General features: G+C 36.0%; 2 protein-coding genes and 1 long non-coding RNA gene across 10 annotated transcripts in view; 2 read left to right on the top strand and 1 right to left on the bottom strand.

The window, feature by feature from the left end:
* Positions 1-87,331: 87,331 nt before the first annotated feature.
* ADGRB3 (adhesion G protein-coupled receptor B3) lies at positions 87,332-526,546 on the bottom strand. Of its 8 annotated transcripts, none has more exons than XM_072331126.1 (31): positions 526,404-526,546; positions 522,866-523,634; positions 344,232-344,342; positions 338,772-338,933; positions 331,426-331,590; positions 329,283-329,447; positions 328,236-328,400; positions 321,804-321,905; positions 321,184-321,290; positions 303,823-304,017; positions 302,149-302,217; positions 297,430-297,538; positions 277,771-277,917; positions 277,017-277,092; positions 270,381-270,483; positions 265,148-265,191; positions 183,243-183,369; positions 181,396-181,499; positions 178,576-178,678; positions 133,067-133,217; positions 132,424-132,493; positions 127,846-127,912; positions 125,525-125,610; positions 122,142-122,240; positions 121,622-121,793; positions 117,158-117,253; positions 115,708-115,747; positions 112,453-113,096; positions 101,025-101,060; positions 90,483-90,587; positions 87,332-88,586 (listed from the first exon to the last, which is right to left on the bottom strand). In XM_072331126.1, exons 2-31 carry the CDS (start codon positions 523,617-523,619, stop codon positions 88,398-88,400), a joined length of 4,563 nt encoding a protein of 1,520 aa, XP_072187227.1. In that variant the 5' UTR covers positions 523,620-523,634; positions 526,404-526,546; the 3' UTR covers positions 87,332-88,397. The 8 variants fall into 8 exon arrangements, with proteins under 8 accessions (XP_072187227.1, XP_072187228.1, XP_072187230.1 ...); XM_072331127.1 differs by lacking the exon at positions 526,404-526,546 and adding an exon at positions 526,155-526,303; XM_072331129.1 differs by lacking the exon at positions 526,404-526,546 and adding an exon at positions 525,349-525,376.
* A 151-nt stretch (positions 526,547-526,697) lies between these two features.
* LOC140250209 (uncharacterized) lies at positions 526,698-599,532 on the top strand. Its single transcript, XR_011903121.1, has 4 exons — positions 526,698-527,013; positions 533,283-533,344; positions 598,745-598,827; positions 599,433-599,532. It is a non-coding gene; the product is annotated as an uncharacterized lncRNA (long non-coding RNA).
* A 381,398-nt stretch (positions 599,533-980,930) lies between these two features.
* LOC140250564 (uncharacterized) overlaps positions 980,931-982,912 on the top strand; it is a 2,151-nt gene continuing 169 nt past the window's right edge. Inside the window, exon 1 of the mRNA XM_072333352.1 lies at positions 980,931-982,912. This exon is cut by the window's right edge and continues 169 nt beyond it. Coding sequence (XP_072189453.1) covers positions 980,974-982,458 — 1,485 coding nt within the window. The 5' untranslated portion in view covers positions 980,931-980,973 and the 3' untranslated portion in view covers positions 982,459-982,912.

Below are 982,912 nucleotides of genomic sequence, written 5' to 3'. Positions count from 1 at the left end.
TGTGGCTGGAGAGCTGCCTGATGGAAAGGGATGTTGGTGTGCTGATGGACAATCTGCTGAATATGAGCCAGCAGTGTGCCCAGGCGGCCAAGAAGGCCAATGGCATCCTGGCTTGTATCAGGAATGGTGTGGTGTGCAGGACTAGGGAAGTTGAAGGAAGAAGAGGTGGTTGAATCGCCATCCCTGGATGTGTTTAAGAGCCCTTTGGATGTGGTACTCAGGGATATGATTTAGCAGAGGTTTGTTGTTGTTTTTTAAGAGATAGGCTACTGGTTAGGCTGCGGTTGGACCTGATGATCTTCAAGGTCTTTTCCAACCTGAGTAATTCTATGATTCTATGATTCTAAGTCATCCTGTCCTTGTAGGTGAGGCCTCACCTTGAGTACTGTGTTCAGTTTTGGGCACCTCAGTACAGAAAGAACACTGAGGTGCTGAAGCAGGTCCAGAGAAGGGCAACAAGGACTGTGAAGGGCTTGGAAAATCAGCCCTACGAGGAGAGGCTGATGGAGCTGGGGCTGTTTAGTTTGGGGAAAAAGGAGGCTGAGGGGAGACCTTATCGCTCTCTTCCAGTATCTGAATGGTGCTTACAGTGAGAGCAGGACAAGTCTCTTCTCACTGGTGACAGGTGACAAGACAAGGGGAAATGGCCTCAAGTTGTGCCAAGGTAAGTTTAGGTTGGATGTTAGGAAACATTTATTTACAGAAAGGGTAGTTAAACAGTGGAATAGGCTCCCCAGGGAGGTGGTTGAGTCACTGTCCCTGGATGTGTTTCTTGGAGATATGATTTAGCAGAGGGTTGTTAGATTTAGGTTACTATGGTTAGGCTGCGGTTGGATTTGATGATATTTAAGGTCTTTTCCAACCTGAATACTTCTATGATTCTAATTCTATGATCCTGCCCCTCTGCTCTCCACTGGTGAGACTTCACCTGGTGTACTGTGTACAGATGTAGAATCCTCAGCACAGGAGTGACATGGACCTGCTTGAGCATGTTTAGAGGAGGGCCACAAAATCAAGGGAAGAAAAAACTCTCCTGCAAGGACAAGCTGGTAGGCCTGGAGAAGAGACTACTCTGGGGAGACCTGATAGCGGTTTTTCAGTATCTGAAGGAGGGCTGTAAGAAAGAAGGGGACAGATTCTTCAGTGTGGTGAGGCACAGAGAAGCTGTGGATGTCCCATCCTGGGAGGTGTTTGAGGCCAGATTGGATGGTCCCTTGAGCAAACTGATTTAGTGCCCGATTTAGTGGTTGTCAATCTTGCCCGTGGTAGAGGTGTTGGAAGTAAATGATCTTTAAGTTCCCTTCTAATCCAAGCCCTTCTATGAACTTAAGGTTTTGTGCTAAAAAAAATAATCTGTTTGGTAGAGTGCACCTGTAACAGAATCATTCTACACAAAACATTCATTTTATTTTTGGGTGACACTGTAACTTAAATCTAATGAACTCCTTCAGTGCTCATGTTTTGCTTATAAACTGTCAGTGTAGGTGTAGCCATTAATATTCTTTGAGATGTCTTCTACTGTTTAAGGATGTAATTTGGGGCTCATAGCTGTTTTGTTATCTGAATTTCTCAATGTGAGTTCCTGAACTATATGGTGGCTTAGAACTGAATTTGAAGAAACTTTGCCCACTTGCAAAAGTTATTAAACTGGTTATTTCAAAATACTGATGACTACTGGCATGCAAAGTTAGAGTTAAGTTTAGAAAATGCTTTGAGAGGCTGAGCATAGAAGGTAACTTGTCTGTGTGTAAGTAGATGCTCAACCTGTTCTGACAGCTCTAGGACAGTAAAGCTGCAGTATGAGAAGGAAATAAAACATAGCTTGTGACATTAAATAAAGGAAAAAATGACTCATCCCTTCCTGAAATCAAGTCTAAAATGATTTGAAATACACAAGCTATAGCATTCTTCAGGCTCTCTTAGGCAGAAATGTTCAGATGGAGGTCAGTGGCAAGTGGTGCTCCTTGGGGCCAGTACCAGAATCTTGGTTTGTGGAGGTCTATTCTTAGAGGTGAACCACCCAGACTGGCTAAGATTTTGATCTCCCTTTGTTCATCACCTGGCATAGCATGTGGTGACCTCCCTTCTAACATTCTATCAAGGTAGAGTTGTAGTTTTGTTTAACGTAATAATGTCTGCTTTTGTTTTTCAACAGAAAATATACTGATAGGCTATAAAACATACAACATGAAATATTGAAGCAATTTTGAAGTGTGATATCAAAATCCTTAGTGTGAGTATTCGTGTGTCTTCTGTAAGGCCGGACTGTGAACATTCAAAGCAAACATAAAGCACAGTACATGCATAGTTCCTACAGTAACTCAAGTTTGTGGGCTTTCTGCCAGAATGTATCACACTTCCTATTGAGGAAATAAGGTGTAGATCGATTTAGTGGCTATTCTTCTTCTCCTGTGCTACTTAAACATAAACGGTGGTGTTACTGTGAGCTCTACTGAGTTTGAAAATGCTCCCACAAGCTGGAATCGCGTCACCTCAGTTGGGACTACTTCAGAATTGGGACTGGAAGAAGGATTTTTCTTAATGTGAATTTTTGCAATATTTGTATACTCCCACCATGCAGGGGAAACAACAACAACAACAAACAAACTTGCAGCATGTAGACTTAATTATTGTATTAAGCACTTGAAAAATTGCTGGGCTAGGACATTTAATTCTGATGTCTTATATGTGATCTAAAGGTATCACTTGGGTCTTGGGTTTCTCTGAGTTGTGCTTATTCTTCTCTAAACTGTTAGACTAGAACAGTGCGAGTCTGCATCCATATTGACTGCTGACCTTACATTCCTTTCGAATAAAGGTGTCCAAGGTAATGATAGTAGGTCTCTAATTTGTATGAGAAATTCTTTTGGACGTCAGTGAAGAAAACATTATTTTAATTAGAAATATTTTTCTGTCTTGATGTGTGTAGGCTTGAATGTGTAACAGCTTGTTTTGACTTAAAAATTAGGTTATTCAATTTGAGTACCTCTTTCTAGTTAATGGAAACATCAGACTTTCAATAATTACATGTGAATTCCAGAGGAACTCTCATTTAATCAAGTAGTAAATGTAGCAAGCACTACATCTTTTTTTCACAAACACCAAGAAGTAATAGTGACAGCTCTTTTAATATCCTTAACTAGAGAAGTATGGCTTTTAAGTTGCACAGATACCAACATTAGGATTATTTCATGGGCTTATTTTAAAAAACGGGGAATAAAGCTGTTGCTAAAAACCTATTGGAGACCCTATCTTAGCTGAAATGGAATGTGCTGCTTTGATATTGTTTTTTTCCCTAAGTGCATCAAACAAAATAATGTGTTTTCTAGCTCATGAAGGAATTTAAAAAAATAAAAATCTTTTTATGATTGAATTTGATCAGGCCACAGATTTTAATATATTTGAAAATACATTCTTGATATGTTAATACTTGACTAATGCACACATTGAATGTTTTTGTGTTTCGCTAATTGTGCCCTCTGTTCTAGCAGGGAGTAGAATAACGTGCAGGAGAGGTTGGTAGTCAAAAGCTGGATTGCATCTCTCTAAAATAGTCATCACATCTGTAGGAAACTTAATAGAGAACTTTTATTTCATTAATTAATTTATTTTTTATTTCTTAATATGTGACGTCTTGTCCTGTGCTTTTTCAAGCCTATGTAAATGCTGCTTGACATTATGTTGGAAGATGCTGCTGATGTCTCTAGGGAAACTGTGTCAAGGAAACGGCAGCTTGTCCTAGATAAGAAAAAGGCAAGGAGAATAGACTCTTCCTCTCTTCCTCTTAAGAATAACTTAATTTGCATTGTGAGGCTCTACACCCACCACCTGTGTTTTTATACAACCTGATGTCTAAAAGTTAGGTGCTGTTTCACTCTATGCTGTTTCTTTCTGTGGGGACAGGTGATGCTGTTGGATGCTGTATGCAAGACTACATTGAAAAGAAAATTATTTCCCTGTTAGAGGTAGATGGGATCTAATGGCTCACACTTAGTTTCCTGGGTTTTGATCTACAAAGAAACTTTCACTACTGAATAGGAATCAGATCCTTCCTGATTGTTGACAGCTATACCACTTATCTAGAAATATCACTTTGCATCTTTTATAAGTGAGAAATATTTGTCTGGGAGAAGATGGACAGGGGCTGAATGTAGGTTTTTTTTAGACCTGACACTTGAATTATTTTGGATTCATAGCAAAGATTGATAAGAATCTGTGGTCAGAACCTAGTCTGAGCAATCTCTAAATTCTGAGCCATCTAAAAAACAGGGCTAGATTTTGGCTACCAACTTTCCTGGACATCTGTAGTGAAAACCCTTTCCATCTTCAGAGGTACCCTCTACCAATGTGTCTTAACATCTGATTGTATTAAGTTTGAACAGTTCCTGTTTGTTTTTCATTCCTTTCTGGCTACAATACTTGGTATATATGGGTAGACCATGATACTGACGAATTTGAATGCAATAAGGATTTGGTTTTGGTTTTATAGAGGAATCTTCATCACTGTGTTCTGACAAAAAGCATGCTTCACCCCTGCTGTTGAATTTGGGCTATTGCAGATATCAAACAACTGTTGACATCTGAGAGAAAAAAGCAAAAGATGCAGCTTCTGTAGCCAATTGCTCTGCAGAGGATGCACAAGATAAGAGCAGGTGAGGGGCTCTGACTGAAGAGGGTGGAGCTCCTGTGTGGCAGCAAATTAAAATTTGTGGTCTTGGAGGTATTCTGGGAGTGGTGATTTGTGTCCTACAGGGTTGAAGAAAGCTGCATTTTAATGTAATTGAGCAAGAGCCCTCGTTCATCCGTCCTCTCACTATGTTACCCTGCTGAATGGAGGATTTAACAAGACATAGGACCAGCACAACCCATGGAATGTGTGGGGTCCAGTGCTGATGTGCAAGACTGCTCAGCAGACAAATGGTGCCCACTGTAAGCAGTAACAGAAATATGCATCCTGCTAACAAGTACCTGCTGCCTTCTTCCTGAGGTGAAGCACATCCACTTTTGCTTTAGAAAAAGCTTCAGATCAGCATCCTGACAAGCTGGCATCCTCCTACAGTGGAATGGAGAGCTGTTTTAATGCCTTTCAACTGTTTCCTCAGATTCCCATTGCAACTGCAGAAGTCATGTGAGGATGGTTCTGTCTCATCCTCTTAGCTATGTGTGAACAGTCCCTGTTTTGACAGGCTTGCTGGATGTGTCTTCACAGTTCCCAGTAAGGATCCCAGGTCTCCTGCCAAAGACACAGTGATATGTACGTCATTCAGACTTGGCAAATCTGTGGCTGGGCTGGATGAGTAATGTGGAGAAGGGCTGTTCTTCACATATATGGATTTGTCTTAAGAAATGTACTCTAAATAGAAATATTTCTGTATTAGTGTCCTTTTTTAGGCTACTGCCTGAACAAATCTTCCTAGCAGCAGTGGAGTTGTCTGATGCGATGGGGATACCGTGAACTGAAGAGCTCATCTCTGCAAAATATAGGCATGTCTCTCCTGATAGTGTTGCTTTAAATCTTACACCATCTGTTTTTTCTGGGGCCTTATGCAAATTTACCTGTTCATCTTAAGTTAAACATAGAGCTGAACTCATTGTTCTCTGAGGAGGAATTTTTTGGGCTTTGATTTGCTGTTGTGTTTTTTTTAAAGTTATTTTTAACTGCTTTTCCAGGATTGTAATCCAGTTCTATGGGCAAGTGATCTCAAAGTGCTGTGAGGAATCCACTCTGTTTTCTGCGAAAATGTTGCCAAATTTATCCTCAAATCGTATACTGATTGCCTTGTTGTTGCTCTCTGACGTGGATGCACCATTTGGATGTTTCCCAGAACTGTTCTTAGAGTCTCTTTTGCAGCTCTTCAGCTCTTTAACTGCAGAGATTATGCTGCGAAATGATGGATGTACTTTTTTATTTCCCATACATTTTATCACAGTTCATACGGCATCATTATTTTTTGAAATATGCCAGTACTTCCGAATCTGTAATGCTCCTGTGTGAGCAATTGCAGTTATAAAACTTTACATATTGGACTTGACTATTAAATTGCATGCTGGATGAGAGCTATTCTCTGTAGTGTAATGGATTCAGCTATCGCCTCTTGTTCCCGCTGTTATGGTGAGAATCCTGCTTTGTAGCCACCTACAGTGACTGTCATCCATATGAAGGAGGAAAAACTATCTAATGTGCTGCTGTGGGGGTATTGGCACAGTACCTCTGGAGTTCCCCAGCCCCAGAAAGCCTTATCTAGTTCTTAACTATTCGTAAAGCACTTTTAGCTGTTTGCCAATGCGTTACTCTCTGAAGAGCAGGTGATGAGTCCTACTGTTTGCATCTTAGATGTTCATTTGATTAGTTCTTAGTTATGAGAAACACTATTCTACTGTGATGATACCAGTCTGACTTGAAAAAATTCCTGGAGAGGAAACTGTGGTCTAAGGTGTTGAAAGGACTGTTTTGCTGTGGCTCATCTCAGTCAGGAGATAAGTGTAATTGTCATAATGTGGACGCTTCTATGTTTTATTAATATGCAGGATGATGCAACACATACAGATAATTGTAAATTATTTTGAATTTAATTATACTTTGAGTTATTAGAAGTGAAAGATATTAGAAACAGGGAGGGAGCTGTCATTCTTGAAGCAGAATTTTTTTTATCCAGAGAAGTACAAAAATATGTTTAAGGAAGAGAAGCAGTACCTATCTGAATTATGAACAATCACATTTCCCTTAGGTAAGGAGGAAATAGTATAGGATAAAACTGTTGTGTTGCACTGCTTTTACAGCTTGCTGCCAAAAGGGGCAATTCACCTTTTTTTTCTGTCTATCTCTGTGCACTTCTGCTGCATCTGCTACTCATCTGTTCTTGAGCTGATTAATTTGCTGCTGTAATTGCAAAAATGAACTGACTGGCAGATGCAAGGGAGCAGGAAGAATGTATGGCAGGTGGAAGGAAAGAGCTGGGGAAGGAGTGTGACTGCCATTTGCATGACAGCCAGCAAGTTGCCTGTAGGATCGTATTGGAACTGTCTGAAGAAAAGATTTTCCATCTTTTGGAAAAGTCCAGAAAGACATTTGTAAGAACTGATGGCTTTACCAGAGATAAGGAAGGTCCTTTGTCAAAGCTATAGGCTTGGTTATCAGGGTGGATGTGATGCTCTTAGACGACCTGGAGGACACCTACTCAGCTAAGGGAGAGCTTTCTGATCAGTCTTAAGCTGCCTGGGGAAGTCTGATTGCCAAGGGCTCCTCCTTTTCTCATCCCTTCCCTTGCTCTGCCTCTACCTCTTATTGTGCCCTAATCTTACTCACTTTAGCTGGCTGAACTGGTGACATATAGGTTTGGTGTTTTGTTTTTCAGTTTTTTGGAGCATTTTGTTACAGCCTGAGTTGAATATATTCTATAAGGCAAGTTGATAACATGTTCTGTTTTGCCTAGCAACTCCTGTATAAGGAAAGACTGAGAGACCTGGGATTCTTCAATCTGATGAATAGAAGGCTGAGAGGGGGGATCTCATTACTCATATGTTCACCATGCAGGTAATAGTGTATAATGGCTTCTGCCATGATGGTAGTTGTTTTACAGTGAGAGAGTCTGAGGACTCAAAATGGGCTTCTTCCCAAATCTTTTGAGTCATCCTGGCTACTGGCTTCATCTCAAAGGAACAGAGGGGAAATATCATAAAACTGAATTTGTCAAAGTGTTTCATAGCTACTGTCAGGCATGTTAACTGCTTTCATATAACATTCCAATATGAAAGTTCGACCACTGTGTCTGGAAAAAGCACTGAGGATCTCCAATTTTGCAGGTGTTAAGTACATGTGCAATAAGGTGTAACAGATGAAGTATATAAGGACATTTTCTGGTCTATACATATATACAGGAATGGTTAGTTTACATTCTGACTGTTTGTGAAATCCTTTCTTCTGAAAGGTTATGTTTCACACCATAATCCCCAAAAAACAGGGCTGGAAGAAATTTCAGCTGGTCATGTAGACCAATTAGGACAACTTACAGTACTAGACAACTATTTGTGCAGCACTGTATCTTATCTGTTAAAGGTTTTGAATCACTTCTGAGCTAGCTCTGGTTAGTCTCTCAATGGCTGTTACCCATTCAGACACAATCAAAATGCTTTTCTGAAAATGAAGCTGATATCTTTTTGCTCTGTTGGTATGGAAAATACTTGCTCACTGTTTCCTTAGTAATCCTTATTTGCATTAAAGGACTGTTCTGATGTTCACTTCTTGCTTCCTGATTTGGTCTTCATTTATTTTAGAAAATGGATTTCCTATAGGCCTGCCTTGTAGGATGATTTTTTGAATCACATTGTGTTCTTACTGCCCCTTTGTGGATGCTTTTGACTTTGCCTATGCCTTTGTTCAATTTTGTTAAAAACAGGACATTCATCAAGTGAAGGTGATGAGCACTACAGTCTTTATTAAGTCCTTGATTTTTTGGCTGAGTTTCTACTTAGCTCCTGTTTCATATTCCTGCAATTTTTTATTTTTTTTTTCCCCACTTGACGAAGATATTATGGTATAAAGAAAAAGGCTAATAAGAGTATTGCCAAGCAGCTTGCAAGTTGTGTTTATTTTTGATGAAGTGTTCCCAGTGGGGAAAAAGTGTGTAGTACAGGAAAATTCAGAGCTTCTTTTCTTGTAAGCGTGTTTTGGGCTGTCCTTTTTATGTCCTTAGACAACAGAAGCAGAAATTTATTCAGATTCTGGAGTACATAAAATGAAGATGTAATGCCTGAGTTGAAGGCTAAAAAGGGATGCTGAATGAGATTCAGAAAGGAAAGGATTTCAGTAACAGGTAGTCCTATAACATAAGTAAGAAAATGGAGGGGGACTCCTCTGCTACTCAGAGTTTGAAAGATAATTAACACAACATTGCTAAGATCATCAGTAGTTTCATTGTTTTTCTGTGTGTGTGCCAATGTTTACTGAAAGGGTTGTATGGCCAACTGATTTCAAACGAAATTTCTGAAGGTAAGCAAATAATTTAGAGAAAAACAAGATGGAGAATAAGCTGCAACTTCCCATTCCTACGTTAAAGTGCATGTGTGTTCTTGTTTTTGCATTGTGGCTCTAGTAGCTAGTAGGAATTAGTAATGAGAAGAAAATGGTGTTGTTTTTCTTTTTTTTTGTTTTTTTTTTGTTTGTTTGTTTGTTTTTGTTTTTGTGTGTGTGTGGGTTTTTTTTGTTTGTTTGTTTTTGTTTTTAAAAAAAAAAGTGGAAAAACGCTATGAAGGAAAATGCAACTGATTTGACTTATTCTGCACAGGTCGAATTTGAGTCTAGGATCCTGAAAACCCAAAGGAGGAGATTAAAAAGTAAAGGGTAGGTTTAGTAATGCTTTCTAATCTTCTCAATAGCCAGTGGTTCACTGGGGTCTTGTCTTTCCTCTCTATTTCCAGCCAGAATTCTCACTGTTATGGATACAAAAAAATCTTAGTCATTTTTATTAGCAAAGGACAACATCTGTCTCATTCTGCCCTGATTTTTTCTGCTTTGCATTTTTTAATGTTCTTCTATTTCAAATTTTAAGCTGATGAACACATCGTGACTTCTTGCCTTTTATCTGTGGAAGAATCCTTTTTATCTGTGCTCTTAATATCATTCTTTAAGAGTTGGAAAATCTCTCCCTTCCCTGCCATAAGCTTACCTGTGTCTCCTGAGTATGCTAGCTAGCAGATTTTTGAAGACTGCTTTCTTAAACTGTACTCTCGTTTCTTTACCTAACTAGTGATGCATCAGCAGTATTAGTTCATTATCACTTGTGTTCGAGTTTACCACTTACTTTCATGTTTTCAAACAACTTTTTTTCTGATCTATGTGAATGGATTACAGGATTTTCCTCTTTGTATTTTCTTCCACTCAAGAGTCAAAAATATTAGTCTACCTCTTTCAAGACTGATGAAGAATCTGTATTTATTACAAGTTTCAACCCCCCCCCTTAACCCCCCAACAGCAGAAGTGTAACTATTAAATTATTATTAGATTAAACCTTTTGGAATATTTTAAAAGATAACAAAAATTAAAAATCCTAATTCCTCTGTCTGCTTGGTGGTCTTCAGTAGTTCCTAAACTGTGATGGAGAGCTTGAATTTTCTTTTTCTTTTCCTTCCTTAATCTCCCTGTACTTACTGGTTTGAATTCAGTGTCATTCCAATGCAGCAGCGGGGTGCTTGATTGGTTTACAGCCTAGATGGGGGAAGGTTATTATAACTTCATCTACTATTTAGACATGAGTAATGGTAATTGGCGAAATAGATATGTAAGGATGTGGGTTGTGTATGATTTAGGTGAAGCTCTCACCTGGAAGATTTGTTTTTGGATTTCCTTTGGACCTATTTAAAGCATAGAATTGTCTTCAGATATCCCAACTGTGTGTTCTGTCTTTCAGGCTGGTGGCAGTCTAAGCCTGATTTTCATCCTCTGCTAATCTGAAATTATTCTACACTACTAAAATAAACAGGCACAAAATGAGAGGTTAAAACTTGCTTCTCTTAGTAGAGTCCCCAGCCACTTTCTAGCCTAGTCACAGTGGGTTCACCACAGCTAGGAACTAAGCATGCACCCCATTGCTTACTTACTGCCTCAACCCTTCTGAAGTGGATTAAAAGGGGTGAAGAATGAGAAGAGCCAAAGCAAGAAAACATGGCTTGAGATAAAGGCTGCTTAACAAGTGAAATAATGCTGTGCCTCCAAGCAAAGCAAAACGAAGAATTAATCTTTTACTTTCCATTGACAGGAAGATGTTCAGCTGCTTCTGGGAAAACAGAGTTCCATAAGATTTAATGTGGTTTTTTTTTGTTTTGTTTTGTTTTTTTTGTTGTGTTTTTTTTTTTTTTTTTTTTTTTTTTTTTTTTTTTTTTTTAATGAAAACAGACATAATCACTGTGAGCTACCCTTCTTCTTTCCCCTCAGTTTTATAGTTCTGAATGACACCATATCGTACAAAATATCCCACCAGCCAGTTTAGGTCAGCTGCCCTGGTTCTGACCCTTTCTGGCTCCTTGTGCACCCTCATTCACCTTGATGGCAGGACAGCACAAGATGCTGAAAAGTTTTTGGCCACTGCTCAGAAGCAACTAAAACATTGGTTTATTATTAATGCTTTTTTTTCCAGCAAAAATAAAAAATGCTTCATGATGTGAGCCTCTCATGCAGAAAACTAACTCTATTCCAGGCAAAACCGGGGCAGATGAAAGTGAGTTGTTCCTTTCTAAGTGGTCTGATACCTATGGAAGACCAAAAGAAACTGATGTTGATGCAAACGTATGGACCTGGCTGGCCATGGAATAGACCTCGTCTGTGCAATAAAACATAATTTGCAATGACTGTGCAATAAAACTTGTGCTGGCAATAAAATATGCCTTGGGATAAAACAGTTGATGGTTGACCTGTTCTGAAACTCTCTGTGATCAGATTCTAAGAATCCATAAGGCTTAAAAGTGCCTTTTAGCTGTTTTGTTAGCTTTCTGTATTTAATATTTTGCTGTGTGGCGATTTGTGTCTGGCAGAAGGGATGAGAAATGCTTTTCCCTTGAGCTCTGGCTAGTTATTCTCTAACTCTGAGTTTAGAGAACTGCCCAGGAAGTGGTATGTTGCTTGCAGGCCCTCAGAGGAAAGAGCTGACCCCTTGTCTGCTGTATCCTGCCTGAATTCATTAAATACTTTATGATGCTGATGTGTATACTTACTCTTTAGCCCCAGGTTGTACATTGCTAAAGTCCTCTTGTGTGTCTTAATTAAAGAATATCAGGTTTTGAAACTGTTTCCCATGGGCACCCTGAGTTTTCTTACAGATGCCCCAGTAGGGCATCCTTGACCCTACTCAGGCTACTGTATGTCCCATTCTTAAGTTACTGTCCCTATTGGCATTGCAAAGAGCCAAAGTATGTAATTCAACCCCATGTAAACCTGCACCATATACTCAGTGCTGGAATGTTTGATTGTCATGACTCATACTCTAGATGCAAATGAAATTAAAGCTTTTGATAACAGCAGGGTTGCACATTAAGAATTATTAGTTTATAAGGAAACAGTTGAATGCCAGCATTCCTTTGTTACAGCTCCTGGTACTCTGATTTCAGAGCATTTATTGGAGGGTCACAATCATCAGTGCAGAACTTAAATACATGCAGCGCATTCTACTGTGACAGCCCGCTCGTCCATTCGTCTCTAGAGCTGCTGGATGCAGCAGATTCATTTAACTCTTTATTCTGATTTACTGCAGCTATGAGGTTTGAAAAACAGCAGTTGTTATATTTTCTGTTTGTATTCAAATGTTATAACCTCAAATGCAGACCCAACTGTTCATAGCAAGTGTGTAAACAACACTTTCTTTATGAGTTCTGTTCCTTGAGTCTTTTGAAGGATTTATGAAGGATGACTAATAATGTTCTCATTAAAACTTTTTTCAGTCTTTGAATATTCACTTTGAAGGCTAGTATTATTGCTTTGTTTGATGGGTGTTACAGTTAAAATTGCTGTGCTCTTAGGTGAAATATGTTATACTGAAAAACTTTCAAATGTGCTCAAGACTTGAATCCTGTTACCATAGGAATTCACGAGTAGCAGAAAAGTATTTAAAATTTTACATCTTTCATTTCTTCTTGGAGTTGCATTTTATTTAAAAATCTAGGAAAACAATATTTTGTTTCCAGAAAATATTGTCTGAAGGCTCAGAACAAGAGACTGGCCTCGCTGCATTTAAAGAGTGGTTTTAGCAATATAAAGTTATCATTACAGGAAAAAAGATGTCTGGCTTTTCTTTCTTCTGAGTCTCAGTTCTTTTCCTGAAGGCTCTGGTCTGATTCAAAGATTCACAACGATCTTAAAATGTCATGCAACATTATTCTACACAGAGCTCATGTGGGAATCCATTGCAAATGAAATGAAACTCCCATCAGCTGTTTCTGTTGTAGTTTCTGGATGCAATGCTAAGCTTCAGCTCCTCCTCGTGCTGCAATAAGATGTGCTTGAACTCATATATGTGCACTGGTTTATGGCCAGAGCTTTGAAGAAGGAAGACTGGAATAATTGTATTTCATAGTCTATTTCAAGTCAATTTTGGATGGGTTATTGTATATCATAAAACAACAAAGCTTCAGAATGTCTGTAATCTAAGATAGTTTTCCTTGACCATATAACTGGAAAATAGCATGGCATTCTGCATTGCCAAAGAGCTTCAGTTTCAAAAGAAGAAAGAAAACAGAAAAATATCCCAGATCTTTAAAAGAATACAGTAAAATTTAAAAATAAACAGTAATGACTTGAGGGATCACATGACTGGAGAGGTGCAAAGATGATAATGGGACTGGAGTACCTTTCATACAAGAAGAGGCTGGAAGGGCTGGAACTGTTCAGCCTGGAGATGTCTCATCAATGTATACATTGTATGTATACAAATATAGGCATATATGGAGCCAGATTCTGCTCAGTTGTGCTCAGCCCCAAGACGAGAGGTGATGGGCACAAGCTGCCACACAAGAATCTCTTTCTGAACATCAGGAAGCAATTCTTTGCTGTGCAGGTGACAGAGCACTGGCACAGGCTTCCCAGGGGCTGTGGTGCCTCCTCCTTGCAGATCTCCAGAAGCTGCCTGGACCTGGTCCTGAGCCCCCTGCACTTGGTATCCTGGCTGCAGCAAGGGTTGGGCCAGATGGACCCAGAGGTCCCTGCCAGCTTCAAGTATTCTATGAAAATCAGTCAACAATTGCTGGAGATCAGAAGCATATTTCAGAGGAAATTACTGTTTTCACATCACACTATTTCCTGCTAAGCAGTAAAGCTCTTGAAAACTCTTCCATTCTCTCCTCTGCTCTCTTTCTTTCCTCATGTTCTCTGTCAGTTCTCACTCTAAGCTTGATTCATCATCTGATCTGTCTCATGTTTTTCCTCTGCTTGAGATAAATGGACTCACTGAGCGCTAATGGTTTCATGTTTTCAATGCCAATCCTTCATTAGAGGCTATGGGGAAACAAATGATTAACCCATGGCTGGCGGTTAAGGTCACATGGCATGTGCTTTTATGTTTGTATTTGTATGCATGTATATACTTATACATGCAGGCACACAAGCATCAATAAATGTTCCTCTATACTTTAGCTGTTATGTTATAGCTCAAATGCATTCACAGCCTTTCTGTCCTCATCTTGTTCTAAATTTTTACTCCTGTAACTAGATTTAGTTACTAGATGACTGTAAGTGCTAGGAATAAGAGCTCTCTCTTTTTAATGGGTTTGTGAAATGTCAGCAATTATGGAATACAATCAGTATTAATATCAGCAATTGTATGGAATACAATCTACGTCCCTCAGGATTCCTGTAGTATGGAAAAATAATATCAGCTCCTGTATTGCTCCATCCCACAGTGCAGGGACTTTTATTATTTTCAAGCAGAAATTAAGCCAAATCCCATTTATACTTGGTTACTATGAAGTAAATGAAACATTTGTTATTTAAACACTTTTTCTTACTTTGCTCATCTCCTTTGTGTTGTAGTTTATCATCGCTTTTAGATCAAGGGTTTTGTAATGCAGTCAGTTTCTTTTCTGCTGTGGAGGGGAAATAATACAAAAGAATGGTGCTCTGTTAAAAACAAACAAAAAAAACCCAATCTGTCTGTAGCTTCTCCTTTGAAAAGACACACACAGGAAGACCATGGTCATGATGATGAATGCTATCTGAATACTGTTTTACAGAACTCTCCCCAGTGCATGACTTTCTATTGAGAATGTAGTTGCAATTAAAGCTACCATTTATATTAATTTAAAAATAGTAAAGGCTGGTTCTGTTTTTCTGTTGCAAGTTCGGCTTTTTGTGCCTCCAGTCATACTTCATGTCTCTGTTATTCTACCACACCTTCTTGAAGTTCATTTTCCTTTTTACTGAATACCATTTGATATTTTCAAAGTCCTGGATTTCTTTTTTTAGTGAAATAAATGATCTGTTTGCAAGAAGTTCATTTGCATTTATTCTCCAAAGACGATTTGAGCACTTACAATTATCAAGCCATGTGAAATAATCCCGGATTTCTTTTTACAGTTTAAGTAATTTGCGTAGGCATGTCTAAATTATCTATCTCCTTCCCTTCTCCAATAGCAAACAAGCCAACAAAATGATGATTAAAGAGGAAGAAATTTATTATGCATTTACTTAAAAATTTAGAAATTCCCTGGATATTTTCTTCTTCAGAATTTCTTTTATGGAAGTTCATGAATATTCAGTATTCTCTGTCTGAAGTGATTGGCATCTCGCTTCACTCCAAGTAAACTACCTACAATAAAGAGAAGAACTTCCATTGTTTATAATAAAGTTAGTATGGTTGAGCCTATAGCAATGGCTGCAGGTTTCCACAGTCCTTCTACAAAGTCATTACTGAAAAATAAAATTAGACGTGATGTTAGCAAGAAGTGAAGTTGAAACAATAGTAGCATGACAATTGTATATTGTATATATTCAGTTACCCATGTATTTAGTCAAGACAATTGCTTGTTCTTCAGCTGTTCCAATTCTGGACACACAGTGTTTGTAAATTCTAATCTGATACTTATCTGACTCACTTTGAATGGTAATTTTTGACAGTAACTTCTCTATGTGGAAAGCTGAATGTTTATTTGACCAGAGGGGGGAAAAGTCTTTCTATTTGAAGTTCTGTTCACAAAATCTAATCTTAATCCTATGCTTTTTTCTACAGTAAAAGTCAGTATGATTTCATCAGGTCCTGGTGATGGTTTTCATTGTTTTATTTTATTGGCTGCCTTATAATGAGGGTTCCCTATCAGTATGCATAAGTGCTCCTGTGGGAGCAGCAAGTTACTCCGTACTTCAAAAAATCAGATTTTTAATTTCTGTACATGAAGAAAGTTAAACTCATTAAAAAATAATAAATTTAAGAAAACTTTGATTACATGACATCTCCAAAGAGCTAAACTATGATGTATAGATTGGTTTAATGCCTAGTGTGGCAGTCTGTCATGAGAAGGGAGATAGATGCCTTATGAGTGTCAAATGTTTCTTATAAAGATTTTTGCAATCAGGTATTTATGAAGTGTGTTTTTTTTTTCTTGGTTTTTTTTTCTTTTTCCTTAAGTTTCATTTTCAGAAAGAGACACAAATGCAGTTCTTAAACTAAGTGGGACCTTTTAATTCTGGTTCTGATAATTTTAGAAAATTCTGGAACTCTACTGAACAACTTATAATGGCTAGTTTCAGCACGCATTAGTTTCAGAGCATTTCTGAACTGGCAATAATCCAAATCATTGACTCACAGTCTGAGAAATTGGTATGGATGATTTATCTAATGGCCTGGTATGGTGCGTTTACTCCAAAGCAGAGTAAATCACAACCTGCAAGACTTGGATGTGTGACCAATGTGTTTTATGCACTCAGTCAGCAAGCAATTAAAAGGAAGATTCAAGACCTGGCACACAACACAAGCCATCCTGGGGAAGATGAATACCCTCACCATTATAAGCTGTATCAGTCTTCAAATGTTTTCTGTTTGCTTCCAAGTCCCATAAGCTTAAAGTCCTGTATTAACTGGCACTGCTTGTTGGAGCTACTCCCATTCATAGGTACAGACCCAGAAAGATATGAAGAGTTTGCACATCCTTTTATCTTGTATCCTAGTTCCTCCATAATTTCTTCTTTTTTGGCTTCTGTTTCATTTACTGACATTAGAAAAAAAAAGTCTGAATTTATGTACACTTGTAGGAGTACTTGGACAGTCAGATGAAGAAGGTGTCAGAGAGAAAAAATTCCTTTTGATTAAGTATTTATTTTTTGGAAAGCAAAAGATGAATTTTACTGTTCTGTACTACTATTGAGGAAAGCTGCCATCTGCACTTTTGCTTTTCATAGCAGGATTGTCTGACTTTTATTATTATTTTTTAAAAATATTCCATTACAGTGTGATATCTGAATGGAAAAAGGCCTGATAAAGGGTCTTTGATCATGTAAAGCCTGAAACTTGAAGGAAGCTTTATGTGCCTTTTTGGCTTCAAGTTAAACAAAGTAATAATTTAATTATGAATCCCAAGTACAGAACTTTACCAACAGCAGTAAATAAAGACAGACCTTACTTGGCTGAATGTTTGAAAGGATGGCTATGGCTTCTCTGTCTTTTATTATGTGGAGGGATAGATTGATTACTGTGTTAACTTTATGATTCAAGCAATATGTCTTCAGACTAATACAGCAGGAATAACCTGCTGCACATGTGGATTGTTTGAAACTAAAATATATACAGTGGTCTAAAAGAGGTGGCAAAAGGGCACATCCTGTGCAGTAGCAACCTGGTAAATGTCTAAAAGAATTTTTCCTGTCTGTGACAGGAACAGAGGAATCCACTACTCATCTAACTCCTTTTTTTGTTGTGTTTTTTTTCTTTTCCCTCACCTGAGTGCAGAAAGACTGCACTTTATACCTTGACAAGCTCCTGAGAGGGGAACCTTGCTTCTGTGTTGAAGAAAAGAAAGAACAAAACGTACAATGTCTAGTTCCTTTCTGCAAGACTGCTTCCCCATCCTCCCTCTTTCTGGATGCTTTCTGTTCCAGTCAGGTTAATCAGGCATTCCTGGCATGGGTGCTCTGAATCGATCAGACGCCATTTAATCTTTTCCTTTCACAGCTGCTGTGAACTGAGTCTTTTTCTCTTCTCTGACACTTGCTTTGACCTGCAACTTCTTTTTCAGACCCAGTTCTTTTGGTTTCCAAGGAGAAAAATTACTTTGTGTTGGCTTTTCTTCCCTTTCCTCAAAAAATAATGGCATTAGAATGACAAATAGCTGCCTTTGGAATGCATATTCTTGTTTTCTATGTTGTTCAGTCAGGAAAAAGGTCAAATTTTAATGGAGGTTTTTTACTCAGTTCTATCTGAGGGTTTCTTTTGTCTGTTTCATTACTATTGTCATCTTTTCCTCTGCTAAGTAGAAACTTCCCATGTGAAGGGTTTTGGACTGAGATGGAGAATAAGGTGTTTGCTAACTTCCACTCAAGAAAGGCCTCTTGAGTATTGGTAGTGATATTTTGGAGAGCAACCTCTCAGAAGTGGGACTGAGGAGGTACTAACTTCTTGCAGAACTGTCTTTTCAAAGGTGTGAAGGCTTTCCCATGATCTCCTGTCAATAAAGTTTTATCTCTCTAACACTGTACACCTCCTTACAGTAGCTGGGCAACCAAGTTGGATTTTATCATAACCAGCTGTTCCTCACTCATGTCAGGCTTCATTGAGTTTGTGCGGTAATTCCATAGGTGTTCTCTCTTTACCAAGAGCCTCTGCTCATAACACCAAGTTACTTCATGTGCCTTCATGCCTCTTTTCCTTCAAGTTATTTACTATTTTACTATAGGAGATCATAACAGAACTCTGAAATACTATGCTAAAATTATTTGCAGTTTGATATTTTGCTGGTATTGTATGATGGATGGCATGGGTTTGAGTTATAATAGCATTCTGATTAAATGATTTTGAAGTTTTAGCATGCTAAATTGAAATTATTTTGCCACTAGAATGAAAAAAAAAATTAAAATTAAAATTAAAAAGGGAGAAAATTGTTTTCCATTCCAGGAGCAAATAGCATTTTCTTCAAAATACTTTCTTAAATCTTGCTCACTTGCACTCCTTCTGGAATTTGTGGAATAATGTGTGGAAGTCACACATTAAAAAAGATGATGAAAATATGAACATTAATTCTGCAGAGTTCCCGAGGATCCCTTTTGTACTGAGGACTGTTAGGACAGGAATCTATTTGCTGTCTGAGAAGCAATCAAATCTTGTTGAATCTAGATACCCTTCTGTGGATACATTAAAAAAAATATGTTCTCATGTGTTCCCCTGAGTGCCTCAGCATAACATTTAGCTCCTGCTAATGTTGACAGAATATCCATTAGACTTGGAGTCATTGAAGCTGACTCTGCAACTAGATTTACTCATCACTACCTAAATCTTGATGACTTCAAGTCACTTAGTTCCTATCTTCTCTATACTTGACAGAATTGACAGAACAGACATTCACTCTTCAAAGAGTGAGGTTCTGGTTTGCACTTCACTGTCACCTAACATGATTAAGAGCATCTTTCCAGCTCTCCCACTTTTAGAGACCATTGATTTAAGATGAAGAGAGCAGGGTATTTTTCCACTAGTCCTTAAGCTTTATCGTCTTGTAATAAATCCACTTGGTACATACTAGTTAAGTATTCATGGGGTGAAAGACAGAAACCAGAACAGACTGGGGCTGTTCAGGCTAGCAGTTAGGACACCCACTAGGGAAGCAAAACACCATCATTTTGTTTCCTGCTCCAATGAATACTTAATATGAATTTCTGAAATATTTATTGGTAAGTGGAAATGGTATCTGACCACATAAGAAGAAACATCTTTGGTTGCATGAAGTTAAAATGAAGGCAATCCTACAGTGAGCCTGAGGAAAAAGGTCCAGTGCCTGACATAACCTATGTACAATTAGCTGGTTTGTAGGACTTTTGGAAAAGAAAAGAACTTTGCATTTAGTATCACTGAGAAATTTATTTCTGGGTTTTTATTAGGAATTTGAAATAGTAAATAGTTATTATAATAAAGATGTAACATCTTGTTTTCATTCTATTAGGCACCACAAGAAGAAATGTGTTTTCATTCATAATGGAGCAGTCAGAACCAGAACTAAAAAAGATGCTGCATATGAAATAATACTCAGTTGTCCTCTTTTGTAAAAGAAATAACTTTTTCAGTGCGTCATGAAGTGATGATCACCAAACTCACATACTATTGTTCAGAAATTCTTACAATGCATGTAAATATTTTGTTGCATAAAGTTGTGGGATGTATTACCTCCAAGCAGTGAAATCCAGGCTTTCTGTGAGTGCTGTGCAAATGGTGAGTAACTCATTAAAATGTGATACTCAGAACAATACAGGTGTTCCCAATAAGATGTGTGTGCAGTTACTGGGAAGATGTAAGTAATAGAAGGCCACAGACAGATGGGCATGTCACAGATACTGCCACCGAAATTGCCATTCAGTAGAAGCCTTTGTTGGTAGCTTTAACTGAAAGGTCAAATCCTAAATGGACACAAATTAATCTAGCATCTCTTTCTGGTCTGTTGGTAATAATTAATTTGAAGGATCTTTTCCCCCCTTTACAGAACTGGCTGAGGCAATCGCTCTCTGTTGTATTTTAGGACACTTGCATTTGGTATGACTCGATGGTATATAGACAAGGTGAACAACTAATCACTTGCTATCCAGTTCTGCCAAATAAACACATCTATTGTTTTTTTTCTTAGTGCAAAACACTGAGTAGAATGTTGTTCCTTGATAAACAGTTTTGAAGGAGTGCTTTATATAGCACAGGTGGTTTGCTTTTAAACATTACATTGTTATTTTGAAGTAATGCAGTCATTATCTTCTTTTCTTTTTTTCCCCCTCTCATAAATAGTCCATAAAGGATTTAAAATACAAGTACTTGTCTAAAATGTTGGAAAATATTGTATAAATGTATTCAGTTTGTGGCTTTTGTGGAGCTGATTTTCTTTTTCTTTCTTTCTTTCTTTTCTTTTCTTTTTTTTTTTCCTTTTATTTTATTTTATTTTTTCCCAGAATACCGTATTCAGGTAGTTATTTGTTATGCAGAAATGATCATTTACTATTTGATATTTTTTGAGTGTTTGATCGGGCGATGTAGAGCTAATAATATGTCCTGCCCTCCTATCAAAATGTGGTTATAAAATTAGCCTGTGTTTAGTTACCATGGTGATGAGTTTTTTATATAACTTTGTTCTTATACCTTTTTTTTTTCATGTTAGTGAACATGTATATGCTTCCAGACTTCTCTTAAGCCTCCATATGAACAAAAATTGAACATATAAAATGTTCAGAGATTTCAAATAAAATACTGTATCAATTCACACTGATAGTTCACAGTTTGAGAAGAAATATTTTCGGATGTGTATTTCCTCTTAAGCTATCAATCCAGACAGTACCATATCTTTATAGGGCTAAAATATGTGATATAATGAAAGAGGTTAAAACATGAGAAACTGAGAGATCTCTTTAGTAATCCTGTGCTTCAAAGATCAACTCAATTACTCTGTGGGGATAGCAGCTTCTTGCATTCCGACAACCTTTGGTGATCAAAATTCTAGAGTCTTTTATTGAGAAAGGGACTAGAAAGAAATGGAGGAAATACATGTGGATGTGGTAATCTCAATGTTATATTATCCATAAATCCATACATATTTTAAAGTTATGCATAGTTTTGCTCCAAATCCCACTGTATGTAATTGACATCTGCAGCAGCTGTGCATGAAAAGAGGTTCTCAGAGACACCATCTTGGCTCAGCAGTGGGGGAAGGAGAAGGGAAGAGGGTATCTCATTGGCAGACAGAGGTGTCTTCTTCAGTGTCTTAAACTAGAGAGGTTTTTATTTGCTTTTACTCTTGGGATTGGTTATAAGAGCCACAGATGACAAGAATAAACCCAATTCAAATTAAGTTTTGAGTCTTATGTGCATTTTAAACTTGAATACATATATAAGGATAGTACCATTGTAGTCACTGTTTCTACTAATTAATTAATTGGAGAATCATATGAGGTTACAAAAGCAAAATATGCTGCACTGTAGGAGTGGGGTTGTGTGGACAGAAATAGGAAATGACTAGCAATATAAAATTGCAGAAACAGAAGTATTTAATTGAGCTATTGTAAGTAAGTGATGTGGTTGTGAAAAATTAGACTTGGAAGATGAGAAAGCTAAAAAATGTTTTAGGTAAAAATGACAGGTCTGGGGTTTAGAGAAGGATGAGCACACAAGACTGTGGAGATGCCTTAGGTCTGAAGTACAGTTTTAATGCAGTCATTATTTCTGTTGTCTTAGGAAGTTCAATAAAAGAAGCTAATAAGCTCTGCTGATCAAGATACTTAAAAATACCTGTCTTTCTCCTTTTTTTGGGGGGATAGATTTTAAAAATACTACAGATTACATACAATTATTGAATATTTAGCTTTCTTTTAAAAAGATTAAGAGACCTAAAAGATCATCCAGTCCAACCATTTTAATAGGTGAACAGTTGGACTGGATGATCTTTTAGGTCTTTTCCAACCTTGGTTATTCTATGATTCTATGATTTTATCTGTACTTAAATGCCCAAGTTCTGTTCATATTCTAAAACCATCTTTAAGCTTTGACATGACTGAACTTCTCAGCTATGACTGCAACACTACAGTTTCGTAACTTATATTTCCCCAGACAGGGGAAGACCTTTAGATGTTCAGGTTGTTTACTTCACTTTCTAAAATAATATTCTGGATTTTCGGAGTACTGCATACAACTATTCCAGAAGCTGAGCAATGCAAAATAAAACTGAGATGTCCTGTGAATATCCATCATTTAACAGCAGTAGCTCTGCTCAAAACAGTGAACCCTGCAGTGATGCAGTCTTGGGGATACTTTTGATGTCAATAATTTTCTTTGTTTTTTCAAGGATTTTACTTTGGGACCCTTTGTGTCTGAACATGCAACTCAATCTTATACTGAAAGACTTTAAACCAAATTACACCTTGTTTCAAAGGAAGCTTAACTGTTACAGATTTGTCTGTGGTGTGCTTTCATGGCACAATATTTTAAAAGGTAGCTGTAACCATAAATAGACTTGCTAGAATACATTCAACTTAATGTAACACAGGTATGTCCAGTTGTACACAGAGTGAGAAAAACAATTACGCATTCTTTCTCAGTGCAGCTGAACAATAGCACAGAGACAGCTGTTACAATACATTCCAGAACTAGTAGTCTGATCTTGACTTGTTTTAGCCTCAGTAGCTGAATGCCTTTAACAGAGGATGATGGTTTCTGTTCCACTAAATTTTCAGCTCATGAGAATGTACACAGAGTGCAAGTTTGCTTTCATGTAGATCTGTTCTAGTAGTGATGTTGAAACATTCACTGACATAGAATGAAGTGGTGTAGTCATTGACTTGGAATAGTCTTATCTCAATAGAGTTGACAACTCGCCAGGGAGGCATGTGAGATAATATGGTATCTATACCAAAATTATATGTCTAAGCAATAAGATTTTTCTTTGACGTGAAGTCAGGTTGCAAGGTGAGACTAATGACCAATTCATGACGATGTAGATTTGGGTGATTGGGTTGATTTTTTTTTTTATTTTATTTTATTTTTTTTTAAACTAAATTAAGGTTTGTCAATAACAGATTTGCTTGGGCTACTCCTTCAGAGTTCTGGGAAGTATGGATGTCATTCTGAAATAAGGAGCCACCTCTAGCTGACTTGCCTGCTTTTGCTTTTACTTTGGACTCATTTTTCCTGGGAAATAGGCACTTGTGTGATTACTCAAGGAGCTAGACTTGTTCATATACCTACCAACTATCATTTATGATTGTGAGGCATTTCAGCTGAAATTCATTTCAATACACAAAGCAACACTTCAAGAGCCAGGCATATCTTAGATCCACTTAAGCTTTATTTTGAAAATGGTAATGTTTGTGTGATGGATAGACCTAGTGAAATAGTGCTCTACAGAAAATAATTTCCATCCTTTCTGAATTTTCTAACTCATCTGTCTCAAATCCTATTCTTCATAAGCATGTAACTTCTGCAAATGCCAACTTGATCTTCAGACCTGTGCATTACGGTCCTGCAATTCTAATTTCAAATTCCTTCAAGAAAATAATGTATTGCATAGATGCGTATAGTTACTGTCCTTTAGTGTTTACAAGCACTGTCTCCCACTGTGCCTTAATGCATGTGGTCTGACCACAACTGAGTACAAGTCTGGCTTCTAAATCAAAAGTAGCACTGGCTGCGTCATTGAACATGTTTGAAGAAATTCTCCAGAATCTCTTAGTTCTGATGGCTTTTCCAGTGATTTTTCACAAACTCTGTCATACAAAGAGTGAAGCTGTTTTATTTATTTCTAGTTCCTAATTCTTGTACTGTGTTTAGCAATATAATCACTGGTATCACATGGCACCTTGATGTAAAAATTGGACTCTTGCCACTTTAAAAATTTCCTCCAACTGGCACTCAGCATGAGACTGCAATTAACTGGGACCTCTTTTTCTCCCTCCAGATCCTCCTAGTGTGAGAGCTACCTCCCCACTCTTTGCGTGTCTTCTTGCAATGGCAAGAACTTCTATATATTAAAAAAATAAATAAAAAAATTTCAGGTACATGAGAGGGAAAAAAAGCAGTTTCCTGCTGCAGTATGCTTCAAATAGGAATTCCAGAAAAAAAGGGGAGAAGTAACTTGTGCTTTCCTCCAGAACAGCTGGAGTTCCCAGGGAACTTGTTAGAGTGCAGAGCAAGATGAGCTGAGAAAGACCCTGCAGTCCATGCTCTCCCTGCAAATACACTGTTGACAGGGAAGGCACTTGTAAACACTCTTAAGAAAATCTTTCTTCTCACTAGTAGATGGGTTTTTGCTACTAACAGTTTTGTTAGAGATATGTTAATTGTGTTCTAACCAGATCATTTGCATCTAGCAGCAAGTAAGAAGGAGCGTAATTTCACATTAATGCTTCCTTTTTTTCTTTTTTGGACAAAGATCCTGGCACAGTGCCACAAAATCAGATGTTTCAGGCACAAATATTTTCTCCATGTCCCTAGCTCTGAAGGAGGAAGATCCCTAAAGAAGACAACTCATTTTTTTCCCACCCTGTATAGTTTGCTCCTCCTCTATCTGCGCAGGGGAACTTGGGTCCCAATCTGTAGTCTCAGCTCTTGTACATATCAAAGAGTAGCTGACTATTTTTGAGAAAGCAGCAGACAGGGATGTAAAAGAACATTTAATATAATACCAACAGCCTTTCCATTTCAGTTTGTGTTCTCTAAATCCTCAAACCACCAAGCAAGACAGGACTTTTGTACCCAGAGGACAGAACAAGCCACAGAGTTATTTTTGTCTTAAGTGGTAAGTAGAAGTGATAACAGTTTGGCTTATTCTGTTAACATAAGCCTTGGGTTTGTGTTAGCAGAGCAGGGCTGAAGTTAACTGTGTGGCACTGTGAGAACTTACACGAGCACTATAACTTCTTCCAATCATTCAAATTCAGACCTTGAGTGAACCTCCTTCTGAGCTCCCTTGTGCTATGTTTGAACCTGTCTGCTGAGGATTCACGTATGCATCTTCTGGCTTTATGCCTGAGGTGGTCTCTTTTTCAGTGGTTAAAGGAGAATATGTAAAGGTGGCTGAAAGCTGTGGTTGAAGTTTGTACATTTGAAGTTACAGGCAGTAAAAAGTGATACGCTGCTGCCCATAGTGTGAGCAGTGCGATGAGTTGAGACCTGGTTCCTTATAACACCATAAATCAGGCTTATATAGCTATCATAGGAGAACACCCTAGAATATTTTGTCACAAATTCTCACATACCCTAACTCAGATCTGTTAATTACGTGTACCCTGATTGAGGCTGTGTCCTGCCCAAAGGGACATACAAATGACTCTCTGTGGTAGAACCAAAGTCTCAGCACAGCCAGCCAACACATCAGGTTGTACTTCAAATATGAGGTTGTGGCTTCAAATATGTGGAGGGTGGGTTGGATTCACCAGCTGTGGAGCTGGATGGTCTCCAGCACAATTGGAACAGCTGTCCCTGGCACAGTAGAGCTTTGGGAGAGATATAGCTTTCCTCATGTCAGTCAGCAGACAGCACCTATTGCCTTTGGCAGTTGGTTGGGCAGTAGGAAGCATGGGGGCCTGCAGAAGGTGTGCAGTGGATGTGGAGTTGTGGCTGAGATATAAAACTGTGGGAGTAGATCAACAGCCCATGTAGTAGGTGTCATTTAACATCCTCATTGGCAACACGGACAGTGAAATCAAGTGTACCCTCAGCATGTTTGCATACAGCACCAAGCAGAGTGGTTCAGTTGACATACTAGTGGGAATAGATGCTATCCAGAGGGACTTGGACAGGCTCAAGAGGTGGGTACATGCCAACCTCATGAAGTTTAACAAGTTCAAATGCAACATGGTTTAGTGGGAGCTATTGGTATCACAGTATCACAGTATTGTGCGAGTTGGAAGGGACCTTAGAGATCATCAAGTCCAACTCCCGGGATTCGAGCCTCTCTGTGTAGCAGAGCAGCACATCTACCACTTGCACCACAGGGGGGATTCAAACCCCGGGCCTCCAGTGTTGCAAGCAGCACTTTATACCACTGTGCCACCGGGTAATAGGTGAATGGTTGGACTGGATGATCTTTTAGGTCTTTTCCAACCTTGGTGGTTCTATGATTCTATGATTCTAATTCATAACATTGTGGAATGGCTTGGGTTGAAAGGGACATCAAAGATGATCTTGTTCCAAACTCCTGCCATGAGTAGAGCTGTCACCTACTAGATCAGGTTGTCCAGGGCCCCACTCAGCCTGGCTTTGAATGCCTGAAGGGATGGGGCATCCACATCTTTTCTGAGCAGCCTGTCCTACACAAAAGAAATGCTGAGCTGTGGTTCGAACCCACGTTATTTGGTACACAAGACCTGGGCGAATGCTGACTGAGACGGCAGCAGTTATCCCTTCCCTTGGTGGGACCCTTCCTCTTACATTTCACAATTCATACCTGGATTCTGAAAGATGCTTCCCACCTCCAAAGCAAAAGGGGATCTCAGACTGGAATGATGATTTCAACAATAGACTTTTAAAGGAAATGTGGTCACTGCTCAGTTTGCTTACATAACTCCAACTGTGGTCATAATTCAGAAATGTATAGAAAAGGATGGGTCCAGAGGAATACTTTAAGGTTGAATAACATCAGGCCTTGTGATGACTTAAATTTCAAAACTGCTTCTTTAGGATCAGATAAGTTGTGAACTGGGACTCAAAAATTGTGGTGTGATACATTTATATGTGTCCTAACACATTCAGATGTATGCTTTCTGACAAATACCCTTTTGCCCCTTCCATAGCCCATTTTTAATCTGTTCTTAGGAACCAGTAGGACAAGGAATGTATGTAATGTGATTGTTACTTTTCTTCAGACATTTTTCAGACTTTGACGTAAAACTTCATTTAAATTGGGAGTAGTGTTCTGGTGTGTTCATACTGTGATTAAGATAAAGGCCCGTGATAAGAATTTATGAGCTGAGAACAACAAAAATTAGATGCAAATATCATAATTTAGACTCGCTTTTGATATAATTCTCATGGATGTACAATGTAATTCTTACATCTGTAGTCATAATTCTTTTTAATTGACTGCTTAGCATGTGATTATCACAGTAATTTCTGGTGTTTAATACCTGTAATAGAATAACGTTTGCTTTTTCTTTTAAAAAAAATAACTCACTGACTTCAGAAACAGTGGAAGAAATTTCTCCCAGCAAAGAAAAGCAGCTATCAGTGAAGAACTTATAGTTTAGTAGCAGGCTGTAGTGCAAATTTAAAATTCTCATTTTCCAGGGTGAGTTATTATTTGCAGATTTATGCTTAGAGCCATACATTCAGTGTTTATATCTCATGCTAGGCTGCAGGGAAATATTCCTGACAATGTTTTCCTTGTGCCCTGCACTGACTGATTGAAATTTACAGCTGACCTCCCTGACAATAACTCTGTCAGAGGATCGGGCCTTCAGGCAACTTGCCAGCCCAGACATGAAACGCTGCAAATGGGAGAATGCAGGAGGCCTTTTGCATTAAAACTGCAGAGATGTAAATATTTCCTGACAAAGCTGGCACTGTGGTTTCTTTTGCAGCTTTTTCCATCATCATTTTTCTTCCAGCTGAAGAGGGGGAAATGATATTTTTCTTCTCTGAGGGATTTTCCAATCATCCTAAAACACAGTTAGAATAAATGCCAGGGACTCATTAGTGTTCCTGAAAATTGGGCTTGCTAATGGAAAATTGTGGCCTCTAAGAAAGTTTCGGTTATTTCCCAATTCCAGGTATCAAAATGACTTTGAAATGTCAAAATAGAAGAGATTAATTATGGATTAATCTAAGAAAAAGATTATTTTCCTTGCAGAGGTTTCACTGATAGATCATACCCCTTAAAAACTTTATGCCATCAGCATACAATATGCTGTAAAAATGTCAGTGATTCAGTTTTTTATTAACAAATTGATACACGAGACAATTTCACTGGCATTATGTTGCTGAAAGTGCTATTTTTGAGCTGTGAAATGCATTAAGCTATGTGACTATGTTCTGCCTTATGATTCACTTTTCATATAATTAACAATTTACTTCTTTACCCACACTCTGTTGGATGTTGCTATGTCCAGTAGAATAACTACTGTGTTTCACTAGTTCAGGAAGATGAATCCAGAATTAAATGAATAATTAACATGCAAATTTCATAGGTAAAGTGCCCTGGAAACCCCTGGGATAAAAAGTACCATGCAGAAGTGCTACACTGGCAGTTAGGGTGAATTTATGTTGAGTGCAGACATGATCTCAGTTCAATTCCTGTTTCTTTCGGAGCCTTCCCAAATAGTTACAGGTAATTCATTTAGGCATAGGTTTTTGTGCCTGGTCCCTGAAGTAAACCACTGTCCCCCTGAAGGTGTTCTTCACTGAAGCATTCAGGAAGCTGAAATAAGATCCACGTTGGCCAGAAAGCTGATAGAAAATACTCTCAGGCAACGAGAAGCAGATGATGCACTCCAAATCTTTTTATGGCCAGAAGGGAACACATTATGTATATGCTAAGAATTTATTGTCAGTCCACTTTAACAGTCTAATGAAAATACAACAAACATTTATTGTTTGTTTATTAGCAGGAATATTAACACATTGTCTGAACTGATTAAGAAAGACTAAGAAATATTTCTTTAATACCCTTAAAAATATTACTCAAGAAAGCCTTCAAATATCATCTCTTTTTCTTGGATGTCACGCTCATCCTTCCAACACAGCTTGGAGTCCTCAGGCTGACAGCTTCCTCCTTAAGCAGAAGGGGCAGGAGGCGTTATGACAAATCATCAGCATCCTGAGGTCCTGTCAAGGAAGGAGCATGATGTTCATGGTGGAGTTTTCTCCTCCTCAATCATAGGACCGCATTTTCTTTTTTCTTCTGGGCTGCTGGTCACAACCTGACAGCCCCAAGCAGTATTGTTTTGTCACACAGTGACTGGTGGTGGTGGTGTCACCCCTCCAGTAGAATGGCCATTCTTTTCAAGCAGGGGAGCAGCAGTTACTTGGCCCCAGTGCAGGGGTGAAATCAATGCGACTCTGCCAGGTTCTTCCCTTCTCCTTTTCTCTCTATTACACATGGTTCTGCAGTTAGCTATTCACTGGTAGATATGGTCCCAAGCCAGAGATTTCTGATTAATTCAGGTTTTGCTCATCTGGTCTTATGCTTCTTCTCTGTCTCTAGTTTGACAGCAGCAGTGTTTATTTCATTGTCTGATTTAAATATTGTCAATACTCAATTAAGATACACAAGCACTCCTTATCTAGTTCATAAGACATGATGCTCATAACATGAAATATAAAGGTCATGGTACTAAGGTGAACTATTTCTCTCCTGTCAACTCCAAAACCAAAGGTGCTGATGGACAGTGACTGTCTTCTTCCTGTTGGGAAAAAAATGCAATGGGATGTAAAAAGTTTTGAAAGTTTGGTGTACTATGGGGAGTTGCATAGCAGGCAGGCAAATGCGCAACCATAGAGCACTTCCCAGGAAGCTGTCTGATTTCCTGGTTCTTGCTAAGCTCCAGCACGCAGAATTATACTGTTTTCAGGGAGTCCACACTCTTTGAATTCTGATCTCCTGCTACTCCTACCTGCTTTTGCATCAGGTCATGCACAAACAAAAGATCCTGGTTATCTTTAAGCTCTGCTGTCACGGTGCAGGAAAATGAGAGACTAAGAGGTTGCTTAGACAGTGTTGCCTGATGAGAAGCATTGGCCAGCACTGCTCCTGAGGGTTCAGCTCCACACCACAACTCCAGGGACACCATCAGATGACCCAAAGAATGCTCCTGCCAGCAAGCACTGTTGCCTGAACTCACTCTTATAGCTCTTTGCCATGATAGGGTAAACACAGCACTTTCTATGATGATTACATTCAAAATTATCTCTAGTTTTCCCATCCCCCCCCCCCCCCCCCCCCCCCCATGCCCCCGGCCTAATTCTTTATCCATTTGCATGGTGTGTTCTCTTCTATCCTTAAGTAGAGGTTGGGTGTAACAACACACAGCCTGAATTACACAATCCAGAGAGATCCAGTGACTTGGAAATTGTGTCCTGAAGTTGGACACTTAATTTCATTCTTCTAAATAATGAAAATAGCATAACCCATTTGTTCTGTGGCACAGAAGGGTCCAGGCAAGTTTCTTCCCTTGTATAGTTCAACTTTGAATGAAAGACACTTATCCAAGTTGTACATGATTCAGTTTCATTTCCCTAACTCAACTAAAAGAGTTTTCATTCTCTGCCTTCACGGTTTCATGCCCCTCCCATCTAGGAAAATGTCTCACATGAGACTATATCAGATGAAAAGGAAGGGAGAAAGAGTTTGCTCTCCTTGAAGCTCTGTCAGCGAGATGAAATACGAGTGTGCCTGTAAGTGTAGCATGACCGTACATCCTACTCAACCTTCAGAGATTCTTTAATGAGAGAGCCCCTAACTTTGACTCCTTCTTCTGGATGACTATTACATTTATGAAACATTTATCAGTTAAAATTAATAAAGAAACCTTTGGAGACCCAAAGATGTCTTTATTTTTAGCTTATTTGAAAAATTCTTTGTCTTGAGAATAGAAGGCTGAAGGGTGACACTATTGCTCTCTACAGCTACTTGAGTTTGTAGTGATGTGGACCTATTTTCTCAGGTGAAAAGGGGCTAGAATGTGAAGAAATGGACTCGTGTTGCACTGGGGGAGCTTTAGATTTGGAGTCAGAAAGAATTACTGGATGAGGGCATTGAGTGCATCCTCAGTAAGTTTGCAGATGACACCAATCTGGGAGGTAGTGTTGATCTACTTTGGGGGAGAAAGGCCCTACAGATGAAACTGGACAGGTTGGATCACTGGGCTGAGGCCAGTGGCATGAAGTTCAACAAGACCAAATGCCAGGTCCTGCACATTGGCCATAACAAACCCAGACAATGCTACAGGCTTGGGGCAGAGAGGCTGGATGACTGTGTGGAAGAAATGCACCTGGGAGTGTTGGTTCACGCCCAGTTAAACATGAGCCAGTAGTGTGCCCAGGTAGCCAAGAAGGCCAGTGGCATTCTGGCTTGTATGAGAAATACTGCAGAGAGTAAGAGTAAAAAAGTGATCTTCCCTTTGTACTCAGCTCTACTGAGGTAACACTTCAAGCACTGTTTTTGGTTTTGGGCCCCTCACTACAGGAAAAATATTCAGGCACTGAAGTGTGTCCAGAGAAGGGCAGAAAATCTAGTGACTAGGGAGAGAACTGAGGGAATGGCCTCAAATTGCACCAGGAGAGGTTCAGTTTGGATGTTAGGTGTCATGGTTTTGCAATTTTGTAATTTTCTCTGAAGGAGTGGTCAGATGCTGGACTGGGTTGCCCAGGGAGGAGGTTTAGTCACCATCCCTGGAGGTGTTTAAGAAAAATGTAGATATGGTACTAAGGAACACAGTTTAGAGGGGAAGTATTTGGTGATTCTACAATTCTGTACGGAAAGCAGGTTAGGCATTGGTATGGGCTGCCCAGGGAAAGAGTGGAATCCCCATTCCTGGAGGCATTTAAGAGATGTGTGGTTGTGACACTTCGAGACCTGATTTAGTGGTGAACCTTGCAGTACTGTATTATTGGTGGACTTGAAGGTCTTTTCCAGTTGAAATGGTTCTACGATCTGTGAAATATGTAACAACCAGAAGAAATCTAATATCTGAACTAACAGAAATATAGTTAGATTAAATATATGATGTTCAAAACAATTTCCATAACTTTATTTGCGATCTACATAATAGCTCAAAAAGTGTATGTATTCTGGTTCTTCAGTCGTAACAGTTCTGTGTGATCAAATAAAAATGGATTAAGAGAAAAATAGATTATTTTATTTGTTAATTTCACCTTGCTGTTAATCTTGCTAGAGCAGAGTAATGATTTGTTAAATAGTAGAACATTCAAAGTTACAGAATTCTGTAGTTTGGAAAAACAAAAAAGCGATGATCAAAAACTGTGCTAGCAGAAAAGAATGAGTGCGATTTCAAAAAGGGAAATTTAGTAACAAAATTTTCTCATTTTCCTGTTCTAATAGTTCTACTTACTTTGCAAAACTACTGCAAAGTGAAACTAATGCATTCAGTAGCACCAACACTCAGTTTCCAAAGAATTAATCTACCTGAAAAAGCAGTGCCTTTTCTTCCTGTATTATACAGTTAATCAAAATCCAGGGCATGGCTGAGCCCAACAGCCAAGATGGTTGTGTCTCTGGGAAAAGAATTTAAGAAAAGGTAGAACACAAAATCAAACCATATCAAAATAAAATCAGAACCACAGAAAGAAGCTGCAGGGGGAATATCAAGGGCAGAGGAGGAGGAGGATGTGCACCATGGTGGAAGAGATATGTGTATTGCCTCCCATGGACAGCCTATGCTGGAGCATGTTTGTCCACAGGACCGCTGTGCACTGGATTTGCACTGGAAACAGTAGAAAAGTGTGAGGAGGAAGGAGCAGCAGAGAGGAGCTGTCAAACAGAGTTCCCCGTGTCCTTGAGCTGCTCTGAGGTAAAGAGGTCTGGGGAGAGAAGAAGTGAAAACGAATCTGGGAAAAGGGGCACTAGGTAATTGAAAAGTCTTGTTTCTCACTACCCAAACCACTTGTTAAGTATCTGTTTCAATTGCAAGTAACTTAATTTTCCCAGAGTTGCTTCTGTTTTGCCTATGATGGTAACTGGTAAGCAATCTCCCTACCTTTCACTACCAATGAGATTTCTCCTTCCCATTCTATTTTCTCCCCAGTCCTGCTGATGGGTGGGAGGGATGGGGGCAATGATTGAGTAGCTGGGTGGGAGCCATGGCTAACCCACTACATGGACTAATTTTACCCTATCCTTTAATAGCATTTTTTTTGTTGTTTGTGTTTAGCAGCTGGAGACAGAATGTGCTATCCTGAAGAAAGACATTAATTCCTATCAGATTTAAGTCTGAGCAGCTGGGGAAGCAGTTACTGACACTTTTTTTTTTTTTTTTTTTTTTTTTTTTTTTTTTTTTGTAGGGCCACAGGGTAGATGAGGCTGGAAGTGACCTCTTGAAGTCACCTGGTCAAATGTTTTTGTTTTTGTTTTTGTTTTTAAGGAAAACAGCATCATACCAGACACTCTGAAGAAAACAGCTGAAACTAAGACACCAGGTTAATGCCCAGACAACTTATTAAGATCTCCAAGGAGGAGACTCTGCAGCCTCTCTGGGAAACCTGTGCCAATATTCAGTCACCTGTACAGCACAGAAGTGTTCAGGCAGAACATTCTCTGTTCCAGTTTGTTCCCACTGCTTTTTGTCTTGGAAATGGGCATTACTGGTTCTCTGCACCCTCCCTTCAGTAATTTATAGGCATTGATGGGATCCCCCCAAGCCTTCTCCAGGCTGAACAGTCCCAGCTCTCAGCCTTTCCTCATAGGAGAAATGTCCCAGTCCTTCCATCATCTTGGTAGTCCTTTGTTAGAGTCTTTCCAGTGTTTCCATGTCTCTCTCTCATACTGGGGAATCCAGACTGGACCCAGTACTTGGGGGTATGGCCTCAGCAGCGTTGGGCAGAGGGGAAGAATCACTCTCCTTGTCCCAATGGCAGTACTGTGCCTAATATGTCCCAGGGTATCATCAGACTTTTAGACTTTTTTTCAGCAGTGGCCCATTACTGTCTCATGTCAAACTTCATGTCCACCAGAGCTACCTGGCCCTTTTCTTCAAAGCTGTTTTCGAGCTGAGTGACACCCAGCATGTGCTGATGCATGTTCCTTCCCATATGCAGTACTTTGCATTTCCCTTTGTTGAGCTTCTTGAGGATCCTATCAGCCCAGTTCTCCAGCCTGTTGAGGTTCCTTTGAATGGCAACACAACCCTCTTGGGTATCTTATGGAAAGGACCAAATCTGTTGGAGACTTCAAATGAGCAGATTCCAGAGGGAGACCTCTTCAGAAGCCATGGGTGGAATAAACCCAATTTGCAGTTCAGTTATGTAACATTTTGAACATTCTAGGTAAGAAATTGTTTGGCTTTTGTAATACTAAAATACTGGTTTTTAAAATACTAAAAATACTGTTTGTGTGTGTGCTGGCTAACAAAACATCAAATGTTCACCTGGCAAACAGTCTGTCTAATCTATATCACAACCTGTCCAGTTGGGTCAGAAAGCTTAAACAAGAAGCTCAGTTCCCATCTCTGCTTAAATACAGTCACGGAAAATGTAGTCCTTAAAAACATAGCTGATATAAATGAGATGCTTATCGGGTAGGCAGACACAGAAGTCACTCAGTCTTCTAAAAATAAGGTAAGAGACACGGTTAAAGACAGACAAAGGCAAAAAAATATATATTTTTAATTTTGTTAGAAGTATCTACACATGAAAAATTGCAAGGTGAGTTTCTTATAATGTTATTTACTTGAGAACAGTTTAATGTGCTGATGCCAGCTTGGTGAAGACAATTTGCAAAATTAATCATATCATTTTTCAATTATTTTAATTAGAATCAATGCACTATCTAATAAAATCAAGACAAGTTTATAAAATTAGTACATTCGGTAGACAAATTAAGTTGGAAATCTATGCAAATAAGGTGGCTTTATGGATTTTTCCCCATCACTAGTTCTCATGGACCTGTGATGTCTTCTTTTTGCTAGGATACACCAAGGTAACCTCAGTAGCAAACTCTAGTCTCTGAGCAGTAAATCCACTACTTGATTCCTGCAGTGTTTGCAATAACTTTATTCTGCCTGGTCAGTGACAAATCCATCTGGTGTAACAGATGTTGTATGAGTCCTGTCTAATTTCATTCTAGTTGGAGGACAGTAGAGAATGAAGTTCCTCTCACTTGAGGGAGCGTCCTCCTGTTTTGAAGGAGTTTCATAAGCATAGAAAGTAAATGTGAAAGTTTAGTATGTAGGTAAGGTGATGACAGATTGGCTGTAGAGGCAGCTTGAATTGCAGGGCAGTATATAAGTGATTTGATCTGATCCTCTTTGTTTAAGCAATTGAATTCTGTGTTAGTGGAGTAGAATACTCGTAGAATGGAGAAGGGCTGCGTAATAGATAGCACTACTTGAAAATGTAGGTTAAGATCCTGGGTAGACATGGTTTGATCTGGTCTTGTTTTCAGAGGAAACACCTACATGTCTGCACCCAGATCTTTTCTGCTTTGCAATGAGTAAGGATTTCAGCCTTGGTATACCTACACTGGAGTTAAAAATGTGAGGAAGTGTCACGGTGACCTACTGTATTAGAAATATTGTGATGGATCTATACATTATGGGTGTGGGTTTTCTTAATGAATTTTTGAATTGAGCTTATCAGGGTTATATGTTTTACCTGCTCAGAGGCCAGCAAAGGCACAAGATAATCATGGTGGGATGACATTAATTTATAAGAATTATGCTTCAGTTTTAGTTTTCTACTTTTCTCCTTCAGCCTGGCATTGTATCAATTTTTTAACAGCAGAGGTAACTTTGTTCTTACAAGTAATGGGCCAAATTGCCAAGGTTGTGTGTAAGGAATGCAATGCATATGAATCAGATTTTGTAGAAGAAGGAAACAAGAGCCCAGTCTTAATAGTACCTATCTGTGTTCACCTCTGATTTAAGTCCAGGGAAGTGGGGTTTTAATGAACCATGTACTCTAGTCTTAAAACACTAATGTAAACTCTTCCAGCTTTGAATAACAGAGGAAGAAAGGTATTAATTTTTAAAAGGGATTTTCTGTGCAGGGAAGCTTTCTGCCAAGGCATATTTTAAGTCTTACTTAAGATAGATACCCAAACAATGTGTCAGATGAAGAAATGAAATAATGCTGTCAGCTAAATTGTAATAGGAGAGATTACGTGATATCGTCAGCAATATTACATTATGCTGAAGTCCACCTCTAAGAATTACTAACAAAACGATGAAAAATTTATTAGACTCAATTATGCATATCTGAAACCATTTTGTGGAGCTCTTTGGTTAGCCATAGCTTTCTAATGGACAGCTCATTTTGCAAAACTGAAATCTGCTGTGTTTTTTCTAAAAACCTGCCCACCAAGGGTGGATTCAGAGCATGCTGTGGTCACCTCTCAGTCTGAACAGGGAGTTGAGACAGGAGAAACTGTGCCTTCATATACACATTTGCTGCCCCTGTTTTGTCACTGACAATGTTGGTTTGTCACAGGCTGTTTGCTCTGTATTGCTGTACAGATCAGAAAAAGGATGATTCTTTAAAAATAATTTGAGAATTAATGGCCACCACAACTGAGATTAACCTAAAGCAACTAGTGCATTCCTCAGTATACAGAATATCATATTTAGGAAGGGATTCAGTGCCTTGAGAGAAGATGAATAATACATTTTTCCCCATGACTAGGCAATTACATTTGCAGTTTGAGGAAGAAGTCTGCCTTTGTTTCAGTTAGGATACAGAATTTTTTTTTTTGGTGGTTCTTTTATGAAGATTGCTAGCCCAATTCAGTTTGAAAATTCCTTAATGGTTTATAATTTGTATCCATCTGTCAGCAGCCTGCTAAGGCATAACTGTCTCCTGTTCTCAAGCATTAATACGTTACTCTGAAACATCTTTTTCCTAAGCCACACCAGTCATTATAATTTACAATACATTCCATTATGCTTTAATTGCCTGATCATCTGTGCAATTACAGTTCAGTACTAATAAATAAATAAATAAATGAATAAAAGGGAGATTCACAGCGTCTGTTAGAAGGAACTGTCCTTCTCTCATTTTACCTGCTGGGTATATTTGCTCTAAATTAAGCTAAGATTGGTAATTGAAGAAGTGAAAGAGACTGTGTGACTGAAAATCAATTTGGTGTATAGGAGCACACGGCACAAAAAATGCTTTCTTATGACACATTCACATTTTTCACATTTTAATATACCTGTAATTATTTATGCTAATTATAACTAAGTATCTCTATTTACATGCTTACAAGGATGGAATTTATATGTGACCTGCAAGGACAGGAAGTTATGAAAAACAAGTTAAAAAAACAATGCTAGAAAATAAAAGCCCAACTATCAGAACTTCTCACAACCAGGCCTTTATTTGTTCTGAAACACAGGCGGTTCTCAATCTACTCCACAAAAGCACATTTGGTGTTCAGAGTAAAGGACTTGTATCTTCCAGTTATGTGCTGTCTGGTTAATATCACCAGCAAACTTTATTTAGGAAGATGTTTTCCTTTGGCTGAGTTTAAGCCAAATCCTTGACTGGAGAAATTTGCTTGCCTCTGCATCCACCAGGGTTAGGTTGGTGCACCAGCTGAAGATCTTAATTTGTGATGAACAACTAAAAGCAGCTGATACATAGTATGGGGAGTCCTGTTGGTTGGGAGCCCTTCTCTCTCACTTCTCCATTCACTTGTTCCACAATGTCAGTACAATATGCTGAAGCTTCAACAATTCAATCCAAGGTCCAAGCAGAATTCCTGATGTATTTTTTTGTTTGTTTGTTTGTTTTCTTTTTGTCATGAGCAGAAGTACTCCATATCTAGAAATCATAAAGCATCAGGAGAAGGATATTCTTTACTATTTTATTTATGAAACTAAGGTAATAGAACTAGCTGAAGTAACATCAATCAAATAAAATTTTTATTTTGCTAGGAGAAATAACAGTACCAAAAAGATGGTGTATTATTCAGGGTGATGCCTTATTTTGCAGATCCATCAGTTGATGTTATACAGCTTTAGCCGATGGGGTCATGATGTGAAGCAATACAGTAACTGCAATAAGTTAAATAAAATTATCATTTTTTCCTGCTAATTGTGGAAGCTGTAGGCTTTGATTTCCAAATCCTGTTTTTGAGGGGAGGGGAGATTGAAGTTAATTTTTACCTGAATACTGCATTCTCACTTTACAGTATAACAATGACTGATGTAAATGCCCACTAACTGCATATACTCACAACATTTTCCAGGCATTAATTGTAAACTTTAATTGTTGCAGTACCAAATAGGTTTGTTTTTTTTTTTGTTTTGTTTTGTTTTGTTTTGTTTTGTTTTTCTTCATGAGAATGCTGATGGGTTGCCCAAGGAGGTTGTGGATGCCCCATCCCTGGAGTGATTCAAGGCCAGGCTGGATGTGGCTCTGGGCAGCCTGGTCTGGTGGTTGGCAACCCTGCACATAGCAGGAGGGTTGAAACTGAATGATCACTGTGGTCCTTTTTAACCCAGACCATTCTGTGATTCTATAATTCTATATGTATCCTAATGTAAATGAGAGGCAGGGAGGCCATGGTCATGTTATTTGAAATAGCTGTCACATCAGATGAGGTCACGTGGCACGGTGTCTGTGGCAAGGAACTGAACCAGGGCTGCGGCATGAAGGCATTTGCACTAATTGTTGTAATTAAATTGATTGGATAATTAAATATTTTGGGTAGTAGTAGGATTTGTTGTTTGCAGAGTTTGTGGAAAATCTGGCAGATGTGACTAATGGCATATTTCTGATACATTTGTTAACTTCAATGCTAATTTCATCATACAAAACATTAACAAATTTTCTGAGTACTTGATGGTTTGAGGACAGTGTTAGATGAATGAAATAATTCCTCTGACTGTAATGACTGAAAAAAATTCACAAGCGAAAGAACTAATGTTTGACAGCCTTTACCATCAATCTGGAATAGTCATGTAAATATAATTTTTATTTGTAAATGTATTTGTGGAAGAGAAATATCATGTGGTTGGCCAGTAGCTGATGTTATGTACTAACTTGAAACTTTCTGGATTTTAGTCAAGTCACAGAACCACCCCTGCCCTTAGTTCTTCTGTTATAAGAAAGTAGAAAAATACATTTGTTTAATTAAGAATCAGACTGCAGATACTATGGTAATGAGATATAAAAGTTCTTAAAATAAGTTTTTTTCACCTCATTGATCCAAGCGTGCACACCAAATTTCTGAAGTGCAGTAAAGATCTATCCAGATTGGCTCTGCGTGAGCCAGCTGGGACCTAGAAAGCAAGCATCTCTTTTTGCAGAGGCACATACAGGCTGAAGGGGCCTGTTGACTTTGATAAATTATCAGATGGCATGTTCTGCCTTCAGATCTTGGCTGGATGTCCATTTGTATTGGAATGGTACCTCTGAGTTGGTCTTATTTGGAACAGGAATCTTAGCAACATCTTTCCACTGATGAAAGCAACTTATTGAAAGTGTCTACAGAAAATGTGGCTTATGTAGATATGTACTGAGCAGTATATAACTCTAAATTAAGCAATATTAACCTGGAGTGGATTAGAAGTGAATAGATTCTTATCTTTTCTGAAGTGAAGAATTATTCCTGAAAGATGCTGCTTTTTTGATTCACTCATATACATGTGATTTTTGTGGTATTGATAGCTGGCTGTATGATTGAGTCTGAGTATTCAAGCCATGCATTTAAATGTCTTCTTGGCTGATGCACCTCTGTATCATGCAAAGATACTGGATATTTCAGAGATGCCTGTGAGACACAGTATAGTCACATGTTCATGAGTGCCAGGTTTAAAGTATCTAGATTATAAGAACTATAGTAAACTGGCAGAAAAAAAATCTGTAAAAGATTGAATAATGTACTGAAGAACTAACAATGTATAAATGGTTTATTTAGCTTGTAATCCTTTGTTGTTGCATCTTATGTTTGTTTGCACTGTGTCTCATACTTTGCATATATTGTCAGTAACATACACATATAATTAATGGCAAATATGATTCATGATAATCCATGCTAGTCCTAAAAGTCCATATGATGAGGACTAGTAAGTAAATTCCAGATAAATTGCTTGCCAAGAAAAAATTAATTCACTGTAGAGGATGAAAACTTTCATAGTAATAAGGGTGATAATTTTTGTGATCCTGATTAGACATAGATCTATCACCTCCTACAAGGATAAATAACAACAAAAAATCTCTAAGTTCCCTCTTAATGTCTCCACCAGTATCAAGAATTTGCCTCAGCAGTGACTTTGAGAAGCTGAGCACTCTAAATGCTTTTGAAAACAGTATGCTGAAGATAACAAATGCTCAGTGCTCTGGTACACCTCTGAAAATGAGAACAGTTGGGACTAGAGTTAACAGCAACAGATGGGGAGTCCTCCAGCTTTGAATGTTCAGTAGGAGACCAGAGTAATGCTGTCAACTTGCCAAAGAAAATACCAAGTTGGAGGAAGTATTTATTAGACTTGCATCCTCCTAGACTCTTCAGTCTCCAAAGTTGCTGTTTGATACATTTGTTCAGCTGATTATTGCACCCTCAAAATATTTCCCATTGTAAGCAGCATCAAAACACCCAGAACCACTCAATTTCCTACACCATTTCCTGTGTAACAAAAATAGTCAGCTTCATGTCATCTTGGTTGAATACTGGTTGAAGGCATTTCATGTGAAAGCCTTGAACTGGATGGGCCATTATATACAGGTTTATGAGGTAGGAGCTACTTGTGGCACAGTTTGTGAAAGTCAACAGCAATCACACTTATATTTTGTCCACTTCATGTCACACTATTTGCTGAACATTCTGTGTCTGTATTGGGCCACAAGAGTTTGATGAGGCTTGCAATGATTTTACTGTTGTACTAGCACACAGCTGTCAACATGACAGCCTACATGACTGAACAGAGTCCAGGTGTGACTGGGGCAAATCTGTGTGACTCTGTGGTGCTGGGAAGTAGCTGACCCATTAGGGACTGTACTGCGCTCATGCTAAGAGTTTGGAGAAAACATCCGTTAGGGAGGAGAGTCTGTGATGAGACTTTTGACCCTCTGATCAAGATCTGGACATAAAACTGAATTCTTATTTTCTCTCAGGTGACTATTTTGTGGTATTCTGGGCAGTGTTTTCTGTGTCTAGACCTTGCTTCTTGAACTGTGAATCTACCACTTCAAGGCTTCATTAGCTCTGGAGATGTAGCTGCAAAGTTGTTCAAAATACAAATAACCCTGACAAATGTAACCTATACATGAAGCAGTACCTTGCAGTGCTGGTTATTATAAGGCTACTCTAACTATTCGGTGATTTCCAGATGATTGCAAGATGCCACTTTTCTCCAATAGAGCACAGATGGTATGGGAATAGTCAGCTGAGGACAAATAAAGCAGGATTTAGCCCACATTACTGAAAACCTAATTAATAGAGCTAATGAAGTTTAATATACAATTTAGATAACTAAGCTCAGATACCTTCTTCAGGTGATTTGAACTAATTCCCTTTCTTCCTTTTCTGTACTGGCTAGATCTTGGTTGATTATAATAGGAACCTAGTATGCTTGTAGACCCTCCCAATTGGGCACCTAAGGGTAGGTGGCTTAGGATGGTGATGATTTCCACTCTGCCTTTCTGGATTATGTTCTATCATTGTTAGAATTGAGATTGACACTAGCAGGAAAGAAAGGATTTTTGGGTAGAACTATTTTCCTTTAATTCTAAGTTCAGAATACCTGGTGTCACATGAAATTTCATGCTTTTTACAGAAATGCATAATTTTAGTGGGTGCCACAAGAAGACTAAGGCAACCAATTACGGTACCTTTACTAAAAGCTGCAGTGTCTGTGTATATGCGTTAGATTAAATATAATTTAAAATGGAAAGCTCTAAATTTAAACTCAACTATTAGAGCTAGCAAGCTTTCATTTCTATTTGTGGAGTTAACAACAATAAGTCTGCATATGAGAAGCACATCTGTATCTATAGCTAAATCTGTATCTGATAGAATTAGTGAAAAAATACATAGTAAAACACACAGCCTTCTAATATTTAAACACTGTTTTCCCCTGCGGTATTTTGAAAAATATGATACTAGACTTAACTGTGGCATTATAAAGAAAAATAACTTCCTTTTATGGATCTTTGGTTTGTTGCTTCAGTGTTCCAAATGGCAGCATAAGCACTGCTGTAAAACCTACCATTGTACTCTTCAGTGAGTACTCTGTGGGCATGTAACATACCTTGCCCAGAAGCCTGTCAGACTGGGTAATGCTTGCTGGGCACAACTTAGATGAGCAGTGAATTCTGGATCTCAAATTCCCCTTGTGATGAAGAAGAGCAGAAATACATGGTAAGTCTCCCTGCCTGCCTGTCCTCTCTTCTCAGTCATGCACAAAGAGAAGATTTTTTTTTCCTTGAAGGGTGTAGAATAAATAGCTAGGACAACAGTCAAAAAAGATCATGTAAAAGTTGGTCCCCTCCTGCTTGTAAGTTCCCCTCAAGTACTTAAAAGCTGAAATGAGGTCTCCCTGGAGCCTTCTCTTCTCCAGCTCGAACAAGCCCAACTTCCTCAACTTTTTTTTTTTCATAAGAGAAGTGCTCCAGCCCTCTGATCATCTTCATGGCTCTCCTCTGGAGCCACTCCAACAGCTCCATATCTCTCCTGAGTAATGTTTCCCTTTTTCAGCCACTGGTGACTTTGCTTGACAGCTATGACTTTCCAAATATGACAGAGATTTGCTTGACAACCACATCAGCCAGATCCTTCTGGATCCTGAGATGCGCATCATCCAGCCCCATTTACTTGTGTATATTCAGTCTCATGAGGTGACCTTGGACTTGCTCTTCTATTACAGTGGGGGGATTTTTCCTCCCCAGACCTCACCTAAAGGTTTAGAAATGTGAGAGACGTGAAAATTCTGGCTACCTGTGAAGGCCGAGGCAAAGAACTCATTGAGTATCACAGCCTTCTCCTTGTCTGTTGTAGCCAGTTTTCCCTTTTCATTTATCAGAGGGATTACACTCTCTTTGGTTTATCTCTTCTGACCAGTGTTCCTTCTTGTTACATTTCACATTTCTCTGTAACAGAGAAAATCTCTAACATAACTGGAAAATGACTTCTAATACTCTGAGTCACAGTTCAATAAATAGCCAACAACATGCTTTTTCTCCAGGGAAACTTTCCTCTTTCTCTATGCGTATACTTGCTTGTCCCGTAAAGGTAGTGTGATGTTAGTTCTGTTACTTTTTAATATTCCTGCTATTATGCTACTGCTGGCTAGGCAAAGAATATAAAATAAACAAAACCACCTCTGCATGCCAGTAATGCATTCATTTATTAATCATACTAGAGGTAATTACTTTAAATGGGTAAATGTGAGATGGCGCATTTTGCTGGTCCTTCAAGTGATGTGGAAAAAAAAAATGATTAATTCCAGTATGGAAGAAAGGTAAGTACAGGATAAAAGTGATCTGAAATCTATATATTCCACAAGAAGTGAGGAAAATAAGCAAAAAGCTTGCCAGTTTCATAATGAGGCTGTGGGAGGTGGAAAATATCAATAGAGTCCAAAAAAAGCTGATCTAAGCAATGATCTAATGAGCTCTTATTTTATCGCATTAGACATTTTTCTTTTAAAGAGGCACAGTTAAATAAATACACTTAGGCAGTATCTTGTATTAAAGTCATTCTAATCTTCTGGAAATGTCCGTAGTTATATGATCATTTATTTCATTTTTAAAATCTTTCCCTTGGGAGAAATTTGAAAACATTATAACTGCTTGCAGGTTGTTATTACTTTTATTTCCCTGTAATGTCTGTGCAGAAGGAAAAAGCCAAGAATGTTCCCAATATTCTTTTTTCTCCTTTATATTTATTTATTTATTTGAGTAACCTGAGTAATTTCATTATGATAAAACCAAATCAATTGCTTGTAGTCAACTGGGATTTAAATGTAATTCAGAATTAGCAATTTAAATGGGCCACATATATCTTTCTTAAGCTTGACTAATCAAGAAAGGAGACAAATGTTTCATCTGAATCTAGTTAGATCCCTGGAATTTCTGGTGTAGAAATATCTATAAAACATAGATGATTATGCTTTGATTTTGCCTTATTTAATGCTAACTTAAGCTGAAGCTCCATTTGCTTTTAAAGTTCCCTCCCTCCTCCACTTTTCCTTGTGTCTTTACTTTGTTCCCCTTTTCTGTTTACTCTTTGATTACTAGAATCCTGTTTTCCTGTAGGAAAGTGAGGAATGAAAGGACATGGCCTAGAGTAAATAATCATTTCTGTTTCAGTTCCAGTACTTACCGCATAAGAGGTATGATTACTCCTTACAGCAGTTCCTAGTAGGTCCTTGTCCTTTCCCATCACTGCCTTAGTAAAATCTGCAGGGTGCTGCTTACACACATCCATCCACAAAGTGAGTGTAAACGAACTGTGAAATGGCTCAGCCTGTCTTGGGGAAGGCCAGCCTCATGTCAAGAAGGAAGGAAGCAAAGAAGAAATTCCTTTGGTGCTTCCAGAAGCAAAGAGATTTCTGAAAAGGAAGACTGGAGCAGTATGCTGGCAAGAGCATGTGATACAGCTCTAGCCTACTCTGTCCTGGATGGAGGGAGTTGAGCACATGCAGTCACTAGGCATGTGGCAAGGTAAAATAGAAATGGCCCAGAATCCATCCTCAGGTTGCAGTTTGAACCTCATTTGGCATAGGTTTCACCAAGACCCCACCCTGCATAACCAAAGGTAGTTCCAGAGGTGTCCAGAAAGGTTGGTGAGGCATCCCATGAATGACTATTTGATTCCCTCTTTACCTGAAAGGATGTAATGCACTTGCTCCAGTGCTGCTTTGAACTGGCAGATTGTACTCACAGAAGCAAATAGGAGATGCAGATGATTGCTTTGGAGTACCTTAACAGATCAGCTGAAATCTGCAGAGCTTTCCTGGCAGGAGTATGCCAAGAGCATAGAGACTTGCAAGAGGTGACAAATCAATAGGAAACTTAACACAGGTGTCCGTGTGTGAAATCTTAAATTTAACAGCACATTAAGTCAGAGTTTTGTGCCAGGTTAACATCCCTTTGAGAAAGCAGTAAGTTTCAAAGAGAAAGGTTTATCTTTAAGTGGAAAAATCTGTCGTATATTTGGTCGGCTATTAATCTGAACTGTGCTGCAGTCTCCCAGACTTTTTGATTCATATATCAAAAGCAAGGCTGTGAGGAAAAGGTTTATGACTAAAGGCAAGGTAGGTTAATTGCTAACCAATGGGCTGAATCCTAAGTACCCTGCAGTGTGATTTAAGATTTATATAATGGTGATTAATTAATAGAGAGGCAGGATGGATTAAGAATGGGTAAAGGAGAAAGAATCTAGTGGGGCAATAAAGATGATAATTTACCACAGTTGTATAGAAACATTCATTCTGCTTATCTAAAATGCTTGGTAAGTCTCTGAGAACCTCTCTACTTTTTGAAAAGAAATGTGCTGTTATTTCTTTTACAGTTTGATGTGTACTACATATTTTCTAAGGTATTTCAAACTAGCGTGAAGAACTGTTGAAAGGAACAATGTGTGAAAATACTAAGCCCAGTAAGTCTCAGCCTATAAATAAAAACTTCTTCCTGATCATCTTCCTGGCCCTCCTCTGGTCCTGCTCCAGCAGCACCACATCCTTCCTGTATGGAAGGCCCCAGACTTGGACACAGTACTCCAGGAGAGGCCTCATGGAGGCAGAGTAGAGAGGGACAGTCACCTCCCTTACCCTACTGCCCACTCTTCTTTTTGATGCAGCCCAGGATACTGCTGGCTTTCTGGGCTGCAAGCACACTCTGCTGGCTCTTCTCCAGATTTCATCCACTGGGATCCTCAAGTTCATCTCAGCAGGACTGCTCTCAATGAGTTCTTCTCCTAGTAAAAGTTAATAAGCCCAACAGGAAAATCCCTTGCTTCATTTGCTATGGCTGATAAATAAATTTGTGAGCACAAGTTGTACTTTGTGAGTGCTGAACTTACTCATTTCTGAAAATTTTGCAGGAAATCTGAAGAAACTACGACACAGCTTTAATTCATAGCAATCATTAATGCTTATTTTGGTGTATTCCAAACAATTCTATTCTAGTGCAGCTTTTGGATTTGGCCCCTTTAGATGCTTGTATTTGTTTTATTCTTCTGGAAGCAATATTGGTAAATATTGATGAAACATACTTGGTGGTTTGAAAGCAATTACTGCAGCCCCAGGTGGAAATTTGCATCTTTCAGTGCAGCTGAAATCTGGAGTAGCCATCAATAAATCAATAAAAAAGGGCCCTAAATTGCTGTAGATATCTTTAACTATTTATTTCTATCTATTGTCTAATCTATATTGAGAATATAAATAATGGCTTGTGTGACTTGTGTGAAAACTTCTCTTTCTTGAATTCAAGAATATGATATAAAATCAAGCTAGATGAAGTAAGGTTGTAACTTACTGTCAGAGCAGAGCAGCTTAATACTGAACATTCATTGAAATTCTGAGCATTTAAAAGTGGACTGAACTTTGTTGTTGTTGTTGTTGTTGTTGTTTTTGTTTGTTTTTTTTTTTGAGATGTGCTTCCCCAGCAGATTTAAAAATTAGGGATATTTGCTGATTCTTTGTTTTTTTTGCCCCCCTTAATTGGATTCCATTACTCCTAATTATATAGACTTTAAGTGCTCTAAAGAATTAATCTTCATTTAAGAAATATGCATAGGCATTAGCATCAGATACATTTTTTCTTCAATAATAAGCCATACTGTTGCCAGTTTCAAATGTATGTACTGCTCAGTCTATAAAGACTGACTAATTAAACATCATGCCAAATAATTATGATATTTGAAAAATAAAGGGTGTAACAATGGGATTTATCTGAAAACTTAGAGAACAGTAAAAAACATAAATCCTAGGTTGCTAAAGGAACTTTGCTCTATCATTCATAATTAGCCCCGAGTCCTTCAGATTAAGAGCTGAAATCATATCCATTTTCACCTGGGAGCTGCCTCATTTCTTTGTGCAGAGCTTGTTCAGGGACCTACACAGAGGATTCGTTTCCCATCTCAAAGACATTTTGCAGCCCATGATGTCTCTTAAAGCCCCTTTCTATTCCTAAGAGCATGTAGGCTCGTTTTGAATGCTAACTGACTATTAATTGAATATTAAAGATTGCACTGGAAATACCTGGTGGGATATGGCAGGGATGGTGCACCCTGTGTGTGAGGCAACAGGAGCTACCAACCCTCGGACTTGACAGTGAAGAATCTCCACACTCCATCCCAAAACTGAAGGCAGTGAGGGGGTACACACCCATCAGACATGTTAAAGAAAGCAGGGGGGAACTACTAGAGACAGGTGGTGTGTGGTGTCACCTGAGGAGTTATGTGAATACAGAAATGAGCAAAGCTAGGAGGAGACATGTAGGACCTGGTAGGACACAGTTAGAGACAACCTCTTGAAAGGAGGCATTCTTGTTTTGGCACACTGAGACAGAGACTGCAGCCTGTAGGCAACCCACAGCAGGGTGAGAGGGGCAGTAAGAAACAAGGAAGCATGGAGGGAAGTGAGTAAAAAGCAAGAAGGAGAAGAAAGCAACCATTGCAGCCTCCTGCACTATCTATTGTCTCACCCAAGGAATAAGGAGGTCCTAAGTGTGATGCACACTGGACAAAACAGGGTTTGGACTAAGAAGGGTGGAGGTGCTGGAGAGAGGAGGGAAAGGTTTTTGACTGAAGTTGGGCCTGAAGAAAGTGGAAAAAGGAAGGGCTGTCGTCTGCCCCCTGCCCTGTTAGAGCTTCAGCTCTGTCTTGCTGCACTGTGGAGGCTGTGACATCAGTCACTGCCTGACAAACAGCAGCCCTTGTGTGGGAGAAGGCTGGGGGCACTGCCAGTCTACAGCCTGTAGCCCAGGAGAAAGAAACTGATCAATCCCAGGGTGGAGGAAAAGAAGCCCTCATCACAATCATCATGCTTCTCCTGATGATCTGTTTTAACAACTCTTGCCCTTCTGCTTGAGGAAGAAGTGAGTTGTCAGCCTTGAGTTCTCTGAGGTGCATTGGAAGGATGAGCATGACACTTAGAATAAGGGTTTGATGTCTGTAGGCTTTCCTAAAAGAAAATTTAAAGTATATTAAACGGGCTTTGTAAAAATGAATTTTGACAATGAATGTTGGTATTCCTACAACTGGGCTAACAGTAACTATTATGTTTTTAGTACACTGTTAAAGTATTCACTGTCTTAGAAGTAAATTCTTAGCTTTTCCTGTAGTATGAGTATTTACTTTTACTTCTCATAGTTTTTGAGAATAACAAAGGAGGGCAGATAGTAGGCAGAATTCCTGCTAGCACACTTGTCAGATGAGATCCTGAGGAACAGAGGTCAGCTTTTTCAGCTGGCTTGTTTCTGAAAGCCTGGGCTTTGGTGCTAAGATTCTCCTCCTTTTCACTGAGCCTTATCCAGGGGCAGTAGTGCCACTTCAGCAGCATAAAGATAGTTTGACACAGATGAGTATCAGAGTCATCAGTATCCTTGAAAGACGTCATTTCCACAGCTTTTCCAGGTTGCATTTCACTTCTCTGTCCTTTAAAGATTTTCTCACTGTAGCTGAGCTATTATTTTGCTTTTGAAATCCGAGGATTTTTATACATTTCTCAAAGCTTTCTGGGCTGCAGGCAGCCCCAACAGCACAGTAGTGCACTATAGCTCTGACACAGATCAGCTGTCAGATGTTCAGCCTCTTGAAAATGTAGGCACAGATCAATGTTATGATGCATGTACATTCTGCTATGGTGAGTCTACTGCCCAAGCAAAAGTAAGATCTTGTACCTTCTAATTGGCAGTGGATGCTCCAACCTGTTTTTTAGTAACCATCTCTGTCACTCTAACCTGATCCTCCCTACCCGCCCCGGCCGTCTAGGTATGCTCTAAGTACTTCAACCCTACCCATGATTTTTGCTTCTCTTTCTTTCTCTTATCACACTCCGCCTCCCACATCCCCTTTTTCCTTCACTTAAACCCACCCCACTTCTACAGCCACGTCTCCATCACACTGCTCTTGAAGCTAAGCCCAAAAAGCACATCTCATGCCTGCTTCTGGCAGAAGTGGCTGCTACTGCATATCACTTTGAAGTGGTTCATGAAACATTGCTGATATTTATATTTACGACATAAGAAAGAACAATTGATTTAGACAATATTTCTTCAGCCTTATTAGAAGAATGTGTCTCAGGAGTGTTTCTGAGTCCTTCCTAAACCAAGATACATTGGATCTACTGTTTCCCTTTAATCCATTATGCCAATTATATTGGCAGACAAGGACATCTGACACCAGTTCTTAGCACATTCGTGCGAGCTGTCTTCTATCATTTTGCTATCTTCATCTGCTTCTGAATTGATTGTTTAACAGTTTGTTCCAGAATCTTTCTGGGAATTGAAGTCAGTTCTATGGATCCATGTCTCTGCCCCCATCCCCCTTCCCTTTTAAATATAGTTCAATTTTTCCATTTTTCCAGCATTTGGGACTTCTTTGGTTAAAATCTGGTAGACTTATGAAAACATTATTGAGCCTAAAGGGCTCAAAATAGTTTGTCCTAACTCTTTTTCCCTAGTGCATATATTGAAAGTCATGAGGCCCCGCGGAAATGAATACATTACCTCACTAAATATTGAATGTCTTTTTTTGGCTAACATTCCTGCTGATTGTTAAATTTAATTTTGTTAAGCCTCAGCAAACTAATTTTTGGAGGAGTGAAGCCCAGAATATCAACAATTTTTTTCATTACTTGTTGTTCTTTTTTATTTTCCTTTCAGTCCTCTAAGTTTTCAGAGCAAAGGACATCTTTCAATGCTTTAGAAAAGTATTTTACTCACAGATAAATTAAATACTATTTGACAGACTGTAATCTGTATTCAGCCTTCCTCTTTCAAGCCCAAACCCAATCAGAGAAATAGTCCTTAGAGACCTATAAGACTATTTAACTTCAAATAAGACCTGTGTCTAAATGTCTGGGTTAATAGGGATGACCAAACAACCACTAGGAGAAAAACTACTGTGTCAAGACCAGGAGCCGCATTGTCTATTAAACATAATAACTGGCTTTGTGCCTCTTTAACAGTAACTTTGCATCTCCCCTGTGGTTAGGTTGCTTCCATCTCTGTACCTTTCAAACTGGCGTCTTTCATAAGCTATGAATTCATGTATGTATTTTTAATATTTCAGTTGCAGACTTGAGGGAGGTGGCAGAAATAGTTACAGATTTAATCTCCCAAGGGGGAAAGTGAGGCACCTTGCCTTGTATGAGCCAGAGGAGATTGGTTTTTTTGAAAAGTTCCAAGCCCTTTAAAGTAGTCATTTAAAACATTCCTTTTTGTATAACAGCTTCCACCAAAAGATTCCAGATGTTGTAGAAATGATAATTGACTCCACTTCGGTGAATCCTATGAGATAAAAAGGAAATGCCACATATTTTTATCAGGAGAAACAAGCACAGAGGATCAATGACTTATCTAGGTTTACACAGAAAGCCTCTGAAAGACCAGGATTAAAAATCAGTCTCCTAACTCATGATCCTTTGTCTTCCTAGCCTTCCCTGGCATACATAACTGCTTATAGTAGAATTGCCTTCTTTACATAAAGTTACTGCTTTGCTCTGACAGCATTAGAAAAATATGAAAAAAAACGCCACGTATCTCTTTGGTATCCATCTGTTGCAACCTCTTTTAATTCTGCTTTCAAGGACTTGGTCTACAGAGAGATTTCATCGAGTGTATAACATTCCTCTCTTTAATTAGAACATTAATATTCCCACTGTTTCCTTAGCTTCTAAGACTAATTTTAATTCTTCCCCCTCCAGTCACTTGGCAAAGAACATGAAGACTTAGTATCAGGATGGGGTTCTGTATGCAAAGCTTTCTGAGTCACAAAACACAGAGCTGTGTTGTTATACCTGTCATTTTTTTGGTATAGCACTACCCGTGCAGGCAAATGTCACATTATCTCTGCAACACAGCAGGATTTATTTGCTTTGCTCCTTCACTCCCCCGAGCAACGTTTTCCTGTATTTTAAACTGAAGGGAATTATGTCATGAAAGTATGTTTAAAATGGTTGCAATACAACAAAAAGTTTACCTCTCCAAATAATAATAATAATAAGAAAAGACTGTTCTGATAAGCATGTTGCTTAGCAACTTGACACAGAGAGCCAAAGCAACTGCTAGAGACCATTAAAATCAACAAGGCATCTGCATACGAGTTGCTGAGCAGCCCTTGTTGCAGCACTGGCACGGGTGTGGAAAGAAGGAATCACACATAAAAATAATTGCTGATGGACAATGGGGTGGCCTTCATGAGGACAGGGATGGTGTAGTATCACAGAAGGAAAGATTTAGCAAAAGATAAGAAAGAGAAGAGGAAAAGTAAGATAGAGAAAAATGATGATTAGGACTCCACTCAAATGGTTTACGTGGCCAGAAAATATGGCCAATGACCACCCTTGGGCAATTACATTAAGCAGTTGAGCATGGTAGCAGTGAAGTGACACAAACAGGAAAGATGTGGGAATATGTCTTGTTCACATGACTCTTGCTCAGATTTTTGTGTGTACTTGAGAGGGTGTTGGGAGCTGCAGGGATGGCATCCAGCCATCTGCTGGGCATGCTTTAGTGGGCTGTATCCCAGCTCCACCTCTCCAGAGCATTAGGGAGGTAACACAGCACAGTCTGCTTTTCTAAACTCCATAAATTTGGTGCTCTTGAATACTTATGCCCATTTGAATAAGCATGACAACAGAGGCTGTATCAGTAGCTGCCAGTATGCACACCTTTGAGATCACAATTCAGCCATCACACAATTTACATTGGGGAAGGACTCCCAGCTTTTCAGTTCCAGCCTAGATGCAGAGTCAGTGAGGGAGTCAGAGATGGGTCAGGCACAGGGTGTACTCAGAGCAGCTGTGGGTGTGCAGAATGTGCCTATTATTCCCCTGCACTGGAACTGAGTTGTGTTCCATCTTATGCTCAGTCCTATAATATATGGAAGAATGTGTATCAGTACCTGCTAATATACTTTAAATTTCTTTCAGTACTTCTTTCCTGACAGCATTTAGAGTGCTTTCAAGTTTTAATGAAAAAGAATAGGCACTGTGGCCAAATTCTGCTTCCACTAATATCAGCTCGTGATAACCACATAGATTTTAGTGGTGATACCAGATTTACACCACTGCATCTGAGTGCAGAATGAATGCTCCTGTGTGTACACTGGCAACTTTGGATATACAACAAATGCAGTACACTGTAATGTCTTCACCTTCTCCCCTGAAATATAATCATCTCTGGATTCAAGTGCAGCACCTCTTTAACAAAAACAGTTTAGCTGCTTTAAATAGGCTATCATCCTTTGGGAAATGATTAGAAAAATGGGATGTTAGGTTGTCTGACTTCAATGAGCTTACAAGTGATGTATTTGATTTCAGATGATTAATTATAGCAGTCCCTCTAGTACTTCCAAGGAATGACACTTTGAATCACATCTGTTATCATTTATAAGAACTGAAATTGATTTAGTATTTTGACATGATTCATTATTTAGATGGCATAAATTTACATCTTTCTGTGTTATTGGTATGTACTCTCTATAAGGGGGAGAACACCATGTCTCTTCGCATTCTTTTATGTGAAAAAAGTTGTTTTCCTTTCAGAATCGCTATACACCTCTCAGTCAATTTTATATTCCAATAATTATCGTAGTATATGTGGCTTTTTTCTTTTGAATTTTCTCAAACACAAACTTATAGTATAGAATACTGAGAAGCCCACACAGAATACCAGGGGTAAAATGCAGGTAGTGCCAATCTCAAGAAACTCAAGAAAGGCAGTCATCTCATCAGGTGCTGTGCTGGTTTTTCAAACTTAAATCTGTTAAAACAATGAATCTCCAAGTAAGTTTGCTTTCATTTCTGTCAAGAGTTAGACACAATATGTGAATGTCACAGCCCATTTATATCCTTGTCTGACTATTCTCTCCTGATAGACTTTGATCTGGATATTTCTGCCCTGATTAATGCTGGGCAGCTAGAGTCACTCGTGCTGTATGGGTGGAGGTAAGGGAGTCTTTTAAAATGTTCTTTGTTGCTTTATAAGTGTGACCTATTGTAATAGAATATATTCAATACAAGGATATATGTTTACTGTTACAGAACATTGTGGTGCATGTCTTTGTTAATATGGTTGTTATCAATGTTCTGCTACAGGCTTCTCATAACATTACATGAAGTTCACTATTCCACTTCCTACTCACAAAGCCCTGTTAGTTTGAGCTCAGAGGGTCTAAGGATTTGTCAGTATTGCACAGCAGATCTTGCAGCTCAGTTTGCAAAGAAGGTAGCATAGGGATGAAAAACAGATGCGTAAATGTGACAGTATGTCCAAGATGACAAATTTCAGGACACCTGCAAAGGTGCGTATCCTAGCATGGGCGTATATCTGCTCCTACAGGGAGAGGCATTCCTCCAAACAAATACAGTCTGTGAAGAGCAACCCAAGACCTTTCTTAAGTACAAGAGAACTGGGTAATTCAACTTTTCAGATCTTTTATTCAGCAGGTGAAGGTTTCTCAATGGTCGTTTGGATAATAGTCTGTTTGAAACAAGGAATCATGATTAAAACTACTGCTTTAATATCCTTGATTTTTCAGAATGGCATATGTATTTCTGTACAGCAACAACATCAAAAAAACAACTCTAAAATTTTTCAGTCTGGAAGTCTATTTTGCCCGTAAGGTTCTCCCTCTTTGGGGAAAACTTCAAACTTAACCTTGGTGCTTTGGTGTCTGGCATGAGACAGTGGGATGACAAGAACAGGATGGACACTTATGAAGAATTGCCACTGCCCATGGGCAGCTCACTGGGTCAGGTGTGTTTGGCTCCCACAACTGTCAGCTGTCATGAGGGGTGCCTTACCAAGCTAGTGTCATTGAGTTATGTGCTGTTCTGTGGGATAACTTGTTCTCTAACTTAAAAAAAATAGCTTTGTGACAAAATGTCTGCAATATTTTTACCCATTAGACAACAATTTTGAAGGGTGACAGCAGTCATCTCATGCCATTTAAAATGTAGTATTTCAAAGTTTACTGCATTCCTGGTCAGTTTTGAAGAGATGAGGCAATAAAATGTCCTTTCTTTTCTAAGTTCTATGTCTTCTTTCTCCCTTAGTGTTCTAATTTAAGTGCCAAATTCAGTGCTTTTCTCTATGAAAGCTAGCTCTCCTGGGTTCCTGTATGTGTTACTATGACAATTGCACTCTCTAGGTATTTGGGATGGGTCAGTGCTGAGAACTGTGATCTTTGCCCATCATATACTGTATTTTTCATAGGTCTTTAGGATAAACAACTGGAGAGGGTCTTGTATGTTTTGTTTTATTGTTGTTACTGTTTGTTTGATTGTCACCTTATTAGAAGGGCTCTATTCTTAGTCTTGAGGGAACTCTCAAATCCAGACATGGTAACAGGCCTAGGTGGTGCATCAGCTGAAGAAGTGAATCCTTGAATATAATACAATATGGAACATAATAGTCTCTGCAGTTTGCAGACCTCTGCTACAGCTTCCAGACAATAAAGGCACAATGTATTAGCCTCTTTGGAAGAAATTAATAAATGAACAGAATTGCAAGGGAGAGCAGAGAGTGCACAATTGGCATCAACCATGTTATCAGAACACTCTTCAAGTAGATAGTTTCAAAAAACCATCCAAGAAAATGACCTACGTTAAAAAGGCACAAGAATAAAGCCAAAAATGGGACTTGTGCCAGTTTCTGATGATTATTCAAGGGATGAATTAAAAGATCCCTCGGTGCTTTCTGAAGAGAACAGAGAAGAATAGAGCATTCCTGGCCTGTGCTCTGTCAGACAATAAAAGCAATTTTAAAGCCTAAAACTTCATGTAAGATACTGCCAGAGGTACAGCAGTTATTGCAGTTGCCAAAAGAGGCATTTTACAACACTGGAGTTATTCTGCTGAATCCCACAGAGATGAGTACATCACTCTGCATAAACTAACTAGCCTTTACTGGAAATTGCATTTATAGATACACTGTTTTATACAGCAAATCCTTTTTGTCCTCACTGTGATGTATCAACTGCTTCTTGTATCATTCTCCTCTAGGATAGATAGGGGATGTTTCTCTGCTGCCTCCTGTACTCCGAGAAATGTCATATCTTTTAGAGAATCTCTGATAATCCCAAAACAAAATTGAAAGGAGTTCTTTCATCCAAAGAAATGGCAGTGGTATTCCAGCAGCTTAATACAATTGTAAGAAAACATTCCTGTATTTACTTTGTAACATAACTCCTATTTTTCTGCTCATCCATTTTCTAAGATTTCTAAATTTTTGTGAATTGAATGAGAATTGCTGAAAAATCTAGGAAGAAATGTTTAATATGTTGTAAAACAGGCAGATAGAGATACACCTCTATTTTCAACTCTGGATTAAAAGTCAAGTGTAGTAGACAGAGGCAATCAGATGTTATCATATTTTTACATTATTTAATATTTTCATCATTCTCAGTGCAAATGCATCAAACTACTCTAATAGCATCTAGTACCAGAATACTCATTCACAGTGGCAAGTGTGAACATGAACTTGCTCTCTTGGATGAGAACTGTGGTCCTGCCTTCCACAACTGAGCTCTGTTCACCATTCAGTTCATCTAACAGAGTTAATCTGCTAATGAAAGTAGCAGTACAGACAAAGCGGATATTCTCTATGTTTTAGCATACCTGAACGAAAACTTTGCACTGTATTCCATGGTTTTTCCCCATATTTATTTGAAAACCTGGTGATGTCAAGAATGGAATACTTTCAGATTTGTAAACATGTATTTATTCCCGATTTTCTGCAGCAGATAATGTTTGGTCTGCTGGCACTCAATAAGAAGCTTGTTAGGATGTTGGTTTTTCTAGTTTCTGTTTATAAGACTGCCAGAGCTACAGCAGCTATTTCAGTTGCCAAAAGAGGTACTTACACTGATGGTATCTAGTATAGAATTTTGTGTTCTGTGGATGTAAAAATGCTGCATGCTGATGTCTGATGTAGACTGAGACATTAGCTGTGAGCAGTACTCCTGACTTGGTTCCAAGAGTTTTCGACCTCTCACTTGGAGTGCTTGCATGCTCCCTGTAGCCTTGTGTCACTCAACTATTATCATCTGGAACATAGACACCATAGGGAAAACCGGATTGTCAGTTTAGAGGTGAATGGCTAAGAAGGGAAACTGGGAATGAGACAAGAAACGAGATTTGGAAATCTAGCAGGAGTGGAGTAAAGAAAAAAAAGGTAAGGAATAATGCCACTTGAGACAGAACCAGCGAATGGAGAAAGGGATTACAGGCTACTCTGTACCACTGAACCAGACAGAGGTAGGGTCCATCCTTTGACTGTGAAGCCAGCTAGTGCTTTCACCACATCTATTCTGTTCCATGATTTCATGCTCCAAAATACAGTGGCTGCATTCAAACTTTTGCCTATCTCTGGCTGCTTGTAAACCTTTCCAGGGGTTGACCTGAGAGAAAGCTATCTGGTCCAGATCAAGATGCAGCAGGGGCTGCTCTAATTTATAAATATAGTACAGATAAACAAGTTTAAGAGACAGTGCGCATGTTCTGGAACACTTTGTTTTCCTAGTATGTACTCAACCTTGAATAATTCTAACCTGCTATTGCTATCAGTTATCCAATTTAGGCTGCATTTACTTCTTTCACTACATAATAGGAACATCTTGTCTCATGCAATGTTTGAAATTGTGCCACTAAGAAATTAGGTTAAAAGACCATTAACAAGGCTGAAAAATTAAGCTTTCAAAAACTACAGAAATACCAGAGTACCTCATAATCTTCACCATGTCTCCAACATTTATCCATTAAGACAGTCTCCAGCCACACAATCACAAAGCTGTTTTTCTTAGATGACATTTACCTCAGTTGGTGCACAGAGTAGCACAGAGTTGATAGCCTTGGTTTCTTGATATATGGCTATCCATCACAGTATCTGCTAGTAAATAATTTCTATTACAGTCGAAGCACATCAGTCACTTCTGCTGATCATACTGGAATAGAACTGAAAATGTTATTTTGTTAGACCTGTGTAGGGAAAATAAGGAAAACTCAAACAGAAGAAGAAGTTACTTATTAAGGCAAATGAAGATCAGTAGCAGTTGTGAGTAGATTTAATTGTATGTGTGTAGATGCTGATGTGCGTAGCTTGCTGGTGTTCAGCATGGCCAGAAGCAGGGGCTGGAAGCTGCATGCCTACCTGGACGGAGCAGTGTTAGGAGTGTTCAAAGCACAGTAAGAAGGTAACTGTGACTTGGACTCAGCACTGTACATGGCTACATGGCAGGCAGGGGCTGACTTATATGCACAAGGTAGACGTAAGGCTGTCTGTTGCTGTCTGGTTATAAATATTCACAGCAGCTCTGAAGGAAGTTGCCAGTGTGGATTTGTCCATTCTGCAGAACAGCTATTGTGCTCCTCTCTTCTTTTCCCTGTTCATTGTTGGGGAACTAGGAGAACAGAGTTGTGTGGTTTGCTAAAATTAATAGTTATAGCTGACAGTGATTTGTATTTTGTGAGTCTTTTTCTCTTTATTAATGGTATTATTATCCTATATTTCTTGTGATATAAATATAACTTACTGCAATGAAAGTAGTTCTATTTCCAGTATCTTTGCTCGTGGGTTTCCAAATGGCAGTTGTTAGTGGATAGCAGCACTGTCACATTCTGCTTCTTGGACTCTACCACCATGGAGTGATCATCAAGTAAGTAGGATTTATACATGACAGTATGGATGTTTGTTCAAACTGCCAGTGGCTAATTCACTGGAACAAGCTCTTAAGTCTATTGCATTTGGTTCAGACCTGAGCATTAGTCTCCTCCAATTTAATTAATTACTGACTTGTTCAAGAAGTATCTTTTCCCTATTAAATTAATCAGCTGCCCTTTCTTCAAAGCTCATCTCACTTTCTATAGCAATAAGGAGTTACTTAACTTAATCTGAGCCCTTTTACAATGCTTATCACATTCAGTCTCTCTACCAGACTATATGTGAAGTTGACCTGGATTCTCAGAAGACTTCCTCTTTCCTTGGAAGCAATTTCTTAAGTAATGGTTGACTTTAAAGGATACAGCGTATTTCTCCAGCAGTTCCTTAAGGAAGGTTTTTAAGACAAGGTTGGAATAGCCTGGACAGTGATGTCTTTATTTGGCATCCTTCCATCCCCTATGAATGGTGCTCTTCTCCTGATGGTGATTCCACTATTATGATGACTGCAGTCTTGACCTTTTCATGAACCTTCCTTCCATCTCTAGGTTGGTGTGTTTTAAAGCTGTTTAAATTTCTGGTTCTTTGCTTGGCCGTCTTTGCTAAGTTTACCAAGGCAAACACAGATGCCAATTAAATATATTAATGCTTCTTTGTCCTTCATATTTGCATAAGAAATAGCAGTACCTAAATAGAAATATTTTTGAAGGAATGTAACAAGTAAGAATTTTCAGATATTATTTTTTTTGCTGCACTTTTAGCAAAATGTGATAATCAGTCTGTCCTTCTGCAAAGCACGTGTTTAGTTCTACTATTACTAAAACTGGTCCTCAGTAATCATACTCCTTTAAACACTTTTTTCTTTTCCAGAGTCTGTCTCATAACTCTCTTAAGTTTCCCAATGGTGATGCTAAATTGAGGTAAATACAGCTCTTTAGAGAAATGGTATTTAGAGTACAAAAATTCCTCACTTTACTAACACATCCTGAACACCATTCACCTTAACAGTTGCTTGTATGGGTGAATAAAGACAAGAGCTGGTAGCTCAGTTGGAGTAAATTAGTGCAATATTGTTTCATTCACCAGACCTGTGGCAGATAAATCAGTGGAAGTTATTTATTTATTTATTTAAATTCTGATATTCACATGGTAGATGGCAGTTTTACAGAATTAATTCATTAATTCCCCCTTATAGCCCCTTTGGGAACTAGGGAGGTATGGTAAACATTTTACAGATGATCAGCTAAGGTACAAAGGAATTTTTTTAAAAGATACTTCCATTTCTGAAGTTCAGTGGGAGTCGTGGTGATTACAGGAGGAAAACAAAAGCATTATTGAATCACAGAACCATAGAAATGTTGTCTGGAAATGACTTCTGAAGGTCTCTAGTACATCCCACTGCATGATGCAGAGCTATTTCTGGAACTACTGCAGGTCAGTCATGACTTTGTCCTGCCTGAAATCCTGAAAAGTTGCAAGCAAAGAGACTCCACAGTCTCCCCAGGATACCTGAGGCAGTAATGCATTGCCCTTCAGGTGATATTTTTATTGCTTAAAAATTGCTTAATTTCCTAAACCACAATTTGTGGCTGTTGCACTTCTTGCTGTTTCCAAGTAAGGCTTAGTTTGTTTCAAGGAGTGATCCACAGGTAATGTACTGGAGCTCAAGGAATGGTCTGTGTGGCAAGGACACATAAAAAGATTTGTTGTGAGGAATGTGCAGTGACTGATGGCTTGTCTAGTAGAGTCATTAATGAATACGTTATAGATTTGCTCCACTGTGCTTAAAAGGCTTATTTCTATCTAAATACTTGTTGGTTAGAGCACAGGTTGTTAACATTACAAATGCTTATTCCTATGAATAGTCCTGGAAATTCAGAAATAATGTAGAGGTACTGCACAGTTTCTGAATGTTGTTCATCTTCTAGAATTAAGTTCTTAAGCTTATCACTATGACTAACATTGCTTCATTTATTTATATTATCATTACATCTGGGATCTGCATTCATTAATCTAAAGCCCTACCTGAATTCTAGACACTGTGCAAATGCACTGTGCAAAAACAGTAATCCCTGGCCCAACTAGTAGTAAACATAAAAATAACGGAAAATAATAGATGGCTATGAACTCAAGAGGAGTAAAAGAAATAGTAAAATGACATTGATCAGAAGAATAAGCAGGACTGCTCAGGGTAGCAGAGGGTACTATGGATTTCTGCAGGTATCATGGTATCAGAAAACGAGTGAGTTTCTCCCTTATTGTGGAAAATGGCTTGGAGAAAGACACGAAGAAAAAAAAGAGTAATAGCTTTTTATCACTTATGTTGAGAATAAGATGATGAGAGCACACTTACTGCAGTACTTCCATGTGATGACGCAAGGTTTTAGTGAGGGCACAATAAGGTGAGGATGAATTAGTCTTCAGGTTTCCCTGTTTACTGATCTAAAGGGAGCCTAGACATAGGTAAAAGGACTTTTGTTTGGAAAGGAAGAAGTGAAGCTATCCCTGAATACGTGCTTTCTCTGTAATAGTAAACATGTTGAAACTATTGTATATAGGGGAAAACTAAGCATGTGAGGAAATTCACCTGGAATAGTTCTTTCTGGTACCCTGGGAAGATATGGGAAACAGTGAGGATGGCTATTTTGATGGCTACTTTCCTTCCAGCTATTATTACATTACTAGCCTTTCTCCCTGATGGTGTTTTTTTGCAGTATCAACTTGACAATACTTCCTCAGTGTTACCCCACTTCTGTCCTAAAAAAATTGCAAGGAAACTAGAGTCTTGCAGTAATCTGTAGGGTTTTGTAATGTACAAGATATACAGTGATGGTGGTCAGTTTCATCCCTTTTGTTGTTGACTGTTAAGATAACACTCTAGTGTTCAGGAGCTGCAGTGAAGTTTTGACCTCCTGGAGAAGTTTCTATCTCTTTAACCCTTTCCTTTGTTTCTCATCCCTTAACAGCAAGAGGTAAGCAATGGGAAGACCACAGGCAAAGCAGCCAGTTAATTAACACATCAATGCACCATCTGCCATACCTTCCTGACTCACCAGAGGAGAACTCAGCTCTCTGATGACCTTACCAAGAACCTTACAGAGAGCTGAAAGCTGGAGTATGTTAGGCATGAAATGAGAAAAAACAAGGATGCAAAACTGTTGGCTTTGGTTTTGGAAGTATGAAGTGTTTTTGTTATGGGAACATGTTAATTCCTGGGTTCATCTCATAGGATAAATTTAGGAATTAATAGATAAGGAAGATTTCATAGAATCACAGAATCAGCAAGGCTGGAATAGATCTCCAAATCACCTAGTCCAACTGTCCACCTACCACCAATACTTCCCCACTAAACCATGGCCCTTGGTACATCCAAACATTTCTTGAACAATTTCAGGGACAGGCCACTCCAGCTTCTGACCACTCTTTTGGAGAAGAATTTTTTCTTAATATCCAAACCTGAACCTCTCCTGGCACGACTTCAGGCCATTCCCTATAGTCCTACCTCTGATTATCTGAGAGAAAAGGCCAACCCCCAACTTGCCACAACCTCCTTTCAGGGAGCTGTAGAAAGCAATAAGGTCTCCCCTGAACCTCCTCTTTTCTGGACTAAACAATCTCAGAAATTATATTTCAAATTCTAAAAATTCTGGTGAAAGGATAAGCAGTGTGCCTAGAAAATTAAATGTGTCTTCCTTACTCAGGTAAATTATGTAATTCCTGTGGTAGTGTTTAACCAAAGAGTCATAGTATCATAGAAAATCCTAAATTGGAAGGGACCCATAAGTACTATTGAATCCAACTCCTGGCTCCACGCCACCCAAAAACTGTAGCATGTGTCTGAGATAACTGTACAGATACTTCTTGAACTTTGGCAGCTTAGGGCTATGACTACTGCCCTGGGAAGCCTGTTCCAGGGATTTAAACCACACTCGTAAGGTGGACTCTGGGTCAGCTACTGTATCTTTCAGGAGAGATCAATTTAATATGTTTCCTCTGAAAACACCAGTAGGATCTGAACATCCCAAACCAGGGTTTTTTAACCAACCTCGTTGACTCCTTCAGCAAGCCCCTTACTGGCTGAGCTGTCACACTTTTCCTAAGTTATAAAAGATGCTCAGGTGGTCACAAGGTAGGCCCAATCACCCTGCATCAGGGCATTTTATCTGACGCAGGATGCAGCACCTTGTACCATTCTGCCTAGGCATACATAATACTATTCTCTAAATGAAAGAATAACATGGAAACACATTATGAACAATGAAGAAAAAGGTTTTACTAGCCATAGCTGTGAAGTAGTATTTATCCATGAAATCCTTTAAATATTACACGGTTCTCTTTGTCAAACCCACACATTTCTTAAAAAAAAACCTGAATGGGCAAAATTAAAGAATAAAACCCTATGCTTAGTTTATACTGTTTAAAAATATTTTTCATTTAAAAGTAATGTGAAATAGTTATGGAAATACAATTTAAAGCTCTTTGAACTTGAATAAGATGTAAAATAACTTAAAGTAATATACATTTTAATATCCAGATATGAAAAATCTTGTTTCAGTCGTGCCACTCCAAAATAAGTCAGGCTTGAACATACAGGACAATTTGCCTAGAATGCATTTGTCTGAAAAAAGCATCCTGTTCTGGAAGATTATAAAAGATGAGTTTTCACCGTTACAAAGAAAATAAGTCTCCAGTGTGTGCGACATTTCAAATACCTTGACAGAACTGAAAAACAAACTTCTTGTTGTATTTGCCTCAGTTGTGTTGCTGAATCTGAGACAGATCCATGTGACACCACTGAAACAGTCATTGCTTGATCTTTAACTTAATTCAAGAAGATCTTCAGATTTTTCCAACACCTATTTTCCCTTCAGTGTAATGTGTCTTAGCCAAGCACCTAGCACAGAGCCTTAAAAGTGTAACCTAAACATGCCTAATAATTCCTGATCTACCTCACCCTTTGTTTTCTAAGTGAGCTCTTGTTCTCCTACTGCTCCTCTGTAGGTTGTGAGGGATAATCTTTCCTTGCCATCCTCAGGCACTTTGTGTGACTGCTGATGCTAGCAGACCTGACATACTTTCAAGTCCCTGAAGCCAACATGCAGTTTTAGGTACCTTACTCCATTGTTTCTTTTTCACCTACTCTACTTAATCACTTACTTCTTTGCTGGAAAAAGGTTCTATTTTTACTGTTGAGTTTACCTGCTAGAGATTTTTACTAACCATTCTACCTTCAAAAGAAAAAGTACTTTGTATTGAAGCTACACTTTATTTATCTGACTGCTATTTTTATTTATTTTTTTAATATATCAGCAGAACATGGCAAATAATTTAGTCTTTTAGATTTGGAGGCATATACTTCTGGAGTGGATCCTAGTTTCTCATTCATTTAAAATGTAAATGCACATCATTGTTAACACCCTTATTTAGAAGTAGAAGGGTCAAGATAGAAGTCTTGCTTACATTCACTTTTAAGGAAGAGAGGTCTAGACATTCTCAAACAGCTGAAGCTACTCCTGGTTAAAACTGCTGTTTGCTTCTGGGCAAAAAAATGAAAACGTGGATTGTCTGTAAAGTGTTATCTTTTGCTTTCATGCAAGTGGAGAACGGATATTATGAATGATCCAGTTAGACCTTCTTACCAGCAGAAAATATTAGATGCTATTGCTACAAGTACAGGGAGAGAGAATTCCTTTGAGGTTTTTGTATCAAATTATATTCCCTTCTGCATCTTTTAAAACCTCAGTAGTTTCCTTGGGCTGTACAGCAAGTCAGTGCAAGCCACTGAATTACTAAACATTCAAAAGTACACTAATAAAGCATTTTGTCATATTCCAGTAAAAGCTGCCATGGCCATAAAAAAAAGCAAGTCTTTAAGTCACACAGCACTTTTTGAATGTCTACTGTAAATACTCTGGAAAGCAGTTCACACTGTTACAGAAGCACAAGAGATGTACATAACCATTTATGACACCATACATCAAGAACAGAGAGACCTCATAGTACAATTTTTTGATTGGGGTGAGTGTAGCCCATACATTAGGGTACAGTATAGAAGTCTGTTATTAAAGCTGGCAATATGGAAAGGCTAATCATGCTTTTATTAATAATCCTTTGGGGAAGTTTTTACATTCCATATAATGTCTGCTTGATCTATTATATTCAATAAAGAGACCTTGTTTGCATTGATATCTTCAGTCTTAGAAATAAATACATAAATGAAAACTATCAAATTTTATGTATGGATAATGGTTATTTTTACACTCTTCATTTAGTAGTTGTTGTACCATAATCTGAAGATAAAAACAATTTCAACTAATCTGAGGAAAAGAAAATCTCATTTTTTAATAGTACTTCAATATACTGCATTGGAAAGCAGAAATGTCGCAAAATTTTCAGATGTCTGCCAGTTATGAATCTTTTTATACACTGGGGAACAGTTGATTTCTGGACTAGACTTTTTGACTTCAGCTGATGGTTGGTAATAGGCAAACCATTGGTCCTCATGGGTGTGTGAGGACACAAGGAGGTCATAGACATTCAGCTTGTCTGAAGAGCAACACCATAAACAATTTGAAGTACACTGCAGACCCACTGAATAAAGGTCAATTAGAAAGAGTCCAAGCAGTGAGCAAGTCTGACTACTACAGTAGTGTTTCTTAAATGTTTTCTAAATGATGTTTCTCCACTGTGACTGGAATGGCAGTGTGAACGGCAAAGTCCCTGGAAGTTGCATGGATTTCAAGACTCACCTTTGCTTTAATATTAAGTGTGTCTCTTTAGGTTAGGATTTTTAAAGCCACTTAGAAGTGCTGCCCTTGTTTTATTGCTATACTTTGCTTGTGCTGCCCATGAGGACTCAGATCTTTTCAGATCAGAGGCATCGTATGAGATACAGTTATTGCAGATGTACGAGCAGCAAGTAGAGTGGATATTCCCAGAAACTACTGTATGACAAACAATAGTAATTCAAGTTATTCCTGATTTACACTATTTCAAGCAAGCCTTGAGCTATTTCACTTAGTCTGTTTGATCTATCTCCCAGCAGATCTGTATCTGTTTGAAAGACTATTTAGACTGGTGAAGAACAGGGACATATGCACACACAGTAATTCTTGAACAATGTAAGTGTCCAATGTCTATAGCTAATAATAATTGACTATGCAGATATGGAAATTTAGGGTTATGACAGCATTACTGTCTGTGCCTGCTAGTTTATTGGTGTTTTTGGTCAGTTTAAACATTTGGTGCTTTACTTTCAGCAAAATAAATGTATTTGTATGTGCTGTTTTTGACTGCCAGATGTCACCATAGATCTGATGCAGAAATGGCTTTAGGGAGATATGGTAGAGGGTCTCATGCAGTATTCGTCATTACAATAATTAACGTAAGCAGTAATGACCTCCAGGTCAGGTAGATTTTTATACTTAATGACTGTCTGAGCAGTGAATATTGCCTCAGACTGTTAACTCCTCCAGACAGTCATTTATGCGTGACTTAACTGCCAGGCATTTTTGTCCAGTGTTTGTAAGTGCATGTAGCTGTTTTCCTAAACTTTGAATGATAGGAGATGCTCCAACTTCTTCAACAAAAAATGTTAAATTGTATTAGTTGACCTAAAATTTCCTAAAAAAAAGTGATGATCAGTTTAATAGTTGACAATTGACACGAGCTGTAGTAAAGTGGATGAGACAGTCACCCATTCCCAACAGTTATTTTAATTATATGAGAAAATACATGCTGGAACTAAATTTTTTTTGTGTGTGTTTAAATAATCTTGATGTGACATTATAATACAGAGAATAGCTGCAAATTAAACTGCATCATGACAATACATATCTATTCATATTTACCTGAGTCCACAGCTGCAGACAATTACAGACACTGTATCTAAACACCAGGACTGCTTGTACTCATTTAATTGCTGTTTTTAAAAGTGCATTCAGGTACAAGTCTGTATGTGGATTTAAAGAACAGTTTAGTGTGGCATTTATTCCATTATGTTATCTCTGCAAATCTTTCTAGAAAGCCTGAAAAGGGCTAGGATGCATAAAAAGACTGAATTCTCATTCTGCAGCAAACACATTGAAGTTATTTCAATGGACTCAAGATTAGAGAGCAAGATAGCATTTTTAAAGGTCACTCATACTATCTGACATGGTAGAGTTTACAACTGAAGGCTGTATTTCTCTTGTTCCGCTTCCAGTTCAGAGTCTACTAATCAGGATATGCACCTCTGTGTTCCTAACTAAAGATAAGTAAACAATAAATCTCTTCTGTAAATGTGTTCTCCATGGGATCAAAGGATCAAACTTCTCATTTTTACAAAATAGCCCTATCAGCCTGCAGAAATGTAGCTAGCATATTCCAAAATGGAATTAGAAGACAAAATATATCACCTATTTTTTTTTGTGAAGTTGTTACTTAGCGACTTGTCCTAATGGAGGTGGATAGGAGATGCAAGAAAAAGTCAGAAACAGTCATATTAACTCAGAGAATCACAGAATAGTTTGGGTTGGAAGGGATGTTTAAGATAATCTACTTCCAACTCCCCTGCTATAGGCAGGGACACTTCCCCCTAGACCAGACTGATCAAAGCCATATCCAGCCTGCTCTTGCATGCCTTCAGAGAGCGAGCATCCACAACATCACTGGGCAACTTGTTCCAGTGCCTCACCACCCTCACAGAAAAGAATTTCCTCCTGATATCTGGTCTAAATCTACCCTCTTTCCATTTCATAGTATCATAGTATCATAGTATCGTGCGAGTTGGAAGGGACCTTAGAGATCATCGAGTCCAACTCCCAGGTTTCGAGCCCACTTCTACCCCTGCGCCACAGGGGGGATTCGAACCCGTGCCCTCCAGTGCCGCAGGCAGCAGCTTAAACCACTGCGTCATTTCCTCTAGTCCTGTCACTAGAGACCTGTATAGAAAGTCCCCTCTCAGCTTTCCTGTACCCTTCAGGTACCGGAAGGCCACTATATGGTCTCCTTGGTGCCTTCTCTTCTCCAGGCTGAAAAGCCCCAGCTCTCAGCCTGTCCTCATAGGGAAGGTGCTCCAGTCCTCTGACAATCTTTGTGGTCCTCCTCTGGATGTCCTTCTTGTGTCAAGTCCCACAGAACTTTATGCAACTGGATGTTTCAATTCTGTTCCAATTGGAGAACTGATGAACTGTTGAATGCTTGAAAGGTTCAAGTAGTCTTGATAAAAAACTTAAGTTGCTTGTGGGCAATCTTAGTAATCTTAACTTGATTAAAGAAAAGGACTTGCTGGTTTTGGGAGTTGCTTGATAAACTTTTGGGTGATGATGAGGAAAAAAGTATTGATGAAAATATCTACTATACTCATTAAGAAATCAAATAACTCTCTTTTATATAATGGGGATTATATGTAGGTCACTCTGAAAGTGATGTCTCCTGTTTATTTCCATAGAAATTACCTCAGATATACAAAGAGCACAGTAACAATATTTAAAAGAGTGATTTGAAATTCTTGGTTACAAAATACTATTTTTCAACACAGTTGTCACCATTTGCTATGCATTTTTATTAGTGATGAACAAAAGCCTGCATGCTGCACTCATAAAAATCTACACCAGAGGAGGTGACCAGCTGTCACTGTCATCACTACTGAAACAAACCACCCACCCTCTCACTGTGCTCACATCCTCTGTTTGGTTACCATAAATGTTCAGCAAGTGTCAGTGAATGTCAGCGGTAGTCCACATGCTCTCTGTACTTCATCTACATTTTTCTTAAACTGGAAATAATAGTTGAGACCAAAACTAGGCACTAGAAACTAGTGCCTTCACCAGTGCATAGCTCATGAACCACAGCTTCTTCCAGTCCACCAGCCATGTTCCTTCTGCATACAAATTACTGCCCATTTTGGGAGAAAAGCAAGCTTTTCATCTTGGTGTCCACAGTAGGCCCCAGGGACATTTCAGCAGACTGATATGCAGTAGAAATACTCCTAAATAGTAGTCCTACCTCCCCAGTACTGCAAATGCCATTTCCCCTTCCCTAGCTCTCTCTTTCTCCTGAGCTTATTACTGGTCCATCTGTTTTAATAGTCCAGAGCCACAATTCCCTTTTGCATCTGCCTCAGGTGTTATTCAAGTTAACTTCAGCTGCAGAATATTGAGACCACAGGTTACTTGAGGACTTGGTTTCCATGGGCTGAAAGTTGCTGAAATGTTGATTATGTGTTTGCAAACATAGATTGACCTACATAATAAAGACAGAAAATCGAATATTGCCTATGGATGCTCAGAGTTTTTTAGTACTTTAAACTTTTTCAGTGGACTTTTAGACAGCCCTTATTGCTCATATCATGCAGGAAGTGCCTGCTGTAATTCCGAGACAGTTCTTATGGAAGTAGTTGGACAAACTGATGACAGTGCCTCTGGCCTTCAAAACCTAAACAGAGGAGCTTGCCATTAGAAATTGGAATCCTGTGTATGTTTGTTTGACCTATGTTTTGTGAATTCTGTCATAGATGGGGAAAAATTAAGATCAATGCAGGATAACCTTGCAGGAAGCTATAAGAATGAGGCAAAGAAAATGCTACTTTTTTGTCTGTTGCTTTCTGTGGTGTAAATAAAGTCAAATCCTGAAGATATGAGCTTCAACAGTGTTGCCTAAATTGCTACATTAACACCCTCTCCTCATAAAACAGGCAAATTTAAGCTGAGTCTTTTTTGATACAGGAAGGGAAAACATTAGGGAGAAGCAGAAATAGTTCAATTAAATTGCAGAACATTGCATTTCTTAATGCAATCAAAGAGGTATTATTAAGGTTGATTATCACCTACTGAGACTAAACTATCCAGGTTCCTTCAAGTCTGTTTTGGGTCCTAAAAAGTGACTTAGAATCAGGTACCAATGTAAATGTTTTGAATTGCCTCTTAAGGAATCTAATTCTGATTTAATGTTTGTAGAGGAAATAGGGAGATGTGTTTGAAGAGGTTAAAGTGTGCCTTTGTGAATACTCTCATCTCCTGTGTGGTGAATCTGTTCTCAAGAAGTAGGCCTGCTCTCTGTGATAGGACTGGAAAAAAATCTGAAAATAAAGCTAATTTGAAATATGTTATTTTCTCTGCAGCCTGTACATAAAGAACTATTACAGCAAAGACTGAGGTTCATTTTCCTTCATTTCACATAGTCTAATTCTTTCATGTGTATGGCTTAGCAGCCATTACAGTTCCATTTTTAAAACACTGTACTCAAGAATATCAGCCTGTTACCCCGACTCATGCTCCCAAAGCATTCAAGGACTCTAATAATCATTGCTGCCAGAAATGATGTTCCTCACAAATCTTGTATAGGCCAGCACATCCTTCTAAAATGAGTGCTGTTAAACACACTAGCCTCAGCAGATTTAGAAAGCTTATTGAAAGCAGGTTTTCTGCAGGCCTGAGCCCACAACAAACAGAATAGATAACGGCTTTCAGATAGGTGATCATCAGGCTAAGCCTTTAAAACCCTTCGGTAATAGAGGGTAGCTTAAGTCATCCAAAAAAAAAAAAAAAAAAAAAAAAAAAAGAATCAGTGTTTCACAACTAGTAACTCTAAAGGACTAGTAGCTGTTAAGCTGAAAGAAGCTAAGTATTTTATTGTTTTGAATTATACCAAGACTCAGTCACCTAGTTTTGTTGCCCCACAATCTGACAACTGCTTGGAAAACGTCATTCCAACTCTACTCATGATTAATGTGCAAACTCCAGACTGATTATTCACAGGTCTGGGGTCCAGAAAATGTTAGAAATATTCTTCAGTATTGTTATTTACTTTCTTATCTTCAAGTTATGAATTTCTTTCTTGTGCCATGACTACTTCAGACTTTACTCTGGAAAGTCCTGATCTGAACTGGCATTTCTATAGCCTGATGACAATTTATTCTTAGTCTTTTGGGTGGTAGGTCAAGACCAGTTCTCAGCAAATAGGATCTCTTTTGTTATGAGAAGGTGCAGGAACTCAGTTAGTGTGTTTTTACAAGGTCTCTCATTCAGCTTCATTCACTGTCTGGCTTTCAGCCTCCTTCCTTGCAGAGCAGTAAGTCATTTCAGGAACAGCTCAGCAGAATGTAAGTTGCTTTATTCAATAGTGGGACAGACCAGTATTGCAGATGACCTTCATCTTAGCATCACCTGAGATGAAGGCTGGACATTGAAAAAAATGTGGTTACTTGACACTATTGGAATTTCTAAGCAATGTGCTCATTTACTGGGAGCGAGCAGACAAAACTACTGTGGTTTTATGTACCACAGGCTTCCCTTCCCCATCTGAACTTTCGTAAGTCTTTGTGCCTAACATTTGAACATAGTATGAGCTCACAGTATAACAGCAGGCTGATAGGATGCTGTTCTTTACAGTGCAAGCATCTTTTTAAAACTAGCTTAGCTAAGGTGAATCTCTAGTGTTACATTAACAGTAGGAAGAACATTCCTCTGTGTGCTCAGACCTCAGGCACTGTATACTTTTATAATAATGGAATTCTGAATGGAGTTTGTCTGTACTCCTGAGACTTTGTGTTACAGGCTGTGGATCCCGCACTGCAAACTGACTCAAACATTAGCTCATCTTTCTATATAAGTATAGAAATCTATATAAATATTTCTATATAAGTATATAAGCATATGTAAGAATTTTCATGATTTATGTCATAAATATATGTAGCAAAATATTTTTATGCACTTGATTAATTATCTATATTTTTTGTGAGATACTGTATAAAAGTACTTAATTTTCTAGGAGCCTCATCTGTTTTTATAAATTTTATGATGACTAGAAATATGTCACTGACATTTTAGACATGAGTTGCAGTGGCAACAAACAAGTCAAGCACTCATTATCAGTTCTGCACTATCCTGGTCTTTTAGAGATTTATCTGTGAGTGACTACATCTGTACTACTCATACTTCACCTCTTCATTACTTTTGCATCTACATCCTTCTGTGTCATGTATCTCACATGCTGCAACTTTTATCTTATTGTGGAGTATCTAAACTAGGATTCTGCATGTTTTGTGTTCTGTTGAGTCTCCTCAAGAGAACCACTCACTGATTTCTTGTCTGCACATGCTATTCTCAGCCTGTAGCTTACTATATTCATCTTTGCTTACTTGCATTTTTTGTGTCTTTTTTCTTCTTTAAGAGCTTCTGTACTTCTAATCCATAAGTAACTGCAGGAAGGACACACTGATTGGAAACCTCTCACTCCAGGCAGAATGGCAAATTGCTTTTCAGATTTCTTGAAGTCTCCAATTTCATCTAGGTCCACTTTTACTGAAAACAACAGCAACAGTGCTACAAAAAAGACCTTAAGCAAAATACATACAGAAAACAAAAATAACCTTTAAGGAGTAGGATAACACTGAAAGTAAATATTTTGGTTTGCATGTCTTTAAGTGCAATTAATTGCAGGAATGGAAACATTATTTTTAGAGTCTGAGCCCAAAGTATTTATTACTAAAAGCACATGATGATTTATTGGTTGGGGAATGAAAAACGCAAGAGAATTTCTTCAGTATTATCTTGCATAGCAACAGGGAAGATTCTTGTCCAATGTGGTTTTCACAGTTTGCTCACAGCATTCTATCAATAGCTGTTTGTGGGATGCCTGATGCTCCTTTTTGTAACTTGATTGTGATGATGAGCCCCAGTGAGTGTATACCAGAATTTGACTTACTTTCTATAACTACTTGTGGAACAAAATTTTTTTCCTTGTAAAGATGCATTTCTTTCTTCCTTATATTGGTCACACAGAATAATGACATTATTTCAAAAGACACTCACTTGGTATGGACATACTTGAAGTTTGATTTTATGAAAAGAAAGGGTATTGTTTCTTAGTTACTGAAAGGACCACTTGTTATAAATGCATCTGTTCTTCATTCACAAGCTTACAAAGGTACAGAACAGTTTTTCACACAAACTAATGAAATTGCTGTCAGATATGGAAGATCTAAAAACATGTTTTAGTTCCTTTTCTAATGTCTTCTTGCAAACACATACACATATAAAGGTCAGAGTCAACCCTCCAGCAACTGTGAAAGTTAATTTTCTTTAAACATATATATGTGTGAGTGTATGTGCATACTGCAGTTCCTAAGCACTTATCTTGTCTCTAAGAGTTACAGAACCTCCAGGCAGTGAATCTTTTCATAGCATAGATGGAGATGATTGCCACATTTTGTACACATATTGTTCTTTGTATCCTGTCCTTATACTTTTACCAATCTGTTCACATCACATAAGTCTGACTTGCCTTGGAGAATTAAAGAATCTGCTAACATTGATATGAAGGAAAAAAGAGGATAGTAATGATACTTTCCCTTCATCAGAATGTCTTATATTTGCAATTCTGGCACGAAGGAAGCATGTGACTCTGGTTATTATTATTATTATTTTCCTTTTTCTTTTTTTGTGAAGCTGGGGGAGCACATTATATCTCATTATATCTGCCCTTCAGACTCTTCAGATCTCACACACACACTGATCGGACCTCTCAAGGAGAACCTCAAACTGAGTTAAGATCACCTCAATCTGGGATGTAACAAGCTCTGATTCATATAAAGATATCTGAGATACACATAACTTTGGGTGAAAACCTTTTTTTTTTTCTTTTTATTTATTTCTACTTAAGCTCTAGAAAACATACCTAGTTGAAAGCTGATGTGGTGGTCAGGATCAATCTTTCCATATAATCCTGTGTATGCCTCTTAGATGTTCATGAGTTATGAGAATCTTACTGCTGAACAGAGTAAGACCTATGCTATACAGGAGGTATTTTTCCATCTTTTGGTTTTAAAGACAAACAAAGTGAATATAATAAAAGATTAGATGTTTATCTGTGATAGAATATGTCTAGAAAACAATGTAAGAAAAGCAGCTTATGGAAAAGTTCCCAATAAACCTGAAATTCTCAATATGTCTGGAAAGTTACTTACAAGTAATATTCTTGTGTGACGTATTTGGGACATCAGTAGTGGTAAAGTGCTTCTAAACCCCTAAGGTCTTGGCCCTTGGTGAAGGAGGAGGATGACTTGCCTCCCTGTAGGAAAAACACGAGGGCTGGTGTTAAGCTGGTGGCTGTGGAAACGCCTAATAGTAGTCACAAGGCTATTAGGGCTGCTGCTGATCGCAAGGAGGCCAAGCTCAGGTGCCTTTATGCTAATGCACGCAGCATGGGTAATAAACAAGAGGAGCTGGAGGCCATTGTTTGTTCAGAAAATTTTTATATAGTTGCCGTCACTGAAACATGGTGGAATGACTCCCACACATGGAGTGCAGTGATTGAGGGCTACCAACTTTTTAAAAAAAATAGGCTAGGTAGGAAAGGTGGTGGTGTAGCTCTCTATGTTAAAAAAGATTGTGAATGCGTGGAAATCAATAATGATGATGACAGGGTTGAAAGCTTATGGATCAGAATAAAAACCAAGGCCAACAATACCGATGTTATTGTGGGAGTTTGCTACAGGCCACCTACCCAGGATGATGAGGTGGATGAGATGCTTTATAGGCAATTGGGGGAGGTCTCAAGGTCACTCCCCCTCATTCTGGTGGGGGATTTCAACTTCCCAGACATCTGCTGGGATTACAATACAGCAGACAGGGAACAGTCTCGGAGGTTCCTTGAGTGTGTGGGAGATAACTTCCTGACACAGTTGGTGAAGGAGCCGACGAGGGGAAACAAAACTCTGGACCTGCTGTTTGTTAACAGAGATGGTCTGGTGAGGGATGTAAAGGTTGGAGGCCGTCTGGGACAAAGTGATCATGAAATGCTAGATTTCTCGATCCTTGTCGAACCGCGGAGGGGAGTCAGCAGAACTGCCACCTTGGACTTCCGGAGGGCGGACTTCAACCTCCTCAGGGCTATGGTTGAGAGGGCCCCCTGGGGAGTATCTTTGGAGAGTGTGGGAGCCCAGGAAGGTTGGGAATACTTTAAGGAAATTGTCCTAAAGGCGCAGGAGCTGACTGTCCCAAAATCGCGAAAGATGAGCCGACGGGTGAGGAGGCCGGGCTGGCTGACCAGAGACCTTTGGCTTGATCTAAAGAACAAAAAGAGAGTTTACGGTCTCTGGAAGAATGGGGGAGCTACTTATGAGGATTACAGGTTTGTAGTGAGGCTGTGCAGGGAGAAAATTAGGAAGGCCAAGGCGCAGCTAGAACTGAGCTTGGCTTCTAAGGTTAAGGAGAATAGTAAATGTTTTTATAAACACATCAATACCAAGAGGAAGGCTAAGGAAAATCCCCATCCCTTGTTGGATTCTGAGGGCAACTTGGTCACTGAGGATCGGGACAAGGCTGAGGTACTTAATACCTTCTTTGCCTCGGTCTTCAATAGTTATGCTTGTAACTCCCTGGGAACGCAGCCCCCTACACTGGTAGACGGGAAGGGGGAACCAAAAGAGCCTTGCGTGATCCGTGATGAGATGGTTCTGGATCTACTTAGAAAGCTGAATGTTTATAAGTCCATGGGGCCGGATGGGTTGCACCCTAGAGTTCTGAGGGAGTTGGCGGATGTGGTCGCCAAACCACTGTCCATAATTTTTCAGCAGTCTTGGCTGACTGGGTATGTCCCGGTGGATTGGAGACTGGCAAATGTGACGCCTATCTTCAAAAAGGGCCGGAAAGATGATCCTGGCAGCTACAGGCCCATCAGTCTCACCTCGGTGCCTGGGAAGGTTATGGAAAGGATAATCTCAGGTATCATCATGGACGAACTAAAGGTCAGCCATGGGATCGGGCCTAGTCAGCATGGGTTTATGAATGGTAGATCCTGCCTGACTAACCTGATTTCATTCTATGACAAGGTGACCCGCTTAGTAGATGAGGGAAAGGCTGTCGACGTGGTCTACCTGGACTTCAGTAAGGCCTTTGACACTGTCCCCCATAACATTCTGGTAGAGAAGCTGGCTGCCCGTGGTTTGGATGGGTGCACGCTCCGCTGGGTGAAGAACTGGTTGGATGGCCGGGCCCAGAGAGTTGTGGTCAATGGAGTGGAATCCAGTTGGCGGCCGGTCACAAGTGGCGTCCCCCAGGGCTCGGTGCTTGGGCCACTTCTGTTTAACATCTTCATTGATGATTTGGATGAGGGGATTGAGTGCACCCTCAGTAAGTTCGCAGACGACACTAAGCTGGGAGGGAGTGTTGATCTGCCTGAGGGGAGAAGGGCACTACAGAGAGACCTGGATAGACTTGATCGATGGGCCAAGGTTAATGGAATGAGTTTCAACAGGGCCAAGTGTCGGGTCCTGCATTTTGGTCATAACAACCCCAGGCAATCCTACAGGCTTGGGGAGGTGTGGCTGGAAAGCTCCCAGACGGAAAGGGACCTTGGTGTGCTGATGGACAGTCGGCTGAATATGAGCCAGCAGTGTGCCCAGGTGGCCAAGAAGGCCAATGGCATCCTGGCTTGTATCAGGAATGGTGTGGTGAGCAGGACTAAGGAAGTCATCCTGCCCCTTTACTCAGCATTGGTGAGGCCTCACCTCGAGTACTGTGTCCAGTTTTGGGCACCTCAGCACAAGAAGGACATGGAGGTACTGGAGCAGGTCCAGAGAAGGGCAACGAGGCTTGTTAAGGGCTTGGAGAATCAGCCCTATGAGGAGAGACTAAGGAAGCTGGGGCTGTTTAGTCTGAGGAAGAGGAGGCTGAGGGGAGACCTTATTGCTGTCTTCCAGTACCTGAAAGGTTCTTACAGTGAGAGTGGGGCAGGTCTCTTCTCACTACTGACTTGTGACAGGACGAGGGGAAATGGCCTCAAGTTGCGCCAGGGCAAGTTTAGGTTGGATATTAGAAAGAACTTCTTTACAGAAAGGGTGGTTAGGTACTGGAATGGGCTCCCCAAGGAGGTGGTTGAATCGCCATCCCTGGATGTGTTTAAGAGCCGCTTGGATGTGGTACTCAGGGATATGATTTAGCAGAGGTTTGTTGTTGTGGTATTGTTTTGTGGTTGTTTTTTAAGAGATAGGCTACTGGTTAGGCTGCGGTTGGACTTGATGATCTTCAAGGTCTTTTCCAACCTGAGTGATTCTATGATTCTATGATTCTAAATGGATTTCAGCTTCTGTCTCTTGCCAATGATCTGTGCCTACCAGAAGCTTCCTTTTCATCTAAAAGAGGAGAAAAAACAGGTGCATGGATGTGTTTTCCAGGCTTACACAAGAGAACTTCTTGAATACATAGAATGATAGAAGAAATGTAGTCTTAAAAGTCCCCTTTATATATGCAAAATAGGTTTACTTTTGGACGGAGGAAAAAAGCCGCTTGAAGATGTTTTTTTGTTTTTTTTTTTTTTTTTTTTAAATTATTATTTTTTGTTTTGTTTTGTTTTTGGTTGTTGTTGTTTTTTTCTCTGTTTACCCTGGTAAAAAACAAAGTAACTTCAGTGAGGCACTTGGATTAATTCCAGATTTATGGTGTACAAAAACTGGACTAAGTTGGTTATCTTTTCAAGTGAGATGATTTCCTTGCTATTGAAATAATTTCACTTGTAACTTTTCCTTTTTATCTGTGAGTAGGTTTGCACTGTTCACCTGTATGGAGAAAGATTTTCCAATACCCAGGACTTGAAACTGGCAAGTTACACTTGTCTACAAGACTACTCTGCTAAAGCACTGTATTTCAGAAAGCAAATGCCACATCTCCTGCTGACCAGAGCAGATGCTGCTGCTCTCCTGATTGAGTGGGTTCCAAATTTTGCATGCCTATACTTGCATCTTGCATGTGGGAATTAACCCTGAACCTGACTATATTAGACCTGACAGTCTTCCAGGCCCCTCCAGCTGTCACTAAAATAATTTCTCTACCAACATTTTTGCCTGTCCAGAATTCCTTAGGTGGTGGAGAACACATTTTTCTGGTTTGCTTCCATCTAATATGACACAGATCACAATATGACTACAATGAATGTGTAGTTTTTGTATTCCCTGTCAAGAAGAACTCACTGGATTGCTTTTTTCTCATGCAGGTTAATTCAATTTTCATGAGGTCTGACTCTGACACTGTAGTTGTGTAACATGAAGTTAAAAAGCCTGCCAGCTTCACAAATAGATGTCACAAGTTGCAGGAAGAGTTGACAGTCAAGGTTGGTGGCTGGAGTTTCATAAAACATTCGCATCCTGGAGACAAATGTGAGCTGGTTTTACTAGCCTTGAAGCTTAATTGTCAGTAACAAGCATACCACTGTCTCCCAATTCACAGGGAGGGCGGACAGATAACTGGGACGCAAAAAACAACTGCTGAGATGAGACATCTCTTTGAAACAGTAGTAAATTTTACAATTGACACTGCTTGAGATAAGAAATCATTGAACAATAATCATTTAGTTTCTGATCAATGTACAATTCCTTTGATGACTTGAATGGCTAGAGGGTTTTTGGACAGGCTCTTGAGACAAAAGGACAATTTCATCAGACTTACTTAAATCCTCCTGACTGTTTTCAATCTATTTTAGACCCTCTGTTTTCTCTTATAATTCTCTCGATCTTCCTTTTCTTCAGGCAGCAGGTCAGAAAAATAAGAGCCCACAACCCTTAGTGATTTCCTCATTCTTAATTCCTCAGAAAGCAATGGACTATTTAACTGTCTTTTCCCCTGTAAACAGCTGAGACAATTTACTTTGTTTTCTCATCCTTCTTTCAGCTGGAAAATCAGTACCACTGTCAAGAACTGTCAGGAAGGTCAATGGCAGAGGTGGAGCCACCCATCTTCTATGCCTCACAGAGAAGCACTGCTCCCAAACACAGCGTAACATGCACTCTTCCCCACTCTGAGAGAAAGATCAAGAAGAACTTTAATTTCTCTCAAGCTTCAGTAGAAGATATACAATGACATTGCTTACTGATGTTGAGTTTTTCCCTTCTCTGATCAAAGGGATGTAGACAGTGTAGCTAACTGCCTCACTTCTCAACAGACCTGAAGAAGAAGAATCATAGAATCATAGAAAGACCTCAAAGATCAAGCCTAACCATAAACCCTAACTCTAACAACCCTCTGCTAAATCATATCTCTGAGCACCACATCCAAATGGCTCTTAAACACATCCAGGGATGGTGACTCAACCACATCCCCGGGGAGCCTATTCCAGTGTTTAACTACCCTTTCTGTAAAGAAGTGTTTCCTAACATCCAACCTATATTTACCTTGGCACAACTTGAGGCCATTTCCTCTTTTCCTGTCACCTGTCACCAGTGAGAAGAGACTTGCCCTGCTCTCACTGTAAGCCCCTTTCAGATACTGGAAGAGAGCAATAAGGCCTCCCCTCAGCCTCCTTTTCCCCAGACTAAACAGCCCCAGCTCCCTCAGCCTCTCCTCATAGGGCTGATTTTCCAAGCTCTTCACAATCCTCATGGCCCTTCTCTGGACCTGCTCCAGTACCTCCATGTCCTTTTTGTACTGTGGTGCCCTAAACTGAACACAGTACTCAAGGTGAGGCCTCACCAATGCTGAGTACAGGGGCAGGATGACATCCCTAGTCCTGCTCACCACTCCATTCCTGATACAAGCCAGGATGCCATTGGCCTTCTTGGCCACCTGGGCACACTGCTGGCTCATATTCAGCCAACTGTCCATCAGCACACCATAAAATGGCATTAGGACCACCTCTACACTAAGGACAGGAATTCAAAGCTGCTGATGAGAGAAATTCTGAGTGCTTCAGCACAGGGGGAGGAAGACATGCAACAGATTCCACCTGAACTCACCTTATACCATTCTGAGTTGAAGTGTGGGATGGTAGCAACCTTCAACTCTTCAGAATCTTCAAAAAAGAATTGTTTTGTGGGAAAATGAGCAAAGAACTTCCTAGGAATGGGTGTTATGTTATTTCTGGGCCATCTCTTCTGTATTATGATGCTTTTGTTTTGGCCTTTCCTCATCTACTCTTGTCTGGGATGCTGCTATGAAATGAAAGAAACACTTCATGATTTCTTCTGCTGTCAGGCAAAGGAAGGAGAGGTCAGATGCTTGCTTTGTCTATATGGCTAAGATTTGCAATTGTTTGGTGTGTATGATGATGCTGTGACATGCAATGTGTGCTGAACCTCTTATGAAGAGCAGGCTCCAGGAGCCTTGAGCAAAAACTTTATCTGCCCAGCATTCATAATTTCCACTGCAGTCCAACTGGCTCAACTCAAATGTGGCCAGCAGCAGGTTCTTCAGGAGTCTTGCTGCAAGGCCAATGATACCTCTGAGTTGGGGGACAGTAACATTTGTGGTCAACCTCCTCCTTGGAAACAAGTAAACAATTAAAATGAATTAATGAGACACTGTCTTCATCTTAGATCATCTAACAGGGAATTTTTGATGAATTAGTACATTAACATAATATACTATACATAAAATACCATAAGATAATGGAACAGGTTGCCCAGTGAGGCTGTGGATGCTCCCACCCTGGGGGCATTCAAGACTAGGCAAAATGGGGCTTTGAGCAACCTGGTCTAGTGGGAGGGTGGAACAAGATGATCTTAAAAGTCCTTTCCATCCCACTTTATGATTCTGAATTAATATTACAAAGTGTTTGCCATTTATATTTGAAAGTAAAAATACTAGTATCCTTAAATATTGTTCATATTTTTTTATCGTTAGCTTTCATTAGCTGGTTAGCACTTTTAAAATAAGATATTTTGAAAGAATGCAGAATACTTTAATTATTCACTCCTAGTCAACGATTTAATGAATCCTAAAACCTGTTTTCTAGCTACAGGTCACAAAGCATATATGGAGAAGCAACTTGAAAGTTTGATAAAAGTTGCAGCTGTATCAATATTTACCCTATTAAAGACTAAAGTCAATATCTAAGTCACAACATAGGTCACATATAGTCAAAACACAGTCATTAAGGAAAGATAAATATGTTTGTCTACCTTTGGTCTTTATGATAAAGAGAAATGTGGACACAAGTTGACAACCACTTCCTTAATCTGCAGTTAGCATGGCAACAGCTACTTAATTACCCAAAATTCATTCGGAAGATTTCCTCAAATAATCTTGCTTTGTCATTATTTTTCCATATTCTGTGGAAAAGGTCTTCAAGCAGTGTGTGAGCTGCAGCTTGTCAAATTTCAAGTATTAGAAAGGAGAGCCATCTTTGCAGAACTTAAAGATGGAACAGCTGCAGAGTCTTCTAGTTCTTGATTTTATTTCAATTATTGTAATGATTTTATCTTAGTGAGAATGCTCATTGGATGGACAACCAGATGCATAACACAATCATGGAATCATAGGATGGTTTAAGTTACAAAGGACCTCTAAAGATAATGAAGTTTCCAACCTCTGTCAAAGGTAGATACACTTTCCACTAGATCAGGTTGCCCAAAGTTCCTGGCACTGAACACTTCCAGGAAGGGGATATTACACCTTGTCCTGGTACTATACACTCTTGTGGAGATGTCTTCCCATCTTTCTTATGGGTCCCTATATGTATTGGAAGGCTGAAATAAGGTTTCCCTAGAGCATTATCTTCTCTAGGCTAAACAATGCCAATACTCTCAACCCCTCTTTATAGGAGAGGTGCTTCAACACTGATAAGTTTTTGTGTTCCTCCTGTAGACTTGTTCAAATATGTTCATATCTTTCTTGTGATGTGGATGCAGAGCATGATGGATGCTTGAGAAGACAGATAACAATCTTCCCAGTGGCTCTATCTTTTATTTTTTATTAGTAAACTTTGGTTGATATATTTTGTGGGAACATATATTAGGAAAACATTACTTAGGGATAAGTTTGAGGAAACTACACCTCCCTGTAAGACTTCTGCTTACATCTTCACTTGCTGATACAGCAGCTTTGGTAAACAGTGTGTCAAGATAGAAGGCAAATGCATGGACTTAAACTTGCAAGGAATTTAAACATTAAGAACAACCTAAGAAAGTCTAAGATTTTGAAGCTAATAACTAAGACAATATGTGCTATTGATCTGGAAGCTACAATGAGTTCTTCAGTGTTTTCAAATGTTTAGAGTATCCAAAGCTCTCCAACACCTTGTGTATTTAGGTGGACTGAGAATGGAACAAGAAGTCTTCATTCCTGGTTCTCTAACAGAGGTAGTAATCTTCTGATCTTCTGTTCAATGCAAAAATTAGACTTTTTATTTTATTTTATTTATTTATTTATTTATTTATTTTAAATTTCATTCTGTGATGAATGAAGGACATTTTATCCCCATTTTTGCAGACCTTGTACACTGGATTCATAAGAAGTGCTGCTGCACAGTAGAAAAGAAGAAAAGTAGACATACTAGAATAGGGTTTCTTAATTAAATGGGGGACTTCTTGGTATGCAATCATTAGACACTGGGGAAAGGATAATCTGGCTTTTACCTACCAAAATTAATCAGTTTCTTTATTGCCATCCCTATTTCAGAAGAACACAAGGACTTAAGGGACCACTGTCAATTCAAATAAATCTACTTTAAATCTTTCAATTCAATATACATATCTTTGTAATGGGCTGTTTTCAGAAAATAAATTTCCAGTTCAAAGTTAATTAGTTCTTTTTCACTTCCAGTATATGTAAATGTTTAATATCTTTTAATTGGTTAATTCTGACCAAAAGATAACCAACAATTTATTATTAAAGGGTGATGCTGAAGCAGATGATTTTGACACTGTATTTTTTGGAAACATATGCTGAAATTATTTAGATATTTCATATCATAAAATAAGCATGAATGTAATTTTGACTTTCTAAGCCTGACAGAGAAAAATTCTCTTGTAGTTTTCTACATACTGCCTGAAAGCCAACGTTTACACCGAAGTTGCACAGTAAAACCCTCCCTTCTCACTTTAAGATCATTCATTCTACGGTGTGCCACATTATGTCTTCTATTTCTGCGTAATTTCTGTGTAATCTGCTTTAGGAACTGATTATTTCTAAATTTTTATTCAAACTATCCCAAGCCCAAGTTGACTTTTTAAGGATGGGGTTCAGAGACCATTATTTTATTTCTGTGGCAAAAATAATGTTCTCAGGCATGGCTGACTTTTTCTTCCCTGAGGGTGTGACCATTATTCCTTCTGTGCATAATTATTTGCTGGTCAGAAGACTCTGAGATAAAACTGAAGTCCTTCCACCTCCAGATCATAGAATCATAGAATCATAGAATTACTCAGGTTGGAAAAGACCTTGAAGATCATCAAGTCCAACCGCAGCCTAACCAGTAGCCTATCTCTTAAAAAACAACCACAAAAAATACTACAACAACAAACCTCTGTTAAATCATATCCCTTAGTACCACATCCAAACGGCTCTTAAACACATCCAGGGATGGCGATTCAACCACCTCCTTGGGGAGCCCATTCCAGTACCTAACCACCCTTTCTGTAAAGAAGTTCTTTCTAATATCCAACCTAAACTTGCCCTGGCGCAACTTGAGGCCATTTCCCCTCGTCCTGTCACAAGTCAGTAGTGAGAAGAGACCTGCCCCACTCTCACTGTAAGAACCTTTCAGGTACTGGAAGAGAGCAATAAGGTCTCCCTTCAGCCTCCTCTTCCTCAGACTAAACAGCCCCAGCTTCCTTAGTCTCTCCTCATAGGGCTGATTCTCCAAGCCCTTAACAAGCCTCGTTGCCCTTCTCTGGACCTGCTCCAGTACCTCCATGTCCTTCTTGTGTTGAGGTGCCCAAAACTGGACACAGTACTCGAGGTGAGGCCTCACCAATGCTGAGTACAGGGGCAGGATGACTTCCTTAGTCCTGCTCACCACACCATTCCTGATACAAGCCAGGATGCCATTGGCCCTCTTGGCCACCTGGGCACACTGCTGGCTCATATTCAGCTGACTGTCCATCAGCACACCAAGGTCCCTTTCCGTCTGGGAGCTTTCCAGCCACACCTCCCCAAGCCTGTAGGGTTGCCTGGGGTTGTTATGACCAAAATGCAGGACCCAACACTTGGCCCTGTTGAAACTCATTCCATTAACCTTGGCCCATCGATCAAGTCTATCCAGGTCCCTCTGTAGTGCCCTTCTCCCCTCAGGCAGATCAACACTCCCTCCCAGCTTAGTGTCGTCTGCGAACTTACTGAGGGTGCACTCAATCCCCTCATCCAAATCATCAATGAAGATATTAAACAGAAGCAGCCCAAGCACCGAGCCCTGGGGGACGCCACTTGTGACCGGCCGCCAAAATCCTGTAACAATTTGAACCACCACGACCATTTGTTTCAGGAAAAGGATGGAAGTTAAAAGATCAGAAAAATCATTGGCAATTACACTTGTGATCTTCTATGTTCAGGTTTGATCTTTGTCTAATCACAATTAGAAGTGCCAAAGGGTTAGAAGAACACAGAAAAAAAAGAGGTAATTTGACCACTGCCTAATAGGAGAAGCATTCAGAATTAGAAGGAAAGATTGCCTGCCAGGTCAGTATGACAAGAATATATTCTACAGTTACATTTGTATTTGAAATACAAAGCTGCTCCACACACAACACTGTAAATTACCAAGCTCAATTGCCATCATCCAGAATGCTCTTTTTTCAGATTTACTGATAACTTGACATATCAGTTTATACTGGGTGGTGGGTTTTTTACAAAGGATGTAAAAGTTTAACAATTAGAGTTATTATTGAAAATATGAGATGTCCGCCAGAACAGACATAAATGTTCTCATGAAGAGCAGAGAAGGTGGATTCTGGGTAATGTGGCAATGTGTGATAGCAAGAGTGCCTATGACATTTGTATGAAGTTGGCAAATGTGAAATAAGATTCCTAACCCAATGCAACTCTCTGTGCGAGATGGAGGCTGGATAACCACAATCACATCAGAAAATCTTCTTTTTGAAGTTGAATTCAACTGTCTTAAAGCAAGTGCTTAATATCAGATGCAGTGTGGGATCCTGCCTGGACTAGAAGCATGGAGGTTTCCCTTTCATATCTGACTCCGTGCAGATGTTTCAGACTCACTAGAGCATCTCAAGGTAAATGAATCCTGTCTCTAAGAATGCGTAAACTGAAGTCATCTTTAGGTTTCATTGCCTGTATTGACCTGTTTTCCACTGGTTACTGTAGGAGCCTAGACGTTAGCTCACATGTTCATGACTAAATCTAGCTAAACTTGGTGCTTAATTTAGCAGAATTATTACATTGCCCTCAGGAGGCTTTTAAATTTTCTGTGCAATCAATATAAAGATGTTAGTACTAAATGTAGAGAATGGGATGAACCCAGATGGGCTGCAGAGGTGCCTTCCTGTATATTATAGAAAGAACCTAGACAACTAAAATAGACAGAGTTAGATTGCCCTGCAAGTGCTCAGTACTCAAAATATTGGCAAGATCGTGTTGTAGTTAAGATTTCCAAATTAAATGTAATGGATTCTTCCTATCTGTATTTAGAAACCATAGCTAATCCTTGCTTGATTTAATAATGTAATTACTGAAAAGAGAGCTCTAAAAATGTTTTTTTCCTAAAACACTGTTATTGAGAAGAGCAGGAAATAAAGTAGATAGATCCAAGGAGACACTGAATAAAAAATTGAACATATGCACTAATCAATTCTAGTTTCCTTTTTATTGTATGTGGTCCTTCAGGCATCACCTTTTGCAATTTCCTGTGTCAGTAGCCCAGGAACATAATGCGATAAATCACTGAATTGACGATGAAAAAAAAAAAAGCCCACAAACTAGCTTGTAGCTGTTTTCAAAATTGGATCTAGAGAACAAGATTTTTAAAGGTATTTAAACTCCTAAGTAGGGATACACAAATGGATATAGATCTTTTGTACGGTCAGTGCTGCATCATGTGAGGCACAGGTGCCTGTTTGCTAAGCTTGAAACTGCATGTTGATGAAGGCGTGTTATGTGCTTATATAAAGTGTGCAAGTAAGTAGACGCTTCCAGCTAGGCTACTTGTTAATCTAATCAATAAGAAAACACAGAGAGTAGAGCTGTGTTTTTAATGCTATTTCTCTTGATGTGCAGGTGTTCAAAATATAGCTACAGGGATGAACAGTCAGGTGCAAGAATTCCTAATCCCTTTCAAGTCTTAGGTGCCCACTGTAAGTTTGGAAAAAGAATGAGCAACTGAGGAGCTTTCACTATTTAAACAGAGAACTGGTGGAGAGGGTGTTAAAAATCTAAAAATGCTCAGAATTCAGCACACTTTGAGGACCTGGGAAACAATTACAACTCGATCTAAAAGGATTCACATCATTTTTACTCCCTTTCTGACTGCAAAACTCAGCCAGCAGGCAGCAGGTAACTCTCTGTCAGTCTTTGATGAAGCAGCATTACTTAAGAAATAAAGATTCTTCATTCACCAGACCAGAGAGAAGGAGCAGCAGGTTCTAATGTCCACAGGTTAAGATGATTACCTAGTATTATTAACATGCCTGGTGCACATATCTTTCTGGTCAGGTATTTTCCACTAAATAGCAGTTAGATAAAACATCATGTTAAAATTCGGGTCCTTATGACTTTATTTATGTTTCCTACTGACTGAACTTTCCTGGCTGAGTTTTTCTTCTTTCTACAGGGATCAAACAGAATACTCCAATTAGATCAGAATTTACTGAGAATTATTTAAGAACTTTAGCACACCTGGAGAAACTGTAGAGAAAGGAGACAAGGACGTTAGAGTTTCCATGTGAGCACTGTCTGTACCAGGGATGCTTTTAATGCTTTTTTAATAAGCAATGAAAAGATCCTCCCTCAGTCTTCTCCCATCTCAGCAAGTCCAAGTGCCAGCCTTTCCTCACCAGGGAAATGCTCCAGGACCTTTATCATCAGGCCCTATGCTAGACCTTCTCCAACAGTTCCCTGTCTTTTTTGAACTGTAGAGTCCAGAACTGAACATGGTACTCCAGATGTTGCCTCATCAGGGCAGATCAGAGAGGGAGATCACCTCCCTCAACCTGTTGACTAGACTCTTTTTGATGAACTCCAGAACACCATTCTTTTTAGCCTCTAGAGCACACTGCTTGCTCATGGCCAATATGATATCCACCAGGACACCAAGGTCCTTTTCTGCAGAGCTACTTTCCAGCAGGTCAGCCTCTAACCTGTACTGATGCATGAGGTTTTTGCTCCCCAGGTGCAAGACTCTACACTTGCCCTTGTTGAACTTCATAAGGTTCCTCTCCACCCAACTCTCCAGCCTCTCTAGTTCTCTTGAGCAGCAAGCCAGGACTTTGTGAGGCAGCTTGTCTATGAAAAACAAACTGCACTGATATGAAGCAAAAACTTTAATAGGTAAATACAGTGGGTTTTGGCATGTTCTTAATACTTCTAGACATTAAATACATAGAAAAATAAAAATCTACATGATTTTCTGAACAGTGCAGAAAAAGATATGGTTAAAAAGGCACTGAACATCGCTGCTCACACACGGAAAGTACATCTGCAACTGCTGCGCAGTACATACTCATGTTATTGTTAAACCTGCATCAACTGGGTTATTAATAACAGCACAACTGGGTCAGCAGCATGTTGAATATAGACTGATTTATGTTTCCTGAGTAAGTTTTCAGTCTACCCTAAGCTTCCTGCTGCTGTAACTCAACTGCTGGTGTAAGGCTTATATAAATTCTCTCTGCACTAGTTGCTGAAATACCAAGGTGCTCTGGATTTACATTACATTTTGATCAATCAAGGAGAATGCTAAGGCTTATAGCTGGATCAGGAAGCTTAAGCTTTCTGATTTGGTCTTGAAAAATGGAAATTTTGCAAAACCTGCTTTGTTTGAGAAATATCAACCATGCCAGATGAAATCCTCAAAAAATGTGAATTTTCCATTGTATATTTAACTTGATGGAAAAATAAATCCCTCTTAGGTTAGAACTTGATGTAAAGAAAAAGGAAGGAGAGAGACTCAATATTTGGGAACTTAAATTCTCTCCTTATGAAGAACTGAGTTTTTGTGCACTATCAGATCTCAGCAGTGTGATGTCCATTGGCCACACAGTCTGCTTTGCCAGCCACCTCCTTCTCCGTCAGCCTATTGACAGAGGGCCAGTTCTGACTGTCTGGCATATTGCAGGATTAAGCACTACAACATCTAACTTTTAGGCACCTAAATTGGATAGAGGACTTGGCACCAGGTTGGGAACTAGTTATTTTGTATTAATGCAAAGATTAAGTTAAGCATTAGATGAAGTCTGCACTTTGAATTAGATACTTGCTCACTTGGAATAGGCAAAGTCAGGCTCTTTTTCGTGACTTAAAGACTTTACTATGGCCTGGAGAAAGCACTGTCTTTCCGTTAGGATTCAGAGAAGTGAAAGCTGTTGCAAAAGATTCTCCTTAGACTGTTTTTTTTTGAAAATAATAGGATAATCATCCACCCTCTCAATGAATGGAGGTTGATTTCCCACTTCCAAAGCTCTAGGTAAAGCTCTACTTGACAACTCTGCAATCTAGTATTGTTTCCTGCCTGACAAAATAGATGTCTTGTTTTCTTCCCATCAGAAGATCGCTCCAGCTATTAGGATGGGGCATATTCAAGTATGTGTAGCAAATACTAAAATAGTTTGGGTAACTTTCCTCTAGCAATCTGGCACCCAGAGGTATGAGATACCCTCCCAACTTCCCCCAGCAATGCGGTAGATGACGAGAGGCCTTGAAGTTCTGCTTTTGCTTTTGAGTATGGAACATGTTTACTCTTCCTTTCTATTCCTATATATATATATATATATATATACACATATTAAACTGTACTTGCAAATTAAATCACACTGAGCTCTTGATTTACAATATGAAACAGACTCTTTTTTTTTTTTTTGTCAAAAATATTTCAGAATTTTTATCTTTGAAGTCTTTCTTGTTGTTATACAGCAACAAGAACATGCAAAAAATTTGATGATTCTAAATCAACAATTTCCCGGGGTGCTGTGCATTGAAACAACTTATTTTCCAAGAGTTATCTTTCTTCAACAAAACAAAAATATGTATAAAATAGAACAGTTGTAATAGTATTCTGACAAGTTATATGGTTCATTGTCACAGAGGATATCCTAAGAAAGAAAATGCAGAATGGCTTTACAAACTTAGTAATACAGAAACTCCTTGGAGGAGCTAGAACAATATACTATGAAAACTCCAAATACATATTCAGCATGTATACTTTTTAAAGAAAACTTTATGCAAATTTAAGTTCAACAAATACAGAATAAAATGCACTAAGAAACTGATATGTAGACAAAGGTTTATTTACACCATACAACATTTTAAATATTTTATACACAGCTGCAGCAGAGAAAGCTACTCTGAGCTTTCCAGAGAAAACTGCAATAATAAAGATGTGAAATATATTATTCATATAAAAGTGAGATTATTACTTTATTGCATTTAAAGCAATGAAGAATGTAGCTCAACAGACATTCATTTAATGACAAAAACTTTGCTTTTATATTATAAAGTAAAAAGTGTAGTAATGGCCAAACAGACTGTTATAAACTTTAAAAACTGCATAAATATATACATTGTGCTTCATGGTGAAGTTTTTTGAAAACTAAACCAAATGAAGCTGTTACAACATGAATCGTTGCTTGAGGTTTATCTATAAAGATTACCTTACAAATCCATTCCACGGGTACTTACAACACACGATGGTAAGAATTGTACACCTGGTTCTCCACTAGCCATACTAGTGGGAAGAAACTGTACGAAAAAACCACTGACATTTGGCACGGGGAGAGCCTGGCATAAAGTAGTCACAACGTTCAGACAGGAGTGTCAGGATTCCCAAAGTTTCTTTATTGTCAGTGCAATTAATTTTTTGTTTGTTTTTGTTTTGTTCAGTTTATTTTCATTTTTGTTAAACTTCTGTTTGAAAGTCACCTTCTTGCACATCTAAAGGCAAGTTCAGACATTTCTCCCATTCTGCTGGTCTTAGTTCTAAAGTATCTTTTGCTTCTGTGTCTAATACATTTATCGTTGTATAGTGTTGATATTCGCCTGTGGTTTTGAAATTGTCCCATGGAACCTTGTTTGGTGCTGAATTCTCCTGAAGAACAGAGAAGAAAAAATAATTGAATTCAAGGATGAAATGATGTATTTTCTGTTTATGAGGCTTATTCCTAATGTGCTCTCATGAAACACGGGAGTCAGAGGGAGGAACTAGCTTTGCAGGGAGACAGGCTGCGACCGTCTTACTCTGGGAGCAAACGGCCCTTTGGCAGGCTGCTCACCTGAGCTACCAGCCAAGCCCTGTCCTTCACAAGAAATGTAGTGTGAGGAATGGCCAAGTGATCCAGTAACAGCAGCCAACATTTCAGTAGTGGCTGTGTAGAAAAGCACAAGAAGGGAAGGGAATGTAATTGAGGAGAGCTTGCTGTCTGAAATATGGTGTAGTGTGAGATAGAGATTGCCAGTTTGCATTTAAATTGGGGCAGGATAATGGTAGAACAGCAGAAACCTGCTCCTTGAGAATGGGAGAGTGACTTTGCTTTACAGGCTGATGAGCTCATGTAGGACCACATTAGGATAAGCAGACTGAAAGCTGCCTGTTTTTGACGTCCATGAATTCTTTTCAAATGTTAAGTTTTACAGGATAAAAGCCATTATGGAATGAGACTAAAGTCTTCAGTGATTTCTGCTATAACATGCTAGTTGCCAAAATGAAACATTTTCACATCTGCTTTAGATTCCTTTAGACATCCTGCTAGAACTTCCACTGTCCTTAAACAGACGTGTGGATCCTATGTCATCACCACTTTTACTCTGCTGTAGACTAAGATATCTGAGGCTGTCTAAAGGCCTGAGATTCTGGTATTTAGGTATCTATCTAGATCAGTGTCTGACTGCCTTACAGGAAGACCATTCCACTAGCAGCTGTTATTAGCAGACCCTTCAAAAAAACGTCAATGATATGAAACAGAGTCTGTGCCACTCATCCATGGAGACCACCTGTGAGATTTTGAATGAATTCAAGCTCTACATGGACAGAAAACCTCAAATAGAGGGGGGAATGCATACTTTATGTGCTAGTAGATCTCAGATGGAGGAGTAGGTGAGAACTGGGTGAAAAATAAAACATATACAGATAAAGATTCATGAGTCTGGGCCAAATTTCTGCTAGATTAGACCTCATGTCTGCTCAGTACTTCCTCATGTCTGAGAGCAACTATTCATAAATCGTAAAATAAGACAATACTAGCTCACTTCCATTCAATATGCAATTTTCACATTATAAAGTTATATAGAAAATTATTACTAATCATAATATTTCTGCTAAAAAAATATGTCACACTAAATTACCTGTCTTAATTAGGCAGAATCAACTATTTACTTGCTCTCATTATCATATCAGATATAGTCAGGCTGTTATGCCTGTGTGTGTGTGTCTGTGTGTGTGTGTGTGTACAAATCTGAATTATGATGATAGCAGAGTCAATTCAGGATGAGTTGATTTTTGCTTTTCAAGTGCTAAATATTTATAGACCTATTAAAGGAAAGGCAGAGCATTACAGAGACTCTGTGCTTTTTCTGGGCACTCTAACATATAGGTAACTCTAGCTGGACTTGTTATAAATAATTTAATATTTCCTTGCCTAGCCAGAGGTAAAACCCTGTTGGGTAAATTACATTATGAAGCTGCTTTCTCTATATAAAGGCCTTGAGACATAGGAGACACATACAGATTTTAAATGTGTTCCCTACAGTTCAATTTCTTGTCATCTGTAATGATGTCAGTGAGTTAGTTATGGTCTAGTTGCAAAATGTAATGAGTCTCACCATAAGTTAGATTACCAAAAATATCTTTTGTTCTTATTCTCGAGGCTATATAAAAGCAGCATAAAATGAGTTCTTCACAGGAAATAATATTTAATTCAAGATCTTTTGTTTCGTTGTTATTGTTACAAACACAGCATATTTTTCATATCCAGGAAGGAAAACTTACCATGCTGCCTGATTTTGGCACATCCCGAAATCTGTCCAGAGTCTGAAATTTCTGATTTAACTCTTGAAACAATTCCATATGCCTCTTTCTTGTATGCATGACCTTCTGCAAAAAACAAACAAACAAACAAACAAACAAAACAAAAAAACATGTAATTGCTTATACTTATAATTGTATCTGGGCTATTTTAAGAGAACCATTCTTTTCCCCAGTGTGATAAAGAAAATTAAATTTGGCAGGGCCATCTTTTCCCTATAGACTTAATCAAAGGAAATGAATTGCACCGAGTCTTCTCTCTCCTCTGTTTAACGCACTTCTTGTATACAAAGGGCTGATTTTACCAACATTTATTGAGTTGCTGAAACAAAGGGACATTCTTTTTGTGCTACGCTGGAAAAAGCTGGAAAGTGATGGCAGCATCTCAGAAGTAATTTTCTCTTTTGCACATTAGAAATATCTTACAGAGTTTTTGTTTTCAGTGTGGATACTAATATTTTGATTTCAAGGGAAATGTAACAGCATTTGTACCTACCGGGAAGAAAATAAATAAACTGTAAGAGCACCAAACTCAGGACTCCTAGACCAAAAGACAAAAACTCCAAATATTATGTCTTTTTAATTGAGACAACTTGTTTTGCACATCACCACCAAATGCATTCAGATGCAGAAAATGCTGTTAAAATGGCATTCACATTAGGTAATTAGGCACCATTTTCAATGTTAGTGCCTTTGAGTGATTGGATGCTATGCTCCCTGTAGACAATGCAGAGGGCATTCTTCCACACAAACTGATTATATGGCATTCCCGTGCAAGAGGTGGGGATCCCAAAATGGCTTCCACAGTTGGATGGGCCCTGAGGCCCTGTATCTGCTTTGGCAACTACATGGAGAGTGAAACCTGTTTTCAAGCCTGGACTGTCATGCCTATCATCTGAGTTGTTTCCAAAAGATGTTCACCATCAGGTATGGATTCAGACCAGCCTCTGGAGCTGAGCCAAAGGCTGCTCATTATCCAGCCAGTCTTGTTGTTCTGCGTTCTGGAGAGACACAGGAGGGACTGAGGTGAAGCACCCTCAGCAGATGAGCAAAGCTTGTCTTTTTCTTAGATTCTCTATCTGCATGGATTGGAGTTGCAACCTGTGTCACAACCGCTTGATGTTGATAGAAAAAGTATAGGTCGCCAGCCTCTACACACATGTACTCATTGTCAAGCCTGATTTTCCCTGGCAGCATGCATGACAAAACCAACAAACTTATGTACACTTCCACCTACTCTGGTTAAAATACTTTCAAAAATGGAGCAGCAATAGCTGACTCTCAAATAATATTTTACAAATACAATTTTTAAATTGTTTATATCTTTTATTTGTATTCTGTATTTCTAAATTCCATGAAATATGGCTGCTCTCTTGGCTGTGCATTCCTACTGCTATGCTGTAATAATCATATTATCCTTAATGCAGCTACGCCCTAGCTTGAGAACTTGTTCCATTTCTAAGAACACGAAATTGGCAACATTGTTCACAAAAGAGACATGAGATATAGAAAGCAATTAAGGACCTATTAACTTTACATGACTTGTGGGGTGAAAAGGGAAACAATTTTGCAGGATTCAGTGAGGAACTGCTTGCAAAACATAATTTAACTAGAGATAGCTGATCTAAATTTATGAGGGAAGTTTCACTTAAGTGACTTCCTAGGGATTCTTCTAAGCTGTTACTGTAACGGTAGACAGGGATATTTAGCATATTTCATATACACTGAATTTTAAAGAGAAAGGTTCTGCCTCAAAGATTATTATTCAATGAAATAAGGAGATGCTTCAGGTAATAAAACAGATTTGGTGGGTTAAAATACTGGCTCTAAAAGCAGGAAAAAAAGCATATGAAACAAATGTCTCCAGCTGGAAACTTTTTAATAGTAGACTAGAAACACAGAGAATGTTACTTTCTGATATTTTTTTCTGAGTTGTGTACCCAAGAATTTGTTAAATAGCAAATATGAATAATGCAAACGTCTTCCTCAGTTCAATACATTATTCCCGAGGAGATGCAGGTGGGAGGAGAAATTAAATACTTGCAGTGTGAAGTTTACCAGAAAAATTAAAAAGGCTTTAGATTTTATTCTTAATAGAGGAAAAACTGGTATGTCCATGGATGGATGGATCTTTTAGCTGATTTGTGTTTGCCCGGCTTCAACTTTATAATTTCTATCGTCTGAAATCCCTGCTCTCCTCACTGCTTAGCCAAAATGATCTGAACTTCAGTAAGGTGCAGTAACTTAAATTTCCAGCATTAATTTTTAATTTCTAGCCTTTTATACAATTTATTTTATTTCTTATTGGAATCAACCATCTTTTCTGTTTTCTAGAAAATATGCTCTGCTGCATAACTATTTCTCTTTTATGAGAAAACAACCCAAAATATATTTGCAGGGGTTTCGTCTGTTTGTTGTTGTTGTTTTAAAATTATTTTTTGCTTGTTTATTTGTTTCTCTTTTAAATGACCAGCATAGGAAGCACAGCTTGATCAATCTAAGAAATACATAAGTTTTATCAACACAGAGCTGGACATCTTGAGCAACATAGACTGGGACAACTGCAGAAGTGAAATTCTTCAGCAGGGTGATAGAGGAGCCCCTGGTGCTGCCCTTAGAAATGATGCCATCTTCAGGCTCAGCTGTGGGTTTGTCATGCTGCACCCCCTTTCAGGAGCACCTGCCTCCTACCAAGCCCCCACTCTATGGACTCGCTCACTTTAGATTGCTACAATGCTATAATCATTGGTTGGAAAAGACTTTCAAAAACGTCAAGTCCAACCATTCAGCTAATACAAGTCCACAGCTAAACCGTGTCCCTAAGTGCCATGCCACATCCACAGGTCTCCAGGTATGATGACTGTACCACTTTCCCAGACAGCCGGTTCCAATCCCTAGCCACTCTTTGTGAAGATCTTCCTGCTCCTTTGGTAGCACTTGAGGCTGTTGCCTTCAGTCCTATCACTTGTCACCTGAGAATCAAGATTGGCACCTCCTTTGCTGTGGCCTCCTTTCTGGTAGTTTTAAAGAGCACTGTAGTCTCACCTCAGCCTCATTTGCCCCAGACTAAACAGCCACAGTTAACCTCAGCTGCTTCTCATATCTTTTGCTTTTTAGACCTGCTCCAGATGTGTTGCTCTTTTCTTCTCATGCTCAAGCAATTAGATATCCTTCTTGTAGTGAGGGGCTCAGATCTGGATACTATTCAATGTGAATGCTGAGTACAGAGGGACAATCACTTCCCTAGTCCTGATGGCCACGACTTTCCTACTTCAGGCCAGGATGCCATTGGCCTCCTTGGCAACCTGGGCACGATACTGGCTTATGTTCAGCCAGATGTTAACCAAGTTCCATAACTCACGTCTCACATTCTAAAGCAGACTAGGTTGAATTGACACCTCTTCTACATTTCTACCCCTCTTATAAATAAAATCAGTTTTTAACTTTGAAAAGGATAAGCCTTACTCTGATTAGTGTGTACTCTTGGAAGAGCACTCTGAATGGCTACCAAGGTGAGAAGTACTTCAGACATAACTGTATACTCAGCTCAATATTTTTTAAAATCATAACAGTATTTTAGCTGAAATCTACCTCAAGCAAAAATATTTTGATCAATATTCCTAGTCAATCTTAGGATTAATAGTAATATTAAAAATGATGTTATTCAATTTGCTTTGAAAATGTTTTACATAATCACAGATAAAAATGGTGTCACAAATATTGTATGAAATAGATAAGTAAATGAAAAGAACAGATGGGGAAATGCCTTCCCAGCTCTATAATGGAAACCTGCTGTGTTTTCAAGATGTTATAGGTCTCATAACTTGCCAAACTTAGAAACAGGAAAGGATTTTTCCTTCCAGGCATGAGACTTTTTTATTTTTCACCTTTGTCTTGGAGAGATGTCTTCATGTTAGGAAGAAAAAGGTTTAAAAATTTTGAGTAAGTTTTTAATAAAATCTGAAAGAAGGCAACTCCAACAATTCAGTATCAATTCAGCATTATTACTAGTGAGAGTATACTGGTCTGTGGACAGAGAAGACAGTCCAATATTTGGACACTGTATTCTTGTTTTTCCTAACAGAGCTCAAAGAGAGACAGAGATGACCCGAATCCTGGAGAGTATTTTCTGAATTATTTAGCATGAAAATTGTTTACTGCAAGTGCATACAGTGAATACATTTGATAAAGGGAAGGGTGAAAAGGGTGAGAGGGGAAAGGCAGGATTCAGATCCTCTCATAGATTTTAAAGGTGTTTGTAATCTTTTATCCCAAAATTCATATCAATAGTAGTGTATTTGTAAGTGACAGAGCACACCTGTCTATATATAATATATATATATTATAAAGACCTCCTGGAAATTTGCATAGAATCTGTAGTTCTCTTCAACATAATTAGAACAACTTTAATTTGATCTTAGAGCTAGGTTTTAGTGCAAGGCCTTCGTGAACAAAACTACCTGTCCAGATGCAGGGAAATTCAGAAGATAACAATTGAGTTTGCCAAACACCTAGCTGGCCTTACAACAATCAGCAGAAGCAAGGATCCCAAACTCCCAGACCAGAATACTGCTCGTGTTTTGGATCACCATTAGAGACTGGTTGCCAATTGGATTTAACTCCATCTGCCATCATTCTCTGGGCCTGGCTGGCCGGCCATTTTTTTTACCCAGGAAGAGTACACTTGTCCAAGCCATGGACTGAAAGCTTTTCTTAGAGAATATTGTGAGTGACAGTGTCAAAGGCTTCACAGAAGTCTAGGCAGACTATATCCACAACCTTTCCTACATCCACTCAGAAGGATACACAGTCATAGAAGGAGATCAGGTGTGTCAAGCAGGACCTGTTTTCAAGAATCCACGCAGGCTAGGCCTTATTCCCTGGTAGTCCCACACATGCCACATGACTGCAGTCAAGATGATGTGCTCCTTGACGTTTCCCCAAAACTGAGGTCAGGTTGACAGGCCTGTGATTCCCTTGATCCTCCTTCTGACCCTTCTTGTAGATGGGAGTCACATTAGCAAGTCTCCAGTTGTCTGAGACGATCCTGGTTGACCAGGACTGCTATTGGAAGGGGCCTTAAAGATCACCTAGTTCCAAGCCCCATGCCATAGACAGTGTTGCCACGACCAGATCAGGCTGCTCAGGACTCCATCCAACCTGGTCTTGAACAACTTCAAGAATGTGGAATCCACAACTCCTTCAGGTAACATCTTTCAGTGCCTTACCACTCTGAGTAAAGAATTTCTCCCTAATATCTAGCCTAAATCTCCTCTTTTTTACTTTAAAGCCATCTGTCCAATCATTATTACAATGTGTAAGAAGTTGTTCTCCCTTGTGCTTATAAGCTTCCTTGTACTGGAAAACAGCAGAGAGGTCTTCCTGAAGCATTCTTTTCTCCAAGTCAAACAAGCCCAGCTCCCTCAACCTTTCTTCACAAGAGAGGTGCTTCAGCCATCCTTGTGGCTCCCCTCTTGGCCCACTCCAACAACTCTTTATCCTGAGGGCTCGAGTCTGGGATGCAGTACCACAGATGGGGCTTCACAAGAGCAGAGCAGAGGGACACAATCACCTTTCTCCTGCTGATGGGCATCCCAGGATACTGTTGGCCTTCTGGGCTGCAAGAGCACACTGTTGGCTCATACCCAGCTTTTTGTTCACCAGGACCCCAATTACTTCTCCACAGACCTTCTCCAGATGAGTCCTAGTCTGTATGCATATCTGCGACTGTCCTGATCAAAGTGTAAGAGCTCATACTTGGCCTTGTTGAATCTCATAAGGTTTATATGGACCAACTTTTTGAGCTTATTCAGATCTCTTTGGATGGCATTTCCATTTTATTTGTCATATCAACTGCACCACTCAGCTTGGTGTCATCAGAAAAACTAGATAAGGATGCCCTTGATCCTATCATCTATGTAACTGACGAAGACATTAGAGAGTACAGAACCCAAGACAGACTCCTGGGTGATACCACTCATGACTAGCCTTTAACTCAACATAGAGCTGTTGACCTCAACCTTCTGGCTGCAACCTTCAACCAATTCTTTATCCACCAAACAGTCCAGCCTCCAAATCCATATTTCTTCAGAGATAATGATGTAGTGTGGGGCCACATCAAAGCCCTTACTAGATGGCTCTTCCTTTACTTACCAATGCTATCGCTCCATCATAGATGGCCACCAGAATGGTGAATCTGTGTTGACTGTCTTGAATCACCTCCTTGTCTTGCATGTATCTTAAAATCTTTTACATGTAAGATTCATTATCCTAGGTGCAAACAGCAGGCTACCCAGCCTGTAGTACCCCAGGCCTTCCTTCATCCTGTTCTTAAAAAATGTTTACATTTTTTCAGTTAATTTGACAGTCACAACTTTTCAAATATAAGACTGAGTGCTTTGGAAACCACATGTCATTTTTCTATTGTACTTGTACCCACATGTAATTTTACTACATGTACATGTACCACATGTAATTTTTGCTGTTGGTATTCTACATCATGACATCATGTGAAACACAGAGAAGAACTACACGTCCCAGAGGACCTCACCATCAGAGAGAAAAATATGTCATGGAAGTGATGCTTGATGGGCTCTCAGTGCCAGGCAGCAGGTGTGGGTGTGCTTCCAAGCTGTGCGCCTTCAATTTCAAAGTAGGCTTCTTGGTCTTCAGAAAACTCTCTCTTATTTCACGATTTATTAGCCTTAATTTCAATTAGATTGTATATTGTGTTATCTGACATTCCGATATCATAGTTAGTAAAATAAGTTTTCCTCCTTAGATTGTTGCTGCTGCTTTGATTGCTTCCTTGAGCCCAGCTCCCATCTCCCCTTTTCCCTTTTTCCTTCCCATTCTGGGGGCTGGGGCTGCCCACGACCTACTGGCCCCTGTCACAGACACAGATTCATCTAGATAACTCTGTGACAACACATCAACCAGCTCCTTCAGGACTCTGGGGTGCATGTTGTCTAGCCCCATAGACCTATACACAGTCAGTCTCATGAGGTGGTCTCAGACTTGCTCTTCTCTTACAGTGGGAGGGATTTTGATTTCCCTACTCCCACTTGGAGGTTCAGGGACAGAAAGGGCATGGGAAGTTGCTAGTGAAGGCTGGGGCAAAGAACCCATTGAGTACCAGAGCCTTTTCTGTGTCAGCTGAAGACAGTTTTCCCTTCTCATTTATCAGAGGGGGAACATTCTCCTTTGCCTGTCTCTTCTGACCAATGTATGTAAAGAAAACCTTGTTATTTTTCATATCTCTCACCAAGTTCAATTCCATCTGCATCTTGGCTTTCCTGATCCCATCTCTGCATATCATAACACCATCCCTATATTATTCACAGGCCACGTGTCCCTGTTTTAACTGCCTATAGTTTTTCTTCTTATCCCTCAGTTTGACCAGCAGGTCCTCACTCAGACATGCCGATTTTCTGCCTCCTCTGTTTGATTTCTTATGCTGGGTGATGGAATTTCTTTTGCAGGAGGATGGAAAATAATAAACAATGGAAAACAGCTTGGAAACCACTTCTGCCAGCTCCCTCAGTACCCACTGATGAATCCCATCTGGACCCATGGACTTGTGACAGTCCAGGTGGAGTAGCAAGTTGCTGTTTCCTCTTGAATTGTGGAAGGTTTATTCTGCTCCTCATGTCTCTCCTCCAGCTCAGGCTGAGTATCTTTAAGACAACTATTAAAGACAGAAGTAATGAAGGCATTGAGTACCTCAGCCTCTTTCTCATCCTTGGTGGTAATGCTCCCTCCTGCATCCAATAAATTTGCCTTGGCTCTCCTCTTGCTGTTAATATATTTGTAAATATCAAGATACAAATAAGTACATATTTGTACATATTATCTTTAACAGCAGTGGCTAGATAAAGATTTTGTTGGACATTCACATTTCTAACTTTCTGTCATATATTCTCACATATATTGGAGATAACAGGGATGGAGTCTGTTTTATGACACTGAGTACAGGCAAGGTCTGCCAGTATTCAACCTATACAGCACCTGATTTTGAATTACCTCTGTGACCCTCGCTAATTTATTCCATGTGATTTTTGTTATTACTCACCATACTAAGGTAAGTAGTATATGTATTTTTTTGCTATTAAACCATGCATGACTCTACAGCGGTAAGTTAAACATGTCTAAGACCATTCACTGGCACCATCTAGCACAGAATATTCTCCATGAATGTTACTAAATTTTTTTAGCCTCCAAAAGAAGTCCACAGTTATGTTGCCTATTGTGAGTGGTACCTTGTTCTTTAAGGACACTTCAGGAACTACTGGGACAGAGATGGTTGTATAAGACTGAAATAGTGAAGGACATTCTAAAAATATGATCTGTATAAACAATGGCATTTTGACACGCAGAAATATTCCTCAAAATGTCTGATTTGCTAGGATAGCCATGTCTGTGAGTATATTGTGTATGCATATAGGGACACATGGAAGGATGCAGGAGAGGCTGAGGGTGGAGATTCTTCTGAGACAGTGCTATAGGGAAAAGGATGGAGGGAGCCAAGTCTGACAATCTTGTCCATATTGTATGCTAAAAATAGCATTTGTTATCCTCAGAACTATAGAAGGACATTGTCTCAGACAGTGCCAGCTGGCATTGTTAAGAGACAAAGAGAAAGTGTTACAAAAGTAGTACAATCACTCAGGCTTGACCTCACCTTCAGACTAGCCCAGTTTGCAGTAAAGCTGCTCTGAGGTATCAGAACAGAGCAGTGTTTTGGCCACACAACACTATCTCAAATCTCTTTGTCAGTATGCTGAGTGAAGGAATCTGAGTGACTATCTGAACACTTTTTGTCTCTTTTTTTCTTGCTGTACCTTAGACAGACAGCTGCATTACATGGAAAAGTACAGGAAAGCCCACAGGCCTAATCAAAGGAACCATAAAACAGAGTTGAGGTGGGGTTAGTCTGAGTCTGTACTTCCACAACACAACAACAACTGTCTTTATTGATCTTATTTCCTCAGCAGTGATTCCCAATGGCCCAGTCCTTTCCTTTTTACAAACAAATATTTTCTCCCGCATTACAAACATTATTCTAAATATATTAGGCAATGCAGCAACAATGCTCCAAACAAGACAAGAAAAAAGGGATAAATGTCTGAAATACAGTATGTGAGTAGAAGAAAAAATGTAACGAGAGACCTAATTCTTTAGAACAGAATGTAAACAGTATTGTTGGTGTCTACTTGGTGCTGGGTTATGTTCTCCTGAGTGGTTCAGAAGAATGTTTTAGTATGTGTTGCCACAGAGAATATTCTCATCGTGAACAGCACTATATTAATACCTTTAAACAAAGAACAGTAAAGTTCAGTTTTCTTTGTATCCTTATAATTACAGAACTTTTCTTCAGATTCTTTGTATTTAATTTTAGAGTCACTTACTCATCAGAATTTTGTCTTTGATTCATGTTCTTCCTTCCTACACAATTATCTTAAAGCATATTTAGGATAATTTCATTTTCCTTACCTTACTGTGTGAATCTTTATCTGGTGCTATATTTGAGAAGTTACATGACTACTTAAGGTAACTACACCCTCTGGGGAAAAATGACAATGGACATTAGGAGTGATATTAAGCCACCAAGAAATACACAGAGACATGGAAGATCAGCTTCCAGCTAAGGCAAGTCACCAAAGCAAACCCATCTTACATTGCAAGGCTTCTATGGCCACTTATATGACAAGTGCTATGGTTGCTTTGAGCTAATTCTACTTTTTGCTTTTCTATGGACCAGAATCTTAAATCTGAAAGTACAAGTGCTTACATGTTATATAATATCTAAGCTACTGATGATGATACATGGACAACCTATATAAAAATTAAAATAAATTATTACTGTCCCTGAAAATGTATGGTTATATTGCCTCATATAAAGAAAACTCTCTGAGACTTCATCATCGTAACAGAGATAGAGTGTAATTCAATGGCGCATAAGGAACCTTACATAAACTTTTTTTTTTTTTTTTTTTAATAAAATGTGATCTATCAGCCTTGACAACTGCAGCATGTCATCATTCAAAAAATTGACACATTCATCACACTATCTGTATGTGGAAGTCATATGTTAGTAAATTAGTACTGAAGGAAGAGATAGAACAAATGATTGAAGACTTCTTGAAAAAAAGCAAGCTCCTGCAACAACGTGGCCAGTCCTACAGAAACGTCACACTTTTTCAATAGATAGATAGCCAACAAAAAAAAAAAAAAAAAGAAAAATAGATGAAAATGAAGAGGCAGAGAATTTAAAAACTAAAACCATGATGACTAATATTATAATATGACAGTTTGAGCTCAGAATAGTTTACAAACAAGTTGCACCAAAGTAGTTCTAATGAATTGCTCATCATGTTCTATACAGTACCAACTGAACAGTCCTATGACATCTTACTTGTCAGAAAGCTAAAATCTGTTAAAATGGACACCTCATATTTACTTTTAGGAAAATGCTACAAGAATCAGGAATAATTCAGTGAAACTTACTTCAAAGTCAAGGTCCGAATAACGTGATTTTCTTCTCTATTAAGCAGTAAAAAAGAAAGAAAAAAAGAGGTTTTATTAACAAGGGGACTATTCATCAAATGAGTCTAAATAACATTATTGTTTTCCTATCAGATATATGTTAGGTATTTAGTGAAAGGCTGTAAATTTTATTGTGACAATTTAAGACTTTGCATACAGCTCATTAGACTAGTACCATATTTTTTTTCACTGAAATAAACCAGACTGGATTTCATTAAGATGCTTCATATGCATGCTATTTGCATGCAACCTAACCTGATGGTACATAAAATACATTTATTTCTATGCTTTCTGTGGTATTTCCAAATGATTGTAGTATTTATTCTTTTTACACCGATATCTATATAAACCTATGATTTAGGTCTGTGTAAATATACATAAATTTATTCTTTTGTACATCAGGTTTACATTGGTACAACTCCATTGATTTTAATGGGAAAACTGATAGCAAGGTCAAGACCAAGCCATCTATGCTTTTCATAGAGACTTGAGCTTGTTTGTTTGCAATGACAATCTGGATGGAGAAAGCGATGATATTGTCTTATGACAAATCTGATTCAAAGCAGCTGATAAAAAGAAAGAATTATTTACTAGTAAAGTAATCATTTGTATACAATGCAACAAAGAATACGTTTGCTCAGACATATTACAAATAATTTAGCATATGATTTTATTATATAATCTGCAATAAACTCATTATAAAGTCCAATTATATCAGACAGAAGCAGAAACGCTATAAAGAAGAGATAAAAAATATATATATTTTTTCTTTTAAGGTTGGAAATTGAGTGTCTCACAATAGACTAAAGAGATATGGAAAGCAGTGAAGAAGCAATAAATAAATAAATAAATAAATAAGAGAGCAGTAAGAATAGGTGAATAGAAAGAAAAGATACATTCTTCTTTAGGAAGTAGAGTTAAAGAAGAGCAAAGTATCCCAGTAACAGAAAGTGCTTGCTTGTACAATCTAATCCTAATTTTCTGTAGTGTTATAGAGTATCTTTTAGTGATGGTGAACAAACCTTTTCAAAATGTGCTGAATTTCTGCAATGAGATAGAAATCAAAACAATCAAGTCAAGAATAATAATATTACTGACTTCATTAGACTTTGATTTTATTTTGTTTAAGAAACATGCATGTTTTCATATATGGTTTTGTTTTCTTGCATTTGAAGGAATACATTTTTACAATTTCTTCAGCTGCAGAAAGCAGAAAATGTTTTTTTATGGGTCATTATTTAGGATTTGCTGCAAAATTCTGACTTGTACCAACTGAAGAAGACAAGTGTAGCATAGTCTACCCTGTCTTCAGAGTTTGGACACTGTTGTGTGAAGAGCTGGGAGACACTATTAAAAACAGTCTACAAAACAAGTAAGAAAAGTAAATCTTTTGGAAGCTATCATGAATTAGGAAGGCTTGCTTTGACCAAACCCACTTTAAAGAGAGTATTTAAAAATAAATTAAACAACCCTGCAGAAATAAATAGAATGCAAACTTAGAAACAGCAATGACTTTGGAGGTAGGAAAACTATGAGAAGATTATGCTCAGATTCTTAAAGGTAGTTATGTACCTACTTCTCATTCATATTAAGAGAGCCTAGCTAGGTACAAGCACACATTTGAGACAGGCCTTCATCATTCAACAGTAAACCAACACCTGAAGAAATCTACATATCTCTAATGAGGAAGGATCTATTTTAAGGTGCAATTAAATCACTTCTTCCGCAGTAAAGGCTCAGTTGTTTCAAAATAAGAAAGGCAGACAATAAGGTGAAATCTTGAGGAACAGTTTTGAAATATGCTTGAAAAGCCATTATTTAAGCTAAATTTCAGTAATAAATCTGATACCATTGAACTGCCTGAGTGAGAATCCTCAGAGAAAGCACAAAAAACTTTGAAATAATTGTGTAGTTTACTACATAATGTGATTTAGGAGACTGGAACATTTGTATTTTGCCTTAGGTCTGTTTGACCATAGTACATATTTGTGGCATGGTTGAATTATTAGGTTTTGCACCCAGACAAATTTATCACTGTTTACATGGTAAAAACACATATCCAAATAACTGTGACATATTTAACTGCCAGATCTGGTTACTGCCAGAAAGACGTCACTACTGCAATTTTGCCCTTAGATCACATCAGTTATGACCAAACAAACAATAACACATGTTTATCTCAGTGAGTGACCAATGTAAATCTATCACGAGTACAATTTAGTTTAAATATGTATGGTAAAGAACATCTGTTCTATGTCTGTACATTACTTTTCCATGGATGCATATGGTGAAATACATCACATATTCTGTCAAAGCCTACTCTCCTAAGACATAAAAAGTATGTAATTGCCATAGGTAAGAACAGCAGAATAATGATCTGTGAACATCTGAAACACAGAAGTCACTGGTTATGAATGTGATGCCAGACCACTGAAAGTCATCTGCAATACTGTCAGTGACACTAAGTAGAGTATGAAGCCCTCCTGGCTATCACATCACTGTGCTGAAGCATTATTGTTGAGAGTGGGAATAGATTCAGATGCATGAAGGCACTGGGTACCTCAGCTTGTAAGGGTGGAGCCATTTCCCTGTGGTTCCAATTAGAAATTGTCCTTTTCCTAAACTGTTCTCCTAGCTTCTCTATGATGTACAATACATCTAAAGTGTGCAAATCAACACTTTAATTGTGATTGTACATATATACATACACATGCACTGTATATATATATATATATATATACACATATATAATCACTATATATATAGATAGATATGCATACATACACTAATATATATATTGTAAACAAAGTTTAATTGCTGTGGATCTTCGGCTAAAAAAATAACGTTATCCACAGATACCTAAATTCTTTCTGAGACCTAGTCACCCATCTGGTTTGTTCTAACAATTCAAATTAACAAAAGCCAAAACTGAATGAAAGAGTAAGGGGAAAAAACCCTCTTCTGTCATATGATCTGCTGAACTGATCACACCAGTGTGTTTCTTTACAAAAGACTGCTTCACCAGCCTGCAAAATCAAGACAGATTTCAGCCAATGTTAAAATCAGACTGGAAGCTGATTTTTTTATTTTTTTTTCAAGCACCAGGTGGAGTTGAACATTAATAAAAGTAGTACATGACTAACAAACGACTACAAAGGTCCATCTCAGTGTTTTGAATTTGTCCAGGTTATGCAGTGATACTTAAGGAATGACATAGGAGAATGTGAGTATAAAGAGCTATTTTTGTTTCAGCATACACCTTTCTTCTTTGATTGTAATTTAGGATGGTCTTTGGGAGGAGTTTACTCTGTTGAACTTACTAACATTCTTTTACATTGTTCCATTAGTCTAATCATGTTTTGTATTCATTCACAATTTTAATATCCAAAATATACTGAGGTAGTGAGATCCTCAATTTAAATAAGCATAATGTGATGAAGACAATATTGTTTATCTCTTTGTCATTTCATTTGAAGCTCCTCTTCTTCAAATCATAGCAAACATGATAAATGTTTCCCATTCTCTACTCAGTCATCTATTTTACAAACTGAAATACTTTAATGCTAGAGAACTGAAAAGGGTAAATAATAAAGGGACTGCCTAAAAAGCTGAAGGTATATGCAATTATTCAGCAGCAAGGAAATTATCAGGGATAATTCTGAAAAGGCTGAAATCCATGGGTAAGAAGTGAACTGGATATTCATGCAGAGTTCCAAATGCTACAAAGAACCAGCCAGGTCTCTGTTTAAATGGATAGGGATGTGTACAGCACTTTCTGAACAACTCTGGTGAGAAATCTGCATCAACGCTCTGAATTCACAGAAGCAAAATCAGCACAGAACCACAGAGTGGTAGAGGCTGACAGAGATCTTTGTGTCCACCTGGACCAACCCCTGCTCCAGCAGAGACACCCAGAGCAGGGGGACCAGGACCACATCCAGGTGGCTTTTGAAGATCTCCAAGAAGGAGACAACATAGCCTCTCTGGGCAGCCTGTGCCAGTGCTCCATCATCCGCAAAGCACAGAAATGCTTCCTGGTGTTTAGACAGAACCTCTTGTGCTCCAGTTTGTGCCCACTGTGTCCATCATGCCTACAAGCTGGGGAAAAAAAATTCAGAGAGCAGCAAAAAGTTATTTTAGAGGGTTCAAAACACTGGATTAAGAGAAAAGGATAAGAATCATACAGCTGATTTAAACACTGGCTCTGTTTGCTAAACAAATCCAGTATGAGAAAAATAAGAAAATCCATAATTCAGAAAAAAAAAAAAAAAGGAGAGGAACTTTTAAAGATGAAATTAGGAAAAAGACAGTTTATATGACTGTGGAATGATCTGCTGAAAGAAACAGTGGGAAACATTCATTACAGTCTTGAAAGTGAAACTGGACTATGCATTACAGAAATACACTGTGGAAAATGTTCTTGCATTGATAAAGGAGATAACCTGGCAAGATCTTTCCCATTTCTAATTTCTACAGCTCTTTGATCCTGATTGATAGAATACACATTACAGGAAAAAACAAAAAAAAAACAACCCATACCAAACCCTTCATGCCAGGACCAAAGTGAAATTCTGTAAAAGGAGATCTGCAGTAGTAATTTATTTAAAATCAATTTTACTTTGTGCTAATCACGCACAGCTTTTCTGTGTAATTCCATAGCAACTTTAAACTCTGCTCATTGGGGGACAAAAATAGAACACTGAAGAATAATTTCCATACAGCAGCATGCACTAATATGCTGGCACCAGGAAGGAGCTGCTCTCTCTAACAGACTAATAAAATCCCTCTCCATCTCTGTAAAATGACAAATGCCTGGTTTTCTCCTTATTCGGGTCTGCATTACACCACTACCTGATTAATTACGTGAGATACTCCTGAAAATATATCATATTGTGCAAAGTATAATTGAAACCAGAGATAGCATATTATAGGGCGGGTTATAACCATGCTTCCATTAATATAAAGCCTTATTATCAGCAGTTTATAATTCATTCTGAGATTAGGTTTGACACACAAGATCTTAGCCTGGGGAAGATTTTTTTCCCTGAATAAAATTAAAGGAGAATCTCTTTTGGCCCTTAGAGATATAAAAGTGGAATGTGAGTTTTGATTTAAAATATCTTTTGTGTGTATTTAACTGAAGTTAAAAGCTTAGTTTCTGAACAGAAGATTACACTGGCTATTAGTTTACAATATGGGCTAGACAGAAGATTATACTTGCTATTAGTTTAAACATAAACTAGATATAAAAAAGTAGATGACCTCTTTGATGTGGGAGTTTTTAATTGAGAAAATCTACAAATTTCAGCACAGCACAAACATAACTTCAGAGATCCTGTATTAAAATTTTCAGCATTTTTTTTCTGGTTTGCTGCTCCATTTTTATAGGCATATTTATTTACTCAGTAGAGCAAAAATACTTGTTTTCTGTTTCTGAATGTCACTGGAGTGAGCATAGCATATTGTTAATGGACAAGTAACTGACAATATGCTTCCTAAGGATAATTTGTATTTAAGATAGCCATCTGTAATATAAAAAAAAAAAAAAAAAAAAAAAAGAAATATGCAATGCAGTCTGTAATGCTGATTAAAATTCCTGTTCTTTACATCTTCAGTTACCAAAATCACCTCTATCTGATTCTATCCCCATTCCTGTCCAGCAGTCCAAGAACATGATGCAACGATGTCTGAAGTCAGAGGAATTTGAAACCTCGTCACTCAACCAAAAGAAGAGTTGGATGTTATAGGTCTAGAATTCATTTCATTGAGAGTCACAAAATTGGCAAGAGCTGTCTCCACAGCTTATTGAAAAATGAAATGAGGAATGGAAGGAAGATAAATCTGAGACAGATAAAGCCTGAAAACAAATGCTAGTGGAAGTTCCTGTAGTGCTTGTCCCTCTATTTTTGCTCTCTCTCTCTCTTTTTTTAATTCACTTCATTTCTTTTTAACTTTTCATATCATAAATCAAAATGACTTTACACTATTTTGTTTTTATTCTGCTCTATCACTTTATTGACAAGATTGACTGCTTTTTACTGTATATTTCTCCTTCCCTCCCTGTTATGTTTTGTTTGTTTGTTTGAACTTGCCTATCCATTTCTGTCTGCTTTTCTCTTTGTGTGTGTGTGTGGTGTGGGGAGGGGTGTTGTTGTTGGTGGTGCATGTCTTACTTTCTCTTCTCTCAACACTTCGGTCTTTTCTTTGCACTCACTACCCTTAATGTATCGCTGTCTTTCTTTTCTCCCTGTATTTGCTTCCTAAAGTCCCACATCAGTGATTTGGTCAAAAGGCATTGGAATTGACTTTGAATGTATTAAGAGCTCTCATGAGTGAGTAAAGAAGAGTTACTTTAGTCACACTTCCTATTCAGGGGACTGATGCCTTTCCCCACGTATAAATTTCCTAGCAGAAACTGAGATAGAAAAAATAACAAGGAAAACACAAAATTGGGAAGAAAAATCCACTCACAACAATTTGGAAAGCTGTTTCCTTTCTGCTTTTATAAAGCTGATGCTCTTTTTTCCATTTAATAAATATTTCTACTATCTATCTACACACACATTTCTTTTGATAGTAATTCTTTGTCTTCTTTCAGCAATTTTCCATTTGAGCATAAAGTGACCCTACACTAATATTCCCTAGAAAGAACCCATTCTTGTCCCACAAACCTATCAATACATGTCTCCTTACATAGGCAGGCAGCAGGTGACCTAATTCCTCTTTCATTTTTTTATTTTTTCCATAATAGGAAAAGAACTACTTCTCCTGGAGGTATGTTGATCAAGTTCTTCCTCTGCATTTAAACCTTCTATCCTTTTCTTGCACTCCAGTGGCTGGGATTGTACAACTTCATTTCATTTTAATGAGTACAGCACTGAGTGCACAATTTCAAAACAAAAAGCATTCTAAAAGAGTGCATGGAGAGTGCTTTCTTCATTAAAATGAAAACACTTTGAACTGAAGGAGCACACTACAAGCCACTTTGATGCCAAGGTAGCAAAGCCAATTTTAATCCATGCATATAAGGGATGTGCAGGAGATTAACCAGATGTTCAATTAGTCCTGCTCAGAAAATCAGTGATGTACCAATATGCCTGCCTGTGCTTGTAATTGCATGAGTACTGTTGGGTACATTCCAAAAAAATTAAAAAAATAAAAATTAAAAAACACTGACTTGCTCACTAGGAATCTGCAGGTCCTTAAGAAGTTTATATTTACCTGGGCAATGTATTTATGCAAATACTATGGCATTCTCCAACAACCTTTTGAAAGCTGAAATTTTTCCATATATAATATAAAATTTGACTGTTCTTAATTGAGCATTATCTTTTGAAAAACAGGATGTATATGTAAAAGCTAGAAGAAAGTTTGTAACATACTGCAGGATTAATCTGACTAAATTTAGAACATAACCTCCTTGATGTTTATGTCTGATCCACTAATTTTGTCCTCCTCTGTGGCATCTGTAGAGAGAAAGCTACACCTAGGACATGGGATTTACTTCATCCTGGAACAGATGTCTAAAAGTGGCCCAGAAGTGCCTGTTTCTGCTGACACTAAAGAGAAGCCTAATGTGGAAAGCTCCATTACGGATCAGAAGGGAAATGCCTACATTCAGATACTTAATAGTAGGCATGATGGATCTGTCCTGCACAGTTAGAAGTCAGAATATAACATTGTTGTGCTAATACCGTAGGTCTGTTTCAAAACAGCAATTTCCAGTGATCATAATGAACATAAAATCTAAATAAAAGAGATCAAATGCAGACCTTACATTTCAGCTTTTGCATTCAATAACTTTGATTTTTTGTTGTTGTTGTTTGTCTCTATACCATTTTAAATTTTCTGAATAAATACATATTATTCCAAGAGCTCATCATCTCTTGGGATATGTGAAACATGGAAAATGATTGGCTTCACAAACTTAGTAAAAAAGCCAAATTAAAAAAAATAAATCTAAACATTGTAAATGTATTGTTAGTTCATTGCAACACAATACTCTAGTTTTTCAGTACTAAAATAGACATGACATTTAAAATAAATAGTTTGACTTTATGATTCAAAAATACTAAGGGCTTATGTTTTCCAAACTGTCCTCCAATTCTGCTGGTTGAGTTTTAAGGCCATAAAGACTAGTACCTGCCATAAAGTGATGGGACTTCGATAGACTGCATTTTACACGGTGTCCAGCTGCAAACAGTTATGCCTAGAGTACTTCCGTGTCTTGAGGTGCTTGTGAAGTCATAATTACATTACTGAAGACAGATGCTGGGCTGGCTCTTGGCTGAAAATGGGTCAAACGACATCTAAAGCCATTCTGGTAAGATGATTAATACCTTCTGTAAGCACTGCATAAACCATTGTCATTGTTATATTTTTAGTAATTACTGACTTTAAATTAAAAGGAAAAAATCTATGAAGAATTATGTTAACACAGGTCACAGTTGCCTAAGGGCATTTTACTGACATATTAAACAGTAGATGCTGTATATAACTACATGATAAAAAAAATAGTTGTATGGTAATTCCAGAGAAAGAATCAAGAAATTCCCAATGACATACAGTGGAGGGATAATGCAGACAACACTGAGAGAGGTCTTATTTTATTTGGGCAGATATCCACATTCTTTTGGGTCAAAAAAGGTGGAACATCTCTTACTGAATAGAAACCTATGTGCTCCCATGTAAGACTTTGGGTGGGCTAGAAATATCATCTGATAGCAGAGAGAGGCTTCCTACTGCTTTGAAGCTTATTCAAGGATGATCTCTTCCAATACTATCTAGAAAAATGTGGGCAGAATGATTGTGCATGTCCTGCTGCAGGTTTTGTTTCTTCACAGTGCCTGACAAAGTCTTAAATGATCTCAGACTTTTCTAAAATTATATTGAACTGAAAAATAAATAAATAAAATAAAAAAAATTGGAAAAAACCCAAAAGCAAAAACAAAAAATCAACCCAAAAACCTCCATGCCCTCCCTTCTTTATTTTGTTTCTTATAGTCAGAGGTAATCCAACTGGTCAGTGCTAGACAATAGCCTTATGGTGTTTTACCTCATACTCTTACCTCTTGCATACTGCCTGCATGAAAACAAAATCACTCTCTGTATCTGTCTGGATCTTCTTCTCTGGATCTTCTTGAGACTATGACTTTCTTCTGTGTACTTTTATTTTTCATGTTCCTATCCTCAGTTCATTGCAGCAAATCATTATTAAATATAAAATACTGCTAAATAATAAAGAGGTATTTAAAACACAAAGGCTAACACAAAAGCCAAAACAATTCCTTTCATTTGTGATCTGCCTGAATATTTGTTTTTACTGTGCAATGACTTGGTTCAGTCAGGTTTAATAACCTAGCCATTATCAGGTGTCTGGACTAAAATATAGCTTTCTAAATTTAATATATTTACCAAGTTAGAAGAAACTACATATTTACTACTGTATTTTATGCTATTATACTATATTGTCTACTACGTATTTTGTAGTTTCTTCTGAGTGTGAAATGATAAACAGAATGGTGATTCAGATTTGCTATCTTTCCACATCTTAGAGGGAAGCTTAAAATATGATACAAATACAGTCAAATAATTAACTCTAAAAGAGCTGTATGTCTTAGACTACCTTTATCACTAATAGAAAGAAAGAAGCATCAGTAAAGAGCAATTTTGACCACAGGTAGAAAGGATAATACAGTGCCAGATACGCGTATCTTCTAAAGGAATTAGGATCCTTCCCTTGGCATCTCATCTGTATGTCTAATCTTAACTAGGTTGTTTTTGAGCTTCAATATCTGACTGAAGGTACTTGAAAGAGGGTCTTATAGATAAGGAGAAGGGAATATTACTGGAAGATGGCTTTAGTTATTCTGTTTGTGTGTTGCATAAAACTGCAGAACTCCTGTGCACCATGTAAGATCTATTAACTAATATAGCTGAGCTGAGAGTAACAACATTAATTATGCAGACTTGCCTTGGAAGAGCTTGTCTATACACTGAATAGGGAAAAACTGAAGTTATTTTTTAGAAATCTTTCAAAAATTTAACTCAGAACTATACATTCACTTCAAAAGAGAACACAAAAAGTGGACACTATTTGCTCATTTGAAAAGCTCCATATTTCATTTTGTAATTATTTGTTTTCGATTATATTATATCTTGCAAAAGCTGATGATAGCACACTAACAATAAACACAACATGGGAAATATTTCACAGTCAATGTTTGCAAAGGCATCTCTTGAAAAGAGACAAAGTTCTGATCTTCTGCCCAAATTCTCCAGTTGATAAGCACATTAAACTCAATTTTCAAAGAAATATTGACAGGCATCGCCTATTCTATGAAGTGCAGATCTATGTCTAACAGTTAAAAAAATCTGTTAAAGTCTCTGGTTCCCTGCATAGATAGCTCCAAATGTCATAAAATAAAATAATACCTAATGGCTTGAAGTCTGCATATACAGTTGCTTTTTTTTTTTTTTTTTTTTTTTTTAAATTCTTACAGTAAGTAAATTCCACATTTTTCTCATTTGATTTTTTCACACCTATCAAATGCTCTGTTTCATAACATTTGATCTGCTGGTGAAACAGACTTGCAATTCTTAAAGGGGACCATTTGTGAAGTCAACTCCACCGCACTGATGGTTTTGCATACGATTCCATAGGAATTACAATATAGGAATTACAATATCTGACACTTAAGTCTTCAGTTACTTCTGCAATGTTTAAGTTCTGCAGAAAGATGGTAGTAATGACTGCAGTCTCCTTCAGTAAAGGCTTTTCAGTTCATTTTTGCAATCTAACTGGCATCTGGGATACACTGCAAGAAGTCTACCTCTACTTTTCATACATATTATCCATACCACTGCCTGCATGCACATGCAACCATACAAACATACATATAAGGTAGATCTCGAAATAGTGAACTGATGGATGGAAGAATCCAATACTTACACTAATGAAAGCAGAATCATACCTGTCATATCTGAGTGAGATATGACTTTCATTGGTAAAATGGCAAATATTTTCAATTACATGTGCTTGTTGGTAGGGTCAGTGATTGTCATTTCTATATTCCAGGAGCCACATTCTCATAGCAACATAGTATTTTCCAGTGGTTTTCAACTGGCAGGTCACAAAATCCTTAGAGGTTGTGAGGAATGCTAAATCTCCAGAATTGTACAGCTTCATTTAGACTGGTTCTGGAACTTTAATCTTGTTGTCTAGGCATAAACACTTATGATAGCAAGAAAAATATGAACAGCAATGCATGATCCCAAACAATAATTTTGCCTGAATTAAAACCTTAGCGTAGACCCCTTAGAAATAAGCCACATTTTGTCTTACCGTGTGATTAGAAGAACAGAGTATACAATTTGATGTGTCACTGACCTCTAGAGAGCTCATAGATATTGTAGATCCAGTTTCACTTCTTGATAATCCTGCATTGTCATCCAGCTCTGAGGCAATGAAATTCTTTACTGCTGTGCGGGGCTCAAATGGCAAACTCTGCATATGTTCTTGGGTGGGAAGATGCTGGTCTAAATTGATATTGAATTGGTCCATTACAGAAGGATTCATATTGAATTCTGGATTAACTTTGTAGTGCAACAGCCTTTCATGAGGCAATGTATCCATGCCTATATTGATTTTGCTTTCATCTTTCAGTGATGGCTGGGTATTTACTGAACTTCTGGGCATCACTATGTAGTCGCTTTCTATCATCCGTTCTTGAGGATGGACTATGTCCATATCTGCACCTCTCAAATTATCATCAGTGCATAAATACACAGTCCTCCGCAACTCACTGTTGTCCTTTTTTAAGCACTGATTAGCCAGTTCACTCATACTCATAGGCATGTGAAGACCTGTTGGTTGCTGGATGATGACCTTGGAGATGATGTTTCCAGGCAAGGTAGAATAGCTCATTCCTTCAGGGTTTGGTCCCTTTTCTTCTTCTTCATCATTTAGTGAAATTCTAGAAAGAGTTCCTGTTATGGTTGCCGCTCTGCAAGGTCCGATGTCTTTATGCAGAACTGTGGGTCAGAGAACAGACTTTTTACAACATGAAACCACGTCTGTCAAACACTACTTTTGCTTGTGGCACTACATAATATCATTTACCATTGCATCTTCTTAAATGATTTTTGTGTTTGATACATTTTATTCTATAAAAACTGCCTTAGAAAGTGTTTTTATGAACTGATATATACTCAGAGCCTCAATCCTTTAAATGAATAAAAGCAGTCCTTTGTTTCTTCCTTCTTCCTTGCTTATATCTTAGGTGACCTGCAGATTAAGCAAGTCTTCCACTCAATCACTCAATTTAGGGTTTTTTTTTTTTTTTTTTTTTTTTTTGTTTGTTTGTTTGTTTAGTTTTAAAATACACTATGACTTCTGTATTGCCATTATTAACTCCACATAACCTCTTGGAAAATGTCAAACAGACTGTAAGGCAGAACAATTTTGTCAATATGTCATAACAATCTATTGTAAGATTATAACTATGGACATGTATTTCTGAGCTCCTAAATGTTCTTTGTCACTCAATTTTTTTCTAATGCTTTTCTGTGTTCAATGATTTAAAACAAAAAAAAGAAAAAAAAAAAAAGTGGGAAAAAAATTAACCGCATTAGGAAGGAATTCCATTGCTATCAGAAAGACATAATTTGCCACATCTGGAAAAGGTTACAAATAAATAGAATCATATAATCAAAGACTCATGGAATGGTTTGGATTGGAAGGGACCTTTAAGATCATCTACTTCCAACCCCCTGCTATAGGAAGGGACAACTCCCTCTAGACCACGTTCCTCGAAGCCCCATCCAGCCTGGCCTTGAATGCTTCCAGGGAGGGAGGATCCACAATCTTGCTGGGCAACCTGTTCCAGTGTCTCACCACCCTCACAGTAAATAATTTGTTCCTAAATAAACATATATTGTAAAACATTCATCATCCACTTTTGATGCTGTCCTTTACGGTAAAAGTTATAGTAGCATCCAACATTTTTTTCTTAGAGTAATCTTTACATCTGAGTGCAATCAATTCCAGCACAAAATAGAAAATTTTCAGTAAAAGATTCATTCAAAAGCAAAGTATTCATCACAATCATTTATCTTACAATTAAATACAAAGTTACGGTTCAAGATTTATAGTGAAGGGAAAAGGTTAGGTTATAAGAATGAAAAATTTTAGAAGTATCCAGTTACTGAGCTTGTTCCAATTGGGTGCAAGGATTTTCTTGTCCTGATTTAAAATAGCATTTTAACTCACATCAATACCAGCTGTGCAATAAAATCTGTCTCATGGGCAAGATGGTAAGATGACTAGAAGTATCTCAGGTGTTACATTCGCATCACTTTTGGTAGCCTGAGGGCTCTAATGACCCAGATCCTACAGTGCTTGACAGTTCATTGTCATATACTGCAGAAAGCAGCTCATAAAGCAGCCCACTCCTACCTCAAACAAACTGGTGCAGATTTTTCAATTATGTAAAGAACAATTTGGCTGTAAACGGTAGTGCACAAATATCTGATTCTCTAACAATTGACAACCCACACACCCTGTCACCCCAATCCGTTTTCTTCAGTACAGTATGGCTGCTGCATTGTTTCCAGCCAGACATTTCAACCAATGACCTATTAAGTTATCTTTCATTAAAAGGAAATGAAGTTAATTTTTTAAATAGTAAAACCTGTTCATAAATTTATTCAAAATCTATCTTCCTAAATCTGGCTGTACAACAGCGCTGTGGTGGCAAAAGGCAAGAAGTAGGAGCAATGTAGATTAAAGCTGAATTTTTCTCTGCAATAAATGGTAACAGACATGCATTTATGTTACAGTGGATTATCCAGTCCCTTTGAAGGACATGTACATATTAAAACTAATATATACAGAGAACTATTATTGTATTGCAATAAACAGAGCTTGAAGTTTTTTAAAGGTGGGTGAATGGAAACTCAAACTCTACCTTAATGAGATCAACCCTTGCCTTGCCATAGAGACAGCTAAGACAGACTTTAGGTGGGTGACACAGGACAGCTAAGTCCTGCATCTCCTGCCCTGACACAAACTGCAGAGAAGTCACCTTCTCTCTTTTTCTCTCTTCATTAGAAATAAGGTTGTCTAGGTAAACTTACCTCCCTAGGAAAATCCATAGTTTGGGATAATCTCTAAGAATGACAAATTTCTATAGGGTTTGTAGGATTGTTTTTCACTGTTTTACTTAAGCAAGGTTGGAAAAATAAAATAATAAAAAAGAAATTGTTTAAAATGTTTTTCTTTTTATATGTAGAGACAGGCAAAGATGACAACTTGAAAAACACACTACTGAAATGTCTTTAACAGAAAGCAGAATCATATTTCATTTTCCTGAAACCCTGTTCCTTAAACTACTGTTGAATTCACTTAGAGCCCTAGAAAACAGCCTTTTTAAAACTAACACCTACCCAAGCATCCTTCATATACACAGGTTATATATTCATAACTTAATATATAGGCTATATATTCATACAGTTGCATCAATTCATTTTATTACCATTTATAAGTATGTTGTAAACAGTTAACACATGGTATTTTGTATCTACTTCAGAAGGAACTAGTAACATACTTGTTTTTGTTAGCTAAATGCTCTCCCAGTATTCTTACCTGACCGACAAGCAATGTCCACATCCTTTTCAAAATCAGTCTGTAACAAGAAACAGTGAACAACAGTTATTAATTGAAAACAAAACCACAATACCTTTTTTTTTTTTTTTTTTCTAACTAGTGCTTCCAAAATGTCCTACTTACAGAGTCATAGTCTCTTAAAAGTGGTTTCTCGTTGCTGAGAAGGTGAAGTATATTGTTTTACAACAGCAGAGCTTTACAAAGTTTCCTAAAGTATAATTGGGTGGTTTTCAAAGTATGCTTGCCTGACCAGAAAAAATAAAATAAAATAGGTGGAGGTAGAGTATATAGCTTTAATAAAATTATACAGTGTATTTTTTTAAGTAGATATGGAAGAATAACTACATCTCTTGGAAGGATCATCTCTAAGGAAGCTTTTCATAGTCATGTTATAAACAGAAAAACAGAAGAAAGTCTGCAATACAAATTATTGTGAATAACCATAATCCAATTAGTCCACCCTGTCTGAAACTTCATTAATTTATTATGGAGTGTTTACTTGCTATACAGCATTATGCCCATCCTGGCTACTAATGCAATAAAGTAAACTTTGTAATCCTTGAAAACAAACATAATTTATTTCAATGAGTAAAATCATATTGTAAGTAGTACAGATGATCAGTAACAGTTGAAAATCTAAACACGTCTTTCCCAGTAAAACAAAACTATTTATCTTGGTATAGACTTCAGGAACTTTCCAATTACTTTTTAAAATTTCCATTAAGATTTATTACATTAAAAAAAAAACAAAACCACAAAACAAAACAAAAACCCAAAACTGACCTCCTTCTTGCTTATGAAGATCAAAGGAAAAATTCTTATTTAATTCACTGTTTTTTCAAGGGCAACTGAATGCATGTTTTAGGGCATGATCTCTTCTCCATCTATCATAATCAATGACAGTCATTGAAATTGAAAGGACAGATATGTAACATACTAACTAACAATATTAGTAAATCCAAATTATCATAATAACCCATTCACTATCTTGATAACCCAAGTCACTAGACCGATTCCCCTTTGGGGATCTCTAACACTTTCTCTATGTTTGAATTAGTTTTGAAAAGAACATTTTTCATGAATTTGTGAAGGGAAGACTACTGGACACATTAATGTTCTTTACACCAGTGGTAGAAAAAAAATCATTGTATGTCATTAGATTATTTTTTTTCCTTCTCATATGTAAAAATCTTATGTCATGATGAAAAATGGTGGAGCATACTAATGCATTGTGCTCAGCAGAATGATCATGCCAATAATTTAAAACTTGCTAAGAGGTTTAAGCAAGTAGGTAATGACCTAAACAGACTAATCCTTAAAAAAGGTTAAAATTCCAGATGGTGCATACTCGCCATGTACAGTAATGTAAGTTCTTTTCTTTTGGCTAAGAACACTTATTTAGTAGTTAATGATAAAAATAAAAGCTAACCATGATTTGAGCATGTCCATTAGGAAAAGAACTTGAAGAATCTGCATTGATTGGATCCTGGCAATTTCTTAGTCGACATCTGAATGCATCTTGAACCTGTGAAAACAATAACTTATACTGATTTCTGTGAAACATCATATACTCTGCACAAGCACATTTGAGGGAATATCTTTTCACAGAGAATACTTTTTTGTTTTGAGCAGAATGCATGTCTAAGGAAATATTATTATGCAATGCTTTTGTCAGAAATATGTGGTTCAGCATGGAGACACATTTTTAAAAAATTGCATTTCCTGTTTTCTGGCAGTTGAAAGCAAATACATTTTGTTGAATTCTCACACATACCACAATAGGGACAGAAAGACAACTTTGGGAACAGAAAGGAATATTTTTATCAACAGTTTTAAAGTATACAGAGAACATTGTTTTGAATGCAAAACCAATTTTGTTTCATTTCTTTATGCATTGTCAGATTTATTCCAAGAAAGTAATAAAATCTAAATATTAATACTTGAATTTTGATTTCATTAAAACAAGTATCCATGTTAGCAAACCATTGGCAAGTTGTAACTTGGAAAACAGGAAATTCCCTGGGTGACTTCTAGTCAAGACAAACTATTATCATTTATTCCTTGAATACGAAAACACTCTGAATGGAATGCCTAGAAAAATCTACATTTCGTTTCTTATCCATAGAATTTGCTTGATGTCTAAGTCAGAATAATTAAATGGTAGAAAATGAAATCCTACTCATGGACATTTTGTGAAAAACAGAACAGGATAATACAGTAATTATTGCCCATGAAAAGGTGTCCCCTTTTAATACACTGTATTTTACTGCAAACTGTTTATAAGCTTTCATAAAATGTAAAAAATGAATTAAATTAAAAAAAAAAATTGTAATTTGATTGCATTATTTTAAAGTAATTAACCCTTAAATGAGTAAGCATGCTCTGCAGTTACCAGTGCAGGTAAAGAAAGGCTAGTATAGAGTAGAAAGAAGAATAAAACAAGGTGAGAAGTTTTGGATTGACTTCAAAATGCCAAGGCTTCCCACACTTGGTAGTCTGGGAAGTTGGTGCGTCTGGCCTGTATTGTGACTTGGATTCTGATTTTAGGCACTGCACTTACTGTGGTTTTGCATATGTTTGACATTATTTCAATTTACCATCTTGCAATGGTTGCAAATTTAATCCAAGTCTTCTCTCACTTTATCAATGCTGAAGTAAACTCACACTCCAGAATTTATGCTCCTAGATGAGCACTGGCACAGTGGTAGGACAAAACCCCCAAAATCTTACCTACTAAAGCATGCTGAATCTTATCTCAAATCTCATGACAATTGACTCTAAAGATTTATTACTTCAGAACATACTATGTGAACTCTCAGCTTATACAGTGATCCTCTCTGTTTTTGGGACTGGTGTTGAGACCTGTGTTCATGTAGCTTCCCTTGTTTAGATAGCTCCAGAGTTCACAAAAATCTCTTGCCCTACTTTCCCTACTTTCTAGTAGTGAATCCTGACACTAGGAATCTCTTATAAGTGCACGTTTCTTACAGTATTTCTGAAGGACAAGCAGCATATGATTTGAACATATCAACAGAATATAAAATATTGCTGCATTCAACATATTGACATGAGTTGCAACTTCCACATGGCTTCATACAAGTCAGAAACAGAAAGCTGAGCTGCCTAAATACTGTCTTGTTCTGAATGGCTTGTTGAAATTTGTTGCTAGAATTGGTTAAGATTGTGCTGTCTTCATTTCTTTCTTTGAAGCATAATCTTGTTTCCCCCACGCCTTCTAACATCAAGTTACAAGATTTTCTTAGAGCGAGGCAGAGAAGGAGAGACAGATGTGATGAACGTGCAGATACCATGGAAGTAGTTTCCTTAGCAACAGTAACCCTAAGCTTTCATAACTTACTCTTTCTACTCATGTACTGGTTTCTTTCTTTCCACTTTTTTTTTTTTTTTTTTTTTTTTTTTCCCAGCAATACAGAAATATAGGCTTTAGATGCCAATGATGCATTTAATCTAAACATGCTGCAGTCAGCAAGGCACAGCTAAAGGAAAAAACATATGTGGGTTATTCCCGTCACCAGAAGGAACATAAGTTATGCAGGATGATTGAAATTAGCCCTAGACATTCTCATGCTCAAGCAGGTCAGACAAAATATTTTGCTTTGATGGAGAAGAAGCTTCAGCACTCCTCTCTCCCCTCAATCTCTGTTCTGTGACATATACCTCATCCTCTTCCAATGCTCAATTAGATATTCAAACAGTGAGGAAAACAAACAAACAAACAAACAAAAAACTTGGCTCTCTGGGCTATGTAGGAGACTTAAAGCAATAATACCTGAGTCTTACTTAGTATTTTTCTTTCCTGCTTTCCAACTGATTTATAAGAGGCCTTGTGCTTAATCAATATAACATTTATCTTAGAAGTTACAGAAATGAAGTATAGAAAGATTTAATGTCTTTCCAAAAGATCTTGAATTGATGTGGGGCAGAAATAGACACAGCATATCATGCAGTTCTTTTCTAGTTATATGTCTTAGTCAACCCCCCTGGATTCTCAGTGCAGCCCTTGTCACACAGGATCATTGATATAGTATACTACAGAAAGTAAAAAATGTTTCTATCATTTATGTTTATATCTATATGACTAAAGGGAAATAGGAGGGTTTTATCTATATAGCTTTAAAAGTCAGTCTTTTTGTAATACAACAACAATAAGGGCATAGTAAAACAGGGCTGTCTTCTTCTTTGTTTGAATTTTATGGTGATTTATTCTGCTTCACTTTTTTTTTTTTTTTTTTTTTTTTTTTTTTTTTTTTTTTTTTTTTTCCTGACAGTCAGAATTACTGTTTTGCCTGCGCCAGTATGCTATAAATATTAGATCAATCCTATAGGCTATAACTGAGATAGCTTTGTAGCTGTCATCAAGAATGACAAATATGTTGGCAGAGTTTCTCTGACATGCACTGGCAGAGCAAAAATCTTTTGCAGACAACAGAAGGTAACAGACTACTCTTTCATCTGGGGAGATACCCTGTGAAGTGCAAAGACTGCATTGCACACTGTGCATGATGTGCTATCTTGGCTTCCACAAGGACTCAACAAAGGGTCTCTAGAACTAGACTAGAAAGCAAGTGTTGCTAAAGTCAGAATGAAACACAAATTAGTTACGTCTCCCTCTGTGTAGGAACTTCTCGAAACTAACAAATGAACAAATGTGTCCTTGCTGCTGCATAGTGCTCCAAACAAGTGCAGACCATACAACCATTTGTAAAAAAAGTTTCAAGTGCAGTAAATCTTACTTCTGTCCTCTTCTTAAATAACTGTTCAATTATTTTCTTTTCACATATGAAAAATTGACTTTGATTAATCCTAATCTACACTTTAAAGCTAGAGGACTAGGAAAGATGTAATGTGTTATGTGAAATACAGTTCAAACAGCAGTAGATCTAGGCTTCTTTGTCTTCCACTTCTATCAACATTTTTATTTCAGCTAATCTATTTTCAAATGTGGAGAAATTGTCTCTATATCTTTGCTTCTGCCTAACTTGTCATGATCAAAAAGAAACTCCATATTCTTTTTTTATAAGGGCAATCATATCAAATGTAGGGGCTTTTAGGGCATCATATCCCTCACACAGGAATGGAAAATACTGTAGAAAATAGTGTCTAAGTGGACATGAGCTCTGTAAAAAGATATGCTGGTGAAATAGGGCTACTGCTCTCCAGTGCAGCTCCATTCAACAAATTTTTGACAGATGCTCCCACCTCTACACATCTGGAAAGCTTCTTTCAGCAAAAGTGCTGGGCTGGTTAGTAGTTTAGATTGTTAATGAAGTTTTCACCAGAATCAGGTTAAAGAACTTACACAGTTGCTCTGATGTTCGATTTTAGCTGCAAAGGACAGACAAGGGGTACTAACTTTTCCTTTCTCTTCCCTAAATGCTATCTCTCTTTGACTTCATTTGAATACATTATCACCAGAATGTGTAAAAGATGAAGGGATATCTCTTTTTACCAACCTGTCATCTCCATAACTACTCCATCAGGGACACTATGTGCAGAAATAATTTTACATTTGAATTGGTGCTAGAGATTGCAAAAATCTATAGCCTTTATTCTTCAAGAAAAGGCCATTCCTGTTAGCATTACCCTATATTCATGATATTGGAAAAGCCAAACACTTGGAAATAAACTGAATTTGGGACTGACTGAAAGTCATTTTAATTGAGTTGGTACAGTTTTGTACTGAACTTGACTGTCTGTATTTGGAATTAACTGATCCTTCCCACTCTCACTTGTTCCTCTTCATCTTGTCATAAAACACTTTACTCTTTCTATGAAATAAATTTCTGCCAAGGAAGCTCAACATAACATTAAAGAACAGTTCAGAGATTAAGAAGAACACAGCCCATTAGAAAACTGGGAAAACATTCCTCACCTCCCTTCGGAGAATACAATGGACCATGACAATAACAAAGCCTTGTAATGAATCAAACACTGCAAAAAGTATCTGAAATAATATTGATCTTTTGTCTGTCATAGCCAGAACTGCAGACATCCAAGTCAAGGCCAGAAGTGGCAGCACCACGCAGGAGCTCCAAAGGGATGCCCTATTGAAAGAAAGAGAAAAGCAGCACTGTAAGATTATTAAAATAGAAAATGAAAAAAATATGAATGCTCACTTTTAAAATAAAACATATTTAAGGATGGCACTATATCAAGTTAACTTGAAAATCACAGACAGGTATGTAACAGTGTTGGTACTTTATGTTCTAAATAACATCCTGTATTCAGTTAATAAACACAGTTGCAAAATGCTTTTTGTTGTTGTTAAAAAGTATTTAAATGTGCTCAGCACTTTATACAGTGTTAGCAAACACAGTTGTCATCATCAAACTATTGTATCACATGCACTGTATAAAATTTGTAACAAGAAGATGTAAATGATCAGGACTAACATGGCATTACTGGCGGTGGTGGCTGACAAAGCTGTTGTTGAAACTACTCCACACTTGGCACATTTGAGCGTCAAACCGCTATGAGGCTCACTCATCTGACTGCAAACAAACAGAACACCCACAAAAAGAACAAAATATTGAATTGTCACCAAAAAACGTTGCTACTGAAATTTAGCTTTTAAATATGACGTCATGCAGAAAAATAAGTAGACTTATTCAGGATGAATGCTCTATGTTGTTGCAGAACTGTATGCTGTACTTTACATTATTATTAGCTTTAAATATTAATGCCATGGGGCTTCGCTTCATGCAGACTCTATTTCTTCCATTTAATCTAAAAAAGGCCCCAAATATTTTGTGATCAAAACTGCTCAGTACAATGAAGTATACATAAGCACGTGCTAGGATTGACATACAAAGTGAAATCCCTCTATTCAGACCTGTTATGACTGTTGTACTTGAGAAAAAGTAAAAGACACAAGTAAGAGGAGTATGAAGTGCACACCACTACAGAGCATTAACAGGGAAAGAAATCCACAATATGTATTCAAGCATCAAACAAACGTGGGCATACTGTTTCCTTAGATTCGAATGGCCCACTAGCATTTGGAGTTATTTTATTTGTGCCGAATGATGGTCTGAATACAGGGCTTGAAATGTATGGATCTGAGGAAATAAATATCAGTTGGTACTGGAAAAAGGGTGAGCTGTTTTATATTTTAATAAAACACAGTACACAAGCATTAAGCTCAAAGTGTATTGTATGGATAATTGTACCTCAGCACCTGTCAGAAGAGTTAAAGGGCGAAACTTGGAATTTCATATTCCTTCTAAATACAGAACATACACAACTTCCTGAGTTGACTAAATAAATACTTTTGCTACTCCTTCTTTGTCTGCTGTCAGAACCAGGAATAAACATAGCTAAGACATGACAGGAAAGATATTCTGAAAATGTGACCACGATGAAAAAAAAAAAGTAAGACTTCAGGTTCTTTCCAAACTATTTCAACTAAATGAATGCCTGTTTACAGCCAAATTCAAGAATCACATGACTTCAAATATTGATCTTTAGTATCTTCTGATAAACCAAATGAAGATTTTCCATAAAAACAAATACGCAGAGCCATGACCATGAAAAAACTGTCTCTACATCAATAAAAATCTGCGTTGATGAATGAGCCATGTAAGTTACTAGACTACCATCTCTTTAGAAATGATAGATGTGTTTGTAGATCTATTCTGGATCTTGTAAATAATAATAGAGCTTGATATATATGTTAACACAGTCTTTCTGTCTGGGTTTACATGTATGCAATGTGACAGAAGAATGATGGAGATCTATCAAGACAACACACACTCTTCTTTCACTTGTTTATTCACCCTGTGCTTATCAAGGTGAGAAAATCACATGGAGTCAGCATATTCTGCCTGATTCTCTACAGGAAGGTTCTCTACAGGAAGTCACACAGGTAGGTACCCAGATGGGTCTTGAATTATCTCCAAAGGAGGACACACCACAAACTCTCTGAGCTGCCTGTTCCAGTGCTCTGTAACCTTCACCAAAAAGTTCACCCATGTATTTGTGTGGAAAATCCAGTGTTCCAGTAAGAACTGGAAGGCCATTGCTCCCAGTCCTATCACTACAGACTACTGAAAAGAGTCTGGCCTCCTGCAGTTGCCTCCCACACTTTTGATATTTCCTAAGATTAATCCCCTCTCAGTCTTCTCCAGGCTGAGCAGTCCCAGGTCTCTCTCTCAGCTTTTCCTTGTATGAGAATTGTTCCAGGCCCTTCATCATCTTTGTTGCTCTCTGCTGGATTCTTTCTAGGATATCCCTGATTGTTTCTTTATTAGAGCATCTTTATACTTACTCAGAAAAGCTGAATTGTTTCTGACAATAATTTTTGCTTGTTTAAATAAAATACCTCTTCACTAAGTTGCTCACTGTTAGAAAACAAGTTGCTTGTTTCATCAGGAAGTAGACTATAAGCAAATAGATTTATATGGCCTACAGTTGAGTAGCTGAAAAAATAATTCAGTTAAATTTAAGCTTAAAAATCTTTAGAAAATGTACAATGCACAACTTATGGATGGTCTTGAAATCATTGGAATTAGTGCAGATGTGAATGTCATTTGCTGAATAATAAGTAATTCTCCAGCTTTCATTAAAGTTATTACAAAGTTAGGGACATGGATGCAGTAGTGTAGACAAAAGTAAGGTTAAGAAGTTAATATTTTGTAATGCAAGAGCATAGAATGAAACCTTCTGGTCCATACTTATCAGAAAGACAGTGAAAGAACATAAAATCAGAATGATTTAATTTAGTTGATATTAAAAGTAAATCACACCAGCCAAACTGTTTATCATAAATCTGCTCATTCAAACAATGAATTGAAATTATTAGGAATGGTATTGTTATGGAATGGCAAAATAATTCAAATTGAAACTTAAAAAAAATTGCCAAGAGCCGTAACACATAGTAAAATGAAGATAACATTGTTTATCATTGCTAGAAAGGCAGAAATTTGTGCTGCAAACTACAAGCTTGTCTGAAAGACAGTACCAGAATGCTGTCAAAAATGATTATGCAAAATTTTAATATTGTTTTATAAGCATTAAGAAAGTAATGATGGAATTGTGAAGTATTATCATTATTATTATTATTTTGCAATAGGCTTGCTGTTGAAGCCCTTAAAATCATTGTCATTTACTGTTTTTTGATACCACCACATTTTCTCATCATAACTGAGATAATTTGAATGTAAATGCAAATTAATAGTCAATAACCCCAAATTTGCATTTACTTATTTTTAAAAACTTTTTCCCCCAATTTTCAAATTCTGATGCATCAATTTATAATATAGCTATTGACATGGACATCAGAAAGTAGGTGAATTCTTCACAGATTCAAGACTGGCAAAATAGCAGTAAGAACTATGTTGCTGTAATGTGTATTTTACAACAGTTTACACAAATGAGTAACATTTCCCACCACAGTAATTAAAGTTGGCAGCCAGACAGAAAAATAATCAGTTCCTTCAGAAAACATTATTCATGAAACTATTTTCCTAACTGCAACAAGTTTCAGTGTATAACAGTCTTGTGAAATCTGCTCAGATTTGTTTTAATCTTCATTCTTAATGCTGCTGTACATGTGTTTTATTATGTTTATTTAGTTGCATTCCTTCAAAATAATGCAACTGCAGCTTTTGAGATGAATGGAATCTGTTAGACACACTATTACACTGGTATAAATGTTCAAGAAATAATCAAAGGCATTTTTGGGGATTATCTGTAATTGGAAATCATTGCTACAATTTGAATATGCTTTAAAGAACAGCCCCATTTTTGTTAAAATAACCCCACAATGGTTTCTTACCCCGCTCTGTGTTTGAGCTTTTTATCTAGGATGCCATCTCTGGAAACAAGTTTGTTAAATACCAAAATGCCAATCACCATGTTGACCTGTCAAACAGAAAACAAAACAAAACAAAACAAAAAAACAAAAAACAACAAAACAGTTGATCTTTTTCTGACAGAAAATAATTTATCCTGTTACATCAGTAAATGGCTCTTTCAAGCCTGCAATGTGCCCCTTGTTACACTTCTGAGTATGTCATCAGGAATGATGTGACACCATCCCCAAGTACACCAGAAGTGCATATTCTCAGGAGCATCATACATAGGACTGCTTCAAAAGGCTTATTTCTGAATCTTGAATTATGCCTGGTACCAAGTTATATACACACGTCTGCTGGCTAGAACCTCAAGTAATATAGCTTTAATACTTCCCAAACATAATTGCAATTATATTTTCTATTCCAGGAAAACCACACAGAATTGTGTTTGAATGACCAGGGTCAGTGCATACAAATGACAGTAGCCATCTTCCTTTTCAAGCACTTAATGTCCACATGGATGTTCTCACTTATGTAGAACCAGCCTGTGGTTTTCCATATCCTCCTGCACTTCAGTCACTGTCTCTGTCATTCACCAAAATGCCAGTCATGAGCCTTGCAGTCTGATCCTTTTTTTTTTTTTTTTTTTTTTTTTTTTGGACAGGGGAAGGGGGTGTGGGGATGTATATGAATGCCTTAGGTAAATCTGTTTATCCCCATTAAAGTACACAGTATTGTGCCCACATACATAACTTGAGGACTTAACCTAAAAAAAAAAAAAATCCAAATGCTTTGGCAGTCAGACTTTGGCACTCAATGAACATACTAATGACACTTAATGGACAACTTAATAACTGTTATTATCCATTTGTAATATTGTACAGAATTCAATGAAGCTACCCTGCATAGACTCATGGAAAGGTAGTAACAAGTGTTCAATGTATTAAAAAAATGATCTTTGTTTTTCTGATTATAGAATTGTGATCCTATTTTTCCTCTCAAACAGATATTCCAAGACCTCTGCCAAAATCCCTAAGCATTGCCAGCATGCCATGCCAACTCTTTTTCAGTTTTTCTTATCATCACTTTATTTTTGGCATTTACATTTTCCAGCTGATGCTATACAATTCTTTTGCTTCGTACACTTAGCCTTAAGTGGCTGCATAGAACAGCTCCTTGCACAGCCACGAGTTAATGGCAGGGCAAATTGTGACTGTGAACTTCAAACATCTCTGGAACAAAGCTTGCCAATTGCAAAGAGAACATACAGTTCCATGTGAAAATTATGCCCAGCTTTTCGTAAACATCCTTGGCTCCTCTATCGTGGGGGACTGTGAGTTGTACAAAAGGATCCTGGCTTGACTCCAGACAGTGATGAGACAAACTATGGAAGTAGTAAACATCCATCTCAATCTTTGTGGCTAAATGGCTTTATCCTTGATGACTACTACGACTGATTCCTTTTAGAAAGTGAAAATCAAAGATAACTGGTGTTGATTGAGCTATCCTAGTATAAAATTGGTGCAAGGAAAAGAAGAATTAGATAGAAAACCTGTAATCTTCTTCCCAGAAAAATGTGAAATAAATTATTGAACAAAATCTATATAGATTTCAGAGCAGACAACTGATAGCCAGTGGTACATGTAGGGTGCAATTCTTCTTACTCTAAATTTGATACTTGAAATACTTCCGACGATTTGAGCCTTAAAAATCCATATTTTTCTCCACTGACAGTGATATACTACAATTAGCATAGATGCAGAAATCTCCATTGCAGATGTCTACAATTAAACAAAGTGAATCCTACAGCTAAATGCATTTCCAGAGGCATGAAAGATTAATACACAAATGAGTAACATTTCCCAGTTATAATGATTTTTTCTTTGCCTTGAAAAGCAGTAGCTATGGAGAACTCGCTGGCTGCTTCCACTCCTCCTGCTGCTTTTGCTGGCACAGCGTTATACTGCCAAGCAGCACTCTATCAAGACTGTCACTGAACTTCACACAGCAGTGACAATTATGTGGATGCTACTGATAATAACTAAGTGATGCCTGTAACAAGTTTACTGTGCCACCAATCAGTACATTATTCTTTCACAGCTTACTGTGTAAACATGAAGTTAAAACTGGTATAACAATGTGATACAACTAAGTGAATCATGAATTCAAAATACAGGAGGTGTTAAGCTGAGCTCAGTATTTACAGCAAAATTGAATTCTATGGAATGGCTAAGCCTTTATAATTTAAAAAGCATATTCCACCATTTCACATGTATATACTGGAAATGATATTAATGTTTACCAAGACAACAGCAGCTGCAGGTCCAACGAAAGCGTAAAGTAGCCCTCCTTCAAGAGACAGCCAACAGCTAGAAAAAACATTAGAGAAGAACTAACACAAATTAAAAATAAATATAACAGATTGTCAAGTAAGCATTAATAATTGCTACAGCATAAGCTGTCCTGTTTGATGCTCAATCAATATGTAGAGACATAGACACAGGGGAGAAAATTAAACGACTTATTTGGTATGCCGGTGTAGACAGTTGAAAAGTGATTTCCATTATCAATTGCTAACATTTCGAAAATTTAACAGCAAATTTTACATATTCTGAAATTGATGATGAACATTATGTAAAATAAGTTTGTAAATCCTTACCAAATATTCTCTAACCATGTGTGATGAGTTAAATGAACAGGACTTGCCTGTCTATATAACATTTGACAGATGAATACTTAAAACAATGAGTGGTCAAATATCAATAACACAGAACTTGATTTAAACCACATTTCTATATATCCTCATGTCATTTAAGAATTGCTATTAAGACTAGGTCATAAAGACAACATTCCTGTTAATGAAGATTCACCATAAATGGTTTAACTGCTCTGCATTCTCTGGAATATTTTGCAAACAATTTAAATTCATATTTTAAAGCATATGAAAACTGTATTTTCTGGTGAGCTATTCATCTTGCAGACTTCATCACACTGCATCAGAGCTTTCACTGAAAACTATCAGATTTCCAAACACAGAGCACTTACAGATTCAAATTCTAAATATTTGATACACCATGATGTAAAGCTTTACATATCTGCAAAAGATCTGGAGCTTCACACACTGAAGTAAATGCAGCTGTGCTATTTTCCCAGTGATTACATATTCAAAGAACTGCATGTTTATTTGAATGCATGATCACACCTACATATAAGAAAACTCAAATATATGCATTCAAACAATTAACTTAGATCTCACATTCAGAAACACTCACATCAGAACCATACATATTTTATTTAATTTCCAATGCTTTTTTTGTGCTTTTGAAAACAACGTAAAGTAAATGCAAATGCATCTTAATAGTCTGTTACGGCTGGAATTTCAACTGCAAAGAATAAAACTGTTCCCCATTGCAGTGAAGATGTGAAATCTGCCTCATGAACTCAGCTGCATCGAAGAGCTAAATTCTGGAAAAATCAACTGATATAAATAATTTATATCTCATTCACCATTAAAAAGGTAATAAACACCAAGCTAGTCTACATTCCCCCATCCTCCAGAAATAAATAAATAAATAAATAAAATAAAATACATAAATAAAATAAATAACAGAGGAAAATGTTTTAGCCACAAAAGTCTTTAAGACAAGGAGAGAATTCTTCCTTATACCCTCAGGGAAAAAGACTGTTCAAAAGAGTGACTTCCATTTAGTAACAGGGCTGGAAGAAAATGTAGTGCTTGTATTCTTTTCTTTTACAGTCAGAATTTTCAGCAATTGGGATTTTCAACAATCTAATGTGATTTTTGCAGTGTTTCCAATGTCTACCAATCAATGTCTCTGAAACACACTTTTCCCAACTTTTTCCACAGAAGAATTTTTGAAGACAGACTTTCATGTTCTCACTTATACTACAAGGCAATTGCTGTTGACTCGTTTCGCATTTTTCATTCTCCTCTTTTTCTTTGATCCAATAGACCTCCCTCCTCCCACCCCCAAAGCTTCATGGTTGTTTTTATTGTGTTCTCCTACGGTGTCTTCTTTCTCCCTCCTTTTCACATGCTGAAAGCCATATAAATTGATTAGTATAAGAGAGCATCTACTAGTGGTTTTATGGGTCCCTGTTACATGGTCATAAAATTCCACTGAATGATGAAGCATCTGTAGACTTTCTGTAGACTTTCTCCCGTGTCCTGTACATTTTGTAGTGTTTGATACTCTCTGGGAGAATGGTTCCTTCTCTTAGGATCATGTAACTATAGCAGAATTTTAAAATTTTGCTGATATAACAAATTCCTGAAACTTATCTGCAGCACTGAATAATAGCTCTCACTGTATATGTATACATCAGTGGGTCTCACAGGTTTACTAACTGTAAATTACAGTAGTGGTACTTTCATAGCTCTCATCATCTGAGGAGAGGTAGCAAAAATATTTATTAAATCCATAGAACTAGCTGGGAAAAATATCCAATCTTACATTAATATTTTCAAGCAGTTCAAGGCTTGTTACTGGGTTTTTTCATTTTCAAATTATTTTTGAGGTATTCCTTCAGTTTCTGTATTTGTATCACTGCAACTGTCTTGTGAAATTAAGTTTTCATATGTGGCTTTGAATATACGGTAATGCAACTGCCTAATAATTATGGCTGAATGAAAAAGACAGAAATCAGTTACTGTTATCAAGGAGTTGGGTCAAGAACAATTCAAGCCAACCTCTTCAACCATACCATACTATTAACCTGGGATCTGCTTCAAAGATCTGTGGGCCTCCCTTCCAGTCAAACTTTCCATGTGTGGGACTGGAACCAACTGCCTTATTTTCACTTAATTTTCTCTATTTGGAAATGATGTTTTGTTTTGTTTCTTTTTTGTTTTGTTTGTTTGTTTTTTCAAAAATAGCATCTTAAAAATTAGGAAAACTTTGCAACAGGATGCACTTCTGATAGTGTTACATGTTTAACTGAATGTAGCCAAATGGGCCAAATATCCATTAGCACAAGCAGTTCAAAAACTTATACAAGTGCTTTTGAAAGTAGCACAGGTGCTCTGCTTTCACATGGGCTTACAGTTATAGGCCATAATTCTTCATTGCCTTCTAGAGTGGGACAGCATATCAGCTGGTGACATAAGTAATTCCATTCCTTACATTCTTTTCTTTATACCATTGTAATGTCAAGTGGCAAGAAAACATTTTTGCAAGTGAAACAAGAGCTGCATTGTGGTTCCATTTGTTCCATGTACACCTCCTCTCTGCTTTTGTTCTATGGCAGTGTGTTAGCTCATTTTGGATAGGAGAGAAGTTGGTATGTGTACAGAGACCTACTCTATTTCACTTTCCAGGTCACTCTTAATGATTCGTTGCTTTGTCTGAATATTTCAGCATATATTCTGTTAAAAATGTATACATCCCAAGGAGGAAACAGGAAGCAACACTAACTGAAGCAAATGATTATGCATGAATAATTTCAGTAGAGTAAATGCAATGGGACTGATCCCGCAAGAGGTGGACCTACATTCCCAATGGGGTCTGTACACTGTAATGTCAAAATTCATAATTCTCACAGCCAAACAGGTATTTCAGTACTAGTCAAGGGACCAAATAATAAAAAAAGCCAGGAAGATGAGAACTTATTAGCTATAAAAATGCCAGAGTAGCACATTCTCAATATAACTCCTGAAAGGTGCCTAAGATGTTTTTATCACTAATGATTCCCAGCTGTAAGTGCTGTCCTGTAGTTAAGAACATCAGTTAGGTAAGCCATTTCTCATTTACAAAATGCAAGATACATGGTGTCACAATTCAAAACTAAAGAGCACAGTGGTTAGAGCAGGTAATCAGGAGATTTGGAGCCTTACCCACCTGAAGAAAGGGTTTGAAGCCCCCTCTGCTATGTACCACAAGGGTGGGACACATGGCAGGGAGGGGATCTCCCTGATCTCACTCAGTGCTGACCCTAAGGAGAGTAATTAAATATTCACCAAAGCAAGGACTTGACCTAACTCATCCACATCTCTGATGAATGTTCTCATTAGCAAGCTGCAGAGTCATATTTCCTCTCCTGCTGTCCAGACACATACTTAATTTCTTAGGCAACATGAGGAGAGCTGCAAATTGGAAGACTGAAGGAAAGGTACCCTGATACATGTCTCGGTGGTAAGAAAATTCTGGGTAGAAGTGAGACTCAGGCCAAGTTCCTTTGGCAGGAGACAGGGGAAGTGCAGACTAGCTGAGCTGTGATTTTTCCAGGGTGCTAAATATGCACTGTAACCAGGCAGGTGGTTAAATAAAACCTGTATTAATAACGTGTAAATGGAATACGGTGACTTTCTTGCTGTCTCTCACATACAGTTCAGTTCAAGAAAAGGGTTGGATCAGGCACTCCAGGAGGGAGAAATGGATGGGATGTATTTGGAGGCTTCTGCAGGGCTTTGGCTCCATACAGCTCAAGGGCACAAAAGGCTAGGTAGCAGCTTACATAATTGGTGGGCAGAAACCTGGGTGCCAAAGAAACGCTTGCCTGTATAGTTTTAGATGATGTGTTTAGAGTTTGGCAAAGGTTAACCAGAACATTTAAGGCTCTCTTTCATAAATTTCTACAAATGTTAGACGTCTAGGTAGACCTAATCCTTAGGGTTTCTAAATGGCTTGCTGCCTCAAGTGCTCACAGGAAAACCAGGATCCCTGGCATCCTGCTGAGTTTAGTGCAAGACTGGCATATGGTTTCCTTTTGTGCTTCTATGGATCATTCAATGACTCTTAGGGCATTTCCAAGTGTGAATGGACACCTGTAGGGAGGGCCTCCAAATCCTGCTATATAGTTCCTGATGGGTATGACAGCCCTGTTAATTAAAAATGTGATTTAACATTTCAGACTGACTTACTAGTGAGCTGTTCCATATCCTTTTGTCTTGGTAAAGCCTATTGATATTGCAACCACTAAGGCTGGTAAACCTGGAAAAAAAAAATCACAAAACAGTAAAAATCATTAGAGGGTGATCAAAATACTGCTAGCTATTCTGCCTGAACAAAAAAAAAAAGGACAGGGCAAGCTAATTTAAAATGACCAGTTTTACATGGAATGAATAATTTGGTAAAGCACAGATTTTTATTTTTATTTTTCTCAAGCACTGTCAGGGATGTTTTCATTGCACCTAAATTACTGGCACCTTTGATACATCTTAAAGTGAGGTAGTAACAATCTTCATGAAATTCAGTGAATGATTTTTGTTATTTTATTTTTATTTCTTTATATTAAATATTATACAACCTGACTGAAAGCTTCTAAAATGATGTTAAAACATATTTATTACATAATTCCAACATAAACACCAGTATGGCTTGAGGTAAACGATTATAGTGAAGCTAAAGTGGAAGGACTTTTAGGAAGGACCTAGTTTTTCATTTGGCAATGCACCATCTACTATCTTTCAAGTTCACTGAGGAAAATGATAATATCTCAGGCATTGTCACTGCATTAAGGGTTTAATTCCAATGACTCTAAGTAAATGAATTTTACAGACTTACCCCATCCAAGGCACAGGAAACGTTTCCTTATGAGCCGTGTCCTAATTTTTCCAGTAACAGCCATATATGACTGCCACGCTTCTGTCAAGACCCAACAGAATGAAGCTAAGAAGAAGAAGTGCAAAAATGCGGTGGTTGTGGTGCAGATGCCCTGCAGGGATCAAAGAGAAGCTCATGCTGAATACTTAGGGACACTCATTTCTCTTTTCACGTCACAGAGCTGTCATATTCTATCATCTTGACCTTTATCCTTAACATCAGTTCTCCCTTTATGGTGTAGTTGCCACAAAGACAGAAAGAAAGAGATGCTGGTTTGGATTAGGCAGAAGAGCTCTGGACTGTTTTCTATAGCACTGAGTGTGCAGAGCAGGAAGAAAGAACATAACATAAATCATACCAACTGCTTTTTCTCTACATCCTTAGTTTGACCAGGGGTTTCCAAAATGCCATAGTGGTGAAATAGTAAAGATATTGGTTCTAAAACTGAATAAAGTAAGCATGGGGATGCAAATACTCCTAACTGCCAGTTGCATTCCCTTTACCTCCACGCAGAAGGACATAAATTCTAAATCTGAATTTTTGGCTCTAGATTAAGTTTAATATATCTGTTTTTACACATAAATCTGATAGACTGTTAACCTACTAGGATATACTGCCCGAAATCTTTTTAGTCAGGTTTAAGTATCAAAACCTTACCAATTACTTTGGATATTGTTTTTTATGGGTGTCAGATATTTGTCATCTGAAAAGTATTTTGAGTGCATGCAGTCAACTCTCCTTTGTCACTACAGCCTTTAATTAAACTTGACGCTGTCACTTATATAAACGAGCTTGCCTCTTTCTTGAAATAAATTATGATCTACCCTTCACTGTGTTGCTTGAAATGCCAGTTGCAGGCTATAAAATAAGTGTGCGCTGTACCACTGCATCAAACCCACACCAGTAATATTAAGAATAAAGTGCATTTATCCTCATCACAATTTAAAATGTCAAAATCACATCAACTGAACAGTTTCACACCCAATATTAACAATGCAAGATCAGAATTACGAAGAATGGATGTGATGACAATTTCTTTATGCAACATACCCATCTGATAGCTGTCTTAAATGAATATAAGACTGGCCAACATTTTTACTAAAATCCCAGTTCAGAAAAAATACGAATCAAGGCTGGTAGCTATGAAAGTTAGGAAATGATAATACATACATATCACCAGACTTGCATTTTAGTTCATTTTATATTCTTTATTAGTTTCAGACTGTGTTGCTATGAAATATCTACTGTTTTCCCAGATTCTTATCTTATTGCCTCAAATACATAGTTCACCTGGTATCAACCTCAAAAGTTTCAAAATGTTATGTACTTAAAGACTCAATCATTTCATTTCCTGCTGTCATTTTACAGATATGACAAACACCTTGCCTCGCAATCCTGGGTCAAATAATTTCTTTAAGTTGGGGGCAGGGGAGTAGGTGGTGTTTCTAAATTATTGTATGCAACATAATTATTGTTTATGTTTAAAAAGTGAAATGTAGAGTGGGAGAAAAAAAAAAAACCAAAAAACAGCAGATTCTGAAAATGCATTAGTTATCTAATCTTAGATTTTGCCTTTATTTTTCACATTCAGATGTTCCCAATGTATTTGAATTCATAAAATCTATCATGTTTAAGCCTGACTGATAACAGCACTTCCCGTATATGATAAATATAAGCTATGATGCAAAATGCACAGTAAACATTATAGAAAATAGAGAAATATTCTTTCTTTTACTCATTGTCTCCTTTGTTTTAACTTCCTACAGTGCAACCTCAATTTGTTTTTCCATCAATATTTTTGTTAAAACTGGCACATGCTGTTAGGACTACAGTTTGACAAAAAAAATGACTTTTCAGGAACAGCGTAGAATCTTTTAGGAAAAGGTTGCAGAGTTAAAATACTTTTAAAAATGCAAATATGCTACTTGTTGTATAAATATGCAAATCTGAACAAATCCTGAACTGTTTTGATGAAATCAGTGTTAATACTTATGGATGACTGAGTATAGATTGCAAGTTTTAGCCCATTTTTTATCCACTTTATTGAAAGAAAGACAGATGATAGTAATCTGATATAAATGTGGACATGGCTTTGTGGAAGAAAGAAGCGTGATGAAAATGTTAATGATCATGTTGATCACAAAATGAGAAGACAGAAGCAAGTTTTATTAGGAGCAATCTGTGTTCTAGCTGGAATATATGACTGCTGATTATAGCTAACTCTTACAAATGGCAGATGGGGTTCTAATGAACACTGATGGTAAGTCATGTAACAGCATATTTGCATCACATACTATCAGAAAGATGCAAAACAGCCTCAGAACATCACCTAACTATCACTGCTGGATCATGCTGACAGAATCATGCAAAGGCACTGCTTGAAGTGAGTTCAGCATCCCTCCATCCTCAGCAAGAGAACCAGCCCTGGCAGCTGGTACATGCCTATGTATAACCATGGGCTCAGCATGTTTGGCTGATATCCCCCTGGCATCCTGGCTTTTAAGTAATGCTGTATTCTTCTTCTTTGATAAATAAAAAAACAAACCACAAAGTGCTACAGCTGGGAAAACACTGTATCTGGGATATATATTCTCAAACAGAAAAAAAATAATTCATTTTCACCAAAGGCTGTCATTAGACTGGATATTATCTCTAGCAAGGGAGCCATAATTTTATGAGTACTTCATTCTTATTTTTTTTTTTTTCTCATTCTCACTAGGCCCTGGACTACTCCCAGGCTCCTCCCTCTCTTCTTCTGTTTTGGCAAAAGATCATCACCTGCCCCCCACCCAGCTGCACCTGCAGCCCATAATTTACAAAGCCACAGATGCCAACCAAGAGATTTTTGTACACATCCTCCCAAACTCCTTATTTGCTTTTAATTCTGGTATATTAAAACTCACCAATTTAATTACCTGTGCTGAGTGCCTTTCAACTTGTAACAAAATTAATTTTAACAGCATAATTTATTCTCACTTTCTTCAGCTTCTGAAATGAAGTTGGCTGTTACACTAACCTCTTCTTCCTTCCATAGCTGCTGTTCTCAGCTCCACAGATTTAATTCTAATTATAAGTAGGGAAAAGGAACTTTTCTGCCCTCAGAAAGCACAATTTCATGAGATTTAATTGAGCCTCAAGTGTTTAGGTAGCTTGAATATCTACGTATGACAATCTCTTCTTCATAAACAATATACCATTAAAAGCAAAACTCACATCAGGATTCAAATTATATTCTTCTTTCATTCTTGTAAGGGAGACACTCAATTGAAAAGTGTAAAAAACAATGGAAATTCCAATCTACTTATTCTAGAGTTTAATATTTGTAACATAATAATGATAAGTAATACTGAGAACTGTAATACTGAGAACAGTTATTTATTTTCAGGACCTACACAAACAACAATTAGTAGATCCTGAAAATCAGCATTTGTCACAATTTCTGGAAACTAATCTTTTTTTTAATGAAAGAGCAAATCTTCCACGCAAAGAGGTCTACCCAAGAATGCCTGATTTTCCTTCTTACCCTAAAACTGGTTCTTTTTTTCCAGAACAAACTAGTTGCCTGTCTCTGTATTCTGATAAATGTAATAATCAAAACAACGCGAAAATAAATATGAAAAATGAGATTTATATTGGTTATAACAAATTGAATAGGGCTGAAATCTACTCAGCTGGAATTTGTTGTGAAAGAGATACAGGAATTAGTGAAAAATCATGAAAATAATTTCATGAAGATTAAAAACTGAGCTCTAAAATGATAAATTAAATGGGTGCTAATTTTATTTTTATGAAGTCTGACCATGGACTGAATACACAAAGAGCAAACACTTCAAGAGCACAACCAAGAAATGATGAAACAAAGAATAATGAAGACAAAGACAAAGCAAAGTCCACTGCAAAGAACAGAAACATAACTTCTTGCTAAAGTTGGCATTCAGTTATTGGCTTTTTGCAACTCTCAAGTCCTTAAACAGGCACAGAACAATTTATCTTTTCCATGTTAGTGCTAAACAAATAAATTCATAAAGGAAAATAGTACTTCTAAATCTCTTTTCATTTGCTTTCTTTTACTGACTTTTTTTTTTTTAATTATTATTTTTATTTTTATTTAAACTGACTTGAACAACAGAATACATTTGTCTCCAGAGCGAAGAACACTGCCACTACAGGAATAAGCACATACTACTCAGATAATACTAAATTCTAGGTTAAATACTACTTTCTAGAGTAAAGTACCACAAGGCACTAGATGAGCTTTCAGAAACTGTGAGACAAGTAGGGACTTGCATTGCAAGACTGTGTTTAAGGAAAAGGGAATGCATTTCAACAGTAAATATGGCAAGTATAGCTGTCTCTTCAGTTTAATATTGAAAATTGTTAATTTCCTAAATGCTTGAGAAATCGTAACTGCAGACTTTCAGGTTTCCCTTCTAGAATTATTAATAATACTGGAACCACAAAACTTAGAGTGTATTATTTTGATTTTTAAAAATTCCATGTTCTTTTCTTTTTCTGCACTAGCATACTTCTAGTATCTCTTGTTCAAGCAAGGAAATCTGAAAACCATATTGAAAATATCACTCTAGTGTAAAGATTTTGTTCTAAAATCATTGAATCATCTAAATTGGAAAAGACCTTCAAGATCATTAAGTCCAACCATCAACCAGACCTACTGAGTCCCATTCCTAAGCTATGAGCCTTGGTGTCACATCCACAGATTGAATACCTCTAGGGATAAGGACTGCATCACTTCCCTGGGCAGCCCATTCCAGTGTTTGAATACCTCACCTGTGAAATAATGTTATTCATACTTCTAACTCAACAGTTGCAAAGCTACTTTCATTAAATTATTCACAAACTTTTTGATATTCTAAAAATCTCCTCTCCTCCACAGCCGATGGTTGAAGTGGTTTAACTTCACTATGTTGTATTCTGATATCTTTACATGATAACCTAAGTTAATTAGCATTAGACTTCATGAACATTTATGTGAGAGATTTGAATAGCTAATAATTGTACTGTGAGATTCTATACATGGTACAAGATAATGTGAATGGTAACCTTTACTTGGAATTTTGGAGCAATTTGGTTTTTTAGTACAACAGCTGCAGTTTTTGAATATTTATACATTCACTTCCATAAAAGTCACGAGGGATAATTGAGGACAATCAATTTTTCTTCCTTTATGCAACCATTTTTGTTTCACAACAAATAAGATGACTTTCTAGGTTCTGAGATAAGTAGCTTAAAAATGACCCAGTTTCTGTAATTCCTTTACTTAATTTATGGCTACAGTCTCATCTTTATCAACAGCATCAAAATTCCACAGGTAGATGCACTCAGTGTTGAGTTTTCATTACTTTTATTTTTTTCTCATTTTATATGAATTGTCACAAAGGTTGTTAAAATTGAGGCTACATATGCTCAGTTTCAGGGTGCAGCATGATCTGTTCAGTTGGTTTGGTTTAAGGTTTGTTTTTCTGTCACATCTGATCTTCTGTTCTGGACAGAGACCAGGGACAAATGGTGCCTCCTGGGGGTCAGTGCTGGAACCAATACTCTTTAATATCTTCATCAGTGACATTGACAGAGATGTCAAGCGCACCCTCAGCAAGTTTGCTGATGACACCAAGCTGTGAGGTGAGGCTGACATACCAGAGGGACAGGATACCATATAGAATTACCTAGACCAGGCCCAGGGGAACCTAACGAGGTTCAACAAATCCAAATGCAAGATCTTGCACCTGGGTTAAGGCAATGCTCACAACAGATGCAAGCTAGGGGATGAAAGGATTGACAGCAACCCTGCTGAAAAAGACCTGGATGTACTGGTGGATGACAAGCTGAACATGAGCCAGCAGTGTGCCCTTGCAGCCCAGAAAGCCAACTGCATCATGGGCTGCATCAAAAGAAGTGTGGCCAGCAGGTTGAAGGAGGGGATCCTGCACCTCTGCTCTGTGCTAATGAGGCTTCACCTGGAGGTGAAGCTTACTTCAATGCTTACTTCAAAAGTAGTTTTGAAATTTATCCCTCAAAGAGGAAAACATTCACAAACTTTACTTGCAGTTGATGACACAGGAGATCAGTCAGAATGTCTCTTATTTTTCACCAAGTATGGACTCCAGCACCACAGGAGCTGTTTGTATCTGATTTACAAATAGTATGCAGTCACCCCTACACCTCATATCAGTAACTTCTGCATTTTAATTTAATAACATGTAGCAGTACTCTGGCATCCCTCTGTTATGTCTATAGAAATAACTGCTGATCTTTTTTTTTTTTTTTTTTTTTTTTTTTTTATTGGCCCAAATTCTTTTCCAAACCTTAAAATGCACATAGTACAAAATCATTCCATTAACCAGGTGTGAAGGGATATTCTACTATTTTTGGCATAGAAGAGTGTTTGCAGAAGTTCATTTTTGCACCTGAAAACCTTTCTTGCACTGTCTTATGTCAAAACCTGTCTACATTAGCTAAAACAACAGCATCCTTTATGTACTGGAATGTGAGCATGTGATCCATACCAATTAATTGTTAGTGTTTTCTTTGGCACAGATTTGACATAAGCCAAAAGGTGCTCTCTCAGGCCAGGCTCAACCACAGATTGAAGGAAAGACTGGGCCAGGATCTCTGCCCTCTGATCAACCTGCAGATAGCTCAGCTCCTGCCTTGGGGGACTGAACTGTGTGCCTTCGAGCCATCTTGTGCCAGTTTGCCTCAGGGCTATAAAAACATTTGTGGCCAATTGCAGTAACTGGCTTGGACACAGGCAAGAAGCGCAGTTGGATAATTCATAACATGCTAAGCTATTGCTACCATATGAGACAATAAAATCCATTCTGTATTTTTTATAACATTCTCTAGAGATTGTCACTGCAGTATGCAGGTTTATAATGTGTTAGCTCAGAATTGCTTTCTTCATGGCATGCTTACTGTAAATTGAAAGCCAGTTGGAATAGAGTGCTCATACACTCATGCTCATTTTAGTCATGCTCCCAGTTTAGACTGTTATTGCTAGGTTATATGCAAGCAAATGAACTCAGCATAAGCAATATCACAGAACAGGTTAGAGAGACGGTTTAATTTATTTGACTGTAAAGCCTGGTAAGATTGGTAAGGGAATCTCTTTCCTTTTTGCCTTGGTGCTGTGAATATGCATATTTTTCTGGACTGTCAGAGGGAGAATAAATAAATAGGATCCTCTAATTGTTTGTAAGGATAATTCAAAAGTTAGTGCAAAGACACACCTTAATTGATTTATTTTGGGCATTACACCAGAAGAATAAGGGATGGTAAATATATGAATAGAGAACTATAGTCTCATTCTGTATCTAGAGTAATTTTCTGAGTATTTTAAATGCTTATAAAAGTGCTGAATGAATATTTTTTCTAGTAAGTGAATATGGTTGATTTCACCTCATGAATTGCTTCTGCTGGCTTTGATGTTAAACACTTTAAACGTAGTAAATGCCAACCATTGGCACAAAATGACAGCATTTAAAGTATGTATGTCCTTATATGAATGTATTGAGAAGTTCGTGGAGCTTGGAACAGAAGGTTTGCAGTCAGAACATAAAAAATAAGAAACCCTTTACAATTCAAAAGCATAGGACCCATCCATATAAATACAGGATTTTCAGTTTCTTCCTGACAACTTAAATTCCAGTTCTTCTCATGGTTTTCTAATAATGATGTTTCAGTGTTACAGAACACCTTTTCCTAGTTTCATTTTTTACCCTTTGTTTGCAATGTCCTTCTGATAACTCAGACTTTTAGAGTGTAAAGCGATCACGCTTAGTTCAGTAATCAAATAACTGTCATGTTATGCAGAAACAACTTCTTCATTACACAACTGCTGAGGTATAAAATCTAAAAAATTAAGTGGAAGGCCATGATATCCAGCAAAATACTCAGTAAAACCACCTTGTGAGGTTATACATTTACATCATCTGAAAGATTTCTTGTTTTAAAGTGGACTTCTCATTTTACAAAGCATAAATTTGAGGATAAAGCATAGATTAGTTTTTTGAATCAATGGGCACATAAAATCAACCTCACCTTTGAAGAACAGATGGAGTTCTTATGTTCTTGCATGTAAGGAGGGTAATAGTTATATAGGATCAGAATTGAGAGTGCAGTCTGAACATAAGGGACTGGATTGATATGGATGAAAGTATAATTTGACCTGAAAAGTCTCCACAACTGGCTGTGACTCATAAGAAAACAGGGAATGCACAGTAGCAGAATGGTTGTAGTGCTCTGTCAGAAACAATTCTACTTACTTGGAAAATATGTAAATATAGGTGGAGATTATAGAAAAATAACAAAAAAGGCTTCACTGATATTATTTACTCTTTGCTTTTCAGTACAGCAAATTTTCAGAAACTGTTTTTAGACACAAAAAAATTCATGCAGTTTAAAATATGGAATGTGCAGTGTGCTCTCATAAATGAAGACAGTTGCTCTTGGCAGGTTTGAAGAGCTATAACAGACAACTGTGTTAACACTGAAGCGAAAGCTGTTTGGAATATTTAGATGCATTAGCATAAGAATGGCTATACATGTTTGGAGAAGAATGAAGGATACAAGAGCCAACAGTCAGTTAGAGTGATGAGTAATTCATGCCAGAGCATTCCAAAGGTCCTGAGTCTTCCTAAGTTTAATTTATTTAAGAGTTCACTGTTGTCACCCTGTGAGTAGCCAGGGGCAATGAGCCAGGATTGATAATGAAGGGGTGGCTGAGCTAAGCACAAGGGTTACTCATGAGTCAGCAATGACTGCAGCTAAAGAAAAGAGTAGTTTATAGTTTAGTTGTGAGGGAGGTCCCTATGCAGTTCGGAGAAAAAGAGGATAAAGTGTCTGAACACCGACAAAGGCAGGGAATCAATGGTGCTTTGTTGAAGAAATGATGTAACATAAGAGTTAAGAATGGGAACTGATAGATTTGAGACAAAAGAGGATCCTATTGGAGGATGCAAGAACAGTGCAAACTGATGTCCAGGTGGAAAAATTACTAGGGAAAGCACCAGATAGAGATGTAGAATAGTGGTAGATGGAGAATAGTGATTTGCATTGCTCCTCAATTATGTATCGTTAAAACCTTGTCAATGAATTATTGTTATAGAAAAAATACAATCAGCACTTGAGTATCTCTACTTTCAGCATAAATTAGATCATGTTTGTTCAATTTTGATCTAATCTGCTAACAATTAAAGTACTGTAGTTTTAGGGGGTTTCCACAGCAATGAAAATGATGACAGGAAAGAGAAGTTCAACAACAATGCTTGCAGTTGACTTTCACTTAGTCTGACTGTCATAATTATAACCATATGAAAACAGTCCATCATCTGGTCTGGGATACTTACATCAGCAAATATTCCTTCTCTGCATTGCTGCAAGAGTTCCATCTAATTCCTCTGTTAACTGAAACTATTGAAGCAATTGCAGCTTTACAATGCTATTACAATATTATCACAGATGACTTACCTTTACTATAGAACAGTAACTATTAACAGTAACAGAACTATTATCTTTACTATAGAATAGTATAGAATATACTATACATAGAATATATAGATCCTAAAAATATTTATTTAAGAAGAATGACAACAGAAAGATGATTTTGCCCATATAGGCACCCCTAGTTTCAAGCATGCGTATTTCTCTTTGTCTGACCTTCAGTTTTGGTCACTGCATACCATAGTGACTGAGATGTTGTGTAATTAGATAATTTATTGCAATTGGAAAAAAAAAAAAAAAAAAAAAAAAAGCAACAAAGCAACAAAGCAACAGTATCCACACAATCAAAGAAACAAGGAGGTTGTGACTATGTCTATATGAATGACTGCCTATGAAGACGAATAAGAACAATATGTTAAAAAGTCAGCTTCTTTACTTCATAGCTTCCATTCATAGCTTCCATGGTAAGGTAAAATATCATTTTATTTATTTATTTATTTATTTATTTATTTTTAATAAATAAAATGTGAAACCACTTATGCTGCTTGTAGTCTCCTAATGAATAGAAAGGGGTTTCCAAATGAAGAAGGAAAAAGGTTTGGAAGAACACTGGACAGCAGGCACAGAGACTTCAGCAAGTTAAACTACAGAAAGAACTATTACCTAACAACATGACAGCTTTCTGCAGTTGGGCTTCAGATAATGCTTTCCAAGGGATTTGATGGGATCCCCCTTAAGATAGCTACAGCAGAAAAAGAACAACAGTGCCTCAGAGCTGGCTGCTCCCAGGAGACAAACCAGAAAGGCTCCATGATCAGCTTGAAGAAGATCATATAATCTTCTGTGCTCTGGATGTATAAACAGCAACAAGAGGAAACACACTGCATACAAAGCCTCCACTATGGAAACTTGTTTAAAATGTACAGTGTATGTACATTTTTAATATCAAATAACCTGATCTGAGATTCCAATGTTTATTTGGGTTATTTTATCTTCAGTTCCACTTATAACAGAATAGTGTCCATTTGCATGTAGAAATGAAAGAGATAAACTTAATAAGAAGGTAATTTGTATTCCCTAATGAAGTGTATGAGGTCATTGCATGCATGAACATTTATCTTATCAAAGAGAAGATGAACCTAAATAAAACTACATCTTTACTGCCTCAAGGTTAGTGTTTTGAATTATAACTGTTCTGTGTATGATTTAGACTATAGTCTCATTGAAAGTGGAGCACCCAGTGCTCTTTCAGTGTTGGTACAGAACAGCAGTCCAGGACAACTGAAAGACATGACTGCTAATCACATAATCATTCAAGGTGTTGCCTCAACAGAAATTTAATCCTAATAATGTCTTTCCCCAATGAGATTTGATATAGCTTTGGATAAGTACAGAAGTGAAAACCTGGTAAGAAAAGACCAAATGCATTTCTTGAAGGCTTGTTAAAATATATGACTCAAAGGGCAAACAGAAACCCTCAGTTTACAGAACTGCTAATTTATCTTCACCACACATATCAGAAGAAGGTCTGTTTACCAAAATATATTACTGCTTAATAAATTACTCATGTGTTTCAGACCGCTTCTTCTCATCGATTTTAGCTCTAGTTAGCTTTGAGCATCCTGCTATTTCCTGGTTTGTTCCTTCATTAATATTACCTTCTCAATCCATGTTAGGCACAGTTCCTAAAGATAAATTGTTTTTGACCCTTGAAGGTGGTAATGCTGTGACAGCTTTATGGTAAGCGCTCATCACTAATTATTTTAGAATTACAGTTGAATCAACTTCAGCCAGATATGGCAGATGTTTCGTGGACCTCTATTTCCCCCCTCCCCCCCCCTCCCCCTTCTCCTTTTCTTCCTTTTCCTGTACCTATTTTTAGCCATTAAACAAAGTTAATAAGAATATTTGTGATTATTTATTGTACATTAAGTTGGCTAACTGTAGCCAACTTTAGATAGCTTCCTTTCTCTGTGTGGCACAGAAGCACTGACTAGTGCTTGTAGATCTTTTTTAAAAAATTCTCTAGTGAGAACACTCATTTTAATTACTCAATTGATCTCAATAAACTATCACCATATATGTTTCAAAACTTCCTTTTCCATTTTCTTATTCTAAATTAAAAACCATCTAATAATATTCTTTTCTCAGTCAAAGACATTACAGAGGTTGTAATACTTATAAGAGAAGTGCTGGCTCAAAAATATGTACATTCTGAATAAGCTGAAATGCTGACAATTTGATTTGTGTCACAGAACTCTGTTTTTTTCTTGAAAAAACACAGCAGGATGCAGCAGATCATCTGTAGTTCTGGGGCTGAGCACTGGGTATGTGTGGATCAGTCTTATCTGTGGTCTTTTTTAAAAGAAATACTGCTAGTTAATGGGAAAGGTCGTATGATGACAAACAGGATACAGACAGTGTGATTAACTAAAACTGCAAGTCACAGACCTAGAATGCTCATTATATTACTTTATGTCTTTGAAACACTATAAAATTGCAACATGGGACTCAATGCTATAGAAATTTGAAGGTAGCCAAAGGAATACATGAGTTTAAAATCAGTTAGAGAATAGGCTGACTGCTCAGTGCAGTATGGGCTCCAAAAATCTTTAAAATACAGACTGCAAAAAGTTAGGGATGCATGTAAGAGAAAGTATCATTCATTCCCTACTCTTACATGCATCCCCACATGTCTGCTTAATGTAGACAGCACAGCAAATAAGACAGATCATTGAGCTGATCCAGTACTGCCGTTCTTATGATCTAAAGCTGGCAGGTAGCAAAATTACATCAGATAATTTTAAAAATCAGGTCAAATCATGAGGGATAAGAGTTCTGTCTATGTAAAGAAAATCCCTTTCATCTATATAGTTACAAAAAACAGACACTCCTCTCTTACTCCATTTAAACAAAGGTCCAAAATCTTTGGTACAATTTTTGTGCACAACACCCAAGCCAGAACCAATTGCCTTCACTTCTACATTACCCAGGAACATCACCCTCCTGTCTTATGTTTTGTTTTGTTTTGTTTTTCCTTCAAGAAAGAACATACATTTCAGATTATTACTCTAGATGAAATACTTTGATTTAATATAAATGAGCAGCATTTTATAAAACCAAATTTTCACTACTCCCATACTGATTTCTCTGTGAATTTAATGGCATTTTGAGGCAGACAGTTTCGTGGTTCTCAAGGTGTAGTCCTATTTCCTATTCATTTGTGTGCATTTTTCATATAGAAATAAAAGACAGATGCAAACACACAATGAAACAGAAATGTCTTCCAAACATGGTGAACTTAGGTATAAAGTGCATTATCAGTGGTACTGTTAAGGTACTGAAAATCCATAAATCTACTGCTAGTGCGAATGAAACAGTTAGCTGACTTCTTGAACTTGGATGTTTTTTTTTCCCCGCCTGTACCTGCCTCCCCCAACTATAAAACAGTAGTGATGAGACACACCATTCATTAAGCATTCAGACTCAAAGATTCAAACCATATATTTATGAATAATTGGCGTAATTAAATTTCAAGTTGAATGTCTCTTCTTGTTTTAAACAACTTTTTTCTCAAAGAAATGGAAAGAATGTAGTGGAAAAATCTTTGAACCATCTGTTAAAAGGAAAGGCCAAACGTAAAGCAAACAACTACCTACTCTCCTGAGCTCAACAGGTGTTTGTATGTGGATGTGAAGTTTTATCTTTTTATCAGAATCTGTCACTCAACAGAATAATGTGAGAAAGGCAGAGACGGGGAGATTAAAAAATAACAAAACTTTAATAGGCTAAAAAGTGTTGCCATAGAGACCAATTCAAATGTTATAAAAATAGCTCTTTGTTGGTATCGTTATTTTCCTGTCCAGTATTCTACCGGACTGGAGCAGACAGTCTCAACAAGATCCTCAGAGTCATCCAAAACAAGCGTGAAGATCGCAGAAGTTGCTTTGAATCTATGGTTACCTGCAAATTTGGATTACTAGATTCAAAAAGTTTATTACATAGTTCTTGGCTTCCAAGAGCTAAGACTTTTGGCACTTTGCAGCTCTTCCATTTTTGTAGAAGTTTCTACTCTATTGAAAAGAAAAACGTCCCTTTATAATCACTGAAGTTGTTTCAGTGGTGCTTTGAGATCATACTTGTTTTGTGTATGTCTTTCATGTGTGTATGTGTGAGCTGATGAAAGAAGTAGCAGAGATTTTACTCATTTTATACTTTTGATTCCAATAAAAGCTATTAGGAGTTGTATTTTTTGTTTGTTTGTTTTGTTTTGTTTAAACAATGGGAATTTGACAAATAGATGAATAGGACATTAATTTAGGATTAAATTTCTTATAACTGTAATATTGAGCTTTGCAATCAAATTTGATATGACAATCATTTCCCAGTCATTACTGTATGTGCTAGAAACATTTCTTAGAAACCTACTTTCATAAATGAGCTTCTATTTATTTATTTCATACAAAAAAGAATTTGTAGGAAAGGTTTTCAGTCAATGAAACAGACTGAACAATGAAACAGAAATGAATAAAAAAAGGTAGCAATGTAAATAAAAAAGAAAATCCAAGAATTATTCCTGCTTTCCACCCTTCCAGTATCTTAAATCCATTAAGAAAGATTGTGTTAGCCTTGTGCTTGCTTAGCTTATCCTAGCAGTTGGACTGGTTCACTTTGTCTTAATCCTATTTCTCTAGTCCCTGGTTTAAGAACTGCTAAGACGAGTGTACTTATAGATTACTTATTCCAGAGATGAGGGATTTGAGGCATGTGTTTTATTGCATTAGCAAAGCGATTAGAATTAGTTGAATTGTATCTGCCAAAAAGGGTGATACATTTTAATAAAAAAAAAAAAAAATCTTCCTAGTGTAGCTGTAACGATATGGGCTAGATTTTTGCTCTCTGTAGCTTTTTGTACTGGCAAGGAAATTGTTCACCACAGGAAATTCTAAATCCATGGTACTGACAGATATTTCATCCCCTTCCCCTGTGGTTTGCTCAGGCTAGCTTTGCAAGGCTCCTAGAACCATTGCCACTGGGCCTGGGTTGGAGCTTCCATCTTGTTGCAGATGGGTTTGAGGCATAGCTCACCCCAACTAGCAGGATTTTTGTTCATTATTTCTAGGCAACAGGTTTGCTTTGATTGATATTTCTGGTGTGATATTTCTGGAAGCAATCTGTTTGACCACTAGAAATGAGTTCTGTTTATATAAAGTACACAGCTGAAATGGTGGATTGGCAGTAATCTGTGCAGTGGTGTGGAGTAGAGGACTACAAAATGCAGAAGGGTAAAGAAAATAATTAGAAAGAATTCCCCAAGTGAAGCCCAAATATTAGGCATTTTTGTTTACAGTTACCCTACATGATATAAGGAGTGGTAAGAAGCATGCTATTAGAAAAGGAATAAAGAAAAATAAACCTCATGGCAGTGCTGCATAGGTGTATTAACAGGGAAAGAAGAAACCTGTGAAGAAAACAGCTCCAGATCCCCGCAGTAATGAATCCCAGTTCACAAATGGCTGTGACATAAAAGCTATTGTGAGGGCCTTGCTTAATCTGGAGACATTAGCTATGTCAGTGACCTGTAGTATAGTGGGAAAGTATCCTGATGCATGCCACAGGTGACATTACTGAAGACCTTATGTGTTCCTTCCCAGAGTGAAAAGGAAATAAAGTGATAGAACAAAATACAGAGAACTTGTCATGTTAATGGCCTAGGCAGAAGGAATGTTAGATATGACAAGGTCAAACTTATTGGAAGGTCCCAGGAACATGAGGGAAAAAAATAAAGCTTTTAACTGCTGAAGTTCACAGTCTTACTGAACCCTGAAATACACTGTTAAAAGAAGAGACTAATAAAAGACAAGATAGCTTCTAGCATCAGATACACTTGTTTGCCAGAACACTAGGAAGATTTCACCCTAGGAAAAGTGAGGTCTCACAAAGCCTTAGAAAATGGCCGCATGGTTTACGTTTAAACAGCATAAGAAGGGTTTTTATCGGGCAAAACTGAGGAAAAAAGAAAGCCACAACTGTGAAAGAACTAACTGAAATCCTATGGGGAAGATGCACATTTGTAAGGACAAGCAGAAAAGAACATGTGCTTTTTTTAGCACACTGGGCATTAATTTGAATGCCATTGTCCAAAGCATTATCACAGTCAGATGTCAGTGCAGGTTCCTGGCAAATCCACCTAACTAAATAATCTGTTCCATTGTACACCTATGTCAAAGCCCCTGTCAGAAAGGCGTGAATCTGATGGATGCTGCCTGTGCATCTTCACCACCTGAGCACCTCCAAAGCAGTCATTCAGACTGACAAATTGCTGGTGTCTTTCCAGTCTTCTAAGAGAGAACTGGTCATGGCTCAGGCAGCTTCATCTGGAGGTATAATCACTCTCATGTTTGATCAGGATGTGCATCTTTACAGCAGAGAAAATAATGAGCACAGTAGATGAATACATGCACTTTTCAGGCTCAGTAAGCTGACATCTCTCTGAGCAAAATATAAATTGGAAAATTCATGAGCACAACATTAGTATATAGGAAATTTAGTCATTTTTAGGCAAACCTCTCCTATCCAGGATGTTTCTATCGTAAGGTATTACCTGACTAAGACAAATACATGGAGAATTTTTTACAAAGTGCTTTTATTTCTGACATGGCACTACTCTTACAAATGTACAGGGGGGAAAAAAATAAAACGAAAACACAACAACTGTAAGAATCTTCATTAAATTTCACAGTCATTCAAAAGCAGCATTGGTGGGTATACCTTTGCATGGTCAGTGTGCCACAGACAAAAAATAAACAGCTGGAAGAAGACAAGGCACTGGATGAAAAGACTGACTGTCTCAAGTGGAAAAGAAGATTTTAACAGTTAGGTTGTCTGTTCCCCTTGTATTTTAACATAGAAAAAACCATCAATAGTTAGAGTTATTTGGTTTAAGATAATTGCATGATGTTCTACATTAGAGTTCAAAACTCTGTATCTTACCCCCCTTACCCCCCTCCGCCCCCCTCCCCAGCTCTGTACATACAAGCAAAAAAAAATACACTCCTGGCAGAGACAACAATCAACTGCTTAAACTAAACAGCTAGCAGCAAAAGAATAAAAGGCTTTACAGACAGATTTCAGTTCTGCATTGACCTTGTCCTGGCAAAAATCCCAGCATCTGACAGTTAATTTCAACAAATTAGAGATGAATAACTAATGGAATAGACTTGCCAAAAACCTACCTAACTTTGCCAAAAAGGAAGATATCAGTGAAGTCAGCATCTAAAAACACTACTGCTGCACTGGATAGACTGAATGGATTTGCACACAAGTGATGGCCAAATTTTGAAAAGACAGCATGTCAAATCCTTGCTGTACTAGGCAGAGATCTATTCCAAAAGTTAAGTGACACTGAGATAAAAGGAAAGGCAATTAAACCACTACACCTGTTTGCTTTGATTAAGCTTGTGTTCAGAAACTATAAAGTGAATATGTTGAGGAATTTATAAAATTAAAACAACAACAACAAAACAAAAAACAACTCTCCAGATTCTAGAAGGCTCTTTGACAAGTTTTGCATAGCTACAGCCATTTATAGTATTCCTATTTTAGGCTTTGCAGTATAACTTTTTCATAAGAAAAACATGATGACACTTCCTGTAGCACTGACTTGGCTAGGTACTATTGGATTGGTTACAGTTTCAAGACAGCATCACACCATATTAAAAAAAAAAAAAAAAAAAAAAAAAGACAATTTTTGCAAAATGCAAGCATGCAAGCTACGTCTATACCAGCAAGCTAAGCAGGACCAGGTTATAGGCTCAAGCACCTGAGCACCTGGCAGGTGATGATGAACTATCAGCAGGTGTTGCTGAACCATCCCCATGCCCTCTGCTATGGTCTGTGCCAGAGTTTAACCCCTGCATATTAGCTGGCACACGTCCTTGGATAGCATAGGCCAGCAGGAAGCACAAATGCATCCTGCTTGTGCTGAAAGGCAAAGGTCTGTATGGAATAAGCTGTGCAGTGCCAGTTGTCCCCAGGGCCAGAAAACATTTCCCAGCCTGTTTAATTCACTATAGATTTAGTATTGACAAAACTATGGAGTTTCTGAAATCCTTGTAACACAACACGGGTCTCATTTTGTCTCTCTGAAAACATTGACTCATGCTTCTCTAATTGCCTTAAAGCCTAACTCAGAAGACAAAAAATTGTTAAAAGGTTTCTATTATTTGTTTGCTCTCGCATTCCTGGCTTTATCCCCTGCAATATCACTGCTGGTCCCTACAATTCCCTGTGACATCTGTACAATGGGAAAACCAGCACTTCCCTCCAGTATTAGAAGGACTATGAGGACAAAGTGGTGGAGATGAAGCTCCTTGATGCTGAATTATGACACATATACCTCTGACTGAGTCTGAGGAGCAAACGGACTTTTAAGACAAAATTTTACAAAGACTAAAATAAATACGTTTCTTAATATTCACTGTTAGCTTAATGGAAAACATTATACAAACAGCTTGCTTTGTCCATTTTCACAGAAAATCTTTAAAAAAACAATCTATGCATTAAAGTACGTAAGTGTAATATATACGTTTTATATTAAAATTATCCAATTATTTTTCCTTTTTGCAGATTTAGCAATGCTTACATTTCTACTTATTCCCTCACCTTGATTTTGCATTATCTGTGTGTGTTTCAACTAAAGTTGGAACTTTTCATTTTAGTACTTGAACCTCTCCAGCCCTCATGCCATCCACCTCATGAAAAATGAAAAAGTGCCTTTGATAATTATTTTTATGCTAATATACAATGAGTGCAGAGTGAAATGCTATCATTCTGTGTTTACTACCCCTTTTTGTACAGGAAGAAATGATTACATATAACATTTGACAGTAAGGTATCAAGCCCTTGATTTAATGCTTCTAAGTAATGTATGTCAAATTATTATCAACATAGAACTTTCAAGTAAAATGTTTTCTGTTTTCACAATGTATTTATCAGATCCTTATAGTTTAAAAAGACTCCCCCTCTTCACTACCACATAATTTTGTAAGATCAGTCTGAATCCCTGAAGTTTATTATTCTTCATAACTGCTAATATTACATAAAACATACTGAGGTACTAGTGCAGAAGGAATTAAGTAGGGATACGATGCCAAAGTGCTTTGACCTTTCCCACCAAAATATCAGGGATCAATTATTCTCTTTATTCACTGTAGACAGAAATATATGAAAGCATATATGAAAGCAGGAAAAAAAAAAAAAAAAAAAAAAAAAGTCAACTAATTGGAAAAAGCTTTTGGCAATGTAACAAATTCCATGGGCAATTACAGAAGCATCAATATTGAAAAACAGACATTTTTTTTTTTTTTTTTTCTGCAGGAATGATTCAGAACTAATAAAGTAGTTCCAGGTGTAATGTGATGGATAAGATGATGTCAAACATGCTGTAAAATTAAAGAAAGCTTTAATAAGCTGCTGCACTTTAAAACGTTTTAACTTCTACGCTATTCTCCTCTTTTGGAAGTTATTCATAGAATCAAAGAATCATAGAATAGTTTGGGTTGGAAGGGATCTTTAAGATGAACCCCCTGCTATAGGCAGGGACACCACCTCTAGATCAGGTTGCTCAAAGCCCCATCCAGTCTGGCCTTGAATGCTTCCAGTCAGGGGGCATTAACAGCCTTGCTGGGCAACCTGTTCCAGTGTTGCCTCACAGTAAAGAGTTTCTTCTTAATATTGTGTGTGAATTGTATGACCATTACTAGAGTTGTACTCTCTCATAAAAAAAAGCAAGGAAGTGAGCAAGTCAAAGCAGAAATAAGAAGCCCAAGTCAGAATCTGTAGGCTGATCTTTTAATTGATACCTCTCTGTACCTCTTAGATTCCTGAGCACTTTTAATAGTTTGGTGATGTGACTTCTGAAAATCTGACAAGCCCCACTACACAGGAATTTAAGTTCTTACTGGAGGATGTGTGTATGTGAGTGAGTGTTATTTTTGATTTTGCTACAACCTGTTTCTCCAAACTGGTGGATCGATCACAGTTGTGTCAGATAGTTCTGTTATAAAAGAAAAATAGAAACACCATCTCTTTCTCTATTTGTTTTCTTTGCTTGAACTCAATTGCTAGTCTATCAACTTCACATTAAATTGCAGTTTGGTAAGGCACAAGCAATTGAGAATATCTCCAACTTTTAAAAAGTGAAGTGCAGGATAGCTTACTTGAGATTAAAACTTACACTAACCAAGGTCACTTGGCAATTATTATTATTATTGGTCATCCTATGCAAATATTGCTCCTCTGTTACTTCCTCTGACATTTCTCTCTTCTTTCTTGAATTTTGTATTCTTTATTTATTGTTGCATACAGAAAAACCATAGACTAGCTCTGAAGGCCATAAAAATTGATGTCTGGCTTTGAGCACTTTCACCCCTGTTCTCAGGGGTCTAATAGTGGTTTAACACCTTAAATGTAATTCTGTGCAATTTTTACACTGACATAAACTTCTCAAAATCAAATTTAATGATTTTTTTCTTACATTCTAATCACCTTAAATCTTTTTAGTTTTTATTTAACTGTTATCATTGCATACTCTCCCGTTTCAATTACAACTGACAATCTTGGGGCTAGATTCTTTAGTACTGCTTTTCTCTTCTTTCTTTCTGTATCCTTTTAGGCTCATTTGCCCCAGGCATACTCCTCTGCCATGCAAAACCAACATTAACTGCATCAGGGAACTCTCAGATCCCTAATGAGTGAGGGAGATAGCAATGAAAGGGTGTATTTGAATACTTATCTAAAGCTTCTTTCTGGGAAAAGAGATTTACAATTTATATCCTATACAAAGAACTCATCTTTTACCATCCCAGAGATATGATCATAGACAATTTAATCTTGTAATCATTAAAAAAGGGCAATACTCTGCAGCTCTAATGTTTAGTCCAAAAAAGTCAAAGGCTTGTGTATAAAGCTGTTAGCTACTAATTTTTCCTGTGTGTTACTGCATTTGTTCCAGAAACCAGCTTTCATGAATGATGGATAATGCATCACTGCACTGGGTGCCAAGTCAGCTACTTGATGTGTTGAGACTTCTCTTGTTTCAACAATCCACCCATTTTACTTTACATCTTTTTCTCCAGTTTCATTTGAAACTTGATTCTCACTTCAACATTCCCCATGAATATTACTGTCATCTCATGTTAGACTTCTTTCAATTGCCATGATTACCTTGCTACTTAGGCAGGAATTTAAGTGGCTTCTATTCATCTACTTTCAGTTTTTTCCTAAGTATTGGCTAGCTTTGTGGCTTAAACGCTAATGGCCATGATGTGCTGACAGATTAGAAATAGAAAGAAACTATAATAGTGCCATGACTTTGTCTCAGAGTTAGACATCTTGCAAAAAAAATTAGATACAGACTTCAATGGACTTTCATTTTTTGTCAAATCAGTTATAAATTCAACATTCTCATTGTTCTATTTGTGCAGGTTAATTGATAAATCTTCAATAAATTCAAGGAACATTTTTGTTTGTTTGCTTTTTATTTTTAAGAATTCTTTTAGTTTTACAGAATTATGATAAGCATGAAGTACTTTTTTGATTTAAAAAAAAAATCAATAACTTTATGTCTTATCTGTTTAAAATAATCAGAAACATGAAGCTTCTCAATTGATCAGCATAATCTTTTTTATACAATACAGGGTACATAATATTCAATCATCTCTTCTGGAAGTGGTGTCACACACTGCAAAATAAGTGGACAAATGTGAAGAAATCAAACATATCATAGTCTCTACACAGCATCTAAGCCAAGCAAATGTGGACAGACAGCAGATTTTCCATTTGATTTTTATGAGAGAATTGGACAAATACAGCTCAGAGACTTGTATAGAAAAAATGTTTCACACTGATAATATCTGTTACTCAGAAGACGAGGTTAAATTTTGTCTTCAGGATTTAAGGTCCTTCAATTTACACCTACCATTCAACTAGAGACTAAAAATTATAGAAGGAAAAAGTTCTTAGCACAGTAAAAATTAGAGGGAGGTATGGTCAAGTCATTAAAATATTAACTGATTATGGGTTTTGCAGATGTGTAGAACAAAAGTCTTGAAGAAAAACAAAAAAAGAACAAGTACTACATTTACTACTTATTCATCATCAATGAGGCTTATTTTTCCCTTACTGCTTAAAACCTGAGCTAGGGAGTCAAGCCTAGAAAATATTTTAATGTCATAATATCCAAAATACTATGTTTTAAGTATTGAGATTGCCACTTTAACTTGTGTTACTTAGGTGATCAATGCTATTATTGTAATGACAGGGATATAAGGTATAAGACTCAAAGCATGTGTGGGCAAGCAGACAAAAAATAAAGTATGAATCTTGTTTGGAATAGCTTGCACAGTCTTGTCCAGGAAAGGACAAAGCATTTTACAAGAAGGGATTGTAGGTATGAGAGAGAGCTCAGTATTCTCATTACTGGCAGATGCTTCTCTCCTGATCTTTGTACACTTATACTCTATCATCCTCTGCTTTGGAAAGGATGACTGGCATATGAAGGGAATAACGCCAAGGATTCTCCAGTACTCACCACTAAGCTGTACAATGTATAAACAAGATAATTTTGATTTTTAAAAACAAAGCTGTTAGTGCTTTAAGAAACTGTCAGTTCCTAGCATTCAAGAGATTTACTACAGAGGGATTTATCTGCAAGACCCACATGCATGGGAACTCTCTTCAGTTACAACAGGGTTTGTCAGATCAGTGAGAAAAATCAAGTCAGACTATGTCTGTAAAAAATTTGTCAGCAGTAGATGGAGTGTAGACGAGACTATCTGGTAGAGTAGGAGTTACTTCCCATGCATTTCTCTATTAAACCAAGACACTGTAAAAAGTTCAGGCTTAAGAGGGATGCATTTCAAAACCTCATTTATTAGCAGGGTTATTCAACAACTGGAGAAAGAAGTGGCTCACAATGGGCACTTACTACATTTGGATTTGGGTAGGATCCCTCTTATCTGGTAATTCCATGGGGCAAATTATCTTGGAAATATTCCTCCTTTTTTGTCAGGGATGCGCTCGCAGCCTCTGCAGCTGTGTCTCCTGTTAATATTCATATCTGTGTCTCTTCTAGATGGGAAAGTCCGAAAAGTGTTTTTTTTTTGTTTTTGTTTTTTTTTGGGGGGGGGGGTTGGGGGGAGGGGGGATACAGCTTGAAAATGTACTATAGCAAAGCACAGCAGCAGGTAATGTTCTGGGAATCAATCTCCAAACAGGTATCTTTTTCACAAATCTGTGAAGAGTGTGTTTATATTCATCAAGGCAGTCACTAAATACAGACTGACTTGACAGAAGATGAAGGAAAGAAAACAGGAGACAGAATTCAAATTATGCTAGTAGCACCATCTTCTAATGTGATTGGATGGTATGTAAGAAGATAGTGTTCCCTGCCATTCCAATGCTTAACTAGGAAAACAGAGGACCATTTCTGTCTGGACAGAAGAGGCTAATAGGTACTGAAAACTGTCATATACTGACTGAGCTTTGGGGGCTTGTCTTGGAAAGCAACTTGTTAGCTTTCACCAAAGAAAGCAGGAAATTAATTTTCCTCAGATGTGAAAAAAATATAACCTGAAAAGGGTAAAATGAATGAGCTAGAGTTCATAGTTCTTTCTGATAATACATAATACAAGTTTACAATAATAGATGAATTTTGACACAGAACAACACACATTGACACTTTAAAGACCTGAAATTACCTTTCATAACCTGAAATTACCACCATTTTCTTTTTTATTATTATTATTTTTTACTTTTTTTAGGATTTAAAGTGATGTTTTCCAGATAGATTAACTGTGTTCTCCAAGTTTTTAAACTTTGCAAAACATTTCCATCAGTTCTGAGTCACCATAAAGCCATTACCCCAAATCACACACAATAACTTGTTCTAAACTTGAACTAAAGATGGCAAAAGTGCTCTACCTCAATAACAAAGTGCATGCCAGTTTCAACAACACACTTCCATTTATCTGCTTGTTTACCTACCTGTTTTCCCCTGTTTATTTATCTTTCCTCTTAGTGTGTGTATTTTCAAAATGATTTAATCCAGTGACCATTACAGTACCCCAAAACTGCATGCCTTCTGTACAGACCTGTAATTACTTGCTTGGCATATATTTTTCTGCCTTCCTACCCCTCCTCTTTCCTTCTCTCTTTCAGGGCTCTTGCTTTAAGAAGCATAAACTTGCCTGGCCTGAACCTGTGCAACTGTGCTGAGTCTTTGTGACCAAAGCTAACTTATTTCACACAAAGTGAAACTGCAGTACTGTGGCATAGTTTTTCTTGTCAGTTGAGTTCTGTAAAAGGAAAGTCACTAAAAAATTTTCACATGTCAAGATCAGTAAATCTCAGTTATTCTAAGGTAGGTTTTCAGGCATGGTGGCTGCATATGGAGTGCAATTCAGGAAATAGCATGCAGTATAGGCTTGGAGAAAATCTTTTCTGTGTAATTGTTTTGGTTCTGGTACACATGTGGCTACTGATGTAACATCCCAAGAAATGGTGTATTTCACATAGGACTGCAATAAACCCCATCTAGAATCCTTGGTCAGTATCGAAAGGGGGTAGAATACAAAAAGCAGAATGACATTTCCTTGTTTTAATGCAAGCAACTCAGCTGAACCAATTGCTGGCTCTGAGTCTATACTTACATTACTGCAATATTACTACCCCGGGCTGATGTGATTATATTGAAATGATCGTCCAAGGACTACTTGAAACACCTTTCTGGCTATTTTTATCTCTACAGCCTGATGTCAGATGGCTGCACAATTTCAGGGAAAAAAAATAAAAATACACACACACAAAAACAAAAAGAAAAACAAAAAGACAACAGCCCTATAACAGAAACATGAAGTATGGGTTACCACATTCAGTTACAACCTAGAATTGCTCAATCAAAAGCAAAGTATGGAAACCAATGGGATGTTCTTTGTCAGATGAAGTGAGATAAACAAAATCTGACGTTAGTATAAATTGCCCCGATGCTGGTAAAGTCAATAGAAGTTGGCCTGCTTATGCCAGTAATCTATTTGGCTCAGTGCCTTGTGGTATTGCCTCATGGGGCACTTGCAACACTAACACTTGCTGCATTTTAAGGAACAGCAATCACATAGACATGTTGAGAATATACATTGCCAAAAACACATTGTCACCAAATGATGCAAAAAACAGAGCAGAGGAAAGCTATTTGCATTGGTTGTTAACAGTAGGTAAGTTCAAACATACTCAGATTCAAGGAAAATAGAAGAAAATCTCAGTGGATAGAAGTGTTGTCAGAGGATAATGTTATTTTTATTTTCAAGAGGCATTAGCTAGCAGTAAAATATTTAAGTCATACTTATTTTCTAGCATTCAATTAATTGATTAATGAAGAAGCAAAACAAATTGGTGCTGGGTTGCTGGAGTGGTAACAGCAAGATGAAAGAGCAGAATTTTTAGTTGGAAAAAAAAAGTCATGTTTTGTACAATCAGAGCTCAGGCTTGTTCACAGTGATGTCAACACCAGATGAGGGCCAAAGACTGGACAAATAGTCTTCAAACTTGCAAAGAAGTGTACAGGTGCTAAAAATGAGTATATTTCCAAAAAATGGTTGTTTATTTTCCTAAATGACAAGAGGGATGAGATTTACAGTAAAAATGCTGAAAAGTGAACAGTTTCTGTATGCATTAAATCTTTTGGTTTTATTCACATCTGGCAGGAATATGGTTGTTGTACTAATAGATGACCAATATTTGACTATACATTTGTAAAGTATTTTCAAGTAATACTCTTTAAAACTATGCAGAGATCTTTTATATTTCTGCCTAAATTTAAAAATAGAACTATGAACAAATTTCATAATGAAGTTCCAAGTCAGCAAAAATCCAACTCTAAAGTCCTTACTCTCTGTACTATTACTACTTTAACAATAGTATGCACATTTAGCATTTAACTGATGATTGTACTTGACAAAAAGCTCTCATCATGGAAGCTTGAATAATCTAAAACCCATCCCTGACAAGATTTCTCTGCCGGATGGCTGATTTCAAAATGCCAGCCAAGGCTGAGGAGCCAAATTTTGCATGCTCATTAAATGTAATAAAACCATCACAAACTTCTCAGAATCTCATATTATCTTGCCCATAACCCAGGAATGATTATGCAACCACACAATAAAGAAAAAAAAAATGTTGCCTTTCATGCTATGTGATATATGGCAAATGAGACTAATTGGGATAACTGTTTTCATCTGCTTAACTGTATAGTCTATAAACAAGCTTTATCCTTTTTTGAATTAAACAACAATTACTTCAAATTAAGTGGCTGAAAATCTGTAAGATTTGTTTGAAATACAACTCTCAAAATCTAAGTTTTCTAGGTATGTTTCTTCACTTCACAGTATGTCCTAATCAAGGACCAGCTTAACTGCTGCTGAAGGAGTGCATCTCATGTGTGTTTCAGTAGGTGCGAAAAGTCTCTAAATATATGATTACATCTTACTGCAATCAACAGCACATTTCCATTACGGAGCAATAATATCAACAACTTCATGCACAAATGTTTGTTATGCTGAAACCTTTATTTAAGAAAGTGTTGGCAGGCAATTAGGTTTCAATCAGGATCAAAAGTGGAAAGTATTTCTTGAAATTAAAATTATTTTGAGACAGTATGTGAGTTCTACTGGAGCTTCTTTGTATAAATTAGTCCAGAATTTTTCTTCTCACTGGTTTCAGAGAAGAGAATTCCTAATCACATTTTGACCCGCACTACAGAACTTGACTGTGGAAACTTATGAACTTATACCTTCCTCACCCACAGACTGGCTGTTTCCAGTATGAAGAAGTTCTTGGGCTAGGCATGTTTTGTTGAGATGCTGGCTCTATTACTGTAAGTTAAATGTGCTTTCAGAACACAGACCAGATTAACACAGGTAACTTGTATTACTGCGTAAGTCTGGAGGTAAGCACCATGCTGAGATGCTTGGCTCCACAGAGATGGATGCAGTTGTTTGTTTTTTAAAACCAATTCTGAAACTACCCTCTGGAATTCTGATTTCAAATATCTATCTATATTTTAAAATAAATGGTATCTGCATTCATTTCTGAAGTTATTCCTGTAACATCAAGTGATTGAGTCATTCCTCATGGAGCAAAACCATGAAACCCATGAAGAATTTCCAAAGAAATGACACTGAATTAACTAAGTTCAGAACACTGTACTCTGAACAATATTTCACACATCACTGGGGTAACACCTAATGGAAGTGAATCTTTACACTAAAATATGAACAATTTTAAAGCTGTCTATGTACCTATGGTATCTTCAACTGCTTAAAGATAAACTGCTACAAACGCTAGAGCTAAAACTCACTGCTTGATTATTATTATTTTCAAGAAAAGTGTTGTGTTGTTAACAAAAGTAAACCTAAGGGCAGAGAAGATACTGAAAAAAAGTTAACAAGTCCTCTGAATCACATAAACTTGTGCTAATACTTGGCAAGTTCTGTAACTGAATAACTGAAAAGTTAAATTAACTCAATATGATATTGTAAATCCAACGTTTCTGATCAACTATTAAGTTTCCTGCATAGACAGATGACACTAGAGAACTAAAGAAAATGGCACAGTCACTTGAGAGAGCAAAACCTGTCACTTCTTTTCGTAAAATGATTGGAACACCCACTGTCCCCTGGGAGCCTGTAGGCAAATCAGCCCCACTAGCTGCTTAAAAATGTTAACACGGCAGCCTTGTCAGTATTGTGATTGCTCAGAGAAAGACTTAATAGAAAGAGTAATAAATTCAGCTGGATACAATGTCACGACTACTTAACATAAAACATCACTTGATTCTCTCCTGGCTGAAAAGCAAGTGTATCACTGCACAAAATAGGACCCAATTCAAGCAGCTTGCTCATGGACTCATATCACGTTCACAACTTCTTGCCATAAAAGCCACAGATACTTCTAACAAAAACTGAAATGGCATGAATGTGAGACAAGTGATACAGAAAATCATGTATTACAAAGAACTAGATACCAAATACACAGAAAAATATCCAGTGTTCTTTTACCGTAAACACCTACCATGGCAGATTTTAAAAGGTTGAACATTATTTTGAACTCTGAAATATTTCTAAACTAAGACAGACTTGTTCAAATTAATAAATGTTAGTTTACTTCAATGAAAGTAAAGGAACACAACTGATATTATTCATTGATGTGTACTACAAAATCCTAAAACAATAAAAAAAAATAGACATTGGTTTGCTTTCCACATCCCACCTCAACATTTTTCTGTACAAGGAAAGAAATATAAATAGCATATTTTGACATAGTAACCTACACTGTGGATTCTTCATACCTTTGAATTCAGACATTTTTCTGATTCCAATTCAATTATCTAGGAATTTACCACATTGTCTCTTTTCTTTATTTGTTGTTATTGGGAAAGAGCCAATAAGATATGACTTTGACAATAAGATAAGACTTTGACATAAGTTTCCTTAAACTGGTAAATTTAATCGTTAATAGACTGTATTCTAGCCTAAGATGTAGTCACATATTCATACACACTCAAAGAAATGTGACAGAAATTAATAGAGTTATTTAGAATTTATTCCAGACTGCTCTGGAACCCTATATTTTCAAGAGAAGCATTGCATGTTCTCTAAAAATCCAAACCAAAGATACAACGAACACTATTTTGAATAAAGTATAGAGGACTTCCTCACAATGTTATTTTAATAAGTGTACTGGGAGCTTTTGTTCAGGAATATGTTTTAAGAACTAGCTGATCCACAGAACTGTTTAATAATGTTTATCTTAGCTTTTCTTTTTTACAGTGCTACAACCATTACAACATACTGCGTATCCTAAAGGGGAAAGCTTTGGTAGGGTAGAAACCTCTTCAGAGATTTCTTTGGTAGGTAGAAATCTCTTCAGAGTTAAGGTCTAATTCAATTGCAGGCACCATCATCTATCAAATGCTGATTAACCGTTCTGGTTACTACAGCTGTATAACAAATAGTTAGATCTTTTCATTTAAAAACACCTTAAAAATAAACAATATCATATGGATTGCCACATGCAAGGCAAAGAAGGGCATCCCACAATTAAACAGATTATTTTATGGCAAGTAGATTTTTTGCTTTTGTGTTAGACCAGCCACAATTTTTCTTACATACTGTTACCTAATAGTAGTTCAAGTACTGTGTGTTATTGCTGCAGACATAGTCAATGCAATATTGTGTTCATTTGATAGGTCCTGTGTAAAATACCTTACTCCAGTTCCAGTAACATTTGTTAAAAGTCTCTGGGCCTTTCTTCACTCTGATGCAGCATACATTGCTGTACAAAAGCCTTTCATTTCCAAAGCTCTGCAGGGTTTTAAGCTTAATTTCAAAGCACTACAGGATTTTATGCTGCATAGCCCCCATTATAATCTGGGGGCATTGTGCATTTTAGAAAGTACCATACAGAAAATCAACCTCTAAATGTGTGTTAGGAGGCAACGTATCCCACACAGGGAACTAAAGAAACCAAAAGAACAGCAACCATGCTATTACTCTTTGAAAAGCAGTGAGTAGAAATGAAGAGGGATATATTTGCTAGTATATCCCCAACTACTTTGCGCTGAGTACTTCATACAAAACAGCTGTAAACTAACAGCTTAACCAGACAGTGGAGGGCTTATGGACTGCTTGCATTTTGAAATGAATATGAAAAACTTGAATCAGTCTTGATTTTAACAGTTCTGAGCTTTATCCAGTAAATCACAATAATATGTGCTGGGTGTGACAGTTTTCATGTAGTTTCCTTAATCTGCACCTGCTAGTTTACAAGAGTTTACTGGCAGTACATACAAGCCAATTAACAACACTGACCTCTTGTTTGTTTGTTTTTAAACCCAGTCTATAATTAAACATGGATTTAAGAAGACAGATTTTAATAAACAGAGATACAGGGCTAGATTCAGAGCACACACAGACCAAGACACAATGCTTTGAGTATCAGTTTAATGCTCTCAACCTCTGACAGAGAGATTAAGAAATAAAAGGGGCCCTAACCAGTCTGGAAGGTGGGTGTGAAATGAACCATCTGTTTATTTATTTACTGAATTCAATTTTCTCCATTTAAAATGTTTAATTCTGTCAACTGGGAGAAATAACATTACTATAAGGATAGATAATTTTTTTTTTTTTACATAGATAATACTAGATAATAAAAAAAATGTACGGCCTACTCTGAAAGTAAAGTATAGAAAAGACAATACTGTCATTCAACTCACTAATGAAAAAAGTGTGACAGTGTGTGATTTCTCATAAGAGCAAGAAGCCATACAGGAGCAGGGCAATTACAAGACAGGATGTGTGGTTTTGTGAATGGGCTTCCAGACATGCCTTTAGAGCTCTTGGCTCTCTTGAAGCAGGGATTTTTTCAGTCCTATCCTTCTGTGCCACAGGAACATCATGTGTGCATTACATTGCAATGTGGTTTAGGTTGTAACCACTCTAACTAGTGCTACTGAATTTTAAATGGAAGACTCTTAATAATAGCATTCCTCTATCGGTATAAAATATCATATACAGCATCATCATACAGTACAATTATATAAAAAAAAATATACAGTGGTATAATTTCTACTTCCCACTACCTTTCAAAACTATATCTCAATAAAGGAAAGAAAAACAAAACATTTATTGAAAAGCACAGCAATGAGAACTGCTTGCATACAGCATTAGTCTCACTGGTATATGATGGGAGTCCTACTGAGCTATCACATCTCATAATCACACTTTCCATTACTTCTCATTTTTCTACCCATGAGGCAGAGCTATTGCATTTGAGCATTACAACTGCTTGAAATGTTCAGAATATATTCCTTGACAAAGCGTATTTGATAATTTAAATGCAACAAGAGAAGATGACCATTATTTCAAAAGTGCTTATCTGTTGAGAACTATAAAAGCCTGCATAGAAGAATGCTTCCAAAAGAGAGAAAGAAAGGATCAGAAGGGAAGGGAGGGAGACTTGCTACTTCATAGACTTGAAACCACTTTAGTATTTTCTTTCAGACAGTACATCAGATAAATCCTACAGTGATCCAGCAACATGGAACATTTTCTACAGAGGAAACAACACCTGTCTGACTGACCACAGCCAGAACTGAATTTGAATACTGTACTTGGATGCTACCTCTGTTTCTTACAAAGGTCCAGTGCTCTGCCATGATGGAAAGAAAAAAAAAAAAAAAAAAAAAAAAAAAAGTGTCCTCCAGTGAAATTTAAATATTGAAGAAAGCCTACCTAATCAGAAAATCATGTATTTATCTGGTAAATTTTCTTCACTCTTCGAAAATGGAGAATGCTTGCATAGATATCACTGAATTTTCAAATGATAGCTTTGATAATAATGATGAATGACAGAGAAACAGGCAAGTAAATCTTATGTGGGGCCAAACAAAGAGTGAGGAAAGCCAGGCTCAAAATAGAAGATAAAAAAAAAAAAAATCACAGAGCTAGAGGAGTAATGAAGAAAGATGATAAAGGAAATAAAGAGTAAAAAATGGGGAACTGATGGAAGTAGAGACTACGACAAGTCCATTTTTATTTTTTATCTCTAATTTGGAAATAGATTATTTTTTTTCCCTCACAGAGATCAGCAGTAATGTTCACCTAAAACATTTCTTGTTTCCTACATATGCGAAATGGGTGTCTTTTTGTTCAACCTGGCAGGCAGCTAAACACCACATAGCAGTTTGCTCACAACACCTCCTACAGTGGGACAGAAGAAAGAATTGGAAATAAAATAGAGCCTGTGGGTTGAGACAAAAAGTACTTACTAAGACAGAAAAAGGGGTGGGGAGGAAGGAAAGAAAATAGCAATGATAATGATACATATATATAAATGCTGTTATTTCCACAATATAATTACCACATGCTGACCAATGTCCACTCGCCCCCTTCTCCCCAGCAATCAACCCCTCAAACAGCTCCTCACAGCTTTACAACCTTCCACATGGTGTCAGGTGTTATGAAATAACCCCTTGGACACAACAGCCTAGTAGTCCTGGCTCTTCCCACCCTTGCCCATCTGCACCATAGTGGAGGCAGTGACTAGCCATTCCTGGGCTCAGGTTAGTCCTGCCCCTACCATGTACCTCTTGCTCAGTAACAATCAAAATATCAGTATGCTATTAACACTGTCTCAACTGAAACCAGAATAAGCCAGGAGGTGGTTCTTCTCTTATCATAGTAAGTGAGGGACTTAATGCACATGATGCTCAAGAAAAACTTCACCACTGCCTAAGAAGTGACCTGTATATTCAATTAAGAATTGAAATATTATGTGTCCCTCTTTTCCCCCAAAGCCAGTAGTGTCTCAACTGTTCTTACAGAATTTTCCCAAGATTTTTGTGTGCATAGCTGTCCTGTCTACTGAATGTGTTGGGCTGTTATTTTCTAGTTATATTCTTTATGTGCTGGAACACTCTGGATGTAATTAATGACAATAAGGATTTCTAGTAACACATTATCTTTGTTTCAGCATTTTTTCTTTCTAATTAGAAATCATGAGCACATATAAAAATCCTTTTATCAAAGCGCTTTGAGTTCTGCTCCAGTTGAGATCTGGTTATTTTGAAATGTTGATAATGATAAATATCAAGCAAAATACAGCACTGTACATAAAGCTCAAGGAATCAGATGTCTGCCATACAGCTTCAGACTGAAAGGAAATGCTACTGTTATCATTTTCATTGTACATAACTTCAGATTGTTTCTAAGTAACACAATTATCATTGATTGAATCTAGGCATTTTATTATATTCAAATTATGACTTATTAAATAATGCATTCGTAGCTTTTTAAAGGAAATAAAACCCCTTCAGTTATTTTAAGTTATTAACCGCATGGCTAACCAAATGATTAACCCCTGACTCCATATTTAACTGAGTCTCATATTAAAAATTTAATGCATGTGGAATGCAAATGGTTCTCATGTAAAACAAAACACACTAATAGAATATCTGCTGACAAAAATAGTATCTCATTGGGAAGGGGTAGATTTTTAGCTTGTATGGAGCTATCTGTGTAGAATACAGAACACAGACCATAAAATCTGTGAATATCTAGAACAGAAAGGGGAATATCATTGAGAAAGTAGGAAATGCGGCCCGTCCATTGTGTATGGCCTCTTTACTTTTATCTCCTAAATTCTAACTTGTGAACCCTGTTCAAAATACTTCGTTTCTGGAAGTTGTTTCTGTTAGAGTTCATGTAGGGAGCATTGGGTCAACCCTCCAATGGTCCTGGAACACTGTCACCTCCTCTGTAGGAAATGACTGTGAAGCAAAGCCTACTCAGCTGGCCACAGGCATGTATGGATTTGAATTTGTAGGTTGGACACTGACTCTCTCGTACAAAGTTCCAGTGCCTTGCAATTATAAGAGAATTGTTCTCCAGTGTAATCTGAATACTGAAGAAAGCCTATGTGATCATAACAATGTCCACATCCTTTAAATTTCTTCAGTTTTTAAAAAAATGGAGGAGACCTGTGTAGATCTCACAGAATACCTAAATATTGTCTTTGATGATAATACTGTTATTTGTACCCATCTGTACACACAACAGGAGTTGAGACTTTTTTTTTCCTGGTATCTGTTTCACAGGTATACCAGCATTACAGGCTTACATACTTAGCCACTCAAATCTGTGTAACATGTGAAATGCTCAGTGCACAACATTTTCAGACCAGTCAGAAGCCTTTGCTAATGCAAAAAATAAATAAATAAAAACCAACAAAAAAAACCCAAAAAATAAAACACATCCTTTGATTCCACTGATATATGACTGTAATCAGTAAGAGTAAACTCTGCCTGCTTTACAGCACTACAGCCTTCTACTAGAGTACAGCTTTCCCCTGTAGGCTATACCAGTCTTGCTATTTTTGTTGGGCAGAAACAAAGCATCCGATTTCACTGTTACACCTGATGAGAGTTTCAGATCCAGCTTTCTTGAGAACATCCACTGCTTCTGTGTACCACTTAACATTCCTTAGGTCAAAATGATCAGCTGTCTCACTACTGCTGAAGGTGTCCTCACCTTTTTCCCAACCTTTGTGCTTCTACAGGAGAGCTGACATCCTAATGTGCTGACATTGAGAAAACAGTACAAGGCTAATATATTTGCTCAGGCTTTTCCCTGTGGGAGGTGTGAGTACAAACTAAGTTGAGGGTCTGACTGGAGGGAGAAATTAAAAAAAAAAAAAAATACATGTTTATATATGTTAATAAATTAAATTGAAAATTTGTTGATGTTGGAAATACTCCCAGAGCCTTAATGATAGGTTTATTTTTATCACCAGCAACAGTAATTAATAATTAATGATACATGTCTCTCAGATGCATCTTGGCAACTAAAATTAGCAAGTATAAAATGTTAGATTTTAAATTATATACTTAGCATGAATGTCTCCTCCTAGAAAATCTCCCAGACTGTATCCATGCATCAGATGACAATGTTAGAAACAAACTACTGCTGAAAAGTTTATCTGTATTCTCTCCACTCCTCTGCTGGGAATTCCCTTAGCAGACTCTCTGTGATCTATGCAGATCAGTCCACTTTGCCTGCAGAGCCTACTACTGAAGTCAGTGCCATCCTCTGCACACACAGCAGCTTTCTAAACTGATTGCACTAGCAGGTTTAGATCATTGTGGGGTAGCAATTTTCCTTTCCAGATGCCAGAAGCCACACAATTTTTTTTCCATATAGTTAGAAACTGAATAATGTTACATTTCAGATGGATAGATTTTTAGAAGAAACTGAAAACAAAGCTTTTGTCAGGGCCAGAAAAACAGTCTGTCACAGTGTCGTGCATTTGAGCCAAACAAGATGCCTGTGGAAGAAATAAGCTAGGAAGTGCACTGCAATGCTGTTTCATGCATTCATGATCTTCATGATCATCTATTTTCATTTCCTTCTCTTAAAAAAAAAAAAAAAAAAAAAAGAACCAAAAACTTAAAGGTATTCTCTCCAGAAGTTTAAGCTTTCACAGCATACTAGCAGGTTTCAGTTTGTAAACTTCCAGGAATGACAAATTAATCCAAGTCACTCAATCCAGTCCTAGTTGGCACATAACAAAACTTTAATTTCAGAAGGACCATGAGATGAGTTTATCAAAGCCCATACAAATTATTCAAGGTAGGTAACACTGAGATACTTAAGAGATTTACTTGTGGTAGGGGCAATACACACATATCCTGAATTGAAAATCTACATAGCGCTTTTTCAACAAAAAAATTGCAGTGTGCAGTTTTGAATCTGCTTTGCAAATCATAAAGTATTTAGTGAGTACTAAAACTTCAATGAACACCTCCAGAGGCTCAAACTTGCAATCTCGTTGTCATGGGATAACAAGCATCAGGTGAGATGTATCAATAACTTGCATGCATGTTTCTAGTCATGGCAACTTCAAAGCAGCACAATTTCAATTAGTTCTAATTGATTTCAAGTCTTACACTTTGTATTGGCAAATCGTGTGCCTAGGAATTAATGACACAACTCTAAATTTTGTAGTCTTCCTATCTGTAATTGATTGACAATTTCTTACAAATAAACAGACATGTTTTATTGTTTAGTAGCCAATGATTAACTAGGACAGACAACTCTCTAGGTATTTAATGGAATGTGAATCAGTCTTCTCACTTAAATTTAATTCTATGTCTAGAATATATTTTGATCGGTGTTACAAAATAATGCTGAGTCCTCTTTCCTTTAGAAAGGAAGTATCCTTCAGAGACAAAGGGAAACCGACATTTGATCAGGTTTAAACTCTTTCAAATTGGTTTCTGGAGAGATTTTACGAATGAGGTTTATGAATAGTTACAAGAGACAAACTCAGCCTAGCAGCAGTTCCATAATTAATGTTGCACTGATACCAAGGTCTAACTACGATCCATAGCAAAGCCATTTTACTTCAATTGTACTATAACTGCAAAGCCTTGTGAGATCACTCAGTTCAGAGAAACATTATTACTACCCTGTACTTACTTTAAAAGATAAGCATAACTAAAATGAAAGTTTTATAGCAATAATTAAATTGCTTGCACTCAAGCCTGAATTCTGACTGACTTGACATAAGAGGATATGCTCTGAAGACAGTCTTGAAAGCCATTTTAAATATAAGAAGTGTAAAATCTCAATGCAAATAACAACAGATTTAAAATTAATCCCATTTTTTTAAAACCTGAGGTTCAATAGCTGCAGGTTCTGACACATTGCTTTGTTGCTCTGCACAGCTCCGCTAAGCTTGTTAAGGACACCATTTTCATTTTAAGCCTTCACCTAAATTTAAGTGGTATTTAAAGAGTAATAATCCAATCCCTACCTTAAAGAATGTATTTAACAAACATGGGATAGTTTGAAGATGTGACTTTATGAAATAAAGAGCATAGAACACTAATTATATGTCATGCTACTAATTAGAGAGAGAGAGATGTAATCACTTACTAATGGAACAACATTTTGTGCCAACCTTATTCATACTTCCTTCCAACTGCTGGACTTTTTGTGCCAGATACATTTCAGTTTTCTTCAGAAAAGAGAGATACTAACATGTTTTCCATCCTGTTTTTAAACCCACAACTCTAGTGCAAGCTGAACTTTCTTGGCATTTGAGAAATTCTATCAGTTTTAACAGCATGAGGCCTTTTTATCACAAACATGTACACTTCCCTGCAGTTTTTCAAATCTCACAATTACATTCATTTAAAACGTTCATGATTACAGCTAAACACACCCTTCTTAAATTTACCTTTACAATTTTCTTTCAACAAGTATTCTGAGCATGTTTTTCTATTAAATTCCACAAAATATCTACTTATTCATCCACAATGTCAGTTTTACACAAATTGTGACAAAATCATCAAAAGAGAAAAACACTAGAATGCAGTTACTGTCAAATTTTTCAGCACTACGTTTGATGTCTATGGTATGACTCACTGGGACTCAACGTAACAAGAATGTGCATCTGTTACAATTGGAAAGATTAACACAGTGAATGGCCGAGACAGGAATGCAAATGCAAAGGGACCAGTGCGGGTAGGATAGCATTTCACAGGAAAAATAAAGGTGCTCACCCATCTCTGAAGACCTAGACTTACAGCAAGGACTCCACAAGTGAGGGATCTCCAACCAGAGATCCTTCTGCAGTGGCAGTCAGCCTTTAAAATGAGGTCTTAAAGAGGTGCAGCCAGGCTCCACCCCTTCTGGTCTCGCAGCTGAATTGCCTTCACCTGTGCTCCCAGGGCTCACTGGTCCTTTTTCCAGGTACTCAATCAGTGGTTCAGGCTGTGACACAACAGTTCCCATACAATGTCCAAGAAAACAAATCTAAAATATCATGTTTCAGCAACTGTCAAACTGGAGGCATTGAATGCATTTTACACTAATACTGAAAAGGATCTCTGGGTATGTTATTTTTGGTGCCTCACTGTAACTAGGAGTTTCTTAACAAGTTGAGCATCCCCACTGTGACTAAGTCTCACTGTGATCTACAGCATCTAACACTATTCTTTCTCACGATGCAATAAGTATACTAGGATCGCATCTAATGAATGCCAACTTCAATGGATTCTGCACAGAGACCACTGTTTTTTCCTTAGAAAGAAAAGGCAGGAATGGACAGGATCTGGGTGATCATTCTTGACTTTCCACCTACTTGCTAAAAAGTAAAGAGTAAAGGTAAAGTGTAGGGTAACTTGCAATTGGCTGGCACAAAACTTCTTGTATATGTGGAACAATTAGTTCTGGCTGCTGTTCAAAACAGCATTCTGGATTAGTTTGATTGAATCTAGCAAACAGGACTCGCTTTCACCCAACCCTCAGAATAAAAAGCAAACTCATTCACTTAGAAGCTCTGTGTAGTTCAGTGATAACACAAATCTCACAGTTAATTTCCATACCATCTCTTAAGCCAGCTCTGAGCCTGATTTTGTGAACTGTATGTGACTTCTATCAGAGTGAAGTATGTAGTGTTTAAAGAAAGACTGCTCATTTTCAAGTTTCTAATAAGTCCAAACAAAGAATCTGATCAATCCAGTATTAATTTACCTTAACTGCAAAATAGGGGGGCCCAAAAACTCATATATATGAGAATTTAAAAATATAAATAAACAGAAGAGTTAACTGTCCAAATGAACTTCATATCGTATGTCAAGGTTAAACCATACCATATGTTCCTGAAAATATGCAGACACAACAGGGAATTGTAGGGGAGTATAAATAAAATAAGTAAATAACCTTTTGCATGGAATTTACACCATTGTTCCTTAAACGATAATCTTGCAAAAGAATTTGTGCTTTCTAATGTTTTATTTTGATATAAATACAAAGTAATGATTTTATACAAACCATTTTAGAACATGTGTTTTACATTACATTTATCTAAGAACAGAATTTTTAATATATTATTTTACCAGATACTTATATCTAAAACATCTTGAAATGATTTTTGTATCTGTTTTGGTACATACAGCAAGCAAATTGTATGCCTGCATTCTCAGACATGATAACCCACATAGAAAAATTCATGTTGGAAATACAACCTTCGTACTATAATGAAAATAACCAAGTAGTTGAATTCTGATTTTTGGTGTTGCTGTTAGTGTTATTGTTCAAAATGTTTAGTTTTGTGAAGTGTATTCCTATGATACCCTCATTTAATAGTCTTCTTACTGTTGCCACTTACAAATGTTTGTTTGTTTGTTTGTTTTTTAATTTATTTTTTAATACTAATGTTACATAAATGAAAGCACATTTGCCTGTAGGTCAATCTACTTCCCATTGACTGTTATTCTATTTCCTCTAGAATTCAACAAATAAGCAACAGAGGTAGACAGTAGGTGTGAAGCCTGGAATAGCTACTTGAGTCATCAACAGATTGTCTGAAATGATTCAAACAGGTGTTTATGAGAGAATGAGCTCAGGACTGTGGGGGTGGATTCCAGAAGAGATCAAAGTATTCTATAAAGGTTCTGAAGAACATGGAGAAAACAAACAAACAACTCCCAGCACATACCATTGTGAGGACAGAAGAGGGTAAAGCCTGGTCTGTTAACTTTGGGCTGAGGAAGGACAGGTAAGGCACACACTGCAGCACCAAGCCCAACACTACCATCAGGGAGGAGGGAACACAATGTATCAGTGCTGCGCTTCTCAGCATGTCTGCATGAGTGGTTGGATTGGTGAAGACACTTGCCAGCTGAGAGCTGCTGGAGCTGACACATGTTTGAGGCATGGGTCACACATACAGAAAACGTTGTTTTTTGTTTTCATTAAGTTAATTAAAAATATTAATATTAAATTCACTTAAATGAGCTCCAATAAGATCTCCAACAATGTTTTTATATCCAGACTGGGAGGTCACAGACAAATGTGTAAACAACTAGAAAGATAAAAGAGTTTGAACTGGATGGCAATTTACCTGGAGGTGAATAATAAGTGGACTACCATAGGGACCTGTGTTTAATGTCACTGTCAGGGAATAGGCACCAAAGTTCTTGTAAAGCTTTGAAGATAGGACCAAACACAGTCAAAGGCAATGATAACATCCTGAGAGACCTACACACGTAGATGGGCTGGGTAAGTGAACTGAATATGAGCCAACAGTGTGTCCTGGCAGCATAGCTGGTCAAGCACATTCAAGGCTGCATCAATAGGAGCACAGCTAGTAGACTGACAAATAGTTTTCCTCCCTTTTTCCGCACTCATTAGACCACATCTAGAATATAATGTCCAAAACAATTGGGACACCCATTACAAGAAAGACTTATGGTGAATTTAGCAGAGGCCACGAGTATGGCTTGGGGCTAGAACACATGTATTGTGAGGAAAAGCCAAAGAAGGTGGGCTTCCTCAGCCTGGAGAAGACAAGGATTCAGGGACACATAAGACTAGCCTGACAGTGCCTACAATACTGAATGAGAAGATGTAGCCAGTGTCTTCACAGAGATTTGTGGTGGGATGACAAAGGACAATTAACACAGATCGAAACAAGAAAAGTCCAAAGAAAATACATGCAAATGCCTTTTAGCTGTGTGAACAGTCAAGCAGTGAAGGAGTATCTCAGGGTGTTTGTGCAGTCTTTACAATTGGAGATTTTCAAGACATGACTACATAAAGTCAAGTCTTTAACTCTGGGTAACCTGTTCTGACCTTACAGCTGACTCTGGTTTGAGAAGGAGGTTGAACCAGATAACCTTCCTACCTGAACATTTCTGTTATTCCTCAATAGGTCACAGAGCTCTGATCAAGGTTCTGGAGACTGGAAGCAGAGATTACACGCTGATAATGTCTACCCAGTCTCTTTCCTTAGCCCACATAAAATCAAAATGTCTAGTTTGTTTAGAAGCAGCAAACTGAATGATAAAGTTGATGTAGTTTGAGAAACAGAGTGTCAGGCACTTATGAGAAAAATGTTACCTTTTCCTCTGAGGCAGGTAACAGTAGCATGAATGACAATGTTTACTGATCTTGAGTAAGGAAGATCTGCTCCCAGAGGTTCCCTTGAGACTCTAAAAATAGGTAGTTAATTCTGCTGATGTCAACAGGTTCTGTCACAATTTGGAATGGTGAAACAGTATTGCTTAAGTAGACCTACTCCTGTAATAGTTATGTTAAGTGGGCACTTCAGTTAATTGTTTCTGAGTTCCCAAATACACAGCAGGCAGATGTGTGTGGTGCAGTGTACTATGAGAAATGACCTATTTAATGGTTTCTGTGAGATTTGGCCTATTCTGTTCAATAAACTGTTGAACACAAAGAAAGAGATGACAATCAGCAGAGATGTCAACTAGGTACTGGCAAAAAAAAAAAAAAAAAAAAAAAAAAAAAAAAAAAAAGGAAGGACATACTTGTCCAGGCCTTACTGTTTAAATGGGTGGTATCATCCTGAAGTTCTCGGAGCATGAGCTAAAATAGAGTGCTATTGCTTGAGACACTGAATTCCCTACATCCTCATTGATTTTCTAAAACAACCTTAATGCTGTGTTAGCATCATTTCTCTGTTCATTCCATCTGCTCTTAGGTCTCCCCCGCTGTTTCCTAGGAGATATATTGCTATGATGCCTGCATCTGTAAAGCGGTGGCAGATATGGGGCAAGAGCCACATGGTTAGAGACAGCACTAATGCCACCTGAACATTTGCTGGGTTCTCAGGGGATCCCTCCACCCACTGTTTCTCAAAACCTGAGGGAGTCCTAGTTACACAGTCAGCTGCTTCAGAGTGCTGTATGAACATGGTGCTGTGGCTTCTCAGCTCCTATCTACCCCTATTTGACTCTTTCAGCCTAGAATGGCTATTAAAAGAATGAAACAAAACAAAAACTAGAACTGGGTTTATTTTTATCCAGTTGGCCATTTAAATCTTGAAATCTGTAAAATTTCACGAATGGGTTTCTTTTGCTTGCTCACAATAGTTTTATCAGGATCACTGTTTATGTTATATGCTTTAGGTGAAAAACAAATACAAAAATAACTGCTTTTTTTTTTTTTCACGTACTTTCAGGTAAGATTAATTAAAAAATGTGAATAGCAAGCATAATAAACTGGATATTGCAATTAAACAGGGTTGATACAGAATATCAGGGTTGTTAAATGTTGTCTTGTTCCCAAACATCTTTCCTGGTATTCCCTGGCACACATAAGTCTGACTAACAAAATGTGCAAGGTTTTATGACATTTCTAAAAATATGCCTACTCTTTTACGAGTGACCCGAATTCCAGCAATGAAGTTGAATACAATCAGAAATAGACAATATAGAAAATAATTAACTTTTACCCATTTATAAACTGTATTCTGTAGTTTATTTTAAATTGTATTCAGCTCTGTTTTCCTCACAGAAAAAACAGGTAAGCAGGAATTGTTTACATCAAAGAGCTACTGCGTTTTCTCTTAGTCAAAACTGTGAAGAAAACAATGTATTATCTGAATGTAGGCAAAAGAAAAGAATTTATTTAAAAGAAAACTCAACATTATATTAAGCAATAACTTATTTGGAGTAGAGAATCTGTTCATTAAATTGAATCAGTAACATAATAAAGATGTATTGTTTTAGTGCCAAAGGTCCACATATAAAAGAAATAAAACCATATTTTCCCAGTGGCAAGAACACTAAGAAACAGATAATACAGTAAGAGTTCCATTACAATGAAACTTACAAATCGCTGATAGATTTCCCCAAAGAAAGCTGTCAATCCCTTCAGAGTAAAAGCATATTGCTTTTGTAGATGTAAGGACGTCTCACAGTATTTGTGAAATAACAGATACTTAAGCAGTTAGGTTATATATGAAAAGTGTTATCTTTCCTTAATTTGGGAAGCTACATTTCAATACCACAACTAAATTCAGCTGTAAAAAGGCTATCCCTGATGTATCAACAGCATTACAGGTATCCTCACATTTAAATTAGATTATGTGGCTAACATCTAACATTAAGTTTTACTTTGGACGTGAAAACAAGAAACACAAAGAAGCATCAAAGTAAATTAATAAGCCTATCATACTTAGTATAGCACTGATTATAGAGAAACATGATATGTAACTAAATTAATAACATTATTGCAAATTCATCCTTCAGTGAACTGTGCTTTAAAAGAGAATCTGACAAAACAGAAATCTCCTACAAAGTTTGATACAAAAGGCCTTTTTTTTTTTTTTTTTTTTTTTTTTTTTGCTATTCCAGTCCAAATCTTCCAAAACAAATCTTACTCCCTCTGAAATTAGTAAGAATTCTAAATCTAGCTAAGAAGCCTGTCACAGACACATGGACATAGCCTGATCTAGATAACACCGTGACAGTAATGTGGACCTCTTGTCCAAAGTTAGTGTCCTCTAGTTACATTTTCTATATTGAAACAGGAGAAAAAATCAATTTTTTAAACAAAGAATATCAGAAATAGAAAAAGTATGCTTTCCAGAAATTGAAAAACTATGCTGTCTTTTATGCTTTTATGCTCATGCAAAATACCATATTCTATTTCCACTGAGAAAGACAGAACTCAGTTGAGCTATCAAGAGTGTAAAATTCGAATGCAGTTCCCACTAGAAGAAGCTTTTATGAAAACATCAAGGATGTACTCAACCTTAAAAGAGCACAAATAAATTCAACATGACACATATCTATGATTTACATAAAGTAGAAAGTAAATAAAACTTACACTTATTCAGACCAAGAGAGTAAATAATTTTTCTGCCATAAATGTCAACATATACATTACAACATCATATGTATAAAATAAATTTCCTGGAGATGGAATAGCTTTGAACTTAACAAAAGTGGTTGATGCAATGTTCAATGTAGGAAGAGAAAACTATGAACTTTAACAACTGACAAAATCCTGTTTGTCATTAATACACCGTCAGTACATTTAATTCACGCATGATTCAAATTTAAAATTGAATTTGCCCTTATCCAGATTTATAAACATCCAATCTCAAAGGGAACATACACACATATAGTACTTGGGACAGTTTAAATTCAAGCAAATCCAAAGCACAACAAGGAAAAGCAGAACATTGTTCAACTCCATTGCAGTCTTTAGCCTAGAATAATAATTATAAAAGTTTACTTGAATATTACATTATTCTTGATAAAGTATTTTCCAAGGCTTCACTCAAAGCTTTCAAACAAACCCTAAAAACTTAAATTGTTTTGACTTGTGGTAAATAATAATACAATCCCAGAAACAAACTCTACAATGTTTTTCACCTTGAACCACAGCTGAGGCACAGATCTTTCTAAAATTCCAATTTCCATATTTAATTTTCAAGCTCAGCAAAATGAAAATGTATTTTTTCCTACAGATGTTAGTATTGTAACCTATATCTAAGGACTAAAAACCAAACACTAACTCCTTATGGTTGTATCTGAGTACTAAAAATAAAGATTCTAGAGCTTGTATTGAAAAACATGTCATGCCAAAACTTATCCTTATTCGCAAACATAGTGAAGTCATACCTGGGTCTGACTGCTTTAATTTGTCTAAGCCTTTGCTGAACACTAACTTTAGCTGGCCATTTTGTTGATGGTACATTCTCAGATTAGTCTCTCAGAGGTACAATAAATTCGCAGGTCACTGGAACTAGTGATAAAAAGACTTCTGGTGCATAACAAGCAGTATCTTCAATATAAAAAACATATTCTTCATTTGATCCATCAGAGGTACTCCCTGTCTAGAAGCTCCCTGGTGGTACATGTATCAAGAACAAGACATGGACTAAGAAAGAAGACAAGCTAAGTAAATAGTGGTATTTTAGAGTCTTTTTTTTTTTTTTTTTTTTTTTTTTTTTCATCTGTATATTCAAAAACCATGTGACATGTTGGTTTTCCTGTCAATAATTTCCTCCGGACATCTCTATTCTTAGGATCAGCAGTTCACAAAAAGAATTCAATATAATCTCTTCACTTTTAGGATTTCAGCAAGCAGAAGCAAGGAAGCTCAAAGAGATTAAGATTCATAAAAAGGATGTTTTTTAGTTCAGTGTTCCCAGAGTAAAGCATTTAAGTAAAGCTGACAACATACCTCAGGAACACGTTCTCAAATACAGCCATTCTGGTGCACTCAAACCTCAATTCCACAATGGCAATACAGCCTTGAAATTGATACTAACATACTATATATATATGACTGTGCATATTAGTATGGAAATTCTAGAGAGGTTAAATCTTTCTTCTGCCTTCTGCTGCTACTGGCATTTTGGAGTCAGCTGTGGATATCCAACTTTTTTTAACTGAACAAAGTCTGTGAGAGTCTTGTGGTTTCCTTCTACAAAATCATAATTTTGCTTGCTTGCATCTCTAAGCAATTTCAAAATGTTGAACACACTAATATCTTTATTTCAATAAGTTTGTTAAGTTTTGTACTGGAAATGATAATTTTTGGTTTTGGATATGTTTTTCAAAGTACAGCAATATAACTTCTATTGAGCTTATGATACTTCTGTCAGCTAAATTTCTAAGAACTCATCTGAAAATAATAAACGGTTAATTGTAGATTAAGTAGAAACTCTAATTACAACAGAATGATGAAGGAATTTCACTGGATATTGAGAAAAATCAACATGAGCAGTGCATTATGCAGTATAAAACACTGAGCTAAATAGTTATTTCACAGGTTTTTGCTCCCTGCAAACTTCAAAACCACTCTATTACCTACAGACCTATCTTCCAGTTACATTCTATTTCATATTCCAAGCTATTAGGTCGCTACAGTTAATTTTAAACAATCATTTGCTGTCACTGCTGAAAGTTGCCCAACGTCAGTAGGCACTGACTGAGTGGCTCCTTCAAACACTATCACAGCCCTGCTCTGCAGGAAAGAGGCAAATGATGACTGCGTTCAGAAACTCTGAGAACAGATTACTAATAAATCAGCAGTCTAACACTAAATAAGATATGCAGGGTTGTTACTTTCTTATAGCTACATCAGTCAGAGATTTAACAGTTCTATAGCTTGTTATGATGTCTGTCTGTGCACTTTTTCAAGAGTAGTACTCTAACTTCTGAGCAATTTCCACTTGCCTTTCGAGTACCAGTGTGTTAATAAAAAGACAAAAAAAAAAAAAAAAAAAAAAAAAAAAAGTAGCACAATCCTATTACAACTATTATAATGAATCCAAATTTGTGCTTTTGATGTTGAGTCTTTGAACTTTTTGCTTTGAAATTTACTCAGAAAACACACAAGTCTACCACAGAAAGCACGGCTTATCCAGAGGGAACAATACCAAAAGAGATTTCTGGAGGGGCAAAAATAACTGAAACACAGTAAATATTTTTCCTTGTCTGTTAGTAGCCTACCAAAAATGCAAACTCCTATGAGCAAAGGACTGAATAAATGCAATTCTTTTAAGCAAAACACAAATAAAACAGAAGCATCAATACTTAAGTGCAAATGCAACAGAATCTGTCATACCTTGTTATGCGTCTGAGTTTGTCCAACCAGGATAAGGATATTCGATGAGATAATAGACAGGCAGAAATTGATCAGAATTATTGACCTTTCAGATCTGATGTACCTGTTCAAATAAAAAATAAATAAATGAGAGGATACAACCTTTTTAAAAAGAAAGCCACTATTAAATCACACAAAGTTTTAATGCAAATCTTAGAAATGCTAGAGAGAGGCCCTCTAGGATGCATTCTCTTGCTCAGAGTATCAGTGAGCCATTACATTATCAGACGTAAGAACTATGATACTTTCCTACATATTCCCCCTTGTATGTTTTTAAAAAAAGTTTATGTCAGTGGTTCTTTTCAAAACTAGGACAACAGTTTTCTGACATCATGCTGATAATAATGGGCTTGGACACATTCATGTTTCTTCCCATGCTCCCTTCTTATCCCTGGGAATACCCACAGTTTGCATCAACCAGTCACTTATCCCTGGGAATACCCACAGTTTGCATCAACCAGTCACAAAGGTAATTTCAGAAGCACAGGGTGATTTACATGAACAGAAGATCTGGTCTACATGCATAAGTAAGATGCAGTTTGGTTGACGATAATATAGGAATGTATATTGCAGTGTATTGTTGTTATCATGATAACATTAATTTTGAAGTTACACCACCTTTATAAAATAATTTATGTAGAGAAGTAGTAATACCATAAGATTTTCATCTTCATAAAACCTAATGCCAAAAATAGCTAATGCTTGTTCAGAAAGATTAAATTATAACAGTAAGCAGCAGACACTTTCTTGCCAACTAATTATACTCATTTTACAAGTACACTTAGGATGAAAAACTACAAATGCCCTTACCTACTTCCTCACAAGATGCAAATGTTCTCATTTTTCTGTACACAGCTTTTTATATATTTGAGCATAGAAATAGAATGATGATGGTTTCAACTGATGTACCATACTGACACAGTCACTAATAGAGTAAATGTTCATTGCTAAAGTAAGTGAAAGTTAAGGGTGCTCGGTTATCTGAAGATCAAGTCACATGTTAGTATATTTTATTATATATGCTGTATACTTTTCGATACAGTTTAATTGCTTTCTCCTCCTGATCCGTATGCCTGTAGCTGACAACCTGAAGTCATAATAAGGGATGCTGCCCCCATAACAGATGTTGAACAATGGATATACAATAGATCACAGTTCTTTTTGCTCAACTACAATTTAAGTAATACATCATTACTTTCTTTTTAGATAGGAAGAGAGAACAACATTGATACTACAACTGACTTTTCTTTTTTCTTCCTAAAAATAGAATAGTGCTGTTAAGGCTGAGTTTATGTGTTTGAAAACAAATACAGAAAGTCTAGTGCCTTTGTCTACACAGTCAGTGTGCTGCTACTTTCCAACCTGACAACTTGATTCACCTGAGCAAGATTCCCACACTGAGTATCTGTGGCCTATAAAAGATCTTAGTTGGGTAAATACAGTGTGCAAAGAGGAGCTCAGAAAACTGACTTAAGCTTGGACGAGTTTTAGTTTCTCTATTAATGCACTAGTTTTAGCCCTTCATTACAGAGGAAAGGAAGGTAAAAAAGGGAAGATATTCCAAATACAAATACATAGGCATGGGGTCAAAATTTCAACTTTCTTCCCACCTGCAGATTTGTAATAACAAACAATAGATTATATATACATCTCAGCTATCTTCTCTGTACATTTGGTTACTATATGCTTTTGAGACACTTGTTCAATGAAAATTTTAATGCTGCAAATGACGGGCCACTCAGTACTCATATCTCAATGATAGAAGACCAAGATTTATCAGAGTTTTCTTCAGCTGGAGGGATGCAGAACCCATGTTAGGTCCTTCATAATACATTACACTGTTTTCTCAGCTTGAAAGTTAGACAATGGAGAAGACCAGCTTCACTGAGCATGACAGTATTTCTTTCCAAGTGCTAAACATGACAGAGAGTGCAAAAATAACACTAAAATTCTTTGGAAATACCCTTCCAGAAATATTCTTAGCTTTGACAGACAGGAATTTAAATTCTTACACTTATTATAACGTATGTGACTAGATACTCTATATTTATTATACATTATACATCTGTCTAATCCTGTGAATTTCTGAGGCTCCATAAAAGAGTGAGAGACAAAAAGTGTAAAATCAAACTGCTTCTAGAAGCAAAACCTTACTTGTTGATTTTACTTTTCTCTAAAAACTACTATTTTCTCCCTGTTCTTCTTTACCAAAGAAGATTTTTTTTCTTTTATTATAGAAAAAGTTAAGTGAAAACCCAGGTTCAATTTTTTAAAAAGCATATACTTATTAATTTACGTGACATTTCCTCTCACTTTCCACACTAACACTTCGTGTTATTTCTCACAGATCTCAAAATTAGCCACATCACAAATTGTTTTCTCCATGACTATCTTCTGCACATTTGAGACAATACTTCCATGTATTAAACTTAGAATGGAAAGAAAGTCCATTATTGGACAGTACCAGCACACTATTTGAGGCTACTTCATTTTCATACATGAAATACAGCACACAGAAGAACCAAGTAAAGTGTTCATTAGTGCTATGAATACCTCACCAAAAAAGCAATATCATACATGCTAAAGAGGGGAAAGATGAGTTGGTTGTACCGCTCTAGTAGGCCAAGAGAGGAAAACTAATCAATCACATCAATAGACTTAGCACTGAAAAAAAATGCTTTCCCCTAAATAATAAATGCTTATTCTAATGGTGCCTTTATACTTTAAATCAACTAAATACAACTATGTATTCACATTCAACTTTGTTAATACATTACATACCTCCATAGCGCTGCATAGACAACTGCTAGGGTGACCAAGGCCAAACAAGAAAGACCACTGCCTACTATTAAGGTTACTGAGGGTGTACCAGATGATTCCATGATCTGTAGGTTACAACAGATAACTATGAAGGAAACCATTCACCATCAATTAAAACAACAGGTCAAAATAAAAAAAAATAAAAATAAAAAACAAACAAACAAAAAAAAAAGCAAAAAAAAAAAAGCAATAAAGCAAATATTATAAAATCAGACAGTATCAGAGATAGTTTCAGTAATGTTATATATAAAGCAGAATTCAACTGAATTCCAAAACTTATACATACATAAATCTGAGATCTGTTTAATTATTGATACAACCCTCAGAGGCCTCTGAGCTTTGAGCTTTAAAATAGCTTAGAATACCTGCGTAATTTTTTGAGAAATAAAGAAAGTAGTAACACTATGATGTGATAGGAAACTATGACATGAACACAAATTTAAAATACCCTCCAGTTAAAATTAATTAAAAAAAATAAAATTGTCTTGAGAAACAATGTTTGGAACTGTGTATTAAACAAACAGGTTGGATTTATAATAGTAGTATATTAAAGATCTTTCACTAATTTTTCCAAGAAATTGATTCATGATTATTGAAGAATTATCAAACTTTCTGAGTTTTAATAACTTTGACTTCCATCTACCTTTCTTGCACAGTTAATTTCCTTGGGCCTCTGATAATATAGAAAGAATGGCTAGATATATATGGCAACAGTATCGTAAGTATTTCAAATTTAGAAATTATTAGTTTGAAATCTCTTTATTAATAAAACAAAAAAATAAATAAATGACCTTGACAAGAAAGTAGCTTTTCCTGCTATGAAGAAAGCTACTATTGTCAGGCAAGGTTTTCCCTCCATGTGTAGGTGTTCATGTTCTGTAATAGATATGGTCTTTGCTAATGAAAATGGAAAATATATATATATACAAGTTTGAAAGGATTTGGTGCCTGATTTACAAAAAATCTGTTTAAAGCCTCAGGGAGGTATGGCAAATTAGATTTTATCAAGATATCTTTCATCATCCAAATGAGAGATAATGCTAATATACTTTTAGGCCACATCTCAGTCAGAAAGTAACATTTTATTTCAGACACTTTGTTCCAAGCTGATCTACTTTGCTAATAAAGAGTCTGATCATGTGTTTGCTAAACCAAGGAAATAAAATTATGTCTGTACATGATAACTTCACAAATATTTGCTTTTCAGCTATTTTTTTACACTCAGAAATACTATCTGCTGATATCCTTCATGTTCACTCTTTTACATGAAATTTTGATTATTTTTCTTACACTGTATCAAAGACTACATTGAAAATCTCTCCTGAAAATGTTCAATGCAGATATGCAATCTGTCTAACTACAGTATCTAGGATTTTCCTACCAAGAGCAATAATAAAGCCACTCTATACATTCCCCTGGAAAGGCTTGCAACATTTAAAATGCTTGTTAAGTTGATAACTGTTCAATACAAAAGTTTCCAACACATTTACATCACCATTAGGCTATTTTTTTTCTGAAAAAAAAAAAAAAGAAAAACCAAACAAAAAAACCAAAACCACACAACCACATAGAGTTAAAGAACATGAAAATATCACAGAATCTGGAATTTGTTTCTCTGAGACACTGTGTACACCAGGAGACTAACATTAGCCTACCTGGAATATTAAACAATTCCTCAATGCAACGCCTGAAATATACCGGAGAGGAAAGCTCTACCAGCCCCCCTCCCCCTCCTCCGCTTCCCCCCCATCAACCCGCACTACTGCTTTTGCATTAGAACAGGCTTTTTTTCCCCCTTCGTTACTTACTATTTCTCTAGGTTGCTGAGCCAAAATGGCGAAGGTAGAGAGACGATCACATAAGCATTTCGTATGGGATGCATCGGTAAGCACAGTTTTACATCCCTGGGTGGACCAGGTTCCCAAAGAGTCGTTCCTGCAAAGGAGAGAGAAACAAGGGGGGAAAAAAAAATGGGGGTAATTACGCCTGACGGCCGATTCCGTGAGGAGACAATGCAGCTGAGCGGCGAGGTGTGCCGCGCAGCCCCGGACAGAGCGAGGCACTTCGCGTGGGGCAGGACCGGCCCCACGCCGGGCGCGGAGCGGGAGGCGCGGAGCTGTCCGGAGCCGTGGTGCTGACGGCCCGGCGCGTTGCGCTGCGCGGAGCCCCGCCAGCCGCGGCAGCAGCCGCCCCCTGCGCTGCCAGCCACCTCCGAGCCTCACCAGAGCACTGCGAAAAACTCATCGGGGGAAGAGGGGGAGGCTTTCTCTCTCACACTCTCTCTCCCCCCCCCACCCCCCCCTTCCATTTTTTTTTTCCCCCATACTAGCTCTTTTTCTGGCTCTTTTATTTAAAAAAAAAAAAAAAAACAAAACGTGGTGGTCGTTACTTGTAGTCTTTTTTGTTTTCTGTATGTGTATTTATTTTTCCGTGTGCATGGATAGTTTAAAGGCAGATGGTTCTCAAATGCCTGTCTGGGTTATGCCAGTTGGACCGGGAGATGCCGGATCTTCTGTTCTGATGCTTATTTTTGCTGAGGATTTTTTTTTTTTTTTTTGGTTGTTTTTAGTGATCAGCCTTGGAAATTTCACCCTGGAAACGGCAGCATCAGATGCCTCCAACTCTTGCCTTAGCTCCAGCAGAGGGGTGGATTTCAGTACAGCAGCACACAACATCACCAAAGAGACACACGAGTTCGCCCTCCAGACATCACTCAGTCAACTCGCCTTTCCCAAGCTCCCTCCCCCTTTGTGATTTCTTTTTCTTGGGGTGGCAGCAACACACTAACCCCAAGCCAAAGAGATCATTTGCTGGCACTTTTCACCAACCAGCCCTAAAGAAAACAAGATGATTAACACAGTCCCCGAATTCAATTAGACATTCAATATGCTAATGTGAGGTCTGAAACCCACCCCAGCAGAACAATAAAAATGGTATCAACCCACGTTTTCTTTGTGCGGGCAAGGAAAGAGAGAGGGAGAGGCAAAAAAATCATTCCTGATTTTTTTCCTGAACTGCAATAGAAGGGGGAGGGAAATCATTTCTACAAGAAAAAGAGGTTGGTTTCAACTAAATCAAACCTATTATCTTTACATATGTTATGTTTAGAGAACATGAATTGGGTCTCTTTCGTCTTGTTTCCCCTTCTTCATGTCCAGGGAGCAACTGCTGGACTCTGCTGCCAACAGCAGCATGTGCTCTGTCAATTCCTGTCAATATCACCTCAGGTCACTAAATGACTTGAGAACACAAAAATAATGATGGAAGAAACAAAGTTGGGAAACAATAATTTTCAGTCACTGAGATTACTCTTGCTTCACCTCTTGTACCTCAACAACCTATCCTCACGTGTGGTTCTAAATACCAAGAGTCTTCGTGAAAAAACAGTGTTATCCCAAGTCCACTCTCAGAATGCAGTTTGCCACAGTCCACCTCAGCACTGTGCACCACTAGCTTTTGAACAAACAACAGATGTAACCCTTATGCACTGTTGTCTTCATAAGAGTGTCCTCTAATAAATAAAACAAACAGTACCTGTGTGAAAATTGAGAGAAAATCACCATTCTTCAAGCCACTAAAGTTATATATCAGCTTTCCTCTACAAACTGTGCCTTTTGGAGAGCCACATTCTAAATCAACATCCACTTTGAAATATATATTGTTACACATTTTATACTCTGAAGCACTACCTTCTGGATAAACTAATGTATTTTATTAACTTTCCTATCTCTTATCTTGTTGTGATATAGTCAAGGCCAAATGAAATGCATTTATCTGTTCTGATTAAATATTAAAGAACGATAGCATAAGAGAAATTGGCATGTTTTTAAAACAAAAGGATAGTATTATTCATGCTGAGAACAAGATTTCATATATTGAATTCACCCTATGCTGGAAAACACAATGCATGCAGTTAACACTAAATCCTTGCAGATGGTGTCCAATGCAGAGACTTAGACAAGACCTAATTATAAAAGGTAGACAACCACAGAGATCAGTTTAATTTAAAACAAAACATCTGTTACAATTATAATTATATTTAAATTAGTATAAATCATGGGCAGTCCACCAGGTTTAGAGGGACTCATTCTGTTATTCAAGCCGCTCATGCAAATGTAAAATTCCATTCAAACATTTGCTAAGCAGTTCGCTGTAGTACTCTACCATTAGAAATTACAAATACACTTTGTATTCTGTAAAATTACTTGAATATTATTGAAAAATTAAATGGATTTTTCACAAACACTAGAATGAAGAAAGTGTAATAATTGAACTTAACAATAATATATTCATTGACATGTCAGGAGCAGAGACAGAATAATATTGACATTTACTGCATTACAGTTTTCATCTTTTGTTTTTATTTTTTCCTTTTTTTTCTTTTTTTTTTTTTTCTTTTTATTCTCAACAACATTATGTTTCAATAGGTAACAAATGAAATTCAGTGATTAAATATGATTTAGCTCTATTTCTAACTAATGCAGTTGTAAAAAAAAAAAAAAAATCTCATTTATAAGCATATTTGTAGTCTGTTGAAATGATGGCTGACAGAATCTGTGCAGATTGTTACTAAGTCCACCAAGGAGATGGAATAATGAGCACGATCCAGTGGAAAAGTGTAACTGCAATTTGTTTCATGATGCTTATGCTTGCAGAACTGTAAGTGTATGATTACTTACCCAGAGATGCTGGACATTCTGACCTGCTAGCATAAAATCATTATTTTGTTTTAGGTATAAAGTAAATAAAGAATGAAATTTGGATGGAATTTGAATGAAAATGGACTTTAAAAAGTTATACTGTATTCATAAATTTCATTTCTACACTTGTTCAAATCAAATATTTCATCTATGATCATCTGTCCCTTCTGTAAAACAGCCTTCCTGTACTTGTCAGAATTGGATCCATATTTAGAAATTTCATTCCTTTTTGGCGTGACTTTCTTTGAATATATATCTAGTGTTTAGGGCTATGTGAATATGCAAAAGGGCACCTATCATTCCAGTGGATTTTTCTTGTTATACAGAAAGCTATAAAGGAGTGACAGGCAGTATTAACACTTGTCCTATTTATATAAAGGAAAATTATCAAATTGAAGATAGGTAGCAAATATAGAAATAGATTCATGGCCATTAATGGCAATTTTGTACTGTTCCACGGAGTTACAGATGATTTAATCAATCTGGCAGAATTCCCATGATATAAGCAGAGGAATTCCCAAGAAGCAGATTCACCATTGCGGATCCTGTGCCATTCTGCAGTTTAGGCAGGTGTAAAAGTGGGGAAAACAGGGAAATGGAAAAAACATCAAAGTATGTAAACCAGTCTCACAGGTTCATGGCTAATATGGCATAATCTATCCCCCCAAAAGAAACAACTCCAGAATTTCTATGTGAGAATGTCCGTCTCAGAGAACTCTTACAATTAAAAAAATGCCAGAGTCTTTTCAAAACTCTGTCAGAGTTTGACATAAACTTTTTAGTTCTCATGAGGACCTGGGTAAATACTGTGCAGTAAAAATAATAGCCAAATGATGTACAGAAGAAACATTTTAATTGAATGTGATGCAGTGGAAAAAATGTCATTTTTACTGCTTAATACTGAATTATGCAATACTTCATGGCATATATGATTGTCACTACTGTAAACAATGCTATGACTGTCTCAGATATTGAAAGGGAAATGCAGCTTATAGGATATGAACTTTTTTTTAGGATAAAAGACCCAAATAATTCACAGCCATATCTGTCAATCTGATAAAGGCTACTGATCAACCCGCATTTAACATGCTAGCAGCCATGCTTCCCTTAATTTGAAGTATTTTTCTTAGTCTCATATCATGGCTTTTTTTTCTCATTTTTCACATATCTGTTTAAAATTAGTAATATATATGTCTTACTAATTGCATTGTTCTGTCTACTTTAACACAGTTGTGACCAAAAATTAACTATGGCATTGCTGTCAAAACCACTCAATAAAGGACTTAACCACATTATATACACTGTCTACCTCAAGCAGTTTCTTGGGTTTTTGATAGTTGTGAAGAAAGAAAGAGTTTACATTCTGGCTATACATAGATGGTGTCAGCTTACTTTAGTAATTTACTTGATTATTTATATATGTATCTAAAGTGGGATATTAAATCTTTCATACCATTAGATTATGTTACTTAAAAAGCAGAATAGAAAGCAGACTACATGGATGCTAGGAAACTATAACATTAGCTTTCCTGGGGTAACCTTAATTCTCCCAACTTCTTCAGTGTGTGCATTATTGTACCTACAAATATGACAAATAATTATGAGAAGGGGAAAATGCACACAATATTTTTGTTCACCTGGTAAATGACATACAATCCACTTATGGACCTTCTGAAAAACATATTATTTACACCAGTGTGTCTGTTCAGATGTGCAAGCTGGCATATCAGTGAAGATAAAGTCCTTTCAACACCTGTTTACTTCTATAACCCTGGACTTAAAAACTCAGGGAAGCTATAGGAAATTCAAACTGCAGAAATTTCCTTTTAAGTTGTGCATGTCTGTATGTCTAAGGCATAACCTAACCCTTAGTATACATAATTTCTGCTGTGGTCAATCTTATTCCTGCAGAAGTATATGGCAACATCTGTTCTATCCCCACAGTTTTTCCTAATGAACAGATAAACAAACCACCCCAAACACACTACCAACAACAAAAAAGATAAATGCAAACCCTTTGCATAATAATGTAACACATAAAAACTGCAGTTTACCAAAGTATTGTTTACCCTGAAGTTGTTACTGTAATTAACAATATGTCCCAGGTTGTTGTTGTTGTTTTTTTTCCCTATGCAAATTAAAAGAAAAAAAAAAAGCATTAAATCATGAAGATGAAAAATAATAGAATGTACTAAAATAACTGGCATATGACTATATGTATAAAATATGACAAATGTTCTACGAATTATCTCTGAATCTGTAAGATGTCAAAAGAAAAAGCTGAGTGATGGATATTTCAGAGTTGAATCTCCAACCAAAGCTCTATGAGGAGTTCAATTACCAAAAGATTAAGGGCACTTTTCCACGTGAGGCATTGAATTGTATATTTTTCCACAACATCTTTGCAATTGTAGGTGTAGAAAGTAGAAATTCTTGAAAATTTAATTTTGATCTTTATATGTATAAAAAACAAATGCTGTTTGCTTATTATTATCATTATTATTGATGTAAAATTAATGCACATCTGGGCTGGAAATCAAGTTTTAGTCCAATGTGATTTAAATTAGATGATATACTAAACCATAAAAAATATGTTTTACATGATAGCAATTGTAGTTTAAGCATGGATTGTTACATTAACTTTCTAATAATCTCCAACACATAATAAGATCTGAGGGAAGAACAAAAAATCCTTTGGTTGTCAGTTTGACTACTAAACAAATGTTTCATCCATAAGAAAGATATGGAAGTGAGTACTAATGCTTGGGGCAATATTTTACTTTTCTTTATATCCTTCCTGTCCGTGCAGTTTAGGGCATAACAGTGTGCATAATCTGTACTGTGATCAATAGTCTCCCTGACATTAGCATACTATAAGTGTTTCAGAGTGTAAAAGGAAAGGAAATTCTAAAGGAATACTATGATGAAAATTGTATGAAATAATTACTAAGAGTTTCCTGCCTCCTACAGCATAGTTCTCTGCAATTGATGTTCTGGACTACCATGATAAAGCAGACTTTCAGTATCTGTTCACATTTTCATAAAATACTGGAGAAATTTCAGCTATTCTACTCAATTTTTCAGCATTTTGTAGTTGCTATTGTTTTTGTTCATTTGTTTGTTTCTGGGAGTCTCATCAATGGTAATTTGAGCAAAAGCATTCTTCCCCTTCTCCCAAGATTGCAGAGAGAATCTGATGATAGTACATTCAAAAAACTGAGGGAAATGAATTCCTATTCATAGCTTTATCTCATCCTGCCACCGTACTCGGCATTGGTGAGGCCTTGAGTACTGTGTTCAGTTTTGGGCACCTCAGCACAGGAAAGACATGGAGGTACTGGAGCAGGTCAAGAGAAGGGCAATGAGGCTCATGAAGGGCTTGGAGAATCAGCCCTATGAGGAGAGACTAAGGAAGCTGGGGCTGTTTCATCTGGGGAAAAGGAGGCTGAGGGGAGACCTTATCACTCTCTTCCCGTACCTGAAAGGTGAGAGTGGGGCACGTCTCTTCTCACTGGTGACAAGTGACAGGATGAGGGGGAATGGCCTCAAGTTGTGCCAGGGAAAGTTTAGGTTGGATATTAGGAAGAACTTCTTTACAGAAAGGGTAGTTAAGTACTGGATTAGGCTTCTCAGGGAGGTGGTTGAATCGCCATCCCTGGATTTGTTTAAGAGCCATTTGGATGTGGTGCTCCGGGATATGATTTAGCAGAGGGACTTTAGAGTTAGGGTACTGGTTAGGCTGCAGTTGGACTTGATGATCTTCAAGGTCTTTTCCAACCTGGGTAATTCTATGATTCTGTGATTCTATGACTCTGTAGACACTCTCTCAGACAAAGCACAGAAGTAAAGAGTGGGCACTCCTGCTGTGTACAAGCTACCAAAGCATGTCCCTATCTGCTAAGGATTTATGAGAAGTATGATTTCTTTGCCAGTGGACCTAAAGGGTGAATAGAACAGATGAGAAAATTTCCTTCCACAATATTGTATTATTTCCTACAAAATACAGGAAGCAACAGAGAGATGTGTCTTATTTTCATAAAAGCTGTAAGAATTGAAGCATACTTATCAACACTACTACGGATTTCATAGTAAATTGCTGTCTCCCTTCCTTGTTGTTGATGTTCCATTTACTTAGTGTCAGTCATTAGTCTAATTCTGTCTTACATTTGAATACAGTTTTGCTAAGTTCTTTTATTATCGCAGAGAGATACAGAGGATAACAGTGAATGACCAAGACAAGAAGAATCATGTTACATTATGAAAGCATGTATTGCTTAACTTGGAGTATATTTAGAAATAAGTCATCTTCAGTTAAACTTCATTTAAGTTGTCATAACAGATTTTGTTACTTTGGATAAAAAATCATGTAGACACATGCTATGTTAAACTACATATTCTCAAAGTTTTCAGTATAGAGTGTAAAAAACATTCTGGATACGCAGAAAATCTCTCAATTTTGACCATGTTAAATTTATAAGATAATACTATCAGATATTTAGCAACAAAATAAATGAACAAATAAAATAATAATAATATACATAGAGAGAGAGTTCAACAAATGATTTATTAGCTTTCATTTTCCCCCAAATCAATAAAGCCATTCATATTCATATGTTCAGATTATATAAACATTTGTGTAGATTTATGGTGATGCAAAGAAACTTTGCTATCTGGTATTTTTTCAATGATGAACCTGTGAGATCTTTCACACTATACTATTATTCACATGAACTCCAAGCAAAAAGATACGTTGTGATCTGCATATTGCCAGGGGCTTGAAAAAATTAGGGGCTCAGAAGTTTCTCCTGAAAATTAAGAATGTCAAATCCTAGATCAGGGTAGTAACTATCTTTAATGTTACTTAAAAATGACAAGATCAGTAAAAAGTACAGACGTATGATTATTTCAAGTTTCAAGGTCAGCTATGACCAGCAGGGAGAGAAATAAATTTGAATAGTAATAGAAGGGAAGTAGCATAGGCTCATATTCCATCACCGTTACTACTGCAATATCCTATGTTATTCTAGATTGGATGACATGATAAAACTTAAAGTGGAACTTGTTTGTTCTTCACTCAGAGCAGTGATTTTCCATCTATGGTGACGACAATTGTAAGGGAACATCTGTATCAGCTTACTGCTCATAAGTCCATGGGGCCAAATGGTATCCACCCAGAGTGCTGTAGGAATTAACAGATGTTATAGTTCTATATCTCCCAGCAATTTAGCAAAGGCTGTGGGAGTCTGGGGAGATCTCTGCTAACTGAAATTAACCAATATTAAAATGCATTTTAGAAATGGTGTTTCAAATGTGCATGAATTTGAGCCACTATCCAGATCTTATCTATACAGTGGCCTTTCAGTACTTGAAGTGGTCCTATAGCAAAGCTGGGGAAGGACTCTTTACAAAGGCATGTAGCAATGAGATGAGGAAAAATGGCTTTAAATCAGAAGAGAGTAGATTTAGACTAGATATTAGGGAGAAATCCTGTACTGTGAGACATTGGAACAGGTTGTCCAGAGAAATTATGAATGCCCCCACCCTGAAAGCATTCAAGGCCAAGCTTTATGAGGCTTTGAGCAACCTGGTCTAATGGGAGGTGTCCCTGCCTATAGCAGAGGGTTGGAACCCAAACCATTGTATGATTCTTTGCATACTATATCTACCTACGAGAAGGGCATGAGAGAAATACAGGAAACTACAGACCTATCTGTAACTTTTCCAGTCCCTGAAAAAGTTATCAAGAAAATTATCCTAAGGGACTATTGAAAGGCACTTAAAAAACAAGGCTATTATCAGGCATAGTCATTGTGGTTTCATCTCTGGAAAGTCTTGTCTTAGTACTTTTATCTTCTACAGTAAGATCACCTACTTAGTGGATGAAGGGTAGAGGAAGTAATCTTTCTGGATTTCAGTAAGGCCTTTGATATTGTTCCTTACACCACCTTTCTGGACAAATTGTTCAACAGTGAGATAAATAAGTACACACTACACTGGGTGATGAACTGGCTCAATGCTAGAACTCAAAGGATTATAGTAAATGGAGCTGCATCTGGCTGGTGGAAGTTCAGTAACAGAGTACCCAAGGACTTAGTTCTAAGTCCTATTCAACATTTTTATCAATGTTTCGAATGCAGAAGTTAAATATCATAGAATTCTTAGAGTTAAAATGGACCCTGAAAGGTCATGTAATTCAACTCCCCTGTCATGAACAGGGACACCACAGCTAGATTAGGTTGCCCAGGGCCTGATCTAGCCTTGCCTTGAAAGTCTTCAGGGATGGGGCATCCACCACCTCTCTGGGTAACCTGTTCCAGTGCCTCACCATCCACACTGTAAAAGATTTTTTACTTACATCTAACTTAAATCTACTCTCTTTGAGCATGAAACCATTTCCCTTTGTTCTATCACCACAGACCGTGCTAAAGAGTGTGTCCCCTTCTTTCCTTTAGCTCTACTTCAGATACTAAAAGGCTGCTATCAGGTCACCTTGGAGACTTCTCCAGCCTGAACAGTCCCAGCTCTCTCGGCCTGACCTTGTAGGAGACATGTTCCATCCCTGGGATAATTTTTGTGGTCCTTCTGTGGACACTCTCCAACAGGTCCATGTCTCTGCTGTGCTGAGGACTCCACATTTGGATGCAGTACTCCAGGTGGGATCTCACAGCACAGAGCAGAGGGGCAGGATCCCCTCCCCTGCCTTGCTGACCATACTTCTTCATCCACCCTACTTGTTGTCAATGACTTTTTGCAGCTGTGGGAGCATGATGGAGCCACCCATAGAGTTTCTAGGCACCCAAATACATTCCCACTAATTAATGCAGAAAACTGGGGGAAATGCAGGAAAGCGTTGCCCCCACAGCTGCACAGCAAGTTTGTTAATGATGCTAAACTAGGAGGTGCTGCTGACTCTCTGGAGATACAAGAAGCCTTGCAGAGGGATCTTGATACACTGGAGCATTGAATCTGGTGTCCATCTATGATGGAGTAAGAGAATTGGTGGACAAAGGGAGGGCAACTGATGTCATCTAATAGGGCCTTTGACATGGTCCTGTGCCACATCCTTATCTCTAAATTGGACAAATATGGATTAGAAGGCTGGACTTTTTGATGGATATAGAATTGATTGGAAGGCTGCAGCCAGAAGGTTGTAGTCTAGGATTTATGTATTCCTGTGTCCAGGTGGAGGTCAGCTTGGAAGCCCAACTATATTCTAGGCTGTATCAAAAGAGGGGTGGCCAGCAGTGTGAGGGAAATGATTGTCCCTCTCTACTCTGGCCCTGTAAGGCCCCACCTGAAGAACTGGGACCAGGCCTGGTGTCAAACGATGACACCTGGGGCACCCTGCACAAGAAATGTGAAGCCATCGGAGTGGGTCCACAGGAAGACCACAAAGATGACTAGAGGGCTGGAACATTGCTCCTATGAAGCACGGTTGAGAGAGTTGAGCTTGACTAGTTTCATGAGAAGAAGACTTAGAGGAGGCTTTATTGTGGCCTCCCAGTAATTAAAGGGAGCTTATGAACTGGAGAAAGACTAACTTTTATACATGGGTAGACAGTGATAGGACAAGGGAAGTTGCTTTAAACTGGAAGAGGGAAGATGTGAAGTGAAAGCCTTTTACTCAGAGAGTGGTGAGGCACTGGCACAGTTAGCTCAGATAAACTGTGGATTTTCTATCCCTGGAAGCATATGAGGCAAGGCTAGATGGGCTCATGGGCAGCCTGATATATTGTGTTCCCACTCTGTCCATGACAGAGGGCTTGGAACTGGATGATCTCTAAGAGCACTTTCAACCCAAGCAATTCGATTTGATTCTGTCCTGTCTTGTCCTGTTCTATCCCATCCCATCCCATCCCACCCCATCCCATCCCATCCCATCCCATCCCATCCCATCCCATCCCATCCCATCCCATTCTATCCTATCCTCTTGTCTGCTCTGTTCTGGCAATGTTTTGAATTAGGCTCCAGAGATGCCAACTATAATATAGGAATAAAATTAAGCCACAAAAAGAGAATGTCAGAAGAGACATATTAAACCATCAGACACTAGAATGATGCTCATTGTTCTGGTGATGCAGAAGAGAGCTTTTGGAGCTAGGTATATACATGCTACTTTTCAAAATCTTAAAGACAGTACCACTTCAAAATGCCCAGTGGAGTTTGTTTTACATTGCAATTCAGCGGTTTCAGTTTCCTTCTCTGCCAGAAGGTTTTGAATGGATACTTTGCACCAGATGGCCTAACCACCAGACTACTGTGTATCTGGGAGTACCCTGACTCCTGTTGAGGCAGGTGCTCATTGAACATAACCAAGGCATGGACTTTGTGGCTGTACTTCAAGAAAGCAGATTTTGAAATCAACAGTTCCTGTTCCACTTCATATTAATTACTGAGGAATCTGAACATTAAAACAACAGCATTAAAAGCTCCCTGACGATCCTCAGATTCTATATATTACTTTGTATTTTAAATGTACTTTGAAAAAAAAAAAAAAAGAATTCAGTCCTGGAACATAGTTTAAAATGTTACAGAATACACAAGGAAAATAAATAAAATGGATAATTTGCTCTATTGACATCAAGATGTTGGCAGCATTCTTAATCCAGATGATACTCTACAGCATTTTCTAAACATTCAGTTTATAAAGAGTTCTGTTTTCCATATATGTTCAGACCCAGGTTATGTCCTTTGCCTTGCATATGGCATTAGGTTTTCATAAAAATCTTGTTTGGCAAGTCCTTCCCAGGAGTTTCAAAAGATCTAATCTATTTTTCTTCAAATGAATTGATTTATTTTTTATTTGGGAGAAAATCTCACCATTCCTCTTGATTAAATTAAATATTTTTTTTTTTTTTTTTTTTTTTTTTTTTTCCCCTTGGAGAAGTCTCTTTGTTTGATCAGATGTTATCTTGTGTACCTGACTGGCTAATTAACAACTCTTGTTTCTATAAGAGTAATATTTATCACATCATTCTGTCCCCAGTGAGTCAGCATGCACCCTGAATGAACCTTCATCACATCTTCTATTGGATATCAGTCTGAACATTAAAAATACACTTGATACAAATATCTCAACAGGAGAAATGCATATTGCTTCCAGTTGGCTCTTAACTGGGATCAGACACATACTAATTAGCCAATTTTAAATGAAAAAAAAAAAAATTCATAGTGATGATACTTAGTATCTTCTGTAGGATATACTTTCTTCATTGAAAACCATAACTTTAGATCTGTAAGACTCAGAAATCTTCCCTTTTCATACAGTCAGTGTTTAGCTTTAATGTGAAAGATTAGGAATAATGGTGAACAAAGGAAGTATGAGAAGCTTCCTTATTTCAAAATGCTCTAAAGCTTGAAGATTAGGTCATTCCTCCTGAAAGGTTCCCAACCTTGCAAGCAGGGATGGGACCTGAGTTAAATCTCTCCTAACCTGGGTGAATTTTCAAAAGGACTACAGTGTAGGTTTTGTTCTGTTTGTTTATTTGATTTATTTGGTCCCTGTTTGATGTAGCACCCAAATTACTGCTAAGTCAAGGCCACTGTGAAGAATGACAGAGAGATGTCTTGTTTATGTAACCTAATGAAAGGTAATACAAAGGCGCTTCTGAGCATACTAGAATAAAGACTTGGTGGACAAACACTCTAACATAAGAGTCATAAAATACTCTGGGTTTAGGATTCTGCGTACCTGTATGGAGAACGGAAAGGTCTGATAAAGCCTATTAAGGACTGAGGTACCTGTAGTGGAAGGTAACTATCTCATGTAACTCCTGAGGCTTTATTAAAATGGTGTAATGCAACAAATTGTTACAAGAAGTTCAGGTGTGGTGACTTTTGTACATGCTGATAGCAAACGTAAGACAAAATAGCTGAACACATATCTTTCCTACAGTGTTTTTTCAAAAACATGATTAAAAGGCAAAACTTAACAACCCAGACGTTAAAGCTGATAGATGTGGAGTTAATTCCTATGACATTAAAAAGCCAAGCATCTTTAAAAAATATATATATATATATATATATATATATATATATAGCTTATTATTTATTTATTTATTTACAATACAGGATAAATACTGTGATTACAGAGTGAAATAAGTTCAAGTACCACATTAGATAATTGAGGTTCTGCTTTTAAAAGAAAGAAAAGATTTAACAGTCATCTCCTTAGTGTATCCTGAATTTTTTGAACTCGACTTAGTCCAGCTACTGTTGTCTGTCAATAAAGCTTATTACTCTAGGACATAATAACGTGGCTTCCAGATTCAGAACAGTTTGAGTGCAGGTACTTTGGAATGCCTTTGTGTGAGCTATTGCTCATCTAAATCTTCCTGAGTTGATGTGTTCGGTGAACAACTGTCCACTAACAGTAAATTACACCAAAACTTCTGCACTCTCAGGAAACAGATACATACAATGACTTGCTTCTAGAATTTCCTACAACTACTGATGTCTTTTCTATGCCAAGAGAATAAAATATGATTAGTAAACAGAAAATAGTGTCAACTGACACACTTTTTAGTACTGCTTCACATCTATTCACTGGAAGTGTTGCCTAAGACAAAGTCAGCTGATACTGGTAATCTCTGAAGATAGTGTTTAAAATGAAATGTGTTGTTTTTTGTGGTTGTTTTTTGTTATTGTTGTTTTGCTTTTTCTTTTGTGTGCGTGTTTGTTTGCTTGCTTTGGGTTTTGATGATTATTATTGTTGCTTTTCGTAGGATTTACTAGTAGAGAAGCTAGAAGGAAGTGTGCATCCCAATGCATCACAGCACATGATTTCAGATGCTTAAGTCCTCCATATTTCAACTAAGAGGTGCTGAAAAATGGATGAGGGTCTGCTCCATGACATGTATGAACTGTGAAAACTAAATATCAGTGATTATGCTAAGTAGTATAATGCTCAGTGTTTCAGAGGAGGCCACTGCAGTGTGCAGCACACCTGGTACATCTAGATGGAAAAAAACAACATACATTTGTAACAACCATATATCTGGAAGTCAGAGAAAATAAAACTAACACACAAAAACATCTAATAGCCTAGTTACTTTCTTCTGTCTCTTTAAAATATTTTTCTGTGTTTGGCTTCCTTAAGAGAAACAGCACAAAAATCCATTATATTCTGCAAAAGCAGGGGATGTTATAATGGCCTTTTCTTCTATGTGCTGCTAAATGTGATGCACTCTTTAGCCTTTGGATAAGGTAGAAAAGGACTGGAGAATTGTCCCAAAATTAACAATGTTAAAATATTAATATTCAGATATTACTGCATAGCACCTTTCAGCTTATAGCCTTAAAACAGACATGGACAGCATCATCCTGAATCTCAATATGAGATGCAAGAAAGGTAAGATGCCCCGAGGATTCAAGGCCAAAATGAAAGCCTGAAGGTAAATTTTTTCCTATGCCCAAAAGAAAATGCTGTATTTATTTGATTCTGTCTCTGTAAAGAGGGTTCATATCCTATATATCCTCTTTTGATGTTTATAACTTTGTATCACACACACTACTGAAAATATATGTATCTAAAATGATACATAGGAACACAGAATAATAGAAAATCCTGAACAGGAAGGGACTCACAAAGATCACTGAGTCCACCTCCTGTCTCCACCTGAAACCAAACCCTATGAGAATGTTGTCCACAGACTCCCAGCAGCCTGGGGCCATGAACACAGCCCTGGGGAGCTTGCTCCATTCCCTTTGCCCTCTGTTGAATAACCTTCTCCCTATGTCCAATGTGAACCAGCTTCATTCCATTAACTTAATTCAGCTAATACAGCAGCTTCAGCATAATGACATGAACAGCATACAGCATACAGCAAGTTGTCCATCTGTGTGTCTGCAGTTGTATAAATGGGCATTTTTAAGCTGAAAAATCCAAATCTGATCTGCCATTCCTTTCAGTCAGACATGCTGCTACAAGCAGAAACTGCTATAGCATCTTCTTACACGTTTAAGTAATTTACATTCTGTTGTGTTCTCACACTACACTATGTTTTAAAAGTGCAATAAATAAAGAATATGATTTAGATTACATTACTCAATATGAATTATATACAGACTGTTTAGTACACGAAGCTTATTAGCTAGAATATATCTCCTAGAGAATACACGATGAGTACAATTGCAAGTGCATACAGAGCATTCCAGGGAATGTCAAGAATCCACTTCATGTTAGGGCATGATGTATACTGATTGGACCTGTGAGCTTCAATGGAATAACTTCAGTGTAACTCACATAAGAACCTGGCACTGTATTTTGATCTCTCAGATATCTAAGTGGTATGTAAAATTACATGTAAGCAAATATCTTTTTATTGACTATGCATCAAAGAGAATGTGTTCTTCAGTTATATTAGTTTTTGGCAGAAATAGCAAAACAGAAAACACAATTTTGCCACTCTAAAAAAGTTCATTGTATGTTCACATTTTGAGCACAATATGCAGTTATGATCTCCTCTTTAACTCAAATAGATGTATTAGAAGTAGGAAAGCTACAGGGGGAAGGGATGAGGTGACAGAAGGTACATCACAGCCTTCATGAGGTACCTTTCAGTCTGGGTAAGAAGTGGTCAAATGAAATTTGATAAAGATCTGTAAGAGTGTCATGGTGAAAATCAACAAGAAATGATTGTTGGGTTTTCCTTGCAACACAAGAGCAAAGGGTATTAAAAGAAATTATTAGGCTATACAAAACAAAGAATAGGTCTTTTTTTCACATGGGGTGTATTTAAACTGTGAAAATGATTGCCTTAGGAGCTTATAAATGGCTGAAGATTATGTGAACTAAAAGCATGATTAGATAAATTAAGAGACAAAAAAGTCTTTTAAGACTACAGCACACAAAGGTAAAAAATCTGGCTGTACATCACAAAACTGCTGGAATTTGGAAAGCATGCTGGGGGAATTTACACTAAATACGTTGCCTGCTTTTAAGAAGCCTTCTAGGCATTTGCTAGCAGCCACTGTGGCAGACAGGATGCTGGGACTAGACTAATCTTTCATCTGTTCAGCTCAGCTTGTACCTAAACTATTATTCCTGGTTTAAAGGCTTTGCTTTCAATATAAACACATCTCATCTTGCTGTGTATATTGCAGATGCACATTAAACCCACAACATACTGCTGAGACAGCAATATCTTAGCTCAGCCTAAGTATAATTTTGAAGTACTGTGACATCCTGAATTTACAAACTGAATTTCTTGGCATCATATAGCTGGGTATTGAGCCATTAATTTTTTATTACCTTGCATTAATGTTATATCAAAGAGTAAGAGAAAAAAGTCTTATTTCCTTGATTTTATAGGGTAGAACTGGGATTGCGTAAGCCTGATTAAACCATGAAATATTTCATAGTATTCTATTGAGATGGTAGAATTATACACAATTATAGACACAGAAATCAGGTTCTGCTGTGTGATATGTGTTATTGTATCTCAGTTGATTTTGATACCCATAATCCAGTCTATGTTTGGATTTATGAAGGACTAACACTTTTTATTCTATGATGATTTTGACTGTACAGCATTTATAAAAATATTTCTTTTCTTCACCATGTTGCCTTTCCCCACATAAAATTACACCTTCTGAGCTGTAAAATGGTCAAATATTAATCCCAAGCAACAACTATTCTGTATTTAAAAATGTCACTGCTTTTAAGTCCCATGCCTAGTAGTCCTGCAGGGCTAGAGGCAATAACTTGTGAAGGAAAAAAATCTCAGCTTTCCAATTGGACACACAGACCTTGCTTCCAACCCTGCAGAGCTGTCAGCTATCAAACTTTGAAGTCATGACATTTTAAAGAAAATGTATGGAGGAGTTATTTTTATAGGAACAGAAAACCATTTTTAGCTTACTTTAGAAAGTTTTTATTGCTCTTTTATTTTGCCCTATGCTTTCAATAACTAAGATATCTAGTTTTACAGGTGGATGCGTATGAAAATAGTACTAGTAAAATGCCTTAAAGTGTCTAACTCTTTCTAAAGGTTACAAGATAGAAATTCATGCTAAGGTGTTAATGTTCATAGAAAACTGAGGAATCACACTCAAGGTCAGTAAATACAGAATTAAGTGCCTCAGCTGCAGCTTTTATGGTTGTGTTTTACTGTCGAATGTCTTTTTATCTTCCAAGATGTCTCACATTATAATCAATTAAAATGACTGTGGCATTAGTTGAATTAAGCCATTCTTCATTTTAAAGGATATGTTAATTAGTATAAGTAGGTAGTACAATGAAAATTGGAATTTCTTAGATTCCTAAAGAGAGTTATACACCATGTAAATACATAAATTTTTGAGATTTAAAAAAAGTGTATTCTTGGGAAAAATATTAGTTCAATTGCTTTAAAACAGCAAAAAATTTGCTGCCATATAGTTTTAAGTTTCAAAAGTTTTCAACTTTGATCTTAGTTAAGTATAAAAAAATAAAAATTAATATATTTTAAGCAAAATTCTATTTCTGTTGATTTCCTTCAAAGTTTTGTCTGTATTTTTAACTTTGGCAATTCTAATTATGAAATAACTTCATTTCTGCAACAGAATTACTTCAAAATTAAGGTTTTTTCTAATGTAGGAAATGGAAAAGAAAAGCCAGTATACGTTGCCCATGGTTCAGCATAATGTGAAATAGGCCTATAACTTCACATGCCGGTGATGGTAGTAGTAATATGCTCAAGTTTCTTGTGTGATCACAGTCATTTCCACCTCAGTAGCACAAAGTATCAATGAATTAAGCCTCAAAATAGATCTTTAATTTAAGCAAAGTTCACATTAAATGACAATAATCTATTCTGATGCTATTGGAAAACTAAGGCAGATCCAACTGGCTCCAAAATCATAACAATCCTTTACAAAAATAAAGACTATAGCTATTATATTATAGCTAAAATTATGGAAGATCTTTTTTCTTGAATTAATTAGTCATTCAACTAATTATTATTGATCAGTATTGTTTATATACAGTATAAGAGTACAATGAGGAAAAAATACATAGATGAAAAACTATAATCAACTTTATGTTAAATGCAACACTTAGCAGAATGAGGAATCCATTCTAGCTTGAATGCAAAAGATAATCATAATCACAGAAACATATTTCTCTACCAAAATGTGTTTGAAAACTACTTCTGGGCATGAAGTGCACTTTATTTCTCTTTCTCAGATACTCCCCTCCAACATCTAAAAGAAGAAAGAATACTTCTTGTAATTTCCATAACCTAGAACTATTCTACGTCATGTTGGCTTGTTATTACAATTTCTAGAAGTCACTTGAAGCCCAGAACAAGGTCATGAGTATGCCTCGTGCTGAATGTCTGGGGGAAAAAAAAAAATAAATCCCTTTGTTTCTCAGCAACATCAATAGGCAATTAAATATTTGCTAGTAGTTGCAGAAAACATTTCTTTGTCAAGTAAAGTTCATTCTAACATTGTCCCACTTAATTGACAGTCATTACTTTTCAATGTCATTGAAAAGGGAAAGGCACACATACTGAATCCCAGCACAAGTCCTAGCAGAAGTCAGCAGATAGCAAGAGATATCATTTTGAAATACTCTCTGCCTGGATACCATAGTTCTTCCATGACTGAAACCATGCAAAACTCATGAAATGTTTCACTGCACATATGAAACTGTTCAACTGGAGAAAGTTCCATGGAAGGCACTACAAGAAAAATAGGCAAGCATATTTCAAAGAAGATATTACTGATGCAGTTGCTGTTCTGTTACTAGCAGTGTGAAAGTTTGAAATATGCCATGAGAGGGAGTATTTCTTGCCAGTGCATTGCTGGACATACAGGATTAGAAATGCAGCTGAAGAACAACCAGGATAGGACTTTAAAAGCCAAGAAGAAAAGAAAAATTGCAGTACTTGAGTTGGGTATCAGGAAAAGCTGATTGAGGCTTATTGAATAATATCTCCGTTCATATTCCATCTGCCAGATTCCTTCATGTCTGTATAAGACGGGTGGTACTTTAATGAAACATTCTATGAAGTTACTGAAAACAACTTTGTGATTTCAGTGTGCAGCATCTTGTGCATTTCCCCCTGAATTATAACAGGTTTTCAAATATTTTATCCTTACTTAACAACTTATTCTCCAAGAATGAGAGGCTACTTGGTACGACCTGCATGATATTAGCATATATTTTGGTCAAGTCTAATGCAATTATGGCATACACGAAGTGCAATGGCAGAATTATAGAATGGGCTTAAAAATATGAGACAAAATTGTCTTGGATGTGAAGACTAAGTATCTGTGTTTATAAGACGAATAGTCTTAATTCCAGTTTTTGCTTGTAATTGCATTATAAGCTTATGTTGCAGCAAGATGTAATGAATTATCCATCTGCTACATTAGCAAATATTTTTAAAAGTGCAGTGGATTTCAGTATTTTCACTAGTGAATGCTACATCTTAGCCTATTAAAACACTGAAAAAAGACTACAGAAAAATAAAGCGATCACACAGAGAAAATCATTCAGTGACCAATTCCATCTTCACAGAGAAGCATTATTTTTGGAATGAGTTCTGGAGACAGGCACCTTTTTGTGTGAAGCCAATGTGGTGGGATTTTTTTGGTACACTTCTTTTTTTTTCCAGCAAGTATTAAAAGATATTGTTTTTAAGATACAAAGAAAAAAAAAAAAAACCCACAACTCCCTCCCACCCCCAAACCAGGAATTTATCTCAAATTTTTGAAAAAAAGTGTATTAGAAAGCACATCAACATCTTCCCCAATAGATTTAATTTCTGTTTTAAAAATAAAGAGATGTCAATTTTTAATTGGCTTTGTAAAGTTTTTTTAGGGAGAAAAGTGAAGAATCGAAAAACAGCCACAACACTAAACTTCATTGGTGCTTCAAAGAATAGTCTCCCATTAAATTGTGTTTTCCTCTTGAATTTAAATTAACACAGCAGTTTTTCTTGAACAGATAAAGGAAACCTTGCAGCATCACTTCAAGAAGCATCACTGTTCACATAAATGAGATTCTGAGCACACACTCATTTGTGTAGACAATGTGATAAATGTAGATAGTCACATCTTTACATGTGTAAGTCATTACAGGATCTGGTTCTAATACTACTGAGTATATAAAACTGCATCATTGCCAACTGAAATGCAAATGACAAGAGCAACCTGTGTATACTGCCATAGAATATATATATAAATTCATCGCTATATTTGCTAAGGTAGACAGCGAAGATATCTGCTCTTTTATCTGTAGTCTTGTTTACAGATTTCCTGTGAAATTACTGCGAGAAACAACAAAGTTCACATTAAACTTCTGTGGAGGTGTTTCTGGATATAGTCCTCTGTGTCCATGACATCATATATCAAATAGTACTGTAAATGCATGCACCGTAAGTTTTGATTTAAATGACAAGTCGTCAAATTAATTAAGAGAAAAGGCCTCAAACTATTTTGTGACTCATACATTTTTTCTTTTACCAGTTTTGAGTTTTTTCATGAATTCACAGCACACTATATGCTACATATTAGAATAATTGTTTTAACTCTCCCTTTTTGTTTTTGTTTAAATGAAAGGAAGTGATTGCATAAAAGAAGAGACAGTGTATAAAGCTACCAAAGCTTTCTTTTGGAAAAGCAAATCCCTCACTATCTCTCATGGGAATTATATGAAAAGTTCATCCAAACAGAACACGTATATTTTTATGACTCAAACTATGAAGTGACAGACACATGCGGCATTTCAGTTTGTATTCACCATCAACTACAATTGCTCCTCTTTCCATCTAATCTTTAATCTCTGTAGCTCATCTTCAAAATCTCATTAGATTAATAGGTCACTAAAACATTGTTTGATCATATCTCTCAGCCACCTTCATCAACTTATGAGTCAAGCCTGAAACATAAAAAAGCAAGATCAGTTTTGCACTCACTTCCTCTAAAGTATTTTAAATATTTAATGCTCAGTATCTATTTCTTCCCAACTACTCTTGTGTCACAATGTAGTAGGTATTTTAATTCAAGGATAATAAAAAGAAAGAAGAAACTACTCAGATTTAAAACTCATCTGACTGACAGATCACGAAATCAAACATCTAATGTATAGGACTGCTGGATAATACACAATAGAAAGAACAACCAAGGGCAGCCTGGACTACTGGAATCTCACGATGCCGAAGCAAACCTAGCTAAATATCTGATGTTCAGCTATACAGTGTTGACAAACTCTGTGATTTGAAGTTTAGAATTAGCATCTTCTACTCCCCTTATTCTGCTAAGAAATCCAATACATTTAATACTCCCCTCCCTGTGCAAATGGAAATAAAAATGGGAAATGTATTTCTTTCCAGAGAATATTTGGGTAGTGTAATCCTCCCATCCTACTGAAACCAGGTAAGGTATCAGAGTAATGAGTGACTGAACACCCAACGTCTGATGAAAAACTGAAGAGAATACTGAAGAGTAACAAAGATGATCAAAGACCCAGAAAATATGATCCTAATGAGAAATGCTGTAAGAACAGGCATATTTAAGTGAGGGGAAGGAAAAAATAGGACGAAACATGACATCAGTTTCCTCAAATATAAGAAGTTGCCAGGAAGACTGAAGTAGGGGCTACTAGAAAGGCCCTTCATCTGTATGAACAGTAAGGTCTTGATCACTTTGCCCCAGGGAACCATGGAATCTCCATCATTTTAGGGTTTTAAGAACAGGATATAAAGCTGTCTGCTGGGAACGCTCAGGAGACTCAAGTAGGTGGTCTCTTGAGCAAACTGCTTTACAATGTGGTATGAGCCTGTGCTTTCTTCTAAAGGGAGCCACATTTGCTCAATACTCCTGATAATGCATTCCCAATGGCTATTATAAGACTGGGCTGCACCTTTCCCATCTGAGCACAAAACTGGGAACCAGACAAGGTAAATACTTGGTAGATTATCAGTTTGGTTTAGAGTGATGCAGGTTTTTTTTTGTTTTGTTTTGTTTTGTTTTTGTTGTTGTTGTTGTTATTGTTTTGTTTTTTTTTGTTTTTTTGTTTTTTAAATTGTGGTATATATGCTTTAGAATTCCTACAGATGTCACTGAATAGATTTCAAAACTGAGCAGAACTGCTATACAAAGACAGATAAAACACCCAAAGTTAGCTGATGTATGCAGAAGAAATTTCAGCTGGCTTGGATGGCTTTGGAACAGGTCCAAAGGGCATCTGTTTGTGTGTGAAAGGGAACAGGAGTTAGACATTTGTACAGCCACTTACCCTGAGTTTGAAACACTGGCTTTCTGTAATTGATGCAGGGGTGTATTCAAACTGTCTAATTTAGCAGTAGAAATTACTATGGCATTTAGGTTCAACACAGAAAAAATGAAATTGCTTAGTCTCTGGGGGTGAACAGACACCCCAAATGCCAGTGAGGAAACACAATCCCATTGTTATATATATGCTTATTATAATCCGAATACAGGCTTCACAATCAAAATGAGCACGATTTTAAGCATTTGGCTTATCTTAGGCACCTGAATAGCACTTCAACAGGAATATAAAACAGAACATAAAACAGAGGATCATGACTTACACAATAGGGAAGTAAAGTTAAAACATTTAAGAGGTTGTATATCATTTTCATATCATACAGAGACTACTACAAAGGTTCAATATGGTCAATTAGAAAAAGTGGAATTTTCTTAGTAATTTTTGAAGCTAATTATTTGATACACTGAGAAATCTATGCTACAAAGCATACCATAGTCAAATCAATGATAATAAGAAATAGTTTTGATGATATTTTTTCCAGTTCTATTGTTCCATACAATAGACACAATACTATTGCAGAATATTGATCTTCTGTGGAAAAGTTCCCCTGTTAAGCATTGTATTCATCATATTGGAAACCAATGAGTGTTTTAAAAATAACTAATAAATAGCACAAACAATTTTAGCAAAGTTCTTTCCCCCACAGAGTTAAACTCAGGCTGTTAAACTGAATAGTGAAGTGGGTCAGTGATCCAACACTTGAGTTACTTATAAATGGCCTCCTGTGAAGCGCAATGTTTTCTGTGAAGTTAGAGTTGACAAGCCAAACCACCTCTCAGGAGACGGATAAGACCGTGTGTTGTATATTTCATAATTCTGCAAAAAAAACATTATGGTCTTTTTATCATCACTGATCTAAGCATATACCTCCCATTGAGGCCCATAACAGTTTTGTTTGTGGATCAAGGAAAATTGATACTAATACAGTAGAATTCTAATATGAAATGTGTAAACAATTTAAAACACCCACAAAACCAAAGTCACGCTTTTTAGAAAAGGTGTATTTTCTAATCAAGTGTCATGGCTCTGATTTCAGCAAAAGGCTCTGATTACCCAACCAGTCTGTAATCATCATTATCCATAAAATTCCTCTGCAAACACTCTCCCAACATTTCCCAGAGGACTGACTTCAGTGTCACTTCTGATCAAGAAAAACCATGTACATTTTTTATTAGTATGTTTTCAAAACATCCATGTTGTGAGAAAAAGATGTGAAAAGCTATGATATCAATGCACACAAGCCCATAATTTGGCTCCACTATTTGGCCCAGTGACTGTACTAAAGCTCAGGCCTTGGTCCATGCCTGTGTTATATCATAGTTATGCTGCACTTGGTCTTGTGCCCAGGCTGTGTGGTGATGAGCAGACTGTGGCTGACCCTGGACCTGTTTTGTCTTCTTTTGGGTACTGTGAGACTGACCCCTTCACCTAAGTTCTTGCTGTCAGCCTCAGCTCCCAGCTCAAATTCCCTTAAGAAGCTGCTCACTCCTGCTTCTCCCTGTTGTCAAAGTGCCTTACCAAAATTCAAGTACATGCTGACAAGGGACGGCTTTAATGACAGGGTTCCTGAATGAGAACTCCTACTTTCGTCTCAGTACACCGAGGGCAATCAAAAATTTTAGCACCATTCTGGAAAGGCTGCGAATCTTATCAAGCAGCACTGGGAAAAACTGTATTATCTAGTACTGTGAGAGAATGTGCTGTGAATTAGTACTATACACTGAATAGAAAAAGACCTTGAAATATCTTTTGCCATGGTATTATAAGAATTGCTTATAGACATCCATTAATGAATTACATTAATTTCAGCATCTCTCCTATCTCACAGGAAACATTTAAGTTCTCGTTGACTCTTTTGTACTTTCTTTGAAATCTTTGCCAGGCAGCAGGACCAGGTGCCATCACACTGATGATGAAATAATTTTACAGATTCACATATTAACAGTAGAATGATAATTTCCCGGAGTATCTCATTCTGTCAGCTGAACGCCAAAGTCACTGAAAAAATTTTATTTCTACCACTGAGGTTTCTTTTTCTTCATCTAGGAAGAACCTCCCCTGCTTATACACTCCTATACCCTGAAGGCTGGTTTAAGGCAGGTACAAACATAAACAAAGCACACAGTCATGATCCTACCTGCTGGCAGTCCTAGTGATTACTTTAGCATTAGCAAAAAAGAACTGCTTTCCTGTTGGAGGTGACACCAACATCAGAAATTTAGCCTACCGAAGAAGACAGGGAGGGTCATACAGTTCTGGAGGAAAGGAATTCTGCTGTGTCTTTGAGAACCCGCACAGGCTTTAGCAAAAGACACAGTGTGCTAAAGGATATAAAGGCCTTCTAAGTGGAGAAAAACTCTTCAGATTGGTATGGTGTGAGGGATCTGATCTACCCATGTCTCTTTTCCCAGGGTGGTGAGCTAATCATCAGGCTAATAAAGGTTCCAGATATTAGGTGTTATGTTTTAGGCTGAAATGGGACACAGAACAGAATACAAATACTAAGGAACCAACAAGTAATGAAGATGAAAATTGGAAACAGAGGTAGACTCCTTGCTTGTAATGTGGAAAAAATTTGGACTGTGCTTTCCTTCTGTGCTGTTTCAAAATCATGGATGTAAAACATACAAGTGCCCAGGATCCAACTTTTCCCCTTGTTCCTTTAGAAATCAATTTGGCTACAGAAGACTCTGTTTAACCAAATCCTGGTTTCCCTGTAAAAGTTCCTTTATTTCTTAAAACTTCAACAACTGTGAATAGTGTGGTTGTAACTTTCTTTTCTGAGATGGAAGAGGTGGAATGAAGTTCTAGAGATTCAGGAAGAAAAGGAGGGTAAAATTACAGCTTCAAAAGCAAATACTCTTGAAGTTCATCTTATAACTCATCATACGTAAGATCTTCACACAAATCACTTGGACATCATATAATAGATAGGTACCTCACTGATCTTCCTCAGTGAAAGTGATGAGCCAATTAATTGTCCAAAGACATGAAGATGTCATATACAATTGGAAATTACTCAATTACAGTCTCATGGAGATGTCTGACTCTCTGTGTGCATTTCTAATTAGGTACTCAACATCAAAAAAGAAAAACCTTTCAGGTACTCATATTCAGTATTTCCTAATGGTGGATACAGATGTCACTCCATTTATTGTACTGCCTTATGTGAACCACATTCTCAGGAAGCTAGTCCTCCCTCTTTTCTGAAGATCAATGACACACTGAGAGGAAGTGATTATACCCTATTTCCTTCATCCACGTAGGGCAAATGTGCTCAAATTGACACAAGTTTCACTGGATGCAATACCAAAATTCAGTACGGGCACAGAATAAAGCAGGTGTGATGCAGTGGAGTCATATTTCCAGTATTTTGGTTAGTTTTCAACATATAAATTCTTTAAATATAAAACCAAGAAAAGCCCAAAGATAAGATGCTTTAAAAGAAACATTATCCAAAGAACAATCAAAGAAAGACTACTTATTAAGTAAATTATTAATTAAGAGTAATTATTAAGACTAATTACTTGAAAGCAATTGCCTGTAACTGCTTGTAGTTTATTCTTCTTTTTCCTATGTTTTAACATACATTAAGATTAATATATGCTAAATAATACACACATATTGTCCCTTCCTTGCTATTTAAGACTGCATCAATTAGCAATGTTGTGAAAAGAAAAAGAAAACAAAAACCAACACAAATCCTTTTTTTTTTTTTTTTTTTTTTTTTGCTCAGTGGCTCAAAGCTGGTGAAGGACATTTCAAATTTGCTTTCAAAATCTTCCTAAAGCTAAAGAATGAAAAACTGTCTGGCAAACTTAGGCAAGGGTTTTCCTTTCCAGTCTTTTCTGTGACTTTACAATGTTTGATACTAGAAGCCAATAATTTTTTTCTTTCCTCTCCCAAAACATGCCTGTAAATTACACATACAGCACTTGGAGGCTTCTAACATTTTAAATGTTGATTTAGCATCCTGTGGAGAACTTCTAATCATCTTTGTGAAGTCAGACTGGTAGCATTCCTAGGGCTCAATAATCAGTCCTTTATTATCTATGATTGGTGTGCCACAACTTGAAATTTATTAGTCATTATATTAATTTCAGTGTAGTAAAATGCTTAATTTTTGGCCATGCACTTGGATGAACTGATTGATTTGCCTGCCACAGTTGCAAAAGCTTGAAGGAAGTCTAGAAGAGCTTTCTGGCAACTGAGACAAATATATTGGAATTCTGTACCAATAAAGTAACATAAACACTAATGCTCCTTTTCCTCCAGCTGGGATTTGGTCTTCTTTTATTTTTCTCATGAAAATACAAAGTAGTTATGTTCTCACTACTCTTCCCATAATCATTCCTTTTTTCCCCTGTCTCTTCTACTCAAACTTAAGCCAATGGTTAAAATAAATAGCACTTCAGAAACAAAGAAACATTTACTATGCCAGATCTCCTCACACTAAGTTATCAACTGGAAATGAACAGATTCATTCTCCACGTGCTCCAGTAATAGTTTAACTTTGCCTACCCAAAACCAATTACTTCCCATGCTTGTGCCTGTACAAATTGATATAGGGACTTCAAATTCACTTCAAATTTCATTTCTTTTACAATCAGATTTATCTATTTATTCAGTTGGCTGTTTTCCTGTTGAGGTTCTTGGAATGATAATTATTTAGTATGCTTTTTAATGGGCACATGTTCTTCTAACAGTAGCTTTTTCCAGAACAAAACACAGTACCCAAGCTTCATCATCACAGTCAACAGCAATTCCTTGTTATTCCAAGCTGAATTTTCTCTAGTTAGCCTCCTACTGATGATGTCTGTCTGACATATGCAGACTCTCAATTCTTCTCAATTGTGTTATTTCTTGGTTTTGCTTTATTCTATACAAATGAGATTTGCCTTCCTCCTGTGGTTTGATAGCTCCACAAAATTGTTTCTGAAGGTGTTACACAGCTTTCTTTCCACTCAAGGACTTGATTTTTAATCTGTACCTGCTTCTCTTCAATAATCTGATCTGTCAATATTAGCCTAATTTCATTTACATGCTGATGACAAGGAGATTGATGCTATAAAATTAGCCCTTAATATTTCTTCTTCCATATCAGTGCTGCTTCCTTGCCAAGCAGATGACAAACCTTGGATGTTTAAAAATTTCATACAATTTATTGCCTCCAAAATATACATTGCTTGAGGGGAAAGGCACCACTTTAAATCACTGTTCTTTTTTAAGTCTGACATTGTGTGTTCACTATAAAGCATTCTGTAATAGACAGCACTGAGACTCCCAGATCTTCTATCACTAACATTATACATAAGTTTTTATCCATCAAAAACTGTTGGCAACTGAGAGTCACTAGCCTCCTAATGCAGTATAATACACAGCCAGTATCAGTGTTCAGCATAGCCACTAGCAGTTTTTAACCGGATAAACTCTTCTACTTTGCCACAGCCTTCAGAAAATGCAGAGACTTAACCTCCAACCTTCTTAAAATCTGCAGGCCTTTCTGATAATATATGAGAATTTATAGTTCTAGATGAAGGAAGGTCAGCTGATCATACATTCTCATCTCCTGATACAAGACAAGAACAGCATATTCAGATGGTCTACTATGAAAAAGCACAATGTGTATTTTCCATACATGAGGTTTCTAGAATTCTCACAGAAGGTCTACTGATTTCTTGAGGAGATAGAACATTGATTTCTGGATGAAATTTTTTAGGTACGTTAGGAGATTTTACATGTGCTATTAACTTGTCAGAGGAATTATTTTCTTTCCTAACTTTGAGTCACAGGTTTTTAAGGCAATCTTTTTCTAATAGTGAGATTTAAAATTCCTGAATAACTGCCAAATCAGGCAAAAAATTTTTTAGATTCCCAATACTTTTCAGTGCCTCTAAATTCTATAAACGTGTACAGGAAAATAGATTTGTTCAAACTTTCAAAAACAACTGCACCATAGGAATGCTTTAGCAACACATTTCTTACTGTGCTTCTTACTTCCTTCTTCCACTAGTCATCCAGCTCCTTTCGCTCACTTTCACAGAGCTGCAAAATACAGAACTATACGTGTTGAAAGAGACATCTGGGGATCACTGAGTCCAACCACCCTGCTTAAGCAGGTTCCCTAGAGTAGATTGCACAGGAATGTTTCCAGGCAGGTCTTGAACACCTCCAGAGGAAACTCCACAACATACCTAGGCAGGCTGTTCCAGTACTCAGTTATTCAAACAGTAAAGGAGATTTTCCTTGTGTTTGTATGGATCTCCCTGTGTTCTAGTTTGTGTCCAAGCCCCTTGTCCTCTCACTGCACAACACTGAAAAGAGCTTGGTCCCGTTAGACTCTCATACTTTAGATATTTATAAATAGTGATGAGATCCCCTCAGCGTTCTCTTCTCCTGACTGAACAGTCTCAGATTTGTTGGCCTTTACTTTTGTTTGGAAGATATTCCAGACTATTTACCATCTTTGTGGCCCTCTGCTGGATTCTCTCTAGAAGTTTCTTGACTTATTGAACTGGGGAACCCAGAACCGGACACAATACTCTAAAAGTGGCCTCACCAGTGCAGAATAGAGGGGAGAGGACCACCTCTATCTGTTAGCCACACTCTTTTCAGTGCAAGCAGGAAACTACTGGCCTTCTTGGCCACAAGGGCGCAATATTGGCCTCATGGCTAATATGTTGTTTTCTTACATTTTTAATGTAGCTGGGAATGAGAAAAAAATAAAAAAATAAAAAATCAACCGTTAACATAAATTCTCATATTCCACTGACTAATGCATTGATTTTCTCTGTGTCACAGGGAGAGATTCAGGTTCAGACAGTCTGATGGTGGCAGATCGCCAGCCTGCACTGGCACTCTGTCTGGAAGGTCAGCAGAGCAGTGTTAAAAATGATACAAATGCTGCCCTTCTTCTTCAGAGGTGATAAGGATGTCAGCTGGCTCAGGACTTCAACAGAAAGATTGTCTGGGTCAAACCCACAGCTAGATCTAGACCGTTAACTGTAAGATTTTGGGATAAAGCAAACAGACTATGTGAAGCTGCTCATGTGTGGTTATGGAAAGAAGCTAGAACCTCCAGAGACATTAAAGTGGAACTACTTTCATGCAGTAGACTTAGATGACAAACTTTCCTTGAAAAACATATAAACATATTTTACATGGATGTTTGGGCTTTATCCTTAACATGAAAATGAAGTAATTTCAGCATCACAGGATTTATCTTTATAGTAGTTTTGGGTCACCCACGATCTTAATCATTGGCAATGTAGAACTGCTTGGGAGCCTGATGGGCTTGAAAGAGGGACTAGACAGCTGAAAGAGAGGTTTTCCCCCATACTCCAATAGGAAAATAATTTACTACCTTCATATCACCTGTTCATTTTTAAAAGTTTGAATTCAGAGTTAAGCAGCTTTTTGTTTTTAAGTTAGAGATGATTTTTTTATTTTTACTTTTTTAAGATAATAAAAATATGCATTCATTTTAAAGAGGATTTAACAGAAATTTCCCCTTGTCTAAATCAAGAAGAGCAAATAATCCCTTTGATTGAAGTACTTCTTGCCCATACAAGTAATACAAATCCATTTTGGGGATTCAATACCAGGGCATCTGCTTTTGACTTTTAATTCCATTTGCTTGACTGTTAAGCCTAATGCTTGTTAATTTTATTTGTAACATACTGAGCCAGTTTCACTGGTGTGCTTTGCTTGTTTGTACCTCTTCATTTATGCACAACAGGCTCAAACTGATTCTAGCCAGCTGATTAAGGTCATCGGCATCAATGGAGCGATGCAAAACTTAATTCACCAGTAAATACAGCCTTTCTTAAAAAGTTAAAGCCATGTGTTGATCTCCTCTTTATTACTCTTTTAAGATTAAGAAAAAATGTTATTCTTAGTTTTAAATACAGAGAAGCTCACTGATCTACTTGTGCTGTTCCACGAGCATGGAAACATTTATTTAAATTAAGTTTCAGTCAATTTGACATATTCTTGTCGATTTTTATATCTGTGTCTTTACATATCAAATTCAGGTGTCAGTACATCAAACCATCAAGTGTGCATACAGATTTCACTTTTGCTACTTCACATTTGCAAGGATTCAGATGGTCTACTATAGAAATAGAGAGAGATGCTGTTATTCGTAAAATTTTGGCATTGGTTGGGATACTTCTCCAGTCTCTGGTTTGCAAAATGTTCAGAAAATGTTGGGTCAGTTTGGTTACAGTTTTATGTAAAAAGACAGAAAATTGTGCTGAGTTTCTGAGAACACAGCCTATATACTTTATCCTTGCTTTATGCATAATCACTTGTACATTGCATATTAGGCCTTCATAATCCCAGACAGGCTGGGGATGGACAGCAGAAATCATGCACACAAATAACCCAGTCTTACATTGTAAATCCTTTAAAACCAGCCTGCAGAATACAGAAAAGGAAGAACAAGGAGAACAGCTGTCTCTTCAAGTGCTGATCAGCTGCTGCCTCTGGCTTTCACAGTGTAGCACAGCAGATCAACAGCCGGTTCTGTCAATGATAACCACAGCTGTTTTTTTGTGGGCTATATACACAAAAGTTTAATAACCTGCAAGTAGTCCAAGCTCTTCACATATATGGTATGTGGCAACAAATGAAGACAGCATCGCTTCCAAAAAGCTAAAGGCTTCAGAACAGAAAACAATTTTTCTCCACAATACTTTGACATTCACAGTAACAAAACAGAAGGCTTTTATCATAACACTGCTATAAATTCAAAAGAGAAAATCAGAAATCGATGGCATGATTTCTGATGGCTTATATTTACACAGAGTATTCAGGTTGCTTTTTATTATTGTGATGATTTAAACATTTAGATTAACACTAAAAAAAACTAGTTGTGTATAGAATCTAATTCAGAATTATTAAACGGTTTCAACAGTTTTATAAGCTTTTCACTTTGGAAAGATTAGGGTTTGGATCTAGAGTACACAGCAATTTAAAGTTAGTGGAGCGCTTCACAAATTGGAATTCTAATTTGGAAGAATGAAGGTCTCCTAAAAATGTGATGCACACCAATAATTTAAAATTATTTTCTCATTTGCAAGCTCGGAATCCCTACCATTTACAAAGACACTTCTAACAAAAAGTAAAGTGTTACAATAATTTCAAATCAGTAACTGTGGTGGAGAATGATCCTAAGGCACTGAAGTGCTACACTTTCTTTTATGGAAGACCTCAATCTTAAAAATATAAGCAAGTCAAGAAGCTCCTTCCCTGCAAAGACTGAAGATATAATGAAGTGACGTGACGTAAGAAGCACATATTACAAAAGTATACATAAACATTTTAGGTACAGCTACACAGAAAAACTTTGTGCCTGTGAATACAGCTTAGAGCTAAGCTCTTTTGTGATTTATAGAATCACCCATTTATCATTATTTGTACTGCATATAAAAAAATCAGTTCAGTAGATCAGCCTCGTTGCCTCTAATAATTAGATACACATACATTTTCTATATGCACATTTTGTTGTTGGGAAAGAAATGCTGTATATTGGTCTTAATCCTTGCAAGACATGAGAAACAAGTCTACACATGATTGAGTGACGCTAAGTCAGTGACATGATCACAGACAAAAGACACTCTGTAGTGGAAATAAAAAGATAAAACAGTATATATATAAATATAGATATACTGCAGTATAATAGATATATAATAGATATATTGCAGTATAAGGCCTGATTTTCCCTCAGTGGCAGAGTGACAACTTGGTTCTACTTCCCTGATCCTTCCCAGTGTCAGCTGAAACTAGTTCTCTCTCAGCTTTGTTTGGAAAATACTACATTCCAATCAACAAGATTATATCTTCTATTTTGCATATTATTATCTCAACACATTAATTGATATTATTTATTTACCATTTAACTTTCAACTATCCTTTTTCTTTCTATAGAACTGCTACTATTTCCCTCCTTCTGGAAACCATACTTACTCAACTTCATAGTCTCTACCCTCTTCTTAAGCACAACCAGAGGTCTTATCCTTACTGCTCCCTGACTAGCTTTTGAAAAATACATTGTTCGACAATTTTTAAGCCTCAGCTTCAGTCCACACTTGCACTGAAAATTTCTCTTATGTGTTCCTTACCATATGATTCTGATCAGAAGCTTTTTTTTTCTTCCTGTCCAATGTTATCACCATGTAGCTCTGAATATTATTGATCCTTCCTGATATGCTCAAGAAAGTCAATATCTTCAGCTTCTTCATCTCTTTTGAGCCCCGCCTAACTGTACTTTCAGCAGTTTCTTTGGAGTTCCTGTATTTCATGCACTATTGATTATGAAGCTTTTGAATGCTCTACTCTTATTTGTTCTGCCTGCACTTGTAGTTCTGAATATTACACTTATTCAAGTAATATAGACTTAGTAATTTCTCCGACTAAGTTTATTTTCCCTTTACAGGCTGTGAGTAAGGTTAAAATAAAAGCAAGCAAGCAAAGCAGGCCATAGACAACACTGAGCAGAAGAAAATGATCACTTAGTGAAGTTAGTTTATTGCTAATTAAATTGCTATTGAAAAAAACTGAGAAAAAAATTAACTTAATTTCAGTATTAACAATTGACTTAAACCACTAAAACGATGGAAAATAAACTGTTTTGAAATGATGTGTTAGCTTAACATAATTTTGCAAGTGAGGCCAATATTTTCACTTAAGGAGTGGAAAAGCTTGTATGGAGAGGGGAAGAGATCTACATTCAATTCAATTCAATCAATCATTCAATAATGCTTGAAATTTAAAGCGTATCTACTCAACTCATGTCTTTTATCAGTAATTCTTCTTCTAGTTCCCCCTTTCTCATAGCAATCTATCAATATGATCTGTGAAAGCATAGGCTTCAGAGGAAGCAGACAAATGACACGGAATGAACAGGTATTCACTCTATTCAACAGTGAATTCCTGAGATGCCCAAGAAGACTCAAGGCAAATATCAAAAAGAGAATGGCTGTGCTGAGTTCATTTTTATTTTTATGGGGAAAATTGAGGACTTAAGAGTATAATACACTACTGATCTTGAACCTTTGAGAAAGTATAGTTCAATGTGAAGGTTAAATTTTTTTGAAGAAATTGGATTTCCTCTTGTATATATATTAATAATACATTTCCCAAATGCCAAAGATTTCAGGATCAGGCCAAGATTCATAATTATATTATTTATTTCTTCCCTTTCTTAATTCCAATTTCTAACACTTATTAATAGCTACAATGGCTAGAAGCGTGAATCTCCTTTTCAGTTGCCCTGCCATCCCCTCAGCTACAATGGCTAGAAGCGTGAATCTCCTTTTCAGTTGCCCTGCCATCCCCTCAGCACTTCTTTTCCAGATCTCTCCCTTGCACATCTCTCTTTTCTGAGAGAAGTTTTTCACTTCTATTCCACCAACCTGGAAGTGTCCCTTCATTTACTTACAGCCACTTTCATCTTGAAGTTGTGTGTTCCCTGTTTACAGACTTTTGTATGACCTAAGTTAACTAAGAAGTATGGTCTCTATCAAATCCTTCAAGCACCCTTAGAATACATTAAAAATGAACAGAAGACAATTTCTTCACGCCTACTTACAGTAAAGAAGCGTCAAAATGTTATTTCTCTGGTTCGAGATTTTACATTATATTGGTACGATCATAAATTTGGTTGTAAAATGTAAACTTAGATGTCAAGCCAGTAGAGTTTGGTTTAATACAGAAATTCAGCAATACTTTGAAAATTCTTTTCTTCTTGACTACTTCCTCATTAATTACTGTACAGGACACTTCTCCCACAGAGACATGTTCTCAAACTTGCCTCTAGCACATCAGCACACATTACAATGCATTTTGTCAGTGTTCTGTTCAGTGATTTCCATGCTGTGTCTGGAGATAATCCAGCCTTCCATTTTGCACTGAGTCCACCTTCAGCCTCATTCACTCTGTCTTTCCTTTCCTCCTGTCTGTCTGCCAGAGTTGTGCTTTATTTCTGCTAACCTAAATATTGATGACTAACCTGTTTTCCCTGAGTAGCTGAAACACTCATAAAAATACTTATTTTCTTTCATAACACATGCAATATAAGTATGGTGAAGATCTTTTTAAAATTAACATATATTATTATTCTTATATAAAAGAATTGTAATAAATGTAATCAAAATTTAGGCACACTTCTGAAGTTAGAATAATTTTAGTAAATTTTGAAAGTATGAGGAGGGTATGACTATCTAGATGGAACTACATAGGCCTAATCTCTTTGAAGTACTTAGATTGCTCTGAAAGTAATGCCTCCTATGTAGTTTCCATTCCAAATAAGTCAGATACAGAAAGCACAATAACACTAGTTGATAAAGCAAATTCTCAGCTACAAAACAGCCACCAGAATTACGCATTTGATCAGCAGTGAACAAGAACCTGCTTGCTGTGCTTGTAATAATCATCTGCACTTCTATGTCAGACACCATTTTGTCAGACTGCTCCTCTGCTGCCATCTGCTACACACCAATAAAATGCTATAGGATATTGGTGGTAAGGTGAAACCTCTACTGTCCCACCACCAACATCTGCCTCAGATGCTGAGGGCCAACATCAAGAAATGTGAGGCATTACTTTCAGAACCAGCCCTGTAATAGGTACATTCGTACAACAGAAGATGATCCTTTTCCATTGGTTACTCCCTACAAGCAGGTAAATATTTAGACCTGCAGAAATTTTGTCTGACTTGGCTCTTGAGTGACCTGAATCTTAATTCACCTGGCTCTTTAAATTTATCTGAAGATCCATGTTATGATTTTCAATTAATCAGCACTGATTTTACTGATTTTCCTGACCATTCTGAACTAGCCTAGTATTTCCAGGTGTTCTAAACATGACTGTGAATGAAGAAGCTGAAAATAATTTCATTTTACTCATTTTTATTACTGATACCTATCCTGATTAACTTAACCTTCTGAAGTACAAGCACAAACCCTGCACATTTAAAAGTTTTACTTGACCCCGTAAATATGTATAACAAGATTGTTGAAGATCAAAGCAAATTCTATTGCAGGAAGTAGTAACCTTTCCCTGTGTGTATAGAAATACCCATTTACATGCATTGATGTAATTAATCTATCCACTGACACACAAACCAGTCAATATTCATAAAAGAAGGCAGTTTTAAAAATACCTTCTTTTGTAGCATATATTTTATTTTCCTTATTAACATGCTAATTAGCTTATGCTCAGAGTGATTCAACTTTCTTTTAAGAACCTAACTTATCTGGAGAAGCAATACACAGCAAACCTTGTTGAGTCAAGGCCCCATCACACAGAGTTTCATTTAGAAAATTAATTTTAGTAAACATCTTGCTACCATTTTGCAATTCTAGTGAGTTAATCTAGTGATTAAAAAATAAAATCCCCAAATCTCCAAAGATTAACTTGCCTGTTGACTAGGAAGGAAGTTTTATTCTCCAAGACACATTCTGTCAGAGAGGCAAGTAATGAACCTAAATCTGTGAACTATCTTTGGAGCACTCCAGATAATCATGAACAGGTTGAATCAGATGTCAGACAAATCAGTGCTTAGAGATGATGAAGTCATTGGACTAGCACAGTGCTGAGAGTAGAAAATAAATGGCCACAAGAAAATTAATGATTATAGGGAAATCTAAGCCACTTCAAAGCAATATGATAAAGGAAAATTCCAACTATTGCTAAAAATAGATTCTGTAGAATTAGTATATTTATCATGCACAAACGCATGACTTTGTATACTCAATTTCTCTCCGATATGAATTAGATTCCTACTGAAGAAGCAAAGTGATTTATATAAATGGGGTTGTGACCAAAGAACACAAATAGAGCCAGAATCCAGTGAATATGCAATGTTTGAAGACACCAAAATACTCTCATGAAGTTCTTTGCCTTTTTCATATTTCTTTCACCATCTTTTTATTAACTATATTGAGATTTTCTGGAACACCTCCAGCCAGAACATATTTTCCCATTAGTGAGCTGACCAAAATTACATCTAGTGAACTAGAAGTTTTAGAACACCAAATGCTATACAAACACTCAATTAACTTCTCTAGTTAATCGAGGATTTTCCTACTCAAGCTATTTATATACTGTCTGCAGTTTTGTCAAACAGAGAGGTAGGTTGAGATTAATGATGCTTGGAAATAAGCATTTAAGTTAGTACAAACATTTTTTCCCCCTTCTTTTTATGGTCTCAAGTCACTGTCAATATTCTGAAACTATTTCCTTGTGAAGGTTTAAATGACTGGATAGATCTATCTGGAAAAATTAGTAGGTGGAAAACTTTAAAAATAAAAAAAAATAAAAAATGGTTGTCAAAAAGATATAGTTTTTTTTTTGTTTGTTTGTTTGTTTTTTTTATATTTTTTTTTCAGTCTAGCTCCTGAGTTAAAACACTGCTTTACTGGGAAATTGTGCTGTCTGACTGTAAGACTATCCAGCACTACCAGCATTAAGAAGCTTGCTTTGGAGAAATTCACTTAGTTTTATTGCAACAAAGCTAATTTCAGTTCAGAACACATAGATGGCCTGGGTCTCATTTCCCCATATTTCTGAAGGAGTGTCCTACCTTCCATCCAAGATTCTTACCCTTCCAAAATCAAATTATGGAGCACAACCTCCTAGCCACTAGGATAAAGCAAAAAAAACCTGAAAAGACTGTGAGATGGACAACAGGAAAGCTTCACTGGCACTTTTAGCTAGAAGGCAGGAGGCAGATAACTTCCCATACTTGAGAGGGGAACATTGCCTTCTAGTCTATACTCAAGTGAATCATAAGTGTTAAATATGAAAAGGAGATGTACCAATACTGACACTGAACATATCCTCCCACTCAAATTCTATTTGTCCCATTCAGTAAGAGCTGTTTACATTTTTGTGATTTTTTAACCCCATTTAGACAAGTATTCTTCCTCGTTCATCCTCTAAATACATCCATGGTCCCAGTTTGACTCACCACTGTGTAACTGACACATAAGAGCTTTTGGGAAGCAGACTGGTGGCTTCTGTGAGACTACCCACAAAGTGGGGCTATTTTTAATATGAAAACACCTCTTACTCTGCAGTAATGCACATTCCTTCATGGTACTACATCGGTAGCATAGTTTGCAAGCTTTGTTTTTGTTTTTCCCTTTCTGAACCATTTCCTTACATGAGGGAAAAAATAAAAAAATGTGTTAAACAGAGTGAAACAATACAACAAAATAATCATGGACTGATAACCTGACATTGCAGTTCAACACTTTACAGTGAAACTAGCAACACTGATACATGGTAGCTTTACAATACAACCATGTAACATGATGCATTTACCAGAAAGCTGTAATTGGATATCATTCCTTCATTCCCCTGTGACTGGCTGCGATTTCACCCACTGAAAAAGTGGCTTTCCAGCCTTGTTTATTTTCAGAGTTCAGATTCAGAGCAGCAGAATCCAACTTTTTGACAGTGATGTACTCTCTACAGAAGGAGACAGAGCTTTCCTTCACACAAAGGCAAAAAGAGCAAGCCATTTCACTTTATGTCCACAGGGAAATAGTCTAAAGATACCCAGTTACAACAAACTTGTAATGACAAATTCTAGCATGAGTTATATTTTGTCCTTCCATATTTTGGTGCTTTGTAATGGAAAGCTGCCTAGACTTCATCAATAGTAGCATAACCTGCTTTTAGTTACAGATATTACTGCAGCATTTTAACCAGTTTTTCTTGCATTCAGACTGTTTTTAATGCTTTACTCAGAAGAGATTCACTGTAGCTTTCAAACATTTAAGATGGCACTCTATTTTCCAAGTAAAAGCACACTGTGACCCAAACAACACCAATAGGTAATTGACAAATTAAATTACACATGTGATCTCCTTGATGTTCATAGTCAGGACTAAAGAAAATTGAGTTACAAGAAAGAGTCTGTCAGAAGATTCTTCTATGCAAATTAAAGATCTTTGTCTGCTCCTTCTGCAGGAGCTATAGATTTGGCTCCTGTTCTAACAGCTGGGGCACACTGTCTGGTCCACTTTAGTTGGGACACTGAGAAAATACTTTTGCTGAAAAATGAAATACACAGTTCTGCAGCAAATAATGCTTGTGTTTGTTACTCTAAATTTTGTACTCATCTTTTATCATGAAAGCTTTAAATAAATATTGTAGATACTACATTACTAGTTACTTTGATAAATTCTGAAAGTGCATTCTTATGATTGGCATAATTCAGGATGAGTTACTTTGAATTTGTGTTAGCCTTCAATAACTTTGAGACAATCTAAAGGAATGTCTGCCAAATCAAATCTGACTTTAAGGGAATTAACCATATTTTCTGTCAAAATATATTTACAGCTGAAACAAGTCCAGTGATACATACATCTACTATAGCCATGGTGACAAATTTAACAGAGCAGAATACGGCCTCCTACTTGCACTAATTATTGTACATGAGAGTTAATTTCCCCATACAATAATCACACCACTGTAAACAAACTAGTTCCTTCTTAGAATACATTTTAACATTCTCTCTGTTGTGAAGACAACTGCAAGATGTGTTGCTTCCTGGAAAGCACTGCTTGTATTGTACTGCACAGCATGAGTGCCAATGCTCTTAAAGGCTTTGAAGTTTAGAGAGATTTATTCCAGAGGTCGTTTGCTACCTTTATAGAACATTAGTTTCTTTACTTTTCTGAGCACAAAGACAACAACTTTGCCTAACGCTGACATGTGGAAGTATGAGTTCTGCTCTACTGCAGTGGTTTGGAGCCAAATTCAGTATCTTCATTCACAGAATTTAAGTAGCTCTTAACAGTTTAAAAATGTAAATATTCTTGCAGCAAAACAGAATGAGATTCAGTGGTGTATTCCACCTACTTTGGACACACCAAAAAGCAAAGCCTACTATCTATTTCCTGGGAAATTACAGCAGATATAAGGAGAACAATAACACTAATTGATAGAGTAAATTCTCAGCTACAGAACACTTTTTCAATAGTAACCACCATTTACTATTCATTTTTGCTAGCAATGAACAAGAGACTGTGTGCCACACTCATAAAAATCTGCACTAGCAGAGGTGACCCACCATCACTGTTGGAATGCACCACCCACCACCTCACTGTGCTCACATCCACTATTTGGTCTCTACCAGTGTTCAGCAAGCACCGATGAATGTCAGTGGGTGCATATTTTTTTCTGCATGGATAAATTCAAAGGCACACCTTTCCTTCATACACACTTGCACGTCAGATGCCACTGCATCACACTACCCCTCTGCTGCCATCTGTCATACAGCAATAACATAGAACATTACTGGGAAGATTCAACCTCTACTGCCACACCACCAGCATCTGTCTCTGATGTCACAGGCCAACATAAAATAAGGCACTGCTTTCAGATCAACCTTTATACATAGCTGACTATAATGCAGACGTTCTTACAGATTCTTTCTACTACCACAACAAGTAGCACAACCTCAGCATATAAGCAACATGGGCTTTGAAGCTACAGTCAAGGATTTATGTTTCACTGTAGTTAAACAAAGTATCTTTTGTGTTGGATAGTTATTCTCTTGTCACAAAGATTTAAAGTAATGGAGCAGAGCACTGAGTCATTTCTCTAATCTGAAAAAAAAAAAAAAAAAAAAAAAAAAAAAAAAAAAAAAAAAAGTACCTCTGACAACATTTATCTGCTTCATGGGCTATCGACATGAATGTTACAGTCACTCACTTGAGCAGTTGAGCACCAGGCCTGCTTCCTTTCCCCCAAATGGAATCATCCCCCACAGTAACTGCATAATCAATCTAATTTTTAACGGATACTTTTATGGCACTAGAATCAACCAAGATCAAGTTCTCCATGACCGTTACCCTATCTATGGGGAAAAAAAATTAAAACAGCCAAACCAAACCAAACCCCACAGGGTTCTGTTTGTTTGAAACAAGGTAATATTGTAACTAAAGAAGAAAAATAAATAATGCAGATAAGAAGTCTTTCAGAAGGAATCTCATACAATAGTTGTTAAGAACACAACACTACCATTGCAGAACAGAACAAAGCCTGATTTTGCTCAGTGTTCTCTCTGCTGAGGCCACATAGCAGGGCACTTAGGAAAAGAGCATAGGAATAAGGCAAGACTGCAGAGGTACATTGCTTTGATGTGTCAAGGACTTAGGGACTTCCTGACCTGGAGGTTGCACATGGACTCTCCAAATAGTTAATAGCTCCCATAAGACCTGTCATCAGTGAACATGCCTAAGAGGTTTCTGGAATTCATTTAGATTTTTGGCTTCCAGAACATCCAGCACTTTCAGTTACACAATTTAATTACGTACTAAGTGAAAAAGTGCTTTGCTTGTTTTAAACCTCTTACCTGATAATTTTATTAAGTGCCCTCTCATCTTCCATTATTGTTTTCTGTCTATGCAGTATTTCTAGTTATTCAGAGTATTTCAGAGTCACTGCCACCACCTCATTTGGCTGATTAACAACATGACCTTAATATCATGTTCTTCCTATCCAGGCATGAAAGTTAATTTTATAGGGATTTTATTATATAATTTACTACAGTGAATATAACACACCCTCTGTACATTCTAAGGTATAGTGAATCCTGTTTTTACATTATCTCACTAATTATGCTCCTCTCATCATATTTCTGTCATGCTTAGATAAAAACTTCCAATTCAGTTCTTGCAACTTACTTGGTAGTCTTCCAACATTTATATAGAATCTCTGATAACTCCAGTGCTGTTTTACTACTTATTCATTTGATTTCCATTGGTTTTACATTTGCCTGGCTGGCCCTTCCTTACTACTCTTTTTTTTTTTTTTTTTTTTTTTCCTTTGCTAGACAGCTTTAACTTTACTTTTCAGGTATGTGTCTTTATTAAATATACGATCCTATTTGACAATTTCCCCTACATTTAACATTCACTAAAATGTTTTAATTTGAAAAACACCCTAACCTGTTTTGGTTTAGGGAAAGCCTATGTCTTTTGAGTGGATTCAGTATAAGTTTTTTATTAGTTCTAAATCATCCTACAGCAAATGTAGATGGTTCCTTACATATGATATGATTTCCTACATCATGCAAATTAAACTGAGAACATTTTTAACTTTTTTTTTTTTTTTTTTTTTTTTTTTTTTAAACAATGGAATGTGTCACTATCAGTCTACACTACATTTTTTTTTCTACATTTCTTTAATATTCTGCTTTTGGAATTTCTCTTTTACTCCATTTTATTTATTTATTTATTTTTATGTACTGTATCCATACACATCATACTCATGACAGTGACTAGGTCCTTGTGAAGATGAAGTCTGAATGCCTAGTACACTCTAGCACATTCCTTAGTACAGAAGTCAGTCATATGGACCTCATTGGAAACTCTAACCAATCACTTATATCTCAGATAAACTGATAACCTAACTGCTCTGATCAGTATGGAGTAATCACTGTACAAGAAAACACAAGCCTTCCATCTAAGTCCACCATGAGAGCCTTTCTATGGAATCTTACTGTCTTCAATCCAATGTGCTCCAGTATTTTCTTCTTCATTACTGACACTGAGACTGCTACATCAGAATCTGGACAGTTCAGTGATATCCTTCAAAGATTTGCTTACCTACTTCTGACTCTTTGCTCTGTGTTTCTGAGGACTCCATCACTGCAAAAAAGTACTACAATATTTAATTACCTTATTTAGAAATATGCACATGTACACAAGCACATGCTTGTGTGCTATACACGCTATGTGCTACATATTCTATGATTGGAAAGCATATTTTTAAAATGCTGCAGTAACAAAAATATTACAAGTTTGAGTCAATATAAGGACTATTTTGAACACTGACACACACACACACAAAAAAAGATATTAAGGTTTCTCTGGGGTTCCTGCAAGAGTAAGAACAAAGATGGTGGCAACCCTCAAATAAGGACTAGAACAGTTAGGAGAGGGAGAGACACAAGAGATTATTTTCAATTCAAGAGCCTGTGGTGCAAGAAGAATAATGAATAATTTCCCTTTAGTAAAACTTTCACTACGATTTTAAACTTTAGAGCTTGTATATAACTACACATTAAACCAATTGCTACAATTACCTACAGCATGTTACAGATAATATGCTACTCTTGTCATGAGTGAAAGCAACCAATTTGCTCTGAAGGTAGTCGCATATTCTCCATCATCACAGGTTTTTGTTTGTTTTTGTTTTGTTTTGTTTTAGAACAGTTCAGAAGCAGGAGAAATACAATAACATCTTCAAATGGTTTTAGGAGAATGATATAAATTTAATGTCATTCTCTCTAGCAGCACTGAGAATGGTTTATGACGAGAAGAAAATCATACTTTTTTTTATGTTTCCTTAGTGGTTTCAACAGCTTTGGAAGGCTCTCCTGATATGGGGAAACAAGTGATTCTATGTTTTTTCTTTTATTGATATAGATTAAAAATAATCTAACTGCCTTTTTTTTTTTTTTTAGTTTTTTTGTTTTAGTTTAGTTTTGTTTTGTTTTTTCCCTTTTGCTCTTCCTATATAAAGCTTTTACTTTTTCATGATTTCTGCTTCTTTCATTTAGTTTGAGACATCAAAAAAGTAAAAGTCCAGTGTTCTGTCAGACATTTCATTACTGCACTCCAATATTTAATAACCGGAAACATTAAGCATGTAGAATATGAAGGAAAACTAATTTTAAAACACTTGCTCCTTAGGAGCAAATATTCAAAATATTCAAAGTAAGTGCGTTGATGAAGGAGGCAATATGGACTTTCCAGTTACGATTATTCTATTAATCAAAGGACTGATTTGGTTCCATTGAAATTTGTCCTGAGCAAATCCCACAAGATAAGAATCTAACAGAGCCATAGTGATACTGGCTTGGAGGAAGAAAATTACCTTCCACAGGGAGACATATCTGTTTATTATTCTGAAGTCCATTGTCTTGTGAAAAGATTGCAACGATCATTTGCATTCACACATATTAAAAAAATCTTAGCTATTGCCACTTCAAACTGCCCTTCAGTATAAGAATAAAAAAGCTGATGAATATGGAATACAGTATTTAAAAGACACACGTACAAATAAGTTCTTGAAAAATTATTTTTACTATGGTGGAGCTGGCAATTTAATAATTGTTAATATAGCCAAATTTGACAGCTGAATGACAAGGATTAGATGAAATATATGGCCATTCCTCTCTCATTTTTTAAAACTTAAATGTTTGTTTTAAAAATCCACTAGATAGTATACATAACTGAAATAAAGATGTGAAGAGCCAGATCTTAAATATCAGCTCATAAACGATACTTAGGAGTGTCAGATAAGAAAACATGTGTGCCTTTGGTGTTCCTGAAAGTTGTTTTCCTTTGAGATACTAGCACTAGATTGACTACATAAGATAGATAGAGATATCTCAGCTTTCACCATCCAATAATGTTTCAATTTTTCTTCAGCTTTTAGTGTCCTTTCCTTAATAAAGTGGCAGCTTACTGTTCTTTATGATGTGGAGGTTTTAAAGCACTTTTATGAAGCACTTATATTTTATAAAGCAGATATATTTATGGAAGTTGGTGACAGCATAATAGTTGCTATATCTTATGCAAAGCTAACAAAGCTTTCCAAGAAGTGCTGTCACTTAGTTTGTCAGGCAAAGCAAACAAGCCTTATCAGCCAGGTAACCCAGGCTAAAATATGTTAAGCTGAAGTATGGAGGGTATGCTCTTTCATAGAATCATAGAATTACCCAGGTTGGAAAAGACCTTGAAGGTCATCAAGTCCATGGTAAAGATATTTTTCCATAATAATGAATATGCCATTACTGGCAAATACCACAAAGTTTGTGTCATCCTGGCAGGGTGGGGAAACAGGATTCATCTCCCCACACTGATTTATTTCACCTTTGACAGCAGTTATATGGCAGCCTGACTGTATTTTGGTTTAGCTGTAGTAATAAAAGTAATTTTGCATTAATGGAACTTTCTGGGACTGCAGAACATAAATGCAATATGTAACAGTGCAAACATGGGGCAATACCAGATGTCCCACACAAGAAAACCACATCCAGCAAAACCACAAATTCCAGCAACAACAAATCATAGTCAATCAGTGGTCACTACAGGCTTATGACTGCATACATCAAGGAATGCATGTAGTGCAGCTAACAAAAATGACTGATTGGGAATCAAGGGGCATGTGAGTAGATTATCTTAAACACACACACACACAGCAATCAAATGTACTCAACACCAAGAAGTTAGCAGTCCTCAACATGAACAACGCTCTTCTACTAACGCCCCAGGATGCTAATGTCCCACTGTACCCTGCTCCCTCATTTTTCCTGAGGAAGACAGAACAGATATTTCTTGTATTTTGACTAGCCTGTTGAGATTTTGATTAGTCTAACAATAACTCCTTAGCTCTACAGATAAGATTTTTTTCCCCTTTTGCTCAAAAGAAGATCTTGAGTGTTACTACAGATACCAAAATAAGAACTGCTGGAAAAGTTTCCAAAGGCCTTACACTTACTGTTGTCTGCATACTACATTTCAGAATATTAATTGTACTTTTAAGAGAGGGGGAATATTCTAGGCAGTTGGTTGAGGGTAATTGCATACTTCTGAGACAGTCACACAGTATAGGAGTAGAAAATGCAGAAAGAAATGCAACAAACAACCTAAGAGTTCAATTAACAAGCAGAATGGTACAAGACCAGTTTTAATTAGAAGAAGGGAGATTTATATTAGGCATTAAAAGGAGATTCTTTATTCAGAGGGAATTGAGACACCAGAACAGGCTGCCCAGAGAAGTTATAGGTGTCCCATTCCTGGAGATAGCTCAAGACCAGGTTGGCTGGGAATCTATGCAGCCCTGTACGCAGCAGAGGGTCAGAACTGGATGGTCTTCAAGGTCTCTCCCAATACAAAACATTTTTTATGATTCAGTGATTACGCTATTCTATAGTTCTATCATTAGATTGGGTAGAATCATAGAATCATTTGAGTCAGAAGGAACCTTAAAAGGTCATCTAGTCTCCCTGCAATGATCAGGGACTTCTACAGCTAGATCAGGTTGTTCAGAGATTGATTCAGTCTGACCTTGAATGTTTCCAAAGATGGGACATTCATCATCTCTCTAGGCAACTTGTTCCAGTGTTTTAATACTCTTATTGTGGAAAATTTTGTTCTTATATCCAGTCTAAATCTCTCTTCTTTTTGTTTGAAACCATTACCCCTTGTTCTATCAGAACAGACCCTACTTAAAGAAAAGTGAAGGGGCAGAAATATGCACAGCGATTTTTACTATTAGTATTACTTTTTATAAAGGATTTTTTCTTGGGAACATACCAGGAGTTACAGTTTGCTACAATCAAGCAGTTGGCTTTTAATTTTTATTTTTAAATTTTCTAATAAGCTCTTGGGCAACATCCATTCAAGGGATCCTTAAGATTGCTTCCACCACTGGAAAATTAATTAAAAATGTGGCAAGCTGGTCCTAAGAATGTTATATCATCTCTTTCTTTTAAGATTTTTCAATGAACCAGTTATCTCTATCCCATTTTAGCTGCTATTTGCACATAATTCTTCTTGGCCTCTTAATTTACCCTTTCCTCCTGACACATACAGCTTTTGCAATATTTCTTATAGCCTAGTTTCCAGCATACTAATAGAAACTTGTTTTCATGCACTTATAGAGAAACTGTTATTACTGTCTCATAAAATCACATATATATACACACATACTAATGGTAATATATTATAGAATCTTATGATCTTTTCTGACTTCTTGTGACTTGCAAATCCTAGTTGAAGATTTTCACAAGATGAACAGGCTTTCATATATCTAAGAGAATACCACTTTTTCAGTTATACCACATCTGTAATTTCTCAAATATGTATCTCTTTTCATTAAGGATGGGCACACTCTTTCCAATCTAATAGTAACTTCCAATTTCATTAGTGAACTCTTTCAGCTTACTAATATAAACATTAAAAATATCTACCTCTGTCCAAATCTTGGTAACTAATAACAACTCATTTAGATTTCTCCTTTTAATGTATTGCTGGTTATTATTTCTATTTTTTATCCTCATTTAGGTAGTTTACAGACTATATGGTCATTATTTTACTGAAGGCAGCACTGAATCAAATTTTTAAACTGAGAATTCCTAAGACGGCATATCAAATGCTTCACTACAATCCAAATATATATGATCTACTTCATTCCCATTGCCCATTAATTTTGTAATTGCATCAGAAAAAGCAATGAAGTTTGACTGATGAGATACAGTTCTTCTAAATCCTCCTAGCCTACTGTTTATGGATCTCTTACCCCAGCTATTAATGATGGAATATTTATTTCATTGCTTTACAGGGCATTCAAATAATATTTATGGCATCACAGTTGTCAGCATCAATCTTTTATTTTCTGGAAATCAGAACCTACGTAGTTTTTCTCTATTCATCTCATACATTCTCTTTTATCTTTAAGCTTTCAGACTTGGACATCTGTAGGCTTAGTGAGGTAAATAAATCATTTGATCTCAAATATATGTCATTCTTGCCTCTGTTTGAAATACATCATTAACATTGTCATAAGAAGAGCTTTTAGAGTGCGTTCTTTCATAGATGCAATGTCAGGTGGTAGAGTGTGGAGACATTCCATTAGACAATTACATCATATAGTTCTATTCACAACACTCAAGATTTTAATTTTCACATAGACACATCTGATGGCTGTTCCAGTATGCAAATATCAGGCCAGGTTTCAAAAATCAGTTCTGGAGTTCCCAGCTCTCAAAATCTGATGGACCCCAGGGAACTAGTTTCAATTGGACCTTTTTGAGCTGGGAGTTGGACTAGATGACATCTGGGAGTTTCTTCCAGATTTTATGATTCTGTGATTCTCTGAATTTCTAGAATATTTAATTTTTAATGTAAAACCGGAATAACTCCTCTATACCCATCTGTTCACAATTCAGCATTACTCACATATATACCATTATCCTCTTTCTGATTATTTATTCTGTATTTGAAAGAGATCCTTTCATCCTTGGTTTATATACATTCCATGTTGATAACGTTTTTGTTTTTTTTTTTTTTGTTTGTTTGTTTTGTTTTTTTAAGTTTTTTGTTTGTTTGTTTGTTTCATCTGGCTTAGACACTCCTAATTTTATCTAACTGTAATGTTTAGTTTTTTTCCCCTCCTAAAAACCTTTAGTAATAACTTTCAATCGGCGACAATCTGTTCAGAACACAGGCTAAGAAAAATATATAATGGACCTGAGTATACATCATTCAAATGTGGTAAATTGAAACTTGTTGATATTTTATATTTCCATCTAATTTTGTGCAGCATTATGCATTAAGAGCTCTAATGCGTGCATTTGTTAAATTTGAATATGTCATTTGTTTCTAAAACATATATGGAACTGCATTACACATTTCAGGAGAATGGTTTAGAACAATAAAGGGCTCAGACACTCCTCTCTCTGTTATCCTTCTTTAGCACGTGAGAAGAACCATATTTATAGCATCAGTTGTCAAATGGATTTCCACATAATAATAAATATTATTTTGATTTACCAATCAAATTAGTAAGCCAAATGAAAACCCTTTAAAGACAGCATCTTGCCCTGTCAAAGTGAGAAGCTTATTTGTCCTGTTGTCCAAACTGGCTGCAACTACAGGTAGACAGGGCAATTTAAATACCTTATTGAACTGTCAATCAACTGGGCCAGTTCAGAACAGCTCCCTGACTAATGGGGCAGGGGAACACACAAACCCACAGACTGGGAAAGGGGGAAGGGAGAAAAGGGGAAACAGGGTAAGGTGAAGGGCCTAAAAACACGACAATCATAACATCAACAAAAAAAAGCAAGGCCTTTGCACTCAGCAATACTTATAATGAAATTCCATAGTCTCATCCTGCTCTGTTGTTTCTAAAAAGAATGTACCATCAAACAGCACAAAATTAATTGAGAATTATTAATACTTTGTCATCCTCCTGAATAACCATTATCTCCACCCATTAGCTGCTGTTAAAATATAGATTTTGCAAATAAGAGAAATTACTTTTGCCTTTGTTTCTTCTTGATCAGCAGATATATGCTGTGAACTTCTTAAACTTAAGGAGTTACACTTAAGGAGCCAACTCTCAACTCCTCACATTAACACACCTCTCCATCTTCTTTTTATTGAAAAACTAAGCAGTTAAGAAAGTACTAGGCTGGATCCTTATCTATTGGAAGTATGTGCAGTTGTACCGAGCCATTTACACAAATTTATGTCAGACAAGAATTTAGCACTTAGTTCCATGTTTCTGGAAGAAAACCAGGCTGGACAAAGCACACATCAAGTTATCTTTAAAGCTTGTTACCAAATTCCTCATTCCTCATCCTAAAGCAGTTACTTCCACCTCTTTATTTACAGTACTTCTGAATGTCTCTACAATTGCTTGCCTCCTTTTGTAACATGTTTATGAGAGGTTTAAAGTTTCTTTCAAACTTTGCAATAGAGTTAAGTTAAATATTTATTGCTAATCCCTTACAACTGACTTTTAATTTGTGCCTGCAATCACCTTTGTGACATGATTTCATGCATCCAGTTGCGAGTAGAAATTACTGAATTCAGATATATAATTGCTTAAAATGCTTGTCTAACAAGCCAGGTAGTTATACGTCTGAGGAGAGATTTACAGACTACTTAATACCCATCTATGGAACCATGGCTAAAAGAACTTATTAAAATAACCCCTCAACCCTTTGTAGAAAATCTCCATGTTTAACATTCAGACATGCACCTACTAGCAAATCTGCTTTAACTGGATATACAAATTAAAAGCTAGTCCTATGAGTTTCCTAAAAAGATATTTTCAATTCTTGAAGAATAAAATGTTTTGCCTGCACTTATTACAGGCCAAATATTATTGGAAGCAAAATTACACATCCATAAAATTACATTAGAATCCCCTTGATTCATGGAAATAATACTGGAATAAAAGTTTTAAAAGGAAAGTAAAGGTATCACAGTGACACAGAAAATCCCTGTAGCATCCCTGAATAAGTGAGGCAGCAAAACTGTAGCTGAATATTTCCTCTGGTGCACTAAGGAAAGAAATATGCACAAAGATAACTCACAGATCTCATTTGTTCCAGACTGACTTTCTATTACCCAATAAAATTATTGTATCACAGGCTTGGATTTCGGGGACCATAAAGATCACCTAATACTTCTGACAAGAGCTGGGACACTTCAGTAGGTTGGATTGCTCAGAGCCCCATCCAACTTTGCCTTGAACACCTCTGGGGATGGGGAAACCACAGCTTCTCTGTGGCCTGTTCCAGTGCCTCACCACCTCCTAACTCAAGAATTTCATCTTCATGTCTAATTTCTGCTCTTAATTTATAGATAACCTAGAGAGATTTAAATATGATTGCAACTACTTGTGCCACCAGTTTTCCATGATATCTACTGTGAAAATTTCTGAAAAATATGCATTTTCAGGTAGTATTTCATGATAAAAGTAATACTCCAAGGTAATGCACGCATGTAAGTACAAATAACAACCTGCAACTTCAAAGTAAACAATTTTTTGAATCACATCAAAAACTACATGCAGAACTCTGAATTGCTCCTGGGGCATACAACACTTAAGAAAACATTCCTAAAACTTAATCTCTGTTCTGTAGCTTTCAAAATACCTGAAGCATCTGAGATGAGTGTTGTTACAGTGATACAGCTGAATAGTAGATTCTGATAGAAACATTAAAAACTGTCAGGTGCCAGCAGTTTGTAAGGGAGGTTATGCAAATTAAATTTCAATTTAGAAGCCCAGGCAAAAAGTCACAGGGGTGAAGTCTGTAGTACAGAAAACTGTCACATATCACTCGTTCTAAGTACCCTAGTCCAGTATCAGCTATGCTTGGTTGTGGAGTTGTGTCTCAGTGAGCTTTATGCCTGGGTACCTTGATGATTCAGATCAGGATTTTATTTACTTGCACCATAACTGCTTTCTGGAATTCATGTCATTTTCACAAGGAGCAAGGTGCACAGGTAATATGTGTGAGGATGCAACTGGCCTAAGTACAGGACAGGAGCTCAAAACATGCTTAGGAAACAAGCCTAGAAACAGCACCAAGCTGGGAATTGATATTGCCTGTCGAGACCTAGATGTACTCTATACCAAAAAAGGGGCTCATCAAATCCAGGGCGGCATAACTTTACTTAAAAAAAGCCTTACTACTTGACAGTTTCCTTGGCTACAGATGAAAAACTAAGCAGGGTGGTACCATTAAAACAGCTGGTTCTCCACATATACTTTGGATTCAATAGAGCACATGCTGATAAAAAGAACGCAAACATGCATGCCTGCCTTCTACCCTCCCCACCCCTTTTTCTTTTAACTTTCTCTTTTCTGGATCCATGTCTATCTGATGTGGAATTGGAATTTTAGACCAAACTCAACTGCAGATTATATGAAGGGCATGACATTCCTGCTATACACACCTTTGTTAGGAAATCAAATCCAATTAGACTGGAAACAAAAAGAGTGCTTAATATGTATGTATAACAATTGCTAGGATTTTAAGTTATTCCATATTCCTTTAAAGTTTATTTCAACTACTCTTCCACATACTCACAGATGCCACAAGTTCTCACAAAATCTAAAGAAACAAGATGACGGCAAAAGAAAAGTGTGGTGCACATCCAAATAGAATGAAAACTTTTGAAAGCAAGCAGGGGAACTTTTCAGAGTGTTAAAAGTCCAGAGAAGGGGTGAGGCACAATGAGGGAAAGAGGTCAGAGATGGCATAGGGTAGTGGGCAAATACCTTTTCCCTTGCTCCTTCCAGCTCTTTAATATGTGATTTACTTGAGAAAGTGCTGCTGGAGTAGGACTAACATACTAATTATTTATTACTATTTCATTTTAATTTTGGCAACAAGAGCCTAAAACTAGGCACTGATTCACTCAAAGCTTCACCTATATATAAATAATGATAATAAAAGCTCTGACTTCACCTAGATCAAAGATCAGAACCCTTCAAATGTCTAAACTGGGGATTCAAAAACTGAAACTGATGGGGAAAAAAGTTTCCCCTCCTACCTTTCCTCCTTTTCCAAATCTTTTTTTTTTTTTTTTTTTTTTTTTTTTTGGTGTCTGTGTGTACATGGTGATAAATTTCCATTTGCTTGAAGCATAGGAAAGATTTGTACTAATCTATCCTTTTTTTTTTTTTTTTTTTTTTTTTTTTTTTTTTTTTTAATGAAAAAAAACCACAAAAAAACAGAAAACCTAGCCACCAATCTCATGGCTCCATAGCTGCCGTGGGAAATCATTTTCACTCTTTGAGGAAGGATCCTTTTGTTTCATATTTATTGCCTATTCTTTTCTATTTTTTTTTTTAATCCTATTTTCCTGCCCATTTTATTTGCCACTTGAATTCTTGCTTCCCAGTATTTGCATGTCTTATTGCTCATTCTAGTGTCTCAGCTTTGACCTTACTTCCTGTTTCTCCATTCCTCTCACTTCTATCTCACCTACTATTTGCACATTGTTGTCTGCTTCATTTATGCTACTGAACATGCTAGAAAACCACACCTCTGTGAGTAAAATTTAACTAAACACCTCATGAAGTGAGAAGTCCTCAGCAATTGCCACAGGAGATGTCTAAAACAGAAGTAGGAGGAGAATTGAAAGAGGAAAGAAAACCGCGCAGAGTTGTAATTACTCTAAGTCATACTACTGTTGAGGTTGGATGATATATGTCTGAATCAGAGAGACTTCACAAATACAGGTGCATAAAGCCACCTACAGAGTAACATGGATTTTTTTATTTTTTTTTAAGTCCTTTACAAATGCTCTCAAGCTGCACTGTGGTTTGAACAACACTTACATTTACCTTCTGAAAAATGGTGTGAAGAAGTATTGCTACCACATTTACATTTTTATAGTATGGCTTGCTCTGAAAGTGTTAGAGGAGATTGCCTGGCTTCAAGCCTGTCTCAATGATTCCTGGAGGATATTTTTTCCTGCAGTATCCAACTACCATATGGAGTGCCAAGTAGCATAAAAGAGATTTCAGAAGCAATTCCATGATTACAGTTACTATACATTAAAGGCATAGAACTGTTGTAAATTATCTGTATGGATCTTACATAATAAATTACTTCACTCAGATCACTGGTGACAGGCTTCCATTACAGATAATTTTGTTTAAATGCATGGCAATATTCTGACTATGACTCCTAGCAGCAGAACTCCTGTGACTCTAAAAGTATTTTATCCCACTGCCATTAGATGCCTCCTGAATGACCTTGAGCAAGTGATTCTCCACCCCACTGCTCTGGTTGTCTCCCTTGTTCAAGTCTGTCTTTAGACAGATCAGGTTTCTTTCTGAAGTAGCATGATCATCCTATCATTTTGCGTTAAGAATTTTAAACGGAGCCTATACTATTCTCCAGAAATTCCTACAATGAATTACCGTTAATAATTAATCATACCAACAGGATGAATTCTGGAAAACATGACTGGCAAGCAAAAATAAGAGTCAGTTATTTCAAAGATTTGGACCTGAGCTTGATTTACACTAAGGAATGACTGAGGACCATACAAGTAACACCACCAGTGAAGACTGACTGAGATGACTAAGAACAGGGAGGAGAGAAAGGATAAGATTACAGTTCTCCATAGCAACCTTCAGCTCCACTGAGTATGAAGCTGCTCTTTTTCCTCTTGAAATCTTGTGATATCTTTCATGGTCACCTCCCTCTCTGTGCAAAGTAATTCTGTCTACAGCCCCCAGGCAGGACTCACTTTTCTTATTAGCTATCAGAAGCACTCTGCCCCTTGTTTCCCTCTGAGCACATAGCATTTTCCCCTTAGCTTTTACCATCTTTTGGGCCTTTTAGTTAACTGAACTTCCAGCTTTGGAAGGTCATGAAACCTACAATTTGAAATTCATTTATTTCCCAGAAAAAGCCCCATTGGATGTACAACAGCAGTTTCCTGGAAGAAGTGAAATGATGCTCTAGAACTCTTCACTGACTTGCAAAAGAAATGTGCTGCGTACACTGAGTGAAGTAGGTGCCTCACATTGAACTAGAATTACAAGATCATGTAACTTAAAACTGAACCAAAGCACATATGTGCAAAATGACTGAATTGGAGTGACAGAATTACCATAAATCCTGGCATTTACTGACTTTATAGAAGTCACACAGGAAAGTGAAATAATATTACTTTTTTACTCCAGGAGTTTTTGGAAAGCACAGCAATGACAGCAGAGCCACGAGGTCCTAGGCTGCAGCAAGTAAGAATTCGCTCAAATACAACAGCCATAGTCACCAAAATAAAGAAAAAAATTGCTTAACTTTTGAAGACCTCAGGTATGCAGAGATCTCCAGCAAGACAGCCTTGCCTCCACTGCCAGCTCTCAAATGAGGACTGGGAAGGGGCGGATCCTGGCTCCACCTCCTCTGGTCACTAAGGCACATTACACGCACCTGAGCTTCCCAGGGTTGTCCCTGCCTTCCACCAGGTGTTCAACCACTGTTTCAAGCCATGACTTAGCATCTCTGCTACAGGTTTTATGTATATTTTTGTGCTAAGAAAACAAACTCAATTTCTTCTCAACCTCCCAGTCTGAAATTCCACCATATTTTACTGGCAACAATTTCAGGAAATTGTTGTTTCTTTTTTCTTTCCTTGCATTCCTCCCCGCCTCCCCCCCCCCCCCCCCCCATCCCCCCCCCCCCCATCCCCTCTCATCAGCTTCTGAGGGAAGTGTATTTCAGTAGTCACAGCCCTTACACTTTCCATTGCCTTATTTTTAAAATATTTGTTTTTTTCTTTTCTCTCCTCACTTCTGTTACACTCTTTATCTTAAGCATCTTTCACTCCCTCCCCCTCTACTGCTTCTTATCTGCCCACTTGGTTTCCCTTGCCAGTATCTCTCTCTCTCTCCCCAACTCATTATGCCCATGTTCTCTCTTTATAGCTCCTCCAAGTTTTCCTTTTCACTCTAAGGCTTTGCATTTAGGCTGCTTTTTCCTTAGGCACTAAGACACAGGAGTTTTCCTGTGTTGATTTCCCACAGCCAGCACCACATTGGTGCTTTGGTGCTATCAGAAATAATTTCAAGGATACCTGAAATTACTGTAACTTCAAGTAGTTTGGTAAGCAACAATTAATTAACTTCTATGTAATATACAGATTCTAAGAATTTTCAGGAATTCTTACCTTTGCTGCATATGGGATACGTATGACACAACTGCATATCTTGCTCCATAATGTGTAAGACCTACATCTTTCCAAAGAGTCCATTTTAGATATCTGGATATAAAGTCTTTACCTCACACTGTCTGGTAATTTAGCTGAAGTTTTACCCCCTTTCAATTTCAGGCAGAGACTAATAACTGATGCACCCATAGTAATCAGTTCAGTTATTAGAAGACACTTTTAAAATTAGATGTTTGTTATCTTTGTTCAATCATACATGGTTATACATAGCAACTGTTCATCCCTTGCTGAAAGCATCAACTCATCAAGGTATTTTTATAACTTTCCTTCTTGCTCATACACACACACCTGAAAACTGCTAAGTAGTTGGAAGCTGAATCAGAGGCCAACAGTGCTAAAAATTTCTCTCTCACGTCCCTTCCATATACAGCAGAAAAGTACCAATTTCTTCAGGGACAAATCCTTGCTCTGAAGGATTTATCTCCTGTCAACAAAAAGACCTAGAAGAAACAGTAACCAAAGCAAAGAGTAAAGAGCCAAGGCCCTCAGAGCTCCGCTAGAACAAGATGCCTTACCCTACACATCTTAGAACCCTGTGTAAGCACTGCCCCAGCAAGGTCACTCTTCAGCTCCTCACAGTTGAGCCTGCTCCCAGACCTCCATCTGGGCTCAGGCTAAGCCTGTTCCCACCCCTAGGGGTGCCTGGGGCTGCCTCTGGCTGCACTGCTCTTAGCTGGAGCAGAGAGACAGATCCTGGTGCCAAACCTTGCCTAGCTAGTTCCACTGCTCCCTGCCCCAGCTCCATGGAGCTGCTGGTCCTGTAGGGCCTGGCAGTGAGTGCAGAACCACTACCTATATCCCTCAGTCTAGTGGATAGAGAAATAAAAAGCTAAAAAATGAAAAATAATAATAATAAAAAAATAGTCTAACTCAGGCACTATGCATGTTGGGGGACAGTATGAATGATGCAGAAATAATGAGTTAACTACACTTGTGTGATATAAGGGGAACATTATGAACTTCTAAGCGCAAGAGGTCACTGGAAACCTCCCTACATATAATTACTGTAATTATATGTATATATACTTCAATACAATACTTATTTTTCTCTTCTTGAGATACATGGAAGATAAATAACGAGAAGGTTAACACATCGTTTATGGTGTTTTTAATATCTGAATTTCATGAAAAAAAATAGAAAACAGCTCTGAAACACTTTGTTTATGTCTAATTTATGGATTTCAGTCAAATAAAATTCATTAGCACATTCACATGTAACACTTTATCTATTTCCTGAAAAGTCCTGGTAGCTGAAACAAGTTAGTTACGAAAACTCCAAGCTTAATACAAAACAACATAAATAAACTAAAATGACTGTAGTGTGAACTGCTGCTAAGTTTGTGTCTACTTGTGGCAAGGAAGACAGATTTTATCTTACTATCTGCATAGCCTTTATCATTATCATAGCAGAGAAACTACTGGACAGGACTTTTCAGGGCAGAAAGATTTTAACCAGTTTTCTGGTTCTATTCATAGAGTGATAGGATCACCAAGGTTGGAAAAGACCTCTAAGATCAAGGTGCAGCCTCACCAGTGCAGACTACCGAGATATATCACTTCCCTGCTCCTGCTGGCAACACTACTTCTGATACAAGCCGGAATGCCACTGGCCTTGTTGGCCATCCAGGTACACTGCTAATTGGTGTAAGTAGCTGACATGAAGCTGTGAGCTGAATTTGTAAACACAGGATCTTGAATCTGTAGTGAGCATTTCTGAAAGAAAGACTGAATTAAAACCTCAGCATTAAATAGCGCTTCCAAAAATGCATTTAGAATGAGAGTATGTTTACTTCTCAACTATGAAATAGCAATATGTGTCTGTCTTTATCTTAGTTTAGTCTATAAATAAAACACAAATGCTAGTGGGTCCCAGCTGCATAAGAGTTACCCCAGTTGGTTAAGATAGCTCACAGTCAAGCCTGCTATCACAGCAGGATGATTACTCATTTACCCACGCCACAGGCAAACAAAATATTTGTTTCTGACACTCAGAACAGCCTATATTTGTTATGAGGAGTGCATGCCACATGTTCAAGATCTTGATTGCAGTAGGAAGATATCCTTAAATTAAGATTGACATGACAAATAGAAATGCCACTTCCCCAATGGAAAAATTAGAAGCGGAGAGGAGAGTTTTATACCTCACCAGAATTGATCATTCTGACTTTTCTGAGCTTATAATGAAGGAGGAAGAATTAAATCTGCAGTAACAGTGATAGCTTTCACCTGACAACTAGGAACCATTAGGTCATAGACAAACATTGTGCATAGCTGCGAGCTGAAGAATTACCTTGTAAAGGCCTGATCTCAACACACTCTAGTTAATAACATCTTCTGATTTCAGAAAAAAAGAAAAAAAAAAAAAAAAAAAGCCGAGCTTAGGAACTTTTTCCTTTTACTCCTACACCTATTCTCCACCTCCTACTCCTGACATATTATGAGAAAACTCTTAAACACATGATGGAACAGTTAATTTTTTTTCTGTGACCCACTCAATCAGAAATTAAAGAACCACCTCGGGTAAATCACCGCAGTTCATAAGCAGCAGGATTAGTCTGAGAGATATGCTACAAAAGAGTCTGTAAAATGCTTTTAGTGCTGGAGATGTTGCACAAGACTTTGCACCAAAGATTTGTTTTCTTGGATGTTGTGAGATACAAATACTAAAACAAAAATGAGAACAGAAGAAATTGCCAGCAAATGAATTTCACTTCCATGAAGAATGTCGACATTTTGGAAGACAAATGTATCCTATAAAGAAGACAAAGTGAAGCCATCTTGTTTTCTGTCCCTTTCTCACACAAACTATGCAATTGAAAAAGATCATAAAAATTTTTCTTGTAGACAACTATGCAGCAATACTAAATAATTCACTAGATTCCTCCTGCAGACCATGGCAAAAATAGCAATATCTTTACCTTTTCCAAGTGCTTTTCCAAATAAAAGACAGAAGTTACTAAATTTGGATAAAGTTTGGTTTGCTTCTAAACAGAGCAATGGAAATGAAGTAAAGCAATAAACTGATCTTAAAAATTCAAATATTTAGAATGTAGTACATTATTTGTCATGTGTTAAAAGGTAACTGTAATACTAATATGAGTGTGTCTGCATGAATTTTAAATTCCTTCTTTGATGTGAAATAAAAAGACACAAAATGTCTCGCTCATTCTATATAACTCAAAAATCATCGTTTGTTCCCTTGCTATTTGTTTCAAAGTGAAGATACCACCTCATATATTTAAAAAACAAACAAACAAACAAACAAAAAACTATTTATGTATTGAAGAAAATTGAATATTTACAGTGAGATTAACAGGATTTGTGTTCAAGAGAAATAAGTGCTAGAAAGTGACACAAAGCAGCAACATCTTTTTCAGGAGGCAGTGCTGCTGCTGACGGGTACTGAGGAAATGAATCAATGATAGCTTAATGAATATATCCTGAATACAACCTACAAATCCCTGCTTTTCTACTCAAAGCAAGACTTTGACTTGCTGGTTTGTTTCTCATTCAATAATTTATCTATTTTTTTCTGTTTAACTCTTCAGGGCAGAGATTACGCTTATTGGGAAAACGTGGATGTATGTTTTTCTAGGTCCTATCTGAAAGGCTTCTCAATCCCTTCAGTTCCACCTAGAGGCAGAAATGTACAACAGCAGCAGGAATTCTCATTGTGCCTATGAGTAGGAGGAAGAAAAGTCTCTGCTCACCAGGTCAAGTGAAAAATAAATAAATAAATAAATATGAGAAGCGTGGAACTACAAGAAAATGAATGTCATGGATCCCTGTCTTGGCAGCTGATTCTTAGATCCAGCTGAAGAATTTAATGTGTTAAATGCATTTATGTTTATTCCTGGGATTATTCTCCTGTGTCTGAAGCACAGGGGCTAAAGCAGGTACCCTAAGAGTAGGCTGCACAGGAAAGCATTCAGGAGTTTTGAGTATCTCCGGAAAAAGGGATTCCATAACCTTCCCAAGCAATCTGTTCCAGTGCTGTCATCCTCAAAGTAAAAGGGTTTTTCCTCATATTTGTATGAAATTTCCTATGTTTCAGTTTCAGCCTATTACCCTTTGTCCTATTTCTGGGCACCACTGAAAAGAGTGTGGCCCCATCCACTTGACATCTATTCACTAGATATTTTTACGCAAGTCTTCTCTTCTTGAGGCTGAACAGCCCCAGGTATCCCAGTCTTTCCTCCTAAGAGCAATGCTTCATGCCTCTCATTATCTTTATGCCCTTCTACCTGACTCTCCCTAGAAGTTCAGTTTTCTTTGAACTGAGGAGCCCAGAACTGGACGTGTTCTACATGTTGCCTCACCAAAGCAGAGCGGGAGGACAGCCTCCCTCAACCTTCTGGACACATGCTTTTTAATGAACCCCAAGATACCACTGGCATTCTTGGTCACAAGGGCATTCTCCTGGCTTATGGCCAACCTGTCACCTACTAGGATACCAAGATCCTTCTCTTCAGAGCTCCTTTCCACTACATCAAACCATAACTTGTACTGATGCATGAATTTATTGCTCCCAAAGTGTATGACTCTGCTCTTGCCCTTGTTGAACTTCATAAGCTCCTCTCTGCCTGTGTAGGTCTCACTAAATAGCAGTACAACTTTCTGGTGTGTCAGCCACTACCCCCAGCTTTGAGTCATCAACAAACTTGCTATGGGTGCACTCTACCCCTCCATCCAGGTCACTGATGAAGATGTTGAACAAAACCAGACTCAGTACAATCCCCTGGCAAACACAGCTAGCTACAGGTCTCCAATCAGATTCTGCACCACTCACTGCAATAATGTGCCAGTTAGCCAGTTCTCGATCCACCTTGCTACCCACTCATCTATCCCATACTTCCTAAGCTTACCTATGAGGATGTTGTGGGAGAGTGCTAACGTCACAGACAAATATGAGGTCTGCTAAAACAGACATTCAGACCGACTTATTTTGAAGTTAAATATATCCACAGAGAACTCTGGATTCTGTAATATTGTAATTAAGCTATTAGAAAGGAAAATACTAAAATGACAAAGAACTTCTGAGACAATTTTTTAATGCTAGTAAAAAATTCTAGTCTTATTTTATGATTCCTGGTTTCCCCGTATATATGGATATTAATATCTTGACCACTATAATACTCTTTTGAATATTATCTTAATGATATACAATTTGTTATGAGATGCTAAATGTACCTGGAAGTGAATACTCAAACTACATAATGCTTAAGTTCACACATAAGTGGTTACACTTTAGACATATTCAGTACAAATACTTTAGGTCACATTTTCATCTGATACACTTTAGTGTTGCTTGGCAAATTTCAAGCTACACATGCGAATCTTCCAGTATATCTATTAAAATGCATTAATTAAAGCATCATCTTTCAAGATGATTCAAGAAAGATTGCATAACCCATTCCAACATGAAGAAATAATGATTGCTTATAGTAGTGTTGCTCAATACCTGTTTCCAATAACTATTTCATTGTATATTAGTGTTCTATAGAGCTACCTCCTGTGGAAAGTGGAGGACTAAAAGTAATTCAGTACTGCTAAGATTTGACTTTTAACAATGTAGTATTCATATCCTCAGCAAAACAGCTGCCCCAAAAGCTTCTGAAGAAAGCTTTCTCTCAAAAAAAGTCGCTCAGGCAAATAATCTTTTAGTCAAAAGTAGCAATCTTTCATATCTGCTGTTTCAACAAGAGAAACTTTAAGAAAATAATAGAACTCTTCCCTCCTGTTTGATTTTGTTGAGTCAATTTAAGATCACTGTCATGGGTTACTTTTATGCAAACACAAACACTTCTTTTTTCCTGTAAGAAGTGTGCTTCCAGTCTACCAAAAATCAAGATCTGAAATTATAACATGCAGCGTATAATTAATGAATATATATATATATAAAAACATACCAGCTCTGGTGTGTTGAAATAATGAGGTCCTACCATTTGCACAGCACAGTTTTAAGTCATATTTATTTCCCTAGTAACTTTAAAATAGCCTCACTGAAGGTCAAATCTGACATTCGTATTTATGAAGGATATCTAATTCTGTTTCATTAGATGATACTTTACCAGTTTTTCCCAAATCAATTTTGACTCAAATAGATTACCACTTACTTCTTTGTCCTTCTCCACATCATTAATGTGCAATATTACATCTATGTGCCCTACTTTTGTCACTCATGCTCAGGAATAAATTCAGAATGAAAGTGGTACAAGAAAGGGTTGCTCTATTTTCTATTCTCTATCTATTTTGAAAGAGAACTTTAAAAGAGTTTAAATTGTGAAATTTAGCAAAACAAAGACAAAGTGATTTGAGAACAATGGTTATATCCAACAGCAAAATAATGAAGGAAAGGAGCAGTTTAACCTGGACAACACTAGTGCAAGGACAAGCCACAGTCTAACAGGTTTTGTGATGGAACTTTAATAACAGAATCTTATGATATAATTGCCTGCCCAAGCTGGTTGAGTAGACAGTGACCTGAGAATTTTTGCCCAGTCTTGCTTGACATAGTGTGAGAAAACGCTGAGATACTGTGTTGTTATGATCAGTCTCGTACTTATTGGTACTTTGATTTTTCCAGTATGCTTTTCTCCTGCATTATGTTGGAAAGACATCTGTAATACAAATTAATTCCGGTGCATGGAAAAATGATGCTGCCTGAGCAAGTCCACACCAGACTGATCCTGAAATAGTGCCACAGGCAGTATTGTAAGTATCAGCACATCCATCAGTGGAAGACATAGCCATAAGCTAGATCCAGCTTTGGGTCACGTCAGTCATGTTATGCATTTGACTTTGTACACATGAAACATGAAAAAAGGTTTTGGGGGGAAAGAGACAGCATGAAGGGTTGTTGCTCATTTTAAATGATACAGCTTGTGCTCCAAGCTGATAAATCTTGATTCTGCCTTCAACTGATTACTAAATAATCCTACAGATATGGAGAATATATTAATGTTCTTGGATATTATTTTAAGTGCACTTAGATAGTAATGGCAAAGATATGGTCTACACAGAAACATTATCTGAGTTTACTAGAGTGCAGATATGAAGTTCTTCAATTCAAGATTTACTGCAGATGAAACTGATCTAAATCCCTCATTAACGATGTACACAGAAATACTGAGGTTTTGTTTGTTTGTTTGTTTTATTATTATTTCTCACATAAACAGAAGTTAAACTAAAAAATCTGAAATGAAAAGGAAGGAATAGAGGAGAATAAAACAATATCAGAGATTGTTAGATTTTATTCTTTTTTTCTTGGGAGTAGAAGTCCAGATAAATAATAGCCATTCCTGCATCTGGGTGGGAAGACAATTTACTAGGAGAAAAAACACTACCATAGCTATTTTGCTTTCTGCTTTAATTTATTTTCTGCATTTATAAACAGCAAATCTTCCCTGACTCAAAAAACAGTATTGGGTATCTTATGTAGTCCATCATTTATGGAAAAAACTATATTTACTTAACTTGCCCCTATTCACTAGGGAGTCATGCTCTTTATGCTCTAAATTTGTGTTTGTGTTGTTGCTTTTTTTTTTTTTTAAAAAAAAAGCACAACAAAACAAACAACTGCATTGTTTAAAGACATTGTAAGTGTATCAGGAAGGTTTCAATATGTTTACCTGTTAATATAGCAATCTTAAGTGTAACTGTTTAACTCAATCTCATAATAGCTGTTTATCATCCTGGAGATTTTGTTCTGAATTATTTAGATAGTTTAGAATCTGTTGTCAGAGGCCAACCTACAGAAAACACAAACTGCTTCTCTTTATTTATCAAGATATCTTCACCTACACCCTCAAAATATGATGCCATATGGGGTGGGAAACTAGCAGTATTTCCCCCATTTTCCTAATATGGAGGCCAGGCCAAACCAAGAGGATACTCAGAATCCCAGGATGTTCCCAGGTAACTCCTCTTCCAGGGAAACAGGTTTCCCCTATCCAAACCAACCCACTACAGCTTTTAAGAACAACATCTTAGGGTTTATATTACTTTTTGTAGGTTGCTCCTGCCTAGCTCAACAAATGCATTGGGCAAGAAAAGGCACTTTTTGCATCTGATCAGTTTTAGGATAACCTGTGAAAGGCAGCACTCATAGACCAGTAATAAGACCAGCTTACCCTATGACAAAAATCAAGGGCTTGCTGAAAACCCCCCAAAAGGAAGCACCTCCATTTGTAGATTACTTCCCTTTCAGCTACCAGTCCTTAAATGAGACTAGGGAAGGGTGGATCCACCCCTTCTGGTCACACAGACAAATTGCTTGCACCTGTGGCACTAGGGCTGGCCATGTCTTCACCAGACGCTCAATCACTGCTTCAGGCCACAATCTAGCAGTTCCCATAGAGTAAGTCATAGTTACATTTTTACAATTTGTTCTTTTCCTGCAAATCTTTTTCTCAATAACAAGCCCAAACACAGCAAAAAGCATAAAGTGACAATATGCTAAGAAACTTTACTCATTTCAAGTACTGGTAGATTTTAGAATTGCCACCATTCTGAGTATATTGCTTATCAATGTGTAAACAATATATAAACAACATGTTCAACAACTAAAATGAAAAAAAAAATTACAGTAGATTCAGGAATATTTAAGAAATCCAATAACTCTCTCTCTTTTTTTTAACCAGGAAACACAGAATATTTATCTTGTGCACTAGAGTGCCAATGTTTAATCATGTCTGTTTGACACTTATGCATGCTTAAATTAGATGAGAAACAACCAAATTTCAGATATTCAAATTCTCAAAGCATACCCACAAAAAGATGAAGGCAAACAAGGCGTATTCATTTGCTGTGGAGAAACATAAGGAAGGCATAACTTAAAAATTGTAAAAGGAGAAGAAAATGAGAAATACAAGCATCCCTTGGAGAAAGAAAATTACATGTAGTTATTTGAATCACAGTCCTTGCTTAGATTTTTCCATGATGCTTTATAGAATACAACAGCAACAAACCTTTCTAGAATACAAAACCCAGAAAAATCTTACATTTTCCTAATCTATTAGGAAATATAGTAGCACAAATGTTTTACTTTTCTAATGATAGTACCAGATTTAGTTTATCTGCATACCATGTAGGTGGTAAAAGTGGCCACTAACAATTATTTATATAAACGTGTATGTATGTGTATCAAGCTACAAATTTATTTTGTATATTCTAATTTTCAGTCAAACTGAAATAATACAAGCTCTTGTTGTATCAGAAGCAATCTAGAGAGATGAGAAAATCTGTGTATTTTATAGCAGACAGAAAACATTATGATGAAATAACGTAAGATGATTTAAGAAATGCAACATGAACTGACATATCAGGACAAAGAATATTACTTACAGGAGCTTTTGCTGACCAGAGGAAGCAAATGTATATTTTTACTAACAGTAGTGTGAAAAGGACAACTTTATAGTAACTGCTTACTCAAGTTTTATGCTTTCTTCCCAATTCCAACTAAGGACTACACTTAGATTTTCTGAATTCCCACAGTATGAACATAGAAATAAATGGTACGGTAGTGCTAAATAATAATCTCTTTTCCTATGAATTTATCTCTGAAGTCACTGTCTACAGCCAGGAAAATATTTTCTCAATAGTCCTAATGACTGGAAGTGGAAGACAGGCAAGTCTTATGGCATTTCAAGCAGTTCTTCCTCTTCCACTGCTATGGACCAGGGACTAAAGAAAAACAGATATTTTGATTCTCCAGCCATTCAATATTTAAATTGCTCCTTTAGTCTATCCCTCTTCTGCATTTAGAAATTGACCAGGACCATTGGCTTTCTGACTGAGAGCCCTTCCCTCTCTAACAAACAAAATAAGTTGTCAGATACTAAATATCTAATACAAGATCGTGTACACACACATACAAACAATAAATCATTTGATCAGTACACAAGAAGACAGAAGCTGCTATTATTCCAGTCCATTCTACTAAAAAGAAACTTCTGAATAAGCTCGCTCCCTGAAAACAGACATCTTCACTCAGGGATTGCATAAAACTTTCCAGACAGCAAAACTGTACTTCTCCCACTGTAAATGGTAGATGGTCCATGAAAAGCTCAAAGCAGTACCTGTTAGTATGTATTTTAGTCAAAATATTTTCAGTTTCCAGTGAAAACATTACAGCATGGAGTTTTTGAAGTACTCTACTGTCACCCAGTGACTTTAAAAACAAACAAACAAAAAAAAAAACAAAAACAACAAAACACAGCCAATGCCCTAGCCTTCACCCTAAGAGCAAAATATTGCAAGGTTTGAAACGAGTGCTTTCCTACATGATGAATTACACACAGAACAAAGTTTGAACAACTTAATTATAAAAAAATATACTACAGCTGCTCTGGCCCATGACATCAGAGGCAGATGATGGTGGTATTGCAGTAGATGTTGAACTTTCCTCCAGCAGAGGGGCAGCCCGACCAAATGACATCTGACACAGAAGTGCATATGAAGCAAATTCCTCCATACAAAAAGAAAAAAAGACATCTGATATTCATCAGTGCTTGCTGAACACTTATGTAGACCAAATAGTTGAGATGAGAACACTGAGGTGGTCAGTGATAGCTTTCATCAGTGGTGAATGGTGACACATGCTGGTACAGACTCTTACAAGTGTGGCATTCAGGCCCTTGTTCATCACTGGCAAAAATGCAGAGCTAACAATAGAGACTATATTGAAAGATCATGCTTTGTAGCTGAGAATTTGCTCTATAAGATAGTGTGCTCTTTCAATTGGAGTTTCCACAGGAATATACAGGAGGCATTTTTAAAGTAACATGCATACATGCTATTATAATACTAAAGCTCTAGTCTAATGTTAATTAGAAACATTTTATTAAATTAAGTGGATATTTGCACTAGTCTAAAAACATACAAATTTGCTGCAGGACATGGCAGATTCACATTCTAAATTTTTTTTTTTTTTTTGAATAGGACATAAGAAGTGATGGAGTCTTGGCACATATACAAAGTAGTCAATAAAACAGACAAATGAGACAAAAACCACTGGTCATTGTCTTTTTAAAAAAATAAAAAATAAATACTTATTCATGGTTACTGTGTAATTTCTTTTCCATTAAAGACTTTCTGAATCAGGAACACTTATATTTTGGAAGCAAATGAGAATACTCTACTCATGAAGAATTGCATACTTGAGGGTAATTTCACTAAATACAGAGGATACAATTTGGCTCTTAAAATTAATTCAGACTGCTATAAAAGTCAAAGTTCATATTAAAAGCAAAACTGGCCTAGCAGAATTTTCAGGTAAAGCTTCCAGCAGAACTATTAAAGATGATACCAAAGATCTGCATACTCCAACAAAGAGTTGTTTTCATTTCATCTGGGGAATAGTCTAAGTAAAATTAAAAAAACCCTTTCTCTAAAGTTTAAAACTTACTTAAAATGAATAGAAAAATGGTATATGCTTCAGCAATTACTTCTTGAGGGAATATGTATTTTTAGAAATATAACAAATATAACATGAAGGATTAAGTAGATTTATCCTCTATGGAGAGGATACAATGACTAAAATCCTGGTATAGGCCTTCAACTTATTACATAACTATATAGGGTTGTCAATAGGTATATTTGCATTCAAGGCATGTATTTCCATTAAGAAATATTGTCTAGGCATATGTATGTATATACACACACAAATGTCACAATAAACATGTTTCTCTTGGCTGCCTCATGAACATCTGTCAGTTTTTTCCACACTGAATGAAGTAGATTTATATGAATGTGTTTGTAAGTATATAGTAGTTCTATGTTATATAAGTAGGTATTGTTAAGAGAATACAGTAGCCCCAAGTATTTTTACTTCAGCCTATGAAAGATTGGTTCTTTGTCATAATAGAACAGGAGTTTACATCTTGGTTCCTGAAATAATTTCAGCTTACAGAATTTGAGAAAGCTATCCTGTGCTGAGCTGCTTCCATCACAGCTAGGCTGCTAACAGTACTTGAAGAAGTTAGATGAGGGTAGTGTAGATAACATATTGACTCTGTGCTGCAGTATATTGCAGTGACTCGGCATAGATGTAGTTTGTTTGAAAATATTATTTTTCCTTTGCATCTAGAAGTTCTTGAAGCTTAGTGGCATCTGCAGTGATACTTGAAATATTGTAATCAACGTTACAGAACACTGGATAGGAAAAATCAAGGAAACCAGAAATAGTAAAATGTGGGATGCTTCTTCGTAGGTGTTATTTTACAGTTCATCACAAGTACAACACTGAAATGTTGCCATTAGTCACATATACTTGTTGCCATTTTTATGCACACAAGAAAGACTTAAAAAAGAGGAGAAAACCAAACAACTCCAACATCATCGTCTTGATCTTATTTTCCCCATCTCAAAAGCAGGATTTTCCTCCTTTTCTTCCCAAAAACATACACCTTGGGAAAGCAATATAAGATACCCTGAAAATGTGCTTCTCTTTGTACCCATATAAGCAGATCTGGAAGGTTTAAGGCTACATGACAGAGAACTTCAAAGTCTTATGTAAAATTCTTTAATTTTTAACAAAACCTCTCAGTATTTAAATCCTAACTATAAAAAATTTCAATTGTGTAAAGACATGGTGATTGAGTCACCATCTCTGGAGGTGTTTAAGAAACATGTAAATGTGGTACTAAGGAACATGGTTTAGTGGGGTAATATTGATGGTAGGCGGACAGTTGGGCTAGATGTTCTTAGTAGTCTTCTCCAAACTTAATGATTCTATGTTCCTGAATATTACCTTCCTGTGGTTTCTGGTAAAACTACTCAGATGATGTATGTTTATGCAGTCCTAATCTAATAAAGTGAGACATAGGTCTCAGAAGAATTTATGAAATGGTAAAACACAGTTCAGAGTTGTTTTTAGTTCACCAACAAATATCAGTATATTTTTGAGTTCCATCTGACTTTTAAAAGGCACCAAACATGCAGCAAGAAAAAGGTCCGGCTTTGTTCACATTCATCCTGAGATCAGAGAAATAGTTCAGAAGTTCAGACAAGATAAGTATAAAAGCCAAATGATTAAATAATGTGACAGTCATGACTGTCATCAGTCCTACTGAGGTATGCAGCACTTAAAAGCACTAGAGTTAAGTGACTCAATTTCTGTGAGTAGTGAACAGGGATAGGTAGGTGTTAGAGGGCAGTATTCACAGCAGCCTTGAAGTAAGTATACGCAAAACAATTAAGAGAAAGCTGTCAGATGTTTGAAGCAACACTTTCTAGGCACCTAGAGGGATTCACATCTGGTACCACTTTCCATGTACCAATACCTCTTGCATACAAGTGCCTGACCTGTTGCTTTTTAAACAGAACTATCAAAGAATTAGAAACAGTGCTTTGTGTCCCAAACATCTCATAAGGGGGTCATCTGGATTTTAGCTCCTCATACTCAGAAGTAGTTCAGAAGTAACTGTGAGATTAAGAAGTCTGGGTTTGAGGGTCTTTCTCAATCCACAAATTGTTGACTTGTGTTAAAGTCAACACATAAAAAACATGATTTATATGGCCAGAAAATGACAATGGGAAGATATCAATTCTAACCAAGTAATGATGCCTTTCCCCTTGTGTTGGAACCCTCTTTCAAGGATGTTTCTAGAGATTACTAAAGAGTCACATTATGAAAGAGAACTCACATGGATACAGAAGCTTTGTGTTCAACATCCAGCTCTATTCTCTCATTACTCTATCATCACTCTGGAAGTGAAACAAGCATATCTGGGTTTGTTCTCTCATTTGTAAAGCAGTATTATTTATTTATTTTTTTTTAACCTGATAGGTGTTACAATATCATTATCATCTAAACAGTAATAAGTACTTCTTTGAGCACCCCAGGCCTCTTGTGGATAACTTCTGGATAAGTAGAATCATTCAGAGAAAATGCACAAGTTGATCAGATGGGGAAATCACATGGGGTACAGTGCTGGTGCATTGTCATCAATAGTGGCAGTCCACTCCAACTACAAAAATTACCAAAAGGCCAAGAAATTAGTCTGACTTTCAGGTCCCTGATTGAGCTTTTACTGCCCACAGTTACAATAGTCTGCCTGTTGCTTATTTTAATTCATAAACACATCCAATATCACTGAATATGAAACCATAATACCATCCTGATGCAGTCTATTTCAGAAGCGCTGTATTACTAGTGCTTTGATTTGAGCATGGAGTTTTGCTGTACTGAATTTTTCATTGTATCTGTTGATGAATTTAGGTTTTGTTAAAGGCTTCTATATGGTTCTTCTGTAGCCTAACTGAGAAAGGAAACATAAAAGTAAAACCATAAATGAACCCCATGATGAGCAGTAAAACTATTAGAAATAACTGATTTCCTGTGAATGCAGATCTTAGTTATAACAATATCCAAAATTAAACTACTTCCTTATAACCATACATAGGACTTCTTACACCAGATCAGATCTCCGAGATTTCATATGACTTGTATCATTGTTCTCTGTACTTTCTTGAGACATACATTTTAAGAAAGGAATACATTTGGCTTTAAATGCATGCACATATAGCCTAGGATAGTATGTACATATATAGAGAGAGACTTTTTAACCACCTACTGAAGTTTTCTTTCCACACATATATAAAAAAAGAGACTTGCAGTTCATTAAAGCAAGAACTTTAATTAGGGAAACAAAAACTGTCAATAGTTTGAAAGATGCACTTAATGTGGAAATATCAAGCTAAACTCACATAGACTGAAGATAATGAAGCTACTTACACAACTAAGCTGAGTACAATCTATTCTGCTACATTAGGGCTTTGTTTTACATTTTTTTCCACCAAAAATTAGCAACAAAATTTAATCTATATTTCTCATAGACACAAATAAACCATCATTGACATGTTTCCTAAAACTCACAGGATTTTCACTCAACTGACAAGCAAGATAAAAAACATAAGTATTTGAAAAGTAAACTATATGTAAATAGCTAAAAAGACTGAGATACAAAGCACATAGTCTAGAGTACCAAAGGTATAAATCCAAATTAAAATTACCTGATTGCACAAAAGCAAAATAAGTAAATATTGAATTACTTGGTGTGCAGTCAACAGGCATCCAGAAAAGCGTTGTCAGATTGATATCCACAGATTGTAAAGCTAGAAGGACTACACACTGGAAAGTGATAATTGGAAACAAACAGAAAATACTTACCTGTGTATGCTTGCAGGGAAAACTCCAAGAGGAACAATCTCCAGAAAGAGATCCTTCCCCAGTGGCAGACAGTCCTTAAATGGAGTCTAGGAGAGGTGGAGCCAGGCTCCACCCCTTCCAGTCACACAGGTGAATTGCCTTCACCTGTGCTCCATGGCTCCAACCATGATCCAACATGTCCCATACAATTGGTAATCAGAACAGGTTTTTATAATGTTTGTCTTTATACTTGTTTTTCTGGAAATAAATAGTATCCTTCTGTTATTCATTGCCTTTTTAACACTCAAGTAAGTGTTCAGGAGTTTCCATGTGTTTCACTGATTATATTATTGCAAAACATATATTTCATTAATTTTACACACCCTTCTGGAAAGACTGAATAAAATGTAATTGAAAAAGAGAGAAAAAAAAAAAAAAAAAAAAAAAAAAAGTGATTTAATGATGATCAGAATTTATGACCTCTACAGCATCTTGAAGAAGGGGCTAAGATATCAGGTTTAAGAGACAACTGAGAGTAAACAGAATCCAAGCTTGACTGCATATAGAATTATTTAGTTAATGGTACAGAAAGCCAGATTATTATTTTAATATTTATAAGGCACAATTCATGGAAGTCTTGTTGTAACGTTTCTGATAATGTTTTATTGTTAATTAGTTTTCTTGCAACAGAATGCTGTCTGCTGACACAGGTAATCCCTACAAACAGGATGTTTGCACCTAAATGGGTTCTACTCTGTATGCACAAGTACTTTCTGTCTGGTTAAATTATTCTCAACATATGAGTAAATAAAAGCACAAGATCACTGAGAAAGAGAAATGGGAATGTGATGTGAAACGTTCTCTTCAAATTTTTAAGGTTTAGAAAACATTCTCATTTATATTAAGAACAATAGACAGTTGAAAGGCTATTTCTGGGCTAGTAGTTTTTAAGAACTGTTTTAAGAGGCAATCAAAAGTAGTGAGGTACAATTATTATTAATAAATCAGAAGTTTGTCTTCTTTATTTGTGTCATCAAGCAGAATCAAACTAGATTTTCTGCCTCATAAATTTCAAAACTCCCCATTATTAAGAAAATACAGCAGAGAAACCACACAGACAGAATATTTAGCCTGACTGATTCTTTGCCTGTATGAAATGATAAATGGTATATGCTTTTTTCTTTCTGGCAGGGACTGAAAAAGCAAAAGTCCTTAAAACCACCCTAAACTAGTGGCTATTCAAAAAAGGAAAAGGAAAAAGAAAAAAAAAAAAAAAAAGAAAAGAAAAAAAGCTGTGAAATCCTCTTTTCAGGAAGACATCATTTTCACATTTGCAGCAGCTTGCATTTTGAAAATGTCTCCTCTTAAACAAAACTAAACAAATTGACAAACATACAAACAAAGAAAAAAAAATAAGATGAGAAAATATTAAAAACACCAGCTTTGAGGTTGGATAGTGATGACCTATACTTCGAAATCAGCTAAAAATATCAGAAGCTTGTTCACATCACCAAAACACTGACCTGGGTGTTCCTTTATTTTCTCAGAAACAATTGCATTAGTCAAAATGAACTGCAATGTATAAGTTTAGACAAACTAGAACAAAAAAAAGGTTATATAGGTCACAAAATGACATTTGGATAACAGTTGGAGCTGGCAGTAACGCAGAGAGGTTCATAAAGAGGAGTATCTCTAAAATAGCATGCCCAGACTATACAGGAAATCCACATGTACCAAAATGTGTTAGAACATACCTTCCCACCTCTCTCCCTGTCCTGCCTGCTTCTTGCCTACAAATATCTGTACAGGCAACAATTTTGCTCTTCTGATAATACGTGATGAAATAGTGACACTTTTTGTCTGGGGTTTTGACATGTACGATCAGTCTTAGATACTTGTGCACATACACACCAGTCTTCCAAAAAATGACATAAATATGACGTTCATGCTTTTGCAAGAAGAGTGAAGCAAAGAAAATGGGAAGATCTTTTCCAAGTGTTAGATATTTTCCATGTCACAGAAAACTATGTCATTCTAGCAGATAGGTTACAACACCTAGTACTTTATCACATTAACTGAAATACTAATTGTGATAATTAGGCAATTCTATATTTATTATTTTAATAAGAAAGTAATTAAGGTAAATCCAGCATTGTTTTACTTCTACATTTATAATGGAAAATAAAGTATAATTCACAGTAAGTAACACTGTTTCATCTGTTCTCTAATGTAAATAGCATTAAGATCATGCAGAAATCTAGCATCAGGTAAATGTATATTGTGCTCTGTAAAGCATATCTTGCTGTGTAGTAGAATGAAGAAAATGAGGTTTCGTGTATTCATTGGTACAGTTGGGGGTTGTGAAAACATTTTATAAACTTTCTATGTCAAAGGTTTTAATCAGCTCAGGTAATGATGAAGTATCTGTGTGTGTGTATGGGTGCACAAACAACCGAAGTACTGAAACAATTGGATGCTTGCCTATTGACACACAAGAAAAAAGGAGAGAAGAGAGGGGAAGAATGAGTGATGTGCATTGAAAAAGAAGAGAAAGTGTTAACTTTTTCCTAGAACTTCTTAAGTATAATCTACTTTAAAAGACGTTAAACCATCTACTGAATACTACTGACTATAACCCTTCTTTAAGAATGCCTTTGTGAGCTGCATGATATTCCGTTGGTAAATGTGGGGGTCATTCATGTGAATTTTCTTTTGTTCTAAGGAAATATTTCCTTTTTTGGTGTGTTATTATCTGATATTTGTCATTTTTCCATGTTAATCTATTTTAATATTGTAGCAAAATCATAGCTTATTTTTGCAAGGAATTTCAAAATTGAACAGATATCAAAGAAAGCGCCCGTCAAAATTGTAAAAAGTCACTGATATATATGTATATGTATATATATATATATATATATATATAACAGTCAAAATTGCACTTATGTAGTATAATCCTACAGAATATCATTTTAAGTCTTGTAAAAATACTGTACTCCTTACATGATAATTTTGCAAACAAACCAAATTCATTATGAGTGATTCCGTTTTTCTGGTTCTGCATTGCTGCATAAATCAGAGTATGCAATCCTTTAATTATTTTTCATCTGAGTCTATAAAATAACTCCTGTATTTGTGCCAATTACTTTGGAGGAAATCTGGCTTTCAGTTCTCAGTCCAGCATGCTGTTTAAGCCTAGATTCTCAAAGGATCTGATAGTAGATGACTATAGCTATGTTAGAGACTGAACTGGTAGCAATGTGATGACATTTTGATTCCTATTTTTTCTATATGCTAAGATAATTATTTAATTTAAAGAATAAACATTTTGCACTGTTTCCAGAGAGTAATTGGGAGATGCATAGGAGAGGATAACCACCAAAAATTACATCATTAGGATAACAAGTAGCATTGGAAATCATTAACTGTTCATCCAGTGTATTTCCTTCCATGTAAACCTTTTAAAAATCCTGACATACATTTGTAATACTCTTATTAATGTCTAGCCATCAACCGCATTACATATTTTATTCATATTAGGTGGTATTATGTTTAATGTCTTTAATATCTTAAAAATATTTACAACCTTAACTGATTAAAAAACAAAACATTATTTTAAATATTTTAATTTTGTTTCTGAGACTTTCACTTTTATGGAAAAAATCAGTTCATATTAGCCATATTTCTTCAATCAACTGTCAGAAAATGTAATGTTGGTCTCTACTGTTTGTATTCTAAAGGACTTCAAAAATCCCAGCCCGTATGAGAGAGTGGTGACTTGTACTCTCAGTAATCAGGACAGAGATGCATTAAATACAGTAGCAGTAGAGTATATGGTAAACCTAGCTTTAGTATAACCCCTCACAACACAGAAGACAAAGATGTTCATATGCACTCTATGATTTCTCCATGAAGAAATGGAAAGTAGAATGAGCAGCCCATTTAACGATTTTTCATCTTGATATCTTGATTCTTTTACTCAGTGTACACAGAGCTGTTGATATTGAAGGAAATTCAGAGCATTACAGCCACAAATGCAGGCAGAGATAACTAAGGGAAGGTGAATTAAAAAAAAAAATCTCAAGAAACTGGTATATTTTCTTGTAGGTTTGCCACACATCAATGACAAAATGTACCCCTGCTATGCCAGAAATATTGCAGTGCATCTTTGTGAATACTGGAGTGTTTCAAAACATGAAGGCTTAATTAATCATGGGCTTAAACACATTTTGCACTGCACTGAGATTCTTCTCTGTACTCAAATTCTCAAAATAAATTTCATGAAAATAACAGTAATGACAATAGTCTATAAAAGTCAACCACACACATAGATGTATTTCAACTTTTTTCTTTTTTCTCCCTATGCATGACTTTCCACTAAATAGTCCATCCACAAAATTCTAGATTGAAGTGACCAGATTTTTGTCAGTGAGGACTTAAGGACAACGACTGACGTCATGAATTGGCACGTGAAGGTCTTTGCTTCCCTCTAGTGACTGCTCCAGGAAGTTTTTACTGAATCTGCTCACCTTGATCAAATATGGCACAGAGATACGGCAAAGGCCTAAGTATGTATTCAGATACCTGTATCAGTGAGATGCTGATACAGCATGGAAGATATATACTTGTGACAGCATTTGATAAATATCACAGATCTTAACTTGATGTATGCTTGACTTTTTTCTTGTGATGGAATTTTAGTTTTATCAGTCAGATACGATTTCAGAGTTGACAGTACAGTAACAACTTGGGGGAACACCATCTTAGATGCATTACAAAATATATCTCTATATACTCCAAATGTTTATTTTAAGATCATTTTGACATGAAATCACTGTTCTTGTAAAAAGACAACCAAGATTCTTTAGTTATCAGAATATTTATCATTTCAATTAGTTATCTGCATACTTTTGGAAGTAAAGACAAGAAATTTCACAATCTGTAAATGGTTGAAAATATCCTTTATTATCCTTTTCATATTACTTGTATTTATACCACCTGAAATTCCGTCTTTGTAGTGCAGACTGTAAATACATTTAAAAATAATGAGCATGTACCTGTTGAAGACCGTACACAGTATGATTTACTTATCAGAAATTTATGTACATTATTTCTTCTGCTATTCTCAAAGGGAAAGGAGAGAATGACAGAGTTGCACAGCTCTTTCTCACTTGCATACATAATATTTTCCTAATTTTTCACCTTCTTGGGTTGATGAGAAGATTTTTTATTTGTTTAACTATGGCATAATACAAATACCTTTAGTTCTCTGGCACTACCTCTGTCAGATAAACAGAAATAAATTCTTTAGGACTGTCAGAAGTCCTGTTCTCATCATAACAAATGAAAACAAAACAAACAAACAAACAAAAACAACAACAAAATATAAATATATATAAAAATGTATCTAACCTTCCTTCATCACAGTAGGAAAATGATAATCAGTTTTGAGAATAGCTAGAGATCTTTCTCAGTTAAGCTTGGGAGTTTGGATATTGAACTCTGCTGGGATTTTGGGTGACCTCAGACTAACAACTTTGTCCTGTTTCCTTTTTCCCCCTAACTTTGAATGAGTGAGTGCAATACCAACCTTGTGGTAAATTGCATTGACATCTACATATAATGCACTATTTAAGTTACACGGTGTGTGAAAGGTTGAGAAACTGCCTCGGCTTTAAGCATCCTATGTACTTTTCAAAGCTGAACTGGATTTTAAACAGTTTTCCCCTACAAGAATCAGTCGAAGTCCAGCACTATAATAGATCAGCAGATCATGCCGCCTTCCTTGTTTCCTTTACCAAGGAAAACAAAGATAACATTTTATTTGACTTGGTAGAATCCATGACTTTTTATGGAAACATAAACACAAACCCAAAATATGACCAAATTATTTGCTGTTGTCAACTTTATTCAGACTGTTTAATGATCTTCCCTCATTATATTCTAAAATCTGTCAAAGATAATTTTAAATTAAATATTTAAAATTGATTATGAAAATACAACCACTGGTTCTTTTTATTACTATTTCAGAATCATAATTGCTGACTATTGCAAGAAAACACTATTTTTAGTTTCCGGGAATCTGTATTTACATAAAAGCAATAAATAGCAATTGAGTTCTCAACAAATGGGTTTGATTAATCACTCAGCAAAAATTAAAAAGAAAGTGAACTTATTATCAAGAATTAATTTAATTTCCTCTTCTTGCCATAAATCTCAGCAGGTCATGTAAGCATGTTCATGCCAGTGTAGGTGTTAGTGAAGAGCAGTGTTATAAAAAAAGAACTAAATTATAAATTCCTCCCATGTATATTATGATTCATTTTCTATGTGACTTAAGCAAAGAAAAATCTGGTTTGATTCTTTTTCAACATAAAACCACATCATTTTATATCATATGTTATCTACATATTTCAATGCTAAGTACTCCTGAATTACAGAATAATCTTATCAGTCTGTAAATTTAAATTTGTTTTGATAGAGGTTTTATGTGGCTTGTCCCCTTATCTGATCTGATTCAAATCAGTCAAAACATTTTAGTTGTCTGCAAGGGATTTTGGAACAGGCTTCTCATTCCATATAGTTATAATGAGAAAGTTATCTCCAAAGAATATGATTCTGCAGCATCTTTCAATTCTGTATTCATGACTTAAAAAAAACCAAAAAACAGAAGACTATGTAATGTGCTACTATACGGACCCCACTACATCTAGCTCTTTATAAAAGTTAATTCTCCAGAATGCATTTGTGCTTTGAGTAAGTTCATTATCATTAACTCTTTCATTATATTTCACAAATGAAAGCATAGAAGCTAGAACAGAAAGTAAATTTTCTGAAGTTAATAAAATAATCAAAGCCTCAGCTGGTATACTATACCTACACAAATTACTTTCATTAGTTTTCTATTGTAATTACATAAAAAGCTTATTTCTTCCTTATTTTCTTTCCTGGTGAATAAAACACTGTGACTGTAAAACAGCATAAGGTAAGGAGAGGCTACTATTCATATCTCAAGAAGTGAATTCTGACTTATGGTACTCTAATTATTAGATTACCACCATCAGATATTTTGACCTGAGTTGCATACAGTGTCACAGGTTACCTAGATTTACCTGTATCCATGACAGAGCAGCTGCCCCGTAGGGCCTCTCCTCCCTCCCCTCCCGGGGCCCCGGAAAGGAAGGGAAAATAAAACAGTGGCACTATGACAATACAGTCATCTTAAAGATAACTGCTTTTGGCAGCTTATGGCTTAGACAGGTGTCCTCTTTGCTGGGTAACAGAAATGGGCAAAGAACTTGTTGAAGGACTGGACCCAGAGAATGGCGGTGAATGAAGTTATATCCAGATGGTGATTGGACATGAGCAGTGCTCCCCAGGGGTCAGTATTTGGGCTGGCCCTGTTCATTATTCTTATTGATGATCTGATTGAGGGGATTCAGTACACCCTCAATAAGTTTGCAGATTACACCAAAACTGGAGGAAGTACTGATTGCCAGGAAGTAGGAAAGCTCTACAGAAGAATCTGGATTGATGGGCTGAGGCCAATTGTACAAGGTTCAACAAGACAACATGCAGGGTCCTGCACTTTGTTCACAACCCCATTCAATGCTACAGGCTTGGTACAAAGAGCCTGGAAAGCTGTCCATGGGAAAAAGATCTGGGGGTGGTAGCCAACAGCTGGCTGAAAATAAGCCAGATAGTAAAAAAGGCCAATGGCATCCTGGCATGTATAAGAAATAGTGTAGCCAGCAGGAGCAGGGAGGTGATTGTCCTCCTGTACTTAGCTGTGGTGAGGCCTCACCTCAAGTACGAGAAAGTCACTGAGGAACTGGAGCATGTCCAAAGAAGAGCAATGAACCTTGTTAAAGTTCTGGAGCATAGGTCTTATGGGGAGTGGCTCAGGGAACTGGAGTTATTTAGTATGGAGAATAGGAGGCTTAGGAGAGATCTTATTGCTTTCTACAGCTACCTGAGAGGAAACTGCAGCAAGTGAGAGGTTGATCCCATCTCCAAGGTAACTTGCAATAGCATGAGAGGTAATGACCTGAAGACCAGGGGAAGTTCATGTTGGCTACTATGAAAAAAAATATCATCTCAGAGTGTTGGAATGCACTGGAGCAGGCTACCCAGGAAGGTGGCGGAGTCACTGTTCCACGTAGAATTCAAGAAACTCATAGATGTGGCACTTAGGGACATGGCTTAATGAATATGGTGGTGATGGGCTGACAGACTAGATGATATTAGACCTCTTTTCAGTCTTAAAGAAGACCTCTTTTCAGTCTTAAAGATTCTATTATTCCATGATATTTTCAAAGGCTTGCAAGCCCAGGCCAAACATAGAATAAGTGTAACACTTCATTGTGGTAGTTTAGAAACAGCAATAAAGAAAGTAAAAGTTGACCTGCATTCCCTGTCAATTTTATTATAAGGCAACAAAATGCAAAAGTTTTTTTGTTGGTATATGTATAAACTACATTGTATAACAGCTACATTCTACCCTGCAAGCAAATCTGAGAATATCACAATTAAACTTCTATGTCTGCACTGAATGAATTCCTTTGCACACAATTTTTACACAATTGTAGCCAAATCTAACAGGAAAAATGGGGGAAAATGAATAAGAAGCTCTAGGAGACAATAAAATAAAATAAATAAATAAACATTTTAAATGCTCTTTTTAATGGAGAATATTTTAATATAAGTATGGACTGAATTAATAAAGTTATGTAAGTTTATACATTTTCTCATTTCTCATATGTATGTATTCATGGTTTTACATATCTTAACGCAGAAGTGTAAATTTGTATGGCAATAGGAAAAAAAATATAGACCAGACCTTCCACTTATGCTAAACTAAGATTGCATTGTATTACTGCCAACTGTATATTCAGCAGGCACAAACTGCTATGAGTACACATATGGACAAATAAAAGGCTGTCATACTGTTATAACATCCTTCTGTAGCAACTGGCAGAAAAGAGCCTGAGAATCCTAAAAGCCTTTTCTTTACTTAGTGCTGTGAAATGTCATGTCACACCGCAAACAGCTATGGCATGCATTGGCTACAACTGATACTTTCCTGCAGAGAGCACATGTGCTTGCATTATGTCTAGCACGCTCCGAAAAGAACAAACCTGCTGCATTGTTTTGCACACTAGTCAGTGATCGCTGAAACTCCCATGTAAGATGATTGCTCATTCCAGTGATCTCTGTGTACGCCACACCTTCCACAACCTCATGGCGGTGGTGTTCACTGAGTGTTGAACTGAAGGGGTACTTGTGATAGTTAGTACAATGTCACCAAGTATTCAGCTTCTTACTGTGCTATAAATTCTGCAGCCAGAGTCATGCATCCACATTCTGGATCCACTAAGACAAAGGAATAACTTTCCCCAGCAAGTTTTCTTGTCTTCTTGGACCTCATATGTTACAGTCATAGATTCGTATATTAGAGAATGCAACTAAGTTCAAAAAAACTATTCAGACAGCCTACAAAACTGCCACACTAAATGATATTTGTTTTTAAATGGAAATGTATCCATGCATATTCTTTCAGACCCTGGGTTTACATAGCCTTGTCCAGACTTACATGAAATAAAACAAGGAAAGGAAAAAAACAAAAACCCCACACAAACAAACAATGATAGTGATATGGCTAAGATTTAGGTGTGGGTGTGCTCACTAACACCAGAACAGTAGAATTCAATATCAAGGTGCTGGGACTTGGCTCCTCAGACCATGGATATTTCCTTAAGTAGCATGGCAGTGTTCAAGCAGGAGAGGCTGCGAGTAACACACACAGCCCTGAGCTTGTAGATCATGAGGTATGGGTTGCTTCCAGGAGGTTGAAAATTGTGTTTCAAGCTCCTCAGAGAACTCCTATAAATAAAAAACTGAAAGGCTGGTCCTGAAGGTGCCAAGTAATCTTAGTTTATATAAAGAATCCTGTGGATTCTTTGCTGGTTGGGACTCACCACTGCCTCCCTCTTTCTTCTTTTCCTTTTTAAAGAGGTAGGAGGAAAAGGAGAAAAAAGAAAACAGAAACTTTGTTTTTAGATACAACCAAGTGATCTTGAGACTGAGCTTATTCAGAGTCTGGACAACACTCTCAGAAATATGGTCTTATTTTTTATGATGATTGATTTTGATGATACTTTGTGAAGCCAAAAGTTAGACTTGATGATTCTTATGAATCCCTTCTCACTTGAGATATTCCATGATCTTATGAATCTGTGAAAAGTCATCCCTAGAACGCGATCCACTTTTCTTTCTCTTGACAGATTGGGATTACTGTATCATGAGCATTTCCTGACAGCTCGTTCATGCCTTGCAATGCAAACCAGAAAAGGTGCAATTCCTTATTGATTTTTTCTTTTACTTGATCTAAGGAAATAAGTTTTTTCTCCTCAAATTGTCACTTACTAATATCCCACATATTTTCTCCTACGCTGAAAGGAAGAACACTCAGTATCACTCAGAACTCACTTTAGATATAGATTATAAGGAATTGCCAATTAGTAGTCAATCTACTGCCAAGCATGCCCAAAAAGCAGATAAACAAAGCTTCCCTTTCTGTTGGAGACGTTTTAAGCTGACAAGATCAGTAGAGAAAACTATTGTTTACTGAATATGAACTTGCTGTTCGTGCAAATAATTACATGGCTATAAAGGTGGCAAAAACCATTAGAGAATACTGCTGGCTGAAAAGCACTTAATTAAAAAAATATTAGCATAGAGTTACTGATCAGTTAAGAACCTTCAGCTAAAAGCAGAGTACGTTTGTTGGATTATTTCCAAAATGCTTGCCAAACTCTGGTTATGCAAAAATCACCCAGTTTGGAAGGATGCAAGCACAGCACAACTCAGTGGGATCTGCAACATGGATGAGGACATCAATCTATCAGATCTGGTTGTCTGTTGTTGAGACGACTGTCTAGTTCCTGAGGCTTTAGAAAGAAGTGGAAAAATAAAAGCAAAACAAACCACCAAGAACCCAGTTGCATAGTCTGTCACATATTCCATTGTTTGAGATTTATGAATGATAAATTCAGCATTATGGATCTTTCTCAGTACCAGAATACAAATTCTGACACATTCTGGAGTAAATATCAGTAAAATGCTACAGAATATAAAAAAAAAAAAAAAAACAACAAAAAAAACAACAACAACAACAAAAAAAAAAAACCACTACTGTCTCAAAATAAATAAATAAAATAAAATAAAATAAAATAAAATAATCCACTGCTCCCACTGCTAACATGATCTTTTTTGCTGTTGTCTCAGATTAGAGCATTCTTATAAAATAACACAAATACATGTGTAAAACATGTGATATGATAATGACATCTGTGCAGAATTTGCTGATAGAAGATATCTTATTGTGAATATTTGATGTCTTATAAAAAATTTCAAACTATCATGTTATTCATCAGTGTACTGATTTTGAACTCAGACTAAAGAACAAAAGCACTAACAAATTCACAGGCATACAACTTCTAACAATGCAAAAGGGTCTGTAAAAATGAAACAAAAATCATACACCTGACCACGAAATACATATATTTTTAAAAATTGCTACAGCAATCACATAGGGATCCTTTTTGGAAACATTTAATCTGTATTTAGCCTTTAATTCACCTTGACTTTAGTTGAGATTTACTGTGAAACATTACTGAAGTAAACTAAAACTGTGTAAACATAGATTTTTATCTAAAACACACCAATTTTACTATTTTACCTCTTTACAGAACCATCTTCTGTTTTGCTGCAGAAGAAACACACTAAAAGGTAGCAGACAACTGCTATCAAACTTTCACTATTTAGTATAGAGCTATTATTTTATTAAATTAAATTTGAACATTTGCACCAACTTAAATGAAGATTGCTGTGGGATTCACAATTGGAAATGATATTTCTCCGTACAGGAACAGAAATGGGAGGTTTCCTTAGACACCTGTTTGATCAGTTACCCACTCGTCTGTTGCTCAGCAACCGGCATCACAGAACTACAGCTCTCAGACATCCTCATTTTAATCTTGAAAGGGCAAATTGAAACATTTCTACATGAGTAATTTGTTTCTGGTGAGATTTTGTGTTACCCCAATTTACATAACCACGGAAAGGAAGCCATGTGACTGGAGAACCCAGAACTTCCACTCTGCAAATGGATTATTTTACCTGTCCTCACACCAACGCTTTCACTGACTGTGTACTTAAATATTATTAGGCGTTATAAATATTTCAGCCATAGTCATAAAAACAAACATCTGTCACTTACGTTCTTGAATCGTCCCACAGCACACAATATGGATTCAATGTACCCTGAAAAGCAAACGAAGAAACAAATTAGTTACTGATATTCAAAGAAATACATCTTGCTTGACCTAAACATTTATTCGGATCCCTTTCAGTAAGAACACCTTTATTTTATGATGAATTGATGCCACTAAAATTGCAAAAGGTTACTTCTTTTGGAATATTTAAAACACTTTAAAACATCAGAGTGTCATTGTATTCTCTTTTAGGTAAGGTAAGCTTAAAGTTGTCCACTTTCTATGTGTCTGTATAGTTGAAATATGAGATAATTAATCTGTTCGAAGACAACTTGAATGAACATTTCTGGGTGTGTTTAGAAGCAGAGCTATAGATCACAGCTTATAGGGCGTATGGACTCCACATTCAATACTCTTTTGTATTTTTGTCACTTGAGTATTAGAGATTTTTGCTCAAAAATCTTTTTCTTGAACTTCAGAATACCAGTTCCTATCTTTTTGAAGTCAATAGCAGATATATGAGTTGATTTCAAACAGTATGGGAATTTAAGTTCATTACACATCATAACACTCTGGATAATGTTTTAATGTTTTAGGTAACTGATTTGTCTTTATTATTACTCACGAAGAGTTGAGACAAAATTAAAATTTACACTTCAACCTTAATCTTGGAAAACCTTCCTTTATCAAAACTGAAAATGACTTAGAAACACATGACTGGCTAAAAACTGGAAAACAGTATTCCTGTTCATCACAAACATCAGATATTCCCACTAGTCAGAACTATGTAAATAAATGCAGACATAAAGAAAAAATGTATCTAATAAAATCACAAGAGACATGAATAAACAGGTGGAATACACTATTTATTTATGCAAATGCTAGTCTGCTTCTCTCATGAACAGTGTTGGTATAAAAAAAGTAAAGTTTCACAGAAAACTGATTTTTTTTTTTCTGAAATGTAATTTATTTATAGAAAAAACCATGAATTTAAAATTTGTTAATTTTTGAAGTTCTTCAATTCAACTCTTCATGAAAGACGAAAAAAGATCATTCTGAAGATGAGTGCACCAAAGGTATTTAGAGAAATTTTGATCCTCTACTTCACGATTTTGCTGACTGCATTGAATTTTATGATTGCAGTAGAACTATTTAAAACCAATGTTTACTTATTGTACTTTACAGAAATGTAGCACTATACAAACATAAATAAAGAATGTTTATAATACAAAGTATCTATAATACAAAGGAGTATAATACAAAGGAGTAGGGAAGAGGTTGGTGTTCAGAGCCCTGGGCACTTGAAGATCCAGAGGCCAGGTCTTGATCATTAGCTGAAAGCCATCATGTATAATGATAAAAAGTGATATGGAAGAATAAGAATTAAGAAAAAAATGGATTGATCATGCATAACTAATATATATATATATTTTTATCAATTATATTAATTTGCAATTTGCATCCTAAGACTTGGTGAAGAAATTCTACTTACAACCTGACATAGCTGTAAGTAGCTTTTAAGAAGAACTCATAACTAAATTGTAGCATGACATTGCCCATCTGAGACCCAAAAGCAGGTATCATATAGTTTATGCTAGTTAGTCCCATAGTACAAGTAGAAAAAATTTAAAAAATAAAATAATAATAATAATAAAAAAAAAAAATCAGCATGATAAGTATTACTCCTGTCCTTTAATAAGGTTCTGTATGAGAATTTGCTTAACCAGACATAGAAAAACAATTTCTCTTTTGATACCCTGTTCAAGCATCCTTCAAGCAGTGCAACGACCATGAGAAGACTGTCTTACTTTCTTCTTTACCCTGAACCTGTTATTCCCTTTTGTACACTCCTTTTGGGCCTGGCCTTCCAGCAACATCTTTTCACACTGCTGTCATTGAGCTACCTTTAACAGCCACACCTTTCTGCTAGGGCAGCAGTCATTCATCACAGCTCTTGCCAGTTGATTACTTAGCTGAAGTGAAGGAAGCAGCTCCTGTGTCCATTAAGGTTTATGACTGCTGCAGTATTGATTTAAACACTTCAGTACAAGACTTGGATATATCAAAAATAGACATATGTATGTGAGTGTCCATGCATATGTAACTCTGCTTGGCATGTAAAACTGAACCTTCAAGATGTGATTGGCAACTTTGACAGCTATGCAGTACAATGCCAACCGTGCTTTGTAGCTAGCGTTTTCAGTCTCATTGAAAATTTCATGTCCTACGCTACTGCTGGCTTGCTACTTTAAAGTCCTTGGAGAAAAATTCAGGGAGAGAAGGTGAGAGTTCTTATTATCTCTGCAGCAAACAAGGCTTTTTTCTGAGTTGCACAAATTTTAAAAGATTACTTTAGAGTCTTATCACTCAGTGTACTGGAGAAATATCAAATTTATCTTTAGATAACATCATCACATTCATATTTAGATAACATGATTCTTCTCTAAATAACACATTGAAAATACTATTTTCACTATCTTCAACTATTATATTTTAATTTATTGGTTATATTCTAAATAGCACATGAACCTGCAATTTATGCTTCCTCCATATCCTCACTTTCTATTAATCTACCTGCTACTTCTGTTATAAGATGAAGCAACAGTAATAAATTTTGGAAACATGAATAATTTAATCCTATTTTGAATTAAAGATATTAACTCTTATTAATTGACTGCATTTATCCATTTTATACCCCATAATATTTTATCTAGTTAATTCAATCAGCGAATGGGGAGGTAAATTAACAAATGTGGGAATATTATATATATTGATAGGCAACTCTAGAGGATGCTTAAAAATCATTCATTAAATCCATTTGAAAATGAACTGTTCTGTATAATGAATATAATTTCAAGAACAAAGGTCTGAGAAGAACAAAAACATGAGCCATTCTAAAAACAAAACATGTAAGTACAATAGTAATAATAATAATAATGATAATAATAATAATAATAATAAAGATGTCTGTATTTAATTTTTTATTTAATAATTATCATCATCATAGTATCATAGTATCGTGCGAGTTGGAAGGGACCTTAGAGATCATCGAGTCCAACTCCCGGGATTCGAGCCCTCTAGTGTAGCAGAGCGGCAGTTTACCACTTGCGCCACAGGGGGGATTCGAACCCGGGCCCTCTGGTGTTCTAACACCGTACGCCACCAGGGGCACACAATTATTAGCCAATTTAATTGACATTGTGATTAACTATTGATACATTACATAATGCTCAAACTCTAAGGATATATAAGTAATAATTTTATTTAATTTTCTGTATCCAACATACGTTTCAAGACTATGTCTTGAAAAGAAAAATCACCAAATATTTAAAGACATTAAAATTATAATATTGGTTTCCATTTCCAGAATCTGTAGACCAAAATTTTGCCATTGTAACTGCCTGTTCAACTACTACATCCAGATGGACTGATACTCTACATAAATGTACTGTGTACACTTCAGAACCGGGAATTTGTTCCAAACATCTGATGTTTCTCTAGATCAAATTATAGGGAAAAAAAAGTGGAGCCTAAGTTCAAAAGAATTGGCTCTGATCTCTATCTGTTGGCAATGTTACTGACTTTTTGCTTTGTCAAGACGTGCTTATTCAGTTCTCATTAATTTTCACTTACCATAATGTTTACAAAACAAGGTGACAATCAAAGTCTCTAAACTGATCTTTTGTAATAATGGAGTTTTATCTCATTTCCTTGCTTTTGAAACTTGGAAAATCTTGCTCTATAACTGACTCAAAGGGATTCAGAATAAAAGAAAACTAACACCACCTTATCGCCCTAAAATATCTCAAAATTAAACATCAGCAGAGAACCCTGAAAACAAAATTGCCACAATTCCTCATCACCTAACTTGTAATTTTGCGAAGAGGTACGTTGTCAGTTCAGCTTATGCTCTTTTTTTATTTGTCATTTGACGTTGAGTTAAGCTTGCAGTAAATTTCACTTGATGTTCTTGAATGTTTAAACCTGAAATAATCTAATATTGTCAAAAAACCTAGATTTTATTATTATTATTATTATTATTATTATTATTATTATTATTATTATTATTGTAGTTCCTATCATAACATATACAAAATTTGGCTTATTTAGTCATAAAAATGAATTAAATATACACATGTAGTTCTTATTAACTATTCCTGAAGAAAATCTTATGTCCCCTGCATTGGAGCTTTTCTGGTTAGTCACAATTACCACTGAGGCCAAAACAGTTGTTTTTTTCTAACCTGGAGTAAAATGTAAACTGAAGATCTAGGGTTCAAAGAACATTCATCATACCTTTGCCCAGAGACATTAGTCCAAAACTGTTACTGAATGAAACACTGGAAACGCCTGCAACTGATTTATAACTGTGTAATCCCTAGGGAAACCATTCATAACAGAAAAAAAAATTGTCATAGCTTTACAGTCCTTTGCATAACAATACCATTTACTAAAGTTCTAGTAACTATGTGTCTTATGATTACCTTTTTATGTTTTTATTTAAAGTAAATTCTAATACTTTCTCAATGATATAAATAGAGTTTATTTGCTATGCCTTCACATAAACTACCACCAACTTCGTTACATAATGGTCTTTTCCCTGATATAAGTGACAAAAATTTCCATCAAAATACATATTTTATTCTCCCTCTGGCTACAGGCAACTGCCAAAGCAGAATGAGTAACTATTACTATTTCTTCTTTGGAGTTAGACTTTTTCATATTTAAAGCATTTTAAACAGTAAACTAGATGAAAATATTACAGAATTAAAAGTAATTGCACAAAAATTGCACGCATTTGTAAGAGAAGCAAGGTAAAGTGTAATGGGAACATTTTTCAGTCTGCTACAACAGGTTAGATACTAACTGGCATTTCAGCAGAAAATAATGAAAGCAAAGAAGAAAAGGCCTAAAGCACTATGTAGCTCTATGGCATTTGTGCGGAACAAAAGATTAAGTATGCAGAACAATAGTAAGTTTTCAATTTTTTTTATCCATCAAACCGATTAATGGAGATTTTTCTACAGAAATTGTTGTTTAGAAGAAAACCTAAAAACACACAGAACAATGATTAATTTTCCTTTGCACACACAGTTGCATGAAATCTATATACTCACTCTTTAACTTTAGCAATTATACTGGGTTTTATTCTTTGATATTTAAACCAAACCTACTCCTTTCTTTCATATGACCTGATACACACTCTTAGAAGATCATATAAATTGTCTTTGTACTTACATTAGACAGATGTGCCAGTTCTATCTCTAGGAAAGAGTCCGTAGTTTTAGGTTCAGGTCGTATAGTAACAACAATAATTTTTGAATTAACAACTGTAAAATTCCTGGGGGGAAAAAACAAGCAAAAAAAAACCAAAACATGTAAAAATTGAAGATTTAACTTTATAATGCTAAATGAGGCAGCTGGTATTACATTCAAAGAAGTGTCTCATGGGTACTTTCCTTATCTGTTAAATATTCATGGAGAAAATGTATATTTTCAGAAATGGTAAAATTCATTACTCATTATCAACTGTAAATGACACAGTAGAGGTTGAAAAACAACAATGGTGGCAGACATGGATGAAATTAAAGTATGATTTAGTAAATAGAATGATGCATCAATGACACAGACATTCTGTCAGCTTGTGAGTGCGTATCATTCACTTATCTTAAAGTAGACCAACTAGTTATATTTTATGAGATAGTCATTTTTCTTTCTAAGAGCTGTGTTGGACTTTTTTTCCACCTGTTACATGTAAAATTTTGAAGATGGATGAATGCAGTGGCAGAGCCTAAAGCAGTGCTGATGCTGCACTCAGGAGAAAAATTATTTGTTTCCAGTTGTGAAAAATGATTGACTTGGTATATGAGTGGGAAACTTAATCATCTAAATATATTTGAATAATAGTCTGCATTTTTCTTCTGACTGAAATCCTACCAAAAAAATAAAAAATAAAAAAAATAAAAAATAAATCAGTCTTTCCTGGATAAGTCAGATTAGTACTGGTTTCGTGTTACAGTATCAGTTTACTCAAAATAATATTTTTATGTTAATTTCCCTTATTCATAGTATGTCTCTCTTTCGACTTAAAACATGTATCAGAATGGCTTGCAGCTACCTATCTAGGACAAATCTGGGAATTGTCAAGGTTATGCTAATACGGGTATAAAGATATGTTGACATAATGTTCATGTTCATCCTTGCTCTCTATAAACCCCTCAAGGCTTAAAACAACTGCCATTTATCAGACAGTTTATGGTGTTCCCTTTAAATGTAATGCTGCTTTCAATAGAGACACACAGAAAAAAAGAATGAAACCCTACAGAAAAACTTAACAGGCAGATGTTATCAAAGAATGAACTAGATATTCTAGATTTAACTATAACTCACTATCAATATTTTTATATTCTTTTTTTATTTTTAATTACTTATTTTCTCTTGAGAAATGGTATTTAATAGAGGATTCCATATTGCTGGATCATTGTCATGTCTACATGTAATAGAAATAGAATCTAGTAATAGAAAATTAGCAGACAGCACAAGGTGTGAAATGATTCTTCTGGGAAAAAGTATGAACTAGTCAAATTTTACTCAGCTAAATCAAATAATGGAAATTTTAATGGATGTCACTTTCTACTTTCTTTAATTCCTATATCTTCACATTGGTTTCACTGTAAGGACTCACATAGTATTGACAAAAAATGTAGCTAGCTCTCTAACAGACAAACATTTAATGTTTAGAAAACTTTCAGAGCATGCTGTTCCATTGCATTACATACATACAGTAGCTGCTACCTATAAATATTCCTAAGTAAAAAATAGTTAAAAACACCAACAACAAAACTTCACATAAATACAAAACTTCTCTAACAGACCATGACAGGTAACAGTAAGGTTTACTAGATTATTAAAAGTTTTTGTCCATTTTGGAAATTCACATAAGCGAGATTAAAAGCTGATACCAAGTACTTCATTCATGGTCAAACTTCATTACTGATAAATTTTCCTTGTTGTATTGAGATCCATTCTGATCGATCCAGGGTGAGATGGAAAAGTGTAGTCTAGGAACAATAAATTTGCCTTGATCTCATTAAAAACCCCACCTAGCCACTTAGGTTCTTAAAAATCCCCCTAAGTTTGTTTCATCAGAAAATACATATAACTGGCTATATAGGTATGAAGTCTGCTTCACTCGCTGCTTTTCTGTCTGGGCTGAATGCCTCATTTTATAACTGATGTTATCTTTTTAGATTGTCTCTAGGAGAATGTGATCTGGCAAGTATATGCTAAACCCAATAACACATGAGATGATACTGAATTCAGCTCAAAGAGTTTAAGTCACAAAAATTTATCTCAACACCACTAGTGCAGTACAAGTGGTATTTGTGTTGAAAACCATTTTTTACATTTTTTTTTTTTTTAGTGCTGAGAAAAATTACTCTGAAATTTAAATAATCAGATTTTACATAACTTCCTGAGAGGTGCAATATGTGGGTCTCAATACCTCTCTTGTTGGAAATGGCATAGAATCTATTTCACTGAGCAAGTACAATATGACAGGTGGAGACTGACTTCTCCACTGTCTCTTTCTCCTTCATCAAAAAAATCTATCATCTGCAATGAGAAATGAACTTGAACAGGATGGTGTTCTGTTGGCTTTCTAGAAATGCACACATCAGGGTGAAATTTTGAAATTTATTACTGAGAAAATATATTAAATTTGACAGGAACTATAGTTGAGTAAATCCTTGAAGTTTCAAGAAAAAAAAAAAAAAAAAAAAAAAAAAAAAAAAAAAAAAAAAAAAAAAGCTTATCTTGAGTAAAGTCTTAGGAAGAAATTCCAAAGTTGCCAGTTGCCTCCCTTGTGTTTTTTATATCTGAATTAATAACAGTATTAATAAAATTTTATTAGTTAGCTGTTTTTCTGTCAAGGTATATATCCCGAGGATGTTTTATATATTGGGGTATACATAATTGTTCTATGTGACAGTGATATGAAATTAAGTTTCTTTTCTTTTCTTTTAAGAATGACACTGTGCTGCCCAAGAAAAAATGACCATATTAATACGGTTGTCGCTTTCTCAACACAATATGAATGGAATTATAGTTCTGTGTGAATATTATATTAATTACAGAAATATTACAGATTCTATGGAAGTAATACAGTGAGTAAATTCCTTTTGAGGTACTTCTTAGGTCCATTACACTGGCTGACATAAGAAAAAGGCTTTTTAAAATGTACAGCATTGAAAGTACTGTGTTAGGAATGATGGTTCATGTGAGGAAACAACATATCAGTGAATTATAACACGAAAAGTAAGGAGGTTGAATAAGCATCAGGAAGAAGTTTTGCTACAGAAGAATCACTGAATTTTATTTGTTCTTATTTCTAGGATGAAAAATTAAAAACTAACTTACCGTATAGCAACATGCAGTATATTCCTTCAGAAAGGAATTGTAACTACAGTGATTATATTTTTGCATATTTTACTGAGAATCAATTTATTTTTTTAATGTAAGAATGTTATTTAAATGTTTGGGGATGCAAATATACAGAAATAACAGGTAGCTCAATATACTCAAAATATTCAATATTTCAATATCAAGAAAATATCTACATTACATTACATACAATAAGAGAGCAACACAGAAAATTACATTAGGAAGTAGAAAAAGATGCAGAAATTAGAAAAATTAGAAAATTAGAGTTATACTTTTGTTAGGAAGAATAAAGTATTTCTTCCTCTCTCCTAGTCTTTTGGGGTAAATTGTTCTAGCAAAATTCTTTTAATAATTTCCACATACCACTTGAATTAATTGCTTCTGCCGAAAAGTTTTAGATTAATGTAATTGCCAAATTCTCATCACATACTGAGTATGCAAGACTCATTGTTAATAGATTCTATGCCAGTTAAAACAAGAAAAATCAAGTCCATATGTTAAAACAGTTGAATTTGAAGCTTGTGAAATATATCATGTAGCACATCTTAGATAATGTAATCCTCATTTTATTCACAGAACACCTGCTATATATCAGAATGGGACTCTGTGGTTAGGTGCTTCAAAAGATCTCCTCTATCAATATAGTGATATTCTGATATGTTTATTTTTATTTTTTTATTTATTTAGTAGAAAAATTCCTTCAAAAAATGCATACACTTTCACGCTTCACAGTCCTGGTATTAATCAATACATGGGAATGCACCACCTTTATTATTTTGAAAACTATGGAAAACAGATTTAATACAATCACTTACTTTACTCCCACCCTAACTCTGACTGAAATCCCATGGGAGGTGGTATAGCATTCTGAATGTTTATCTGCAGCCAGCAGAAGTCACTTCCTTTATCATGTTCATAAGGTGTAAGGTGTGAGACTGTGTTAAGGCCCTTGAACTCAAACAAAAGCCCATATTACTTAATCTTGGTTCACTTTTCTGTTCATCTTTATTTTCAGCATTAGCAAACCAATTGTCATTTTACTTAGACTAGTATCACATGCCATACTTATCGAAGATGGCTCTTTGTTGTCCTTTTTTTTTTTTTTTTTTTTTTTTTTTCTCTTAATTTACACATTGTGCTTAGCTAGCATATTTCTAGGCATCATACAAAAAAGATGATGTCATCTCCCTTCAAATTAGTTTGTTCTGTACATAGTCGTGCTGAAGTATTTCACTGTATTCAGCACTACTATAGCTACAATATTACATTTATTGAGATTATATAAGATATGAGTGATAATAAATGTTGGGTATTACCTTTCATTTCAAAACATATGCAAAAAATAATAACACTTTTCTAAACACAGGTGGATGTGGATTGTATGGCAGCCTTCACTTCATACATGTTCTAAAATAAGTGTAAAATGATAAAGCATCCTATCATAAAGATTCCTAAAAAACCTGCATTGGAATTCTATTTGGTTTTTGTTTGTTTGTTTGTTTGTTTCCTGAAAAGTCTAACATTGCAACAAATTCAGCACTAAATATGGTTGCCACTTTTTTCCAAAACAGAGCTATGTTTGAATGAATGCTAAAATGGTTTGAATGCATCAAAATGGATTGGAACTGTGCAGTCCTCATGGACTATTGTGCAAACTCATGGTACTATTTTAAGGTCATAAGATCAAATTTTGGATATGATCACTATGGGGAAAGCAATCCAGTATGATACACTTCCTGATGAGGTAAGAGATGTAAACTGCATAAGTTTTATTGTAATTTCTTTATAAATATTAAAGAAGCAGAGGGAAGGACTGAGGTGCTGTAGTCCTGAATAAATAAATAAATAAATAAATGAGACACTTTTTTTTTTTTTTTTTTTTTTTTTTTTTTTTTTTTACATTACAGATTAATCAGGACTTTTATTCCTTATTCATGCACATAACAGAAAGTAATAGCGCTCATTTCCTTTTCTTGGGCAATTGAGAATTGGATTCAAATAATACTGAACATATTCAGAGGCAAAGTGGGATATCTTCATATTTGAATTTCTAAAGACTTCATTTATGAATATATACACTTAGATTATTAGACCATTTTGCTTTAGAAGCTCACAAAACCTCTCTATGAACTGAATTGTACAGGGAAATGGTCAATTTTGCTGTAGAAATCAGCAACCAGATGAAAGCAGAACAGATAAAAGCAAATTGGGAACTGTAGTGAACCTTTACACAGCCCAGAGTACTTAAGTTGCTGTAATTTTATGTCCCTGTTCCTTCTACTTGGGGTGCTACTGATTCTAGTGAAAATACAGTATGGCTTAAAAATCTCAATTTTCTTATGGACTAAATAAATGCAAGTAATAGCTCTTCATACAAGCGAATATACAGTATCCAAAAGTTCACACTCATGTTTTTTAAATTAGAACCATTGGCCTCTGTAATCTGAAAAGACATGATTGTACTGTAGGGTTTACAATGCAAAGATTTGAAAGGTACTTGGGTACATGGCCACCTCACTGCTTTTTTAGGACTGGCAGAATTTCTCCAAAGTCTGCCAAAAAGGGCTAAATATGATAACTGTTTGCTTCTGTTTTTCTAATATGGGGCTAATTTCAGGAACTGGCACAGCAAATGCAAAGTGCTTACTGATACTTCAGAAGTGGATGAGCTGTCACTGTGCCCTAGGTATAAATGGCTCTTGCCAGCACTCTGAAGGCTGACAGGTATCCTGCCAGGACACTACTCTTCGCATTGTACTCTGCTGCAGGGAGATTTCTATCCCTAATATTGCAGCTACTCAGTGCACAGCACACTGCAACCTTACTGGGAAGTTATGTTTTTGTTGTTGTTGTTGTTTGTTTGTTTTATCTTAGTGCTTTTTTTTTTTGTCAAATTACATTCAAAGAGAGCACTTTTGGTTTTCCAACCTTTGTCTCAACTCCTGAAATTTGAATGAAATACAATAGGGAAACATGATCCAAAAGTTTTCTAATCACTATCCTTTCTATTGTGACTTCATTAACACATACTGTAGTGTGACAAAATATAAGCCAGTTTATTTTACTGTTAAAAAGACATTAGTAGAAGCACACAAGTAGTAACAAGATCAACAGTAGTGAGAAGTACATGTGGCCTGAGCCACATATTGAAGGGAATGTTTCCTTTTTAAGCTTAATGTAGATTAAATAAAACAGAAATGAAAATATTTTGTTAAAAAACCTATCTCTATAATATAAGCAACTAAGCATGAACAAAATATAACATATATATTTCAAATAACTATAAGAAAAAAATATAACATATATATTTCAAATAACTATAAGAAAAAAAATCCCGTAACACCTCTGCACATTTGGTCACGGCTGTTTGAGTTTATCCAGACATGTAGTTATGCTAATTAATAATGTATTTATGGTTACAGAGTTGCTTACCTCAAAGTGGGCAAAATGAGCTCTAAATTTTTGTACAGCACCGCTCCAAGTACAAATACAGTTGATTCATCTAGTTCTAAAAAGGGTAAGGAAAAAAGATTTTAAAATACTCTTTCCCAAGCCATGATCAGCATAAAAAAACCCTCCTGAATATCATTTATCTCTCCAGTAAAAATTGTATTTTCAATAAACTACCATAAATTTGAATTATACTGTAGAATCATTTCATAAAGATGTTACACTGTTAGGAATATATCAAAAGACTTAAACACTGAAAATCACATTTTCAAAAATCCATCACTGTGTACTGACATCCATGCTAGTTCATCTACTTTTATAACGAAGCGTCCTCAAAGATTGTCTTTAACATTTAATATGTAGCAAATAAATTTTCTAAAGGCAAAGATATGCACTGCCATGGCATTTGTAAGTTGCATTTGAAGCTGGAGTAATCTGACTGCTAACCATTATGTGGTAAAAGTTATGTCATCTGTTGGAATGGTCCAGTCTGCTGGGAAGAAACAGAAGCAGTGGGCTCAGAAGTGCTATGCTTCAGGCCATCCTGAACTACCATAACTACGATCCAATCTCTTGTATTTCTTCAGCACTTCCTGTTCGAATTATGAAATTAAATTCCATCCTTTCCCTCTGGAATAAAACAACTTCCATATTATACAGGAATTCTATGAGACAAAGACCCTGAGTTCCCTTGTTAAAATTAACACAAAATTAACATGTTGATACAGTTCTTTACCTGTTGACATAGGGGTGAATATGTTTTTTGGAATTACAACCCTATCTTCTGAGTTTCGTGCCCAATCAACCATTCCTTTTCTTCCTTTCATGGGGAAATTTATGTCAGTTAGAACAGATGCAGCAGGAAGCTTCTGAATGCTGGCCACTAGAAGGAGGAATAAAAAAATCAAGTAAGATTGTTACGTACTTTAACACATCAAATAGTGATAAAACAATAAAAAAAATTCAATAATGCATTTCAAGTAAAGTAGGACTTTGTAGGACATTAACTATCATTGAAAGTTTCATTTTCTGTATATTATGCCATTCTATTATGGATTAATTATCATAGAACCATAGAATCATGTGACTTGTATGGGACCCTGAAATGTCATCTAGTCCAACTCTCCTGCAAGAAATAGGGACACCTGCAGCTAGATCAGGTTGCTCAGAGCCCCCTCCAGCCTGACTATGAATGTCTTCAGGGATGGAGTACCTACCTCCTGCCTGGGCAACCTGTGTCCCTACCCTTGTTGTAAAAACCCTTTTCTTTATATCCAAACTAAACCTCCCCTCTTTTAGTTTGAAACCATTAACCCCTTGTCCTATCACAACAGGCCCTGCTAGAGTCTATCCCATTCTTCATTATAGTCTCTCTTTAGACATTGAAAGGCTTCTCTCAGGTCTCCCTGAGATAATTATGTTGCACTGATACTATTACTTGTCAACTAGATTCTCCTCTTAGCAGGGAGTATTCAATGTACTTGCTCATACTCTGGAACTCACATTAGAACATAGTTGTATCTGCAGAGTAAATTCTAAAATGATTAAATGTGACAGTAAAAGGAGGAGGATGCTGCAAATTGCTTTGGGAAACAAATCTGCTAGATGCAGGATAATGAAGCAATAACAGAGCCTTTATCCCATATACAGGCACAATTTTAAGACAATCCCATTAAGGAGAATCACATATTAAAAGACCTCATTGTTTCCACATAAATGGGAATATTGCAATAAAATACTTGATTTCTGTTCCTAAAAAAATAATTCCCATTCTGAATCCTTAATTATATTTTTTCATTAAAAAAAAAAATAATAATAATCCAAAACTTCCAAACAGCATTACTATCATATTTGTAACAGATATAGAAAAACAGAAGAAAGAGGTATTAAATCATATAACAAGCAATTTGTAATTTTATTTACTCATACTCCTTTTCTTTGCTTTCTAACTCAACTATTATCTGGAAATCACTTTTAGCTTTGCTGTGAAATCTAAGTGCAGATTCCATGGCAACACTGCCAGTGTCTAGTAAGACTCCAACTACTTTTAAGGTACTGACAGGGCTGCATGAGTTTACGTGCACAGAGAGAGATGACAAAAAACACCTTCAGAGTCCTAGCCCTTTTCTTAATGTAAACCATGTTGATAATCATTTCCTGTGCAACGCTCATCCTAATTAATTTATGATGAGGCTAACATAGTTGGAAGAATTTGGACATCAGAACTGTACTTTGATCTGAGTAATGATTTTTCTCCCAGGTTTACACAAGGGTATTAACTGTAAAGACGATCGGGACAGCTGTAAAAGCAAGCAGAAAAGCAAAATTAAAGTTGAAAACCATTAGGTGTCTCATCAGTGGCTTTTATTTGAAAGGAAGCTGTAATTCATATCCAAGAAAAGAGAAAAATTAAGATGTTAACAAAATTATCTCTACAGATGTATTTCTAGATAACTGAATCTTAGTTTCAAATTAGACTGGTTATGCATTATAGAATACCATCAGTGAGGTGCTACTTGAAGTTATTTCAAGCTTTCCATTACAAAACTATCACCCAAGCTTTACAAAACTAGGTAGAAAGCCTGCTTGGCAAATACATTCCCTGCTCTCACGGGATGCATAGTCTGAAATTTCAGGTGTTGTATGAAGGGAGAAGAGCTCAGGTGCTTCCAAATTACTGGGGCATAAAATGGAGTGCACGAATTCACACACAACCAATGGATATACAGAATATATTAACACTGTAAAAATGGATTTTTTTTTTTCTGATGGTTTCTAAAATATAATAAGACTTTTTTTTTTTTTTTTTTTTTTTTTTTTTTTTTTTTTTTCCCCCACATAAATAAAATTAAACTCACAGCTTTTGAGCTTTCAAAATTAAATAAAGCCCATATAGGACAACATATATATAAATTTGCACACTCTTTATCCATGTATTTACCAATCTGGCTATCTAATTAGCTAGTAAAGCCTCAATATTTCATCCACGTTTCAGATGACAGTTCTCTTTACTGAAATAGGAAATCAATGTTATTCAGTGGAGTTCACTCTGTACAGCAGAAAACTACTTTAGAACAGTGTAAATGGTGAGAGTTCAAGAAAGTACTTCTCTGGACACTGTCTCGATATTATAAAAGAGGCACAGTCATTACGGTGCGTAAGCACTACTCAGAACCAAAGATTCCAAAATATTTGTTAATAATTAAATTATACACAGAAAACCTAAGCATCTGACTTATGACTCATATGACGTATATATATACACATATCCCCTTTAATGTTTCAGATAGGTTTTTCTCCTGCCCACAGTCAGAAACTAGCTAAATAAAAGTGTCTTACTTATTTTATGTTAAGGCTGTATTAGAAAAAGATGTTTGAAGTACTGGACTTTGAATGATTCAGTTCTGCAATAACCAAACAAGCACATTACTTCTCATTTTTGAAAAAACAAAAGTAACACATTTTTTTAAGATTACCTTAACAAAACATCATGTCCTGAATGTGCGAGACAGAATGCTGACTGATCAGGACATTTCCAGGCACTGAAATTTTAGCCTGTTCATACACTCACAACAAACAAACAAACAAAAAATAACCTATTTCAGGAATAACTGAAGAGAATTCTAAGGTTCATGAAATATCGTATATGCAGATGAAATCCCTTGAGTGCTTTCATATGGCAAATTTGTTATGATGAGAAATCAAGTTTGGTAAAGCTGAAAGAGGTAAAACGTGAGATTACAATTTTTTCCCCAAATGCTTTGTTGTTCCAAGTTTAGAACAATAAAAGCTTACTTCAAAAAAGAACAAAAAGCACAGATGATTCTAAAAGATGTAAGTTCAGTTCCAAAAAAAGTGATAGCATATGAAAATTATCATATTATCACAGAATTTGGCCATAATCCAAATGCAACTTCCTCATGTGTCCGCAAGAAGAAAAAAAAAAAAAAAAAAAAAATGTTTTAATGTTATAATCATTCTTACTATTCACTTACTGCTTGTGCCAAGATGAATGTGGATACCTGTAGCAGGTCAACATGCTACACAGAAAAGAGAAGCACATTTAAATTTACAAATTTTAATCAAAAGACTAATGAAAATTTAAACTTTTTTTTTTTTTTTTTTTTGAGTAGTCAGAAGAAATTGTGTTCTTATGTCAAAATGAATGCTTCTTGAAATATTTGGTTATTTGAAGAAAAGTATGGCAAAAGGTGCAATTTCATTAACTAGAAGGCAATTTTGTCTTCTATGAGTAATACTGAGGAAGATAAATACATGAACAGCCAAAGAGACCCATAGTCACATCCAAGGTTGTCCGTGCATCTAAAAGAGCTTTATTATTTTTTAATTTCTCTTGGTACTACTTTATATTCATGCTACTAAGACTGTCTCCCTTAGCAATTCCTGCTTGTCAGAAGACACTTTGCAATGTAAAGAAAGACTAGGCATAAAATCAGACAGAAGATGAAGGTTGATGTAGAAGATAGACTGACATATAAGTTGATGACTTTTAATGTTACAGACATAAAGGTTAGAAACATGGTGATAGTGAGGGGGCTAGGATAACTGAAGCATTATTTTAGATCGAGTGTGCAGGGAAGGCGTAGAAACCAAGCATTCTTCAATCGCTAAGTTAAAAGCAAGAAAATGTAAGTGCTGGTGATTCTAGCTGATAACAAGGGAGGAGAGAATGAGACTGATGTTAAAGCAAGAGGGCTCAAAAGAAGGGAAGGGAAATGAAGCTGTCATCAGAGATGGAAGAGCAGTTGAGGGAGGGAGATCATATAAATGTTTATATATCATGTTTACTGATGATTAGATATACACTAAGGTTTCTTACAAATGTAGGCAGAGATGACATTATAGAGGATGAGATCAGTCAAGGGGTAGGGTCAGTAGATATGAAAAGTGATTAGCGGGAAATTGACAAAAATATTCGCACAATATTACATTGCCTGGGGAGATGAAAAGCAGAGGTAGAATGATTGCTTCCAAGAAACAGCAAAATGCAGCAAAGGAAAGACGGTCACCGTCTAACCTCTAGGGGAATGACAACCAAATCCTAATCCATTCAGATACAGAAAGATGTGAACTAACTTACACAGGATATTGAAAGGTAATATGAGATGTGATTTCTTGTGGATGGAGTTAGACTTGTTGTATAAAAGCCACGCAAAAGGAAACTAAATAAAAGCATGTGAATCAATACTTGTCTATAATCACAGCTTTTTGTAGCAGACCGGACATGTTTTGTTTTTTGTTGTTGTTTTGTTTGTTTGTTTGTTTGTTTTGTTTTTGTTTTTAATTTATTTTAATTTTTTTTTACTTGAACATCTTTTTTATCTTACAAAATGATTTCTTAAAGAACTTTCAGATACAAATATAAGTATATTGAAATTGAGAGAACTGTAAATTATTTTGGCATAGAATGTCAGAAAATTAATTCCATGAAATTAGCTGTTGAATCCTAAAAGGCAGAACCTTATTAAAAATCACATCCATCAAACAAGTATATATGAAAGAATGTTTGCAGATTGCCCTCTTTTTCTACAGCACTGTTTCCAATATTTTATAACTTTGTATTGCTTGGATCCAGACCCTGATTTCCTCTCTTTAATTGGTAACTCCAGTCACCTTTCTCGGTTTAATATATAAGCTACATCTTGGCAAGAAAAGAGGTACATAATAACCCTTTCTACAGTGTTGTCATTCCTTTTTAGCTATGCACTAAGGAGTGTGAGAAATCTGATCCGTAACACAGCCACATATCCACTGAATACCCAAAACTTGTCCTCTAGAAATAAAATACACCATGCTCCTTCAGCTCATAAAAGGAAGATGATCAAGAAAGGGGGTGCTTCATTAGGAATATTAGTAACACTTATACCAATATGCATTTACTTGAGAAATCTGCCCACATGACATAGTAATATCATAAAGATCATGTGACAAATTCTAGTAATTCTAGCAATGAATTCAAATAATGAGGATAACGAATGTGTCTTTCTTTGATTAAAAGTTAGTGGATGAATATATCTCATGATGAATATGGCACAGTTGTTGAGACAGACTTGAAAGCAACAAAAGGCTAGAAAAACTGTTTATGTGATATAGCTACAACATGTGGGTATGCTGAGGTATAAAATAATAAAGGACCAATCATGTCTTGGAGGACATGAGCAGTAAATGCCCCGGTTTACCCACCTAGGATTAGACTCAAATGGAATTGTGGTAATGACTCCAAATTACAGAATGAGGATAATGATGAGGGCTTAGATTTGTACAGATCTATTTAAGCAGAAAATTCACTGGGCATGTGCAAATCTCCCCATATGCTTTCTCAGAAGTGTTCCAAACAGAGCATCTTAATGTTTTGTTTGTTTGCTTGCTTGTTTATTTTTTAGTACTTTAGCTTCATTAATATTGAAAAATTAGGTAAGATACTCACAAAGCTCAAGCCTGTACCTATGATTACTAGAAGGAATGATTCCTTCCTCAAAATACATCTTCAGGTGTTTGTTTTTTTAAAAACCTGGCTGAGTCCAAGAGAGATTTGCCAGTCTAACACCATTCTTTATGGTATAAGTCTAATGTTTTGAGCACTTGAATTTGGAAGATTTGCATTCTTTCAGGCAGTCTGTGCCCATGAGGCACATTCCCTGCTGTCTTCTGGCTTACCTCACATATCAATGTGCTCTTGCTTCTCCCTGAAAGCAGTAACTGATGAACAGGTGCTACAACATCTATCCAGTAAATGCTTTCAAGAAAGGCTTAAAGAAAGGCTTAGGCAGAGTTTTACAGAAAATCTGAAATAGAACTAGTGAAGAAAGTCTTCTGTGTCTCAGTTTAATGTCAGAGCCATGAACATAACCTTCCTCACAGGAATTTATAACTAGGTCTTTGCTTTTGGAGACAAGTCTAGTTCATCTTGGATATTCTCCATGGAGAAGATAAAACTGAGTAAGATTTGCTTAAGGGATTGTAAAAAGTGGTCCTGGGGCAGTACGTAATGTAATTGTTGCGATAATGCACACATGCTTTATTTAGATTTTTTACACTATGCATGTACAGTGAAAACTCAATACCTCTGTGGGACATATAGATACTGTTCAATATAAGTTGTAAGTAATTCTAATTAGACCAGGTTGATTTACTTGTTCACACTGTTGAATTCTAAATTAACTTTAATAACTCAGGAGAAATATCTCAGAGTTATTATGGTCATTTCAATAAAACAACTGTGCAATGAAGAGATGCTTTAAAAAACTTCTAACTAGAAAATTGGGCCTATAAAGAACGACAGAGCCTGGTTATTACAAGCAGTTATAATGTCACTATATGAATCACTATGGTGTGTGGAGATTGTACTCAGCTCTCCTGATTTATTTCCAGTCAACTCATCTCCAGAATCCTGTTTCTTCTCTCTTGAAAGAAGAGGCTTTTCATATTTACTGAAGTTGTAGAAGGAGGAATCAAAAAGACCCATGCAGATAACTGAAGAATGAAAACCAACTGTGAACCAAATGTGAACCAGAAAACTGAATTAATTTGTACAACATTACTGTTTTCTTTGTCTGAATTAAGATGCCTTATATGTCCTGTAAGTTTTTGGTGCACTTGAGAGAGACAGTGTTCTCTGAATAGCCTCCTGAAGGTTATAAAATTCATCTGACTTTATGTAGATATTGTGTAGTAAGCTTAAATTGCATTTTATGAATACTGAATTGAACTTTTCCTGTGACTGAATATGTAAAATGCAAACTCAGTACTGAAGTTAATCACAGAATTTGGTCAAAATATCTAACTCAATATACAACATAGCATTCTACCTCCAGCAGATTCTTGTTCTTAAAAAGTCTGTTTCATTTCAGAACGATTTTCAGATGCCCTTACAATACCTTCCGCTTTGATTTTACACGTTGTAGGGAATTACCACAATGAACAGATAGTCTGTAGTGACTATAATAAATAAGAAAACATTTTTTCTCATTTTCCTGAGACACAACAGATGCTGTCAAACGGAGCCATCAGCATGCCCCTGTGGCATTCAAATCCCCAACAATGAATGTCTGGCTCTGCAACATTTCCATTACTAATAAGTACACCTGATATAACTCTGCTATCTCTTTAGTATTAAATCATATCTGTAACCTATTTTCAGCTAGTTATTCAAAAACAATTTTTTTTTCCTTGGCTACTCTTGTTTCTTTAATTTGTTGTGTCAGTATATTTATTAAATATATCTCCAGAATAGGAGTCTCTCAAACTGAAACTATATTGCTTTGGCTAAACATGCCTTGTTTCCTGGAAAACTCTAGACAGATAGCATTCCATTCTACAACACACAATTCTTCAGAAAACACAATTACACCTACGATGTAAAGATGAAAGGAAGAACTTACTCCAGAGAGTCTGCTCATGTTACTTGAGAAGATATAGTGAAGAATTCCTTTGAAATGCAATATAATGAGCATGAAATGTAGAAATTTTTATTTTTTATTGAACTGTTTCTACTGGACTACCCAACAACAGTGAAGTCCAATTTCTTTAATTAATTACCTGTTCTTCAAAGCACTAATACAAAGGGTAGCTGAACATACACACACCAACAAAGCTATTACTTTACTGAAAACTCCTGTCAATTTTGTTCCAAAGCATCCTGTACTTATAGTCTTGCAAAGATGTTCAGCAGCATGTTATAAACATTTGAGCCCAGTTTTGCTGTTAATGCCAGGCCGTATTTGGAAATGCTGTCAGTATCTATCATTTCCACATTCTGATCTAGGATACAGACAAGAAAAAAACACATTGTCTTCCAATACTATTTGACTATTTAATAAATCATTCATTGGAGAACTGTACAAAAACAAAACAAACCAAAACAAACAAAAAAAAGGTGTCATTTTATTTTGTTCTTTTTCTCCATCATAGTATGATTATAGTATTATTACCCAGTAACCAGCATTTTACAGAGTGCTGGAAATAAAGTTGCTATTTATTTTTTTTTTTTCCTTTAGTTATTTTTCCCTCTCAAGTCTGTATAGCTTTTACAGTGCCATTGCCAAAACAGAATATTTTCAATGTACTAAATGGGATTTCTGTCCCTAATCCCAAAACATCTAAACAGTGTTTTATTGGAAAACAAACTAACTGCACTCTGGTGGCAAACATTCATAAAAAGGTATCTAAATTGAACCAAACAGGGACAAAGTTCACTGGTCAGTGTAAAAATAATCACTTATTCAATAATATTTGAAAGCAATAACTTTTTGCAGAAGTGAAGGTACAGAGAATTTTTTTTTTATATGAACTGTGGCTACTGTATGAATCTTGATAACTTAAACATTTGAGTTCTATAGGTATACTAATTATTGCAAAGGGACATTTGATTAGTAATGAAACATTCTCAAAAAGTCCTCAATGTCATCATTTAACAAATGAGACTGTCAGTGCATGTGCTAAGACAATATACTGGTTGAACTGCTTGGAGCAAAAAATTAATTGGACATAAAAGAACTTATTTTTCGGTACCATTCACACAAAGAATAAAACAGGAAGTGATGAGAATTTAGCATAAGGAAATAATGAATTAAAAATATTTGAGCGAAAGAGCTAGTTTATCACAGTAATAATTGCATTATTCAAAAGAATGCAAAAAGTGTACAAGATAGAAAAGACAGAAGAAGATGGGGATGGAAACCCTTAAACAAAAGCTTCAAGTTTGTTTTAATAACTAATTTCTTTAATGATTATCTGCTATATCTAGTTTATGTTTGTGGAACTTTCATATTGTGCCTTCTTTCATTTTTTATTCTTTTTCTCACAGATAAAATTCAGCTTGTACTCACATCAATCAACTGGGAACAAACAAATCTCTCTGGAAGAGGAACTTGACCTTGCTTTTTTAATATTCTTTTAAAAAACTCTAGCCTCCAAAACCAGGATAATTTTCTCCTTTAGTCCGGTGTTCAATATACTAATCAGTGGCATATACAAAACTTGATCTAAATGAAAAATAATAGTAATAATAATAAAAATAAATTTACAAAGACATTAACTACTACTGCTATGTGTAACAACACATGAACACATAATCTTTCAACATGAAAGATTAATAAATCTATATAAACACTGAGTCTACTTTACTAGTTTGTACAAATTAGGGGCTCAAATGCATTGATTGTGTGAGACACAATATGGCATTTTGGCAATTTAGCAATTCTTGTTTTGTCAGCCATCCCGTGATAATTGTCCACCAGATCTTGGAGATAGCATAACTTTATTTAAACTGCTTTAATGGAAGGTTCGGCTTTGTCCTGGTGAAACATATGAAGGAAAAAAATAAAACTGAAATCTTAAAATGCAGGTTGAACAACTTCATTTTATGCCAAATTATATGCCTTGAGAGACTTTCAACACTGCCATTAATAGTGATGGTACAGGTTAATGTGAGTACACAGAATGCTGGGCAGCAGTTAAAATTCTGGATCCAGCACATGGCAGTATCAATAGAAAGTATATCAATAGGAAATAAAAAACAACACATGAAAATATGTGTATGACTAAACATCGATGCTTTCAAATCATAAAATCAGAAAATAAAATACCCTTACAAATAACTTCTTAGGAATAATGACTAAATCTCTGCATGTTTAATTTCTGCCTTTATTCTTCAAGCTTTAAAAGAAAACTCCTGAATAAAAGGTTCAAGTATGTGCAAAGAACAAACACATTGTGCAAACTCACTCTACTATCTCATCAGAGAAAACAATAAACAGCATAAACATAAACACTTGGAGCTCTGTTGTTGAATTCCTCTCCTAGGCAGATGAATTAGTGTCATATATGGATTCCTACTCTATTACGTATAGTCTGTTGCTTTTGGATTACAAGAGTTTTTGGTAACTATATTTTTTTATTTCTGTAAATGATTTCTAAATACTACCAGGAATGTAAAATAGACAATACAGTATAAAATCACAAGCCATCTTTTCCAGTAGCGGAACTATTCATCCAAGAAACAGGTATAAGATCAATCTGGCTAAGTTAAATGACAATCATTTTGCACAAATTAACTTTTCTTTGTGGATTGTTGACTGTGAATAGAGACCATTATTTTACATTGCCTAGATAGTGCTGTAATTTTCAGAGCTAAATGAGCATTAAAAACATTCATTGTGTGCTTTTGCAATGAACAATCTAAGGTACCTAAAGGCAAAATGAGACATTCTCTTTAATCTTTCTGAACATATTCTACCCTCTTGAGGTAAATATTAAAAAAGGGGATAAATATGCTATATTTTTGATAAATGTTTCCCTCAGAGGCAGTAGCCTTGTATGTGCAAATGCAGCAGCTTATATGATTGCCAATTCCTGAAAATCCAATCATCCTGATGACTGTTCCACAGTTTCTTCCCCTTTGGCAGGCTGGTCTTTTTTCATTGCACTTCTATATTGAAGATGAGATTTTGGTGCAAATACAGGGAGGAAATATGTTTCACCAATCAGCACTATATATACATATATGAATATGGTCCCAAGTATTTCTTGATCTCATGATTCTGAGATCAGCTCATATTCTAGCCACAGTGCTCTACAACAGGACTGAAGACAGCATTTGAAAGCTTTTCTGGGCAAATTACTTTACTAGTGTACTGTTTTTCCTTTTGAAATCTACCTCCTTTTAAGAAAATTATCTATTGACTAATGGAATGGGGACATAAGATCTTAATAAATATATACTGAAAAAAAAAAAAAAAAAAAAAAAAAGGAAAAATATTCAAATATTCCCTCTCCCCAAATAAAAATCAAACACTAATTGAACAGGTTAAGCTTTGAACTTACATCATATCAAGAGAACAAATATCTTTTTAGAAGAACATTTCAAAACTACGTCATTTTTGTCTCTACCTTGAGCCAAAGAAACAAGTATGCTTCTAAAACTCAATGTTGAAATCATAGGAAAGCTGACAAAACAAAACCCATTAAATGAATGAACATAGGGGTACAGAAATCGCAAGATGATAAAGCAAATGTTCCTTAATAACTTTCAGACCCTGTTCTTGATTTTAGCAAATTCAGTACATGGATGATTTGGGATCCTTTGGACTGATCCTACTGTTACCTCTGTTACCATTATCCAATTCGATCTTAACAGATTAGCAGAGATATTTGTAGGCCCATATACATAAGTCCAACTATCCATATTAAAAAAAAAAAAAAGTGACAAATGGCCTCTTTCACATAAGTGAGCACTAACTCAACAGAGTGCCCACCGGCTTGGGGCAGGGTTCCTACTGCATGTGAACCAGTTAAGACGAGGACTTAGAGCGAAAATCATGAATGAACAGAATGGGGGGTAGATGGCAGAACTTAAGAATCAGAATTATTGCTCCTGCTCTCTGCAGGAACAGAGAGTCATATGAATGACTATGAACCACAGGAATTAATTATGTCTACTGGGAATGTTTTTCACCCCCTGAGGCATGCCTGAAAACTGCTTGGGTAGGCTCCAGGGATTCAACACAGTATGGACAGCTGTGGATGGCTCTCAAGAATTTGGTTCTTTTCAAATCATGTTTATATACACAGACTTAGAAGCAGATTTCCAGTACAAAATGAGAAGATGGTGGGCACTGACGCACTCAGGCTATTTTAAGAAGAAGCAGGACAATGGAAACTGGCAGAAGTCCGTATAGCAAAAATATGTAGTTAAACATAACAAAAGATTGTTAATTAAATATTGCTTTTATTGACATGTATTTAGCTCATTATTCAAATGCAAGGCAGAAATCTGAAGGAAACTGAAGTGCTCCAAGAATTAAGGGGAATTCTTGTGTTTTATAACTATCAGAAAAGTATTGCGCTGTAAATCACACATGATTAACTTTTTTTCCCTGTGAAAATTTGTTACTGTAAAAAACATTTATATTAACGATTTTAGATATTTTTTATACATAAGGTATGATACACTACAAGGAATGTTTCCTATTCACTTTCTTAACAATAATTAATGTGCAATCCATAGAGTAGCTCTTCAAAAGCCTTTGCTTCCTCAGAAAATAGTGTATTGTAGAATAATGGATAGAAGGACGTTAGAGATTTGAAATAGCTTCTTATTTTATGTGTGAATGTTATTTTTTCTACTACAATAGTCTGATTTAGTTGTCCTGCCCACATCATGGAGAAATCCAGATCTACAAAACAACATAGAAGGTATGACAAAGGTTTATCTTCTGATGTATTGACCACTTACCCACAGCGAGACTAGATTTTAATGATAACCAAAGCACAACCTCTGAACACTTAATTTTGAACCTGAAAAGCAGTAGATTTTTAATCTGAACAGGCAGGCTTCTTATCATTCACAACCTTTTTCACAACTTAGAAATGGAAGAATAACATTCTATAGGAAGTCACAGTCATTGCTTTGCTATTTTTACTGGCTTCTGAGGATTTATTTGATTTTTACATGGGATCACTGATTTTTAACTTTTTTTTTTTTTTTTTAATAGAATATAACTAGCTGCATTCTCCAATGAAACATTGATTTGTTTTACTTGTTTTTATTCTATTCCTCTTAAGAGTTATATCTCATTATCATTCAGAATTAAATGTGCTCATTATTTAAAGTCTCCGCTTCTTTTTTTCCTGTGAGCAAGATTAAACAGAGTTGTCATCCCAGTTTCCCTTTTCATTCACTAGATGTGTACATCTAGTCCTTTTTAACAACCTGTTCTCTCAAAAATCTATTCTAATCATTCCAGTTCTCAAGCTGTTTAATTTTTTAAAATCACACTTCTCTGAACTTCTATTATTCACAGGTTTTATTTACTCATAAAATAACACTCCTCTTTGCTTTAAATGCACAGAATCATTCAGTCCTAAAATAGTCAAAAGTGATGGTGTATGGCTAGTGGAATGAATGCATAGGATGCATCTCACGCCCTTACATTAGGTGCCTCTCGGAGATGGTATGAATTTATCTGCTGGTCAGTAGACTGTTCTGACTATAGTTTAAAGTGACTTTGAAGAAATTTAATTCTTCAATCAAGTAAAATGAATCCCAGTGAGTTTCAACTGAAAGGGGCTGATGGGTACTGAAAATGAAAACATACTGTTTTTTCCTCTGAGCTCTGACCATGGGATTTTAATGAATTCTTTTAGATTCCTACATCACGTATGGTTTGAACTACTGTCCCTTATATACTCTGTCAACACTGAATTTAATTTACCACTGGATATTTTCCAGAGACCTTCAGTTCTCACATCTTTGACAAGGCTAAATAACTTTGTGATATCTGCATATTCTAGAACATTACTGATTAATCAAAAATCAGTATTCATAAAGCCAACATCAATAAAAGTAGCTTTTCTCACACTGAAAATGCTGTTTATTTTCTGTCAGTTACAAGTAGCATCCATGACAGCGTACATTCACTTGAAGACTATATTCTGTTCTTGTTAATATCTTTGAAAAGCTGAACAATTTATTTATTTATTTATTTATTTATTTTTCAAGGGACTCTTTTAACCACTTTTTAGCTGCTGCTCTCAATGAAACTCATTTGACAAGAGGAAATACTTCCTTTCCAAAAGAACTGTAATCTGCCATAGAAATATGTGTCTCCTAATACAGTTCCATACTTCCAATTCCCCATTCCTTTAAAGACACATTTGCTTGCGGCACACCAATCTGGCAGTCTAGCATGTTTGCTTGTTTTTTAATTTTAAAAGGAACAATTCAAAATAGCATTTCAGTCACCTTTTAGCACTTCAGAACTCTTAATGACTTACTTTGAAGGGACTCAAAAGCAGCCAAAGCCCTAAGGTAGATCTGCTTAGAAATTTAGCTCTCAAAAAAACAGTCTGTTATAAGCCAGGATTTATTCTTCAAACTGAAATCAAAAACCCACCTTTTATAAAAGAGAAAACTGAAAACAATTGGTTAACACAGGATAGTAATAAAATGTTTTTAAGTTTTTCTCCCACTGAATGCTGCATCTTTGCAGGTGATTCTCTGCTTCCAGCTAATTCAGAAAACCCGAGCAGTAGCAAAAGCTCCTGTTTTTCATATTTTTTTCTGTGCCTGCTCAGATGGTCCTGAGGCAGAAAAGAAAGAAGATGAGAAGAAGCAGGAGCAGGAAGAAGGCTCCTTTATTTCACTTAATCATTTCTTAAAGGAAGATAATATAGAACTGAGAGAACACACATAAACACCATCTGTACTGTCTAGGCACAATCAATTTAAGTTGTTGCTTTTAAATTCGTTAGGCTTTTCTTAGCATTTCCTCTATCCCTGAGAAAAGAGCTAACAAGAAACAGGCCTCGCTTTATTGAAATACATTCTATTTGGCTGTTCTACCTGAATCAGCCCCAAAGTGGAGATATTGTATCATCTGGATTTAGAATCAATCTCCAAGGTTTAGCTAGGAAGCAACCAAAAACTGAACGCAAGAACCACGATGTTGAAAAGTTTAATAGGAATATGGTAACTGTCCTTGAAACCCTCTTAGCTTCTTGCTGATGAATAGTAATGTGAATCAGTGTTGTCTGACATACACGGAAGTCACTACAAAAGCAATGTCTCCTATTTATTTCCATGGAAACTACAACAGATACAAAGAGCAAATTCTCAGATACAAAACTCTACTTTTCAACATAGTCACCATGATTAGCTATGCATTTTCATCAATGATGAAAGAGGGCCAGAATGCCATCCTTATAACAATCTGTACCAGTGGAAGTGACCCAGTATTTCGTAGTGTTACAAAATCTACCACCTCATGGTGCACACGTCCACTTTTTGGTTTCCACGAACATTTAGCAAGCATTGATGTGTGGGAATACCAAAAAAGCTGTTTAGAGAAGCAGCTGTGGAGGAAGACAAACAGCATTGATGAATGTCAATAGGTGCAATTTTTTTTCCACATGGAGGATTTAATGGCGTGCCTTTGATTCGTACACACTTTTCTGTCAGACACCATTTTGTCAGACTGCCCTTCTGCTGCCATCTATCACACAGCCACAAAATTTAACAGAACATTGGTAAGAAGGTCAATTCTCTACTGCCATGCCACCAACATCCGCTTCCAGTATTCTGGGCCAGAGTCATAAAATAGGAGGCATTATTTTTGGAGCAGCCTTCATAGTCAACATAAATCATCATTTCTCTAGAGATGCAGACTAAGAATGTATAATGACTGCAACGTGGCTGTTGTGTAGTAACTTTTTAAGCCACAAGTTTAAGTGTCTTGAAAGGAAGAAAAAAAATCCATCTGGATAGCATCAGCAGATTAGAGTATCTGTCAAACACAATTAGATGCTCAAATTACATATGGACCATTACGATGTCATTCAATTAGATATAAACATGTAAAATGATATCAAATGAAAACAAAACTCTGCAATTCTGTAAAAACTGTTTTTTTCTTTTTTTTATTTTTATTTTTTCCCTGACTAAAAACAACAGCTAATCCTTAGAATTGAAACCTTATTTTCATATATATGAACTGTAAGGTAATACTGTGATGAAAATCTGGTAAAAGACATTTAAATTATCTGAAGAGGCTTAAGGAATATTTTCGTAAATATGGTAAATAACTACAGAATAACTGTTGGATACTTCTGATTAAAGACAAACATACATTAAAATAGGACTGCATGGAATGTATTTGCTTGTTTAATTGACAAGATTGTTATTACAAATTGAAAACAAGAATTCATATATTTTAAACACTTTGTGGTCCAGCAGAATTAAGGCCAAGACAAAACATCAGCAACTGTATAGATCACTTGTCTTAGCTGAGATCAACATAAACATTCCCGAAGTTCATGCTACAGTCAGCCAGATAGAGTCATGCAGACCTCCCAAAGATAACTGCAGAAACACTCAGTCATTCCAGTTACATCCCTTACTGATAACAACTTTCAGTTCCCATCTCAGTGTTTCACCTGAGCTCAAGCATTTTGGTTAATGACTCACTCAGTAGTTATCCTGTTCTTTGTCAGTGGACTGAGCAAGGAGTAACACAGAGGACTGGATAAACAAGCTTTAAGAATTAAGTGCTAGGCAGTCAGAATAAGCCTATAAATCCATTTTACTTTTCTTTATCTTCCATTAAAGGAAGATAAAGAATTACATAGCTAACAACAAATGTACTCCCGAATGCCTAAAAATATTTGACATGTGAAAAGAGCAAAAATAATCAAAAGAAAAACTGTGAAGATTAAATACTTATATAGACTAGGCAGTGCACAGTATGATTTCTAGTTCAATTGGAAAGTTTTTGCTGTTCTGCATGTGAAACCATGGATGTGTAGAGATAGAGATTATTTGAATTCATCTTATTAAACATTTTCAGTGTGTATTTTTTCACATTTTTCTAAGGACAAACAGATCAGAATGCAATAAGTCATACCAAGTAGCACAGACAGTGCACTTTAAATAGACTCATCTTCCTATTTTGTCATAAAAATACTATGGAACAAGTGTTTTAAGACAGTTACTGTCTTTTCTTTATAAGTATGTGCAGAGTCTAGCATAATGAGGGACTGACAACTGGAAGAATCTTTAAATGACACTGCAGTGCTAACAGCGAACAATAGCAATAATAAACCACTTGGTAAAAGCAAAAGTTTCCCACATTGCCTACTGAAAAGTTTTAAGCATAATAAGACTGGCAGAGGTTTTTTGTTGTTGCTGTTGCTTGCTTTTTTGTGAGTACTTTGACATCTCTCCAAAATAAGGCTGTATTGGTGTTTACAGTTCTGTCAATCCAAATATAAACTGGACAAAAATCATAAATATTTATTATTGTACAGAAAGCTAGATTTTTGATAAGGGCATTCCAACTGTTTCCCTCAATCATTTCAAATCAATTTCTAAATGACCTTATTTTCTGAATATTTCTTCTGATTTGCTGCAGAACTGACTGACATATTAATGCATAGAGATCATAACTGAAAATCTGGAAGAAAATATTGACATCAGAAGTTTTTCTATTAGACAGTCATTAGAAATGAACGAATAGAAAGCCTCATGAAACTGAATATGCATAAGTCTATGGAGCAGGATGACATGTGTGCCAAGGTCCCAAAAGAGCTGACTGATGTGGAAGCCAAACTGCTCTCCATCCTATTTGAAAAGCTGTGTCTGCCAGGTGAGGTCCCCAGGGACTGAAAAAGAGAAATATCACTTCCACTTTGAGGAAAGGAGAAGAGAAGACCCGTGTAACTGCAGACCAGTGAGTCTTCATGCCTGGGGAAATTACAGAAGTGATGCTCTGGGAACATATATGAAGGCACATGTGAGTTGAGAAGGTGATCTGAGGTGAGCCAGCGTGGCTTCACCAAGGGCAGATTGTGTCTCACTGATCTGGTGTCCTTCTATGATGAGGTAATGGCTTCAGTGGGCAAGGGAAGGGCAACTGATGTCATCTATCTCTAATTTTGCAAGGCCTTTGATATAGCCCCACTTCACAACCTTTAACTTGGATAGATAGGGGTTCGAAGGGTGGACTATGGAGTGGATAATGAATTGGTTGGAGGATTGCAGCCAGAGGGGTGCAGTCAGTGTCTCTATATCCAGGTGAAGGCCAGTGACAAGTGACTCCCAGTGGTCTGTCTTAGGACCAGTAAGTATGCTTTAACGTCTTAATCAGCAATGTAGACAATGAGATCGAGTGCATCCTCAGCAAGTTTGTACGTGACACCAAGCTGAGTAGTGTCGTTGATATGACAGAAGGAAGGAATGTCACCCAGATGGACCTGGATGTGAACCTAATGAAGGTGTTGTGCTTGGGCTGGAGCAATCCTAGATATGTGTACAGACTGGGAGAACTCCATGAGAGTAGCCCTGCGGAGAAGGACTTGGGGGCTCTAGTAGATGAAAAACTTAACATAAACAAGCAGTGTGTGCTTGTAGCCCAGAAGGCCAGCAGTATCCTGGACCAACAGGGGATAGGGAGGTGATTGTCCCTCTCTGCTTTGCCCTTGCAAGGTCCCAGCTGAAGTACCATGTCCAGGCCTGGGACTCCCAGCATAAGAAAGACATAATGCTGTTGGACTAGATCCTGAGGAGGGCCACAAGGAAGATCAGAGGCCTGAAGTACTTCTCCTGTGAAGACAAGCTGAAATAGCAGGGGTCATATAGCTTGGAGGAGTCTCTGGGGAGACCTTTCTGTGGCCTCCCAGTACTTAAAGGGAGCTTATAAACAGGAGGGAAATAATCTTTTTATACAGATATATAGTGATAAGACAAGGGGGGAAGGTTTTAAACTAAAAGGGTAGAGATTTAGATAAGATATTAGGAGGAAATTTTCCACTGAGAGAGTGGTGAGGCACTGGAAGAGGTTGCCCGAAGAAGTTGTGAATACCCCATTGCTGGACGTGTTCAGGATCAGGTTGGATGGGACCCTGGGCAGCCAGATCTAGCAAGTGATCCAAAGATGGGGGTTTGCATCTAGATGGTCTTTAAGGTTCCTTCCAACTTAAGACATTCAATGATATTATGACTCTACAATTCTGTGATTCTATGATATGACTATCTGACCACCTAACATTTTCCTGGCATTTGAAAATTGCAGATGTAGAATGTTAATTCAGTGATGAAGATGCTGAGAAAAAAAAAAAAAAAAAAAAAAGAAAGAAAAACTTAGAAAAAAAGCTATTCAATCATATTTTGGTTGTATTTTTTAACAGAATGCTGAGATGTTTTAGAAGAATTTATGGCAACCATTGAGTGTAATTCATTTGCTAAGAATCTTCATATTTGGTGTATGCTATTATTTAATTATGTTGCCTGGCAACTCTACAGTGCTGAAAACAAAATTCTAAAACCACCACACAAAGAAAAAGTGGCATAAGAAACTAAAGGCTTACTTATGTTGAGAAATAATACACTTCCTTTTTATCTTTAATTATTGCTTCTCTATGTTGATTATTTTCACACTAGAACATGTGCAAAGACATGGGAGAGTATAATATTAAAAGATAATGTCAGCAAAATTAATATGTTGAAAGCCATTAAGTATTTAATTCTTTTCTTAATTAGCGGGAATTTCTAACTACCATTTGAGTCACTGTTTATTCTGGGAAGTCTACAGCATATAGCTATGGTTCACAGCTTTTTTACAATAATTTTTTGAATTTTATTTCACCTAAAAATTTCTCTCAGATTTTGAGATGGAATTATAAAGGTAAGTGATGTGTACATTGTGCCAACTGTGTTAAATCAGAGAGCACATTACCACGCATCAGAGAATCAGAGATAATCTCAAGGAGGAAAAGGAGACCAATCTGTATTGTAATAGAAACAGCAACTCTGAAGTACATACTTGGAATTTCTGATTTTCAATAGGTCATAAATATCATAGAAGAAATTCCTATTTCTTACCTACATTTCCAGTCATTAGGTATGAATTCTGAAAGTCCATCATTCCCATTCCAACAATGTGTATAAAATCTTCAATCACCTGCATTAACTCCACCGAGCCTGGATAGATCTAACAAAGGAAGGTGAGATACTGTGTAACTATAGTATCAAAATCTCTACAGCAGAAAATTCAAATAAAATTTTAATGCAGTCCAATGAAATGTGAGATGTAAAAGTCTAATTCTCTTGCCATTTTTTAATACCTAACACTGTAGAGCAACCACTTTTGCCATTAGATCTGCAAGTGAACAAACACTACTTTCCATAAGGCTACACAATCTGTGCAATGTTTGCTGTAAGTGATTGCACTTATGCAACAAACAAACAAACATTGCTTTAATGAACATTTCTCTCAATATTGGTTAAGGTATTTCAAGTCCTAGAATAATTGTAATGTATGCTTTTTTCCCTCCCCTGGGAGATACCTTCAATAGCTTTAAAAACAGCAAAATGAACAGATGAATTAAGATTGGCCTCTGCACCACGATAATGAATTGATGCTTTAGCCATTATTTAAGTAATAAAATTTATTACTAGTAATACAATTGTTTTGCTGATGTGTACTAGTTGAATCATAGATTAGCCGAGGTTGGAATGGGCCTCTAGAGATCGTCTAGTTCAACTCTCTATTCAGAGAAGGATCAGCTCCTGCAGGTTGCCAGGACAATGTTGAGTTTCACTTTATATAATTCCAAGGGTGGAGAACTCAGAGTCCATCTGTGCAACATTCAATTGCAGTCATTCATACAGTGAAAGATCTTTCTTATATGTAAATGAAATTTGCTATATTTTAATTTCTGTTGGTTGCACTTTGGCCTGTGGTCTGTCATAGTCTTTTTAACTCACTTCACCATGAATCTAGAAAATTGATAGGATTCCCACTAAGCATTTTTTTCCAAGCAAAGTGGCAGCTCCTTTAGCCCCCATGCTATATAATCTAGTGTCCTAAACACCTTCATGGCTCTAAAATAAGTTGCACCCTCATTGTAAAAGTAGCTTATCACTATGACTTTCAAAATTGTACGGGAAAGCACATTTCAAAAAAACAAAGCTGTAAGTTACTGCAATAACAAAATAATTTAAAATGACTATATTCAACAATAACACATTATCAGAACAGCTACTAAATATCAAAACAGTTACTAATAAGCTTAAAAAATAATGATGATATCACATGCATAAAATTCATTTTTGGTGGTTATGAACAGGATAATTTTTAGAAATATAGGGGTGTTTTTTTGTGATAGAAAATGAATGGATGACCTGTTTATATTGCTTTTTTCTTTCTATCAGTGAGATGTCCAAATTTCAATTTATGAGCAACATTCAACTCACTCTTTCTATGACTGGGAGGACAGATTACAAGAAAATGCTTACACTGACTATAAATTCAAGTATGGTGTACTCCATCTTCATCTTGCTTTATCTTTCTAGATCTGTAGTAGCATGGTTCAGGATACTGATTTATTCAGTGTGCTTTGCTTTCCTACATGGATTTTTTTACAAAAGGTAGGGCAGCAGTATTATTTTTGTGAAAAATGCACTGGGGCATTTATGATCCTAGCATTGCTTCAGGTGAAGGAGTCTTCTCCCATTTTCCAAATGATGAGTCAGTGAAATTCCAAATTATGAGACAGTGAGTTAGTCTAATTCATCATTCTTTTTGCATCCATCTCATTTATAGCACACACATTCCCAGATTATGTACAAAAACTGAATTTTACTAAAAAGACATATTAGTCCTAGTTCTCTCACAAGACATTCAATAGTCATAACTTAGCACAAACTATTGAACAGTCAGTGTAATAGAGGTACTCTTTGTTTTTATGAAGTACTGCCTGTTAGAATGCTAACAGATGGTGATGTAGAATATGCAGAATATCTCATGAGTTTTGAAATATTATTATTATTATTGTGAACTTGAAGTGGTTCCCTGTGTGCAGCACTTAACAAAAGCCAAGTATTAAAGTGAGTAGTACTACTTATCTGCATGCTATGTAACCTGTAATTAATGGTATCAACTGCTGGCATGTAATCTAGAAAAAATGATGCACTGGGGCATTGCAGCTGTATACTTGGTAGCAAGTCAGCAATTTAGTGACAGTGAATAAGATTAGTAAGATTTTTTGTCTAGGAAAAGAATCCAGAAAACACTCAAACACTCAAAAAGATCCAGGCTAACAGAAACTGTGGAGTTCAAGGAAATGATGAAAAATAAAATAAAATAAAATAAAATCAGACTGTCACTTTGTTTGCAATGTTGCATAACAAAAATAAATAAATAAATAAATAAATAAATAAATAAAATCGAAGTAAAACAAACCAAACAATAATTTTTAATGAGTCAGTGATGCTTGATATAGATTGCACTGGCAGTACATTACAACTTGTTTATTCAATACCATGATTTTGACAAAACAGGTATTTGAACAGACCATAAAAATTTAAACAATATTGCTTCTGTTTTAAAATCCAGCTATATTTTATCATAAGTCTTAGAATCATAGAATAGCTCAGGTTGGAAAAGACCTTAAAGGTCATGAGGTCCAACCACAACCTAACCATACTACTCTAACTCTAACAACCCACTGCTAAATCATGTCCCTGAGCACCACATCCAAATGGATTTTAAACACATTCAGGAACAGTGACTCAACCACCTCCCTGGGGAGCCTATTCCAGTGTTTAACTACCCCTTCTGTAAAGAAGTGTTTTCTATTGTCCAACATAAACTTCCCCTGGTGCAACTTGAGGCCATTTGCCCTCGTCCTGTTACCTGTCAGCAGTGACAACCCCACTCTTGCTGCAATCACCTTTCAGGTATTTGAAGAGAGGAGCATGGACTCCCTTCAGCCTCCTCTTCCCCAGACAAAACACCCCCAGTTCCTTCAGTCTCTCCTCATAGGACATATTCTCCAGGCCCTTGACAAGCCTTTTTGCCCTTCTTTGGACCTGCTACAGCACCTCAATGTGTTATAAGTATTTAGGTTTATTTAGGAATGCAGTCCACTCTTTCAAGTCATTATGAAGGCCTACTTGCTTCATTAGCTCTTTTCAAAATGCTTGTTTAATTCCCCAAGAAGAGTAAGAAGTGATGTGATTTCTCTAGGTAGTGCACCTCAAGAGCCTATGATTTAATGAATTTCCCAGCTTTGTCACCAGGCAGCTAAGCTCTGCTATGCATAGTATAGTAGCTATGCACTACTGCTCCAGCTAGTCTCTGCTTTTTTGGGTTCCTTTCTGCTGACCAGTACTGTACTGAGGTCTATGAGACAATGAATTACTAGGCAGAGAAATGGAGCTATGGGAGGGCAGAAATTTGTCACCATTCCCACCATTTTCTCCTGTCATTCCTTGATCTCGGTGGGACAGACAGTAGACATGGCATGGGCAAAGACTGGAGGCAGAAGAAGATGGGGCAAAAAACATAGGGAGTGTCACTGTTCATTACAGAGGCTAAAACATTAGTTTAGTATTAGCTGTATAATGTTGGTACTATCTGTTTATGGAAACTGACTATATGCATGTGATTTTGCTGCTTTCATCCACCATCACTAACCAAAATGTGATAAATGTGATACCTCACAGATTTTCATATCTGAATCTTACAGAGGGGTACAAAAAAAAAAAAAAAAAAAAAAAAAAAAAAGATTCTCGACTCAGTTACAATTTATCAGCTGCAGCATCTTATAGAATCATAGAATCCTTAGAGTTAGAAGAGACCTCTGAAGAACATCTAGTCCAACCACACTGCAAAGAACAGGGACACCACAGCTAAATCAAGTTGCCCAGGGTCTGATCCAGACTTGCCTTGAAAGGGATGGGGAACCTACTGCATCACTTGGAAACCTGTTCCAGTGCCTCACCACTCCAACTGTAAAAGTTTTTTTCCTTATATCTAACCTAAATCTACTTTCTTTTCTGTCCAAAGCAAAGTCTGTATCAGTAGCAAAATATTTCTACCTTCTCTTTCTTAGTCATTATAAAAATGACTACCTGCATCTACTCTGAATCCCTCCACTGTTTGTATATGTATATAAGTTCCTGTTTATCCCCATTCTCACCATTACTAGTGTCAGAATAAGTCTGATAGTTCTATGGTCCTGTTTATAAATATAAACAGTTCTCCAATGTACTTAGTATAAAGACGTAAGAAACACCATAGTAAAAAAATCACATCTGATCTTTTAACTACAAGTTTAGGAAAGGTCTACTCTTAAATTTCTGTCAGTATTTTGGTGGTGTCGTAAGAATTCTTTAGATGATTTTTGATGTGTTCTGTATAATACAGGCATGACTGTAGCTAGCCTTTTCAAGCATTTTTTGGCTTTCGTATATACTTCATTAAAGCAGGAAAAGACGAAACATTCCGAATAATTCCATGCAATGCGATGAAAATCTCGTCATCAAGAGAAGCTTCTTACATTCTTAATATAATTTAGTCTGAGGAAGTAGACAATGGGGACTTTTGGAAAAGCATTAGTTATTTCCAAAATATGGTCTTATTTAGGATTTCCTTCTGCTTACAACAATGTGCATGTTTAACATCAGTTTTAAAAATTATATATTACTCTTTATCTTAAGAAAGTAAAGCGTTGCTTTTGGTTAAGAAATATAATAAATATAATATAGTCTGCCTGCATTTTTATAAATTGATGAGTTACAGAAGGCACATCTTACCTGTTGTGCATCTTCCCATTTCTCTTTATTTTCTTCATCTAAGAGGTTACTAATGATTTGAAAGAAGTTCTGAAAAGGGAATAAAAGACAAAGTAAAATTACTTTCAATGACATAATTGTATCCTTAAGTCAACATCGAGAAAGATTTCCTTTCTCTATTACAGATGCATTTCTGCAGCCTATTTTCTGTCATAGAAAGAGATGATATAAAACATTAGACTGACAAGAATATCCATATTTTACAGTTAATTGTTCATTTCTGGCTGTATAATTATGTTCCACACTACCACTTTATATAAAATAAGACCCCTATTAAGGTTGTTCAACTTCTAAATGTGATGGTATTTCATTTTCAAGTTGTTCTTCCAGAAAACAGACTACTACATATTTTTCAAAGTATGCTAAGAAAACAATTGGCCCAAAGTTAACATCTATTCAAAACAGGAAAATGATCCTTAATGACCACAAACAATGGATACAATGGGGTTTCACTGCCAAATGCTGCCTGAAATCAGATACATCTTACTTTTTGCCCCTATGCTCTGACAGAAAAAAAAAAAAAAAAAGGTAAATTAAAAAAAATAAATTCTGTTCTTTGACCTTAGAGAATCACTTTTGGTTTCTGATTGTCCTATTTACTTTTCTGTAATTAAACAAAGATAATAGCAATAAGTCACACTTTTAAAAATCATTCTCTTCCAAGTGTTTGTGCAAAACTTTTATTTAGACTATTATTAGTTCTCTTTCCCAATTTTATAGTCATTTTCTTCTTCATTAAAAACATGGTTTGTGCAGACTGCTATTCTATGCTCTATTTCATTTCTCTTGCACACTGACAAATTTGGCTATAATCTGTCAATTACATTTTTTCTGTTCCATCATAAAAGTTACCTGCAGCTTCCACTGACCTTACCAGAATTGTATGATTAAGATCCCTGCAATTTCTGAAAAATCCTTAGGTACTTAGGTGGTATACTAGCCATACGCCCCTGTTGGTCATCTTATTGGTCATACTTATCTCCCCCACCAGCACTGAGTTTTTTGTCACTTGAGGGGGGGGGGATTAATCAAGGTATGCATAATGTTGAAGAATTAAATTTAATACGGTAATTTGTGTTTATTGTTAGTTACATAAAGATATTAGAATTATCATTAATAAATGCATATTAAAAAGACAGAAGTAAAACAACAGATGAGAAATAATGGGTTTAAGATACACATTGTACTTGATAATAAACCATTAATGATGTTTATGAGCTTGTTGACAAGAAGGTCTTGCTTCCTAAGATCACTTTTATCTCTATTTATGTTCTGGACATGTTACTTGTAGCAGTGGAGGTGGCAATGTATGAAGGTTTTTCAGTGAGCAATACCAGCGTTTTGTGAATTAAACAAATGTGTGTTTTAATGGCTTTGTTGCACTGAATATGAATATACATGAGATGCACTCCAAACAATGTGACAGGGGAATACAGGATGAAAAAACTTTCACCTACTTTGACTAATCTCTTTTCCATTATATTAATATTGTAAGAAGCAACACTGCTATAAAACTCACTGTTTAGACCTATCTTTCAGAAATAATTTCCACGTTGGTGCAAATACCTGACATTCAGTTTATTGACATAAACTCCACCAACTGGATCACTCTGTTTCTTACAGTGTTTCTCTTACCTGTACTCCATCTGATGCTGGGATATAACTTGCTCTTTTAAATGTGTCTGTAACATTTCTGAGAATTTCCACAGAAATCAGAAGGTCTCCTGCATAAAAATTTTTTCTCTGTGTTAAATCCAGTAGTGTCTTGGTTACTTGGGACATGCCATCACCAGCCAACATCCTCTGTCCCTTTGCGAGGTGCTCTTTAATCTGTACCAGAAGAACAAAACAAATATCAGAACCTACTTTACTGAGAATAATAATAATAATAAATTCAAAAGACAACATAATGTTAACTAATAAATCTATCATAACAAAGTTCATCCTGTTAAAGGGAAGACAAACTAGCAGTAGAGTATGATGACTACATTTTCCTTTATTACAGAATCACAAATTTCATACTGAAGGATTTGTATGTGCTGTATTTTACCTGTTTGCTTCTTTTAGGAGCTCTGAAAGGAGTAAATGTTAAATATTTTGGTATAGTTCACTCCTTGGAAGTAGACCCTTCACCTCTGACAGCTCAGCTTACACAGTCAATACAAGAGTGAAGGTTTGGATAGGAGAATTGGATGGTGCTCTCTTCTCTAGTACTAACAGCACAACTTGGAACTATCATGTTAGGTTTTCAGGACATGCAAAGCATAGAATTAGGATATCAACCAAGAGAGCTTATTTTAGCTATAGCTCTCCTAGCAGACACAGGGCCAGTGTTAAAGGTAATCCAAAATGCATATTCTGACAGAAAAATTGTCCTGATAAGAAACTGAACTTGTGGATCTGATCAGCTCTTAAAACTGACTTAGCTCAGCTTTAGAAAAGATGGCATAGTACATTGCAAAGATGTCACAAGACATACAAAGGCTGAAAAAGTGAGCTTATTTTAAACATCTTTCTTTTAAATACACAGAGGATTTTATATAAATTCTTCCAAATTGAAACTACATTAAATAAAATTAAATAAAACCTGAGATAGACAACAGTACAAACAGGAGAGCTAAAGAGAAAGTTCTATTCAGGTGGCAACTAAAATGCCAATACCATCTCCTTAAATTCATCTTCAACTGATTTTTAGCCTGGCCTTGTTACCGATATCCACAGGGAAGGATGACTAAATTAATGTAGTGTGGTGGTGAAGCATAAGGAAAAAGTTAAAGATATTTTTTGTCACTTACAGAATTCCTTAGACATTTTTTGTGGATATGTGTAGCTTCACTTATAAAAAAACCCACAACAAAACTATACAGAGAATGCAGTAAGAATAGTACACTGCTTAAAGTGTTCAAAATAATTTTCATGAAAAATTCCTGTAAAAAATGTAATAATTTTTTGATGTACATGATCTATATAGCTTTTTTATTCATCACATAGCACTGTACTTCAGTTATATTCTCAACTGTCATGATATGAATCATATACATGCAATACAGCTGGAGCAGAGCTAAGTGCCTAGGTCAAGTTACGTCTACACCCTTAAGTCATCTTTACAGCAGCTGAGGATTGTTATGAACCACAAAAGTTTTGTCTACACCCTAAGAACACTTAAGACTTTGAACAAATATGAAGCCCTGGGTTTGCTTGAGTTATACACATGCCTGCTGTAGCGTGGACAAGAAATGGACTCACTCTACACCATGAGTACGAAGGTACAAGCATCACCATACAATCAAATATTTTCCAAAAAAATCAGTGAGGAGAAATGAGCCTGTCACTTTATTTATTTATTTTACAAATTTTTTCAGCAGAAATACCTCCCTCAGTCTTAAACCAACCATCTGAGCAAAAAAAAAAAAAACAATCAGAAAAACAGTAATTATGCAGGAGACTTGCCTTCAGAAATCTTATTGTGCAGTTTCTATTCATTTTAGGAGACTTTGAAAGTAATCTTGAAGGAAAATTATAGTTAAAAAAAAAAAAAAAAAAAAAAAAAAGGTATGATAATAGAAGAGAATTAACTTGAGTTAACTTTGTGGATAAATAGCATTATGAACTATTAATTTCTTGAGAGTAAATGAAAGCAACAAAGAACTTTATTTGTGATTTATTTTCCCTTTGAAATCCTGTCATTTACCTTATCTTAGCATGCACTGGGTCTGACTGGCAAACAAAAATGTCATTAACTACCACAATAACAGCAAAGTGGAACTTTTTTGCTGTAACTGTCTAGATGTTCACTAAATCCTGTGCTATCTCCAGCATTTAATGTCTGTGTCTTTGGTCATGCCCAAAGGACATACAATATAAAGGACATAAGGCTGTCTATTTAGTGTTGAGAAAAGAAGACCGAGAGAGGACCTGATCCAGGTCTATAAATATCTAAATATATATAAATATCTAAGGTGTGAGGGCAAAGTGGCAAGGCCAGACTCTTTTCAGCAGTGTGTGGAGACAGGACAAGGGGAAACAGCCAGAAACTGGAGCATAGGAAGCTCCACACAAATGCGTGCAAGAACTTCTTTACAGTGAGGGTGATGGAGCACTGGAACAGGCTGCCCAGGGGGGTTGTGGAGTCTCCTTCTCTGGAGATATTCAAGACACACCTAGACCTGTGTGACATGGTGTAGGGAACCTGCTTTGGCAGGAGGTTGGACTCGATGATCTCTGGAGGTCCCTTCCAACCCCTACAATTCTGTGAAAGCAGAACCCCCAAATCTGACACATGCCTCAGGATATAATGTGAGAAGGACATCACACAACTTAATGGCAGAGAAAACAAAGAGGTTCTTTTAATTTCAGTAAGAGCAGTAGTGATCAATCCGCATTAAAAATCCTGTTACACTTTTATGACTATATTAAATAAATAAATAAGGAAAAAATGTAGGAGTATTTAGCAGGCTGCTCCATATTGCATTATTTTTCTTCCTTTTCCTCCATCTGTATGTACACCACCCCCAATTTGTTTTTCCACACTCCTGCTAGACTTTAAACTCATATTTTAATGATGGCAGGAGACAATTTCTTGTTGGTTTTGGACTATGCATTGCAGACAGAAGTCTTATTGGTCTCAGCTGCATTTTGGATGCAAATAATGAATTAAAACCTGTTTTTGACTGTGTTTGACTGTTCTCTAAGCTTCTGAGCAAGCAAAGCTGTGTAAAGATCTGTTTTCAGTGAAGAATTTTACAGATCTCCAGCAGTAGAAATGGGAGTTATACTACCTTCTTTAGTTCTTTCAGCATGGCATTTTGATTGCTTTTGGACACGGTGGTAAATATGGTCTAGCAAGTTGCCACAATATCACAAAAGTAAATTATTAAGTCTACTTCAAAAGTAGCAATAGTTGTGCTCCAGGTGATTCAAACTACCTAAGACTTATTGACTTAAATTACAGCTCAATCTGGGAATGTTTTAAGTTTTACACAGAAAGCTCAACTTCCAGCAATGGTATGTCAGCTTTTCCTTGGGTCTCACCACTTGGACACACTTGCACATCTATTGACCTTTCAAGCTTCAACTTGAAGTTCCTTCTTCTGATACTTAACCACCTCTTGAGAACCTTCTGTCCTAACAGCATATCCTTACAAGCAGGACAAGTAGCATTTAAAAAAAAAAAAAAAAAAAAAAAAAAAAAAAAAAAAAAGATATATTGTGTTTAGATAGGGAAACAGACTGATAATTAGAGACAGTTAGTGGAAAGATTGTTTATACCCTGGAAAAAACTGAATAGGCAGGTGAGCACCCTCTTTAGGATCTGCTCATAAACACAAGTTTAAAATCACAGGCCATACACTCAGTTGTTATAAGCTGGTGTAGCACTATTAAAGCAAACGTCCAACATAATAAGATTTGAAAGTGTTGTCTCTTTGATTACTTGCACAGCTACAAGAGTATTTCAGTGTGAAAATGCAGTATTTCCTAATCAGCAGTTGTCATGATGGCTTTGTCACTATATTTCTTATTTTTATGCTATGGTCACTGTGATATTATGCATTCTCCAAGGGAGCTAATTTTGGTCACCACTGTAGGACCTTGTAGCACTCTGTGAAGGTCATTTTTTAGTGGTCTTACAGGCAGGATCATTAAAAATAAAGTTTATGAGCCGAGAGATAGTGAAATGAAGCAGCTGTTGAAGTGATACTTCAATTGTCAGTCCAACCTCTAGCTGCCTGCAGTATATGGCTGTATATTTGAAAAACTACTGAAATGTTTAACTGGACTTTGACTCAGGGTCCAGCTGTACTTATGCCCTGATTTATTAGAAAGTATGACACAATAAAAATGTCTTTTCACAATGTCAGAGTACTATGCCCCTGGCTTTATAGTACAAATTCATTACTACATAATAACAATTGCAAACAAACAGCTCGACATAGTATGAAAGGATAGAAAACAATGAACCCTCAAGAAACCTATAAAAGATTTAAAGCAATGATTAAATTGAATAGTAGTTACATCATCTTGCTTTTAAAGCTATTTTTAATACGATGTTGGATTCACGGCTTGGAATTACTAAAAAGTCATTATAAGGTTTAATGATAGAAAGAGTATAAGAACCTGGATTAGGAAGCCTTAAAAAGAAATGAGGAAAAATACTGTGAAATAAGAATATGATTTGAAATTACTCATAATCTACAAATTACCTCGCCTTGTGTCTCCACAACCCAACACTAATACTTTATAAAACATTTTTCATGAAGAATCACAGATCACAGAATCACAGAATGACCGGGGTTGGAAGGGACCTCAAGGATCATGAAGTTCCAACCCCCCTACCTGGCAGGGCCACCAATCTTCCACGTTTACTAGATCAGGTTTCCCAGGGCCTCATCCAACCTGGCCTTGAAAAGAACTTAACACATAGAAAAGAATATTCAGATCACCTGCAAAAGTCACCTGAATTTATTTATTTAAAAAAAAAGAAAAAAGAAAGTCTTTGAGAGTGTAAGTCCCTCTAGGAAACAACAATCAACTCAAAGTACCTGAAATCTTATCTTAAACACTCTGAATTATGTTACCTAGCCTCTATGGCCACTAATCTTAAAGCCTGAGTTCCACAATGAATAGTAATGACAGTAATGAAGTAATGATTTTACATAAGAAGTAATGATTTTACATTGAAATTATAGTTAACAACATTGAGACCTGTGTGTTCATAGAGAGGCACACACATAAAAAAGGCAGAAAATATATTTTTGGCAGATAAAGTATTCCCATAAGCACAATCCTGGACTGAACTCATGCAGCATGCTGATGTCTAAACTATAACATGAAGTGAGAAAGCTGCCCCTTCTGCATTTGAGGAATATATCGTTACAGGGTGTGTTTTCTAATCATCAGCAGACAGTCCCTTAACTATTTCAGAATACAAAATCTAGAAGTTTCACTTACTTTTCCTTAACATACACATATATACATATATATAATTATAAGGATGTTTCAGGGTACAATAATTCAATTTCACTGAAATTTTATAAGAAATAGTGTATGGAATACTGATAAAGGTATGTATCTTCAAATATGCATCTGAATACTTATAACCTGATTTTCTGAGTCTTTTCTGCTTCCAGCCGTACATTCAAAATTTTATGATGGAGTTTCCTAAAGCAATACAAAGCAATTATTTCCTACTTTGGTATCAATAAAATTAGTTGGTAGTCTCAGTCCAACAGATAAATACACAAACAATTTATGCAGAAAGGATTTAATGTATTTCCTGTTTATAATGGAAAAGGAAGAAAATAATTGGTATACACTGTGTCAACTAAGATTAAAGATACATATTAAAGAGAATTTCTCAAGTGTAAAGGAAGCAATACATCATATTTTACCTGAAGAGACTGTGCACTTTTAGGGCCTTAAGAACAATCAAGAATAACAACAATAACAAAAACAACAAACAAACAAACAGAAAAAAGTAGTAAGTATAGCTGATTTTGAGAGGAAAGACGTCAGGCTGGAAGACCTCATGAATTGCCCTTCTGTCCTATAATTCTGTGAGGTGCCCTTGCAAATAATTTCAAAGGCAAACTATCAAAAGTAGAAATACCAATTAACTTGAACTTAAACTTTTACATTCCTGCATTTATCTGCTGTCATAGCATGAAATCTGCTGCAGCAAGTTTCTGCAAATACTGTGCCTGAGTCTAACTTGTTTTCACTCAGTATAAACAACAGCAACTCTGTGATTTAAAGAACTTATTCCTAATTTACATTAAGGAACATAAGAATTGTTTTATTGTACATAAACAGTTGTCCCACTCACATATACTTCCAGTATTTCTAGGCAAAATATTCATCAAAGCAGTAATTTATTTATTTATTTAATTTAGTGAGAAAAAGGGCCTCCTTAGCAGCACAGAACCTGTGTTCTTCTAGACCCTGATCTCTTGCATCTCTACACAAATGTCAGAGAATTGTATATATTCTCCTGTATTTGATGAGGTAAATTGACAAACCCATGAAAAAACACCATCTATTATATATGACGAACTAATGCATTATAAGAGTAAGAATGTGTGCAGTTTAGAGAGATGTTCAGTTCTGTTTGTTTTCTACCACTTTCACAAATAATGTCCATTATTTTAAGAGATTTTTTCCACTTTAACTGATTGTATATTTATATTTTTGTGAAAATCAATACTGTCATTTATTCTAGTCCTTAAGTTACTAAACAGGTGACAGAGAAAGCCATTATAAAATTTCAGTATTTTAATTTCTTCATGCATTTAACACATCTAAAAAGGAAGGGTATAAAATTGCTCTTTACTGTAGTGACAAATGGATTTAGATATGAAGAATGAATAATCATTAAACAAATGAATTCGTTAGGGTGTACATTTTGCTTATATTGATTCCCATGCTGTTGACCAGGATTTGTATTATTATTTTATTAAGTACTGTCATTAAATGCTCCAATTATCTGTGATTAAATCCTGCTCACGTTGACATGCTGTGTGAGAAAGCTTGTTGTTATTGTTGTTGTTTCCTTTTTTAACCAGAGGGCAAGTCTTCAAGAATTGTGTTATCTATGTGTAATGCAACACGACAAGAGCAAGAGTGGAGAGGAAAAAGAAAATGATGAGTCTGAAAGGCTTGTTTTCATTTTATGACAGACATAACATTGCTTGAGGAAAAGTCTCCTGGCTCTCCATATTGACTGAATGAGAGGTCACAAAGTCATATGCTACAAATGGTCATTCTGTTTTAACATAAAGCTCTATTAATTGATGCACTTTAAATATTTAGTTGAATCTGTATTTCTGTTTGAAGGAGAAAACAGAACTGTTTTTTTTCAAGAAGAACAGCACTATAAGAGAGCCCTAAATTCTACATGGCAGCCTTGTATTATGTAATAGGCCAGAAAAAGACTTTGTTGCATCTCACAAACTTAACAAATCTGTGTTTAAACGTAGTGGAGAATGCAACAAATGTAGTTGTGGAGCAAATATGTCTTTGGAAGGATGACTGCAGAAAGATGCTATGACCACTGTTTTACAGCTATCCATTTATACAAATTCCTGCACTTATTCTGTGAGCTTAGCAGGAATGAAGGTTCCTGCAGTTCTGTAGACTTTAAGGAAAAATTAGATTAATTCTCTCTTTTTGGAGTCCCCACATGGCCTTCATCTCTTTTTTTCCCCTCTGGCCATACCATAGTGGAATTCACCTGTTGGCTGCAACGTTGGCAGGTTTGGAATATCAATGTGACTGGGGAGCACTCAGCTGCTCACTGCTGCAGCAGACCTCTACATAAAATAGTAGCAGCACCAACTGCGGGAACACATATAATTTAACACAGGGATTATTCTTTCATAAACCAGATGCTGAAAGATGATTGAGGATGTTGAGATGACAGTGGGCATTTCTATTTAACAGCTGGGATTGTTTTCATATTAGAAAGCAGATAGTCAAAAGCAGAAAGGAAAGATAAACAACATATTTGAACTGAATTAAATTGTGATATACTTATGCAGAACAGAAGGAAAATATTTTCTCTCACTGTATAGCATCTCTTGGTTTGGGATGTATGTGTCTGTTGAGATCAAGCAATAAATTTCATGAACAGAGAATGCACTGTGATAGCTTTAAAGATATTTCCTTCTTTTTCTAACTGATGATTTCTGGTACCTATTTTAATACAGACAGTTATGAAAAGAGCAACCATTCACTGGGGATGGAGTAGATGACTTCCTCTCATTGAAAAAATGAGTATTTATTTACAGAAAATGAAACAGATCTGTTAGAAGACTGAGAAAGGCAAATTAACTAACCAACTGAATTGTTATTAACTTTATTAGAAGTTCTTGATTTTTTGTTTGTTTGTTTGTTTGTTTTTTCTTCTCCTAATGCAGAATTGATAAATGTTAGTGAGGTGGGGGAAGACTGCTGACTGCCACAATCACTCAATTGGTTGTTTTGTGATAAGAGAAAATAGAAAAATAGTTTGTCATTTTCCCATCAAGTCATGGAGGTGACAAAACAGAGCTGACTCTGGCAGACTTTGGGCTTACAAGGGAGACAAGGCAAAGAAAGCAAATAATTTACTTCCCCTCTTCTCAAATGCTTCAGTGGTGAGAAGATGAAGAGAGCTGGCATGTAGCAATAGGGTAGACTGAGGTAGAAGAAGAATGTTACTTTAGCCTATACATTGAAATCTACAATCTGCTTTGCTCTGCAACTAGATAAAAAGAAATGAAGCACTGTACTGGCAAAAAGAAGCAGTACATTTTTAAGAGGAAACCTTTAATTTCTAAGTCATTTCACTGAGGAGTACATGGATGGACTGAAATGCTGTCCTTGTAATGTAATTCAGAAAAACAAAATCATGTCCACTGAACTGCATCTGAGCTAATCACTATTCACCTCAGAGTTCTTTTTATCAAATTATAGTATTGTCAAGATCTCACAAAATTGTGAATAACACTGCTGTGGAGAGAGGGGAAACATAGTATGAACTAGAAGTAACAGATACACATTTTTATGGTTATAGTATCATTTTGGTATGCAAAGGTTCACCTACATAAGTCCCCAAACTTCATAAGTGTTAATACTAGTGTGATATTTCACATGAAGGCTTCCTCTTCTTAAATCTTGGCAGTTAGACATTTTTTTTTTTTTTTTTTTTTTTTGGTTTTCCAACTTCTTTCTGATAGAACAGAAGCCAGTCTGGAAGGAATTCATGCCTGATTTAGGGGTTATATTGCTCAAATTGGCAAAAATTACTCCTTATTTTCATCTAAGCAACTGAACATTTTCTTTCATCCAACACTGAGAAATATACTGAATATGACTAGAAAACAAGCTATATTAGTAGAGATCTTCTGATAATATTAAAGATGATCATATTTATGAGTATACTACAAATCTCGTATGAACTGGAGTGTCCAAAAACCATCATAAGAAGTCTCACTCTAGATACAAGTGTGTGGCAATGCAGCGATGCAATAACAGTATCATTTAAGCAGATCCCTCAAAAAATTAGTAAAAATAAGTAACTCTTACTTGAGGCATTTCAACCACTCTTTTATCTCAGCTATCTTTTTTTCTACTATCCAAAATAGGCTTTAGAACTCTTAACCATGGATTCTATTCTTGAATAGAATGCATGCACTCATATATAGTTGTGGATTCAACAACAGTTGAATTTTTTATTGTTACAAAAGATTTTACACTATTTGTATAAATGAAGTTAAGAAAGAAAAAAGAAAAACATCAGCATAAAACTCTTCTGCAGATTCAATCCACTTGAAGTGTGCTGGTTTAATTCCATTTATTCAAAATACCCAGAACTCACTATTAGATTATTTTATTGACTAATACCGTGAAGAAAAAAAAGAAAAAGAAAAAAAAAAAAAAGAAAAAAAAAAAAGAAAAAAAAAAGAAAAAAAAAAAAAAAAAAAAAAAGGGACTGAAACTTGAAGGAAGATGAGAATTGAGAACTGCAGGAATCCTACCATCACTACCACCACCACTAACAAAGCACTTGAAGAATGCATTCTCAAATGAATAACTTTCTTTAGTGAAGACCAGATGCCTTTCTATGAAAGATGCTTTAATTCAAAAAAATGGTCATATGGGAAGTCAAGTATTCACAATGCTCATTTTCTAGAATTAAGTTCTATAAAACAGATCAAAGCAGAAATTGTTGAATCAAGAAAAATGGGCAGCTTACTGAAGTACACAGGAAGTTGTAGTGAGAAAGTAAATGCAAAAAAAAAAAAAATAATAATAATTTGGAATTTGGTCTGTCACTAAGTATCAATTAAACAGCCCATGTGGCTAGATTATAACAGTCAAAATACACCTATGCAGCATGTATTTTGCTTCAGCTTTGTGCTACAAGGAGACACAATGCCTTCTGATTCAGTTTGTATTTTCTCACAGTGTTGCTAAATCTGACTTGACAATGTATTCACTCAGGGGAGTTATATAAAGTTTGATCTACTTATAAAATTTCAGGGATTCAGAATATAACTTTAGAATATTTTGGAGACATCTTTTATGAAAATATACATGAGAAAATATTACAGAATCACAGAATCACAAAATTATCAAGGTTGGAAAAGACCTAGAAGATAATCCAGTCCAACCATTACCAATACTTCCCAGCTAAATCATATCCTTCAACACAGCTGTTGAAACATCCAAATGTTTCTTGAATACCCCCATGGTCGGTGACTCCACAACCTCCCTGCACAGTGCATTCCAGTGCCTGACTACCCTTTCCGAGAAGTAATATTTCCTAATGTCCAGCCTGAATCTCCCCTGGCGCAGCTTGAAACCATTCCCTCTAGTTCTATCACTGATTACACGAGAGAAGAGGCTGACCCCCAGCCTACTACAACCTCCCTCCAGGTAGTTATATAGAGCAATAAGGTCTCCCCTGAGCCTTCTCTTCTCCAGGCTGAACAATCCCAGCTCCCTCAGCCACTCCTCATAAGACCTGTGCTCCAGACCCCTCACCAGCTTTGTAGCCCTCCTCTGAACATGTTCCAGGGCCTCAATGTCTCTCTTGCAGTGACGAGCCCAAAACTGAACACAGTACTAGAGGTGCAGCCTCACCAGTGCTGAGTACAGGGGGACAATTACCTCCCTGTTCCTGCTAGTAACACTGTTTTTGATGCAAGCCAGGATGTCAGTGGCCATCTTGGCCACCCGGGCACACTGTCAGCTCATGTTCAGTTCCAATAACAAAAGAGTAGTACAACTAAACAATATCAGGTTAAAATAATTATGCAGACCATTTTCTGCTCCCAGGTCAAAGGAAGATAATAAGCAATGAGGAGAATGCTTCATAGTCATATACAGTCTAAGATTGGGTCATTAGATCATCATCTAATCTGCCTTCTGACATATAATAGATTCTCCTTAAAGTGATGAAAATGTTTTAGTTGACCAAGAGATTTCATTTTAAACTAATTTGTAAAGGTAGAAACAGAATAGCATTTAACAAGGTCCTTAACTTCTGCCATGGAAAAATTCATTTGGTAAAATGCACAAATAGTCCATAAAAACAAGCCATGTCTATCTCACATCTCGAAATTACAGTTAGAGAAATCAGAGGAATTCTTTCCTGTCAAATGAAATCTAGTGTGATCACGTATGTGACCATGAACAACTCAGAAGGAACTTAAGAAAGGATATCCTCTGCCACTAGGTCTTTGCTATCTAACTTCACATCCATCCATATTTAAACAGATACTTTGAATTCTTTCTTTGTCGTAACCACCACTTTCTCAAGAAAACATCAAGAAAATTGTGCATCAATGGGCAAAATATTCCTACTTAGCTGCACAAACGATTGGTAACAGTCTTGAAACTTGACTAGGAAAACACTTGATTAGGAGTGTTTTCATATTGCAAATCAGCACTTATTGCAAACACACTAAAACAGTACAAGACATTCTGAAGAAAAATAAAGTCTGATATATAATCTGTGATGCTTACTTTTCTGTTCATTAAGCTACTGCTTGATACCCTAGGTCACATGATTAAAGCAGGCAAAGCATACCTATTTATCATTTTGCATTTTCCACTTATAGTGACTTAGTAAAAATAATCCCAATTGGGTTGTTTAAATGTTATTATTAGAGCTAACCAAATAATTTATGAAATGTTTATTTTATGGATTTGGGCATTTTTGTCCTTTAATTTGCTCAGTGAATAATTTTTCATACTAGTCAACCAGCTGTATAAACTAGTCAAAGAGCATTTGTTAAATTTATTTGATGACTGATTTCTACCAAATGTTGGATAAATTATTCATGACTAATTGATTCTGTTATTCAAAGAGATCTAATTATCATTCCTCGTTTTAAAAGGGACCTGTATTCCACAGCACATAAGGTAAAATAAACTAATGATAATATAGGGTGTATATTTTTTGGCATAACTGAATTGCTTAACCACTCGACTGCCTTTACTCAAGGTCCTCCATGCCCTCCTTTGCTGCAAGCTGACTGCCAGTCTTCATACCATGAGTGAAACCTTTCTCCTTCCCTGTTCTGTCAGGTTCCACTGTATATTCTTCTCTTCAGAGGTCCTGAAGTCATTTTACCATACTAGAGATTTTCTGTGCTGTGCTATGAGAGATATCAACACTAAGAAGTTTTCTTCTTAGTCTAGGCACAAGTTCAGAAGACACGAAATAATTTCTTCTGTTTAATCTGTCTGCTTAAGTTTCCCATTCACACAAAACAGAGATGTAGCAGAGGCTCATCTCAAGAATATGTTGAGGATATACATTAGTTAAAGATTTTGAATTACTCTGAAACTGTCATAATAGAAAGTTAAATGCACTTATTGTTGTGATTTAACCCCAGTTGACAGCTAAGCACCACACAGATGCACATGCTCCTCTTGCAGAGGGGCAGGGGGCAGAATTGGAAAACAGATGATGCAAAATGCAAATGCTCACCATCAGCTGACCACTGTTCCAACTGTCCCCCAATAGCAGCAGCCCTGGGAAACTCTTCCCCCAGTTTTTAGTGCAGAGCACAATGTCATATGGTATGGAAAAAACCCTTTGGTCAGTTTGGGCCAGCTGTTCAGGCTACCCCTTTGCAACTTCCTGTGCATATCCAGCCCCACCTTTCCAAGAAACAGAAAGACCTTGACTCTGTGTAAGCACTGCTCAGCAACAACTAAAACATGATAGCATAATCACCATTTTCATTAAAAATCCAAAAATAGCAACTTAAGTACTCCTATGAAGAAAATTATCTCAGCTGAACTCCGCACAAATAACCATATATTTATCAAAGAAATATTCATATAAGTAGACAACTCCATTTAAACCATAGAAATCCCTGCCTTCATCTCATATATTCAAAATGCCAGAATGTGCTTGTTCTGAGTAGAGCAGTAATTCTGCCTGGCATATTCTACAAGTGGTTGGAAAAGGAGCCAAATTATTTATAGTGCTGATCCTTATGAACAAAATTTATTATTAGCTACCATATTACTCTCCATACAAGTCTCAAGTCAAGATGAAGTACATGCAGTGTAGTTGAGTTTCTCCTACTTAAATGGTGCATATTACGGGTGGAAATCTGTTCTATATCGCTTTCAGGAGAGTAAAGGAGAAAAAATCTAAAAATATGTAACTCTATGCATGAGAAAGTGCAACTATACTGTACCTGTATACAGTACATATGTGTTCATACATTAAGGAAACAAAACTACAGTGCCAATCAGATGTGGTGGTGGAAAAATTTACACTATCTATAGCATGAATCTATTGTTTATTGTGGACATCTGGTCAAAAATTGTTGTTTGTAGGAAAATTTTATCTTTAGGAATAAAGTACAAAAAACCATATTGACGTTAGAGGGATAGTCTATGCATTTACACTGCACTGTTTTTGCCTTGTGTGAATTCCCAATTCAATTGGAGTAGTAGGAGTCAAAATTTAATAGAAACAGAATGGCTTTGGTTAGAATGGACTTTAAAGAATAACTAGTTCTAATTCCCTGCCACGAGCAGAGTTGACAATGACTAGATCAGGCTATCCAGGGCCCCATCAAACCTGGCCTTGAATGCCTCCAGGGATGGGGCATCCACACCTTCTTTGGACAATGCGTTCCTGTGCCACATCACATCCTGAGTAAAAACTTGGTCTCCGTCATGTTTATAAACTTCCATCAGCTATTAGAAAGTTGCAATGAGGTCTCTCTGTAGCATCTACCTAGCTAAACAAGCCCAGTTTCTTTGTTACTGTTCTTTTGTTTCTCTGTCACTAGGAAGCTTAGAAATGAACACAGATGTGGCCTGATGGACACACAAAGCTCTGAAATTGTCTACCCACAGCCCAAATGGGATAAACATGAATTTTTTTAACTATAAATATCTAATAATGGTAGATAAGAAAAGACTCAAGAATATTTTCTACACTTGAGGCCAACAAGTGCAGCCAGCTTTTATCCCTCAAGCTAAACTCATTTAATTCACTTTCCAAGACAAAGATGATTTTACTGCCTGCTGGGAATGGTTGCTCTGCCATGTTGCCTTCTAAATGTTGCTGGTATGATCTAAAATTATGTCAGGAAGTATTCTAACAGATACAAAATTAAACAGTGTAGATGGACAGCATTAAAGCTTGGATGCTCGTCATACTTATTTACTACTGTAATTTTAAGTGTCTAGTTCAGAATCTGCACAGACAAGTCAGCAAGCTTTGTAATCAAAGTAGTATTATTTAGCTCCCATCATATGTTCTTCTTTGGGGAGCATTTTCTTAGGCATAGGACTGTGAATTCATCTCCATCATTTTTGGGCTAGTTCTGAATACTCAGTGACTTGTTTGGAGGGCAAAGAGACAATAGCCTGTTTACATTCTTTCAGGCAGGCATCCTTCAGTATATAATATATTGTCTATATGTTCTATATATCAAGTGCTATAAATGAACTTTAGAAATACCATATTTGAAGACTATACAACTATTTTTATTTCACATGTTGCAAACATTTTAGCTCAGACTCATATTTCAGGTGAACCTTCAGAAAACTGAGTGCCAACCCCACTACTCTTGGTCTGAGTTAGCAAAATAACATTATTTGTAAGCACATCAAGGCATCTCATAGATTTGTTCATAAACACATATATTTATTATTAAAAAAATGTCTGTCAGCAGTCTCCTTATAAAGCCCCATTTTCAGGGATTTATAGAGCTGACATATGTCTCTTATGGGGAAAAGCCTACATTTGCAGGGTGATTAACTTCTGGATGTGTATAAGAGCCGTTTGGATGTGGTACTCAGGGATATGATTTAGCGGAGGGTTTTTAGAGATAGGGTACTGGTTAGGCTGCGGTTGGACTTGATGATCTTCAAGGTCTTTTCCAACCGGGTAATTCTATGATTCTATGATTCTATGATCTTATAGGTCCTTGAAATTCTATGATCTTTTAAATATGTTTATTTAACATAAACATTATGTTTATTTGAGAAACAGCAAAATGTAACAAGCAGATTTTCTTTTGAGCAGCTTCCAAATATAAAACAAGTCATTTTTTCCCTTTAAACTGTATGTATATAAACTGAAAATAAATATGAAATGTTGCGTAGCAATTAGATGGTGTTTAGATGCTTGTGTAATTTTAAAGAATCTTTAGCTATTTTTGAATGTTCTTATCAGAAGATTACTTCACAGTATAGTATAATCATTTTTAATATTATCAAAAAGGAAATACAGAAGAATAGATATAACTGATCTAGGATATAAATGTCTTTTTTTGTTCAGTGATGATCCCCTTCTGGTGGGAACACATGCAGCTTTTCAAGAAATACCAGTGTCTCACCAAAAGCAAGCAAGGTAAATCATACCAATAAATAACATGAAAAACTATTTCTCATTATTTGAGTTCCCTGAGAATTATTACCAGCAATATTATGTGAAGTCTGAATATCAATACAGAAACAGTGGAAACAGGACCAACGCTATGAAACTTAGAGACAAGAAAGAATTGTCAGTCAGGTCAATACTAATAAATTATTTAAATGTTTTAGAAGATTCTACTATTTAGCAGCAAAAAATAAAATAAAATAAAATAAAATAAAATAAAATAAAATGACAAGTTTAAAAAGAAATAATTTGGTTTTAAACACCCTCTCAACAGAAGAAGTTTCATTTGATCTTTTCAATCACAAAATGTGAAGTTTTTGTTTGACAATGTGACATTATTGTTTCTGTTCAAAACTGCATGTACTATATGCAGACATTGCCTTTATCGTGTTGTTATTTACAGAAATACGCATTCTAAACAGATAAAATGCAACTGTATTTCTGTCAAGGCCCAGATATGAAAGAATGCTATAGGCATACTATATGTAGCTGATGTTAATATACATATATATATTATATACAATTAAGTACGAATTCAACAGAAGAAGAAGTGCAACTGAAGGAAACTCATAAAAATTTCCTCCAAGTTTTGGGGAACAACCACGAGGTTACTACTTTTCAGTCCACTGAGGATTTTTAAAAATACCGCCTAATTGTTGCAGTTGGCTCAGAGACTGGAAAAATATGAGGCACACAGCTGTATTAGTGCCCCTGTGATGAACGATTAATGGCAGAATAATAGGAAAGTCGGAAAAAATTATACTGCAAAATTGTCCCTGAGAATTTCAAATGAACTATTTCCTCAGAAGTCAAGTGCAGAATACCTGACTATGAGAATAATGTAACCACTGTAATAAGCATATACCAGAGTAGTATATTCATAATCTAACACATTGCATATAAGCATGTGCTTATTGCATATACTTGCATATAAGCATATCTCAGCAGTATACAGAATAGTTAAGTTGGAAGGGACATTAGGAGATATAAAACTGTATACAGTAATATGAAGCATATAGCTTAGCAAATAAAATTTTTGTTAAGCATTCTGAAAAAAATATTTCTTCATCTAGATTAACTTTACTTTTTCAAAGACATTACAATAATTCAACCTGTAATCATTTATGTTGGTTGCATTTGAAGGTGAAGTTCTGTATTTGATATCAGGACAAAATATCATTTCTGACTTCCTATTGTACAATTAAAGAATTCAAGGCACTATAAAATTACTCAGCAGGTCGCTCTTTCAATAAATCTCATTTATTCACATCTCATTTATTCACATCTCATTTTCTAATAAACCAAAATACGTCTCTTCCTTTCTGACCCCTATAAAAGTTTAGCACAGTGGGCATGGAAGAAGGGAATCTGAATCACTTTTCCATTACAACATTAAGATAAAACATCTTTCACTCAAGGACCAGTAATACATCAGATCTAAATACACGAATAGAAATGTTTCTTTCTCAGGTCTGTTTTTCTCCTGACATTTCTCATCAGAAATCTTACTTGAGAGTAAACAGGTAAGTTTCTTTTCACATGAATGATTAGTAGTGAATAAACAGAGCAAGTACTAAAGCTGGCTTTGCACCTACTGAATGCTGCAAGTGTCTGTACTCATTTGATATGCATCTAGCAAAGCTCGGATGTTCCCAGAAGGCCACTCCATGAACACTGAGAGAGCAGCGTCTGCTAGTGGTGCCTGTAAGTCAGAAAGACAGAAAATATTTATATATGTGAGAGCATTTGGTAAGAATGTAATATATAAAATTTGCATTCTCTGTTATTTTAGAAGCACACACAGACACAATTTCATACAATAATCAGCATATAGAGAGTACTACAAGATGCCGAAACACATTTCAGTGTTCATTTTGTGGGTTTTTAGCACTGTTTTGGTAATTAAAAAGATGTTTATGTTTTGCTTCATTTTCATAAATTTGCCTGGTGGGTTTTATCAGATTGATTTGTCACCTTTCTCTCTCTGTCTATAATGCATATACAAACATATATACTTCACAGTCCCAAAAATGTAAACTACAAAACACAGTATATTATATGTACATGCTATGTGTAAATATATATGCATATGTAAATATGTGAGATATGTATGTTCACAGATATATACATATGCATGTGTACATCTAGTGATCATTTCTAAAGCATAAAACAATGATTTTTCCCTTTTGGTATTGCATAATTTCAAATACCATACCTGTGGCATTGAGAGGACATCGATTGAATGCCATGTCCCCAGCTGGGGTCCTTTTCCACACCATTGACATCAAATAGTCTTCAGGACATATTTCATAAGGTGCTGCCATTTAGAAATGAGAATTTTAAAATAAAAATTAATGTAAAAGAGACATTTTCCATCAGAAATGTAGGTCTTCCATCTTGTACTAATCCTTCCTGAGATGTACATACTAACATTTTTTGGTATCATTTTAAGAATGGAACATAAAAATGCAACAGCAATTTTTGAATAATAACTGTATTTGTGATGGTCATTATTTCATACTCTGTGCCCTTATTGTCTTCAACATACACTCTTTAGATAGCATCTACAATGTTAATGTGTTTGAATCTCTTTTTCCCTCCTTTGACCAATAGTGTTAAGTGTCTACAAGAAGGTGACAATTAAATGTTTATAAACTGCAAAGTCTATCTCACACTAAGATTTTAAACTATTTTTCTAAAACTTAAAATATATGTGAAATAATCTGTTCTAGATTTACAGTTTAAACTTCACATGTGTTAATGGTGTCAGATAAGAACCATATATTCTGAAGTCCAAAAGTGAAGCTATTTCTTTGAAATGTGTTTCATTACAAGATGGTAATTAAGAAGGTTACTCAATGAGTGGCTATAAAACAATCTGAACTTTCATTGCTTATTGCAGTATCATTAAAATTGGAAAATATTTTCACGTTTCCATAGTAACAGAACTACATGGGAAAGAAGAAATTTTTACAATTGCATTGTGGTTTTTTTTTTCACATGGTTATGACTTATAGATTACTTTTGCTCTTTGTATTTTTTTATATTTATATTTTTATATTTTATATTTATATTTCCAGCTTATGATTTTTGAGTTAATTTGATCAACACAGTAAACATGTGGCTGAAGTCACATCACAACTTAAAGCGCTGACAAATAACTGTTGCTTAAATCATTACAAGTTCATCAGAGAAAAAAAGCATTAGTTATTTAAAAGTAGCATTGTATATATTTCAGGAGAATTGTAACCTTATAACAGAAGCGAAAAAGAAAGGAACAAAAAAAAAACAAAAACAAACAAACAAAAAAAGAATAATGAAGGAAAGGAAATACTGTCACTATTTTACAGATGGAGTGAGAAGGAAGAAAGCAATTCAGTGATTCACCCATGGTTACATGGGAACTCTCTAGCAGAGGCAGGAACAGACTTCAGGTTTTACCCATCCAATTGCCTACACCATAAAACTGTCCCTGTTTTGCACTTCTACTGACAGAAGACTGAGGTGAGGGAGGGAAGAGAACAGTCCTTTGCACAAAGCTGCACCCTCTCTCAGCAAATGACAAAGAATACCTTGCAGATGGCTCAGTAATGCTATTATGAATCACACTTGGGCAGAAAAATTGCCTGCTAAAATTGCCTCACCACCAGCATTCTTGAATCGTAAATCAAGACAGATTGTACTGCTAAAAATGCACGAGATCCATTAACGTCAAAACACAAAGCAAGTTGGTTATATTCTAGAATACAGGTAGAATATGGTTATAATCTAACATACCAAGTGTTTCAGATATGCCCAAAAAGTGGATGCAAGAAGACAGAGCTACAATGGTAAAAGTCAGACTTTGACAAACATGAGCCATCTGGTGTTAAACACCATTAATAGCCTTTTATGATCTTACAAACAAAAGAAATGTTCTGTTTTGTGTTACATAAGATTAATATAATGCAGAAGGTGCGTTATGAATTACATAAACATGTTAAAACTTAGACTTCTTTGAGAAGTATGTCTGTCATTCAGCTTTTTCCATTTCAAGCACAGCGTGTTCTCTAAAAACACTTGCCAGAGCTGATTCTGAGACCTAAAAATCTTACTTCTCTACAAATACAGTTTTGAGGTTGCTTTTTTTTCCTTCCTGAATATACCGTACACATGCACATATGACTACATATAATATGCTCTCTGTTTCATGTTAGCAAGTCACAAACAATACAAGAAGTTTTCCACCTATCTCCTTAGAAGAGTGGTGCTTCTGTGCTTTTACAAGACTTTTCAAAACTCAAAATTACATTTAAACTTGATCTTAGTTCCAAAGATAACCTGTGTACCTGTGTTTTGTGTTCATAGTAAAAAATGTTTCCAAGATTCAGAGTTATCTGGAGAAAGATGCAGTAACAAGTTAGAGATGTAACTGAGCCCAGGCAAGTAAATTTTACTAGATCTTTTCTGACTTTGTGCTGTGCACCTAGATGCCTTTCAACACAATGTACCAACACTTTACATCAAGGAATAGCGCACATAAAAAGCAAACCAGTTCTTTCCTATGCAAAAGTACATTTGGCAGAGCTTTCCAATCAGACATCCACCCACATTAAAGCATCTGTGATTCTCCAACCCAAGTTGCACATGGTAACATTACAGTCACATTTGAGTGGTAATGTATCTGAGTTAAAAAGCTTTTAAAAAGCTTCACCAGTCCTGCTGCCTCTGGTAGTTCAAGAACTTCTGAAACTTTGACACAATTAATTCATAGGACACTCACAGAAAAAATGGGAGTTAGCTGTAGAAAATTATATAGAATTGTTAAAATTTAGAAGCAAACAGCAAATACCTAGGTAAATTTCCTAAGACTGGCAAATAAAAAACAGATCTCTCTTTCACTGACAGTGTGATTCAGCAGCCTCTTCCCACAGACCATGTACTCAAATTTACCCTGTTTTACCCTCCCTGTTATGTAGTGATAGGCCTGATTTAATCTCATCTAAGCACAACAAGGCTTGACAAAGTCAATAGTCTAGAAGCACAGTCCTTTTCCAACATTACCAGTGAGAGGACACACACCTAGAGGAGGCAATCAATCCAAATCTGAAAAAATTGTTGTACAGAAGAGCAAGCAACACACATAACCTTACCGACTTCACAATCTACGTAAGAAACTAACATAAAAATGGAATGGTGACAAAAGGGTGAAGGTGTTTAGCCAAAGACACACAGTAGTCTTGGATCCTAATTCAATGTCCCATGTAAAATTACCTCTAACAAAACAAACAAACAAACAAGCAAACAAAAGTTTAATTAATTAAAAAATAATTAAAAGTTTAATTTTATTATTTAGTTGTTAACAATTACTTGAGTCTTCCAACTTCTCACACTCTATCACTTCTAGCTAGTGCTTCTGGAGGAATGTACCACCTTCAGTACCAAATCATTATCTTGGCTTTGGCAACAGTTTGCACTGTTAGTTTTTGTTAGCAAACAAGGTGATCTGTAATTTTTTCCATTAACATTCAGGGCAAAACTATTCCTACATTATATTTTCTAAAACTGACAACAGCCTGATAAGAAAAATATTGAGGTTCAATTCTTAGTATAATCTAGGAAAAGCATAAGTATTGGAACACATATAATTACTATGGAATTCTGTCTTATGGAATTAAGCATTTCTGGAAATCGGTAGTGTATCTCTGGAACCTAAGATATTCTTATAACTGTTATAAGAACATGGTCCTGCTCTTATAAAAATGATTTTGCAGGTGACCTCGATACAGAAATATGATTAATTCGGTACTTTCCTCTCTACTCTCTCATGTCCTTTATGTCCTTTAATTTTTACTGATTGATTTGATAGAATTTATGTTAAGTTTTTTCTTGGTTTTTTGTTTGTTTGTTTGTTTGTTTGTTTTGTTTTTTTTTTTTTAATTTTTTCCAAAAACTTCTTATCAGCCTTCCACGACATGGGTTGCAATTTGTTTTACTAGCCAGTTATCTCCTTTATTCCTATAGGATAAACCTACTATTTGTTCATCCTGTATTAAACTTTCCAATGACTCCTGCTCAACTGGCTGCCTAGGAAGTCCAGTACGTTTTTTCTTTCTTATATTTGTTCACTATTTTATCCTTCACAAACGGATTCTTTAAATCCTTAATGCTACCAATATGTTAGGAGTGATATACAAGTTTAGGTGTTTGAGGTGCTACAAAGGAGCAATGCCAGACTGCATACAGATTTTTGTCTTTCATTCCCAGTGTATGACACAACAGTAAGATACAACCATAGTTTTAAAATGAATAATTGTGAATAGAAACCATTCCCAAAGAAAGATGCTCAGTGTTTGCCTGCAAACCAAGATGACTCAGAAACTTGCCTCCAAATAAAGTTATGAGCCTGCCTTAGTGCTGCTTTTATTCAGCTTCTAGAAATGCCTGATGTAATTCAGTCCCTGCCAGAACCACTTGAAGATAATCACTGATCAGCTATGAAGAAAATCTTGAGCAATGTTCAGATTGTGCAGATCACAGATAAACAAAATTCATTCAAAATTTTGAGTTAGTCAAGTGAACAGCTCTGTTTGCAATGTATCTTATTAACTGTAATAGCATAATAGGAAAAGATTTTAATTCTCTTTTGTTCACAGCGTTATGTCAGCAATTTATAAAATTTCATTTTCTGTGTGTATTGTTCTAGCGATAAAAATAGGTGCATCATATCCACTTAGCAAATATGTTACACAGATCTACAAAGATATGGATCTGGTCTTATATTAATGTTAAACTAATGCTAACGTAACAAAAAAAAATAATAATATAGTCTCTCATGTTTCTCAGAAACTTACACATAAAAAGAAATCAGTGAAACAAAAGTAACTTTTCATCAACTTTGTATAGTACTCATTCATTTTGCTTCATGTTTATTAAAAAATAATTTTTTTCTATCACTTTATTTTTTAGGAAAGTTCTGACAAGTTACCCAATGAGATGCTTTAGGAAACATAAGTCTAGAAATAAACAAATTAAATCTGTTATTCACGTGCAGTCTTCTGCAAAAGTATAATCAGACAAAATGTACTTTAGGTTATTATGATTTCTCTCAGCATACTGGCTCTAATCTGGAAATAATCATGTTAATAAATAAATATAGAAAATGGCAAATAGTGCTTTGTGTGCATTTGACTTGTAAAAACATTTGTAAAATATTTTATTAACAGCAGGTGGCAACCTTTGAAAATTGGATTGTAGCAGCGTGGTTTTACTTTTAAATATACAAACTATTTCAAGGTTGGTTTCATAAGAAGAAACTGCTTTATCTGAATATCTGTTTATTGAGAACATTCACAATAATGTTCTCTTAGTGCAGTGCTTTTATAAGGAAAGTCTACGCTTACTATGGAAATTAGTAAATATGAAAAATATAATTTATTTAGGAATCCAATATAAATTCTGTTGTTGTTTTTTTTTCCTGCTTTTTTTTTTTTTTTTTTTTTTGAATAATGTATGTGTTATTAAAGCTAAAGAAATCACTGGAGAATTAAAAGCTGCTAAACTTCACCAGCACAGTATTATATTTTTATCAACAAAGACAGTCCTTGCATTGTTCTTCAAATGCATTGTACTACTCTACTGGAGATATCTTGACAACTGTTCTTTGATGGCTGTCAATGGATAAACACGCTGTCTATAAATAAGTGGGCTCAATAACATAAAATTTACATCAGATATACCTCCTGCTTCCTGACCCAAAGCAACTTTTCCATTTAGTCCTTTCTGTCCCTAGCACAAAGCCATCAAAATGTGGAGACAGCTAGATACATTTTAAGGCTTCCTAGCCACAAAATTCAGAGCCCACGATTTCCCAAATGAATGTCTATACCATCCTATACTATTTACAACTTGTTTCATTATCATATACCTATATAACAAGGCACTCTTTTTCTTTACTCTTCACGGGTAAGTATATTCATATTCATCCACTGTTTTTATTTATTCATGACTTTTGAAGGAGCTAAAATGTACACTCTTATTAGCTTTCTTTTAGAAAGACTTATATCTATTGTGAGGACAAAGTGCTGAAAAAAAAATACATTTAAGCATGATATTAAAGCAGAAGAGATGCCTTTTTAGGTTTATATGACTTTCATTTTTACAAAATGTCACTTATATATTCATTCATTCTGTACATTAAAGTAACATTCACTGTTTTTCTCTGATCTTTACTGCACAGTAATTTTCACTAAATGTTTAACACTGAGGTCTTTTGCACACAGGATAAAAGTAATCTATGATTTAGAAAACCATACCTAATAAACTCATATCAATGCATTAGAAAATAATTTCTGTAGCAAACAATAATTTATCCCAATGTTCATGTGCCTATGAAATAAAATATTTTTCTGATACATTTCTATATTATAGTATCACAATTTATGACAAAGCTGTTGCATTGCTCATACATCCATTGGACTAGTTTACACTTAGATACATCAGCACAACTCTACTGAGAAAAACAGCAGTGGCTTGTCTAAAGCAAGACCAGAAATGGCTTTTTAGGACTACTTCTCTATGGATATTGATCTTGCCTCTCCTAAAGATGACCATTAAAGTAAGACATACTACAGTGTAGGTAATAACAGTGATTATATTTGATTCTTACCAGGACATCTCTGTTCACTGCACCGTCTAACTTCCTCTCCAGTTCCTTCGCATTGCTGCCCAGTCACAGCAGCCCCCTGACAGATCCTTATTCGCCTCTCCCAGCCACCATCACAGGATTTTGAACATCCACTCCAGTGGCCCCACTGGTTCCACTGGCCATTTGCTGTTGGGAAAAGTACAATTACAGTGATGACAAAATGACAGTAATAAAGGAATTAGGTTATCCTTTACTTAAGTAGAGAAGTAAGCCCGCAATCAGAATCATGTAATAATGACAGAAGTGATACTTAGTGGCCATGGAACCTCTAAAGATGGCCTCTATCTGGCCTCTGAAAATAGGCTTGTTGTCTAAATGACTTGTCTCCCAATATAAAATAAAAACAATTGGTCAACTTTCACTCTGTGTTAGATTGCAAAACACACGTTGTCACATTTTTGTATTTTATTTGCACTTGTATAGCACTGTAAAAGAGGCACACATAAAAGCACACATTTACAATATGCATAAGTATCATTTAAGTAACTAAATACATTCTTGGAAGTGTTATTTTAGAAGTAGGATTTTATATGATCTGACAGGGTAAATGAGGCTTAGAAGTAGAAATACATGCAATTTAATCACCTTAGAAAGTTGCTTTTAGACTACCAGAGAATCATGAATACATGCAGTTTCAGAGCAAGAGAGAATCAGTTTATACATATTCATTTTTGAGGTTCTTGAGACACTTTATTAAATATTTTCATCCTCAAACAGTTCTTTCTCAAACTCTTTTAAATGGTAAAACTGAAAAGCAGCTATGCAGCCCATCACACAGCCTTTTGTGGATGCATTCTCTTTTATATCTAGATGGCTCGTCAAATTAAAAAGAAGCCTGGCCCCAGCTCCCCTTCTGGAAAGGCTGCTCTGCTCTTTCACAGCCTGCTGAGAACTGTGGTGGCTCAGGAGCCAGCCTGAATGGCAGTAGCCCCAAACTTAGAGCCATGGGTGCATTCAGCCCTTCTCCCTCCTCCTCCATTAGCCAAAACTGGGCAAGCAAGTACTTACCTGTGCACTCAGGGTTATAGCACTCCCGGCTCTCGGCCCAGGGTCCCCTACATTCAGAGCCGCCATGGGCAGCTGCTGTGCACTGCCGGCTTCGCTGCTGGGTACCGTTGGAGCAGGTCACTGAGCACTGACTCCATGGGCTCCACTCCTGCCACTGTCCATCCACTGTCATAGCAGGCACAAAAAGAGATGGGTACAACAGAGTTACCAACAAAGCAATGCAAGGCTTCAGAGGTTTGTTCTAACATAGGGATTTCATTTTGGATATGAACACAGCTCTTTGAGCTGAGTCAGAAGACACTTGACTTACAACTGTCAAATACTGATCTTGTTATGAGCTACTTTAAAACAATTTGAAATGATTTCCTGTTTTCTTTTTCCTTTCTATCTTCTCATCTCCTCCTTTTCATCTTTTCAGATTTTGCACTGATATAACAAAGGGTGAATTATGACTTTGCTCACAAACTATGCCACTTGAAAGGCTATGAGGTTTTCCTTTTCTCTAAAACAAAGTCTTATTTAAAAGTCTTGTCTTCTAAGGCAAGTGTGGGGACCAATCTTGTATCATGTAAGCCCTGAGCCCTTAAAAGTGATTATGTAGAGCTGCAGCTGTCACTCATATAAGTCAGCATATGAGATTCCCAGTCCAGATTGTAAAATAAACTCTGTTAGCTGAATAGGAATTACCACATAGCCTAACACAGAGACTCCATTCTCTACATTTATAATTAATTTATTTCTATCATTGAGCCTCCTTCTCAGGTAAACCATACAACAGTCTTTTGAGTCAAAATGTATATCAGAAAGAGCTTGCCATGGTTGTTATTTTTAATTTCTTACATCAGAAATTTTATTGATTGAAATAAAATACTAAAAGGCAAAATAATAAAAAATATAAACCAATTTCCCGTGCATGTGAAAAATTATTATTATTATTTTAAATAATGGATAATGGGACTAGATGGTGTTTTAAAATACATATGAACTTGTGTTCAGAGAAATAAGGAGGTGAACTATTTTACTGTTTCTATATCAAAGAAGATAGCTGTATCTCTGTTAGCCAGGATCTCAGAGACTAGTGAATTAAAAGAAGTGGTATTTAAAGGTCTTTTTTGTGTGTGTGTGTTTTGTTTATTTACTGAAGTTCTATAATAAAGATTTTATGCAATGCCTAGTTGGTTGTGAACCATTTCTCAATGAAGATGCCTCTCAAGCTGTGAAGATACACCCTGATAATTTCTTTCCAAATCAGCAGAATTCTTTCCAAACATGGAAGCTAGCTGCATTCATTAATCATTAAAGATTTATACGAAAAGGAAAATATTATGAAATTTCCATTTCAATGCACCCCCCTTCTGTTTATTCATTGCCATATCAAATTATTTAGGGTAGGAAAGATCAAATCCATTATCACAGTGTACTTGGAAAAAACTAATTCCATGACTTCTGTATATTTCACAGATCTTATTTTTAGGACTTTCAACTTCTGAAATACATCTTTGAGGCTAACACATTTAACATGAAGGTATCTTTATAAAATTGAATATTCATATTACAGAAAAGTGGAAAACGTACTTCCTCTGCTAAAAGCCACTAATGTACAGATGACTGTTCAAAATTCAGAATTATGAGACATATCTCAATTTTATCAAACTATATGTAATGCCTTTTTTTTTTTTTTTTTTCCAAATACTAAAGTGAACTGAATACATTAATTTATTCTCTACTAGTTTTACTTGGCATTTCTTTTGTCAACTTTGCCTCATGCTCATATACCATGTTAATTACTTTTGTGTAGGCTCCAGTGAAATTGCACAACTACCAACTTGGCCAAAAACTAGATTAAGTCATTTTTTTTTTTTTTGCAGCTGTATGCAAGACTAAAATTTAAAAAACAAAACAAAATAAAACAAAACAAAGTGCTGGAGTATGCTTTGTTCACCAGAATTCAACAAAGCTGTAGGTGTGATCTGTAGTTATCCTTTGGACCACTATAGTCAAAATTGCTAGCAAGACTACCCCTTCTACTCACTTTGTATGCCTTTTTGAACTTGTGTGTGAGCACAAAGGATAATGAAAGAAATCACAAACAACTCACATTGAATGCATCATAACAAACCATAAAGTTGCTATACAAGCTCACCAGGGCAGAGTGCAATATTGCACGGTTTGTGTTGTGTTTCAGGTCCATCACATGATCTTCCCCCATACTGGGGAGGTATACATGACCTTGTCCTAGTTCTTTGGCCTCGACCACATGTGAATGAACACAAACTCCAAGGTGACCATTCCTCCCAAACGCCATGTACTGCAACAAACCAAAGGGATTTTAACCAGAAACAGACACATAAGTAACAGAAGGATTTTAAATTAAGCAGGATCAATATTGTAAAAGGGAATTATTTTGCAAAATTCAAGGTAATTAGTGCATATAGAATCTCTAGCACTGGTAAATTATTCTCCCATTAAAAAAAAAAAAAAATCAATTTCAAATTCCTGTTTTCACTAAATAATACTTAATTTTGAACCATTATTTCTAATCTTTCCACTAATCTCACTCACATTTTCCTTTCATTTATTCTTCTAAGAAAGCTGTCTTCCCTTTTCAAAAACTGTTTATGATTTTCTAGTGCATGACCTGATATGTAGAATAGCCCTGATTTTCAAGAGACTGGTCTGTGTGAAAACCAGGCACACGCATTAGATCTCAGCGTAAGTCTAAAAACTTGAAGGAAACAGAATTATGTTCTATTTTGAAAATAAATGGGTATTTGAAATAATGTTATCATGAAAAACTAGGGCTCTTACAACTGTTTCACATGTTTATATTCATGAATAAAAATGGCAGCACACATACTTGATTATCTTCCTCAAAAATACTAGGAGCAAATAAGCAAAAGAGATTTGCCATATATTTTTACTTGGACATATTCATTGATTTATCATATACAGTCATGCATGCATCACTATCTTAAAAAATACTAACTCAACAAACTTCAAATATGTTAAAAAAACATAAATTATAAACACATATAAAAATTATATACAGGTAACTCACAAAATTTATATAAAGAAACATAGAATTTACACATTTTCTAAATTACTTTTTTTCCATTGCAGAAGAAACTAATACACAACATCCATCCAAGCTTATATATCATATGTATTCCCTTTTCAGAAACAATGGTAGTTAAATTTTCAGCAAGTTCTTCAGTATAGTGTCGTTAAATATGTACCCATAAGAAAACTCTATGCTTGATTTGGCAAAACAGTTCTCTATAAATTGAAAATATCGCAAAACACATTTTAGTTATTCTTGTTAAATAGAAAACAAAACAAAACAAAACAAAGCAAAACAACCAGTTGCACAGATTTTGTTTAGGCTGCATTTGATAACAGGAAATCTTTATTAATGCAAGACATTTAGGAAAAATATAGTGACTTACTACCCAGCTTGAATATTACAGTTGGTATCATATAATTGTGTTTCTGCAACATGTTCTGTTTGAAGGGTGTCTAGAGGGTGAAATAGTGTACAGCACCTCAGTCTATCATTGGTAATGGTCTGCAACCTTACAAATGAAACAGATTTCCTGGTTTTCCTCACATTTCTTTCATCACTCTGAGACAACTTCTCATTTATAGGTCTCCTTTGCCCTGAAGGCACGTATCACCTCCCCAGCTTCTACAAATAAAACTCTCTTGTATGTATCAAAATAAAATTTCCTGAGGTAGCATTCAGTTGCCAAGGGTAGGAAAGAGGTACAACACTCTGTTATATTATCCCAGAACATTCGGTAAGACCAAGGACAATTCTGCATATAGGTATGTTCTACCACATTTCATTAAAATTAAGGAAAATTGTTATTTCAGATTTTAATATTAAGATAAAATATTTTTTAGGTAACAGAAGAGAAATTGTACCTAACAGAAAACACCAAACTTCATACATTGAACATTTTCATCCACAAAATAACAGCTCAGATGGGCTAAAGGTTTTGAGTTGTTCTCATACAAGTGGTTGAAAAGTAGAATAATTATTTAATGTCCTACATAGCTAGCTTAATTAAAATACTCTGAATTTAAACACCACATCAATCTGCAAAACAAGCCAGCCAAACAAAACAAAACAATAAAACAACCACCAAGGAACATTCCAACTTACTGTCAAAATGATAGATTTTAGTCATTTAAGAAACCTTGATTGACTTTGACATTTTGTCAAAACCAGGAAACCAAACTCTCCTAAGAATAATAAGTTGATGACTATATCTGCATATAAGCCTTTATGTCTCATCTTCTCTTTAACATTTACTAGAAGTAAAAGCAGTGGAAAATAAAAACAGGAAATTAGTTTAATTTACTGATACCACAGGGGCTGATTAAAAGATACTCGTTTAAAGCTAAAAAGAACTTCATAAAAATAAGAAACATAACCATGAATAAATAATTACAGAAATATTATTCTGTAAAAATCAGAGATAAGACAGTATATAGACATAGACTGAGATTTTTTTAGGGTTCATATGAGTTTACATCTAATGTTTAGTTTGGAGTTTCATTTTGATGTTGTCAAAATATTATGCTAGTTATCTTCATTTAAAATAATTAGAAAAAAAAACACAAACACAAACAAAAACAACTCAAAAACAGTAACAACAACAGAAAAAAACATGAGCTGAGGGCTTCTTTAAACTATTGTCTTGAGCCAAGAGGTTGTATATCTCTTCTGGCAAGAGTGATTACATGTTAGCAGGAACATGGAGTAATTATTTTGTGATTTTGGATATGAACAGAAGCCAGAAGCTAAAACAATATGTCTCATTTTGGGTGGATTCAATCTTGCACCAAATTCTGTTTTTAGTTTAAAGTGAGATGCACCCTAAATCATATTCTGTGAAAATGACTGGTAAATCAAAACTTCAAAGTATGCTACTGTATGTATAGGCTGGTATTTCTGATAGTAGTAGATAACTAAAATATTAAATGATGGAGAAGGCTTACAACTAAGTAGACAACCAACGTGAGCACTGAAATCTCAAGGAGAATTAATATGTTCAATGCATCCAGGACAGCTTTAAAAAACATTTTACTTTTATATTTCTTACCTTTACATTTTTTTTTTTTTCCTGATATTTCACTTACATTTTCTTTTACATCATTCCCTAAATCCATATAAAATCCAATGAATTTTAGCCAGATGAGCTTTGCCAAATTACACCAGATGGAGAGCTGGCCCACTGAGGAGTTACTGTTTTCTATAACACAATTTCAGATGCAAGATTCATTATTTGGGACAAAAATATTCAAATTATTGCCAACCTATCTGTCAAAAACATTGCTAGCACAACGAGCTTGGATTACTGCAGAGCATCTTTCCCTTCACTCTGCCACTCTGTGAACCTAATCATGTTTAAGTGAACACCCACGGTGTTCACAATGCAGAACTTCTGTGAGATGGGAGGAGGCGTGGGGCCATGCAGGCCTTTATTCTACAAGCATATCTTGGTGGATTTTATTTTTTTTTATTGGAGTTTAAATGCTTATGATTTGTTCAGCTTTAAACAGAACAGATATTGGAAAAACACTATGACCACTGATGTTTTTTGTTTTAAGTTACAAATATTTCAATGTGACTGAGTAATTGTATGTAAGGTGATGCTTGATTACAGGATTTAAAAAAAAAAAAAAAAAAAAAAAAAAAAAAAGATATTAGATGAATTGCATGCATGAATTTGAATGCTATAGTTTCTGATATGGTTTCTGCTTCTTCAGTACAGCTTAAATTCTACATTCCAAATTTTTTCATAAATTGGTAGCAAATAAACTCAACAAAATTTCAGAAATCTGCCCTATCTCCTTCATGATTACACCATATATCCATTCTATTTCTGCTGTGCCTCTTTTTAATTATAAAGCTAAATTTTCCTCACTCTTGCTTTCCCACTCTCAAGTGAAAGCTTGAACTTCCAGAACACAGATTACTAACAATAAAGTGGTAGGATATAAAACACTTAAAAAGACTTAAACAGTTTTGCAAGTGTAGCCATGCAGGCACAGAATATAAGGAAATATACAAGATTTCAGCAATATTGCTAACCTTCACTGACATAAGACTTGAGAAACAAAGTGAATACAGCGGTCTTAGCACAGTCAAAATAAAGCTTTTGAGCATACAAATGTTTGAAATGTTTTAGAACATTCTTATTCCTGTCATGTTTGCCTTAATCGTAAGTGTGAAAGTTCTGAATGTCAGCTAAATTTTGTAGTGAAAGTGGTTGATGGCAATGAGGAAGGAGAAACTGAAACTGAGATGATCTACAGGTATAGAAATTCAATGTTCCTACTCCTATAAGTCTTAAATGCATTAGAAATTATACTGCAAGCTGAAATGAATCAGTAACACTGCAGTACTGGATCCTGAGATGCCCTTACTGGCAAAAGGAGCAACAGTTATTTGAACTATATTGTTGTTTACTACACTGCACATTCTGAGAAGGCTCCTGAATCCAAGACACTGTCTGAATTACCTAATGGGTTTCCATCCCTGAAATACTATTGGTCTCAAACAAATATAAATAAATGAAAAATTATGTCAACAACATCTCCTTCATGATTTAACTCTTGGTAATATTGCACAGGTGTTATATATATACATGTACTCTGACAAGAGAAAAGAAAAAAGATGGACCAAATAGCCTTCATGTACTTAGGCAAAACTTCTGTAGTCTAGCCTACTGTTGCATAACAATAAACCTTTTGTATCACATTCTCAAAATTTATGAGGACGGTGAGATCAGAGTTAAATGTATTCCCTAATATCCAGTGATGTCTATTCCCAGTGGATGGTAAAGGGACTGTATAAAGACTATATATGAAAACATGCTTTCAGGTGTGCATTAGTATTTTCAATTTGAGCAAGTTCTCCTGAAGTTAGTTGATAAATGGTTGAAGTATAGACCCCTCTGCATAATTCTTTATTTTGAAGTGATGGTTTTGCTATTTGGAAATGTTATCGTAGCTCTCAAAATGGCTCTATTTATACTAGTCACAAAAACATATAATAAATACACTCCAGTAAAACATATCACATTTTACATATCATGTAAAAACATATGGGTTGCAAGCCATACTGTTATTTTTGTATTTATATTGCTTCTAGTTTACTCTCCAAGGTTTTAGTATTAACTGTGAACAAAAGCTGTATGTAATGAGTGGTTCATGTCAATGTCCAAAGGCTAACTCCCAAGTACACATGCATATGTTTGGATTCTTCTGATAAATTTGTGTTTTAACTATAGTACTCTATATAAGCTGGGAATAATCTCGAATTATGTAACCCTTTGAGACAGAATGCATAGTATAATGATGACAGAGGATAATAATAATAGTTAAAGGGATGTTTGAAAACTTAATGGAGCTGAGATTAGGTAAAGCATCCTTCTAAATTGTTGATCTTGCATACTGCCACACACAAGGATTCCTGAAGCCAGACAGAGACCAATATAAATGAATAAGGCTACTGTAATTATGTAAAACAACATGCCTAGAAGACAAATTATCACAGCGTGAGATAGATAAAGATTATCAGAATCAGGTGTGGTGATCTTGAAACAATAAAATTTTGGCAATGTCGCTGTTATTCAGCGAGAATTGGTAGCCACTGCTCAAACTGAATTCTGGAAACAGAAGCCATACTCTTAAGTGAGCACAAAATGTGAGCTCCTTTGTGATTGAAAAATATGGAACGTTATTTTTGTGTGAGCTAATTTGTTAGACGATGCAAATTTTAAGAATAAACTTTTTTTTCCAGATTACTCTGAATATTATCTTGGCTGTTGTGTTACATGGATTTGTTGTTTTGATATGAAACTTTCTTATTCATTACTAGATAAAATTAAGATAAAATTCAGTAAAATTAGGTGACAAACTCCTTGCCTCTTCTGAGGTAACAATAAATGGACAAGAAATCAGGCAGAGCTGTATATCACTGAGAGTGCTGGAAAGTGTTTTCATGATTATGTTTTACGTATAAACATGAAAGGAAACACTCAAAGGAGTCTTTATGTCTTTGACTGTTCGGAAGGTTTGACCTTTTATTTTATAGTTTTCTTTTTTATACTTCCTACTTTTATACTTCCAAATTGAGAGTTTTATTTGGAAAGTATCTCACCTCTGGTAGACTGCAAGGTAGCCTATCCTTTTATTAATAGAGGGCATTTCTTTGTATGGAAAATTTAAAGACATCACATTCAGACACGCCTGGAGTTTTCTACCCTGAAATATTAGAAAATCCAGATGAATTGCTTATCTAGACTAGAAAGATAAGCACTCGGTGCTGATAGCTGTTCTTATTATGGTGGTGGCTTACATAGATACAATACTTTAAGTTTCTTTTAATTGTAGAGGTACTGTATAGGCTTATACTGGAAACATAAAAAATCTGAGGTGGTTACATATGCACCTCCTCTTGGAAGTTTTCAACACATAATAGCAACATGAATTTACTTGTGGTTGATGCTATTCACTGAGACAAAGTTCAAAGGGTATGGAGGGTATGTGTATGAGAAAGTACCGTTTACTTCAGAAATTGAGTGAGTTTCCCTAGAATCTGAGGATGCTCACTACCCTCCTGAGATGAAGCTTTACAGAAGAGCTGATGAATTTGAAGGGGAGCATATCATTCTTCCTTTTCAGAAACAAGGGAAAATGAGTGTAGTCACAGGCCATATACCTTCCCTTTTATTTCCCATCTTAGATAAATCATATCCATAAGCAGATTCTAAGGAAACAAGGTGTGTCCTTTCAGCAGCTACATCGAATGTACTTGTTTCTTCTCCTCAGAATACTGCTGAACTCTGACTATTGTCAGATCTCTGAGACAAAAAGAGTAAGAAAACTGTAATGCAAGATACTGATGACCTTTTCTTTTTGTCAGATGTAAGAGGATTGTTTTTGTCCCATCTTTCCTCCTCTGATCAGTAACTGCTACACTTGCCAGATTAATGTAAAAGAAGACATCAATGTGCAGAGGACAATGTCTGGCCCACTACCTATAAGACAGTATTCTAAATGGATAAACAATTTCAGAATCAAATTATCTGTGTTAACACTGTCTGTTAAACAGTTTCTGCTTCTTATATATTGGTGATCTGGGCTTCTTCCCTAGTTTATATTTTATACTTAAGCTACGCCTTGTATTTTATTCTTTTTTAGTGGAAAACAGAACAGAGACTTGTAAAAAAAATCTGAAGCTGTCAGAAGAAAGGACTTTTGTTGTACACATTGACTGTTCTGAAAATAAAAAATAACAATTTACATGATAAAATTTCATAGGTGAATAGAATTACACTTCTGTATTCTAATTCATGTGCTCTTAAGAAAATCATATTAAAAATGATAATAATAATTAAAAAATATAATTTCAAATTCTTATCATTATACAGTTCAAAAACATCCACAATTTTATTTATTGGCTGCTAACACTACCTGGACAGAGGGCAGTGTTATTGCAAACCCTTGATTCTCTTAAAGGGCCGCTGCAGTGTGTCCCGTAAGGTGATACACAAGTTCTGGTTCGCACCTGCGACCCTTGACCACAAGTAACTGAACACGTACTCCACTGGGCCCACTCTTCCACACCAGATTCACCTGTATTCAAGACAACAAACAAACATGAATATAGGGATAAGTATTAATGATACATTTTTTTTGCTGAAACTCATTATAGTCTGCCTATGCAAATTAAAGAAAAAATTAATATGCCAAAATAAATGTTTAAAAGTTCATGGAGTAAAGCGGCTGTGAAAATGTGCAATGAATAAAAAATAAAGTCCTAAAATTCTGTAGTTTCATACTTCCTGTCAGAAAGAAACACGTTGGTCACTTAGGATCATTTATGACTTTCTAAGAATGAAGTGCCCTTCAGCATTTTAGAAACAACATCACCCTCAGGATACTTTAAGAACATAAACAACTATTTTTCTAGAACGGTAAAAGATCTATCTTTTATATTTATACCTCTCACTCCAGAATTAAAATTCTTAGCACTTTTGCCAGTAAGGGAATTTAGATTCAAAGTAACCCCAAACCAACCTCCTCATTTCTTTTCTTTTTTTTGAGTGGAGGAGAGTCGTCTAGCACTTGAGAGAAATTTCCTGGCAAAGAGGAGTACTTTGCTCATGAAATTTTAACGTGAACATTGGAATGGAAAGACTGATTTGAGAACTGCTCTGTTCTTTGCTTCTGACCTATAGATCTTCTAAATTGATGAATGCACTTATTACTGTGTGTAGCAACTTAACATTACATTCAAAACTGTCAGAATGGAACAGTGAATCAAAAATCATCAATTAACAATTTATCCAAGAAACTGATAAACTACGTGTCTGTAATTTGGAATATTTTTCATTTTTAAATGGCTACATCAAAACAGCAAAATGTTTTTCATTCCTGTTTTATAGTATGTGCTATTCTAATTTTTATGTAATTACATTGAAAGATTTAAGTATAATGAACAAAACTGAATGTAATTTGTTAATCTAATATCTTTGAATTGTGTTGATTTTTACTGTTGATGCAGAGCACATTATCATTATTATTTTGATGGTCGTCTTGCCTGAATATTCAAGCAAGAACATTTAAGTGTTATAAATTAAATGACTACACTCATTTCTTAATTTACTTTCCCAAAAGCAATAATGTACAGTAAAATTTTTGAGCACTCTCAGAAAAAAAATGCACAAGTAATCAGAAGAAAACTGAAGTGAATGTTCTGATAACTTTGGATGTTGGATTCAGGTTCACTTCTACCACTAAAAGTCAGTAAAATATAGCAAGACAAAACCTACTTTACAGCCCGGATTTTTTAAAGGCTTTTATTCAATCAATTTTTTTTTATGCTTTACAATCATAGGTAAATTCAGATTTACAATAATGACAAAAATTCAGTTTTGAATAGATCACTTAAAATTTCAATTATCTTGAAATATCTCATGTCTTCCAAAAGTTTTGGTAACAACCAAGGTATTGTGTGCAAACCAGTAAGACTCTGGAGGTTATCTTGCAAGAATTTATTCTAGTTTTATTCTATTTGTTGAAACAGTGCTTTTGTTAAAAGCATTTGTCCAAGGTGGTTATTCTATTTTTGTTTTGTTTTGTTTTATTCTGTTTCCAGAGACCAAGCAAGAAACCCGGGTAAAATGCTTGTTTCTGAGAGCCTTCTAAAAAGCAATTCTAAGGCTATTTATTGTTTTAAAATAACTGTGCTGCTTATTCATTTAGAACATAAAATACTTTAAAATCAGCACACAAATCCTTCCGCTATAAAAATGTATGTACTTATAACAAATTCTATGAACAAGGACTCATGGTGAGATGTTTTAACTACAGGAGTTCACCAAAGTGATCTGTGATATCGACTCCTTTATTTGTTAGGAGAACAACAGGAAAATTTCATCACTGACTGCTTGTTTAATCGTTTTACTGATGGATAGTTAACATTTTGTTTAGACTGCTACATGACTTGAGTTCACGTTAGAGGTAATAACAGGTAGACAAACAGTTATATAGTTTGTACTGTAAAATATATGTAAATCACACTTGTATTACTATGAGTTTCCTGGCTAATCTTTTTTTTTTTTTTTTTTTTGCTACAAATTTGAAGCCTGACTTTGCCATTTTAAGTGGTTTTGATGAACGGTGAGACAGCAGAAAAAGTCAAACCAATGTGCCTCATACTCAGTGCAAATTACCCATTCTCCTATACAGACTTGGTGACAAAACATAGCTAATAAAATACAGAAATGATGCATTAATAATAAAAAATGTCTGAGTTCCTAATATGACAAAAGTTGCCCTGAACTTTCAGAATATGATGAAAAAGAGCATTAGTCTGCATGTAAGAAGCATGACTGTACTGAGTGAATTTTGAAATTATTAGAAGTCCTGAGTATGTGTGTACTGTCCATTCACAAAAGCTAGAATTCAGCAATATACTAAAACATATATAAATGATAGAAAGCTTTAATCTTTTCCAGACAAACAACTTCCACACTAACATGATTTTTGTGGAAAAAAAAAAAAAAAAAAAAAAAAAAAAAAAAAAAAAAAGTGAAATTAGAGGAAATTTTAAAAACCCATAAATTCATCTAATCAATTACTTCACTTACTTTTGCCAGATGCATTTATATTTTTTGGTAATTTTAAATTTTTCCCATTATTAAATTTTGCTGTCAGTGTGATTTTTATCTGTCTTCAAGGTGGAAAATATCTTTGCAGATATAGGCCAATGTCCATTCTTTCAATTTAGCAAGAATTCATAGAATTTTTATTTTCCAAAACAGATGTGTATAGATACATCTACATAGACACATCTTCTTTTTTTTTTTTTTTTTTTTTTTTTTTTTTTTCCCTTTTTATTTTATAATTTTAAAAGGGCTACTTTTTATTTTCATTCCAGAGCTTCAGTTATTTGAGAACTCTTGGATTTATGGTGATGTCATATTAAACCTACATTCTCAATTTAATAGTTGGCAGGTTACCAAGCTCTCCTTCTGACCTGCTGCTCAGTATTTAAGAGGAAACAGAACTTACTGTATGGGAGGCCTCATTGATCTGTGTAACACTTACCTGTATTATACACTCTAAATCCCATAACACCTAAGGGAAGGATCAGTCCAAACATAAAATAACAAATATAGGACAATAAATTATTTCCACAATATGACAAAAATTTATACTGCCTTGTATCACTCCCAAACAAACAAGAAAAATGCATCTATTAATATCACATGTTAAAAGTCATATTCCCAGTGGATTAAGCCCACTTTTCTAACAGTATTAAACACTTACAAACTAAATATCTGTCCCAAGAAAGTTCTCCCTGCCTCTCTACCTTTTTAAGTCATACAAACACTTTTGCATATTTCCATGTTTGCTTATTGCACAAAATATAATATTAAACAGACTAAAACTATAAGAAACCTGAAACTCAGATAGCATCAATTTACAAGATATTTTACAGGCTATTAGTCTCCTTAGCATCTAGGTAAATTCATTAAATATGTTAGAAAAACCTTATGAATCAGTTTAAGAAGATATCACATTAATTATATCACAAGGAAATGAATGCATTAGAGGTGAAGAAAATATGCAATGGGCTCTACAAAGGAAAATCAAAATGAGGAAGAGATGAAAATTAGTAAGTATGTCCAAAAAGAACTGAATATTATTTAAAATGTGTTAACCTAAAGTATGTAAAAGATACATTTCCTCAAATTATGGTATGAAAGTTTATATGCTCTGCTGATACATCTCACCTGCTCTCAGAGCAGAAAGCCTGTATAATTTTGTTCATTCATCTCCCACTCAACACACAATATATCAGAAAGTGATGGTATACATGCTGCATTTATGATCCAGTTCTAAACACCCATAATAGATGCACCACAATGGATGACAAGAAATTATTTTACCTGATAATATTAAAGGTTTAGGGATTTATATGAGGAAATAAAATAGATCCTCTTACTTATTTTTATAGTAATTGTATGAATTCAAGAAGCAGCATAAGAGCAAAAGTGTTATTCTATGCAGTAAGCAACTAACATTATAAGTCTGAGCTAGGCATGTAAGTAATAAGTTCTACTTGTCCACAATAACTGTATGATGATCAAGGGGGTTTCTTGGCTCCCTCCTTCCATTTATGCATGACATTCAGAAGTCTTTGATTACAGAAGTATCAACTGGAAGTTAGCTATAAAAGTAGTCCTATAGATTAATAACGAGAAAACAGCAGTCTGTTTCCTCGTCAAAATTCTTTACCAGAAATATCTACTGTAGATGCAGATGTGTTTAGATTACTCTACATACTGATTTCTGCAAGTCTGTTAAGCAAAGCACCTTTCTACTAAGGAAGACAACATGCAACACAACTAGATGCAATTCTAGTTCTTTTACTAAAGTGAATATAAAACTGAAGGCATTATATATGATTGATGCAGGCTTATTTTCTAGGTTAGTAACTGGAATATAGAGAAAGTTGTTTCAAATCCATACAATAATTATGGGGCACAAGGTTTTTAATGCAGTAGTTTACTGGAATGGAGTGCATAGGGAACCATTAAAATGTTAGATTTTGCCAGCAGATACACAGACCATTACCTATGTCGAAAGGAGGAATAATTTTGGTGCATTAGAGTTTAATTCACCTCCTCATTAAAAAATTGTCATTGACTTCACAGGTAGCTGTGGTAAATGCTGACAAACAAATATTTTTGTAACTTCAACTCAGATTTGTAATATCATTTTGGTATTTTTAATCTAAAGGAAATGCAGTTTCCTGTGTTCAAATAAGAAACAGAAAATATATTTTAGATGAAAAACTGTTAGATAATTTGCACATCCAATTATAAACTACTTACAGCCAATTTCATTTAGCAATTATGAATCTGGAAACTACATAATAGAGCATTGTGCAGGGCCAAGGATAATAAACGCTGTATGTAGGGACTTTAAAGTCATCCTAGTAATTAATTAATTTGATAAGTGGCTAAAGGTGGGATTAGACCTTAGTCTATGTATATAGAAATTCTGGAGAATGCTTTTAACATCATCTCTGAAAAAAAAAAAAAAAAAAAAAAAAAAAAAGTCAGAGTAAGCTGTCTTGTGTCTTGTACATATGAGACTGCTTTTATTACTAAAGTTCACGCTTACATGACACAATTCAGTATCCACATTCACAGTGCATGTTTTTGTACCTGATTCTCGGCTACTTTATTTATGGACTTTAACTGGTGAAAAAACAAAAAAAACAAAAAACAAAAAAATGGTTCAAAAAAAGTATCAGCTTAGAAAACTGACAAATATGCAGCAAAAGATTATGGAAACATGCAGTGGTTTTGCTAAAATTAACAACAGTAAATAGAAAAAATGTAACTGATGTATTACCAGTTTGTGCCATAAATTTAGCAGCATCAGCTTGTTCCTGAGGGACCCTTTTCTCATGAACAGATCGAGGTCGCTGACTTTTAATTGTATGATCTCCCATCATTCCAAATTCTAAAGACAGAATAAAGGTTTATGAAAGCTTGTGTGTAGACATTTTTCAAAAGTCACATACTGTCTCATGCAATATGTTCCTAAACATACCTGGAAGCTGGAGATAAGATTCAGGCAAATGATCATGGCAGTTATCATCAACTTAGCTTTGCTACACTCAGCTTTTAATAAATACTTCAATTTACGTCTGCAGATTCTTAAACATGAATTTACTCTATGAATCAATGATCAGTGTACTGATACATACTATACACGAGCTGTTTGACATGTGACAAAACCAATTATTCAAATGCAGACACTTTATTATTATAGTTTGACTTAGTGCAGTCCACACCAGAAAATGACTGTGACAGAGCTAGACTCTGCTGTTCTTCAACATAGCCTGTCCTCCAGAGGACTTCTATTTATTTCTGCATTTGTCTTTCAGGCTGATGAAGCCTTCAACAGAGAAAACATGTCATCTTTGGGAATGGCGAAATCAATAACTAAGCCAATGAAGTGCTTCATTTTTTAGGTTGAATCCCACAGAAGTGTTTTTGAATTATTTCATTCCTGAAAAACTCTTGGTTATGCAGAGCATAGATTATATCTTGCTCTCAGTATTTAAGAAGAAGTCCTCATTGGTTTTAATGGGGAAAACAGTGTAAAAATCAATTATGTAGAAAGATTCACAGTGTGGGAGACAAGAGCGCTTCAATTTTTATTCTACTGCTGCTGTCATTTTCTCTGTCTGGTCCTGTACAAACATCCTGTCTTCTACATCACAGTCCATTTTCCTTTCTTTGATGAAAAATTGAGCATCCCTTGCACTTAATCAGGGGCACGTGCCTCTTTCACACACTTCCCACTGGTCTTCCCAAGTACACACAACTGTCTGCAGCTTGGTGTAAAATATTCAGTTTCTGGTGGCACTCTGTTTTAGGTATCATGAGTTCAGACCTGTGGACTAACACTGAAGGTGTTTCAACTACAGATACATGAAGCTGCTGATGAGGCAGAAGGCATCGGAAGCACTGGAAATAGAAAGATTAAAGTATACCCTTCTGCTGGAGCGTAACATGGCAAATGCAAATACAAAATTCTTCTCAATTTGTAAAGTTGTGAAGATAATGAAACTTACCTTCCTGCCTCAAAAGATGCAAAACATTATAAAAGATGTAAGTGCTATTAACAAATACTACAAACAGAATCAACACACTATTTCCATAAATCATTGAAATGAGTGAAAAATCTTATTTCAGTTTAGAGAAAAATTATAAATCAAACACAATTTCAAGTGGTCAATCAGCAGAGAGAGGTGATTTTTTTTCCCCATTTCTGGCAAATTAATATATTTCTCCAAATCTGTGCATCACTTTGAAAAAATTCATTAATGGCACCACTTAAAGTACAAATTTAATTATTCATTTGAGAAGAGCAATGAAGTTTGTACTCTAAAAAGAAAACCTGAAAAAAAAAATCTAATTACTAAAATATAGTTTCAGATTTAAACACTCTTTTTTTTTTTAATACACCCAAGGAATACATGTCAAAATAATTACATAATTACATACATCTACATATATGTGTGCATGTCCATGTGTTCTGAAATGTTGTGAATATATTTTTATAAATTCATGTCTTCTACAGCTCACTAAGACAGATTTTTATTCTGTTGGAAATCTCTTATAATTCAAGATTTGCAGTTGATAATCTACTACAAATTGATATTAGAAATTTCTACAAGTTGTAATGCGGATGGCTATTTAAACTGTAATTAACAACATGATGAGGAACAAGAGTGTGCCCCGGTGGCGCAGCGGTAGAATTCCCGTTTGCAACACCAGGGGGCCCGGGTTCGAATCCCCCCTGTGGAGCAGGGGGTAGAAGTGCCGCTCTGCTACACAGAGGGCTCGAATCCCGGGAGTTGGACTCGATGATCTCTAAGGTCCCTTCCAACTCGCACAATACTATGATACTATGATACTATGATAAGAGGCTTTACACAGTTGATCCACCAAAAAGGCTATGAAAGTGAGGTGTGTTTGCCTTTAGTTTGCTGCCCGGACATTTCTGGCTTGTTAGGCAATTTAGAGGGTCTGCGATCATTCTGCAGAATAATTATTTTTTACCTTTTAAGTTACAAAAACAGTACAACACGGGAGACCATTTCTAGAGACCAGCTTTCCAACAACATTAAAGGGAGGTGATGTGTGCTGCACATTCAGCGTTCTGCAGGACTGGACCCTAAAGGAAACCTCGGGAGACTGCTGATCAAGTTTATCCCCAGCAGAGTTCCATTTGCAGTGATGGAACTACTGCTCATGATTATCACCAGACAAAATAAAATGGGATTTGTTGATGCAGCAGCTATTACACCTTGACTCTTTTATTTTCCCATTTGGTAACAAAACATTTTTAATTTGCACATTCAACTCAGTTTCATTACTTTCATTGATGGCCTTTAAGATGCACTTTTTGATGCATTTTTTCTTATCTAATCTATCTCTGACATACTAAGCATTTATATAGTGAATATATAAAAATATATATAAATGTTTCATAGGAATCAAAAACACTTCTTGAACAATTTTGTTAAATAATGGAACCAGACTCATGCAGAGCTCTCAACATTCATATTCATCCAAAGTTTTTAACCAAATGCTGCATTAGAACAAAAACAGTAACAGGAAATACCCTGCATTGGCATGAGCAAGGACTTTAAAGGCTTCGTTAATATTCAGGTCTCATAAGAAAAGAAAAATAAGGGTCAAGTACATTTTCGTAATGGGATCAGAAACATCCAGTTTCTGCACATAAGTACAAACTGTGCTTAGAAAATTGTTTCATCTTTAAAGCTCAGAAGTACTGCATTTTTTATGAAACATTTTATAATGAAATGTCTTATTTAAGTGACTGCTGTAAGTTCACAATAAATAGAAAAAAACCTTTCTTCTTCATATTCTATCTAAATAACAAATGTAGAGGACAAACCAGTTACACGTTTTTTCCCTTAATACTTCACAGAGGAAAGTATTTAAATGCTTTCTGAGATGAATAAACCTTTTAACTCAAGCCAGCTCAAATGTGACTAAATGTCACCGCAGTTTTCAGGACCTGTTTGTGTGGAAAAGGTGAGAGGGGACATCTTACCAGATGGTATCTGGCATTGAAATGTTGAGTACAGTCAGGTCAATATGATTTATAACATAATGTCTGGAATATAATATTCAGTGTTTGATCTGAGATTCCGAGGAAAGGAGTTGTTCTCATTCTTCTTAACTAGCACCTGCTGCTGAAAACATGTTTTTAAACCCAGGAAAAAAAAAAAAAAAAAAAAAAAAAAAAAGTTTCTGAAGATATCAGTTTCTGAATAAATTATTTTGTGGATGCCTCTCCTAACTCACTTGCATGAAAAAAGACAGGCATTTTCTGAATTTATTTCAAACAGTAATCCACTGATATTGGCCATGTTGTTTCATTAAATAAAGTGGGTCAATGAATCTTTTCAGCAGCAGACAGAACCAGCTAATAGGACAGTAAGTTAGGCCTGGAAATATTAAAGTCTTTTAACGTTTCTGTTTTGTTGTCATTGTCTTTATACATTCTTAATACCACAATCTGCTTGCATCAGAATAAAGCTCACAGAGAAATAAATGTAAAGAACACACAGCACTATGGGGAACCTTGAATGGATCATTTTAACCAGGTGGTGAGTTATAACAAATCATAGAATATTCCAAGCATTTGTGGTAGAAAATCTGAGGTTGAGTTAACTCATCAAGTAATTTACCCTGTCAGTGGTCCTTTGGTAGCTGTTAAAGTGCAAATGTTTCCAGTATTAGGAAGCATATTCTTTATCTCCTCAACTGTACACAATGGAACAACACTCAAAAGTATTTTATGCATATATCTTGACATGTCTGTGGTATATAATTTCATTTTATATATTACTCTGACACATAACCAACTTCCTTGGCTTTTTGGAAAGAAAAAAAAAAAAAAAAAAAAAAAAAAGGCTTTTCTGAAATCCCAAAGTTTACAGTTGAGTGTCATGTACAGCAACTCTTATCTGTAGTCTCATTGGCTTTACCTTTATGTTTATGTTATGTTATGGGAATTTTTATTCCTATTGAGTAACCTTTTTAGTTTTTAGAGAAGCTAAAATCTTGCGGCCAATGTAGGTTTTTAGGAGAGAAGAGAGGTGCCATGTGCTCTCTGTAGGAACAAAGAAGAAAAAAAACATCTGTTAATAGTATAAAAATGCAAAGTAGGAAAACTGAGCAATACAAAAGGAAAATATTGGCTTTACAATGTTTTACTCACCAATGACTAGTGTTTTCTTTTTGACAAAGTGGATAATCATTAAAATTAAGGTACATGTCAAACAGAGTTTATGCTTAGGCTGTTTAATAATAGTTGTAAGGTAGTTACATATAAACCTTGGCTATAAAATGATGTTATCGGTAATGTTGGTTTGGCTCTTATGCTTATTTTATATAATATTTCAGTGGAACTTCATAGTGTGAATGTATTGATCTGGTTATAGGCATATCATTCAGTATGAATTGTGGTGTTCCTAATGGCACAGTACACAACAGCATTAAAGAAAAAAAAAACAAAAAACAAAACCCAACAACAACAAAGCAAACAAACAAAGAAAACAAAAACAAAAAAAGCCTTTTTGAGCATGATACTTGGTGATGACAGTATGAATGAATAGTTGAACTAAAAAACAAGTGATTCTGAGACCTCTGGGCTTACTTCAGGGTTTGTAAAATGTAAAGCAATCTCTCAGAGTTGCTGATCATCCTCTGCTTTTACTGACCCTTGTGGAAGGTGAGATGGTCAGAGGCTTCCTGAAGGCTGACCAGAACCTTAGAAGCAAGAAGAGGTGACTGATTCTCCAAAAAAGGCATTACACAAAAAAGTAATTTCCTTCCCTCACCTGCAGCACTTGGACAGTGTTCCCTCTACTATCCTATACACTCCTGAACTCTAAATCGTGAAATGAGTGTTATCAGTTTTTCTTGATAATAGAACAAATGTTAAAGGCCCTGTAGCCGGAATGTGCATTCATGAAAACTGTGTGGACTGCTCATGTAGCAGTAGTATGCCATACTAACTGTGCTGATTCAGAAATGTTTTTTTCTCAGAGATTATGTAAAATGCTGATGTAAGTCCCAGGGGAAGGGAATGATGTAGCACAGGGGGAAGACAGAAAGAAGAGGGCTATAGATATATATAAAGAACCATTTGTTTCAGCTATTCTTGAATGGAACAATTAACTGATTTCAACAAATGTAATTAATTGCAGAGTTCCAAGTGTTTGAAAAAGCTTCCTACATATTTCATTTCTTTGTAGCCCTTTGTACAGTTACCCTTACAAAGATAATAATGAAGTGTTCAGAAGTAGCAGTATTTGGGGTTTCTCATCACACTTGCAGATGGTCAGTACAATTTCTTTTGGTCACTAGATGGCAGAATGTGTGTTGATTTAGAAGCATCCACAGTATTGGATTGAGAAAACTGGATTTTCTGCTTCTTTTCTATTATAAAATTACTTTTTATATTAAAATATATATGTTTTCAATACAATCAAATAACTGAGAGGTTTTTTTTTGTTTTTGTTTTGTTTTGGTTTTTTGTTGTTTTTGTTTGTTTGTTTGTTTGTTTGTTTTTTCCTCTACAGAGATAGAATAAAAAAATAAAGAAACAAAGAAACAAAAGTTGAGTTACTGTGGGTTTCTATTATAGTAAAATCCACGGGAAATGAAGAAAATCCAGTGGGTGCTCTTTTCCCTGTCTCCAACCCTGCTTCACTAGAGCAGAGCACCAGACCCTGAAAACGATGCACTGACAAGACAGAGAACTCCAGAGCATTAGTGAAGTCTGTCACTCTATTGGACAGACTTAAGCTATGGCTTCCTATTAGAATCTCTTTAAATGATAGTTCCTTACCAGGCAGGCAAGTTGCCAAAATGGTAACATAGCTATTAGCTGAGTTAGATTTCCATGGATACCTCTTCTGAGGAAATGTGGAAAACAGCCTTAAAACAGTCTTTGCCTGCTTCCTCTGTAAATCCTGCCCCCATAGAAAGTCCTCTTTTTCCTCCTTCAGATCTCCAGAGCAGTACAGAAGAGCTTTGAACAGTTTCAAAATGAATAGAATGATTTCATTAAAGTAAGATCTGAACTGATCTGAACTCATGAACGTAGTGAGAAAGATATCATATTGTTCAGGAAAACAGTTATTTTAGAAGTAAAGAAAACAGAAGAGTACAGAAAACCATAGTACTTGTATTAGCAAAGGTGTGGGGTTTTTTAAATATATTCTACTATATCGAGTAAAAGGAAAAGATCTGTAAGAAATTAGATAAAAAATTACTTTTCACTCATTTTTATACTAATATATATATGTGCTTTCTCAAAAATTAGGAAAAGTAATTACATATTCTAACCAGCCACCGTATAGTAAACAGGTAATTAGCCCATGTTTGTCTCTAGGGGGACTAATTTGCTCCTAGGAAATAATGCTCTATTAACACTGTTGCTGTCATTTTTAATGACATAAGTAATAAAATACTATGGAATTAATATGTATGTACTGCAGCATATACCTTGACAAGCTACACTTTCTTGTGGCTGTCTTATCTCTTTTCTTACAGCATTTCCACAGTTGTTCCATTGTGTTATATGGAATCTGAACTTGCTTATTCATGGCTACAAATTTGATCAGTGAATAATGCCATAAAGACGTAACATTTATTCACTTTGCTGGTTCACAGAAAGTTGAAACCATGCAAGCTCTACTCTGTGCTTTCCTGGGCCCAGTTACTCATCATATTATAACTAGGCAGGAGAAATTGAGCATATGAATCTACTGAAGTGACTCATCCCTGTTCAAAATGAATGCAGAATGTCACCAAAGCAGATAGAGCTCTTCATGTGTGCTCTGCAGAATTATAAGTAAGCAGGGAAGAAAAGGAGGGATGAATAAAATGTCAAAGAGCAGCCTTATCCATAACTATCTCTAGGAAATCTGGCACATATCTGGTAATTATCATGACCCCCATGCAGAAGATGCTCTGTAATTCCCATTTTTTACATTCATTTACCTTGTAATTCATCCGCAAATGTTTGTATTCAAACAAAGATAATGAAGCTGATAAAGGAAATTTACATTGTCATGCTCAATGTTAAAATCCTCTAAATTCTCCCGTATATTATTCTACCCTATTATCGATTGTTCTCTCAAGAGATTTACGGATGTAATAACACATTAAAGAAGGAAAAGACGGGACATCACCTTTATTTATTTTTGCTTTTTTTTTTAATGATACTTTAAATGAATTCTTTTGTACTATTCTTGTCATTTTAATGTTTCTACTATAATAACTTATTCATGTGTAACCTTTTAAAAATGTAAATCATAGTATCATGACATTACTTTGGTATTCTTATTCCTTTTTTATACTTCACCCTATTTTCTCTAGGAATTTTTCTTTAGTCATATATTTAATTAAATGACTTATTGATATCATTAGTCAGTGCAATAGTTGTTTTAGAATATAACAGCATTTTTACACCAGAAATCTCTTTTTGCTGAACGTTGCAGCAAGCTATCTAGATATTACTCTCAAACTAGAATGTGCATTTATTGCTCTGTCCATGTACAATTCAAGATCAGTGAGGATGAATTGTATTTTCCTAAACTATTCTTGAGTTCAGTAGTTTCATTCATTTTCTTTTCTGTTCCAAAAGCATTGAAAAGTAAGCAAAAGTAAATGTAGAAAGCAGGATCCACATGAATATCTAGATTATTTCCTAGCCTTATAGCTATTTACTGCAGATGTTTCTGCAGATGGTTGCTCAGTCCATTCTAAATTATGGAGCTGAACTATCTATGAATTTATGACAGGAAGGTTCACAGTCTGCGTAGGACTCTGATGTATGAAAAGAAGGAACAAGAATCACAGTTTTAAATAGCCATTGCCAGCTCTCACTAAGTGTAGTTAAAATGAATGCTTTTTTCAGGACAGCAAAGCTTCCACTTGAAACTAAATAATAATACAAACTTTTTAAGAGTATTTTCTTGTTCTTATTTAAGTCTCCTAATTTATTTTTTACAAAAGAATAAAATGGAAGAAGTTTCACTAAATGAATTTTGTATAGTACTGTATTTTTTAGGTTTTTTTGTTTGTTTGTTTGTTTTTACCATTTGTGGTACCACGACCCTGACAGCTCCTATACAGACATCATGGGTAGCTGCTAAGTTTTATGTACTCATGAGAGAAGAAAACAAAAGGTTATGAGTGTTGGCTGCAGAAAGCTGGCCTGGTTCCACTCAGCCAAGCCAAGTTCTGTCAGATGAGGATGTGGTCTATAAAGTCTTTTCCAAAATCATAGCTCTATTCTGAGCTAACTGGCTTTCATAATCTGTTTGCAAGTCTGACTTTGCTAAGTGGTAATGCAAGACTAAAAATCACACACAAGAGATTTCAAATACATTAGTTCACCTAGTTTAGCCTGGGATACATGTGTATGTCAAAGGACTGCAATAGTTTCTACGTTCCTGGTACCTCTTAAGAACTCTGATCTCTAATGGTAACTCAGACAGCACCAAGAAGGCTGATTCACAAACAATTTTTTTCTAAGTAACAGAATTACCTTAATGTAAAATACAACACAAGTGGAAAGATATCACTGATTTGCTATTTAAATGTAAGAATGGCTTGTCATTGAAATAATGATTTTTATTTTTATTTTTTCCCTCAGGAAATAGATGCATGGGATTTTAAGGAAAGCTTGTAAGAGATTTAGCTAAAAACTATCAATAAAAATCACTCTGACCTAGATCTGGTGGGTGTTTTTGTTAATCTTGTACATGCTGTCATGGTTTTATGATTTTTGGTTACTGGCATTACAAATAATAATATCATTTCATTGGATTTAGTAAAAGCACACTTTTCTAGGTCTCTGAGATTCTTTTTTAAGTGTCTAATTCAATGGTTGTAAGATATCACACTCAGGCTAAAAGGCATTGTTCTCCTTGACTTCTGCTTCATAATCCATGCTGAGAAAAAATTATCTGAGTTCACCTGCAAACACATCCTTCCTACCTCTGTGGTCATGCTAGAGAGGAAAGTATGGTTGGCTTTTTTGATGGCTGTGGACTACACAATGCCTCTACAAAAGCAAATGAACTGGTCAACTGCAGATCTGAGCTAAGCAATGCATTGATCTTTTCCAAGTTGGAACTTACATGGCAGTTCAACCTTAAATCTACATTAAACAAAAGCAGAGATTCAAGATTTTAATCCCCAAGACTAGATCAAATATCTAATAGTAATAAATAAAAGGTTGCAGCGGATAATTTCACCCAAGAGCTGATGGGCACAATCTATCTAACCATGATGTACTTTTTAGCAAAGGAACAACAGCATTTTACTGGAATGAGAAAATGAATCTATTAGAATAAGTGAGAATATAGTAACAATGCTTTACAGGTTAGATATATTCTGAGAGCCATCAGGTTTTTTGTTTGTTTACAGCATACATATTTTTATAAATCTTTCAAAAACACTATTCTGTAGCTGTGATAGATATTTCACCTTAATCATGGTGAAATGCCTTCTGGACCAGTTCTCTTATTACATTAGAAAGCAATACAAAGTACAATGTAGTTAACATGACATTGATACTCAAATTACAGGGAAGGCTGGGGATTACACTGCTGAAATGGTAACCTCAGAGGTGGAAGGGCAAGACTATCATCAGTAAGCACCAAAGTAACAGATTTCAGCATCCTCACTATTTCTGTGTCCCTACTTGATGTCAGGGACTTGAATCACTTCATATAACATTTGCGAGTGTCTCCTGCAAATGTTACTACAACCATTTTTACCTATTGACCTCCAGTATGATTAGTGGAAATGTACTCTATGGAGAGTTATGTCTGCTTCCTTTACATGTATCAATAACAAGAATCATTAAAAAAAATAAATCTCTTCCCTGACTGCAGTGCAAGATATATTTCATTCTGTCAGTATAACATAAAATATAGTTACCTAAAATCTGTCTTGTCTCATCACAATCCACCATGTGAAGGAATAATGCAGATAGACAACAAATACAAATGGCTGGAGATTGCAAGTAAGGATTTTCAGATGAAGATGTTTACTTTGGAACTGAAATTGAGCCATTTCTGATATTCATTAAGATGTGAATTCTGATCGTAGCTTATGTAAATACTTTCTCAGAATGACCTACATCTTATGGACACATATAAACTAAATTGGAGAAGTATGCAGGTAGTGATGTTCCACCTGATGCGAACAGACTTTCTCTTAACACCTGAAGACCTTATAAATAGGATGTGTCTGAGGTCTGAAGATCTGAGATTAGCATCTCATCTTGCTCCTGATATGAACTGTTGTTTTGTTGTTGTTGTTGTTTTTTAATTTTCTCCACAGTTGCTTGCACGCTGCACAGCTATTTGCACATCTTCCCATAAACATCCTGTATTTGCCTCCCACTGCCTCTGCTCTGCTCACTTGAAAGAGCTGTAAAAGAATGGACTCCCCAGGGAACTCAGTAAAGTAGATACAAAAATATATTTTATACAAAGATATTCTCAAACAAGAAGAAAAATAACAGTCTGCTTTAAGTTATAATGTTGGCTCTCTGCAAGTATGTGGATGACTTAGTTACCTGAAAGAAGTATTCCCAAATACAGTCTACTGTAAGCAAGCACAATGAAATATTTGTAGTAAAGAAATTCTGAAACAATAGCTTAAACTATGTTCACTAGCAACCTAACGCAATATATTCTGATTGTCCAATCAGGAATCAGAATCTGGACTATAAACATTTGTCTAATCACAGCTAACCGTTACACATTAGAGGATGAAAATGAAAAGCAGCAAGTACTGAGGAATGATGGCAAAATGTGAGTATGATAGCAACACAGGATTTTAGTTCAACTGCAGAACTGTGTGTGTGTGGAAGGTGGGGGGGAAGGGGGGAGGGGGAGGGAATGGGTAGATTTTGCGCATATGAGCTTTCCGTTCTAAAATAGAGACATCAAACTTCAGAGCTGTTAGGAGACTTATTACTGTGTCATGGTTTTGCAATTTTGTAATTTTGCTATCAGTATTCCACATTGTAACATCATGTTAAGCATATATAATTTTGACGAATCTGCTGCTCACAAAAGAAGACTGAATGTCCCAGGGAACATCACGGTCAGTCATATGACAAGGACTCCATATAATCTCACTTCAGTGCTGGACTCGCTCTCTTGGATCCTGCCAGCCACGGGGGAGTGTGTGGAAGCAACCACTAACTTTGCCTTGCTTGTGTACTTAAACTGTCTCCCACCATCAGCACAGAACAAATTAGACATCTTTCACATTCAGTTAAGTAGTTAACAACTAACTTCAAAGATCGAATAATGCAGGGGAGATTATAAACTCATGTAAGAAAATTCAGGAAAAGAACACTGCTTGTGCCAAATCTTATATACTGTTTACTTCAATATTCTGTTAGAATAGGCTGAAAAGATGGTGTTAAAGTTCATAAGGTACTAATTCTCAGAAGAATATAACAGAAAAAGAATCCTAGATTTAGATAGAAACTACTTATACTGCATTGATTCTGTGGAATTACTTCATTTTTTTTTTTTACAGGACATAAATGAATTTAAGTTTGTTTGTTATAAAAAAGTTACTTATATACAAGCTACTTCAACTTGATTAACATCTCAGGATAAATTAAGCACTATTTAGAACTAAAATATCACAATTATTGAAACAACTTTTGGCAAATGAAAATACAATTCTGTCTTTAAAAATCATTATTTGCTTGATATAGAAGTAGCAAACTCTACTAAATTCTGTTGAAGGGATCACAGGTTTCAAAAGTAACGTTCCATTAGTTTTAATGAAGGTTTTGAAAATGCTGCAGCAAACGTTCTGCAAAGCTTGACTGAACTGGAGTGCTCTGTGCCAGAACTGACTTTGGAGCCCTGAGGTAGTTCGATCTACAGTCAGAGCAGTTTATTTCCCAGGATAACTGCTGAACCCATTGATGCAAGATATGGTTATACAAATGCCCACATGCTAACATATGTAAAACATCTCAAAAGGATAGTCTGGGTGCACAAGATCTACCTCTGGGAAAAGGGCTTGGTGCCACATGACAGCACGTGTACAGAGTTTAGGCCATAAAACAGCTGTTCCTATTTCTTTCTTTCATGCAATTTATATTTTTTTAAAAATCATTACAAGTTCCCAACAGACAAAAGGATCCAAAATTTTATGAAATCGATTCCAGCAAAAAATAAGTCATTAAAGCTAATATGCAACCCCTTATTGGTAATCACAGTTAGCACTTACATATCATCTTAATTACACTGTGTGACGCACTTCAATTTTAAAAAGTTCAAAAGAATAGATAAGTCTCACTCTGCCTGACGTTATGGTTTTCATACTGAATATCAAAGTAACACTACCTACAAATGACTCAATGATTTCATCTCCAGCACCATGTCAAAAGTAATGAAATGATGGAATTAAATGTGCATGTGTAATTAGTACGTGAGCACCAATGGCTCCAGAGGGATTTATTTCTGTGGCTTTCAGTCCTGGCACATGGGAATGACAGACATGGAATAATAAATTATGATTTCCTAGTTCCTATGTCAATGTCATGTCTGTTAAACCATGCACACTCTCCTTTATGTTCCTACAACTCAATGCTTTACATTACAGGAGTAATTACAACTACTTTACGTATGATTTCACTAAATTTTATTCATGATGAGGCAGTCTTTTAAAAGGTAATGACAATAAATTACTCCAAATATTAAAAAATAGAACAGTACAAAAATCTAAGAGAAAACGTGCTAGTTGGAAGAACATCTTTTGTTGCTCTTGTCTTCTGCTGGTCTCTTACTATCCAAAAATCCATTATGAAATGCTATTGTTATATGCATTAGATACACACTAAGCTGAAGTTAGGAATATCAACCTCTCTATCTTTATTGGTTTTCCATGACAGGGCCTGAGCAAAAATGGAATAAAAATAGTAAAATTTTTTTGGAGATAAAAATTACTCGAAGTGATTTCTGGACTATTGGTGCTCTTCTAGAAAAATGCCAGTAACAATCAGGAAGAACTGGAACATTAGTCAAAAAAGAAGATGGTGTTTGAAGTACAAACGTGTGATACACATTGTTAAATCAGGTAATATTTTTGCTAAGCATAGAGATAACTTTGTGTGAGGCAAGAAAAACTCCTGAACAGATATTTACTGTTCATGCACATTCCTGTGTCCCACATGAGTCCCAAAAACTGACTGTAGATCCAGAAGTAGTAGTTGGAAAAATACAGTGTTTCTGTAGTAATTTGACTACCTAACTCTGTCTGCCAAAATACAGGTTAGGGATTCTAAACAAGAGACTTATAAATTAAGGTCTAGGGGAGAGTTCCTGACCAAATTGTACTACATCAAACACTTCCAAGTACAAACCACTGGGAGAGATCTATCACTTAATATCTATTAATAGATCTACCTAACAGATAGAGAGATCTATTACTTAATATCTATTAATAGATCTATCTAATAGATCTATTAATTAATAGTAATATTACTATTACTTATAAGCTATTTAACTTCTATTAAAAGAAAAATCATCACTAACAATTGCAGATGATTATATTGATTCACTCTAAAGATACAAATCAAATGAACCTATTTAGCTTAAAAAAGGACTGACTGTGCTAGCAATGTGCTAGTACATGCCAACAGACAGTAGACAATAGTTTTCATACAAAGAGTTTCATTAATAAAATATCTGGTTCAAGGCCAGAGACACTGATCTATCTGAGCTAAAACAAGTTGCAGACAAAAGGAGAAAGCAAAATAATAATAAAAAAAGTATTGTGTAAAAGTTTAAATAGCTTTATTTATTATTGCTACTCCATGAATTTGAATTCTAATTAAAAAAAAAAAAAAAAAAAAAAAAGAGCCTTTATATATATATATATGTATATATAAAATTAATTCAGTCCCAAATATTATCATATGTCTTACGAAGCAAAAAATTGGTTATACCAGAAATTACATCAGTGAATGAATTTGGAAAAATAGAAGTAAAAAAACTAAATTGGATTTACTCAAGCACATTAGGATTTACAGTAAATGATTACTAACTACTTTAAACTTCTTCACAATAAAAAAAAGTTACAGCAACATTTCCTAGTGATGAAGAAATAAAAGAATCATAATTACATGGGATGCAATTTGAGAAAGATAATAATTACACTGAAAATACACAGATAAAATGTTAAAGGCCATGACCATGTAATAACCAGCTCTGAAACCATCTTGTTCCAGCCCATAACAGTAATAAGAAATAAAAACATCAAACTTAGAAACTATGTGCTAAGGATGAAAAAACGAATGTACCTAGAAAGTGAGTAACTGAAAGAAGTCATCTTACTCTCCTTCAACCTCAGCATAAAACTTCATGGCAATGAATTTTGGTCACACCCAATCTACTGATGATGGTGTTCAAAGAGAGCAAGGATCCAGATCTTCTGGTTTTGTTCCTAATCAGGAACTCTGTATGTTCATAACTCTTCCAGACGGATCTCTCTGAACACTGTTTTTAGAATAGTTTTAGAATAGGAGGCATGCTTCAAAAGCAATGCCTCCTGTTTCATTACACTGATCCATGGTGTCAGAGGCAGATGGTGGTAATCCAGTAGAGGCTGAACTTTCTCACCAATATTCTGTTACATGTTGTTGTTATGCAACAGATGGCAGCAGAGGTGCAGTCTGACAAAATGGTGTCTGACACTGAAGACCATATGAAGCAAAGGTGTGTCACTGAATTTCATGTGAAAAAAATTGCATCCATTAACATTCAATAACACTTGCAGATTGTTTATGGAGTCCAAGCAGTGGACATGAGCACAGTGAGATGGTTGGTGGTTTGCTTCAGCAGTCATGGCAGTGCTATGAAAGACAAGTGATGTTCCAGACAGCCATGCAGATTTTTACTGGCATGCCAACACTTGTTCATCAGTGGTGAAAATGCACAGCTAACAGTGGTGACTGTGTTGAAAAATAGTGTTTTGTATTGGAGAATCTGCTCTATCAAACAGTGTTTTTTTGCTCCTTGTATCTGTTTTAGTCTCTATGGAAATAAACTAGAGGAAATACTTTTGGAGCAACATACCTAGGAAAGGTGAGTACGACATGTTTGCCTCCACTGTTCCAGTCTCCTCTGATGAGTGGAGCAGGGACATGGCCTATGATCCTGTCAGGCCACTGGACTAATGGCAATGGTGTGACGTTGGAGACTGATGGCTGACTGCCAGATTTCACTGAAGGAGCCTGCTCTTCACCTGGAGGTCTGTGTCACTAACAGCCTTGTAGGTCATTCTCTTTGATCATGTATATAATGTTCCCTAAGCATCTTCTGCCTGTGTATCACTCTATGGTCACTTTGATATAAATAACCAGTGTCAGATGAGGACTGTGGTGTGCTTGTTAAGAGTGCCAGTGATACATATTTTATTCAAAGTTTGATCAATCATTGCACAGCAAGGTTCAGGAGATTGCTATGTGTCATGGTAGAACTATAACAAGATTTTTTTTCAGTAGCCACTCCATCTGCAAATCGAGAATGGAAGTGTGTGCTCTTGCTCATAATTTAGTGGATTCAGTGGTCTTTGCCTGGAAACAGCAAGACCACTGAAGTTCTGAAAGAGAGTGCTGCATCCCTTTTGAATAAGTAGAATCTCATCTGGAGCAAGAAGATTTAGGTTAGGGAAGAAAAGAGGAAGATCTGACTGTGAAAACAAGAACAACATTCTCATTTCAGTCCATGTGGCTGTTGAAGATGCCTGAACAACATCTGCACCATAGCAAAAGACAAGCTTTTTAGTGATGCTAGCACCTGCAAGGAGCTGCCTCTGCTATAGAACAAGAGTATCAAGAGGGGCAAAATTTAGAACTGTTCACTGTTGTTCACTATAAATCAGCAAACAATAAGGAATGTTGTTATGACATATGACATTTTATATATAAGATGGATCTTACAAAAATAAAGACAAATGGAGATATATTTCAAAAAAGAGTTGTTGGGTTTTTTTACATAAGGATTACAGTTTTCTTTTAGTGAGCCAACAACTGTTCTGTCTTGAAGAAAATTATCTGAACAGGAGTGCTTATGATTCAATAGTGTCATTTAGAAATCCTTCCCTGTGATGAAAGCAGTCCATTAATTCACATGACAGTTTCAGGCCTACCTCAGAAAATTGCTGCTCTGTAAATCCAGGCTATACATATAGAACACTGTAAATTGGATGACCCTCATTTTACATTCAAACTTCTCTGCCTTACCTTCCCATCCACTTACATTAATTTGTAATTTATTATTTTTTACTGCCTTCAAAATACTTGCTTTCAGACATTCTTCTCTACTTCCTCTCCAGTTTGCAGGTGTCTTTCATAGGTAAGAGTCAACCAGCTGCATAAAGTTTGCCCCAGAACTACCTGAAGCTGCACCAGTTCTGACTTTCTATCTGCTCCCTGACTGACTGTAACCTACAGTCTATTTCCCCTTGTTATGCACCAACATCATATTGCATTCATATTAATCTCTCTAAATCTTTCTATTAATATAACCAATCTATTAATCTGTCTAAATTCTCAGGGCATAACTGCAAGCAAGAGAAGTAGATATTTACTCTTTTTAAAGTAATTCTCAGCATACAAACATACTAAAGTCATAAAGCAAGCCTGCCCTGTCCTTAGAATAATTTGCCATTCTAGTATTTTTGGAGGTGTACTTTTGTAAGTACTGAAAACAGATATGATATTAACACTGGGGAAATCCAATTCTAATCATACCCCAATGACTAGAAAGACTTTGAGCTCTGCTGGTGGGTCAACTTTCATTCCATTTAACTTAGATGTGCTTACACACCTACCTTTATTGACATATAAAGTATGTTAGGATGAATAACAGCAAGAGGAAAAGGGAAGAAAAAGATATTTCTTTAACATGTCCAGACAGACACTTCTTAACAAAACTTGGTTAGTAAGTTATGAATAAATTGGAGGAATACAGTAAAATAAATAAATAAATAAAATCCTTTCTTTTCTCTTCAGGTGTATTACAGATGATTTCTCAAATATCAGCGTCACTATTGTATTTTGTTATCTGAGTTCTGCCTTGAATTTTTTGAGGATCTTTCACACTGGGTGCAAGTACTGTTTCTAAAAATACATGTCAGGAGTAGAATAATATATTAGATCAAAGTTATGTTTTATACTGGAATTAAATATTCACACAACAAATTCCAAAATAAGTTTAGATAAAGACAATTATGTAAAGTCTGAACATTTAAGTTAAAATGGTGTTTTAAACAGCGTAAACTACTGCACTGCTGTTAGGAAAAGACAGATAAATCGCAAGAAATGGGAATACACAAACTATCTGAAAATAATAGGAAATATCACCTTACTGGAGCAGTAAATGGAGAAGATCTAATTGTGCATTCACTAACTATTATGGGCATGTTAGAAGAGGATGAAAAATGTTCAGTTGCAAATATAATTGAAGTCTCCCAGTCTAAAGCCCATTAAATACACTCCAGTTCTAGTCATAGAAACAAAATATCCCAAGTTGGAAGAGACCTACAGACTGGGACAGAGACTGGGTCCAACCCCTAGCTCCAAAGAAGCACCACCCCAATTCAAACCCCACATCAGAGAGTGATGTACAAATGTTTCTTGAACTCTAGCAGCTTGAAGTTGTGCTTGCTGCCCTGGTCAGGCTTCCAGGGCCTGACTGTCCTCTGTGGAGAAACTTTTCCTAATGCCCAGCCTGACCGTCCCTTGATACAGCTCCATGGCATTCCCTCGGGTCCTGTCACCTGTAATCTCCTTGTGAAGAAAACAGCAGACATTTGCGCATCCACCTAACTTTGTTAAGCTTCAGAAAAGTAAAGGAAATCTCTATATGGTTAACAGGTGGCACAGAGGTCATAGTTACAGGAAAAAAGTTCTTGTAAACTTTCAAAAGCATACAGCTAGACATCTTACGTATGTTGCTCCAAAAGTAATGTGAAAGTCTCAGCTACAAAACATATTTTTTCAACATAGTTTTCATCAGCAGGTGTGCATTCTTGCCAGTCATGACCAAGAGCCTGCACATCATGCTCAAAAAAATCTGCACCAGTAGCAGTGACCCACTGTCACTGCTGTCACTGCTGAAATGCATCATCCATTGCCTCACTTTACTCACATTCATAGTATTCATCATTCAGCAAGAGTTCTATCTATTATCAAACAAACCTCTGCTAGATAATTCTTCATCTGATACAGGGATCATACCCTCGATTTGGACATAGTAACGCACATGAAGCATAGTCAGAAATAGAAAACTAGCCAGTACAGAAAAGGGTTGTAACTTTACCTTCAGCCACACAGTAACTAAAAAAAAAAAAATTACATACACTGACACATATACATGCACTGCCATCACTAAAGCTATGAGATAAAAATACACCTCAGATGGGAAAAAATTAATTTGTAAAGTATTTTCTGCACTATTGTTACTTAGTGCAAGTGTCTAAAAGAAGGAAGAATCTTTTCCTCTTGTGTTACTCCAAACACTGTAACTGACTATGTAAAGTAAATAGGACCATAAATGAGGAATTTATATATAGCAAACAAGGAATTAAATAGTATGTATAACAAGATTCACCTTGAAATACTTTGAAAAGCCAATAGAAACCTGTTCGCAATATAGTTGTGGTGATCTTTAAGGCTGGATTGAGCTCTGAGCTACAAGATCAAGCTATAGATGTTCCTATTCATTGCAGAGGAGTTGGACTAGATGACCTTTAAAGGTCCCTTCCAACTCAAACAATTATGTGATCTATGATCTTTCCCTACATAAACCACTTAAAGCAGATAAATGCAGCTGGTTGAAACATGATGCTGACAGCTCTTTAGCCTTTCTCTTTTGTTGCCCAGTATCAACCTGCCTTAGTCAAAATAATTATTCCTTTTTTCTCCTATTTATTTTGGTATAATCACATGGGAGTAAAGCTGTCTGTTTGCAAACATGCTTTTATATTTTATTTAGGTTTTCTCCTCATGACATTCTATGCACATTTGCTCTACTCACCTCTTCTTCACACAAAACCATTGTGGATTTATATTTGGGAAGCGTACAAATAGAATTTATACTTCCAAGTCATGTGTATTTTGTTCCTGTCTTATAAAAATAGAGCATATATCTATTTTCGTATCTCTCTGTCTCATTACATGACCACAAGAAATAATGAAAAATGCTCTTTTCTAAAGGTAATGAGAACCAAAATTATTATTTCATTTAAAGTACTTGTAACAATTCAATAAATTCTCAAGAAATGTTTACATTAGAAAGTTGGTTCGTTCAGGGCTACTTCCTGTTACACAGGCATGTCAGAAGTATGCTTCACACAATGCTATAGACCATTAAGTACATTAATCATTTAAACTATCCAAAATACATGTGCTACATGCTACAATGTGAGTCAGAGCTGACAGTTCTATTAACAAATCTCCTGTACAGCAGCTGCATATGTATGAGGAATGAGCTTTCACTTAAAAAAATATTACTGATTTTTTTCATCACATATTGGAAATGTTTCATACTGTTGCATTCATCTCCTACTGAAATTTTGGTAGAAAGACACTTAAGATTTAATTTAATCATGGCTTCATTTATACGTCAGTTCCCACTAACCTGCCCTCACAGACAAATGTTTCCCTACAGAACACATACATTTTTTAAGACCGACTTTTTGAAATACACATTTTGAATAGTTCTACCTTCTAAGCAATAATACCTTCTTGCTATAAAGAGGATAAAAATTAAATTATAATAAGAAACATGATCACATTTTCTTGACATAACATGCATGGCCCTGTGTCACACTTGCCAATATAACTATGTTTATTCCAGTAATATCAAGCCTGACAGATAACACTATAAATAAGTAATCAACAGCAAGGGAAAACATCTAATATGCATATTAATATACTAAAGTGAGTATCTCAGTGTGACCAACTGGTTAAAGAGGTTGTATATTGTCATTTCAATACGTATGCAGCTCTGTGTCAGTACTCCTTGTATCAGTACTCCTTCCTGTAACTCCATTTGACTTGACATTCTAGATGACTGTCTAAATATATAATTATGCATTCCCATGTAGTAATATTATATGCCCATACTGAGAATGAAATCACAGAGAATGTGAAGTACTATGTTTAATGGTATGAAATGTTGGCTCTTAAAACTGTATTAATTATTCATTTGCGTGCAGCAGGTTCCTCAAAGCATTTTAGACTTAGTTAAGTATGTATCTGGGATACTGTGTATTAACCATTGGTGGATAAAATAAAATTCAGAAGAGATAAAATTACTACTTCATTTAGTTACTGTGGTTGCAAATGCAAATGAAAGGGACAAGTACACTGTGTATCTTGCTGGCTAAACCCACTGGCCATTAAACAGTCTAAATGCTAGACTTGGAATAGCTCATGAATAACTATCAAAGCACTTCACTTAAATTGGTGGACTAAATTATTCATTCAGAACTAAAGTGGCCTTAATTCATTTTAGCTTACTTGGTAAATTAAGCTAAAAAGAATTAAGGCCACTTCAACTCTGAATGAGACTTGTCCACTTGCCCAAGAGAATAAGTCATTAATTTCAAGGTCACACCTTCAGTAGATGCTGAATTTTCTATGATATTCCCAAAAACACAAGCCTGACATCTCTGTCCTCACGTCACTGCACACAGTTTTTATTTCTTCCAACTAGATATTTATTTATTTTGCTGCCTTCTGATCTGTTTTCCTTTTCTCTTGGATTTATAAGCACTAGACATCTGAATGACAGACTTTAAATTTCTGTAATTTGCAAAGCAGGAAGCAAAATAGACATCCATCAGCTGGTGGGCAACCTGACACTACCTGTTTTTCAGTTTATTTGAAACAAACAATAATGCTAGAGTGTAAGAATCAAAGAAGTATGAATTAAAAAAACCGGTCTTTGTTTTCCTTGCAAACTGATTTTGTTGCTACCTCTGCAAAACGCTGACAGAGAGAATGCTAAGACAATGTTCATCTTTAGAGCTCACTTGCTTCAGAAAAAGCATCCCATATAAAATGGGGAACAGAAATATATCAACTCTATCATGGTCTTAAAGTCTCTTTTCTGAGATCCAAATAAAATAGCCTTTCAGTGTAACCTAAAGTAGCACAGTAACAAAGACAAAAAATATTAGTAAGACAAAGACTATAAAGAAAGATGCAAACTCCATATAAAGGTAACAGTGATCAGTTGTCTCCATATTACATTTATCAAGCATGGAACAAAAAGCAGTTCAATGGATTTAAGCTTAGAACAAGTCAGACTTATTGCAGTTATTAGGAAGAAGTGCAAATACTGGAACAGACTGTCTAAAGTTGAGTTGATATCCAAAATTAAAGCATATAAATGTGTAACCACATATTCTATATTTATTATTAAATGTATTTGTAGAACAGAACGTAGATATATTTGTGATCACTCTATGTATCACACCATGTCTCTCTACCACATGTGAACACACCAGTATCAAAAGCCAGGACATATTCTGATTATCTTGTGCTAAAAAATAAAATCTATGAAAGTAATTCTGAGTAACTTTTGTAGAACTAGGGAATACATAAAACCATTGTTCATTTCTTCTTCTGTGAATACAAACAGAAAAACCTTCATTCTAATGTTCTGAAACAATCCTGTTGATCATATCACATCCAGGTGACCAAAAGATTTAGACTTGCAGAAGTGACTGAGAGATAACTGAAATGAGGTGTAACATGAAACCTGAAAACAAAAACCCTTAACTTCTTGTTCCTTTCCTGGATAAAAGCTTTTTTTCTTCTTTTCTTTTTTAATAAAATAAAATGCATGTATATACATATAGATACACACCTCTTTCTATGAGCAGAAATGAGACCATGAAGTGTTAAGAAAGAAAATGTCATGTCTGGATCTATATATTTGTAATTCTTTTTCATGGGTTGCATTCTAGAAGATGGCAAGCCCACAACTACAACTCTTCTCAAATGCTGCCACCTAAAGGCTAAAATGAAGTACAACTACAGAGATGTATTGCTAAAACTGAAAAACAGTTCACAACTTCGCAGAAGTGGAAAGCAAAATACATCACTGCAGACTTTTTCTTTGGACATCCTGCTTTAAATCTATCCATGTAAAACCTATTGCGGATAGTAACCCGAAATTATTCTGAGGATATAACTTTTCCAAACAGTGGGTTAATATTACATTTTGCACCTATAGTAGTAATATTGCTGAAATTTAATTACAAATCCAGTAAACAAACCTAAGCAGTATATTATTTATGTATAAATGACTCAGAATGATGACACTGTTGAAAATCTCCAACTTGCTTTCTATTTCAAAATAAACTACATCTAATTTTCTAATTTGGAGATGTAATCATTTCATGTCTACTCATAAATAAATAAATAAATAAATGGACAATATATTTGAATACGTGCACTTCATATTCTCGCTTAAGTGTGCAGAAACACGTAAACTGGATAAAGCGAAAATTTGGCTCTATTAGGAACATTTTTTGTCTTTTAGAAACATTTTGAAGGAAAATATGTGATGTCACAGGAAGCACAGCTAAACTTAAAATATTTGAGTCATTTTATATGCATTTTAAACCAGTAATTTTGACGTTCACAATAGTAACTTCCCAATTTCTTAGTTCCATGCATATTTGTCAGCAATATTCTACTTACAGTGGGACATTTGACTATGAGCATAAAAAAACTGAAAGCCAAGGGTAACAAAATGCTTATGTTTATTTATAAGCCTGTTTTTAAATGTTGGCCTATGTTTACTCCATTATACCAGCATTAAAGAGTCAAATACGTACAATTTTGCCACTACAAAGGACAGTTTTCTGATCTATAAAAGCTGAGTTTAGTAGTAGGAATATTTTTATATTCAGATATTTTTACTTGTGAGGTAAACTAAAATCTGAGTTTCACTGTACTCGTAGAAAAGCCAGTACTAAATTTTGTAAGCTATGCTTCTTTCTTTTCTTGTTCTGGCCTTCATTTTAGCAAATCGTGTCCAGTGAACACTTAAAGAAACAGGCAAAGCTTGTACAAAAAGAAAAGACATTGAACAATGAAAAACCTTGTACATTAGAACAAGATCCCTTTCTTTAAGCATGAATCTTAATATTTTATCCTAAGTAAGGAATAACTACATTAAATCACAGCAGTGGTAATAGCCTCTACAGAACTGCCATTCAATATAGAAACACCCTATTGTCCTTCATTTGCCTAGGAATATGCATTCTGTTATTACTGCAGCTCTATTTTGTTCTTCTAGGAAACCAGAGTATGATCTATACCAATACTCCCTAATAATTTAAAAGATTAAAATTAAAATATCATGAGCTGTTCTTTCACATAGTTGACTGGGTTGGCCCACGGTGTTGTTAACACAACTAATGATCAAGTAGTCGCAACAGCATATCCAAATGTACTCCTGTCCCTTTCAGCTCTTGTCTGGAAAGTCTCTGCACTTCCTTCTGACCTCTGCATCATATTTCCTCCTCTGCAGATTTGGGTTGTAGACAGATCCCAATGTGTTGGACAGAATTGAAAAGTATGAAAAAAAAAAAAAAAAAACAATCAAACAACCAAACCCTACGACACCTCTCTGCAAAAAATTCCCCCACAACAAATAAAAGATAAAAAATAAAAAATCTAAAAAGATAAAAAGAAAAACCAATCAACACTTAACACCATCACACCATCAATATGAAAAATAAAAGTACTCCCAGTACTCTAGAAAACTGGGAAAATAATCAGATTTTTAAAACAATTATTTAGATAAATTAATATCTCATATTATTTTCTAGAACATGAGAGTTATTGCAATCGACTCAAATAAGAAGAAAAATGTTAGCTTTAAGTTATACTTATTTTTCTTAAAAAAAATTATTTCCCACTGCTTTCTTCTGGCAACCATTTCTTTCAAGGATCTTAGTGACAATCAGTCAATAATGTTGTTCAGCACAGGGCATTTCTACTGTCTGTCAGTGGTGTGCATTGCTTAGATCCTCAATCCAGAAGCAAGCCTGTACAGCAAGCCTGCACAATGCAGACATACAGCATCTTGTAGATATCCTATAATCATAGAATGGCTTGGTTTGGAAAGGACTACAATGATCACCTAGTTTCAATCCCCCTGCTACATGCAGGGTCACCAACCGTGAGACCAGGCTGCTCAGAGAAGTGTTGGTCCAGACAGAATTTTAAAAACTTTTCCTCTACAAGGCTGAGAAGTTTTAACACGTTATGAACATTGCTCTATTGATTCTAATAATGTGGTTGCTCATGGCAGAGCACGCAGCATGCAGCACAGACCAAAGAACAGATCTCAGACTGTGCCATATGTATATCTATACACAACGGAAGACATGAGAAGGCTTAATCTCTTCTTTTGGGACTTCATAAATAAAATAGTTCTGATTTCATCCCTTCTTGTGATAAAAACAAACAAACATGAGACTGCAGGTGTTTCAAGTTCCAAACGCTAAGAGAGGACTAAGGAAAACCAAGCAAACCTAAAAAGAAGTCTTCTCATCTTCTCTACTATATTGAGAAATCTTTTAAGCTTTTTTTTGTTTGTTTTTGTTTTTTCTTCAGTAAAACACCCTTTTGATTATGTACTGTGAAAGACCAACTAGTATTCTTCTAGCCTTATTCTTCAAGCCTTCTTCTAATTTTGAAGAAATGTCTTTTTAGGCCTTTAGCACCAAACATAAGTTTTCCACTGTCTGATTCCTGTAGAAATAATTCATATATCTTTTTCAAGTGTCATGCAGTATCCTTGTAATTACATTTTGTGGGAAACACACTTAGACTGTCAATTTATTTTTTCTACTCATTAGCTATTTCCCACACAAAGAAGCAGCAAAATAAAGAGCATTTAATTGCGTAAGAGGCCAATTCAGGACAAATGCAATGTTTTCTCATCACATCCCATCACACAAGGTTGCCATTTCTCCACTTTTTAAATGTCTATCCCTTGCTGCTAACACACAAAATTGAATACTGCCTGTGGCATTTACTGTACCTTCATCTGCTGGATTAAATGTTGTCTCAGCTGCTGTACTCTGTCCCTCAGGGACCAAAACCGTTACCATTCAGAATACTCACAGTGGCAGAAGCAGCAGAACACCAATGTCTCATCCCAACTCTCAGCACAAAGGTGATAGCTCACTAAGATACTAACCTATTTACCTTTTTTACTCGTTTTTTTTTTTTTTTTTTTAATCTTTTCCTCTTAGCTCAGTCTTTTTTTTTTTTTTTTTTTTTTTTTTTTTAATATATATCAAGTGATAACCTGAAGGTTTAATCACTCTCTTACAGTTCATTCTACCTGAGTTGAGCCAGAACCCAGAAGTGCTCTTAGGCAGAGCTATGTAAGAGATAGACTTTTTATTTCATATAGGGTTATCAGATGTACAGCCTGAGAAAACAGGTCTCAGTGATACAGGAGATGCTTTCAGTTCCTTCAGGTTTCTTTTTGTTTTATAGTACTACTCTGAAGATTTCAAAATACGATCAAATTCAGAACACAAAACAAAAGATTTCCAAGCTCTACATTCAGACAAATTACTATGAAGTGGTTTAACTGAAATCACTTTAGTGCAACTTGATGAAAAAAAATCATTTAGGGAATTTGCTTTGGATATCAGCTTCCTCACTGATTTAATTCTTGAGTGATTCTGAGAAAACTGACTATCATCCCCATTGAGGTGGAGAAGTACATTCTAGTAGAATACAATTTTTCATAGAATCATAGAATCACCAAGGTTGGAAAAGACCTAAAAGATTATCCAGTCCAACCATTCACCAATTACTAATAGCTCCCACTAAACCATGCCCATCAACACAACATCCAGTCTTTCCTTGAACACCCCCAGGGTCGGTGACTCCACCACCTCCCTGGACAGTCCATTCCAGTGCCTGACCACCCTTTCCGAGAAGTAATACTTCCTAATGTCCAGCCTGAATCTCCCTTGCTGTAGCTTGAAACCATTCCCCCTGGTCCTATCTCTAATGACATGAGAGAAGAGGCCGACTCCCAGCTCACCACAACCTCCCTTCAGGAAGTTATAGAGACCAATGAGGTCTCCTCTGAGCGTCCTCTTCTCCAGGCTCCATCAGCCATTCCTCATAAGGCCTGTGCTCCAGACCCCTCACCGGCTTTGTTGCCCTCCTCTGAACACGTTCCAGGGCCTCAATGTCTTTCTTGCAGTGAGGGGCCCAAAACTGGACACAGTACTCGAGGTGTGGCCTCACCAGTGCTGAGTACAAGGGAACAATCACCTCTCTGCTCCTGCTGGCAACACTGCTTCTGATGCACAAATTTCCAGATGATTTTTTTTGCAGATTTAATTGTAGAAATAAGGTCCAGCTCTTTTATAAATTAAATGAAACACTGAACCAAGTGATCCAAACTGCAGCAATGCTGGGGACAGTACTGAAACTGTTTGAGTTTCTATCAAGTTATAGGATTTTAGGTAATCAAATTGCAAACAGCTACTGACACTTAAATTTTCAGGAGTAAAGTTTTTCTCTGAAAGCATTTAAAATAAGAACACCTCTGGTAAAAGCCTAAAACCTGACTTCCCACCCCCCTCTGCAACCCCTTTCTTTAACATATTTCATTTTAATTCATCATTCACAAAACAATGCATATATCTATCATAGCATTTCTCATCCAGATACTAAATACGTTAGTAAGGATCCAGAATTAGGCTCTCAATGTGAGGCCTCAGACATCTTAAAAAAAATAAAAATAAAAATAAAAATAAATAAAAAATAGCAATATCTTTAAAAGATTCTAAGATTCTCTGTATTAGTACAGAGATTTACTCAGTTGTGTCTTTTAGACATCAAAACAGGTGTTCTCAGCATAGGAAGATACATTTTAGTATTTGGCGGCAGATGGAAACTTCCTAAGTATTAATTACAGTGAAAGCAGAAAGAGGAGCCATAATCTCTCTCATGTATATTCCTACAAACTCAGGCAAATCACGCAGCATGGATTTACACTTCCTGGCAACTAAGTTGAGATTTAGAAAGAAGGGATCCTAGAGTACCTCAGAAACTACACCAAGTAGTCTGTTCTTGTTAAATGTCAGTACAGTTTCAGAAACAAAATCTTTGACATAAGATCCTAAAACCCTGGAAGTGTTGCAGGTCACCCAAATAATACACGTAGGGCTTTTGAAGCTCAGTCTCCCTGCTTCTACAAATTGTAACAAGACACTGAACTTGCTTTAGCCTATAGACTTACAACTGCCTACTGATTCACGCGACTGGAACAAATCCATGTGCTCTCAGGGGAGTTCACACTCTATAACTTTTTGATTTCAAGTGGGTTTGTGTCTGCATTCCAGGTCCAGAGAAGAAATTCTTACCACATCTTCTCTTTCAGGCTAAGGGATGCAAACACTGATGTCAGAAGTGTCTGTCATAGATTTATTTCTTTTTTTTTTTTTTTTTTTTTTTTTTTTCTTTTTTTTTTTTTTTTGCATGTCCACTGGGATATCTAGGCAAGTACTGCTTGGACTTGGACTGTGTATGTGAAGATAAACCTCAGGCACTACTGAAGGTCAGCCAACAGATCCACCTTACTGAAGGAAAAATATGCAGAACACCTGACAGCTCTGTAAAGAAACAGAAATAAGTGAAGCTTTGGCAGGCTTCAGAATATAGGTTTGTTGCTATAGGGAGAGTTTGGGTAGTTTTTGTTGTTGTTGTTTTTATACTTTGTTGTTAAAGATAATGCAGTTCAAAGAAAAAGTACAAGTGCTACATTCTTGCAGTCACCCACATTTTTGTACAGGAGTCCTATTATGAACTCTTACAGTTGGTGCACATATGCGATGTCTGCTGTCTACCCTCATGTTCATCTCAACTTCAAAGCACTTCGCTTGTTTACAAGTTCATCAAACCCTTCCCCGGAGATATAGGTATCAAGCAATGAAAGGTGACTGCTTAGATGTCAGTGAATGATCTGCTCAGAAGGAAAACATTTCAAAAGTGGTGAATAAGAAATGAAGAGTTTTTCATCTGCTACGAGGTATGGCTAAAGTTAGTAATAATGACTGCTCCTTAAAACATTTAACTGTTTTCTAAATGTATTATTAATTTACATATAGATCATATTCAAATGATGTTTAGAAGACAATTTCAAATAGTTGGTTTTTTTTTTCATCTTTTACCTTTCAACCTTACTTCTAAGGAATCTTGCATACTTGCTGATTTCCCATCACTTCTGAACACCTAATTTGGCTTTTTCTTAGGTTCTGTTGAGTTTCACAGAGTGTCATCATAAAAATTCCAGTTAAGTCTCCGACTTTTCTCTCTTCAATTTTCCTTTCTTTCTTCTCCATTCTAAATATGTCTCTTGGCTTTATGTCTGTCATACTTTATCATTATTCTCTCTTCTTCACTTAATATCTCCTTCTCAAACCCTTCCCTCTTGTCCATCTTTTGTTTCCCCTCCTCCTGCCAGCTGGAATGTGGCTGTTTGCTCTATTATGGAACTGTTCCCACAGTATTTCATGAAAATAACATCAGAGTCAGTATTCTTCCAGCAGTTTTCGTCTTATTTTTCAGATTCCGGATGAGTGGGAAGAGTAACAGCAGGAGGAAGGAGTATGATTCTAATCAAAAACAACTGTTAACCACAAAATATCTCACCCCTTTGAAATAATTCCTTTTATGGACTTCATAAAAGCCTTTATCCATCATCACTATGTGCTCCCTGTCACTGATAGTCACACCTGTTGATAGCTATCTGCCAAAAAAACAGTAACATAAAAAAGTAAGATCTGGAATTCATGAGTAATTGAGAATGCCAGTATAACAGGCTGATTTGCAGCAGGTGTGTTAGTGACTCATGATGGCCACCTGACTGTGCCAAAAATGTATTGAACATCACATATTTTGTGGAAGCATCCCTCCTGCAGACAATGATACCAGCTGCCAAAATGCACCATAAAGAAGTAAATCTAGTAGACTTCAAGAGAAAACTTTTTATTCCTTGAAAATACCTCTGTCACGTGGAGAAGCTAGCTGCTTAAAACTCAGTGAGATATCCAAATGGATCAGAATTTTCCTATAGGAGAAGACAATATGTGTCCCGCAACTACATCTCCCACTCCTCCTATAGGGGTTCAACAAACATGTAGCAGACTAAGCCACATAAAACAAACAGAGCAGTTCAAGTGCCAAAGGTATTGAAGTTACAGTGATGGATAGACAAGTAGAAACAAGAACCAGCCTGGATATGGAAACAGCACAGCTGTTTCATAAGGGAAACTCCATCCATAGCTTTCTTTAAGAACTGCATGGTACCTTACATGATGGGGCTTAAATCTTGGTCATCCCTAAGTACTACCAGGATCCACTTGATTAATTGTACATCATTAACACAGTCCACATTTGGTTCACTGCACAGCTGCAAGAGAAATGCTGAATTACCAAAGCTGTAATGAAAACAGAAATATTATAGTTTGTGCTAGCATCAGTGCAATTTTACCTACAGGTCAACTATAATAGTTTGTGCCTGAGATGGCATCAAACAGACCTGTTAGTCAAGAGGCAGCAGAAAGGCAACCCTGGTATTTTGTCTTTTTAAGTATTATCAGCCAAGATGTTGTTGTCAAAGCTGTCTTCAAGAGCCTTTATATGTGCGAATGTCAGTGTTCTGTCAAAGCAAACTCTTGAGTCAGGCTGACTTTTAACAGTACAGACTTTGCTATCCATTTGGAAATATGACCTCATATGCCAAACTACTCAGAGGGTTTCTACACTGTTTCTGCACAATGTCTTGACTATGTTTTGCATCCAAACCGACTGCAATCCCTTGGAATTTTCATATTTGTTTTATTTACTAACATTATCTTTTGTTCCATTAGAATTCCCAATTATAGTTCAAATTGCAACACATCTATGTCTCTGTAGAGACAGGTTTGTGGGTTTTTGTTTTGTTTTGTTTTAAATGACTTTTGAAAAAAAAAATCTTTTTGCTTACAGGTTTTGAATTAATAACTTGAATTAGAAGTAACAAACTCATCTGCTTCACAGAGTGAGCCACAGTAATTGCTAGAGCATAACAGTGTTGCCCTCTTTGGTCTTCACAGTAGATCTTTTAGTCAGATTACGTTTTGTATCATTTTTTTCATATTTTAATTAAATTAGTCAGAAGGTCTGCACGTACATGTTTAAAACATCCTTGAAAGATAAAAATATTTATTACATGTAACTAAGAATATTTGTTTGTCCTCAGTAGTTTATTGCCACAAAGAGTTACTAAACATGGATCCACGCTGTGAATCTTTATCAAATAAACGCCCAGTAGTTTCAAATGAAAAGACAGTAAGAAAATTACATTATAGAACTCTAGAGGAAAAAAAGAATTATATTGTGGAGGGGATTTTGCTTTAAAAAAGAAACTAGCTTTCCCACTCATTAGCAATATTTATAACTATAGTTTTGAAATTGGTCTTGGTATGCAAATATTGTTTACTCTTTGTCACTGTCACCTTTCAGTTCCTGTAACTGTAAGTTAAGCATTTAAAATCAAGCTCTGAAGCTTCTGAACAACTGCTAATACATGATTTCTACCCTAGAAAATTCAACGCTCCTCACTATTAATTGGTGCTAGTAACACATACATTTTTTTCAAATAGTGCCTGAAAAAACATTTGGAAGTGTGTCCTATATTTCACCAATCAAAATGATAATGTATATTATCTTCTTGTATCTTTCATCAAAAGCACCATTATATGAATAAAAAAAGCAGCCCATCAAGTAAATTTAATTTGGCATCCATCTGTGTAACTGCAGACATTGTACCAACGTGCAAAGATAGTCTTCAACAGAAAAATAATAACAGAACCCGTGAGACACGTTACATATTCTCCTTTTCCCTTCCCGTGTATATATGCTAAAAAAGGGAACAAGATTACTTATTCCTCTGACAAAAAGAATCCTGGAATAATAGAATTGCAAACTTCCTAAAACCACTCTCCTTCTAATATAGCTTTGCTACAGAAAACTCATTTATCCTCAGCAAACTCCACAGGTAGGTAGGCAAATATGCACCACGAAGCTCAAATTGTTTCTGTTTTACTGTCCAAAATGAACAACAACAAAAAAGAAAGAGTTCTCATTTCCACTTGCTTGTGGATTCAAAAAGTCAGATGTTTGTGATCGCAACTAGGAAGTAATCAAAGTGAATGGATGAGCATAGTACTGATCTCGCAACGAGTTGTTACTTTTTGAGTCATTTTTACACTGGACAAATTGATCCCAGGAAAACATGCAAGCGTGAGTTCTCAATTCACTGGGAATCCTTATTCACCTGCCATGTTCAGCAGAAGAGATGAAAGGAACAGAGCAGAGGACAAACAGAAATAGCACGTTCAGATTTTCTGCTTTCTCCTGAAATGTGTACCAGCAAAAAGCTGATTAGAAAGAAGAAAAAAAAAAAACAAAAACATTTTACATAACAGGATCCAGCAAGGAACATATGACATGACATAGAATGTACACACTGAGGCATCAGTCAACGTGTCAAGGAGCTGAAGCAACATCCACCAATTACAACCTTAATTGCTAAAAATAATTAAACATATTGGCAGAGACTTTCCAAATCACACGTGGTCATCAGTAGCCATGGAAAGAGAGTAGGACTTGGTGATATAAATAATGATGGTATTTATAATTCTAAACATCTTCCCTATTAATTAAAACATCTCTAAGAGTTTCGAAAACATCCTAAATGCGTGATACCCAAGTTTGAATGGGATAACCTCCACTAATGCATTGAGTATTTATAACCTCCCTCTCACTGAAACTCTTCATATAGCTTTCATGTTTTAAAACAGTCGGAATGTTATGATGTTTTACAAAAGTACCATAAGGTGAAGGGGAAAGGAAGGTTAAAGATTTCTTTTCTTTAACTGTTGAGAGACTAAAATCCCAAATGGAAATGCAAAGCATTTTCAACTGTAGTCTGATAAAAGCTGATTTATAAGGAAAAGGAACAAAGATGTAATAAAGGTAAAATATATATATTTTTTAAAAAAATCTTTTTTTTTTTTTTTTTTTTTTTTTTAATCTGAAAAGCAAACATTTATTTAAAGACGGCAGCATTTTGCACAACCTTTTTATTTTGTTCCAATGACTGACCAGCTCTAACTTTTAAACTGAAGGATTTTTTTTATTGAATGCTATGTACTCACTTCTCTGATAAAGCAGAGTAAGATTATATGTATGCTGGGTCTTCAATAATGAACCAGTGCTAATTTACAAAGAAGATATATACCAGAACTTTAGCTTTTCAGTAAACCTTATATAGTCACTGATGTAAGCATAAAGGTCATTTTAAGTGGGAAAAAAAAAATACAATGATGTGATGACAGCAAAGGAGAATAAAGGTCTTTTCCAGGCCAGGAAAACCCACCATGTAAGGCTTGTTCATATTCACGACCTCTCTTTCCTGTCATTATTCATGAATATTCAGTAAACAACTTTCATTCAAAAGAATATTCATGGTCACCCCAAGCTCTGTAAAGCAGTGCGTGTGAGAGTATTTGCACTAGTACACCAGCATATTGAAAAGCTCTTCTGTTATTTGTACAATACATTCATTAGCCGATTAGGAACATTCTTTTCATTTGCAAATAGAAAAGAGCTCCCTCTTCTATTTCGAAAGCTTCGGCCGCCCAAACAGAGAGAGCGCAACGGTGCTCTCAGAAGCCATGCTAAGAAATAAGTAACACAAATCGAATGAATCCGTTGTGAACATAGTCTTGAAACATTTTTAAGCAATCTTATTTTGGGGGGTGGGGGAAGAGAGGGGCAGGGGAACGGTTAGAAAAACAAATCTCAGGCGATGCAGGCTGAGAAAAAAAGGAGAGGGAGCCGCCGCCGGGCAGGGCTGGCCGCCGCTAGTGGGAGCCGGGGGACCGCGCACGGCCGCGCCGAGGCGAGGCGTCAGCGAGTGGGGCGGTCTGGAAACGCTCACCGAGCGCTCCTCGCCACGGCGAGCTGTGGCTTCGGGGAGCTAATTGCGGGGACCGCGGGAGAGCAAAATGCTGTATACTGTTTCATAATTACAGGGCTATGGGCTAGAAAAATGCACAACAGGATTTTTTGTATGAGTCAAGACAGTGATTTCTAAGTCAGCACGCTCTAGTGCTTTCTAGACGTTTCTTTTTTTTTTTTTTTTTTTTTTTTTTTTTTTTTTTTTTTTTTTTTTTTTTTTTTTTTTTTTTCCAAGCTCCGCTTCAACTTTAAAGCATCTTGGTGCCCCAGTGCCAGTTTGCTGGTCTGAGTGCTAGCAATCTAATAAAAAAATCCTCTCACAAATCTCCAGCTGGTCTCTTGGCTGCAGAATCTGGCCCGCAACTAAGTTAATACTGTGTTAATCTTTGAAGAGTTAATAGCATGACAACTATGGTGTTTACAGAAGATTCTGAAAGGATATTCAAACTTAGATGCTCTGTGTGATCCTTATTCCTGATTATATGGAAGAAGTTTTGTCATTTTACACTGTCCCTCATCCCAAGAACTCATATGAGATTTTATGTAGGAGTTGTGAAGAAAATGGAGTTTAAAAGCCTGTATGACTACAGCCAGAGCTGCATGAGTACAACTACACCGCATAAATTTTAATGCAATTCCTGTGATAAAATCTGCAGTCGTAAGAACACAAGCTGGCTTTCAGGTACCCTAAGTTCCAATAATGTATTTTGGAAATCAAATCTACTAGCTGCAGCACTGCATTTTAATACTTTCATGAGAAATATTATTTGAAACTCATATTCAGTTGTTTGCCTCATTAATGCAGTTGCCAGGAATTAAAATCAATATTGCAAGTACTTAAACTATTGGTCACCTTATCAGTTTTCACAAGCATGTGGCTAGTATACAAGTAGAGGAGCTCTATCATATATTGGATTGTTTGTTTTGTTGTTTTTTTTCATTTGAAGCTTTCTTAAAAGGCAGAATAATGATCAGAAGCGGAAATGACTTGAAAGATAGTGGAACTAAGAAGACAGTGGATGACAAAAAAATCTGTACAGATGATGCATTGAAATGGACCTGACAAGGTTAGGAAGAGAAAGCACGTCGCAGGTTCTGATATTTCTTCCAGTGGAGCTAATTAGACACTTTTGGTGACAAAACTTACAAAAGTGTCTATCAAGAAGAAATCACATGTGTAGAAGAACCAGAATAGATTTAGGATTCAAGAACTAAATGCTACTACCAAGTTGCCCTGAAACACAGTACTACTGTCACTCTTGAGAGATCATAGGCTTTGCATAGAGTTTGCAAGGCCTGAGGCTTGCTCGGTCTGAACTCTCCTTGACTTTGCCTGCAGCAGGTTTTACTAACAGCTACATAAAGAAAGCAATAACAAGCAGTAGCTCTCTCTGCACAGAGACGTCCAGCTGAAAGCACTGGCCTTAGCACCCAGAGGAGACATGAGGAGACATGGAAGGATGGGTAAAAGACCAGGAAAAGGATGGAAACTGAGAAGTGTATTACAATTTTAACTATTAAGAATTTTTTTGTATATTTTGTAATGATTTAAGCTAGTAATGATTACTGAATCTACCAAGAATTAAATAATACAAACAATAAGTTCTTATACACATCTATAGCTGTATTTCTCCATATGCATGTTAAGAACATTTCCATTATGAAGATAAAACAAGATTTCCAGGTGTAACACTACTGAAGATATTTAGACAATACATTAAATGAATTTAAAGAAGAAATGAAAAAATGACTGTATGATAGCCAGGAAATGCTAGAGACATCAACCAGTTTGACTGTGTTGCAAGAATAAATAAAAGAAGGAAAGTTCCATGTGCCCAGCCTTTGTAAAAACTGGTAAGAAGTTTCAGTGCAGTGATGAGAAGGACAGCAATGAAGAATAAAAAGCAAAATCATAACTTTACAATAACATTCAGAAATCTACTAATTGTAAAAGTGAAAGGGAAATATTAAAGAAATTATCTTGAAAGTCATTAAAATATTCCAGGGACTGAAGAGTTTGCATTGTTATGGTTTTAGGAGCTTTTAAACAATACATGTTTAATAGAAAATCTAAATTAAGTATCCACTGATTGTAACTAGAGTTTGTATTACGAAAGGACAAGGCATTGGAGAAGGGAAGCTCAGCTCATGGTTCTTACTTTGCCCTTTGGTAATGGGGAATCTGCATTCCACAAATAGCTGTATACCCTTCGCTACTCACTAGCAATGAGGCCTATGAAAGAGCCATGACTCATTTTTCATTGCTAGGTCTTTGGGACAGAACTACCACCGAAGCAACTAAGGCAAGACTAGGCAGATGCAAAAAAGTCAATTCACTTCAGCTAAGATGTTCTCAATAAAAAGTACTACCAGAACTGAAGTCTGTTAGTTAATACTATGCTTGAATTTGTGACCTCCATTGTTAATTGCTGCTCTCCCTCAACTGAAAAGGGCTAATACATAGGATCAAAAACCATCTACTACTGCTACAGTCTGCTTAAAATGACTTTGTTCTTGATGACCTTACCCTGGCATGGGTTCCTGCACAGCCACAGTCCCCAGGGATGTGCATACTCCTATGGTGTACTGTTACCTGACTGCTTGTGTCTGTCCTACACACATGAACTGTGATTCAAGGCCCTTTGTGGTCTCCCCACCACTGTTTGCGTTATCTCAGCTTCAAAGGGAAGAACACTTAGTCAAATGGACATAAACTCCTGTGTCAGTATTCCTCAGAGCCATAGAACAGACACATTCCATGTTTTAAAGTTTACTTCTACAGATATGGTCACAATGACTGACTAATATGGTTTAAATTAATATTTTTGACTTGTACAACCTAAAAATCACTCTCTACTTAAAAGAACGTTAACTGAGAAGTATCACACAATGGGTTTAAAAAGTGACCATTTTTAGGTCACTACAATTAAAATAATCATAGATACAAATATGTGTATTACACAAGAATAATCTTACATCTTGAAAGCAGTCAAAGCACTGAGGCAGCTGGACACTTTTCAGGTATGGATACATGGATACATGTTCTTCCTGCTTGTTTCTTTTGTTTAACATATGCATTGAATAGTCTGCTGAGGTGCTCCATCACATGCAGCTTAACACCTGAAAATCTTTTGTAAACACTACCTCAAAGCTGTGAATAAATTAAAGTTGCAGTAGATCATTTTTTTACTTTCCACTGTATTTTTCTAACTCATTCTAATTTCTGTTTCAGTACAAATACAACAATACATAATCAAACTCCAGGAGGCTATACTGTAGAGTGATGTTCAATGTGATAATTATGAGTTGCATTTCTCTTTCTCAAAAATAAAATAAAGTGAATAAAACTTGGTCTTTCACTCCTGACAAACAAAATATCCAGATATTTCTGTAAGTATTTCAAGAATTCAAATCACAAAATTCTCTTTTTTTTTTTTTTTTTTTTTTTTGGACTTGTCCAGAGCCTATTCTGTAAAGCCGTTTTTCAAGGAGTTTTTAAACAAGCAGTAAATAACCTTGTACAACTTTGGTTCCTTTTACTTATCATCTTAATTTTTATTTGTTAGAAGATTGATTTCACCAAACATATCCAATAAAATAAATAAAATAAATAAATAAAATCCTTTTGAAGATCGAATGCAACACCAGTAATTAAGTTGACATTTTTTGGTATATTAAAGAACTGACAGAATTCTGGCACATGCAGAACAAGTCATTTGAGTTTGGTCTTTCTTACCTTATTCAACAGGCTAGATAGTTAACGTGAGATTTTCATTTATTAATTAATATTGCAAGTCAGAAATGCTTGTGTTTGTTCTCAGTGCAAAAAGCTGCATTACTTTTATTATTATTATTATTATTGGGGTGTATATTCAAGAAACACACTCCATGAAAAATAGAAGTCACACATCTACTTAGAGAAACATAGATCATTGCTACAAGAAGCAACTGAAGAAGTCATTCATCTGTCTATCCTAGTGACCTAAATAACTCCTGACAGGTATTTGTCTAAGCTTTTCTTAAAAACATCCAGGAACAGAAATTCAACATCACTGCACTCCACTCAAACACCTAATCAATCTATCTTTTAGAATGTTTTTCCCAGTGTCCCATGCTGCCCTTGAAGCCTGTTATTTCAGAGCAGTATATCACATTTCTCATCATAGCATCTATTTACTTACTCAAAGACTGCCATGATATAATCTCCACTTTTTTTTTTTTTTTTTTTTTTTTTTTTTTCCCTTCAAGACTTAACAACCTCAGATACCTTCCACAGAGACTATATTTTCTAGAACTCTGACTTATTTTATTACTCTTCTCTGGCCCCTGCATAATTGCTTTATGTCCTTCTGAAGCTTGATAGAGTACTTCAGCTGAAGATTTACGTGTATTAACTAGAATAGATTAACCCTACAGGTTTTATTCCTGTTGACATATCCCAGTGGGATATCTGCCTTATTTGCAGTAGCATAATAACACTGACTCACACAGAATTTGTCATATACTCCCAATCTGAGATCTTTTTCTTCAAAATTCTGCCCACTTAAATGCTTCCTGCCTTGTACTAACTAGCTAATGAGTCCTGCCTACACATAGAACTTCAGATTTATCTTTACTAAACTGTAACTGGTTAACATGTAAAATTTACTCACAAAAAGCAGTCCAGATTTCAGCTGAGATGATACTGTTGTTGAGTGACAGCAATGGCCTACAGCCAGGCTGCTCAGTAAATGGCCACTGCCTTATGGAAGGGCAGCAAGGGATGAGGTGGAGCCAGGACAGGTGGCCTGAAATAGGCTATAGGTAATTCAATACCACCTGACACTACTTGGACAGCCATAAAGCTGTGGGGGAGGTGGGCAGTTCTGTTCATATATGTCATATTATTGCATCCTTTTTGGTTTCAGTAAATAGCTTTTTATCTTAATCCACAAGCTCTATTTTGTTTCCCTCGTTCTATTTTGGGGCCTGTCATCTTTACAGAATACCTGGATGAGGGGATTGAATGCACTCTTAGTAAATTTGCATATGACACCAAAGATATAGATCTTCCTGGGGGTAGGAAAGCCCTATAGAGGAATCTGACACACTGGGCTAAGGCCATTAGAGTGATGTTCAAAAAGACCGAATGCCAGGTCCTCCATTTTGGTCACAACAGCACTAAACGTTTGGGGCAGAGTCACTGGAAGAAGACCGCTTAGAAGAAATGGACATGAGGCTGTTGGTCAATGCTTGATTTGCACTGACAATGCAACAATGCACTGTTGGTCAGCAAACATAATGAGCCAACAGCGTGCCCAGATAGCCAAGAAGGCCAATGTCATCCCAGCTTGTATTGGAAATAGCATAGCCAGAAGGACCTGGGAGATGATCCTCCCCATTTACTCAGCTCTGGTGAGCTTGCAACTTGACTACCATGTTCAGTTTTGGGCCCCTCACAAGAAAGACATTGAGGTCCTGGAGCTTTTCCAGAGAAGGGCAATGAAGCCAGTGAGGGGTCTGGAGCACAAGTCTTATATGGGAAGCTGATGATGAAACTAGGATTGTTTAGTCTAGAGGAGTCTCAGTGGAAAACTTATTGCTCTCTACAACTGTACTGAAAGGAGGCTGTGGTGAAATGGAGGTAAGCCTCTTTTCCTGTTGACTAGCAGTAAGACTAGAGAGAATGTCCTCAAGTTGCACCAGGGGAGATTTGGGCTGGATATCATGAAAAAATTACTCTCAAAAAGAGTGAGCAGATTCTGCAATAGATTGCCCAAGGAGGTGATTGAATCACCACCACTGGAGGTGTTCAAGAGTCTTGTAGATGCAGTGCTTACAGACATGTTTTAGAGAGGAAATTTTGGTAGTAGGTGGGTGTGATTGGACAGGATGATCTTGGAAATCTTTTCCAGCCTTGATGATTCTATGATTTTGGGGTGAATGAATGAATAGCTGTGTCATGCTGAGCTGATGCCAGGTTAACTAATCTGCAACATCAGTCTGTACTATTGAGTTAGGTATCTGTAGGACACTTGTTGCAGAGCACTAATGAAAAATTAAGGAAGATGCTAATAAGATAGCACAGCTTCCAAGTTCAGTTACTTATGCTGATATCAATATAGCTTCAAGCATTCTTTTCTATTTAAAACAAAACAAAACAAACAACAACAAAAAAAAAAAAACAACAATAAAACAACAACAAAAGCATTTAATATAACTTAGAGACAATAATATTAAGGTTAGAAAGGTCACTTTTATCATTGTGTTCTTGTTTTTCCTTTTATGTTATGAAAGATTGCTTAGCAGAGAGTGTTGGGCAGCAAGGTGGTCTTATTCATCAGCAGGCAATTTCAGCCTTAACAGTGGAAGCATACACTTCCAAAAGTTGATCCTAGAGAAAACACTTTGTTGTACTGAGTCATTTCATTTTCCATATTCACTCACATCTCTGCAAGTCTGCCAACAGCAAAGATTTTGGAATACATACATCAGGTTCTTTAAGGACCGTGACAAATGAAAAAGCCTATAAATATATCAGGACTCCTGATGCAGTTGAAATGTTGCAGCTTTTAAGAGGATTCACTTCTGCATTTTATTATTAATCAAGCCAAAATACAAGGGAGTGAGGATACTTAATTTACTCCTATAAAGATGTTTCTCATAGTCAATCTAGAGATTGCCTTTGTAGTAGCATGCTCCACACCCCTTTATGGTTTCCCACCCTCCTATCATCCTGATGTAACTGTTTCTAGGACTACAAAGTATACTGATGTTGATATTACAGGAGTTAGAAGCATTAGGCTTTGACATGTTACAGGGTTTGCATACCCACCCAAGGGCTGTAAAGAGAGAGGCTGGCACTCAAAGATCATTAAGATCTCTCCAAACCTAAACCATTATATGAATTTAGAAGAGCAAACTGAGGCAAAGGAGTATGAAATGCAGCTAAAAAAGGTGAGTTGTGATGACCTAATATGTATTTGGCTATACAGAAATTTTAGAATCTTGAAAATTCCTGTATCTCTAATCCATCTGTTAAGCTTCACAGCTTGGGGGATAAAAAATCAGAATCAAAGTCTTGCTTTGATGAATTGTGCAGGAGGAAACAGCAGTAAAAACAAGAGAGATGGAGAAAAGACAACCCCTGTGGAACTGAACAGTATAACTGTCTGGTGGCTGCAAATCAGCCTGAAATCAGGCCAATGAAGGATTTGAAAACCAAAATCATTTAATGATAGATACAGCAGGTAGGAAGTAGCTCTTCCACAATGACCTGACCTGGCTTCCTCAGGTAATCCAAAACCCTGAGCAAGATACATGGCTTACTCTGACCTCCAAGTGGGACAGTTTAACCTCACTTCTCTTAATGATGTTTTCTATAGAGCAGCTTAATCAGGTTCTTGTTCAGAATCACATGAATATTTGTCAGTTCCATTTTCAAGATCTGGCTTTACTGTGGAATCTAACAGTGCTACCTGAAGATATCAGAGTAGACTTTAAATGACCTCATGTGCTTCTGCAGGGAAGCTGTATTCTCAATGTACATTAGCCTGCACAATATGGCTGTGCAGCAGACTGCTTCAGTACTCAGACTAGGTGTTTTGACCCTAGTGCACTCTGTAACACATAAACATAATACATACCCTTCCTTTAGATGCCTGTCTCCTGTGTGGCATTGAACAGGGACTCTGGGCATCTAATTCAGTTCTGGGGATTTGATTCTGCTAGCCAGTGGGATACCTGAAAAGGTAAAACTGCCTCAAATTTATTGCACAGTTAATCTCCCATTTTATGAAATACTGAGATATTTAAGAATTTGAGAGTCATATTCCTCAATAAGGTTTAGCAACCTAAAGCTGTGATAATCAAAGTTAACAAATAGCAAATTTCTTGAACCCAGTGACAGACTGACACTCTTACAAGGCTATAACTTTGAGATTTGGGTTTTATAGATGACTTTGTCAAAAGGACATAGGCATCTGAAATGGGATATAACCAAGATTTAGGAAATGAAATGGGGGGGGGGGGGGGGGGAGGGGCTTCTTCCAGAAGACATTAAAAACAAAGAAAAGAAAATTCAACTTCATTAAAGTAGACAGTTGTTTCAGTTTCTAAGCAATAACCAGCTCTGCTGAAAATGCAGTTGCATACTTCATCTGTTTTATTTAGTTTCATTCAATAAAAGTTACAAATTACTTACAGTGCCTGAAGGATTCCAGTAAACAAGAATAAACAGTGAACATGAAGAAATTCATAGCAGAATAAAAGCAAGCACTGAGACTGCTTAAACTCATGGATTTGAACTCCTTTTCAGCTGCAGGACCTTTTTAATATCTGAAGTAATTTACTGAAGCAACATCCCAGTGGCAGAAAAACATCTGATCAGAAAGTTTGGTGTATTGGTGCTTTGTTCAGTCTAGATAATCTAGATGTACTAATAGAATGTATTACGTTTTGAGCATGAAATGAGAAGGCTCATCTGACTAAATGTGGATTACCTACATAATGAACTAGATGGCTAGACTCATTTCATAATCAATGGAGAGAAACGGGAATTTTAAGGCCTGATTCATCTTCTGATTCACTTGGTGTTGAGAAAAGCAAACCACACTTCATAAAAAAGAAAAAAAAAAAGGGCTAAAGTGTAAACCTAAATGCTTGCACACAGACAACTAACATATGTTACAGATGAGTATGTTTACATAGAGGTGTGTGTCACTGTTTTACTTAAAGCCTATTAGACTGTAATAACATTTACTGTATCATACAACTTCCTGTACTCTGTTAGTGTAATTCTTTACAGAATTTTAAAACCATTAACCAAGTAAAGAACAAATTTTCTCGCCTATGAGATTTTGAATTAGGAGAGAAACACAAACTTTTCAATTCCCTGGATTTTTCTGTGAATCATCTGTGGTTTACAGGTGACTATAAACCATAAGCTTTTCAAATATTATTCATTGAAAAAACAAAATAAAAACTTTTTTTTTTTTTTTCTTACACAAATAGTAAATTCAATCTGCTGCAGTTTAATTACAGTTCTGTTCAAAATTAGTTTTATGTGCTATGTGCTTCACAATTATGCAGTGCTCTAAGGTACTTGGAGAAAATCACTCTATGAAACTATACTGTATTTTCCCATTTAAATAGTCCTCAAGAATTTTCTTCAAAGTTGCCATGACAGAAGTTACGATGTAAGAATGATAATGCTACAATTTTAATTAATATCCTAAAACAATAAACAAGTAGAAAAACAGCAAGGATTTTTCAGATAAACTTCCTGCCATTATATTTTCATTCTCAGCTTTCTAGACCACCCAGCTTACACCCTAAAGGTCCCACAGTGGTTTCTACTACATTGATCTTGTTGTCTGCTCCAATGTTCTGAATAAGCAAAGCTTATTCAGCACAGTTCAAATTGCAAGAAAGGCAGTTTAGGCAGAGTTGATGCAGATGTATAACCTGAGAGTCAATTATCCTTTACTTACACAAAAGAGTCATGTAATATTGTACGTACAGTTGTGCAGTCCTTTCTTGTTTACTTTTTGCTATGTGAAGCCTCCCACTTTTTAATTTGTCCAGCTTCTGAAATACTCATTTTTTTTTTTCCTCATTTCTAGGTATCCCCAGAAATACTACTAGTACTCATAGAAAAGGTTATGACTGTAAAAACTTGAGTAGTACTTAATATACTTAATACTGAAAAAAATAGCCTGTGTAAAAACAAGATGTTAAAAAATTCAAGTGCTGAACTGAAAAACACGTGGAATATTCTTGCAGATGGAAACAATAAATGGTGACTCAGATATATTTCCAGTCATAAACTAATACAGTACATGTAGTAGGGAAAAACTTTCCCTTGCTCACTGTTGATGTCTTACTTGAGGCATAACAGACAATGGAAGATAACAACTTGAGGATAACAGACAATGGAAGATAAACCACAGACTAGCCTAGCTGCAACTATTATAAAGCTAGCAGCAGCTATTTTGTCACAAATAAGAAGCGTCTCCATGGAAATTGTATGTCTACCACAATATATTAGTGACAGTCTAATGAGCATGGTGTAGGTTCTATGAAGCAGCGTGCAAATATATTGAAATACAGATTCCTTCATCATTAAATCTTATTAATGCACTACAAATTTTAATCTTGATGAATTTTTTAATCCTTTCCCACACAGGACTGAACATCCCACCAAGGCTGTCACTTGATATTCCAGTCATGCCAGGGACATGGCTTCCCATTCTTGGCATTTCAGGCTGTTGAGTCTAAAGAAGGAACTGTTATTATTCCCCACTCAAAGCCAACATTTTCCACTTGAGACACAATTCCAACAAAATTAATGTCAGATAAGGAGAGCATTAATTCATTTTCCAAGTAAATTAGTTATCTAGTTTTTGACACTTTGCATTGTTCCTGTGTGCAATGCTGCAGGCAAGAGAACGCAAAGGAGGAGAGGAGGGCTGGGGAAGTTTTTAATTCTTTAATATGTGCAGACAACATAATGGGCAGAGTAAGATACTTTAAGAAGATGCTACTGTTCATTTTTTGGCAATGGCCCTGGAACTAGAGGATTTTATATACATGTTATCTATGACTGATAGATTTAGTACTAAAACAGAATTTACTCAACAGATTGTACATTTAAAAAAAAAAAAAAAAAAAAAAAAAAGGAAAAAAAAAAAAAACTAATGTGAAAGGCCTACAGCTTTCATTACAAGTTATTCTTTATAATTCAGTCAATTCAGAGGAAATGACAGAAGAGCTCATTGAAGATTCCAATTTGAAAAAAAAAAAAAAAAAAAAAAAAAAAAAAAAAAAGGCTGCCTATATAATTTAAACAAAAATGCTATACAAATTGCTTTTATGTAAGTTTTCTTATTATGTGTTAGGAATTAAGTAACTTCTAGACTAGAATATGAAATAAAAGAATATCTTTATCTGCAAATTCATACTTAATAATACATTTATAGGCCAGTATGCATCTGAAATGCATATGTGAAATGAAGGCAGGGCATAAGAAAACAAAGGTCCGATATAATTCCATATCTACTTTACACAAATAAGTCATAAATTCTAATAAGTCTTAAATTCTAAATAAGTCTTAAAATTCTAATATTTTAATATCTGTAATTCTAAATTTATCTTTTAACTTAAATATTATAATTTTTATTTCTCTGAAGGAATTATTGAACTACTGGAGATGGCAACAGGAGACTTTATGCTTACACTTAACAACTGGCTAATTAGAAAGACCTCTAAATGTTCCTCTGACGCTGTTATTCCAGTCTTCAAATACAGAAACTGAGGAAATGGGTTGTGACTCATCTGAAGTTATAGAACATATTAATAGCAATACAGAACTAATATAATTAAAAAATCTGAGCTTCCAATTTCTCAAAAGGGAAAAAAGCTGATAGTTCTAACACTTCATTAAAAGGATGTTGCTGGAATCATTTCAGAAGAAAAATTCAGTCTGAATTGTATGTAGTGAGAGCCAATATTTTAATTATTTGTGTGAAGAAGAAAACAACCTTTCTTACACTCCAAAATACAGGAAATTACCTCCCATTAAAGCACCAAAGACCAGCCTGGCTACCTTACGGGCAGTTTGTCTATCCATGCCATAGACAGAGACTATGTAAAGATAAATCCAGTATAGAATCAAATCCTCTGGGAAAACTCTGATCTGGTCTACCAGGAGCTGAAGACTCCAGGTGCTGTTAAACACATCTTCCCTTGAATCTGGCACTCACAGGTGTCATAAGGGAGATAAATACATTTTAAATTATTTCAATAACTGTAATCTAGAAAAAAAAAAAATCTGAAACTGTTTAATTCCTACGTGTTATAAAATACAATAACACTTGGGAATGTAATCAAGTACATTTTTTAATTCTTTAAACAACCAAAACATGTTCTATATTTCAGATTGCAGAGACAGAATACTTCTGGTATTATTTTTAAATAATCAAAACAAAACACATTTTTGAGAAACTTTATTATATTTGATGCTCAGTAGGTGACTTGAAATCCAAGGTGGGGGTGGGGGGGTGGAGTTGGGGTGGAGGGGTTAGTCTGCTGATATTCTGCCATCTGAATCATGGATTTCCAGACTAGCAAGCAAGAAATTTTTTTGTCAGTATTCCATAACTTCATGAAGAGAACACCTTATATTTGTCATGAAGAACACACGAAAGGAGAAAAATGAGACTAATACATACTATGGAGCTGATTTCTCCCCTTCTAACTCTTGTAAGTCAGGCTCTGGATTCCTCTGTTCCTAGTGATGGACATATCTTGTACAGGTACATGTTTGCTTGTTTTTAATTCAGGGTATCTGGATTTTAGTTTAAAACAACTGGCTAAAAAAGCATTTGTAGTCTGGTGTTATCAGAGCACAAGTGACATTAGTTCATTGTAAACCTGCAGGTATCAGGATACTTATCTAGAGCAGTGCTGAGCCTACATTAATTAATTATATAGAAAAAAATGATTGTAGTTCATTAACTGCAGTGAAACTAGTTGTATAAAATTTTAATGAGGCTGGTGTGCAAATGAGTCAGTCAGTACAAAGCTTATATGAACTCTGACAAAAGCTTGATGCAAAAAACATTTGGCCTTGGCATAGAAGGAGAGGCATCCTTTTGTTTGCACTGTGCTATGGAATGTAGTTCTTCAAATTGTGGAGACAGATGTTTTAAACTGATGGAGAAGGCAAAAATATTATCCACTTTATGGCCTTTCATTTTTTAATTTAGGGAAATCTGGTTGGTTAGCAACATCTACTGGCTCTGGGCAGCCTGGTCTAGTGGCTGCACATTTAAAATACATTTGGTGATTTCTAGTCTTGCCTTTTCTCTAGAAACAGGTATTTGTCAGATCCAAACTCAAAATAGCCTAGATCTTTGCAAGTGTTCCTCTTTCACTTTACTTCTACTTAAATAGTTTTCACCTCCTGAGCTTGATTATGGTTCTGAGCAGACATTTAACTTTCATCAGTAATGACAGATAGAAATCCATAGTATTTTCTTCTCCAAATCCCCACAGGTTTCAATTATGCCCTTCTCCTTTACTGGGGAGATAAATCAGAGATTGAGCTTCTGATGCACCAATGGTCTCCTACTGTACTCCTACAGACTAGTAAATGGCTGAATACTTATTTCTCACCTGCACTGCAACAGACAAGATATAACTGGTATCAGTAGATGGAAATTGACTAAATTAATCTTGACTGTTTGGAAAAGAAATTGAACCCTAAAGATGTTAATATGAAGAAAAACATATATTTCATACTGACACGCCTCCCATTTATGAAATGCTTACTTTCCATTTCAAAATGCAGTATTGTGAGAATGTATCACCATAAACCATCTACCCATTATTCATAGTTATTTTTATTCTATAACTTTATTTTCAGCAGGAAGGTTTCCCTGTATGTTTTCAAAAACCTTAACATAAATTTATAAAAATATCCTCTGGCAAACATTTCTTGATCTAAAACCAAAACAGAAATTAGAAAGATAGAAAGTCATTTAAAATTATGTACTTTTAAATTTTCTTTGAAAAAAAAATCATTATTGTAACCATTTATTTCTCAGCACTCCCAGATAGATACGTCAAGATTACTGATTGAGATAAAAGCAGTGATGTCAAATAGAGTGATTTTGACTGCAACAGAACTACTTTCAGATAAGATGCAAATGTCCTACATGAAATTATTATGATTTTCTTTATTCATGCAAGCATTCTATGGGCTACCATTCTAGCCTACAAACAGAACTCACTTTCATTTGGTAAATCAGCAATGCATACTATGCTTCTCAATATAACATTTTCTGTTCTGGAATGCTGATAATCTAATATTTTCCACCCTTACACTACTAATGAAAGATAGGTCATTACCATAATGGAGAGCAACTTAACTTCTTTTAACATAGGGTGAAACATAAGGAAGGACAAAAATCTTTAATTTCAGATTAACAACAGATTTTGACAAAGTACAAATAAAGAAGACAAAGACGATAAGCATGGTAATATTGTTCTGCATTTATTCTAGATGCTGAACATGAAATATGCATTACATTAAAAGGCCTATATACTTAGATGTATTTTTATTAAACAGTGCCTTAACCTTCAAAGGTCCTTGTTTTCTGTCAGCTTAGATTCCTATCCCAGGCAAATCCATAGGCCCTGAATCCGCCACCACACCTTTGCTTGAAGTCAAGGGTGTAAGCAACCAAAGAGGGAGGTACACAAAGTCACAGTTCCATGTTCCATCATTTTCCAACTTGAAAAGCTGTTTCACTATAATATCGGTTTCCCTTCTGTCACTTCAAGCATGATTATAACTTTTTTTAAGAATACAGTGAGGCTACTTCTGCAAATCTAATTACTCTACATATTTGAAACATTACTTTAATAAAACAAAGTTAATTATGGGACATCTTTAACTCATTGTCTTAGCTCCAAGGCATTTACATTTGCTTTGCCCTGGACCCATGAAGGAATAATTTCTGATATGAAAAATTAATTTCAGAAAAGAAGGGGAAAAAAAAAATCAATTCAAAGTAGAAAGGTTTACTTTCTCACCCCTTTAATTTGACATGTAATCACAACAAGATTAAAGACTTCACAGTGCACAGTATCTTTCCATTGTTTATGTCCTAATAAGAAGTAGAGTCTGCAATGTTGACCAGCCTAACATTCTTTTCAGGTTTATTCTTTCATGACATATTTGGAACAGAATCTCTATTCTTCCATTTCCAAGTATGAATGCTTCAGATTACTTTGATAGAGATCTATTTATCAACATTACTCTCTGTTCCACTTCAAAGAAAAGACTTTTGATTCTAATAGTTTAAAAGTACAACCCAAATATTCTGGAAATTATGGAGTAGAAAATCCAGGTATCAGCCTTATCTAGAAGTAGGCTGGATCTGTAATCCTAATGGAGAAGGGAAAGTCTAGGCTCTGCTTAACATTAGAGACAAGGAATTCCATGTGTACTGTTGTATTAGAAACTTTTTTTTAACTTCTGAAATCTCCTTTTGATAACAACCTGGGAAATACAGATTTCCCTCAGATACATCCTGGGGGAGGAGATATAAGATGCTTAACATGGCAATAGAAAAAGGGCGGGGTGGTGGTGGTGGTGGAAATAAATGTAATTTTCAAAGAAGGAAAAGGAAAAAGACTATCAGAAGAGGACAATATTGTTTCTACTGTGAGTAGATGGAACAAGAAAGCCCTGCATTCATCTGCCTCCTAAGATTCACATACCGAAGACACTGTGATGAAAAGAGGTTTTAAATGTCCTCTTCAAATATAAGGCAATCTCCATTTGTGCCAGCTCCCAGATTAATAGCAGTTCAGCATGAAACACTTTCTTTAGAATACCAGTGTAACCCTTTACTTGTGATTACAAAAGGGACCTGCTGTTTTACCATTTGCCTCCTCATTGGCTCTGTACCTGTATGTATTTCCTACTGTGTTAATTCTTGAAGAGGATTTTGTATAAAAATAAATACAATTATTGCTCTGTCCACTGAAAAATGTGTGTAATATTTGAAAACTATAAAAAAAAGTAATGTCTACATAAAGAAAAAACTGATGTTATCAGATGAATCATAGAATCATAGAATTACCCAGGTTGGAAAAGACCCTGAAGATCATCAAGTCCAACCGCAGCCTAACCAGTACCCCATCTCTAAAAAAAAACACCTCTGCTAAATCATATCCCTGAGTACCACATCCAAACGGCTCTTAAACACATCCAGGGATGGCGATTCAACCACCTCCCTGAGGAGCCTATTCCAGTACCTAACTACCCTTTCTGTAAAGAAGTTCTTCCTAATATCCAACCTGAACTTGCCCTGGTGCAACTTGAGGCCATTTCCCCTCGTCCTGTCACTTGTCACTAGTGAGAAGAGACCTGCCCCACTCTCACTGTAAGAACCTTTCAGGTACTGGAAGACGGCAATAAGGTCTCCCCTCAGCCTCCTTTTCCCCAGACTAAACAGCCCCAGCTTCCTTAGTCTCTCCTTGTAGGGCTGATTCTCCAATCCCTTCACGAGCCTTGTTGCCCTTCTCTGGACCTGCTCCAGTACTTCCATATCTTTCTTGTGCTGAGGTGCCCAAAACTGGACACAGTACTCGAGGTGAGGCCTCACCAGTGCTGAGTACAGGGGCAGGATGACTTCCTTAGTCCTGCTCACCATACCATTCTTGATACAAGCCAGGATGCCGTTGGCCTTCTTGGCCACCCGGGCAAACTGTCGGCTCATGTTCAGCCGTGCATCAATCAGTACCCCCAGGTCCATTTCCTCCACACAGTCCTCCAGCCACTCCGCCCCGAGCCTATAGCGCTGCCTGGGGTTGTTGTGGCCCAAGTGCAGGACTCAGCATTTGGTCTTGTTGAACCTCATCCCATTGGCTTCAGCCCAGCTCTCCAGCCTGTCTAGATCCCTCTGTAGGGCCTCGCTACCCCCAGGCAGATCGACACTCCCAGCCAATTTAGTGTCATCTGCAAACTTACTGAGGGTGCACTCAATGCCCTCATCAATGAGAGTCCTCTGAACATTTGTCTTGCACTGGGAACACCTGCCTGAATGGCTGGCTGTTACCTGCACAAATGAATCACTGTGCACTCTGATTACATCAACTACACACCTATCACTCCACAGAAAATCTTAGGCCAGTATTTACAAACACATCTACATACACTCATATGCAGTATATCTGCATATACGTTTACATATTTATTTCTGTATACGTATACTGGAAGGCTGCAAATAAGATGTCAAACCAGGCACAGCACCCAAAACAAAGTAAAATGGAACTAAACAAAAACAGTTCACAACTGGTTACATGTTATATCTCAGCCTTGTAACCATTCACTTTTAGAAGATGCAAGTTGTATGTCAGTTGCTCAGGAAGTAATACCTTTTATTTATTTCCATAGAAACTACAGCAGACTCAAAGTGCACAAAAACAAAAGTAGAGCAAATTCTCAGCTACAATACACTATTTTTCAACATAGTTACCACTATTAGCAATACATTCTCACCAGCCATTAACAAGAGCCTGCATGCCGAGCTTATAAAAATCGACACCAGAGGAGGTTACTCATTGTCACTGTTGCCACTACTGAAATACACCACCCACTGTACTCACATCCATTGTTTGGTCACTACAAACATTCAGGAAGCATTGTTAAATGACTATGGATGCTATTTTTTTCCTACATGAAGAATTCAGTGACACGCCTTTGCTATATAAGGACCTCTATGTCAGACATGATTTTGTCAGACTGCTCCTCTGCTATCATCCATTGCATGGCACTGAAATGTAATGCAACACCGTTAAGTAGGTTCAGACTCTACTGCCACACCACCAACATCTACCTCTGAGGATGTGGACCAACATAATAAAAGAGGAGGCACTACTTTTGGAGCAGCCCTCGTAACCACATAGAGAAAAATACTTGTTCCTCAATAATCTAGGAAACAGAGATTCTTAAAAACTAAGCTCCACTGCACTCATGGTTGTGCTAAGCAAACTCTGAAGACTAGAATCAGTGTTAGGAGTCAGAATTTTCCTATCAGAAAAACTTCAAATGTCAGAATGCTTATCAGGAGGGTGATGACTTAAAATAACTATTATAGAACCAAACCTAACTTGCCATAGTGTCATGTTTTTACATTTGCTCCATGTGGATGCTACATGGAGAAAGGGAGAATATTCTTTCACCTGGACAGTGGCTGTTAATGCTTTGTGCATTTATCAAAGACTGTAAGTAACAGCAAAAGGAGAAAGAACTGTACTCCAAATATGCTTAGTCTGTGCCATCTTTCTAAGTTTTTCTTTCTTTCTTATTTTTAATAAAGGTTTATGTTACTCCACATAAATATGGAAAGATCCATTAATTTTTTAATCTTCTGATTTCTTTTTAATTTTTTCTTTTTCTGTGCGCCATGAAATGTCTGTAAATTTCATCTGTGTTCTTGGTGCATAGATGGAGATGTTTTAATGGAGCTTTATGTTATTCACTAAAGGAATCACAGATAGAAGTAGTCATCAGAATAAATATTTGGAAGAATGATCCGCATGATTTTCCATTCCAAACGCTAGCATTCTCTATACAAATAGAACTTGATGACATAATAAGACAAAACCATTTTATTTAAGATATAGGAACTACAAAAGGTAGTTTACTCAGAGAAAGCTACTGAGGGCAAGTAATAAACAGAGTGAGTGTCCTATAGCAGGAAATTGTTATCTGTTCTTTGTGGACTAATTTCCAGAACACGGTAATATGTGGCATCATCAGAATCAGTAGGTGAATGCTGCACTTTAGTAACTAGCTGGTTTCCAGGCAAAATGTGCATTTAGCAGATGTTAGAATTGCATTTGCCAAGAGTACATAATTTAACATAACTTAATGGAGAGAGCAGTAGAATTATACTTAGGAACAACTAGACTGGGCAGTCAATGAATGAAAGATCTTTATTATGTTTGGGGGAATCTACTAGAAGTGATATAGTGGTCTGTACACCCCTCTAATCCATTCAAATACACATTGGGATGAGATGGTAAGGGTAATTCTATTTTACTTTAAAATAAATGTAATTTTCTGTTTGTAATTATGTTCATCTGGCAAGCTGAACAGTTAGAAACAAGGAAAACAATAAACAGAAATGACTCTAGTGACATCTTTTCTGAAAAAAAGATGTTCTGACAAGCAGAGGAAAAAAAGCTTACATGGGTTTCTCACTGGCTTTGACTTGTATGACTGTTCTGTGAAATAGCCTGCTGGTCAACCAGCCATGTGGATGGTAGGTCAGGTGTTGTCTTTTGTTTTGAAAACAAATGATTATTCCAAGTTACTGGTGTAACACAGGCAAAAATAATCTCCTTGACACTAGCCATGTAGTTCCTGCTACTTTGTCATTCAGTCAAACCAGGGTAACTCCTAACGTGTGGTTTTAATTCTGAGCATTTTTATGTGGAAACAGACTTTAGAAAACAAACAAACAAAAACAAACTGAAGAAACCACTTCTCTGCTGTATCTTGATACTGGAAATCTGCATTTTCATAGAAAGCTTGGTCTCTTATACAGCTGGTTTACACACAACTATCAGATAACCTAGCCCAGCTCAGTTTTCAAGGTATGATAGGCTTCCCGAGTGGGCAGGCTTGACACCAAACAGCCATTGGGAGATCATAAACCCTGGAAGTTCCTAGGAGTGCAGCTGGCCTAACAACTCCCCTGCACCATTCTTCTTTTTGCTGCTCCAGCAAAGTTTCTACACAGTTGTTTTCAGTTAATTTCCCCCACCCTAAACAGGCAAGAGATTGGAAAAGTCATAACTGCAGTTCTGGTGTTAAATTTTAGTTTATGCAGTCTGAAGAAGGTCTCTGTATTGCTGAGTGATGCTGCGTTCAACACAAGCCTGACAATTGGACTACATGAGCAGTGTCATCACACGAAATACACAGGAAATGAAAACTAAAATTGCAATTTATCACTTTGAAGATCCTGCTCATTGTGATCAGATCAAGTGTTTAACATGAGAGAAGGCCATTTCCTTGCCTCTGTGACATCTGTTAAGCACTACTGCAGAGAATCCTTAGCTAGAATTCTACAAATCCTAGGTTCAGTTTTCAATTCAGCTTTACCCTTACGTGCATGTTTTTCCTTCCCCTTCCTCGCTACAAAAACAAGGTGATTTGAAAAAGGTGTTTATAGGAAGCTAACAGATAGAAGGATAAATTTTAAGACAATGGGGAATATGAAATAATTGTTTCTGCAGAATACCTCTTTCATGAGGCACCTGGAGACTCCTATGATTTAGTTAAGAAAAAGTGATACATACACAAGAGAGATTTTTTGTTAGTCAGGCTATGACTGATACATGTATTTGTTTGCTCTTATCAGCTCTTTAAAGAGAAGAGATAGTTCCTTTTAATTGACTCTCAAACTCTAGAAACATCACCTATGAAAACCCTGTCTAGTAATTGCATCATTGCTGTTAATGAAGCTGTAAGAAAAAACAATATTTTGCTCAAATGTATTCATCTGGAAATAAAGTAGCAGCATGCAGCTGATTTTGATGGAAAGAATTTAAAATACCCATGTTTTGACTAAGTAGTTATAACTTCGCAATACTCAGACTGTGTCAGTCTTTCTTAAACGCAAATTATGTGTATTAAGAGAACAGCCAAAGAAAGACAGAGTAACAGAGTTGGAGTTATCAGCTAAGGTACTCAGTTATTCCATACGTGAAAAAGGAAAGGTACAGCTCTCATTACTGTCAGTTTGTCTCAGTGGGAAGAACAACCTGAACTATAACTTTCTTATTTCACCTTTTGCATTTTTACACTTTTATCCAACTGGGAACAAGTGTGACTGGATTGAAAACAGGGAGTTCGCAAACTTAACAAGAGAGACACAAGCCTTGACCTGTATGAAACTCAACTTCAGTAAGGGTATAAAAACTAAAGAACTAAGCACATACTCTTTCAGAAATCACAGCAGTTAACTGCAGTTGGCAAGTGGCATGCAGACACACCAGAATTCACTGTGCAAAGAAAAACTGTGCTAAAGCCATTAGTTAGGTCTGAGTGACTGCAGTTTACAGAGCTCTAATGACAGAGCCAGTCCTTGCTCTGAAGGCTCTTGTATGAATTGAAGTGGTTGCGCCACCAGACATGAAATAACCATTCAAGCAAGAAGTACACTGAAAGCTAATTAGTTTGATTATTAAATAACTTCTTACACCCATTTTTCCTTTTATGTTTCATTCTCCTATGAGGAAAGGTTGAGGGAACTGGGCCTGTTTAGCTTGGAGAAGGCTCTGGGGAGTCCTCATTGTGGCCTTCCAGTATCTGAAGAGAGCATATAAACAGGAGGGGAAATAACTGTTTATGAGGATGGATAGTGATAAGACAAGGGGGAATGGTTTTAAAATGAGATGGGAGGATTTAGGAGGGGGTATTAGGAGGAAGTTTTTCCACACAGAGGGAGAGGGTAGTGGCACATGGGAACAGGTTACCCAAGGAGCTTGTGGATGCCCCATCCCTGGTGGCATTCAAGGCCAGACTGAATGTGGCTCTGGGCAGCCTGGTCTGGTGGTAGGTAACCCTGCACATAGCAGGGGGATTGAAACCAGATGATCACTGTGGTCCATTTCAACCCAAGCCATTCTATGATTCTTCTAAAGGCAGCAAAGGGCAAGGTCTTTTCTTTATATAACAAAACTAGACCAACCCTGGAAATGTCAAAATAGTATTTGTCAGTGGAGACTGCTAAACAACATTGATTATGATAATACACCTGATTCATAAAAAGATTAATCCTTTTGTCTTAAATAAAAGCATCATCTGCCACTATTCTTTTTTGAATGTCAGTCTTTAAATGCTTTCAAACATCTGTTTCTTCAGTGCGCTACTTGGCAGTGACTGCACTGCTTACTTCTTGACCTTCATCAAGGTATTTCTTTCCCCTCATGTATATTTTGGACCAACTATAGTAAAACTATTATATTCCAGTCTAAAAAAGGACAGCGAGTAGTACTACTTCCAACAAAATCTTGTTCAGCTTTCACTTACAGTGATCTCATTCAGGGATTCTGCCTTATTTCAAAATAAGGTCACTATTTCCTCAACCACTAGTTAAAACTGTCCATACAAAAGAAATATGAATGACATCATGAATTTTTCTACAATACAGCCCTTTTTGGGATCCAGCCTAGTACTGTGCATGGTATTTCCCATAGGAAACAAATTGCATCACAGACTTGTTACTTTCTGGTTCAAGTAGGGGTGGGGAGAGGAAAAAAAAACAATAAAAAAAATGGGACAACAACAAAAAGCCTTTTGCTTTTTGACCTCGCCTTCTGTGAGATTAACACACAGAGATATAAGCATGATACATATTTCAGCCATATATGATGCACAAACAAAAACCAAAAATAGTTATTCTTGTACATTTTACAGAATCAAGTACCAGAATGCACTTCACAAAATAATATACTAATGGAAATTCCAAAGGAGTTTATGAACTGGGCATAGGAATTTACAAAGTATAAAATAAACTTATATTCTGCTACTGTATTATGCTGAGAGAGTTGGGTCTTTTCAACCTGAAGAAGAGAAGGCTTCTGAGGGACCTCACAGCAACCTTCCAGTACATAAAGGGGACCAGCAGGAAAGCAGGGGAGGGAGTTGTTAGAAGGGCATGTAGCAACATGACAATGGAAAATGGTTTTAAATTGGAATAGCGTAGATTTAGACTAATTAGAAAGAAATTCTTTACTGGGAGGGTGATGAGACACTGGAACAGGTTGCCCAGTGAGTCTGTGGATCGCCCAGTCCCTGGAAGGATTCAAGGCCAGGCTGGATGGGGCTTTGAGCACCCTGGTCTAGGGGGAGGCATCCCTGCCAATAAGCATGGGGTTTAAACTAGGCAATATTAAAGTTCCATCCCAAACCAGACTATGATTTTATGACTTTAACAATTTTACTGGAACTTGTTCATTAAAAAGCTAAAAGCTTTACAGCTCAAATTAACTTAAGTCATAATTGAAAACATGCAAATATTTTTTTTTATTTCCTTCATCTTGTTTGCATAGAAATGGCTACAATGTGTCAAGCTGTCTGTGTATGGAAGAGAATCAAAAGTTCTCTACATGTCCTTTCTGCATTATAACTATCTTATACTAAGACTACTCCAAAAGTAATGCCTCCTACTTTTGGATGTTGGTCCATGACCTGAGGCAGGTGCTGCTGGTATGGCAGTAGAGTATTCCATTATCCCATTCCATGTTGTTGCTGTGACAGATTGCAGCAGGGGAGCAGTCTAACAACACGCATCTGATGTGGAATTGTGCACAAAGCCAAGGTGTGTCACTGAATTCCTCCATGCAGAAAGACATGCATACACTGACATTCATCAGCTGAACTTTTAAGGAGATCAAACAGTGGATGCAATCATAGTGAGGCGGTAGGTGGTGCATTTCAGCAGTGTTACAAAACAGATTATGTTTATCAAAACTACTTTCCTCTTTGTGGAAAGGTTTATTTTTCAGTGAAAACAATCAAGGTGTAAGTATTAACTGAAAAAATTGAATCTTCCTATTTAATCACTGAAGAAATATTCTGGAATGGGTTTTTCTCTCCAGATGCACAAACAATACTGTTTATTAGTAGCTGGATAACCAGGAGTTAATCCAGAGTCTGACATATATGTGGAAAGCCTGACCCCATAAAAAGTGAAATATACTGGCTCAAAATGAAAACTGCTCTGAAGACCAGGAACAGATCACAAATACAGAAAGCATGTATGTAAAATTAAAAGTGAAGAAAACACACCTGATGCCATAATAAGAACCCTTCAAATCTTGTAAGCTGATATTAGAAATGCTTTCACAAATAAGAAAAAAATACAAGGTGAGAATAAAAAAAATTATTGAATAGCAAACATGGCACACAATATATCAATTATGTGAATTGGCTAGACAAGAAATTCAGTTAATTTTTAATTAAACAGCAATTTGAAAATTAGAGAAAAATAAAAGGTCTCTTCAAATTATAATCTTACTACATAGAAGTTTCTTTATTGCAACTTAGTTCTGCTGTAAGAAGAGTATCCCCAGCAATAACCTTCACCTATAAAAGAAATAACCTTGATCACTTCCTTCATCACTACCTTCCAAACTTCCTGGTTCCCCCCCCACACACACACCTTGATTGTTTTTTTTCCCCCCTATGTAATTGCTATTATGTTGTACCTGAATTTCATTAGGAACACCCTAGAATTTTCTATAATATTCTGGCCACTTTGACATTTTTACTTTTTTTCTTTTTTTTAAACAATATATTAAAAAAAATGGTTCAGTTATTTTTCAATTACATCAATCAAGATGAAACAGAGGTTAACCACAGTCTATAATACATTTCTTCTTACTTGAAAGGGATTTCAAGAACTGGTGGAGGTGGACCTTAGAAATACAAGGTGAAAGGTAATAATCACCTGCAACAAAGGAAATTCAGATAGGAACAATGTACAGTGACAACAGTGAAGCCTGGTCACAGAGTACTCAGACACTACACAAGTCAGTTATTGGATAATTTAAAAAGTAGACTGGATAAGACCCTCAGTGACCTGATATACATTTGAAGTCAGCTTTGCTTGAGGTTAGAGACTGCATTAGACAACCTTTAGAAATTCCTTCTAAATGCTTGCTCACACAGTAATCAGTCTTCCATTGAGTGGTAGGTGTTTCCTTGGTTCACACTCATCTTGAATTTACAATCTGTAATGCCTGTGTAAATAGATAGCCTAACAGACAGGGAAGAAAGCATTTGGCTACAGATGTAACTGAGTTTTCAACCTATATAATGGCTCTGAAAATCCGTGCTGAGGTTCCAAAACACCAAGATTAGAGTCTGGCATCTACTTCGATTGTACATTCTGTCCAGAAAACAATACTATTAAGAATAATTATTGGTCCTCAGGCACATGAACAAAAAAATAAGAAATGTGTTTTTATCTCAGCAAAGCAATCATCACTATGAGTACTTCTCCACAGCCAGTAGTAATTTTGATAATGATTATACTACATACTAGCCAGACAAACAGTGCCTTGATATACCATTATAATCTGCACCTAAGAAGCATACACAAAACAGTATCATGAGAAATTACTATTTAGGCTGTAATAATGTTTTGTTTGGACAGACCAACGAGGTTTTTAATATTTACCATGAAGACAACAAGGATGCCTTTCAGACCAAGTGTATAAATCTTTCCACCTTCCCTTGGCATTCATACTATTTATAATTATAGCCTTTTGTAAATAGGTTTAAGACTGAAAAGAATAAATGCAAAATCACTGTCACAGTGGTTTAGAAAGATAAAAAGTGCCAGAAAAAGAAAGAAGAAAAGGAGTTTTCTGCAGCTGTCCTTGCAGAAAACTTCATGTGCCGTAAAGAAAATATTTATATCAATAATCTTGGCTCAATCCCTATTATAAATTCACCCCTTGATTTTAAATTACTAGCAGAGTCTTTGGTGCTGATGTGTGTTGGGTCAACCAGAACTCTCCAGAGAATCCAGAGCAAGTCTTGGGAATCACCTTGGGCTAGGGTGCAATTCTGGTATGTAGTGTAGATGCAACTGCTGATTTGTAGGGTGAACTTGTCACCTGTACAGCTTTAGAACAGTGCTTTACTGTCCAGCCAGCCAATGGTGCCTTGCCCATTTCATTTACTAGTATGCACATAGCCAGAGGAGAAAAAGTACTTAAAACCCTGCTCCTCCAGAGACAGTTGTTTTCCTCAAAATATTCAGCAACTATGAGGGAAAAATAAATAAATGAAGACTTAGTGAGGAAATACTTGCTTTCTAAATGACGTGTTTAATTAGCTATGCTACTGAAATAGGTTTTTAGAATTTTGGGGTGGATCCACCCATTGCAGTGGAGGACAGGTTGTTTTGTCATGACTGAGAAATAACAGATATGAAAGTAATACTGTTGTTATTTCAAGGTACAAAAAATAAAATCATTTTAAATGTCACAAAAATACACGGCTTCAGATTTACTTCTGAAGTTAGAGGTGAGGTACTGCAACTGAGAATACTGCTATAATACCAGAACCTTGAGGTATGTGAGGGAAAGGGTGAGGGGAACAAAATAAACTCACATTTTGCTGGCAGTTCAGATAAACAGATAGCTACCAGCTTCAAAATTTAGAAATACACCTAATGAATCAAGAAACTCAAATGTAGAATGCATGAGAGGTTTACAGAAAGTGTTTAAATCCCAAGAGAGAGTGAATTTTAGTATCGGTTAGCAATGACATTTATAGATTTAACTGTATTTATATATATTTATATGATGTAACTGTAACATTTATTTTTTTTTTTTTGAGCTCACCAAAACGATTTTTATAGTATACAATACATAATTTACTGTCATCCAACTTAATCCTCTTTTGCCCCTGTACCATCACTTTTAAAATTCCATAACCAGACAGTTCCTATTTTGGCACCTAAGAAACTGCAACACAGAAAATGAAGTACTCAAAACTTGTATGTTATGAATTGCTTTATGCCAGACAAGGGGTTGTTGTAAATTGATAGTCTGTAGCTGACAGTAGCCATTACCAGATAAGCTTTTAGGAGCGTCTCCAATATCCTGTGAAGAAAAATACTGATGCACTAAAACACTGCAAGCAACATCATACTTTCCTTTTTCTGTCAACCTCTGTTTTTACTTTCTCATTTCCCTCAGCCACAAGCAATGGTCTGCCTTAAACAAACAAAAACACTGAAAAATCATACCAAACCTTCCCCTTTCACTGCAGGAAATAATATAAAACTCAATTAGCCCTCCTCTTGACCCTGTGTCCCTCGACTTCACTTTTAATAGTGAGACTTAAATTTTGGTTAAAAAAAAAATAAATAAAAGAAAGCATAGTTTTAAAAGAATGGTCATTCAATTAAAAAAAAATAAAAATTCATGAGCAGTGCTGCTAAGAACCCTAACAACACACACTGCTGCTGTCTGCATGGCATGGGTTGCCTCAGTAAATGACAAAAGGAAAAGGTAAATGTGATTAGAGGAAGAGCAGCCACACAGGCTCTACTTGAAGTGGTGAAAAGAATTACAAAAAATAGAAAAGTAAAACAAAACAAAACAAACAAAAAAAACCCATGAAAATGGTACAACATAAACAGAATACAAAGGACTGAAATAAAGTAGACAACCATAGGACTTCTGTTAGTGTTTCAAAGTTGTTTTTTTTTTGTTTGTTTGTTTTGGTTTGTTTTGTTTTTTTTTTGTTGTTGTTTTTTAAATTAAGGTAACTATTACAGGATGAAGATACTTTACACAAATTTAAAAGTGCCTTAGAGGTGTTAAAAATACTTTGTCCACTTTGTCTCTTTTCAGTAGTGCGTGGGGACAGGACTAGGGGCAATGGGCTGAAACTTCAGCATAGGAAGTTCCGCACGAATGTGCGCAAGAACTTCTTTACGGTGAGGGTGACGGAGCACTGGAACAGGCTGCCCAGGGAGGTGGTGGAGTCTCCTTCTCTGGAGATATTCAAGACCCGCCTGGACGCCTACCTGTGCGACGTGGTGTAGGGAGCCTGCTTTGGCAGGGGGGTTGGACTCGATGATCTCTAGAGGTCCCTTCCAACCCCTATAATTCTGTGATTCTGTGATTCTGTGATTCTGTGATATATAAATTGCCTCCCTATGAAAACTTACCAAAGTCTTCCATTTGTATTTGCTCTTTTGAAACATACTTTTGCTTTAATTAATGGAAATCAAAGAATCACATAGTGGTTGAAGTAGGAAGGGGCCTCTGGAGGACATCTGGTCCAACACCCTTGTTAAAGCAGGGTGAGCTTTGGAAGTCACTATGACCAGAATTATTCCCAGTACTAGCTTTTCAAAATCTCCCAGTAAGGAGACTCCACAGCCTCCCTGGGCAATCTGTGCCAGTGCTCTGTCACCTACACAGTAAAGAAGTGTATCTTGATGTTCAGATGGAATATCCTGTGTTTCAATTTGTGATCACTACCTCTTGTCAGGGCAATGGGCACTGCATAAAATAGCCTCTCATAAGGGTATTTTAGCACAGTTAAGATTTTTCTCTTCTCCAAGATGTATTGTCTCAGCTATTTCAGCTTCTCCTCATATGAGAGATGCTCCAGTCCTTTCATCATCTTTGCATTCCCTCACTGGACTCTCTTCAGTATGTCCATGCCTACCTACTCAGAGGAGCCCAGAAACAGACACAGTATTCCAGATGTAGCTTCACTAGTGCTGATTAGAGGGAAAGGATCACCCTGCCTGGAGAGTCGGCAATAGTCTGCATAATGCAGCCCAGGATATCATTAGCCTCCTTTGCCACAACAGCACACTGTTGCCTCATAGTCAATGTGGTGTCTGTCAGGACTGCCCAGATCCTTTTCTGCCAAGCTGTTTTCCAGCAAGTTGGCAGCCAGTATGGGGTTGTTTCTCCCCAGGTGCTGGACTTTGCGTATTTCCTTTGCTGAACTTTATGAGGGTCTCATCAGCAAACTTCTCCAATCTATTTAGGTCCTTCTGGATAATTGCATGACCAGTATGGTATATTAGCCACCCTAGTTTTGTGTTGTCTGCAAACTTGCTAAGGGTACACTAGGACTCAACACCCAGACCACTAATGAAGATATGGAACAGGACTAGCATATATCACTAGTTACTTATTTCCATTTGAATTTTGTGCCACTGACCATCCACCACCAGACCAATTTCTCGAGTCACTTTTCAACCCACTTCACTGTCTGCTTATTGAGCCCATACTTTATCAGCTTCTCCATGGAGATCTTATGGGAGACAATATCAAAAGCTTTACTGAAGTCTATATAGCAAACACCCACTCTCTCTTTATCTACAAAGCCAGACATTTTGTCATAGATATAAGTTATGAATTCCCCTTTTTAAATTCATCCTGACTACTCACAGTCTTCTTCCAGACTTTCCTATGCCTTGAAATATTTTCTAGAAATAGTTTTCCATCACCTTCCCAGGGATCAAGACAAGAGTGACTGGCCTGTAGATCAGGAAATTAAGGAATTTATTAGAAGTGAATTAGTGACTTATTTGTGAATCTACTGTGAGGACCTGGGGGCTTGATCAAATAACACAAATACTTCATTACTGTAAAGAACTGTGATTTTCACACCATCACCTTTAATTGGTGTACTGTCTCTCTAGCTAGGTGTAAATCATGAAGCTGTGTGAATGCTCATACAAGCTAATTCTAAATTAGTACTTTTGTGATATGAGAGAATGTGAGTTGAGGGAAACTATTTCCATAAATTAGTAGTGAGCTTGGCTGTCTGTTCTGTATCAAAGATGTTTACTAAGAATCTCAATGAATCTCATACCATGAGCAATATCATTTCAATACCAAACCCCTAAAGTACTGTGCAAGTATGTTTTTATCCCTTTAAAAGACAAAGCATTATCCAGCTATATCTAAGGAAACTCTTAGTGAATAAAAAATATCAAATTTTATAATACAGAATCCATAACAATTACGGATTCACTTAGAAATTCAACGTTATGTTAACATACCTTTATTTATTTTTTGTATTGTCTGTTAAGTAATCTAGAATAAATGTGTTCTCTGGAGGTAACACAGCTGGAAGGCATTGCAGTGGGGGCAGGATGATGGGGGGTTTCTGGTAACAGATGTGCATACATGTGAAAACATACACACACTCATATGTTTACACTATTTGTTTCACACCTGTCTCTATTAATAATACACACAATGCAATGTCACGTAAGGATCCTACTAATGGAGGAATAAATGAGCATTCAATTACAGAAAAACAATTATTCTTTTTAATGGTTGTATAGAGCAACTAGGTATTTTATTTGGCAGGCATTTCAAATGTGATACAGAGTTTGTACCGTACTAACTAGTGCGGTCAGCTCTCGTAAAAGTGATGAAGCTGCATTCTGAGAATCTCTGCATCAGGCTGTAGGCTGCTTTGGATAGTTTATATTCAAAGGAACTCAGAATATCAACTAATCCTTATAATATCTATGAAATGTAAATATTACCACCCTTCTCGTGAGATGTGCTTTGAACTCTGTGATACTAGTTATACAACCTGGAATACTAAGAGATACCTAAAGTAAACAACTTTTCTACCTTTTAACACCTTCCAGCTCAAGGCAACTGTGCACAATCAGACTGGGTAAGAAAACAAACTTAAAAATAATGGAAATTTTGTTATACATTAGAGATCAGTAACTCATAAACACTAAGGCTGAAGTTCTCCATCAGAACAGCTAAAGACAGAAAGTAGTAAATACCTTCCAAGACTTGTGAAAAGACATGATATGATAATCACTCTTTAACTGGTGTATTCTACTTTTCTGAGTTTCATTCTTCCTGCTGAGCAATTTGCATTTAAACTAGATTCAGCGGCTTCATTTTCTAGACAAGTAAGTGATCCAAGCAAATTTAGACTATGGAAGAATTCAGTTAAAAAGTACAGACTTGTCTTTCAGACAAGAATGGCCAGTGTTTCTAAGTCATTAAATTTTTTTCAGAAGCAGCTATATTTCACTGAAGAACTTTGTTGCTTGAAAACAACTGCTTTATTAGTCTAAAAGCAACTGCAACTCACCTTCCTATCAAAGAAAGTAGAGCTTAACAAAACATCTCTTCAATGCACTAGAACATAAAGTCTGTTGCTGAACAGCAAAGGAACATTGAGAGGATTCATTCTTAGATATGAGAAGTATTTTTCATATTTAAATACAAATGAATATAGCAATTATTGTTTGAGAGGGAAATCTTTCACATGAGGATTGCACCTAACTGCATTTAGGGAAACTTATTCTACTGAGTCCCTGTGAAGATTAAGCCTCTGCACTATAGCAGTACAGATGAGTAATTGCTAGAGGAAATCCTATATTAAAATGAATTAGGTTCATGAACAACAGGTGTTAAAACACATTTAATAAAATGAAGTGCATGTAAATTAATCACATGGCAAAGACCCTGGGATATTCTACAGCCACTTTCTGTTGTACAACTGGAACTAAGATACCCTAAAGTGAGCATTTTTTGGTGGCCCTGCAAAATGATCAAGACATCTGCATGCACTGTGCATATCCCTTGAAACTCAGGGGGCCTGAAAAAAAAAAATTATAGGAGCTAATGAGGGATTAAAAATCACAGAGGTGTCTTGAAGTACCTTTCAACTATTTAGCCTCTTCTGTGTGCTGTGATCCCTCCAGCTGCAGCTAAGGAGCTGAGACAGTACCAATTAAATCCTTTAATACATAGAAGTGGTGATCCTTTCCACTCCTTTCTTAAATCTTCCTACTTCCAGCCTTACGGAAAAGCTAGCAAATAGATAGGGCTTTGCAGCATATCCTGAAGGTCAGCAGGAGAAAAGTAAAACTTCACATAAAAACATCTAAATGAAGGTTTGACATATTGCCACTATTATGTATTTTCACAAAAGGTAAATGAGGTCATGCCTAACTGCATTTGTCTCAAACTAAGTTGCCCAAAAGAACAGTTCAAAAACCCTTCAGGCTTGCCAAGGTCCTAAATGGTCGTTATCTTACACAGGACAAATTAAGGGACATTTATTGAGGAACTAGGAGAATCTTTAATTAAGGTAAAGAATAAATACTGCCTTGCAATCTTTATGCTTGTTTAGCTCTAAATTGGAGTGTAAGTAAAATAAGTGGATTAAAAGAAGAAAAGAAATAGATACTTATAGAAGAATCAACATCTCTGAAAAGCTTAAAAACATAAAAACATTGAAGCCTACCAATATATTGATTTATTAAACAGAAATAATAATAATAATAATAATCTGTATCTTCTATTTAACATTGTCCTAATTAATTCTGCAAGTATTATTCTTGTGTTCCTGTGGAGATAATTACAAATCAGTTTAGTATAATTAGATATTAATATCCTCATAATATATTCTAACAACTTTTAAGTTAACAGTATTATTTCTTTATAGAGATGTTTTATACTGTACATCAGATCCTGAAATCCTGCAAGTCAGATGGTTACCTGCTGAATCAGTATTAAACAGCACAGCAGAATCTGACCACATGATTAAAAATTTCAATCATAAATGTTTGCATACATGCTATTTTTGCAGTTATCTGAAGACGTCATGTGCACATTAATTATTTCAGTCTTGTTTTCAAAATTCAGTGCACAATATGAATTTTTAGCCTAGCATTTACAAATGCATGTCCAAATATAAATTACAGGTGGATGCTATTTGCATTGACCAATGACTGGAGTCATGTCCAATGACAAGATGCAGAGTACAAGAGTAATTCTAAGCAGAATTCTGAAGAGTGGGAGGGTCAACATGCAAAATGTATTGGCACATGTGCAATATGTCTTGTAGTGTTGTAGGTGAATACAATTTGCTTTCTGTCTTTGGAATCTTTCATCCCACGATTCTCTTCAGACTATAGAAAATTTCCATCTGTACTTCTCATACATTCAGTAATTTTGGAGCTTATAGTTTTCATGTAATTCTATAAGACTAAAGGATCACTTTACCAAGTGCTGAATCAGCTTCATGTAACATAGCATAATTCATGGTTCAACATGGAGCTCCAAGTATCACTAGACAAATATCAGCCTTCAAAATATTTCTCAGGAAATCCATAGACACTTTGAAATCTAGTGGGATACCAAACTGATATTTTCATATTCCATAACCTTCTCTACAGAGTTCAGTTCAGACTTGATGTATCAATATTATGCTAAGGAAAAATCATTTGATATTGAGGGTGTGAACAACAGTTTTAGCAGGAGTTTCATGAGAACAAAGGTTGAAAATTTGCTTAATTTGCAACTCAAAAATCCGCATCATGAAAAACTGTGGATGAGTCCAAGAATTTCCTATCTCAAAATAACTGTTTCATCAAGGTTCTGCCATAGGACTGAAATTTTGTCATCTAGCAGTTGTAACTGCAACATGAAAGGACACCTTCAGTGACAGAAATAACAAGGATTAAATACCAGCAACTGAAAGAGAGAGATGCTAAGAGCTTAAGAGACAAGGCCCAGATTTTGCAGAATAATAAAACTGCAATTGGTGTAATGCAATAATCAGTACCCTGTGAGATTTCAAGGTAGAAATTACAGCTGTGGAAAGTATGGATATATGGGGCTCCACAATGCTTTATTGCAGTACACCAGTAACTTAAGATTTTGTAGAAAAGTGGTCCATGGAAGTACAAAGCCAAGAATGTGGCTTATTTAGCAAGGTAAATGCATTAGTCTTTCTGTGCCTCATATGGACCCCTCTACAGGAGATCAGTATTCTCTGTGTATGAGCTCCATCTACATTTGCATCTCTACCATGCCACAGAAGATGATTAATTTGGATAGGTAAGTCACCTGCACTAATAGGCAGGGGAAATTAATCTGAGCCCCTTGTTTCACTATTGAACCTGAACAAAGGCTCAGGTACAAAAATTATTTCAACTGTATAGGATCATCAGTGCCATTTGCTGGCATACTGTGGACAGAGCTTTCAGACCCAAAGGAAAATCAGATGTCTGCATCATCAAAAACACAGAAATACAACTGATGCAGTTATTCAGCACTGTTTGGGGCTGAGAGGCTGTTGGTGTCTGCAAATGTCTGTCTGTTTGTTTGTTTGTTTTCCAATTATTTTTTCCAAGGTTTTACAGTTTGTTCCTATGATTGTGTTGTTAGAAGAGAGAGTACACAGTACATGGAGAATAAACTGAGACAAAAAAAAAAAAAAAAAAAAAAAAAAATCTGTGTCAGTTAATAAGAAAAAGAACAGAGATCAGAGATCCAAAAGAAAAACACGAGGAATGAATAAGAGCGAAAGACCTTTTTACCAAGGATCTTAGATGGTAAGACAACTCCACCGTGAAATACTTCTTGGTCTCCATGACTCATACAGAACTCTACTTAGTCTAAATGACTGGTAGGATCTGTTGTGACGTTTTTTTGTGTTCTGCTTAAATTGCTCAGGCTGCAAGCTTGAACAAGAGATCCTCTATATATATCACAAAGCCAAAACATAAAATACTGCATTTGATTGACAAGGCAAATGAGGAACCACTGTGTGAATTTCGATATAAGCTTACACTGCAGAACAACAACAGAATTTGTCACAGCTCTAAACTGAAACAAATAACCACGATGAAACATGGTAAATATCAGTATCTTATATTTTCATTCTAAATCATACAGAAAGTTGCCAGATTCCTTCACAGGCTGTAAATAGTGCTATTCATTGTGGTTTAAATGCAATCATGAAAATTCTTATCTAATTTACAGTGCGTGAAAAAGTTGAATCATACACCAAGGCAAGCACAAATTTTAATTATAACTATTCCAGGAAGACATAGCTGTTATTGACCTGAAACCCAAAGGTGGGAAAGGAATTATAAACCTTTTTTTTTTTTTTTTTTTTTTTTTTTTCCCCTTAGCTAGTATAATAGAAAGAACGTGTGTGTACCTGCTCAAATGGATACAGAAATGATAAACACAGCAGTTAGATGACATACAGTTTGGAGAAAAAGGAATATTCATAATAATATAAGCAGTCACTAATATCACCATAGAAAAACACTGTACATGCACAAAGCAAACAGTATTTAAGACAAATAAATCAATATTCTTAGCTAAGCATAACTCTAAGGAAAGGCAAATGGTTAATTTAAAGACCCACCTTTTCAAAATTGCACCTTAATCTGCTTAGACAAAAACCCTCAGAATAACAGGACTTAAATGAAAAATTCTATACACATTTAGACATACGTTCTAAGCAAAATATATCTCACATTTTACAAGTTTTGAACAGAAAGGAAATACTACTCCCTGCTACTGTTATCAAGCCCAGCATCTCAGAACACAGTTTCGGATATAAATTGTATCATAGTTAAAGACTCCAAGTGATGAGTTAACTACTTTGCTCAATAAACCATTACAACGATTAATTACTCTCACTCTAAGAAGGTGTAATTTATTTCTAATTTCACTTCATCTAAGCTGTATTATCAGACATTATATCCTCTGCTTCAGTCATACTGGTCTATCTACTATGACCAAAATTCTGGCTTATTCTCCAATTTTTTTATTAATATCGTTTCATTTAGTAAATATTATTTACCTGTGGTTAAAGTACCTGTAGTAGATTTTAGATATCAAAAAAATAGCTACCATCAAGTTATTTACTGCAATATAACTTAATTATTTTACACTTCTCATTATAGAATCATAGAATCATAGAATCATAGAATTACCCAGGTTGGAAAAGACCTTGAAGATCATCAAGTCCAACCGCAGCCTAACCAGTACCCCATCTCTAAAAAAAAAAAAAACAACAAAAAAAAACAACACCTCTGCTACATCATATCCCTGAGTACCACATCCAAACGGCTCTTAAACACATCCAGGGATGGCGATTCAACCACCTCCCTGAGGAGCCTATTCCAGTACCTAACCACCCTTTCTGTAAAGAAGTTCTTCCTAATATCCAACCTGAACTTGCCCTGGCGCAACTTAAGGCCATTTCCCCTTGTCCTGTCACTTGTCACTAGTGAGAAGAGACCTGCCCCACTCTCACTGTAAGAACCTTTCAGGTACTGGAAGACGGCAATAAGGTCTCCCCTCAGCCTCCTCTTCCTCAGACTAAACAGCCCCAGCTTCCTTAGCCTCTCCTCGTAGGGCTGATTCTCCAAGCCCTTCACGAGCCTCGTTGCCCTTCTCTGGACCAGGACCTCATTGCTCAATATTGTTATGTAATCCTGAAAACATTTTGCTTCACATCAGCTTAGGTTGCTCTGAAAGTAGTGCCACCTATTTATTTCCATGGAAACTACAACAGCACAATATCACTATTTGACAAAGCCAATTCTCACCTAGAAAACACCATTTTTCAACTTTGTCACCATCATTAACTATGTATTTTTATCTGCAATGAACAGGAGAATGCATGCCGCACTTGTAAATACTCACTCACTCCATCAGAGGTGACGAACTGTTTCACAGCTGCTGTGAGAAAATCATTGCTGTGAGAATGTTGCCCACACAATCCACCTTTCATCAGCCTGAACAGACAGAAGTCAGAGGACATCAAATCTGAATTATATGGTAGTTATGGCAGGAAAGTCCAGCCAATATGGACAATGTGCTTCGTGGTCTTCAAACCAGTATGGAGTCTGGCAAGAGAAAGGTTTTCTTATTCTCTGTCCTGACTGTAATTTTGGGCTTTCAGCTTAGTCGGTGTCTTGATATAGTGGTCAGAGTTGATGGTTTGGTTGCAGGAAATCCAGCAGGATCATCACTTTTCTATCCCAAAAGGCAGTACACATCACTTTACCTGCTGAGGGCTGTACCTTGAATTTTTTCTTCAAGGGAGAATTCGCATGTTGACATCCCATGGACTACCATTTTGCCCCTGGCACATAGTGGTGACACCATGTCACCTGATATAATCCAGGAAACTGCCACCTTCAGCATCATATTGATTCAATAGGTCCTGACTAACTTGCATACAGTAGGATCCACCTGGCTCAAAATCTGTGATATTCCAGCACTGCCACCATCATTCCAGTGCACTGAAGTCAATATTTAGCTTTGTATGCAGTCCCCAAGCTGTCATCCACTAATTCATGTTGATGAGCTGACTGAGATGCTTGATTCTATGGCGTGACACCTGTGCATGGCCGGCTGGAACGTAGTTTATCTTTCACACTGCTGTCACCACTGCTGAAATGCACCACCCACTGCCTCACTCTGTTCTCATCTACTTTTTGAACTATAAATGTCTATCAACATTCAGCCAGAGTCAAGGAGTATCAGTGAGTTCAATTTTTTCCACATTCCACATTGAGTAATTCAGTGACACACCTTGGCTTCATGTGCAGTTCCATGTCAGATGCTATTTTGTCAGACTGCCCCTCTGCTGTCATCTGTCACATGGCAATAAATTTTAACATAGTGTTGGCAGGAAGGTTCAACTTCTACTGTCATACCACCAAAATTTGCCTCTGACATTGTGGGCCAACATAATAAAATAGGAAGCATTACTTTTAGAGCAGTCCTTATAAACCAGGGTATTTTTTCTAATAAAATTCCTTTTGAAAGGAAGCGGTATATGAAGCATTCCGAGAAGTAAGTGAAAACTGAGAATAAATTTCTTTCTTTTATGTTGCACTTCAAAAATGGCACTAGCAAAAATATTTAACAACTAAATTCCAAAAATTGTTCCTATCTTTCTTTACTGTTTTCACACTGAAGTATATCTGGTAGCCTTTGTGGTTTACATCAGTATGAGAGCTACAATATGATCAGTACTTCTGCATTTTTACTGTTTTTGACATAATTTATTCCATTACATTTAAAGTCATTAAGCGTGGACTCAAAGTACACTCTGAGACCCTACCTTGAAGGTATTTTATGACATAAAAGTTTAAGCAGAAATTTTGCTTGAGGCATTCTTTCTGCCACTAAGTTCAGTATAAATATTAATATCATACGACCTATATTTTTAGAAGTCAATTTTTAGCTCAGTATTATCACCACTTTGCAGATAGCCAGTTATGAACTGCACTATTTTATCCTCATAAAATCACCCATGATATTTATCATAATGTATTTTATGATGATGCCTTTGTCATTATTTGAGAAAGTTTTTCAGAACTCTAAATACTACATTTTTTTCCTTCAGTCCTTTTACATCTTTGCTACATCTACAGAAGTGCTGTCAGGTATGTTTACAAAATTAAATTTAACCTGTGTCTACTTTAAAAATGATAATTTAAGCTCCAGAAAGCAATGAAATAATTCAAATTAAAGAAATGTAATCTTTGTAGCTTAAAAAAAAAATAAAAAAATCCATATTTGCTAGATATGTACCATTCTCAGTGAAGGGTGTAAAGGGTAGAGCTTCATTATACTCATCTATTTTTACATCACTATTTTTCATCTTAGCTGCTAGTTTTGTCTTTGCTGGCTTTCACAGCATGATGAATATTCTTAGAGAAGAAGGAAGGAACAGAGATAATGTCCAGTCTTTGCAGCGGAAAGGATATTTAAACTGTATATTTAGGGGATTTTTCAACACAATAGCATTTCAACGTATGGAATAGTCATTGATTTTATTTCTGTCTCTTCTTCTACTAGTAGAAATACCAGTCTTTTCAGGGATAGCTGCTTATGTCACCCAAAGCAGAGTAAGAAGGACACTGGAGCAAACTTCTTTTTAGGTTCTTTTTAGGTTTTTTTGTTGAATAGAATAGCCGAAATTTGAATAGACAATAGCCGAAAATTGAAACTTGGGTGCTCCGGGTCTAACATCAGGAAAAATAAAACCAATAAATTAAAAACATGAAAATCTCTGGGACAGACAACCTAGAAAGGCTGTGGAGCCTTTACATTTGATGATTTCCAACTCTCAGCTAGATAAAGCGATGCCTGATCTAACCTAGAGCAGGAACACTTCTGCTTTGAGCATGAAGTTACATTAGATGACCTTCAGGGATCCCTCCCAACCAGCTTCTCTATGAACAGTGATTCTCTGGTTCCATACTGCCTGAGAATATTTTTAGATTAATGACTATGTACCTAAAAGTCACTTGCCATAACTATGTAGAATATTCTCCCTAAGCATGAGGTAACTAACCTTGGAAGTAGAGCTAGAAAAGAGTATAGAAAAGAAGACTTTTTCAAGAAGACAGCAGCAATTTTTCCAATGCCTTACATGCTGTTACACAGCTACAGAAATAAGAAGAGCAGGAAATCTTAACATGTGATCAAGAATGATGAAGGTAATTTTTTACCTGAAATAAAAGTTACATATGGACAGCTTTGAACAAGTTGCTTATGAGCAACATATCTACATAGAATAGGCATAAATAGATTAATGGAAAAAAGACAAAAAGAAAGGCACAAAAAAAGTCTTCTGCTATATGAAAAGTATGATGCAGTTGTAAAGAATGCAGATACCATACTGGGTTGTTTCTACTGGAATGTGTTTTGCACATCCAAGTGATGTGAATAACGTCATACTACTCACAACGAGAAAGATCTCAACTGCAGTGCTACGCCTCAAAAAAGATATTTGTACCAGCTAGAGGATGTTATTGAGAACGGTCAAAAGGATCTTGGAAAGAAGTCTGAAATAACCAAATTTGCTCAGCTGCAGGAAAAGGAGAATATGATTGTAGTGTTGAAGAATGTAAGAAATGCTTGAAAAAAAAAAAAAAAAAAAAAAAAAAGTACATATTTTTTTACTTTGTCCATAGCTGGTAAAAGAAGCATCTGATTTGGAGTGAAAAAAATCAAACAGCATTATGGATTCTGGCTAAAAAACTAGCAAAAATTTACTCATGATAAGGATAGTGAACCATGGATTACCCATGTTTTAAATAGTGGTGTGTGGGTCATTAAGGACAAGTTCAGGAAATACCTATCAAGCATGACAGGCATAGCAGATTCTAGCCTGCAGTTAGAGAAGTGGGTAAGATGTTTTTTCAGGGTCTCTTCTATCCCTAGTGTTACAAGTATATGATGTCAATCTGTTGAGTTTTTTTGTTTGTTTGTTTGTTTGTTTTTTCTTTTCTATTTCCTCAGGGACAAAATCCCCAAGAACTCAAGGTTCTTTCTTCCCCTCAAGTTGTGTTTTTAATGTTTGCTGGTAGGCTGAAGCTGTCAACAGAATTCTTCAGCTACAATGAAAATAGCTTCCCAGATACAAGTATCTGACTCTTTTATAGCTATTTATTTAGATAAAAAATTCCATCTTTTTTTCTCTGTTTATATATTTTTGAAACTAACAATTTGCTATAGAGCTAAGACTGTTTCATGCTAGAGACAGCAGAAAGGACAGAAATCATCCCTGAAACTCTTTGGTGATTCCTTTCTGTGTTTTTCTTGTTCTCTTTTCCCAAAAAGGCTTACACTTCTTTTGCAGCAGGCTTTAAAATGTCTGAAAAATTTAAAATGCAATTGCCAATACACTTGGTGATATATGCCTTAAGATGCCAACACATGCATGTTGACAAAAAAGAAATTCAGTATGGAATGAAAAGTTTGTTACAAAAAATAAAAATAGATGTAAACTGGCAAAATTTTTTAAACTAATGTCTGGAAGGTACTGAAATCTCCTATGGCATGTGTTAATGATGACCAGACAAAATGCCCATATTTGAATGCTTCAGGCACATTACTACAAAGGAACTGAACTTTTCACTAAATAATTTATGCTAAAATATGTATTTTCTGACATTAGATTTCACTGCTTGGAAAGAATTGACCTGATTTACATAATATTCTTATGCTGAGGATCTGACTCTAAAAAAGGTCTAGCTTAATAATATGTTTTTAACATAACTTTCCATTGCATATGTCAAGTTAAGCTGCATCCTAGAGTATTTTCCATTAATCAGTAAGTATGGGCATAAGTGTTAAAGGATGTAAAACCAGACAAATAATGGAATTATCACTGTTCTTGGAGCTAATATATAGCTTTATAATTCAAAACGTTTTTTCCAAGTTACTTTGTGTACATTTCAAATGAGGGGAATAGGAGAATAAATCAGATTTTACTCCAAGAATTTCAGAAACTCAGTAGGAATTGTTTTTTGAAGGAATAAGGTAGGAAAGATTGGGAAGAAAAAAAAAACAAACACATTCAAAAATAAAAATAAAAACAATAAACAAATCCAAGTGACCAAAACCACTTTCACATTTCAGCACTTCAATGCACTTTGTTTAAAATAATATCTATATTTTGAGCCTTTCCCAGTCCGTTTTTTGTGAGTGGAAACTAACTATGCTTCCATTGTAGATCCAACCTATAAATGTTAAATTCCTGTAACAAGCATTTTTTTCAAAATTATTCTTTTTTTTTAAAGATGGAAAGCTTTAATGTTTAGCAGTTAGGTTCTACATCTATGGTCATAATGTGAAGGTCGAAAATGAAACTCAGTTTCCTTCCTATTAACTGAGCACATAAAATGACAAGTGCTAAACACAATAGTTCCATGCTAAAGCAGTTTTCCAGGAAAATGAACAGCCTAAATATAATTAGAATACATTTTAAAGTATATAGAAGTAAAAATGCAAGTTACCAGTTGTCATAACATAACAGCTTCATCTGACTCAATATAGGATATGTAGGTACTGGATTGATAACAGACAAGATAGATTGTAAAGTAGATTATGCTTAAACTCTTCTTGGTATCTAGTGACAAGCTGACGGATGATAGTACCTTCCTGTTCTCTGGTTCACAATTTAATTATGCTTTTGATACAGTTAAAATAGCTGGTAGAAAACCTGGCAAAGAAATACAAGTTGTAGGAAATCTTAACAATTATCTATTATCCTACAGATCAATAAAAATCAGATTTCAAAGTTGTGTATAAAATTTATAAATCTGGTATATTTATGCACTAATTGGAGAAAGAAAAGTATTGAGAAGAACCATTAGAATAAAACTACAATAGCATGAAAAGCTTCAAAGTTTCTCGAAATTCTAAAATGCCTTTCTCTGCTGATCTTCAAAGAAGCATCTAACATCATTCCCAAGCTGCCTGTGTATGTTGACTGGGCTGAAAAGGTCTGATTGCCACAGTGTCAAAGCATACAACTTTTTCAGATATGAAAGTCAGAAATCACTTCTGTTGGAGGAAATCTTTGCCAATATAGATAAAAGGTCAGTCCAATTTCATCTACAGTATAAGGTTGACCCTTGGAAGAAATTCTTTGTTGCTTTAAGGGCTGCAAAACACAGTCTTTTGACACTTTAATTCTTTTCTCAGTATTCTGTGTGAAAAGAAGTTGGTTGTTATAAAAAGAAGGCAATATTATGATGCAATGTTTTGTACCCTTTCTCTTAGAAAAGTTCACTACCACATTTTTATTAACTGGTTAACTTTCTGTTCAATAATCTCCCTTTCATGATTGTCACCACTTCAGCTATCCATAACCAAATAAAATTGTCAAATATAAATTAGTAGAACAGGATTTTGAAATAGGAGTTTTTATTTCAAATACTTGTAGCAATCACTGGAATCAATTTAAAAACTAAATTGAATTTTTCAAACATATTTAAATATATAAATTGCCCTGTGTTTTGAAGATCTTTGATAAATATTATTTCCTTTTTTTTCTTTTTTTTTTCTTTTTTTTTCTTTTTTCTCCTTTTCTTTCTTTTTTCCTCAAAAGCAGCAAATGCAATGGAGACTACAGACACTTTGCTGAGAAAGGTTTCTGTCAACTTGCCTGCATACAGAATATACAACTAGCTCAAGTTAGATATGTCTGAAAGTTCTTGCCTAAAGTGGTCTTGTTAATAACGTGTGACTAAGAAAGACCACATTAGATCTGTAAGTCCTCTTTACTCTTCCAGAAGAGATTAATATTTTTCAAGTGCATAGCTGAAAGCAAGGGGATATAGATAAAATACATGTATATTTTTATGTGTACACAGAGATTTATGCTGGTACTTCAAAGATTCTAGACTTTGTCTGATGCAAAGCAGAATTTTAAATGGCTAAATAGTTAAAAACATTTTTATATGAAAACAGATTATAGCAACTTAATTTGTGCTCAACTGTGAGAAAACTAACGAAAGCTTTTCAGTATGACTGTATTCTAAATCAGTCCTTACATTACCCATCTGCAGTATCAACAGTTATAATTTAATGCCTATTGGGGAAAACTGTGGAAATGACATTGCCCACAGGTGCACTACTTTTAGAAATAGAGGACAGTGTTTTTGAAGGTTTCATTGGTTTGGAGTTTGCTTTTTAATTGAAGAAAGAGGAGATGATCATAAATCAGAACTTAATGTTACGGAGTAGGTACTCATCAGAACAATTTATAAAGCCTTCAGCACAAGCACCTAATACTGCTAATGGAATTTTCATGCTCTACTCTTTATGTGAGAAGCAGAAGATACATGCCTCAGACTTTGTCTAAAGAAAGTGCTGTCAAATCTCTTACTGAAAAACAACATATACATTTTGAGACTTCTAGAAACATCTGTAGTTTACCTCATTATATTATCTGAATTGTCTTTAATAAATTACTGTATGTTTTACCACCTTTTTTAAAATCCTTTTGTAGTTCTCAGGTCTTCTCAGTTTGTAATTTACCACCTGGAAAGCAATGCTGCATTTAAAAGGCCTTTGTTAATACTTTTTTTCAGAATACCTTCACTGTACAAATATATTGGAGAGATTCTTTCTCACTGCCAAGCTGAGATGATGAATCTCAGTGCTTCCTTCCTCCTTATAGAAATGATCCTCAAAAGAGAAGATGCTAGGTAATGCTTAAATTCACTGAGAAAGCAACTAATCTGGCCAATGGATGCAATCCACAGTCTGCCTCTTATCATTTGTCTGTTCACTGCAAGGATTAAGTAATAGCTTTAAACCAAATGAGAGAGATTTAGATCAAGTGTAAGGAGGAAATTCTTTATTCAGATGGTGGTGAGACTCTGGCAGAGGCTACACAGAGAGGTTGTGGATGTCCATTTCCTGAAGGTGTTAATGGCCAAGCTGGATGGAGCCCTGGGCACTCTGATCTGGTGGGTGGTAACCCTGTCACAGAGGATAGTCTTTAAGGTCCCTTGCAATCAAAACTATTCTGTGACTCTATGACTCCATGATTCTATTAATACAATGCTGCAGCTCCTGACGAGCCCACACTTGTTCTTGAAGTTTCTCCATTAAGTCTATGTAAAGTTCAGACCCTTCAGCAGTCACATTAACTATTTACTGTTAAGCAGTTTTAGCATCTATTTACATGTACATTTTACTGCACTAGTATTCAGAAAAAAAATTACCTTGGCAATTAGTCTTAGCTTTCCTTAAGCTTTGCTCATAAGAGGGGTGAAGAATTGTTTATTGCATCTGAGAGAGCAATGTTTTGCTTTTTACCCATACCATATATATATATATATATATATTTTTCCCCCACCGCTATACCCATAGATTCTGGACATCAGTCCAAGTTATCATGGATTTTTGTAGAATGCATTAATTGCATTAATGATAGCTGTAACAGATCCATGGCTATGATTTTTCTGTTGTCACAAACTAAGTATTGGCAAATATTGAATTTATATGACAATATATTTGTCTTTCATGTTTAGATTTTCTTTCTTTCCTATTTTGTATTTAGAAGTATGTTAAGAAACACACAAGCAATCATACATTCCTATGATTTGTTCACACCTAAATACAGTCTGGCCCAAAGCAGTCAAATCTTTATATGGAACATTTTAATAGTTAGTAAATTAGATGGCCTAACTCCACAGCCTTTTTGCAGCATACTGACAAACTATGCCTTTAAAGAAGTCAGTGCTGTTGCAAAAAAGCTGGCTTAGCACACTACAGCTACCATCTCAGCAAAGAAATGGGGGTTTGCTGATTTTATGCAGGATTTTTTCTCATACAAGCTGCTTAAGTGGGTCACTATATCTTATTAGTTTACTGGCTCTGGGGCAATTTCAAAATTTGCCTTAATTTTATCTCTGTATATAACTCTTTTATCTTATTGCCACATATTTATGTTAGTTGCAGAAGAAAGTGAATAATTTTACCGTGATTAGAAATCACTGGAATTGACAGGGAAATCAATGTACCACGAAGGGTGCTGGCACTGAGCATAACTTTTACAACTGGAGTATACAATTTGAGTACTGTTCTCATTGCCACACTGGATCATGTTTTTCCAAGGCTTTTTTTTTTTTTTTTTTTCCATCTTCTATTTTTACACATGCTCCTGATAATTTAATCATGGCAGTTTAGCCTGCATTATCCTTACGGAAGCAAACTAATTCCTCCTCAAATCAATAAGAGTCTTTCTGTACAGTTTCATGAGAGCTGGATCAGACCACAGGAATGAACATGACTAACAGTCCCTCTGGCCAGCTGACACACCACTATAAATATGTAACTTCACAAAGATCTCTGTTTCCTGCAACTACAGCTGCCAGAGACAATTTACTATTTCTTTTCCCCACAGTGCATGAAGGAATAAAACCAGGATATACTCCTGTCTCAAGACTTGTGATGTCTCCAATACTCTCATGCTTGCAAATAAGAACAGATTTCTTCATAAAGAATGCGGTCCTTGTCAATAGAAATAAAACCATTCTATGAATTCAAGCCCAAGGGATTTCAATTCTAACAGACACTGAAGAATTTCTAGATTAAAAGTTAAGTACACTCAAATACACTGAATAAATCTAGTGATTTTCCTACCTAAAAGCTGCATTCAAAATATATATTTTTGTATACGTACCTAAAAAATTGGTGAGTCTTCACTATTAAGAGAACAGACCAAATTTTCTCCTGAAACTGCAAAGTACCTGAAAACATATTGCACTTGGCTAGGAATAGCATTGAAAGGATAGTTTCCTAATTTTCTGAAAAGTGCACACATACATACAAAGCAATAGAAAGATGCAGATATCAAATAGTTCTGCTACATTTACAATACCCTACTAAAACTATAGTTTCAGCAGAAGGAGAGAATGATGAATGATTTATGGTATGTGCTTTGTGGGGGGTGGGGAGTGGGAGGGAGGGACATCAATAAGAGTGTTCAGTGCCAGTGAGAAATGAAATACATTAGAAATGATCACTTCAAGAGTCGTATTCACAGAATGACAACGTAATTGAGATTGGCAGTGGCCCCTGGGCCCACCCGGCTCAACCTCCGCCCAAGAAGGGACACCTAAAGAAGGGTGCTAAGGCCCATGTCCATTGGATATCTCCAAGAAGAAGACTCTACAGTCTCTCTGGGGTAACTGCGCCAGTGCACTGAAGGACTTCCTTGTGTTCAGAGGGCACCAGTGAAAAAAGCCTGGCTTGATCTTCTGTGTACCTTCCCATCAGCTATTTATGTATATTGATGAGATTCCCCTAAGTCCACTCTTTGCCAGGTTGAACACTCCAAGCTCTTTCAGCCTTTCATCATAGATGAGGGGATAGTACTACACAGCAGTAACTATTCCACATTATGCATGGATATTATTAAATCTCAAGAGCAACAGACAGAGAAAACCACAGTGATAACCTCAATTCTGTCTTCACAAATCAGTACCGGGAATTCAGTTGTTAATAGTATCCTTTCTAATTAATATAAAGCAAATGACACGGCAGAAGTGAACTTCAAACAGGACTTAAAGATTCATCTTCTGTCTTTAACTCTTAAGGAACTAACTGATAGTATGCAAACCAAAAGCTGTCAGTTACATCTATTTAAAAAAAGCTATAATATTAGCTTTTATCCTGTTCACATTATGCCAATGAATGCCAATGAAACTGGCACTAAATGGCAAATAGTCATAAGAATGTGTCAAGGACTTGAAATCTTTAGCATAAACAGTCAGAAAAAGAGGTAAATTTATATCAAAATTAGTTAGAAATTCAGCCTGAAGCTTTAAGGTTCTCATTTCAATTTAAGACAAAACAAACCTGAGAGGTTACATAATTACGCTGTTTCTCTTGGGATAGAATTCATCAGACTAATTTTAGATATCTTCAGTGGTTTGTAATAAAGAATATCTCCAGAAGATCCAAATCCAGGAATAACATAAAGAAGTTCCACTGATTAATTGAAGGTTCCACTTACTATGGATGCAATTATTAATCTCACTTTTACATAATGCTGCACTTTCTTTAATTTGTGATATATTTATAAGAATTATACCATAAATATTAGACTGTACATTTCTGATCAATATGCCCAATAATTTTTTTTTAAAAATAAGGATGGGAAGCCATGTGAGAGGTCAGCAAGGTTGCATAGTGGAAGCTTGATGTGTTAGGTCATGGATGTGACACATACTTCTAATTTAGGATTTTCTCTAGGCGCACACAGAATTTCTAAAATCAGAAACCAAATTATTTCTTATGACATTGAGAAGTTCAGTCAGTTCAATATTCAAGAATCTAACCAGTACCATTTTCCAGTTTTACAGGAAGTTAAGAGCATAATTTTCATTTTTTTCTCTTGATTTGACCAATTTGAGTGTTAACTTCCACACTAATACCCGAAAGACAATCTTTTATGAAAAAAACACTCGTACTCTGTTGTCATTCTCATATTCTGTTACTCTTTGAAACAATTTTACGAATAGCTTCTGCTATTGACTGCATATAAAGACTTTAGTGAGAGAAATCATTTGTATTTCAGGGATAAAAACGGAACTTAATGAAAATAATAAAACCAATGATTTCCCATGTACTTGAAAAAAATAAATAGTTAAATTCAATGTGTTCTTCAAGTCCTAGAGGTGATACTTTGCACCTTTCAAGTTTTTCAGCTGGAGGCCTATTGATTTGGATCTGAGGAATTTTTGTCTTCTGGGAAATAAATATTCAGGACAGGCCAAAGTTCTGTTCAAACACAGAAAACACTCCTGTAAATGTATATGTATGTTTATATAAATATATATGTCAGATGGAATCTTCTGTTTTAAAATAAATGATTTACTCTGAACATTTTCAATATCACATTTTAAAAGTAAGGGTGAATACAAATCATGGATTGATGGAATGGATGTTGGTGAGGAAAACAGCAAAGGATATTCTCAAATATTTTTGAGTACAATGAAGCTGCTTGTTAAGACACTCACAATGTGGCATGTGATTGTTTCCTTTATCAAACAAGTGTCCAGCCCACACCATTTTCCTTTTCAAAGGAAACTTGTCTCAACTGCATTTGCTTTATCTCATTCAGAGGAAAACATCATCTTCATTATGACTTCAAAACTAGAGTCTCTCATGGGTTTCTTTCCGTTATGTATGGTGGAGAAAGGAAGAAATGCAAAAATTAACAGACAACAGCCAACCAGAAAAAACACCTTTAGACAGCAGCTGTTGTTCTCCTCCTCGTTCTGTTTTACTGATTATTTAACTTTCTCTTCTTTGGTAGACGAATGTTTTACTTCTGGTTTCTTTCCGCTTGTAATATATAACGTAGTATCAGGAAAAAAAAAAAAAAAAAAAAGTATCTGTTGCTGAGCTCACTTCCCTCATTATAAAGCTGGCACTTGATAACTTGTGGTTTCACATTAAATTAATGTCTTACTTTCAATTTTATTTTGGTGAAGAGTTATCTCAGTTGCCATTCACAGATATGTGCTTACAAAGCTTGAAGGCTTTGTTTGTTTTGTTTTGAATAAGACATGAATAAGTAGATAAAAATAATCAAGTATTCTACCTGATGGTCACTTCACATGCAGCACTGAATAAGAATTTACAGCTTGTTATCTCAGCTCTGGCAGATGGCTGGTTAGAGAGACAGGCAGCTGATACACTCAGCAATTCTATCATTACACAGTGAAGCTAAAGGAAGTCATTTTTATTTTCCTTTGTTTTTATCATTTTACATATGACCTTTGTATGATTGTAAAATATAGCTTAAGTTTGGATGCACCCTCAAGCAACTCGATGTTTCACTGCAGGTTCTTGAACTAATTTTCAACTCCAGATAAGAAAAGTCTACAGCTATGTAAATAAATCTACTATCTCATTCTTAGGATCACAGTAGTAATTAAAAAAGAGAGATGAAGCAAGAAAAATAAATGTAGATACAGCGTAATCGTCTAGGCAACAGAGGATTCAGATAATATTGTTCCATCCTGGTTCTTCTTAATACAGAATGATATGATCATAAGAGCTCTTTACAGGAGGCTATTACAGCTAAATGTGGTAAATTTACTACATCTTAAAGGTAGAAATCCGGAAAGTGTGAAATGGTGAAATGTATAACATAGGAAAGTGTGAATTATAGCCTTAGGAACATGCAAGCAGTTGTGAAAGCAAGTCAAAATAGTGCAATAATACTGTCAAAATTAATAGCGGTGAGTCACCAAATTAGAGAAATTTCTGGTATATATCTTTTCAGTATGCTTCATTCTCTTTCTAGCTTTTCTTTCCCTCCCCCCAGAAAAAACCTCCAAAAAGTTCACACTATCAATGCGCCAACAAACAACACAGAGTACTATTAGTAATACTTTGTTACAATTACTAATGTTTTTGAATTAAAAAAAAAAAAGAAAAAAAAATTTGAACACACTGTTTTTTCTTACATTATGTGTTACTTATCATTTGAATAATTTGTGCTGTTGAGAAGAAAATGTCTTTTGTCTGTGATTTCTTAATCATTTCATTGCTAAACCAGAAGATTTAAGAGAATCTGTGCTCAGTGCTACCTGTGGAAATACAGGAAGATATAGTTAATGTTTAGTTAATAGATTATGTGCATACTCAAGCGCTTTGGTATCTGCACATAACTGTTCATATGTGCATAAAAATAACAGTGAAAGGAGAAGAAAAAGCCCAAAGGTCTCTCCCTGGTTAAGGAGATTGATAAAACTGAAGTTACTGTTTCCAGCTTCATTTTCTTACTTGTGGTCAATATGGGATTATAATCCAAATCCTCCATTTCTCTATTCCTCCATCTCTCTCCATTTCTCTATTTATGCAATATCCTGTATCTCTGGTTTATTATTAATCTGACTGAAAAATAAGAGGACATCAGTATTTTTAACAATAAAAGCACTTGCTGAGAAAGTGGATAACTGGCAGTGGGAACAATTTCAGCTTACGTTTCTGCCCTTTCAAAAGAACAATGTAAAAATTACAGAAAAGACAGAGAACTACAGTTGGTAGAGTGCACAAGCACTTTCTTTATTATCTGTTCATAGACATCTAATGCTTTGGCAGTCTTCCAAACATGCATATATAATACAGGGAACCACTTTTCTCATAAAAAAAGAAGTGTTTGCTGGCACGAATTTCAGACTTGGTTGGCTATCTTTTAAATAAGCAGCTAAACCTTAGCCCCTGCCCTGCCATCACAAATAAAGTGGTCTTTGTTACTCTCGCAGAGCTGAAAGGAAGAATTGAAATTTACTCTCTCCTCCTCAGCTCCTCAGTCCCCTAGCTGCTCATAGACCACAGCTCCCTAATTAGACTTCTTTTTTTTTTTCTTTCTTTTTTTTTTTTAATTTGCATTCTTGATATATTCTTTTCTGAATCGTGAATGCTTTAACTTAAATGCTATTAGTTTGTCTAATTTTGTGTCTGAAGAAAAAATCAATGATTCCCTCAGATGTGACTGCACTGATGATATATTATTTTATGGGATTTTTTTTGTTTGTTTGTTTCTAGGCAGTTTCATGAGTAATAACCAAAAGTTACTGCTTATTAAAAGGCAGTTCAGTTTGTGAACTTTGACTGTGGTCTCAGGCCTTAGGAAAAACGCTTTCACAAATCACACACAGATCCTTTGCAAATAGTTCTTGTTAGCTTCATTCAGTTGAGAGGATGAATGGATATGGAAATGATCAGGCCCAGGCAACACAGACCTATTACAGCTGTCAGACAATTACTGAGCCCAAAAATGAGCTTCCAGCCTGCCATGTAGCTTCCATAAACAAACTAAAATACAATGCCTGCAGAACTGTGAGTCACATGAATTATTAGTGCTTTTTATTAGGTTTTCTGTTGCTTTTTTGCATGAATTATTCTTAATTACACTCAAATCTAATATAAATAATATTGGTTATCCCTGGAGTCCTCACAAGAATAATATAATTTTCATATTTGCTGTAAATGAAAACAACAGGAAAACAAACAAACAAACAAAAAAAACCAAAAAATAAAAAACAAAGTGGTTACAGGTAAATAAAGATAGAAAATATGGAGGTCAAGTGCATAAACTGTACAGCTTTATAACCATGTATTTAATTGATGCCTGCTGTCAAAGCAGAAGTACAGTCAAAACTAGCACACACTATTCAGATTAGTTCTACTTATTATTACTTTGGCCACCATGAAGAGCACTGTATGTATGCTGTCCTGCTGTAAGCTACAAGACTGTTCCTTAGACTGCAAGACTATTCCTTCCTACAACCTTTTCCTTTCCATTTTGGATTAAAATTAATACAAGGGCTAACAAAGGAAAGTCACTGACTTATGTGTTAGGCCATGGAAATATAGTCACCCCAGATATTATAGCAGCTTCGGCTGAGTAAAACTAGTTTATTAGTGTGGAGGTTGCCAGGCAACAGCCATTTGGCAGGTGCCTGTTATCCTTTGATGAAAGCTGATCAGGGAGTCACACTGAAGAAGATTGGATCATTATAAAAGAACAGCAATTTGCCCTTATGGCTTAAGTTGAGGGGATCAAATACAGCAAGTGTCTACTGAGATAAGAGGTAACTATTTTTTCTCAGTGTAAAGGGAGACGATTCTATTTTTTTTTACAGAATTTTGCAGGGAAATGACTGATCTAGAGCACTCTGGGGCCCCGTGCAGGGCCTCTAGGGGTTGTCATAAACTCTTCTGTGCTGTCTGAGAAACCTTACAGTTCTCTGCTGCTCTGTGGTTTCTTCTTTTTCACTCAAGCAGAAGCAATCAGGAAGCCTGCACGATACCTAGCGTTCAACTAAAGACTGTGATATTTACTGAAACTCTAAAGGGAGTGGAGTTAAAACATGGGAGAGCTTAGTCTGTGGTTTGTATACATAAAACTGTAGACAAAGATCAGGCTAAGCATTTCACAACAAAAGGTGATCTTGCTCAAATAGGAAATGGCCATGTTACCAGTGTCCAGGATCCCCCATAAACTATTTTATAAGTAAAGAGCAAGGGCTGTTCAGTCAGCTAATGTCACAAGGCTCCATGTTCCAGGCTAGGTGAGCATTTTCTAAATACAGAACTGATTTTCACCTTCCAAAGGACTCTACGGTATGACTTGCATTTTGTAACACCGTAACTCAGGAGAGTTATAAATAGAGTACAGGACAAGACCCAAAAAGCAGATGCTGCTAAAATGAAATTTAGGTGGAAGGTATTCTTTCAGTACTTGAAAGGAGTTTATGAAACAGACAGAGACCAACTTTATATATGGTCTGGGAGTGACAGGACAAGGGGGAATGTCTTTAAACTGAAAGAGTAAAAAATTAAGTTAGATATTATGAAGAAGTTCTTTACTCAGAAGGTAGTGAAACCCTGACACAGGCTGCGCGGAGAAGCTGTGGATGCCCCATCCTTGGAGCGGTCCAACACCAGGTTGGATGGGGCCCCGGGCAGCCTGAGCTGGTGGGTGGCAGCACTGCTCATGGTAGGGTTTTGGAACTAGGTGCTCTTTTGAAGCTTCTTCCAACCCAAGCCATTCTGTGATTCCAAATTTTAAGAAAGCTGTTATTTTTTTTAAAAAGGAGCAGACAGAAATCACAACCTTCTTAGGTTCCTGAAATCACTTGACATCTATAGTAGCTGACATAATCTTTCATAAGAAATTCAAATTCTCTCTGTAGGTACTACTATCTACAGAATCTAGCTACTCCTCAGAACTGTTCAGGATTATCCAAGGATAATGCCTATACTCCTATATATATATATATATATACACACACACATATGTATGTATACATATATATATATATACACACATATGTATGTATACATATATTATATATATACTCCTAATGCCTATATGTGGAGAAAGAGCAGACTTATCCAACTGCATCAAGATTACAGCTCCTCAATCCTCCTTCTTGTCTGTACTTCAAAAGAAAAATAAAAATGATGTATCTCTGGACAGATTTTGACAAAAACATGTAACAGTAGCCCCAGATGGGAAACCTCAGCCTGTGAAAGACCGCAGTATATCACTGACTGACTTGCAGGTCATGTAGTTTGGTTCTTTACACACACGATCTGATCTTTCCTTATGCGCTCCTAGCCATACTGCCACAGCTCCTTCCTCACACTGGCCCTGGTTTCCACTGAAGCCCATTGCTAGCTACTTCAGTTCACTAAATTCAAGTAAAATTGTCCCACTTCTCTTGCTGCATTATTTTTCTGCCAGGATAGTGAATGAAATCAGTTTACAGAGATGCCTGATGAGTGACAGAGCAGACAAAGCACATGTCAGAAGTGAAAAAAAAAGACCAGGAGAAAAGGAGAATTTCTCTTTTGCCATAAGTGAACTGTTTGACTGGCTTACCTCATGTCACATTACATTATTATGATTATTCTGGCTAACATGTTGACTTCTCAAGCTAAGTTCAGGCAATTTTGACTCGGAATCTTCCTTAGTCAGTACTATAATTTTAATACAAAAAGGAGATGACTAACTTCTGAGAACACCACTGTTTGCTTACCATTGAAATACCTTTGCTGTTCCTTAAAGCGAATACAAAAGAAAACTCACAAACAAACAAACAAACAAAACCCACAACAGACCTAGAGATATTCAGTCAAGAAGTTCTGATATGTTGTTCAAATTTTGAGGAAATGAATTTTAGTCATAGAAATGTCAAAGAAATCACAAGTCAGACTTGGAAGTTGAGTTGTCACACTGAATGGTGATATATTTCATACAAAATAGAAAGCAACTTGTTGACAGGGTTACCAGAAGCCCATGATGAAGAGGCAATTAAATGAGACAGTCAAGGCTCTGCCAACACCCTTTGCAGCAAGAACCACTCATTCCCACATAGTACATAGTGCAAATGTGATAATAGAAAACTAACTTTGCAGACAGTCTAGAACTCCTGTGGTATTTCTTTCTTTCTTTTTTTTTTTTTTTTTTTTTTTTTTTTATTAATATATATATATATTTTTCTGACAATGAACTTGGGCAAGTCTTTTTCTTTTTTTTTTTTTTTTTTTTTTTTTTTTTTCCCCAAAATAATTTAATATTTATCCCATCTTCTGCTCTTCATTTCAAAGAACTAGTTTTCTACCTAATCCGAACTCTGAATTTAAGTATATCTTACTTAAATTTGAGAAAAAGTATTGATTTTTCAGCTTTCCATGAGCGAAGAGAGATTACATTTTACTTGGAATATTCTTCTCCATTATTCTCTGCAAAAATCCTTCATTTCAGTGATTGAATGACAGTATATCTTTGTGGGTACTTAGTAAAGTTTGGAGCAGAAATCCTCCCAAATTTCTTTTCATTGACACGATAGCTCTATGTAGTATGGAAATATTTTTCAAAGTTATTGAAGCACTTGAAAATACAGATAGACCACAGTGGGACTGACAGATGCCCTTGAACAGTTTGAGAGTTTCTACTTTAATGCTGTACCCAGTGAGTCTGAGAAAAGCACTTAACTGCATCCTTAAGTACCTGACTTTTACTTTTTTGCAAACTGCCCCTGTTCTAGAGTTCAAACATTTTCTTCATGTATTTTGCTTCATGTGTTTCTGAGGTACCTAGGTAGTGTCATGCACAGTGTACATTCCACAGTCCATTTTATGAATTTACTTGCAAATGTCACAAATGACTGAAACATAACAGCTTGTTTTTACCATAGTTTGTAAGTGGGGTTTCTTTGCTGAGTTTCTCCATGAAAACACTGTAAGTAAATTATATTTGTTATTTTTCACATGGACACACTGCAACAACAACAACAACAACAAAAGGATTCAAACAATCTGATGAGGACATTTATGTGAATTAACCATTTCTTTTGAAGACAGAATACAAATTAAAGCATTTAAGTTTCATAGCCAAAGCTACTGATTTAAGATCACCTATTTCTTTAAAATCTGATATTTACTGGACTCAGGTCTTGAACTTTTCAGTATGACAACAGGACAAGGAGTAATGGCTGAAAACTGGAATGTAAGTTTCTTGCTAACATGTGGAAGAACTTCTATATGGTAGGGGTGATGGAGCACTAGAATAGGTTGCCCAGTGAGGCTGTGGAGTCTCTTTCTATGGAGATATTCTATTCAAGACCTGTCTGGACTGTGTGACCCACTGTAGGGTACCTGCTTTAGCAGGGGGGTTGTACTTGATCTCTACAGGTCCCTTCCAACCTCTTTGATTCTGTGATGAATGTTCAACTGTTTGTTGCTTCTTGAAAAGAAATATGTTTAGATGACTTCTTTGGAAGTTTTCTTTAGGCAAGTCCAACTTATTATACACCACGAATACCAACCTAATAGCTTTCAAAAGGCGATGACTGAGATCTCTTTAAGTGCTGCAGCCCTCAGTCATTCTTCAAGACAAATCTGTGCATGGGTAAGAGAAAACTGGATACACAGTTTTCAGGTCACCTTGAGAGCTGGAAAAACTGAAAAAATCTGAACTGTGTGAGTTATTGTTAGGTTATGTTTTCAATTAAGATTTTTCCAGAAGATGAACAAAATTATTATTATCAGTGGTAGATTGTGCATATGTATTATGCTCAAGTTTGTTTGTATAAAATGAATAACTTGTTTGTGCAAATAAAACTGAAAGGGCTAAAGTGATCATGAAAAAAGAGAAATGGGACTTTTGTATATATAATTAGTGAGTCCCTACCTGGTCTGCAAATCTGAGTTTGATCTGCAAAAGACTATTAAAAATTTGGACAAGTTTCCATCCTTGGAGACATTCAAGATCAGGCTGGAGGGGACTGTGAGCAACTTGCCCTAGCTGTTGACGTCCCTGTTCATTGCAGGAGAGAAGGACCAGATGACCTTTAAAACTCAAATGATTCTGTTATTCTGAAATAACACTGAGCACTGTAAAGACTTGCCATGCACTGAGAGAGGTAGTTGCATTTCAGTGATGCATGAAGTAATTCATCTACGTAGCTCATAAAGCACTTAGGGTTCCTTTGGGATAAAAGGCACTTAAAAATGTAAGGTATTAGTATTTCTCATGTGTTTAAGTTGTCAAATCTTCTTACTTTCTTTTCACTCAAATCGGCTTTAAAATTCAATTTTGTAGTGAAACCCACAAACGCTAATTCACTTCAATTAAAAAATCTATTGCCTGCGCGTCATTTCTAATGGAGTCAGCTGCTATGGTGGAAAACCCTCTTGAATTTTTCTTGTACAATATGCTGTCATGGTCCATGTTTCCCTGGTGTTCTACCCATGTGCAGAAACAAGCAGTTCTTTTGACTAACTCACAATCTAAACATCCCTTTGTTGGGGTCAAAAAACGTTTAGATGTATCTGCTTTTCTTCTCCATGATTTGCTACCAGAATGATAATGAATACTTGCAAGGTTCACTATACACATACCTTCTATACCATGTTCCTCCTCATTTTCCTCCCACTCTGCGAGAAGTTTCACTAAGTACAGGATGCTACAAATGCCATTTCAGTAATTCTTACATTTCTGAAGACAATTTTCACAAGACTTTCTAGTTAAGTGCTTTAGTGTGGTAGGATTGCATTCAGGAACTATGGCTGATGTATATCATCACCTTCTGTGATTTAAAAAGGGGGCAGGTGAAAGCAATGCTGGAGTTTTGTCCATAACTTAAGTTCTACACAACTGGTTATGCTGGGGGACAATGGTACATACAGCCTGATGAAGTTGGAATGGAGCTGGGTATGGCTGGAAGTTGAAACAGAACAATAAATATGATTTTATGGATATTATTGCACAATTTTGCAAAATCTTTCAATTATTCATTAATGTCAGACTGAAGGAGGCATATAATTAAACAAAACAAAAAAAATCAAAATATATAATAATTTTTTTTTATTTAGAAATTTGTTTAGATGCAAAAAATTATTTTTCAGAAAAATCAGTATTAAAGCCTAATAGCTTGACTGCCAAAACTTCAAATTACTGTGGCTTCGAAAGCAGCTGTGATAGCAAGATCTGAAGATACTTTTCTCAGAACTAACAAATAATTTGCATGTTAAGCATCCTACGAATGTGAAGCCATTTAGTCAACAATCCATATTCTTTATGATTTATTTCTCTTGTAATTAATACTAAAGCTTAAGTTGTAGAAAAAATCACCTAATGATATGCTCTGAGTCTTCTTGATGGAGGACCATCACATGCATTACCCTAACAGAAGGAAAGTGAGTTAAAGACAGGGATTTAGCTTTAGCTATGAATTTTCTGACTTTTTCAGGCTTAAACAAGACCCTTAATGTTACTTTAATGCAGTTTTTGGTGGTATAATTCTTCTTAATTCTGTCCATTGCAGTCCTTTGATACTTTATGAATTACTTATCTCATATTAATAAGGCTTAACATGGAGTATTAACCTCCTATACATTCCTAATTAGTTTTTAATGAATTTTAGTTTCCTTGTTAGAAAAAGAGCTAGCTAGCTAACTACCACAAATTTAATCTCCATTACTGGAGCATAAGACATCCACCCCTGGGGATGCATGTCCTTGAGATTTTCACGTTAAACAAGCAGCTTTATAAAAGAGTCAAGAAAACTTAATACGTGTGCTGTGGCTTATTCCCTCAATTTTGATGGTGTAATGAGTCCTGAACTATTTTTAACTAGTGGTACAACATACTACATAAGCTTTAACAAATTACTATAATATATTAAGATACTGCAAAAATTTTAAAGGCCAAATTGCTATTCATTCGTCAGCTTGATACGCTGCAGCAAGAAAAAAAAATGAATTAGTATATTTTCTAATACAAACTCTAATTCAACAATAGCCAACAGTCATGATATTACATGGAATGTAAAATATAATTTCCTTTTTGTTTTTTCTTTTTTGACATAATTATCATACTTCTTTCTCTGAATAGCTTTATATGTGGATGAATTTTCAGAAAAGTATTTATGGGCTATAATTAATTTTTTTTGGGGGGTGTGTATGTTATAAGGAAAGATGTTGCAAGTAACGATTTTGCATTTGTATGGGTTACACAAGTCTCTCCTGCTTTGGCAGTGCTTTAAATATATATAAGAGGGGAATACAGTTTAACTACTACTATGTTGGGACAAGAAAAACAAAAGGAAAGGAATCTCATTATGAACTTCAGCAGTATCTCAGTAACGAATTACGGAGAGATTTTCACTGGCAATATATGGGATGCTGCTGAAGCAGTGCTTAGTGCCAAGATCAAGACAGATAAGCATAAACTCTCAACACCCTCTGGCTCTATTGGGAGAGTGCTACAAGGACGATAGTCTGTATGCTGATTCTTCAATTTCACAACTTTGCAACTTGTTGATTTACCTCTAAATAAAGCCCTATAATTTTGCATTTGGAAATTCAAAATCTATTTGTCAGCCCCTTACACATCTCTAGCAAAGCTGAGTGGAGAAGGTGCGGCTCTTTGGGGCTGATATAGCAGGTTAAGGGCTCTGTATCTCAAGCACTATTCTCTCCAACATTGTTCTACCAAGCACACAAGGCACTGTGGCATTAGATGTGTAATTTTTTACAGTGGGAAACATCTGCACAACTACAGTCCAATGAACACTTATATTATAGTGGTAGGGTGCAGTTGCACAGTTTAAACAGTTTTATGAGTTGAAGTAGATATTTCTTTACAATATCACAGGCTGATCACTACTTTTTGTCAACAAGGGGGAGCAAAATGAAATAACAGTTTTCTAGTCAGGAAAAATGTATATATGCACAAATATACATAACTAAAACACTTCAAATGCAGACAATCCAGTATGAAGCACAAGTCAAATTACATTCACTTAAACAGAATGGTTCTGAATCATGAAATCATTTTCACAGTATTTGACATATTTTCAAACAGACAAAAATATAAATATGCTTTGTTAATTATTAGGGGTGGGAAATAGTCACTATTCTAGGCAAAACCAGACAGCTGAGCATTTTAATGCTGCACTGCTAAACCAAAAGTAGAGGAAAGAATCCCTCTAAATCAAAACCAACATTAAAATCTGCATATGCAGAAGGAGATCTCAGCGAAGCAGTGACCTAGCAATGTTCTGCATTACCAATAAATTTCACTCATTAATCTTTTACTTACAAACTGCAGGAATAAATACAGGGTTATCCTGCATTCATTCGTTACATTGCACGTTGCATGTTACAGGGCAAGGCCGATCACTGTGTGGCAGCTGATGGGAAACAGACCAGCTGAAAATGAAAGGCTATCCAAATCCACAAAATGCTAGGGGCAACTTAATCACTGAGCCTGACACACAAAGTACAGACACCATATACAGATGTGGTTTAACTGAGTTCACAACCTTATTAACTTAATTCATCTAGAGGTTAGCAAGCAATAACTTGTACAGTGCAAATCATCAATTCTCCCCATTAGAGGCTGTCATCAGCCCATGACCCATCCATGACTGGTCTCAACCAGCATGAGGCTCTCTTGCACTCATTTTGCTTGATGGTTCAGGGAAAATGGAGTTCCCTCTTCAGTAGACAGAGATACAGCAGCTATTTGGAAATGCTCCCTTTTCCCTAATCCAGCATCAGATGGTGAAGACAGCCATACCTACTTCCTAGTTTTAGAGAAAAGCCCATTCTTCTCTAGACAGTTCTGAAGATGAATGTATTACCTTGACTATCAGAAGGGCTTATTTGTTTGCCTTCTGTTATACATAACATCATTACTGCCTTGCTCCCTCTCCAACTAATTTCTCCATCTCTCCCACTAACAGGGACAAAAAATAAGTGATTTGATTTTTAATTTGACTACTGATGTGGGTAAGGATGGACATCTTGCATTTCATTTGCTATAAACAGTGAAGATATGCTAAATATGCATCTGCAACTGCACCATTCTATCTCGGACAAACCAGGCTTATTCAACATTTAGATCAATGCTGACCTTTAGATCTATTTGCTTTACTAGATTTTCAGAATTACTGCATAATTTTTTATATAAATTTTTGCTAACTCGCAAAGCATGCAGAAGTTTCCACATAGGACTATGTTAATTTCTTGCAGTGATTACCTAACAGTGATTTATTGTGCTTTTCTGATACTACTTTTCTTATTACAGATGAATTGGCTAATATACATGTGCTTTCAAATTATATCACAATGCATTTGTTTTGAAACAATTCAGCATTAAGTATTCACTAATGCAGGTACAATAGCATCAATAAAACTATAGAATTTAATGATGCAGTTTTTACAAAATGGCAGCAAAATCCTCAAATGCTGAAAACATTAATTGCAGCTTTTGGTAAGTCTTTCAGGAAGTATTGATATTTCTTTATAGATTTTAAAGCTTTCAAAAGTATGACAAAATGTATAGTAAGTAGTCCATTCAAATTCTTTTATTTCACACATCACTGACAAATTATCCAACAAATATTGCATGAAAAGATAGGAAGCAAAAAAACAAACAAAAAAATATTGCCATATGAATAGTCTCTCTTTTTGAATAAAATGAGGCAATTTCCTGCAATACAGAAGGGCTGAGTGTATTGCTACAATGAGTAGGTGTGGACTGTCCATCAAACATCTGTCCACTGTTTTCAATGACAAAATAAATTAAAAGTTGTACTACAGCTTATCAATCAAACTTTGAGCAGGAGGTTGTAATAGATGACCTCCACAAGTATCTTTTTACCTAAACAGTTCATAAATGATGCATTACTGAAAGACTGCAAATAGGAAGATAAAAGAATTGAGGATGAGAAAGAAGAAAATGTAGACTATGAAAGGAGTAAGTAACAAACTTTCCTATCAGAATGAACAGCTGACTGGCATGTTCAAGGAGAAAGAAAAAAAGCTTTATGACATGAACGATCTTGATGTCTGTAGCAGTTCCCTCAGTGTTTCTGTCAGTGGAGTCTCAGCTTCAAGTTGGATGGAACCCCATCCTAAATTTCTTTCCCTCTTGAGTTCTCAGTGTCCTCAGGGAATTTTTCACTTATTGAGATGATTAATGTTGTTTGCAGATTCTTCTCTCAACAGTTTAAGCATGATGACATGAACAATTTAAAGGCTTCAATGTTATTCAGATGAGCTCTTGACGTGACACTTAAGTCCCCATGAGATTAGTTAGGTTAAGATTAGTGATTCAACAGTATTCTTTAGACTGCCTGAGGATGAGAACATTCTACATTTTGCTGAGTATCTTTCCCGCATGTGATATTCTGACTTTCTCCAGTTAGTATTTCTCTCATATTGATCAGCAATTCCATGCTGAATATAACAACATATTTTCGATATGGCTAGATTTGCTTCCTTTGGTGAAGTTGAATGTCCCAAAAGCACCATTCACCTTTTGGCTTTGCAATCACATATGTGCAATTTCTGAACCACAGGTAAGAAAGATTGCTGATTTATAGGAAAAAGGCATGGAATATCCAGGATCCACAAATTCTGCTGTTGATCCTTAGTGAGGGACAGCATGCTCTCACAGAAGAATGATGGTTTATCTACCTCCCTTTTTGCAGCTATCCAGTCTCCACTGTACCACAATAGCACTAGTATTTAAGAGACTGGAGATAGATATCACATTACTGAAGTGATCTCTTTGTAGTATATAACAGGACAGTTGGCCAGTTCAGTCTTTGGCCAATTTTTCCAGTAGAATCCAAAAAGTACACCTCTGGAATATTTTAGGAAGATCCCAATTTGTGGTTATTTGCATTTCTGTTTCAAACTATTTGAATAAGATTGACTGAAATATAAAATTGAAAAGGAATCCAGATGTAGAATTATGGGGTTTATTTGTTAATTTTGTTATGTTTTGCTTATTTCAGACAGAAAAAAAATGATTGGAACTTCAAAAGCACAATATGCATCTTGAAGAAAATACTATATATATGTTTCTCAAGTTGAATAGTTAATGGATTGAAAGTTTTTAAAGGTATATTATCCTTTAAAATTTCATTGAAATAAAAATTATATATCAGTTCACTAGGAAATAGAAGCATATGTCACCAGCATTATTAAAAAGAAGAAAGAAAGGAAAAATAGATGGACTGGCATAGAAATAGTTGAAAAAGAATAAACACAAGTACATTTTATAAAATCCAAATAAACAAAAATAAGAACACCTGTCAGGAAGAATCAGATAAAAAGAATGCCCCTGTCTTTTTTATTTTTATTTTTTTTATCATGTTCATATCTTCCTTGGTGAAAGATTTATAGATTTCTGTGATCTTAGTGAGACAATGAAAATGAATATTCCTCTAATACAGTACATTACTACATTTAGTGGCAGTTTTCCTCTCCCTAGCACCAAATGACCAAATCAAAGTTTTTGTAGGGCACACATTACCCATAAAAACATTTTTACACTCAAAAACAATTGCACAATAGATCATCATTGTTGAAGCCTACAAATAGCTATTTGTTTACTTATTTATTTAACATGCTAATGTATTTGAAATCTTGTCAGAGAAAGGACTATCTAGGTAGTGAGATAACGGTCCCAGTAATTAATGGCCACTGTGATCTGATCCATATGTACATCACTGGACAAGTCCACACATTGCATATCACTTCTCCATTCTGCAAAGAGTGGAAATATATATGTAGAATGCAAACACTTATTTTTTTTTTTCCTCTGTAATATAAAAAGAACTTCATGTTCAACTCTATAAACTGTTTTATATGTTTTAATTAATTTTTAGATGCTCTTTTGAATATTTATCTCTCACCTTTTTTAAAGTTATTATCTTTACTGTTCTTGGAAAAACCAAGAGCCTGAGTCACAGAAAATAAATGCTCTATGTGATTCATTGCTGTGATTCATTTTTTTTAGCCAGTGGGCTCCACTTACTGAGACACATTCATATCAGCCTAAAATGCTTTCTTTCCTTTTAAGAATATGTTTACATAATTTATTTATAAAACATTGTCATTATATGTTAAATTGAACAGATTTTCCTCCTTTTGGTGGTATGACAAAGTATATTGCAAGAATTATAGGTAGTCATAGTTCAAGGCACAATCCATCCCTATATTTATGGTATTTTCAGATCTGTAGTGAAAAGCTAGTTCCACATTAAGTTGACCTATTGAGTCTGTCACTATGATTCTTCAAAGGAAAAAAAAATAAAGAGTAGCTCAAAGCAAGTGATTTCTATATCATGAGCTCTCATTAACTCTGCTTTTTCTATGAAGGGTCCCAGGCACTGTAGAACACTGCAGCTATTACAACTTTCCTTAATTGCTGAATTTCAGGGTAACATAAAGGTAAAGCAATATCAGTTGAGCAGAATTGCCTCCTAGGCAGTCCTTTTGAAAATATTTTATGGGTAACGAATGTTCACTCAGGCAAGAATTTTGACAGCATTTTTAATTTAGAAGAGACTGGATTATTTGCATATTTCCCACAAAGTAGTGTGTGTATGAGGGAGAGGGGAGAGGGGAAAGGAAAAGGAATTGTTTTTGTTCTCTGTTTTTTTTTTTTTTTTTTTTTTTTTTTTTTAAACCAAAGGTTTGACTATTTTAAAAAAGCAATGTTAACCTAATGGATCAAATTTCTTTCAAAATTTTCCCTGAAGAAGCTATCTGGTATCTTATTTAGTTGTAACTTCTGCTATATTTTAAATGATTTGACTTTGAGGTATAAAGTTTGCCTAATATAATCATTTAAATTCCCTAGGCGGTCAGAGGAGAAAGCTAAAAAATTTACAACTACAGATTCAAGTACTACATGGGTATCTCCAGAGAAAAACTAGACCACTTAAGTGCAGTGTCAGCTTCTTCAAGCATGAGCGCATATAGTAAACAAGAGGCTTTCCAGCCTCTCGAAAACCAATCTGATCCTAGCCTGGCCTGACTTACAGATGTGGATGCCCTGGTGTGTGTGCTGTAATCATAGATTAAAATGACAACTTTCATTTTTCTTAAGTACCTAAACACAATTCCATGGGAATCCCACAAGAGAGCTCTCTCTCTCTTTTCTGCTGAAACTAAAGTAATGTGCAACCATGAATTCAATAGTGCTAGGTCCAGACACAGTATGCCACAAGCTGGCTTGAGTTTTAATCTAGTAATGAAAGCAATCATAACAGGAGAGTTACGAAGTTCAAATTTTCTATTATCCAAGAAGTTATTCATTTCATAGTATTAGATGCAAACCTAAATAAATAAATATTTTTTTGGAAAAAATTAGACCTGGATGAAGCTTTTTTTTTTTTTTTTTTTTTTTCACTGAACTTAGCTGCATCAACTGAGTCTAGAAATACACGCAATTCATAACTCTAACAATTAAGCAGACAAACTGATATCTTGAATTTAGAAGTCTTCAGCAGGATTTAGGTAGATATTCACAAGCTGAAAGATAAGACTGTAATTCGAGTTGTGTATTTACATTAATATCACTAGTTTGTGGTTCTTGTGGTTGCTAAAAATACCAAAACAAGTGTTCTATCATCTGCTGTAGGCAAAATAAATAAAGCTTACATGAAGCCCAAAGGGAACACGATGGAAGAACTTGATGGAAGAGATACGGATAATAGGAAGGATGAGAGAGAAATGCCATGTCATTAGTTGATAAGAAAGTCAAAAGAAAAGAGGAATGAGTCTAGATTTCAGGTCATCACAGACAAGATTAGTAAGGGTTGTAGTAATTGTTGACCTTCATTCATAAGTAATGCCCCCTTTTTTAAGGAAGAAAACTCAACACATGCATCAGTACTTGTAAACATAGAAAGGAATAATATTGCTGTTACTCTCTGCATCTGGTGTTCAACATACACCAGTAGAGCATGAAAGACAGAGCAAGGCTGCCTATTGAGGATCTAATTTAATATCTACATGGTAATGAATAGCTGAATTCACAATCAATCTCACAACTGGGATTTTGAGAAGCACAACAGAAACAGAATTTAGCTTATCATTGCAAAATGGCTTAATTTTTGACTATGCATACATGGAAAAATCTAGCAAAAATGTCATAAAGAAAACTTCAAATATAATAGTGTAAGCAAATAATAACAGTAGCAACTATGTAAACAAGTCACCTTATATTTAAATCAATTAAATACATAATATGCAGTCAATCCTCAATTAGGAATTTGGTTAATAATGCATATTAAAAGCTCCTTTTTTCCCCCAATGTAATCTAAACAAGAAGCTTACGTAGTTGACATAATCTAGCTTATACTGACATGAATGCATATTCATTACCTCCTTTATTCAGTCAGAGACCATGGCAGCAAACAAAAATCTTCAGCCTGACCTCCCTAATTCAGTAGGAGAAACCAAGTGTATGTTTTGAGTTTGATTTTTCTTGGGTATAATGCTGCCAGTACTAATAATTTTTCTTTACTTGGACTGGAAAGAGGCTAGTCATAATAGCAAAAGGTGCTACAAGAGGCAAGAGTGGTTGCTGCTATCTAAAGCACTGAGACTAATTGGAACACCTAGAAAGTGTCTACAGAAATAAAATAAAGCAGAAGTTAAACCAACAAGAACAGCACAGAACCTTTGCTGTGGTATAACCTGGCAACAAATAGCCATTTGCTCACTCCCCCCACTTAGAATAGAAAACTGGAGGGGGAAAAAAAAAAAAAAAAAAAAAAAAAAAAGTGTAGAACCTGTGGATTGTGATAAAGACAGTTTAATAGGACTGGGAAATAAAGGAAAAAAAAAAAGCAACAAAACAAACAAACAAATAAAAAACTTAAAAATGAGAGAAAGAATATAGAGAGCCAATAATGCACAATACAATTGCTCACCACTTGTTGACCAATGCCCAGCCAGTCCCTGAGCAGCAGCAGCATCACACATCTCCCTTCCTCCCATCACCCCAATTTTATTGTTCAGCACTTTCTCATACAGTATAAGACATCCCTTTGGACAGTCTGGACAGCTATCCTGGTTCTGTACTCTGCCAGCTCCTTGTATACCTCCAGCTCCCCACTGTCAAAGCAGCTCAAGGAGATGGAAAGTCCTTGGCTCTACGTAAGCACAGTTCAACAATTGAAACATGGTGGGTTATCAACAATAATTCTATCTTAAATCCAAAACACAGCACAATACCAGCTACTAGGAAGAAAATAAACTCTTTCTTGCCCTTGTGGCAAAGATGGCCAGTGGTGTCCTGTGGAGAATTAAACAGAGCGTGGCCAGGAGGTCAAGTGATCCTCCCTCTCCACTCTGCCCTGATGAGGCCACATTTAGAATACTGTTCTGAGCTCTCCAGTTCAAAAAAGACAGGGATCTCCTAGTAGGAGTCCAGCAGAGGGCCACAAAGATGATAAAGTGCCTGGAACATCTCCCTTATGAGGAAAGGCAGAGTAACCTGGGCCTGTTCAGTCTGGGGAAAAGAAGTCTGAGAGGAGATTTGATAAAAGTTTATAAATATCTAAACAAAAGTGGGAGGCAAATGGATGAGACCAGGCTCTTCCCAGTGATGTGGAGCAATAGGAGCAGTGGTCTAAAACTGGAACACAGGAAGTTCTGTACTAACACGTAGAAGAATTTCTTTATGCTAAGGGCAATTGAGCACTAGAACAGGTTGCCTAGTGAGGTTGTGGAGTATCCTTCTACAGAGAAATTCAAGAACAATCTAGATGACTACCTGTGCAAACTATTGTTAGTGTACCTCCTTTAGCAGGGGGTTGGACTTGATCTCAGTGTCCCTTTCAACCCCTGCAATTCTGTGATTCTGTGAAACCAGGACCACTGATGTGTACATGCTGATGGCACCAACCTTGGTACTCCTTCTGTTCAACACAAAGATTCTGAGCTGGAAAATATCTTCACCCCCTCCACACACATACGATGGTACAGATATAGCCCTACAAAGGAACTTTCTCTCCTGGTTTATAAAATGATCTCCAAAAAGTGCTGTAAAGATGACAAAGAAAGAAGCCTAATGCATGGCCAATATAATGTCATTATTGCAATGACCTGGACAAGTCTGGTCTTGAGATACAGAAAAAAGCCTTTACAAGCATTTCAGTATTTTTCTTTTAAGTCTCATAAAGTGCTAGATTGATATATATTCAATATAAAAAGAAAAAAACATTACTTTTACCCGTTATACAAAGCAAACAAACAAACATTGAAAAAATCTTAGCCATAAAAATCTAACAAAATTTTTTTTAGTGCTTAAGGATAATTTTGCACAGCCAAGATCTTTTAGATACATGTAATTACACTGCAGCTGAGCTGAAATGCACTGTGGCAGAATAGCTTTATTTCTTCTGCTGGATGTTAAGCATCCATTTATGTTGAAATTAGAATAAAACAGTAATTTAAAATAAAATGATAACATTAAAATTAATACGCTAAACCTTCTTGTAAAGAAAGAATACTATCATTCAATCCCTTTTTTCTATCCTAACTTTTTTAGTTTTCTTAAAATGCCAGAAACATTAATTTGAAATACAGAAACAGTCATGGAACAAAAGTCTTGAAATAGTCATAATGTAAATTATTCTCCTCTAGAAAATCAAACTGGATAGAAATCAAACTGTAAGTACTTGAAATTTTATGTATTTGCCATTAAGCTAAAAAATCAGTAGTTATTTCTTCAAAGCTACTTCTGTAAATCAATCCCATAACTTAATTTGAGGAAAAATCCAATGAACCATTGAGCTTTTAATATCAGAAGCTCAAATGGATTTCTTCCTCTACTGTTTAAGATGTGCCAGGAAACTTCTGAAATTTTGCTCCAGATTAATTAGCTTACTCTGTTACATCTTGATTAGCTTTGGATTAGCAGTAGTTTGCAAAACTTCTTCCTCACTAGTCTTTCACATCAGACATTTATTTTTCTTTTTAACTGCTTCCTTAGAGGTTTTATGAGATGGTTCAAATGTTATTCTCAGTACCTGTAAGCTGTTCTTTCTTTTAAGAGACTTGTTTATTTCCATTACATTTTATTTTTTTCTTTAAACCTCCTACTGGATAGCACTATTTGTAACATCATCCTTTAAACCTCTTGTTGCATCTGATGGGAATCATCACTAACACAGCTGTTACACATCAAATTATTTAAGTCACACCTTTAGAACTCTAAATGACAGAGTAACTTGCTTTTCTCTTATTATGGTATCACTTGGCTTGTTAATTTCACTATATTATTAATTGGTAATAACATACTGAGCAAGCGACGAGACTGAAAATAATGTTTTCTTGTGGTCCTAAATTTTGCATTAAAAGGATTTAGTATATCCTACCTGAAAAAGAAAATTCAGTAAGAGTGAGAACATTTAGAAGAAGAAATTATTCTTTGTAGTCACCAAAAGCACATTCAAAAAGCAATGATTCCATATGGGTGCTATATAAACCTGAATCTTTCTTTCACCATCAAATCACATTAATATTTCCCAGAATTCCTTGGTCATTGCCCTGTATCACTGAAGATGGAATTGCTGTCATCCAACTTTAAATGGCTGTAGATAGCTGCATTTCAAAGTTTTCAACCTAGATTTCCTTTAAAACCGAGGAAGACAAATAGGCTGTTTTAAAGTGCAATTCATTTTCACTACTTTAGATGTCTATTTTGGAAGAAATGCACTTTAGAATTTACTCTTCTTTAAAACATTGGCAATAAAAAAGGTGCAGAAGATGAAGTCAGATCATTGAACAGGAGAGATAAATCTCATTCTGCATACCTAAATGCCACCTAACAGAAACATTCCTATGTGGTTTGGTTTTTTTTCAATGCATTCCTTTGAATATTTAAAAATAGCCCTGATAATGATAACCAACTTATGTATGTCCAAAATCACCAATCATTAATAAGAAAAATAATTATGTTAAGCAGTTTTTATTCTCAGATTCACTAAATTTACTTTCATAATAATGCTCTATTTTCATGGTTTAGTTTTTGTGATGAACAGTTTTGTTTTTATGTATGTTTCAAAGCCAGACTGGATGTCTCTCTGGGCAGCCTGATCTACTGGTTGGCAACCCTGAACATAGCAGGGAGGTTGAAACTAGATGATTATGCTGGTCCTTTTCAACCCAAGCCATTCTAAAATTCTATGTTAGACCTGGACAGTAGCCAATCAGTACTACTTGCTCACTCCTCTCTGCAACAGGACTAGGGAAAGAATCAGAAGAGACAAGCAAGAAGAGTTGTAAGTTTAGACAGCTTAATAGGTGAATTAAAAAAGGAGACCAAACAAACAAACAAAAAAATCACGAACAACAAAGTAAGTATTGCAAAGGCTCTCCCTCTTGAAGGTAGACTGATGCCCAAACAATCTTTAATCAAAGGCTACCTCCCCCTAAAACCTTTTCCCTCAGTTTCTATTGTCGAACATAATGCTATGCAGCATGGAATGGTCAGTTTGGGTCAGCTATGCAGGTTGTCTCTCTTCAGTCAGCTCACTGGGGAACAGTGTAGGAAAAGAGAAGGTCTTGACATTGTGCATACACTGCTCAGCAACAGCCAAAACACTGGTGTGTGACCAACACTGTTTTAGCCACAATTCTAAATACAGTAAGGTTGAGGCTGCTGTGAATAAAATTAACTCCATCCCAGCCAGGCCTTGTATAATACACAAAGCCATATCTATTATCAGTGAGATGAAAACTGATCTACCTACTCATGCCTGTAATTTATCCCCAGTAAAAACATATATTTGCATGAAAATAAGCTTAAAAGTATCAGTAATTTAGAGGAAAAAATACTGCTATTATACTGTAATCATCCCAATGCCAGGCACTACAAAGCACAATAATGATTATACTTACAGAAATCTAAACAAATCAAGATACAGAATCGCAGTTAAAGGAATGAAATTATCTTAAACCCAAGTTACAAGTACTACATAGGAACTGGAGGACATTGAGGTAATTTATTATTTATAGATTACATACATGCATTTAAATATATATATATGTAATTTTGCTTATTATAGCCCTCCCTTTATAATTCTGAAAGGAAAAGACATTCATTAGTTTGAGAGACACCAGGAACATAATGGGTATATTACTATCATGAGTATTCACAAATACAATTTTAAAATATTTTTCTTTTTTGCATGCATAGAGACAGAAAGAACAAATGTTTCCCTGAATGGTGAAGCCTAATGCTACAGTTCTTTCTTCTTAGTTTGTCCTTTACATTAAGTGTTCTACATTCAAAAACAACAACTAAAACTAATGATACTATGTAAATGCTCAAAGCATTTACAGTGATATAGTAGTGATCTGTTATATCTTCTTAATGTCTTCTTTGGAGAGAGTCATGCACGCTGCAATGTAACACCACCATCCAAAAGCAACAAAATTACATCAGTATGATGTAACTTTCTCCATGTCTGAATTGTTTTCATATTCTCACTTTAATAAAAGCTTAATAATAAAGATAATATGTTGAGCTAAAGTGTTAATAATATAGCTATAAATATGCAAACATTACTGTTAAATATTACATTTTTCTATCTGTACAATTGTTTTCACTGTGCAAAGTCTTGAAAATACAAAACAAATACCATGGCTTCCATGCACTCTCAAGTCAGATATTCTTATCTGGCAGCCATGACTGTCCAGGTGACACTTGTTTTAGAGGTACCACTGACACTTTTATTGCATATCTTGAGTTTTTGAACCCATGTCCACATCAGTGTTGACTGAAACTCTTGCCCCACTGACAAACACACACACACACAAAAGCAAAATCAAATAAACCTGACTCTAACTATTCAGATATCTGTCAACAAGCCAAAAGCAATCTTATCCATTAAATTAAATAAATAAAACACAAGCACATATTTGGCTGTTTCCTGGTACTTAAATGACCATACTTGACAATTACTGGCACTGCAGTAAAAGTCTGGGTCGTATAAGGCCAGTGAATTCAACAGCCTTTCAAAACAGAGCATGCCTTTTCTGTGACAGGAGGTCACAATGTGGTGGAAAGGTGGCTCTGACCTGGTTTGGACCAATGCTTTGATATAAAATTTGATACAGAATTCTACTTGAGATAGAATTCTGTTTAATGTCTTTAACTTGATCTGTGGTGGTACAACATTTTTTTCAGGCTTAAAATTTGTTTTGGCCCAATGTCAGAGTGCCATGCTTGAGTTACAAGGGATCAATTATCTTGAAAATACTTTAAATGGTGAAGAACAGACATTGTTGTTACAAGATGACTATGCTAATCTTCCTTCTATAGAAAATAAGAACATCAATAACTATATATATATTTTTTTTAATTGTTCAAACTCACGGAGCTCTGATGCAGTCTCCAAAAATATTTAGCTATGCCCATCCATTAGATCTCTAATAAATTAAATCTGACAGTAATTTTTAAGTTTCCAGGTGTGTAAAAAGAAGTTTGTTGGAAAGTTATGTAGATAAAGAGATCAGCGTAGACAATAAGACTAATGGGAAGGTGTCTCTTACTATCTGTACCAGGAGAAACTTGAAAGTAAACAAGAAAAGATGGGAGGATCTTTTCATGCATCATTTGTTTATTATTACTGCAAGAGCAAAATTATGTAACTAAGTACAGATCTTTACTTTGAGACACATTTTCACAGGGTATACACATCAAAACAAAGAAAAAAAAGTACAATGCAGATGTAAATATGAAGGCAAGAAAAAAAATAAAACCAGTAAATATAAGTCTTTATATTTCTGTGTTTAAGTCCTTGCATAAGCCATTATCATTTTTATCCTTTTCTTAAATTGTTATTATCATTATTACTATTACTTAATGGAGACCCGTGAACATTTCACATTGTACAGGTGCACTTCTTGTACTTTTGTGTTGGTGTTGAAACAGTATGTCACAGGTTAAGAAGAGAGACTTAGATCTTCCTAGTTCTAGCTTAGACAGAAATGAAATATACCACACATTTAGGAAGAAAATGTTTTCACAGGTTATATTGACAGAACCATCAACATTTCCACTCTTGTTCCAGCCTCTATATATCAGTTAAAAGGTGTCTGCCAGTGTAAAAGTGGTTTCCAAATTTCAGGACTTTGGTTAACAGATAACTCAGTTGGGACACAACTGGACACTGATGGCTCACAATCTCATATTGCAAATGGTGATAAATAGATGTAAGGGCAACACACTGTAAGAAAAAGTAACCTGGAGGTAAAGGTATGGGGTTGTGATGCTACAGACAACTTTGGAGGTAGGGTGACTTGAATAACTGTATCATGTAAATTCTTCCCACTTTTCTAAATCACATTTCTACAGCTTTACCAACAACCCCGTACTAGCGGGACACCAAAATGCATTCAGGCATCTGTATCATTCTTTCAAATTTCTGCCTTCCTGAACTGTGAAGTGTTTTCCTAGCTCCTAATTTCAGCTAGATCTTTACATTTTTAAAAATTGATTAATTATTAAATATTATGGCAAAAAGAAGAGATATTGGCATCAGACAATCAGATAGAAATAGAATATGTTATGTAGTACAGTTACTAAAACTTTTAGTTTTCAATGAAGTTTTGAACTGATACTAAATGGCACATCCATATGAACACATATCCCAGAAAAATGCATTTCTACAATGCTGCCTCAATGGGCCCTCCTAGAACTACTCTATTGCTTTTGCTATTCAAAAAACTTCATGATACAGTTTGTATATAAAGTTCACAGAAATATAAACCAAATATAGAGAAATTCTAAATCAAATCATTCAAAATTTTCAGACCCTCAGTACCTCAGTGTTATGAGGTCCAAAACAGTCTGTCCAGCAATGACAAAGACTCAGGTAAAAGCTTCAAATCACATTAACACTAAAGTAGCACTAATAACTGATGCTGTCACAATTTAGTAATGAACAGCAAAGCACAAATACCTGGAAATAGAATGGAGAAAGGAAAAAAATCCAAGATAGAAAAAAGACAAAGATTACGCTTTAAAGTGCTGCAATAAATTCATAATTACTGACTTCTACCTCAGATTATATTATTCTGAATGTTGTTTATTAAGTGTCTGTTACTAGGGAGCCTATCCAATTTGAATCTCTGACATTCTCATCTCTGAAAACTGATGGAGAATTCTTGCATTCATTAACCTTAATATGCTTTTATCAGACTCAGAATTAAAAAAAAAAAAAAAAAAAAAAAAAAAAAAGCAGCTATATCCTGAGCCATAAGAGGTTCAGATGAAAAAACAGTCACTGAAATAAGAACAAAAGGTGATAGTAAAAGCGACTTTAAGAAATATCTACTGAAAGCACACTTGAGTAGAAATAATGGAGGCTAAAATAGAATAATCAATTATCGATCACCAAGGGGCACCTGTTATGAGAAAAGACGTATCTTCCTTTTTTCCTGCTTGTCCATATACAGAGCACAAGTATTTGCTTTAATCTCAATTACAAATATCAATTTAAGGGGAAAAAATACCAAAGAAAGCCTGTTATGGAAAGGAAAGGAAAGAAAAAAGGCCCATAGAATACCTACTTTTTACTGTAAAGGGCAGCTGCTTTGTGATAGTCTTCAAAAGGTAAAGATACATAACTAAAAATACCGTATCTTTCAAACTAAGAAGCAAAAATGAGTCATTTCTTGCTTCATCTAGTATTCTAAAGCACTCAGTTCTGAATAACATTTTTCTACGTTTTGCATCCATGAAGCTACTGCTGATACTCACAACCCAAAGTAAAATAATTCCATTCATTTAAAAATCACAGCAGGTAAACTATTCTAATTATTAATTTCCAAAAGTATTAAGAATAGCTGATACTAAAATTGCTATTATGAACACACAACAGACTAATAAAACACTTACAGAGCCACTGTAGGTCTCTTAAATAACTCAGTACATCTTCATTAGGTGCCTCCATACTGCAAAGTTAGTTTTCACACTTCCCCAGTGGGATCTTAATGCCACTGTCATTCTTGTTAAATGGACTCTTGTTGGTTTCCACACACTGACCTGGGACAAATCTTTTCTGTGAGAAAGCCTAGGTGCCAACAGTCCATGATAGAGCTGAGAACTACATGAAGTGTGTCTACAAGATCAAATGTATCACAAAGTCCAAGGACGCCTCCTGGCATCAGTAACTCATGTATTTCAGTCCTACTGTAACTAGCTTTGAAATCTCTTTTATTTTAGTTTCTGTCTGCCAGCAGAGGAATAAGAGGATTCCAGGATGAAGGTGAGAAGGAGAATAGGAGAACTAGAAAGGCTGGTTTAGAATTAATAAGCCTTTTTGTGGTTACTTTCTGAGGGTATCGGGTTTATCATAATATATGTAAATGCTGTATTTAAAAGTAACAGTTGTTTACACTCGCTCTTTCACTAAGAGACTCAGAGATTCTAATTTCACAATCTATTTAAGGCATAAATTCTAAGGAATGCACAGATGAGCCAACTGTGAGCTAAAGAAAGAGCATAAGCAGAAACATAAATTATCAAAACTCTCCCAATGTGTGACACATCAAAATAAATGCAAGGTACCTTATTCTCATAACCATTTCTCACTAAAAGACCAATTATCACACCCAGAACTCCTCTAAGAGCTCAATTCTGATCATTATCCTACCACATGCTAGACTGAAGTTATGAAAAATCTATAATAAAAATACATTTTGAGTGCTTTGAACTTCTAAGATTTCATTAACAGCCTTGTAATGTAGCACAGGGTGCCTTCTTTCCTTTACATGTTGTGTATGTTTGGACCAAAGCAACCTTGCTAAGGCACCATCTCAGAAGAGGAGATTTCATAAATCTCATCTAGACAAACTTAATACAGATACCAAATTGCAATTAAAAAAAAAAAAAAAAAAAGTAACACTCCCATCTGAATATCTGAATTTCATTTTTATAAACAATTCAATATCTTTTAAACTTTAAATTGAACTCACACTACATTATTTTGAAACGAATTAGAGATAAAAAATACTTAAAGAGCTTGAAATTTAGCTGTTCACTACAAGCTTATTTACATGATTCTGTTTTCAAAAGACATATTTATTCACTTTAGAAAATGAAAAAGAACAATTTTAAATACATTTAAATCAAAAAACAAACCCCTTCCAGTCAATGTGAGTTACTTACATACTGTAAATAAAGGGGTACAGATTCTCTGAGAGAGTCCTTTAATTTGAACTATGCCCTAAAATCTGAAATTTCACACCATACTACAGGATAAAATAAAGAATGGCAGTTGACTTCAGAGAGCCCTCTTGGTCTACTATGTAATTCATCATTAAAAGATTATCCAATTAAGCTCTCCAGCAGATGAAAGAAATCTTTGTGTTGACCCTGTCTAGAGACAGATCTAACAAAAGGTTCCTGCAAGACTGAAACTGCAAAATCAGTCAGAAGCTGTGAAGTGGATTTGAGCTTTCAGAGCTACCTGCTGAGCATCTACACAAGCGAAAGGGGAGACCCAATAGCTTCAGAAGAGTGTTCTGAAAACACGGCATGCTGCATAGAGGGCTCTCCTCCACCAGGCAGCAAAATTCCTGGCTGCAGGTGTTTGTCACCTCCTGTTCTTGCTCCTACTCACTTGTGTGCTTGACCCAGTGATGAGATTACGTGCCTCTGTCCACTCAGCAATTAGTCAATTTTACCAACTTTTTACACTAAGATTTTAGGTGTAAAACTATTTTGATTATTTTTTTTGTTAGTTAATTTGTTTTTATGATGAAAGAAATTTAAGGTTTATGCAAATAGAAAGCAAGTCTGCACATTTCTGCAGCATTATGGAAGCTGTCTTACACATGTATGTGCCATTGGTCTAAAATAAACCAGAAGAAACACTATCAAATATAATGAATACAAAAATCATATTTAAGCATTTATTTAAGCACACATTCCCATCTAACTGATAGATGTCACTACCTCATCTTGGTTTCATTAAAAAGTTTTCATTTACCAGTGAGTAAGCAAAAAAACCAAACCAAAACAAAAAACATTTCCTAAACAAACACTCTCAAGTCACCAAGAACATCAGAAGACAAGCTGCCTCAGCTGATATTTCCAAACATGTCCAGCAGCAGCAGGCACAAAGTCATAATTTTCCTACCCTCCTCTCTTCAGTAATGCTATGCAATGCATCCCACTGTCTCCAGGGGAATGTGGAAGGTGCCTACCTGTGACACAGCAGCTCCAGGCCATGATCAGCTTTCCCCCGTTTCCCCCAGGGTACACCTCAGTCCTGCCTGGAGCTCCTCTCAGCCTGGCAGCCCTTCAGTCAGCACCATTTTTTAAACAAGAAAATGCTCCCTTCTCTCTTACTCAGCATGCAATACAAAACCAGCTACAGGTGGATTTTAGGAGGGGTCCCACCCTGGTGGGTGGCCACAGAGTGGCAGCTGCTTTCTGCCCATCCCATGGATCTTGTGTGGGAGGAAAAGGCCACACCATGCCAGATGATGATACTGAGCTAGAGAGCAGAGCCAACTATGGAAGTACTGCTGGAGAGTTTTAAAGCCAACCAGAAGGATATGTAATGAGCTTTAAGCACTTCGAAGGTTAGGCAGCTGCTGAGCAGGGGTGTTTTGATTGCCTGAATTCATCCTAAAACCGAGAGTAACTGGCTTCTACCATGAAAGCTAATTCTCTGTGATGTCTCAATGTGCCATTTGTACTGTACCACCAGGGAACTCAGGCGTGCTGCGCTTGCCTACCTGATATGAATTCTTCTTTGATAGATAGCAGATTGCCTATTAGTTAAAGCAGTATAAATGTGGTACTTGCAGTTTATATACCACCTGCATATTCACAGTTCTGCCGTGAACTCGGAAACTATAAAACTTTTGCAAACACTGATTTGATAGCAGACTGCCTCTGGGGAAAATCACATCTTTTGTTAAGGCAATAGCCTTCTGCCAAATGGAAATCACATTGCTGAAAATTCCCTTCTTCACTGTCCATATAATCTCTGCTTGTTGGTTTTTGTTTTGTTTTGCTTTGTTGTTTTGTTTTGTTTTGTGGTTGTTTGTTTTTTTTACTTTTCATGTTAAACAGTAATGCCCTGAGCATCAAAAGATAATGCTGGCAGACAGCTGATGACAGCCTATGTACAAAGGAAGAAATACAAGGACACATTTTTATTTGAAGTTAAACAACCAGTCATATAAATCAATCAGGTTAAGATTACCTAGTGTGAGCTACTGCAATGTTTGGTACTATATTTGAGAGGATTTTGATTTACAAAAAACTACATTTATGAGGACGCGTGAAGTAAAACTACAAAATTGTAGAGAAAATGTCTTTAGGCAGTACTGATCAGTAGAGCTAAAATTATGATTAACAACTAACATACAGAATATAACTTATCTGTCTGCACATTTAACGCTACACTCTACTGCATAAGAGCATAAAGATAAGGTGGCTGCAGGTTTTGCTGATGATAAATTCCCTTTCTCATGTTGTAGTGCAAAAAATATCTTCTGCAGCTTCCTCTTCTGAAGAAAGAAGCCATTGACGTGTAGAATAAGGACAAAAAGGAACTGCCAAATTTATGATGTATGAGATCAATTGATTGAAAAAATGTGTTCATTTACAGAAATGGCCCTGACTCTGAACCCCACATTGCTGTGCCTAAGAGCTGTAAAAGTAGCATAGGAAAAAATGCTGCTTGATCTAGGCATGATTAGTACATTCTGTCTTGAAACAATGCAGTGGGAACAAATTATTCCCTGGCTCTTCCTAAAATCTCACCCTTTGCCACTCAAGGAAGAGCTGCATCACCATGACTATAGAAATGAAAGCAAGGATTTATGTTTCAGCATCCTTCTTCTCTTCCCTATTCTATACACAAAGGGAGCATACAACCAAAAAATCTACACAGGAAAAAATGTGAAAATGTGACACATTATGAATGGTTAATAAAAAGATTCAGAGGTCAATAAATTCTCATCTTGCAGTCTCCATAAGCAATTTTAATCTAACAGGTATTACACTGTTATTGGTATGCAATAATGTAATTCAGCGTGACCAATGGAAATGGTATTCAGTACTAAATCGCCAGGAAAGCAGCAGGTCCAAACTATCTGCATCTCATTTCAGATTTAATTATTGCAATAACATCTCATTTGCTTCAAGGTATTATAATTATCTTCTCATTTAAATTGAGTGGTATTTTAATATGAATGCAGTTAATGAGGCAATAGGTTGAAAATGTCCATAGCATTGGGCTTTAAAGTAGAACTAACTATTTTAAAAATCGATCATCACTGAAAGTTAAATGCATTTTCATTCTGCCAAATGCAGAGTATACAATCAAGTGATTTATATTCATTTTTACAAATTGCAGTAGTTTTAAGTAAAAAATTGGTAATAAATGCAGGAATTAATCAAGAGTTCTTCTGCTGCTTTTTCCATTTAGACTGTACCAGGCTACAATTTAAAATGTAAATGTTCATTTAATTTGAAGACAAAGAAAAAAGACAAATCTATCACAGCATGCTGTCAGTTTTCTTGAACATTAATGAAAGTATAATGATCTATTTATAATTTCTCTAGATGGCATAAAGAATTTCTTCCATAATGCTGTGTACAAACACTAAATTTTATTCCCTAATGTCTATTGGATTGTATTTCTTCAAAATATTCATTATTTAAAAAATAATACTCTTAAAATGATTTATAATTGATTTTGAATTACAAAGTGTTCAATTAAAATATTAAAATAAATTACTATTATGATTTGCAATTTAAAAATCCCCCAAAGCCCACGGAGATGCTCCTGCATGACTGTGTGACAGCTCTGTAACACCCATATCCTTAGCCCAGGATAAGAGATTTCCTAAGAAAGTAAATTACTTCTTTTTATGTCACTGACTATATTTTGTTGTTATTAAGTAACTTATTACAGGCACCTCAGTCTGCTCTAGTTATTTCCCTGAAGATTACTTTGAGACACTGAAACTGATTGGTACTGTTTGCTAAGCCACCCGTCTCTTATACAAGCCTGAAACGCTTGATATTTTTTATGTTGAGAATTTCTATTTGGCCATTAGATAGCAACATTTCAATTTTTCAAAGTTTTCTTTAAATAAAATAATAATAATAAAAAGCATTAAAACATTTTATGTTCAGCACTTCAGACAACTCAGAACTACAGCAAATGTTATTTGTTTCCTGAGCAGCAGGGATCAGTCATAAGGAAATGGTTATAAGAAATATGTTTTTAAGGAATGTGATGAGGTTACCATTGAATGATTACATTGCTTTTCTCCTAGCTTGCTTACACTATTTACCTCTGTTCTTGTTTCCAATACTTTCTGTTCTGAAACCTGAAGTTGTTTTCCTCTGTCTTCACCATGGTCATTTATGGTCATTCTTCCCCCAGTTTTCATTTTCAACCCAACAAGATGTTTACAGATCAGAAAACACTAGCCTTGGGAGATTGCTTTATATACATCTAATATGCTGATAACACTATGTAGTTCCCAAACATTTTATTGAGGCCTATGCCTTTTTTATTTTTCACCCTACCTCAACCAAACGGTAGAATGTTTCCAGTTACTTCTATGTTTCTGCTGATTACTGCCTAGCTCTAGTTTGCAGTTTCCAAAACAAATCAGCTATAATAGGTACCTTCTGAGTCTCTAATGCATTTGCCCTTTCCTTGCTTTCCCTGCTCCAATCTGAGTAACATAAAACTTTCTATTGCTAAGTTGTGCTTTTTTTTTTTTTTATTATTATTTTTTTTTTTTAAATGCATTCATGGTAACCCTCTTAAATACATTACCAGCAACTGCAAAGCCCAGTGAGACACATATGCTTTTGCAGTACGTCCTGATTAAGATGTCCCAGAATTACAACTGTCTCCTGAAAATACTCTTTTTGCATACTCTGTTCTACATGACTTATGCATGCTGTGATAATCAGTCATGTTGCTTGATAGCTATTTTAAGTTCTTCTTGAAAAATCGATTCAATCAGGATTATGTACAATAACCTTTCCAGCAACTTAACATTGTCCAGAAATGCTCAGCCTGTGGAGAACCTATAGTAAAGACACAACTCATCAAAATCTCCTAGCACTCAAATTAAGCAAACAATTTCATCACATTGGAGGTCTTGCTGATACTTGCCATTAGCAAATATTTGTAATTTGAGGTTCAGTTGTAAAAGCAGGATAACCACTTGCTAAGATGGTGCTACCACTTCCTCCCCAATGACTAAGCCAAAAGCTTTTTCTGTATTTGAGTCCAGCCATACAGGTAGTGGATTCCACCTAAAAGTACACTTCCATAAACACCTATCTAGTCTTTTAAGTTTCCTGCCACCACTATTTTTCTTTTTTCCTGTGCAACACATTGTAGTGCCATGCCTTCATCTGCCCAGGAGTTCAGAGCAGGAATATTCATGATCAGTCACATGGTTTGCTGTTTCAAGTGCTCCATGCTGTTCTACTGGGTCTGTTATTCTATATTTTTTTGTAGAAATTGGTCTACAGGCTCGTCTTATTCCCACAAACTAGGCCAAAATTTAGGCAGGTGGTTTAATATTGCTGTATTATTGTACTCCACTTCTGGGGCATGCATTATTTTTATCTGCCCTAACCCACTAGAGTAAATCTTCATTTATTTTATTTATTTTTTTTCTTTCTGATAAATAGGCTAGCAAATCTTGGTACCTTGGGAAACAGGGCTCTTTAATTTTAGTTCTTTGCCCTTCCTTCTTGATAAGTATTACTGTCCTTTTCTCTTTTCTGCCTCATTGACACAGTTCACACCATTTTCAGGGAGGATGTTAGTTACAATGTTTTCATCCCACAGTGCCTCTCCTGAATGGATGTGGATCCTCTCACAAACACCAGCACTTTTCCTTTGTGCTAGGGCAGAGCCATCTGTAGTGACAAAGCAGCATTGCAGAAGTCATCAGAGTACTGAACATTTCATCTAGGAACGTGTGCAAAAGCCAAATGTCAGGTGCCAGATTCGTGACTCCACAGGATATAAATATACCCTCTCTGGAAAGGTCAGGCAAGATTAACATCAATATATGAAGCACAAAGTGACAACAACGTCCATTTCAGTACCTACAGTTGTTTGCAGATTTATAATTTGCTGTGTAGTTGTTTTACAACCACCATAATGATTAGCCAATATGCAGTAACATTATCTTCTGAGTCTACAGTAACAGCCTTTCACAGACTTCAAATCACTTCCTTGCCATGAAGGAGCAGCTTCCTCTGAAAATGGTTTCTTTTCCCTGGTAATGCAGAGCTGAATTGTTATATTTTATACATTAAGTTATTGAGTTGTCACCAGCCATCAGCTTGTAGGAGTTGATTCCCAATAAGATTTTTATCTAGAATTTGTTGTGAATTATTGCTGGGTTGTTACTCACTGTGAGAGTTTTATGTATGTATTTATTTATTCATTGGCCTTCAAATAGTTTTAAATGCTGCTATTGGGATCTAATTTATCCCTGGGAAATCATACTGGATTGCCTAGCTGAAGCATAATCTGATGGTTTCTTATTACAACTAGTTGTTCTTTGACGTTGATATTCCATCCAGATGTTCTCTTGCCTGTGGTAAATAATTCTTATATGTTCTACAAATGAGGCCATTCTCTGATTTCTGTCATTTCAACACAAACTGTTGGTGAAGTTCTCCCTAACTTGTCTTTGCTGTATCTGAGGCTACAGTGGCTCTCATTGCAACAACTTGCGTGTTAGCCTGTCATCTGTCTCAGTAAACGCAACTTATATGAGCACAGATTCCTGACTGGTATTCATACGTACTGTGACAAAAACCATCACCATATTCTGTGGTTCTGGGAATTTCAGCACATTTCTTCTATATATTTATATGTAAATTTGATTTAAGTTCAGATTCCTCTTTCAGAGCAGGCTGTTTATCAAATAATGCCCCCTACATCTGCTTCTCAAGATATGATGTAACAAGAACTATTCACTACTACAGAGGATTTGCTCCTTCCTAACTTCACTGGATTTTTTAAGGTACAAGTACTTTCAGCTCAGTTCACAATACGGAAGCAAAGGCAAGCTTTAGAGAAACACACACTTTGCCTCCTGCTACTTTTTTGCACAGAAGATCTACGACCTCAGACTCTTACATCTACTGAGTCTGCATTCTGTTTTTGCTCTTTTCTGTAAAATTCAGACACCTCAGTAATTCAGATACTCCAGTACTTCAGTGCTGCAATGAAGAGTGCTGCAGTAAGCACAACTGAAAGAAACAGCACTTTTATGTGCAGACAGAATGTTCAGATTCTGTTGTTCCCAAGCTACATCAAAACCAACTTCAATTACGCCCTTAGTCCACACAAATCTATGTCCTTCATGATAACTGGTTGTCTTTTCTTATTTTTTACAGTTCTGTTGTAACCTCCACTATCCTTCCCTCAGAAAAACAAAGAAAGGAAACTGAAAAAGAAAATTAAAAAAAATGGAAAAAGAAATAAAAAGATAGAAGAAAAAATGTCAGTTACAGCTAAGACCATATATCAGAAATTTAGAATAAAGCACATGACAGTGTGCAGACAGGAAAACTATAATTACTACAATCTCCTCATAAAGTCAAGGTGAAGGTTAAATGGAAAAGAAATTCAAGTATGTTGAGAAACATATAGCAGAATCCCTACGCCATCTAAATTCTTGTACTGTAGTAACACCACAGAGAAACCATTTGCTTTCTGCTGAGATTTTCAGAAGTTGTGATTCCAAATCTTGTTAAGCTGATTTTTTTGAACATATTGTCTTCTTTTTTTTCTTGCTAGTTTCACACAGTGAAAGATATTTCACACATTTCTTTACCTTGGCATATCTCAGAATATGGAGTGAAGAATGCCAATGTTTTTGTGAGTGCACATATTTAACTCCTTCACTACCTTTCTCGATTAGCTTTGGAAAGAATGCCATTTAAGCAATCTGAACTGCAACACAAAGTTTGCAAGAAGATATTTCATCACTTTATTATTGTTATTATTACATAAATAATATCTATTTTTTCCTAACCTTAAGTTTTCAGATATGTAAGCCTCGTCTGGAAGCTGAGACAGGGAGATTGAAGTGAAAATACATGCAGTAAACAACCGCATAAACTGTAAGATTGTATATGTATGCACCAGTAGTGTGTTAATATCTGATCTACTAAGCAAAACAGCACAAAGGATGCAGTGTCCATACTACATACACATTAAGGGACTACTTTGGATAAATTTTTAAATGAAAGCAGATGGAAACCAGTGACATTCAGCTACACTCATGGAGTGAATCCTCTGGTTTTATTTTATTCCAAAGGAATACCTGATCTGAATTCTGAGCTCACTCCCTGCCACGCATCAAACACAGCAGAGATTTTGTGGAGATCATTTTAGGAAGTGCACTCCCAATCTGGGCTAAAACAATCACAGAAGTGCACACTATCTTGTCTCACTGATAGACCTAATTAAGTAGATCTTACAGCAACATTTCCCATCTTCACTTAGAATCTGCTGTACTGTACACCTGAGAGCTTACTTCTATCTCCACCCATTCCCTTTAGCTTGTAAAACAAAGGGCATTTTTTTCCTGCAATACTTCCCACAATTCTATATTTAGACAATCATGGCACCAGCACAGCCATTTGCTAAACCTGCTTATTCAGCCTTGTAACTAAGTACGATGAGAATCTGAATATCCTCTGTTCAGTTTATTGTGACCCATAATAGAAACATGGCCTCAGACTGAAATTTTCTTACCTGAATTGATAACTGGAACTCAGACAGTAAACCCACGGGTTAATAAACACATGGCAATTTTGTTTCAGAGACTGTTAATTACTAACTTATTTTTTCTTACCTAAGAGCTTTAAAATAGCAGGTAGAAATGTGTTGCATCATTTACTTGCTACACATAAAGCTTCTTCCCTTTCTTTTCCTTCTGAAAGGACAGAAAGATCCCATTTTGTCTTGAGGTGAGAGCAGTTTCCTCTCACAAAAGAAGCTCAACAAAACAGCCAAGAAAGCTTCTATAGGACTTATTTACTGCCAGAGGCAACATAGGAACAGGTGAAATGCACAACCAGTTAACCTCAGCAGAAGCGTGCTTATGCATGCATAGAGTGGGAATGCTTGTTTGCTTATGGAATGCTAAACAGCTATTGTCCATTGTTTCTATTTATTTATTCTATTTTTGACATCATTTAACATAAAACATTCTGGGTAACTATAATAACAAGAAAAAAAGCATAGGAAGATACTTATTCTTCTTCATTTGCACTTTCCCTCCTGGCCCAAAGCTGTCTCATGTCTGCTCCTACCCAGTGGGATGAGCAGAAGGAGTGCAGCAGGCTGAGCGTGGGAAGCAGTGATTTGCAGGAGTTCTCTTCCGGAATGCTCCAGCATTCCCCCTCACTGCATTGCTCTGGCTTTGAGGTTTTTTTTTGTTTTTTTTTGTTTTTTTTTGTTGTTGTTTTTTTTTTTTTGTTTTTTTTTTTTGTTGTTGTTTTGTTTTGTTTTTTTTTTTTTTGTTTTTTTTGTTTTTTTTTTCCCTGCTTTTCAAGATAAGCCAACTTCTCCTCTCTGTGTAGAAAGGCTGTGGGTGTATTGTGCTTGATCTGGCATTATGAATGTAAAAGAAAAAAATATATATATATAAAAGGTTTTTGTACCTTCATAGGAAATCTCCATTAAATTTCACTGATGACAGAAGTATGAGTTAGGGGAGAGTGCTAGATGAGAAGAAATGCTGAAGTAGCACAGGGAACAATGTATGTAGGTTGCTCCAAAAGTAATGCCTCCTATTTATTTCCGTGGAAAATGCAACAGATAGAAAGAACACAATAATACAATTTGATCAAGGAAATTCTCAGATACAAAACACTATTTCACAACACAATCACCATCGATAGCTATGCATTTGCACTGGTACTGAACAAGAGCTTGCCTGCCACACTCATAAAAGTCTGCACCAGCAAAGGTGACCCAATGTCGCTGTCACCACCACTGAAATTCATCACCCACTGTATCACCACACCAACATTCACTGTCTTGTCTCCACAGATGTTCAGCAACCATCAGTGAATGGCAATAAGTGGCATTTTTCTTTTGTATGGAGGAATTCAGTGACACACGTTGACTACATACACACTTCCATGTCAGAGGCCATTCTGTTAGACTGCCCTGCTGCTGCCAGCTGTCACACAGCAACAAAATATAACAGAGTATTGATGGGAAGGTTCAACCTCTAATGCTTTACCACCATCAGCCTCTAATGTTGTGGGCCAGCATAATGAAATAAGAGCTACAGTAAAGAATAATAATATCTAGCCTAAATCTATCCTCCTAGAGTTTAAAGCCATTTCCCCTTGTCCTGTTGCTACATGCCCTTCTAAAAAGTCCTTTCCCAACTTTCCAGTAGGCTGCTTTTTGGTACAGATAGGCCACTACAATATCCTCCTGGAACATTTTCTTCTCCAGGCTGGAGAGCCCAAGCTCTCAGCTTGTCCTCATAGGACAGGTGTTCCAGCCCTCTGAACCTCTCCAGAGACCTCCTCTGGACCTGGCCCAACAGCTCCATGTCCTTCTTGTGTTGGGGTCCCAGAACTGGACACAGTAATCCAGGTGGGCTCCCACAAGAGCAGCGTAGAGGGGAAGAATCACCTCCCTCGAGCTCCTGGTCACACATCTCTTAATGTAACCCAGGATATGGTTGGCCTTCTGAGCTGCAAGCTCATACTGCCAGCTCATGTTGAATATTTTATCAGCTGATACCCCCAAATATTTCTCCTCAGGGCTGATCTCAAGCCATTTTCTATCCAGCCTGAATCTGTGCTTGAGATTGCCCCAACCCAGGTGCAGGACCTTGCACTTGGCTTTGTGAAAGTTCATGAGGTTGACATGGGCTGATCTCTCAAGCCAGATATCTCTGGATGGCACCCCTTCCCTCTAATGTGTCAGCTTGGTATCATATGCAAACTTGTTGAGGGTGCAATTGATCTTACTGTCCATGTCATCTACAAAGATGTTAACTAGCATCCCAGCACCAGTCCCTGAGGAACGCCACTCATCACCAGTCTTTATTTGGACACTGAGCCATTCACTGCACAGGTGAAGTTGCTGGACTTCATTAGACCTTATTTCAGACCATGGCAACTGAGTGCCTCTCTGTCTTGACCCAGTAGATAATGTAAAGTCTCAATCTTCCATACGACAAAAAAAAAGCAAATTTAAAAGACTAGTCAGACAAATGTGTGCACCATACTGCAAAGTAAGATAAACTAGAAAACTTAAAACATACTAAATGCATATATATATATATATTTTTTTTTAAGAGATAATGTCTTATGTGCACTGAGTAGTAGTAATGCAGTAGAGAATTTAGAGCAGTTATCAAAGTTGTTGTGTTTATATGCTTACAGATCAGAATGAATACTGGCTTCACTTTGTAAAATGAATATCCTTCTATTGACAGGGAGATCAATAGCACTACAGAAAAATCACAGAACTCATCTGTGCGTCTCTTATGGTGTGTGTCATTTTGTACATTGCTTCAATTTGCATTAATTTTGAAATAACATTACCACAGAAAATGTAGCTACACAAAGACTGAGATATTTCAAATGATACATATGAAGCCATCTGGCCAAAGAAGTCTATACCTGTGAGAATAATTTAGTTTCTAGTAATCAGCTATTATTTCCAAGACCAAACTAGTTAAGTGTCAGCTAGTTGAGCTGAAGAATGCAACTAGAATCTATCAAGAGTGAGAGCTGATATTCTGCAGTTAATGTCAGCAATTCAACATGTTGCTTAATCTAAAGTAAAATAGATATGACAGGAAATTTTTGATTGAAATACACATGCTTTTAGATTTAAAATACTTAATTTCAGCAAGTATAGGATCAAGTCAGTACCATTTATCATGGCTCTTTGTTTTTATTGCCTGCAAGCAGCATAACTCCCAAATCATTTGGATCAGTCAAATCTCACTGATGGTCTTTAGACTTCCTATAACAAATAGTGAAGTTTTACCAGAGAGCTACTAACAATGATACAGAAGCAGTCTGAGTACCATTTATGCTTCTGATCTCCATGAATTTGGAATAGAAGTACAAAAGTTGTGCTACAGACACAGACTGCCCCTAAATCACAGAGGTAATTCAACCAACTGATAAACTACAATGAATTTTAACAGTGAAAGTCCAGACATGGAAGGTACCACAGCCCTAACTCTTATGAAGTACCTGCTCAAATAGAAATAAATAACTGACAAACTGCTATAAAGTAAAGCATTTAAGTTTGATATATAAAATAGAAGCATTAAAAATGGCTTCTATCTGATGAGATTTTTATATAATAAATATATAAGTTTATATATTTATAATAAATATTATTATTATTTTGTGTGTGCGTGATTAATTCTCCTCCCCAGAAAGCATAGTATTGCATGAGCTCTATTTTCTGCTTTTAATAACAGTACATAAAATTCTCGACCACTTTAGAGACTGTTATTGCTCAAGCTTTGCTTGAACACAGGACAACAGCCAGGAAACAAGGATATTATTTATTCCAGTCTCCTTATCTCCAACAGTTTTCATTATGAATGAAATCAGGGTAATTTTCTGGCAAAGTGAGTAAAAGTGGCTTCCTGAAGCCTCAGATTTCAAGAAGGGGAACAAGCAAGGAACCAGACACATGTTCTCAGGATACAGGGTCTGACTTCATGCCTGGCAAAGGCAAAGAAACTTGTTACCAAAACACTGACAAATCCCCCAAGAAGCTCCGCTCAAATTGTGAAATTATGCTGGCAACTTTTTGACTGTGTTTATAAGTAACGAACACTTTACACAGAGATATACTGAGAAACACTGGAAGTTACTTGGGCAAAGTAACACACGAGCAGCTTATTAATCTATTCAAGAATGTGTTTGCTGCTACGAGAAACTAGCTGCAGAGAGAAGTGGACTGTGAAGGAAACAGAGCTTCAGCTAACTCTTTTATCCTGTTTCTCTTTTGGGAATTTAAGGTTGCTCCATCTTATGGTGCCCTGAGATATTAAGTTTGAATGGATGAGCTACAGAGGAAGCTCAAAGCAGATATCTAGTCAGAAACAAATTAATCTTCTTCTCTCTCAAGGAAGTGAAGATTGTAAAAACACGATCTATATTCAAGGGGCTGTTTTCCTAACTCGAGTGGTTTTAACCACTCTCTGGTGCTGTCTCTTTCATAGTGTTTAGCTTTTTAATAATGGAAAATGGGTTGATGGCAGGAGAGTGATTTTTGCTTTGTAAGTTTTCTCCACCATATTATTTAGCCAAGAAGAAAAAGCTTGTTCACTTGTAGAAAAGCACAGAGCGCCCTGAAGGTTACCGTGCCCTCGCTGGAAGGTAAAATTTGATTAACTTGTTGACAGCGAGCTCCTGAAGTTTCTTGAAACTGCATGAAAACTGAGCTCAGATGCCTGACAGCTCTATTGTTGAAAGCAGCTCTATATATGAATCTCTGGAAGTGCGGGTAGAAATGAATACATACAAGGATTAAAACATTCATATCAAGCAGATAGCGTCAGCACTCAGAGATATACTTTGTCTGCCCTCTCTCTCACTTAAGCTTGCTTGCAGTAAAACTGAACCATCTCCTTCAAATCCATCAGCCCCCTGAGCAATCCAAATGCACAAGCTCCCAAGCACTTCTCACCCCCAAAAAGCCACAGATGTTTTAGTCACAGTGCAGCCACAGATGAGCAACAACAGAATTATAACAGAGCTTATAACAAGTGAAATTCAAAATGCTGTTTGCTTTGCTGCTTGCAGTGATAACAAAATTATGAGAGCAACAACAAACACTGAAATCGTTCAAGCAAACAAACTAGGATATATACTAGATTTCCGTGGCAGCCGCATGCCAGTGCTTTCTCTAGGCTTTCTTCTTCCCTTGATGTAATTTTTCCCTTTGACCACATCTCATTCTACATCAAAAAAGTCATTCTTTCTTGTCACATGTGCAAATTGGATGTACGGTAGGAGATGAAGAAGGGTAGAAGTAACATGAATCTTAATCTGACAAATAAAAGAACTGGAAAAGAGAATTAACCCAAATAATCTAGTTGCACGTATTCAGAAATCTTGAAGAGCTATGTGCATATTGTAAGTTGCAGAAGGCCTGCAGGCGGCTTTAATTTGCATGAATGGCTCTAACACAGAAGCAAAGGACTGGAGGACTAGATGACCTTGGCAGCTTTCTGAGGTTACTGAAATGCAGTTTCTTCAGTCAGACTCAGAGGGACTCCTTTGATATGATACATATGATAAATTTCTTTCCAAAGATTTTTCTTTTCTCTGGTAAACATAATTCAAGTCTGTTAAGGCAGTAGTATTTTAGCTGAAGTAGGACTATTTCAAAAATTTGAATACTGCCCTCTCCAGATGTTATCTTTCTGTATTCTATTAACAAAATTCATCTTGAGATTTTAGCAGAACCTTTATTCTGGAGCACTGAACAGGCTACTAATATCCATCATAAGGTTATCCAACATAAATTCTGTTTCCTACAAGATTTTGATGAATTATCATGAAATCAGCATATGAAGATCCATTTAATACCTCCTTTTCTTCCCAAATCTGAGCTAGAGTAGTACAAAATATGCAGGTAACATGCTGCAGGCAGCAAATGTGGCAGCATCACCAGGGTTAGATACCTATTTCCTAATTAATTCAGACTGTTCTTGCTTACTACCCACTGATTAAGTCTGTTACATTTTGGCTGAATACCACTGAACTGAACATGCTTATCACCCATGCTGCTATTCTACATATAAAAAATAAATCCATACATAAAAGATATCACCCTAAGGAAAAAAAGATTTTTAAAAGCTAAGTACAAATCATATGCCTAACATTTAAACACAAAACCAGTAAGATTCTATAAAGCTGAGATCCAAATTCCTATCTCAACAACAGGAACTCCTGTTTTTTGGTGATAGTTCAAGATTGCAATTAGATCAGTGTATCTCATGGCTGAAAGAATGGGTAGGGATAAGTGCAGAGCCAACAAAGATGATGAAACAACACAAGCTAAAATGCCAAACATATGCAGAGCTACTCTACTGTTCCATCACATTTAACCTTCTAAAAAACCCGAGCATACTGAAGTTGAGACAAAGAGATGACAATGATGAACAGAAAAAGGCATATTATGCTCAACTCTGCTCAATTTTCTTGACCCAGAAACAATATCTCATACATTTATCCACTCATTACTGGCTTGTACATTTGTTTACTGCACTTCATACTCAGAAACTGAGATAAGCTCTTTAGAAAGGTTCCATTTAGTATAAAACATAATGGTTTAACTAGAATCCATTCTGCTTGGCAAAATGGATTGTCACGGATGTGTCACTTTTGCATTCTATTTGCAATAGCTCCCTTTGAATTCAGAGTCCAGTTCAAGGTCTGCATCCTACATTTTATTTATTTATTTATTTATTTATTTATTCTCAGTGGATAGGACCATACTGCTTAAGTAACTTTAGACAGTTGAAAATCAAAAAACATAAAAACATAAGAACATAACAAGAAGAGTCTGATCCATATTCATTGCTGAAATATCTCTAAGAACTGGACTAATAAAATCTCTATTATTCTTCAGAACACAACTTTTTCTTCTGGAACTGATGGCAAAATATGTTTCCTCAGAGCCCCTCAGAAAAGGAGAGCAACAAGACAGGATTCTACACTACAGAGTTAATGATGCCACATATGTTGATATATGTAAAACAAATAAAAACCAAAGCAATTAGAATTTCTAATGCTTTTATATAGCATACAGGATAAGTTAGGATTTGCAAATGTTTTTACTTCTGAGGCATGTATCTAGACTCTGCATATAGCCTTTGGGAAACTAGCACAGCCAGAGGAGCCTTCAGAGTAAGTCCAGATTCTACTGCTGTCCTGCTGAAACATCCACATAGGTAATTCTGTTACGTATCATCTTCATCCCAGAACATCCCTCAACAAATACACAATTTTGATAGAATGTCCGATCACAATTTATAATTAATCTATTCATCCACCCTGCTGCTTTCAAACTCTTGCAGATTTGTAGGGAGTCGAGAACAATATTTTCTTCTTCCAAAGTTCCAGGTTTATATATTCACATAATGCCATGCCTGTGAAATAGAATATTTTTGGTATGGAAAACACTATGAAAATATGAATAATACACACTGCAAAATAGACAGCATAACATAAATACTCATTACCTAACAACATATAATCAGCCTCAGTAAAGTTCTCAAATATAAATGCATACAACTACTGATGCTAGTCTTCCTAGACCCTACAAGGTTCAGTTTTGGCATTTACCGTTAAAGCCATGGAAGTCCCATCTATTTCACAGGTAACATAGCTTACCTTTCAAATTCACCTGACACAGATACTTCCTCACTACTGTTCAGATTCAGAGGATGGCTGATAAATAACATTACTTTCAATTGCTCCAATAAATTCTGGTTACAGTCTATTTGCTGGGTGAGGTGGGCAAGAGGAAAGTCTCTCGCAGTATCCTGGCAGAAGTGTGAACACAAATAAAACTGCTAACTCAGATCTTATGCTTGGAGTCTGCCTTTTGCATATGCTTTTAAGACTGATGTTCTACATTTTATTAATACATACTTCAAAATACACAAGCTTTTCCATCCTTTAGAATATTAGTTATTAAACTTCATCATCTCATACAGTACTTTATATATTTTAGTTCATATTACTACTAACATTTTCCACTGTGAGTAAATAAAAAAGCTACTTCTATTTTATTTTTTTTCAAACAAGATTTTCTTCACCTGCTTTTCTTCATAAGTCAGCACTGCAGCTAATCAGAATAATCACATTAATTGTGATTTAAATCATAGAATCATAGAATCATAGAATTACTCAGGTTGGAAAAGACCTTGAAGATCATCAAGTCCAACCGCAGCCTAACCAGTAGCCTATCTCTTAAAAAACAACAACAAACCTCTGCTAAATCATATCCCTGAGTACCACATCCAAACGGCTCTTAAACACATCCAGGGATGGCGATTCAACCACCTCCTTGGGGAGCCCATTCCAGTACCTAACCACCCTTTCTGTAAAGAAGTTCTTTCTAATATCCAACCTAAACTTGCCCTGGCGCAACTTGAGGCCATTTCCCCTCGTCCTGTCACAAGTCAGTAGTGAGAAGAGACCTGCCCCACTCTCACTGTAAGAACCTTTCAGGTACTGGAAGACGGCAATAAGGTCTCCCCTCAGCCTCCTCTTCCTCAGACTAAACAGCCCCAGCTTCCTTAGTCTCTCCTCATAGGGCTGATTCTCAGTTATTTTTAACAGAGTCAAAATTCAACCAAGCCTTTTATACAGGAAAAAGCTGTTTTCTGGGAGGAAAAAAAAAAAAATAAAAATAAAAAATAAAAAATCAAAACATGGGCATATTCTTCCTGATGTCAAATGAGGCTACAGTCTGAAGTCACAAGAAACTTTGCAGCATTTAAGTTTTAATCTCTAAAAACTGAGTTTTGAGGTCTGTCCAAAGTATCATTTGACTCATACTTGCTTTGTAAGAGGATCTGTCATAGAAAAAATTGTTGATAAGTAAAAATGTCCCTACTCTTACAAGATACTCAGATGATCCTTTGCTAAATCTACAAACTAAACAAGATCATTCTGAGGGCTATTGTACTTTCTGACTGTTATATCATCACAAGTGAGCTGCCTAATTACATAAGCAGCCATGATATTTCTGGGTCAGTTGACAATTGCATTTGGAGGCAGAGGAGTCCCTAGGAATATCTGAAAGTCAAAACTGGCAAAAGCTACATCTGCAGTATCTCTGTATTTAACTTAAGGGGCAATGATTCAGTCATTCAACATTTGTCCACCAATCAAACAAATGCCAAGTCATTATGATAAGCCTCTGGACTCAATATACAGATGTGATTTTGTGCCTTCACAAAATAAGGAGCACACTTCAGATATTAAAAAAAAAAAAAAAAAAAAAAAATAATAATAATAATAATAAAATCTCTGAATGTATTGCATAGTAGACCAGATTTTAAGAAAGAAATCAAAAGCAGAAGTATATGAAAAGATTATAAACACTTTACTTAATCTAGGATGAGCACTTAACATATAGAAACAGAAGTGCACACTGAGATGAGGGTAAATTTAAGTATCACACCTTACTAAGATGAACAGTTAGAACTCTTCTGGGCCTCATTGTTCCCTCACAGATATTCTGCTTTTCCACTTCCATTTTCAGAATTATTCTTCACATACCATTTTTAAAATAAGATGAAAATTAAAACCTTTTTAAATATATGTATATATATCACATTTTTTTTGATTGAGGAAATTTAGTTCAGGGATAAATTAAGAATTCACTTTTATTCGAAAGGACACTGCTGTCCATAGATCTGCTGTGCACTGGAGTACCTTTCTCTCCTCTGTGAACAATACAGGAATATGTCACTAAAATTTACTAAGGAAAGACCATGAACTGCTGAACTTTATGGCCACTTTAGCCTTTGCCTTGCTCTTCTTTCTGCAGCTACTTGCTATTGCTCCAGCCTCATCCTCTGCTGGACTTCATCCTTATTGGCATCTCTGACAAAACTATGGTATTGAAAGATATCAAACAAAAAAATAGAAGATAAAGTATTTATAGGACTTTTATTTTTAGAATCATTTGCATCATACGTTATTTCTCTGCTCTGAATTGGTACTGATGGCACAGTTGTGAAAAAACATCAATTTGGATAAAAGTACTGCAGTCTTTACTCAACAAAAGTGCCCATCAGTCTCAGTTGAAGTTTGATGTTTGCATAAGGATTAAAATTAATCCTTGCACTTCAAAGAAAAGATCCCACCCCATACAATTTCACTGGTAGCATTAGGAGAAAATAAAAGACACAAAGTCCATAAATGAGTCAGACCAAACTACCACTTTAATCAAACCTGAAGCACTTGGCTGTAAAGGCCTACAAGTGAGAAAAAAACAATCAGGAAAATTGAACAAGCCAGGACTGCTATCATACAGGGAATAAATATTGGAAAAACAATACTCTGGAAAGGCTGATGCTGAGAGAATTAAATTAAATACCCATGGAAGTTAATTACTGGGAAAGGATAATGTGCAAAAGCACAAATAGACAAATAAACCTGCTACAATCTAAACTTGATTCCAACTATCCCTTCTGTTGCTGTACTGCGTAATAAATTACAATGACTAATGTGACAGAATAGTAATGTAAAAGAAATAATAATTCTGCCCACAACTTTTCTGTTTTACTGAACCTCATCCATTTTTAGGAATTCTTGATAAGTACCTTGGAGTTATACATTAGAAAATGACAATTTTTTTCCACATTCCTTTTTTTCCCCTCTACATTAGTTTTCTGCATAGAAACCACTCAGTGTGCATCCATTTGTATTCTATTGGCCATGGAATGCCAAAACCAGTTGAAGCATCCATTTGGTATTCCTTACTTTTCCACCCCAATCTGGATTACACTTATCAATTTAGCGTTCATATGAAATAAAGCCATAGCAAAGACAACCTAATGAAGAGAGACTGAAGAGTACAATTATGTGTGCATACTTCAGTTGTACTTGTTGCCTCTCTTAGACTGTTTGAAGGAGAACTCCTATTTTATAGCACCAGATGGAAGTAAACAAAAGATTATGTAATTAAGTGTGGAAAGTATATTGATCCTAACTAAAAGGCTACTGTGCAAAGCTTTCAGGTCTGTGTTGTGCCTTAGCTGCAGCATAAGCTTTAATGGCTAATTGTAACAGGGAAGGCTGCAGGCAGCTCCTACTCAGTCCTGGTGATTGTATCATCTGTGTGCCCTTGTCTTTACCCTAGAGTGAAGAAGCAAGTTCTTATATGAATGTATTTTTCTTTGGTTGATGAAATAATGATGTTTTCTTAAAATAAAAATAAAAATAAAAGACAAGGGGAAACAGCCATAAACAGGAACATAGGAAGTTCTGCACCAATTTGAGAACGAACTTCTTCACAGTAAGGGGCTGAAGGCTGACAGAGCACTGGAACAGACTGCCCAGGGAGGCTGTGTAGTTCTGTAGTCTCCTTCTATGGAGATATACAAGACTGTGCCTACCTGTGCAGCCTGCTGTAGGGAGCCTGCTTTAGTAGGGGGGGATTGGACTTTATCTCCGGAGGTTCCTTCCAACCCCTCCAATTCTATGATTCCAAGAAAATCCTGAAAGACCTCTGAAAACTACAGTGTAGTGAATATCTACACAGTCCATCCAAACACAATGCACAATGTGGGAGCTGAAGGGACAAGAAATTACCTTTTTTTCCTGTTATCTTCAATTAGTGCTATTGTAAGGAACACCTCATAGAGTTTGAGTTCATTTCCTGCTAGGATCATAAAGAGCACACTCTTACAGAAGAGAGAGAAAATACCTAGGCTCTATAACAAAGACCATAGAGACTTGAAGCTGAATGGCTCTGAACACTAAAATTCTTACTACAGCTCTGGTAATATCATGGCTCTCAGTACAGTAGGAATTTATTTTGCAACTCTCCTTTTAAAAGCCAGTTATAAAAGTGATACACAGCTCACAGTTTTACAAACTACCATTATAATTATTCCAATGCTTGCTTGTTCTCAAAAGCAGCTTAATTAAGTATTTAATGGTTATTTCTTTGAGGTCCTAGCTTAATTAAGTATTTAATGGTTATTTCTTTGAGGTCCTATTTTAAATTGATTGTATGAAAAATATATAAAAAAAATTTAAAAAAAAAAAAAAAACAAAATAAAAATAAATCTACATTATAGAGATATGAAATGAGTTACACAGATTTACACAGAAACACAGAAAAAACTTTCAAACTATGCCAGTGTAGCACTATGCACTCAAAACTACTGTAAGGGGTATAATATTCTGTTATAGTCCTGAGCACAGACTGTACCATGTGATACACAGTGGGAAGACAGGGGATACCACATACCTTGATATTAACAAGGGCTTTTACACTTTGACCCAAACATCCCCATCCAAATGACTGAATTAAAGACTGAATGATGGGATGAAGAAGAGGGTAAAAAACCGGCTAGACTGTCACTTAGCCTCAAAGGGATGTAATTAGCGGCACATACCCAGCTGGAAGACTGTTAACTAGAAGCATCCCTGGTGACTGATAGTAGGGCCAAAAGTATTTAAAGTCTGACCAGGATGGTGGGTCAGAACACACTCTCAAAAATTCACTGAAATTAGACATAAAGGTGGACAGCAGCAAGATGAGAGGTAACAGACAAAAACTGCAGCACAGGTTATTCCAATTTCATGTACAGGAAAAAAATAAATCATCAAGTTAGTTAAACACTGGAACAGGTTATCCATATAGGAGATAGATAGAGGTACATCCTTGGGGATATTCACAACTCAGCTGTAAAGTCCCTGGGGAACTTGATGACTACTTAGCTGGAGAAAAGATAAATCTTTAAAACATTCAAAACCTGAATTTTCAACAGGTTATGGTGCAGATGGAAAAGATACTGTCTTACCATCCTGCAAATGTTTCCAAAATTTCAAACACTCTTTTTTCCATGTCTTTTAACTGAATTTAAAATAAAAAAATAATTTTAAATTTTCACAAAGCTTTGAGAAGAAAATTTGGTCTAGGTCATTTGGTTATGACCTTTTAAGACAATTGTTTCACTAGGATTAGGTTATTTTTCAAAATGTCATTTGCTGGTGAAAAAAGTGAAGCCTTTCATTTTGAAAAGGTCAAAAAGCTTTGACCTTTTCAAAACTCTTTTGAGAAATAAAAAAAACTGTCAAAAAAGTTTGTTTTGCGAATAGCTGAATGTAGTTGTAGCAACAAAGCAACTCCATTGTGTGGTCCACTGCTTACATTAAAAACTTTATGACATAACTTTCAGTAAAGACACCTGGTCTGACTCAAACAGTGATTCTTTTACCTTTATTTTCCTGCCTAAAGCAAAACTTCATTTTCCTTCATGAATAGTAACAATTTATTATGAGACAATCTACTCTCAGTTATTAACATATACTTGTGTCTATGACTTGAAAAATCAATGATGAGTAAAAATCCATAAAATTCTAAATATTAAATACACTGATGCTACAAATTAGTTATAAAAATAAGCTAAAAAAGAGAAACTTTATTGCTCCACAGTAGTGAGCATTCCAGTCTGACTTACAATGTTTTTCTCATCCTGTCAGAGCTGCAGCACCTCTGGGCATGACATTTCTCTTGGATGAATGTCTCCTCCACAGTTTGTTAGACACTGCATACTGATGCGTTGATTCCCCAAAGGTGACATCATTACAAGAGGTGTTATCTTTTTCATGTTGTCAGAAACATTGTTCAACTTTGTTATTTTATTGTTATTGGGTATTTTTGTTTCTTTTCTTTTTTTTTTTTCTTTTTTTCTGTTTCTTTTTTCTTTTTAAGCAATGTTGTCCTCATATTTCATTTTCGTTCCCCTCTTCCTTTCATGGAGTATTTCTTTTAAGAATAAATGGTTTGGGGCAGCTTTTACCCCCTTTCTACTATTTATTTAAAAAAAAAAAAAAAAAAAAAAAAAAAAAAAAAAAAAAAAGCCACAAGACTCCTATCTCTGAAACAACATGAAACAAATGTTTTTAGCTTTTTTTTTTTTTTTTTTTTTTTTTGGTCAAGATTGCTTTGTAATATATTAAAAAAAAAATGGGGGGCGAGGGGTGGGGGGAGAGGAGGGGAACAGGGGGCTACATAAACATATCAGTTTCCCTGTCACGCTGAAGACTTTTAAGTTTGATACAGTCCAAAACATCCAGATATTCCAAATACCCACATCCTGTTTCAAGTTACTAGTACTTTTTCTGAATTATCTGTTATGAAGGAAGTGAAAGTAATCAATATTTAGGTAATTTCATTGCAATCTTCCAGCTGGATGTATGAAGATGGGCTATTATCCATTTATGCCCTTTCCAACTCATTCTGTAGTCACCGAACCTCTGTAAAATGCATAGATCTATCACACTGACTCAGATTGCAATATTATGGTCTAAAATCATACAGGCTAATCACATAAGGAATGCATTATGGAAAACTTCTTAGACAAAATTGATAAGGTGTAAGCAATGTTAATCTGACAACTTCCATCAAACTGCATGAATCAATTATAGGAGGAGAGAGAAGGGGAATTCTTGTAGCTCACTTCAAACTGTATTAAGCAAAATTAGAAATTTAAACCTTCATAGAGCAAGAGACAAGTGTCTGTAAAACAGCAGTTCACAATACCCAAAACAGATTTCTAAAGGAGTAGATAATGTGAATATATTTGATTTCTTTAGTGAGCAGAAGGAATGCCGTGGATTAGATATACCCATCCCCACTGGATACAAGCCTAAGTTACCCACAGTAATAGGGTCATAATAGAACAAATCTGTTGGAAATAGATGATAAAACTGCAAAGGGATACCATATTCATTTCTCTGTTTCTCTGCCAACACACCATCATTCTGATTTATTGCTTGTTCAGCCAAAGACCCCACTTGAGAGAAAGCTGCCAGTTCTACCAGACTAACCATACAAAATCATATCTCCTTGGTAGCACAACAGTTCCTGGAGGTCTCAAGAGGAATGATGCATCCCCCTTCCTTTCCTGGCAGTCACTGCTTGACAAAAGACATTTCAGGGAAGCATCAAAACAGCTGCAGGTGCACACGAGGTTAGAAGGGAATGGGTTACTAAGCTCCTCCCAGAGTAAACCCTGGATGCTAGCACGTCTCCCAGGAACTTCCAACAGCACTGGCACTCTCCAGTTTGGTACGTAGGGGGACTTCAGAAGGACGATGGTACCAGCAGGGAAAAGGAAGTTATAAGTCTTCCTGCCTAATAATTCTGAGCAATAACTGTGAAGGTATTACTCCTAATGAGACTGTACTGTATTGCTTTTGGATTTTAAGCCCTGGCATTATTACAGCTGGACTAGACAACTGTTTAGAACTGTATTTTGATGTGATTATTCAGATTTCTGTTAAGCTCACAATAAACCCGTGTTTCCATGTATATGCAATGGGGTTCCTTCTGCACAAGACAAGAATTTGAGGATAATATTTAAGTGAGGCAAATTTCAATAGGATCTTTGCAAACACCACTTCTGAATGATGCAGGTATGCTTGAAACAAAGCACCAAATCACCTAAGAATAAATAACCAGACCAAACACAAAAACCTGCAAACATTTAGAACAGAAGTATAATTTGTGCAGAATATCACAACCTTTTCAAAGTCTCTCCCTTTGCATAAGATTTTTAACTGTATTTTACTGCAGTATTAACTGCTATGGAAACTGATACTGTTGCTGCACTGACATCAGCAGTGGTCAAAATGAAGCTCCTGAGAGAGAAAAACAAACAGTGTGCTGCTGCTTGGATTTTGGATGGCCTTGGTTTTGTTTAGTTTTTCCTATACAAGCATGACATACAGCTCTCAGAATTATCAGGGTAGTATAAATGAGGCCATCTGAACAATGGCATTACAAATGCTGCTTGCTACTGGCAGGCCCACAAGTAGAATCATATCACAGAATCACCAAGGTTGCAAAATACCTCTAATATCATCTCAGTCCAACCCACCTATCACCTATATCTCCCCACTAAACCATGTCTCTTACTACCACATCTGAACATTTCTTGAAAATGTCCAGGAACAGGGACTCAACCACCTCCCTAAACAGCCCATTCCAGCACCTGATCACACTCTCTGAGAAGAGATTTTTCTTTATGCTCAACCTGAGCCTCCCTGGTGCAACTTGAAGCCACTTCCCCTAGACCTATCACTACCCACCCAAGAGAAGAGGCCAACCTACACCTCACCACAACCTCCTTTCAGGTAGTTGTGGAGAGCAATGTCAATCCTGAGCTTCGTGTTCTCCAGACTAAATCCCAACTCCTTCAGCCTCTTCCCATAAGACTTGTGCCCCAGTCCTCTCAACAGCTTTGTTGCCCTTCTCTGGACACACTCCAGGGCCTTGATCCACTGGAGGAAAATACTCTTTTTCCCCCAGAGTCTCGACAAAAGCTCCATGTTCATCCACACCAGTCTTCTTCCCTTCTGCCTCACCTTCTAGCACTCAGGGATAGCCTTCCAAGCAGCATCAGCATGAACAGACCACAACTCAGCACAGCACCTCCATTTTTAGGGCCATGTTCTTGAGTACCAAAGCAACTTTCTGGACACAGTAAGTCACTTCCCTGTTCTTATCTCAACCCCCAGGGCCTTGGTGATAAACCTGTAGTCCTCTACCATTCTATTCCTGCTTAAGGCATTCTCCAGAGCTGCTTAGGACCTGTCCACAGCTTGCTTATTGTTTCCATCCCGTAATAAATAACAACTGAAAGAAAAAAAAAAAAAAAATTATATTTCTCACTCATGCCTCAGAAGAAATTATGACATTAACACTTCAACCTCATGAACAACAGAAAGCAGCACAGGTTATCCTGCATTGATTATGACTTTTCTGGGTAGGTAACTAAGCCTACAACAGTTGTGGAAGTATGCAGGGGGATATCTGCCTTTCCTCCCTTCCCCCTTCCCCGCCAAGGTATCTTATGCTATATTTTGCTTAGAAAATCAGAAGAAACAACTGGGTATTTAATAAAAATATCACAAACCCCAGCCTGCTCACCATAACTGAAAAACAAGAAGAACATTTGTCATTTGCCCTCATTTCTAAGCTGGGAAAAATTCCAGTGCAAATTCCAGCTGGGAATTTAACTCCATGTGGGAGGTTGTCTGATCTTCAGCAGCTGCCCCCTCCTCCTGGTCCTCCCAGCAGGAGTGGTCATTCTGTCACCAGCAAGTCATAACTCCACAAATCGTGCATGAAGGTTGCTCCAGCCTTAGTGCTGGCAGGAGGTGGGATGCTGCAGAAGCCCTGCTTAGTGTTTCTGAACAGCAATGTGAACTTGGTACAAGCTCAGAGTGCCTGTTTGCATCAAAGCAGACACAAGAGCTTCTCAAATACTGTGAAGAATTAAGGATTGAACAGAAGAAAGCTTAATACAAGGACTGTGGTGTATTCAGATGGTGTTTCAGTAAAGCCAGACCTAAGGATAGCACAGGATACATTTCTCCAAGTCATGGCCTCAGCACAGCCATTATGCAGAGGTTTCTGGAACTAGTCACAATTTAATTACCAGTATTGTATTTCTCTCAAGAAAGTACTACTTAGAAAAAGTAATGTCTGACTTACTTTGTTAAGCAATGGGTAAACAATCCAATTTACAACTGTATAGGGATAAAATTTACTTCTGGAACCAGTAAAATTAAAATGAAATACATTTTGCAAGTGATGTCGATGCAGATTCCATCTGTTCTGTGAGTTAAATCCTGAGCTGAGAAAGCCTTAGAGAATGGAACAGGGTGCAAGCCATCAAAAGCTCATAAAATCAGCACTTTTTAAGCACATTTTACACAAGTGTTTTATATTACAAAGTTGTTATAAAATAAAATGCAGAGGAAGAGTACAGGACAGAGAATCAATCCCCAACAGGCTTATGAATCAAGAAAAAAAAAAAAAAAAAAAAAAAAGAATAAATGGAATACAGATATCATACAAATAAATTTAATCTTAACACTTAATAACACTTATTGTTATTTCTGTTAATTTGGTAATATAAAAATCAATCTAATTGCTTTCTTTTATTTCCCACAGCCTGCACCCACATAAGCAGGATTCAGTAACCAGTTTACGTTAGCTGATTTAGAAAGCAAGATATATCCTAATGACTGACAGGATGACAGAAGAGGTTTGACCTGACTACCACTTTCATAATTAAGTTTTTCTACTCAAAGAGAAATGTAATTCAAGAGTTATATTACTTCTTTTGAAAGGAATCCTCCATACTTTGAGACAGTGACCCCAGTAGACTTTTTTTTTTTTTTTTTTTTTTTTTTTTTTTTTTTTTTTTTTCCCCCAAAGACTACTTGCCAACAAGGACAAAAGGAAAAGAAGCTATTTGAAAGATACTATTTTTTTTATGTCGTAAGATGGCTGTTTTGGCAGAACAGAGCTAGGAGTGCTTCATGAAGCTAAAGCAATAGGATTAAATTTTCAAAGGAATAATGCCCTCTAAACTAAAAAGACAACAGAAAGCTATTCTTACTTTCATAGCTCTATAAACATCTTACCATTTGCCAGTGAATTCTGGTTGCTACTGTAATATCCACTAAAGCCCCTTTTACAGAAAAGATGTTTATTTACAGGTCAAAATATATACTGACCTTTTGAAAAGTTACTATAATTTGTAGCTGGACACTTAATAATGGATTTACAATTTGCTGCAGTCTGTAAGTGCTTCTTAAACTGTAAAACACACACAAAACTGGTTCCTTTCTAGAATATAACATACCACTTCATATGTCCTACTAATGCAATGAAAATTATTACATGTTGGGTGTAGGTAACGAATTTATCATCTGCATACTATTAAAATTAATATAAAAATAGTAGCAAATACAATCTGTCAAAATTCTCTTGAATTAAAAATACTGGGGAAAATATATGTTGTAAATGGACATATTTTCCACGGGCATTTCTTTCATTTGCTTTACTGAGATTCAGTCCTCCTGAGTTCTCTTAAATATTATAACTGCTATAAAATCCATGTCTTCAAAACCACATTCTGACCAACATTAAAACCAAAAAAAAGAAAAAAAATAGCAAAGCAAGGCAGCAAATTCATTCCGATTTTAGACTTGCTTTTATGGCATCCTAAGGAGCAAATAATGAGCACTCCGGATAAACCTGCCGTAGCATAAAACCAGCTATAAGTTCTCCTTGTCCAGAGAGACAGTAAGAAAATACCAGCTCAGCCACAGCAAGAGACACCAATGTCCTTGGCACGGCCATGACCACCAGCCAAGTGACAGAATAATGCACCACTGCACTGATGACAGAAAATCATTTTTCATTATGTAAATTGAGGCTGAACTCTTCTTGTATGCTAATCTTAGTGTTCTTCATAATACTAGTTTTAAAAGTCTTTTTATTTCCAAATTCTTGAAGAATGATATTGGTAAGAGAATAAGCATTAGAAGGCATAAAAGAAAGAATCTTTCATAAAATGAAATGATTTACTTTTTTGTTTGGCTTCTTTTATAACATCTGTTTGCATAGGTTGCCTATAGACACCGTGACCCCCTGAGAAGACAGCAGCTCCTTAATTGTCAAAGCATTTATTGTCACAGCTTTTCATCAAGTATCCCATTTTGCAGTCAAAGTGTCATGGAAAAAGAGTACTCAGTATGCTTTTACATAGGATTTCTGTGAGAGAACTATTAACTCTGATTCCATTGCCTTGAACAGAAAACTGCTGTCCTGTGGTCATTTTTTAACTTCTTTCTACAAGTAAATCAAAGCAGGGCTAAGATGATGGCTGAAAAAGTTTTAATTACCTACTGCTGCTGCACAGTACACTAGAAAAGATGTACAGAACAACTCTGCATGCTTGGAACGCAAGACATGAGGGCTTTTTGTTGTCTGTTCCAAAGCTAAGGTACAAGGATTTGCATTACACTGATTAAAAGAAAGAGAAAAAGTAATATAAATTGGGTTTAGAAGCATTATAGGAGATTTTTCTTCTTTAGGTATTATACTGCTTTTATTGTATAAAGAGTAAAAGCAGATTGAAAAATACAATTGTTGCTACTACAGTTTATTAAATACAGTAATTTAATCGGATATTTAAACCTAGAGTAATGAAACTCCAGTTCATGCAGATAACTGAAAGATCTTCTCAGGCTGCCAGTCTTATACATCCCTACTGAGCCCCCCAGCAGTTTTTTTCTGGACCAGCAGATCTTTTAAGTCATTTGTGTGGAAAGTAGCAGCTCCATCAAGTGTGGTACACACAACTCAGCCATGTCCCTGAACAATCTACTGACTGATCATTAGGCCATTATGCTGGAAAACGGGAAATATGAATTTGAATAAGACTGACCCCTGATCAAACTAACCATTGGGCTATTTAGCAAAGGTAAGAAGGTATGAACACAGTTCCACTAAAGGATTGTTTTCTTATGTATTTAATTAGCATACTGAACATACTCCTAGATCAGGAAATGACTCTAGATTGAAAACCCAAGAGGATGATAATGCTTCCCAGTGGTGCTGAGTAAGATGTGTAAATCTCACAGATGTAATTCAAGATGTATTTCTGAGTTCAGCACTTCCTACTGGCTAACTCAGAGGCTCCCTACTCAGCATGCCACATTTTCTAAATCCTTTTGTGAGACATCTAATTCTGATGTACACTGTACAGGAAGCCTTTTTATTTCAACAACATAGATTTGGGTGTCAGCAGGCCATGAATTAGGCGCTACAATAGTATGAAGCAGTGTCTCATCCTCATCCTCTCGTTGACCCACCGCTCATGAAACAAATTTAAATTCAGTTTCTTCAGCTTATATAAGCTTGCTGAACTAACTCAGGAAAACTATACCAATTTACACCAACAAGAGGCTAGCCCTGGTTTTACAATTAAATCATTAACTAATATTAGTAATAAAAAGCACTCAATCACAATGCACACATGAAAGAGAAACCAAAGGGATTAATGTCTTAAAACTGGCACAAGAACCTTAATCTCAATTAGGACAACCCTAAGTAGCAGGCAAAGTGAATTCCAGCCTGACAGTATGATTCTTTTCTAGAACTGCAATTTGTACACAGGACATAACCAAGACCTGATGAGTGATTTGCACAGATTACCTCTTAGCCCAAAGGAAGGAGGCATTCTCTGAGAATGGCTCAGTTGGTAGTTGTCCTATTACAGAATGACAAGTGATTTGATTGTGATACACAGTGTAAGTGCTCTGTTCTCATTAAAAATGAACATGCTGTGGGAGACTTTTTCCACTTACTCCACAGGTACCCACTGTGAAAAGCTAAGATATAATGAATATGTAATTTGGATATGTCTTTTATGGAAAAATCCAATGAACCCAAAATAAAACTTGGGAAGAACCCCTAGGGTTAGATGTAATTTTTCTTTCCTGTTTTTTCTAACTTTCTAGCCCTAATTTAGAATGAGATGACTTGTAATATTTGAGCTGTAGCACCTTTTTTTTTTTTTTTTTTTTTTTCCCCACCAGATATTTACTGGATTGCCATGTCAGAACGTGGCATATAGTATTACAACAGGATAGACAAACTTACATATATAATAGCTTGAACTCTACCTCTGCCAAAAAGAAAATCACAGTGTACAAACACACATCATATATTGCAAACAGTAATTCTGTGGAACATTCCTCATTCATCTATTTTTATTTTACCTGAAATGTGACCAATGTGATGGTGTCTAATATACTCATCACCTGGGCATTTCTCACAAATACACTCTTCAGGAAAACAGCAGCATTGTCAAGCAGTTTCTTTTCTTTCCCCCCCCCCCCCCCCCCCCCCCCCCCCCATCCAGAAGAGTCAATTCAACACTTCAGTTTTAAAGGATTTCAAAGAATTGAAAACTAATTAAATTTAAAATATTTTAACTAAAAATACAGAAATGGGCAGTGTTTATTGCTAGCACAGTGACAAGGCTGAAGTCTTGGAACCAAGCTTCCAAGGCTTGAATTGTGAAGTTTTTGGGCTCAGTATAGATATTTAAAATAGTCTTAAGTTCAGATTTCAATCTGTGAAATTCAGCATTATGAACATGCTACATGGCTGCATAATGACATTTATGCATCCCTCTGAGATGTCTGCCATTGTTTTATTGAAAACTAAGTAAGGCACCCAAAGCACTGCAGAGTAATAACAAACACCAAATAATGTTCAACTGTTTTTTAAACATTCCTATAATATAATAAGTATCATATGTAGATGAAATAAAGCAACAGAAGTACCAATTTTGGAGATATCTGCCAGACTCTTCCTCAATCACTATTTCTATGGCCACTTCAATTACATTATACACATCCACAGTTATCTGAACTTGGGCACATATTTATCAGAGTTACCAGAATAATGCAGTGCTTCAACTTTTCTAGAGCAAAAAGTAATTTACAGTAATACAAACAAACAAGCAAACAAACAAAAACCCTGCACTCTGCCCCCCTCCAAGATCAACAATATTAATTTTCACTTCTCAGATGGTCAGGAAAGGTCTTCTGCTTTATTTTCAGTCACTGAAAAATATCTATGGACAGTGTCACAACGGACTCAAGTTGCATGGCACTCTTATCAATACCTCCACTACACTAGAAACTAAATCATTTACAAATAAAATAGAAGTGATGAAAGGAGCCATATTGTCTCGTTCATGTAGAATTATGAAAAAGTCAAATGTAGAACAAGCCAGAGAAACTAAGAAAAAATTAGCTTTGTTCTATGTTCAGTAGATACACCTAATTTTGTAAAGTTAGACTATCAAAAGCATGGTTCACTACATTTTATCATTTTTAAATACTCCAAAAGGACCTACACAGAAAACAACAAAGGTATTGGAAAAACCATGTATTTGGACACAGGCAAGGATCTTATCCGAGACATTTTCTGTCGTGGAACAACATAGCACTTCCTGTTCAAAAATCAGGTTTTTTTTTCTTCAAACCTAGTCCTAGTTCATCTCAGTCCTGCTCCTTATCACTCAATTGACTGAAGAAAACATTTATCCTGAGCCTAAGCATTATTCTTCAGCATTCTCATATCATATGTTATATGATGTCTGGTTGAGTTTCATCAAACAAAATGACACCCACCATTAGTTTTGCATATCTAGAGACTGGAGAGTCCTTAAGAAAGTGAAAGTTACCCCTGTCTTTTTCCAAGGCCCTTGCAAATGCAACACAGGACTGCAAAGGTCCTAGCCAGCATCCAAGGGAATACATGGATTGCTGCCAAGTTCCCTGCTCAAGAGTAACATACAAATAGGAAATGATAAAGAAATGTAGCACAATAGCTCTACTCTGCCCTTCTGCTGATAGCCATGGTGGCCTGCTGAGCTGGAGATCACTGTTACATGAGTACCCATTCAAGGATGTCACAGTGTTACCAGGCAAAACTTTGCTGTGTTGCAACAAGAGGAGGATTGTAAATTCAGCTTCAAGTTTTTATGAGTCCTTCCACAAGAAAGTAATGCTTCTGCACTGAAACAAGCTTTCAAAAGCTCTCAAGTACCAATGTTAAAAACCTATCAGTCACCCGAGGAGCCTGACAGACAGACATGGGCACCAATCTAATTAGAGATCTATCTAGTATCTTCCCATCTATCTTCTTCTATTCACTTTGTCTCCTTTAAACTAAAACCTGACATTAAGAAGTTTCTTAAAAATTATTTCAGAGTCCATAGATATCTGCTGCATATATATTAGTAAGTGAAAATAAGACTGAGATCTTTATGTTCAGATTATGCACTAACCAAACAAACATTCAAATGCATAAACTAAAAGAAAAGCATCAGTAGTTTGAACAAGAATGAATATATGGTAAATCTGACATCATTGTTCCTAGCACAGGATCAACAATGCTGCACAGCACTGAACTACTATACACATTTAAATATTTTTTAAAAAATTTTGATAACCTGTTATCAATAAGCTACCTTTTGTGAGAGACTTGTTATAAATACATTTCTGTTAACTTCTGCAGAACCATACTTCTTAGTTTCTGTATCCTCAGTCACCAGTAATACTAATGGCATAGAAATTATATTTTCTGATATCAGCTTAATATACTCAGCTACTTTTCATGAGATATGTGGTAGTAGAATTTGGAGGTCAGTAAGCTTTGATTAATATGAATAATAGAAAAAAGATTTGACAGGTTATTATTTTACCTCAGTATATAATTTGCAAGTGTATAAGATATCATCATCCATATAACTGAAGATATTTTTAATCAGAAAGATCAAGGATTGATCTTTGATAGTCTTTCATCACATAAGCTTTTATCATATGTTAATAATATAACTTTTATGTAATGTTAGATGTTGCAACTCATCAAACAGCAGCAAGATTAAAGTAAGAGTAAGGAACATATGTAGGCCACGCAGTGAAAAAAATATAGAAGGAAATAATTAAAAGCTAGAAAAGTAAACAGACACAAAATGGTAAGAACAAACAAATGCAATCAAAAGAAGTTTAAACAGAAACATGAAAATCTGTGACATACAAAATTAGAATATCCCTGGAGAACACATATTCTTAATGACTACATAACAAAATAATCATTTTAATTATTAGTTGAGGAGGTCTTTTTATATTGGTTGGCAAATGTACAAAATTATTCTTTAAAAAAAAAAATCAAAACAAAACCTAGCAACCTGTTGTAAGTAGGATTCATTAGTAAGTGCAACACAACAATATGCCCCTTAGGAAAAAAGGCTCCACAAGTTCCTAAATTGTTGAAGATAATGGAAGCTTTTAAATTAAAAAAAAAAAAAAAAAAAAAAAAAAAAAAAAAAAAAAAGGCATACACTGTAAACGTGTTTAAATATTAGATGCAATTTGGAAAGTGAAATGTATTTGAAGTACCACTTAATTGTACACTTGTCTAGAAGCTAATCAGTTAAAAATGTATCCAATTTTACAACATTAAATAAATTCTAGTGTAACCATTTCAAGTTTATTTGTTATTGAAACACTAAGCATAAGGACAAAAATGCAGCTGAGGGGAACTCACTGTGAATTTTACAGTACTCAGTGAATGCAAACTGTGCAGGTCTACAACAGGTCTTCCTTTTCCAGAAGCAGGCTTCTGTCTCTGCCTGTCTCAGCTGCAGCTGTCAAGCAGGGAGAGCCCTTATCTTACTTCTTTTTTCCCTGAAGATGGCAATCAAAGGAGATGTAACCTCCTATTGTGAACTACAAATATGCTGCCTTGTACTCCTGCAACTCCCCTGCTGACTGGAGACTACCATGGCACTGCAACATTTCATAATGTTTGATGTTCTACTTAACCCTCAGATACTTAAGGCATTTGAAAGGAACAAAAACAGAAAAAGGAATATACACTTGCTTTGAGCCTCACATCATCACACCCTCTGTCACATTAGGAGGGTGAAATCATAGCATAGAAAGAGGCAAATGTCTGCAAAAGGCCCAAAAAATGAACCTGTACAACTGCACCAACAACTGCAGAATGATGACAGCATGACAGGTAGCATCCTTCTGTCCACGTGCTTTTGGAAATGGACAGTGACATGTTCTGTTCAAAACAGGACTCAGAAAGCGAGGTGATCAAAGGAGATGGGGAAAAGCATGATGACAACTTTGAACACGACATGAGATGATCAGCAAATAATGGATCATGGCATGCCTAACATCTAGGTATTATTTACTTGGAATAAAGTATTGGATAATAATATCGATTTTTTTGTGATGCGGGTTTCTTTTTAGTCCCATTTTCTTTCCATAATTTGGAATGTAAGTGGCAGAAGCTCCCTGTGCTCACATCTTCCTAGTCCCCTTCAGCCAACACACAGTTTAAGTACTAAAGCATAAAGGTTCAGGTTCACATCTCCCTTTTCTTGAAGTTGAATACGTTTTTTACATAAGTAACCTTTACTGCAAACTATATGTCTGCTTATTTGTTTTCCAAACCTGAGCAGACACCATTCATTCAGAATACACGAAATTACAATATTTTAAGTTACTTCAACCAGTGTGTTAACACAAGTCTATAAACAATACAGTTAATTTATTTTCAAAAAGTATATTAGCTAACTTTGTTCCCCACTGTAGTTTCTCGCTCAGACTGACCCATGCTGTTGTATGATTTGTGCCTGAAAATACATAGCATCTGGCATAATGGCTTTATTAAAACCATCAATAGACATGTATTATATGATGTAATGCCCTGTTTATCAGAATTTAAGTCTCCAAGCACAACTTAAAACTTTTCACAAGTTGGTAGACACAGAGTGACATTCCTCTTTATCAAACCTTACATTACAGTAAATATGTCCACAATTTGAACAAAAAAATAAAATAAAATAAGATAAAATAATAAAATAAATTCTTAGAGGTCACTCAGAGCTATTGTTGCTTCTTCCCTTACTAAACCCATTAATTCCTCCTTTTATCCTCAGTATATTTGCAAAATTCTGCCACAGAAACAGATCATCTACATATTTGTATGACAGACTTCCCCAACATCAGTTCCTCTACAATTTTTTTTTTTTTTTTTTTTTTTTTTACCAAATCTTTTTTGTAACACCACTCCCAGTCTATTTTCCCCGATCCCTGGCAGAAGAACAGATGTTCCTGCACTCCGTGTTTGTAGCTAACAATTACTTGCTGCGATCACGTATGCAGTCAACAGATATTCAGAGCAAGAGAGTTCCAGCAGACCAGATATCCTAACTGGCGCCTACTTGGATAAACAGATTTTCTAATGCCAGATACACAGGGAGTCCTTCTCTTTAAAAAACAGTAACTGCTATGGGTGCTCTCTCTGCAGCCTGGAAGGAGGACTTAATTCATCCTTCTTATTCCTACACTGCCTCATTCCATAATAAATTAGTTTCATCTGTATTCTTTCTTCAGTGGTTCAACAGCTGTTGGTTGAGATTTATAGGTAGGTTTATGGGGAAATAAAAAAGCTTCAGGTTTGATAGTAAGCTTATTTTTGCATCCTCTTAAGCTTCCCTCACTCATTCAGGAACCCAAAGCTGATAAATGGATCTGGGGCATCTTCTGAAGAAAGCTGGTAGCAAAAGGTTATCTATAACTTTGTTGCTCCTTTTGTTCTCTTTTCTTGATCTCTGAAAAATAGGTTGATCTCAAAGTACTGTAGTCACTGCTCACTTCTTTTCTTTACTTTTTTCCATTGTTTAACTACTGTTTAACTTAGTTTGCCCCTCATCTCACATCAAGAAACTTAGACCTGAAATGCTACAGTGCTTACATGGTATGTAAACAAAAGACAATAAAGGCCTCCAGCAGTTTGAGGAGGAAAAAAATAAAATAAAATAAAATAAAATAAAAAATGTTCTTTCTCTGATTTTACTCTGTGTTCAGACAGCATGGTTTTCAGTCACAGAGCTAACATCAGCAATGCCAGGACAGTAGTAGAGTTTAAACAGAGCTATCAGATACCTTAATGGAGTTATCTTAGTTTTGTTCGTATTTGGAGAGAGATATCTTTCCTCTCAGCTCTTCAGTAAATAGTTGAAAAGTATCTTTTAGAAAAGGTAACCTAAACTAAGAATAACAGGTACATAGAAGTAGACATTTCACTATTACTAATTTCAAAATACCAAGAAACTTTTTGTTTGCAAGAATATGCTGTAGGTAAACAATGTGTTTTAAGATTAAGCTTACTGTGCATCCTGACCTGCTCTAGGTGTGATAATTACCTTGTAGATCACCCTTAACACACATTGATTTTCTTGGTTTTCTAAGAGCATGCTTAACCTCATTCCTAAATAAAAAAGAACTCAGAAAGCAGAATTCATAGTGAAAACAAGTAAATGATAAATTAGTCAGTACTTCCAAGGGATGGAAGAACCTACGAATGACATTAAAGGGAATGGGAGAATCTTACTCCTCCTTACAGTTTTGGGGTTTAATTATGAAAGCCTTTTAACTGGGATTTCTCTCAGTGGAAAAAAACTGCATGTGATTACAAATAGTGCCTCTTCAAAAGAAATGGTAACACTGCTTAATGGAGACAATCAGTAATCTCAAGGTTTTAATCTACCATCTTTTTTCCCCTCTTGTGCTCCTTCTGACTATTTACCTCTTTGACAGAAGCTTCCACTGTTGAGATAAAGTCTAAAAGTACTGAATCACCTAACTATGACTGTTTCCTGCTTGCTCTTTCAAAGCCAGAAGCTACACACAACACATTGCCAGGAATACCACAAAAGCCACTCTATTTCTGGCAGGGGCTCAAATCTTTTTCATGCACCTTATTTGCACTTATACAAAATTCAGATGATCCTCAGCAACTCAGCAGTTACTTTTTCAGAAATACTAATATTAAAATACCACCTTCTGCTACTCTGCCACTGCCGTTAATAGGGACAAAAAGTCCTCCAATTAAACACAGCTTTCTAATTAAGGCCACGGTATTATTAACTGCTGCACTTCTCTTCCACAAGAGAAAAATAGAGGATTAAAAATTATCCTGGAACAGCCTATGGGTAGGCTAAAGCTGATAAAGGGAAAAGAAGAACAGTACAAAAGGTTAAAATATTTCATATAGCCACATTTTATTCCGTAGGGAGGCTAATATTAAAATATCAGCTTCTACCAACCCTTACCCATACAACATCTGATATAACTTTTTTTAAAATAAGAAAATAAAATAAATGCTTAATTCTTAAAGAAGCTAATGCATAACACTTATTTTAAAGCTTAGTCTGTATGAGACTGGTCTATTTTCTTGGGCATTACTGACAACACCTCAGTTTATCTAGAGCAGACTCAATACTCAAAACAGTGCATTTCATACAGAACATTATCTTTGTCTGATTATACCTCTGTAAATTAGGTCACATGACCAACATTCCTACCCCTCACCAAATCTTCCATTAGTTTTCCTTAGTTTCTCTACAATCCTTTTATCTCCTGAAAGGATTTTCAAGTAAAAATTACTGACAGTGCAATTTTGCTATTGACTCTTGTGCTTTTAGAGAAAATTAAATTGCATTGAAACCTCCATACTGCAGATGTTTTATTCTGAGTACCTTGCAATTTAAAAAAAATTATTAGGTATAGAAGATAAAATAGTTCACAGCACACTAAAATCTTTGTACTTTTTGTTACTTTCACAGTATTTATAGATTTATCAATGATAAAACTGCACTCTAAAGTCTGGCATTAGTTGGATTTCTGATATTCATTCTGCTTGGGTTAAAAGCTTTTTAAGAGGTAAAATGGCTGGTATGAAAATCGCCCTTTTGTCTCCTCTGCTCTGCTGAGGAAGCAAGGCAGAAATACCTATTCATTTTCCAAAACATCTTTCTCTAGTCTAGAATAAGCATTTTCTCTGATGAGCAGGAAAAAGCAACAATTACAAATATCTTAACTTGCAGTGATTACAGATATCTCAGCCTTTGTCTTCCCACCCTGTTGGGGTCTCTGAGCCATTCAACAAACACATCCAGAACCCCAGCGGTTTACAGAAGTGGTTCAGTATAAATAATACAGCAACAGAGGCTGTGACAGCTCGTCAGTTGACTGACAGGCAGTCCAGTATCTGTGCAGTGCAGGTGGTGAAAAGAGCTGGAAGCGCTAACGTCAACATCCATTAAGCTCTCACCAGTTGTCACTCAGATCCTTAAGCAACCACTCAGATGTCTGGATCATTCCGCAAGATAGAACAAGCATACACCTGCCAATTTTAATATTTATCCCAGGAAAACATAAAAGAGCTTTTAAACATCTCTTGGTCAAAACTACTAATAGCTTCCCAGGAATTAAACTGAGGAGTGTGTAACACTGTGGTAGAACCAAGAGAACATCAGGGAGACATAAGTGAGAGCAAGCATAAGGTCAAAGGCTCCACTAAAGCACAGCTTCACTCACCTAGTTACTGAAGAGAAGCTCTGCTGTGTACATTAAGAGGCTTCCTTATACATGAAAGGAAGAGTATATTTCATGATAGGGCTTTTGATAATTTTAGCAATGTGAGGATTGGACTAGAAGTGTCTTTCAACATATAAATGAGGAAAGGGTTGTGGAACCAGATATTAGGAGGAGGGGTAGAATAATTATGAACCAGTACACAGAAAAAACAAGAAGACTGAAACATACAATGTAATTGCTCCTTTTCACTATTTTGCTTTTCAAATTCTAAAAAGGGAAGTTGTAAAAGGCAGCAGAATTTAATACTTTAATACATTTTCCCTAAGCGATGAAAAGATATTCTCATAAGGTAAACTGCACTGAAAGGGCATTTTAGGGATTTACTGTTTTCTATTTAATACTGATACTGTTAAACGGTACTGCTTGGGTTTAACAGCATTTTACCAACCAACTGGCCCTCTTGTCCCATGACTTTAGTGCATCAGTTCTACCATTACTGGTTTGGATGAACTACAGGAAGCTCACAGATGAAAGACCTTTAGACAACAGCAAAAACCACCAAAACTGTTTTTGACTTCCTTCGCTTAAATTCTAGTTGGTTTGTTCTGTATCACTTTTACTGGATATGAATCCCAGGATGACCAGCAGTTTTTGTATTTAGCTGTTGTTCCTTTTTTCATTAACAAAGTCAATTTAGTTTAAGAAGTTCCAAAAATCTCATATTTTTATTTCTGAAATGACCTTAAGAACAGGTACAAATGCCCTAAATTCCAGAAAAGTAGTGGTCACAATCGACTAACAAAGAAGAAACCACTTAAATCACTTACACCCTTTCCAAGAATCAGGGCTCAACCAAAAACTCCAAAAGAAAGAACCGCCAACTAAGAACACTCCCTTTGCAGCTGCCAGGGTACATAGGGATGAAGTCAGGGTCTAGGCCCTTCTGATTGCACAGATGAATTGCTTACACCTGTGCTCCTAGGGCTGGCTACCTCCCTTCACCAGGTGCTCAATCACTGGTTCAAGCTGTGACTTACAAGTTCCCATACACTTTGTTTTAATAACTTACAAATTCACTTACCAGGAGTCTTCCAACATTCTTTATAAACAACTGAATAACAGTTTGACTGTATTATTAATTTTATCAAGCATGTTGATGCTATTTCAGTTATTGTAAGAAGGATTTTTTTGTCTTTTTATTTATTTATTATAAATTTAATTGAATGGTCTGCAAATTGCCATTATTAATGCTGCAAAAAATATGAATTTGAGGAGAAAATATCAACAACTTTAAGAAGTGCTTATGTTATCCAATAATCACAAGAAAACTTTAGGAAAAAAGAATGGTTTCTCATTTATAAATGGCAGCAAATGGAAGCCATTTGATCCACATTACATATTAGATAAATTCTTCAGAGCTTTTTTTTTAATTCCTTGAGATAAGTTATGGTCCCTGTTTGGATCAGCTCAGTCAGACATCCTTAACCATGTGGAAAGAAACTGGAAAGCAGAACACACACAGCCTGAAAGATCAGAGTAATAATTTGTAGCCTGGCAAACACAAATGATAGCCAAGATTTAATAAGCTATCAGTGTAAATATTAATATGCTCACCACACTCAATAAAACAAATCAAGAATCTTTGTTGTCAAAGAAGGCAACATTTGGAGGAAAAAAAGGTTGGCTACTACTGATCTCTGAAACAAATCTTCAATATCTCTACGTTCCATCATCCACACCCATCTGGTCCACATCAATGATATAGGGTGGTGATCAGACCAATAATTCAACTGACTGTATTTTTCCTTTGGCATTTTATAGATTTCCACTTTTGCCAGCAGAGGCCTGTGATATCAATGAACTACAAGTCTATTAGTCTATTGACTTCTATCTGAATATGAGTATACTGAAACAGTGGAAGTAACAGAAATGCGTAGTTATTTTTTGATGGTATAGACAGACATGAATTTATGCAAGTACATGAGAAATCTGATCACCAGAGGGGAAAACAAAGATTAGTGTAGTTGCAGGTAGGAGACATCCAAGTAAACAATTTCATCAGAGAGGGGACAAAATAAGAACTGCTGACAGGCAGGATACGTTCCCAGATACATGGCTGGCAAGACAAAAAGAAACCTAAATAAGCAGTAACAGGAGAAGAGAGGAATACCCTTTTGGGAGGTGGACAACAGCAGAAAAAAATCAGACTTAAACAAGGAAAATCAGAAAAGAAACAAGTTTTGACTCCCCACATCAGTGAGCTCTCAAGACTGATCTCCTTGGCATCAATGACTGACAACCACCAAGGACCACAGACATCAATCCTGGTAAAACAACATAAACTTCATGTTGTTGTGAATTCACAGCCAACTCAGGCTAAAGACTAACAGCTTTTTATGTTTGTGATAAGGTGGTTTAATATTATATAAGAAATTAGCAAGAAGTGTATTGCTAATGAATGAATCAGGTCTCCTTTTACAAATGAAAGATAGCATAATTTGTTAGTCTTCTGAATGCTGCCATCACCATGATTTATAATTCCCTGATATATATGTATGCATATAAACAGTTGTTATACTGGTATTTTTGCTCTTCAGTCTTTGAACTTCTCTAAACCTCTATCAAAACATCCTGACTTTGACTGTAATTTTACATTACCTTTCAGTACATTTTCCCATACCTTTCTCATCTCTTCACAATTTCCCCAGGAAATCTAAGACAAAGTTATAGAGCAAGGCCATATCAGAATCAGACCTTGGATCCATGCAACATGAGGATCTGAACCCCTGGGAGCTGAAGGATACAGTTAGAGACTGCAAAGAGGTACAATCTTCTGTAATATGGAAATGATTTAATCTTGTAGCATCATATTTATCCTTTTCTATCAAAAATTTTAAAATGAACATTCTTCAGCCCTTCTTCTAGGGTTGTGTTTGTTGTTGTATATCAGTCTCTATAAACAAATAAAAATTTTGGATTTTGTTTTCATAAACTCGGGCTATACTGGATATAGACATGCTAATAATACTAATAACACTGGCATTTCTCTGCAATGGCTGCCCCCCACCTCCTCTCCAGCTAAAGCTTTTATCTCAATAGGAGAAAGGAAAGCCTTAGCATCTTTTTGTGGATCTAACTAAAGCTGTCAAAGATATTACTGTTTCCAACATTTTGGCAACGCCCTGTGGCACAACAGTACTGTGTCTAGTTCTGGAGCCCTCAGAGAGATCTGGACATACTGGAAAGAGTTTAATCGAGGGCCACCAATGTGACCAAGTGACTAGAGTACTTCTCCCAAGAGAAGAGGCTGAGAGAATTTGAAATGTTCAGTCTGGAGAAGAGTAAAGTTAGGGTAGGAACTTATCAATGTACACGAACACTTGCAGGAAGGGAGCAAAACGGGTGGAAGCAGGCTCTTTTCAGTGATATTCACTAACAAGACAAGAGATAATGGCCACGGACCGGAGCAAAAGAGGTTTCCTCTGAATGGCAGGAAGCACTTTACTATGCAGGTGACAGAATACTGGCATGGGTTGCCCAAAGAAGCTGTGAAGTCTCTCTGCTTTGAGATCTTCTGGATCTCTGTGAGTCCCTGCTTGAGGAGCAGTTGGACTAGGTGACCTCCACGGATCTCTTCCAATCCTAACCACCCCTTGATTCTGTGATTCAGAATATCATATTGTGAGGACAGGCTGAAAGAGCTGGGGCTGTTCAGCCTGGAGAAGGCTCCAGAAGGACCTAACAGTGGCCTTTCAAAATCTAAAGGGGAGCTACAGAAAAGAAGAGAGCTACAAGAAAGTGGAGCTACAGGAAAGAAGACTCTTTAGTAGGGTCTGCTGTGACAGAATAAGGAAAAATATTTTCAAGCTTAGAGAGGGTAGATTTAGGTTAGATACAAGGAAAAAATATTTTACATTGAGGTTGGTGAGGGACTGGAACACGTTGCCCAGTTCCTCGGATCTCCTCTTACCATTGATATATTTGTGAAAGGATTTTTTATTCTCTTTAACTGTAGTGGCCAATCTAAATTTGAGCTGGGCTTTTGCCTTCCTAACTTCCTCCCTGAATATCTTATTAACTTCCTTGTAATCTCCCCAAATAGCTTGTCCCTGCTTCCAGAGGACACAGACTCTCTTTTTCTTTTGTAATCTCAACAACAGTTTCCAGTTCATCCACACTGGTTTTCTTCCCCTACAGCTTGCCTTACGGCATTCAGGGACAGCCTGCTCTTGTGCCTTTAAGATTTTCATCTTGAGGAGTGTCCAGGCTTCCTGGACCCCTTTACCCTTAAGGAGCGACTCCCTAGAGACCCCTGCAACAAGCATCCTGAACAGGTCAAAATCCGCCCTCTGGAAGTTCAACAGAGCAGTTTTACTAATCACCCTTCTGACATCTCCAAGAACAGAGAATTCTACAATTTCATGGTCGCTCTGCACAAGACATTCCCCAACCTTCACATCACTCACCAGTCCTTCACTGTTAGTGAAGAGCAGGTCTAGCAGGACATGACCCCTGGTAGGCTCACATACCAGCAGTGTAAGGAAGCTATCTTCCATACACTCTAGAAACCTCTTGGACTGCTTCCTCTGCACTGTATTATATTCCCAACATATATCAGGGAAGTTGAAGTCTCCCATGAGAATGAGTGCTGGCAAATGTGCATCTTTCACAAGCTGCTCGTGGAATGCATCATCCATCTCTTCGTCCTGATTCGGCAGTCTATAACAGACCCCCACCAATATGTCACCCCTGCAGGCCTTCTCCCTGACCCTAACCCCCAGACACTCAACTTTATTATTCCCATCCCTAAGTTCTTCAACATCAAAACAGTATTTAATATAAAGGGCCACACTACCGCCCTTCCTTCCTTGCCTAACTCTTCTGAAGAGCTTGTAACCACCTATCACAGCACTCCAATCATGGGAGCAGTCCCACCATGTTTTGGTAATAACAACTAGGTCATAGTTCACCTGATGCACATCGCTTCCAGCTCCTCCTGCTTGTTGCCCATGCTGTGTGCATTGGTGTACAAACACTTCAGACGAGTCATATGCCTCATCCCCACTCAAGCATGTTCCCTTGGCTCATCTCTTATAAGCCGTGTTTCATCCTCTCCCCCCGCCGTAGCTAGTTTAAAGCTCTTCTGATAAGCCCCTCTAGCTCCTGCACTAGGATTCATTATCCCCGCTTTACATGATGTTATGATGTGGAATACTGATAGCAAAATTACAAAATTACAAAACCATGACACCCTTTGAGACAGGTGGATTCCATGGACAGACAGCAGGCCAGGAGCCAAGTAAACTGCCCCATGGTCAAAGAACCCAAAGTTTCTGGTTTGACATGAGGCTCTGAGCCATTTATTCATTGCTTGTACTTTCCAGGCCTGCTCCATGTCTCTCTGTGAAACTCTGTAGTTTCAAGCTTCTCTTTTTTCATAGGAATCAGTTAACTGTTTCTTGCTCATTACATTTTGATTAACAGATTCCAGAACTGATTTTTTCTTTCCCCAGTTCGCAAGTTGATGTACATGGCTGGTTACCTTAGGTCTTGCCTGTATGGATGGAGGCAGACAGAACACCATTCACAGACCATATAGTAAGACATGAGGCTATTTTGTCTCAAAAGTCATTTAGTAGTCACATTAAAAAAGTGCCATATTCCAGCACAAAGGCTTTGCAAAAAGGCATAGAACTGCACTAATGAGGTTACATAGTTTTCGGGTCAGAGCTGGATCAAATCCAGAAAGCTCAGGGAATGAGCAGAGGAGCTTGAATTCCCTTGCACCATTCGTGCGGATGTGCCCGCAGTCATATGGCATTGTTTCTGCTTTTTGACAGAATGCCTGTAATGCTTTTTATGGGAGAGCAACCAGGGTAGAATAAAACTCTAATGGAGAGGGTCAGTACACATTCTATACACTAACAATTCCTAAATTATGGTATAATTTGCTTTATTCAAAACAAGAATTAACCTTACAACACATAAATTGCAGCATGTTGCAGGGATGTTTAACTGGTACTTAATCAATCATATATTAATTATTACTTATCAACAGGAACACTGTGATAAATGAATACTTATCATATGAAAACAGAATTATACAACTGATGAAAACAGCACATCTTTTTTAAAATTCAACCTGTAAAATAGCATGTTATTCTTTTTTTAGATTGTATGCTGTTCTACATGTCACTACTTTCACCATATTAACTGTAAGAAGCAGGAAATTGGGCACTTTTCAAAGTGTTTGACAGCAATTAAGAACACCAAATCTTAGATATCTCTCTACACTTTGGTAAGGTACCTTAAGTGAGAAGAGAAAGAAAGCCAGCAGTTAGTTGAATAATACCAGTAGAACAATCACTGCGCATGGTAAAAAATAACACTCCATCCTCTAAGTTAAGTGTAACTTTCATCAGATGTAGAAATAAGGAAAAAAATGATACATGTGATCCCTCAATAGCAGAGAAAACTACCGGAAGTTTATGCAGTACGTTATGTTTTCAATAAAGTGCCATTTGAAATCACTGCAATGATCACACAGCTGATACTGTTAATTCTAAAGACTAGAAGGAGAAAAATCATATCAGGAAAAAAATAAGAAGAAAAAATGGCTAAATATACTGTTTTTTGGTGATTTGTTTTAATTTGTTTTTGGAGGGTTGGTTGGTTGGTTTGGTTGTTTTTTGTCTTTGTCTATAGCAATTGAATGTCATGATTTTTCCTAGAATGCTTTATATAACTGGATGATGCAATCTCTCAGTGTATTTCCTTTCAGATGTCTTCTAGACTCCACGCTAAGTTTGCATTGTACTGTACTCTTAAGTCCCATTTCATTAATGATCCATATTAAGGAAACCAGCGGAAAATGTCTTGGCTACCTATATCCTGTATGCTCAAGACTTCTTCCAGCTGCAGAACAGGAAGGACAAGGGGAGGACTGTGTGAGTCTGTATGTGGCCATGTAATGCACCCACATGACAATTCACAAGCAATTCCAATACAACCTTCTGGAACTCAAATTTGGTCAAATTTATGGAAACACCAACTTTAAATCCTCTAAAGAGAAAAGTGTTCAGGAATCATGGGCTGATAAATTAATATCTCATTAAAAAAAATTAAAAAAAAAAAAACAAAAACAAACAAAACAAAACAAAACAAAACAAAACAAAACAAAACATAAAAAAACTCTTCCTAAGTACCTAGAATAAAATGTAAAGCAGAAGAGGTAACAGGAATGTAAGAGTTACAAATTCCTCCAAATTAACCAAATATCCTGTAACAGGCTACCATGTCCATGCATAAGGAAGAATCACAGTATCATACAATTATAGAATAGCTTAGGTTGGATGGAACCATACAGATCATCTTGTTCCAACTACCTACCATGATTAGGCTGCCCCGGGCCCCTTCCAACCTGGCCCTGAACACCTTCAGGGATGGACATCCACAGTTTCTCTGGGAAAACTGCTCGAATGTCTCACCACCCTCTGAGGAAATAATTTCCACCTAACATCTAACCTAAATCTCTCCTCTTTTAGTTTAAAGCCATTCCCCTTTGTCCTATCACTAGTAGACTGGATGAAAAGTTGGTCCCCTTCTTGCTTATAAGCTCCCTTCAAGTACTGAAAGGCTACATTAAGGTCTCCCTGGAGTCTTCTTCAAGAAAAACAAGGTCAGCCCCCTCAACCTTTTCTCGTAGGAGAGGTGCTCCAGCCTTTCAGTCATCTTTATGGCCCTCCTCTGGACCCACTCCAACAACTCCATTGTTGGTCCAGATAAAGCTAACATAGGTAAAAAGATGTAAAACTAAATGGAAAAAATGCTCAGCACATTAGAGGGTCATTTTCAGAATAGAAGAATTTATTAAGCAGAACTCCTCAAGGTTCTGATTCTATTCATATTTTTAACAACACTGGATAATAATAACCTAAAGATGACAAGAAACGATTCTAAGCTGGTAGGAAACAATGAGAATTCACAATTCAAAAATCAACAGTTCACAATGGACAAGTACAGCAGTTTTCTTTTAAGAAGAGATGAAAAGATGTTGGAGGAAGAGCTCACTAGGGAACAGTTCTTCAAGAGGAAATCTGGATGTACTTTTGGATCACTAACCAAACCAGACTAAGTAATGCCCAGTGATTCTCTGAAAGCTAAATGCTGTACCTGTCATGTGTGTCATCTGTGAGGCATGAGGTGAAATTTGTTTGAACCAGTTTACATTCTGCACCTTGCTTCAAGAATTACTCTCACAGAAGGCGAGTGATTCATTTGGAGAATTCAGAAGAGAACAGAAATGATAAAGCTATAGTAAATGACCTACATGAAAATGTTGAAGAAACTGTGGATAATTAAACTAGAAAAAAGACTTAAGGATGGAAAGATTTAGCAAACATTTTTTTGTTAGGGTCTGTCCAAGGTGGTAAGAATCTTCAATTATATAAAAGTTAGCCAACGAGAAGGAAAGAATGCTTTTGTCCTCATTTCCACAATGATTAGTAAAATAATGAGTTTGCAAGAAAAATAATTTTTGCAAATCAGAAAGAAGAAAATTTCCACTAAGGATAGCTAGTAAAACAGCTTGTACTGACTGGCTGACTATCTCTGTTCCTGGCAGTGTTTAAGAACAGGTTAAATGTACATTTTTCAGGAATTATTTAGATATGGCTTCGATTTTTTTTATTTTTATTTTTATTTTTATTTTTATTTTTATTTTTTAATTTTGAAGGGGGAGAAGGGATGAACAAGGACAGATACAATGACCTCTGAAGGCTCTCCTGGCCCCTTTTATTAATCTAAGAAATTTTATACAATTCTGTTTAAACCATCTCACTAAAGCAATGAAAGCACTTTAGGTACTGCAATACAAAGAACTAAAGATGAGAGAGAGAGGCTGTTTTTCATAAAAATTACAAACAACTGCAGCCACAATCTTTGTTGCATTTAAAGTTAGTTTCATGTACATTTATGTTACCCTGTATTACAATCAGATCTTCACAGTGATAGGTGGTAACTCAGAAATGAAAACTGGACCACTGGAAGTAAGTAAACACAGTTGGTTCTGAGATGCCTTGGACATCTCTCCCCACAGTCTCTATGAAATGTCAGTTTTAGTCAGGAGGAAGGGGATCCATCTTTTTCATCCCATATCACGCCTTCTTTAGAAATCAACCAAAAAAATTAGAACAAGAATTCAGAAGACACACATTGTAATATATCTACAACTTTCTACCTTTATTATGTGGTTTATAAAAGATATTTGAGAAATATCAGACAGTCAACTGAAAGGTTCAAGCAACTTTTTAAGACTTTTTTCCCAATGTTATGAAATAATAATTTAAATAGAGCAATGTGTAGACAGAGAACGAACTCAAAACTAAAACTTCTTGTATTTTCTTTTTTCCCTAATGAGGAAACTTCTTTAATTAGAAACCTACTGAATGTAGGCAATTCTTACCATGCATAGAATGACGAGGGGTTTTCCATACATACAAGATCAGAGATATCAAAGTTGCTTTCAAAAAGACCACATTTTCCAAATTATTACAAACATTTTTGATACAGATAGAGAAATCAGTGTACTGATACGCTAAGTTTAAAGGATTGGGACTTTGAAGAAAGTAAAGCATGGTGAATGTACCTGGTGAATGAAGATTTTATCCTATCACTACTACTTTAAAAGTCAGAAGAAGAGAGGTGGAATGGCAGCAGTAAAAATTCGTATGTATAAAGATCTTCAAAGACAAAAACAGAAATGAAGATTTATATTGTAAAGTGAAAATGCACATCTTCTGTGCAGATACTGCAATTCACACATGCTTAGTTTGGAGTTTTAAAAGGTTGCTCAATATGACTTACAGTTTATTTCTGAACAGTTTTCGAATTCTTTCAAATAAGGAAAGGAAGAAATGGAATCAGTTATGTAAGTAATCATCAATATCAAAATATTAAATCAAAGATTAAAACATGAATATGATATTCACATAGGAATATACTTAATGAAATCATGATTGAGACATACTTTTTTTTTTTTTCTTTTCTTTTCTTTCTTTTTTTTTTTTTTTTTTTTTGAGAGAGGTCGGGATGGGTTAAACTTATCAATGACCCTGTTCATCAAAAAGCATTCCCTGAGTTGGACTAACAAATATTATCTATAAAAAGTTAAATGATTTTTTAATGAGTTACAGATTCTTTAGTGTATCAAATCACACTATTATTATCTTCACTGTGGCCTGAGGAGCAGAGATGAATGAGCAGCTTATAGTTGGACTGGGATTTATTAAGAGAAGTAATAGTCTGGAAGTAGAAAAACTTTTCAGGAAAAAAAAAAAAAAAGATTCATAAATTGCTCAGAATTTTATCATAGTTTGTAAATCAACTGAATGGCAATCTAAGATGTTTGCCTAGCAATAGATCTGATAAAAAAATACAGCAGCAGAATTTATATTATGTAGCTTCACAATTCATACATTATACTTATAATTTCCTTGACTTACTGTTTTTCTAACATGATCCTTCAAAAAATACATTGAAAAATCATTCAGTACACTAATGTATAAAGCCTAATGTCTCATTTCAGTTCTGTTTAAAGCCTCCTTCTCTCGAATTGAGTAGTATGAACAGTAGAAAAACTTGAAATCAGAGCTTTAATAGCAGGTTCACATTCTGGGGTTGAAATTTATATTTAAATATTAACAAATCTACAGATGTTTTTACATAAATCGCATTTTATATAGTATCTGACAAAGCTGTGAGCGTGTCAAGGTATCAAAGTTTGTTATTCTATTGGATTTGTAGACCTGATGCAACACAAACCCTTCCTTGGTTGCAGGAAGACTTTTTAAATGTTTCTCTGCTGGCCTAATTATCTATGTACATAAATAAGATACTCAATGTATAAGTATAAATATCTTTGAAAAGAGTTTGCAACAGCACCTGCTAAGTATATGAGATCAGACATTTATCTGTAGGAAAGTTCAGAAAGTTCTATTTTCTCTGAAATTAAGAAATTTATATATGGCTAGAACACAGCAGATTTAAAAAAAAAAAAAAAAAAAAAAAAAAAAAAAAAAAAAAAAAAGGTAAAAGGAAATTTCCATGACATTTTGCAAATTCTAACACATTTCTTCAGGCAAAATACTTATTTTTCTATCTTTCCAGCAAACTACTATGCAGAGACCCTCCAGTTTCTCTTGAAAGAATATCAGTATTGTTTATTTTTTGTGTATGTGAAAGGCTGAAAAACATGCAGGTCCTTTGAATTATGTACCTTAAAAAAAACAGGAGAGTTAAATTTCTCTATAGAAAGCAGCATTCTGTGTGCTTACAGAATCAAAGTAGATTATTTCTAGGACACATTCTTCCATCTTTTATTCTTCTTTCATTTCAGAGGCCATTGTGTCCTTATAAATGGTATTTCATATTTGCTCAGGAGAAAAATATGTATACTTTTTAGAACAAGTTTCAGTAAAAAAATAAATAAATAAATAAATAAATAAATAAACCATGACCTTAATCTACTTAAATACATTTTCTAATAAATGTTTCTTATTCCATCTAATACAACCTCGCATGCATCTGTTCACAGGAATGTAGGAAGTGCTATAGAGGATCTCACCAAGTTATATCTAATATAATATCCTCTTATTAGAATCATCCCAACTTGGATTTAATACACGTTAAGAGTGGCTCCAAACTAATAAAGCACATATTACATTTTTTTGAACTTTCTATATGAAAATAAAGATGAGCCTTATAGAGTTCAATACAACTCAACAGACAAAAGTCAGGATCTATAGTTTTCTCTAGCATCAAGTTTTAGAACATCTAAGAATATATTTGCTACATACACCTGTAGAAGATGTGTACCTATATATCTACTCCTGTAAATCTAAGACTTATGACATACACAGAGGAAATCCAGGGCAGATAAGCTTTTTCCAAATATCTAAAAAGTAATTACTTAGTGTCGTCGGAAAAGAATTAAACTCCTCTCTTGTATAACGGGGGATGTTCTCTTTTATTTCTTTAACTGTCTAATCCTTTCTACCATGATCTCAGTCTCAGAGAATTAATTCTTTGCTTTGGTGTGACATGCCTGCTGTATTTAGCCCCAAGATAATCTAGGGGTGACACAGGAAATCATTGCAGGCTTTCCCCAGAGTATATTCTTCTCTAGTCTTGAAAGAATCAATCCTGCAATGAGAAATTGAGAAGACAAACAAGAGAAAATGCTGGAGGCTGACTGAAAGATTGTCTCTACCTTAACAGCAGGGCAAAAGTTCCTGCAAAAGGAAAATTCTGGACTTCTCTTTATCCTGTGGCCCCTGAAGAATCGCTTCCAGGATACAGCAAACCTGTTTTTCAGATGAGAAAATAGTGATTCCTGGAAAGGTCAGATCTGTTACACAGATCTAAAATATTTTCTGGATATATTTAGTAAAAATTGTATAGACCAGTTAAGTTATACTTCAGTCTTGCTACAAGCACGGAAAAATACAGCTCTTGAGCTGTTTCTCTATTCTGAAGTAAATGTCGGTTTAATAGTGAGAAAACTCAATGAACAGAAAGGCCCACCCTGGGGCAATTGTGGTGGTTGCTCCAATTTGTTATCCCAGGAGCTATTAAACCTTCCTACCCACAATTAAGTTTGTGTCATTCGTACCCATTGGACCTTCCATCATTCAGGGATCATGCTCACCTGTCATTTAAAAAACCAGATCAGTTTAGGAGTTCAATTAGTCTGCTTTGACTAAAATGTCTAATCTATCTTATGTTCAGGAGGAAAAAAAAAATGTTTTTTATCAAAGCCTTTATTTATTCACATAAACAAGTATTTTCCTATCAAATCATAATGTTTTAAATGTATAAAACAGTGAGTGCATCAATATAGGCATGTATATTGGTGTTTAAGTATATAGAATACATATGTTATGGATTTAATATATAGTACAACTCATTGTAATATATTTACTGAGTAAAGAAAATGTAACAAAAATGCCTGTATATAATGGATTGGGAGAATAAAAAGAAGTCCTGAGTGAAATTTTACCATGTATTATATAATTTAATAATATTCTCTTTTGCTCATATTTAACCACTGTCTGTTCAAGTTTGAATGATCTTCAGAAATTCTTGTCTTTGTCTTCTAACCCTCTCCTCCCACGTGCTTTAAACAACAATTAGCATACTAAGAATAATTAATTAAATTTGTAATTAATTTATTTATGTTTAGATGATGCTCATACAGATTTGAAAAGCATACTGCATCTAGGTAGGTATTGCTGATACAATCTTTTCTTTGGTCTTTATCCTATTTTTTCTCATTTTTTCATTCAGTTAAGAATTTTTAGTTCTGTGTGTTGGAGTTTGCATAAATAGATCTTCTTGACTAGAAAGCGTATTTGAGTATTCTTTGTATATTTGGGGATGTACTGTTAACCCTATCACCCTATAACCCTGTTAACCCTATACATTATTTACATGAACCATGTATTTTTATTGCTGTTCAGTTCATTTCAGAGTCTTCACTGTGGCTGCTTTTCTTTGAAGTCAGCACCATTTACCATGATGTTTTGGTATAAAAATTAAAAACTTGCACCTGTAAAACCAGCTCACCAAGAGCAATAAATGTATGTCAGAAGCACCTCTTCACTGTTTGCTTATATAGGGATCTTTTTTTGTGAGTTCCAAATCACTATCGGGCAGCTTTTCTATTTTCTGCCACCACCTCCAATCATTCAACATTACAGCTTCCAGGATTTCCCCTTCCCATTGTGTTTCAATTTAATCCTCATACGAAGCACTAGTTTACCTTATTCTGAATTCTAATATATTACCCATCCACATTTCTAACTGCTCTCTTCTTAAAAAAAAAACAAAAAAAAAAAAAAACTTCTCCCAGACCCCACTGTATTTGCATTTACCCTGAATCTACTGCCAACTGTAATTTTCAAGCGGATTGTTTTCTCTGTTAAATCATTACTAAAAATGTAAGAACAAATATGAATTTATGCAGATGTCAGTAACTCAGTCCTATTGGTATATAGTGTTTTATAAAGAGTACAGCTCAATTCTACGAACTGTGAAAAACCAAACCAATTTGAATTAAGGTTTGAAGGAACAAAATAGAAGCCTGAATAAAACATATGCACGCACATACACTCTCATTTAATACTTTTCATTTGCTCACTTTACAATTCCAAAAGAACTGGGTAACATTTATAGTATTAGAGCTAATTTAATACAGAGAGACACGATAACTATTAACATTTTGATATTTTCAGAGAGATACTCTTTCAGATTCTTTTCATACTTCAACTAGTCCTGAAATTAGATTCCTAGAACAAAAAAATGCAATATTTTCCTGCGCAATTTAAAAATTACAGTGCAACTGCATGAATTTTGCTTAGTTTAACATTCTAAAATGCATATTCCCTTTACTATTTGATTCTTTCACACTCAGATTTTCCACAGATTACCTTATTTATTTGCCAAGTTCTTCGTACTTTATAATTGTTCTAGAACTGCCCTTAATTTCTTCTTCCTAAAAAGCTTTTTAACTTAGCTATTTTAAATAAGATTAATATCATCCCCTTCAGTCTTTCCAGTATTTGTTTTTTCCCCTATGATGTGGTAAGAAAATCATTATTATCTTAACCCCTTTGGCTAGCATTAATCTATTTCTCCTTTTATGCTGCCTTATCTTCGCCCTACAAGCTTTAACTTCGAATATTCTTGTCTGGCTGCCTCTTCTCTTCCCCCTTTCCAGAACACTATTGAATAGTGATTCCTTATCTTGTCTTTCAGTGCCAGAAGCTACCAATAGCACAGTACAGCTGCGACATGTCATAAGAGAAAGGAAGGGCACAAAAATGTGTTCTTCACATCTTATAGGTAAGTGATATAAAATACTGCAACAAACTACTGATTCTTTTGAAATACAACCCTATGGTGACACTGAAGCTGACTTGCAAAATGCCAAACTGTTATGAAAATCTATAGTTTATGGTTGACATAGCCATAATTATTTTTGGACAATTTTCTCTCAAATTCTTTATTAGCTATTTTTCACATTAACTACTTTGACTGTATTCATTCTGCATTCTGTCATTGTGTTTTAGATCATTTTACTCCTAATTAGAAAACTACACCCTGAAGCATGATGAAGAATAACTAAAAAACCACGGGCCACTGTTTTGACTGACAGAAATAACAAAACTCATTGACAACATACACACTAGCTCTGATTGTAGGTCTAGCTAGTACAAATTGTTAGGGATCAAGAAACACTCACTACAAACCAAAGAACGGACTGAAGTACAAAATGTAATTTAACAAGTTTTATGCTGAGCCAGGGATTAAATGATATACAGAAGTCACCATAAATCTAAATTTCCCTGTGACTCTTTTTTACATATTTTCAGAAGCATTTTGGAATTTATTCATGTGAATCAGTCAGTGCATTTTGGCATTAAGATACCGTTTGAATGTATTACATAAAAAATAAATAAATAAATAAATCACTATTTCAGTTCTAAGCTAAGTTAGAAATCTTGAGTTGTGGTTCTCTGAAACTGATGACTCTCTGTTTAAAATCCAAATTCTGCATCGCACTATGAAAAATACCACATGAAGGAAAATATAACCAGGCAATGCACACAGACTCCTTACATGATCTTTCAGGGAATGTCCTCAGTTTTAGAAACTAACTCTTCATAAATAAGTAAATATAAATAAAGAAATCCAACACCCACCTAGCTATTCCAGCTTCTAGCTTCATTGTGCAATATATTCCAGATATTTACCATTATTTCTAGACAGCTTTTTCCTGCTCTACTATTTTCTTTCCATTCAGAGCAGAATAATAATAAACAAATAATAAAGTTATATGTTAACATTTTTTTTTCTTTTTTTTCCTCCTAAATGGAGAAAGAAAGTAGCAATCTCTAAACACCAGTGCTTCATTAACTTATTTCATTTGTGTTGAAGTAGTTAATTTTAACCTCACAAACCAGGATCTTACTATTCCCATACACTTATCAGATTTTCTAGTGAAAGTATTAATTGGCTTTTGATGACTACATGTACCAATAACTTCTACAAACATATACGAATTAATCTAAAGCTAACATAAAGGAATTAGAAACATACCATCCCTGCCAATTTAGTAAAAAGAAAAAAAAAATTAAAGATAATGCTTAATGTCATTAGAAAATTTAATTAAACATTAAAATTGTGAGACTCCTGCACATTCTCCCATGACATGGCATTGATTGGCTCCTTATGACCATGACTTTGTATATCAATTCAGTGCAAAATTGTTAGCACTATAAAACTGCATGTCATGTGAGTGTGCTCATCATGCGAGTGATGAATGCTGTACACAAAAATGTAACTCCCTGGAAAATGGAAATGAGCATTCAAAGGTTGTAGAGGACACCTGTGTGGACAAAGATATTTATATAAGATATCTGGCCACAGTTCAAAATTCATGCTTCTAGATGTTCACCTGAGACAATTTCAGCTGTGGCAAATCTACCAGAAACAAGATGACTACAAAGTCAGGGGCCAATTTATGGCATATTCTTGAATATCTCACCCCCTCTCCCTTCCCCACCCCAGCCCCAGCCCTCCTCCCCCAAAAAAAAAGAAAAAGAAAAAAGCATAAAATAATGCTGTGATTGGTTGTTAAAGTTATTCAGTGATATAAGTGAAGATTAACTGAATGCAAGGAGCTCAGAGAGAGCATGAGAGCTCCCGGCATCACTGCCACTCAAAAGCACATAGATCTAACACTGCCTTGAAAAGGTCGTCAGCCCATCTGTTTCTTTGGCAGAGGTGACAACCAGCCCACATGGATTACTTTCTCCTAACAGTATTTAACATTCCATAATCCTCAAAGCAAACAGAGACATTCCCATAAAAATCCAGGGGACAATTTTAAATGATTCTATGCTATTAAAGACACAATGGGCTAAAAAATGTGTATCGATGTTACACTCAAGAGCGTCTAACTTGTAACTACTCTTTGATATAAAGAGAAGAATATTTTCTATAAATAGATCTAGACATTTCACCAAGAATTTCATTTTTAGGAGTGCATGTGACAAAGTGCAGCTTATCCTAGTAGTTTCACTTAAAACATCACAAATCCAATACCAGAGAATAATGAAAACCTCCTTGGCTAACCTTCTCCCTTTCACTCCTACTGACGTCAGTAGAAATTAAACACTAATGCAAGCGGAGCTTGACAAGCAATGTCATGAAAATCTATGTAGTTAGTGGGTTATCTTACAATACTTGTGTACTTCCAGATACCCACTTCAGTGTCTCCATGGGGACTGAGCAGAATTAAATCACAGAATCATAGAATCATAGCATAACAAGGTTGGAAAGGACCTACAAGATCATCTAGTCCAACTGTCCTACCACCATTACTACCACAAGCAACTAAACCATATCTCATAGCACCTCATCCAGATACCTCTTGAACACTGCCAGGGATGACAACTCCACCACCAACAGGATTTCACCTACTGTTTCCAATAGGCCAAAATAAAGGCTCCCAAGACTGCATTCTGTACTTTCTCTTCCCTTTGAGCCTGGTTGAGGACCTAGGTGACCACACACATCTGCTGTGGGCCAGAAAGGCATCTGTCCTATTGGGAGCCAAATGTATAGGATTTTTTTTTATTTTTTTATTTATTTTTTTTTTTGCTGTATTACATATATATAATACAGGGCTACACCAAAACTAAAGCCTCTTTGCTAGTGAAAAATATTAAGTATGCCTTGTTTCTACTAATGTTTTACTTAAGTGTCCTAAGGAGTGGGAATTACTAGTTCATGGTCACACCTAGCCTCAGGAAACTTCATTTGCTCATGAGTGCAAGATTTATGAAACCAGGAGAAGCAACTTAGAAAGCCCATGCAAGTGATTAGAGCACTTCCTAACTGAGGGATAACTGAGTTTCGGGCAAAGCATATTCATGACCTAATTTAACCCTCTACAGTTTGGCTGTCTACCTATACTCCACCATCACAGCTGCAGAGTTTCTGCAGATAACGCAAAAATGAAGAGAGCTGGAAAGAACATCTTGCCTCTTACAAATTAAACCTTTTCTGTGTACAAAACCATTGAAGGAAGTAAGGAGCCAATGACACAGCCTTCTGAAGGCTGAAACAGACTGGAAAAGAATTCATAATGAAGGAAGATAATGCGCAAAGCTGAAGGAAAAACAGGCATGTCCAACCTGCAGCCCACAGGCTGCATGCAGCCTGTAACAGCGTGCAGTGTGACTCGACCTATTTGTTCCCCACTGAGCAGCCCATCCTGGACGTAGGCAACACGAAACCATCACTCAGCACCAACCAAACATCTGCACTGTATTAACCATATCTGGGCAAAAACCAGGACACGAGGAGGGCACACTGCTAACTAAAGTTGCAGCAAATTATATTATGCATTTTGATATGTTAGGTAAAAACAGTCCTGTGAATTGAAAAAAAATGCTTTCCATTTTGATAAATGAGTTTGAGAACAGCTTTATAGATTGCCCCAAAAAATTATGATTTGTTTTTTTTCTTTTTTGCACATTTGCAACTCCAATTTCAGTCAGCATAAATACATTACATGCAAATTTTCAAATGGAATGTATAAAGTTGTAGTCAGATATGCAACTCAAAAATATGATCATGCCTCTCTACTGGACTTTTATAAGCTCTCTCTTAACAGAGAGATATATCCCTTGCTTCACAACCATGCCTTATTAATGTCATTGCTTTTAGGCAGTAAATTCAGTTGTGAACAACTTTTTTGTAGGAAAAATAAAATTTCACCCAAAATCTCTGACAAATACCTTGAGATCTCACTAAGAATTTAAATCACTGCCACTGAACCAGGCCAATGCATTAATTTCAGAAAAGCAAGGCCAAGTGTCTCACTAGTTTTATAGTTTTGATGCTCTCCTTTTCATGTTTTAATTAAAAATAAAAATAAAATATTTTGTTAATTATATACATTATATTCTATATTTTATGAGGACTGCTCTAAAGGTAATGCCTCTTATTTTATGATGTTGGCTCACAGGTGCTGGTAGTATGGCAGTAGAGTTTGAGTGGGTCATCTCTGCTAGTGCAGGTTTCAGTTAGTGTGGCATGCAGGTTCTTGTTCTTTGCTGGTGAAAATGCAAAGCTGGTGGTGGTGATTATCTTGAAGAACTGTTTTCTAGATGAGATTTTGCTCTATTGAACAGCACTACTATTCTGACTGTATCTGTTGCAGTTTCTATGGAAATAAGAAGGAGATACTAGTTTCAAAGTGGCCTATATACATGTGGCCCAAGACAACTTCTCTTCACACAATGCAGCCCAGGCAAGCCAAAAGGTTCTACACCTATGGTGTAAAACTAGGACTATCAGCCTTCTCACAGACCCTGACCTTGAACGGGTTGTGTGACTGGAGTGAAAGGGAAAAAAACAAAAAAAAAAACAAAAAAACAAAAAAACAAAGGGAATTAAATACAGGGATTTTATTTCTTTATCCAAGCATGTGCATTTCCCTGGCTAGCTGAAATAAAGGCTGATGCTTTGTTGTGAGTGTTGGTTTGTTGTTTTTGTTTTTAATTCCTACAAAGCTTCTGTGTTTGTTTACTTCACCTATTTTGTGTCCCAGAAGGGATAAACTGTAAGCTTAGAGTACTAATAAGACTAGAGTTCTGTGAAAGTGCAAGCTTCTGGGAAATCCGAAGGCTTAGCTGAAAGAGTAATGTAAAGAGGTAACGATCAAGAGACCAGAGAAACTGCAGGGACACATGGAGAGGAAAATAGCAAAAAAAAACAAACAAACAAAAAAAACACCATACTTAGAGCAAGTTCAGTTTCAAGGGAAGCTAAAGAATGTATAAACCTTGTGCTGTAAGTTGCAAACCAAGAAGCCTGCTCAGTATTTCGCTGTGAGCTCTGTCAGGGCAATGTGACAATTTCTAAAAGAGAGCTACAAGTTACAAATTCCAAATACACTGAAATGGACTTTGTGGCCTGAGGGTCTGTCTTATGAGAGAAACAGTGTGTGATCATCCTTCAAGTTAGCATGCATATAATGTATTCTCTGATCAACACAGCACTTTGTGTCTTCGCCAGCGCATCACTACTACCATGAGCAATGTGTGTCTGCCAAAGGAACAAAGAAGAATACCAGGGGATTTTTGCATGCATGCCAAAGGGATCCCTGTCCTGAAATGGCAGGACTCCTGATTATATCATAGCATCAGACACTATCTTGGTGTCATATTGCAATAGTGACTTTCTTTAGAAAAGAACATTCAGCACTTCAGAATCTTTCCCAAGAAATCGCCAGTGTATCTCCATTTATTTACCTATTTATCATTAATCCATACAACAGACACAAATACTTTTAAAATTTTCATCTTTTCAGCTGATTTTACATCCAATTTTCTCTCTGTGAAAAACTCCAGATAGAATTCCTTTCAGCATACCACTGTTATTGCCCCTAATTTACCAAAAAGATCCATTTTAAATGACAGCTCTCTCTTAAAATGCACATAGATTCTAAACAGTTGTGAAATATAAGCTCGAAAGCTGTAAGGATAACAGATCTGTGAGGAAAGTCTGACTGGACAAGACTTTTCAGTCCTGGGTTGATATCAGGACAATATCCTTGGACACAATATATCGAAGCATAATTGTAAGATATTCATAGGAATAAATAATAAATAAATAAATAAATAAAATTGGAAGTTACCAACTTCTGAGACCTAATTATTGCTAAAGAGTTTCTATTGATCACCAAAAGGTCCTGTGGCTCTGGCTTTTGCATTTTTCACTTCATTCCATCTAAGCAAATTGTAAATACTGAGGTTAAGATGATCTTCTCGTCATATTTTTTTTTATAATCTTTACATCCTTTAGGGCCACAGCCATATACTGCTCCGTAGCTCACTGTTCAATAAACATAATCTTCCAATATTTCATAATTTAAAGCCTTCTCAGAAAGAAATTCTCTGACAGCGGTTGTCATCTTAAATAACTGTCAACTTCATCTTCAAATGCATATCATGTACTCAAAATGTTTCGTGAAGGGAAACATTTAGAGATGAATGCAAAATTAAATTTACAGAAAAACAAGGAATAAAAAGCATCTATTTCTACTGTAATTTTATCAGTCATAACCCAACATTAAGCAATGGTGTCTAAAGAGATTCCTTTTTTTATCCAGATAGGTCTAGAATGATACTGTTTGTTGAATATAAATCAATGAGACCATACTACCTTTTTTCACCTGAAGAAAAAGCATAATGCTGAAAATTTGTAATGAATTCCACAAAAGCTCCTGAACGTATTTAAGAATGAAAAAGAAAAAATAAATTTTAAAAAGTAAAAAGTAAAATAAAATAAAATAAAATAAAATAAAGTAAAAATAAAATAAAATAAAATAAAATAAAATAAAATAAAATAAAATAAAATAAAATAAAATAAAATACAATGAAGGTAATCAGTGCAATTCTTGCTGATCAGTTCTAAAGGATTTTTAGTGTAGTTCTGTATCCCAATAAGTACAGCAATGCTACTGCCAGTAGAAAGCCTCAGGACATGTCAAATGTTGTCTGAACCTGTCTTGTTCTTCTCAGAGATTTGTTTAAGCTTTCTTAATGACCAGGCAGCTATTGCCTGATTTGTTTTACCTTATATAAGCATATTTTAAATATAGATGATAGGAACACAAAGTACAGGTTTATACAGAATGATATACATATTAACCCACATATTGATTCAGTGGAGAAAAACATGGTCATGGTATGAGAAGCTCCAAAGGGGGGATGCTGGATGCGGTGCAGGAGAGCACAGGACCAGCAGGGTTAATGAGAGGCTGAGGATGGTACTCAGGATCCCAATGCTAAAAATACACAGCTGATTAGTCAAAGAAGACCTGGGATGTGGGCAAAACTGAGTTCTTGTGTAACAAGAACAAAGAGCATTCGTCATCTTATGTAAGACAGTCCATGTATAATAACATGCAGCTGCAGACCACTGAATAGCATTTAAAAACATGCTACAAGACACACAAAGTTAGCCTCAGGCCTTCATTGTGGGAAAGGAAAGTGACCAGCCATGAAATTCCTTCATGGGAAGAACTTGGGAAACTGATAACTCCTTGTGCAGCCCCACTCTAAGATGGATGCCAACAACCTTCAGAATAGGAGGGCACTGAAAGTGTGAGGGTAGATGAACAGAAAAGGGCTGCAAAGAGGAGGTGGGTGTGTATGAACACTTTATCTGCATTATCATTAGTCTTATTTGGAATGCAACATCAGGCTTTGAGAAACAAGTGAAGATGCTTATAAAACACAAAGGATTTGGGAAATCATTGTAGATTTAAGATGGACATACTACATAAAGTTGTTTTAAAAAGAGAAAGAGAACAGGTAATGTAACTGTAATTTAATAGTGGAAATAAGAAGAGGAAAAGAAGCTGTAAAATTAGATTCATTGCTGCCCAGTTAAGGAAACTATTCCAAATTTTAATTTCTTGGACTGATCAATGGAGTGCATTGAAAGAAATGTGAAGCATCCAAGCTGTTCAAAATGTGATTTCTAATGGCTATTCTTAGAAAAATAAAATGCCATCATAGGCATCTAATATAATGAAACTAGATTCTGAAATAACAATAAACGAAAACAGTAATCCTTTAAGTAAGTTAGTAAAATTTATAGATAGCATGCAAGACAGAAGGCTACTGAATAAAACGGAATTCTTGCAAATAATATTTCCTTTTGAAAAATCTGGCTGCCTTTCCTGAAAATTAAACTTCAATTGATGTTAAATTGGGCATATATGGTAACATTACAAAAACACATTACAGTTCTAGTTGATATTAACCATAAAGAACTTAGTTTTCTTAATCAGGAATCAAATTAATCCAAATAATATTAAAGTAATTGTTTGATGTTCTAATATTGACTAGATATATTAAAGAGTATACACATTTTCATTTAAGGGTCTTTACTGGCAAACCTACTTTTAATTAAATCTAATTTACATGAATAATCCTGTTGATTCAGTGTGATTAATTATATGTGTGTGAACACAAAAGCATGAATGCAGTCACGTCTGAAAATCATTTAGATGCTATATCTTGGCATGCTTGTGTTCCTCTTCATGTTTTATTTAATGTAGAATATCTTTTATTGTAAATTACTTTACCTGTTATGTTATCTCAAACTAAAATGTATTTTTTGCAGCACTTTAGATTTAACTGAGACAAAAATCCATTATCCACAACTTAAAAGCATGGGATAGAAGATAAATGTATGGTTCATTCATCCCCTTCATATATTTAATCCATAAAACAATCAGTAAAACTACTTGAACTTCAGGCACCAGAAAACACCTAAGGAAAATATGGATTTGATTTTCATCAGATGTGAGAAAAACATCTTTCAGGTTTAGCACTTATGGTGTAATCTATATGTTTTAAGTATTTTTATGATACTGCTTACTAAGAAACCTATACACTTTGATGTATTTATTCGCATAATACTACCAGAAGGAGTGACAGCAGTGCTATTAAGAATGGAAGTGATGCATAGAAACAGTATTTACAAAGGAAATAAATTAAATGTATGTGCCCTACTAGGCCTCCATCCAAAATGGGAAACTCCAAAACGCTCATCAAAGGGCAGCCCACACCTACTAGTGTTAAGAGCCATAAGCAACATGTTCAAGATGCATTCAATTGTCTGTCACCCCCGTAGCTGTGAGAAGTAGCAAACTTCTTAGAATCAGTTCCACCTATGTCATCATATGGCCTAATCCAAAAGGTGGTCTTGGACCACACCTACTTAACTGAGCTTTGTATTACCCACAGCCAAAGTTTACAGCCTCCTATAACAAACTAACACTAACCCAGACCTAATCATCCTGAAACCAACTGCAGCACCTCAAACAATCTGGATTCGGTGGCACTGGTTCTCAGAAGGTTTGTCTGGTCAAGGAGTAGGAATATTCTTGATTTTTCCCAAATTTGAAAATTTGATTTTCATGGATAAAATAAATATTTACTGGACTGAAGAGAATGGACATGTAATAATTTGAATATTCATTGTAAGACAGGAAAGTGTAGGTTCCAGGTCTTATGTTTAATTATCTAACTTTTCTTCTGATTGTAATTCTCCTTCAAGCATTTAGCCTCACATCTACTGTATTTATGAACCCAAATAATAGCATAAAAAGCTGAAACCCCATGGCCCTATGCATAACTCCCACAACTTCATCAGATGCCTTGGCCTGTCCTCCCCCCCAGGGAAAGCAAACTTTCATGATGCTCTCTGCACTGTCATTGGTTTTCTACACATTTGGTTCAGACAGGACCAGCTGGACTGGGCTCTGTTTCATATTACTCCTTCAGTGATGTATCATTTTCCTCCTTTTCTTTATCAGTATGAAGTACATCCATCAACCTTCAAATCTACCAGTATGGAGCACCTGTATGTGTGCCAATCACTGCAGATATCAGCTAATGCCATAGAATGAACAAAACATGTCCAAGGATAAAAGCATAACTAACTCATTACTGCTCAAGCTGCAGTGCCCAGCTTTGCAGATAATCCACCTTTTCTATGTATACGCAAGAGGAGAGACTGAAAAGAATATATTAATGGTTAGATAAGCAAAGGAAAGAAAAAATGTGCAAGGAAAAAAAAAAAAAAAAAAAAAAAAAAAAGGAACGATTCAGGATTCAAAGATTCTACGAAGTCTTAAGATTTAAGATTTTCCAAAGTTTTTTCAAGAAAAAAAATCGTTTTACATGAAAGATAAGCAACACTATTGTTTCACACCAATAAGTTATATTCATTAAGTTCCCGGATCTAATCAGAAATTTAAGTGCTCTCCAGCCACACTACAGGAACGAGTTCCAAAGACTTTGTAGACTGGTCACTGGGCACTCTGCACAGACTTCCACAGGGATTTGCACAACTCTTCAGTGGTCGGTAGGAAGTCTTGGGTGAACACATACAGTCCACACTATTTTTAAGTATCCACTCAACGCAGTAATTGAACCTGGTATATCTGCTTAGGAATACAGTATGATGTAACTGACTGCTAGCACATGCAAAAGACTGGACAAGAGTTATACATTTTGACTGCTTTTTGATAAAATCTTATTTGGCCTAATCCAGTCTAAACCTGGCTACATCAGTACAGCTGTTCCTTTCCAGCTGCTTCTGGTTCTCCTTCTTCATACTGATGGAGGATCCACTGTGCTATTGCAGCACACACACCCAACATTAAGATTATTCAACCAAAATAAATAAATAAATAAATAAAATATAAAAACAAATTAACAAATTAACGCCCTCCCTTCCCCCTCCCCCCCCCCCCCCCCCCACACACACACACAATGGTGAATAGTTTTTTGTTTGGCTGCTGTGCTGAAACAGTTCAACAAAGGGAAAGAAGTGAAGGCAGAGACATCTCAGCAGTAATGTGGTTAAGATTGACACTACCAATTTGTAGTAATATACCACAGTTGAAGGCAAGGCTGAAAAAATTCCCTTTTAACAAAAGGTATTTCTAGCTGTAGCTAGAAGAGGCAAGGTTGGAAATCTGGTTCATCATTTTCCACAGCTAAGAGCTGGAGAATTGCTTTCTTGATCCTTTGTGCCCCACATCAGTCTTCAGTGAAGGATGTTTAATAGCACACAACTACCAGCTATTGCTGAAAGTTATAAATCATTATATAAACAAATGATGTCTTTGTACAACTGATAACTGAGGAATAAGTACCTGAAAAACAGTAGGAACCAAAGTCAAACCCCAGACTGTTTTACATCAACTGAGAGTGAACTGGTGAAAAAATGACAAAGCTATGACTCATTATTCCTCCATTGTTACCAATTTTCTATTGAACTACTAAAACGTGGGTGGCATTCAAAGTTTATGTTTTTTGTTGTGTTGTGTTCTTGCGATTTTTGGGAGATACAAATGAAATTTGAACTGAGTAACTGAAAATAGCTTTCTTCTAAATTTCAGTTGCACACAAAGAAATGCTAATCCGACTATGTATTGCTTCACCTTCAGATAATAAAGAACAAAAACTGGAAACTAAAAGGAAAATGCCTGAAGAGACTATCAGCTAAAAGAGAAAGGCAGCAAGCAACTACAAAATAGCACATTTTCATAGTATTGTTTCACTCTACCAAGTGTTAAGAATGGCTTCAAAAGTAAAGAGAAAAAATCTATGTCTAAAATGATAAAATTAATACAAATAATGAAATAATTTTCAACTGATTGACTAAATACATGGTATCACTTTTTCACGTGTATTCAGTGGGCTCTTATCTGATCTCTACTTAGATTTAAATGTGTTTATAGCATTGAGAATTTGTCTTGAGTAAGGACAGTAATTTGGCCACTGCAGAGTGAAGTATCAACACTAGTTTCATACACTGTCATTATAGATTGATTTTGTTAATTCTGATCTTGGTTAGTCCATCAGAAGAAAAAAAAAAAAAAAATCATTGGTAATTTTACATAATCTTTATTTGCAACTTCTCTTCAATATTAACCAAACTGAGAACACCTCTGGAAAATTTTGACTTTCTTCCTCTTGAGATTTAAGAAGCATGAAAAAGGCCTCAAACTCTGAAATATTCATAAATCAGCGGTGCATAATTTGTAAATTTGTACTTTATATCTTGTACAACTTTCTTTATCCTAAGGAGTATTTTATATTTCTTGTTAACAGTGAATGCAAATAATGCTCAATGGAATTCTGCAATGACCTTTGTTTCATTACAATTACTGCATATTTATAAATGAACAGCTAAACTTCAATTTGAAGACTGCAACTTTGAGTTAGAATCCTTTGATAAAACACAACTGAATAAACTTCATAAAATTAATTCCCTAAGAAGAGAAAAAGAAATTCTCCTCTGAATATTCCTCTGTGTATACCAACACACAAAGCAAGTTTTTTTTATGCTTCTGCGAGAAGAAAACTAAACAAAACAGCAATATGGATAGATCTGAACAGAAGAGGATGAATTTATTTAAAAAGAACAATGCTAGGCTACATAATCACTATATAACCTAAATTTATAGAACATACAAGCATAGGAAACTATGGAATAAGAAATGCAGTACCTCTATTATTTCATAATATAACTTCATGTAATGTCACCAAGACCTAATAACTGAAATTCCGCTATGTAAACAGAATCACCATTAACATCTGTTAATGGCTGTTCTACAGGTGAACACGTACACATTAGTCTAAAGGACATGCAAGTACAAGGTCTAAAATGCTGCAAAGACACTGCGTACTCTGGCCACCTAAAGTGTGATGAAAGTGTCTGAGGACAAAAGGCACAGCTTGCCAGTATGGCAAAGGAAAAAAAATAATACCTAATTTGTCTGAAATGCTTGATGGTACATGACTCAGTGCTATTGAGTTCACAGGAATCAGCAGGAAGAGATGCTCCTAATTCTGGAATTATGTTCCTAATTCATGTATTCTCTAACTTCAGTCTCGACACTTAATTTTGTTATGTATCTTCTCCATTCTTTATCACTGTTTTCTATTTAGATCCTGTGGTCTTTAGAGTGGAGACGTTTAACAGCATTTTGTCTCCAGCTGAGAGCAGGTCTCTATTATGTTAACATGCAGTAATGTTCAATTCAAGCAAAAATGGTGGTTTGTTGAACAGAAATAACAGCCAAAGATACAAAGCAGCATCTAACATGCTATTTCAATGAAGCCACCAATGTTTTATGCAAGCTACAAGCCCAAGGAAAACCAGTGTTTATATCCATATAGCACACCTGTGATCTCACTGAAGGCAGAGCACACTCTCACAGCTGGCTGATGTTCCCTCCCAAAACAAGTAATATGCCAACCCCTCCGTATTAGAAGTCCTGAACAAAACACTGATACAACCTGTAATACCAGTGAAATTACAACTCAGATATACATAATGAAGTGTATTTACTAACAAAACATTTAAATAACTGGAAACAAAGGTACTTAAATGGGCTTTTCCTACTGCAGTGGGCACTGTCTAGGCACTTTTCTTTTTTAATATATCAGTTTAAGTGTTGATCCAAAACCTACCAAATTCACTACATATATGAAGTTGTATATGAAGTACTGATGAGTTTTGCACACAAAGTTCTTAATTGCACATCAAAACAGCAAGAACTTTCACGGTTTACTGAAGTAAAACAGATCAATGCACTGCCAACTGAAATGCAATCATTAATGATAATAACATAAAATCCTTGAAGACAGAGGGAGGGCTTATTGTTTAAAAGAGATTTTGATCATTAATGCTTTTTCTACAGTGCATCACTTGAAAAAAAAACGAAGATCTGAAATCAAACTGTCGCGGCTTTGATAAAGTATCCTCTTGTGAGTAGTCCAGAGTAACAAAATCTGTACTAAGATTATAAATGTTTAGGGTGATCTTTTTCTTTTAGCACATTAAGTCCAAAAGGGCATTATATGAAGTCTACTGGAATACACAGGAGATTTTGAAACTTTTTTTTTTTTTTTTTCAACAGGGAACAAGGACTGCAAAAAAGCCTGTCCTTGCATTAGAGTTCATCCTTCTTTGTCCCCTTGAACTCTGCGGGTTTATATAAAAGACCTATTGCGTGAAGAAGTACATACAAATTGTAACAAATCTGTCAAGTATTTTACACTATTTTGTTAAACAGATTTATTTATTTTGGATTTTATAAATATTGCCTTAATATAAAATATTTGTCAAATACTTATTTTTAAGTATAACTATAGACATGGAAGGATGTTAGACTCTATTTTGAATTTTTTTTTATCTTCCTAAACAAACTCTGCACTGATTTAACAGTGTAAATTCTCTAATAGAACCATGCTATAATGTGTTGTATGGGTTTTTTTGAGATGAGGCGTCCAACCTACCCAGCCAGCTACTCACCTCTAGGGACTAAGTGGTGAAAATTAGAAATTCATCTTCAGTGTGTACAACAAGAGCTGGGCATTCATGGAAGAGCATGAAAATAAATGCATATATGCCATGAAAATATCACTAAACTATCTACAGCTTGCTGTTACGCAACAATGTATCCTAAATTATAGATTTAAAGGGACACTGGTAGTAAATATTTTGAGAGATCTCTGTTGTTTTCAGGTCTCAAATCAGAAAACAGACAAGCAAACAAAAACCAACAGCTGCTGCACACTGAGATACTGACATGCAGCATTATGACTTGTAGCAAAGTAGACCAGTGCTACATTCCATATTGAGACTTAATGTGACTATCTCTCCCATCCCTTTTCTTTCCTTCTTTCTTCCAGATGAATATAAGAGGACAAACTACTTTAACTGTTTCACAATTGAAAATTCCAAAACAAAGCTTCTCTCTAAGTCAGCCATTAAAATAAAAAAACCCAACCATACATGGATTAACTTCATGCAAAGTTTTACAGATCCACAGAGGTTGGAAAAGAGCCCCATCACATTGACAGAAACTTCATGAGATACTTCAGTCACAGCACTGAAGATCAAGAGGGCAAATTCCCCCAAGCCCTTAGACTCTGGCCCCTGCCAGAGTGTTCACTGAGATCTATTTGCCAGTGCTTTGATCCATGTTAAGCACCTCAGATGTAAGGCTACAGAAAAGCATCAAGATATAATGAAACTAGGTCTTAGGGAAAATGTGGTCGTTTTCAATACTGCTTTAATCAGTGACACCAAAGATGATCTGCCTATGGAAGACATGCTGATTAAACTCTATCTTTCCAAACCATTAAAAAAAAAAAAAAAAATAAAAAATAGCTACAGCCTCTTTTTTTGACCTAATTCCTTTAATTGTTGAACACTCTTCAGCACTTTCAGAAACACAATCATCCATTGTGTACTTGTCACATCTTTTGTAAAATGCTACACATATTTGAAAAGGAAAAATACTGTCTTTCATCCATATTCCTAAGCCATTTATCATATTCAAAATTGTAAAATTCTTCAGAGGTTCAAAAAAGGAGCAGTATGCTTTAATCTAAATGTTCTCTATTTACATCAGGGCTGTTGAAAGGGGCTGGAAATAGTTTTTGGAAAAGATTTTGCGTTTCATATAGTCGAGCTTGATGAAAGCAAATCTGAAGGATGGGAGGGTATGCATAATCTTGTAGAAAGCTGTCAGGTCTTTGCAGTTCCCTTCCAGAAGCCACTGCTAGGCAATGTCAGTACCAAACCTCAAAGTAATTCACAAATTCTTAAAATGCAATCATCTCACTAACTCCAGAGCTCTCTCACAGTGACAAACAACCACTGCTGTTTTTAAAACCTACCCTAATAAAGCTACACTTTCTGTCACCACTATGAATTTCAGCAACAAGAAACACTTCCCTGCTATTGGTGACCTAGGTTTTACTACTTATGCTGATCTAACTTGAAGCAGATTACCTGTAGAAGCAAATTTCCCATTTCTTGCCTGATGTTTGCTGACACAAGTGATGAATTGCATAATGTCTGTGGTAGGAGTACTCTGCGTTTTGATCCCTCAGTAAAGCCTCCAACTGAACTACAAGCCAGCTTCACACAAACAGATCTGCTTGAAAAATGAACCAATGCACCTTTCTTGAGGAGTTTTTAACGTTCTGAAAGCACAAAAAATGCTCCAAACACTGAACTGGATGACAAAGAGTACACTGCTATCAAGTAACACTGTGAGGCTCAGTTTGCTAACTGATCGCTACTTTCGGTAACAGCCTAATGATCAACTTCAGAAGCATTAAAATAAGTAAATAAAAAACTGAAATAATTGTATTTTTGTTAAAATACTAAGCCACACTCATGCACAAAACACTGAAATACCAGGCTAAACAAGTGAAGCATTAAATTGCTGCCCTCTGTAACAATGCTGTTTACCCAGGAAATATCCAGGGAAAGACTCAAGTAGGGGCAAAGATTGAAACGTGACAGAGACTGGAAAGAAAATGCGTTGCCAACATGTTTGAGAATTCAAGGAAAAACAGAGCATTTGCCCTCAAGCGTTCTCTGTCCTCTCTGCTAAGGACGGCAAATGGATGTTTTACATAGGAGGCTTTGGAACTCAGCCTATTTTTGCGGGAGGTCTGACGGGCCCGAGCACCCGGCCGCGCTGTCACTCCCTGTCCCCTTCCCCAGGGACCCGACGGTAGCTCCGCATCCCTGGGTCGCGCCGTGCCCCTCGGGAGCTGCTCGCCCAGGGCTCCGCGGCCTCCCGGGGGCTAATTAGCACTAATTAGCGCTAAGCGACGCTAAATGCCGTTCCCGCCGCCTCTACGGGAGGTGACGGGAGTGGAGATTCCCCGTTGTTTCAGATCGCTCCGAGCTGCGAGGTGCTCACAGAGACCTGCGGGGCACCAGAAATGTCGCCTGTCCCTCTCAGCCCCGCTGGCACGACGGCAGCTGGAGCAAATTCAGCTTTTCTTCTCCCACAGCACTGGGGCTTGGCTGCCCTTAAAGAAAATCCTCTCCTAACAACGTGTCAATGTTACATTCCTCCACAAAGCCACTTCTATGAGGGGGGCTGGGAGCTTGGCGCTGCCTCGCCACAGACTGGGAGCTTTGTGGCTGTGCAGAAAACAAGGAGAGTGGGAACACTTCCTGCATTAAAATGCAACACCCTGGGCTGGGTGATTTATTCCTTGCCGCAGGGGCAGAGATCCCCTGGATGCTCTATGGTCTATGTCCCTATATGGCTGCTCGGAAGGACCGCACGTACAAAGGCTGCGCACAGACCCCCCTCTCTGTGTTCAACCTACATTCCGGTCTCCCTGCAGTGTTCTTTCCCAAATCTCCCTCACACTTCCTCAAACATCAGGAAGCCACAGAAAGGTGGGGGGTTGGTGTGTGTGTGTGGTGGTGGTGGGGTGGGGGGGTGGGGGGAAGCGGTGGGAGTGAGGAGCTGCCACTCTCACTGCTGGATCCCTGCCTTCCCACCATTCCACCTTTTCCAAGGGGGACACGAAGCATCTGTCAGGTCTGACACATCCACCCACCCCTCTGAGATGTAAAACCTCCATCTCCTGCAGCTGAGGCCTCCTGGGAAAGGGGCACTGCAGCAGCCTGCAGCCCCTTTGCAGGACTCTGAGAAGATCAACAAGCCTTGTGCCGCACCTCAGTGCATCACCGAGAGCTTGCTCTGGAGAAACACGTTTTTGGTTGCTGAAGTCTGGCTCTGCAGGAACCAGGCGTATTTAGCATGGTGAATCACTGGGTATTTTACAAAGCTTGCCTGCATGCCTTTGGAAATGTTTCCCTTCCAAAGTCGAGGGGTCTCAGCAAGATGTTGCAGTGAAGTGTACAGAAGTGAGGTGGTGAGTGGCTGCTGGCTCACCACCTGTGGGCATTGCTGTGAGAGAGAGCTGGCAACTGAGCATGCCTACATTTGTGGACTTCCAGCAGTGCTCAGCAGACCTATGTGCTGAAGGCTTGGCCAGCTTTGAAATGACAACATAGTTCTCCCTACCCTAAGGAAGTGCACATCATCTCCAGCCCTTGGAGTGGAGAGCAAGTCAAAGGAATATGAGCACGAAAGAGAGCAGCCCTCTGCAGGACATGGGACTCCCCAGTCCTTCACACCCCCCCCCCCTCCCCCCCTGCCCCCCACGGTAGCACCTACCTTCCTTGGGAGGCCGCTTGGCTTCTCTGGTGAGGTTGCAGACCTGGGTGGTTTGCAATTCCTGGGTCAGGCAGCCCTCCGTCTGCTCGTTGAGGGGGAGCACCACATTATTAAGCAACACCAGGGACTGGTCGTCTATTCCCCATTCTCCCAAATGCTGAGGGCAGGTGCATTTTGTATACATGATCCCACAGGATTCAGTTCTCCCATTCTCGGATTTCAAGCAGCTCTCCAACCAAGTGCATAACACATGGCACCCAAACTGGCTGGGGCTCACCTTGTTCAACACCAAGAACTCAAAGAAGGATTTTTGGTCTTCTTCCTTTTTGTGTAATCCTAGGAAATCGATGGGATAGACGCGGCGTATTTGAATAAAATTCTTATCATACTGCAGAAATACAAAAGCATTCTTGGAATCGCAGAGCTGCATTATGGAGTGGTTATTTTTTAAAAGATCCTTTATTTTTTCATGGGAAAAATGATCAAACTGATAAGCCAAGAGGGAAAAGTTGGAGCAGCTGAAGTCCTTTTTGGAAAATTTCAGGTAAATACTATATTTGGTTGGGTCTGGATTTTCCAGCGTCCAAGTGCAGTTTGTGAAGTTCTTAGGAAACATTTCACTTACAGAATACGATCCATAAATGACCCCCTTCACCAGCGTGGAACACCAGAAGTCTTGGGCAGCATTAAATCCAAACATAACCAGTAGATAGGTGGAAAATATATAAATCAGCAAATTACGAACAGCCTTCATCCTATGTCATTTGGCCTGCAGGAGATGAAATGAAATAAAAATGCAAGTAGAATTCTTCCCGCATTGAAAACCAAACTCCTTCCAATACTGGAGCCAGCTGTTGTCGGGCTTGCCGATAGAGCCCTTCAGAAAGAAGGGCAGGTAATTTTTATTTTATAACGCGAGGAATCGCGTTGCTGCTGTGTGAACAGCGCCATCACGTGGCATCGCGACAGCCCAATCTTCTACAGCCAAATTAAAAAAAAAAAAAAAAAAAAAAAAAAAAAAAAAAGCATCTATTAGATTATTAATAGGAATGTCCTCTCCTCTCTATGCTGGAGCCATCATGGCGTGGACCGGAACTGCTCAAGTTGGGTAAAATCCCAACGCCTCACCCAACTGGCTGAGAATGGGACAATTTGTTTATTTATTTCCTCCAAAAGTAAATAAGTGCTCCTGCTGCGTTCATGTATGTGCACATGCGACTGCATATGCAGAATTTCACCAGAGCAGATCAAGAAAGCCAACAGCATCTGTTGTTATATATTATTTTTCTATTAAGTCTGGTAAGTAACTGTGAAGAATTACAGCCATAATTTAAAAACGCGCAAATTAGTATTTGTTACAGATGGAACATTATCTCCCATATGCCTGCATGAATTCGCAGTGGCCACCTGGTACGCAGAGGTCTCTATAAAAAGAACTCCCAGGCAGGAAATATTGAGATTAATGTATTAATAAAATGTTGAGACTACCAGAGGAAGCAGTAAAGATAGACAGATGAAAGTGGTGGTGGTCTGACACCACACTGTGCCAGCATTTCCTGATAGCATTTTGAATGTGTTAACAGCCTTTTAGGATATACAAAACACACCACTATATTGGTGTCTGCACGCATTAGCTCTACACAGTGCTACACAGGACCTCTGCACCCATAGCCCTGCGCTGGGTGTCTCACTGCCCTCTCATTATGAATATCTCGAGTATCTCATACCCTCTGATGAGCCCCTGTGTTTTGCAGACATGCGCTTTGGTAATGAAAGGCACATTACATTTTCCCTGCTATCATTACCAAATAAAGCTGTCTTACTCCATCTGTCAAGCACTACAGTCTCTTCTGTTCTCCTATCAGTGGCCTAGACTGACAAAGTGAACCTTAGTTATATTTACCTGAGTAATGTTATCCCAAAAAAATCAGACTGAACGTTTCAGCATTAACCTTTGAGAAGTTGCTTATCCCTTACAAATGATGAGCTTTTCACCTGCTTTCAAAGGTGAGCATCAGAAGTGGTGCCGATCCCCCAACTCAAGGCTGCAGCTCCTTCTGCTCTGCGAGCAGAGGCAGACAGACACACAGACACGGTCACGGAGTTGTGCTGTGTGCCTTTGCCTCGCATTTCATCTCCTTGCCACACAGCAAGGCATCTTCTGCCTCCCATTGCGTAACACGCAGCAAATCACCAGATTAAGCTCCCTTGAAGAGATTTTCCTATCTCCTAGATTGCAATTCAAACTCGGAATCTTGAAGTGGGCAAAGCAGCACCAACTCTGACCCTCTTTATAGCTGTGGTTTAAAAAAAAAGAAAAAAAAAAGAAAGAAAAAGAAAAAAAGAAAAAAGCAGAGCTGCTGCCAGCTCTATCCACAGGGTCAGATTTTCTCTTTCTGAGCATCCATCTCAGTGAATAACACTGTCCTCCTCCTCCAAACAAGGTTGGCACAGCTTTTGAGGTTTAAAAAATAGAAACTTACAGGGAATTCTGGAAACAATTTCCCCTTTGCTGAAGCACTTTGCAGGCAATGCAGTTCTGCGCAGTGTTATTCAGGATGGTGTAGGCGTTGAAGGCTGATGTGACAATAAGTGTCTAAATTAGGAGTTCCACCCATGAAAAAGGATTAATTTTATAATCTCGAAAGCAAAAAGGAGGCTTACTTGCTTTTTAATATGAAAAGGAAAAAGCCTCCGACTTTGTGATATTTGTATCAGAAAAAATAGAGACGTTTGCAGTGCTCGGCTGTTTTCTATGAAGAATCATAATCGAATAGCCCTCATTTCAGTTGTGCGTTTCTTCGTGCAGAGCCCCTGAAACAGCATCGCCTGAATCCTCACCCCCCCTCCCCCCCGGCGCGTTACACACACACCCGAGCCGAGTGTGCCGGCAGCATCGCATCCAGTTCGCAGTAGTGCTGAACGCGAGAGCCAAGCTGCTCGCTGCCAGGATTAGGCACCCCGATTAGAAAGGTCTCCCTTCCCCATGGAGGGTAAAGCTCGAGGGAGTCCGCGGAGCTCAGGGCTGCCCGGCCGGCAAAGGGGGAACCCTCTGCTGAAAAGCGAATGGGCGCTGAGTTTGGATGGATATTCCCCGAACTGATTTTCTGTGTGACACTGTAGTTCAGCCGAACATAGACGGCGCCATCACTCCACTTATTCTTCCTTTTTTCCCCAGCAGAAGACCCACTGACTCCTCTTATTTTAACTTCCTATTAACCTAACATCTCCCCCCCCCCCCCGAGCCCCCCCATCCCTCCCCATCAAATTACCCCCTTCGCGCACAAACCTCAGGTCCTCTCGGTCTCGCTGGAAATGGCTCTCTGGGAAGCAAAGCTGTCGCCAAACGGACTTCGCTAACTTTTCAGCTGCAGCGCTGAGCCGAACGCCGGGCTCATGCTAGATGCGCTGCCTCTCTCTATCCTTCAGCAACAGCCTGTCCCCCTCCTCCGCCGCCTCCTCCCCGGAATCCCAAACTAAAAGCTCTCCGCTCGTAATCCCCGGGAATGGGAGAAAGAAATGCCCCGGGCACCCTTACCTTCCACTCCGAAAGCTGGCAGGCTATTTCTCTAAACCTCTAGCACCACAGGCACACGTCCCGATACCAGTGATGGAGAGATTCCCCTTCTGTCGGAAGCACCGTTTCCCATTTTCCCCGGCTCCGGTTCAAAACCAACACGGAAAAAAAAAAAAAAAAAAAAAAAAAAAAAAAAAAAAAAAAAAAAAAAAAAGAAAGAAAGAAAGAAAAAAAATGCAGGAGAGAAAAAAAAAAAAAAACGCGGCGAGAAAACCCCCGCACACCTCGCGCACTCGCGCACACCCACAGCGGAAAAACAGCAGCTCCAGCTCCGGATCCGCCAAATCCAACCACATGAAGGCAAGGGGGAGGGTGAGGGGGGGAAAAAAAAAGGAAAAAAAAAAAAAAAAAGCCAACCAAAAAAACCACAACCTCAAACCATCGAGACTGCAAGGGGGGAAAAAATGGAAGTGGCTGTGCAAGCGGAGGGTTGTTTCTTTTCTTTCTTTTTTTCTTTTTTTTTTTTTTTTTTTTACTTGAAACAAAGTCTCAGCACAGCAGCCCGATGAGAGGCGATGCCAGGCAGGCGACGGTCTGAGAGGAGGACTGAGACGCGAGTGCAGATGTGGTGGTGGGTTTTGCTGTTGCTGTTATTACTAATGGGCTTATTCCTCTTGCCTCCCTCCTCCTCCCCCCGCGGGCACCAGCGGCCGGCCGGCGGCGGGGGGGTTCTTGGCTGCCGATGGCGGGGAGCGGAGCGAGCGCCGGCCGCGCTGGGAGTACGGCGGGAGCGAGCGCGGCTCCGTCGCCGCGTGTGCGCGCGTGTGCGTGTGCCAGCTCCGTGGGGGCCGGCGCGTGTACGCGCCCCCGCGCGCTCCCCTTCCCCGCCCGCTGGTGGCGGCGCGCCTCGCTCCGCGCCTGAGTGTGCGCGTGTGAGTGTGCGTGTGCCCGGCACACAGCACGTCCCGGCTGGCCGCGCCTGGGAGGTTCTCCTGGCTCCGGTTCCCAGCGCTGCGCCCCGGCGTAAGGGAAACTCAGAGGCGGAGAGCGAGGGCGGAGGGGAGGGGAGGGCGGGGGGCGGGAAACCCGCACTTGATCTCCTTCCTCCTGTTCCTTCTTTTGAAGAGTAGCCCCCCCTGTCGCAGCCTCAAGAGCTGTCAGTTTGGTTCCGCGCTGCAGATTAACTGATACAGCGCTCCGAGGATAAACCCTTTCAAACTGCCGCCTGCCTTCGACTGGAACAATAGCAATTTTCTCAGCGAGGCTGCGATTGACGCCGTATTTCGTTCCCCGCCGGGGATAAAGCTGTGCCCGGATCGCGCCTGCCTGGCGTTCGTTCCCCCGCCGCCGCCGTCCGGGTACTGCGCGGCGTATGGGAGCCCGGAGCCCGCCCGGGGGCTCTCGCTGCCGGCCGCGGCCGCCGCTCTGCGGGCGGAGTTTGCCAGGAGGCAGCGGCCCCGTTAGCGGCGGGTGGGGCCGGCACTCGGGGACGCTCGTGGAAGGTGCCGTGCCACCATGGATGATGTGTCCCCCATCCTTGTGAATTCGGTATCGCTGGGTTGAACGTGCTTCTCTCCTTCCTTGCCTTCTATCTGTGTCTCTCTCAGTTAGAGTCGGGCTCTCCACCGGCGTGCGAGATCGCGACAGCAGATATCCGGTGTGAAAATGAGGAGATGACATTTTAATACACAGAGCTGTCAGCCGGAGTCTCGCAGCCCGCTGCTTAGAACTCCCGCCGCTCTCTCGGGGGGGGGGGGGAACAAACCCTCCCTTAGCCCCCAGGGAATGGAGCTCCTGAAGTCTACGTGTAACATGGCTGAGAAGTCAAAGTTTAAACTTCTGGATGTGGCCCAAGGCAGTGGTTCCTTAGAGCAAGGAATTGTCCACTGCCACCCTAGCCCCAGAAAGGTCTGAATTCCAGTAATAAGGGACTTTTATGACCGCAATTACACGCTGCACAAATTCTCATCAGAAGTACTGCTGGTCACAAAGCAGTTCTGACCAAAGTAAATGCAAGCACAGTTATGGCTTTTTACTGTATTTTCCATAGGTACAAGCTGTAAACTATGTCCTTGCTGGCTTTTACAAACGTAAATAGTCCATGCCTCTGTTGTCAGAATAAAACCAAAATATCTATCCAAATATCTATCCAATATCTATCCAAACCAATGGAACTATCGGAAATGTGCATGATCTATACCCAGCAAATATAGCACAATGAAAATTGAACAGTTTATGTCTTAGGGATAATCAGACTGTCTCACGTTTGACGACATTGTGATATTTGTGGATGATCACCATGTTGCTTGAAATACTTTGAGTAATTCTATTCACTGACAGGTTGATGTGAGCAGAACAAATCAAAGGTGTACATACACTGCAGCCTTTTTCATTCCTTTCATTGTAAATGAAGACCATAAGGTTAAGTCATAAGGGAAGCCACCCTGAATGAACTATTTGGACTGCTTCCTACAGCACTGGCAAGTTGCAGTTTATAGAATCATAGAATCATTTGAGTTGAAATGGACCCTTAAAGTCCATCTAGTCCAACTCTCCTGAACTGAACAGGGACACCCACAACTACATCAGATTGCTCAGAAACCTGTACTGTCTCACCTTGAATGTCTCGAGGGATCATTTGTATTTGGAACGGTACTAGTTTATATGTTCATATGTGTAGGGCAGAAGTGAACCTTTATCAGTTGTCCAGAAATAACTATGCTGATACAGATTTTGTACCTCTGTTAAAACCCATGAGTAAGGTATTGATGCAGTCCCATACTATTTCACAGGAGCACGGTCTGAACAGCATGGCACATGTGGTGCCATCTGCACTACAAAGAAAGTAAGAAGGCACCAAAAGAAGTGTTATGTCACTCAGTCATAGTGTGGTGGGGATAGGCACAACATAGGGAACGCTAAATTTATAGTGCTGCTTTCTAGATTGGATGAAGTTGTTTCAAAAAGGTTGGGTTTGCTCCAAACTAAGAACAAGGTCTGCGAGTAATATTTTTAAGTAATTTCTGTATTGGTGGTGATGGTGGTAGGGGGGGGGGAAAGATGCTTACTAAATTTAATATGCTGTATGGAATAAATTAAAGTGTTTGTTTAGTTGCTTTTTTTTCGTCTTTTTTTCTTGCCACCTACACTAGCACTTTAAGCTCTTTGTTATCTCAGTCCCTGTAGCTGGGTGATTTAAGTCCATGCTCAGGTTTTAGTGAGCATAGCACAATTATAACTGGAATTATTACTCAGTGAGGATTTTGGTGCAAACTGTAAAAGTGAGGCCATAATTTAATGCAGTTGGCTTTGGAGAATGTACTGTTCTGTCACTCAACTGTTGTCATCTTTATCAGGACTCTTTCCAAGTCAAGGTCACTGTTTCAGCCTGCAGTTCCTCTCTTTTGGGCCAATAAAAATTGTCTCCAGCACTGAAATCACTGATGGTTTTTCAACAAAGAATTTATTAAAATGTCTTTAATTTTGTAGTTAAACCCTCTATGATCATTCTCTCATATTATATGTTTAATTGGTTACATCTAGATGCAGTCAGCTAGTGACTTAGATGTTACCTTAGTACGCACAAAAAATGGTAACAAACATGGCATGTAGAGTCAACTAATAGGTAAGCATAGAGTGCCATTGTTATGAAACCTCTTAACTCGCATAATAGTGGCACCAATCTTTTCCCCATGTCTTGATTTGCTCCAACATGGAAGACCCTTCAAAATACCCCTTGGCAAGCACAGATTTTTTTCATCTGCATCGCAGTTTCTACTGAATAACACCAAATTTCTACAAGAAGGCTATTCCTTTGCTGTGCATCAGGGAAAAAAAAATAATAAATAAACTAAATCTGGTATGACCATCCCAAGAGAAATGTTATTTAATTTAGTCTGAAGAAAAGAAATAATACGGAAGATGCTGGCCATCAAAGCTATTACAAAATTCAATAAATAACTAACTAGGAAGAAAAGAGAAAGACTTTTTTTTTTTCCTCTTTCTTTGTTTTTTTTCTTCTTCTTTTTTTTTTTTCTCCCCTCAGACAGTCAAGGAGCAAGTGTAAATTGGAAATTGTTTTATAGAGTGATGTTTACTTCCTAGTCCAGTGTGTTACAAACCATTAAGAAATGTTGCATTTCCCTACCTACTTCAGATTTTAAATGAATTGCACCACTGTTAATTTTCTCTGTGTCTTCTAGAGGGAATATGCATTTAATAAATGTTAGGTTTTATTCTGTCTTATCAATTTAAAGATCTTTTTAAAAAGCAAGAGAGTTATGATTACATTGGAATTGTATTAAGGTGCTTTGTATTTTCATAAATAATTAACAATGCAGTACCAGTAGATGGTGCTCAAGAATATATAGCATAACTGATGGGTGGTTAAATGTTTCTATTTAAAAAGAAAAAAATAATCATTAGAGAAGGCACTGTTTTTCCATTGTAAAATTGTTTTTTTCATGAGAAAACAATGTCCTCTTTCAAATTTCAAACCAATTTTTGTTTGGCTGATGATGTTCAAGTTGAAAAGGTCAACTATTTGCTTGCTTGTTTGTTTTCTTTGTTTATATATCTTCCTCAGTGATGACTTGAACAAAACTTTGGAATTCTGCTATTCAGTTTAAATATTTTAGTATTGTCATTCAGTCACATTAGGCTAGAAACAATGAAATTAATGGTATATTGTCAATAGAAGTGTGAGCCATAGTAGTCTGATGCAGATCTAAGGCCTGTGCCTTTTGCCTCAGACAGCGACCGTTGAACACTCATGAGAAAGGTGCAGAAGACCCAGCATAGGGATATTTTTGAGGATTTGGCTTCATGAAGTGTCATGTTCATCTCCAGCAATTAGAGATCTATGTAAGTCTCCAAATAAGTTTCAGTCTCACTTGCAATACTCTTCACTAGTTTAACTCAATCCATTCTTGTTTATTTGCATAAGCATCCAGTTAAGTCTTTCATTTTCTGCCTCAGTATTTTCAAAGAACAAGTCTTACAGTGAAAATATAAACTATATTAAACCTGATGTGTATCACTTCCATTAAATTTGCTGCCTTGAAGTTTAATTGCATGTCACCATGTTAAGGCTTGCAGAAATGAAGTTCTGGTTTCTTGTAATTATTTCACATATTTTTTATCATGCCTTTTTTAATTTCCCCTCTAAAATGTTTCCAGTTATTCCAACTTACTTCCACAAGACAGTGCTTTTTTAAGATCTTTCACCACTCTTGCCACTTTTCTTTTCAGGTCCTTCTAGTTTCCTGATACTTTTTTGAGTCCTAGAAACCAGTACTGCACCACAGTAGTTCAGTTTAGACTGGAAAACCAATTTATATTAGCGTTGTTTTTCCTTATCATGCTCAGCCCTGTTCTTGATACATTTTAATCTCTTCTGTCTTCTCATCATCAGCCACACTGAACAGAGGCCTACAGTAAGTTGTCTTTGTCTCTCCTTTATATCAGTCCCTTGCGAGAAACTTTGTCAAGGCCTACAGAAAGTTCAAATTATGTCTGGTTGATTCTCCTTTGACCACTACAGTATTTTACTGATGTGTTGAAAACATTCTAACAGATGGGTGAGACATCTTCTTCCTTTACAATAAGCTATAATCTCATGAGCATCCAAGTGTTTTATTTTCTTAATTTGCCAGGTACAGATGTAAGATTTATGAATCTTTGATTCCCCAAGTCATCCTAAAGCCTTTTCATAACATATGCAAAACATTTGCTTCTCTCTAACCTTCCAGTACCAGAGTTGTTTTTCAATTAGAGTTTTCATAGCTCAACTGCTTCTTGTTCATAATTTTCAGTCTTGGCGGCTTCCTGCTTTTTAAATGATTGATTCATTCCAGCACCTCTTCAACTGATGGTTCCTCATTTTTATTACCAAAGAGTAGATATCTCCCTAACATCCTCTATTGTGAAGGTTGCTACAAATAAATCTTCTATTTTCCTAGCAACATCCTTCTCTTCCTTAATTGCTGTCTTTATTCTCTGAATTTCCCAGCAGACCTGGTGACTCCTACAAGCTTCTTGCTTTTGATATACTTAAAGGGTTTATTTTAATTTGTTTTTATATTTTTAACTGCTTGATTTCCAGCAGTTACCTTTTCTGTCCAGTTTTTCTTCTTACCTCTTGTCTGTCACAGCTTGTGATTCTTTCCTCATTTCATAACAGCTGTCTTTACAGATTTTCACAGTTCCCACTTAGCTCAAGTACTGTCTGAAATCCTTTCATTTCACTATACTGATTTGCAGCTCATTTTCTTTGGATTTTTTATATTTGTTTTTTGTTTATTTTTCCTCTTCTTTCTACCTCCTCCACATGCACAGTTATCTGTGTAAATATTCTTGGGTTTGGGAGCAATGTGAATGCCACATCTAATGATCCCACTACCTTTAATTTTAATATCAGAGTGTTGGTTGTTGTTTTGGTTTGGTTTGGTTTTTCAGTCGTGACTAATATCCATTTTATTGAATACCTTTCTAAAGTTTTGTGTCATTACATTTGATTTTATATCTTATCTCTTGCTAGATGCACTTAACCTCAATTTTCTGTAATCACTGTGCATATAATTTCAGATATTGTTAATCCTTGGCTTCTTTCTGCTTATTATGATTGAAGTTTAAAGGCACATCTAAGCTGTGCTTTAGTATGGAGCTGTAGCTTATCAGGCTGAGCTAGTTGATTTAAGGCTATCTTATGGTTTCCAAAGTAGCAGTCAATTCACAGAATAGTGTCTTCTCAAGTACATGCTATTTCAAGAAATAACTGCACCTATTGTTCTGAGAAATTATATTTCTTAAGGTTTGGTATTTACAGATTTGATTTGTTTCTAATTGGGTAGTATAAGATCTATCCTATTTTATCATATTATCTTGTTTTTTCCTTTTCAGTACTGCATACAATATCCAAGTTAAGACTTGCATGCTTCAGTACATGCCTTCTTGTGGACCAGGTAATAATCCTTTAGTAATAACCATGCTGATGTACTATTCTTTTCACTTAAATGATTTTTTCACACCATAATTTGTTGAACCTTTTATATAAATTGCAAAATTCATTGCTTAGTCTGGCTTTCTAGAATAGGTTACAATAAGCTACTGCTATTTTCTGTTTATTCATTAATTCTTATTTATTTATTGAATTATTTATTCTGTAGTGTTTTTATGCTACTCCGCTTCCACTGTGATTATAGCATAAGTCCTTCTTCTACTGGAAAGCCTTCTATTTCACTAATTTTTGCTTTTAGGTTGTAATTGCATATAAATATTTACAGTTCTTAATTTTGACCAGATGTCATTCTATGGCATCTTTCCTGAATTTGTGCTTCTTCAACTGAATTTCTCATGAATTGTAGGGAAAATTTACCAGTAACACTGGTAGATGAATTTTTTTTTAGTTTTTCAATCAACTGAATATGGTTTTGGCACTTTATATCTTGTATATTTTATGATTGTCATTTGAAAATAATCTTGCCGCTAGTTCGTGGTTGCATGTACTTTAGTGGGGCGACACTGTAATGTGCTGTTCTGTTGTATGACTATAAAACTAGGAGGAACTCATTGCAGTCCCTACATGTAGACTATATCGTAAGCTTTACCAAATTAATTGGAGAATAGGTATGCAAATATCAAAACAAAAACAGGGCCACCATTTTACTGTTAATTATCTAAATGCACTGAAATCCTCTTTATACGAGGAGGACAAATTTTTAAAAATGCCCTTTCATCTCTGATGTTGTTAATCTACTCTAGAATATTGCCTAGTCATTAATCAAATTGAAATGTGATAAATAATAAAAAAACAACAAAACAGTGTTGTTTTGGATCACTCTGCTAAAAAGTAAGAAATTCAGAGTTAGTGTTTTTCATTTTGCTTATGTACTTTGTGTGTTGAGATCACTAATTCCAAAGGACAGTGTTAAAATACATGGCATTTTCTTGTGTTGCTTTTTTTTTTTTCTTTCTTTTTTTTTCTTCTGCATTAGTAAAAGTGAGGGAATGATAATACTGCCTAGAAGTTAGCTTTCTGCCATTAGTAAAAGTTTAGTGCTTAAAACAGAAAATATAGGTTGTTTGTTCCATACCAAGTTCAGTTGCAATCTCTGTCTAAAATGTTGGTCAAAGTAACAATACATTTATCTATCTATCTACCTATCTATCTATCTATCTATCTATCTATCTATCTATTTATTTATTAACTAAATGTTCAATTGGTTATTAGGAGACTTCGGTTCAAATTCATTTGTTGAAAGTTTGAACCATGCAGTTTTTACTTCCCATAATTGGTTAGGCCAGAAAAAAAGATAGTAGCATTTTGTTAGGCCTAACACAGGTGTCCTTGATTTTTATTATTCCTTTCCGACCCATTTCAGGGTGACTACATTCCGAATATTTACATTATTATGCTGTGTGATTTCATTTTCTCATATATTTAGTATTTCCATGGAAAGGATATGCTTTTGATCACTAGGTCAGGAAACTTTATCCTGAGGTATAAATAGGACAGATTGTGAGCCTATGATACTACAGACCCATGAGTGGCAAGGAAAGACCTGATTATACAGTCTTTTCTAGCAAAAAAACTAAAAAAAACCTAAAAACAAAACAAACAACAACAACAAAAAAAAACTAAACTAAACTAAACAAATAAATAAATAAATAAGGCACCAGGTCACAAATAAAGCTGGAAGGAGCTGAGCTCAAATCAGAAGGGAGGATTCCTTATGCAGCAGGTAAATAGTCTTTGATACTCTTCATGGAGGATGCTGGACAAGTATATTAAAGAGGTAAGCCTGTGATGATGGTGGTAATATTTAGTTGGGGATGTCAATAAGTGTGCAAAATCCTATCCACTTCAGGAATTTCCCTGAGCTGAAAATAATTAGTGGTTGGGAGAATGTTAGGAGAAAATCTTGCTTTGCTTTCAGTCCTCTTTCCATGTTTACTTACAGTCACTACAGAAACAGAAAAGCCTTTAGTTTGTTCTATTATAGCCATTTTGATCTTCACTCTTTTTGGATGTTTTAATTCTAAAAAACTTAATGGAATATTTTCAGACTTCAACGAACCAGATGGAAGCTGCAGCATTTGGGATATCAAAATGTCATGACATCAGTCATTGTATTCCAGCTTGAAAACATTGGCTGAGTGCCTGTAATTTCCTAAAGTGACTGAACATATTTCAAAATTTAAAGATTCAGTCAAGACTCAGGTCAAGTTGATATCAAGGAACAAAAACCTCAAGGACTTTCTTCTCTGTCTGAACTTTTTTGTTCTTGTAAATGTAATAATTAAATTTGAATACAACAAATACTTGGCATTAGCTGCATTTCCCTCAATGTTTTAAAAAGGCAAATGTCCTTTTCTATAATTCCTATTCTCTAATATTTGATTGAATGTAGCAAGGGTTGTTTTCAGCTTAAGGAATGGTTTGAATTTTGGAATAAATGCATATAGGTTAAGAGTGACATTCATCATTACACTGAAAGAAGATACTTTTCTATGTGGTAAAAAGCATTCTTTTGATCAAATCAATCCTTTGGCTGCATGGTGGGCATCCAGTGGAAAAACGTTTCTTGAAACAGTTTGTTCATACATTTATGTATGTGTCATATACACATTTGACATCTTTGACAATTAAAATAATTTCCAAAAAAGAGAAAACACCATACACTAATAGCTGCAGGCATGAATGTCAGGTGCTTCTTAGTGAAATGGATAAGGCTTCTCAAATGACTGTGAATAACTGGTTTTCAGGCCACAAGTCTACAAGGAGGTGGTGTAAAGTTCAACTACTTGTTGAAGACAGATGTGAATGTATGATTCAGAGTTTAAAAAAATATGTAAATATATGTTTCAGGTATTAGTCTTCCAAATTTCTCTTGGCATGCAATTTTGAGAAATAGCTGAGTTTACTTAATATTCTTAAATGTAAAAGTTGAGTCAGAGGGGTGGATCTTGGCTGTAATTCAGCTCATATCAATAGCAGAACATTTTTGAGAATAGAGTCATGCTCTTGGTACGTACTGAGTGCTTGAATTGAAGAGTGAAAGGAAAGAAATATATTTATATTAGCAAAGGGCAGAATATGCTGTGAAAATGTGGTGTTTTACGGTAGAGAGCCACCACAGGTGGTGAAACATGCTTAAACTCCACTATCTAAAGTATGAGAGACTGAATGAAAGCCATTTCTCAAACTCTTATGCATCAAAATGAATATTAACAGTTTGGGGGTTGTTGTTTGTTTTGGTTTGGCTGACTGGTTTATAGAATTTTTTAAAGGTGGGGAACTATACTAACATGGGTAGTAGGGTTGAAATGACAGATGCATAAAGTTAATGTAGCTATCATTGGATCAAACATGGACAATAAATAAAAGGAATTATATCCCAACATACAATATACAGTTTTCATTATACATACCTTGTCTACTGCTATGGGGTTTTCTGTTTTATAAATTTTGGAAATATTCCTGGTCTTCTCCTACCAATAATGTCTGGCTGCACTGAAATCTCCCCTTCCTCCCTTCCTTTCTTCCTCCCTTTCTTCCACATGCCATCCCTTCCTTTCTCTCGCTGTGATATGTACACTTGAATTTTTTATTTCACTATGCTTAACCAGTGAATCCAAGGTCTCTTACTGAAATGTTATAGATAAAAATTGTCAGTGAATGATTAATTGGTATTTCAAAAAATGTTCTCTATGAACGCTGCTGACTGTTATCACAGTAAATTTAAGTAGAGTCACTGAAGTCAGCAGATCTATGCTGATTTAATCAGTATGGAATATAGCCCTTAGAGTAAAAATGATAAAGTCAAGGGAACATATACTTTCAACAGATCCCAAATGCATGGTTAAGAATACAGTCCTTCAGTTCATTTCATGTGTTTTACAGGATATCACCATCACACAGAGAAATTCAGCTTCAGAATTTACTCTGCCTTGGTCTCTATGATGTCATACTTAATCAAGGTGTAAATTAATATTCCACATGAAAATTTGAGTTTCCAACATGTAGGTGTCTGTCATGGAGTGACACTAGATCAATCTGTGTCCATGACAGGGGGGCAGTAGGCCCGTGGGTCCCCCAGCCCCTGAAAATGAGAAGGGAAAAAGGGAAAGGGGTAGGGAGATGGGAGCTGGGCTTAAGGAAACAAACAGAGCAGTGGCAACGATCTAAGGAGGAAAACTTATTTTACTAACTATGATATCTGAATGCAAGATAGTATAATACAATCTAATTGAAACTGAGGCTAACAAATCAAGTAAAATAAGAGAGAGAGAGAGACTTTCCCAAAGACCAAGAAGCCTACTTGAAAATTGAAGGCTCCACGGCTTGGAAGCACACCCACACCTGCTGCCAGGCAGTGAGAGAGCGAGTGATCATCATTGCCGTGATGTACTTTCCTCTTTGATTGGAAAGTCCTCTGGGATGTGTAGTTCTTCCCTCTCTGTGCTCCACATGATGTTATGATGTGGAATAGCAGTAGCAAAAATTACAAAACCGTGACAGAATGATTATCTGATCTCTGATAAATTTAACCTAATCTCAGATATTCCAGTAGTGCCTGTACTAGAACTTGTCTCTTCACTGTACTTTATTTGTTGGTTTAACTGCCTGCATGCACACATAAGATTTCCTATGTGTGTGTCTATAGGAAGAGTATAAGAGTACAAGGCTTTTTGCTCTTTCAAGTTCAGATTTTAATCAGTAATGAATACAAGGGTGTTTTTGCTCACTGAAGCAAACATTCATGTATGTATGAATGTAGGTAGTACCTATATATAATTTGAGAAAAAATATCTATACCTATATATGATGTAGACAAAAAAGAACATTAGCTGAATCTTTTTGTGTCACAAAGAAATTGGGTTATGGATATCTTTATCTCATGAAATCTCATGTAATCAGAAGCTATTCCTCCTCAAAAGCAGGAGGACCATTTACCTGTATTTTATTCATCTATGAAAAAAATTTTGTATTTATAATGCCATGTTTAAAAAGCTTTATTTCTTTGTATTTTAGTATTAGATTTTTATGTGTGCTTTATTTTTTTGTGTACCAGATGAAGCTCTTAAAAGTAAGTAGGTCACCACTCAAAAAGGTAATCATCAAATGTAAATAGTCTCAAACATTTCCTTTGTGCTGCATGTTTAAATGTTACAGACTTAGAAAAAAAAGTCAGTAGTCTTTTTTCAGTTAAATGATTAGATATGATCATATTTCTATTTTATATTCTATTTAAACATGTAAGAGAATCTGAGAAATATTTCATGATGACTACTAAAATATGATATTCAAATAGACTGACAAGAAGCTGATCTAATCTCATCCCTTCTTTTTTTTTTTTTTTTTTTTTAATATTCTTCTCCTTTTTCTCTCTCAGTATATCTAATACAATTCTTTCATCCCATTTACAGAGCCTTTCCTAATCTTTTTTCTTATACAGTTCTTGAACTCATTTTTCTCACACAACCATCTACTTCCATTGTTCAGCATTTCTTCTTATCTGTTTTCCTTCTTTCACTCCTATTCTGTTAGCTTCTTGGAAGCACATATATAAAATCAGAATATTTTCCACATTATTTCAATTTTCTAGTCTATTAATTGTTATTTGTAACCCACGGTATTGATCCAGCTACATGGAAATACAGATAAGATGTGAAGGATATTGTGTATTTAGATAGCAAAACTTTCTAAGCTTACCTAGAAACATTTGGCAATACAGAACAAATTTATTTTGTGACCATTTCTACAAGATGGAGGTGTTTTCTCAGTCTCTTTTTCTGTTCCATTCTTCAGAAAACTGGTCCATCAGTGGGATGTGGGGTGGAATTAATTCATCCAGTTTGGACAGATGGTTTAAATGTAGACAGATGGAAGATGTCTTAAACATAGGCATCTATATCTGAGCTACTTCTTCTCCTGCTGTAGTCAACAAATAGAAACAGGTGCTTCTGTAAAATTTTTCATTTAATATTTCTGTAGACCTCTGCAGTAAGCTTGATTCACATGCTGGTAGCTGCCCTTTTCTCTGTTCATATGCAACTGTCTGAAGTTATATGAAATGGACTTTATTCCACTGTCTCCTATAACAGATAATGGGGCTGGCAAAGGTAATTTGGTGTTTCGCTTTTCGGGACACTCCATCTCTAAGTATGGTGTTGCCTCTAATTTGAAAGCTAGTCTCACCTTTAAAAAAAGATTTTATTCTAGAGAACTGACATTTAAAAAAAACAAACAAACAAAAAAAAACCAACACAATTTAACTGCTCCTTTGAACCTGTACACAAAGCTCTCTGACCTGAGATGAGACAGAGCCACACTGCTGCTCCACACTGCTGTGGCTGATTTATTCCAGCAAGGCAATATTTGGCTGAAAACCATTATTCTATTATTCTGCCCGTGTAGGTGGCTGATGGCAGGATTGGCATGGATTGGCATGGCATAGGCAAGCCCAGTTTCTACTTTGAGAAACTCTAGTGTCTAGTTACAATCTGCCACTGCAGCCCTGAACATAAATTATTAAAAATCTGAAATGTGGATGACTGACAATCAGTTATTTGCTCGGGAAGAGTTGTTATGAATTAAGGCCAGCCTTTACAAACAATCTTGAATTTACGAAGTAAATGGCTTACCTGAAGTCAGGAGACCACATACCAATTCATATGCAGCCTGCTGATGTCTACCCTCCCAACTCCTGCTGTAGAAGGATCTACAGAACTCAATGTCCTTTTTTTGACTTTGAGGATATACTGGGTTCACTCTCCTTTCCACTTGTCCTCATTAATGCAGTTCACTTCAGCCTTCCTCCCCTTTCCTGAGTTACTGTCTTGCAACATGTCTTGACAAGCTTCTTTTAAGTTGCAAACCCTTTGGGGCCAGGGACATGTCCTGTTAGAATTTGAGAAATACTGTAGAAATGTTTTTTACCATGCTGGAATAAGATTTAAATATATTAATGAGATAAAATAAAACTCCACAGTCACATACATGGCCACAGTTGCAAATGTCCATCTGAGAGCAGAACAAACTGATTCTTACAGAATGAGTTACAAAGGTCTGGCCAGCTAACTATTCATTTTATTATCTGTAATAATCTTCACACTATAAATGTAACTGTTAGAAGGTAGAAACTTTGCCATGATTTCTTTTTTATGTTGTTTAAAAGGTTTGGTTTACCATGCAGTGATGGATACCGGTCCAAATGGCTTATTGATCAATTAACTCTTTGTACTGTATCATTCTGAATTTGCCCATTTTTTAAAAAATATCATCTTTATTATGCAAAACTTGTGAGCAATTAGCTTTAATGTGGCTACTGCTAGACAGTTAGAAATAAGAATCTGGATGATGTGACTTGTGAGGTACCAACTGGCATTAATTATAAGATTGAACTTTTGCACTAAAGTCCTACCTCTGTGGTTTTAATATAGAATCCTTATATCTTATAGAAACATATTTTAAAAAATGTTCATATTGATTTTTCTTCCTGTGGACATTGGAATGTTAATTAGAAATGTTTAAAATTCTACTTAGTACAAAGAGATGTGAAAAGAGAGAAGTTTGTAAGTAAGAAATCTAGGCCTTTTTTACAGGCTCAAAATGAAAAATAGTTCATTTATGAATCATGTGCATTTATTTACAATAAAATTGCTAGTACTTATATTATTAAGCTATTTAATAAACCAGAGGAAGAATAAAGCATTTGTGCATGTTGTTGTTTTTACTAGAACATCCAGTACACACAGTCAGTTCAATTTTTTATCAAAAAGAAAATTTTATATTTTTAAATATTTTTGCCAGACTACATTTAAGTATACTTGTTTTGGCACATTAGAGAAAAGCATTTTTCCCATCTTGACTTATTGTTTAGTATGTTGAAGTGGTTGCTCACTTGGTTTTTATTCCACCTAGTTGGCAGTAAGGTAAGCATAAACAAGAGCAAAATCTGAGATTTTGGAATAAATAAATGGCTGTGGAACATAATCCGACTTTTGTATTCTCACAGGTAAATTAGGTGGAGGAATGAGTGAAAAGGGGATTATTTGGCATGAGAAGGATAAAGGAATAGTTCAAGAATATTTCAACTACATAGGGAATGTTGTAGGTAAAGAACCTACAGGAAAGTGAGAAAAGAATCTTAGGCACATGGGAATGGGTTTTTTTTATTTGTGTTCATTTGTGTATTTTTCCCTAAGGAAAATAGTCTTCCCTGTGCTGTTTTCTCAATGGTTAGATGTGTAAATATCTGTAGATAAACCTCACCTTGATTTGCAGCATTACCTGAAGGAAAATACTGAGTTATGTATGGTGTTCTTTGATATGTTTGCTGTAAACTTAGGGCCATATACTGTTGCTACAAATCAATTCAAAAGACTGCTAGAAACCTTTCCTTTGATGATACTGGCTTTCTTCCAGTTTTCATCTTCCCTGGGGACTCGGCAGTCAGAGATCACTTCAGAGTTGAAGCTGGTTGAGTCAGAAGAGTCCTCTCAGTGATTATTTGAATGATGCTGTGAAGAAACAGAGGGCCCAGAGGTGCTGGTCAGAGGGTCTAGGTGGTTCTTTGTCAGTTTAGGCCTGTTGTTTGGCCATGAGTTGTATGAGTGAAGACAGAAAAGTTGCTGCTGCTTATTTTTAAATATGGTCTTTCTTTTTTTCCTCTTTGTTATTGAAATGTATCCATAATATTACATTGAATAATGATTTATTTTTCAACTATAGATTATGAGTATTTTTAAAGATGTCACTGCTGCTATCTTTATTTTAAAGAAACAAATAGATTAAATTATCAGGATCACTAAGGAGGAAGCAATATAATAAGCATGGAGACAGAACTTTTTTTCTTTCTTTATTCTTCAGCCACAGCAGAGAGGGCTATTACTGCCAGATTATGATGCAGAATGAAAAAAAGAAAACAAAACCACAAAACTGGGATATGCTCACAGAAGACATTTTGGAAAATGAAAGTCTTCCATCATGGAAAGGAAATAAATGCCTTGACCTCCATCCACACTAATACACAAGTTTAATTTTATTCATAAGAGTCATTTCTTAGAACTCAATGGGATTATTCATGTGGAGCATAGAGTGAAACAGAGATTGAAATGTATGTGGTATGAGAATTTGTTGTGGATTAGCATTATCAGAACATTATCAGAATTGTTGTTTTGTTTTTTTTTTTTTTCCCCTGAGCCCATACTCGACATTTAATTGTGATTTAGTTTGTTATTGGCTATCCTTCATAAAGAACTGTTGCAAGATAACAGGACATCTTCTGAACTAGATGCAATTTGATCTGAAACAGATAATATCAAGCAAAGTGAGATGGGAAATAATATGCACTATGAAAATCCATTGATATTGGAAAGTTGCAGCTTACAGTTAATGCACGCAAGACATGAAAACCTTTACTGGCCTCTATATAGAGAATACATTTTAGCTAAAGTACAGCAGTACTTACTTAGCCTTTATGCAGAGGTATCATTCGTGTCTTTTTGCTATTTTTTTTTTTTTTCTAATTACTATGTCAGTATACTCAAACCATTTTTTCAAAGTAAAATCATGTTTATCTGAACTTACATTTGGAAAGATCATGTGTAAGTTGTGTAAAATGGGAAGTTTTAAGGGAACACCACCTCGTATAGGGCTATTGAAAAGCCCATAGAAATATAAAATTGCAACATCCATATGCAATTAAATCAACATAAACTAAACTAACAGGTCGATTCAAACTGTTGATTAATTTTGTAAATAATTTTTCCCTAATTTTAGATATCTGCTGTGATCTGTAGTGAATATGAAAGATGCTTTCACAGGACACACACTTCAGCAGCGTTTGAGGGAATTAGGCATATTTGAGGTGATAAGAACTGATGGAAGTCACTCAGTGCTTTGTCTATCGGGTTATCTTACTGATAAAATATCTATAGTAATGAAGATTTGTAGAACTGGTTTTGAGAGGATGTTGACTGGGATTTCATTAGCCTCTCTTTTTATTACTGACTTTAGAATCACGCCTAGGACAGATGTGAAATTACTATATCTTAATGAATGCATCTAAAATACTATGAAAATTTATTGGCAGTTGTATTTTATTTTGGCATTTTCTATTATTTTTGTTTTATTTGATCAGACTGCCTTGGTCACTTAGATCTATTTGCTTTATATCTGTGGTGAGTAATGAACAGTCCCTGTAGTATTATCTTGATTAACTTAATAGCAAGCTATGTGCAAAATAAGCAAAAAAATAACTAAATAACTAAACAAAGTGCACAATCCATCCCTGTCAGCATTCCTAAGGCACAAGTGAAGGACAGTACTGTAATTTCTTAGCGTCAGCGCTTCTGGTTTTGACAAGGTGCAAACTTTGGTTTGACAGAGATAGTCTTCAAAGAGATAAAACAGTTAGCAAATGTCTTTATTTGTTCTGATTTCTGGGAAAGCGACGGTTAGGTGTTATGAATTGCTTGGGGAGACAGGCTGACAGGAAGATAAAAGGAGAATGCTCCAGGAGACGAAAGATGGAGGCCTTCATCCATTCTGAGAATAACACCATCCTACAGAAGCTTAAAGTGTTTGCAATGAATTAGAGGCAATTTTAACTAAACTATTCAAATCTATTTTTTCCTGCACGCCAGTGTAATCCACTGCTGTAGCAAAAGCAGTGTTTGGTGGTTTAGCATTTGAGAGTGTCCTGCATGTATAAGTATTGGCAGGACACTGTGTAGGCAAAGTCTTCATAATAGCTGTTAATAGTTCCCAGGTTACTTTTACAAAGCAAGCAAATATTTGATGTTTTCAAACAACACGATAATGACGCGTTTGTGTTAGGACGTAGATGAACAGAGAAGACAGTAATCACCCTAGTTGACACCAGGCAAATTTGGGTGTCTGGTGTCACCCATGTTCATTCTTTTATCCTATCTAACATTTCTGTCTACTGTGGGATGTAGCACCTCCCCAGGCACTCTTGTGCATTAACTACAGTGGCAGCCCAGGCAAACAGCTTGGATCAGTGTTGTAGATGGTTTAAATGAGGTGAGATTAACCATGCCTGAAATTTGTCAGTTCTCCTTTTACCAGGCTCTCCACTCTGTTTTTTGTACGTACCAGCATATAATGTCTCAATATAACGTACAGACTTCAGTTCACATATGTGTGTTTTTATGAACACATACGTAAGCAAATTTGTTTGCCAGGTTTTCTAAGAATGTGATTCAATCTTTAAAGTGCAACTATTATACATGGTATATGTCATCTGGATATATGGGAACTTGAAAAGTGAGGTATCACCTCAGTCCTTTTCCAAACAATTTCAGAATTCTGTCAGCGAGTGGTTTAGCATTTCCCCAAATAGCAGCCTTCTCTGTGTTGGATCAGTCGTTAACTGCTACTCACCGATGAAACAAAAATATGTTGCCTGTTCGTACAAATAGTTATCTGTATCTCTAATTAACTTAGACTGTGTTAAACACAATCTGTTTTCCACAGCTCAGTGCATAGGTAAAAATATACAGCTCTAAATTAAATATACAGGTAAAACAAACAAACAAGCAAAAACAACAAACAAACAAACAAACAAAAACAATACAGGTAAAAATATTTATGGACCACATATTAAAAAACCTAACTTTTCCCCTTGCTCTTATTCTAACTGCGATAGAATGCACTCTTGAGGAGGTGAGCACTATTCTTATTTTCCTGACTGCTGATTGTTAATTCTGATAACACAAAGATTTAAGAGCAGGAGGAGTGAAGCCTCCTGCTTACCACCTAGCTGACTTAGACACAATTAAGATGAGCAGTATGTTAATCGAGACTAAATAATCCCTCTCTTAAATTGGCAAAGCATTATTACCTTTTCTATGAAAAATAAAATTGAAAAAAAAAAAAAATCAGCATAATGTTGATACATAATTTACATTAGATGTTTTCATCTCAATTTTTGCTTGTTTTAATCAAGTTATGCATTATATTCAAGGCTTTAAGTTAAAAGCATAGTAGGTATGGCTCCAAACTCAACTGCCTAAGTGGAGAGCAGGGGGTCTAGAAGTGTAGGTAGCTGCAGGCAATGAATTTTTCACTCTTAGGGAAAAAGCACACATGCTCCTCTAAGAGGCAGAACTTCTGAGTCTTAGTTCCTGTTGAGTTCTAAGCTCATCAGGACCTTCCAGAGGCAATGTGTTTCCCATCTCTGTAGGATTAATCATCCTTCAGGTAGGAGCAAGATGAAAATACATGAATGAATATTTTTCCAGATGAAGAGAAAAAACAGTGTAGTAATGACTTGCAGAACAAACTCTATAACCATGAAGTAGTTGTAGAGCAGGGACATTTTATTCAGCTGGCCAGATGCAGGGGGCCTAGCCTGCACACAGAAAGCAGGTAAACATCCTTATTTATAGAGGGAATATGTGGATATTCAAGGTACAAGAAGTGGTCATTACCATTAATTCTAGAAATTCATTACAATATTCCACGCCAATTCTATGCCTCAAACTCCACCACATATTGTTCTCATTGTTTATGCTCAACTACTATTTCAATTTTAACAATATAACAGATTAGCCCTTTATTCAGTAAAGCACCTGTAACATTAATATAAGCAACCATAAACAACATATTTTATACTTCCAGGTTTCATTGATTTGACAGTGAATTCACAAACTATCCTAATGTTTGACATTCTTGATTTCTGATGAAAAAAAACAAACAACAAATTCAATTCATCCTTTCTAACCCAGCAATCCACTGAGGCTTCACTGTGTGTCTGTTCTTTGGAGTTTTGATTTCAGCTGCAGCTTCTCCAGTCTCACTTCTCAACAACCTTCTTCCTGCTTAGGGTGTCACTTTCCTAAGCAGGGAGAAGTCTCCTCCAGTTTCTTGGTCATGCCCTTAGTGTATGAGGAGCTCATCAGATAATGTTGAATCTTTGCTTCCCAGAGATGGTCAATAGTGTGACTTTTAAAATAAAGATAATACAGAAAATTGGGTCTCCTAAAAAATGCAACATACTTCTGTGCAGTATCTTAGCTTTACTGCATCCTGGTCTAGTGGTTGGTGACCTTGCAAATAGCAGAGGGGCTGAATCTAGATGATCATTATGGTCCTTTTCAACCCAGGCCATTCTATGATACTGGAAAACATATATTACTATTAACCAGGTGTTGCTAGTTTTTATGTTTTGCTAAGTTTTAATGTTGTATGAACAATATTTCAGTATGCTTGAAGGTTCTTTAATGAACTTTCAGATATCAGATACCAGGACCAATAGGTTTAAGTCCTTAGTCATTTCAGACTCATGCATTTAATTGGATACAGTGAATATAATTTGATTTATTATTGGTGAGCTTTTAACATAAATCTTTAAGAATAAGAACTGAAGGTTTAGTACAGGTTACTGTTTTGTGATTTTTGATATCAGATTTCCTTTTTTTTAAATTCCTCTAATTTGAGAAATTAAGTATGCCTTTTTTGTTTGCTAAAGTGTTTTGATGAATCTTAATATACTTTGTTTTTAAATTGAAATAATAAATTCCTTGCTACTGGTAAGGGAAGTGTTTATTTCCTACATATTCCACATAGTTTTGCATCTGTGGCTGCTCAGATGTGGAAGAGTTTACAGAATCCTTTCAAAATGAGCTGGGAGCCCAGTCACATCTATAACCTGATTCTGAAGCTCTGATCTGCAGAAAACCCAGCATGTTAGAAGTGTCAACAGAGCTGCTGCTCTTGTGACTTTCCCATCATGGAAAGTTGTAGTTAATTCAAACACCTGAATATTTTACCTGTTGCAGAGTATCTTCTTCCAAGTCTGCAACCAACAAATTGGAAAATATTTTTCTGGACATTTTTACAGCAAATTCTTCTACATCAATTCTCAAAACACTGGAGACAATATCATTTAGACAGATAAGAAGGAAAAAAAATGATGCTTAGTCTCTGAAGAATATGATCTTAAGTGCTGCTCTTTCACTTTTCCTTTCCCTTTCTTGGCCCAGTACCGGCCTCCCTCATTTTGTAGATGATTTTGGTGTTTTTTTTTCCCTTTCCCTTTCCCTTTCCCTTTCCCTTTCCCTTTCCCTTTCCCTTTCCCTTTCCTTTTCCCTTTTCTCTTTCTTTTTCTCTTTCCCTTTTCTCCACTTCCCCTTAATAAATGCACACAAATCCTTAAAATATTTTTTTAAAAACAAACAAACAAACAAACAAACAAACTTGTACTGTGTTTCTTTAAAAATTATGCATTTCTGAATTAAATGGTTGTCTATCAGTTTCCAAGAGGGGTATATGCTTTAAAAAATGTCAGCTAGATGTCTTGTTCTATGCAAAACAGAATAGATGTTCTAGACTCAATTTTTAATCTCTGGTACCACAGACTAGCATGTAACTATGATTAGTATTGTATCTGTAATAAATAATGCCAAGTGTAGACTACAGGGATTAAATAGGTCTGTCAGTGCATTTTTACTAGACAATTTAACACATAAAACACTTGCCTGTATGTTTCCTCCCAGCGTTTGAATTGTTGCAACTAGGAGATGCATAGTAATTCAGCAGTACAGTTAACCAGCTCCACCTGTTAAAGGCCATTTTATTTACACACACTTTACACTATCTTAATCCATGTCAAGAAATCAAGAGCATATTATTAATATGTAATTAATAACTTAAACTAAATTCCATTGGAAGTATTTATTATTTAGAAATTCTTAAATGTTAATATGGCAAATATCCATATTTTATCTGTTACTGATGAAGAAATAATTACATTCATGGTTCATTGTAATCCATTCATTGATTCACAGATCCCAGAGACAAATCCGCATAATTTCCCCGAGGCTGTGCATTTCTGTATCTGATTAAGTTAAAAAAATCATTTAAAAAATATAAAAATCCTTCTGTTGCCAGACAGATCCCTATGGCTACACACCTCAGAAGTCTCTGAAGCATTTTGTTATTCTAAGCTAAGCTGGCAGTAATTTACACTCAATAAATTTGTTCCAGATCCGCCCATTTCAGATGCTATCACAAAGACAAGATTTTATGTGAAATTCTCTTACCTTTAGTCAAAGTGTATTCCTTTTAAGAGATTTGCCATCACAAATGCAGATGATACGGAGATAAAAAGATTCTCTTGCTCTCCAAAGCATGACAGAATCTAATGGATCAACAGTTTGTACTTAAGGTGTTTTGCCAAAAGCGAATCAATCCAAATCAAACCATCCTTTTTCCATTATAATTATTTTACTTTTTTTTTAAAGAAAGTTCTATATCTGTAGCAAAATCATGGCATATATCATTCATAATGTATTAATGGGTTTTCTATTTGATGCAGAAAATAAAGTCTCTGTAGAGGGATAGTAATTTATGATTTGTAACAGTCTAGGTTTTAACTGAAATAATTATTTTCCTTATAGTGGATAGTATTATCCTGTGTCTTGGATTTAATAAATTTAAACAATATTGATAACACACTGATGCATTGCAACACAGGTGTCACAGGTGTCAGTTTTTTCTGAGAAGTGCTTTCATGAAGTCAAGAACTTTTCTGCTTCTTGCACTGCTCTGCCAGCGAGGAGCCAGCAGTGCACAAGAAGCTGGATGGAAATGCAGCCAGGATGGATGACCTAAACTGGCCACAGGGATATTCCATACCATGTGGCATCATGCTGAGTAATAAAATGTGGGAGGGTATTGACCAGGGCAGGGACTGTCTCAGTATTGGTCTGTGGGTAGTGAGCAACTGTGTTTAACTCATTCTGTAAATTCTTTTTATTATTGTTGTTATTATTTTCCCTTCAGTTTCTGTCCTATCAAATTGTGTTTCTCTAAACCCTTGGGTTTTGCCTTTTTCCACTTCTCTCTCCCAGCCCATTGTTAATGTTGAGAGTAAGTGAAGGGTTGTGTGGTGGATTATACAGCAGTCCTTTTGGCAGCTACCATACATAGGGTCCAAAGAGCTGACCTAGCAACACATCTGACCAGAGTGTGTTAAAACAAAATCACTAGAGAAACTATATTAGTTTAATAGTTCCTGGTCACAATATTAATTTATTCATTCACTGTGTGGTTTTATTTGCTTTCAAGGTTGGTTTTCTTAATTCATTTCTTGTTTATCTTCTCTGGGGGCTGGCCTGAGTTTGTTTACAGTTTTGCCAGTTTGTGTATACTATATAAATAGCATACATTCATTTCACACCAACTGATCTTAATCCGGCCTTTGTACTAGGAACAACCATCATCTCACACTTCAGGAAACACTGTGGGAACTACTACCGAGTCCACTCTTTATTCACAGTGAGCTAAAATAGGTTTTGAATTTTCTTGGGATGTTCAGATTATCATGATCTTATAGCTGTGTTTGGTGAGGTGTTGGACCTCTATGGTCCACTCCAGCCTAAGCCATGTCATGATTTTGTGAATCTGTATCTCCTGCAGTTGTTTACAGTTTTGCCTAAGGTAAAAAACTATTAAAAAAAACATATGCCATGAGGCAGATGGTTGAAAATGGCAAGGTGTGTGGGAGGATATGAGAAAGTAGCTATCATGACCATCACCTCCCATGGTTTTGGAATTCGTCTGTGAACAACTGCAAAGTATGAAAGAAAAAATGGTAGAATGTTTTTAAAAGTTATACCCTGGTTCTAGCCTGATACAGCTTACCACACTCTACTGAGGTCTGACCAGGACCTATGAAACAATATTTGACACTATTCAGCACCCACAGAGGGAAGAAATGTCCCTGGATCTGATCCAATTCTTGTGATAGGTCTTGCAGCTTCCACAACTCCGGCAACAGACCCTGCAGCTATCATAGAATCACTGAATCATTTCAGTTGGAAGGGACCTTTATGGATCATCTTCTCCAACTCTCCTGCAGTGAACACCTGCAGCTAGATAGTTTGCTCAGAGATGCATCCAGCCTGACTTTTAATGCATCCAGGAACTGTGCATCCACCGTACATCCTTGGGCAACCTGTTTCAGTGCTTCAGTACCCTCATAGTAAAAAGCTTCTTCCTTACCTCTAATCTGAATCTCCTTTCTTCTAGTTTGAAGCCATTTCTCCTTGTCCTATCATAAGAGACTTTTCTAAAGACTCCATACCATTTTTTCTTATAGCCCCCTTTTAGATCCTGAAAGACCACTAGTAGTTCTCACTGGAACCTTCCCTTCTCCAGGCTGAACAGCCCCAGCTCTCTTGGCCAGTCCTCACAGGGGAGATGTTCTATCCCTCGTATTATTATTGTGGCCCTCCTCTTGATACACTCAAACAGGTTCATGTCTCTCCTTTGCTGAAGACTCTACATCTGGACACAGTACTCTTAGTGAGGCCTCACCAGCGCAGAGCAGGATTACCTCCCTTGACCTGCTGAAAATGCTTCTTTTGATACAGCCTGGGAAATGGTTGGCTTTCTGGGCTGTGAGGGCACACTGCTAGCTTGTGTCCACCTTGCCATCCACCCTCAGGTTCTTTTTGGCTGGGCTATTCTCAATCCTTTAATCTCCCCACTTGTACTGATAGTGGGCATTGCAGCGACCTAGGCACAAGACCTTGATCTTGTGTTTGATGAACCTCATAAGGCTCTCGTGTTCTCACTGCTCAAGCCTGATGGCATCCTATTTCTCAGGCACGTCAACAGGACCACACAGTTTGGTGCTATCCACAAACTTGCAGAGAATATACTTGAGCCTGCTGTCAGTGTCATTGATGAAGATACTGAAGAACATCCATTCAAGTACTTGCTCTTGGGGGACACTACTTGTCAGTGATCCCCATTGAGACATTGAGGCATTGACCGCCAATCTCTGAGTATGATCTTGCAATCAGTTTTTCATTCATCAAATAGTCTACTCATCAAATTCTTACCTCTTAAACTTAGGGAGAAGGATGCTGTGGGGAACCATGTCAAAGGCCTTACTGAAGTCCAGATAGATGACACCAGTGACTCTTCCCCTGTTCAGTGGTGCAGTGACACCACCATGAAAGACCACTAGGTCAGTTAGGTAGGATTTGCCCATGACAAATCCACGTTGGTTCACCCATATCACTTGCTCATCTTCCATGCACCTTGGCATAGCTTCCAGGTGGATCTGCTCCATGATCTTTCCCAGAACAGAGGTGAGGCTGACAAGTCAATAATTCCCTATGTCACCCTTTCTAACTTCTTAACAATGAGCATGGCATTATCTTTTTTCCTGTCACTAGGAAGTCCACCTGACTGCTATGACTTTTCAGATATTGTTGGCTTGGTGACTACATCAGCAACTACCCTCACAACTCTGGAATGCATCTCCTCAGAGCCAATAGACTCATGGATGTTGAGATTCCTGAGGTGGTTGGGAACCTGATCTTTTTTTTACAGGGGGAAAGATCCCCAAGCTTCTGACCTATCTGTTCAAGGTGCTGTGTGAAGAACAGTTGCCAGTGAAGACTGAGGCAAAAAATCAGTCTTCTCCTTGTCTGTTATTACCAGTCTGCCTGAATTGCTCACTAGTGGGGATATACCTCCTTGCACTTCTCTTTTCTGACTGATATACGTGTAGCCTGTAGAAGCTTTTCTTATTTTTCTTTGAGCTCTTTGCCAAGTCCAGTTCCAACTGGAACTTGGCCTTCCTGACCCCATCCTTACTCAACCTAGCAGCATTCCAATAATATTCCCAGAGTACCTATCCCTACTTCCACACTTTGTGCACTTTCTTCTTGCTCTCAGTTTGACCAGCAGGTCCTGGTTCAGGACCTGTCTCTTGCTTTCCTTTCCACACATCCTACACCTGTGAATGGAGAGCTCCTGCTCACTAAGTAAAGCTACCCTAAAGATCTTCCAGATCTGCTCCTCTCCCTTGCCCTCAAGAACAGTTTCCCAAGTTTATGAGTAATGCCCTAAGGAACTGGAATTTGGCTTTCCTAAAATTTAGCATCCTGATTTTATTCCTTATCTATTCCATATCTCTCAGTAGTGTAAATTCTGCCACTGCATGACTTGCTGACTCAATCCCTGTGACAAGCCATGCAGCTGAACCAGAAAACCAACCCATGCCACTCAGTCATCCCTATATTCAAGAAGAAACAATTGGATGTGGAAGTCAGCTTGTTTAGTAAGAGAAGAAACTTCTGCTAGGAAGGGAAAGGAGGAAGAAGAGGACAAGGAAAGCTACTCCAAAGCCAGGCCATCACAGGAATAGAAGGAAGTGGCACACATGATAAAAAAAAGGGAGTAACCACTTGAGACCTATCCATGAATGAGATGAAAGATATATGGGAAAACAACGACAACAACAAAAAAACTTCATCCAATGTTCAGGCAATCATATTCTCACCTGGCTGCTTTGATGTTGAGATAATGGAGTTGATGGCCTAGAGTTAGAAGGCAGTGAAACCAGGCAGCTGGGATCCCTATCTAGGGAAGGAGACACTGACAAAACAATTGGAAAAGGGACACAAGGCCTCAGGTGACTCCTACCAGGCATGAGGGAAACATAAAAATTAGATTTTATAACAATGAAGCCTTGGGTATGAAGAACTAGTCCGATGTATTGTTCCAAGTTCTTTGTGTCGTGGGTTAGCCTAAAATCTACCTGCACCCAAGACAGGGGGGCAGTCGGCCCGCAGGCCGCTGGCCCAGAAGGAAAAGAAAAACAGGGAAAAGGAAATAAATACAGCGGCAATGATCTAAGGAGGCACACTATTTTACTAAATACTATATCAAAATACAGAATAGCACAATATAATACAATATAATTGGAATTAAGGCTAACGAATCAAGTAAAATAAGAGAGAGTGAGTCCCGAAACCGAGAGGCCTACTGTAACTCTAGGCAAAACGGCTGGAACGCTCCCACACGCTCCCCCCTGGCTGGCAGGATCCAAGAGAGCGAGTCCAGCACTGAAGTGAGATTATATAGTCCTGGTCATATGACTGACCGTGGTGCTCCCTGGGACATGTAGTCTTCCTTCTGTGAGCAGCAGATTCGTCAAAATTATCTATGCTTAACATGATGTTATGATGTGGAATACTGATAGCAAAATTACAAAATTGCAAAACCATGACACTTTGTTACATTCCAGCTTTATTCAGAATAATGACTTGTTACAAATTGATTAATTTAATCCAGCTATTCACTGTCTTCTTTTTAAGGCAGTTGCAGAGAAGGACAGCTTGACCGTCTGCAAACAAAATTTATAGATAGATATGAAAGTGTGAAATCAGGAAAATGGAATTTAGACTTAAAGACGTGAAATAGGTTTCTCATGATGCTATCAATTAGACTGGAAACATTAAAACAAAAAAAAATAGAAGCACTGAAACAAAAAATGAAAATAATTTATAAGGTACAGCTAAGCACTGTAAAAAAAAAGGATATTATAAATAATGTAATAGTTCTTTTTATTTCTGTCTTCACTAGCATTGTGATTATGAATGGTCATCATTTTAAGAGAAAGGAGGGAAAATGTGCTTTGTTTTAATGACAGTGATATTTCTGTGTGTGTGTATATACGTCTGAGAAAAAATTGCTGCTGTGAAGTTGCCTTTATCTTTATATATCTTATTATTTGAAGGAAGTGCAGGAAGGAAAAACTCCATACTTTCAGTGAAAACGCATTATAGATGTCCATGGACACCAGCTGCATGGTCTCCAGATGAACTTACAGTTGCAGGATGAGGTCAAAAATGTCTAGTAACCTCTGGTACAAGCATCCTTTGTGACCTAAAATCAATGAAGTACTGGAAATAACAAAGATGTCCCTTGCCTCTCTCCCTTTCTATCAGTTGGGGGAAACTGGTAGTGTCTTTATTACTTCCATTAGCTTTGTGACACTTGAGAAAATTGTTTTTCACAGTGTGAAGTGAATTTAATGTACTAATATCTGTTCCTTTGACTTCTATTGTTAACAATTTGTTTTAATTCCAAAAAAAAATTGAAAATATGCAAGATATAACATTATTCATATATATCAATATTTATGGACTTTATTTCCTTAATCTAAGTCAATGTAAATGAACTTTGCACCATTTTGCTAGTTACTGGCAATGGTATGTTTGTAAAAGCTTTTACTCTTTTCTCTCACAGCAGGTTGATAAGATTCATGACTAGAGTATAATATTTTTGCCCTCTTTTTGCACTTGAAAGGTATTAATTTGCATTTGTATTTATCTTTCTGTTCATATCACAGCTTTACAGCTAGACTGTTATTTGTCAAAGTGCTTCTTTATGGTGTTCCTCAGAAATATATCAGTTGTAATAGACATATTGTTCTGTAAGACCCCTTTTGTCTCAAGGAAAATTGATCTCACTGCTTCTTTAAGCATATGTGCATATCCGTAGTTGTCTGAAGATATTAGGTAGAGTAACAGGTAAAACATAAAAAATTCTCCATTCTATATTTGTGTGTGCAAAGAATATAAAAATTATGTTTACTTACATGTTTCTATTTTAGTTTTCACTTCAAGATGGTTCTGAAGGCCAGAAAATAACTCTTTGTTATTGTGGTGGTGGTTGAAAAGGCATTTAAAACCATGTGCTTATTGCTTTTGCTGCATTATATGAAAATAAATAAATAACATACAAAAGCATAATCTGAATCAAAACAATATTCAAATAGAAATGAAGCATTTGTTATCTGACAGAAAGTGGTAATACATTTATTGTTGTTCTTGTTCTTAAGTACTGAAGATTTAATACAGACTTACAGGGAATAAAACCAGATGTTGCAAAGTTTGATTAGTGAAAAAGAAAAGAAACCACACAAACAGGGTCAGTTGCTGAAACTTCTCGTTCATGATGGTATCAGATCATTCTGTTGTATGTTACTTACATGAATTCTTCTGGACATTCAGTAAGAATAAGTGCTATTTTTAGTTTTATAGATCAGATTGGTTGTTTCCAAATAGTAAAATATACAAGCTCTCTTAGGCAGTACCATATGCCTTGTACCCAGCAGAAAAGTACTTTAATTAAACATTACAGCATTGTCATTAGTACCAGGTGATTTCAAGTTATTAGCATCCTGAGAACTTGTAGGAGATAATTATGTTGAATTATTGTAGCAACAATGTAGCAAAATTTACCATGAGGCCTTACCACCTAAATCACTTTAAAAAAAGGTTTTGTTTTATGGGAGATAAATCTTCACTCACTAACATAAGCATATACTCACAATAAGCACCAGCATGGATTTGTACCAAGTATTTTGCCCAACCTTCAAGGATCATGTATGTGCCCAGGTGGGCTGGCCAGGATTTATTCTTGTGGATGTAGAGGTTGAGAGATGCTGTGTTTTGAACTGGTATCATGCTTTGTGGCTTCTTCCTATGTAACTTGCCATGATGGCTTTGGATGTACATTTTATGTCTCTTTGGAACTGACCTTAGCTGGTATTTTTTGTTGTTGCTCCTGTGTTCTTATACTTTAGTATTCAAAAGGTTTTACTGAGCAGATCAGATATATGATGTATTCTAAAAAGAGCTGAAGTTGAAAGAGAATGTTTAAAATGAAACAAATTAGATCTACCTGTAATGTCATCTCTTGCAACAAATACTACTGACCAGATATGATTTATAATGCTCTGCAGAAAAATTCTGTATTAGTAGCAGTCATTTCAAAATCCGCCATTCACTGTGAGATTAAAACAAAAAGCCTAGATGACAGTCTATGCAGCAGTGTGTAACAATTTCTTTTCTCACTCAAGACCAAAATGTCCTTGATGAACTTACGATGTGAGTATGGTCAGAGCAGTTTCTTTCCTCAATCCTGTAAAATCAGAGTTGCAATGAAATACAGAAAAGATAAGAAACTTCAAATACAATTGTAAAAAGGCATTTTCCTATAATGACTCAGTAGTTCTGAGACGTTTACATAAGCTCAAGCATCTTCAAGCTGCATCTTGTATGCCCTATTTTGTGAGGGTGTTATGTCTATGTTTTTCTCTCTTTTATCATTAATATTATAATTATGTGCATAATTATAATTAGAAGTTTGATTAAAGAAAAAACATAATGCTAAAAATATATTCAAATGAAATAAAAGAAAATAAGCCTTTGAGGTTTGTGGTTCGCTTTTTTTTCTCTGCAATTATAATGGATAAATTGAATGGTATACACACATTTATTTATTTAGAAAAGGCTTTACAGAACCAACAGAAATATACATATATGCATAGGTGTACACATGTATTCTTTTATGATACAATTTTCCATAATTCTGCCAGCTTGTCTGAGTGCACACTGTGATGCATAATGAAGAGATGAATTAGCAAATGTTAATTGACTGAGAAACAACATATTTTTGTGCCTATTGTGGTTTAACCTGGCAGACAGCTGAGCAGCACACAGTCATTTGCTCATTACCCCACCTCCCAAGTGAGATGGGGAGAGAATTAATAGAAAAGTAGAGCTCATGGGTTGAAATAAAAACTACTTACCAAGAAAAAGAAACAGGAACACAGATAATAGCTATGTTAGCTATGTAAGGGAGCTATATTAATTTATTTTACTTTATATTTATTGCAGTTTTAAATCAAATTCATTGTTTCTAAAAGTTAGTGAAACTCTTAAAAATTTTGGTATTCTACCCTCAAATTTTTATAATGAAGTGAAATCCAAATTATGGATTGTACTAATTTTATTGTTGTTTTAATTAAAAAAAAAAAAAAAAAAAAAAAAAGTTTAATGGAAAATTCACCTTTGATGATGATTTTGATGATTAAATGAATTAAGTCTTTGTCTGAATTTTACAGTATAAAGGCAGAGCAGTATACCCTGCCTATTTCAAAAAATGTTGTGAATGTCTTTGTTCTTTGGTGAGATTTAAGGTGAAGACTTTTCATTATATGCTCAAAAATGTCCTCACATCATCTTACAGTCTTATTGCATGCAAATAATACAGTTCTTCTATCTTTTCCTCAAGGTCTCCAAGTGCTACAGAAGTGCACTTAAAAAAAGTGATTTGTTTTTGTTTTTTTTTTTCTTTAATATGATTTGTCCTAAATATTTTTTTCTGGAATTGGCACATTGAATTCACTATCATCAAAGCTAAATTTGTCATTGATTTCTGTGCTGAAATGTCAGTCTCTATAATATAAATGTGTATATATATGTGTATATATATATTTACACATTTTTTTAATACATTTATATATACATACATTTATATGTACATATATACACAGCATAATGTGCATAAGAACTTATTCATGGTAAGAGTGACAGAGCACTGGAACGGGCTGCCCAGAGAGGCTGTGAAGTCTCATTCTCTGGAGATGTTCAAGGTCCACCTGAACACCTACAAGTGCAACCTGGTCTGGGGAGCCTGCTTTGGCAGGGGTGTTGGACTTGATGTTCTCTAGATATCCCTTTCAACACCTACTGTGATTCTGTGATTCTCTGCATTTTTTCTTTCCATAATTTTTAAGAAATAATGTTTTGACTTCTCAGCATTGTTATTCTGAACTCCAATCCCTTCTGCAAGGATGTAACTCAGATAATTGCAATAGGACTGGAAGTACAATGGAATTATTATAATGAATCTGTTCATGTCAATCACCAGTGGCATTAGTAAAGGAGAAAAAGACATAAGGCATGCTCAGGTTGCATACATACACAAAGGAGTAAACTATGGAGAAAGTTGGAGAGAGTTTGTGTTAAATTATGATACTGATGATGAACAGAGTCAGACTTGCCCTGGAGATGTTAGAAAATATGTTGAAAAAGATGTCTTGCAATTTCTCATTTACCAAATTGGTTTCTAAAATGTGCATAAATTAAAATATTTCACAGAACTATCTGTTTATTGCTCTTCATTATTCCATGAAGGGCAGAATGGAATTATAGTTTACAAGTTAAAAGTACTGTGCTTTCAGCATGAAAGCTTGCAACTATATGTGGTAAGAGAGAAGTTTCCATATTATATTTCCTTTTTGGCAATATTTCTTTTTTTGTGTACAAAATATTTGTAGGCAAAATATTTACAGCCTCTCAGCCCACTGCTAACTAGCTGCTTTTAACAATTATCTGTATCCCTTATTCTAAATGGATAAACCAGATAAACAAGAACAAGCATTAAAGAATTTATGTGTGTACTGCGACTCATGCTATTTTACTGAGTAAGTGGCATTAAGTGAAATTTTAAAATTTTACTTCAAATTGATAATTAATAACAAAAAACAAACACAATTTATGCTGGGCAAAACTCGGAGATTTTCATTTTCAGGAAAAACAGGTTTACTATGTGACATGAAAAACATAAATGTTGCAATTAATGGTAAGTAGAATTTTGAAGTACCTACCTTTCAAGTAATGTGTATTACTGGTACTTGTAAGGGTTAAATGGTACGTGTCCATCAGAGTCTTTACCGAAGATGAAAAAAAGGAAGTCTTCCAACAGGTCATCTCTATATCAGTTAAGAACTGAACCAGAATTGCATATAATGAATAACAAGTCTGGAGGAAAATGAACTGGCTTCAAAACTCTTGAAATTCTAAATATTTTTTTAATGGATACACCGTGCAGCCATTGAGCTGTAATGCAAGGACCAAGTATTTTATAGTTTATATACAAATTGTCTGTATATTTATATAAACATGCATATCCATATGTGGTAATAGTAATCTTATAAAAGTCTAATGCCATCTTAAAGAAGTATAATCAATCTTAAGATGCCAGATTTTAACACATTTTGCTTTCCATATAAATATATTTACATTTGAGTGAGGAAGTTCTAATGCTTTCACTCTAAATCTGAAAAAAAAAACCAAAAAAAAAAAAAACAACAACAATAACTACAGTGGCAATTTCTGAGGAAATTCCTGGTTTTAAAATAATTTGCATGCCTTATTGATATCAGCTACAGCCTTCATAAAAAGCACTCCCCTGTTTTTATTCTGTTTCCATAGAATATAAAAACAAACAAGTCGTATTCCACTTTTGTTCTCTTCCTTACTTTTATTGTCTAGCCTTTGACACACAAAATAACTTTCATCATTGTTTTATTATTTCAGGTGCAAATTTGACCTTAATTTCCACCTTGAATACACCAGCAAATCTAGAGTTGTTCATTCTAGTGGTCTAAGTGTTAATAGGCTTACATAGCTCATCTCCTTTGCCCTTCCAGATCAGCTTCACAACTTCACAGAAATCCTCTGCACAACAGGCCTTTGAAGGAGTGTTAGAAACAGAATCCACATGTTAATTCTCTCCCTCAAGCAGGTGCTGACTCTGTTGCAGTCTCTGAATTTCAGTAATGTTTGTGATGCACGTTGGACTGAGGATTATTTTGACCTAAGGAATGAAGGAATAGATTTTTTTTGTGTGCTAAGCCTGAATGCTCTGACCTCATCTGTTACTATTTCTGTTTTTCTTTTTTCATAACATAAACATCAGTCTAACATGCTCTTCTAAGTTATTGAGAGAATGTTAAAATCACCACTGTTAAAAGGGAAAATAACACACTGCCCAATCTTCAATTCATTTCTTAGATATTAAGAATTTTATTGCTTCCTGACTATCATTACATTTCAAAGTAACTAAATAAAATTTACCAGTGATCATATGATACAGTCACAAAGAAACAAGAATAAGCCCAAAATTCTGTGTGAGAAATCTCTGATAGGATACTTTACATCCTTTACATCAGGATTTTTCTGAAGATCAGAGGATTGCTTCTGAGGTGAATCGCCCTGTTTGCTCTCTCATTTCATCTCTCATTGTTGGCATCATGGAGACACTTGCTGGTGTAATGGATCTGTCACTTGGCACACAATTGAAGCTCCTTTTGGATGAGGACAGTGCATCCTCAGCCAGCATACCTCAGGCACCTTGGCTACAAAAAAGCATCTAGTTCATGGAACCAAAGTAGCTTTGGAGTAACTGTGTCTGGAAAATATCAACGTCAGAACCTCAGTACCACCTGTTGAGCTCTGCTAACCCACTTCTGCTATGCAGCATAGCCTGATAGTTGTAAAGGCAGTGAACTGTCTTCCAGCAGTTGTTGCACTTTCTGAGAAATAAACAAGTCTGATTAAATTGCCAGCAGTGTTGCTCTGTGAGTCAAAGAAAATTGTTCATAATAATAACCTTAGCTTGGTTATCTGCATTACCTGAAATTTGGGTCTATATTTCTGTGATTCTGAGATTTCCTAAGCCTTACTACAAGAATTTAGGGGCCATGATTACTGGTTAAAGAGAAGTAAATCCATTAATATTTCAACACTTCTATTAGTAGAAGAGGAATGCATTTCTCACAGGGATAAGGTAGATTAAATATAGATAATGTGTTTGTAAATACAGTACTAGAAATACTGTGAAAAACAATTCAGAAGCACAGAAGAATAAGGAAAGAAAAAATTTCAAGTACCTGAGTAGCTGTTACTCAGTATAGTAGTAAAATGCATACAATTTGTTACAGCTTTCTAGTTATTCACACTGTTAGGCAGCTCTGTCATACAAATTAGAAAATCAACATATCTGTTGGGTCATTAAGGAAATGCCTTCTTAGGGTATAAGCCTTTCTACAAACTGCTGTCTAGGTATATATATAGTCCTTTTTTAAATGGCTAAGGAAAAGGTCTTACAGATATAACATCAGGACATTGTTTTATAATTGAAAGCATATCATTCTGAGATTGCTTTACAAGTGATTGGCACTTTTCAGAATATATTTATAACGCACTTCTGGTAAAAACAAACAACCATACTGAAATTAGATCCTGAGGAAGCTAATTTTCTTTCCCAGTTGCTGTAGTACATCTGTCATTCTCCTCACTATTGCTATAGTGTTGTCATTCTCAGACATATATCTCATAAAAGCTTATCCTCAGTTCTGTGTTTTTATTCTTTTAACTGTCACTACATAAAACCCTTGTGTCCAGTGTGTATGTGTTTTGAGTATGGACTCAGCTACATGAGATATCAACAGAAGTATTACAAGCACTGAAGGTATGGAGGAAATATGATTTTGCTCTAAGAGCTATTTTTTCCACCTCATAGAGAAAATTCAGCTATTGTCTGGGTTGCTGAAATGGACTAAGGGATTATTGGAAGACATCTTGCAAAATAGAGGCTGGATTTTGCATAACTTGGCAAGTTACACAGGCAGCATGATTTAAGGAGAAGCATTTGAAACCTCCAGGAAGTAAAATATCTTAGGGAAGGTGCTAGAGGTCAGTGTTGAATAAATACCACTCTCATGCAAGTGACCTCATGCAGTAAATACTCTGGTACAGTCCCACCAGTCTGTAGGGGTCTTGCTTCCAGCATTCCAATTTTCATATGGGGAGTCATGACATTCTCTTATCTTGAGCATGAATAAATTCTTCTGAAAGATCTGGAAGCTAAAAATTCTGCTGCTTTATTCTCCATGTTCCTCATCATTTTTCTAATTCCTGCTAAAACAGTTATTGAACCACCAGTAGGAAGACTACAAAAATTCTGCTGGCTTTACAGCTTGGTATGGGCTGGATTAAAAAATAAATAAATAAATAAATAAACAAATTACTCTGAACTAGATGAGTCTCTGATGGGCAAAAGAGACAAATATATTTCAACAAAACATCTCATTAAGTGGTTGAATTCGTTAAAATTCTAAAATTCCAAATAGAGCTTCCCAGACTGTGCTGGTGCATTTCTACCTTGCACTACAGCAAAAAAAGTGAGTATATGATCACTACCAAAGTGTACATGCAAAGTAAACAAAGTTTGTTACTGTCAAACATAAGAGTGCTGTGAGTGCCCTGATCTCAATTACAACCAGAACTCCTGGAGTACACTTTAGATATTTCATTTGTTCCTGATTCTGCATTTGTACAGGGTTGGCACAGTGTTTTCTCTCCTCACCCCCTGTACTTTACCTTAGTTAATGGTCTGATTTCTGAGTGTCCTGTTTAACCATACTGCCCCTCTCCAGCTCAAATTTCCTTTTGCTAACCCATTCCCTACTTCTGTCTGATGCCACTTCCTTAGACATCTGTCCTCCGATTCTTATTTAGCAAATAAGATGAGTGTTCCATTCTGTTTCTACCCACTTTTGCTTTGTCATATCACAATAATAGATAGATTAGATAAACAGATGATATATTAAACTCCTTCAGACTCCTGAACAAAAGGTGTCTTCAGTCTTTCAGCTAAAATTATCATATTGCTAAACTACCATTTTCAAGCAAGTTTATAAAATCACTAGAGATAATACTGTTCCCTGTTTATGTGTGTGCTTTGGGATGGTCTTCAGGGCTCTTTTGAATATGACTACTTAGATTTCATAAAATATTTATCTGCTGATTTTGTTGGATATTCAGAATATTTGATTTGTCTAAAATTTTAGGATTTAAAATTACTTATTACTCTTCCATTTCATATATTTAAAATATGCCAGTATTAATTCTACTTTGGATTTTGATTTTTTGCTGATCTTCATATGTTAACAATGTACTGCATCCAAGCCTGGGAATTTCAGCACCAGAAAGATGTGCAGTTTTGGAGCAGGTCCAGAGGAGCCATGAAGATGATCAGAGGCCTAGAATACCTCTCCTACAAAGAAAGGCTGAGGAAGCTGGATTTGTTCAGCTTGGAGAAGAGAAGGCTCTGGGAACACATCACTGCAGCCTTCCAGTACTTAAAGGGAGCTTATAAACAGAAGGGAGACTTACTTTTTACAAGGACAGATAATGATAGGACATGGGAAGAATGATTTTAAAATAAGTGAAGATAGGTTTAGATTAGATACTAGGAAGATATCTTCATTTAGAGGTTGGTGATCTGCTGGAACAGACTGCCTGGAGAAATTGTGGATACCCCATCCCTAGAGGTGTTCAAAGCCAAGCTGGATGGGGCTCTTGGCATCCTGGCTTCGTGGGTGGTACCCCTTCCCATGGGGGGAGAAGAAACTAGATGATCTCAAAGGTCCTTTTCAATCCACTCCATTCTATAATTCTATGATCATATTATTGATATTGTTATTTAATATGAGGCATGCTTTGCAGCTTTTTATTTCATTAACACTACCTCATAATGCTTCCTACCATAAAACATCTTCATTCTTTCATTTCAGTCTTGGTTGTTTTATCATGGAGAGCAGCCAGTCTTTATGAAAGTCAAACATCATTACAGTAAATTCTAATTAGTTTCTCCTTCAATTTTCACAAGAATGAACCTCATTCATTTTCATTCTGTGGCTGAGTGTAACATTCCTATTTGGTCCTTCATGATAAAGTGTTTCTGAGTATGAGATTAATTTTTCTGGGACTTTTCTTGATCTTGACCTATAAATTGCTTCCAGATCAGTTTTCTGATATTTAATTCTGAACCTTCTTGGTTTTGCTTATATGTACATCTAATTTGCAACCTTTGGATCACTGTCAAAATGTGGAACTTCCTGTTACAGTAATTGTAACTCCCTTGTTACCATTTCTTCCAAATATGTGTTTTATAAAATCTAAGCCAATGAAACACTTAAGATCCAAGTGATGAAATAATATCTCACCAATACCATGACCCTGTACAAAAACCTATATTTATTCAGTTTCAATTATGCATTTGGATAGTTCACTGAATTTTCCCTTCAATACAGAGAGCAGCTATAAATCAAAGAAGCTGGAAAGGAATCAGGAAAACTTTGTTTCATAGAATAAAATGGGTAAGTTTGCTCAGAACTCCATAAAGAGGAAATATCATGAACCTTTAATGTTGCCTGCCTCATGTTTGGGCCAGTATCTCTATTTCAATATTCATCTCATGATTCATTTCCATACTGTCTGAGTCGCTGCTCTCTGACAATGATATCAAGGTGAGACTAATGACGTGAAGCAAACAGGTTATCTAAATGAAGCCTTTTACATATAAAATTCAATGTTATCTGTTTTCAAATATTCTAATTTCTTTAGACTAAATATTTTTTATCTTATGTGAACTAGACAGATCCATGGTTGAGAAGTGATCTCTCATTGACCAGATAAGGATTTCTTCAGTAGTAAAAGAGACAAAAAAAATATTTTAAAAAATGCTGAGAAGTGGAAGACAAGGTTAGATTATGTGTGAAGCTCAGGTGAAATTAAAAAAAGGAGACTGACTAGGTCATTAACCATAATGAGATTTTATAGGAAATTGGAAGAGTGTACATTATCTGCAGTCCAGTTGTTTCTCAGCAAAAGTGAAGGAAAACAAACCTTCACCCAGGAAACCGTATCTTCTTATTCTTTTGCTCTTGCAATAGCAAAAACATATCTGTTACAATTAAAAGAAGATATCAGAATTGCCAGGAGAAAGAGCTGTCTGTTCTTTTAATTTTACAATGACTGCAGGTAAAGTTTGATCCTTCAACCTAGATTTAAATGTCACTTGGGAAAGATTTACATGTTCTGTACTATTTGTTCAAAAGTTCTTCAGGGAGTTGTCATTAAAAGAGCAACCAAGAATCACAAGTGATAAAGTAAGAGAAAGACAAGGCATCATACATCTCTTTACTGCAAAAAAGAAGGTCTGTATTCTGAAATCTACTTTTCCTAATGCTAATTCTAATGTCTCATTTTTATTAATATATATATATGTATATATACAGTCGTATAATAACTGGTCTTAGGCCTCTCAGATATCTATGCATAACTTGAGGAACAAAGATACTACCCATAATATAATAGCGACTATTTAATCCAAACAGATAGGCACATGTCCATGGGATGCATCTCAGGGTCTTGAGGGATCTGTTTAGTGCTATTCTGGGTCATTCCTGTGTGAACTTGGAATGTATTGTGACTTTTTTCCTGATGCCTGGAAAAAGATATCTTCAAAGAGAACAAAGAGAAGGATCTTGGGAAGAATGGGGCAGTCAACCTCCTCGTGATTCCCTGTAATGTTATGGAAAAGGTCCTTAAAAGCCAGTTCAGGACACATGAAGGCCAAGGTGATTTGGAACAACCAGCATATGTTTAGCCAGAGCAAATCATGCCATACCAATGGTTAGGAAGTGTGTGACAGACAAGTGGATATTGAGGTAGTCTGTGTACTGGCTGACTTGCAGAGCTCAGAAGGTTGCAATTAGTAGTGCAGAGTCTAGTTGGAGATCTGCAGCTAGTGCCTCCCTAGGGATAGGTGCTGGGTCTGGTCCTGTTCAACATCTTCATCAGTGATCTGGATGAAAGGATAGAGTGCATGCTCAGCAAGTTTGCTGATATTACAAAACTGGTTGACATACCAGAAGGCAGTGCTAACATTCTGAGAGCAGAAGAGGCTGGAGAACTGGAGAGGGAGAAACACTACGAAGTTTTACAAGAGCAAGTGTAGAGTCATGCACCTGGGTATGAATAACATCATCAGTACAGGTTAGGGGATGACCTCCTGGAGAGAAGCTCTGTGGAGAAGGACCTGAGTATTCTGATGGAAAACAGGTTGGTCATGAGCCAGCAATGTGCCCCTGTTGTCAAGAAAGCCAATGGTATCCTGGGGTGCATTAGAAAGTACATGGCCAGCAGGTCAAGGGAGGTGACCCTCCCCTCTATTCTACCTTGACGAGGCCAAATTTAGACTACTGTGCTCAGGACAAATCCAGTTGAATTTTCACTGTCTCCAAGGATGGAAATTCCATAACCCCTCTGGGCAACATAATTTAGAATTCAATCATCTTCTCAAATAAACAAACAAATCCATAAAACAAAACAAAACAGAAACAAAAACAAAACTCCAGCAACTGCAGTGGTCCTGTCAAAGGCTACCAAAGAGGACAATCTGGCCCCCTCACCTTTATTACCTTGCATCAGTTATTAACACACGTTGATATCAGGCACTCCAGGCTTTAGTCACCTCCATTGCTCCTCAGTGGACTTCCTCACCTGTATCTCTTTTGTATTGATGAACCCAGAACTGAACCTAGCACTCCAGATGTGCCTCACCAGCCCTGAATAGAGAGAAGAATCATCACCTCCCTCCAATTGCTTTTTCTAGTGCAGCCAGACTGGGACATTTGATTAACTAATATTCAGTTAATTTACTTAAATGTCTATCTGTCTATTAGTAAGACACACCTTACTAATTGGTGATGAAACCCATAAACATTTTTCTTCAAAAGTGCAATGAGGGCTCTGAAAGGTGACCATTAATATATTTACAATCAGCTGCATTTTCTTCCCAAGGTGCTCCATTAAAAAAGTTTCTAAAGAATGTGTCCTTGCCAAAAGAGAAATTATATAGCTTGCACTATTCCACTGAAATTTCCATTATATTTTAAATTCATGGTGGGCACTTTACCACACATTGTAAAAGAACCACATATGGCTTTCAGGTTTTAGCTTTAATGTTTAATATGATGATCTGACAAAGTTTTTATTTCTCCATCTGGCTTTTTATTGACATGCTGCTGGACAGATGCATTACCTCCAATACTTGTGATAGTGGTCACATTGGTTATAATGACAGGTTTCCTTGATGAAGGAAGGGATGTTACAGATACAGATTAGAGAGACGTTTTGGATTGGACACTGTGTATATAAATTTCAAATTGATGCCTTCAATCCTGCCACATAAAGTATTTTTTCTTACACTAAAACATTTCTTTATCGATCACATATCACTCTTATTCCATAACTTGGGAGTTCCTTTCCAACCCATTCAAGACTGAAAACTGAAGTTACTTCATAATAGCAAAATGTATGAAAAAAGCCAAACTGAAATGTTACCTTTTATTTTCTGCCTATAACCAATATGGGATGTATTCTATGTTTTCTGAAATCTGTATTGATGGACTAAAGATTCTTCTTATTTTGCTTTTATTTTTAGTTTCTGAAAGAGAGTAGAAAAAAAGGAAACTCTGAGCCAAATCTTGCCACAGTTTTAATGACAGCATGAATTTGTCTTGATGCCCCAGAGGTTAATAAGGAAAATATTCTTATCAAACATCAAAGAAAATACAGAATTATCACAACAACAAGCAATATTCTTTCATTCTCTAATAATAAACTGTGTACATTGCTACGGGAAACAAATGTACTCAACTGAATGGGTATAATAATAAATAAAAGCAGACTTTTTTTAGCTAAAAAGGAAACTGGAAAATATTCTCTTTGTGGCTCTAGCCAAATAGTGTTAGTATCAACCATGTTTACTGGAATCCACAATGGTTTTAGTGGTCCTATGGCACTATCATTTAACATATTATGGAGCCTTGCGATGGGAAGCATGCTCTAATTTAATAACTCAGTTTTAAGAGAAAAGGTATGCAAAAAACTGCCAGACCTTATTTTCAGTTTTATTTCATAGCTAGAAAGGTAGCAGAAATTTGTAGGGTCCAATAAAAGGCTCAGGCCCTTTAAGGAGGCCTTAGAGAGAATGTATTTCCTAAATCCAAAATGCTGTTGCTGAAAAATCATTCAGTTCCAGTCATTCTTAGTAACAATTAATGGAATTTCATCAGATTAGCACAAATCTTCGAAGTTTCCCAAATGTCACAGCTGCAATTTTTCACCTTCCTGAATGAGCCCTGCAACCACTATCCTACTATTGGAAAATGACAAGTTTCTTCCGAAGTGTTGTAAAAGAAATGAATGCCCAAGAATCAAGGGTAGGCTACTCCAAAAGTAGTACTCCTATTTATTTCCATGGAAATAACAACAGCTACAAAAGCTCAGTAGTGTTATGTAATGGAGCAAATTCTCAGCTAAAAAACACTATTTTTCTACATAGACACAACCATTAGCTATGCATTTTTGCTAGCAAGAACCAGTAGCCCTCATGCTGTGCTCGTAAAGATCTCCACCAGTGAAAGATGTCACTGCTGGGAAAATATTGCAGTCTGTCTTTTATTGGACTGAATAGCTAGAAGTCAGAAGACTCCAAATCTGAACACCTCAGTGGATGTGGTAGGAGAGTCCAGCTACACTGGTAGTGTACTCCACAGTCTTCAAACTGGTATGGGGTTTGGTGTTACTGTGTGAAAAGAGAAAGGTTATCTCCTTCTCTGTCCTGACTCTAGAAGCCTTCAGCTTCATCAGTATCGCAATATAGCAGTCAGAGTTGATGGTTTGTCCAGGATCCAGGAAATCTTGAAGCATCACCCCATTTCTATCCCAACAGCACACATCAGCGTATATCATTGTATCCACCGAGGGCTGTATCTTGAACTTTATCTTCCATAGAGAATTCACGTGTCACTGCTCCAAGGACTACTGTTTTGACTCTGGCTTGTAGTTGTGACAACTGATCTCATCACTGGTAATGATGCTGTCTTGTCCCACTTGCTGGGTTTCAAGGGAGGTGATTTTTTTCTGGCTCCTGAGTCACACCTCCCCCAGTCAGCAAGGGGTTGTTACCATGATAGAGTCATCCAAGACTCAGAGGAATAATACAAATCAATATGCTGAGACTTTTCTTAACAGCAAGTAATACTCTACTAAAATTGGTAAAATTGGCTAATCTGCTAATTACAATTAATAAGCATTACAGGTAAGTCAATATTAGGCAATGGCTACTACAGAGAGTAAAAGAAGATTAAAAAAACAAAACCAAAACCAAAACCAAAAACAAAAAAACAACGACAAAAAACTGGGGAAATAGAGACAGACAAACAGATACACAAACAGCAAATCAAAGTGGTTCACCACTTCTTGATCCAGTGATGTCCTGGTGTCAGGTGATGATTTCCAGTAGTGGTGGGCCATGCAAGGTTATATTGGTCAGTTGATGACTAACAACAACAGTACAAACTCCTACTTGTAGTCCAAAATGGTCAAGACAGCTTTTAGAGTGACAGATACTGACTTTGAGGATTTCAGCAGGAACTCCTTTGCTCCTGTCTTCCAGGCCTTGGAAATTTAAACCAGCAGATATGGGTAAGCAGTGAAACCCAAGCTCGTATCTTGCCTTCACAGGACGCAATGGTATCATCTCCCAAACTCCTGTATCAAGCTGGAACTATTTGCTGTGGGCCCAAGCCTTCAGCCAATAAATACTCCTGGGCCCTCCCTTTCGAAGGCAAACAACTCTTTTTAAAGAGATGTTTCCAAATGTAAAATTGTGCACAAACTGACATTGATTGCCCTCTGTTGATCTGAGACATTCCTTATCTGCCTCAGACATATGTGATCCAGGAAACCTCACTTTCAGCATTGTATTGATTCAATAGGTCCTGATAAACTTGCATAAGGTTTTCTTTCAGTTCTTGTGTAAGCATCTGTGTGACCACACCTGTGCAAATTTTGCAGTATTCCAACACTGCCACCATCTCTTGCCATGCAAGCTATTTGTTTTTCACACGAAACTGCTTTCCCAGACCCTCTCCAAAGAGGCGACCTCCTCCATAGCACCTTCACCTTGGATCAGGTGGATAAATGTTGGGGAGTCCCAACAGCCAGAGTAATAAGTAACTCACTGAGAGTGAGTTTATGTATCCTCTGAAACCCAAGTTTTTACATTCGCAGTGAATCATCTTAATTCTCCATTCACACAGGCTTTAAAAGATCTGACTTGTTTTACTGTCATAAAAAGCCTAATAAACCTTCTTTTTGATTCAAGGATTTTATTTCCCTTCCAATTTCTCATTTTATAAACGCTCTATTAATTTAACTTGATTTTAGTTTGCTGACATTTTGCTTCTCAGTTCCATTTAGCAACAAAGAAAACACTAAACAAGCAATCAGGAGTTACTCTGAACTCTAAATAATCACTTCTTTTCTTTATTTTATTTTTTTTTAATTTTTTTATTTTTTTTCATTAAGACCAAACTCTGCTAATACATAAAGTAAGCTAGTACTTCACCTTGCTTTTACTTTTTTACCTTGAATGCAAATGAAGCCTCTGAGATCTTTTCCTTGAGAATCGTGATATTTAACATTGTTATCACACCAAGAAATAAACAATTGTTTAAGGAAATGGGTGAGAGTTGTTCTCAGTGCTACAGTGCTGAGTCAGTCATGCAGAACTAATTTCCTGGCTGTCTCTGAATGCACATAAAGCTGCTCTGTAGCTGCTGCTGACAATGAACTAGTGACTGGAAAAAGGAATCTTAAACACAGTCACATCTCTTGACTGTTAAAATCCTTTACACAAAGCATGCTGATCTAATGTACTGTAGTAAGCAGTATCATTTGTGTGTGTGTGAGTAAAAGATATTTTAATACCTGAAGCAGTTGCTAAGAAACTGAATGCTTCAAAAATATTTCTTTCCCGTTAATAACACTGTTTTTCCTGTCTTTTTTTTTTTTTTTTTTTTTTTTTTTCCTCTTGTTAATGAATACACTTACATTCAAAATGCAGTGCTGGATATTGCATAATAGGAAAATATCTTAACAATAGAAGATTATCGTGGATAACTATGGATGCCTCACTCACGTGGGGAATATATTTATTATAAGTCTCTTAATCAGAAAATCCGTATTTGAATAAAACTGTCACACGTTTAGAACTGGGATAAAAATGGCAGTAAGCTGCTGTTGTAAAAAGGGACTTTCTTGCTTGCTTGTTTTTAATGCATCAAACTGTGCAGAACAAAAAGAAAAAAAAAAAAAAAGAAAAAGAAAAGGAAAAAAAAAAAAAAGAGAGAACTAATACCAATACTTACCATGTTATATTTAAAGCAAATTAACAGATATCTTTGCTTTCAAAATAAAGTCCATTTTAGAAAGAGGTTTCTTGGCATAAAAAAAATCCTCAGAACAAAAACATCCAAACAATCCACCAAAAGTATGAGAACAAGCAAATGCATTCAGGTACCTGAGACTGCAGGAACACAGAAGATGCCTACAAGCAGCATGATTGTTTCTAGCTTAATGCAGATGTAATGTTATTCTTCAGATAAACTTTAATGGCTTGGAGAAGAGAAAAGCGGGAGGAAAGTGCACTAAAATCTAAGTTTGCAGTGTTACAGCCCACACAGGGATGTAAATGAAGACTTGGACACAGGATCTGCTCAGTGAAGCAGAAGGTTTTACTGCCCTCTAGTAAAATGCACTTACAAAACTGTCTTTTAAAATGTATGCATGCTGAGTAAACCTATTCAGTTATTGTTACTGAAAATGCGATTTGTCCTGGTTTGTCATCCAATTGTTTCTGCAGTCAAAGCATAAAACATTTACGTTCAATGTAGAATGACTTATTTTTGAATTAAAAAAAAATAGCACTAATGAAGCACAAAAGCAAGGTCTTTTTGGCTGCATCTGCATGAGCAAACCTGGTGCCAAATTTTCAACACTGTTATTAGCAAGATTCTAAGTTGTAGCACTCTCTGGAAAAGAACAGAGTTTTCATAACACAGAGCAAAAATTCCCATGTCCTGACTACAGGGGAACTTACCCTGTTGCTAGCACTGTACCAGCTCTAAATTAGCAGCTCGAGAGTGAACACATGATTTGTGTCCCTTAAATCCTGGCAGCGGCAACTCTGAGAATAAAATGGCAGCTGAACTCTTTCTGTGATACTTAGATAGCACAGAAGAGAACCGGAAGATAGTTGAAGGGAAGTTGTAGGCATTTAAAGGAATAACACAGAAAACAAAACAAATAAATCACAGTTTTATTGCTACACACATATCTGTGTTATGCTGTTCTGTATCCTTGGAATCTAACTAATAAGGACAACATGAAAGAATACGTGAGGCTGTCATCTTAAAAAGCCTGACACTGATGGTGATTGTGGCAACTGTTCGCTGTGACTCATTAGGCAGTGAAGCCTCTGCTTCTCAAGTGGCAGCAGGAAAAGTGTCTGGGAAAGGGTAAATGCTAAAAGCAGTATGACAGATCCTAAAAATTTCCTCCCTGCATTGTTAATTTTATTTATTTATTTATTTATTTTCCACATGCAAAGTATTGAAACTACCAGGTTTTTCAGGAGTCATGTGCCCCCCTGGGCAAATTATATTTGCAATTCTCCACATCAGTCACTGAAAGGTAAAAATATTCTGTCAGTTCCACCATTGGTTTTGTGTAAAGGAATGCTCAGACTCCACATATTCTTATTCATGCAGCTTCATAAATATCCAAATGCCTGAGGAAAATGGGGTTGGAATTGGAGGAGTGTATTTAAAGTAAATGTAACTTAAGGAAAATATGACATTTTCTTAGAAAGTCAGAAAGAGTTTGTGTTCATTTATAGTAAGTAACTCAGTAGAGAATAGTGTAGCTCATTTCTTCTTCTGCCTCTTACATTCCTCTGAGGTACAGACAGAACAGGGACAACACCTTGTTGAAGGGCCACCATAGAGGACAAGCTTTCTGAGATGTCACTCTGTCCTTCTATACTCTTTCAGGGCTAATGCATAACATGAATCTAAAAAACTATATCCTTTCTTTCCCATTGGTGGTGATTTGGTATCACAGAACCATACTTTGTTTCCTGACATATTTCTTTTCTCCTGAGAGCTGTGTGGGAAATCAGGCTCTCAAGTGCTCCAATACCTTGTTTAAAGTAGTAACAGATGCAAAAAGAACAGAACTGTGGGAAAACACTTCAGTATTCATTATTGCATAATAACTGAGATCATTTTTCAAGTCTGAATTCATGGATTCCTAGAAAAATAGGTCAGGAAATAACATAGAAGACCAACTAATGCAAACTCCGTATCGAAAACAGAATCACCTCTACACCACAGTCACTGCTGACAAATGCTGACTCTTACTAACCTGCCCTTGAAAGCCTCAAGTAACAGCTACGCCAGCTACTGGATGGTCTTTTCCTTCTTCATTCCTGGATCTCTGATGAATCTTTCCCATTTATTGCTCTCCTGTTTGCTAGTTCCTTGGTTGGTTTTTGTTTGTTTGTTTGTTTGTTTTATTAAGTCCTTGGCTGAATCCAGCTCCCTTGAAGGTTATTTTGTATTTAAATCTTATAATGATTTACATGCTAAAAGAAGATAAGGAAAAAGTTATTGTTTGAGAATCCTGGGAAAAAAGACAGCTTTTTTAGACATCATAGTTTTAATTATGATATATTTCCCCTTTTTAATTTCAATTGTTATAGCCTGAGTTTCTTAAATAAGACAGGGTAAGTTATTGCTTTCAGTTTGACAATTACTAATTTATTATACATGTTTACACTGACTTGTGCTTGGTACACATAATACACAGGTTTGTTTGACTTTCCATGTAAGTTAGGTATCATTTTCGGATGGAGTTCTGTTTCCAATCCCTTTTACCTCAAATAGAAATTCTACTATAAGTAATGGAAAAATGGAATTAAGTCCAGAGAAATTCCAGGAATTTGTTGTATTTCACACTATACTGTAGCTATGATATGGTCTGTGTATTTCTTGCACTTGGCGATCACTGATTTTCTTAGCCCTCATTAAAACAAATTATGTGACAAGACAATAAGTAGATCTGAATAACAAATGTTTTTCTATCCATGTGTTATAAAGAAAATAACATTTTCCTGTTCTGAGTCAAATGAAATGACAAACTTCTGAATAAATTTTAGGAACATAAAAGTGCAAGGACAGTATCTTCCCCTGACAGTGGCTGCAAAATCCAGTTTTCTCCTGTTTGTTGAGTATTTGATTCACAATATTATCCTCAAGCACACTATCCTCCAAGAACTTTTAATGAAGAAAGCATTTCTGTGTGAAAGAGGAGACACATATTCACATCTCTTCTATGCCAGATTTAGACCATAACAATATTTAGGCTTTGTTCTCCTGTTTGCAAAGCAACAAATAAAAAGGCATGTCCACTTGTGCTGTAGAACTCTACAGATGTGAAATTTCTGAAGGGTTGCATATTTTATATGAGAAATAGATGTAGGTAAACAAACTGAGAAAACTGAAAAACTTTGGACTGGAGATTTGAACAAATTACTTTATCAGTGGTGTCATAGTTCTCATGCTGCGTTGAAACTTTCATGTATTTGGGGTGAAATTTTTTCACTTCATAGGAATGATTACATATCCACTGTAGGGGCAGGGGCACAGGTTGGCATTGTCCTGGCCTTTTAGGTATTGAACTATTTTGACTAATCTGAACAGCTTAATCGGATGCTTGCCTAAGCTTAGATGGAATGTTTTCTTTTCATTCCTTAAAAAAACAGACCAAACCAAACCAAAACACACACACACACACACAAAACAAAACAAAACAACAACAACAACAAAAAAACCCACCACATAATGGAAATAAAAGCAAGCAGAACCAAAACCTAAATGCTTTATAATAACAAAAAGAAATCTAATAAAACACAGGAGAATCAAGAGAATGATGAATATTAAATCACCTTCAGGAAAGTGGTGAGATTAAGTTTTCTGTGTATTTACAAATCTTTAAAGAATGTTTGGATGAAATCAGGATCACCAATTCACTCCCTTAATTCTCCCCCATACTGTGAACTCTTTCTGAATCAGTAGCGGAAATAGGAACGATTGAATCGATGCAGCTGTGAACATTACAAGATGCACACTCCAGCAAACAGAAAAAGTGTGGGTGCCTGGTGAGCATTAGGAAGTCTGTTACTATGAACAGTTGATGGTGACAAATTTAAACATACTGAGGAATTCCAATGTTAACTTATTTCCAACAAGATATTTTCAGTTGTCTTTTTTGTTGTTTGTTAGTTTTTTAACTGAAGATTAGATGCATGAAAAATGAGCTAATTAAAAGTCCCTTTAAGTAAATGCAAAAAGAAAAAAAAAAACAAAACACCTTAAAAACAGAAACAAGAATATTTTTGTACTGATCACTTACTTTTTGGCTGGTACATTCAAGAACACATATACTAACAAATACTCAGGCAATACAGTCTGCTTTGGGGGGATGAAAGTGCCTCAGCTAAGAAGGGTGTTAGAAGGGTGTTCAGTTATCCACTATCAATTTGAAAGAAAGGGAAGTCTATCTTTTTCACCAGAAACTTAATAAATTCCTATGTGTGACTGATTCCATCCTGAAGGAGTACAAAGCCTGCAGGGCGAGCCTTCCCAACAGTTCTAGGAGCACCTAGCTCACTAACTGACAGCAAAGTAGCAAGTATGGGGGAGCAACCGTTAAGAAAGTTAGAAGCAGTCTAAATTCATAGCAGTCTTAGGCCAATCATAGTGCATTACTTAAAATTGTTTAATTCATGAAGAAGAAACCGTAACAACATGAGATACCTATTACCATTTGTGGCCCTCTCAGTGGGCAGATGGACAATACAGAAGGAAGAATTCAAATTACGTTTTTTTCCAGACTGACAATAAGTTTCAGGGAGCTTGGGAAATAGTTTTCTCTTGCCTTCGTAGGCTTACTCTCCTCTGCAAGGCATTTAAATACCTAGTATCCTTTTAGCATGTTAAGTCCTGCTCATTTAGCCATCAAATGGTTTTGCTGATTTTAGTCCTTAACCTTTAGTCTCAATGGTAAAAATAGAATTCCGGGGATATCTCTGTAATTCCTGTGAACATAATAAAGATAAAATGGCAGAAAGTAAATTTCTTTTTTTCCTACCACTTAATATATTTATATGTAAACCCTTTTAAAATGATCTGTGCACTTTAATATTTCAACTTTCTTACTTATGCTGCATGTTAGATGGAAGAGCTAAATTTAAAATTAGTCATCCTAATGTGCAAAGCACTGGAAAAAGATGGATGTTTTGAACATAACAGGCTTTACATTAAACTCTAGCACAGATTAGATGAATTGTGGAATTATGCCTAATACTCTTAAGCGGTTTAAGTGATCAAACACAGAGTAGACCCATGCTGACACTAGGTCTAACACATCTAAGGTATACATAATAGGCAAACAGGACCTTACAGACCTGTGGTTATACTGGCTTTATATTCAAACTTTTAAATGTAAAAATGTTGACAAAAATATATATCTTTAGCTTGGTCAGCAGTCTTTCCTGTGGCATTGCTGGAGAATTCTGAGACTCTGTTCTGTGCCTGTGTAGCCCACGTACCATACAGTATATGTTTCTACTGCTATATTGTGTAGTACTCTTACATTGTAAGTAGGCTGGATTGCCACTTGAGAGTAATAGCTAATTGTTGATATAATAAAAATATTATTTCTGCTTTCACCATGGGAATTTGACATGAAATCTTCTGGGATAAAATGTGAACACAAATACATTTGTAATATATATTTTGGCAGATTTTTAAGAATTCATTTTTTGGACCACTGATTTGCTAGTGTTCCCTTACTGCTGATTTTTTTCCATCTGTAGTATGGATTTAATCTTACAGCTTTAGAAATTAGTCATCCTATCTAAAATATTCCCCTACACTGTTTCAAAACATACAGAGAGATACCTTAAGTCTCTGGTGTCTGCAACAGATTTAACTCTTGTCTGAAAGCTCCTGTCCTGACCACTGCCTATAGGGGAAAGCCTATATAGCAAACCAGATTAACCAGTTGGGTAAAATGAATCACAGTATGAAGAACTGCTACTGCTGGACTTCAGACACCTTAGATTGGGACGTGTTCTTCATCTGAGGGCTGAGAGATTTGGCTGAATATAGAAATCACTGGGAATAGTTCAATAAGTTTAAGTACAGTGAGTCATCAGAAAGATGATCAAGTTTGAGTTGCTTTGAATGAGTGAAAATTTTCAAAGATACAGATGGAATCATAAAGCCATTTTTACAAGCAGTCTATGAATCTGTCTACTTTAGAAGTTTCTGAAGAGTTTCATTACATTCTAAAGCTTATTTATGTAAAGTAAAAAAAGAAAAATAAAAATAAAGGGTTAAACAGTAGCGATCTTTTTCTAGAAACTGAGGCTGTGTGAAATAGTTGTCAAGTAGAAGACAAAAAGCTAATTTGTTGTGGACTGGAAGAACAAAGTCCACAAAGTACTCACTAATGCAGAGGAACTCATTAAACAGATTAAGACTGGACGTACTCTGGGCTGTAGTGACCATGTCCTCATAGAGTTTGTGTTCTTGCAGAAGATAGGCCTAGCAAAAAGTAAAGTGAAAAGCCTGAACCTCAGGTTATGCTCCTGCTCCACCTTAATACTGTGCAACAAATTGAGAAAAAGGAATTTAGTATAATGAAGGAAAACAGTTTGGTCTACAGAATATATAATATAGAATGCAGCATCTTGCATTATGAGTAATATATCACTTACGTTATTTTGTCTGTTTCAGGGATAGCTCACTTGCTGTCCATACCAATCTACATCATCCAGGAACAGGAAGAGTATGATTTCCTTAGGAGACAGGCAGGGGAGCTCCTCACATTTTGATATCACGGAAGTTATTTAGGAATACTTCAGACAGATGTTTCTGATCTTTTCTGAGTAGCATTTCTAATCTGAAATGTCAGAAAGGAGAAGCGCTATTTTAGATCTCCATAAAAGAAATGTGTGAGTTAAATCTAGCAATTACTATTTCTAGGCTGAGTTTTGATCTGGCTGTTTTGTAATTAGGTGCCATTAAAAGAGGATATCTTTCAAAATGTTAACAAGAGTGGTAGTCAATCTCTGTCAAATTTATTGAAAGCAAATACATTTACAAGTTCCATCATAAATATAGGTCAAGTAATGGAGATTCCCAACTTATTTTCCATAAAGCAGTAATTTGCATTATGTAGGTAAAATGGCACAGTACATAACAGTTTACTTTCATCAAATTTTCACACAGCAATTAAATCATAAACTAGTACTATTTACATTTTAATTTATATTATTGTCATCTATTAGCCTAGAATGCTAGCATACATGGAATATTTTGACAGAATGCATATGAAATGAATGGAGAGTTCTCTTATTTCAGTCAAAATCCAAACAATAAAGTGTTCCACTCCTCTTTAAGATTAAAATGAATTATACACATTTTAAATATTTTAAAATGATGATATCAGTATTTTAAAATGTATACTTAAGTCAGCATTCTTTTACACTGACATTAATACAAGGAAATAATGTTTATAGACAAATGATACCGGACAGCTTCCTGAATCTGTTACCTTTTAATGAGCAGTTATAAATATGAAAAAAATTCCTTAGGTTTGCTAAATGTTTCTTAAAGGTTAGAATTTGTTTCCTCAGCACATCACAAAGTAATTAACTCTTAAAGGCAACTTTGAGCTCAAGGTGATCTTTCTGTTTGCCAGGATACCAAAGTATATTTATCACCTATCTCAAAAATATGTGCCAATTTTTTAAAGACTAATTTTTACTTTAAGGTCTGAGGAAGCCATATAATGCTTAGTAGTCGCTTTGTAAGTATATTTGGTGCAGAGATAGGAACATGTGTTTCAGTTTCCTGGGATAATCAGTGATAATAAATTGAGCAATCAGTTTGTGTTTAGTAAATTCACATATATAGTTTGAGATGCAATTTCTGATTACCTTAACTAGAAAAGAGAACTAAAATTTTGTTCTGCCAAGCAAAACACATCACATCCCACAGAGTTTTTATAAATCAAGCAATAACGTGTACCAATACCAAATACCAATGCTTGGAATGGGGCAACTCTGGATATATGTACAGACTGGGGGACAGGAGTGAACAGTTTTGTGGGTAGAGGTTGAGGGCTTCTGGGTGACAGTAAGTTGAACAGAGTCAACAGTATGCACTGGCATCCAAAGGAGCCAAATGAACCCTGGGTTGCCCCAGGCCCAGCACTGCAAGTTGGGTGAGGGGGGTGGCTGTTCATCTTTGTGTTGGTGTGGCCTCACCTTGAGCACTGCGTGCAGGTTTGGACACCACAATATAAGGACATAAAACTACTAGAGAATGCACAAAGCCTATTTACAGAGATGGTGAAGGTTCTAGAGGGCAAGATGTAAGAGTGGCTGAGGTCCCTGGGTGTGCTCAGCCCAGATCAGAGGAGCTGATGGGAGGCCCCATGGCGGCTGCAGCTCCTCACTGGGAACAGAGGGCAGAGCAGAGCTCTTCTCTCTGTGACAGTGACAGGGCTCAAGGGAACAGCATGGAGCAGTCAGGGGAGGGGTAGCTGGGGGTTAGGGGCAGTTTCTGCACCAAAGGTCAGTAGGCATGGAATGGGCTGCCCAGGGCAGTGGGCATGGTCCCTAGCTACCAGAGTTTATGGAGCGGTTGTACAACTCTCTCAGACCTGGTGTTTGATTTTGGGTGGTGCTGTGAGGGGCAAGGGGTTGGACTCAATGATCCCTGTGGGTCCCTTCCAAGTTCTTCTATATTCTGCAATTCTATGACTGTAGTTCATCTGTATGGTTCAGGTTACATCTATACTGAATGTTACAGTTAAGACTGCTTTTCTTAAATTGAAGATGACCTTCAGATTAGACTCCAGGGATAGCTGTGTGCTTTATCTCTCAATGGAAGTTGTTTCTGAAAGTTGTAACTGACTGCTTTGTTCTACTTCAGTGAGCAGGACAGCCAGACTCGGGTTGATATTTATGCTCTGTGTGTTCATTTCTAGCATAAATTGTTTAATGTTTCCAATCTAAGTGGTTTTGTTTTGTTTTGTTTTGTTTTAATGTTCTTTTAGCATTCTGAATTTGCAGAGACACAATGTTACAAAACTGAAGGATTAGAAATCAATTGGCTAATTTTTATGTGGTGTCTATCCAGTTGTTTTTTTTTGTTGTTGTTGTTGTTTTTTTTTATACTCTTGGATTAAATATCTGAATATTAGTTGTATTTTTCCTAAGTAGTTCAATGTTGGAAATGCTGAAAGCAAGCCACAGTTTTCTGGATTCACAGCATACCACTACGGATCAATATTATCTGTACTTTAATTTATCTTGTATCCTGACTGACTACACAGCAGAAGTTGAAAGCTTTCCTACAACTAGATTTAAGTACAGATCTCCATTGATTGCTCAGATGAATATATCGTTTGAATTTAAGTTGTCGTGAACATTTTTTTTTTTTCTTCCCAGGAAAGGGGGATTTCACAACTTGCCCAAAATTTCAGGAAACCCCAAAGAAGTATCCATTGCACTCCACAGTCAGGTAGTATGTACACTTTGGATTTATGTATTGTAATAAACATGACCTGGCTATCTAGACATACTGCCCTTTGCAGTTTTAATGGCTGCTGGGCAGGGGTAACTACAGGGCTCACAAAAGTACATAATGGCATGCTCTTTAGCACATTCTGTCCTTTCTGGACATTTGTCTTGGGTTTTGCTGTGAAGGGGACTAAAAGAGAAGAAAACTTATTTCCTTGGCTAAAATTCTGCTCACTCGCAGCAGAAAAACTGAAACTAGAGCCAAAAGGATCAGACAAGTAGTGAACTAGGATTGAAGCTTGAAGTGGAATGAAATGATATCCAAAAAAGAAACAGATAATGTCATGGCGACTTGTAGCCCCTCTCTGCATCCCCTGCCTTCCACTACTGAGTTTCAGCTTCTCATGTAAGGGGTTTAGTTTTGATATGCAACTGCTGTATAACCTTGACTCATTTTGTTTAGACAGAGTTGTAAGACTGTATGGAAGCAAGAAGGGTAACAATTACAGAGAATGGTTGGGAACTGATCCGTGTTTGTTAAGAGATCAAGGATTCAAGAGAGAAACACTGACATTAAAAGATAAAATCTTAAAGAAAAGGTACATATGGACTGCAGCTGGAGGCTTGTTTAGTTGGGGCCAGTCAGTAGATAGCTGAGTTGGGGTTGAGCCCTCACAGCTGTCTGTGTTGGTGGAGTACAAGAAAGGTGGCAGCTACTCACCCCTAAGCACAGTTGTGTCCACCATCTTTTCCCTCTGTATTGATGCCCGTCCAGACAGTGAAGGCTCTTCAGGTGATGTAGCAGAATGTGGGGACAGGAGCGCTTAACCTCACAGTAGTTGTTTCTTTGTAAAATGTGCCCTGACTTATAAATAATTACTTTATACTTAAAGGATGTCCATATTCTGCTTTCAGAGTCATCCTGTGCCAGACTCAAGATGTCTGAACTGACTATAAAAATATTTTGTATAGGCTAAAATGTGATTTTTATTATTAAATTGGGAAACCAATATACTCGTTTAGGAAAGTAGCAAGTAGGAATATGATCTTAGAGGAAATGATTTACATTTGTAGAATTAAAAGGAAATAAAAAGAAAAATAGAGAAAAGGGATTTTATCTAGCAGGAAGTACAGTAACTGTCCCTGGCATGGATGAAGAATCTTTTGCTGCAGCCATATGTCTAGAAAGGCTCTGATGTTCACAGCTATCTGACAATAAATCATGTCAGGCAGAAGAAAACATCAATTGAAAAAAAAATCATTAATGTTTTTAATTAGATTGTCTTGAATTCTCATCTGCATTCTGAAAGCAAAGGGCTTTTTCAGTAAAACTTCTGTAGCAAGGAAACTGGCTGTACTCAAGATGGTCTGTGCCCTAAATTTGTTGCTTGGAACCAGCTGGGAAGTGTTTTGCTCTTCTGTCTGACTCCATTGGCTGCGGTGTGTGTTAATCACTACAGTTCACTGTACAAGGAGGAATCTCAGAAACATCCAATTGCTGAGTTAATGGGTGTAAAGTGCAGTCTTTTTTATGCTAACCAGATTTTTTATTTATTTATTTATTTATTTATTTATTTATTTATTTATTTTGTAGTGGTGACAGTCCATAATTACTCACTAGTGGTGACTAGAGATTGTGACCAAGAAACCTCAGCTGAGTACAAGCGGAGGACCTCATAGATTGTGTTTTTGGTGAATATTTAGGTTAACTCAACACTGAGCAATACAGTGAAGAAAATACCACGGACAATCAAAACTAAAAATGTTCAGTTACATTACCCTGATCACCCTGCTCCTTTTCAAGTTGGCAAGTAGGAAATGGAAGTTGCCAAACATGTTTTATTTTAAAATATTTTATTCATTGGAAAAGTTGTATGTTATATTTGATGTCATAACAGTTCCCCTGTTTTGTTAGATTTTCCACCCTGCACACACCTGTATATGTGTGTACACATGCAGAACTGACTTTTGCATGCAGGGATCACTCTTACTTTGGGTTTTGCCATATATTTTATTTCGCTGTAGGTATAATTTCTTGGAGTAGTGCTTTTCACTGCAACCTGTGCTACAACAACAGAAGTATTAACACCAAATGTAGCACCAGAGTCCACTGGAGGACATAGTCCGCGTGCAGGCAGTAACTCTTGGAAGAAAGGAATCTCCCCACCCAACCCTCAATCCCCAACATAAAATACTAGGAATCACCCAGAAATGCAATGTCAGTGCTCCCAGCATGCTCAAAAAATTTCAGCACAGCATGCAGATATAAGTAATCCTGAAATACAAACATTCTCATAGTGTAATCAGAGCCCCAGAACAGCAGTTCCTGATTCCTTTACTGCTGGGAGATAGGCATTGCTGCAACTGTCTACTCTTTTGTTTACACTTTAGATTTCCTGTGATTCTTTCCAGCACAAAATAAAAATAATAAATAAAATAAAATAAAATAAAATAAAATAAAATAAAATAAAATAAAATAAAATAAATTGACTAGCAAGTAACTCAAAGTATATTTAGGAATTTTAGGAAGATGGTTTTTATAGTTAAGCATATTGCTATTTTTATTTTTAAATGCTAGATATTTCTTAACAGTACATGAGAAATGCTCAGGATCAAGAATTTCTCTTCAGGCAAAGATCTTCATGAAGCAGCAAAATTTATTCATTATTGCAATAATGGAAGCACACCCCCTTATGGCAAGGGAGAAATTGTGCAACTTATCACTTAAATCCACACCATTAAATACCCTCACTCTGTCGCAGGTGATACCTCTCCTGTCACTCATTGGTTGAGCATATCAAGCTGACAATCTTCCCCAAGTGTTTGCTAAAATATTTTTCCATATGCAATTCATCACCCTGTCGTCCTTTCATCTTTTAATAGGGAAGAAGTGAATATTGCATACTAGGCGCACCCCTTTTTTTCAAGGGGGACGGAAGGACAATGCATACTGAGTCCACCTGTAGTTTCCCATTTGTCAAGGGGAGAGGAGGGTATTGCATGCTAGACTCCCTCTCCCTATCACCTTGCCCTGATGTTCTCACAATCAAGCTACTTGGCAAACTTACTCTACTCTGTACTTAGGTATGCCTCAATGATTTGTTGTGAGCAACAACCCCTGCAGCCATTTTGTGTGAAAGTTTAGCAGAAGTCTATACCTTAGTGTTAGAATTATTCTACTACAAAAACACAATCTACTTCTTACAATATTTGGCTCAGCATATAGTCCTAAAGAAATATTTGCCAGCTTCTAAACAAGACTAACAAATGTACTTTAGTGAAAGAAGTCCAGACTTCAATTGTAAAAAACACACACTTTTCCTTTTGAATGAGAAAGAAAATCAGATACGTAGCTATGAATTTGATCCTAGCTTGAATATCAGTTTAAAATAGTTACATATGCATATGTATGTATATATGCATAATGCATGTGCATGCATATATATAATCTCTAATATTAACGTATTTTTAATCCTAGTAGTTCTTTTGCATAATCCAACAAATGACCAACATATATTGCAATAAATTCAGTTCTGTGTCCAATTTATTTTTCATATATTTTATGTATTGAGTACTTGCTATCTTAAAGAGCACATTTCTCTCCATTACCTGTCAGACTGACTGTCCTCTATAGGAGCACTGATGCTGATGAAGTCCAGGAAGAATGCATTATGGTGCACACTGTATGCATGTATTAACTGTTCTGTAACTGTCTTTTTTTACCTACTTACCACTCACAAGTTTTGGTCAGACGCTCATTTTTCTGGTAATCTTTGTACAGTGAAGAGAAATATTGGATGACAACCTTTATCACTAACAGATAAAATGAAATAGGAAAATAAGTAAGAACAGAAAATAAAATATTCAGATATCCATAAATCTTAATTTTTTAGACCTTGTACATCATAATGTTTCCTAGATATATATATGTGTAGATTGAGATTGTGGATTTTGAGATATTAGAAACAAACGAACGAAAAAACATGAAACCCCTTTTTTTTTTTTTTTTTTTTTTTTTGCTTGAGTTTTGGTATATAGCTTAAAGAACACTTGGAATTTATATAATAATTGAGATATCAATGAAGTCTAATTCTAAAGTAAACTGGTCAAAAAGCAGGGAATTTTGAAACTGCACATAGTGTCCAAGAAGAAATATATGTTACAGAATCTTAAGTTGTTCCAAGCTGAAACAATTTAAAACAGATTTAAAATGGACACTGTATTGAAATATAGTAAACAGTTTTCATTGATCCTTCTATGAATATTAATACTTTCTATTATATTGTAGTGTAAACATAGTGTCATCTGAGATGCCTAAGGGTAGTTCAGGATAATGTTTAAGGCCTTCCTGAGAAAGATTATTTTGATAATCTAACAGAGTTCTGAATTGTTAATAGACCTTATCTGATAGAAGCTTAAGTGCAATTAAGCATGTGCTGTGGCTCATTCACCTGTTATGTTAATTCGGCCCACTCTGGGCATCTGTTTTAGGCTGTCCTTAATTGCACCTGGAGTCACAAGACTAGTTTGAAAGACAATATAATTAGAACTTCCTCCATTCTTAAATGTTTTAAGAAAATTTTACACAATTAAAGCAAAATACATAGCTTTTATACACTTTTTTTTTTTCCCCAAAAAAACATTATTTTGCAGAAATTTCTATCTCATTAATTCCCCTCATCTCATCCCTTGCCACATGCCTTTTGTGTCCTGACACAGATAAAATTATTCCCCAAAAGTAGAAATTATATAAAAAGTCTCAGTTTTCATAAAAGTCTGCTATATAAGTATTTCAAACTAGAAATTTTAATCTTTAACCTTGAATGCTACTTCTGTTGTAGTAGCTTAGTCCCCGATACGGTGAAAAGAGCTGAGCTTCCTTCTAGATGCTGTTGCTGCTATGATTACTCCTGAAGCATAGCAGAGATAGTAAAATGTTCACACTGAAAAAAAAAAAAAAAAAAAAAAAAAAGGAATTTAAAATTGAAGAAAAAGTATTATTTGATTCTGAGCAATTTGTTCTGCACTGTACTGGTCAACTATTACCTTGGTCATAGAAAATTATAATTTCTGAGACTGCTAATATATTTTTATTATTTCTCACTTGTGAAATTTAAGAAGTTATTACTCTAGCTCTCTGCTAAACAGGTGGTATATCTTTTTCTCACTGCTGCAGTTCACAAGCTGGTATATGTACTTAAACAATCACTGATTGCATTTACTTTGCTTGTCTGAGAAATATGAAGCCACCTAATAGACAAACTGCCTATTCTAAAAAAAAAAGAAACAAAAAAAAAAACCAAACAAATTAATGTAACCTTGTCAAAGAACAAGCATAAATATAACACTAACAAGTCATATTCCTGGCAAACATCTCACTGGGAGGAAAAAGCATCCAAAAAACCTAAGCCATACCAAAGCAACAAAGCTGCACACAACTTTAATTTTACTTTATTTTTTTATAGTAGAAAGATCACAAAAAAATGAATCATATTGTAGACTCACAAAGCAGATGATAATAAATGCCAGATTGTCTTTAGAGAGCTAGTGAGAAAAGTTATTGCCTAGTTCAACAACTTTAAAGCTGTAAGTCATTGGGTCAATTTTCTCATGCTTCTTAATAACTATTAAGAAACTGGGAATTTAGATTTGATGAATAACTTGGCAAATTCATAAGGAGTAGGCTTAATCTTTCCAAAAAAGAAACCTTTAAAAGTCTTGTTTAATAGATTATTTGGAAATTTGTATTTTTCAATTTGAAATAGAATAAAGGAAACTACATAATATGATTTATCATATTCTCACTATTGTGTTAAAACAAAACAAAACAAAATGGAATCAATGTATTACTACCATTGCAGGAACTATATAAGCTATTGAAAGTGAGTATATGTCCACAGGTCTTCATGTCTATTAATACCACAGTTTACAACCTGTCTGCATCAGCATTCATTTCAAGTGAATTATTTGTCTGAAGACTGAACGTCTTGCCATTTTGGAGTTTTATGCAATAACATTTTATTCATTAAAACCAAGAGGAATTAAGAGGTGACTTTATGAAAGATAGATGTCAGAAAGCAGATGTGGGAAGCTTGGAAAGATAATTAGAATTTAATAAGAATAAAATCTCTATCCTATATTTAATTATAATTATTGTCTATTTTAAAATAACTTCAGTTGAATAAAAGGACATAACTACATTATTCACTTGTGGGTTTTAGAAGGGTCTGTTGTGGTGATTATTAATTATATTTAGTATAATAAACATGCCTGGAAGAAGCATCTCAAATAAAGGATCAGACACACTGAAAAAAAAAAAAAATGACCTGTTTAAATGTCAAGAAATTGTACATTTAATTAGCGAGCTTGTTATTTCTCACAAGAAAGATCATCAGATGACAGCATTCATATTTTAATTAGGAGAGAATACCTTTGCACTCTTCCTCAGGCAGCTAGGAAATTTGTCATGCAAACTGATTTCCATTGTGAAATGTGTTCTGCTCTGACTGCAGGCCTGTACCATCCAAGTTAAAACTGCACTGAAACTGATAGCATGGATACATGAAAAACCTGGAGAACTCTGGACATTTTATGTGACATGAAAAAGCATAGAGGACCATCAAAGTATCTCTTCTGCTCAAGATGAGTTTTACTGATGACTTAACAGTCTCATAATTCTGCCTATAAACCTAATTTGACTCCAGTTCTGTATATTTACATACTATTTATGTTTTGTTATTTCTAATAGTCATTCCAAATCAGAAAACTAATTCAGCACCCATTTATGACCACTTATGTTCCTCATGGTTTTTATTGTCTGTGACTCCAGCAGAATGAAATGCCTATACACCTCCCTCATCTTGGCTGCATCATCTTTTCATGTTTTTCCTTCAGTCTTTCTGGCTTATATTTTCATCTCATTTATGAGCTGCTTGTATTGAAATGCTTGCATGTATTCTTCTATTCAGGCAGGCTTGTGGCTGTTTATTGCTTTTCACATACTTTGATGGGTTTTTCAATATGAAATTAAATGTCCCACTCAGTCTTTATTACACTGGTATCTCTGATACTAGTGTTCATAATCTGTTATGTTTATCAATCAACATTTTTGTTTAAAATATGAAAAAACATACATACAGTAAAAAAAGTTCCCACTTTATTCTGATGACAATGGCCATAGTATCTTACAATAGCTTCCTTTTATGACGTTATTTTTCAAAGAACTAGGGTCCAGAATACTTCAGAACAGCTTAATTCTCGATACAGTTTAACTTCATAATTCCTTTTTTTTTTTTTTTTTTTCTTAATGCAAAATGTCCTTGATAAGGCTACTGCAATAGAAAAATGCACATAGCCCAGTTTAAAAAAAAAATCTGTATTATTTATTGAGATGTAACAGTAGAGAAAAATGGAAGACCTCCAAAAAAATTCTCCATAGAAAAATGTTTATAGAAACATGTTTAACTTCATGAAATTTTCCATAGAGATTATTTTCACAGGAGTAGTTTCTTTGTTGTTTTTGTTTTTTTGTTTGTTTGTTTTTTGTAAAATGTATTTTTAAAATTTTTGAAGTCAATCATGGTGCCCTCGATTTCAACCTGAAAACCTCTTGTCACATACCATTGCAAAATACAGAATTAGTTAAGCCTGTGATATCCAAAAAGAGATTCAGATAGTCATAGAATCAAATAATGGTTTGGGTTGGAAGAATTCTTAGTGATCATCTACTTCCAAACACCCTGCTGTGAGCGGGTTCATTGTCTCAGCCCACTTGATGAGTTTTAAGGAAGGAATTCTTTGGAATTCCCCAAACAGGGTAATCCAGCACTGGAGTCATGATCTGTGGGTTGTAGATTGACCAAAAAAGCAAAATGTTTGTGGTCGTATAGTCCATTTGGTCAGAGACTACTGTTGGGGTGGCAACTTCCATGCATCTGTGCAGCTAGGAGTTTTATGCAGCTAGAAGATTTAGGATTTTTTGGCAAGGGTCTCTGGTAGTTGTGCATCCCTTCCTCAATAAGTTGCCAAAAAAGGAAGTGGGTAAAATGGCTTGCTGCCCTGCCTTGGCAGGACTTGGTCCACCTCTCCCCCTTTTCTCTTGAACTTGAGTTGTCAAGTCAGATTCCCTGTTGATCCCTTACAGTCATCTCCCACTAGAAGAAGTTGCCCAAAACTCCATCCAGCCTGGCCCTGAATGCTTTCAGGGAGGGTGCACTCACAACTTCTCTGGGCAACCTGAACCTGTTCCTCACCATTCTCTGAACTGAAAGTTTATTCCTTGTAAATAATAAAAATCTAAACACTTTTTGTTTAAAGCCACTACCCCATGTCCTATCACTCCACTCCCTGAGGAGTCCTAAGTCCCTAAGGCTCACTTTCCAGTTTTCTTTTAAGCCCTCTTTAGTTACAGGAATGTCACTCTAAGGTCTCCCTCGAGTCTTCTCTTCTACAGGCTGAACAACCTCAACTCACAGACCTTCAAATTTTAGAAGTTCTTCAGTTCTTCTGATCATCCTTGCTCTCCACTGGATGCACTCCAATAGGTCCATAATCTTCTCATGCTGGAACAGATTCACCTTTCTCAATGTTGTGTTTTAACCCAGCAGGTGGCTGAGCACCACAAAGTTGTACACTCACTTTCCCCCTTTCAAGTGGGATGGGGGTGGCATTAAAAAAAAGACAAAGTAAAATTAATGGGTTGAGAAACTATTTACTAACATTGAGAAAAAGAAAAGAATAATAATTATTACAAATATATATATATATATATATATATATGTCACGTGACGCATAAGGAATTGCACACTACTCCTAACCAATGACCAGCTGGATCCCAACCAGTGGAAAGAAGCCCATTGCTCTGCCACACTCTTCAGAAGTCTTTTTGCTTGGTATCATATCGTACAGAATATCACTTTGGCTAGTTTAAGTCAGCTGTCTTAATCCTTTTCCCTCCCACCTCCTTGTGCCCTTAACTGTGGATGCTACTTAGTAGGCAACTATAAGTATCAGTGCATTATCAACATTGCTTTTCTCCTAGAACCAAAGCATAGCATAGTACCAGACACTCTGAGGAAAACATTCCCATCCCACCTGAAACTAAGATGCTCAGCATATTGATAACACTTCTTTTGCAGAAACGCAAGATATGATTGGCTTTCTGGACTGCAAGCACACATTTCCAGCTCATATTGAGCAACTCATCAACAAACACTTCCAAGTCCTTTTCCTCAGGGCTGTTCTCAGTCCATTTCTGCACATCTATATATGTGCTTAGGCTTGCCCCAACCCAATGTACACGCTCTTGCACTCGGCCTTATTGAACTTTCTGTGGTTCTCATTGCCTACCTCTCAAGCCTGTCAAGGTCCGCATGGATGGCATCCTTTGCTGCCAGCATGTCAATTATTCCACACAGCTTGGTGTAGTCAGCAAACTTGTTGAGGGTACACTCATTCCCACTGTCCATGTTGCCAATAAAGTTGTTAAGTAGTGCCAGACTCTTTATAGAGGACTTCAGAGATTCTTCAGAGAGAGAAACCGATTGCATTTATTGTTGAGGAGGTAGGAAGACAGAGAACCTCTAGTGATTTCCCAATGACTCCTCATGGCAAATCACAGAATAATAGCTTTCCAACAAAGCTTTTAAAGTTACAAGGAGGCCAGTGCACTGGAATCTTTTAAATGCTTTATACGTCTTAACTCATTTTCACACTCTTTGTAAGGTTTCCAGCATTTTTTTCTGATTTTGCCCTCCTTTGATCATTAGACTATGATGTTCCTCTGAGAGATCACAATATTATAACACTCCCTATGCTGTGAAAGATATCCTGGGAAAATGAAGAGAGCCGCTGGTAGATTCTAAGTAACAGTTTCAAAGCTTCATAGATCTTATGGTCAAAAGAGACTAGTGTGACCATTTACTCTGACCTCTTCCATAAAACAGCCCTGGAGGCTTTAAGCCTTTTTTCATCTGCCTGAAACCCCCTGGGAGAAGATGCTGTCAGTACCAGACACCTGCTGCAACTAACCTGTGTCAAGAGAATTGCACATTTTATCAGTAAGCCTTAGTAGGAGACGTGGGCTACACTAGAGAAAAATGCACCTTTTATGTTCAGGCTACCTCCATTTCCTTCTGACTTTGTTCCTCAAGCTTCATACATTTGTTTTAACATTCTTTATGTCCTTGATTGAAGGAAGAGAATAGCAGACAATTTAATCTATTGTTGTATACAAATAGATTTTTCTTCTTCAGTGGAGAGTAGCAGAAAGGATAGACTATGATATCATATTCAAAGCATTTTATATTTTATTTCTGTCTGGATGTGATAGCATTTTTACAGAAACAAAGAGCAAATAACAATCCTAAACAAAGCCACAGATCTTCTCTTAATTGTGATTAGAGTGACTCTGAAGAGGAGTGAGAGGTTATGAATCTTGCAAAGGATCTGTAAATCTCTTTCTGTAGTGCTTTGGGGAAAATGGTTCTGGTTTCTAACACTGGTCCATATCTCACTGTCCCTTATTTAAAGACCACACATGTTGGGTAATAAAATGCAATCAGTGGCAGAGTCAAATTATAACTACTGAAAATGTCCAGGTTCTCTTTAGTAGAATTTTACTGCAGCTGGCGTAATAGTGAAATAGAGAATACATCCACCTGCATACATGCTTGCAACACCTGATTTCTCAGGATTTCTCCCTAAATGTGTCAATGACTAAGATATTTGTTTGCCAGTAGAAAGACAACAATGTGTTAATGATATAACTGTGAGGTCAATAAAAATCACAGAATCATAGAATTACCCAGGTTGGAAAAGAGATTGAAGATCATCAAGTCCAACCGCAGACTAACCATAGTACCCTAACTCTAACAACCCTCTGCTAAATCATATCCCTGAGCACCACATTCAAATGGCTCTTAAAAACATCCAGGGATGGCAATTCAACCACCTCCTTGGGAAGTCTATTCCAGTACTTAACTACCCTTTCTGTAAAGAAGTATTTCCTAACATACAACCTAAACTTACCTTGGCGCAACTTGAGGCCATTTCCCTTCGTACTGTCACTTGTCACCAGTGAGAAGAGACTTGCCCCACTCTCACTGTAAGCACCTTTCAGATACTGGAAGAGGGCGATGGCGATAAGGTCTCCCCTCAGCCTCTTTTTCCCCAGACTAAACAGCCCCAGCTTCCTTAGCCTCTCCTCATAGGGTTGATTCTCCAAGCCCTTCACAAGCCTCGTTGCCCTTCTCTGGACCTGCTCCAGTACCTCCATGTCTTTCCTGTGCTGAGGTCCCCAAAACTAAGCACAGTACTTGAGGTGAGGCCTCACCAATGCTGAGTACAGGGACAGGATGACTTCCCTAGTCCTGCTCACCACACCATTCTCAATACAAGCCAGATGCCATTGGCTCTCTTGGCCACCTGGGCACACTGCTGGCTCACATACAGCCAACTGTCCATCAGCACACCAAGCTCCCTTTCCATCAGGCAGCTTTCCAGCCACAACTCCCCAAGCCTGTAGGGTTGCCTACAGTTTTTTTTTCTCCTGAATTAAAGGTGGTCCTAGTTGAAGTACAAAATGATTTATTTTTTCTTAAGTTCTGATGATAAGGAACGCCAAAGCTTTCAAGGTATTGAAAGACAGTTTAGCTGGAAAACAGGGGTTAAATTCTGAATATTAAATTCACAGTTTTCTTGATACAGGGAACCATGCTCACCTTTATGTTTTCTATGATAGTAGCACTCAGGGAATTAAGAAAGAATGATATTCTCCAGAGGTCATTAGAGAAAAGAGACAAATGCTAGGAAAAAAAAAAAAAAAAAAGTGAAAGGTAATAGAAACAGGGAAATAATATAAAATTGCAATGCAGCAATATATGCTTCTGCTTTGTGGTAAAAATAAGCAAAGAATGCATTAGTTAACATTTACATTAAATTCTAAGTAAAAAGTAAGTTAAAGAAGTATTATCTGCCTAAAAGTATCTCTCATTTTCAGATGGTTACCTTCCTATTCCCTGCCTTTCAGCCAGGTGGGAATAGAATAAATGAGAAAGTTAATGAAGAAAAATACAATGAAAGAATTTTTTTTTTTCCTCAAAGTATTATTCTAGTTCATGTATTGTTTTTATGGTCTTCAAATTCTTAAGATTTTTCATGTGAAAAGAAATTGACGTATGTAAGTTATTATTATGCCAGGAGTTGTTTTGAGAAATTAAAAACTAGATACATTATCTGATTTGAAAATCTGCAAAACAGGCATGATTTAGTTACTTCTATAATCTTTATAGCTTTTCAGAACAGCCAATTTATCCTGCTGTAGCAGATGTGAAATCTAGATGTTCCCTTCCTTAGGGGTGAGATACTGCTGAAAGTACAGAACTGCAAATTCAGGCATGTGCAATGCAAACCAGTCATTTTGTGTTGTAGGTAATCTCTCAGGGGAGAAAGGGTCAAACTGTATGAGTCACGCTATCTATTTAAGTATGCCAGTAAACTTGGATTGTGATAAAGTCTTTCAAAATATTCTGATTTTAATGAGTTTTGTCCTAAAAACTCTAGGCTCAAGTAGTGACTTGTGTAACTAAAGATTGCTATGCTAAAGATAAGGTTGGAATACAATGACCGTAAGCTTCCAAGGTGTAGGAAGAAAAAAAAAATGCTTCAAAATTATAACAATCTGAGTGTTCACATTGATACATATTACTACTAGGGGAAGTATGGAATGCTTCACCACACAGTACACAACGTCACTGTTAAAAATTGTTTCTGTAGTAGACAAATACCCCTCAAATGCCACATCTTTGGCAAATTTATGTGCTTCAAAATATTAATCACATTCTTACTTTAATGCTTAAGGCATTGAATATTGTGTATTTCACAACAGGACACTACTGGCAAACCATTATCTTATGGAACATTAATGTCGTTATGCAAAAATAGTATATCTAAAGGGGGGGCTATAAGAAAGAAGGGGACAGACTCTTTGGCAGGTTCTATGGTGATTGGACAAAAGCAAATGATTTCAGACTTAAAGAGGGGACATTTTGTTTGGACATAAGAAAAAAAAAAATTACAGTAAGGGCAGTGAAGCACTGGAACAGGTTGCCCATAAATGTGGTAGATGCTCCTTTGCTGGAGAATTTCAAGGTCAAGCTGGAGGGGACTCTGAGAAACTTGATCTAACTGTAGATGTCTCTGTTCATTGCAGAAGTGTTGAAGTGTTGGAATGAATGACCTTTAATGGTCCTTTCTAACTCAAACGATTCTATGATAAATGTAGTGCATAAAAAGATGTATTAAGTGTTGTATATACACAGAAGGAGCAAACTTTAGCATAAAGAGGAAAATAAATCTAAAGAAAATATTTCCAAATAGCATCAACTCAATAGTCTCAATATGATCAAGTTTTGATGCATCACAATGAAAGAAGGAATTTAGTGACTAGACTACAAAATTGGGAATTTATATTCCAAGGTTTTATTTTCTGTCACTTGCTGTTTGACTTTGCACAAATTATTTGAGAGCTGTGCGCTTAAAATTTTTCATTTTTCAAATATAGTATTTACACAATTTATGAGGATATTGTAATGATCAACTCACTGACTAAAATGTACTAGAAACATCAGGTATAATTGCAACAATATGTTGCTATTGCCAGGTGTGTAAACATTTTATTTTATTTTATTTTATTTTCTTAATAACGGGCTTTAATTGTAACTCTCAGGTAAGTCTTTATACTTCCAAAGGTGGAAAATATGTCTTCCTCCTTCCCTCCTCTCAGGTATACAACAAGTTTCCTACTATGCAGTGTAAAGCAGGAATTCCTTGTAATCTCATACAATCTGTGGGACTGCATGTACTATATTTGCACATTTGTACTATACTGTTTTCAAGAGAACTCCTACAGGATGAACTAGCACTCAGGAGGAGTAACAAAGAACTGAAAAGAAGACAAATCTCTGTTGCAAGTCATCAAAGCAAAAATCCCTCGGCTTTAAATAATGAAAAAAAAAAAAAAAAAAAAAGGAACATAGGTCCTTTAATTGGGTGATTTATTATGAAGCTACAATTAGAGTAAAGAAGATGAATAGCATCAAAGGCAGAAAATGCACTGTTTTGCTAGGAAGAAATGGCTGAGACCCTATTGAAAACAAACTCACTTCATAAGTTAAGGAGCAACGAGTTAGTAAAGCTCAGGTGAGACACTGGATTGTAGTGTACTTGGGAGGGGGTGTGTATTTTTTCTGCTGAGAGCACCTTTTTGGGCCAAAAGACCTGGTAGCGTAGTTCAGAAAGATATGTGCTGCTTTAACATGTGTGGTGACAGATGTCCAGTGAATTAGAAACAGTCTATGGAAAAGACTGTCCGAAGAGCCATTTGAAAAACCACTAGGGATTCTAGTACCTGGCATGGTCCAGATTCACAGCTCCTGTCTGTGCAGTGGAAAACAGATCCTTATGTAAATGGGCAGCATAAGTGAGGAAGGAATTAATGACAACCAATGCTATAAGAATTCCCATAAAGGAAATGCACAGGAGGACTGCCCAACTTACCCTGTTTCCAGATCTATCTGTTCTTTATGTATTTCCAAGGTAAAAACAGAGAACAAAATTATTGCATGTGAAGAAAGGTAGTTTCAAAAAATACTTAAGAGGAGAGTCCCATTAACTATTAGTTGCAGGACTATACAAGTTAGCCTACAGGGATATCAACATCGGGTGATATCAGAAATCATAAGATGTATTAAAATTTTATTTTTTATCACACAGAACACAGTGGAGATAGTGGAGATGTGCTATAGAAATTGTATTTATGAAAACTTGGTTTTGACACAGGTGAACTTTCAACATTTAATGCATTTAATATATTTATGCTACCTACAGAAAAAAAAAAAAAAAAAAAAAGAATAGAAACTGAAGGTAAACACTGCAGATTCTGAAGGGCTAATGCAGGTGCGACAGTGACTTTGTCTTCTGGTTTCATAAGAGCTTCCTTTTATACTGATGTCAACAGTTAATGGGCTGGTTCGGCCCAGTTCTGTGACTAGTGGGGCAGAGGGATCTGCAGTTCTGCACCTCCAGAAAAGGGAAATGGGGGACCCCAAATAATTAGAAACAGTGGCAATGATCTGAGGAGAAACAAACTAATTTACTAAATATGGTATCGGAATGCAAGGTAACAAACTATAATACAATATAATTAGAATCGAAGCTAATAAATCAAATATAATGAGAGAAAGTGTCCAAAAAAAGCTGAAGGCTATACACTTATAGCATGTGGTCAGGATGAGCAGTGGTGAGAGAGCCTGAAAGTTGAAAAGAGGGATGTCAGGTGACTACTGAGGCCTTATATGTGTTCTCCCTGAGCAGGTATGATAACAGAACAGCAGTCTTCTAGGGAATGCATTTCTTCTTCTCTTCCGGACAGGTGCCCAGAACTGGAGCATTAACTCTTTAACTCCCAGTGCACTACATGATTTTTATTATGTGGAACACCAATAACTAAAAATCATAAAACCATGACAACTGATAACATTTCCTCTAGAATACATATTACCTGTTGACTATTCTCCTCCTTCTTGCCTCTGACATTAGATTGAATGTACTGAAAAATGTTGAAAAGACTGCTGATTAATAGCAATTTTAAGTTAAAAATAAAATGTACATAGGTCATTCTGAAAGTAAGGCCTCATTTTTATTTCCATGGAAACTACAACAGATAGAAAGAGAGTAATTCTCAGCTACAAAGTGCTCTTTTCCAATATAGTCCTCACCATTAGCCGTGCATTTTTTGCCAGTGATGGACAAGAATCTGCATGCCACACTTGTAAAAATCTACACCAGTGGAGGTGACCCACTCTTTCACAGCTGCTACGACGGCTTTATCTGGAAAATATTGCCTGTACAGCTCATCTTTCTTTGCCCTGAATAGGTAGAAGACAGAAGGTGCCAAATCAAAACTATACAGTGGATGTGGTAGGACAGTTCAGCCAAGATTGTCAGTGTGCCCCGTGATCATCTGACTATTTTGGAGTCTTGTGTGTTGCAAGAAAAAGACTGTCTTCTTCTCTGGCCTGATTCTGGAAATTCAAACATTCTGCTGGTCAGTGTTGTGGTATAGCAGTCAGAGTTCATTATTTGTCTGGGTTCCAGGAAATGCAGAAGGATCACGCTGTTCTTATTCCAACAGACAGTACGCATCACTTTAACCCTGAGGGCTGCATCTTATGCTTTTTCTTCAGTTTAGAACTCACGCATCACCTTTTTCATGGACTGATGTTTTGTCTCTGGCTTAGAGTTCTAACACCATATGTCATCAACAGTTATGATATAATGCAGGAAACTGACACTTTCAGCACCATATTGAGTCAGTCAGTCCTGACAAACTCGTATATGATCTTTCCATTTCTGTCAGACCACTCATGGAACCCACCTGATGTAATCTTTACAGTATTCCAGTGTTGCCACCATCACTTGCAAAACGTTGAAACCAATATTCAGCTCCAAACACAGTTCTCTGGTCATAATCTACTGATTCATGGAATGAGCTGAGCAAGACACTCTTCATTTCATAGGTGACAGGATGAGGGGAAATGGCCTCAGGTTGCACCAATGTAAGTTTAGATTGGATATTAGAAAAAAACTTTACAGAAAGGGTATATAAGAACAGGAATAGGCTCCCCAGGGAGGTGGTTGAGTCACCATCCCTGGATCTATTTAAAAACCATATGGATATTGTGCTCAGGGACATTATTTAGCAGAGGGTTGTTAGGATAGTATGATTAGGTTGTGGTTGGACTCAATGATCTTAAGGTGTTTTCCAACCTGAGTGATTCTATGACTCTGTGATTCTACGTGACAGCCATGAATGGCTGCCTGAAATGTGGCTTGTTCATCAGTTGGCTTGCCACTGCTGAAATGCACCACCCACTGTCTCACTGTGCTGACATTCAAAAACATTCAGCAAGTGTTTATAAGTGTCAATAGTTTTGATTCTATCCATGTGAATGAATTCAGTGCCACACCTTTGTTCATACATACTTGCATGTCAGATGTTATTTTGTCAGACTGCCTCTCTGCTGCCATCTGTCACATAGCAACAGAATGTAGTAGAATGTTGACAGGAAGGTTCATCCTTTACTGCAGTACTACTAGCATCTGCCTCTGAAATCATGAGCCCATACAATAAAATAGGAGGCATTATTTTCAGAGCAGCCCTCATGTATTATACAAAGCTTTTCGTGTAAGTCACAAATATAATAATCCTATAAATGTTAAATCTTTATGGTGTAAAATCTTTTTTATTAAAATAGATGAAAATCATTCCTGCAAAATGAAGATCTTTGAAATTATGTTTAAAGTTTTAGTGTTCCTTATAGAAAAATCTCCAAGAGAAGTGATTACTTTCCTTTCATGTTCTACAGTCATTGTACTAACATATTGCTAAATGTCAGATAAAATGTTTTCATAAATAATATATACAACTATCTATTTGCCTTAGGTATTGCCTTTTAAAATTCCTGTAGTTATTCACCACTTACCGAAGAAAATTACATCTCTTAGAATAGATGTTTGAAGCAGTCAGGCAGGGGGTTACATTGGTTTCATCAGAACATGAAGTTTAGTCAAGATATGATTTTATATACATACTTATCTGTAGTTTTGGTGTACAGGACTAGGGAACAATTTTTGAACTTAAATAGGAGAGAACTACTTTTCTCAGTATCACTCTGACTTGCATTGCATTATTATACTGCTATTATATTATTTTGTTGCCTTGGTGAAAATAATACAATAATCACATACTGGTTTTTTCTGTGCTCTCTTTCCTATATTTAAATAGGTATAAAATTTAATTAAAAAAAATATACATATATTTATCATCCATAGAGGTAAAGTTAACCCTTTATAAAATTGGGCACTCCTTCATACACAAAACTTAATCTATAAATTATCACACTACATCAGCAAGCTTCTAGATGCAGATATGATAGTCAAATGGTCCTACCTATTTAAACTAGCAAAACTAGAAAAGCTATCATTATACATAAAACCTATATTCTTAAGCCAGGTATTCATTTAAGTCAATAGATTACTCTTCTCCTTACACAAAGCTTTTTATTTATCTCTTCATTATATTGCTACCTCATTTATAATTTCAAAATTTCTTTCACCCTTACATTACACAATGATACATAATGGAGGCCAATATATGTGACTTCTTATAATTGGCACTGATTAAGATCAAGAATGTGGCTGGCTGTCTCAGTTGCTAGGCAGTATCCTATTAAGCAATGGAAATACATCTGCATTTGATCAGATCATACCCCTAATGTTTCCCAAAAAATACTCAGCAAAAATTCTACAATTAATAGATAAAATCTAAACCAAATAAACACCACAGTAGTAGGTATTTAACTTTTGAAATCAATCTAGAAATTATTAACATTTTTAATGTTAATGTTTATAATCTATTCCTTTTCTCCTTTTGGTGTGTTGTAAATTCATATAATGCTGCTTCTTACAGGTTCATCATCAGAGAGAAGCATTTGAATTTTATCTTTTTTTTTCAAAACTGAACTGCTTTCCACTACTTTCAACTTGAAACAAGTAAGTGTCCTTTCATACAAGGTCTGTTCAATCAAATCTGCTTAAGTCTGTTTTTCTGATTCTCTGTCCTTTTTTGTAAAAGCTGATAGATGACTGGCTAACAGTGAAAAGTGTTCATAATACGCATGTTAAACATGCTTGTTATTCAGAAGAAAAAAGAGAAATTCCTGAAGAAGCACTGTTGTCCTCTTTGTTAAAAGGGGTTGGGGGACAACAAGGGTGCAGCCTCATAGAAAAATTTACCCATTTCAGAAATCAGAAGGAAACTTTGCACTAGCTGTTCCAGGTGGTTAAGATGGATAAAACTTACATAAAGAAGTACAAAGGTATCGCAGAATGACAAGCATATTATGTATAGATTTTTTAGCATTATTCTAGGTTCAGATTTTATGATAACAACTTTAGTGTAAGAAATTGAAATTTCTTCCTCTGCAACTGTGTTCCACTTAGATGCTGCACACTACACAACTGATTTTGATAGAGAGTTAGGTGTATCTACACTGATAATAGCATTCATCAAGGAGCAAACTGAAGCACTGAACCCTTGGCCATCCACAGTACTTTATTGTTTTTGTTTTGTTTTCTTTTCTTTTTTGTTTTTCCAGATATCATCCAGATCACTACAACTGGTTTCCTGTGAGAAGAGGGGTACTTATGTTCCTCCATTTCCTATCTCACTAAAATAAAAATAATAAAGAAAATTTTAAAAAAAGATAGTGCAGAAGTATCTGTGCTAATTATGATAGTAGAAGGAGACACCACAACCCCCCTGGGCAGCCTGCTCCAGTGCGCTCTGTCATCCTCACCGTAAAGAAGTTCTTGCACACATTCGTGTGGAACTTCCTATGCTCCAGTTTCTGGCTGCTTCCCCTTGTCCTGTCTCCACAAACTGCTGAAAAGAGTCTGGCCTCGCCATTTTGCCTCCCACACGTCAGATATTTACAGACCTGGATAAGGTCCATATATATGCCCAAAGGGGGGGAAAAATAGATTTCAGTGGATTGAGGTTGAGACACAGATAGTGGAAGACAAATAGCAATGAGAAAACAAAACATGCTGGGAAGAGTAAGTACAAATGCTTCCTGCAAGATGCAGGGGCCAACGTGGTTAAGGAGAGCCAATCTTTTTCAGACTTTGGCTGGCTCCCTGTGCTGTTATGAATTTTTTTTGCATCTGTCTCACTCAGAGGGAAACAGCAGGATCAAACTTCTCTGTAAAAGGTAAGATATAAGATCATGGGAAAGGAACATTAAAGAAAAATGTGCAGAATCAGACTGAAATGCAGAAAACATTCTGTGTCAGCTGATAGTTGAAGTTACCAAATTATCATCTCTGATGCTTTAAATACAAATAAACAATACAAGAGAGGAAGCATTCAGGTGTATAAACTGTTCTTCATTAGGCAAGCAAACAGATGATTTTTCTGAAACTTTGGTGAGATTTCAGAGTTATAAATAAAATATCAGTTGCATACAAGTTGTGCAATTCCTGTACATTTATACACACAGCCTCCAAAAATTTACTTCTAAGGATAAAGATTCATATTTACCCATAAAGGCTAGTAAGAAGTGTGGGCGTATAACCACTTCATGACTTTTGGCAGAGTTGAATTTGCAGAAAACACCTCAAATAAATGGTTAGTTATGTCTTTCCCAGTGCAGAATTCTTTTGTCTGAGAATGGTTATAGGAGGTAGAAGAGAATATATATTAATTTCACAAAAAGCAATCTGGTGCCAAAGTGAGCATATTTTTGTATCATAGAGTAAATGCTATATGCATCATGTTTGAATGACTGGCTTACATATTACTTGTATAGTAAATTTATTTGGTCAGTTTTACAGTGAGGAAAAGCCTTCAATATTAGGCTAAATTATAAGTTTTCATAGCAACACTGTGGTGTTTCATTTCTAAATTACTGATTATGTTTCCTCTCCAAAACCTGACAGCTGGCAGGAAACACCATTTAATGCTGTTATTTTTAAGACAGCCAACTACTTGAAGATTTTGGAAGCAATATTTTAAATAAAGAGAACAAAATATTGATTTTTGTTTTCACTGATAATAGAACTGTAGAATATTCTTGAATGTAGATTGCTATCAAGATATAAATTAGCAATTCCGAAAAACCGAGAACCATTATTTCTGACCTCATTACAGTAACAAAGTTATCTATTTTTTCTACAAGTCTATGTGCTAGAATCTAATTTGCCTGTCTTTAATATTCCAAGATAAAAAGGCATAATATTTTAGTAAACAGCTTACAAATGATATCAGATAAAGAATCTGCAAGGAATTTCACAATATTCATTGTTGATATGTCTTCCGCTCCTTCTTTGGATACATTGCATTCCTTGCCACTATGCTTTCACACTTGAGTAAATGATATTTGCATACATTTGTACAATACTACAGAGAAATTTATCATTTCTTTTGAATAAGATTACCTGTTTTTTTGTTTTTGTTTTTTTTCACGTTTTGTTTTTGTTTTTGTTTTTTTTAATGTCATAGGTTAGAAGTAAGAGATTGCTTGATCATACTAATTGTACATATGTTACAGTTCTTCATAGTCAATTAAATAGAAGTGCTGCAAATAGACAAACAATATTCAGATGTTTGCCTGAGTAGATATGTTGAATAGCATCACTTAATCACGGGATCACAAAGCAGCTGAGATTGGAAAGGACCTCTGGAGATCATCTGTTTCAACTGCATTACCGGAGCAGGGCCATTTACAGCTTGTCACACAGGTCCAAGTCTAGACAGCTTTTGAATATCTCCAATGGATTTACTGTTTTTTAACCCATGTGGGTATTAACCTATATCTCCACAGGCCTTTTCATCTGCAAGCACAGAATTCTGTGCTTGTCTTCCTTGAAATTCATGAGTTTCACATTCTGTAAATCTGTAAGCAAGAAAATTGCAGAGGTGATTTTGTTGCTGCAATGACTACATATATTCCTGGTAGACATTCTTGTTTATCACAGATGATTAAGTTAATTATAATTAGAAGTATCTTGATGAGAAAAGAAGATAATAATATAATATATGCTGAAAGATCTTTTTTTTTTTTTTTTTTTTCCCAGTCTGTGCGAGATAGATATATAGACAAAAGCACAAAAGTCAAAAATCTAATAAGCTCATTAAATCAATATAAGAATATGGGCACATTTTTCATCAAATGCTGAAAATATAGAGAACTTGTCAATATACTGGTTCTTTCGCTATGGGAATTGTGTTTTCTATGAGGTATGTTGATGCTAAACACAAGATTTGCATTAGGTAAGCCAAAGCAATTGAATACAGCTAGGCAGCAACTGAATGAAGTTTAATAGCTTATAAGAAACTTGAGCTAATAGTTCCTTCTGGTATTAAACATAATCAAACTATGAGAAGCAATGATCTAATCACAACAGGTTGCCTATCTACAATAAAATGTCTTGAAGAAATCATGACTAATTTTAGGCTAAACATTTTAAACTTAATCAACTATAGGATCCTCCTAATTTTATACACATTTAAATGTACCAACCCACAAATAACTTAAATAAGTTTGAAATTATGTTGCAAATTGCTGAATAAGTACTTAAAAAATAAACTGACTACATCACAGATTAGCAACTGGAAAAGGAGTGTGTGATCATTTATGTATCTATAACAAGATGTACTAATTTAATTTCAGGTTTTAAAATATTTTTGTTGTTGTTGTTTTCTTTCTTTCTTTTTCTTTTTTTTTTTACCCCTAACAAAATTGATTTACAGATTAACTTGTCATGTGTATTTTTCTTCAGATACAAAGGCTCAGAATGTAATCCAACATCAATTCAGTGACATTAGAATCATTCTATTAGAACAATAGGTTTTGTATCAAACACAGAAATTAAATAAAATGACAAATAATAGGGTTGGAGGAAGCAGTAGAGAGGAAAATTCAGAATAAATATAAAATGTTACTGATACAGTACAATTACTATGTTTGCAAATGTTTAATATTACATCAAAAATGTTGTGAAAGTCATATTGTAAATATCGCATAAGTTCCTAACATTTTTATAGATCTCTGAAATGTTTTAATAACATTGTGAAACCTTTTATGTAGGAAATATATTTACAGGACATGCTAATTTTTCAACATTTTTTCAATGATTATTGAAAGTAGTTGCAAAATACATCTCCGAAATTACTGGTTGAGCAATACAAGTATTTAGAATTGAAGTTAACATCAAGTACAGAAATATCTGACAATTATTTTCATCAAGAAAAATGTGATTCTTTACTCTTTAAATGTATATAGAAAATAGGAGGCATTACTTTCAGAGTAGCTGTTGTATGTGTACAACTATGATGTTTACAATGTTAAACATATGGTACATAGCAACAGTATAGTCAACGCTTGGTAAGAAAACCACAGAAAGACATGACATATAGAAAAAGTCCAGGCAAACAGCAGAGTTAGCGCAATTATACTATAAAGAGTAACATTAAAATTACTGACATGAGGAATAATAATGGCCCCAAACTTCCCACTAAGTAAGCCCAGCAGAGATAGCAATTTCTTTTAGTCATCCAGAATCACTAGCACTGGTTCAACCATCACAGTTCATTAAATTACTCAGGAGATCAGGACTGCAGTATAAATGCCCATGTGGTAAAATGAAATGTTCTATTTATCAAATCATACCCTGCTGTGTTATTCATTTGGTAATAAAAACTTTTTTTTCTCCTCTTGTGTGTTCTCTTATTAATGAGATATAAAGCTTTTTCAGTATATTATTTTGTATTAATATTTGAACAATCAATGAAAGATCAACAAAACATAGGTAAAGCTTCCCTGGAACAGCAACAACAAGAAAAATGCTTCTTTATGAAGAACAATATATATTTCTTTTTATAATATCTTTTTTCTTTCTTTTTTTTTTTTTTAACCTTTTTCTTTTCTTTTCTTTTCTTTTTTTTTTTTTTAATTGTTGTTTTCTTTGGGGGTGGGGCTCATGAGTCTTCACATATACTGAATGAAAACTTCTCATGTTTGTTCATTTATTATAAAAACACTTGTTTTTTTCTTAATATTAAGAGCTTTTAATTTTTTTTAAATTAAGAAATATAAGCCAGGTATAATAGCAGAAGCTTTGATGAGTGGAATACAGTACACAGTACAGGGGAGTGGAGGCATGAAATTATAAAATATAGGACACAGGCTTTGAACTTGACATCCCATGTTACCAAGGACTGGCCAGTGCTCACTTAAAAAAATGAAGACTAGGAGCTTGATAAAAGGAGTTTAAGAAAAAGAGCTAACTTATGTAAAATGTTCCATACCTAGAAAATTTGAGTATAATGTAAACTTGCAGACCAACAAAAAAAGAGCAAGATGTAAAAGCTGGTTAATAGATGTTAAAATGACCTCAAGTAGACCCTAGAAAGAGAAATAAGAAGCCATCAGCTTCATACTCAGTGAAGGACAAAGGCTGTGATGACTAATTGTCCACACCCCGAAGGATGGAAACCATCATCATTAGGACAGAAAGTACAGGGAAGAGTGATTAGAACACCAGGATAGGCAAAACTGTGGATGTGTGTTTAAAACCAAGTTAAATATGTTGCTATTATTATTACTCATATACTTTGTGTATGACAGTATTATTTTCTTTAATTTATTTTTCTTTCTTGTAGTGAACTGAACTTGTCCAGTTGTGAGATTCTCACCCAGCCACAGTCTCACTCTTCCCCTGGTAGAACAGGTTAAAATAAGAATAGCCTGTGTGTGGGTTGAGATAAATATGGGTAGATAACCTAAAATTACCATCACAAGCAAAAAAAAGCTCAGCTTCAGGAAAATTATCAACATACTTCCAATTAATATAAAGTTAGATGGCAAAGAACAAAGGCAAAACTAAAAATATCTCCTTTTCAACCTGCCTTATTCACAGGCTCAACTTCACTAATCAGTCCTGACCCTTCCACCACCTCCTTGCTCTCTGAACAGTGCAGAGGAATGGGTAATGGAGAATAGGTGCTGTGGTCAGTCCAGAACAGCTCCTCTCCTGTTACTTTCTTTTCATAATTTTTCCCACCTTCTACATGAGCTCTTCATGGATTACATTTCCTCCTTATCCATGTAGTCTTGCACTGGGTCCACTTCAGATGGTAACGTGGATATCTCCTCTGCCATGCTCCTCATAGGCTATAAAGAAACACTTGCTTCACCATGACATCGTCTACCTGTCTTCTCATACCTTAGTATCTTCAATGTTGTTTCTCATGCTTTTCTTCTTTGCATTCATGCAGCATTTTCTCCCCTTTCTTGGAGGCACCATCATCTTGGATGTGTAGCCCAGCTATACCCCATGATAGGGCCATTGGGAGATATATGGAACCCAGCAGTACCGTGCTTCCAACACTTAGGCACTTGCACCCAGTACATTTCTTTTTATGTAATGCTTAGCTTCTAATGCTTAGGTTAATATATATGTATTTATTAGACTGCTAAGATTTGAATTATATTGCAAATAATGTATTGGGATTTCAGCATAATCAGGGAGGTGGGTCAACCCAGTAGCTGACAATGGTGAGCTGCACCTCAAATACTGCACTCAGTTTTAGGCCTCTCACTTCAAGAAAGACCTCGAGGTCCTGGAGTATGTTCAGAAAAGGGCAATAATACTGGTGAGGGGTCTGGAGCACAGGCCTTATGGTAGTGACTGAGGGAACTCGGATTGTGAAGAAGAGGCTCAGGGGCGACGTTACTTTCTACAACTACCTGAAAAGAGGTTACAGTGAGGTGAGGGTTGGCCTCTTTTCCTAGATAACAGCAATAGGATGAGAGGGAATGGCTTTAAGTTGTGCCAAAGGAGGTTCAGGTTGGATATTAAAAAAAATTTATTCTCTGAAACAGTGATGAGGCACTGAAACAGGCTGTTCAGGGAGGTGGTGAAGTCACCGTCCTTGAGGGCGTTCAAGAAAATGGTAGATATGGCACTGAGTGATATGGTCTAGAGAAGTCACAAACACAGACTGATGGCTAAAATAGATGAACTTGGTGATATTTTTAACCTTAATGATACTTTGATTCTAATATTCTGTGTAACATTTTCTTTCTGCAATAGCAGAATTTTGAGCATGTAAAGAGAAGCAAGAAAAGCTGTAAAAAAAATTGGCTGTATATCTGATTTTACTGCAGTTTGCCTGTGGTTTATTGTGGCAGTAGCATTTGCCAGGACAATCAAATAAGTTAATAGAAATCTGTTTCCTTCATAATCTTTCTATTTTATCTACTGGGTCAATCTTCGATGTACCGAATAAAGTAAATAGTTATGAAGGAAAATATTCTACAAAGATCATAAATGATAAGCTCAGTGAGCATAAAGGATATTCTCATTTTCCAAAAAGTCCACTGCATTCCAAGAAAGAACATGATCTCTCAGGTCAAGATGAACATTTGCTAATTCTCATGTTCTAGGAAAAAGTCCAAGAAATGTAAGTGCAGGAATAAAAAAGAAAAAAAAAAAAGAAAAAAGAAAAAAAAAAAAAGAAAGAAAACAGAAATATATATATATATATATATATAGCATTTATCTATTTATCTATTCATGTATATATATATAAAATGAACAAAAAAAGAACCAGAACAAAGAACAGCACATGTATATGCAAACAAAATGCCAACAGATCTCAGGAACTTCAAAACTTTTAAAAAGTTTTTATTCCACTTATGTAACATAAAATGACAGATTGTTAGCTGCCCCATCTCTCCAAATTTGAGTCAATCATAGCAACAAGAAATTGTTCAAATGCTACAGAGGATCTTGAATTGCTAGCAAAGACACAAGAAAATTTATAACCTAAATTTACCAATTCGATACACAAACTCTTCTACAGTTCTGGGGAGGAAGAATTGCAAAATAATTTTTTGTGTATTAAATACAGCTTTTGTCTTTATGAGAGGGATACCCTGACTGTGTGGTGACCCAGCAGCTCAGAGACTCAGCCTGGCCTTGACATGAGCTGGATTTCAGTGATTTAAACCTTTCGTCAAGACTCAGTGACTGTTGCTGCCCTGCTTAGCTTCAAAATATCTTCCTTTCATTGTTAAACACAACAACAAGAATTCATGCAGGCCTGGTAACAGACACAATACAGACTGGTACATTACTTTTTTAATACTTAATATTGGATTGAGGATTTTCACTCTATCTCCCTAAACTTGATAACTTGAATTCAGTGACTTTAGGCTGATATTTTATGTGGAGATTCCCTGAAATAAATGAAGCAGCAAGAGTAAAAAAAAATCAGATTGCAGTGAAAAATTCTTCATTATTAATAGAGCCATGAAAAATAAGACAAAATGATGTGACCTTTACCTTGAGATTACATTAAGACTTACATATCCCAGATCAAAATAAGGCTTTATTGTTTCATAGGTGGTAATTAGGTAAAGCTGTGGACAATATATATTTTAGAAAGTTCAGAAATTTATTAGTAATTACAAGAAGTACAGTTTTAAGGAAATAAAGTAATTCCTGTAACTATGGATACCTATAGCTATGAAGAAATAGCTGATCATTTTATAAATGAATAACAGTGACAGAGAGATCACTGAATAACTGACTGGAAATCACACAAGTATTGGAGCCAAAAATTAAATCCAGCACTTCAGACTTCTAGCCCAGTGGCATAAACAAAACATACTCTACCACTTTGCTAGTGTGCATGTACAGGATCAGTTATTGATGCATTTCTCCCATAGGATTATAGAGCACTCAGTGGATAACACAAAAATACTATCCGTCTTTCTGTAAGAACTAGGTTACTTAGCCTGGAGCTTTAGCTTAGGTAGCATTGATATGCCAGTGAATCATGTTATGTAGACTTACCCTACGTTTTGGCATACTGAGCTGCTCTAGGATCAGACAAAGCCTGAATAATTTTGAGAAAGAAAATTGTCCTACATTTTTGAACAATTTAGTATTCTGTGGCACTATGACCTTTATAACTCTAAACACGTTAGGAATAAGACTGAAATGTCAACAAACCTCTGTTATCTTATACCGATTCTATAAATGGCAAACTTCCATTTCTTTTCTGAACACAGTTAATTGTTCTGCCACCTACTTCTCCTCCTTCCTACATCATTTATTTTATCAACTTTATTGTTCTGTCTGACATCAAACTGAGTAATATTAAGTTACAGTCTCTTCTAAGTTTTACCTATTACTGTAAGATGTAATAGTTATTCTCTGGGGTAGTGAGGTGCAGAGTGGGATACTGTATAACCTCCCTTGTTGTTTAGATGTCTCCTGCATGTCACAGTTCACTTACAGAAGTCCTTTGCAGACTCCTCCAATATCCGAACTTTTTTGAAAGGGCCCCTAGAGGTTGAACCTTATATCTGGGTGTGAATTATTCCTCAAATGCTTTATTCATTTTCCTTTAAGTAAGTTTCTCTCACATATGAGATGTGATAATTGGAAGCAGGAATTACTATTTGTTACTATAGAAGTAAAAGCTCAGACATTTTCTATTACAATAATTTCAAGGGCATTATCAAGGATTTGGGACCTCAGTATGAATTGTGAATGTTAGTTTCTGTAAGTTGTGTAATAATAGTTGTCTGTGTTATTATAATGACAATATTAAGGTATTAATTAGGCTAAAATTTGATTACTGACTCCACATGTGTGCTCCCTGAACAGATTTTGAATGTAACTTTATGTAAGATGTGGTAGAAGGCAAATTATATGTGGAAATAGAGAAGTGGTGCTTCTAGATAATGAAAGAATACATAAGCAATTAACAAGAAAAAGAGCATGGTTGTCAGTGTATTAGTATAATAAAGATGACTTTATGATATGTGTATGGTAATACTCATCAAGGAAGAGATGTGAATAGGGCGATTCCTTGTCTTAGAAAAGAAGGATAGAAATATATGATTTAGATGGGCTGAAGATGTGCAAATTCAATTTTCTCTTTGTCCAGAAAGCAGTATTCTGGAAAAGACTGCTTTGCATCTTGGCTCTATCAGCCTGTGAGACTTGTTCAAACCAATCTTCAAATTCTGTTTTTAAAAGTTAAAATGTTGCTAAATGTATGATATTTTAAAGTAATCATACTGCCAAATGTCCTTGACTCAAGCAGGAGTGACACCAAACTTCAAAATACTCCCTCATTATATATACTTGGGAGGCACCTTTGCTTTGAAGATGCATTTAAATGTTCAAAATGTTAAGAATGTGGGAGAGAAAAATCTAGCCAGAAATTAAATCAGACTAAACTCACATGGATTCTTATTAAGAAGAACAGTAATCAGTTGGCGTGGGTCACTGCAGTACGGCTCACTAATTCATGATTTTCCAGGCCTGTTAGAAGACATTCAGACTTCAGTATCATCAATACTGTTGTTTAGTATGAGATCAGATTTCTCTTATTATTGCAGATTACTGATGCATTCTTTTAGTAGGCAATGAAACAACGTGGATGACAAACAGAAAGATCAGCGAAGGTTTGGCATGATGAAGTGAAGAAGTTGCTGAAGTTAAAAAAAAAAAAAAAAAAAAAGTAACTAAACTGTATTTCATCTGATATATTTCATCTGATATCATGCAAACCATTCTGAGCATGAAGACTCTAAAGATAAAAAGACCATGCAGGCTGATTCGCAATCAAAGATTTTTCATTGGTAAGAATGAGAAATGAAAGTCAGTTGCACATTACAAACCACCAAAAAACAAACCTTTCAACCTTCCTACAATGTTTCCTGGCTAATTGTTAAATAAAACAATGACACAGTCATAGAAATAAATGCTTATTCTTCTCAGTGCATCTTGAAGATGTTCAGTTATACAATGGGACAGATTTGCAACTCTGCTATAGTACTTTGTATTGTCCAGTGATAAAGTTATGAATTGCTAAGTACTGTCAATAAGAGAACCTATTAAAATGTGACTCAAATTTATGTTCGTTGAGTCTAGAAATACATTTAATTCAGCTTTACCACTTGCAATTGTGAAATATGTTATTGATAGAAAACTATAGGAGGTTGTGTAATGTAATAGTGCACTTCAGGAGAAGATAACAGGAACATACTGTATATGAGAAAATGCTGTGGTTATCAAATTAGTTACCAATAGAGCTGAGAGGTAGTGGAAAGCAATGGAGTTTACAAAAAAATCTAGAAGAGGAGTGCAATTCATGCCCATCTCAGAGAGGATCAATTACTGAGAGCAGGATTCAGTTTCAGATTAGTTCTCTTAAATTCAGATTTCTTTACTTAAATATTTGAAGTTATGTGAGGAGCATCTATGCTTCCATAAGCTTTCCAAATATGATATTAGATTTGTGAATGACCCAGATCCTTTTAAATTAGATACTTTCCTCAGGATTTGATACACTACAACATCTCAAATAGCCCTAAATTCCCACTGTAGCCACTGAAAACCTAAAGTGCATTTCAATTGCTGAAATATTTCCGTTGTTTCAGCATTTCAGTTACTCAGCACCACTTAATATTTTCATACTAGCTGAGGAAGACGTGAGACTCACACTTTTTTGGTGTTATAGGTCGGGTGGGTTGGAGAGCCTGCACAATCTCAAATGTCACTACACATTTGTGTGAGTAACTTAATCAAAGTGAGCACTATATTGAGAATTTAGATACATTAGACATCTATATAAATTTATAGGTAGTCATGAAAACATGTTACTATATCCTTATAAACTTATCCTTGAATTGTATTCTATCCTGAAAGACAAGATACAGTGGTGATCATAGAATCAGGGGGGAAGAGGGCTGTAGAGTTCTTACTCTTTTTATAATTACAGAGATAAGGAAAAAAGCTAAAATAACAGATTATTTTGAGTTTCCGAAGGAAAACGAAAAATCTATTATGAGTCTGAAAAAAAAAAATAAAAAAAAATCTAATTCAATCCAGATAATTTCATGACAAATGGGAGACCCTGTGAATGTGGAATAATCTGGATAAATCTATGGTACCTTAAACTTCAGTATGGGTTTCAACTTTATTACTTGTTACTGTTTCCTTTCTTTCTTTTCTTTCTTTGTTTTTTTAAACATCTAATTAAGGAAATAATTTTTTTTTGTCTTTTACAGGGGACTTAAATACTGACTTGGAAACCATGCCCAGAAAATTGTTATCTGTGATTAACTGATAGAACAGAAACACGTACAGAGAAGCTTCATTCATTTTTTTTTCATTAATAACTGGGATTATGGAATCAAGAGCATATGATTAAATTTTCAGGCAACACATAGCTGGGAGGGTCTATCAGCATGCTGGAGGATAGGACAAGAATTCAAAATGATCGTGACAAATTAGAGAAATGGTGTGGAAAAAAGACAGATGTAGTTTAATAGAGATGAGCACAAGGAACTGCACTTAGACAGATATAATTAACAGCATAAGTGGGAGGAAAAACAAATGGTTGTGAAGAAATTAATTCCCCTCCTTCCCAGGGACTATTATGGATCACAAACTGAATTTGAATTTGTAAAATTATACTTTTGTGAATAAATCAAACACCACGCTCAAAATACAGTCAAAAATGTATTCTGCAAAACATACTAAATATCACTGATTACTTATTAGTGAGATAACAGGTAGAGTACTGTGTTCTCAGCAGGTCACTGTCAACAAATATTTCTTTGAAACAGAGGGATTTCTAAATAAGCAATCTCAGATGCAGATTAGAGATCTAGAGAGCATGATCTAAATAGAAATACTGGATAAACTAAGTATAGTGAAGAGGAGACTGTGAAATATGTAAAATTCTCTTCTTTAAAAAAGGCTTTTCTTTTGGAAAAATATGCCATACTAGGTCCAGCTGTCCAAGAGACTGCTGAAGCTGCTGCAGCTCTGTACTCCAGACTGAGCACATCTTCTCAGGCACACAGAACACATGCATACACTACATCACACCAACGCAGACAGCATCAAGGATCTTATCCTGCACCCATCTCAGTTTGAATAGGATGGAAGTGTGCTAGTGAAAATGTATATGTGTATATAGCATGGACCCTATCCCTCCTCTGCAGCTGCTCAAAGCTGCAGCCCCTCTCCAGCTGATGGTAGACTATCCCCATCACTCACACAGACATAAAGGCACACCCAGTTCTGGCTGGCACGTTCTCAGGCACAGACTTCACCCTGGTTCCTAGACCACATCACCTACTCAGTATCTTGTCCAGCTGGGTCTTTACTAGTAGTCACCTACTTTCACACCCCTACTCCCCCCTGCTGCTTCTGCAGCCACATAGGCAGCTATCCCTCTCAGTTCAGAAGATTTTTGAGTCTTCCTTCATAATGATGGGTATCACACTGGACACTGGGGCTGAAGCTATCCTGGGACAGCCCAGGGAGAGGCCTGGGCAGAATGCCCCTTCTTCTGAGCTTTTAGTTTGGGTTTCTGCCTGCCTCTGTCCTCCATGCTTATTTGGGATTGTGGAGGTTGGCCCATGCTAGCTTGGTGGCTCCTGCAGTGAGCCTAGAAGGAGCTGAGGCAAAACTTGGTTTAAGCTTCCACTAACAACATTTTTCTCCGTGTTCCTTTATAAGTGTGCAGATGAGCTTTCATTAAAGTACATATAGTTATTCCAAAGAAGAAAAGCTTGATCAATTCTCCAATTTGTATTAAAGTGTAAGAAGAAATGACATGATTCATTACTGAAAAAGACTTCTAAATGAGAAAAAAGTCATAAAGTCAGTAACAGATCAGGGAGGCTGTGCATGGGATATTTGGAAGTCTTCAAGAAAAGGCTAGATGAATGTTTCTCAGTAAAGACATAAGTGTAATTGATCATTTCTATAAGTAAGAATAGGATTCTAGATGGATCATCAAAATCTCTTTCACACTTTCACACAATTAGATAACTTGAGAGAAATATAAACAAAAGCACAGTGAAATAAAGACTAAAAAATGTCCCCTAATCTCTCTTCAGCTCATGACTTTTACTGTCTAGTAAAATTTAGTTTCCAGATCTGCTATTTTATTATATTTTGCAGACTTGCATGGAAGATCAGCACTAAAGACAGTAAAAATAAATAAATAAATAAATAAACAAAAAATCAACAGTGGCAAAAATTATAATTAATTGTAATAATTTGTAATAATTTCTGCCTTCCCCTACCCTTGTCATAACCTTGCTATTTTGTATATGAGCTAAGCCTTTTCTGCAGTCATTGTCCAGTTTTCACAAGGCATTTGGAGATACGGATGATACACAATGAAGTTAGAGATGAATAGACATAGCAGTGAAAAATACTTATATAATGATGTGTCTTACAAGAAAACTGATGAGAGTATTGGGTATCCAAATGTCTGGAATAACTGCAAAAATATTTTTACAATGAATTATAATGTGTAGCCGTACTTATTCCTGCAAACATAGTGGGTGTAGGTTTACCAAATATATTAAATTCTTGAAGGTATAGGTGCATGTATACCTACACACAAAAAGGCATAAAGTGAGTAAAGGGAAACCTAGAAAATTAAATGGAGATACTAACTAAACTGTAATGAAATTCATAAAATCTTTCCTGAATGTGAATGATCATTAACAGAATAGTAATTGTCCAGCAGGCAGCTGAAAGAATAAAATGGTGGCACTAACTTGTACACAGTCATATTGTACAGTTAAAGCTGTAACAGATTTTAGCAAAACAGGTTCCAAAGCTTCCAAAATTATAACAAGTTATATGCAGCGAGTGAAAGTTTAAAGGCAAATTCCTTGTAGTTACTAATGCCAGCTTATAAACTTTCTTCTTTAGCTTAGTGTTACTTTCCAGCTTATTGGGCAGTTAGTTGTAAAATTTCTGCTTATGTAAACAATATTATCCAGCTAATAGTCTGTATACAGCAATAAAAATTTAACCAAATTTGATGTTTCCCAAAACCACTGAAAGAAATCTAGTGAAATAATTCTCATTAGGTCATTCAGCCTTTTGCTCGCTTATGCAAAATATGCATTAAATCGTTAACATTAACAGAAGACATCAGACTAACCCCAGAAAAAGTTTAGAAAATGTACCCTTAACTGTGCTAGCCATTCATGGGACAACACATCTTTCTTTAAATTAATTACACTAATTTAAGTGTAAATTGTGCTACATTCCAGGAAAGTCTTTTGTTTGTTTGTATTTGATTTGTACTACACGTTTGCATAATTATTATTATACTAAGTTATGAGAAGGGAGTAATATTTTATGTAACTTGTGTGTGCTTTTCTTAGATTTAATACTTGCTGGGAATTGTAATGGTTATATAATGTTGATGCAAATGAAATAAAAATATTTACAGTTTATTTTCAGACTGACCTAACAGTTAGAGATGAAGCTGTGGAATCCTCTGAGATCTCTGGTTTTTGCAAATTCTGCAGATGAATCACAATAGAGAATTTGCTTCAATTTCACTGTATTTACGCAACTTTAATAACATTAATCAGTATTGACATGTAGCAATATTACTTAATTTTTAAGAAGTATGCTGAAATAGTCGTATGGCTTGTACTGTTTAATAATGCACTCTGGTCATGAGAAAAATCCCACCATCTTTTGGTGATGGCAATAATGAAAGGGAAGGAAAAGGGGAAGAGGATGGAGTGGGGGAGAGGAAGGGAGGAAAGGAGAGAGGAGGTGAGGAGAAAGAATATTTAGAAGAATAATATATATAAGAAACTAAAAATTATGCCTCATGTACAGACTGAGTTCATGGTAGTATCAACAAAAGGCAAGAATATTTTACATTAATTTGGACTAAGTAGTTGTTCATGTAAATTAAACATCTTGTTAAAGAAGTTCTCAGGACATGAAAAATTTTATGTGAGATACATAGGAAAAGTTACTGTCAATGGCTTATGGGCTGGTTCAGCCCAGTTCTGTGAGTAGTGGGGTGCAGGAATTTTGCAAAATCCATGCTACCAGAACAGGGAAACGGGAGCTCAAAATAGAAAGGATCTGAGGAGAAACAAACTAATTTACTAAATATGATATCAGAATGTAAGCTAACACACTATAATACAGCATAATTAGAACTGAAGTTAATAAATCAAATATAATGAAAGAGTATTTGAAAGCTGTAGGCCTTACAGAAATACTGAAGTGATGCACGCAGTCACAGTCGAGAGAGAGGTGAAGGATAAGAGCGAAGAAGAACCGAAGAGCCTGATCAGGTGACCTTGCAAGGATTTCTATCCTCTCTCTGACTGCAAAGGCCCTGCGGAATGTAGTTCTTCTTCTCTTCCAGGCAGGTACCTGGAACTGGAGCATTAACACTTTAACTCCTGGTGCACTACATGATGTTATGTCATAGTTTTGTGGTGCTGCTGTCAATATTCCACATCATAACATCATGTGCAGTTATGTGATGTGGAATACCAGTAACCAAAAATCATAAAACCACAACAGTTACTTTTTTATATATATTTTTCCCACCAGCATAATAATAATTTCATTAATTACAAAATGTCGTTAACAATATGTTGTTGAGTCTGAGTTTTTTTTCCCCTGAAAAAGAGGACTAAATATCAGCTGAACGTGGCTTGAGGTACCTCCCAGTCATATTTTGTAAGATTCCATAATTGTTTGTTTGGCCTTGTATTTTCTCTTACTCTTTTCTCTTAAAGTTTAGAAATCACATTCCTTGTTGAAAACCAAGCAGAGAAGAGTTTATCCAGATTTTTTTTTATTATTATTATTATTTATTTTTTTATTTTTTTAATCTATTCTGTATTCTGAGAGACTACTGATGAATCTTCAAAAGTCTATCAGGCTGATGGTTATTTTATCATTCTTGATGTGATTTTGATTAAAAGCCTACCTGGAATTGCAGAATGTAATCTTGTCTAATTCAACTTTTGTTTAATTTAATACAGTGTCCCAAAACTGTAATCACACCTCAGCGAAGAAACATTTATTTTCAAAATAATAGTCAGCTCATGTTATATATTTATCTCAACACACTAATCTGAACATGCTTATCTCCTATCACACACAATTTTTTGTTAGTCAAACAGAGAAGAATTAGCAAAGATTACAAGTGGTGCAGACAAATAAATTCTAGTTAGGAAGACTTAAAAATCTCTGTTGAGGTGAAAGGAGAAGTAGTAAACGGTTTCAAAACACTTACAAAATATCTTAAAAAATCTACAAAAACAACAGAATAGTCAGTCAGGGCATGTGTGTTTAGAGGAGTCCTGAAAGGCTGAGAAGATACAAATAACATCAAAAAATGATATATCGTTTGCATGTGGTGTTGTATCTATTTGTTCATGTGTGCATATTATGATAAAATAATAACTACAGTTGTTAAATTCATAAAGTTTCAAATGAAAAAAAAAAAAAATATGGCCACTCTTTCCCATCCTTTTTAAAAATAAACAGTAACAACCAACATAGTCTGAAGGTTACAACTGTAGAAACATCTGTATAAAGTACAGTATCTATTTATATTCCCTTTTAATAGTATTCATAACAGCCAACACTAATTCAAACTGTTATTTATGGTGTCAGACTGTGTCTCTCATACTCCTTCCTTCATTGCTGCCACTCAGTGTCATTACTATATACATATATTTTTTCCACTATGTAATCGGGTTATCTAGATTTATCCGTGATAGAGGCTGCTGCCCCTAGAAGGGGAAATGAACAAAAACAACGGCAGCAATCTAAGGAAAAGAACTTATTTTGCTAAATACGAGACACAATATGATACAATATAACTACAACTACTATATCAAACAAGGCAGAGAAAAAGAAAGAGAGAAAAAAGAGTCCCGGAGAACCGGGGGCCTACTGCAATCTCTAGGCGACAGGCTGGAACGTTGCTGATAGAGCGAGACAGCAGGGATGGAGCGCTCCAAAGCGATAGACAGGGCGAAAAGAGGGACGTTCCAGCCTGGGAGCGAGATTATATGTGTGTCCTCCTCGTCTGGTGATTCATCTCTGGCCGCGTTGTCCCCTGGGATATGTAGTTTCCTCCAAGGGCTGAGTACTCGGGATGCTGCCATTCCATAGATCTGGAGCATGAACCTTCCACACTTCCGCATACCCTCTGTTACACTTCCACATACCCTCTATTACACTTCCACATACCCTCTATTACACTTCCACATACCCTCTATTACACTTCCACATACCCTCTGTTACACTTCCACATACCCTCTATTACACTTTCTTATACCACCAAAACAGTTCATACCGCACATGATGTCATGATGTAGAATATTGACAGCACAAAACCATGACACACTAGCAACACTAACCTTTCCTCTGCCTCTAAAAACAAAGAGTACTTTGGTTTGCAGTTAATGATGGCTAGTTTCAGTGCATCCTTATGGGTTAGATCATTATCTTGAACACATTTCCCAGTGCTCTGCTCTCTTTTTAAGATTTGTTTGTATGTGTACACATTCCTCTGGTTTTTTGGTTTTTTTTTTGTTTTGTTTTTTTTTTCCCCCAATGTGAAGATAGATAGACAGTGAACAATGATGTCAAGAGGAAATTTTTAACTGAGAGAATGGTGAGGCACTGCCACAGGCTGCACATATAAGTTTTGGATGCCCCATCTCTGGAAGTGGTCAAGACCAGGTTGGATGAGGCCCTTGGGCATCCCTGCTTCCAGCAGCGGGGTAAAACTAGATCAGGTTATCTGGAGCTCCTTCCAGTGCAAGTCATTTGATGATTCTTACAAAACTGAATAAAACTGTGCCTTCTATCACAGCAGCAAATACTATGCAACTTTCTCACATAGCTATATCTGCATAAATTGTGAAGGAATAATAGATCTTCCCCAGTTTTTTTATTTGTTTGTTTGTTTGTTTTCAGTATTTTGTGGCATATTCTTTTATGCTGTGACAAATTTGTGCAGTTAAAGTTCATCCTTCAAGACACCTGGTTCTACATCTCTGAGTTTCAACTATTCAGATGTCAGTAGGAATATTTTTTTATCAATAGTGAGCATTTTGTTTAATAAAAAAAAAAAAAAAAAGACATCAGAGCTTCTGCAATTTGTTTTTGGTTCCTGAGTTTTGTCCTTCACTATGGCAAAGGCCTTCTGCGTGAGGCAAAAAGATAAGAAAACAGTGAAAAATATATACATATCCCATAAAATTAAATTCAGTGTAAGCAATAATTAGTGCCAGTCCCATTCATCCTCCTTTGAAAATAATTTCCGTGTATTGCCACTAAAAGAGACAAAAAGTAGAGTGATCTGCTCTGCACAAAGGCATTCAAAAACAGAATGATAACGATATTTTCTGTTGCTCACTGGAACTGCAATGTCTCAATTCCAGTTCCTCTTTGCAGCTTACTCCAATGGGAACTGTTCCTCTATTAGGCAATACTTGATGAATTTTCTACTGCTATATTGTTAGCTTATTTGCTACCTCTTTAAAGAGCCCCCTTGTATAGTCTATTTAATGCTTTTAAGGTATAATTCAGCTTTTATTGCTATCACTGTAATAATTCATCTGGGTTTCTAATGCAAAACTATTTCTAGTTTGCAACAGATCCCTACTGAATGAGTGGGAAACTGAAAATTCACAACTGAACAAAAGCAATATCTCAGAGTTATTATGAATTCTGCCTGAAAATGGTGCCATTTAATTACCAAGACAAATATATTCCCTGATATAATTCACAGAATCACAGAATTGTAGGGGTTGGAAGGGACCTCTAGAGATCATCGAGTCCAACCCCCATTCCATAATTCTGTTCATCCTGCTAGAGAATTGCATTGAGAACCAAGAAGATAGGATTTTTAATTTTTTTTTCACAATTTGCAAGTAGAATTGATTTGTTCTGTCTGTGTTCTTGTTTCTAATATTGCTGTGTGAAAACCCAGTAGACAAATAAGCACAATACAGCCCCACGCTCATTCTCCCCAGAAGGATGAGGAAGACAGTCAGAAGTAAGCAGTACAAGCCAGTACAGGACAGGCAGTTGCTTTTTCCTTTCTCTCCCTTTTATGATATTAGTGATTCACATTTTTTATTATTTTAAGTATAGGAAGACTTAGCAGATTTTAATCAGACCATATTCCAATAAATGAACCATATAAGCAACAGGCCAAGTCAAGACAGGAATGTTTTATGTACATTCTGAAAGAATTCAGTAATGAAGTTTGACTTAGTGTTTTTTATTTCTTTTATTATTATTTTCAGGAAAGAAAAGAAAAGAAAAGAAAAGAAAAGAAAAGAAAAGAAAAGAAAAGAAAAGAAAAGAAAAGAAAAGAAAAGAAAAGAAAAGAAAAGAAAAGAAAAGAAAAGAAAAGAAAAGAAAAGAAAAGAAAAGAAAAGAAAAGAAAAACTGAGTCAAATTTCCATAGGCCAGTGCTCATGGCGTCATGGTTTTATGATTTTTGGTTACTGGTATTCCACATCATAACATCATGTAGTGCACCGGGAATTAAAGTGTTAATGCTCCAGTTCCGGGTACCTGCCTGGAAGAGAAGATCTACATTCTCCAGGGAGCTTTGTGGTCAGAGAGGAGATACAACTCCTGGCAAGGTCACCTGATCAGGCTTTTCTCTTTGTCGCTCTTCTCCTTTGCCTCTCCTTGCTGCTGCATCATCCCGACTGCATACATCACTTCAGTATTTCTGTAAGGTAAATTTCTGTAAGTAAATTAGTTTGTTTCTCCTCAGATCCTTTCTATTTTGGGCTCCCGTTTCCCTGTTCTGGTAGCATGGATTTTGCAAAATTCCTGCACCCCACTACTCACAGAACTGGGCTGAACCAGCCTGTTAACTGTTCACACATGGTCAAGTTGAGGTGTAGTATCTGAGTTCACTAGAGGAACATCTGCTAACTGGAAGAATAGATGATTACAGATTGGAAAAGTTGAGGTACCTAAAATGAATTAATTCCTTTGGAATCATATCTAAAATATCAATTGCTATTCTCAGATAATTTCTTTTACAATTTCTTTTCTTCCCTTCCTCATGTTTTTACCAGATATCAATAGAAATTAAGGTCCTTAAGTCCTTAGTAGGCTGGTTTTGTTTTATTCAGTATAACACTTGTCTGTGAAAGAGCAAGGATTTCCAGCAAGCTTTTCTGGGGCTACTGCCCTCTAAACTTTCTTCCCAGTTAGAACCTGACAGAGAAGGCAAGAGGCTCAATTTACTGCAACTTTATTCCAAGCAGATGGAGGTAGATGAAAAAATAAACAGCAAAATAGCTCAGCATAGAAGTTAACTAAAACATTAAGTGAAGCTGTAAAATGTGACACGAGGACAAAAGATTCACTTCTGAAGAGACTGCTGCTGAATTAAACACTGCCAGAAATGAGGAGCCAATTTCAGAAGAGAAGGAAAGCAGTTTAAAATCTTTTTTTTTTTTTTTTTTTTTTTTTTTTTCCTTAAAGATATTAAACAGTTGTAACTTAATTTAGAAAAGCATCAGATTACTTGGTCTAATGAGCCTTAGAAATTGCCATTTTAATGTGTGTGATCATAAAAGAAAATGTGTAAAATTTGTCTATGGAAAGCAAGCACCTTTAATCATGAGGTAACTGTTTCCTTTTATGTATCATAAACCAGCCTTTGATTTTAACAACAGAAAATTGAGAATTAAAAAGCCTGATTTTGGAGGAATTCTTTTTTTAGAAACATTCTGTAATCACCATTAAGACACATTATTACTTAAGAAGGGTGAATACTTATTTGATGTGATGGTAACAATGGTTTCTGCCTTAAATGGACTATGGGAGAAAAGATGTGTTAGGTGTAGTTTAATTTGCTCCCAGAAAGCAAATTAAAATTAAACTAGGATGCATTCTTCTTACACAGCTCCCTCTCTCTTATTCTAATGGCTAGGTTGATGTCACACCTAGAAGTTGGTGAAGACTGAAATTGGTGAAAAGCACTGTACTCTCTCACTGACATGCTAGTGCCTTGAATTCATAATGATACCTTTAACAGTAATAGTTGGACAACGGAGTCCAATTAATTTCAGTTATTTCTCATTCAAGACAGAGCATGAATAAAAACTGGGGCAACTCATTCTTTTTCTTTTATCATTTTTACTTTTCTTAATTGATGGAAACTATATTTCTGATGTATTAATATTTGATTGTACCTTCTCTAAAGTGGTGTCCCCATAACATTTGAAAATTATCATATAATTGTGATTTCCAAAGAGAAAAAAGCTAATTAATATTACATTTTATGTGAACCAAAATGAGCATTCCAGATTTTAGTAGTGCTCTTTGAAATACTGTAAATATATTTCCACCAGGATGAGATCATTAAAAAATAAATCTGCTTGACTCTGGAATAAGTATATAGAACAGGAAGAAATTAAATGGAGTGCATCATATAGTTGTCTACTTGTAAGTTCTGTTATGAACAAATGAGTGTGTTGGGGTGACAGTAATTAACATTACCATGTAGAGAAATGATGCTGTCCATGTTTTTATTTAGGGAATACAAGAATGGAGTGTTAATTTTAAAGCTGAGAGGCATGTCAGGATATGGAGAAGATGGCACTCCTCATAGATAAATTTTGAATCCCCAAAATCTCAAAAATAAAAGCCTGATGAATAGCAACTGCAGATTGTTTAGTCACAAGAACATATGGCATCATGCAAAATACAGAAATGGAATGATTAAACAGACAGACTGAACATTTACATGCAAGGTACAGAGTTTGTAGCCTATTTAAAGTCGATGAGACCTAATTCTAAAAGCTAATGAAATCAGAAGATCATTCCTGGAAGCAATAGACACAATTTTATGATGCTGAGTATCTTGATTACCTCAGTTAGTTATATAACACGGGTTCACCAGAATTTACTTCCAAGCTAGCAAAATAGGCCAAGGTATATATGTGCATGTGTACTTAAATCATGACCAGTAGTACGTCTATATGTATGCAAGAAAAAAAGGTTTTTTATATTGTTTGTTCTTGATGACTGGTGTTTGATTAACAATATTTCTGTTACAACATAAATAATTACTGATTCCAGCAGAGCTACTACTTGCTCTAAACAGAAATTGCACTTTATTTAACTGTTATCATTGTAATATCTGAATTAGCCATATGAAGACTAAGTTGATAATAATAATGAAAAAGTTAAAAATCACTGAAATAGATTACATGAGACAAGAGATGCCCTTCCTTGTTTAGTATGGACCTGACAGTGAGCTATGAATGCTTTCCAGTACTCAGTAGTGAGCAAAATAAGCTGTTTGGTCAGACTTCAAGATAATCACAATCTGTGTCTTATTTCCTATTTTAGTTACTTTTCTTTTTCTCAGTAAGCATATGAAGTAAAGAAAAATAACATGAGATTCTGTTGCAGGAAAAAAACAAATACGAGATTTACAGACAACTATTACAAATGGAAGTATAACTAACTTTTATTATTTATTTGTTTATCTATTTTCTCTTAGATGAAGCCTTGGCACCTCTTAGGCCAAAGAAAAATGATTTTATTAATCTCAGTTTGGGTGATATGTTTGCTTAGGAATTTTGGCTATTGCTATTTAGATACTTCTATCCTTTAACAGGAACAAAGACTTAGCCATGGGCTGTTTCTTTGCTGTGACTGTTTGCATGTGTACCATATGTTCTTTATTACACACAGTTCTATAATATTACAGGTTTTTGTTTTCTGTTTGATTTGTTATTTTTAATCTAGTTTGATAATGCTTACAGTTGTGTAATCTTGACTACAACAGAATGTTTTTACATCAGCACGTTCAATATAATTTCTTAAGAGGCTTCCAGATAAATGCTTATAACAAAATCAAATGGATTTTAAAATCTAACTGTTATAGTTAACATTTTTATGCCTCATATACACTTTTTAGCATTAAATGTAGTTTGTATGATCTTCTACTTGGTTATTTAACCAACTGCAAATTTCTATCTGCATGTTCTTTTCAATTTCCTTCCTAAATCCTCATATACTTCTCAAATAAAGTATACATAGAAGAAATTTTACATTGCACAAGGTAGCAGCTTGTACACACTGCTCTCCACAAACATTTTCAAACAGTAGTCACTGCAGACTGACGTGTTCTAATCAAACATTTTGCAAAAACTGGTGAGGAAATTTGTCAGTGATTATGCATTTTTAAGAAAGATTTGAAAACACAAATTAAAACTAATACAAACTTATTAATGAATGAAAAAGAAAAAAAAAATCCATCTGTGTAAATGTGCTGAAAATAACATTAGTCATATATTTAAAAACTTACTTGTTGCATTTCATTTTTTCTTGATGGCACTCTCTCTTTAAGACAATGCAGGATGACCACATTGCACCCATAATAATAGAATTACAATCTAGTAGGCATCATATTACAATCTAATAGACATTAAAGGGGTTTTTCTTTCTGCACTTGCTGAGAGGCTATGAGAAACTTAACACATTCAAGCTGAGCAGATAAGAAGGAAGATAGGTATTGTCTCATTTTCTGCAGCTGGCCTATTTTTGGTCTTTTTCCATTGATCATTTTGTTTGTTACCAGTTTGATGTAAACAGCTGAGCTGAAAACTGCAGCTTGTAGAAGTTCTACATAGGCAGCTTAGAAGCTGATGGGTTAAGCTTCTTAAATTCTGATCTCTGCTTCCTTGAACACTACTCAGAGTGGAATATATGTAAATGTTCATTATGAACACATAATTTATTCATCCAGTGGATCACAGTGATCAGGTAATAAAGATTCAGAGGTTACACTGGAAAATACAGGTTAGTGGTTGTGGTAACATGAAGTTAAGAAGATGAAACTGTCTGTTTCAGAAGAGGATGAAATTAATTTAGACAAGCTCTGAATAACTAATGATCACATTTTGGCCTACAGTGCTAGTGTTTTGTTTTTTTTTCAGAAAGCAGGTCTCTTATGAGACCTCCATTTGTCAGAATCAGAATGTGCTGAGCAGAATAACATACCTCATTTGCTTTCTGTGATTTTGGGTCAAAATGTGAGAAGAAAAGCTCTAATAATTTCCAAAATATTGATTCTTTCTATCAGTATGAACTCTTCTCATGATTCAGCTTCAAATGCTGAGTGAAACCACAGTATAAGCACTCTCTATTTCTACTCAAATACTTCCATCATTGTCCATTGTGATTAATATTCTCTGTGAAAAGAAAAATCTTTTTTGGAAGTTTTGGGAAAGAGTTGCTTACAGAGTAGTTATACATTAATACGAATTTCACTCCCAACATGTAGTTCTGTCAACACTAGAAATGCAATTCATGTGGCTAATAAGTACAAATCCATTTACCATTCCTTTACTACTCCCCAAACACCTTTTCTTTACTGTCAGCAACTAAGCTATTATATAGTACATGAATGACAATAGAGAAATGAATATTCTTTGTTCAAAATATATGATGCAATCTTCTAAGTAGCAACATTGTGCCATGTAAAATTCAACAGGGAATTTTTGCTTCAAGTGATGAATTATATCTCACTATAAAAGAATTTCCTCTGCCATTTGGATCCCTGAATGCATAGCAATCTATTTGAAATAGTAGAAAATTTATATTTATTCTCCATCCCAATATGCTAAGCTGTGAAGTTCATACAGAATCTATCACTAGTTCCAGTTGTAAATGGACTGAACCCATGGAATCTAGAACTGAAAGTAAAATGACAAGTAAATAATTTTCCCCTAACCTGTAACCAAAATTTCCCCTCTTCTATTTGGAAAACCATTCCACCATATCCTGTCAGACCAGTCATTCTTCGTTCTGTTTATAAGCTTCACTTAAGTATTGGAAGACAACAGTGAAGTCTTTCTGGAGTCTTTTCTGGGCTGAACATGCCCTACTCCCTCAACCTTTCATCACAACAGATGTGCTTCATCCCACTGATATCCTTGTTGGCTCTCCTGTGAACCAGCTTTAACTGCCCCAGTTCAGTGTACTGAGGACCCCAGGTTTGGATGCAGTACTCTAGGTGGGGCCTCATGAAGGCAGAGTAGAGGGGAAAAGCAGGGACCTCCCTGTCCCTGCTGGTGATCCCTCTTTTGATGCATCTCAGGACACTGTTGGCCTTCTGGGCTGCAAGTACATACTCCTGACTCATGAGCAGGCTTTCATCCACAAGGACTCCAAAGTTCTTCCTGGCAGGGCTGCTCTCAACAAGCGTGATGGTTTTTTGATTCTTGCCATCAGTACTCCACATCATAACACCATGTAAAGCACAGGTAATTAAAGAGTTAATACTCCAGTTCTGTGGACTGACAACTTTCTGGATACCTGGTTCTCAGAAGAGAAGAACAACTACATATCCCAGATGACTTTGCATTCAGAGGGGAAGATACATCACAGGAGGAAGTCATGGGAATTGCCCTCTTGCTCATTGCCTGTAAGAGTGTGGGTGGGCTCCCCAGCTCTGTGCCTTCAGTTCAAAGTAAGGCTTTCAGTTTCGGACACTCTCATTTTATTTATTACCCTCAATTCAAATTACATTGTATTATGTAGTGTTATCTTGCATTCTGATATCATATCTAGTAAAATTAACTTTCCTCCTTAGGCCATTTCTGCAGTTCTTTTTTTTTTTTTTTTGGGGGGGGGGGGTAGGGGGGAGTGAAGATGGGGGAGGGGACCAGCAACCTGCAGGTCTGTCATGGATGCAGATTGATTTCAGTAGTGCATGGGGACAGGACTAGGGGAAATGGGCTGAAACTTCAGCATAGGAAGTTCCGCACGAATGTGCGCAAAAACTTCTTTACAATGAGGGTGACGGAGCACTGGAACAGGCTGCCCAGGGGGGTGGTGGAGTCTCCTTCTCTGGAGATATTCAAGAACTGCCTGGATGCCTACCTGTGTGATGTGGTGTAGGGAGCCTGCTTTGGCAGGGGGGTTGGACTCGATGATCTCTAGAGGTCCCTTCCAACCCCTACAATTCTGTGATTCTGTGATTCTGTGATTCTGTGATTCTGAGATCTAGATAATTCCGTGACACTGAGTTCTTCTCCTATTTTGTTCATATATCATGAAACCCTGCTCTGCTGTAGAAAGTGCTTGCAGTGCTGCTGATTGTTTTGGGAAATCCAAGGAGATTAATTTATCCAAGGATTAGTTTATCATTAAAAAGTTCTGTGTTCCTATTTGCTTGTTCAGCTGTCAGTGCTTTCAGATGAATTTGTACCATCTAGAAGAAGCTAGAAAACTACATTTAGCTGTCATCAAGTTGTTCTAACAGTTAGTAGAAATGCCAGTCACCTCCAATTGGCATGTCACTGATGATTTTAGTGAGGGCAAGTCGTTCTGTAAACATGCTCTTAGTCTCCATTTACTCTTGAAGCAATCTGCTTAACATAAGCAGAAGCCTAATGCTCAATTGCCTAAAAAGGTACAGAAGAGGTCCAGAGGGGAGATTTATGGTACATTTCTCTATTCTACCATGTTACCACATTTTTTCTTTCCCAGACTAATAAAATGCCTAATTATCTCATTATGAGAGCACAGAAGAATATTTATATTTTATCAAAATGGATACTTTTAAACTAACTTGAAAAAAAAACAACAAACATAGTACCTGAAGAGACATATTAATGAGGTATAATGTCAATTAAGTATAAAACTTTTCAAGTTATTAAGCATTAAAAAACAAACAAATAAACAAACAGCAAGAAAGTGGAGATCACGGTGTAGCAAATATTTTTGGGCAGGAACTGGTATTGTTTTTTTAAAGGAAAGAGACAATGAAAACTCAAGATACCATGTCTCCACTTCCCTGTATATCATAAGGGATATTGTCTGCCTAATCCTGGAGCTCAGGAAGCTTTTTCCTGTCTACTGAGCAAGAAATTTCCCCAAAGGTAGGCAAGCAGAGAGAAGATAGTACTAAATGCACACACAGTAATGTGTGTACTGCTCTTTTTTAAGTAGCCCTGTACTATTTTTCTTTTGCCAAATAAAACTGCACTTTTCCATGACAGTTCTTTCAGCTGATAAGACTGTAATGTAAGACTGTCTTAAAGATGACACTCAGCTTCAGAAACTGATTCCAGTAACTAAAAATGTTTGAGTTAGAATTAATTGTCAAGAATAGACTAAGCCCAGTTTCAAGAAAAAGTGTGTATAACAGCTACTTCCTTCTGTTTTTCTTGGTAGTGTTTATAGCAATTTTCTTGCAAGATCTATATATATATTATAAAATATAATATAAAATATATAAATATATATATATATTTCACTTATGAGAAGATTGTAGTATTTTTTTTTTTATGAGATCCTAACCATATCATTGCATGACATTGCTTATCTATAAAATGAACTCTTCTACCTAAACATAGGGTTATCATCTGTTTCTACGAGATTCAGAACTGAAATGCATTTCAACCAATAATGCTAATTAAGCGACTCTAAATTATTCAGCAATGAAATAGGTTTTTATTGTTGTTATTGTGTTTTTGTGGTGTGTGTGTGTGTGTGTTTGTTGGTGTATTTATTATATTTTCTCATAATCTATCCATAGCAAAATTGTGACTCCAGTAGGAAAAATATGCTGTGTAAGAGTTGTTATGCAGCTTACATTATATACAGCTTTCTGGTGATTTTACTGATATTATGTGTTTTAAAAAGTCTGATAAGTTGTAATTAATTTTATTCAGTGTAGGAAGGAAACTGACTTTTAGTAACAGCTTTTTGGAATACTACACTTGGAAAAATAAAATAAATTCACATTATGGTGTTCAAATGTGCAGATAGACTGGCCTAATGCAAGAGAGTTAATCTTAGAGTTTAATAGTTAGCTGAGATTTCATAAGGAGAGAGAAAATTTTGACTTGGTCTTGAACAGAACAGAGGTAAAGAACACTGGAAGACACTGAATTAATTAATGACAAAAAAAAAATAATAATAATTCTCATCAAGTTACATAACTCTGGAAAATCTTTGGAGGTAAGATAAAGTCTGATAACACACAAGCAACAGACTATTCAAGATTCCATGAAAAGAGATGAGAGGCAGAATGCTATTTAGAGGTAAACTCCATGGTAAAGTCTACACAAAAGGAGACACAAAAAGGAACAGAAAAATGAGAAAATAAAGAACAGAAAATTAGTGACAGTAAAACAAAACAACACAAAATAAAACAAAAGTGAAGTGGAGATGAAAAGTATTGAGTAGCAACACAGAGTATTGCTTTCCAACAAAGAAATATGTAATTTCAATTTCAATCCAGTATGAATGTTTCATTGATATTTTAGCAGAAAAAAACATAAAAAGATCATTCAGTTTTCATTTTTAACAGTACATTAATATAATCATGGAATATTCCACATTAAAAATCTAGACATGGACAAAAATATCTTTAGTATTAGTGGAGAAAGAGATAATGGCAGACAATACATAAAGCAAATAAATAAATTTTGTGACTGTGAGAACCTTGAACTTTATGGATAGTGCAAAATGTATTGTTAATAGAGTAAATATTCTTATTTGGCTTCATGACTTAAAGTCTAACAACCAAGAAAATAAAAATATATGGTGCCAAATATTCACAAGAACTTAATTTAGGTTTTTCATGGATACATTTAACTTTAATTACATCTGTAGAGTTCAGTGTTTGTCTTTTGTTTCTTCTGGCAAAGGAAAAATAAGGAGTTCCACCATCATTTTCTCTTCTGCCTTCATTTTTCGAATTTATTTGTATTAGTAAGGTGTCTTATAACAAAACAACAACAGCAACAAGAAGACAATGAAAAAGAGTATATTGCTATAAGTCTACTAGCAAGTTCTGCTTTCACAGCAAAAAGAGCAGGTTAGATAAACTTATTAAAGCAATGGCTCTTTATCTGGGGTGTGGTCAGGATAAAGGCTTTGTGAAATTTTTCTTCCCACATAGGTGCTCTAAATACAGCTATGTCAAATTCATTTATTTCCTGGTGTTAGCTTTTTAGGACCCCATTATCTACAGAATAAGCAAAAAGGAAAAGAATATTTTAGTCTGCACTCCAAAGCATCAAAATAACATTCTGATAAAGCTCTGAATGTGCAGTGGAGAGCAATTTACCATTTAAGTGATGGTAAATGTGGAAAGAGCAGAGGAAGTCTGAGACCACTTCGCAAGGCTAAATGTGTTCATATCTGTAAGGCTGGATGATATGCTTCCCATTCTGAATGAATTAACTGATGTGGTTGCCAAGCCAGTCTCCATCATATTTGAAAAATTACAGCTGTCAGGCAAAGTCCCCTGTGACTGGAAAAAGGGAAACATTATTCCCATATTCAAGACAGGGAATTACAGTCTGGTCTCACCTTTTTGCCTGGGAAGATCATGGAGTGGATCGACCTGGTAAGGCACATGTGAGACAAAGAAGTGATCCAAGACAGCACAGATTCAAGGACTAATCATGCCTGACCTATCTAGTGGCCTTCTGTCGTGGAGCGACAGCATCAGTGAACAAAAGAAGGGCAGTAGATATCATCTGCCTGGTCTTGTGAAAGGCCTTTGACATAGTCCCACACCATATCTTTATCTCTAAATTGGAGCGGTGTGGATTTGAAGGCAGGACTATCAGGTGGATACAAGTTCTATGGTTATATCCAGAGGGTTGTTGTCAATGGCCCTACATCCAGGCAAAGGCCAGTCACAAATGGTACACAACAGAGGTCTGTCTCAGGACTGGTGCTCTTTGACACCTTTAACAAAGACAGTCGAATTGAGTGTACTCTCAGCAAGTTTGCTGGTAACACAAACTGAGTGATGTATCTGACACAATAGAATGGATGGATGCCATTGAGAGGGATCAGAACATGCTTAAAAAATGGGCACATGGGAATCTAATGAGATATAACAAGGCCAAATGTGAAGTGTTGGACTTTGGTTAAGACAGTCCTGGATTGTCCTTCTCCTAGAATAGGAGGAGAACTCATGGAGCACACAGGAGCCCTGTGGAGAAGGACCTGGGAATCCTGATGGACAAAAATATGGACACAAGCTCTTGCAGCACAGAAGGTCAACAGTACCCCGGGCTGCATCAAAAGAGAGGTGGCCCGTGAGGAGAGGGAGGTGATTGTCCCTCTTTACTATGCCTTTGTGAGGATGCATTTGGAGTACTGCATCCAGGTCTGGGGCACCCAGTAAAGGAAGGATATGCAGCTGTTAGAACAAGTACAGAAGAGGGCCATGATCAATGGGTTAGAATGCCTTCTGTGAAGGCAGGTTGAGGGAGTTGGGCTTGTTTGGATTTGAGAAGAGAAGGCTCTACAGAGACCTCTTTGTGGCTTTCCAAAACTAGAAGGGAGCTTATGAGTGGGAGAGGGACCTACTTTTTTACGCAGTATGACATTGACAGAAAAAGAATGAATGACTTTAAAGTAAGAGAGAGGAGAGATTTAGTTCATATGTTAGGAAAAAATTAAATTATCCAGGGGATGGTGAGGCAATGGAACAAGTTGCCAGAGAGGTTGTGGAAGTCATATCTCTGGAAGCATTCAAGACCAGGTTGGATGGTACCCTGGGCAATCTTATCTAGGGTGTAGTGATCCTACCCATGGCAGGGGGTTTGGAACTAGTTGTTTTTTCAGGATCCTTCCAAGGTAAGCCATTCTATGATTCCATGAGTAATAATGAAGTTATTAATAATTGTTACCCCTTTCAGTAAGAGTAAGGTATGACAGATAGTCTGGCTAATGGCAATGACAGAATAGAGATGGATATTACCTTATCTGTGCAGGAAACAGAACACAATTTAATGTGCTTAGATCAAGACAGTTAATGATTATTACTGAAGAAAAATAAAAATCTGGCACATATTTAAAATTTGATTAGAAAAGCTGGTCTATGAAATCGTGAGAATAATAAATATACAAAAATAATAAATATCCTACTGTCATAGAAAATAACAAAAAGAAACCATGATCCACATCTCCTGATTTCAGTAGAATAGAAACCTTTCCAGTATATTATGAATAAATTGGTTATGAAAGTGAATGTAAAATATCAGTTAAAATTCTAAATGATGTTTTTTAAAAGGATAGGTGATACTAAACGACACTGATATCTTTGACAAAATAACAGATTTTCTAGATATATGAGAACTAGAGGGTCTAACTTACCTTTCAATAAAGCACTTAAAGTGGCTTCCTATGGGAAAATACTACACTGCTGAAGACAAAATTAGTCAAATAATTTAGATATGAATAAAATCTAATTAAGGGGAAAATGTCCTAATTCTGTTATCATTTATGTAACGTTTTTGTATTGTGTGATGACTGTGCTGTACTGTGTGAAGATGAGTCTGAAGTCCGTCCTGTAATAACTCTGTTCTCACATGATAAATACAGTTCACATGGATAGAACTCTTCAAAAGTTAACAAGATTCATTCTTCTCAGAAAAAAATAGTGAGTTTGAAATGACAACTGGGTCATATGTTCTATAAAAGAGTTGTACAATCAATCATGTAACTGGAGCAAATCTTATTGATGAGTAAGAAAAACCGATTTCGATGAGAATTATTCTTTCACAAAGAGTGAGTAAGAGATTTCCTTAGAGACCACTCATGCTTTACTTCGCCAGAACACGACATGGTCAATTTTTCTTTTACTTCTCTTAATTTACAAGTAGGGATGAAACACTGCTGCTCCAAAACACATTTACATGAATGTGCACATGCATGTACATGTACCATACACACAAAATTCAGAGTTAAAGAAACATAGATCACCATGAATGTTATGTTTAAAGAAATAAATAGGTAATTGTAAAATAAAGCTTTTGTAGGCTGGCAGTCATTAATAACAAATTTAAAGCATATTTTTAGTTATCTTTACATACTTCATCATAACTTATTCAGTTGTTACTGAGCTAATTTCTGTAAATTGCACTGATTGTAACAGGCCATCATGGCCTCAGTAACCACAGCATAGATGATCAGACCCAGAGCTGAAGTAAACAACTCCTTTCTCCTCCACACTCCCAAATTCAGGATCCTATCTTTTTATAAGGCAGATGAGTACTGAGGTGGTTCTTAGCTTTTAGATTTACCGTAGGCTATACTCTGCCTAGTCCCTGCTTAATGCTTCTTTACTTGCTCAACTGTTGCTGCCTTTCCTAAAGAAGTAGTAGCTTTTTATTTATTTATTTATTTATTTTCCCCCCAGCTCTCCTGGCTGTACCTTTTTAACAAAGAATAATGGTCCACTGGTGCACCATTAATTGTATTGAAGCCCCTTTCCTCATCTGGTGCCCATCCTTTCACATCCTTTCCTGTTGCCTCAATGTTAAACTGTGTGTGGTAACAAGACACACCTAATACCACAGTCAGCTCACGTAGTAACATACAGGTTTGTCATGAAAACTCCCCTGCTGCAATGAGGAAGGAAACTGCTTATCCAGTTCTGAATAAAACACAGTAAAATTGTTTCCTGAAACAGTGAATTGACTCTATTTTTACACACAATATTTGCTTTTCCATTTTCATTATCATTGGCTGTGTTTTTTTAAGTACTGTTGTGTGGCATATGAAGAAATAGGTTCCACAAAAGAACTCTTCTGTCAAATGTATGCTTTTTATTTCTGGTGCTGGATAAATAAAAGCTGTCAAACAACTGGATTTTCTTCCTTTTTCACAAATAAATTGTCTTTTTTTTTTTTTTTTTTTTTTTTTTTTTCTTTTTCATTGTATTTATAGCTTCAAGTCATTAAGCTATTTCCTTCAACCCAGATAGACTTCAAACACTTTACTTACAGCTGACCTAGCCTTACACATCTTTAGTTGTATCTAAACATTGTGAAGTCACAGTTGTGAAGAGAAAGAATGCTCTGAAAGCTCATACAAATACTGATTTATTTATTTTTTAAATAAATGTTTAATTTAAAAACTTGACATAAGTTAAAATACATTGATATATACCATTCTTTAGAGATAATTGTTGTTAATTAAAGAAAATATTAGAATGTGTTGGAAGGGACCTCAAGCATCATCACATTCCAAGCCCCTTACTGCATACAGGGCCACCAACCTCCATATCTAATACCAGGCTTCCCAGAGCCTCATCCATCTTGGCCTTGAACACCACCTTTGGACAGGAGCTTCCACAGCCCCTCTGAGCAGCCTGTTCCAGCAACTTACCAGTTTCTTGGTAAAGAATGTCCCCCTGATACCCAACCTAAATCTTCCCTCCTTCAACCTAAAACCATTTCCCCTTGTCCTGCCATTAAGAGTTGACTCCTCTCCTGTTTGGAGACTCCCTTTAGGCTGCAATGAGGTCACCCCTCAGTCTTCCCTTTTGCAGGCTGAGTAAGCCCTGTTCCCTTAGCCTGTCCCAGCTCAAGACTGCAATAGTGGAAAATCATCTTGCTTCTTTGATCTGGTTTTACTAAAAGCTTTTAATGTTTCTGTTTCTTCACTAGTTAAGCTGGAAATACATTTTGCGTGTCTTGAGACTCCTCTATTTCTAGGCAGGAAAAAATGAGTTTCTCCTTCACCTTGAACATTAGTAAAGATAGTCTCTGAAGTAATTTATATATATATATTTTTTCCTTCCTTTTCCTCCATTTTACTTCTTTTTGTGTTAATCTTGTCATTAGACTCAGGTCTGAATGTATTTGCATGTATACCCTAACATGAAAAGTGTAAATACAAACATTTTGATTTTAACAGGGTAGTCAATGATAGGAACAACTTTCTGATTATATATACTGTTCTGCTGGTAATTCTAAAGGGTAGGCACATGTGTGTTGGGGAAACTTGATTTTCTGGTTGGACTTGATTGATACAGCTGGATGGATAACTATGGATACAGTTTCAGAAGTCAGATCAGAGTTGAAAAATGCAAGTTTTTTATTAGCTTCTGTTCTTACAAGCATTCATTATCAAGAATAACTGTTGAATAATCTCTATAGTAATTTGGATTTTAGGGATCAAGGAAAGTTTTAACTCTATATTCTGAGATTTGACATTGTTTTGATAAAAAGGCATTAGATAAAGGAAAGGAATTAAATGTGGTATGAGAGAGAAAGGTGGGAAGGGAAAGTTAGGATGAAGAACTCTGGAGATCAGTGGAGCTTCCATTAAAAGTTGTTCTTTTTGGCACTTGGGCCCTTCCTGGCTGAGACTGCTGTTTTTCTCAGGTGGTTATCTTTAGCAGACACTCTACCTCCTGTGTGAAAACATTAATTCCACCTGCTGAAGAAAGGATGTAAGCCTGAGCATCATGTTTATTTTAACTAGGGCACAGCTAGTCAAGGCACTATGTTCTGATATATTTTGAAGTGTTGGTAGACATAATGGGGGCGTAAGCTCACATCTGGCTCTAAAACACAACTCTTATTAAAAAGTTTTTGTTCTTCTTTTGCTGTGCTAGCACTTTACATTTAGCTGAATGACATTTGTTTATTGTCATAAGAAATGGGATATAAAAAGGAGATGCGTTAAAAAAAATTGTATTTTCAGTCATGCTGATTTATTTTTATTTTTATTTTTTTGTCATGTATGAGAAGAAGGAAAAGGAATGTATTTTATATTCTACTGATTTTCTAGTGAAGTAGAAGATTAGTCAACTTTAAGAGATTTATTCCTTTTGCTCATTTTTCTTGGTACATTTTTGCCCACTGAGATTCATTGCAAGACTTTTTAATTATTACCATTATTATTATTTTCACCAAAATTCTAAGGTGTTTAATTATCTTGTGTTGGAAGACCTAGATCTCAGAATGACATTAAGGACTTAGGTATCTAAATCATTTATGAAAGCGGAGCTTAGACACTTTTGAAAGTGTCAGACAGATATACAGAATCAAATTTCTTGAAATAAGGATAATTAGAGAGGTTTAATTTTTTAAAAAGGGACACTTAAAAAAAAACAAAACAACACTGAACGTTCATTCAACAACACAGAACATTCATTCAACAATCTTGTCCATGATAGCTCAGGATGAGTATGACTAGGAAAGACTTTTTAAAATGTGTTTCCAGCATATAATCTGTTGACCCAGAAACTTGAAACTCCAGGAATAACAGAGTAAAATATGTTGCCTTTAAGTATACTCCCAAAAGTGATCTGGTCAGTTTTATTGACTGTATCTCAATGTGGGTTATAATTTTGCTGTGGCTTTTTTTGCAGCTACCTGTTTTAACAAATACTGTCTTCTTTCATAATTTTAGTTTCTCTCTTCTTACCTCTGGGTAACCTTGAACTGTTAAGGAGGCAGTGTGGCGCAGTTCTCTGTTCTTTTCTTAAGACTTATTTCCTTGGCTCTATAAAAATAAAGCTGATCTATATTCACTCTATCTTATTCTTATTCTCTTCTTTGCAAATATTTTAATAAGGTGAACTCTTTATTTCTGTGCTTGTGTGTTTGTAGTCATTATCATAGAATAGTTAGAAGGACCCTTAAAGGTTATCCAGTTCCAACCAACGGCCATGGGTGGGTATCCTTTGCAGTAGACTATACTGCTTACAGTCCATCTTGAACTTCAACAGTTCCAAAGACAGGGCATCCAATATTTCTTTGTGCAGTCTTTCACCACCCATTGAGTAATGAAGTTATTCTAAGTATCTAATTTACACTCTTCAAGTTTAAAGCCCTTACCTCTCATTCTATCTCTACACTCCCTGATAAAGTCTTTACACATCCTTCTCGAGTTCCATGCTGCAAGAAAGATATCAAGGTGCTGGAGCTTGTCCTTAGAAGGGCAACAAAGCTGGTGAGGGGTCTGGAGCACAAGTCTTATGAGGAGTGGCTGAGTGAGCTGGGATTGTTTAGTCTGGAGAAGAGGAGGCTCAGGAGAGACCTTTTCATTCTCCATACTTACCTGAAGGGAGGTTGTGGTGAACTGGGGGTCAGCCTCTTCTCTTGTGTAACTAGTGATAGGAGTAGAGGGAATGGCCTCAAGTTGTACCAGGGGAGATTCCGGCTGGTCATTAAGGAATATTACTTCTCTGAAAGACTTGTCAGCCACTGGAATGGGCTACCCAGGGAGGTGGTGGAATCACCACTCAGAATTTAATGGTAAATTTGGTTAGGGGAACAGATGCAGTTTGCAATAATTTTCTATGGGCCATCACATCAGCCTGGAAAATCCAGAGCCTTGAATATACGCTTTTTTACTCCCTTATCAGGAAGGATAGAGAAAAGTTAGAGCTACTACTTTATTAATGAACACAGCCAACCTAACGAGAGAATGTAATCACTTGTATGCCACAGGAAGAACTGTATGACTTCTTCAAGGAAGGAGATGATTGAGTTGAAGAATTCTACTTGTAGAAACTCACAAAAAAAATCTTGTTGGCAGATTAAAAAGATGAGAACTAGAGTTTGGTTTAATAATGTCTTCAGTTTAATTCTTCACAGTTACATTTTGCAACTGCAACAAGACCATCGCTTTTGTGTGGCCATTGAACACTGGCCTCATTAAACTTCTTTGGACTGTGCTGAAGTGGTGTTTCAAAGGAAGTGAGTACATACTAAATTACCATATGCTTATAGTGATGATCAGACAATGGTTCCCTTGGCCACTTTAGTACAGGAAAGCAAAATAGAAAGAAAGAAAGAAAAAAAGAAAAAAAGAAAAAAAGAAAAAAAGAAAAAAAAAAAAAGGAAAAGTATGTTACGTTAAGTATCTCTTTGATGCTTTAAAAAGAGGGTTTGTATGATAGTACACAACCATTGTAATGCTTTGTCTTGGCTTGCAGATCCTCTATATAGGGAGCATTTTTGACATGGTGTAAAATAAATAAAATCAGAATAGGGCATTATTCAACACTAGCAGCATGCCAGACATTACAGAAATTGTGGTTTTTTTTTTGTTTTTTTTTTGTTTTTTTTTTGTTTTTTTTTGTTGGTGTATCTAGATTCTTAACAATGAAATAATAATATTCAGTGCCCATTCACAGTGCCACTATTTTTTACAGAGATAATGTTCAACATATACAGTAGAATGTGTACTTTTGAATTTATTTTAGAGTTACTGATCTCACCTATTTCTTTACCTACATTTAAGCATTTCTTAGCAATTTACACTGTAGCATCTGCCACATAGAAGGGCATCATGATTTATCTGCAGATCTGAATACATTACTTGTTAACCTTTACAAACACCTAGCGTGACTCATTCCATCTTATCACAGCAGACGTCAGTGGGAGTAAGCATCACTCAACAGGACAACCAGTTTGTACAAGATATAGGCACATGTACCAAATGTACCCAGATAAAGGAGTTGGTTAATTTTTAAAGTGTTGAAAAGGAACACGAACACAACAATACAGTCTGTGATGGGATTTGTAGCATATGTGTTGGTAGTCATACTGAAGGGATCAAGTACTAAATGATAGCCTAAGTAACGAATGAGAGAAACTCACGTTTGCCACGTTTCTCTGCCTAATGCTAATCTACACAGGCTTGGGAAGCACGGTACTTATACAGCTTATCTTTCAAGAAGTTCGGCCACGCCACAATTTATAACCTTGTCATGGTCACGGAGAACAGAAATTTCCTAAAACATATGTATATCTATGTGGCCTGTACTTTTGACTGATTTTATTGTTAGATTGATAGCTATTTTAAGACCAAACAAAATTTATGGCAATTTGCATTAGAATGGGTAAAATACCAGATTAGAAAAAAATGTATGTATCAGATGAAAATCCAGAAACAAAGAAAAAATCAGAAGTCTGGGAAGAATATTCTCTTTATTTCTCCTTCAAGTTTGTCCATTGGGACAGTTTTCAATTTAAAAAACAAATGACAACAACAAAAAATTAATAAGAGCCTTTGGGTAACTTTTCCCTGTTTGTTTACTGAAGTAGCTGGAATTACTGGAATTGTCCCAATCAAGCTGTTAAAAGAATAATCAGATATGGTCACCCACTCAGATTTTGTTAAAACCGGAGCCTTCTAAGAGGAAATGGCCTTTTGTAATGAACTCAACACCCACTGACTGTTAATAAGAAATACATTTTTTTTTTTTTTTTTTTTTTTTTTAAATATGATTATTTCTATACAGAATTGTTTGAATCAGAAGAGACCTTTAGAGGTCATGTATTTTCAATCCCTACATCTAGATCAGATTATTCAGAGCCCCATCCAGCCTGACTCCAAGGATGGGGCATCGACCACCTCATTGAACAACCTGTTCCAGTGCTTCACTACCTTTACTGTAAAAAACTTTTTTTCTTACATGTAGTCTAAATCTCCCCTCTTTTAGTTTAACACCATTTCCCCTTGCCTTATTGCAACAGACCTTGCTAAAGCATTTATTCCCCTCTTTCTTATAGCCCCTTTCTAGATATTAAAAGGCCACTATCAGGTCTCCCAGAAATATTCTCTTGTCCAGGCAGAACAGCCCCAACTCTCTCAGCATGACCTCATAAAAGAGGTTTCTCTTTTATATATTGCATTATACCTTCTTTTTAAAATCTAATAATTTTCTTAAGAAAGCAAATAACATCTTTCATCAGGACCAGCAAATCATCAAAAGAGATATCAAGAAAGGCTTAAGCTTAGATCTAGATGCCTGAATTAGAGACTTGTTTCCTATAAAGACTTTAATGTCAAAAAAAAGCTATAAGGTATTATAATTTTGGACTTCCAATAAAGTTTAGAAGCAATAGAGACTCTATACATTGCTGCAGATAACAAAACAGCATAAAAATTAAATGCTCCAGTCAAAGTTGTATGAATATTTTCATGTATTATCAAGGCCAAACAATATTAGACTATGCAGAACTCTTAAGCATTTTTTCTTACCTCTTTCCTAGTCACACATTTGACAGATGTGATGTTATATTAGCTTTACATCATATTACTTTGTTGTATTTAATTGTTTTTTATACAGAAAATTATAGGTATTATATTTGATACATAACAGTTTTTCGTCACAGCTCCATAAAGGAAAAGTTTTGAGCTTAGCATTTAAACATTTTATAACACTGCGTAAAAAGAAGAGTTTTTAAGACTAGAGGAGAACTTTGCAATCACAGCTTTTCTGCTCTGAAAATTTTAGCTAATGAAGTTATCACAGGTTGGATTACCTTGGTAATGATGTACCAATTCTGACATACAATGTCAGGTTGCAGCATTTTCATAAAGTTTCTTTGTGCATTGTATTCTGACATGGTGTGACTCACATAATTTGACTTGATATGTCTTACAGTGACACTTTGCCATAGATATGCAAATGCTCCCATTTTCTGAAAAGAACAATAACAATACTCTTGATAAATCAATCAGAAAAACACTGATATTTTTCACATTTTCAGGTTATAAATAGTATTGCACAGAATTCACTGGGTCATGTTAGCATTTATTCATGTTCCTAGAGGTACATATACAACACCAACCAAGTGACAAAATAGATTTGAAAAGATAGTGGAGTGCTTTGTTAAGCTTGCTGTATACTTTCAGGAAAAGAAAGAAAAGGGGAATATAATTTTCCAACTTTCATATACAGCCATTGAAAAAACCAAACAAACAAGAGAAAGGAATTTAACCTTTTGTGTGTGTGTGAGTGTAGAAGGATATGAACTGAAAATTTCAAAGTATTTGGTTTACGTTACCAATTAGAAATTAAAACTGGATACACAGCACAATTCATATATTATAAGAGAAATGAAAAAGATAAATGAAATAATAAAAAGGTCATTAAAAACAAGAGTTTTTCTACCAGACTAATTAGTGAAGAATTCAAAAACTTTTCATCCTTTTTAGACTAAGATACAAGCTAGTTTCATAAAATCCTCACATAACATATAATCCTTTAAAATAAATTCCAAGAAACACAGGCTAATATGAAATATGCCCATACAACCCCCCAAAACCTACTATATTCATGTCAGTGTAAAAGTTATTCAAAATAGCATAACTATAGAGGCTTGTCTCAGTAATATAGCAGGCTACAACTCTATTCTCTGGGTAGCCATGTGTTGCATGTATCTTAAGTATTTAAATATACTATTTGTTACAATATTAGATTGTAAATTATTACAAATACATTAATTATAATACATACTGTGAAATATAAAAAGAATGTGAATAAAGGGGATGTAAAAGTTGTTTCTTACATGAATTTATCTCTGAAAACACGATTTCATTAAAGAAATATCACATTTTAACAACAAGAGACTCTAACAGGAGCTTCAAGTAGGACAAACTGTTCTTAGGCTAGAAATAATTCATAACAGATTGAACATTCAAAAAAAATTACAAATGTACACCAATGATATTTCAGATATAATATGAAAATCTCTAAGATATGTAATAAAAAAAGCGGAGATATTCATAGGATTTCTTGGGTTGGAAAAGACATTCAAGATCACTAAGTCTAATCTCAACCAGACCATACTACCCTAAGTCTAACAACCCTCCACTAAATCATGTCCCTGCGTACCACATCCAGTTTTTAAACACATTCAGGGATGATGACTCAACCACCTCCCTGGGAAGCCTATTCCAGTGCTTAACAACCCTTTCTGTGAAGAAGTTTTTCTTTATATTCTACCTAAACATCCCCTGGCTCAACTTGAGTCCATTTCCCCTTGTCCTGTCACCAGTCACCAGTAAGAAGAGACCAACCCAGCTCTCTGCAATCACCTTTCAGGTATTTGAAATGAGCAATAAGGTTTCCCCTCAGCCTAAACAGTCCTAGTTCCTTCAGTCACTTGTCATAGAGCATATTCTCCAAGCCCTTCATAAGCCTTGTCTCACCGTTCTTTTTGGCTTTATCAAAACATATTGTTATAAAATCATAGCTAAATTATTTAAAAGTATGTAGGGCCAGATTATGAGTTATTGAAAAGCATCTGGAGAGCTGTTAAGTGTTTTTCTTCAGGTATATTTGTATCTGAGCCTAATAGTTTGAAAAGTACTTCTGGGGCAGAAATACTCAACTGTATCTAGATACTTCCTATACCTGCAATGCTAGAGATATTGCAAAATGGTCTCTGTACCCAGGAAATATTGCAAGCTCTTTTGAATGTACTTATGTTTTAGTAAGACATTCACAGATAATTGTCGAAAAGATTAGTATTCTTTACTTGAAAAATACCAAGCTTCAGGAGAAATGTGTGTAATTTTCTTTTTCCTACTGAGATTGAAAAGAGAAATAAGATTATGCTTGGGAACACTTGTGTTTTCCCAAGGGAAACAACAGACAATAAATTGATTGTGACTATCTTTATCTCTAGTAGGACTTAAAGGAGTAAGTTTCAAATGGAAAGAAATAAAAAAGAAAGGAATGTTTATTGCCATTTTGATTAAGTTTACAGTGTTTCATCTATTTCTGCAAAGCTTGTCATGCATATTGCATTTTAACTCTGAAATACAGAAATATTTAAAGATTAATTTAAATAAAGACTAAATGAGTTTTGTAAGGAAAAGCAAACACAAGATCATACAGGAACATCTTTTTAAATATTAGACTCAAAGAGAAAGACAAACACCTACCTGCGTATAATTTTTGTTTGAATAAATGTGAATTGGAAAATGAAAATGAAAAAAAAAACAAGCGCGCATTGTAAGAACACAATTTAAAGTTGGATCTTTATTCTTATTATGGAGTGGTTTTTTTTTTTTTTTTGTTTTGTTTTTTTTTTTTCTTTACAAAGAAAGGGACATGTTAAGCCTATAGTTAAGGTTTCCTTTGAGTTTAAAGTTTTTTTTTATTATTATTTTTATTTTTATTTTTCTTCCATATTTTCCTCCAAATTTACAGAACCAGTGGTGTCAAAATGCCTCTAGGTTCAAAGTGATGCAAGTAATCCATATGTTTATAATGCTTACTTTTTAATTTTATTTTTAATAGAAGAGCTAAGCAACAAAACCTTTTACTTAAGGAGTAATACAACATGGATATTTACCAGAAAGTAATATAGCCCATGGTATTTAACATATATTAGTCCACTACAGATACCTACAATAGAGATGACTGAGACATAACAGTAGCTATATACCCTTTATCAGATATAGAAGTCAACTCAAGGACATAAGTTGGTTCCTTAAATTTGAAAACATGAGTTAATAACATATTGTTCAACCAGATCTTGCACTATATATGAGAGTGCTTTGCCTCAGAAGACAGAATGATTACTTGAAATGGAGTGGAGAAAATGTTAGAATTTAATCTGAAGAGAGCTTGTTTATAGGTGACCTGGAAGAAATTAATGACCAAACACTGCAGAAAAAGGAAATGGGAAATTTAAGAAACTTGAAAACTTAGATGTATACTGATGTGGGAGAAGGATAATTAGAAATCAAATGGTGCATCAGGACCTCTTAATGATTTGTAGATAAAAAAATGATTGAACATAAAGAGAAAAGGATTAGTAATAAGAAAGAGTAACAGTAATATGAAGAAAATACAATAACGAGACTAAGACATAAAAAGAGTTGCAAAAGCTAGAAACACAAGAACAGTAATAAAAAATAAAAAGTGGGGACTAAGTGAGAAGTAGCACTGTGACAGAAAAAGACACAATGGGCTGCAAACTTACCAAAAATATACCTAAATAAATCAGAAAGAACCTTTTTACAGGGGAAAAATCTGCATTGTTTTAACAAAATGCTACTACAGCAGATGTGATAATCTAAATTATATTCATTTGGCTAGTAAAACACCCTTCCTCTCCCTACAACCTCTGCTTCATTAAGTGAAATAATGCATGTAAGACATAGATGGTAATTATAGTACTTCTTTGCTTGTAGGCATCTGGCATAATGCCTCTAGGACTGGGAACTTATCTTCAAAAAAAAAAAAAAAAAAAAAAAAAGGAAAAAAAGACATTAACAGGAGAGAATTTAGAGGACAGAAATGCAAACAATTAAGGTTGTGAAAGAAAATAATAATGGGAAAGAATAAACTGAGGCACCATGGTGATACTTGGCTGGAAATATTAAATGAAGTGTTAGGGAATGAGGGTTGATTCAATATGCTTCATATCTACTAGTAGAACAAGAAATACTGCATTTCATTTGAAACAAAATGATATTGTTTTGATCTTTGCAAAAAAATTGTGAAGTAACTTGATGACTACATAGGTAGGTTGTAGAGTTTAATTGCTGGCAGGTTTTTCAAGTGTTGTGATTTAACTTGCCTTTTGCTCACTCTCCCTCACCCTCCTGCCCCTCACCCCCAATAGGACAGGGGAGAGAAATTAGAAAAAAAAGGTAGGACTCATAGGTTGAGATAAGAACAATTTGATAAGACAATAAAAGGAAGTGAGAAATAATGGTAATTATACTAATACATATCTATATGGTACATTAAAAAGAGCATGGCCTGCAGGTCGAGGGAGTTGATTCTCCCCCTCTACTCTGCCCTGGTGAGCCCACATTTAGAATATTGTGATTAGTTCTGGCTACTCAGTTCAAAAAAGAAGGGATCTCCTAGAAGGAATCCAGCGGAGGCCCACAAAAATGTCAGAGAGCCTGGAGCATCTGCCACACAAGGAAAGGCTTAGTAACATGGGTGAGTTCAGCCTAGGGAGAAGATCTGATAAATGTTTATAAATATCTAAAGGGAAGTGACAGACAAATGGATGAAGCCAGGTTCTTCTTGGTGGTGCAGACAAGGAGCAATGGCCTAAAACTTGAACATAGGAAGTTCCATACAAATGTGTAGAAGATTTTCCTGTGGTAAAGGTGACAGAGACTGGAACAGGTTGTGAAGTCTCCTTCAGTGCAGATATTCAAAACCTGAAAAAAAAAAAGCTGAAACCAGGACATCAGGATAGACATCAGATGTGAGTAATAAAAAATCTTTAAGTCAATATTAGAACTCACTCATCACAGTTAATCCTGGTATTTTCCTTCAAGCATGCTTGTCCATTAATTTTCTGCGTGTATGTGCCACGTTGCTGCCATTCCGACATAACTGCACAGTGTTCCTGTGATCACAACAATGACAGCCATCTGACATCATCTGTGTCAGTTGTTTGCAGCTTTGGCTGGCTGTGTAGTTCTGATGGGTTAACCTTGGCGGGCTTCCAGAACACCACCAAGCTTCTCTCTTATTTATATTACTCAACAAGACAAGGGGAGAAAACAGGGTGAAAAAAGCCCATGGCTTGAGACAGAGACAGAGAGATGATAGCTTTTTCTATCCACCACTGTGGGCAAAATAGGCAGAATTTAGGGAAGATTATTTTTATTTACTGCCAATTAAAAATAAGAGTGGATAGTAAGAAAAAAACGCAAAACTAGAAATACCTTTCCCATGACACTAGATGAATTTCATGCCTTCCTTTCCAGCTTTCTACTTCCTCTGCCTCTGCAAGCAGTGCAGAAGAATGGAGGTTGCGATCAGGACATAACAGTTCCTCTCTGCCTCAGTTTTCTCCTCACACTTTTGATCTTTTCTAGAATGGGATCCCATGGAATAAAATCCTTCAAAAATTGCTCCAGTTATTCCTCCTCTACCCGAGGCTGCAGGTCCTGCCAGACAACTTGTTCCTGTGTGGGCTTATCTCCATGGGCTGCATCTCTTGCCAGGAAGCAGATGCTTTCTACCCCTTCTAAAATGTATCTTCCAGAGGCACAGCAACCTTGGCTGGTATGCCTAGCCCCACACTGACACTGCTTAAGCCAGCTGGAACCTACTGTGTATGGCACGGGGTAGTACTGGGCATCTCCACATCTCACAGAGGAGTCCTGTAGCTCCTGCTGCCAACACCTGCCCAGGTACAGTAGTCAATACAATAGCCAAGACAGTCCTGGACTACAGTAAGTGCCAGTTTGGAAACAGTATATCTACTGATTAAGAATAATGTCTGTTATCTTCCAATAATTAAAGATAAACTGGGATGCCAGTTCCTCTGAGAAAGGAACAGGAGTTGATTGATTTGCACTGTTGAGGAAGGGTAAGGACTGTGATTACAACTCTATGCTTAACTCCCTGTAAGTTTTGTTGCAGTGTCTCTAAATAGTTAATAATACCACTGTTTCCCTTTGTGTTTTTAGTCTGTTAACAACATTTGTGTTCATCACATATCCATCCATCCAAATCTCCAAAGGCTGTTCAGCAAATCTGTGTTCTCCGTCAGAAAAGCCAATCTCAGTCAGATAAGATCAGATAATCCAGACATGAGTTAAACATTTCAACTTAAATTATTGACACAATCTTAGACAATGAAATCAAGGGTTTTGTTCTGTTGAGCAGGTGTTGAAGATTAGAAAGATGTTTCAGATATCTAGGAAAACAAAGGAAAACAAACCTGCTTTTTTTTTTTTTTTTTCCCCACCCCCTCCCTCCAAAATATTTCAACTCCTAATTATGGTATAAATACAAGATCTGTGCCAGATTTTCAAGGAAGGAAAGAAAGCTATTTTCTGAAAATTCAGATGTTATATTTTAGTACATTTAGTGTTCCTATAAGCAACTATATTGTCTGTCCACAAATCATGAATAATTTTTCTGTTAGCTGAACTCCTTTACAATTATATTAAATGTACTTTTCAGAAAAAGTCGAGATCTTCATTGAAATACAAAGAGGTGTAGGATTGTCTTCTTGGTTGTTTTTTTTTTTTTTTGTTTTGTTTTTTTTCCCCTGTGTTTAAATCCTAGCACCTTGTGAATTTATTCTTTTTACAGATTCTGGATCAAATTTTCTGTGTGTCTCCATCACCCAGAGTAGGATGGAGGACAGAAACAGAAAGGTAAGAGGGTGAGAACTCATTTTTTGATGTTAAGACAGTTTACTAGGTAAAGCAAAAGCTGTGCACATAACCAAGAAAAACAAGGAATTCAATCACTGCTTCCCATGGGAAAGCAAATGTTCATACACTTCTGGGAAAACAGGGTTCCTCACATGTAGTAGTTTACTGTGAAGACAGATGCTATCATTTTGAACGTCCCCCACTTCCTACTTCTTTCCCAACAGTTTTATTGTGGAACATGACACTATATTCTATGAAATATCCCTTTGGACAGTCTAGATCAGCTATCCTGTGTCACCTCCAAACTTCTTTTGCACTCCATCCTGCTTGCTAGCAGGGCAGCACTAGAAGCAGAAGCAGTAGAAAAGACCTCGATTCTGCGCAAGGGCTACTCTGCAACGACTAAAAATATTTGTCTATTATCAGCACTACTTTCATTACAGATTCAAAACACACCACCTAATGATCCTCCACAAAGAAAATTATCCTAGACAAAAACGTGACACTGCATAGTGCCAAGGATTCATAACTCGGTCACCATTCCTAAAAACCTAGTATGTTGCATTTTATGACTGAATATCAATTTGAGAAAAAATTCTGTGCTGCCTGCTGGTAAACATTCCTCTATGCAAGACTTCCTTGGAAGAAAGAATGGTGAAATTAATGATGAAAAGAAGACTGAGAGGGGACCTGATTCAGCTCTATAAATATCTAAGGTGTGGGGGGTAAAGTGGTGAGGCCAGACTCTTCAGCAGTGTGTGGAGACAGGACAAGGGGAAATAGCCAGAAACTGGAGCATAGGAAGTTCCTCACAAATGTGCCCAAGAACTTTACAGTGAGGGAGATGGAGCACTGGAACAGGCTGCCCAGGGGAGTTGTGGAGTCTCCTTCTCTGCAGATATTCAAGACCCACCTGGGCCTGGCTTAGGGACCACCTGGCCTACCTGTGTGACATGGTGTAGGGAATCTGCTTTGCCAGGGGCTTGGACTTGGTGATCTATGGAGGTCCCTTCCAACCCCTACGATTCTGTTATTCTATGAAAGAGCATATGAGAACAAAGTAAAATAGTTAAAAATCAATAAGAAAATGACAAATCTGGGGAAAGCAATCAACAACTTGAAATAATGAAATAATTTTTGAAGATGGAATGTGTAGTGTGGGAAGAAAAATTGTTATGATATTTACTATCTTATATTTGTGTTAAATAGAAAATATATAAATAAAGAGATAAAATATCAGGTTAGTGAGAGAAAATGATGAATTGTTAATCAACACTTTTAAATAAAAAGGATCATATGCTGTATATTTTTGACAATTAAAATAAGATTTTTAGTGTTTTCCTGCAATGCATATTGTTTTTTTGTTTGTTTGTTTGTTTGTTTTTGTTTTTGTTTTTTTTTTTTCTTTCTATGAGCATGTAATTCTTGCAACAAGGGAGAAATTAAAAATTCAACTTAAAATTAATCTTCTCTTTTGGTTCATTTGGTGTTTTATGCAGATGAACACTTCATTCTCTAAGTTGAGTTCATGATTGTTTCTTTAGAACAAGTGATTACTTAGAACAAGAATTATTGTTGCTTTTCCTTTCTGTACATTCTTTATTTTTCCTTTTTGTAGGCAATGTTATTCAATAAATGCTTGAATAGGCATTATGTCTTTAATTTTTATGGTATTCAGTAAATTTCTTTTATATGCAGAATTTGGGATGTGAGATTTTTGGCACTTTAAAATACCGTTTATAAAAATCATTCCTACGTATTGACACAGTAGGGAAAATTACTTTGGATCACAGCAACCAGCTATTCATTCTTATACTCTATTACACTGCAGATAGTTTAAGGTAAAGGGTTCAATTCTCTGCTGCAATAAGTCACTTCATAGGTTAAAGAAACAAATCTCTATGGTAAACAGCTTCTCAACTTCAGAAAGAGCAAAATCTTTTCTTTCTTTTTTTTCTCTATAGCAATGCTTTAATTTCTCATTCTCATGTTCAGCTGCTGAGCATTTTACTTCATTAGTCAGTTCTGTTCTTCCAGAGCTTAATTTCACAAGTCCTTTTCTGAAGAAGCATGAACAGAGGAAGTGGCTAGGGAAGAAGTGAGAGCAGCATCTATATTTAGACCAACAATCTCACAGCGCTATTCTAAATACGAGATTTTAGTGGCCATCATAAGTGGTAATTTTTGTCCATATTTGTGCCACATTTTCTGTGTTCTCCCATCTTCTCAGGTATGCCTGTTGAAGAGTCAGGAGCAAGACTGTGGTGGAGAATGCATCTTGCATGAGTGATAATGCTCTGGTTTGGATGCAGTTCAAGTAGTTTTTCTCATTGATATGGCAGAGATAATAGTCTCATGAGCAGTTCCTGTGACTGGGTATCTCCTTACTTCATAAACTTTTCTAATTTTACCTCTTACTCTATATTCTGTCTATATGGTTATCCATCTTCAACTCTGAAAATGATTTTCAAAGATGAGTTAAGAAGTTAAAACACGGCTATTGATATTTCTCTTGTAGTCTGATATTCTTCCCTTCTGATAACAGAAGGTGAATAGTCCGTTATCAGTTGCATGTCAGAAAGAAAATGGAAATGCTTATTTTTAACTAGAAAACAGAACTTTATGAGATTGTTGTTGTCTCCTTGACTATAATGCAATTCTAGACTTATAATCCTATTTTCAAATGTTGCACAAGGGTGAAGAATTATGACCCTATTAGACATGACTTGGAAAAGCTCTCTTAAGGACAGGAAAAACTGAATTAAATTAATGTCTCTGAAATAATATTTCTTTTATACACCCTAGAACTTTATTTATTTATTTATTTTGTAGAGGGGCAACCTTTTCAAAGTACTTTGTCATGCGTCTGAAACGTGCAATGCCTATTGATGGTATATTGAATAATAGTGTAAGTGTATTCGATATATGGAGTGTATTAAAAAGTTATATGTTTAATTTCTTTAGTTTCCTCAGCTGTTTTTTTTTTTTTTTTTCTTGTTTGTTTGTTTGTTTTTCTTCTTGAAGGTCCTGGAGAGCCTAAACAGCTGAAAATGTTTATATTATGAAGAAAGTTCCAATTCTTTGATTAAGCAAATAATAGTTACATCCATTTCACTAGCACAGTTCCTGAAGTATATGACAGTGGTAAATCATCACAAATCTTGCACTGATTTTTACTATATCTGTACTCCCCTTTTAGTATTTTCTGATAAAACCAGGAGATATTACAAGATATATAAATTCAAAATTAATCACTCAGTTTATAAAAAGTGTTAGTCTGCCATCTTTATATACTTTTTCCTTATTTCCTGGGCTTCTTTTTCACTGCTTTGATAAATAACTCATCTTCCATCCCATTACAGATTTACATAATATAATGGCAAATTCATTAGGAGTGACGAATTCTTTCATGTGAAATTTGTATTGTTCAATATTCAGGATATATTTAGCTGTCATATAGAGTAAGAAATCAAATCTATGCAAATTCTGACTCAATAATGAAGAGTTTAAAATCGGTCCACAAGTGTCCGTGTTTGAGATGCTTTGTGAAGCTTCAGGTCTGCGAGTATTTAACAGATGAGTATCTCCAAAAGTTAACATATTTAGAAATAGATTAAATCAACAAATGTTACTATGTTTAAGGTATTGATCAATATTTTACTAATTGTAGTTAGACAGGATGTCTTTACTGTAAAATGTCCCTGGAGAAAATCTCAGTATTTTTGTTTTAATAAAATACTAATTTCATGAACAGCAGGAACATCGTTGTGATTAACAAAGGAAACATAATAATAAATTAATGTAATAAAGCCTGATTTTGCTTTAAGCTGACCTTGACTTGAGGGGCCAGAACCTGAGTCTTGGTGCTTATGCCTACATTTTAAAACATTTATGAAGAAAAACATAATGCTCGCTACTTACTATTTCATCTGCTAATCTGGGCCCTAATAGACATGATAAAGAAAGAAGAATACAATTGATACTAGTAGCAGAAAACAAACATATGTATCAGTATAAGAAAGAAACACAGTGAATAACTTCCTAATGAACAGAAGAAAGGGGTGTCATGCTGTAGAAGGAATGATTAAATGTGTATGTAAACCAGGGTTATTAAAGGCAAGTGATATTAGTCATATAACACATGCAGAACTTTTTCAGTTAGTTTTTGATGGAACTGGATATAAATATTTCCACTTAAATAGACTACAGTATATGCAGGCCATTTTCAGTGATAATATAGAGTTTATAAATTAGTTTTATTTTCTTTTTTTTTTTTTCTATAATTTTCTTTATCTCTCAGCTTAAAACTGTTGTACTTTAAGTACAATGCCTCTAACTCCTATTAACATATCAAGGAAAGCTAGAATCTGTAAGCTGATGAACTAACTTTGTGAGAGCATGCATGCATATATCTGTGTAAAAGACAAAACAGACACAGAGGCTAAGCAATGAAAGTTGTATGTCAGAAAGTATTTCTTTATTGACAAATAATACCTAATGACTGTAGCTGAATGCCAAATTCAGCATGTACTTCTTTGTTGTAGAACTCCAGTCTGCATAATGTTTCTTAATCGTTAATTGCAAGAGATTTAAGGTGTTACAAATAAGTACAAGAATTAAAAAAAAAAAAAGAAATTATAGGATACTTTCCTTATTATAGTACAATATCAGCAGTCATGAAAATGTTTATATTACCCTCTTCTTTAATTTTTCATGATAAAAAAAAAAAACTTTTCACCTAAAAAGTGAAAATATTAGATATAAATATCATCAGCTACTTCTTCTTTTCATCTTGACTTCCCTCCTTTTCTTGACAGTTCCAAACAAGTGCTAAGATCAAACATCTTCTGCAAGACTAATATGTTAAAAAGCATAAACTGCTTTTTGTAGAGTCAAAAAATCTGAAAACACTCAACATTTGAAAACTTTTCTACAGAGGGCAAAGCAAAAATCTTCACCTTATTTTGAGAAGTACTGGGTTAGATGCACTGTATAACATATTCTTTGGTATTTTGGCTTCTTCCAAAAGCCAGAATGCTTGTAATTCTTTTTTGTTGTTGTTACCTTGTTCTTGTTTAAAATAATAATAATGATGATTAAAAAAAACCAAAAACAAACAAAAAAACCCAAATTGGACAGAGAAGCAAATTAATATCTAGAAAATTGAAATAGGAAGTTTTCTGTTGAAATTCTTGTCTTGAAGAGGAAATGAAAAGGATAAGAAATCAAGAAAAAAAAAAGAAAGAATTTGAGAAAAACTACATGGGAGGTGATATCTCTCTAAGCTACTGAGTGAAGAGCTCTAGTTCTAGTGAAGAACTCTAGTTCCGTTGACTTTTAAGTTTCTTCAGTACATAAATTTATCAATCATTTGCTTTTCAGAAACATCTATTTCATTTACTAGAGATTTTATTTCCTTAACAAACCTGCACAAGTGCCATACCCAAAGGCAGTATTTTCTAAGAGGTTTAGAAGTTAACTCCTTGAAGTGACTGAAATTCTCGTAGCTTTGTTATCTCTTTCATGAAAAGGCTGCTTAAACTCAGCTAATCTTCTAAGCAGCAGATTTAGGATCTGATTTGATTCCTATTACTTGTCAGTAGAATGTTGATACTTATTTCAGATGAGAGCAGGACCAGGTCTGCAGTGAGTGTGACTGGAGTCTTATAAGCTTTCTATTTCTTTCTATTAGTGCTGTGACCACCAGTGTTTTGGAATCACTATTTTGTAATTAGCCGCTTCATTTTTTAAAAGCCAGCATTTATGGTATAACTTTTTTTTTTTTTTTTTTTTTTTTTTTTTAGCACAAAAATACATTGGATTTAAAGTTTTTACATCCAGTCTTGCTGAATTAATTAAAATTTGAAATAGAAATTATATCCCAAAACATCTAGAATAGACTAGGGAGCCCAAATCTCACAGGATTTTGAATTATAGTATTTGTGTGCAGTTATATGCCATCTTCTTCATGCAAATAGAATGTGAGTTTTTTTTAATCATGAATACTCTCTACATGTATTTTTATAAATATCTTCAATAGAAAACTCCTTATTCACTTTGGCAACTGTCAGTGTTTATCTACAAATGTCTTGATTATGATAGTGTTGTTGACTCCTGAGCACAAAAGTGCATGGAAAGTATTACTAGCATACATCTCTATGATAAAATCACAAAGGATTATTTGCTGTCGTACTGAGGCACCTTTACAAAAATGCCTTTAAAATAACCAACTTGTGAAGTTACTAGTTTTACAAACAATGAGAAAACCGTTCATTTAGTGCATGCAGATTGCTACATGTAGTAGCTAGACTACAAAGCTCTTTGAGCATAGCCTGTCCATCTAAAGCCAAATTTATTATTTTGGTATTAAACCACATCTTCACAAACCAAATGATTGTGGCTCCTTGGGATTTAAAAACAGAAAAACAGTAACAGCAAATTAAGTACAGTTTCAATTACTGTAATTAGTCAAGTATGTGGGGTCTTTCATAGTGCTGTTATAATTAAGTTTTTGTCAGAGTAATCTTTGTTATTCCTTGTTATCAGAGGATTATAACTCTACAGTGAACACTGAGTAATTTCTGAACAAGCTTTCTTTTGAATTATAAACAATTTTCCCCTTAAGTAAACAAACATAACTGTAATCACTCAGTTGCTTAATGTACAAATGTCTTGGAAAGTGAAGCTTGAGACTTTTTCTTCTCTGAAAACATTGTGTTCTGCCTAAAGCAACGTGAGATATAATTTAATGTTATGCTTCTTGTCTCCACCATGATATTTTTTGAAATGGACTCAATTTGTGAGAGCTGGAGCTAATGTTATATGGTGCAGTTACTCTGACATCTCTGAAAGTACACCGAGGCCCTTTGCTCTTCCTGTTTTTGATTCTTCCTTAAAGTTATATTTATCCAGGTTCAGAAATATTTTGGTAAAAAATTAAGCCCCTTGTCACATTGAATTCATTTTATATACACTGCAAAAAACGGATCTGACTAAACTATTTTTGTATTAATGTTTCTCTCACATCTGTCTCTTTAGTTGTTCTGCTTTAACCAAAGATTAATTGGGACTTTTGGGACTTTTGAGACTTTATTTTATTTTATTTTATTTTATTTTATTTTATTTTATTTTATTTTATTTTATTTTATTTTATTTTATAACATCTTTTTGAGATTTAAAACTCTAGTCATCTTTGGGTCACTTTGGTCCATATTTATGGCTTTGCACTTAGAGCTCTACCAGAGATAAATGGAACTCATTAACTATTATGGTAATAACTATTATTATGATGAAGCTTGCACAAACAAGAGATTTTATATTTTAAGTAGTTTAGAAAGACAGATAATGAAAATTGGAAGAGAACTAGAGGCACCTACGTGGTACAAACCTGGTTTCTAAGCCCAAAATTTAGAGCTTTAAAATCATCACTGATGTCTAGAGTTGTGTGTAGAGAGTTTGTATACTATTCTCTTTCCCCTTAAAAGAGAGTTGGAGAGTTTTTATGACACTGAACTGTATGTTCCTAAGCATATACCAAACTGAATAGCAAAATGCAAAATTTTGAGCACTGAATTGTTTACCTTCACCTTGTTCACAAAGTGGAATTCCCACTTCCTAGCCTGCACCTGAGACATGGGCTGGGATACATGCTTCTCTCTGCCAGCAATTATTCGCTTGTGCTCTTTATTTTCATAGAGGAAGAAGAGCTAAAATATAGTTTACATGTTTGATGAGATTTGGGCCCACTTCAAATGTGGAAACAGTATGCTATGATATACGTCAGGAAAAAAAACATCCCAATATGCATTCTGTTTGAAATAAAGGAATGCATATGTAATTATCTCTGTGGTAGTAAGTAGTCAAGTTAATTCAGCTCACATGTCAGACTGCAGAGGATTAACCAGCCTGGAGAGCAGTTCAGCTCACTCTAACAGTTTGAGCTAAATTAGACACCAGATTGCTGCTTAGTTCGTTCTCTTAGCTCCACCAGCTGCATTTACTAGCTCTTCTTTTTCTAAAATGTAAGTCTTGATACCTTGTGTGTCTATAGATCATTTTACGTAGACAACTAAAAATAAAATGTTTTAATCTTGAACTGAATCTTGCCCTAGATATTCACTCTTAGATGTTAACATCTGAACTAGCCACTCCATTGTCTTTTACAGTAAGTGGAAATTTTAAACACATTTTAAATTTCTGATTTTGATTAGATGAAGTGTTTATCTCCTTTTATATAAAAGAAACCCTGGGTTGACTAGGTAAGCCTCCAGTATCTACTAGATCCTGAGATTTACCTAATTAGCAGTTTACCATATCTTTATCATAAGTATTTCTCACAATCTAAAATTTAATAACATTCTAAAGTGCACTGATGCCCTGGAAAGAATCTGAAAAGTTAAAACACTTCTTGCCAAAGAATTTGAGAGACCTTATTCTAACCAAGAAAAAAAAAAAAAAAAAAAAAAAAAAAAAAAAAAGATATGGAATTAATACTGAAGTGAATTACAGACATGTATGTCTCAGCTAGATATGTATAAGCTCAGTCATATAGCTGAACAAGATCTGAAATGGTACTTAATGTGATTACATATGTTTTCCTATTTAGGATTTACTATATTCCTTTTATACTGTAAAAGATTCAGGATTAAAAAAAAAAAAAAAGTACAAAAAACTTTGGTGGAAAAATGTTAAAAGGTACCTACCCTGTTTTTCATACACAGATGTTTTTCATTGTATTGTTCTCACATATAGTGATAAAAGGGCTTGTAGTCTCAGGAAAAAAAATCATTTAATTGAAGCTGTGTGTTTTAAGATTAAATATAAAGAAAAACAAACCATAACAAATGCAAATGTTTTCTGACACTGTCAGTAGTGTTTTTGTGTGCACGTGTATTTGCATGTACAATTTATGTTACTTTCCAGAACCTTGCTGAATCAGGACTCCCTATGATTTCTCAAGCTGCCTGTCTGGAGGCACTTAAAACTCAAAAATTTAGGCTGTCATAAGTATATATGATTTGATATTCTTCATGTAGTGTTTGAGAATGGGCACTATAATGTTATATTAATAATCAGGTTCTCTATGACAACAGTTTTTCCATAAAATTTACAAAACATACAGCTTCAATTTTATTATATTTCCCTGTGAAGTTAGCAATGAAAACATTTCAATTTTTTTTTTTTTTTTTTTTTTTTTGCTGTTGTATCAGAGGCAGAACTGGAAGGCTTTTAGAAATAAACTAGTCTGATTTACCTGTCTAAGTAAGATGAAATGGTAAAAAAGAAACAGTGTAGTTTGTGAGAAGCAATAAGGATTAAAAGAAAATATTTCACATGTAAAATGTCATTTAAAGCAGAAACCAAGAGTGATTTTTAAAAACTGTTACAGAATAGAGCTAGTATGAATTGGCAGCTCTCCACTGATTGCATTGGAACTTTGCCGATAACATTAGCTGATGATCTGACTTTATATGAGTAAACTTCACAGCATCTCTTAAATCAGCAGGAATAAGAGTCCTGAGTGACTCAGTAAATCAAGGAAAGATCAAATAATTATTAAAAAATAAATAAGAACAGCTCTTTAGTGCAATACAGTTTTATTCTGAGTGGCATTTCCTACAAATGCACCCCAAGGTTCTTTACAAAAAAAAAAAAAAAATAAATAAAAAGCTATAAATAATACAATTATGGGTTTTAATAATTAGTAGTGTACTTTGATACCATAGTAACATATATTCAACGAGAACATCCGATAATCCATGCTGAGGAATTTTTTTATGAGTGACCCTTCCCCTTGCATCTTAGGTCCCCAGATCAATTTTATTTTCCCTATTGATGGGAAATGTGGGCAGGAGTGCAGAATAGTTTGTGGCCTGTAACTATAAGGTATTAAAAAAACTTTGCTGTAAATTAAGGAACCAAACGGCTGCAGGAAAAATGCAAAACTTTTGATTTCTGACAGTGGCTACTCCTCAGTTGTCATACTGAGGCTTTTCATTATACATTTATGTTTAGTAACTAAGGATTATGAATATATTGGTTCAAAATAGTTAAGTACTAAGTGTTTTCACGTAAAAGGGATTTGTGATCATAGTTAAGTACTAAGTGTTTTCACGTAAAAGGGATTTGTGATCATAGTTTTACCTATACACAGTCACCTGTTAAGTTGAGGTAAGTTGATAATAGAAAGAGAATTTTAGAATTACAAAATTATTCTCATAATTAACTGGCTTTCTCCAGTTTTACTTCATTTTTCATAAAGATTATTATTCAAGGGATGGTGTGAATCAACACATATTCATACACTCACAAAGGTGAAGGATGTCTTCAAGCCCCATGTTGAACAACTTCCACAACTACTTTACTTATTGCAGTCTCCTATTCCCCTTGAGACCTCACTTCCCTGCCCTTTAAAATTATTTTCATGAGACTTCCTAGACTTCCTTATATATGCCTCTATTTAAATTCAAATGTACTTTTGAAATTAATTTATACTGATTTATCATTGAACAGAGTACTTTGGAAGACATGACAAAGGATTTTCTTAATGCTTATACTCTCTAATGCAAAATTTATAATATCAATACCTTTTTGTTATGTGGAATCATTTCTCCTCTTTAAAGTGCCAAAGGCCAAAACAAACAAACAAACAAACAAAACAAAATAACAGCAACAAAAAAAAAAACAAAACAAAAAAACATCACCAAGCAAACAAAAAACAAAAAGCAACAACAAAAGACAAACAAATAATAATAATAAAAAAACTATACTTTTAATACTAAAATACTGTACAAAAGGATTTTGTATGTAACTATAGTAAGAAAGGCTCTTTTCCCAGTAGGAAAGACCTCTTTAAATTACCTGACAAACATATCTTCCATACACTTATCATTCCTGCACGTTTTGGTGATTAGTTGCGAGGCTGAGAGTTATTTGCATCTTTCTTCCCTGCTACAGCATTGTTGCCTGGGGATACATGGAAACCTTGGTTAATATAAAAGAAATAATTTGGAACATAAAGCAGCACAGTAACTCCTTCTGCCTGGGCAGTAACATTATTCCTCATTAAAGCTTGTGGAAGTTCATCTCACATTCAATTACAGATGCCTAAAAACTGTTTTCCAGGCAGTCTATGCTCCTTAGACAAGAGAAAAGGGAGGAAAGGATCTGCTTTTCCCCTGGGATTTTCTGATCTCTTTGCTTATGATGCTTCCAGCCAGCTGGGAGAATTTGCTAAGTGACTTGTTGGTCATAGAGATGTCATACTGAGAGATGATGAATGACTGTGAGCTTCTGCTGTAAGGTCTAGAAGAAATAATGCAGTAGTCTCAAAGGAATATTGGAAGTTTCATCTTTAGCAGCTTCAGAAAAACAGCAACATCTATAACATTGTTCTAAATTCTACAGAAAGAGAAGCCCAGCTTTTTTTTTTTTTTTTTTTTTTTTTTTTTTTTTTTTTTTTTTTTTTTTCCCTTGAGGGCAGAATATTTTGTATGATTTTAACCCATTTGAATATGAATCTTATATTTTTGCCTTTGTTTAGGCTGCAGGGGACAGAAGTTCAGGAAGACAGAAATCAGGAAGACTATGTACCACATTGCCTTTCCATGCCTCAACATGTTTTCAATTAGCAGGATTTTCTCTGATCAATAAAATATGATACGTTTGTTACTACAACAATTTAGAACCACAACACAAGGCAAATTCTCATCGGTAATAAAAACAGTGGGCAAATAAAAGGTGGAATATGGACTGTTACAAACTGAATTTTGATTGTGTTTTGATTCAATTGCTTTATTTCTCAGAAGCTGAACAATTTGAAATATTTTTTCCTAAGTATTCATTTTGGCCTTATATACAATGTCACTTTCTCTAATTTTCTTTCAGATTTTTGTCAAAACATTCATTCACATTAGAAATTATTTACAGTGTTCTTTGATACTGGATAATTTATCAGTTAGAAACCAAAGTCCACTTGCAGCTGAAAAAAAGTCTGGTTTGAATATCCAAAGTATTCCTCCTGAATGATTGTTTTAGAAGATAATTTTGAAGCTGAAAATGGTAACTAGATGCAATATATTTTACATGTATTGTTTCCCTACTTTGGACTGAGTTATCATCTCCGGATGACAGGCAGTTCTTACTGTTTACTAGTGGAGTGTAATTTCCTAGAATAATAGAATTACTAAGGCTAGAAAAGACATCCAGGATCATCTAGTCCAACGAGCCATCTGCCACCAATATAACTCCACTAAACCAGTCCCCTTAGTACAATGTCTAAATGTTTCTGAACACCTCCAGGGATGGTGAATGCACCATCTTCCTGGGCAGCCCATTCAAGTGCCTGACCATTCCTTCAGAGAAGAATTTTTTCCTAATATCCAACCTCAGCCTCCCATGGTGCAACTTGAGACCATTCCCTCTAGTCTTGTCACTATGTCACCTGGGAGAAGAGACTTACCCCCATCTTGCCACAGCCTCCTTTCAGGGAACTGTGGAGAACAGTGAGGTCACTCCTGAGCTTTCTCTTCTCCAGACTAAAGAATCTGAGTTCCCTCAGCCACTCCCCATAAGACTTGTGCTCTACACCCCTCACCAGATTCGTTGCCCTTCTCTGAACATGCTGCAGGGCCTCAATGTCTTTCTTGTAGTGAGGGGCCCAAAACTGAATACAGTACTCAAGGTGCAGCCTCTCCAGTGCTGAGTATGGATGGATGATCACTTCCCTGCTCCTGCTGGCAACACTATTTCTGATACAAACCAGGATGCTATTGGCCTCCTTGGCTACCTGGGCATACTACTGGCTCACGTTTAGCCAAGCTTTAACTAACACGCCCAGGTCCATGTCTTCTACAATGTCTTCCAGCCTCTCTGCCCAAAGCCTGTAGTATTATCTCAGGTTGTTGTGATCACAGTGCAGGACCTGGCACTTGGTCTTGTTGAACTTCAGCCCACTGACCTCAGTCCAGATATCCAGCCTGTTCAATCTCTCTGAAAGGCCTTCTTACCCCAGGAAGGTCAGTTCTTCTTTCAAACTTGGTGTCATCAGTCTTACTTTCACCTGAAGAAGAATTTAAAATTTTCTTTGTAAGTCTGCATTGCAGATGTATATTTAATGTCTACTACTAACTTGTGCAGCAGGTTTTGCTATTTGAAAAGGTAATTAGTTTTCTTTCCTTTGATAAAGTTCAATGTCATCTATTCAATGTTATTTAATGATTTTATATAGCTTAAAAGAATAGATAGATTCATATGTTTAACACTACTCAAGTTACTTTAGATGAAAAAGGGAACTAAAAATTTTCAGAATGTAAAAGTCTATAGGTCTAGTGATCTGCTTGACACCAAAAAAGTATCTTGTTTCAGCGTTAATGCATAATGTACAGTGTTCTTCACCTTGAAGACTGATGATGCATCTACTACACCTAAAAAGCAAAGATGAAATTGCTTTACGTGGTTCAGTTCCTTTTTTAAGATTTCCCAAATGCTCATCAACTCTGAGGCCCCTTTCATGTAGTTTAAGCTTTCCTTGTTGAATCTGATCATGACTTCATTTGCAGGTTTAGAAAACATGTCAGTTATAGCATGCTTGGCATCCTGATGACAAACAGATCCATAACAATACAACCTGAGATAGTACTTTAGTCTAAGATATTTTTACTTTGGTAGTTCAAGCATCTATCTTTTAAAAGTTCTTAATTTTAAAAAGCTTCTACATTATTTACAAAAAACCCACAACGACTTTTAGAAGATTTTTTTTTGTTTTTAGTTTTTTGTGATTTATTTTTTTTTAATTCTTAACATTAATTTTACTTTCAAAACATACATTTTTTAACAGCTTATTTATGATATAACTTATCTGATTTAGATATTGAAAGTAATATTTTTTAGGTAAAGGTTAGAAAACAATATGCTGAGCACATAGAACAAAGATTTCAAGGACATTTTGTGTTGAGTTTGAACAGAGAAGCTGAATGCTCACTTTCAATGGCTGGTTTGAAATGACATACCATAATAGCTCCAAAGGAGCTGTTACAATCCACCCAGTCAATGATCCATGAACAAAAAAGGATTTACTCAATTTGAAGCCAATACCTTCTAACATGTTAAAAAATAAACAAACAAAATCTCCTATGCTCTGCTGATTCACACAGTTTTCTTCGTTTGCTCATAAGTACTGCACTTTTCCCTTGTCGGTATAATTCTCTCTGCTGTAGAGAGAGTGGAGCTTCAGGAGAGCTCAAAGGACTTAAAATGGGGGAATGTGTTGGTCTGTTTTGACAGTGGGACAGTGATATTTTCTTTTTTCTCTCAGGAAGAAAGATAAGCCCTTTTTTTCTTTTTCTTTTTCTTTTTTTTAAATCTTCCTAGTGATTCTAGAAAAATGTGTTTTCATACCCACCTGAGCCACTGACATAAGAGCACCTTTGGACGAATTATCTATTTTACCTAAATCTTTTTCTTACGATATAAAGATTTAGATTTATTAAATGCAACTTCTTTAAGTAATAGTTAGCTGAAATAAAAATATACAAATATCTTCATTGTGCAAAGGTAAGAATCATGTATGTCTATACTAAGAACATTTTGAAGAGTCAGTGTATTTCTTGTAAAGGGAAAATAATGGGATTCCTTTTTTTTTTTTTTTTTTTTTTTTTCATGATAAATCTATCTATTTTCTATTAGTTTTAAGAACATTTTAAGATATGAATTTTCTACAAAAATCTAAGCAGGAGTGATGTCACTCTATACCATTATGAGCTCACTGACTGAATAGTAACAGTCTCAAGTGATAGCAAGAGTAGCACAGAGCTTTTGTGAAAAAAGCTTACTTTGCAGATAGAATTTCTGTTAACTGAATTTAAGATGTTAAAACTATATAAATATTCTTTAAAAATAACCAAAGTTTCCTGGTGTATGGGAGCCATTAGTTCACATCCATGTGAAGGGTCATGGCCAGCCCAGGAAGTACAGGTGGAAGAAATTCACCTGTGAGACCAGAACGGGTGAAGCCAGGGTCCATCCCTCTCTAACCGCCTTCAATGGCTGGCAGCTTGAAGATTGCTTCCTTTGGGAGTTTTACAGTGAACCCTTATCCTCAGAAAGGGGAAAGATATTATTTTTTTATTACCAAATTATGACCAGTACCTTTCTTGGGTTATATGAAAACTGGTTAGTGGCAGCTATATCCTCTCCCTTTATACAGTTTACCTCATACCTAGTAGAGAGAAATCTGTAACTCCAGAAGGTAATTCATTAGGGTTGGTTAAGATGTGTAATTCGGATGGTCATAATGGCTCCCTAAGTGTACTTCTGTAGCTCTTCAGAGTCTAGACTTGAGAGTGTGACTAGCATAGGCAAGGTGTCTAACTTTTAGTTAGTAAAACATGGAAATTTGAATTAAAAACTGTGCTATGGGCAAAAAGGAGCATGTCTTATATTGGGAGTTATAAAAAAAGTTGTCTTGTTTATTGCTACAGTTGTAATAGAGTGATAGAAAATACATTAGCCCAGAGAAACATTACCTGGAACATATATGTAACCTACACAGTATAGTATACTGCATGTTTGGGAGGAAAAAAAAAACAGTTTTACTCTAAACAAAATCTTATATCTGATATTTGCATGGTATCTCTGAGAAGAAGGTATTTTAGAGAGAACAAAATGTGTTTGGGGCATTTGCAGTATTTGCTTATATGAATGGTGATCAAACACCCAGTCATCAGAAAAAAGAATATCTTCTTTCTATAAGTACTTTAATATAAATATTGTTTTAAGTCACAAAGTAAGAATGTATGCTATGAACATGCTGTCTCGCCCCAATTTATAGGAGGGAGGCAAGGTTCTTTGATGTATGTATACCTGGCTTGAGATTAAGAAACAATGGTTCAAATGTTGGTTCGACCAGTTTATTATAAAGCTTAATCAGGGAGATGGGGAAGGAGAGGACAGACACTATTATGATGTAGGGTGATGGGGAAGGGAAGGCAGGCAATAGTAAAGATAGGAAATAGAAGCAAGGAGTCTTTGTAGGAAGCAAGAGGAAGATAGTCACCACCATGGATCCAGCGAGGTTTGCAGTTCATTCATTGATCTTCAGTAGTGGTGGGTTGTCAGGTGTTGCTGTTCCACTGATGTTGACGGTGATGATGATGAGGATGACAACGACAAGTTCCAATGGTAGCACCAACTAATTTATAAGTCCAAAGTAGTTGAATCAGCTCTCCTTGGAGTAGAAAATTCTGGCTTTGGGATCTCAGCAGAAACTCCTTTGTTCCCATCTTCCAGGCCTTCCCAGCAGATAAGAGGGAGCAGAGATGCCCATCTGCATCCTGTTTTTCACAGGACACGATGGCATCATTCCCCAGTTTTCCCACACCAAGCTGGAGCTATTTAGTCCCAGGCCAGATCTTCCGCCCATAAACACTTCTGAGCACTCTCTTTCGGAGGCAAACAGCTATGTAGGAAGGTGCTTTCAGATGCCCACATAGTGCTGCTGATTGTCACACGGTAGCACCCATCACTTGCCTCCTCTATAAATCAGTGAGTGTCTTATCACTAAAAAACACCTCAGGAAGCAAGCTTTGAGCCAGAAAACAAAGAAGGGTTCTCACACATGCACATTCAGAAATACTAAGTAATGCTGAGAAATGAAAATCATATTAGTAATATATCGTTAAGCACAGAGTCAGTTTTGAGACTTGCATTTGAAAAATAATCCCTGAAGGTTACTGCCAAATGATATCATTTTCTCTATAGGAGTTTGGTGTACAACAATCATATAGAGAATTAGTAAATCTTTAAGACACAATAGACTAATGAATATACAGAAAACTTCTGTATATTTATTATACAGTTATGGGGGGGTGGTGCTTGAATCCTAATATTTCTGCTGAAACTTACATTTTAGGTTTCAAAACACGACATAATAGTATATACAGAAGTCCCTGATCCTTCATAAATATATTTTCTTTCCTTTACGACATATTAAAATGCCAGCAGTTGTAGATCAATGTTAAAAAGGAAGGGCTAAGAGAAGCATAAAAATTATTCCAACTCATAAGTTGCCTAATGTCTGCTTACTAGAATCCGAAGTCAACATAAACTAATATACATTCCTGAACAGTCTGACATTTTCAACTATATACTTGACTTAAAAAGAAATTCCATCAGCTATGTGTTGAATTTTATATATCCATAATACATAAAAAGGGGAAAGGTAAGATTAATACCCAGTAGCTTCTTCAGACCTATGTATTTTTTGAATTCTGATAAAAGTAAGTAAAGAAGGAGAGTATTTATAAAGAAGAGTTTATTAAAAACAAAAAAACATACAAACAAAAACCTGCAACAGAATACTGGTATTCTTCTTAAATAAGGAAGTTCTGTTAGTTTGGAATAAATAATTACTAATTATTTTTTTCATAACATTGATCAGGCTTATTTCCCTAGTATTTAAAACATAGATACAAATCCTACAGGCTAGTTAAAATCTCACCAAGAACTGCATTTTCACATATAATCACAAAATTTCAAAAGCTAAACACAGCACTAAAAATACCACAGTAATGGTATATTTCAAAATGACTTATAATTCTAGTCAGATTCCGATTAGTGACTTTAATATAATTCTTAGTAGCTATTTTCATGTGTAACAAATATATTTCCATAAGCAATACCTGTCTAAGGCTTTTGTTTATGGAAACACATGCATTCCATAAACACATGTTTATGGAAATACATACATAGAGAAGCATTCTATCATCCATCCATCCACCTGTCTGTTCCACTATCTCTCTGTATATGAAAGAAGTGTATTCATCAAATAAAAACCCAACTAAAATAATGATGGAAGGGATGCATTAAACTAAGCAACAACAGTAGGCATGTGTTGTTTGTCCTTAATTTATCAATCATTTTTCTGTATTTAAAAAAAAAAAAAAAAAAAAAACAACAAAACACAGTAATTTCTCATTCTAAACAAAGTGCAATACACTGAAAAGAACTGATATAGTTTGTCATAAATCCAACCATATCAAGCAAATGCCCATCCTTTGCATACATTTAGCTACTAGAATTGGGAGTCTTTTTACTGACTCCCCTGATGGACTTAATAGCAGATTTCTTTATTTCTATTTTGCAGTACTTCAAAGTGAGCATGCTGGGCATGCAGAATTGTCTGTTTTCAGATGTAACCCTAGGGAGCTGAGTAGTTGTATTGTTGTTTAGTGCTTTTGTTTAACAATTCTTGTGATATATATTCTCCCTACTTTGAAATACAGTAGTAACTATTCCACAGCTTCTTTTAGAACCTCTTGTCATTTCTGTAAAAGAGATAGAATTTCAGGTCCATCTTTTCTTGGTGTGAAATAGTAGTCTTTTCAATAATTATTAATTCAATAATAAAGATAGTTTGTGATAAGAGCAGCATCAAAATAAGTGTGCTCAATAAACTAGTTGTCATTCCCACATTCTTCTCTGTTTTCTTTGCAGCAACTTTGAAAACTCATCAAATATGTATATATTAAATCAAGTAGGGCAATAGTTGTGGAAATCTCGAAGTTATCACACAAATCTCCTTTCCCTTTTTTTATTATGAGGTTATTTTGTTGAAGCATCTCTTCTCATTTGTGCGAATGTGGCAAGGGCTGTGAGGTATACACCTAGCTTAAATCACTGTAATATTAATAAACAACAATGAAAACACAGTAGCAAAGCTAGCTGATACAGCAGTGAAAGGTCATTATGTTGCCTGCTAATTGTGTAGCTGGTCAGATTTTAAGTAAATAAGGATTGAAATTGTCCAAGAGAATTCTGACATATGGTGCTATTATAAATTGTGATTGCATTTTTATTACTTACATAGAAATGGCACAAAAATAGTCATGACTTCGTCAAACATCACTTGTCTCAAATATTTTAATCCATGAGGTGGAATGAATAGAACATTGCTTTGTAATTACTTTTGTAAGTGATATTGTAGACTTTTTCAAAATTTCTTCTGTAAATATTGCCTACTACTATCTTGCTCTACTTATTCTATATATATATGCAAAACAGAATATATGCATGAATTATATATAGATCCCATGTGAAAAAGGTGTTATTAAAGAAAGTCGATATTTCATTTGCAGGTCTTAGCACAGATTTGAAAATCCTTACAAACACTTGGCAGATGCTACCGAGTTTTACAGAAAAACCTCTAAACATCATAACAACATGTACTGAAATATTTTTTCAAGTTCTGAAAGCAAGTTAGTGCACGAAATTCTAGTAATATTTTTCTATTTATTTTGATTTGTATTTGTGGTTTCAGGTAAATTAAATAACTTATGGCACGCAGTGCTTTTTTTTATTATTGTTTGTTTGTTTGTTTTCTTTTGTAATTACAATTTAAGTAGTTCCTGAAATGTAATTATAATAGGGTCTTAAATAAGGTTTTTTGAATTTCAGAAAAAAGCAGTATGCCAAAAATGATGCATGAAAAATGATTCTCGGCAGTAATGACACAGTAACCATCAGAGAACGTGTTTACCAGTCCCTTGGGTGTCATAATAGTATAGTGGAGCAGTAATTCAAATGTCTTTTATAAAAGAATATTCCCATAACCTGTGATCAGTGGTGTTTTAAACTGAAAAGGAGGGTGCACTAAGATGGCTGTGAAACAAGGAAATAATCCCACTGGCTATGTCTGCAGTAGTAAACTGTGTTGTGCAGTGGAAGCTGACTGGCTCAGCAAAGTAGTTGAGGCTGAGAACTTGATACCAAATAAAGGTTTCAGTAGTCCTGTCTTAAACCAACTCTAATCTGACCAGGTGGACTGAACTCCATTTAGCATTTGGAGCATGTGAGGAAAAGAATCCATTCTGAGCATGCTAAATTTGTAAGGTGATGCAATCAAAAGCACAGAAGAAGGGGAGACTGGCTTCAAAAGCACCCTCCTCATTTAAAGTGCTTATGTAGACACATTCCGTGGATACTGCTGCAATTTCTGTCTTAAATATTACACTGTTTTGCAAGATATAAAAGAAACAGTATTATTTTCCCTGACCCCTAGAAGTGGCTCTTCAGTATAGCTCAATGAACTTACTTTGCTTGTTCAATCTCATACAAAATAGTGTTTTATACACTTGCAGGTACAAGCAGTATATTTTAACAGAATACGAACTGTATCTTAAAAGTCTATCTGATGAAAAATAGTAAATAATATATGACACATTAATTATGTGAGCTCTTGATAATTAATTGCTATCAAAATTCTACCACTTTTCCATTTCTTCCTATCTGATTTAACTTTTCTTAAAAATTAACTATGGTGATTGTTCAGAATGTAACTGTATTGCTACAGCAATGGCTTCTCCTGTAGAAATCTGAACTTTTTCACACCTGACAGGAACCATTAGTATTGTACATGGTGATGAAGCTCAGTCTACTCACAGCAACATTCCTGATTTGGCAACATATCATGGAAAAGTAAGACCTAAACTGAATAGGGCCACAGTGATCTCCGTGCTCTCTCTCTCTCTCTCTTTCTTTTTTTTTTTTTTTTTTTTTTTTAATTTCTTTTTTTAAATTTTTATTCCCATAACTGAGAGGCCCATACATAAAATAGACACTGGAAATAAAAGTGGGAAAAAATGGTATAGCTGAGACTCTACTTTATGCTTTTATAGCTCCAAAGGAGATTTTCTTAACTATGTCAAAATAAAACCAGCAAAAAGATAGGGCACACAGGTAATTCATGACTATAAAAGAAGTAGCATGAAGTGTCTTTTTTACTGATTTTGAAAATCTATTCCCTACACAGCTGGTATCAGGGTGAGTATTCTGTTGCATAGTGACTTCTAAGATTCTGAAACTTTTTTTCCCTTTCACTGATGTCTCTGCAACAAAATATTAAATTGATATGGAGGGCAAACCTAGGATTTTCAGTATGAGGTGAGTGTTCTCCTTGTGTCTGAGTGGTTTTTAACTGAATTGAGCTGAATAATAACTTGAACCTCAGCCTTCAATATATACTTGTACCCCAACCATCATACAAAATTATGTTTCCATCTTCCATATGAAAACTTTATCAAGAAAAATACATTAGTGAGCACACTGTGTTCAAATGGACAATCATTATAATTGAGTAAATTAAAATTAAAATTAAAATTAAACAAACACTTCTAGACACCTGGAGAGTATTTTCTTAGTTTTCTGTCAAAGTAGGGAAAGGATATAGAAGAAAGAAGAACAGACTTAGATATGGGCATGTGAAATGACTTTGCCTGTATTAACTATCCTTTTTTAAAGTACATATAAGTTCCTGTTCCTTCACATTATGCAAAGTAGAATTGCATATGAAATGGCTTACTTGTAAAAATTATTTTTGTTTTGAATTATACACTTTTTTTCTCATATTATTTTTTATACACTATATTTCCTCCATAGTATTCACTGGAAAAGTAAACACTTCAAATGAAGAAATATCAATCATGCCTTTACATAAAAAAATCAATATTCTCTGTGGTTTCTTCTCCTGCTTACTAAGACTTTGTCAAATGCATAATATGCCCCAGAAAGCCCTTCAGGTGCTCATCAATAATTGTTTTACTTCAAAAACAATAAAAACCTAAAATATGCTTTCATTTGACAAATGATGAAAGAACTTGGGCACTTTATTATAGTGTGCTTACAATATGAATGCCTGGGGGACAGAGAAACATGCAATATCACAATTCTGACTACTACATGGCAAAAAAGAGGGGCTGGTTCCCCCACTAAGTACAATCACTTCTAGCGCAAAGGCTCTTTCACTAGAATTTGAAAGAAGAACAGATGGAGAAACATTCTTATTTTAAATAAGAATATCTTACTGAAAGCCTAAGGTAGGAATGCTGCTTCAGTTAACATCTACCAGTTGGATTTATTGTGTTATATACACAGTTTCAGAGCTTTTTTTTTTTTTTTTCTCTAGCAATTTATCCAATTTACTGCACTCTGAGTAACAACATATGGTAATGAAAAGCTGGTTTAAGGTACAAAATGGAAAAAAATAAAAAAGGGGGGGCAAAAAAATATTTTGTATTAAAGCATATCTAATTCATCCCCAACCAGTGTATAGATACATCTGCACAGAAATTTAAGATAAAGGCAATTAGTATTTTAAAGCTATTGCTCTATGACTCGTAAAATCAGAAATTGTTTAGTTTAAAGAATGGGGTATGATGGTGCTGATATATAAATTAATGCAAATACAGAGAGGCTGTATGAGCAAAAGAGTACAATCAAAAGAAATGAAAGGTAGTAAATTTAAAATTGATAAAATAGGATTTTTGTTTGTCTCTTGTCTTTCACAAAAGTCTAATCAAACCTTAGAAGTAATTGGACCAAATAAAGTTCTGTCAGTACAAGCCTTTTTAAACTTAAAATTATAATACTGCTGAAAATCCTCAAATGTGATGAGGCAAATTCCTGGAAAAGGTTGGGGGGGTGGAACTTTTCTTGTGTTCTTCTTTTTCTTTATTATTTCTTATAAAATGTATTTGTACATCCTTTGTTTTTGTTTTAAATAATTGCTTTCCAGAAAAGAACACAAATTTATTGAAATATTTGAGTGTGGTCTACAATCAATTGAAGTGAAATTAAACTAAATCAAAATGATTTATGTCCTTTCTATATTAGAAATAAAATAAAACAGAATCCATTAGACAAAAATGACCTTTCCAAATTGCTCTGATTATGTGAGTAAAATGTGCACAGAGGGAAAAAGTTATCACTTCATTGTTTGGAGAATGGGAGGGGGATAAAAAGACCTATCTCTGCTTCTAAATGAGTAAAAGCTGAACACTTAATCCATATATGTGTAATAGCATCTTTTGGTTTACTTATACTAGTTGTAGTTATTCAGAAATAGGAACACTAACTGGGGAGAATGTTCAGTGACGTGATTCACACACTAAGCTTATTAGTGTGTAATTGGTGTGATATGGCAAAATTTTCATTGTGGGAAAATCACATCAACACTTGCACAAAAGACATATTGCAATTGTGGTGCAATTTTTTTTTTTTTTTTTTTTTTTTTATTTTTTATTTTTTTTTAATTTTATCCAAGAAATTATTTCTCCTTGTACTTCTTATGTCACAAGGATTTCATGGATGCTCCAAAGGAAGTAGTAACTTCTTACGGGAAAATTTTTTGCTTGTGTGTGGATCTTTCAAAAGGCTTTTCATAAATGTCAATAAGATCATACAGCAACACACAAAGGAATAGTACATGGAAAAATGGTCTGTAAGGGACTGTAAAATGCTGTATAGTTCATGCCCTTATCGCAAGATTAATAATATATGGATATTTATGTCATATAATCTTAAAAGGTTAAAAAGCAAAATCTCACCCCCTAAAAAAAAAAAAAAAAAAAAAAGAAACAAAAAACCAAAACCAAACAAACAAAAACAAAAAACCCCGCCAAAACCTTATGAGAGTATTTTCGAAGAAGTGTTATATTTACTACATGTAGATATCAATGTATTTGTGAATGATGCAATTCCAACCACTCTTAGTAACAACTGTAGCTGTGCAAAGCTATCTGGACAATCTCCAAAAATAAACTCTAATGCACTGTATCCTTCAAAATAGCAAGAGGTACACAAGCAGTGTGCAGTAACAATGATAATTCTTCCAACACCAATCAAGCAATTAAATAGGGTCATCTTTTTTACCCTTCTTAAAAATGATTGTGATGTTACCTTTTTTTTTCCTGTCACCAGGGACTTCTCTGAATTGCCATGACTTTTCAGATATCATTGAGAGTTGTTTGGTATTACATCATCTAATTCCCTCAGGACTTTGGAATGCATCTCATTGGGACCCATAGACTTGTGGATGTTCGGGTTCCTCAGGTGGTCATGAGCCTGCTCTTTGCTTACAGTGGGAGAGATGTCTCTTCTCCAGTCCTTTTCTATCAAACCAAACATTGAAGGCTGCATGTTGAGCAGTTATCAGAAAAGACCAAGGCAAACAAGTTTTTAAAATGTATCATCACTGCATGGACAGTTAAGGTAGTTCAAGTTTAGATTATTTTATTTTCGTGTTGTTTCCACATGGTGATATTTATGTCCATCAGCACTTACATTCCACTTTCAAACCACACAAAGAGAATGTCAGTAATTGGTGTACCATACTGCCACATAGCAGCTTGTGAAAAAGAGCTGGCTAATAAACACAGTTACAGTTCCCATTAAACTTCCTTTAAGTTTGTTGTTGTTTTGTTCTGAATTAGCTTGAAATGGAAAAAAAAAATTAGAATTTCCTGTGAGCTGGAATATTCCCAAACTTTGCAGCTGCTCAGCGAAATGAGCACTGAGCCATGATACTGGCAAAAATGCAAAACCTGTCAAACCTCATGCACTGATTGTAAGATGTACAGTGTTGACTCCTTTCTCATAATTGCCTCATGTATTTCTAGAATGGCACCTTGGCCTTTCTCCTTTTCCATGACCTCACATGCCAGACAAAGTAAATTGGCGGACTGCTGATCTGATAACCAGATGCTCCTGACACGTGTGTCAAGGGGTGGAAAAGAAACAAGAGCTCTGGAAGGAAAGAAGAAGAAAAACAACAACAACAACAACAACAACAAAACAGCTGGAACAATGTTTTTGGGGAAAAAGTTTATGATAAAAAGACCTATTTGAGGACATACCGTTTGGCTACTATCTTAAAATCTCTCTTACTGCATAAACATTTGACATCTGCTGTCCTACATCACTGTTCTCCCAGTATATAACTTGATGCAGCATACCCTCATGAGCTGGGGAAAATCAAGGTTAAACAGTTGAAAACAGATGTTTAGCTGAGGTGCTCAAAAGAGTTCCACATTTTCATTTATTCTCATGTGATATGCTGTACTTGATATCTTGGGCTGAATAAGGGGACCTCTTCTGGACGTGAGATATCATAACTGAAATATAGGAGGCAGTAAATTAAAGATTGTTTTCTGACAAGGAATTTTGTTCCCTCAGGAAATTCATGGACATCTGAACTGCTGAAATTTAAACAGATGCAAAGGAAGAAGATCCTGACAGAATCAGTGCTACATTTAAGATACTAACAATCACCTATCCAGAGGAAGAATCAGAATGATACTCAGGGTGCTTGGAAAAAAGGGAAAAGAGCAAGAGGTGTCCACAATTACAAAATTATAGTAAGTACACAACTTGATAACCATATGAAAGTCTATTATACCCTCTTAGGGTCACTTATCAGAAACAGTATTTAGGAATCCATATTTAGAATACATTTCAAGGAAGTCGGGTTTAGGAACTATGAACCAAAAAACTGGAACCATGACCTAAAGAATCACAGTGAACTTTTTAAGGCATAAGCAGTGTAAGAGAAGTCAAGCCTTGCTTCATGGAAGAAGAGGAATAGATTGAAGAGATGAGAAGAACACAATGAAACAGATCAGTTAGACAACCTGGGGCAGCCAAGTGGGGTGATCTGAATGAAAGGAAATAAAAATTGAACTTGATAGAAAAGGCATAGAGGAAGCAGAGTAGGAGCTAAAGGAAATTAAGAAACTGCATCAAATCACATTCCTTTATTTTGTTATTGTTTATTTGTAAAGCTTCAGAAACTTAGTATCAGTTGCAGAACTGGAAAAGGCAAAGAAATTAATTGGAAAATTGAAATGTGTGCTGTTATATTCTTCAGAATTCATAAATCAATGAGTTATGGTTATTATTTATTTATATACATTTTTTGTCATGTACATGTTTTTCACATTAGCCATTCAACATTTTTTTGATACATCTATCTTGAGCTTTTCTGTTCTTATATTATGTTTAAACAAGGTGTAAAATAACAAAGTCAATTTCTGGTATGCCATACTTAAACTTTTATCTTCCAAAATCCAGCCTTGTGCCATTAATTTTCTGAGTGCTTTGCTTATTACAGGCTTGACAGAAAACTTTGGGTGAAAATAGTTTGATAGTAGCCTGACACAGTAATTCTACCTAAATGACACTTTTTTCATATCAGAACTGGTCTACCTTTCATAAAATATCATTAACACTCAGAAATGTTGTTTTGGAATGATGTATGAGAGTAACAAAATTTAGGGTTGTTTCTGTGCAAATCTGTAGTACTCCATGGTGCTCTTAAACAGCAGAGGGACAAAATGCATACTTTAGAGATCTTATGTGCGCATCAAAACAGGTGACCTGTGTTTGGTTCTCCCCATTGTTCTCTTTTTGGGGAAAAAATAAGACTGAAAGCAGGCATGCTTTTGATGCTTATTACATTAAAAAAAAAAAAAAAAAAAAAAAAAAAAAAAAAAAGTGCATATAAATATTCCTGTTTCTTTCTACCTAAGGGGAATCTAATCAGACCGTTTCTTTCATCAGACTCCAAGACATTCTATCTAGACTTTATCCCAAATGTCTTTTCTCAGAATACTATTCTAGTCCATGTATTTCTAACCAGCACTTCTATTCACATGAGTCCTTTGTATTTATGTCTATTTTCTACAAGCAGAAAGAGTTTCCACAGATAACATTCAATATTTTGAAGCTAATCATAATTTCCATAAGCTTTTCCCTCTGTATTTAGACTCAGTGATGGACAGTCATTATTCTCACAAGTTTCAATAAGATTTAACCCAATTTAGAGCATCAAAGAAGAAGATTTGTATATATGCAGGATCTGTGATGATCTGTACAGTTTTGAGGAAAACACTGTCAAGAAAATTTGATCATGTTCATATATTTAGCAGAGGAATAAGAGTGGATAATGATAAAAACAAATTACTGAAATCAGACATGTTTTGGAAAAAGATATACTGAAACTTAATGTGAAGACACTACAGTCACTTGAAAGAAAAATGGCTTTGCTCTCCATTGGTTTACAGAACTGATGCAAGCATAGCCTGAAAAGATTAATTTCCTTGCACAGATAAGACAGAGAAGAAACTAGAAGTAGGAAATGATCTCTTTCTGGAAAAAAATAGCTTCATACACAGCTGTAATATGAACTCTTAACTTACTAAGCTGATAAACAAATTAGTTGGATGAAGCATGGCCAGATGTAAAGAACAGGGATGTGTTATCATTCTGTTTTCTGTTCAGGCAGTACAAAGCAATATTTGCTGCTAAACATAAAATCATATGTGCATTGGATTACAAAACTATATGTAGAGTATAAGTATGAACAAATATCTTCATGCTTATCACAGAATCACAGAATCACAGAATTATAGGGGTTGGAAGGGACCTCTAGAGATCATCGAGTCCAACCCCCCTGCCAAAGCAGGCTCCCTACACCACGTCGCACAGGTAGGCGTCCAGGCGAGTCTTGAATATCTCCAGAGAAGGAGACTCCACCACCTCCCTGGGCAGCCTGTTCCAGTGCTCCGTCACCCTCACTGTAAAGAAGTTCTTGCGCACATTCGTGCGGAACTTCCTATGCTGGAGTTTCAGCCCATTGCCCCTAGTCCTGTCCCCACGCACTACTGAAAAGAGACCAGCCTCGCCACTATAGCTCCCACACCTCAGGTATTTATAAACCTGGATCAAGTCCCCTCTCAGCCTTCTTTTCTCAAGGCTAAACAGACCCAGTTCCCTAAGTCTCTCCTCGTAGGGGAGATGGTCCAGGCCCTTCACCATCTTTGTGGCCCTCCGCTGGACTCTTTCCAAGAGATCCCTGTCTTTTTTGTACTGGGGAGCCCAGAACTGGACACAGTATTCCAGATGAGGCCTCACCAGGGCAGAGTAGAGGGGGAGGATCACCTCCCTTGACCTGCTGGCTACGCTCTTTTTAATGCACCCCAGAATGCCATTGGCCTTTTTGGCTACAAGGGCACACTGCTGGCTCATGGCCAACCTGTCGTCCACCAGGACGCCCAGGTCCCTCTCAGCAGAGCTCCTCTCCAGCAGGTCTTCCCCCAACCTGTACTGGTGTATGCAATTATTTCTACCGAGATGCAAGACTCTACACTTGCTTATGTTAAACCTCATCCGGTTTCTTACTGCCCAGCTCTCCAGTCTGTCCAGGTCTCTCTGAATGGCTGCACAGCCTTCAGGCGTGTCAGCCAATCCTCCCAGCTTCGTGTCATCAGCAAAATGATGAAACTCCAGTTACCAAAATGAATTTGGACATTCAGAAATAAGACAGACTTTTCATTTTTCTTTATGGAAAGCATTTCAAATCTTGTTTTGAGTCCTTTAAACTGAATACAGTCTGAGACCAAGAGAGAAAGAACTGAAAATTCCTGCAGGCATAGAGAAATGTTAAAGAGCAAGTTCCATTAAAAAGACCTTTGGGAAAGAGGGAAAATATATCCCAAAGTTATTTATCTAAGTTGTATTGTGTTCAATCAGCTGTTAAGCAGTTAACTTGTTTATTTAAGCTAGAAGGAAGACTGGTTGATGAACTGCTGCAAGTCATATGCTCCTACAGGTAAAATCTTACTCGTCTGTTCACTCTCAGTGAGGCACTTTCCTGAAGTGTAGAAAAACCTATCACAAATCAGGTTCTGCACTGTTGTAGCAACATAGGAAGTGGCAATAAGTGGCAGGGAATGGACAGATGAAGTCAGTACAGAAGAAATTTGGGCAAATGTACTACTTCAGCTTCATGTCTTTGATGGTAGAACTTTCAGGTTGATAGTTTAATTATAGTGCTTAGCACTTAAATATATACACTAAGCAGGAATAAAATGCTATTATCTTGATAAATATGAAATCACCAGCCACTGTTGATATGATGTAATAAGATATTTACATATATAATTATGTAGAACTAATAACACAATAAAAATGTACAGTTTCTTAACCGTAGCTTGGTAATCAAAGAAGAAGGAAGATAATAATGTGTGCCCCGGTGGCGCAGCGGTAGAATTCCCGTCTGCAACACCAGGGGGCCCGGGTTCGAATCCCCCCTGTGGAGCAGGGGGTAGAAGTGCCGCTCTGCTACACACAGGGCTCGAATCCCGGGAGTTGGACTCGATGATCTCTAAGGTCCCTTCCAACTCGCACAATACTATGATACTATGATACTATGAACTCATTAAACTGCTTCCTCAGAGGAGTACCTAAACAGGTACACTTTCCCATGTAATTTCTTTTTGGAATACTCCAATATTTTTTAAGACATCTCTGATGAGATGCACAGATGTACCACTGGCAGTTTTCTTGGTATTGCTAGTTCTGTTTGGAAAGGTGTCTGAAAGCAGCTTCAGTCCCATGTAACAGAGCACAGACGAGTTTTCTTTAGCAGTGACAGGACTCACATAAAGGTAAGATATTTGTAAAGTTCATTTAGACAGCAGAGTCCATTCTTGGAGAAAATAATTCTTTCTCTTGACTAGAAGAAAGAATGATGGATTAAAATAGTCCTTCAGGTAAACTCAGTTTTAGTAGTTTAAGAGAATGCTGTAACTGGAGATGGATACATTTCCCTTTTGAAATATGCATGGATGCATGCATGTTTGTGTTTGTATGTATGTCCACAGGTATTCAAACATACTCTTTTCCTTTCTGTGTTTGACAATATCAAACAACCTTGCATCTATGATTAAAACTAAAATTTCAAATTTCATAAGCCGATTCTTTGCTCTGTATCTAAGCCAAGTGTAAAACTTCTTCATCATAAACATTAGAGGAAAATAGATTCGTTGTTATTTGTGCTTAAAGTTCAAATCATAGATGTTTGCAATATTATTTTAATCATTACATGTTTCATCTAATGTTGACCCACACTCTTGAGTTAATGTGACAGTTACTTTTACAAATAAAGTGAAGACAAAATGAAAGGCATAACATTAGGAGAGACGCATACAGAATCAAAATGATGAAATGTGGCAAGGTTCTTCAAATTATAATATGCATGGTTAAGAAATGCTTTGAGATATTCTCAACAAAAAGTAACATTATTTAACTTGAATTGATGTCAAAGAAGGAGACCAAGATTGAAAGTGGAATATTCACAGTTTGTGAAACACACCTAATGTATTATATGGGAATAAAAAGTACATTTTCATTGTTTACCAGCTGATGCTAGATATATAGTAGACAGTCTCTTTGGTGTACAGAAATATATGATTTTTTTTCTCTCAAGTTAGCCTTCAAGATAATTTTTTTACTCCTCTCAATTTTTTTACTCCTCTCAATTTCTGTCATTTAAAAATCTGTATTTTTAGGAATCTAGAACAGGCTACTATATTATGGCTTTTTTTCTTTTTTTTTTTTTTTTTTTTCCTTCGGTAGATACTTAGGATTTTCCAACAAACTCTCTTGCTGTTATGATCACATCACACAAAATCTGCAAGAAAATATTGAACATCTGCATGTTATTTCTGTACACAGCAGAATGCCTAGAAAAGTATCATGTGGGATGCAAGAAAATCAGTATGTGAGCTGTGATAGGTTGTCTGTGACTGACCACCTCCAAGAGAAAAAATAAGATAAGGTCATCTTTATGATTCATCAGATGAACAGAAAATGTGTTCCATTTAACACCTACATTTTTTCTTTTCTGACGGATCCATTTAATAAAAAAGAAAACAAAAAGATGCAATGAAATGGGTTGTGACAAGGCTTCTACAGTTGTAACAAAACTATTCTAAAATGATGTTTAGGAATCTAGAGTTTAATTTATCATTTCACATACAAACACAAGGTTTGGACGTATCTGTTGAGGCAGCATTAATCTTGATATTTGTAGAAGAAAATTGTGTTGTTTATAGTAGCAGCAAAGCAGCTGCTAGCAAGATAAAAATCCCTTACAGTAGAAAGAATGAGATGCTCTAAAATAGTTGTTGCAGTATCTAAAATATTGTTTACTGGATGGGCGTTTGTTGTCATAAGAGATTATGCTATTTCACCACGTGTATTTTCTATAAAACAAAAAGGAAAAATAAGTAACAAAAAGGAAGACCAAAAAGGAATATATAAAATCTGAGCAGTATGGAATGTTTATCATAAGCCTAAACTGGAGTCATCCCTGTACATGACAGGCTGGTTGGAACTTGATGAACTTAAAGTTCCCTTACCATTCTTTGATTTTATGGTACAAATGTAAAATACAATTTTGAGGATTTTTATTTGTTTTTATTTCTCTGCTTAGGCATTTGTGGGAATTCTGCAATAGCATGTGTCTTAACATACACTGGAGATAGTAAAAACTTTGTCTGAAGTTTAAAAGTAAAGCTGTTCACACAAATTTCTACATAAATGATATTTTGTTTTCAGGTTTTTGTCTTTATTTTAAGGCAAATAATGTAAGTTGAATAGTGATATGAGAAATTCTTGGAGAGCGCGCACAAAAAAATTAGGGATCTGAGCAAGAGATATATATATTTATCTCCCCTAATTCAGTCAAATCATTTCTCATTTGTTTTTGAGAGGTATTTTTTTCCTTTAGTATCAGAAGACTGTCAAAGTCTTAGGAGCTTTTAATATTTACAGCTTTTATTTTACTGGTTTCTTTATTCTTTCTGATCGGAACTATATAGAGATGTTTTTGTAGATTAAAATTTTTAATCTCAAAATTAAACCTATAGAATTTTGTATAAATGAATTTGAAATGAGAAATTTCTAGTTTTCATATAAACACAGTTGAAAGCTTCTAAAGCCCTTACGGATGAGAAATTTAATTCAGACACTGTGTCTTTATTTGAATGTTCCTAAAGAGGTTATAAGTAAGTTTAATTATTTTACTGGTATACATTTTTCTTAGGCAGTATCTCTCTTACAGTATTTTATTGACTTTAATAAGTGTGAAATGATTGGAGCTATAATGAACACTTTATGCTTGAGTGTGTAAGGACTCTAGATATTTATAAATGACAGGTCTACAGAATGTCTATGAATGAAAATGACCCCAGGTAACTGAACCCTGCTTGCATTGCAGGTATAAACAGAGCCAGATAATGAAATTAAACCCTTAGAGGAGTCTCAGCATATTTGACATGAGGTAATTTGTGGTTAGTTCTGAAGTAAAGAAAATGACATTCAGATTTCCTACAGATCCTATACAAGCTGTAGTAGCTGTATCTAAGACAAGACAATATAGTGTTGTTTTTAGTGTTTAATGTAAACGTACACTGTGTGCAGTACTGGGTATCTTTATAGCAACAAGTGTTAGATCATTGTCTCGCTCCAATTAAGGAGTGAGGCAAGGTTCTTTTGATAAATTATGCTCGGCGTGAGATTAAGAAGAGAAACATTCAAATGTTGATCCGACCAGTTTATTGGGAATAATAGACGGCTGAGGGGATAGGGAAGGGAGAGCGGCGGATACCAAAATTAGGGTGATGGGGAAGGGAAAGTGGGCGATAGGAAAGGTGGAAGAGGCAAGAATTACGGAAAGCGGGGAAAGTCACCTCCTGAACGCAGCAGCGTCCCGTTGCGGTCCAGGAAGAACAAGCGTAGGGGAGAGCCGCAGCAGAGGGTCAGGCCGCAAGCAGCAGATCGGTGCAATGCAGAGCGGGAGGTAGAAAGGGCAGCAAGGTCTCGGGGGGGCAGCGAGGTCTCACGGAGCAGAGTCTCGGGAAACGAGGTCTCACGGAGCAGAGTCTCGGGAAGCGAAGTCTCACGGGCAGAGTCTCGAGCAGCAAGCCCAGGTGAATCCGTTGTCCGCTGTAGGACGACGTTGGAGGAATCTGAGGCCAGATACCTCAAAGTTCTTCATGCATGCATCTTCTTCAGCATGCAGGCGTTCACGTAGTGAGGCATCTGATGTCAGACAACCTCCTTGTTCATGAAGAGAGGCATCTGATGTCAGAAAACCTCTCTAAAATCCATGGTTTGTCCATGCTCTTTTTATCCTACTTCTTCCCAGCCTTCGGGACATTTCTGGAAGGCTTGGGTCAGAGTCCTGTGAATACCTCGGAGATGGCCCTCTTCCTTGAGATAGGCCCACACAAAAGACCACTTTAGGGCCATTCATCTGTATCTTATCTCCCTTTCGTAGCTCCTGGACTTGTCCATCTGTCATCTGTCTGTCATCTGTCACGTCACCCTTAAACAAAGGGGGTCTGGAACCGTGGTTCAGACTAGCCTGGACTTGTCCTTCTGTGTGTCTCAGACAAAGGGAGTTCTGGAACCTTGGCCAGGCTTCCCTGAACTTGTCCATTTCAGCAGACTTTGAGACAGTAGTGTAAAAAGCATGGCCTCTTACAATCATCTACTAGTTTCATGAATTTGACACAGAGTACCTGTCATGGTTTTGCAATGGTTTCGGGACTCACTCTCTCTTATTTTACTTGATTTGTTAGCCTTAATTCCAATTATATTGCATTATATTGTGTTATTCTGTATTCCAATATAGTATTTAGTAAAATAGTGTGCCTCCTTAGATCATTGCCACTGTATTTATTTCCTTTTCCCTGTTTTTCTTTTCCTTCTGGGCCAGCGGCCTGCAGGCCGACTGCCCCCCTGTCATGGGTGCAGGTAGATTTTAGGCTAACCCACGACAGTACCATATAAACAAAACCCTGTTTTTCTACTAAAAATACACAGACATGCTGACAAACACTCATGACTCATGTGATGTGATATTATTTTGGGTAATTTATCAGAAAATGCATTATATAACTGTGCTTGACCTGGCAGTCTGCTAGGAAGTATCAGTACCATGAAAATTATTACATACATGTCAGCATTGTGACACTGTCCAAAGGCTGAAAACCAAAAAAAAAAATAAAAGAAAAAAAGAAAAAAAAAAACAAAACAAGTCTTCCTCTGTCCCAAGTGGTAACGCTGAAAAGAATATAGAAAAACAACTTTTCCACCACAGGTTTAACCAACTAGGTTTTTGTGCTCTTTTCCCATTATGATAACTCTTTAGTATTTTCTTTTTTTTTTTTTTTTTTTTTTTTGATTGAACGTAGAACTAATTGCCACCTTCACTGAACCCCTCGGTACAGTTGTGCAACAGCAGAGCTCATAGCCAATGATCTCAGCTAAATGAAGATTAATGCCAAGATTCAACCTAGACAGTTCAGTTGGTGTACTAGCAGAAAATCTGAGAATTCAAAATCTGAGAGTTTGAAGAAAACTGCAGGAAATTTCCTGAGAGTCAGATGGTTTTATATAACTGGATCAAGGACAAAACTGTATTGACAATATTTTGCACTTGATATTCTATGCCTTCACTTTCCTTTTTTTCCCCCAAAGAAGACTTTTCTTCTGTTTTCATGTAAATTCTGTCTCTTCAGTACTGCATATCTTGGGGTATCTGCAATCTCAGATTTTTTTCTAGGCATGATCTAAGTACATAATGCACAATGTGCCATCCATGGAAACATATGGCCTTTCTATTATGAAAGCTGTTGCTGCTCCCTTCAGCATCTTGCAGGGATATCTCTGTTTGCTGACTACTCCAGAGCACAGCTGTTCAAATACTGGGCAATGGCCAACTCCTCCAAGGTACCTTTCTGGGACACTAAAGCATCTAGTCACCAGATCATTTCAATACTGATTTCATTGCTTAGACTCCTTAAGTGATCTAGGGCTCATCATTAGATGGATTTATTTTGTTTCTCCTTTCACCAGACATTTATGTTCTATGAGTGTTGTACTTGCCAATCAGATGCTGCTCCAGCTACAAGAGCTTCCAGGAAGCCCCTGTGAGGGCAAGCAGATGGCAGCGGTGGCTGAACAGGGCCCTCAAAGGATGAGCACAGGGGAGCAGCTTTGGTGATGGCCACTGGGTTCAGCCAGGAATCTAGATCATCAGGCAGATCCATAAAGGTGAGATGGAGTCCAAGGTCAGGCACAAATCAAGGGAAAAAGTCTGAGCTTAAAAGCAGCTTCCAGACAAAGGGGAACACGTCCCCTCCAAGACATCCAAATGTCAGAGAGCAACATCTCAAAAGTTGGGCCTGAGCCTGAGCAGCTGAATATTGTGTGCAGCAGAGATGGATGTAGTTGTGGCCCTGAAAACATTCAGTGCTTTCAAGAGCTGAATGTAAGATACAATAAAAGTAGATCAGATGTATAAGTAGGTCAGCCAAACCTGTCTTTTTTCTTAGAGGTCTTGTATTTGGTGAACCACTGGGCCACAGCCTCCTTGTATCCTTTTTACACAGCCACAGCTAAATCCACACTTATCTTTCAGACTTGCATTAGAGTCTCCTTTACACATATAGCTGTCACTGTTGATTAGTCACACCAGGTTCACATTAGCCAGTAAAAGTATTGTTTTTTCTCTTTCCATGGTGAATTTTAAGTCAGTGTTTGCTCAGAAAACAGATTTCAAGTAAGGATCATAGAATCTAGACTTTTCTTTCTATATACTATTATTTAGTCTGGCAGCTTTGGATTTTTAAAATAATGAGGGAAATATCTGTATAAATGAAGTAGACTGGATGCACAGATTAATATTGTTCAATAATTAGAAACAGGCTTTACAGTGCAGCTGAATAACAGAGGAATATTATCATAGAGGAATATAAGAATCTGAAGGAAATAAATTGTTTCCAGTAGACACAAGGAGAGAAAATCAAATTAAAAAAGGAAATTGAAACTCTCTCTTTAGTTAGAGGCAGGATTTGAGGATAGAGAAGTTTGAAGCATGTACATTAGGAAAGATATTAAGGTTCAGAATGATACCAATGTTTGTAGACAGACTGAACTTGACCTGAAAGAGATTGAATCTGTTCTGCAGGCAGTAAAGACAGAAGCTGGAGCTCAGGAAAAATAAATAAATAAATAAATCATGTCTTCGTCTGTTTCAAGGGCTTTCCTCACAAAGAACAGCAATGGCTGTTATTTGCATGGTGTGTGTCTTTGTCAAGAGTTCCCACAATATGTAAGTTCCTAAAATAGTAAATTTGAATGACATGTGATGTTATTTAATAAGGCCCAAGGAAGGGAGATAAAATGAACTAACTTATTCTGGATCAGAAATTCTGCTACATTTTTGCACTTCACATCTTGTCTACTTTTCTAGCAATTACAGATCATTTCCATTTTAAAAATAGTATGTTCCTACACCATTCTGATTTTTTTTTTTCCTTGAAGTAGATAGGATAGCATTTGCATCTTAGTTAGTGTACCTTGCATAATCTTATGGCACAAAGATCTTACAGGGAAAAGTGATTTATCACTACATACTAAGTAATCCACTGTCATTTACATAGGAGTGCATCTGGGCTGAAGTAAGTGTGGCTTTTAACCAAAGAGATCCTCAAAATTTTGCAATCCCCATCAAAAGGCTAAGGAGTTGTATTTAACATGCTCATTACCTGAAGTCCTGTTATGTATCAGTGCATAAATGGAGCTTAAAAATGAATCAGGCAAACAATAAGGGAATACAAAAACTACTTCAATTGCTTGGAAGAGTAAATCACTGATGGTAATGGCTGTATGCTATGGAAGGTGCCAGGGTGAGAATCAGTTGCCTGCTAACCTTGCCCAGTGATAGTTTATTTTATACAGGTATCTGGCAGAGCTTGAATCTCTACCACATGAAGATTTAAAATTAAATTTTGACTGTGTGGTCCTTTCTTTACTACAGCTGACACTGACACAGTTCATTAAGAATCTCCATGGCATCCACAGGAAATTTTGGATGTAGGGATCAAACTCACAGCACTGTACTGTCATGTTCAAAACCTGTCTTCTGTCTCTCAGAAGTTTTTTTTTTTTTTTTTTTTTTGGTGTTGTTTGTTTAAGAAGGAGTAATTAAGACTAGAAAATCACTAGAAGAGAGCCACTGTTGCCTTTTATGTTCCTGTGTTACACACAAGTGTCAACTGGAAGCATGTAGTACCATACTACAAACATCTTCCAAATAGAAAGTAAAAAAAGGATACTCTGAAGCAGTGAAAGTGAAAATTTGATTTCACAAGCACAAAATTTAGCAGTCTTTTGAAGCACACACACACAAAAATTGTTTGGCTGAAGTTTAGTAGATGCAAGAACATTTCGTCAGGAGATAGGTAAGAGGGAGTTGAGAAGTTATTCTGTTTCCCAAGAGCTAAAGTAGGTCAAGACAAAGAAATGGTATGCCTCTTTTATAAAGAAATGTCATGCTCTGATACAGGAGATACTTATAAGGGAAATAAAATGAACTTGCAAGTGGCAGCTATATGGAATAAATAATATTTCTTTCCTTTATGAGCCTTAAAATTCCCTTAGAAAATGATTGGACACGGTACCTAGCACAGTAAGTAATTTTAAAATTACTTATTTTTTTCTTGACAAAATAAACCCAATTCCCTCTTGTAACTTTGTCAACGGTTTATGGGCTGGTCCTGCCCAATTCTGTGATTAGTGGGGCAGAGGGATTTCTTAAAATCCACACCTCCAGAAAAGGGAAACAGGGAACACCAAAATAATTAAAAACAGCAGCAATGATCTGAGGAGAAACAAACTAATTTATTAAATATGGTATCAGAATGCAAGATAACACACTATAATATAGTATAATTAAAATTGAAGCTAGTAAATCAAATATAATGAGAGAGAGACTGTCCAAACAGCTGAAGGCCTTACACTGATACTGAAGCAATGCACGCATTCAGGACAGTGGCAAGGAAAGGTGAAGGAGTGCTGAAATGAAAAGCCCCATCAGGTGACCTTGCCAGGAGTTATATCTCCTTTCTGACCACAGGATAACCCTGGGAATTGTAGTTCTTCTCCTCTGGTCGGGTACCCGGAAATGGAACATTAACACCTTAATTCCCAGTGCACTATATGATGCTATGATGTGAAATACCAGTAAACAAAAATCATTAAACCATGACAAGCTTTAAGGTAACCCTGGGCCCAAGGCTGTTCTTCAGTAATGACCATTTTGTAATGTGGCCTTTACTCCTCTGTTTTTGAACGATGAATATGAGGAGATAAACTGATTGTGACAGTATAGTGAATTTGGTCAGATAGAGGAAAAAGAAAGAGCCATGGATTCCTTTCCTGACTTGTAGAAGTTTGCAGCAGAAAGAAATATCAGTCTTCTAGTAATGTGCTAGAAGAATTTTCATTGCATTGTAACCTTTTTAAAACAAAAAGCATATGACTTCTGCTGCTTTGCTTACATTAAACTTATACATCTTAGTGCTTACTAAAAGCACCATTTGATACTGTGACGGGAAGAGTTCTTAAGCATAAGTAGGCTTTAGTCTTTGTTAAAATGTGATGTGTTAGCTTAATTTGAACATAATTTTTCTTGAAGCCAAATCTTAAATCCTTGGTGACAGAATCTGCGAGAGAAGTACAGTCCTTAGGACTGGGAGTAGTGAGAAAAGTACAAAGGTGGAAAAAGATTTGGCAGAAAATTACAAAACCAGATAGAGACAGTCAGTCACTAAAGACAAGGGAGAGAATTTGAAAAAGAAGTTAAGCATCAAGTATATTCATCTGGAAAGTCAAAGATTAAACAAGTCACAGCCCAGGATAGTGCTTCCTGGGATTCCTTGGAGGAAAGGTGAAAATGAAGATTTTCAAAGTGATTTGTAGTTTTAGGGGAGTTTCCAAAAAATCTTGGAAATTCTGTTTCCCAATCTGTATTTGGAATTTCAATCTAAAAATTCTGTCCATCTGCCTGTTCCAAAGCCTCTTTGTAGTTTGCATGAAAACTACAATATTGCTGAATCTTTATTGAAACACAATTACAGGTATGTCAGGCAGTGACACCTCAGAAGTGCCCATCCCTATGCATCTGTTTATGCTTAGAAAGTAACTTGCAGTGAGAAGCCCTCCTTCTGGGATACCCCCTAAACCATTTGTACCAGTAAATTGTAGAGCACTTAAACATGTCCAATCCACAGAGATACACATGTTCATCAGTAGACTGCTAAGAAAATAGGGCTATTTCACCCACTCTCTGATAATTAGTTTAGAAAAACAGCTTACTTCCCAGAGAGAAATTCACTGTTCGCTGGAGATAAACATTGTGCTATTGAAATCCTCCTAGGAAACACAGGATTCAGCAAAAGATAGCACAAACAATTCATGACATGCCTTTTTCCTTCCTCTACCTTGAAAGAACAGAATGGGCAAAGCCATGGATTCTGTTGCTCATTGCTCAAAATGAGCAAGTGAGATGAATTCAGTTTTCTGTCTGGAGAATGGAACCAGGATATAAAGGTAGAATTAACTCAACTTTATTTAGTGACTGCTAAGAAAACTGTTTACAAAGGCTCTTCTGATGCTTTCCTTCATATTTCTTTCTCAAAAGACTATTCATTGCAAATGAATCATGTTCCCACAGCTTATCATGCCAAATCATTTCCAACATTGATTCCAAATGTTTTTAATATTGTTAATAAATATTGATTCCAATAGAAATACTTTGTTCTATCTTATTCATTTAGTTGCTTAGTGTTTCTATTCTAGTAAGTGTAGGCTGTGGCAATTTTATGTCAATCCGTATGTTTCTATTTTTCTTTTTCCTTGTGTTTCATTCTGCGAGTACAATTTATAGGACTGTATGCTCTTTGATCTGAATCTTCTTATCCCTTTCTGCAACAATTATCATGACTGAAAATCCTGAATTCAGTCTTTGAAATGCTTAAATGGTTGCTAAAGAAGATTTATAACAAGCAAAGCAGGAAATAAAATCAGTCTTACAGCATGCTTTATATTATGTTAATTGGTCGCAACTGAAGATTAGTCTTCCACACTTACTTTCTGATCCAGTTCCTTCTTGTGTAATAAAATTGTTTCTCCCCTGCATATTAGAGGCAATAAAAACACCCTCCATGGCCCCAGTCTTTCAGACAGCTATGTATTCCACTGACAGTTCCATTAACTTTGCTGAAACTACCTGAGTGATCTTAGTTGGGTAGGCAAGTGAATGGGAAATTGAAATCATTTTTAAATGCACCTTGCAGATAATTTTCTGTATAGATTTTTTTTTTTTTTCCTTCCAAATCATCAGACGTTATTGGATCATGCGGATATTTAGCAGAAGAGTTTGCATTCTTTATTCTGAAGTATATCTCATTTCATACTGATAATAATTTTCATATTGTTGCAGTTAGTACTTTTTTGATAGTTCCAACTATTCTGGAGATGGAAGTTACTCAAAAGATGAGCTTTTTTAAGAAACAAATAGGAAATACATTCTTGTATTCATAAAACAGAGAAAATAAGAAATGCATGAAGATAAATATCAGGGAACAATTACAAGAATTTAAAAGTTGCTGTTTTCATGTTAATCTTATGTTTTAAGCCAGTCTTGTACACAAAAACTTGTCTACTGTTTTTTTTTTGTTTGTTTTTTGTTTTTTTTTTTTTTTTTAACTTTGGAGGCTGAGGGTATTGCACTGTAATTACTCTATATCACTTATCATTTTAATTAAGTATTGCTCAGACCATCCAAAAAACTTCCTGTGAAAACAACAACAACAACCAAAAAACACAAGTGTTTTTAACAGCATAGTTCAAAATCATATATATATATATATACTTGAACTACTTATTTTGAATAAAATAAATTACTTATTTACTGTCCTCAAACATGTTTGCATTTCTGCATAAAACAAACATTTTCCTTGGTACTCCATCAACTCTGGTTCCATCCTTTCTACTTACAGAACATGTAATTTTTTTATTGTCTTCTTAAATGTGCTTTGTATCCTCTATGAAGGGATCAGCAGCACCCTGGCATAGATTGCTGTCACCAGGAGCATCTAGTCAGATCAGAGAGAATGACCTGCTGCTCCTGTAGAGAAAGGAAGGGTGGTTTCCTAAGACAGAAGTCATAGGCCGTTTGATAGAGAATAGTCATATTTTCAACTGATTCTGAAAATACTGCTGGAGTTTGGAGTTGGATCTCTGTGGTTGTTTTAGATCAAAGTACGACACACTTAGATGATCAGATGCAAATATTTCTATTTAAGAACCAGTCACATAAAACTGTTCTCATGGTCAATGGAGAGAGAGGAGAAAACTCAAGGAAAAATACACCTTACTTGAGAGCAAAGATTAAAATATTTTATCAAAAGTAAATTGGAGTAATTCTGGCTAATTCAGATTTAACAGGAGTTGCATAAATATCTACAGTTAGGTGAGAAAATACCCATTCCTCTGGAGTAGGAGAAAGAAACAGTTCAACAAAACTGAGAATTCACAGGAATTTGAGATCTGTGAATTGCAGTGTCACCAAAATGTTACAAATTATCCATTTTGATAACCATCAAATCCATTCCTATTCTACTTCATTGCCACTGTTTTCCAGTTTGCAAAAGAACTTTCTTATTCAGTTCTTTATTGTCAATGTAAAAGTTACCCATCAGAGAATTGTAAATGCACACAGCAAACTGTAAAAATGAAACAAATACAAATATATTGAAATGAGTATCAAAATAAATGTCCTGGTTTCTGTAGTAGTTGTATCCTCATATTACACAAGAACAGTCCTAACCTTCTGTCCACTCCTTTTTATAAGAAGATAATGCCGGAGTTTTCAGTTATTTTTATTATAGTGGAATTGAATCTGTGATTAGGATGAACAATACAGATTCATCCTACTTCAAAGAACGTAAACAACATAGATATTGAATTTCATGTGATTGAATGGGAAGCATAATCAATTATAGTCACAGTGTCATATTTCTTATAGTAATTACTACTCTTCTGGATGTATTGGTTTCACTGTTGTTGTTGTTGTTTGTGTTTGTTTTGTTGTTGGTGGTTTTTTACAAAAGAAACAACTTTTTGGAATATTTTCCCAGTGCTTGTTTTTGCTCTTCTTTTTTTTTTTTTTTTTTTTAAACATTTTTTCAATGCTTAGAATTTCAATAATTTAAAAGATTAAAAACAATTAGTTTTAAACAATTGAAATTTTCACACTGCTTTGTTCCCTCTCCTCCACTAACAGTTATAAAGATCAAAAGTAATTTTACTATGTTTCTATTTAAACAACTGCACTGTTTCTGGAAATCATTATTATCTTGCATTCTGACAGCTATTTTTTATTTTATTTTATTTTTTTTTTTTCCATCTTAGAAGTGCAAATAATATAATTCAACTTTTACCTGAGCTGTTGTCTGTTTCCGTTTTCAGATGGATTGCTACCAGTACATTAACTGACTGGTTGACAGTGAATTGGACAAGATCTTGTTCTGGAAGTGCACATTTCCACGACCATTTGTAAGTTTCCTGGATCAGTCCTATTCAGCAGCATCTAACACCAAACATCAAGCACCAGGCTATTGGCAGACAGATTCTCTGTTTGCACAGTACACTGAATCATGCCAAACAGCCTCTGACAGCTCAATGCCATATACACTAGAGTTCCTGCTACTTCTCAGTGACCAGCAGCTAAACAAAGGTTTCAATAACTTTGTCTCCATGATAAATTTAAGAACTGACATTCATTTTCTCAAAGTGGATGATCTTCAGCCGTAGCATAATGTGGCTCCATGTCAGTGTCCAGGTGCAATGTGCAGATGGATGCTTCTGAATTTGAGCTAAGAAAGGGACAGTTCTGAGGGAAAAGCATAATACAATTGATATGCGTTGTGGAGCTGAGAAAAACAATTACTTGATTCAAATAAGACCAAGGGAAACAAGACTAATTTTGAATTGAATTGGTCTTCCCAGTGGTATTGAATTCTGTACACAGATATGTTACTTCATATTATTCCTTTCAACTTGAAAAATTTCTTATCACTTTATTGGTCTATAGGCACCTGCCTTTGAGATACATGCAAGTGCATTTTACTGTCCAGTAAAATATTCTAGGAATGAAGGGCAACTCTATGTTTTTGTATTTTAGATCTATTGTATAAGAAACCACCTGTGCTTTGGACTGTTTGAGTTAAAACAGTAAAAAGATGAAAAAATCTTCACTAAAGAATGATCTGCTGGGGGTTGAGAGCTAGAGTTAATTTAAAATATCTTGCCTATATTTAGATTATTTCTTAGTATTTGAGAATACTATGTACTTAAAATAATAGTTCTATCATAACTTAGCTTAAACCATATTACGTGGATTAAACACCGCATGTTAAAAACACACCTTTTCATTTATTCACAGTGTAGACATATCTTCTAGGGCATGGAAAAATAGCCTTACAGAGGATTAAGTCAGGATCCTAAATCATAGGATTATAGATCTTCAGTCAGAAGATACTATGATCTCTTAAAGTAAGAGATATTATTTGAAATGATGTTCAAGAAACAAGTAGAAATGTCCTTGGAGAGACTAACGATTTATTTACTTATCAGAAAACTTCGCTGATTTGTAATACTTCCTGATTTGTTCTGTTTGAAGAATAAATTGGGTGTTGAAACAAAGGCCCTGAAACAGATTCTCAAATAGCACAGTTTCTTTCCTGAAATGCTGAAGTTAATCAGAAGTATGTGCTGTCTACTATACTATTTATGTTACCACTGGAAAAAAAAAATATATATATACATTATTTCTATCCCGTGTGTAAACTTTGACTTATTCTTTGAAATATGCTACAATGAAGAGTCCTAGTCTCAGAAAAAGCCCCGCTTTTGAATATGTGCTTGTTGACCATGATGCCTGTAAAATATTATTACAAAGTCTAGGAAAGTTATTTTTTGAAATCCAGTCCTTTGATATGTTTCAGCTTTCCCTTTCTAAGCATATTTGACCTTGTGAGCTAATGTGCACAAGCCTTTTGATTGTGATTATGTGAATCTTTGGTACAAGTGCACTTTCCATACTTTAAGTCTGGAATTAATTGTTCAAGAATCTTTAAGGTTATTAGTTATTTTCATTACTGCCTTTGCTTTTAGACTTCTGAAAATTAACTCAGCTTGGGGGGAAGGGTGGGATGTCTTTTTTTGAAGAGGAAATCTTAATATTTAGTCAAAAGAATTCAAATTCCTACGTAACTGATGTCAGATAGTATCACTGAGAGTCAAGTATTATTTTTATATTATTTTCCTTTCTTCAGTTTTTCATATTGACATTTAGTGTCTTGCATTATTGCTTTGCTCAGGTTTTCATTAAAATGGCAGATCATTTTTTTGTTTTGTGTAACTTGCAATGAACTACTTGTCAGAGAGTATTGACTTCACTGCTTTCTGACATGATTTTCTGAGCACTTCTTGAAACAGCCCCTGCTACATTATATATTAGAACTTTAAGGACCCTAAAAATTACCTTTGAGATTTGAAAAAAAAAAAAAACCAACACCAATTTTTAAAATTTAGACTGTATCTCCTCTATCTCCTCAATGATAAAGCCATATAATATTTCTTGTATTATTGCTCTTTATCACAGCCTTTGTAACTGGTCTTTGTTTAGCATATTTAGCATTTGTAGTTGTTGTTGTTTTTAATCAAGTTTCCACAAATCCCTTCTTATCCCTTCTGCAATATCTTTAAACAGAAAAGTTTCATTTTGTGTACAAATTCATGTATAATTTGGCCTTACTTTCCAAACTATCAACATTTTAACAGGAATTTAATGAAACTTCTTGCTTATCCCATTAATTTCTAATGCCATCATAATATCTCTTTTGAATATCTTTAACTCTTTAGAAAATCACTGACATTTGGTGTGTCTGAGTGAAGTAAGACATTTCTAAGCTCTTATCAAAATATACTGTAAACTGACAGGACCTTTGTGGGTTTTTTTTTTGGTTGTTGTTCTGCTTTTTTTGTTGTTCTTTTTTTAAAGTTCTATAATAACATGCATTTTGTCACTGATGTGATGATTCATGCTGATTTACAAATAATAATGTTAATAAACTCTTAATATGTATTTGTTACCAGCTGCTTACAAAGGAAGGCTTCATTTCTTATATAAGCATTTCATCTCATAGTTTTTCAAATATCTTTGAAAAATTTAAAATCGTATTTTCTGTATTCTGATTCTGAAAATCTTCACATCATTTTGCCTGGAGAACAATTCTCCAGTGACTTTGAAATATCAGGAACATCATCTACTTATGAATAAATTGGTGACAAAAAGCACTTCAGCCTCTCCATTTGACAGACAACATTCAGACTGCTAAGTGTAAGTGTTCTGCAGTCAGAGAATGGCCAAAAGCCAAAAACATTTAAAAATGTTGTTTCAGTAACCCTGTTTTCTTTTTGTTGCTGTTGTTTAAATACTGCCAGAAATATGTATAATTCTTAAGGAAATGAATGTACTTCACACCAGTGTAAGAGGCCATGCTTTTTACACTACTGTCTCAAAGTCTACTGAAATGGACAAGTTCAGGGAAGCCTGGCCAAGGTTCCAGAACTCCCTTTGTCTGAGACGCACAGAAGGACAAGTCCAGGCAAGTCAGAGCCACGGTTCCAGACCCCCTTTGTTTAAGGGTGATGTGACAGATGACAGATGGACAAGTTCGGGAGCTACGAAAGGGAGATAAGATACAGATGAATGGCCCTTAAGTGGTCTTTTGTGTGGGCCTATCTCAAGGAAGAGGGCCATCTCCGAGGTATTCACAGGACTCTGACCCAAGCCTTCCAGAAATGTCCCGAAGGCTGGGAAGAAGTAAGATAAATAGAGCATGGACAAACCGTGGGCCAGAGAGGTTTTCTGACATCAGATGCCTCTCTTCATGAACAAGGAGGTTGTCTGACATCAGATGCCTTACTACGTGAACGCCTGCATGCTGAAGAAGATGCATGCATGAAGAACTCTTAGGTTTCTGGCTTCAGATTCCTCCAACGTCGCCCTACGACGGACACCGGATTCACCTGGGCTTGCTGCTCGAGACTCTGCTCCGTGAGACCTCACTTCCCGAGACTCTGCTCCGTGAGACCTCGCTTCCCGAGACTCTGCTCCGTGAGACCTCGCTTCTTCCCGAGACCTTGCTGCCCTTTCTACCTCCCGCTCTGCATTGCACCGATCTGCTGCTTGCGGCCTGACCCTCTGCTGCGGCTCTCCCCTGCGCTTGTTCCTCCTGGACCAACGAAACGACGTGCAACGGGACGCTGCTGCGTTCAGGAGGTGACTTTCCCCGCTTTCCGTAATTCTTGCCTTTTCCACCTTTCCTATCGCCCACTTTCCCTTCCCCATCACCCTAATTTTGGTATCCGCCGCTCTCCCTTCCCCATCCCCTCAGCCGTCTATTATTCCCAATAAACTGGTCGGATCAACATTTGAATGCTTCTCTTCTTAATCTCACGCCGAGCATAATTTATCAAAAGAACCTTGCCTCACTCCTTAATTGGAGCGAGACAACCAGTGTGCAGGAATATTTCATGCTTCTCAAATTCATTGCAGCTTTCGTGACTTGGCTACACAGCTTAGGTGGGTTGACCCTGTATAGAGGCTAAGTACCCTCACAGTAGCCTTCTCACTTTCCCCACAGTGGAATGGAGGAGAGTTCTAGAAGAGCAAAAAGTGAGAAAAATTCTTGTGCCAAATAAATGCAATGTATTATGTAAAACAAAAGGTGTGTCAACACAAGAAACAAATAATGAATTCATTCACTAATTCCTGTTGTCAGACGAATGTTCAGTAGTTTCTAGAAATGTAAGGCCCATTGTTTGTTCTTGTTTACACTCTGTCATTACATCAAGACTGCAAAGCTAAGATGTGTGTGTTTTCTGGTAAGATGAAACATTCAGAAAACATATTGAATTTTAAGTGGTTATAGACTATGAATTCAGAAAAAGACTTGAGTGTGGCAAGACTTACCATTACAAGGTCTTAGCACAATTTCTCAGTGATAAGGGTATGTGTTCAAGACAATACAACTGTAAAACTTGTTGACACCAAGCTGAGTAGTGTGCATAACACAGTGGAAGGAAGACATTCAGAGGGACCTCAACAGACTTGAAAGGTGAGCCCAGGTGAACCTAATGAGGTTCAACATGGCAAAGTGCAAGGTTTTTCACTTGGGCTGGAGAAATTCCAGACATCTATACAGGCTGGAAAGAGCAGTCCTTGAGAGCAGCCCTGCAGAGAAGGACCTGGGAGTCCTAATTGATGAGAAACTTAACATGAGCCAGCAGTAAGCTCTTGCAGCTCAGAAAACAAATGGTATACTGGACTCCATCAGGAGAGGAGTGGCTAGCAGGAACAGAGAGGTGATTGTCCCTCTCTGCTCTGCTCTTGTGAGGCTCCATCTGGAATACTGTGTCCAGGTACGGAGCTCCCAGTACAAGAAAGACAGAGAGCTGTTGGAGAGGGTCCAGAGGAGAGCCACAAAGATGATCATGGGGTTGGAACACGTCCCTTACAAAGATAGGCTGAGGGAGCTGGGCTTGTTCAGCCTGGAGAAAAGAAGGCTGCAGGGCAACCTAATTGCAGCCTTTCAGTATCTGAAGGGAGCCTATAAACAGGAGGGGAGTGAACTCTTTGAAAGGGTGGATAACAGCAGGACAAAGGGAAATGGTTTTAAGTTGAAGGAGGGAAGATTTAGGTTGGATGTTTGGGGAAAGTTCTTTACTGTGAGAGTTGTGAGGTGTTGGAACAGACTGCCCAGAGAGGCTGTGGGTGCCCCGTCCCTGCAGGTATTCAAGGCCAGGTTGGAAGGGACCCTGGGCAACCTGATATAGTAAATGGGGAGGTTGGTGGCCCTGCCTGGCAAGGAGGTTGGAGATTCATGATCCTTGAGGTCCCTTCCAACCTAGGCCATTCTGTGACTGTGATTCTGTGAAAACTGACACATAAAGCGGGGAGTTCTTCAGTTAATAATTCTGGTATAATCTGATGAATCAGATGAATTTTGTTAGGAAAAGCAACTTCTAACTCATATGCTGTAATTAGAAGAGGAATTTTCTGTAACTAAATACTTGTCTTTATATAATTGGTTCTGAAACAGCATTTTCAGTTAGTGTTTCTAGAGTTCTATTGATTGTAGGGCATTTTTTCACAGACTTCAGGGTCCTGTCAGATTGATCAGCTACTCTAGGGGTCTAAAAGCATATTCTTATATTGACAATTTTTTGGTGCATTGTATCATTAAGTAGAAAGGCAGAAAAAGGCCGTGAGACAGAAAAACCATCCTGCTCTGTAGCTTCATTAGCACCCATACATCCTGTTGCATGTAAATGATCTGAAAAACTCAGAGCAATTAGCTTTTCCTTTCAGCTTGAGAGTTTTAGTGCAGATTGGTAGCTAATCAAGCTGGGAAATTGAAATAGAGTGTGTAAAAAATTGTTTATGAGTAATATTGCAAACAAGCATTGCAGATAGTTCTGTACCTGCTTTAATGCTATAATAAAATAAGCGGTGAAATCAGCATTGAATCCATTTAGGTGTAATTGTACAAATTGCTAGCTAATCAGAGTGAGAAAATTGAGCCAGGGCTTGGGAGAACAATGCTGCGTGCTATTAACTTAGTGTTTAAATAAGTATTTAAGGAATTTAGAGATTGCTGTTTTTGTTGTTATTTTGTGGGGGTTTTTTTGTTTGTTTTTGTTTAATATAAACTATTTTTTTTTATTTAAATAAAACAAAAATGCATGCCTGATTCTGATTTTTTTTTCATTACTGTAATCTAGGGGAAAATCCACAAACACTAGTAACATAAATTCTGATACAAAACTGATGTAAAAAGTGGAAGAATCAGCACATTTTGATTTGTTTTCTGCTGTGATAAGCCATAGACATTTCATTAAAAATGCAAAAATATACAAATGCATAGAATTTTCAGAAATAAACAGCTCAGTTTATCATGCCAGCTGCAGTCAGCAGTTCAATGGATTTTGACATGCTCAACAGGAGGACTTAACTGGAGTCACTTATGCCTGGCTCAAAGGCTTGTGAATTCTCAAGAAATTAAAACAAACAAACAAACAAAAAAACAAACAAAAAAACCTTGACAATACATTAGATAGTTAAGATTTGACTTGATGTTTCTTTCCAGTAAATTCTTTAAATATATATATATATGAATATTGCTATTATTATCATTGTTATTTATTTTACAAGGTCTAGTACTTTATGAATTATCCAGCTTTCTGGATGTAGGCTGACAATTTACTGATAATTTTGCTTCTTAAGAAATATAATTCAAAATATAGCTCACAGATATTGAACAAGAAAGAAATACATATATATATATTGCTGGTATTTACATGTCACACACCAGTATTACATCTACTACTCTACCAAAATTCTCTCTGCATGTTATATCCATTACGGCCTCAGAAATAACATAACAAATTTGTAAAAATCAAAATAATCATCCAATATCTTTAATAATTTAGGAATGGAATGAACTTCAGCAGATCACCTAATCCCTTTAATACAGTGGACAAGAACAACTTTATCTCATGCATTTCTGGTAGGTATTTGTTTAACACACACACAAAAATGAATGAATGAATGAATGAATGAATGAATGAATGAATGAATGAACGGATAGACAGCAGAGTCTAACATGTATTCTATACAAGTATTACTGTGAGTTTTTTTCCTAATTTTTCATCTATATTTTTGTAAAACTAAAAGCCGTTATTGTTTATTCTTTTCAGTGTAAACAGTGAATAATGTAATAATAATAATAATAATTCCCTTCCTACCTACAGCAACCTTATATGTTCTTGAAGAACATATCAGAACCCATTCCAGTATTTCATAGACTAAGCAGTGCCAGTTTTTTCAATGCTGTCTTGTACATCATGTTTTCTAAACCTCTGATTCTTCTCATTGCTCTCCCTTGTGCTCTCCAGACCCAGTTTTTCAGCTCTGATGCCTACCAATAACAAGTAGAGGGAAAAAAATAAAAAAAAATTAAAAAAAACTACTACATGTATTTCATAGGCAATGCTGCTCTTTTAATTCCCTTGACAATCTGCCTGTCATTTTTTTTTCCTCTCTATTTTTTTTTTGGCATTCTGACTCAGGTTCTGATCATGATCTCCTACAACCTCTACATCCTTTTTTACAGAACTATTACCTAACCAGATGCTTTTGAAACAAGTTTATGCACATGATTAATCACTTGGCACTTGACTGTGTTGAATTTCATCCAATTGTTTATTCAAATTCTGGAAATGATTTTGAATTTTCTTTCAATTCAGCAGCATATCAGCTACCCCTGTTGGCTTAAGCTTTCTGGAATGGTTAATAAGAACATTCTGTACTTAGTCAACCAGGTCACTGATAAAAACATTAAATGATGCCTCACTTGAGACAAGAGAAATTACATTTGACAGAGAAACAGACAACTGTTGTTTAAAAAAATGTATTTAGTTAAACTAGCATTAAGGTAGAACATGGGTGTACATACATAAGCACACAAAAGGATGTAAATTTGCATGTTTATTTCATTAAATTTAATTTTGTTCTCTTCAGATTTCAAATATTCTGAATTTTTTAATATGACATAAATTAAGAAAGAGTACCAACAAAACTCAAGTTGTGGCCAAGACTCTATCTGTAAACAAACAACAAAAAAATATGTCTGAACTAGGTTACACAGTTATCTCTTCACATAGTATCTCTTCCTAATCTCCTCTTCCATTTTTTTACTGCCTTAGCCTACATAACAGCAGCACCCATTTCAGCTTAATAAACTTGCACAGGGTGAAAAGCAATAAAGGGATTGTGCAGTATGGTGACATCTATGGTACTGAAATGACAAAAACTTGTAAATAAGAAATAGTTCTTTTGAAAAATACATCAGTGACTGTATGGTCTAGGGGTCAGCCAGAGAGAACAGAAGATAAAAGGAACTGAGTGCAGCTGTCAATAACTAGAGACTATTACCAATCCTCTAATTACATTGCAGGCACTATCAGAAAGCCAAACTATGGAAACAAACACATGATTAACTCTGCTCTGCACGATGCCATCTGTATAAACCCAGTCTACAACACCTGCACAAGCAGTATTTTGTTAAATCAAGAACTGAGCTCCTACAGTATTTCCCTTGAATGCATAGTTGTACATAGTACAGTCAACACCACACTATAGTAGAGCATCTAGAGTTCCTTGCATTGTTTGTTTGCTCTTGCTTTACTTAAGAAATTATATTTCTATTAAGAAATCAAAAGTTATATTGCACAATCCAAGAAGAAATTGGTTTGCACAAATACGATAATGACATTTGTCTCTTATAACTGAATAGCAATTTAGTAGAAACAGAATCCACCCAGTAGATTCCTGTGAATGATGTAAACTGAGAGAAATAAGAAATTAGGTTGCATGCTTAGAGAGTGGAGTACATTATTCACTACTGAAATACTTAGCATAATAAGTCTGTGATATTTTAAGCAGATGATTGCAATTTACAAATCTCCCACTGGACTTGTTTTATAGGACATTATTTTCCGCCTTTAGTACAGAAATTTTCTTTGTATAATGACTGAAATAAAGCTCAAACCAAATCTAACGAGGATCTTTTGAGAGCATATCTGAACAGCTGGGAAAGAATAAGATACAGTAGTAAAAAGATAAATAAAAGTCTGCTAAGGTAAGAAAAAAATAGAAGCAGTATTTCTGCGGAACCAAAATCTATAAGCAGAAGAATTTTTAGGTGACAATTATTCATTTCAAACCATGACAGTTCAAACTGATAAAAATCAGGATATTCACACAATGAGAAAACTACTGTTAAAATAGGTCTATAAAATAGGAATCATCTTTTACCTATAGAGTCATATAATGCAGAACAATCACCAGGGTAACAGAGCAGCATAGAAAAATGCACAAGGAATTAATGAAGAAAAGCATCTATTTCCTGGTTTGCAATATGCAGGGGGAAAGAAAGGAAACTGATTCAAACAGATTTCATGGCCCTCTGAACACCTGCACCGATAGGTTCTTGGAAAATATTTTTGAGCATCAGAGAACAGCTCCAAAAAACAAAAGGGATCAGTTATAAATTATTCCACTGTTTTTCCCTCTGCAGTTTCAGACACAGCTGGTACTGCAGTATGAAAATACAGTTCATGATCTGGTAGTAAAATAATAGTAAATTATGATAAACATTATCTTGAAAAGGCCTCCTATCCATTTCCTTAGTGATATTTTATTATTCAGCACTCAGAAGAGAATCCCGTAAGAGTACCCAGTAAGAGCCATTAGGTCAAGGCAGTCTTGAGTGGGTTGAAGCACTGGTGAAACCTCTAAGTAAGGAGAGGGAAAACTTTCTTGGCTGTTGTCATGTTGGGAATCTATCTCCCCTCTACATTCCCATCTCCACCTCTGCCACTCCAACCATTATGAGGCCCCTTCTCTTTCCTAAAAAACATAACAATTTTCTCATTTTGTCTTCAAGCACAAGCATATGTAGAGAAGTAAATCAATTAAAATCACTGAAACTGGAGAGTTAGCCCAGTAATAGTAGCCTGTAGCTAAAGCAGGGAAGTATTTATTGTCATCTTGCTCGGATTATAAGTCATTACAATAGTTTTTCATTCATAAATGTATATTCTTTGAAAAGATGTGGAGGGTAAAAAGTTGTATATATTTTAATGATTTGCCTTTATCTAGAACCACTTAAGAGAAGTATCTAGAACATCTGGAGGAACTGTTTCAAAAGTTCAGACTTTTTTAAAATTAGGCTGATGTGCAGGGGAACAAAAATAAGCTAAATCTGTGTTTTATACTAAAATAAAGGATGCTGAAGTTTGCAAGTCCAAACAATGCCCAACAATATATAGAGATGTGTGGAATATTTATTCTTAACTTCTCTGCATTTAATATGTTTATCAGTCAAAATGAAGGTGATCTGGAGAACCAAATAAGCTAAGCCTGCCAGTCAATGAAGAATTCCATCTGTGAAAGAACAACTTCAGCGCACAGTTTTTGGCTTTCTGCACAGTCCAATGTGAATACTTCAGAAATTAGCTTGAAAACAGTTTTCCTAAGTGACTCACGTAAATACAAAATTAAATGGAATCACAGAATCGTAAGGGTTGGAAGGGATCTCTGGAGATCCTCTAATCCAGTCCCCTGATAAAGAAGATCGCCTAGAATATGTTACACAGGAAACAGTCCAGGCAAGTCTTGAACATTTCCAGAGAAGATGACTCCACAACACCTCAGGGCAGCTGTTTACATTTCTCTGTAACCCTCAAAGTAAATAAGTTATTCCTTAGACTCTACAAGGATCAAAAAGCTGTATCAGAAAGAAACATAGATGAGTGTCAAAGGCTAATGGAGTGCTCTAGATCAGGCTTATTTGTAGATGATTTGGTTTTGACTGAAGTCTGTACATTATGAGATTAATTTTCTGGAACAACCAGGAACAATGACATTCAGTACTGGATATAATACTGAAATAAATAAATAAATAAATAGAAAGTAAGGATAGATTTCTGTAATCAGCCTTGAAGAACAACATATTAACCAAACATATTAACTAGTAATGATTTGTTCTGTAGGCTGGAGAGAAGAACAGAAGATATAAACACTTGTTTTTTATTAGAAACTGAAAGTGAAACTAATACATTCTTGGAGAGTGAGATGCTGTACTGGAGACAGGTAAGATTTCTGATATACACTAATAAAAAGAATAAAATAATAATAAGGGCTTCAGAGAAAATAAGAGGAAAGAAAAAATTAACACATAGAGAAGTGCAGCCTGCTCCTAAATCAGCTTGGTCTTTGCTGGATAAACAAAAGATTTTGTGAGTTAAAAAGTCTGAGAACCAGACTGCAGTAAGCTAAAACCAATGTACTCCTACATAAAGGGCAATTATTAATCTCTTTTGACTTCTCATCTCTGCTTCTATTAGAAACGGTGATGATCAGAATATCCCATGCTATATGACATCCCAGGTAGCTTGTGCCTGAGACTCTGAGTACTCTCCTTTCTGCCTAGACTCTTAATCAACCTTAGAGTCCCTTAACAATGACAAAGTGAAAAAGCAATGGAATATGACCAACAGAACCAATTAAATAAAGTCACCTTCTTGTTTAGTGCCTATTAGCACTTTGTGCTGCCCAGATATTGTAGAGAATAATTGAACTGCTTACTGTGTAGCTGGATTGTTTTATCAGTTGTTTTGTTCTGGTATTGTTTTATGTTTTGTTTTGTTTTGTTTTGTTTTATTTTGTTTTGTTTTTTTTCCTGTACTCTCATTATTGAGTGATACTTAACTCCCATAAGAATGATTTAAACGGAAAGTGTGTCTTTGCTTTGCATAAAACTGATCCTAGTTGCTTTCGAATGAGTAAATAAACAACATAGTGTGTTAATCATTGTTGTTTTACACCTGAAAACTGCTATGTAAACTACATAAACACCTCTATGCTCTGTTACATATGTCACTTTCATTTTCTACAGTAAGTGTTTAATTAGATTGGCATCTGAGAAGCTAACTGAAATCCATTTACTTTCATCTGGTTTGAACTAAACATTGACATTAGATCTCTGTGAATGCTAAAAAGACTGCATGATTAAGATGAGCCATAACAAAACAAGGATTATGATACAATCCTGAATACAAAGGGAAGATGTTTAATGCCAATAAAATACATGAATGGAAGAATCACAGAGGTTTTATCATTGTCAACAGTTTATGGGCTTGTTCAGCCCTGTTCCATAAATAATGGAGCAGAGGGATTTCACAAAATCCACGCCTCCAGAAAAGGGAAACAGGGGACCCCAAAATAATTAAAAACAGCGGCAATGATCTGAGGAGAAACAAACTAATTTACTAAATATGGTGTCGAAATGCAAGATAACACACTATTAATAAAATATTTTTAGAATTGAAGCCAATAAATCAAATATAATGAGAGAGTATCTGAAAGCTGTAGGTCTTACAGTAATACTGAAGTGATGTGCGCAGTTGGGACAGGCAGCAGTGAGGAGAGGCGAAGGAGACAATCCATAAAGAGAAAAGCCTGATCAGGTGACCTTGCCAGGAGCAAGGAGCCAGGAGCTCTGATCTCAAAGCCCCCTGGGAAATGTAGTTTTTCTTCTCTTCCGGACAGATACCCAGAACTGGAGCATTAACACTTTAACTCCCAGTGCACTACATGATGTTATGATGTGGAATACCAGTAACCAAAAATTCTAAAACCATGACAATCAATCTTTCTCCTAATCTTCTGCCAGCTCTCTTGGACTTCCACTCTAAATCAAAATAATTTTTATATATATGATAATTTAAAAAAATTAAGGTAATACAAAACAGTTAAAAAATATCCCTAATTAGCATTTATTAGGAGGCAATAATGATTGGCCAAACATAAATCAGCAAATAAATACTTGTAATACATCTTTTCTGCATAATGGGCAAACAGAGTCTAGCATGTTCCCCTTGTAGCTGTTCTTGACTTAATTGGGGTCATCTATCCCCTTCAGTGTTATAATTTGTAAACTGAAGACCCCCTACTTCTATTTTTAGCACTATAATGTCACCCTATGAGCCATACAACATGATTAAATAAGGTGGCTAAGCTCTCTATATGGTGGATGGAGAAAATTAGATATCCATAAGAGATTAATTATCTTTCTCATCATGTAAGCTCCCCAGGAAAGCCATGGCCACAAACAACAGTTTGACTGAAATTCAGAGAAAGAGAACTCCAGAGCTTGAATCCAAGATTTAGAACTGTCAGGAGACAATTCCATCTATTGGGAAGAAAGCATAAAGGAAGTTTCATGTGGACAAATATTTAACTAGATAAACCTTTTGTCTTTATTGTAAAATAAAATATATAAATAAAAATTAAAAAGGTAGCTCAGTGACAAGGCAGAGGATGTAGTAGTCTGTGTGTAAAAATGATCTCATACTTAGTTGCAAAAGTGAAGTCATTGTTTCCTGGTAAAGTTTGAAATCAAATGAGAGAATGAGAGTGTCTACAAGTTAGCACAAGGAAAGAGTTCACTGATCTGGGATCCTGTGTGGGCTTTGTGGCTGGATGATTCCGTTAGGACATCAAAGTTGATCTGCATAGGGAATTTCTGTTGCCTTTGGTGTTACATAGATGCAGTAATGTGGAATGTCTAGTACTTTGTAATTGGGTAAATTTAAATGCCTATATTTAGAATCCTAAATAGATGTTTTGGATTTTTTCCTAAGCAGCTGCACACTGTTAAGCCATTTCACAGAGTCTTAAATATATGAGGCTGAGAAAATTCTTGGATACAACCGGTGAATACTTGATATTTAAGTAACATAACTATCATGCAGTATACATAATTCAAAAAACAAGAATAGCAGCTCATTACTCTCTTCTTCAACAACTATTGACCAAAAAAAAAAAAAAAAAAAAAAAGCACATGTATGGTATCATCTTTGATTATCACACACAGAACTGGCAGAATAGCAAACTAATGAGTATTTCAACAGCTGTGGTAGCTTCTCTGCATGATGGGATGTAGCAGGAGAGGAAGAAGGTAGAGGTAGCTTCTTAATGATATAGTAGGACCAAGAAAAGATTATTTTTGAACAGAAACAATTTTTGCATGCTTTTTGGAGGTGTATGATGTTAAACTGGCTTTGCTTCTGAGACTAAACTAGTGAACAGTGAGAACACGGGATCAGTATGTGCAATGGATCTCTGGCTGGTAAGTGCAGTCTTTTAAGCTTCTTCTTTTCCTAAGGGTGCTTCTCTTTATGAATTGAACAAAACTGCCTGGCTTTCAGTAGAATTTAGTCCTGATTCTATAGTTATACTAGTTAATAAAACAGCCGTGCATGATCCATGATGAGATCATTGTGAACCTGTTCCAAAATCTGGATGCTCACAAGTCCATAGGGCCGGATGAATTGCACCCTAAGGTGCTGAGGGAGTTGGTGAATGTGATTGCCAAGCCACTCTCCATCATTCTTCGGCAGTTCTGGATAACCAAAGATGTCCTGGTGGACGGGAAACTGACAAATGTGATGCCCATCTTCAGAAGGGGTCATAAAGATGATTCTGGTAGCTAAAGACCTATCCGTCTCACCTCAGTGTTGGGAAAGGTTATGGAACAGATAATCTCGGGAGCAATCATAGACCAGTTAAAGGTCAACCAGGGGATCAGGCTCAGTCAGCATGGGTTTACAAATGGTAGATCCTGTTTGACACACCAGATATCATTCTATGACAAAGTGACCTGCTTAGTGGATGAAGGAAAGGTTTTTGATGTGGTCTACCAGGACTTCAGTAAAGCCTTTGACACTGTCCTCAACAACATCCTCATGGAGAAGCTGGCTGCCCACAGTTTGGATGGGTGTATGCTCTGTTGGGTGAAACACTGTCTGGATGGCCAGGCCCACAGAGTTGTGGTCAATGGAGTTAAATCTAGTTGCCAGCCAGTCACGAGCAGTGTCCCCAGGGCTCAGTACTGGGGCTGCTTCTATTTAACATCTTCATTAATGATCTTGATGAGGGGATTGAGTGTCCCCTCAGTAAATTTGCAGATGACACCAAGTAGAGAGGGAGTGTTGATCTGCCAGAGGGAAGAAAGGCACTACAGAGGGACCTGGATAAACTGGATCAATGAGCTAAGGTTAACTGTATGAGATTCAGTATGGTCAAGTGTCAGGTCTTGTATTTTGGTCACAGCAACCAAAGGCAACCCTACAGGCTTGGGGAGCTGTGGCTGGAAAGCTTCCTGATGGAAAGGGACCTTGGTGTACTGGTGGAAAGTCGGCTGTATATGAGCCAGCAGTGTGCCCAGGTGGCCAAGAAGGCCAATGGCATCCTGGCTTGTACCAGGAATGGCGTGGTGAGTAGGACTAGGGAGATAATCCTGCCCCTGTACTCAGCATTGGTGAGGCCTCACCTTGAGTACTGAGTTCAGTTTTGGGCACCTCAGTACAGAAAGAACACTGAGGTGCTGAGGCAGGTCCATAGAAGGGCAAGAAGGTTTGTGAAGGGCTTGGAGAATATGTCCTATGAAGAGAGACTGAAGGAACTGGGGCTGTGTAGTCTGGGGAAAAGGAGGCTGAGGGGAGACCTTATTGCTTGCTTCCAGTACCTGAAAGGTGCTTACAGCAAGAGTGGGGTTGGTCTCTTCTCACTAGTGACATGTGACAGAATGAGGGGAAATGGCCTCAAGTTGTGCCAGGGGAAGTTTAGTTTGGATATCAGGAAAAGTTACAGAAAGGGCTGTTAAGCACTGGAATAGGCTCACCAGGAAGGTGGTTAAGTCACCACCCCTGGATGTGTTTAAAAACTGTTTGGATGTGAGGCTCTAGGAGATCTCTATCTGTACTAATGTCACCTGCCTACATATGTTGATTAAAAGCCCAGCTGCAGAATCTGTCCCTTCCAGAATTTCCCTTGGGCTTTACTTGCTGTAGAACTAACAAAATGTACTTAAATAAGAGACTTGCAAATGCTCAGTAGAAATTGTAGACCAATCTTTCATACAAAGGAAAGGCAGGAAAGATTTTGTGTAGCCAATAGCTAGAACTGACATGTAGGACAATGGGCCAGATGGATTTTATGAGCAGAGCAGAACAGGAATTTGGAAAGACTGATATGATGCAGCTGAAGATACCCTTGCAAGGATGCGTGCAGCAGAGGTTCCTGTTTCCATCTGGAGAGGAATTGATTTCCCAGTTTGATTTTTCATTCACCATGCAAAAGTTATGCAAAGCCAATATCACAAAATATATATATTTTTTTTTTTCTGAACAAATGTTCTGTTTGTGTGTCTGTGCAACACAGTCCAGATCATCCAACTGCCAATTTCCACATAAAATCTGCTGCACAAATAACTAAATGTTTTCTGGAAAAAAAAAATGAGCCAAGCTTTCCAGCTGCAAAAGAGCAATTATGTCTGGCTGGGTCTATGCAGCATCAAGGTCACTTGGACTGTAGCAGTTGTTTTATTCTGCAGGTATTGCCTGGGGAAGAACTGCAAAAGACTGAAGTGTTAATTGCTGAGCGTTGTTTGGCCCTGTGGATATTTTCATCTTTGTTCCCAGAAAATTAATAATCTGATATGCAATTAGACCGATAGTTTTTTTAAAGGGAAATAGTACTGTGTCTCAAGATTTGACATAGATAACTATAAATCATCTTGTTCATACTGAAAGCTACCTGTCTCCTCAAGTTGGAAGCAGTTCTCTACATAAGCATGGGCTCAAAGTATGTTTAATCAAATTACTTTTCATAACTGTTTTGAAGTTTCTATTGTTAGACATTTTCTGTGTTTTTCCATAGCCTATAATACAAAATTGTATTTGTTATTGCTCTGCAATGCAAGATATCCATCCAGTAAAACTGAGATGTCTAATAACAAACTGTATGAATATTTAGGAGTGTAGATGACCCTGGAAGTATTCTCATATGTTCACATTCAATATAGAGGTTAATTTAGATTAGTGGGAATAGTGTATCACTTTTATCTAGTATCTGAGGCAGTTGAAATATTTTTCTGTATTGTCTCTCTAATTAATACCATAAAACATAATGAAGACATGCATTATGAAGATACTTCTAGGGAGAATAGAATTGTCCAGTTGTACTTAAAATATCTCCCCATATCTCATGACTGGTCAACTTTATGATTGTAATAAAAAGTACTGAATGTAATGATGCATTTCTAGATGTCTATAAAGTAATGCCCAAATATAAAATTTTTCCCATTATCCAAGTATCTATGGGTTTCATAGTGTTCCTTGATATTATCTTCTCAGTAATAGTTATGACTCAGCTGATGGGACAAAGGGCTTTGATAAATCATCAATCTTCAAGAAATTACAGGAAACATACATAGTTCTGTATGACTTTTTTGCTAACTTTAGTGGGCATAATATTTATTTACAACAGTCAAAATGTAACAAGATTTTATTTAACAGCTTTATATGTAGGTTTAGTTTCTTATCTCTTCCCTATTTTCAGTGAGGATCTGTTGATGATAGGGGCAGGTGTAAAGGCCATTCTTGTCTAGCATGAGCCCATTGAAAAAAACATTTTTCTTTATATCACAGGACATTTAACACGTTTTTGAGAACTGTACTGGTTTTGGTAGCAGGGGCTGATGCTGTGAGGTGAGGCTGGAGCTGCCGTGTTCCAGCTGGCTCCAGTGGCCCCAGTGCAGGGCATGACTTTGTCCTGAAGCCAAGATGGTGGTGCCTTTAGAGAAACATTTATGATAACATAAAATACCACGTGGGTAGAATGAAAAAAAAAAAAAAAAAAAAAAAAAAAAAAAAAAAAAAAACAAACAAAAAAAAAAAAAAGCATAAGAAACAATGCTTTGAGCATGGGGGTCAGAGAATAAGGGAAGGAGATGCTTCAGGTATTGCAGACCATGGAGAACACACTGGTAGAAAAGATATTCACACTGTAGTCCATGGATGATCCCATGGTGTGGAAGGTGGAAGCATCCTGAAAGACAGGCCCAAGGGGAGCCCACTTTTGAGCTGGGGAAAAAGTGAAGAAGAATAGTAGAGAGTTGTTACAGACTTACCACGTTCCCCACTCTCCATTTACTTGAAGCATCTGGGGTATAAGAGGAGGTAGAGACGCTGGGAATGAAGGAACAGAGCTCAGTCTGGGAAGGAAGGCTCTCACCATCCCACTCACTTGATTCTACATTTAATTGACAATGAGAAAGTCTACTCTGCCTGTGATAGTAATTCGAAAGTGATCTCCCTGATCTCCCTGTCTTTATCTCAAGTCATGAGCTATTCCATCTTATTTTCTCCCCCATGTCCCATTGAGAAGGAGTGAGAACAGTGTGGGGGCAGGCAGACAAGGCCAAGCCATCTGTTTTGTTTTGTTTTGTTTTGTTTTGTTTTGTTTTTTTAAAAAAAAGTAAAATTTCAAGGTAAGTATAGACACATTTGCAACCAAAGCAGCATTTCGGTAATTGAATATAATGCTGGTATCTGTGAAAAATGTCATTTTATAACCCTTTATCTGATTAAACTTGCAGATAAAAAGCACAAGCATCTTTTGCTTTGAATATGCAAAAAAAACAGAGCAACCCTACAGGTAATATGGAAGTTTTCAGCAGGTATGTTTTTTTTTCTTTTGCTTGAAAAAAGAAAGAAAAATCAAAATGTATTCATTTGCATTCTACTAGAAAATGAATATTTTAATTAAAATTTGTAGTCTTGTTCTGTTTCTGGCCTGAACTGCATTCCTCGCAACCACTGTAATATTTCAACATATCTACTTCCTACAGAGCATCTGGTGGTTCCATAATTGTTTATGGGCCTTTTACTCTCTTCTGGTAACTTGCTACTTATTTTCCTGCTGAGAAGAAGCCTTGATATTCCTGCTCAGATTTGATTTTGGTTTTATATATTCAAAACTGGTAAACAGAAAAGTTTCTATGGTAGAAGAAGTTGAGTTTCTATTGTGCTTTTCAGTGAGATACTTGGCTCTGGAGTGGACGCATTCCACACTGAAGCAGGGAATTGCCTCAGCTGGTTGAGGGGTAGCCTTGTCAGGGAGCAAAATTCTGTTGTCACAGTGGCAGAGCCGGGGCTTTGATAGGATCACTCCCTGTTTGTATAAAGCCTTGCACTGGGGAGCACAGCACTCAGGAGTGGAATGAACAGGATAGGCAATTTGGCATGGTGCGACACAGAAGATTGTGCAGGCAGTCAGACAAACAGGGAGTGGTGTGATGGTTTGTACAGGGTAGATGAGCAGGGAGGGTGAAGAGGGCAGAGTATCTCTGCCCACTCAGGAGACCGGCTATTGGCTTGGAGCAGATTGGCTGAAAGACAGTGTAGAGGAAGTGGACCTGGGGGAACTGGTCAATGCTCAGCAGAACATGAGCCAGTAGTGTGCCCAGGTGGCCAAGGAGGTCAGTGGCATCCAGGCATGTATCAGAACCAGTGTTGCCAACAGGAGCAGGGAAGAGAACATCCCTCCATACTCAGCCCTGGTGAGGCCACATTTTGAGTACTGTGTTCAGTTTTGGGCCCCTCACTACAAGAAAGAGGCCCCGGAGTGTGTTCAGAAAAGGGCAGTGAAGCTGATGAGGGGTCTGGAGCAAAGGCCTTTTGAGGAAAGGCTGAGAGAACTGGGACTGTTTTGTCTGGAGAAAAGGAGGCTCAGGGGAGAATTTATTACTCTCTACAACAGCCTTAATTGAGATTGTGGTGAGGTTAGGGTCAGCCTCTTCTCCTGGGGAACTAGCGATAGGACTAGAGGGAATGGCCTCAAGTTGCATCAGGGGACATTCAGGTTGGACATTAGGAAATACTTCAAAAGAGAGAATGATCAGGTGCTATAACAGGTTGCCTAGGGAAGTGGTGGATTTGCCAGCCCAGAATGTGTTCAAGAAACCTGTGGATGTTGTACTGAGGAACATGGTTTGGCTGGGCAAAATAGGTGATAGGTGGATGGTTGTGCTGGATGATCTCAGAATTCTTTTCCAACCTTGGTGATTCTATGATTCTATGAAAAATCATGTCTGATTCTTAAAAGAACTCTCCATTAGTTAGCAAATGTATATATATTATTTCATTTTTTACTTTGAATATTTTCAGTGTTTTAGGACTCCATACCTCTAAGGTCTGTGCCACTCTGGAAACCAGTAGTGAGTATGAGTTTAGCTGGAACACTCAGACTTTCTGCAGAAATCACAAAAGCTTTTCAGTCCTAAATATAGACTGCATGCTCTGCTTGTGTCGTGATGCCACACAGGAAGATATTTGAAAGCATCTGCAGAGTGTCACTGAGCTCATTTCTGTGCCACCACTGTATGTGCAGTACAAATCTATTAAAGCAGGTGGACTTAAACTCAATTTATTCTGTAGAAACAGAAAATGTTTCCTAATAATTGTATAAGAATAAAGATATATAATAATTAGCATAAATTAAATAGAGTGTGCCATGGCAAATAAATGAAATTTCTTTATTGTAAACAGTAAGGTAATGCAGAAGGAAGATTCAGCTCTTAAATATCCAGTAAGACTGTTTTATATAGTTCTTCTTAGTGAGCTCAATGATTAAATATATGTAAGATAAATACTATATCTAGACTTGGAACAAAATTAAGAAATTGACCGTTAGTTCTCAGTCTTTGCTGTGGTGTTTCACTGTTCATAAAATCAAAATAAAACAAAACAAGAAGCACACCAATTTGTTGAAGGAGACTCTGTGTACCTTCCAATAGGAGAGTTAAATAAATCACTTCACTCTGCTACCTGCAGATTACCTCTTTTTTAAAAAAAATAAAAATATTCAGTGATTTGCAAAACATATCACATTCTGAAAAAAATGTGGAGCATTGATACGAAGTGAAGTATTAATACTAAATATTTTAAAAGGCATTGTTGGGGTTAAGACTCTTAGGACCGGCTAGGATAATGGAGAGTATTAGTAGCTGCATCTTTTCACAACAGAGGGCTAAATAGAAGGGCTGCTTTGAAAGTAATGTCTCTTATTCTGTTATGTTGGATCACAGTGTCAGAGGTGTTTGTTGGTATGGTAGCACGGCGGTTGAACTTTCCCACCAATATTCCATTACTTTTTTTTTTTTTTTTTTTTTTTTTTTCTGTGTGGCAGATGGCAACAGAAGGACAGTGGCAAAATTGTGTCTGATGTGGATGTAACCAAAGCAAAGGCGTATCACCAAATTCCTCCACACAGAAAAAAAACTGCATCCATTGATATTCATTTGAACACTTATGGAGATGAAACAGTGAATGTGAAGGCAGTGAGGTAGTGGGTGCCATTTTAGCAGTGGTGACAATGACTGCATGTCACCTCTGCTGGTGCAGATTTTTACAAACACAGCATGCAGGCTCTTGTTCATTGTTGGCAAAAAACACATAGAACATGGTTGAAACGATGTTGAAAAAACATGTTTTGTAGCTGAGAATGCTCTGTCAAGTAGTACTGTTGTGTTATTTGTTTCTATTTTAGTTTTCATGGAAAATTTAGGAAGCACTACTTTTTTGAATCACTCCTATACATTCAGGTTCTGTGTATGCTGTGTACAAAAATAATATTTCTATTGGTGTGCAAAAAATGGATGTGTCAAAGAAATTGTGAAACAGAAATCTCATAAATGTTTTTTATTGTTATTTTCAGAGAAATTAGGATTTTCAATACTTGAACCGCTACAGAAATAAATTGAGATGGCGTACATAACTAAGGTATAAAAATCACTTTACATGGCTCTTTCGGTGATTCAGATGAAAGTTCAGATGTACTTAGTTGCACCATAAAAATCTTTACCTAAGTAAAGATCTAATAAATCTGGGAAAGAATATACTTTATGTTCCAGTTCTTAGACTATTTAGATATACCAGATGGGATTCAACCATACATGTATTAGAAGAAAAAATTCCTGTTTTTAATTCTCTTGCTGATGCATTTGGTATCTCCTACTGTATCCCTTTATGATTTCACTGTGACACTTTGGAAATAATGCAGGATATTCAAGGACTTAGTACAATAATATTACAGCCTAATTAGCATTTATAACTTCATATCTCAGATCATTCTTGCATTGTTAAGAAGGTCAAAACAATCAGTAAAAAAAACGATGTTTGAGTATACACTTTTCCAAAAGTTAATATTGGAGAACTGCAACCACAAAGTGACAAATTTTTGACTTATTAATTCAAACAGAGTTTAGTTGAGACCTAAGTTTCTGAATTACTTAGAAAGATTAATTTGGTTTAAAACATGGGAGATTTAAAATTCTCATTTGTTTTAGGTCTGTGTCCTGATCTGGGACAACAGATACTTTCTGATTTCTAAGTAGCATTATGGAAGAGCATGAGTTTAAAATCAAATAAAAGAAAAAAATTACATATCAACATGGTCGCAACATTTATGATAGCTAAGTATAGAAAACGTTTACCTTTTACAAGGTACACATTTACAATATTAAAATTTAATATTATGTGAACTATCAAGTAAATGGATGATGAAATTCCTTAAATATTCACAAACAATATTAGTTTCTGAAAGGATACATTCTCTTGATGGTGGTAAGTGCAATTTAACATAACTAGTCATATATAGAAAATAAAGTATTTGATAAAAATGGTTGGATGGCAGAAGTGTCAAGCAAGGATTTCAGTGGTACTGTTCCAGGACTCAAATTGGAAATTCTGAATTTCTAGTCAGTCTGCATTCATATAGACTTTCATGTCTGGTGAATTTACTTTTTCAGCAACAGGATTTCTTGAGGCCAATGCTCATATGATTGTTAGAGTAAGAAATTTGGTCAGAAAAGGATGAGAGAATGGCTGCTTTTGGTGAGTTTCTACTCCTATGTTTTTACTTCTGCTGCAGTAAGAGGAAGACCCTGAGGCCGTTCTGTACTACTTTGAAGCCTGTGTTGTACATCTGCATGTGTATCTGATGCCTATCCAGAGGGGAAATTAAAAATTATTGATGCTTCACACAAAATTGGTCTCGTATCCCTTATACAAGGCTCCTATGTATCTGTTCTGGCTGGTCTAACTGTTATTTTGGGTTTCAAAGACAGATTTTCAGGATGGATAAATATTATTTCAAAACTTAAAACATCAACATTTAATTATTTTCTACGCTGTACTAAAAAACTTGCCTTTACACAATGAAAGATAAAGGTAAAACTTCAGGTTTTCTTTTCTTTGTGGTTTGTTGTTGTTGTTATTTTCACATGCTGAACATCACAAAGAACACAGTATGAACAGAACCTCTACATTCTGTTAATAAAGGTTATTAAACAGGGCTAAAAGATGTTGTATGCATTAGGAAGTAGGAGACTAAATGTGAGCTTGAGAAGAATTAAGAAGAAATTAATAAAGGTAAAGATTATAGTAATTCTGCCTCAACCATAAGCTGGTATGACTAAGGGAATAAATATCTAAACCGTACAAGTCCCAGGTTCTAGAAGTTCTTCAGTTAACTATCAAATCCTTCAGTAGTTCCTCTACTGCATGTTTTGGTACTTGGCAGTAATATGTTCCATTTTCAAAGGTGATGTCCCACATTAAAATTTAGATATGAAAATATACTGAACATTGATGCTTAAATTAAAAGTGATCCTATCTTAATGAAAAAGCCTTTTAAAATATAAATTCCCTAGAATGTTTTCACAAGATATATGGTATAGTTTTGGTCCTTTTCCCGCATTTTAATAGGTTTTGCTTAAAGCAGCAGAACAGTTCTGGCCAGAAAAAAGAATGATCAAGTGCATAATGTCCAAATGTTTTCACCTTTGCTATTATCTTCCTTGCCTCATTAGATGGAAAACAAAAAAAACAACACAAAAAACAGGAAGTTTCAGGTTTGTTAGCAGATGCACTGATCATGTTGATTCTAGGTAAAAAGGATGAATATGAAGAGAAAATCTCCATATTCTTTATCTGTAGGAATGCTGTGGTTATTTATAAAAATACTTTTCTCCCATTATCTATGAGGATTATGGACCTAGAAACATCTAGAAGGTATCAGAATATCTGTTAAAGGACCGTATGTGGATTGCAAAGCCCTTTTAGGAGCCCATAGGGGTCTCTGTGGGACAGTCCATATGGCTGAGATTTCTATGGTGCAGCAGTCATAAAACAGCATCCCTGCCCTTGAAATGGACAGAGCTGTTGATATGAAATGACAAGGGAAACAATACTAGAAAGAAACAGTGGGAAATAATGTGAGTAGAGGAAAAAATAACTCTAGTTGTATACTGTCTTTGCGAAGATTTTTATTTTTTACTTTAGCTTAATGTCATTTTGGTTCCTTTTGCTATTTGGAAAATTGGAGTACATAAACACTGAAAAGTGCATCTTGAATTTCAAGGGAACAAACAATGCATGATTATTCACATTTTTAAGAACACAAGGTACATTCTCAGGAACAGAACTTCTACTATAGGTCTATACCATGATATGCTTCACGCTAATGAAAATAAGATTAAGTTCTCACAGAGGAAATTTTCTTGAAATTAAATTAAATTTAACTTCTTGCTGCAACAGAAAAACATCAAGGATTTGTCATAATCTCACTGTCCAGTTTGCTGAAGAGTGCTGTTCTGTTCTACATCACTGAGATTTCAATCTGAGACTGAGTTCCCACTCTACGGTACTGAACTAAGACTAAGGGCTTCACTGACAGCTCTTCAGTCATAACTACAGTCTATTTTAAATCTAATTTCTCATGAGTTTCACAGGAGAATTTTTATGCATCTAACTTAAAAGGAACCCAAGTAATATTATGGTCAATGACAGTGTAAGCTTATTCCTGAAATTCTCCACAGAGAAGCCACCATAACAGCCTCTGGGTGTTCTTGGTTCTGTTTCACTGCTTTGCCATCTGGGGAAACATAAGAGAACCAATACATCAGATTCTGGAGGTTATGGTTTAGAGGTTATTCCTTTTAACAGGTGAATTGCTTTCCTCCTTTTCCTCATAAATGTAAATTGGAAAAATATTGTAACTAGAGAAAACTGGAGTTACCAAATACTGCAGCTTTGCTTAGATGCAGATAAAAAAGTTGTAACATCCTTGACAGTGTCCAGTCACAGCATGAAGGACAAATTTTTCATGGACTTTGCATTAGTGTGATGTATGGCTCTCTTTCCCCCCTCTCCCTCGTCTCTCTCCTCTCCAAATACATTACGTTCATCCAGGTAAATGTAAATATAAGAACAAGCAAGAACATTACTTGATAATTTAATTCTCCTTTACTGTGCCCTTGAAATTTCTCATGAAGCATTATGAGTGAATTGATTTATAAAGTATCAAAGTACTGAGAGATCTCAATTGTTCCTCAAAATAAGACAGTGGTTTTAAATTGTTAGTTTTTTCTTTATTATTGTCTTTCTTTGTATACAAAATGAAATGTGATGGAATGCAGATGTGTTTAGTCTTTAAAATTATAATGCCAATTGAGTTGTTTTTATTAAATAGTTGAAATTATTTTATTTTATTTTTTGTAAATTTTTAGATTCCAGAGCTATTACATTCACAAATAAAATTAAGAATGCATGTACTCATTCATTTTCTATTGAAAAAAAGAGTGGCTTTATCTTCCTGAGTCTTTGAGAATATGCTACCCATCTGTAGAAAAGACTCAAAAAAGTGTCTTGGCATGACTGGTTTTGTTTGTTTGTTTGTTTTGTCTCAATGAATGCTTAATGTTGAATGTTTCATACTTGTATCATTTAATTTATACCTCATGATCTTTATTACAGAGGCAAAATCCCTTTGAGTTTTAGAAGTCTGATTACCAAGCAGGTCTGCCTCTTGTGTCACTGTATTCACTGAAAATATTAAATTAAATCTTCCTAAAAATTCTGAAGCCCCCAAAAATGGGAATCCTGGATTTTTGGCCCTACACTCCTAAAAAAGAAACAAATCCCCTAAACATGTTAGTCTATTCACTCTTCTTACAGAGAAGGTGTTGGAATCTACCCTTCAGCTGAAGGAGTTAGCTCACAGGTAGGGATCCCTGATTCTCTTTTTTTTTCGTCTGTTCCCCATTTCACTCAGTGCTACCTGTATGTATTATTAGCTGATGGTGTAACTTAATGAGAGTAGATACAACTCTGGTGACTTATTAATTCTATCAAGGTATCGGATTCAGAGTCTCAGGTGCATTGACTGCAAGTTGTCAGGCTTTCTTTTACTTACAGAAGTGCTAATCTAGTACAAAAACTGATTTTCACCACTATTACTTTTGGAGAGTGATGTTTAACTTTAGACACCAAGTAAACTATAAGACTAACAATTGAAAAGCTTTAAACCTTGGTTGTTTTGGAGAAGTGCAGGACTTGATGACCATGCCTGGCTCACAGCCTGTCTCTTATTGGCTTGATCTCTATATACTTGATAGGTGGCATGACTTCTGATTTTTATGATTTATAATAGAGCACATAAAGTTATAATAGATATGAGAGAAGCAGAGGAAAGCTACAATACTTGGCAGGTATACCCACCCAGTACTTATCAGACAGATGGATTATCAAATTGCTACTAAAAGGATTTGAGAAAAGTTCCTTCCCTCCTTCCCTCCTTCCTTCCATTTTAATAACCCAAGACCAACAATTATTTTAGTCCAAGAAGTTCAGTTAAATTCAGGCTTAAACAGGAAACACTTCTTAGTGGGAGAAAAAGAAAGATAAAAAATATATGCTTTATTTATTTCCCTGCAGTTTTTATCTACACTTGCTCTATGCAGACAACTAATACAGAGTCCAGTTGAATTTGAGGACTATCCATCACCTAAATTATCCGAGGTAGATATAATTGATAGTTTGGGCTCAATTTTCAGTGTATTGGTCAGTCTCAGCAAGTTGGAATTTCAAACTTTTTTTTTCTTTTTTTTTGGATATTTTTAAACAATTTTTGGATGAATACTATCCACAAGAATCAGCTGGCTTAGTTGTCTGTGATATGCTTAAGATCGTGGGAACAGTCCTTATACTATGATTAGTAAAAATATTTTGCTCTCACTCACTAAATGCATATGTTACTACTTCCATTTTAGAAAGGTAGTTTTAAGTAAGTGCACCCAGACATTGGTCTTATTTATTTATTTATTTATTTATTCTTGATAGAGAAGTGTTATTTACCATGAGAAATAAAATTATAGAAGTAGTAATTGCTAAGTTTCTAGTGAGTAGAAATACTTTTCTAGTTGACTATAACGAAGTATGATTTAACTACACACACTAAGGTTCTAGTGAGAATACAAGTACTCAAGTACGCTTCTAGTTAACCATAGCAGGATATGATTTATTTTAACTACAGATTACCATCCAGTGGGCATAGTTATATTAGGCCCATCAAAAACAAAGATCTGAATTCATCTCCATTTCTCTGTGGTGCCTGAATAATGTTCTCTAGCCATTTGTTTTGAAGGGAGATATAATATTAAAATATATGTATTTTGTAATATTCCAGTATATGTATTGTGTAGCTTAAATTATTGACAAATTGCAGGAACAAATTTTTTCTTGGTCTTATTCATAGTTTCTAGGTACTACCTAGTACAAACTGTTTTAATTGAGTGATGAGAGTTACATGCCAGATTCTGCTATAGGTGAAACTTTGTCTTGCAAAAGTATATCTGACCTTTGTCTTAAAACATGCAGGGTGACTGAGAATATCCTGATTTTGAAGATAGATTAGTTTATACCATCTAAGAATTTCTTACTTGTTTGGCTATTAAAGCTATATTTTCTACTGCATCATCAATAAGACCAATACTGACTATGTAGAAAGCTTAAGTAAACTATGACACCTAAAAAAGAAGCAAACATTGAAGACCTGCAGGCTATATATGCAATAGAGCTAGATAGATCAAAAGGACTCAGCAACAGGTTTCTATATCAATAACCTAGTCTTCAGATTTTAATAGCTTCAGTGGTCTAGGGAAATAGACTGTATATCCAGCAAAATACAAGTTTATAGCTCGGTGGATGGAGTTTCAGGTTTACATTATAAATAAATGCCATTGCATTAAATTGCTCTAGCCCCTTATTGCACAACACTATCTGACAGTTGTAAAATATTACTACATTACCTCGCCCTTTGTACCAAAAACAGCAGCACATATTCCATACAATTAATTTGCCTCAGGAAAGACTAGGATCTTTCTGAACTGCAGCATACATTAAAAGAGGTGATATGACCATGTATTTCCCCTATTTATTTCCAATTCAAGTAATCCTAGCTTTTGTGGTAACGGGGCTGAAATGCAACTGTCTGAGAAATCACCTTCTACAATCATTTTTTGTTCCTTTTAGCTAATTATTCTTCTACATGTGATAAGATAGATGGTGATTTACAATATGCAGCTTGTAAAGAGCACAGTATATTTGCTTTTTTAAATAAAACATGAAAAATTATCATCAAAATCTTGAATTTTGAAGTTAGTATAGCCTTAAGTCTTGTCAAAAGAATAAGTGGTCCCTAATTTAGTAAATATTTTACAGAAATTTATGACAGAAGATCAAGCTTTTCTGCTCACTTGACAGCTCTGCATATATCATAAAGCTTTAGAAGTACTACTTATTAGAAATGTTCCACTTTGATTTCACATTTGACAACTCTTGCTAGGTCTTCTCTCCTAGTAAGCACAACACTAAAGGAGCAGCCTGGGTGGATTACAGAGTGAATAGGCAAACATATTACTTTATGGTGGCATTCACTGTCGTGTACTTTTCACCATTAGAAAGTGTCAATCAATAAAATTATAAGGGATGAACTTTAAGAACTCAAAGGCACTTGATGATCACAGATCTTAAAACATTCCCAGTTCTTTAAGCATCTCTGGTAATTACATGTAATACATACAGTATTTGACTTGATTAATTTAGTTATCAATTAAAAACAAACAACAACAACAACAACAAACCTGTAGGCACTCAGTCAGGTAGAGAGCTCTCTTGTTGCATCAGGATAGTCTGTTTATTGAGTTCAGCATGCATCTTATATAACATTCACTTACAAGCAAGACATTCCTGTTCCTCAAACAGTTTTTCTAATCAGTTAATTGGTCCCAGTTTCTCCCAAACAAAGTGATAAAGGATGAAAGGTTCCTTAAGACAGGATTAACAGTGCATATCAATGGAACCTCCTGTCCACCCTTAGAAGCAAACAGACACTGCTTGCTCTTGTCTCACACACTGGTCTTCCAGGATTTCACAGTGATAAGGCCTACCAAAGACTCTTATAAGCTCTTTGGTGACTTGCTCACAGTTACATCTACCCCCACACAAACCCTGCATTTCTTGGGTCCCTTAAGATGTTAAAATACAAAAAAAAAGAGAAATCCATAATCCAAAATTTCTTCTGCATTCGAAAAGTCTTTGTGATGTTAGAGGAAAGGTACTTTCAAAATCAGTGCATAGAGATATCTTCCTCCTTGAGGTGTTGATTTGGTCTATTGGAATATAGTTTATGTGACATAAGAGTATCTATCAAAATGCCCACAGCTGAGATTGGGGTACTTTAGTTGCTTCTTAACCTTGTACATAAGCTGTAATGGAATTTAGGCAAGTATTCAATGACCATTCCACCAATTTAGAGTCATTTCTTATGTAGCCTAAATTGAGGTGCTTAGATAACATTGAAGTTCAAAATTTAAGTAGATAATAACACTTGTAATTATGGACTTTGGAGATTTCCACATCGTAGTTCAGACTGAGGGCGATGAATTGAGTATATTCTCTGGGAAAATGTCTTTATTACATGCATTGTATTACATGCATTGCATTGCTTTTCTTTGCCAGTACATCTTGTTCTGGTCATTGAAGAGAATATTTTGAGTTAGAGACAATCTTCTTGAGATTTTATGAAGTGTTTTTACTTAAATTACCATGAATCCCCTTTAAGGTATGTACTAACCCTCTTTGCATCTGGACCTTAATCTGTTTCAGAAATGATGGCCTTATCTCACTGAAATGCTGTAAAGGACATCCACAGCATTAAAGATCGTGTACAGAAATTACTAACCTATTAAATATGCTCATTGCTACTGCTCAAAGATAACACAGTTTGCCTGGGTTGTGACACAGTGGAATATAAAACAGAAAACATTTTTTGCCTTGTTCTTATACTTTGCCCCATCAGTCATTTCATCCACCAGAATCTCTGCTATTTTTGGACAGTTCTACATCAACAATATTTCATAACAAACTAGCATGTGTTACAAGCAAAGGTACCTTATTTTTACCTTATTTTAATACAGAAAAAATTCTATCAGGAATGTTATGCTTTATTATAGCACTTAAAACAGGGGCTCTGTGTCTGAAGCACAGTATGGTATAACTGTTTTGTCTTTGGTGAAGGTCTCTGACAGCTTACCTGTGTCACTCAGTGATCAGCCCCTATCCTTTTTTTTTTTTTTTTTGATCAGCATTCATGTTATGGTTGTGTTAACTAAGCAGAAGACTGAGACTTTAAATTTCCAACATTTGGATGGGCCTGAAAATATATGGAAGGTTTGGAAGATGCATATATTTGGCTCAGTTATTTAATGCTTTTGTATGTATGGCTTGATGCTAGTAATTTAATTACCAGAAAATGAAGATGTTTATATTACGAAAGGAAGCATGCATGACCTTACTACAGTGATAGTATTATGATCACTATGAGACTGACATAACTGTGCTGACCTGAAGCCACATGTCTTGGGGACCTTTATCAGTCTTCTCATGGCATTAGTGGACTGGGCATGGATTGATTTATTTATCTTTCAGTCTGGCTTTACAATCTATGCTGACCTGTGTTCTAAGGGCTGTAGTCACCCTTATAATCTGTGCTAGGCAATCTACTAGCTGAGCTGTTTCAACAGACTGCTGCAGTGCTATATACCACTTCCATTTTTTAGAATTTGTTGTTTAAGAAATATTTTCATTCTCTTTGCTCCAATTAACTTGTTCTTCCATTTTATGACATTCTTTTTGTTGTTGCTGTAAATTTTAGAGCAAACTCTTCAGAAACATGATCAAAACTATTTGCTTCATAACTACATTTTCTTTGATGAGCTCTACTGATCACCAGTTCCCTTGTTTAGAAATAGAACTGTACTCACAGAATCACTTCTCTCTTTTCTTCTTCTCTTCAGGAGTAATCTTCTCTATCAGCTTATTTACTTACTCACTGAGAAAACTCACCCCTTGCTGCTAAGAGCTGCTATTAGAATTGCACTAAAGAATGTGAAATATAAAGTCTCAAATAATAAAAATGGACTGTAATTACTGTAATGTGCACAAGCACAAAACAAAAACTCAAAGGGAGATCTTTAAAACTGTGTGCCTCGATATCAAAATTCCAAATCCAAGGAAATCAAGTTGTGAATGAAACACTCTCTATGTCTTTTTACTTATGTAATTAGACACATTATGAAATTCCTTAACATTTCAATCTGCTGTACTTACATATTGCTTGAAACAGGGAAGATGCCATCATATCCTTTGCAAGTATTGTTTTGGTTTATGTCAAAATGACAACGGAGCTGTACTGTGTATGAAAATATGTGCATGATGTAGTGTAATCTGGTATTTAGTCCCAGTTCTGTACTTGCTATGTGACTGTGTATAATGCAAGACATTTATTTATGTTATAGTTATTCTGTCTACAAAGTTATGGTTATAAATGTGTTTTGTGGATCAATTAGGCAAAAATTCTGAGATATTTTTTGAGCATGTGGAGTGCTCAGTAACTAATGAAACTCAGATGCACACCAGTGTTTAAGCACTTAACACCTGTCAAAACAGGGAGAATTAAGTGCCTAAGTAGCTTTTTGTTGCTTTAACTGTGTGATTGGTGTTTTTAACTTTTCTTTTTCCTTTAATAAAGCACTTGTAGCTTGCAGAATGGATGGGAGAACATGTTCAGAAAAGAAAATTGCATGCCACAATTATTTTTCAAATATTACAGTTGATAATGAACATACTTTCTGTTTAATACAATGCATTTTCTCTCTTAAGGCCTCATGTAGATTTCCATTAATGTAAGTGGAAATTACTGAGAGGAAAATGGAAGCCTTTGTTTCCTTAGCTTAGTCATTCTTTTGATGTACACACATAATTTCTATTGTTGCCATACTGTGTGTGCAGAGGGTTTTTTGTTTTGCTTTGTTTTGCTTTGTTTGATTTGCGCTTCATATGTTCCTAGTTTATAGAAATAGTTACTTCTAACAAAATACCAATATTCATCTCTGAGTGCCACGAACAGAAGAAATTACATTTTAACTGCATAGAAGGTGAGTATGGGATGGGGTCAGGCATGAAGGGAAAAGTTACTTGATGAACTTGTAACTACAGGGTTCACTTCTTCAGACTTCTGCAGAACAGTCAGTCCACTGACTGTTGTTACACTGCCATGTACATATAGACCTTTACCCAGTCACATGTATGAACTACTACTACTGTTTAAAACAAATGCAATTTATAACATATAGGCAATACACAGCTGTGATCCAGGCTGCCTAAATTCTGTTACCAACAAAGAAAAAACAGCATAATTAATGAAATATTCAATACCTTAGACAGACAGAGAAAGAAGTTAATTAAGTTGTGACAGGCTGTACCAGTTAGTGCTGGTCACACATATTTTTGTCTTAGTTCTTTATTTTTCTCTTCCCCTTTATCAGTGCCTGTGTTTTGTTGAAATAGTCTGACACAATATGTGATTTTATAATTTAGGAATACCTTGGATCAAGCAAGACAGTGGAGACCTTTGTAATGGAAATTTCTACTTCCCCATCCCCATATAATGACAATGTTGGAATTGAAAAGAACTATGAATTATTTTCGATGATTAAATTGATCCTGATTCCTGGGCACCAGGGCAACCAGGGCAATATATTATTTAGTCTTGTTATTTATTATTTAGTCGTATTTCTATAGAATCCTGAGGGAATATGTACAATCAAGTAAGTTAGACTACCTTCAAATTTTAATCTGAAAGAAAACTAAGCCATATTTTATGACATTGACTTCCCCCCCCCCCCCCAATTTCAGAAATATTATGCATACAAATATTGATTCTTGTAGGATACAACATAATTATTGCATGAAAAATATTGGGCTACTGGAATTGCTTAGTTTCTTTGCTGGTGCTTTAACATGTGCCTCTAATATTGGCCATTTTAGTTACTTGTAATGCAGGGACAAGCAAGAATCTGTATTTGCTGTCAAAAGTCTGATGACTTAAAAAAAATGTCTTAAATACATCCTAAGTCTTCTAGGATAAGTTAAAATGCTGCAAGAAAAGATATCAGTATCTCTATTCCATAGTTTATTCCTATCACTTTTGGTCAACACTTGAAATTCGGGGTTCTTGTTAGATGTGGGAAATGTCCACTGCCAAAACTGCTGCTTGCTATTCTTGAAGAATTCCAAGTCATCATTTTACTTCTAGATAAGAATTTTGCCACTCTTATTTTTGCCTTAGTCACCTCAAGGTTAGATAGCTACAATACAACTACATCTTCAGAATGTTCTTGCTTGACACAGCTGGCTATAAGCTGATTTCCAGATACATCTTAAATTGCTACTTTTAACTAGGAATTCTGAAATACACTTGTCTTAGATATATGCTTTTTTTCTCAGAATAATAATGTGTAATCTAATCAAATCTATTAAACGTAGTAAGCGGGATGTAACTGCACCCCAGTACTACACTGTACTTATGTCCAGACTTTCTGTTGGAAAGCATTCAAAAGAAACATGGCCAACTGTGGCCAGACATCTGATCTAGATTTTCAGTGTGAGGACCCTACAACATGCAATGAAGTATCTCTGTTGGAGAAAATTTTCAGCAGTTGCAGTAATCTGCCATCATGAAAAATAACAACTCTTTAAATTAAAAAAAAAAAAAAAAAAAAAAAAAAAAAAAAGTGCCTGAATTTGTTAGAAAATCCTTAACTCCTAAAATTGCCTGTGGCTATAGAGCTTTTCTGTTTACTTCCACAAAAAAATTTAGGCTACAGTATTGTTAATAGATATGGTTAATAAAGCAAAATAAAGAATATGCTAAGAGTAACAAAAGTTTACTGCTCATGTAGCTGTCATGACATTCCATGGGAACCTGCATTATGTATTTCTTAAGGCAGATTTTAAATGCAGAAGAGATCTTCACAATTACCTTGTCTAGTCCACATATAATATATATATGATGTGATGTAAGAAATTGCTGCTTATTCCAAAAACAAAAGCAACATATTTTTTAGTAAACTCTGCAAAATAAACTAACTAAAATTATGTATTCCTTCCAAGCTAGTAGTCCTGAGTTGTCCCAGAAACATTCATACTCGGGGATAAAAATCTCTTTTAAAACAGGGCTAAGGATTATAAATAATGAAACCTTAATGAGTACATGTTTAATGCTTTTAGTTTTTGTGTTGATGTTTTTAATAGAAACTGATTACAGCATTTAACTGCTATTTAATGTAGTCTGGATCTGTTCCAACCTGCTATAAAGGAGAGGAGTAATTTTTTTTTTCCCTCTGAACAGTTTTCCAAAGATAGTTCTTGCTTTGTTATCAAATTTTTGTAACTGTTAAGTGGAAATGAATCAGTTAGAAAGCTCTGGCTTAAGACAGCATGAAACCACCAGGGAAATTCATGGATATGAGAGAAGCCTCTTGATCTGTTTAATACAGTCAATAAGGCTGAGATTCTCAAGGGGGGACTTAAGGTCCTTGTTTTCAGCTTTGTGCCTGTGATGCCTTTTGGACTAGCAGCATGTGTTTCAGAAGCTCCTTAAATCATGGGGGACTTGGCATCACGAAAAAGGATACTTCATAAAAGATTAGCGGAAGCTCATTTGATTCCAGGCTGTAAAGCTGGTAATATCTGAGGGTTCCTGATATTACATATATTTTTAATCAGGACTGAAGAAAAAAACTGCTTGCATGGCTCTCTTACTGTATCTGTTTTTCATGTGCTTTTTATTTTTGTTTGTTTGAATTCATAAACAGTTTAATTCAAAAATATACACGAGACTTGCACTGTCCAACAAACCTTTGATTTTGTGTTGTTTTTTTAAAGAAACACAATGCACTGATGAGCAGTGTTTCTTCTTAAAGGCTGTAGAAGATTCTAATTCTGACAAATATTTTTTAATTCAGAACAATCCCCTTTTGTTTGCACGTTTCAATTTGATGCATTACTATGCTATGTGCATTTGTAATTTAATGTTGGTAAACCTCCAAGAGTTAACATTGTGATTTGAAAATGGATATGCATTTTAGTTTTATAATGTAAGAATCACAAAAGACAGGAGGATCTAATTTAGGCAAAAGGTCAGAGAAGGAGTCAGGAAAAATTATTTGCAGAATCAAGTATAATTAATTGAATATATGTGTGTTTGTTTTCTCACTGAACAGGTGTGACGACATAGTAACCATTTAATTTATGTGACTTAAGCTCAGAAGTCTCTTTAAGTTGGAAGGGAGTGTAGGGTTAAAAGTTGTACAGCTGGTGAACAGGGCTGTAAGGCATGGTCATAGTCTGTGGAAGAGTTTTCTCTCTTTAAAAGGTGTTTTCAAATTTGCTCTTCTGACAAAATTCAATTCCATGTTCTATCACAAAATATATTCAGGATGACTCAAATGTGCCTATGTGCACAAATTAAAATAAATAACAAGAACCAACAAGAACATCTGTTCAAATACTTTTTTTTTTTTTTCATTTGTGCTTAGTAACCCACAATATCTATAAACAAAAATGTCAGCCTTAATCCTTTCTAAAATTCTTTGCAAAATTGTAAATTAAGCAAAGTTTTTATGAAGATGACTTTTTTTACCAAAAAGGAAATGTTTGTTGTATTATCTACAACAACCTTAATCTGTGCAAGCAGTCTCTATAAACTGCTTTCTCTCCTACCAATGAAACAGACAAACACTTAAAACTGGAAAGAACAATGATCTTGTACAGAAATTAGAATTATGAACTAACAGTTGTATGTCACTGTTCAGTATTCTTTTATGTCTTTTGTTTTGTAACACTGTTTGAGGACGTCAAATCTTCATTTGACAAGACAATGTGACAAACTAACTCAGCTTTTCTTTAGAAATAAAACCCAAGAGGTTATTCTCTAGAACTACTCTTAAAATAAAAGCATTAAGTACAACCTAAAAGAATTACCAAAGCAAAGTAACAAGGAGAGATCTTATGTTTCTAGTCATCCATGTAGTATTAATTCTCTCTTTCTTCTGTAGGGTAATTTACAGTTATCCAGGTGTTGAAATAACACAATACTTAAATTCAGATTACTAGTGAGAAAAGGCAGTCACACTAGATTATGTAGAAACAGATATACAGGAAACATTTTTGTTCAGGCACTGTAATTGGTATAGGCTTTACAGTTAGGAATGTACCTGATCTTTTTGAAAGTTCATGAAAGCTTTTCACAAGCTGATTGTTCATGAAAGCTAAACTTGTTGCAGCAGTTTCTGTTATCATACTGTAGTTATATAGCACCATCTTTCACTCTTTCTTTAAATTTTTTACATGGAAATAGTGCAACTCCATTGCATATGCTTATGTTGTGATGCAAAGTCCTAAACTTTACTGCTGAGAATACCTTGATATATCCTTATTTTTCACAGAACTTTCCAATGGAGTACCTTAATGGAGAATCCTGATTCATACGTTATGATGGAGGAGTGTTCTATTGCTTGATATTTCTGGTTAATTTGCACAAGGTTAAATTTATGCTCGTTTTTATCCATAATTACAAGTTACTTCCCCTCATTTTGAGTTTGGACTTCCTCAATGGTTAAAAAAAAAAATAAATTCTGTGAGCAGAGGAGTCTGCAATGAATTAATGTAAAACAGAAAATGTAAGCCTGGTTGTTGCAGTATTAAGCTGCTAAGAGCTTGACTTATCAGTAGATATTTTGACAGGAAGCACAGGGAAAGTGTCCTAGATAGCAAATCTGAGTGACCAATTATAAGCAAAGAGCAGACTGAGAGCTTTGTAAATGCAAGTAAATTACACAGATCAGGCTTCTAACTCTGTTATCTCCACAGCTGTCATAGCCCTAATATTATTTTAAATTATATTATTTTCTGTAGGATAATTTAAATATGAAACATTAAATCTATTTCACTGGATTACCTGTATGCACTCAGAAATCATAACACTTTCTAAACAGTTGTCTGTTTTGTGTATATTTTTCTGCTTAGTTATTGGTATCAGCAGGCAAACAATCCTAGCTCACAAATAATTGCACTATTCAGAACTGTTGATCATTCTAGAAAGGTGTAAAAAGGATTCTGTTGGCTCACAGATGCTGGTTTCCCTATTCATCTCTCTTTGAATAAGCAAGCTAAAACAGCTCTCCTAATGAGATTTCAGATGTGTAGAGTAGCCATGAACCAGAAATGTCTGTCTTTTGATTCTTTTGTTTCATGTAATATACAATTTCATAAATATTTTGGAATAATTAATAAATCTAAAGAAGTTGTGATTTTAAGGCATTCTATAAATGGAAAAGTGACTACAAGTGTTAAATATTTGTTATGGTTTATTTTGTCATATCAAGTCTGCATATCAGTCTAGCTTTGTGTTTTATGAAAGTTGTGCTGTTGACTTTGAATTCCTGATGAGCTTCAATTCATACTTTTCCAGAAAATATATCAGCGGACTCTGTCACTCCTTCTGTGTTTCAGAATCAAACTCATGATTGCTTCTCTTGGCTTTCTGTGTGCTTTTTCTTGTTTTCTTTTTTGTTTGTTTGTTTTGTTTGTTTGTTTGTTTTGTTTGTTTGTTTGTTTTTGTTTTTGTTTTTTTTTGTTTTTTTTTAATACCACCATTATATTCAGCCATGCTGTATGACAAATTTGCAACAGGTTTGTGGAAAAATCTATCATGCTGCAATTTAATTTCATCATAGTATCATAGTATCATAGTATTGTGCGAGTTGGAAGGGACCTTAGAGATCATCGAGTCCAACTCCCGGGATTCGAGCCCTCTGTGTAGCAGAGCGGCACTTCTACCCCCTGCTCCACAGGGGGGGATTCGAACCCGGGCCCCCTGGTGTTGCAGACGGGAATTCTACCGCTGCGCCACCGGAGGCACACAATTTGACCTCATGCAATGTAAAGTGGCATCCTTAAAATAGACAGAAAAGTGACAGAAAAGTTTCCAGATAGCTTATATATTCTACAAGTTATCACAGTTACTTCTTTCTAGCAAAATACTTTTACAATACAATACAATACAATACTTTCAATTACCCACAATTAGAACTAACTGGTAGTTAATGCCAAAGATCAATTGGAGACTCCAAAGATATATCAGTAGACAGTTATTCATTATAACAGGTTTTTCCACTGTGGTGTTTGAAATGATACAGTTATCAATAATGTAGGAGGTAGAGAAAGAAATATTTGATTTAGTTATTATAGAATCTTTTCTATCAGTTTTTCTATCAACATTAGTGTACTGAAAAACAGTATTAAGGTTTTTCTACTCCTAATTTCTATGAAAACAGCAAGTTTTTTAATAAGCTTTTAGAAAATACATTTTCCTGAGATATGTATGTGACAGATCTCATTTACTGTACTCAGAACAGGAAATTTATTAGCTTTCAGATCATCCAAGCTCAAGCTCAGAAGTTGGTGCTTTCTCTGCCTGACACTTTATTAGAGTGCTTCCATAATTAACTCTTGCCATCAGTAATTAATCCAGCTGTAACATAGTCACAAAGTCCATTCAGTAGGGTGCTGAATAATTTTAGTAGTTTATTTAAGAGAGGATTTTGGTTTTTTTTGTTAAGTCAGGAATCAGGTTACTCTCCAGTTATGGAGTGTGTATTTTCATGTACTTTTGCTCATAATACTAGCATTTTGTGTTTAGATTCCCCAGTAAGATAAATTTTAGTGGTGGTAAATGGAGTTAAATCCAGCTGGCGATCGGTCACGAGTGGTGTTCCCCAGGGGTCGGTGCTGGGGCCTGTCCTCTTCAATATCTTTATTGACGACCTCGATGAGGGCATTGAGTGCACCCTCAGTAAGTTCGCAGATGACACTAAATTGGCTGGGAGTGTGGATCTGCCTGGGGGTAGCGAGGCCCTACAGAGGGATCTAGACAGGCTGGAGAGCTGGGCTAAAGCCAATGGGATGAGGTTCAACAAGACCAAATGCCGAGTCCTGCACTTCGGCCACAACAACCCCAGGCAGCGCTATAGGATTGGGGCGGAGTGGCTGGAGGACTGTGTGGAGGAAATGGACCTGGGGGTACTGATTGATGCACGGCTGAACATGAGCCGACAGTGTGCCCAGGTGGCCAAGAAGGCCAACGGCATCCTGGCGTGTATCAAGAATGGTGTGGTGAGCAGGACTAAGGAAGTCATCCTGCCTCTGTACTCGGCACTGGTAAGGCCTCACCTCGAGTACTGTGTCCAGTTTTGGGTACCTCAGCACAAGAAAGATATGGAAGTACTGGAGCAGGTCCAGAGAAGGGCAACGAGGCTCGTGAAGGGCTTGGAGAATCAGCCCTACGAGGAGAGGCTAAGGAAGCTGGGGCTGTTTAGTCTGGGGAAAAGGAGGCTGAGGGGAGACCTTATTGCCGTCTTCCAGTACCTGAAAGGTTCTTACAGTGAGAGTGGGGCAGGTCTCTTCTCACTAGTGACATGTGACAGGACGAGGGGAAATGGCCTCAAGTTGCGCCAGAGCAAGTTCAGGTTGGATATTAGGAAGAACTTCTTTACAGAAAGGGTGGTTAGGTACTGGAATAGGCTCCCCAGGGAGGTGGTTGAATCGCCATCCCTGGATGTGTTTAAGAGCCGTTTGGATGTGGTACTCAGGGAAATGATTTAGCAGAGGTTTTTTTAGAGATGGGGTACTGGTTAGGCTGCAGTTGGACTTGATGATCTTCAAGGTCTTTTCCAACCTGGGTAATTCTATGATTCTATGATTTTGTCTCTGCATACTCTTAAATCAAATTTTGCCTGCATGCTCTGGTTCCACAAGTGTGCATATTACTTGTGAAAGTGAATGGGATGAAAAACTCCTCAGAAAACTCATATAATTATATATAAATCATGAACATTTACATTTACTCATTACTTTTGCTCTAGTTCTGAGCTTGTTGGGGACTTCATCTGATGAAGACTGAGGACAGCAGAGAAAATTCCCATAATTTCAGTGTACTGAGATCAATTCCATGCTGTGTTAGCCTCAGGACATACATTTTACTTTGGAGGTATTACTTCATTACTATGGAAGTCTTTTTAAAATCTGAGCAGATCTTCTTTCTTTCTTTCTTTCTTTCTTTCTTTCTTTCTTTCTTTCTTTCTTTCTTTCTTTCTTTCTTTCTTTCTTTCTTTCTTTCTTTCTTTCTTTCTTTCTTTCTCTTTCTTTCTTTCTTTCTTTCTTTCTTTCTTTCTTTCTTTCTTTCTTTCTTTCTTTCTTTCTTTCTTTCTTTCTTTCTTTCTTTCTTTCTTTTCTTCTTTATTTTATTTTATTTTATTTTATTTTATTTTTTTCCTCCTGCTATGTTTTCTTTTCTTCCCCTTTCCAGTTGGCTTTCTTAGATGTTTAGGAGCACAGTGCTCAAATTTCTGACAATTACATTTAGTGTCAGCTCTCCTTTTCTTCTTGTGCTCAACAAGCCTTTAAAAGCCATTCCAGCTCTCTCAGCAGGTGACTGCTGGCTTGTATTGCTAGAAAACCATGACTTTCTAGACAGTCATTCCATCAGCCAGAGTAAGAAAGCTGCCTTTTGAAAGTTTTAATGACCTAAATTGAATTGGTACAATTGGGTGAGGAAGGCCCATGCATTATGCAGCTGACTGGAAATTGCACAATTTAAAATTCTATTTCTCCAAAGAGAGCCAAGTGGCTCTTCATATCAGGAAATGAGGACAATATATTTAGCAGTATGGAAATTCACACTTGAGGCTTATTTATTTATTTATTTATTTTGTGACAACTTTTTGTTAAATTGTATTTAATTGCATAGCTACTGTATTTTTCACCAAAATCTGGTAAACCAAAACCTGAGTAAATATCAGGATACTAGAATTTTATATAGTAAAGTCAGGACAGTACCAATTTACTGTCTACCTGTAGCTTTGGCATTTTATTCTTGTAGTGCTTGTTTGGAATTTTCTAAAGGAATGGCTCAAATATCATGACTCAATAGCTCAAACTTGACTGCTAGGGAACATTCTCAGATGTCATAATGTATTTTTAGATATTGTTATCTCTACATCTATTTATTGATTGATTGATTTTGTAAGAGCAATTTAAAAACTCTTGCATAATTTTTATAGGATACATTATGTGTGTACTTTGGTTACGTTAGAATTTCTTACTTAGGTAATGTTTAAAAGCAACTGGATTTCATCTGCTCCCCATTTTTTGGCCATGGTAGGACTGTTGCTTAGATGAGACTGTTGCTTAGAGATCCTGTGTGAGAGTGGGCATGACACAGGTAAGGAGATAGGAACAAAGGCTTCTGGCTGTGTTATGATACATGATGAACCATGGGAGATTCTTGCATATACAGAGAACAGTAAGAGAGAGAAAAAAAAAATTAAAAAAAAATCAGTTAAGTTCCAGAGAAAAAATCTGTGAAAAGTATTTTTAACACAGATAAACTGTGTGAATAGTTTCATCCTTTGTTCCTAGTGGCAGTCCTTTTTTTGCCATGTAGAACAAATTTTATGTACACACTAGAAGCATTGAAATCCCTATTTGATTCTTCTTATTCAAGCAAGGGTATCACTGATTTCAGTGGCAGCTCTGTGTGATTAAAGGGAATTGAATAGGACCCTGAAGCTCTGGTGTTTTGTTATTGTCTTTGCTCTTCTGTCCCTTTACCATTACTTGTAAAGGGCTTGAGGCAATAGTGACAGTAGCAGTGTCTCAGGTGAACAAGCAAAAGAATAACACAGAATCACTGAATCATTGAATTGTAGGGGTTGGAAGGGGCCTCCAGAGATCATTGAGTCCAACCCCCAAATAGGATCTCATGAGTTGTATTAAGTTCTAATGTGAGAAATCTCAGTATAAAACATACTGAAAGGATTTAAAAAGTGTAGGTTGGAATGTATTTTTTCAAGTTTGTATAAAGTTTTTAATTCCTAATACATAAACATATACACTATAATATACAGTGATAAAGCGATGGACCCCTATATAAATACTTATATTTACTTGGATCTATCTCTTTTCTGTGGACCTTTGTGTTCAAACCTCAAGAAGTAGGTTTTTTTTTTCCAACCCAAATATATTAGATCATATTATTCAGCTAATTAAAAACTATTATCTTCATTCAAATAACGTGAATCAGTATCAGTAGAGAGAACAAGAAAAACAAAGGTTTACACCAACAGAACCTTGTGCAGGCCCATTCTTTTCCTGGAATTCTTTATACACACATATATGTACACACGTAGGTCACTCTGAAAGTAATGCCTCTAATTTATTTCCGTGGAAAGTACTGCAGAAACAAATTGCACAATAACAGGATTTCATAGAACAAATTCTTATCTATAAACACTATTTTCCAGTGTATTTACCATCATTACATAGACATTTCCATCAGAAAATAAAAAGAAACTGCACTCTGTGCTCATAAAAATCTACACCAGCAGAGGTGATCCAGTGTCACGGTCACAACTGCTGAAACGCACCACCCACTGCCTCACTGTACACACCTACTGTTTGATCTCCATCAATGTTCAGTAAGTGTTGATGAATATAAGCATTTTCTATTTTCCACATGGAGGAATTCAGTTCCATGCCCTTCCTTCGTATGTGCTTCCATTTGTGGGTGGATGACTGTAAAGAGGAAAGGGACCTGGGGGTGTTGGTTGATGCTCAGCTGAACATGAGCCAACAATTTGCCAGGTGGCCAAGAGAGCCAATAACATCCTGGACTGCATTATAAATAGTGTGGCCAGCAGGAGCTGTCCCTATACTCAGCACTGGTGAGGCTGCACCTTGAGTACTGCATTCAGTTTTGGGTCCCTCACTACAAGAAAGACATTGAGGTCCTGGAACATGTCCAGAGAAGGGCAACAAAACTGGTGAGGGGTCTCGAGCACAGGTCTTATGAGGAGCAGCTGAGGGAGATGGGACTATTTAGTCTTGAGAAGAGGAGGCTCAGGGGAGACCTCATTGCACCCTACAGACTTCCTGAAGGGAGCTTGTGATGAGGAAGGATTTGGCCTCTTCTCCCAGGACCTGAGGAAATGGCCACAAGTTGTACCAGAGGAGGTTTAGATTAGACATAAGGAAAAGCTTTTTTCTCTCAGAGAGTGGCCAGACACTGGAATGGCCTGCCCAGGGAGGTGGTAGACTCACCATCCCTGTCAGTGTTCAAGAGGCTTCTGGATGAGTCGCTAGGAGATATAGTTTAGTGGCTTGTGGTAGCAATGGTAATGGGAGGGTGGCTGGACTAATTGATCTTATAGGTCCTTTCCAAACTTGTGATTCTATGTTCTATGACTTTGTCCCTCTACTACCATTTGTCACATGGCAACAAAATGTAACAAAATATTAATGGTTAAGTTCAACCTCTACTGCCGTAACATCAACATCCATTTCTGATATTGTGGGACAACATAATAGAATACGAGGCATTACTTTTGGAGCAGATGTATATGTATGTATGTGTGTAATTATATATACGTACATTCAAAAAACCTCCTATTTGCTTGGAAGATTCTGCAAGGCATGTTTGTTGAGTTGTTCCAACATATCTCATTAAATATAGATCCAAGATTCACTTGAATACTTTGTCCAGTGCTCTTTCAGACTTCAGCCTCTTATATATGTCTTGTTTTGACCACAGGATCAACGGCGATGATTCTAGAAGGTGACTTAAAACCATTTTGATGGGATGGAGCCAGAAACAAAATAGGCATTCCCCCAAGGACGCCTTTGCTCCAGTATTCCCCCAGTATTGCCTTTGCTCCAAGGTTCAAAAGAGTTGTACCAGCTCCTAAATGAGAATACCATGCAAGTAACTTGACTATCTTTGATGTTGAGATGCATTGTACACTGGGATTCCCTGACTTTCATTAATGTTTGGCAGAGTTGGTTGAATGCTATATTCCAATCTCATCTTCCTCACCCATAGCTTTCTTTGGGTCTTTTGACAATCTCATAAGATTAAGCCTTCATAACTCAGTTTATTTCCATCTTGTATTTTTCATGCAGTCATTTTTCAGTAAACCCATAAAAAATAAAAATAACTCACTCACTGTGGTACAGATTCATGTTTCCCAAATCATATAACCATTCACAAAGCTGGTTGCAATTTATAGACTGGTGTGTTGTGAGTAACATTATTTCTACCAGAAGAAAGCTTTTATGTAGCACCCAGAAGAATACAGTTAATAATGTATTGCCTAGTATTTTGAATAATTTCAGCAAAGGAATAATTCTGACACTATAATCCTACTGAAGACTCCTGTTTCCCCTACAGAACTTCTTTATGGCTGCTCTCATAAAATCATTATGTATCTTGTTGACTTTCCTCTCTATCTCTCTTTCCATAATAAATAGAAAGTAAAATGAACTGAATTAAAAAGTTTCAGTCTTCAGTGAGAAATCTAAAGGTCTTCATAGAAAGCAGATTAAAAAGAATTTTCAAATAAAGCTTATTTAAATAGTTTGAATTGTATTCATTGTAGATTGTTGTAAAAAGTTTGTACTTTTATTTCCCTACTTCAGATTGATACTATTATCACTTAAGTATACATGCTTTGAAATCTTCTTAGGATTTCCACATATTCAGTGTATAAAGCTGATTATCATTCTTCCTAAACATCTATTGTTAAATGTACAGATCTAGAAGAACTTTATTTAGTAGTGAATTTCTGCAAACTTAAATTCAAACCTTATAGGCACAGTTTAATTCACTAAGTTTAGCTCCTTGATCTGGCATCCTAACCATTTGCTACTTTTTGTAAAGACAGAAAATTCGGAGTGAAAAGTGACACAACTATTGTTTGTTTGTTTGTTTGTTTCCATTTCTTTGTTACTTTTTTTTTTTTTTTTTTTTTTTTTTTTTTTTCCACTTCTCTAAAAATCTAGTTCTGAACATGGAAACAATATTTAGAAATCTTATAATTTCCAGCTTGGAAGTGTTCAGATAAATGTTCAAATTCTCAACTGTGTATATGCGTCTCACTGTTATATTTTAGCTTCAGTGATAATTTGACCACTGTGTGGCACATCCACAACTTCCAGATTTCTTTTGCTAAGATAAACAAGACAATTTTCTCTTACCTTCTAAATTAGTACCTCACTATCTGTTTCTTCTTTGTAATTTCCTTTGATTTCATTTTTCTTGAACCTGGTTTACCAGAACTGTGTCCTGATGATTATGCTTGATGGAAGTAATATCATCTACTGAAAGATGTATTTACTGACACATCCTATATTTGAATTTAACATTCACAGGTAGAAAATGCTGACAGTTCATAAATATCCTATGACCAAATTCTTGTTCTTCTCAATTTTCAGCTTCTTGATTTTTGCTGACATAAACATTTGCTTATTAAGCTCAAAGTGCATGACTTTGCATCTGTGCATCTTCTATTTGATTCTCAAGGTCATCCAGTTCTTTTCACAATATCCTTATCTGATGTTTGCTGATGTTTCCAACATTTTCAACATTCCATTTGCATGCTTTATTATTATGCTTCCAGTATCTCTGCCAAGATCATTAATTAAATTATTAAATAAAATTGATTCCCAGACTGATCTTTGATCTGCTGGTATCCAGACTGATACTTTCCCTTTTTAGCATTACCTATTTACATCTTGTCTTTATTCAACCTACAGTTCCTCTGTTCATCGTTATTTTTTCCATCTAAAAGTAAAGATTTCCATGTGGTTCCACAGTGAACACTTTAGTAAAGTTTGGAATGATTATATGATTATATCTATCACCTTCCCTATCACCTTCCTTCCTTCCTTCCTTTTTTTTTTTTTTTTTTTTTTTTTTTTTTAACCTATGAAAAGAAATGTATTTTAGTGTCAAAAGTCTTTACATTATTCTGTCAGTATTAATCTTTTCACATTAATCTGTCAGTATTAATCTTTTCACACTTTTATCACACTCAGTGTCATTATCTGTGTCTCTATTTTTCCCAGTATTATTTTTTTCCAAAATCTACTCTATGTTCTACGACTTCGAGTCCTACTGGTATCATACTTACAGATCTCTAATAGTTCAGATCACACTTTTCTTCTTACAAGTGAAATTACAAAGGTTTCATTTTCTTTGTTTTACATTTCTAAGATCATGAAATTACAAAAAAAACAGCTGCTACCAAGCCTCAAATTTCAGCGTTCTGTCTCCATTAAGACCTGAATGTCTCCACTCCTCTCAGCAATCTGTGTATTTACAAGCGACTTCCTTTCACAATTGCTAAGATTCTTTTCCTCAGCCACTAATTACAGTCCTTTTCTTTCCCAGTACTTTTGTTTCTTTTCCAGCAGGGTCAATTTCTTCCACCTCCAGAGAAGTCCACTTTATCCATCCACTCTCATTAAAAAAAAAAAAAAAAATGGAATGTAAAAACTGAAAATGGAGAAATAAGACAACATTCATCCCACTGAAATATAAATCCTTGATAATCTTCCTTGTCTCAGGAAACCCCAAGAACCCTTGGAAAAACAGATTATATTATTATACATTCTCATTGATTTTAATTATCATTTTGGCTTATCAAGCAATTTTCTTTGTTTGGAAAAGTCTGAATGCACTGTTTTTGGCTTTACACTGTTCTCAATAAAAGTCATTTTTCAGTTATTAATTCTTCCACTGTATATTGTCTGTAACATTTAGACTGTTTTTATTTTGGTGACTACTTTCTGAAGAGATGATCTGTTCTCTATGACTGTCTTGACAATACTGAAAATATGTCTCAATTTGAACTTTATTTAAAAGCAGATTAAATTTTAAAATAACTTATTAAGCTTAACTGGGAAACATCTCCAGCTTCTGCCGATCCAGATGGATTAGTCTCTTCAATACTATACTTGGTGTTTGTCCATTTGTCCTCCTAAGTGCAAACACACTACTCTGCAGATTCTTTCTTTTCTACTCTCTACTTAAATGTATTCTGTTTCCTTGCTGTTGTAGACATGTGTGTTCACCTAGTTCAGAAATATGCTTTCCTCACTAGGCTTCTTTAGCTACTCAGTTCTGCAGGCAGCCTTCTCTCTTCATTCCTCCAGCATATTGCTTATCTAACCTGAACATTACATTGAATTTCATTTATTATTATTCATGTATTATTTTTTCTTTAAATATGCCCCTTCTCTAATAATTAGTTATATCAGGAATTCTCTCCAGGGTCATCCTCCAACTTCTGTATCCATCACCTTTCATTATTTATTTTTTTCTATAACTATCAACATGAATTTTTCTTCCAATTCATCTTTTTTTTTTTTTTTTTTCCTTGTGAATTATTATTTGTTGTGTTAATTACCTGTCAAAAATCATGCCTTCCTTGATTCCTAAAATAAGGTGTATAGTCCTGTCCATTGATTAGACTCTTGTAATTCAAAGGATGGATCAAATGTTTAACTTCAAGGCTGTGTTTTGGGACTACACTAGCTATAAACCAGAGTCAATTAAATTTCTTACCTGCAGATTTAGAGCCCTAAAAAAAAAAAAAAAAAAAAAAAAAAAAAAAAAAAAGAAAAAAGATTGGTGCTTACCCCAAATCTGTTATTCCTTTGTAGACTTTAGTTCTAGTATCTAGTTTCTCTGAAAGTAATGCCTCTTCTACTTATTTCCATGGAGAATACAACATATAACAAGTACACAGTAACACTAATAGATGGAGCAAATTCACAGCCACAAAATGCTATTTTTCACCATAGCCACCACCATTGTCTGATTCATATGGATGAGCTGATCGAGATGCTTTTTTCACAGTGTGATAGCTGTTCATGGCCACCTGAAAAGAGGCTTGTCTTTCTTGTCACTGTTGCCACTGCTGAAATGAATCATCCAACTCCTCACTGTGCTCACATTTGCTATTTCATCTCCATAAACATTCAGCAAGCATCAGTGAATGTAAATGTAAATGGATAAAATTATTTTTGTGTGGAGGAATTCTTTGCTTCATACACGCTTCCATGTCAGACACCATTCTGTCAGACTGCCCCTCTGCTGCCTTCTGTCACACAGCAACAAAATAGAATGGAATGTTGGCAGGAAAATTGAATCTCTGTTTCCAATACACCAACATCTGCCTCTGACATCATGGGCTAGCATAATAAAGTAGAAGGCATTACTTTCTGAGCAGTAATTCTCAGCTATTCATGTGGGTAGGACTCTGCACCAAAGGTAGACTAGGGATTTTATTAAAAAAAAACATTCTGTGTTTTGTTTTGTTGTTGTTTTTCTTCCTTCCTTCCTTCCTTCCTTCCTTCCTTCCTTCCTTCCTTCCTTCCTTCCTTCCTTCCTTCCTTCCTTCCTTCCTTCCTTCCTTCCTTCCTTCCTTCCTTCCTTCCTTCCTTCCTTCCTTCCTTCCTTCCTTCCTTCCTTCCTTCCTTCCTTCCTTCCTTCCTTCCTTCCTTCCTTCCTTCCTTCCTTCCTTCCTTCCTTCCTTCCTTCCTTCCTTCCTTCCTTCCTTCCTTCCTTCCTTCCTTCCTTCCTTCCTTCCTTCCTTCCTTCCTTCCTTCCTTCCTTCCTTCCTTCCTTCCTTCCTTCCTTCCTTCCTTCCTTCCTTCCTTCCTTCCTTCCTTCCTTCCTTCCTTCCTTCCTTCCTTCCTTCCTTCCTTCCTTCCTTCCTTCCTTCCTTCCTTCCTTCCTTCCTTCCTTCCTTCCTTCCTTCCTTCCTTCCTTCCTTCCTTCCTTCCTTCCTTCCTTCCTTCCTTCCTTCCTTCCTTCCTTCCTTCCTTCCTTCCTCCCTGTTTTCCTATAATCTATTTTTCTCATATCCAATGTAATTATGTGGATCAATAGTCCCATGCATTATAGATTTTAACTGATCATATATTTTTTTACCTGGTCAAGCTCATTTGGCTACAGTCTGCACAAGCTATGCCCATGAAAGAAAGAAGTAATCCATGAATATGAACAGTGTTCATTAGTCATGTGAAATTTTTTCAGTCTAGGCCCTGAAGTGATATACAGATATGACACCTTGTCGTGGCTTAACCTAAAATTAAAAATTGAAAGATAGAAAAACTTTTTTTTTTTTTTTTTTTTTTTTTTTTTTTTTTTTTTTTTTTTTTTTTTCCAAAGTTACAGAAAGAAAGAAAATGTGTCCTGTAGCTGCTTGGAACTGGAATTTAAAAAGTAACAAATGCCAAAGAGGATATGAAATTTCCCACACATGTAACTACAGCAAGGTATCTGAGGATAGATGAAAGAGATGGTATGTTCATGGATCATCCAGTCCAACCATCCATCCATTTGCCATCCAAATTTCCCTACTAAAGCATATCCCTTATTACCACATCTAAACTTATCTTGAACACCACCAAGTGCAAGGACTCTACCACCTCCCTGGGCAGCCAGTTCCAACACTTGACCTCTCTTTCAAAGAAGTATTTCCTAGTGTTCAACCTGAACGTCCCCTGTGCAACATGAGGTCATTCCATCTAGCTCTATCACAAATTATCCAGGAGAAGAGACCAACCTCACCTCACCACAGACTTCTTTCAGGTAGTTGTGGAGAGTGATAAGGTTACACCTGAGCCTCATTTTCTCCAGATAAAACAGTCCCATTTCCTTCAGCTGCTCCCCATAAGACTTGTGGTCCAGAATCTTCACTAGTTTTGTCTCCCTTTTCTGGACATTCTCCAGGGCCTTGATGTCTTTTTTGTAGTGAGGGGCCCAAAACTGTACACAGTACTCAAAGTCTGACCTCACCAGGGCTGAGTATAGAGGGATGGTCACTTCCCTGCTCCTGTTGGCTATACTGGTTCTGATACATTCCCAGATGCCATTGACACTCTTGGCTACCTGGGCATACTACTGGCTCATGTTCAGCTGAGCATCAAGCAATACCCCGAGGTCTGTTTCTTCTACGCAGTCTTCTATTTGCTCTGCCCTCAGTCTGTAGTGCTGCATGAGATTTTTTTGGCCAATGTAGAAAACACAGCACTTGTTCTTGTTGAACTTCACCCCATTAAATAGCTTAGTTAGATTAATTAATTAAATAGTTTAGTATATCTTTGTTTAGAGTGATCTTTTTTTTTCTTTTCTAAGGAGTGTGGGGGAGATGTATGTTCTTTCTTTATTTCTTTTTTTTTTTTTTTTTTTTTTTTTTTTTCTTTAAACTTTAAGCATACAGTGTATAAAGTAGTGAAATTATGTAGTGGTTAACAAAGAACAGAACAACTCTTCCATTCTGCTATCAGTATGAATTTACTTGAGCTCTGCTTTCAGAGTGAGTTCCATAGAACTTTAGTTGCTTCCTAAAGGATGTATTAAGTCAATGCCATTTACTATTATTTCTGTTAAAAAACAAACAAACAGAAAACAACAACTAGAAATTTACAAAATTACATAATGTTCAGATGTATGCTAAATCACCTCCATATCCTAATTGCCCTATGCTTTGTTGTCTAAAATATTCTAACACTGAAAGGGGGTATTTTATATCTCACACAGACTTTCTGTTTGCTGGAGAATACCCTATACCTGTCATTCCAAATAACTGAGAAGTCAGAGCTCTATCTTAAACCATTCATGAGCATAGTTGGCAGTTATGAAGTCTGTTCTTTTGGTCTGAGGAAAGTCTGGATAACTGTCACTAGTATAAAATTGTCTTTATTTAGATTCTTTTTGATCATTTGGCAATTCTGTGCCAATAGTCATCAATGCTTTTCATAGAAAATAAATGAGAATGCTAAAATTCTACCTATCTTAATATTTAGGAACATGAAAAGGCTAAAATAGAAATCTTGAGAACTAGTTTTCAAGTTCTATTTTAACTAGATAAGGCAAATAATCAGAAAGACCTGGTATGCAGTACTGTACTAGTGTATTAGTGATTGTCACACTAAAATAAATAAATAAATAATAATAATAATAATAAGACAGAGAGAAAAGCCCCACAATGAAAAGTGCTATTAAATAAAGGGACTTTATTTTAATGTGCTTCCATTTATTACATTTATTATATGACTCAACGTGATTTACAGATTATTAAATACTTGTCATTCTTATTTTATACTGTATATGTTAAATGAAGTTGTATTCCCTTTCCTGGTTTATTCTAAGCAATTTAATAATATAAATATTGATGTGTTTTGCTTTTGCTACTGAAAACAGAACAAAAAGTATACTTGACATAAATCCCCATGATAATTTCTGTCTTCTAATTTCTTCTTTACAGTCCAGAGCTTCCATTTCAATCAAGATGATATCTTTATGCCATTACTTTAATTATCATATTCAATATCTTATGAAAAAGAAATGGATGGCAGTATATTTTTACTAAGGGCAATAATTCTTTAGAGTATATGTTTGAACTGCATGTACATTTTTAAGTACACAGGACTAGGAATTAATAATATACAATATGGGGTCCTGGGCAGCCTGTTATTAGGTATGGAGATCCTAATATCCATGCAGCAGCAGGGGTATTGGAGCTTGATGATCCTCTTCCAACCCAAGCCATTCTATGGTGAAGGTAAGGAACTTTTCACTATCATTATTATTATGTATTAAGTACACACAGTTTTTGTTTATGAATGAGCAATTAACACGTATCAGTACACAGCAAAATAAATAAATAAATAAATAAATAAATAAATAAATAAATAAATAAAATAAAATGTGTGATTTTTCTGTTTTTCTGGCTCTTAGGGGATGAGTAGACTAAAAAACAACCACTTTAAAAATAAACATCTCAGAAGTGGTAGGTAACGCTGGTGAGGTACACTGTTAGAAATGTGAATATCTATAAAAAGTAGTCTTCACTTGCACTGGTTTCTTTTAGGTATTATAAAACCACTAAATTAGGGTTCCTTATGAATAAGATTAATGGCTGGGGAACTGGTATTCAGGAGATGACATATACGAAAACTGGGTATAAAAACAGAGGGCAATCTCTATTAATTTGAAGGAAGTGTCAGAAAAATGCTAAAGATCTATCCTTAATACATTTATTTTAAACCAATGAAGAAAAACATGCAACCAAGCAAAAATGTTACAGTCTTTATGATCTGTCTTATTTAAAGTCAAATGTTGGAACACTGATGGTCAAAACATATGCAACATGAAAGGAGCTGTGAAACTTCTAAAATAACTGAAAGAGAGACTGAAAGAAAAGCAACCTGGCATTTTGCATTTTAACTGAATTTTTGTGTTGTACATTAACTCTGGTATTTGGTACCTTTTTATGGCACAAGATACTCTTATTTTTACTCTTCAATGTAACAGCATAGTGTTGAGAAGTCTTTTACCTTTATGTTGTTGGTCAGTTCCCCAATGTCTTGTATGAAGCATGTTCTCTGGGTTTACATTCATTGTCTGATGATTTATTTATTGAATGTTTGAACAAAATCAAATGTTCTCCGTGCAAAACTTGACACTAATGAATGAATTCAATGTTTGTGGCATTGTGAGAGATAGGAAAATAACACTCCATCTACCAAGTAAATCTGAAGCACTTTCGATTTTTACTCATTTTTCTATCATTTTTTCTTTTATTCTTTACACTAATACTGTTTCTTCATATGGAATAGAAGAACATGTAGGAATTATCATTAGAATAACATTTGATCTATATAATATTAATGTTCGGTCCTTTTACAACTTCTTATATAAATCAACTATTTACATTTGCAAAAATGGTGCCTCAGCAATGCAAAGGTACAGTATCATAGTATCATAGTATCATAGTATTGTGCGAGTTGGAAGGGACCTTAGAGATCATCGAGTCCAACTCCCGGGATTCGAGCCCTCTGTGTAGCAGAGCGGCACTTCTACCCCCTGCTCCACAGGGGGGATTTGAACCCGGGCCCCCTGGTGTTACAAACGGGAATTCTACCGCTGCGCCACCGGGGCACACAGTATAACCTTCTGCTTGTCAGGTAAATAAGATATGATTTTTCTAACCACTTTTCATCCATTACCAAGATGGATGTTACCAGTATGAAGCCATCTCAGCACTCAAAACAAACAAAGTCAGCTAAAGTATTTAACTGTAAATAACTAATAAAATATCAAGTATGGCGCAGTGGTATAAAGTGCTGCTTGCAGCACCAGAGGGCCTGGGTTCAAATCCCCCCTGTGGCGCAAATGGTAGAAGCGCTACTCTGCTACACAGAAGGGCTCGAATTCCGGGAGTTGGACTCAATGATCTCTAAGGTCCCTTCCAACTCGCACGATACTATGATACTATGATGATCAGCTGGAAAAGAGAATACTACTTAAAATGTCATCTATTTTCTAAGTAAAAGAAGATCTAAAAAATAAATTATTGCTAAAATGTTTAATAGCATTTTTTGATTGTAATCAGAAAATATTCCCAACTTCTATATTAATCTCAAAGCTGATTATCAATATTTTATCAAATCCATCCTTAATGTATTGGAAAATTTGAGTAAATAATAAATTTATTTCTTTGTTGCAAGAATATTTGGTAAGCATGGCTTTTGATTCCTTTGGATTCCTGGATTCCTTGGATTCCTAGGAATACAAGCTGTTGTTAAAATCTGGAGCTTGACAGAGTTTTTCACTCATTGTTTCTACCTTTAAAAACATACTAGAAAGCTAAATAATTGTAGGGAATTTGTAATCAAATTTTCCTTGCTTTCTCACTAATCTAAGACTTGACATGTTATGAAAGGTTGCTCTTGGATTACATTTAAATATATTATGCTTATTTAATATGTTCATTAGTGACTTTAACCAATGGCACAGCCCTCATATATAATATTGTTCCATTTCTGGTCATTTCAATAAAGTTTTAAGGGACTAAATGGATACAGATATAGAATTGTTTTGTTTTATTTTGTTTTATTTTGTTTTGTTTTGTTTTTCCCAGTCTCAAAAGACAGAGTAGGAATCTTATGCTACGGCTTCCTATCGTGCAAATAAAGAATAATTATTTTCTAGAAAGGACAGGAAAATGCTTTCATGAGCATGAAAATTAACCTATTTTCACAGACTGAGTTGGTATAAAGGGGAGCTCTGAAAATAGCAAATAGAACAGTAGCAGTATGAATATGTCATACCTGAAAGGAACTACATTAACAAGGCAATATCAAACAAGTAACCTCCTTTGGAAAGGGAGAAACATACTTAGAAGTCTTGATCACCTCCCATTTATACTTTTTTTCTTTAAGCTCATTAGCTTTATTTCTTATTTTCAGTATGCATCTATTATAACCATTTTACTCTATTTGGTTTAATATGTCTGCTTTTAGTTCACTTACTGACTTTGCAACCTAGGCAGTAGCTACAGTTTCCAATTTTGCTGAATGTTTTCTGAAACTGTATTTGATGTGCATAACCTTTTTGTCTGGGTTGACAGCCATATCTTCTGAGAATTCCAGTGTGTGAGTCTTTACCTCTCTTGTCTCTTCTTGGGTCATTTTAAAATAATGGCATTATGCTGGCTACTCTCCAGTCCTTTCAGATCTCACTTGATCTATTTTTAAGAGCATAAGCATATAAAAATGTCTGTCACAGCTTCTTCAGTTTCTATTCTTACTTTCATAACTCTTTTAGACACACATTGTTTGGTCATGACTCTATCAATTTTAACAGCTGTTTCACCTTATAATAACCATACCTGACACACTCTGTACGTAAATTAATTTCAAATCATCCATCTCCATAAATCTGATTTCAAATATAGTCAAATATGTACTCTCATCTTTTAAAAGGCCATGTATAACCATAATTTGATGTAATTTTAACTTGGTCATCTTATACACTTTCTAGAGGATAATTTGCAACTTTAAAGTTTTGTTACAGCAGTGAGGATGCCTATGGCTCAAGCTAGGGTCTAACAAACAATTTTTACTCAAATTTGCTGAAATTATTCTCTTTTTTTCCTGCTCTAGGAAGGAAGTATCTTAGACCAGAATTATTGCTGTGATAGTTACTTGGGTCTTCACATCTCACTGACCCAGAGACATTGCTCTCTTCAATGAGCTGAAGTCTGTAGGTGTGCAGTTCTATCAGTCAAATGAGAATTGCTTTATATTTCTTTTCTTCTCTCCATGGGCATGTCAGAATCATAAAAATTAGCTCTTGACAAGAACTCAGCAAGGAAGATGTTATCCACATGCTCACCTCAGAGTAAAATCAGCTTGTTTGTCTTATCTATTCTTAATTGCCTTCAGTTATGGAGGTCTGACACTCTCCTTGAGCAATCTGTTCAGCACTTATTTAAATTTTAGCTCTGTGACCTTACCTTAATTTTAATCTATTATTCTTAGAAACAAGATTAAAAAATAATGTATGCTACTTCACACATTACAGCAATTGAGAAACCTCTTAGACTTTCTGAGTATGAGACACTGAGTACGCCTAGCAAAAGTTTAGAGACAGAGCCTGGGGCTGATGCTAAATACTTATGAGATCTATTTGATGTGAGCTGTCCTACTGAAATCAAGATGACATCTGATTATAAATATTTTATACTGCTGTCTACCAGTGGATCATTTTAGTTGCAGAAGTTCTTAGTGTTGAGCTGTATGTTAACTCTGAGTTACTCTTATGAATGCAATAGTGATCCTAGTTGGATCACGTGCAGGAAGTGAAAATAATACTTCTGAATCTGTCCAAAAAATCTGTTAATGTTTGAGTCCAGTTCCTGAGCATACCCACTTGAAAGCATTATTTATTGGGAAATCTCTGTGTGTCTTTTCTTTCTGGTCTCTCAACAAAACCAAATTATATTGATGGGACTGCTTGGACATAATGGTAGACTGAAAAAATTAAAAGGCACTGTGGCCTAGGTGTGAGGTTGTATCATAAAATAATGTGCACTGTAGATCACCAGAACCACAGAATCCCTCATTGAGGCCAAGTTCCTATAATGTCCCTGATACCAGAGGCTGAGGATAAACACCTCTGCAGGTCCAAGGGCAACTGGCACATACTCATGCTGTGCTCTACTATAACTTATTGTTTTTGAAGAAATTCTAATTGAATTTATTAGGCAAAATTCAATTTCCTACATTAAAGATTAAAATAATAGAATTCAAATATACTGCCTATGTTTAACCACTTTTCCTGTTGAATGTTTTGATCATATCATGATCATTTCTAAAAGCAGAAAATTTGGCCTGGAATTTCACATTTTCTAAAGGCATTAGTAGCTTTCCAGTATATTTAAAATTTTTCCTCCATATCTAACTTTAAAGCTAGTAGTGTTTCCAGAATGGGCAAAACATGATGTCCTTTCTTGCTCACAGAATGGTCAACCTTACTCTCTTACAACTGTTATATCAGCATATCAGTACTTTAACAGCTGGGTCAGAAATAGAACTATGTTGTCTTGTTCAGTTGGTTGTTACAGATTGGTAGTCACTATTATTTTCATATACTCAAATATTAGTCAGGGACATACCTAATATGAATCAACGTTTTTCCAGTAAATTTAGTAATGGTTATCTACTGCTAGCAGGAATTCTTTTCTGTGTATTACATACACAAATATACTACTTAGATCACATAGTTATAGTAAATAATTGACAGAAAGCTGACTGGTAGCATGTGTCCAATTCCTTCCCTTCCCTTCCCTTCCCTTCCCTTCCCTTCCCTTCCCTTCCCTTCCCTTCCCTTCCCTTCCCTTCCCTTCCCTTCCAATCTTCCCTTCTTCTTCTCTTCTTCTCTTCTTCTATTCCTCTTCTCTCCTCTTTCCCTTCCCTTCCCTTTTCCCATAAAAGAATAGGAAATCTGAATCTGAAATTGATTTGGAATCTCACCTGCTGAGAAAGCTGTTGTAATGGGATGGATCAGCTGCTAAAGCAAAAAACAAAAACAAAAAACTTTCAAGGTTACTGGGATAAATTGGCAAGAAGCAAAAATGAACAATAGGAATTTTTTTCTTCTCATTTCATGGATCTCTAAAATGAACAAAATATCATTGGATATTGGATTACTCTGTTGGACTTTTTAATGAGCTGTTATTGTAACTGAGAGTCCACATACATATTTTAGTATCTTTGTTGAATGCAGAAATTTGATATAATATCTTATATAAATCACATTTAAGTAATAAAACATATATATATATATGTATATATATTTTCCTCGAAAATTTATACTAAAAGGGTTGAAAGAAGAGGATTATGTCTTAAGGAAGTGTGCAGATGTCTGTGATTTCAGCAGTTTTTTAACAAGCTGTGTACACTGTTCCATCTTCAACTCCTGCTAAGATGTGCATTTGATTTGTTCCTATTAGGCTCACGAACAGTATAGGAAAAATGTCAAATTTACAAAGATAAAATTCATTTAGTTAGGTACACAATCATTCATCTTAATTATGTCTGACATCCTCACCATTATATGATCAGCTTCCCAGAACAAGAGAAACTCACATTCTGTCTCCTTTAGAAATCCTTCATCGAAAGAGACTAGTTATTTCAGTCCTCTGAGGAAGCAAACAGTGTAGTTGAAATGTCATGAAAAATAAAGAATAATGGCCAGTATTCATCAAGAACAGGGAGATACCACACTGCCATGCTTGTTAACTATAAATCCTAGCACTGCTTTCTTGAAGTATAGTGAACACGTAAGATATTGAGGCAGAAAATACATAAAATCTTTAAAATGACAGTTTTCTATATCTTTTCTGCCTTCACTGAAATGTATGAGAGTTTTTAACTGAACTTAAAAAAGGAACTATATTAAATTATTTTTTAATTGCTCTGAGAGATATTTTGTTTACATTATGCAAAGAGGAGGAGAAAGCAGAATTACTAAATCTATCTATCTTGTGTCTCATATATCTTGGTTGTCTGCATAGATACAACTTTCAGTTGTAACCAAAATAGGATGCATTATGATACATACAAATATGAAACAAATACATTTATCTTCTGATAAAACAAATAACTAAATAAATGTAAAAGTATTGTTATCAGAATCAACAATAATGTACAATTGTCTCATTGTAGTGTATGTCAGTGAATAATTCAGTATTTTCAAGAGATTAAATATAAGTGATAACATGGTTGCAATCTGAGATGAAGCATTGAAGAGGATCTGTCTTTGTATTTTTTTCAAAGAACATAGTTAATAATAAAGAAGGATATAAGAACTCCATTTTGAAATGCCCTGATTTTTGAAGGCTATACATTCAAAAGAAAATTTAAATTTTGGTAAACACTGTTACATGGCTGTATGTATAATGTATAATGTTTACTCATTAGACTACAATGTCTCTCTAAAAGTAAACTGCCTTTCAAAACTGTTTCAGCAAAAACAGAAGGATGGTAGGATTAGGGAATAAAAAATTACCTTCATGTACTGTCCTCAGCTCAGAGGTCATTGCTAAATCCATTTCTTACAAAGACCATCACACACTGAAACTTAAACTGCAATAAAAATATCTCCTGATTTATTGTTTTTCCTGCTTAATAATTCTGCATTATGAAAAGTTTGTTTTAATTAAAACACTCAGAAACATAAGTGTAAATGATCTGCAATCAATGCTTTTGAAGTCTGACTGTGAGAAGACAGAACACTGAAGCTGAATATGCCTCAGTATCCCATAAGTAGACCAATCAGTTTTCTGTCTATCCTTTATTTGTATGTACTTTGAGACAAAGGCTTCCTTTTAATATGTAGACTAAGTAAGGCTTCATAGTTTGATTTGAGGAAAAGCACTTGCAGTACTATTGAGAATGATGATGCAAGTAAGACAGAAACTCTGAACAAATTCAATGCCCTTATAAAGACAAGTGTAATCAGAGGATTGGACTACATTCCAGTAACAAAGCTGGCACACTAGCTGCCAGTGAGCTTGTAACTGCTTCATTACCCATGCTTGACCCCTTGCAATGAATAAGCTGAGCCATTGTCAGATGACAGATTAAGATGGCAAGAGAACAAGCAAAATAATTACATTCCTGAATGAAATTTTTCATCAGAATTGTAATTAAAAATAAAAATAAAAAATGCCATTGAGGTTGTAAAAACCAAACCAAATATTGTCATCTGAGATACTGTAGCTTGAAAGTGAACTCAGATGTGAATTTGCTCTTACACATATTTAAGTATATTCTACTTTCTTCACATATGATCATTCTAGTCAATACTTCTATTTTAATTTTCAAAACATAGTTTCTAAGAAAAGGATTATTTAATAAAATTTTATCTCATTCTTTTAAAGTCAAAATAAGTTTCATTCAAAAAAGGTAGGCATTTTAATATGTATTTTAGATTTGTATAATTTTTTTCTTTGTAAAATGAACAAATATATGAAAGAGATTTAAAATACTTCTCAAGTTAAATACCCTTAATGATCTTAAATATTTATGTTAAACTGAAATAATCTTTTAATGTTTGTGCTTTGTCAAAAGTAGATCCTTTGGTGTATTTTTTGTCAGAGCTGAGTATGTCTACTTTTGTACCCTTCATTTGTCACTTAACACAGCAAGTATTAATAAGAAAACTAACATGAAATTTTTCTTTCTCTATTATATACATAAACATATATACAAGCAAATAATAGATAATCAGACAATCTGTGCTTGTGTGTTTCTTAAATAAGATGTTTTAGAAGCTATGGTTAGGCAACACTGATTTTTTAAGACAAATCACTAAATTATAAGCATTTGAAGCTGAAATTTGTGGTAGTTGTATTAAAAATGCTGAAATGTGAAGTATTACCGAATGAAATCTGAAAATGTTCTCCAACATTGTCCTGATCCTACATTAAGAATAGGTTTGTTCTTGCAACTTCACAATTTCACCTTTGTCATCCATATGGGGAAACCTATGTTTTTATGCCAGAAAAACTCTTACTGAAGGGCAGTTATGGTACATTCAGTTTATTACCTAAACTAAGTGTTCAAGCAAGTAGAACACAGAGACAAATAGTAATGAGTTCCCAGTTGCTCCAGCTGATAGCAGCCTTGGAAACTGAGTTCAGGATTATAGAGTCATAGAATCATAGAATTACCCACGTTTGGAAAAGACCTTGAAGATCATCAAGTCCAACCGCAGCCTAACCAGTACCCTATCTCTAAAAAACCTCTGCTAAATCATATCCCTGAGTACCACATCCAAACAGCTCTTAAACACATCCAGGGATGGTGATTCAACCACCTCCCTGGGGAGCCCATTCCAGAAACTACACTTTCTGTAAAGAAGTTCTTCCTAATATCCATCCTAAACTTGCCCTGGCGCAACTTGAGGCCATTTCCCCTCGTCCTGTCACATGTCACTAGTGAGAAGAGACCTGCCCCACTCTCACTGTAAGAACCTTTCAGGTACTGGAAAAGCGTGATAAGGTCTCCCCTCAGCCTCCTTTTCCCCAGACTAAACAGCCCCAGCTTCCTTAGCCTCTCCTCACAGGGCTGATTCTCCAAGCCCTTAACGAGCCTCGTTGCCCTTCTCTGGACCTGCTCCAGTACCTCCATGTCCTTCTTGTGCTGTGGTGCCCAAAACTGGACACAGCACTCGAGGTGAGGCCTCACCAATGCCGAGTACAGGGGCAGGACGACTTCCTTAGTCCTGCTCACCACACCATTCTTGATACAAGTCAGGATGCCATTGACACTCTTGGCCACCTGGGCACACTGCTGGCTCATATTCAGCCGACTGTCCATCAGCACACCAAGGTCCCTTTCCGTCTGGGAGCTTTCCAGCCACACTTCCCCAAGCCTGTAGGGTTGCCTGGGGTTGTTGTGACCAAAATGCAGGACCCGACACTTGGCCCTGGTGAAACTCATTCCATTAACCTTGGCCCATCGATCAAGTCTATCTAGGTCCCTCTGTAGTGCCCTTCTCCCCTCAGGTAGATCAACACTCCCTCACAGCTTAGTGTCATCTGCGAACTTACTGAGGGGACACTCAATCCCCTCATCCAGATCATCAGTGAAGATGTTAAACAGAAGCGGCCCAAGTACCAAGCCCTGGGGGATGCCACTTGTTACCGGCCGCCAACTGGATTCCACTCCATTGACCACAACTCTGTGGGCCTGGCCATCCAGACAGTGTTTCACCCAACAGAGCATACACCCATCCAAACTGTGGGCAGCCAGCTTCTCTACCAGAATGTTATGGGGGACAGTGTCAAAGGCCTTACTGAAGTCCAGGTAGACCACGTCAACAGCCTTTCCTTCATCTACTAAGCGGGTCACCTTGTCATAGAATGAAATCAGGTTAGTCAGGCAGGATCTACCATTCATAAACCCTTGCTGACTAGGCCTGATCCCTTGGCTGACCTTTAGTTCATCCATGATGATACCTGAGATTATCCTTTCCATAACCTTCCTGGGCACTGAGGATAGACTGATGGGCCTGTAGCTGCCAGGATCATCTTTCCGGCCCTTTTTGAAGACGGGTGTCACATTTGCCAGCCTCCAATCCACCGGGACATCCCCAGTCAGCCAAGACTGCTGAAAAATTACGGAGAGTGGTTTGGCAAACACATCCGCCAACTCCCTCAGCACTCTAGGGTGCAACCCATCCAGTCCCATGGACTTATAAACATCCAGCTTCCAAAGTAGGTCCAGAACCATCTCATCGCAGATCACACAGGGCTCGTTTTGTTCCCCCTTCCCATCTACCAGTGTAGGGGGCTGCGTTCCCAGGGAGTTACAAGCGTAACTATTGAAGACTGAGGCAAAGAAGGTATTAAGTACCTCAGCCTTATCCCGATCCTCAGTGACCAAGTTGCCCTCAGAATCCAACAAGGGATGGACATTTTCCTTAGCCTTCCTCTTGCCATTGATGTGTTTATATAAACATTTACTATTCTCCTTAACCTTAGAAGCCAAGCTCAGTTCTTGCTGCGCCTTGGCCTTCCTAATTTTCTCCCTGCACAGCCTCACTACAAACCTGTAATCCTCATAAGTAGCTCCCCCATTCTTCCAGAGACCGTAAACTCTCTTTTTGTTCTTTAGATCAAGCCAAAGGTCTCTGGTCAGCCAGCCCGGCCTCCTCGCTCGTCAGCTCATCTTTTGCAATTTTGGGACAGTCAGCTCCTGCGCCTTTAGGACAATTTCCTTAAAGTATTCCCAGCCTTCCTGGGATCCCACACTCTCCAAAGTTACCCCCCAGGGGGCCCTCTCAACCATAGTCCTAAGGAGGTTGAAGTCTGCCCTCCAGAAGTCCATGGTGGCAAGTCTGCTGACTTCCCTCCGCGGTTCAACAAGGATCGAGAAATCTAGCATTTCATGATCACTTTGTCCCAGACAGCCTCCAACCTTTACATCCCCCACCAAACCATCTCTGTTAACAAACAGCAGGTCCAGAATTTTGTTTCCCGTCGTCGGCTCCTTCACCAACTGTGTCAGGAAGTTATCTCCCACGCACTCTAGGAACCTCTGAGACTGTTCCCTGTCTGCTGTATTGTAATCCCAGAAGATGCCTGGGAAGTTGAAATCCCCCACCAGAACGAGGGGGAGTGACCTCGAGACCTCCCCCAATTGCCTATAAAGCATCCCATCCACCTCATCATCCTGGGTAGGTGGCCTGTAGCAAACTCCAACAATAACATCGGTATGGTTGGACTTGGCTTTTATTCTGATCCACAAACTTTTAACCGTGTCATGACTGTTATTGATTTCCACGCATTCACAGTCTTTTTTAACATAGAGAGCTACACCACCGCCTTTCCTACCTAGCCTATTTTTTAAAAAAAGTTGGTAGCCCTCAATCACTGCACTCCAGGTGTGGGAGTCATTCCACCATGTTTCCATGACGGCAACTATATCAAAACTTTCTGCACACACAGTGGCCTCCAGCTCCTCTTGTTTATTACCCATGCTGCGTACATTAGCATAAAGGCACCTGAGCTTGGTCTCCTTGCGATCAGCAGCAGCCCTAATAGCCTTGTGACTCCTATTAGGCGTTTCCACAGCCACCAGCTTGACACCAGCCCTCATGTTTTTCCTACAAGGGGGTGAGACACCCTCCTCCTTCACCAAGGGCCAAGACCTTGGGGGCTTAGAAGCACACCCCTCTCCTGCAAGCACAGGGACATTGCATATAGTTTCCATTTTGGTGGCCCCAGCTAATGCCCACCCCCCTTCATAACTAGTTTAAAGCCCTCTGGGTGAACCTCCCTAATTCTCTTCTTAAGATCCCTTTTGACCAGTGGGATCCAAGGTCAAAAAACCCAAACCCCTGCCGGGCACACCAAGCTCGGAGCCAGGTATTGATCTGCTGGCCCATTATATTGAATCCCTCATTCTTCTCTGAAGCAGGATTGATAGAGGTGAGCACAACTTGTGCTTCCAAACCCTTTACCTGTCGCCCCAAGGCTCTGAAATCCTTTTTCAGAGTCTTCATGGAAGTTCTGCCTAACTCATCACTACCAACTTGGAATAGTAATAGGGGATAGTAGTCAGAGGGGTGGACTAGGGAAGAAAATTTCATCCTCACATTCTTTGATGAATCTTGCACATCCTAGGATGAATCTTGCATTCATCTAACTTTTAGCTAGATCAAGAAACAAGAAATTAATTCCTCTTTTCATTAACTTAAGCTTCAGTTTCTTGTCCTATCCTTACAGAGACTTCCTTTTTACGCTACCATCTCTTGGAGATAAAATGCATCTTATTTTATGGTAACACAATAAAAAGGAGAATACATCTCTTTAAGAAGTCTTTGCCACACAACCATAGCAAGAGTAAACAAACCTGAATGTCAACAGTGGTTAGATTTTGAATTGTCAAACAATTCACCCCAATATACATGTTTGTAATGAAAATTTGAAGCAGAAAGAAATACTACAACATACCAGACAGCTGAATTCTTGTACTGTCATTACTGTATTTTTTAAAAGATTTAATTACTTGTAGAGGTTAACATAGTTTTGCCTATTGAATCAAAGTACTGTTATCATATGCTACACTGCCTGTCAAGTCTGGTTTCTTTTCTGTCCTTATTCTATGTGGAGTACAGATTAACTTGGCATTGTGCATTTACAAGACTAGAGCAAAACGTATCCAAAGCAATGAAGTGTTCATCCTTTACATCTGAGAGGAAAATGTTTGTTTGCAAAGACACTGGTAAATATTATTTGCAAAAATAAATAAATAAATAAATAAAAAATCCTAATGATTATTTGCTTTCTTTTGGATTAATAGTATCTTGCAAACTAAGTGCCATTCAAAATCTGAAACAAATAAAATATTTATGATATATATATATCTTTTAATTATCAAGTAGAAAGGGTAATGTAATATTGTATTACGTTGATCCTACCTAGTCAGAGATTTAAATTATATTTCTGAAACATACACTCAGTTTCCACTTCACCTAATAACCTCATGTTATATATTTCATTATTTAATTCCAAGTACTTCATAGCTAGATTTTTCCTGTTATAGAATTTGGTATATCTCTTCCTTTTATGTAGGTAATGTACTATGTGATGAAATATAGCTCTTCTGCAAAACAGCTTGATGAGATTTACAATGGTCTATAGGCCTGTAGTATATATCCATAGTAGATAAAGGACAGAAGTTATTTTTAATGTAGATAAATATGGAATACTGAAAGAAATGAGTACAACTTTTGGAAAATGAATTCTTTCCTCACTTATCTTGTCAAGCAGAGGAGAAAAATAAGAATAGGATCCTATTAAATATATTTTTACATGAGCAAAAACTTTTTGACAAGGAAAGAATCTTAGAAAATATTTTGCAGGTGTTAGGTGAGAATGAAGGTCCGTACATGGTTACAAGATAGAAAATGGAAGATATGGATAAATGGTCTATTTTCATAGTGGACAGATTTCACAGGGGCAGTTCACAGTGACCTGTACAAGATATGCTTTTGTGACATTCAGCAGTCATGAAATGAACAAATCTTTGATGTTACTGTGTTATTCATTATTTCTCCAGTTTGGAGAAAAGAAGACTTAGAAGCAATCTTGCTGTTCTCTGCAACTTCCTGCTAGGAAAATGAGAAGGAATTGATGATATCTATTGGTAAACAATGATAAGATATGCAGAAATGGCACAAAACTGTGATGAGGAAGTTCAGACTGAACACTGTTGAGGAGAGTCAGGCTCCAATTTTTTCACTTCCTCACATAGATACATTTGTATACACTGATAAGCCTCCTTCTCAGTCTTCTCTCTAGAGTTTGCACTCAGCCTGTCCCCATATTGCAATACTCCAGTTCTTTTACCACCTTTGTGGTCTTCTACTGGATCAACTCCAGTATTCATATGTCTCTTTTGAACTGAGATGCCAAGACCCCAGTCTGTGTCTCACTGCTGCTGCATAGAGAGTAAAGATCACCTCTTTTGTCTGGCTGGCCTCTGGGGTCATGAAGAGTTACTGAAGAGATACAAAAGAAGTCTGGCTTAGGACAGTTCTGTAGGTAAGGATATAGCCTATCACAGCAGTGCTGTTTATGTTATAGATGAATAATGATCTCACCAGTGATAAGGGGAAGTCCAAATAGAGCATGGCACTCAGCCCACAAATTTTATACAGGCTACTGAATGAAATTTATTGTTACTCAGTTGTCAGTGTCCATTGGCTTTTGAGATGCCATAGAATATTAGGGATATCAGGAAGACCAACAAACACAACTTGGAACCAACTTGTGCCCTTGTGGGGCAGATCCTGGCACAGTACCTTAGGCACATTAAATTGCATTAAACAACAGAGTGTGGAGTGCCAAGTCTGATTTTTAATGCAGTCAGTCACAGATGGAGTTCATTCATAATTTATGTGCATTCTGTTAACACAGTCTTGCATTTTCTCATACTACTTTTATATTACAGAAGATTGCAAAATAAAATGTATACCTTAAGTAAAAAACAAATATATTTATATTTTTTAAATTACTTTGATTACAGTCCTGTAACTGACTAAGAGGTGAAAGGAAATTGTAAAATGAAAACAAACAAACAAACAAACAAAAAAAAACCAAAAACCTAAATTTATTTGGAAGAATAAATACTTGGATAAAAACAGCCAATAAGATCTTTTGTGTTTTTGTATAGGTCTTCTTGTTTAGATTGGCAAGGTATTTTCAACATATGAGCTGCGTAAGTTCTAAACCAGAGGAAATTGTATAATTGTTCAGAAATTCTATCAGTAGTATAGACTTTGAGAGTTTTATCATCAGTCAGGCTTATGAAATGACAAAGTGTGTTGACAGTGACACTTACTGATTTGATTATAATTTATTTATTTTTTGTTAGGTAAAGCATTAGGATGTCACAATTACCAAGGTCAATATTTCTGGATTTAGATTGACATAATCAACGTTTTTCTTCAATTTCTATTTTTAAGTAGATTGATTCAATCCAGACATAAAGCATACTTGAAAAATGTAATCAGGACATTATTTAACATATTAATAATTTACACTATCATAGAATCATAGAATCATAGAAATACTCACGTTGGAAAAGACCTTGAAGATCATCAAGTCCAACCGCAGCCTAACCAGTGCCCTATCTCTAAAAAACCTCTGCTAAATCATATCCCTGAGTACCACATCCAAACGACTCTTAAACACATCCAGGGATGGTGATTCAACCACCTCCCTGGGAAGCCTATTCCAGTACCTAACTACCCTTTCTGTAAAGAAGTTCTTCCTAGTATCCAACTTAAACTTGCCCTGGCGCAACTTGAGGCCATTTCCCCTCGTCCTGTCACTTGTCACTAGTGAGAAGAGACCTGCCCCACTCTCACTGCAAGAACCTTTCAGGTACTGGAAGAGCGCGATAAGGTCTCCCCTCAGCCTTCTTTTCCCCAGACTAAACAGCCCCAGCTTCCTTTTCCTTTAAAACTAAAAAACTTTCCTTTTCCTTTAAAACTAAAAGTTATGTCATCTCCTTCTATTGCATATATTGAATGACCACAACTAGCTATCTGGCTATTCCTGAGTGGAGCAGCTTTACCTCAAAAAATCAAAGAATTATAGAATTACATAATGGTTTAGATTGGAAGGGGACCTCTGGAGGCAATTGGTCCAAACTCCCTGCTCAACTTGAGAAATCTAGAGCCATTTGCCCAGGAGTATGTCCAGGCTGATAGCTCTAAAGAGGGAAAGTCCACAATCTCAGCAACAAGTGCCATGCTCAGTCTTGTGGCATTCAGCTGGAGCCTCCTGTGTTTCAGTTTGTGCCCATTGCTTCTTGTCCTGTTGGTGAGCAACACTGAAAAGATCATAGCTCCATCTTCCTTGCTCTTCCTCTTCAGATATTTACATATACTAGTCTCTGAGAAATCTCTTCTCGAGGCTAAACAGTCCCAGCATTTTCACTCTTTTCTCATAGGAGAAATACTCCAGTCCTCAATTATCTTACTGGCTTTTCATTGGATTCTCAGTAGTATTTTCATGAACTCTTGCACTGAAGAGCCCAGAACTGGATACTCTGATCTGTTAAAGTTCTTCTGGAAGGCAGCATGATCACTTCCCCTTTCTTTGGGTCATTTGCAGACTTGCTGAGGGTACAGTCTGTCCTGTCAACCAGATCATTTAAGAAGGTTAAAGAAGATTGGAGCAAGTATTGTCCCATGGGGTACAGTGATAGTTACTGGCTTCCAGTTAGACTTTAAACCCCTACTACCACTCTCTGGACAGAGTGGTATGGACTGGAAACTGAATGAATTCATCCATTCATTCAGTTTCCAGTCCATACCACTCTCTGCTCATCCAGCTCATACTTCAATAGCTTGTCTATGATTACTCCTTTTAATGGTTTCCAGGATTAACCTTCCAATAATTTCAAGGGGTCTAGTTAAATTGTTGAAATAGTTTTCGTATTTGCTTTACTCTTATCAGTGGATGCTTCTCCCAGCCACCATCACTGATCAAAAATATTTCAGCCTAAAAAGAAAGATAAAATGAATTATATTCGCTATGTTTCTATGCACAAACAAAAAAAGAACCAAACTCCCCCTTGACTCCCAGGGAAAATAAATAAATAAATAAATAAATAAATAAATAAATAAATAAATAAAATCCAGTTTTAGAGTCTTCTGGAATGGATCGTGTATGCTCATACAGAGTCTGGTTTTGATTAGATGAAGCAAAACTGGTTGTTGATAACTCTTTTTATTTTTTTTTTTCTACTATTTTAAAATTACTTCCTTACTTGCTGAGTCATTTTGGAGGAAGAATTATTAAATGGAGTTTAAGTTAGTTGGAAAATAAATATTCCCAGCTTGTTTATGTCACTGACTTCTTTGAGCCAGTACTGAAGGTCTTGGGGTCAGTTTCTAGTCTTGATTACAATATCCAAAATTATGAACAATTCATTTTGAAGAACTCAACAAAGAATAATACCTGACCTTTGTGACTTAACTTCTCACTTGATAAAACGAGGATGATAGTATTTTTATTTATTTATTTATTTATTTATTTGTGTGTGTGTGTGTGTGTGTGTGTGAAATAATCAATTCACATATTTATTGTTCCTAGGAGTAACTTATTATTCAAAGGAAAGGTTTTAATGTAGTTGAAATTTTATTATATCACAATGCATGCTGTGAAATCTCAGTTCAATCAAAGAAGAAATACTGGAATGAAAGGGGAGGACATAAACACTAAATCAGGAAAGAGAATGGATTATAGTGTTAAGTTGGATAATCTTGAACAAAGGAAAGAGTAGACCAACTATAAGGAAATGTTTCAGAAGATGGAGTATCCTTTCAGACTTTAAAATAGCCTGTCTGGGCAAGTGGTCCATGTCCTGTAATTTAGTTTTTAAAAACTAAGTTGACTAAAACACTTCTAGCACACACCTAAGATAAGAAGCTAGTAACTAGAAAGATGGACAAGATAATTGAGGTCAAAAAGCTGTACTTAGCCTGTGCCAATACTGATATGTACAAGATGAAAACCTTCCATAGTGAGAGTACAATAAAAAAGATACATGGGAGCAAAATCAGCTGTTAGGTTACTTTGCCAGTACTACTTCTACCAGTGCAAAACATGTCCGAACAAAAACTCAGGAAGTCTTGATCCCAGTCATTCCATCACAATTCCATGAGGCTTCACTGAAGTTTATTGGTTTTAGAATGTCATGGATTAAGGAGCTACTTTAAGTTGGATAGGAAGAAGAAATAAATCCTTGTCTGCATTCAGTTTCCAGACATGATGAAGGATGTGTATCAAACCTAGATTCAATCCACCTATTATCTGGAATTTCACAGAAGTGTACATATAATAAAACTAAATTCAAAGGATTTGAGTTAAGATCTTTATTGCACCAGTACAATTTTATGTATTATTTCTTTGGTAGGAACCATTCTGGAGATAACAGTCATTTTTGAGGAACTGAATAAGATGGCCAAATTTGTCTTTCCAGATCCATTTGTATTACATCAGTCATTTGAATCAATATATTTCTACTGACTCACTTTACTGTAATAAAGTGAGGTATGTCACTACTAGAGGTTTACCTTTTGTCAACACTGTAAACTTTAAAAATATAGCTTTTCAGATAAAAGTATTTTTCAAGCTGTGATTTGATATGCTTAAGTATAAGCAGTATAAGTTGATATACAGGACTTATCTCCATCTGCAAAGAAGGGTATTATCAGTTCATTATCTAGATGTCAAAACTGATCGTTTCTTTCTATATATCTGTCATTTTCCCTTCCTAAGGTCATTATACTTTCTCTAGATTATTCTCTGAACATAGTCCTTGACTGTTTCTGTACCTCGCTGAAGTTTAGGGTAAGCTTTTAGTTTGTTATTCAAGTGGTGATATTAAATCCTACCAACTAAATGACTATTTAAAAAATCTTTCTTACATTGAAATCTTTTACAACAAGAGTACATATACAAATTCTACTATTCTAGTGCATTTAGTCAGTTTAATAAAAGGGCTTTTAGAAGTCAAAAAGAATGAGCAGACTTCAGATTACCATAGGGTTACTTTAATATATGCATTGGGATGGTCCTGTAAGATATGCTCCATGATCCAGGGATTACAAAGTAGTCCATTCCATTTTAAGCTTTGTTTAACCAGTAAATAAATTATTGATTACAATATGAATTTCATATTGTATTAAGGAACTCAGTACTGGATATAACAGCTTCCTGCTGTAAGATTCTGATTAATATATCACTTTACTTTAAAGTAAATTTCCTTAGCACAACCTGCTTTAGAGGCATCATATTTTTAAAATTTCTATTTTAATTTTAACAGTGTACTGTTAGATATAAATAGGCATCCAAACTCACACATCATTCTAGATGTAAATTGTTTTACTGTCAATGACCCATAGGCAAATACCAATAAGCTCAATGAGCTGTGAATCAATATTGGCTTTCTATTCATTAGGTGATCGCATTTTACAAGCATTGAGTGGAGCACTAAATGGTGATATTTCCTGAATGACATTAATGGCTTACACTTACAGATAGCTCACATTTAAAACTGAGCCTCGCTATACTATACTACATTATAGACACAAAATATATCTTGTGTTACAGAAATTCGGTAAAATTAACACAGCCAATAAAGTCAGTATGGTGGTTTTAATCTGACTGGAGAATAATCTTCCTGCAAACATAGCTAAATCTGACAGTTGTCATTCATTCGAAATTCATGTACTAAACATGCTCTGCCTGTGGGTATTGCTATCATTCAAATGCATCGTTTGCATCATGTTAAAGAAAATAAGGGCTTTTATATCTGAAATCTTCACTAACACCTTTGTTGTAATTTTTCTGTAATAGAGAGGAAATTAATATGTAAAGAAGTACCATATTCCCATGAGATTTTGGGTTCCTTTCCTATTCTGACTATCATTTTGTCTTTCATTTTTTTTCTCCTCTTGTCTTCTGTATCACCTTCTGACCCTATGTGTTCTCTCATTCTTTTTTTAAGAAATATATCTTCCACTATAGCTTCCTAGTTCCACTGTTTTTCAGTTTCCTACAGGAAAATATAAAGTTCTGTTTCTGAAAACAGAAATAATAGCTTATATGGTGCTATTCCGATCCTCAGCTTTTCCTTATTTTCTCAATGTCTTTTAGAGCACATCCACATGCTTATAGTGGATTTTAAACTCTTCTAATTAATGTTTTCTACAAAGCAGGCCAAATAAATTGACAGCTGCTAAATTTTATTTTTAAAAATGTAATCACAGTCTGGACATTTACAGTCAAAAGATGAAAAGGGATTTAAAGGAAAGAAGATGCAATATAGCTTATCTTTTCTAATTTTTCTGATACTACCAACAATGTTTTCCTCATAGGATTCATATCATGTGAGAAAATTTTGATTGTAAAGCTGTACAAAAAGAACAGCTGTGAAAAAGTATATTGTGGAATTTCAAGAAATGAGTGAGCTGAGTTTCAAAAGAATGTGTGATAGATGCAATAATGTTCAGTTTCATTAATAATCTAGCTGATGAAACAGCAAATGCACTGATTAAATTTACGGATCACATCAAACTTCTGGAGTCTGTAGGCACACTGAAGTTGAAATCAGAATATTTTCAAGGAAAGAAGTGATCTGGAAAAAGAAGATTCAGTTGTAGAAGGACATTTACAAGGTGGAAGTAATCATCTGCAGGAATTGAAGACAGGGTATAATACACTCAGTTATTGAGGATATTTTGTTATTTTATCTAGACAAAAAGAAAACAGAAAGATTATCATATTACAACCTCATTTTATAGAAGATGCCTGCCAAAAGAAGGATAATAAACTACTCTCCATGACACTTGTGGACAAGTTAAGAAGTAATAGACTTGCATAATATCCTTGACAGGGGCAGCCTCCCCGTAGGGCCCCTGGCCCAGAAAGGAAGGGAAAAGGGGAATGGGAATGGGAAAAAGAACAGCGGCAGCAATCTAAGGAGGAAAACTTATTTTACTAAATATGATATCGGAATACAAGATAACACAATATAATATAATATGATTGAGGCTAATAAATCGAACAAAACAGAGAGAGAGAGAGTCCCTGAAAACCGAGAGGCCTACTGTGAACTCTAGGCGACACGGCTGGAACGCTTCCCACTCCCTGAGAGTCCAAGAGAGAGAAAGAGAATTCCAGCCAGGGAGCGAGATTATATATGTCCTCCTCCCATGATTTATCTCTGGCCACAACGTCCTCTGGGATATGTAGTTCTCCTCTGAGAGCTGAGTACTTGGGACGCTGCCAATCCGCGGAACTGGAGCATGAACCTTCCAATGATCCATACTGTTCATGATGTTATGATGTAGAATATTGACAGCAACACCACAAAACCATGACACTGATTTTATTCATTTATTTATTTGTAACTGTAAGAATAGTTCAGCACTAAAATACATTTACTAAGGGGATGCATGATCTCTATCATGCCTTTAAAAAAAATAATGAAATTAAGAATAATATAGTAATGTCTTCACGAACAATCTGACCTACTAAAACAAAACTTATTTTTTGTTTGATGATATGTACATAGGTATGAGTATATTTGGTAGCATATGCTCCACTGACGTAATTTATTGACTTGTTTTCTTGGTTGAAAACTAAGTAATGTGACTTAATTTAAAGCAAGTAAAGGTGTGCATCTATAAGCAATTTTAGATTCTTTAAAAACATGCAAATATTCCTATACTATTCTAAGGAAGTTGAGACTCCTCATTAGAACCAAAGTACAGTAAAATTAGATTAATTATTATCTCTAATGCCTTAGAGAACTCGTGCCCACATGTTACTCTAACTAATATGAAAAAATACCCTGTATTCTAGATATCATCTTGCAGTGCAATGTAAACCTTAGTTTCAGTCAGTTTGAGTAAAAATCAAGGGAAATTAGCTACCCTAGCAGGATAATGGCTCTAGTGTTAGGTTTTATCTTGATCTGAATTTGTCTAGCTGAGTCATAAGCCATGCAACAAAGAATGTTGGCTTATGACAGTATCATAATACAGGCAAAATGGCAGCACTAATGGTTACAAAGATGATACTGTTCTGTAGAGCTGAATGCCTCAGAAGAAAATTGTAAAATCTTGCAATTAACAAAGAATGTAATGTATTGCAATATGCTCATTCTTACTTTAGAAGGTACTATATAATGTGCATCTATTGATCAACATAAATCCCAGCTAACAGTTTGATCTATGGATAACAATGATTTGTATTACACATTTACACTTTACATTGCTTTTATTACTGCACCCCATAATTAATAGTAATTCTCTCACTAGGATATTGAAAAGAATAGTTAAGTGGGAGGACAGTTGGATTTCAGTGCTGAGAATAAAAAATAACCTTAAAGAGCTACTTTTCCACAACTCTTAACTTTGAAAATCACTTTAGCTGCTGGCAATATTCCTAATGCAGTAAATGGCTGTAATGTAAAAAGACAACTAGGCTAATTCTTTGTTCAGAAAAGTGGTGCATGGCAAAAATAAGTTAAAAGTAGATTAAGAATTGGAGAGAAAGCATTGGGTACAAATGGTGATGAAAGCAGTCAAAAACAAGGTGTAAGTTCTGTAACAAACATTATTCATCAATATATGCAACTATGAATGTTTTTAGCATTTAGGTTAATGCAGAACTGTTAGCAGGATCAGAGTTTAAGAGTATGTTTCTCATTTCCTGGGCATTCATACTTGCTGCTTGGGATTTCAGAAAAGAGGCAGTGAAGATAATTTTGCTCTGGAAACTTAAAACACATATTTTCACAAGGTCATGTATATGCTACAGACTGTTAGCTCAGAATCATAACCTGTGAAGGCTACCTAAACAAACTGACAACAGATATGTATCTAGAATCATAGAACTATTTGAGTTCGAAGGGACCCTTAAATGTCATCTAGTCCAACTCCCTGCAATGAACAGGGGCAGCCACAGACAGATCAAATTGCTCAGAGCCTGGTATAGCCTGACCTTGAGTGTCACCAGGGATGGGGTATCTACCACCTCTCCAGAAAATCTGTTCTGGTTCTTAACAACACTTACTGTAAAATAATTTTGTCTTATATGCAATCCAGACCTCCCCTCTTTTAGTTTTGAAATAATTCCCTTTGCATTATCACAACAGACCCTGCTAAAGAGTATGTTCCCTTCTTTCTTATAGCCCCTCATTAGATACTGATGTGTAGATATAAGTTTTTCTTGGAGCTTTCTCTTATCCAGGCTGAACAGCCCTGGCTCTCTCAGCCTGTCCACACAGGAGAGGTGTTCCATCCCTTGGATCATTTTTGTGGATTTTCACTGAATGTGCTTCTACAGGCCTATGTCTTTCCTGTAATGAGGACTCCATATTTGGACGCAGTACTCCAGGTGAGCCCTCATGCTACCTGGCCATGACAAATGATTACATCATCATGGTTTCGTAGAGCAGCCTACTGGCTTAGCATACCTTCATTGCTGAAGACAGTCTGACTCTGTACTCTTTCATATTTGCTGAAAAATCATGAGAAGTTAGAATAGTTTCTCATATTTTACTGCCTGTTATGTGTAAAAGCAGTTTATATATGGAAAAGAAAGGCTGTGTTGGAAGGCAAACATATTTTAAGTAATTATGATATCATGCTTTTATCTTTAAGTAATGCCTTATTGGAACTCCATTAACTATGTTATAGCAAAAAGCTTGCAGTAATACTGCAAAGGGATTGACAACTGAAATATCACTGAATACATTAGATTTCCTTTTCCTTCCTTCCTTCCTTCCTTCCTTCCTTCCTTCCTTCCTTCCTTCCTTCCTTCCTTCCTTCCTTCCTTCCTTCCTTCCTTCCTTCCTTCCTTCCTTCCTTCCTTCCTTCCTTCCTTCCCTTCCCTTCCCTTCCCTTCCCTTCCCTTCCCTTCCCTTCCCTTCCCTTCCCTTCCCTTCCCTTCCCTTCCCTTCCCTTCCCTTCCCTTCCCTTCCCTTCCCTTCCCTTCCCTTCCCTTCCCTTCCCTTCCCTTCCCTTCCCTTCCCTTCCCTTCCCTTCCCTTCCCTTCCCTTCCCTTCCCTTCCCTTCCCTTCCCTTCCCTTCCCTTCCCTTCCCTTCCCTTTCTTTCCTTTCTTTCTTTCTTTTCTTCTTCCTTCCCAGAGAAGAGTACAGACCAATTTGAAGAGCATAGTATCCACCCAACATCTATATGGTCTTGTGATTTACAAGAATGGCTGCTTTCACAACAGTGTTAAATAAATGCAAGTGAAATAACATATTATCTCAGAAGCTATATATTAATTTATAGCTGCTTTTCAAGGAGAAATATCCAATGGTAAAAGAATATTGCTCAGTATTCATATGGAAAAGCTGCAGCAATTCTTTCAAAGCTAAATGAAAAATACAAGTTTATTCCTTAGGATTGGAACTACAGCTGCTGTTAAAGGAATAGTGTGACATCATTAATAATTTTGTCAAGAGCAGCTGAAACCAGCAGGCTGACAGATCTGAGGCAGTTCTGTGTACTCTGGTCCAGTCCACACCACTGCTGAGGTTGTGTTCCTGATCAACACGCATAGGCATTTATGCACATCTGGGCACAGAGATCAACACAGATGCCACACACAGCACTCACAGATGCAAACACTATCAGTGTCCTCATCCTGTTCTCTTTTCTGGCTGACCAGAGTGAAAGTCTGCTAGTTGGAAATGCATATCCATATGTATAGAAAGTGGATCCTTCCAGTCTGCCAGTAACTGGCCCCTGGATACAAAGAATCCCCAGCTGCTGGCTGTTGTGTATCATTAACCCCTAAGAACTACAGTTTCCCTCCATTTGCTGGTATAATCCTCTTTATCCAGTGCTATGCACAGGGATAACTTGGATCCCATAATGACTGCCATAAGACATCTCATCTACAGAGTAACTGGCCCTTAAATCATCTTGCTTCCTGTTGCATTATGCAGATAGGTACCCCATTTGAACCTCAGGTCCCGCAGTCTTCCCACTCAATGGCTTGTACCTTCTTGTACCTTTTAAGGCTTTTGATACGGTCCCCCATGACATCCTTATAACAAAGCTGAGGAAGTATGGGATAGATGAGTGGACGGTGAAGTGGATCGAGAATTGGCTGACTGGCAGAGTGCAGAGGGTTGTCGTTGGTGGTGCGGTGTCCGGCTGGAGGCCTGTGACTAGCGGTGTCCCCCAGGGGTCTGTGCTGGATTCAGTCATGTTCAACATCTACATCAACAACCTTTATGAGGGGATAGTGACCACCCTCAGCAAGTTTGCTGATGACACGAAGTTGGGAGGATTGGCTGACACACCTGAAGGCTGTGCTGCCATTCAGCAAGACCTGGACAGGCTGGAGAGCTGGGGAGTAAGAAACCGGATGAGGTTTAACAAAAGCAAGTGTAGAGTCTTGCACCTAGGTAGAAATAATTGCATGCACCAGTACAGGATGGGGGAAGACCTGCTGGAGAGGAGCTCTGCTGAGAGGGATCTGGGCGCCCTGGTGGATGACAGGTTGGCCATGAGCCAGCAGTGTGCCCTTGTAGCCAAAAAGGCCAATGGCATACTGGGGTGCATTAAAAAGAGCGTGTCCAGCAGGTCGAGGGAGGTGATCCTCCCCCTCTACTCTGCCCTGGTGAGGCCTCATCTGGAATACTGTGTCCAGTTCTGGGCTCCTCAGTACAAAAAAGACAGGGATCTCTTGGAAAGAGTCCAGTGGAGGGCCACAAAGATGGGGACAGGCCCGGAGCATCTCCCCTATGAGGAGAGACTAAGTGAACAGGGTCTGTTTAGCCTTGAGAAAAGAAGGCTGAGAGGGGACTTGATCCAGGTTTATAAATACCTGAAGTGTGGGAGCCATAGTGGCGAGGCTGGTCTCTTTTCGGTAGTGCATGGGGACAGAACTAGGGGAAATGGGCTGAAACTTCAGCATAGGAAGTTCTGCACGAATGTGCGCAAGAACTTCTTTACAGTGAGGGTGACGGAGCACTGGAACAGGCTGCCCAGGGGGGTGGTGGAGTCTCCTTCTCTGGAGATATTCAAGACCCGCCTGGACACCTTCCTGTGCGATGTGGTGTAGGGATCCTGCTTTGGCAGGGGGATTGGACTCGATGATCTCTAGAGGTCCTTTCCTGTGATTCTGTGATTCTCTCCTTTTTTTCACTGACCTAATTTCAGAGATATCAGTACATTAAAATCAGCAGATATATGTGCCCCTCACTTCAGCAGGATTAATGTCCCTAAATCTAAAAGCAGTTTTAGTCTGGGAAGGATTGGAAACTACATGAGACAGTACTATATTTTGGATTCAATTCTTCTTCTATTATATTATCACGTGATATGTGTTTTGTTGAAAAAAAGGCTTTGATTTATTCAAATTGTGAATCTGTCCCAGTTGAATGAACATAAGAATATGACTGAAGTATGACTGTGATGGAGATGACAATAATAGCCTCAGGTTGCACCAAGGTAAGTTTAGGTTGGACGTTAGGAAACACTTCTTTACAGAATGGGTAGTTAGACAATGGAATAGGCTCCCCAGGGAGGTGGTTGAGTCACCATCCCTGGATGTGTTTAAGAGTCGTTTGGATGTGGTGCTCAGAGATATGATTTAGCAGAGGGTACTATGTTAGGGTACTATGGTTAGGCTGTGGTTGGAACTGATGATCCTTAAGGTCTTTTCCAACCTGAGTAATTCTATGATTCTATGATTCTGCGATAATCAAGCTGGCTGATTATTTCAGTCTATAGTTTAGCACAAACTGGTATTTTTTCCTCTGCAGCAGAATAATGAATCTTAATATTAAACTATCATGAGTTCAGAGATGCTTTGTAAATAAAGTTAAAAATAAGCATTTTGATATATGACTGTTGTTTATAACATATTAAAATACTCAGTGATATCCAATTATATTATTTGTCAACAAATGCATAAAATGTCATTATTAGAGGATACATGTATGCCTCAAGGCAAGACTATAGACTTCAAAAAGACTTTGAGCTTTAGAGAAGGATATTTTTATACATCTCTGAATAATATAAGTTATTAATGGAAAATTGCAATCCTGTAGAAGGCATAGATTTAGAATGATTAAATGTCAGGCCACAACATAATGTTAACTTTTAGATAACATACTGTTAGCAAAATATATTGTCCATTAAAAGTATGTGAACTGAGAATTTATAAGCAAAGTTAAGGACTAGCACCGTTATTAGAATAATACATTATTATTAGAAACTGTACTTAGTGTATTGACATGGCTATAGTTTTACTTTACCGACACTTTCTCTGTGTAAATATATATTTTTTCCATTCTATTTGCAAATGCAGTACAAATGTTCAGATAACATTTAGCCTGGATCCAGGACTGTAAAGGATTAGATTTCTACTTTGTTAATGAGCCTCAAAGACACAAGTAGGGTAATGAAAATAAAAATTATATGAAATAAGTATTGTCTGTATTTGAAGCTATGGCCATATTGTAGGCTGACAAAATCTCTAGAAGGCTGCATAATTTTATTTTTGAAAATTATCCAAGATATAAGTATTTCAAAAATGCTTTGAAACATTCTCTATTCTTCCTGTAAAGATTTGGTGCTCCATTAGTACTCCACAGCTGTGGATAATTCAACATATTTTTACAACATGGCTCCAGACTGTCTAGGGGTTTCTTGAATGAACAAAAGATTTATTTTCACTTTCTTGTTTTCCTCATAACTGAACCTTGTTGTATCCATTTTTGTACTTTAAGAATGCTCATTAGTTAAAGCAACAGTGAATATCCAATCTTCTGGAAACAGTGAAGTGGTCTAATGAGTCTTGGTAGGGTTATTATCAGACCTCTTTGTCTTCCAGGGAGACCAGTAATTTGCTAGGGATTTAAGGTAGAAATCAGTATTCTCAATTATGTTGTTGCTGAGTAAAAAAATAAAATGTATGCAAGGTTTTAACTTTCATTCAGATGATGTACAAGAGACAGGAGATTGACAAGTACTTCACAAATCCATTTAAATTAATCTAATTAAAAAGAAACAAAAGCAATAATGCAGGCTTCTAAGCAATGGATTTTGTTATGTGAAAAAAACTGAGTCACAGTGGGATAGTGGCAATGACTCCTTTGCAAACTGTCTGGAGCCAGTCCACATAATTCTTCTGGAGGGATACTCCATAGATTGTTGAGAAAATTACAATGCAAAGGAACATTTCCTATTTTTTTTTTTTCCTCATGCCTTATAAAGAAAGTATCCTTCTGCAATTAAATGGAAAGACTGGCACCAGATCTTTATGGATATTGGCTTTAGGAGTGACTTTAATTCTCAGAAAAATATATTTCAAAAATTAAACAATGTAGGCAGTGCAAAATAGAGCTATCTGAAAAATTAAATTTCCCAACATAACAACCACTCAGTTATAATCTTATTTAGAACGTGGAAAAGCACCCATAAATTGTAGATTTTGTTTTCACTACTTTAACTAAGTTGTCATATAGGCACCAAAATGAATTATTGTTTCTCTGACTGAAAACAATTTATGCTTCCTCTAGGGTGGTCTATTTAAATAAAACATTCATATTCCCAAAATGGCTTCTTCTCTTTCACCTCCTATCATATAGGTTTACAACATCAGTGAATGCTTTCATCAAAAAGTGCTGTTTTGTTTTTGTTTTTGTTTTCGCTTTTTTCCCCTAATGTCTCTGTTTTTCAGATAACACAAGAGATATAATTAGTTTGTCTACTTTCATTTTCAGATAATTTCTAGTATTCTAATTAAGTTCTTAAGAGCATCAAGATGTAAAGCTACTTTACATCCAAGAAATGAATTAATATTATCACAACGTTACATTTCACTGTTCTTGGACAACTTCACATCCAGGTCTATGCGAGAGCTTGTTGCTGATACTTTTTAGCTTTGGAGAACAGAAACAAGTAAAAATTACACAGAAAATTCAGAGTATAGTATAAGTTGACTTCAGTGTAGCTGTTGATATCTAAACTGATAACCTAGATTCCATTTATAATCAGTGAAACAAAAGGAATTTCTAGCATACATTTCAACACCTCCAAGTACAGACATAGATAACTCTTTACTGTAAATAGAGCCTACATGCATCATTCACGGACTGCAAGTACCCTGTTGTAAAACTCATCTAAAATTAAATTAAAAGGAAAAAAAAAAAAAAAAAAAAAAAAAAGAGGAGCTGACAATTTCTGAAGTTTTAATGTGGAACTAGTGTACTGGGTTATTTGAATTATAGACTATCAGTGTCTCTCCCACACTTTTGTAAGTGTTTCAATTTCTTATTATGGAGGGAGGATGATCTGACCTAAGAGGAGGACAGAAAAAATTAAAAAAGAGGAAGAGAAATTATTTTAAGAATCTCATTGAACTCCCCCTAGAGTCAGTATGCAAATACCTAGCTATTTCAGTGGGAGCAGTAAGAAATCTATGATAAGCAGATTATATTTCTAAAATACAGTTAATAGTGGTCCCATAAAATTAGAATCAGAAACTAATTGACTTTCAGGTTGATTCATCTTGTGAAAAACAATAATTATGCCACAAATGCCTACAGATCTCCCTAATCTTGGAGGTACTTGATCCTACTCTGAATAGAATGAACTGCTCAGTCAGTTTCTCTCAGTTATTTCACAGAACAGGTGATGTAAACAGGAAGAAAAGAAACAGAAGGAAACAAGTGATTATATCATACATGTTTCTGAAAATATATCTTGGACTGTCACATAACTCAAATGCCTATCCTGGAAGATTTGAGGCAGTCTTGTGGCAAAGGTGAAATAAAAAATAATAATAAGTAATGTAATTTCAGCTTGTTACATAATACTTCTTTCATTAGTTAGAAATGAACATAAGTGTAATCATTTGAGACTGGAGAAAGAGCAGCTTTTTGGCATTAGTTGTAGAGCATTAAGCTGTCAGCTGTTTCAGTATGTTTTATAATGCTCAGTCTTACAGGATTATTATAATTCTTTTCATCAGTACTGTAAATGTAATATTTTTGAAAGAGTATATTTTTTATTCTCTCAATGAGAATAAAATAAATTTAAACAATCAACTCTGTTGATCACAATTAATATTTTTATAATTTGATACCAATAACAAACAGTTGAGAAGGAGATGTCTATGTATGGATGGATACTTAATTCTAGGAAAATCAGATGTGTAGAATGAATCATCAGAGATTCTAGAATAATAATATACTTGACATTGAACAATTTGGAGCCCATATCAGGGGATCCAGGATATAAAATAGCAGTGACATTGCAAATAAGCACAGGACGACACTGGACGTCTCAGGACTATACAGACAAATGGTCAGTTTCTGTAACAGAACTGTGTAACAACCTAATGAATCTGCCCATAACTGATGGCAGAGCTAGACATTTACAGGAAAACAACAACAACAATTAATTGCATTTGTGTAGCCACTCTATGATTTGTTACGTGAAATTAATGGACCTGAGATCCTGTAATATTATGCATTTAATTATCATTAAATGGAAATACCATTGATGCCTGTGTTTTAACATCCCGTCCTTGAAAGTAGGCTGCATTTTTATAGGACTACAGAGCATCTCATAAAAATTAAATAATATATATATGGATATATTTTGTGTATTACTGATACAAATACAGACAAAAGGATATTATGGGGTTGAATAGAGTCTTTTACAAGTAAAATAAGATAATTAAGATCTTTTTTTTTCAAGATGAGAGTTAAAATCAACTGCCAAATAAAGTGCTATTGAGAGCATTTGTAGATAAGTTTTAATTTTTACAGTTCAAAACTATTCCATGAGTAATGGTAGTATATTGTGTGTGCCCCTAGTGGCGCAGTGGTATAAGCTGCTGCCTGCGGCACTGGAGGGCCCGGGTTCGAATCCCCCCCCTGTGGCGCAGGGGTAGAAGTGCCGCTTCGCTACACAGGGGGCTCGAAACCCGGGAGTTGGACTCGATGATCTCTAAGGTCCCTTCCAACTCGCACGATACTATGATACTATGATGATATTGTGATACAGAAGCTCTGTAATTCACAGAGCATTATGTTTTTATGGATGTCTCACTTCTGTGCAACATAGTACACAGAACAAAAAGAAGTGAGTTTTTCAGAGGTTTTTTGTTGTTGCTTTGTTTTGTTTTGTTTTGTTTTGATGGAGTTTTAGCAGCTAAGGCATGAATTCATATCATCCAGTGTGGAAGAAGTTCATATGACCAAAAATAAATCCCACACAACAACAACAAAAACCCACAACTTCATCCCTACCTGATTCATTAGCACTTCTAAACTGTGTTACTTGTCACACTTCAAGTATGTTACTGCCTGGTTTCTTTATTCTCAAATTTTTTTTTCTGCTGCTTTAAGTAGAAATTTGATACAGTACATGTGAGTTACACTGATTGAGTTACATGAGTGAAAATTTCTGTACTCTCCCTTTTCTGTGGTGGCTGTCTTTTTCTTCCATATTTTAATGTTGCTTTATCCGTGTGTTTGGTGGTTAAATGCTCATAAATTAAAAATGAATTAATTTTGACATTTCCATACAACTGTAGAAGCCATAGAATTACTTGGGTTGGAAGGGACCTTTAAGATCATCTAATTTCAAACCCTCTGCTGTGAGCAGAATTGCCAGCCACTAGAACAGGCTGCCCAGGACTCCATCCGACCTGGCCCTGAACACCTCTAGTGATGACACATTTGTGGTTTCCCTGGGCAACCTGTGCCAGTGACTCACTACCATCTGAGAAAAGAATTTCTGCCTATCATCTAAACTAAATCTCCCCTCTTTTAGGTGGAAGCTATTCCTCCTTGACATGTCATTTTAAGACCATTTAAAAAGTCTCTCTCCTGCTTATAGGCTCCCCTCAAGTTCTGCAAGGTCACAGTGAGGTCTCCCCAGAGCCTTCTCTTCTCCAGACTGAACATGTCCATGTCCCTCAATATTTCTTCATAAGAGAGCTACTCCAGCCTACTGATCACGTCACCCTTCTCTGGACCCACTTCTGACATCTCCATGTCTTTCTCATGCTGAGGTCGCCAGACCAGACACAGTACTCCAGGTGTGGCCCCACAAGAGCTGTGTAGAGGGGGACAGACACCTCTCTTACCCTGTTGCTCATCCCTCTTTTGATGTGGCTAAGGATATAGTTGACCTTCTGTCTCACAAGTGCACATTGCAGGCTCATGTTCATCTTTTTATCCTGCAGGACCTCTAAGTCCTTTGCCACAGGACTTATCTCAATGACTTGTTCTCCCAGTAATAGATGCAGCTTGGAATCTACAAGCATTAATGCACATGCTTGGCATGTAAGATGATCCAGCTGACACTGGTGTATGTGAAATTTAGAATGTTTTGCAGAATCAGGATTCAGTTCCACAGAAATCTATATGCAAACAGAAGAGATGACTCAGCAGATTTTCTCATAGATGTTTACAAACATAAAAATGCAAACACATTTACATCTACAGGTTTGCTAGTATTTGACAGATTCTAGGAAAATTCAATATTTATTTGCAAAAGAAAATCTATAAGCAAAGCTATGCTCTGTTACATTTCTTCCTGTTGTTCTTTTTGTTCCTCTTCTTCTTCTTCTTCTTCTACTATGTTTCTTCTTCAAATGTTTCTTTGTATGTACAGGGGGAATTTCTACTTATCTGAAGTATTAGTAATATTAACTGAGTAATAATTAACCAAACAGCACATCTGATGATTAAGTGCTAAACTAATATTACATCTACTTTAATTACAAAATATATTAGTGTTTAGAAGGAAATGTCAATTTTAGTAGTAATTATTATTTCAATTTCATTTACCTTTTAAATATTTGCAATCTTTTGGAACTTAAAGTACAATTATATATAAATTGCTGCATTTAAATCCTATGAAGTAGACTGTTAAACTGAATAAACTGTCTCTAGTTTTTGTTTTAAAACTCTTGTCATCACAATTATTCCAAATAGCTTGTCTGCCTTTTATGTATTTTGAAGCAAATCATTTTTCTTATAGACTTTCAGGGTACAATAAAACATCTTGAAAATGAGAATGAATTAGCTAGATTTCCAAATCTGTGAGAATAAAAGGAAATCCCAAGATGCTAAAGTCATTCACATATATTTCACTTTAAGTAAAGGACAAACTATCGAATCATGTCAAAGAAAAAAATAGTTTTACTATTTGAGAATTTCTATGTGGAATTGTGATATAGAATATTATCTGCAACTTCTAGAGTCTCTAGAGAAATAAACTCTAGTTCAGATAAAGCTATTCTTCAGGGAACAAGATGGCGCCTATTCTCTTACCCTGACATGAGCATGTCAGCTGGAGACAAAAGACATTTTTTACAACCCTGCTTGGCACAGATGCTGGACATTAATCAATGTGACTGTGCAAACACTTAGATTGTGATTTTTTTGTAGTCACTTTGCACCAAAATAAGAACACCCTTCATTTTCACAACTGTCTTACATGCAAAAGATGAGCTGTCGTTTAATATTTTCTGTAAGAGATTATATTTTTTGGTCATTTCCAGACACCACTTTTCAGTGTGCTGATGCTTGCTGATATCAGAGCAGTACTGAAGAAATGGAATGTAAGAAAATGCATGGAGATCAAGGTGAATGTGCTAATCTCATTCAGTAGTGTACTATTTGCCCTGAGGGGAAAATATATATATATATATATATATTTATAATATTATAATATATATATATTGATGAATGGTGTACACCTATCTCCAAACTCTTGTAACCACAGTCCATTACTAATGATATTTCTATCACCATAAGCTGTTGTCTGAACTTGTGCCTATCTCTTGCGAATGCATGAATAAGAAAGAAATCAGCTGGTTACTCTGGTTGACAGTGCTGTATAGTTGTAAGAGGCCATGCTTTTTACACTACTGTCTCAAAGTCTGCTGAAATGGACAAGTTCAGGGAAGCCTGGCCAAGGTTCCAGAACTCCCTTTGTCTGAGACGCACGGAAGGACAAGTCCAGGCAAATCTGAACCACGGTTCCAGACCCCCTTTGTTTAAAGGGTGAAGTGACAGATGACAGGCAGATGACAGATGGACAAGTCCGGGAGCTACGAAAGGGAGATAAGATACAGATGAATGGCCCTAAAGTGGTCTTTTTGTGTGGGCCCATCTCAAGGAAGAGGGCCATCTCCGAGGTATTCACAGGACTCTGACCCAAGCCTTCCAGAAATGTCCCGAAGGCTGGGAAGAAGTAGGATAAAAAGAGCATGGACAAACCATGGATTTTGGGAGAGGTTTTCTGACATCAGATGCCTCTCTTCATGAACAAGGATGTTGTCTGACATCAGATGCCTCACTACGTGAACGCCTGCATGCTGAAGAAGATGCATGCATGAAGAACTTTGAGGTATCTGGCCTCAGATTCCTCCAACGTCGTCCTACGGTGGACAACGGATTCACCTGGGCTTGCTGCTCGAGACTCTGCTCCGTGAGACCTCGCTGTCCCCCGAGACCCTGCTGCCCTTTCTACCTCCTGCTCTGCGCTGCACCGATCTGCTGCTTGCGGCCTGACACTCTGCTGCGGCTCTCCCCTACGCTTGTTCTTCCTGGACCAACGAAACGACGTGCAACAGGACGCTGCTGCATTCAGGAGGTGACTTTCCCCGCTTTCCGTAATTCTTGCCTTTTCCACCTTTCCTATCGCCCACTTTCCCTTCCCCATCACCCTAATTTTGATATTCGCCACTCTCCCTTCCCCATCCCCTCAGCCATCTATTATTCCTAATAAACTGGGTTTTTTTGTGTTGGTTCTTTTTTTGTTTTGTTTTTTGGGTGGGGGGAGGGGGGATTGGTGGGGAGGGCAGTGTTTCAGAAAAAAGTATTTGGTTTAACAACTATCAGTTTCCCCTCTGAAAATAGTATTTTCACCCTTGACTATGGGAGGTCCTGAGGGAAAACACTATATTTTTAATACACATATAATTTTGATAAGCTCTTTATTTTTATACTTACAGACAACTTATATGTTGCTACTGTATTACTGTTTATTCTAACCCAAAATTTTACTTGTCATGAATTCATGGTTTTCAGATGCTGAAGATTATAAGATTATAAAACACTCGGAGATTTTGGATCTTTGATAGATCTTCATGACTTTCACATAACAGCAAACACTACTGCTTCACGCTTCTCATTGTAATTCAAAATTTTATGAGTTTAGTAGATTTACATTACTAGCATACTCTCCTCGGATATGCAGGGTCACAAATATATGATATAGAATACATATTACTATAATTTCTGAATAAATTGTGTGGCACAATGTATGTTTATTTTAATAATGTGTGTTCCATGAAATGGAACAAAGAAGGCAACCTGAGATAGATACATCTTGCTGTCTTCCAAGCTAATGGTCCAAGCCTCATCGCTTGACAGCATCAGCAAAACTATGATTCATGACATATAGACAAAACACAAGGCTGCAGGCAGTAATCATAAAGGCTAGCTGGCCTCATGAGTCTAATCTCTCTTGGATTCCTCAGTAATCAAGGGGAAAGGATCAGTCCTTGGATTAGTCATTTCGAATATGTGTCTAATTCAACCAGTCTTCTGTTGATCTCTTTTTCCTTTGCCTAACAAAGAAGCCTGGGAGCCTTAAAAGGCCAGTGTTTATTTCCATGAATGCCCCTCTGAGAGCTGAATCCTCTGAGGGATTCAGCAGAAAAATACAGCACTTAGAGCAGAGACCCTCTATCAATTTGGAACTTCACATCCTTAATGCAATACTTACGACAAGGTCAGGATGTTGAACTTGCTCTCTTTGCTACATCTGTAAAGCATAGCTGTGCAGTCAATAACTGGCTGTTTCTATAAAATAGAAAACTACAAGTGCTGCTCCAAAAGTAATGCTTCCTCTTTTATTATGTTGGCCCATGATATCAGAGATGGATGTTGGTGGTATGGCAGTAGAGGATGGACCTTTCTGCCAATATTTCATTACATTTTGTTTCTGTGTGACAGATGGGCGCAGAGGGTAGTCTGACAAACGAATGTCTGACATGGAGGAGTGTATAAAGAATGTGTGGAATTGAATTCCTCCCTGTAGAAAAAATAGCACCCATTTACATTCACTGTTGCTCACTGACTGCTTATGAAGACCAAACAGTAAATGTGAGCATAGTGAGACAGTGGGTGTCGCAGATATTTATGAGAGTGGCATGCAGTCTCTTGTTCCCCACAGGTAAAAATGCATAGCTAATAGTCATGACTGTGTAGAAAAACAGTGTTTTGTAGCTGAGAATTTGTTTTGTGTTATTTGCTCATTTTACCTTTGTAGTTTTCATAGAAATAAACAGAAGGCATTGTTTGTGGAGTGGCCTACCTATGTTGTTTTTCCAGTGATGCTAATCTTCATGATGATTCAACCATGAAGGATTTGTTGATCTTATAGTGAAAAGATCTGTCACTGTACCACACTGTTGAACATACTTCTAGGATAACTGGTGAAAATACTCAATTGAGCCACAGAACCTGAAGTTTTGATCCAATAAAACACCTAAACACATTCCTAAATGAGGTGTTAACTATCTGTGCTTTAAATCCTGCACACATTATATACTTGAAATTCAGAAGCTCGGGATTCTAAACCAACAAGAGTTAAAGTGTTAGGAAATAATTTAAGAAAATTCAGGAAACAATTTAAGAAATTATGTAACCTATTCACATTGAATAATACCAGCAAACTAATGCAAAATTGGTCTTAGCAAGAGTAAACTTTTTTTTTTTTTTTTTTTTTTTTTTCCTGGAAAAGAAATAATATTGTTATTTATTTATTCTGTAACAGAAAAGCATTTTTGTTACTTTGGGCATCCACATGAACTTATTCATCATTATTTGATGATTTTAGTAGATTTAGGGTTTTTTTGTATGTTTCTTTTTTTTTCCTCTCTTTTTCAGGAATAATTATGTTGATATCAGAGAATCAATAATAATAAGTAAAAAAAAAAAAAAAAAAAAGGTAATACAATATACAGGATCTTTTCCATTGAATGTGTTAGGGATTTCAAACATTTCTTTTGTGACTGCAGTTCCAATAATATGGCAATACAATACAGTCAGGGCACCAGAGTCAAATGAGGTGATTCTGAACTCCTGACTGCTGTTGAATATAGATAGTATGGGCTGTATGCAACATCTCTGTAGCCACAGTCAAGCATCCTCTCAGAGAGAGAGGCAGTCAAACAGGGTATGCAGAGAACAGATGTCCAGAGATCTACCGAGATTTAGTACTTGTTTCACATTAATCTCCAAGCACCAGGGGTTAAGAGGTTAGGCTTTCTGGCTTTTTCTCCATATCACTTGCTGAAAAAGTATGCAGCCAATTTCAACTTACATATTGCTGGAATTACTCTTTTCTCCTACACATTCATATACATTGTTTCCCCCCCCACCCCCCACTCTCACTCTCTCTCTCTCTCTTTTTTTTTTTTTTTTTTTTTTTTCCTGTTGTATTTACATAAGGTTATACAGATGGCATTATAAATTGTTAAAAGAATCAAGAAGCTTCTGCATTACTTCAGGACAAAGAGGATAGGCAAAGGCAAGAGGCATGATTATGGCAGTCTTCTATGTTATGAGTTTATAATAGACATATTGACATCTTAAGGTATATTCTCCTAATTATACTTGTACTAAGCATACTCACAGAATGTCGTTGGTGAGAAACTATTACAAGCCAATGCACTTCACAGCTTTGACAAATTAATTACAAATGATGAAAAAATACTGGAATCTGGATATACATTTTTGAGGTCTATGTTAGAAGAAAAAAATGTTTTGACAAGCTGTTAAAATTATTCATCAAGAAAAAGGGTATTACACTGAGTGAAATATATATGAAAAAACAAATGTGTTCTCAATATAGTGAAATGATTATTCCATTTCATCCATTAACAAATGTGAAAGAGGAAGAAGAATTAATGATTATACTAGCAGAAAGTAAAATATTTTTTTATCATTCTCAAAGTTTGAAAATTGTTCCCATTACTGGATTTCCTATTGTTTTTACTGCTATTAGAATCATAGAATCACCAAGGTTGGAAAAGACCTAAAAGATCATCCAGTCCAACCATTCACCAATTACTAATAGCTCCCACTAAACCACTAAACCATGTCCCTCAACACAACATCCAGCCTTTCCTTGAACACCCCCAGGGTTGGTGACTCCACCACCTCCCGGGACAGTCCATTCCATTGCCTAACCACCCTTTCTGAGAAGTAATATATCCTAATGTCCAGCCTGAATCTCCCCTGCCATAGCTTGAAACCATTCCCCCTGGTCCTATCACTAAAGACATGAGAGAAGAGGCAGACCCCCAGCTCACTACAACCTCCCCTCAGGAAGTTATAGAGATCAATGAGGTCTCCCCTGAGCCTCCTCTTCTCCAGGCTGAACATTCCCAGCTCCTTCAGTTTCTCCTCATAAGGCCTGTGCTCCAGACCCCTTACCAGCTTTGTTGCCCTCCTCTGAACACGTTCCAGGGCCTCGATGTCTTTCTTGCAGTGAGGTGCCCAAAATTGGACACAGTACTCGAGGTGTGGCCTCACCAGTGCTGAGTACAAGGAAGCAATCCCCTCTCTGCTCCTTCTGGCAACACTGTTTCTGATGCAAGCCAGGATGCCATTGGCCTTCTTGGCCACCTGGGCATGCTGTTGGCTCATGTTAAGCCGACCATCAATCAATACCCCCAGGTCCATTTCCTCTACACAGTCTTCCAGCCACTCCGCCCCAAGCCTGTAGCATTGTTGTAGGGTTGTTGTAGCTGAAGTGCAGGACCTGGCATTTGGTCTTGTTGAACCTCATTCCATTGGCTTCAGCCCAGCTCTCCAGCCTGTCCAGATCCCTCTGTAGGGCCTCACTACCCCCAGGCAGAGCCACACTCCCAGCCAATTTGGTGTCATCTGCGAACTTACTGAGGGTGCATTCAATGCCCTCATCCAGATCATCAATAAAGATATTGAAGAGGACAGGCCCCAGCACCAAACCCCGGGGAACACCACTCGTGACTGGTCGCCAGCTGGATTTAACTCCATTTACCACCACTCTCTGAGCCCGGCCCTCCAGCCAGCTCCTTACCCAGCCAAGAGTGTACCCATCCAAGCCACGGGCTGCCAGCTTCTGCGGAATACTGTGGGAGACAGTGTCAAAGGCTTTGCTGAAGTCTAGGTAGACCACATCAACAGCCTTTCCCTCATCCAGCAGTTGGGTCACTAGGTCATAGAAAGAGATCAGGTTGGTCAAACAGGACCTGCCCTTCATGAACCCATGCTGGCTGGGCCTGATCTCCCAGTCATCCCACACATGCCGCATGATCTCCCTCAAAACAATCTGTTACATAACTTTCCCTGGCACCAAGATCAGGCTAACAGGCCTGTAGTTCCCCGGATCCTCCTTACAACCTTTCTTGTAAATGGGAGTCACGTTGGCAAGCCTTCAGTCTTCTGGGACCTCACCAGTCAACAAGAAGCGCTGATAGATGATGGAAAGTGGCTTGGCTATCACCTCCGCCAGTTCCCTCAGCACTCTCGGGTGGATCTCATCCGGCCCCATGGACTTGTGGCAGTCCAGTTGGAGCAGTAAGTCTCTGACCATTTCTTCCAGAATCATGGGGGGGTTAGCAAGCTCCCCAGCTGAGACTACCAGGTCAGAGAGAGGAGTACCCTGAGGATAACTGGTCTGACTTTTAAAGACAGGCGTAAAGAAGGCATTCAGAACCTCCACCTTTTCGTTTTCCTCAGTGGTCAAGAGGTTATTAAAAATGTTAAAAATTAAAATTAAATCCACAGTGTTAGAGGTTATTAAAAATGTTATTTAATTCCAGATGCGGTAGTAGATTCCTGGGCTTAAAGCTTTAAAAGGGCAGAGTGATCCATGTGATCACATGTTGCTTGAGAAAACCTCAAATGCTCAGGAATAATAGCTAGGTCGCTTATTTAAAATGTATAAGTATTCAAAAAACATTTAATTCTTTTATGAAAATAGAAGCTATAATTCCAAAGATGTTGTTCTTATAAAATAATATAAATTTTTAATAAGTGAAAATATATTTTTTCTTTTTTTAGTTTGAGGGTTCTTCAGTGTCACCCACAGTGGAATCCAAAATAATTTTTAAAATAATTTTGCCATTAAAAAATTATCATTAAAATGTATCTCAATGTAGTCTTAGTCTGTCTGGTACTTATACCAGCAACTTGTGTTGGACTTCCAAACAAAAACAGAAAATAAACTATTTGGTCACAGAATGAGGGAAAGATTTATCCTGTATTAATCCTTCACTATTTCAGAAGAACTTTGTTCATTCAAAGTTGAATAAACCAGTGATGTTTTTTTTCTTATTCCAATGATATATTAATATGTGCACACACAAAAGATCATAAAATCATAGAATCATTAAGTTTAGAAAAGACCTCTTAGATCATCTAGTACAACTGTCAACCCATCCTCACCATGTTCACTAAATTATATTAACAAATGTATTAAAAATACATGTATTAACAGATATATTGTAAACAATACACATTTGCTATTAACAGACATATTAACAATTTTTTATGACCCATTTGGTTTAAAAATTCCCCTTAATTTATTTTAATAGGAGCACAATTTTAATGATTATCTTCTGAGAATCATTAACTTCTTGGTTTTAATTCATCATGTGATGAACTTGTGAACTATGATGACAGATGTATAGAGCAATGATTGTTCTCAAAAGTGAAATATTTACCACAAAATGAATGCATGATTTGAATGGTGGATAACTTGCAGCTCAAACAGAGTCATTCGCTGCCCAACAGTACAATGCCAATTTTGTAATGTGTCACACAGATAAGCAAATCCAACAGGAGAGGAGGTGAAGAGATGTGCAAATCCACAAACACAAATATTGTTTGAATGAGAACTATCTTTGTATTTTGTCAGAATTGCACATGACTTTGGATGCAAAAGGTTGGAAAGGAAATCAACTAAATCTGCCATGTCAATTTCATTCCAAAGAGAAGTCACAGAGATGCACATAACACATAAATTGCAGTCTCTACAGTAGGAAAATCCAAAAAATAATTTTTCCCCCTTGTGGAGTTTAAAAATTATACTAAATTACATACTTAATGCTATAAAATGAAAAACAAGTGTCAAAATTATCATAATTATGTTAAGATATTTCTTGTGTTTATGTGATTTCCCTTTTGTTTCTGTGCTATTCCATTTTTACTTCAATAAAGTTGTTTCACTAGTTTTGTTTTATGTTTCTTTGTTTTCCTAGAAGGCATTCTAGATGGAAGTGATGAGATACATTCTAGTACTTCATTTATAATTGCATATTTCAAGTGATAAATTACTATAAAAGTTTGTATAATAGATAAACAACCTTCAAATATCATGCATGTCCTCCCTCAAAACATTGCATTCATTCTCTCATCAGAGCATGGCTCAGGAACTATCCACAATAGTGGACACCATTAAGGCATATTTTTCTCTAACATAAAGGCTCAGACATATTAATCTTCCAGTTTAATCATTCATCCTAAACATGACAATATAGGATGTTTTTCTACCAAAATGAATACTAGTAGTGTCTCATTTTCATCCAATATCACTTTCACTTAAGCATGACTTAAAAAGTGTAGCAAAAACATTTGAAATAAAACTTCTTTTTCTGTTTTCCACATGTTCTGAATTTTCCAACCTTACTGTAGCAGATAAAATTTTAAGTTTGTCATAGTCAAGGCAGGTGTAGTCATTTGGACCAAAAGTAAATACAAAAAGTGAGAGATTCTTTACTATTGCTTATGAAAACAAAAAAATCCTTAAAAATGCTTTGTATTTCTCATATAAAAAGTCAACAAACTCTCACAAACAGTAAAGGGAGAGGAGTCGTTCAGCTGTGTAATATTCTGTAGTTCATAAAGGCCACTTATACGTTTATGTTTTACATGTAGATAGTTTGTTTAATAAGTAGTGCTATTATATAATTTATTTTCATCCCTATATGGACACCTTCTCTTGTTCATCCATAAAAGACATAACAAAATTTCTTAAAGTGTTCACTCCGTCAAACTCACCTGTTCAACACTCGGTTTTATTCTAAAATGAACCTGAGTTCTTTTTGAAGTGTTTTTGTGCTTGTTGGCTACAGTTCTAAAATGATTGAAATAATATGCATTAGCTACACATCTTTGGAGCTTACTCTTCATGGTTTGGAATACTGTTTATCTGTCTACAACAAATCCACCTAAGGTTATTTATCACAAAGGAGCTGGAGCAGCTCATGTAAACACTGAATGATGAAATTCCACCACCTCCCAGAAAATAAGATTGCTTTGCTAGACATGCTTAGCTAAAAAGCCTATATAAAGTAGATATTTTTGAATAGAATGTGTTTTTATCATGTAAATGAGTTTTCAGGGCTTTTAACACCACTGTTAGAATCTCATTCATGAACTGAAGGAAATATATATATATATATATATATATTTGCTACAACAAACTCTCTCAAAACAAACAATGAGTATTTTTGCAGATGGAACTAGATGGAAATATAACAAAAGATTGAAGGATTTACCATAAAACAGCAAAACAAAAGATGAGAATATAAATCTGACCTGATAATATGTAAATAATAATATACAAATGTAATAATAATTCACAGTAATTATTGCTTCTTCATTCTTTTAGATGCCAGCTATTTAAGGAGCAAGCTATTGTTATAATTAAATGTTTTTACAATGTGATTAAATGATTTTAATTACAAGGAAAGTTTTTGTGGTTTAAAACTTAACTGTGTCTTCATCAATAAATATGTACTGACAATTGACAAAGAATGAAAACCAGAAGGAGGTATAAATTGAAAAGTCTCATCGAGAGACAGAGACTTGTTTGACATGTTGATATTATTAATCCATACAGTTTGCTTTGGAAGAGAAACTTTCAGTGAAAGTATTTGTATTATCTTAGAATAACTTTTTTACAGAGCTGCTGCAGGCATGTCCATTTTATATTCTTCCTGCCTTTTTTATAAAAAAATCACAAAAGAACTCAATTTTCTTCTGAGATGGAATGAAAATAAACTTCAGAATCAGTCAGGAAATAGAATGCTTATTTCCTAGATAGCTGTGGGTCATCTTAGGAATTAGTACATTGTAGGGTATATTAAATGCCTCAAAATCAAGGGAAAATTTTTTATACTGGAGAGGGAGTTGGAATACTTGTGCCAGTCTTCTCACTTTTTATTACTGAATAATTCAATTTCCTTAAAATTAAATGGTTTCTTAAATATATCAGCATGAATGAATCAGGACCTCCTGTTCCAGAGCTTAGGGAATCTGTAATTGCACTTCACATATTTCTATATATTCCTGTCTCTGGAATATGCTGGGTGTCTTCTGGCAAATTTGTAAGTTAATGAGTCTTTAACTTATTCATAACAGAAGATTCTATGGCAGCTGTCTAACCTTATACACTGTCATAAAATTATTTTATTTATTATTTTGTTGTTGATCAGAACATTAGAGTAGAAATCTTCCAGATGGCAGTGGTCCAGTAATCAAGCAGAGAACAAAACACACCTCTAGGTTGTCAAGTTTTGCAAGAATTATTAATTAAAATACTGAAAGATATTGGAGATCTAAACATACAGGTAGGTAACAAGAGGTCACAAGAATTTACATTAAAAACCATGGGTTGATAGAATTTAATTTTTACCTACTAATGGATAGTAAAGTCACCAGTACAAAGTTAAATGTCATTGCTATTTGTTAGTGATGACAGTGGACAGATACTGAAGACAGACCATAAGCAACAATATAGTCTCAGTTTTGTACCTATACTAGTGTGCCTGATCTCTAAACAAAATATTGTATGAATTTGGCAAAAGAATTTCAAGTCTGAGTTGTTGTCCTACGAATGCAATAATTAAACTTTATTTAGAAATTTTACTATATACCATCAATGGGTTCCTTTTTAATCCTTTTTGTGATCACGGAACATTCAGGTTCTAATCAAAATTCAGTCTAAAATGATAGATATAATCTTTTTGCAATTAGCACACAGTTTAGCGTGAAATCATGGTATCTTAGAGTCACAGAATTACCCAGGTTGGAAAAGACCTTGAAGATCATCAAGTCCAACCACAGCCTAACCATAGTACCCTAACTCTAACAACCCTCTGCTAAATCATATCCCTGAGCACCACATCCAAAAGGCTCTTAAACATATCCAGGGATGGTGATTCAACTGCACATGATTCAAATGCACATGAACATGACAAAAGAACCAGCAAAAACTTTTACAATGAGCAGATGAAGATGCAGATGGCCTTCCTCTTTAGGACATCTAGGGAAGTTAAAGACTCTTCCGGTTCAGGAAGTGATTTGCATTTTGTTGGAGGGAAGGAGTTTTGTTTTGTTTTTGTTTTTGTTTTTTTCCCCGTACCTCTCTATTCTCCTTGCTCCCTCTCAAAATTCAAAAATTCTCAAAAAATCGCCTTCCAACCCTTCAACTTTTCAAATGTTCTTCTTTCTGCCCTCCCAGGTTGGATCTTTTCTCCCAGTCTTTGTGAAGGAACTCGGGTTGGATGCTGTGGAAGGGAGCTTGCCTTTCAAACAGCCCAGTGTCTTCTGCTAATGTTCTGACTGCTATTAAACTGCTTATTCACTTTTCTACTAAGCTACACAGGCCAATACAGGCCATCTCAGGTCAGGCGCCACACTGCCCTGCAGTAAAAACACTCAGTTGAAACAAAGAGAAAAGTGATGCTGATAGCTCTCCATGGGAATGGGCAAGATATGGGATCTTAAATTTCTGTAGGAAATGATAGAAACTTTGCATCTACCACTAAGTTAAATGCGAGAGGTTAGAGTAATTTTGATGTAATATTTGAAAAATGTTTCTCGTAGGCTTGTCATAGAACATTTCTGTCTATAGTATCAATTTCTTTCATAGCTAGAATTTCCAGCTATAGTTGGATACAATACTGAGTGAACTGTTTGCATATCAGTAACTATTTCAAGCTAAAGTGTTGATAGACAGATTCGTAAAGGTACATATGAAGACAAAAAGGAAGGTTTTCAAGTTTTGATCAGAAATTATTTATGCAATTCAAATTTGAAATTAAAATTTTATGGAATACAAGGGACTAAATAAAAATAAAATAATTCCACAAAACAATTATATATATATATATATTTATTTTATTTTATTTTATTTTATTTTATTTTATTTTATTTTATTTTATTTTATTTTATTTTATTTTATTTTTTTCTGTGTGATTCAATGATTTCTGTTGTGGGATGTGGCAACTTGTTTTTAAATTCTGTTCAGGTTGGTATTACTGGAATCAATAGAGCCAATGCATCTAAGAGCAACAGAGATGAGACACACAATCATTTTTCCTTCCACAAAGCTTAGACTAGCTTGCACAGAATCTCAAAACAGTGCTGTTGATTTTTCTCCTTTCAGTCTCGCTTTCCTTCACATTATTTATTTATATAACACAGAAAATAAAAGGTTAATTTGGAAGAAATCAGTACAAGCCTTAAAATCAATACGCTGAGATGAAAAACTTTGCAACAAGCATGTTGGGTAGTTTACTTCCAATTGCTGTGACTGCGTGGAATGAAACAAATCATTTCCCATTAAATGCAACAGCTTTGGGAAATCCTCTAACTGGCTTACTGAAGTGCGTATTTTCACAAAAAATTAAGTAAAAATAATAGTTAAAAACAAAAACAAACACAAACAAGAGAAAGAGAATATATGATGTTTTATAAAAATGCATCTGTTCTCTCCTTCTTGTTTTTGAGTTCTCATTCCTCCACCTCCAAGCTGTCCCTTTGAATTAGATTCTGAACACTAGAAGAAAGAAAAAGATTCATGTGGAAAACAGAAGAGAAGCATGAGGGCTACCTTATTGGACCTCCCAGGACTTTTTCAGACTGCTTTTTAGCAACTGCAATTTGAGAGCAATTCATCTGGGAACTTTCCCAGTCATTTAACAAATATCTTGCCAGGTCATGAGTCAGTCTTTGTTGAATCCTCACCTATTCCTGATTGTGGCAATACTGTTTTCCTACCATATTTTGATTGCTGTACAATTCATGCCTTATCAGCCTGTCACTTTTGAGATCTGGACGTACTTTGAATCCCAGTGTGAGGAACAGTGCTGCGTTAGAATCATAGAATTGCTCAGGTTGGAAAAGACCTTTAAGATCATCAAGTCCAACCATGACCCAACCATGCTACCCTAATCCTAACAACCCACCACTAACTCCCTGAGCACCACATCCGAACAATTTTTAAACATTCAGGAATGGTGACTCAACCACCTCCCTGGGGATCATATCCCAGTGTTTAACAACCCTTTCTGTAAAGAAGTTTTTCCCGATGTCCAATCTAAACTTACCCTGGCACAACTTAAGGTCACTTCCCGTCCTCCTGTTACCTGTCACCAGTGAGAAGAGACCAACTCCACCCTCAGTGTAAGCACCTTTCAGGTACTGGAAGAATTAAGTAAGGTCTCCCCTCAGACTCTTTCCCAGACTAAACAGCCCCAGTTATGGTTTAGTGGTTTCCCGTAGGTATGGTAAAGGGAGGATGGTTAGACTAGATGATCTTGTAGGTCCTTTCCAACCTTGTTATTCTATGATTCTATGATTCTATGGCCTTCTTTAACTTGTCTCTCAAGACCCCAAATTCATTTCAGCATTGCTTCTCTCCTGCATCTCATCCCCCAGTCTGCATATGTAGCCAAGATTACCCCTTCCCAGGTGCAGAATTTGGCACTCACTCTTGTTAAATTTCATGCAGTTATTATTTTTGAGATGTATTAGTAGTTCAAAGTATATCAAAACATATAACAACCTAAAAGTGAGTAGACAACAGCAACATAATAAAAACAAATTAAAAATCACAGGAAGACTAGCCAGTCACTTTGAGGCCATCAGTGCTGTTAGGGCAGGAGGAAGGCAGCTGCTCCACACCCCTGAGAATGGATGGCTGCTAAGAGGTGTGATTATCTTGTCCCACACAGTGGGATTCAAGAAATATAAATCTTTATCTCCTGAGTCACACCTTCCCTAGTCATCAAGGGTCCCTGCTGCAACTGAGCCATTCAAGACTCAGAGGAATAACACATATCAATTTATTGAGAGCTTCCTTAACAACAGCAACAACAAAGAATCCTCTCTTTGGAATGACAGCTTCTGGAGTCCGGATCTCAGGAGGAACTCTTTTGTTCCCATCTTCCAGGCCTTGCAGATTTAAATCATCAGGGATAAGAGGAAGCCTGGAGAAGCCAGCCTGCATCTTGCCTTCACAGGGTAGAATGGGATAGTCTCCCAGTCTCCCGTACCAAACTGGAAATATTTGTTCCCAGTCCAAGTCCCCAGCCAGCAAACACTTCTGAGACTTCCCACTTAAAAGCAATTAGGTCCAAAGAAAATCTTTCTGATGTAAAACTGCCCAAAAAGTGTTTCAGTTGTCTCCTGTTGATTTGAGACAAAGCATTCATTATCACATTCAGACAGCAGTCACTGACACTTCCCTCTTCACTGATGCCTGCCCAGCTGATGAAAGCTCACTTCTTTTCAGGAGTATAAACACAGCAGAGCCTCATAGCTTGTTAGATGTGTCAATAAATATGTAATTGCTTTATATTTTTAGTCTGTATCAGTGTTGCAGAATATATTCATACCTTCTTATAGATACCCAAACAAATTGCCCAGAAAGGTGGAAATTATTGGAAGAGAGCATCAAATGTTTAAATAAGGGCTGAGACATACAATAAATCAGTAGACAACTACACTCAGGTTTAAGTTTCCTGCTTTTAAAAGACCAAAGTCTTTCAAATTACATTAGGAGCCTTTATGTAGATGGATAGAAGTTTGATAGGTTCCTAAATTCTCACAGTTTTATGTTTAAGTTGCTTAGATGTCAGAAATACTCCTTCTGCGTGTATAAGTATCTTGGCCCGGACAGTAGGGAGCAACTTGGATGTATCAAAAGGAAGCTCTGCCAAACTCCTTAAAACTAAACATTTCTCTTTCTTGAAGGATAAGCAGATAGTTTTCCCTGTGGATGAAGTGTAAACCTGCCTTTCCAAAAGATGGATATAGAGGGTTGTGGGTTTTTTTAATTTATTTTTTTATCATGGACTGTGATAAGAGACCTGAACTCAGTTTTTATATCTAGATAGGAATTCAAATCACATTCCAATTGAAGTATTACAAATCACCGAATGCCTTATTATAAGGAGCCTGTAGTGTTATGCAAACATAAAAGAAATAAAATCTGTTATCTTTTATGTAAAGGTGAATGCACTAGAACAGCAGGGGATACTTGCAAGCCTGGACTTGATGATTTTAAGGTCTTTTCCAACCTGAGTGACTCTGTGATTCTATGATCTCTTGATTATGTGATTTTGTCTTTCTTGTCTACTAGTTAGTACCTTCATAAGATGACTGACTGGTTCCAGCTCATCATCCATTTTTAATATTTTTATCTATGCTTTTTATATCCTTAAAGCTAGTAGCAAAACACATTTGGCTATCTCTCTAACAAATAAAGTATTCTTTGAAATCGGTTTGGACTTGAGCAGGAAGAGAAAATAATGCCCCGATCCTTTTTCCAGAGTGCAACAAAAGCCGGAGATAATGTATTTTTAAGTTACTGGATTCAAATCCAATGAGGCAAAGATAAAATTAAGTCAGCATTTCCATGAAGTAAATTAGAATGCTACTCTTCTGTTATATGAGAAAACAAACAAACAAACAAACAAACAAACAAAACTCCATTAGTGCAAACTGCACCCACTGTTGTACTTCAACAGCAAGTATCGCTTCTCCTTAGAAAGAAATTTTAATGTTCCTACTCCAGGATGAGGCTCTATTCTATGAAACACAAGTGGTGGGAAATGCTCAGGTTTTGAAATGCAACTGGGGAGCAATCACTGTTGCATGTTCATTTTTTTTTTTCTTTTTGTGTGCTGTTTTTAAGATAGTCAAAATACATCTTGAGTTCATTTGCTAATTTGATTTTTTTTTGCTCCAGAATTCTGTAAAATACTTTTGTGACAGGCAAAAAAGTACTTCTATCCACACTCCTCAGGCACCCGTACTTCCTTAGTTCTATGTTGGAGGAGTCATCAGGCCATATTCTACAGTGAGATCCTGCCCATCCAACACTCATAGACATTTAAGAGTCTGATTTATTACCAGCACTGATGAATAATTTCTTTATTGCATCTAAACCATGACTATAAACAAGTGAAAATATCTCATAGTATTTACTCTTTGTTGATACAGTATTTAAGTGTCCACATATCTCTATACGCAAATATCTCCAGGTGTTGAATATTTCCAACACTGTAAATGTGTTATGTTTTGTTGTTGTTGTTGTTGTTGTTGTTATCTCCATAGGCTTCTTGAGTTCTTATTATTTTTCTCCTAGTTGCCTAAGTGAACAGCAAATCTTTTTGTATCTTGTTATTTTACAATAGCATCTTATTGTTTGCACTACTACCAAAAGATGTGGATTTTTTAGGTATTATTAATCCTAGTTAAATTTAGTTATCTAATCATAGAATCACAGAATCATAGAATTACTCAGGTTGGAAAAGACCTTGAAGATCATCAAGTCCAACCGCAGCCTAACCAGTAGCCTATCTCTTAAAATAATAAAAATAAAAATAAAAATAAAAATAAAAATAAAAATAAAAATAAAAATAAAAATAAAAATAAAAATAAAAATAAAAATAAAAATAAAAATAAAAATAAAAATAAAAATAAAAATAAAAATAAAAATAAAAATAAAAATAAAAATAAAAAAACACCACAACAACAAACCTCTACTAAATAATAATCTAATGCTGAGATCTGCACAGAATTGTAAAATATCCTGAGCTGGAAGGGACTCATAAGGATCATCAAGTCCAACTTCAGGATCCACATAACATTCAAAAATCAGACCCCATATCTATGATCTTTGTCCAGATGCTTTTTGAATCTGGTAGCTTGATGCCATGATTTCTGTCTTGGAAAGCCTGTTCCAGTGCCCAGCCACCCTCTGGTTGTTGAGTCACCCTTATCAGCCTCCAGTTCTCTGAGGGAAGGAAATTAATTGATTTCAGCTCTTCCTCATGTGTCCAGTATGATCCAGCCACCTTAGGTGTTGTCACAGAGTTATCTAGATCAGTCTATGTCCTTGACAGGGGAGGCGCAGTATGTCTGTGGACTCCCCAACCCCCAACAACTGGGAAGGGAAAAAGGGAAAGGGGGAGGGAGATGGGACCTGGGCTGAAGGAAACAAACAGAGTAGTGGCAATGATCTAAGGAGGAAAACTTATTTTACTAATTATGATATTGGAATGTAAGATAACACAATATAATAAAATCTAATTGAAATTGAGGCTAATAAATCAAGGAAAATAAGAATGAGAGAGAGGTTTTCCAAAGACCAAGAAGCCTACTTTGAAATTGAAGGCACCACGGCTTGGAAGCACACCCACACTGGCTGCCAGGCAGTGAGAAAGAGAGAGAGTGAGCGTCACTTCCGTGGCACATTTCCCTTTTTGACCATAGGGTGAGGAAGAAAGTGAACGTAGGTTTTCTTTAAATTATGTGAGTGTTCAGATCACTAATTTGATCATTATGATCATTAACTACTTTAGTTCAAAACCCAAATAGTTATTCGTCCAGTCATATTCTTAGTGTGAATTAAATCTAGAAGTATTGTAAGTATTGAGGTTCAAGGAAATACTAAAGTCATATATTCATGATTTTGCTAGTCTGTCCATGCAAGATGCAAATATAATGTTTTCTAGGGCAACTAAGCATCTCAGTAGGAAGCCCAGGTAATTGACTCAGGCTATGGATTTCTCTCTAGTAGAAATAGAGATGAATATTTTTTCTCTAGTTGTAATCTGGACTAATTTTATTAGCCTAATTCAAAAATCTGCATAGGTAAAAATGGAGTGAGATTATGAGAGACACATGTGTGATGTAGTGGAGACCAGGTAAGTAGTATAGGTAGAATACTATTTTTATTACATTTCCAATAAAGACTGTTCGCATCATATTACTAATAGCCTGGTGGGCTTTCTAAGATGGTGACTCTAGGCAGTCATAAATCATCTTTTGAGAAAAGAGTTATCTCTGTATTGCTTGTATGAGAAATAGGCACTATGTATTGCTATTGCTCATCCCTGTCCAACTTATATATGGAACTAATAAGATCTGGAAAGAATCACTGCTAGCTCTAGTTGAAATAACTCTGCTGGTCTGTAGCTTTGTGAAAGGGAAAAGAGAGTCTATCAACCCTAATCATGTCCAGAGATAAAACCTATACAGTTTTGGAAAGCAATTTTGTGATTGTTAAGAATAGACATTTTTTTGTTTTTGTTTCAGTTTGCACTCTGTTACATCATTTGTCCTGAAGAGTCCACCCCAATAAAAGAAAAGTTCTGTTTAGTGTTGTTTTCTTCCTTGGTTGGTCAATTTCCAGAAAAAAGAAAACAGGCACAATATGATGTCATGGGTTAACCTAAAATCTACCTGCACCCATGACAGAGGGGCAGTCGGCCCACATGCCACTGGCCCAGAAAGAATAGGGAAAAAGGGAAAAGGAAAATAAATACAGCAGCAACGATCTAAGGAGGCACACTTATTTACTAAATGCTGTATCAGAATACAGAATAACACAATATAATACAATATAATTGGAATTAAGGCTAACGAATCAAGTAAAATAAGAGAGAGTGAGTCCCAAAACCGAGAGGCCTACTGTAACTCTAGGCGAAACGGCTGGAACACTCCCACACGGCTCCCCCCTGGCTGGCAAGGTCCAAGAGAGCGAGTTCAGCACCAAAGTGAGATTATATAGAGTCTTTGTCATATGTCTGACTGTGGTGTTCCCTGGGACATTCAGTCTTCTTTTGTGAGCAGCAGATTCGTCAAAGTTATCCATGCTTTATCATGATGTTATGATGTGGAATACTGATAGCAAAATTACAAAATTGCAAAACCATGACATATGAGTTCCTGATTCCTACACAGAAATTACCAGTATACTAGCAGTTCACAAGCTGCAGAAAAGGAAAGATGGGAACTTGGAATGTTCCCTATGCTTCTAGAACACACTGAATTAAAAGGCATAAAGACTTTTAGGGAGAAGTACAAGAACTTCCTAGTAGCTCCAGCTTTCAACTCTGGGTGAATGAGTCTAACACTTCTGATCACCCAGTTGCCCTACTGCAAAACTCACTTGCTTCAGTAACTTTTTGGTGAAGGCAAACAGGTTTATAAGCCACTGAAAGAATAATTTTTTCCTTGCTGACTTTAGCTATACAGAATATCACTTGTCTTTACCACTCTTTCTTTATGCTGTTTCAGGTGTCATGTGCAGAATTACAGCAAACATAAAACTTGATTCACAGTATAAATTTAGACTAAAAATCTCATCCCTGAATACTTGGACAGAAATGCAGTCCTATTCTGCAAACATTTCTGCCATGTTATGTCATCCAGGAACAGAAGTAGTATGAAATAAACATGAAATGATGTAATTAGAGGACCACACCTGTTCTCAAGCAGAGATGCAGAGACCTATTTTTCTCTGGCAGTTCAGAGAGTAAATCTCTCTCTCCATTTATGCCATGCATCCTGACACCATAGTTGACTGCTTTGTCAACCAAGCTAGTGTACATAAGTCTATAGAACAGACTGTGAAAACAGAAAACTTGTTTGTAGAGTAATAATGAATAACTGAACAATAAGGAGTATAAAGTTCTTACAGTTTTGCCAGAAGAGGAAAACAACAATAAGCAACACCCTTAGTCTCTTAATTCAGGTTAATGGATTTCACTTCCAAGCTGAATGTCTAATTTTCAGACTATCCAGCACTTGACATGATAAGTGTCAAAGTTCCTTACCTTCTTTACTGTCTCTAACCCTTGTTCCCTGTGCCTGTAACAGTTTTTGTAACAGTTGGTCTCCCTATGATTAGCTGTTTCTAATACCTGTGGAGAGAGGAAGATAATGAAATACCTTAAACATCAGCTTAAGATAACAAAGGTTACAAAAGTGTCAGAACAGAGTACAGTATTTTCTTTAGAGAGGGGGTGAAGTATTTGAGTCGTTTCAGCCACAAGAAGGTCTAGAACTCTTGTGCACTGCATCCTGTACAGATAATCCAAACATTGGGAAAAATGGATTCTGTGACCATTATCCCATTAAAAGTAGAAAGACAGTTTTTAAGAATATATAAAAATTCCTCTGAAAGTATCACAAACCTTTACCAAGGACAAAGACACTGCTATCACTTGAATAGGCCAAGACAGCAAAATGCAGACAGGAAGACATTATAAAGTTTGTTGTTGTTGTTGTTGTTGTTGTTGTTGTTTTTCTGCCTGCTAGTTCTTTCCAGCTTTCTGCTTTGAATGCTGGGTGGGTTGTATTGCATATTTCCCTTGTGCTTCTAATGTACTTGTACAAATTTCAGTTCTGATCTTCAATTTAACATAAGGGGAGTCTTTAAAGGAATGATAATAGATTCCAGATGGTAAGACAAAAGAAATGGCAATGTCTCCTGGCATCCACAGGTTTCTAAATTAACTCTAGGAGGTGCTTTTTTTAACTCTAGAAGTGCTTTTTAAGCTTTTCAGTTTTTCTGCCTCTTGAAGCCTAGTAAAATTACATCATTTCCTAGTTTTATTTAATTTTTGTTGAAATTATTAAAAGTGTGTGTTACTGAATTTGAGTATATGACTGAATGAAGTGAAGCTTGTTACACAGCTATTTGATACATTCATTCACCTTTTGAGTTAGAGGTTTTGTTTAGATACATTTTTACTTGTTTATTTACAAAGTAATTTATTTGTGCAAAAATTTGTATAGAGACATGGAGGTTTAGCAAAATGAACCCCCGCATTTCCTCCAAAATTTTAAAGATCTTCATTGCATTAGAAAAATTACTTGAGAATTTCCTCTTTAAATCTCTCAAGAACTTCCTATAATGTCATGCCTATTTACCCCTTTGTGTAGAACAGAACCAGACAGACAGTAAGCACTATATATTGTATGTTCTTTTCATATTCTGTGTTCATTGTATTAATATCCATAGCACTGTCATTCCCTCTACCTGACCTCTTCTTTTATTAGAAAAGAGAAACAGAAAAATAAATCATTCAGAAACTGAAGAGAAACAAACAAGAAATCACAGAACTGTGTCAATCATGGCTACCTTCATTTCCTTGTAAGTTTTATCTCTATTCAAATCCTCAGTCTCATCGTGCCTTTCTCACTGTAAGCTCAGCTGGGTGAAAAACACCTTTTTATTTTTATTTTTGTCATTGGTTCAGTAAGCAACACTATGTTTGCTAAAGTCTTTGGATTTTAGCACCCTACATAATTACCTCCATGCATAGCAACAACAAACCTTAAAGTGAGAAGTGTGGAGTGCTGGTAATGCTTGGGTCTCTGGGCCATTCTTCCAACAGGTTTCACTTTGAGGACTGGAAGTAGGTTTTGAACTTTCAGAAGCAGGAGTGGTTCACTCAAAATGGAAAGGTTTAAAATCTCTCAACTTTTCAAAACGTTTATTTTAAAACAAACAAAAAAATCAGCAAGAAAACAAAAGCAATATTTGGCCATCTCTGCTTCATGTGAACTTTCCTAAAATTCTTAAAAAAAAAAAAAAAAAAAAAAAAATGCTTTCTGATGTTGCATGGCATCTGTTTTGGTGCATATTCAGATCAACAAATTCAACTGATAATATTATGAAGTGCAGTGCTCAGATACTTAAAAGTCTGCAAAAGGCTGAATTGACCTCAGCTACCTTTAAGTGTGTGATTTTTTTCTGGGAACAAATTCTGAAGCAAAACAGAAGTCCAAATTATTGCCTCAATAGAAAACCATATCAGAGCAGAGATAAAAGAATCTGAAACTTACGGATGATACAGTAAATGATTTGGAAATTGTATTAGAATATGGGAAACACAAACCTCAAATTATCCTTTACCCCAAATATGTGTTAACAATATGAAACACAGTTAAGCACCAGAAAGTATGTACATATGTATATATGTATATGATGGGTTAAAACTCAGATTATTTTCCTATGAGAATAGAGAAAGATAAATCTTTCTAAAGACAAACATTTCCTGGCATGTAAAATAACAAATTTATTCACAAGATATTTGGAGAATTAAAATTGGAATTACTATGCAAAATCTAATCAAGATAATTGCTTATTTCTGGATCATCGTTGGGGGAAAAAATAAAAGTTTTATTATAATTAAATATTGGTTTCACAAACTATGAATTTTTCTTCTTGATTTTTATCAAGATAACTATATATGAGCAAACAGAAAGTTACAGCCAATTATCTTTTCTTTGAAGAACATATATTTGACTAAAACTTATTTTCTTAGGAAAGTAGTCTCGATAATTTCCTAACAAGTATAAGGTTAGATGAGTGGGCAGGCAAATGAAATATTTCTCTATGACTAAGGAAGTGATCAATAAAACCTATTTTCTTCCTATAATATTCACTTGGAAAAAATAAATTGTCACTATGCCTTCTGGACTGAAGAGTTTCTCAAAAAACTAACAGTACCAAGTGACTTTGTAGAAGTCTTTTCTGATTTGAGTTTAATCTGTATTTAGAGACTGTGTACAGGGGCCACTTGTATGACAAGTACCAGTCTGGGAGATTCACTGAAATCAAACAGGAAACTATGTATTTTGTGAAGTGTAAAACACACACACACACACACACACAGAAAAAAAAAAAAAAAACAAAAAAAAAAAAAAAACAACAAACAAACAAAAAAAAAAAACAAAAAAAAAAAAACAAAAAAACAAAAAAAAACCCACAATTGCATTCATTCTAAAATGTGCCATGCAATCTTTTGTTCTACAATCTAGTGATGAGAGTAATTGCAGAGAAATTGGAAAGAATTAAAACCCCCTAAGTCATATGGACTGAGTAAATTAACCAACTCACTGGCTATCAACTCATTTAACTAAAAGAGCCTTACTTCCCTTTTCATGCTGAAGTTAACATGTTAGAATCTGTGAACAAAACAAGAGAAAGAACTGTGTTTTGATGCTAGACACATCTTGGAAATATCTGTAGTGTATTTCTGTACTTTGGAAGTATTTATGGTTCATGAGACTACCACATAAAGACCTCTTTCAACTCCATCTAGACCTACAGTATTCCTGCCTTTATGTTCACTGGATTTTGAAAAACAAAAATCAGATGGCTGTTCTAAAATGGTACACTAGGTAGGCATGTATACAGGACTCAATCATGATTTTGAAAAATATTCACTGATAAAGGATCTACTGTTTCTAATGGTTGTTTATATATCTGGAATTGTAAATCTTCTTTATATTTAGTATTTGAATTTATTAGGTTTGAATTTTCAGTGCTTAATTCTTGATACACTTTTTTATTTTTCATTACTAAAAGCTCTAGCATTTTCTGCCCAACAAAGTATTTATGCAATATAATTAGACCTGGCAGGTAAATTATTTCTTATCTCAAAAATACTCGTGTCATTTTGAAAAATTTGGGAGAATAATTTCACAGAAGAGCCTAAAGCATAAACAAAATAAAATTGCACTTCACAATGTAAATAACAATATTAAAATATTTTAATAGATTTTAACTGCTGGATTTTTTAGATTTTTTTTTTTTTTTAATGTTGAATGCTATAATGATATTTATAAATCTACTGATTAAAACAACTGATCAAACTACATTCATTATTTCAATATCAAGAAATTTCCTTCATCCTCAGAAGTATACTTGTAATTCTACTTATTTATACCTTCTCGAAGGTTTTTTATTTGTTTTTGTTATTTTTTTGCTGCTGTACAGTTGCAAAAAGACTTGCCTCCTAATCCCTACTTTGTCATCTACAAATTAAAGAGCTGAATTACTCTCTTTCTCATAGTATTAACTTTGGAGCTCATGTAGCCTTTTAGCCTGCTCCATCTTCTCCACCATTTTTTGTCTTCTTAATTTCCAAATCCTTTTTATGATTTCTCCTTTGCACAATGCATGCTTTCCATTTTATGTCAAGAATAATATTACCAAAGTTACGTTAGGGTATCATGGCACACATGAAACTGGCTAGATGAAATTATGAAGATGACAGAACAACCTAATTGATGGTAAGAAAATTGTTGTTATGACTCTGCCATATTTCCCTTATGTTTCTTCTTTTTCTATCATGTCTGTAAAACACAGATATGTAAAACTTAGCTGATTCAGTCATGCTCGGAAACTTGGAATATCACAGTTCCAATTCTGAAAGAAAACTAAATGAGCAAATGACCCCTTTATGCATATCCAGCTTGTATGATGTGATTAAAAAGATGAGACAAAAAATAACTCTTGGTTGCAAGGAAACCTCAGTGAAAAATAAAATAAAATAAAATAAAATAAAATAAAATAAAATAAAATAAAATAAAATAAAATAAAATAAAATAAAATAAAATAAAATAAAATAAAATAAAATAAAATAAAATAAAATAAAGAGCACAAGCTATAATGAAAGAAAAATAACATCTACAGGAGAAGCAACAATGATGAGGGTGAATACAAGAGCAAGATGAACTAATCAACAGTACATGAACATAACAGTTCAAGTCACAGCAACAAAGCTGCTTGCTCAGGTGCCTGAGAGGGAGCCACATGTATATGCTGAGGAAAAAAAATGACTGCACATTTTGACAGCTCTGACTGCTGCAAAAGATAAGGAAGATAAGCCCTATAATGAGCTGAGAATAGTACTTAGACTGCCCAAAAAAGGAATATGGGCTTTTTTATATTTTCAATTGACAAAACAAAACAAAACAAAACAAAACAAAAAAACTGGTGGGAAAACATGGAAACATGACTCCTTTGTTCCTCTTCCCTCTATCTTGAGTAGTAAATTAGACAATCACATTGTGTTTCTTTCCTAGTAGAAAATCACCATGAACATAGGTATAACTGGGACAAGTAAATGAAGTTTTACTCTGAACATTTTTCTTTGAATCTAAATCACAGCTTACCCTCCTTTCCACAGTTACTGTTGTTTTTTTCCTATGTTCTAGCGACACCGAAGTAAGACACTCACAAAAATAGTAAAATAGTATCAGAATACACGTTATGAAGAAACAGAACTCACATGTTCATACAAACGTGACTTTCTCTTACTGCTAGTGTTATGACCCTTCTTCAACCAAAAAAGTCAATATGCCATTTCATTGTTACTGGAATAATTGCCTAGTCAGTTCCATTATTTCTTGTACATACAGTGGCATAATGGTAATTTAAAATTAAATGAAGACATTTTTTCCATTGATATTTAGAATAAGTGGATGATTTTAGGATAAACAAATTTCAATGAAACTATTTAAAAATCCCTTCCAACTCAAAAAAATTTATGATTTTATTTTGCAATCCTAAATAACAACCATTTAAATAATTTTCACTTGTAAAATCAGAAGAAAAGATTGAATTTGAAAATAAAATTTTAAATATACTAATGTTATCTTTTTACAGATTTTAAATCATTAGAAATCTTTTTCAATTCGAAAAAGAACCTTCGAAATAATTTCATCTGATTATGACTTCATTTTCAAAGGAGCTGACATAAAAATGGCTTAAAAAAAAAGAAGGAATATTGGGGAAGATACCATTGCAGTCAAGACATGAAAACATCACTGACTTCTGGGACCAGTCAATGGGCCGAGCCTCTCTTTTCCCTACATAGGGATGTCTAATGTGTAAGATTCACACACTCAGTTACACTGAGTGCTTCTCCTGGGAAACTTAGAAATCTCTACAAAGTCATTCCATAGTTTAATGTGTTTGCAGATGTCTTTATTATTCACATTTTTTATATTTGCATATGCTTCGTATACTGTGTATTTATCACCAGCAATTCATAAGAATCTGTAATCTGCTGTTCCAGTGAAGAACACTTTTCTACAAACTAGTCATAGAAGTTCTCATCAGGCACAGCCAAGCTCCTTAAGAGTGATTGTACAAATCCATTAGAATGCAGCTAGATGAAGGTTCTCTGCACTATGAGAGAAACTAATTGTAATCATACAAGTTCTCATTGAGTGTGTCCAAATTCCCTACTGCTGTTTGTTGGTTATAAAAGTCCAATTAAGCACAACTGTACTTGTAGTGCTGATGTGGGCATTAACACTTTAATGTGGCAGTCTCTCAAGACCTTGAAATTCTAGGTTAGGGCTGAGGGAGCAAAATCCCTCCCACTATAAGAGAAGAGTAAGTCTGAGATCGCCTGATGAGACTGAATATGTACAAGTCCATGAGGCTTGATGACATGCATCCCAAGGTCCAAAGGGAACTGGTTGATGTAACTGTCAAACTATACTCCATCATATTCAAAATATTATATCTGTCAGATAAATTCCCCAGTGACTGAAAAAAAAGTGAACACAATTATATATGCTTATAAAAGTGTAGAAAGGAGATCTGGGAAAAAGGCCAGAGAGCCTCACATCTGTGCCTGGAAAGATCATGGAACATATCCTTCTGGAAGCAGTGCTAAGGTACATGTAAGACAAGGAGATGATCTGAGATGGCTAGCTCAGCTTAAGAAAGTTCAAGTCATGCCTGACCAACAGTGACACCTTTTGCAATGCAATGTCTCCATCAGGCAACAAGGAAAGATGACTAATATAATCTACCTGGATTTCTGTATGGTCTTAGATCTGCTCCTACAGGACATCCTTATCTCTAAATTGGTGATAAGTGGATTTGAAGGCTGTGTTATTCTGTGTATAAGGAATGGGATGTTTGTCTGCTTCCATAAAGTTGTGGCTAATGTCTTTATGCCCAGGTAGAAACCAATGATGAGTAGTTCATTTTGAGTCTGGTGCTCTTTAACATATTTGTTAGTGTGGTAAAAAAGGCAGTGTGGTAATTAAGAACCAACCAACCAAAATCTAAATAGTTCTAACTCAGCAGATATAGAGTAAGTTTGGTAATAATGTAATTCATGCACCAACTACCTCTGACATTCCAAAGTTAAAACCAAACTAATAGGTTTTCTGAATCAAAGCAACTTTGTGTCCATTCTATGATTCTTTTTCAAAAAGAAGAGACAAAGAACATGTGGATTTCATCAATACACTTTAAACTTTGTCTAGTCACTCTCTCTTTCTCTCTCTCTCTCTCTCTCTCTATATATATATATATATTTTTTTTTTTTTTTCAAAGCACTATATAATCTGTTATATCAAGATTTTTTTATTGAAGTTCAGGCATTCATAATTTTGGGCTAGCAAGCAGTCAATACTTACTTTGGATGGACAAATGGTTATGAGCTTTAAATATCATCTCTTTCCAAGTTCCTTTGACTGCAAAAGGAATTAAATTGGCCTTTGGTAACGTTGATCAGCTCATTTCCATGACCTTTTTAACATATCCTGTTTGGAGTTAAAATGAAAAAAGAAAAAATCAAATGGATAATGAGAACTGGAACATTATGATACTTAATATCCGAAGAGAGAATTATATAAAAGTTTGATGATATTTAAAGCCAAATTTATGTTATTTTGCCCAAGTTCAACAGATTTTTAGGCCAATATTAAAAAATTGTATGCAAAACATATTTCCCATTGGATCAAGACAGTATATATTAAAAATAATCATGTTCATAGTTTCAAATTGTACTACAGAATTAGAATTTGTAGACAAAGATTTGAGTCTTTCATCTTCAGTTGAGGGAAATATCTGCTCCTTTTTAAATTACAGATATTAAATAAACAAACTGCTTTCATTTCCTAGGCCAAAGAATAATTGTTATTTATTTAACCTGTTTAATTAGTCACTATGCATCTGAAATAAGAAGGCATAATACCTTATAATCAATGCAGTCATAAGCATGCAAAATATATAGGATAATGCAGAACTTTGAGCATGATTATATTCCCAGTTTTAAACAGGCTCTCAGAAAATCTTGTCAGCTAAAAACTAATCACTGACCACTTCAAGTTTTATAGCAAGTGAACACAGAATGGTCTCAAATGTAGCTAAAGTTAATGTTTTTACTTTACTTGCAAGAATATTCATGAACATTGATTATCAGTGTTTGGAAAGATCTATGAAGTTAGAATGTGTATGACGACACTTGGGGATATCTGTTCATAATGCAAACAACTGGATGCCTTTTTTCAAGCTGGAACTATGGGAATCTAAAGATCTCAAGACACTGTAGCCTAAAAATGCTTTTGTGCTTTCACAGACAAATTAATAATTAATAGCAATGCACTCATCTAACAGGGAGTTCCACTGGTCCCACAGGATGAAGTGTCTAGTTTGCACAGTCAAAGTATTGGTCAACTTTGAAAGATTTTTTGTTGTAACTTGTAGGATATCTATAATGATTTCTGTTGAAATAAAGTGGAATAGATATGAACCAAAAGTATAGATGAGAATAATAAGAACCCTTTGAAATAGCTAGAGCACACTAAATAATCTTTTATGAAGTCAAGCAAATTGTATCGCATCAAATAAGAAAGAAATTTCTTGCTAACTTGTATGTTTTGATAATACAAATATAGATAGACATTAAAGTTAAATTTATTTTTAGCTATCTTCACATATCTTACTAGAATACTCATATTCCTTTTTTTTTTTTTTTTTTTTTTTTTTTTTTTTTTTAATCATAAGTGCAGTAGTTTTGCTGCAGTAAAATGAAATAAGGATATCTATAAGCCCCTCTGTCTGCTCCTCTAATATCCTTAATCTGAATGGATAAGAAAAAAGGTGTCAAGCATGAGAAGCAAGATCAGGGAAGAGAGGTCTGAAAGAAAATACAGGTAAAGTTATCACACTTTTTAGAAGCCTACAGTATTCCACTATTTAAGCTATAACTATCAAGGTTTTCTGTTATTTTCTATGACCTCTGAATCTTACTTTTTTCATAATTGTCTAGTTGCTACCTCATCCTCTCTCCTTTTCTTGCATCCACTCAGTTTCATATTCAACACATTTAAGAAAGCAAGAGAATACCTGTGTTGGTCTCTGTTCTAAATTATACAGAGCACAAACAGTAATTCAGAGATGCTTGCATTGCAACAGTTAAAATTTGGTAAAAATTGCTGTTACTATAGTGGACTTTTAAGAAAGGGTGGACTTCATACATATGATTCAGTATGACTATTTGATGAAATCACAGAATCACAGAATCACAGAATTGTAGGGGTTGGAAGGGACCTCTAAAGATCATCGAGTCCAACCCCCCATAAAATAATGTAGTTGCATACAGTCACAAATTCTTTTCGGGTAAAATCAGCCAAATGGACTGAAATCATACAATTTCAGTCAATGCATAATTTGAAAGTTATGAAAAATTGAGAAGAAAGGAAAAAAAAAGAAGCAAAAAATAAATATGTTTGAAAGCAGTCTAAGAAAACCTTATAAGGCATTTGAAGACAACCATTACATATGGAAGACATTAGATATACTGAAGATATATGATACCAAATGAGCCAGCTATAAACCATAGCTATGTACCTCCTAACAGCCAAATAAACATCAGTTTTAGACCTGCTTATGCTTTTTGTTTTGCCGATTGTTATCTTTGGGAAGAAAAATTGTTAAAATAGGACATTCACTGTCTAAATTCTGTGCAACTACCACTAATGCTAAATAGTTCTTGTAGCAAATAAAAAATAAAAGAATGATATGATGGGAAAATCCCCAATGCATAAAACTACGTTTCTCGATTGTTCATCTTTGATGTTCAAAACCACTATCTGGGATATAGAAACAATGATTCCTTTAAATTCAATACCTCTCAGTTTCATCTTAATTTTATCACTAAAGAATTTCTGAGTGCTATGGTGAAGGATGATGAAGGAAGAAAAAAGAGTGGGCATCTTATCATTAATAACAAACAAACACACACGGGAAAACAACAACAACAACAATAACAAAACACCAAACAATGTATGCTTAATATTCTGTGATCCATTTGTACTAAAAGAAAAAAACTATATACTAAAAAAACAAAAAACTAACAAAACAAAAAAAAGTATTGTTTTAAAATACTGTAAACAATTTTTGTATTTTACTAGATAAGAAAATGAACTTAGAAGATAGAATTAAAATAGTTATTATAAAAATGTGTATAATAAGCGGGAAATCAAGACTGTCCAACTGACACTTGGTGAGTAATAGACACTATAAAAATATGTTCGTTGTACAGATGGCATAGTGTGATTATCCAGTTCAGCATTGAAAGCAGACATAATAAGGAAGATGTCGTGAACAGAAATGAGATATGCTCAGCATAAATTGGTTAGTAAAGTAGTGTTAAATAGGAAATTCTGCACACTTCTTTCTTTTATACTTTTTTACTTGTGGACTTACTGAGTTTTACCTCAGTAGCCACTTTCTCATAAATACATAAGCAAGCAGGCATTAAATAAATAAATAAATAAATAAAATTCAACCAAATAAATAAATAAATAAATATTTCTTAGCTGCATAAACATGAACATGAAATTATTTCAATTTCACTTATATATATATATATTCAGATTATTTCTCACTACAATAGAACTAACAGGGATATAAATCCATTTAAATAACTTAATCTTTCTAACTCCATGATCTGGATTTATTGTTTCTATCTTTAAGCAGTTTTTTCTTAGGTAGAAGTCCAATTGTTCTGTACCATAGCAAGGCAGAGAGGAAGTTATGAAAGACTTTCTAGAAGCTGAAAGAGCTTCTAGAAGCTTAAGAGCTATAACATTCCATAGAGAAAATGGAAAACTAAACAGATAAATTAAAACATATATATTATATATATAGATATATATATATTACTCACAGGAAAAGCCAGATCTTTACTGTTGTTTTAATTTTTATATGCTTTGACAAGGCCAGTAAAAATGACACTGGCTGTGTTAAATCTAGAAAAAAAAAATAAAAATACATCTGCAGAATTTAATTCACAATATGGCTTCTGCATATGAAGAGTAGGATTACTTTTTTAAAAAGCATCTGTAGTAGATTATAGTATCATAGCATAGTATCATAGCATCGTGCGAGTTGGAAGGGACCTTAGAGATCATCAAGTCCAACTCCCGGGTTTCGAGCCTCCTGTGTAGCGAAGCGGCACTTCTACCCCTGCGCCACAGGAGGGGGATTCGAACCCGGGCCCTCCAGTGCCGCAGGCAGCAGCACAATTCTGGACTTCTGTACCCAAACTCCTGATGACATTGCTTAACTAAAACCAACAAAAAGAACTAACTGATATTGTTTGTTGAAATATCAATTCAAACTTCAGACATAAAAATTAAAAGTACTTTAATAAGGTAGCCCTGTTCTCCATCAATTTATTCTGTTCTTGTCAAACTTGTGCATGTAAATCATAGAATCATAGGATAGTCTCGGTTGGAAGGGACTTTAAGATCATCTAGTTCCAACCCCCAGCTATAGGCAGGGACACCTCCCTGTAGTCCAGGCTGTTCAGCGCCCCATCCAGCACAGTCTTGAATGCTTTCATGGAGGGGGCATTCAAAACCTCTCTGAGCAACCTATTCCAGTGTCTCACCACCCTCACAGTAAAGAATTTCTTCCTTATATCTAGTTTGAATCTACTCTCTCCATGTATGAAGTCATTTCCCCTCATCCTGTTACTACATGCCCTTATAAAAACTCTCTCCTTTGGTTTTCTGTAGTTGCCTTCATTGCAAAAAAGATTTAAGACAAAATTGAAGTGGAGATAACCTTTGAAATGTCATATTTATTGTCTTTTATTTTGAGTTTCTTATTCATACACCTTTCATCTCCTTTCTTTTCTGTTTTTCTCCTTTCTTTTCCTTTCCTTTTCAACATTAAACTGTGTTGAACTTGGATGATGGAATCATTGGGTGTTAAGTACCAGGCAGTGAGGTGCTGTGCCATTCCCTATATGTATGCTGATAATCAAAGGGTTATATTGAGTGAACGCCACTTCAATTTTTTTCTCTTTTTATGTGACATGGCATATCAAATCTGCCAAGCAGAGGACCATATGAAAAAAGAGCAGCAGAATGAACAGAGTCTGACAGACGTGAATCAAAAAAAAGAGAGTGAGGAGGAAACACACACACACAAAACAAATTTTTAGAATCTTGTCCAGAAACCAATAGGCATTAAGTAAAAGAAATTCAGTTTAATTCTGCATACTGGAATAATGTGTTACTTAATGCCGGTCATAAACTCACTCAAGGAAATTCAAAAATTCATTTTAAAATATACTCCTTTATGAAAAACCAGCTTTCATTGCTTCCTTCTTTCTTTCAGTTAGAAAACTACATTTTTTTTTTCTCTGGGCACAATAAAAGTATTATGTTTTTTTCCTCCTTTTTTTCCCTGCCTAGGGGATAAAGGCATTTTTAATAGCTTCACAGCTTGAAGTTCAACAGACATTGTAAGAATAGTCACAGATTTCTGATAGCCTCTAAGCCACTGTAGTTCATCAAAGAAGATATTACACAATCATATATCACTGCAAAAGTAAACTTGTGCTTTAAATGTCCAGTTATTAAAATAGTAGTGATACTGGTAGTTGGACCAAATTGAAGAACTGAGACAAGTGGTCATTACAGCACTTGACTGCTGGATTCTTACGGAAAATGTATCATTTACACATACATTTTTATCAGGAGGTTTTATATATAATGAATCCTGATGGCTAAACTGAAGATTTAACATAACCTTTCAAAAGCAAGTCTTTGAGGACTGAAAACACAATTCGACATAGGCCCTTTTTGAAGACATTCACAGCCCAAAAACATAAACTAAACAAGCCTAAACTAAACACTGTGGTGTTTCATAGTACACCCCAGTACTCCAAAAAGCTGTTTTGAGAACATCTTCTCATCATCTGTGTTGAACTGAAATCATTCAGATAGACATGATCAGAGTTGCAGTCTTTAGATTCAGTCTCAAAGATAACTATAAATGTCGTTCTCTCTCTCTCTTTGCATCTTTGTTTTGTATTTGCAATTGGTTTTTTTCTTCCTGCAGGAATATTAGTATTTCCAGGTTTTGTAGTGCTTAAGTGAGTCATAGGGTAGGTTTAGAGTGAAGATGAGTCTGGCAAGTGAAAAGTTAGAACTGCAGATTAGTCTTTCAATTAATAAAAATAGAATTTTTACATTCTCTGAAGTTAGACACTGTGGAGGGGAAAAGAAACACAAACATTTTCTTTATTTTCTATCTTTTTTTCAATTTTATTTTTTTCCTAAAATAGCTTCTATATTAAAAGAAAAACAATACGTCTAGGGAGTGAAAGACCTGTTTTTTTTCTTAACTTAATTCAAGTTTGTTATTGAAGTTGTTGGTGCAAGTGGGATTTATGTGGTTGTACTAGAACTGGAAACTAATGAGAGTGTAACATGGTGACACACCAGGAATATTTGCCTCATGTATTAACATACTGGATTTTTAAATTATTATTATTATTCTCTTCTTCCTTCTATAATTTGTTGTCTGTTGTAACAATCATATACATTTTTTTGAAGACAGTCATCAAACCCATTCAATTAGAAGGAAGCGGAAATTTGTACTTCAGTCCTTTTATGCAGACAAACATTGAAGGGCAAATTTGAAAATAATTTTACAGAATATTGAGGTGGAAATTCAAGGATAAGTAACTTATTCAGGCTTTTCCATCAAGTGTCCTTGGAGAAATACTACTCTGAAGAAAAAAGGAATCACAAAATGTTTAGTGCAAGTACAAGTGCTGCAGAGCTCTGTGAGAAGGGTAAGAACACAGTAACTCCTCTACAGAAACAGAGCAGAAGACACTGTGGGAGGATTCTGACATGAGCAAGCACTTCTTCCAAATAACTAACATATCTTTTTCTTTCATTGTCCTTTTAACATAACTAGTCCAATAGAATCATTAGAGCATTTCTCTAAGATGTGAAAGACAGATTCCCTCTCTACTTTAATTTGGCTGATCTTGGTGATCCAAATGACATCTAAAGGGCCATTTAATACACTGTTAATAAGTTTCTTTTTCTAAAGCGTATTCTTGGAAAATATTTATTATTATACTTCCATAGGAGAACAAGAGTTGGTATATTGACAATTTCTAAGCAGGAAAAAAGGGGAAAGGAGATGAAATCTGAAGAGAAGTTCTTATATTCACATTTCACGTTTACTATCCTCTTTTGTAAAAGTACGGGTTAATAGATGACATGCAGATGTTTTCTATTTCAAAATTCAGAAATATAAAATGGGTCAGATGTAGTGTTAAGGAAAGATTTTAACTGTATTTTAATGTATATGACCTCTTTTATTGTATTTGTACATGATTCTGCAGAAACAGTATGTTCATACATATATAATTATTTGCTGTATATATTATCTGATGCAGATGACAAATTTAAATTCTATTTTATAGACAGGAAGCTGAAAAATATGAGCCTAAACTAATCCAAGCTGAATAGAGAAAATATTTCTGTAGATAAGTTGTATGTTCAAAGAGAAAAGAGGGAGAAGAAAAAATGGATTTAATACAATCAGTAGAAAGATTATTTTATAGAATATATAGAACAGAGAAGGTGCAGTTCTGTCAAGAATAGCAGTTTGCTCATGGAAAAGACTCTGAAGAGAAATAAGAAACTTATTTGGGGTTGTATTATGTTTAAGTTAACCAGGAGAGCTGAAAAAGAAAATATCTGAGATATATATTTGTTTAGTTTGAAATGATGAAATGAATAAGGAACGTAGTGATAAATTTGGAGGGAAATTACAAAAGGGTGTGGAATGAGATCAAGATAAAGGAAGAAGAGTGCTGATGAGATAGATAATTGCCACAGCATCTGATCTGTGAAGTACTGCATGGATTTGCATAATTTCTCCTGCACAAACACAGAAAATAAGCTTATGGATTTCATTGAGTCTGTATGGATCTGTGTAATTTCTCCTGCACATGTACATAGAAAATAACCATATTAATTCCAGAGATTATTTAAAATATGATCAAATGACACTTCTATGATTGGTAGTAAAGATAGGGTTAAAATCTTAGCAAAAGTAATGTTATAGTAGGGAGTAAAGGCAAAGATTTCTAGACACTAATTGATAATTCATGCCACTGCATCTAAGAGGCAGGGAATATGTGAACTCTGTCTCAAAAAAATCAATCTACTGCTATATTACTTAACTTATTTTAACCAATTATCAATATGATCCAGAAAGAAAAAAAAAAAAAAAAAAAAAAAAAAAAAAAAAAAAAAAGAGGGAGAAAGAGAGAGAGATCTGAATATACTGATTAGCTTGCTCTTTTTTCTTGTGTTTTTTTTTTTTTTCCCAGAAAGATCCCTAATCACTAGAATATTTCATGTTTCAGTGTCTTAAACTGCTAAATGCAAACCAAGTAGCAGTGAAATTTCACAAAAGATAACTTCAGTGATTCAGATGAGAATTTCAAATCACCACTTCACACCTTCTATTCTCTGAAATTTTTTCTCACAATTTTATCAAAGGACAAATACTGTCCTTAATTTAACTGTGTATTTACACTGATAACCATATTGTGTCTTTGTGGTTTCTCTTTTATGGCAATTTAGTATCAGTTTGTTTTGACAACAGGTAGAATTTGTCTTCAGTGAATTAAAAGTCTATGATGGTTTGGAAAGATCTCACATGTACAAAGCCACTATATCTCTGTAAATGTTTCACTTAGTTACAAGATTTTGATGAATCATCCTTGAAAAAAATCTAAATTACATATTTTTAAAACCAGATTTAGATTCTGTCACTTATTGAAGTGCACAAAATAATTGTCCTCATTACTCATGAAAACTGTGTATTCACTGTTCAAATATAAAGCTTAAGACTGATAATCATTTAAAAAAAAAAAAAAAAAAAAAAAAAAAAAAAAGCTTGAAGTTTTACTTCCTGCATAAAGTATGTATGTGTAAGGAAAAGAGGTGGAAAGATTCTGAAAATGTTAGTAAAAAAAGTTGCTGCAGCCTAAAGCTGAAATAACTAATCTCTTGCTGACTTATGTGAGGGTTTTATGTTCCGTCTTATCTAGCAAGTCATAAAAAAATCATGGCTCAGCTACCCTTGCCAGCTGCCACATTTATGAGTAAAGAGTCATTCTACAAAACACAGATGGGCAGGTATAGATATACCTATTTCTGTGCAGCAGACAGTAAATGTTTGTCCACAGTTGGCAGGTCAATTCAAATTACCTGCAGAAAAAAAAAGTTCAAGCCATTTCTTGAAAAATGAAAAAAAGGGAAAAAGTACTTCGAAAAAATAGCATATTATATTGGAAGAGGCAAAAAAGTGACAAGACAGAAGTTTTAGTGGATTATGCTAGACTTTGTCCTGCAAGGTGTTTGGTAATCTATTTGACCCATCTACATTTTACATGTCCAATAAATGAATTAAAATATTATACATTTGGTTTTATAGGTATAATATAAACAAGTTTAGAATATAATCAGGTGTAACAAAGAAAAATAAATTTGATTTTTTTTGTTATTGTTACTATTATATCTTCTAAGGTGATTAATTTCATTTTGAGTAATTATTAATTAACTAATTTTGCAGCACTGCAAAATATTATGCTATACACACAATAGATGCTTCGTGTTATCACAATTTGTAAGAATCATACACTCACTGGCACTGTATATCACATAAACAGCAGATAACTGCATAGTACTGCTGAAAAGATACATTGTTTTGTACATCTTATATATGCTATCAACATGCAAATGAAAAATGAAATGGACTGAAAATGTTAGATAGCCTATAAGGCTGAGCAGAGTGTTTCCTGAAATATTTCCAACCTTACACCTCTGTACATCAGTGAGTGTGAAACATATTCCTGCTATTCTTTTATTCTTACACTATTAAAGACTGATTTTCCAAAATTAAAGAAGGGATGAAGGCACTACTTCGTCTACTGACAGCAATGAAAACTGAATGCCCCAAGCCAAATCTAAAAGATTTGGATGTTGTTATGCTAGCTTTCACCTAAAGTACTAATTAGGTCTCCAGGACTGGTGACAGAACTCACAGCCCTCAGCTGGTTGCTTGAGTTACCTCCAGACTGAATACAGTTCTAAACAATAGTTTCAAGCTGTGTGTTTTAGGTAACTGCATAGAAACAGAAAATGTTAAAAAAGTGAAGGCATCTAAAATTTTCTCTCCTACATAAGTACAAGGGTAAGTTAGGTTCTTGAGAAATTGAGTTCAATCTTGCATTTTTTAAATATCCTTTAGATTTGTTTGAAAAGTTGATTATATGTGGGTACATGCGTATACATATATACATACAGATATGTACCTGTATATACAGTTAGTAATGTAGTTGCTTACTGAATAGCAAGATTAACTCCTACCTCTAGAGGAATGTAAACACACCAGCTCTACTTTTCAGAAAGAAAAAGCTTGGGAAAATAACTTAAATTTAGGATATCTACTTAAAAGCAGTGAATGTTCGCTATGTGCCAACGATCTCCTATATAATTTTTTATTTATGTTCTTTTATAGTATGCAATTATTAGGGTAAATGCAAATAGAATTCACAACGTGAGATGCACTGTTTCCTTCTTCTCAAGAAAAGTGCTTATATCATGAAGTTGGATTTCTATTTGGTCTTTCTTCCTTTCCTTTTAAACCCATTTCAGAAGCTGCTTCTACTCACAACAAAGTCTTATACCACAAGGATATACGTCCCTATTTTGGGGGAAAAAAAGGGCTTTTACTTGCATTTTCTGCTGGATTTGTTTTCTCCAGGTTTGCCTGGTCACAAGAAGTCTTAGCAGTAGCTAAGAAACTATGAACTGCAAAGTTCCTTATGAAGGTGACATGAGTGTTTTGTGCATTATGTTTTCTGTGTATGCAGAACTTTGACACCTAATATGATGTAGAACTTTGATGCTTAATGCTTCTTAAAAAACACCTGACCTGCTTATTGCCTTAGTTCTTGAATTTGCCTCTGAATCTTTGTACTTGCCTCCTTCATAGAGATATGGCAACATCTTTATGCAGAACTGCATACTGGGTGAAGAAGGAATTAATACTATTCCTTGGGGAGTTTCAGGATGCATTAGACATCCATAGTATATAATAATTTGTCGTTATTTATTTTATTATCATTATCTGTTATTACTGTTTACAGTCATAAGCAGATATTATCATTTCTGTGGACAGGCTGCAGATTTCAATTCAATTTCCATACCAGTTTAATACTGCATTATGTATTTTCTTTACAGAGGTTCTAAATTTGTGCTAGGAGACTAAGTTCGCTATGTCAGTTATTAATACCAAATTCCTCCTTCATTTGATTGTGATCTTTGTGAACAAATGCAATATTTTCATTATTTCCTAAGTTTCAAGGGATAAAGGCCATAACATTTTTCTACTCAGAGAGTAAGTTGTTGATGAGATTTCTGTATGGAACACAATTTATGAAGCTTGGTGATTATTCTGTTTGCTTGATCTAACTACTTTTATTAACTTATCTTCCACAAATAAAGGGTGTAATTTCTCTTTTTGTGGATTCAAGAATTTAGGCATTTGGCGGCTTGGCAGAAGACCTTCATTTCCAAGGTTGACATCTTGAGCTGTGAATTCATTGAGACTGGTAGAGAAGTCCAGAAGACCTGACTGTTTTTTTTGAAGCAATTAATGTAGTTTTGCCTCAAGGTACTGCTGATGAGAAACATCTATGCATATTTACTTCTTTCATTCTGTGTCTGTGCCTTTGTCTCCATGTAGAACAGGCTTTTTTCTCTTTTCCCTTGGTGCACAGTATCTCTGCCTGATATATCTAATTGATTTTTCTATTTCAGAGGATTGGAGCTTTGCCAGCCTTCTAGGGTCTGCCTGGAGCTTTTTATAGATCTTTCCTTCCTGCTACCTTTACTTTCCTTACGAGCCTTTCACAGTTGTCATATTTTCTATATTTAATAATTAAATTTAATTTTTGTCCTGTTCAAGCAAGAGATAAAAAGAGCTACTTCTTCAGAATGCGACTTCTATAGGCTTTCCACGACAGAAAGGTGAATACCTACTCTTTCCCAAAGTGACAGACAAAAACTAGATCAAGGGCTTGCTCTAAGGATGTTACAGGGAAGTCACAAGTAATTAAAGAGGGCCTGAAGATATATTAGTGTGTGACAGGAACAACTGAAAAACATCTAAAGCAGTTTATAGTAGTGTCATTGGGATTATAGTAGTGTCACTGCAGGATTTTACTCAGAACCTGGCTTATGTCATCAATAAAAGCTAGACATCTCTGAAGATATAAAAATGCATGTAGGGAAGATTGCTGATGTTGGGTGGTAATAAAGTGTTTCTTGGTGCTTTCCTCCTACAGTTCTCAGCTGGGATTTTCAGAAGGGCAGTGTCCCAACATGTATAATATCTCTCTTCTTAGGAGAAATGAATATTCAAAACATTTTAGAGAGGGAAAGTAGAGGTGAATAAATGGAAGAAATAAAAATAAAAAACCAGATGTACTTTCTCTCTTTGTTGTTTCAGATTAAAACACGTTCAAGTGCAACCTTCTGTAAACCATACTGATCCAGGAGCTTCAACAGTTTTGCAATCTTACCTGAATTTTTTTCTTAGATTTGAATAAGTGTAATAAAATTGATTTAATCTGAAGTCATAGAAGCTGTAAAGGAAGATTTTCTCCAGTTAAATTGCATTATTTATATTACCTAATACATGAATTCAGTGTTAATAAGTGAAAATTAAAGCTGACATTTTGAGTCATACGCACAAATTTACTAATGAGAATTTAGAGAAATTAATTATGGCATGGTAGACAGACTATTTTTCTTTAAAGTAGTAACAAGGAGTAAACAAATATAAAGCTAAAATAGGATTACATAATACCTATGCATTATACAATATGATTTCATACATTACAGGAAATGAAGTTTTTAATTGGTCAGAAACAATATTATAGGAAATGCACAAATAAGAGTGTTTTGTATTATTTACAGTAAAATCATAGCTCCATGTGCAGCTAAGTCCCTTTGAATATTCAGTTATGTGGCATGAGAATATTTGATCAAAGCACCGATGCAGAAGCAAAATAGAAAACAATATTCTGCTTAGTCAAAATTGTTTTAAAATATTTAAAGATTTTTTAGCATCCTTTTCATTAAGTACATGTATTAATCACCAAGTACAACATCCCTCTCTATACAGCAGTTCTTTTTGCACAGTACTTCCCAGTCTTTTTTCCAAAAAAAGAGTTATCAGATGTCAGCAAGGTGTTGCTGCCCTCATCTTTGAGGACACATCCCTTCTGCACTTTTACTCACTTAGATCCAATTTTTTTTTCCTGCTACAGATGATTTTTCTTCTATGTCTTGACACCTCTTTCTTCAGAACTCAACAGCTAGATCATTATGTTTCTATAACTTAAAAAATAAAATAAAATAAAATAAAATAAAATAAAATAAAATAAAATAAAATAAAATAAAATAAAATAAAATTAGATTACACAATAGGAAAAGCCAGAACCTGCCAGAACAGAACTTAGTCACAGTGATTTCTGTACCTTTATGCTTCCAGTCACCCAGAGGAACCTGAACAGACTCAGAAAGTGAGCCCTCCTAGTGAGATCCAACAAGGCCAACTTCAAGGAATTGTACTTGGGTCAGAGTAATCTCAGCACTGGGAGAACTCACTGAGAGCCGCTGTGCCAAGAAGTTGGAATTCTGGAGGATGAAAGTTTGATGCAAGCCAATAGTGTGTTATAGTGGTATTCTGGGCTGCATTGGAAAAGGGGTGGCTAGCAAGGTGAAGGACATAATTGTCCCTCTTTATGATTCCCTTATGAGGCCCCATTTGTAGTATTGTGTTCAGACTTGGGGACCCAAACACATGTAAGACAAAGAGTTGGAGCAGGTCCAGAGGATGGTCACAAAGATGATTAGAGTGCAGAAGCATCTCTCTTACAAATACAGACTGAGGAAGCTGGGTTTGTCCAGTATGGAGAAGAGAAGGATTCAGGGAATCTTCACTGCAGACTACTTAAGGGGATCTTGTAGACAGGAGGGAGACCAACATTTTACATGGTCTGATAGTGATAGGATAATGGAGACTGTTTTTAAACTAAAAGAAGGTTTATTTAGGTGTGATATTAAGAGTTTCCAAGTTGGAAGGGACCCACAAGTATCATCACTCTCAAAAATCCTTAACACTTGCAGATGGGAATCTTAATTTAGATTCAACTTCAATAGGAAAAGTCCAGAAGGGCTGTGAACGACTCATTCCTAAAAATCTTAAAGACTTGCCTGACCAAAGTCCAGATGGAGCAGGTCTCACTTTGAACAGAAGTTAGAGTAGACAGTCTGTAAAGAAAACTTGAAAACTCTGAGCATCCCCAAAAGCTGAATTCTTATGTATTTGGCTTGCTCCTCATTGCTATATTATTTTCCATTGTATTTTTCTTACTAACAATATATCCAGCACTATACCTTAAGCTGTCTATTCCTGCTTGTCCAGTCAATACATATAATGACAAAATAGTTAGAGTGAGTCAAACCAAACAGGAAGAAAGCAGAAGCTCTCTCAGATGCCTATATTAAACTAATGCATGCTTGCACTCAGCATACGAAGAAAAGTGTACAGGCTACAGCAGGTGATGGGAAAACTTATCACATTCCTACAGGGTTATAAATTTTCACAATGACAATAACTTCAATAACCTCATCCTGAGCCCTTAGTGACCTAATCCACTGCATAGTTTTATGCACCTGTAAATAGCTTTAAATGAAATACTTATTGGAGAGAAAAGTTTTTTTTTTTTTTTTTTTTTTTTTTTTTTTTTTTTTTCTTTTGTGTGTGTGTGTGTGTGTCAGTTTAATTTGTTTTTATTTGTGGCTTGTACTTTAGTTCTGTTCAGCAGATAAATTTTCTTTAACATGTCTAAGTGAGAGAAAGGTTTACTGAGTCGACCTGCTGTGCTGGGGAGAGCTTTTTATGAGCAGGAAACTAAGGAATACAGACCTGCATGTCTAAGCCAAAAAAGATCTTAATACAGTCCAGAAAGCAGTCAGAAACCAAAATTTGTGTAAATTATTTTATTACTTTTAAAAAAAAAAAACAAAAAACAAATCACTAGCATGGATCTTGCATGGAATAATTTGCTAAAGCCTTATGTACTGTTAGGCCATGCTTGTCCTCCCAGGCATGAGTTGCAGCAGGCCTTTAGGCTGCTGGTTTATGTTTAGGTTGTTTGAGGACAGCTTATTACTAACAGCTTTCTGCCACTTGACCTCCCTTTCTCTTCAGGAAAAGAGAAATTAAAAGGATCAGCCTCAAGTTCAAAGGGAAAAGCAACTTTGCTTCTGTACATTGTTTTCACTGCAGTTTGAGAACAGCAATTTGGGAAGTTCCAGTGGAAGTCAGTGACCCCAACTGGATGACTTTATTTGCTGCCATCAAAAGAGAGGCGTGGCCACTGCATAGCAGAAGTGATAGAAAAACAGTGTCTGCATTGGTTTTGTACAAGGATTGTGGAAAAGAGACAAATGGTGACACAGTTATGCTGCAAATTTAAGACAGGCAGAAACAGTGAGCAAAATTTGAGCACGGGAAATCCCTTTCGGTGGAGTGAGCATTTATATTCATAAATGCTTTGACGGGGAAAGATGGTAACCCAGCTGCACCAGAAAACTGGCATAGCAATTTATGATAGTAGTAAAATGTCATGCTTATTCACATTTACAAAGATTTGAATTATGGTAGAGAAACAGCCTTTCTCTTACTGTGGAAACATAAGAGAAGAGAGTGAAGGTAAGGACAAAACTAAGAATGGCAGTAAATGTAAATCCTTTGAATTTGTCCTGACAATCTATTACAACAAATAGATGTAAGAACATTGTGGACAGCATCACCTGAATTATCTCACAGTTTGTTAAGCTGGTAGAGACTAACAATGAAATTGGGATTAATAGGAATTCAAGAACTGGCTTTCGGAGAATTAGATCAAATGGTATTTTTCATTTTTGTCACCTTCCTTGCCAGTTAAAGTATTTGCTCAAAACCATCACTTTTCCCAGCAAAAAGGAAATAATGGACTGTTTCCCTCAAGAACCAGTCAAGAAGCACTATGGCATCCAGAGAAACCACAAAATAACCAGAGAAATAATTATTCTTTTTAAGATTCTCCCAGACAAATTTCTGAACAGACCAAAATCTTTCTCCTGCTGTCATATGTAAATTGCAGTTCTCTTCCTGTCCTTCCTTCAGCTCATCAACCAAATGAGCTGTATCACCACATCACCATAATCCTAAGAAACTGCAGCCCTACCACAGACCGCAGATTCCTCCTGTTTGCTGTATGCTATGTCCGTGTGCAGTAATATACACATGTTTAGGAGCGAGGGGAGAAGGGGAGGGAAGCAAGTTTCCCTGAAAAGTTACAGTACAGATGACCTTAATCTGGCAAAATAGCCATGGTAGATTGTGATCAGTTATGTGTTTACTTATGTAAACATGTTTTTAGGGGAATTTCTCAAGTAATTAGACTGTGGAGGGATGATTAAGAATTTTCCTAAGATCAATTAGTTTAGAATTCACAAAATAGCAAAACAACCTAACAAAGAAAGGAGGAAGGAAGGAAAAAATAATTAAATGTATTTTATGCAATCATATACATTTTATACACATATTTATATACAAATATGCTTATTCTTTATAATTTATATTTTTATAATTTATATTTTTATAATTTATATTTTTATATCCATCTGTTCTGATTTTTCTTATAAAAGACAGTGGACAATAATTTGCATCAATAAAAAGTTTCAAGAACAAGGTGGAAAACTGTTTACTGACGTGTTTCATTTCCACTTCCCTTACTTGAGTTCATAATTCTCAATATTTTTTTTTTTAATCTTTATTCCATATCCATACTGTATATAATTTTTTTTTTTTCAAAATTGGATGTGTTATAACTTCACTAAATTAATTCTGTTTGTCCTAGTCGGGAAATAAAGCAGAGAGGGGCTGAAGATTCATGATCCTCAAGGTCCCCTCCAACCATTCTGTGATTCTGTGATTCAGGGTTTGTAGACAGCAATATGTCACCAAAACATGAAATATTAAAATTAAAAATAATTTTAACAATTCAAATAAAGAATGATTTTATGTGTTATGCGTTAGTAATAAAACATGAGGCAATAAATTGATATCAGAACCACAAAAATTCACATCTTTATCAAGATGTAAATCTATAACTTAAAGTATATCTGCTTTTGTAGATGAATAGTGAATTTGTCATCGTTGATATGATGTGTGAAATTTTTCATCACTGATATCATGTGTAAAATAACTAACATGGTGGGACCACTCCCATGGCTGGAGTGCTGTGATGGATGGTTACAAGCTCTTCAGAAGAGATAGATGAGGAAGGAAGGGTGGTGGTATGGCCCTTTATATTAAAGACTGTTTTGATGTTAAAGAGCTTGGGGTTGGGAATGATAAAGTCAAGTGTCTGTGGGTAAGGATCAGGGGAAGGCCTGTAGGGGTGACATCTTAGTGGGGGTCTGTTATAGACCACCTAATCAGGATGAAGAGATGGATGAGGCATTCTATGAGCAGCTTGCCAAAGATGTGTGTGTGATCATCAACACTCGTTCTCATGGGAGACTTCAACTTCCCCGATATATGTTTGAAATATAATACAGTGCAGAGGAAGCAGTCCAAGAGGTTTCTAGAGTGTATGGAAGATGGCTTCCTTATGCAGCTGGTATGAGAGCCTACCAGAGATGATGCTCCCCAGGCCTGGTAGGAGATGTGAAGGCTGGGGACTGTCTATGATTCTATGATTCTATGAACTACAATCCAAATATGTATCAGTCCTTATATTTTAATAATGATAACACGGAGAAGAAAGGAAAAAAGCCTATGAATGGAAAGGAGACCAGGATTTTCCAAAATGTGTTCAGAATAAATACAAAATTATTACACATGTCACAAATGGACATTATTTCTTGTTACCTACATTGCTTCTTAAATTAGGAAAAACTAAAAATGAAGTGTAACAGAATCATAGAATCACTCAGGTTGGAGAAAACCCCAAAGAAGGTCAAGTCCAGCTGCAGCCTAACCATAGTACCCTAACAACCCTCTGCTAAATCATATCTCCGAGCACCACATCCAAATGGCTCTTAAACACATCCAAGGACTCAACCACCTCCCTGGGGATCCTATTCCAGTGCTTCACTACCCTTTCTGTAAAGAAGTGTTTTCTAACATCCAACCTAAACTTACCTATGTGCAACTTGAGGCCATTTCCCCTCATCCTGTCACCTGTCACCAGTGAGAAGAGACCTGCCCTGCTCTCACTGTAAGCACCTTTCATACACTGGAAGAGAGCAATAAGGTTTCCCCTCAGCCTCCTTTTCCCCAATTAAACAGCCCCAGCTCCCTCAGCCTCTCCTCATAGGGCTGATTTTCCAAGCCCTTCACAATCCTTGTTGCCCTTCTGTGAACCTACTATAGTACCTCCATGTCCTTTTTGTACTGAGGTGCCCAAAACTGAACACAGTACTCGAGGTGAGGCCTCACCAATGCCGAGCACAGGGGAAGGATGACTTCCCGAGTCCATTCCTGATACAAGCTAGCCTGGGCACACACTGGGCAAACAAAATACAAAGAATTTAGAGAATAAAAATTAGATTTAGATTAAATTAGGTTTAGAGAATAAAAATTCAAGATGATGCTTTGTATATTACTATCAAGTAAATAAATTACCAGCTGAAAGTTTACATATAAATCTGAGAGAAAACAATTTTTATTTACTTATTTATTTTTACAATCATGAACTATTCTTCAGAAACTGTAAGAGTCAGTGGAATATGGGTTTACAGCTTTACAATTTTTACTGCTTATACACATATCTTCTGTGGAAATGTAAATACTTTGTTCAAACTTACAAGTGGTGATAAACAGCAGATTAAAGCTCTTTTATTAAATCACAACTTTCAATTTTCTCAATTAGCTATTTTATTATTAAATTAACTATTTATTTTTAGGCTATATATGATTTAGGATATATAACACAGGATTTAAAAGAAAACAAACAAACAAACAAACAGAAACCCAGATATTTCTGATAAGCCTTCAAAAAATCTGTAATAGTTCCAACAGGTAAAACATTAAGACTAGTGGGAGCTGGAATGAAGCTCAAGAGTCAATGGCTGTTCAGGAAAAAAATATAAAGGATTTTTTTTTTTTTTTAAAAAGTAAATAAGCTAAAGAAAGTATCTGGATTTCCTTTTCTGCTATGCATATTGGCATAATATCTGTTCCTAAACATTTTTCTTATAGTAATATATTGTATTGTAACCTTTCTTATTAGTTGATTATTCAATCATGGCTTTGATATTATGTTTATTTTGCATTCTAAAAAATCAATAGAACTCACAGGATGCTGCCCCATAACTGTTTGATATATGCTGTCGCTGTGTTTTGCTACACTGTTCAGATAACTATGATTTAATCTTAACATGAAGAACCACTGAGAGTTTCAAATAGAAAATAAATATTTCATAATGTTTGCCTATACAGTGGTGAGGAAAAAGCATCCATGTTGGTAGACTTGAAGTAATTGGGGAGCTCCTTGCATCATCATTGCATTCTGTCTGCTTTGCAGAAAGTTTCATTACTACATTTAGGGGACAAATGCAAATGCAGCAGTTTCCTAGTGATTAATGCATGTGCATCCTAAGCAAATCTGTAGGTGACACCAAGTTGTGTGGTGAAGTCAACACATCTAAGGGATGGGATGCCACCCAGAGAGACCCTGACAGGATTAAGCAGTAGGCCCAGGAGAACATCATGAAATTCAACAAAGTCAAGTGCAAGTTCTTTCACCTGGGTTGTGGTAATCCCCACACCTATTACAAGTGGGAGGATGAAAGGGTTGAGCACAGTCCTGCCAAAAAGGATGTGGGGATACAGGTGGATGGCAAGCTGGACATCAGCCAGCAATATGCTCCTGCTGCCAGCTGTGATAAGACAAAGGGAAATAGATTTAAAATAAAAGATTTGGGATTTAGATTGCAAATAAGGAAAAAGGTTTTATGATAAGGATAGAGAAGCACTGGAACATACTGCTCAGAGCAGTGCTGGATGCCCCCTCCCTGTACACATTCAAGGCCAGGCTAGATCAGAATCTGAGCAACCTTATGTAGCTGCAGATAACCCTGTTCATTGCAGGGTACTTGGACTAGATGACTTTAATAGTCTCTTAAAGCTCAAGCAGTCCTATGATTCCATGATTCTATGAATCTGTGTTCCATATTTGAGACAACACAGACTGAATTCAGCTTAAAGAGGGAAGAATTTCTGTTTCACATAGCAATCTACAATTAAAAAATGTCAGTAAGATTAATTAACACTTTTTAATGTAATTAAATTATAAAAAGAAAAAAGAAAACAACCCAGTGTTCCATGATTAGTGTGTCAAAATCACCGAATGTGTCAATAAAAACAAAATCATTCAGTGTATCAGAAGGTTTAGTCATAATAAAACAAATCTTTACACAAGTAAATATCAACGATATTTACTTGAAAGATTAATTTCTCTTTACTTCACTTGAAAGTAGGATTAAGCCAAATGTAGATTCAAGTTTCTGGCTGGATATTCAGGGTTCTCAACTATTTCTCATTCTTACACCTAGAACATCACAGTGGTCTCTGTAATTATTTATCAATAACAATACAGATAGGAAGGGATTCAACAAGGGAGAAGATGTTATTTTACCATAGTTTTTTTTTTTTTTTTTTATCAAGTTATTTCATACTGACTTGGCAACAGAAAATGCTTTGCATTGGCTAAAGTTGGCACCCACAGAAAATATTCTGTACATATTCTAGGGCTGTATATTTCTTGACTATTTGCATTACAATGCAAGAAAAATATGCATATCTGTTCCAAAAAATATTGAGAGATGAAAAAACTGTGGACAGAATTTATCAGTACAAACAGCACAGTGGCCCTTATAAATAATACTGTACTGAGATAAAGAAAGTTGAAAAATGTACATTTATTATAAGACCAAGTATAATTTAATGGATAGGTGTCCAAACTTTTAGTTTGCCCCTGCCACACTAAGTGAAGAGGAATTATCTTGGACTATATATAAAATATATAATATAGATAATGTATATAAGCAACAAAAAATATATTTATTTATTTATTTATTTTATCAAAATATTGAAGAAAAAAGAGAGTAACATAAGCATCAAACTAGCGAGTTATTTGTCCTTCCTATAAAACTGGTGCATTACTCAGATTCAATGGAAGTGGTTGCAATTCTTATTGAATTTTCACAATGTCTGTCAGGAACTTTTGATGAAATTTTACTCTTCCTCTACCTGTTCCTTGAAAAGAGTTGGTCATAAATATATGTACTGTCAAAAATAATGACATGAGTAAGGCATGATTGGGAAACGAGGGATATTTTTCTCTGCTAAGATAGGCCTTATATAAGTGTAGTAGGGAGAAATGATTAAATTTTTGAATTGAATATCTGATTGTGACTCTCAACATTCAATTTGAAATTCTGCAGGCAATGTATTTACATCAACTGAAAATAGACCCTCAAGTATACTAAAAGATTGATGACATTTTTTGCAATCTTGAAACCTATTCTCAAAGTCTTTTAACAAAATGAAAAGCAAAGCTACATATTTTCCACTGTTCACAGGGCTGCATTTAGCCAACATATTAAAATTCATAAAATTATTTATCATAACTTGAGGTATCAAGGCACTGCATCTTTCTCTTATTCTGGTTTTACCCAAAGCTTGTCTGCTGCTGAATTATGGGTGCACACCTGGGTTGCACTGGACTGCTCGGCAGGGTGGAGTTGTCTCCATGATGGTACAGGGCAGAGGGTGTTGGCAATATAGGATGGGCAGGGCTGGGCATGAAGCTCGCAGGCCATGCATTAGACATGCCTGATTAAGAATCCCAGGATATATATAATGTTAAGCAAGAACATTTTGTTCATAAAAGAAACAATGAGAAACAATAGGCAGCTGTATAGACTGGGTTTCTTTTTTTGAAAAAGATAATATTTATATCCAGTATGACAGAGAGAAAAGAACGAAGAACATCACTCACAGAAAATTGTATGATTAAAATATACAAAAAGAATGGAATTATTAATTGTAGGTGCATTTGAAGAGAACTTTAAAAAGTGAAAAAGGCTTAATTGTCTCCAGTGCGACATAGAAGTCAATGAAATAACAGAAGAAAAATCAAAACTGAATGAGCAACAAACCCAGCATGTGGCATCATGTCATTACAAACCACACTGAGATCCCCCTTGGTGGTACTATAAAATCTAAAACTAGATAGAATATATGAAATAATTGACCTTTCTTAGGGTTAGATATATATTTACAGGATCAGTTTCCTTTTTAAAACTTCAAAAAGTGAAAAAATTGTTTAAATAATTGCAAATATCTGAATCTACATTTATTTCACTTAAGAAGGGACTAAAAAGTATTGATAGGCCTAATAGGAAGACAATGCCAGTTAAGGCACTAAAGAAACAATTCTTAAACTAACTACTGGAAAAGATGTTTTTTGTTTAAATTCACATTAGTCTATATAAATTGTTTTGAATTTGCTGATGGGTGTATGGTGTGGAATGTGCATTGGAATAGCATCATAATATTTGTGTATCTAAATATGTATCTCTATATATTTAAATAAAAAACATAAGAACATATTCCTATTCCTTTAAAAATATTTTTTTAAACAATTTTCAGATTTCCTTAAGCCTTTTATCTTTCATGATAGTTCAATATAAGAAAATATTCCTCAGAGGAGTGGAAATTGGAAATTTGAAATGCTCCCTCACAATGAATCACAAAGTTTAGAACCTGCCTTATTAAACAAAGCAGTCAGTGGACCCATTGTGGACTAGCTGTGTAAGTGTGAGGTTGGTTAAGAGGGTAGGAGTGACATTTTCCTTTCCTGGAACAGCCTTATGTTTAGCCACATCAATTATAATAATTTTAAATGTCCTGGAGCTTGTTCTTATACTCAAGTATACAAAAGACAATGTTATGAATGTCAGATGTTTCTTTGAAAGTCCTAAATAGAACTTGTGTTGTTGTTTAATTCTTCCACATTAAATTTGTGGTTATTTTTTGTGTGTTTAGTTTTTTTACAGAAATGAGTTTTATTTTGTAGCTTGAGGGGCAGAAAGAAGTAATGTACAGGAGTGTTACATTTTATTCAAAGAGATGTAAACGAGGATGTAATTGAAATGTAATAGCTTGGTGAGAAGTCAAATATTATTACTGTGTTGGAGAATTATATAGTGCTTTTTTGTTTTTCTGAGATATTCATTATTTTTTGTATAGAACATACATGTTAAAATATCTTGGGTGATACACTGGAAATATTGTCAAAGTAATGCTATTATAGAAATTTAAAAGACTATGAAATCCAACAAATCTATTTACATTTTTCTCCCAGCTAGAAGTTAACATCCCGTAGGGATACCATTCATTTACTTATCTATTTAGTTATGATAAATAAAGTTATGAAGCGCTTGTTGTCACAGACTCAAGGAAGCAAATTGAATTTAAGTCCAGCCACATGGAAAGGCAAATAGCTATGAAGAAGGACACAATACATACTGACTGAAGATGAAATATTTACCTATGCACTTACAGCTTTATCTGTTAGAGACTCTGAAGAGGTCATAGTAGTCTTTGAAACCTATCATTTGAGCACTGTCAGAGTTCAAGAAGTGTTTGGATAATACTCTCAGATACAAGATTTGATTTTTGAGTGGTCTTGTTTAGAGCCAGGAGTTGGACTTGATCCTCATGTATCCCCTCCAACTCAAGCTTGTCTATGATTCTGTGATTCTATGATTATAATCCACACTGAACCTGCTAGTTGGAATAAGAAATTAAATTTGCTTTTCTACCCCTGTAAGAATGACAACTTTCTGTTGAGGTCTGGTGACCATACTGTGTAACATAAGTTGACAAATTGGAATAGGTTTAGATAAGACTATCAGACCACTGAGAAATTATAAAATATTTTTTTTTGTTGTTGTTGATCACAAAGCTAATGTTTTTGTTGGCAAAAATCCATTCATAAAAAAGATTTCCTAGGTACATGCTGAGCTGACTTGACCTGTACAATTTATTTTCATGAGCATTAAATAGAAAGAAGGTATAATATGCATAGAAGAACAAAATAATTTTAAGAAGGAAAATTAAAAACTAAAAATTAAAAACAAACAAACAAACAAACATCATTTTTAAGTTTTAACCAGTGATGAATAGTAAATGGGTCAGAAAATAACTCTGCTCATGCAACCTTGCAGATCCTTTTGTTTTGTCAGTCAAATAAGGATCCTCTTAGGTTTCAGAAGTCTCTGCAGATTCCTCCAGCCACAAGGAAGAGACCTGGCTGACTGCTTTCTGCTTCTTTAAGTATCTCAAACTTTGTGTAAGCTACAGTCTCTTGACTTATTATTTCCTTTCTAATGACCTTCCAGCAATGTGGTGCAGTCTGGAAGTGTTTCCCTGCTAAAACAGGCTCAGACACTCTCTGGGGACTGGCCACAACCTGTCATCCCTTCTGATTGTCAGTGGTGCTAAAGGAATAAAACAACACACAGCTGAGAATTCAAAAAGTCCATTACACCACAACACAGGACATGCCAGTTGGAAGTAAATAAACTGAGACTAAAAATAGAATCATATGTTAAACCACAAGCAGTGCAAATACAGAAAATAAATAGCCATAGAATATTCTCTGTATTTCAGATTTTCTAAACAAAAACTGTTATTATTTATAGACCAAACAAAGGAATTTGACCTCTTCTATGAAAAAACTGTAAAATTACATCATACAAATATTAAAATATTTACAGTTTTAAAGACAGTGTTAGATTTTTATTTTTTTTTCATGTTTTCCTATTGTCTTAACTGAGAACAGTGAGAAGATTTTAAAATGAATCTTCAGTTCAAATAACTTATGAACAAAAAGGACATAATAAAAATTTAATTTCTTGAGAGTAAATTTTATATTGCACTGCAACCATAAATTGTCCCCACACAACCCTGATAACTACAGATTATTACTCTTGATGTGTGTGAGAACGTAATAAACAATTTTTTTTTTCTTATAAGCAGTCTATGTAAATCTCTGATTAACAGAGATTTCTAATTAGAAAAGCTCCCTAAAATATTTAACATTTCATAATATGTTTTATGCCATTCATGAGGGTAATATAATATATAGTCTTACAAAAAACAAGATTTTCTATTAATAAAGGAATGCTTTTTTTTTTTTTTTTTCCCTATATGAAAATAGTTTTCTGTATGTAGTATTACTTATTCCATTGCTTAGGTAACAAAAATCACAGAACAATGATGCACAAAGTCTGTTTTGTGGTGATATATCAGAGGCATTTTTGTTTGCTGTTAACTACTTCACAAGGAATTGAACTCCAATTTCTTATTTAAAGAAACTTTCAGATCTTACAAGTACAAATGTCTTGTGAACTTTTTAATCATGAGGCAAAAGATTTTGAAGATTTTAAAGAATCATTTTGATGATTTTAAAGAATCACTTTGCCATAGTAGACAATCAATAACTGCAGGCCAGATAATGAAAGGGAAGTAATAAGTTTTGAGTCTGTATTTTAATTTTAAGGTTACCACTGCAGCTACAAGCATATGAAAAAAACAAAACAAAACAAAACAAAAAACATATATATATATATATATACAATTAGCACATGTGATTTTTTTTTTAATAAAGTATTTTAATAAAAGATGTCGAATTCTGAAAGGTACTTTTCTTGTCCAAGAGTCTGTGCAATCAGATTTTTATTATTATTATTATTATTTTTTTAAGGGGTGCTATTTTCATTTTTCTTTAACTTACAAGCTTTATCAAAATGCTTGAGAATTTCTTAAAAAGCAGAACATGGTATTCATCACCACTAACATGAAACATTCTTGGCAGACAACGTTCAATTAGGAAAAAAGAAAGAAAAGATCTATTTCAGAATCTGTGATTCCACTAACATACGATGCTACCATTTTTCACAAGAAATTGTGACTTTTTTTAAAGTCACAAAAAATACTTCCTGCTTTCAGCTACTGTTAGTATGAATAAAACGTGAAACAGATTTTCTAGCAATAGTTTTTGAGCTGATAAACTTTATTTTCTTGGTAGTGATCTCTGTCTCCTAGGGGACAGATCATATTGTTAAAGGGTAAGTAAAACTAAAATTCATGATAGAAGATATTAACTGGCTGAATCTGTGTTCAGTGTCTACCTTCCCCTTAAGCAAAGCAAATAATCCGAATCATAAGGACAAGAAAGTATATTGGAGGAAAAGTTAATCCAACTATCTGTTTTGCATCTAACAATGAAAATATACTGGGATAGTAGGAAATTCAAGGAGATGGAAAAAACAAAAAACAAACAAATAAACAAAAAAACAACACAAAAACAAAATAACAACAGAATATATTCATAAAATGAAAACAAATAAAAAATAAGGGCAATATCAACCAAATGAATTTACTTACAATAAACACCTTGATTCAAATGTGTAGCACTTGAATTTCTACAAAAAAGAGTCAGACTGTGAGACCTCAACACATCTGTTACTGCTGCTCTGCTGCACTGCCTCATACAACCTCATGTTTCCAAGAACTGTGGCCTCAAAGATTTTCACCCACCTACTTATCTTCTTGGACTATGAAATTCTCAACATGGTTTGTCCTCCAGGAGATGAGAAACAGAGGGCCTGAAAAGAAGTGTGAAGAAGAGCTGGAAACTCTGTCTTTTCAGACCTGATATGCCAAGAAAGCTGCCAAGTAGTACTGAGGAGAAAGCAGGATTGTTTAATTTGCTGGTTTTGCTTTTTCAGAACTGAATGGAATTCAGAGCATTTTCACAACAAATTTCTGTTTAGCAAATCAATATTTTCCAGTGAACAGTGGCTCCATCTGGGAAATTCCAGAGTGGGATTATTTACACTGGTTTCCAGGAAAATAAGACAATTAAAGCATTAGCAGTTCTACTCACTTTTTGATACAAAATATTCTGAAGTAATGAAGGAATAAAAAGAAGCAGTTGTCATCTACAACAATGCATCATTATCATGTTTCTGAGATGGTTTACACAAACAACTGATTTTACTCTTTTTTTTTTTTTTTTTTTTTTTTTTTTTTTTAAGCAGTTTTCCTGTAAATATATTAGTTGTTCTAAAGAATGGTATTGTGTGTTGTCAACCTTTTCTCTCTACTGCGCACATCCACATGCATAGCCATGTGTGCATGCGCATGCAAGCTCTACTCTTCTGTTCCAGACCCTCAACTCACAATTGTATTCTCCAAATCCACCATTTTGTATGAAGGATACATTTTGTTTTTCCTTATAGCATTGAATGAGTCAAAAAAAGCCCTCCTTCAACATAGCCGTCGTTGAAATGCCATGCACTTCTGCCCACTTGCCTAGTTGGTGGAGGAAAGGGTGACAAGGCATCTGGAAGAATGAGTGGGTGGCAGTAGTTGGTTTCTATTTGGAGGAAACTATTCAGAAAACTGTAGAGCTCTTTCATCTGTCAGTGATATAACAGAGTCTGACATGCCTAGCAGTAGGCAGAAGCAGCTGTCAGTAGTAGTATAATTTATTAGTATCTCTTCTTTGACTAAGAGGGCTGACAGACTATCATGGGAGCAAAGGGGAAATCTGCCAAGTCACTGGCTTGCACCTGTGGTTCAGACTGCTGATAGCCATTTGTGGGTTGTACAATGCATTAAATGTGTATTGATTAACTCAGTGGCACAGTACACCAACTGCATTGTCAGTGAGAAGAAAAATGGTTGAACTATTGCTCCTTCTTCTAGGTGTGCTTCCCACACCCAAATTGCTGACTTCAAAATCCTCACTATGAACAGTTAGTTTTGTCCATAAAAAGGATAAAAGTTTTATATGTATGTTATAAAGCAAAACCAGATAGACAGTGTTTTGTTTTCATTTAATTATTTATTTATTTAAGAAGAGAATGCTGGATAAAGGAAGAGATTTTAAGCTCTCACATGTAGTAATTATTAGTGAAGAACTGTACAGTAAGAACATCAATTTGACTGGTGACATTGTATAGATGTTGTTAAAGATGGAGAGTGAGTAGCATCAAAAGTAAAAGTAAAAGAAGTAAATCAATTGTCAACATTTAATAAATGAATATAAGTAGGTGGTACTGAGTAGAATACATCTGCTTTTTTAGTTACTGCTTTGGAAGGTATGAGCATCAAGATGGCTCAAGAGCACACCTCAGTATGATTCTACACTTCACTACATGTAGGGGCAAATACAGCACAGATTTATTGTTGTTAGTAAGAATTGTTGAAAAAGGAAACATTTAACATCAGTGTTTGAAAGCCAACATTTCCTCACAGAAGTCCATGCAGGTTATGTAAGCGGTTCTCTTTTGGAATTTTACTATTTTTATTATTTTATTTTTTTTAAAAAATGCATGCAAAGACACTGCTGTTTACTATACATGAGTAAGGGGAAGATTCAGGCTGGACATTCATTAGGAAATATTATTTCTCAGTAAGGGTGGTCAGGCACTGGAATGGACTGCCCAGGGAAGTGGTGGAGTCACCGACGCTGGGGGGGTTCAAGGTAAGATTGGGTCTTGTGTTGAAGGACATGATTTAGAGGGAGCTATTGGTAATAGGTGGTTGGACTGGATGATCTTTTAGGTCGTTTCCAACCTTGGTGATTCCATGATTCTGTGATTCTATGAAGTTCAACTTACACTTGCTTAACTTCCAGAAATAAATATTAATATATCAGCTCTTTTCCCCTTTACCCTCTCCAGGTAGTAGTAAAACAATGATACTGTTTAGTAAACTTATGAGTTACATACATGAATAGACATGATTATATGTAGTTTCTATTTGGAGTAGGGAATGCTTTACAAAGAAACAAGCAAAAAGGTGAGTAATTTTAAAGCTCGCTCTCTCTCTCTCGTTTTTTTTTTTTTGTTGTTGTTGTTTGTTTGTTTGTTTGTTTTTCTTTCTTTCTTTACTTTCAATGTTTTATTTCATTTTTTTTTTAGATCTTATTGTTCTAGTTGCTTAAAGCTTTTTCCAGTATGTGCCGGGCTGATCACCACAGTTTATCCTACCATTTTACTAAACTTGATTTCTGTCTCATGTCCCATGCGAGAGTCTCTGTTCTGTCTCTGTGTGTGTGCTAGGGTTTACCAGCATTGGGAATGGGACCGTATGTCTAGGGTCTAGCAATGGAAGAGATGAGTCAATAGATGTATGGAGTTTGGTGCATATATCAGTGCATAAGCCCTAAAAAAAGTCATACTGCAGTGTTCAGTGAGCAGGATAAGAGGTTTGGAGGTATGTACTAGAGTTGACTTAATTCTCGGCTGGGTACCAGAGAGACCAGAAGGTCTGTAAGCTGAATACTGGAGAGATCATGAGGTCCAAGACAGTGAGCGTGGAGTCTGACATTTAATCTCAATGATGCTGTAGATGTGGGCAAGCTACTGGAGAGATTAATTTCCACATCTGTCAGTTTAAATGGTAGACCAAGGGATCCTGGAGCTTCTGGGTTTCTCAGAACAGTTATTGGAAGAATGTATTAATTTTAGAATCATAGAATCACAGAAATATTTGGGTTGAAAGGCACCTTAAAGATTATTTAGTTTCAGTCACCCTGTTTTGGTTAAGATTGCTAATTGCTAGATCAGACAGCCCAGGACTCATCTTTGAAGACAGCATCAAACTAACAACTAACATGAAGCCTAATTCTATAAATGTTTATTACTGCCCATTTTAATTTCTAAGGGCTTTGTATAGAACTTGAGATCAGTAGCTCTCTGACCTCAGAATTACAAGTTTTCTTTGTAGGAGAACGCACACCTATTTGGTCCACTGTCTGTCAGGTTGATTATGATGAACAAGGCAAATTATGATTATGATGAATTAGGCAAATATAGTTAGCTTTCCATGTAAGTAGCGCAGATTACAAATCCGTATGTGTACAAAAACTTGTTTCTTTTATATTCTTCCCATTGTTTTCCCTATCTAGTATAAATAATTCGGCCTCAAACTGCTATTGTTTTGTATAAAGAACATTTAAGAGAAAGGTCCAAGATGTCTGAAAAGCTAAGATACGCAAGGGATTCTTTAATCTTCCTGCTATCCCTCCGAGATACAAGAGAATAACCTACATCCCAAGTACAATGCACCATCATTCCCAGATGAATACATTATTTTATGAGCTTACACCTAGAGTGACAATTTTAGTGCACATAAAAAAAAAAAAAAAAAAAAAAAAACATGGTTGACGAGCTCTTGAGACCCACCCTACATTCTTCTTTCATGAAATTATTGCAATGAGAATACACAGCTATATCCTCCTCAGACTTTCCAAAAAAAGGATTTTTTAAGGATGATTTCTACAACAGGTACTCTCTGCACAGCACTGTTTTATTAGATCTCTAGCACACTTTTATCAGCCTCCTCCTGAGAGCAACTCTATTACCATTTCTCTTTGGAGCAGCACAACCTTTTCCTATAATCCTAAGGTCACACTACCCATTTTAGTGCTTTACTGTTAGATAGTGTGTCTTTGAGCTGGGTCTACACCCTAGCAATGAAGTAACCTTATCTTTACAGGATAGCTGGTTTGAAAGGTCTTTGCTTTCCAGTCGTTTCTGTGTATAACTCATAAGACTGTGAAAACTTACAAATGTCTTAACATACCCACCTTCAGGAGAGTGGCAAGAATACTTATGAGGTAATTTATTTCAGTTAGACATTACCAGCAATTTTTGAAAAGAGAGAAGTGGAGTTAACTGTACGTCAGGGTGGCCATCTCTAAGTTGTAACTTTTGAATTCCTCTTTCAGACTGTCAGACTGACACCAGAGTTGACAAATATTTGCCACTTTGTGGTCCTTTCATCTTGCCTTGATGTGGATGTGATTACACCTTGCATCTGTTTTTTGTCACTGGTGTTCATAGGCTGTTGTCTTTTTTTATATTTTCGGTTTGGCATTTTATGCAGCCTCAAAGCTCTCTATCATTTTTAGGTCAGGCACATTTCTCTCCTTGTTTCTTTTGACTTATTATTCTGTGGCTTTTAATGTCAGCATATTAAAATAAGGATGTCATTCTGGTAGGGGATGATAGACTGAATAGAGACGGAGGTCCTAGATTCTGAAACTCTAGGAGACATATCATAAAACTGGGGAATAAGATCCTTGGTACTCTTGAATCATAGAATCATAGAATCATAGAATTACCCAGGTTGGAAAAGACCTTGAAGATCATCAAGTCCAACCACAGCCTAACTAGTACCCTAACTCTAACAACCCTCTGCTAAATCATACCCCTGAGCACTACATCCAAACGGCTCTTAAACACATCCAGGGATGGCAATTCAACCACCTCCCTGGGAAGCCTATTCCAGTACCTAACCACCCTTTCTGTAAAGAAGTTCTTCCTAATATCCAACCTAAACTTGCCTTGGCGCAACTTAAGGCCATTTCCCCTTTGTCCTGTCACATGTCACTAGTGAGAAGAGACCTGCCCCACTCTCACTGTAAGAACCTTTCAGGTACTGGAAGAGTGAGATAAGGTCTCCCCTCAGCCTCCTTTTCCCCAGACTAAACAGCCCCAGCTTCCTTAGCCTCTCCTCGTAGGGCTGATTCTCCAAGCCCTTCACAAGCCTTGTTGCCCTTATGAGTTAAAACATATTAAAAACAGAGAAAGTAAAGTATCCACGCACTCAAAGCATTTCGGTTTTCTTATTAGCTCTGTATTAAGTCTGTCAGCAATGCAGGAAGGCTCTCCTCTATGAAACATAAGCTCATAAAACTTTCAAAATCATTTTCCATTTATATAACGGGAGGCCAGAGCAGATCTTCTCCGGGACTCACCCATGTAACCACTGAGCTGGGCCCTAAACAAGCTGGCGTTTTACTGAAACAAAACATCACAAGGGGGCAGTTCTTAAAGCAGCCAGCTTCAAAAGAAGAAAAGGACCATCCCTTGCTATGATCTGGGTAACCTCAGAGCTGAAAAGAGGTGCTGTGGGAATTCTGAATTGGATAAAAGCTTCAGGGAACTGTTAGATTATTGCTTTTAAAAGCTATTAGGATGAACAGGAGCTTTGCCTCCTCTCCTTTTCTGACCTATGTGCTACAGCAGCACCATCAATAAACTCTGTTCATCCTTCCATCAGTAAAAACAGCTTCTGAAAAATGAAGACACACTGAGAAAATATTCCTGTGCTCCAGCAGAAGGTTTTTAGCAGACAGAACAAAGAAAAAAAACACAATTCTTGATACAAATTCATGAGAATCACAGCCTACAAGCTATAGCGCAGGGCTTCCCCAAATGCTTGTTGAGGAAGGACTGGGGCAACTGGCAGAGCACAACACTGCTTGGGATCCTGGAACTGTGCTCATCCTCTACTAGGAGCAGGTTTACCCTCCACAGCCTCACTCAACTGTTTGGATATCTCTCTTTGTCTCTCTGTCACAAGTAGTAAACCCCCATCCAGCAACCTCCTGTACAAACGAGATGCAGGTGTTAGCGGTACTCTGTTACATCTTGCCTGCTGAGCTCATGTGGGGACTCATGGAGATCACAGAATCACAGAATCACAGAATCACAGAATGACCCGGGTTGGAAGGGACCTCAAGGATCATGTGGTTCCAACCCCCCTGCCTAGCAGGGCCACCAAACATACGTCTTTACTAGATCAGGTTGCCCAGAGCCCCGTCCAACCTGGTCTTGAACACCTCCAAGGACGGGGCATCCACAACCTCCCTGGGCAGCCTGTTCCAGGACCTAACCACTCTCCTAGTAAAGAACTTCCCCCTAACATCCAACCTAAATCTTCCCTCTTTTAACTTAAAACCATTTCCCCTAGTCCTGCTATTATCAGCCCTTTCGAAGAGTTTGCTCCCCTCCTGGGAGTAAGTTCCCTTCAGGTATTGAAAGGCTGCAATGAGGTCACCCCGCAACCTTCTCTTCTCCAGGCTGAACAAACCCAACTCCCTCAGCCTGTCCTCATAGGGGAGGTGCTCCAGCCCCCTGATCATCTTCGTGGCCCTCCTCTGGACCCTTTCCAAAATCTCCATATCTTTTTTGTACTGAGGGCTCCACACCTGGACACAGTACTCCAGATGGGGCCTCACAAGAGCAGAGTAGAGAGGGACAATCACCTCCCTATCCCTGCTGACCACCCCTCTCCTGATGGAGCCCAGGATCCCATTTGCCTTCCGGGCTGCCAGAGCGCACTGCTGGCTCATGTTAAGTTTCTCATCTATTAGGACCCCTAGGTCTTTCTCTGCCGAGCTGCTCTCAAGGACAACTCCTCCCAGTCTGTACAAGTGCCTGGGGTTCTTCCGGCCCAAGTGCAAAACCTTGCACTTTGCCGTGTTGAACCTCATTAGGTTCACCCGAGCCCAGCTTTCCAGCCTGTCAAGGTCCCTCTGAATGGCATCCGTTCCCTCCACCGTATCGACTGCACCACTCAGCTTGGTGTCATCAGCAAACTTGCTGAGGGTGCACTCCATTCCCTCATCGATGTCATTAATAAAGATGTTAAAGAGCACCGGTCCCAAGACAGACCCTTGAGGGACACCGCTCGTTACCGGCCTCCACCTGGACATAGAGCCATTGACCACCACCCTCTGTCTGCGGCCTTTCAACCAATTGCTTATCCATCTAGTTGTCCACCCATCAAATCCACTTCCCTCCAATTTGGAGATGAGGATGTGATGGGGGACCATGTCAAAGGCCTTGCTCAGGTCCAGGTAAATGACATCGGTCGCCTTCCCTTCGTCCACCGATGCCGTCACTCCATCATAGAAGGCCACAAGATTAGTTAAGCATAACTCCTGTTTCTTTCAAGGAATTAGAAACAAACACAGTCCTCTCACCCAAGCCTGCATATAGTACTCCAAGTTGCAACAGCACAGAGTGGGATAATCCTTCACCCTGGCAGCTGGCAGTGCTGGGCCTTAAGCAACCCAGAGTATGGCTAGCCTTTTTAGCTGTAGTTTCTTCAAAGAGTAATTACAGATTTTCAACCCTGCATTTCAGAAAAGTAGAGAGTGCACTTCCATTACAGTTCATTTACATCTTTCTGTTTTTTTGTTTTGTTTTGTTTTTTGTTTGTTTTTTTTTTCCTTCACTTTCACTGCTTACTATGTGACAATGTAGAGGTTTTTCTCCTAAATCAATAATATCAAGAATAAATATTCATTTAAAATGAGCTCTCACTTATGGCACACATCTTTTATGCAGTTATATATTCAGCCACTGGAGCATTTGATATTTTTCACCTTTTTTTCTGATTGTTTGCAACAGTGCCAACAGAATATTTCAAACTTCAAATGAAGATCAAGCCTAAGGGCTCAATAACAGCAAGCCTGTGAACAAAAATTAGCACACTGTTAAGTGCATGCTTGCCATAATTTAGAACTATGGTGAACCAACAGTTACTCATTAAAAGACAATGTCAATTTGTAAGACATTTATAAAAGTTTTGTTATATGTTGGGTGAAAGTCTAGAATAATTTTACAATTTTTTAAATAGTAAAAAATTTGTTTCAGAAGTTCTTAGCATATTCAAAAAATTCTTGTTTAGTTATCCCTAAAATTCCACCAGTTCTTTAAAACACTTTTTCTGTACTTTATTATTATGCATAATAAAAACTAATTGACATTTTAGCTAGAAGACTGATATCTATGTATTTTTCTTTGGTAGCTTCTACATATTTTTTAAATCAAACAATCAGTGCAATTTTATTGTTTCTGTATAAAATACACTTAATCATTATTCTAACGCTGAGATTTTAATGTATTTATGTTTTGAACCTAATCTATGAAATCAATGTAATTTATTAAAACAGATAGAATTTAAATTTGATCTAGCAGTTAATATTTTCATAACAATTAATTACACTGTATTTTAGATCAGCTAACCAGTCCTGTTACATACCTAAGTTCTACTGTCTTCCTTTATATTGAGGTCCCTAACATGTAATTCAAAAAAACAATTTACATTGCACTGCTTCTGAAAAATCGAGAACTGAATCATAGAATCATAGAATTACTCAGGTTGGAAAAGACCTTGAAGATCATCAAGTCCAACCGCAGCCTAACCAGTAGCCTATCTCTAACAAAAAGAAGAAAAAAACAAAACAAAACAAAACAGAAAAAACCAAACCTCTGCTAAATCATATCCCTGAGTACCAAATCCAAATGGCTCTTAAACACATACAGGGATGGCGATTCAACCACCTCCCTGGGGAGCCCATTCCAGTACCTAACCACCCTTTCTGTAAAGAAGTTCTTTCTAATATCCAACCTAAACTTGCCCTGGCGCAACTTGAATGCTATGGATTAACCAATTGAGAGATGAAGATGCTACCAATATCTGGTAATCTTGCAGTGGTAGGGTTTAATTTGTATAAGATAAACCAAAACAATTCTAACTTCTAATGCAGGAAACTTCTTAATCATAGCAAGAAAATAATCCCTTCAATACCACAGTCTGATAGATTATCATGACCTTAGTGTGTAAACAAGTAGCATATTGTTGAGAAACTTGATTGCTTGCCTAATCTTTTATGTTAGTTACTTCTACCAAATGTCTTTGATAGTGGCTAGTGACTGATGTCAAAGATGATGGCAAAAAAACAAACAAACAAAAAAACCCACAACAACAACAACAAAGTTCTTTTGGATCACATGTATAAATGTCATAGGTTACCCTAAAATCTACCGGCACCTATGACAGGGGTATAGACGGCCTGCAGGGCCGCTATCCCAAAAGGAAAAGAAAACAGGGAAAGAGAAAATAAATACAGCGGCAGCGATCTAAGGAGGCACACTTATTTTACTAAATACTATATCGGAATACAGAATAACACAATATAATGCAATATAATTGGAATTAAGGCTAACAAATCAAGTAAAATAAGAGAGAGTGAGTCCCGAAACCGAGAGGCCTACTGTAACTCTAGGCGAAACGGCTGGAACGCTCCCACACGGCTCTCCCCCTGGCTGGCAGGATCCAAGAGAGCGAGTCCAGCACTGAAGTGAGATTATATAGTCCTGGTCATATGACTGACCGTGGTGTTCCCTGGGACATTCAGTCTTCTTACTGTGAGCAGCAGATTCGTCAAAATTATCTATGCTTAACATGATGTTATGATGTGGAATACTGATAGCAAAATTACAAAATTGCAAAACCATGACAATAAAATATGAATTTTTTAACATACAGTGAAATATATAGAAGCTTAAAACAGGAAATTTATTTACAGTAATTACATTCATGCAGGTCAGTGAATTTCTTATTCATTTGTAGAAACATCCAATTGAAGAGTAGAGGATTATCACAACCATGGATTCAAATCCTTTGTACCTTTAATTATCATGAACTCTTCTAAGAGTCTCTCCCAAGAAGATTTCAACTGAAAGTAAAATCAGCTTTTTAATAACTCTTTCTAGTATCTAATTACTAAACAGCTAGAAAATTAGATCTAATTTCAAGGTTGAGTTTGTCTAATTGTAGTTTTCAGCCCCTGGATCTTGTTATGTCTTTGTTTACAGGGTTTATGTACCTCTGTTCCCTAGTATTTTTGCCATAGTATCATAGTATCATAGTATCGTGCGAGTTGGAAGGGACCTTAGAGATCATCGAGTCCAACTCCCGGGTTTCGAGCCCTCTGTGTAGCGAAGTGGCACTTCTACCCCTGCGCCACAGGGGGGATTCGAACCCGGGCCCTCCAGTGCCGCAGGCAGCAGCTTAAACCACTGCGCCACTGGGGGCACACACTGGGGGCCATGCATTCCTTTGTTTAGTGATCAAGTCACCTCTTGATACTCTATTTACCTAAGTCAAAATTTTGAAGATTTTTATTTTCACATCCAAAGACTATTTCTATCTTATTTTTTTTTTCTTTTAAATAATTCTAGTATTATATATTTCTCTTAAAGAATAGACATGAAAATTAGACAACATGGCATTCCAGTAACTATAAGAGCTTTACTAGAAATTGATTGAAAAAATAACATTTCAATCTGTATACATTTACTCCAATTTTTCTGAATCTAGCAATCTCATTATTCTTCAAAACATCACAGTAGAATATTAGGCTTTGATTGTTAGGTTTCTTATTCACTATCTACATAAACAGTCTTTTAAAGATCTCTAAAGAAGACTTTACAACTCTGGTGGAAAGTGTTCAGTCACACACACAATAAAGAAGTGTCTCATGATGTTCAGTTCTCCTGTACTTCAGTTTGTGCCCACTGCTTCTTGACTTATGGGTGGGTACCATTGAAAATAGCATGGCATTCTCCCTTCAGCTATTTGAAGACACTGATGACATACTCTGAGCCTTCTCTTCTCTAAATTGAACAATCCCATGTCTCTCAGTCTTTTTGATAGGAAGAATTCTTCAAATCATTTTCTTTGTGGCCCATTGTTGGTAGAATCTCCATTTCTCTTTCTTCTACTGAGGAGCACACAACTGAATGCAGTACTCTTGATATAGATAAAATATGTTATATATATGTAATATATATATATGTAATAGATGTATATGTATATATGTAATATATGTTTATATATATATAATATAATAAATAAATATATATAATATATATGTTTATTCCCTGTATTAACATCCTTGGATTTAGGAAAGGAGTTAATGTGCCTCTGTGCTTTGTCTTTAGAATGTGGCAGTGTATATATTCAGTGCAGAGAACATATCCATCCCTTGATGATGCACCTGTCTGATTTACTCCATTACCAACAGTCAGGTTGGTTTTTTTTGTTTGTTTGTTTTTGTTTTTGTTTTTGTTTTTCCTCACGTATATTCCCTAATAAAAATGTTATCAAATTACTTGATAATTCAGAGGAGCCAATTATGTCTTCAATGATCATCACCAGAACAGTACAGGTTTTAACTGCTGCTAATCTTGACTTCCAGCAAAGCTATGTCTGTCTTGCAGAACGAAGGAGGCCACAAGTTTTTGGCTTGCTACTGTGACTGGTGATGAACAATTTGCAATCTTTTCATTAAACCACTCATATCCTTGAAATTTCTGATGGGAAAATCTTTATCCTCTCTATGCAATAATAAAGAAATTTTATAACATCATTGAGACTGACAAAGAACATATCACACTAAAGTCTTTAATTTAAAACCTTTAGATGATGTGTAAATTAAAGAGACTCCTAGAATAAGTCTGTGAGATGGATTTTACTTTTTCTACCTTTCCTTAAGCTAAATGACCTAGGAATTTTCCAATAAAATAACAGTACATTGAAAGACCTTAAAAGCTGTTAAGTCTGTTTGAGACATTTAAGGGTTCCGGAATAATGCTTCTTCCTGGGAAGAGGTTTTATAATGCAGTATTTAATTCAAAGTTTCATTTCTTTTTTCTATTTCTTGTTTTAGCCTCTACAATTTGAACTGTACAGGCTAGATAACAAAAGAGGGAATGCTGCAGCCAACTATTATTAGTAGGATTATTTAATAATAAATATTTGTTATTATTTAAATGTGCAAAATACATAACAACACTGAGTGACTCATCACTGATATTGGAGCAGAACACCATTACTGTGACATTTTACTTTTAAAACAATTTACCATAATAACCCTGCTTCTTGATAGTTGTTTTTCAACCCTGTTGATTTTAAATAAAGGATGTATGTGAAAATGAACTAGCCTGAAAATATTTTTGAAAATATTACTTTGCGTTGGTCTAATGATTACACACTCCAAAAAGAAAATGTGCAAATCCAGAGCAGTGCACTATGTTGTATCATAAAAAAAAATATGGTACCAACTATAAAATATAGACATTTTCATTTGATATATATAATCTTCTTCCTTATGTGTATCAATTTAAATTAATGGTCAAAGAGTGAGATTGAATGAACACACTACATAACTCTTGAAGTACATAAAGAGGTTCAGTCAAAGTTAGTAAGACTTGTAATGGATTTCTAATCATAGAATCATAGACTAACCTGAGTTGGAACTGATCAGTAAAGATCATCAATAATTGAGTTTGACTCTCTCGAAACAGAACCACCCAAAAATCAAAACACAAGTCTGAGAGCATTGCACAAATGGTACTTGAACTCCAGCAGACTTGATATCACTTCCATGCGGACACTATTCCAGTGTGAGGCAACCCTCTCAGAGAATAATCCTTTCCTAAAACCCAGCCTGAACATCCTCTGATACAGCTTCATGCCATTCCCTCGAGTATCACAGAATCACAGAATTGTAGGGGTTGGAAGGGACCTCTAGAGATCATCGAGTCCAACCCTCCTGACAAAGCAGGCTCCCTACACCACGTCGCACAGGTAGGCGTCCAGACGGGTCTTGAATATCTCCAGAGAAGGAGACTCCACCACCTCCCCGGGCAGCCTGTTCCAGTGCTCTGTCACCCTCACTGTAAAGAAGTTCTTGTGCACATTCATGCGGAACTTCCTATGCTGAAATTTCAGCCCATTTCCCCTAGTCCTGTCCCCACGCACTACTGAAAACAGATCAGCCTCGCCACTATGTCTCCCACACTTCAGGTATTTATAAACCTGGATCAAGTCTCCTCTCAGCCTTCTTTTCTCAAGGCTAAACAGACCCAGTTCCCTAAGTCTCTCCTCATAGGGGAGATGCTCCAAGCCCTTCACCATCTTTGTGGCCCTCCGCTGGACTCTTTCCAAGAGGTCCCTGTCTTTTTTGTACTGGGGAGCCCAGAACTGGACACAGTATTCCAGATGAGGCCTCACCAGGGCAGAGTAGAGGGGGAGGATCACCTCCCTCGACCTGCTGGATACGCTCTTTTAATGCACCCCAGTATGTCATTGGCCTTTTTGGCTACAAGGGCACACTGCTGGCTCACGGCCAACCTGTCATCCACCAGGACGCCCAGGTCCCTCTAAGCAGAGCTCCTCTCCAGCAGGTCTTCCCCCATCCTGTACTGGTGCATGCAATTATTTCTACCTAGGTGCAAGACTCTACACTTGCTTTGGTTTCTTACTGCCCTGCTCAACTATAAAACTGAGTACAAATTAAGTATAGGTATACAAAATGTTATGTGTTTGGTGATTTCATACATTTATGTAAATGTCACATGTATTCACATGTAAAATGTATAAAGGTTTTTGTGGCGATCAACCATAAAGATGATATCTAGTGAGGTATGCCCATCTTAATACAGTGTCAGTTCCAACCAGCTCCAAAACAGACCTGCAGCTGACCAATTCTGAGCCAATTACAATGACATTGCCTCTGTGATAACATATTTGAGAATTTCTTTTAAAAAATTGTGCAGCAGATACGTGATAGAGGAGTGAAAACTGAGAGAAAACAACCTTGCTGACACCAAGGTTAGAGGAGAAGCAGGAGGAGGAGGATCTTCAGGCAACTGAGAAGAAAGAGAAAAAAATCTGGAGACTGTGGTTTATCATGTTAGAGTAGTTACCTACTTTGCTGCCACAGTGGACACTAATCTTCAGCAGGTGGATGTGTCCTGAGAACTCTCACTAGAGCAAAATTGTATCTGGAACTGCATCCTGTTCTGCTGAGAGGGGAACTGAGGACTGTTGGGAAGGCACTGAGAGAGCAGCCAATGTAAACCTACAACAAATACAAAATATTTTTCTGCTAACAGACACTTCACTTTGGAACAAATTTATGAATGCGCATAGAAAATAGCTGATATCATAATTGCTAAATCAACATCTCTATCACAATCTCATCTTTTATTTGATACATTTACCATTACGTCTCCATGTAATTTCTATCAATCTGAAATAGTCATCATTTAAATAATTTTACAGCTTTGATTAATTCTCTGCAGTTTTTAATGCGGTATTGGTATACTTGATTAATTAAATTTATTTATTTATTTAGTATTAATAAACTGAGGAGATAATTTATCTTCATTATCTCTAACAGGCCCAGCATTTCATGTGAACAATCTGACTTTCTTAATATTGACATTACTATTAATCCACTAAATTAATTTCCTTTGAATTGTAATCGATATAATTCTCCTGCGGGGAAAAGTGTAAAAAGGGATTGACATTGAACTAAGAAAGAAAATATTTAGAATATCATAGAATCATAAAAATGTAAATATGTTGCACAACTTTGAAACACAAATGTAGATGAAAGCTGACATCATAATGATGATATTCCTGTGCCTTCAGTCTGCCTTTTTTCTGATCTTGCTTATTTTTATTTTATTTTCAAGGCCACATTTACAGTTATTCTCATACATATGTCTCTCTCTAGTGCTTCATTTTTAGCTACTGAGTGATATATATGCAGTAAGTTTCAGTGTTGCTATTCAACCTTTCTGAAATGACATTCTTGTTAAATCACTGGGAACTTTGGTTTGCATAGATTGTGGGAGGCTTGAGCTTTCATTGATACTCCTTTTACTAATTAATGTCAGGAACAGGGAAAATGACTTGGGAAGATATCTGAGTAGTGAAGCTAGTTAAATTAAAAAAAATAAAAATAAAAAATAAAGAAGTGGGAAGTGGTAGTGGGAAGCTGAAGCATGTGAAGGTGAACAGAGAAGTGTAGCTTTTAGGTAAGAAAGACTTAGGAAAAAAAAAAAAAAAAAAAAAAAAAAAAGGTGAAAAATCATGATATCACCTACGTTTCCACAAAGCGTAAGTCCTAGGCCACTATAATATAAAATCTTTTATATATATATATTTTTTTCATCTATTGAAGGAATGTGGAAATATTCTGGATGACTGGTAATGTACACATAAGCCAACATTAAGAAGGAAAAGAAGAAAGGCCTTTTCCTACTAGCTTGAAAATGTAGGCAAAGTATACTACTAGATCTTTTAGATAATCAAATTATTTACCATCAAATCCTACAGCTGTAAGAGACAAGCAGTCTGTCTGTCTTGTGCGGAGACTGAGGCAAAAATGAAACAGTGTTTTTCTGTCAATGTTATAGATAGAGACATAAATTCTTTGCAAAAATTTAATGAGTAAATTTAAAATTTACATACCAAATTGATATTTTGGTATATTTATCCTTTCCTAAACAGAAACTCATGAATTGTTTACCAATTCCATTTTAATTCTGTACACTTCTTATTTTCCCAGAGTTTATTTGAATTTGTACTTTACATGAAGTTTACATTTTTAGTATCTTTTTCAGCAGTAAAATAAGTATATTTTTTAAAACTTGCCCTAGAAAAAATGTCTCAAAGTTATTTTCAATTAGCTCTTCTGTATTAAGGTTATCCAGATTGCATATAAAGTACAATAGTCCTGGATATTTCCCAGTTACATTAAAGATGTGGAAAATGGTGCTTATTATTTGTCAAAATAAAATGTAGGAAACATTAGTTAAAAATGAATCAATTGAAGAAATATGAAAAAATATTCATAAAGGAGACATAGAGTGCTGTGTGATTATTTCACTTATTTGCAAATAACCCTTTCCAAAAGCCAATTTCCTATTCTTATTAACTGTAATTTATTCCAATCACAAATAGAATGGCAAGTTATCCAAGTTGTGTGGAAATATATATCTTTGGGGATATAATAAAAGAAAAGTAATTGAAGAATTTCTTCCCTTTCCTTCTCTTTCCGTCCCTTCCCTTCCTTTCCCTTTTCTTCTTTTCTTCTCCTTTTCCTTTTCTTTTATTTTCTTTTATTTTCTTTTTCATGATCCTGAGAATCAGAAAAAGTGTATGAGTGCTACTTCTTTATTGTATTAATCAGAATCTTTATGGAACTGGATATCAACACTTAAACTTACGTTAACTATTGAAGTTCCTGTTCCTTCACTGGGTCTTGTGAGTAGATAAGTGAGATGAGTTGGTTTATGGTATTATCCTATTCCCTGTGTTTCAAAGTTTAAATTTAAATAAATAATATTAATATATATATATTTTAAATACAAATCTAAGAATCAGTTCTTACCTTAAAATGTTTTTTTGTTTTTGTTTTTGTTTTTTTCCCAGTAAATTTCCCCACACATCATTACCCTTTTTTTTTCTTTTTCTCCTTGATCAACTGTTTGTCCTGTTTGTCATATATTTATAGCCAATTGTACTGCACAAAAATACATTTGATGAAGATCTTTCTTTTGATCTTTTTGACATAGTGGGAAATGTAACTCTCAGCAGCATAATTGTCTTCTTTTCCTTTTTTTTTTTTTTTTTGTAAATTCTCACTTGCAGCTCAGTGTGAGAACCAAAGCTCCTACAGTTTATGCCGTTGACAATTAAAGATGAAAAGTCTGTGTATCTTTATCATTTTTCTTATTTTTCTTTACAAGTACATTGGCTGAGGATTTCACATAACAAGTCCTGTAACTGCAGAGTAAACTAGATCCTCTTAAATGACATTCCCCAGAGGAAGTAGACTGTGCCAATTAAATGATCATCCCAATTACAAGAATCTCATGGGAATACATTGTGCTGGTGTGGTTTATAATCGCTTTCATTTCGTGGATTGATTAAAACAAGCAACAGCATAAGCTCCCGATCTCAATTATCAAATAGCGGTGATTTATTTTGAATGCATACAAGGATTCTTTCCAGTATATGCGACAGAACTAGTGGAAGGAATTGTACAGTATGCCAACATAAAAAAAAAAAATAACGTTTTTATTTGTCTGGCTCAGATTAATTCTTTATGTTTTGCTGATGAAAACTCCATTGACAAAGCAATATGTTTTAACATTAGAGAAGGAATCAGATATTACATTTCTAGAACTGGAGGTATTTAGACTTGAATGAGAGCAAAACTCAATACATTTTAAAGAGAGGGTGAAATCAATGACAAAAATCTTAAAAAAAAAAAAAAAAAAAAAAAAAAAAAAAAACAGAATTACAGAATTTATTGCCTAAGGACAGAAATAAACCAGTCCATCCTTTTCACAAGACAGATGTCTGTCTGTGAAGAGAATCGCTCACTCTGAGGGAAAAGCTAACCAAACCTACTAAATAAATGTTAAAGAGGTTTCTTGTGTATGTATCACACTGTTTTACTGTATTAGGCTCTTTAAAAATCAATCAACTCAACTGTCTCGCTCTAATTATAGGAAGGAGAGGAGGTTCTTTGTTATACATTTACCCAGTGTGAGATTAAGAAGCCATGGTTCAAATGTTGGTCCAACCAGTTTAGGACAAATCTTAATCAGGGAGATGGGGAAGGGGAGGATGGACACTATTATGAGTTAGGGTGATGGGGAAGAAAATATAGGAAAAAGAAGGAAGGAGTCTTTGTGGGAAGCAAGGGGGAGGCAGTCACCACCATGGATCCAGCATGGTTTGTAGTTCAGTCACTGATCTTCCGTAGTGGTGGGTCATCAGGCATTGTTGTTCTGTGGACAATAACAGTGACCACAGCGACAATTTCCAGTGACAGTACAAACTTATTTATACGGCCAAAGTGGTTGAGTCAGCTCTCTTTGGAGTGACAGCTCAAACCCCAAATGATTGAGTCAGGTCTCCTTTGGAGTGGCAGTTTCTGGCTCTGGGATCTCAGCAGAAATTCCTTTGTTCCCATCTTCTGGGCCTTGCCAGCAGATAAAAGCAGGGATGCCCATCTGCATCCTGTGTTTCACAGGACATGATGGTATCATTCCCCAATCATTCCCATACCAAGCTGGAGCTATTTAGTCACAGGCCAGATCTTCCACCAGTAAACACTCCTGAGCACTCTCTTCTGGAGGCAAAACAGCTCTGAAGGAAAGTGTTTTCAAATGTCCACAAAGTGATGTTGATTGTCACACAGTAGCACCCATCACTTGCCTCCTCCATAAATCAGTGAGATCAATCATAATCAGACTTATCAAAAGATATCTCAGGATATCTCAGGAAGCAAGCTTTGAGCCAGAATACAAAGAAAGGCTCTCACACAAACACAAACATAAAACAAAACAAAACAATAAATTTCAAAGCAAGGCAACAAAGTGCTCCCAGAAAGAAAAAGTACAATACAGAAATTTTTGTAGGTTTTTGTGACCAGAATGATTCAAAAAGTAAGCTTGTTACAGAAATTGACAAGCGTGACTAAAGCAAACTGGTTATCTTTTGAAAATCTGTTTGTGATGTGTCATTAAGATTCTAAAATCTGCTGAGTCAAGTTAAAGAGTGAGTTTATTATTAAAACCCATTTCAAATGTTTCTTTCCAGTGTGTTACAGAATACCAAATATACTCAGTCCTTGCCCCTTATAGAATTGGCATGTAACACCAAATAGATAAATCAGATGCCTTAAATTCCAAGATGCAAACTACCTATTGAGAGTCAGTAGGGAAGTATACACCAGTCTGCTTTATCACGATTATATACAGATACTCAAAACATTCTGTAAACTTAAAACTCAGCATTAGAGAAAACATCAAACAGCAACAACAAAAAACATCTTTAAAACAAGTCAAGAACTGATCAGAAGTTCTTCTTAAGTCATGTTGCTCACAGCTTGACATTCCTCTTTCGAAGTAACACTTAATTCTAGTTTTAGACTCTGTACTTACTTTATATGACTTTTATCCTAGTTCATAAGTACCTTATTAAAACTTACCATTAATGATCTCTAACGATCTTCAAAATTTAGACTACAAATATTAGTAGACTAAATAAGGATATTTTGTTTACTTTTGTTTCAATAAATTATATATGTGCATACATGACAATACATATTTTTATAGTTACTTTCTCTGTATATAGAAAATTCTGATAGAATCTGTATCAACAGATTCTAAATCTGTTTCTAGATTAAAACTATGGATAAAATGGAAAAGACAATCAAGGACAATTATACACTATATAAACAAGGATAAATATTTTACTAGTATTTTAACCATGTAAAACTCAGTAAAACATTGAAATAAGGAAAAGCTGATAAGCAGAAATATGTTTGCAAAGGCCTGATTCTTATGTCAGTATGAATGAGAATGTATTGAGAGAATATGCAGTAAGCGTACAGAAGAAATAAGGATTTGGAAGAAATCATGAAACCAAATCCTGACTACAAAAGAGCCTTCTCACTTTCATAGGGCTAGCATTCCACAGAAAACCTGTAAAAGCAGGAAAAATAACTGAAACCTTACATTACCTATCCTAACACATTTATTTGTAGATAAGTCCTTTATGACCCCTTATCCATACCTCTTCTACACATAGCTAAAATAGTTTTGTGGTAACTTTTTATCATCATTACATGCTGTGGTATCTTCTTCCTTAGCTTTCCATCCTTACCTTGTCTTTTTTTTTTTTTTAATCTTTTTTCTTTTTCTTTAAAAAAAAAAAAAAAAAAAAAAAAAGCTTCTGTAGATGATCCTCCTTTTCACAGAATCCAAGAATAACTTCTCATGCTTTTAGCCCTCAGCATTTTAATGTTCCTTTCCATTCCCAAGGGTTACAACCTGTTCTTTTTATCCCTTATATTTTATCTGTCTGTACAACCACTGCTTCTAGCACCATTTTTCTAACATAGTTACTTATGCTTGTATAGCCTTCTTTGAAATGTTGTATGTTATCAGCTAAATGCAGCTTCTAAAATTTCATTTTCTTTTCTCTGCAGGTATCAAAATCTATTTAAGTAGTCTATTACAAGGGTTTCACCCCTACAGTATCTTTCTTTTACTTTCATGAATCCTAAGGGGATATTTTCAGCATGGCGAACGAAGAATTAATTGTGCAACTGTCATTATTGCTAAGGGAAGTGATGGAGAGATTTCCTGCACCTCCACTCTCAGTTTACACTTTGATGTCTAGCACATGCTTCAGGTCAAAGAGTAGATTGTAAAATGTTATAATTGGGAAAAAAAAAAAAAAAAAAAAAAAAAGTGTATGATTCCTTAAACTCACATTAACATTGTTTGATTTCTTGACATATAAGACAAAGATGCAAAAGTTGACATAACAAAAAAGGATATAAGAAACAAACTACCCAGCATTTATTTCTAAACATGTAATTCATAATAATATGTATTGGCTTCCAAACTCTGAAGTCAGTTTGAATTTTACAAACTTTTCTAAAGATATCTCCATCTCTTATATTTAGATCCTGCAAAGAAATGTAGACGTTCATTTGATTACTTGATATTTCACAGAATCCTTTCTTTTTCACTAGAAAAAGAAATTCTTAGTTTTGGATTTTTCTTCTTCATAAGGGCATAAAATTCCCTTATGTTTATTAGAAAATAGAATTTACGAAAATATTTTAAGAGAAACCACTTAAATGACTGAGTGGAGGCAATTTTTTGCTGTTGCTGTTTCTAGAAATAGATAACACTAAATGGAAAGCTTCCAGGGTATGACCATAGAAATACTGTATTGTAGAGTCATAGAATCACTCAGGTTGGAAAAGACCTTAAACTTAACTACAACCTAACCATTCTATCCTAACTCTGAATGGAGAGTTCTGCTGACTTCCCTCTGTGGTTCAACAAGGATTGAGAAATCTGTCATCTCGTGATCACTTTGACCCAGACAGCCTACAACCTTTACATCCCACCGCAAGACCTTCTCTGTTAACAAACAGGAGGTCCAAGATTTTGCTTCCCCTAGTTGGCTCCTTCACCAGGTATGTCAGGAAGTTATCTCCCACAACCTCTAGGAAGCTCCATGACTGTTCCTTATCTGCTGTATTATAGATCCAGCAGATGTATGGGAAGTTGGAGTCCCCCACAAGAACAAGGGGGAAAGACCTTGAGACCTCACCCAACTGTGTATAAAGTATTTGTCCACCTCTTCATTCTGGTTGGGTGTCTTGTAACAGACTCCCACAATAATATCAGTCTTACTGGCCTTCTCTTTTATTCTCACCTATAAGCTCTCCACCCTATCATCACCATAATTAATTTCCTTCCATTCACATTCTTTCTTAACAAAGAGGGCTACACCACCACCTTCCCTGCCTTGCCAATCTCTTTTGAAAAGTCAGTAGCCATTCAACCTCAGAAATTATCTAACCTCAGAAAATCTTTCATGTGTGGTTTAAGTGTATAATTTGTCAGATTATTCAATTTTAGAATCTTGCTAAAGGAATTGTGGATTAAGCTCTTTCAATCAACAACAACATTATATACAAGAAAAAAAACAGTCTTTTAACATGGGTCTCTGTAAACCAGCTTCCCTACCTGTATTTAATGCCAGCAGTGGTATTACAAGGAACATAAAGGGTATACTACACTCTGAAACAGAAGTAGTGAGTCAATCAAAACTTTAAAATGTTTGCTGAAGTTATATATTAATGTATCATCATTTTACATACTTAAGTGACAAGAATAAAAACACTTATTATAGGAAAATTGCTTCCTGGGTAAAAAGAGTAACAGAACTGTACAGCTTATATTCTGATACTTGCTATTTTCCAGCCCAAGTAAAACTATTCCAAATTTTTTAAAGAAAAACAAGAAAAAAAAAATAATAATTTTATTTTATTGTGTCAGATGTTCATGAGAACTTTTAGTTTTCACATTTTTGCTTTTGTTTTCAAAATAGTGACTACTGAATAGTTGTAATGCGGGATTTCAATTGCAAGTAGCTGTGCTGGCAATTTATCTCACCATCACCTGTTCCTGCCACAATGAGAGGTGAAAGTGATTTATATGGGTTTATAATTCTGCAAATAAATGCAACTAACATGGAATCTATGGAAACTATACACCTTCTGAATGATGGATATTGCCAAAAATGGGCATGTTTTATTCTCCAGTGATGAGAGAATTAGGGAAATGCCAAGAGGTTCACAATGAAGATTTTCCTTTGAGGATTAGCCGTGAACAAGGAGGTAGAAAAGTCTGTCTTTTCACATTGCAAGCTGAATCATTTCACAATTACTAAAATATTTATTCCAGATGCTGCACTGTTTTTGGCATGTCTGTCTTGCCTACGTGTTTACCTTGTCTCTGCCATCTCTCTTAAGGTGCAACATAGAATTATATCACACATTTAATTATTATCATGATAAAATTACTAGTTTCCAACCCAATGTTGCCTTACAGAGGCTGAATGAATCATTTGTATAAATTCGGAGAATTATGTACTTTTATAATTATAAGCCTACTATCTTATACTTACCACCTATATTACCATTGTCATTATTACTATTGTTTAAAAGATGAAGAGTTATTCAAATTCACTGTATAAAAATCTCACAGGTTAAGATACATACTAGGACAAAAAAAAGGTATTTAAACTAGATATCAGGAAGAAATTCTTTACTGTGAAGGTGGTGAGACACCAGACCAAATTGCCCTGTGAGATTTTGAATGCCTGGAAGCATTCAAGGCCAGAATGAATGGGACTGTGGGCAACCTGTTCCAATGGGAGCAGTCCCTGCCTATAATGGAAGTTGGAACCAGATGATCTCAAAGGTCCCTTCCAACCCAAACCATTCTATGTCTCTATGAATAAGATATGTTTTATTGTTAAAAGGAGTAACATGAAAAAATAAAAATTATTTATCATCTACAACGTTAGAAGGAAAAAAACTGTTTGAGGTTAAAATATCATGCATGACATAACAGAGTATAAGAGAGGAATTGTTCGATTCTCCCTGTTCTTCTTTAGTGGGATTAAGCACATCGGAAGTCCCTACATGTGGAAACGTGTAAAGTCTCTTTCTACTGATCTGAAGAGAAAAAGGTTAAAGGAAGGCAAATGAGAAAATAGTTGCTCAGAGTTTTGACATGGATTGATGGAAGCTTGCTTTCTACAAATGAGCTTCATATAAATACAGTGTGATTTAAAAACTGCATCTGGTCGTGACCCTTTGAATTTCTATAATATATGGAGTGTTCCAAGACTGTTTTTGCTCAGTTCCTCAATATTTTATGAAAGAATTGACTTAGAGATATTCAGATATTGTTACAAAGAGTCAAATTCAACTTGGGAAGAAAATATTCAAGTGGAGCAAATAAATTCATATTGTTTTATAACCAATAAAGGTTTTATCCCAACAATATATTCTATAATATAGCAGCTACCAGCTGCTAGAGGTGAGATTCCAGCCCCTGGTTTAGATACCTTCATTTTAGTGGAATGTCTGAACTCTAAGGTTAGTCACTTCATAGCAAGGCCATGATCCAACTGATCAGTCTTAGTTTCATTTTAGATATTCTGGCATTCCTTTCCAGTTTTTATCAGGTAGAAAGGACATAATCTCTCCACTGCCCCTTTTTTACATCTCCTAGATATGAGTAATCATCACTGATGTCTTAAGAATCTTAGAATAATAAATTTGAAGTTTTGCCTGGTTAAATGAATAGTGTCATAGTTTCAGCAGTACATTTTCCTGTTGTTTTTGTGGTTTTTTTTTGGTTGTTTGTTCAATTGATTTTGTTGTTCTTTAGTTGTTTATTTTTGTGTTGTTTTTTTAATCTCCAAAAACTTTTTAAGAAGAGATCAAAGCAAATAAAGAAACAAAACAATATAAATTAAACCTTCTGACTGAAGGTTCTTCATTTTGTAATTCAAATTTACGCTTTTGCTTTTTATGATAGTGTCACTTCACTTGTTGACTAGTTGCTGAAATATAAAAGATGCAGTTTTCTAATTTTAAACTCAAAGAGATTGTAAGAAAAATTCTGTATTTATCTGTTATTGATCACAAAGTATTTAAAAAAAAAGAACAAATGTTCCACCCCAGGCACGTGGGGGAGTCTTTCACTTGGGAGTATCTCTGAAAGCTGTCCTCCAACATCCTGACCTTATAGTTCCCTTTATGTTTGATTTGCCTTGTTAAACAAGAGGGGGTGAAATGTAACAGGGTATGCAGACTGAGATAAAAGCAGGTATATGAAAAACACATTACTTTGCAGAGAAGCAGAGAAGCTTCTGGTGGTTCCTTAAGACCTTGTTTTCAGTTCCCAAAAATTTGCAGGATTGTTGGTATGTTAATCATCATGTGGTTTTATGGTCTTTTTTCCAAAGGTGGGACTTTCTGTTTTCCTTGGAAACTTTCAGTCATAGCTAGCTCAGGCCCTTGACTTGAGCACTAGGCTGCACATTCTTAGGCATAAATAAGGCGAGGGGAATGACAGAGGCACAGCTATGGCCTTATTCTGCCTGCATGCCTGGCGGCAGTTCTCAGTATCAACCAGAGAACAGTTAAAGGATCTATGCTGCATCCTGCTCTCTGGTCATGCATGATATCTCCCCTTCTTCACCAGGCCATCTTTGGGCCATAGTCCACAAGTACAAGCCTTTCCAGTCAGAAGCTTCCTTTTCTCAAATGTTTGTTTTCTGTGCTCAGGTTCACTGTGCAATAAAGATTCACACTATTGACAGTTTGTGGAAATAAACCAGTTCACAAAAGCTTTTAAAATGAACCATCACTTGTTTTATTAATCAGTAAGATTTAATTGAAGCAAGGAACACTGTAGCACCCATAGATTATATTGCTGGAAGCATTAGATGTCAGACAGTATCTCAGGTTTAGCAATACCAGGAAAAAAGTACCTGGCCCAGACAGGACACCTAATCTAAGTAAGTTCTTACATTTATTTAGTGATTTTGTGTATACAGAACCTATGAAACTAAGAAAATCTGTTCTTACTTGAAAATGAATCCCAGGTTTTTCTCACTTTCTGGGTCAGTTTCCTGCAGTTTAGCATCAGATCAGAAAACAGTCTTTGTGACTCACAGTGAAAATACTAAAATCCAGCATACCATCTTTTCTCTCAGGAAACACATATTTGGCATCCCTTTAATTACTAATGATAGAATTTAAACATCTGAGTACTTTATTCATATAGTTTTGCTGATTACTTTTTGAAAGTATTCCCCCCCAAAAAAGTACTTGTAAAAATTGAAATATGCATTGTATTGTACTGATTAAAGGAACACTAAAATTGTGTTTCTAGATCATAAGTGGCTGCGTAATTATTAAGCAGCAGCTTTTGAAAGACTTTCTTCCCCCCTTTTTTGATGAAAAGAACTGACATCTTGCATTCCAATCACACATCCAATATTTTCAGATGACACCTGCATTATCTTCAAAGATGACTCTGTTTTAGAGAGCTGAGAGCTTCAGGTAAAAAAGCCTGAGCTTGGCAGAAAAGTCAGTTTGAAGAACTTGGATTTTTTCCCAGATCTGCTATATCTTTCATGCTTTATAGTGACATCAGCATTTTATACCTTAATATTTATTCTAGAGAGGAAATAATTCTCAAAGCAAAATATACAGTGATATCTATAAATTGGTGACTTTGCCAAAGAAAAAAATAACAACCCTATACAAGGTGTATATGGTATGGGCTAAAAAAATATCAGATTGTCTCTGGACAAAGATCTAATTGTCTCTGGACAATTAGATATTTTTAATGGGGAAGTTAGTAGGCTGGAAGGAGGACCATAAGATGGCTTCTGAGATGTTTTATTAAATTTTATAAATATTTTACACAATTCTCACTGAGCTCTGATAAGAAGTTATGGAAAATGTTGCAGAGTGCAAAATGTTGAGCAGTGATTTCTCATATGTTTCAAAGTCTGTTATTCTCTGATAATACATACATCAGAGCATTTGCAGGCAACAAATTACCTACCTACACCCAAAGAAGAGTTAAAAGAAAGTATATATAAACAAAAACATTACTGTCCTTACTTATGACTTCTGCAACATAGTAGAAATGGTGACAGTAGAGTAGCAGGATTAGAATCTGGTTCTATTGATACTTGTCAAGTTATACTATGGAGGACCATGAGCTACATTAGCTGGAGTGACTAATAATTTACTCTATACTCCTAAAAGGAGTCTTGGAAGCACAGTCCATGAGACACAAGGATTTTACTGGTCCTGCACTGTGCTCGTAAACGGCCTAATGCTCTATCTTTATGATATGACAAAACCAATGCTGGTGATCTGTATTTCTTTATGTTGCTTTACGTCAGCTGCTTGTCTATCTTGGCTATACATCTAATTGGTTAAAAGGATTCTGGTTTGGGTTTCTGTTTCCCTTTCATTTTTATTTTTCAGTTGTTTAACTAAATCCCAGTAGCTGATTATTTTTCTCTTAGTTTTTTTTATGCTTTTTCATCCACCTTAAAAATATTTACAAGGAATCTTTCACGTCACAGCTATACTCATATACTCATATATGTTACAATCATAAAATTTGTCATTCAGTGCTTCGTGTTATAAAAATTGGGCAGTGCAGGATAGATGAGTGAACAATGAGGTGGATTGAGAACTGGCTGACTAGCCTGTAACTGTAACTAGTAGTGTTGTCCAGGGGTACTCAGTGTTGGGTCTTGTCTAGTTCAGCATTTTCTTCAATGACCTGGTTGAAGATCAGAAAGTTTGCCAGTGTTACAAATCTGGGAGGAGTGGCTGACACACCTAAAGGCTGTGCTACCCATTCAACAAGTCCTGGACAGACTGGAGAACTGGGCAAAGAGGAACCTGATATGGTTTTACAAGAGCAACTATAGAGTCTTGCAGCTGGTGAGGAATAACCACATGCATCAGTACAGATTAGGGGATGATCTGCTGGACATGAGCTCTGCAGAGAAGGACTTAGGTGTTCCAGTAGACAGCAGTGTGCCCTGGGGTGCATTGTAAAAAGCGTGGCCAGCAGATTGAGGGAAGTGATTCTCCCACTCTACTCTGTCCTGGTGAGTCTACATTTGGAATACTATGTCCTGTTCTGGACTCTGCAGTTCAAAAAAGACAGAAATCTCCTGAAAGAAGTCCAGTGAAGGGCCACAGAAATGATAAAGAGCCTGGAGAATCTCCCATACGAGGAAAGGTTGAGTAACACAGGTCTGTTCAGCCTGATGAAAAGACTGAAAGAGGATCTGTTATATGTTTATAAACATATAAAGGGAGGTGGGAGGCAAATGAATGAGGCCAGCCTTTTCTTGGTGGCGTGTAATGATAGGACAAGGAGCAATGGACTAAAACTTGAACACAGTAAGTTCCATACAAACATGCAGAAGAACTTTTCTGTGGTAAGGGTGATGGAGCACTAGACTTGGTTGCCCAGAGAGGTTGTGGAGTCTCCTTCCTTGGTGATATTCAAGATCTGTCAGGACTCCAACCCATGAGACCTATAGTAGGGAATCTGCTTAGCAGAGAGTTTGGACTCAATGATCTTTTGAGGTCCCTTTCAACACTTGCAGTTCTGTGATGCTGTGATTTTGCTAAAAACACACACACACTTTTGGATCCTGATTATGAACAAATTTCAGTTATGAAAATAATGGAGAATGATGAAATGTATAATTTGACATTCACATCAAGAATATTCAGGTGTACTGAAGTCTGTAGTTATAACTGTGAGAACAGTCATGCCTGTGATTTACCTTTAAAAATGTTTAGAATAATGTCTGTGGCGTGTATATACATATAATACGTATTTGAATATGGACTATAACAGAGATGTTTTATTTACCGCTTGTGTGCAGTACTAACTTTCTACAGAAGTCTGACTACCTTTTTAACTGAACTTATCAGAGGGACAACTTATGACCAATTAATGTGGTAATTTTACTAATTATTCAATTTCATTTTGAAATAAAGTTACAAATTTTATTTAAGAAGTGGACTCAATAAATTAATTTTAGAAGTCTTTTGTTTTTCTTTATTTTCCATACATTTCATTAGTCTACAAGTTTTTTATCCCAGATAATCTTTGTAGTTGTATAGACTGCTTAAATGGAACAATTTGACAGCAAATTGCCATCTTATAAAGTGGTCTTTAAATATGAGAGACTCTCCAGAAGTATTTGTCTTATTTCTTTTACTGTAGAGAGAACATCAAGATTATCAGTTAATTGACTGAAGTTAAAAGGGAAGTATCCACAGTCTGATATAAAAAACACGAGCACATAGCTGAACCTTTTGAAGAATTATGCTACCTCCAGGAATACTATAAATTGTTCAGCCATGTGAAGTTAATTTTTATTTAATTTGCTATTGTAAAAATACTTAGAGAAAAACTTCTACCTAATTCATTCATTTGTACCTCTTTTCACTTTCACCAGTGTTGTCTCTTAACTTTCCTGTGAAGCTGTATCATCCAGCTCTCAATGGCTTGAAACTGAGATTTACATAGAGAGGTGTACAATAACAGGCAGCTCTTAAACTGAAGTACATAAACTAGAAATAATGAGTACAGAAAAAGGAAAGAAGGAAGAAGATAAAGTCAGAACATGGTTATTTATTATTTTCACTTGATTAATTCTGAATGCAAATGGTTTACAGTGACATTTCTAAAAAGTTTCAGCTTTTTCTTGTAAGTTTCTGTCTTTTAAAATGATCTATAGCATTTTTACATCTTATCCTCAGTCTACCAGAACTGTTACACGTTACACAGAAATTCAAACAACTGCTTATTATTATTATATGTACTTTTTTTTTTTTTTTTTTTTTTTTTTTTCCATAACTGAAAAAGAGTTAGCTGGTTTAAGAAAAAAAAAATCATTCTATTACATTACATATTACATATTAGTATTCCCTTTTGGAACAAATTCCAAATAAATCTCCCAGATTCCTTGTTTATGGAAAATTGATTCACAGATAAGTTTTGAGGCAGAAAAACTATGTTCTTTGATTTGTGTCAAATGTGTCATCAATAGTTGATGGGATGGTCTGACAAAAAGGATTGATCTGTAGCAAAATGAAGTTTTTTAGAGTATATTAAACATGAATGTAAACTTTTGTCACATAAATATGTCCTGAGTTGCCAAATCATACCTGGAGATAGCAGCTGCTGGCTCTAATTTAGGACACTCAGAAGATATAGAAGATTGGCCCAGAGCTGTCCCTTCATGTACTGATGCATGTTAATTGTCCACAGTGATCAGCCTAGAGTAGAAGAAAACCATACAGCAGTAGGGTTCTAACAATTTTATTATATGGGGCATCTATTCAGTTTTTATCCGACACCTGTCTTCTCTCAGTAGAGCAAGAAGACAGTAGCAGAGTCTCTGAAGAAGGAATATGACAGCCCAGAAACCTCAGACCTAAAGTTCCAAGTGGATGGAAAGTACATCCATGTTCACAAAGCTGCTCTAAAAATCAGATAGTGGTTGTATTTCACACAGCTCCTGTCTAAACAGTCAGTAAAACCTTTTAGTGTTGCATCTAAGGGGAGAGGGGAAATAGGAGGGGGTGACACCTTACATCTTCAGTATATGCTATCTGTGTACCTGTAAGTGACTGTAGAGGGCATTGAATCAAAACTCTGCCTTAAAGCAGTCCATACTCAGTTTTCATTAAGTCTATTTGTTGTTACTAGAATAATGTATTTTGATAAGCTAGTCTGACTGCAATGTATACTGAAATGTTTCTCTAGCAGAGGTTGAATTGGTTTTGTCTTGATGTATAAGTGTAACAATGTACACTTTATTAGGAACCAAAATATGGACCATTGACTGATAAGCTATGGTAACATAAATGACTGTTGTAGAGGTCACCAAATACTTACTTCAGAGGGGCTATAGTGTTTCATTCATGTGTACATGCAGTAGTGTTCCAGATGGTGTCTTTGTCTCTTAGGTGTGAAAATTTCAGAACCATGTTTCAGTCCTACTGGAATGAGGATATGAAGGAAGTGATAGAAGTAGGCCAGTTTTCTTACCTTGTATATCCTGTCTTTATTGAGTACTTGTATACAGAGAGTGTAGACCTTCCGCCTGAAGATGCAGTAGGTGCTGCCATGGTCCAGTTCTGCTAACAGCATCTAGAGAAACTGAGAAAGGGTATGAAGAAAAAATGTATTAATATAGGCTTCTAATCCTGTGATGCATTATTTTTTTTCTGGTGATTGACTCTGCTGCCTTTAAACAATCACTGTAGCAAATTTGCTACAGCAGAAGTAATGCGTGAAGTACTTACACACCTTACTGAATATAATGTATGATAATACAAAAGGATATGTCTAGATGCAATAATGGAAACATGGGTAGCATAGCTAAGAACAAACTGTGATTCAAGCCTAAAATGTTGCAGTGGTACACTTATGCTCATGTTGTGCTCCACTCTCGAGCATTTAGCTATGTGAATCAGTGCGACAGCTCACCTGTTTACAGAGATTAGCAGGATTGCAGCATGTGGATTATAAAAGGCCTTTCTGCCTTTCTTCTTATCTAAAACATTTTTGTTTTACAATCTACAAAGCTGTCGTAGGAGCGTGATTTTCCATAAAGTAATTATCTAGTTTTTATTTACTTTTCCCATTTGAAAGGAAATCAATTTACCTGAGATTTTCTTCAAGAACATACTACTCCCCTAACAAAAGTATCTCAGAATTAGTACCAGCTCTTACCTCAGGCAGCAAGCTGTAACATGCAATTAGGAAATAAATAGGAAGTCTATTTCAGCCTCTTGGATGAGGAACCTTAGGTAACTGATGGTGACAAGACAGTGATTCATATGGCTATCTCTGCATTCTTTCCTATGAGGTTCACAAGCAGACCTGCAGGTGAAGAACTATATAAGAAAACTAGTAAGGAAACTAATGAGGAACTAATAAGAAATAATCATGAAAGCTGAATTTAAGAGGTTATAAGTTTTGATGTTCCATGCTATTCTGGTCTATAATAATGTAAACTAAGGTATGGTATATTGATTTCCTTTTTCTAAGGATCAGCTCAAGTACTGGGACTTAACAAAATTTATCAACTAGTTAAAGAAAATAAATGTATTTAATATTCAGAGATATGTGTTGCTCAGAGCTGGTAAATTAAGCCTCTGCATCTGGAGCATGTCATTGTTCTGTGTGGGTTGGAATTTGGACTACAATAATATCTTATACTGATACCATAAACTCTCAACTAACAGGTGAAGAAAAATGAATCTCCTAAGAGTGAACTTGCTTCACAGACCTCAGGGGCAGTTTGAACTTGAACTTTATCAACAAGTTCAAGACAAACTGAAGCTAGGACACTAAAGTATGACTGTGTCTTTTGGAATGTGGAATAGCATCTCCAGGTTAGTTTTATTTCTTCATCAGTTTCTTTTTTTAATCTTTATTTATTTATTTACTTATTTATGTTGATTACAAGAAAAGTTTGCTGTTATTTCTGGGGATAAGAAGTTGAAAAGCCAGCATATTTGATACGATTTGTGCTGTCTGATGAGGCTGTTGTGGACATTACATGCCCAGTAGTCAAAAGTCCTTGAACCTGAAGATAATGTAAGCTATATAAATTACTCTTCATAAGATAGACAGATGATGTACTTTGAGTAAGAGAAGGCATCATCTAATACGGTGAGAAAAAAATTACAATAACTGAGGGCTACAGTGAAGATACCAAATATTTGCTTAAACAGTCACAGAGGTCAGTTCAATTCATTAACATGCTATGTGAGAGTAGTCTTACATGTGACTGAGAGATGAGTACACCACACTAAAAAATCATCAGGTATTTGCTTTGCTTTTTGACACACCATTCTATTAGAGGAATTATGTTTTATATATCAGAATAGATACTGAGTAAGTAAATACTTTTGAGTTTTGAATTCAGTGCGTAATCCAGATTTTGCTCTTGGCTTTTGTCTGTCCACTTACTTTGTGTACTATAGACTTTTCCAGATGAACAAATATGGCTATATGATATCTACTGGAAATTAAATTTTGCTGTGCCTCAAAGATGCATAAATATAACTCCCCCACCCCTTGCCGCCCCCCCGCCCCCCCTATTTATTTATTTATTTATTTATTTTTATATATTACCAGTTCATGACAGTTAGGACTAATTAATACTTACATGCAAAAAAAGTTTTCTATAGAGCAGAAAATAGCATCCGTAATTATGTCAAATGGATTATTTGCAGTATTATGGTTTCTGGTTTTGTGCTATAAAATGATACAAAGCAAACATTTATCTTTGTATTCAAAATTACATGTAGTACAGCAGAAAATTAAATAGTCTTATGCCATTTGGGACACAAACATTAATTTTTCAATAGAAGCTTTATCTTTAGAGACTTATACCTTTACCTTGTGCTTGCATTTTTCAGACAATATAATTTAAAAGATTCATAGATTCACCATTACATGTACACACACTTAATTTGAATGGCTATCTAAATCACAGCAAGATATGCAAATAAAAAGTCAGTTTTCCGTATGGGAAAAAGAAATCCATATTTGTATGTTAAGTGTAATTTTGTGCTAATTTTCATTTTAGTAAAATGACAGTAATTATATAGATATATAAACTTTTAAAATAATTTGATTATATTGGGTTAAAATGTGAAATTTGAGGGTAAGACATTTATACTGTCAGAACTAGATGTAATGATAAAAAAAAAAAAAAAACAACACTCCTGTTATTTTGAAATATGCTCACAATAGTGTAGCTTCTTCATGCTCTACACATTGTGTGCATACAATACATATACAATAAATATCAGATCTCATTGCATCAAAGCTTCAAGGCTAGCTACATAGAAATGTAAGGGGACTGAAATTAAATTATTTAAAGTGTTTCACTGACAAAAAAAAAAGCAATACTGTAGCTCTTCATGTTATTAGAACGAGTCATGTTTTTGAAAACTGTTCATATCAAAGATTAAAATATGCTGTAGTCAAATGCAGAGGTTATTATCTCATTAGTTTACACACAATGTTGTATGAACAAGATCTTCCGTGTTAACCAACAATACTGTAGTAGTTAATTCTGCTCTGCAAGTAATATTTCCAATTTATTTCCATGGAAACCACAACAGATACCACATAGCTGTCACAACTGCTGGAATGAACATTGTTCCAGTATCCATTTATGTGGTCTAGAAAGCACTGACAGATGCCAGTGTTTGTTTGTTTGTTTGTTTAATTTTAATTTTTTTCTTGTGCAAGGAGAAATTCACTGATGCACCTTTGCTTCATATTCATTTCATGGCAGACACCACTTTCTGAGACTGTCCTTCTGGTGCCATCTGTCACACAGCAACAAAATGCAAAGGAATATTGCTGAGAAGGCTCAGCTTCCACTGACATACCACCACCATTTGCCTCTGATGTCATGGGCCATTGTAATAAAATAGGAGACATTTGTTTTGGACCAGACATCATATATTCAGTTATGAAAAACAAAACAAAACAAAACAAAACAAACAAACAAAAATAAACTTTTGAAGATTGTAAATTGAATGCTATCATGTGTTATGACATGAAAAGGAAACAATCTCTGCAGGATTAAAACAGGAGTTCATGCTGTTTTACTACAAGTTTTACTACAAGTACTTCAAACAAACTGCTAATCATATCACTGCAGATTAGCAATATAACCAAAACATTCATTTTATGATAAAAACTTCTCTCAGGTTATGTGGACAGGAATCTGTTCAGAGCAGCTACACTGATTTTGAGTGGAAATGAGTCCAAATAAATGCCATCATATCTCTTGTAAGCCATACTTCAGAAAACGTAGTGATGCAGGAAAAGGTTTGTCAATGCTATCTATTTAGCTTTTCTTTGTTTACAGTGGTAGGGACAACAGTGTTTTTCTGTTAGGTGGGGCCTGTAAATGTACATGATATACATGAGAAGTAAGTATGACAATTCATTTTCTCTTATAGCTTTCCCAAATATTCTGGTTAAAGAGTAACTCTTGGTCATCTCATCTGTGATGGAATGTGGATTTGACGGGTGGACCACTCGATGGATAAGCAATTGGTTGAAAGGCCGCAGACAGAGGGCCAATGGCTCTATGTGTGAGTGGAGGCCGGTAACAAGTGGTGTCCCCCCGGGGCCTGTCCTGGGACCAGTGCTCTTTAACATCTTTATCAATGACATAGATGATGGAATCAAATGCACCCTCAGCAAGTTTGCTGATGACACCAAGCTGAGTGGTGCAGTTGATATGGAGGGAGAAAGGGATGCCATTCAGAGGGACCTTGACAGACTTGAAAGGTGGGCCTGAGTGAACCTAATGAGGTTCAACACGACAAAGTGCAAGGCTTTGCACTTGGGCCAGAAGAACCCCAGGCATCTGTACAGACTGGGAGGAGTGATCCTTGAGAGCAGCTAGGCAGAGAAGAACCTGGGGGTCCTGATGGATGAGAAACTTAACATGAGACAGCAGTGTGCTCTTGCAGCTCTGAAGGCAAACAGTATCCTGGGCTCCACTAGGAGTGGGGTGGCCAGCAGTGACAGGGAAGTGATTCTCTCTCTTTACTCTGTTCTTGTGAGGCCCCATCTGGAGTACTGTGTCCAAGTGTGGAGCCCTCAGTACAAGAAAGACATGGATCTGTTGGAAAGGGTCCAGAGGAGAGCGACAAAGATGATCAGGGGACTGGAGCACCTCCCCTATGAAGACAGGCTGAGGGAGCTGGGCTTTTTCAGCCTGGAGAAAAGAAGGCTGTGGGGTGACCTCATTGCAGCCTTCCAGTACCCAAAGGGAACCTATATCCAGGAGGGTAGTAAACTCTTTGAAAGGGCTGACAATAGCAGAACTAGGGGAAATGGATCCAAGTTGAAAGAAGGTAGATTTAGGTTGGATGTTAGGGGGAAGTTCTTTACTGGAACAGGCTGCCCAGGGAGGTTGTGGATGTCCCGTCCTTGGAGGTGTTCAAGGCCAGGTTGGATGGGGCCCTGGGAGACCTCATCTAGTAAATCTATTAAATGTGTATGTTTGGTGGCCCTGCCAGGCAGGGGGGTTGGAACTTCATGATCCTTGATGTCCCTTCCAACCCGGGTCATTCTGTAGTAAACAAACACACAGTGGTATCTGAAATAACTTCAGTCACTCAGATTCCACTGCCTGCTAACATAAGTTTGAATTTATATATGAGATTAACGTGTGTTTTCTATGTTGAATCTTGTCCTGAAATGCAGGAAAAGACATAACAGAGAAACAATGTAGGTTTCTTTAATCTTCAAGGTTTTTGTGTTGGTTCTTTTTGTTTTTGTTTGGTCTTGGTCTTGGTTTTGGTTTGTTTTGTGTGTGTGTGTGTGTGTGTGTGTGTGTGAAAAAATTAGAAGCACAAGAAAATCATAATAACTACTTGTAGAATTGTTCTTGGTTGTACACACAAAAAAATATTTTAAATATAAAATAAATCTAGGATTGAAGGTTCAGTGAGAAAGTAAACTAATATAACAACTAATAGCAATGTTAGAAAGAGAGAAGGAAGAATTAGCTAAAATAAATAAATAAATAAATAAATAAATAGCTTTTACTTTTATCTTTGTCCATGTTTTGATAGTTAATAATCTAGCCTTCCTCTTTCCCTTTCCCTATCCCTATCCATCACTTTCTCTACTTCCTTTCTGTTTTAAAATGGAATATTGATCTCCTATTAGTTTCAGTGAATTCCATTTAGTTTTAATATGGAGGCAAGTAGAGATCAGTGAATTTCTTTTCATCTTATTTCATCCTTCATCCCACCATATGACTTTGTAAACCCGGGTCTTACCTGAAAAGTTATGATCATTTCAGCATCTCCTTATGAGATAGTTGTTCCACCACTACAGTGATATCGCCTCCACCTGTTCTTTGTACTTGCTGAGATCTTAAGATTTGCACATAGTGCTCACTATGGAATCTTACAAAGATTTTATGTATCAAAGTAATATCCAGCCTCCACTCTCCATATAATTTTTAATGAAATATATTAGCTTAATTTATTTATTTACTGTAGTTTAAAGCAATGATTTCAGAGATCTGTCAGTAGTATTCTCATTATTTTTCTTCTTGATTTGCAATTGCTTGTTCCAAATATAGTATTGTCTGCAGTATTGTTTCTGATTATTATCCCCTGGATATATTATATTGCATTTGAAACTCATAAAAAAATGACTCACTACTTGTTCATTTGTTCACTCAATTTTGTAAGGTCCTCTGCATATACCTTTTCATTAATATAAGATGTAGAGCTCCCAAAAGGCTATTATTATCATTTGTCTACCTGGAGATTTTGTTGCATGCTGTTTATTTCTGGTCATTAGTGAAGTTGATGAATGTGTTCTGATACCAAAGCAACACTCTTAAGAGTGCAAGCAGTTGAGTGAAATTGGGTTTTCCTCCACAGAGCCACCTACTAAATCTTAACAACTGTTTTCCTCTTTACGAAGATTCTAAGTGATCTATGTTTGCACATAGCCAAAATGTTAAAAGGGTTTCAGCCCCTGAGGGGTTCTGTCTTAGAGTCAGATGTAGTAGTGATTTAACACTGTAAAATGGTCAGGCAACAGATCTATGGGAGGAAGGCAAATAAATTTGCAGACAAAGAAATAGAAAATCCCACTTAATCCCAAACGCTTTTGCAGAGAAAGATGAGGAAAGAAATATTTAATATAAATTCATAATCTGATCACTGTTTCAAACAGTAGCCTCAATAGTAAATATGTAGGCTACACAGAACTGTGTGAACCACTTTTTACTCCTGGGTGTTTCTACTTTTATTTTAGTTCAGACATGCATTTTCATTGATACTGAAAAAAAATAATGAAATATTTTTTGAAGTGCATGACTTTCAGAAAGATTCTACTAGACCGCATAATGTATTTGCTACCTGGATTTTAAATAAAGCTTTATTTGTCTGTTACATATGTTAGTTGAGGCAGAGAAAAACTATGTGGTCCTATGAACAATTTTTACCTTTTTGTGTGTGTGTGTGTGTGAAAAACAATGAATTGATGGTTAAAATGACTCTCTGCTTATTCACCATTACAAAAGATTTTCCTTTCACTTTTTTTTTCTTTCTTTTTCTTTTTTTTTAAAATTGAAAATGAAAGAATTTCACACTTGATCAGTGAAGAAAATGATCATTAAATAGTGGAAAATTTAAATACAGCTGATGTGTGTTGATTGTAAGGTTGAACAATATGAAGATGGCAACAAAAATACTGGCAAATATTCAAAAGGTTATTTGTAACGGAAAACTCACCAATATCAATGCCTTGGCTGGAAAAGCTGGGACAGTCTCCACCAGGAAGCAATCTCCAAGAGATGCTGCCTTAGTGGTGGTCAGCCCTAGAGGAGGTGGAGTCAAGCACCACCCCTTCAGGGAGAACAGCTAAATTACTCTCACCTGTGCTCCCACAGCTGACCCAACACTTGCCTCAGCTGATTAATCAGAGGTTCAGGCTGTGATTACCAATTCCCATACAGTAGATATAAGATACACTTAAGCTGTTGATTACAGTGGACTTTCAGTGTCTTTTTTTCTCATTGTACTTAACAAAACTATTTCTGAGACTACGGATATTTGAACATCACAATATCATCATTTCCTGATTCATCTGTAAAGGCTGCTAAGGGCTTTTGAGAATGGTGTCTTCTTGCTTTAATAAGCCATATTCAACTATACTGTACTGCAAAGTGTTTTGCAACAAATATTTCTTTTCTACAGCTGTATTTATCAGCACTAGGTAGCAAGGAAAATGGGGCATAATCTTACAAATTGGATTGCTGTTCTGGCAATGTTCTGGGCTGTATTATAAAGCATAGCAGAATAGATGTGTCTTTCCTATACAAATAACTCCGCAAGCATCTTTGAGAAGAACATCTGTAGTTTCCTACATGTGGCTAAGGATAAGAATTTTTCTATGGGTGCTGTCCCAGAAAATGTTTCCTGTTATTTGTTTTAATAACTTTCGTTTCCATATTTGAATAAATTGATTTTAACTGTTGTATACCTGTCTGTTATTGGAATCTATCATTTTCACAGTTAATCTTCATTCTCAGTTCTGAATATTTATTCTTAAAAGTATATATAAGAATTCCTAAGAATTAAACAGATAAAATAAATACATTGAATACAAATGCAGTAAAACTAAATATGTACTTTTATTAATTAATATCTGTGTGTTGTATGTAAATATGCTGCTTAGAAAATAAGATGAATCTTCTTATATTTATCTAAATTACTGTACTAAAATGATATTTTGTTACAAAATAGCCTTGTTTTTGAAAAATTTTACTATATTACAGCTTGTAATATTATAGTTGACATTTATACAAGAAAGTCAAACTAAATCGGTCAAATCTGCAGAATGTATGGAAGTTTTTTGGACAAGTTAATAGAGTACTATAGGTGCCTATATAAGTTTTTATTATCCTGGGAAAGCGCTGCTTTTTGACCTTTGTCATGTCTGAGACCCTTTTGAAAACAACTGGCTTGGAGAAATGTGGAATTCATGATATGATGAGTCCATGACATTCTGCTACTGCCAATGTGTGAAACTTAATGGCTTATGACAGGTCAATTAAAATTAAGAAGCTCATGGTTTGTATGACAGATTGGTTGTTTATAAAGAGGATTGATACATGAACATAATGTAATAATTTGCATGGTTAATTTATTATGGTTGTGAGCATTACATTGGCTTGTGTAAATCACACCAGTTTGCTGTTCAGATAAAAATGGATATTGATGGATTTGATTTGTCCCTGCATAGCTTGGCCCTGACTAGAAATTTTGTCTGGAAGCTACTCTTTGCTGTCTGCAGTCAGATGGCAGAGTGTGACTGCATATCAGATCTGAAGACATATGTCACTAGACAGGGGCAAAACTAGCTGTTCATACTAGACTTCAAACTTCTCTTCACAGCTCTGGAATAAGAAGAATGACTAAGAGACAGATTAGAAAGATGACCTGTACAGTTGTGTCCAGGACCATCATCACTGATTTTAGGTATTTAACATGTATGTAGCTTAATAGGTATTTGTTTCATTTCTAATAGTTTCATCAGAAAAGGGTGACAGGAAACTAGATCAATAGACAGTGACAGACATTGCAGTTTACTAGAATGTATGCAATCTAAACTACATCTTTATATTTTCCTTTTCTCTCCTTCTTTTCCTTTCCCTTCCACTCACTTCCCTTTCATTTTCCTGGTGTATAACTATTCTAATTTATGTCTTTAATGTTGATTGCCAGAGTTTATCTCTGTTGAAGGATTAGGCCTACATATTCCTTTTAGGTAGCTCTTCAGTATATACTTAGTTATATAGCTTAGATAATTTTCCATTCAAGTTACTCCAAGTATTAATTAATTGTTCCCTGGGCCTTAATTAAATGTGAAAAAACTCTGAAATAACAGAGATATCTTGTGGAGTAAAAAAAAAAAATGGGTAATTTCATCTGAAGTACTGTGTTCAGGTCTCCTCAGCTCAAGAAACACAGGAAACTTCTAGAGGGAGTTCAGTGGAGGGTGTCAAAGATGATTAGGGGCCTGAGGCATCCTACAAACAGGAAGGAAGTCAACACTTCACAAGGGTAGATAATGGTAGGACAAGGGGAAATGATTTTAAGTGAAAGGAGAGAAGATTTCTGTTGGATATCAGGTGGAAGTTCTTTATTATGAGATACTGAAACAGGTTGCCTAGAGAGGTTGTGGATGCCCCTTCCCTGAAGGTGTTTAAGGCCAGGTTGGATGGGGCCATGGGCAGACTGGTCTAGTATTAGGTATGGAGGTTGGTGGCCCTGCCTGCAACAGGAGGGTTGGAGCTTGATGATGATAGAATCATAGAATAGCCTGGATTGAAAAGGACTACAGTGATCATCTAGTTTCAACCCCCCTGCTGTGTGCAGAGTAACCAACCACTAGATCAGGCTGCCCAGAGCCACATCAAGCCTGGCCTTGAATGCCTCCAGGGATGGGGCAATCTGTTCCAGTGCACCACCACCCTCTGTGTGGAAAACTTCCTCCTAATATCTAAACCAAACCTCCCCTGTTTTAGTTTGTAACTATTCCCCCTTGTCCTATCACTCTGCATGCTCTTAAACAGTCATACCTCCTCCTGTTTATACACTCCCTTCAAATATTGGAAAGCCACAATGCGGTCTCCCTGGAGCCTTGTCTTCTGTAAGCTAAACAAGCCCAGTTCCCTCCATCTTTCTTCATAGGTGAGGTGCCCCAGCCCTCTGATCATCTTAGTAGTCCTCCTCTGGACCATCTCCAAGAGTTCAAAGTCTTTCTTGTGTGGGCATCTCCAGGCCTGAATGGATGCCCCATATGGGGCATCACAAGAGCTGAGTAAAGGGGGAGAATCACCTCACCCTCCCTGTTGGTCACTCCTCTTTTAATTCAGCCCAGAACATAGCCTTTCAGGCTGCAACCTCACATTGCTGACTCATGTCCAGCTTCTCATTTACCAGGACCACTGAGTCCTTCTCTGCAGGGCTGCTCTCAAGGGGTTCTTTTCCCTGTTTGTATAAATACCTGGGATTGCCCCAGTCCAAGCACAGCACCTCACACTTGGCCTTGTTGAGCCTCATTAGGTTAACATGGGCCCACTTCTCCAGCCTGTCAAGGGCCCTCTGGATGGCTTCTCTTCCCTCCGATGTATCAGCTGCACTGCTCAGCTACTTGGTGTCATCTGCAAACTTGCTGACAGTACACTTGATGATGTCGTCCATGTCACTGATCCTTGAAGTCCCTTCCAACCCAAGTAATTTTATGATTCTGTGATTCTTTGAAAGACAGAGAGACCTGAAACTGTTTAGAATGGAGGAGTCTTAGCAGGAATCTTATCAGTGCTTATAAATATCTAATGGATGAGAGTCAAGTGGATGGGACCAGGATCTTTTCAATAATACCCAGTGACAGAACAAGAGTAATGGATATAAACTGGGACATAGTAAGTTCCATACAAACATAGCAAAAAACTCTACTTTGAAGATGACAGAGCACTGGAACAAGCTGCTCAGAGAAGCCATGGAGTCTCCTTCTCTGGAGATATTCACAAACTTGCTTTGGAACCTGCTTTAGCAAAGGAGTTGGATTGTATGATCTCCAGAGATCCTTTCTGATCTCTACAATTCTATGATTCCAAAATTTAACATCTGGTTAAGGCAAATTAACTCTGTCTGCTTCTGACAAGAGCTTTTTCTTCTTCTCATTCCTGCATATAATCTCTTGATATCATCTCTTGCAATCAAGTGAGTCAGATCTCTTTGTTTTGTTGTTGTTGTTGCTTGTTTTCAAGATTAGTTTTTCAATCTTAGCTAATCTTAATTCCCTAGGGACACGTGGTTGCTCATATTACTTGGAGGGTGGCAGCAAAAACTGTAGCACAAAAAAGTAAGAGGTGTTTTTCTTTTTGTTCGTAAAAATAGAGCCTTAGTTGGGTTTAATCTGATAATGAAATACTCTAAAATGTACTGGGGGCAAACCTTCTATACACAGGTAACACTAGACAAGCCAAAACTTCTAATTTGTGTACAGTGTCAAAAGTGAGTCTTGTAAATCTGATACCCTGCCACCTTTTTCCAATCCTTTGTTTTCCTTTCATTAAACAGACATAATGAGATGTACATTGGTCACCACCTTGAGGCTACTCAGAGAATGAGGCAATCTAACCTGTGGATCATGCTTGTTAACTGCAGCTTCATGTTGTGATCACATCACACCAATTTCTGAAAGTAATGGCTTTCAAAAAGTTTCTGCAGGCTATGCATGGTCTTTGTATTATAGGTTTATAATACACCTATTGTGCCTCAGATCTTCTGTTTTGCCTGCTTTCACATGAATGTAATCTTGCAGTTGATGCCAGTGGCAACTTTCGAGCTACTGTTTCTTCTTGTAAGTGGGAGGCAATTACTGACAGAATATCAACTGTTGGAATTCATTCCTTAGTGTGACTCATTAAAGCCTATCATGACTTCTGCAAATACTAGAAAGGCTAACTCATCCTTTACATTACCTTTAAAATATATATATGTATTTGCTAGTTAATATCTGGGAAGTAATGTGAGCAGCCATTTCTGTCACACCTTGCTGTATGTTTTAATTAGTGAGATGTACTCATAATGAGATGTGCCAGACAGATGAGTGTCTGGAAAAAAATAACACCTATGTGAAGTGTACATGGTGTATTTGTTTTAAGAGTCAACATCAAGGTTTACTCATATTTTTCTGTAATAAATATACATATATAATGAGAACTGTTAAATACAAACCTGTTTGTTTTTTGTTTTTCAATCTGAAAGAGTGCCTTTTGCTCTTAGACAAACAAATGTAAATAGAGAGTAAAATCAGAGGAGTGAGTGTGATAGGTATGTGCATATATGTACAAACATTACTCTGAAAGTAAGGCCTCCTGGTTTATTATGTTGTCAGTGTCAGAGGCAGATGGTGTTATGGCTGTAAAGGCTGAATATTTCCTCCAATGTTCTGTTTTGTTGTTGTTGTTGTTGTTTTGTTGTTTTTGTTTGTTTGTTTTTACTATGCAACACATGGCAGAAGATGGGTAGTCTGACAAAGTGTCATCTGACATGAAAGTGGATATGAAGCAAAGGTGTGTCACTGAATTCCTCCATGCAGAAATAAAATTGAATCCATTGGTTTTCATTAACACTTGCAAAATGTTTATGAAGACCAAACAATGGATGTGAGCACAGTGATGTAGTGGGTGGTGTGTTTCAACAGTGGTGGCAGTGACATGAAAAACAAGCTATGTTTCAAATGTCCATGCAAATTTTTATGAGCACAGCATGCAAGCTTTTGTTGTTCACTGGTAAAAATGCATAGCTAATGGTGATGACTATATTAAAAAATATTGTTTTGTAGCTGAGAATTTGCCCTGTCAAGCAGTATCATTGTGTTCCTTGTGTCAGTTTTGTTTTCCATTGAAATAAATAGAAGGCATTACTTCTGGAGTGACTGACATACGTGGTCCACTTGCATACACTTCCTAATCATTTAAAAAAACGAATATGCCATACATGTCAGCCACAGTACTCTAATGGATGTAGGGTAAATAAAATGCCAAATGTTGCAAAAATGAAGCTTTAAAAACAGCACCTACAATTTGCTATACCAATTTTAAGGCTTCTTTAGATTTTCTGAATGCAGAAAGATAATTATTTAGGTTCTGAAAAGCCTGCAGATTTTAGTAGTCTCTCAGTCATTTTCTCTTTATTGGTTGATAGCAATACTTAAATGTTATATTTCTTTCAAAACAAAGCAAAAAAATCACATGGTTGCATTGAACTGGATAGCATTTTTTCAGCAGTACACAGTGAATTCTATGGAGTTTACAGTCTCCACTAATTTTATAAGTTATTATTATTGCAAATATTGTATCAATTAAAATATCAATAAATGTATATAAATAAATGAGACAAAAAGATATCTGTCTCTACTGACTGTAACTACACCATGCAATTTCAACAGAAGTATTCCTCTACTGCAATGATATCAGATATTTTAAAATCATATTCATAATTTCTTTTAGACTTTATATGTATACATATATATATAAAACACTAACAACCAAAAAGCTCTGAAAAAGGCAGTTTCAGAAGTCTAAAAGAAACAACAGTCAGACAGTTGCACAAAAGAAAAGCCATTTAGAGTTCCTCAGAAAAAAAGATAGGATTTCCTTGATGTCCATGAACCATAAAATGCCAAGACCCAGAAGACTTTCTGGTGAATTATCATCACAATTCTAGCTTTCATAGAATTATCTTAGCTCTCTCAGTGCTCTCTCAGATATTATATTGGCCTTTATGGACATGTGGTTTGATAGGCAGCAGCCTTTCTGCCTCATAAAACAGATGTATTGATTTATGTCAAATAGCTTATGTAATAATATATAGAGCTTTAAGTATCTCTACTATATATTAATGAAACACTATTACTTTACTTTCCAAATATTTGTCTTTCAGTTCCTTGCATGCCTCTTATACATACTGAATACAAATTATTCAAATGTTAGCTTTTTGCAAAAAAATGTATGTAAATTAATAATGTTTTCTTGTGGCCCCTGCAATAAGTATTTTCTAGGACTCAAAGGAAAAAAAAAAAAAAAAAAAAAAAGATAATTGTATATGTACAGAGACACTGAAAGTACATATTCTAGTTTTAGATCTTATTGATTGCAGATTAATTTATACAGCTATCTGGTTGCAATATAGAGATTCTTCATCTATAAAAATCCGTGGAAATGGGAAATGCATGCAAAAGCCAAGAACTAGTTAAGACTGGTACTTATTGCTAGCTATAGACTGTAGGTGTCAATGTTTAATTTGTGAATTATAGTGGATCTAACAATTTTCAAAAAGGAATGTCACAGTTCATCACAACAAATGAGCCATCCCTGAATAAAATTATGTGTTTATATTATTATATATTTCCAATAAGTAACTAGAATATTTTAAACTATTTGAAGACAGTCAATGTTATTTTTTTTAATTTCTGTTCAGATTATTATACTGTTTCTCACAGTATCATTCTGGACAAAATGTCCAGCATTTGCCTAAGTAAAAACATAATGCTGTGGGTAAGCAGTTGGTGATGGGTTAGGCCCAAAGAGTTGTGGTAAATGGGGTTACAGCAGGCTGGTGGCTGGTCACTGGTGAGGTTCCCTGTGATTCCACTTTAGGGCTAGTCCTCTTTAATGTCTTCATAATTGTCTTGGATGTATGACTAGAAGATTTGCTGACAGTACTAAACTGGGAGGAGCCATTCACTCCATCGAGGGCAGAGAGGCCTTGCATAGAGCTCTAAGGTTTTGGTCAACAGTAAGTTATACATGAACCAACAGTGTACTCAGACAGCCAGGAAGGCCAACAGTATCCTGGAGTGCATCAAACACAGCATTACTAGTTAGTCAATGGAAGTGATGGTCCCCCTCTACACCACAGTTGTGCAGCCTCACCCCTAGTGCTGTGCGTAGTTTTAGGCACCACAGGACACAAAAAGAAAAGAGAGTATAAAGGAGGGATGTAAAGATGGTGAAGGGTCTAGAGGGGAAGACATATGAGGACTGGATGAAGTTCCTTGATTTGTTCAGCCCAGAGAAGAAGAGTCTGAAAAAGACCTCATTGCAGTCTATGGCTTCCTCATAGGGGGAGCAGAGGGGCAATACTGATCTCTTCTCTCTGGTGACCAATGACAGAACCTGAGGGAACAGAATGAAGCTGCAACAGGGGAGGGTCAGGCTGGATATCAGGAAAAGATTCTTCACCAGAGGGTGGCCAAGCACTGGAACAGGCTCCCCAGAGTGGTGGTCACAGCACTGATCTTGTCAGAATTCAAGAAGCATCTGGACAACATTCTGAGGTATGTGGTCTGATTTTTAGGTGGTTCTGTGTGGAGCCAGGAGTTGGACTCCGTGATCCTTACAGGTCTCTCCAAGTATGATTCTGTGATTGTAAATTATATTCCAGGTTTTATTGTGTAGTAGTACAGGTTTGTGATATGTTTTAATCATAATGTCAGCTAAAGATTTAGAATTTTAAAAACACTGAAACAGAGTTTTTCCTATGTAACTTTATTGATCAGTTGTCTTAGTCCCTGCCAAATCCAGTAACCTGATAAGAGTCATGCCCCAATGTACAGAGAGCAGTGTGGTTGAGCATGTGTTTATGATAGACAGACAGACAGATGAAAACACTCACGTGCACATGAATTCTTCCAAAAACTGGACTTACACATTCAGTCTACTCAGCAGTCTCCTCAGTCTGCTCAGCAGTTGTCTCCCAGACAAACACACATGCAGATAGATCTCTCCAGTAGTTGGCCCAAGCATATGACCTCACCAGCATCCAGAACCTAAACCTCTCAGACTCCCCACTCACTGACTTGGATCCCCTGGTCCTTCAGTAGCCAACTTACAGACTTTCTAGTTCCTTCTGTATCAAGCTCAGGATTTGAACAGTTCTGGTACCTGCCTCCCAGGCCTCCTACCCTGCTCATTGGACAATCTAGTTTGTTATGATGATGATTAAAACTCATAATTCTCATATATTGAGGACAGATATCTCAGGAGCAGTTTATCTTATTTTCTAGTAAAATCTAATGATTTTCTATCACATCTATCACTTAGAATTTTTGCCTATAAAAAAGCTTGGCAAAGTGAGGGTATTTTCTCCATTCTTACCTTATGAAATAAGTTTCAGTTACTGACTTCAGTATTATCTTTTTGAGATGAATGTATCAGTTTTGAATACTGTCATCTGTAAGATCTTTCCTTCTCTGTGTCATACTTATCAAGGATAAAACTTAATATAAAGGCAAAAAGAAAAAGTTTCTTAGTTCCCCTTTTATGCTTGGATTTGTCAAATAATTGGATATCGCATCATAGTAGCTTATCATCCTCTCTTCTGTAGTTTAACTTCCATGATTCAAAATCATATTATTGAGACAAAGTCCCAATATATCTCACATATGACACCCAACTGCATAGTTCAACATTATAACCATGGATAGCGAGATGGGGCTGAAGTACTTTTTAAAAATGAATTTTTAAAAATCCATTTCTTTTACTGCTTTAAAGAAGAGGAAAGGGTTCCCATAAAAACTGATGAAATACAAGTATGAGGCTGATGTCTTAAATTAGATTATCTTATGCTATTTTTCTCATATGTTCATATATTGTATCTTCACTTGTACAGAAGATATAGTTGCTGATCATAGTACACTTATATGGATCCTTAATACTCTGCCTGTAATAAATCTACATTCGCTAAAATTGGAAATCAACTTATTCTGTATCTATCACTGGTAATTTGTTTATAGAAGATTTATTACTCTTAAATTAGCTATTTATATACATCATTTTTTGTTCCATGATAAAATAGTTACCACTGATTCACAGAAGTAAATATACCATAGAGTACTAAATTAAGGGTGATTCATCTTAATTTCCCAAAAAATAAAACTATGGGAAAATTTTTCAATTTAGCCATGCAATGAACAAAACAACACTAAGGTAAAACAAATCCTAATGATCTGGAAATCTTAAGGAAATAATGAGAATTTTTAATGAGCTGAAAGATCTGCTAAATTTGAATTCCAGTTGGCCTCAGCAAACCTTTATTCGAAAATGGAGTTAAATTTCCTTTCTCAGGGTCAGTCATGAGAATTAAATAAAAACAAAACAAAACAAAACTGTGAGTGATAGTTTTTGTCTTAGCTGATGTAGGAATTTTTTGAACTGATCTTGAGATTAGATTTCATACAGTCTACAATTTGTCAAGAGTAAAAAGGAGTGTAATTACAATCATAGCAATGGAGCTATGATAAGGGACTGAAAATAAAGTGTAATTTAATCATAAAGAAGCTTTCCTTACATGCACACATAAAACTTATTTCTTCTCCAAGAATAAAATAGACTATTATCTCCCATGATTAAGATGTTAAATTTCTTACTTTATTCCCTGTACGAAAGACATGGAAGATGACATAGAACTGATAACTTATTCTGTCTAGTAAGTAAAAATTTTATGTATATTTGCGTATCTAAAAATATGATTCCATCACTGCAAAACTATAACAAAACTTTCATTTTAGTTCTTACAGAAACCCAGTATTAGAAACCAAAATATCTGAGGACAGATGTGGTTGGGTTTTTAGTTCTAAGTATTTCATACTGCCTATAATTCACCAGATCAGCTCCAAAAAATGTTATAAATAAGGCTGCCTCAAAGATCTGTAAGTGTAGTGAAGCTAAAGGCTGTCGACGTGGTCTACCTGGACTTCAGTAAGGCCTTTGACACTGTCCCCCATAACATTCTGGTAGAGAAGCTGGCTGCCCGTGGTTTGGATGGGTGCACGCTCCGCTGGGTGAAGAACTGGTTGGATGGCCGGGCCCAGAGAGTTGTGGTCAATGGAGTGGAATCCAGTTGGCGGCCGGTCACAAGTGGCGTCCCCCAGGGCTCGGTGCTTGGGCCGCTTCTGTTTAACATCTTCATTGATGATTTGGATGAGGGGATTGAGTGCACCCTCAGTAAGTTCGCAGACGACACTAAGCTGGGAGGGAGTGTTGATCTGCCTGAGGGGAGAAGGGCACTACAGAGAGACCCATTTAAAGAATGTCTTTCTAAAATTTTGAGAGATTGAAAAGCTATTAGCAGAGACTTGAGAAATAAAATATGGATATTTTTCTACTTCATTTTTCTTGCTTTCTGTAATTAAACCTGTGTTTACTACAAACAAACAAACAAAAACTGCTAAAACAGATCAAGCTTTACAGCTTAATTTGGTCAGTTAGTAAACAACTGCAAACTAACCAAGTCCAAGTGAACAAATTCTTCTGCAAGTCTTTTTCTTTCATACAAAAACTTGAGATTTATTCCAAATTATCCATATAAATTTATTTTTCCATTTTGCTTCCTTTCCTGGGTCCAGGAATCATAGATTCATAGAATTGCTCAGGTTGGAGCAATTATTTCATGTTTGTTTTTTTAATTAGTTACTTAATTCAATATTCAAGATTAACCATAGTTTTAAACGAGTGAATTTTTTTGTAAAAATACTTTGGATCCTAGTTTTAACATAGGGAAATAGCAAGATTTTGCATTTTATAGAAATGTACTCTAATTTTTCCAGGTGCCATTCTGACAAGATTGGAATAATTCTCCAAATTTATTTCAATGTCTATCCAGTCAAGGTTTCATCTGTAAAGTTTTTCATAACCATTTGAAGGTTCAGTCTAATGTAGTTTCATTATTAATATTTTCTTCAGCATAGCAAAAAAATGTAATTCCAGTCTAACATCTTTTAGTGCTACAAATTTATAGTAGGCATCTATTTTAGTAACTAGAGGTTTGATTTCCAGATTTAACTTGCAAATCAGACAAGCTTACAATTATCTGCTAAACTACAAATGTGGACAAGTAAATTGCAATGAAAATTCTACTCCTTCCAAAGGGGTATGATACTGAAATTTACTCTGTAATACATATTTGAGCACCAAAGGGAAGTTATTGACTTTGATGGTCTTTTTCCATTGAGATAACTCTAATCTCTGTTTGATTCAAGGCAAACTAATTCTAATTTACATCATTTTTTAAATAACAGAAAATCAATCTTTTTATAAATCAAAGAAATCAGTGCTGGGAACAGGCATTATAATAATCATACTCTCATTTTCATTCCACAATTTCATTCTCTCTCTCAGCTATTTCATTCATTCTTCTTTCTTTTAGTTTTATTTTTCTGGGAATTGGTATTAATATTCTTTGTTCTTATGCCTACTTCACTTAGATTCACTAATACAAATTGGGGTAATCTTTTATACTCTGACTTTGACCATTAAGAGAGATTTTTTTTTTTTTTTTTTTCAAGTAATAATTAAAGATTATGTTATAAACCTTTTGGAAGGAGTGGCTGCTTACTGGAGAGAAAATAGCAATTATATAAATCGCTGCTCACGGTTGTTCAGACAATGATTTGCAACTTGGTCTTCCTCTATGTGTGTTAAAGGAGATATACTATAATGTTAATATCTTCATTTCTGATTAATTTACACTCAATTTTCTTGTTTTGGTTTTCCATTGCCAATGAATGCTAATTTTTAAACATGGAAAAAATGATTTCTATGCTGGCTTTCCAACTATGTGCTTTAGGGCAGGCTCATTTTAATAAATGTAACACACTAGCTAAGTTTTTGTCACAGTTCTGGCTGGGTTCAGCCTAATTCCATTACTCACAGGGCAAAGGGATCCACAGACCCATACACCTGGAGAGGAGAAAATGGGAAGGGGGAGAGAGACATGAGCCTGAAAAAACAGAGGCAATGATCTAAGGGAGAAAACTAATTTACTAAACATGAGAGTGGAATGTGAAATAACATAATATAATACAAAATAATTGGGATTGAAACTGATGAATCAAATAAATGAGAAAAAGAGTCCAAAACTAAAGGTTTACTTTAATGCTGCAGGCTAGGGAGCACACACCACAGAGAAAAGCAGAAAAGAGATAAGTCTTGTGACTCCCAGTGAAATTTATCTTTCCCTCTGAAGGAAAAATGGATATGAAATAATGAAGTCATCTGGGAACTGTAGTACACTCTTCTGAGACAGAAAGCTGGAACTATTGACAGTCCATGGAACTGCTGCTTTAATTCTTCAAATTCCAGTGAACTATATGATGTTATGATGTGGAATACCAATTAAAAATATCATAAAACAACAACAGTTTTGATGAGTTATTTAACTCGGTGAACAACTTGTTGTCCATTTAATCATTTTCCCTAAAGTTCAACTCTTTACAGGTAGCAAAGATGCCTGGTCTAGTGGTTGGCAGCTCTGCATATGGTGGGGGAGGTTAAACTAGATAATCATTACAATCCTTTTTAACCCAGGCCATTCTATGATTCTGTGATTCTATGATTGTTTGAGCCTTGTAACAATATTGCAGATTATGTAACAATACCATACTATAAGCAGCGTCAGATTATTCAAAGGATGTTCTTCCCTCGTTTTATTCTTCATTGGTCTACTTTGGTGAATGCTGCTTCAGTGTGTACCATGAGACATCAATACAGGTTGAGGACCATGAGAAGTGAAATCTCCCAAAAAGATATATCAAGGCTTTGGAGCCAGGGCAATGGGACAGGGACAGCCCCAGCTCTGGGCATCTTCCTGGGGATGGTGGCAGGCTGTGCCCAGGAGAGAACATGGGCCTGTGACTTGTCTAATATGACGTGTCGCTACAGCTCACACCAGGCAAATGGTGGTGCTCAGTCAGAAGCAACTCTCAGGGAATGGGAACATGACTGGGGTTTGGTCAGACCTGATATCAGGCATGTGGTAGCACCATCCCAAAGCCTTGTAAACAAGAGCCACAAACCATGGACTTCTATATCTGATCTGGCACAGATCTACAGCAGACAGACCAGAGATCCAGAAGACTTCAGTTACAGCCTTGATATTGAATCAAGAGACTTTGCCAACTAGCACTGCCAGATTTCAAATATACTTCGGGTCCATTTATTTGTTTCAATTTATTCTTACATTTGTTGACCACACCCCACAGTTTGGTGTCATCAGCTCACATGTTGTGGGTGCACTCAACCTCACTGTCACTGAAATTGATGAATATATTAAAGAGTATGAGTCCCAGCACCACTCCTTACAGTTTTCTGTCCAGACATGGAGCCATTGACTACTAATCATGGGACTCAAACTTGCAACCTGTTGTTCATTCATTGAACAGTCCACCCATCAAATCCATATGAAGGATGTGGTGGGGTACCTATGTCAAAGGCCTTACTGAAGTCCAGATAGATGACATCAGTGGCTCTTCCTTTGTCCATTGATGCAGTGACAGCATCATAAAAGATCACTTAGTTGATCAAACAGGATTTGCCCATGGTGAAGCCATGATGGTTCTCCTTTATCAGCTCCCTGTATACCATGTGACTTAGCAACATCACTTCTGTTTATTAGCTTAAGATGTTATGTGAAAGTTTCATTATGAGTCTGATAAAATGAATGTCATTCATTCGTTAATTCATTCATTAACAAACACAGAAAATGAGAACAGATAAAGTAGGCTGCTCAGGACTATGTTCAGATATTCAGGCAGCTTTTGAAAAGACACACAATGACCTCTCTGGGCAACATTTAGGGTGAGAACTTACTGTGATTATAGCTTAGATATAACTTTCAAAATGTAATGGATATTTTACTGTTCACAAATAAACTTTTTTTTTTTTTTTTAATCTTAGTTGGATAAGAGTGTCCTGTAATTCACTCCAGGATCTTACACTGCATGTTTAATAGACAATAATAGACAATATCATATTCTGACCTATGATTTCCAAACTAAATACTACAGTTATGATAATACATGAGCAAATACATTAAACTGTCACTAAAGGCAGTTTTACACACAAAAAGAATGTTCTAAAGACCAGATAGAGATCATTATAATAAAAAAACCACTTTTGGTGACACCAGACTGTTGCCTTGAGGTATTCAGCAAAAACAGCACAGTGAAATGAATATGGGAACATTTACTTACTTGGAGTCATGGTTTGTAAACACTTGGTCACTTGTTTTTTAACAATAACATTATTGTTACTGGTTTATGGGTTGGTTCAGCCCAGTTCTGCAACTAGCAGGGCAGAGGGATTCTCAAAACTGTGCCTCCAGAAAGGGGAAAAAGGGGACCCAGAATAATTAAAAAACAGTGGCAATGATCTGAGAAGAAGCAAACTAATTTACTATTTATGGTATCAGAATACAAGATAACACACTTTAATACTGTATAATTAAAATTGAATCTAATGAATCAAACAAAGTGATTATCCAAAAGCTGAAACCTTACACTATCACAGATACTGAGGTGAGGCATGCGGTCAGGATGAGCAGCAGGGAGAAAAGCCAAGAAAGGGAAGGTATCATGACCTTGCCAGAGGTTATGTCTCCTCTCTGAATGCAAAGTCCTCTGGGTTCTGTACTTCTTGTTCTCTTCCGGACACGTGTCCAGAACCAGAGCATTAACTCTTTAACTCCCAGTGCACTACATGATATTATGATGCGGAATACCAGCAACCAAAAATCATACTGCTATAAATAAGAGTGAATCACTAGCAGAATTCTATACTGTTTCATATAAATATGTATATTCTTTTTGAAGTCTTGAATATTTAATTGAAAATTATTGCTCAAATATTTTACTAGGAGCAACACATTCTATGGATAAGTCAGGGAAATATTTTACTTATTCTTGTTGTATATAAACATATATATACTTGTTAAAAAAAAAAAAAAAAAAAAAGATAATACAGTGCTGAATTTAGCAACAAAATTACTGTGAAATATGATATGTAGGAGCAATTTTACCATGTTGCCACTTTTGCTTGAACATCTCCAGACTTTCTCAGTTATGAGTAATTTACTCTTTAGAAATACCACAGTGCAATGGAATGTTTAATTCAAATTAACCAACACAAAACATAGCCAAAATGCACATTTATTTCAAATAACTTCAGATTTATTTGATTTACTTTTTTTCTATTGAAGCTGACAAATAATTAAGTTTGATGTGATATATTTACACCATCTGTTTATCTAGTATAGTCAGTATCTTTGGATAAGCTGATTGTGAGTAACATATTTTTAGTTTCAGACAACTCATTTTAATAAATTCATAGAATCATAGAAGCCTTAGAATTGGAAGGTACCTCTGAAGGCCACCTAGTCCAGCTCACATGCAAGGGACAGAGACATGCACAGCTAGATCAGGTTGCCCAGGGCCTGATCCAGTCTCACCTTGAAAGTTTTCAGGGACAGGGCACCAATCACATCATAAGGCAAACTGCTCCAGTGTCTCGCCACCCTCTCTGTAAAATATTTTTTCTTATATATAATCTAAACGCACCCTATATGGGCTGGAAACCATTACCCCTTGTCCTATCACCCCCAAACACTGAGAAGGGGTCTTACCCTTTCTTTCCTGTAGCTCCCCTTTAGATATGTCACCTTGCAGCCTTCTCTTCTCCAGGCTGAACAGTCCCAATAGTCTCAGACAGTCCTTATATGAGGGGTATTCCATCCCTTGGATCATCTTTTTGGCCCTCCTCTGGATGCTCTCCAACAGGTCTGTGTCTCTTCTGTACTGAGAACTCCACATCTGGACACAGTACTTCAGGTGAGGCCTCGCCAGTGCAGAGTAGAGGTGCAGGACCACCTCCCTTGACCAGCTGGCCATGCTGGCCAAGAAACCAAGTGAGGTTTAACAAAATCGGGTGTAAAGTCTTGCACCTGAGAAGGAATAACTGAAAGTATCAGTAAAGGTTGGGATACAACCTGCTGGGGAGGAGCTCTGTGGAAAAGAACCTGGGGATCCTGGTGGATGACTGGTTGGCTATGAGCCAGCAGCATTCCCTCGTGGCCAAGATTCAGGGGTGCACTAAAAGAAACATGACCAACAGGTCAAGGGATTTCATCCTCCCCCTCTACTTTGTCCTCACCTAGAGCATTGTGTCCACTTCTGGGCTCCCTAGTACAAAAATGACAGGGATCATTGGAAAGACTCCAGTGAAGGGTCACGAAGATGATAAAGGGCCTGGAGCAATTCTTTTATGAGGAAAGGCTGAGCAAAATGGGTCTGTACAGCCTTGAGAAAAGAAGACTGAGATGTTGCCGTGCACATGTGAGAGGAGATCTAATCAGTGTCTACATGTCGTTTAGTGGGCATGGTAGTGATGTGTGGATGACTGGACCTAAACAATCTCAGTTCCCTCAGCTACTCCTCATAAGAACTGGGCTCCAGACACCCCACCAGCTTCATTGCCCTTCTCTGGATACATATACTATCTGTTTTAGTACAACTGGAAACACTGTGACCAGGCATTACATTTCACTTGAGATAGGCAAGATACTGACAAAGCTAAAGCTGTAGTAGGTTTAATGGTCCTGTAAGTAAAAGATGTCTAGGTTGAAACAGGTGTGGTACATTATTGTCATTTTGACTTCTCACAGATTCTTCCATAATACATATTTCCACATCTGTAACTACCTCATACAGGTTTCTTAGCATTTACATAGAAATTGAAGCTGAACAGCATATAAGTAGAAGTGTTATGTGATATTTCTTGTTTTATTTCTAACACAGGTGTTTAATGACTAGTATTAATCTCATATTTTACATAGATGATGCAGTTCTGCTTTCTTTATCTCTGCTAGACCTGCAGCAATATCTGTAGGTTTTTCTGCTAAACATATCTATTGTGAATTACCAGACTAAAGTTGTCTAGTAACTTGTCTAGAATTAGTCGTGTATATGCCGTATTTAGTAAAAGGGTACAAAGCAAGTTTTGAGAGCATTATTCTGCACATGCTGATGTGAGAGCAAAATTTATCCATCCATTAGAAGGCTAGGGTACTACAGAAAGAACGAGCATGCTGCAAATAGGGCAAGTTGTTCATTCAGCGAAGGCTTGGACCCAAAAGAGCTGTTCATAAAGCCACTAAGCTTAGCTAAAACATAAAACAATAATTAAAAAAAAAAAAATAATTAAAAAAAAAATTATAAGAACCTGTGGGGGAAGATGTATCTGTGATTGAGTCACCAGAGAGCTTATCAGACTCTTTGATGGACCTTATTATTGGGAAACCCTGGGAGACTGGAGTGTGAGACGGTGAACAATCAGTGTCTGTTTGCTCCTAAGAGGACACAGGAGGTTCCATTGATATTCATTGTTAATCATGTTATTCTCAAGGAACCTTTCATCCTTGATCACTTTGTTTGGGAGAAGCTGGGACTAGTCAACTGATTAGAAAAACTGTTAGAGGAACAGGAATGTCTTGTTTGTAAGTAAAATGGTATATAAGATGTATGCAGAACTCAATAAGCAGACGACCCTGATGCAACAAGAGAGCTCTCTACCCTGACTGAGCACTGACAAGAACCTAATTAAAAATTAAAATTTAACAAGCATTATTTCTGCTTTGTGTGGAACAGTACCATTTTAAGTAATTTTAAATAATTTTTAGGGAAGATATAGAAGTCTAAAGCAAGAAAAAAGGAAAGTATGTCATCCATGTGATCAGATGTGAATTAGGCAATGATTGGTTACCATTCCTTCCCTATCCAGCTGGAGTTTTTCCTAACCTAAATCTTCCCTGTCAAAACTTGAGGCCATTTCCTCTAGTCCTATCACTAATTACATGGGAGAAGAGGTCAACATCCACCTTGCTACAAGCCTCTTTCCACAGAATCACAGAATCACCAAACTTCCATGTTTACTAGATCAGGTTGCCCAGGGCAACCTTATTCTTTCGTTAATTTACATAAATTCCTCCAAATTTGCAAGAGGCATAGATGTTTGTCCCAGGATTGCATATTTTGATTTCAAAATTCTGGACTCTGTTTTAAAGTAAACAGTAAAGGTGATTGTTTTAAATAATCATTACATTTTCTTTGTGCTCCATGTATGATCTATAACTTCAGTATCTGAAAGCACATGACTTTGTCACCTGACTCTGAGAATGCATGAGATTCACAGTTCCAGATCTCACACTTTTTTTTTTTACTGTTCCATAAATGAAGAGTGTCAGGCACAGAATATGTAACAGACAGAACCTCAAATGAGGGTGCACTCAGTCTCATCAGTGGTATGAAAGCTGACATTAAAATTGTGTTGTGAATAGGTGGACAAGCAAATCAAGACTCATCACTCATTGAACTTGTTTTGAAATTTGAAAATTAAACTAAAGAAGTTGATAAAAGATTACTGCATGCTTATAGCACACCATTACATTGAACATCTGACGTGTCAGATTAATGTGACTCTCAAGTTTTTGAAAGAACTGTTTAATAGAAATAAATCAGGCACTTTTGACAGTTGTTTATTTAAGTTTTTTTAAACTGAAAAGGCAATTTTAGAATCACGTAAGCATAGGACCATAATGCATCTATTCACAGTCTTGATTACCTATCCCTTTCAGGTTTAATTATATAAGTAAGTATTTGGATACCTACAAATGTGCTGTTTTTGGCAATAGCGAAATAGTGATTACGGCAGTATCAAAAGCACTTTTTAGGAAGTTGTACATATCTAGTATATCTCCCCCCAATAAATCAGGTTGTCAACAGTAGGTTGCACAGGAAGGTACCCAAGAAGTACTTGAGTACTTGAGGCTCCACAGCCTTTCTGGGCAAACTGTTTCAATGCCTTGCAACCTTCAAAGTAATAAATTTTCCTTACGTTCACACAGAACTTCCTGTTTTCCAGTTTGTGCTCAGTTAGACAATAAATAAATAAATAAATAAAATCACTCAAGACCTTGAAATGTGTGTGAGCTAACTCATTACTCTGGATTTACTTTTATTTGCAATAGTCTACCTTAAATTTCTGTTAATATTTTGGTCACTCTCCCTTGGTCAAAACACTTTTGTGACTCAAGTAGTGCATTGTGGTTGTGAATAACTGACTTAGTGTCATGGTTTTGTGCTGTCAATATTCTACATCATGACATCATGTGCGGTATGAACTGTTTTGGTGGTATAAGAAAGTGTAACAGAGGGTATGTGGAAGTGTAATAGAGGGTATGTGGAAGTGTAACAGAGGGTATGCGGAAGTGTAACAGAGGGTATGTGGAAGTGTAACAGAGGGTATGTGGAAGTGTAATAGAGGGTATGTGGAAGTGTAACAGAGGGTATGCGGAAGTGTGGAAGGTTCATGCTCCAGATCTGTGGAATGGCAGCATCCCGAGTACTCAGCCCTTGGAGGAAACTACATATCCCAGGGGACAACGCGGCCAGAGATGAATCACCAGAGGAGGAGGACACACATATAATCTCGCTCCCAGGCTGGAACGTCCCTCTTTTCGCTCTGTCTATCGCTTTGGAGCGCTCCATCCCTGCTGTCTCGCTCTATCAGCAACGTTCCAGCCTGTCGCCTAGAGATTGCAGTAGGCCCCCGGTTCTCCGGGACTCTTTCTCTCTCTTTCTTTTTCTCTGCCTTGTTTGATATAGTAGTTGTAGTTATATTGTATCATATTGTGTCTCGTATTTAGTAAAATAAGTTCTTTTCCTTAGATTGCTGCCGTTGTTTTTGTTCATTTCCCCTTCTAGGGGCAGCAGCCTCTATCACGGATAAATCTAGATAACCCGATTACACTTAGTTTTGTGTTGCTTAATGATATTATCATATTTTTTATACTGTGGCTTATATCTTCATTATATCTATTGGGACACCTAATTGCTGAAAATGTGAATGAGAAAAAGGGCAACCTTTTTTCCTCAGCAATTTTTAAAAAAGGTAATACTATAGAAAATACTGTCACAAAGAATAAATTTAAACCTACTTAAAAAAATAATAAATCCTCATTTTTTAATTTTTTTTTTTTTCAATAACTCATAATCCAAAATTCTGTAATTTTTCTCTGTATTATTTAAGTATCATCAATGATCTCAAGTTGGAAGGGAACAATAATCAGAACATACACAAGGGAGCAGTAAGACCAGGGATCCTTAGCAAATGCTGGTAAGGCAGGAGACAAGGGTGACTCCCCAGTACAAGCTGAGGCAGGAACTAGGAGTAATTCCACTGTTCACAGGCAGGGCTATAGCGATGATATGCACAGGGTCACCCACAGGTCCAGCAAGGCCAGGTAATGAGTAAGATGCCTTGGTGAGGAGTGAGGCTGTTCAAGGCAATGGAGAGCCAATGATGTCCTGTTGAAAGCAAAACTGACGTTAGGATACAAAATTAAATGCAAATCCTTCCCCTCATTGGAACCTTATTTAAGTAATAACCATTCTTTTCCATAGTTGTAATTTCATCTAAATGCATTTAAATGTAAATTTGCCCCCATATTACTAAGGAAAGAATGAGGATATATATGCATCATTTATAAATACCCTCATGATGTATTCAAATAGTGCACTGGTAAGCACCAAGATAAAATCTTGGAAAGGCAACTAAGTGGCTAGACAGATGGATTATGAGTTCAAAAAGTAGCTGGAATGCTAAAAAGGAAGCTTGACCTTAAGGGAAATGAAGAAAAAGTATGAATAGCACTACTCATATATTAAATCTATGCAGACTGCCAAATGTAATTCTAGAAAGGTTATTACGTGCTGCGTAATGAGGGACGTTGTAGGTACCAGAACTGAGTGGGTTAGGACAAAGTATCCTAAGCTGCAGAGTGATACTAGTGATGAAAACAAGGCTTGCATAGCTGGGAGCTGCTATTTCTGCTATTTTATCAGTCCTTAACACTGATGCAACTCTTTTGAAGAGGCAGTTGGTGCTGATTACTGTACTTGACAAAAAATTTGCAGATAACAATCCCAATAAACAAATCACCTATGTTTAACAATACATTCAAGATAAAAATGGCAGAACTTTGTCCTATTTCATAGAAAAAAAAATAAATAATAAAAAAAAAAAAATCAGCATTACTTTTGCCATCCCATTTTTTTCAAGAGTAACCCAATTTCTGAAGGACATCTGTACATAAATATTAGATACTTATACACTCATTCTTGCATCTGTTGTTCTGTGCATAAAATTTTGTCAGCACATAGGAGGACCTTATATAAAAATGTTAGTAATGACTTGCAAAGACTATATTTAATTTTCTGCGATACGTATGCTGTTCATGTCTGTAGTACTGTCCTTGTTTCATAATCACTTTTAAAAGATCGGATTGAAAGCACAAAGAAAGGTTTGTGCAGCTGAAGGATTTTGTTGTTATTGTTGTTTTCAGTTACTGGTCTAATAAAAAGTATTACTGTTCCTGCAATCCCTACCATGCTATTCACTTAAACCATCACAAATAACAAAAGATAAGATTGTGGTATTTTATCTTGACTGGAAATTCATGTTTCTTATCTTTTAAGCTCAGATACATACCTGTAAACTAACTGTAACCTTTCTGTTCCATATGAGTTTTCCTCATGTAATCATACGCAACAAAATTCCAAACTTCTTTTTTTCCACTGTTTTTTAAACAGTGAAAAACCTTATTAATTATTAAAGAATCTTTCTCTCTCTGAATATTCTTATGTCTCCTTTCAGTTTCACAATTTCATCAGCAGTGTTGGTGGTGACAGTGGTGCTAGCTCTAATAGATGACAAAAAGCAACATTTTTTCTCTGTCAGTGAAGCAGCAGACTTTTTTTTTTTTTTTTTTTTTTTAATCTGTAAGGTTTATTATATATATGTATTGGACATATTCACTGCTGTTATGAGTTTTTGTAAATTTGACTTCAACAGTTCTATTCCATTTACCAATCTACTCTGAGACTTTATTAAGGTGTGCTGGACATCTTATAATTTAAGTAGTTGACATACTGATGGTATCCTTAAGATCTATAACATAAGAATTTTCATAGATGGATATATCCTACTCTATCCTTCACAAAGACAGCAGATAAACAATGATATTGCACTTTGCTAAAGAAGTAAAAAAGCTTAAAATCAACATATTTGCATGTAGGATTTTTAGTAGTTGTTCATATTTATTTCAAGAAAATGAAAAGACTGTTGTAACATTTGACAGCTGTTGTAGTTATTTGAGTAATACACATCTTCATATTTAAATTAGATTGCCAGTTGTAGATACTGCTCAAAAGCATGCATAGAGTAGGAGTTCTACAAATAGAAGTTTCTGAGAATAGTGGTTTCTGCAAATAGCCACAATAAATGTCTTTTCCATTTACTTGCAAAAATGTATTTCTAAGCATACTTATGCAAGTATGCAGAAGCAAGCATGCAGAAATTAAATGAAGTTTGAGTTTGAAGATTCTGTATCCATTGGGCTAGTTACTTGTAGCTTTCAGTTTGGATAACAATGTTTTGGAAATCAAAGAGTAACATGGAATGATAGCATTTTAAATACAGAACATATATAAATACAAGGACATCAAAATACTGTTTAAATATTGAAGATCAGACTTTGCCCCAAGTCTCTTGGTAGAATGCTGACCCAAACCATTTCCCTAGGAAATGCTTTTTGGCACTTTTCTGAGGAACTACAGATTATTATGGTTCTCTCTCTCTCTCTCTCTCTATATATATATATATATAAAGTTTTTTGTTTTTCTTTTAACCAAGTAAGAATAGCATATTCTATAACTGATAGGTACATTTGTCATGGGTTAACCTAAAATCTACCTGCACCCATGACAGGGGTATAGACAGCCTGCAGGGCCGCTATTCCAAAAGGAATAGAAAACAGGGAAAAAGAAAATCAATACAGCGGCAACAATCTAAGGAGGCACACTTATTTACTAAATACTATATCGGAATACAGAATAACACAATATAATACAATATAACTGGAATTAAGGCTAACGAATCAAGTAAAATAGGAGAGAGTGAGTCCTGAAACCGAGAGGCCTACTGTAACTCTAGGCGAAACGACTGGAACGCTTCCACACACTCCCCCATGGCTGGCAGGATCCAAGAGAGCGAGTCCAGCACTGAAGTGAGATTATATAGAGTCCTTGTCATATGACTGACCGTGGTGTTCCCTGGGACATTCAGTCTTCTTTTGTGAGCAGCAGATTCATCAAAATTATCTATGCTTAACGTGATGTTATGATGTGGAATACTGATAGCAAAATTACAAAATTGCAAAACCATGACAACATTTCTATCAGGGGATAAGAAACTCATTCAGGATGCCCAGATCTACTTGTTCCCAGAGCACTGATAGAAAGAAATGGGAGGGAAAGTGGAGCTTCAAGTTCATCCTTCCCATTCAAGTTTATTAACCTCTAAGACTGTTACTTAAAGACAGGAGAAGGGGGATATCAATCTCTGTCTATATCTTCATTGCAATTGAGCTGCTGCATAGTGATCAGCTCAGGAGTCCTCAAGCCAAAAACAGTAATCCTAAGAGTCATCTTAATGTGAGCCTACTCATACTAAATGCTCAAGCACATGTTTTGTTGAGGCATTCTTTGTTTTCAGATTCTGTTTCCATTCTAGCCTGCAGTATTTGACCATAAGATATGTTTTCTGTGTGCTGCCAATACTTTAGTGTTATACCCAGGTCTCAGGCTTCTCCCTAGAAAGACATTCATGTTCTGAAAATACCACAGAGCACAGGTAAACTATCCCCACAGAAATGCTTTTGGCATCTACTGCATAAAAATGTAGAACAGCATCAGCAGTGCTTTTGATAACTGGATCATGCTTATTCCTAAAGAAACTAAGTAAAAGAAATAGCTGCTCAAAAATTCAGCCCAAATATTAGAACAGGGTGAAAGTTCTGCCAGAGTTAATGTGCAAGTTGCTTGTTCAGCATGCTCTTTTTGATCCTGCTCAAAGATACATAAATCTTCCCTAGTTCTGTCTAGGGAATCTGGACAACCAGACTCACTGGCAAATGTATTGGGAGGAATGCATAAAATTCATTAAGCTTCTCGAGTCATGCACCTAAAAGTAAACTGTGCTTACTACTGGATTTAGCTTTTGACTGACTAGAATAATGGTAGACAAGAATGAACTGTAGAAAAGGAATGTTCTCTCTGACTACAGCAAGGAAGCACATAAGAGCCTTATGACTTTAAGAATTTCATATAATAGTATCTCTAATAACTAATGCTTTAGATTATTAAAACAAAATTTAATAAGAATAGCTTCTGCTTTTTATTTTTCAGGTCTTTTATTTAGAGCTACTCAGCCACAAGATATACATATCATATAATAGTTCTCAGTGATAAAAACACATCAATAAAATGAAGAAATTCAGATTCCATCAGGTAAAAGCAAAACTATAAGGATAAATAAGAGTGGTGAAAGCAGTTGAACTACAATTCCGTACTGAACAACATAACTAAAACTGAAGTATAGAGGCGCATTCTTATTAATCTACTGGAGATTTTACTGTTTTCTGGCTCTGAGTACAACTTGGGAGACTACAAGTCTTGCAATGAATGAGATTTTATTTGTTTTCATTACATTTTTTAATTATTTTTTTTTTCCCACAAGTGTTTCTTAATGCAAAGGCATCTATAGAAGTAATCAAATATGCCAAATAATTTCTGTCTAGATGTAGCACTACATGGAGTCCACAAGAATGTAGTTTATGTCCATAGCCGTTAATGGGTTTCAATTCTACTAACAAATTGTGTAGACCTCTATTTTCTTTTTCCCACAAGTTCTCTACCAGACTCTGGCAATGAATTTAAAAAATGGCAGAAAATACAGAAGTAATCACTGCCAAGTGCACCAGCAGTATAAAATATCAACTATTCAAATGTCTAAGAACTTAGATATTACACCAAAACAACTTGTATTTTCATAGTAGTTTTTCTCCATTTCCCTAAAACATGTTATAACTGACATTTTATTACAGAATTTACTTAATTACAGAAATTAAAGACCAGGCATATAACATCCTGCTTTAATTTAGGAAAGAATGTCAGTAATATAGTTTCTTTAGAAGCAGAATGGTTAAATACATGATCATAATACTAAATTACCAACAGTTGTTTTTTTTTTTTTTAGGCCAGTAGTACATGCTTGGATTTTCAAGGAGAAAAAATGCCATACTTACAAGTTTTATGTTTGATCTAAATTTTAATTACGTATTAAATGTTTAAATCCTTGGAAGTGTGGATTCTAGCAACAAAAGAAACAGAGGAGGACAGTCTGATAACAAAAACTGAATAACAAAAAATCCCTAATGTCCTCAGACAAGGAAGAAGTGTCACCATTTGGATAGTGGACTTTCAGATGCTGAGTTAGGAAACTCTCACAAATAGTATTGTCAAAAGTCCTCACAAATGATGGTACAACAATAAAGAATTGTGAACAGTTCAAAGTACAAATGGATTAAATTTGCATACTTCTATAGAAAATAGTAAGCATAGGAAAGCTAACAATAAGCAAGAAATGCACCTTCTGCTTTTATAGTAGAAATGCAGAGAAAATCAAAGAGTTGAGAACTTGAAAAGTCACAGATCTAAAATCATTATTTTCTGGTGGATTACGAAGATGTTGGCTTGTAACAAAATCTGCGATTATGGGATGTTCCATGGTCACATCCTTCAGAAAGAAGTATGTCCAGTAAGGAAAGAGACCTGAATATAAATTTATCTTGGGCTAACTTAAACAAACAAACATATAAAATAGGAAGAATTGCTCTACAGAGACAGAAGGAAAATTGACATTACTGGAGCTGCAATTTGATCAAAGGACAAAATGAGGGTGTGAGAAGCAGCAAAGAGTTTGGCAGATGCTGTGATTAAGTGAGGAATTTGGATTCAGTTCCTAGTAGGGTAGCATATTTTCATTTTCAGAAGTCTGTTAAGGGCATCCAAAAAAGAAAGAAAACAATATCAAAGAAAAACAAAACAAAACCCCACACTGATTAATGTAATTGGTTTGAAAATATGATTGATATAACTCTTTGAACTCAAGAGATTATGAGGAGAAAAGGAAGCAAAGGCCAGAGTATGTATTGCTCAGCTGACTGATCGCTTTAATAATGAGCAAGATTTAAAATATTAGTCTAAAGATCTTAATGATTAAAATGAAAAATGCAATGTTTCCCTAGTCAATGGGAAACACAATGTCTGAGAAGCAGAGGATGGCAGAAGGCGTCTTTTTAATGCAGAATATTATCTACAGTGTTCAAATTTATCATCACAATGTAAAATTTACTAGCATCTCTTGAAAGACTATTTTATCTTGAAATTACCCACATAGGGTTTTTGTTTGTTTGTTTTGTTTTTGTTTTTGTTTTTGTTTTGTTTTTTTGTTTTTTGTTTTTGTTTTTTTGTTTTTTGTTTTTGTTTTTTTGTTTTTTGTTTTTGTTTTTTTCTTGGTGCAGTTAAATAATTAATGTTGTGAAATATTTCTACAATGATGGAAAAAACAAAGCTTTTTTGGTTTTATGATGGGAATTTCATAACTTTGTCAATTCATTTTAAACATGTGTAGAAAATCTTTGCTTGACATATATTTACTGTGCATTATTCATAAAAACAATATTTTTTTCTTAATAGCATCTCCAGAAAATTATGCTAAAATGAAAATAAAATTCTTAATTTATCCTTTTATCAAAATTATTTATAAAGGTATTAGAAATTATAAAGGCACAAATATATATTCTCCATCTATTTCTTATAGAATTCTATATTTCTTGTAAAATTTGTATTTAACTTAAAGATCAACTTGGAAAGATAGCTCTGCCATTTATTGACATTTGACTGACTTCTAGAAAGTTCTTGTCACAGCAAATGCTCAAAAAATGCTATTGCCAGTAGGTCCAATTTTCATCCTAAGTCTGAGAAAAGATATTTCTTAATTCTATGATGAATTAAAAGTCGGTTTCTCATCTGGCTCTGAGTTTAGCAAGTATTACTTATTAGATTTATAGTACTTTCTGCACTTACTGATTACCAGATAGTGAAAAACAAAAACAAACTGGACGACTAACTTACCAATAGCATAAAACACATCAAGTGATCTGAGCAGTCACGACCTTATATAATCAAGCCGAGTAAGAGTACTTTTAAAAGAGTATGATGGCTTAAATTTATTTATTTATTTATTGGATTTTTCAGAGAATTCTGAATATTGGACGGCCATTTCTTTTACAGAAACCACTCTCATACTAGGTTCAATAGAGTTCTGTTTTATTTTTCCTTTGTTAATCAGCTAATGAAGCTATGAGTACAGACAAAAAGAAGCAAAAAATATTGTTTCTTCAATACAAGGAAGAAAATGATTTTCTTTCTTTATCTCTTTTTGTCTCTGGAGTACTCCATCTTAGTGATTTTCATATTTATAATTTTGAATGGGATATAGATAAAGGCCAGCTGCCTATAGCTCAGTGAGAAGAAATAGAGATGGTGCTGAGGAACAAGATGAAGCAACTAGATATACCCCCAAATATGAATGCATCCATCTGGTTTCCCATTTTTAATCATCTGTACAAGTGCTGCTCCAAATTTAATGCCTCATATTTTATTATGCTGGCTCACAACAACAGAAGTGGATATTGGTGGTGTGTCAGTTGTGGCTGAACCTTCCCACCAATATTGTCATATTTTATTGCTGTGTGACATATGAAAGCAGAGGTATAAGTTTGACAAAATGGCATATGAAGCAAAGGTATGCATTTCTTTCAAGTGAGAAACAGTGCGCCTACTGACATTCACTGATGCCTATTGAATGTTTATGGAGTCCAAACAGTGGATGTGAGCACAGTGAGGCTGGGGGTGGTGTGATTAAGCAGTGATGACTGTAGGTTACTGCTGCTGGTGAAGACTTTTACTAATATGCCATGCAAGCTCTTGTTCATCTCTGGCAAAAATACACAGGTAATGGTATGTTGAAAAGTAGTGTTCTGTAGCTGAGAATTTTCTCTATCAAACAGTGTTGTCGTGCTATTTGTATCTTTTGTCATTGCCATGGAAATAAACAGGAGGTATTAGTTCTGGAACTACCTACTTATTTACAGAATAAATTTCTGTTAATCTTCTCAATTTCTGTTGGAAGATACCTAGGTGGGTTTGCTCTTTTCTATCTGGCCAAGCTGATGTGATCTCTTGATTTCTTTAAAACGCATTCCCCACTACTCTACTTTTCGTCTTTGGCATCTAGACTGTTACAATCCTCACTACTTGAGTTTACATGCTTTGAGTCCTGTACAAGCTAAAGTTTATGCAAAATGCAGCAATTTACTACAGAAGATATAAAGCAGAGATGTATTAAAAGAGAATGCTTCTCATTCTATTTTATTTTATTTTTCCTTTTTTAATATTTTATCTTTAAATTGATGGGTAAAACCGTGGTTTTACCTAACTTTGGCTGTATATAACTTTAATGTTCATATATGAAACAAAATTCACAAAAAGTATATGTTAAAATGGGTAGATAGGGAAGGAGAGGAGAGATGATTTAGGGTGATGGGAAAGGGAAGGCAGGCAATAGAAAAGATAGAACAAGGCGAGAACTGCATAAAGCAGGGATACTCACCACCAGGATCCAGCAGCAGTCCCACTGCAAGATGTTCTGAAAGGCAAAAGCACAGGGTGAGAGAGCAGCAGCAGTGTGGCTGGCCTTGGCAGAAAATGGGTAGTGGGAAGAAGCCATACGGTAAGTCCAGGAGCATGCAGCAGGATTCAGGTAACAGGTTCAGGAGAGTCTGTCAGCAAGCAGGATTTCCATAGTGAGAGATCTGATGGCAGACACCTTCTTGTTCTTCTTCAGCGCTCAGGCATCACGTTGTGAGGAATCTGGTGTCACAAACTCTAACTTCATGGTCACTGATTCCTCTTTTATCTTCCTTTCTTTTCCTGCCTTCGTGACATCCCTGGGTGCTTGGGTAAGAGCCATGTGCAGCACCCCCTGAGATGGTCATCGTCCTCGAGATAAACCCACACAAAAGACCACTTCACGGCCATTCATCTGCAGGTTATCTCTCTCTCAATGCCCCTGGCCTTGTCTATCTGGGTCCCTCAGACAAAAGATTTCTCAACCCTTGAGTAGGACTTGCTTGGACTTGTTCATGAGCATTGTTCCAGTCAATGGTACAAAAGAATAATCTCTTACAAGGCCTGTCACTTGGCAACAGATGGAGATCATGTTAAGAGAAATAAAGGAGGGAGGAATAAAACAAACTGAATCTACAAAGTAGAAAATGGGAGGGCTTGGGAGTAGGCAAAGTAAAAGAAAAAAGAAAGCCAGCACTTTTTTTTTTTTTTTTCCTAATATAATTTTAAACACTGTCATGATGCTTCATATTAAATACATAGACCAGATATTTAAATTTAATATACAATTCCTGTTTAATGTACACCATTGAGTATTTTAAAATGTTTGTATCTTTTACGTGCATTTTTGACGGAATAGGTTCCTGTCATTAAAATCCAATAGCATTCAACTGATGAACTCTGAAAAGTTGAATAGTATATGATTGCACAATGGAATAGCTTTGAAAACCAAAATGAGAAAGTTTTTCAAAGAAAGACAGTTAATTCTGGTTTGTAATATTTCTGTATCATTGCTGTTATCTTTAGATCTTTTTACTGTAATTAGTACCTGTCATGGTCTCGGATCCTGCCAGCCATGGGGGAGTGTGTGGAAGCGTTCCAGCCGTTTCGCCTAGAGTTACAGTAGGCCTCTCGGTTTCGGGACTCACTCTCTCTTATTTTACTTGATTTGTTAGCCTTAATTCCAATTATATTGCATTATATTGTGTTATTCTGTATTCTGATATAGTATTTAGTAAAATAGTGTGCCTCTTTAGATCGCTGCCGCTGTATTTATTTTCTCTTTCCCTGTTTTCTTTTCCTTTTGGGATAGCGGCCCTGCAGGCCGTCTATACCCCTGTCATGGGTGCCGGTAGATTTTAGGGTAACCTTTGACATAATTGGTGGAGAATGCGGGCAGATTGCCAAGAAATTTGGGCAAAAAGGGGCAAAAGTGGGCAAAAACTGCAAAAGCTGCTGTTTTTCCTGCTGTCCTTTTAGTTTTTTACAGAGCTACGAGTTTTTTTTTCGTTAAGGAGCTATCTAAAGTTTACGTTTCTGCACCTGGGAGCTTGACCTTGAAAGTCCAGGCGGACGGCCAATACCCCAGAATATTTTGTAAACTTTTAGCTCTGCTATCTCGTTATTGAAGAGAGGAAAAAAAAATGTGTGCTCTGTTAAAACTGCTAGTAAAACTGCTTTTCAGGGGACTGCATGCTCCTTGTCCCTTCCCTGAATCCATTATGCAGTTTTTGAATGCCCATTTGACCACACTGTTAATTTCCCTGAACATACTGTTGGTTATTTTATTAATCTCACTCAGTATCTGGATTTATAACATTCTGAGGAAGTCTTCCCCAGAACCAGAGAATACTGAGTGGCAGGGAGTGTGGAGAGGCTTTGAGGAGACTTTAAAAAGGCAGACATCTTCAGCGTCATGGAGCTTTACTCCTGAACACTTGAAGAATCCTGAGAGCTTGATCGCATATTTGAGGCAGGAATGTTGCGGCACAGGCAGATCTCAGGAGGCACAAATGATTTGGGGCCTGGCTAATGCCTATTGGGCCTTATTCAATTTTGAAGCTGAGAGAGAGAGTCTCAGAGCTGAAAAGGCAGAGAGGGAAAAAGTTTCTGAAGCTGAGATAGAGAGTCTCAGAACTGAGATGGAGAGTCTCAGAGCTGAGAGAAATGACCTCCTATATCAGCGTGACACCCTCCGGTCCGAACTTGATGCCCTCTGGTCCAGGCAAGACACACCCCAGTCCGAGCGAGATGCCCTTCGGTCCGAGCGAGATGCCCTTCGGTCCGAGCGAGATGCCCTTCGGTCCGAGCGTGACGCCCTTCGGTCCGAGCGTGACGCCCTTCGGTCCGAGCGTGACGCCCTTCGGTCCGAGCGTGACACTCTCCAGTCCAAGCGCAACGCCCTCCAGTCTGAGTGTAACAACCTCCGGTCAGAGCAAGGCTCCTTCCCGAGCCCAGGCGAGGCAGCCTGTAGCGGAGCAGCGCAACCCCAAGTGGACGTCACCGGTCTCAGCTCTCCCGGTGGGTCTGTTCCATATCTGGAAGGGGTTGGTGCGCTTCCAGGCTGAGCAGGCGCCCACCGCTATGGCCATGGGGCAGGAGAACTGCACTGCCCCCATCCAGCCCACTGGAGGCCCGGCTGTCCGGCATGAGGGGTGGCCTTAGATGTGGCTGAACGGGAGAGGTGGCCAATGCTTCATCTTTATACTGACTCATGGATGGTGGAAAATGCCTTATGGGGGTGGTTGCAGCAGTGGGAACAAGAGAACTGGCAACGACGAAGAGGTAAACCTATTTGGGCTGCTGAACTGTGGAAAGACATTGCTGCCCAAATAAGAAACATTGTTGTAAAGGTGCGCCATGTAGATGCTCACGTGCCTAAGAGTAAGGCTACTGAAGAACATGAAAATAATCATCAGGTTGATCGAGCTGCCAAAACTGAGGTGGCTCAAATAGACTTGGACTGGCAGAACAAGACTGAATTATTCCTAGCTCGATGGGCCCATGAGACCTCAGGCCATCAAGCAACAGATGCAACATACAAGTGGTCCAGAGACCGAGGGGTGGACTTAATTATGCATGCTATTGCTCAGGTCATTCATGACTGTGAAATATGCGCCATAATTAAACAAGCCAAGAGGATGAAAACTTTTTGGGGGGAAGGGCGATGGCAAAAATATAAATATGGGGAGGCATGGTAGATTGATTATATCACCTTGCCATGATCTCGCAATGGTAAGCGTTATGTGCTCACCATGGTGGAGGCAACCACTGGGTGGCTTGAAACATACGCAGTACCAGTACCCCATGCTATCGCCCGAAATACCATATTAGGGCTGGAGAAGCAAGTTCTATGGAGGCATGGTACTCCAGACACTGCCCCAGCAGTTCCACTCCTATCCCTGTCACCTGGGCAAGAAGCAGGAGCTCATGGTGAGGATGGTGTGGATGTGCCAAGTGAGCCACCCCGCAGTGAGGGGGGTCATCCCGCAGCCACGAGGCCTGGGTTCACTGTTGCCCTATGAGGGTTTGGAGCTGAACTCTCCAGGCCAGGATGTGAAGCTGCTGGCACAATCGTGTGCCCCGGTGGCGCGGTGATAGAAGTGCCGCTTGCAACACCGGAGGCCTGGGTTCGAATCCCCGCTGTGGCACAAGTGGTAGAAGTGCCGCTCTGCTACACAGAGGGCTCGAATCCCGGGAGTTGGACTCGATGACCTCTAAGGTCCCTTCCAACTCGCACAATACTGTGATACTGTGATCACCTGCTGGGGAGTTTCTTGCTGAGCCTCTCCTTGATGCTTCTGTTCCACTGAAGGGAATGGATGACTTGGAGGATGGCCATACCACCAGCAGTGATGCTGGTCTGCTTCTCCCCTCTGCTTATGCTCTGGGCTCCTGCCCTGACATCCAGTGATGGAGACAGAGGAGGACAGTCCCAGTGGCCCTGTAGCTTAGGGAAAGGATGAGTGCACCTTGACGTGGGGGACGCCCTGCTAGTGCTGCCTTTCTCCCTTTCTTCCCTCCACCATGTTCCTCTTTCTGGCAGTTTTGCCATTTCCTCGACTTAGCAAATAATAGTGTGTTAAGTTACGGAGTTTTATTTTCAGCCTAAAGATTTGCATGAAAATAGATATAAATTGTTAAGAAAATAAGGTTGCTGATTGCTCACGACTATATATATGTGTGTGTGTGTATAATAAGCATAATGTAATGATGTAGAATAAGGGGTGGAATGTCATGGTTTTGCAATTTTGTAATTTTGCTATCAGTATTCCACATCATAACATCATGTTAAGCATAGATAATTTTGACGAATCTGCTGCTCACAGAAAGAAGACTACATGTCCCAGGGAGCACCACGGTCAGTCATATGACCAGGACTATATAATCTCACTTCAGTGCTGGACTCGCTCTCTCGGATCCTGCCAGCCATGGGGGAGTGTGTGGAAGCGTTCCAGCCGTTTCGCCTAGAGTTACAGTAGGCCTCTCGGTTTCGGGACTCACTCTCTCTTATTTTACTTGATTTGTTAGCCTTAATTCCAATTATATTGCATTATATTGTGTTATTCTGTATTCTGATATAGTATTTAGTAAAATAGTGTGCCTCTTTAGATCGCTGCCGCTGTATTTATTTTCTCTTTCCCTGTTTTCTTTTCCTTTTGGGATAGCGGCCCTGCAGGCCGTCTATACCCCTGTCATGGGTGCCGGTAGATTTTAGGGTAACCTTTGACAGTACCCTGGATGTCTACCTTCTTACACTGAGTTGAAATATATCTGATTTAGCTCTGATTTAGCTCCAGCATTGGCACATCATTACTTGAGGAAATGTGTTGATGTTATACTTTGTTCTTTCTTGTATAAAGGAGAAAATGCAGATTAAAAAAATATATATATATATATCTGTTGATAGAAATCACAATTAATTGTGAAATATGCAACAGATGGCAAAACTTATAATCATTCTATCAGACTAATAGTATACTGTCTGTATTTTGGAATTTGCTTTTCCCAAAAGCTGCTGTTGGGCTCAAGCCATATTGACAGCTGGTATGTTCCTAACGTAGTTAGTTTGATATACCTCATCTATTAGAGTCAGTGCATTTTCCAAAATAACAGATGACAAGTGCAATTGACCACCTGGGAAAAAGAATCTTCAGTAGAAAGCTTAATTTTTTTTTGTTCTTTTTATTTTATTTCATTTTTTGTAACTGTAGTAATATGAACTGCTTTTCTATTTTGGGTGACATTATAAACTACTAGCATTCTATTCGCTTTCCAAAAGCATGGTACTTTTTTTTTACTGACATAATGATCAAAAATAATCTGAGGACAACTAACAGATGCTGTAACTATCATCCTTTTAGAAAACTATGTCATGCTTATCAGCATGCTTTTTCAAATGTGTTATTCCAGAATCATATTGCACAGACTGTAAATTGAATTACCAGTCTCAGGCAGATTTACTCTAAAATGAGTTCTGAACATTTCCTGCAGAAAGCTGTATAAGATATAGTAATTTAATTAATCAGTGCTTTTCCCTACAACAGACAACATACAGTGACATAAGTATTTACTGAAGGTCTTGTATTTTCTATATAAAAGCACCACTGCATTTTATTGATATGAAATAATGCTTAGAGTTTTACATACATCTATATAAAATTTATATATATTGTAAATGATTTACTTTTTTAAAAAATTGAGAATTCTCTGATTCTGAAATTATTTTCAAATGTTGGTTCAGCCTGTTTTAAACTACCAAGTCTAATTATGATCTATTTATAAATCTTGATATTCATTGTATTTATATTGCAATATCACATTTACAAAGGTCTACATAATTTTTCATTAATAAGGCTATTCCACTCCAAATTGTAAGTCTCTACTACTCAGCTTCTTGATCTATTCCCATTATGTAGCCCATATAGTAGTCTTGGATAAGGATTTAGGGAAAACACACAACATATTTTTCTGGTATCATACAATAATCTGCTGTAGTTTCCATGGAAATAAATAGGAGGCACTACTTTCAGAACAATTTGTGTATAATACAGATCTGAGTAACCCTGTACAATTCATTTAAAACATAGCAAGCATTTCCTTTTATGATTATTTCCTTAACCTTTTGCTTAAGCTGTGTCGACACAGACCAGAACTCATGTGACACTCTCATTATTTGATGGATATTGAACAGATATGCTCGTTTGTTTTACATTTCCCTTGACAAAGGCTGTGACAAAACTGCCTGCCTTGTTCCTCATTGTCATGCTTTCTTCTCTACATTCTCTTCAACATTATGCAGTACTCTTACACTGAAGCAATGGTTTGAAATATCATTTTTCTCCCAAAGGGTATCTTTCTTAAAGGGCAAAAATCTGTTTTACTACTTTTTATCATTATCTGAATTGACTGATGCAATGAAACTTATTATAGAAAGGAGAAATGAGGTAGAATACTTCTGGTCAAAACTTTAATATATTTGTTCTGTAATTTCAGTCCTTCTCCTGTAAATTTTGCAAAAATATCCAATAAATATCCCAACATATTTTGAAATGCAAAGTCTTGAAATCTTGATTAATATTCTAATGTAGTAGGAACTGTGCAAGCATTATGGAGACACTCAGATAATATGGTGAATACTATCAGTATGTGAATCTCTGTAGATGTGTGATGAAAAACATTTCTGTATTAGTGCTGCCACCTTCCTAAGCATAAATTATTTTCATCAGTTTTATCAGTAGAGACTCCAATAGGTTCTTTAGGTTGTATCATATGATAAGCTGAACTATCCAGCAAAATGAATCATAACTGCATGGTTATTACTGCTATTGCAAAGATGAGTGTATGGAAAAAGACAATGAGAAAATGTGTAATAGTTATACTTTTCTGTCTGGCAACAGGATCTCAGATACTTCAGTGAAGAATTTGATATACAAACTTGGATGAATGGATGGGCAGATAGATGGACAGTTATTTGTCTCTGCCTGAAACATTCCTTATTGTTATGAACATTTAAGTTATAATGTGCATACTTTTCCAGCTTGGTGAATTTTAGAAAAAATGTAAGTATGCAAGCAGCTGAAATAAAGAAAAGAAAAAAAAAAGAAAAACTTATTTTCTTACTTAAAATCTGTTTCTTTTCCCTCTAGCATAATTACACTACTGCAAAGTAGGCAAAACAGAGATCTGCATGTATTGGAAAAGAACATTTGGAATTTGTATTTAACTCCTAATGTTTTTGTTTCCTCATAAACAAATAATTTGGGCAAAATGCTGCACTGCATTGCTCTAGGTTTTCTGATTTTGAATTCTGAAATTCCTATAGTGTGTGTTATATTTGGCTTGTTATATTTGTCTCATGCTGATTTTCAATACAGCACAGTAAGGGAGCTTCTCTGCCACAAAGCACCTGAGGTGGAAGTGCCATCACATACTCTTAGATATCAATGGACACATCCCCATAAAAAAAAATAATGATAATAATAATTAAAAAACAAAAAATATGGATGCTGCATCCTCCAACTTTTCCACTATTTATTATTACTGCTCCTACTCTTTCAGCAGAGCAGGACTCGAGACCCCTCTTGATATCACTTTTATTTAATTCAAAGTCTTCTTCTCCAGACTGGCTTAAAATATTGGTGCTGAGTCAGTTACAGAAACCTAGTATATTTTAAATCATGCATACAAATCTGCCTGTCCATCGGATCAGAGAGATCTGTGGATCTGTGTATTCGATTTGGAAACCTATATAAAAGGAAAAACAATTCCATATCACTTAATGTCCTTCAAATGTTCTACGTTAACAGTCTGTGCAATAAAAGTGAAATATTATTTCCATTACAGGATAAATACTATAGGCTGATTAACATACCAAAGTATATATTTTTAGATATATGGTCTGAACTACAAATATGCATTTCCACGAGCAAAAAAAAAAAAAGGTGTTTATGTACATAATGTAATCAACTTCAAGATTTGTGTATGTTATTTGTGTGCTATATATATCCTTCCACCTTTTATTTTTTTTATTGTAAAACCTATGTCTCTACCAATTTTAAGACAAGGAAATAAAAAATAGAACTAGAAGGGAAATAAAACTTTGGATAACAAAGAACAGAAAGGTTAAGAAAAAAAATAATCTATCAGCATATTTGTGTGAGAGAAATATGCTTCATTTAATATAAATTATACTGTATACACAAGTAAATATACACACACAAACACAATTCACAAATACAAAAATGTAAAGACATTGAAAACATCTAGCATAAAGAAAAGAAGATAAGGGAAAAGAAAAGAAAAGAAAAGAAAAGAAAAGAAAAGAAAAGAAAAGAAAAGAAAAGAAAAGAAAAGAAAAGAAAAGAAAAGAAAAGAAAAGAAAAGAAAAGAAAAGAAAAGAAAAGAAAAGAAAAGAAAAGAAAAGAAAAGAAAAGAAAAGAAAAGAAAAGAAAAGAAAAGAAAAGAAAAGAAAAGAAAAGAAAAGAAAAGAAAAGAAAAGAAAAGAAAAGAAAAGAAAAGAAAAGAAAAGAAAAGAAAAGAAAAGAAAAGAAAAGAAAAGAAAAGAAAAGAAGAGGCTCTATGAGCTGAATTTTCCAGATGTTACCAAGTTAAGATGAATGCAAGTGTTGTATTTCTTAGTGATTGCAAATTGGGAATTGCAATATAAATAAAATTCTCTACAATGAGCAGAAAATCATACTGAATCAACATTATTAAGATTTTGTTAACTCATACTCCCCTGCAGAAAAAAAAAAAAAAAAAAAAAAAAAAAAAAAAAAAGACAAGCACAAATAATACCAGAAAAAAGTGTAAAAAAGCAGTATTTTTTCAATTTTTAAATATCAGCTTTTAGTTTCATGTTGTATTCCTTCTATCAAGACCTAACTGCATTCCAAGAATAGACTCCAAGTGCTGATCAAGTTGAACATACTATGTTAGGAACGTGAAATGTCAAATAAGGAGACTGTTTTATCTGGCATTCTGAAAATCTTAGGGGTACTAATTTACCATGCTCAGAAATGACTTAAAGAAAAAATTCTTATCTTCTTTTTTTCATTCTACCTCTCTCTCTTCTCTAATCCTCTCTAATCCACTCCAAAAATTATCAGCTAGGACCTAGCTCATGTTAAGTTTTTGAACTGTGGGTGGTTTTGCTCTAGCTTTGTTCTCAGAAGCGTGACAGCCCTGGGATCAGTTTGCAGTTGGAATTGAATTTTTTTCCACACTCATTACTCAGAAAGAATTGCAAAAGGATTTTGGATTAAAGCCAGAGAAATACTTTTATCACCCACATCTTACCTCACCATTTCAGAAAGATTTCCCACTCAGGTACAGTCTAACCTGTAGGTGAGTTCATGCATGTAAGTCTTTATGACTGAGAACTACCTACATGGTTAAAGGCTGGCTTTTTGGCATGGCTCAATCTGCCAGAACTCCAAGAAGATGACTGTGTGGTGCTGAAATAAGAGAAACTGACAAAGATCATATCTAAAAAAAATAAATAAATAAATAAAATCCAGGGATATTGAACATAGGATTTGAAAGTATTTCTAAAATACTAAATCTAGTTTTTGTCTGTCAAAATCAATTACCTGATTTATAAATATAACTTAAAATAAGATGGATTTCTTGCTTTCACTTCCTAAGACCTCACTTGCTAGTGATTAGAGGTCTTCTTTTAATTTCCTGTTTCATCATAGCCAACTTATACATACTTGTTCATTTGCCAGCATGAATCAACTCTTCACTGCCCCTGTCCACTTGCAAATAGCAACCTCATGTCAGCCTTCAAAGACTTTGGATACTATTCAAAGTATTATTTTCAGTGAAATCTATTCCTGGACAATATGTTTAACTCAAGTCCGCACCATGAGTTTTGCCAGTACCTTCTGTCTGAAGCACACCCTAATGCAAATTTGTTATGGGTCAGAGGCACTGATTATGCTTTGCCATGTTATAGCCTTCTTGGTGGCAAGCTGGGATTCCTGCTGATACATACACCCAAAATGGTGAATAATTAAAACAAATATTATTGAGGGCAGCTTGGGAGGTGTTATTCTTTGGCTGTCAATTTAACCAGCTGTTAATTACCTCAATATCAAGTCATTTATAGACAGTTCCACACATTGCTTCCTACTAGGTCTGCAGGAGGAGATGAATATTTCCATGTCTCACTTTAGAAGTTTATACTAAACTTTCATTTTTCAGATTCAGGCTGCTGACCATTAGAATAGTCAGCCTTTCTATAGTCATGCAGAATTTGGTGTTATATGTGGCTGTCTGAATAAGTATCTGTCAGCTGGCAGGGAATAAACAATGGCCTCATCTGTGGGAAACAGCAGAGAATAGCTACTGTGTGGGGTTTTTGTTGCTTACAAAACAAAGAGGGAAAAACAGCAACAAACAACAACTTCCATAGATGTTCACTGTAAGTAAGTAAGGGGTAGTGGTTGCTGCTTTCTGGCCCTACATCCATTACTTTTTGTTGAATGAGTCTGCCCTGGAGATAAACCATCTGTCTACAGCTAAACAGGCTACTGTCTTCAGGGAGTCTTGTAGAAAGACTTGTCCACCTCACCTGGGTACTTAATTGCATTCTTACTTGGAGTAAAAGGCGGTTGCCCAAGAGACTTCAAGAACCAAATCTTGGTCTCAGTTCTCATTCACAGCTGCTATGAAACATTTGTGCACTTGTTCCATTTTGCAGCCAACTCCTAAACTACTTGGCATACCAAAAATTGCTTATAGCTTTAAAGAAAGTATCCATGCTACATACTATGAAATCTTTATTTCAGTACGAATTCCGAAAAAAGCTTAGTAAAATCTAGTCTGGATTCTTGGAATTTTTCTTACTTCATATTGATATCTTCTAGCATTGCAATAATGCATGCCTGTAGACTATTTCTCAGCAACTTCTAGCTAAAGAGAACAGAGCTTCTTGAAGAAATTCTTCTCATTAGTCTTCTCAAACATCTAGTATCTGCTTTTCATTCCATTTTTCTTGCTTCACCTCCCAGGTAAACTGAAGTTTCTTTCCAGTTTAACCATGAACTCTGTGGCAAGAAAACTAAAAAGAAAGCTGGAGAGTGCCTCTCCATGGCTATTTCTCAAGATGCTGGACACATGCTCAATGTCTCTCACACAACATAAACCCAATTAGCATTGTGCTTAAGACATAGAGAAATCCTGAAAGAGTGAAAAAGGACACCACAGGAAAGGAATATATACTGGGAAGCATCTTCTGCCTTTAGCATTACTAATAAGGCTTCTTTATTGATTATACATTTGGACAGTGAATATTATTATTATTCTAAAAGGACTAATGATAGACTATATCATATTTTCACCACACTGTTAATATAGACTAATGAATTATAAGTGTCACAGATAGGCTGGATTTTTCTTTTTCATCCATAACAATGTTTAAATTGTTATATTTTCACTATAGTTGTCTGTCTAGTTGAGTAGCTCTCATTGAGGTATCCACAAATATTCTTCTGTTAATTCTCTTCCTACATCCTATTTACCTTGCAGTTCTTTTCTGTAGCTTTGCTTTTATCATTTGTCTCTATAGAATATGCTTATCTGAAATTCAGACAGTCTTCAGCCTTCTTGCATCTTAAAATAAGAACAGTAATGTCCTTCAGAGGTGAATTAAATTGATCAGGTTTGATCCATATTTGATAATCTTCATCCCTTCATGTATGTCTTCAACATTTTGTTCAACTGTTTTTCAAAACAGGAGCACAGAATTCAAGTCTGTGGTCAAGACGCTTATTAACAATGAGTATGTCCATTTATCTGATCTGTCATTGTCATTGACAGCCTTCAACCTGTCCCAGTCGTGATCATGTTTTTAAGTCTCAGATACTTTTGACTTGGCCTTCATACTTCATTTTGTACCTGAAAGGCAGTAAATAGAGAGAAATGGAAAGTGGAAAAGCATATATTTTTGTTTCCTGAATTTAATTGGTTGTCACATGGAAAAACCTACTTTAATCTAATCAGGATAGAATGAGTTTATTGAGACATTAACAATATAAAATGAACTGTCCATCAGATATAGTGATAAGGCATTAGAACATGCTGCCCAAGGAGGTGGTGCAGTTATTGCCCCTGGAGATTTTTTTCAAAGGGTAGATGTGGTACAGAGGCATGATAAAACTAGGGACTAGATGTAATCTGCAATCTTAGTAATTAATTAGTACTTAATTAGTAATCTTAGTAATCTTTTCCAAACTTAATAATTTATTATTCTATGATTCTACATATTCAGGATAAGTAACAGCAGTATAAAAGATACAACCCAATACTTGATATAGAAAATGTTAGCAAAACAACTACGAATTTCTAACAGCCTTTCTATAACTCCACTATAAATGCTGCAGTCACATGCACACATACCCAGCAGACATATAGTGTGGGTGTGTGTCATCTCCAGGCAGACAATTCAGGGGTTATATGGTTGCTCCAGCTGTGTGCAGCCCTGTCTACATCCTGCTTAAGCATCAGTTGCTCACAAGTGTCACACACAGCTTTACCTCCCACCTCATGCTGGGGTGCTCTTCTGCCCCTGTGCTTCTGCCTGATGTGCTGTGGGTCCCTAGTTGGGTACCTCTAGCCCACAGGAGTCACTGGATTTGTTCCACCCAAGGCTAAGGCTGCCATCACTGCTGGTGCTCAAATGGGGTCACTGTCCACTCCAAACGACCTTTACGTTTCTATGTTTTTTTTATACCTATTTTCACATTGAATTCTTTGTGTCTTTCTGTAATCCCTTGGCCAACATTTGATATGTCTGATAATCAACTTTTAAAAAATTCTATTATTTTTGAAAAGTACCCTTTTTGTTTTGCATAATTGATTCACTCTCCCTCTTGCAGTGACATTTCTATCTTACCAGCTGCTATTATCAAGGCCATCTGCCAAGGGTGATCTGTGGGACCTCCCTTGCAGTCAGCTGGATTGTGTACTTTTGTCATACAAAACTGGAAGATGTAGAGCCCCTGGTCAAGCAGCATGTGCTATTCCTCAGACCCATTAATTAAAAGCACCAAACTCTAGACAACAACTAACCTATTCTGCTACTAAATTCATGCTGAATAGTCTGAGGATCATTAAATGTAAACAGTATATATGCTATTCTAGAGTAACCTAGTGCTGGCCCTGATTTGGTGGACAAATAAAAGAACAAGACTTTCTGGATCTGTGACTGTACATGCCAATTTGCAGTACTACAGAACTGAAACTGTAATGTCCCTCAGTTACTAGGGAGAGAGAGAGAAAGAGAGAGAGAGAGAGAGAGAGAGAGAGAGAGAGAGATTCTGTTCTCACTTTGTTTTTTCAATATGTGCTGTTCTCCTCACTGGAAATGTAGACAGAGGTTTTAGTTATCTTCAGAGAGATAAAAGAGTATCAATACTATATAGGACTAAACAGGATCACAGAATAGTCCAGGTAGGAAGGGACCTCAAGGATCATAAATGTCCAACCTCCCCACCACAGGCAAGGCCACCAGACTCCACATTTAATACTGGACCAGGATTCCCAGGACCCCACCTCCTGCCTGGCCTCCAGGATGTGGCATCCACAACCTCCCTGAGTAACCTGTTCCAGCACCTCACCACTCATAGTACAGAACTTCCTTCTAACATCCAACCTAAATCTTCTCTCCAACTTAAAACCATTTCCCCTTGTCCTGCTGTTATCTTCCCTTTCAAAGACTCCCCTCCTGCTTATAGGCTCCCTTTAGGTACTGAAAGGCTGCAATTAGGAAACCCTGCAGCCTTCTCTTCTCCAGGATGAACAAGTCCAGCTCCCTCAGCCTGTCTTCTTGGGGGAGGTACTCCAGCCCCCTGATCTTTTTTGTGGTCCTCCTCTGGACCCTCTCCAACAGCTCCCTGTCTTTCTTGTATTGGGGCCCCCAGACCTGGACACGATAATCCAGATGGGGCCTCACGAGGGTGGAGCAGAGAGGGACAATCACCTTGCTGACTACCTCTTTTCTGATAGAGCCAAGGATACCATTTGCTTTCTGAGCTGCAAGAGCTACACACTACTGGTTCATGTTCAGTTTTTCATCCACCAGGACCCCCAGGTCATTCTCCACAGGACTACTCTCAAGGACTGCTTTTTCTAATCTTTGCAAAGACTGAATGTCATTTTTGCTAAGCTTGACTTTTTATTTTTCTGTCAAAAAAGTACTATTTGATTAAAATACACATATATATACATATATATATACACATATACCTGTTTATCTAATTCCCTCTATTTACTCAAGATATTTCTTTTGACTTGATATCCTCCTAATATTTTGAATCTTTGAGCAAAGATTAAATATGAAAAGCATTTTAAAAGGCATGAAAAATTGCATTTTATTTTAAGAAGACTTTAGGGTTAAATTTGTTTGTTTTCATATTCTATTATTTGTTGTTCAGTACATTTTAATACAATCACTCTTCTTCCAGTTGAGTTATTAATGTATATTTATGGCATGTAGCCGTAACAATTAAGATCTATATTGCTGCATACTGGAAAACAGAAAAGCAAAGTGTTATCCAAAAGCCTTTGTGAATATCAAGGATTTGTTTTGTATTTACTGAGAAAGATATTCAAAGATGCATCATGTCTTACCAAAGCCGCAAAATGAAACTGGGAAATCAAGCAGTGGAAACCCAAACTCTCAGGCACCTCTTTTATTCATTTCTCTTTTAGGCCAGGATGGATGGGACTTTGAGCAATCTGGTCTATACCATGCTGTCCCTGCCTATAGCAGGGGGGTTGGAACTAAATGATCTTAAAGGCCCCTTTCAATCCAAATTATTCTATAATTCTCTGATTCCAAAAAGAAGATTCATATTATTTCTGTGTGTAATTCTTTCTCAGTTTCCTTTCTTGAAAGAGCTGCAAGGAAATTTGCTGTTAATGAGGCAAAAAGTAATCTGCTCAAGAGAGAAGGAAAAGTCAGCTCAAGAAAGTAGGAGGAAAACATTGCTAAAATGAAAAGCACATGTACACGCTGCTGATACAATAAATAAATAAATAAATAAATAAATAAATAAATAAATAAAATGAGAAAAAGGGTGTTTGAGGGATAAATAAGTTGTGATGCATTGATTTTGCTACAACTTTATGGTAAGCATTAGATCAGAAGAGATAATCCCCAAAGATCTCTCTTGTCAAATTCTGTATGAAATACTTGGAGACTGATGCATTTGTTCAACAGCATTCACAAGAGCTGACTGGAAATGCTGTGCTTTCCTTAAGATTTAGGTAAGTAACTAGCTTCCTGCTGTCTTTCTTTGAATCACTTTGAGCTCACTGAGTGATCAGTGAGGACACCATGCACTTCTCTGTGGGCTTTATTTGACCTGGATCACTGAAATTTTGTGGCCCGCATAAAAATTCAACCAGATCATTGCAAGTTATATAATAACATCAGCTTAAAATACTGAAATAATTTTAACTTTGACCACTTGAGGGAAAAAAAGGATGCATGCATAACACAACCGGCATTGCAATTCAGCTCATAAGGCTGTTTAGGATGAATATCTTATTTCTAGCCCCAAATCAAACAAAACCATCAATAGGACTCATCATCTACTTCCTGTCACTCTTATTTGCTTAATCACATCTAATATGAATAACTGCCAGTTTTATTTCAAAAGCGCTTTTTAAAGACTTCTTTAAAATTCTCATCTACATCGATGTGGCAGTAAGTCTGAATTAATCACAGAAGCTGTATTGGGCTTGCTGGATATCTATCTCCAATCTTTTTTCTTGAGTTCAAGAGTGGTTTCAGTGGCAAGAAAGCAGCAAATAATTTTGCAAGGGAAGTAGGTGTTTCACATTCTCCCAACACTGTTCAAGTTTCATAAAGAAAAAGATTTTGTGTTGATTTTCACCACATCAGTTTTGTTTTGAAAATACATCACAGTAGAACCCCTTCATTATTTATCAGAGCTCTTTCCTGATCCTAAATAAATGCAGGTTCTACACATCTACCACTGATTTACAGCACTTACCAATTCATACTTTTTATCCTTTCAATATATGAAATCTTCCATTGCATCTTGAATAATCATAAACAAAAAGAGCCAGGGTCATTTGAGAACCTTGTGGTTCTGACCAGTCCAGTTCTCAGTTTGAGGACTTGATAATTTCCATGTATACTGAATCTCCCAAAATTCTACGAGGAAGATGTAAACATCGTATTTTTTCTTCCTACTCGTTTCTCTTTTATTTTAGCACTAACCATTTTTTAAAACATCCTAGTTCTACAAGAGGTTTCCTTCTTCCTCTCCTACATTGCTCAGATTCTATTAGGCATTAGTGACTCCAGTAAAAATGTCTTTCTGCTTATCTTTTGACTTTCTGCTAAAGTCAAATTGGTTTTAAATCCTAAACATCTGTCAATCATTTACTCACCACTTCTATTTTTATTCTCTTCCTTTTTAAGAATTTTGTACTGTTATTCCCAACTTCTATCACTGCTGATTTTTTTTCATTCTCATCCATGTTATTATTAATCTTCTAAAATTACACTGCACCGGCTGTCAGAATTATATATGTAAAAACATAGAAATTCACACATACATATTCTAACAAGCATTAGACATACTTTGTTCTTAGAAATGAGTATTTATTATGAGTAATACAGGAAAAAATGTATAAATTAATCACATCTCTTTTCCATAAACATGCAATTGATTAAGAAACCTAGTGATTTATATATATATATATATATATATATATATATATGCACACACATGTATGTATATATGCACATTTTTTTATTATTATTATTATTTATGACCAGTGTTTTGGGAATCATAGATTTTTTGTTTGGTATGTGTGGTACTAATAGGACATAGTAGAAGTAGCAACAAAAGGAACGAGACATTCAGTAATATGTTCTGTGCACAATTATAGTAACTTTGTGGGAGGACAAAGGAGCAATTTTGAAGCAAAAATGAATATATAGCAGGTTAAAAGTCATAGTCTGGTATTGTTATGACACAGGCAAAAAATATGAAGTAAGTGAATTGTTATTATTCTGCATTATCCATTTTACTCAAAGTGCTTCATAAATAAGCTTTCAGAAGAAGAACAGAGAATAATGAAAATATTTAATGAGAAAGTATATGCTGGCCCCTTAAAATTACAAAAGCTTATCTTTGAGCTTAAAATACTAGTGAAGGAGGAGGTCAGATGAAATAACTCCCTGACATAACCTTAGGCTTTATCATGAACTTTTTAATTTAGTACACCTTGAAGTCAGTGGCAAAAAGGTATGTTGGCCAAAATGAAAAATACGTTATATCTGTGTGCATTTGCTGATATTTCAACTAAAGATGGAAGTATTGTAGTAGAAGAGTTGGGTTTCAAGTACAATCCACTGATCTGTCTTTGCCTTGACAGACGTATCCGGTAAAGATTTTACATGATATTTCTATTCTTATGTCCTGCTATCTCTTTACCTTTGCATTTCAGTTATGGTATGACTAAATCTATCTCTTCTATTCTCTGCATCTTTCTTCAGTAACAAATTCACTCTCTCTTCTCATTCCCAGAATGTTAAAATAAGATTTTCTAAGTTAAAGTGATATTTAAGACTTTTAAGACTTTCTTCCCTTGAACCACATGGTTGGATAAAATAAATACTTTTTTTTTTTTTTTTTTTTTTTTTTTTTTTTTTTTTTTTTTTAGTACCTCTTAAGTCCCATTGAGTATAGAACTTCATGAATCATTTCTCCATCTGTAGACACCAAACTATGTTAAAATATCTATCAAAATTTTTTTTAGCACTTAACACTACGGGAGCTGGTCCACTGGTTTAATTAGGCAAAGAAATGAAGGTGAAGGTAAACTTCTTTCAACTGTGAATAAGACAAACACCTGTCAATAAGATAAATAGTTTAAGCCACTGTACATTTGTCTCATACTGTGGTCTAGAAACTGCTGCAGCAATTCTTTTAACTTCAACTATGTGTCCCTCTGTGGAAGGGAGAAACCACCTGCAATGATTTTGTGCTTTGTGGGGCTGGAGGCACTATCAGATTGTGACTGGCAGCCTAGAAGAGGGGCTGCACAAAGGGAATCACATAAAAATCTCAAGCTTCCATAGTCCTAAGGCATGGGTCTTCTTTTTCCTCCCTTGCTACAAGCACACTTGTATGCTATATTATGCATGTAAGTTACAAAGTGTAGTTACTTTGATCTATCATTTCTCTTTTTGTTTCTTTGTTGTATCACTACATAAGTGTCCAACCTTCTGGCTTGCCTTGGACTCTTTGAGTAAAGAGAAATTATTTGGGGTTTCATACTTTGTTCTGAAAGTAAAGCATCCCACTTAATTTCATGGAAACTACAACAGATACAAAGAGCACAGTCACACCACTTGATACAGAAAAATTCTGTTATAAAACACTGCTTTTCAACCATGATTAGCTGTGCATTTTTGCCAGCACTGAACAAGAATGCATACCACACACATAAAAATCTGCATCAGTGGAGGTGACCTACTGTCACTGCTGCTGAAGCTCACCACCTATCACCTCACTGTGCTCACATCCACCATTTCATCTCTAAAAACATTCAGCAAGTGTCAATGAATGTCAATGGGTGTAATTTTTTCTGGATGGAGGAATTCAATGACACATCTCTGCTTCATATGCGCTTCCATGTCAGGCACCATTCTGTCAAGCTGATGTCATTGTCTTCCTGTAAAATGGGTCACAGAAACTAAAATATATAGGTAAGCTATTAGTTGGATATTTTTGTCTGCAATTTGTTTAAGCTCTTAACTTTAATTAGAGAACGTAACATGTGAGAACTCTCATTGTGGTACCTCCTACAGATTGAAGAATTCCTTTTATAATTAAACAGTATTCAGTACATATAAGTTGGTTTGCTTAGTAATAGAGATTGGTACTTTAGTTTAAGAACCAATATATTAGTTTAGAAAAAGGAATTCATAAGTGATGGTTCTTAAACTATCCATTTCAGCTTTAGTGGGTGAACATTCTTCTTTTCTCTAATAATTTTGCACTGGGGTGTAAAATCACAGAATCACGGAATGACCTGGTATCATGGTTGGAAGAGACCTCAAGGATCATGAAGCTCCAAACCCCCTGCCTGGCAGGGCCACCAAACTTCCACATTTACTAGATCAGGTTGCCCAGGGCCTCATTTGCTTTAATGATTTTGCCTTACAAAAAGCACAGAATTCATAATAGAATACTTTTATCTTTTGCGCCCACTAGGTGCAAGGACAGTTTCCTTGGGTTCCACACATGATGTTTTAAAAAGTTGCTCGCTCTGGCCTAATAAGCAATGGACATATTCCAAAGTGGATCAAGGTGAGTCAAAGGTCTTTGTGATGAAGCTGATGGTGAAAAATGGGGAAGTTTTCTTCCTGGATTTTGGATGACCCAGTAGTTACACACTGAAAGTAGGTGCTCACAGTTTAATAGTCTGTGATGATACATCATAGGGAAACTGACCAATCTAAGTACTTAGCTCTGAAAGTAATGTCTCCTATTAATTTCCATGTAAAATACAGAAGATACAAAGCGTACAATAACATTATTTAATAGAACAAATTCTTAGCTACAAAAGAGTATTCTTCAATGTAGTCACCACCATTAACAAGAGCCTGCATGCTACGCTCATGGAAATCTACATGAGCAATGGTGACCTAACATTGCCACTGCTGAAACCTATTAGCCACTGCCTAACTGAGCTCACACCCACTGTTTGGCCCCCATAAACATTCAGTAAGCACTGATGAATGTCAGTAGTTGCAATTTATTTATTTATTTATTTATCTATTTATTTATTTATTTATTTATTTTTCACAGAGAGGAATTGAATTCTACACCTTTGTTTCATATGCACTTCACATCAGAAGTCATTTTGTCAGACTGCCATAAGTTACATTTTTTTTCACAGTAGCTTTCAGTATTTAAACAAGCCTTATTCAAGAAATTTGATAATTTCTTTATTAAACTGACCACTTTTTGTTTTTCCCATGCTCTTGATATGTCAGAGCTTCTTAGAAATTCTTTTAAAATGCAAAATCCTAAACTGTAGATCCTAAGCTACAAGAAAAATGTGATATATATATATTCAAAAATAATTTTTATTATGTTTCTTCTGAAGAATGACAAAAAAAGAAATGAACAACAAATTTACAGAATCAATTTCAAAGAATATATTTTAATTTTCATAAAGTAAAATTGAGATAACTTTGATTCATGATGCTGTAATGCAAGTATAGCAAATACATTGTTTGCACACTCTTGTTTTTGATCACTACAATTCTGCAGTTTCTCCCTAGGGTTGATTAGTTATTTATTCATTTATTTTGCTTCAAATCAACCTAGATAAGAAAATAAGAATTTGACTATTTTCTGTATTTGATGTTCCTGTGATAGTTAGGGATGAGTGAATCTTAATGGTTTGTATATTTCCGTGTCAGTCACCTGAACGAATTTGTTGACATTTATGTCTTAAACAATATTCATTTATTTGCTGTCAGCTGTTATCTGGCTATACAAATATTTATGTTCTGTAGCGTATTAGCATAATCTGACAAATAATCAATATTTGTACAAAGCTCTGTAGTCCAGAGAGCTAATCCTAAACAGCGTAATTGGATGGAGGACTGCAAAAAAGTTGTACGTCACTTTTGACGTACTTCTAAAGTTCTGTGTATATTCTACAGTTTTCAAGGTTCCCAATTTCAGATTAACCACTTGGATTCCAGAATTTTAACCAAATATTAATTGATTCATGTAGAAAACGGTAAATGGAAAAGGTACATAGTGATAATATAAATATATTAAGTCAAGGTATTGCATGGGAAAGTCAATACAGGAAGTTATCTTTTTAAAAATAACTTGAGGATAAAGAAGTTAAATAAAAGTTACACTTTTGTACAAGAATGTGTTTAGGTCCACGTAGAAATGGGAAAGGTGAATTATGATGGAATGAAAAGAACTAGGCCTGAAACATGAGAATAGGTGTTGGAAGGAAGGAGGTAGTTTATTAGAATAAAGACAGCATAAAATAATATATATTTATTTCTTTCCCATTTTGATGAGAAATTCTATTCTGATAAACTTGTGCATTAAATGCATTTCTCATTTCTTTGTTTCACAATATAGTTTTAATTACATTGAAAGACACCGAACATCTTTATTTGGTATGATGAACTTCCTTTGATTTCAATATCTGGATAGATCTGAAATAAAACAAAAACAAAAAAAACAAAACAAAACAAAACACAACAAAAGTTTACCAATATCATCCTATTTACCACCATCTTCTAGAAAAAAAAAAAAAAAAAAAAAAAGTAAACATTTTAATTTTTACTTTTTATTGTCTTTCAAATTTCTTAATTTCCACTACAACACAAGGGCACTAGAACAAAGCACAACATTCTTACAACAGTCCCACAATGTCATACAAAGATATAATATTAATGTTATAACCCCACTTAATATTTCTCATTCATATACCTGAATATCCAATTTAAACTAGAATTAAATATGATTATATTACTTAGTTTGTTGACAAAGGTGCTAGCTTATATCACACAAAATTTCACAAGATCTATGGCCCATTATAGTTTTTTTTTTTTATTTTTTTATATTTTATTTTATTTTATTTTATTTTATTTTATTTTATTTTATTTTATTTTATTTTATTTTATTTTTTACATTATTTGTGGTACACAACAATCCCTGAGTGAGTGAGATGGTGTTAACATTTTATTCGTTACACAGTTGTTCCACTATATACTTTCTTTTATTCAAAGTACATTAAGTATATGACCAACTGGGAAATAAGCATACTGAGTTAAATCTGTAAATCTATATCAAGCTTCAGGCTTCAAAACAGGAAGCTGAAAATCTAAAAATAATTCTACTCTTCTAGTATTTCAGAAAAATCATCTTTCTTTTAAATTACAGGAATCTGCATTGCACACTAAATTCTAAAGTTTTACTAGCTATCTATGAATCACAGATTTCATGCCTCATTAAAAACTTTTGCAACAAGATATGCAGTTAAAAAGCAAGTGAGACCATAACAAGTATGAATATTTTTGTAGCTGATATCATGTTATTTTAATAAAGCAAATCTACAGTAATTAGCTGAGGATTTAATCTTTGTAGTTTTTACTCATAGATAAAGAGAGATCAATAATCACATATATCACTGTTGCTAAAAAGCATGTTTGGAAGATGTTTTTACATTTTATTTAGGTACATGAACAGAACAGTACCATATATATAATTTAGTTATAATGAATAATAAACAATAACGCTGAATCCCAGTAGAATGGTTGAAAAACATTCTTCATGGATACATTCTGTTCCTTTTTTTTTTTTTTTTTTTTTAAGAGTTATATCCTAATTCAAGATGAATCTTACTACAGATTACTATGTTAATTTTATTATCTGTGTGGGATTATTCACCTAGAACACAAGATTTTTTTGAGAAAATAGATGACATACATCATATTGTGAAAAAAAGTCTTTTTGTTGTTGTTTGTTTTTGTACTGTTTTGTGCAGACTGACAGTAAAGAAAAGCCTTTTGAATATTTCAGGTTACAAATTTAAACCACTTGGCTTCTGATTACTGTTTATGAAATCATATTTCCTGTTTAGCTGTGACAATTCCTTCACAAGAGGATTTACCACAAACTGATCTATGCTTGCATTGTACCAGTGAACCTAATTAAACATGCAGTGTTCTGGGATGCCCTTAATAAAAGATAATCCAAAATAAAACAAACAACCCACCATGCTTCATTGTGTCAAGTGATCACAAGGTACAGCACCAAAACCACAAAAAATAAAAATAAAAATAAAATTCTCAGAATATGGAAATAATTGTGTCAAAGGAAACATCATTTTTCCATTCAGTTTCAGGTTCAGCCTATGTGTATTGTCTTTTCTTAGTTCTAGGACTGCAGTGCTTATTCTCTCACCACAGAAACATAGGATATCTTGAGTTCCAAGGGGACTGGAACTTTCAGGAGAGCAGACTTCGAACTCTTTAGGGAGCTGCTTGGCAGAGAGACATGGGATAAAGCCCTGGAGGGAAGAGGGACCCAAGAAAACTGGTCAGTATTCAAACACCATCTCCTCCAAACCCAGAAGCTGTGCATCCTGAGGAAAAGGAAGGCAGACAAAATGCCAGGAGGCCTCTGGGGATCAACAAGGAGCTGCTGGACTTACTTAGATGCAAAAAGAAAGTTTATGGGGAGTGAAAGCATGAGTGAGTTACCTGGGAGGACTACAAAGAAGTTGTCTGAACAGCCAGGGATGAGCTTAGGAAAGCTAAAACCAAGATAGACTTAGAATATGTCAGGGAAATAAAAGGGAACAAGAAGAAATTCTGCAAATATATCAGTGATAAAGAGGTCAGGGAAGATGTGGACCCTCTCCAGAAGGAAACCTAGTCATGAGGGATATGGAGAAAACTGAGGTGCTCGATGACTTCTTTGACTCAGTGTTCACTGGCAAAATTTCTAGCTACAACACCTCAGCTGTAGAAAGTTAAGGCATGAACTGGGATAAAGAAGCTCTGCACGCTGTAATTGAAGATCAGAAGACTGGAGCACCTCACCTGCAAGGACAGGCTGAGAGAACTGGAACAGTCTTCCAATATCTGAAGGAAGCCTATAGGAGAGCTCAGGAGGGACTTTTTATAAGGACAGGTAGCAACAAGACAAGGGAAAACACTGGAATACGTTTCCCAGTGAGGCTGTGAATGCCCTCTCCCTGAAAGCATTCAAGGCCAGGCTGGATGGGGCTTTGAGCAACCTGGTCTAGAGGAAGGTTTTATAGCAGGGGAATGGAACTAGATGATCTTAAAGATATCTTCTAACCCAAATCATTCTATGATTATATGACTCTCATAAAGATCATCGAGACCACAATAGAAATAAATCTCCTTCCCCCCTTCCCCAATTCCCCCCTTCCTCAAACTCACATTCACAGCAGGATCAAAACTGTAAAATATTTCTTCCCCATTATCCTTTTGCAAATTTTTTTTCCTAGCAGTAATGCATATTCATCACACACCTCTTTCAGGGGCTCTTGCCAGGCTATTTCAGATGAAACTGGTCACTTTCTCTGCTGAATTCTGAGCTCTCCTTTGGCTCTTACAAATCTAATTTCTGTGCTTTAAAAGCATATGCCTAGACACAGTAGCAACAACAACAACAAAATTTTATGTGAATGTCTGAAACTGTTAAGGAATGCATTATCTCAAATCAACAAAACAAAATGCTTTGAGGACAGTTTTACACTTGAAAACTTTTCTTTTGAGATGTTTGCTTTCCTGTGTAAAACAGGAGACTGGGAAATGATACTATTGTGTCCTGTGAAGACAAGATACAAGCCAAGCCTGCTTTTCCCTGACTCCTCTTACCTCTGCTAATTTAAATTTGCAAGGCCTGGAAGACAGGAAAAAAAGATCTCCTATTGTGATCCTGTGGCCAGAAGCTGTAATTCCAAAGAGCTGTCTCAACCATTCAGGACTACTGTCATGCTTTTATGATTCTTGGTTATCATTATTTCACACCATAACATCATGTAGTGCACAGGGAGTTAAAGAGTTAATGCTCCAGCTGGGGAGAAACAAACTAATTTACTACATAAGATATCAGAATGCAAGGTAACAAACTATAATACAATGTAATACAATATAGTTAGAATTGGAGTTAATAAATCAAATATAATCAGGGAGAGTGTCCAAAAGGTTGAAAAGCCTCACCATAACACTGAGGTGAGATGTGCAGTTGGGTCAAGCAGCAGAGACAAGAGAATGACGAAAAAGGGCAGGTCAGGTGATCTATGAAAGCTTATATCACTTCTCTGAACGCAAAGTACTATGGGTTATGTAGTTATTCTCTTCCAGACAGGTGCCCGGAACTGAAGCATTAATTCCTAACCAAAAATCATAAAAACAGGACAACTATAATTAAAAATACCTAGGTTTGTTGTTAATCATCATCCGACTAACACTTTCAGACAACCCACCACTACTGAAGGTCAGCATGCCCTGAAACAAAAACATGGCTGGTGAACCACCCTGCTTCACTGTGTTTGCTATCTGTATGTTTCTCTGTCCATCCCTCTTTCCCTTTTACCATCTTTTATCTTCATCTGTTTACTCTTCCATTGTTTTTAATAGCCATTGCCTAACATTGTCTTACATGTAGTGCTCATTAATCATTATTAGCAAATTAGCCAGTTTTACCTCCAAGTATTAGTTGCAGTTAAGAAAGCTCTCAATTAATTGATTGAGTCTTGGATAGCTCTATTGCTGTAGTGACCCCTGTTGACTATGGGTCAGCCTTTTGATCCTAGTAGAGTTTCCAAAGAATTTAAAGTGGAAGAGCTTGTTTATGTGAAATTGTACATAGAAGTTTTGTGGCAGTTACTGTAAATACTTGATTATGTAATTTGAGTAGTGATTTGAAGAAGTAATTGAAGAAGTAATTATACTGAATATTCTGTTAATGCTTGCTTGTGACATTCAGAAATCAAACTCTATAACCACAAAGTAGTTATAAAGCAGGTATGTTTAATCAGCAATGTGCATACTCCCTGGTGCAAGGCGGATAGTGCCATCTAACTTGCACACAGTAGAGCAAAAACTTGTACAGATATAGGCAGAACTAATACATAATAAGTGATTTTCCTGGAATTCATATACATATTCATTATATTTCCAAGAAACCATTAGCATACGGTCCCTCCCACTTGTGCATGTGTCATGAACAGTGGGGATACCTTCCTGGTTATCATGGGATGAAGGCTCATCAATTTCCTTGCAAAGGTTTGTAGTCTTCCTCACTGTAAACTTTAGACCCTGCAGGAGGGGTAACCCCTGAACCAGTTCTAACTTGTACACTGAATATCTTATCACCTCCTCTCCAGATGTCCTCAAGCTGTTCTCAACCCCTTATCTTTATGTCTTCTGTCCCCCACATTGTCCTAAACATGGCTTGTTACTTTTCCATTCTTCTATTGGCCTCTACATATTTGCTTCTGTAAACTATCTCTAACTCTTCTACCCTCAGTTTCTGTGGACTTCTTATTACCTTCCAGTTTCCTAGCTTCTGTGAATCCTTCCTTACTCTTCTCCTGCAACACCACAGTAGCCTTTAGATGTTGTGGATGATAACTGGGATGTAGCATAAACCTTGTAAACCAGGATCCACACATACCAGGTGGAATTCACCTAAAACGTGACAGACAGAATCAAGACATTCCCATTTCTCTTCCTTATCTGATTTTGCAGACTTCTCCTGTTGTCCTTATATATCACAACAATCTTTGTGGCAAAAGGAGTGTTGGGAGGAAGTAAATGACGACCCCAAGGACTAACAATGCACAGATAGTGCACTATCATGGTGCTAGATGGCTAGATGACATCAAAGATCTCCAAATAAGATTGTGCCAGTTGGCAATCATTGGAAGTGGATAGAATAATTAATTGGAGAATGTAATGAATATGTAACACGTGAAAATCTAACCTGTTCAAGAATGATCTGCTGGTGGTACATTCTTGGAAACTTATCTCACTGCTGCCCCAGCACTACAAATAAAAAATACCTTGCTTAATGGTTACTAAACCTGTTTTCTGATTTGCATGAGATTTTTCAGATTATCCTGACCTACACACCTACTAAGGAAAAGTATCACATTCATTGTGGAGATGAAAAGTAACTGAGGTCCATTACTTTGTATGTGAGCGAAGATCAGTGGAAGCTTTATCTAGTAAGTTTGTGGTTTGTTTTTTTTTGGTTTCCCATTCTTCAATGTTGATCAGGATGCCTCCTGCTGGTGCCTGACTATCAGCCTGCCCCTTCAGCCAAGTGTTAAGAGTTTTACATGAGAGCATTTCAATTAATGGCACAAGATTTCTTCCTTCTATAAAACAATTCTGTGCCTGGAGATTTGAGATGTGAAATCTTGCAGTCATCAATTCTAAACATGACCGTTACAGTGCTTGCAGTTCTATATGTAATCCCAGCCAGAGCTGAAAACATATCCTTTTAGTAAAACAGTCCACAGACCACTGTGTACCTCTAATAATCCCTATGATTTCAAAAAACATTGAAAGTATTATCCAATCTAACATGAACTCTGCTCATTGTGAACACTGGTTCATAATGGGTTTGAAAGGAGAAGAAAAACCTCATGAAGCAGGACCAGAAAAACAGTTGATCTTGTCAGAAAAAAATCTAGTACCATTTGAAAGTTGATATACTACTGATCATGGGCACACTGGTTTTGTGTTCAAGTTTCCTATTCTAACCCATTGGGAGAATGGGAAACTGCTGCACCATGCTCCTCTTTCTGTCAGTATTTTTGCAGTGTAACCCAGTTAGCCTGATTCATTTTAAAGTACACAAATAATTGTAGATTTTTGTTTACATAATGCTGTATGTTCATTATCTGAAAGAAAGTTACCATTTCTGGAATGAAATATATATATACCAAAATTAATGTACTGATCTGTCATTGGATTTGACAAAACAGACATGAGATTTATTGATTTTACCCTCTTTCCTGAGCCAATTTCTCCAGCCCCCTCCACCTTCCCCCCTTCCCTCCAGAAAATGTACAGTTTATTGTAATAATCTAAAGCAGAAATTCTGCTCACGGTCAGGTCATAATCCAGGTCGTCACTTTCTCAGGTCAAAGGTGGGAGCAGTGTGGGCTTCCTTGGGGCAGCCAGGCAGGACTTGGCAGCCAGGTCTTATCCCACAGTCTCAGCCAGGATCAGGGCAGTGGGGACACCTTCCTGGGGACAGGGTAGTGTTGAGGATCATCTGGGACCTGGAACTGTGTGAGGAGTCTTGGTTCAGCCCAGTGAGGGAAATCAGGGTCAGCCTCAGGATGGCTTAGCATAACATCAGGGATAGGGACTGGTTGAGGCCAGACTATTACATGGGCCTGAAGACAGGCCTGGTTTGGTGGGGCCCATGACTAGGCAGAGCAGGATTCTGGGTAGCTAGAGAGTGTCAGGGGTGGGGGCTAATGGCCTCAAGATTTGACCTGGGGTCCTGGGACAAGAACAAAGCAAGAGAAACCCTAGGCAGTCTACTGATGGACAGTCACAGCTGTAAGTGCCCTCAGGGACTTAGAAGACATTCTGTATTCTGGAGATGTAGATGATTAATAAATGCCTTTTCTAATACTAACCTTTTAAGAACAAGGCATAGCTGCTGAAAATATGATATCACATTTCAATATTCTATTTAAAACTCTGTAAACTTCTGTTTTCTCTCATGAAATAATTGTACTTTACATCTGACCTAGCAATAACATTTGTTTCCATGAAATGAGGTAAAAGCACAGCTATATATCTCAGTAATCACAGGGCAGATCCCAAAATGTGATTGTTAAGTGGAAAAACATCAATTACCTAAACAAACAAACAAACAAACAAACAAAAACAACAAAAAAACCAAACACCATTAAAAACAGCAATACTCCAGTGAGAATTCTTCTTTAGCAGAGTTATATACGATGGTAATAAAAATTATAGATGATTGTTGAAAAGAGTTGCTTTTAAAGTAGAACTATTGGAATTTTAAACATTGAAAAGAATATATCATTAGAATTATAATTTCTGGTTAGTTGTTCAAAGTCTAAGATAGTAGTTTTAATGCAGCTGCATGCAAAGCTTATTTATATAACAAATTTTATGGGAAGCCTGCCTTGAAAAGCAGTGAGTCAGATGTTTAATATCCTATGGAGATAACTTCACCCATAAATGAGTGAATTGCTGTGACACCAAACAGTGATGAAATCCCTATAAAAAGAGAAATATGTAGTGGACAGATAAAGCAATTTTGCTTTTCCTTCTGGAACACTTGAAAAGTGGTCTCTAGAATGTCACACTTGGCTCATGGTGCCAGTTCACTGAAATGATTATGAATCTAGGAAAACATTTGTAATAGAAACATAGATGCAGACCAGTATGCACAGTGGAGAGAGTTGTATTGTGGGAAACTTTGAGAGTACTGCCTATTTTCGCTACTGAGTATGCTTTAGAAAATTCCTCTGACCACTCTTTGTATTTTTATTGAACTCTGACAAAATACATGGATGATCTATGGTCTTGAGTTTGAAGTCAAATGTGTTTAACCATGAAGTAGACGTAATTTCCTAAAAATAAAGATAATTAAATATTAGATTAGATTAAATGGGAAGAGAACAAGCTCATATTGGCAGTGCTTGGGAGTTCTCAGCCCTTTGAGTGGTTTTGCATTAAGAGAGGGTAGTTTTGTTAATAACCTACACCTGGCACCAGGCTGTTGGATATCACAGTTTCTCAGATCATATTAAATATTTACTCTATAGATGTATAAAATTAATCATAGTAGATCTTGTCCCATCCAGGTGTGAGGAAAACCACAGGTACACCCACTGAAGTCTTTGGAGTGCTCAGCCTCAAAGCAGGTGGATACACTATGAAAGAAACTGCAGCCCATTGAGAGCCCATGTTGGAGCAGATGTCTGGAAGGACATGTGTGCAGTAGAGAGGAGCACACACTGGAGCAGATCATCTGTGAGGAACTGTGGCCTATGAGTGAGTTATGCTGAAAGTATTTAACAGCCACTGAAGTACTTTTTGAAGGACTGTAGACTATGGGAAATGCCCAGGTAAGACAATTTTCTAAAGCAGGTGTATCTGCTAGTAAGATAAGTGATTGTAGCTTAATATTGATTTATTTTATACTTTATAATATACCTCTCACTGCAGTCATGGGACATATCAGTGCCATCTAGATGGTTTTTATTCTCTATCTATCTTTGTTTTAGTAAAATGTGGCGATTAGGGCTCTAGCCTTCCAGGAGTATTGTAAGTAAGATTTGCGTCTTACTATATTTACGTTTTTGATAGCTCTTAAAACCAGAACAGCGTTAATGGTTATCATAAAGTGTTAGAAATTTTTCATTAGTCTCTCTCTCTCTCCCTCTCTCTCTCTCTATTTATATATATATTTGAAATAATTGTCCAATTTCTCAGCCTCTCTAAACTCTATTATCTCAAAAGTACCAATATCTTCATAAGTAAACAAGTTTGACATTCAAACATATTAGTGTTCCTGATGAATTCATGAAGATGTTGATGACTCAGTCAAAAGAATATTTTTTGAGTTGTGATTTAAGATTTGCACAAAGATATGAACAAGGTTTTATTAACAGGGAACTTAATGAATTTAATAAAGTTATAGAATATCAGGCTGCTGTGCAAGTTACCTACAACTGAAAAAAGACAAAGCTAAACAAAATGCTTCTTTCATTAAATATACTACAGTTTTGTTTTACTATTTGCCAGTGTTCCACAATAGTAACGTTTTAAATGTGTTTTATGTATTTTAATAATATAATGTATGAAATTATTCAATTCTATTCATTTACTAAAAGAAAAAAAAATAAAAGTGTTTTTCGAAATTGGGCACTCTGCAGATAGAGTTATCACAGAAGTTGAAAGAAATTACATAAACGATAATCATGAGAAATATATCTTTTTTTTATTATTTATTTATTTATTTATTTATTTTTTCTGTGTGCAAAAATAACAATAACAGCTTCTACAGATATATCAGCTAGAAAAGGGAGATCCAAGGAGTAGTAAGCAATACAGATAGGCTGGTAATGGACAAGAAGACTGAGCTACTCAACAACTTTTTTTTGGCTCAGTCTTCACAGGCTAGTGCTTTTCACACAGCTCTCAAGCAGACAGTTTGGAAAGCAAGGACTAGGAAAGTAATATCCCTCTCACAGGGATTATGAATAGTCAGAATATTTATGTGTTTAGAATATTAATTGGAACCTAAGCGTGAGCTGATATGAGTTTCTCTTTGAACATTTACATGTAATAGAGCTTTCTAGAAATGGAGAACTACAGGGTGAAACTGGAATATAAGGATTTTCTCCCATTAATGGTAACATAATGGTTTAATAGAAAATTCTACATGTTCATGAGAAGAACTGACTGACCTGTACTACTAAAATATATATACTATTAATTAAAAGTTCAGCTCCGTGTTAAAACCATTAGGATTATAATGTAACTGTCATCCATTCCTGAGACTCATATGTACCCAGGAGAAATCTGAATGAAAATATTATAAGATATTTATACAGAATGATATTTTAAGTGTAGTTGTAAATATTATGAGTCTGATATCTTTTTATTTTTTAATATCGTCTTATTCATATTGGGCAATCTAAACTCATGTCACATCTGATGTACCAAAAAAACACTTGAACAGCTCTTCTAAGCTGCAAGTGATTAATCCTGTGCCTGTGTGGCATGAAGATATAGTTTTAATAGGACTTATATCAGGATAAAAGAGCAACCTCTCAGAGAAGAAATAAGTATATTTTAATTAGAATGAATGTAAGAATAAGAATAACAGATCAAATATGTTGTGTCATGCCTATTATACAGAAAGTATTAAGACCTTAAAAAAGATTCAGTTAAACAAGTCATTGCTTGAACAAATGTAGGAGTTATTAGCATGGCCAGAAAAGAAAGATGAGAGAATGACCAGATGTATCTATCTGTACAAGGAGGTTTCAGATAAATGCATACAATTCACCAATGTCTTAATTGTTCTAATGGTGCACCAATTAATACTTTGGTTAAAAAAGGAAAAAAAAAAAATGTTTAATGAGCTTTTCTAGCAGCACCAGTAATTGCTTTCATTCTCATTAAAACCAATAAATGTTAATTTCTACTGGTTATAGAAGGCACAGAACTGTACTGTATCAACTATAAGTGTATAGTTAAAGTAGAACTGAAGCTGAAGTGTTTTTTGACATCACTGTTAGTGTTTAAGCTTTTTTACATCTTTAGGAAAAAGAGAACATTATTATTTGAAATTTGTAGAAAAGAAGGAATTCATTAATTGGATTCATGGCCGACTGGATCCTTTTATTCCTTTTTCTAAGTATAATAGAATAATTCTATTTCATAAAATATATGCACATAATATATGTTAATTTTTTTCTTGTTTTCTTGTTATAATTTTGGTGGTGTTTTTTTGTTTGTTTGTTTTGTTTTTATCTTTGTTTTGCTATAGTATTAGATTGACATGTTTTTTATGGACATTATATCTCCTGTTGAGAGCCATTTTCTCAGCTACTTGTGTGATTTGTAATGAGTGATGTTAAAAACTTCATTCTATATGACAGTAAGTATGGTAAAATAATACTTTCTAATATGTATTTACATTTCAAAACAGTTTGTTTTCCTTCTTCGCTTGCAAGATGTGAACCACATACATAGGCAATTGGTCTTGCCATTTGGAATGGGTGAGGGATTCCCTAACCCAACACTAGTGCAGTGGGCTGACCAATATAGAACTGTACTGAGATTCAAAACAATTTTTAGAAATGGAGTAAAACACTGTAAAGATAGGGTGTATTCAATTAAAGACAAGGACAAGGATAAGTAACTTGATATTTTTCTTTAAAAAAGGATTGAGAGTTATCTTGAGTAACTGTAATACTGCAACACTACTGTTATCCTGTTATGAAGCAGTGAAATGGTCAACATAAGATTACAACATACTTCATATGTTTGTGGGTTTTTTTGTGTTTTCCTTTCCTTTCACTGATATGATTTCATGTATGCTACCAAGACCAGGCTTTTCAGCACTGAAATGTGATCAAGTTGAGAAACAGAAGGTTAAGTAAAATTATTTGTGAACTAATTCCATAACAGATAGAGTTGTAGCTGAACTGATTGAAGAACTGTAGTATAAAGACCTTCAGACTGAAGGCAGACTATAGTCATCACTAAATACAAGGATGATGCAGAAGATAACCTGTTAATCATGTCTGTAGTATAGAGGAGGAGGATTGAAACTAATTTCAGAAACTTAGTTTCCAGCAAGCCATTAAGAAAGAATTTACAGGGGTAAGTATAATGAAGCATTTGTATAGAGTGCCTGGGGAAAGATTATGGAATTCATCAGTGGGGGTCTTTAAAAACATACCAAACAAACATCATTCAGGAATTATTCCTTCTTGGATCATGGGAATAAAGCATAAGACATCTCAGGGTCCTCTCTAGACCCATTTTTTTTCTAACATATCAGTATAAATACTTGATTAAAATTACCTAATTGACCTCAGGAGAAGAATTTAACAAAGTAAGGAAAAGAACTGAGAAACAGATGGGAAGTATGATTATGCTTAGAGATAGATAGAATTAAAATTCATGTTTTTATAGATGTAATTTGAGGAATAAGCTTTTGCTGTGATTTGATGGAAAAGTGTGAATTCTTGAAATTTTTATCTTCCTTTTTCAAATTCTATATATTGTGATGATATAATTTTAAGCACAGAACATTAAGACATTTTGCTAATTTCAAATCTGCTTTGTATTCACTGCCATTTTTTTAAATTGATAGTACCTAGTTTTTAGTTTCTATTGTATTATGTCTTTGATACTGTGAAAATATTAAAATGTTACTTTAACTTGCAGTCTATTATCGTAGGGGAAAAGTTGGATACAGCTGAATATAAGACCTTACCAAACCAACAGCACAGAGTGATAGATATCTAGTGATATCAAGCAACCAAGAACAAAGCATTCAGAAGTTCTGGCATGAATTTTGTCACTAAATTAAGATGGGTGTGCCAGCATGACTCATACTTGGCAAATGGCCTGGATAACAGCACCTCTTTGGTTGCAGGTGTAGATAATGTCTGTAGGGTATTTACCTCAAATAGATTGTCTGATAGTGAAAAAGGACCCTGAACACTTCAAGTGGTTATATTTAAAATGAAATTCATCATCAGCCCTTGTTTTGGGTGTAGGTATCCAGATGGTGGACAATTTAAGAAAGGGCAAAACACTGCACGGTCAATGAAGAGAGAAGAATAAAAACACATGGAAGATACAACAGTGGAGTGAGTGGATATTGCCTTGAGGAAATTGTAGTCCATGGAGGTCCCAAACTGGAGCAGGGGAAAACATAAAGAAGGAGCAGCAAAGACAAAATGATATGCACTGACCACAGTTCCTATTCTTCAACCACCCTGCACTGCTCAGATAAGGAGGAGATAGAGAAGTCCAGAATGAAGAAATTAAGTTGATCCTGGAAAAGGGAGACATGTGCAGACAGGCAAAAGAAGTTGTATCTGTTTCTCACTATCCAAATCTATTTTCTTGCCAATAAATTAACTTATTTTCCTCAAGTTGAGTCTGTTTTGTCTGTGGTAGTAATTTGGCTGAGGCAGAATTGGATGCAGTACTCCAGGTGGAGTCTCATGAGTTCAGAGCAGAGAACAGTTTTCCTTTATATGCTAGTCACACCATTTTTGATGCAGCCCAAATTGGCTTCCTGTGTTGCAAGAGCATATTATTAGATTTTATCAAGTTTCTCATTCCCAGTTCTCCAGCCTCTATCTTTGTTTGGGATTTCCCTAACCCAGCTGGACAGTCTTTCATATCAGCCTGTGGTGACCATACCGTTGCCTGGGCCAGGACCAACAGTCTCCTATGGGGTGCAGAAAGAAACTTTTCCAAGCCTGCAGCTTACACCATGGGAGTGGAATGGGTGCATTTTTTTCCCAGGGTGCTTATGAAGCCACATGGTGCACATGTCCATGGCATATGTTGTGTCTAAACACAGAAAGCAGCAAAGGTGCATGGTCATCTGGAGCACCCATAACTCCACCGGAAGTTTAACTCTTGGTGTTTAATGTATTAGAGGGAGGACTGCTAGGGACTGCATATAGGTGAGTGTCCGTGTACAACTGTAACCTTCTGGGATTGGTTGTGTAAGTCAAGGGTGTTTAGCAAACTATAGGTGTTTATTGAAAATTTTTATATGTAAAGTACTGTGTTTTAACATTGATCTGAATTTATAGTTCACTACCATGTCACCGATATATAAATGAATCAATTGTGATTAAATTTAAATTCAGTGAACTGAATAGTATTTCACAGCAACAGCTTACTAGTGTTCTTTTTTTAATAAAGCTTATGTTTTGATCTTTAAAGTGTTATAGCTGGCAAACTGAAAATATAGAAACTGCACCTAATTGTAAAGTATTTTCCCAAAGTTTCTTTACACATCTTTTATTTTTAGTGAATATGTCTATTAAGTTGGGATTTGTTTGCCTAAAAATAAGTGTTTACTGTCAGACTTCGACGTTATGCTAGTTGACTTAGTTATGTTATAGTCAGTGGAAGCTAATTGATACAGTCAACAGCTACGAAATTTCTAAAGAGAAAATCATCTGACTAGCTGCTGGATATTTGATTATATAGCATACTAACATTATGTGAGATTTGAGACCTGTGGTCTTTCAACTGACTTTTAGCTGTCATTCTATGAAGACTTGTTCTTAGGTTCTGCACTTATGCCTTGACTTTGCTAGTGCACATTATTTGAAAGTAGATGTTTGTCTTTCGCAAACTGAGTGAAGCTAATTCGTTATTTGAAATTGTGATTAAATCCCATCTTTTATGTCAAGTACCTTCCAACTATCTTGACCAATGACCATTTTGGAATCTGTGAAAATTTCAAATTTGCAATTTCTTCTACGGACTCTTGACTAACTTGATAAACAAATGTCATTATTCTGCTGTAGTATGAGAATGCCTATTATTAAGCAGTTGCAATTCTCAACAGTTCTGTTTGCAGAATGGTGTATCTTAACAGAAAGGAAGAAGGTAAGTTATATTCTTACTTTGCCTTCCATTAGCGAACACTGATAACTGTCAATCCATCTCTTCAAACTAAGAGGTTTTCTCTGTCCCAAGTTCTTTAATCAGAAGTCTACTTTACAATATGGGGCAGATTTTTCCCATAGGGGTATCATTTAGGTAGCCAACATTAGACAGTCCTCCTGTTCCTGTTCATTCCCTTTGTATTTATATGTTCTCACTTTTGATTCTGCATTCTGTGAATCTCACTCAAATTATTTTCTTCCAGTGACTAGTTCTGCACTGCAAAATACAGTTCCAGAACTCAATGTTTATTTTTAAGATAAGGTAGTATTACATGTTATAGTATCAACATTTTTATTTTTTTTTTAACGACTTGGCTATTCACTTTTTCTGACCAGATTCTGCCTTGTGTAGATTACTAGTTTTTCAGCACTTGATAATAAGACCTTTTTCTTTATATCTGGAGTAGAGAAATCAATTTCTAATTCTCTAGATAACTTAGGAGAATGTTGCAGTGCTCTAAAATTAAAACACTGCAGGAAGGAAACCATATAAATGTTCTGAAAATGTAAGCTATGATTGGATATGTTGGATGAATAAAGATGCTTTTTTTTTTTTTTTTTTTTTTTTTTTTCCTTTTAAATCAGTTTCAGGTTACGCTATTTTATTTTATTTTATTGGTAGTGGTGATATTTAATGTTTCATTTATTTGTGCTTTTATTTTGTTTGTTTTTCTGAATGTAAAAAAGTTTCAGAGTATAACTGAATTTTTTATAAGCTGAAACACAAGAGTTTCTGGGTAAATAAGAAGGTTTTATTTTGTTTTGTTTTTCTTAAACTCTGTTGAATACATCATTGGAATTTGTCTTCTTGCATTTATTTATTTATTTTTAATTGTAGGGAAGGTAAATCACTGTCATTTGTTCAACATAGGTCAGACTAGTTTGATACACTTTTCCTGAGAGATTCATTTTCACTCAGAAAATATATCTTTGTTGCTTTGTGAAATGCATTTCAAATAAGTATTGTTCTCACCAAATAAATGGCATGTCATGAAATCACAAAATATGCCTTAAACAGTGTAACAGTTTTAAAGCATTTTAATTAGGTATTTGGAAAATCAACAGATGTAATGTATAACTGAGCATGCATAATTTGTCTCCTGACAGTAGTGACTGTATTTTTAAGAGCTTTTAACACTGTCGTCTTGTACTAGTACTTTAATACACTATTGATTGTAATCATAACATAGTTTGTAAAAATATTAAACATAAAATTCTCAATTTATGTACCCATTTTTTCTTAATTTACTATCAAATTTGTAATGTGATCCAATGTTATTAGCAACAGTTACAAAGAGGTATTAGTATCAAATTCACTTATTATGTAGAACTGAAAAAAATTACATAAACTACTTAAATATTCAGATCACAGCATAACATTTTCTTTCCCATGAGAGCAAGAAACATATCAGGCACTTCATAAATCCTTCAAACAAGCACTTCCTGGAATGATTAGGATCTCTAGATATTTGGAAGAAATTCTTTCCTATGAGGGTGGCGAGGCACTGAAACAAGTTGCACAGAGAAGCTGTGGATGACTCATCTCTGGAAGTGTTCAAGGTCTAGTTGGGTAAAATATTGAGCAACCTGGTCTAGTGGAAGGTGTCCCTGCTCATGGCAGGGGAGTTGGAACTAGGTGAACTTAATGTTTCTTTATAATCCAAACCATTCTGATACCAAAATTCAAACCCAGCATTACTCAAATGTTTATCATTTGATAATGTTTTACTTTTTTTATTTATGCATTTGTCATCAGAATTTGTTCAAGACTAACATATTAGTGATTTCCTTTAATTTGCTTTTTCTTCTCTTGTATAAGTGCTTAAAGATGAAGGAATGTGTAAGCATCTGTTTACTGAATATCTAGTATCCTTTAAATATTTAAAGTTTTTGAGAAACCCAAAACAATGAGAAATGCGACACAAGTCCTATCAAATAAATTATCTTCTGAAGTGACAAATGGAAGTTAGAAAGGATAATGAAATGGTGCTGCATGTCCGCTTTTAGACGACTGAATTGTGTTCTATTTGAGTAAAACTCAAGTTTATTAAAACATCCACATTTAGATTTCCATCTCTATGAAACTTCTTCATGAACTAGATACCTAAATTATTGTAGATCTCCTCATGTTCCATGTGTGAGTGAATGACTGTGTGGTGCTTAGTTGCCTGATATGTTAAATCATAACCAAACTTCTGAAGTTTTATATATTTATCTCCATTTGCTTATATTTTTTATAGGTAGCCAAATTTATTGATCTTGGTTATCTTGAATAATTTATAATTTATTGTAAAACGTTGCAAATTGGGTACATAACAAAACAAACAAACAAACAAGCAAAAGAGTGGAATGTAATTTATATAATACTGGGTAATACAAGCCAACATGATGATGTTTGTCTATTGTATACTGGGAAGTGTATAGTCAGTTGGTTAATTGTCTGTCTAAATATTCTGAACATATATATATATTACTTTTTAAAGAGCTCATATTCTATGAAATTTGGTTGCTCTATCTTGTTCAAGAAATATTATTTGTGTAAATGCCACCTAACCTTTGGAAAAGATATTGCACGCTTCTGATTTGCCCTGAAGTAAATCAGAGAATATAATTCAAATTAAAGACATATAATTTATTCACAATTACTTTGAATTATGCATAGCTCAGCACTTCTTTTTTCTTTTCACAACTTTTTTTTTTTTTTTTTTTTTTTTTTTCAACTTTGTAGAAGGACTTTGAAATTATCATTTCATAAAATAAGCTGCCTAAGTTCCCTGTTATCCTGTGTTCTGCATCTTTGGTTGATAATTCCCAAGTGGATATATTGGAATTATTTTAATCTGTAAAATATATAAAATTATATTATACATGGATAAGACTTTTTTATTTTTTATTTTTATTTTTTATTTATTTTTTATTTTCAACTTCAATAGTAATTATCTCTGAAAAGAAATTAACTTCAAATTTGTATTTTAGAAAGAGAAATGGAAATTTTGTTATGGGAAGTTAGGCTGGGAAATATATGCAGTTTGTATGTGTGATCTTTTATTTAATGAATCATGTGGATCATGATGATATAGAGAACTGGCAAAAAGAACACATATATTTTATTTTATTGATTATTTTTGTATATAAGCTGCTTTACTGGATAATATTAAATGTGGTGATGTATGTTAGTGACATAGTTTTTTTTATACCAAATATATCAGCAAAGATTGTCACTACTCACCAAACAACAGATCATGCATTATTAGTAGAACTATGCTGCAGGAAGTTTTGCCACTGAGCTACTTTTCTAACTGTAAATTGGATATGACCCAAATGTTACATTCTCACTGAGTGACCAATATTTGCCTATGTATTAGAATTTGTCAGACATATATAGAATCATAGAATTACCCAGGTTGGAAAAGACCTGGAAAATAATCATGCCAACCGCAGCCTAACCAGTACCCTATATATCTTTCATCTTTTCATGAATATTGATTTGCTTTCTTTAAATGAAATAAAAGTGCCAGCAGAAAAGAAAAAAAAAGAAATACAAATAGCCAATTTCATCTGTCTTTTGTAAAATATGTGTACCTTTCTCAGTTATCTGTGGGAGCAGCATCATGAAATTTCTAATTTTGATTACATCATGGTACATAGAAACTCTGGGCATTGCTTGCTGGCTCACTGTCGGTGTACTGTGCAGTAGATCTGGAATTGAGTTGACTGTCTTTTTGGATCTCACATTTCAAAGCGGGGAGCACATTATAAACAGACATTTTTATATTGCATTATATGTTGGTCTTGATACTTGTCATAATTTATATCTACTTTGGTCCTGGTTCTGTAAAATGAATGATTCTGGACCTCTGAAAAAGTATGAGCATATGAGTATATGCTGGCCATATAGCTACATTTTCCTTTCAATTTTTTAACTGGTTTAAACATTCATTCAGAGATGTTTAAGTCTAATCAGAGTGATTAACCTACAGATTAGATGGCATGTACTACTTTTAATACATCACTTTAGAAGCAAAAACTTTGCTTTCAGAGTTTTCTATTTCTGATACAAAACTTTATACCCTCTGGATCTTCTATTTTTGTCACTGGTTAAGGATTTATAAGAATTGTCTAATGCATTCTCAGTTTTAGGAAGAACTCAGAACTTATTCTATCTGAAAACATAGTCTTCTGCATCTGCACGGGCCTTTCTGATCTCAGCTGGGAAGCTCATACTCTTTATAATACCAGCTGCTTCCTGCAGAAGTCAGTAGTTTCTGTTCACCAGAATTTTTTAGTTAAGGATGAGGAGATAGGCTCAGAGTTCAGTTTTGCTATAAAAAATTTCTTTGTTTAGCTGACTGTTAAAGCTTAAAAGCAGTAGTACTATTGCTCTTGGGGAAAGCCAGCAAGAAAACGATGCTGGTATTGAGTTGAATTTTCTTAGTATGAACACTGGCTAAAAGAAGAACACAGTGATACAAAAGGAAAAGACTAGAGAAAATAAAATACAACAAAAACTTGTAGGAAGATGTTTCCCACTGAGTAAGGCTTAACTAGGAAACTGGAGCACTAGTTCTTTCTATCTCAATTTATTCCCTTAGAGTGATCTCAAATTTTGTTCTGAGGTTTTAGACGTCTCGTAAATTATTTGGAGTCTGCTTCTGACTTTAGGTATGGCTGCCATCAGTGGAAAGAGGATTTCATCCATAGTACATGGGATGAAAAATAATTCCCATAATATCTTTCCCCTGTTCTTCCTGTTCTAAAGATTTTCCAAGGAGAACTTAAAGGAACAGCATACAAAATAAGGAGAATAACTAAAAAAAAGTCCACTTATTCAGAACTCTATGATATATAGCAAGATTTTAATACATTCACTTTTAGCCAGAGAGATTTGAAGGTCTAAGATATTCTGTTTTTCTTCTGGAAATAAGGAATAAAAATAAATAAATAAACCCAACTGCACAGGAAGAAGACTAACACAAATTATGAAAATATTGATATCATAACTAAAAGCAAATATAGTCGCAAACATACATACATAACAATCCCAAAATGGCATCCTCAGTTTATCATCAGTATCCTCAGTATCATCAGTTTTCCTCAACAGGAAATACTTATGAATCTAAAGCAGTAAGTCTTCTGGCACAAAATAACACTACCAGATATTAGAAACAGCAGGAAAGGTTTGGGATTAGACAATTTGTCTGTTACAAATAACACTAAATAACAAAGTGGCATAACAGCTGTTATGTATGAGATAAAACTCACATAAAATTCCTGAACATGAGTATGAATACATATGTATTGGTAAGTAAACACACACATGTGATATGTATACTATAAATATGACTTCTACTTTAGCTCACTCAATATTTATGCTCAAATTTTCACATGTCCGAATTTGTATGTGTCATTGGGTAACTATACAATCCTATGGTAACTAGGGAACGGGAGTAAACATAAGCCATGCTGATGCCAATATTCATTATATTTTATTTGGGAAAAATAATTTAATAACAACAACAATTTACTGAGTTGATTGCAGGTAAGTTTGTAATTTCCCAGACTACTGAAAATAAATGGTTCTGCTGTCAATCGTCGTATTCTCAATAAGCAAGTCTTATCTCTGTCTCCAATTCTAATTGGATGACAGGAGGGTCATAGTTTCTCTATGCAATCACCTTGAGAACTGCACATGTATTTTGTAGAGGCTATTGTTTCAAATTCTCAGCAGAAATTCCCTTGGAAGTGGAAAATACTCGCTGAAGTTCTGAAAACTAAATATCATCATGCTAACATGAATGAACACTTAGAATACTTCCTTTTAATCTTTATTAATATAGCCTCTTTTTTTTTTTTTTTTTTTTTTTTTTTTTTTTAATTAGAAGTGTTAGAAGTGTAGTCTTTCATATAAACCTTATTTACAGATAATTAAAGTAGCTATGATTTATATCATAGTCTTTTTCCAACTGCTGGTGTGAGAACTGTGAGGTGTTTTAGCTGAGTTATGACAATCTATATCAGGTATGAAGGCCATCTCTACTGTTCTTGGTGTATAAATTTCTGATAAAAGAGACAACATATCTATTTTAGCTTACAAAACTACTGGTTAGCTCAAGGATACCAGGCACATAAATGATAAAGAAAAGGAAATCTTGAAAAAAAATGTATGGAAATATCTTCTGTGCTTGAAGTCTGTAAAACTTACTTCCTTCACAAGAATACCAAGTAGTTCCAGGATAGACTCCTGTGGAAAGCAAGAGTATATCTGTTTGTTAAAGAAATGTAAATTGGCATGTATGATTTTTACTGTGCTGTTGGCGTTTAAAGAAAGAGATTTTTCCAGTCTAAACTTCAGTCTGTGAAACAAGTACAATATAAGTGCAGACAGATGTGTTAATTTATTGACTACTTTCTAAGTACTGCTTCCCAAATCATAGTGGAAACAAAAAGAAAAAAATATATATATATAAGGTTCGTTGCACTGTAATATATGACAAACACTTTTAGACACACTTTTATTTCAAGAAAAAGCTGAACAGGAAAGAATAATTTAAATTAGATTACTCCTATACATATTTCTTCCCAGTAGATGAAGATATGTATAATAATGTATTGTTAGCTTGTTTCATTCTCATTCTCTTCATGTATTCTTGCACTCTCCTGCTCTTAAATCTGTAGAACTGATCTGGATAAATGAAAAGGCTTCTCAAATTAGTACTCAAAAATTTCTGATCTACAGGTGTTTTTCTTTCCTTTACTGACAGTCTCACTCATTAGATCCACACAATAGGTGAATTTTAATACATCACCATAGAAGTATCTTTCTTAGAACAATGAGAAAACGTGGACCAAATTTTACTTCAGAATAGTGTCTATAGTGTCTGGGAAGGAAGTTTTCTAATTCTACTCTTGGATTTCAGCCTTCAGTACTCTCTTCAATCAGTTTAACCTATTCAGCCTGGGGCTAGTATTCTCCCCCTGCAGTTATAAATCTCAACATGAATGCTAATGTCCATCTGTTTATAATGTCAGACAAATACTTTAAAATGTTGAAGACAAAATCACACCACATTTTTCAAAGAGTTTCGGTATTTTAATATCTAAATATTTGACAAAATATTGATGTATTTATCTGCTTAAGAAATGCCTAAATAATTCTAAATGAGAGAATATTTCCTGGAAAACACGTTTTAAGATATTTATGATGGTAGAATCTACATTAATACTTTTTTTTTTTTTTCTTTTTTCTTTTTAATCAGAAGGTTAATTTATCATGGTACTTCTGTCCTCAAACTGCTAGGTTGGCAGCTTCTTTGTTGAATACTTCTTTTTATTAATCATAGACTATTTTTATCAATTTACTGCTCTTCATAATTAAAAATGGAGATTAGAGTATATTTTATATTACACTGCAGAGCTCTTTTAATATTTTCAAATTAAAAGGTAAGGAAGAAACACAAGGGAAAACCATACTAATTTTTTATTATGATACTCTCTAAAACCTTACCTTAATTGAAACTAGAACTTTTATTTCATTTCATTTTGATTGGATCTTTGAAAATACTGTTTAAATACACCTTAGCCAGATAAGCCACCCCATTTAAGGTGATAAAAAGCATGTCAGATCAAGAACTGAGTTGATATATTTGTTCCTTATTTGGCATATCTGACAGTTTTGATGTTTTTGTTTTTTCTGGGAAACTCGCTAGTCTGCTTTACCTTCTGCAACTTCTCCTATCTGAAAGGATTTACACTGTATTTTGACAGATTACTACCACAGATTGCTGTTCTCTGTAAAACTGTTTCTAGAGGAACATGAAATCTTCTTCCTGATTTAAATAATATTATATGATTTATCTATTTGATATACATTTTCTGTCTTTCAGACACCCTTTGAAATCACTGAGAGATGGACTTGAATATTACAGAGGCATGACTACAATATATACATAAAAGTGTACATATACATATAGGTATATACACAGTTTGCTATACTGAGATTATTATTTATACTCTAATGGAGAGTAAGCACTTTATTGACATTATTTTTAATGATGGTAATGGCAACAGTGACTTGTTAATGAAGTAGATACAGTTGCACATAGGAATCATATGTATATGTTGGATTTCCAATTGAACAGTCTCTAAATTCTAAACTAATATATATGTATATTTATAACCATAAATATAACATGTACAAGCATTTCAAATATGATAGACACTGAAACTAAGACATAATATATTTCTCTAATATCTCTGTTTAACATGTGTTATTCATCTATTTCAGGCTAGTCCCAGGCCAGTGTAAACAGCTTGAAATGCAACAATAAATATTTTTTTTCTTTTTTTCTTTTTTCTCATTGATATTTCTGTATAACATTTTCCAGAATTAATAATAAAAAAACCTATGACACTGAATTCAAGAATCATAATATTTTTAGGTTTCAAGAGATCTCATAACTCTCAAAAGGTAAACTAAGAGAAATTACTTATCTTGAAAAAAAGTGAAAGGATGAGTCTATGTTTGAACATATCATATTATAGATGCAGAGCATGTACACACAACATCAATAACAACAGTCAGGAATCCAAACCCCTACTTTTAGTCAGAACATTTCATTTGATGCCTTGCTCAGGAAAAAAATAAATTACAATTTCTACTTAAATAGAGTTGTACCAAGCAGATAATAAATGGTTCATGGATTTTAACTATCCATGAATAATTCATAAGATTCACTTCCACCTGCCAAATATTTGGATCATATGTTGTCTATCTAGAGTTACAGAATGTACCCAGAATAAATTCTGCTGCAAAATGTCTAATGCCTGACATTACATTATTGTAACATATTATATTGAATTAGCCTGGAAGAAGCTTTAACATACTGATGTGCTAGTATAATGGTTTTCAAATCAGGCCCCTTTTATCTACTGTATAGTTAATATCCATTCTTAAAGAGTGAACAGAAACTATGGACAATTAGCAAAGTAAGACATTTACATACACTTTAATCATATGGTTGATAAACACTCTGAATTTGGTTTGATTAGTTCACTGTCTTTTATTTCTTTCTAATGAATAGAAATTTACTATGCAGTTCTCAGTGCTGTTATAGCTGATGCTGTTGGTGTCATGGTATTTACAGACTCTTATTACCAAGGAATGACATTTAGCAGGATAGCATATCTCGAATATGAATTTTGCTGAAAAAATAAAATGAACATAATTAACAGAGGACAGTTTTCGTCATTTACCTGGACATCTGCAAGGCTTTTGACATAGTTCCACATTCTTATCTCTAAACTGCAAAGATACGGATTTGGAGGGTGGACTATAGTTGACTTGATAGTCAATCCAGATTAACATAAATTTTAAGAATAGGTGGGTGTAATGCAGATTTGTGTTTTTGACATTTAAAATGTTCTAATAATATGGTAGGAATTTACGTTTTGACCATTATCTATTTTGTATATTTCTCTTATTATCTTATATTTGATTAAATAGACAACATAGTCAATTGTACTTAGGTAACCAATTCCTAGCTCTGAGAGTTTAATCTTATTTACTATTATGAGACTTAAAATTTCTTTTAGAAATTTATGTATTTAAGATGAAATTTGTTGGTTTTTTAATGCAGAAAAAATCTCAAGAAGTTTTTGAATTTACTTTGCAAGCCTTACTATGTGTCATTCAGATTGAAGAGTTCTGACATTGCATCTTTAACCTCTACAATGAGGTAATTAAGTAATTGATAATTTTGTCTCCTACAATGCTTCTGGTCAATCACAATGCTTTCATTTTCAAGAGCCTATCAAATTTTCATAGTAATAGATCTGACCCATGAGGTTTTTTGAGTATTTAACAGTCTAATCAGGGGAATGATAAATTTGATTTTTGTAAATGAAGGTCTTCATCAAGAGCTTATTTTTATTCCATTTTAGAAATAGGAGTTTTGTCTGAGACCTTGATCTGGACAAGTACAGTGCAAATGCTTGTCAACTGAAAGGAATATTAGGATATTAAAATACCTGTAAGAAGCAAAAAGGCTATTATCCTGTTATGGGGATAGGTAGAATAAAACCTAAATTAAATCTTTCTCCTAGCTTAAATATGTATTCTCAGAATTTAAAGGGATTAATCCTACATCACATATAGCCTATTTTTTTTTCAGTATTCCTAAAACACAGAATTTTCTGCTCATACGTAACTTTGTTATTAAATGTGAGCCAGTTATCCATCATCTTAACTGGAGCTGTAAGTGAACTGCTACCTGAGTGTTGTAAAGAAACTGGAGGTGCTTCAGCAGTGTGGGGCCTTTTAAAAAAGAGCTCCTGATTGCTACTGATTGGTTTGTGAACCAAGGAGGACCCTGCTGAGATTAAATTCTTGTATATGAGGCCTGTAAGAGAAACTGTTACTGCAAGGTGATTATCTGGCTTGTGTAAATGGAAGAATGGGATTTCAGTTTAGATAGACTTGCCTCCTTTCTGATAAGAAGAAAGAGCAAAGGGTGCCTCTTGTGAGTACCCATTAAGATCCTGATCTCTCAAATACCTATATATCAGAATAGCAGTGAGTTCACTGTGTATCTATTTTTGCAATGCAACTGCACTTAAGTAAAAATCGGTTTGTGTCTGAAACTGAACTGAAAACTTTAAAGAATGCAAAGAAAAAATTGCATTCTCACTTACTTAAGACACTGAAAAGAAAGCAATGCTTTTGTGCTATTCAGTTTTAAGACTCAAAAGAGGCTATTTGAAGACACAAAAGGAAAGATTCATACTGAGGTGGAACAGTGTAGTATCCAGTAGATGGAAGTGAAATGGAGAATATTGAAATATTGCAGATACATGAAGGAATAAGTAATCAAGACGGAAATGTTTTAATGTTGATATCGTGGAGTAAGAGCTTGAGTAATTCCATCAATAACTCTAAGATTACTGCAAAATTAGTTAAAATACATTTTGTAACATCATTGACAGGGAAAATTCTCAGCTACAATGCATCTCTTTTCAACATGGTCATTCCAATAGCTGTGCACTTCCATAAGCTGTTAAAAAGAAAGAGTCTTCTTACCATGCTTGTAAAAATCTGCATTAGTAGAGGTGACCCACCATCACTGTTGTCACTTTTTAAACACACCACCCACCACCTCACTGTGCTCACATCCGTAGTTTGAGATCCATAACCGTTCAGCAAGTACTTATGAATATCAGTGGATGGGTGTAATTTTTTCCACGTGGAATAATTACATAATGACATAATCACCTAATTGCAGAGGTTGAAGGGACCATTAGTGATCATTTGATCACTAAGTTCAACTCCCCTGCTAAAGCAAGTTTCCTACAATAAGTCACATAGGCAGACATCCATACAGTTCTTGAATATCTCCATAGAATGAGGCAACCTCTCTGGGCAACCTGTTCCATTGCTCTGTCATCCTCACAACAAAGTTCTTTCACATATTTGTGTGGAACTTCTGATGTTCCAGTTTTTGGCCATTTCTCATTGTCCTATGAGCACATACCACTGAAATGAGTCTGGCCTCATTCAATTATCTCCCATACTTTAGATATTTATAAACATTAATCAGATCCTCACTCAGTCTTTATTCTCTAGGCTGAACAGATGCAGGTTACTCAGCCTTTCCCCATATGGGATAAGCTCTTGTTGAATGGCAACATTACCTTTTCATGTGTCAGTTAGTCCTCCCAGCTTTGTATCACTGACAGACTTGCTGAGGGTGGACTCTATCCAATCATCCAGGTTATTGATAAAGATGCTGAACAAAGCCAGACCCAGCACTGACCCTACAGCACTGATCACAACTGCCCTGAACTCTGTCAGTCAAACAGTTCTCCACTCACTTCATTTCACTCATCCATCACATGCTTTCCAAGCTTTGTTCCAAAGATGCTGTGGGAGAGGGCATCAAAAGTCTTACAGAAGTCAAGGTACAAGACATCCACTGCTCTTCCCCCACCTATGACATTTTAGATGGCTACAAGATTAGTCAAGCATGATTTCCACTTGATAAATCCATGTTGACTACTCTTAATAACCTTCCTCTCTTCTAATTGCTTGGAGATGACAGCCAGAACAAGTTGTTCTGTCACCTTTCCAGGGACAGAGAAAAGACTGATTGGCCTGTAGGTTCCCAGCTCATCCTTGCCCTTTTTGAAGACTGGAGTGACATTGTCTGCCTTCCAGCCCTCAGACACCTCTCTTGTTCTCCAAGACCTTTCAACAGTGATAGAAGGCGGTTCAGTAATTACCTCTGCCAGCTCCTTCAGCACATGTGGGTGCATCCTATTGGGACCTATGGATTTGTGTCTATTGATTTTGGCTAGATGGTCCCTAACCATATCCTGCTTGACCAAAGGGAAGCCTTTGATTCAATGACACATCTTTGCTTCATACTCAATTCCATGTCAGACACTATTTTGTCAGATTGCCCTCCTTCTGTCATGTGTGAACATGATAAAAAGATGTAACGTAATATTGGCAGGAAGGCTCACATACCACAAATGTACAGGTGTTTTTTATTTATTTATTTTATTTATTTATTTATTTAAACTCATTAACAGGAAGAATTTACAAACTTTTTGTTTGTTTGTTTCAGTAATTTTCAATATTGCTTTGAGATTCCCTTAATATATTTGCAATTCTATTTAATAGCATTTAAATCTTTTGCTCTATCTTTAGTTGTTCATTAGATAGCAGTTTTGAAGTGTGTTCAACTAAAACCTCATTTGATTACCTGAATTTTGTCCAGTGTATCAGTTGTTTCTGATTTTAAAATCCTCAGTTCATCTACATATTTTTATGCAGAGTCTAATTCTCAATGTAAAGGTTTCCAAAGATCATTTAAAAGTGAAGATAAATCAGAAGGATAATGGGAGATAAATATTTCAGACTTAGTATGTTTTTATCTGAAAGAAGTTTTCACCATGGCATCACTAAGATTGTATCTCCTCACTGAAGTGTGTTTGCATATTATCACTGATCCCTTGAATTCTTCCATACATTTCAAATCCAGCTGAGCAGTGAGGAGAATGAAAGGTAATTTCAGTGTTCTACCTATGATAATCAACTTCTATTTACATTCTTTAATGAAAGAATTCAAAACCAAAGCACAAGCATTGTATTCAGACCTGAAAACATGAAGAAACATAAATACTGCCATCCTTTGCACCATTTTTTTCTCTGTTCCTTTTCCTTTTCTTTCCTAGTTTCCTTTCCCCTTGCCTTCCCTTCCCTTCCTTTCCCATCTTGAGAGCCTCTAATGTATTTTTTTCAATGATTATTATCTTCGTAGTGTTTTGTTTGTTTGTTTGTTTTTTGTTTTTCCTCAATATTCAGTCTGAACCTCATCTGTTACAATTTATCACTAGTGTCACATATCCAACTACCATGTAAGTGGCCTGGCTCTGTATTTTCAGATCTCTCAGATCCTCACTGAGACAGAGCAAAAGACTTTGAATTAATGTCTGAGTCAGTAGATTGGCTAAAAATTTGTGGCAATCAGTCATTAAGTTGAGCCAAAATCTTTGCAGTGAGCAATATGTAGAGAACTTCTCCAATCTTTTTCCCTCTTACAGCCTCATGCTTTCAACATTAGCCCAACATTTCTTGCAACCTCACAGATTCTTATGTTATTCTCCCTTTACAGGTTGAAATAGGCTGTAGACATGGCTGGCATTTCTAACGTAGCCTTTGCAATGAATTGTTGTCTGTGAAAGAATGTCCCGTATGTTCTATAAAATGAGTTCTTTATGCACAAATGTGAATTTTTTATCAAAAACCTGAATTGAAAGTTTTTTCTTAAAAAAAGAAGAAAGAGCAAGTGCAAGAATATAATATCTAGAGCTCTCTATGTTCTTCTCAATCTACAGTCTCTTTTCTAGCATTTTCTGTAGTTTTGATTGTTTCACATGATTCTATGCTGTGTTTTTATTTTACCTAAAGGTAAGATCATAGTAGTCAAATCATAATGATTACCTCTGTATACTGAGTCATGAATGCAGTTATGAATCCTGTAAATTTTTCAGTGACTGTAGGTCCACTACAAATAAAATCAAGAGAAGTAATTTTAATATTGTATGATTCAGTTTCATACTTTTCTGAATGATTCTTATTAAAGACCTGCACAGAAATGCATATCAGTAGTGATCCTGAATGGTAGGGACTTTTGTCTACTTAAAACTGAAGTATATTATCTTCTCCTTAGAAATCATATATCTCTATGTGTAATTCTGACAGCTACAAGATGTTGATGACCATGGAAGTTAATTTGTATGATGGTGAATTTAATTTACTAAAATGCAAATTACTTTAATGAATATATATATATATAAACTTTGTTTTTCAGTAACTACAATATAATATTTAAGTTGTTAATTTTATCAAAATCCATTTAAAGACAGGTCTGTTACAAAATAAAAGAATAGTATTCCTTTTTCTAGTAGCAGACATAGTTTTGTTTCAATAAATTGTCTATTAAAATCACTGTAAGAAAGATCAGCATGAGATGTTTTAAGAGATGCTTTCATAAACTTCTGACCAACACCTACTTAAATTTTGGTGAGGTTTTGCAAAAGAATCATTGCAGAAGAACTGCAGCATTATTTATTTCTTAAGGCTTTTTAGTGGCTTCTTTGTCACTTTCCTACTCTGGTTGTTTTGTTCTCTGAAAAAAAAAAAAAAAAAAAAAAAAAAAAAAAAAAAAAAGATGTGTGGAGATTTTGATATTTCACTTGGGAGAAAGGAAGAGGGTACTTGCAGAGTTGCTTACTTGGGTCAGATATATTTATGTTCCTTCTCTTACACTGGAAGAAAATGAGATATGGCTTTTAAATATAGTCTGGACTGAAATTTATGGTGGTTCCTGATTTTGAAAGGAGACTGAAATACATAAAAGTTTCAGACAATTTCTCAATAAAGCATTTACTTGCCACAGCATAATAATTATCTCATTCATAAACTATTCTGAATTTAGAAATAATAGGGATTTTTTTTTTTTTTCTAAAGAACTTATAGAGTTTTACATCTTTCTTTTAGTATCTATGCAAGTTCAAGTACATTTCTGCTAAAAATTTCAACTGTGCTATCATGCTATCATGACCACTAGGTTTGTTCATGTTATGTTAAAAAGAAAAAAGAAAAAAGGATGTGCTGGAATCTGTAATAATTGATATACTCATCATATTTTTAGCTTGGTAAACTTAATCAGGAAAGATAATTTATCAGTGCTTATGAAAATACGTTTTTTTTGTTTTTTTTTTTAAAGTCATTTTATATAGCTTCATTGGGAAAAAATCTTTAGTGTTATCTATTTTACCGGTTGATATTTTATTAAATTGTATTAAAAGTACATATTCCATTGTTACCTGTCCTTATTGACGAAATATATGCCCCATGGTATGTATTTCAATGTGTTTGGCATATGTTTCTTTGCTTCGTATGTTTGCTCAGAATCTCAGACTATTCTACAATTCCAGCACATTCTGACTACTCCTTTCTTTCTTTCTTTCTTTCTTTCTTTCTTTCTTTCTTTCTTTCTTTCTTTCTTTCTTTCTTTCTTTCTTTCTTTCTTTCTTTCTTTCTTTCTTTCTTTCTTTCTTTCTTTCTTTCTTTCTTTCTTTCTTTCTTTCTTTCTTTCTTTCTTTCTTTCTTTCTTTCTTTTTCTTTCTTTCTTTCTTTCTTTTTTTTTTTTTCTTAAAATAATTTTATTATTGAACGGAAACAAAATATCTAATGCTGTCATACAACAGAAAGAAAAACAACCCACTAATTGTGGAAATAGTCTATATATGAGGTTTCTGTTATTGAGATGAGAATTTTCTTGTCAAATAGTGGTATTGGGGTCTGTTGTGGTTTTCATGGAAAGAAATAGGAGGCATTACTTTTCAAGCAAGCTTCATTTGTATAGTCTGCCTCTCTATATATTTATATTTGTCATGTGTCTCATATGGTAATCAGAAATTGTATAAATAAGTGTTTAAATTTATCATTTTAAAATTTGCTGCCAAGATTTGCATACTGATAGTCAAGCTCTGAATATTCAAAAATTCTTAAATAAATTAATTTCTGATTTTTCTAATCGTGCTAATTGTCTTTCCAACTCTATTCAACTGTTTCCTATTCCCTCACTTCTTTTCCAATCATATAATGAAATGCTGAGAAATGTATTAAATATTCTATGTGTAGTCTTAATAGACAGGGTAGACTGTGACTAACACTTTAATGACTGATTATTTGATGTTATGATGCATGATGTCAAAAACTGCGTTGACCTTGGGTTATTTGATGTATTACATTTAGAGCTGGATAGGAAATGTCAGTACTGTCACAATTTTTTTAAGGTTTGGATTTCTATAATTTTAAGAAAGCAGACAAATAATTAAAAATCATATGAGTATCAAACAATAATTCCATTCAACTGTCAAATCACTTCAAACATTTGATTTTGATGTTTTCCAAATGTTTAAATTTTAACTTTCTAAATGACAAGCAATCTATAATTAACTAACCCTTTTAGATGAAGTTTGTGTGTATGTGCTTGTGAAGGGTCAAAATATGATATCTTAAAAATGCTGAAAGATTTAGGAAAAAGATAAGATGATGGAAATTACTTCTTCCTCCAAGAAACATTCACAGAACCAATAGCCAAATTAAAATAAATAAATAAATAAATAAAAATAATAATTAAAAAAAAAATGCTGACTATCTTTATTCTTAGTGCAAAGTAAGTTTTAATTCTTGCTCTTATTATTATCTGGGTTTCATCTTCCTTTAGAAGGATTTATTTTACAATATTCTTTTCCATTACTTAGGTGTTTTGTTTTGTTTTGTTTTGTTTTAAAGTTGGGTCTTCTTGACAATTTTCTGCACTTTCTAATTACATTTGTATTCTTTGCCATGGATTACTGTACTTTCAGTTGCAAGTATCATTAATACACTGTTTATTTTAATTTTCAGATTGTTAATGTTGCTGTGTAACATGGCGAGTACTGATTTTTTCTCTCAGAAGTATAATTCCTCCAGTTGTCCCAATCAATGCTCATGTGTTTTAAGCCTATATTTTTTATCCAAACTGAAAGTGTAAGATTTCTTCTAAGCCTATGTCAACTACTTTACTTAAAATAAACATTTATCTAATCTGTTATGTATCTCTCTTATTACAATTCTGTAAAAATATTGTTTGTTTGTTTGTTTGTTTCAGAATAACATGAGCTTCAGTATATTCTGTTTTTTTAATTTTTACTCCACCATTATTAATTTGCCACTTATGTAGACACAATGTAATTCCATGCACTTTCCATGACCCTGAAAATTATGACAAAGACACTGTTAATAAATGTAATTATCTAAATAGGATGTGGGCAGAAGAGAATGGCACATTTCCAAAACTCCTGTGCTCATGAGGAAAATGCAACCTTTTAACACAAGAGATGAATTTGCTGTAGGAGAATAACTTTAGGAATGATCCTTAGAAAGAGGGCTAATGGCTATGAATTTCAAGTAGATGAAAGTATATGAAATAAATTTATTTTAACTGGATATTTTATTTTTATTTCAGAACTTGTAACTTGCTTTTTTGATTAATGTTATTTATATTTATGAATCATTCAGAATGTATCCATCTTAGATAATAGATAGGTTGATAGACAATCTTCAACTATTGCATATCAGCACAGTTATTTTTGTCCTAAATGTCAAAGAGTTTGATTCCATATAGAATTTTATTACAATCAATCAAGTGTTTTCAAGAATCAGATTTTTAGGTCATTCACTCCAAAGTTTTTAATAGTGATTCAGAAAATCGTGAATCAGAAAGCAAGATTGACTCACATCAATTCAACTCAATGTTTTTTTTTTTCAGTTAGAAGGGAACCAAGAAATTTCTACTTTAGAATCTTATTCAGAATTTCTTCTGATTCCTGTTTTGTCTTTTTCTTATTATATTTGAGAAAATAGTTTTTTTGTTTTATTTATTTATTTATCTTCACTACTACAATAGTCATATATATATATATAATTTTCCTCAAGCTTGAAATTATCCTGGAAGCTTCTGCTATAAGAAAATTATAATAACTAGTTGATACTATTAACTAACTGATTGCATTTATTAATTGATGAAACCTATTTGCACCACTTCTTTCACAGTGGTCACCACAGTCTGCCTAGGAAATTAGAAAAAAAAATAGATAAATTCTGAAATAATTATGTTGTTCTATAATTAACCCTGGAAGTGTTCAAAGAAGGGCAACAAAGCTGGTGAGGGAGGTGTCTGGAGCACTGCCTTATGAGGAGTGGCTGAAGGAGTTGGGATTGTTCAGTCTGGAGGATGAGGAAGACCTCATTGCTCTCTATAACGACCTGAAGGGAGGTTTTAGTGAGCTGGGGGTCGGCCTCTCCTCACATGTAACTGGTGAGAGGACTAGAGGGAATGGCTTCAAACTGCACCAGCAGAGGTTCAGGCTGGACATTAGGAAACACTACTTCTCTGAAAGAGTGATTGGGCATCGGAATGGGCTTCCCAGGTGGAGTCACCAACCCCGGAGGTATCAAGGAACATTTGGACATTGTGTTGAGGGACATGGTTTAGTGAGAACTACTGGTGAATTGTGGATGGTTGGGCTGGGTGTTCCTGTGGGCCTTTTCCAACCTTGGTGATTCTGTGATTCTGTGATTTATTTCATGTCAGTGAAGTTTCCTACAACAAAATATGCCTGCTACTTTCTTATTAGTTTCTGAAAGATTTTTTCACTGTTTGTGTATATAATAAGTAGACAAACAAATAAATAATAAAAGACAATAATAAAAGACAATAATAAAAGACAAAAGAGGATAGAGAGGGTCTAAAGCAGATTAATTCAAGTAATACATGCACACACTTCAGAAATAAAAAATTTCCTGGACTTTTTTTTTTTTTTTTTTTTTTTTTTTTTTTGTGTGTGTGTGTGTGTGTGCGTATGTGTTTGTGTGTGTGATGAATTTCACAGTTTTAGCACATTTTTGAAGAAAGTTTTGTGTAAAGTGTAGGAAAAGGAGTTGTATTTTTCTTTCTCTAATGTAGTCAGCCTTTCTGAAAACCTGAAAATGCCATACAGTAAAATATTTCGAAGAACATTGAACTGCATAACAAAAGTTCTTTTCTTGAACAGATGATGTGTGCTTGAGTCATTTTACTCAGTTACTTACAGATGACAGGATAATGACATAAATTGACAAGAAAGAAAAAAAAATAAATTCTGAACAAAGACCAAGAATCACTTCCTCATGCAGAGAATCGTAACTGTGTTGGGGTTACATTATGGATTTCGCCTTTTTGGGCAAGAAAAAGTAGAAAAGAAAGTCATTGAATAATCCACTGAATGATCCATTAGAATGTTTCCTGTGGAGTAAAAGAATTTAAACGGAGAAAGGGCCAACACTCCTGCACCTTCTTGTTGGGAAGCTTTCATGTACATGTCTAATTTACTATATTTTTTTTCGGTGGGTTTTGACCAACGATTCCTTGGTCTAACTACCCATCTTCAGTGAAAAAGAAATATAATAAAATGTAGTAACAGTTACACAGGAGTTTATATGTGAAAAATGGAGATGGCTCAGACACATCGAGAGCTTTGTGGATACCCTGTCTCCAGAGGCATTCAAAAACTGCTATGAAATTTGTAGTACAGAGGTAAAAATAGATAATATCTGAACATATATTGTAGTCCCAAATGAGAACGATCTATATAATTATTGCAAGAGTTAGAAGGTTATGCTGTTGTAACTGTAATAATATAGATTAAGAGGGAAATGCTTATGTTTAGTCTGTTGGCAGTAATGAAAATTACAAGCTCTAAACAAGATAAATCTTGCTGTAATATCAAAATCTGTGTTGCACTCAGAAGTGAATGTCATGAACATTCACAGAGACAGTTTCTTTGTATGAAAAAAGAACTTAATAAGCCACCTTAAACTTCTCAGTGGTTTAAAACAATTGGTTATCATTTAAAGATACTATTTTTTTCTTGCATTTATTTTTCCTTCTTGCTTTTTATATGTTTAAAATGTGAGTATTAATGAGATTATGCCTATCTTGTATTTTGCACTGGTTTTCTGTCATTGATTTCTACGTTCTAGTCGATGTTATCCACTTAGTACTATTGTATTTACTATCAAAATTTAATAAATGTATTCTGAATTAATAACACCAAAATATTAAATCTGTTGAAGAGACTTATCTGAACACCTCTAATTTATCTAGTTACCAAATGTTTAGGTGTTCTGAATATTTCTCCTTTCTGTTGTTATCTGAGACAATCTCCAGTGTTCCACAGTCACTTGTATCCAGTATAAATTATCTTTGTACAGGAACTTAACTGGCTGCTTAGATTTCTGAAAACAATATGTTCCAAATGTTTATTGAGGAACCATAAATATAATGTTATGAATGCTCAAGTACAGTTGGAATACTGGTGTCCTGTTGCAGATACAAATGAATTCACTTTCATTGCAATATTCTCAATGTTTTCAAGTAAGACTCTGTAAAACATAGCTTTGTAATATATCATACTGATGTTAAAATATTTAGAATGATTCCACTGTCCTGCAACCTAATATATATATATATTTTTCTGATTCACAACTTTGCAGCACTACATTCAAATAATGACAAGCTGTAAATTCTGATGCAACCTTTGCAGCTCGCAGTTTGTTCTTTAATGCAGACCCCACATTTCTTTGCTCTTCAATAACTGTCTATGAACACTGCAAAACAGTATACCCACCAATGCACTCTTAACTGGTAGGTGTCATTGATTTGATGATTTTTTCTGTGAATAAAAAATTTATACTATATATCAATAGAATTAAAAACATTATTTAAGAAAAGGGTAGATTTCCATTCAGAATCAGTATTTTCTGTTTGATATATATACATATATATTTTGCTAATACTATTTATTTCACAATAAAATTCCATATTCTTTCAGTTCTCTGCATTAATTTCTGGGGTCGCACTTTGCAAGTTCGTTGATCAAGAAATCTCTGTGACTTTAAGCCCCCAGAAGACATGATCCAATTTTTAGTATTTGAAAGGTATTTTCACAACTGTAAATATATAAAGAAAGATTTGGACATAGTGACCTGAAATAAATCACACCTATCATTTACGATTGCCCAGTAACTGCTGCTCAGTATGTGAAAGGTAATTCTTGATTGTTTCATTAATTCTATCAATGGGCCAGTCATGGAAAATAGGCACAGAACTAGCCATGCAAGCCATATAACAATGAATTTAAAAAAAAAAAAAAAAAAAAGAGTAGATTGTGCAATCAAATTTTGTAACTGGACTTAAAATAGCAATTGTAAAAAGAGTCTTAAAGAAATAAATACTGTCACTTGAATGGCAAAATATGAAACAACATCAGAAATTTAGTTCATAGAAATATGCAAACTGTAAATCTGTGTCCACATTGAGTTAAAAATTGGATGATATATATGTAAACATTTGAAATTCAAAGATTGCTAGAAGATTAGTTATAAGTTTTGCAGCTCTTACTCAGAGTAGATAAGAAGCCATGCAGTCAGGAGAGTGTTTCTTGACATGGAAAGCTGCTTTGGTTAAGTTATGAGAAAGCACCCATTTGCAGTCACTATATCAATTTTTCAATCTTAGCAACTAAATTCACTCGATCCTTTTAAGGGAACTACTTCATTCTTTCCAGTTGTAGAAAGTTTACTCAATTTTAGGATTATTAATTGCTTTCTTACCAGACAACATTAATCATCAAGATTACTATTACACAAAGTGCCGAATCTAAGAATTTGTGAGGTCAGTATGCAAAGCTGCCAGTTCTGTTTCCTTTTAATCATTAGACAGAAAGTACAGAAAATAATTTTGAAATGCACACATTAATAATGCCAAGCCCTAATTCAAAGAATGAGAATAAAGAGATATCAGGAATGAACTTTCATGTGAGGAGCTAGGGTATGATGGTAGGGTGCAACCATTTATGCTATAATTTGTTCTTCAACTGGAAGGGTCTACAACAGAAAATGAAATTAATTGTTTAAGCGCAGAGGTAGTACACATTACAAAATATCATATTTAAATAGAGAGTTTTCTGTAGGAAATCTTTTTATTTTCTTCTGTATATATATTTTTAAGTACTATGAAACCCGAAAGAAATTGAAGTTAAGAGAGAAATAATGTGTTGCCTAGATGATTTGAATTTCTTACTCATGCACTTTCTGGGAATCAGAATTATACCTTTAATAATATTGTTACAGCCTTCACAAGTAGAGCTGGGCAAATCACTGAAATCAGCTTTTTCACTGTATCTTTCTCACCAACTGACCACATACAGAAAGTATCACAGTGCATTTCCTTTCAACTGGTAGATGTCATCTCACATATAGACATCTTCATCTGAGCTTAACTGAGCTTAACAGTGTTCTTCAGATATGAGACAATAAAATAGCAACATAGCAACATAGCAACAGACTATGCTTCATGGCTTTTTTTATGATTGCATACACTGATTACTTAAGCCTGGGTGAAATCAGCAACGTAAGGAAGAGGGAAAGGGAAAAGACACTTCATGTAAGCAAGCACAATACTATTTTTGATTAGTCTTACCCACAGATAAGCAACATTTTGAAAAATTATGATCCTTTTTTGCTATTTATCACAATATAAGACATTTTGTTATACATGCAGTGCTCCTGGATAAGCCAATGAGAGCTACTCTAAGCTTAATCTGGTGAAGTACTCTTACAGGGTTTAGACTTTCAGTTGTCTGACTGGATGATGCAAGAGTGCCAGGTATTTTTCTAGATCACTACTGGTTTGTGAGCAGCAGACTACTGTCTGGTAAATAGTCTACTAATATACCTAAGGAGAACACTTTCTAGAACATTAATGACTGGGTCAACACAGATGTGTATCACCTCTGAATAACCCACTAATATCTTCAAAGACTACTATGATAAATCACAGATTTATTTCTGTATATTGGCTATGCAAGCCCACTATGTAAGTTGCTCTGAATGCAGTGACTCCTATTTATTTCCATGGAAACTACAGAAGATACAATAAGTGCAATTACACTATTTGACAGAGCAAATTCTCAGCTGCAAAACATTATTTCACCATCACATTATTCACCGTTAGCTATGCATTTTCACCAGCAACGAACAAGAGCTTGCATGCATCTTGTAAAAATCTGCATAGCCATCTGGAGCATGGCTTCTCTCTTGTGTTGCTATTGCCATTACTGAAATGTCCCAAGGCCAAGAAGGCCAATGGCATCCTGGCTTGTATAAGGAATGCTGTGGTGAGCAGGCCTAGGGAGGTAATCCTGCCCCTGTACTCAGCATTGGTGATGCCTCCTCACCTTGAGTACTGTGTTCAGTTTTGGGCACCTCATTACAGAAAGAACATGGAGGGGCTGGAGGTTGCCCAAAAATGGGGCAACAAGGCTTGTGAAAAGATTAGAGAATATGACCTATGAAAAGCGACTGAAGGAACTGGTGTTGTTTAGTCTGGGGGAAAGGAGGCTGAGGGGAGACTTTATTGCTCTTTTCCAGTGTCTGAAAGGTGCTTACAGTGAGAGCAGTGTTGATCTCACTGGTGACATGTGACAGGATGAGGGAAAACGGCCTCAAGTTGCACCAGGGTAAGTTTAGGTTGTATATCAGGAAAAACTTCTTCAGAGAAAGGGTTGTTAATCACTGGAATAGGCTTCCCAGGGAGGTGGTTGATTCACCATCTGTGAATGTGTTTAAAAACTGTCTGGATGTGGTCCTCAGGAACATGATTTAGCAGAGGTCTGTTAAAGTTAGGGTAATATGGTTAGGTTGTTGTTGGACTTCATGATCTTTGAGATCTTTTCCAAGCTGAGTGATTCTATGATTCCATGATTCTGTAGGCATTTGTCATTATCTTATGACATACCTGAGGAATGTCTTACTACAGATAAGATTAATCAAATCTTAAATCTCTCTGCACTGATTTAAGGAAGTCAAGTAATTCAGTTATCGTCATCTGCAATATAGACGTATGCATTTCATCATTTGTTCCCTGGCCCAGGAACTTGGCTTTGTAGTGATGTGCAACTCCTGACACAATTTAAATCAGAGTGATTTATGCTTTGAGTAATTGAAATTCTCCAGAACTTTTTAAAACAAACAGAGTTTTGAAATGTCAAAATTGTCATAAACTTCAGTTACTGACATCACAGTCCCTCAGTTCTCCAGCTACTGAATAGGAGTAATGTCCTCTCACTTTTTAGAAGTTCTTGAAGGGAAATTAAACACTATTTTTGAAGAACTCAGATGTTACAGTGATGAATGCCATAAAAAAATACATGAAAAAATTAATAATTCTATCTCCACAGCAGCATTTGAATAGTGGCCTAAGGCTACTCAGTGGATAATGAGGAAAAATATAAAATATTGAATAGTCAATTACTTTCTGAATGCTATTCATGTATGCTGAATGATACAAGTGTCTCATGGACAAAGCAATACATGAGTGTCTAATTAAGAACTGTGTTATGCTGTTTATGTAAAAGAACACAAATTAAGATTCCACACATTATTTACAGTCTAGTATTTTCTGACTTGTGTGTTTCCCTTTGCAACTATCTTTTTTTGTTTTGTTTTGTTTTGTTTTGTTTTTTACAGTTGTGTTTAAACTGCAGTTATCATTAAGCTTGAACATGAAAAGCACTTTCAGAGTTTATTAATATTTTTGATGTAGTTTCTGCAAATGATTTTATGTCCATCTACCCAGAAAGCATATTTGACACACAGTAAAAACAGTACCATTAGGTTCTGCATATGCTTGAATTACCTTGTGATTGTGAATGTAAATAAGCATAGGATCTATTTGCATGGATTAACCTGCCAAGTTGGTGTCTCAGACTACACAGGAATAATTGTGAAAAATGTTAGAATGCTTGTCTGTGTGATAAACAACATAAGCAATAGATGAAATATTTTGTTTTATTCATCCAGTTTAAAAACAATTCAACGAAAATACCCAAGCCGAACAGTATAATCAGGAACAATCAGTTGCTGTATGAAACTTGCCACTTAAGAGGCATGGTCCTATGAAGCATATTTGAAAAATTTCAGTAGATTTTACTAAACTACCAGTTAACTAAATCTTAGTTCAAGAAGTATATTTGTCAGAAAATAATTCTGAACAACAAATTAATTTAACTCCTGGCTTCGTGCAGCAATGATTTTATTTGTCAAATTGCACAAGGACCATGTACACTATGTAGCTCTTCCCAGTAAATCTGGGCTGTATGTTTTCTATAAACAAACAATAAACAATACTCATAACTGAATAATTGTTTCTAAGTATTCTTTTATATTTTGATATTTAACTGCCAGATACTCATTTAGCTGCCTCAAATATTGTAGCATTTCCTTTGCCTTATATTAACAGAAACAGTACAAAAGTAGGACAAGTTTTTACCTCCTCATATTTCAGACAACAACTTTACCTCTAAGTAGATTGACCCATGCTCAAAATGTGCTGTTGTGTTTTCTAAATGGATAGCTTTTTAGCAACTCCAAAAGAAGTTTCCATTTTTTTCCCCTACTTTTATGTAGTTTCTGTCAAATGTTGTTAAAAACACTTCAAATACAAATGTATTTGATGCTCCATCTCAGTTATTCTGCTTTGTTTTTCAGATATAAACATGTTTAGTGCACTGTGGTCATCTACATTTGTGTCAAAAAATAATTACAGTATGTGTAAAAATTTGAAATAATTTCTGACTTAAGAATGAAACAAACAAAAACTTTAATCAATGTACCTACTAAACTCCTTTCTACAATTTTTACTTCCATCAGATAAATGCTGAGCAAAACAAATCTAAGTAGAATGATCAGAAAGCAGTAATTCTAATCATGGAATAATAGAATCACAAGATTACAAGAACATCTGTTCCAGCCATCCTCCCATTACCATTGCTATCACAAGCTACTAAACCAGATATCATAGCTCCTCATCCAAACGATCTTGAACACTGCAGGGATGGCAACTCCAGCACCTTCCTGGGCAGGCCATTCCAGTGCCTGACCACTCTCTGAGAGAAAAAGTTTTTTCCTTACTTCAAATTAAACCTGCTTTGGTACAGGTTGCGGCCAGAACTTTTAAATTCTCTTTCTCATATCATTCCAGTAACTTTCATCACAATATTCCACCTATAATTTCACACTTGCTTTTTACTGATATCTTTATAGTATGCACTTTTGTGGATCACATTAAATATAGGAAATATTTCACAAACAACAGATTTTTAACTGTGCTATTAGTAGTTAGAGTAATTCTGCAAGTTTCAAGAGAGATACCAAGAATAAGGAAGAAAAATAATTAGTGGTTAACAATGCTGGAGCAGTACTTTAAAATGTATTTTCATTATAAATATATAACATAGACAGAAAATAAAAAATGATGTGTCATGCTCATAAATAATGATCACCATACATTCAAAACAGCTTCTGGTAGCTGAAAAATTCTTGCATCTTTGCTTCTTTTCTATGATTTGTTTAAATAAAATAAAATAAAATAAAATAAAATAAAATAAAATAAAATAAAATAAAATAAAATAAAATAGTAAAAATAGTTCAGACAGCAAGCAAAAGCCATACTCGACTTGCAGCTAATGTAGGACTCAATCATGAGCTGTAGTCTTTCCTGTTTTATGTCCCATGAATCTCACATTCATAGATCTGTACCTTCATAGGAAAAGTAACCAAAGTTTTTCTTTTGGGGATCCATTTGTCACTTAACTCTTCTGCAAAAAGCTTTATCCATTAGAGACTAATTATACACTAGAGATACAAATCTGTTTTCTAGCAATGTTTCCTGTTCAACTTAATATTCTGCCTTAAGTGACTCACACGTTTGGTCACTTCTCTTATTATTTAATTATCCAGTAATATGAAAAAACTGAGATGTTGAGCCCAGAAGTTTTGAGGAAACATTTTTCCCTTTTTTTTTTTTTTTTTTTTTTTTTTTTTTTTTTTTTTTTCCAGTTTAAAATAAAAGCTATGATTTCCATTCTTGAAGAGAAAAGTATAAGTTTTATACTTTTCAGTGCACATCATCACAAAGCTTATTCATATTTTTGGAATTTACCATTGCTCTTTGGAACAAAGAGCATTTAAATGTACTGATTGATATGCTTCCAGAAGCACCAATGTCATCCTCAGTAAAAATGCAGTTTTAATCCAGGTATGTTTTTATTTTAACTGTGAAGTTAATTCTGCAGTTCTCTAACAGAGTTCCGATTATTGAGATAAAGTTACTTTTACCTTCAGTTTGAATCTTTTCAGATTTTCCTTTCACACAAGTGACAGCAAAAAAAGACTGCATTCATCAGAATTTGTTAATCAAAGGATATATTTTACTTTCTCACTGCTGTGAGCATACCAAATACTTTTAGGGGAAATCTGTTCGTTCTTTAGGTTATGGTTTTCTCTGTAACATTTAAGGTAACAGTCTCAAAAACAGATCATTTCTTACATTCTCAAAACTGTCTCTGTGATGAGATCAAAATCTCCACAAACCCAGAATCTACAGATACTTTCAAATCTCAGCTGAGATTTATGTTTTAGAATTTAAGTGTTAAAAGACTTGAAGGGAATATTCTGTCCTTGCTGTGTCCAAGAATTCTGTACAGTCCAGATGAGACTGCTGTTTTCAAGGACAGTATTTAGTGGAGGAAGGTCCCATTCTATGATCTTTTTCCATGATAGATAATGACAGTGATCCCACATAAAGCTATTGTATGACCTGAATGGAAGCTGCATCAAAGGTGCAAAAGAGTGTCACTATTGCAACCAGTGCAATAATATCAATTACAAGACTTGCAAGACTAGCAGTGGCAGGAGCCTCTGTATCACTTGTATCCTTGGCAGAGAGATAACTTTTAATACTGGAGGAAAGTCGTGTCATTGCACATGTCATCAGGAGTCATAGCAATGTAATATATTTAACTGACAAACCTCCAACTCCCAGTTGAGCAATTAAGGAGGGTGAATACAACTATGTCAGCAAGGAAAGTGGTTATCATTTGACAAACTTACTTTCCTAGCTGAAGAACACATAGAAAATGTATCAAAACAAACATTTGTTTCACATAGCATATACATCTCTAAGAGTGATATAAAGTGTGGCTGTATTATGCTGCAGCCATTCTGCTTGTTATGTCTCCACCCCTCAGAGCCAGGGTCACTTCTCTCTGAAAGATGGCATACCAAGACATATTTTTCTTTTCTCCATTAGAACTTAAACACATTATTTAGATGTTAACAGGAGCTCACAGAGGCTGACACTCTGATCTGTGATAGTAAATATTTTGTGTCTGTGTGAGGCAAGATCTCCTGGATCCAGGTAAAGTATTTATCCAGGCAAATACTTTGTTACAGAGATGTTAATCCCATCTGCCACCACTGTCTCAGCTGACTGCTGCTCACTAAAATTCAGGGAACGAGTATAATATAGTAATCCAGAAAACCTCTTTATAGTAGACAAGATCACATTATCTGGGTACCAGTAGTACACTGAAAAAGTGATTGTGGTACCATAATAAAGGAGAGGGTGCAAAAGAAGGCTGTCAGAAATGTAATTCAAGAGCTTATGTCACATTGTTTCAATCTAGAACACTGTAGGCTGAGTACTGCAATTTCAAACAATTGATGCATGAAAACATTTAGTTTATTTATTACACTGGTAAACTGGTAAAAAGCCCCAAACCCATGATCTGTATGGCTATCATAAATATTTATTTTTCTGCCTCAGGGATGCACAAATCAGTTTGAAACGTTGTGGTCCTTATTTGAATAATCTGAATTAGAATTGTCTGCCCGGTATAAGCAAGATTCACACCAGATATTTGTGCTGCTTCGTTAAAGATGTTTTTGCCGATACAGATTTGTATGGGAAAGACAAATCTGTAGTCACAGATTACACAGTTCTTAAGTTTTTAACATGTGCCTTAGCTGACAAAAACTTTAGAGTTACTCTGGATATTTTATATATTTAGTCTTTTTCCATACTTCTTACTAAGTAAAAAACAAAAACAAGAATAAAACATATATAAAATGATTAGTTATTTATTTATTTATTTATTTTTCTCAAACATGTCTCTACATACACATTTTTTTTCCAAAGGTAAATGCCTAGTATTTATTATCTCTGGATGGCATTCCCAAAATTCTGGTTGAAATGTCTATTTTTAGACAAAGCTGGTTCCTCTGAGACACTTGGAATTCCTGGAAATAGAAAGTATTTAGTCTGTGTGGGAAAAAAAATAAAATAAAATAAATAAATAAATAAATAAAATAATAATAATAAAAAAAAAAAAAAAATGGAGTGCAGATTTCCTCAGTTTTACCACTTCACAAATACCCAGGCAATCTTACCAAGCTCAACTGTAGAGCTAGTCCTGTTCATCACTTTTGTTGAAGATCTGGATGCAGATGTTGAATACATCCTCAGAAAGTTTTCTGATACTAAAATAAGAGGTGCTATTGACTTTCTGAAAAGATGAAGGACTTGAAGAAATATCTAGATACACTGAAATACTGGGCAATCAGCAACAACATGAAAGTCAACAAAAGTAAATGTACCAAAGATGAAATAGCATGACAGTTACAGATTCAAAGACAAGTTGCTCAAGACTAGCCCTTTAGGAAGAGATTTTGTGGTACTAGTTATGTTGCTAACAGTTTCAGCTTGAGCCAGCTGTGCCCTGACAGTCAAGAAAGCAAACAGTTTGTGTTGCATTAACTACAGCACAGCCAGCTGTTCTGAAGAGGTGATTCTCCTGCAATATTTAGCCCTTAGAGTGATGTTAGCTTGAATAATACGTGCAGTAGTAGTCTCCACATTATAGAAAGGAGGATAGTAACAAAACTGGTAAAAGGTCTGGAAGGCGTGTTCTATATAGAGAGGATGAAGACACTTTGTTTGTTTAATTTGAATAAAAGGAGGCCAAGAAGTAACCTCATTGTACTCTATAACTTTCTTTGGAGGGGAAATGGAGAAGAAGGTGCCTGTCTCTTCTCCCTGGTAGCCAAAAATAGAACACATTGTAATGGCACAGAGACGAACCAGGGGAGGTTCAGTATGGACATTAGGAAAAAAAAAAATATGTATTTACGGTTAAGGTGGTCAAATACTGAAAACAGCTTCCTAGAGATTTGGTTGATGTCCCCTGCCTGTCAGTGTTCAAGGAACATTTGGATAATGCCCTTAATATCCCACTGATCCCTTCCTTTCATCCCCCACCCCTATGCACCCCATACCTCTCCTCAGCTGCTATGACTTATAATCAGACTCTCTCTTGCCTGAGAAGGCCACAGTGGATTTGAGAACCTTTGGCTCAGAGAACTGAAGAATATTTCATATGTCTTTCTCATCCTCCAAGGAAAGAAGGCTCATAACCTTTTACTTTCTCTTTAGGAATATGTGTGATTAAAACATAAAAGTTTCATTTTCTGTATTTTAGGTATATTTTTTTAACATTAATTTCCGCCAACCTAGATATTTAAATTCAATCTGAATTATTTTTAGGCTCTTGGGAAGGAAAGCAGAGCATTTACACATCATTATATCTTCTGCTAAAATAGGAAATATTGTTAGTTCTGGAAACAAAACATACTCTCTTAATGGAAAAGTATATCTTTGAAGTCACTGTCACTCATGAGGGAGGGCACATTGGTTTTACACACCACTCACTTAAGCAAGAAAAATTAGCCCACCTACTTGCTGACAGATTTCCTCTTTTTTTTTTTTTTTTTTCCAGAAAATTTTAAGTGACTAAGTGACTATAAAAAGGCCTAATAAAAACATTTGAACTCATATTTTATTTCACAATCACCTCAAATTGTCTTATATGTCTGATTTTTTTTTTTTTTCTTTAATGGTAAGGATTTTTTTATTTGTCCAAGTTGCAATACTTCATTGCATTTCTTCAATCCTTTTGAAGAAAGTACTGTAAAACATGCTTTTATAATATAATACAATGCACTGCTTCCAGACAGCACCCTCAGATGTATCAGTGTAAAATGTTCTAGATTAAAGACTGTATAATATGTATGAAACTTTATTTCAAGTACATTTAAGGAAATAAAAGTAGAATAATGCACTAGTATGTATTTATTTCCCAATAGCTGATAGCTTCTTGTCAAGCAATTTATCTGGATTTAAAGTCTCTTATTCATCTCTTGTTTTATTGCAATTATATTAAACAGCATGATATTCACCATGTGCAACATATTTGTGTTATTGTTATATAGTCACACTTCTTCTATGCAATGAATTCTGGAACAACTATTGATTTTAAACTATGTATCTTCTAATAATTCACAATTTTCTTCCAAGAGATTTCATTACTGAAAAAATTTAGATGCAACACAATACTGTTCTTACTAGACAATTGTGAGTGATAAAAGACAGTTGTCATTTTGATATTTCAAATAGTCTTCATTTCTGAAAAACTGGAGAAGAAAAATCTATCTTCTCTCTTTTCTTTCTTTTTTTTTTTTTTTTTTTTTTTTTTTTTTTTGGGGGGGTGGGGGGGGGGAGGGGGCTGGCTGCTTGTGTGTATGTGTACATGCAAGAATATGACTAAATCATCGTATGATCCATCACCATTTATTCTTTATATAAAGGAAAGCACAGATTTCAGAAGTCGAATTTATCCAGCATTTGTGATATAAAACTCTGTATCATCATAAGGTAAAGTGAATAGATATCTTTACTATTCAATTCCAATGTATCTTAGATTCTTTTTCTTTTCTTTTTATCTGCAACACAATCATTATTATTTTTTTCAAAGCTTTGAATTAATTTAATAGAAATGGTTTTAAAAATATATTACATTACATAAGAATATGCAGAACAAAGAAAAATAAAATAAAATAAAATAAAATAAAATAAAATAAAATAAAATAAAATAAAATAAAATAAAATAAAATAAAATAAAATAAAATAAAATAAAATAATGAAATTTCCTAGGAGAGGTGCTGTATGATTTTCTGAAAGCATGTATCATTTCACAGCATAGAACTCAGTGCCTGTTGGGAGCTTTCATGTAAGCTACATTTCTTCATCAAATGTTTCTGCACCTTACACATGCAGAGATGCTGCTTGTCAAAATTAAAAGATGTGTATCTTATATATCCCATGTGTATCATGAAGTAGTATGTCGGGTCACTTTGGAATTCTATTTTTGTTTCTATTTGCCTTAATTTATGGTTACTACTTTATTTCTTCCACTGATCTGTAGTTAAAGGAGCTTTGATCTTTTGAAAATAAATAAATAAATAAATAAATAATCCCTATATTCACAATTCAATTTATAAAGATATATCTAAGAAAAATCTAAGTTAAGTGACATAGCTTTTTATTTATTTATTTATTTATTAAATCAAATTATTTTCTCCCATCTTTGTAGAATTTGGTACTAAAATACAGATTCTAGGCATAGAAATTAATCTTGTAGGGGAAAAAAGAAAACACACACACACACACAAAAAAAAAACAACACATTGAAAATCTAGCCCATTTATATTCTGCTATTAAACTTCTAGAGTTGTAAAAGAGTTGCTAGATAATTCATTGTGGGGTGACAGAAACTGGAAGAGGTAATAAACAGAATGAGTGATTCATTTGTAATTTTGAGATAAAGCAACTACATCTCAACTGCTCCTCTGTACTGATTGGATACTGACTTAATGTATTATCAATACTAAATGCTGAGTTACGCAGATCAGTTATCTGAGGAAGAATGTATCTATTGTGATCAATGGAAATGTCATTGGTTATTTTAAATAGAGCATACTTTATGATTAGTAGTGGGCTGTTCAAGATGTTCTGATATTCAGCTATGCATCGACATTAGGAATAAGATTAGCTTAATAGAAAACTATTAGTCATTCCACTAACTAACTCCCCCATTAGTAAATGTAAGTAACCAAAAATCTGCATCTTAACTGCTAGATAAATGATAATGAGATATTGGAACTTTTAAATCTTTTTGGAAAATATTGTGCGTACGCATGCAGGCACTTGTAAACTTCGTATACATATACAAATACACATGGACAGTAGTACACATTAATGTGTATTTTTCACTTAGCAGTTTATTTCTAAGCTTAGTCCCTTCCTTTAGAACTAAATAAATAAATAACTAAACACAGTTTGATTGATTAGCCAACAAAAAGCAACAGTCTTCCAAAAGAATACAGTAACAGAGAAGATGACTGGAGTAACAATCCACTCTTCTATATTCTAAAAGTAATATTATACAACTGTTCAGTCAAACAGCCTACCCAAACAGAAAGATAATCAAGGTTTGTTAAATATATGATTATCTGTCTTAGGAATTAAAAGAAATGCACTGTCTGCCAGTATTAAACAGTACATTACTTAGTACCTCTATCCCAAATCCACAGAGTTTCTGAAATCAATCAGCCTGCAAGACAAATGAATCCCCTGGTTTGATTCTTTCCACACTGAAGATCTTTGATATGATTCATTTCAGATTTTAATTTAATGATTTGAAAGAATGAAAGAGAGAGTTGCATCAGACAATGGGCATTATTTTTTGCTCTGACAAATTTAATTCCTGAAGTAAATGAATTGCTTTTACATTGAATCTTGAGGAACCTGGGTGTGCTTTGACTTTGTATTGTTCTGCTGATGCTTAACAGTGAAATCTGTCTGTCTTTCTTATATGGTGAACTTTTCAAAATAAAAATATGATAGCTGATATTATATTGTAAAAATTGTTCGTATTCTTTTAGATGTATTCTGTTTGTTCTATATTGGCTTTTCTGGAAGTACTGTATTTTTAATTTCCTAATAAAGCACTGGAATTGAGCACAAATATGATAAACAAAAAAAATTAATTACTAAGTACATTTTATCTTCATTTGAGAGAGATTTTGTTATGTAAAATGCTCAATTAGATTTGCACTTTTTGCAGAATGCTTAGCTATTCTGAAGCAATTGTTTGGTTCTTTGGTGATATAATTTCCTAATAGCTAGTAAAGGGACATTCAACAACAGAACCGAGCACTCAATTTAGATAGGAGCTTCCCAATTATTTGCTCTTTTTTAACAGGTAGGCAGCTGTATAGGCTGATGATTGCCTTCTGGCTTTGATAATATTTATTTAAAATTTGTGTTAGTGTTCCTCTTTCCTGGTAGGCCATTTTCTTTTTCTCTCCAGTCATCTGTGATGAGCTTCAGTACTAAACAGAAAGCCTGTTAAGATTCAGGTTTAAATTTACTATTTTATTCTGTCTCACATGCCTTTTTATTATGCTTAACTGATTTCTATTCAAATACTATGGCTTGTCTAAACATCTTCTCAAAATCAATGAACCAGGCTGATCGTGCTTAGTCCAAAGTTGAAGACCTCTTTGATAACATTTTTTTTGCTGGTAAGGAGCCTAAAACTTCTGATTCCATGGATGTGACAAATGTTTCTGATTTTTTTTAATCAGTTATTTTTATTCCATCTTTAAACTATATACATAAAATATTTCATCATGTTGTCTTTTGAATATTTTCAATAGCAAGGTTTTACATTCCTTTTGGACTTGATAGTGAAGGGAAAATACTGAATGCTTGGACCTCTGATAAGCTTTTTTCATTTTCGACCACATATTTAATTACTTAATATTAATTTCTGTATTATTCCAGGTGCATTAGAAAGGCTGAATAAGATGGGCAAGATCTGTATTATTTAGAAGAGATACCTGGCCATGCATTGTAGGTATTAGAGAAAGATAAGTATTTCTTGAAGAGATCTTGTAAAATGTTATTTACAAAGCACCTAACTCCATATATTGTAATAGATTAAATGTGTTTCAAGTCACTTATAGTCCTAGAACTCAGAGAGATCCGAATCAATTCTGTTTTAACCTGAACAACTTCCTGAGGTTCTGAAATGACTGTATGGCTTCCTTGTGTGGAGGAGTGAATGAGCCTAGGTTTTCTAAAAGTAAATATATATATATATCATATAATCACATTTACAAATTACATATTGTCTATGATGGATCACTGTAGAATACACATTTAGAGTTTTACATGTATTATCTTCTTAAGTTCCTACTTCTTAACTTCCTACTTGAGAAACCTCACTCATTTTAATATATTTAGTTTTAATATATTGCATTATTTTAATATATTATTTTTAATATATTGAGAAATTCATTTTAATATATATTTCTGCCTTCTGAATATTTTCAATTTTTGTACTGAAGGAAATATAAAATAAATAAAAGGGAATCAAATAATTAATAAAATAAGCGCTTACAAAATAACTAATTTGTTGAATATATTTAACTCCTGTTAGCAATTGATTCAGTTACAATACATAGCAAATTATTTTATAAACTTCTGATTTTGAGCAGATTTCAGATTTGAATTCATTTAATTGAAAGAATTCAACAATACACTATAATATCATTTGTGTTCTATGAAAGATAACAAATATTTTAGCATTTTGTCTTAGGTGTTTCCATATAATAATATATTCTTAAGGCATCAATTTCATAAAAATGCTTTATTATTAAATATTAAAACATATTTAAATTGACTCTTCGATCAGGAAAAAATTGAAGTCTTAAAGCAACTCTGACCAGAATTGGGTGGAAATTTCAGTTTTACAAAGGATATGAGAAAGCCATAGTTCTGACATACTACACCTTCACTTTGCCTGAGTGGATAGTTCTGTTATCAGTATAAACAAGTACCCAAAGTAGCATAACTATTAATAACAATAAATCATTTTTTTAAAATGTATAAATTATTCTGATCTTCATATATTCCAATATATACTTCAATAATATGGCTAGTGTTTTTATGCATGGATTTTAGAAAGTTTTGTCATTTTGTTTTAAGTGTAGATTATGGATATATTTCAGAAACACATGTGATCACTTTTGCAATATGAACTTTCATAGCACTTCTTTTATATGTGTTCTTAATTTATTTATTTATTTTTAATGGAAATTTCAGGTTCCTCTAAAATTATAAGGGAACTCTGTAGATCCCTTCCTAATGAACTATTCGGTAATTGCCAGTGGAAGACCTGGGAAATGAATATTCTTCTGTAAGGGAGAATCTCTAATTAGAAAAAAGAAAGAGAAAATTTCCAAGTCATAACACAATCCCTTGATGTACACAGTACTTTGGAGACTGGAAGCCACTGTCAAGCTGCATCTGGAGAAGTAAGAGGATTATGACTCAGAAACCTCCAAATAATTACACTAGCGAGATCCTAAGCATGAGGAGAAAGAAAATATTAATGTCATACTTCTCTCATTTAGAGAAGGCCTGCAGATGTTGATGTGTCTCATCCCTGGAATCATTCATAGTCAGGCTGGATGTGGCTCTGGGCAGCCTTGTCTAGTGGTTGACAACCCTTCCTATGGCAGGGGAGTTGAAACTAGATGATCTTTGAAGGTGTTGAGGTTTATACACGTTCTCATATACATGCAGAAAGATGACTATTTTAGGAAAAAACAGTTGCATGATTTGTATGTCTGAAGGATCCACATCATAATAAATATTAGTTCATAAATGTCTTGTCAGAGATTATTTGTCTCAAGAACTCTTGATAATGTTGTCCACATATCACAAAATTCCAAAATTATATAAGATAGAAGAGTCTCTGCAAGTCCAATCCAGTCCACCTCTAATCCAGTCCAAATTCTAGCTCAAAACAAGATTGAATCTGAAGTTACACCATTTTGCTCAGTAGGATGGGATAGTTGAGTGGACAGTGAGGTGAACTGAGAACTGGCTGACTGGCAAAGCTCAGAAGAATGTGATTGGTTGTGCTGTCTAGTTGGATACCTCTAGTTAGTGATGTTCCCCAGGGGATTATACAGGGTCTATTCTTGTTCAACATCTTCATCAATAATATAGATGAAGGGATAGAGTCCACTGTCCGTGAGTTTGGTGTTGAAACAATGCTGAAAGGCATAGCTGACACACCAAGAGGCTGTACTGTGATTTGTGAGATCTGAACAGGATGATGAGTTGTGAGGAGAGGAACCTGATGAGATCCAGCAAGGAGAACTCTGGAGTCCTACACGTGGGGATTGATAAAATTAGGAGCAAAGTTCAGATGGTCATATGGTAATATGAAACATTTTCTGATATACTACATTAGTACAACACTTATCCCACATTTAGTTATATATGACATATTTCTTAAGTTAAAATCCTGTCTATATGCATCACTTGTACATGCTCTCATATATGCGCAGAAAGATGACTATTTTAGGAAAACATGTATGATGTGAATGTGATCTTGGATTTAGAATTAAGGATATGATTATATAGCATAGTTCATTATCATATAAATATATCTAAAATAACTCATAACTGCAGCCATGGTGACATTTTTCCTAGAACAAGAAAGAAAAATAACTTGGATATATCGCCAGAGAACTACTCTGGGTAGTTCTGTCTGGGTTGCCTAATCTGAATGGGAGTACCCAGAATTAATACAATATCACTATTAATGAAACCACTCCAGCCTTCTCCTCTTTTCCTGTGGCTGTAGTGGAGAAAATATTTTTGGGTGCAGATGATAGGGAGTAGGGAGAAAGGAAGAAAGGAAAAACTGCTTATGGAAGACACAAGTCCATTAGATCTTATGCTTTTCTCAAAGTTACATTCTATTATCACACAATCTCAAAAACTTTCCCAATTTTGAAACAACATACTTTTGGGGTTCTTTCTGTGTGCTTCAACACTTGACCTTTAAAAATTTTCAGATTACTGTTTGAACGTAAATTTTAAAAACAACACTAAAAAGACATACATAAACTCACATTAGACCGGGATGAACACAGGACGTATAATACATCAAATATTATGTTATATAAATAAATTAATAAAATTGAAAAAAACAGAGGAAGGGAAAAGACAGAGATGAAGAAGAATAAGGCAGCAGGTTTATTTTTGTTGTTGTTACTTCGTTTTGTTTTTTCCCAATATTATTCAAATAGTATCCAACAGACTATTTCATCTGTTTAGTGACCAATCATTTCACTGAGTGGATTTTAGGAAATACCTCCAGATTCTTTTTTCTTTTTCTTTTCTTTTTTTCTTTTTCTTTTTTTTTTCTTTTTTCTTTTTTTTTTTTTTTTTTTTTTTTTTTTCCCTGCAAAATAGGGTCTAGTATAAAGTAGATCATAAAATAAGTTGTACCTGTACAGACTTTCTTGATTTATATGAAGTATATGTGGACTGAAAAAAAAAGTTAATATAAAATTGGGAAAAGTGAGTGTGAAAATGCTGTACTGAAGTTTAAACGAAAAGAAATAAATAAATTGATTGCATAAGGAAGTTTCAGTATATTAATAATTGAGAAGATACAATAATTCTAACCCACATTCTGATGAAAAATAACTTGATATGATGCAATACTTTTCTAAAAATATCTGAGTCATGGAGTTAACTAGATCAATCTATGTCTGTGACAGGAGGGAAATAGGCCTGTGGGCCCCCGGCCCCCAAAAATGGGAAGGGAAAAAGGGAAAGGGGTAGGGAGATGGGAACTGGACTCAAGGAAGCAAACAGAGGAGTAGCAATGATCTAAGGAGGAATGCCTATTTTACTATGATATTGGAATAGAAGACGACACAATATAATATAATATAATTAAGGCTAATAAATCAAGTAAAATAAGAGAGAGAGAGAGAGAGGTTTCCGAAGACCAAGAAGACTACTTTGGAACTGAAAACACCACAGCTTGGAAGCAAACCCACATCCACTGCCAGGCAGAGAGAGAGAGAGCGAACATCACTTCCATTACATTTTTCCCTCTCTGACCGTGAGGTCCTCTGGGATGTGTTGTTCTTCTCTGTGCTCCACATGATGTTATGATGTGGGATACCAATAAAAAAATTACAAAACCATGACAATAGCTGTGGAAATACCATATTAGGACTTCTTTTATGATGAGTAAATAAAAGAAAAATAAAAAGCCAGTTAGACACAGTATCTGGCTGAAATCAGTGCACAATTCAAAGCAGATTTCTGCATTCTTTTGATCAGTGCCATCATGTATGAATAATGAATTGTGTAATAGCAGCATGGAGAATTAAATTTGGGAGCTACGGTAGGGCGAATACACTAGTTATCAAGATATTCATGTATTCATCTGCTTTGTTGTATCATAGGTTATGCATAAGCATAAATTGTTGAAAAATGATTTCCTGTAGGCATTTAAATATTACTCAACCTACAGGAACAAATTTAGTAAGAAAGACATTGATTATGTAGCAAAGTTCTTGTGTGCTGTATGGCTAATTGAGTGATAGAACTTTTTACAGTCACACTGAAATGTACAGCTTATAATAAAAAAGCAAATACCAGGCTGGATTCTCTGATGTGTGCAGCTTGATTTTTCTTTTTATTAATTTAGGCATAGCCCTTTAACTAGTGTTCTGATTAACTCTCAGATGTAGGAGTGCTCCCATCTGTCTCACTACATGCTGCAGAACTTTGTGTTTATCCACAGCCACTGCAAAATCTTTCCTATTATTCTCCAATCCTTTCTCTTTCAGGACAGCTTGAACAGTTTCTATGGGAGTATGCAATTATACTGTTTACATACATTCCCACAACGAAGTCTTTGTTCTTTGTTTTATACATTCATTGTACCTATGGATGGAAAATGACTTATTCTTAAGCTAAAGTAATCCTTAGCAGCAGATAAGAAAAAATGAGAATGCAAGTTGCTAGTCATACAAGAAAAACAAAACAAACAAACAAACAAACAAACAAACAAAAAGAGACAAGAGAGAGAATATTTAATGTATTTGTAACAAAACCTGGAAACTCAGCCTGGAAAGTTTTTTTTTTGTTTGTTTGTTTTTGTTTGTTTGTTTGTTTGTTTTGTTGTTGTTGTTTGTTTGTTTTTCAAGTTCAATTAAGTAAAATAACATGATTTAATGAAAAGATTATGGTAGGATTTATGATAGGACCTCTCCTTGTGTATATTTGGAGTATCTGGACAGACTAAATTGCTTTCTTTCTATTTTTATGAAAGCAAATAAATGCTGATTTTTCTCAAATGAATTCAGATTAGATAATTAGCACCGTTATAACCAAATTAAGCAATTCCTCACTTCTTTGAAGTGGTGTCACACCTGTCTGAAAAGAAGCGGTCCTCTGCAGTCATCTAACCAGTGAAACAAATTTTGGTATAACTCCTTTCCTTTAATTGGTAGTTTACCTTTCAGTGTAAATTGTTTTGCTTCATGCACTGAAGTGTGCATTTTCTATTGACTTACACATTAATAAGTGAATCTGATACAAGCATTTAATTAGAAGTCTTTGCAGCTCATTATTGACTGATAAATGATATAGCTGTAATCTATCAAGTCTGGAATAACTAAGGGTTTCAGATGACTGACTTCTTAAACCTTCCTCTACAAATATCTAACAGTACCACAGCAATTTTATTATTTTTTATTTTTCTAAGTTTTAAAGGAAGATATAGCAAACATGAGAGCTAAAGAATAATGCTTGATAGCTGTTCCCTTCCTCCTGGGATTCACTGTAGTATAAATGATTAACAAAGACCTTTTAAAGACGAATGAAATAAGAAGGTCATGTTTTCCCTGCAAGTGCATCTTTTCTCATGTTTCAATTGCAGGTTGATGAGTAAGATTAGGGAACATAATCAGTGTACAAAGAATCTGTCACCCTTCCTATAAGTGATAGATAGAATTACAGGAAGTGCAAATCTGAAGTTTTATAAACATTAGAAGCTATGACACTGGTAAAATTAATTTTGATTTTATCTTCCCCAATAATATTTGCACTGTGACTGGAGGTTCATTTTCTTCCACTATTCTCCAAATATGAACAATTTCATTGTGGTTATAAGTATCATAGTAGTACCCCATGAATGTGTTCTCTTATTTGTCTCAAAAGATAGTTCTCATAATTTTTTTATGTTTCATGCACTAAGCAGCTTCAATTTTCTGAATGAGAAAATGAGAAATGGCTGCATTGTCAGAAACCATCAAGGACAAGAATAACCTTCTAAACCTTCTTAGCTCTTTTTGAACAATATTTTATTTATATGAAGAACATTACCATGAATGTTGATATGAAATCAACTTTGAAAGATAATAAAAATCAAAATGCAAGACCTTTTCTCACTGCTGTTCCAACATCTCGGTTCTGATTTCTCTGCTTCTATTAGTATTAGATCACTTCAGTTTTACTTATTTAGATATTCAAGAAATCTTTCTTAATTCCCATCTGAACTGCTGATTCTGATAAAACACTCCTGTAAGTTTGAGATGTAAAAATATAGATCCAAAACTAAGTAAGATGACCCTCTCCCTCCTTTCATTTTCTTTTTAACTTTAAATGTGCAGTATTATGTGGGATAAGAAGGGAAAGGAAATGTTTGTCAGTCAGCTACAAACACCTATGCAGGTGGTGACTGTGAATGATGTGAAGAAAGCTTTGATCCTAATACTTTCTTTTGAATGCAAATTTATGAAAGCACTTTACCATATTTAAGCTCTAAAGTCCAAAGTAATTTGATTGATCTACTTCCATGTAGAAAATTGAGCACTTCTCAAGCACTTTGCTGTATTAGGTCCTTAAATCACAGCAAATCGCTAATGTCACTACAGATGCCAGTACATCAAATGGGGATAAATACGATTTTAAAAAAACAACTGATAGTATCTATGATTGAAAGCACATTGCTCATCACAGCTAAGATCTCTTGGTAGATTCATAAGTGGAAATAAAACTATGCTTTATTTCTCTCTTAGAGAATCATAAAATATTAAGAAAATATCTGAACTGAAAGTTTATTTTTAATGGATGTGAAGTTGTTGATTCCGAGACAAAATTCTCTACTATATTAGCAGTTAAAGTTCAAATACATGTTTTGACAGTTCCAAAGAATTTTTTTTAGAGTATAATTGCTTAATGTAATCATACAAATAATATAAATTAATCACTGCCCACAAGGAGGAACCGTAATGCTACTCTTGGTTAAAATAAAAAAAAAAAAAAAAAAGTTGTTACTTCACTGAACATACTTACTTGTTTGACACAATCAATTTATGAAGTAGTTGAACTAATATATAGATATATATGTAGACAGGGGGACGAGGAAGAAAACTATGAAATCAAAAAGTTCTTTAATAATTATCCTAAATATAAAATCCTTGAGTTACATGTTATAGCTAACACATGAAATGCAATATATGCATCTAACGATCAAAAGTGTATAATAAACATCTGATTTGGGATCATATATTTCATCAGATAATAATACACTCAAGGTGCATACTGGATATTCAAATTCTGATAGATTTTATATTTAGCACAGTCTTCTGTCTGCTTCCATATGTTCAAAGAGGGAGTGAAATACAGGATAAGAATATGTAAGTTATTTGAGCAATATAAAGGTTTTCCATGGCAACAACATCTAAAAGTTGATGAAATCAGTCCTGTAGAGATGATGCCTGAGGACACAGACATTTTAAGATGATAAAATGCTTAACCTTCATCAGTAGATGGAAACATGGCACATTGTGTAGTCTACCTAAAATTAGCCAACTCTGGGAACAAGCCCAGAAGCTTTCTAACTAGACTGAAGGGATCAACCCAGCTTAATAATGTGAGAACTGCTCTTCATATTTTACCCAGAAGGTACAGTTCTAATAGAAGACTGTCTCCCCCTTCCCGCAGTTCTCTAAGCATGATGCTTTCTTATTATATCCCCCAAAGAGGTTAATAATAACTATACTGAGGAAAACAAAGCTCTCCAATTTAGCAAAAGTATATCTGGAAATGATGCACTAAACCATTGCACTTAAAAAACAAACAAACAAAAAGAAAGCAAAACAAAACAAAACAAAATCAATCAATCAATCAATCAAACAAGCAAACAAAAAAACCCCACAGATTATTCTTAATATAAATTACAATATTGCAAAAATAATATATATTTTCCATTTAGGAGTCCTCCATCCCCTGGTGTAGGAGGTCTGGGATGGAAAGCAAGTGATAGGCATGGATGAATCAGGAAAGGCATGGATGAATCAGGAACTGATGATCAAACTGGAGAAGAGAAAGAAAATGCATAAGTGGTGGAAACAGGAACAGGTACCCTGGGAAGATTATAGGGGTGCTATTAGGCTGTGTACGGATGGGGTCAGGAAGGCCAGGTCAAACTGATACCGGACTTGGCAAGGGATGCAAAGAAGAACAAGAACTTCCATAAGTATGCCAATCAGAAAAAAGAAAGTCCAAGATGACATGCCCCAAGAGGGCAGGTAGTGACAGGACAAGGGTAAATGGCTTTAAACTAGAAGAGTGTAGATCTATACTAGATATCGGGAAGAAATTATTTTCTATGAGGGTGGTGAGATACAGGTTGCCCAGCGTGGCTATAAATGCCTGGAAGCATTCAAAGCCAGGTTGGATGGGGCTTTGAACAGCCTAGACCAGAGGGAGGTATCCCTGTATTTTGAACTAGATGATCTCAAAGGTCCCTTCCAACCCAAACCATTCTACGATTCCCCAGCAAGTGAGCAATGCAGACAGGCTGACAAAAAAGGCTTGAAGGTTCTGGTGGCTGGCAAGTAGCAGTGTGCCCTTGTAGCCAAGAAAGCCAACTGTATCCTTAGCTGCATCAAAAGAAGCATGGCCAGCAGGTCGAGGGAGGTGATCTCTCTACTCTGCAATGGTGAGGCCTCACTTGGAGTATTGCATCCAGATATGGACTCCTCAGCACAGGGGAGAAATGGACTTCCTGAAGTGCATCCAGGATGCACCATTTCTGTGAGGACAGGCTGAGAGAGCTGGAGCTGATGAGTCTGGAGAGTCATAGAATTGTAGAATCACTTAGGTTGGAAAAAATCTTGAAGATCATCAAGTCCAACAACAACCTAACCATAATAACCTAACTTTAACAACCCTCTGCTAAGTCGTGTCCCTGAGCACCACAGCCAAACAGTTTTTAAACACATCCAGGGATGGTGAATCAACCACCTCCCTGGGAAACGTATTCCAGAGCTTAACAGCCCTTTCTGTGAAGAAGTTTTTCCTGATATACAACCTAAACTTACCCTGGTGCAACCTGAGGCCATTTCCCCTCATCCTGTCACCTGTCACCAGTGAGAAGGGATCAACGCTGCTCACTGTAAGCAGCTTTCAGACACTGGAATAGAACGATAAAGTCTCCCCTCAGACTCCTTTCCCCCAGACTAAACAACACCATTTCCCTCAGCCTCTCTTCATAGGCCATTTTACCAATAGGTGCAGTTTTTGCACCTGAATGTGGTCTGAATAAGAATGTATTAACCGTTCTTCCTGTCTGCGCTGTGAAGTTAGGAAGTTTTAAATGATAAGAATGAAGAGATTTAGTAGAAGAATTTAATTCCTACTACTACTTCTTTAATTACTGCAACAGAATATCAGTGTTAGCAGCTGAGTACCTCTCCAACAGATCAGTTCCTTTTTGGTGTTGCCATCCGAACTGGATTTTAAAGGTATAAACTGCAAAAAGAAAGCAAAGCTTGTCTCATGCATGTGTCTAGAATACCAGGTGTAAATCACTCCATGAAGGAGGACAAAGTTTACTTTAACAAGGTTGAACTATTCACATGTCATTATCCCACATGAAGTATGTGAAACTATGGAGACCATGGAGCAGTAAAAAACTAAGGAAACATGGCGTTGATTATTCTAATCTTGCACAAGATCAGCACTGAAGATCATCACTGTGGTGTCCTCCACTAAAAGTGCATGACCATTTGTTATGTAAACACAGAAACAAACCTGTAATTGTTTCTCTAATTGGTCACATCAGTATCCTGATGAAGCTAGAGGAAATTCTTTTTTGCTGTTACTGTCCAATAAGGTTAGTTTTTATACCTTTCTCTTATGCCAACAAGTTAATTCTGCTCCTTACAGCAGATTTCAAAAAAAAGTTATGCTGTAGGTTTTCTAATGTGTTTTTTTTTTTTTTAAGCATACTAAAAATAACAATCGTAAAGAAATAAATTGTCCTATGCTGTGCTCTGTAAGTGTTGTAAGAACAGTCACATGAGATTTCACCATATCAAAACATACCCAATAACAATAAACAATCATTTTTTGAAAAGGTGACAGAAGAACTTCAGCTGGTGCTTCAAATAACCATTAGCACTTTCAGTGCTGAAAGACATACAGGGTTAGTATGGCAGACAGTTTATTTTAGATAGTTAGGTGACTGGACAACATCACCATTCTGCTAATGTTTAGTTGCTCTCACAGCATCCTGCCAAACATCCAGTTATTTTATCTGAAAAGATAACACATAGTTACGTGGGGGACCTGTAAAATTCTATAACTATAACAGCACCTACTGCAGTGACAGAGAAGTATGATAATCTTTCTAACCTATCCAAAAGACTGTGCTATACCTCAGTGGCAGAGCAGAGATACAATTATAGATATTGAGATCTGTGTGTAAAGTTAAAAGAGGAATGTGTCGGTAAAAAAGACTGTTTTAAAAAATTAGTCAATTTAAAACAAAACAAAACCTGATAAGTAGAAAATATCCCTTTAAGTGGAGACAACAGCAGTCTTCAAGCAGGAGTATTTCATTCTAAGAGTAATAAACATGAGGAATAAGTTGTCAGGTAGGTCCACTGAAGCGCATGCTATAAATGAATTTAAGAGACAGCTAGAAGTTTTTATAGAGCTAGAGGGGAAATTAAAGTCAGTGGCAATGCAGGAAGAGTAGACTGAACTAACACATAGAAAAGACAAGTTTTCTGATCCTTCTCTCTAGCTTTTCTTTATATTCATTGCCGAGTACATTTGGTCCTTCTTATTTATGTTAGAGAAGGGCAGAAAATAAAATTGTTTCAAGTACATTATCCCAAAGGTCCCTGAAACTTCACTTCCTCTTCACTTACAGACAGGAAAAGTTCAAAAAATGTTAGTAAAAGTTTAGACTTGACTTCATCTAATTTGACATTCTGGGAAGCTAACAAAGCATGAAGCACCACTGGTAGGTCATAAAGGGAAAAAACACAGAACATCTGGCTGATCTTACTTCCTCTGCAAGGTGTTAAGAACTGTATTCTGTGCATTGTTTTTATTCTCCAGTTCTGTCAGAGTCCTAGAACTGCAGCAATAGCTCTTCACATTGAGTCAGATCCAGCTTTCATCCAAGTAAGTAGGAATATTTTATTGACTTACCTGTGAGACAGGTAACTTCTAGCATGTTGTTCATCCTGTACAGGACAAAAAGAGACACAAGTTCTAAAATGCTTTGTCATGGTTTTGGGTGACTTTCCTTTAGAAAATATTGGAGGATTTTCCATAGAGGAGGTACTGAAATTTAAAATGTATCTTTTTTTATCTTAGGATTGGAACACTGTTCTTTCTAATTTTTGTGAAAATATATAGCAATTATCAATGTATTTCATACATCAGAACCAAAATCCAAAAGGGCATAGGACATTATTCGGTTTCAGTTCAAAGCGTGATTTGTTTTTATTGAATTCCTTTTCTACATTTAATAAATCTAAGATTATTTTTGATCAGGATTTGTGTTTCCATTGTGAGGTGAAATGATAAGAGGAATTTTTAAGGTTAAGCTTTCTCAGTTGCTCATGTCTTCAGCAACTCCAATAAAAACAGCTCTTCTTAAGTGACAGTTTCTGGAATTAGAATATAACAATAATGACATTCTCCCCACATCTCCTGCTGAAACTTGACACCTACAATGATTTTGAATATTTGGGGTTTAAATATACATACAAGTGATTTGTGAGTGAAATTATTCACCTATATATTGATGATGGAAAAATCTGAACACATATTTCTTAATACTTTAGACATCTGTCTCAAGTTTGCTACCTATAAAGTATGTATATAAATATTAGTACTTATATTTCTATTTACGCACATTTGTTGTAGCTCATATAATATGCAGTGGTAAATAGTCTGGGCAAAATATTCAAATACACTTTCTCCATATGGAATTAAAATTATATCTGTTGGGCTGTTTTCGCTGAAAGCTGAAGTGAAGCACTCTGATGAACATGTAAAAAAATGAACTGACGTATTAGAATTTTTATATATTAATAATCAGTAAAATGATACCTTGGTTTATGAACAGCAAGAAAGCTAATGAGAAAGCAAAATTTGAAGTTTTATTTTGAAGCCTTATTACAGCAGTAGTGCTGCTTTTCTGTCTATGATCAAAAGCACAGATTGGAAATGCTGTAATAGTACTTTATAGCTGGATATTACACATCTCTAAACCTCATGTTGTTACTTGACAGCAGTGTAACTGTATTTTGATGATTCTCTGTGATGTTGATACTTCAAATGGCTTAAGATATTGACAAAAGGGTAAAAAATGTCGAGTGGGGATTGGCATCATTATGGGCCCTCCAAGCATTTCTGTAGATAATAACTCCATAGTAGCAAGAAACAGTGAGGCTGGCCTTTAGAGACAGTGCAGTCCAGTTGCTGTGCAAAGCATTTTCATCATACTGAGGGATCTAGTGTAAAACAGGAATCAACTGCAGTTTCAACAGGTGAAAAATAATGTTGTAAGGGGCCCTCTAGATGCTACTTACTTCAAAATTATGGCAAAATCAACAACTTAGTTTAATAACCCACTTATTCCTATCTGATTTTCTATAGTAATCACATTATTATTGCCACTCTATCTTTTACAGAAATAATCTTTCAGGGTACATTATCTCCAAGTTTTGATTGTTCCAAATGGCATGGCCATTTAATTTTTTTTCCATTCACAAATATTTACACATTTGACCAGGAAAAGGACTATAAATATAAATTCTCACTCAAAATTCTAACTACTTACTATTTAATGCTTCCAATGTACATAAATAAGTACACACTTGTAATTTTCCTGTGCATCAAAATGCATATTTTAATCTATTTTTTTAATATGTGTATGATAAATAAATATGTATACATTTTTCAGAGAGAGTGATATTTTTATAAATAACTTCATAGCCCATTCTATGATAATAATATGGCATTTAATTTTAATAGGAATACTATTTGAAATTCTATTTTTTTATAATTAAAGATAGCTCATTATTAGAACATAGCGAAGTAGTAACGCAGTAACCAACCAATATACCTACAATATACTTTGGGCTTTGCATATTGCCCTGTCAGTGAGGAGTCCTGGGGTGCAGAATCAGCTGGGAGAGAACAGAACAAGGAAGGTTGACCCAAATGGATGTTCCATACCAAGTAGCTCAGTCATAAAACTGATAGAATTTGCCAGGGGCCTGGATGAACACTTGTCAACAGGTGGCAAGAAATTTGCAATGTGCATCACCTCCCCTATCACAGTGTCAGGGATGGGGCTGTGTGCTACTCAGCAGCCTATCTGGTTAAACCACAACAAAATGGGAGGAAGCAAAAAAAAGGAGCTTTTGCTCCATCATCATTTTTAAAAATGATAACAATACAGTCCTATATGGACACTAAGCAAGAAGACCATGTAGGTGAAAAAATAGCTTTTCAGAGCACTAAGCAAAATTTTTTGTATTAGAGCACATTAAACTGGAGAAAAAGAAAAAAATAGCAGTGACATCATCAAAAACACCAACCATGAAGGCGGTATGCAGTTCTCTTACTTGAGGTTCAGGCCATGGCTGTATCTCCTGTTTCTTCCTCAGTCTGAAGAGAAACTGGCACCTTCAGTCATGATTTATTTCATCCGCATCAAGATCTGAGACCAGGAGCATTAATCTGTCTCTGCAGTTTCTTTTCTCTAACTGTTATGGAGACTCTGAAGATTAGCCTCTAGAGTCTAGAGCACTAAGCAGACCTGTAAACAGAAAGGAACAAATCACATCAAATGTCTAGTTTTACTAAATGAAATTAGATGAATTTCATCCTAGTTACTATTCTCTTCCAAAACAAAGAAGCAAACAAAACCTCTTTTTGAAAAAGAAGCACAAGACTTCTATTTTCTTATATATATATATATATATATATATATATATATATGTATGTATGTATATCTTAAAAATTCAAATAGAGATGAGCTGTTGGAATTACATGTCAAAAATTTTTAAACAACATTCAAGCAATCAATATTTATAAATATACACCATTCTACACTGTTATAATTGAATACTTTACAGTTCTTAATACAAAGAGATTCTCAACGCTTACTTATAACAACTTAAATCTACATAAAATCCATTGTTTTTAAATGTCACAAAATAGCTTAGTGTTATCATACAGTGGTATGATTACCTCCATGAAATATGATTTAAAGTGAACCTTGCTACTTACATGTGCTTTCCTTTCTGCTTCATGTCTCTTCACAGTGAATTTAATGTATGTACCAAACCAGTAACAAAATGAAATAATAACTATTTTGCCCATAACGACTGAGCAGGAAGTTATTGTCAGTCTAAAACAGAAGTTTATTCCTTCACCAAAATTACTTTATTTGAATCTAAATTACAATTTTATTTTTTTTTTTTTCCCCAAGACATAAAAAAGATTTAGCTCCATAATCTATAATTTAACAGTTTTTCTAAAAGCTTTTAAATGGACTATATTGTTTGACTATACTTTTTTGGCACTCGCTGTACCTTAGAATGTAACATGAAGTTACATTCAGTATTGTATTCAAATTTTTCCTCAAAGGTCTTGTACACAAATTCTTCATTATAGAAACTGTGGTGACAAAAGGATTTGAGATAAATTTTATTTGCATTTATTGTCATTTTCATAATTTTCTTTCTGCTATATATTTTCCCCAAACTTCCTAGATTTGGAAGTTTCATTTCATGATTTGGGCTGACTTTTGTTTGCACGTTTTTCTTCAGGTGTACATACACAAACAAATCCAGATTGCTCTTGGGAATCTCAGGACCACATTAAAGCCCACATCTTGTCCAAAGAGAAGCTGGGAGGAAGTATTATGAGACATCTCATTGTTATTCTTAGCTGATTGAAGTATTCATCACAAGATATGTATTTGCTGAATGTAGCCCTTTATTCTGTCTCTGTGAGCAGATGGAAATTTATATCCATTTGTTTTTCCAAACTGCTTCACTTGTTACTGCAAATATATTCAAGCTTTGAGATTTTTAAGAACTTCAGCAGAATATTCAGTCATAGAATCATAAAAGCAGGAAAAGACTACTAAGATCGTCTATACAAAACCACCACCAACATTCACACTAAACCAAATCCTTCAGTGCTACATCTATCTTCTACATGAGGGCCCCTAGGGGCAACAACTCTACCACTCCACTGGGCAGCCTGTTCTAATGCCTTACTATTCTTTCTGAGAATATTTTTTTCCTAATATCCAACCTGGCACCAACCAGTTTTTCCTAATATCCGACCAGTCATTAGTGTAATGCTTACAATAGATTATTTCATCTTTGATTGCTCTCCAAATCAGCACAATCCTTGTAGTCCTAATTTTTCAGGCAAGAGACAAAAATGGATAATAGGAATGGGAAGATGTGATGGGAACCAAACACTAATTTGTGAGGTCACGGGAGAGTATAGGAATGTTGATTCAAAAAGAGTTAACTTACTTCTAGGCTGGGAGATGGCCCCAAGAAGCAAAACTCCCCACCACACTAATTGGTAGGCTATCATCCTAGAGGTGTCACTTTCAAAAGTGAAAAAAAACTTGCAGCTTAGAAGACTGGGAACAGAGGGGCCCAGACTGGGAGTGTGCAGTAACTGGCAGAACTCAGTAAACATATGAGAATGTGCAGGTGGAAGTGGGAGCAGAATTAGCAAATAGCGGGAAAGGCTGGAGAGCTGGGCAGCGAGAAACCAGATGAGGTTTAACAAAAGCAAGTGTAGAGTCTTGCACCTAGGAAGAAATAATTGCATGCACCAGTACAGACTGGGGGAAGACCTGTTGGAGAGGGACTGCTGAGAGGGACCTGGGTGTCCTGGTGGACGACAGGTTGGCCATGAGTCAGCAGTGTGCCCTTGTAGCCAAAAAGGCCAATGGCATACTGGGGTGCATTAAAAAGAGTGTGGCCAGCAGGTCGAGGGAGGTGATCCTTCCCCTCTACTCTGCCCTGTTAAGACCTCATCATGAGTCCTATGGACAGTTCTGGGCTCCCCAGTACAAAAAAGACAGGGATCTCTTGGAAAAAAAGTCCAGCGGAGGGCCACAAAGATGGTGAAGAGACTGGAGCATCTTCCCTATGAGGAGAGACTAAGTGAACTGGGTCTGTTTAGCCTTGAGAAAAGAAGGCTGAGAGGGGATTTGATCCAGGTTTATAAATACCTGAAGTGTGGAGGCCATAGTGGCAAGGCTGGTCTCTTTTCGGTAGTGCATGGGGACAGAACTAGGGGAAATGGGCTGAAACTTCAGCATAGGAAGTTCTGCACGAATGTGCGCAAGAACTTCTTTATAGTGAGGGTGATGGAGCACTGGAACAGGCTGCCCAGGGAGGTGGTGGAGTCTCCTTCTCTGGAGATATTCAAGACCCGCCTGGACGCCTACCTGTGCGACGTGGTGTAGGGAACCTGCTTTGGCAGGGGGGTTGTGTGAAGGACAGATCTGGTTTTCTTTTGTTGTCTCAAAGCTTGCTTCGTGAGGTTTTTCTGATGATAAGACTCTGACTGGCGACTGCTAACTATCTAGGGTGAATGGTGGTTGCTATTGTGCCATTTCTGCTTATGATTGCAAAGATAAGCAGAGACAGGACAAACAGTCTTTTTCAGGGGTGCTGCTTGAAGGAGCAGACCACTGCAGAAGGCGATAATGCTTGTGTCTGGTAAACAGAGGCACCACCAACCCCTGCTGGCTTATCTGTGGGCCAGGAATGTCACAAAAGCTGGTTTTAAACCATTTTACAAAGAGTGATTGCCTTCAGAAGATGCTTGTTTAGACATTCAGTGTTTGTTCGAGATATCCTCAAACTTCAAAGAAGAAGAAAAACAACCCCACCGAAATGGGGGATAAAAGGCCCTCGCTAAACTGGGGATTTTGAGAGACGATCTTGGGGAGACGATTTTGGGAGATGGACTTTGGAGACGATCTCTGGAGACGAACTCCCAAAGATGGCTTTGACGGAGAATTCCCTGAGGGGAAACCTCTTCGGAAGGCCGGCTTGCTGCAGCGCTTCCTGACTTTCTCCCATCCCCCGCGGTGATCAGACGAGTTCCTGAAATCAACGGACCTACGGTGTACCTCGCTGGACCCACGGTGGTGACTATCTCTCTTGCTCTCTACAGACTCCTTGCTTATTTTTTCCTACTTTTCCTATCGCCCACCTTCCCTTCCCCATCTCCCTAAAAAGGCTAGGACTTTAATAAACTGGTTGGACCAACATTTGAACCGTTGCTTCTTAATCTCACGCCGGGTATATACACATATCAAAGAACCTTGCCTCTCTCCTGCAAATTGGAGCGAGACATTTATTATTGGCGTCACGGACAGGATACCCGCCGTGAGAGTGTTGTCCTCCCAGATATAGCCTGAAACTTTTTTATGTGCACCTCCTGGAGTTGCAAGGAGCGACAGTTTTGGTAACTTAGATGTGAGCACCTCTCCAGGAAGACCGCTCCATATTCTGAAACTTTCCTTTGTGTTTACCTCTCAGGGACGTATGAATTAATTTTGACTATTTGCTTTTGTTTTATACGTGTGTGCCTCCTCGAGAAGACAATTTTGCATTTTTTTTTTGTGGTTTAAGTAACTTGTAACGTGTTTTGGAATTTGAAAAGTTTTGTGTGTGCACCTCTTGGGGAAGTGAGGAAGTAATTTTTGACGTAAAGCGTGTGTTGCTCTCCAAGTTTATCCCTTTTTGAGAAACCTAGAAGTTTATTCCTCTTTGAGAATTTTTGAAGCGTTTGGTAACTCTTGTAGCTTTAATCTTGAAGTTTTTCTGGCCAGACAGGATAGCCAGGAGCGATTTAGGTGTTTACACGTTCTTTGTAAGAGTTGATTGTGCTTCTTGGTCTTTTGTGTAAGGGAGGAGTGATTTGAGAATTTGCGTTGTTTAAACTTTTTCTGTGCGCACCTCTCCGAGTTGCAAGGATTGAAGGTGTCTTGTAACCTAGGTGCGGAATTTGCAGTTTTTTTTTTTCCTCTGTGTGGCCTCGCAGGAAAATAAGGGGCGATTTAACGCAAAAGGTGTTGTTTTTGCCTGCTGTCTTTGTGTGCTCCTCTAAACAAAAGGGAGGCATGATTGTAGCATTTACATTTGTTTGATTGGTGCGTGCCTCCCTGGGGAGGGGTAAGGAGTTAAGTGTACCTTTTCTTCCCTTAGTGTAGATCTTTTAGGGTATTGAGAAATGAGTGAAAGTATTGCCACTATGAAAAGTGAAAATGTGCTATTTGACCTTTTAGAAAAGCACGGTGCTCGGCCCTCTTTATCAGGGGTGGATTGGGCACGACAAAACTGGCATAACTTGCAGAGTGTTTCAGACCGCATTTGTGTTTTACAACATGGGGCTCGTACCCGAGCCGGGAAAGGAAAATCGTTTATTTGTGCGGTACTCGGTGCAGCTTTAAAAGCAGCCGTGGAGTTCCGAGATGAAAAACATTCGGCAGAAACCCAAACCATACAAGCATTACAGGAATCAGTTAAAGTAATGCAAGAATTGGTAAAAACTCTGCAGAATCAAATAGTGAACCTTGAGGAACAATTACAAAGAGAGCAAAATAATTCAGTTTTGTTGCAAATGGCGTTTAAGGAACTATTAGCGTATAAGAATACTAGCAATGCTGTTGTCCATAATTTGCCTCAAGAAAAAACTTTTCCTCAGAAGGAACTACAAGGAATGAGGGAAGGGCTTGACAAATTAGAGGACTCGCCAACCCAATTGCGTCCTTTGATAAAAACTGAATATGCATTTGATAATGGTGAGGACCTGGATCCTAAAATGAATGTTAAAGAAATTCCCTTCTCTGTCACTGAATTAGCAAAACTGAAAAAGGATTTTAGTCGTTCTCCAAAAGAATCAGAAACGGAATATGTATGGAGAGTCAGTCTCACTGGTGGAGACCAAATAATGTTAACTGAAAAGGAAGCTGAAGGTTATTGGGGTCCAGGAGTATTTTTAACTACTGGCAACAACCGTGCTCCCTGGTCCCTAACACAGAGGGCTGCTTACTGGGCTGGTGGTCTCAACCCTTTAGAAAGGGGAGACCCTCTTGCTATTAATGGGACAGTGGATCAATTGGTTGAAAGTGTCCAAAAGGCTGCCTGTTTGCAAATGATGTATGATAGAAAGTTGCAGCCACATCATGAATCACCTATGATGATGCCTGTTGATCCTGAAAGGATGACTCCTTTAATTAGGGGGCTTCCAGAATCACTGAAACCTATAGGTATACAACTACAAGGAAAAATACAAGCTTTGCCTCAGGGAGAAAGAACCCGGGCAGCATTAGAAGGAACTGTAACCTCTAACCATGTGCAGTCAGGATATAAAGTATGGACATGGGGGGAGGTTGCCCAAGAATTAATTAACTATGAAAGAAAATATGGGCCGGTGATTTCTAACACTAGTAAATTTGACCCAAGGAAAGTGAGGCTTGCAGCTGTCAGCCTTGCCCCTGGGCCACCTAGCCCAAACCTCAGTGAAACTGGAAGGGTCTCATTGCCAGTAAGAACAGGTAGGCGAAATATTGGTCATAGACGTAATTGTCTCTGGACACTTGGCTGGCAAAAGGGTGTTCCACGAGATTTGATGAATGGATTACCCACAGTCAGACTAGAGAAATTAGTTAACTGGTGGCCAGAACAAAAGCTCAAGAAGCTCAAGGAAAGCTGATGCTTTCGCCCCCTCCCCCAGATGAGTGGGAGGTGGGGGGGGGAAGGCAGTGAAGGGGTGGATGTATTAGAAAGCTCACAACAAAAGGAGATCCTCGATTTAACACCTTCTGTCCCAAGGCCTCACCACTCCTGCCAATTCCCCCTGTGAGTCACAATACAGTTACTGATAAACCAGGGAAACACTTATCTCCCTGGCCAGCCTGTGTCAACTGACTCAGCTAACCTGAGGACAGTTTCCCTAACCTTAATGAAATCCCTTAAGAAATATCCTTGGAAGGCTAAGGACACCCCGATAATGAAATGTAAAATCAACTCTTGCTGGATTGTTCCCTCATTTTTTAATTGTATTAACAATAGCCCCAAAAGGGCAAGTTGTCTTGTTTTATTTTACAGAAGATCCTCGTGGGACCTTTACTGAACACAGAATGGCTGATAGCTGACTTTAACCATTT

The sequence above is a fragment of the Excalfactoria chinensis genome, chromosome 3, assembly GCF_039878825.1.
Source record: "Excalfactoria chinensis isolate bCotChi1 chromosome 3, bCotChi1.hap2, whole genome shotgun sequence".
Classification (NCBI taxonomy): Eukaryota; Metazoa; Chordata; class Aves; order Galliformes; family Phasianidae; genus Excalfactoria; species Excalfactoria chinensis.
Note: the sequence above shows the minus strand (reverse complement) of the source record. Positions and strands in the feature narration are given on the sequence as shown.

Bases quoted from the DNA above. Each gene is read 5' to 3' on its own strand.
- ADGRB3 (XM_072331126.1), bottom strand. From the start codon at position 523,619: ATGAAGGCTGTTCGTAATTTGCTGATTTATATATTTTCCACCTATCTA. The intron at 338,934-344,231 runs GTAATACATCAG...TCTTGAATACAG, and splicing joins TAAATTTATGGCACAAACTG to GTGAATCTGGTGTGGAAGAG. The intron at 321,906-328,235 runs GTAAGAATCAAA...TCTAAATGGCAG, and splicing joins CAGTGAACAGAGATGTCCTG to CACCTTATGAAATATGTCCT.